This window comes from Scyliorhinus torazame, chromosome 4 (genome assembly GCF_047496885.1).
Source record: "Scyliorhinus torazame isolate Kashiwa2021f chromosome 4, sScyTor2.1, whole genome shotgun sequence".
Lineage (NCBI taxonomy): Eukaryota > Metazoa > Chordata > Chondrichthyes > Carcharhiniformes > Scyliorhinidae > Scyliorhinus > Scyliorhinus torazame.
In genome coordinates, this window is record NC_092710.1 from 166,749,478 (window position 1) to 167,902,910 (window position 1,153,433).

The 1,153,433-nt window shown below is 46.9% G+C and overlaps 1 protein-coding gene and 1 long non-coding RNA gene across 6 annotated transcripts; one reads left to right on the forward strand and one right to left on the reverse strand.

Annotated features, from left to right (window-relative positions):
• Positions 1-6,736: 6,736 nt before the first annotated feature.
• On the reverse strand, positions 6,737-605,650 carry LOC140410584 (kelch-like protein 29). 5 transcript variants are annotated; one of them, XM_072498864.1, is made up of 15 exons: positions 605,356-605,650; positions 461,273-461,397; positions 398,204-398,505; positions 262,623-262,770; positions 226,252-226,773; positions 216,566-216,643; positions 160,843-160,981; positions 146,119-146,315; positions 130,394-130,653; positions 119,229-119,427; positions 115,428-115,610; positions 96,391-96,571; positions 65,129-65,322; positions 61,838-61,982; positions 6,737-15,381 (listed from the first exon to the last, which is right to left on the reverse strand). In XM_072498864.1, the coding sequence occupies exons 3-15, from the start codon at positions 398,474-398,476 to the stop codon at positions 15,198-15,200; spliced, it is 2,703 nt and encodes a 900-aa protein (XP_072354965.1). In that variant the 5' UTR covers positions 398,477-398,505; positions 461,273-461,397; positions 605,356-605,650; the 3' UTR covers positions 6,737-15,197. The 5 variants fall into 5 exon arrangements, with proteins under 5 accessions (XP_072354965.1, XP_072354963.1, XP_072354966.1 ...); XM_072498862.1 differs by lacking the exon at positions 605,356-605,650 and adding an exon at positions 604,930-605,040; XM_072498865.1 differs by lacking the exon at positions 461,273-461,397.
• On the forward strand, positions 363,314-417,337 carry LOC140410586 (uncharacterized). Its single transcript, XR_011940693.1, has 3 exons — positions 363,314-363,392; positions 415,914-415,987; positions 417,051-417,337. It is a non-coding gene; the product is annotated as an uncharacterized lncRNA (long non-coding RNA).
• Positions 605,651-1,153,433: the final 547,783 nt, after the last annotated feature.

Genomic DNA, 1,153,433 nt, shown 5'->3' on the forward strand with positions numbered 1-1,153,433 from the left:
GAATTGAATCTGCACTGCTGGCCTGCCATGGTCTGCTTTTAAAAGCCGGCTATTTAGCCCTGTGCTAAACCAGCTCCATTAAAATTGCCCCTTAATTGGAAAAAAACGAATTGGGTACTCCAAATATTTTTTTAAAAAAGCTCGTAAAATTTACCTTCCGAAGTTGCGCCCAATCTCTTGCCACATGTACCCCTAATTACCTGAAATATGAGTCTGTCAGCCCTGAATGGCAAAGCTCCAAGTTCCCCTCCCCGCGGGTGACCGGAATACAATCACTTTTGCCCCAATTCAGTTTATACCCGGAAAAAGTTCCGAACTGCTTCAGTATCCCCATTCTGTTCCCCATCGTTGGGACTGGATCTGTGACGTACAGCAACACGTCATTGACATACAGAGACACCCAATGCTCCTCTTCCATCCCCCCCCCCTCATAATCCCCCTCCACTTATCCGAGCTCCTCAAGGCGATGGCACCGCAAACAGATATCTCCGCTCCACCCGATCAAAAGACTTCTTTGCGTCAAATGCCACAACCACTTCCTGCTCATCCCTCTCTTCCTGAGACAATACCACATTCACAGGCGCCGCACATTGGAAGACAATTGCCTATCCTTCACAAATCCCGTCTGATCTTCCCCAATAATCTGCGGGAGACACCCCTCCAATCTGACACCAACACAGCGAGATTGGTTGATATGACCCACATTCCACTGGCTCCCTGTACTTCTTCCGAAGGTGTGAAATGGAGGCCTGACTCATCGTTTCTGGGAGCACTCCCGGCCACCGCCTCCTGACCACGTACCCTTCATTGTCCTCGAACCTTCTGGCAGACTGGCACTCAAATCATAGAATTTACAGTGCAGAAGGAGGCCATTCGGCCCATCGAGTCTGCACCGGCTCTTGGAAAGAGCACCCTACCCAAGGTCAACACCTCCACCCTATCCCCATAACCCAGTAACCCCACCCAACACTAAGGGCAATTTTGGACACTAAGGGCAATTTATCATGGCCAATCCACCTAACCTGCACATCTTTGGACTGTGGGAGGAAACCGGAGCACCCGGAGGAAACCCACGCAGACACGGGGAGGATGTGCAGACTCCGCACAGTCAGTGACCCAAGCCGGAATCGAACCTGGGACCCTGGAGCTGTGAAGCAATTGTGCTACCCACAATGCTACCGTGCTGCCCGAAATCCTTCCTCTCCTGATTTTTCCACAGGTTCTTGGCCATCCTCCACCAACCACTCTCAATGGGGACAACCTTTCATGCAATCTTCCCCACAAAAAGTGGGTGAAAAGGGACTAAAACTCAGGACTCCGCGGGAGCAGCCAACGTGTGCGCCTTCCTCGTATAAGCCACCACCGGACGTCTTCCACATGCCATTTATGAATGAAAACGTGACAAATAGAATTTAAATGAATAACCAGGTATTTGCTAGGTAGATTTGGTTGGCAAAGAGAGGATTATCTTATGTAAATGATTCAATTCTTACTGACAGCAAGCTCACAAGGGAGTCAGAATAACACCATGAAACCAAATATACTTCTTTAAAAGGTAATCACGTCATACATAGGGCAGCACGGTAGCATTGTGGATAGCACAATTGCTTCACAGCTCCAGGGTCCCAGGTTCCATTCCGGCTTGGGTCACTGTCTGTGCAGAGTCTGCACATCCTCCCCGTGTGTGCGTGGGTTTCCTCCGGGTGCTCCGGTTTCCTCCCACAGTCCAAAGATGTGCAGGTTAGGTGCACTGGCCATGATAAATTGCCCTTCGTGTCCAAAATTGCCCTTAGTGTTGGGTGGGGTTACTGGGTTATGGGGATAGGGTGGCGGTGTTGACCTTGGGTAGGGTGCTCTTTCCAAGAGCCGGTGCAGACTCGATGGGCCGATTGGCCTCCTTCTGCACTGTAAATTCTATGATAAATTCTATGATACTGATTCAGCTAACCTTTTTGAAGTTTAGATGGCATTTACCACATTCCTCGTCTTACAAAATTCCTTCAAACTGTTAGTATATTAATTGCTTAGCCTGAACATACTGTATTCTTGTGTAATCTCCATTTATTCAAAAGAATGTAGTTCAGCACAAGAATGAATTTAATCCAGTAAACAGATTACTGAAAGTATGGTAGTCATCAATGCTTGGGATCATAATATTCTGCAAAAATTATTTTAAGGATAGCTTGCAGCAGTTTCCTAACCAGATGTTGTACAGACACATGTGACACACTGGCAGAGGTGTCCAATAGCCTTCAGGCTCTTCACTGCATACGTTTCAGTCATGTAAATGTTTTTTATGGCATCCTGATCAGAATTAAAGAACACATTGCGAAGAATATCTAATGCATAACCTGGATATGATATTCTACTATGATGGGCACATTTCTCAGTATATTGTTTGTTGTCGAGATATTGAAAATAATGAGCCAGCCATCCCAGGTCTATGTCAATGAAATACTGAGTCATGCAGGATTTTGATATATTGAAGACTAAGAATTGGGTTGCTTTGATCCCACAGTGTGGTGCCAAAATTGGTCATGTGGCGTTGAAATCAACGTGTTGATGTCAATCATGGCTCAGTTGTAGCACTTTCTGCTGAGTCAAAAAGTCATGGGTTCAAACCACTTTCCAAAAACCTGACAATGTAATCCAGGCTGACAGTGCAGTGTAATACTGAGGTGTTGCAAGGTGTGACGTCTACTTTCCCAAGTTTGAAATTAAAAGGTCCCGTAACAATATTTAAAGAACAGTAGTCTGGTTGTGTGCGTTATTCTGGCCAATATTTATCCATAGAGCAACACCATTGTAGCAGATTTGCTGGACATTCAAGACTTGTATAAATGCAAATCCTTTATTTCCTTTAGTATGAGAGATAGTTTCAGACAAGGAAACTGATCAAATACACTGTTTCGAGACATCTATGAATAAGTATTATGGGAATAAAAACTTGAACTCTATTGGGGACAGACTAGTGATACTCTGAGCACCTAAACCTCTGCTTGTGAGTGTGTAAAAGTATTGCTCGTATGCCCTCTGATACAATCTGTTTTGACGATCTGATTCTCAAGGCGCTTTATTCATGAAGTGTGGATCACAACAGCAGCTACACATAGGGAACCAAGCAGCTGGCAAGAGTCCAGTACTAAATACAAGTGCTTTTAGGGTTGTTCTATCGATAAGGGAATAGTGTAGGTGGGCTTTAGAGTGGTTTCACAGGTCGGCGCAACATCGAGGGCCGAAGGGCCTGTGCTGTGCTGTAATGTTCTATGTTCTATGTTCATTAGCACAGTATTCATGACTAACTGAGGTTCTATTCCACATGTCTGCAACCCTGTGGAATTGAAGGGGAGGAGAGAAGAGTCTCCAAATTTTGACTCTTGTTGGAAGCATGTACACTTGTTGAGAGTGTGATTCAATGGACATTTAGCAGTGTTTGCACTATCCACGACTGAGCCTGGATTGTCAGAAAACCATTTAACTATGGAAGGCATATACACTTTACAGCAAAGACATTGTACAGGAAATAGGAACTGGAATCCAACCAAACTCCAGGAAAGTTGAGTCTAACTGCTTCTACAGGTGATGTTCATAGAATTTACAATGCAGAAGGAGGCCATTCAGTCCATCGAGACCGCACCGGCCCTTGGAAAGAGCACCCTACGGAAGCCCATGCCTCCACCCTATCCACCCTATCCCCGTTACCCAGTAATCCCAGCTAACATGGGGAGAACATGCAGACTCTGCACAGACAGTGACCCAAGCCGGGCATCAAACCTGGGACCCTTGAGCTGTGAAGCAACAGTGCTAACCACTGTGCTACCATGCTGCCTGTTCCAATTAAAGACATTAGGAGTAACCAAACACTTATTCAAAGAGTTGAGTTTTGAGGAAGATCTTAACTGAGTTGAGGGAGGTGGAGGCAGAAGGGTGTAGGGAAGAAATTCCAATGTGTTGGCTCTGATCAGCTACTGGCAGAGCAGGCCTGTTCGGGTACACTGCGGGAGAATTCAGAATGTCCAATTCACCTCACAAGCATTCCAGATGAAAGTGGGAAAATTGGAGGGGCGTTGCAAGTCTGTCCACAGAAGCACCTGGGAGATGACGGAGGTGGTCTACTTCATCCTCTTCTGGAAGGCCAGCATGAGAGCACATGTGATTTCACAGGACAGCAGGATTCCTGATGTTGCAGGGCTCCACTGATTGCATGCAAATTGCTCTGAGAGATCCTCATGTCACCAGGGAGCTGCAATTGTAAGAACTCAATGTGCGACATCATCCAGAAATTCATCTTCCCACTATCCTGTCAGCACCCTAGAAGCTTTTATCCTGTAACAATCTACAATATTCACCACAGACACCATTGAGCAGATCTAGGCCCAGCTTCAGACTGCACAATATCAGCATGAGGTGTACCAGTCTGGTGCTGTTGGCTGAGCGGTAACAGCAAGGGCATTGGTGGAGTGGCAGCATGGGAGAACAATGCTTTCATCCTCGGAGAGGACAGTAGGTTCAGGCACCACAAAGTCACTGCCACTCCTGCTGGGTAGCATCAGAGCAATATTAGTAATCTGCTGGAGGACAGTTTGCTGGACTACTGTGAAAACATATGTGCGCCCTGTCGAGCACTGATATCCATGAGCACGATGACACAAATTGCGAAAAGAGCATCTACGAATTTAGTGGCAACAGGCAAGGTGCTTCATCACTGACTGATTTTAAAAATTTACCATCCAACGTATACCATTTCTGGATACCAAACACAGTGTTATGACTTATCATTGGTTTGCTTATTCCATGAACAAAGCTCAACTTCAAATAGGAACGGGCAGCATGGTGGCACAGTGGGTTAGTCCTGCTGCCTCATGGCACCGAGGTCCCAGGTTCGATCCCAGCTCTGGGTCACTGTCTGTGTGGAATTTGCACATTCACCCCGTGTTTGCGTGGGTTTCGCCCCCACAACCCAAAGATGTGCAGGCTAGGTGGATTGGCCCTTAATTGGAAAAAAAATGAATTGGGTACTCTAAATTTATATATAAAAACAAAATTCAAATCGGAATATAAGAAGTAGGAGTAGACCACAAGGCCCCTTGAGTCTGCTCTGCCATTCATTACAACCACGGCTGATCTTCAGCTATAATTCCAATTTCCCACCCATTCCCCATATTCCTCAAGACTGAGACACTAAAAACTTCAGCATTAAATATATTCAATGATCACAATGACTCTGTGTCTCTTTGTAAGTCATTAATATAGATTGTAAATACCTGACGCTCCAGCACTGATCCTTGCGACACTCAACTAGTCAGAGCTTGCCAATCTGAAAATGCTTGATTTATCCTACCTCTGTGCTTCATGCGGATGCTAATATATTACCCACATTTTCATGAACCCTTATCTTGCATATTAACCTTTCATGTAGCACCTTATCGAATGCTATTTGGAAATCCAAATATACCACATCTGCTGATCCCACTTCTTCTACCCTACATTTTCAATACATTTGTCAAATTGCGATTTTCCATCTGTAAAAAACTATGTTGAATCTGGCTAATCATACTACAATTTTCAAGTGCTCTGTTAAGACTTCCTTAATAAATTCCAGTATATTCCTGGTGACTGATGTCAGACTGACATTCCCCTTTATCTCTCTCTTTTCATGTTTAGTAATTTCCAATCCATTGGGACTGTTCTAGAACCAAAATAATTTTGGAAAATCATATCCAGCTACCTCTTCTGGAACCCTAGGATATAGGCCATCAGGTCCTAGGATTTGTCTATTTTAGCACCTTTAGTTTTGTAAATGCTTTTTTCCTGTTGATAGTAATTACCTTAGGCTCCTCACTCTTATTATCCCCTTTGACCCACTATTTCTGGTCTGAAATTTATGTCTTCCCCTGTGATGACAGGCACAAAATAATTGCTCAATATCGCTCCCTTTTCTTCATTCCCCATGAATTGCCACCATTCTAGAGTTGGTACCCAGAGAGTCCCATCAATCACAGAGGGAGACTGCCCAACTATATATATATATATATCTATATACTATACTATATATATGCATATATACATATAGGAGCTGGTTTAGCACAGTGGGCTAAACAGCTAGCTTGTAATGCAGAACAATGCCAGCAGCGCGGGTTCAATTCCCGTACTGGCCTCCCCGAACAGGCGCCGGAATGTGGCACTAGGGTCTTTTCACAGTAACTTCATTGAAGCCTACTTGTGACAATAAGCTATTATTATTATTATATAGACTATGCTATACTACTGCCATATATCTGCAATTAGCACTGCTGCCTCACAGCTCCAGAAACCCAGGTTCAATTCCAGCCTCGGGTGATTGTGTGGAGTTTACACTTCATCCTCGTGTCTGCGTGGGTTTTCTCCGGGCTCTCCAGTTTCCTCCCGCAGTCCAAAGATGTGCAGGTTAGGTGAATTGGTCATGCTAAATTGTCCTTGGTGTCCAAAAAGGTTAGGTGGGGTTACAGGGATAGGGTGGAGGTGAGGGCTTAAGTAGGGTGCTTTTTCCAAGGGCCGGTGCAGACCCAATAGGCCGAATGGCCTCCTTTTGCACTGCAAATTCTATGATCTATGACCATCTATTTTTGTCTGATTAGATATGTGATGCATCTTGAGATATTATTCTATCTTAATGGTGTTATTTAAATACACATTGTGTTTTAAATGGTACAACTGTACCAAGTGCTCTGAAATGTTATAGAAAACTCAAACACAATTTCTAAATGAATATTTCACTTTATTGCATACAAAAATGATGTATCGTATGATATAATTTAATAGTCATCTCTACTTAAATGCAAAGAAATTGTATTCTACAGACATTATTTTCTAAAACATTCTTCTATTTATGTTAATACTGCAATCAAAGAAAAAAACATTTCAGATATACTTCTGTCACTGCCCCAAGTTAATTTTGCATCATTTTTGTGCTTTTTCTCAGCAAATGGTAGCATTACATATTTTAGGTCAAAGGAGGAACAATTCTTAATAGCACACACATTTTCCCATATCTAGTTGATTCTCTCACTGTGGGGAACATAGTGGATTGTTTCTAATGAAACCATTAAAATGATTGTGACGCTGATCATATTGAAATTCTTGGGGCAATGGGGTTTTGGAGAATACCTGGACTTCAAATTTACCCTGTTTAGTAGAGTTACTTAGATGGTATAAAGAGCATTGGTTTTAAGTCTTTACAGGTGTAGGTAACCCTTGTACCAAAATTCAACTTGACACTTTATATATAAAACAGGGGAATACAAAGACTGGGCATTTCAAGGTTGTCTAGCCCCAATGAAAATATAGTAAATTTATTTGTCAAATCTGCATCGTTTGTATGCATTACTCCAAAAGAAACCCTTCCTGAAATGCAGCTTGGTACTTGAAATATCTCCTTAACCATAGGTGTGTCCTGAGAGATAAATGAAATGTTAGCTTTGAAAGATATTTTTTAATATGTTTTTTTCCAGCATTGTCCGAGCAAAAAATACTTTTAAAGGATTTACTTGAATACATTCCAATATTGTGCGATTTCCGACATGTAGCTCAGCACCATTTCTGCACAAATGTCAAATGGGCAAGAAGGAAGCAAGGCATTTTCTGTTTTGAAAACAAACTATTAAAATTGATATTGAATAATATGAAAATTGCTTATTGTCACAAGTAGGCTTCAAATGAAGTTACTGTGAAAAGCTCCTAGTCAAAGTAGTTGGTTTCTCATGGCATTTTCTGTTTGATCTTTGAGTTTCTTTCAAATGAAAGTGAGAGACAGTATTCCGAGGGGAATGAAAACCTTATAATTTTTGGCTTACAGTATCAACAAGCAAGCAATCTCAAGTCAGATATGGAATCTGCAGATGGAGATTAAAGCTCTCTTTATATTGCCTGGTTAAGTGTACCAATTCCAGAAGAGGTTCTGCCGCACAAGGTAGAATTGGTTTCCAATTCCATAACTGTCTTCGTGTGGTGTCTCTGCATGAGAATGCCAGTTTAGTGCCAAATGAGATTTCTTAGGAATCCATTTTATTTTCTACCCCAGGACTAGTATTCTTTCTGAACCAGGAACAGTTTTTATGTAAAAATGAATCAGCAAGTAGTACGATCTTAATTCTTTTGAATAACAATTTTCTTCAAGCACCGAGGTATTCTAGCCCAGATTCCTTAAATTGCATGGAAACTACACAATTGAAAATGCTGTGACTTTGCAAATGGCCAATGCTGCACACAATCTATTCTTTTGTGTAAATCTTGGACCAACTCATTTCCATCTGAAACTAAATTGAATCTAATCACTCCAGACAACACCCCCCATCCACACACATAACTGTGCTTGTGGCTAGCCTGGTGGAATGAATGTTTGTGTGAGAGATGGGGTGCATATAATTTGAAGGATAAAGTGACTTATTTATCTTTCATGTTCTGCAAACTATGGGAGCATTCCCAAATATCAAAAAGAGTTTTTCCAAGCAAGATGATGCAAAGGTGCACATGATCGTTTGCCTTTGACTTTTGTGCCAAGGAAATTAATATCTTTCTACATGATATGATGACCCAGAATGTCCAGGGGTGTTAACTAGAAGGTGTCAGTGTTGCCGTATTTTTTGTGTAAATGCGACATAAATTTCTGGCATCTGAACATGTCCAATTTAAAGTTAAATCTGTTAGTTGCCGTCAGCACTACCCTGATCCTCCACAGGGTATGCTGTTGCAGTCTTGCAGATGGAATCATTTAGAAATTACAGATTTGTTGTGAACATCAACTATTTACATATTTTCACTTTAAGGAGCATCAATAAAGTTAAGTCTTGTTCAATGAGGAATAGTTGAGTTTTTAATGATGTACTAAGTCATTTTACTGCTGATTACCCACTCGTACAAATCCTACTCCTTCAGAAACACATCTAAAGATTGCAGATTTTTGTATTCATGTTTTTATTCTTACATTTAATGCTGTATATGTTTGAATCTTTATTTAGTTTATTCGACAATAAATTGTGATTTTTATTTCCTGCTTTACGGTCTGTGAGAATTATTCAATCTTATTGACTGATCAGTCTGTCTGCTTCTTCCCATGTTGTTGGACAGGCAGATATCATATGTAGAAGGCAAAACATTCAAAACATCAGAAAAGTAGAATTCTGAACCCTAGAGACTGCTAAATTTTAGTAGGCAGCTTTTATTGAAGTCAGTAGTGATCAGTACTGTTCCTTTGCCACAGATGGAAAAATCCAGGCCAATAACATTTTACATTTTGTCCATGAATAGAAACAGGGCTATTATGAATAACCATTTAAAGGTATTTTGTTTAAGGGACCTGCTTCGTCGTCTCAGAGGAATGAGATCTAGATGAATGAGGACAATATATTATTTTCTTTTTGCTATACTTGAGGACTTGGTTTGGAGAATCGGTTACCAACTGACACTGACATTCATTAAGTAATATTGCCTTGAATAATGCTAGGATCTGAATCAAGAAATTCCTACATGAGGAGAAATGTGCTACCGCAGGCATCAGCTGTAATCTGACACTGATTTTCATAGAGCTTGCTACTGGGGTTGATGTCAACAATATTTTGATACTAGTCATTTCACGGTATAAAAGGATCTTTGTAGCCAACTTAGCATTTTCTGCTGATGGTGAGTTCTCAATGGTATTTGAAGTCATGGAGTCCTCAACCATGAGTTTGCCATTGGCGCACAAAGGTAGCCATCCATTATAGATCTGTTTGTGAACCGGAGGTAAAGTTGGCAAGTTGAGAGGAGAACTATTTTTTTATTATTGCGAGCATCACGGAATGTAAATGGACCACTGCATTTTGTACATTATTTGTGTTGGTGCTATTTGGGTAACCCAATTATGGAAGCAAATCTTTGCCAACTGTTTGTATTTTGTACGAGCAGCCAACTTTTCTATGGTCTCTCTGTTGCACAAACCTTGCACGTGGCATCATTGTGCATGTGCAGAAGAAACCTTTTAAGCATCTCTCTTGTGGGCCAGTTCTCCCAAATGTTACTATTGGTAGTTAGAAAGATAACTTCAATTCAATTGATTTCAGATTATGAATTCAGTTTATTGGTTGTGTGCCACATTTCCAAATGAAGTTTAAAACTTATAAAACATTGAATTCCAACCCCCTGCACCAAATGCAATATTGTCTTGAATTTTGAGTTCAATTGTGAAGGAATGGTGCTTGTCTCTGACCTCATATAAAGCTGCCCACAGAGGTTTGTTGGGCTCTGGAATGGCCACCCTCCTCTTTTCTGACATAATTTTGAATGTTGTGCTTTTTACCTGGAATCTGTGCTACTCAGCAAGAGAGCAAATAGCGGGCGGACTAATCAGTCAATCAGACTGAACAATTCTCACAGGCAGTAACTATATCCATGCAATGATCCACCCAGGTCTCGTGCATGTATATGAATGAAAATTTTAAATAAGGCAGCTACATAATTGATTACATAAACTTCCACTAGCCGTATAACCCTGGAGTTTAAATGAACACTAATGCAATTGTTTTATAGGACCGTGAGCATGGAACTTCAAGTCCTGTCCTAGCATTGTCCCGGAAATTCTCATCAATGACATGATCTTAGTGCCACTTTACTACTGTAGGACATGAGGGTAATGATGGCAGCTAGAACTGCTGTACCTGACCACTGTGCTGCTTTGACTGCCCTTGGCTAAAATAGTTTGGCTCAAGAATAAAACTGAAGAGTGGCAGCTGCACACAAGTATCACTCTATGGTGCGTGAAACTCCCTGACAATGGTGAGAGTATCGATTTATTCAGTATTTAAATAAAAGCTGCCTGCTTTACTGCACCAGTTACAGAGGGGCCCATATAGGCTCTTTGCGGGGAAAACCAGAAAATGCTGGTAACACACAGCAGGTTCAGTCAGCATCTATGGAGTAAAACAGAAAAATTGCAGATTGGGTTTGGATCCTTCCATCTTGAAAAAGGATCTACACTCAAAATATAAATTTGTCTGTACTCTCCTTAGACTGACCTGCACATTTTCAACATTTAATTTTTTTTAGACTTCCAGCATCTGCAGCGTTTTGCATTTTACTTATGACTATATTGGCTTCCAGCCTTCACTTAAAAAAAAAAGCCCCTCAAAAATCTTGACATCCAATGTAATAATAAGGAATTTCACTTATTCAGATGCTGAAGTAGTGACTCTGGGCTGGACATAGGCTCATTTTTTCAGTTGGCCACTTTTTTAAAAGCTGTTTAACAGCATTTCTGTTTTTGGCAAGTTTGAATATATGGAGGCACTGAATTTGTTCTAAGTCTGTATTGAAAGGCATAAATATAGCCCAGCTGACAATGTGAAATTACAGTTTGTCTCTTCACCTTTTGTATGCTTATGCTATGTTTCTGCCTGCGTCATTTACTCTTCCATAGTTAACCAGAGAGTATAAGGCTGGGTTTCAGCCCTTGTCATAAATTTTTAAAAAAACCTATGCTTGTTTTTGCATGATAACAATACTCTTGGCCTAAGCACAATATTTTCTGGTAATTTGGTGCTTGGTGCTGGTTAATGTCAATGCCATAGGTACCGATGGAAACTGACACCGAAAACAAAAGTTCAAAGTCACTAGTTTAAATCTAATCAAACCTACTTCTATTGAGAGTTTTAAGCACCTGACCAGAGGAAACCACCCATTAAACCCCTGCAGTGCAGGAGGCCATTCAGCCCATCGAGTCTGCACTAACCCTCCGAAAGAGCACTCTGCCTAGGCAATTGGAAATTGATCATGGCCAATCCACCCAATCTGCATATCTTTGGACTGTGGGGGGAAAAAAACATAGACAAGGGGATGGTCTGCAAACTCCACACAGTCAGTCATCCAAGGCCGGAATCAAACCAGGGTCCCTGGAACTGTGAGGCAGCAGTGCTAACCACTGTGGCGCCCAATGTTTAGTTGGTGGGAAAATGTCCTGCCTCAATAAAGCTCACCGCAAATAGCTTGGCTTTTCAAATGGCTGACCAAACTTCAGAAACCAACAGTAAAACTATTTTAGCTAATCTGCACTGGTCTGTGAAGGATGAAGGCACAGACCTGAGGTGGTATGCACTGAGCCTGGAACACACACATGTCAGAAAGCTATTCAGATTCATGTGGAAAAGTAATGAACATTTTGGAGAAGTTAAGGATGATACATCAAAGAAAACTCATTTGTACTTGACTGCCTCTTGAAACAAAACTTTGTCTCTCGCAAAGCATGAGAGTTGGAGACTGGTGAAGATTCAACAGTGATGTGACCACAGATAGTTATTCGAGCAGCATAGCAGCAGCATGGTAGATGTATCCTCATGTCCCAAACAGTTATTGTGCATGTTTTGCTTTGTTTACTTGATTGTATGGAACTACTTTTCCCAGTAAATGGAGATATGGTTCAAGAATTATTTTGTGTGACTGATTGTTAAAGTGATGGACCCCAGTAAGGAAAAGCGGGACAAAAAGGGAAATAAAATAGTTAATAATAGAACAGGAGTTAAACTGGGAGTAAAAGAGAAAACACAAAGACTGAGGAAAGAAGAAAATAAATTAAGCACCATGGCTGAATTTGGAAGTGTTTATTCAAACAATGCTTTATGGATTATTTTCAAGTCAAATTTTAAAAGATGTAAGCAACACGCTGAATAAATGTCATAACGTTGCAATCTTAAATGTCTATTAGCCTTCTGTCATTTCATATTGTTCTTGTGAATGGCAGTGTCAACTGAATTTGGTTTCAGCATCTATGGTAGCAGAGAGAGAGAGAGAGAGAGAGAGGGGTGCATTGAGGCAAGAAAAACCAGCATTGACTTCCATCTTGGCTAGTTTGGTGAAGGAGGTACGTGGACTTTGTCCGAATGTAACTGGAGATTTGCGATGTATGATACCAGCTATTTGTAGCTTCATGCCAACATGCTGACCCTAGGGTTTACTCAAATATTAATGAAGCCCTGGAATATACTCTTGCAGTGTGTGGCAGATATACAAGGAAAAAAACTTGTAATGCAGTGATGAGAAAATCTGTCAGAAGACGTTAGTTAAGTCCAAGTAAGATTAGCTGCTCCATTTTAGTTTTTTGCCTTTATCTGATCCATCTGCTAAATTGATTTAAATTTCAGTTTGAGTATGTGCTTTACTTGCAATCAAGTGGGAAAGCTTATTTAGACATGGGGCCCATTGCAACCTACGGTTGAAAATGCCCGAATAATTTATTAAATAAGATTACACCTTTATCAGAAAATACTGTACAGAAGTATTTTGGTCCATAAACTGCTGTAGTTCTACCTTACATATATATATATATATTATATATATTTCAATATTAGAAGTTTACAAAAAAAGACTCATTGCTAATGAAAAATTGTGCCTATATATTGAACTATTGTACATGGTATATTGAATACATATTCAGAGGGTTGAAACTCAGGATACTACCTAATATGTGAATATATAAATCATATTCATACAGTACATACTTAGAGCTGATATTGGTACGAGCAACACACTAGATTTGTACAGGAAATCTAAACTATCGGTACAGGAGATGTACACACTGATGTATTTATCCACGATCATAGTATTGTATCTATCCACTACTCTGCCATAGATGTAGAGCCAATATAGATTATCTGTTACTGCTATGAGTTGCTGTTAAACCATGAATACCAGAAGTAAACATTCAACAGCTTCTTTCCTTCCCTCCCACATTGCTGTAGGTCTGGTTTCAAATGTAGGCCAGACTAGCAAGGCCGGCAAATTTCCTTCCCTAAACTACATTAGTGAATCAGTTGGGGGTTTACAATGATCTGACAGTCGCCCTTACTGATACTAGCATTTATTTTAATATTCCAAATTTATTCAATTAACTGAATTTGAACACCCTTGCTGTCATAATAAGATTTTAATTCTTATCTCCAGATCATTAATCCAGTCCTCGGGATTACAATTCGAGTAACATAACCCATTATGCTACTGTTCCCGGTATACTACATATAAGAAGCAACTTCGTCACATAGTGACACTTCAGTGTAAAATAGTATGGAGAGTTATTTCACCAGGATAACATTTTACTACTTTTATAAAAAAAGCCTTGAGATAAGAAGATTTTACCTTGTTTATATTTAGCATTTTAAAATAATATGGGTATAGAATGACCAGGTGCTTTATGCAATAATCGAAAATGAAATATGCCAGATGGATAAAAGTATCCTTTGGCTAAATAGCGCTTTTACATAGGCTGCTGTAAAAGGGATTAGAGAAACAAATACTAGATCTATGTATGTTTATTATTAGTGCAGCAAGTTTGATCTATATAATCTATGATATAAACATGGAAAGAATCAATCCAGATTGCAACGCAAGACATTACAGCTACAGCCTCTGAAAACTCATGGCATTAATCTCACTGCTTCTCAAAAACAATTCAGAAAACAGCATTGTGCATCTGTAGGTGTTTTTCAAATTCACCACTGATAATAAAACAAAGGGAATCTAAAAATTCTTCTTTCAAATAGTTTCCTCTTAAAATCATTTGCATTTTCAATTTTTTTGACTAGCCTTGCAGTTGATACTTCAGATAATCAGAGAATACAGTCTTCGCACATGATTTGCTTTTTAAAAAAAAGTATTCTGATAGCATAACTTTCAGTGCAGTTTTCCACTGATGCACATTTTAGACATGCACAACCTATGGACTATCCAAGCTTCCTGTTGGTGTTGTCCCAGTGTAAAATTGAATTGCTTGAGATTTTCCACCACATTGTTTAGGATGTCTTGTGCTCTGCGGGACTAAATCTTGCTTTTACTGAATAGTGTACATGCTGTTACACTCTGATACTGTAGACTTTACACTCTACAAACCGATTTTCTTCTAAATGGCCTTTAATAATATAAAGGTAACTGTTTGAAAGCAAAACTGATGATTGTTATAAAGCAGGCATTCATACCCGGATTGCCCAATATCTAAAACAAGTATCGGGTCTTGTGCACTACAAGAAGTACCATAAGTTATACTATAATACATCCATAGGGATTTTTTGCCCTATTTCACCTAATGGTGAGTATGGAATCTACATTCAATGTAGACAGTAAAGAGCAACATGTTCATTGTTTTAAAGCACTGCAACAGCAGAATAAAACAATTCGGGAACTGCTATCCGCATGTCACAGTGTCAACCACTTTGAATGTACTTTTTGATGACTACACACCCATGCCTGAACATTGGGCAAGGCATGTTTTGCAGAAGTGTCCAATTGTTTGTGTGGGGATCATATGTTTCCATGTTTCCCAGCGCAGGTCCTTCACTACTGACGATTCCTCCTGTAGCATAGATTTTCCCATCCAGTACCACCGCACTGTAACACACAATCCATATGAGTGAACTATTCATGTAATCATCATCATGTCATTCACAAAGCACAAGAATACATTTTCAATCATCACGCATATAGTAACTCCCGTGCAGCATTAATATATAATTTTATCCTGTGGCATTGTTATTGCTCATATAGAACCCACACTATTTGCACAACTATGTGAGCAGATGCATCACTTTTAGTTGGGAGGAACAGGTTAGAAAATGATGCTGGTTTGAATACAGATCATGAATAATTTAAAAAAAAAAAATTGTCACAATACAACATGACTTATTCTATAATATTGTAGATGCATAATTATAAGAATGGGATATCTTTTCACTGGAAAACATTTTTTTTTTTTTTGGACTTATCATTATATTGAAATCCAAAGCACAAAAATGTCACTAAATTGAGAGTGAGAAGCACCAGACAGTTTGATGAAATGAAAAGACAAGTTCCAAAAAAACTCAGTTGGAATTTGTAGCATTGATGATGCTGATTCAACAGGTCTCTGATTCACAGAAGGGAAGGTGACATTTTCTGGTTGTGAACCAGATTAGAAACTGACTTCAGTATTCAAATGTCAAGACTGCTTCCTTCTGAAGCAGAGTTCTTTTTAAAATGCGTCGCTAATGCTGTCGTCACATACGATATTTGGTGCTAGTATTTGCCAAATGTTCTGTTGTGTCATGAATGAAAATTTAATAAAGCACCTCAATTCCTCTGTGTGGCATATAAGTGGCTTTGACTTTCAGTTGGGTTGTTGCATAACTGAAGCTGATATGAAGCTGTTTTTTCTTTTATCTGTATTTAAACGAGCATTATTAGCATCATTTTCTAACCTGTTCCTCCCAACTAAAAGTGATGCATCTGCTCACACAGATGTGCTCAAATAGTGTGGGTTCTACATGAGCAATAACAATGCCACAGGATAAAATTATCTATTAATACATATATTTTGTGACTACAATCCTTATTTTATATTTATCTCGAGGCACTTCCACTACTATTAAAAAATTTAAATAATAGATGGCTTTCATTGTAACAGGAAAATTCTAATCAGCTATATGATGAAGTAAAGTACATGGTAAAAATATTCTCTTTGAAGTGGTGCTTTAATATATTTAGGACCACTATAGACAATTAATACCAATTTAGATGCTTGCATTGCAATTTAAAGAGTTTTATTTTGTAAATATGCCTAACATGAACAGGATGGCACATTTACATGTCAACAATAACTTGTGTTCTGTAGGGAAACGTCCCAAGGTGCTTCACAGACGTATGATGAGACAAAAATTGACACAAGTCGAGGAGGAGATATTTGGATGGGTGATCACATACTTACTTAAAGAGCTAGATATTGAGGTAGTATTATAGGATGAGAGTGAAGTAGAGGTTTAAAGAGGGAATTCCAGAGCTTCATCTTTACTGCTGGGGGTTGTGTGCGCCAATGTTATTTCAAAGGGATTAAGTTTCACAAAAAGCCAGCATTGGAGGAACTCAGAGTTGTAGGGCTGGAGGATGTTACAGAGATAGGGTGAAGGTCATGGAGGGATTTGAACACGTGCATGAACATTTTAAAATCAAGGTGTTAGTCAGCCAGAAGACAATGTAGATCAGTGAGCATGAGGCAATGCTTGGAAGAGAGCATGTGTTCAAGTTTACAGAAGATGAAAGATGGAAGGTGAATGATGCACAGGAGAACATTAGAATAGTGGAATCTGTAACTGAAATATGGATGAAGGTTTCAACAACAGATGCATTGTGAAAAGTTGGAACCAGCAATTGGAAGTAGGCAGTGAGGAAATTAGTTTGAAATTCAGCTTGGATTACTAGGATGTTGAAATTGTGAACTGTTTGTTTCAGCCTGGGACATTACGAGCAAAATTGGAGGGAATTTCTCAAATATTGACTACAGGTTTATAAAGTCAGCTCAAACTGCTGCTCAAAAATTTAACTGAATTGTGATTCACTTGATGATATTACATGTGCAATTCTAACAATTTTTATTAATTTTGGAGCTCCTAAAATATGAACATTATCCCAAGAGTGACAATGAAATGAAAGATAGCTTTAGATACAATTACAGTTTTTCATGTGTAGTCCTGCTCATCTTAGCAACCTAAACCACAGAAAACAAATTTGTGCAGGTCTGAAACCGTCAGGCTGGGGTTCCAGAGAGAGTTGGTTTACAAATAGATCAATCTGACACCCATCCTGCTTATTTGTACCATATTCAGCATTATATTGAAGTGGTTCCTGCTTTTGCAATTTAATCTGTGTCAAAGTATAATATGCAATATAATAAGCAACGTGAATACACTTGTGTGCGTGCCATTTTTATATTGCTTTTAATATTAGGAGGATATATGCTTGCATGATGAATCAAAGCAAAGCCTACATATGTGGATAATTTATGGTATTGCTTGACATTCTGTCAAAGTATCATAAGTAATTTTGTTCCATGCCTTTATTTCTTCCTGACAAACTGTTGCCTTTGACTGCTCCTCAGCCCACTCTTTTCACTCAGCTGCTCAAAATATACAGAACTTTGTATCAATTGTAAACCATTATGGCAAACATTCCTCCACTTTACAATTAAATACACTTGACTCACCAGTAGCCTTCGAGTCACAAGGTTTTGCGTTCAAGCCCACTCTAGAGATTTGAGGACATCTACTCATGCTAATACTGTAGTTCAGTAGTGAGGAAGTGCTCCACTGCTAGGGGGTGTTGTCACCTTTCAGAGGAATGTGTCTGCTCAAACAGGTAGATGCAAAATACCCTATGGCACTATTCAGAAAAGAGTGTTCTCTTGTGTTGCAGACAACATTTATCTCTTACCTAACATTGAATTTTATTTCATTGCTGTTGGTGGGACGTTGCTATGCATAAATTGGCTGCTATTTTACTCACATTGCAGTGGTAACTATAGGCGCGATTCTCCAGCCTTGTTGCACACTTGCTCAAGCGTAACGAGGCCGGTGAATAGCGGGATAGGTCAAAAACAAGATCCACGATGTGGATCCCATAGGCAAAATCGGGATCTCGCCGTAGCGTGGCGAGAAACCAATTATCACCACTTAAGCCCCATTTCCATACAATTAATGAGAGCGACCTCATATACAACGGCCTCCCGTCATTCATCAGCCTCCTCAGCAAGTGCTCACGCTGGCACGATTAGTACTCCTTTTGAAAAACATGTACCTGGTGGAAGGGGTTCTGTGTGGAGCGGAGGAGGTGAGTAGTCACCTTTGCTCACAGGCAAAGAGCCCGGAGACACTGGGATTGCCACTCCAGTGCTCGATGGGGGGTGGGGGTGGGGACCTCCACAGGGGTGGGCCGGCGTGGGGGGGTGCGCTGGGGAGATGGGCAAAGGGTCAAGAGGCATCATGATTGTTTTATGAAAAGGTGTTTAATGTTTTGTACACAAACCCCACTCCCGATGATGCCCCTATCCCCCACCAACCCCCCCCCCCCCCCCCCCCCCTTCCCAAAACATACCCTGTTGCCCTCAGTGATCCTTGACGTGCCTGGCCCTCCTAGCTTTACCATTACGTCTTGGTGTTTCCCCAGGATGCACATCAGCTGCTTACCTTGACCTGTGGCCTTTGATGCCCATGGCGGGCGTCCTCTGGCAGCCCTGGGGACTGAAGGCCCCGGCTCACTTGTTGGCGCCACATGCACAGCCGTGCCGCCCTGTCCCGTGTGCTGACTGTGAGACGCTGCCTCATCAGAGGGGTGGAACTCGAGCGAGCTGGTGGCCACCGTCGCCACTCCATGGGATGAGTCCGGCTTGGCACCTGGCACCCCCCTCCTCCCTACTGGATCCCTTAGCGCCCTGGAGTTCACCTTGGACAGAGGGGCAACTGGTTCTAGCCCTAGCTGCCCCTGCATCATCTGGCTCTGCCAGCCCTGGTGGTTCCCCATGGTCTGCACCACGGTGTCAATGCTCAGAGCGATGCTCTGAGACTCGGTGACTGAGACATGTTCTACAGTGCCTCAGCCATGCCCTCCTGCGATTGGGACAAGCTCCACAGCGCCTCGGCCGTGCCTATCTGAGAGCGTGTTATGTCCCGGAGAACCTCATCAAGGTCGGCCTGGTACTGGGACACATCCCCCAGCGAGTCGGGCATTCTACCGAGACCCTCGGCCACGGCCGTCACCAACAGCGCGATGCCTTGGACATCTTCACCCATGGTGTCGACGTCATGCACCAGGCCTTCCACTGTGGTCACCACCCTAGCATTGCCAACGACGTCTCCTGTGCCCCTAGTCTCTGGGCCTCCTCCAAGCGGCTATAGATCTGCTGGAGTGACACTGACATCTCCTTCTGAATGCCCAGGTTGGTCCCCATCATCTCCATCAGATCCGGGTACCTCTGTACCACAGGCTCAGCTTGAGACTGGGACCCAGCTGCGTGTTGGGATCCAGCCGACCTCCGACTGCTGTCTTGCCTGGGGATTCGTGCATCAGCAGCAATGTGGTGTTCACCAGATTGTGCTCCCGAAGCCTGTCCACTAGTATGTCCCACTGAGGTATGTGTATCTGCACTGGTGGGGGGCGGGGACAACAGACATGGGGATGAGATTCTTATGTTTGGCACCCCTCTGCCAGTCTGGGCCCTCTCCCAGCGATTGTGGCAGAGCTTTTCCTGAGGAGACACAGAGAGGTCATCGTTAGCCACAAGTGTGGTTCACATTGGTTGGAAAGGGGATGTGAAGGTGGCGTTGGTGGGGATTGAGGAGGGAGGGGGAGGAAGGGCTGGGGGTTACATGGGGAGTTGGGGATGGATGATCCCTTTGGGGGGGGGGAACGGAGCGGGGGACGGTGAGGAGCATTGGTGTCCACTCACTTGTGCTGCCTGGTGTACTGAAGGCCTGACCTCCTGGTCAAACTCCTCAAGCTGACGGTTGCTACCACCTCATCCCAAGCAGCTCTGGCTGCCTTGTAGCTCACCCTCTGGGATCCTCGTGGGAACAGGACATCCCTCCTGGTATGTTTAATGGATGCAAAACATTTAGGATGTTCTGAGGTTAAGATCTTTCTTTATCCTCTAATTTCTTAGTCATGAAATGACTTGCATTATTTTCAATGGATTCAAGTACAGTGAGAAATTTGCTTAGTGAAGCATCTCTCAAATGGAGGTTCCTTTGCTCCGAATATCTCTGTAATAAACTGTATATATTATTCATGAACATAAGTACAATTTCCCATTAGTAGGGAACAAAATCCGATAATTTGTTTTCAAGGTCACTTTAGTTTCTTGGTTTTTATTGACTTGTAACTATTTGTATTCAATTGAACATGATTAATTTAAGGCAAACAAAATTTATATTACTGTTCAATTAAAGTGTTTTGCATAGGACAGGAAGGTAATTTGCTGAGTTTTCTTTCCTAACTGTAATTAACTGTGTGCAAAAAGCTTTGAGATGTTTATTTTAAAAAAAATTTAGAGTACCCAATTCATTTTTTCCAATTAAGGGGCAATTAGCGTGGCCAATCCACCTACCCTGCACATCTTTTGGGTTGTGGGGGCGAAACCCACGCAAACACGGGGAGAATGTGCAAACTCCATACAGACAGTGACCAGAGCCGGGATCGAACCTGAGACCTTGGCGATGTGAGACAGCAGAGCTAACCCACTGCGCTTTGAGCTCTTTATGATAAATATGAAAAGATGTTAAATTCATCCAAATTTCTTTCCTCAAGTTACCCTATTTCAGTGCAGTAACCATGCATTCAGCCTGAGTAAGGAAGATTAAAAAAATGAGAGTTCCTGTTCTTCATAGCTATCAGTGTTGAGCGAGGTCATGGTCTGTCATTGTTGTGGTGGTTTAATAGTTTGGCCACTTACTTTTTGGTCTCAAACATGGGAAAAAAAGTTTCTTTGGTTAGGTATTCCAGAGCCTCGACTGACCTCTCAGCCATATCCTCACGTAATTCACTGCTTTTTAAAGAGAAGCAGAGAAGGTATTTTTTGAAATTGTGCAAATCTATATCCATAAAATCATAACATATTGATGTGAATGGCATAATTTTGCAATTGACGTGAAAAGATTGCTCAGTTCTTCTCCCTCCTTAAATGGAAGTGCATTGCTGAAAACTCTTGGCAATGGTCCATTAACGCAGGGCTCATTTGCGACTTGTTTACATGCCCCACAGCTAGATGTCACTGCTGCATTTCATACACACTGTTCAGTAGGACAATGAAAATGCTTCACCAATGCATCACATTCGTGTAAAATGGTATGTTACAAGAATTATGTCATGGTCACTTCGCCTTTCTATCACCATATGCATCAGCATATATGATGAAAATGTAGAATACTTTCCAAGATGCTGGCACATAAAGGCAAAGAAAATACATTTGTGCAGGTTGTCGATTAGTCCCGAACAGCCCTTTATATCATATGTCTGTTTTAGGTATATACTATTGACATCAAAGCTGTGTATAAATACAAATGGCTAAAATCAGACAGCTTTATACATCTCATTGCAATGCTTGTGTTTCATAGATTAATATGTAAAAGAATTTATCGAAATAATATTAAATGTGTAAAACCTTAATCCCAAAGCACGGGTTTTGAAATTTGGAAATTGCAGAATCTAACTATGAGGAATTTATATTTTCAAATTAGACTCTAATCCGTTTCTTTCATTTATACACCAGCACCTTGAGAGATTTGGGGCGTGATTTAACGGGACCAGTTCCAAGTGCCGTAGCAAGCGAGGTTTCCTAGGAATATCTTGAAGGCCGTGTTGGTGAGCTCCTGACCGCTATCTAACGACACTTAGTCTTTTTTTGGGGGGTCCTTGAGAGTTCCTTTCCTGGTGAGCCAACACAGTTGAGCCAACACAAATTATTTTCATCATGGGTAAGCTGAGCTCACTGGCCAGATCGACTCCTCCGAGATCGAGCCGCCATGTTGGAAGGGTGCCTCGATCTCTCAGTGAGCTTGGGGGTCCCCCACCCATAGGCAATGTCACTGCCCACACGCATGGGCAGTACCCCACACTCTTTCCCCACCCCTCCTCCCCCAAGTGAGGACATTCTGCTATGGGGTAGCTGAGGCTCTCCCCTTTTCATGCCGTCCCACACCCCCTTTCAGGCCCCCCCCCCCCCCCCCCCCCCCAGGACCCCGACCCTTCATCCCTTCAATCTTCCGGAGGCCCCTTCATACTAACCGACCCTCCTTATCCGCCTCATCCCTCCTCTCATGGTCCTGACCCATGGCAGTGCCACCCTGGCACCTATGCACTACCACCCTGTCAGTGTTCCTACAAGCCTGGGGCAGTGCCAAAGTGCCAGCCGGGAGGTGCCATGGTACCCGGCTGTAATGGGGAGAGCAGGGATGTCACCCTGCCCTGTCCCTGACCACCCTGGGGCCTCCAATGGTCTGGGAGACTCCCCCAGGCTGTTCTGCCTGGTCCACATTTGTGTGGACCAGTACTAATCATCGCTCACGGGACCACTCGCTGTAGGGCTAGTAAGATCCCAGGGGGCAATCTAAGAGGAGGGCTGGTAGGATTGGGCGGCAATCTAATTAATGAATGGAGATTGGCTTAATTGGTGATTATCGGTTTCTTGCTGGTCCTAGGCGGGTTCCTGAATACGCCAACGGGAGCGAGCTGGTTAGATTGCAAACCGCTTGCCGCCAGGTAAGGCTCCCAATTTAGGCTGCTCCCACGGTCTAACCGGTTCGCACAGATTCCCGCCAGGTGCGACAAGGCTGTTAAATTGCTCCCTTTTTTTTCTTTATTCATTTAGCAAATGCAAATTCCTGAAGCCAAGTGATAACCTCCTCATTTTCTGGGTGGAATTTTACAGCCCCTTCCTTCGTCAGTCAGCATTTGTGCGGAGGAATGATGTTTGCGAGGTCAGGTAGCCAGAAGAGGGTTGCTGAGCATAGTTCCAGTTATGATGAACATTGCTAGATTCGATTAACATCAATAAGATATGTGTGTGGTGATCTTTGCCAAAGAGGTGCACAGTACTCTGCATGATAAGTCAAGTGCTGAGGTCCAGCGCATTATGGTCGCAGCACGCCATGTAGATCCAGCAAATTTGGCTGTAGATTGTTTCTGGTTTTGACATTTGCTGCTGCTTTCTCCAAATGTTCTGAGAAGGACAGAGTCCTATCTGGAAGAATGTTGTGTTCGGATCATGCCATCCATGTAGCTATGCAATTCCTTTTTGACACTGGTGTTTTGGAAGTGGAATATACTGGATATGGTTTTAGAGGGATTCAACATGAGGCACCAGCAGATGCAATAGCCCATCAACTTTGTAACCTCTTTGTTAAGGATCTGGTCCAGAGTGCAGCAGAACAGAGCTTGAGTGGCACAACAGATGACATCGGAAGAGATGAACTTGTGGGGCATGGGTTGTTGGCAGGTCATTTATATATATGTTGAACAGGATTGGATCTAGTCCTTTGGCCAGTATTCTCGATGCACCTCTTCCTTACCCAATGTGGATTCTGAATCATCTGTTGAGAGGGAATGTTTCAACAGCAGCCCCCACCCAGGTTGGAGCATTCTGGACAGCTTTGGAAAGCAGGCCAGTGTGCCACACTGTGTCATATGCAGCTCTTGGTCCAGCAGTACTTTTAGGAGCCATTTGCGATGTGTGCCAGATCTTGATCACATTCGGAGGTGTTTCTGATTCCAGATAACAGTGTAAGTTTCACTGTAGTAAAATATGAGCTATCAGGAAATATAATTAGTGCATAATATTGAATTCCAATTAGTAAACAAAACGTTACCAGTGATGCTGGCAGTTTAAAGAAAATTTATTTTTGAAAAGATCGTTCAGCAAATCTTTCTTTTCTCTTTGAGACAGAGAAAGATTGTCTTCATGTTAATATTTGTAGGTGCCCTTATATTGCATTTCAATGCAATTCATCTGGTTATTCCTTAGGAATAGAGGAAAAGATGCAGGCCATTCAGCCCATCTATAACTCCTTACCCACCTTTCATCTGTATCTCTGGAAGCAGTTAACAAATAAAAATCTGTTAATCTCAGCCTTGAAAGTTTAATTTGACCCAGGAGCCTTTTGTGGGAGTGTGTTTCAGATTTACTACCCTGTGCATGCTTCCTGATGCTACCTCTAATACTGGGCGCGATTCTCCGCTCCCGCGAATAAGTGCCCACGCCGTCGTGGTTCACGACGGTGCGAAACAGCCCCGGTCTCGACCGATTCAGGGCCCGAAAATGGGCTAGGATCGGGGCCGCGAGAAACTCGGAGGGGCGTGTCGCTAAAGCAGCGTCGTCAGTGCACGCCGGGCATTGGCGCCGCATCATCCGCCGCCTAACTGGTGTCACCTGCGCATGCGTGGTTGCCGTCCTCCCCGAGGCCGCCCCGCAAGAAGACGTCGGATGTATCTTGCGGGGCGCGGAGGAACTCCTTCAGAGATGCCGGCCCGCCGATCAGTGGGCACCAATCGCGGGCCAGACCCCTTTTGAGTGCAACGCCAGTGAAAGAACCCCCCTCGCCCCCCCCACACCCACAGGCCGCCCCCCCCCCCCCCAGCGTTCCAGTGCTGTTCCCGCCGGCAGCGACCAGGTGTGGATGGCGCCGGCGGGAATCCGTAGTTTTGGGCAGGCCGCTCGGCCCATCCGGGCCGGAGATATGCGGGTGTAGTGGAGAATCGCCATTTTGGGTGTCCCGAGCGATTCTCCGGTCTGCGCCGCGCAGAACTCGATGGGGCCGTTCTCGCCACTTGGGTGCATCACGGGAGGGCGTCGGACCGGCGTCGTAGGGGAAAATAGCGCACCAGGCGATTCTCCAAACCGGCGCGGGAGCGGAGAATCACGCCCACTATCTCTAAATTTAAGTTAATACCTCTTGTTTTGAACTCTACACCAGAGGAAATAGATTTTCTGTACTTACGGTTCCAAATCCCTTTATCACTTTAATACTTCAAACTTTCTGAACACAAGGAACTACAAGCCACAGTTATGCAACTTGCCTCCTAATACAATCCTTTAACCCCTTGTGACATTTGGTCAGTAGTCATTGTATCCCTTCCCAAGGCCTGAAGTGTGGTACTCAAAACTAAATGCAATATTCCAAATGAGGTCCGACCAGTGCACTGCAAAGTTGAAGCATAACAGGCTCATTTTTGTATTACTACCCCTTGAGAGTTCAACCCTCTATTTACCTTTATGATTGCATTTTGAAAGTGTTAATTTGCTTTAAGTGATTCCAGTTCTGGACCAGCATTCTATTGTTCCTCTGGCTATTCCTACTTTTTCAGCATTAAGAAAATCTTCCAATTTGTCTTTCTTGGATTCAAAGTGGATGACCTCACACCTGCATCATAGAATCTCTAAGGTGCAGAAATATCCCATTCGACCCATCAAGTCTGCACTAACCCTCTGAAAGAGAACCCTATCTGCCATTGATTTTCCCATTCATTTAATTTGTCTATGTCCGTTTGTAATCCTCCTGCTCACGTCTACGTAATTTACTGTACCCTAGCTTGGAGACAATTGCAAACCTGGATAAACAGCATTCCATTGCTTCATCCACGTCATTGAAGTAGATGGTGAAAAGCTGAAGTTCCAGGACATATCCTAGGCAAATATCATTTGCCACATGCTGTCAATGATTGTACATTCCTTCCTATTCTGTCTTCTACCTCCAACTGAGCCAATATGTTTGATGGAGCTGGAGTCTCGTTAAGCAGTTGCAAAATCGAAATAATTCCAATGCACAATGAACACAAATATTGGGCGGGATTATCCGTCCCACCAGCCCTGTGTTCCGGCACGGCGTGATCCTGCTGGCAGCGGGATTCTCCTTTCTCGCAACCGGCTAGTGAGGTTTCCCATTGTGGGCTACCCAAAGCAGGCATGGGTGCGCTGCAGCCAGGGTGGAGGACCCCACCAAAGGAGAATCCCGCAGATCATGTTTGGTAAAACCAATACTCTGGATGAATATCACAATATTTACAAGAGCCTAGAATATCCGGAGTAAACACAACACATTAACTTAAATGTTTGAGTCTGAATCCACAATCTTTCCAACCTTCCTCTGACAGCTGCGAGACCATGCTGACAGTGTTAAGGAATTGAACGAGTTTTTCACACAGAAAATGGATGAATAATAAGACAATGACATACTACGTATAAGGAACTTGGCAGGGCAAGACTAATTATAAGATGTAGAAGGTTGATGGTGCAAGATTTCATGCCACAAAATATGGCCTTTCAATCTGTTCCACATGTCTTGCTCATGCCAAGACCTCCTACAGCTCTTTCACTGCATCTCACAGCTACTTTATATCAATAACAGCTGCCACAGTCAAGCTGTAATGGAATGCTTTTCTACATCCACCTCCTCACGTACAGAGATCCAGGTTCAGAATGTCTTGCTTTAGCCGATAGTGTTCAGAGTTGGGGGAGCCCATGTAAGATGGAGAACATGGGTTTGCAGAAGTTGATCCTATTCAATATGTACAATGTACTTGCTATCCACAAGGGTGAGGCTAAAGGCTGTTGGAAGCACAGCCAGAATGTGGACCATGGAATTCTGGACCATAAAATTGTCCAAAGGGGGAAGCAGGAGGAGTGGGGGGGTGGGGGTGGGAGGGAGGGGGCGGATGTGTGAACCCACAATGTTCTGACTGAAAAGTGACAGTCCTATCAATTGAGTCACGGCTTACATATTTTTACTTTTACATAGATCTGGATAAACAGACGAGCACAAGAAAGTTCTAGAAAGGTAGTGAATTTTTTGAATATACCTGTGATAGTTTTCTGCAGAAAAAGCTAACAAGGGGGTGTGTCATATTAGTTTCAGCAATCAGAGTCAGATTTAGCTAACAGCCTAATAGTGCGCAAACATTTATTTAATAGCAACCATAATATGATTGAGTTCAATGGAGTGTTTGAAAGAGAGAGAGATGCAAAACAGTTACTAAGATTCTAGATTTATTTAAGGCTGACTTCAGTGCAATGAGACAGACTGTCCACAGTAAACTGCACAAATCTGTTAACGGTTAAGACAACAGATGATCACAGCGAAGTGTTTAACAAATAATGGAGTGTGAGACTGAACTAGTCTATGCACCAAAAAAGCTCATACTCTGCTTGCTAAAAAACAGCCATGGACAACTACATAAGAAAAAGACAACATGAATAAATGCATACAAATAGCAAAGATCAACCCAAAGGTATTTTCAGTTGTATTTGGAAAACGAGCATAGTTATTTGTGGGGTTGCTTGAAAACTAATAACGGTGATATTGCCAATGAAAGTGAGGAGGTAGTGGACATGTTGAATAATTACTATGCATCAATATTTTCTGTAGAGGAAGAAGTCAGTTTGTCAGAAATCCCAAAGGAGCAAATAACGAAACTCACCAAAATTAGCACAAGCAAAGTAACAGACACGAAGGAAATAATGGCAGTCTGAAGGATCAGATAGTTTCCATCCCAGGGTTTCAAAGCAAGTGAGTAAGAACATTACAGATACCCTAACTATAATCTTCACAATTCTCTCAGTTCAGGAACATTTATCTTAGATCAGAAAATTGCATCTGTAATTTTGCTATTTAAGGAAAGTGTCAGCGGGAAACCTGGGAATTATAGGTAAGTTATATGTCACAAAATTACTAGAGTCTACAATTTAAGATAGGATGACTGATAATTGTGAAAATTTTCAGATGATCAGAGAAAGCCAGAATGCCTGACAAATCTGGTTTAACGTTTTGAAAAGGCAACTAAGTAGTGGATAGGGAAATGTCTGCAGCTGTTATTCATATGGACTTCCAAAAGGCATTTGATAAAGATCCTCAAAATATAATGTTAGATAAAGTTGAAGTCCATGGATTTGAAGACAGATCGTTGGCTTAGTTAGGCAATTGGTTGAGTGGAAGGTGATGGAGAGTAAAGATAATGGCAAGTACTGATTGGAAGGATGTGACTAGTGGTGCTGTTCACTATCTGCTTCGATGTCTCAACTATTCCCTATATTTATTAATGGCGACATGAGTGGACAGAAAACAGCATATCTAAATTTGCCAATGACAAAAAGATGGGTGGCATTGTAAGCAGTAGAAATGAAAGCATTAAATTATGACAAAATATTGAAATGAAAGCATTAAATTATGACAAAATATTGATCGAGTGAGTGAATCATCAAATTAGTAGCAAACAGGTTTTAATTGCATGCATATGTAAGGCCATCCACTTTGGACCCAATAGGACAGGAGGAGTTTATAGAATGTATCCGCGATAGTTTCCTAGAACAGTATGTAATGGAACCTACGAGGGAACCAGCGGTCCTAGATCTGTTCCTGTGTAATGAGACAGGATTGATTCAGGATCTCATAGTTAGGGATCCTCTCGGAAGGAACGATCACAATATGGTGGACTTTAAAATACAGATGGAGGGTGAGAAGGTAAAATCAAGCACTAGTGTTTTGTGCTTAAACAAAGGAGATTACAATGGGATGAGAGAAGAACTAGCTAAGGTAGACTGGGAGCAAAGACTTTATGGTGAAACAGTTGAGGAACAGTGGAGAACCTTCCAAGTGATTTTTCAATGCTCAGCAAAGGTTTATGCCAACAAAAAGGAAGGACTGTAAAAAGAGGGCAAATCGACCGTGGATATCTAAGGAAACAAGGGAGAGTATCAAATTGAAGGAAAAACAAACAAAGTAGCAAAGATCAGTGGGAGACTAGAGGACTGGGAAATCTTTAGGGGGCAACAGAAAGCTACTAAAAAAGCTATAAAGAAGAGTAAGAGAGATTATGAGAGTAAACTTGCTCAGAATATAAAAAGATAGTAAAAGTTTCTACAAATATATAAAACAAAAAAGAGTGGCTAAGGTAAATATTGGTCCTTTAGAGGATGAGAAGGGAGATTTAATAATGGGAGATGAGGAAATGGCTGAGGAACTGAACAGGTTTTTTGGGTTGGTCTTCACAGTGGAAGACACAAATAACATGCCAGTGACTGATGGAAATGAGGCTATGACAGGTGAGGACCTTGAGAGGATTGTTATCACCAAGGAGGTAGTGATGGGCAAGCTAATGGGGCTAAAGGTAGACAAGTCTCCTGGACCTGATGGAATGCATCCCAGAGTGCTAAAAGAGATGGCTAGGGAAATTGCAAATGCACTAGTGATAATTTACCAAAATTCACTAGACTCTGGGGTGGTCCCGGCGGATTGGAAATGAGCAAACGTGCCACCACTGTTTAAAAAAGGAGGTAGGCAGAAAGCGGGTAATTATAGGCCAGTGAGCTTAACTTCGGTAGTAGGGAAGATGCTGGAATCTATCATCAAGGAAGAAATAGCGAGGCATCTGGATGGAAATTGTCCCATTGGGCAGACACAGCATGGGTTCATAAAGGGTAGGTTGTGCCTAACTAATTTAGTGGAATTTTTTGAGGACATTAACAGCGCGGTAGATAACGGGGAGCCAATGGATGTGGTATATCTGGATTTCCAGAAAGCCTTTGACAAGGTGCCACACAAAAGGTTGTTGCATAAGATAAAGATGCATGGCATTAAGGGGAAAGTAGTAGCATGGATAGAGGATTGGTTAATTAATAGAAAGCAAAGAGTGGGGATTAATGGGTGTTTCTCTGGTTGGCAATCAGTAGCTAGTGGTGTTCCTCAGGGATCAGTGTTGGGCCCACAACTGTTCACAATTTACATAGATGATTTGGAGTTGGGGACCAAGGGCAATGTGTCCAAGTTTGCAGACGACACTAAGATAAGTGGTAAAGCAAAAGGTGCAGAGGATACTGGAAGTCTGCAGAGGGATTTGGATAGGCTAAGTGAATGGGCTAGGGTCTGGCAGATGGAATGCAATGTTGACAAATGTGAGGTTATCCATTTTCGTAGGAATAACAGCAAAAGGGATTATTATTTAAATGATAAAATATTAAAACATGCTGCTATGCAGAGAGACCTGGGTTTGCTAGTGCATGAGTCGCAAAAAGTTGGTTTACAGATGCAACAGGTGATTAAGAAGGCAAATGGAATTTTGTCCTTCATTGCTAGAGGGATGGAGTTTAAGACTAGGGAGGTTATGCTGCAATTGTATAATGTGTTAGTGAGGCCACACCTGGAGTATTGTGTTCAGTTTTGGTCTCCTTACTTGAGAAAGGACGTACTGGCACTGGAGGGTGTGCAGAGGAGATTCACTAGGTTAATCCCAGAGTTGAAGGGGTTGGATTACGAGGAGAGGTTGAGTAGACTGGGACTGTACTCCTTGGAATTTAGAAGGATGAGGGGGGATCTTATAGAAACATATAAGATTATGAAGGGAATAGATAGGATAGATGCGGGCAGGTTGTTTCCACTGGCGGGTGAAAGCAGAACTAGGGCACATAGCCTCAAAATAAGGGGAAGTAGATTTAGGACTGAGTTTAGGAGGAACTTCTTCACCCAAAGGGTTGTGAATCTATGGAATTCCTTGCCCAGTGAAGCAGTAGAGGCTCCTTCATTAAATGTTTTTAAGATAAAGATAGATAGTTTTTTGAAGAATAAAGGGATTAAGGGTTATGGTGTTCAGGCCGGAAAGTGGAGCTGAGTCCACAAAAGATCAGCCATGATCTCATTGAATGGTGGAGCAGGCCCGAGGGGCCAGATGGCCTACTCCTGATCCTAGTTTTTATTAGTGTACTTTCTAATAAGCTGGAAACATTGCTGATTCAAAGAAGCTTGGGGGTCCAGGTACATAGATAATTAAAATGTCATGTACAGTACAGAAAATAATCCCCCCAAAAAGCTAATGGCCTTATCTAGAAAACTGAACACAGTATTATAGAAATATGCTTTAATTACACAATGCCCTGATTAGGCTCTCTTGGTGTACTCAATGTGTTTTTGGGCACCACATCTTGGGAAGGATATACTGGCCATGAAAAGAAGGCAGCTTAAGGTGACCAAAATGATATCTGGAAATCCAGAAGCATGAGGAGAGATCACTTGCTGGTTTAAACTGGAGCTGCAGATTTGCTGGCACCAGTGAGGTAGATGAGCTGGGACTCTGTTTGATTGGCTGTGAGCCAATGAATTGGCCTAAAAGGCTGCACTTTGCCTGGTAATGGGTGGTGATTGGATCTTATCCCTGTGGGATGGTTCAGAGACCTAAGGAGGTTTCAGTTTTGATTCTGGCAGCACGATGAACAGACCCAGCTAATTCACTCCAGAGAGCTTCAGCTAACTCTCTCCAGAAAGCCTGCTGCCAGGGTGTATCTCTCTCCAGTAGCCTGTGGGTGTTGGATTCCTGAAGCTACAAAGGCCTGAAGACAAACCATGAACTGAAAGCTAAGATTGACGAAACAAGGACTCTGCCTCTCCTGGAAGTTGTGAGTACTGTATGTCTAAACCACAGGAAAGACCATAACAGGCTGCAAACCAAAGACTTTTATCTGCAAGCTTACTGTGAAGAAAGTATGCTAAGAAGCATCATCTGAAACGAAGACTCTTTCTTCCTTTCACCTACAATCTTGATCTCTTTCTACCCCTCTGTGTTTGTCTGTTTTATGTGTATGTGCAGAGGGTGGGGAGGCAAATTAAAGTGGGAGTTAGGTATTAGTTAATATTACCAAAATGTATCTGCTGTGTATTCCATTATAGTTCCTGTTATAAATAAAGTCATTTTGTTTACATTTACAAACCTGGTGACTGTGATTATTGGGTGGCCAAAGACTTTGGGTATTTTTAATCAGAATTATTGGTTAATTCACTTGTGTTGTGACTCCGGGATGAGTGGGTCTGGAATTGACCGCGCATTTGCCCAGGGTGTCGTAACAAGAGAGAAAACCTATTTCAGTTGGTTGAGGTGTAGTCCTGGGGGTGTGAGTCTAAATATTTGTGCCAGGTTTCTCAGGAGTGAAATTAACAAACACCTCTGCACACAGAGAGTGGCAGAAGTTTGGAACTCCTGCGAAAGACCATTGGTGTCGGACCAATTTGTAATTTTCAGTCTGAAGTTAAGAGTTTTGTCAACCAAAGTTATTGAGGGATATGAGGCAAAAAGCGGCTATGTGAAATTCAGTCGCAGATTACCTATGATTCTATTGAATGGTGGAACAAGCTAGATGGGATAAATGTCCTAGTTTTCTTCGCCTACTTGTGACAGTAAGTAAGACAGATTATTATTATTACTGACATCTAGAATGGGCTTTGGGTCAGGCGTGTGGCTGCCATCACTGATCTACTTTGGAAAATAATAACAATGAAGTGACACTGCACAGCTGAGTGAAGGGGAAACTAGGGCCTTCCACGTTGGGCTGAATCGCCTGTTTCCAAACTCTAACTTCTATTACAGAAATATTATTGACACAGCCGTGAAAGTATTAAATCAAGGGTCAGTCATTGGTCTCAGTATAAGAGAAACAAGGAGAACCTACGACAGGAAAGGTTTGTATGATTTAAGGAAGGGGAGTCTTTGAAGGTCAAAATAGATAAAATTTGCAGAACTAATTACCCTGAAAAGATAATTAGTTCCAGGCCCTACTTATTCAAACTGAGAGAAAATGATTCAATACAGTTGTAGGATGATGAACTTAATTTTATACACAAGAAAGCTAGATCAGACTATCGAGAAATGACAGACAAATCAAAAAAGCAATCTATTATCGGTTAGTCAGGAAGGCCTGGAAATTATAGGAGCTCAACAGTGGCTCTGTTGAGGTTAGAAAATGAATTCATGGACAGGATATGAAGTATGTGTTTGAAGTATAAAGATAGTCACCAATGCTGAGAGAACCCTGATAAAAGGTCATCGACTTGTAATGTTAACTCTTTTTTTTCAGTTCACAGGTGCTGCCTGACTTGCTCGGCATTTCCAGCATATTTTGTTTTATTTTACAGAATTCCAGCATTGGCACCATTTTGATTTTGATACAACTAACATGCCGTGATGAGGGCAGCAATAAAATTAGGGTTGAAACTGAAGGCAGATGGAGCTACTTTGCCTCTGAATATTATATTCAAGGCTTCACAGCTGATTGTGCAGTGATGAATTTGCAAAGCTGATGCCAGGCTTTATTATTTTTCCGTTACGTGTCGCTTTCTCAGCACAAGCAAAACTGACAAAACAAGGCTAAAATGTTGATCTTTGTGTAAGGAGGTTATGTTACGGAGGCTGATCCTATTCAGCCATTTAAAGGACAGCAGAAGGGATTATATGATAGGGATTAAATGATGAGGGTGGGGCAGATGGCCCACAAAGGTCTTAGAATTCAGGAGGGAATGTTTTTATTACCCATTCCTGGTTGCCTCGAAGGGTATTAAGAATCAACCATTCTTTTCCTATTCATTCATGTGAATAGTAGCCTGATGACTAACAACCCAGAGATATTGGTTATGATATTAACACCCCCACTATGGATTGGAGGTCAGGTGGCAGTGGTGGCCCAGGGAAGGGGGGTGGGTGGAGGTGTATGTTAAAACACTTAAAAGAAAGGACACTGTCTCTAACATTCTGCCGAAGAGATCCGAGGAGATAGGAGAGGTGCTAAATGAATATTTTTCCTCAGTATTCACACAGGAAAAAGACAATGTTGTCGAGGAGAATACTGAGATTCAGACTACTAGACTAGAAGGGCTTGAGGTTCATAAGGAGGAGGTGATAGCAATTCTGGAAAGGGTGAAAATAGATAAGTCCCCTGGGCCGGATGGGATTTATCCTAGGATTCTCTGGGAAGCTAGGGAGGAGATTGCTGAGCCTTTGGCTTTGATCTTTAAGTCATCTTTGTCTACAGGAATAGTGCCAGAAGACTGGAGGATAGCAAATGTTGTCCCCTTGTTCAAGAAGGGGAGTAGAGACAACCCCGGTAACTATAGACCAGTGAGCCTTACTTCTGTTGTGGGCAAAATCTTGGAAAGGTTTATAAGAGATAGGATGTATAATCATCTGGAAAGGAATAATTTGATTAGAGATAGTCAACACGGTTTTGTGAAGGGTAGGTCATGCCTCACAAAACCTTATTGAGTTCTTTGAGAAGGTGACCAAACAGGTGGATGAGGGTAAAGCAGTTGATGTGGTGTATATGGATTTCAGTAAAGCGTTTGATAAGGTTCCCCACGGTAGGCTACTGCAGAAAATACGGAGGCATGGGATTCAGGGTGATTTAGCAGTTTGGATCAGAAATTGGCTAGCTGGAAGAAGACAAAGGGTGGTGGTTGATGGGAAATGTTCAGACTGGAGTCCAGTTACTAGTGGTGTACCACAAGGATCTATTTTGGGGCCACTGCTGTTTGTCATTTTTATAAATGACCTGGAGGAGGGCGTAGAAGGATGTATGAGTAAATTTGCAGATGACACTAAAGTCGGTGGAGTTGTGGACAGTGAGGAAGGATGTTACAAGTTACAGAGAGACATAGATAAGCTGCAGCGTTGGGCTGAGAGGTGGCAAATGGAGTTTAATGCAGAAAAGTGTGAGGTGATTCATTTTGGAAGGAATAACAGGAAGACAGAGTACTGGGCTAATGGTAAGATTCTTGGCAGTGTGGATGAGCAGAGAGATCTCGGTGTCCATGTACATAGATCCCTGAAAGTTGTCACCCAGGTTGAGAGGGTTGTTAAGAAGGCGTACGGTGTGTTAGCTTTTATTGGTAGAGGGATTGAGTTTCGGAGCCATGAGGTCATGTTGCAGCTGTACAAAACTCTGGTGCGGCCGCATTTGGAGTATTGCGTGCAATTATGGTCGCTGCATTATAGGAAGGATGTGGAAGCATTGGAAAGGGTGCAGAGGAGATTTACCAGAATGTTGCCTGGTATGGAGGGAAGATCTTATGAGGAAAGGCTGAGGGACTTGAGGCTGTTTTCATTCGAGAGAAGGTTAAGAGGTGACTTAATTGAGGCATACAAGATGCTCAGAGGATTGGATAGGGTGGCCAGTGAGAGCCTTTTTCCTTGGATGGTGATGTCTAGCACGAGGGACATAGCTTTAAATTGAGGGGAGATAGATATAGGACAGATGTCAGAGGTCGGTTCTTTACTCAGAGAGTAGTAAGGGCGTGGAATGCCCTGACTGCAACAGTAGTGGACACGCCAACACCAAGGGCATTCAAATGGTCATTGGATAGACATATGGATGATAAGGGAATAGTGTCGATGGGCTGTGGAGTGGTTTCACAGGTCAGCGCAACATCGAGGGCCGAAGGGCCTGTAATGCGCTGTAATGTTCTATGTTCTATTGTTACAGCACTGGGGTGCATAATATGTGTGTGGTATATACCCCATTTGGAGAGGCAGGACACTTCATTATGATGGGTCTGAACTTCCATGAAGTGGCACTCAGAGTCTGATTGCTACTTCACACCTGGATATCCATTTGCTTCTTTCTTGCCCGACCTTCCAACTCAGGCCAGGTAAGAACATGCAGCTTAACAGGTTCCTGAGGCCTTGTGACAAGCGCTATAGAGTCTAAGGAAGCCATGCTTTTTTTTAATGGCACTAGATTTTGTAAAGCAGGTTAAGTTTAAAGGTCTATCCATTTTCAGAAGCCAAGGAGGTGGATTTGTAAGGTAAGTGGGGAGGTCAGTTATTCTTGTGGGGGGGGGGGGGGGGGGGGGGGGGGGGGGGGGCACATCAGTTGATTACTGGAGGTGTGTGGGAGATGCTGTGCAGTGGTTTCAGTACTTTTCCCAGGTAACCGTTCTGGTAAGACTGTTGGGACCATCCAGAGTTTGCGATTTATATCGAACTTTCGATGATTCCTATTGCAGAGCAAGCAATGGAAATTTGAACTTCCCAGGCAATTGCCATGCCATCCTTACCTGCAAATTTTCGAGGGGAGGGGAGGAAAGGGGCTCTCTCTTCCCCCCCCCCCCCCCCCCCCGCCCCCCCCCCCCCCCCCCCCCCCCCCACCCCTCACCCCTCTCACTTACAATGCGCCAGAGCACAGAAGTTATTGGCAATATTTAAATCAGACTCCCACAATGAGGTCAGGAGCCCAATTTAAATTTAACAGCTGCCTGTCAGCTTTTCCACCATTAAAATGAAGATGAGAGTGACCGGCCACAGCAGGGTGATGCTTTCAAAGCACAGTATATGGATTGGATTGGATTGGTTTATTGTCATGTGTACAGAGGTACAGTGAAAAGTATTTTTCTGCGAGCAGTTCAACAGATCATTAAATACATGAAAAGAAAAGAAATAAAAGAAAATACATAATAAGGCAACACAAGGTACACAATGGAACTACATAACACCGGCATCAGGTGAAGCATACAGTGTAGTGTTAATGAGGTCAGTCCACAAGAGGGTCGTTTAGGAGTCTGGTAACAGCGGGGAAGAAGCTGTTTTTGAGTCTGTTTGTGTGTGTTCTCAGACTTTTGTATCTCCTGCCCGATGGAAGAAGTTGGAAGAGTAAGTCGGGTGGGAGGGGTCTTTGATTATGCTGCCCGCTTCCCCCAGGCAGCGGGAGGTATAAATGGAGTCAATGGATGGGAGGCAGGGTCGTGTGATGGACTGGGCTGTGTTCATGACTCTCTGGGCCAGGAGAAGCTTCAATGCTCCCCCATTCCTTTCCCAGTCTCTCAGCAAAACTTTGGCCTGACAACTCCCAATTTGGCCTCTCCAAGTTGCCTTCATTGGTGACCTCCTGCACACTCTACCTGCCCCCACCACAACCCCACTAAAATCCTACCTGCCATATGAAAAGCCAACAACTCCCACCCCCATCAAGCCTTGTTCTCTATCCTCCTGTGATCAACCAGACCCCGATCTTTCCTTCCCTCTCTTTGTTTCTGGGTTCCAACCGCCCATCCTCCTGACTGAGATTTTTCTCTTCCTCGCTCCCATTTCCAAAACTTTAACCACCACCACCACCCCAGCCCATCCTCCAATAAACACTAACCACTCGCACTAAATTGACACTGTGACTCCCCTGACCTCTATGAAACACTGAAATTTCCCATTTGCCCAAGCTGAAAAGCTGTGTTCCATTTACTGATATTTTCACCTACTCAGCCTGTCATTCTGGAATGGAAGAGTAAAATTATAATGAGGTCCTGAAATTAAATTAAGCAGGTCTTTCATGTAGTCAGGATTTCTAGGTTTTTGCCTTTGCCCACTCCGACCCAACCCCGTCAGGAATGAAGTGTTCCTCCGCTCCTTCCCCAGCACCCAGGAAATATTCCAGCCCTATGTTCAGATGACACTAAATTGCCAAACTGAAAGGACCGGGAGAAAAATGACCACGAAAGCTGCTGAATTGTCATCAACACCCAAATAGATCATCAATGTCCTTCCAAGGAAAGGAACTTACCATCCGTGCTCAGTGAATTAACGCACACGTCACCATTAGTGGAGGCTGGGCTAACTGCTTTCCGAAACTCACAGGGGTTGTGACGTGTTGGGTGTTCTGGATCACATACAGGTCACCAACACTTGAAGTAGTGCAACACTATTTTATTGAAAGGTTAACTATTTAAATGTACTTGAACTGTGGGTAAATACCAGTTGATGCACTCAGCACATGGTGAATGCCTGTGTTGCAGGCTGTGAGCTCTGTGCTCCTAGCTAGCTGCTACTCGAATGAGCGGGAACTCTGATGCCCCCTGTCTTTATAGTGCGTGTGCTCTCACTGGTGATTGGCTGCGGTGTTGTGTATGTTGATTGGTCCCACTGTGTGTCCATCAGTGTGTGTCTGCACCATGATATACTGGTATATATTATGACAGGTTGTACTTGTTCCCACTATCTTTATAGCCTCTCCAGTATACGTGGCTAATTTTGTAAAGTTCAGCAAATTTAGGGGTTAAACCCCTTCTTTCAGATACAGTTAGGTACATTTGTTTATAGCAGGCCAGGGACCGAGCTTGATGGGACGTGATTGGGTCCAAGAGATAAAATTAAATTAGCTGGAGATCTTTAAAATTACGGGAGGAGGCCTGAATGGGGTCTCAAAGTAGTATTCCAAGAAGAACATGGAAGGATTAAAGGATTACAAGCTAGAATCCATGCTGATCCGGAAGCTACATCAAGGTTTATAGTAATAGCTGATGCCGTGTCCACCTCCATTTTTAGTGGCCGACCGTTTACTATCAACACGACTGTGATGGGGGGATAACCTGCCCTCTTCCACATTGTTTAAGGACATGACATTATGTTCTCCCACTAGACAGTCCCCCGTGTTATTTACTGATATTTGGTTACCTGCTCTGTCTGTACTGGCCGGGCATGCTTTCTTCTGCATTTGTGCCTTAGATGACTTCTTTTCCCACACCCATAGCACTTAGCTCCTTTGATTTACACACTTTTGGAGAGTGTTTTCCCCCACATCGAAAACACTCTATGTTACTCCTAGGCTGCTTAAACCTTCAGTATTTAGTGACTCTTCCCGCTTCTGTACTCAATTCATTGCCTGAGCTTGATCCCTCACCTCTGGCGCCATTATTATTCACGGTTTCCTATCCTAATTCATTGGCTTCAAAGCATTATTCGCCTTGTAACTCTTGTGCGCCCTTTTCGGCACTCTCGATTGTTGTTGCCATTTCGAACACCTTCTTGAAGGTCAACTCGGACTCAGCCAACAGTTTCTTTTGTATAGGTACACTGGGCGGGATTCTCCCAGCCCTGGGCTAGGCCGGAGAATCCCCGCGACTGGGCCACTCCGCCCCGACGCCGACACATGATTCTCTGCAGAGTGGAGAATCGCCGCCATTGGCGCCTGGCGCGGGCCACTATAGGCGGCCGGTCCGCCGTTTCTTGGCCCGGGATGGGCTGAGCGGCCGCATATAAAACGCTGAGTCCGGCTGGCGCCGTCCACACCTGCGCGCAGCCGGCAGGAACTCTGCGTGCAAGGGTCGGGTGGCAGCCTGTGGGGAGGGGGCTCCGACCCGGGTTACCTCCGATGCGGCCTGGCCCGATCGGCGGGCCAGCCTCTCTGTCCCCCGGCCTCTTTTCCTACGCGCCGACCACTGTAGCCCTGCGCCATGTTGCGTCGGGGCTGGCGCGGTGAAGGAGGCCACCGCGCATGCGGTGTAGGGGCCAGAATTACTCCTAGCAGCGGACCGTTCACGCCTTCGTAAAACGCAACGGCGTTTACGACGGCATGGACACTCTGCCGTGGGATGGGAGAATCCCGTCCACTATTTACACTGCATAGTAGCCAATCTCTTAGTGCATCACAAGTTGATCCAAAGTCGCAGTATCTGCGGTCTGCTTTAATCTGGCTACGAATGCAGTGATGGTCTCCTCTGGGTCCCTTCCCATTGAGCTAAACTTATATCTTTGCAGTGTCACCGATGCTTTAGGGTAATAGTGCCCCTTCACTAGTTCCACTCGCTCTGCAAGCGACTTAGTGCAACATCTTTGGAAGCTCCCGGTATTATGAATTAGATTGTAAGTTTGGGTCCCGCACGTGGTAAATAAAATGACTTTCTTTCTCTTCTCCCCCTCCCTTCCATTAACCCTGAAGTAATATTCCCATTCAATATAGAACATAGAACAATACAGCGCAGTACAGGCCCTTCGGCCCACGATGTTGCACCGAAACAAAAGCCATCTAACCTACACTATGCCATTATCATCCATATGCTTATCCAATAAACTTTTAAATGCCCTCAATGTTGGCGAGTTCACTACTGTTGCAGGTAGGGCATTCCACGGCCTCACCACTCTTTGCGTAAAGAACCTACCTCTGACCTCTGTCCTATATCTATTACCCCTCAGTTTAAAGCTATGTCCCCTCGTGCCAGCCATTTCCATCCGTGGGAGAAGGCTCTCACTGTCCACCCTATCTAACCCCCTGATCATTTTGTATGCCTCTATTAAGTCTCCTCTTAACCTTCTTCTCTCCAACGAAAACAACCTCAAGTCCATCAGCCTTTCCTCATAAGATTTTCCCTCCATACCAGGCAACATCCTGGTAAATCTCCTCTGCACCCGCTCCAAAGCCTCCACGTCCTTCCTATAATGCGGTGACCAGAACTGTACGCAATACTCCAAATGCGGCCGTACCAGAGTTTTGTACAGCTGCAACATGACCTCCTGACTCCGGAACTCAATCCCTCTACCAATAAAGGCCAACACTCCATAGGCCTTCTTCACAACCCTATCAACCTGGGTGGCAACTTTCAGGGATCTATGTACATGGACACCTAGATCCCTCTGCTCATCCACACTTCCAAGAACTTTACCATTAGCCAAATATTCTGCATTCCTGTTATTCCTTCCAAAGTGAATCACCTCACACTTCTCTACATTAAACTCCATTTGCCACCTCTCGGCCCAGCTCTGCAGCTTATCTATGTCCCTCTGTAACCTGCTGCATCCTTCCACACTGTCGACAACACCACCGACTTTAGTGTCGTCTGCAAATTTACTCACCCACCCTTCTGCGCCTTCCTCAAGGTCATTGATAAAAATGACAAACAGCAACGGCCCCAGAACAGATCCTTGTGGTACGCCACTTGTAACTGAACTCCATTCTGAACATTTCCCATCAACCACCACCCTCTGTCTTCTTTCAGCTAGCCAATTTCTGATCCACATCTCTAAATCACCCTCAATCCCCAGCCTCCGTATTTTCTGCAATAGCCTACCGTGGGGAACCTTATCAAACGCTTTACTGAAATCCATATACACCACATCAACTGCTCTACCCTCGTCTACCTGTTCAGTCACCTTCTCAAAGAACTCGATAAGGTTTGTGAGGCATGACCTACCCTTCACAAAGCCATGCTGACTATCCCTGATCATATTATTCCTATCTAGATGATTACAAATCTTGTCTCTTATATAGTGCACCCTATTCTCAGTAGTCGGGTCGAAGGCTTTCAGCTTCTTGAAGACTGGCAGTTTCTTTTCGCTTCCTCAAGCCTCTAACAATCTGATTAATTTTGCAGCTTTTCAACAACACCCTCGTTGAATTTGTTGCTGCTAACAAAATCACCTGAATTTAGGTTGTCACCAATGTAACAAAGCAGGACTTTTCAAAGTGCGGGTCGCGACTTGTGGGTGGGTGGAGGGGTGGTCGCAGTGTGATCAGTTGCATCGTCCCCGTGGTGGCCAAATCGCGGGAGAAGTATCCAATGCCTGCTACCAGCATTTAAATTGAGAATGGCAGCCACTACCTGCTTTTAAATGAGAATAAAAATGAGGCTATGTGCAGTCTTCTGACCATAAGCAGCAGTAGTGAGCAGGTCAAGTGCCTTCTATGTACCTGCTTTTGGTGCAAACCACAGAGAAGAATTTCTTCCATTTTCTAGCTACTAGCAAGCAAGGCAACAGGACTGTGAAAATGGATCATTTTGTTTCAAGGAAGTGACAGCCGAAGACACAAATTGGCAGTGTACCTATTGGTCAGAATCTCACATCTGAATCTGCTGGAGTGAGCTGCTCAAGAGAATCCATGGCAGGGCAAAGCAGTGTAAGTGTTAGCTCTGGACAAAGCTCCAGGGTCTTGGCCTACAAAGAAGAAACTTAACTCAGAAACAAAGCAGCATAAAGATGATTTCTTGAGGTATGGTTTTGTCAATTGTGCCAATGGAAATAAGGATGCAAAGCCCATTTGTGTTATATGCAGGGAAGTACTGGCAAATGAGTGGAGAAGTTTCAGATTTTGAAAGAACGTTGCTTGGTAAAAAATTAATTTTGAGGTTGAGACCCAAGAGTCAGTTATTAACTTCAGAGCTGACTGCAAATTAAAAGATGATGCTGCTCTACCTGATGGCACATTAAAAACACAGCAAAAGCTCATGAGGCTGTCAGCGTTCTGGAGAAGCATTTCCCAGGAGTATCCTGTGTTGATCAAAACAAGCATTTTGTTGCTATTGCCCTTCACGACGACCTACATGTGCGAGGTTGGGTTTTCCGTTCTCACAAAGGTGAAGAGTCACAAAGGAACTGGCTGAAGTCTGCACCTGATGTGCATATTGCTCTCTCCTCCTGTGAACCTGATTTGAGTGAGATTGTGAAATATACAAAAATTTAAAAATATACATATTATATGCATCAGATAACTCTGTACAATCTTTCAGATTCAACTCTCCTATTTCTTAATTTTATCATTTTAATCAGGTTGGCCAACATACATTCTGACAGCATGAACTTTAGCCAATTCTTCGTACAATTTCCCCTTTTTAATTTTTTTCAGTAACCATTTTTATATTGCGTAACCTCATTTTGAAAAATGTTGCACTATTATTCAGTAAGAATGTTGTTAAATGCAAGTGACACATTCGCACTAAACAATCTCAGCTCAAAACACTTGAGCCTCCCTATCTTTGACAACCAGCTGGTTTGCAGGAAGGCTGCCATGTAACCAAATTTTTTTGTGATGTCTTTTCATAGCATCCATAATTATTGACTTTGGGATTGATGAATGCGTGATACATAATTTACCGTGCTAAAAATGTTACTTCCTTTTTACATTCAGGAATGTGTGTTTTCAGAGGAATAATTATCGCAGCATTCATCCTTCAGAAATGCAGCAACCCCTGACAACAACACTATCAAAATGTGCCAGCCCTCCAGAATAACATGTAATGTTGAATGGCTCTTTGAATAATTATACAAAACACCCTCTCTCTATGCCATTTACCTTTTCCATCTTAGCAGAATCAAATGTGCTATTCAGCTGAGTAGCTCCAAAGTGAAACTTCGTATCAATAACTGTGTGAACTATTTTCTTTGCGCAAATAATTTCTAACAGATGCATTTACTATTTCTAGGGTTTAGTATATTGCTATTGGCTGAAATGTGGTTTGAGGCCATTATTTGCATCAGTTAACCTAAAATTGTGATTATATTGCCTGGTGGTTATTAATATTCTCTACCTTTACATAAATATCACTCCTCATTGAATATCGCAAGACAACAAACCACATTAGCAAGAATGCTTTTCAAGCAATCGGAGAACAAACACGAAATATTACAATCCAGAAAGACTTGCATCACATCACAATGGATGGGGTTTTGATGCAGAGATAATGGTATGATAACATTCGACAGGAATTGCAATATTTGGATTGGGTGCGGCAGTTGAACATCGGGCATGTGGGAGTCTTTCAAGCGAGTTGATTAGGATTCAGGAAAGTCAATTTCCTGAGAGAGAGCGAAGGATATGTCTGGGAAGTTTAAGGAGACTTGGCTAACGAGGGATATTGTGAACCTCGATAAAAAGAAAAAGGAGACTTTCGTATGGTCTAGAAGGGTGGGGACAGTTAAAACCCTTGAGGAGGGTAAAGAAAGTAGGAAGGTACTGATGCGGGAAATTAGGAGGGCTAGGAGGGGGTCATGAAAAGTCCTTGGCAAGTAGGATTAAGGCGAATCCCAAAGCTTTTTATTCATATGTAAAAAGCAAGAGGGTGGCCAGGGAAAGGATTGGACCACTTAAGGACAGTGGGAGGCACCTATGTGTTGAGCCAGAGGAAATGGGTGAGGTACTAAATGCGTACTTTGCATCAGTGTTCACCAAAGAAAGGGACTTTGTGGAAGATGATTCTTGGGTAGGGTGTGTGGACAGTCTGGATCATGTTAACATCAAAAAGGAGGAGGTATTGGGTCTTTTAAAAGATATTAAGGTAAATAAGTCTCCTGGGCCGGATGGGATTTACCCCAGAATATTGAGGGAAGCAAGGGAGGAAATTGCTGGGGCCTTGACTGACATCTTTGTATCCTCATTGGCGACAGATGAGATCCCAGAGGACTGGAGAATAGCTAATGTGGTACCGCTGTTTAAGGTAGCAGGGATAATCCAGGAAACTATAGGTTGATCAGCCTCACATTGGTAGTAGGTCAATTATTGGAGAGAATTCTCAGGTACAGGATTTATACCCATTTGGAAACAAATGGACTCATAAGCGATGGACAGTATGTTTTTGTGCTTGGAGGTTGTGCCTCACTAACTTGATCGAGATTTTTGAGGAGGTGATAAAGATGATTGATGAGAGGAGGGCAGTGCATATTGTTTACATGGACTTGAGTAAAGCCTTTGACAAGGTGCCTCATGGCAGACTGGTACAAAATGTGAAGTCATACAGGATCAGAGGTGAGATGGTAAGATGGATACAGAACTGGCTCGGTCACAGAAGGCAAAGGGTAGCAGTAGAAAGGTGTTTTTCTGAATGGAAGGTTGTGACTAGTGGGGTTCCACAGGGATCTGTGTTGGGGCCTCTGTTGTTTGCAGTGTACATAAACAATTTGGAGTGGCAGATAGTGTTAAGGATTGTCAGAAGATACAGCAGGACATAAATAGGTTGGAGACTTGGAAAAAGAAATGGCAAATGGAGTTTAATCCGGACAAATATGAGCTAATGCATTTTGTAGGTCTAACATAGAGGGGAAATATACCGTAAATGGCAAAACTCTTAGGAATATAGAACGTCAGAGAGATCTGGGCATACAGGTCCACAGATCTTTGAAGGTGGCAACACAAGTGGACAAAGTAGTCAAGAAAGCATACGGAATGCTTGCCTTCATTGGACGGGGCATTGAGTATAAAAACTGTCAAGTCATGCTCCAGTTGAGTAGAACCTTGGTCAGGCCGCACTTGGAATATTGCTCACAATTCTGGTCGCCACACTACCAGAAGGATGTGGAGGGTTTGGGGAGGGTGCAGGGGAGGTTTAGCAGGATGTTGCCTGGTCTGGAGGGTGTTAGCAATGTGGAGAGACTGAATAGACTGACTATTATCATTAGAAAGACTGAGGTTGAGGGGTGACCTGGTAGAGGTCTACAAGATTATGAGATGCATGGATAGAAAGGATGGGCAGGCACTTTTTCCCAGGGTGGCGGGGTCAGTCACCAGGGGCAAGTGGGGCAAAATGTAGAGGAAATGTGCGAGGCAGGTATTTTACGAAGAGCATGGTGAGTGCCTGGAACGTGCTGCCAGGGGAGGTTGTTGAATCAGATACATTAACGGCATTCAAAAGGCATCTTGACAAACACACAGATAGGATGGGTATATAGGGGTACAGCACAAGGAAGTGCTGAGGGTTTTGGCAAAGGTTGGTATCATGACTGGTACAGGCTTGGAGGGCCGAAGGGTCTGTTTCTGTGCTGTATTGTTCTTTGTTCAAGTTTCTCGCTTCTTTCTTCCTCTCTATTTTGCTTTCTGCACCTGATTTAACATTGAACATAATATTCTCTTGGTTCAGATCCCATTAATGATTCTTCAATCTCGTTGTTTCCAGAGGTACTCTGTTGTTTGCCCGTTTCATGTCGTGTAATGGTCATGGTGTCAAAGTGGATGTCTAATCATTGCAAGTTTCATGAAAAAGCACTAGTGGCTAAGATTAATTAAAACCTCAAGATATTCTGTAATTATATTAAGGGAAGTAGATAAGCAGGGAGAGAGTAGGGCCCATTAGGGATCAACAGGGGAATCTGCAAGGAACTGGAGGGCATCAGTAGTGTGTTAAATGAGTACCTCACATCTGTCTTCGCTCAGGATAAGGAGGATATAGGTACAGAATTCGGGGCGAGGGACTGAGGTTCTTGAACTTCGTGAATGAGGAGGTATCAGAGGTTTTGGTGGGCTTGAATGTGGTCAAATCCCCAGATCTGGAATGGTTGTACCCCAAGCTGTTGTGGGAGGCAAGGGAGGAAATTACAGGGGCTCTGACCCAAATTTTTAATTCCTCTCTGGCCACAGGGGAGGTCCATGAAGATTGGCGAACAGCTAATGTGGTTCCACTTTTCAAGAAATGTGCTAGAGATAAAGCAGGGAATTACAGACCAGTCAGTCTCACATCAGTGGTAGGGAAACTTGGAGAAAATTCTGAAAGAGAGAATCTATTTCCATTTGGAGAGGCAAAGTTTAATCAGGGATAGTCAGCATGGCTAACACATTTGATTGAATTTGTTGAGGAGCTGATCAGGTATGCACATGAGGGTGGTGCCGTTTATATAGATTTCAGCAGAGCCTTTGACACGGTCCCACATGGGAGACTGATAAAGAAGGTAAAAGCAAATGATTACAGGGTAACTTGGCAAATTGGAACCAAAACTGGCTTAGTGGTAGGAGAAAGAGGGTGGTGCGAAGGCTGTTTGTGTAACTGGAGGCTGGTATCCAGTGGCATACCACAGTGATCAGTGTTAGATCCCTAGTGTTCATGATAAATATCAACGATATAGATGAGAATGTGGGAGATGATAAGTAAGTTTGCAGATGATACAAAAATTGGCAGGGTGGTTAATAGTGAGAAAGAAGGTCTGAGCTTGGACAGATTGGTCAGAAGGGCACATCAGTAGCAGATGGAATTTAACACTGATAAGTGCGAGGTGACCCACTTTCGAAGGAGTAACAAGGCAAGGAGAGAGCACTCAATGAATGGCAGGATTGTTGAAGCTCAAGAGGAACAGAGAGACCTTGGGGTGCATGTCCACAGATCTCTGCAGGTGGCAGGACATGTTTATCGGGTAGTTAAGAAGGCATACAGGAAACTTGCCTTTATCGGTTGTGTCTTAGATGCTAAGAGGTTATTTTGGAGCCGTACTAAACTTTGGTTAGGCCTCAGCTGAAGTAGTGTGTGCAGTTTTGGTCACTTCACTACAGGAAGGATGTGATTGCACTGGAGATGGTGCAGAGGAGGTTCACCAGGACATTGCCTGGGAGGGAGCATTTGAGCTATGATGAGACTGGATAGACTTGAGTTGTTTTCTTTATCATAGAATTTACAGTGCAGAGGGAGGCCATTTGGCCCATCGAGTCTGCACCGGCTCTTGGAAAGAGCACCCTACCTAAGGTCAACACCTCCACTCTATCCCCATAACCCAGTAACCCCACCCAACACTAAGGGCAATTTTGGACACTAAGGGCAATTTATCATGGTCAATCCACCTAACCTGCACATCTTTGGAATGTGTGAGGAAACTGAAGCACCCGGAGGAAACCCACGCACACACGGGGAGGATGTGCAGACTCCGCACAGACAGTGACCCAAGCCGGAATCGAACCTAGGACCCTGGAGCTATGAAGCAATTGTGCTATCCACAATGCTACCGTGCTGAGAAGGCTGAGGGGAGACCAAATTGATGTGTATAAAGGGTATGGACAATGTGGATAGTAAGTAGCTGTTCCTCTTCGTGGTAGAAGTCTTGAATGTATTGCCTGTGAGGGTAATCATAGAATTTACAGTGCAGAAGGAGGCCAATCGGCCCATCGAGTCTGCAGCGGCCCTTACAAAGAGCACCCTACTCAAGCTCACGCCTCTGCCCTATCCCCGTAACCCCCATTTAATCTTTTTTAGACACGAAGGGCAATTTGTGCATGGCCAATCCACCTAACCGGCACATCTTTGGACACAGTAATAAAAGCAGGAAACCTCAAAACCTTTTAAAGATACCTGGATGAGCAGTTAAAATGTCATAACATTCAAGGCTATGGGCCAAGTGCTGGAAAGTGAGATTATTGTAGATTTAATGTTGTTATGCTGGTGTTCACTCGATGGGCTGAAGAGCCTCTTCTGGAATATCGAAGAATATTCCTTAGAAAGTCTGTGGGTAAGTGCAAGAGTAATGAATGACTGGTGGTATCTGTTTGCCTCTGAAAACAAACTTCAACCCATTATGATAAGGAAGGGTAAATACTCATAATCCACATGGAACCATCAACATCTCTCTCTGTTGGAAAAAGTAGTTATATAGCCTTAGGGATAGTAAGCACATCAAGCAAGGGGAAAGGCAAGGCAAGAAGGCCTCCATGAACTACCACAGCCAGTACAGGGATTGAGCTCACACCATTCTGCCCCACACTCTAGCCATCTAGCCAACTGAGTTAACCGACGTCCACTAGCCCATTATATTTGGTATCTTTTTAATATAGAACAAAACACCCATAATTAGGATTTTTTCTATAATTGCTTTTGAGGTATAATTCATTCTTTTGGCATATGTAGCTAGTATATGTTTATATATTTTTCCTTTTTTGTGTCAAACAAGTTTTTTTTCCTTCATTCAGAACTGTTAACATGATTAAACATCAAGAACACTGAATACATTAATTGTTCATTTAAAAAAGTTTTATAATGAATGTAATTAATTTATACCCTTCTGTTCCCTCTTCACTATTGCGGGTTTTTATGCAAAGATTTTTAATTCAGCATTTTATTTAATAAGGTAATAAATTCTACTCAATAAACTGAGCAAGAAAATTTTGGATAAGGTAATTTGGATATTGTTCTTTCGTAGATGTGGTTTGCTCCATTATGAAATGAATTGTTGATATATTTATTGAGAGGCATTTGGATTTGGCACCTATTGAAACAAATATTGTTGCTTGTATTGCCATGAATTCTTTTTTTTTCCCAAAGGGCTATTTAGCGTGGCCAATCCACCTATCCTGCACATCCTTTTGGGTTGTGGGGGTGAGACCCACTCCCACAGGGGGAGAATACGCAAACTTCACTCAGACAGTGAATCGAGTCCTCGGCACTGTGAGGCAGCGGTGCTAACCACTGTGCCATCATGCTGCCTGCTGTTACATTCTTATTGGCATTTTACTCTCTTACTCTGTCATGGATTTGCTATCCTGGTCTTTATTTTCCAGGCAGGTTTTTAGGGTGGTGTATGCAGCAGACACAACACTCTTTCGCCTATCACTGTAACTGCATTAGCACATGTACAAAAAGTGCTCCTCATTGTGTCACAAATAAACATAACTTTTAATTTCATCATGGTTACAGTGCATCTTCACTTACTTAACAAAAAAATTGTTGCTTTGTCTGCAAATCTCGAGACCCTTCACTCCCTCCAGCTTACTATTTTCCTTGCTCACCCTACTGCCAAGCTGTAGAGTTGGGAGAGGGAAGTGGCAAGCGCGAGAGGGAAGTGGCAAGCTGGAGAGATGAGAAGGGGGAGTGCTGAGCGTGAGATTTGGGAGAGGGAAGTGGCAAACGCAAGAGCCGGGAGAGGAAGTGGCAAATGGGTAAGTTGGGCAAGGGGAGTGATAAGCGGTGTAGTGGTACAGTGGTACAACACTGCTGCCTCACAGCACCAGGGACACATTTCAATTCCGGCCTTGGTTGACTGTGAGGAGTTTGTACATTCTCAGTGTTTGCGTGGGTTTCCTCCCACAGTCCAAAGATGTGCATCTATCTTTGATCTCCACTTATTTTTCATCTATATACTGTCCCTCAGTGATATCCAAAAACATATTGTCAGGTTCCAAATGTACACTGATGATTTCCAGGTCAACCTCACTGGTAGTTAAGTCATTACAGCACAGGAGGCCATTCAATTCATGCTGGTTCTCAATACAGCAATCCAGTCAGTCTCATTCTTCCACTCTACCCCAACAGCCCTGCAAGTGTATTTCTTTCAAGTGCCCATCCATATTCCATTTGAAATCATTGATCATCTCAAATTCCCACCAACGTTGTTGGTAGCAAGTTCCAAGTCATTACTCAGCCATTTGCTGTATGAAAAAGTTATTTCTCACACCAACTGCAACTCCAGGTCAAAACTTAAATCTGTACCCCATGTTCATTGTATGATCAGCTAATGGGAACAGCTTTTCTTTGTCCATCTTGTCTAAATCTGTTGTAATCTTGTACATCACAATCCTCTTTGCTCCAAGGAGATTAGCTCCAGTTTCTCCAACATAAACTTGTATCTAAATTCCTTTATCCCTTGAACCAATATGGTAAATTTCTTCTGCTCCCTTTTAAATCTGCTCTGCCCCACTTCCAGGTCCTTCTTAAAGTACAGTGACCAGACTGGATATAATTCTGGTCTAACCTGAGCTTTATAAAGGATCAGTGTAGCTTTTCTGCTTTTGTACTCAATACCTCTATTTATGAAGGCCAAGATCCTATATGCTTTGCCAACAACTCTCTCAAAATGCCTTGCCACCTTTAAAGATCTATGCATATGAACCTCTAGGTCCATCTGTCCTGGTAAACATTTTTTAACTGTACAATTAAATCCATATTGTGCCTTTCCTATGCCTCTTTTTAAAAAACATTCTTATTGAAGGCATTTTGCATATATATATATATATATATATAGAAATATCGAAAAGCCAGAGAACCACAGATACCAAAACACAGGCCAAACGCAACCCCTGATAACAAGCCCAAAAGCTCTTGCCATCCCCTTAGTTTCCTCCCCTTATCTCTCTCCCCCCCCCCCCCCCCGCAAGACAAAGGAAGATCAGGAAAAACCTCTAATCACCTCCCTACCCACCGCTGACGCCTTAATTCACTTCAAAGAAGTCAATAAACGGCTTTCACCTCCAGGTGAACCCCTCCTCCGCTCCCCAAAAGACAAACGTAATCTTTTCCAAGTGCAGGAATTCTGCCAGGCCGCTCATCCACGCCCTCACCATTGGAGGCTCCGAGTCCCACCAGCTCAACAAAATACAATTTCGGGCTATCAGGGAGGCAAAGGCCAAGACATCGGCCACTCTCCCCACCTGAACTCATTGATCCTCCGACACTCCAAACATCGCTACCTCTGGACTCCCCTACACCCAGAATTTTGGAAATAACATCTGAAAACCTCTGCCAGAACCCCCTCAGCTTTGGACACACCCAGAACATGTGGATGTGATTCTCCTCCTCAGACCGCCCAAATCTAACCTCCACCCCCTCCACTCCTGCAAAGAACCAGCTCATCCTCTCAGCCATTATGTAGGCCCTATGCACTACCTTAAATAGGATGAGGCTTAACCTTGCAGACGACGAGGAAGCGTTGACCCTCCGTAGGGCCTCCTTCCACAGCCCGGCCCTCACTTTCCCATCCAACTCCTCCTCCCATTTACGCCTAATCTCCTAAACCGGCACGCCCTCCCTCTCCATCAGCTCTCCATAGATGTCGGACACTCTCCCCTCCCCAATGTCTTCTTCAGACAGCAAGCTATCCTGTGGCACCGGAGGTGGCAGCCCCGGGAAGGACGGCCCCTTTCCCCTCACAAAGCACGTCACCTCACTCTTCTCTATTAAATTCAGTCTTCCACATGTCAAATCTATGTCCTGTTGTAGTCAATTGATATCATCATCACTGTTTGCCACACCTCCAAATTTGGTATAACAGTCAAATAAATATCCTAATAATTTATAAACACCAAAAAAAAATGCATTAGGCCTAGCTTTGGGGAACGCCACCTTTTGTGTACTCTCCATTGAGTCGGACTTGTCATGCTGTTTGCCTGACGTCCAAAACCTGATGAGCAGAAATATCCTCCATTTTTAACATTGGGATGAGTGATGCCATTATCTTCCTTCCCTGCTATAAACTTGTTCCCTAGCCACCAATTCTATCCCTCTTCCTGGTCACTGTCTGAGGTTGAAGCAGACAATTCACAATGCTGGTGAGCTATCTGACCCCGATCTGAGCTTCTGACCCCATATCTTCACCATCACACGATCACCTACTTACACCTCCATGGCATTGCATATTTTCACCTATGCTTCAGCTCACCTGGCTGTTGAAATCCTCATCCATGCTTTTATTATCTCCGTACTTGGCTAGAGTAGAATCTAGATTCCCACCTTGCATCCTTATAACCTTAAGCTCATCCAAAACTCTCCTGTTGGTACCCTAACGTAGTGTTTTTTCAAACTTTATTACCAGGGGACCCATTTTTACCAACTTCGCAACCCGCGTCGCCCGAACTTTGCAACCCACCATTTTCGCTTACCTTTAATTGCACAGGTGAGCCTGCTTGGTCCTCATGATCTCACTTGCTTTGTCATTCAATGTAACATTTCTGTATGGGTTGTGTCATGGTATTCAGATAAACATCATGGTGCAAACACACATACACACTGATGGACAGATCAACAGACCAATCAATACACACGCAGCATCACAGCCAATCACAAGCAAGAGCAGACACACTATAAAACGGAGAACACGACACTTCCGATTCATTCCAGCAGGAGACAGCTCAGGGCAGAGATCACAGCAAGTCACTCAGACATTCACCATGTGCTGAGTGCCTCTCCAAGATAGTGTTAGGGCTGGGTCCACAGGTTAGAGGGTAATGAACGAACCACAGCAACCAGTTTACAAATGTTAATATTGTTAGTAATAAAACTGAGTTGTACCTTCCGCAACCGTGTTGGTTTGTCTGTGTAGCAGAGCACCCAACACGACATAGTACCAGGATTGGAACCCAATACCTGTGAGACCTACCTACGCATCCTCAGGAATCCGCCATCCTGCGCCATGGACACCATCAGCCCGCCGCAGCCGCTCCAAATCGCTGGAAACCTCGGCGTTAACTGGAAGTTGTTCAAACAGCGCTTCCAGTTCTTCCTAGAAGCCACAGAAAGGGAGAATGCTTCAGACACCAGGAAAATCGCCCTCCTCCTTTCCACGCAGGGCAACACGCCATCCACATCTACAACTCCCTGGTGTTCGCGGAAGGTGAGGACAAGACGAAGTACAAGACGGTCCTTCTCAAACTCGAGCAACACTTCAGCGTCGAGGTAAATGAGAGTTTCGAGAGGTACCTCTTCCAGCAGCGCCTGCAGGGTAAGGATGAGCCTTTTCAATCTTTCCTTACACACCTCCGTATCCTCGCGCAGTCCTGAGGTTACGAGGCCACCTCCGATTCCATGATTCGGGACCAGATAGTTTTTGGGGTCACCTCGGGCGCCCTACGCCAGCAGCTCCTCAAGATAAAAAGTCTCACCCTAGCCACCGCCATCGAAGCCTGCGTCCTCCATGAAAACGCGACCAGCCGCTACTACCAATTCCAAGCGGCCGAATCGGCATGGCAGGGGTCCTACGTGGCTGAATCGGCAGGCCAGGGGACGTACAAGGCCGAGCGGGTCTAGTCCTTCGAGTTCCTCCCGGCCCGGACGAGGGCGGCCATTTTGTGCGCTTTTCACGGCCTACCGTGCTTGTACGCGCCAAAAGAGACGTTGACGCAGAGGGACATGACGCCCAGGCGCGCTCTACGCAGGACCGAACTGCGCATGCGCGATAGCGCAACGAACGCCATGACGTCACGACGTGCGGCAACTGTGGATCCGCACATTTAAAGCGGCAATGTCAGGCAAAGAACCGACAATGCCTCCGCTGTGGCAAGATGGGCCACTACGCTGCCTGCTGCCGAGCAGCTCAACCTGCCAACGCTCCCCAATTCCGACAGCCTCGCAGGGACGTGCGGACCATTCAGCCTTCATACTCCGAATCATACCCGGACGATATACAGACCGAAGATACAGACGACCGGGAAGCCTTGTTTTGTTGATGGTACAACCTCGTTGCTATGTTGCACCTGACACCTTCCTATGTATATAGTTTAGCCTCATGTACATGTTGTAGATATTGCACACACATACATTCAGCTGCACTCAGTACACATCTATATTGATTACCACATAGGCACATATTCTTGTAAAAAAGGGGGGATGTCATGATATTCAGATAAACATTATGGTGCAAACACACATACACACTGATCGACAGATCAACGGACCAATCAATACATACGCAACATCACAGCCAATCACAAGCAAGAGCAGACACACTATAAAACGGGGAACACAACACTTCCGATTCATTCCAGCAGGAGACAGCTCAGGGCACAGAGCTCACAGCAAGCCACTCAGACATACACCATGTGCTGAGTGCCTCTCCAAGATAGTGTTAGGGCTGGGTCCACAGGTTAGAGGGTAATGAACGAATCACAGTAACCAGTTTACAAATGTTAATATTGTTAGTAATAAAACTGAGTTGTACCTTCCGCAACCGTGTTGGTTTGTCTGTGTAGCAGAGCACCCAACACGACAAGTTGTTCATCAGAGGTCCTGGAGCTCACACCAGTACTGCTTTGGCCTGCTGTGGACTATCCTGCAAAGCTCTCCCCGCAGATTCAGTTGAAATCCTGGCCTGTTTGTGTCTCTGGCCCTCTCCTTCTTAATCCAAAAAGATCCATCTTCAGTTCTTCAACTGGTCCTGTTGCTTGCTTGCTGGCAGCTACAAAGCGGAGGAAGCTGTCCTCAGTAATTTTGCACCTAGAGTACACGACGTCAGTGTACCGGGTGCGCGACCTGCTCTTGGCTGCCTCTTCTGGCGGGAAGACAAATCGATTTTAAAAATACATAAATCTGCTCCTGGAACAGAGCACTGACATACTGAGGAGGTGGTCTGCCTAGCTGGGCTCCGGGCCTGCGCACTGCTACATCCGGCTGAGGGAGCACGCATGCGTGGGATAGCCGACATTCTCGAAAGTTGGTCGCGGCCGGCACTTTTAAAAGCCGGTCGCATCCTTTGGGCACTGCTTCGGGAACGCCGCGACAGATAGCTCCGCAACCCTCCCAACGCCCGCCCGCGACCCTGAGTTTGAAAATAACTGCCCTAACACACATCAAGTGCTCTTTTCTCTTTCATGGCGTTTGTTAAAACTTGAAAAATGCACTTGATCTTCTATTGAAAGGGGTTCATGTTGTATTATCTTTCACAAGGCCATCTGCTCACCAATCATTGGCTGAAAATGAATTGTACAAAAAAACTGCCGAAAAGTTAAAATTGTAGTTCTTGTTGGAGAAGTTTAAATAATACCCTATTATAAAGCAATCTCTTGAGATGTCAGAATGATTTATTTGAGCCGCATAAAATGCTTTATACATTCAAGACTATTTTGAATAATTGGGGGAAAGTCAGAGGTGATTAACGCACTATGTTTGTATTAAAGTCACTGTTGCCAAGGAGTACGAAACAACTAGTAGTAATGGAATCACTGTGCTGATCATTGTTTAAAATAATAATGTTTCTTTCAGAAATACATAGAAATGTGATTGCGATGGTTTCTGTGCAAAGTGTCATATTTCTTTTGATTATTACAAAATAGGTAATTAGATTTACAACATTATTGATTGCTCAGATCTTAGATTTTATTTTCAATACTAACTAGGTCATTTGAAAAATAATCGACTATTAAGTGATCACTTGAACAGAATTTTGATATCCTGTGCTTACATGCATTGTAACATCCACTGCATGGTTTTCCTCAAATCATTTTCCAACTTCACTCACAGAACACAGTATTTTTAAATGGTACAATGCTGAGTAAAGGCTCACAAAAATATTTAACTTCAGTGCTTTTTTTGTATATGTAACTGAACTTTTAAAAAATATATACTGAATCTCAGAGGAACGGCTAGCTGGCAAGAATAATTGGAGGCTTCAAGTCGCAAGGTTAATATTTACAATTGAAAACATTTTAATCAGAAGGTTGCACCACAAGCAAGATAAGGTTGAGCTACGTAGGAAAATAGATTGAATCAAAGTTTGTGCCTTGGAATCATGTTGAGTAAAATATGAAATGTTGTATTTGTTAAGACTGTTGTTTTTTTACATACGTAGTTTAAAACTATATTAGTGCATTTGATTCAATGCTGCAGAGTACAATTGCAATCCCTTTGCTTTCGTGTTGACTATTGACCAGAGGACTGAGTTTGGACCTCCAATGCATGACGGTGTCCGATTCGCCAGGGCCAGAATTGGCACTTGAGAACCTGACAAGCTGCAGCCACACAGAGCCACTCCACTCCCCAAACACACTCATTCCAGCCAAGAAGATGGCACCCCGAAGAGTGGCACACCGTTTCATCGATGTGGAGCTCGAGACCCTGCTGGATATCGTGGAGAAGAGGCACGACACTCTGTTCCCTGGGATGGGCAGGAGGCTGCCATCCGCCGCTGTACTCCGGGCCTGGGCTCAGGTGGAGAGGCCGTGAGTGCCATGGACCCCCACCACCAAGACCAGCCAGCAGTGCCATAAAAAGCTGCATGATCTCCTCAGGGCAGCCAGGGTGAGTAACCAGTACCATGCCCCTGGCACCAACCCCAGCCCCACACACCTGTACCCCCCCACCCAGAGGGTGACAGAACCCCACCCGCCGGCAGTCTGCTCACACCCCACACTGCACCACATTCCAACACCCATACCGTCCGCGTCCGACTGCCTCACACTGCGCATTTACAGTCTCTCCCTGCCCCATCCCTCTCCCTGCTAGGAGAAGATGGCCCACAGCTGCAGAGTGAGGGAGAGACCAGAATGGAGGGGGGCCGCTGGAGCTGCGGCCCCTCACCACTGCGGAGCGGCAGGCGTTGGACCTGGTCAGTGGGTCCAGAGTGCGAGCAGTCGCTGAGGCGGAGGTTGGCATTGGGGAACCAAATGAACCCCACTGAGTTGGGTGTCTCTATGGTATGCGTCGCACTACCCCCCCACCCACCGCCCTCACCCCAGCACCCCCCCCCCCCCCAAAGGACCCCACCCCCTCCTCCCCCGCGGCGATCCAATCATGTGCCATGTCTTGTGTCTTTCGATGAGGCAGGCCCTTCTGCTGGCCCCGTCCCCGGCCACAACCCCAGGACACATCGAGCGACGAGGCGGGACCGGACAGTGACGAGAGTCCCCAAATGCCAGCCCGCGACATCCAGCACCAATTCAGGGACGACACCAACTTTCCATCACAGCTGTCTCCAAGACCCTCAATCGGTTGGGCAGTACAGTGAAGAGGCTCCTGTAGCATTATCAGATGCGTACCACACGTGCAGCAGCACATTAGGTGGAGGTAGGAGCACCTGAGGGGGTGGACGGTCAGAGGGCAGCCCGACCCCAGGGACCAGCTGCCATCCAGACGTGTCTTGGGCATCTGGAAAGGGTGGTCCCATCGATGCTGGAGATGCAGACACAGAGCCAGGGACTACATGAGGGGGTGTCAACAACCATCCAGTACCTGCAGGTGCCGACCATGCGTACCACCCAGCCAACACTGAACAGGTGGCGCCGGCAGTAGAAGCCTTCGGTGCCATGGGTCAAGATGTCCAAGGCCTAAGACATTCTGTGTGGTTGGTGGCCAAGGTACATGACACAGGCAACTATGTACCAGAGCCACCTGCATATTGCAGCACTCCAGAGCTTGGCTGATTCACAAAGGGTCATGGCTACAGGCGTCAATGGCATTGTCTGTGTGCTGGGTGACCTGAGCCAGCCCCAGAGAGAAGTGGCATAGTCCCAGAGAGAGAGGTGACCCAGTCCCTGTGCTCGAGGCACAAGCACTGAGACCCTGGTTGAGTCAAGAATGGGCCTCCAGGGCTGACAGCTCCAGGTGATGGGGGAGCCCCCTGAGCTCACTGACTGCATCCCTTTCCCAAGGGCACCCCGAGAAGAGGAGGTGGTGATGGATTCTATGCCAGTGACCCCCCCACAGGGGAGGTGCCGAAACACAAGAATGCCTCAGACCCCTCTCTCCCCCATCCCTGGTTCATCCAATAGGCAACGGGCAGAGCAGGGTGACACCACGCAACCTGGGACACCCAAAGACTGCCGGGCCTGTCCAGGCCCAGTTGCTCCAGAGGTTGGCCGCCAAAGGGGACCCAGGACACAGGGTGGGATCAGCAGCAGGCTGCCTCCACCCCAGAGGTACCACCTAGACTTAGCTTTAAAGCCCATAAGGCCAGAAAATTAGACTTCAGTTATGTTGGCACGGGTGCAGCACATACGATAGCGATAGGGGCAAGGGCACAAACCTGTAGAAACATGTTTGCAATAAGCAGCTGTTCATAAACGTTCCAAACTACCTCGCTCTGTCAGAAGGGTGTGCAGGATAGGTTGGGCTGGGCTGGCTGCAGAGAGACGGGAGCTGGGGGGCCGCCGGAGGTGGTCACAGGCCCGGGTCCCAGGTCAGCCACTGCACATCGCCCCGAATCTGGCCCCAGGCCCCATCCCTACCTCCACTGCCCCAAGGCATCGGTGGAATTGTGTGATGGAATGGCCAGCTCGCATGCAGGGATCACCCGGGCGGACGGTGGAAAGTGCTACCATGGGTCGGAGTCAGAAGTTGCCGGACGATGCGGAGTACTAGAGCTCATTGCAGAGCGGGTCATCATCACCTTTCATTGCATGGACCAGACCCGCTGATGCTACTAACCCAGGGCTCAGAGGGTGGACATGGGAGGGGGTGATTGCCGAGAGTGGGGGGTTGGGACAAAATGTCCGTGCTGCCGTCGGCCAGGCCCCATAGTCGGTGAACCTGGTGATGATTGGAGTGTCCAATGCATGGTGGCCCTGGTGCACACGTTGTGCGACTTCCGGTGTCTGCCCAGATACACCATGATGCAGCGGATATGCCGTATGGTCTTCCTGCTCAGCTGGAGTCTTCGGCAACACGCCTGGTCTGCAGGTCCTCGAATGACAGGCGCTGCCAGTCCACACAAGACCTGATTTGGCACCTCCTTCCAACCTCCTCCTCGGCCTGTTGGGCAGCCGGTTCTCCATCCTCACTAGCTGGCTCCTGATCCTCTGGGGCATGTTCCACTGCTGCAGGTGAAGCCTCAGTGTATCCGCCAGAGTTGTGGTAACAAGGCAGATGCCAACCATTCCTGGTTGGATACCGAAATCCATTGTCTGCAGGGGATTAGCATGCTAGCATGGGGCGTAAACCCGTGCCCAACCAGGTCCACCGGGCTACATGGTGATCCCAGCCTGCACTGCATGTCCCCCTCCACCCCTTCCTCCTCTCCTATCCCCAGACCCAACTCTGGTCCTTCCCCCGGCACTCTGCCATCTGCACCGCACCACTGGCCCCATCGGTGCCTGGCACCGCAGGGGCCTCTGGTCCCGGCACTTGTCTATGCTGGCAGGGGTACCAGTGGCTGGCGCTACCCATGCCAGTGGTATGCAAGAGAAAAATGTGGCATGAAAAAGTGTAACCGGTTAATGGCGAGAGTGACAATCTGAGCACGGTAGCATTGTGGATAGCACAATTGCTTCACAGCTCCAGGGTCCCAGGTTCAATTCCGGCTTGGGTCACTGCCTGTGCGGAGTCTGCACATCTCCTCATGTGTGCGTGGGTTTCCTCCGGGTGCTCCGGTTTCCTCCCACAGTCCAAAGATGTGCAGGTTAGGTGGATTGGCCATGATAAATTGCCCTTAAGTGTTCAAAATTGCCCTTGGTGTTGGGTGGGGTTACTGGGTTATGGGGATAGGGTGGAGGTGTTGATCTTAGTGGGGTGCTCTTTCCAAGAGCCGATGCAGACTCGATGGGCTGAATGGCCTCCTTCTACACTGTAAATTCTATGAAAAAGGTACAGTGTAAGAGAGCCTCGGAAAAAGGCATCGTAGATCGTCGTTAAATCACTCGACTCACTGTAGAAACCAGGCATCTCCAAGAAGGCTACTTGAGTTACAGTGGTGTAGAAATCCTCCAAGACTCTCAAATGCTGTGCATTAGTTAGGCTCAATTGCTAGCACTCACACTCCGAACAGAAGACTTTGGTTGTGGGTTCATATTTTGGGGCAGTGCTGAGGAAGTATCAAAATGCTGTGAACTTGCGCAGGCACTAAAAACTTTAATGGGAAAACAGTAGGGTCTATATTGTGGAAGGGTATGAACAAATTGTCTGAAGGGTCTTTTCACTGTAACTTAGTTTAAGACCGTGCTTAAAATGTATTTGACCCCAGCTTCATAGATGTAAAATTCCCAAATGCTACCTGTTCCCATAGTCAACCTAATTAATAAACAAAGTGCTGAAGAAATGATAATAAAGCCTTAATGAGAAAAGCAGCTGCAACATCAGATCCGATAGAAGTAAATGTAAACACCATACTCCAAATTACTTAGGAACACTGCCTCAAGGATCAATTAATTCCCAACATATGAAGTTCCCGAGGGATAGCTTAGTCGAACCTCCCAGTCTCCTGTTAATGTCAGCTCACTTACAAGTATGATTGCATGTGAATGGATTGCAAAACGTGGATCAGAGAGATTTAGCATCCTGAAGAATCAATGTTGGAGCTCAAACACTTTTCTATTATCAGGAAAAAGAAATATGTGTACAGACAGGTTTGAGGTTCAGAGGAAAGTGAGGTTTGATTTGGATGATTCTTCTTATGGGATGTGAGATGGAGCAATTGTAATGAAAGGTGGAATGAGGAGTTCTGTCCTTTGCTGGTGATGCATGTGAGAGCAGAAGACGGTCAGATGGAATATCTTCAGCAAATGACAAGGTGGCTTATGCTTGTTGCTTAAGCCACCTTGCAACGAGGAGGGGAAACCACTACACCAAATATGGGGATATGTTCCCTCTGACTCCATCAAGCCTGGGACCATTTTATGCTCCATCAAGCGTTGATTGGCAGCAGGTGGGATTTCCATCGTCATCTGGAGGAAGTCTCGCTTTAGAGATGGCTGCAATGGCCGAAAGAGGCACTGAGTGTCGGGCCATGGAGGCCAGTTAAATGGTAGGAGGTCATGGTGAAGAGAAGGCCCGGGTGAGGGAAGTCAGGAGGTCTCTGGGCCTTCACAGGAGGATGCTCACCATCAGCAGTGGCTTCTAATGGAGACACCCCTCGACGTTCAAGCCAGAGATGTAGGTTTCTACATTCTTTCATTCCCCCTAATCTGCTATTTGCCTGCTAGCCTAAAAATCGAGGCTGGGTGGGAAGTGGTCACTTAATGGCCTTAATTGGGTCATGGGTCAAGGGTGAGTGCCCCCCCCCCCACACCCCCCACCTCTCCTCAAGCACCTGCCTGCCCCACTTTAAAGTTTCTTAAAATTGCTTCCAGGTTGGTTGCTGGTGGAACCTTGTCCATGCAATTTTACACCCCCCCCCACCCCTGTCCATGCAATTTTACACCCCCCCCACACCCCTGTCCATGCAATTTTACACACCCCTCGCTCCTTGGGGAAGTGTAAAATTCAGGCCATGGTGTTTATTAGGGAGTGAGATATTAGTTACAGCTTTATACAATTTCTGAAGTTGTAAAGCTATTTTTGGCTCTCTTGTCAAATACAGTCTATCTCTTTAAGACAAAAACTCCTTAAATGGCAACTCTGGAAGCTATGGTCCCAGGTTATTTTGGGGAGCAATTGTCTCTGAACTGCACCCAATATTAGAGATAGAAATCTGAATTATACATGTCCTGATATTTATTTGCATGCAACTTACTTTGATGCGTCACCTTCAAGTGGAATTGCTTGAAACGTCCTGCAGAAAATTCAGGTTCTAACTATAGACAACATATAAGCACCCAATTTCCCTGTGCAGATGGTACTTGGGTATTAAATCCTGGGGAATTGGGGTTATGAAATCCACATGGCTACTGTCAGTCAGCCTCTATTAATGTGACAGGAGATTGATGTTTGATGGTTGCAACTGGACATATTGGCCTTTTATTTTGCGCGATTTATTAAGCCTTGCTAAGGATCAGTGAAAATCCAATTTTTGAAGGCAGATAGTGTTCAATGAGAGTTGAGACTGGGTGTTGGAAGTTTTCTGAATCAGGTCAAGATCCTTACTCAGGTACTCAGAGCAATTCAGGTACCAAGCATTGTACTTTGACCTGAACTGAAAGTAAATGTTTAATGGTGGTACAGAATTTCAATAATACAAAGCTAAACTTATACTCTGACTGACAACAATTACTTATACTAAATTGTTGAGGAAAATAAAAGATGCTGACGGCAACGGAACTAAATTTTAAATTTTTCAGTTGAATAGCTTTGCTTATGCGAGGAAGTATTAAGAGGCTGTGGTGTCTGATTATTCATACCTGCAGAATTGTCTTGAGTGATTCATGTTGGGCCCTGCTTTGATATTGCCCTTATCAGGATCATAGATAGTAGTAGCTCTGGCATAGGCACCTCCAAGAATAAAGACAAAACCATTGACAGTAACTGCAGGAGCGTACTTGTTATCTGTGAATAGAACAAAATAAATCACTTTAAATAAATTTATTACATGTGGAATTTTCCTTAATCATTCCAAAAAAATTTAGACCCATGTTATTTTGAAATGAGCCAAGAATTAGGAATATAGTATCTTATAACACAATGTGTTTTGCTTTCTAGTGCATTTGATGCATGTTTCTGTTGAAATCCCTACGGTACTAAAAACTCTTTCCAACAAAAATAATGGATGAAACCCATGAATTTATTGAAATAAATCAGTGATAGCAAAATTTCTGATATGAAACTGGTAATAAATAGTGAGTTAGCAAATATTAAAATTACAATGGGGTGAATTTAGTCCTTAGTGGACTCAACAGATTGACAGTGGCATCATTTTATACCCCTGCACAATTTGCTTCTTTAGAGAAAAGAACATTTTGGTTGGGGGTGGTTGGGAGGGATGCGGTGGGCGGGTGGGTTAAACCAAGACATTGATTTGCTCCTGTCCAAAATGCACAGTTGGGTTCTGTGCAGGTCTCAAGATGCCAATTTGCATATTAAAAGGTACCAACTGCCTGAAGCAAATGTTTTCCTGCTTAGTGATCGGCCCCTTTGAAGAATTATGGAACAGAGGCACAAAACAGAGCAGTAAAATAAACTCATTTTCTTTTGCATTATTGCCTCATTTACATCAGTCATTTGAAGGTAAACTTGGCCCTTCAGAGCATGACAAGCCTCACGGAATTTGATCCATGTAGAGGAAAGCGGAAAAAGGTCAATAAGATTCTAAAGAGGTTTTGATGCATCTATGAGAACTTAAATTTTCAAGCCAGCTTGGAACACAGCACATCAAATTGGTAATTATCCTCAGACAGGCATTCGAATCACTGTTGTTTCCTTATTACAAATATATACAAGAGGATACAGAAATATGGGAACCTCCCCTCCAAGAAAATCAATTGCCCTGCCCCTGAAATTTGGAGTAGAATTCAGAAAGCCTCTTTCGGTGATTTCACAATATGCACAGCTGGTGAGTGAGACTCATCATTAGCTCCTTATCATTAAATTGGTCCTCTGGTATTTTCCATATGCATATTCTTGCCTGATGATTCATCTTAATGCACGGTAATAATTTTGATAGAATATGTGCGGTTTAATGGTAGCTAATGTCATGTGAGAGTACCTTTCAGAAATGGGTGTTTAAGAAAGGTACCTTTAAGAAATGTTTGGCTGCTCATATTACTGCAATGATGTCAGAGTGAGTGGAGCTGAGCTCTGGTTCTGCTTTTTAGTTTCACTTTGAGAAAAGCTTGGGTGTGTCTCTGTCTTTTTGGGTCAGGTGGGTCAGGTGAACTGCATGATACACTTTGGGATTCTCTAAACCCTGACCCATAACACTAACCATATATTATAAGAAATAATACACAGAACTAAAAAGTCTATTATTTTTGAACATTTTCAAATAATCAGCACCTCACTATTAGGCATTTAAATGAGATATTGAGGAACAATATCAGTGCAGTCACTCATCTTACCTTGTCAATAACAAAACAAAAATCATTATATCCTGAGACTTATAGGTGAGTTGTGGCTTGGAGGGTGGGTGGGTTCAGGAGTCACTCCGGAGCCGACAGACCAGGATACCATTAAAAAATGGCCTTCCTCGCTGAGGCCCCCAATCTACCCGAATGGTCGTTTCATAGCGTGGTGTTTCTCGGGACTCCGAGTGCCTGGAAACACCTGACTAATTGCGCCACGGGACTGTTACCATTTGGGTAAATCACGCCCGTCAATTTCTAGTAGCTCCAAAACCGCATTCCGATCAGTATAGTTTCAGGAGACTGCACTTGGAGGTTTATTTAGTGGAGCAAGTAATAGACAATTGTATTCTTATTATTTTTCATGATTAGGTGAAACTGTGGAATCACGAGTACTGGCTTGCGCCTATAATCTTCCAGATACCACACTGCTATGTGGACAGGTGCTGAGTGGAGATCAGCCACTTGGAGATGAACATGGGTGTGATCTGAATAATTCATCCTTCAAATTCTGCTCTGCCCTGTTGGAAAAGTGCCTTTCTCCTGCTCAGTACTTCCCCTTTGTTGCAGCGCAGTCAAGACTAGGACCTGATTAGAGGGGGAATCGGGCAACTTTACAGGCCGCTTTCTGATTTACACTATCAATAAATTAACACAAACCTTGATTAACATTCAGAGAAAGGAAATAACTCATTTCCATAATGCATTAATTATAATCACGGACTATTTAAATAATAATGAAGTTCTTTTGTATAATTCTACCCCGTATTCTGCTGATACAGCGGATAATCAACATCCATTTGGCTGAAATGCTGCTTATGATTGAACAGGATGATAAAGGATAGTAATTAGCCAGCTAAATCTCATTGGTGTTCATGTGAAACATTGATAAAAGACTATGGCTTTCTTTCTTTTCATTTCTTCTAAAGCTAGTGGCTGCCCTAATCCAGCTCAGTACTTTCTGACTTGTAAAAATATGTTCCATTCTCCCCTTTCATTGATTCATGATAATGCTGCTCTTGGTATAATATGTAAATGTTTTACACAATGGAATAAGGCAAGGTTTCTGATCAAGGAATACCAGCTGCCCAAAACCTCCCTCTGATGCATAATGTAAAGATTTTGCATTCTTAGCACATTTATTCTCTCCTGTTTACTTTTTGCTACATATGTTATATTCTATTAAGTTATAGAAAATGGCTGAAGATGAAGGACCTGCAGATAATGAGCCAATGAACTGCCTTGGGCTGGGAAGGACTAATGAATGAATAATTTCTGATGAAACTGGTAGCATAATGATAAAACATCTCCTCACCTGTTTCCCCAACAGATTGAATGGAAAGATAGGATAACTGACCCTGTGGGGGATTTACTGTCACAATGCCATCAAAAATACAGTGCACTGAAGCTCAGAAACATCGAGCACCACAACATTGTAATATGAACTTTTTAAAATGGTAACGAGCATCCACACAGTATTTCAGGGCCATTCTCTTTGTTATACATTCAAGTGAAGAAATTGCTAGCATCCTGCAGATCTAGTAAAGATTTAACACATTTTCTACAAACACCTCTTATGTCAAACAGCTTTTGGGAACCTGTGCAATGGTCCTTTAGCAGGGATTTCAACTTTACCTATCATAGGTGATTCAATGAAAGTCCATGTGTTTGTTTGAAGGACATATGACTGTAAAACTCCAGCTGCCCGTCCTGCCTCATTCACGCCACCAAACACGTAGATTTTGCCACCGCAGACAGTTGCAGCTGCAGAGTGCACAGCTTTGGGAAGAGGAGCTACTGTTTCCCACTGATTGGTAATTGTGTCATACCTGGAAGAATAGAATTTTCAAGCATCATTAACCACTACCCGCAGTGATTTGACAGCTACCTTTCTCTAAATGCCGAATGTATTCTGCTATTACACAATAAGTAACATCAATTTTGGTACGCAAAGAGAAGCAATTCAACTGAATAACTGTGCTTGTAACAACCAATTACAAACTAAAGGTCTGAATGATGTTAAAATGCAGTACTTATTAACACATTCCACAGCAGGAGTTTACAGTTGTTTTGTGTTGCTTTATCTCACTTTTTGTCTGGGCTGGATATTTGCCACCATGTATTCATTTTAGCCATTGTGAAAGTTTAGGACCTGGGATACTTTCTAGTCCTATCTGTCCTGCTCTGCAGGGGAACTAATAGAAACGCACCAACAGCTAAGATGGACATCAAACACATCACCGTATTATTCAGCATGATTTTGACAGTAGGTTTCAGTAATTGAAGGTCTATGGGACTGGCACAAGTTGATTTATCTTCAATTTCTTTCTCACCACTGCACCCTGCCCCTCCACACCCACCTCACATCTAGAAATGCACCGCACTTGTGCGTCACTCTATTATCATTGGCTACAGCCAAGAGGACAGCTTGGTGAATCATTAAGCTGAATCTGCATATTGTCATTATGCACTAATGAATTATCTCAGGAATGTCATTACTTAACAAAATTAATATTACAGTGGAACCTCAATGCATTGTATTTCCAAGAATGTTATCAATTTTGCACATTTGGGGTGAAATTTATTGGGGCCATCAGAATTGGGCTGTGAGGTGGTGGGGAAGGTGGTGGAGTGCCCGCAGAATTGGGAGTGCAGGTGGTTGGGTGGACTGCTTGCTGCCTTCTCAATGTTATGAAATTCGCTCAGTGGGAGAGTAGGTGGCATTCCCTCTCAGAGACCACTGAAGCCATTAAGTGGGTAATTGAGGGCCCTTCCCGCAAATCTCGACATTCGACCTACAAGCCCAGGAGACTCTCCTGATTGGGTACCCTGTGGCCCACGAAGGAAGCCCCCTATTGTCCACAGCAAACATTCCCTTTGCTGGGGCTTGCGTGTTTGGCTCTCAATCCTGGTGGCACTGCTGAGCTTGAAATTCTATCAGCCCCATTATTGGAGGGCAGCTCTTGGAGGCAGGATATCATCTGTTAAAAGGACAAGAGCCTGACAGCAGGCAGTTAAAAGCCTGATTGACACAGAATTGGGTCAGGATTCCTGGAAATGCATGAGACGAGTTTGCCCCTGGCTTTCCCAGCCACCATTGAGGCCACCGTCATGAATTCCTACTTATAACCATGTAATATGGAGAGGGGGAGTCAGCGGAGTGGGGAGGCAGCGGAGAGCGGGAGGCAGCAGAGAGAGGGAGTCAGCGGAGAGGGGGAGTTAGCGGAGAGGGGGAGTTAGCGGAGAGGGGGAGTCAGCGGAGAGGGGGTGTCAACGGAGAGGGGAAGTCAGCGGAGAGGGGAAGTCAGCGGAGAGGGAGAGTAAGTGGAGAGGGAGAGTAAGTGGAGAGGGAGAGTCAGCGGAGTGGGAGAGTCAGCAAAGAGGGGGAGACAGCGGAGTGGGGGGAGTCAGCAGAGAGGGAAGGCAATGGAGAGGGAGAGACAGCGGAGAGGGAGAGGCAGCGGACAGTGGAAGGCAGCAGACAGGGGAGGCAGCGGAGGGGGGTGGCAGCGGAGAGGGGGTGGCAGCGGAGAGGGGGAGACAGCGGAGAGGGGGAGGCTGCGGAGAGGGGGAGGCTGCGGAGAGGGGGAGGCTGCGGAGAGGGGGAGGCTGCGGAGAGGGGGAGGCTGCGGAGAGGGGGAGGCTGCGGAGAGGGGGAGGCTGCGGAGAGGGGGAGGCTGCGGAGAGGGGGAGGCTGCGGAGAGGGGGAGGCTGCGGAGAGGGGGAGGCTGCGGAGAGGGGGAGGCTGCGGAGAGGGGGAGGCTGCGGAGAGGGGGAGGCTGCGGAGAGGGGGAGACAGCGGAGAGGGGGAGACAGCGGAGAGGGGGAGACAGCGGAGAGGGGGAGACAGCGGAGAGGGGGAGACAGCGGAGAGGGGAGGCAGTGGAGAGGGAAGGCAATGAAAAGGGAAAATGCTTTCCCATAAGGAATGAAGATAAATGAGAATCTAAATCGTTTGAAGCCACTCTCTTAGCTGCCAGTTGATGAACAGCATTGGCTGAAGTTGAGAACACATTGGGGGAGGAGTCCATTTGGGCAACACCATTTTCTGCAGAGGTAATGGCCCAAATGGCATTCTTCATGGATATCATTGCAGAAAACTGCATAGGAAAGAAAACACCTGGAAAAATGAAGGTCAACAAGATAGATGTGAGGTATTAAATTTTGGTAGGATGAACAGGAAGGTCACTTATCATTTGTGTAAAGAAGTGGAGTAAATGAAGATTTAAAAAGATTAAAAAAGGGACGTAATTCAAAGCAAACGCCTGGACAAATGATGAGATGCAAATTTACCTATCAGCAGAAAATAAGTATTTTATATATTTGACCAGAAAAAACAATGGGGCTACAGAGGTGGTAAATTCCAAGACAGGTAAGGAAATTGCATGTACCTACCATACGCTGACTCCACAGGGTAAATAACATCAAAGGGAAAGAAATAGTATAACTGTGGGAAAGAGTGAGAGACAGCTAAGATCAGAACTGCAGCAGTTGCAGATTTAGTCTCCCAAAAGAAGCAGACTATTTCCCAAATATGGCCATCATAATTTGTGTGTGGTAAACATTTGCTGGATTTAGCTCATAAAGTTACATAGTGTTGGATGTTATTTGGGAAAAGGAGTGTCTCAGAGCTTCAGATAACGTAGGTAGTTGGAGACCAAGGGATATTTCCTATAAAATTGTGTGCACAGTCGACAGTATGCTTAAGTGTCATAGTGTATTATAGTCCTTTTTGACGTGTGTTTTGTCTTTCTTTCAAGTTAATGAACGTTATTTATTAATGGTTCACACAACGACTCACATTATACAAAAAAACCCACATACACCACCACAAACGGTTGTTCCAAATTACCCTTCTGGGTTTGGGGATTATTTTTTTTAAGAAGTTTATTTACGGGATGTGGGCATCACTAGTTAGGCCAGCATTTATTGCCCATCCCTAGTTACCCTTCAGAAGGTTGTGGTGAGTTGCCTTTCTGAACTGCTGCAGTCCTTGAAATGTAGGTACAAACACTGTGCTGTTAGGTAGGGAGTTCCAGGATTTTGCCCCAGCGACAGTGAAGGAACGTCAATATATTTCTAAGTCAGGGTTGTGAGTGACCTCCAGGTGTTGGGGTTCATAAGAACATAAGAACTAGGAACAGGAGTAGGCCATCTGGCCCCTTGAGCCTGCTCCTCCATTTAATGAGATCATGGCTGATCTCTGTGGACTCACCTCCACTCTCCGGCCCGTACACCATATCCCCGAATCCCTTTATTCTTTATCTATCTTTTTCTTCAAAACGTTTAAAGAAGGAGCCTCAACTGCTTCACTGGGCAAGGAATTCCAGAGATTCACAACCCTTTGGGTGAAGACGTTCCTCCTACACTCCGTCCTAAATCTACTTCCCCTTATTTTGAGGCTATGCCCCCTAGTTCTGCTTGCCTCGACTAGTGGAAACAACCTGCCCGCATCTATCCTATCTATTCCCTTCATAATTTTATATGTTTCAATAAGATCCCCCCGCATCCTTCTAAACTCCAATGAGTACAGTCTCAGTCTACTCAACCTCTCTTCATAATCTAATCCCTTCAACTCTGGAATCAACCTAGTAAATCTCCTCTGCACTCCCTCCAGTGCCAATATGTCCTTTCTCAGGTAAGGAGACCAAAACTGAACACAATACTCCAGATGCGGCCTCACCAACACCCTATACAATTGCAGCATAACCTCCCTAGTCTTGAACTCCATCCCTCTAGCAATGAAAGACAAAACTCGGTTAGCCTTCTTAATCACCTGTTGCACCTGCACACTAACTTTTTGCGACTCGTGCACCAGTACACCCAGGTCCCTCTGCACAGCAGCATGTTTTAACATCTTACCGTTTAAATAATAATCCATTCTGCTGTTATTCCTCCCAAAATGGATAGCCTCACACTTGGCAACATTGAATTCCATCTGCCAGACCCTAGCCCATTCACTTAACCTAGCCAAATCCTTCTGCAGACTTCCGGTATCCTCTGCACTTTTTGCTTTACCTCTCATCTTTGTGTCGTCTGCAAACTTTGACACATTGCACTTGGTCCCCAACTCCAAATAGTCTCTGTAAATTGTGAACAACTGCGGGCCCAACACTGATCCTTGAGGGACCCCACTAGTTACAGGTTGCCAACCAGAGAAACACCCATTTATCCCCACTCTCTGCTTTCTGCTAGTTCCCAGGTATCTGCTCTTGTACTTCTAGATTGTAGTGGTCATGGGTTTGGAAAGCGCTGCAGTGCACCTTGTAAATGATACAACGGCTGCCACTGTTTGTCGGTGGTGGAGGGTGTGAATGTTTGTGGAAGGAGGAGCTTTGTCCTGGATGGTGTTGAGCTTCTTGAGTGTTGTTAGAGCTGCACTCATCCAGGCAAGTGGAGAGTATTCCATTACACTCCTCACTAGTGCCTTGTATTTGGTGGACAGGCTTTCAGAGGTCAGGAGGTAAATTACTCATCATAGGAATCCTAGCCTTTGACCTGCCCTGGTAGCCACAGTATTAATATGGCTAGTCCAGTTCAGTTTCTGATCAATGGTAACCCTCAGGATGTTGATTGTGGGTGTGTTAATGGAAGACATTGCTATATGTGCGTCAGAATGGATATAAGTAATAATAATGTCTCAAGTATTATAACAGCACAGGTCAAGGGAAAAACCAGCAGGCAAGGGGTTAAAATGTTGTACCTTAAAGAAAAGTAATCTGCACTGGAGATAATTTAATCATCTCACAGGGCATTAGTATAAGACAGGGGACCCATGTCACAGAAATCATAGCTCCAGCCTGTCTGTAGGAGATTCATTGTCCAGCCCAGTGCAGGGGATAAAAACACATTAACACCCCATCCAGATGTTCAGGGTAAATGAAATCCAGGAGATTGTCAAGAAGCATTGTATTAGCTTATAATTTTCCATTAAATGGACCAGAAAATATGCATACTGATCACCTTGTATTGTTCCGACTGAATTGATGATGTCAATGCCTACTTGTAAATCTGAAAGAACCTTAAATATATATGCGTGTAATTCTGACTATGATCAGAGCTGACGTTTGCGAGCTAAGGCTAGCAGCAGAAGTTGGCTTTCCTGCATGCACACAGCAATTCCGAATAAACTCAACTTTTACAACTCCACACGGTCGAGAACAGACTCTGAGTTTTACTTCCCTCCAACAAGTGCAAGAGAGGTAAGTGCAGTGAAATCACACGCTTGAATGATATAAATGCACTTACATCTCTTTGCTGTGGTCAATGTTTACAAACAGTAGGACTTCACCACTTAGGCCACTGAACCATGAAGGGATATGAATGGGTCAATGTTGCAGATGGTTTTTACAAATTGTCAATCACAGACCACTACTCAGAAAGCTATGAATGGCTTGCAACTAATGGATATGTGGGAACCAGGCTTAGGCACAGCTGCTGTTCCTCGAGGAATGGACACTTGGAGCTGCAAGGTAAATATTACAGCTATAATACACCCCACTGCCACTGCCGTGACTGCTCTCCCCGATGATCTGGGGAGCAGGGTTCAAATCCCACCACAGCAGATGTTGAAATTTGAATTGAATAAAAATCTGGAATTAAAAGTCTAATGCAGATCATGAAACAATTGTGGATTGTCATAAAAAACCCAGCTGGTTCACTAATGTCGTTTAGGGAAGGAAATCTGCTATCCTTACCTAGCCTGGCCTACATGCAACTCCAGATCCACAGCAATGTGGTTGATTCTTAATTGCCCTCTGAAATGTCATAACCAGATATTCCTTTCAAGGGCAATTAGGGATGGGCAACAAATACTGACCCAACCAGCGACGCTCATATCCCATCAACAAATTTGAAAAAAATTATATCCCTAATGAAATTTTATGACCCTCTTTTCCAGAATTGCTCGCTTTTAGCCTCTTTTATGGCAATAGCGATAGCCACCCTTGCTTGACCAAGTGGCCCAGAAATTAGTCACCTATTGTTTAAGGTTTTTTTCCACCATCAACTCTGACCTTGCAAGATAAACACTGGTTAATTAAACCTAGGCTTGTTTGATTTGCCTTTACATTCAAACTATACATCAGATTCCTACTGGGCTTTTCTCCATTTATCTAACATTTAACACTTTAATAATCACCAACATAAAAGTTACATTCCTAAAACTAAATGTGATATTCTAAAACATATTAATTATAAATTAGACCTTTGCAATAACATGACTGGCTTTTTGTGGTTTGGGATTGGTTGTATATATCTACTGATATATAGACACTCTTTTAAAAACTAATAACACAAGAAATATATTAGATTGCCAGGTAGAATTGATGAGAAAGTGACACACCATTAGTAGACTGGTAATGCCATGTATAGTGTACTTCAATATCAAAAAAAAAGAAACATGCCATCTTGTCAATTTTGAAAGAAAATTGATGGATATAGCCTGCATTTGTTCTTTTGCTAATATTGGAAACATTACTTGCACACTATTAGTTCAGCAGTGTGCTGAGCGAAGTGATTTGGAAAGTTGCTAAATTTATTCCGATATGTGAATTGCTGAATTTGCAACATAAAGTAAAATATAATTTCATCAGTGATCTATTCACCACACACCCCTGTGGTCAATGCCTTAATTAAATCTCACAATGATGACCTTAAACTAATTTAGTTACTCTAATGCATGTTTTAAGTCGGCTAATATGTTATATGGAGGACACAATGGAAAAATAATATGGTTAGCTGTAACTGTCATTCTGTACCATGACCACTTCTTTATATAGAGTACATCACAGAGCTGTTCCGCAGTTCATTGCACATATGTAATTGGATTCCTGACACATTTGTATGCTAACAATCACTGACGCAACAAAAGAATCCACATGGAATTGCCATCTTCAATAAACAGTTCATTCTGACAATGATACAATTCACAACCTATTAATATGAAAGCAACAGCAAAATACTGCAGATCCTAGAAATCTGAAAGAAAAAGCTCCAAAAGACTGCACTGTTCACAGTTTGTTAAACAATTTAAAATGTCATCCATGCCATCTATCAGTGCAAACTGTTTTGATCCTTGATAAACAAATCTTTAGATGCTGTAATTCAGTGCTTATCACATTTTTTTTCCCGGGACCCATTTTTACCAACCAACCGTCCTTCGGGACCCATGCTGGCCAACCTTCACGACCAAACCTTTGCGACCCACGCTGGCTGACCTTCGCGACCCACGACAGTTGACCTCTGTGATCCACACCGCCCAAACTTCATAACCCACCATTTTGTTTACCTAATGAGACAGGTGAACCTGCTTCCTCCCTATGATCTCAATTGCTTTATCGAACCATAGAATTTACAGTGCAGAAGGAGGCCATTCAGCCCATCGGTTTGCATCTGCCCTTAGAAAGAGCACCCTACTTAAGCCCACACCTCCACCCTGCCCCCGTAACCCAGTAACTCCACCTAATGTTTTTGGACACTAAGGAAAATTTAGCATTGCCAATCCGCGTAACCCGCACATCTTTGGTCTGTGGGAGGAAACCGGAGCACCCGGAGGAAACCCACGAAGACATGGGGAGGACATGCAGACTCCACTCAGACAGTCACCCAAGTCAGGAATCGAACCTGGGACCCTGGAGCTGTGAAGCAACTGTGCTAACCACTGTGCTACCGTGCTGCCCATTGTCATTCAGTGTTACATTTCTGCTAAGGACTTCAGCTGATGATTTACATTCTCACTGCATCCTATGAAAAAAATCACGAGGTTTGTCCTTGAACTCACCATATGTAGTCTTCAAATGCCTTTGAAGGTTTGTGGGTTTTAATCTTTCATTTGTCAGCACTTCCCTGCATATAACACACATGGGGTTTACATCCTGATTTGCATTGGCACATTTAATAAAGCCGTTCCTCAAGAAATCATCTCTATACTGCTTTGTTCCCAATTTCAGCTTCTTTTTAATGGGTTGTTCATCGAAGGCCCTGGAGCTCACACCAGCACTGCTTTGTCCTGCCATGGACTCTCCTGAAAAGCTCTCTCTGGCAGATTCAGTTGTGAGATCCTGGTCTGTTCGTGTCTCTTGCCCTCTCTTCCTTACTGCAAAATGATCCATCTTCAGTTCTTCACACAGTCCTGTTGCCTTGCTTGCTGGCAGCTACAAAATGGAGGAATATCTCCTCCATGATTTTGTGCTTCGAGCACGTGACGTCAACGTGGCCTGCTCTCTGCTACCACTTCTGGCTAGGAAAACTCAATCTATTTTTAAAAAGATCTCGTCTTGGGACAACACCCTGGCATCAGGAGGAGGAGGAGGTCTGCCATGTTGGGCTCCGGGCTACGCACCGTTAGATCTGGCTAAGGGGGCACGCATGCAATTGACAGCTGGCATTCGGGAAAGCCAATTGCAACCGGCAAATTGAAAAGCAGGTCGTGGCCATTGGGCACTTCGCCCCGTGACCGGGAACGGCGAGACCGATCGCACCGTGACTTTCCTGAGACACGCCCTTGACCCACCCGCGGTCAAGACCCTGAGTTTGAAAATTCCTGCTGTAATGTACTTGAAATATAGGACAGACACCACATAGCATAAGTAACTCTCACTGGCTGCTCGGTAGTAATGTGTGGACATAGGTTTTAGTGTGCAACCTAGAGGCAGAGCACAGAGACTTATTATTACAGTGTTGATAAGATGCTTCTATACCTAGGCACTGAGCTCATCCATTTTCCAATTAAAGTTAGTAGTAATGTTATTTCAAGGTAAGAATCTAATGGGGCATGAAAGCTGAATTTGCTTTTGCAATATTAGGTTAACAACCTGGACAATGAGTTCAATAATGGTTAGATTTTCGAATTGTTGCAACTTTGAGGTTAAAAAACCCCCACAAATGTGCATTTACAGAATGCTATTCATAACTTCAGAGTACCCCAAAGTATTTTGCAGTTTGGCGTGTACTCACTGTTGTAATGTGTGATGTGTGTAATGTGTAATGTCCAAGATCGCAAGAAATTGCAAAGTATGGTGAACTCAGCCCAGCGCATCACACAAGCTTGCCACCCCTACATTGATTCTGTATATACCTCCCGCTGCCTCAGGAAGGCAGACAGCATTATCAGAGACCTCTCCCACCCAGGCATTGCCTTCCATCAGGCAGAAGGTACAGAAGTCTGAAGACTCGCACATCCAGACATAGGGACAGTTTCTTCCCCACAGCTACAAGACTCCTCAACGACTCCCCCTCAGACTGATCTGTTCCCTGTAAGAAAGCTATTCACGACGCCCTATGCTGCTCTTGCTCATGTATTTGCTTTGTTTGCCTTGTCCGCACTGTAACCAATCACTGTTTGTCGATGTACCATTTGTCAATGTTCTCTGTTGATTATTCTCTTTGTCTACTAGGTATGTACTGTGTATGTTCCCTTGCCCGCAGAAAAATACTTTTCACTGTACTTCGGTACATGTGACAATAAATCAAATCAAACAATCAATCAATTAACATGGCAGCCAATTGGCAGACAAAAAGGGCCCACAAACAGCAATGGGATGATGGTCAAATAATTTTCTTATTTTGTAAAAAGTGATATTAGTTGAGGGGTATTGGCCAGAGCCAACTCTTTTGACCTTCTTCAAAATAGTAATCACCGTCTAATCTAAGGGCTAATGTACTTCTTGTCTCAGGAAAATTGTCCATCATGTATTTTTTAAAATCATCCTCCTGTTCGACGTGGGCATTGCTAGTAAGGCCAGCATTTGTTGCCCATCCCGATTGTCCTTGAACTGAGTGGCTTGCTAGGCCATTTCAGCAGGCAGTTAAAAGGCAACCACATCGCTGTGAGTCTGAAGTCACAGGTAAGCCAGACCAGGTAAGGACGGCAGATTTCCTTCCACATAGGGCACTAGTGAACCTGAAGGGTTTTTATAACGAGTAATGCTTTCATGGCTTCGATGACTGAGTCTAGCTTTTATGCCAGTTTTGCCGTTTAATTTAATCGAATAACTAATGGAATGCAATTTTTGAATTCTTCCAAGATCATGGTGAACAATGGTACAATCAGTGAGATTGAAGGATTGAGACATGAACGGAGGAAAGACTGACATGCAAGGCAAATGAAAGAGGATGAATTCGATTTCAAACCAGTACAGAAACAGAAAGGAGGAAAAATTGGATTAGGAGAGAAAAAAGACAGAAAAGTAAAAAATCTCAAAAACAAATCACAATCTGAAGAAATAAGACTCCATACTTATAATTGTTTATTTTCGGAGTAAAGATGGTGACTGTCAGTCAATAATAAAAAGGGATAGGAGGAGAAGCAGACCTTAAAAATCCTCAAGCCTGCTTCATCATTCAATATGATCATGGCTGATTACCTGCCCAATCCTTTTGATTCCCCAAGAGACCAAAGGTTTTACCATTTCAGCATTATGTCATTGTTATATTCAATGATGGAAGATCCACAGTCCTCTGGGGTAAGGAATTCCAAAAATGTACAACCCTTTGACTGAAGAAATTACCCCCCATCTCAGACCTAAATAATCTGCCCCATATCCTAAAACTATGTCCCGTGTTCTTTGTTCTCCAACCTGGGGAAACAATCTTTCAATGTCTACCCTGTCAAGCCCCTTCAGAAACTCGTCTGTTCAATGAGTTCACTTCGCTTTCTTCAAAACCCAAAGAGCATACATCCAATTTACTCGGTTTCTAATCACAGAACAACCCTTCCATCCCAGAAAGCAATCAACCAGAATGAACATTTGCTGCACTGCCTCCAATGCAAGTATATCTTTCCTTCAATACAAAGAACAAAATTGCACATAGTATTCTAGGGATGGTCTCACCAAAGCACTGCATGATTGTAGCAAGAGTTTCTTATTGTTTATTCCCATTCCTTTGCACTAAAGGCCAACATACCATTTGCCTTCCTAATTGCAGGCTGTAGCTGAATTCTAACTCTGTGTTCTTTAGACAAGTATACCCAAGTCCCTCTCAACATCAATATTTGCAAGTTTCAACTCTTTCAAGAAAAATTCTGGTTTTCTATTCTCACTACCAAAGTGAATAACCTTATACTTCTCCGCATTCTGGGTGGGATTTACCGACCACCCTGCCGCATGTTTTTCAGTGGTGGAGGCGACTCGCCAGCGGGATCTACCCGTCCCACTGTTGTCAACAGGATTTCCTGTTGACAGCATCCCTTGTCACCGGGAAACCCATGCGCTGGCGTGGGACTGGAACTTCCCTCCAGCGTGAATATACGGTAAATCCCACCCAACATATCATCTGCCACCCTGTTATTCACTCACTTAACCTGTTTATTTCACTTTTCAGCTTCATTGTTCCTCCTCACAGCTATTATTTTCACCTCGCTTTTTATTTATCCAAGTCATCAATATAGATTGTAATTAGCCGACAACCTATCACTGATCATTGTGGCACTCCACTAGTCACAGTCTGCCAACTTGACAATGCCCCATTTATCCCGATTCTGTGTTTCCTTTCAGTTAACCAATCCTTTATCAAAACCCTGTGAGCCCTTATCTAGCAGTGTGCTACTGATTTAGACTTTAACCTCCAACAGATTGCCTTCATATGTCCAATTTTATAACAGTGAGGACAGGTTGGTCTTTTTGACTCGCCCTTTTTTCTACACAATCTTCTTGACCAGCTTGGAGAGAATCTGCTCTTTCCTTCTTGCTAGCCCTTCTCAACTATTTGAAGTCTGTTTATTTGCATTCGATTTACCTTTCCTACTCGTGTGGGTTTACGAATAGAGAAATGGAGATCTGCCACCGTCTGGCTGTCTTATTATGTCCATCGGCTAAATTTGCAGCTTCTTTTATTTTAGGCACTTTCTGATTTTCAAGGCATGCTTGAATAACCCAATGGAAGTCTATTTTTAAATTCTTTCAAGAACACGACTCTCTCTCGTTCCCAATATTCAAATCTCATTATTGAAACCACCAGTCCTACAACATGTGTATCTCCCTGGCAAATTCAATAAATACTTTTTTTTAAAAATCCAAGATTTTAATTGATATGCTTCAAAGACAAGTTCACATGATTATATATTATAGTTTTATACTGTCTCATACTTTTTAAATTGCTCTGCTGAAGGACTTGAATACACATCTGTTGTCTTGCCAATTAATTTACTTTGCAGATTAAGAGTCCATGGGCTGGATTCTCTGCCGCCCGACGGCGAAATTGCATTCGGCGACAGGGCGGAGAATGCGTTTTGGCACACGAAATTGGGAGCGCCGCCAGTTTGTCAATTCTCCACCCCTGAAAATCGGTGTACTCCGCGCCGAGTATCCGCCGCCTCAGGCCATTGCCTGAGGCCCACCCAGTGATGCTCCGTCCCCGACCGGCTGAATTCCCGTCGTCATGGGACTCGCGTGGTCCCACCGTCCGTGATCCTCGCGTGGTGGCTGCAGACTCAGTCCGGGGCCGCTACAGTCGGGGGAGGGCCGATCGCCAGGCACGGGGGGGGGGGGGGCTTAATTCGGGGCTGGGGGTAATGTGTGCGGGCGTAAACTGGGGGCAATGTGGGCGGGCATAAAAGACTACAGTTTTCCCGATGGCGTGGGGACTTAGTCCCCAAAACGGAGAATCCAGCCCCATGTGTCTTTAGGCCAACCTAGTTTGTAACAGCTTTATCAAATGAGACATTGGGCGGGATTTCCTGTGCCACCTTGGGGGATCTTCTGATCCCACCGCTGTCAACCAGGAGCATGATCAAGGAGGGGAGGGGGAGGGTGGGCAGGACATGGGGCCATGGGCTTCAACGGGCCTCTGCATTGATCTGTGACGCACAGTGGGGTCACCCATATGGCCTGTGTCACTCTGCAGAACCAGAGGCTAAGATGGGTGGTCAGTGGATGCGCAGCAAAATGGCCGCTGTAATGGCAGTCCGGGACTGGACACCGCCCCAGTCCCATGGGGTGTCACCCTTGTCATGATATTCATATAAACATATCATGGTGCAAATACACACACACACTGATGGACAGATCAACGGACCAATTAACGCACACGCATCACAGCGAATCACCAGTGAGAGCACACGCACTATAAAACAGGGAACACCACAGTTCCCGCTCATTCCAGCAGGAGATAGCTCAGAGCACAGAGCTCACAGCGTGCCACTCAGACATACACCATGTGCTGAGTGCCTCTCTAAGATAGTGCAAGGGCTGGGTCCACAGGTTAACTGGTAAAGTACGAACCACAGCCAGAAGTATACAGTAGATGTTATCAAGAACAATAAAACAGAGTTGTACCATCTACAACCGTGTTGGTTCGTTTGTATAGCGGAACACCCAACACGACAACCCTGGCCACTCGGCACGTTCCTCCCACCCGCTCTCCCCTGGCAGGGCCCACCCCCCATCCCAGCCAGCCAGGCCAGTGTCTGGCCCGGTAGCCCACCGTCGCTCCTCTCTGTTTCCTGCCCTCAGCAGCCACCATGCCGGTTTCATGATTTTTGAAAGCACAAGTGAACTGCGCCACCGGGAACTCGGCCCATCGGAGGAGAATCGTGAGGCCCCAGAGAATACCGGCTCGGGCCCGTGAATGACATGCAAACGGTGTTTACTGTACGTGGGTTCCGGAACGCATTGACGGCGCTATTGAGGTGACGGAGAATCACGATTTGGTGTAAAACCTATTCTCCGCCCAATTGCATTTCACGATTTCGGCATCGGCAAATGGGGAATCCCGCCCCATCTCTGTTCTTCAAGGAATATGAGTGGTGATGAGCAGCATTTATGCGAATATATATATTGCAAAGCAGGTTTGACAAGAGTACTTTTAACACCAGTTTGTCAATTATATGAGAGTAGATCCAATTTCTCTACTCAGGCACTTCTATTTCCAAAATATCATGTAGCGTGGTCATCTGAAATTATTAAACCATACTCAGAGCAGGCCTCAACCATTACTGCTTACGCAAAGAACCCTATCAAATATTGAAAACTTGGCATTTTTGATGATCAGAACATTTGTCACATTAGGTTTCTACTGGGGATATCTGTCAGGAAAGCAAGCATACTTGCTCTAACAAAACCCTGCATAATTTTGAATACCTTCATTAGTCTCTCTTTTAACCTTTGTTGCTCCAAGGAGAATAATCCCAGTTTCTTCAATCTTGAAGTCCCTCATACCCGACATGATTGCAGTAAAATTCCTCTGTAATGTTTTCACCTGGTGCACAAATGCATATACAATACGCCAGCTGAGCTCAAACCAGTGATGTGTAAAGGTTTAGCAAGGCACCTTGCTTTTATTTAATGCATCTATTTAAAAAGCAAAGTATCCCCTAGGCTTTCTTAACTGCATGATCAACTTGGCCTGCAGCCTAACATTTATGATTATGAACTCCTTCCCCCCAGGCCCGGTCCTCTGTTCTTGCACCACCTGCACCCCCATCAAAATTAGTACAATGTAGATCATACTGCCTCTCCATGTTGATCCTTCAAATCGGCATCACTTCACTCTTACCCACGTTAAATTGCTTCTGCCAGGTGATTGCCTATTTCAGTCTAGACCTTCTGAAGTCTGCTCTATCCTTCTCACTATATATCATATTGCATCACCCGAAAACTTCAAAATTGTATCCTATATAACCAAATTCATGTAAAAAGGACAAGCAGTTTGCCGATCCCACTTCAACATTGGTGAGGCCCACAACATCACAAATGACTGTGACCATGATATACTGTTTGTGGTAGCACAGCTCCTTTAAGGGTTGGGCATTGCGATCCACGTGACTGACTTGGGGCCACTCGTGCGGGAGTGTGTGAGCCCCGACCAATAGAGAGAAAGCGCTTGGCCTTGGAAGCAGGGGCCTAGGTAGTGTTGACCCCGGAGCTGGAGCGTCAAGACCTATTCAGCATTGTTGTGTGTTTGGATATAGTTGCCTTTGACTACTGTTAATAAACTCCTTTTAGTTGTTTCTGGAAGTCTCTGGTGTATAGTCTCGAGCCACGACATGAGGTAAACAGTTTGATCGTTAATCTTCAGCAGTTCGGTATTTGAAGGGGGAAGGGAGATGCCTCTAAAGGTAGACCAGGATCAGAAGCCTTAGACAGTAGCACCAAGAAAGTGAGTAAAATGCCAAAGATTGGAAAGTCAGAACCTTTGAGCCAGGGAGCCACAGACTAGAGCCAGTACATCGAATGGCTCCGCTATTTCTTCCCAGCGAATGAGAAAGCAGGAGAAGACAAGCTGAAGGTGATACATTTGATGGTTTGTTGACCTCAAACCTACAACCTGATAAGGGTAACTATAAAAACATGAAGGAGGAGCTGGCCAGAGTTGATTGGAAAAGGAGACTAGCAGGGAAGACAGTGGAACAGCAATGGCAGGAGTTTTTGGAGGTTATTCGGGAGGCACAGCAGAGATTCATCCCACGGTGGAGGAAACATGTTAAGGGCAAGACAAGGAAGTAAAGAACAGCATAAAAGCAAAAGGAAAAGCATACAAAGTGGCAAGGATTAGTGAGAAGCCAGAAGATTGGGAATCCTTTAAAAGCGAGCAGAGGACAACTAAAAAAACAATAAGGGGAGAGGAGATGAAATATGAGTGCAAGCTAGCTAGTAATATAAAAGATAGGAAGAGTTTCTTTCAATATATAAAAGGTAAGAGAGAGGCAAAAATAGACATTGGACTGGAAAAAGTAGCTGGAGAAGTAATAATAGGTAACAAAGAAATGGCAGAGGAACTGAATAGTTACTTTACATCAGTCTTCACGGTGGAAGACGATGCTCCAGGAGCATCAGGGGGCAGAGGTGAATGCAGAGGCCATCACTAACGATAAGGTTCTGGGGAAACTGTTTAGGGGCTGTTTAGCACAGGGCTAAATCACTGGCTTTGAAAGCAGACCAAGGCAGGCCAGCAGCACGGTTCAATTCCCGTAACAGCCTCCCCGAACAGGCGCCGGAATGTGGCGACTAGGGGCTTTTCACAGTAACTTAATTTGAAGCCTACTTGTGACAATAAGCGATTTTCATTTTTCATTTTCAAACTGAAAGGTCTGAAGGTGGATAAGTCACCTGGACCGGATGGACTACAGGGTCCTAAAAGAGATAGCGGAGGAGATTGTGGAGGCATTGGTGGTGATCTTTCAGGAATCACTGGAGGCAGGAAGAGTCCCAGAGGACTGGAAAGTGGCTAATGTAACACCATTGTTTAAGAAGGAGGGGAGGGAGAAGATGGGAAATTATAGGCCGGTTCATCTGACTTCGGTCATTGGTAAGATTTTAGAGTCCATTATTAAAGATGAGATCGCGGAGTACTTGGAAGTGCATGATAAAATAGGACTGAGTCAGCACGGCTTCGTCAAGGGGAGGTCATGCCTGACAAATCTGTTAGAATTATTTGAGAAAGTAACAGGGACGTTAGACAAAGGAGAACTAGTGGATATGATTTATTTAGATTTCCAGAAGCCCTTTGACAAGGTACTGCATAGTAGACTGTTAAATAAGTTAAGAGCTCATGGTGTTCAGGTAAGATCCTGGCATGGATAGAGGATTGGCTGACTGGCAGAAGGCAGAGAATGGGGATAAAGGGGTCTTTTTCAGGATGGCAGCCGGTGACTGGTGGAGTGCCTCAGGGTTCTGTGCTGGGACCACAACTTTTCACAATATACATTAATGATCTGGAAGAAGGAACTGAAGGCACTGTTGCCAAGTTTGCAGATGATACAAAGATCTGTAGAGGGACAGGTAGTATTAAGGAAGCAATGGGGCTGTAGAAGGACTTGGACAAGCTAGGAGAGTGGGTAATGAAGTGGCAAATGAAATACAATGTGGAAAAGTGTGAGGTTATGTACTTTGGAAGGAGGAATTTAGGCATAGACTATTTTCTAAATGGGGAAATGCTTAGGAAATCAGAAGCACAAAGGGACTTAGGAGTCCTTGTTCACAATTCTCTTAAGGTTAACATGCAGGTTCAGTTGGCAGTTAAGAAGGCAAATGCAATGTTAGCATTCATGTCGAGAAGGCTAGAATACAAGACCAGGAATGTACTTCTGAGGCTGTTTAAGGCACTGGTCAGACCCCATTTTGAGTATTGTGAGCAGTTTTGGGCCCCGTATCTAAGGAAGGATGTGCTGGTCTTGGAGAGGGTCCAGAGGAGGTTCACAAGAATGATCCCTGAAATGAAGAGCTTGTCCTATGAGGAACAGTTGAGGACTCTTGGTCTGTACTCGTTCATGTTTAGAAGGATGAGGGGGGGGGGGGGATCTTATTGAAACTTGTAGGATACTGCGAGGCCTGGATAGAGTGGACATGGAGAGGATGTTTCCACTTGTCGGAAAAACTAGAACCAGAGGACACCATCTCAGACTAAAGGGACGATCCTTTAAAACAGAGATGAAGAGGAATTTCTTCAGCCAGAGTGTGGTGAATCTGTGGAACTCTTTGCCGCAGAAGTCTGTGGATGCCAAATCACTGAGTGTCTTTAAGTCAAAGATAGATAGGTTCTTGATTAATAAGGGGATCAGGGGTTATGGGGAGAAGGCAGGAGAATGGGGATGAGAAAAATATCAGCCATGATTGAATGGCGGAGCAGACATGATGGTTCGAGTGGCCTAATTCTGCTCCTATATCTTATCATTTTATGGTCTATGTGGTTGTTGGTCCAGGCATGCCACAGGAGGGTCAGCGTTCCAGGCGCCTCGGTCAAGATAGGCATCAGCCCCGGGACTGGACCTTGATTCTGAATGACCCAGAAGAGGCAGAAGATGAGGCTGAGATGCAGCTCAACTGTTTGGCAGTGCCCCGTGTGGCCCCTGTTTGTGCTCCGATACAGGCAAATGGTCATATGATTTAAATGGAGCTGGATATGGAAGCGGTGGTGGCGCAATAGGGGTTGGTTTAGCACACTGGGCTAAACAGCTGGCTTTTAAAGCAGACCCAGGCAGGCCAGCAGCGCGGGTTCAATTCCCGTACCAGCCTCCCCGAACAGGCGCCAGAATGTGGCGACTAGGGGCTTTTCACAGTAACTTCATTTGAAGCCCACTTGTGACAATAAGCGATTTTCATTTCATTTCAGAGCACTTTTGGCCTTACCAACAAGGAGTGCATACTTTTAGTCGATGGCTGACACGATAGCTCGTTTGGCCACTTATACAGGGGAACGACTAAATACTGTGGGCGTCAAACAGTGTGCCTGCTCCTCATTGTTGTGCAAGGTAACGACCCTAGCCTGTTGGGCCGCGATTGGCTACACCAGCTGCAGTTGGATTGGCAGCATGTCCTCCAAGTGGGGTCTGGCGGTCTGTGTACGGTACTGAACAAATTCCCAGAGGTTTTCCAGCCTGGTTTGGGCACCATTATAGGGGCCGTGGCCAAACTCCAGGTAGACCTGGTCATCCAGCCCCGATACGTTCGTGCCCACCTGGTTCTCCATGCTATATTTGAGATGGTTGACACCGAATATCAATGTTTAGAATGCACTTTTGCAGATGCACCATAGAAAGCATCCTATCTGGCTGCATCACAGCCTGGTATGGCAACTGCTCGGTCCAAGGCCGCAGGAAACTTCAGAGAGTCATGAACACAGCCCAGTCCATCACACGAACCTGTCTCCCATCCATTGACTCCATCTGCACCTCCTGCTGCCTGGGGAAAGCGGGCAGCATAATCAAAGATCCCTCCCACACGGCTTACTCACTCTTCCAACTTCTTCCATCGGGCAGGAGATACAGAAGTCTGAGAACACACACAAACAGACTCAAAAACAGCTTCTTCCCCACTGTCACCAGACTCCTAATCGACCCTCTTATGGACTGACCTCATTAACACTATACCCCTGGATGCTTCACCCGATGTCGGTATTATGTAGTTACATTGTATATGTCGTGTTGCCCTATTATGTATTTTCTTTTATTTCCTTTTCATGTACTTAATGATCTGTTCAGCTGCTCGCAGAAAAATACTTTTCACTGTACCTCGGTAAACGTGACAATAAATAAATCCAAATTCAAAATGCAACACTTATCGACAACTGGAGCTCGATAAATCCTCATGGAAGTAAGTCACAATTAATACGCACAAGGGACTATTATGAGTACACTGGCTCCAGTTTGGAGTATACTCGGCGTCCACAGTCTTCCAGCGCATCATGGAGAACATCCTGCGTGTCTTGTAATGCGTTGCCGCTTAATTAAATGACATGTTAGTCATGGGGCCACAGACCAAGAACGTTTGCAGAACCTCGAATCAGTGTTCAAGTGGTTTTCCGAATATGGGGTCCTCTTGCACCGTGCGATGTGCGTATTTCATGCAAAGGAAGTGGTATATTTGGGGTACCCGATGGACTGTGACAGCCTACACCCGATCAAAGAGAAGGTAGGGGCAATGAAAACGGCCCCTGCGTCGTGAGACGCTAGGGAACTTTGTTCTTTTCTTGGACTAGTTAATTACTGCAGGGGATTTATTCAAAATTTGGCTATCATCCTCGCCCACCCCTCCACTTGCCCTTGAAGAAGCGCAGCCTTTGGCTTGGGGCCAGGCCCATGATGCGGCATTTGAAGGTGAAGCAGCGGCCATCCTCTTCGGGGATGTTGGTGCATTTTGACTCTTCCAAGTTACTGTATATGACGTGCACTGCTTCACCATATGGCATTGGGGCACTTCTGTTCCATCGGATGAGCGACGGCTGTGACTGTGTGATTGCTTTTCCCTCCCAGACAAATGCTGCAGCCAAGAGAAAATCTGCCCAGGTAGAAAAGAAGGCCTGGCGGTCATATTAGCTGTAATGCAGATTCCTCAATACGTCCATTTGTTTTTTGTCACTAATCAAAAGCTATTACTTCCGTGAAGACAAGGTGATTCCGCTATCAACGTCAGTGAGGATCCAGCGCTGGGCTTTGTTATTGGCTGCATACGAATACTCTTTCGAGCACCACCCAGGGACCCAGATTGCGCATGCTGATGTGTTGAGTCATCTGCCACTGCAGATCGAATCCACAAACCCATCCTACAGCAGACAAAGTGATTGCTGTCCTGAATTTCATGGATTCCATCCCCGTCATAGCTTGTGTGTTCGTGATTGGAAGCAAACGGACCCTGTACTTGCCAAGGTGTGGCATCTGGCGTTATACGGTGGGCAGCAGCAAAAACTACCAGGGGAGTTGAAGGATTTCTCCTCCAAACCGTCAGAGCTGCCCATGGGAAACTGTATCCTCCTGTGGGGCACGAGGGTTGTTGTCCCGGCGAAAGGACAGGCAATCGTGTTAAAGGGTCTTCACAACAAACATCCTGGAGTGTCCAAAATGAAGATGCTGCCGAGAAGCTACATCTGGTGGCTGGGGTTGGACACAGATATCGAGACATTGGCCCAGCAATGCTCCATCTGTCAAGAGCACCAGACGCTCCCTGCAGTAGTACCCCTATGCCCTTGGGAGTGGCTGCGGCGCCCTTGCCTTGCGTACACGCTGGTTTTGCCGGTCCCTTCTTGAATTCGAAATTTCTCATTCTGGTGGACGCCTATTCAAAGTGGCTGGAGGTGCACAATGGCTTTGATCAATTTCCTGGCGGCCACTGAGTTATTGCGCATTTTGTTTTCCACCCACGGAATCCCCGAGGTGCTCATGACTGATAATGGTGCCTCTTTTACGAGTGGAGAGGTTGCCGCTTTTGCGAGAAGCAACAGGATTTGCCATGTCTGCACTGCCCCATACTATCTGCCATTTAATGGTTTGGCAGAGAGGGCCGTCCAGAGGGTTAAATGGGAGCTCAAGAAACAGACATCTGGTTCGATGGACACAAGACTTGCAAGATTTTTATTTTCGTACAGGACTCAAGCTGCACACAGTAACAGGGGTAGCTCCTGCTGCGATGTTAATGGGTCGTGGGCTTCGTACATGACTGAGTCTGACTATACCGGACATGGGCGCAAAGATGCGCTGTTACCAAGATTTGCAATGGCGTTGCCCTGTTCGAAATCGACCTCTTTGACGCTTCGCACCTGACAATGTGGTGTTCGTTTGTAACTTCAACGATGCTCGCTGTTTTCTGGGATTGTCGTCTGTCAAACGGGACTCGTCGCTTACCAAGTTCGGGTCCAGGGGCAATTAAAGAGACGACACGTGGATCACATTCGCTCACGGAGGTTGCTCCCTTGTGAAGTGCCTCAGAAGAAACCGGTCCTGGATCGTCCGGCTCTATTGCCGAACCAGCTTGCTGTGACGCCTCCAGTCTCTCTCGATGCAGACATGCCCCAAGTTGTCTCTTCTGTCTCCGAAATGGAGATGAAGGCCTCTGAGGTCTCGGACGCCGACTCCATAGTTCAGCCACCTCCTAACAATCGTCCGCCTGATCCGACGCATTAGCTCCATGATGACTTGCCAGAGCAGAAGAGGTTCCAACTTCCTCTGCCTGCTCCTCTTCTCCGCCTCATCGCTCGTCGAGGGGGTCTTCGGACTTGGGGGGGGGGGGAGAAGGGGAGGAATGTAATAGCCTGCACTGATCCTACGAGGTGGGAATGCTGGCCTTTCTATGCTCCTTGCTGAGTATGAGATCCCTTCCTGGGGTGCGGGTTATCTCAGTTAGCCTATGTATAAAAGGTCGGCCAGTAAGGCACCAACCAGAGGGAGGAACCGGGTCAGGATCTACCGGGTAATGTACATATTGTTTGTATAAATAAAACTTTGTTTCTTATTTTACTCAGTGTGGACTGCCAGTGTCCTTATTAAACAGTGCTCAGCGATATGCTGCGCACCCACATTGTATGTGGGATCAGCATTTCGAAAAACTTCTGTCCAAAACTAAAATCACATTAGACAAAGCGATCAAGGTAGCTCAGGTGACAGTGTACATCGAAAAAGGCTCCAAAGTGTGCCAGAAGGGGAAGTGAATCAGTTGTGGGGCAGAAAGGCCCGGTAACCGATACGCGCTGAGATCAACAGGCACAGCAGTGAACCAGACACGGCCTTCGGGATAGGATCAAAGTCAGAGAACCAGGAAAGAATGGGTCATCAGTCCAAAACAGTTTTCAGTTTTCACTGTTTTCAGTGTGGGGGAGATCAACCCCAGGAAGCTTGCCATTGTCGTGGGTTGCTGTGTTTCCATTGTAACTGAAAAAGTCATATCCTCGCTTTTTGCCGCGCGAGGCAAAATGCACCAATGCATCAGCAGCAATCCATGAAAACACTGAACCAGAGCTCTGAGGAGAAATACAAAATGTACCGTCTGAATGTCAAGGTAAATATGACTGCTCCAATTGAAATAATTCTACAAGTGAATGGAAGACTATTGAAAATGGAGATCGATACCGGAGCATCAGCTACGGTTGTGGGGGAGCAGATATTTGATTATATTCGTGAAGGGGCTCAGACTCTAAATTTGGATAGCACGACCACCAAACTGTCAACATATACAGGGGAAACCCTAAAAATTCTTGGGACCACCAGTAGCTTACCAAGAACAAGCCCAGCTGCTTTTGATTTTCGTAGAGGGCACAGACCAAGCCTGATGAGGACGGATGGTCACAGCAAATTAAACTAAACTGGCTGGACATCTTGCAAACAGCAGTTTTCAAGACGTCCTGTGAAGATACGAGGTTGTGCGAGGGCCAAAATCTTTGACCCAGACTCGACCCCTAGGTTTTTTAGGGTCAGACCGGTCCTTTATGCCCTGCATAGATGCGGACACCCACTTTTGGGGCACCGCGCTCTCCCTCTTTGTCACACACTGCCCCCAATGACGTTGAACCCCATCCCAAATAATGTTGAGCCCCGCCCCAAATGACATCAATGCTGTCCTGACCCTGTCCACATTCAGCTCACGCAATGCAAGGCACAGAAACCCAAAATCTCACCCTCGCTGCCCACTCCGGTTCCTGCGCAGCCCTCTCACTCTCAGCCCTGCTTGGCTGGCCTCTGGTTCTGGGCGAGTTGTCCCACTCCCACTGCTCCCCAATACCCTGAGACACAATGCCGGTGGATGCCTCACCTCTTGGCTCTCACCCGGGTGGCCGGACCTCGATTCTCAATGACTGAGTGCGCTCCTGGCTTTCTGCCTGGTGGTTGCTGCTGCTGGCTGTCTGGCCGAGCGGCCTCTGTTCGTTTTGGTTGATTGACTGCCCGCCATCCTCAGTCCTGGCTTGGTGGTTGGGGGTCATCCCGCTGCTCCCCTCGACGGCCATTGGTCAGCGACTCCTCCTTGCCTTGCTGAAGGCTTCACAGCAGAGGTATACACAGACACCTCCAAGTATACCCCCCCCTCCCCTCATTGGCTGGGGCCCACGATGCAATGCTGTGTGTTTCATTGTAAGTCCGTCTCTGGCCATGCATCAAAAGGTCGAAGCTGTGCTAAAGTCATTAGAGGAACTGGGAATCATTAAATCAATGCAATTTTCACAGTGGGCAGCCCCCATAGTCCCTGTGTTGATGCCAGACCAATCAATAGGATACGTGGAGACTATAAACTCACCATCAACCAGGCTGACCAGGTGGATAAGTACCCGGTTGCCCTGAATCGAGGACCTCTATGGCAAGCAGGCAGGAAGTCTCACATACTCCAAGCTGCCTCAGCCATGCGTACCTTTGTTGGAACTAGTCAATGAGTCCCAACACTTCGCCACGATCAATACACACAAAGGTCTAATTCAGTACACAAGGCTACCTTTCGGCATTTCCTCAGACTGCGCAGTTTTCCAGCCACAGAAGACTACTTTCTGGGTATCCCAAAAAGTATGGTCTATCTAGACGATGTTTTAAATACTAGAGTCAGACCCAGAGATCACGTGTTAAGTTTGGAGGAAGTATTAAAGAGGTTCAGAGATGCGGGAGTCTGCCTTAAACATGAGAAATGCACCTTCCAGGCCACAAGGTAATATATGTGGAGTTTCGAGTGGATGACAGATGTTTGCACTCACTAGAAGAAAACGTCAAAACCATATGAGGAGGCCCAGCACCCGGGAATGCTGAACTGAAATTTTACATGTGAATGGTTAACTATTATGACACGTTTATTCCAAACCTGACCACGAGATTGGCACCATGACACTCTGTCAGAGTGCAGCGTTGGGTCTTGCTGTTTACGGTCTACACAGGCCTAGCACCCAAATCTCCAACGCAGCCACATTGAGTTGAGTCCCCTTGCCAAAACAGATGGCACCACCACCAGTACCCCAAGAAATCATTTGGCACTGAACCTTCTGGACACATTACGTTTATCGCCAAGACATGCAGACATAAAGAACATACAGTACAGAAGGAGGCCATTCGGCCCATCGAGTCTGCACCGACCCACTTAAGCCCTTACTTCCACCCTATTCCCATAACCCAATAACCCCTCCACTCGAAACTCCATATTACTTCTGTGGCCTGGAAGGTACATTTCTCATGTTTAAGGCAGACTCCCACATCTCTGAACCTCTTTAATACATCCTCCAACCTTTTTGGTCACCAAGGGCAATTTTTTATAATGGCCAATCTACCTAATCTGCACGTCTTTGGACTGTGGGAGGAAACCGGAGCACCCGGAGGAAACCCACGCAGTCACGAGGAGAACGTGCAGACTCCGCACAGACAGTGAGCCAGCGGGGAATCCAACCTGGGACTCTGGCGCTGTGAAGCCAGGGCAGCACGGTAGCACAAGTGAATAGCACTGAACAGTCAAGACCCTATTTAACCCACAGGGATGAACTAATGTGCAAAGATGGAGTAATACTTCGGGCCTCTTCCGTCATCGTTCCACCCCCAGCGAGGGGAACGGCGAGCGGAGCTGCTCAGTGCAGGAAGAGATCGGGATGCCATTTTTAAATGGTGCCCCGGTCTCTCGGCCGCCCCAATGTGACCCCGGACCTGCTCCAAACAACCTATAAAGGGGATTATTAGGCTCCCCACATCCTACTTCACACGGGCAGGCACGCCGGGCCCGATCCCCAGTGCGGGCTAAATACCAGCTTGGTACTGCCAGCCTGGTAGTGCTCCTGCCAGCCTGGTAATGCCACCCAGGTACCCTGGCAAGGTACCCTGCTGGTCCCAGCAGTGCCCCAGAGGCGGACTACCTGAGGGCCTCCGATCGCCTGGGAGACCCCACCCCCAAGTGCCGTTCCCCCGGTCCCTGTTTGTGGGGACCTGCGTTAGAACTGCACATTGTTCAGCTTTGTATAGCTGAAACATCACTTCTAAACTCTTGTAATCTAGTCCTCTAAAGTCCAACAGTCAATTCGTCTTTTGATTATTTTCTGTACCTGCCCATGACATTATAATAATCTATGTACCTGGATCCCCAAGTGTTTTTTGGAGCTCCACTGCTTCTATCTAATTTTATGCTTGCATCTACATTCCTTTGTGTCGTTGGTGAACATGAATATGTGATTCTTCATCTCATCATCCAAGTCTTTAATTAATACAATGGCTATACAGATCCCTATACAGATCCCTGTGGGACACCACTTGCTGCATCCTGCCAATTAGAGCACCTGTCCTGCTCAGCCAATTTCCTGAACAAATCAATAATTTATCCTCAGTTCTCCGACTTTCAACTTGAGCGAACAGTCTCTTGGAACATTACTGAATGCCTTCTGGAAATCCATATAAATAACATCTATAGACAGTCAACTGTACGCTACTTTAGAAATGTTCCTGTGCAAACTCAAGATTTACAAATTCTGCCCATTAATTTCCTTCCACGCCATGAGCCAGGGTCAGATGCATTACTCCCGGGTTGAGACACCAATATCTATGTACATCCTCCAACCAGCATTTTGTATTTGCTGCTCAGCACAAGGTTTCTTTTACACTGGGGTGATCAAATACTTTTCTGATCATCTCTATTCTGTTGTCAAGTCAGACCATAGGGTGCCTGTTACTCGCCAACTTAATTAACTGAGTCAGTCCCACTGTGCCCTCTGTGTTTTACCTTCTCTGCTGTTCTGCTTAAGGTCAATACATGATCAAGAAATAACACATTTTTTTCTGAAGGCTAGAAGACTGAAAAGTGCTGAATATTGACTTTAATTACTTCAAACCTGAACAACAGCTTCAAATTTCTCTTGATCAGGGAGCGGGTGCCCCAGTATTTCTGGGGGTGGTCAGTGTGCAGAATGCATTGATGCTTGGGTCAGACTGCTTTTTATCCCCCCTCAAGGTTTTTGGACCAGCTGAAATCTGCTTTCTTTAGTTCAGTTTGTCATGTTTCCATTTCTACCTGCCCCTCTCTCACTAGGTAAGATACTCTTACATCCTTTCTGCCTGATAACTGCCTTCAATGTCTTCGATGTCACTCAACTGTCTCTAATACGGTGTAAGCTTGGGGTATTTGTGACCCACAGCAAATATTCTGGTCTGATGAAAGGTCATTGCCCTGGAACATTAACTCCCTCTCTCCACAGATCCAGCTTGACCTGCTAAGTATTTCCATCATTTTGTTTGCCTTTATTTCAGATATTCACTTCTTTCACTTCAGCACTTCGGTACATAGGAATTAGGAGCAGAAGTCGGCAATTCAGTCCTTCGAGCCTGCTCCGCCATTCAATCAGATCAAGGCTGATCTTCTCCTGGTCTCAAACCCACCTCCCTGCCTGTTCCCCATATCCCTTTAACCCATTTTACTTCTTCAATCTCTTTGAAGGCAGACTAAGCAAACACTTGGTGATGCAAATAGAAATTGTTAAACTGCTTTATTCCACAGAGATTGTACATACACAGCAATAGTTATGATCAGATTCACTTGGCTCATTCAGCATAACTTATCTTTGTGCAATAATAATGAGGTAGTTGTTTCTGCGACCAAGGTCCTGAACCTCAATAAAGGTTCAGAGTAGAAAGGGAACTGTGGTCAAACCATGGCTTACAAGGGAATTTAGAGATAGAATTAGATTCAACGAAGAAGCATACAAATTAACAAGGAAAAGCAATAGACCGGAGGATTGGGAACAGTTTGAAATTCAGCAAAGGCAGACCAAGGGATTGATTAAGAAGGGGAAAATACAATTTGACAGTAAACTAGCAGGGAACATAAAAACTGACTGTACAAGGGCAGCACAGTGGCCAGCACTGCTGCCTCACAGCTCCAGGGTCCCGGGTTCAATTCTGGCTTCGGATAACTGTCTGTGTGAAGTTTACACTTTCTCCCCGTATCTACGTGGGTTTCCTCCGCGTGCTGCGGTTTCCTCCCACAGTCCAAAGATGTGCAGATTAGGTGGATTGGCCATGCTAAATTGCCCCTTTGTGTCCACAAGTTTAGGTTGGATTACTGCGTTATGGGGATAGGGTGGAGTCGTGGGCTTAAGTAGGGTCCTCTTTCCAAGAGCCGGTGCAGACTCGATGGGCAGATGGCCTCCTTCTGCTGTTGCTCGTTTTAGCCTTAGTTTAATTGGTCTTGTTCTATCACCTTTGCTCTTGAGTCGCCAGGTATCTTTCTGATACCGCCACGTGGTTCAAGTCCGAGTATGATCAATAATCCAACACACCGCTTAGTAAGAGTTAACTCAACGCACATTTATTATATACAGTAATCAATACTTATACATTAATTCTACTTCTAAGCTACTTCCTACAACTAACAGGCCAATACTTAACTTTGGAAATGGCCCACCAGGTCAGGGAAACGAATGGCCTTTTGTATAGGTTCTGAACCTGCGGGATTCAAAGCTGGTACAAGTCGATAGCCAGGAGCGCCTATCTCGTAGCGAGCATTGAAGTAAGACTTACGGTTTTACCGGCTGTTGCAGAAGGTCAGCAGAATGGTCTCGAAGGGTGCGGAAGGATGGAGAGAGGACTAGGCTTGAAGTTGGACTCTATTCTTATAGTCCCCAGGGGCTTCCCGCCTTTCGGGGCGGACCCTGTACCTGGTTCCAAGTGATTGGACTTCGTCCCAAGCACTTGGTTCGATATTCTCCAATGCTGGAGCGATTCCTTGATCGATGGGTGGTTTTGGAGTGGTCGTTCACTTCTCTTTGTGTAGGCTCCTGCTGGCGCCGAAAAGTCTGGGTTGGCTTTGTGTGTCTAATTTGTTGCACATTGTTCCCGGGGATTGCTAATTAATATTCAGATGGCTGGTGTGTTGTTATGCTGATGGCTGCCGGTATCGATTCTGTCTGGCCTCCCCAGAGGCGAATACACAGTTTTACCTGCAGCTGATTGTTTTTAGTCCTGTTGGCTGATTTTCCCATCGGCCTTTTCCGTTCGCCATTTTAAATCGGGGTTGGCCATTCTAAATCGGGAGTTAGCCATTTTAACTGGCTACACTGCACTGTAAATTCTATGATTCTATGAAAAGTTTCTACAGATATGTAAAGATAAAAAGATTAATAAAAACTAATGTAGGCCCCTTACAGTCAGAAACTGGGGAATTCAAAACCGGGAACAAAGAAATGGCTTGGGAACTAAATTTGTACTTTGCTTCTTCTTCACAAAGGAAGACATGAATAATGTACCAGAAGTTCAGATAAGCACAAGTTTTAGTGAAGAGCTGAAGGAAATTAATATTAGTAAAGAAATGGTTTTGGGGAAATTAACGGGATTGAAGGCCTAATAATCTTCATCCCAGAGTACTTACAGAAGTGGCCCTAGAAATAGATCCATTGGTGGTCATTTTCCAAAATTCTTTCGAGTATGGAGTGGTTCCTGCAGATTGGAGGGTAGTGAATGTAACCCTGCTATTCAAAAAGGGAGGCAGAGAGAAAACAGGGAATTATAGACCAGTGAGCCTAACGTCGGTAGAAGGGAAGTTGCTGGAGTCCATTATCAAGGATTTCGTAGCACAGCATTTGGTAAACAGTGCTGTAATCAGACAAAGTCAACATGGATTTATGAAAGGAAAATCATGCTTCATAAAGCTACTAGAATTCTTTGAAGATGTAACTAGTAGAGTTGACCAGGGAGAACTGGTGGATGTGGTTAATTTAGAATTTCAGAACGCTTTTAGGGCGGCACAGTGGTGCAGTGATTAGCACTGCTGCTTCACAGCACCGAGGACCTAGGTTCGATCCCGGTCCCGGGTCACTGTCCATGTGGAGTTTGCACATTCACCCTATGCCTGCGTGGAGTTCACCCCCACAACCCAAAGATGTGCAGAGTAAGTGGGTCGGCCATGCTAAATTGCCCCTTAATTGGAAATAAAAGAATTGGGTATTCTAAATTTAAAAAAAGGCTTCAGACAAGGTCTCACAGAGCATATTAATATGTAAAGTTAAAGTGAATTGGATTATGAGTAGTGTCTTGAGATAGATAGAAAGCTAGTTAGCAGACAGAAACAAAAAGTTGAAATAAATGGGTCTTTTTCTGATAGGCAGGTAGAGACTAGTGGGATACCGGAGATCTGTGCTCGGACCCCAATTGTTCACATTATATATTAATGATTTGGATGAGGGAATTAAACGTATTATCTGCAAATTTGCAGATGATGCAAAGTTGGGTGGAAGGGTGAGCTATGAGGAGGATGCGGAGATGCTTCAGCGGGATTTGGACAGGCTGAGTGAGTGGGCACATGCATGGCAGATGCAGTATAATGTGGATAAATGTGCGGTTATCCGCTTCGGTAGCAAAAATAGGAAGGTAGATTATTATTTGAATGGGTGTAAATTGAGAGAGGTGGATACTCAGCGAGACCTTGATGTCCCTGTGCATCATTTGCTGAAAGTAAGCGCGCAGGTACAGCAGGCAATAAAGAAGGCCAAATGGTATGTTGGCTTTCATAGTGAGAGGATTGGAGTATAGGAATAGAGATATTTTACAGCAATTGTACAGGGCATTTGTGATGCCACACCTGGAGTATTGTGTGCAGTTTTGGTGTTCTTATCTGAGGAAGGATGTTCTTGCTGTGGAGGGAGTGCAGCAAAGGTTTACCAGGCTGATTCCTGGAATGGCAGGACTGTCATACGATAAGAGACTAAATTGGTTAGGATTATATTCATTGGAGTTTAGAAGAGTGAGAGGGGATCTCATAGAAACTTTAAAAATTTGAACAGGATTAGACCGGGTAGATTCAGAAAGAATGTTCCTGATGGTGGGGTATCCAGAACTAGGGATCATAGTTTTAGGACTGAGGTGAGGAGAAATTTCTTCACCCAGAGAGTGGTGAATCTGTGGAATTCACTACCACAGAAAGTAGTTGGGGCCAAAGGTTTGTGTAATTTCAAGAAGGAGTTAGATATAGTTCTTGGGGATCAGACGATATGGGGGGGAAGGCAGGATCAGGGTATTGATCTTGATCGTCACCCATTATCATAATGACCGGCCGAGAAGGCTTGAAGGGCCAAATGGCTTCCTCCTGCTTCTATTTTCCATGGTTCTATGTTTCTAATACAAAATAAAGAACTTGATTCAGTTTTCCACCTCATTGATTTACTCGAGTTGTACACTAATGCAAAGATATTAAGGAACACACAGCTTTCCCTTTTAGAAGTCTCACCTGCCATGGCAGTCTATTGCTATTAAGAACTTTATTCCAGTGGTCAGCTTTTAGTTAAACTGAGTAACCCCTACTCAACAGCAGCATCCAACCATGAAACTTTGCAATGACTCCCAATGAGAACGAGTACTGGGTATGAATGATCACTTCAATGTTAAATTATCTTTAAAGGTTTTCAGTACATAGTTTCAGATATGGCAGCAACAACCTAACTTACCAACCCTCTCTGAGAGATAGGTGTTGCCTAGACTGGGCACTTCTCACATATTTGCAATTCTTCCCATAGCAGCGTTGTTAGAAATGACAAAATGTCATTGTTCAGACATCAAAAGTGTTTTCAATTGGTTTCAGATTCATTTTGACTTTACATAGAAATAATAAATCAAGCAAGGTGCTCTAAAGTAGTTACACATTTGAAGAATACAATTCATTGAAAAAAATAAATTATTTCATCCATCATTACATTTTTTTTTCATTAAATTCCAATAAATTCCACCTATCAGTTACTTCAGGCCAGTTTTGATTTTTTACCTTTCAACATGATTAAGATTCCCAGAGACACCAATACCACCGAGAGTGTAAATTTTCCCATCGTATACCAGGCTGTTGTGTCGACACCTGGGGACAGTCATTCGTGAAACTAGGTTCCAATTATCCAGGAGGGACATATAACACCAGACATCAGCGAGTGTGACACCAGACTCCATGCCACCTGGGACAATGAGAGCAGATAGCCAGAATGAAACAATCCACACTACTTGATTGCTACGGAAACAAAACGCAAATTCTAACTAGAGATTTTATTACCATAATTTCTAGTTCTGGTGCATTAAAGGATATAAATTAGCTTACAGCTCTTTAAAAGGGATTATGCATCTTTTGAAAAAGGATCCTAGACTTCAGAAAGCTGCAATACCTTATTTATTTCATTGCAATTTATTTAACAAACTCAGGTTTTTAAAAATTCAGCACCTCGATGGACGTGGATGTGCTCCGAAGGGCAGGGCCCTGATAGTTAACTGATTTATTCAGCAAATTCTAATTTTGGCTAAATTGGCAAAGGAAAGTTTTAAGATGACAGCTACATCCTCAAAGGTCGGTAAGGACTCCCCTATGGCTTCTGTCATTGATCTCCACACTTGCATGCAAGTCTTTTACCAGAGGGCACATTTCAAGAACAATCTGCCTGTTGCGCAAATAAATGAACATCAGATTTAAACAAAATTAATTAATAATGATTTTTCCAAAAACAATTAAACTCTCAAATCCTCATAGGATGAAGTCATACACCCTCTACTTCAACTCAGAGAAACCTATTGATGCTTACTGTGCAATTATCCCAACACCACAAATTCAGAATCCTCAGATCCACACAGAGTTTCTTCCAAGATGACTGAAACCTATTTTGAGGTTGGATTACAATTGGATTAGTATTTACAGACCCCCTCCAAACAAATTATAACACTGCAAACTTCCGAATGTGAAGTTCACCGGTGTCCTGTGGGGCTGCATGCAATTTTGCCAGGGTTACTCAATATAGCCAAAAGTGATGTGACTGGTGATCTGAAATCTTTCATCTTCCATTTAGTTAAAAGATAACGAGAGTTCAGAAACATGTCTGTTGAATATTTCACTGCATGACACCTTCATGCTTCCCCTGGGGTGGGATTCGGCTTAGTGGCTCCTGTTGGGAACAATGGCACCATTTCAGGTGTAACTTTCCACCTTCTTCTTCTTCTTAGGTAGTCCTTTGAGATCGAGGATGACTTGCTTCCACTGCAGTTTGATGGAATCATCGAATTTACAGTGCAAAGGAGGACATTCGGCCCATCGAGTCTGCACTGGCTCTTGGAAAGAGCAACCTACATAACCCACGCCACCATCCTATCCTGCAACCCAGTAACCTTTTTGGACACTAAGGGCAATTTATCATGGCCAATCCACCTAACTTGCACATCTTTGGACTGTGGGATGAAACTGGAGCACCCGGAGGAAACCCATGCATAGACGTGGAGAACGCACAGAGAGTGATCCAAGCCGGAATCAAACCCTGGAGCTGCAAAGCAACAGTGTTAACCACTGTACCACCGTGCTGCCCCCAGCACAGTAGGTTCTGAAATGGCTGATAAATCTAGTCTGCAATCTGTAGACTCTGCCACGTGTGGGGCCGGTGGTGCTTAAAGGCTAGGGTAGATGATGGCTTGGAGGTTTGTGCGTTTCTTCTGATACCTTGACTTTGCTTCTGCACATTCATGACCAAGATGTTTGATGTACCCTGTACCTTCCTGGATCGGCTTTCTCCATTTTGGCTGATTACAAGCCAGGGACTCCCATGTGTCGGCAGGGATGTTTGACATCTCCAAAATGCTTTGCGGACATCCCTAAAGAATTTCCTCTGCCCTCCTGGGAGTCTCCTGCACTGACCGAGATCTGAGTAGAGCGATTATACTTGAATATCACTCGCATCCCACATCTCCTCTCTAAGTCAAGAGCTACCTTGACTACCCATTCTCTCGCGGTGATTGCTTATCAGTACCCCATTGTGCGAATACACCAGTCCCCTGGACCTGACGTAATACTCCACGTCGTGTGTGCTCGAGTGGAGCAGCTGGGAGCGGATTAAGGAAATCAAAATAATGCCCAATAATGCAGCATTGACCTGAGTCATCACAGTAACTGGTAGGAGCTTTACAACAACGTTTAGCTGCATACAGTCCTCTACTGGAGGCAAAACAGGGGGTGACCCTGCTTTAGTCAGTGCCGGAACACAAGGAGGCATATTCCAAGTGGTGCCCAATTAAGTAGGTGCTGCTGGGGCTACCACCCCAATTAGGGATAGCAGCCTGCCTCTATGTGGCTAGCAATGGGCTTCGCAACTGCAAGAAGAGGGCATCTCATTGAATGAGGCAGAGGAGTAAATGGGATTGGGGGGAGTACTGGGCCCTGGCAGGCATGCGCTAACAATTGTGGGGGGAATCCTGGCCCTGGGTCACTGTCCGTGTGGAGTTTGCACATTCTCCCCATGGCTGCGTGGGTTTCACCCCCACAACCCAAAGATGTGCAGGTTAGGTGGATTGGCCATGCTAAATTGCCCCTTAATTGGAGAAAAAAGAATTGGCTACTCTAAAGTTATTTTTAAAAAACAACAATTGTGGGGGGGGGATGGGGTAGGCTTGTGAAGTATAGATGCTGCATGACTGGCCATTGACATCTATTACAGGCGTGCTGTTGGGGGGGCAGGGGAGCTCTCTGAGCGCTTTGAGGTGCCCATAAAGAAGCCCCCCCCACAAGTCCCTGCTGAAAGGCCATCAGGTTTCCCTGGGTGGGCTGCCCATGCAGCAACGGGTCCCTGCAATGCAGGCAAAATGCCTGCAGAGGTGTGAAGTGGCTCTTAATTGGTCACTTAAGCATCTCCATTGGGCTTCCACCATATAGCCGATCTGTCACCTATTCAACCATTAGCAATGTGGCATATATCAAAGCAATAATATATCTCAGGGCAAACACACGCTCTACTAAGGCCTCTTTGGGATAATAAAACAGGAAATAATCTCCTGATTGGAATGCCCATTGTATAAAAAATATATTTGACGTAATAATAATAATCTTTATTGTCACAAGTCTTTCGGGACTTGTGGGAGGAAACCTGAGCACCCGGAGAAAACCCACGCAGACATGGGGAGAACATGCAGACTCCGCACAGACAGTGACCCAAACCGGAAATTAAACTTTTTTCTGAAAAATGTTTTAATTACAGGCTGCTATCAATTAAGAAAATTGCTTTTAACCTTTGTCATTGTTGAAAATTCCTTTTCAGATAAATAAGCATGGTTCATTATTGATGCCAGAGTTAATCTCTCAATCCACACATTTCTCAAGTTTTTGCAGTTCTATGTTGTTTGCTTTGACAGTTCCAGGAATTTCAGTGATTAACAGAATCAGGAAACAGAGCTGTTGCACATATCAATGGCTGAAATCAATGAAATCTGTATTGATGTCACCACTATACTGGCAACTAAATTCAACTAAACAAAACAACAAATGACCCTGCCCTGAAGTTATAAAGGCTGCATAAAGCATTCTGTGCATAAAAGTTAATTATTTGTATTGCACATATCTGATTTTTACATTATTACCACCTCTGTTTCATTATGGAATCTGCACCTTCTAGACAAAGGTAAAGTTTCCATAGTCCCAGATGACCGTAGTCTGCTTTCCCCTTTGAGGTGCAGAACTGATTGGTGGTAATTTATCCTGGGGATTATTACACCTCAGGCTGAGGGGCAAGGTTTGAGCGCTCTGAACTGCTTATTGTGGACCAACAAAAATATGAATTTTAATGCTGGCAAACTTTTAACATCATTAGCCCCAAAGATGCAGAATAGAAAATATTTCATTAACGAGCTGCCACATGCTTTTGTAATTACAATTTAACATTTTATTCATCAGCAGCGATCTCGAATGTACAAAATTAGGGATTACTGACTAATTAAATTCTGGAGCATGTACATTAAACATCTGTGTTAGCTTCAATATAAAATTCATTTAAATTTGATTTTCTACATTCTGAGAATGTTATACATGAAAAGAATTGGGTTTAGTTTTTGTAGTATACATGAGATGGTGTGCGTGCGCAGTATGTGAGAGAGAAACAGAAAATATTTGTTTTCATTTGTTCGATGTATGTGGGAAACCCTGGCAAAGCCATTTATATTGCAGACCCCTAGTTTCCCTCAGGACATTACAAGTCAACCATATGGTGAATCAAGTTTACATCAGACTAAGTAATGATTGCAGGTTTCCTTTTCTGAAGGAGATTAATAAATTAATTGGGATTTAATGGTAATGCAGCAGTAATTGCACTGTAAATATAAAGCTAAGGCTGGAGAAGGGCAAAGTCAGCTCCACCATGCCAGGATTTCAGATGTCTTTTGACTTCAGTTTGTAAATGGTATTTTTGTGTTAATTCAGCTGGGAAGACTGGGCTAGATTTTATTCTCCCCCACCTATTTGTCGAAGGTGGATGGTGCTCGTAAAATGCTGCGCCGAGGCTTTGGCCTTCCCAGCACTTTCCTTTCTGCCCCCAACCTATCTCCCATTTTACAGGGAATAATGGGAACATCCAGTGCCCTGCCAGTCCTTGGGCCTATTGAGGCCCTTAAGTGGCACCCTCTCTCCAAAGTCATACCCCTCTTTCAACCTCTTTCCAGGTCCTCTTTAACCTGGCTCTGCAATCCCTTCATCTCTTTCGGTGGGGCCTGCTGATAGCCAGGATTTACCTTCAGTCCGCCCTCCATACCCATCTCTTCTTCGGAGACTGGCTGTAGTCCCATTCGTGGCCACCACTCGACCCTGGTGTTATTGGGACTACAGATTAGTTCAATTAATTCCCCACTGAGTGGAAAATGTGGGCAGCAGACTCTTTCATGGGCATGCTCCTAACTGACTGTTAGTCAGGGGAGGGGGTAGGGAACATGTAAAAGTCAGCCCTCTATTTGGGAACTGTGAATAACTCAACTTGGAAATTGCATAATAGTTCCTCCAATATTCTATTTCCAGGTTGTAACATTAGTGTGAAAAAACAAATACATTTACATTTATTTAGCCCCTTTCATGACCACAGCATGACCAAAGGTACTTCACTAGTGATTCATTACTTTTTGAAGTGTACTTGCCAGATAGACAAATGCAACAGCTAATTTGTCGACACCAAGATCCATCAAATAGTAATATGCAGTTTTGAAAAGACCCTATTATTGCTGTCTTTGTATGCAACCTGGTACTGTTTTGTATGCACACTTCTTGTTTACTTTATCTCAATCAATTCAGTTGGGCAACTTGGAATCTGAGTCTCGTTTGAGTGTGGTGTATTCATACATCTTCCGAGCAGTTTGGACAGGAATAAAGTCAATTGGGTACTACTTAACTGGAGCCATGTGAGATTAGTCGACAAGTATAAAGAAGAGAGTCAGATTTTGATATTTAGAGACAAAAATTGTCTTATTCAGATCCGGCAGCCTGATCTGAAACATTTTAAGGACTGCTTTAAACTGGTTCAAAGTAGGATGTCCAATCCTTATAGTCAATCCTGCACAAAGAACACATTAAACTTTGAAGTAAACTAAAAGATCAAGTGGCGAATTGGAAAGGCAGTTTATAAATTGACTAATCACAGGAAATTGGCCAATTTTCATTTCCCAGGAACCAATGGACGTTTAACTGAATTTTTAAAACAAGCTCTGCACGGCAAGGAAATTATTCATATTGAATGTAGACATAATGGATTAACTACACGCATATGTTAACCAGGAAATAGTTGGAATAATCAGACACAGTGGCATATGTTTGATTAAATCTAACTGCCTGTCCAGTTCGTGAACCCCTGTGGTCAAGCTATTAATCGGACTTACAAATCAATATGACAAGTCATGACCATGATTCCACTGAGTCTAGACCAGTGCACTTGTCATTTGACAAAGTTAATATTGAATATTGTCACTGGAATGAAACTAATTCATTATCCTGATGATGTCAATAAGCCTAGAAATTCTCATAGAATCTCTACAGTACAGGAGGCCATTCGAAGCATCAAGTCTGCACCGACCCTCTGAAAAAGCTCGCCACCTAGGCCCAATTCCCCACTCTATCCTCGTAACACCACCCAGGGGCAATTTAGCATGACCAATCCACCTAACCTGAACATCTTTGGACTGTGGGAGGAGAGGCAGACCACCTTGTACTCCCGGGTGGGTAGAAGAAGTGAGACTAATCCAGCCTGGGGTGCATCGGTCAGTGCCCAGAGGACTGGCGACCAATCCCGTAAGGAAATTAATGACCTAATTTGAGTGACCACCAGTGTCCTCCTGGCATCAGGGACTTGCGTCACACCTGGAATGCCAACATGAATCCACTCCGACACCTTGCGGCCTTCCAGCACCCAACCCCTCAGCATCTTCCTCAAATCCTCCTGGTACTCATCATCACCACCCCTTCCTGTCTAGGTCCGGTGCCCACATATGCCAACTGTTGTACACACCTATACAACCCGCCAGCCATGAAAGAATATTACACCTCTAAGCTACAACATGTCTGGCCTGCAATTTCTTCTTTGTGCCCCCACAGAAGAAGATAGCCAACAATAAAAGGGAGAGGGAGAAGACGGGCAGGGGAATCCCAGAGTTGCGTCTCCTAACGCCCCATGAAGGGAGAGTGATGGAGATAGCAGCGGAGGCACAGGTTGACCTGTGCCATAGAGCTGAGGATCCACAGAACCTTCATCCATAAGGCCTGTTTCCAGTGAGCTCTAAGCTCCCCAGACCTTCGTTCCTCCCATTGGCTGAACCATGGCTCTCGTCTAAAAGCAAATCACTGCGGATGCTGGAATCTGAAACCAAAGAGAAAATGCTGGAAAATCTCAGCAGGTCTGGCAGCATCTGTAGGGAGAGACAAGAGCTAACGTTTCAAGACCGATGACTCTTTGTCAAAGCTAACAGACAGAGAAAGTGGAAAATATGTCATCAATGTATCGGTAAAGGAGTTGTGGGAGGGGGCCGAGATAGGCCTGGAACAAGGAATGTTCCACATACCCCATAAAAAGGCAAGCGTCGCTAGGACCCATGCGGGAACCCATTGCTACACCTCTGATTTGGAGAAAGTGAGATGAGTTAAAGGAGAAGTTGTTGAGAGATAGAATGAGTTCAGCCAGGCGGAGTCATCAATGTATCGGTAAAGGAGTTGTGGGAGGGGGCCTGAAGGTATATTTCCCATTTTCTCTGTCTGTTAGCTTTGACAAAGAGTCATCGGACTCGAAACGTTAGCTCTTTTCTGTCCCTACAGATGCTGCCAGACTTGCTTAGATTTTCCAGCATTTCCTCTTTCATGTCTCTTGTCTGCAAGATCGACACCTGATGAGGGCCATGTGGAGTCACCAACCCCCCCCCCCCCCAACATGACCCCCAGCAATACCTCGGTGGAAAGCTCTGAGGAAAGCACCAATCAGGCATCTCAGGCATCACCCGCAACATCCACCAGCATAGAGACACACTCCTCGGTGGGCAACATTAGCAGACAGGCTCCTGGGTCACTATCTGGTGAGCACCACACAACGTCTGATGCACATAGATGGAGGCAGGAACTTATAAGAGGGTGGGCAGTCAGAGGTCCGCTGGACCCCAGGATACAGCTGGACCCAGGCCAGATGTCGAGCCTCTGAAAAAGGTCCTCCCTGAGCTCTGGAGTTGCAAAGGCAGATCCGGGAAATCCAGGAGGGGTTGTCAGTGACATTTTAGCAATTGCAAGGCTGATTGGGGAAGTCTTAAAGCCTTCAGGCACATGAGACGTTGCCAGCATTGCGTGGCATCCAGGCCAATACTGCGACGGTGACACCCACACTGGAAAGCCTGGACAGGACAATTCCGAGCCATGAGTGGAAGAGTCCAAGGCAGGGCTCAATCTCGGAGGACCATGGCTGAGGGCTTTGAGAGCATGGCCCAGTCACAAAGGACCACGGCTGAGGGCTTTGAGAGCATGGTCCAGTCCCAGCGGACCATGGCTGAAGGGCTCCAGAGCTTGGTCCTGATGGAGAGGCCCTTGTCGAGGGCTCTCACACCATGATGCAGGCAATGGTAGGCCTCCAAGACTGGCAGCACCAGTGGTGCAGAGACTTCTGGAGCTCACTCGAGCTGCCCCAACATCCAGTGGAGTAGCCCAGGGTCCCATGAGCACTCAGAGGGAGGAAGCGCTTGAATCTATCCCAAGGCATTCCACCCAGGAGATTCTGGCACTCACCAACCCTTCTGATTCCCCTCTTCCTGACACCGGTGCATCTCAGGAGCAACAGACAGAATAGGATGGCACAGCAACCCCAGTGACACCTGATTGTCAGCCAGGTCCCCCCTTGTCCAGGTCCTCCAGACGACACCCACCAAGGGCATCTCGGGCTACAAGGTGTGGAAGGCAACAGGCCACCTCCATTTCTGTTATGCATCCTGTGGGGACACCTAGACATAGTGCCAGGCCATGTAAGATTAAGAAGTTTTAATCAGAGTAGGCATGGGTGAAGGCAGACACCAGAATTAGGCAGTCGATAGTTGCAACTGTAAATAATCATCATGAAAAATATTGCACCTCCATGCCGCAATGTCTCTGTTTTTGACCCCTTTCTCACAAGGCGTTCATCTCCCCATCTGTGCTCAGATCCTTTTACATGCCTTCCAAACAATCCCCAACAGTGAACGCCCTCGAGACCCACAGTGACGGACATTCTGGAATGACAGCTTCATTACTCATTGATATACCTTGCCCCTCCCTCCACCCCGGAGCATTGGGCCAAAGGAATGTGTCCCTGCCTCTCACTCAGACATGAGCCTGGGATCAGGGGATCAGTATGCAGTCAGAAGACAGACAGGAGTCAGACTTAAGCAGAACCAGAGGAACATCACAGTTTCCCTCACTGTGAGTCATCATTACCCTCCTGTCTTGACAAGTGACTTGCTGCAGCTAACCCAAGCCCATCACCCTAGTGTGATGTCAATGAGACCCTCGGGGTGGGGAGCACAAATTTTGAGAGTGGGGAAAAGGGCACTGGGATGGGGGAGGGGGGGTGAGGTGGATGTTTGGGGTTGTGTTGAGCTGTCGGACACCAAGCCTCCTAATTGGCGAATCTGGAGGCGATGAAGGTCTCCGTGGTCCTCCGTGCCTGTTGGACCCTTGCTGCTGCCTGTCCTCCATCTTCCGCATCCTCCTCAGGCTCGTCCGCCACACCCGCCTGGTACGCCTCCTCAGGTGAAGCTACACATTCCTCCTCCTCCAGAATGTCGCTCCATTACTGTGCCAAGTTGTGGAGGGCGCAGCAGACCACAATGATGTGGGAGACCCTTCTGGGGGCTGTACTGCAAAGCACTGCCAGAGTGGTCCAGGCAACGGATCCGCATCTCTAGGACCCCGATGCACTGCTCAATGACAGTCCGTGTGTCAATGATGACCTCATTATATTCGGCCTCCTCACTGGCATCATCAGCTATGACCTCAGCAGTATCTCTCGTCCTCCCACAAATGGGTGGTCCTCAAAGACACCGGGGATCTTCAAGTGCCCTGGGATGTAGCTGTCATACACGCTCCCTGGCTAATGGGCACAGATAATATAATAAAATAATCTTTATTGTTACAAGTAGGTTGACATTACCACTGCAATGAAGTTACTGTGAAAAGCCCCTAGTCGCCACATTCCACATCCTGTTCGGGTACACAGAGGGAGAATTCAGAATGTCCAATTCACGTAACAAGTACATCTTTCGGGACTTGTGGGAGGAAACCCACACAGACACAGGGAGAACGTGCAGACTCCGCACAGAGAGTGACCCAAGCCGGGAATTGAACCTGGGACCCTGCCGCTGTGAAGCATCAGTGCTAACCACAGTGCTACCATGCTGCCCATATGTTTGATGTGCATGATGCTGTGGCAGTGGTCGCACATAATTGGGACAATCAGGGAGTGGAACCCCTTCCGATTGATGAAAGGCACTCCCTGATGCCTGTGTGCTCTCAGGGCAACATGTGTGCTGTCGATGGCCTCTTGGATCAGAGGCATCCTGGCAATGGCGGCGAATCCTGCAGTTGGGCATCCTGGTGGGCCTGGTCCAGGTCAAAGTGAATGTAATGGGAAGCCCGAGCATACAGAGCATCTGTGACCTTCCAGATGCACTTGTGGGCTGTTGCCTGGGAAATACCACACAAGCCCACGCGAGCTCCGCAATGAGCCTCCTGGATTTCACGGCCACCGGGAGCAGGTGCCCTCCTCCTCCACATAGTGCCTGGTCTGCGAGGATGTGATAAAGTTGCTGCACTGTCACCTTGGTGAGGCGGAGCCTTCGGCAGCACATGGTGTCCGACAGCTTGTAGTAAGACATGCGTGTCCTGCACAGCCAAAGTCTCCTCCACCACCATCTCCCCCACTGTTGTTTTGGTGCAAGTTTCAGCCTGGGTTGGCCTTACCACAGTCACTAAGACTGTCCGCTGCCACTGCATTGAAGAGGATTATTGTCAGCTCGACTGGCTCTACTTCAAAGTTCATTATTACTCAGGAGTAATGAGTGAAGGCGATATATATATTTTATATATATAGAGAGAGAGAGAGAGAGAGGGAAAGATACATGGTCAGTAAGGTTATCCATCCGGGGCCCTCAATCCCTCCCAGCACCCTCAATCCCTCCCAACACCCTTTGTTCTCATGATCCCGAATCTGACAACCCTACTCCGACTCTGACAACCTGTGTCCTCTCAATTAGCTGCTGGCTATAACACATCATCTCATCGATGGCCATGGCCACTGCCGGTGCCACCTCACTGTCGCCAAGGCCTCCCATCCGGCTGTCTCCTTTCTTCACATCAGGTGCAATGGGTCCTTCTTGTGCTCTGGTTCATGGATGTCCAAGTGAGGCATAATGGTCCCTGGATCCACCAGTGCAATTGGTACGAGTTTGGACTCATAGGAATTGAGAGGGCACAAGTCCTTTCAGAGTCAGCCAAACCAACGTGCACAGTGGATATTCAGGTTTGCACTTCTCGCAATCTTATTGATGTCATGTCATAATACTCCATGCACCAGGGTATGACTTTAAGCCCAAATAGTACCCCCCTCCTCCCCACTTCTTTCCCTCTGAGTGACATGCAGCCAGCCCCTTGGTCTTGCAACTTTCAGTCTTCCCTCCCATCCAGATGTGGAGCCCTGATCGCCCAGGTAATTGGCAGCAACATGTGGGAAATTGTGCTCAGCTCTCTGGTGCTCACGTAGAGGATAATTGTGACTGTGAGGAGGTCCTCATACAAGAACCTTGCACATAATTTCTGAGTGAGTCCACCTGTTTTTATGGTGAAACTTATCTTCCAGGAAAGGCAGACAGTTCAGACAATATAGAAGAAATCCCCTCCTGAGCTTCAACAGAACAGGTGTGCATCCTTGGAAGCACTTTGGAGTTGATGGAACATGAAGTGCTGTGTTAACATCTGAAAAGCTCCTTTGATTGAGGCAACAGCTGTCAAACCTGGTGCTTGTAATACTTAATGGGGTGTAAAATGGAATGTCAACAAAAAAACCTTTAAAGCAAACAGAGAGCAGAGTGGTAATTGCAACTTGACTGGGCCTTGAAATTGACCTGAAATGTAATACTTCAAACGTTTTTTAGCAAGCAGAGAAAGACCACGCGACCCCTAACCTGGTGGAGACCCCCGACATGAAGGACTCCAGCCTAGCATGAACACCCCCCACCCCGCTCCAAAGCCCCAGTTCCTTTGTGCTGTGCACAATGCGGCCAGAAAATCACCCCCATTATTTCCACAACTAACTTTCAAAAGACATTTGTTATCCAAAAAAATTAATCCGCTCTGTTTCATTTCAGTGATGTGTGCCAGTGGCAAAACAATTGCTTTGACTGTGTTCTTTAATGCAGATTAAGATTAAGACAAGATTAAGATGTTATATTCAAGAAGGAGGGTTGTGCCAATCATCGTCATGGATATAGGACTGGATTCTCCGTTTTGGAGAGTAAGTCCCCACGCCGTCGTGAAAACTGTGGTCTTTTACGCCAGGAAAAATGGTGTCCAGAGGCCACAGATTCCCCGTTTTGCTGGGGGCTAGCACAGAGCAGTCGTAGAACTCGCAGCTCTAGCTGCCGATATGGCCCCCAGCACTTCCGGGTCAGAGGCCGCACATGCGCATGGTGGCGGCCTGCAGCGGCAGTGCCGTGCTCCATGGCGGGCTCAGCCCACAGGCCTGGACCAGCAAAGTAGTGCCCCACACCGACTGCTGGTGCCCCAGACTGCCCGCTCACATTGCCCCCAGTCCCGATTGAAGCCCCCCCCCCCCGCCCGGCCGGCCGATCAGTCCTCCCTCGACTGTGGCGGCCCCGGACTGAGTCCGCAGCCGCCTTGCGAGTTTCCCGAATGGCTGGGACCATGAGAGTCGCATGCCGTCGGGAATTCAGCAAGTCGGGGACGGAGCACCGGGGGTGGGCCTCAGGCAATGGCCTGAGGCGGTGGATACTCGGCGCGCCGCACTCCATGAGTATGCTGATTTTCCGGGGGGGGGGGGGGGGGGGAGAGAATTTAAAAACCGGCACCACTCCCAATTTTGGCCCAAATCCGATTCTCCGCCGTATCGCCGAACGCGATTTCGGCATCAGGGGCGGAGAATCTAGCCCATGATCTTTATAGGAAAAGAAGGATGCATTTAGGGACAGTCTTTGGCAACTTTCAGCGTATCTGCGGGCAAACTTATTCATTGTCACAGATGGGAACATATCCTCAAGAGTGATAATTGGGGTGATTACAGTTGTAATGAAGAGTTAAAGGGAACAGTGTATAATAATAATCACTTATTGTCGGAAGTAGGCTTCAATGAAGTTACTGTGAAAAGTCCCTAGTCGCCACATTCGGGCGCCTGTTCGTGGAGGCCGGTACGGGAATTGAACCCACGCTGCTGGCCTTGTTCTGCATTACAAGCCAGCGATTTAGCCCACTGTGCTAAACCAGCCCCTGTATGTGGGCGCTGGTTGAAATTGAAGGGAGTTGGAGAACAGTGCATGTAAATACTGTTTGAAATTAAAGGAACAGCGTGCTGACATTTGTGATCTGTGGTTCAATGAATAGGTAATATGAGGAGGAGATGGCATAGTGGTAAAGTCACCGGACTAGTGAACCAGAGTCCCTGAGTTATATTCTGGGAATCTGACTCTGAATCCTGGGAAGATGGTAGGATTTCAGTTCAATAAAAATTTGGAATAAAAAGTCTAATAATGATCATGAAGCCTTTGTTAATTGCCTAACAATCCATTTGATTCACTAAATCCTTTAGGTAAGGAAATCTTTCTGGTCGACATGTGACTCCAGATCCACAGCAACATAGTTGAGTCTTCATGTCCTCTCATATGGCCCAGCAAGCAACTCAGTTGTACCAAACAGTTAAAAAGTCAACAAGAATGAAACCGGACGGACTATCCGGCATTGAACCCGACAACAGAAATGACAACGGCAAACCTAGCCCTGTCGATCATGCAAGGTCCTCCTTACTATCATCTGGCGGTTTGTGCCAAAATTGGGAGAGCTGTCTCACAGACTAGTCAAGCTTGACAGTCATACTCACGAAATCATACTTTACAGCACACCATACACCGTTATCATCCATAGGTATGTCCTGTCCCACTAATCCAGTAGAGATAGCTGCACAATGATATGCAGTAAGGAGAGATTTGTCCTGGAAGTCCATAACACTGAGTCCAGATCACATGATGTTTCATGGAATCACGGAAAACATGGACAAAAATCTCCTGATTATCACATAGCGCCCTTGTTTAGTTCATGAATATATATTGTTCCATGTCAAACCACTTGGAAGAAGCACTGATGGTGGCAAGGATGCAGAAGGTACTTTGGGTGCGTGATTTCAATTTCTATGACCCGGTAGCACCATTGTCGACCCTGTTGGCCATGTCCTAAAGGACATAGCTGCTAGACTGGGTCGGTGGAGGGTGGTGAGGGAAGCAACAAGAGGAAAAACATACTTGACCTTGTTCTCACCAATCTGCCTGCTGCAGATGCATCTGTCCATGTCAGTATCGGTAAAAGTGACCACCACACAGACTTTGTGGAGACAAAGTCTCGTCTTCACATTGAGGATGACCTCCATCGCGTTGTGTTGCACTACACCGAACTAAATGGGATAGACTTCAAACTGAACTAGCCACTCGAATGGGCAACCATGAGGCACTGTGAGCCATCAGCAGCAACAGAATATATAACCTCATGGCCTGGCATATTCCCCACTCTACCATGACCACCAAGCCAGAGGAACAATCTTGGTTCAATGAAGAGTGCAGGAGGACATGCTAGGAACAGTAATAGGGATAACTAAAAATTAGGTGTTATCCTGGTGAAGCTACAACACAGTTCTACATGCATGCCAAGCAGCATAAGCAGCAAGTGACAGACCGAGGTAAGTGATTCCACAACCAATGGATTAGATCGAAGTTCTGCAGTCCTGCCACATCCAGTCATAAATGATGGTGAACAATTAAACAACTCACTGGAGGAGGAGGCTCTATCGCCATCCTCAATGATAGGGAACCATTTGCAACAATCTTCAGTCAAAAGTGGATGATCCATCTCAGCCTCTTCCAAAGATCACCAGCATCACAGATGTCAGTCTTCAACCAATTCGATTCACTACACCTGAGATCAAGAAATGGCTGAAGACACTGGGTACTGCAAAGGCTATGAGCCCTGACAATATTACAGCAATAGCACTGAAGATTTGTGCACCACAACTTGCCTGTCACTAGCCAAACTGTTCCAGTACAGCTATAAAACTGACATACACTGGCAATGTAGAAAATTGTCTAGGTGTATCCGGTACATAAAAACAGGACAAATCTAACCTGGCCAATTACTACCCTGTCAGTCTACTCTCATTCATCAATAAAGTGATGGAAGGAGTCACCAACAGCACTATCAATGTGCACGTACTCAGCAATAATCTGCTCACAGAAACTGAGTTTGGGTTCCGCCAGGGTCATTCAGCTCATGACTTCATTACAGCCTTGGTTCAAACATGGACAAAAGAGCTGAATGGCAGAGATGAGGTGAGAGTGACTGCCCTTTACATCAAGGCAAAATTTGATCAAGTATGGCATTAAGGAGTCATAGCAAAACTGGAGTCAATGGGAATCAGGGGGAAAATCCTCTGCTGGTTGGAGTCATATCTGGCACAAAGAGAGATTATTTGGTTGTTGGAGGTCAATAATCTCCGTCTAGGACATAATTTCAGGAGTTCCTCAGGGTAGTGTCCTCAGCCCAACCATCTTCAACATCCCCACTTCTGATCTTCCTTCCATCATGAGGTCAGAAGTGGGGATGTTAGCTGATGATTGCACAATGTACAGCACCATTCACGCCTCCTCAGGTACAAAAGCAGTCCATGCCCAAATGGAGCAAGAACTGGACAATATCAAAGCTTGGACTGACAAGTGGCAAGTAACTTTAATGTCAGACAAGTGCCAGGCAATGACCATCTCAAAGAGAAATCTAACCATCGTCCCTGGATATTCAATACCATTTTCATTGCAGAATTCCCCACTATAAACAGACCAGCAGAGATATGCACTATGTTGGGTGTTACAATTGACCAGAAACTGAACTGGACTAGCCATACAATCACTATGGCTACAAGGGCAGGTCAGAGGCCAGGAATTGTGTGGTGAATAACCTCCCCTTCTGACTCCCAAAAGCCTGCCCACCATCTACAATGGCCAAGTCATGGGGGTGATGGAATCACTTGCCTGGGTGAGTGCAGCTCCAACAACATTCAAGAATCTTATCCAAGACAAAGCAACCCACTTGATTAGCATCCCCTCCACACACATTCACTTCCTTCAACACCACTGCACAGTGGCAGCAGTGTATACTATATACAAGATGCACGGCAGGAACTCAACAAGTCTTCTTAGATATCATCTTCCAACCCCACGATCGCTACCATATCAAAAGACATGGGCAACGCATGGGAAAACCACCCCTGGAAATTCCCATCATGTCAGTCATTCACCATCCTGACATATCTCCAGACCTTCATTGTCACATGTTCAAAATGCTGGCACTCCCTCCATACCAGCACAGTGGCTGTATTTATACCGCATTTCTCACCACCACCTTTTAAAGGGCAATTAGAGATGGGCAATTAATGCTGACCTAGCCACTGGGAAGTCAAAGGTAGTTTTAAGGGATTTATTTTTGTATTAGCAAAAATTAGAAATAAGGTATAGTTTTAAATGTGTTAAATGTAACGTTTCTGTGCCTGGAAGTGTAAAACTTATAGTTAGATTCATGCTGGACAAAGATGGTTGGTTAAGAGGTTGACTAAGTTCCAATTGTGTTTCTATTGTGCTTAGAGAGGGCTACAGCATGAAGTAGCTAAACAGACCAGCAGAGATATGCAGGTAGCAACTCGAGCTTTAGGTTTCAGTTTTAGCTGAATTTATGGGCAGTTGGAGTCAGGATTTTGTGGAATGAACATCTCTCAACTCTGTCAGGAGAAAAACTGGATTTGGCAGAAGCTACAAAGAGGCCGGCTTCCTAAAGGGTACAAGTTACAGTCCAGATAATCAGAGAATTGTGACAGAAAGAGTATTTATGACACCTGAAGTTAACAGAACAGAGACCAAGGTATTGTTCAGAAGAATTCAAGAAAGAGTACGCAAAGTGTTCTGAGTTAAAGAAACAATCACAGTAACTCGATTTAAAATGGGACAACAGACTCCAGAGGTAGATGAAAAGATTTATGTCATTTTAGTACAGTCTGGGAATCGAGAGATAAAGCAATTGTGATAAGTTTCCACAGCAGTTACGATAAGAAAATCCTAAATAGGTTGGTGTAAAATCCTGGATTTGCTGTTAAAGGTGGAGTGGAAGCTTTTAACTAAAAGTGTAATTTGTAAAACCTGGACTTGATTTTGAAATACAACCTGCTAAAGGACAGGATTATTATGAATAAGACTTTAAAGTATGTTTTGGGAGTGGAGTTTGGAAACTCCCACCATGGGCGGGAGAGGGGGTATTCTGAGGAGAAATCCACAGATCCTAACTTTGGTTCAGAGCAAAGTGTGTATATTTGACCACAGTCAACTTGTGTGCTTAAACTGGACTTGGTGTTAATGAGACCATTGTAGTTTATGGTATACTTTGTAATCCATGTTAATCTCTAAATCAGTGTGTATCTGTTAAATTAAGGGGGTAGTAAAGGAGTATTGTGTAATAATTCAACTTTACACATTTAAAAAATGTTTTTTTTCATGTTGTTAAAACTAATCAACGGTCCTGTGACTGTTCCTCCACGTTTTATAAAAAAATTAAAGTTATGGTCTTGTGAACCAGGGTTCCATTCTGGAATCTTCCCATCCTGTTATAACATCAACTGGGATCGTAACACCACAAGACGCCCACATCACAGAAATTTAAAGAATACTCCACCCAAGGCCTCGCTTCAGAGTTTTGATGTCTTCTTCGAGTCCTGGGAGGGATTAGCCCAGGGTCACTGCACCTGACACAAGATAAACAACGGTGTGGCCTCTTTCAAAAGAGGTAGAGAGAGAGTGTAAGGAGAGGGAATCCTGAGCCAGAAACCTGTCTAAATCATCAGTCGTGTGCTATTTGGAGCAGCACGGTAGCACAGTGGTTAGCACTGTGGTTTCACAGCTCCAGGGTCCCAGGTTTGATTCCCGGCTGGGTCACTGTCTGTGCGGAGTCTGCACGTTCTCCCCATGTCTGCGTGGGTTTCCTCCGGGCGCTTCGGTTTCCTCCAACTAGTCCCGAAAGATGTGCTTGTTAGGTGAATTGGACATTCTGAATTCTCCCTCTGTGTACCTGAATAGGCGCCGGAGTGTGGTGACTAGGGGCTTTTTACAGTAACTCCATTGCAATGTAAGCCTACTTGTGACAATAAAGATTATTATTATTAACAGAAACCTCCATGTGCAAGTTGGCCTAAGCAATCGCCTATATGCCCACAGAAATTTATCCAGAAACACCTCAGACAATGAACATAGTCATCTTTACCTCAAAGAACAAACAAGAAGACTCTACCCAGATGGGTTTACATTAGATTTGGGAATTAGATATAAGAGGGAAGAATCATAGAATTTACAATGCAGAAGGAGGCCATTTGGCCCATCGAGTCCGTACCGGCCCTTGGAAACAGCACCCCACCCAAGCCCACACCTCCACCCTATCCCCATAACCCAATAACCCACCTAACCTTTTTGGACTCTATGGGAAATTTAGCATGGCCAATCCACCTAACCTGCACATCTATGGACATGGGAGGAAACCAGAGCACCCAGAGGAAACCCACGCAGACACAGGGCGAACGTGCAGACTCCGCACCGACAGTGACCCAAGCCGGGAATCGAAACTGGGACACTGGTGCTGTGAAGCAACAGTGCTAACCACTGTGCTATCGTGCTGCCCATTGTGGCGGTGGAAGGTGTGAGTTCATCTACCTACACCTGAAAGCTCTAGTGTGTTCTTTCCACTTCTTTCAGCATTGGGCATTTCTGCTGATAAGCTTTTCAGAGAATCTTACAGCACAGAAGGAGAGCATTTGGCCCATCATGCCTGTGTCAGTTCTTTTAAAGAGCTATCTAATTATTTCACTCCCCCCTTACACATAGTTTTTTAAATCAAGAAAATATTTAAATTGGCAATTTTCTCAGTCCCACTGTAGTCCATGCATTATTCTTAGTATTGCACTGACATTTTGTCATAGATTTGGTTTTCCAAGCAACATTAAAGTTATTTAACTATATAATGTTAAGATTTTCATGAACCCTCGTTATTAATAGTTCCAGAGGTTTAATTTTCTGTTTTTTCTTACTTAGAAGTTAAAGTTGAAGGCTTATGAACTGAATGGTCTTTTGTTCCATACCTATAATTTTATCTGCAAACTTGTGCGTTATTGATTCTATTTTGACAAGGATGCTCATACAAAAAGGTGAAATTTAAAAAAAATGACTGATAAAATTTACCTGATAAATAGATGTTGTCGCCTGCACTCACAACACTGAAAAACTCCCTGTCGTAGAATGGTAGACTGGCTAATGGGTACCATTTGTTGTTCTGAGGGTTAAAACAGCTGACAGCTGTGAGATCTCGTTGGCTCATTCCAATCATTTGACGACCACCAACCAGGACAATTACTTCAGCCACACCTTAAAAACAATTTTAATCACATAAAATAAGATGGATTCTAAATAAAGATTTAGAGAACCTTAAATTTACTGTCACATTGATAATCAATAACTTATTACTTTAGGTGGTTAAAAAAATTAGGGCACATCTTGTTACAAATATGACTTTAGTAAAATTGTTACCCATAGAATACCTACAGTACAGAAGGAGGCTGTTCAGCCTATTTGACCAACCCTCTAAAAGGGCACCCCCTCCTCCCCTTCTATCCCCATAACCCCACCTACTTTTAGCATTACCAATCTACCTATCATGTACATTTTTGGACACAAAGGGCAAATTTTAGCATAGCCAGTCCACCTAACCAGGACATCTTTGGACTGTGGGAGGAAACCGGAGCACACAGAGGAAACTCCTTGCAGACACGGAGAGAACATGCCAACTCCATACAGTTACCCACGGTGGAATTGAAAACGGGTCCCTGGCACTGTGTGGCAGCGATGCTAATCCTATTGTTGGGGAATCATGTGACATGCTCTGACTGCTGCCTGACAAGAAGCTCATGTAGCTTAGTGGCTAAGGGGATGAAGGAAGTCCAGGTCAGCTTACTGGAAAGAAGGTGCTGGATGTTCACACTGTAGATAATGACAAGAGCAGCTGTGGGTAGACTGTTAGTCTCCAAGTCTTACAGAAACATGTAAGAATGTCAGGCTTTATAAACACATACTTAAAACTCACTGTTTAATTCCAAGATAGACTGGGATTGGAGGTCTTGAACACTAATTGATATTCTATCTAGATACAAAGCCCATGTGATTCACACTGCCACTGCTTTGAGAAGGAAGGAACAGTTAATAGAATGCTACTGTGATATCAAATGGCAGTTTTCTAGTGTCACTGAAATTCACAGACAAGTACATCTGCAAGAATATGAGAGAGAGAGCAGAAACATAGAATCACCCAGTCCTGTACTAAAGCAGAAACAATTCTGACTCCGTTGGTCACCATGCAAAACGTGAGCAGGGGCCTGCATTAAGATTGAAGAGACTGAGTTTGTGAGAATTTAAAAGAAGCTGGAAGATTTGACTAGCTTTGGCAAGAGGGAAGAATCTCCAGTATAACCCTAACATTGAACGTCAGTCCTGATATTAGAAGTTATCCAGCTAGGAAAGGAAAAAGGCAGCAAGTAATTGGGAACTGAGAATAACTTTGGACTGAGAGATAGCATAAATATATCCGTAGCCTGAAATTTTTGTTTGTGTAAAAACTAAATAGGGAATTTCTTGCCTGTAGTTCAGAGTATAAGTTGCCTACTGAACAGTGTTTTGACAATGTCAGTTTTAGTTCATTTATTAAAGTAAAAGTCTAAAGATTTGAAATCTTGTGTGATCCTTTCAGTTAGTCACTGGAAATGTAAATATCTTTTTAAAACTTATTGGTTCTGACTGGGATCATAATAACTTTCTGATCAACAAAATTTGAGTATGAATGCTCAGTGTGCTCATGATATGCTCCTGCATGAACTATATTTATATGTGTTATGCCTATCAAATTAACCAGGTTAACACTTGCCTAAAGTAACGTAGAGAGGAATCCAGCACAAGCTCAGTATATATTTGTATCTGAATGTCACCCATTGAAAACAAATATAGTCCTCCACAGATTTAATTACATTGAAAATGTTTATGAAATTACATATTTATATTATTTAAAACGATTTTAGAAATGATAGACTTTGAATTGTTTTTGGTGACAAACTGTTAATGACAGCAATTTATATATAGGGACTAAGTGCTCTATGGTGAATTAACACCTTTCATTGTACGTCTTGTTTCTCTCTATATTTAATTACTGTTAATTTTCTCCATTATTTCTAATTTCTCTCATCACAGTGTCCTACTTTATACTTAATTTATTCAAGCCTTTGGTTTACTACTGTGATGTAGTCGCCACAGACTCTCATTCTACTCCCTACTCCTCCACAATCTGCTTAATTTCTCTTCCTCCTGCCCTTCTCCTCAGTCAAGTATTGATAGCAACTGGTTTAAGGAGACTCGAGTACTTTTTCTAAGTGGCCATGGTTAAATATAAGCTTTGACAATGAATCTTGGCAGACTATTAAACATGGCAGAGGGGCCATGAAGCTTAGTTCCAACTCAGCTTCACTCAATCTGAGACCTCTGCATAATTATTCTCCTTTACTCCAGGGATGCTGAGAACAATTGCAACAATCGTTGAGATCAGGTCAGAACAGATTAGGAATCAAACCTGTTCCGTTCCGCTAGTTGAACTAAAAATTTTGTTATCAACTGAGCTATCAGCGGAGTTTAAAAATATCCCATTCTTTTCTGCCATCTTGTTAGTATTTAAACAGTGAAACTGCAGTTTTGATAGACGACATAGAAGTCAGTTCACTTAACAATTTCTCTCTGCAGGAAAACAAACATCATGGTAACGGGTGGGATCGTTAAGAGAGCACAAATTATTTTATAAATAGAAAATGAGGAGCAGTTACATTAATGAACAAGTGTCAGAGTAGACAAAGAAACAATTGGATTACTCGATATTTTTAAAACTTAAATTGATAATGACAGTTTTATTTCAGCACTTCTGAAAAACATCAACATGATCAGAAAAAAAGGAACACATCAGGTCCTCTCAATAGCTCAGCAGGCATATCCAGCGGGTAGCTGAGACATTCACTTCATGAGCTCAGCTGATTGGTTTAAACTGGTTTGACAGCAGGGCACAATGATTAATTTGAACCCTGTGCTAAGGAGATGCGGGGGGGGGGGGGGGGGGGGGGGGGTGTCCACAGTTTCCAGTCCCGGTCACAATCTAAATGAATGCTATATGTGCATTTTTAGGAATATTGCTTGATGGAGCACTCAGCTTTGCTGTGACCTCCTCTCCTACACTGGTATATCCTGCAGACTCTAATTGTTGAAGTTCACATGTGTTAAATGACCACATGATTGAGGTACAAGGTGGAGACTAGAATCTGTGGAGTCCTACAGATGACAATGCTTTCAGGAGTGGAGAAAAAAATGAACTATTTCCCTTATCCAATCCTAGTCCTCCCACCCTCATCTACAAAGAAACACAGACACAGATGTCACAATTCCTAGCATTTTCGTGTTTTGTATCTGCAGGAGTGAAACTGGGGGCTGCTGCCTCCGAGTCACATGCCTGTAATTCAGTCCCTTTATTCTGCATCAGATATATCGGTAGTTGGAAACATCTTGCCATGCGTGTCAATCAGCAGTGATAACCTAAGTAAATACCAGTCAATATTACACTGAAAATTGGAAAAGACTGAAAACACAAACATATGTGTCCACAAATGAGTGAGGGAATTATTTTAATGTGCTTCAATTATCTGTTATATGAAGGCCTGCCTTCTCAACCTTGCCCCTCGCCCGAGGTGCAGTGATCCTCTGGTTAAACCACCGCCAGTCAACTCTCCCCCTCAAAGGGGAAAGCAGCCTATGGTCATCTGGGACTATGGCAACTTTACCTTAACCTTATTCCTAACGTTATTGCCTGAACTTGTATAATACTTGCTCCACATTAGAACACTTCTGAATGTCACATATAACACCGAAGAGTTAAGCAGAAATCCTTAGTGGATCAAGTCCTACCTGCAGATAGCCTTGGCCGTGTTCGAGGTGTCTGCATTTCCTGTCGAGCATGTGGCAACATGTGATAGCGTTTTGCTTCATTTACCAAGTCGCGGCAAGCCTCTGAGGACTTTATCAATTCCTCATTGTCAACGACATTTAACAGATAGCTTGGATGAATAAAGGGCAAGCGGACCACAGCCAACAGCTCGGACACATGCTGAAAAGGAAATGTTTCTTATCACCAAGTAGAAATCATTGAAGGAAATAACAACCAAAATATGCATGCAGCCTTAAGTCAGATATTATAGGGAAACTAAAGACATGGGAAGAGGATTAACAGTAAGGAAATGCTGATTCAAAATACCAGCCTACTTCAATTATATTATTTGTGTGGCAGCATTATGTTATACTCAACCTGATGTATTCAAACACAAGTGTGAAGTTCATGTTTAATGGATTTTTGCCCCTTACCATTAAATGACTGACTCATTATCGCAAGGACATTAAATTTGCACACTTAAAACATACATTTTCGAATGTAATCCCAGGCTTGGAAAATCACATTTATAGGGAGAGTGCTGAAGATCTTTGCACCCAGCCAAATCGAAATGCAACAATACTGCAAATGTTTGAAATCTAAAGTAAAAACACAAAACGCTAAAAATACTCAACAGGTTATGGCAGTATCTATGAAGAGAAACAGCGGGCTGGATTATCCGTTCCTGAGACTAAGTGTTGACGCCGGCGCAGGATTCGTGGAGTTTCACAACAGCAAAACTGCTGCCGCACCTGGACCGATTCACCGACTGTTGAGGTCCTAGCACCAGCGCACGTGGAACACAAACGATTCCAATAAGAAATGGTACTGGATTCGCGATTGACACTCAGGAGGCTGACAAGCTGTAGCCGCATATACACTTCGCTCTTCACACACACCATCCCAGCCAACAAGCGAGGAGAGCAGCACCATGATTTACGGACGACAAGCTGGTGACCCTCCTGACACGGCGGAGGAGAGGTAGGCCACCCTGTACCCCGACCCGGGAAGGGACTGCCACCTGCTGCCATTCGATGTGCCTGGGCGCAAATGGCAGAGGCGGTGAGCGCCACCAGCAACACCATCCGGATCGGCCAGCAGTGCGATAAAAACTGCATGACCTCCTCAGGGCGGTAGGGTGAGAAGGCAACACAGTTCCCCTGGCACTAACCCCCATCCCGCATAGCCGTAAACATTCACCCCCTCTCCCCAGCCAGAGGACTTCCGAATCCCAACCTGCACCCATACTGGCTGACATGGCCGGGTGCCCTGGCTACTGAGGCCACCAGCTACCCACCCTGTCGGCCCTGGCAGGGCCCCCGCCCATCCAGCCAGCTCGACCAGCGTCAGGCCCGGCAGCCCACAGTCGTGCCTCTCTGTGTCCTACCTCCTCTCTCTCCCTCATCCGCCACAATGCCGGTTTCATGATTTTTAAAGCACAAGTGAACTGTGCCACCGTGAGTTTGAGAATCACAGAGGCCCCGCAGAATACCGGGTCAGGCGCGCTAATGATATGCAAACGGTGTTTACTGTACGTGCATCCCGTAATGCAGTGGCGTTGCTGTCGAGGTGACGGAGAATTGCAATTTGGTGGCAAATCGGTGCCCGCCGTGAGTTAAATGATCAGCCATGATCGTGATAAATGGCGGGAGCAAACTCAAAGGGCCAAAACTCCTCCTCCTTCTCCTATCTTCTATGGATCTACGTACACAAAGGATAGTGAAAATCTGGAGTTCTCTTCCCCCAAAAAGCTAGTGAAGGTGGATCAATTGAAAATGTCAAAACTGAGGGTGTTAGATAGTTTGGTAAGAATGTTAAGGTTACAAAATCAAGGTAGGTAGTTGAAGTTAAGATACAGATACAGATCTGTCAGGTATCGCCTGATGGTTTGCTCTGTTCCTATGGGCCGACTGAAAGGTAAAAGTCGGGGATAAACCTGGCTGGGCTGGCTTGCCCCGCAACCATTTAAGAGCCATCAATCCATGGATTGGTTTGAGGTTAAACGTCAGTCATATCGGGAAGAACTTCCATCTCTGAGACCTGCCAGCCAATCAGGGAAGGGCCCATTCACCACCGTAACTCCACCCTCCACCCCTCCACCCCCCCCCCCCCCCGCTGATTTTGACTCATCCAACTTCACTGGACAAACGGGTGCCGGCCTTCCCCGCTGTGGGTAAAATCTGAGTAGTGGATGGAGGAGGCTCGTAAGGGAGGGGGGATGGGCAGGCACTGGGAACGGTGCCCCTGGCATGGAACCCAGTTTTATGGTGCCTCCTTACCTGCCATCTGCCCTTGGGGCCAGGAAAATCAGGTTTATGTCACTAACTCCTCACCTAACCTCATTGTAGGAGTACCATTACAAAGCCTGCAGCAGTTCAAGAAGTGGGTTCACCACCACCTTATCAAGGGCAACTAGGGATGTGCAACAAATTCTGGTTTTTCTGCGTCATCCACAAATCAAGATAAAAATTTTAAAAAGCGAGACTCGAGTTATCAATTTCCACTGCAACTGAAAAGGTTTAACAGATGTTTAGAAATGATGAAGGTTCTGTTGATCTGATAGGGAAAAACTATTTAACTTGGCTGGCGGGGCGGGGGGAGGGGGGGGTTGGTCACTGACAAGGAGTGGTCAGTTTAGTAGATAGGTTAGATACGCAGACGATTGTGGGAGTTTGGGGCACTTTGCGACAGGTGGAAGTTGAAACAAAGTACATGATAACCTTTACTGGAAAATTAGATAAATATTTAAAGCAGAAAAAGGTATAAGGATATGAAATGAAAGTTGGACAGTGGGAGTCGTACTGGATTCCTCGATCAAGGACCGATAATGGGCTGAATAGCCTCTCTCTATGCTGTAAGTCTCTATGGTTCTGTGACCCAATAAGTCGCTCTACCTCTAGGTTTATTACTGTTTGGAAAATAATGTATACTACAACACATCATTGTATTGTTATGTTTATTTATAAATTTTTCTGTGTTACCCACTAATGGTAGTCAGCTGTTGACTTGAATCTGGAATAGTTAGATTTTAAAGGTTCTGTAATAATCTTTATTATTGTCACAATTAGGCTTACATTGACACTGCAATGAAGTTACCGTGAAAATCCCCTAGTTATCACACTCCGGTGCCTTTTCGGGAACACAGGGAGAATTCAGAATGTTTAATTCACCTAACAAGCTCATCTTTCGGGACTTGTGGGAAGGAGGAAACCGGAGCATCTGAAGGAAACCCACGCAGACACAGGGAGAACGTGATGACTCCACACAGACAGTGACCCAAACTGGGAATCAAACCCGGGTCTCTGCTGCTGTGAAGCAACACTGCTAACAACTGTGCTACCGTGCCGCCCCATCATTTTAGCAATGTGTGAAAGAGCAGTAGTGACTGTACTTGAATATTAATTAGAAACAAAAATCGATTGGAGTTTAACACAAGATGAAAAGGGTAGAATTTCATTTATCGGTATTATTAAAGGACCTACCAAATGAATCACTGTAGTGAAGCTAAGCATTCCCTCCCACAACTACAGGCCAGAGCAGTTTATTTGACAAGAAAATTAAATGGGGCCATGATCGTCTGCTGAGTTACTTATTGCTGTTGGCTTGACAGCTTGATTCTCAGCCAAGTTTTATATGTGTACATATTTCATCACGCATGTTTGCACATGGATGACTAACCACATTTTGAAAAGCAGCATGAAACTGCAATTGCTCTGATTAACTGGCTGAATATTAAATTAGACACTTAACTTACAAAATCCCTTAAATCGTATTCTGTATACTCATGGAAGAACATGAAAGATAAACATTTGATAAATAAGTGGTAAGAAAATGTAAGTAATTATGTTAGTATAATTATATTCTGACTAGTCCAAATAGAGTGTTAAGGACTCCCCAGTTAAGAAATGGGCAGCTTTCAGGCAGAGATAATGGCCAAAAATGATCAGAGTAAAGTGCGGATGACGTAGTGTGCAGAACGAGAGGGGATGGAGGATGGAGGGAAAGTGGGGAGGAGCAAGGTAGGTGAGAAGAATAAAAGATTGAAAGGAAAGGCAAAGTTAGAATGGACAATGGGAATGGACAAGGAGTGCAAATGTATGTGGGCAGAGAAATGGGATGGAGGGAAGAAGAAGACGGTCCAAAGAAAGGGATAAAAGGAGGGGAGCAGAAGGAGAGGAGGAGGTCGGGGAGAAGGGGGATGAAACGAGAGACGGTGATGGCGGGGGAAGAAGAGCAAAGAAAGGAAGGTATGGAGTGGAGGGGAAGGAAGAGAGGAAAGAATGCAATGGAAGGCTGTGCACCCCATGATCTGGGTAAAAATTGCAGGCAAGAATTGGGGGAAGGAAACTACTTAGCAAACAGAATCCCTACTATCGGAGGAGATTACTTTTGGTGGGGAGAATATATATTGTTGGTAAATTAAATCACAGTAAAAATAGAATGACATTTTCAAATTGTCAATTTTGTGAAAAGGTTAAAATGTACCAGCTATTCACATTTGGTATTTGGAACAAGTTGATGCAAAATCACCCAGTTGTCAGTATATGGAAATTTATCCATGTGATTAATTGGCAAGTTACAGATTTCTGTGACTGAAAAATGTCACAAAGGGCTGGATGTGGAAACCCCTATTAGACCGTCTCCTCCTGGTATAATAAGCAGGTGCAAATGCAAAGTGGGGCGGATAAAATTAACAAAGTTTCATAGGCTGTTGACAGGTAAGAAGACTCGCATGTTTTAATAATACAATGCATACAAAGTTTGAAATGAGTAACTGCATGCAATAAATACTATCTTTAAATCAATTGTGAACTGCTTTTTATCCGATATGTAATTTAACCCCATGCAATGAGTTATTCATGAACACTTTCTAGCTCATTACTTGGATCAATAAATTGGTGGTAAATACTCAAACAGTAAAAAATCTGTAAAACAGTAAAAAAAAAAGGGGCTGGTTCAGCACAGGGCTAAATCGCTGGCTTTGAAAGCAGACCAAGGCAGGCCAGTAGCAAGGTTCAATTCCCGTACCAGCCTCCCCGAACAGGTGCAGGAATGTGGCGACTAGGGGCTTTTCACAGTAGCTTCATTTGAAGCCTACTTGTGACAATAAACGATTTTCATTTTCATTTCATTTCAATCTGCAACGTTTTCTTGAAATTAGTACTGTCCAAACTTAGTAGGCACGATCCAACTAAAAAAAAATAGAGTCTGTTCTGGGTGGGGTTGTCCCGGCGCCTGTAGAGCTGGAAACGATCACGCCAACTATCGGCACTGTTCCCCAGTGGGGGTCACCCCCCTGAAGCCCCACTCAGCGTCATTTCCTGTACTGAGGAACTCTGACGCTGTTTTTAAATGGCGTCCCAATCTCTCGACCCCCCCACCCCCGACACAACCCTCGGACCCCACCCAACACCCCAATTCACCTGTTGGGGTGCCTTCTGGGGCCCCCACACCCCACCTCACATGGCAGGACACTCACAGGACCGATCCCCGGTGCGGGCAAAATGCTAGGCTGGGACTCTGGCATTGCCTCTGGCAGCATGGCAAAGAAGCCAGGGTGGCACTAGCAGTGCCAGGGTTCCACCCTGCCCGGACGTCGACCACCCGGGGATTCCGATCGCCTGGGAGAACCACCCCCCCCCCACCCAAAGTACCGTTCTGCCTGATTTCCAATTTGTGGGGACCAGTACTGAACATCGCCCAGCTGGGGTCTCCTCATCAAGGCCAGGAGATACCGGGTGGCTATTAGATCTGGCGCGAGCCGAGCACAGTTAAGTGGTTTCTTCAACTCATTTAGCCATGTGATGTCTTGTGAGACTTGGGCAGATCTCGCGCGGCGTAGTGGCCACCAGGAATCCTGAGGGAGGGCTCTCCCAGTTCTGGGGGAAACAGCCGGTAGATCGCACGTCGTATCTTCAACATCTACCATATACATATACATCAGGGTACTCTCTGTGGGAGTCACCGGCACGGGCCCCAGCACCTCCTCCTCCCTCGAGTTGCGCGATTGCCCCTGGGCTACTCCTTGGGTCGGGATGCAGCTGGAGTCCAGGAGGCCCACGTCAGTCTTGACCAGGGTCTCCAGGCTTGCGGCCATGCAGCACATGGACTGTGCACGTCATTCTGGGACTATGCCACGTCACTCAGTGACCACACCATATTCCTCTGGGACTGGCTCAGCCAACGCCAGGTCAATGCTCTTGACGCCCGCAGCAATGACGGGTTGTGACTGAGCCATGCTCTGGAGCACCACTGCAATGTCCAGGAGGCTGCCTGTGACATAGCTGCCCTGTCCTGTGTGTCAGCCACCACCTGCACAGAGTGTCCCAGGCCTTGGCCCATGGCCAAACGTTTTGCAACCAAGGCCTCCACCGTCTGTGTGGTGTTGGCTTGGGTGTACGCATGGTCAGCACCGCCTCCTGCCCCTACAGGTGATTGGACCCCTCCAGCTGCACCTGCAGGTGCTGGATGGCTGCTGACACCCTCTCATGTGGTTCCTGGCTCTGCACCTGCATCTCCAACATTGATGGGACCACCCTTTCCAGAAGCGCAAGACATGTCTGGACAGCAGCTAGTCCCTGGGACAGGACCACACTACCTCCACCTGATGTACTGTTGCATGTGTGTGGTGACACCAGATAGAGCCCTAGGAGCTTCTTCAATATAATGCCCAACCAAGTTTAGTGCCCCTGGGATGGTGGAGGGTGCCAGTGCTGAAAGGTCGGTGTTGCCCCCGATATGTGTTCTGGGGTGTTGCGGAGGGGAGGGGGTGGGGTCGGGGGTCACCAGCAGATCCCGACTCGTCACCAGGTGAGCTGTGAGGTTGCGGCTGGGGACAGGGTACCCCAGATGGATTTGCCTTCTCCTCAGGTAATCCTGCAAGACAAAAGACAAGATGCAGGTAGGCCGTACGGACATCGTAATTTGTTGGGGGCTCACTGCATCTCTAACGCCGACCGCTGTCACTGCGAATGCCTGATCACCAAATGCACTCACCAGTCCACGCCCTCTGCTATGCGACAGTGAGCAGCTGCAGGTCTTGCGGGCTCTCTCCGGTCTTCTCTTTCTCCCTGCAATTGTGGGCTGCCTTTTCCTGGGGGTACGAATAATGCACCTGTGTGAGATGCTCGAGGGCGGGCAGCACAGGGGGTCTGCGGCCAGTGGCCTGTGTGTGTGGGACACCTGGCCATGGCGGGCGGTATGGGCGTTCGCATGTGGTGCAGGGTGGAGTGCGAGTAGACTGTCGGCGAGTGGGGGAGCTAGGAAGGGGGGGGGGGGGGAGCTACGTGCATGTGGGACAGGGGTTGGTGCAGGGGCACGGTGGTGGTGGTGATTCACCCTTTGTGGCCTGGAGGGTTGCCCATCCTCATCCACACTGCCAACCTTCAGATTGCGTTCGCTAATGATTGCACAATGCTCAGTACCATTTGGATCTTCTGAGGTTCTGAAGCTGTCTATTGTTATATGCAGAAAAACCTGTATAATATTCAAGCTTGGGCTAATAAGTGACAAGTAACATTCACGCCACACAAGTGCCAGGCAATGGCCGTATCCAACAAGGGCGAATCTAACATCTCTCCTTGACATGCAAGCATGCCATTGTCTCCCACCATCAATATAATGGGGTCATCATTAACCAGATTTCTAAGATTCAACAATCATATAAATCTATTCCTCATGTACATAAGCACAACACTGTATCTACTGAGCAGAAAACTGGAATTCTTGCTGACAGAAATCATAAAACACCAGGTTAAAGTCCAACAGGTTTGTTTCAAGCACTAGCTTTCGAAGCACTGCTCCTTCCTCAGGTGAATGAAGAGGTATGTTCCAGAAACGTATATGCAAAGTCAAAGACGCAAGACAATGGTTTGAATGCGAGAATTTGCAGGTAATTAAGTCTTTATAGATCCAGAGATGGGGTAACCCCAGGTTAAAGAGGTGTGAATTGTCTCAAGCCAGGATAGTTGGTAGGATTTCGCAAGCCCAGGCCAGATGGTGGGGGATGAATGTAATGCAACATGAATCCAAGGTCCCGGTCGAAGGTGTACTCATGTGCGGAACTTGGCTATAAATCTCTGCTCGCCGATTTTGCGTTCTCGAGCGTCCTGAAGGCCGCCTTGGAGAATGCTTACCTGGAGATCAGAGGCTGAATGCCCTTGACTGCTGATGTGTTCCCTGACTGGAAGGGAATATTCCTGCCTGGCGATTGTCGCGCGATGTCCGTTCATTCGTTGTCGCAGGGTATGCATGGTCTCGCCAATGTACCACGCTTCGGGACATCCTTTCCTGCAGCGTATGAGGTAGACAACGTTGGCCGAGTCACATGAGTATGTACCACGTACCTGGTGGGTGGTGTTCTCACGTGTAATGGTGGTAGCCATGTCGATGATCTGGCACGTCTTGCAGAGATTGCCATGGCAGAGTTGTGTGGTGTCGTGGTCGCTGTTCTGAAGGCTGGGTAGTTTGCTGCAAACAATGGTTTGTTTTAGGTTGAGCGGTTGTTTGAAGGCAAGGAATGGGGGTGTAGGGATGACCTTGGCAACTTGTTCATCTTCATCGATGACGTATTGAAGGCTGCGAAGAAGATGTCGTGGTTTTCCGCTCCAGGGAAGTACTGGACGAAGAAGGGTACTGTGTCGGTTGTGTCCCGTGTTTGTCTTCTGAGGAGGTCAGTGCGGTTTTTGGCTGTGGAGCGTTGGAACTGTCGATCGATGAGTCGAGCGCCATATCCCGTTCGTACAAGGGCATCTTTCAGCATCTGTAGATGTCCGTTACGCTCCTCCTTGTCTGAACGGATCCTGTGTATACGGAGGGCTTGTCCATAGGGGATGGCTTCTTTAATGTGTTTAGGGTGGAAGCTGGAGAAGTGGAGCATCGTGAGGTTACCGTGGGTTTACGGTTAAGCGAAGTGCTGAGGTTACCGTCCTTGATGGAGAGGAGCGTGTCCAAGAATGCAACCGATTTTGGAGAGTAGTCCTTGGTGAGTCCAATGGTGGGATGGAACTTATTGATATCATCGTGTGGTTGTTTCAGTGACTCTTTGCCGTGGGTCTAAAGGAAAAAAATCTCATCAATGTATCTGGTGTATAATGTCGGTTGAAGGTCCTATTCGGTGAGGAGGTCTTGTTCAAACTTGTGCATGAAGATGTTGTCTTATTGAGGTTAATTTTCTTGCATCTTTGACTTTGCCTATATGTATGTTTCTGGAACATACCTCTTCGTACACCTGAGGAAGGAGCAGTGCTCCGAAAGCTAGTGTTTGAAACAAACCTGTTGGACTTCAACCTGGTGTTGTAAGACTTCTTACTGTGTTCACCCCAGTCCAACGCCGGCATCTCCACATCATAGAAATTATAAAGACAGTGAAAATAAAACACACAAACAGAAATTAGGCAAATTATGCTCTGGTCAGACAAAACAAAAAAGGTAGCTTTCTCTGAAGCTGGCTCTGGTGTATCCAATCAGTTATACATCATTCTGATAGGCTCCAACTTCATCTACGCTCGAACTTCATCTACTCCAAATAAACAAAAATACTGAGAGTCTGATGAGTGCTTTGTCCAATAGTAAACTGGGTTTGAGGACAGTCTGATTAAAAAAAATAAAACATTTATAAATGTAGCTTATTGAAGCACAAATGCAAAACATCAAAGAATGGTGCAATGCACCTCAATCTACCACTCTTTGGAGTAGCCAATATAGGTACGGGCCTTTAGGAGGCACTTAGAATTTCTAGAAATGAGAAAGCCGGATGCAAAATCTCCACAAGGTCACTTTAACCGATCATTTAATGGCTGTCCAAAAGCATCTTTAACTATCTTTCCGTTTTCAGCATGGAAGGAGAATAGATTTAGTCATGCATAGCAAAAGGAAGTAGGCGGAAGAGAAAGAAACATACTCTAGAAAGTCAAATTGATTTTATTGAAGTTTTACCAAATTTGCACAGGAAAAATGGCTGCAATTCTAAACTATTTAATTACAGACCTTTATAACATTAATTATGGATCACTGTTATCTCAGGAATTCATCGGCTTGTAAATATTACGCAGTAAACTGACTTGTGCTAAATTAGTAGATTCGGCCAACATTTGGGATGCTGCACACAACACAAGTGCTGCAATTAGTTGCTAACCAGTTACTCTTACGTCAAACTGAATGGGCATGCGTGTTTGTGAGAAAAAAAGAGGGAATAAAGAAGGTTTTGAATAAATAACACCTTTCACGACAACAGGATATCACAACACACTTTACAGCTAATGAAGTATTTTGAAGTATAGTCACTGTTGTAATGTAGGAAACATGACTTCTAATGTGGGCATCGATGGCATGTTAATTCACGTGAATGATAGTCACTTGGGCAGGGCATTGCAGGACTCAAACAGATGGCAGGCAGCCCAATCAGAGAGCCAGCAGGTCGGGAGTCTCAACTGTGCTCAAGAAGGCAAAGCCTTCGCAGAGGTAAGTACAGATTAAAATTCAGGCTGGTGGAGGGAAGAAGGCACCACCAATCTCATGACAAAACATTTCAGGGGGATTGTTGGGACCACAGGGACTGTGTACCTTGCAAAGTGTTCTTCCATGGAGCCTCCAGCTAAAATGCTTCCCCTAAGGTGCCACCTCGAAGAAGCTGGTGGCCTCCCCGCACAGAATGGAGAGAGGCTGCTCCACTGCTGCGGAGCATATTGGGTAGCCAATCTGTCTAGCAGCCGCCACTCTGGGAACCTCCCTGGTGGAGGGACTGCGTGAAAGATGTCCCAATGGGGCTCCTTGTTTTTATAGCGTCCTCACTCCTGCACCCCAGGGTGGTGATGGTGGGCAGTGAGGGGTGTGGTAAACCCAACCCAATGCCTTTTGATTCACTGCTTTGTTCCGCTAGTAGGGAATACTCACCGAATAACTGATTATACCACACAGCAATATAACTTCAAAAGATCAAGTAAATATTAATTAATTTACTTACTGGACCAACATACTAAAGGGCGACACTGATGGGGGAAATCTTTAAAGCAGCATGTAGAAATCAATTTTACAGTGATTGCAAGCAAGGAGAAATATCCATTTCAGATGTTAAGGCTTTGTAAAAAATACATATATAATTGGTTAGAGAAAAGTTCACTGTTTTTCTAATTCAAGTGATATATACCTGTGTTCGGTTCGCTGGATCCTTCTTAATCCATTTAATTACAGCTTCATACACAAGTTCTTCAGCCTTCGTGTTCAAGTTATCATTGGAGAGGAAGGCAATAAGATCATCCTTTGAGACATTCAGAACCTCGTCTTGGGTTGTTACTTCTGGAAAGTTTTGCAGTGCATAGGCTTTTGCCATGTTGTGTAGTTCATTACACTGCATTGCCTCCGCCATAGCTAGTATCCCTAAGCAGTTGGTAGCTGTTAGTTGTTTCTCTGAAAGAAAAATAAAACATACATGAAAGGATGTGAGAACCAGCTGTCAACTTAAAAGGCTTTTCCCTAGCTGTGCAATTAACATTTGTTAGCATATTCCTCACATTATTTGTGATGTTTTTGTTTCAAAGCTTCTATCCCTTGATATAGGAGCTCTTCCAAGTCTATCTAATGCAACAATGAGGAATTTCCAATAATGCACAGACATACCTATATTCTTTTAGATTTGGCCCCGACTGATCATGTTATGATGGCATAGTACGCTACTTATTTTGATTCCCTGCTTTCTTTTGCTAATGGGTATACTTCCTGAAGACAGTAACACAATATTAATTTATTTAATCTTAATGGTAGCAATTATCTCCAAGAGAAAATATCGTTAATTTTAAACACACTCCAAAATCAGATCCTTGTGTCAATTTCCTCAACAATATCATTAAATAAAGGAACACAAGGGTGCTACCTGTGAAGATTAAACCTGTTATTTTGTGTGGATTACAGTGAAGAAATCTACTTTGGTGACATCAGCCATGGGGTCTTAAGGAGCAAAAGGTTAGGCTTCGTCACCCGTGTGTTCAGTACAGTTTTATGTAGCTGTTTCAACATTATTAGTAAATTGTTACTTAAACATTTTCATTCTTGAATTTTATTGTGATTTGTGATTATCAACAACTCCAGGTCAATAGATTTACCAATCCTGGCTCAAATAACTGAACCATGACACCACTCACAAAACTAAATGAATTATGGGTGCGATCCACCATCCGCGTTGTGCTCTCGCTCAAGTGCGGTCGGTGAATGCCAGGAGAGGCCTCACACTGGTTTCCTGACAGCCTTCATGCCTCCTAGGATCTATCCAAGTACCGCGAGGCGTCGGAGGTTTTAAACCGACATCGGCGAGCTAAACCGGGATCTACCAGCGTCCCGGGATTTACAGGCCTCCCCAGCGATGGCAGAGCCAAACGCCATTCACACGAATGTCAGTTCATTGAAAAGTTTGAGCTGAGCAGAAATCCGATGATGACAGCCGCTTGTCGGAAATATTTTTCAGATCTTTATTCAGAACTGTTTTAACATAAGGTCGTTGACCTGCAACATGAACTCTTTCTCTCTGTCCACAGATGCTGCCAGACCTGCGGAGTATTTCCAGCATCTTCTGTTTTATTTCAGATTTGCACCATCCACATGATTTTTGCTTTAATGTTATTAGGTAATTTGGCTATCTGAATGCAGATCAAGTGAAAGAACTGTAGTAAAACTAAGCAACCAGAAGCTTTCATTCTGCAGTGAGTTTGTTGTTTCTCTTCCTGTGGGAAAATCCAGGCTTTCACTCAGAAACCATCCAGCCTAGCATGCTTGAAATCAAAAGGCTATCTCATGGGTAACATAATTACTTCATTTGTGCAACATTTTGCAGTAGTCTCAAGAGTAGCCCTTGAACGACGTACTGTTTGGGATTATGGCCCTTTGTAAGAGTTTATTGCGAATCATCAGGATAACCTTAAATTCTTTGTATCCCACAGTGATGTTAGCAGACTGGGGTCCCGTGTGGAATTTTAATGTCACTATTTATATATTAATAGTAACAATTTCCATATTTTTAAACATTTACAGGTATTAATTGAGATTGTTTAAAGTAGAAACAAATTTCAATTACATAGCAGAAAACCAAAGTAACAACTCTATCAAGTTGTTAATAAGCATGAATCAATCATTAGACTGATGCCAAAGTGATCATAGAATTTACAGTGCAGAAGGCGGCCATTCGGCCCATTGAGTCTGCATCGGCTCTTGGAAAGAGCACCCCACTTAAGAACACACCTCTCTATCCCCGTAAACCAGTAACTGCACCTTAGCTAATGGCAATTGATCATGGCCAACCCACCTAACCTGTAAATCATTGGACTGCGGGAGGAAACCGGAGCACCCGGAGGAAACCCACGCAGACACGGGGAGAATGTGCAGACTCCACACAGACAGTGACCCAAGCCGGGAATGGAACCTGGCACCCTGGAGCTGTGAAGCAACTGTGCTAAGCACTATGCTACCGTGCTGCCCATTGCACTATGCTAACTGTTCTCAGTATTACTGAGTATACATTGGATAATAGTCAAGGACGAGGGGCGGGATTCTCTGACCCCCCCGCCGGGTCGGAGAATCGCCGGGGGGCAGCGTGAATCCCGCCCCGCTGCTCCAATGCCAGCTACCGAATTCTCCAGCGCCGGTTTTCAGACGGGGGTGGGGAACACAGTGCGCCGGTCGGGGGTCATTGGCAGTGGCCCCCCGGCAATTCTCCAGGCCCCAATGGGCCGAGCGGCTGTCCGTTTTCGGCCAGTCCCGCCAGCGTGAAATGAACATGACTGGTAGGCCATCTACTGGAGTCCTCGGGGGGGGGGGGGGGGGGGGAAGATCCGGCACCGGGGGCCACCAATCTACGGGTGGGCTGTGCCGTGGGGGCACTCCTTCCTTCCCAGCCGGCCTCTGTAGGGCTCTGCCACGGCCGGCGCGGAGAAGAAACCCCCTGCACATGCGCAAGAACACGCCGGCAGTTCTGCGCATGCGTGGGACCACAGCGGCCCTACGGTGCTGGTGGGCGCGGCGCCAACCCCTCCGGAGTCAGCCTAGCCCCCGGAAATGCGGAAGATTCCGCAACTTCCCGATGGCTTGACGCCGGAGTGGTTCGCGCCGCTCTTGGCATCGGGCCATCCCGCCGATTGCAGGAGAATCCTGCCAGAGGTGTTTTTCACTTGCAATATAATGGCAGTAATGCAGTTCACGATGCAGTAGAGCTACAGAAGGAAACATTATGGCACCATCCTCTGTAGCGTACAATACAGCTGCTTTGTAGAGAAAGTAACATTGTCAGCTGAAGTCAGGCTATTAGATTATGCCTGCAACTGAACATGCAGCTGATGTGGACAAGATTAGTGTCGACTTGACTGTTTCAGAAAGTCTGTTACATCAGCTATGCTCAGCAAACATGAACTGATGATGGCTGGAGTCTCCTAAGCGAGCCCAAGTCTTGTTCCTTGTTTTACATTAATAAGGTATTATCAATAAGGAATGGTTTACAAGGAACTAATAATTTAACAGTCATATTTAGATGGATTTGCTATACTGCTGGTTTTCTGAAAACTGAATTGCACTTTAGAATTATGATTAATTTTGATAAGTAGCTGGAATAAAGGTGATTATCAAGATAATCAGTACATAAACAGACAGCTAATAGCCCACAATCACAAAGACCTTGGGCTGGATTTTCCGATTTTGAGACTATGTCAGTAGGAAGTGTCTAGTTTTACGATGAAAAAGTCGGTGCCACCCCCACACCGATGCTCTGCCTGGTGGGGGGTTAGCAACTGCACCACGTAAAACCCCCGGCGTCCCCGACAGAAACGGCCGGAGAATTGCCGGTACCGTGACCGCGCATGCTCACGGTGACGACCTGCAGCGGTCGCGCCATATAACATGGCATCTGCCATGCGCGGACCCATCCTGCCAGACAGTGCCCCCATGGAACCACCCTCGCCACCCCCGGAACACCCCCCACCAGTCCCCACTGAAGCCCCCTGGCCAGCGGAACGCTCCCCTCCTCCAGACTGTGGTGCCGCTTGACACGTCCACAGCCACCATACGAGGTTGACGAAAACTCAGAGCACACCTGTCCCTCGCCATCAAGAAGTCGGCCCATCAGGGGCGGAGCATCGGGGGAGGGCCTTCAGGTGACATCTTTAGGCTGTCCCAACCACGTGCGGCGTAGTCACCGATGACGCCGTTTTGGAGGAGGTGGAGAGTGGAACATCCGAAAATAGACTCTGTCTCAGATTCCGGCGTCAAAAGGGATTCTCCGCCCAATCGCCGAATAAGGGGCGTCATTCTCCGACCCCCCGCCGGGTTGGAGAATTGCCGGGGGCTGCCGTGAATCCCGCCCCCACCGGTTGCCGAAGTCTCCGGTACCGGATATTCGGAGGGGGCGGGAATCGGGCCGCGCCGGTTGGCGGGCCCCCCTGCTCGATTCTCCGGCCTGGATGGGCCGAGATCCCGCCGATAAATTGCCAGTCCCGCCGGCGTGGATTAAACCACCTTTTGAACGGCGGGTCAAGCCGGCGTGGGCGGGCTCCGGGGTCCTGTGGGGGGCGCGGGGCGATCTGGCCCCGGGGGGTGCCCCCACGGTGGCCTGGCCCGCGATCGGGGCCCACCGATCCGCGGGCGGGCCTGTGCCGTGGGGGCACTCTTTCCCTTCCGCCTCCGCCATGGTGGAGGCGGAAGACTCCCTCCACTGCGCATGCGTGGGAAACTGTCAGCAGCCGCTGACGCTCCTGCGCATGCGCCGCCCGGGGATGTCATTTCCGCGCCAGCTGGTGGGGCAAAGGCCGTTTCCGCCAGCTGGCGGGGCGGAAATTCCTCCGGCGCCGGCCTAGCCCCTCAATGTTGGGGCTCAGCCCCCAAAGATGCATTCCGCACCTTTGGGGCGGCGCGATGCCCGTCTGATTGGCGCCGTTTTGGGCGCCAGTCGGCGGACATCGCGCCGTTTCGGGAGAATTTCGCCCAAGGTTCTGGTGACGGTAAGCGGAGAACCCACCCCCTCTTTAATGTCAGAACTGGCACCAGCATGCATGAAAATCAGGTGCAATCCTATAAAGCTACAACACAGGGCTACAGTCATGCATGAAGAGTAAATAAAAGTCATTGTTTAGAAACCGGGGACCCTTTTAAGGTAGAAAAGTTTTTTGAGATTAGATTTAGCTGAATTAAATGGCAGTTGGGTCTGTAGGCTAGAGAGGAAACATCTCTCTCAGCTTTGCTATAAGAAAAGCCATGCCATAGGGTAATGGTTAAGAAAACAAGTGCAGAGAGCTAAAGTCTAGATAGTTAAGGAAACTAAGGTAATGAAGAGAGGTTTCCAAGAAGCCTAAGGTTCTAAGTTCTAGAGCCGATAACTGTTAGTAAAGACAGGCAGTTTTGAGAAGAAGACTGATACACCAGAAAGATATCTGCAGTGATTTTCAGATTTATGTGATATTACTAGTTTGGAAGACATTATTTAATAATAATCTTTATTGTCACAAATAGGCTTATATTAACACTACAATGAATTTACTGTGAAAAGCCCCGAGTCGCCACATTCCGGTGCCTGTTTGGGTCCACAGAGGGAGAATTCAGGATGTCCAAATTACCTAATAGCACGTCTTTTGGGACTTGTGGGAGGAAACCAGAGCACCCGGAGGAAACCCACGCAGGCACAGGGAGAATGTGCAGACTCCACACAGACAGTGACCCAAGCCGCGAATCGAACCTGGGGCCCTGGCGCTGTGAATTTGTTGTGCTAACCACTAATCTGTTAAGTAATGGGTTAAGAGACATTGCAATTAGTTGTCTCATTTATGTTAAGTATCCATTAATTGACATTGATATGTAAAGGGGCTTCAGGGGGCCTCTGTCAGGTGATGTGTAGTTAGAGTTGTGTGCAAAGTCTGTTGGAATGAAATAAATGTGTGTTGGTGAAAAATGAACAGAACTTTAGACTTCATATCACATCAACTAAAACGTCTAACAATTGGTAGCAGAGGATGGCTGCTCTGTAAATGTGAAGGGTTGAAAGATACAACTTTTCCAGATCAAACCAAAGAGTGAGTGAGAACAGAAAAAAAGGGATATATGCTGAACCAAGGGTAAAGATGGCTGGGTATGACTATCCTCCCTTATTTTCTGAAAGGGAATCGCACGACCAATGGAGAAGTGCAGTAGTTATGTGGACTAAGGTAACTGCTTTGGGAAAGAGAAAACAAGGTATGGCATTGGCTCTTTCTCTACCATATGGCAGTAAAATCCGAAACAAAGTGCTTTCTGAGCTGGAATTGGAAGAGTTAGACTCAGAAGAAGGTCTGGAGACTTTATTACATTATATGGATAAGATTTATAAGAAAGATGACTTGTTAAGTGCATATGAAGCATGGTCGGATTTTGATAAGTTCCAGAAAATGGAGGATATCTCCATGGAGGACTATATAATGGAATTTGGCAGACTATATAAAAGGCTGCAGAAACACAACCTGGAATTTCCACAGTCTGTGTTGGCCTTTAAATTACTTGACTGTGCTAGAGTGAGCAACATGGATAGGCTCCTGGTTTTGCCAGGAGTTCAGTTTACTGCTAAGGATACCTTATTCGAACAGATGACAAAAGCTTTACAAAAGTTTCTGGGGAAACATTCAATTCCGATGGCTCTGATGACCCAAATAGATCAGCCTGCAATAAGGCAGAATATGGAAGATACACTACTAACAGGATGGCGAAATCGTATGGCTGCGAACAGGGCTCAAGGCTATAGAAGGAGACCGAGACAAGGAAATTATGAAGACAGACACCCAGTTAGAACCTACAATAGGAAGATGAACCCCAGAAATGCACGGGGCACGATAAATCGATGTTTTCGATGTGACTCTCATTACCATTATGCTTTCAACTGTCCAACTTGTTCTGATAGAGTATCTGAAGCGACACATGACACGGAAGAGTCAGAAGAGGAAAAAGATAGTGACCAGAAAGAAGGCATTGTCCTATTGACAAGCAGTTTTACACCGGTAATGAGGGTGTTGGTTGCAGAATCCTTCAACTGTGCTGTATTGGACAGTGGCTGCACATCTACTGTGTGTGGAATTGCCTGGTTAAAATGTTATCTGGATTCCTTGAATGCTGAAAATCGTAACAAGGTTAAGGAATTTGGAAGTTCCACAAGTTTCAGGTTTGGGGATGATAATGCTCTGAAGTCACTGAAAAGAGTGGTGATCCCTTGCAATATTGCCGGAGTGAATCATTTCATTAGCACGAATGTTGTATCAAGTGAGATACCTTTGCTTCTGAGCAGACCGTCAATGAAGAAAGCACACATGAAACTGGATATGGAACAGGATAAGGCAACAGTTTTTGGAAAGATGGTGGACTTACAATTTAAGTCGGGACACTATTGTCTTCCATTACTGACAAATAATATTTCAAATAGAGTGGTTAAGGATGTGTTAATGGCAGTTGAAAATGGGACTTTAGCTGACAAAAAGCTTGCGGTATTAAAACTGCATAGGCAATTTGCACATCCGTCTCCTCGGAGGCTGAAAAATTTATTAAAGGATGTAGGGGTAAGGGATGACGACTATACTAAACTGATAGAACAGGTTAGTGATCGCTGTGAAGTTTGTAGGAAGTACAGAAGGACACCAGCACGACCGATAGTAACCCCACCTTTGGCCAGGGATTTTAACGACATTGTGGCCATGGACCTTAAGATCTGGGATAAAGCAAATAATATATTTATTTTGCATTTTGTAGATTTAGCAACCAGATTTAGTCAATCAACAATTGTACTAAGTAAAGAAAAGAGAGTAATTCTGGATCAAATCGTGGAAAAATGGATAGGGACAGGAATGGGTCAACCGGCAAAATTCCTTACGGACAATGGGGGAGAATTTGCGAATGATGAGTTTAGGGATATCTGTGAAAACGTGAATATCAGAGTTGTGAATACGGCTGCAGAAAGCCCATTTAGTAATGGTGTCTGTGAAAGAAATCATGCTGTCATCGATGACATGCTTCGGAAAATTTTGGCAGATCGACCAAATTGTAGGCAAAATTCAGCTTTAGCATGGGCGGTGCATGCAAAGAATTCATTGCAGATGGTTGGGGGCTATAGTCCTTATCAATTAGTGTTTGGTAGAAATCCTAAAATTCCATCCATTTTGGATGACCAACCTCCAGCTTGGGAGGGGACTACAATCAGCTCTGGTTTTGCTGAACATTTAAATGCATTACATAGCAGTAGAAAAGCTTTTTTGGAAGCAGAAGTCACTGAAACAATTCGCAGAGCTTTAAGACATAACGTACGGTCATCAGATGCCGATTTTCAGCAAGGAGGCATGGTATACTATAAGAGAGACAATTCTAATGAATGGAAAGGCCCAGGGAAGATCATAGGCGTAGATGGCAAAAAAATTATTTTGCAACATGGTAATCAAACTGTTAGGGTACATTCATCAAGGACAATGGGTACAGATTACAAATTTTCAAATTTAGACAGAGCAGACAGACATGACGAGGAACCAGAGTCATCTGGTATGCATGTGTTACAGAACTACGAGGACCAGTTAACTGATATAGACAGGGTTTCTGTAGAGGAACACAACACTTCTGATGAATTAGAACAGGCCATTTTTCCGAAAGGGCAACTGCCAAAAGTTGGTACAAAAGTGACATACTTGCCTGAAGGGTCTAGTCAATGGAAGGATGCAACTGTTATTAGTAGAGCAGGGAAGGCCACTGGAAAGTATAAACATTGGTTGAATGTACAGCATTCAGGGGAAGGAGTCAAGACAATGGCTTGGGAAAATGAAGTTCAAAAATGGAGGGAACAGAAACGCAGTGCCAGTTCAGATAGTACATCGGATAGTGAACAGGTCTGCAGGAAAAGGTCGAGAACTATTGAAAGGACATCCCACAGCAGAAGGGAAAGATCAAGCAATAGCAGTACAGAACGAGACACCAGGCGGGAGAGGGGACATAGTTTATCAAGATCTCGGAACATGAGTAAGACTACGAATACTAATAGGAGTAGAAGCCCACATGCAAGTGAGATTTTGATGGCTTCAAATAAATTAGATGAAAAAGTTATCAAAGATGCTAAACTGCACGAATTGCATAGTTGGAGTGAATTTGGGGTATACACGGAAGTACCGTATGGGGGACAAAGCGCTCTATCCCACAGATGGATTTGCACGGAAAAGGTTCTTCCGGATGGAAATTATAAGGCAAAGGTCAGGCTTGTGGCAAGGGGATTTGAAGAAAACTTAGATCAAGATTTAAGGGTAGATTCACCTACAGCAGGAAAGATTATTTTAAAGATCTTCTTGGCTCTATTAGCCACAAAAGGCATGGGAATGCAAATCTATAGATATAAAAGCTGCCTTTTTGCAGGATCATCAGCTCCAGAGAGACATTTTTTTCCGTCCTCCTAAAGAAGCAGCTAACACAGAAGGGGTACTCTGGAAGTTGAACAAATGTGTATATGGATTAAATGATGCATCTAGAGTCTGGTATTTTTTGGTAAGGTCAGTTTTGTTAAAGTTAGGCTGTTGTCAGTTGAAAGCAGATCCTGCAATGTTTTACTGGCACAATAAAGGAAATCTTTCTGGCATCTTTATGATGCATGTTGATGATTTTCTGTGGGGTGGGACTCGTGATTTTGAAGCTATTGTAATCTCTGGTTTGAGGAAAGAATTCAGGGTTGGAACTCAGGCTTCCGGTGCATTTAAATATATTGGACTGGATATTGGACAGACTAAGTTAGGGGCAACTTTACGTCAGCAATCTTATTTGGAAAGCATCAGCCAAATAGCAATTAGTCGTGGCCGTGTTTCACAAAAAGACGGAATGGTTTCAAAGATAAAAAAAGAGCAACTGCGAAGTTTAATTGGGCAACTGAAATGGTTAGGTGACAGACTAGAGCGGATATGAGTTTTGATGTCTTAGAGTTGAGTACACAAATGAATGATCCCAATGTGGAAGACATAATAAGAGCAAATAAAGCGTTGGCCAAACTAAAAATGCAGGCGTGTGTTTTGAAGTTCCCGGTTTTAGGTCACCTTAGGCACTTGAAACTCAGTTTATAGTGATGCATCCTACGCAAATTTATGTGATGGGGTTTCAAGCGCAGGAGGTTTTATAATTTTCCTTTTGGGGAACAATGGTAAATGTTGCCCGCTTTTGTGGGAAACAAAGAAAATAAGGAGAGTGGTAAAAAGCACTTTGGCTGCTGAGACGTTAAGCCTTGTAGAGGTGGTGGATATGGCCTTTTATATAAGTCAGATATTGACAGAAATGTTGGGATTAGGGGATTTGGGTAATATACCTATTGACTGTCGCATTGACAATAAATCCCTATGGTAAAATGTGCACTCTACAAAAAGTGTCAATGAAAAGACGTTACGGATAGACATCGCAAGTTTGAAGCAGATGTTGGACAGAGGGGAAATAACAAAAATTAAATGGGTCGACAGTAGCTATCAACTGTCAGACTGTTTTACGAAAAGAGGGGGCAAGTTCACAGAAACCTTTGGATATTGTTAATGAAGGGCGCTTGTTTCTGTGACTGTTTTTTTTCTCGTCCAAGCAAAAATAAACTGAAAAAAAGGGGGGGGGGAAATCTTGTGTGTGTGTTCGAGTTTCTTGAAATTTTGTTCTCACCTAATTATTTTTTTTTCTACAAGGGGAGACTGTTAAGTAATGGGTTAAGAGACATTGCAATTAGTTGTCTCATTTATGTTAAGTATCCAGTAATTGACACTGATATGTAAAGGGGCTTCAGGTGGCCTCTGTCAGGTGATGTGTAGTTAGAGTTTTGCGTAAAGTCTGTTGGAATGAAATAAATGTGTGTTGGTGAAAAAGGAACAGAACTTTAGACTCTTCATATCACAGCAACTAAAATGTCTAACATATCCTACAGTGCTGCCCAAAATCACGATTATTTGAAATAATCATGAAAATTGGTGGCTGGATCTCTGAGTTGTGTAACAGGCTTTAAGACAAAAGTAAAGAGAAGTAAAAGAGTGTTTTGTCAGAGTCAAACTTTTCATGTTTAATATATGTTTTTATTTTGTTGTTAAAACTAATGAGTGGTCCTATGGCTCTGTTCTTTGACATTTTCTAAAAAGAGTGAGTTGTAGTCATTGAATTTGATTTTCAGGAGCAAGTGAGCTGAGGCAAGGACAACATTTGGCAATATTACTGAGGTGGGGGCAGATTGTCTTGCTGATCATGCGATTAGGTGACAAGAAGCTCATCTTGGGATCAAATATGACACTAAGGTTGCAAGGATTTTGATATTTTGTTGTCCACTGTTGTTACTTACGATGTGGCGATGCCGGCTTTGGACTGGGGTGAGCACAGTAAGAAGTCTTACAGCACCAGGTTAAAGTCCAACAGGTTTGTTTCAAATCACTAGTGTTCGGAGCACTGTCAATCTGGATAAGTGCAAGGTAATACATTTGGGGAAGACAAACAAAGCAAGAGAATGCAGAATCATAGAATTTACAGTACAGGAGGCCATTCGGCCCATCGAGTCTGCACCGGCTCTTGGAAAGTGCACCCTACCCAAGGTCAACACCTCCACCCTATCCCCATAACCCAGTAACCCCACCCAACACTAAGGGCAATTTTGGACACTAAGGGCAATTTATCATGGCCAATCCACCTAACCTGCACATCTTTGGACTGTGGGAGGAAACCGGAGCACCCGGAGGAACCCCACGCAGACACGGGGAGGATGTGCAGACTCCGCACAGACAGTGATCCAAACCGGAATCGAACCTGGGACCCTGGAGCTGTGAAGCAATTGTGCTATCCACAATGCTACCGTGCGGCCCCAAATTCTTGGATTCGAAGAAGTGTAAAAGAGCAAAGTGAGATTGGAGTGAAATTATTAGCCATTCACCTGAGGAAGGAGCAGTGCTCCGAAAGCTAGTGATTTGAAACAAATCTGTTGGACTTTAACCTGGTGTTGTAAGACTTCTTACTGTTGTTACTTACCACAGTGGTAGCTGACAGTCCAGAAATTTGATCCAACTCATTACAACTTTTCACTGTCGCTCTGTTAAATGGCTACCTTATCTTTGTTATTTTTTGCCAGTTTGCCCACCGCCCCACCCCTCTCTTGGGGGGAAAAAACACAGAAAGAGCAAGACCATTTAGTACATTATGCCACACTGGCTGAAAAAGAATTATTGAGCCTACTCCCACCTTCAGATCTTGGCTTGTAGCCTTAGTGGTTTTAGCACCTCAAATGCTCATTCAAATGCTTTTATATGCAGTGAGGTTTCTACTTTTACCATTCTTTTCCTGAAGTGAGTTCCAGACCCCAACCACCCTTTGAGTGAAAAGGATTGTGCCTCAACTTGGCCTTAACCTGTCTACTAATAATTTTAAATCTATGCCCCCGGTTATTAACCTGTCTGCTAACGGAAATAAGTTCTTAACTACACTATCTTGGCCCCTTATAATTTTATACATGTCAATAAATCTCCCCTCAGCTTCCCCTGCTCCAAAGAAAACCACTCCAGCCTATCCAATCTCTCCACAGGAAATATCCTGTCTGCCTTTTTTGACCACCTTATCTACCTGTACAGCCACCTTCAGAGATCTGTGGATATGCATTCCAATCTCACTTTGTTCTTTTACATTTCTTCGAATCAATGCAGTCTGCATTCTCTTGCTTTGTTTGTCTTCCCCAAATGTATTACCTTGCACTTCTCCAGATTGACAGTATTTCCGCCCACCTGACCAGTCCATTGATATCTTTCCGCAGTCTACAGCTTTCTTCTTCCCTATCAGCCTTATGGGTGATTTTTAGTTAATCTGCAAACTCCTTAGTCATGCTGTTTACATTTAAGTTTAAATTGTTGATAAACAAACAGCAGGAATTTGAATCCTGTGGAATCCTACTGGGAACAGCCTTCCAGTCACAAAATTCTTGTTGACTAAAAATCTTTGCTTCCTGCCATTGAGCCAATTTTAGATGCACTGTGCCACTTTCCCTTGGATGACTTTAATTTTCAAACCTGTTTTCTGTGCTGGACCATGGCAAAAGCAATGCTAAAATCCATGTTGATTACGTTAAACACGTTGCCCTCACCAGCCCGCCACGAATAATCCAATCAAACTAGTCAGATGGGAACATCCCGTGACAAATCCATGCCAACACTTAGTGATTAAGTGGTGTCCTTGTATTTGACAATTCATACTGGGTGGGATTCTGTGGTTCCCCTACCATTTGCTGGCGGCGATTATCAATGGGATTTCCCATTTAATCCACCCCATGCAGCCGGGAAAACCCGCGGGCGGGGGTACGCTGCCAGCGGGAAAGTGACTCGGAACAGCAGGAGAATTATGGCCACTATTTCTCAGAAATTGTTCCAGTAATTCGACCCCCACCAAGATTAGGCAGACTGAAATGTGCTCAGGCTATGCCTTCGTCCCTCGTTAAAGACAGGTAACATACAAACATAAATATCAGGAACAGCCTCTTGAGCCTGCTCCACAAAATCATGGCTGATTGTGGTCTCAACTCCATTTTCCTGCCTACCCACCATACCCTTTGACTCCCTTGTCAGTCAAGAATCTATCTACTTCAGTCTTAAAATTATCCGATGGCCCAACCGCACCACTCTCTGGGGAAGAGAGTTCCACAAACACTTGACCTGAGAGAAAAACATTTCTGAGACTAAAACATTTCTCCTCATCTCTAGCTTAAATGGGAGGCCCCACTTATTTTTATACTATTTTAAATGAATTATCTAAACTGGGTCCCCTAGCTCTAACCTCTCCCACAATCTTCTGCACCTGCAACAATATTAGCAGTTCCCCGGCACCATTCTTGTAGCCAAAAAGAATCAGAAATAATAATAATCACTTATTGTCACAAGTAGGCTTCAATTAAGTTACTGTGAAAAGCCTCTCGTTGCCACATTCCGGCGCCTGTTCAGGGAGGCCGATACGGGAATTGAACCCGCGCCGCTGGCCTTGTTCTGCATTACAAGCCAGCTGTTTAGCCCACTGTGCTAAACCAGCCCCTCCATCAGAAACCAATAGAAAATGATGGTCAGAACTTCTGCTAATTCTTTTCCAGCTGGATTACCATCCTGGGATACATTTCGTCCAGGCCTAATGATTTCAAATGATTTTAAAGGTGCCTAACACCCAAACAATTTGTCCCTCGCCATTTTCATACCATCCAATATTTCACACACCTCCTCTTGAGCTATAATATTCTCTTTGTCCCTCTCTTTTGTAAAAACAGGTGTAAAGTATTCATTAAGAACCTGGCCAAGGTCCTCACCTTGCACAAGTTGTCTTTCTTCTTTGATTGGTCCTACTCTTTCCATAGTTAGCCCCTTGCTTTTCAGGTATTTATAAAAAATCTTTGGGTTTTACTTGATTTTACTTGCCAATATTTTCTCATGCCTCTCTAATCTTCCCCAATTCGCCTTTTTAATTTCACCTCTACACATTCTATACTCATCTACCTTTTTATCAGTATTTAGTTTTTGGCATTCAACATAAAGTCCCTTTTCCAATTCTGTATGCTCTTTGACATCCAAGGGCAACTTTTTCTTTGTGGGAACATATTTGTTCTGAATGCTTATTAGCTCATCCTTGAATGCTACCCACTTTTCTGACATTGATTTAACTTCATGTAGCTGCTTCCAGTCCATTTTTCCTAAATCACTCCTCAGCTTAGTAAAATTGGTCTTTCCCCAGTTTAAAACATCCTTCTCGGTCTACCTTTATCCTAGTCTATAACTCCTCTTGAGGATTTTGCAGCCTTACTTTAGGGAAACTGCAGTACTTCCGTCCAACTGCACATGTGCGCACTTTGGTATCTTCAGCAGACTATAGTGCTTGTCGGAGATGATACGGAGAAGTGGGAGTTTCTACTTGCTCGATATACATACACTTCCAGCAGCTCTCACTGGTGAGATCTCTAAATCAGGAACTTGGGCCCAGATTCTTCTCTCTAAATCAAGCGTGCAGAGGCTAATTATAGTAATTGAAATCTAGAAATCTCTCGCCACCAACAAGAAATGGTTGCGACTAAGTTTCAAAACTACCATTACTAGATTAAGGGCATCAAGGGTTACGGAAAAATGGTGAGTAGATGGAATTCCGATACAGATCAGCCATGATCTAACTGAATGAATGGCAGGAATTGATAGCCTAATGCTTCATTATAGAAACATTGGAACACAGCAATTCGGAGCAGAAGTAGTGAATTCAGTCCTTCGAGCCTGCTTCGCCATTCAATAGATCATGGCTGACCTCTGCCTGGTCTCAAATCCACCTCCCTGCCTGTTCCCCATATCCCTTTAACTCATTTTTAAAATCAGAAATATTTCGATCTCCTTCTTGAAACTATTTAATGACTCAGATTCCACCGCACTATGGGGCAGCGAGTTCCACAAATTCACCACCCTCTGCGAGAAGTAGTTCCTCCTCATCTCAGTTTTAAATCTACCAGCTCTCAACTTATATCTGTGACCCCCTCGTTCTAGATGCCCCATGAGGGGAACATTTGGTCTACGTTTACTTTATCAATCCCTCTTAGTATTTTATACACCTTGATTAGATCCCCTCTCATTCTTCTAAACTCCAGTGAGTATAAGCCCAAACTGTTCAATCTCTCCTCATACGGCAACCCTTTCACCTCCAGAATCAATCTGGTGAACCAACGTAGTATCCCTATCAAAGGTGGGGGTAAACATTATTCAACTTGAACATCTGATGTGAACCTGCAAATGTCTTCATTAGTGTGGTTCAGTTATTGCTCAAACTTATTACAGCGATCACATTGAATTTTTGCATATTGCAGAAAAATAAATTATTGCCGCACACATTTATTGATATGTGTATGGTTCATTTACTTACCTAGAAATGAAACACAAACTTTGCAGAAAGTTCGGAACTGGAATTTACTGGCAGCTTCCAGTAGTGTTTTTGCATTTCCAGAATTGATGATGAGTGAACCAGTATAAACAAACTCCAGAAGCATTTCCAGTACATCTGCATTTATGTTTGAAATCGTCAGCTCCAGCTTCTCTCCATTCTTGTTGTCCTTTGAAGCCCTAACAACAGCAGGCAATAAATTAAAAGTTAGATCCAAATCTTATTATTTTCAAACTTCAACGACAAGGTGGATCCATTTATCACTCCACATACTTTGCACTAAAAATGTTCTACTATGAGCTGAAAGAGAAAGAGTAAGCAATGCCCAGTGCAAAAAAAAACATCGTGCAAAAGAGTTATTAAAAACAAAATGAGCCAACTTAAGGATGAAAGATGCAATAATTGCTCATAAACAAAAAGCACAGCCCTAATGACACAGACTTGTAAACTGGGGAATTTGAATAGACAAAATGGTTAAAGCAGAAAGGTGGGGAAAAGGTCTAATTCTGCCACAGGAAGCCAGCAGCCATCCTTTAGGAGTTCCATGACTGTGGCCTAGGCTGTCTGTTAAACAGGTGTTCCCCTGTATAAAGTAGAACACTTGAGGTTTCAAATAGTCCTGTATCTTAAATATATATCTTGTCATGTTAATTTAGGAAGACAAACTTTGACACCATACATAGTTCAAAAGGATCTGTAGATAAAATGATTAACCCTGTTAAAATAATGAAAAGTAGAATAGGTTTACTTGAAGAAAAATGTGGTGTTAAGTGTCAATGTGCAACACATGAACAGCTTTCAATAATCCATCATTATTTAATTTGAAAAACTATTTCTACATTTTCAAACTACAACTATTCAATAATGTTTTGTTTTCAATTCTAATGGAAATGGTCTCCCAACTTTCACTTCCTCAACAATATTTTTGTGTACACCGAACTACTGAAGAGTGTTAGCTGATTTTGGTATTATATTGAGGTATACGTAGCAATGCCTAGATGAAGCAGGCAATGGCTCCATGTATATGAATGACAAATATTTGGGACACCATCTCCAATATGCGTAATTACCATTTTCGTACTATATCTGTATTTTAATTATCATAGAATTTACAGTGCAGAAGGAGGCCATTTGGCCCATCGAGTCTGCACAAAATAAATGTGGAAATTACCCCAGCTTCTAATTTCTAAACATTTTAAAACATCTTGTAAATTTAAAACAGATTTGAGTGCAGATAGAATTTATTGGCTGTAAATTCCAAACATTTTTCTAATTGCAATTATGTGACCTAGAAGGTAACCTTGATTCTCCATTGTGAATCTACCCCGCTACCACTGCTAGTGGATATGGCGCTGAGCCAAATCTCTCATTCACTGCAGAGGGGCTAGAGAATCCCACTGCCGTGAATGGACAGACAATCCTGCTCATACGAGCTAAAACAATACCTTTGCAATACTCCATGCTGCCAATACGGGAGAATGGTGTTGTTTTCAATGAAAAATAAAAATTCTCTTCAACAAACCTCATCTTAGACACAATTAAGTGATATATTCGAGGATGGAATGGTTCAGAGAAATACCAGGGATTTTAGTGTGCTATTCCTGTCCTGCTGCTGGATCATCCAGACTTCCACCTCTGGGTCATTTAAGGGCAGCATGTTGGCATAGTGGTTAGCACAATTGCTTCACAGCTCCAGGGTCCCAGGTTCGATTCCCGGCCTGTGTCACTGTCTGTGCAAAGTCTGCACCTTCACCCAGTGTCTGCGTGAGTTTCCTCCGGGTGCTACGGTTTCCTCCCACAGTCCAAAGATGTGCAGGTTAGGTCAATTAGCCATGCTAATTTGGCCTTAGTGTTGGGTAGGGTTACTGGGTTATGGGGATAGGGTGGAGGTGTGGGCTTGGGTAGGGTGCTCTTTCCAAGAGCCGGTGCAGACTCGATGGGCCGAATGGCCTCCTTCTGCACTGTAAATTCTATTTTAAAAAAACGCTTTTGAAACTACCCAGGACCAGCACAATTCTGGCATAGCCATACACTTTGGTATGGCTACATTTTACAAGGGGTGGGCAGGGGGGGTTGGGGGGGGGGGGGGGTGGGGGGGGGGGGGGGGGGGAGGAGAACATTTTTTCAGTAGTGCAAATCTTAACTCTTCCACTTGCCCTCGGAGTCCCAGTGGATGTTCAGCAGGTCCTGGAAACAAGCTATAACATTTTGGGGGCCCCATGGAAAAGAGGAAGCAGGCTGGGAACAGCTCTTCCCAACTCTTCCCAACCTGTGAGAAATTGGTGGTGAGCTGCCTCTTGAATCACTGCAGTCCATGTGGTGTAGGTACACCCACAATGCTGTTAGCTTCTCAAGTATTGTTGGCCACTGGTGAGTATTTCATCACACTCCTGTTTTGTGCCTTGTAGAAGCAAATCAGTCTTAATTTTGGAAGGCATTTTTCTTTTATGAATCAAGTACATCGCTGTGGATCTGGATTCACCCGTACGCCAGACCAGGTAAGGATGGCAGATTCCCTCCCTAAAAGACATTCATGAGCACAATGGGTTTTTACGACAATGGTTTCATTGTCATCATCAGACTTCTATTTCCAGATATTTATTGAATTCAAATTTCACTATCTGCCATGGTGGAATTTGATCCCGTGTCCCCAGAGCATTGTCTTGGGTCTCTGGATTACTAGTCCAGTGACAATGCCACAATTCACCCACCTCCCTGTTTGCTGACCTACTTTTGCTTCCTATTAAGCTAAGTATTTATTTTAAGATTTTCATCCTCATTTTCAAACTCCTCCTTAACCTTCCTGCCCCCAGCTTTGCAATCCCTTCCAGCCCTTCAATCTGCCAAGTTACCTGCGTTCTTTTTATTCTAGCCTCACCATTGGGACTGTACCTTTAGCTTCCACAGCACTGTGCTCTGGTATTCCCTCCCTAAACCCCTCAGTTTCACTACATATCTTTCCACCTTTAAGACTTTTCCTTCAACCTGCTGCTTCAACTAAGCTTTTGGTCATTTACCCTATTACCTCCTTATGTGGTCTGGTGTCAAATTTTGTTTGATAATCCCCTGTAAAATATCTCGGAACATTTATTACGTTAAAGGTGCGATCTAACCACAAGTTGTTGTTGGGTAAGAAGACGACTGAATTTTCTCCTCTTAAATTCAATTCGCTCCTCTCAAGCAACATAGATTCCAACAGCATCATACTTACTGATGACGTGTTTAAGATTCACTAGCTGGATACAGCCAAGGGGCCAAACTGGGACTATGAATTTTGTCAAATGAAGTGATTTCCAAGAAATCCATACACCTAGACCAGGCACTGATACATAACCTTTAGAAATAAAAATCATGCAATACATAAGCAAATAGTCTTAGGAGCTACACAGAAACTGCACAATTCAAATCCCAAATTGTAGAAATGTTAAATAAAAAGCCCTTTGGAATTTAGGGCTTTGCATCTAAGCATCTCTGATAATGCAAAGATTAAGGCCAATATTTTAGATTTCTTAATCCAAACTAATTAGGAAGAAAGACTTACATTCATTTGTGTCTTTCTCAAACTCAGGATTCCCAAAGCGCTTTATAGTCAATGAAGTGCAAATTGATTATTCAATTAGAAACATTAAAGCCACAAATATCTTACTTACACAGTGACTTGATTAACAGGTAGAATGAAAATAAAGCATGTAACAACATGTTATTGATTATACATTAAAAATATGCCCAAATATTTATGATTGCCCAGCAATTGATAGAATATAATCCAGAAATTATCATGAACAGTATGAATGTTTGAATACAGGACATGTTTATATCAAGTTTCTCGCTCTGATATTTTAGTGGAATTTTTAACCTGTTCATTTTAAATGGATCGATAGCTGGGAAATTTGATAAAAAGCATATATCAACTATTTATATCTTGGCGGCAATATACTGGCCACGTTGTGCCTGAATGGGAGCACGATGCGGCCGGTGGATGCTGGGTGAGGTCTCCCGATAGACAGCACGCCTCGCGGAATCTAACCAGATACTGCTAGGTGTCGATCAGCCTCATCCGCCTAAATTGGTTTTAAACTAACTTCAGCATGATTACCCGGGACCTACCGGCCTCCCCAGGAAGATCCCAGTCAGTCGCCATTCAGTACTGGTCCACACAAACATGGTAAGAAGTCTTGCAACACCAGGTTAAAGGCCAACAGGTTTGCTTCGAATCACCAGCTTTCGGAGCACTGCTCCTTCCTCAGGTGGCATTGCCAAGATACCCAGATGGCATTACAAAGCTGGCAGAAGCACTGCCAGGGTACCCAGGTGCCAGGATGGCACTGCCAACGGTCAGGACCTGAGGGAGGGGGCCATGCCCATGAAAGAAGGACAGAGAGCAGCTACGAAGCGGTGGGGCGGGGGTCAGGGCAGGTATGAGAGGCCTCTGAAAGATTGGGGGGATGAAGGGTATTGGTATTGGAAAGGGTGGCCTGAAAGCAGTGTGGGAATGCCTGTAGAAGGGTGACATCAATTGGGGAGTTGTAGGATAATGCCCATGTGTTTGGGGTTGACATTGCCCATGGGTGGGCGGAGTGGGGAACCCACAAGGTCACTTAGAGATCAGGGCACCCTTTCAAAATGGCAGCCCAATCTCTGAGGAACCGATCTGGCTAGTGAATTCAGCTCCTCAGTGATGAAAATATTTCTAGGTGTGGGCTAGTGTGATGAGGAACTCCCACGGGCCCAAAAGGTGACTCTGGGTGAGATCGACTAGCTGCAATTCCCTTCTGGGATCCTGGGTCGCCATGCCTTGCGTGACATTGTGATATGAATCCCACCCATTGTGAGCGGGATCACTTTCTGTCAAATCTGCACCCGAGTGTGAGACAGCTATCTTCACTCTAATATGCATTCCCGAGATCTAACCAAGGTGTGGTATCTAACCCCTCGCCTTGGAGACCTCGGGCGAGTGTTGTTCAGTGCTGGTCTCCACAAATGGGAACCAGATGGGAAGACACTCATGGGGGTCTCCCAGGGGGTCGAAGGCCTACAGGTGCTTGCTTTCTGGGCAGCCTGAGCGCCAGCTTGGCAATGCCAAGGTGCCCACATGGCACTGTCAGCTGGCAGGAGCACTGCCAGGGTGCCAAGTTGACATTTTAAGAAGAATGGGGGCGGGCCCAAGAGCGTCCGGTGTGGAGGGGGGTATAGGAAGTAGCCAAGGACCTTTAGTCTCTAGCGTTGGGAAGTCGAGAGATCGGGACGGCATCAGAAAATGGGACTAAGTGTGGCTTTGGCCGCGCGTTCCCTGCTGAGGCCGCGCGTTCCCTGCTGAGGCCCCTGATCTACCCAAATGGACATATCATAGATTTTATCATAGACGTTACAGTGCAGAAGGAGGCCATTCGGCCCATCGAGTTTGCACCGGCTCTTGGAAAGAGCACCCTACCCAAGCCCACACCTCCACCCGATCCCCATAACCAAGTAACCCCACCCAACACGAAGAGCAAATTTGGACACTAAGGGCAGTTTAGCATGGCCCATCCACCTAACCTGCATATCTTTTGACTGTGGGAGGAAACCGTAGCACCCGGAGGAAACCCACACACACGGGGGAGAATGTGCAGACTCCGCATAGACAGTGACCCACGGCGGGAATCGAACCTGAGACCCTGGAGCTGTGAAGCAGTCGTGTTGACCACGATGCTACCGTGCTTCCCACGTTTGATAGCGTGGGGTTTCTCAGCACTTCGACCGTCGGGAAACACCCGGCTAATCGCACGTGCTATGGGACTCTGTTCCCGTTCGGGTAGATCGCGCCCTAAGTGTGGTTAGATAGCGGTGGGGAAATCGCTGACAGAGCCGGGGGAAGCTACCAGCAACCCCTGCTACAGATGACACTTAGAAACGTTTCCATTAGATCGCGCCCATTATATTATTTAGCATATAGTCAAATACTTGCTAGTTAATATTTTACACAGTAGTCACCTTATAATCAGGATATTTAACTGCATTGAAAGATTATAACAATACATCTTTAGTAACTGAGAAGCATCAGTAGTGATTAAATTATAATACTTTTCATTACTTAAAATCAGCCGAAATGTATTTCACTAAATGTGAAATATTTATATCTGTATTTAGGTGAGGACAATAGAATTAGGGCTGGTTTAGCTCAGTGGGATAGACAGCTAATTTGTGATGCAGAACAAGGCCAGCACCCGGGTTCAATTCCCTTACCTGCTTATGAACAGGCCCGAATGGGAAGACAAGAGGCTTTTCACAGTAGCTTCATACTTGTGATAATAAAAGGTTATTTAAAAAAATATATTTTATTATTATTATTATTGTTATTTTTCATGACTTGGACTGTAAAATTTTACAAAACTCTAATAAATAAAGATTGTAAATGCTCTTTTTTATACGAATGCACAACTATCTAGTATCAGAGTGAACACATTTATATTAATTTTGTGAAATTTTTTCCCACTCTCACCAACCCATCCATATTAACCTCTTGATCATAAGAACAGAGTATTCCAGCAGATAGATATCATTAATATCAATTGCAACAGATACTTATGCTAAATGTAAATAAATCTTTTCCTGCAAGTTTTTACCATTTTCCCAGACTCAGCTGAAACTGGTTAACTTGCAATCCTTTTTAAAAATAAATTTAGAGTACCCAATTCATTTTTCCAATTAAGGGGCAATTTAGCATGGCCTATCCACCTACCCTGCACATCTTTGGGTTGTGGGGGCGAAACCTACGCAAACACAGGGAGAATGTGCAAACCCCACACGGACAGTGACCCAGAACCGGGATCGAACCTGGGTCCTCGGCGCCGTGCATAACTTTCAATCCTTATAAAACTCGAGTATAACTACCAGTCAAGAATTTATTAATGAAATTTTACATGGATTTCAGGATTCCTGAACAGGGGGATCTTTGAGGGTGGGGTGGGTGTAAAGTTCCAACCTATATCTTGGAATAGAGACTGCAATAATTTTCTGTTATAGCCACTAGGAGTACTGTAGTTATATAGTTTTATTTTAAGATAGGAACAGGAGTAGGCCATTCATACCCCTGGAGACTCCTGCTATTCAATAAGATCATGGATTATCTGTGGCCTAGCTTCATGTACCTGTCTTTGGCCCATATATTTGCTGAACAAAAATCTATCTATCTCAGATTTAAAACCTGATAACATCATAATGGAGTAGATTACAACTAGTCTCCATTGAATTTCTAATACATCCTCAACTAATGGTAATTTTAACTCTTTGCGTACTGGCTATTCATTCATATATTCAGATACGACATTTATTAAAAACGGAATACGAAAATCTAATGCCAAGTATTATTGGAGTGCAGAAATATTCAGAATCACAGATTGCTTCGTAGTGAACACTTTCTGAATAAATATATATGAAAATTTGTTAATTATTAAAGATTTGTGGTTAAAGCAGATGGAAACAGAAATAGAATTAGTAATGAAGACACCAGGAAGGAAGGAAGGTGGGATCAGTTCAGTTGTGGGAACACTGTGCAATAGGCAAGACATTCATTTGGACATCTAATAGGTCAACCAAATGACTTGCAGACAAATACAACAATGACTAATCCACATGGAAGGCCATGTTAGAGGATTCCTAGATAGCATAAAAAAAGTAAACAATGGGAATAGATGAAAAGCAACAGCTGGAACGACAAACAACGTTGACAATAGTGGTCAATATTCCAATCCTGCAAATAAAGCCCTAGCCTGAATATTAGTCCTTCAACAGATAGGAAAGAAATTGATGGCTCTCTTGTGACACAAAAGTCTACTTCAGTCCTCAGTTACCTGCTGTGTGCAATATATGGCTTTTGCTGAATAGCTTTAATGTTTGATCTTACTAAATATTTGAGAATTAAAAAAAATAAATCACTGATTATCCTGCTTATCATTATTGAGTACTTAAAATGTTTACAAAAGCAGATAAATATGTTCAGCCTACATTCACAAATGTTAGTAATTAGAAAGCAGAAACAAATAATTATTCAATTGGATTACTAATATTTACATTTTCAGCCATAAAAGATATGTCATCTTTTGAAAGCACTCTATCCACAACCACTCATTTTCAAATATCAGCACCTACAAAATGAAATATTTGATGGTATTCAATATGAGCAATGCAGAATCCATTATAAATTTACATTCTGCATTCAGTTTATTTTCCATTAAACAAGGAGTGACATCCAAGAAGCTGTCCTTAAAATTTATTCTTTGTAGCTTTTGTATTTCAGCCAACAGGGGCTGGTTTAGCACAGGGCTAAAGAGCTGGCTTTTAAAGCAGACCAAGGCAGGTCAGCAGCACGGTTCAATTCCCGTACCAGCCTCCCTGAACAGGCGCCGGAATGTGGCAACCAGGGGGTTTTCACAGTAACTTCATTTGAAGCCTACTTGTGATAATAAGCGATTTTCGTTTCATATGTGACAAATATGTCATTCGTATACTTTTGAAATCGTCTGACTTGTTGGAATAGAATTCAGAGTATTAGCCTTTTCCTTCATGCAGTTTTTGAAATGCTGATGAGTTGATTTGCACTGCACAAATCTTACAAGTAGCCAAGTGCAATAGTACATATTATTTCACTCCCTTGAAGGACTTCTGTGTTAGAAACTTCAATAAAAGTCACCTTTGTGATAGCTAGCAAAAGCTACAAACCACATGACAAGTACAAACACTGAAAAGTAAAAACACATGCCTTAATATAACCTCTATTGTCACTCTGAGTTTATGAAAGGCAATATTAATTTGGAGGAATACCTGTTGTAACATTATTTTATCCTACCCAATTCAAAACTGATATCAGAGGAAATATTAGAGCAGTCAGTTTATTTCAACATTTCATGCATGATGAAGTTTGCCCTTCATATTTCATAACGGCACAAAGGCAGCTCAGTCCGTTGGACACTGTAATCATAAAAGGCTCTCTGAAACACATATTTATTTTCTTCAAATGGAATCCTAGAACTGCTTTTCACTCTTTCTTCTGATGATTATTTTTCTTGCAGTAATGTCTTAAACAGTATTACCCACTTGCTGTCATCCTCAGGTTAGCTGCACCACATCAAAGAAAGAAAATGGAATTGCACTGAAATAGCTTCAACATTGTGCTGTGAGAGGCAATATGAAGTTTTAAAGGTCTCTTTTTCCAAATTCACACAACATCCTGTGGACAAAGTATCCTTTGTTTACTATTAGTAAATCAATCTTAATGCATAATTGAAAGCAAGGCAAAGGATTTTGACGCTCCCATGAAAGGTTTGAATCTGCTCAGACTCATGACAGAAAACTGCTGCACGCAAAATCAGCTGGATGATTGACTAATAAAAAGGGACAGAAATAAACGAGAATGTATCTGCTTCTGCTATTCACTGTGCAAAAGAAAGGTGTTAAATACTGTACAACAAGAACATTAGTTTTCTAATAGGTTAAAAATTAAAAATTATATATAAATAAAACTAGTGAAAACTATTTTCTCATCAATCTTTCCAGGGCTACTTATTGTATAAACATATCAATCAGGCTATTTACAGGAGAACAGTATGGATAAATGTATTCAAAAACATGGCCTACTTTTGCTAAGTACTTTCTCACATTAATATTCATCATTATCCAGATGTAGGAGGCAGACAAAGGACAGCTTCCTTTTAAAAACTTTGCTTGATGTAATCTTACAAGAGCTAAGCAATCCACCCTGGATCCTGTGGTGTTGCACATAGAATTTACAGTGCAGAAGGAGGCCATTTGGCCCATCGAGTCTGCACCGGCTCTTGGAAAGAGCACCCTACCAAGGTCAACAGCTCCACCCTATCCCCATAACCCAGTAACCCCACCCAACACGAAGGGCAATTTTGGACACTAAGGGCAATTTATCATGGCCAATCCACCTAACCTGCACATCTTTGGACTGTGGGAGGAAACCGGAGCACCCGGAGGAGACCCACGCACACACGGGGAGGATGTGCAGACTCCGCACAGACAGTGACCTAAGTCGGAATTGAACCTGGGACCCTGGAGCTGTGAAGCAATTGTGCAATCCACAATGCTACCGTTTAGGTATTGTTGCATAGACAGGACCTTAGCTCCAATCGACAGAGCAGAGCAGACTACTGTTGCAAAGAAATAGGTTATTAAAAAGCATGTCTTACAATGAAAAACGAAAGAGGGCAATACAATGTATAAGGGGGATAAGTATTAAAAAGCGAGTAAGAGAAAGTCAGAAGTTCATTTTTTAAACATTATTGCTCATTCTTTTTTTCTCCATAAATAGTGAAAAAAATTAACTTGGGCTATTCATGATTTGATTCATGGTCAGCCATAAAAATCCATGCACTTGAGTGCATCTTCTCTGCAAGACGGATCCAAACAATCACTGTTTATTAATGGTGCGGGAGTTGTTTCACAAGACCGGGTTGCAGTAAATCTTTTGGTGGTGACCTATAGCTTTACTGAAATGGGTTTTTACTTCCCAAAGCAGTTTTCAGCCTTCCAATTCACTATAAAACTATGTAATCGCAAAAATGCTCTGGTAACATGTTGCTCAGTCATTGAATTATTGAAAATGTAATCTAATTTTAACAGTAATTGTAATTTACATTAATCTTTATCTGGCTGGAACAGGATTTAAGGGTTTGAGATGAGTGAAATATGATGTTCAGCCTCCAAATGATGTGGGTGTGTGTCACTATCATCTGTTTTGAAAGAGGCAACCCTGAAAGAATTTTAGTCAGGAAATCTTGCATTGGGCCTTAGAATAGTAAATCTGAGTGCAGAATAATATAGCAGTTTCACAAGCTCAGTGTACAGCCAGCAACGTTGTGACTGTTTTGATATTCTAGAAATCAACTATCTATTCACAGCAGGAAAGAAAATCCATATGCTCCTGGAGAATAATATGACCTCCATGGTGCTGTAATGGATTGAACAAAGAGTGTCATCTTCTGGACATCTCTAAAACATTGAAAACAGGGATATTTTTCCCAAGGGTTCATTGGGTGAACCAAAATAGATTATAGCTGAATAATGGAACCCGACACAAGCTTCTAATTGAGTAAAAAATGCAATTAAAGCTAAACTGTCAGGCTATCACAACTTCTGTCACAGGATTCATTATTTTGACACCACAAGTTAATTTTTGACTTGGTATTTTACACCTTTGGAGTGGATGATTTTCTAGGCACCATGGGATTACCATGGGAGAATAAGAAATAATTACTAAATAGCCTAAGGCACCAAGCTGTCAGCTGAAGAGTCGAGGAAAAAGTAAACCAGAGTCTTCGCACATAAGCTGTAATAAAGTAAAAGCAGTTTTACAGAGTTTAATAATAGCAGATGGACACAGGGAGTCTGGGGCCTGTAACTACATACTAATGATAATAATAAGAATCTTTATTGTCACAAGTAGGCTTACATTAACACTGCAATGAAGTTACTGAGAAAAGCCCCTAGTTGCCACACTCCGGTGCCTGCTCGAGTACACGGAGGGCGAATTCAGAATAACAATTCACCTAATAAAGGATTTATTTTGGGACTTGTGGGAAGAAACCGAAGCACCTCCTGGACAATATATATTCCCTAGTATTTTATGCTTCCTCCAGGGGGTATTCTGGGGGAATAACCTTGCTGTAGGTATCCAATGTTAGGAGGTCTTCTGGCACAGTGGGTAGTGCCATTGCATCAGAAGCAACAGGTTCACGTCCCATCCCAGGACTTGATGGCCAAGGAAGGTGGGTTGGGTTCATAATGCAGCCAAGCAGCTTGATTACCAACTTGCAAATCCTTCCAGCACATGCCAATGGCAGGTAGCAAGAGTGGAAGAGATTCCTGGTCATCCATGTGATGGATAGAATGCTGCAGCCTCTAGCATCACTATCCAAACATGCGTGTAAAGCTGCATGTTGCCACAGCAACAAGACTCCCTGAATGATCAGTGACACTACACATCTATATTTTTGATTGCTTTCCAGGGGAACAGAAGATTCTCTGTGAAAGATACAGAGATTACTTTGCGACACAACCACTGCTGTTTTTTCAAAAGAGGAAATTTAAATTAAGATATTTTCAGTGAAAACGTCATTGCAGTGTTAATGTATGCCTACTTATGACACTAATTATTATTATTAAAAAAACATTTACAATCAGGCTTTCCTAAATCAAGTTGAAAGTAGCCTGCACTAGAATGGACACTTGTTTGGAATCCTGGAAGTCCAAAAGATGTAAGTAATCCCAACTGAAACTGAGTCATGATGTATAGCATGCTTATCAACGTCAGTGCAAAAACTAAGTGCGATTTACACATTGAGCTCATCGAATGATATTCACAAAGGAGGTTAAGTGGAATGTATGTGAGAAGACAATTCTTCTTTCATTCTCATCTCTGATTTAGGGAAAGGAATTAGTGGGTATACAGGAGGGTCAACACGGAAATAAGGGACACCAAGTTATAATACCTGTTACAGTCTGTCCTGTGCTCCTTTCAGTTCTGGGATTTTAGCTCAAAACCTGGAGGAAAGAGGTTAGGTCCATAGAAGAGGTTAATATTCGGTTTATTCTGTTAGTCTGGTACTACTTTCAGAGTTGTCGCTTTAGAGATTAATCCCATAATTGGCTGTCATGCTCTGTGCTGGATGAGTATCTGGAATATTTTATTTTTCGTCTCTGACTTTGATTGCTTTGAGTGAGAAAGTGCCAACATCAACACCGTTTTTAAATGGACTCGAGTTGAAAATATATCACTAAAAGAAACAAGCTGTGACTCCTAAGGGAATATGAAACCAACCCACAGAGGAAAATATGAAAAAAAGTGTTCCCTATTGGAAGAGCAACTGTAACCAGTTTGTGATGACAAAAGAAGAAAAGAACTGTTTGGAATTGTGAATGGTTTATATGGGAAGAGTGACAAGCCATATAGCTCTCACAAAGCTACAGTGAGCAATATCACAAAGGAGTACAGTACTGCTGTATGATTTTCTTTCCTCTTCAGATGATACATCTATCCAGAGAAATGTGCAGGATAAATAAAGAAGTATGAATCTGAAGTTTTGCCATCATTCATCTCCAGCTTTGAACTGTCATTGCCAGACATTTGCAAATTCTGTGCAAATGTTCAAAAATCAATGCTTTGTAGAAGAAATTATAAAATATGTCAGTGAAAAAAATAGTTGTAGTCTAAAACCATTGAAACTTGCTTTAAAAATTCACTCCATATAGTGTAAAAAGCAAAACTTTGAAATATTTTAATGTAAATTAACAGTAAACCTTATACTGAACTACCTGTAGAATCAACACCAAAAAAAGGGTTTTAACTTTAACCAGTCTCAAACTAAATCAAACCAGTCCAAATCATTATACATCATTGCTTGTTCCATACAGCTTACCAATAGTCCTGCAGACAAATTATTCATGAATACTGAGTCATGTAAATAGCCTGTATGATAGTTAAGTTGAAAGAATATTCAAGTTATGTAGAAAACATATATATTTTTCATAAATTAAGTTTACTGCAAAATTACATAAACAATAGTAATTTGTTTTTACTAACAGCTAGTTAAAGGCAATTGATACAAATTCATATAATCCATGAACAATCTACTCTGAAATCCGACACTTTTAAGAGCATTACTTTAGTTGCTTTAGGCATTTTTCAGCAATTTAATCTCAATGATACTTGGCTGACTGAAAATTCAATTCATTACTTTGAGAATATAAACCAAAGAAAAATTAAATTTCATATCTTGAACTAACATTTTCACTAATTTTACTTTCATTTTATGTCATACAGTCTTCAAGGAGTTGTTTGCCCAACTTATGCATGGCACATCTAAGTATGTCCATGGGTTCAATGGAAATGAACTGAAAAATTAATTTACTCTTAAAAGTCTCTTAAAACCAAAAACTTTTTGAACCATAATTTCCACTTCTATTTTAGCAGCAGAGTTGAGAAAACCGTATAATCAGCATTATGCCCGTTATATTTCATTGTAATATATCAACCTGTGCCAATTAAGGAATAATTTCATAACTGACAGATTACATGAAATCCAAATTATAAATTGCTCAATCAAACGAGAGTGGAACATATAATGCAATTGTTTGCTTTGCACATATTTTATTTACTTGCTATGTATGTAATTTTGCAAAACTGGAATACTTAACGTGCCATAATCTTTTTGACATAATGCAAACTAAGGGTTTGTTAAATCTCGTTAGTTATGTGAAGAAGAGTATCATCATAATTCTGTCATCAGGGAGGTGCGAAAGTAATATATTCCTTGACAAATGGCTGGTGATAATTGAAAATGATCTTTCCCGAACAGCAGAATTTTAATATGAACTTAAGGCAGCAGTATAATACTTTTGTGGTTTAAAAAATAAAATAAACCAAAGACGTCTCCAAAAAGCAGGTCTTTGTCAAATAAATAGGGATCCTCAGTCATGGAACATCTCATTTCTTCACTCTAAATTGAAGCAGCTATTAATCAAAAATATAATAGGCAAATAAACCTGGGTTTAGTTTCAATTTAGGAATACATTCATCTGAAATGATGGAAAGAATGGCTACTGGCCCTGTGACAGGAGGTTCTATCTTCATAACCCTGCAAGAGAGGAAAACAACACGAATGAACCCTACAAAAGAACCGACCAGATCACAGCTTGAGGAAGGCAAACCTTTTGATCAGTTCCTTGAAATATAAGCTGCAGGAAGCTAGAACATTTTGATGGACTTCAAACTCTTTGCCTTCAACAGTTATTTTCAGGTCTGTAAACTCTTTCGCTCTGCGCTGCTGGTTCAACTCCTTCAACATTTCTGCAGAACAGAGAAGACAGACATTGCCAGGGTTCTGATGACGAAATTTGCGAATGAATTAAAGAGACAGATACCTGGTGAACTCTAGCCGAGTCGCGCATGTTGACATTTGAATATAACACTCATTTGGCAATAAAAAAAAAATCATTGATACAATATAAAAAAACAAAGCATGTACCATTTGGTTGAATAAATGAAAGAATAAAATGAAAGCCTCTTGAGTCTTTAATAGGTAAAATACACTTCTCCTCATCAACTTAATTAAAGACAACTTGTGTATCAACACAGAGAGACGAGAGAAGAAAATGAAATAATCAAAGCATTTCTAACACCTGCTAACTGATGTATCGCTTCCCACCCTCCAAAAAACCTCTCCCTTAATTTGGGAACTTACTGTATCATTGAAAACATGGTACAGTGTGCTGCAAATAAAAGACACTAAGAGCTCAACTGGTTAAACCAAATGTACCTGGAGTAACAAGATTCATTTATTAAAAATGACAAAATTCACTTTCTAATTTATAAAACTGTCAAGTAACATATGCTTTTCCCATTTTACTAACCATTTTTGTAATAATCAACCATTTTGAAAGACACTATCAAATTTAAAATCTAAATATGATGGTTTGTTTAACCACTTTGGAATGAACTTCAATCAAACAGGTTTGAATGTAAGCAAGTTACTTGTCAGATTTTTTTAACCATTCAAAGTTCAGCTTTTAACTTACTATAAAATCAATTTGGTCTGACACAGCCTTGTAGATAGAAGTTCAATAATAAAGAATATTTTACCAGACATCTCTATTCATTGATTTTCGTAAAAAGGTTGGAGGATGCTTAGAATTATTAAAATTTATTGTGTGCCAAAAAGTATTTTAAGCATCCAGATTGATTGACTGAATGTAGTCAAATTTTCAGTTGTAACAATGAAAGTGATGAGGAAAAAGTTGTTTTTGTTGCAAACACACAAGAGATTAATGAGATCCTGGCTGACCTGATCTTAGCCTTATCTCTAGAATGAAAAATTTATGTCAAACTTACCCAGTAAGGAACCTTTGGTTTTCGTTAATTTATTAGGGCTTAACAGCTTTGGGCTTACCAGCTTTTAGATTTTACATAGCGGGCATACCTATAGGGTTAGCATTTATACAAACTATTTTCAACATGGAGGTCCTGCTGTGCTCCTATTAATATTTTTAAAGCATTGTTAGTATGTGGGGAGGAGAAAAGAGGACAGAAAATACATTTCGTACTTTTGGAGGACCTTGGCACCATCAGAATATGAATGCTTGAGAAACAAAATAAATGATAAACATTTCCAAAGCAATTGATTTTTCTTTTTAAGGCCTCATCAGATGAAGCTGATTTCAAATAAAACTGCTCACAAAGACTAAGCAGTCTCTGTGCTGTGGATTTTTCCTTTCTCAATGTTAATTTGTCTCTGGCACCAAGTTAAAGTGTTCTTCAGGCACGCAGCAATAGTGATCAAGAAAATAAACCAAGCATATTGAAGCATTCTAACAGACAGCAAACCAGGAGGTAAAATGCCATGATGGTCCTTTCCCAATGACAGCGATGTTGGATTTGTGCTGGTTCTCCTGCCAGTGGGTGAGACCCCCATCCCCAATATTAAATTATGCCACATATGTCTGTGAAAATTGTTGCACATTTTTTACTAAATATCTGTGATGCTTGGCGTGTTGCAATGTAAGGAAATATCAAAGCAATACATTTCAAAACCCACAAGTAACAGTATTAATTTTTAACATGTCTCGTGACGTAATCTTTCATGGATAGGGATGAATGGTCTTGGCTTCAAGGTTCTCCAGAGTTTCAACTGTTGCTCCATGAATGATTCAATCAGCATTATACAATTTAGTTGGCCAGGAATTTATTTACAAATTTTGTATTCTTATATAACAAACAACTTCATTTCTTCACAGTGCTCTTTCAAGAACACAATGAGGGTCAGTTAAGAAGCAGCAGGATTTGGCTGTTGAAGAAATCTGTGTTCAAATGGCAGCTAAGGCTGAAATGTAATCTAATCCATGAGCTGTAAGAAGTTCAATATATCAATGGAGATATCAGGTATCAAAGTAAACATTTACAGGCCTATATTTCTGGTGGTCATGCCATTGCAGATCTCACAATGAATTAACTTTAGATCATTTGTGAAAATTTTAAGAATTGCAACACCATTTTTCATTAAGTTACATTTGAATAAGGGTGGCACAGTGGCCAGCACTGCTGCATTACAGTGCCGAGCACCAGGGTCACTGTCCATGTGGAGTTTGCACATTCTCCCCGTGTCTGCATGGGTGTCACCCACTCAACCCAAAGATGTGCAGGATAGATGAATTGGCCAAGCTAAAGTGTCCCTTCATTGGAAAAATAAAATAAAATTGGGTACTCTAAATTTATAAAAAAGAAACTTTGAATAGTTCATTGCAAATTGAGCCATGTTTATTTCTCTTTGATTCCGTTAATAATCTGACTTCTTCTGCTACCTACGTCTTTCGAAATATTGTACTTTGTCTTTGAATGCTTTTGACAAGAGCAACATTCCCTTCCCTATGTAGCAGGTACTTTTTTTAAGCAGACTTCCATCTTGTGAGACAATGGTTTGTGCCTTGGTGGTCAACACTGTGCTAAGCATTGCCTAGTGTGGCTTAGAAGCCCCACTCCAGCCTGGTAGTCTCTGCCACATTTACTATAATAGTTTATTCTCATGTTTACATGGCTTGTGAAGTTACTTCTTTTGTCATCTTAAGGCTGAAGTTTCTCGCAGCTCCCGACACAAGAGGTGCAGGACAGAGTGATCTCAAAGACATGGGTGGGGGATGGTAAGGTGTCAGATATATATAGGGAAATGAGGGACGAAGGGGAGACTATGGTAGATGAACTAAAAGGGAAATGGGAAGAAGAGCTGGGGGAGGAGATCGAGGAGGGGCTGTGGGCAGATGCCCTAAGCAGGGTAAACTCGTCGTCCTCGTATGCCAGGCTAAGCCTGATTCAGTTTAAGGTATTACACAGGGCGCATATGACTGGAGCACGGCTCAGTAAATTTTTTGGGGTGGAGGATAGGTGTGCGAGGTGCTCGAGAAGCCCAGCGAATCATACCCATATGTTTTGGTCATGCCCGGCACTACAGGGGTTTTGGATGGGGGTGACAAAGGTGCTTTCAAAAGTAGTGGGGGTCCGGGTTGAACCAAGCTGGGGGTTGGCTAGATTGGGGGTTGCACAAGAGCCGGGAGTGCAGGAGGCGAGAGAGGCCGATGTTTTGGCCTTTGCGTTCCTAGGAGCCCGGCGCAGGATATTGTTAATGTGGAAAGAAGCCAAGCCCCCGGGGGTGGAGACCTGGATAAATGACATGGCAGGGTTTATAAAGCTAGAGCGGATTAAGTTCGTTCTAAGGGGGTTGGCTGAAGGGTTCACCAGGCGGTGGCAACCGTTCGTCGAATACCTCGCAGAAAGATAGATGGAATGGAAAAAAGGCGGCAGCAGCAGCAGCCCAGGATCGGGGGGGGGGGAGGGGGGGGGGGGGGAGGGGGAGGGGGGGAGGAACCAGAAGGACTCTCAGGGTTGTTAATATATACTGTATAATATGTATAGGTCGTTGCGACAGATCATTATATATTGGACTGTTAAATTATATTTTTGGAGAGTGTTACTTGTGATAAGGCAGTTGCCAATTAGGGTTAGTTTTCATTTTTGTTATTTATTATTTATTCATTTTTTGTTTATAAAATAGGTCATTGTTATTTGTGTTGTTATAATATTGTGTAAAGGATGCACAATGTACTGTGTTGGTTGACCAAAAATTTTCAATAAAATATTTATATTAAAAAAAAGGCTGAAGTTTCTTTCATTTATAATAATGTCCCCTACCTGTTCGTAGAACAGCATAGAATTTAAAAGAGCCTGCCAGAGTGGAGATAATAGAGGTGGGGGAATGGGTGCAGGGAGAAACAGTGAGGGCATCCGCTTTGGATTCCCAGCGTCAGGGATATTGTCCCCGATTGGGGCAGGAAGAGTTTGGCATAGGGCCCTGTCAGCAGGATGTTAATCAGGTTCATTAATGAGCCACTTGACACTAATTCTGGAATTCAATGGTAGCTCAGGGATTTAACAGGAATCATCTCTCCCGTGTCAGCCAAAGGCTGCCCAGCAAATGCTGTTGTCTTGTAGTGGGTTGGTAGGTCCCTCAGGGATCAAGGGAACCAGCACCCAGCATCATGAAGTAGGGCGGAAAGGCTGCTGAAACCCACCCCCTGCCATTGACTCCAACCCTCTACCACCCCTCTCTGATGACATCCTCTTGTTGATCCCCATCCCATCGACCTGTGTCCTGAGGTCCAACAGCAACCGTTGGGCTGAACAATGGAAGTGGTGATGCTGGCAATGAGGATCTGGTGGCCTCTGATTGGCCAGCAGATTGAAGGTGGGATTTCTTTCCTACTGGAGGCTTGATTGTGTGGAAGGCCCAACGCTGACCAGTTATTGTTGGGCCTCCATCATGGTAGTGACCTGGGCTGCCATTGATTCTCCATCTGGTGGTGGTGGTGTGGGGGGGGGGGGGGGGGGGGGGGGGGGGGATAGAGGTGCGATTTAGTGGACATAAATCAAAGTCCGCTTTTGCGTGCATTTGGTGGGGTGTTTCTCAGCGGTTGAAGCACCGGGTGGCACTGATAGGGTGCTAGGGGCACTGCCAGGGTGCCACGCTGGCAGTGCCAAGGTGCCCAGATGACAGGGAGTGTGCCAGAGTACCAGCCTTCCCCCCCCCTCCCCCCAGAGGTGCCATCACACCTGGTCCATGTTTGTGGGAACTATTGTCGAACAGTGTCCGGTTGAAGTCTTGCAAGCGCGGCCGTTGATTCCCGGGCGCCAGACGACAGTGACGCCTGGGTATTTAAATGGGCCGAGTGACTCATTTTATTATGCTGAGGGGCGTGATCCAGATCGTCTCAGGCGGTGCGAGTCAGATGACTTCACTCAATGCGCTGGGTACAATGTGGTGACTGAATCGCGCCCTTAATTTTCCCCTCAGTCCTATTTCCAAGAACAATAAGAGCTTTTATACACAGTCAATGTCTAGGACTTCAAACAGTCCTAGTTCATCCTTGAAGTTGAATATATCTCTATATACTCATAATAAAAGTGTAAGTCTAAAATAAACACTATGTCAAGTATGGTCAATTTTTAAATCTTTTTTTTTTTTACAGATACCAAAAATATGAATCTACCACGATATCCTATAGCAACACCCTGTTAGTCTGGTGACATCACCACCATGCCTGCACCTCACCCCATTTTAAAATTAGTATGCACTATTTAACACTCCACAATATTAAAGTAATTTCTTTTTGGACTTTTCAAGACCTTATTGGTCTCAGTCGCTCTCGTGTAGATACTGAAATTCTTCTATGAAAGATATTTGAGTTTTGTTTTTTATTCTCAATTGTACTTTGTTCTCTGGTTCTTTAAGTTCAACACTTTTAGTCTTGTTTTCTGTTTGATTGTAGACTCTATTAAAAAATTCAAGAAAAAATAGACTGGTTGCTTGTGTATTTGCGTACTGATGTGTGGTTTGACAGAATGGTGCCATGCATCACACCACTGTACACCCACTCTTAGCTGTGACGATGCAGGAGAGTCACCTAGTTGAGACCATGTACTTTCTCACAGAGATGAAGAGTAAGATTTAAAATGTGAATGTAATCCTTGCATCTCCTTGAAGAGTGGCATAGATAGAGGCCTGGGAGCAGCTTGCTCATATATGTCCTTGACCACAGGAATGCCAAACAAGATCTGAAGAGGAAGAAAATAGTGGAGAGGAAAGCAAGTAGATGACAAAACATTTCCAGAGATCAAGAAAGCTAATCTTTTCGAATTATCGTATTTCCGATTTTTAAAAAGACATGTACATTGGAAAATATTATTTTTCCTTGTGGTTGTCTCCATCACATATTTGCCTGCTTGAATGTCACAAATTAATGGCTGTAAGGCTAATCGTACTCTTGTTAAAGTGGACCAATAGTCCCGGAGGGCTGAAATTTTTAAATAATCCACAGCCTCATTTCAATATCAAGAACAGGGAAAATTAGGTAACTTGTGTTTTTCAAGAATTCACTGTAACCTCCCAATCAGCTAAGGGCCAGTGTGAAAAGGCTTGGAAAGCTAAACCCAAAGTGCAGACAATAATCTTGCAGGAAAATGTTGGAGTAGCCCAGCAGCCTGCCTTTGGTTTACGAGTTACTAATGTGAGGGTGGTGTACAATGAGCTAGTGAAACTGGTCCTTTCTGTTTCTCGATTCCACCATTCTCAAGTGTTTCCCCACAGGGGTGAAAAGAAATTCAGCATTGTGGCATTAATTCCTAGATCACAAATCACACCGTTCATCATTGTCATGAATAAGCCAGCCATAGTTTGGATGATATCTGCAAGTTTCGTTCTAGCAAGTAGCACAGCTCTGCATCCGTCTCTCTGTTCACCCAGTCTATGAGGAGCTAATTCCCATAGACAATGCCGATGAGGTGCATCAGGGCTTGCAAAATTAGTTGGTAGCAATCATCGCAACTGCTATTAATGAGGCTACTGCATTCATTAATTATTTGATACGGCTTTGGATCAGCACAACTGAAAGCACATCATACTGCTGATTGTGATGTTTCTGAGGAGATACACATAACTAGTAGTACCAATAGGTGTGTTGTCCCTGGTCCCTTTGCAATATTGTCTCTACCTGTATTTTCTGCAAAAGCAAAATATGTCAATCCTGTCTACAGATGTGAGTGGGTGAATACACTAACAAAAGTTAATACTATATACCATAGAACAACTCTTGTGCAGCTGAGGGGCTGGTTTAGCACACTGGGCTAAATCGCTGGCTTTTAAAGCAGACCAAGGCAGGCCAGCAGCACGGTTCAATTCCCGTACCACCCTCCCCGAGCAGGCTCCGGAATGTGGCGACTAGGGGCTTTTGATAGTAACTTCATTTGAAGCCTACTTGCGACAATAAGCGATTTTCATTTCATTCATTTTTATTTCATTCATTTCATTTGCATCTTTAGGATTCTGTCTTCTTCAAATCAATCTGAGAAGGTGATTTCCATCATTAACAGCAATAAAAAAAGGTAAAATAATTGCCACAAAGGTCTGAGAACCTGAACACCAGGAGGAAAAAATACACTTCCCTCAATATGACTGTGTCCACCAGTGTAAGAATTACCAGTCAGGAACCGTAAACATTCAAATCATGTGATTAATGTCATGATATTCAAACACACACATCATGATGGACACACTAACAGGCAAATCAGAGTACACAACACCACAACCAATCACAGACAAGAACACCAATCACATAAAAAGCACGAGCACGACACCTGGAGGTCAGTAGGTCTGGGGAGAAGGAAACAAGAAAGAGCTGTTGAAACACCACAAGCAGGGAGCCCCCCATGTGCAGAGTGCAAAGACCAAGTTGTAAATAGTGAGTTTAAATAAAGAAGCGTTGTACCATATGCAACTGTGTTGGCTCATCTGTGTGTCAGAACACCCAACACCACATGGTACAGGAGTGGATCGATACCTGCCTACTAACCTGCCATTCTGGACATGGACCACACCGGCAAACCGCAGCCGATGCAAGTCACGGGGAACCTAGGCACCAACTGGAAGCTCTACAGGCAGCGATTTGACCTGTACATCCGTGCCACCGAAAAACAGAATGCCTCGGATGATTCGAAGATTGCAATGCTCCTCTTCTACGCAGGCCCCCACCCAAACGATGTCTTTAATTCACTGGTGTTCGAAGAAGGCGAAAACCAGGCCAAATATGACACGGTCATCCTCAAACTGGACCAGCACTTTCAAACTGAAGTAAACGAAACTTTTGAAAGATACATCTTTCAGCAACGCCTGCAAGGTAAGGAGGAGCTTTTTCAACCCTTTTTGACGCACCTCCGGATTCTAGCGCAGTCCTGCGGTTACGGCACCACTACAGAGTCCATGATCAGGGACCAGATTGTTTTTGGCGTTGCCTCTAGTGGCCTACGCCAGCAGCTTCTTAAAATAAAGAGCCTCACCTTAGCGTCTGCTGTGGAAGCCTGTGTCCTCCATGAAAATGCTACCTGCCGTTTTGCCCGATTTCAGGCGTCCGAGTTGGCACGGAGGGGGTCCCCAGCCGTCGAATCGGCAAGCCAGGCCGCCCACGACGTTGAACGCATCCAGGCCGTCGATTTCTTCCCGCCCCACGGCCCGGACGACAGCGGCCGCTTCCCGCGCTTTTCGCGGTCTCCCGCGCAGGTGCGCGCCAAAAATAACGGCCACAACGAGGGACGCACTGCGCAGGCGCGCCCACCGCAAGATCGCACTGCGCATGCGCAGTGGCGCAACGAACGCCGTGACGTCATGACGTGCAGAAATTGTGGAGGTCTACACTTAAAAGGGCAATGTCCTGCAAAATACCGACAGTGCAACAGATGTGCCATGATAGGCCACTACGCAGCCCGCTGTCGTGCGGCTCAACCTATGGATCCGGCGCATCCTCGACAACCTCGCACACGAGTCAGGACCGTCCAGCCCACGCATCAAGACTTCCAGTTAAGTGATGCAGATGACCAGGATGACTTCCGAGTTGCCGTCATTGATGTCAACAAGGTCAATGCCATCAATCCAGACGATGAGTGGTGTGCCACCCTGACGGTCAACCGATCGCGCGTCGCCTTCCGTCTGGACACCGGCGCATCCGCCAACCTGATTGCTTACTCTGCAGTCCAGGCCATGAAGGTCAAACCACCCATCACACCATCCCGGCTTAAGATGGTTGACTATAACGGGAACGTTATCCCGTCCGTAGGATCTTGCCAGCTACAGGTGACTCACAAGAGGTACACGGCCACACTCCCCTTCGAAGTTGTGGGCTCATCAAAGGACTCGTTACTGGGCGCACAAGCGTGTAAGGTCCTTCACCTGGTACAGCGCATCATGTCTCTCTCTCCAGATGAGATATCCGACTTCCCGGATGCTGAGTTCCACGCGAATCTCCATTCCCTCCTCGCTCACAACCAGGAGGTTTTTGAAGGCATGGGGACATTGCCACACACGTACAAGATTCGACTCAGACCGGACGCCATCCCTGTCGTTCACGCACCTCGCAGGGTTCCTGCGCCTCTCAAAGACCGCCTCAAGGCACAACTGCAGATTCTTCAGGACCAAGGGGTCCTATCCAAGGTCACGGAGCCCACGCCATGGGTCAGCTCCATGGTCTGTGTAAAGAAGCCCTCTGGCGAGCTCCGTATATGTATAGATCCAAAAGATCTGAACAACAACATCATGCGGGAACACTATCCCATCCCGAAACGAGAAGACCTCACCAGCGAGATGGCGCGAGCCAACATATTCACTAAATTGGATGCGTCCAAAGGATTCTGGCAGATCAAACTGGACCCGGCCAGCCGAAGACTATGCACATTCAACACCCCTTTTGGCAGATTCTGCTACAACCGGATGCCATTCGGCATCATTTCGGCATCTGAAGTATTCCACCGCATTATGGAGCAGATGATGGAAGGCATCGAAGGGGTACGTGTATATGTGGACGATATCATCATTTGGTCCACCACTCCGCAGGAACACATGCATCGTCTTCGACGTGTCTTCACCCGCATACGGCAAAATGGCCTGCGTCTCAACCGTGCGAAGTGTGCTTTCGGCCAGACGGAGCTGAAATTCCTCGGGGACCACATCTCAAGGTCCGGGGTCCGTCCCGATGCAGACAAGGTTAGCGCCATCACAGCCATGCCACGACCGGCTGACAAGAAGGCTGTCTTAAGATTCCTGGGCATGGTCAACTTCCTTGGGAAGTTCATTCCCAACCTGGCTTCTCATACAACAAACATGCGCCATCTCGTAAAAAAATCGACGGAATTCAACTGGCACCAGTCGCATCAGCGGGAATGGGAGGAGCTCAAGCACAAACTGGTCACGGCACCAGTGCTGGCCTTCTTTGACACGACTCGCCCTACAAAGATCTCAACAGACGCCAGCCAATCTGGTATTGGAGCGGTACTCCTGCAAAAAGACAGCACGTCATCATGGGCCCCGGTTGCGTATGCCTCACGAGCCATGACCCCTACCGAACAGCGCTACGCGCAAATCGAAAAAGAATGCCTGGGCTTGTTAACTGGACTGGACAAGTTCCACGACTATGTGTATGGCCTGCCACGATTCACGGTCGAAACTGACCACCGCCCCCTGGTCAACATCATTAACAAAGACCTGAACGACATGACTCCTCGCCTCCAGCGCATCTTACTTAAACTCAGGAGGTACGATTTTGAACTGATCTACACTCCGGGGAAGGAACTCATAGTGGCGGACACTCTTTCCCGAGCAGTGAGCACACCACCAGATGCGGAGGGGTTCGTGCGTCAAATTGAGGCACACGTGACTCTGACAGCAGCAAATATGCCAGCTGATGATCCTTGTCTGGCCCACATACGCGCAGAGACGGCGACTGACCCTCTGCTGCAGCGAGTGATGCGCCACATGACGGAAGGGTGGCTAAAAGGGCAGTGCCCCCAGTTTTATAATGTGCGAGATGATCTCACCAATATAGACGGGGTCCTTATGAAATCGCATAGGATCGTCATTCCACACAGTGTGCGCCAGATGATTCTTCGTCAACTACACGAAGGCCACTTGGGCGTCGAAAAATGCAGACGAAGGGCCCGGGAGGCGGTATATTGGCCGGGTATTAATGAAGACATAGCCAACATGGTGCTCAACTGCACAACCTGTCAGAGGTTTCAGCCAGCGCAACCTCCGGAAACACTTCTACCACACGAGATGGTGACGTCCCCCTGGGCGAAGGTGGGTGTTGACCTATTTCACGCGCTCGGCAGAGATTACATTGTTATTATAGACTACTTCTCAAACTACCCGGAAGTCATGCCTCTCCATGATCTGACGTCGTCCGCAGTCATTGGGGCCTGCAAGGAAACGTTTGCTCGCCATGGCATTCCAAGGACTGTCATGTCAGACAATGGACCTTGTTTTGCCAGCCGTGAATGGTCGTCCTTTGCCGCAGCATATGGTTTCACTCATGTGACATCCAGCCCTCTGCATCCACAATCGAACGGGAAGGCTGAAAAGGGTGTCCACATCGCAAAGCGGCTCCTGTGCAAGGCGGCTGATGCCGGATCGGACTTTAACCTTGCCTTGCTGGCCTATCGATCGGCCCCGTTATCCACGGGCCTCTCGCCAGCGCAGCTACTAATGGGTCGCTCCCTCAGGACGACGGTACCTTCCGTCCTGGCACCGATACCAGACCATGAGGCGGTTCTTCGGAACATGCAACTGCAGCGTGATCGCCAGAAAGGTCGGTACGACACACGAGCGACGGACCTGCCCCCCCTGTCCTCCGGAGACAAAGTACGCGTCCATCAACCGTATGGTGGCTGGTCAGCACCGGCCGAAGTCCTCCGACAAGTGGCTCCCCGCTCGTTCCTGGTTCGCATGCCGGATGGTTCCGTGCGTCGCCGCAATCGGCGCGCCCTTCGCCGACTTCCACGCTCACAGCCACACAACACGCCAGATCCTCAACAGGCTTCCGAGGATGACTTTGTGGAGCTGCCGCACATCACGCCCTTTCCATCGCCACCCATGGCCATGCCTGCACAGCAGCCGGTGGTTCTTGATCCACCCTTAAGGCGGTCAACCCGAATTTGTCGCAAACCCATTAGAATGGACTTATAATACAGTTCATATGTTTAATAAGTTGGACAATTTTACATGATAACCTGTTGTTGTTTATCGTTCCAGATGTCGTCTGACTGGACAACTGTTCAAATTTTTTTTCTTCTTCTCTCGTTCGCATTTCTGTTATGTTATGGTACAACTGGATTCATGTGACGCACTCGACATCGCCCCATGTACATAGTTCCGTCATAGACACATGCTGCACACGACACACACACTCTTAGATGCACTCACGTCACGATCATATTTATTACCACGTAGGCACATATCTTTGTAAAAAGGGGGGATGTCATGATATTCAAACACACACATCATGATGGACACACTAACAGGCAAATCAGAGTACACAACACCACAACCAATCACAGACAAGAACACCAACCACATAAAAAGCACGAGCACGACACCTGGAGGTCAGTAGGTCTGGGGAGAAGGAAACAAGAAAGAGCTGTTGAAACACCACAAGCAGGGAGCCCCCCATGTGCAGAGTGCAAAGACCAAGTTGTAAATAGTGAGTTTAAATAAAGAAGCGTTGTACCATATGCAACTGTGTTGGCTCATCTGTGTGTCAGAACACCCAACACCACAATTAATATACTAACATTCTGCACAGTAGAATGGCAGAAAACAACATGCAAGAGTAATACCCGCCAAATTAATGCCTAAATGAAACAATTGCCTGCTTGAGGTATCCTAACACCAACTAAGCTAGGTGTTCAGATGGGGGTTGCAAAGTTAATGGCAGAATAAGACTACCACCCATGATCTGCACCCAGTCAGCTGATTACCACCTGCATCAAACAACCTGCATCAGGAAATCTAGACAATTTTCTTCTTGTTTTATATTTCAAATGACCAAACATGCTCATATGGGGTTGAATTTTAACCAGGTGGATTTCAGTGCAGATGACAAATTAAAACAGCAGCAAACTGCTTGCACATCAGGGAACCACTTACTTCTAAATTTAACTCAGGCATTCATTAGCATGCAGAACAGGCAAACCTGACATTTAGAAATGTTAAAAGGCAATTAAGTGAAGATTTAACCTTGGATTATGCCTTTAAAACTGAGCACACATGTGTCCAGGGGTTTCTAGGACTCACCAGATCAAACGGCAAGAGGACAGCCATACAATGGGCACCAATGTTTGCCAGGACTGACACTTAGGTACGCGTTTCCACTGATGATGCCAGTCACATTGAGAGGGTCCTGATTTTCTGGCAGGATTATCATAGATAGAATTTACAGTGCAGAAGGAGGCCATTTGGCCGATCGAGTCTGCACCGGTCCTTGGAAAGAGCACCCCACCCAGGCCCACACCTCCACCCTGTCCCCATAAACCAGTAGTCCCACCCCATATTTTTGGACACGAAGGGCAATTGATCATGGCCAATCCACCTAACCTGCATATCTTTGGACTGTGGGAGGAAACCGGAGCACCCGGAGGAAACCCACAGACACAGGGAGATTGTGCAGACTTCGCACAGACAATGACCCAAGCCAGGAATCGAACCTGGGACCCTGGAGCTGTAAAGCAACTGCGCTAACCACTGTGCTACCATGCATCCTCATGCCATGGCAGTTAAGGGGCCCTCTGATCACCCAGTGATATTCATTCATCAAAATGGATTCCCACTCCACCAATTTTTGGCCAAAAGATCATACATATCGATACAAGATTAAAAAAGCTGCTCTTGTGACTTTAGTCAAGCTTCCCACAGTGTTTCGCATCTCCAAGCAGTCAGTGGATGGTTCATTGGAGACGAGGACTGCCCTCTAAATGAATGGGAGATGGCAGCTGGGAGTAACCCTGCCACTGGCACCCAGCAAAGGTACAATGGAAGCCACATGAGCACTGGTATTGTTACTGACCAAACCATCAGGATGCTGAAGACCTAACTTAACCTCGGGCACCCTTCACATGCATCAGCAAGAGTGTCCAGGATGTGAGTAGTCTGCTGCACCTTTCACAATATTGCACTGCAGAAAGAATTGAAGCTGCAGGAGAATAAACATTGAAACACAAAATATAGAAGCAGGAAGAGGCCATTTGGTCCTTCGATCCTGCTCCACCATACATTATGATCATGGCTAATTATCTAACTCAATAGCCTGATCCCACCTTCCATCCGCCCCCATATCGTTTGAGCCCCTCTGCCGCAAGAGCTATATCCAACTCCTTCCTGAAAACGTATGTTTTGGCCTCAACTGCTTTCTGTGGTAGCAAATTCCACGGGCTGACCACTCTCTGGGTGAAGTGCTCATCTTTTACTATTGGCCTGTGATTCTTCACAAGACAAAGGCTACTTAGAAGGAGGAGGCAAATATGGAGAATGTGGAACAATGGAGATTGGAAGTTTGTAATTTATAAACAAACATGACAATGTCACATATTAAAATCCATGTGAATACCTTTGTGCATCTACAAAGACATTCTCTTCCCTTCCTTTTCCTTTATTCCTACAGGAATGCTGGAGGCAGGCTGTTTGTTTCCCAGCTCTCACTGCTCAGATGCTCTTGGCTGAAGCTAAAGGTGTTGGTGCCCATGGGGCTCAGTGGAAGACTGCCCCACCTGCATCTGTGCAAGGGCAGGCTTGATCATTCAGACAGGTGGCTGCTTATGGGGCACTGTCTGAGGTGATGGGCAAAGCGGTGGTGTTTTAAGTAATGTCTCCTTTCTCCATCTCTCTCCCAGCTCACCCACACTTCCCTGTTAGTCAAGGGCTGAAGAACACTTCGCTGCTTTCTAGTGACGTGACGAACAACCAAGGCTAGACTTTCCTTCATCCTGTACTCAGTTGCCTGATGTGTGTGATCTCCATGGAGATGGCCATTGTTTACATGGGTGTAGGCATCAGCACAAATGCCTGAGACATCATGCACTCATGCCGAGATGGACTCCTTTAATCTCTCTCCAAGTGTATGCACTGTCTCTGGAAAGGCTGACTGAAACTCTCACATTTTCTCCAGAACAATTCACTTTGTTGATAGACCTCAAGGCTCAGCATCTACACCCTACCAAGCAGAGCTTGAAGGATCCTAAAAAGTATGAGAAGTGAAATGTTTGAACAGGATGGAAGGGCAGCATTTGTGGAGGGTCATTGTCATTGTGAGGGATGTTTGTGACAGTGTAATAAGAGGAGGGCGGGAGTCCGTGGTAACTGACCAGGTGGTGATCAGAGAAGATGCCTGGAGAGGGAGATGGGTGTGCCTGCTAGGTTTACTGGTATGAGGTGTGATATGCAGGAGGAGGCAGGGTAAGGCATAGTGTGTGGGAATTTGTACATAAATGTGCCATATCATTCACCTTTCATACTCTGATTAGGCCAATAGACTTCCTGTGGCAGGCATCCAGGAGTAATACTGCTGATCACCTCGGTGACCTTTAGTCAAAACTGCTCGTTCTCTACATGGGCTAATCTCCCTACAGGTCCTTATAGACAACAGCCTGATGTCCAGGAACACATCTGAAAAGTGATTTGCTGCCTTTGATACTCGGGTGTGATTCAACGGACAGTCATGGTCGGTGCAGGCTTGGAGGGCCGAAGGGCCTGTTCTTGTGCTGTACTTTTCTTTGTTCTTTGATGTTAAAGTCAGCTGAACAGCGCATTTAGCAGCGTGTCTCTCGGTGGCTGCAGGGCCAAGAAACACCCCACTATCCAAAAGCACTTCGCCGTTTTTTGGCCGGGGAAATCTCTCCGCCGAGGCTGCACTTAGAGGGGTTTCCTGCTGGTGAAGACAGCTTGCAGGCTCCTTGCTGATCGGGGTGCCATTTTTCCCGGCAACCCCAATCCTTCCCTTCTCCTTTCAGGCCCCCCCCCCACCCCACTTTTTTCACCACCTTCCTCACCCCCCAAACTTGGGGAGGCCCCTGGGAAAACCCACTCATCCCTTCCCACCCCCTCCATATGGAAAGGCCCCACCCTGGGTCCAACCCATGGCAGTGCCAATCTGGCACCTGGGCACCCTAGCACTGCCAGCCTGGCAGTGTCAGCCGGGCACACTGGCAGTGCCTTTTGGCTCATTTGAATACTAAGATCTGGATTTTACTCAGTAAAGAGGAGATCCAGATTGCACCCGGCAGAGCAAGTCGGGGACTTGCGATTGGCTCAGCACTCAGCACGGAGCCCAATTTGGGGCTTGCGCGTAGCCTGAATCCCGGCAGGATGCAACGGGGTCGCTGGATCAAGCCCTCTCATTTGCTATTCTGTTTTGACACTTTGAGAATGCTTCCATTCTGACCCACTGAGGACTCATTTAATTTTTAAAAATACATTTAGAGTACCCAATCAGTTTTTTTCCAATTAAGGGCCAATTTAGCATAGCCAATTCACCTGCCCTGCATATCTTTTTGGGTTGTGGGAGTGGGACCGACGCAGGCAAGGGGAGAATGTACAAACCCCACACGGACAGTGACCCGGGGCCAGGATTAAACCCGGGTCCTCAGCGCCGTGAGGCAGCAGTGCCTCATGGCGCCGCCCTGTGCCGCCCTTGAGGACTCATTTAAATAATGGAGTTGAAAAATACTGCTGAGGGTTATCATCATAGCTGCCTGCTTGAATAGGTCTGGAAACCAAAGTCAGAAACAATGAACACAGCGGAGCTAAAAAACCATTGATAAACACACTGCTGAAACCTTTGGGTTCTCAATATGCTGCTGCCTTATTTCATTGTAAGCGAGTTGCTATGTTAAAATTCAGTCTACAAATCACAAACTGTTTCTTTCCCAGTAACTAATCAGTGCACTTATTCTTTTGGAAATAATGGTCATTAGACATACTGCATACACAACAACATGCATTTATATAGCACCTTTAAACGATTCCCACTAAGTATTAAGAAAGATGAGAGGAAGTATTAGAGAATGGCCAATAAGTATAATTTGCAGATATATTAATGGTAAAAACATTTTCAAGGTTGGAGTAGTTATGTCGGTATGCGGAGGTCCTGTGGTGAAGTGGGTAGGTCTCTGCCTCTGAGCCAGAAGCTCTACATTTTCAGGACCTGATGGCTAGGCAAGCTCATTGATGAAGCAGCTGACCTAGGTTGCCACCCTAAGAAACTCCTGCAGAAATGTTCTGGGTCTGAGATGATTGACCTCCTGATTCCCATTGATTTCAGTTTTGCTAGGGTTCCTTGACGCCATACTCTGTCATATTCTGCCTTGAAGTCAAGAGCAGTCACTCTCACCTCATCTCTGGAGTTCGGCTCATTTGTTCATGTTTGGACCATGGTTGTAACGAGGTGAGGAGCTGACTGGCCCTGGCAGAACCCAAACTGAGCTTGAGTGAGCAGGTTATTGGTGAGCAAGTACTGTTTGATAGCATTGTTGATGACACCTTCCACCACTTTACTGATGATTGAGAGTAGACTGATAGGATGGTAATTGGCTAGGTTGTATTTGTCCTGCTTTTTGTGTACAGGGCATACCTGGGCAATTTTCCACATTGCTGGGCAGATGCCAGTGTTGTTTCTATATTGGAATAGCTTGGCTGGAGGCACAAGTCTTCAGTACTATTGTCAGAGCATGGTCAGGATCCATAGCCTTTGCTGAATCCAGTGCCGTTAGCTATTTCTTGATATTACATGAGTGAATTGAATTAGGGTGGCACAGTGGTGTCTCCCATTGGTGAGGATGGGAATGCTCACAGTTTCATGGTGAATGCAGAAAATATGGAGGATGGGATTATTAGTGGGGTCTCTTCCTCCTTGCCCATAATCATTCACAACTGATTGTGGCAGAGTTTAGATCGAACCCATTAGATATGGGATCGCTTAGCTCTATCTGTCACTTGCTGCTTAGGCTGTTTAGCACATAAGTCGTCCTGTGTTGTAGCTTCACTAGCCTGGCTCCTGCATTTTAGGTATGCCCAGTACTGCTCTTGGCATGCCCTCTTGTACTGTTCATTGCACCAGGACTGATCTGTGGCTTGAATGATACAGTGCAGGATATTCCAGGCCATATGGCTACAGATTGTGGTTGAGTACAATTCTGTTACTGCCGATGGCCCATAGTGTTTCATGGATGCCTAGTTTTGAGTTGATGGGATAATAATCTATTCCAACTAGCTCGGATAGAGAGTATCCTCAATACAAAAACAGAACCTCATTTCCACATGCTTCATCCAATGCCTGTGTCTATGTATTTACATTGTGTGTCTTATGTTTGCCCTGTTATGTATTTTCTTTCCATGTATGGAATGATCTGTTTGAGCTGCATGCAGAACAATACTTTACACCGTACCTCAGTACATGTGACAATAAAACAATCCAATCCACAAAGAGTATGTGGTGGTCACTCCTACCAATACTGTCTGTTATATTACCTTGGGTGGTAATATGTCATTGTTCTTTGCCTTTTGATCCAGAATGGTCCGAAGAGTTGTGAGGGCAAGTTTGAGTAGGGTTTTCCCTCTTGGTTCTCTCATCACCTGCTGCAGACCCAGTCTAGCAGTTATGACCTTTAGGGTTTGGCCAGCTCAGTCTGTAGTGATGCTACTTATCCATTCTTGATGATGAACATTGAAGCTCCCCACCCAGTGTGCTTCTTCCAATTGTGTTCAACATGGGGGAGTGGTGCTTCATCAACTGAGGGTGAACAGCAGGTGGTAGGTAATTAGCAGGAGGTTCCTTGCCCATATTTATTGTTTCGAGTCCATTTGACTCTTCATCAGGAGGTAGAAATGCATTGGATATTAAATTGTAGCTGGGAGAGATTGCAACAAGATGTAGCAACCTTATGTCAGGTTGATGTCTGAGTAGTCTGTGGGACGACTCTCCCAATTTTGGCACAATCCCCCTGAGTTTAGTAGGGCGGGCTTTGTAGGGCATGGGACTGAATGTGCCATATTTGTTCCACTGCCTCAGTCGATTCCAGGTGGTCAATTCTGTTCCCTGTTTTAGACTTCATAGCAGTTTGATACAATCAAATGGCTTGCGTGGTCATTTCAGAGGGCACTTAAGTGTCAACCACATTGCTGTGGATCTGGAGCCACTTGTAAGCCACACCAGATAACGATAACAAATTTCCTTCCCTAAAGACATTAGTGAACTAGAGGCATTTTTACAACAATTGACAATGATTTCTTGGTCACCATTGCTGAGACTAGCTTTTAATTCAAGATTGATCAATTGAATTTAAATTCCACGAGCTGCTGTGGTGGTATTTGAACCTATAGAACATGTCCCCTGAGGATTAGGTTAGGCCTCCGGATTGCTGGTCTCGTGAAATATAATAAATTAGTAGTACTTGCTTGGAGGAGGAACTATCTTCACACTGTATATTTTAAAATATTTTTAACACATATATATTTCTATCATGGCTATTTCTAAAATGGACAAACACTTATAAAAATCGCTAAACCTATGGGAGGTGGATTTTTGGGGGCATGATCAGCGGCCTGAGTGGGAGGTCCTATGGGAGTCCCGAAATGCGGTTTACACTGGCAAGATTTCCTGTTCCAATTGTTCCCACCCCACCCCACCCTCGCCAACATCGTAACAGGGAATCTCGATATCGACCACTGAGATCCTCATTTGAATGCATTTAAATATAATCAGGCCTTTACAGCTGATTATCCCCCCATTAAGTTGTCCATTTACTTTGGCATGTGGGCACACCAACGTGAATCATGACAGGTCCCCCATGATGTACATGTGGCGAGCAGAACCCGCCAAACAACTGTAAATCCCATCTCGGGGGGGGGGGGGGGGGGGAGAAGGGAGGGGGGGCGGTGAACACAATGGGAAGGGGGTCATTTCTGGGCAGTACCTTGGCACTACCGCATGGTACTGCCCATTGGCATTTTTCTTATCTTTTAAAAGCTAAGTTGCTGGTGGGATGGCTCATTCAGAGCTCGCCGCACCAGCGTGACATTGAGGGACCCACCAGTTTCCTTTTTTTAACCGAGTGCCGAAAAATACGGCAGATGATGTTGCCTTCAGGGCCAATGGGATCCACACTGTTTACCAAGCCAATCGATAAAAGAACAGAGAAAATTCTTCCCAATGTCTGTTGGTGACCCCTGAACCAAAGAAGCTACCAGGCAGTATCAGAGAAACCCGCACATCGTAATCTCTGGGGAATCACTAATGACTAATGATCGAGACATTTAACAATCTTGGAGACCCAGATGAGAGCATGGAGGTGGGTGTCATATGACATGGGCTTCTGGCTTGTGGAATCAGTAATATTGCTTTGCTGAACTGAAAAGCTCAGTTTGCTGTTTGCCATCTAACTGGCAGCTTCACAGAAAAGGTCTGGCCCAGGATGAACACCTGGCCCCATCTACACTGCTTCTGCTGGAAATTCTGTACCATCGTCTACAAGATAGACACAAAGAGATGAATCGATCTCATTGTGCGAAGTCAACGCCACTGGAAAAGTAAATTATCCAGCATTGGTTTGCAACCTGCTAATCTCTGTGAAGGAATACCTCATTTGATTTTGGACTCTGGAACCCATGTGAAACGATTTATTTTCTCTGTGGTCACTGCAATGTATAATCTTTAATCTCTTTCCCTCTCTTCAAAAGTGTGGAGGCAATGTTGCAAACCTCCTTTCATGTTTTGTGTGTGTGCAACTAAATTAACCAATTGAGTTAACCCTATCTTAAGTTTACAGTGAGGTTATTCACTGAAAATTGGATCACGCCAAAACTGAGAAGTTGGGAAATAAAGCACCGCTTTTCAAGAGGGAATAAAATCAAAACACCTTTCTGTTTACAGATGGATGGTGAGCGGAGAAATCAGTGCTGATTAAATTAATCTCCCATCTGTTGTAACAATTGTTTAACTTTTGTACATTAGAAGGTTTTTTTTGTTGAAAGCATGGAATCTTGTGGCATATTTCATAGAAGCATAGAATTTACAGTGCAGAAACTCAGAAACTGGGACATGATGTTGCGGCCTTCAGCTATGGTCTTCACAGACTGAGCCATGCCTTGGACACCACCATTCAAGAAACGGACGTCGTGCTCGAGGTATTCCACTGCGGCCGCCACTCTAGTGGTATTGGCCTCAATGCTACTCACTATTGGCACGATCTCCTGCAGCCTTTGGGATGCCTCCAATCGGCCTTGCTGTTGCTGACACCACCTCCTTAATCTCACGGCTGTGTCCTAGCATCTGCATCAGCTCTGAGAGAACCTTGTCCGGAGGCTCGGCACGTGACTGGGTCCTAAGATCCAGCGGATCTCCGACTCCCTTGAATGTTCCTACTCTGCCTGATGCGCATCAGCGTCTGTATGGTGCTAACCAGATTGTGCCCCAGAAGCCTGTCCATTTATGTCGCCCACCGAGATGTGCGTATCTGCATTGGTGGAAGGTGGCGGTGACAGCTGTGATGCCTCGATGGTGGTCTCCTCTGAGCTCTCTTCTGAGGAAGTCTTTTGGGTGGGGGGTGGGAGGAGGAGGCGGGACGGCCCCGAATGGTCCAACCTCACCAGATGGAGATCCTGCGAGAGAATGGACATGTGGTCAGTGAGAGGGAACGATAATTTTGTCTGACATGAACAACTGACCTGACGCAAGACAGGGTGAATGGAGAGTGGATCCTCACCCCTCTATTGCAGGCCAACCTCGCTATTGGTGACTGCTCTCTCCTCGGACAACCCCGTGATTTCCAGGGCCCGTTCCTCATTGGAGGTGAGGACTCAAATCTCTGAGATTCTGCCCTAGGTCTTTGCCCTTTCCAGTTTATTAAGGGCTATCTTCTCCTGTGGGGACAAAGAGAAGGTATTGTGAGCTGCACGTTTGATGAGTCGTGAGGTGTCTACAGCAGACTGCATGTTTGGGCACCGCACCTGAACATGAAGGGATAGTGCTGGTGGGTGCCAAGGGGTTCTGACGAACAAGCAGGAAGATCGGATGTGAGGAGGGTGCGAGGTGTCAGCCAGTGGGTTTGGTGGGGTGTTGAGAATTTGAGAGGTGGCAGGGGGAACTGGTGTGAGGAGAGAGTTGGTAACTTACCCTTGCAGCTTGTTGGAGGTAGTTTGCCTTCTTCCTCTATTGGATGGTGGTCCTCCTTGTCATGCTGCCCACACTGACAGCACGGCCCCCCAGACAGCATTGCTGACCCTGCTGCTGGTCGTCCGATTCCCTGGGGGGAACAGGTTGCCCCGCCTGTCACGCACAGCGCTAGAAGCCTTGTGAGGTCGCCATCCCCAAAGCAAGGAGCAGGTCTTCGCGCTGTGATGCTTATGTGTTGACTGGGAGTGAGTGGTGAGGGAGCGCTTAAAAGCAGCTCTCCCTTGTTAGCAGCGAGCTGTTAAGGCACAGGTCGGGCAAATTAGACAGCCGGGAAACCAATAATGTTGAGATGCACGTGGAGGCTCATTTTTGGCACTAAGTGGCATTGAATAAGGGCCACAATCTCACAAATGCGGCCGTCACGAAACATCCCAGCTAACACCAGACTTTAAAACGTTTCCGTTGAAACGCGCCAATGGTGTGTGCACAGTTTTGCACTCTTTTTTTATTGTTTGCAGTAATCCTTGGGATGGGAGTGCTTTTTGAACACCTCCCCTTTCGTCTCATTTATAATGAAGATGAACGGGGCCACGGCAGATGATGATTGACTGGTTGGGTGAATTTGTGTGGTAGGGTTCTCGTCACTGAGATTAGGGATCCTCCCCACCCCCCATCTCTCCTCAGTTACAGTTCATCGTATTGGTCATTATTTTGTTTTTTGTTATTTTGAATTTAAGAATCCGTTTTGGATGCTTTGATTGCCTGGGCCCATTATGTATCCTGGGGAGGACGCTGTGTTTTTCTTTTGGGTCTGTTTCCCTTCGTGCTATTAGAATAGGAGGAATTAAGTGCCGAGATGGGTTTGGTCAATCCTGGACTGATTTTTTAAAAAGAGAGACTGTTTGCCCTAGCTCTGCATTGTTGGAGCCCTTCCCTCGTGTGGGGGTAGGTTTGATGGGGGAGTTAGATGACCTCCTCCAAGAGGTCTCACTTGATGGTTTCCTGAATGTCCTCCTTGTTGTGATTGGATTTTCCATGTGGAAGCAGTGTTTGTGTCTCTCTGTTGAGGCAGTGCGTTCGTTTTCCCTTAATATCCTTCTTGTGATGGCATGCAGTGTGGACCGGTGGCTAATAATTCTGGGACACTCGGGCATTCTTCCCTTTTTCTTCTTCCCTTCATTTGGGTGAGCAGTGTGCTGTTATAAATCCTGGTCTGGTCCGGTGGTCTATGAGAAGTTCCCCTTATTGCACTTGAGGGGGGGGGGGGGGTCAAAGAGAGAGTAGAGATTCTCCCTCTCAGGGTATCCTGATCCTTTGTAATCCTGTGATCCACTCCTGGTAGTTTTCGTTCTCCTTCCTTCTTGTTTTTCTTGGAAGATGTTGACCATACTGATCATAATTCGTTCATGTTGCTGCTGGTCCTCTCCGTATAAATGTGTGGATGATGTTGTTTCTGTGTTGGGCCTGGGATTGGGATTTGTTGTGTTGTGTGATATTTATGTAACACCCTTTCAGACTGGAGTTCTCGTGCTTTTTCATTATACATTTCCTTTTTTAAGAGTGGGTATAAAGAATCCGTGATTGGTTCCAGCATGGGTGCAGATAGTTCTGGTGTCTGAGGAGAGGAGATTTTGTTGTGTCATTGGTGCCTCTGACACTGCTGGTGTTGACGGAGATGTATATTCGACTTCAACCTTGTTAATGAGATTAAAATGAATGAATGCGAATGAGGGTTCAGGATATTCTCGCCAATTTTGGGTGTGATCTGGAACTCATCTGGGGAGGGTCGGATGAATCGCAAAATGGTCCGCACCTGGCAGGAATCTCGATTTTGCCCTTTCCCGCTATTCATCCGGTGCGCTCCAATCCACAGTGGCTTTAACACCATCGCTGAATCGCACCCACATTTCACGTAATCAACTCACATGGTTTTTGCTAGAATAAGGTAAAAGGCGACTCTCGCCCTCATGATAACACCTGACCCGCCCTTGCAAGGAAAAAGGCAACCGCAAATAGTCAACAACATAATCACTTCTCAGGATCGCTCGAGAGTACCAATGAACAAAGCACCTTCATTTCCACCATCCCACCGGCCAAATGATCCAAAGCCTAGGCATTGGCTGAGGGGATGGCTCAACACGATCGACCACCTCCAACCCCTTATGACGAGCTTTGAGAACAAGAAAAACCAGGGCCAGAGGTCGGGGGGCCCAACCGGATACACTGTGCTCCATTGAATCTGCGACACCCAACCTCCAGATCAAGATTATTAATGCATGACAGCCAATTTCCAAACTCAATTGGGAATTTGCCTCCCACTTCTCACCAGGGACCCGTCTCACGCACACTCCTTGTCTGGCCCCTACCTCTCAAATCCGTCAGCATAGATGACGCACCTTGCAGCAGGATCTCAATGAATCGAAGGCGGGCCCTTAAGTAAAAGTGCTCAATCGAATATAATGATTCTCTTTTGCACTTCTATCATTCTCCAAGGATAACTCACATTTCCTCAAAGTGAGTTCCAAAGACCTTCACCACGGAGCCAAGATCATCATCTAGAACAACATTCTCAATAGCTGCCATCATCCCGATGCACTCAGCACCACCGAGGTGAGGGCCCACTCACCAGCAACAATGCCACTGCAAGCTGGGCCCCACCCCAGCCAGCTCCGACCGCCTCGGTCAAATGAGAATTCTCTATGATTCAACTCAGCTCCTCATCGCAATACTCCAATCAGAATCGTCCAGGGACATGGCACAAGATACTTATCCCCCCAAAAAGACATTTCTATAGTATGATAAAATAAAGTGTTAAAAGAGTAGAGCCAGAGCTCGTGTAAACGCAGCTGCTCCTGCGCTCACATCACTTGATGCCGCCCCCCCAACACACAATTATTTTAAATGGGTTTATGCATTTGGCAAAGTAGCTGACAGAGGAATTTCAAAGTATGAATGTCCATCGAGTCCCTCAAACCAAATATAGCTGAATACTTCCTGAACATTGTTCTAAACAGAGAGAAATATCATTGGCTATCATAAATAGAATGTTCTGAATCTGTCAAGGAAGCTCCCTTTTATTTAATGAAAAAATACAGGAACAAAACAATGCAGTTTAAAATTATTTCATTACCATACATTTAATATTAATGTTTTGAATTGTCAGTAAAATTTTAAAATATTTTCTTGTGATCTTCTTTTAATCAATAGCTTGTGCTTCCATCAACAATTACTTTTCAAATAACGTGACTGCATGAGAAAACCTAATTGCTTATCATGCAGTCATCAGTGTTATTTTACTGAACTTGGAACTTGTGATGGAACCGTACAACCTTCCTTCCTCCCTGACTTCAACATAGAAGCTCTCCTCCCTCTTCCATTTTAACATCGAGGAGACCGACTTAATTTCAGAGTTAGCACAGGAATTTGCAGGTAAATAAAATAACTTTATTTTCAAACTCCTTTGGCTCCAATTTCCTCCCCAACTCTCTTGAATCTGTTTTGTGTTACAAATTTATTTACACAGTCTGTAGAATGGGCCCATATTTCACTCAAGTGGGGGTTCTTAACGTGAGAGCGTAGGCAAGATGAAATGAAATGAAAATCGCTTATTGTCACAAGTAGGCTTCAAATGAAGTTACTGTGAAAAGCCCCTTGTCGCCACATTCCGGCGCCTGTTCGGGGAGGCTAGTACGGGAATTGAACTGTGCTGCTGGCCTGCCTTGGTCTGCTTTCAAAGCCAGCGATTTAGCCCCGTGATTAAGTACTCCATACTCTTCCAATGTCTCTCCTGTGCATTCATCTGTTGCTCTTCCATGATCATTCTTATCCTCGTTTGCAAATCTCCCTATGGTCTACTTCCAACCTATATTAGTGACCTAATCTTGCCTTACAGCCCTGAAATCATTCCTCATTTTCTAGCACTGGACTTCTCCTTGGATTGGATTCTCCGTTCGTGAAACTAAGTTCTCCCTCCGGAGTAGAATTGACCCTGGTCTGCACTGGCACCACGAGGGACACATAGGAGTGATTCCCTCTAATTTGCCATGCAAATTTATGCATGGTGGGGAGCTCATGGGATTCTGTTGGAATTCCAGCACTGACAAATAGGGCATTCCCCCCTCACAGCACGCACGCAACTTGACTCGACTCCCCCCCCCCCCCCCCCCCAATCAGATCCCTAACAGAGACCCCAATAGAGACACCCCAACAGAGACCCCCTATTCTTAATATGGGTCACTAGATAAAGTTCAGATGTGGGACCCCTAGTCCATATTATTGAATAATCTCATCCAGTGATATTGTGGCAAACTGTAGCACTATTATCACCATCCTGACGGGATCAACTAACTCAGAACAGACTTTTAGATTGACTGAATTTTTTCTTTGAGGCCAATCTAAAATAAATAAAATTTGCAAAGGTTCTGGCAAATTTTTGAATAATACCAGGAATGCAAATAGAATTAGAAAATTACTAAATTATAAATCCAACTGGTTAAAGCACTCAATGACAGATCATAATAAAACTAAAAGGCTTTAACTTCTCTTTAGGATATTGAGGAAAAAAAACGTAAAGTCAAAGTTTTATTGAATAACAGACCTAATCACATCTGTCCAGTTAACACAGCATCTGATTAGCTTTGTAAAATTTCCTCAGATGGAAAAGTTACAACCTTAAGTGATGATGGAACCATAAATGCAAATTAAGCAAGCCAATTCTATCTTCAGCTGCACTCTCGGCGCATATTGCAGATGCAAAAGTTCAGAGACAGAACATCTTGTCATCAGATTAAACCGTTGGTAGATATAACTTTAAAAATATGTTTCTATGTGGAATTAAATTACAAAAGGGCAAGCATAGAACTTCAGTTTTCCACTTGGTTTGTCCATCACCCATGTGGTAACAGTCCAATGAAATGAGATATTTCAACAATACTAGGCTAATGAGAAAACTAGCAACGGCCATTAAAACTGAACCAAATTTGTGCAATTTTTGGTTTTCCATTCATATCATAGAATCCCGACTGTACAGAAGGAGGCCTTTCAGCCCATTGAGTCTGCAGGGACCCTCCAAAGAGCCCCATAACTAGGCCCAATCCCCTGCCCTGTCCCCATAACCCCATTTAACCTTAGTTAGTTTGCATATGACAACTCCGGAGCATAGAAAATACTATGACCTTACTGTGTTAATTCTTTAATAGCAATGTGAACTACAAAATTATTAATTTATTAAGTTATAGTCTGGCACTATTTTGTGGTTGCAGAGGTCTTGAATTTTAGGCACAGTTGGAATACTGCACAGAGTTAGGAAGTTATTCTTTCAATATTAAATTAGGAACAGTGAAGCTATTATCTATGACCCCTGCCACAAACTTTGTACCTGTACCACTGGTTTCATCCTTCTTCCAAGCCATAGTTTCAGCATAAATAAGATTGATCACAGTCTCAGGTTTCTATCAAACTTGAAGCTGAGTTTCTAATGCGAAATTGTCCCCATCACAAAGATAACCTACATATAACTATAACAAATGCCACTAACTAACCACACCTTAGATGCTACTATAACCCTTACCCCTGCCTTGTCTTTTTGCACCTTGACTATTCAAATGCTTACCTGGTCAGCTTCCCAATCTCAACTTTCTATAAACTTTAGTCCATTCTAATCTCTAATGCCTTTATTCTATTCTGGAAATTGCCGTTGTCTCCTCATTGCTATCGTTCTCCAACACCTTAAATTAAAATCTCTTATCTTTAAATTCTTCGATGGTCTTGCCCCTCCCTACCCACTCACACTCTTTTCTTCCGAGTTTGGTCCATTATGCAACCCCACTCCCTTCACAACACCATTAGAAGTTGTATCCATTACCTGGAATTCCCTTCCTAAACCCTTTCAACTATCTCAATCCCTTTCTCCTCCTTCAGGACTCTCATTACAACCCATTTCTTTGAACAAGGTTATAGTCGTGCCTTTTAATATCTCCTTCTTTGACTCAGGTTCAAATGTTTCTTTATTGCCTCTTTGACGTGCCCGGGCTGTTTACGTTTGCTAATGTATAAAGTGGAGATTATTGCCGTTGAGACTTAATTTAACGCAGGCAGGTTAAATGAGAATCTCGCATGAAACTTTATTTAAATTCTAATTCAATTTTTAAATGTAAGAGACCCTGCAAATTGCGCACTAACACATAGCATTTTGATAAACAGTCTCATATTCTATCCACACACCAGCCACAGCCACTGTACTTTGGGTAAAAGTTTACTTCTCCAACTGAGGGACATGAATGCGGAGAAATAAGCAACTTTACACTTCTTGCACCTTGCATCAACATCAGGCTCTCACTGGTCAAAACTAAGCAAAAGAATGAAGGTGAACTTCTGTGTACACTGCCCATATTGCCTTCAAGCTAATCTGAAAAGAACATCCTCTATTGCACTGATGTTACTATTTCCAACCCAACTCTTTGTCAGGTGAAGAAGACTGCCAATACCGTGCCAAATTATGAGCTGTTTTATGTTAATTGGTAAAAGACAGCTATACATAATGGAGACATATATCTGTGATTTCTCTTCAGCTCCCTAAGTTTATTTGGACATTTATATTAGTTAAAGGTACAAATTGTTGTACCATTACCATAAACGGAGGGTGGTAGTAAATTTGAATGAACTATTTAAAGACATTTAAAGACTTAATAACATTTGCAAATAAGAAATATGGTAAATTAAATTCAATATTATTAAGCATTAAGCCACATTTATTCCCCACCTCTCAGAAGCTGGCAGTGGGCTTTTTTTGAGCATTTATTTTTACAACATAGCTACTTTTAGGCTACTTCGGAGGGTATCAAAAGTTAGTTAATGTGGGAGTAGTTTGAGATGATAAGAACACATTACATCCGAACGACTTAATATTGCCTATACCTTACAGAGGCATCAAATACATTGTTGATGGAAAAATTAAATAATGGGGTAACAATGGACAACCATTCCCCAGTAAATTTTTCATCTAATCTTGGCATAAATCTTAACACAGTTTCTGGTTTCTTCTTGAAGTGCGGGTCTGAAAGAATTTATAAAATAAATTAAATGTAAGTGTGATTTCCTTGAATCTCATAATACTCTTGCAAATTGCCACAATGCATTCCTCGTGAGCCAAATTGTAGCTGGACCTTTTGGTAATATTCCTCAGTAGTTTCTATGCATGATGGGGGCCATATACCACAGCTTTGGCTTCAAATGTCAAAAGTGAGTGTGCCTCCAATAAAATTCTATGCACCAGTTCCAAGGCAAGAAAAATACTCCACTCTCCTCACCGAGAGTAATTTCTGGAGATTTGGCCTGAATACTGTTGGCATCTGCTACCTGACTATTAGCTAAGCAATGCACTGCAGAGTGAACATCTTCCCATCCAACTAGTTTGTTTTTGCTGTGTATATCTGTGAGGCATTGTCCCCGAAACTTCCCACCTCCATATAGGTGGCTCCTTATTAGGTATGGCCTGTTAGGGGCTGCATGGTGGCACAGTGGTTACCAATGCTGCCTCACGGCGCCAAGGACCCGGGTTCGATTCCGCCCCAGGGTCATTGTTTGTGTGGCGTTTGCACATTCTCCCCGTGTCTGCGTGGGTTTCACCCCCACAACCCAAAGATGTGCAAGGTAAGTGGATTGGCCGTGCTAAATTGCCCCTTAATGGAAAAAAATAATTGGATATGCTAAATTTATTTTTAAAAAAGGTTTGGCCTGTTAAGTTAGACACCAACTAGGTTCAATGTTCTCTTCAGGCTTTAAGGGCATGATCAAATGGCCTTGTCATGCCCGAATCGGTGACTTGACGAAGCTGTTAAATCTCGTGAGAGACCTCTTGTGAAATTTGTAACTTTCGTAATGCCTCGCGAGATTGAACAAGTTTCTCGCGAGACGTCGTGATCTGGATCTCGCCCTCGCTGGGCAAAACCCAGGTTTACATATTTAAATGAGGCTCATTTAAATATGTTGGTGCCGATTCTCCCAAGGCCCATGAACCAACGCTCGGGCTTGGGAGACTTCGCTCTGGCACCGTTTAGCATTGGTCCACATCCACACTAATGTAGACCAGGTGTAACAGCATCTGAGGGGTCGACCAGGCCATCTGAGGCCCCCAGGTGGTCCGGCTCTGGGCAGGATGGTGCGATGGCTCTCCCGTTGGCACACAGACACCGTGGCACTGCCAGGGTGCCTGGGTGACACTGCCAGGATAGCAGAGGCACTGTCAGGATGCCAGGTTGGCTGCACCTAGGTGCCCTGGTGGCAGTTTGCCCGTTCTAGGGATCGGGCCCAGGGGTGCCCCTCCCTTAAGAGGTGGGGTGAGGGGTGTGGTTTAAAGATCCTCTTGAGGTAAGTTGGGAGGTCCAGAGGCCAAGGTTGGGGGGGGGGCCTGAGAGATGGGATGGCTTTTAAAAATGGCGCTACGATCTCTTGCTGCAATAATGAGCTGAGCTCATCAGTGCAGGAAATGAGGTAAGTGCAACCTCGACAGATGTTACAGAGTCCCGCTTCATAGCGGGTCGTTCTCGGCACGAAACGCACCCAAAACGGGACTCTGTTTTTTGGCCGTTAAATCATGCCCCAAGACTGATGAAATTAATTGTTTTTTTTGTAGTTGTGTGCTTATGAAGAGGACTGTAAACCATTAATCCCCTTCATCTCACTTGTGAACCTCTTGGTCTCACAATGCATTGTATAATAATCTATTTTTGCAGCTTTGCTTATTTGCTCCAAAGAGACATGAAGTATTCCTCACAAGAACATTTATTCCACCTCATAGTCTTTCTTTTTGCTTTAACAGGGTGCTGCTTAGAATATTCATGGCTACATCAGAGGCAACCAAATTATTTGCCACACCATCTTCTGTTCATAGGAAATGACAGACAGGCACCCCCCAAATTAATTTGTTGCAATAAACTTTAATAGGCTCACCAGAAAACATGGTGGGTTGCAAAGTGGGTGGAATCACAGCAGAAGAGGAATTGTGCCCATTTCCACTTTGAGCTGTTCACTTTATAGTGGGAAGCGAGGTGGAGAAAATCTAAGTCAGTGTCCTGCAGTTTTTGATATTCGCAATATGTACCTATCTCAGATCCAACAAATAATTGCCCATATTTTAAAACAGTTAGCACACACACCTTCAGTTACATTTCTTGATAGTCTAGTCTGTTCCCAGATTCACTAGTCTGTGGAAAATGCAATGCAGAAGAATGCTTTGCATTAAATGAAATATGTTGGACACACAATCGTCCTGCTGCAAATTTAATTTTTCCAGATTATCAGGACTTTGTTTACAGGATTTATGCTGCATCTATAAAAATAAAGAATACTGTTCTCTAAATAAACAAAAATACATTAAACAGGATATGCAATAAAATATTGCTGCAAATGGCTAAGAATGGTTTCCATAAACACCACAACCTGAGATCATGTCCCAGTAAAACAAACTGGGGCAGATAATCTTGTTCCTGCCTGGGGTGTACGGTGTCAGATTTCCTGGGCATGGAACATTAAGGAAATCAAATGGACAGGATGGCACTACTGCCCATCCAATTTATATGTATGTAAATTAAAAACATATAAAACTGCACTTACAGATTGTCTAGGGAGAAAACTTATGCATGTTGACCCATGAACTGGACAAGGAGCAGAAGCTCTAATTCCACTCTGCAAAACGCAACACTAATAAATTTTAAATTAAATAATTTTTATTGTCACAAGTAGGCTTACATTAACACTGTAATGAAGTTACTGTGAAAAGCTCCTAGTTGCCACACTCAGGCGCCTGTTCGGGTACACTGAGGGAGAATTCAGAATGTCCTAATTACCTAACAGTACGTCTTTCGGGACTTGTGGGAGGAAACCGGAGCACCCGGAGGAAACCCACTCAGACATCGAGAGAACATGCAGACTCTGCACAAACAGTGACCCAAGCCTGGAATCGAACCTGGGACCCTGGAGCTGCAAAGTTACAGTGCTAACCACTGTGCTACCATGCTGCCCACGGTCAGCAAAACGTCTTACTAAAAGAAAATGGGCAGTTCATGTTAGCCTACAGGCTTGCAATGACAGGAGGCAGATAAGATTATCACCACATAAATTCAGGTCATGTCTATTTCCAATAAGATACTGCTTAACCATCTTCCCTGAATTTTAGCCATTGTCGGGTCTCCCACCATCAACATCTTAGAGGTTGCCACTCACCAGAAACTTAAATGGACCCATGGGTTAGAGACTGGTTACTAGCCGACGAATAGCTTACCTATCAAAACATTTCTTCAAATCTGAAATCAAAAGTATAATGGAATATCACATTTGATTGGCATATCCTGCCACTGGTGTAAGGATCCTCCTATTTAACCACTGTTTGTCCTGCTATTACAATTTTTATCCGTGGATGATTATTGGGCCTGTGACATTAATGCAGACTTTACCTTTAATACAGGCAGGAGAGATCAGTGATGGCTCAGTTTAAGTGACTTGACTGGTGGCCAATGAATTGGCTAGAAATGCTGGACTTTGCCAGCGGCCGGTGGTGATTGGTTCTAATTTGTTTGGAATGTTTCGCTCTCCACAATAAATCTGGGTTGCTTTAGTTTTGCTTTCGGTTCAGAAGCTGGAAGAAGCATGTTTGATTTTCTCTCAGAGGTCTGATGAATTCTCTCTAAATATCCAGTGTAAGAACTCTTCTCTCTTCCCAGTAAGTCTGGATGTCATTTTATTGAAACTGCAAAGGGATTGAGATTAAAACTCAGGCTTGAAGCTGGGTTTGATGTGAGGAAAAGGGTCTTCAGAGAGAAGTAGACTCAAAGGTCGACCTTTGAGTTGAAGGCCAGTTTAATAAAGGCTAAAGAGTCCCTCCTGATGAAATCCTACTGCCTGTGAATACTGATTGCTTGTTTCTGCAAGAAGGCCATCACCAAATGTATACTGGTGGCTTTGATCAATCAGTTGGCTGGGAGGGCAGCCTGCTGCAAATACTTAAACATTGAAAGCAAGGACACATGTCTTTTTTTTAAACATTAATCCTTATTATTTTATCCCTTTCCACCCCTCTGTGTTTCTCGGTCTTGTGTGTGTGTGTGGATAGAGGGAGGGACAATTAAAGGAGGTAGTAGGTTAGCTTGCCATTATTCCGTTGTAATTACTGCATATTTCAACTTTATTTCTGTTATAAATGAACAGTAACTGTGTTTCAACTTACAAACCTGACTGTAAATTGTTGCGCAGCCAAGGGCCAAATATTTCAGGAATTTTTATATGAATTATCGATTAATTCACTCGTGTTGGGACTCCAGGGCCTGTGGTGTTGGAATTGACTGCGCACTAGCCCAGGGTGTTGTAACGTTGGCCTCAATAACTACTCCAACTGGCTACATTATGAACAATGCAAAGCATATACTATAGCAACTTATCAAGTCTGTTTCAATAGCAACTCACAGCCTTGTGACCATTGCCACCGATAAGGACAATTGGTGCAATGCATATGAGCACCATCATCTCCAAGATTCTAGGGGCTGGTTTAGCACAGTGGGCTAAACAGCTGGCTAGTAAAGCAGAACAAGGCCGACAGCGCGGGTTCAATTCCCATACTGGCCTCCCTGAACAGGCACCGGAATGTGCACCGGAATGTGGCGACTAGGGCTTTTCACAGTAACTTCATTGAAGCCTACTTGTGACAATAAGCGATTATTCCCTCCAAATCACATAGGATTCTGATCTGAATATATATTACATATATCAAAATGGATGTACAAATATGTTGTTATCTGGACGGTTCAAGACATACACTGGAGGCTTCCATTAGTAAACAACGGGGTTTATTGATGAAAGGCAAAGGCAGTTAGATAACAGGCACAGAACACTGCACAACAGGTTCTAACACTGCACAGGGCCTGGCTCCCAGGGCTCCGCGCAAACTCCCCATTGGCCAGGTTTCGCACACTCCTGTGCGATTGGCCTCAATCTCGTCATGTGGTGCATGGAGCCCACCCCTTAAAGGGCCCATGCTACCACATCCTTCCCCACTTAAGTCCCTCAACACACTATCCCAAAACTATGCACAAAGGTTACAGTGGTTAATAGAGACAACAGAGGAGAGAGTGTCCATTAAAAAGTCAATCGGTCCCGAGACCGCCGGGTCCTCCTGGACCTCCATAGACCGACTACAGGATCAGCACTCTTTTGGGTGATCAAGTAGTCCACAGGTGGCAACCTTAGGAGGGCCCACTTCGACGTTGGGGAACTAGCCTCACTGGCCTCGACAGACACAGCAGGTTGAACAGAAACGGATGTCCGTGGCTCCCCTTGGCTGGACCGAGTTACAGGTATATCCACGATGCTCACTGGACTTTCGACTCTACGGCGAAGGTGGTCGATGTGCTTTTTGATGGTCTTCCCATTATCAGTCACATAAGACACCGGCCTTGACTGGACCACAACCTGTCCTAACCAAGGTGAACTTGAAGCAAAAGTTTGGACCAAAATCGGGTCTCACACCCAGAACGACTTGTGCTCTCTGCTCTGACCGCTGATTATTCTGGGAGGCCTGATGTAACTCCACCCTCCCTGACAAATTTAGAAACACAAGATCCAATTAGGTTTTCAACCAACGGCCCATAAGCAGCTCAGCAGGTGTGGCCCCTGTGGTTGAATGAGGGGTTGAGTTGTACAACGAAAAATTAGCCAATCTCTGGGAAAGTGGTTTGTCGGATTTCTTTTTAATCCTTGAAAGTTTTAATGGCCCTCTCAGCCAGACCCTTCGACGCGATTGGTAATGGACTGACCTCGTGTCGTATGACATTTGCTCCCACAAAATGTTGGCAATCATCGCCGGTGAAGAGCATGCCATTGTCCAAATCAATTGACTCAGGAAGCCCATGAATGACAAACACTCGGCACAAGACGTCTACCATGGCTGCCGAGGTAGTGATCCCCATCTCTTGAACCAGTATTCACTTTGAGTGGGTGATGCATGATCAATAACTATTAAAACGAGGTTGCAGCACAACTGAAGGCTATAATAGACGAGAACTGTTCCCCAGCAGCTCAGGTACAGAATGAGGGCTGCTGGGAAGGCACCAATTCTTATACCCCGCCTATCAGGGCGGAGGTACATACTGTACAGCCAATGGTAAACCCCTAGGTTTAACCAATGGAACTTCAGCCTCTCGGGTACTGCAATACCTGATAATACCACATTCACCCCCTGTTAAAAAGGACCTCGGCGGGGGTGGTGTCCAGCGGCTACAACTGTATTCAACATGGTATGATCAGATATGGAGGTACCGTGATACCTCCTTACAGTGTTTAGAGGATATTTACAGTCATGGCAGAAACATGTCAGTGTTTCTTATTTACAGTTACAGATCGGTTAAACTGAAGCAATCAGTCGGTCGGGTGCCCTGGTCGTCTTCCTGGATCGTCTGAGCCTCGGTGGTGATTCTGGTGGGGGTCCGGGCGTCTGCGACTCCGGGAGCGTGGCTTCGGCCTCCATGGCAGCTTCGTCACCCCTAGAAGGCGCTGGTGGGGCAAACGGTTGACCTGTGAGGGGGGCGCCTGCAGGGGCGTCGGTGGGTGGGAGAGCCTAGGCAGGGGCGACGGTGAGGACTGACCCTCCTGTGAGGTGCTGTGGAGGGGTGGGGGATGGGGTGCGCGTGGGGTTCCGGCGGGCGCCAGGTCCCGTAGGGAGACCGTATCTTGTCAGCCGTCAGGGAACGCCACCTAGGCGTACTGGGGGTTAGCGTGCAGCAGATGGACTCTCTCGACCAACGGGTCCGACTTGTGCGCCCGCACGTGTTTTCAGAGCAGGATGGGTCCAGGTGTTGCCAGCCAAGTCGGGAGCGAGGTCCCGGAGGAGGACTCCCTGGGGAAAACAAGGAGACGTTCGTGAGAGGTCTGATTAGTCGTCGTACAGAGCAGTGACCGGATGGCGTGGAGAGCCTCCGGGAGGACTACTTGCCAGCGGGAGACTGGGAGGTTCCTGGACCGTAGGGCCAGTAGGACGGTCTTCCAGACCGTTCCGTTCTCCCTCTCTACCTGCCCATTTCCCCGGGGGTTGTAACTGGTCGTCCTGCTTGAGGCGATGCCCTTGCTGAGCAGGAATTGACACAGTTCGTCGCTCATAAAGGAGGACCCCCCTATCACTGTGTACGTAAGCGGGGAAACCGAACAGTGCAAAGATACCATGGAGGGCCTTGATGACGGTGGTTGCGGTCATGTCTGGGCAGGGAATGGCGAATGGGAACCGGGAGTACTCGTCAATTACGTTCAGGAAATACGTGTTGCGGTCGGTGGAGGGGAGGGGGCCTTTGAAGTCCATGCTGAGGCATTCAAAGGGACGGGAAGCCTTTATCAGGTGCACCCTCTTTGGCCGGTAGAAGTGCGGTTTGCACTCCGCGCAGATTTGGCAGTCCCTGGTGGCTGTTCTGACTTCCTCGATGGAGTATTGCAGGTTGCGGGTCTTAACAAAGTGGAAAAAGCGAGTGACCCCGGGGTGGCAGAGGTCCTCGTGGAAGGCTCGGAGGTGGTCCACTTGTGTGGTGGCACATGTGCCGCGGGACATGGCGTCAGGAGGCTCGTTTAGCTTCCCGGGACGATACAAGATCTCATAGTTGTAGGTGGAGAGTTCTATCCTCCACCGCAAGATCTTGTCGTTCTTTATCTTGCCCCGCTGTGCATTATCGAACATGAACGCCACCGACCGTTGGTCAGTGAGGAGAGTGAATCTCCTGCCGGCCAGGTAATGCCTCCAATGTCGCACAACTTCTACTATGGCTTGGGCCTCCTTTTCGACTGAGGAATGGCGGATTTCGGAAGCATGGAGAGTACGGGAGAAGAAGACCACAGGTCTGCCCGCTTAGTTGAGGGTGGCGGCCAGAGCTACGTCGGACTCATCGCTCTCGACCTGGAAGGGGAGGGACTCGTCGCTGGCGTGCATCGTGGCCTTTGCAATGTCTGCTTTGATGCAGCTGAAGGCCTGGCGGACCTCCATCGACAGGGGGAAGGTTGTGGACTGGATCAGGGGACGGGCTTTGTCTGCGTAGTTAGGGACCCACTGGGCGTAGCAACTAAAAAACCCGAGGCAGCGCTTCAGGGCCTTGGGGCAGTGAGGGAGGGGGAACTCCATGAGGGGCCGCATGCGTTCAGGGTCGGGGCCGATAACTCCATTTCGCACTACGTAGCCGAGAATGGCTAGATGGTCGGTACTAAATACGCATTTATCCTTATTGTACGTTAGGTTAAGGATTTTAGCGGTCTGGAGAAATTTTCGGAGGTTGGTGTCGTGGTCCTGCTGGTCATGGCCGCAGATGGTGACGTTATTGAGATACGGAAACGTTGCGCGCAAGCCGTACCGGTCAACCATTCGGTCCATCTCGCGTTGGAAGACCGAGACCCCGTTAGTGACACCGAAGGGAACCCTTAAAAAATGATAGAGCCGCCCATCTGCCTCGAAGGCAGTGCATTTGCGGTCACTAGTGCGGGAGGGTAGCTGGTGGTAGGACTTGAGATCCACCGTGGAGAAGACCTTATAATGCGCAATCCTGTTTACCAGGTTGGATAAACGGGGGAGAGGGTACGCTTCCAGCTGCGTAAACCTGTTGATGGTCTAACTGTAGTCAATGACCATCTTATGTTTCTACTTGGGCTCTCCAGGGACTGTTGCTTGCTCCAATGACCCCTTCCCTCAGAAGTATTTGGGCCTCCGACCTAATGATGGTCCGGTCCTGGGCACTGTACCGTCTGCTCCTGGTGGTGACGGGTTTGCAATCCGGGGTGAGATTCTCAAACAGGGAAGGTGGGTCGACCTTAAGGGTCGCGAGGCCGCAGACGCTAAGGGAGGGGGTGGGGTATAGGCAGCCGAATTGGAAGGTCAGACTTTGCAAGTTACATTGGAAGTCCAAACCCAGGAGTGTAGCCGCGCAGAGGTGCGGAAGATCATAAAGGCGGAAATTGTTGAATTTCCTTCCTTGGACTGTGAGGTTTGCTAGGCAGAACCCCTTTATCTCCACTGAGTGTGAACCGGAGGCCAGGGAGATGCTTTGATTTACAGGGTGGGTAAAAAGTGAACAGCGCCTTACCGTGTTGGCGTGTATAAAGCTCTCCGTGCTCCCAGAGTCGATCAGGCAGGATGTCTCGTGGCCGTTGATGAAGACCGCCGTCGATGCTGTTGAGAGTGTTCGTGGTCGATTTTGGTCCAGAGTCACCGAGGCCAGATGCAGGAGTTGTGAATTCTGATCGGGCAGTGTGTAGTCGGCCGGGCTGGGGTCCTGGGGCCCCATCCAAGATGGCGTCTCCCATGGGTCGCACATGGTGGTCGGAGATGAACAAAATGGCGGCGCCCATCCGTCCATCGTGGTGGCTGGGGAACAAGATGGCGGCGCCCGTGGGCCGCACGTGGCCCTAGGATACGGGGGTGGCGGTGACTGCTGGCCATCTGTGGCCCAATGAGAAGTTCACTGTGGCAGTCCGGAGTCGCCGCTGGAGACCGCGGCCGCCGCTCGTGCCTGGCAGACCCCCACAAAATGGCCCTTCTTGCCGCACCCTTTGCAGGTGGATGTGCGGGCCGGGCAGCGCTGGCGGGGGTGCTTTGCCTGCCCGCAGAAGAAACAGCGGGGCCCATCGGTGTTGGCGGGCTGCCTTACCGCGCAGGCCTGCGGGGACACTGGGAAAGTCTGTGGGGCTGCCGCTGCAGGATTCCACGCTGCCCAGAGGGCTGCCGCGGGTTCGGGCATGTAGGATTGTGCGTTCCTAGAGGCAACGTCCATGGACCCTGCCAGGGCCCGTGCCTCCCTAAGTCCTAGGGTGTCTTTCTCTAAAAGACGCTGGCGGATCTTTAAGGAGCTCATACCTGCTACGAAGGAATCCCGGACTAGGAGCTCCATGTGCTCGTTCCCCGAAACTTGAGGGCAGCCACAGCTTCTGCCCAGCACCAGTAGCGCACGGTAGAACTCCTCCAATGATTCCCTGGGGCTTTGTCGTCTCGTTGCAAGCAGGTGACGTGCGTAGACCTGATTTACTGGGCGGATATAACGTCCTTTTAAAAGTTCGATTGCTGCATCAAAGTCTTCCGCCTCCTCGATGAGGGTGTAGATCCCAGGGCTTACCCTTGAGTGCAGGAGATGCAGTTACTGTTCCACCGAGGGTGTGCCTCCGGCCGTCTCAAGGTAGCCTTTGAAACACGCCAGCGAGTGCTTGAAAATCGCCGCTGAGTTCTCCGCATGGGGACTGAGTTGCAGACACTCCGGCTTGATTCGGAGTTCCATCTTTTCAACTTAAGTTGTAATCTATTAAATTGATGCACGATCAATAACTATTAAAACGAGGTTGTAGCACAACTGAAGGCTTTAATAGACGAGAACTGTTCCCCAGCAGCTCAGGTACAGAATGAGGGCTGCTGGGACGGCACCGATTCTTATACCCCACCTATCAGGGCGGAGCTACATACTATATAGCCAATGGTAAACCCCTAGGTTTAACCAATGGAACTTCAGCCTCTCGGGAACTGCAATACCTGATAATACCACAGTGGGCATCTGCCAACACCAAAAACATCTTGCCCTGGAACAGGACCACATAATTAACGTGGACCGTGGGTGACCTGACCATCCCAAGTGCGGTGGAATGCGACAAAGATTGCTGCATTTGGGTGACCCTGTTGAACTGGGTCTTCAGTAGCTTTGTCTACGCCTGACCAGCAGACTCAACGGTGGGCACTGTAACTCTGGGGTCGGATCCCCTGCCTCCCCATCCAGGACGCACTCACCTTCCAGGTCCTGCCCTGTACGACCCGAGAAACGCATGCTGACGGGCCTTGGCCACACTCGTCGGCCACTCGGCCCAGAGAATCGCCGGGGGGGGGGGGGCACTGTCAACGGCCCCCGACTGGCGTGGCAGGAATCCTGTGGATGGTAGAGAATCGGCACCGAAGAATGGAGCAGCCAGCATCGGGGCAGCGGGGCGCGACGGTGCGGGGTTGGAGAATCCCGGCCACGCTGTCTTCACATGTCAACTCACCTTGATGAGTGAAGTAGGGCCTCAGCTGTTCAGACTTCTCGGATCGCCAGCCAAACGATCATTCATTTGAGCTTTGAAAGAATAATGGGTGGGATTCTCACCGCAGGGCCTGACCGGAGAATCGCCGGGACGGGTGCGAATCACGCAACGCCGCCCCGACGCCGGTCCGCCATATCTCCGGAGAGCCCCCCCTCCCCCCGACACCTTGGTCACCTCTGCTCTGTGCGTTCTTGTCTGCCCTCATCGGTTCCCCCTTCCCCCTTTCTTCCTAGTCACTATTTTTTAGTTTTTCTTTGAACACAGGCCAGGATTTTCTGGCCCCTCATGGCAGGATGGAAAGTTCAAAGAGGCAGCAGCCAACCTATTGTGGGAATTTCCAGTAGGGACAACAATATAATACTGTGCACTGCATAATAATTGTCATTTCATCATGAAATCATATAATTTCTGTGTAATATTATTGTTACGCCAAAAGCATCCTTTTGTCTGAAAACAGCTCCTGAAAATAATATCTCCTTTGCAGCAAACATAATGGGCCAAATGGTCTCTTGCATTTTATTTATGTTCTAAATCTTTTGGCACTGTTTTAGCACTGGTGCCCTTGAGAACAATGGTTATTTATTATATAAATGCATGAGGCCGACTATATATATATCTCGGGGGTGAGGGGCCACAGTTATATTGGGATCAGAAATGCTGTGTTCCTTGTGATGAGAAATGACGGATGAGAGAATTAACATACAGAATTTTGGAGCATATTCCAAACGCAATATTTCCAGGTCAGAAAGGGCAGAGTTAGATGAAGGGCAAATTTCTCTCAACACTGTCATCGACAATGTTCATACCTCAACTTCAGAAGAGTAATGTACAGCACATTACTGACAATTCTATTTCTCATTCTAGCCTTATGGCCTGTCAACCACATGTTAATTATAGTCATCACTCCCTTACTTTTCTGTACTTCACAAGAAGACATTTACATATTCAGTTTTTGGTAATTACTGACAAATATTTTAGTAAGATTCGTGCTGGGTCTAGTCAATTTATACTGCATTTCATACAGATACAAGTTAAGCCCCCCACATATAGAGAAAAACATACCTTGACACATGGTAGGGTAAATGTAAAGATACATCATGATTGTAAATGAGTTGCTGGCAAAACTGTCCAATTGAATTTATACAAATTAGAATGCAACATTACAATCTGCTTCACCATGTCACGATTCACACCAGAAAATACTGCGCAGTTTGCATGAAATGTAAAAAGTCATGTGGCACTTCTCGGTGTGTTTTCCTTGTTCCAAATTTTAAAAAAGCTTTTAGTGTCATTTTACAACCAGTGTCTAGATAATCATGTGGCATGATCCAAAACAGCTATAGCCCATACCACAAATATTCAAAATGAATTTACATAAGTAATACGATTGACCGATAAGTAATTTTCTCAAAGATTTCGGACATCATACCAATCCGTTGATGACCTCAAGAGTAGAAAGGGAAAGGTATTACCTAAAGTTGTGTTGCACAGACAATATGTAGAAAATGATAGATAATGGCGAGATCTTCCGGCTGTTCACACTGACAGTGCGCCCCTCTGTGGGTTTCCCGGTGGCCTGGATTTTTTAAAAAATAATTTGTTAATGGGAGGTGGGCGTCGCAGGCTGGGCCTGCATTTATTGGCCATCCCTAATTGCCCTTGAGGGGGTAGTTAAGAGTCAACCACATTGCTGTGGGTCAGGAGTCACATGTGGCCAGATCAGGGAAGGACGGCAGATTTCCTTCTGTAAAGGACGTTAGTGAACCAGATGGGTTTTTACGACAATCGACAATGTTTTCCTGGTCATCTTTAGACTTTTAATTCCAGATATTTTGTTGAGTTTAAATTCCATCACCTGCCGTGGTGGGATTTGAACCTGGGTCCCCAGATCATTAACCTGGGTTTCTGGATTACTAGTCCAGCGACAATACCACCATGCCACCACCTCCCCTTTTCAATGGGAAATCACATTGACATCGGTGGGACCAGAAGATCCTGTCGCCAGCCAAATGCGGGCCACTGGGAAATACGCCATGGGGTGGCCAGAAAATCTCACCATTATTTTTCAGAGTCAAAGGGTTGAATTTTACTGGGACTGCCTGGATTGAAAGCATGAGGTCACCATGCATTGGCCAGAGACCGTACTCAGGGAGGCATAATGCCACCGGCCAATTGAACACCTTCAACAGCACAGTGCCACTTAATTAAGAATTTTGCTCCCCCCGCTTCCGCAAATCCCTCTCATGATATGCCTGCTCAATCAGAGGACTGGCAGCTCTGCAGCTCCACCACAAGCGATTGCCAGTGTTGAGGATGCAGCTGCAAGTAGAGCTCCTTGAGATGGGGTAAATGTTGGGTTGGGGAAATGTCAGGGTTAGAAAGGCAGGGGATTTCCTTAAGTACTGGCAGCGCCTTTGCCTCAGGGATAGCCATTGCCGATGGGGCTCCCTCCATGGGCCATGGAGTGCACAAAAAGGAGGGCTGGGAGGCTGTCTTGTTTCATTGGATGGTCTCTTCACACAGGCAGAATGCTGATAGAGGAGGGAAGTTGCGCTCAGTTTGCCCCACTTCAGCGGGTCAAATGGGTTCCTGGTGGATGGCTGATCTGCCAACTTACCCCCCGCTGGAAAAATGACACAGTGGTGGGATTTTGTCGCTTCCCCCCCCCACCCCCCACCAGGTTTGTGGTTAAAGAGTCCCTTTGATGAAAGTCGTGCAAAGCAGCATTTAAAAGAAAAAACCTCCTATTCCATTTGACAAAAGTACTTTAATTTGCTATCATTTTCAGCACAAAAATAACACTTGTTCAGGATCAATGACAGACACTGTGATCCAATGGTTGTTGAACAGTGCTTCAACACTGCGTATCTTCTCCAAAAACTGTTAAAAAAAAAATTCATACAGAATATTTAGGTTATTTTCCAGCAGTGACCTGGACTGTCATTATCGTGTCATTGTCTCCACCAACAAGGTCACTGATATTATGGAATTTTCAATCCCAGAACTCAAATACACAGACTCCTAACTCCTCCGGAAATTGTTTACAAAACAGCATTCCTCGTTTTGGCAGCATGTGATTGTGAATTTAATTGCAGACTTACGTTATCAGTCAGGGGATCACATTGAGTGGACAAGAGTAGCAAGTACAGAATTTAAATGGAAAACCAATAAACGTATCTCAGCAAAGGCGGTTAATAAAAGAAGGTTGCTGAAATCATTAAAAAGCTGTCAGAAATGTCTTGGAATGAAAGCACAGCAATGCAGGCACTGTAAAAAATACAAGTATGGCAAGAATTTAAATCACATTTATTCTAAATGCTGAGGCCTTGAATTTCCTTGGGGAGTCCACCCGAGTCCCACTGTGACTCCAGTAGATCTCATTAGTTCCCTGACATTTCAGGACAACTTCTTAAGGGGTGGATCCTCTTGCCTCTCCTTAATGCAAATGACATCAATGGGCCTTCTTGGGTATAGAACTCTCTGAACTGGGAGCTCTTGCTTTTCTAGCACAATTGGGGCCTGGGCAGCTACAGTACTGAGATATATTAATGTAATGGGCAGGAGCATAATATAATGGGCAGTAGCAGGCCCACCAAGTAGTCCAGACCTCAAAAAGCTGGGACATTTTTCTTATGGGGATTGGTATTTGCATATAGGGGGTCCAGGACAGGTTTCATGGAGTCTATGGGGGTGGTGGCTGCACAATGTAACCCTGCCCTCCCAGAGGCGCTAGGCACTCTAACTCAAGCAGATACTGGAGATGTGCCCACAATGGTGCTCTCCTGCCAGCTCCATGCAAAGTAAATGGCCTCTTGCTGACAACACAAATCTCAGGTTTGTGGTCCACAAATTTACAACTTCTATACATTTATATTAGTACTGTTTTGATCGCTCCATATTTTCATCTTCCTCTTGCATTGGTGCTACGTGTCAAGGTATTTCATATAATTTCATAAAGTTAAATTGATAAACAGACATACCAGCTGGTATTTTAACTTCAAGTTAAAAAAGGTTGCACAAGTATATTGTTGAAAGCACTCTGACATAACTGTAGAAATACATCAACTGACCTGCTGCATTTACACATAATGGCATATTAGGGAACTTGAAGTTTCTAAGTTTATTTTGTGAAAATAGATGACATTTGAGTTATTCTTCCAGCAGGATATACTATGTGAGAAAGCTAATGTATAGACTGATTAAATTGAAGTTTGATTCTTCAGCCGTAAATGCAAGAAAACAAGACTCATCTTTACCGAATGCACACTTATACTGAAAACATAAACACATTCTTGTGAAAAGCTTGGTTAAACAATTTGCAATTCTCCGATGCAATATTTGAGAAGGTCATCCATTTATTCCAGCACTAGCTTCATCTGATGTTTGTTTCAGCAGCCATTCTTTCCATTTTACATGTTCCAAAGGATTTCATTGTAATAAAATAACATGCTGTGTGAGTTAAACTTATATTTCCATTTCAACTGAAGGCCACCAGGTGACTGTACAATAATATAATTTAATGAGTTGTAACTTTAAGATTGCTCATCTTTGACAAATTGCAATCTGTTCCAAGGGCTAAACAAGGCTTAATTTATTACTGAAGATATCTGGTTTGGCAGGCAACATGGAAATAATTAATGGGCACAATTTAACCAGATCTCACGAGGTGTAACGACTGCCAGGGATCCCGGAAGAGGCCTCTCCCTCGATATCCCGGCCATGTCCCATCCCGATTCCAGTGGGACATGGCTGGTAAATCGCGCCCTATGATTTCATCACTGTTACTCAGTTTAAAACTTTTGTATCACGCCAGTTGTTGTAGTACTGCTATTTTTATGCATGCAACAATGCAGAGGTGATGTAACTCAAGAATCAGGGGCGAAATTCTCCTACCCGCCCCGCCACATTTCTGCGCCGACCGGCCGGCGGGAGTCTCCGTAACACCGGCCGGTCAATGGGGTTTCCCATTGTGGGGCACCCCCACGCCGTCGGGAAACCCCCGAGTGCCGGCAGAACGGAGACTCCCGCCGGCGGAGAATGACGCCCCAGGTTCTCGTCTGAAGCAGGGTCTCAGGAGTGATATAGCTCTAAAATGGGGATTGAGTCACATGTTAGCAGTTCCACTGGAACACCTGGGAAGTTTTTTAAATTGACATTGTATGACTTTAAAGTTAGAAGGCACCTGTGTTGCCAAATGGTCTCTGTAAATTCTTATGCATTAGATCTGGTATAATATATATCAAGAATTCTAACTTCCTCATGTAAAATCCCTTGTAGAGTTGTGTTGAATAGTTAGTTAAATTCAGTAGCTTTGCAATGCAAATTTGTATAGGTTGACCTGTGTTAGATGATGGGTCATAGATCATTGTAAGGATTATAACAAAACTGACCCTGATAGCTTATTGGGAGCTCAATGATGGGATCCAAGTGGGCATGATAATAATATTAACATGTGCTCCAAAATCCTGTTTCATCTGATGGAAACCTACAAAAGAACTTCTAAACAAAACAAAAATACACAATTTTAAAGTGACGTCTATCTGGAGAACTCCACATGCAGAACAAACAACTTACCAACTCTACTCCAGTCAGCAGGATGAGATCTAATGCTCTCTAACCTCAGGATTTTAATCTCAAACCTGTATACTGTAAGCATTCCCAAATTTATCTTGCTGGAATATAACAAGAACCAAGAAAAAACATGCACAAATCCAACAACCAGTGCACCTATTACATTTGGTATCACTGAATGGACCCATCATTTTTTCTTTTTACCTGGACCTCAAATATACTCATTGCAATGCCCGACATTCCTTTCAATATCCCATGCGATCAAACTTAATTTTCCATTATCGTTTATCCGATCTGTTTCGCAACTACTTTTACTTTACTTTCATACTCATCTCAGTCCATTATCTGGTGATATCCTTTGGGGATAAAGGCAACATTAGCAATGGCGTTCATATTCTGAGAATAAAGAAATAAAATGCAGTCTCCCTATGCATCTGAGGAACACCATGTGAAAAATAATTTGAAGAACAGAGAGGAAGTGGTAAACTCGCTGGGACCCACAAATATTGGCTAAGATTTTATGGTCCCATTAGTGGGAATATTGAGAAGTTTGTTGCTATTGAGGGACACAGCGGCACCTCAATTTCCAGTAAACCCACTTACAGTGAAATCTAGAAGTTGCAGTTTACACAAATGGGCTCTTCTTACTTCTGCACAGTTACTTCTGGTGTCCCTGAAGGAACTGTTCCTGGCCCCCTCCTATTTCCTATCTACATGTTTCCCAATGCAATGTCATTAAAAGTACAGTGCTAATTTTCACGTGTATACTGACGGTACCCAACTCTACCTCACCACTTCCTCTCTCAATTCCTCCATTGTTGCTAAATTATCCGACTGCGTATCTGACATCTAATACTGGATGTGCAGAAATTCCCTCCTTTTAAATACGGAGAAAAATTAAGCCATTGTTTTCTGTCCTCGCTCCCAATTCCATTCCTTAGCTACTGAATCCATTCTTGCATTGTTAACTTTCTGGATGAAGCCAGCCTACTTGCAAACTTAGTGTGACATTTGATCCTGAAAGGAGCTTTCGACCACAAATTCCTGCATTCACTAAGACACCACCTCTATTCTCCATTACTTTGCCCAACATTGCTCCATCTTAGCTCTTTGGCTGCTGAAACCCTCATCCATGCCTTCATTATCTCTAGAAATGACTATTCCAAAGAACTCCTGGTTGGTCTCTCATATTCTATCCTGCATGATTGCACAGTGGGTAGCACTGTTGCTTCACAGCGCCAGGGTCCCAGGTTTGATTCCCGGCTTGGATCACTGTCTGTGTAGAGTCTGCACATTCTTCTCATGTCTGCATGGGTTTCCTCCGGGTGCTCCGGTTTCCTCCCACAAGTCCCGAAAGACATGCTGCTAGGTGAATTAGACATTCTGAATTCTCCCTCAGTGTACCCGAACAGACGCCGGAATGTGACGACGAGGGGCTTTTCATAGTAACTGCATTGTGACAATAAACATTATTATTATCTATAAACTCCGCTGCTCGTGTCTTAACCCACACCAAGACCCCATCACCCTTGTGCTCGCTGACCTCTGTGGGGTTCCGAATCAAGCAACATCTTGATTTAAAAGTTCTCATCCTTGTTTTCAAATCGCTCCAAGGCCTCATCTCTCTCTATCTGTGTAACCCCTTCCAGATCCACAACCCTTTGAGGTATCTGTGCTCCATTGACAAGGTGCTGCACAAAAGACTGATGGAGAAGGGGAGTTCGCAGGGGATTGGGGGTAAAGTACTAGATTGGATTGAGGATTGGCTGACTGACAGAAAGCAGAGGGTCGGGATAAATGGGTCCTTCTCTGGCTGGCAAACTGTAACCAAGGGGGTGCCGCAGGGGTCAGTCATCGGACCTCAACTGTCCATAGAAATTTTCTGCAAACAAGGACAGAGTGTAACAACTCAATTTGTGGATAATACTGAAATAGGTGGGAAAGCAGGCAGTGAAGAGGAGATAAAGATTTTACAGACGGATATAGATAGGCTCTGACCCCTGGAAAACCCAGCCGTGCAACGGAAAATCTGTAAAGCATGTTAAATTATAGGTTCAATCTCATTAAAATGTTTAAGTTGATAACCCACCTCCAGGAAGTGGATTGGCTGTCCATCCCTTGTCCCACCTTTGTTAAAACCTAGATGTTGGGTAGGTTGAAGGTGTGTTAGGGTTGGGTTTCAGATTTTCAACATTTTGACTTTGGTCCTGACCCCAGCTCATTCAGTTTTAGCTGTTAAAATTCAGCTCATCGTGCCTGTTCTGGCTCTAGGAAAGTAATCAAAAATAAGCCCCTCTACCACGCCTTCCTCTGCTTCAAATACTTATCCTACCCCCACTTTAAAAAATTGAATGTTCTCACTCTTACCCACAAAATTTGGCATGCACCAACATTCCTCATGTAAAAAAAATCTCTTTAATCTTCTTCACTCTTAGTGTTAATTTTAAATTGATGTTCCTTTGGCCCCGATATTTATGGGGAGATGGGAAATGTGCAGGAAGCCCAGAGATTGTTGGAAGATGTCAGTGAGGCTAGCAATGCTTAGGTCCTGTTGCAATTAGCAACAGAACCTCATTCTGTTTTTTTGGATGTGTTTCGGAGACCCAGCATGCGGCCAAGTTAACTGCTTGGCTGGGAGGGAGAATCAGGGGCAGGAGGCCAAAACTGTCCCTTTGGGACAGTCAGCGGCAACTGGGAAAGGTGGTCAGTGATTGCAAGGGGGCTTTGTCAGAAAGATGGTGGAGATCGGAGGTTTCTTTGAGATGCTGAGGGGAAGCACTCCTGCATTTCCTTCTCCTCAAGGTGCGCTGGAATAGGAACTAATTTTATGCAGCCAGCAACTTGCACCACAATTTCACTGTCAAGTTTCCCAACCCCAGGAGAAACTAGCTGTGCAGAAATAAATCTTAAATCGAGCTTCCAATTGCATTGTAGGAGTCTGGTTTAAAATGTCAGTGAAATATCCTGTGCAGGTTGGGGGTCACATTTCACTCATTGGCCAGTTTAACCCGTCCTATCTAGCCAGAAAAAATAGTATTCCCATACACATTTGGCTAAAATTTTTCATAATTGGGGATATGTATTGGTGGCGCAATGTGAGGGGAAGATGCGTATGAGGTGGCTCCCACTGGAAAGCTTATCTTTTTGGCCTTTTTCCTGGCGCCAAAGATCTTTTAATTTTCAGAGAATCTTGAAATTTAGCAGGGAAGAGTGTTCCCTTCTCTGAGATGCCCAAGGGAGGCAGAGCCAAGAGATATTTGAGCTGAAATCCGTCGACGGTTTCGGAAACCTCCCAGAGATCAGTTGGAAGTAAGTTGGCGGAGGTAGCTTCTTCCTCTCCGACCACGTCATTAATGACTGAGGCTCTTACCAGCATCTTGACGAACGAGCTTGAGAAACACTGACAAAACTGGTCGGTGGATCTTAAAAGAACAATTGAAGAGGCCTTGGCCCCCATTTGTTTGGCTCTTGATCCCACAAGTAAAAAGATCAAAGCACAGATAGGGTGGATCCCTGGTGCTTTTTGCATAAGGAATGATGGGGATTTTTCCTTGTTTCACATGTCCACCATGCATATTCCCACATAAATGTTTTTCATGATAGGGCTCTCCTCCCTTCGGTAGTGGTGGCCGAGTACTCAGCAACTTTTATATCTGACCATGTCACACATTTTGTTGATTTGTTGCTGGATTCTGGTCCCACCCAATGCCCACCCTGGAGATTATATACTACTTTGCTGGCAATAAAAATTTTGCAGTGGGCAGCACGGTGGTTCAGTGGGTTAGCCCTGCTGCCTCACGGCACCGAGGTCCCAGGTTCGATCCCGGCTCTGGGTCACTGTCCGTGTGGAGTTTGCACATTCTCCCAGTGTTTGCGTGGGTTTCGCACCCACAACCCAAAGATGTGCAGGGTAGGTGGATTGGCCACGCTAATTTGCCCCTTAATTGGAAAAAATGAATTGGGTACTCTAAATGTATTTAAAAAAAAATTTTGCAAGCGTTGGTCCACTTCCATAGAGGACCACATAAAATTAACCAATTTCAACTCAATCTTCCCCTCCACACTGTGGGAGGCTCTGAAGGTCATCATTAGGAAATTATTTCTTATAGATCATACATGCTGAGGATAACAAAGATTGAGCAGCAGAGGCTGGTGGATTCCATTCTAGAGTTGGATCACCAATATTCGCTCAATACTACTCCAGAGCTATTGGCGAGCAGGAAAAGATTACAGGTCCAGTTCGAACTATAGTCCACTAACAAGGCTGTACGTCAATTACAGCACTGCAGGGCTACTTTTCATGAATATAGGGAGAAGGCCAGTCATCTTCTGGCTCAACAACTCAAAACATCAAGCAGTCAAGATTCCTCAAATAGTTAATCAGGGCGGCAACCTCGTTTTCGCACCATGCAAAATCAATGCGGCTTTTAAATTTTATTTCTGTGTAAATCGGAGCCCTCTGTAGATAAATCAATCATGTATGACTTTCAGGGCAGTGCCCATCCCAACTGTTGACGTGGAGAAGAGCAGTGAGTTGGACTCCCCGTTATGCCCGGATGAGACTTTAAAATGTCTTGGGTTGATGCAGTCTGGCAAGGCCCCAGGCCCGGATGGCTTTCCGATCGAATTTTACAAGAGGTTCTCAGAACAGCTCATACCCTTGTTATTGAATATTTTTAATGGCTCCCTATCTCCAACTCTCACTCAAGCCTTAATTTCCCTGCTCCTTAAGAGGACGAAGATCCGACTGAATGCGGTTCACACCGACCCATCTCGCTGTTGAACGCAGACGTTAAGCTGCTTGCTAAGGTGTTTACGCTCCGGTTGGAGCCTTAATTCCCAGGTATAATTTCGGAGGATGAAACAGGCTTCAGGAAGTGCCGATAATTATCGGCCAATATACATTGCCTTTTAAATGTTATTCTTTCCCCCTTCCCTGCACTGGAACCCGAGGTGATAGTATCTTTTGACACTGAAAAAGCTTTTGATAGGGTGGAATGGGAATATTTATTTGAGATTCTAGGGATATTTGGAGTCGGCCATAAATTTGCCTCTTGGATTCGCTTGTTATATAATGCCCCAACGGCCAGCATTCACACAAACGTGCTATACTCAGGTTTAGCACAGGGCTAAATAGCTGGCTTTTAAAGCAGACCAAGGCAGGCCAGCAGCACGGTTCAATTCCCGTACCAGCCTCCCCGAACAAGCGCCGGAATGTGGGGACTAGGGGCTTTTCACAGTAACTTCATTTGAAGCCTACTTGCGACAATAAGCGATTTTCATTTCATTTCTTTACTTCCCCTTAAATAAGGGCACGAGATAGGGCTGCCCTTGATCTCCCATTTTGTTGCCTTGGCAGAATTGCCGTTCTCTATGACATTGAGTGCCTCTAGTCAATGGAAGGGTATTAGTCAGGATGGGGTAGAGCATTAAGTATCTCTTTATGCAGATGACCTACTTTTATATATTATAGACCCAACCCCTTCCATTAATGAAATAATGAAAACACTTAATACCTTTAGCTCCTTCTCTGGCTATAAATTAAATTTAGGCAGGAGTGAATGTTTTCCGGTTCTGCCCAAATACTTCTTTGTTAAGGTTAACAAATTGATATTTGCTTTTGTTTGGGTGGGTAGGAATCACAATATCGGCAGCGTTCTACTCTAAAGAGACAATAAGGGAATCAGGGTTATGGGGAGAATGTAGGAGAATGGGGATGAGCAACATATCAGCCATGATTGAATGGCAGAGCAGACTTGATGGGCCGAATGGCCGGATTCTACTCCTATGTCTTTTGGTCTGATGGACAGACAGATGGGGCTTTGGCCCTCCCAAATTTATTATTTTATTGCTGGGCTGTTGTGGATCAGTGACCACAATTCTATTTGGGGGACAAATGGAGGCTCACTCCTGCACTAATTCTCCTCTTCTTGCCACAGTTAATGCACCATTGCCCTTTTCTCCTGCTCGACCTTCCTCAAACCCAGTTGTGGTTTCCTCTCTTATTTCAGCTTCCTAATTCTAGCCTTTTTATATTTTCAAGTTCGTCAACTCTCTCATACAGATTTCCCTTCCTTTCCTTTGGCCCCACCTTCCTCCTTGCTGAAGAGGACTTTATTTTTGGATCAGCCTGGCAAGGGGTCTATATGACGATATTCTCTCGTCGGATCTCTCTCCACTAAACAGGGAGAGGATAGATGGGAAATGTAGCTGGGTCCTCTACTTACCAGTGTGGCTTGGAGGGAGGTTCTTTATAGAGTCAACCCTGTGTCCCCATGTGCCCGGTTGAGCCTAATTCAGTTCAAGGTGTTACACAGGGCGCAGTTGACTAAGGTGAGGATGAGTGGGTTTTTTCTAAACGTTGAGGACAGATGTGGTCGCTCTTTGCTTGCCCAAGCTAACCATACGCATTTGTTTTGGTCCTGCCCCAAACTCGCCAGCTTCTGGGTTTCCTTTATTAGCACATGTCGGAGATAATCTGGGTGGATTTAAACCCATGCCCACTGGTAGCCACATTTCAGGTTTCGGGCTCTCCGGCGTTTCACTCTGGGATATAGGCTGATGCTGTCGCCTTTGCCTCACTGATAGTCCAGAGGGTCTCCCATTCCACCCAGTGCCTTTGCCTGATTGGGTGACTTAATGCCATTCACACTTAGAGAAAATCAAATTCACCATTAGGGGGTAGAGGGAGAGGTTCTACCTGATATGGCTGCCATTTATTTCCTTTTTTAAGGATCTAGACACTGTCAGCTTTGAGAGGGTTTAGTTATGGTGTTGAGTTAATTATGTGTTTTTGTTTTACATTTGCTTGCAATTTTTTGCCCTCGTGTTCTCGTTGGTTGCTTGTTATTTTGTTATTATGTAAAACTTCAAAAACATCTTTTTAAAACTTGCCATCCACTCTGTGTGAGAGCTATGATTTAAACATCATTTCTACAAAGGAGGAGAGGAGGGTCGCGCTGGGGTGGGAATTTCCAATATGATACATAGGGCATGATCTAAGCCGAATGGGACAGAGTACCATAACGAGTGAGTTTAGCTGGGTATTCCCGGCGATCGGAGCGCTGGAACACCACACATTATCGAAGGGGACTCTGTTCCCATTCAGGTAGATTCAGAGCCTCAGTGCGAACCCCCCGACGAGGTCGTACTTAGTCCCATTTCCTGCACAGAGGAACTCCGCTCGCCGGAACGGGGAGTGGGGGGGTGATGGAGATTGGGTCGCCATTTTAAAATTATTAAATGGCATCACAATCTCCTGAACACCCCCCCCCCCCCCAATATGACCCGAACTCCCCCAAAGTTCCAACTCACCGATAAGGAGGTCCCTCACATGACCCCCCCCCCCCAACACCCCCCCACACCCTCCCCGGACAAGATACCCCAGGCCCGATTCCCATCGCGGGGGAAGAGCCAGCTTGGCACCTTGGGACTGAACAGCCCTCACCCGAGGTCTCCAAGGCGAAGGGGTTACTTGGGTAGATCTTGGGAGTGTAAATGGGACTAGCTGTCTCATTCCAATATGCAGATATGCAGATTTGCTTGGAGGTGATCCGCCAACAAATTAACATCGCAACATCTTGCGAGACATAGAACATACATTGCAGAAGGAGGCCATTCGGCCCATGGTGTCTGCACTGACCCACTTAAGCCCTCACTGCCACCCTGTCCCCATAACCCAATAACCCCTCCTAAACATTTTGGTCACTAAGGGCAATTTTATCATGGCCAACCCACCTAAACTGCACGTTTTTGAACTGTGGGACGAAACTGGAGCACCCGGAGGAAACCTACGCAGACACGGGGAGAACAGTGACCCAGCGGGGAATTGAACCTGGGATCCTGGTGCTGTGAAGCCACAGTGCTAGCCACTTGTGCTACCGTGCTGCCCCATGTTAGATCTCGCGAGGCATGGTGAGGCGGATAAACCCTGGAATAGGGATCTCCCGGCATCTGCAGGCTGCAGCGCGCTATCTTTTGGGTGTAACACAGCCGGTAGATCATGCCCATAGTGTTCTAACAATGATTTATCCAATATTTTTGTAACTTTAGCATTTTAGCCCTCAACTCTATGTTCCTATTTACAAACCCAAAACTCATCCTCTTTCTGGCTTTAACTACCTGCAGTTGAACTGTCCGTCAGGGAATTAAACTTGTCTACCTGGCAGAAACTGTGTGTGCACAGTTACGATTGGTTGGGATACTTTCTCCTTGACATCCTGCTTCTGTCCTGCAAGTCTTCAATTTTAACCTGCGTTTCTGAGAAGGTGGCAAGGACATGCAAAGAAGCCAGTGTGGTCACTCCTTAAATTTGCTAATCAGGCTCTGATTGGGCCTGACTGCTATTTTGCTATTTACGAACCAGTAGCTTAAGTGAGGATACTATTGTGGGGTTTCCACCATATGAGGCTGCTGGGAAGCAGATTCAGCACTAGAACAGGATCAAAAACATACGTTTTTATAAATTTGTTTGTTGGGAACGCAGTCATCGTCCCACGACAGCCCAATTAAGGGCGGAAAGACCGTTGGATGACCTTCCTGCACCACTGCCAATTGAGGCCCTTAAGCGAACAATTAATGTCCACTTAGGGGGCTCATTTCACTGCAGTTGACATATCTCTAATGATGATGCACATGGGACTCACCATTCAGGGTGCCCGGCTTAACCTGTTGGAGTTGCTTGTGGGCTCCAACGGGTGTGTGTTGGGGGCGGAGGATGCCCTCATTCAAAGGCAATGATTGAGAAATGCAGAAACAGGAAGGGGGTTGTTGGAGGGTACGGAGAGCCAGCCCGCTGCCCTTGTTGCCAACTCCCACTGCCTCCTCTCCCGCGACCACCCTCCCGCCTTGACTCACCTGTGCTTGGGTTCATCCATGATCCTAAGCCTCAGGGGGTATAGTACTAACAACCGCTACTGCAACCCCCGCTCCCTCCCACCTCAGTTGGCCTCCAATTGACTAGCAACTCTTGGTGGGTGAGACATCCACCTCCAAGGTCCATGATTCTGGAGAAGGCCCGCTGTTGCCTTGTTAATTGCCTAATTGGCACTTAATTCGGCAGGCCTTCCCCAAAGGAGGTGACACAGGAGTCTCACCAGCTCTCGTTAGTGGGCAAGATCCCATCGCCTCCATGAAATACTGCCCTATGTTGTAACTGTCTTTATCCTGCCAGGGCGTCTGCAGCATTTTGTTTTATTGTTAACCTCATATTCAGCTTGTTTGCGGCTTAGTTTCCAAATGACCCTCAAAATACAAGTGTTTTGCTTTTTTTTCAAACAACCTATATTCCTACACTTTTATACCATAATTGTTCCTGCTCTCGGTCTCTAACTCAAGCACATCTTACTCTGAATGCTCCTGGGCATGCTATTGTAGGCAATGACGAAATAGTCATTTAGAAGTTCAAAATCAAACAACAAAACTGAAGCGGTTTCTATTGCTTTTATATGGACTTTTTAATAGATTGTCACAACTGATACGGAGATTAGAAAACACGATCAGAAATGGAGTGAGGATCTTAGATTGTTGATCATAGAATCAGCAATGATTAAGTAAAGAAGCTACAATAAAGGACTTTGGAGTACTACATCACCTTCTTAACACATTTAAGAGCAACCTTTGTATAAAGGACTAGTGATACTTCGCAAAAAGGAAACCGGAATTCAGCCCAGTTCACGTATGTCAATACATTAGACATATTAATATTATGCTGTGAGGCTGTAGATCCGAACGATAGCCTGGAGCATAATTTCACTTTTGTGCCCTACTCGAGAAGGTTAATTTCATAGCAGGACAGCAGATTCTGCTCCATGTTTCCAAAAATATCTCAGAAAGCTTGAATTGCTCATTAACATAGTCACGGTTCATTTGGTGAGAAACTAAATTTTATTAACGCCAACTCATTATCACAGCAAAACTCTGAGCATGGACTTCTTAACTTCGTACCTGGAATAACCAGGATAGCGGTTGGGTGATGTAGGGAGGAATAATTCTTCAGCAGATTTTCAATTCCAGTCCTGCTGTTCTCGAGCCTGTATGGTCTAAAAGGTAGCTTGGAAACTAATGAGAATATATGTATGTAGGCCATTTATGGCCACTTTGCCATTCAGTTACCACTGCTGCACATGGCTGACAACCTGAACTACCCAAGGTAAACAATTTGCTGGAGGCTCAGGCCCCATTAGGGCCTGATCAACTAAAGACACCTCACCTGTTTGAAGTTCCTCCGTGGTGTCAAGTCTGGGCTGAGCTTGGTCCATGGTGCTGACAGGGGACTCGCGTCGATCACCTCCAGAGATTTTCCAGGGCAAAGTCAAAAGACACAAATTACTCAAGAGTTATTTTGTGATGAGGTCATCAAATTGCTGTCACATGTCTTAGCTAGAGATGAGCGACAAACTGCACAATATCAAAAGTGATCCATATTGAGCCATTTCTGGTTAATTCACAAATATTTAGATCAAATTAGGTTTGGATGATATTTGGATATTAAAAAATATATATGTGATGTTCAACTCCAAAGGGCAAAGCCTCACTATTATTTTTGCCCTGGGTATTAAATCCCTACTGTTATGACAAGTGGTTGAAAGTTAGCCAGCTAATACAACAAGAAAAAGTTAGCTTTTTATACAGTCAAATGTCATATCTGTTCTGGAAGAAATAGACTATGAATTTATTGGATCTTAACCAACAATCTCATGGTGAGTTGTAACCTCTATTTCATGTTGGAATGGGTGAAATGATAATTTAATTCCTGAACGTTCAGTGGAGGGACAAATAAAATCCTCTGATGGTATAGTGATAAGTTTACACTTAATTACTGGAATCTAGTAAATGGGGTGTACCTGGTAGCCTAGCTTCTACTTTCAACCTGTGCAAAGTACTCCAGATTGCTTCTTCTAACACCAACTTCAATTGGTGATGAAACTTGTACATTAGGCACTGTTAAGCAACATTAAATGCAAAGATGTGCAGGTTAGGTGCATTGGCCACGTGAAATTGCCCTCAGTGCCCAAAGGTTAGGTGGGGTTACAGGGGAGTGGGGTCTAGGTAGGGTGCTCTTTCAGAGGGTTGGTGCAGTCTAGATGGGCCATTTCATTTCCTGCACTGTAGGGATTCTAAATGCGGAATTTAAAAATGGGGATGTGTGAAGCTGAAGCCAGGTGAAGACATTATTATGGGACTGATTTCCTTCAACCACTTTCCTCCTGCCCCCAAACTGGAAAAAAGCAGTGTCCAGCCGAAGGAGTGCCACTGTTTCCCCTCTCAGATATTCATCCTGGTTTGCTGTACCTCATTATCAGGCCCACTCTCTGGCTGAATCTTGCCCCTCAAAAGGAGCAAGAACTTTAAGCCAAGCAATAGATTTCACAAAGCTATACCTGTGCATTGTTATTCTGAGATTCTGGCAGCCGATGGAGAATGTTAAGTTGGCAAACTCAACCTAGTTTTAAACTACAATGAAAATATGAACACTTGCACATGTCCCTGGTGCCATTACTGACCTTCCAGCCTGCGATGGCTCAAGAGAAGTCCAAAGTGTCAGGTTTCATTAAGCATTCCTGCATCGGAGAAACTTGTGTGTGGAATCTCAGGAAGGCAAGGTCTGTGACCAGCAATGTTTTATCCACCCTATTTACATCTCAGTGATTGGCCAGACCCTCCAATACATGCAGGACCTACCTCCATCCCCTCAGGAAGCCCTGCAACAAATCCTGACTGTATCGGGGGCAACAAACCCTGACCGTATCAGAGACAACAAACCCTGACTGTATCAGGGGCAACAAACCCTGACTGTAATCGGAGATAACAAACCCTGACTGTATCGGGGGAACACGCCCTGACCGTATTGGAGATATCAAACCCTGACCGTATCGGAGGCAACAAACCCTGACTGTATCGGGGGCAACAAACCCTGACTGTATCGGAGATAACAAACCCTGCCTGTATCAGAGACAACAAACCCTGACTGTATCGGGGGAACAAACCCTGACTGTATCGGAGATAACAAACCCTGCCTGTATCAGAGACAACAAACCCTGCCTGTATCAGAGACAACAAACCCTGACTGCATCAGAGACAACAAACCCTGACTGCATCAGAGACAACAAACCCTGACTGTATCAGAGACAACAAACCCTGACTGTATCAGAGGCAACAAACCCTGACTGTATCGGAGGCAACAAACCCTGACTGTATCAGATGCAACAAACCCTGACTGTATCGGGGGCAACAAACCCTGACTGTATCGGAGCAACAAACCCTGACTGTATCGGAGATAACAAACCCAGCCTGAATCAGAGACAACAAACCCTGACTGCATCAGAGACAACAAACCCTGACTGTATCGGGGGCAACAAACCCTGACTGTATCGGAGATAACAAACCCTGCCTGTATCAGAGACAACAAACCCAGCCTGTATCAGAGACAACAAACCCAGCCTGTATCAGAGACAACAAACCCTGACTGCATCAGAGACAACAAACCCTGACTGTATCAGAGACAACAAACCTTGACTGTATCAGAGACAACAAACCCTGACTGTATCGGGGGCAACAAACCCTGACTGTATCAGAGACAACAAACCCTGACTGTATCGGGGGCAACAAACCCTGACTGTATCAGAGACAACAAACCATGACTGTATCGGGGGAATAAACCCTGACTGTATCAGAGAAAACAAACCCTGACTGTATCAGAGACAACAAACCATGACTGTATCAGAGACAACAAACCCTGACTGTATCAGAGACAACAAACCCTGACTGTATCAGAGACAACAAACCCTGACTGTATCAGAGACAACAAACCCTGACTGTATCAGAGACAACAAACCCTGACCGTATCGGAGGCAGCACGGTAGCATTGTGGATAGCACAATTGCTTCACAGCTCCAGGGTCCCAGGTTCGATTCCGTCTTGGGTCACTGTCTGTGCGGAGTCTGCACATCCTCCCCGTGTCTGTGTGGGTTTCCTCCGGGTGCTCCGGTTTCCTCCCACAGTCCAAAGATGTGCAGGTTAGGTGGATTGGCCATGATAAATTGCGCTTAGTGTCCAAAATTGCCCTTAGTGTTGGGTGGGGTTACTGGGTTATGGGGATAGGGTAGAGGTGATGGGTAGGGTGCTCTTTCCAAGAGCCGGTACAGACTCGATGGGCCGAATGGCCTCCTTCTGCACTGTAAATTCTATGATAATCTATGAAACAAACCCTGACTGTATCAGAGACAACAAACCCTGACTGTATCAGAGACAACAAACCCTGACTGTATCAGAAACAACAAACCCTGACCGTATCGGAGGCAACAAACCCTGACTGTATCGGAGGCAACAAACCCTGACTGTATCAGAGACAACAAACCCTGACTGTATCAGAGACAACAAACCCTGACTGTATCGGAGATAACAAACCCTGACTGTATCGGGGGCAACAAACCCTGACTGTATCCGAGGCAACAAACCCTGCCTGTATCAGAGACAACAAATCCTGACTGTATCAGAGACAACAAACCCTGACCGTATCAAGAGACAACAAACCCTGACTGTATCAGAGACAACAAACCCTGCCTGTCTCAGAGACAACAAACCCTGACTGTATCAGAGACAACAAACCCTGACCGTATCAGAGGCAACAAACCCTGACTGTATCGGGGGCAACAAACCCTGACTGTACCAGAGATAACAAACCCTGCCTGTATGGGGGGGCAACAAACCCTGACTGTATCAGAGACAACAAACCCTGACTGTATCGGAGACAACAAACCCTGCCTGTATCAGAGACAACAAACCCTGACTGTATCAGAGACAACAAACCCTGACTGTATCGGGGGCAACAAACCCTGACTGTATCGGAGACAACAAACCCTGCCTGTATCAGAGACATCAAACCCTGACTGTATCAGAGACAACAAACCCTGACTGTATCAGAGTCAACAAACCCTGACTGTATCAGATCCAACAAACCCTGACTGTGTCAGAGACAACAAACCCTGACTGTGTCAGAGACAACAAACCCTGACTGTATCAGAGATAACAAACCCCGACTGTATCAGAGACAACAAACTCCAATTGTATCAGAGACAATAAACCTCGACTGTATCGGGAGCAACAAACCCTGACTGTATCAGAGACAACAAATCCTGACCGTATCAGAGAAACAAATCCTGTCTGTATAAGCGACAAGGGCCTAATCGAATGGGCTGCCATTTATTTATTCTGTCCTCTGTCCCTGAAGACATGTGAAAAAGTCATGGAAAATTGGTCACATCAACCTCTGTACTTCCTCATGAACATGTGGTAATTGTTGTCCTGGTTGGGAGGCCAATCATTTCATTGAGTGTGTCCAAAAGCTTACCTTATATTATCATTAATTTGCTTTAAATTATAGAACATAGAACCGTACAGCACAGAACAGACCCTTCGGCCCTCGATGTTGTGCCAAGCATTGTCCGAAACCAAGATCAAGCGATCCCACTCCCTGTCATTCTGGTGTGCTCCATGTGCCTATCCAATAACTGCTTGAAAGTTCCTAATGTGTCCGACTCCACTATTACAGCAGGCAGTCCATTCCACACTCTGAGTAAAGAACCTACCTCGGACATCCCTCCTATATCTCCCACCCTGAACCTTATAGTTATGCCCCCTTGTAACAGCTACATCCACTCGAGGAAATAGTCTCTGAACGTCCATTCTATCTATCCCCCTCATCATCTTATAAACCTCTATTAAGTCACCTCTCATCCTCCTCCGCTTCAAAGAGAAAAGCCCTAGCACCCTCAACCTTTCCTCAAAACCTATCCTGCAAACCAGGCAGCATCCTGGTAAATCTCCTTTGCACCCTTTCCAATGCTTCCACTTCCTTCCTATAGGGAGGTGACCAGAACTGCACACAATACTCCAAATGTGGTCTCACCAGGGTCATGTACAGTTGCAGCATAACCCTACGGCTCTTAAACTCAAGCCCCCATTAATAAATGCTAACGCACAATAGGCCTTCTTCACGGCTCTATCCACTTGAGTGGCAACCTTCAGAGATCTGTGGACATGAACCCCAAGATCTCGCTGTTCCTCCACATTCCTCAGAACCCTGCCGTTGACCCTGTAATCCCCATTCAAATTTTTTCTACCAAAATGAATCACCTCGCACTTATCAGGGTTAAACTCCATCTGTCATTTTTCAGCCCAGCTTTGCATCCTATCAATGTCTCTTTGCAGCCTACAACAGCCCTCTACCTCATCCACTACTCCACCAATCTTGGTGTCATCTGCAAATTTACTGACCCACCCTTCAGCCCCCTCCTCCAAGTCATTGATAAAAATCACAAACAGCAGAGGACCCAGAACTGATCCCTGTGGTACATCGCTGGTAAGTGGTCTCCAGTCTGAAAATTTTCCATCCACCACCACCCTCTGTCTTCAATGTGATAGCCAGTTACTTATCCAATTGGCCAAATTTCCCTCTATCCCACAACTCCTTACTTTCTTCATAAGCCGACCATGGAGAACCTTATCAAACGCCTTACAAAAATCCATGTATACGACATCAACTGCTCTATCTTCATCTACACACTTAGTTACTCCTAAAAGAATTCGATCAAATTTGTGAGGCAAGATTTACCCTTCACAAATCCGTGTTGACTATCCTGGATTAAGCTGCATCTTTCCAAATGGTCATAAATCCTATCCTTCAGGACCTTTTCCATTAACTTACCGACCACCGTAGTAAGACTAACCGGCCTATAATTACCAGGGTCATTCCTATTCCCTTTCTTGAACAGAGGAATAACATTCGCCACTCTCCAGTCCTCTGGCACTATTGCCGTGGACTGTGAGGACCCAAAGATCAAAGCCAAAGGCTCCGCAATCTCATCCCTTGCCTCCCAAAGAATCCTTGGATATATCCCATCTGGCCCAAGGGACTTGTCGACCCTAAGGTTTTTCAAAATTGCTAATACATTCTTCCTCAGACCATCTACCTCCTCCAGCCTACCTGCCTGTATCACACTCTCATCCTCAAAAATATGGCCCCTCTCCTTGGTGAACACTGAAGAAAAGTATTCATTCAACACCTCTCCTATTTCTTCTGACTCCATGCACAAGTTCCCACTACTGTCCTTGACCGGCCCTAACCTCACCCTGGTCATTCTTTTATTTCTCACATAAGAGTAAAAGCCTTGGGGTTTTCCTTGATCCGACCCGCCAAGGACTTCTCATGTCCCCTCCTAGCTCTCCTAAGCCCTTTTGTTTTAGCTCATTCCTTGCTACCTTGTAACCCTCAAGCGACCCAACTGAACCTTGTTTTCTCATCCTTACATACGCTTTCTTTTTCCTTTTGACAAAACATTCAACCTCTTTTGTGAACCATGGTTCCCTCACATGGCCATTTCCTCCCTGCCTGACAGGGACATACCTATCTACGACACGCAGTATTTGTTCCTTGAACAAGCTCCACTTTTCATTTGTGCCTTTCCCTGACAATTTCTGTTCCCATCTTATACTCCCTAATTCTTGTCTAATCGCATCAAAATTACCCCTCCCCCAATTGTAAACCTTGCCCTGGCGTGAGGCCCTATTCCTCTCCATTGCAATAGTGAAAGACATCGAATTGTGGTCACTATCTCCAAAGTGCTCTCCCAAAAACAAATCTAACACTTTGCCCGGTTCATTACCCAGTACCAAATCCAAGGTGGCCCCCCCCCTCGTCGGCCTATCCACATATTGTGTCAGGAAACCCTCCTGCACATACTGTACAAAAACTGCCCCATCCGAACTGTTCGACCTATAGTGGTTCCAATCAATATTTGGAAAGTTAAAGAAACCCATGCCAACTACCCTGAGACCTCCACACCTTATTTATTTTTGTGATATTCAGATAAATTCTTGAGGCACAGGCCAAACTATTTTACATTTATAATTTCTAAAATCAAACAAGATGCACGATAGTCAGCAGTGAGATCAGTCTCTATGAACAATGGTTTCCCCTTTGTGTCTCGCACTTCATTTCACTCAAATTCAATAGCTCTCACAAATCCTCACATGTGGTGACTTCAACAGACATGGCTTTTTTTTGACATTCCGTGTCCCACGTTATACAACTATCTACGATTGCTTACTTCACTAGAAATGAATATTTTAACTGTAAAAGTACCAAACCCTTTTTATACTATTGTGATACTTTTCTGCAAAGCTGCATAAATAAGACTTTTATTGGCATTGTCGTAGTTAAGATTGCACCAGTAAATGACATACAGGCTACAAATTACACTATGCACATAATGAACACTGAATGAGTTTCCTTATTTTTTTTTGAAAAATATTTTATTGAGGCATTTATATATTTACACATCAAACACAATCACAAAACTAGCCAACAGGGCTGCAAATAACCAACTCAATAAAATACCTAACACCCCACCATAATGCGCTTCCTTATAAAGTAAATTTACTTGATTTAAAACCAATAGGTTAATAACTTAGTAAATAATAGCAGAAGAATGTCACTCAAATGCATTGGACATCTATCGTATGTTAATATCAGAACAGTAACGATTAGATTTATGGCTTTGCTTCACCTAAGGAAAGAAAATGCTTTAAAAACATAAAACTGCTAAAAGTATAATGGTTTTCCTATTCTCTTTTTTTCCTCTCCACCTCTCCACACGCCGATGTATCAAGAAGGAGTTCTTGTTTATATTATCTAAGTATAAGTCCACAACTATTTGTGTGATAATCTAATCACTGCCTAACTGAACTGCAGCTATTACACAAACTTAGACAAATCGCCCATCAATCCTTCCATTGGCTCCCAGAACCCAAAAATTCGAATGTAATGTCTCATCAGGAGCTTAAAATCATTACCATTTCCTTCCATTGGCAGCATTCTCCCCTACCCGACGGGACGGGGGGTCCTGGCGGGATGGAGTGGCGCGAACCACTCCTGCGTCGGCCTGCCCCAAAGGTGCGGGGGCTAGGCTTGCCCCGGAGTGGTTTGTGCCCCGCCGGCCGACGGGAAAGGGGCTTGGCACTTGGCGGACTGGTACAGCCTCCGGTGCAGAATGATAGAGTGTCCCCACGGCACAGGCCCGCCCACGGATTGGTGGGCCCCGATCGCAGGCCAGGTCACCGTGGGGGCATCTCCCGGGGCGAGATCCCCCCACGCCCCCCCAAGAACCCCGGAGCCCGCCCGCGCCGCCAGGTCCTGCCGGTAAGGGACCTACTCCAATTTACGCTGGCGGGACTGGCAAAAGATGAGCAGGACTTCGGCCCATCGTGGGCCAGAGAGCTTGGGCAGCGCCGGCGCCCATTGAGTCGCGCCAGACTCCGCCATTCTCCGAGGCGGGCGGCGCGACTCACGCCGGGCTGATTTTTTTTGGGGGGCGGAGAATTAAGAGGACGGCGGGGGCGGGATTCACGCCGACCCCCGGCGATTCTCCGACCTGGCGGGGGGTCGGAGAATCCCACCCCATATCTCTGTAAACTCATCAAGGCCTACAACCACTCAAACCCCTTTCAAACACTTCATTTCTCTAAATCTAACCTTATGTGCATCCATTTCTCTCTTTACCCTACTGCTTGTGGTTATGTCTTCAGCTGCCAAGACGCCATGCACCAAACTTACCTGCCTAAAACCCTGCATCCTCCTTCCATCTCCCTTTATGCCCCGCAGTAAAGCTATAGCTAAGATTTGTTTGCCCAACATTTATTTCTGTAGTACAGTTGGACATTTTGTTTTATTAGCAGTGCTGTATATATGCAAATTAACTCTGATTTTTAATCCCATAAATGATTGAGAATGACAAAATAACAAATTTTCTATTGGACAGATGGAGGAAACGCTGCCAACCAATTCAGCTCAAAAGTATGATATATATATATATAACGATGGATTAACAGTTAGAAATGTGTAAATAGGTCCTTTCAGGCCACAATTACTTTAAATCAAGCTTTTGTCGCACTATGTATGAAACTCTTAGTACAAGTTGAATAAGAGCGTCCAGGAATATTTTAAACAGTTGCGGCAAAAGTCAAACATTTTTCAGCAGTAACTGGAGTTGCTGAAAACGCACAGTATTTTAAGAAACTTTAAGAGTAAGATAAGCTGATGTTTCACACTTGAAGAAAATCATCTTTCTGTTTGATTGACTGCCTGCAGACCCTCCACATTTTGTTTTTAATTCAGAATTCCACCATTCTTTCTATTTATGCATAGTGATTTTTTATTTCATTTTTTATTCAGCAGATACATTCCTTTCACCTTTGACTCCTTCTTTATGAATATACAAAGACTTACACTGAAGATTCATAATTTAGTGCAGGAGGATTTTTGCTCTATTGAAGGCTTGCTGCTTCAGATTCAATTCCTTGACGAACACTTGACCTTACTGCAAATTATAAAGTACTCAACAGCGTTCCATGCAGCCAATTAAGTTCTATTTTTAAATAAGCAGTGAATAGTGTAATAGATAAGCACTTGTAGGTCATTGATGCTATTCGGGAATTTCAGTTACACAACTTAGGATGATTAAGGATAATAAACTGTGCAGCCACAAAGGCAATTGATTAAAAATAGCAAAATATCACCATTGTCCTTCCTGGGTAATAAGACCTGGTATTTCACAATTATCTCACATACCTGCTGAATAATTTGATTAATATGGGAAGGAATGATTATATGTAGGAGACATTTATTAAGGCTGTTCTTGAAACATTGCTTTAAAAAAATAATAGAATCCCCTCAAAAATGGTTTAAGAATCACCTGTACAGAGAGTTGCGTAAAACCCAATGTCTCACTATCAACTTCTTCTACAAGTCTGTAGACCATGATGTACCAAGTCAAAAAAGACATTAACGAAGCATAGACAGATACTGAAATGGATAATAAAGTATCTAAATGGACCTACCTTTCGGATGCCAAGGATCCATAAACTCGTACTTTCCCATCCCAACAGTTCGTAACATCTGCAAACCATTCCTGTTGTCTTCAATTTGTGGTGGATTTAAAGGAAGGTGGGAAACAACCTGCTCATTGACTCCTTGAGCATTACTAGGAAGAGCAGCTGAGGGCACAGCAGATGGATGCAGAATGGGACAACTCATGTGACCATTCCCTACTGTGCTAGGGGCAGGCTGAGTCACCTGACCCACCCCAGTGAGAGGGGACATGGTAATTGGCTGACTAGTTGTGTACAAAGGTTGACTCTGCAGATTGACAACCATGTTGGTTATAGGCTGTGAAGGATGTTGTACTTGATAATGTGCTGTCATAAGTGGAAGTTGAGGGGGAACTGGAGGTGGCATTGTGGGTGTAACTCCGATCACTGGACCTTGAACATTAAATGCTGGTGGCTGAGCCATCCCATACGTGGAAGGTATTAGGGCAGGCTGGCCGACAGCTACAACTGAAGGGACCCATGATGGCGGACCTGAAATTTAAACAAAACAAGAATTAATAATTTCCCTCTCTACAAAGTTCACACAATTCTATGATCAAACCCGTTGACTGGAATATATATGCCTGCTCAACAATCTTCAAACACATTATCTGATGTTTTAAAAGCTCATGAAATTTTTTAATTTCATTTTTTTTCTGTTAAAAGCTTATCATTTATTGGACTCTTTCTCAGAACCTATAATAAGATGGAAAGAGTCAGACAGAGAGACTGTGTGAGTGTCTGCATGTGTATGTGTCTGTGTGTATATGTGTATGTGTGTGTGTTCATTTTTACGGGGGGACGGGGGGGGGGGGGGGGGACGGGGGGGGGGGGGGGGGGACAGGAATTGTTAGAGAGTACGGGATAAGGTGTAGATGACATGATGAGTGGGTGTGGCTATTAAATACCCTCATCCCATGACGGTCATAGTTTGATAGATCTGTACCTATAGATCTATGTTAAAAATATGAATGTTAAATAGAGAATGTTGTATACAGTCAATACTATGCCATTTTCCATAGAGCAACCAGTACATGGAGATCAAGTAGTCATGTGACAAAGTGATGACACGGCTACAAAAGAGGACACCTGTCGGGAGCACGGGAGTGATCCTCATGAGCGTGGGCAGAATACAAACACTTTGTTGTTCGTGTTATGGGAATTAGAGCCATATACAGCACTAGGCGGACCTTGCCGCTTACGGTGGACAAACCATCCGCACCGAAGATGTTGCCACTTTGCACTGCACTCAGGGCAATTTCAAGTTTCATATTGTTGACCAGAATGTAAAGCCACTATTAAGTCTTTGGGGCAGAATTACATTGGGGCTCATTCCACTTGGCCCAGAAGGAAGTGCTCTCTACCACCAGGCCCTAGACATACAAAACCTCTATAACTGTGACATCATTGGCAAGCTACAGTTATATATCAAATAAGACGATGGGCACGATTTAACGGAACGATTTCGAAGTATCGTTTTGGGCACGATTAGCGGGGTGTTTCTCGACGGCTGCATTGGCGAGATAACAGCCCGTAATTAACGGCACTTACTGTCAAAAAGGAGCCCCCATAAGCTTCTCGCCATTTACTGGCTGTCTCGCTGTCTAATTCGCCAGACTCAGCATCTGGCCGTGAAAAAGACAGAGCTGCTTATAAAACGCTTCCTCACCACTCACTCCCAGTCAACACACAAGCATGGAAGCGCACAGACCTGCGCCTCACTTTGGGATGCTAATCATGACAGGCTTCTCGATGCTGTGAATGAGAAACGGGGCATCCTGTTCTCCCGGGAGGATTGGAGGGCCAGCAGCAGGGTCACCAATGCCGCCTGAGAGGCAGTGGCAGTGGCTGTCAGTGCGGGCAACATCACCAGAAGAACCAGTGTCCAATGTCGGAAGAAGAGCAACGACCTCCACCGAGCTGCAAGGGTAAGTTACCACCTCTCTCCTGGCATCAGTTCCATCTGTCACCCCTCAAATCCCCAACCCCACAAATCACTGGCTGACACCTTGCATCCTCCCCACATCCAATCTTTGTGCTTGTTCCTCAGCACACGCTGGCACCCACCAGCACATCCTCTTCATGTTCAGTTGAGGTGTCCACATATGTCATCTGCTACGGACCCCTCCCGATCCATCAAACGTGCGGCCCACAAAGACCTCTCTTTGTCCCCGCAGGAAAAGAAAAGAGGGAAAGTGGGGGGGGGGGGGGGGGGGGGAATACCAGAGATCCCAGTCCTATGAGGAATGGACTCTGGAGATCACAGGATTTACTGAGGAGAGAGCGGACACTGACAGTGAGGTTGGCCTGTGCCGCAGAGGTGAGAATCCACTACCTCTTCACGAAGATAACCTGACTCAAGTAGTCGTTTATGTCAGACAAAACGATCCTTCGCTCTCGGTGACCACATGTCCATTGTCTCGCAAGGTCTCCACCTAATGGGGTTGAGCCATCCGGAGTCGTTTGCCCTGCCACACAAGAGACCACCTCAGAGGAGAGTTCCAAGAAGTCCACCATCAAGGTGTCACAACTATCACCCCAGCTCCACCAGTGCAGATAGACACACCTCGATGGGAGACATTAGTGGACAGGCTTCTGGGGTACAATCTGGTGAGCACTACATAGTTGCTGATGCACAACAGGTTGATGCAGGAACATCCAAGGGAGTCAGCAGTTGGAGGTCTGCTGGATCACAGGATTCTGCTGAGTCCCAGTCAAATTATGGTCACCTTAGAGCTGATGCAGACGCTGGGACACAGCCGTGAGATTCAGGAGGGAATGTCCTCGACATTCCAGCGAGTGCATAGCTGATTGGGGCAGCCCCAAAGGCTACGGGCATACGGATGGCATTGGCAACGTGTGGCACGAAGGCCAACACTGCTAGGCTGGTGACAGCAGTGGAAAGCCTGCAGCACAACGTCTGCATCTTGAGTAGTGGTGCCCAATGTGTGATTCAGTCTGTGACAACCATGGCTGAAGGCCTTGACATCATGCCCCAGTCACCGAGGGACAAGCCCCTTAGGCAGGTGGACAGTGCTGAGGCGCAGCAAAGCATGTTCCAGTCGCTGAGGGATGTGTCCCAGGCACAGGTGGACATTTCCGGGGCACTGCAGAGCATGGCCCAGTCATTGAGGAGCATTGCGGAGGGCATCAACACAAGACAACAGGGAGGCGTAGGAACTGGTAGAGCCAAATGACGCAGAGACCACCAGAGCTCACTGCATCTGCCACTCCATCCCATGTAGACCCCAAGGGCGCTACAGGCACCATTAGCGAGGTGGAAGTGCTGGATGGCCAACTCAAGGCCTGCCACCAAGGAGATGATGACGGTCTTGAGTTCTTCCAATTCCACCCACCCGACACCAGCGCAGCTCAAGGGCAGCGGGCAGAATAGCCTGGCACAGCGAAGCCACACGTGTAGGCCGGGACCCTCAGCTCCAGGCCCTTTAGAGGATGTCTGCTAAGGACATCAAAGGTCACAGAGCGTGGAATGCAACAGGCTGCCTCCACTTCTGATGTGCGTCCTGAGGACAGACCTAGACTTAGCACTGGACCATGTAAGATTCAGAAGATTGAGGAGAAGATTCAGAAGATTGAGGAGGACAGAGAGGGCACTGGGGGCGGGGTCACTATGTGTTGCGAGGGGAAATGGAAATGGCCAATGTTCACTATTAAAACATGTAAAATCTCATTTTTGTGAAGCCTCTGTCACGTTAATCTTCGCAGCAGGCCTGCCTGCACCCCCACCCCCTGTTTACCTCCCACTCCCCCTATCCCCTGCCCCCGGGAACAGATGTCCAAGGTCATTTGCCGCTGATGCAAACCCCGTTCAGAGGATGGGTGTGAGTGTGTTGTGAGCGGAAAGACAGGAGTCAGAATTTGGCATTAATTGTGGAGCACCAGAGCTTTTTTAAATGAAATTTTGAGTATCCAATTAATTTTTTCCAATTAAGGGGCAATTTAGCGCAACCAATCCACCTACCCTGCACATCTTTGGGTTGTGGGAGCGAAACCCATGCAGACACCGGGAGAATGCGCAAACGTATAGTGACCTAGGGCCGGAGTCGAACCTGTGACCTCGGCGTCTTGAGGCAGCAGTGCTAACCACTGTGCCACCGTGCTGCTCGTGGAGCACCAGTGCTAACCTCACAGCGCATGATCATCACTCTCCTGCCTTGTATAGTGACCTAATGATATTGCCGACACAGTCCCATCACCCTGTCGTGATGTTACACACAACCTGGGAGGGCAGCACGGTAGCCTTGTGGATCGCACAATTGCTTCACAGCTCCAGGGTCCCAGGTTCGATTCCAGCTTGGGTCACTGTCTGTGCGGAGTCTGCACATCCTCACCGTGTGTGCGTGAGTTTCCTCCGGGTGCTCCGGTTTCCTCCCACAGTCCAAAGATGTGCAGGTTAGGTGGATTGGCCATGATAAATTGCCCTTAGTGTCCAAAATTGCCCTTAGTGTTGGGTGGGGTTACTGGGTTATGGGGATAGGGTGGCGGTGTTGACCTTGGGTAGGGTGCTCTTTCCAAGAGCCGGTGCAGACTCGATGGGCCGAATGGCCTCCTTCTGCACTGTAAATTCTATGATTCTATGGAACAGGAGAGTCGGTGGAGGGGGAAGGAGGAGAATTTTGGGGGAAGGAGGGTGAGAGAGGGGGCGAACTGACGGACAAAGCCTTGTCTATGAGAATTGGGTGAGGATGAAGGCCTCCCTGGTCCTCCGGGCATGCGAGACACATGCCACTGCCTGTCCTCCATCCTCCAGCTCTGCCTGTGACTCCTCCCCAGGGTCGTCCACCATCTCCTCCTGGCCCACCTCCTCCTCCTCAGAAGAGGCCGCATGACCCTCATCCTCCAGCATGTCACCCCACTGCTGTGCCAGGTTGTGGATGGCGCAGAAGACCACCACAAAGCACGATATCCTTTGGGGATGTACTGCAGTGCACCACCAGAACGGTCCAGGCAGTCCGATGTATCACTCAATGACAGCACTGGTGGCAACATGGGTCTCTTTCTATAGGGTCGCCCCCTCGATCTCCGGCCTCTACACAGGCGTCATCAGCCAGGACCTCTGTGGCTAACTCTTATCTCCGAAAAGCCAACCCGTCATCCTGGGGTCGTCCTCGAAGACGCTTGGATCTCTGAGTGACCCAGGATGTAACTGTCATGCACGCTCCCTGGGACACGTGCACACACGAGCATCATCTGGAGGTGGTGGACACACATGAGTTGAATATTCAAGGAGTGGAACCCCTTCCTGTTAATGAAGGGCACTCCCTGATGTGCAGAAGGTGACATGAGTGACATCAATTACTTCCTGGACCAGAGCAGCGGCAAGGGAAATTCTGCAGGTGAGGGATAGGGCAGGGAAGTTGGTGGTGGCTCCGGATCTGATTAACAAGGTTTTTGAGGAATTATTTGAGAGGTTGTACAGGTCAGAGCCACCTGGGGGAGACCGTGAGAGGCAGGAATTTCTAGATGGGTTGGAGTAGCCGAGGCTAGGGGAGGGGGACAGGGCTACATTAGAAGGAGCGATAGTGGAGCAGGAGATAAAGGATGCGATTGGGAGGATGCAGTCGGGGAAGGTGGCAGGGCCGGATGGGTTTCTGGTGGAATATTATAAAAAATTCAAGGATAAGCTGGCGCCCCTGATAGTGGGGTTGTTTGAAGAGGCATTAGGGAAGGGGGTATTGCCACAAACTCAGAGAGATTGAGGGAAGGATTACGTCATTCATATGGGGAGGGAAGGTGGCCAGAGTTAGAAAGGTACTGCTACAGAGGGGAAGGCAGGCAGGGGGGGTTTGTGTCTTCCGAACCTGAAGTATTATTACTGGGCGGCGAATGTGGAGAAGATGCAGAACTGGGTCAGAGGGGTTGATCCCCAGTGGGTCAGAATGGAGGAGAGTTTGTGCAGTGGGTCGGGATTGAAAGCACTAGCAACAGCGCCACTCCAGATATCCCCGGCGAAATACTCAGGAAGTCCGGTAATAATAGCTTCATTGAGAATTTGGAGGCAGTTTCGCCAACACTTCGGTTTGGGGGCAGGGTCAAGGGAAATGCCAATTCGGGGGAACCACAGATTTGAGCCAGGGAGGTGGGATGGAAATTTTCGGAAATGGGAGGAGAAGGGGATTAAGACACTGAAAGATTTGTTTCTTAGGGGTCGGTTTGCAGGATTGAAAGCGCTGGAAGCAAAGTATGGGCTGGAGCAGGGGGAAATGTTCTGATACATGCAGGTTCGAGGTTTTGCCAGAAAGGAGATACAGAACTTCCCGGAGGAGCCGGCCTCCACATTGCTGGAGGAGGTACTGACGACAGGGGGACTGGAGAAGGGGATAGTGTCAGCGGTTTACGGAGCTATTTTGGAAGAGGAGAAGGCACCACTGGAAGGGATCAAAGCAAAGTGGGAGGGAGAGGACATGGAGGAGGGGTTCTGGTGTGAGGTACTCCAGAGAGTGAATGCCTCCACCTCGTGCGCGAGGTTGGGGCTGATACAGCTGAAGGTGGTATACAGAGCACCTCACGAGGGCGAGGATGAGCCGATTCTTTGAAGGAGTAGAAGATGTGTGTGAATGTTGCGGGGAGGGGGCCCCGCTAATCACGTTCATATGTTTTGGTCCTGTCCAAAGCTAGAGGATTACTGGAAGGAGGTTTTTAGGGTAATTTCTAAAGTGGTGCACGTGAAACTGGACCCGAGGCCCCGGGTGGCCATATTCGGGGTGTCGGACCAGCCAGGGTTGGAAATGGGTGCGGAGGCAGGTGTTGTAGCCTTCGCCTCGTTGATCGCCCGAAGGCGGAACCTGATGGGTTTGAGAGCAACTTCTCCACCCTGTGTCCTGGCGTGGCGGGGGATCTGTTGGAATGCTTGACTCTTGAGAAGGTTAGGTTTGAACTGAGGGGAATGACAGAGGGGTTCTACAATTCATGGGCATTATTCATCATGCACTTATAAGAACTGGATAACATTGCACATTAGTAGTGGGGGGGTGGGTGGGAGGCCTGGGGGGGGGGGGGGGGGGGGGTGCGGGGGAGAAGGTGTGTGTTGATGGTGACTATGGGTGATTCCTGATTCCTTTTTGTTATTTGTTTATGTGAACATGCATATGTTTGGGGTTTGGTGGGAGGATGGGATGGTTGTTATCGATATGGGGATTGACATATTTGTTCCTGATTATTGTTTATTGTTGGTGGGTGTAAATTTGGGAGAAAATGTGAAAAAGGAGAATAAAGAAATATTTTTAAAAAATTACTTCCTGGACCAGTGGCATCGTGGCGATGGTGGAGAACCCTGCAGTCTGGGTATTTTGGTCCAGCTCAAACTTGAAATAGTCTGATGCCTGGGCATCCGTCACCGCACTTGTGGGCTGTAGCTTGTGAAATGCCGCACAAGTCCCCACTTGAGCCCTGAAATGAACCTGTGGCATAAATTTGGCACGTCCACAATGACTCTTATCAAATTGTACATCCCATCTGGCTGCATCAGAGCCTGATACGGCAACAGCTCGGCCTAAGGTTGTAGGAAACGATAAAGTGTAGTGAACACAGCCTAGTCCAACACGTGAGCCTGCCTCCCACACATCAACTCCATCTACACCTCCCCTGCCTTGGGAAAGTGGGCAGCATAATCAAAGACCCCTCCCACCTGGACTATTCTCTCCTCCAACCTCTTCCATTGGGCAGAAGATGCAAAGGTTTGAGAACACACACAAACAGATACAAAAATAGCTTCCTCCCCGCTGTTGCCAGACTCCCGAATGGCCCTCTTAGGGTCTGAACTGACCTTACGGACTGAAATGATATTTCTATGCATCTTCTCTACAGTTGTAGCACTATATACCGTACACTTCACCCGCTGTCGATGTTTATGAATTTTCATTATGTATCCTCATGTAATTATCATATGTTCTATGTTTTTCTTGTATGGAGCGATCTGTCTGGACTGTCCGCAGAATAATATGTTTCACTGTACCTTGGTACACGTAAAAATAAATCTAATTCAAATCTAATCTAAAGTTCAGGGCTGCCGTGACCTGCACAGCTGCCGGGAGCTGGTGTCCTCCTCCTCAACAGGGTGCCGTGTTCGCAAGGACTTGACACAGGTGCCGCATTGTCTCTTTGTTTAGACGGAGTCTCCCGTGGCACTTACAGTCCATCACCTGTAGGGATTCTACCTCTTTGGAAGACCAACACCTTCTGTACACCTTGGGTGGCCACTGACATCCCCTTTGGGTGCCTCCTCAGCCAGATGGGTGGCCAGGTCACCGGTGTGCGGCGGTCTCCTGCACATGGGGTGCTGCCTCCAGCTTGCAATGACGCTGCTGCCTTCTCTGGCGTCTGGCTGCCTGGGCTTGCACCAGCACTATGAGGGCAGACGCTGCAGGACCGACATAATCAGCCATATTGTTATATCTGTATGGAACTGCAGAAGGTGGGAGACCGACAATCAGTTAGGGCTGCCACCCTGGGATCCTCAAATACCCCAAGCCTAACCCATGCATAATTGTCCCGCCTTTCTCAGAGTGATATCCTGCGAGCCAGTTGTGCTGCAGAACTTTGCTCTGCCTACCCACCCCCGGACACACCCCGGACCTTGACCCCTGATGTTCCCTTCCCTGATCCACAGACACCTTTTGGTAGCTAGTAGATCCCAGTGCTGACATCCAGCCTTTGTCGGTTTGATTGTTGGCTGCAGCCTCTATGGTGCTGATACTTCTAGAGTTCAGGCAAACTGTTCAGGCTTCAAGTTTTGATTGAAATGCGATGCAAAAATCATCATCTGAGACATGGCACACGAACCTCGAGAATCCACTTGAGAATATTTTGTTTATTAAATGGCCAGCAGTAACAAAGATTTGAAAATGAATTACGTAACATTCCACATATCAAACTATCCATTAAATAAGGAAATATCACTGTTCCATATTGGTATTAATACAAAGCTCCATCAACTCATTTTCACAAACACACGGTATCACCCCTCGCAGGTTCCTCAACAGAAACGGAGGATGTGGTAGTCACCACTGATGTATATATTGTATATATATATATATAGGATGTTGATATAGGTGCTTTACGGTAAGGCCCCTGTACTACAGGTACGGGGGTAGATCCCTGTCTGCTGGCTCCGCCCAGTAGGCGGAGTATAAATATGTGTGTTCCCAGTACAGCAGCCATTTCGTCAGCTGCTGTAGGAGGCCACACATCTCAGTGTAATAAAGCCTCGATTACATCCTACTCTCGTCTTTGTGTAATTGATCGTGCATCAATTTATTACACTGAGTTTTTCAGAAGATGGACCTCCGCATCATGCCTGATCGCCTGCAGCTGCATCCGCAAGCAGACAGCGCCAAAAAGGACTTTGAACATTGGCTAGCCTGTTTTGAAGCGTACATCGGGTCTGCGCCAGACGGAATTCCAGAAGCACAGAAGCTCCAGATCCTTAACACGCGACTGAGCTCCAACATCTTTGCACTTGTCCAGGACGCGCCGACCTACGCAGAGGCCATGGCGCTACTGAAGGAAAACTATGCTCAGCGGACAAACACACTCTACGCCAGGCACCTCCTCTCCACGCGGCGTCAAATTCCCGGTGAGTCGGTGGAAGATTTCTGGCGCGCCCTGCTCCCCCTAGTTAGAGACTGTGACTGTCAGGCCGTTTCGGTCATGGAACACTCGAATTTGCTAATGAGAGACTCATTTGTTACGGGCATAGGGTCTGACTACATCCGTCAGCGCCTCTTTGAGGGGGCCACGCTCGACCTCGCGGCGACCAAAAAACTAGCGCTTTCACTTACGGTCGCATCACGCAACATTCAGGCCATTGCCCCCGACCGCACGGCCTACCCCCCCTGTGCATCGTGGACTCCGCAGACGGCCGCCCCATCGTGGACCGCCCTCAGCCAATCCCACGCCTGTGCTGCGCGGCAGCCAACCAACCCGGGGGGGCCCAAATGCTACTTCTGTGGGTAGTCAAAACACCCCCAACAGAACTGCCCGGCGCGGAGCGCCCTCTGCAAGGCCTGCAGTGTGCCAGGCCCGCTCAATCGCCGCTATTGTCCCGGCACCCCCCACGTGCAGCCAGTGGGCGCAGCCATTTTCCCCTCCTAGGACCATGTGCGGCCTGTGGATGCCGCCATCTTGCCCGACTCGCAACATGTGCGGCCCGTGGGCGCCGCCATCTTGTTCCTCCCAGGACCAACGGGTGCCGCCATCTTTTACATAGATAGAATTTACAGTGCAGAAGGAGGCCATTCGGCCCATCGAGTCTGCACTGGCTCTTGGAAAGAGCACCCTACCCAAGTCCACACCTCCACCCCATCCCCATAACCCAGTAACCCCACCCAGCACTAAGGGCAATTTTGGACACTAAGGGCAATTTAGCATAGCCAATCCACCTAACCTGCACATCTTTGGACTGTGGGAGGAAACCGGAGCACCCGGAGGAAACCCACGCAGACACTGGGAGAACGTGCAAACTCCGCACAGACAGTGACCCAGCGGGGAATCGAACCTGGGACCCTGGAACTGTGAAGCAATTGTGCTAACCACCATGCTACCGTGCTGCCCATCTTGTTTCCCCCACAACACGCGCGGCCCGTGGGCGCCGCCATCTTACCCGACTCAGGACCCATGCCCGTCGGGCACCTCATCCGGCCGCTCATCACCTGCAACCGCCAACGACCAGCCGGCGTCTCGTCTTGGTCACGATTGACCAGTCTCGAGCACACAACCTCGCGACTGCTTCAACCAAAGTGAAGGTTAACGGGCACGAGATCTCCTGCCTGCTGGACTCAAGGAGCACTGAGAGCTTCATTCGCCCCGATACGGTAAGGCGCTGCTCCCTCGCGGTACACCCCGCTAACCAGAGAATCTCCCTGGCCTCCGGGTCCCACTGCATCGCCACTCTCACTGTCCAGGGCGTGGAGTTCAGCGGCTTCCGCCGCTACATCCTCCCCAACCTCTGCGCTGCTTTGCTACTTGGCCTGGACTTCCAGTGCAACCTCCAGAGCCTAACCCTGAAATTCGGCGGGCCCTTACCACCCCTTACTGTGTGCGGCCTCGCGACCCTTAAGGTCGACCCACCTTCCCTTTTTGCAAACCTAACACTGGATTGCAAACCCGTCGCCACCAGGAGCAGACGGTACAGCGCCCAGGACAGGACCTTCATCAGGTCTGAAGTCCAGCAGCTGCTTCGGGAAGGCATTATCGAGGCCAGCAACAGCCCCTGGAGAGCCCAAGTGGTAGTGGTCAAAACTGTGGAGAAAAACAGCATGGTCATTGACTACAGTCAGACCATCAATCGGTACACGCAGCTCGACGCGTACCCCCTCCCACGCATATCTGATATGGTCAATCAGATTGCACAGTACCAGGTCTTCTCGACAGTAGACCTGAAATCGGCCTACCACCAGCTCCCCATCCGCGAGGCGGACCGCCCATACACTGCGTTCGAGGCAGACGGCCGCCTTTACCACTTTCTTTGGGATCCCTTCAGCGTCACCAACGGGGTCTCGGTCTTCCAACGGAAGATGGGCCGAATGGTTGACCGGTACGGGCTGCGGGCCATTTTCCCGTACCTGGATAACATCACCATCTGCGGCCACGACCAGCAGGACCATGACACCAACCGTGCTAAATTTCTCCACACCGCCACTCTCCTCAACCTCACGTATAACAAGGAGACGTGAGTGTTCAGCACGAACAGCTTAGCCATCCTCGGCTACGTGGTCCAGAACGGAGTTCTGGGGCCCGACCCCGATCGCACGCGCCCCCTCATGGAACTCCTCCTCCCCCCACTGCCCCAAGGCCCTCAAACGTTGCCTGGGGTTCTTTTCGTATTACGCCCAGTGGGTCCCAAACTATGCGGACAAGGCCCGCCCACTCATCCACTCCACAGTTTTCCCCCTGACGGCCGAGGCTCACCAGGCCTTTAACCGTATCAAAGCCGACATCGCCAAGGCCGCGATTCACGCGGTCAACGAGACTCTCCCCTTCCAAGTCGAGAGCGATGCATCAGACGTCGCTCTGGCTGCCACCCTCAACCAGGCAGGCCCGTGGCATTCTTTTCCTGCACCCTCCATGCCTCCGAAATTCGGCACTCCTCCATCGAAAAAGAGGCCCAAGCCATCGTTGAAGCTGTGCGGCATTGGAGGCATTACCTGGCCGGCAGGAGATTCACCCTCCTCACTGACCAACGGTCGGTAGCCTTATGTTCAATAACACACAGCGGGACAAGATCAAAAGCGATAAAATCTTGACGTGGAGGATCGAGCTCTCCACCTACAATTACGAGATTTTGTATCGCCCCGGTAAGCTCAACGAGCCCCCCAATGCCCTATCCTGAGGTACATTTGCCAGCGCACAAGTGGACCGACTCCGGACCCTGCACGACAACCTCTGTCACCCAGGGGTCACACGTTTTTACCATTTCATCAAGGCCCGCAACCTGCCCTACTCCATCGAGGAAGTCAGGGCGATCACCAGAGACTGCCAGGTCTGCGCGGAGTGTAAACCGCACTTCTACCGGCCAGACCGTGCACGCCTGGTGAAGGCCTCCCGCCCCTTTGAATGCCTCAGCATGGACTTCAGAGGGCCTCTCCCCTCCACAGACTGCAACACATACATTCTCAGTGTGGTCGATGAATATTCCCGATTCCCCTTTGCCATCCCATGCCCCGACATGATGTCGGCCACCGTCATCAAAGCCCTCAACACCATCTTCACTCTGTTCAGCTTCCCCACCTACGTCCACAGCGACTGGGGATCCTCATTCATGAGCGATGAGCTGCGCCAGTAGCTGCTCAACAGGGGCACTGCCTCGCGCAGAACGACCAGCTACAACCCCAGGGGAAACAGGCAGGTGGAGATGGAGAATGGGACGGTCTGGAGGGCCGTCCAGCTGGCCTTACGGTCCAGAAATCTCCCGGCCTCCCGCTGGCAGGAGGTCCTCCCCAACGCACTTCACTCCATTCGGTCGCACCTGTGCCCCGCGACTAATGAAACCCCCCATGAACGTCTCTTTGCCTTCCCTAGGAAGTCCACCTCCGGCGTTTCGCTCCTGACATGGCTGGCAGCTCCAGGACCTGTTCTCCTCCGTAGACACGTTCAACTCCACAAGGCGGACCCGTTGGTTGAGAGGGTACAGCTACTTCACGCCAACCCGCAGTACGCGTACGTAATGTACCCCGACGGCCGCCAAGACACAGTCTCCCTCAGGGACCTGGCACCAGCTGGTTCAACCCCCCCCCCCCCCTCCCTGCCCCGGCGCCACCCTCCCCTCCCCCAGCGCACCCCACCGCAGCCCCCTCTCCGGGACAATCCGTCCTCCCCTTACTCACACCCAGGGATGAAGAGGATTTCGACACACTCCCCGAGTCACCGAAGACCAGGCCGCCGCAGGAGTCGCCACCAGTACTGCGGCGCTCTCAATGACAGATCAAGGCACCGGGCCGCCTGAATTTGTAATATTATCTGTACTTTTAAAACACAACTTTCTGTATATAGTTCTCCACCACCCCCGCCGGACTCATTTTTTTAACAGGGGGTGAATGTTGTAGTCACCACTGATGTATATATTGTATATATAGGATGTTGATATAGGTGCTTTACGGTAAGGCCCCTGTACCACAGGTACGGGGGTAGATCCCTGCCTCCTGGTTCCGCCCAGTAGGCGGAGTATAAATGTGTGCTCCCAGTACAGCAGCCATTTCGTCAGCTGCTGTAGGAGGCCACATATCTCAAGTGTAATAAAGCCTCGATTACATTCTACTTCGTCTTTGTGTAATTGATCGTGCATCAGAGGATAAACCTGAGAATGTGTTATCATGTTCAGAAGTTTGGCGTAGAGATGATCTGTCCATCAATGTGTTACTTGTTCCACGTATTGGTGCCATTCTCTGTCCAGGAGTCACAGCTCTTCAGGCCCTCCCACACAGCCAAATCTCACCAGAACCAAATCCTGGCATCCAGATATTCCAATCGCACTCAAGGTGCAGGTGAACATCCTTTACTTCCAGTGTGTTTAACCCACAGTGACGTGCCAGTTACATATAGCACTCACCATCCCAGCAACAAAGCATCAGCAATCTGCAAAAGCATTTTTTCAATGGTGTCATTAGGCGGCTCATTCAGATCCATGTCACGCATCAGGTCCTGCAGCGTCTTCTCGCTTCAAACCGGATTGTCTTCTGGACTCATACGACCCCTGAGCTTGGTGGTCCAGGCGACCAATGCATGTACGGAAAAGTGGTGTATGAACATCAGTGCGTGCATATCGGTGAGAGTGTGCATGCATAACGAGTATATGCAAGAATGACTGTGCGAGCATGCCTTTTGGAGTAGAAGTTTGTGAGAATAAGCAGCACGGGCCATCGGAAAAGGTCACACCAACAGGATGCACGGCGGAAGGAGAGGGAACACCCCACCAGCATTGGTGGCGTGTACCGAAGGATATGCATTGACCCAGTACATTTGAACAAAGCACTACGTCACCCTCTGAAGACAGTGGGTCAGGTGATAGCAGACATGCAAAATGCTATGGTTTTCAGCATTCTTTGTGCAAAATGCAGGTTCTGGCAGGTCGTGTTAGATGTTAAATAACCACTTTCATTTCTCCAGTGGGCAGATATTGTTTTCTTTGTATACCCTATAGGATTTCCACTGACAGCGTGGTCTTCCAGTGGTGCATAGAACAACTCTTTGCAGGCCACCCTTCAAAATTATCGATGACAATGACATCCTGGTTTGTGTTGTATTATGCAAAAACATGATGCACGTCTACGTCTCATCCTTGACAGAATCAGGAACGTACAGCTGAAGATTAATCCTATGAAATGCAGATTGAGGATGAACCAGGTTCCTCAGGTGAGCCATTTACTCAGATGATGGTTTAAAGCCCGTTCCAGACAAGACAATGGCTATATGACAGATGGTCATTCCCGTGGACAAGCACGCCCTACAGTGCTTTCTTGTATGACATATTAAATTTCTAAATTTATCCCATGTTAAATTGAGGTCACAGGACCTCTGCGTCAACTTCTGCACCAGGATGTCGAATGGTGCTGGCAAGAACATCACACAGCAGTCTTTAAAAGACTCAAAACAGGCACTTGCAGATCTACTGGTGAGACAATACTTTGACGTTCGAGTACCCGTATTCATATCAGCTGACACCTCCAGCACAGCCTTGGCACAGTCTGAATCCAGAAGGGCCGACCTTTGCTTCAAGGGCCACTGACACTGAGACACGTTATACACAGATCAAAACCTTGCTTTAGTCTTTACCTGTCAGACATTCCTTGACTTCATCTGTGGTTGTCCAGCAAATATTCAAAAATAACTATCTTAAAAAAGCTGCTCCACTCTGCATCTACACGGCTGCAACGAATGATGCTAAGGCTGCAGCATCGTCTACAAACGTGGTAAGGAGCTGTACTTGGCTGATGCCCTGTCCAGAGTCTTCTTACCCACTGCAGACCAAGCAGATCATGAGGAAAACAAAGACATAATGAAAACAGAGATGCTGTCCTCTTGGATGGCACGGTGGTAGCACTGTTGCTTCACAGCGCCAGTGACCTGGTTTGAATTCCAGCTTTGGGTGACTGTCTGTATGGAGTTTGCATGTTCTCCCAGTGTCTGCATGGGTTTCCTTCCGGTACTCCAGCTTTCTCCCAAAGTCCAAAGATATGTAGGTTAGGTGGATTGGGCATGACAAATGTGTGGGGTTATGGGAATAGGGCAGGGAGGGTGCTCTTTCGTAGGGTTGGTGCAGTCCCGATGGTCCAAATGGCCTCCTTCTATGCTGTAGGGATTCTATGGATTCCAGGAACTCAAAGATGCCTCACATGCATACAATTGCATTACTTCATCACGAGGAGTTGGCCACAGTCCTCAAGGAGCTTCCTCCCGACTCCGCTCATTCTTCGTCATCAGGGATGGACTGATACAGCGTAGCCAATGATTTATCATCCTTACTTCTCTTCAGAGGAACTACATTTACAGACCTCCAATGGTCATTTACAGCAACTGGCATCTTTGAAAGGAATGGTAAACAACCTTTAGTATTAGTCGATTCACATTCTATGTTGTTTGAGGTTGACCATCTGCCAAACATAATGAGTAACACAGTCCACATCAAGCTCAAGAGACACTTCACCACACTCGTTATCCCAGAGACTCATGATAGACATCGCTCACCAATTCGTAACTTTGGACACACATGAGACTTCAAGCATATCATGAGCAGCCCACAACCGAACAGTTACATACTAGCCTCACATAATACCCACTATGTATGCAGCCGCTGCCACATTCTACAGGTATCTGAACCAACACAAACAGGTAACACAGCACTCCAGTGGCTTACGAGACAGGTCCCCTACACCAGTGGACATGCAGACTCCTCCCGAGGCGAATGGATGAGTCCTGCACGCACAGGATATACTGACAGAATGCTACACTTTGTCCACACTGAGGACACCAGTCTGAGAAAGATGACACCAACCAGCTTAACCACATGCTCAGGGCACCTGAGAAAACCAAATCATAGAATTTACAGTACAGAAGGAGGCCATCCGGCCCATCGAGTCTGCACTGGCCCTTGGAAAGAGCACCCCAATTAAGCCCACATCTCCACCCTATCCCTGCAACCCAGTAACCCCACCTAACCTTTTTGGACACTAAGGGAAATTTATCATGGCCAATCCACCTAACCTGCACATCTTTGGACTGTGGGGGGAAACCGGAGCACCCGGAGGAAACCCATGCAGACACGGGGAGAACGTGTAGACTCCGCACAGACGTGACACAAGCCAGGAATCAAACCTGGGGCCCTGGAGATGTGAAGCAACTGTGCAAGCCACTGTGCTACTATGCTGCCCTCCAATATGATGCTCCAGTATTTTATTACCACCTAACCGATAACTGGATTTCTAATTTCATCTTTCTACAGCCAAAAAGGGGAGTGGAGGGGAGGGGTGGCGGTGGTTGTGGTAAGGAGATATGATGAGCCTGTACCAGCTTAATATGTGCCTTATTGTGTATGTGAATAGTTATGTATTGTTGCCTATTAAACCTGTATGTGTCAAAATGGTCCGGACATGGTTTCTTATTGCGCACGCTGTTACATCTCATACCACCGGGTGTTCCAACTATATGGGGAACAACTGGCCATGTGTCAGGAGCACAGGGTTTAGCCCGGGAGTGCAGGCAGAGTACAAGCATGAAGTAGTGAATAAACTACTTTTTGTGATAAGTCCTTGTTGTCTGTGTTCCGGGAACCCAACATATTCATAATGTAGAACCTAGAAAAGTACAACTCCATATACCCAAAGACTTGAGTGCCGTTTTAATGTCACATTAATGTGCAGTTTACAATGTGAACTTTTAAACTATTTATCCCTGGGTGCACAGGTCATAAGAAGGAAGGGGTAGACAGAGTACCATGATCTCATGCATCTCTTTTTGTAATTGTTTTGATAGGATTTCTCTTATTCTCTTATACAAATCACATTTCAAAGTACCATTTATTACAGAAGCTAAAATATTTTCAACAGCTTAGTCTAATCTGAGGCCAGGTATTTAAGAGCAATGACATCACACTTTCCAACACTTTCTCCATCTATTCATAAAACCTGGTTGCAAAAACTATCAAAATGTGGTGTAAGGTCTGCAAGTTCAAATTTAATCATGTCAGAGGCCATTACACCAGTTAAACTTCCCAATTCTCCTAAAATTAAATTTTCATGGCATTAGAAAGTTTACAATAAAGCAATACTTGGATGGGTAATTGCATCACACGGTGTGACACTGCAACATTGCAGATCCACAAGGGTCAAGGTCGAATTTGCGGTCTATAGTGAGTTATCGGATGTCAGCTGCCAGTCCTCAAGAAATTGCATTCTTAAATCAGCTTTCCCTTCAGGGTAAGGGAGATGAACGGGTGATGGATTTTGATGGGATGGCAATGCTCAACGAGGGAAAGAGAGCGACTCAGTTCATAAGAGAAGTGAATCAACACATTGTGAGATAATGTGACCAAACTATTGGTATTGTCAGGTATTGCAGTACCCGAGAGGCTGAAGGCCATTGGTTAAACCTAGGCGTTTACCATTGGCTGTTTGGTATGTAGCTCCGCCATGACAGGCAGGGTATAAGAACCGGTGCGGTCCCAGCAGCCCTCATTCTGTACCGAAGCTGCTGGGGAACAGTTCTAGTCTATTAAAGCCTTCAGTTATGTTACTACCTCACCTTTAATTGTAATTGATCGTGCATCAATTTAATAGAATACACTTAAGCTGAAAGGATGGATCTCCGAATCAAGTCGGAGTGTCTACAACTCAGCCCCCACACGGAGAACTCGGCGGCGATATTTAAGCACTGGCTGGCAGGCTTTAAAGGCTACCTCGAGACGGCCGGAGGCACACCCTCAGGAGAACAGAAACTGCATCTCCTGCACTCAAGGGTAAGCCCTGGGATCTACACCCTCATCGAGGAGGCGGAGGACTCTGATGCTGCGATCGAACTGTTAAAAGGACATTATATCCGCCCTGTAAATCAGGTCTACGCACGTCACCTGCTTAGACTAGACAACAAAGTCCCGGGGAATCATTGGAGGAGTTCTACCGTGCGCTACTGGTGCTGGGCGGAATCTGTGGCTGCCCGCAGGTTTCGGTGAGTGAGCACACGGAACTCCTAATCCGGGATGCCTTCATAGCAGGTATGAGCTCCTCAGAGATCCGCCAAAGACTCTTAGAAAAAGACACCCTGGGACTTAGAGAGGCACGGGCCCTGGCAGGGTCCATGGACGTTGCCTCCAGAACGGCGCAATCCTATGCGCCCGACCGCGCGGCGGCACCCTGGGCTGCGTGGCATCCTGCAGCGGCAGCCCCACAGACCTTCCCCGTGTCCCCGCAGGCCTGCGCTGTAAGACGGCCCGCTAACTCCGTCGGGCCCCGTTGTTTCTTCTGCGGGCAGGCAAAGCACCCCCGCCAGCGCTGCCCGGCCCGCACCTCCACCTGCAAAGGGCGCGGCAAGAAGGGCCATTTTGTGGGGATCTGCCAAGCACGAGCCATGGCCGCGGTCTCCAGCGACTACGGACCGCCGCGGCAACCTTCCCTTCAGGCCCCAGGCGGCCAGCACTCACCGCCACACCCCTATCCTAGGGCCATGTGCGACCCACGGGCGCGGCCAGCTTGCTCCTCGGACACCACGCTGGACGGATTGGTGCCGCCATTTTGTTCATCCCCGCCGCCATTTTGTCCATCCCCAACCACCATGTGCGACCCATGGGAGACGCCATCTTGGATGGGGCCTTAGGCCCCCAGCACAGCCGACTACATGCTGCCCGATCAAAACCCGCAACTACTTCATCTGGCCTTGATGACTCTGGACCAAAATCGACCTCGGACACTCGCAACAGCAATGACGACGGTCTTCATCAAAGGCCACGAGACGTCCTGCCTGATCGACTCTGGGAGCACGGAAAGCTTTATATACCCCGACACGGTAAGGCACTGTTCACTTGTTACCCACCCTGTGAACCAAATAATCTCCCTGGCCTCCGGGTCACACTCGGTGGAGATAAAGGGGTTCTGCCTAGCAGACCTCACTGTCCAAGGCAGGAAATTCAACAAGTTCCGCCTTCATGTCCTGCCGCACCTCTGCGCGGCTACACTCCTGGGGTTGGACTTCCAATGTAACTTGCAAAGCCTGACCTTCAAATTCGGCGGCCCTATACCACCCCTTACTGTCTGCGGCCTCGCGACCCTTAAGGTCAACCTGCCTTCCCTGTTTGCGAACCTCAACCCGGATTGCAAAGTCGTCGCCACCAGGAGCAGACAGTACAGTGCCCAGGACCAGACCTTCATCAGGTCAGAGGTCCAAAGGCTACTGAGGGAAGGGGTCATTGAAGCTAGCACCAGTCCCTGGAGAGCTCAAGTAGTGGTGGTAAAGACCGGGGAGAAACATAGGATGGTCATTGACTACAGTCATACCATCAACAGTTTTACGCAGCTGGATGCGTACACTCTCCCCTGCATATCCGACCTGGTAAACAGGATCACGCAATAGAAGGTCTTCTCCACGGTGTATCTGAAGTCCGCCTACCATCAGCTACCCCTCCATAATAGTGACCGCAAATACACTGCCTTCGAAGCAGATGGGCGGCTCTATCATTTTTTAAGGGTTCCCTTTGTTGTCACTAACGGGGTCTCGGTCTTCCAATGTGAGGTGGACCGGTACGGCTTACACGCAACGTTTCTGTATCTTGATAATGTCACCAACTGCAGCCATAACCAGCAGGACCACGACACCAACCTCTGAAAATTTCTCCAGACCGCGAAAATCCTTAACTTAACGTACAATAAGGATAAATGCGAATTTAGCACCGACCGTCTAGCCATTCTAGGCTATGTAGTGCGAAATGGAGTTATAGGCCCCGACCCTGAACGCATGCGCCTCCTTATGGAGTTCCCCCTCCCTCACTGCTCCAAGGCCCTGAAGCGCTGCCTCGGGTTTTTCAGTTAATACGCCCAGTGGGTCCCTAACTACGCAGACAAAGCCCGACCCCTAATCCGGTCCGCAACCTCCCCCCTGTTGAAGGAGGGCCGCCAGGCCTTCAGCCACATCAAAGCAGATATTGCAAAGGCCACGAAGCACACCATCGACGAGTCCTGCCCCTTCCAGGTTGAGAGCGATGCGTCCGACGTAGCTCTGGCCGCCACCCTCAACCAAGCGGGCAGATCCGTGGCCTTCTTCTCTCGTACCCTCCATGCTTCTGAAATTCACCATTCCTCGGTCGAAAAAGAGGCACAAGCCATAGTAGAAGCTGTGCGACATTGGAGGCATTACCTGGCCGGCAGGAGATTCACTCTCCTCACTGACCAACGGTCGGTGGGCGTTCATGTTCGATAATGCACAGCGGGGCAAGATAAAAAAACGACAAGATCTTTCGGTGGAGGATTGAACTCTCCACCTACAACTACGAGATCTTGTACCGTCCTGGGAAGCTAAACGAGCCTCCTGATGCCCTGACGCGGCACATGTGCCACCACACAAATGGACCGCCTCCGAGCCCTCCACAAGGACCTCTGCACCCGGGGGGTCACTCGTTTTTTCCACTTCATTAAGACCCGCAACTGCCCTACTCCATCGAGGAGGACAGGACAGCCACCAGGGACTGCCAAATCTGCGCGGAATGCAAACCGCACTTCTACCAGCCAGAGAGGGCGCACCTGATAAAGGCTTCCCGTCCCTTTGAACGCCTCAGCATGGACTTCAAAGGCCCCCTCCCCTCCACCGACCGCAACACATACTTCCTGAACGTGAGTGACGAGTACTCCCGGTTCCCATTCGCCATCCCCTGCCCAGACATGACCACAACCACCGTCATCAAGGCCCTCCAGGTATCTTTACACTGTTGGGTTTCCCCGCGTAGATACACAGTGATAGGGGGTCCTCCTTCATGAGCGACGAACTGCGTCAATTCCTGCTCAGCAAAGGCATCGCCTCCAGCAGGACGACCAGTTACAACCCCCGGGGAAACGGGCAGGTAGAGAGGGAGAACCGGAACGGTCTGGAAGACGTTCTACTGACCCTACGATCCAGGAATCTCCCAGTCTCCGCTGGCAAGAAGTCCTCCCGGAGGCCTCCACGCCATCCGGTCACTGCTCTGTACAACTGCCAACCAGACACCTCATGAACGTCTCCTCGTCTTCCCAGGAAATCCTCTTCCGGACCTCGCTCCCAACCTGGCTAGCAACACCCGGACCCATCCTGCTCTGGAGGCACGTGCGGGCGCACAAGTCGGACCCGTTGGTCGAGGAGGGTCCGCCTGCTGCACGCTAGCCCCCAGTAAGCCTATGTGGCATTCCCTGACGGCCGGCAAGATACAGTCTCCCTTCGGGACCTGGCGCCCGCCGGAACACCACGCGCACCTAAACCATTACCCCCCACCCTCCCCCCCTCCACAGCACCTCACAGGAGGTTCAGCTCCTCCAACTGCTCCTGCCATGGCCCTTCCACCCACCGATGCCCCCTACAGGCGCCCCCTCTCGTGTCGACCGTTTGCCCCACCAGCGCCGTCCAGGGGTGACAAAGCTGCCATGGAGGCCAAAGCCATGCTCCCGGGGTCGCAGACGCCGGACCCCCACCAGAATCACCACCGAAGCTCAGGCGGTCCAGGAGGATGACCAGGCCATCCGACCGACTGATTGCTTCAGTGTAACTGTAACTGTAAATGAACACTGAATGTATGTATCTTCCACGCTCGTAAATATTCTCGACAACCTGTAAGGAAGTATCATGGTACCTCCATATCTGATCATACCATGTTAGATGCAATTGTAACCACTGGCCACCCCCCCCCCCCCCCCCCCCCCCCCACCCCCGGACTCCTTTTAACAGGGGGTGAATGTGGTATTATCAGGTATTGCAGTACCCGAGAGGCTGACGACCATTGGTTAAACCTAGGAGTTTACCATTGGCTGTTTGGGATGTAGCTCCGCCCTGACAGGCGGGGTATAAGAACAGGTGCCATCCCAGCAGCTGGGGAACAGTTCTAGTCTATTAAAGCCTTCAGTTATGTTACTACCTCGTCTTTAATTGTAATCGATCGTGCATCAACTATTAATTTAAAAAACAGAAGTCATTTTAAAAAGATAATGGGGCCGAATTTGGTTAATGCCAGCAGCAGGAAGCAGACTCATAGTGAAATAAGGAAAGATATAGTTCGCTGGAAGCGATAGAGCAAAGGTTCACCAGATTGATTCATGTGATGACAGCTGGGACTTGTCCTTTGTTGCGTGGTTGGGCATATTGGCACAAGGGAATGGAATAACTTGCTCTTTATTTTTTCTAAATAAAAGTATTCACCAATAATATATCTGTAAGAATTAATTGGTTTCCAATTGTCAGGTGAGTTGTGATAGAATGTGTCAAATGTAGACTAACTCTTGATAAATGCGTGCAAAGAAAACAGAGCTGGATAACAGGTATTTCCTGGTATAAACCAGCGTGTATTAAATATCACGTGATGTGATAAGATTCCCTCAACATTTCTTCAATTGATGAATGAGATTTTCATAGATTAATTAAAAATAAATAGCTTTCATTAGCTGATGGTAAGTTATAAAGACATGAGGCGGGATTCTCAGTTTCTGAGACTAAGTGTTGACGCCAATGCAGAGGACTTTTACGACAGAAAAGCCGGAGCCGCACCTGCACCGATTCAGCTACCGTTAAGGGGGAAGCACGGGCGCCATGTGGAACACAATCGGTTCTAATGAGAAACGGTGCCGGATTTGCCAGTTTCGCGATTGACACCCAAAGGCTGACAAGCTGCAGCCACATATAAACAATTCTCCCCACACACACATCATCCCAGCCAACAAGATGGCAGCGAGGAGGGCAGCTTCAAGGTTCACAGAGGCCGAGCTGGAGACCCTTTGGACGCGGTGGAGGAGCGGCGGATGACCCTGTAACCCAGCCCAGGAAGAAGGCTGCCAGCCGCCGCCGTTCGCAGTGCCTGGGCGCAGATGGCAGAGGCCGTGACCGTCGTGGACAGCACCATCCGGACGGGCCAACAGTGGCAGAAAAAACTGCATGACCTCCTCAGGGCGGCCAGAGTGAGTAGGTAGCAGTGTGCCCCTGGCACTAACCCCACCCCACAGAGGTGTAACCCCACCGCCAGAGGATGGCTGAACCTCCAGCCTGCACCACATGCGGTTACCCATACTGGCCGCCATGGCCGGTTGCCCTGGCCACTGAGGCCTGTGGTGAATGTATAATTACTGATAATTCACCAGTACACTGTCTTATGTTATTAACCCTGTGGGCTCTACCTATGGGCCATTGTGTGGCTTCACCCACAGGGGATATGTTGGGGCATGTACGGGCTCCGCCCATGGCTCCACCCCCTTTACAGGAAGTAAAAGAGCTGCTGACCTGCGGGGCCGCCGTCAGTGTTGTACCGGTCACAGGCAGGCTCAGTTCTAAGCTGATTAAAACCACGGTTTACTTCTCCACGTGTCTTCGAGTGAATTGATGGTCGCATCAAGGCCATCAGCTACCTACCCCCTGGACTGCATATGTTGGACTGTCTAACACTGTCATTTTCGGTGTCCCGTCCCCCTCCCCTCCCCAGGAGAAGGCCGCGCACAGCCGCCAGGAGCGGGAGCAGACCGCCGGATTAGTGGCACCTCACCTTGGCAGAGCAGAGGGCCCTGGACGTGGTTGGTGGCCCGGAGGGAAGGGAGGTCAACGGGGTGGAGATCGGCCGTGGCTGAGGAAGTGAAATCCTGCGGAGTTGCGGTTCCCTGTGACACATGTATCGACCCCCCCCTCCAACACCACCCCCCAACGCTCTCACCCCACACCAGTCACCTGACACCACCCTCACCCCCACCCCCACCCCATCCTTACCCCCAACCACACCCTCACCCTATACCATCCCCACACCACCACCCCTACCACCTCCAGCCCACAGTCTAATCATGCGTCTTGTCTTGTGGACATGCTGGAGATGGGGCTGATCCATCTGGCGTCCCCCGCCCCCAGCCAGTGCCACAGCTGGAGCCCCCCCCCCATCCCGTGAGCCGAGCAGTGCTGGGTGCAGCTCAGCCTTCCACCCGATACTCAGGACATCCAGGAGCTCGGGTCGGTGGATGACAGTGATTTTCCATCAGTTTTGTCCAACGCCCACCACCATCCCAGAGACTCTCACCTCGGTTGGGCATGTTAGTGATGAGGCTCCTGGGACACTCTCTGGTGCATATCACACAGTTGACCCGGTACAGCAGGTGGAGGTAAGAACACCTGAGGGGCAGACGGTTGGAGGCAGGCCGACCCCAGGAACTAGCTGCCGTTCAGACGGGGTCTCGGGCTTCTGGAACAGACAGTCCCATGGATTGTGGAGATGCAGTCGCAGAGCCTGGGACTACATGAGGGGATGTCAGCGAGAATCCAGCACCTGCAGCCACAGTTGGAGGAGTCCAACCGTGTGTAGCAGCAGTAGGTGGTGCCAAACATGCGTGCCACCCAGGCAAACACCGCACGGGTGGCATTTGCAATGGAGGCATTGGGGGGGGCAACGGTTTGGGCTATGGATCGGCATGTCCAAGGTCTGGGACATTCTGTGCGGGCACTGGCCGAGGCCCAGGACAAGGTCACCGTCTCACAGGTGACAATGTCCCAGTACTTCCTGGAAATCGCTGCGGTGCTGCTGAGTGTGGCCCAGTCTCAGCAGGCCATGGCTGGGAATGTCGGCAGCATTGCCCAGGTGCTGGCTGACGTGGCGCAGACTCAGAGGGAGGTGATCCAGTCTCAGAGGGAGATGGCGCAGTCATAGCTGATGTGACACAGACCCAGAAGGTGGTGGCACAGTCGCAGTGTGATGTGGCGCAATCGAAGTCGGAGATGGTCCACTTCCTGTGCTCCATAGCAATGAGCATCCCAGACCTTGGTTGAGACCAGAGCAGGCCTCCAGGAGGTGTTGCGGGGGCCTCAGGGGATAGCTCCCCTCGCATCCCTGTCACATGGAGTAGCCTGGGGGCCATCGGGAGGAGGAGGTGATGGGGCCCATGCCAGTGACTCCCACAGGGGAGGTGCCGAAAACCGCAGCACCTCGGAGGTCACTGGGGTGGAGTTTGGCCATGGGCAAGGAAGTGAGACCCTGCTGAGATGCGGTTCCCCATGACACGTGTCAACCCCCCAACATCACCCTCACACCACCCTCATCCCCACACCACCCCGACCCGTCACCCCACCCTCACATCACTCCTACCCCTCCCATCACCCTCATCCCACCCCCATCACTCGCACTCCCCACCGGCCCGCAGTCTAATGATGCGCCTTGTCCTGTGTCTTGTAGGACCTGCCGGAGATGGGGTGGGTCCACCTGGCTTCCCCAGCCAGTGCCACACCTGGAGCTCCCCCATGAGCCGAGCAGCGAGGCTAAGAGAAGCTCAGACACCAGCCTTCCACCCAGATGCAGCACACCGCGGAGTTCGAGTCCGAGGATGACACTGACTTCCCGTCACAGCTGTCTCCAGAACCCTCCACCATCGCAAGAGACACTCACCTCGGTTGGACATTTTAGTGAACAGGCTCCTGGGGTACTACGTGGTGCGCAGCACACAGTTCACCCGGTATAGCAAGTGGACGTAGGAACACCCGAGGGGGCGGACAGCTGGAGGGCGGGCTGACCCCAGGGATACCTGCCATCAAGACGGACAGTCCCATCGATCTTGGAGATGCAGAGCCAGGGACTAAATGAGGGGTTGTTAGCGAGCATCCAGTACCTGCAGGTGCAGTTGAAGGACTCCAAACACGTTCAGGAGCATGAGATGGTGCCGACCATGAGTGCCACCCCAGCGAACACTTCACAGGTGGCGTCCATGGTGGAGCCATTTTGGGCGAAGGTTTTGACTATGGATCAGCATGTCCGAGGGCTGGGGCATTCTGTGCAGGCGCTGGTCGAGGCTCAGGACAGGGGTTGCCACCTCACAGGCAACCATGTGCCAGAGCCACTCGGATATCACAGCGGCGGTCTAGAGCGTGGCCCAGTCACAGAGAGCCAAAGCAGGGAACGTCAGCGACACTGCCCAGGCGCTGCCGACGTGGCCCAGTCACAAAGGAAGATGGCGCAGTCACTGACTCATGTGAATGATGGCACAGTCAATGGGTGATGGGGTGCAGTCCCAGACGGAGATGGCCCACTCCCTGTGCTCCCTGGTCGTGAGCATGCAGACCCTCATCGGAACCAGAGCGGGCCTCCATGTCTGGCAGCGCCAGGAGGCAGGGGAACCTCAGGGGTTAGCTCTGCTCACACCCCGTCCCATGGATTAGCCCGGGGGCCATCAGGCACCCCAAGGGAGGAAGAGGTGATGGCGTCCGTGCTGGTGGGTTCTGTAGGCGAGGTGCCAGAACACCGCAGCGCCTCACACTCCCACCGCCGCCCCACCCCTCCCTGTCCATGGTGCATCTGGTGGGCAACGGGCCGAACAGGGAGGCAGGACGCCACCTGGGGTGCCCAAGAGCTGCTGGTCGCCCCAGAAGATTGCCTCCAACGAGCACCCAGGTCGCAGGGCGGGAATCACAGCCAGCCACCTCCACTCTGTCCGTGCCATCTAGGAATCCACCACGACATAGCATTCGGGTCCACAAGGCCAGGAAGTTAGACACTAGTTAAGTTGGCACAGGTGCAGGGCACAGTTTAGTTATAGGGGCTAGGGCACAAATCTGTACATATATTGCCACATTAAACACCTGTTCACACTGTTACAATCTGTCTGTCTCAGTGCTCTATCCGATGGGTGTGAATGGTGGGCTGGTCAGAGAGGAGGGGGGAAAGATGGACGGATGTTATGGGTGGCCTGGGCTCCCCACCTGCGCCCCCCCCCCCCCCCCCCCCCCCAACCGCCCTCACCACCATCACCCTAGTGATTTGATGGGACCGTGTGATAGAATGGCCAGCTCGAATGGAAAGTGCTACATTGGGCAGGAGTCAGACATTCTCATACGTTGCGAAGCAACAGAGCTCATCGCAGAGCGGGTTGTCATCATCCTCCATCCCATGGACGAGACCCATGGTGTAACTGCCAACCCAGGACCCTCACCCCGTAGAGCAGTAGTTATGTATCACAGAGAGAGTTGCAGGCGAGGGGGTGGCCGGGGGGGGGGGGGGGGGGGGTTGGGGTTGTGATCAGTGTCCCTTGTGCATTGGCCCTGACGCACACGTCATGCAGCTTACCGTGCCTGCCTGGACCCCCATGTCCTGCCCATCCTCCCCCTCCCCCTGCATCCTCCTTGTCGGACGCCTGGCATTCCTCCTCCTATTCCAGTACATTGGCTCTCTGCTGCGCGATGTTGTGGAGGCAGCCACGATGCGGGCAACCCTCTCAGCATCATATTGAAGGGCCCCTCCAGAGCGGTCCAGGCACCTGAACCACATCTTCAGGAAGCTGAAGCACCGCTCGATCACAGGGGGGCGTCTCAACCATGTCAGGAATCGTGGAGCATGCCAGGATGAAGGCGCTGTGCACATTGCATGGGTATCGGGCGCAGACATGTATGATGAGCAGCTGATGGCCACATATCAGCTGCACGTTCATTGAGTGGAATCCCTTTCATTTGCTGTAGAGCGACAGGTTATCTGCAGGTGCTCGTAGGGGGACATGCATCCAAGCAATCACCCCCTGGTCCCGGGGCATCCCGGCCATGGCGGCGAACCCTGACACCCAGGAAGCCTGGTGGGCTCGGTCCACATTGAAGGGGATGCACCTGTGCATCGAGGTCTGTGAGATCCCGGTCAGGACCCCATCGGCCCCTTCAAGGACTCCATGGCGTAAATGTTCAAGGTGACTGATGCACAATCAATTACTCATGAGACAAGGAGGGTCATACTAATCGGTTTTAATCAGCTAGAACTGTACCCAGCAGCTTCGATACAGAAAGTGAAGGCTGCTGGAACGGCATGGGTTCTTATACCCCGCCTCTCAGGGCGGAACTATGTGCATTAGCCAATGGTAGACTCCTAGGTCTAGCCAAATGGCATCCACCTCTCAGGTACTGCAATACCTGGTATTACCACATTCACCCTCTGTTACAAAAAGGACCCAGCGGGGTGATGGCCAGTGTTACTGTCGCCTTTTGCATGGTAGGACCAGGTATTGCAGGTACCGTGATGTTGAGGGTAACAGAGAAAGTTTTTATTGTTTTATGGTGCAGCAATCAGGCGATCGGGTGGCCTGGTCGTCCTTCTGGAGCGTCTGGGCTTCGGCGATGATCCTGGTGTAGGGCCCGGCGGTTGTGGCTCCGGGAACGTGGTGTCTTCCTCCCTGGCAGCTTCGTCACCCCTAGGCGGCGCTGTTGGGGTGAAAAGTGGGCAGGGGGGAGGGGCGCCTGTAGGGGGCGTTGGTGCCTGTTCGGCGCTGAGTAGGGGCAGCAGCAGTACTGACCCTCCGGTCAGGTGCTGCGGGGAGGGTGGGGGCAATGGTGTGGGTGCGCGTGGGGCTCCGGCGGGCGCCAGGTCCCGAAGGGAGACCGTGTCTTGGCGGCCGTCAGGGAACGCTACGTAGGCGTACTAAGGGCTGGCATGCAGCAGGTGGACCCTCTCGACCAACGGGTCCGACTTGTGCGCTGCATCAGGACGGGTCCGGGTGTCGCTAGCCAGGTTGGGAGCGAGGTCCCGGAGGAGGACTTCCTGGGGAAGGCAGGGATACGTTCGTGAGTTGTCTGGTTTGTGGTAGTACAGAGCAGCGATCGAATGGAGTGAAGGGCCACTGGGAGGACTTCTTGCCAGCGGGAGACTGGGAGATTCCTGGACCGAAGGGCCAGCAGGACGGTCTTCCAGACCGTTCCGTTCTCCCTCTCTACCTGCCCGTTTCCCCGAGGGTTGTAACTGGTCGTCCTGCTGGAGGCGATGCCTTTGCTGAGCAGGAATTGACGCAGTTCGTCGCTCATGAAGGACAACCCCCTATCACTGTGTATGGACGCGGGGAAACCGAACAGTGTAAAGATACCCTGGAGGGCCTTGATGACACTGGTTGTGGTCATGTCTGGGCAGGGGATGGAGAATGGGAACCGGGAGTATTCGTCAATCACGTTAAGGAAGTACATGTTGCGGTCGGTGGAGGGGAGGGGGCCTTTGAATCCATGCTGAGGCGTTCAAAGGGATGGGAAGCCTTTATCAGGTGCGCCCTCTCTGGCCGGTAGAAGTGCGGTTTGCACTCCGCGCAGATTTGGCAGTCCCTGGTGACTGTCCTGACCACCTCGATGGAGTAGGGCAGGTTGCGGGTCTTGATAAAATGGAAAAAGCGAGTGACCCCCCGGGTGGCAGAGGTCCTTGTGGAGGGATCGGAGGTGGTCCACTTGTGCTGTGGCACAAGTGCCGCGGGACAGGGCATCAGGAGGCTCATTTAGCTTCCCCGGACGGTACAAGATCTCGTAATTGAAGGTGGGGAGTTCTATCCTCCACCGCAAGATCTTGTCGTTCTTAATCTTGCCCCGCTGTGCATTGTCGAACATGAACGCCACCGACCGTTGGTCTGTGAGGAGAGTGAATCTCCTGCCAGCCAGGTAATGCCTCCAGTGTCGCACAGCTTCTACTATGGCCTGGGCCTCCTTTTCGACCGAGGAGTGGCGAATTTCGGAAGCATGGAGAGTACGGGAGAAGAAAGCCACGGGCCTGCCCGCTTGGTTGAGGGTGGCCGCCAGAGCTATGTCGGACGCATCGCTCTCGACCTGGAAGGGGAGGGACTTGTCGATGGCGCGCATCGTGGCTTTTGCGATGTCCACTTTGATGTTGCAGAAGGCCTGGCGGGCCTCCGTCGACAGGGGGAAAGTTGTGGACTGGATCAGGGCTCGAGCCTCGTCTGCGTAATTAGGGACCCATTGTGCATAATAGCTAAAGAAGCCGAGGCAGAGCTTTAGGGCCTTGGGGCAGTGAGGGAGGGGGAACTCCATGAGGGGGCGCATGCGTTCAAGATCGGGGCCTATGACTCCATTTCGCACTACGTAGCCTAGGATGGCTAGGCGGTCGGTGCTAAACACGCATTTCTCCTTATTGTAGGTCAGATTAAGGAGGTTCGCGGTCTGGAGAAATTTTCGGAGGTTGGTGTCGTGGTCCTGCTGGTCTTGGCCGCAGATGGTGACGTTATCAAGATACGGGAACGTTGCGCGTAAGCCGTACCGGTCAACCATTCGGTCCTTCTCATGCTGGAAGACCGAGACCCCGTTCGTGACACCGAAGGGAACCCTTAAAAAGTGATAGAGCCGCCCATCTGCTTCGAAGGCAGTGTACTGGCGGTCCCCATGACGGAGGGACAGCTGGTGGTAGGCAGACTTGAGCTCCACCTTGGAGAAGATCTTGTATTGCGCAATCCTGTTTACCAGGTCGGCTATACGGGGGAGAGTGTACGCGTCCAGCTGCGTAAACCTGTTGATGGTCTGGCTATCGTCGATGACCATCCTATGTTTCTCCCCGGTCTTTACCACCACTACTTGAGCCCTCCAGGCAGACCCAGTGTGCTGGTTTAGCACACTGAGCTAAATTGCTGGCTTTTAAAGCAGACCAAGGCAGGCCAGCAGCACCGTTCAATTCCTGTAACAGCTTCCCCGAACAGGCGCCGGAATGTGGCGACTAGGGGCTTTTCACAGTAACTTCATTTGAAGCCTATTTGTGACAATAAGCGATTTTCATTTCATTTTTTCATTTCATTTCATTTCAGGGGATATTGCTTGCTTCGATGACCCCTTCCTTCAGCAGCCTTTGGACCTCTGACCCGATGAAGGTCCGGTCCTGGGCACTGTACCGTCTGCACTTGGTGGCGACGGGTTTGCAATCCGGGGTGCGGTTCGCAAACAGGGAAGGGGGGTCGACCTTAAGAGTCGCGAGGCCACAAACAGTAAGGGGGGGAATAGGGCCGCCGAGTTTAAAAGTCAGGCTTTTCAGATGGCACTGGAAATCCAGCCCAAGGAGGGTGGCTGCGCAGAGGTGCGGCAGAACGTACAGGCGGAAATTGCGGAATTCCCTGCCTTGGGCAGTGAGGTTCGCTAGGCAGAACCCCTTTATCTCCACTGCGTGTGATCTGGAGGCCAGGGAGATCCGTTGGTTTACGGGAAGGGTGACAAGGGAACAGCGCCTTACCGTGTCGGGATGGACAAAGCTTTCCGTTCTCCCGGAGTCGATCAGGCACGATGTCACGTGGCCGTTGATAGCGATCGTTGTGGTGGCTTTCGCTAGCGTCCGGGGCCGACTCTGATCCAGGGTCACGGAGGCCAGCTGCAGCAAGGAGGAGTTCTGGTCAGGCAGCGTGGAGTCGGCAGCGCTGGGGGCTTGAGGCCGATTCAGGGTAACGGATGCCAGCTGTACCAAGGGGGAGTTCCGGTCAGGCAGCGTGGAGTCGGCAGCGCTGGGGGCTTGAGGCCCCATCCAAGATGGCGTCAGCCACGGGTCGCACATGGAGTCCGGGGATACAGAAGATGGCGTCGGCGAGGGACAAAATGGCGTCGCCCATCCACCCAGCGTGGTGGCCGGGGGGCAAAATGGCCGTGCCGGTGGGTCGCACGTTGCCTGTGGGTAGGAGGGTGGCGATGGGCCTTGGACGGCCGGGACCTGGAACAAAGGCTGATGATAGTCGCTGGCGACCGCTGCCACGGCGCAGGCCTGGCAGACCGCGACATAGTGGCCTTTCTTGCCGCACCCTTTGCAGGTGACGGTGCGGGCCGGGCAGCGCACGCGCGGATGATTCTCTTGGCCACGGAAGAAGCAGTGTTGGCCGGCGGTGAAACCGGGCCGTCTAGCGGCGCAGGCCTGCGGGGTTAGCGGGAAAGTCTGGGGGGCTGCCGCGACGGGGTGCCACGCAGCCCAGGAGGGCGCCGTGCGCCCGGGAGAAAAAGCCAGTGCGTTTTTGTACGCAACGTCCATAGACCCTGCCAGGGCCCGTGCCTCAGTAAGTCCCAGCATGTCCATTTCAAGGAGCCTTCTGCGGATGTCGGGAGAAGACATACCTGCCATGAAAGCGTCCCGAATTAAAAGTTCCATGTGTTCATTCCCCGTGACTGGTGGGCAGCCGCAGTTCCGGCCCAGCACTAGTAGAGCCCGATAGAAGTCCTCCAGTGTTTCTTCAGGGCTCTGCTTTCTAGTTGCCAACAGGTGACGGGCGTAGACCTGGTTCAGAGGACCGATGTAAGGTCCTTCTAGCAGCTTGATAGCTGCAGCATAATTCTCCGCCTCCTCGATCAGAGGGTAGATTGCAGGGCTGACTCGGGAGCGTAGAAGGTGCATCTTCTGCCTTTCCGTGGGGGTGTCGGCGGCTGAGTCGATGAAGCTCTCAAAACACGCCAACCAGTGCTTAAAAATACCAGCGGAGTTGTCTGCGTGGGGACTGAGCTGAAGGCACTCCGGCTTGATGCGGAGGTCCATCCTTTCAGAAGTAATAGCTGATTAAATTGATGCACAATCAATTACTCGTGAGACAAGGAGAGTCATACTAATCGGCTTTAATCAGCTAGAACTGTACCCAGTAGCTTCGATACAGAAAGTGAAGGCTGCTGGGACGGCATTGGTTCTTATACCCCGCCTCTCAGGGCGGAGCTATGTGCGTTAGCCAATGGTAGACTCCTAGGTCTAGCCAATGGGCATCCACCTCTCAGGTACTGCAATACCTGGTATTACCACAGTGACTGTCACCTTGATGGCCCCCAGGAGCAGGTGTCCTCCCCATTACTCCCGCGGTGCCAGTTGTACCATGATCTGGCAGATATGTTGCACTGTGTGCCTGCTCAGCCGGAGTCTTTGACGGCATGCCCGGTCCGGCAGGTCCTCGGATGACAGGTGCTGCGGTACACACGAGGCCTCATGCTGCGCCTCCTTTGCACTTCCTCTCCTCAACCTGTTTGGCGGCTGGTCCTCCATCCTGGGAGGCTGCCTCCTGTCCCTCTGCTGCACACTCCGCTGCTGCAGTTTCCTCCTCCTTGAGTAGCTACAGCTCGTACAGTCACAGGGCAGCCCCCCGGGCTGTGGTGACCAGCAGAAAGACCACCATGCTGGTTGTATTCCAATATCCATTGTCAGCAATGGATACTGCAGGGGTGAAAGGCCGACATGTTAGTGTGGTGCATACCCCCATGCCAAACCAGGTCCAACAGCTGACACGGTGACCCTGGGTGGCACTGCAGGCTCTGCCCAGCATGTTCCCCTCTCCCCCCACTTCCACACCCGGGTTAGGGGTTACTGTGGCCGTCACCCTCGGTTGGTCGCTGGTGGGTTGCGGTCTGGTGGGGGGGGGGGTAGGGGAGCACCTATATGGCTGGTGTCACTCTGCTGAACCAGAGACCAAGGTGGGTGGTCACTGGGGTGCGCAGCAAGATGGCTGCCTTGCAGGCCGCTGCAATGGCGGTCCGTGACTTGACACTGCCCCAATCCCATGGGCCATTACCCCGGCCACTCAGCCTGTTCCCGTTACCCCTGCCCCCACTTGCCCCGGCTCTGGCAATGGCCCCCCCCCCCCCCCTCCGGCAGCTCACAGTCGCGTTTTTATGTGTCCTACCTCCTCTCTCTCCCTCATCCGCCACGATTTTTAAAAGCACAACTGAACCACGCCATTGGGAACTCAGCCCATCGGAAACAGAGAATCGCGGAGGACCCGGAGAATACCGGTCAAGCCCGCTAATAACATGCATGCGGTGGTTACGGTGTGCGTTTCGAACTGCATTGACGCCCCTTTCGGGGTAACAGAGAATTGCCATTTGGCGTCAAATCAGCGCCCGCCACACTTTTGGCCTGGGACACATTCTCTGCCAATCACGTTTTGCGATTTTGGCGTCAGCCAACGGAGAATCCCACCCCTTGTATCTGATTTTCCCTGCCCTTCGCTGGTAATGTAATGGACGGGAACATCATTTCAATACATTTTAATAAATGTACAATAAATTGAAATAAACTCAAAGGGCTTCACCACCATATGTTCTCCCCACATGTAGAATTCCCCCCTCGGTGACATGACGTGACACTAGCGAGGTTTACAACTGGTTGTTAAAAACATGAAGCAGGCGAGGGCAACCCGCTCGGAGCAACAACTCTAAGTATGGCCCCTGGAGGGAGAGGGACAAGCCTGACACTCTGGCACTGGCATGGGGGCAATTCCAGGGGTGGCCCCTCAAGGGGAACCCCATCCAATGGAGCTTCCTAATGTGTGTGTGGATGCCTCGGTGTTGCCTCGGTGCTTGTGAAGGAGGGGGACTATTCTTTCCAGTGCAGATTGGGTGCCAATTAGAAACGTTACCCCGATCTGAGCGGAGTCGGCATCGCCAGCTCCATCAGGCCCCACCACAGCAGTGTGGCGGTGAAGTCCAATCCTCCAGATTTTCTATTCATGGAGTGCCAGAAAATCTGGTGAGAAAATTTGGCTGTGGAACTGGAGAGCTGCATGCCGGTTTTCTCCCCTGAGCCAGCACTAGGTGCACAGAGTGTAAAGAATTCCACCCAGAGGGTGTTGAATCTTTGAATGCTCTACCCGAGAGTTGTGTGGAGGCTAAGTCATTGAATATATTCAAGACCGAGATCAATTTCAAGAAATATTAAAAATATCAAAAATACATCGGGTCATTGCAGGAAAATCACACTGATGTAGAAGATCAGCCATGATCTGGTGGAGCAGGTTTAAGAGGCTGAATGACCTACTCCAGCTATGATTTCCTATGTTTCGAAGTTTCAATAACTTGGACTGATATAATTTGTACTTCTAATTCCAATGGCCCATAACTTCCTGAGACTGGAAATATCTGGTGGATTGCCACTCTGGATGGACTTACCCTCGCTGTAATTCAGAAGCTCCTGTCTCGCCCAACCTTCCTCACTAGCCTTAGTGAAGACTGCCCCAGCTGCACCGGCGTGGAGTAACTGGGGTAGTGAAGAAAGAAATGCCCCCTTTTTACGGCATTAGGTTGGATGGGGTGCAGGGGGTGGGTGTTCGGGTCAGAGCAAGAGGGGAGGGTGGGCCGGAACTGGGGGATCTGCTGGGGGTTTGCGTGTGTTGGGGATGTCCCATGTGAGGCTTGGTCTGGAAGTTTAAATAGAGTTAGAAGTGATATTTTTCCTTTTTCCTTCTAACTATTGTAGAGCAACTATCGGGATAAAATTGGCATCCGAAGTTAGCAACTTAAATTGCTTCTGTCGGCTGGGTCTCAGCCCAGCGCAATTGTCCAGAGGAAGTTGGTGCTTCTGGACAATTTCCATGGAAACCCTTTCATGGGAATGTGCTGGAGGGATTCCCCAGCGCATCATTGGGGTACCCCCTAAATGTGACGGTGGGGAACCAGGAAGGTTTGAGCTGGTTTGGCTGATTTCCCATGAAGTACATTGAAAAACGATTGGGAACTCCTGCCCACATTGTGTGTTTACTGTCTAGCTGCCATAAATTGTGGCGATGAAGATTGCCAGTGTCTTGGAAAAAGATCCAATATAAAGGGGTGTAACTGCTAATCAGCACCCAAATAATTCATATTTAGGTTAATGGCAACTTTTCAGAAGATCCCTCCCATTGATGGTAATGTTTAATTCGGACTATTGCCTATTCACGGAATTAAAACCTCAAGCATTGATTATTTTATACAACTTTTGAGTGGAACATCCTCAGCGATTTTCTTGCTCAGAATGTTATGGCAATAAACAACACTGTGCTTTGATTAAAATGGTCTCAGCCTGCAGCTTTGCTATTTAATCAACGCAAGATCTGTTTATTGTTTCATACTCTTGAGAGATCCACTCATTTACTTCATTATTAAAAAGAGAGGAATTTGTGCTTTCTCCTGGGTTTTAGCAAAAAAAAAACACATACCAGCATTTTCTATTTCTCTCATTTGCTTGGATGGAGGTTCATCTGTGTCCCAGGGAGTTGATTGATTGATAGGAGTTTGTCCCCACCTCACACTTTTACTGAGCATTTGTCCTTGTGTTTGACTGTCAATCTTAGAAATGCTTGAAGGCTACATTTGGGAAGACAAAAATACATGCATTTAGACATTGTGTCTGATGATATTCGCCACACAAAACCATCCTTATGTCTTGATTCTCTTTGGAAATACTTGACAATATATTTCAAAACCTATTCTATACTCTGGTCTATTTAAATATTTTACTTCAGAATTAATACTTTTCTATTCCACGTCAATAAATGGAATGCCAAAATGAATTACATTTGTCTTTTGGCAAGGTTATCTTTTTAGAACAATTGAGTCCACTGTGTTCTTTGATTACCTCTTTACAGTCTCCGATTTTCTGAAGGCTGAGTTACACAACTTAAATCCAACATTTGATTTTGTTAAAACTCTTTTTTTTTGCCAACAAAAGCCTGAGTTACAAGCCAGTTCTTAAGCTTTTTATTCTGTAAAGAAAAAAATAAGATGACCTGGAAATTTCCAGAATACATTTTCTATGCTAACAACTACAGCGCAGTCTCAAGCGTGTAATAAACTCAGCAGATGGATTTTGAGGGAGTCAGCAAAGTAAAATAGGTTGAACTCAGCAGGGAATCGTAGGTGAAGACAAATATATTTACTATGCCATAAGTCCCCTTCATACCAAACAAAAATGTAGATGAGCAGTGGTAAACATTTTTGAATGCATTTTAACACTGTTGTGGTAAACATCCCATAATATATTTTATTTAAAAAAGCCAGAGGTTACTAAACAAAATACAGAAGTAATAACACTGCACTTCAGTTTTAAATGATCTTGTCTTCAATAATCTTTCTGGTATATATATTGTAGATACAGAAGACATACTAATAAATGGCAGCGCAATCTCGTCAGTGACAAAGAACATGCAGGAAGCATCGTGCATCAAAGTCATTTACAGAAAAATCACAAAATTTACTATAGGTACTGAACTAAAACACAGGTAAAATGCTGCTATGTGATTTTTATTCAGAGAATTTCTGGAACTACTTGTGTATAGATTGTAGCCAGAGAAATCATTTAATGCAGTTTTTTATTATTTGAGTCTCTACGGTATTATTTGAAAGAAAGTAAATCAGAATCAAGCTAAGTGTTGAGCGATGACAAAAGAGATAGGTGAAAAATGAACAAAACGAGAGTTTGGCAGGAGTTGGCAATGTGCCCAGAATCTTATCATATATTTATAAAGGGCAACCTCATTTGCCATTCAGAACACTGGATTGCTACACAATTGCTACAATGGATATCCATTTGTATTGTAAACCAGGAGAACCCGTCTGTCTGTGCGGAGTCTGCACATCCTCCCAGTGTGTGCGTGGGTTTCCTCCGGGTGCTCCGGTTTCCTCCCACAGTCCAAAGGTGTGCAGATTAGGTGGATTGGCCATGATAAATTGCCCATAGTGTCCAAAATTGCCCTTAGTGTTGGGTGGGGTTACTGGGTTATGGGGATAGGGTGGAGGTGTTGACCTTGGGTAGGGTGCTCTTTCCAAGAGCCGGTGCAGACTCGATGGGCCGAATGGCCTCCTTCTGCACTGTAAATTCTATCATCTACGATAAAACCTTAAATCTCCAAAATGGATCTAGAATCTACCTCAACTCAAAAGTCTGAGATGTGAACCAATTTGGAGCCATATGCAAATTTGATGACGGTGTTCCATGGAACTTAAAAATACAGAGCCTTGCTTCATGGTGATGCTTTTTATCCTACTTGTACGGAAATTTCATGAGAAAGACAAGAGGGGGAAGGTTTCAATTAACAGCCACCCATTTCTCGCCTGAAATGCAAACAATTGCCAATTTAAAAAATCACAGTGACACCATGGACACCTTCCATAGGATCCATACAGTGCAGAAGGTGGCCATTCGGCTCATCGAGTCTGCACCAACCCTCCGAAAGAGCCCACTCTCCCGCCCTAACCCTGTAACCCCACCTTTGGACAATAGGGACCAATTTAGCATGGTAAATCTACCTAACCTGCACATCTTGGGATTGTGGGAGGAAACCAGAGCACCCGTCTGTGGTGAATGTATTCACCTAATGCATGTATGATACTGTAACCTATGACCTGGAAGTGGTGATACGAGCTGCTCCCAGGTACTGTACTGTAATCCCAGTGGGCTCTGCCTCTGGCTCCGCCCTCACCGGGGCCATATATAGACCGGGCCGCCTGTGGGCGGCATTCATCTGTACAACCGACTCTGGCTAGACAAGTTCATGATTAATAAAGCCTAATGTTCACTCGCTCTCTCTGCCTCTCGGTGAATTGAAGGTATATCACCGGCGGAAACTCACTCAAACATGGGGAGAATGTGTAAAGTCCACACAGACACCCGAGGCTGGAATCGAACCGGAGTCTCTGGTGCTGTAAAGCAGCAGTGCTAATCATCATGCCACCCTTGTTGTTGACCAAGATCCACTGATGCAATTTCAAGATTGTAAATGGGCAAGCAGCACATCCTTTTGTTTAAGATGCAAGACCACTTAAATGTACAATTAAAGGTTGCACTGGCTTGCAATTTTCAGATAGATTTGGGCAGTGTATTGTGAGGCTCGATCAGCAGTTCTTAAAGGACTCACCAGAAGTTGTTCAAGTAAAGGCCCAAGAAATTTTGAGAAGAGTTTTTTTGGAGCCCAACAATTGATGTTGATGTTGCATTTCTTGAGGTAAGACTTCAGGGTGTGGTTGAAACGCTTCCTTTGTCCTCCTACTGTTCGGAAATCTTCCTTGAGCTGGGCAAAGAAGACTTGCTCTTGCAGTCGGGATTCTGACATCCTAAGCACATGGCCGGCCCGGTGAGTTGGTTTCGGATGATCACGGTCTCAATGCTGGTTCTCTTGGCTCCGTCAAAGATACTGACATTAGTACGCCTGTCCTCCCAACTGATGTGGAGAATCCGTCTCAGACAGCATTGAGGTGGTGTTGGTATGTAGTCCAAGTTTCTGAGCTGTATAGAAGAGTTGGGATGATGACAGCCTTCTACACAGGGATATTAGTATCAGGGCAGATGCCATGAGCATCGACGACCCTCATCCTTAGGTTTCCAAAGGAGGAGCTTGAAGATTGGATACAATGCTGGATCTCCGCATTGATGTCAGCCTTAGGAGAGAGGTGACTCCTCAGGTCTGGGAGAAGTTCCACATTTGGGAAGGTTTCGCCATTGATCTTGTTGGAGGAGAGACCGGATCTTACCTGTGGCTGGTTGGTAAAGGACTTGAGTCTTCTTGAGTTTGAGGCTGAGACCGATTCTTCAGTATGCGTCTGCTAAGGTGCCAAGCATAGCTTGGAGATTCTCTTCTGAGAGGGTGGAGATGGCAATGTCATCCGCATACGGATGCTCCACGAGCAATGTCAGCGTTGGTTTCTTCTTGGATTTCAACTGGTTGAGGTTGAAAAGTTGTGTGTAGATGATGTCCACTCCACTGAGAAGCTTGTTCTTGACAAGATGAAGAATGGTGGTGATGAGGATGGAGAAAAGGGTGGGGGCGATGATACATCCCTGCTTGATTGCAGTCTTGATCTTGAAGGTTTCGGTCTTATTTCTGTCAGTGAGGACTGTTGCCGACATCTTGACGAGGAGGAGTCGGAGGATGTTGGTGAATTCCTTTGGACAGTTGCCTTTGACAGGGTCTTCCATAGCACTTCCCGACTGTCTGATTCAAAAGCTTTGGTCAGATCAAGATTTTTACACTGAATATAGATTATTGCTGCATTAGCTTCAGTTGGCAAATACTTTTAAGAGGCAAAAATCTTAAAGTGTTCATTTCAGAGAGATGATCCAAAGAGATGGAGTCCATGCCATGCGGTAGTTTTAAATGGCAAGAAGAAATCATGTGAGGCTAAGAGACATATTTATTAAAAATAATACAAATCCCACCAGAAAATGCGTTGTGACCTCTGCACAACTCAAGAGGGCAAACAAAAACTCTTGATAACTATTTCCTTGTGAAACTTCAATGCCCCTGGGAAAAGTGCATTGCTTTTAAAAAAATTTAAGTGCCCAATTATTTTTTCCCCAATTAAGGGACAATTTAGCATAGCTAATGCACCTACCCTGCACATCTTTGGGTTGCAGACATGAGGAGAATGTGCAAACTCCACACGGAAGGTGTCCTGGGGCTGGGATCGAAACCAGATCCTCAGCGCTGTGAGGCAGCAGTCCTAACCATTGCACCATGAAGTGCATTGCTGACCTTAAGAGGCCTAAAATCCTTAAGGAAACTTACCTGCAAATTCATGGTGATTTGGCTTATGTAATGGTGTATAGAGGGCAGTAGCTTTGTTCAGTATACAGGTCCCTTCCCCAACGCCAAAGGTATCATTAAGACCGCAGAGCGTTATGTACGGTGCAATTAACTTTTTCCCTTTGTATTTTCACTGTTCAAGGCAGCCCACAGTGGTCCAGGTCACAGGTAAAACCTACATGCCTAACTCATTCATACATTTACGTTCACAGGGTAATTCCCTGTATCCCAGAAGAACAATTTATCCAGAAATATGGTACAGTACCAGGTCAGAAGGTGGATCTGCAGCATTATCTGCTTTTTAATGCTATAAATTCCAATGTTTCTGCTCTGCCACTGGAAGTTGGGCTTTGCTGTAGACACATACTCTGTATCAAATTATAGGTACAGGTTTCTTCACAAGTATTACCTCAAAAAGTAAATTATTTAGAGAATGTGCTGTAAGGAGTGCACATGCATCAAAAGTATGCCTCATCACCTAGCATTTCAATAATGAAAAGATAAACAAAATAATGTTAAGTACTCCATTTCATCTTATTCCAAATTGAGGAACGCTCGACAGTTATTGAAGTCTTGTTCAGAGGTGGAAAATCTTAGTATTGCATGCTAGCATTATGAATTACTTTCATAAAATATACAAGGCCAATTGCTGTTTGCTTGCTATTAAATGATTAAGTTGTTCCTAATTTAATGTTGGAGAAGGAGGACCACAATTGGAGCCTCCTATGCTTGAAATAGAAGGCAAACTTAAAGCATATGGTAACCATGCTTCATTTTATCCATGAAGAATAAAATGGTTTATGACATTTGAAGATGAACTGTTAACATGACTATTGCAAAAATGAAACACTCCCTGTACTTTGAAAGAAGTAGCATGCCACTCAATAAATTTGGACTGTATTTTCTCCTGTATGCTCTGTAAATATGGAAGCAGCACTTAGCATAGTTTATTTTAATTTTACTTGAAAAAAAAATGAGGTCTGACTATCAGCTGCAAATTCCTAGGACCAGGTGTTTACCCCAACCAATGCCCCAGCGAAATTCCTCTTTGCAGTAAGCAAGCTTGCTCTAAACCAACTCACACAGGGAAGCATGCAGAACTATATTAGCATGCAGCCAGGATTAGTGTTAAAAAATGTAAGTAAATAAACCAATGTCAAAATGTTCAAGTCATCCATATTTGTGGTGAGTATGAAAGCCAAGTGTGAACATATAGTCTGATTATAGGTCTTCCGAACTTAAATCATGTGGCTCGACCACAAGACCCACACATATTGCAAGTCTTCTGGGGATGAGAAGAGGATAGAAAACTCTTTTCTAGGTTTAGCATGTTGTTCAACGGTAGGCATGGAGCACCTCTGCCATTGATAGCACCCGATAGAATGAAGGAGATGAACTGTGGATTCCTGATGGTGCCTGTTGTAACGTGCTGGCTGTAGTTCAGTTGGTCTTATTAATGAATTTGTAGTCTGAGGTACAGGAGGGACTAAGACTTTGTGATATTTTAAAAATACAGTCTGTAAACCACAAAGGTATAAAACCAACAAGAGCTTTTATCAGGCTGCTAGATTAGACTAACTGTTCGCCCGCCCAGACTGCCAATGAAATCATCAGTATGTCACATGATTACAGTTTAAGAGATCCTGTTCCCACTAGGAACAACATGCATACACACTTTTCTCCCCCTTTATAAAGAGGTTCCCGCAATGAAACACAGTGCAACATAGAACATACAGTGCAGAAGGAGGCCATTCGGTCCATCGAGTCTGCACTGACCCACTTAAGCCCTTACTTCCACCCTATCCCCGTATCCCAATAACCCCTCCTAACCTTTTTTGGTCACTAAGGGCAATTTATCATGGCCAATCCACCTAACCTGCACGTCTTTGGACTGTGGGAGTAAACCGGAGCACTCGGAGGAAACCCACGCAGACACAGGGAGAAGGTGCAGACTCCGCACAGACAGACAGTGTCCCAGCAGGGAAACGAACCTGGGACCCTGGTACTGTGAAGCCACAGTGCTATCCACTTGTGTTACCGTGCTGACCAAACCTTATCAAAGTTTACAATTTGTACAATTAACAAACACAACAGTCTAGAAATTAGACGTTTCGGAGGACATCGATTCCTGTGTAGTTATCAAAATTCAGGGGTCTGCTTTTTCATGTTGACTGCAACCTCTGGTATTTTTGGTTGCGTTTGTACGTCGTCCATAGTTGTCTCAACCAGAGTTGAAATTGACTCGGTGTTGACATGTCCTCAATGGGGGTATTGTCTTCCACAGTTGTTTCTAGTAACGTTAGGTTCTCAGCAATGTCGAGGTCCTCAAGGGCACAGTTTGCTGCAGACTCTTGATTGACTCGGTCTCGTGCAACTTTAATCTAGCTGCTAAAAGTTGGTCAGCGTGTTTTCTCCACATGACATCGTGCCGGGTTTGAATGGTGTAGAAGATCGGTCCTGTCTGTGTTAGTACCATGGCAGGTAGCCACTTCTCACTAGTGGTATAGTCCCTCCCCAATACTTCTTGACCTTTCTGAAAGACATGGGGCGGGATTCTCCACTCCCACGCCGATGTGCCCACGCCGTCGAGGTTCACGACGGCGCGAAACGGCCCCGATCCCGACCGATTCAGGCCCTGACAATGGGCTAGGATCGGGGCCGCGTCAGGCCTTGTCGCCGCGTAAAGGCGGCGCCGCATAGATGACGCGGCCGGCGCCGCATAACTGCCGTAACCCGCGCATGCGTGGTTGCCGTCTTCTCTGAGTCCGCCCTGCAAGAAGATGGCGGACGGATCTTGCGGGGCCGCGGAAGGAAGGAGGTCCTCCTTCAGAGACGGCCCGACGATCGGTGGGCACCGATCGCGGGCCATGCCACATTTGAGGTACTCCCCGGTGCAGGATCCCCCCTCCCCCGCAGGCCGCCCCCCAGCGTTCCCGCGCTGTTCCCGAAGGCAGCGACCAGGTGTGGACGGAGCCGGGGGGAAACCCGCCGTTTTGGCCTGGCCGCTCGGCCCATCCGGGCCTGAGAATAGCGGGGGTGCCATTTTGGGTGTCTCCGGCGATTCTCCGGACTGTGGAACTCGACGGGGCCGTTCCCGCCGCTTGGGAGAATCGCGGGAGGGCGTCGGACCGGCGTCCCGGGAAATTTTGGCGGCCCAGGTGATTCTCCCAACCAGCGCGGGAGTGGAGAATCTCCCCCATGGTGTTTAGTCTTGTTCTCACTTCATAAAGCCTGATTCGGCTGCCTTTTCAAAACTTTCCCTTCAGAGGCTACAAACTTTCATTCGCACTGCTGAGCATGGTACACCCAGAATAGATCTTAGCTGGAGTAAGGTGGAGCTGACGTTCTGTGGTGAAGTTCTCCTACTTCGCTCAAGCTCCCTTTGCAGCCTCTTTAGTCCTTGCCCCAGGCAGTCAATCTGTTTTTTTGCTGCCAACCACTGCCTCTCCAGGTTGCATACCAGGGCCTCCTTTACCTGAATCTCGTGGCACATCCTCCACTGGTCTTTCTCCAGGTTGTGTGTATCTCCATCAGGCCCTGCATCTCTCGCATCCATGTTTCATTCTTACTGCATTCATCATCATGTTTCAGATCTTTTTTCTGGAAAGCAACTTCTAACCTCTCCAGTCGAATCTGTTGGTTCTGGGAATTTCCAAACGGGTTCTCGCCCTTTAAGAACATGTCAAATTTAATCTTTAGGGTTTGTTTGTTAAGCAAAGTCAGGTTACGGTAATTCTTCTTGCTATTGGTATGTTCATTGGACTTCAGAGGCTGCTGTACAGAGCGAAATAGGAAAGGAATATTGATCCAACAAGTGCGCAGCTCACAATGCCCGCTCTTTGCCCCTGCAGGGGAAGATAGCTCATAATAAGTGGGAATGGACCAAGACGGGAATGGCACAAAACAGTGGCCCCTAGTTCCAGGTTCTCAGTCAAATGGATCCTCCTCACATCCAACCTGTAAATACCCCTCAGGATCTAAAGATTTTGATCAAGTTGCCTCTTATGCTTCTAAACGCGAGTGGATGCAAACCCAATCTCTCCAACCTTTCCACACAAGACAAGCCACCCAATCCTGGTATTAGTCTACTAAACCTTCTCTGAACTTGTTCCAATGCATTTACAACTTTCTTTAAATAATGTGGCCAATAATTCTTTACGCAAAGAGTAGTGAGGCCGTGGAATGCCCTACCTGCTACAGTAGTGAACTCGTCAACATTGAGGGCATTTAAAAGTTTATTGGATAAACATATGGATGATAATGGCATAGTGTAGGTTAGATGGCTTTTGTTTCGGTGCAACATCGTGGGCCGAAGGGCCTGTACTGCGCTGTATTGTTCTATGTTCTATAATGTTCACACATCTCAAGCTGTGGTGTTACCAATGCCCTGAACAACTGAAGGACAACCTCCCTACTTTTGTAATTAATTATTCTGACAATAAACAATAACATTATTTTGCTTTCCTAATTACATGCTGTATCTGTATACTAACCTTTTGTGACTTATCCACCAGGACACCCAGATCCCTCTGCACCTCACAGCTCTGCAATCTCTCACCATTCAGAAATAAGCTTATTTTATGTTCTTCCGACCGTAATGGACAATTTCACATTTCTTCCCATTATCCTCCATTTGCCAGATTTTTGCCCACACACATAGCCTATGTCCCTTTGTAACCTCCTTACATCGTCTTCACAATTTACTTTCCCAACTTCCTTTGCATCATCAGCAAATTCAACAACTATACCTTCAGTGGTTTCATCCAGTCATTTATTGGAATTGTAAAAAGTTTAGGCCTCAGCAGTAATCCTTGTAGCACAGCACTCGTCGCATTTTGCCAACCAGAAAAAGACAAACTTATGCTAACGCTCTGTTTTGTGTTAGCTGGCCAATCTTCAATCCATGCTGTCAAGATAATAGGGTGATTGCGGTAGTGGAGTCCAGTATTAGATACAATATGGTATTCTCTGTACTTCATGAGGTCACCTAACCTGGTGATCAGCGGTCAGATAGCACAGTAAGAGAAGATTGGAGCAAGGCTTCAGGTGCCTTGCAGTTGTGTGCACATGTTTTGAATGTGTGTTAGTGATAAAGTTAGTTCACAGCAATGTGCCAGTCATCCTGCAAAGTAAAAACAAGACATGCTGTCCGAAGTAAACTTGACGCAACAATGGAGAGTTTGAAACCACCGATAGAGCTCAGTTTGGAGGGCAATGTTGTTGAAAACAGGAGGAGACTCCATGAGCATTTTGGCCTGCACCTCACAGCGACAGGCAGTAATAAGAAAGACCTCATAGGTACAGTCTTCCATCTTTCCTCACCCAACAGCGGAAGAATTCCCAGAAGTTTATAACACATTCACATTTGAAAGTGATGAGAAACAAAATGGCTTAAAAGAAATAATGGAAAAGTTTGAAGCTTACTGCAGCCCCAAGGAAAATGTCACGCGGGGACAACAAAATGCCAGATGAAACAGACAGCAAACGTTAATACACCACACATGCCCAAGCAGTTACATGCTGTTAAACAGAAACAGCAATTGGAAAAACAAATACACAGCCCGAAGGCAAGAAGAATATAAGTGTTATTAAAAGATTTAAATGCAGTTGATGCAGAACAGAGCACTTGCCAGCCAGCTGTCCTGCCTATGGAAAGCAGTACAAGAACTATGGTAAACTAAATTACTTTGCTAAGATGTGCAAATCAAAGAAAGTGCACACGATTGCAGATGATGATGCAGACACTGAATCTGAACTTTTCCTTAGCACAGTAACAAATTTGAAAGGAGACAAATGGAAGGTTGGTTTAAAAATTGCCAACATGGTGAATTTTAAGCAGGACACAAGTGCACATGCAAATATCATTCCTATTAGCCTGTACTGTAAGATAAGTAAAGGAAAACAGCTAACTAAAACAAAGATGAAGCTGTCTACTTACACAGGTAAAGAAAATGCTCCAGAAGGTGTATAGTGAACTATGAAAACAGTCTCAAGCACTTTGATTTATCGTGCTGAAAAATGATGCAAGGCACCCATTCTTGGAATCAAAGCTTGGTAAAGTCTGAAGTTAGTCAAGAGAGTAATGACTGTTACCTCTGATGACATCTTGAGTGAGCACAAAGATGTACTCAAGGAGACAGGTTGTCCAAAGGGAGAACACAGCATCAAGATTGACAAAAAATTGACACCCAAAATACACCCACCCAGGAAAGTACCAGTATTGCTGAGAGATGGACTGAAAGCAGTGTTGGGCAGAATGGAGAAACATATCATCAAAAAAAATTGAGAATGGCAAAATGGATTTGTTCCATTGTAATTGCAGAAAAATAAGGTGAGAATCTGAGAGTCCATCTGGACCCCAGAAATCTAAAGCAGGCAGTACGAAGAAAGAAATATTAGTTGCCCACAATAGAAGAGGTCACCTGTAAGCTAGCTGATGCGAAATATTATTCATTCCTTTGTGCGGGTTCAGGCATCTGCCAGGTCAAGCTGGATGAATACAGCTCCTATCACTGCACCTGCAACACATCCATTTGGGCGCTACAGGTTTTTCCCTTACCTTTTGGTATTAATTCAGCTCCTGAGGTGTTTCACAGGATAGTGAAACAGCTATTTGAAGGGTTAGAGGGCATGCGAACAGATATCGACCATGTGCTGCTCTGGGGTGCCACAGGGCAGCATGGTAGCATGGTGGTTAGCACAATTGCTTCACAGCTCCAGGGTCTCAGGTTCGATTCCGGCTTGGGTCACTGTCTGTGCGGAGTCTGCACATTCTCCCCGTGTGTGCGTGGGTTTCCTCCGGGTGGTCCGGTTTCCTCCCACAGTCCAAAGATGTGCAGGTTAGGTGGATTGGCCATGATAAATTGCCCTTATTGTCTAAAATTGTCCTTAGTGTTGGGTGGGGTTACTGGGTTATGGGGATAGGGTGGAGGTGTGGGCTTGGGTAGGGTGCTCTTTCAAACAGCCAGTGCAGACTCGATGGGCCGAATGGCCTCCTTCAGCACTGTAAATTCTATGATCTATGAAAAGTACACGATTACATACTGAGGCAGGTACTAGCACGACCTAGAGAAAGGAACTCCAAGTTGAAGCAGGAAAAGTGCAGGATAGGTTTTCATGAAATAAAGTACTTCGGACATGTGCTAACAAGTGAGAGACTGAAGCCGGACCAGAGTGAAATTGAAGCAGCCTTGAACATGCCACCCCAAGAATACAAGGAAGGCCAAGAGAGGTTTTTGGGCACAGTGCCCTATCATGGGAAATTCATTCTGCATATGCCAGACCTGACAGCATGTCTCAGAGAACTTCTACAAAATGATGTGGAATGGCACTGGGAAGCTTTGACCAGTCTAAAGAGAATATTGACCCAGACACCAGTGTTAAGTATTACGATGTTCATCAGACAGTCAAGATATCAGTGGATGCTTCAAAGCGGGCCTTGGAACTGTCATCTTGCAAAATGAAGTACCAGTGGTTTATGTTTCAAAGGCAATGACTGAAACACAACAATGTTATGTACAAATAGAGAATGGAATGCTCGCAATTGTGTTTGACAGAGAATGTTTCACCAGTTTGTCTCTAGCAATTTCTGGGCGGCACGATGGCAAATGGATAGCAATTCAACTCATAGCACCTAGGACCCACATTCGATTCTAGATTTGGGTGATGGTCTGATGGAGTTTGCACTTTCTCCCAGTGTCTGCGTGGGTTTCACACGGGTGCACCGGTTTTCTCCGACAGTCTAAAGATGAGCAGGTTAGGTTACGGGATAGGGCGGGGTGAACGGGGGAGTGGACCTGGAATGCTCTTTCGGAGGGTCGGTGCAGACCTAATGGGCAGGATGGCCGACTTCTGCACTGTAGGGAAATTTAGAAAATGAAGAACTAAGCTTCCAACTTCACCCCAACTGCTATTTCCAAGTCAGTGAGCTACAATTTGTACAATAGGACGGCATTGTGGCACAGTGATTAGCAATGCTGCCTCACAGCATGAGGGACCAGGGTCAATTCCGGTCTTGGGTTATTGTCTGTGTGGTGTATGCACATTCTCCCCGTGTCTGCGTGGGTTTCCTCCAGGTGTTCCGGTTTCCTCCCACAGTCCAAAGATGTGCAGGTTAGGTAGATTGGCCATGCAAAACTGCCCCTTAAGATGGGATTGCAGGACAGAGGATTGGGCATAGGTAGGGTAGTCTTTTGAAGGGTCAGTGCAGATATGATGGACCGAATGGCCTCTTTCTGCACAGTAGGAATTCTATGATTCTATGCATGTACGGGACCTGCTCAAACTGAGACAGAAGAAGCAGACACAGTACTTCGATTAAGGAGCCCAAGCTCTGTCTGATCTGAACATGGGAAAGACCGTGAACATTCAGCAAGAATGGATCTGGAATGCTGTTGTTACAGGAATCACAGGAGAACCAAGGTCTTACATAGTGCAGACTCCAAACAGATAACAGCTCGGGAGAAACCGGAAATTCCTACGGAGAATATTTGAAACACAACCTTGCTCTGAACCAGAAAGTGCAGCTGAAGATCAAAAAACAAAACCCCATCATTGAAGCAATGGATAAGTAACTCAAGTGTGGAGAAGGCCCCGTCTCCTCCATTCTGTCACCATTCAGACTATCCAGGGGAATAATTGTGAAAAAAATCCAGAGATACAGATGAGGAATAGACAAAGCAGACTGATTAAAACAGAATGTAAAATAATCGATAAGAGACTTTGTGTGAAGTAGTCTACCCTCACAACCTATTTTGTTCTAACAGAAATTAGTCTGATGTGTTTTGTTTTAAGACAAAGATAAATGTCATGATAATAGGGTGATTATGGTAGTGGACATTAGATACAATACGCTACACATGGCACTTCATGGGGTCACCTGACATGGGGTCAGTGGTCAGATAGCACATGTGAGAAAAGATTGTGGCAAGGCTGCAGATGCCTTGCAGTTGTGTGTTCATGCCTGAAAAGGTGTTAGTAATAATGTTAATTTACAGCAATGCTGTCAGCCATCCTGTATCATAAAAAGAAGGCACATGCCAACTGGAAAGGGCCCCTCAGCCGCTTATCAACATCCTTCGCTGCTCGCCCTATACCTGGATGAACAATCCTTGCCCTCATGATGGTAAAGTTGTGCAAGTTGCATCAGACCATGACAAACTGTAATGCTTACTCTGAAGAGTACTGCAGGGGTTCCCCAGTGGTCCAGGCAGCAAAATTAGTATTTAACCAACGTTGTTCTTTTAAAAAAAAAAAAAATTTCTTTATTCTCCTCCTTTTTCGCATTTTCTCCCAAATTTACACCCACCAACAATAACCAATAATCAGTAATAAACAATAATCAGTAACAAACATGTCAATCCCCATATCGATAACAACGATCCCATCCTCCCACTAAACCCAAAACATTCGCCCACATGTTCACATAAACAACTGACAAAAAGGAATCAGGAATCACCCATGGCCATCATTAACATTTCCTTGTGCTCTCCCAGGAAAATAAATTCCCATCAGTGGAATATTGGAAAATGTATGTTTAGGCTGTTCAACTTTCTTCAAGTGAAAATATATCGCAATAAACCATGAAAATGGAGTTTTCAGTACTGCATAAACTAAAGCTCAAAGATGTACTTTATATGCTAGTCAATGTTTTTACACCCCTGTTACACAGGCAACACAAATGTTTGTAAATTGAAGAATATGAAATACATTCCATATTCTTCAGAATAAAATGTGCATTACCATCATATTTTTTCCATGATTTGTAGAAATAATTTGACACCTTCCCTGAATTATCAGTTTTCCAATGTGAAATGCCCAAGGCTTTCCTTGGTACATCACTCATTTCATATTGGTTCATTCAATGACCATCCTGACAGATGGAAAATCAATAAAAGTAATGCAGCGGACTTAAATGTCATGCAGCAAGTTTAAAATAGGTTGTTACTCAGTTTTAGCTGCTTTATATCATCAAAAATAACATACAACCTCCAAAACAAAAAGGGCCACCATTTTGTGTAACAGAATGGTCACAACACTGATCAGCTATAATTCAGTTCTCTCCAGGAAAGGCACTACATCCTTCATTGTATTCCTACATCAATCCCGTGTTATTTAGTTTACCTAGAAATGTACTTTCTCCATATTCCTTGTTTCAGCAGGGAGCTTTGGCAAGTCAAAATCCTACTTAGTACCATGCTTGAAGTTCATGCAATACACACAAAGATATTTTTAAATGACTGAAAAATATGATAAAAATAATTCAGAAATTTTCTAATTTGTGTGCACTGCTTTAATTTAATAGCTTTCAAATATCTAACACAGCAGTACGATTTTACTAGGCTGTCCATTCATTGTGTCATCATTTGGGTTTTCTTCCATGACGTGTGTGGGCCATTTTTCATCTCTGTCCTACATAAGCCAGAATAGTCGGTATATGCCCAATCTGACTTAAACATTTGTCCATATCCTTCAACTGATTGAGCACTATTGTGGGAGGTTACATCTGCCAGACCAATGATAGTTATGAAATCAAGATAATCGGCTAAGATATCAAAACAGAGACTTGGATTATACACATCAAACCAAAATTGCAGGAGTTTCTTTTAAAACTAGGATTACACAAACACAATGACAGTTTTTTTGTATATGTGATAATTGGTTTGTATGATTTGTCACTGCAAACTATTAGAACAATACAAATCTGAATGGATCCATCATATATCAGAACCATATTACACAACAAACACAGAAGGCAGTATTGACAATTCCACACCAAAATCAGAAAATGAAGCCAAGATAAATTACTTGTTGCTAAATTGTAATAATTAATTTGGTAGCTAGGACTAGTTAGTCCAAACATTGCACTGATGTAAATTTGAATGGATTGTTGGGCATGAGTATGATTTTTGATCGCTTGGGACAAATATTGCAGCTGGGGATTTATCTAATCTCCAACTATAGACATGTGGATTGGGAAATGTGAAAGTTCAGGATTACTGTCAAGTAGCCCGGGGTGAGTGTGAAAAAGGTCAGGATCACTGTGAAGCAGGCCAGGAGGAATGCAAGCTGAAGCCAAGAATTAACAATGAAAGGAGCATGTGGCAAACTGGGCACCCTATCCATGCGCTCCTCCAACCACTGCCGCCCACCTGTGACAGAGACAGTAGGTCACAAGCTGGATCTGTGAACTCATTTTTAATGTGGAAACAAGTTACCCTTGACTCTGGTGGATTGCCTAAGAGAAGACAACATAGTTCTTTAAACTGTCCATTTAATTCCAAGGTGAAAGAGCATTGGGCAAGGATAGCCAAGTAGTATTTCTACCTAAATACAAGGCTCATGTGATTCACATTGTGATGGGGAATAATGCAGAGGAAGCCATTGAAAAGGCTTTGCTTCGGATACCATTAAATATCACAGACAGTGTTTTGAGTTTGTCTGGAACTGGGAGTGAGGTATCAGCTAGAGTACTAAGAAGGTCCCTATGGTTCAGCATGCAGGTGGAAGCCTGCATTCAGATCGAAAAGATAAAATTCCTGGAGAATTCAAATGAAACTCGAAGAGTTGCTTTGCTTGTACTTGAGGGAGAGTCACTGGGAATTTAAAAAAAAAATGTTTATTCAGAATTTTTCAACAAAACTTTTCAACCATTCAACCCCCCCCACCCCCGTAACAAAAAAGAAAAGAAAAGTAACAGAACAAGACATAAACATATCAATCCAACATAATACAGAACTTGTACAATGGGTTCCTCCCGCACATATTGGGCGCGATTCTCCACTCCCACGCCGGTTGGGAGAATCGCCTGGGACGCCAACATTTCCGGGGCCGTCGGTCCGACGCCCTCCCGCGATTCTCCCAAGCGGCGGGAACGGCCCGGTCGGGTTTCGCGGGCCGGAGAATCGCCGGAGACACCCAAAATGGCAATTCTCCGGCACCCCTGCTATTCTCAGGCCCGGATGGGCCGAGCGGCCAGGCCAAAACGGCGGGTTCCCCCCGGCGCCGTCCACACCTGGTCGCTGCAGTCGTGAGCGGTGCGTGAACGCTGGGGGGACAGCCTGTGGGAGGGATCCTGCACCGGGCTTTACCTGGAATGTGGGGTGGCCCGCGATCGGTGCCCACCGATTGTCGTGCCGTCCTCTCTGAAGGAGGACATCCTTCCTTCCGCGGCCCCACAAGATCCGTCCCCCATCTTCTTGCGCGGCGGACTTAGAGAGGACGGCAACCACGCATGCGCGGATGACGCCCGTTATGCGGCACCGGCCACGTCATCTATGCGGCGCCGCTTTTACGTGGGCGACAAGGCCTGGCGCGTGTAGATGACAAGGCCCCGATCCTGGCCCATTGTCAGGGCCTGAATCGGTCGGGACCAGGGCCGTTCCATGCCGTCCTGAACCTCGGCGGCGTTCACGACGGCGCGGCCACTTCGGCGTGGGAGTGGAGAACCCGCCCATTGACTTTCCCATATGTTTATGTTTTTCCTTTCTCAAGTGCCCCTAGGAAAAACCCCTTTCCACGCCCACCCTTATACCCCCCCCCCCCCCGAAAGAGACACCTCCCCCTCCCCTCCCTCTCTGGGTTGCTGCTGCTGACTGACCTCCATCTAACGCTCCGCGAGATAGTCTAGGAACGGTTGCCACCACCTGAAGAACTTCTGCGCAGACCCTCTCAAGGCAAACTTTATCCTCTCCAGCTTGATGAACCCTGCCATGTCATTTATCCAGGCTTCCACACTGGGGGGCTTCGCGTCTTTCCACAATAGCAAGATCCTCCGCCGGGCTACCAGGGACGCAAAGGCCAGGATACCGGCCTCTTTTGCCTCCTGCACTCCCGGCTCGTCCGTCACTCCAAATAGTGCTAGCCCCCAACTTGGCTTGACCTGGATTTTCACCACCTTGGACATAGTCCTCGCAACACCCCTCCAGAACCCATCCAGTGCCGGGCATGACCAGAACATATGGCCGTGATTCGCCGGGCTTCCCGAGCACCTCCCACATCTGTCCTCCTCCCCAAAGAACATACTCAGCCTCGCACCTGTCATATGCGCTCTGTGAATAACCTTAAACTGTATCAGGCTAAGCCTGGCACACGAGGAAGAGGAATTAACCCTACTTAGGGCATCAGCCCACAGACCCTCTTCAATCTCCTCCCCCATCTGCCCTTCAGCTCCTCTACCAAAGCCTCCTCCTCTTCTTTCTTCTCCTGATATATCGCCGACACCTTGCCCTCTCTGACCCATACACCCGAAATCACCCTGTCCTGAATCCCCCGTGCCGGGAGCAATGGGAATTCCCTCACCTGTCGCCTCACAAACGCCCTCACTTGCATGTACCTGAAAGCGTTTCCCGGGGATAGCCCAAACTTCTCCTCCAGCGCCCCTAAGCTCGCAAACGTCCCATCAATGAACAGCTCCCCCATTCTTCTAATCCCTGCCCAATGCCAGCTCTGAAACCCCCCGTCCATCCTTCTTGGGACAAACCGATGGTTATCTCTGATCGGGAACCACACCGAGGCTCCCATCGCACCCGTGTCGTCTCCACTGCCCCCAGATCTTTACCGTTGCCGCCACCACCGGACTCGTGGTGTACCTTGTCGGCAAGAGCGGCAGCGGTGCCGTCACCACGCCCCCAGGCTCGTTCCTTTGCAGGACGCCATCTCCAACCTCTTCCATGCCGCCCCCTCTCCCACCATCACCCACTTACGGATCATCGCCACGTTGGATGCCCAATAGTAGCCACCCAGATTCGGCAACGCCAGCCCTCCTCTGTCCCTACTACGCTCCAGAAACCCCCTCCTTACCCTCGGGGTCTTGTTTGCCCACACAAAACCCATGATGCTCCTGCCTACCCTCGTAAAAAAGGCCTTGGTGATCATAATAGGAAGACACTGGAACACAAAAAGCAACCTCGGGAGGACCATCATTTTAATCGACTGTACCCTGCCCGCTAGCGAGAGTGGCAACATATCCCATCGTTTGAAGTCCTCCTCCATCTGCTCCACCAGCCGCGTCAAATTAAGTTTATGCAGGGCCCCCCAACTCCTAGCTACTTGGGTCCCCAAGTACCGAAAGCTCCTTTCCGCCCTCCTCAACGGTAGGTCGTCTATCCCTCGACCCTGGTCCCCTGGATGCACCACGAAGAGCTCACTTTTCCCTACATTGAGCTTATAGCCCGAGAAGTCCCCAAACTCCCTTAGGATCTGCATGACCTCCACCATCCCCTCCACTGGATCCGCCATATACAGCAACAGGTCATCTGCATACAACGACACTCGATACTCCTCTCCCCCTCAGACCACCCCACTCCATTTCCTGGACTCCCTTAATGCCATGGCCAAAGGTTCAATTGCTAATGCAAACAACAGGGGGGACAGGGGGCACCCCTGGCTCGTCCCTCAATACAGCCGAAAATACTCCGACCTCCGCCGATTCGTAACCATACTCGCCACCGGGGCTCTATATAGGAGCTTAACCCAACTGATAAACCCCTTCCCAAACCCAAACCTCCGCAACACTTCCCAGAGATACTCCCACTCTACTCGGTCATAGGCCTTCTCCGCGTCCATAGCTGCCACTATCTCTGCCTCTCCCTCCACCGATGGCATCATAATCATGTTTAGGAGCCTCCGCACATTGGCGTTTAGCTGCCTGCCCTTTACAAATCCTGTCTGGTCCTCGTGAATCACCCCCGGGACACAGTCCTCAATCCTCGTAGCCAGCACTTTTGCCAGCAACTTAGCATCCACATTAAGAAGCGAAAGTGGCCTATACGACCCACATTGCAGTGGGTCCTTATCCCGCTTCAGGATCAAAGAGATCATCGCCCCGGACATTGTCGGGGGCAGGGTCCCCCCCTCTCTTGCCTCATTGAAAGTCCTCACCAGCAACGGGGCTAACATGTCCGTGTACTTCCTGTAAAACTCAACCGGGAACCCATCTGGTCCCGGGGCCTTCCCCGCCTGCATGCTCCCCAGTCCTTTAATCAGCTCCTCCAACCCAATTGGCACCCCCAAACCAGCCACCTCCTGCTCCTCCACCCTCTGGAACCTCAGTTGGTCCAGAAATCGTCGCATCCCCTCTTCCCCCGCTGGGAGCTGAGATCTGTACAGCTCCTCACAATTCCGTCTGGAGACTTTGCCTCTCCCTAAGTAGTCCCCCTTCAGTGGCCTCTGCATATCTCCTGTCCACCCTTAAAATCTCCCCCACTAACCTCTCCCTTTCCCTGCCCTCTCTCTTCTCCCTGTGAGCCCTGATGGAGATTAACTCTCCCCTGACCACCGCCTTCAGCGCCTCCCATACTACCCCCAAGTCACTGGGAAAATTAAACATCACTGTGAAAGATAGTTCTATGATTGCTAAATATAGGCTCAGAAAAGAAAAGAACAGGAATAAACACTCGGATACAAAGAGTCACTTTTAAATAATTTTAGGAAAATTGAATGGAAACAACTCCTCTGAAGTGTATTTTTCAGTTGGGATAAAAATAAGGTGTGGGAAGTATAAGTTGCTTACAAAGATAGTGTTTAGTCAATAGCTCTTTTCGTCTGTTTTACAGTAAATATTGTAAAACCTGAAATATGGATGTATTTCAGGTATTAACTGGAAGTTCACATTTCTTTTTAAAAGTTAACAGTCTCTGTGGGGATTGCAACAATATCTGCACAGTGCAGAATTGATTTTCCGACAGGCAGAGGAAATGATCACAATTTGCTCAAGGACCCAGCACCATAGTCATCTGTTCTGAGCGCTGTCCTGTGACAGAACTGTCATCTTCTATCTGATCTTTGATGCCTCAAATATATTCTAATTCTGAAAAGCAATGATCGCTGGAAGTGGTATTTTTACTATGCCCAGTGTACAGTACTTTGAAAGGTTTTATGACTTGGTGTATTCAATATTTAGATTAGATACACAGATAGATTGCTAGGTATCAAAAAGATATATGATAAAGAGAGACACAGGGATAAATGTTAAGAGAAAGCCAGAAGATAGATAGGTGATAGCTATAAGATAGGTATATAGATAGATTAAAAAATTTTTTTTAAAGAGTACCCAATTAATTTTTTCCAATTAAGGGGCAATTTAGAGTGGCCAATCCACCTCCCCTGCACATCTTTGGGTTGTGGGGGCGAAACCCACGTAAACACGGGGAGAAGGTATATAGATAGATGAGAGCTATTTCAAGTTCCCCCCAAAGTGTGGCTTGATAGCAAGAAGTGTGCCTTAGTGAGAAACTCTCTAATTTTGTAAATGCGTACATCGTCTTGTCAGCAACATCACACTGATTAAAGTGGCAGTAATACTTGCTCCAATGTTTTGTGAGAAATTACTAATATTATTGACTACTCATATTGTTATGGTAGCTGAAAAGGAGACTGAACATTGCATACGTATTTCAGCTGTCTTGCCAATTGTATCATGTCCACAAAGCAAGACTATTGAGTTGCCAATAACATGTACCCAATGAGTCCAAGTGATTTTCTGACAGAGAAGATAATGGCTTGGATTTTGTTGTGATAATAATGGCAAAACTGTCAGCATTTGCCATCATTACTCTAATAAACTGACAGCAACCTTTGGAGTCTGCACATGTGCAGAATAATGCAGAAATCCTGCAGTTGCTGCAGTAATTTTAAGCTTCTCCAGAGGGTGCACTGTAAGGCACCACCAGACTGCAGTCAACAGAATAATAAGCATGGATTTCAAAAGGAAAAATCTTGCTTGGCCAATTATAATTTTTTTTGAGGGAGCAACAAAAGAAGAGTATGTGAGATGGCTAGCATGTGATTCAGAATAATGCCAACAGTGCGGATTAGTTTCCTTTTCCAGCTGAAGCATCAGCAGACGATGAGCCAGAGAATGTAGCCAATGGTAACGTAGTCAATGCAATTTCACTGGATTTTCAAAAACTCTTTGATAAGGTATCCCACAATAAACTAATGAATAAGGTCAGGGAATGCAGAGTCATGGGAAAAGTGGCAAACTGGATTGTGTTATGATTAGTTAGGGACCAGTAACATTTATATTAAAAAAATCCAAATACCTTGTTTTAATAAAAATAACTATGCCACAAGATTTCGCTTGGTTAAAAAAAAATTATAGTCTATAAATGAATTGAATAAAACAAGCATTATTTCTGTCGAGACTGTCTATATGCCACAGTCCCCTGTAGAATTTTCCTCAATTCCAACTCTCAGAGGTAAAAATTACACTTAGGTCGCGATTCTCCAGCCGCGTTGCGCTCAAGCGAGAGCACAAACCGCCGGAGAATCTCGGGAGAGACCTGCAGCGAGCCTCCTGACAGCCTCCGGACCTCATGGGATTCACCAAAGTCCTGCGAAACGTCGGAGTCAGATCTCCGCCTCAAATGGGCTGACAAAACGCTGCTCCCGGAAGTAGGTCGTAAACCTACTTACAACCTACCTGCCCGGGATCAACCGGCTTCCCTCGATTCTTCAGCTTCCCCAGGGAGGCTGCAGCCGGGCGTCAATCAGTGCTGGTCCACACAAATGTGGATCAGGCAGAACGGCATCCAGGGGATCTCCCAGGAAACTGGAGACCGCTGGGTGGTCAGAGTAAGAGCAAGGTGGCTCCCTGGTCCTTCCCCTGGAATGCGGGCCTCTGGGAGGTTGGAAGGGTGATGGGTGGCAGTCCGAAGGAAGGGGTGCCGTGAGAGTACTTGGGAAGCCTGAAGAGGGGGGTCCCCCAGGGACCCCATAGTGGGGTGTCCTCACTTGGGGGATAGAGCCCATGTATGTGGGGGACCCACAAGCTCACTTAGAGATCGGGCACCCTTTTAAAATGGGGGCCTGATCTCGGAGTTCAGCTCCCCAGTGCTCAAATAAATTCTAAACCGGTGAGAAACTGCACAGGGCCCCAAAAAATGACTAAGTGTCATGGAATACCGGTGGGGAACTTGCTGGCAGAGCCGGAGGGAAACTCTCTGAAAAACACACCACAACAGTAATGTGGGCATTGTTTAAGAAGCACTTGCTGGGGTGCTGGATAGTTTTGTCCCACTGAGACAAGGAAGGAATGGTAAGGTGAAGGAGCCTTCGATGACAAGAGAAGAGGAGCTTCTAGTCAAGAGGAAGAAGGAAGCTTACATAAGGTTGAGGAAGCAAGGATCTGGCACGGCTCTAGAGGGTTACAAGGTAGCCAGGAAGGAACTCAAAAATGGACTTGGAAGAGCTAGAAGAGGGCATGAAAAAGCCCTGGAGGGAAGGATTAGCCCTGGCGGAACCCCAAGGCGTTCTACACTTGTGTAAGAAATAAGAGGATGACCAGAGTGAGAGTAGGGCCAATCAGGGATAGTGGAGGAAACTTGTGTCTCGAGTCTGAGGAAGTAGGGGAAGCCTAAATGAATATTTTGCTTCAGTATTCACTAGAGAGAGGGACCTTGTTGCTCGTGAGAACAGCGTGAACCAGGTTAATAGGTTTGAACAAGTTGATATTAAGGAGGAGGATGTGCTGGAAATTTTGAAAAGCATCAGGGTAGATAAGTCCCCTGGGCCAGACGGGATATACCCAAGGTTTCCACAGGAAGCAAGGGAGGAGATTGCTGTGCCATTGGCGATGATCTTTGCGTCCTCACTCTCCTCTGGAGTAGTACCGGATGATTGAAGGGAGGCAAATGTTGTTCCCTTGTTCAAGAAAGGAAATAGGGAAATCTTGGGAATTACAGACCAGGCAGTCTTACGTCTGTGGTGAGAAAAATACTGGAAAGGATTCTGAGATAGGATTTATGATTATTTAGAAAAACATAGTTTGATTAAAGATAGTCAGAATGGTTTTGTGAGGGGCATGTCTTGCCTCACAAACCTCATTGGATTCTTTGAGGATGTGACGAGACACATTGATGAAGGTCGGGCAGTGGATGTGGTGTATATGGATTTCAGTAAGGCATTTGATAAGGTTCCCCATGGTAGACTCATTCAGAAAGTCAGGGGGCATGGGCTAGAGGGAAATTTGGCTGTCTGGATACAGAATTGGCTGGCCGAAAGGAGACAGCGAGTGGTAGTGGATGGAAAGTATTCCGCCTAGAGGTTGGTGACCGTTGGTGTCCCGCTGGGATCTGTTCTGGGACCTCTGCTCTTTGTGGTTTTTATAAATGACTTGGATGAGAAAGTGGAAAGGTGGGTTAGTAAGTTTGTCGATCACACAAAGGTTGGTGGAGTTGTAGATAGTGTCGAGGGCTGTTGCAGGTTACAACAGGACATTGACAGGATGCAGAGCTAGGCTGAGAAGTGGCAGATGGAGTTCAACCTAGATAAATGTGAAGTGAGTAATTTTGGAAGGTCGAATTTGAATGCTGAATACAGAGAAAAAGGCAGGATTCTTGGAAGTGTGGAGGAACAGAGGGATCTTGGGGTCCACGTGTGGGCAGCATGGTAGCACAGGTGATTATCACGGTGGCTTCACAGCGCCAGGGTCCCAGGTTTGATTCCCCACTGGGTCACTGCCTGGCGGAGTCTGCACGTTCTCCCAGTGTCTGCGTGGGTTTCCTCCGGCTTCCTCCCACAGTCCAAAGACGTGCAGGTCAGGTGGATTGGCCACGGTAAATTGCCCTTAGTGACCAAAAAGGTTAGGAGGGGTTATTGGGTTACGGGGATAGGGTGGAAGTGAGGGCTTAAGTGGGTTGGTGCAGACTTGATGGGCCGAATGGCCTCCTTCTGCACTGCATGTTCTATGTAATTAGATCCTTCAAAGTTGCCACCCAGGTTGATAGGGTTATTAAGAAGGTGTATGGTATGTTGGCTTTCATTAACTGGGGGATTGAGTTTAAGAGCCGCAAGATTTTGCTGCAGACTTATAACATCCTGGTTAGACCACACTTGGAATAGTGTGTCCAGTTCTGGTCGCCTCATTATAGGAAGGATGTGGATACTTTGGAGAGGGTGCAGAGGAGCTTTACCAGGGTGCTGCCTGGACTGGAGGGCATGTCTTATGCTGAAAGGTTGAGAGAGCTAGGGCTTTTCTCACTGGAGTGAAGAAGGAAGAGAGGTGACTTGATAGAGGTGTACAAGGTGATGAGAGACATGGATAGAGTGGATAGCCAGAGACTTTTCCCCAGGGCGGAAATGGCTGTCACGAGGGGACATAATTTTAAGGTGATTGGAAGAAGGTATAGGGGAGATGTCAGAGGTTGGTTCTTATACAGAGTGGTGGGTGCGTGGAATGCACTGCCAGCGGAGGTGGTGGAGTCAGAGTCATTAGGGGCATTTTAGCAACTCTTGGACAGGCACATGGACAGCAGTAAATTGAAGGGGTGTCGGTTAGGTTGATCTTAGATTAGGATAAGTGTTCGGCTCAACTTCACGGGCCAAAGGGCCTGTACTGTGCTGTTCTATGTTCTAAATGAACCCGGAAATAATTTGGGAGAACGGTGCCCTTAGTCTCTGTGAAGGCCTCAGTCCTTTGCTCTTGCTACTTTTCCAAAACTGCTCAGCTAATCAGCTGGTTATTTTCTTTTGCAATAAGACACCATGAAGCCTACTATAGATTCACCCACTAGCTTCAAACTCATGTTCCTCACCGGATTCAAAATGAGATTAAGGATCACCCACCTTCCACGTGGTCAATGGTGAAGTTAGTGTTTTATTCCGCTTACAGTGCTGGTCTCTCTAACTGTCATTTATTTTGGCTAACTTCTGTCAGTGAGTTGCAAACCGCACACAAGGTCCAAACTGAAACTAACCTCTTGTGACAATTACTAGCTGCTTTCAAGGCAAAAAGCAGAACGTGGTGGTAAAGCGTAGTTATTCAGAGTGGCAGGAGGTGAGAAGTGGTGTTCCACAAGGATCAGTGTTGGGACCACTGCAGTTCACAATTTACCTCAATGATTAAGACTTTGTAATCAAAACACAACTTCAAAATTTGCAGGAAACACCAGAGGGAGGGGATTGTCATACTTTGAAGGGCTGTAACAAACTGCTGAAGGGCATTAATGAACTTGTTGGATGGGCAGATAATTAGCAAATGAAGTTTGGTAGGACTAATATGGAAGTCTCTTATTACTTAACGGATAGGGCTCTGTGTTGGGTAAAGCAACAAAGTGATATTATGAAGACAGATTTTTGTAGCAAACATCATTGAATAGCCCTGTTAGCCTGGGATATTTTGAAAATGAGGTCAAAAACATTAAAAGTAGAATCAACAAATATGTTGGTATCTTGGAGTGATCTGCAATTTTTTTTGTGGCGACGATCATCGTGGAGGCCATGCCCAGAATAATACAAGTTCAGATAATGCTTGACAAGATATCAGTCAATATTACTGAAGCTATAATTATCTACCTTGACTTTAATGGTCTCTCTCAAGGTGGAATCTGATGAATTACTGGTAATCAGCTGTGGTGAATTGAGAATTGGCACTGGGATGACATTAAGAAATTTTAAATTTAATAATGCCTAATGTGATCAGAAATTTACCCAGGTCTTAGGTGGTAACATTCCCCATGTTTATGAATAAGTTGAAATGGTAATTTCATGAGATATGTAAAATTGGATTAGTGGAAATGATTGAGGATACGAGATAGAACTTGAGAAATTACTTTATCAAATTTTTCTCTGAAGTGAATATTGGTGAATCTCAGGAACCCATACACGGTTTAGGAAATGAGTGACTCATTTCACCCGGACTTGACTCTTAAAAAGATTCCAATTTAATATCAACGTACTTTCTATTGAATGTCAGGGAAGTGTCGATGAGAACCATTGATTAGTAGGTTTCTTTTGGAGATGTTTGTACTTGCCTATTATTATGGGTTAGGGTTTACAGAACCCCAAAGTGTTTCATGGAGTTCAATCAACCCACAACTTGTAATAGATTGTGGTGTGGGAAGCACACGGCGTGCTCTCCAGGTGTGATACAGCAGAGATGGTCAAATGGTTTTTAAAACAAAACAATGTTTATTCTATGAACTCAAGTTAACCTTTTAAAAACAAACATTGAATATCTTAACACCCATTACTTCAAAGATAACCCCAAAAGACTACAACACTAAATAATCCTTCAAACTGTTCCTTTAAACATCCAAAAGTCTTCAAACCTTCAAAAGCCTTAAAAGCCCAAGAGTTGAGTATTGTATTTTGGGATACCAAACACAAGCAGGTAAGAAAATAAGAGCATGAACGTGCTCAATGCCAGTTGTTGCCCAGATTGTCCAGTTTTAAAGAATTACAAAATTATTTTTGACCAAGGGAATTTGAATTCAGTGCAATTGCGCAGATAATTTCAAATCTGGAAACCAAAAGGCAACAAAAACACAGCAGCAACTACACAAATGTAGGGAATAAGACATCTATTTTTACCTTATTTTTGTAAACCTCACTAAAGCAATCAACGCTATCAGCAAAGTAGGACTCTGCAAGATTTTGGAGAAAATTGGCCGTCCACAAAAGCTCCTCGGTTTCTTTCATGACAACATGCAATGAATTATATAGTTTGATGGCTCCACTTTAAATAGTTTCAGGGTGAAGAACGGAGTGAAACAGGGCTTTGTCCTGAACCCCGCTTCACTTATTATTTTCTTCTCCATGCTCCTGACCCCTGTATCTACTTGCACACAAGGTCAGATGACCAGACCTATAACTCATGCAGATCGAAACTGAAGACAAAAATACAGAATGCCTTGATCTGAGAAACCACAGCTGCTGAGGCTGTGCTAGCTGCCCACCTGGAAACTCAGCTACACAATCTCATGGGTTGTCTTGCCCATGCTTATAGCTTGTTCTCCTTTACTGTAAGGGTCAAGAAAACTGCAGTTATGGGACATGGTGTCACATCTTTGTCCTCAACCATACTAAACAACACTCTATTGGAATTGATGAGCAAATTATTCTGCTTTGGTTCCATGTGACAGACAATCTGACTCTTGATGCAGAACCCGATACAAGCACAAGGAAAGCACCTACAAACTTTGGCTGATTCATAAAAGGTGGATGGAAAAACAAGCTGACCCTTAGGACCGAGATGTTGTGCAGGAGGCCTGTGCTCTCAACACCTTTTATCATATAGCTGAGATACAGGGATGACTTACAGCTCATTAAGAAAGGAAGCTCAAGAACTTTTACCTTCAATGTCTGCGGTGCATTCTTGGCATCTCATGGAAAGCCAAAATCACGACTACTCTCAAAGCCAAATCTCCCAAATATGTTAGCACTTATTAAGCAGAGCCAACTTCGCTAGTTCAAGATATTTGCCGGATGGAAACAGACGCATTCTCAAGCTATTACCATAAGACATAGGAGCGGAAGTAAGGCCATTCGGCCCATCGAGTCCACTCCACCATTCAATCATGGCTGATTTCAACTCCATTTACCCGCTCTCTCTCCATAGCCCTTAATTCCTCGAGAAATCAAGAATTTATCAACTTCTGTCTTAAAGACACTCAACGTCCCGGCCTCCACCGCCCTCTGTGGCAATGAATTCCACAGACCCACCACTCTCTGGCTGAAGAAATTTCTCCTCATCTCTGTTCTAAAGTGACTCCCTTTTATTCTAAGGCTGTGCCCCCGGGTCCTAGTCTCCCCTGCTAATGGAAACAACTTCCCTACGTCCACCCTATCTAAGCCATTCATTATCTTGTAAGTTTCTATTAGATCTCCCCTCAACCTCCTAAACTCCAATGAATATAATCCCAGGATCCTCAGACGTTCATCGTATGTTAGGCCTACCATTCCTGGGATCATCCCATGCTATTATGTAAGCATGAGGTAATTTGATCCAAAAGACCAGTCGGATGCCCAAGCTCTGCTTTGAGGATGCTTGTTAAGTACGACATGAAGCCCCTAAACTTTGATTTTCACATGTGAGAGACACTAGCCAACAACAGAGGCAAATAGTGAAGTTGTCATAGTGCTGCACAGCATTCCAGACGTAATTAGTGGATACAGCAGCTTGATAGCATGGACCAACATGTAAAACAAAACCTTGCAACGACACCTGATAACATCTACATATGCAGAAGCTGTGGAACACATGACAAATTTTCCTCTCATTGATTGATCTTTTCAGCTATTAGCAAAAGTGCACCACATGAAACTATTCCATCGCCAATGGATTTGCTGCACTTCCATCTTCTCGTGCAGATTGAAAGGTAATGATGAGGAATTGTTCTATCATAGGTTCTATCTTCTTGAATATAACTGAGTGGCTTTCTTCATTTCAAAGGGCAGCTATCATTCAACTGCATTGTCTCAGATCCGGATTCACACATGGTGCAGGATAGGTGAGGATGAAGAGTTCCTTCCCAAAGTACATTATGTTGAACTCAATGGATTTTTAATGTCAATCCGGTAGTTTCATGGTCACTGTTAATAATGTAAGCTTTTTATTCTGGATCTAGCTAATTTCTTGAATTTAAATCCCTCAACTGCTGTGGTGGGATTTAAATTCTTGTCTTTAGATCATTAATCCAAGCCTCTGGATTACTAGCCCAGGAACATAGCCACTGTGCTACAATACCTCTAGTTCTGTTTCTAGCTTCTCACCATTTAGACAATTCTCTGATCAATTTTACAGAGGTCATGAACAGAGTGGAAATTGCTTGTGTTGGATTCACAGCTAGTATGGAGGAGGGGGGGGGGGGGGGTGTGGAGGTCATTGTCATTGTGAAGCCTATAGAAGTCTTTCTGGATTTTAAAGAATTCTTTGAAGAAGTAACAGTTTCCGTGGCCAAAGGGAAACAGGTGGATAAACTAGACTTGGATTTCCAAAAGACATTGAATAAAGTGCCTCATCAAAGATTATTGTCGAAAATAAAAGCTCATGGTGTAGAAGGTAACATACTGGCATGGATAGAAGATTGGCTAGCTGACAGGAAACAGAGCGGGCATGAATGGGTAATTTTCTGGTTGGCAGTATGCAACCAGTGGTATGTCACAGGGATCAATGCTGGAGCTTCAACTCTTTGCAATTTGTATAAATGATCTGAATTAAGGGACCAATGGTATGGTTACTAAATTTGCTGTGGGCACATAGACAGGTAGAAAAGTAAGTTGTGAAGAGGTCATTAGGAGTGTACAAAAGGAGATAGATAGATTAAAGGTGAGCAAGCCAAGATCTCGAAAAAGGAGCATAATGTGGGAATATGTGAGGTTGTCCATTTTGGCATGATGAATAAAAATGAGGCATGTAAATGGTGAGAAATTGCAGAGCTCCGAGATGTAGAGGGATCTGGGTGTCCCAGTGTATGAGTTTATAAACGGTTAGTATGCAGGTGCAGCAAGTAACTAGCTAAGCCAATAGAATGCTATTGCTTATTTCAAGAGGAATTGAACACAAGGTTATGCTTAATTTGTACATTAATTAGACCACAATTGGAGTACTGTGTACAGTATTGGTCTTCTTATTTAAGTAAGGATGCAAATACTTCGGAAGCAGTTCAGAGAACGTTTATTAGATTGATATCTGGGATTGGCAGTATGTCTTATGAGGAAAGGTTGGACAGGCTAGGCTTGTATCTGTTGGAGTTTAGAAGAGTAAGAGGTGACGTGATTGAAAGAGCCTGAGAGAATCCAGGATTTTAAAAGGGCCCGAGAGGATCCGGGAGGTTAAAAGGGCCCGAGAGGATCCGGGAGTTTAAAAGAGCACGGGAGGAGGCGGGAGGGTAAAAGGGCCCGAGAGGAGCCGGGAGCTAAAAGAGTGAGAGGAGCCGGGAGTTTAAAAGAGCGAGAGGAGCCGGGTGTTTAAAAGAGCGAGAGGAGCCGGGAATTTAAAAGGGCCCAAGAGGAGCCGGGAGTTTAAAAGAGCGAGAGGAGCCGGGAGTTTAAAAGAGCGAGAGGAGCCGGGAGTTTAAAAGAGCGAGAGGAGCCAAGAATTTAAAAGAGCGAGAGGAGCCGGGAGTTTAAAAGGGCCCAAGAGGAGCCGGGTGCTAAAAGAGCGAGAGGAGCAGGGAGTAACTCTTACCAACGTTTACCGATGCACCATAGAAAGCATCCTATCTGGCTGCATCACAGCCTGGTGTGGCAACTGCTCGGCCCAGGACCATAAGAAACTTCAGAGAGTCATGAACACAGCCCAGTCCATCACACAAACCTGTCTCCCATCCATTGACTCCATCTACACCGCCCACTGCCTGGGGAAAGTGGGCAGCATAATCAAAGATCCCTCCCACCCGGCTTACTCACTCTTCCAACTTCTTCCATCAGGCAGGCGATACAGAAGTCTAAGAACACGCACAAACAGACTCAAAAACAGCTTCTTCCCCTCTGTTACCAGACTCCTAAATGACCCTCTTATGGACTGACCTCATTAACACTACACCCTTGTGAAGTGATCTGCACATCTGTACATACACCAGGGACTACAGACAGACGTAACAGCCACAGCAGTACTAGAGGGCAGCATCAGAGACGGGTCCAGCCCAAGGGAGGATCCTCCTCTTTCAGAAGCACAGGGCTGGTGAGCAGCAGCAGACAGAGACAGCTCAGCATAGGCAGTTTACTTTAGCTTCACTGGTCATACCTTGTGACTGTATTATATCTAGTTAAGCTCTGGAAACAGAACAAACCCATTGAATAAAGTATTTGTGTTAACTGGAAGTCTACAATCTTTATTCAGACTTAGAGAATAACGTATGATACCAGGAGTGATTTCAGAAAGCTAGCTAGACACTAGCAAGAGAAGAAAAACTTAAACCGGATATTCGACTGTGGAAGACTTCACAGCAAATGGATCCTCGACGACTAACTGATTCGATGGAACTTGTTGGAACGCCATGGCAGCTGGAAACAACCGGTAATTTAAGCTATAACTGGAAAATGTTTGAACAGCTGTTCCAAATATTTATCACGGCTAACGATTTAAGCACTGCCTCTGATGCAATGAAAATAGGCCTACTACTAGGGCATGAAGCGAGAGAAATCTATAATTGCTTTAATTACTTAGAAGGTGAGGACAGCACATAAGTAGACGTTATACTCAAAAAATTTGCTGAACGCTGTAACAGTCAATCTGGTGAGATGCTGGAAAGATTTAACTCTTGTCAGAGAAACGGAGGGCCCATCTCTGATTTCATTACAAATCTCAAGTTAATACCACAAGGCTGTGATTATGCTGATTTCAGAGACACTGTGATAATGCATCAATTAATTTCTGGACTATCTGATAAAAATCTGAGGGAAGAACTTTCACAAAATAAGTATCTAACTCTAGACATCGCTATACAAAAATGCTTTGCTTATGAACAAAAACGAAATCAATACTTTGAGTCTCTAGAAACACAGAATCATCATTTAGAAAACAAAATCGGTAAAAAATGGTGCGAACACTCACCACGAGGCGGAGGCAGGGTTGAATCGGAGAAGGACGGAGGTTCAGGGCGGCAGCCATCTTGAGAAAGGAGCCGCACATGCTCAGTTGTGAAAAGAGGGCACAGTACAGGAAACTCGGTGTGCGCATGGGCAATCGAGTCCTACACATGACGTCATGACGTCAGAGGACCAGGACCATGCCCACTTAAAAGGGAAATGCACGAAAATGAACAAAAATAAATTTAAAGCTGCAAAACCCAATTTTCTTGCTTCAAAAGACAGAACAATGCCCGAACTTACACCAGCAGTTGAAAATAACTTTCACAACACCCTGGAACAAGCAGTTAGCACTGCCTTAGAAGATGATATGGTTCTTGTGGACTACGACTCAGACGAAGATTTCATCTTGGGAGATGGCTACCCCAGTACCAAATCCGAACCGCAACTAGAGGTGTTGTACCGTGAAGACCCCGACGATGAGTTCTTCGGAATGGGGAATCTTCAGCCAGCATATATGACATCTCGACTCGAGAGTACAGGATTATGCTACGGCCTGACGCCACGAAACAGAGAGTGGTCCACGCACCATGAAGGGTCCCAGCCTCCACACAAGAAGATGCTTTGTTCATTGAACATGAAGAGAACGATCACAACTCTGAAACAAAAAGCGTTGATTTGTCCAACAAACAATACACACAATACTTCTCAGACATGGCTGAGTTATTCGGAGATCCTGATCACAGCATCAGCAACACGGTTGAAAAGCTCAATATGACTCTTCTTATGGTAGATGAATCCAATACCATGGTGCCATGGCAGATCATCGGTACATTGGATGATAGCAATACCCAAGACGAAGACGACGCCACACAGAGCACAGAACGACTGTACAGCGAGAACACTGCACGACTCCACGAAGAGAGCGATGACAGACTCCAGAGAGAGAGCGATGAAGGACTCCACACAAAGAGCGATGACAAACTCCACAGAGAGAGCGATGAAGGACTCCACAGAGAGCGCGATGAAGGACTCCACAAAGAGAGCGGCGCAAGCCTCCACAAAGAGAGTGAAGCAAGCCTCCACAGACAGCTCGGTGACAGACTCAAAAATGGAAGCAAGCAAATACTCCATAGCGAACGCCATGCATGTACAAGACAATGAAGATCTATCAAGCTTATTTGAGCTACCAGAACAAGACACTGAATGTCTACCCACTGTATGTGAGACAAGTGACGAAGAAATCACAATTCCCAAACAGGATGTGCAGGATCACAGCGAGACTGACATATCTCAGCTCGTCTGCACAGAAGCACTCAATAATCAGAGGACGGCCACCCATGAGTCCAGAGAGACCATGTCAATTGAAATCTTGAAGATTTTGACTCCAGAAGAGGAGAACCAAGAGTCCACGTCAATAGACATCCTGAAGATTTTGACTCCAGAAGAGGAGCACCAAGAGTCCAGAGAGACCACATAAATAGAAAACTTGAAGATTTGGACTCCACAAAAGGAGCACTACAACCCACAACAAAATGAAATCGTGAAGATTTTGACTCCAGAAAAAGAGCACAAAGAGATCACAGATAATTCAAGTGAACCTGAAATGACTCCAAAAGAGGAGCACCTAGAAATCAATGATGATTCAAGTGAACCAGAAATGAGTCTGGAAGAGGAGTACCAAGTAAGAAAAGAAGAGGAATCAAATCCACCACAAATGACTGATGTCACCAACATCAATGCAACATCAGATCATTCTCACAATTCTCAAGAAGAAACGCTCAATGTAGCAGATACCACAAAGGACACTGACACCAATAACTGTGACAATGACTCAAATCATCCACATGGCACACTTATTGAGCGCAACAAGAACAAAAACCACAAGAAGCACAGCAGAAACACGAATAATAACAGCAACAAAAACAGCATGCAGCGCAACAAGAACGACAAAAGCAACAAGAAGCATTCCAGAAACAACAAGCACAACAAGAAAAAGAAGAATAAAAGCGAAAACAACTAAAACAGAATCAACTAGCGCGACAAAAAGAACAAGAACGACAACGACAAGAACGCCAACGAAAACAACAAAGTCAGAAACGGCAGAAACAACAACAATGAAACAACGACCTGTACAAAATGGTACAACTATGCACGTGAAGGACAATGCCACAGCACACTGCGAAACAATAACAAGATTACAAATATGCCATGGCATGATAAAGAATCTCACAAATTCACATCTGCTCCAGAACAAACAAGCAAAACAGCTTTCCCGAACGATGACATACAGAACACAGAAAAAAGTTGAGGTCAGACAATGGTGAACACAGAATCGCTACCCACAATCAAATGGAACAGGGGACAAATGTGTCCACGTCATTAAGCGACACATCAGCAAAGCAGCCGAGTCACGTTTCGACATCAACCTTGCTCTGTTCTCGTACCGAGCAACCCCATTGAGCTCAGGACTGCCGCCAGCGCAAATGCTCTTTGGCAGAGACATTCGGACAACCCTACCGGCAAAGCATTCCGAGACCCCGGCAACGCACTGGTTCTCGACGACATGCGGGCACTCCGCTCCAAACAAAAACTATACTACGATCAACATGCGATCCCACTCAAGCCACTGACAATAGGTGACACCATCAAAATCAGGGACCCAGAAGGCGGATGGTCTGAATCAACTACGGTGATCAGGCAGGAGGCACTACCGTCCTACATTGTCTGCGGGAGTACTTTTTCGCCGTAACCGCTGGGATCTATTAGAGATTCGACCTACAACGCCAGTATTTCCCACACTGGACTTGACCGACTCCATTTGTCCACAGGACATTCCTTGCCACACAACGCCAGACAGTACTCTTGATGACATCAAACCATCATCCCTACTACCACCGTTATGACTCTCCAGCAGAAGCCGTAAGGCACCCGACCGCTAGATTTGTAACAACATTTCAACACACGCACAAGACGAATATGGACATTTCTCACGATGGATTCACAACTCAGTTAATTGTTTCTGTATTACTTTTATCATTTTCACAGTGTGTAGATTTGCATATTCTCACCACTTGTTATGTACAGTTTTCTTGAGGCCAGTCTAAAAAACTTGTCCAATAAAAGGGGGGGGGGGAATGTAGTGATCTGTACATCTGTACATACATCTGCACATACACCAGGGACTACAGACAGACTTAACAGCCACAGCATCACTAGAGGGCAGCATCAGAGACGGGTCCAGCCCAAGGGAGGATCCGCCTCTTTCAGAAGCGCAGGACTGGTGAGCAGCAGCAGACAGAGACAGCTCAGCATAGGCAGTTTACTTTAGCTTCGCTGGTCATACCGCTTGACTGTATTATATCTAGTTAAGCTCTGGAAACAGAACAAACCCATTGAATAAAATATCTGTGTTAACTGGAAGTCTACAATCTTTATTCAGACTTAGAAAATAACATATCCTGTATGCTTCATCCGATGCCAGTGCTTATATAGTTACATTGTGTACCTTGTGATGCCCTATTATGTATTTTCTTTTCTTCCCTTTTCTTCCCATGTACTGAATGAACTGTTGAGCTGCTCGCAGAAAAATACTTTTCACTGTACCTCGGTACACGTGACAATAAACAAATCCAATCCAATCCAACTAAAGGATGAGGGCCTGCAAGCTGAGTACAGGAAGTTAGGAGGTGAACTAAAATGCAGGACATCAAATGTAGTAATCTCAGGATTACTCCGAGTTCCAAGAGGGAGAGCAGGAATAAGAGGATAGATCAGATGAATGTGTGACTGGAGAGATGGTGTAGGCGGGAGGGTTTCAGATTCTTGAGGCACTGGGACCAGTTCTGGGGAAGGCGGGACCTGTACAAACTGGACAGGTTGCACCTAGGCAGAGCTGGGACAAAGTCCTTGCGGGGGCTTTTGTAGTTAGTTCTGTTGGGGAGTATTTAAACTAGTGTGGCAGAGGGGATGGGATGCCAGGATGCTGGATCAGATAGGTCAAATTCAGATCAGGAAAATGGAGGTAGAACATTAGCTAGTGATGTAGTGATAGACTTGGAATTACAGGAGAAGCAAAGTTTAAAAAGTGTCCAGCAAGGGAAAATGGTGGGGCTAAACTGTTCATATTTCAATGCAAGGAGTATTACAGACAAGGTAGATGAGTTAAGGACACAGGTAGACACATGGCAGCAGGATGTCATTGCTGTAACAGAAACTTGGCTCAAGAAGGGGCAACATTGGCAGCTCAAATATCCCTGGTTATAGAGTCTTCAGGCAAGATAGAGCGGATCCTCCCTTGGGCTGGACCTCCGGTTGTCTCGAGGAATACAGGGGAAGATTAAACAGAAAAATAAAGAATAGGACAGGCACAAAGAACTAAGCACTGCAGAAAGTCGAGACAAGTATAGGACAAGCAGGGACCAAGTCAAAAAAGAAATACAGAAATCAAAGTGAGAGCACAAAAAAAGATTAGCAAGTAAATTAAATAAAACCCAAAGATGTTTTACCAATATATTAATGATAAAAGGTTAGTTTGGAAAATGTGGGTCCTATCAGAGATGAAGAGGGGAACTTGTGTGGAGATGCAAATGCTGTGGGAAGGATTTTAAATGAATATTTTGTCTCAGTGTTTACAAAGGAAATGGATGATGTAGATATAGTAGTCCAGGAGGAACATTGAGATATTGGATAAGATAAGCATAAAGACAGAGGGAGTACTCAAAGGGTTGGAATCCTTGAAAGTTCATAAGTCGTCAGGGCCAGATGGACTGTTTCTGAGGCTATTGAAGGAGGTCAGGAAGGAGATAGCAGATGCTCCTAGGATGATTTTCCAATCCTCACTAGATGCAGGGGAGGTACGGGAGGGCTGGAGAAATGCAAACGTGGTTCCATTGTTCAAAAAGGGATCGAAGCAGGCAGCACGATGGTGCAGTGGATAGCCCTGCTGCCTCACTGCGCCGAGGTCTCAGGTTCGATCCCGGTTCTGGGTCACTGTCCGTGTGGAGTTTGCACATTCTCCCCATGTTTACATGGGTTTCACCCCCACAACCCAAAGATGTGCAGGGTAGGTGGATTGGCCACGCTAAATTGCCCCTTAATTGGAAAAAATGAATTGAGTTTATTAAAAAAAAGGATCGAAGGAAATGTCAAACAATTATAGTCAAGTTAGTCTTATGTCGGTGGTGGGCAAATCGGTAGAATAAATCCTGAGAGATAGGATTAACAGAAACATTGAAAGCAATGGACTAGTCAAGGATAGCCAGGATTTGTTAAGGAAGATCTTTCCTCACAAATTTGATTGAATTCTTTGAGGAAGTGACAAGAAGGGTATAAAGGTCATGGATGTTGTGTACATGGATTTTAGCAAGGTGTTTGACGAAGTCCCAAATGGCAGATTGGTCAAGAAAGTGAAAACCCATGGGATACAGCAATATGGCAAACTGGATAGAAAGTTGGCTCAATAAAATAAAGTGTAATGGTTGATGGCTGCCCTTGCAAATGAAAAGTTGTTCCACAGGGCTCGGTGTTGGAATCCTTACTGTTTGTGTTATATATTAATGATTTGGTCGGGAACATGGGGAGCACGATTGAGAAATTTGCAGACGTCACAAAGATTGGCCGAGTGGTGGACAGTGTAGAGGATAGCTATAATCTCCAAAACGATATACATGGGTTGGTGGAGTGGGCGATAAAGTGGAATTTAACACAGAGAAGTGTGAGGTCATGCATTTAGGGAAGTCAAACAGTTGTAGGGAGTACACAATAAATGGGAATGTACTAAGAGGGATAGATGTAGCGAGAGAACTTGGCATACAAGTACACAGGTCCCTAAAGGCAGCATTCAAGTAGACAAGGTTGTAAAGAAAGCACATGGAATGGTATCCTTCATTGGCAGGTGTATGGAATATCATAGAACTATAGAATCCCTGCAGTGCAGAAGGAGGCCTTATAAAAGTAGGGATATAATATTGGAATTGTAAAAAACACTGGTGAGGCCACAACTGGAATATTATCTGCAATTCTGGTTGCTACATTATAGGAAGGAAGTAATTGCTCTGAAGAGAGTGCAGAAGAGGTTCACAAGAATGTTGCCAGCGCTAGAAAAGTGTAGCTAAGAGGAGAGATTGGATAGGTTGGGGTTATTTTCCTTGAAACAAAGAATTGAGGTGTACAAAATTATGAGGGAAAGAGATAATGGACAGGATAAAATTGTTTCCCTTGATGGGGAATTCTAGAACCAAGCGACATAGATTCAAGACAAGTGACAGAAGGTCACTTGACAGAAGGGGACACGAGGAAGAACTTTTTTCATGCAGAGCGGAGTGGGAGTCTGGAATTTGCTGCCCGAGTTGGTGGTGGAGGCAGAGACCCTACTCTATTAAAAAGTACCTGGATCTGCACCTTAAGTGCTGCAAGCTATGGGCCGGAAGGTGGGATTAGAAAGGGCACCTGGGTGTCAGGCTGGCATGGACAAGATGGGCCGAATGGCCTCATCTGTGCTGTAACTTTTCTATGATACGAGGTCTTGAGGGAACTTCACAGGCTGGATGTGGAAAGGATGTTTCCGCTTGCGCAAGAATCTGGAACTATGGGCCATTGTTTTTTAAAAATGGATCACCCATTTAAGACAGCGATGAGGAAAATCTTTTTCTCTTAAGAGGTTTGAGAGATTTTGGAATTCTCTTCTTAAAAAGGTGGTTGAGGAAGGAAGAGTCTTTGAATATCTTTAAGGCAGAAATGGATAGATTCTTGATAAGAAAGGGGATGAAAGGTTACCGGAGGTAGGCAGAAAAGTTGCGGTTTAAATTCGATCAATCATCTTATTGAATGGCGGAGCAGACTCGAAAAGCCGAGTGGACTGCTCTTGCTCCTAATTTGTATGTTCTACACAAGGTTCTGTGTTAGGTCCGAATATTACTACATAGCAGCAAATTATTAGTGCTGTTTCTTCAAACCTGTACATTTTTTCAACCGGTTTACAAAGGAGGACTTCTAATCTTTTGAGGAAACTTGAACAGCTTCTCCTGAACACCCACAGGAAGACTTGGGAAATGTTACTTCATGTATCCTTTGAACAAGATACCTTGTGCACTAGGACATGCCTCTACATCAAGGCCATTCAATAAGAATCATTAAACTATAGATTCACTGTAAAATATTATGCAACAGAAGAAAAATGTTATTGCTTACTAGGGTTTGGGTCTTCTTGGTAATCCATAATGGTATAGTCAATTGGATGAATGATTCAAGTTTGTTGGATTCCTCCTCAAGGCAGAGCAACCAACTTGGATCTTGTCAGCTTTCCAAGCACTGGCCCCTTCGAATTATTTCCAGAACCTCCTGGCACAAGTTGCATAATTCTAACTGGTATCCATTTACTTTCCTGCATTTACAGTAGATTATAATGCCTGGCATAAATCAACAATGTTTTGACAAAAGTTTGAATTGAAATTCTGAACCTGTTTTGCTGAAAATAATTGGAGCCACAGGTCAACAATTTAGAGAAAATATTTAACTCAGGCTTGGAGTAACAGAAACACAATTCACTGCAGCCATCAAAAGAAGATGAAGTAAACATAACTACATCATATTTTGTGAAGACCACTGAATGGGGAAAACCATCACCTAGTGTAGGATTTAATCTGTTGAAGAAAACATATGTCTCTCGTTCAGTTACAGCCGCTTGTCTATTTTGTGAAGAATAACAAGTGACAAAATAAATGCCTTCTCAATTATAGCAGTGAATTAGTTTTACAAATTACATAGATGAGCTCATGAAACTAATTGTTCGCAGAACACCAACAGGAATAACAATAAGGATAGTTGGTTCTGTTCTTGTGCTGCTAATTGTTTAATATTTTCAGTGTGGAAAATAATCATAAGTGGCTGTTGCAAGGTGACACGACAAGGGATTCTCCTAATTTTGAACAGTTGTTAAATAGGTTTGCAGAAAAGAAGTTATGAACTCCATTTTAATTACTACAGTGCATCTTTGTTAATTCAGAGATCACAAAATAAATGACATTCAATTAAGCCTTTGGGATAAGAAGGATGTATAAAATGTTGTAGGTGTACGATATTTTGCTTCACCTTGCAGCAATAATGCAAGAAATGCTCATTTTCATATATGGTCCATTTTTAAGTATGTTATATATGTCACAACAATGTGTCATGGGAGATGTGAAATATTAATCTTTAACTTCATCGGCTGGTGAGATCTATATTGAAGTTCTTTAAAAAGATTTTTAAGGAATCAAAGACACTGGCCTGGACTTCCGGTGGTGGCAATGAGTGAGTGAGCCGCACATTCGGCGGCTCTCACTCCGGCGGGATTTGAGGACCTGGTTCCCCGGTTTTGCGGGGAAAAGCGCTGGAAAGATGGCCACCGAAGGCAGAGCTGCATGGAACCGCGGGAGAGCAGAAAGCAGCGAAAACGGGAGAAGAAGGGACAAAGGCAAGGTGCAGGGGAAGCTGACTCGGGAGCAAAGATGGCGGACCTACGGACCCGGCGATCCAGCAGGCGCTGGAAAACATGCTGCATGTGATAAAAAGCAGTTTTGAATCGTTGAAGCGGGATAACTTGGACCCACTTCAGAAGGCAGTGGATCAATTGAACCAGAGATTGGATGCCCAGGACGGAAAAGTTAAGGAGCTGGGGGAGGCGGTGGAGGAGCAGGCGGACGCGCAGACGATGGCAGCGCTAGAAGTCGATGGGTTGAAGGAGAGACAGAGAAGACTGCTGGGCAGAGTGGAGGAGCTAGAAAATAGAGCCCGCAGACAAAATCTGAGGATCATCGGCCTCCCGGAGGGGGCTGAGGGAGCAGATGCCACAGCGCTTGTGGCTGGCCTGTTGATGCAGCTGATGCCTTTCCGCGACCGCCGGAGCTGGAGGGGACACATAGAGTACAGGTGTGGCAGATCCCCCCCCCCCAGCCGATGGTGATTAGGTTCCACAGGTTAGTGGAGAAGGAGCGGGTATTGCAGTGGGTAAAAAGCACCAAGAGCAGCACGTGGAATAACAGTGTTCTTCGCATTTATCAGGACCTAAGCCAGGAGGTGGCCAGGCATCGAGCAGCCTTTAAACAAGTTAAGGAGGTGTTATTTAAAAAGCACGTCAAGTTTGGTCTGCTCTTCCCGGCTTGCCTTTGAGTCATGCATCAGGGCCAACACCACTACTTCTCAGAGTCTGAAGAAGCGATGGACTTCGCGGGGGATCAGGGGCTGGTCCCGAAAAAAGGACCCACGGATGCAAGCTAGGGTCCGAAAGTTATCATTTGGCTGGATGCCTACTGTGCCTGGACCGATGGTCGACTGTTTACGGCTTTAAAGGTGCCATAGTGTTGTATTTTTGGCAGCTTTTGCCTACGGGGGGTGCGGGGGGAATCCCCCTCTCGTATGCTCTTTTTTTTCTCTTTTTTCTGCTGTTGTTGGTACCTTTCGTCGTGTTCTCTGGGTGTGCTGGAGCCTTCATTGTAACATAAAAGTGGCCGGTAAGCAATGGGTGTTAAAGATGTTGGTTGTTTTTTTTTTTAATGTCCATGGTTTGTTTCGGGTGGGGGATGTACGGGTACTGTGTTACTGTGTTGCTATTTTATTAATGCTCAGAAAGGGATGTGGGTTAACACTTATCTGTGTACACAGCTGGAACTGTATTGTACCTGGAGCAGCCTCACGGTGCTGTTTGATGTTTCCATCTTGTTTGATCGTTCCCATTTTAGTGAGGCTGCTCCAGTGGGTCGGAGTGGGGGATGGTGTGTTGATGAGTGGGGAGATGAGGTCGGGGAAGCAATGGGAGTGAGACAAGGGGGCGCCGGAGCGATGAGTCACCGGGCTAGCAGATTGGCTAGTCAAGGGAGTCAGGTGGGGTGTGTGAATACAGCCAGTAGATGGCAGGGGTGGGGCTTTCGGGAGATGTTGCTGGGGGGGGGAGGGAGTTATTCCGCTGACGTGCGGGGGCGGGGGATCTGAAATAGGTAATGGAGAGGAGGTCGGGGGTGGAGGCGGCCAAGAGCGAGCCAAAAGCGGCGCGGCGCATGGGCCGGGGGCAGGCCCAAGAAAGGTTATGGCTGATCGGCATGGGGGCGGTGTGCCCCCCAACAAGGCTGATCACCTGGAATGTCAGAGGACTAAATGGGCCAGTCAAAAGGGCACCTGTGTTCGCGCACTTGCAGACTCTAAAGGCAGACTAGGCTAAGGAAGGGCTGATCAGCCAGGTCTTCCACTCGGGCTTGGACTCTAAGTCCAGGAGGGTAGCAATTATGATAAATAAGCAGGTTCAATTTGAGGCGGAGGGCGTAATCGCAGACGGCGGGGCAGATTTCTTATGGTAAGGGGCAAGTTGGAAGGGAGGAGAGTGGTGCTGGTAAACATATGTGCTCCAAATTGGGACAACGCTGACTTTATTAAAAGAGTGCTGGGGAAGATCCCAGACCTAGACTCACGCAAGTTGATGATGGGGGGGGGGGGGGGGGGGGAACTTTAATACGGCCCTCGACCCGGGGCTAGGCCGGTCATGTCCCAGAACGGGTAGGCTCCCAGCAATGGCAAGGGAGCTGAAAGAGTTCATGGAGCAAATGGGTGCGGTGGACCCATGGAGAGCCAGACAGCCGACGGGAAGGGGTTACTCATATGCTCATAAAGTATATTCTCGGATTGATTTCTTTATCGTGAGCAGGGACTGTGTGGGGAGGTAAAGAATACGGAATACTCGGCAATCACTATTTCGGACCATGCCCCGCACTGGGTGGACCTGCAGGTCGGTGGGGCAAATTACCAACGCCCACAATGGAGGTTAGACGTAGGATTGTTGTCGGAGGAGGGGATATGAGAGACACTTCGGAAGTGTATACAAAATTACTTGCAGGTGAACGATACGGGGGAGGTTTCAGCAGCGACCCTGTGGGAGGCGCTGAAGGCAGTAGTGAGGGGGGAGCTGATCTCAATTCGGGCTCACAGGGATAGGGCGGACAGAGCAGAAATGGACAGATTGGTTAGGGAAATTCACCGGATGGACGAGGAGCATGCGGGGTCCCCGGGGTAGGACCTACTCAGGGTAAGATGGAGGCTGCAGGCGGAACTGGGGGTGCTATCCACGAGTAGGGCCGTGGAACAACTTAAGAAGGCAAGGGGAGTGGTGTATGAGCATGGGGAGAAGGCCAGCAGATTGCTAGCGCAGCAACTCAGGAAGAGGGAGGCGGCCAGGGAAATAAGTAGAGTGGTGGACGGGAAGGGGAGCAGAGTGGAGGACCCGTCAGGACTGAATAAGGTATTTCGTGACTTTTATAGTGAGCTTTACACTTCAGACCCCCCGGAGGTGCCGGAGGAGATGAAACGGTTCCTGGACGGACTAACCTTCCCAAAAGTAGGCGGGGGACTAGTGGACGGGCTGGGGGCCCCGATTAGAGTGGAGGAGGTACTGGGGGGCCTAAAGGCCATGCAGTCAGGGAAAGCCCCGGGACCGGATGGATACCCAGTAGAGTTTTACAAAAAGTTCTCGGAGATAGTGGGACCGGTCCTGACAAGGGTTTTTAATGAGGCGAGGGACAGAGGGACCCTGCCTCTGATGATGTCGCAAGCCACCATCTCGCTGGTATTAAAGCGGGACAAGGACCCGGAATCCTATGGGCCATACAGAGAAATTCAAGTTCAGTGCCTTCATTATTTTTTCATAGAGGTTACAGTGCAGACGGAGGCCATTCGGCCCATCGAGTCTGCACCGGCTCTTGGAGAGAGCACCCTATCCAAGCCCACACCTATCCCCATAACCCAGTAACCCCACCCAACACTCAGGGCAATTTTGGACGCTAAGGGCAATTTAGAATGGCCAATCCACCTAACCTGCCCATCTTTGGACTTGTGGGAGGAAACCGGAGCACCCGGAGGAAACCCACGCACACACGGGGAGAATGTGAAAACTCCGCACAGACAGTGATCCAAGCCGGGAATCGAAACTGGGACCCTGGAGCTGTGAAGCAATTGTGCTAACCACTATGCTACCGTGCTGCCCTGATCTCCCTGATCAATGTGGACGCCAATCTCCCTGATCAATGTGGACGCCAAGCTCCTGGCGATTAGAATTGACGATTGCGTACCGGAGGTGATTGGGGACGAACAAACAGGGTTTGTCAAAGGCAGGCAGCTGACAGCCAACTTGAGAAGATTGCTTAATGTGATTATGATGCCCCCGACGGGCAAGGAGGTGGAGGTAGTGGCGGCAATGGATGCTGAGAAGGCCTTCGACCGGGTGGAGTGGGACTATTTGTGGGAGGTACACAAACGGTTTGGGGAGGGACTGGTTAATTGGGTCAGACTATTGTCCCAGGCCCCAAAAGCTAGAGTAAGGGTGAACAGGATAATGTCAGATTACTTCAGACTGCATCGCAGGACCAGACAGGGGTGCCCACTCTACCCGTTGCTGTTCGCGCTGGCCATAGAACCGTTGGCGATTGCACTGAGAGCTGCAAAGGGGTGGAAGGGAATGACTGGGGGGGGGGGGGGGGGGGTTGGAGCACAGGGTCTCTCTCTATGCGGATGACCTGCTCCTGTACATGTCGGACCCACTGGCCGGGATGGAAAATATACTGGAAACATTGAGGAAGTTTGGCCGGTTCTCAGGGTACAAATTAAATATGGCCAAGAGTGAGATGTTTGTGGTGCAGGCAAGGGGCCAGGAGAATAGACTGAAGGAGCTGCCATTTAGGCTGGTGGAGGAAAGTGTCCGGTACTTGGGGATACAGGTGGCACTAGACTGGGGCAGGTTACAAAAGTTAAATTTGTCTACAGTGGTGGAACAAATGAAGAGGGAGTTTTGGAGATGGGATGCACTCCCGCTGTCACTTGCGGGGAGGGTGCAGACGGTAAAGATGACAATCCTCCCTAGATTCCTGTTAATCTTCCAGTGCCTCCTGATCGTTATCCCACGGTCCTTCTTCAAAAGGACCGGCAAAATCATCATGAGCTTTGTCTGGGCGGGAAAATCCGCGGGTGAGGAAGGCGATGCTTGAAAGGAACCTCAGCATTGCCGAATCTGATCAACTACAACTGGGCGGCTAACATAGCCATGATAAGGAAGTGGATGGTGGGTACGGGGTCTATCTGGAACCGGGTGGAGGCGGTTTCGTGCAGGGGCACCAATTTGGCAGACCTGATCATGGCTCCCCTACCGCTTGCGCCGGCCAGGTACTCCACCAGCCTGGTAGTGGGGGCGGCCCTGCGGATTTGGGGCCAGTGGAGAAAGGATGCAGGGGAGGTGAGTGCGTCGGTCAGGGCTCCAATTTTTTATAACCATCGATTCGCCCCCGGTAACATGGATGGAGGGTTTCGAACATGGCGGCAGGCGGGGGTGAGGAGGGTGGGCGATATGTTCCTGGAGGGGAACTTTGCGAGTTTGAGGGAGTTGGAGGAGAAAGTTCGGCTGGAAAGGGGAAATGACTTTAGGTACTTACAGGTGCGGGACTTTGTACGCAGACAGGTCCCATCCTTCCCACGCCTCCCGCCAATAGGGATCCAGGACAGAATAGTCTCTAGAGGAGAAGGAGGAGAAGGTAGAGTCTCGGATATTTACGAGGTGCTCAGGAAGGGAGAAGAGTCCCAGACGGAGGAACTGAAACTCAAATGGGAGGAGGAGCTCGGCGGGGAGATAGAGGACGGGGTATGGGCGGAAGCCCTGAGTAGGGTAAACTCAACCGCAACATGTGCCAGGCTCAGCCTGATTCAGTTTAAGGTCGTTCACCGGGCCCACATGACGGTGGCTCGGATGAGCAAATTCTTTGGGGTAGAGGACACGGGACACGCTAGATGCGCGGGAGGACCAGCGAACCACGTTCACATGTTTTGGGCATGTCCTAAGCTTAGGGGGTACTGGGAGGGATTTGCGGGGGTCATGTCCCGGGTGCTGAAAACAAGGGTGGTGGTGAGGCCAGGGGTGGCAATTTTCGGGGTTTCGGAAGACCCGGGAGTCCAGGGGAAGAAAGGGGCCGATGTTCTGGCCTTTGCTTCCCTGATAGCCCGGCGCCGAATACTGCTGGCATGGAGGGACTCAAAACCCCCGAAGACCGAACTATGGCTTTCGGACATGTCAAGTTTTCTGGGTATGGAGAAAATCAGGTTCGCCTTGAGGGGATCTGTTTTAGGGTTCGCCCGAAGGTGGCAAGCATTCATCGACTTCTTCGCGGGAGAGTGAATGTCAGCAGGGAAAGGGGGGTCGAGGGGGGGAGGGGGTAGATTAGAGTAGAGTAGGAGCGATAAATAGGCGGGTAGTGTCTATGGGAGAGGAACGGGTATGTGCTTTATAGTTTGGTTGAAGTGTTGGTTTTTCGTTGATGTTTGCATATTTCTGTAATCTATAACTATTTACAATGCCAAAAAATACCTCAATAAAATTGTTTGTTAAAAAAAAGACACTGGCCTGAATCTTCCAGTCTCACCCACAGCAGGAATTGTCATGGGGGTGTGGGGATTGAATTCAGCAGACAGACAATAGGTTTGTTGATTTTGGGCAGGAATTTCTGACCCGCAGAGGTTGGGGGGGGGCGGGGGGGCGGGGAGAAGAGACATAAAATCCCACCCACTGACTTTAAAATTGCTGCAAATTTGCATTTGTGAAAGTCACATTCCCTTCATGGGAAGTCATCAAGTCTGCAGAACCCTTAGACAGACAATGGTTTCCCTTGAAGATGCAAAACCCTCTTTCTACATTATCAAAGGGAAAATGGGCTATTCGATAAGTTAATAACTAAGACTTTACTAAGTAGCCAATTAATTTTTTTCCAATTAAGGGTCAATTTAGCGTGGCAAATCCACCTACCCTGCACATCTTTGCATTGTGGGGGTGAGACCAATGCAGACACAGGGAGAATGTGCAAGCTCCACACGGACAGTGACACAGGGCCAGAATCAAACCCGGATCGTGAGTGCTAACCACTGTGCCACCGAGACATTAATATTCAATCACTCTGACAGTCATAATGGTTAACATGATACAATGAATAAATTGTCTGTCCTTTTGGAGGCCACTATTGAGTGTCTAGCAACAGATGAGAAAGAATCCAACTGCCAGAGAGGACAATGATATGGACATGCCACGTTGGACTGGGATGGGCACAGTAAGAAGTCTTACAACACCAGGTTAAAGTCCAACAGGTTTGTTTTGAATCACTAGCTTTCGGAGCACAGTTCCTTCCTCAGGTCAATGGAGGGGGCAATGACAGTGCAGCTTGAAAGGCAGTCACATGACAACATCCATCTTTACTGTTTAGAGGAGGAAGAGTCTGCAGCAAGGACTAGTTACATCATTTATCTCTCTCGCTGCTATTCTCAAGGTTGATGCCCCACCACTGTTACATTTTGGAATACATCACAGAGGTAGAAAATTTAAATTGAAAAGAACTTCAAGTGCCATAACACCCACTTTGAAAAAAGATGGATTACAGTTTAAAACAGATCGTCTCCAGAAAAATAACCAACTTATTTCCGACGCAACACCTGCAAGACCAGCAGAGGAACATTGAAACGTATACAACGTTCTTACGGAAGATTCTCTTTTATCAATTCCACCTCTCCACCCGGCACTGGAGTGTGACCTTGAAAGTAGTGCTGGAGTTTGGCGACTTGAGGGAATCTTATATAGCTTTCTAAAATTCTAATATTTTTCCTATTTAAAATGTACCTGAAAGTACGATTTGAATTCTAAATCTCATCCAGGAACCCCAACGGGAAGGTAGAGGGCATGATTTAATGGAAAAGTTTCCAAGTGTCATTTTGGGCACATTTGGCAGGGTGCTTCTCGATGACTGGGTTGGTTAGATCGTGGCCTGTATTTAATGCACTTAGTACTGAAAATGTGCGCCCATGAGCTTCTCACGATTACTGGTTGTCTCGCCGTCTGATTTGCCAAGAGGCCTTTGCACCAGCTTCAGGTTTTAAAAAAGGAGTACCAAAGGACCCCCACATGATTTCTCGCTGAGGAGTCGGCTACTTCCCGAGTGGCTGCTGCGTTCAAATTCAATCTCATTAATGAGATTGCAATGACCCAAATGAGAGTTAATAATAGGCTCCCGATTTTTGGATGAGATCTGGAACTCGCCACCGGGAGCAGGCTGGGTAAATTGCAAACATGTTTGTGCCCGGTGCAAATCTAGATTTTGGCCTTTCACGCTATTTACCTGGCATCCCCAGATCCGCACCGGGCACAACACAGTGGTTAAATCGCACCCAGAAGATATCCATTGGGGAGCAGCTGTCGGTAATTAATTAAGAAAACTGGATTCTGCTAGTCCCTTTAGTTTAATAACATATAAATTCAGACATTTCTGAATTGCGACCTAGCACTCAAGTGCAACCTTGAACATAGTGGAGTTTGATGAGTTGAGGGAGCTGGGTAAGGAGGTGTTCCTTTGCTTTTTCTAAGTTTTTCATTCTGTAAGAAATGGTTCTTACTCTCTTCCAGGGAAGAAGCTAACTCTTTGGTGAGTATCTGCTGTGTGGCGAAGGTCTATTCTATTCTTAAGGTTTAAAACAGTACATGAATTTGTGGCAAGATTAATAGGATACATGAAATAAAACAATTAATAGAATTAAATAATTAAGCAGTTAAAGCACATAAGAATGGCAAGAGAGGTGATGTGCCATAGTTGTAGCATGTGGGAGCTCCTAGTGGCCAGTGATTCAAGGCAAACACATCTGCAGTAAGTGTGTGCGGCTTGAGGAGCTTGAACTCATTGAGCTGGTGGCCAAACTGTGGGCACTGCAACACATCAGGAGGAGTAGAGTTACTTGGACATTTTGTACCAGGAGGTGCTCACGCCTATTTGGATAGGGTCTTCTGATTTGTTTGGTAAGGTACAGGACAGTGTGAATGCAGCAGAGGCAGGTAAGGGGACCCAGAGCGCAGGAGTACAGTAGCGTGAGCCTCTGCAATTATCCAAATCCAAAGATGTGCGGGTTAGGTGGATTGGCCATAGTAAAATTGCCCCGAGGGTAGGTGGGGTTGCTGGGTTACGGGAATAGGGTGGAGGTGCGGGCGTAAGTAGGGTGCTCTTTCCAAGAGCTGGTGCAGACCCGATGGGCCAAATGGCCTCCTTCTGCACTGTAAATTCTATGATTCTATAAGGGGTTTGAGGTTCTTTCATCTTCTTTTGATGAAAGTGGGGGCTGCAGGGTGAATGAGCTGACTGGCCATGGCACTGTGATACAGGAAACCAATCAAGTGGGGGGAGAAAAAGGAATGTAGTGGTAATAGGGGACATTATAGTGAGGGGGATTGGAACTGTTCTCTGCAGCAAAGAGCAAGAGTCCAGATTACTGTGTTGCTTGCCTGGTGTGCATCTGTGCACGTGTGTTCTCCTGTCTATGTGCGTGTGTGTGCACGCATGTGGGTGGTGAGATTCAGATGTGTTTTTATCTTTTTAATATGTTTTATATTTTACCAGATTGAGTTTTTAAACAATAAACCAAACTCTTTACTTATTAACTCAAGAGAGCTATCTGGTTTATTTCTTCATATAGTTTTACATGTAGTCAAGTATATATTGAATTGTAAAATCATAATATCTATATCATATAAATTCTGATTTAGCCAGCCTCAGGGGTGGAAAAGAGGGGAGTTAATTCTCTCCTTTTGACCTTTTTGTACCACATTTTAAAAATTGTGCCTTTTGCAATAATTTGGATATTTATATCTGGGGGGCGATTCTCCAAAATGAAGCCCAAGTGTTCGTGCCGTCGTGAAAGCCGTCGCGTTTCACAATGGCGCGAAACGGGCACGGAGACGACCGATTCTGTCCTACAGGGGGCCAGAATGGCGCTGGAGCGGTTCACGCCGCTCCAGCCTCCCTTCCCGGCGCCAAATGGCCAGCCTGCGCATGTGCGGGGGGGCTTCATCAGCGCGCCGGCCCCCACTCAACATGGCGTCGGTGTTCAGGGGCCGGCCGCGCAGGAAAGTAAGCCCAGGCCGGAGGGGGTTGGGGGGGGGGGGGGGGAGAAAGAGGCCGGCCCGCCGATTGGTGGGCCCCGATCGCGGGCCAAACTCCATCGAAGGCCCCCCCCCCCGGTGAAGCATCGCTTTTCCCCACCCCACCAGCCGCCCCCGACCCTTCGCGCAGAGTTCCCGTCGGTAACGACCAGGGGTAAACGGCGCCGGTGGGACTCTGTCGTATCCGCACGGCCGCTCGGCCCATCCGGGCCAGAGAATCGGCGGCCCCGCCAATTCCAGTGGCCCGCAGCTGGCGCCGCATCAAACGCGCCGGCGCAAATGGCGCTGATTCTCTGCACCTCGGAGAATCGCGCGCCGGCGTCGTGGCGCGGTTGTGGCGATTCTCCGGCCTGGCACGGGGCTCGGAGAATCGTCCCCCTGGTTTTTTTGTAAAGCGCAATGAACAGTTGCTGGATCAACTTTCACTTCAAGTACTTCTGAAATAATTTTCTAGTCTTTGTCATGTCAGAAAAATAATTTAGCAAGATGATCATGTGTGTAATATGAACTGGCCACCACTTTGTGTTGTTGACAATCATTGTGCAGTTATAAAGTACAGAACATCTGCAATAATTCCTCCTTCTAAAAGGTAATTAATTTATTTCACCAATCAAGTAGCACACTAGGGAAGGGCTTTAATACACCGTCAAACTTTAGTGTCTTACAAACAGCTGCAAAGTAGTTCTATTCAATGATGACAACACAGGCAGAAAAAAATTCCCCTCAATTTAGCTTGATCTCTGCAGTTATTCCCTCGTGCATTGTCTGGATGCAAGTTATGTCATTATGTCATAACTTGTGACAATAAGCGATTTTCATTTCATTTCATTTTCATGTTTTTACCAAAATCAAATTTGCAAGTATGTAGCATTTTTCATGACCTCAATACTTCTCAAAGCACTTTCCACCCAACTTTTGTAGTTAATGTTGTAATGCAGGAAATGCAGCAGCCAATTTACACACAGCGTGCTCCCACAAACAGCAGAATAATAATGAGCAGATAATCTGTTTGTGGAGCATTGATCAAAGGATAAATATTGGCCAGGACACTGGAAATAACTCTCCGATCTTCATCTACATAATTGTCATGATATCAAACTCTAAACTGTTGAATTTTTCTAAAGAGACCACGGTTGAAAATGAAATTGTAAATCAACTTTTGGCAAAACTGATGAGATTCCAATTTGGCTCAATTGTAGAAGGAGTACTTAGACATATGTAGGCTTAGTTATAATGTAATTTAGAAAACAACTATTAGTAGAACTTGACATTGAAGGCACCTGACGGTGACTTGAGAATTGTGGTTAGATAAGCATTTCTAGATGAGAGGAGAAATTTGCAAAGAATGGTTTTGGTGTAGGAAAACAAATTCCAGTGCAAACCACTTACTACTAGCTGAAATACAAAATATCATGTTGGAGGCGGGAATCAGGATGCAGGACGAATCCTCCCGTCATGATCATGCCTTTGTGCTGAGACTGCCAGCAGGCAAGATCTTCTGGAAGTTGAGGTTCTAAGTAGCCTGGAAGTGGGCCTGTCGGAAGTGGGAATGGAGGCAGCTGAATCCAGAGTGGGCAGGTTAAAAGGCCTGCCTCCGTTCCAAGAAAACCTAGGTTTAGTGCTTCTGAAGTCATCCGAAGCTCAGCCATACAAAGTTGAACATTTTGCCACTTTAAACCCCCACTCTTACTCATTGTGTAGCCATCTGGGATGGCCACTTCCCGATTACAAAATGGACACTTTGCAAACATGGCAGGGAAAATGGACAATACTGAGAAAACAAGCAGGTTCAGGGTTTGTCTGCATATTGGAGCCACAGCACCCAGACAAGACCAAAACTGTAGGCCTATTAGCATACTAATGGCCCATCTCCGGGAACAAAAGAGTAAAATTTGAGTAACCGATGCTGAGGCAGACACCCCGGCGCAGAGGAGACTAGAACAAAGCAGGCCAATGGCCACCTAGGACACGCCCAGCCAGCAGGGCACCCACCCCTTTAGTGGATGAAATCGATCGGAATGATCGCGAAACGGCCCAATTGATTGGGGCCAAGTTCACGGCCCGCTCAAAAGGGCACGAAGCCCCTTTAGGTATAAGAAGGAGCCCCCAAGAGAGAATCGTTCTCTTGGACCCGGCTCTCACCGAGGAGAGACCCGTCCACCAGCTGCACTAGAAGCAAGTAAGTCCAAGGTCAACGCACGCTACCAGACAGACGACCTTAGCTGTTATCCCGTACCAGTTCCACCCCAGCAGCCTCAGAACCGAACAACGGCCATTGTTCCTCTGACTGAGTGGGCGCCCGAAGCTAAGTATAGGCTTTAGCAGTAGTGATGGTTTAGTCTGTAGAGTTCCGTGAATGAGTATATTTAACTGTGTGTGTAAATAAATAAGCATTTGACTTTGAACTAACTAACTGGTGTATCGAGTCTTTGATCAGTATTCGGTTTGAATCTTGTGGCAGTATCGAAAGATACTTGGCGACTCTAGAGCAAACGTAATTAGAATTAAGGAAGGCGACCATATTGACCGCCATATTCAGAGCCGATGAAAGAGAGCAACATTTAGCAATAATTGCCCACATTGTGAACAGAACTCTCAAGCTCTATTATAATTGTCATGAGCCATTGAATAGTCCATAAAACCCACTGAGTAAACACACAGACTCTTCAAAGCAGCTGTATAAATGCCAAGCACTTGTAATCTAATTAGCCAACTGGATTGTAGCAAGAACCAATAAATAGACTTCAGTACTGCTTTCTCAAAATAATAAAAACGGGAAAAGATCGAAAAATGCAGAAATATCAAGAAAACAGAAGGAAAAATGTACAACTAAATTTGGCTTTAGTGAAATCGCTGCTACGGCAGCACAGGTGGCTAGCACTGTGGCTTCACAGCGCCAGGGTCCCAGGTTCCATTCCCCGCTGGGTCACTGTCTGTGAGGAGTCTGCACGTTCTTCCCATGTCTGTGTGGGTTTCTTCCGGGTGGTGAACACGATCGTGGTGGTCAAGCTGCCAAGACCCTCGGGCACGGAGTTGCCGGTCGGTGCTGCGATAGGTGGATTGGCCATGCTAAATTGCCTTTAGTGTCCAAAAAATGGTTAAGATGGGTTATTGGTTTACGGGCATAGGGTGGAAGTGAGGGCTTAAGTGGGTTGGTGCAGACTCAATGGGCCAAATGGCCTCCATCTGCACTGTATGTTCCATGTTCTATGTACCTCAGTGTGGAGGAAAGGACAGACCACAGTATGGAAGGTTTATCTATCTAGAGCACTGTACAGTCTGCCCATAACTTCCCCTGACTTTTATTCTGGTATTTTTGGCTGTGTAGTTTGATATCATTTTGACTTTCTTGATTGCTGTTCTGTTCTGCATTGATTGGTTCTGTTGAATATTCAGTCTATAAAGACGCTCAGGTCTTTTTCCATTCATTCTCATTATATCAACCATTTCCTGCCTAAGGAACTCACCAAGGTTACTTGGGCAGAAGTTTCCAAACCCACGAGCAGTACCATCTATAAGCACAAGAGCAGCAGATATCTGGGAACCCCACTACCTGGAGGTTCCCCTCCAAGCCACTCACCACTTGACTTGGAAATATATCACCGTTGCTTCACTGTGGCTGGGGCAAAATCCTGGAACTCCCTTCCTCACCTACACCTCAAGGACTGCAGCGGTTCAAGAAGGCAACTCACCACCACTACCTTATGAAGGGCAACGAGGGATGGGCAATAAATGCTGACCTAACCAGTGACGCCCAAATCCCATAAATGAATAAAAATATATAACTAATTCCTGAATTCCATTTGTCATCCATTTTTCCTTTCTAAATACAGTGTGTGTGGAATTCTCCAGCCTTTCTCCCCGGTGGGAACCTCTGGTCCTGCCCATAGGTTTCCCAGCGACGTCACGGACGAGGAATGTAAATTGTCACCGACTTCAGCGGGACCGGAGTATCCTGCCAGCGGCCAATGACGAGCTACATTTGCTGTGGGAAACCTGTCGCAGAGGAGTGGAGAATTCTTCCCAGTAGTTTCTTATCTCATTTTTGAACAACTCAAAAGTACTTTTGCAAACATTCACTCCCATTTAGTCTCAGCAATTTAAATTTCTAAATGGCTGAGGAAGAAACAGGAGGCTGGAATAGAGGCCGTCCCATTTGGCAGCCATTTCTTTCCAGTTCCACCTCCATTTGGCCCCCATCCAATCCATGAAAATCCAACTTTAAGTTTTATAATATCACCAATGATTGGATGTAAAAATGGAAAATGTACCAATTTTACTGAAAAAGACAGAAATATTGGGAAAACTGAAGGAAAAATGTAAAATCAAATTTGGCTTCAGTGAAATTACTGCTACCTCAGTTTGTGAATCAGAATGTACAGTGCAGATGGAGGCTACTTGTCCCACCTAGTCCACACCGGCCTTGGAAAGAGCACCCTACCCAAGCCCACACCTCCACCCTATCCCCATAACCCAACCCCATCTTTTTGGTCACTGAGGGCAATTTATCATGGCCAATCCACCTAACCTGCACATCTTTGGACTGTGGGAGGAAACTGGAGTACCCGGAGGAAACCCACGCAGACACGGGGAGGACATGCAGACTCCACACAGACAGTGACCCAAGCCGGGAATCGAACCTGGGACCCAGGAGCTGTGAAGCAACTGTGCTAACCACTGTGCCGCGGTGCTACCCCATCCAGGACAATAGGCCCAAGTCCAAATAAATTGCCATCTGAACTGTGAATCAGAAAAATAACAAGGACCCAAAAATAAGAAGCTGGCTGGATCAGCACAAGGCAAACACTGGAATATTAATAGCTGTAACGTGATGACTGGCTTATCAAGCAATACATACAAATTAGGAGCAGGAGTAGGCCACTCGGTCCCTTGAAACTACTTCACAATTCAATAAGACCATGGCTGATCTGATTGTAACTTCAACCCCTCATTCCTGATTCCCCCGATAAACTGGAATGTTTTACTACATTAAAGGTATTACACAAAGGTATTTCGTTGATTATTTAAAAGTAACAAAATTAGTTGCCTATGAATGGCAATATGAAACATTTTGAACTTATCATTACTCTTCAATGGCATTTGTGTTATTATTCTTGAATCCAATTTAAATGGATGGAAAATTAAGACGCGTGTAGCTCCCTGCCTGATGTTGCTCTATGTTTTGTGCCTTGGTGAACAAATTCACAAGAAAATATGTCCTAACATGTGCTAACAGTTTAAACGTTCTAAAAACATAACTAAAATGTTATGTTGTCATTTGCCCCCAAAAATACCTTGATTGAGAATTGATGTAAACTCACCCCTCCAATTTAATCTTTGTACATTAATTTGGAAGATAAAGTTGTTGAAGGACCCTGAAAATGCCAAAATAAAGGCCATGCATAAAATTACCTTCTGTGGCAGCAGTTGCAAATTATGAATATGAGAGAGTGAGGCACACACATTTGCGTTAATCAACTGGTGTTATTGCACCAATCTTAAAGTAACAGCAACAAAAACTGCGGATGCACATCAATCTTCGTAGAATCATAGAATCCCTACAGTGCAGAAGGAGGCAATTTGTCCCATCAAGTCTGCACCAATCCTCTGAAAGAGCACCCAATCTCGGCACTCGCCCCCACCCTATCCCGTAACCGGGTAACCCCAACTAATCTATGGGCGACAATTTAGCATGGTCAATCCACCTAACCTGTATATTTTTGGACTGTGGGAGGAAACCCAAGCAGACATGGGGAGAACATCTAAATTCCACACAGACAGACACCCCAGGCTGGAATGGAACCCGGGTCCCTGCCGCTAATGTGCAAACTCCACACAGACACCCCAGCCTGGAATTGAACACGTGTCCCTGCCGCTGAGGCAGCAGTGCTAACCACTGTGTCACCCCTAAGTTAGAATTAATATTCTGGGTTGGTTCTTCAAACTCCACACAAGTCGAATATTAAGGTAAGAGAATAGAAAGCTGCGAAAACTTGATGAGGATGCAACAGTACAAACAAATCGAAATTGTGTAATCCTATTGTGTACTGTGTCTCCCCACTTCATTGCACTATTTGACTATTCTACTTCAGTTGACATGCACCAAATGAAAATCAGCATGTGTTCTAAAAGTATCAATGATGTTAGGGAAGAATCCACAATAAATCTTTCCTTTTTATATTAAGTAAAGGTAAAAGAATGTATAACTGATCACAAGGTGCTTTCCATTATTTTGTCTCTCATGTGCCGTATTGTGCGACATAATGGTACAGGTGATAGTTATACTACATTGCCTACACTAATCAGATTAGTAAGAAGTCTTGAATGCCCTTGACTGCTGAAGTGTTCCCTGACTGGAAGAGAACATTCCTGCCTGATGACAGTCGCACGATGTCCGTTCATTCGTTGTCGCAGCTTCTGCATGGTCTCGCCAATGTATCACGCATCGGGACATCCATTCCTGCAGCATATGAGATAGACAACATTGGCCGAGTCGCGTGAGTATGTACCGCGTACCTGGTGGGTGGTGTTCTCACGTGTAATGGTGGTACCCATGTCGATGATCTGGCACGTCTTGCAGAGGTTGCCATGGCAGGGTTGTGTGGTGTTGTGATCGCTGTTCTCCTGAAGGCTGGGTAGTTTGCTGCAAACAATGGTCTGTTTGACGTTGTGCGGTTGTTTGAAGGCAAGTAGTGGGGGTGTGGGGATGGCCTTGGCAAGATGTTCATCTTTATCGATGACGTGTTGAAGGTTGCGAAGATGTTGTAGTTTCTCTGGTCCAGGGAAGTACTGGACGACGAAGGATACTCTGTCGGTTGTGTCTCGTTTTTGTCTTCTGCAGAGGTCGGTGCGGGTTTTTGCTGTGGCGCGTTGGAACAATCGATCGATGAGTCGAACGCCATGTCCCATTCGTACGGGGGCATCGCGAGACAACGTGACGCCAGGCAGGAATGTTCCTTTCGAGTCGGAGAACACTTCAGCAGTTAACGGCATTCAGCCTCTGATCTTCGAGTAAGCGTTTTCTAAGGCAGCCTTCAGGATGCACGACAACGCAGAATCGCCAAGCAGAAACTGATAGCCAAGTTTCGCACACATGAGTACGGCCTCAACCGGGACCTTAGATTCATGTCGTATTACATTCACCCCCCACCAACTGGCCTAGGCTTGCGAAATCCTACCAACTGTCCTGGCTTGAGACAATTCACACCTCTTTAACCTGTGGTTATCCCTCTCTCCAGTTGCTCGCCTGGACCTGTAAAGAGTTAATTACCTGCAAAGACTCGCATTCAAAGTATTGTCTTGCATCATTGACTTTGTCTATATATATATATATATGTTTCTGGAACCCACCTCTTCACTCACCTGAGGAAGGAGCAGTTCTCCGAAAGCTAGTGATTCGAAACAAACCTGTTGGACTTTAACCTGGTGTTAAGACTTCTTACTGTGCTCACCCCAGTCCAACGCCGGCATCTCCACATCATAATCAGATTAGCACTCACTGTCTGTTGTTATTACATTTGATTTCAAGTAACTTAAAAAATATATTCGAATCTTCGATACTGTCATCACTCATGACAACTCATTTAAAGCAACAAATCCTGCTAGGTTACTTACGATATTATGTATGCTTCACAGCTAATTCATTTGTAAATTTATTTACAGTAAGTATCTCTTTGGATCACCTGAGGCCACAGCATTATTTGTCAGATTAGAACTTTGAATGAAGTTTCAATATTTAAAAAAAGCAAAACTAACCAAGTGATGATGCTGTGTAGAACTTTAAAGTATAACAGTGTGATTGAACATTTTATCTTATAACTAACCCCAGTAGAAATTATGGAGAGGCTGAGAGCAATGAAGAGCTGATCATTTAACCACAAATGTTTACAACATTATTATTTTTATAAATCAGAGCCCTCAAATGAATTATAACTACTCATCTCCAACCTGGCAGTGTTTTATACTCAAGGTATTACCTTGCGTGGACCTAATTACGGTGGCCCAGGAATTTCTGGACTGCTTGCGGTGAATGTGTATTTTTTTCCTCAGTCTTAGAATTTTAGTGCTATAAACAAATGGAAATGTGAGTGAATAATAGAGCGATGATGTCAACGTGGCATCTGGAACCTCGTGGATGTCGGGTCCAATGACATTCCCTGTAAACAATTAAATTCAAGAACCATAAATCAGGTCATTATCTTGGCCCAGATGACGTGAAATACCTTCTCTAAATGTTCGTGGGAAGATTAATTTACCTTTGTGGCACAAGTCCTGCAATTTCTTGACTCTAACGAGGCGATTAATGGCAAGCTCTCGTTTGCTGGTGGAGTGATATTGCCAACTCGCAGCAAATCTCTTCCTCACCACAAAATGCTGGGGGGTGGAGCAGGGTTTACCTCACTCATAATGGCAGCTATCACAAAACATGCAAGATTCTGAAGGAATTTGATATGCTAGGCAATGAGAAATTGTTTCTTCTGATCGGGGAATTTAGAACATAGGGAGTGGTCTTTGGATAAAGGGCTGATCCTTTAGGGTCGAGAACAGGAGAAATTTCTTCACTCCAAGGTTTATGCATCTATGGAATTCCCTACCTCAGGAGGTACTTGGACGATACTTTGTTGAAAATATTTGTGTCGGTGAGGGAGAGATTTTTGGGCCAAACTAGTAAATTTTTTCATGGCACTGTTTTTTTCCTGACTAATTCTTTCACCTTCCCTGCTTTGATTCCTTGATTTTTCCTGATTCCTTGGTCGCTGACTAATCCCCAGTACCTCAAATATCATTCATTATTGATGAGTTCTCCAACATTGGAGGATTGGACAGTGTCCCTCATTATGCATCCCTCTCTAATTTCCCATCCTTAATCAAGTGTGATGTTACAGTCTTGGTAGAGACCAATATCTTTTTCTTGAACAAAATAAATTAAATCTGAAATCCCAATTATGTGCTAAAAGAATAACCCTATTAGATTCCATGGTTTATAGCAGATATTTTATTTTATTTTAACAGAGCCAACAAAGCAAACACGAAATATTATCTATCCTCTGCTCAAACATTCAGAATTAATACTAGTTAAACATGAATTAACAGGCAAAATGTGATTAAATATAAACTATAAAATACACGTTAATAACAAAGACATATTATGAATTGGATCAGCAGTCCACTCAGATTTTCGTGATCAGAATGAGCCACAAAGTCCTTCAAATTCTGTCTTCCTCATAATTTTAGCTCATCTATTTCAAGGAGCTAGATGATCCATAGCTGACTGCAGCACACAAAACAACAGATGGGCAGCACAAGTGGCTAGCACTGTGGCTTCACAGCGCCAGGATTCCAGGTTCTATTCCCCACTGGGACACTGTCTGTGCAGAGTCTGCTCGTCCTCCTCGTGTCTGCGTGGGTTTCCTCCGGGAGCTCCGGATTCCTCCCACAGTCCAAAGACATGCAGGTTAGGTGGATTAGCCATGCTCAATTGCCTTTCGTGTCCAAAAAGGTTAGGAGGGGTTATTGGGTTACGGGGAGGGAGGAAGCGAGGGCTTAAGTGGGTCGGTGCAGACTCGATGGGCCGAATGGCCTCCTTCTGCACTGTACGTTCTATGTTCCATGTGACTAACCAGAGTTCCACAGACATGGTCTTCACCATAATTGGCACAAATATACAGAACCTTATCTACCAGTAGCAGAGGCAACTGCAGCAACTTACTCTGAGCTTTTGGATCTGGATTATCAGGCTTGCTTGTACTGCTTCAGTGGAGTCCACAACTATTACTGCTGGTTGGACTGATCTGTGTCCTTTTATATCTTTCAAAAAAGTTTTAGGTTGTTAGTTTATGGTTTCCATAGAAACCATGTGCGCGATCTAACCAAAATAAATCAAAGCGACGTTCTGGGCAAGATTAGCAGTGTTCCACTATTTCTCGGCACTCTCTCTCGTTTTCGTGCCCTGACCTCATGACCCCCTAGACCTCTCCAATGCCCCAAATCACCTGTCGAGGGGTTCTCAGGCCCTCCGAACCCGACCACATACAGGCAGGCAATGCCAGGCTGGCACCCAGGTGGCACTGCAGGGTGTTGGGCTGGCAGTGCCAGGATTCCACCCTGGCCGGAGGCTGATCACCGGGGATATTTGATCGCCTGGGAGACACCTCCAGGCGCTGTTCCGCCTGGTCCCAGTTTGTGGGGCCCAGTACTGAACAGTGCCCAGCTGGGGTCTCCTCGAAGCGGTCGGTTAGATGACGGGTGGACGTTCGATCCCGCGAAGGCAGAAGTAAGTCAGCTTTCTAAGCCGACTGAACTCTGCAAGACTGGATTCCACTCCTTGTGGCGTAATGGCTGTCGGGAAACCCTGGGGAGGCCTCACCCGGCCGTGTCCTGACCCGTGAAACGCGGCCATTAGATTGTGCCCTGTGAAGTTTTAGTTTAATTTGTTGGTTTACCTTTTCTTCTTCCCTTTCAGTTTAATTTCTCATTTCAGTTTCTGTTTTGAGGTAGGGTTTTCGTCAAAATCTTATAAATTAAATTTAAAAATATAGATTCTCTCACAGTGCCAAGAACAACTGCACCATCATTGCCTTTTCCTGAACTGGAACAAGATACCATCGCAGAAGCCAGCAATGACATTGGGACCTCTGTGGTTCAGAGATAGAAATTACTTCTGAGCTATTGAAATGGCTTTTATGACATTTATAATTGGAAAGCTTGGTGTAGCAATTCTCAAGAGAAAAGGAAACATTGGGACATGGGGAATACGAGCTCCCCCGTTAGTGGGCGGAGGCCCATCAGCTGGGACTTATAGAAATCGCCTGATAAAAAGCGGGCCCAACTGGAACTGACTAGAACGGAAGTCTCATTTGGAACTGACTAGAACGGAAGTCTCATTTGGAACTGGAGCTGTAAGCCGTGTTACGACCATTACTTTAATTGTCAAATTAAACATCTTTTGGATTGATCTACTTGGACCTCATGAGCTTTTATATTTTGTAAATTTTCTTTGCAAGTCTGAAGTTAAAAGTAGTATTAAGTCCTGTAGCTGAGTTTTGGAGTTACTTGGGCTAACAATAAAATGATTATGCCCTGGGCCCTGGAAGTTTTCAGTAAGCTGTGCTCACTTTGTCAATGCTGTAATCACAGAATCTGTGATTTTTAATAATAGAATCCCTACCGTGCAGAAGAAGGCCATTCGGCCCATCGAGTCTGCATTGAACCTCTGTAGGAGCACCCTACCCAGGTCCACTCTCCCAAACCCCTTAAACCGACCTAACCCGCACACCCCTGGATACTATGGAACAATTTAGCATGGCCATTCCTCCTAACCTACACATCTTTCAACTGTGGGAGGAAACTGGAGCACTCAGAGGAAAGCACACAGACACAGGAGAAAGTGCAAACTTCATACTCGCAGTCACCCAAGGCCCGAATTGAACCTGGGTCCCTAGCGTGGCCATCTAAAATAGCCTCCCGTAAAGAATGCTGGGAAAAATGGTCAAAGTCAGGGACAGACAGGCTGCAGCTTGCAGAAACACAAAAGTTGCAGCTCAGACGTTTTTAACAGCCCAGGAAAAAGACAATCTCCGGGCAGCCCAGGAACAATGGAACTACCTGTCAATCGCACTGTTTACCAGTCACAGCGGCACGCAAGCCCCTGCCCCCAACACTTCCAGGCATGGCCACCAAGTGCGACCCCAAGGTCGATGTGGCAGCCCCAGATTGGACTTGATCGATCAGGGTGATGGAGCCCTGATCAATTGATTGACAATGACTCAGAGACCGCCTACAAAAGGGCATAAAAATCCAAGCAGGATAAAAGGTAGCCCACCACTCGCTCTCTCGACTGCAGCCTTCCAGACTACAGCATGGGCAGCCAACAACAATGGTGAACCCATCACCAGACAAGAAGAGGACCATCCATGCCATCCAGAGAGGGACTAGAAGAGAGAACACAGACGACCAGCAGGAACTCCAGCACTGCCAGACTACCAGATCACAGATAAGGCAATACAGCTCCGTACTTGCCAGTCACCTGGAAGTTAAGTTAAGGTTGTTTTAAGTATATTAGTTTCTTGTCCAATATGCATGAATGTGCGATTGATTAAGTATTTAACTTTGTGTGTATTAATTAACAATTATTGTACTGAACAACTTGTATGATCATTTGGCCACTGAAAACGGGTTAAACACACACTGGTTTATAAAGGCACAATACTGGTGCTGTGAGGCAACAGTGCTAAACAGTCTGCCACCATGTCGCCCATGCTCAAGTATCTGTCTAATCTTATTAGAATATGCCAGAGCTCAACATGGATGTAAATTAGCATCAACCAGCTGTGTATTTGCTTCTTTTGAGTTTTAACCTTCAAAATTTCAATTTATTTAACAATCATTTATGCACACCGGACATATTTCCAAGCATCTAACACCAGGTATCATTTTACTGTTAATATGACCTACATATTTTAATAAAACTGCACTAACTGAAGCATAAGAGAGGTGTCGATAAGGACACATTAAAAAAATGCTCAAAAATTGTGAACAGGAAACAAGAAAAATGACCGTTTCCTGCAGTGCCTGATTATCTGCACGTAATATTGAAATTGAAAAAGAATGCCCTTGTCAATTTTGTGGGCAGTGATTCATTTGGATGGAAGACTTGATGACTGGAAATAATAGTTCGAGGAGACTGGGGTAGGTTGTAGTAATGCACACAACTCACATGTGCCCAAAGTTCTATGATCTGTTAACCATGTAATTGGATTACACCCACATTGTCCATATACCTGGACATTAATGTGGGAAAAATACCAAGTCCATAAGATTGCGTGCTTTTGTAGCTTTTCGGTCTGCACAGCAACACATGTTAATTTGGTGATAATGTTGCCTGCACTTTTTTAATTCAATAATTGCCAAAGTAGAAATATTTTAAAAGGTGGAAGCTATTTAGCAGCATCATGGATAATCAAAATTTACAAATCAGGGGCGGGATTCTCCGACCCCCCGCTGAGTCGGAGAATCGCTGGGAGCTGGCGTGAATCCCGCCCCCACCGGTTGCCGACTTCTCCGGGCCGAAGTCCCGCTGCTGTCTTGCCTGTCCCGCCGGCTAGAATCAAACCACCTCTCTTACCAGCGGGACTAGGCGGCGCGGGCGGGCTCCGGGGTCCTGGAGGGGGGCGTGGGGTAATCTGGCCCTGGGGGGTGCTGCCACGGTGGCCTGGTCCGAAATCGGGGCCCAACGATCCGCGGGCGGGCCTGTGCCGTGGGGGCACACTTTTCCCTCCGCCTCGGCCACAGCCTCCGCGATGGCCGAAGTGCAAGAGGCAGCCCCCTCTGTGCATGCGCGGGGATGATGTCAGCGGCTGCTGACGCTCCCGCGCATGCGCGGACATCCGCCGCCCGGCAAAGTCCTTTCGGCGCCGGCTGGCGTGGCCCAAAAGGCCTTCCATGCCAGCCGGTGGAAAGGAAACCACTCTGGCGCGGGCCTAGTCCCTCACGGTGAGTGCTTGGCCCCTGAAGGTACGGAGAAATCCGCACCTTTGGGGCGGTCAGACGCCGGAGTGGTTCACGCCACTCCATCTCGCCGGGACATCCCGCCCCGCCAGGAAGGGTAGAATCCCGGCCCAGGTGCCTGACTGGGGTATTAAAATCATCTGCCATATTTATTTTCACCAAAAGAACACTGTTATTGCATTTTGATTAAGAATTTATATTTTCCTACATAAAGCCAGCTGTTTGTGGAAAAGCACTTGACCTTGCAAATTACTATAAAGCATTGCTTAAGTAAATACAACTCTATGGAACACAGGCAACGGAAATTAATTTCAACCCAATTCATAAAGTTACAAACAATGGACTGAATTTTTCACTCCCACCAGCAGCCGTTGGGAATCGTGGCAGGCAGGTCACAAAAATCTTTGGGCTGGATTCTCCATCCCGCTGCGGCAGATTTCTGGTTCAGCACGCCGAAGGGATGCCCCATTTCGCCGGCTGGTCAATGGGGTTTCCCATTGTGGCTCATCCCCCTCCCCCCACCCCGGAGGAGAGCACCAGACGGCCTACCAGCCAGGTCCCGCCATGTGAGACCACGTCCAATCCACGCCGGTGGGACTGGCCAGAAAGCGACGGCCACTCGGCCCATCGGGGCCCGGAGAATTGCTAGGGGGGCCGCTGCCAACAGCTCCCGACCGGCGTGGCGTGTCCCCGCCCCCGCCCGAAAACCGGAGAATACGGCAGCCGGTGTCAGAGCGGCGGGCGGGATTCGCGCCCCCCCCCCCGGGGATTCTCCGCTCCGGCAGGGGGTCGGAGAATCCCGCGGCTTGCCTTGAATAAAGACAGATGGATTGACTGTGTGCACTATGGATAGGTAAAGCATTTCAGAAACATGCCTGACTGTTGAGCCCTCTCCAGTAAGGGATTGAGACACCATTTGTGTGGGATATGAGATGAGATGGCAAGCTTAAAATGGCTGGCAGACTTGCACTGCTGATGTCTCATTTGCTGGTAGCCTGAGACATTTCTGTGAATTCTAACCCTTAGACTGACTGATGCCCTTACGAGAGTGAGAGTTTAGAGTGAGTAGAAGTTTCACTTACCTTGGTAGAGCACATCAGATCATTCATTTCTTTCCTGCACTGCAGGGTGGTCGTTTTCTGTAGGCCATGGGCATCAAATGAATGATTGTGCAGGTGCCATTCAAATATGGTGCCAGGTCCTTCAACCCAATGAGGTAACAGTGGAGTAGACAGATCCCTGCCCACCCTGCCACAACATTCGATCAGCTCCTCATTTATGCATAATTAATGAGCTGAAAACCAGAAAATTGGGTGGATAATGATGGGAATTACGTCGACTTTCCTGCCCAGCACTGCGCTATGTCTCTAGAGTGGAAAACTCTGCCCAATGTCTTTTCTATCTGACACTAGAAAGACTAAATATTATGGAAAAAAAATGGATGAGTGTTTGAAGACTCTGGCATTGCTATCATAATGATGTTATTCAACTATAGTCTGCAACCAATAAAGTAGTCAAATGAAAAGAGTTAACATAGTGGACAGAAGCAATAATTTGTTTTATTTTAAAATATCTGGTTCTACATTATTCATTTATTTTTAAATGAATTAAATACATTGTTGACATCAGTGAGACACGTACTAGACTTAAAAGCAATAGGGTGTAATTCCAGTTCTAATAAAAAATTGTAAGTATGCTCATTTATTCTCTATATGCACTGAGCAACCTATTAATTAAATTGCAGCAGCATGCAGCTTTTGAAACCTGTGACTTCTTAAAATGTAACTTTGTTGACTGGTTGTTAATTACACAGAAAAATCTTCCTTCACCTGAAGAGAAATTTCACTCCCCTAGAATTTAAATGCATGAGCGGTCCTGAACTTCCATGAGATTCTCCCAATTATTTGCTGCAAATTCAGCAGAAATCCTTCTGAAATTATTTATATGACCACTTTTAGGCATTTTTACACTGTTTCTCCAGGGGGTAGGCTGACCTGACAACCCTGTGGATGTTCCAGGTGAATAGAATTTTCATATTTCAAGAATCGGCATTATGATGAGTCAATTTTCACCAAAGCAATTTTGCCAACTGCAATAAAAATGTCAAACCTGTTAAGTAAAAGAGATTTAAAGGGTTTGTAAACAGGCAACGGCCACTACATTGAAATTCAAAAACACAAGAGTCATCAGCAGGAGTAGGCCATATGTCCTGTCACGCCTGCTCTGCCATTCAATACGATCATGACTGTTCTCGGGCTTCAACTCTACTTTCCTGCCCACTTCCGTGGATTCCCTGAGAAACCAAAAATCTGTCTATCCTGGCCTTAAATATATTCAATGTTGGAGCATCCACAACCCTCTGGGGTGTGCACAGTGTATACCACGGTAGCACAGTGGTTAGCACTGTTGCTTCACAGCACCAGGTTCGATTCCCAGCTTGGGTCACTGTCTGTGTGAAGTCCGCACGTTCTCTCTGTGTCTGTGTGAGTTTCCTCCGGGTGCTCCGGCTTCCTCCCACAAGTCCCGAAATATGTGCTGTTGGGTAATTTGAACATTCTGAATTCTCCCGGTGTACCCAAACAGGCGCCGGAATGTGGCGACTAGGGGCTTTTCACTATCACTTCATTGCAGTGTTAAAGTAAGCTTACTTGTGCCAATAAAGATTATTATTATTATGGGCGTTCCAAAGATACACAATGCCATGATTAAAGTAACTTTCTCCTCATCTCAGTCTGAAATGATTGGCCCCCTTATCGTGAGACTGTGTCCCCGTGGAAGCAATCTCTCAGGGTCCTGATGTTTGCAGCTTCAGGTCAGATTCTTAGCTATTTGAATTATTTGCATTCAGGCAATGAAAAAGAGTCAACGTATTTTATCAAAACATTATGCGCATTAAGGGAGAGAGAAGAAAAATAACTTACATTTATATAGCACCTCATTACAACTATTATTTCCCTAAAGTAATGTAAAATCTCTGAATATTTATCCACCCTCACGTCCCGTTTCAGCCTGACCTCCACACCCAACAATCCTACACTACAAGTTATGTCTGTTATTACAAATCTTACTTTACTATTATCTAATCGACACCTGTGCTTGGTACTCACAAACCAGTGTTAGTGTGATATGTTTATGAATGTGCCTCCACTGCCCAATATCAGCCTATACAATAGAAAAATCCAAGAATATAACAATAATTAAGGCCCTCTTGTAATCAGAACAAAATAGTGATCTCTTTCAGACATACCCCCTATATACCTTTACAATCTTTTCAAATGCAAATAGCAAAAACATGTGGAACAATCATGCCAGAAACAAATGATTAAACTACTTTATTTCACAGCCGGTGAACACACAGAGCAATATTTCTAACTGGACTCATTTAATTCAATCTTTTTTTTTTATTACACGCGCACGATTCTAAATAAAACTTTATAGCAGTGCAATAAATAAATCTAATAATTAATTCAGGAAAAACAACTATACCCAGTGAGTGGAATCATAGAATCCCCACAATGCAGAAGGAGGCCATTCAGCCCATCAAATCTGCACCGACCCTCTGAAAGAGTACTTCACCCAAATTCACTTCCCCGCCCTATCCCATTAACCCTTTAATGTAACCGACACATATTTTTGGACACCAAGGGGCAATTTAGCATGGCCAATCCCCCTAACCTGCACATTTTTGGACTGTGGGATGAATCCGAAACACCCGTAGGAAACATGGGGAGAAAGTGCAAACTCCACACAGTCACCCAAGGCCGAATTGAACCCGGGTCCTTGGCGCTGTGAGGCAGCAGTGCTAATAACTGTGCCACAAACTTGCAAGCATATGGGCTAGTTGAGGTGAATAACAAAGAAGCCATTAAGAATAAGCTGGATAACTATGTAAAGGGTAAAGAGATAGAAGGATATGCTGGTAGCATAGGGTGAAATAGAGTGGGAGGCGGTTCTTGCGAAGCATAAACATCAGCAACGACAAGCTGGGTCTTTTGTTGGGTGTATATTCAATGTTTATATTTATCACCTCCCGTTTTTCTCCTACACAAGTGAAAACACATGCCTAGCACCTACCTATTAAAAATGTCCACAGATTTAAAGACTGCTATCAGATCACCCCTATCCTTCACTTTTCAAACAAACCATGGCCCCCCCCCCACCCCCCCCGCCAGTTCTGGTTCATGGTTGCAATCTTTTTTTCACCCACTCCAGTTCCAATACATATTTTTTTATGATGAGAACCAGAACTTCTTACAGAATGTGGTCCAACAGTGGTTTGATAACGAGTTTAGCAATAGCTTCTTTGTTTCTCAATTCTATCCCTCAGCAAATAAACCTGAATGCCTGGTTTACTTTTTTTTTTAAATGGCCTTATTAACCTGCACCACTACCTTTAGTGACTTGTATTTCCAGATCGATGTAATTCTGGCAGCTATTCTTTATGGAAATAGGAACAGCAAGAGTGTGCTACAGCAATACGATATGTCATCGTTTGTAGTCAAATAAACAACTGCTGATTGCAGCCATCTATTATGTACTGGCTTATACTATTACTCAGTTTAACATCAATTAGATTTTAAAAAATATATAAATATTTTTATTCTCCTCCTTTTTCACATTTTCTCCCGCATTTACACCCACCAACAATAAACAATATTCAGCAACAGATATGTCAATCCCCATAACAGTAACAACGCTCTCATCCTCCCACCAACCCCCAAATATCAGCCCGCATGTTTACATAAACAAATGACAAAAAGGAATCCGGGATTACCCATAGTCACCCTTAATCTACACAGCCGCCCACCCCCTCCCAAACCTCCCCCCCTCCCAATCCTCCCCCCCCCCCCCAAACTAATGTTCGATGTTATCCAGTTCTTGAAAGTGCATAATAAATAGTGCCCATGACTTGTAGAACCCCTCCGAGCTTCCCCTCAGTTCGAACTTAACCTTCCCAAGGGTCAAGTATTCCAACAGGTCCCCCCACCACGCCAGGGCACTAGGTGGAGAGGCTGCTCTCCATCCCAGCAAGATCCACCTTCGGGCGATCAATGAGGTGAAGGCTATATCTGCCTCTGCACCCGTTTCCAACCCTGGCTGGTCCGACACCCCGAATATGGCCTCCCGGAGACCCGGGTCCAGTTTCACACGCACCACCTTGGAAATTACCCTAAACACCTCCTTCCAGTACTCCCCTAGCTTTGGACAGTACCAAAACATGATTGTGATTAGCGGGTCCCCCCCCGCAAAGCTCACACACATCCTCTACTCCTTCAAAAAAATCGGCTCATCCTCGCTCTCGTGAGGTGCACTCTATATAACACCTTCAGCTGTATCAGCCCCAACCTCGCACATGAGGTGGAGGCATTCACTCTCTGGAGCACCTCACACCAGACCCCCTCCACTATAACCTCTCCCAGCTCTTCCTCCCACTTTGCTTTGATCCCTTCCAGTGGTGCCTTATCCTCTTCCAAAATAGCTCTGTACACTGCTGACACTGCCCCCTTCTCCAGTCCCCTTGTCGTCAGCACCTCCTCCAGCAATGTGGAGGCCGGTTCCTCTGGGAAGCTCTGTATCTCCTTCCTGGCAAAATCCCGAACCTGCATGTACCTAAACACTTCTCCCTGCTCCAGCCCATACTTCGCTTCCAGCTCCCTCAATCCTGCAAACCGACCCCGAAGAAACAAATCTTTTAGCGTCTTAATCGCCCTCTCTTCCCATTTCCGAAAACTTCCATCCCACCTCCCTGGCTCAAATCTGTGGTTCCCCCAAATTGGCATTTCCCTTGACCCTGCCCCCAACCCGAAGTGTTGGCGAAACTGCCTCCAGATTTTCAATGAAGCTATTATTACTGGACTCCGTGAGTACTTCCCCGGGGCTATCGGGAGCTGCGCTGTTGCTAGTGCCTTCAGCCCCGACCCCCTGGACAAACTCTCCCCCATTCTGACCCACTGGGAATCAACCCCTCTGACCCAGCTCCGCACCTTCTCCACATTCACCGCCCAGTAGTAGTGCAACAGGTTCGGGAGACCCAAACCTCCTGCCTGCCTTCCCCTCTGTAGCAGCACGTTTCTAACTCTGGCCACCTTCCCTCCCCATATGAACGAGGTAATCCTTCCCTCAATCTCCCTGAAAAAAGACTTTGGCAGGAAAATCAGTAGGCATTGAAAAATAAACAGAAATCGCGGCAACACATTAATTTTAACCACCCGTACCCGATCCGCCAGTGACAGAGGAAGGCCATCCCACCTTGCCAGATCGGCTTTCACTCTCCCCACCAAACTAGTGATGTTGTACCTGCGAAGCCTCCCCCACTCCCGGGTAAACTGCACCCCCAGACACCTAAAGTGAGTCCCTGTCCTACGGAATGGCAGCCCCCCCAGCCCTGCCCCCACCTCCGGCCGAGACACAACAAAATACTCACTCTTGTCCAGGTTCAGCTTGTACCCAGAGAAAGACCCAAATACCCGCAGTAGCTCCAATATTCCTCCTATCGATGCACTCAGTTCCGACACTTATGCAAGTCATCGGCATAAAAGGACACTCAATGCTCTATCCCCCCGCCCCCCCCCCCCGCACTATTCCTTTCCATGCTCCCGAACTTCTCAATGCGATGGCCAACGGCTCAGTCGCAAGTGTAAACAGCGGGGGGGGGGGGGGGGGGGGGACATAGGACATCCCTGCCTCGTCCCATGGTGGAGAGAAAAGTATCTCAAACTGATATTTTTTGTGCGGACACTCGCCTTCGGCTCCTTATATAATAGCTTTACCCAGTTCACAAACCTTGGTCCAATCCCAAACCGCTCCAGCACTGCCATCAGGTACCCCCATTCTACCTGATCAAACGCCTTCTCGGCGTCCAATGCCACAACCACCTCTGTTTCCTTTCCTTCCGCCGGTGCCATAACGATGTCCAAACCCTCCTAATATTCGAAAACAGTCGCCTCCCTTTCACGAACCTCGTCTGATCCTCCCCCATCACCTTCGGGAAGCACTCCTCCAGCCTACCCGCCAGTACCTTCGCCAATACTTTTGCGTCCACATTCAGAAGTGATATGGGCCGATACGACCCGCACTCCGTCGGATCCTTATCTTTATTTCGCAACAGGGAAATCGATGCCTGCCCCAAGGTTTGCGGCAACACCCTCTTCCCTATCGCCTCTTCAAACATCCCCACCATCAGGGGTGCCAGCCTATCCTTGAATTTTTCATAATATTCCACCGGAAACCCATCCGGCCCTGCCACCTTCCCTGACTGCATCCTCCCAATCGCATCCTTTATCTCCTGCTCCACTATTGCTCCTTCTAATGTAGCCCCGTCCCCCTCCCCTAGCCTCGGGTACTCCAACCCATCTAGAAATTCCTGCATCTCATGGTCTCCCCGGGTGGCTCTGGCTTGTACAACCTCTCATAAAACTCCTCAAAAACCTTGTTAATCAGCACTGGAGCCACCACCAACTTACCTGCCCTATCCCTCAACTGAAGAATTTGCCTTGCCGCTGCCTCCCTCCGGAGCGGATCTGCTATCTCCATGTTCAAAAACTGCACCCCTTGCTCATCTCAGTTGGCGCACCGCCTTCCTGGTGGACAGTCGGTCGAAGCTCATCTGTAGTTCCTTCCTCTTTTCCAGCTTCACTGGGTCCCCATCTTCTGCATACCTCCTATCTACCTCCAACATCTCATCTATTACCCTCTGCCGCTCCAACCTCTCCTCTTTGACATCAATTAGATTTTGGTTAATATGCTGTACTCTGAATTTCTGAGGCGCTTTTTCAATTCCTGCTAATATGATCCCAATATTTCAAGCACGGATTTCCTCAGAGCTTCCACCACTTTACCTACACAACTTTGGTGGAAACCTCATTTACATGTGTAAATGGAGTTTCTGACCGTTACTAGAGTGGAAGAAGCCCTGGGCAAATTCGACCACTTTAAAGTTTGAGTGAAAATCTAGGAATATTAGGGTATGGATCACAAGTTAGTAGAATATGGTGCTTGTGGCAAATTGCATTAAAAGGATTGTATATAATAATTCAGGAAATATTTAAATTCCAGCCACCAGGTTTGGGTGAGGCAGAATGTTACCCGTTACAGCCTCCCCGAACAGGCGCCGGAATGTGGTGACTAGGGGCTTTTCACAGTAACTTCATGAAGCCTACTTGTGACAATAAGCGATTTTCATTTCATTTTATTTCATGTTGACATTTTTCTGCATATTCAATATAAACAGATTAATTAAAATAGGAATTGAATGCAAATGTGTTAATCAGTATGCAAAATATGGCTCAGCGTCACTACAATAAATTAAGATAAGTTAAGATAAACAGTTTATTGAGGTTGCCTTTGCACATGAGAGACAGACATGAAGAGAGAAATGTTAGGTTGGGAGGACATATAATTGATACTGTTATGATCTCGAGGGAGATAATTAAGTTTTAAATAAAATCTAAAATTCCCAGTTATTAACCAAAAGAATTATGCCATAAGATTCCACTTTTAAACAAAAATAACTTTTACTATACAAGCGTTAAACAATGTAAGTACTACTAAATTAACACCATAATTGGTGTTAGTCTTATTTTTTTTTTAAAGTCTGAACATCTCCACAGGACACTCCTCATTCTTTTTTTATTTCCACCCAAGCATTCCTTTATACGCTACTTGATGGTTCTTTCACTTTTACTGGGACCAAACCAAGGAGAGCCTCAGCTTTCAAGAATTCATTGTGATTCTCCTCAATGTTCCCGCTGTTCTCTGAGCCATGAAATTTCTTGGGACCTTCCATTAGCATCCAGCTAAACGATTTCCAACTCTCCTTAAGCACCTTAAGATTGTGAACACGTCAGCTTAAACTTGGGCTTCACTGCAACCTTGCTTAGTGACTCTAATGAAGAAATACACCTGATGCCAGATTGCCCTTTACTTCTGGTCTACAGCTTGTAGCAGGTTTCTCTCTCTACTTGACTCAAAGATGCTTTAAAAAGAAAACACCTAGGGATAGGCCAAAAACAAAAGGGTACCTCCCTGTGTAACTTATAGCCATAGTAATGTGGTGCATTTCATAGAATTTACAGTTCAGGAGGCCAATCGGCCCATCGAGTTTTCACCTGCCCTTGCAAAAAGCACCCTACCTAAGCCCGTAACTCTACCCCATCCCCGTAACCCCACCTACCATTTTTGGACACTAGGGCCAATTTTAGCTTAGTCAATCCACCTAACCTGCACATCTTTGGACTGTGGGAGGAAACCGGAGCACCCGGAGGGAACCCACACAGTCATGGGGAGAACATGCAGACTCCGCACAGACAGTGGCCCATGCCGGGAATCGAACCTGGGACCCTGGAGCTGTGAACCAACTGTGCTACTGTGCTGCCCAACAACTGGGATGTTCCAGACAGAAATTTAAACCTGCCCATTGATCTGAAAATTATATCGATACTCTAAGATCTTCCCTTGTTTCTCTGTTGCTTTCGAACCTTTTTTTGATCTGGGACCCACATGAATAATTTAAACCCCTTATGAAGGCAACTATAAACATCTTGACTCGACCAAGAAACTCAAAAAACCTCCGTTTTCCCACTTCCAACCCGGACCTTGTTAAATAAACACAATTTGACCTGCCATTACTTCAGGTTTTGTTTATCAGCTTTTCACCAATGGTTTTCATTTATCTTACATATGGAAATCTCAATCCCAAAACTTAAAGTTATACTTTTTGAGGGGTGCCACTTGATGCACGTGCAGGAATAGCAGCTTTTCCATGGGCTCCGGTGCCACTCATTTTATAATTCATCTTTTATCCTTATTTCCCAGCACATACTCACCTAATCCGAGATTTAACACTTGGTAGTATGTCCCTGCAAGACTTTTGGATAAATATTGGAGAGAAAATGCTGAAGAACGTAAAGAAATATGGCGATAAAAGGCACAGTTGGATTCGACGGGGGTGGTGCCGCCTTTTTAATATGCCGACTTGATCCTCGAGTGGTCTCTCAACCTGGCACTTCTGAGGTGCTGCAAACATTATCTGAATAATAGATAAGAGACTCGGCTTGCTGATTCAAAATTTAAGCACTCACGAGGACGTACTATTAGAGGCTCGATGAAGAGGAGGAAAGAATCCTGAGCATCGTAAATGTTGCTTCCTCAGCTAAAGCTCATATTCAATTCTTGGAAAACCAACTTTGTGGCATATCAGAAATGCTGGAAGATTTGGAGAACCGAGGCTGGAGAAAGAATGTCCAGGTCGTCAGTCTGCCAAAAGGAGTGGAGGGTAAGTCCACTGTTAAGTTCTTTGAAAACTGGTTGCTAGGCTTTCTTGGACATAGTCCTGTCACATGAGACTCACTTGGATGACAAGAAGCACTTAAATTAAAGCGAGAATGGATGGGGCAGATCTTTATTGCTTCTTTCTCAATGAGCAGCAGGGGTGTGGCAATTGAGGTCAACAAAAATGTCCCTTTCAAGGTGGAGAAGTGTTTAAGGATCAGGGAGGCAGGTATGGGATTGTTATGGGGTTAGTACACAGAGAAATCGCTCAATAATGAATGTTTATGGCCCACCAAATTACTCACTGGGGTTTATCACTAGGCTTTTCTGGACTTTGCAGAGTTGACCTCGGCTAATTCTTTTGTGGTTGGAGACTTTAATTGCCATCTGAAACTCTTTTTATAAATTTAGACTACCCAACTCATTTTTTCCAATTAAGGGGCAATTTAGCGTGGCCAATCCACTTAGCCTGCACAATGTTGGGTTGTGGGGGCGAAACCCACGCAAACACGGGGAGAATGTGCAAATTCCACACGGACAGTGACCCAGAACCGGGATCGAACCTGGGACCACGGTGCCGTGAGCCATCTGAAACTCTTTATGGACAAGCTCACAGTTATTGGAAATTCCCCCACCCTGCAGGCTAGAACGCTCACCTCGCGACATGTGAGGAAGTGGGATAGCTGGAAGTGTGGAGGACTTTGCATCTTGGCGATAAAGGCTTTACTTTTTTCTCAGCCCCTCATCAGTGCCACACTAGAATTGGCTACTTTTTTTATGATGTGGAGATGCTGGAGTTGGACTGGGGTGAGCACAGTAAGAAGTCTTACAACACCAGGTTAAAGTCCAACAGGTTTGTTTCGAATCACCAGCTTTCAAAGCACTGCTCCTTCTTCAGGTGAATGAAGAGGTGGGTTCCAGAAACATATATACAGACAAAGTCAAAAATGCACGACGATACTTTGAATGCGAGTCTTTGCAGGTAATTAAGTCTTTACAGGTCCAGATGGAGCAGGTTAAAGAGGTGTGAATTGTCTCAAGCCAGGACAGTTGGTAGGATTTTGCAAGCCTAGGCCAGATGGTGAGGGTTGAATGTAATGCGACATGAATCCAAGGTCCCGGTTGAGGCCGTACTCATGTGTGCGGAACTTGGCTATAAGTTTCTACTCGGCGATTCTGCGTTGTCGTGTGTCCTGAAGGCAGCCTTGGAGAACGCTTACCTGAAGAACAGAGGGTGAATTCCTTTGACTGCTGAAGTGTTCCCTGACTGGAAGGGAACATTCCTGCCTGGCAATTGTTGTGCGATGTCCGTTCATCCGTTGTTGCAGCGTCTGCATGGTCTCGCCAATGCACCACGCTTCGGGACATCCTTTCCTGCAGCGTATGAGGAAGACAATGTTGGCTGTGTCGCACGAGTATGTACCACGTACCTGGTGGATGATGTTCCCACGTGTAATGGCGGTGCCCATGTCGGTGATCTGGCACGTCTTGCAGAGATTGCCATGGCAGGGTGAGCTTCCATAAAGTGTTGGACCCGTATTTCAAATTCATAGGCTCTACCTTGTCTGATCTACTCCTGTTAGGTTTCTCTTGAGCCACATTGATCTCGCAATACATAAAGGTATGTGGCCTGAGATGTTATCCTATCTTATTTATATGGTTTTATTCTCTTTCTCCCCAATTGTTTTTTTGATTGACCCACTGTTAAAACCGGAGTCACTAGTTCACAAAGTCTGTTATTTTAAAGTCACCCTGTCCGGTTTATTCTTATATTTACAATAATCCTTCTTATGTTTACAATAATCCTTGTCCTGTGCTCTACCTGTTTTCCATTGAAAATTAATTGTAAAAATAAAAAAATCTAATAAATATTAAAAAGTTATACTTTCAAAATATATGTAGCATAAAAGTAGACACTTCCACATCAATATAATTCAGGAATAGTTTGCAGAAGTAAATATATAGGGGATTAAATGGATAACCTCCAAAATGAGCATAGAAATCACGATGCACAATTAATCCGTGCCTGTTCAATGTCACACAGGCAACATGCCAACTTCATGCTACCTGCCCACCCCAATGATTTCAGAATGCAGCCAGTGCTAACTGCGTTGTTCATTGGTTGCACACATCAGCAGGGGACCCAAAATCAATACTTATTAGGAGCAGCTATAGTTAAACAATTGAAGCTAGTCTGCATCTTTTAATAGGCAAGTGCGCTATGATTACAGTAGATGCTGGCAGTCATGCAGGGAGTGAATCTTACCTTGGAAATGGTGAAGAATAACACATTACAGATGAGGGTGGGTTGTATGGTTTTCATTGGAGACCTTGGTGGAGAAGGTGGAGGGGAGGACAGAGGTCCTGTATCTGCAGGAGGCCAGAAAGACTCTAGACATACATTCAAAAAGCAATGGGACCAGATAACCATGGAGCTCACCGCTAGGAGTCTTTCCCTGAGGAGCTTGATGCATTGCCATTAAAAGGTCAATGAGCTCAGACAAGTGGTCAGTGTATGCCTCTTCAAATGCCATTATTTACCAATTGAATTCCTAGCCTTATTATTAGTGCCGGTGCAGACTCGATAGGCCGAATGGACTCGTTCTGCACTGTAGGGATTCAATGATTCTATTTACTGCTCAAATCACTACATTCCCATCAATCATCCACCAACAATCCATATCAATCAGGCTACATGCTTCACCTCACCTTCACATGCCCTGCACTGCTGCACACCTCATAGCCATATCTCACAGCTTACACATTCTACCAGCTATTCAATTATAACAATCGCATGAGCCAAACAGATTGCACCACACACTCACTAACACACTTCTCCCTCTCTTGCAGGTTCAGGTGGTGAACAACCAGGGAACGTATAAGCTAACTGGAATGGGATGACCATGTCCAATTGCTCTAACCTTCACAAAGTAGATGGTGCTGTTCATTATTGTGTTGCCAATTTCTGAGGCTGTGGTCAGCAGCATGGTTGAAATCATAGAAGATGATGGTCTTCTCATACATAATCCTCTTTCTCGCATCCTACAAGCTGCAGATGTTATAAGCAAGTAGCTCTTATTTTCCCCAACCAGCACGACTCCCGCAACATTCTGCTCTCTGTACCACAACCTTACACTTGTGTCTTTTTTCTTTCAAGTATCTAATTTGCATAACCTGGCAGTGGAGGAACAGCAAGAACAGAGTGATTGTGAAACCATTGAACTGGCACTTGATTTAACATTTGCTCCCATAAAGCAGCAGGGGTTTGTAGAAAGAGGACCCAAAGAGCAGAGAGAGAGGCGGGTGTTTACAGATAAAATCTAAAGTGACTTCACAAGAATTCCATAATTTGACAGATTGGTAAGTATAGACTTTTCCTGACTCAGCGCAGAGGAGAGAGGCGATTGATAAGTGACAGGAGGATTATTACATTATGTTATACATTGTTGTAAAAAACACTTTATATAAAGTTTAAGGTATGTCATTGCAGTTTGGCCATGTGGAATGTACACCCTGTGGGATGTGGGAAGTCATTCAGGCAAAAAAGTGCCCTCAATGACGAGATTTGCAGGAGGTGTCACCATAAGACCATAAGACATAGGAGCAGAATTAGGCCACTTGGCCCATTGCTCCACCATTCAATCCTGGCTGATATTTTTCTCATCCCCATTCTCCTGCTTTCTCCGCATAACCCCTGGTCCCCTTATTGATAAAAAACCTATCTATCTCTGTTTTAAAGACACTCAGTGATTTGGCCTCCACAGCCTTCTGCGGCAAAGAGTTCCACAGATTCAACACCCTCTGGCTGACAAAATTCCTCCTCATCTCTATTTTAAAGGATCGTCTCTTTAGCCTGAATAACCATTCCTCATACGACAAGCTCTTCATTCCAGGGATCATTCTTATGTACCTCCTCTGGACCCTTTCCAAGGCCAGCACATCCTTCCTTAGATACGGGGCCCAAAACTGCTCACAATACTCCAAATGGGGTCTGACCAGAGCCTTAAATAGCCTCAGAAGAACATCCCTGGTCTTGTAATCTAGCCCTCTCGACATGAATGCTAACATTGCATTTGCCTTCTTAACTGCCAACTGAACCTGCATGTTAACTTGAGAATCGTGAACAAGGACTCCCAAGTCCCTTTGTGCTTTTGATTTCCTAAGCATCTTCCCATTTAGAAAATAGTCTATACCTCCATTTCTCCTTCCAAAGTGCATAACCCCACACTTTTCCACATTGTATTCCATGTGCCACTTCTTTGCCCACTCTCCTAGCCTGGCCAAGTCCTTCTGCAGCCCGCCTGCTTCCTCAATACTACCTGCCCCTCTACAGATCTTTGTATCATCTGCAAACTTAGCAACTGTGCCTTCAGTTCCTTCCTCCAGATCATTAATGTATATTGTGAAATGTTATTGTGGTCCCAGCAGCGACCCGAGGTACACCACTAGTCACCGGCTGCCATCCTGAGAAAGACCCCTTTATCCCCATTCTCTGCCTTCTGCCAGTCAGCCAATCCTCTATCCATGCCAGGATGTTACCCTTAACACCATGAGCTCTTAACTTATTTAACAGTCTCCTATGCGGCACCTTGTCAAAGGCCTTCTGGAAATCTAAATAAATCACGTCCACTGGTTCTCCTTTGTCTAACTTCCTTGTTCCCCCTCAAAGAAGTCTAACAGATTTGTCAGACATGTCCTCCCCTTGACGAAGTCGTGCTGACTCAGTCCTATTTTATCATGCACTTCCAAGTACTCCGCGATCTCATTATTAATAATGGACTCTAAAATCTTACCAATGACCGAAGTCAGGCTAACCAGCAGATAATTTCCTGTCTTCTGCCTCCCTCCCTTCTTAAACAGTGGTGTTACATTAGACACTTTCCAGTCCTCTGGGACTCTTTCTGCCTCCAGTGATTCCCGAAAGATCATCACCAATGCCTCCACAATCTCCTCAGCTATCTCTTTTAGGACCCTGGGGTGTAGTCCATCCGGTCCAGGTGGTTTATCCACCTTCAGACTATTCAGTTTCCCCAGAACCTTCTCCTTAGTAATGGTCACTGCACTCACCTCTGCCCCCTGGAGCTCTGGCATCCCACTGGTGTCTTGCACAGTGAAGACTGATGCAAAGTAACTATTTAGTTTGTCTACCATTTCTTTGTTTCCTATTATTACTTCTCCAGCCACATTTTCCAGTGGTCCAATGTCACCAGCTGCAGAAACGAGCTTCAGGTTTCAGAACTCAAGCTGGAATCACTGTGGTAGACCCGCAAGGCCGAGCGTTATGTGGATAGCACATTTAGAGAAAAGTGGCCAAGACGTACACAGACAGAGAGGGAAAGTGTGACCACGAGAGTATTGAAGAGAAACAAGCAGGTAGTGCAGCAATCCTGAGGCTATGTAGCTCTCCAGCTTTTACATTTTGAATACTGGTGAGCGAAATGGTTCCTCAGAGGCCTGGAGCAAGAGTCATGCTTGACGCACCTGGGGTGGCTCAGCTAGACAAGAGAACGAATGGACGTGTTATAATGCTAGGGATTCCATAGTTAGGGGAGCAGACAGGCGTTTATGCAGCTATAGACGTGACTCAAGGATGGTATGTGGCTCCCCTTGTGCCAGGGTCAAGGATGTCAGAGAGCGGCTGCAGGATTTGTTTTTTGTGGGAGGGTGAACGGCTAGAGGTCATTGCCCATTATGGGACGGATGCCATAGGTAGAAAAAGGGATGGGGACCTGAAAGCAGATTTTAGGGAGTTAGAAAGATAATTAAAAAGCAGGACCTCAAGAGCAGTAATGAGGGTTATCCCAGTGCTAAATGCTAGTGAGCACAAGAATAGGCAGATGGAGCAGCTCAACACATGGCTGGAGAAATGGGGTACGAGCGAGTCCTTTAGATTTCTGAGACTTCAGGGCTAGTTCTGGGGCAGATAGGACCAGTACAAGAAGTAAAGGTAACACATCTGAACAGATCTGGGACTAATATCCGCGCAGTTAGGTTTGCTAGTGCTGATGGGAATGGTTTTAACTAGATTGGTTGGTGGATGGCAACCCAAGGGGCAATTTAGAGTGGAGAGGAAGAAAACTGGCAGTGAGAAGTATTAACTGATAAGGAGAATATATGCTTTGTATCCTTCGGAGGTAGTATCAAGGTAAATAGAATAGATGTCAGAGGTAGACTCTTTACACAGAGAGTGGTGGGTGTGTGGAATGCACTGCCAGCGGAGGTGGTGGAGTCAGAGTCATTAGGGACATTTAAGCGATTCTTAGACAGGCACATGGACAGCAGTAAATTGAAGGGGTGTAGGTTAGGTTGATCTTAGATTAGGATAAATGGTCGGCACAACATCATGGGCCAAAGGGCCTGTACTGTGCTGTACTGTTCGATGTTCTATGTCCTAATATTTGGAGAGTTCGATAGAATTAGAGTAGGCAATAGTTTTTAAAAATAAATTTAGAGCACCCAATTAATTTTTTTCCAATTAAGGGGCAATTTAGCGTGACCAATTTAGCTGGAAGGAGCTCAGCGGCTGGGGCATGATGTCGAGGCCCTCAGCCATGGTCGTCACAGACTGAGCCATGCCTTGGACACCACCACTCAAGACGTTGACCTCGTGCTGTAGGCTTTCCACTGCAGTCGACATCTTAGCAGTCTTGACCTCATCTCCTTCGCCGGTAGCCTTTGGGCCTCCTCCATTCGGCCTAGCACTCACTGGAAATTCCCTCCTGAATCTCACAGCCGTGTCTTAGCATCTACATCAGCTCTGGGAAAACCTTGTCCAGAGGTTCGGCATTTGACTTGGACTGAGCAGAGTCCTGGGATCTAGCAGTCCTCCAACTGCTGACTCCTTTGGACGCTCCTGCCTCTACCTCATGTGCATCAGCAACTGTGGTGCTCACAGAAGCCTGTCCATTAATGTTGCCCATCAACGTGTGTGTTTCTGCACTGGTGGAAGGTGAGGGTAATCCGTCACACTTCGATGGTGGTCTCCACGGAGATTTCCTCCGACATGTCTTTTGGGTGGCGGGGGTACGACTCCGGATGGCCCGGCCCCATCTGATGGAGATCCTGCGAGAGAATGGACATGTGATCAGTGAGAGGAAAGGATCATTCTGTCTGACATGAACTCACTTCAGACAGGCCATCTGGGTGAAGGAGCAGTGGATCCTCACCTCTGCGGCGGTGACCCTCATAGGGGGTGAGGACTCAGATATTTGATACTCTGCCCCCACGTCTTGACACTTTCCCGCTTATTATGGGCTATCTTGTCCTGCAGGGACAAAGTGGGCTAGTGATCCGCGCACTTGATGGATTAGGGGGTTCTATAGTAGGCGGCATGTGTGGACCCCACAACTGGACTTGAAGGGGTTGTGCTGGCGGGTGCCAGGGGTGCTGAGGAACAGGCACGAAGATTGGATATGGGGAGGTTGTGAGGTGTCAGTCAGTGATTTGTGAAGGAAGGGGTTTGGGAATTTGAGGGGTGGGAGGCAGAACTGATGCCAGGATTGAGGTGGTACCTTACCCTGGCAACTCTGTGGAGGCCGTTTGTCTTCTTCAGCCATTGGACGCTGGTCCTCCTACCTGCACTGACAGCCGTTGCCACTACCTCCCAGGTGCTATTGGTGAACCTCCTGCTGGTCCTCTGACGCAATTGGGGGAAAAGGATTTCCCATCTCGCATCAACAGCATTTAGAATCCTGTCCAGGTCGGCATCCCCAAAGCGAGGAACAGGTCTGCGTGCTGCCATTGTTATATGTTCACTGGGATTGAGTGGTGAGGGAGCATTTAAAAACAGCTCCCCCCCTTTTTCTTTCTCTAAATTTTTTTGTTCTCCCCCTTTTTCACATTTTCTCCCACATTTACATCCATCAACAATAAGCAATGATCAGCAAGATATGTCAGTCCCCATAATAACAATGATCCCATCTACCATAAGACCATAAGACATAGGAGTGGAAGTAAGGCCATTCGGCCCATCGAGTCCACTCCACCATTCAACCATGGCTGATTTCAACTCCATTTACCCGCTCTCCCTCCATAGCCCTTAATTCCTCGAGAAATCAAGAATTTATCAACTTCTGTCTTAAAGACACTCAACGTCCTGGCCTCCACCACCCTCTGTGGCAATGAATTCCACAGACCCACCACTCTCTGGCTGAAGAAATTTCTCCTCATCTCTGTTCTAAAGTGACTCCCTTTTATTCTAAGGCTGTGCCCCCGGGTCCTAGTCTCCCCTGCTAATGGAACCAACTTCCCTACATCCACCCTATCTAAGCCATTCATTATCTTGTAAGTTTCTATTAGATCTCCCCTCAACCTCCTAAACTCCAATGAATATAATCCCAGGATCCTCAGACGTTCATCGTATGTTAGGCCTACCATTCCTGGGATCATCAGTGTGAATCCCCACTGGACCCGCTCCAGTGCCAGTATGTCCTTCCTGAGGTGTGGGGCCCAAAATTGCTCACAGTATTCTAAATGGGGCCTAACTTATGCTTTATAAAGCTTCAGAAGTACATCCCTGCTTTTATATTCCAAGATGTGGAGATGCCGGCGTTGGACTGGGGTGAGCACAGTACGAAGTCTTACAACACCAGGTTAAAGTCCAACAGGTTTGTTTCGATGTCACTAGCTTTCGGAGCGCTGCTCCTTCCTCAGGTGAATATTTGTATTCCAAGCCTCTTGAGATGAATGACAACATTGCATTTGCTTTCTTAATTACGGACTCAACCTGCAAGTTTACCTTTAGAGAATCCTGGACTAGGACTCCCAAGTCCCTTTGCGCTTCAGCATTATGAATTTTGTCACCGTTTAGAAAATAGTCCATGCCTCTATTCTTTTTTCCAAAGTGCAAGACCTCGCACTTGCCCACGTTGAATTTCATCAGCCATTTCTTGGACGACTCTCCTAAACTGTCTAAATCTTTCTGCAGCCTCCCCACCTCCTCCATACTACCTGCCCCTCCACCTATCTTTGTATCATCGGCAAACTTAGCCAGAATGCCCCCAGTCCCGTCATCTAGATCGTTAATATATAAAGAGAACAGCTGTGGCACCAACACTGAACCCTGCGGGACACCACTCGTCACCGGTTGCCATTCCGAAAAAGAACCTTTTATCCCAACTCTCTGCCTTACAGCCAATCGTCAATCCATGTTAGTACCTTGCCTCGAATACCATGGGCCCTTATTTTACTCAGCAGTCTCCTGTGGGGCACCTTATCAAAGGCCTTTTGGAAGTCAAGATAGATAACATCCATTGGCTCTCCTTGGTCTAACCTATTTGTTATCTCTTCAAAAAATTCAAACAGGTTTGTCAGGCACGACCTCCCCTTACTAAATCCATGCTGACTTGTCCTAATCTGACCCTGCACTTCCAAGAATTTAGAAATCTCATCCTTAACAATGGATTCTAGAATCTTGCCAACAACCGAGGTTAGGCTAATTGGCCTATCATTTTCCATCTTTTTCCTTGTTCCCTTCTTGAACAGGGGGGCTACAACTGCGATTTTCCAATCCTCTGGGACTTTCCCTGACTCCAGTGACTTTTGAAAGATCATAACTAACGCCTCCACTATTTCTTCAGCTATCTCCTTTAGAACTCTAGGATGTAGTCCATCTGGGCTCGGAGATTTATCAATTTTTAGACCTCTTAGTTTCTCTAGCACTTTCTCCTTTGTGATGGCTACCATATTCAACTCTGCCCCCTGACTCTCCCGGAATTGTTGGGATATTACTCATGTCTTCTACTGTGAAGACTGACGCAAAGTACTTATTTAGTTCCTCAGCTATTTCCTTGTCTCCCATCACAAAATTACCAGCGTCATTTTGGAGCGGCCCAATGTCAACTTTTGCCTCCTGTTTGTTTTTAATGTATTTAAAGAAACTTTTACTATCATTTCTAATGTTACTGGCTAGCCTACCTTCATATTTGATCCTCTCTTTCCTTATTTCTCTCTTTGTTATCCTCTGTTTGTTTTTGTAGCCTTCCCAATCTTCTGACTTCCCACTACTCTTTGTCACATTGTAGGCTTTCTCTTTTGCTTTGATGCATTCCCTAACTTCCTTTGTCAGCCATGGCTGCCTAATCCCCCCTCTGATAACCTTTCTTTTCTTTGGGATGAACCTCTGTACTGTGTCCTCAATTACTCCCAGAAACTCCTGCCATTGCTGTTCTACTGTCTTTCCCACTAGGTTCTGCTCCCAGTCGATTTTCGTCAGTTCCTCCCTCATGCCCCTGTAGTTACCTTTATTTAACTGGAACACCTTTACATCTGATTCTACCTTCTTTCTTTCAAATTGGAGATTGAATTCTACCATATTATGATCACTGCCTCCTAAGTGCTCCCTTACTTTAAGATCCTTAATCAAGTCTGGCTCATTACATAACACTAAGTCCAGAATGGCCTGTTCCCTCGTGGGCTCTATCACAAGCTGTTCCAAAAAGCCCTCCTGTAAACATTCAATGAATTCCCTTTCCTTGGGTCCACTGGCGGCATTATTTACCCAGTCCACCTGCATATTGAAGTCCCCCATGATCACTGTGACCTTGTCTTTCTGACATGCCCTTTCTATTTCGTGGTGCATTTTGTGCCCCCGGTCCTGACCACTGTTAGGAGGCCTGTACATAACTCCCATTATGGCTTTTTTGCCTTTGTGGTTCCTCATCTCTACCCACACAGACTACACATCATCTGACCCTATGTCGTTTAGTGCTAATTAACAAGGCAACCCCGCCCCCTCTGCCCACCTCTCTGTCTTTTCGATAGGTTGTGAATCCCTGGATGTTTAAACGCCAGTCCTGAACCCCCTGCAACCACGTCTCTGTGATGCCTACCACATCATACCTGCCAGTCACAATCTGGGCCACAAGCTCATCTACCTTGTTCCGTACACTGCGCACATTTAAATATAGCACCTTTAATTCTCTATTGACCGTCCCTTTTTGTTTTCTTAGTGTGGTGGACCTTGGTTTACTGAGCCTTTCCATACACTGTCATATTTTGTGGGATGGGGACTATCGTAACCTCTCCTGAGTTTTGTCTATCGTGCTTTTTTGTATTCCTAAGCAGCTACGCTTCCCACTGATTACTTCACCTCTTGGTTCCCTGACTTTCCCTTCCCCCCCAATCTTTAGTTTAAAGTCCTATTGACCACCCTATTTATTCTTTTCGCCAGAACACTGGTCCCAGCTCGGTTCAGGTGGAGACCATCCCAATGGTCTAGGCCCCCCTGTCCCAAAACTGATGCCAGTGTCTCATGAAAACGAACCCCTCTTTCCCACACCACTCTTTCAGCCACATGTTAACTTCCCTTATTCTTGCCTCCCTATGCCAATTTGCACGTGGCTCGGGCAGTAATCCGGAGATTATGACCCTTGAGGACCTGTTTTTTAATTTGAATCCTAGCTCTTTATAATCTCTAAACGGGTCCTCTTTCCTAGACTTGCCTATGTTGTTGGTACTGACATGGACCACAACAACTGGATCCTCCCCCTCCCTCTCCAGTATCCTTTCATGCCGGTCAGAGATGTCCCGCACCCTAGCACCGGGCAGGCAACATACCACGCGGGACTCTTTATCCTGCTCACAAAGGATACTATCTATCCCCCTGATAATAGAATCCCCTACAACTACAACTTGCCTATTTATTCCCTCCCCTTGAATGGCCTGCTGAACCATGGTGCCTTGGTCAGCTGACTCGTCCTTCCTGCAGCCCTGTTCGCCATCCACACAGGGAGCAAGTGCCTCATACCTGTTGGACAGAGTCAAGGGCTGAGGCTCCTGAGTTCCTGACTGCTGGTTCCCTTTACCTGCCTGACTTGCAGTCACACCCTGCTGTCTCTGGCCACTGGCAGGATTTAAACTACTTACTCTGACAGGTGTGACTGCCTCCTGAAACAGTGTCCAGGTAAGTCTCCCCCTCCCGGATGTGCCTCAGTGTTTGAAGCTCTGACTCCAGCTCATCAACTCTGAGTCGGAGCTCTTCGAGCAGCCAACACTTACTGCAGATGTGGTCGCTGCAGCTCGCAATGGGATCTGCCAGCTCCCACATCAAGCAGCTCAAGCACATCACCTGACCAGCCATCACTAATTAATTAGTTTAATTTAAGTTTCTGAGTTTAGCTGTGTTTTTTAAAAAAATTGGGGCAGATCAACCACTCAGATCACAGCTTCCCTCTGATGTCACTTTTGAAAAAAAAAACCTGGAAAACAGGAAGTTACCGTTAGGTTTTTATACTCACAGAGACTGCTCCTCCTCTTCCGAACGGCTCTCGAAATTAGGCCCGAAGAAAGAGAGAGAACAAACCCACCAACCCCCAAACCTCAACCCGCATGTTTACATAAACAAATGACAAAAAGGAATCAGGGATTACCCGTAGTCACCCTTAATCTTACACAGCTCTCCCCCCCCCCCAGGTCTCCAGCTCCTCCCGTCCACTGCCTCTTGTAAAACTCCTCCTCCCAACCTCGGTTCCTTCCCCCCAACTTTCCATCCCGGCTAGACCACTCGGACCCTGTTCTACCAGGCTCCGATGGCCGCAGCCCCTCCCCCCACCTCACTCCCGTTCACTGGCCGGCTTAAACCGGCCAGCGTGGAGGCCCCCGCCCAGGTCCCTTTCCCACCGGCCCGGCCCTAGGAAAGCCCAAAGATCCCCTTTTAGCACACAAACCCCGCATATCCACCTACACCCCAAAAAACCCTCATTTCGAGTGAAAGTCCTGTCCCTTCCCTTGTCCAAATATATACCACATTGGTTCCTTTAGTCTCTACACCCGCGTGCAGTGATACAAAAAAGAAGAAAATACAGTCATGAGGTTACATCGGCACATGGCCATTCCTCAATTTGTCAGTTCTGCCACAGTCCTTCTGCTTTCGCAAACTCCGCCGCTGCTTCCGCCGTTCCAAAATAAAACTCCCTGAGCGTGTAAGTCACCCTCAGCTTCGCTGGATATACAATGCCGCACTGCACCTTGCTAATGTACAGTGCCCTCTTCACCCGGTTGAAGGCAGCCGGCCTCTCTGCCAGCTCCACCGTAAAGTCCTGGTATACACGTATACCAGCTCCAGCCCACTGCACCACCCGCTTCTGCTTGGCCCAGCTCAGGACCTTCTCCTTCACACTGTACCTACGGAAGCACAGAGTCACTGCCCTTGGCGGCTCACTCGCCTTTGGTACAGGCCTCCACGACCAATGAGCCTGATCCAGTTCATATCGGGAGGGATCCTCCCCCTCCCCCAATAGTTTTGCCAGCATCGCGGCAAAATACTCAGTCGGCTTCGGTCCTTCAGGCAGCCGCGCAATCCTCAAATTCTGTCGCCTGGATCTGTTTTCCAGGTCTTCCATTTTTCCTCGCAGATCCTTGTTATCAATATTTTGGAGATTGTATTCAAGGTTTTCAATTTTTCCATGAAAATTGTGAAGCAATATTTCGATTTTTAGTAATGGAGTAAAAATTTAATTTCCTTCAGATTTTCCCTTCGTTGAGGAGAACATTGAACTTGAATTACCATCAACAAACTCTGCATAATGATGACTCATCAACATTGAAGTTAATGAAAATATTAGTTACTTGATAGATCCAGTGAAAAGTTAAAAGCTAAACGAGCCCCCATAATGTAATGTAGGAAGTAACTCTAGACAAGAGATTGTTGGCCTAGAATCTCCTGCATCATTCCAATGGCACATTTACATCAAAAGCTCCATCTGAAAGGGCAAAAAGAAGAATGTGGCACGAGTGACATGTACCACTATGAATGCCGCCTCATAATTTCCTATGACCTCTTGTGCTGCTGCACCAATAATGAGAGGTGTGTATATCATAACTCCTCCCCATTAAAATCAATGGCAATCACAAATTTCCTGAAATAGCTCTACTTTTTCGCCACATTCATCTAGACTGTAAAATATCGGCACTGCTGAGCCCTTGGGAACTTGGAAAACATTGCGATTCTGGGCTTCAAGGATCCATCAACAGTTCAACTCCCTTTTTCCTGGCTGCCCTCTCCCCAACCCCCATGTGAAACTGTAGGAAATTATCTAGACTGCTTGTTGGGATACCCGACAAGGATATCAGTTTGTAAAATCACAAAATTGTTCACCATATTTAAAATTTCAAAGTTATATTAGAAAAACAAATTTAAACTATTGCTTTATGATTTCTGCTCAATGTGTATGAACCATGTTGCGAAATGAAACCAAAAAAACATGTTAAAATATTCTTGCACATGCCACTTTTCTGTATATCAGCTGTGTGCAACTTTTCCTTTTAGAACACCGATTTCCGGTTAGTTCTCGTAGCTTCAGATTCTTGTATTTCCCCAAATTTTCCTGGACTGTTAATTCAACAGTTGCGTATTTTTCCAAGCAATCTAAACAGAAGCTTGATAATGGGCTCTTTACCATAATATAAACAGGAAACATATTTGTTTGCCTATTGCTCTATAGGAGGTAATGTGTTCAGTTTTGGAAAACACTCCAGCATGTTTTATATTCATGGCTTCAAACCACTTCTTCACTTACTGCACAGGAAAAAGCATCAGTTGTATGATAGTGCAGATTTTCTTTTTGTGGACTAAGAATTCGATAGCCAGATTTCTGGACTTAGGAGTTGTTATTCACGACCTGCCAAACAAGTAAAACGCTGTAGAATCTGCACCCACCTGACTTTCAGGATTGGAGCATGACCTCAAGTGGCTACCCTGCTGCATTATTCTTTGTCACACTGCTCGAGGTCTCTGACTCACATTCTGAGCTCGAGAACTCACATTCTGAGCTAACAACATGCTCCAGGCAGCCTTCCCTTCTCAAAAGCAGAGTCCCTTAGAACAGGAAAGGTGCAGTAATGTACTGCAGGCTGCTGGACACTCGCTTTGAAACACTCACTCACCATACCATGTAAAGGGCTCCCTGCATCAGTGATGCTACCTCTGAGGAATAATCAAATAGATGGAGGCCAAGCAAGAAACCACATTTCTGCTTGGACCAAGAGGCCCTCTAGAGACAGCTTTAAAAAGGAACAGGAGAACGTGTCAAGGGAAGTTAATGTACTGAGTCCGGCACCCAGGAGATGGCAAATGTGACGGATGCACATCACATCTCAGACTTACCCCACAAGTACCTGGATCGTAGTGAACTGTTGCCTTCTGCACCTTCTTCACCCCTGTTTTCCTCTTGCCCCCTTTACCCCGTCCCTACCTTTCCCTTATATTTTATGTGTTTTCAGGTAGTTATGAGCTGCTGCCTTGTTAGCCATTGCAACCTCAAAGAAAGGATGAGAGCAACATCAGACCTCTGAGGAAGAATCACCATCACTTGAGCTTACGTGCACAGCCACTAGTTCAGCTACTGACAGAGCGTACCTTAGAGGTATGGAGTCACAATCTGCACACGGTGAGTCACTGGACATGAGGGAGTTGCTGCCAGGCTGTGGGATAGTCAGCTTGTGTATGAACTCTCTGGAGGGCGAGGTTTCACACACTAGTTCTTCTGCAGGAGGATCCGATAAAGATCTCGTTGGTTTGCATACAGGAGAACGCTATGCACACTGAAATGCTCATTGACAGGTGTGTCAGTCTCCAGTTCCTGGCTCGGAACATTGTCGTAATCTCTCCTCCGGATAAGAGGTCAAAGCCCCTTCTTCAGTACACTGCCTGTGTAAGGCAGTTATGCATGGAAAACTACAATGTGTTGCTGATGTTGTCCATTCCACTGGAAAGATCTAAATAGAAGCCCAGCGTGACCTTTTTGGCCATCCTCATCCCGTTTGGTGTGAAGGAGGTAAAGCAATTTGTGACAACCTTCTTTGTGAAGCCTAGCATCCTAAGGCATTTCTTCTGGTTCATTTTGCTGGCTGGTTTAGCACAATTGGCTAAACAGCTGGCTTGTAATGCAGAACAATGCCATCAGCGCGGGTTCAATTCCCGTACCAGCCTCCCGAGCAGGCGCCAGAATGTGGCGTCTGGGGGCTTTTCACAGTAACTTCACTGAAGCCTACTTATGACAATAAGTGATTATTATTATTATTGTTATTGCCATGTAGGAGTGTTGCTCCCAGAAGACCTTGGGCTGGATTCTCTGCAGCCCCGCGCCAAAATCGCGTTTGGCGCGGGGGCGGAGAATCCACTTTTATGCCCGAAACAGGCCCCGCGGCTGGAGGGCCATTGCCAGAGGCCCTCCCAGCGATGCTCCGGTCCCGAACGGCCGAGTTCCGACCACGTCTGGCCGGTCGAGACTCAGTCCGCGGCCGCCCTGGTGGGAGCGGGGGGATCAAGAACCGGGGGTTGCCTTATAGGCAGCCGGGCGGCAATTGGGCGGGTTACATGGAGCGGCGCGGGGCAGATCGTTGATTTTTGATTTGATTTGATTTATTATTGTCACGTATTAGTATACAGTGAAAAGTATTGTTTCTTGCATGCTGTACAAACAATGTATACCGTAGATAGGGAAGGAGAGACTGCAGAATATAATGTTAAAGTAAGGTGTAGAGAAAAGATCAACTTAACATTGTTAGAGAGTTTAAAAGAGTTAGAATGAAGTTTTAGAAGCATAGAACAAGAGTAAAAGATAGAATTGGAGGCACAGCTTGTAAGAAGTCGCCTCCCTCCGTTGCCATCTTGGCAAAAAGAGTGTCTTTTTGGGACCTTCCTTGTTGGTCCAGGTCCGCCGGCCGAGTCCGCCATCGGGTTTGGCTCGGCCATTGGAGGCCGCCGTCCTACGCATGCGCGGACTAGGCACCGGCACCAGCCAAAGCTGCGAGAAGCACTCCGGGGCCCTGCCAGCCCCCTGAAGTTGGTGAATAGGTCTTAATTTTTTAAAAAGAAAAGCCTGGCGTGAAACGCCAGCGGTTTCACGCCGGCATGGGGACATAGCCCCATTTTTGGAGTCTCCAGCCCCCTAGGCCTGCAAGAGACACTGCTGCTACTGTCCCCTTATCTATGTATCCATCCCTTTCTGTGGTCAGCAAAAAAACTCTAATGTGCTCCTGCAACTCAGCAGTCATCGACAAACATTTCCTCAGCAGAAGTAAGTCAAAAGCACCTCAGCTGCAACTTGTTGAGTGGCTCTTTAACTAGTCCGAGAATAAGGCCCATTAGGATAAGACAATGAAGATAAGGTCCAAACATTAAAATGCTAGCTGTTTCAGGAGTGGCTAACAACAGTGCCTGCACAAACCTACTGGTGGGCAATGGGGGGGGGTAGTTCCACACTGGGCGGGGTCGAGGGATTGGCGGGAGTGGCCGGGGTCAGCAGGAGTCGGCTGACTTATGGGAGTGCAATGGGGGGGAGCAATGCAGCTAGGGCGGGACCTAGCTTGGGGGAGGGGGACCGGGTTGCTGCTGGAATGGCCAAGGGGGAGCTGGAGTTGGCGGAGGAGGTCGGGGCGGGGGTCTGCCGCTTTGGGGAATGGGCCGTGCGGGGTGCACGGGCACGTGGCTGGCCGAGGAGAGGAAATGGCTAGTCGGAGGGCGAGTGGGGGGGGGGGTAGCCCCCTAATTTGGCTGATAACCTGGAACGTAAGGGGACTGAACGGGCCTGTCAAACGGGCCCGGGTGTTCACGCACCTGAAGGGGCTGAAGGCAGATATGGCCATGCTTCAGGAGACGGACCTGAGGGTGGCGGATCAGGTAAGGTTGAGAAAGGGGTGGGGAGGCCATGTGTTTCATTCGGGGTTGGATGCAAAAAATCGGGGGGGTGGCGATCTTGGTGGGGAAGAGAGTGTCGTTCGAGGTGTTGAGCATCGTGGCAGACAATATTGGCAGGTATGTGATGGTCAGTGGCAAGCTGCAGGGGGAGCGGGTGGTGTTGGTCAATGTATACGCCCCGAATTGGGACGATGCGGGCTTCATGCGGCGTATGTTGGGCCGGATTCCGGACCTGGAGACAGGGGCCTGATAATGGGGGTGGGATTTCAATATGGTGCTGGACCCGACACTAAATCGCTCGAGGTCTAGAACGGGTAGGAGGCCGGTGGCGGCCAAGGTGCTGAGGGGGTTCATAGAGGTTTGCGAGGCCAGGGGTCAGGGAATTCTCATTCTTCTCCCATGTCCACAAGGCCTATTCCCGGATTGACTTCTTTGTTATGAGTAGGGAGAGTGGAAGATACTGAGTACTCGGCGATAGCCATTTCGGATCACGCTCCGCATTGGGTAGACCTCGAGCTGGGGGAGGAGAGGGACCAGTACCCGCTGTGGCGCTTAGTGGTGGGGTTGCTGGCAGACAAGGAGGTGAGCGGGCGGGTTCGAGGGTGCATAGAGAGGTACCTGGAGGCTAATAACAATGGGGAGGTCCAAGTGGGGGCGGTCTGGGAGGTGCTGAAGGCGGTGGTCAGGGGAGAGCTGATCTCCATGAGGGCCCATAAGGAGAGGAGGGAGAAGAGAGAGAGGGAGAGGCTGGTGGGGGAGATGGTGAGGGTAGACAGGAGGTACGCTGAAGTCTCGGAGGATGGATTGCTTAGGGAGCCGAATTTGATCTGTTGACCACCAGGAAGGCGGCGACGCAGTGGAGGAAAGCGCAGGGGGCGGTATATGAATATGGAGAAAAGGCGAGCCGGATGCTGGCACACCAGCTTCGGAAGCGAGAGGCAGCTAGGGAGATCGGGGAGTTAAGGATGGGGGAGGGAGCTGTGGTGAATGGAACTACTGTTAATTCACCAGTGCACTGTGATATCATGTTACTGCTGTATCGTGTTACGTTGTGTGTTTAACCCTGTGGGCTCCACCTATGGGCCATTGTACGCCTTCACCCACAGGGGGATATGTCGGGGCATGTACGAGCTCGCCCCTGGCTCCACCCCTTACTGGAAGTAAAAGGCAGCTGACCTGCGGGGCCGCATTCATTTGTTGTACCGGTCACAGGCAGGCTCAGTTGTAAGCTGATTAAAACCACGGTTTACTTCTCAACGTGTCTCTCAGTGAATTGATGGTTGCATCAGGAGCATGGTGCGAAGTGGGGTGGGTATCAATGGGGTCTTCAGGGACTCCTACGATGAACTGTATCAGTCCGAGCCCCCACTGGAGGAGGGAGGGATGGGTCACTTTCTGGGCCGGTTGAGATTCCCGAGGGTGGAGGAGGGGTGGGTGACGGGGCTGGAAGCGTTGGTTGGGTTGGAGGAGTTGGTCAAAGAGATAGAAAGCATGCAGGCAGGCAAGGCACCGGGGCCAGATGGGTTCCCGGTCGAAATTTATAAGAGGTATGCGGACCTGCTGGGCCCTCTGTTGGTAAGGACCTTTAACGAGGCAAGGGAAGAAGGGGCTTTGCCCCCGACGATGTCTCGGGCGCTGATCTCCTTGATCCTGAAGTGGGACAAGGATCCCCTACAATGTGGGTCATACAGGCCGATCTCACTCCTAAATGTAGATGCAAAGTTGTTGGCAAAGATTTTAGCCACGAGGATAGAGGACTGTGTGCCGCAGGTCAGTCACGAGGATCAGACGGGGTTAGTGAAAGGGAGACAGCTGAATACGAATGTACGGAGGTTCCTGAATGTTGTAATGATGCCGGCGGTGGAAGGGGAGGCGGAGATAGTGGCGGCAATGGATGCGGAGAAGGCCTTTGATAGGGTAGAGTGGGGGTACCTGTGGGAGGTGCTGAAAAGGTTCGGGTTTGGGGAAGGGTTTGTCAAGTGGGTTAAGTTGCTGTATGAGACCCCAGTGGCGAGTGTGGCCACGAACAGAAGGAGGTCAGAGTATTTTTGGTTACACCGGGGGACGGGGCAGGGGTGTCCCCTGTCCCCCCTGCTCTTTGCGCTGGCGATTGAGCCCCTGGCCATGGCATTGAGGAAGTCGAGGAATTGGAGGGGTTGGTGCGGGGTGGGAGGAACATCGGATGTCGCTCTATGCGGACGATTTGCTGTTATATGTGGTGGACCCCCGGTAGGGGGAATGCCAGAGGTGATGAGGGTTCTCAGGGAGTTTGGGGATTTCTCTGGCTTTAAGCTCAATATGGGGAAGAGCGAGTTGTTCGTTGTTCACCCAGGGGACCAGGAGAGGGGGATTGGTGAGCTCCCACTAAAAAGGGCAGAGAGGAGTTTCAGGCATCTGGGGTCCAGGTGGTTAGGGGTTGGGGGGCCCTACATAAGTTTAACTTCCCGAGACTGGTGGAGCAAATGGAGGAGGAGTTTAAGAGGTGGGACATGCTGTCACTCTTCCTGGCGGGTAGGGTGCAGTCAGTTAAAATGACGGTGCTCCCGAGATTTTTGTTCCTGTTCCAGTGCCTCCCCATCCTGATCCCTAGGGCCTTCTTCAGACGGGTTAATAGGAGCATTATGGGGTTTGTGTGGGCGCAGAAGACCCCGAGGGTGAGCAGGGTGTTCCTGGATCGGTGCAGGGATAGGGGGGGCTGGCGCTGCCTAACCTCTGGGGGTATTATTGGGCGATGGTGCGTAAGTGGGTGATGGAGGGGAATGGGGCGGCATGGAAGAGGCTGGAGATGGCGATCTGTGTGGGCACGAGCCTGAAGGCACTGGTGACGGCGCCGCTGCCGCTTCCTCCAACGAGGTATACCACAAGCCCAATGGTGGCGGCTACCCTCAAAATTTGGGGGCAATGGAGACGTCACAGGGGGAAGGTGGGGGGCCTCTGTGCGGTCCCCGATTCGGGGGAACCACCGGTTTGTCCCGGGGAGGATGGACGGAGGGTTCCTGAGCTGGCACAGGGCAGGTATTAGAAGGATGGGGGATCTGTTTGTGGACGGGAAGTTCGCGAGCCTGGATGAGCTGGAGGAGAAGTTAGGGGTCCCCCTGGGGAACACCTTCAGATATATGCAGGTAAGGGTGTTTGTTCGCCGGCAGGTGGTAGAATTCCCACTGATGCCACCACGCAGGGTCCAGGACAGGGCGCTGTCGGGGGTGTGAGTTTAGAGGGGAGGATCTTGGCAACGTATCAGGTGATGCAGGAGGAGGCCTCAGTGGAGGAGCTAAAGGGTAAGTGGGAGGAGGAGTTGGGTGAGGAGATTAACGAGGGGACGTGCGAGGAGAGAGAACTCTTCTTCCTCTTGCGCGAGGCTCATACAATTTAAGGTGCTGCATAGGGCTCACATGACCGGGGCAAGGATAAGTCGGCTCTTTGGGTGAGAGGACAGGTGAGTTAGGTGCTCAGGGAGCCCAGCGAACCACATCCACATGTTCTGGGCGTGCCCAGCGCTGGAGGACTTTTGGAAGGGTGTAGCGAGGACTGTGTCGAGGGTGGTAGGTTCCAGGGTCAAGCCGGGCTGAGGGCTCACAATATTTGGGGTTGCAGAGGAGCCGGGAGTGCAGGAGGCGAAAGAGGCCAGTATTCTGGCCTTTGCGTCCCTGGTAGCCCGGCAAAGGAATCTTCTTCAGTGGAAGGATGCAAGGCCCCCAAGCGTGGAATCCTGGATCAACGATATGGCGGGGTTCATTAAATTGGAGAGGGTGAAATTTGCCTTAAGGGGATCGGTGCAAGGGTTCTTTAGGTGGTGGCAACAGTTCCTAGACTTCCTGGCAGGACGTTAGAATATGGTCAGCAGTAGCAGCAAGGTCAAAGAGACACAGCCTGAGTGAGTGAGACACATCCAGAGTGGGGAATTTGAAACTTGGTAATTTGGTGCAGTGAGGTAACCAGGAAAGTTTCGGGAGCTGTTCGGAGGAGGAGGAGGAGTCTCTGTGCGAGTATAAAATCCTAACGGTAACTTCCTGTTTTCCACTTTTTTTTTCCAAAAGTGATGTCAGAGGGAAGCTGTGATCTGATTGGTTGATAGCAAATCTGCCCCAAATTTAAAGAAACACACAGCTAAACTCGTAAACTTAAATTAAACTAATTAATTAATTAGAGATGGCTGGTCAGGTGATGTGCTTGAGCTGCTTGATGTGGGAGCTGGCAGATCCCATTGTGAGCTGCAGCGACCACATCTGCAGTAAGTGTTGGCTGCTCGAAGAGCTCCGGCTCAGAGTTGATGAGCTGGAGTCAGAGCTTCAAACACTGAGGCACATCCGGGAGGGGGAGACTTACCTGGACACTGTTTCAGGAGGCAGTCACACCTGTCAGAGTAAGTAGTTTAAATCCTGCCAATGGCCAGGGACAGCAGGGTGTGACTGCAAGTCAGGCAGGTAAAGGGAACCAGCAGTCAGGAACTCAGGAGCCTCAGCCCTTGACCCTGTCCAACAGGTACGAGGCACTTGCTCCCTGTGTGGATGGCGAACAGGGCTGCAGGAAGGATGAATCAGCTGACCAAGGCACCATGGTTCAGCAGGCCATTCAAGGGGAGGGAGTAAATAGGCAAGTTGTAGTTGTAGGGGATTCTATTATCAGGGGGATAGATAGTATCCTTTGTGAGCAGGATAAAGAGTCCCGCATGGTATGTTGCCTGCCCGGTGCTGGGGTGCGGGACATCTCTGACCGGCTTGAAAGGATACTGGAGAGGGAGGGGGAGGATCCAGTTGTTGTGGTCCATGTCAGTACCAACAACATAGGCAAGTCTAGGAAAGAGGACCCGTTTAGAGATTATAAAGAGCTAGGATTCAAATTAAAAAACAGGTCCTCAAGGGTCATAATCTCTGGATTACTGCCCGAGCCACGTGCAAATTGGCATAGGGAGGCAAGAATAAGGGAAGTTAACACGTGGCTGAAAGAGTGGTGTGGGAAAGAGGGGTTCCTTTTCATGGGACACTGGCATCAGTTTTGGGACAGGGGGGCCTAGACCATTGGGATGGTCTCCACCTGAACCGAGCTGGGACCAGAGTTCTGGCGAAAAGAGTAAATAGGGTGGTCAATAGGACTTTAAACTAGAGATTGGGGGGGAAGGGAAAGTCAGGGAATCAAGAGGTGAAGTAATCAGTGGGAAGCGTAGTTGCTTAGGAATACAAAAAAGCACGAAAAGACAGAACTCAGAGGAGAGGTTACGATAGTCCCCATCCCACAAAATATGACACAGTATGGAAAGGCTCAGTAAACCAAGGTCCAGCACACTAAGAAAACAAAAAGGGATGGTCAATAGAGAATTAATGGTGCTATATTTAAATGCGCGCAGTGTATGGAACAAGATAGATGAGCTTGTGGCCCAGATTGTGGCTGGCAGGTATGATGTGGTAGGCATCACAGAGACGTGGTTGCAGGGGGTTCAGGACTGGCGTTTAAACATCCAGGGATTCACAACCTATCGAAAAGACAGAGAGGTGGGCAGAGGGGGCGGGGTTGCCTTGTTAATTAGCACTAAACGACATAGGGTCAGATGATGTGTAGTCTGTGTGGGTAGAGTTGAGGAATCACAAAGGCAAAAAAACCATAATGGGAGTTATGTACAGGATCAGGGGCACAAAATGCACCACGAAATAGAAAGGGCATGTCAGAAAGGCAAGGTCACAGTGATCATCGGGGACTTCAATATGCAGGTGGACTGGGTAAATAATGTTGCCAGTGGACCCAAAGAAAGGGAATTCATTGAATGTTTACAGGAGGGCTTTTTGGAACAGCTTGTGATGGAGCCCACGAGGGGACAGGCCATTCTGGACTTAGTGTTATGTAATGAGCCAGACTTGATTAAGGATCTTAAAGTAAGGGAACACTTAGGAGGCAGTGATCATAATATGGTAGAATTCAGTCTGCAATTTGAAAGAAAGAAGGGAGAATCAGATGTAAAGGTGTTACAGTTAAATAAAGGTAACTACAGGGGCATGAGGGAGGAACTGACGAAAATCGACTGGGAGCAGAGCCTAGTGGGAAAGACAGTAGAACAGCAATGGCAGGAGTTTCTGGGAGTAATTGAGGACACAGTACAGAGGTTCATCCCAAAGAAAAGAAAGGTTATCAGAGGGGGGATTAGGCAGCAATGGCTGACAAAGGAAGTCAGGGAATGCATCAAAGCAAAAGAGAAAGCCTATAATGTGACAAAGAGTAGTGGGAAGTCAGAAGATTGGGAAGGCTACAAAAACAAACAGAGGATAACAAAGAGAGAAATAAGGAAAGAGAGGATCAAATATGAAGGTAGGCTAGCCAGTAACATTAGGAATGATAGTAAAAGTTTCTTTAAATACATTAAAAACATACAGGAGGCAAAAGTAGACATTGGGCCGCTCCAAAATGACGCTGGTAATCTAGTGATGGGAGACAAGGAAATAGATGAGGAACTAAATAAGTACTTTGCGTCAGTCTTCACAGTAGAAGACATGAGTGGTATCCCAACAATTCAGGAGAGTCAGGGGGCAGAATTGAATATGGTAGCCATCACAAAGGAGAAAGTGCTAGAGAAACTAAGAGGTCTAAAAATTGATAAATCTCCAGGCCCAGATGGGCTACATCCTCGAGTTCTAAAGGAGATAGCTGAAGAAATAGTGGAGGCGTTAGTTATGATCTTTCAAAAGTCACTGGAGTCAGGGAAAGTCCCAGAGGATTGGAAAATCGCAGTTGTAACCCCCCTGTTCAAGAAGGGAACAAGAAAAAAAGATGGAATATTATAGGCCAATTAGCCTAACCTCGGTTGTTGACAAGATTCTAGAATCCATCGTTAAGGATGAGATTTCTAAATTCTTGGAAGTGCAGGGTCGGATTAGGACAAGTCAGCATGGATTTAGTAAGAGGAGGTCGTGCCTGACAAACCTGTTTGAGTTTTTTGAAGAGATAACAAATAGGTTAGACCAAGGAGAGCCAATGGATGTTATCTATCTTGACTTCTAAAAGGCCTTTGATAAGGTGCCTCACGGGAGACTGTGGAGTAAAATAAGGGCCCATGGTATTCGAGGCAAGGTACTAACATGGATTGACGATTGGCTGTCAGGCAGAAGGCAGAGAGTTGGGATAAAAGGATCTTTTTTGGAATGGCAACCGGTGACGAGTGGTGTCCCGCAGGGTTCAGTGTTGGGGCCACAGCTGATCTCTTTATATATTAACTATCTAGGTGACGGGACTGGGGGCATTCTGGCTAAGTTTGCCGATGATACAAAGATAGGTGGAGGGGCAGGTAGTATTGAGGAGGTGGGGAGGCTGCAGAAAGATTTAGACAGTTTAGGAGAGTGGTCCAAGAAATGGCTGATGAAATTCAACGTGGGCAAGTGCGAGGTCTTGCACTTTGGAAAAAAGAATAGAGGCATGGACTATTTTCTAAACGGTGACAAAATTCATAATGCTGAAGTGCAAAGGGACTTGGGAGTCCTAGTCCAGGATTCTCTAAAGGTAAACTTGCAGGTTGAGTCCGTAATTAATAAAGCAAATGCAATGTTGTCATTTATCTCAAGAGGCTGGGAATATAAAAGCAGGGATGTACTTCTGAAGCTTTATAAAGCACTAGTTAGGCCCCATTTAGAATACTGTGAGCAATTTTGGGCCCCACACCTCAGGAAGGGCATACTGGCACTGGAGCGGGTCCAACGGAGATTCACACGGATGATCCCAGGAATGGTAGGCCTAACATACGATGAACGTCTGAGGATCCTGGGATTATATTCATTGGAGTTTAGGAGGTTGAGGGGAGATCTAATAGAAACTTACAAGATAATGAATGGCTTAGATAGGGTGGATGTAGGGAAGTTGTTTCCATTAGCAGGGAAGACTAGGACCCGGGGGCACAGCCTTAGAATAAAAGGGAGTCACTTTAGAACCGAGATGAGGAGAAATTTCTTCAGCCAGAGAGTGGTGGGTCTGTGGAATTCATTGCCACAGAGGGCGGTGGGGGCCGGGATGTTGAGTGTCTTTAAGACAGAAGTTGATAAATTCTTGATTTCTCGAGGAATTAAGGGCTATGGAGAGAGAGAGCGGGTAAATGGAGTTGAAATCAGCCATGGTTGAATGGTGGAGTGGACTCGATGGGCCGAATGGCCTTACTTCCGCTCTTATGTTCTTGTGGTCCAACCCGGTGGGGGGGGGGGGGGGGTTTGGTTCATATTTCTTGAGTGGGCGTGTATATTTGCTTTTGTGTTGATGAAGGCTGTTAATTTATTATTTATGTATAGGAGGGGAGGGGGGGGGGGGTCTTTTCGTTCTGTATTTTGTTGTTGATATTTTGTGAAAATTTGAATAATTTAATGTTGACGAAATTTAGAATTCTCATATTACAAGCCCCAGTCAGGCAATTGACATCATGGGCTGGATTCTCCAAAAATGGGGCTATGTTATGCTGGCGTTTCACAGCAGACTTTCCTTAAAAACATTTGTAGCTCAGGCAGCATGGTGGCGCAGTGGGTTAGCCCTGTTGCCTCACGGCGTCGAGGTCCCAGGTTCGATCCCGGCTCTGGGTGCACATTCTCCCAGTGTTTGTGTGGGTTTCGCCCCACAACCCAAAGATGTGCAAGATAGGTAGATTGAACACGCTAAAATTGCTCCTTAATTGGAAAAAAAAGAATTGGTTACACTAAATTTATTTTTTAAAAATAAAAAATTTGTAGCTATACACCTACCTTGAAAGGGCTGGCAGGGCCCTGGAGTGTTTCTCGCAGCTTCAGCTGTGGATACAGGCCCCCGCACGTCCGGTTGCGAGTCCACGCATGCGCACGGCGACCTGCAGTGGCCGCGCCAAATGTGATAGCAGACTCAGCCGGCGGACCTGGACCAACAAAGACGATCTCTATCAACCCCCCCCCCCCAGGTACTTGATCTCCCTCCCGCCCTCCCACCAGGGCGGCCGCGGACTCGCAAGTCCCGACCGACCAGACGTGGTTAGAACCACGCTGTCGGGAATTCGGCTGGTCGGGACCGGAGCATCGCTGGGAGGGCCTCTGGCAATGGCCCCCCAGCCGCGCCACGTAATTTGGGAGCGGCGCCGGGTCCGATCCTGTCGTAAACGTGGATTCTCCGCCCCCCCGCACCAAACGCATTTCTGAGCGGGGCTGTGGAGAATCCAGCCTGATATCTTTGGGTCCACGCAAGGAATGCACCTCAATGCATCACTCCAATTCATTCACACAACACTGGAAGTGGCTAGCAGCACACCTCGTACATGGAAACAAGCAGTAGGTCTCCATAGTGCCACTAGAAGCAACTGAATTTTGAGTCCATGGATTTTTACAAAAAAATCTAATAACTTATTTGGCCTATCAAAAATTGATATTCAAGAATGTGGCTGGTGCAAATAGACACACTTGTTTTCAGATTTATGTCACCTTATTGGCCGATGTGAAGACCAGTGCTATTAGGAGTGCACTGTATTGCTTTGTTTTACCATCTAAACACATTTTCTAAAGGATTTATTTTTTTGCAATTCAATTTTGATTCTGGATCTTGCATATGGAAGACTGTGCAAGCTGATTCCATGAAAGACCAAGTGACATGCATGGGCACAAAAAATAGTAACCAAGGCTTCTGTTATGTGTGTCACTGCAGGAGACAGAACTGTTTGACAAATAGACAGAATTAACTCTCAGTGTATTGAAATCTGTCTTTGGTTTCGCAGCCAAATCCAAGGGGAAATGAGCTGCTGCTTTGGACTACCTTGTAGATGGATAATCATACAAGTAAAGAGGAATTGCAGGTAAAACCATGACGAAGACAAATCGAGATGCTTCCAAATTTAGATTTGTTACCAAATAACAATGATTATTTTCTCTGAACTAACACAAAGCATGTTTTTGGCACTGGCCTCTGCATTCACTTTCATGACCACCTCTCATTATTGTCGGTATAAAACGTTTCTTAGAAGCTTGGCATTGGCTGGTCTGCTTCTGTATCACCACCATGACTACTGTGGCACAGTCACATTGCGTTTGTAAGAACTACTGGAGGAAATGCACAACAGTGAGATTGGCACACAAAATGGTGAAATTCACAATATAATTGGCCAATTGTGTCAATTCCACTATGTTTACATCAAATATTTTCCATGTCGATTTAATTTTACAGAAATTTATGAACAGAAAATGGGCAGGTTAAATTCACATGGAAACACTTTTAACAATTGGTTTGAAAAATATGAGCAGAAGAGTCCCAATTCCTTTCTCATAAATGCCACCACGTGGAAAAAAACAATTCTGAAGCCCAACATAAAATTAATTCCTATAAATGTCCCCATTTGGAAAGAATGTCAACTCACCATTACTGGCATTTCCTGCCAACATTCTTTCTCTATAATGGGTGACATGGGTGCCAGTACAATACAACAGTGTTCCTTAAAACAGATGGATTCCAACAACTCCGCTCCCCCACAAACTCCTCTCCCACTGCTGTCACGCACCACTTGCTGCTTCTTGACAGACAAATGATGGAGCTTACTTATATTTATTAAGTGCAGATTTCTACATGCCGTAACAGATGAATGGAGAATTCGAGCCACTTTGTTTAAAAAAAATGTTCTAAAGGAAAATTGTTTATGGAGCTTTGTTAGAAGTTGATAAATGGGAATCAGGGGCGGGATTCTCCGACCCCCCCGCAGGGTCAGAGAATCGCGGGGGAGTGGCGTGAATCCCGCCCCCGCCGGCGGCCGAATTCTCCGGCACCAGAGATTCGGTGGGGGCGGGAATCGCATCGAGCCGGTCGGCGGCCCCACCCCGGCGATGGGCCGAAGTCCCGCTGCTGGAATGCCTGTCCCGCCGGCGTGAATCAAACCACCTCCCTTACCGGCGGGACCAGGCGGCACATGCAGGCTCCGGGGGGATGGGGATGCTGGGAGATCTGGCCCCAGGGGGGGTGCCCCCACGGTGGCCTGGCCCGCGATCGGGGCCCACCGATCCGCGGGCGAGCCTGTGCCGTGGGGGCATTCTTTTCCCTCCACGTCGGCCGTAGCCTCCGCGATGGCCGACGCGGAGGTGACCCCACCCCTAGCATTCGCGGGGACGACGTCAGCAGCCACTGATGTTCCCACGCATGCGCAGACTTCGTGGCACCAAAGGCCTTCCACACCAGCCGGCGGGATGGCAACCACTCCGGTGCGGGCCCAGCCCCTAAAAGGTGAGGGCCTGGCCCCTAAAGGTGCGGAGAAATCCCACCTTTGGGGTGGCCCGACGCAGGACTGGTTCACGCCACTCCATCCCGCCGGAACCCCCCGCCCCGCCAGATAGGGGAGAATCCCACCCCAGGTCACTGAAGGTGGCAGGACGGGCGAAGTGAGCAGTTAATGAAGCATATAGTATTCTGGGCTTAATTAATAGTGGCCTGGTACAAGAGCAGGGAGGTTACACTGAACTTACAAAAGACACTAGTTAAGACCTCAGCTGGAATATTGTGGACAGTTCTGGACACCACACTATAGGAAGGATATGAATGCATTGGAGAGAGTGCAGAAGAGGTTCGCAAGAATGGTTTCAGTGATGAGAAACTTCAGTTCTGAGGACAAATTGGAGATGTTGTGGGCTATTCTTCTTGGAGTGAAGAAGGCGAAGAGGAGATTTGAAAGAGATGTTGTTCCCACTTGTAAAAGGATGGAGATCGAGAGGGCACATATTTAAAGCGATTTGCCAAAAAAGCAAACGTGATATGCGAAAAGCTATTTCACACAGCGAGTGGTTCGGGTATGGAATGCACTGCCTGGAAGTGTGGTGGAGGCAGGTTCAATTGAGGCATTTAAGAAGGCAGTAGATGATTACTTGAATAGAAATAATGTGCAGGGGTACGGGGAAAAGGCAGGGTAATAGTACTAAGCCATAATGCTCATTTGGAGAGCCAATGCAAACGCAATGGGCCAAATGGCCTCCTTCTGTGCCATAATATCTTTCAACAATGTTGATGAGTGGCTGCTGTTCTTAACAAGTTAGTAAAAACCATGACTCTCAAAAACACTTGAGGTCAAGTAATTTCACTGACGAAGCATCAAATTCACAAGCCACTTTCTATACAAGTGGAGTAAGCTATATATTTAACAACGCATTGTGCAGCATTTAGTTACACTCATCTAGAAATTACTGTCAGTGACAAGTGTTTGTACAACATTCTTTTGTCCATCATATAACCAAGTTAAACCAGTTAAGAAACAAATTAATAGTTGTACTAAAATGGTAAATACAAGAACGTAGTATGAATGTGTCAAGTAGTGACAGTCTATTATTGTCAACAGTAATCTTTGGATTCCATGGCTATATTAGAGTTACATCAGAACTAAAGAAAGGTTTCCAATCCGAAACATTAACTGATTCTCTCTACACAGATGCTACCAGCCCTACTGAGTATTTTCAGCCGTTTCGGTTTTTATTCACATTATTTATTCACAACAAACTAACCCACAGTGCCAATCTGCTTATTTACAAGGCCTGTATCCTCACCACTGTTGTATGGCAGTGAAACCTGGACAATTTAAATCTGCCAGGGGCCAAAACTCAGGGCAGGATTCTCCGGCCTCACCGGATATTCCCGCAAGAGGTCAACGGGCCTTTACATGATCTGCGTCCCACTCGTGGCGGTCTTGCGAATGGCGGGGTGGAAGAATCCAGCCCTCAGTAACTTGCATTGCCAATGTCTACGCGCATCCTCAGCATCACATGGAAAGACATAGAAATGTTTTCATTGAATTCATTTGTGGCGATGTTCCCCCGTCGGCTCTGCTGGCATGTTTCCCACCGCCAGTCTCGGTTTAGCACATACTGAGAATATTTTCCAGCACTGGGGAGCTTAACTCAGAATTCGGGCCGCCATTTTGAAAGGATGCCACGATCTCTAAGTGAGCTTGTTACCCCCATCCATGTGAAATGTCACCCCCAACACATAAGTACACCATGCTATGGAGTCACTTAGGGCCACCCCCGTTTCTTCAGGCCCTCTTCCAGGACCGGCACAAGTCAAACCCCCACCCCCCATCCTCCCACCGGCCTCGTTATGCTTTTGCTCGAGCGCAATGCAGCCGCTGGATCTCGCCAAAAGTCATCAATTAATCTGTTCTTTTTGGGTCAAACTTGGAAAGCGTGCTAGTGCCAATCAAGCAGAGATGATTTTATCTATCTTGGGGTTGTGCACAGGATGGAGGATGAGAAAAGGCGACCTAAGCCCCAATTCAAGAATGCTGTCAAAAGAGATAATGAAAACCGTCAACATCATTCATGGCAAGTGGGAAATCCGAGCTGATGACCAGTGCAAGTGGCGACGGTACCACATGTGTGCAGGAGTTTGCCACCACAACGACAGTTTCAGAAATTCTGAAGCAGATGCGAGTTTTGCATAAAAGAGGCATGATGCTGTCAAAAGGGAGTCCCCTAGTGAGCACATTTAGCCGCGTGTTGCACAGTGTTTGCAGTGCCGAGAAGCGCATGGCTATTCAATGCGACTCACGTTCTATAAGGGGCTTGAACGGAAAGCATGTTGCCGCACATAGCCCCGTTTTGTACAGTGTAGCGAGAGATCGGGAGGCCGATCTCTTCCCCCCCCCCCCCCACCAGCCTGAACACACTAGGGGAGGGCCCTGGTGCCCTGTCACACATGCCGGGCATCCTGGCCCGATCGTACGCTCAAATGCCAGCTTGGCACCATGACAGTTCCCATTCCAGCTGGCAGTTCCACCTGGGCACCTCAACAGTGCCAGGCTGGTATCCAGGTGGCATTGCAGAGGTACCAGGCTGATAGTGCCATGGTGCCCAAGTGGCACCAGTGCCAGACCACCACCCTGCCCAAAAGGCATGCAGCTGGGGGCCTCTGATCCCATGGGAGACCCCTACAAGTGCCGTCTGGTCCCCGTTTGTGTGGACCAATGCTGAACACCGCTCGCCGAAGGTCTCCAAGGCGAAGAGGATGAATCCCAAAGCCTCAGGTACCTCGGAAATCTGCACATTAGAGTGAGGCTAGCTGTTTCACTTTAATATACAGATTTGCCAAAAAGTGATCCCACCCACAATGTGCAGGATTAATATCACAATGTCTTGCGAGATTGTGTTGGATTTCATAAGGCGTAGCGAGCAGGGTAGGTCCCAGGAGCGAGGCCTCCCAGCTTTCACTGAATCTGCTTTCGACATCCTTTCAGGCACTATATTCCAGAGCACAATAATTTGTTTCATATTATTATTTCCCTCAGATCATCGGTGTTTCTTTTGTCAAATTTGTATCTTAGGGTTACTGACACTTTTGTCACTGTTTCTAATTACTTACTCTTTTGAAACATTTCATGATTTTGAAAACTGCTATCAACGATCCTCTTGACCTTTTCCACTCTTTAAAGAGGAAAAACTGCAGCTTCTCCACATAACTAATTCATCTAATGTCATAGGAAACTCAGCAAAAAGCAGAATTATATTTTTCCAGCTGCCAGTGGATGCCGGGAAAATAGTTCTGGTCAGGTTGTTACCTCACACACATGCATGTAATTCCATGTTCCAGATAGGAGATGGCAATAATTTATAATATGGGTGCCATACATAACTTGTTTATTGAAGATACAGGACATTTCTTCAGCAACAGATGGGAGCTATTAAATTATTCACAATGTGTATTTTTGGTGCTGCATTGAAAAAAAGCAGTTCATTAGGCAGTGAAATTATTGTTTCTGATCACAAAATAAACATTAAGGTATTGATATAGCAAATTTCTAGGATAAACTGTTTACAGGGACACAGTTGGATTCAGTAATGATTCTCATGCCCATTTTCATAAGAAATCCAGAAGCAAAAGAATTGCAAATTTCCTGAAAAGTCACAAAAGTTTTTCTTCAAGTAATTGAGATGACAATTCAGTGTAAATGGAATCCAGGCAGAGGCCGATATACAATGAAACACACCGTGCCTATCACAACACCCTAACCAATGGGGAGGCCTTGTGCCGGGCCGGTGGACTAGGCATCCAATCAGATGCTGATTACTCTGGTTTTGCTCATAGGCTCAAGCAGCAAATGCCGGGCGAATTCAGACTCCAAAAAGGTGAGGCTGAAAGGGTGGGAAAACTGGTAACGAATGGTTAATTGAAGCCTGCGTGAAAGGCTCCAAAGGTCTGCAAATCAAGTCACGTGGAGCTGGCGAGCAGAGGAGAGGATCTAGGCTAGTAACAAGTGCGCAACATAGCCCTGAGTGATGGAGAGGTGCAGGCTGCGACCTCAGACAAGCGAGTTGAGTGAGATTGTGAGAATTGGAGAGTGTGAAGGGGGAGGGGAGGGAAAGAGTGTGAGGGTGCGGCAAGATGAGTGTGTGGGAGGGGGTTGGGTTGCAGGCTTTCAGGGAGGGAATATGTGCGAGGGTTGGGTTCCATTATGGAAGAAGGGAGAGTTTGTAATGGGGTTGGGGGTCCATGGGAAGGGAGAGTTTGTAATGGGATTGGGGATCCATGGGAAGGGAGAGTTTGTGAAGGGAATAGGCAAGAGGAGAGAATTGTGAGCGTTGTTTGAAATTCATGATCAGAATCCAGACTTCATAGTTTAAAGATGAATCCAATTTGCGCAGAGCTGACCAGATAAAAATGTGGGATTGACTGTGCAAATACCTACAGTTTCAGACATTTTATTAGATGCCTAAAATGTTTCTTTCGCAATAAGAAGCAACATTATCAATCTGGCAGAGAAAAGTGCAAAATATTGAAGGTGAGTCAAGGGGACGAAGCTAGGCAAAAAGACAGTTTGTCATTTCACTTTAAAAAGTTAGACGTATGGGGGCACGGTGGCGCAGTGATTAGCACTGCTGCCTCACGGCACAGGGGACCTTTGTTGGATCCCGGCCCCGGCTCACTATCCGTGTGGAGTTTACACAGTCTCCCATGTCTGCATGGGTCTCACCCCCTCAACCCAAAGATTTGCAGGCTAGGTGGACTGGCCATGTTAAATTGCCCATTAGTTGGGAAAATTAAAAATAAGTTAGTCATATTAAACAGTGCACATTCATTCTGATCCAAATGAATGGGTGAATTATCGGACTTAAACTTGACAATTTCCGTAGATACTACATCGCCCGAAAAAGTGAACAAGTAGCGGACTCTGAAATGACAATAGGAATACAAGATACTGCTGATTCTTTTGTTGAAGTGAGGGAAGAAAGACATTTTTCTTATGGCCAAATCTATTCCATTGGATATGGTAGAATGTTTTGTACTAAATAAACCAGAAAACATAGGTAATATGGAAAACTTGAGAAAAGGGTTTGAGGTTGGAAGCTGAAAGCAGGTTAGAAGTCTTCATAAATCCCATTTCCTGAGGGTGAAGAGAAACAGGATGAGGGAAATTGTTTGATTGTATCAGAAACCTCTCAGGCAGTCCACTGTTATGTTTGCAAATTATTTCCTGACCCTAGTGAAGGGAAACAAGCATTTGTTTGGAAGGAATGTTGGAAGAGATAGTGCTGATCATGAAACTTCCAAAGCTCATGTTAAAGCTACGTGTACATTCATTCAAAGATGTGAATTATTTAGAAGAATTGATAGTGTTGTCAGCTCAGTTTGAAAAGGAGTCTTGAATGCTGAGACGTGTTGTTGCCACAGTCAAACAGTCTTTGTTACAATGTTGTTGTAAAACCGTTTGTCTGTGCCATGGCCCCCTTTTTATCCCTGTCCTGCTGCCTGCCTTGATCTACAGTCTTCTGGTTAGTTGCTACAATCTTACTGCGCCATTTGGGATTTCTGTTAAGCTACAGATGTTAGGGAGAGTTGGAACACCCCTGTCCTGTTGGGCCAGGTCACGACGAACCTCACAGTTCTATGGCTGAACCTGTAATGTCGTTTGATAGACTTGACATGTAGCCAATCAGTGTATGTGGGATTCTCATCCAGCTCCTATCGTTCCCTGTGGTTGGTGAGGCCAGGCAGAAAATTTCAGAAAGAAGGTGGATCTTCTGGAGAGTTCCATCTATTGTTCAGTTCGATGAAGAAACCCAGCTAGTAGGGATCTTTAGGAATCACTCTCTCCTTCTTTCTCTCTGCCAGACGATTTTAAGAGAATTCTAGCCAAATCTGTGAAGACAGCCATCAAAACTGGGAAAGAGATCTTGAATGTGAAAGTGCAAGGTGTTTTCCCATAGGTCAGTAACCTTTGAAATGTCCAGGGGCTGGGACGAACTCAAAATTGAAGCTTAAACAGAGAATATTCCTCAAAGTGCGGCTAGAGTTCCAGTGTAGAGTTCAGGCGAAGGAGAAGAAAAGCCTATGTACCCAATAAGGGAGCGGTAGTAATCCCACAGAGAGGTAAATGCTCCACCTGGTGGTAGAAGAGCAGAGTACACTGATCTGAACATCCTGTGTACAGCACCATCTGGTGGCCAGTGGCAAGAATTGCACCGAGCTGAACACCCTGTACCTAGCTCCATCTGGTGGTAGAAGGGTGGAATTGCACCAATCTGGAACTCTTGGGCAAATCACCCAAGATTTGCGTGGTCGAAGGACAGAATTGCGCCAAGCTGAACCACAACCACAGCAGACGTATCTCAAATCCTGGGCAGGGTTCGCCCATCCCGCGGCAAAGGGTCCACACCGTCGTAAACGCCGTGAACGGGCCACTGCCAGGTGTAATTCTGGCCCCCACAGGGGGCCGCTGGAGCAGTTTGCGCCACTCCAGCTGCCAATCCCGGTGCGAACTGGGATCCGCGCATGCGCAGTGGCACTAGCACCAATGCGCGCATGTGCAGTGGTGCCAATGCGCGCATGCGCGGTGGCCTCCTTCAACACACCGGCCCCGACGCAACATGGTGCAGGGGCCGGCGCGTAGGAAAAGAGGCCGGGCGATAGAGAGTCCGGTCCGCTGATCGGTGGGCCCCGATCGTGAGTCAGGCCGCATCGGAAGCCCCCCCGCCCCCGGGATCGGAGCCCCCTCCCTCCCCCACAGGCCGCCACCTGACTCTTGCACGCAGAGTTCCCGCTGGCTGAGAGCAGTTGTGGATGGCGCCGGCGGGACTATTTTTTTTGTTTTTCATGGCCTCTCGGCCCATTCGGGCTGGAGAATCAGCGGGCCGGGCGCGTAGAGCGGATACGACCGGCCCGCGCTAACCACGTTCTGCAGAGATTCGCGTGCCAGCATGGCCCGGTCGCGGAGATTCTCCGGCCCAGCACAGGGCTGGGCGAATCCCACCCCCTACCTCTGATCCCCATTTTCTATCCCCACAACCCTTACCTTGTGACTGTCTTGTATGTGTCTGGATAGAGGGTGGGATGGGATTTTGGAATTAGGTAGACTGATAGACCATTGTTCTGTTATTTCTTTATATATATTCATCTTTTTCTTTTTATTAATAACAGTTTGTTAATGTTTTACATACAAGTCTGTATCCTTGTCAACTGAAGCAGACAAGAATTAAAGATCGTCGTAAAATACAAATTATTGGTTAATTCACTTCTGTTGGGACTCTGGGGTCTGTGGGGCTGGACTGGACCACACACTCGCCCAGGGTGTCATAATATTGATTAAGTCGATTTCGGCGTGAGAACAGCTGGTGAGTCAGTTTCAGCGGGAGCATTGCGGAAGTGGCTGCTGGGAGGTAAGTCAACCTTTAAAAGCACTTGTCTTTGCAGGGGCAGGCCAGTCGATTTCGGCGGGAGAATCAGCTGGTGAGTCAGTTTCAGCGGGAGCATTGCAGAAGTGGTTGCTGGGAGGTAGGTCTGTCCTTTAAAAGCACTTGTCTTTGCAGGGGCAGGCCAGTCGAGTTCGGTGTGAGAACAGCTGGTGAGTCAGTTTCAGCGGGAGCATTGCGGAAGTGGCTGCTGGGAGGTAAGTCAACCTTTAAAAGCACTTGTCTTTGCAGGGGCAGGCCAGTCGATTTCGGCGGGAGAATCAGCTGGTGAGTCAGTTTCAGCGGGAGCATTGCGGAAGTGGTTGCTGGGAGGTAAGTCAACTTTAAAAGCACTTGTCTTTGCAGGGGCAGGCCAGTCGATTTCGGCGTGAGAACAGCTGGTGAGTCAGTTTCAGCGGGAGCATTGCGGAAGTGGTTGCTGGGAGGTAAGTCTGTCCTTTAAAAGCACTTGTCTTTGCAGGGGCAGGCCAGTCGATTTCGGCGGGAGTGGAGCTGGCTGGTTAGTCAATTTCAGCAGGAGCTGAGAATTTTTCTTTTTTTTTTTTTTAAATTAGTTTTTTAGGCGGGAACAGGAAGTCGACCCGCGGACGTCTGGGAAGACCCTCACCAATAAATTCTGGTGGAGAGGAAACCCGAGACACTACACGTGTAGTGTCTCCCACCCGCCCTCCTCCTCTAACCTAATAATAAAACCCATTGGTCTGAGGTAAGTACCATATTTTATTATATTATTATTATTTTTTATAAAAATTTAATTTAGTTGTTATCTCTGGGTTGTTGCCCGTGCCACGTGATAGTGAGATGAGGAATAGGGAGAGAGAGCATTTAAACACGTGGCTACAGGGATGGTGCAGGCGGGAGGGATTCAGATTTCTGGATAACTGGGGCTCTTTCTGGGAAAGGTGGGACCTCTACAGACAGGATGGTCTACATCTGAACCTGAGGGGCACAAATATCCTGGGGGGGAGATTTGTTAGTGCTCTTTGGGGGGGTTTAAACTAATGCAGCAGGGGCATGGGAACCTGGGTTGTAGTTTTAGGGTAAGGGAGAATGAGAGTATAGAGGTCAGGAGCACAGATTTGACGTCGCAGGAGGGGGCCAGTGTTCAGGTAGGTGGTTTGAAGTGTGTCTACTTCAATGCCAGGAGTATACGAAACAAGGTAGGGGAACTGGCAGCATGGGTTGGTACCTGGGACTTTGATGTTGTGGCCATTTCGGAGACATGGATAGAGCAGGGACAGGAATGGATTTTGAAGGTTCCGGGGTTTAGGTGTTTTAGTAAGCTCAGAGAAGGAGGCAAAAGAGGGGGAGGTGTGGCGCTGCTAGTCAAGAGCAGTATTACGGTGGCGGAGAGGATGCTAGATGGGGACTCTTCTTCCGAGGTAGTATGGGCTGAAGTTAGAAACAGGAAAGGAGAGGTCACCCTGTTGGGAGTTTTTTTATAGGCCTCCTAATAGTTCTAGGGATGTAGAGGACAGGATGGCGAAGATGATTCTGGATATGAGCGAAAGTAACAGGGTAGTTATTATGGGAGACTTTAACTTTCCAAATATTGACTGGAAAAGATATAGTTTGAGTACAATATATGGGTCGTTTTTTGTACAGTGTGTGCAGGAGGGTTTCCTGAAACAATATGTTGACAGGCCAACAAGAGGCGAGGCCACGTTGGATTTGGTTTTGGGTAATGAACCAGGCCAGGTGTTGGATTTGGAGGTAGGAGAGCACTTTGGGGACAGTGACCATAATTCGGTGACGTTTACGTTAATGATGGAAAGGGATAAGTATACACCGCAGGGCAAGAGTTATAGCTGGGGGAAGGGCAATTATGATGCCATTAGACGTGACTTGGGGGGGATAAGGTGGAGAAGTAGGCTGCAAGTGTTGGGCACACTGGATAAGTGGGGCTTGTTCAAGGATCAGCTACTGCGTGTTCTTGATAAGTATGTACCGGTCAGACAGGGAGGAAGGCGTCGAGCGAGGGAACCGTGGTTTACCAAGGAAGTGGAATCTCTTGTTAAGAGGAAGAAGGAGGCCTATGTGAAGATGAAGTGTGAAGTTTCGGTTGGGGCGATGGATAGTTACAAGGTAGCAAGGAAGGATCTAAAGAGAGAGCTAAGACGAGCAAGGAGGGGACATGAGAAGTATTTGGCAGGAAGGATCAAGGAAAACCCAAAAGCTTTCTATAGGTATGTCAGGAATAAGCGAATGACTAGGGAAAGAGTAGGACCAGTCAAGGACAGGGATGGGAAATTGTGTGTGGAGTCTGAAGAGATAGGCGAGATACTAAATGAATATTTTTCGTCAGTATTCACTCAGGAAAAAGATAATGTTGTGGAGGAGAATGCTGAGCCCCAGGCTAATAGAATAAATGGCATTGAGGTACGTAGGGAAGAGGTGTTGGCAAGTCTGGACAGGCTGAAAATAGATTCGTCCCCGGGACCTGATGGGATTTATCCTAGGATTCTCTGGGAGGCCAGGGAAGAGATTGCTGGACCTTTGGCTTTGATTTTTATGTCATCATTGGCTACAGGAATAGTGCCAGAGGACTGGAGGACAGCAAATGTGGTCCCTTTGTTCAAAAAGGGGAGCAGAGACAACCCCGGCAACTATAGACCGGTGAGCCTCACGTCTGTAGTGGGTAAAGTCTTGGAGGGGATTATAAAAGACAAGATTTATAATCATCTAGATAGGAATAATATGATCAGGGATAGTCAGCATGGCTTTGTGAAGGGTAGGTCATGCCTCACAAACCTTATTGAGTTCTTTGAGAAGGTGACTGAACAGGTAGATGAGGGTAGAGCAGTTGATGTGGTGTATATGGATTTCAGCAAAGCGTTTGATAAGGTTCCCCACGGTAGGCTATTGCAGAAAATACGGAGGCTGGGGATTGAGGGTGATTTAGAGATGTGGATCAGAAATTGGCTAGCTGAAAGAAGACAGAGGGTAGTGGTTGATGGGAAATGTTCAGAATGGAATACAGTCACAAGTGGAGTACCACAAGGATCTGTTCTGGGGCCGTTGCTGTTTGTCATTTTTATCAATGACCTAGAGGAAGGCGCAGAAGGGTGGGTGAGTAAATTTGCAGACGATACTAAAGTCGGTGGTGTTGTCGATAGTGTGGAAGGATGTAGCAGGTTCCAGAGGGATATAGATAAGCTGCAGAGCTGGGCTGAGAGGTGGCAAATGGAGTTTAATGTAGAGAAGTGTGAGGTGATTCACTTTGGAAGGAATAACAGGAATGCGGAATATTTGGCTAATGGTAAAGTTCTTGAAAGTGTGGATGAGCAGAGGGATCTAGGTGTCCATGTACATAGATCCCTGAAAGTTGCCACCCAGGTTGATAGGGTTGTGAAGAAGGCCTATGGAGTGTTGGCCTTTATTGGTAGAGGGATTGAGTTCCGGAGTCGGGAGGTCATGTTGCAGCTGTACAGAACTCTGGTACGGCCGCATTTGGAGTATTGCGTACAGTTCTGGTCACCGCATTATAGGAAGGACGTGGAGGCTTTGGAGCGGGTGCAGAGGAGATTTACCAGGATGTTGCCTGGTATGGAGGGAAAATCTTATGAGGAAAGGCTGATGGACTTGAGGTTGTTTTCGTTGGAGAGAAGAAGGTTAAGAGGAGACTTAATAGAGGCATACAAAATGATCAGGGGGTTGGATAGGGTGGACAGTGAGAGCCTTCTCCCGCGGATGGAAATGGCTGGCACGAGGGGACATAGCTTTAAACTGAGGGGTAATAGATATAGGACAGAGGTCAGAGGTAGGTTCTTTACGCAAAGAGTAGTGAGGCCGTGGAATGCCCTACCTGCTACAGTAGTGAACTCGCCAACATTGATAGCATTTAAAAGTTTATTGGATAAACATATGGATGATAATGGCATAGTGTAGGTTAGATGGCTTTTGTTTCGGTGCAACATCGTGGGCCGAAGGGCCTGTACTGCGCTGTATTGTTCTATGTTCTATATCTTCCTTGGGACTACTTCTAAGAGGACACGATGAGTCATCCTTTATAAATCGAAGAAGTAATTTTTTAGCCTGCCTTGAAAACCTCAGTGAATTTGATGAGCTTCTCAACGAGCATTTGTAAAGTAATCAATATTGTGGCTCAGGGAAGACCAACTTTTTAAATGCACAGAACCTACGACGACGTCATCTTATAATTGCAGAGCGGCTCAGAAACCAATTCACTAGCAAAAGTTGGCAAATGCTATTCTATAGTAGTTGATTCAACACCAGATGTAAGGCATGTGGATCAATTAACATTAATTATAAGATCCGTGACCAGTGATGATGAAATTGCAAATTGTAAATTCTTTGTTTTGTCCAATACATTCCAATTGTCTGGACAATCAGACAACGGTTTTGAATATCATTGCAAATTTAGGTTTGGACATCAAAAGTTATCGTGGGCAGAGCTCTGATAATGCTGCAAATATGGCAGGAAAATATTCAGGTCTACAAGCAAGACTGAACAATGCAAGCCCCTATGCATTATTCATCCCATGTTGCAGTCACTCCTTGAATTTAATCTGCAATGCTGCAGCTAAATCCAGCGAGGGAGCTGCATGATTTTTTGACCGTGCTCAAAACATGTATGTCTTTTTTTTCAGCTTCTACGCATTGGTGGAATATGTTGTAGTTATGCTTGGAGCTTTAACAGTCAAAAGAATTTGTGACACCACATGGTCCGCAGATACTATTTTGGCTTTGAAAATGAACTTTGCGAATATAAAGGAAATATTAGACATAGCTGCATTAAATTCAGAAAAACCACGTGTGAAAGCGGAAGCAAAATCCTTAGCAGAATGCAATATTGCTGTTTTTACTCTTCTGTGGAACCGTTCATTTCAAAGAATTAATGCCATCAACTTTGTTGAATGCTGCACAATTGTTAGCCTGGGTGAAAAGCTTTGTCATGGAAGTTCAAGATGGAAGCAAAGGCACTAATATTAACAAAAAATATAGGTTGAGCTGATATGAAAAGCAGACAAGATGTTGGAAGTTATATTTTGATGAAACTAAAGACAATGAAATGATGTTAAAAGGAAAAAGAGATGGGTAGCACAGTGGCGCAGTGGTTAACACTGCTGCCTCATGACGCAGAGGACACGGGTTCGATTCATGTGGAGTTTGCACATTCTTCAACAAACCAAAGATGTGCACAGTAGGTGGATTGGCCACGATAAATTGCCCCTTAATTGGAAAAAAAAATTAAAAATTAAATTAAAAAAGGAAAAGAGATCATCGTTAAGACTGGCAATGTTACTTGTGACACAATAATGGTGCAAAGAAGAAGTGAATCTCTGGAAAAAACTGTTGATTTATTTTGTGTGCTTTTTAATAGAAGTTTGGAAGAAAATGTTAAAAAACACCGCAGTATGAAATTAAGTAAAACCGACTGGAAGGACAATCTTTTTGAAGGGGAAGCGAAACAATTCACTCATTTAATCAATAATGATGAGCTCTGTGCTTTGGGATCACCAGCTGATTTGTACAGACTTGTAAGTGATGGTTTACAGACAACCTTTTTCAATGGTGGAAACCATTATGAAAATATCTTTAACAATACTTGTCACAAATGTTGGAGTTTCAAAAATTTGGAGAAGTTCGATGAGTCAGTAATATTTGACAAGTTCAGCAACATTGACAGTTGAAAGTGGGTCTTTACAAGATTTTACCTATGATGATCTAATTGATGATTTTGTAAAGAAAAATATTTATAAAACAGCTTCACCCCTTGTTGGCATGGTAATGACATCTTAAACATCTGTCCCCCCTCAGATTCTCTTGTTTAACTTATGTTTTTCAAGATTGCATTCGTTTCGAGCAGGAAACCAACAAACCTCGTCAACTGTCCCAAAGTGCCACGGACGCACCTATACCTACAGTCACAGCCTCCGAAGTCAGAACGGCCATCTTGAAAGTGAACGCTTAGAAAGCAAAAAGGTTCCATGACAAAATGGAGTCCCTGGTCCTGCACTAAGATCTTGTGCAAACCAACTGACGGATGTGTTCACAGACATCTTCAACCTCTCCCTACTCGGTTTCGAGGTTCTCACCTGTTTCAAGGTGACCACCATCATACTGCTGCTAAAAAAGCACCCTACATTCCTCAACAATTACTGTCTGGTGGCCTTGATATCTATCATTATGAAGTGCTTCGAGGGGTTGGTCATGAGACACATCAACTCCATACTCCCAGAATGCCTTGATCCACTGCAATTCGCATACTGCCACAACTGGTCCACAGCAGATGCCATCTTCCAGGCCCTACATTCATCCCTGGAGCATCTCGACAACAAGGACTCCTTTGTCAGACTCCTATTCATTGATCACAGCTCCGCCTTCAACAATACAATCCCAGCCAAGCCCATATCAAATCTCCAAAAATACCAAGACCTAGGACTTGGCTCTTCCCTCTGCAACTGGAACCTCAACTTCCTGATCCTCAGACCACCATCAGTAAGGTTAAACAATGACACCTCCTCCACGATAGTCCTCAATACTAGGGCCCCGCAAGGCTGCATACTTAGCCCCCTACTATACTCCCTATACACACACACATGACTGTGTGGCAAAATCTGGCTCCAATTCCATTTACAATTTTGCTGATGACACGACCGTAGTGGGTCGGAGCTCAAACAACGATGAGTCAGATTACAGGAGGGAGATAGAGAACCTAGTGGCGTGGTGTAACAACAACAATCTCTCCCTCAACCTCAGCAAAATTAAGTCAATCATTGACTTCAGGAAGCAAAGTATTGTACCCACTCCTGTCCCCGTCGAAGGTGCCAAGGTGGAGATGGTTGACAGCTTTAAATTCCTAGGTGTGCACATCACCAACGACCAAGAAAGCACAACAGTGCCTATACTTTCTCAGGACATTTGGCATGTCCACATGTCCAATTCTTACAGATGAACCATGGAAAGCATCCTGTCTGGCTGCATCACAGCTTGGTATGTAACTGCTCGGTCCAAGACTGGAATAAACTACAGAGTCGTGAACACAGCCCAGCCCATCATCCGAAACCGACTCCCATCCATTGACTCTGTCTACACCTCCCGCTGCCTTGGGAAAGCGGGCAGCATAATCAAAGATCCTCCCATCCAAGTTATTCTCTCTTCCAATCTCCTCCATCGGGCAGGAGATACAAAAGTCGAACACGCACTAACAGATTCAAAAATGGCTTCTTGCTCCAGTTACCAGACTCCTGAATGACCATGCATCTTCTCTACTGAGTAGCACTACACTCCGTATGCTTCATCCAATGTCTATGTCTATGTATTTACATTGTATATTTATCGTATGTCCTATATTTTTTCATGTATAGAATGATCTGCCTGGACTGTACACAGAACAATACTTTTCACTGTACCTTGGTATACATGACAATAAATCCAAATCCATTGCTTGTCTGATATAATGGCAACAGCTGGTCACATGCTGTAGTTCTAACAATCAGCGCTCTCACGACTGGTCTTTCGAAAGTCTCTGAAACAAAAAAATGGAACCCAGCTGGACAAAGCCACTATTATTGGACTTGGACTCACTGAACACTCCACTGATGTGAATTTATGGCAGTAATTTATTTGATTTTAAGTGAGGAAGTAAGAAAGCTAACTTTTATTTTTGAAACTGAATGAAATATACAGAATGGTATCATAGGCATCTTGTTAATTGGAGTGTTTGCTCCTGCTCTGGACTGGCTCATTCTGTCCTGCACTGCAGTGATGTCATCGGCTGATTTTTGTCATCATGATGCTCATTAGCAAGTTCCATGTTTGCTCACCTCAAGACACTCAAATCGCAATATTGACCAGCTTTACCGTTATTCTGACAAGAAGGCAGTTTGGATTTCAATTCAGCAATTATTTATACATGTCTGTCTTTACAAGTTAAAGAGCAGTGATCAATGTATGTATTTTTATGGCTTCCGTCTTTCTGCTCTGTGGGGTCAGGAGTGACAGGAGGTAAGGGGGGGGGGTGGGGGGGAAAGAGAGAAGAAATGAGCGCGGAGCCCTACTAACTGTAAATCCACTTCTTGAGTCTAGGGACATGTCCTAGAAGAATTTCACAGAATCACAGAAAACAGTGCCTTTGGCCTATCGAGTCTGCATCGGCACATGAAAGACATGACCTACCTACCTAATCGCACTTGGCCTTGAATTTTATGACGTGTCTTCTCTGCTCCAGCAAAAACAACCCAAGCCTATCCAAGCTCTCTTCATAACTTAAATGTTCCATCCCAGGCAACATCCTCTTGAATCTCCTCTGCACCCCCTCCAGTGCATTCACACCCTTCCTATAATGTGGCAGCCAGAATTGCACACAGTACTCCAGCTGTGGCTTCATTAAAGTTCTATACAACTCCAACATTAGCTCCCTGCTTTTGCAATATGCCTTTTTTAACCACCCTATTAATCTGTTCTTCTGCCTTCAGAAATCTATGGACAAACACGCCAAGGTCCCTTTGTTCCTCAGAACTTTTCAGTGTCCATCGAATTCCTACAGTGGCCATTTGGCCCATTGAGTCTGCACAAACCCTCTGAAAGAACACCCTACCTAGGCTCACTTCCCGCCTTCTCCCCGAAACCCCATCTATCTTGCACATCTTCGGACTCTAAGGGGCAATTTAACATGTTCAATTCACCTAACCTGCACTTCTTTGGAGCACCTGGAGGAACCCACGTAGAGACGAGGAGAGTGTGCAAACGCCACATTGGCAGTCACCCAAGGTCGGAATTGAAACCAAGTCCCACCGTTCATTGAATACTTCCTTGTCAAATTTCTCTTTCCATAGTGCATCAACTCATATTTTTCTGGGTTAAATTCTATCTGCCCTTTGACCATCCCGTCTGTCTCTTCCTATAAACCAGGACACACAACCTCACTTTTAACCACCTTGCCAATCTTACTGATCCTACGCCCCACATAGTCATCTATGTTGTTTATATAAATGAGGAATAATAGGGGCCCAGCACAGATCCCTTTGGTACGCCACTGGCTTCCAGTCACTAAAGCAGCCGTCTGTCACCACCTTCTACAACTAAGCCAATTTTGAATTCACCTTATCAAATTACCCTGCATTCCATGTGCATTTGCCTTCTTTACATGTCTCCCATGCAAGACCTTGTCAAAGGCTTTGCTTAAATCCATCTAAACTACATCAACTGCACTATCCTCATCAACACACCTGGTCACCTGCTCAAAAAAAATAAATCAAATTTGTTAGGCATGACCTTCCTCTGACAAAATGAACAAGTGCCTTTTAAATTAGAGCAGACAGCATGATGCAGCATCAAATTAGATCAAACATAGTTATGTTTTTTTTGTTTTTCTGAAGAAAGTTGTTCCCCCATATATTTTGTTCCTGTCTCTGAAGAATCAGTTTTGGAGGGCCATAACAGCGGAAGAGGATATGGAAATGGAGAGGGGTGTATGATGGAATTTAAATGCGAGAACTAGAATTAAAAAAATTGAGGCACTAGAGGGTGTAGACCAAGGTCAACAAGGACAGGGATGATGGACAAGTGGATGTGACAAGTAGACTATGAATAGCAGAGTTCTGGATGAACATAAGTTTACAGAAGTGGAGTTTTTAAGGCTGATCAGTAGGGAAAATAATCAAATCTAAAGGTGAAAAAAAGGGATGTCAATAATAATCTTTATTATTGTCACAAGTAGGCTTACATTAACACTGCAATGATGTTACTGTGTAAATCCCCTAGTCGCCACACTCTGGGGCACGTTCAGGTACAATGAGGGAGAATTCATAATGTCCAATTCACCTAACAAGCACGTCTTTCGGGATTTGTGGGAGGAAACCGGAACACCCTATGCAGACATGGGGAAAACGTGCAGACTCTGCACAGTGGCCCATTTTGGGAATTGAACCTGGATCCCTGGCACTGTGAAGTAACTGTCACATCATGGGCCGCCAAGAGTCTAAAACCTCATTCATCATCAACTTCTAAGCATTGAGAAATAACATATTTCCCTTCACCTAATTTCAACGATTTGCATACAGCAATGTAGATTGAGAAAAAATTGAACATTTAATCATTGTTACAAAAGAAAATTTTATCTTCTGTTTTAAATAACTCTGCTCTGCTACGCTCATTATAAAGAATTTAAGGATGCAATGATATTTATTAAGGCTTTTACTTCCTAACTGAAGTTCAGCTGACATTAACAATATCTGGAATAATATATTACAAGTGAAACATTTCATAACAAAGCTACTTGTTCAGCAGTGTTGTATTTTTGTTTAGTTGCCATGAAATACACTGATCCTACAGCTAATTTGCTTTATTGATGCATATTCATCATCTTTATTCTTATCTCAAAATCAAGTCTGAGGCTGGATGTATTGTTGCGTTTGGACAGTTAACCCCTTTCCTCCCTGAGCCCAATGAGAAGTGACAGTGTCACATTACCAGTTAACAAGATCAGAGTAGCAAATATCATCAGAACATCAATCATTGTATAACAGGGATAATCTAGTTTTAGACTATAGCCTGCTGAAAGTTAGTTTTCTATTGATTTCATTCTCAGAATTTTCATGAATATATCATCCAACAATAAAGTGGCTATTTATATAATAATTTAAATGCTTCCAAATAACAACAGACTATTTACATAATTATTTAGATGGCTCAAAATGACAAAAATGCTGAATATATATTCATTATAATTGTTATTTGGAACCATTTAAATGATTACGTAAATAGCCACGTTATCAGTGGGTGCTAAGTTGCAAAGAAAGTGTGCAAAGTCTAAGCTTGTATTTACTGGTGGAGGGGGAAGATGCTTGTTTAAAGGGCTGGGTGGAGTTTGGGGTTGAAATTTACTTCATGACATACTGAATTTCATAAGATAAAAGTTACAATTATTAAGTATGGAAACAAATCTGGACTATACAATGTTAACCATCGACAAAGCTGTATTTCAAACATTTTCCTTTGTCTTTCGACAATATACTTTGGATTTAGTATTGGAAAATGTTTTGCAAATTATCCAATCCAAAATAGGATTTTGGTTTTGTGGTTAAGTACCTGAACAACAAATATACCTATAAGCATAAACGTTTAGAAAACATTGTACAAATGTGTTTACGCTCATTGGTGGAGTGGAGATAATTCTGTTCACTGATCACTTATTTTAATTTTCTCAGCTGATGAATAAGTGAAAAGCCTAGGCCCATGCTACAGAATACCACCAAAGCTCAGAAACAGTGAGCAAAGATAGCAAAATAGTGAGAAAAGATGGCAAAATGGTGATTAAATAAGAACTATGGGCTTTAAAAGTCTGTGATGGTAGATATGAGGGAAGGATTGTGGGAGTATAGTGTTCTACAGCTCTGAGTCACTCAAACAATAAGTCAGGTTGGAAGATGATTGTGCTGCAATTCCTGTGAAGTTGCAACTGAGATTCACTACACATGCAGGAAGATGGAGAAAAATAAGGATGGATGAATTTAGAGAAACAGAAAGGCAATTTTCATAGAGGCAATAGACTGAAGAGTGTTGATATAGTAGAGCTCCAATGTAGAAAGCAAGAGATTGCAAGAGAAAAAGGGAAGAAGAAAAGTAAAGGAAGATAAGAAAAAGAGGAGTTAAGGGGGAAAGGTTACCTGCCAACTTATCTAGAGGTTTCTTGCAATTAAGTTTTAGCCAAGTTATAATTCACATATAAAGGAAAAATATTTAGAATAGTTTCAGTAGCAAATTATTGTTCGAGCATAAGCAAGACATCCCAAAGTTGCAAGACTACAAATAAATGCTTAGGAAGTAATCTACCCTCAACATTTTCTGCTGGTGAAAAGTACTCCGTTCTTTTTAATGCTGGAGAATGGCATTTTTGTCAAAGGAGCTTTATCTCTTCCTCAAGGATTGGTGAAAAACTCTACAGTTAGAACCCAATCACTTCCCTAGGAGGGTCTTTTCAGTTCAGTGTCACTGTGTGTACTTAATGCATAGTTTCTTCTTCGGTATTTGAGAGTAAACCGATAGAATTCCTTCTTTACAATGTTGGGTCCTTGATCTTGTGTGTTTTACCCTGGGGAGAGAATCTTTACAAGCAGATATGCTGCTAAAAGAAATACTGCAATATCTTATCAGCAAATACCGAAATTACACAATAATACCTTAGATACATAAACTGGTTCTGAATGTGCAAATTGTATAAATGTAACATAATGCCAGACTGTGGAAATATGCAATAACTTGCCGAAACAAGGATGACTTATGATCATTTCCATGCATGCCCTTGTTCTGAGACTGTCCTTATCCTACTTGGCTTTTTTAATCTTTTGTAAATAAGATAGTTAAATTTTGCTTAAAAAGACCCATTTAATACTGTATCAATGATAACAAAATGTTTTGCTTTAACTCACCATATATTTTCATATTTCCAATTTTCTTTGCATAAAGCTTTGCAGCACATCATATTTACATTTTAGCTAATGCCAATGTCAGGACACCCTGGGCTAGTGCGCGGTCACTTCCCGCCCCACAGACCCCGGAGTCCCAACAGTGAATTAACCAATAATTTGTATGTAGTTTCTGAGATCTTTGGCCCTTGATTGTTCCAATGATTTCCAGGCACCAGATTTGTAAGTGAAACACGACTGTTTATTTGTAACAAAAATAGAGATAAGATACAAAATTCTTATAATAGAATAACGGCCAGCTCATCTACTAATACCCCGTTTTTACTGTCCCACTCTGTACCCAAACACACCCAAGACAGACACACACAGAAGAAGGGAAATGAGCAAAACGATATGGATTAAAATGGAAAAAAGAGAGCTGAGTGTCATTGTTTCCAATATTGAAGTTGTTGTAGCGAGGTACCCTCTTCAGATGCGGAGTATTTCATTGGATTGCTAATGTGGATCCTCTAGCAGATGCATTCAAGTCAGAACGTTTAGGTTGTAGGATTTCCTTTGGGGAGTCATTTCACTTTTATTAACCTGGGCCTTCACTCAAAGATCTTTAGTTTGATTATTTAGACAGAGACCATCAGGTAAGAGAGCGAAAGATCTGGGCTTTGACCCTCTAGCTTCTAATCAAAATAGTACAAAGCCAAATGAAGCCTTTCTGCCTTGGCAGAACATTCCAGAATGGTCTGCACCAATCAGCATAGATCAGTGAAAAGCCTGACAATGTAAACAGCTCATTGGCCACCAGATAAGTCTAGCAAGATGCATCATTACTGGTGTCAGACCTAACAGCGCATCCTGCTGGAGGTTTTTTAAAAAAAATTAAAGATTTAAGTCCATCTTAACTGTCCAGGTACAAAAATTGAAATAAGAGAACAGAAATTAAAAGGAAAGAAGAGATAGGAGCTGGAGTCACATGTAGGCCAGACCAGGGAAGGGCGACAGATTTCCTTCCCTAAAAGGACATTAGTGAACCAGATGAGGTTTTATGACCATCGACAACCAGATGCGTTTTTATGACCATCAACAATGGCTTCATGGTCACCTTCAGACTTTTAATTCCAGATTTTTTAAATTGAATTCAAATTTCACTATTTGTCATGGTGGGATTTGAACCCAGGGCCCCAGAACATGATTCTGAATCTCTAGATTAGTAGCCCAGCAACAATACCACTACATTACTGCCTCAGTACATTATCAGGTCAGACAAGGTAGATCAAGTCTCACCCTTGAAGAATGAACTTATAACTGGTACAGGTTTCAAGAGGAGTAAAAAATCTTTAGCTAAGTGACAGCATTAATACCATTAAGTCAAAAGGTGTAGTGTTCACTGTGTTAAAATATTTCAAGGTGTACGAACATGTAGTATGTGGTGCTCTCTCATCCTTTACATGCATGCACCCAATTAAAAGGGAACAACACGTGTTATGCAACTGTTTGGTTGCTATGTCATTAACCCCCACTAAGGTCGGTTGCAGACTCCTAAGTTTGCTGCATGTCATGGGAACTGAAACACACGTTCAGTCTTTTTCAGCTCAAAATGAAAGATTGCTTGCACATGGCAAGCCACACCAACCTCCACACTCTCATTGTATACAGTATACAAAAGCAAATTTTGAGCTTCAATGGAGTAAACTCTGGTTGCATTCTACAAAAGGCAGGATATAAAGTCTGTCAAATAATAACCCAGGCAGCAAAGACAAAAGTGTACCTTTCTCTCTTTCCAAGAGTTTCCCAAAGGAGCTGCACAAACTAACATTGGACCATTAAATGGTTAGCACAATTGTATAAAGTATAAAACACTAATTGTGCTTTATTTTACCTCACATATGGCATAACCTGTATGAAACATTTTATTTGCAGGAAATCTGGAAAGTAGTTTAACATCTATAAAACAATGTAGCATAATGGATATCTTGTTTGCTCAATGGATTGAATGGCAATCTATGCATTACACAATAAACAATTTACTATGATTGTGGCTAATTGTTAGACCTGGGTTCTACGAAGTCAGCGCAGCACACAGTAAACAATATTGAGTGTATGTCAACCTCAGAGAATGGAGAATGTCAATGGAGAATTAGGCAGAGTATTATTAGGCAGAAAATACACAGTCAACCAATCTGATTCTGTTAGTTGCTTGTCAGGCAAGTGGGTTACACTGACCTCCTTGGCTTATCACTAGGTCTGCAATCAAACCATTTTCATAGAAAAAGGTGTTGTCAAATTGAGTTACAGTATTCCATTAAGTCTAGCCCACTGGAACATCCAAAGATGTGCTGATTAGGTAGATTGGCGATGACAGATTTCCCCTTGGTGTCCAGGTAAGGTTATGGGGGAGGGGAGAGGGACACAGAGGTTAGCACTGCTGCCTCACAGTGCTGAGGACCCAGTTTCAATCGTGGCCCCAGGTCACTGTACGTGTGGATTTTGCACATTCTCCTAGTGTCTGTGTGGGTCTCACCCCCACAACCCAAAGATGTGCAGGATAGGTAGATTGGCCACGCTAAATTGCCCCTTAATTGGTGAAGAAAGAGTTGGGCTGACTGAATTTAAAAAAAGAATTTGGTTATGGGGTTAAGGGGAGGGCAAGGTGGATGGGGAGTGGATGTGGCTGGAGTGCTGTTTCGAAGGGTCAGTGCAGACTGTATGGGCCAAATGGCCTCCTTCTGCATATAGGGATTCTATGAACGCTTCCGGTCATATAGAACTTACACTTCCCCATTACATCTGTCATGATATTCAAACACACACATCATGATGGACACACTAACAGGCAAATCAGAGTACACAACACCACAACCAATCACAGACAAGAACACCAACCACATAAAAAGCACGAGCACGACACCTGGAGGTCAGTAGGTCTGGGGAGAAGGAAGCATGAAAGAGCTGTTGAAACACCACAAGCAGGGAGCCCCCCACGTGCAGAGTGCAAAGACCAAGTTGTAAATAGTGAGTTTAAATAAACAAGTGTTGTACCATATGCAACTGTGTTGGCTCTTCTGTGTGTTAGAACACCCAACACCACATGGTACAGGAGTGGATCGATACCTGCCTACCAACCTGCCATTCTGGACATGGACCACACCGGCAAACCGCAGCCGATGCAAGTCACGGGGAACCTAGGCACCAACTGGAAGCTCTACAGGCAGCGATTTGACCTGTACATCCGTGCCACCGAAAAACAGAATGTCTCGGATGATTCGAAGATTGCAATGCTCCTCTTCTACGCAGGCCCCCACCCAAATGATGTCTTTAATTCACTGGTGTTCGAGGAAGGCGAAAACCAGGCCAAATATGACACGGTCATCCTCAAAATGGACCAGCACTTTCAAACTGAAGTAAACGAAACTTTCGAAAGATACATCTTTCAGCAACGCCTGCAAGGTAAGGAGGAGCTTTTTCAACCCTTTTTGACGCACCTCCGGATTCTAGCGCAGTCCTGCGGTTACGGCACCACCACAGAGTCCATGATCAGGGACCAGATTGTTTTTGGCGTTGCCTCCAGTGGCCTACGCCAGCAGCTTCTTAAAATAAAGAGCCTCACCTTAGCGTCTGCTGTGGAAGCCTGTGTCCTCCATGAAAATGCGACCTGCCGTTTTGCCCGATTTCAGGCGTCCGAGTTGGCACGGAGGGGGTCCCCAGCCGTCGAATCGGCAAGCCAGGCCGCCCACGACGTTGAACGCATCCAGGCCGTCGATTTCTTCCCGCCCCACGGCCCGGACGACAGCGGCCGCTTCCCGCGCTTTTCGCGGTCTCCCGCGCAGGTGCGCGCCAAGAATAACGGCCACAACGAGGGACGCACTGCGCAGGCGCGCCCACCGCAAGATCGCACTGCGCATGCGCAGTGGCGCAACGAACGCCGTGACGTCATGACGTGCAGCAAGTGTGGAGGTCTACACTTAAAAGGGCAATGTCCTGCAAAATACCAACAGTGCAACAGATGTGCCATGATAGGCCACTACGCAGCCCGCTGTCGTGCGGCTCAACCCATGGATCCGGCGCATCCTCGACAACCTCGCACACGAGTCAGGACCGTCCAGCCCACGCATCAAGACTTCCAGTTAAGTGATGCAGATGACCAGGATGACTTCAGAGTTGCCGTCATTGATGTCAACAAGGTCAATGCCATCAATCCAGACGATGAGTGGTGTGCCACCCTGACGGTCAACCGATCGCGCGTCGCCTTCCGTCTGGACACCGGCGCATCCGCCAACCTGATTGCTTACTCTGCAGTCCAGGCCATGAAGGTCAAACCACTCATCACACCATCCCGGCTTAAGATGGTTGACTATAACGGGAACGTTATCCCGTCCGTAGGATCTTGCCAGCTACAGGTGACTCACAAGAGGTACACGGCCACACTCCCCTTCGAAGTTGTGGGCTCATCAAAGGACTCGTTACTGGGCGCACAAGCGTGTAAGGTCCTTCACCTGGTACAGCGCATCATGTCTCTCTCTCCAGATGAGATATCCGACTTCCCGGATGCTGAGTTCCACGCGAATCTCCATTCCCTCCTCGCTCACAACCAGGAGGTTTTTGAAGGCATGGGGACATTGCCACACACGTACAAGATTCGACTCAGACCGGACGCCATCCCTGTCGTTCACGCACCTCGCAGGGTTCCTGCGCCTCTCAAAGACCGCCTCAAGGCACAACTGCAGATTCTTCAGGACCAAGGGGTCCTATCCAAGGTCACGGAGCCCACGCCATGGGTCAGCTCCATGGTCTGTGTAAAGAAGCCCTCTGGCGAGCTCCGTATATGTATAGATCCAAAAGATCTGAACAACAACATCATGCGGGAACACTATCCCATCCCAAAACGAGAAGACCTCACCAGCGAGATGGCGCGAGCCAACATATTCACTAAATTGGATGCGTCCAAAGGATTCTGGCAGATCCAACTGGACCCGGCCAGCCGAAGACTATGCACATTCAACACCCCTTTTGGCAGATTCTGCTACAACCGGATGCCATTCGGCATCATTTCGGCATCTGAAGTATTCCACCGCATTATGGAGCAGATGATGGAAGGCATCGAAGGGGTACGTGTATATGTGGACGATATCATCATTTGGTCCACCACTCCGCAGGAACACATGCATCGTCTTCGACGTGTCTTCACCCGCATACGGCAAAATGGCCTGCGTCTCAACCGTGCGAAGTGTGCTTTCGGCCAGACGGAGCTGAAATTCCTCGGGGACCACATCTCAAGGTCCGGGGTCCGTCCCGATGCAGACAAGGTTAGCGCCATCACAGCCATGCCACGACCGGCTGACAAGAAGGCTGTCTTAAGATTCCTGGGCATGGTCAACTTCCTTGGGAAGTTCATTCCCAACCTGGCTTCTCATACAACAAACATGCGCCATCTCGTAAAAAAATCGACGGAATTCAACTGGCACCAGTCGCATCAGCAGGAATGGGAGGAGCTCAAGCACAAACTGGTCACGGCACCAGTGCTGGCCTTCTTTGACGCGACTCGCCCTACAAAGATCTCAACAGACGCCAGCCAATCTGGTATTGGAGCGGTACTCCTGCAAAAAGACAGCACGTCATCATGGGCCCCGGTTGCGTATGCCTCACGAGCCATGACCCCTACCGAACAGCGCTACGCGCAAATCGAAAAAGAATGCCTGGGCTTGTTAACTGGACTGGACAAGTTCCACGACTATGTGTATGGCCTGCCACGATTCACGGTCGAAACTGACCACCGCCCCCTGGTCAACATCATTAACAAAGACCTGAACGACATGACTCCTCGCCTCCAGCGCATCTTACTCAAACTCAGGAGGTACGATTTTGAACTGATCTACACTCCGGGGAAGGAACTCATAGTGGCGGACACTCTTTCCCGAGCAGTGAGCACACCACCAGATGCGGAGGGGTTCGTGCGTCAAATTGAGGCACACGTGACTCTGACAGCAGCAAATATGCCAGCTGATGATCCTTGTCTGGCCCACATACGCGCAGAGACGGCGACTGACCCTCTGCTGCAGCGAGTGATGCGCCACATGACGGAAGGGTGGCTAAAAGGGCAGTGCCCCCAGTTTTACAATGTGCGAGATGATCTCACCAATATAGACGGGGTCCTTATGAAATCGCATAGGATCGTCATTCCACACAGTGTGCGCCAGATGATTCTTCGTCAACTACACGAAGGCCACTTGGGTGTCGAAAAATGCAGACGAAGGGCCCGGGCGGCGGTATATTGGCCGGGTATTAATGAAGACATAGCCAACATGGTGCTCAACTGCACAACCTGTCAGAGGTTTCAGCCGGCGCAACCTCCGGAAACACTTCTACCACACGAGATGGTGACGTCCCCCTGGGCGAAGGTGGGTGTTGACCTATTTCACGCGCTCGGCAGAGATTACATTGTTATTATAGACTACTTCTCAAACTACCCGGAAGTCATGCCTCTCCATGATCTGACGTCGTCCGCAGTCATTGGGGCCTGCAAGGAAACGTTTGCTCGCCATGGCATTCCAAGGACTGTCATGTCAGACAATGGACCTTGTTTTGCCAGCCGTGAATGGTCGTCCTTTGCCGCAGCATATGGTTTCACTCATGTGACATCCAGCCCTCTGCATCCACAATCGAACGGGAAGGCTGAAAAGGGTGTCCACATCGCAAAGCGGCTCCTGTGCAAGGCGGCTGATGCCGGATCGGACTTTAACCTTGCCTTGCTGGCCTATCGATCGGCCCCGTTATCCACGGGCCTCTCGCCAGCGCAGCTACTAATGGGTCGCTCCCTCAGGACGACGGTACCTTCCGTCCTGGCACCGACAACAGACCATGAGGCGGTTCTTCGGGACATGCAACTGCAGCGTGATCGCCAGAAAGGTCGGTACGACACACGAGCGACGGACCTGCCCCCCCTGTCCTCCGGAGACAAAGTACGCGTCCATCAACCGTATGGTGGCTGGTCAGCACCGGCCGAAGTCCTCCGACAAGTGGCTCCCCGCTCGTTCCTGGTTCGCATGCCGGATGGTTCCGTGCGTCGCCGCAATCGGCGCGCCCTTCGCCGACTTCCACGTTCACAGCCACACAACACGCCAGATCCTCAACAGGCTTCCGAGGATGACTTTGTGGAGCTGCCGCACATCACGCCCTTTCCATCGCCACCCATGGCCATGCCTGCACAGCAGCCGGTGGTTCTTGATCCACCCTTAAGGCGGTCAACCCGAATTCGTCGCAAACCCATTAGAATGGACTTATAATACAGTTCATATGTTTAATAAGTTGGACAATTTTACATGATAACCTGTTGTTGTTTATCGTTCCAGATGTCGTCTGACTGGACAACTGTTCAAAATTTTTTTTTCTTCTTCTCTCGTTCGCATTTCTGTTATGTTATGGTACAACTGGATTCATGTGACGCACTCGACATCGCCCCATGTACATAGTTCCGTCATAGACACATGCTGCACACGACACACACACACTCTTAGATGCACTCACGTCACGATCATATTTATTACCACGTAGGCACATATCTTTGTAAAAAGGGGGGATGTCATGATATTCAAACACACACATCATGATGGACACACTAACAGGCAAATCAGAGTACACAACACCACAACCAATCACAGACAAGAACACCAACCACATAAAAAGCACGAGCACGACACCTGGAGGTCAGTAGGTCTGGGGAGAAGGAAGCATGAAAGAGCTGTTGAAACACCACAAGCAGGGAGCCCCCCACGTGCAGAGTGCAAAGACCAAGTTGTAAATAGTGAGTTTAAATAAACAAGTGTTGTACCATATGCAACTGTGTTGGCTCTTCTGTGTGTTAGAACACCCAACACCACAACATCATCTAGCTCTTCCTTAAATAGATCTCTGGTTTTTCATTCTTATTTGGAAGCCCTTCCTGCATATTGGCCACTCTGCATGATATTGGGGTGGTGAAGGGAAATATTGACAATCATTAGAATTTAACTGAATTCAGGATTGTAAGGATATTTGACTCATCAGCTAATAGAATTATTTTTTATTGAAGTCTCAATTGTTATAGTTCGCCGGCTAGGTTTCTATTCCAATCCTTAGCAATAAACTATACTTCACAATACTAGCTTAGAAACAGCAAAATGATGTTCAATCTTATACAATTATTTTACTATGAATAACAACTAAACGGGAACTAATTTTAAAACTCAGTGAACTAAATTATTATCGTGCTTCAAGTAAATTGCAATTTTTCAATTTCTTTTATGGCACATTTGATTTCTCTCTTCTGTTGACTTTAATCCAGCTGACTTGGATTAAAATCCCTCCCTGTATCTTTCAGTGCAAAATTTGCTGAGTTAGCTTAGCCTAAGTCCCTGTTAGCAACACAAAGAAAGACTGCCAATCATAATGTTAGGTTAAGATCAGTTTAGATTTGGAAGAGGAGGAACAGTCTGACACTTGAAGAGAATTAAAAATCAACCTACAGCTATTAAAAAGCTTAGTTTCTTTCAGTGGGTATCAAAATTAAATTACATTGATTACATCCACCCAAGAGGGTAGACTGTGTCTCTGTTTAATTTCTTATTAGGCCAGAACTTCAGAGCTCCCCAGCCTCGTATTGGAGGGTGGTACCCCAAAGATTCACTGGGGAATCTTCTTCAGATGTTCCCAGGTAAGGTTTGCATGGCAATTGCCCAGAAGTGGAAACTTCCCCTGGCCAACTACGGTGCTCTGGAAACCATTCCAAACTGCAACTTAAATCACAAACATCAGAATTACACCAATAGTCACCCAGAAAATGTTAGAAGGGTTAAAACCTCTTCTAACTTCTGGACAACTATTGTACAGATTCAGACGGATGCCCTACAGGACTCCTCCCACATTCACAACCCCCAGTGGACTACCCCCATGCCCCGACTACCCCACCCACAGGACTCTCCCCAAACCGCCAATTCCCCCCACAGGACTCCCAGCCCTGACTACCACTCTTTTAGACTCCACCCCCACCACCCCAACAGGCCCAACTCTCACCCACAAGCTTGACCCCCCTCCCACCCCCCGCAGACCCACCCTAATCCGACGTTGGTTGCTACTCCGAGTAAGTTCAAGTCCATTATAGTATGCAATTCAAAAGACAATGTCTCCAACGGTGCAGCACTCTTTCAGCATGCACTGGAATCTCTGCCTGGATGACGTGTTCAGGTTCCTGGAGTAAGATTGAAATTCTGACTCTTCAACCAACTGAAACTCACTGTCAAATGTGAGGAGAAGGCCTGAAAGCCCAGAGAAATTAGGAATTGGTAATAAATATGTCCTTGCCAGAGTTGTCCATGTTCAGGGATCAGATGAAAACATTCCATCAGTATATTCGGCTGGCAAAACTATTGTAAATAAGTGGAGTCAAATGCACATGCTTGTTTCAACTATCAAGCTGAAATTCAAACTACGTTAACTGACATTGTTTACCTTTGAAACCATTCAGAAGTACATTTCATTCTTGGTGCCACAATTGCCGAAAACGAAAATAACTGACCAGTAAAATGAATCATTTCTTCAATATAGTAAATTTATATAGAAATCTCAAATCCATTTAATATTTCTGCAGGAGTCATAACATATGGAGAAATAATTTTTAGTCCAAAGTGCCAAATGCTGAAATGGACTTTCATTTGAAAGAATAACCAAGCATTCCAGTTCTCATTTTCACCTTCACTCTTCGGAATTTTATACTCTGTGACCCCAACATTTAGAGTCATTTAGAGTCTCCACATTGTGTGTGCTGAAGTTCCACTTGAGAGGTGGAAAAGTAGAAATAGACAACAAGAGATCTGAAAATAAAGCAATCAAGGCAACATGAAAGAAAGTGACATCTAGATAATGACTGGCAACTCATACCTACCTCCTCCAAGGCTATCAGAGTGCCGAATAAGCTTTAGTGCCTCAACATGACCAACAACATTCAAGTCCATATTTCCATTTGTAATTCATGCATAATTTGTACTTTTCAGACAGCAGACTGATATTTGCCCTACAGATGCATTCAGAAATCTTTGCATTACATGATCTGCAGTGACACTACACATGGTCAACTTCAATTCTTTTTCAGCAATCACTCTCTAATGTGCACCTCAAAAATCTGTCACTGGTCATGGGTTCTGTGGATCCTTGCCTGATGAGCCCGACTTTAGAGCTACATCTCTGACCGCACACTTGGCAGGTGTTTCCGTAATGTGGGATTGGTCCTTGGGCTCGAATCCATTGGTATTCTTCCCTAAGGCTCCTTTCCCAGACCTCTTCTTGCCTTTGGGTGTTCTGGAAGAATTATGTGCCTTCAATCAGGAGGTTCCTCCAAATAGGTCTCTTTTGATCAAGGGCCGCCCAGGCACTGATGTCTATGTTGCATTTCTTGAGGTAAGCCTTCAGGGTGTCTTGAAGTGCTCCCTTTGTCCTCCTCTTGTTCTGGAGCAATCCTCGAGATAGACAGATTTGCTTTGGCAGTCAGGACTCCGGTATTCTAAGCACGTGGCTGGACCAGCAGAGCTGGTTTCGGAAAATCAAGGCCTCCTTCAAGGACACTCAAAGTTAGTAATCCTGTCCTCAGCTGGTGTGGAGAATCCATTTCACATAGCATTGATGTTTCCTCTCCAGGGCCTCGAGGTGGCATCCGAATGCAATCCAGGTTTTTGAGCCACATAGAAGTGGGAGGGCAATTGCCTTGTACGCAAGGATCATAGTATCAACACTGATGTCACCATAATCCAAGACTCGTCCTTGGGGGTCTGAGGTGGTGCTTGCGGATTGAATACAATGTTAGACTTGGAGGAGAGGTAGCTCTTGAAGTAGGGGAAATGGTCCATGTTTAGAAGGATTTCGCCATTGATCTTAATGGAGGAATCTTGCCCCGAGGCGGAATGTTAAAGGACTTGAATCGTACGGAGGTCGAGGCCAATTCTTCTGAATGCCCATGTAATGGTGTCATTAAAAAAAAAAATGTTTGTGTACCCCATTCATTTTTTCCAATTAAGGGGCAATTTAGCGTGGCCAATCCACCTAGCCTGCACATCTTTGGGGGCGAAACCCACGCAAACACCGGGGGGGGGGGGGGGGGGGATGTGCAAACTCCACACGGACAGTGACCCAGAGTCGGGATTGAACCTGGGACCTCGGTGCCATGAGGCTGCAGGACTAACCCACTGCGCCACCATGCTGCCCTTGTAATGGTGTCATGCATGGCTTGGAGATTCTCTTCTGAGAGAGTGGAGATGGCGGTGTTATTCACACACTGAAGTTCCAGGAATGATATCAGTGCCGTTTTCTTCATGCATTTCAACCGGTTGAGGTTGAAAAGTTTTCCGTCTATCCTGTAGACAATGTCCACTCCACTGGGAAGCTTGTTCTTGACAAGGTGAAGGATGCTGGCGATGAAAATGGAGGAAAGGGTGGGGGCGATGACACATCCCTACTTGACCCCAAAGTTTTCTGCTTTATTCCGGTCTGTAAGGACTGACGCTGCCATCTTATCATGGAGTCGGAGGATGTTGATAAACTTCTATGGATAACCGGCCTTTGACAGGGTCATCCACAGAACTGACTGAGTCAAAAGCCTTGGTCCGATCGATGAAGATATGTAGAGCAATTGATGTTGTTTCTGGCATTTCTCTTGAAGTTATCGAGAAGTGAAAATCATATCCATTGTTCCATGGTTTGGTTGGAAGGTACACTGGCGTTCCAGAAGGATTTCTTCAGAGACTGGGAGAAGGTGGATTGCAAGGATTCAGGCGATGATCTTCCCGATAATGGAGAGTAGGGAGATTCCTTACTGGTTCCCACACTCCGCTTTGTCTCCTTTCTTGAAGGTGGTGGTGATGACTGCATTATGGAGGTTGGCAGGAATTTCTTCTCTGTCCCAGATTTTCAGTAACAGCTGATGGAGATGAAAGGTACTCTCTTCTCTTCCAAGTTTGAAAATCTTCGCTGGAATACCATCACTCCTACGGCTTTTCCATTCTCATGTGTTTAATGGCGGGTTCGACCTTCATCTATGTTTGGTGGGAGACCAAGATCATCTTTGAAGGAGAGTTGGGGGATTTCCTCAAACACGTTCTCATCTATGATCAGGTTACATCATGGTTTATAAGTTCTTTGGCATGTTCTCTTCATCAAATGCTGATGATTTCTGTGTCTTAGAAGGGTTCCTTCCTTACTCTGCACTAGTTTGGGGCCTAAGGTGTTGGGTCCATGTATTGCCTTAGTGGCACTGAAGAAGAACGGGTGTTGTGCGCGTCAGCGAGGACTGAAGCTCCTTAGCTTTCTTTGTCCACCATTGCTTCTCAATTTTCCCTAGTTCTTCTTTGTACCTACGCCGTTGCTCTTTGAGTTCTCCTCTCTGCCTTACTGGTGATGTCATTTTACCAGGTGCGGAGAGCTTTACTTTTCTCATCGATGAGGTCTTGGATGGTGTGGCCGTTTTTGTCAAACCAGTCTTGGTGTTTCCTCGTCTTGTAGCCGATGGTTTCCTCACAGCTTGGGATGATGGCTGTCTTCAGAACTTAGTTTGGAACAAATGGGTGTAAAATTTGTATATTCGTCTCAAATTGAGAATGCCTCGTCCCTGCTCTGGGGATAAACTTGTGTCACATCATATTATTGGAATTTAGGGACCATTGAATTTTAACTTTTAAGTGGCATTGTCATCAAAATCTAATTCAAAATAAAATGTTTTTCAGTTCCTGATTTTAACACAAAGACCATTAAGAAACCAACGTTAGCTATTTAGACCAAAGAGAAAATGCTGGAAAATCTCAGCAGGTCTGGCAGCATCTGCAGGGAGAGAAAAGAGCTAATGTTTCAAGTCCAGATGACCCCTTGTCAAAGCTCTTTGGACTCGAAACGTTAGCTCTTTTCTCTCCCTACAGATGCTGCCAGACCTGTTGAGATATTCCAGCATTTTCTCTTAGGTTTCAGATTCCAGCATTCACAGTAATTTGCTTTTATTTAGTTATTTAGATGTAAACAGTGAAATTACTCTGCATACAAATATTTAATGCATCCCTAATGGGCATTCCTTTTGAATTGAGGCCTTTGCTAACAGAAGCGTCAACACGTTTACAATAAATAAATAGGTTAATTCCTCCATTTAAAATGGTAAATAAAAGAAATGATACAAAGTAGAATTTATACAGGGATAAAAGAAAATTACTGCAGATGCTGGAATCTGAAACTAAAACAGAAAATACTGAACAATCGCAGCAGGTCTGACAGCATCTGTGGAGAGAGAGAAGAGAGCTAACGCTTAGAGTTTGGATGACTCTTGGGATTGTCCAGTATTTTCAGAATTTGTACAGGTGTGGCTTGCAATTTTCTGAAATAGCATACGGCGAAGTTAAATAAAAAAGTAAATTGATCTTCCAGTCAAGTAGTGCAGAAAATTCCTTAATCAAATTCTCCCGTGTCAAAATGTAACAGCCAACTTAATGCAAGAAGGAATCAGTATAAATTGTATTATGAAAATATGAACCAGTGTATAATACAGGAAAATATCTCATAACATAGCCCACCTTAGAAGCTGTTGTTGTGGAAGGAACAGAGCTGCCCATTAAATTGGTCATCATCTCATTGCTTGCTGTGGTGCAGACAGGTGTGACTGGAGTTAAAAGACGAGAGGGAACAATTGGCAGTGGCAGAAGACCAGGTCTGTTAGTGATGTTGTTACTGTTGGCAATGCCACTGCTGCAGTTGGTATTATTTACATTGCTACAGTTGGTGCCTCGTTCCCGCCAGTCCCACCCGATGCGATAATCTCTCTCATACCGGCTGTGATGCCGTGACATCTCTTCTTTTCAGAGGAAGTTAACAGGATCTGTAATTTAAATATTTTAATATTAATAGGCGGTAACATTGAAATTCTTTTGTTTGCAAATTAGTTTGTAGCTTCTATAGCTTGCCAATGTACAAATGATAAAGCCAGAACAATTGAGTTATATTACATTTGCTGCTAACACATCATGCAGTGAAAACCGTCATAATTCTACGACTGCTCATTTCAATGATATGCCATTTCAAATTTACAGGGTAGTTTTAATGTGACATTAGTGTAAATTATACAAATGAGCAGATTTCCACCTGGCTGAGTAAATGAGAGGCAGAACACGTTTATAGGAGTAGCTTTTTTGAATTCTGCTAAAGTTGCATATTATGAACAATATATTCAGCAAAAGAAAATTCACTTCTGCAGCAAAAACCACTACCTTTGAGCAACACTAAATGCACAAGTTAAATGTATCTGAATTCATAATCTTAACAGTATATTGTGATATGCGTTGCATATAATTTCTCAAATATGCTCAGGCAATTATTTACATATCTTTCATCAAGAGCATCACCCCAGATTAAAAATAACTGTTATAAGCCACCAATAAAACAGATTACAACAAAATAACAGCCTAAGGTTTGGCTAATGAATTGTTTGGGGAAATAGAAAAGTTTAAGTAACACAGAAAATGTATTTTTCGGATACAAAATCACTTCAATTCTTTTTCTCTTGGAACACATAACCATTTGCAGCTGACAGATCTCAGGCTTTAACCAAAATCACCGCTGCATAACAGCTAAAGGCTAATACAGAACAGCATGAGCAGACTTGGCTAGTAATTTGCTGCTTTGCTACGATTAACTTATTTTCTTTCACACTACCACATCCAGCACTGCATATAAACATAAATAAATGTGTAAAAGGCTTGCAAAGATGGAATTCAGTGCACCACAACACCTTTTAACTTGAACTGTTTAAGTCAATGGGAGGAATTATCCTAAAGAAACATAGAAAATAGGAGCCGGAGAAGGCCCTTCGAGCCTGCTCCACCATTCATTAAGTTCATGGCTGATCATTCAACTCTATAGTCTAATCTGGCTTTCCCTCCCATTTCCATTGATCCCTTTGACCTCAGAGGCTGCAGAAAGATTTAGACAGTTTAGGAGAGTGGTCCAAGAAATGGCTGATGAAATTCAACGTGGGCAAGTGCGAGGTCTTGCACTTTGGAAAAAAGAATAGAGGCATGGACTATTTTCTAAACGGTGACAAAATTCATAATGCTGAAGTGCAAAGGGACTTGGGAGTCCTAGTCCAGGATTCTCTAAAGGTAAACTTGCAGGTTGAGTCTGTAATTAAGAAAGCAAATGCAATGTTGTCATTCATCTCAAGAGGCTTGGAATATAAAAGCAGGGATGTACTTCTGAAGCTTTATAAAGCATTAGTTAGGCCCCATTTAGAATACTGTGAGCAATTTTGGGCCCCACACCTCAGGAAGGACATACTGGCACTGGAGTGGGTCCAGCGGAGATTCACACGGATGATCCCAGGAATGGTAGGCCTAACATACGATGAACATCTGAGGATCCTGGGATTATATTCATTGGAGTTTAGGAGGTTGAGGGGAGATCTAATAGAAACTTACAAGATAATGAATGGCTCAGATAGGGTGGATGTAGGGAAGTTGTTTCCATTAGCAGGGGAGACTAGGACCCGGGGCACATCCTTAGAATAAAAGGGAGTCACTTTAGAACAGAGATGAGGAGAAATTTCTTCAGCCAGAGAGTGGTGGGTCTGTGGAATTCATTGCCACAGAGGGCGGTGGAGGCCGGGACGTTGAGTGTCTTTAAGACAGAAGTTGATAAATTCTTGATTTCTCGAGGAATTAAGGGCTATGGAGAGAGAGCAGGTAAATGGAGTTGAAATCAGCCATGATTGAATGGCGGAGTGGACTCGATGGGCCGAATGGCCTTACTTCCGCTCCGATGTCTTATGGTCTTATGGTATATCTAACTGCTTCTTAAAAACTACTCAACTACTTCCTGTAGTAATGAATTCCACAGGCTGACCACTCTCTGGGTGAAGAAATTTCCCCCCATCTCTGTCCTAAATGGTGTACCCCAGACTGTGACCCCTGGCTCTGGACACATCCACCATCAGGAACATCCTTCCTGCATTTACCCTGTCCAGACCTTCCTCTGAGCTCCAGTGAATACAATCCAAGCTGATTCAATCTCTTTTCATATGTTAGTCCTGCTATCCCAGGAATCAGCCTGGTAAACCTTCACTGCACTCCCTCTAAAGCAGTAATATCCTTCCTCAGATAAGGAGACCAAAACTGCACAAAATCTGACACTAAGTCATGTGGTGGGGGTAGAATCAGAAATTGGTTTGCGCTGCAAGAGAGCAGTCAACCTTTCCTAACTCCGGAGGAAGCATCAGGTTGGATATTGAAAACGGGTTTGGGAATCTGAACCGGAATGAATTGCATGTCCCAACACTATATGTAAGCTGCGTCGTTCCTATGGCATGATCCTCAAATGAGCTTGGTGCCCAATTAGAGTTGCTGAGCACCTTGTGGAGGCAGGATCGGCTGACCTGTTTTCAGCAGTAAAGGCAGATATCAGTCATACTGGGAGCTTCCCGCGCCTTTCTGATTTGGGCAGGTAGCTCCTCAGAGGTCCATGAGGTCAAACAAGGTGGACAGCAGCCTTGCACAAGGCTAGGGCCAGTGCATTTGTCACTATTAGTTTGATTTTTGACAAACATGACATTGTGAAACACGCAAAAGACTTTTCAGTGTTGCCGGGACAAATTTTGAAAATTTAATTCAGTTCTGGACAGGCACTTCAACAAGCTCCTTAAGAAACTTAAAAGGACTGCTAATTGAATGCCTTCCTCATTCGCTCATCACCAACTGCCCATTGAAGCGGTCAATGTCCAAATGAAACAAGACCTGGACAATATCCAGGCTGAGAAATAGCAAGTAAGCTTTGCGCCAGAGAAGTATCAGGCAATGACCATCTCTAACAAAAGAGAATCTAACCAATCGCCCCCTTTACATTCAATGGTATTGCCATCGCTGATTCCCCGACTATCAACATTTTGGGGTTTCCATTGACCAGAAGCTGAACTGGACCAGTCAGATACTGTGGCGACAATAGCAGGTCAAAGGTTAGGAATCCTGCGACAAGGAACTCAACTGCTGACTTTCCAAAGCCTGTTCACAGGTCATGAGTGTAATGGAATACTCTCCCCTTACCTAGATGTGTGCCGCACCAACAACTCTCAAAGAGCTTGACAACAGTCAGGACAATTGCCTACTTGATTGGCACCACTTCCAAACATTCATTCTCTCCACCCCCAACACACAGCAGCAGCGCTGTGTACCATCTACAAGATGAATGACAGGAAGTCACCAAGGCTCCTTAGGCAGCATGTTCTAAACATACAACTGCTACCATCTGTTATATTACTAAATTGTAATGTAAATATTACTCATTTTGTCTTGCCAAGTTGTATTGAATTCTGATTAGAAATAATCAAAGTCAGGGCAGCACGGTGGCGCAGTGGCAGCACTGCAGTCTCACGGCGCCGAGGTCCCAGGTTCGATCCCGGCTCTGGGTCACTGTCCGTGTGGAGTTTGCACATTCTCCCCGTGTTTGCGTGGGTTTTGCCCCCACAAATGAAAGATGTGCAAGGTAGGTGGATTGAACATGCTAAATTGCCCCTTGATTGGGAAAAAATTAATTGGGTACTCTAATTTAAAAAAAAAAATAATCAAAGTCTTCCAGATGATGACAAAATATTTATCGAGTAATATATAATAAACCAGTGAGTTCTTTCACTTCAATACTAAACTAGTAAAACAAGTAAGTTGAGATTAAACTAACAATTATAATAATACACTACACTCTGATCTTATCACATCTTCACTCTAGAGTTTTCACACACTAATGAAAGAAAGAGCAGGAAACTACTTTTATAGCTCCTGTTAGTGTTGCCATCTAGTGATCATCCATCTGTACTTATTTTACATGAACTGAACATGTATCAACACATACAGAGATCACTACATCTCCCTTTTTTTGTGTTACATTTTCTATTTACAAATAAAAAAAGAAAATTGTACAGGAGAAATGCAGCATTCTGGAATGCATAGTACAGCAAATTAATAATCACTTAAAAGTTCATAAATTCATACGAATTGGTTTTCTTCTATGTCGTGTAGATCTTCTCAGTTTGATCGGAGAGGTAGAAACTTTACTGTTCTGTTGCTCTGGTTGAACAGATTGTTGTTTTTGAACATGTCTCTTGACAGATTGATTTAAGTTCAGATCTGGAAAAATTGGTTTGTGAACTTGAACTTTTAAATGATCACATTCATTTCTTCCAATCAGTCCTTGTTCAGAAATTTTGATCAGATAGGATCTATTTGAGATTTGACATAGCAGTGTCAGACCAACCTCCATCAGGAAGTCGGATTCTTATAACATCATCTGCTACAAGAGGTTTTAGCATTTTTGCATGTTGGTCGTAGTAATTTCTTTGTTTCTCATGTTTGTGATCTGATGCAGGAAATGTCTCTCTGAATAGTTGTAAATGAGCTTCTATATTATTTATTGATTCCATCAGTCCAAAATCTGTGTTGATAGATCTCAAATTGTGTCTGCAATAAGTAAATTTTTACCAGGAGTATAGATTAGAGTGAAATCGTATCTCCTTAATTTCATCATCATCCTTTGTAGTCTGGGGGTCATATCATTGAGATTTTTATCAATGATACTTACGAGAGGTTGATGGTCAGTTTCAACTGTAAATTTAGGCAGATCATAAACATAACCATGAAATTTAGAAATACCAGTTACGAGTCCTAAGCATTCTTTTTCGATTTGCGTATATCTGCACTCTGTTGTTGTCATGGCTCTTGATGCATACGCAATGGGTATCCAGTTATTGTGGCCGTCTTGCTAGAGTAGAACTGCACTTCTGCCTTCTTGACTAGCATCAAGTTCAAACTTGGAGCTTGTATGAGTTGTTGTTTGAGGTCCAGCCATTCTGCATTGTGACGTGGGGTCCACTCAAAGTCAATGTTTTTCTTTATTAATTGACGTAGCGCAATAGTTCTGGAAGATAGATTGGATATGAACTTCCCTTGGAAATTGTCAAAACCAAGAAACCTTCGTACAGCTTTCTTGTCTTTCGGTTGCTGCATTTTCTTCATGGCTGCAATCTTCTCTTCATTTGCTTTGATACCATTGGCTGTGATGTTATCACCAAGAAATTTTAATGATGTAGTTGCAAATGTGTACTTTGACTGGTTTAACTTTAAACCATACTGATGTATGCGTTTAAATACTTTCCTGAGCCTTGCAATGTGCTCTACTTCAGTGGTATACCAGATAATGATGTCGTCTACATTGACTCGAAAACCACCTATGTTCTCGGTCATCTGCTCCATAATTCAATGAAAAGTCTCTGAGGCAGAGATGATCCCGAAGGGCATTCATATGTTGACTTTATGAGGAACCTTCTTTGTTGCATGGAGATCGGTCTTTGTTGCATGGAGATCTGTCTTTGTTGCTGGGTCAAAATCTAGGAACTCCCTCCCTAACAGCACTCTGGGTGTACCTACACCACAGGGACTACATGAAGGCAGCTCACTGCCACTTTCTCAAGGGCAATTAGGGACGGGCAATAAATGCTGTTGTAGTCAGCAAAGGCCTCGTCCCATGAATGAATGAATAAAATTCAGAATTCTCCCAGAAGCATCAGGATGCCAATAAGACTTTCAGGACTGTAACTTTCAAATCCCTCCTTCCCTGGGTCCGGATCACTCCGCTCTTTGAAAATCCCATCCCTGGGGCATGGTTTAATCATCGAGTTGCGCCCGGCGCGGATCTGGGCACACCGGTTAAATAGCGGAAAAGGTCCACTCCTGATGGCGAATTCCGGTTCACACCCAAAATATGGCGTGCATATCAATCTGCACTAATTTCCATACCATTAGCGAGATTGAAGTCAAAAGTAACTACTTCCCAGGAATGAATCGGCTCCCCAGCGAGAAATCACGTGGGCATAGTTTAGTACTCCTTTTTAAAAACGTGAAGTTGGCACAATGGCTGCTGAGGGGAATGGAGGAGGTGAGTAGCTATTTCCATTTTCTGGCATTCAGCTCAAGGGGACTGGAGTTGCTGCTCCAGTGCGCGGTCAGGGGGCTGAAGTGTACCAGGTCGCGAGTCTCCCCTGGGCCAGGGAAGGGATGTTTCTGAGGGGCTTTTAGTCTTTAAAGCCACCAGGTCATCTTTAAATATTGTGGATACCCATTACAGAGGCAACTACAGCTGCTGCCTGTTTGGCCTGCCAAACACTTCCAGGACAGAGCCCTGTTCTTGGTTATATGCTGAAGGTCACTTTAACTCCCTTTGACTGCGAGCAAACTGTAGCTTCACAGCTGAAGTCTGTTGCTAATAAGGAATTGACCTTGTTGGTTGTGAGAGCACTTCACAGCTGCAGGTTGTGTTTGCTGCTTTCTCCTGCTGGTGGCTGCAGATGCCTGGAGGCTGCGGCTACTGTTTCCTTCCTTTTCTGTAGCCGGAAAGAAGGACAATTTTTTCTAAGATACCTGGGTGCTGGAACACTACGTTCAGGGGGGGGCATACAAATCCATAAGGCAATCCGATTTGAAGCAAGACGTGGAGGGTGGAGGGACCTTGTGCACGACATTGATCCAAATGGGCCAACTGATGACGTCAATGAAGAAATGCTTTCGCAGATTGCTGATGCTTTTGTTGCTGGTGAGGGGAGTGCTGCACGTAACTGGCATATCACTGTGGGTTAAACATGCTGGAAGTCAAGTATGTTCAACTGCACCTTGACCGCCAGTGCAATCGGTGAATGCCAGGATTTGGTTCAGATGAGATTGGGCCGTGTGGGAGAGCCTGCACAACTGCAGCTCCTGGATGGGGAATGGCACTGATACGTGGAACAAATCACACATTGATGGACAGATCATTTCTGATAACAAATTCTCAGGTTTGTTCTCTATTTCTGTTGAGGAAACTGAGGGGTGGTACAAGGGTGGGATTCTGTCGGCCGACACCGGAATTGGGAAACGCGATTAGGCGGAGAATCGGGTGCCGATTTCACACCAAATTGCAATTCCCCATCACCTTGACAGCAGTGCCAATGCATTCCAGAATGCATGTACAGTAAACGCCATAGGCATATCATTAGCGGGGCTTCTCCAGAGCCTCCAGGATTCTCCGCCACCAATGGGCCAAAGTCCTTCTGAGGAAGGATGTTCTTGCTAATGGAGGGAGTGCAGCAAAGTTTAGAAGGCTGATTCATGGAATGACGGGACTGTCCTATGAGGAGAGATTACGTCAGTTAGGATTATATTCATTGGAGTTAAGAAGAGTGAGAGGAGATCTCATAGAAATCTACAAAATTCTAACAGGATTAGACAGGGTAGATTCAGAAAGAATGTTCCCGATGGTGGGGAGTCCAGAACTAGAGGTAACAGTTTGAGGATATGGGGTAAACCTTTTAAGACTAAGGCGAGGAGAAATTTCTTCACCCAGAGAGTGGTGAATCTGTGGAATTCAATGCACAGAAAGTAGCTGTGGCCACGTTGTGTACTTTCAATAAGGAATTAGATATAGCTCTTGGGGCTAAAGTGATCAACGAACATGGGGAGGAAATCGGGATCAGAGTATTGAACTTGACGATTAGCCATGATCGTAATGAATGGCGGAGCAGGTTCGAAGGGCCGAATGGCCTCCTCCTGCTTCTATCATTGTACAGTGATCCTTCTGTTCATGCTGCCTGCACTGACAGCCGCTGCCACTGCCTCCCAGGCTGTAATGGTGGCCTTACTGCTGGTTCTCCAGGCCCCGCGGGGGAACAGGATGTCCGATCTCGTCTCCACAGCATCCAGAAGACTGGCAAAGTCGGCATAGCCAAAGTGAGGAGCAGGTCTGCGTGGTGTCATGCTTGTGTGTTGACTGGGAGTGAATGGTGAGGGAGCGTTTAAAAGCAGCTGCCCCTTTTTATGGCAAGACACCAAGGTGCGAGTCTGGCGAATCGGACGGCAAGACCGGTAATGGCGAGAAGATCGTGGGGGCTCATTTCTGGCACTAAGTGCCGTGATCTTGTCAACGCAGCCATCGAGAAACACCCCGCCAATGCCCAAAATGGCACTGTTTCTGTTAAATCCTGCCCTTGGTCTCTACTGTGACTTTTCCACAATGACCCCAACTTTGATTAGTAATTCAATATATAGAAAGTGAGACAAATCTTTTATCCAATTGCATCAAGTAAGAAGCTTCAACACAGTTTACATTAAGGTCCTTCATGAGGATTCAAGAGCAATTTTTATCCAAGGCAAGCTTAAATTTTCACCTTTAGCGACTTCCAAATGATGTTTCTTATTGATTAACAAAGCTCAAAGGCATGCTGGGCGGGATTCTCCCGAATCCCCCGATGCTGGCGTAAAAAAATAGCATGAACCACTTCGGCCTCGGGCCAACCAGAAGTTGCGGAATCCTCCAAACTTCCGGGGGCTGGGCCGGCGGCGGAGGGGTTGGCGCCACGCCAACAGGCGCCCAAGAGCCGGCGCGAGTTAGCGCATGCGCAGAACCGCCAGCGTGGTTCCGCCCATGCGCAAACCGGCATCTTCTCCGCCGCGGCATGGCGGAGCCCTACAGAGGCTAGCGCGGAAGGAAGGAGTGCCCCCACGGCTCAGGCCCGCCCGCAGATTGGTGGGCCCCGATCACGGGCCAGACCAGCGTGGGACCCCCCCCCCCCCCAGGGGCCGGATCCTGCCGCGTGCCCCCCCCCCCCCCCAGGACCGCACCAGCGGCCTACCAGCCAGGTCCCGCTGTGTGGGACCATGTCCATTTCATGCCGGCGAGACTGGCCAAAAACCGGCTTGGCCCATTGGGGCCCGGAGAATTGCCGGGGGAGCCGCTGTCAACGGCCCCCTACCGGCGCTGCGTGGTCCCCGCCCCCGCCTGAAAACCGGTGGTGGAGAATACGGCAGCTGGCGTCGGAGCGGGATTCACGCCGCTCCCGGGGATTCTCCGACCCAGCCGGGGGGGGGGGGGGGGGGGGGTCCGGAGAATATCGCCCGCTGTGTTTAGAATTACAGTTGATGCAAGTACAGATCTGTGCAGATATCATACTCAATTACTGGCATTTTGGTGCACAATATAACATAAGATTTCTGTACCACGCGCACCTCCATTTTGCATACAAATTAATCCTGGCATTACACCCTCAATACCAGCAGCAATATTGTGATACCTTTGGAGCCACCAGCATATAGCAGAACAAAAATTAAGGATCCCTTACCCGAAGGTGAGAACTGGACACTATGAGACATCTTTTCTTGTTCAAGCTCTACAACATCCCTTCCCTCTGTTTATTCTGGGTACTCTATTAGAGGCCTTCTTTCAGAGTTTTAGCAGACAAGTTATTTATTGGGCAACTAATCACATTTTATACTTAATTTTTCAATGCCACTGGGAGCTGTCACAGCTGCAGTGCTATGATTTGTAGCTTCACAAAATACATTTTGTAGACATCACTGTCAAATTTAGTATTAATGAAACAGTTGGATCCTGCCTCCACAATGGATAGCATTGTCAGCAACAGAAAGCGATTAGGCTCTGCTAAAATATGCTCTTCACCATAATTAATTACCTTTCTACTCTCTCCAAAAGGATAACAATTCTCAGTGTTGTTATTCCTTGGCATCTGGTAGCAGCAAATTAAGTTAGTATCAGGTATAGGCATATTGGGCCACATACCGCAGCAGGGCCACATTTGCAAATTGTAACCCGCCTGTCATACAGTTGATGACTGGTGGCAGTTTCTTCATCTACTGCTGAGAGTGCCACTGAAGATAAATAGAATTTTAAGAGCCTTGTAAAATTTGGTTCTCTACCATTTGACCATTGGAAAGCCTTCATTTACTGCAAAGCCTTCATTTATACCAATAATAAAGAAACATCTCAGGAGAAAAAGAAAGTCCATTTGGAGCCATTAGCCAGACCCATTCAATAAGATGGAACAGAAACTAAGATTTAAACGTTTAAAAATAAAGAGGGGAAATGTTGGGTAAAGCTGGAAAACGAGCACTGGCATTTATGATGTACAACCTTTGCCCCTTCATAGTGATGTGGGCAGCATGTAATGCAGCCTGCAAATTTGGCGGCACTGAGTGTGCGGCTGAGTGGCTGCACGTCTCAGAATGGGGCCTAATGGGGCAAAGCTTGCACACTTCAACGCAAACCTGTATTACCTAGAGTAGATGACACCATACAGCATGGGGAAATTCAAATGAGACAACGTAGAAGTTCCATCTGGTTCAGAAAGAACAGAATAAGCTCTACTCCCCCAAGCATAGAGTACCGTCACGTCTCTGATAGTGAACGGGGAGCTAATACGGATGTCATCTGTTCCAGCTGGAATCATCCCGGCACAAAGAAATTCAGGGTCATAGACACCGTTTGCCTCTGGCAGCACCACTGTTGCCCTCATCTGAGTTTGCAGGTCTGGTTGTAAGATGAGCAGCTCCTTTGTAACGTGCAGAATTCATACATTCCTACCTTGGTTGAGGGCAAGGGAAATAATGTTCACAGAAGATCTGGGGTATATTAGGCCTGCTTCTGAAAGCCTCTCTTCCCCTTCCTTCTCCTCTTTCTGCAAACAACTTGCTCTCCTCTTTGATGCCTTTGCTCCATGACCCCTCATGTTGCTGATGAAGAGAAATGGTAACTCCAGAACCAATACTAGGAGTAAGTGGCTTGACTACAAATCTTTAAGAACCCATGTTCTTCACATGCATCACCATCCCTGCTAACTTCGCGAACTTTAACCAATTCTACAAATTACCCAGGATTTCTACAAACTCAAGCAAGACAATAGAAAGTAACTTGAAAATTGTTGATGATCCCTTTAAATAGCATTGGTTGGTCTTTCTTGTTCCTGAACGCATGTTCATTTGTGCATGTTTCAGGCGGGGCAATAGTTGGAAGCAGCAAGGTCAAAAATGGCAGATCTGCAGTACGCACTGACTGACACTGCGATCAACCAACTCTGCACACCTAAAACACATGCACCTAACACCCATCCAATGCCCTCACTAACATGGTGTCAGATGTGCATTATAGACAGCATTTTGGTAGTACAATGATACCAATGGCACTGAAGCTGTAGTACCACAGAGCTCAAAATTTCAGCCACATAGTCATAAAAAGAACAAAATATTTGGGAAAGCTTCTGTGATTATGTTAACTGTAAAATGTCAATTTTAGATGTAGATTTTCACCTGATCTGGTACATACATGGTAGCTAACCATCTGGCTGTTATGTCAGTGACATCCAAATTACTCTAAAATATTTGAAGGTACGTGCAATACATTAATGTTGGACTCACACCAAACCTACCAAAAGTATGACACTGCACTATTCCTCCAAAATCGTGTAAGGGGCCTAGGGGTGGATATTCATTGATACTCTAATTTTAGCAGAAACATGGATTTGATTATAAAACAGGCAGAGTTGTCCACCTCATTCAATCAGTTAATTTTGCTGTCTAAAAAGAAAGGGACAGAGGAAATTATGCCCGAGTGACAGATGGTCAAGTATACGAATTTACACCTAGATCATACAATCATTTCTGTCAATCATTCTATCTGCACTCTGGGATGAGATTTTTTTCTTTTTAATAACTCTCTGCACCATCAAGAAAAGAACAGAAAATTAGATTGCCCGTGTTGTTTAATGACTGCAGGCAATTATTGCACACTGAAAAAGCAATGAAAAACCTGTCACTCAGACACTTCAGCTTACTATTTCAGGTCAAGATGGCAGTCATAGGACTTTCTGCATTTCTGGTCTATTTGGAGGCTGTTACCTGTACAATATTTATGACCAATATATCAGAGATAGAAACATCAGTGCAAGACATAAATAGAATGGTTGGTAGGAATGAATCATTCGCCTTTAATCTTGCTCGATATTTTATTGAGTACAGCTCAGAATGATACCAAGCTTTCAAAAATGAATCGTAATTACTTTACAATCAAGATGACATTGGATGCTAGAGTTGAAAAAAAATGGTTGTTCCTCACAAGCATTTCAAAATCTGTACCAATTCTGAATTCCAAGGGAGATTTCAATTACCATCACACAACTGCATTATGACAATCGTGATTAAGTAATCTCTGAAAAGGTTGTCGTACCATCTATTATTGGCAAAGTTTGGATGATTCAACTGATATTTTACATTCTACTACCACACAATGTTCCATTTCCTGTAGCTACTCTGGTAGAAATGCCGAATAACTACATGATATGCTGCAATAGTCCATCAAACAAAAGTTCCACATCCGTTCAAGAGGACGGATTCCACTTGTTCCAGTCTTCCCTCAACCTCATCACTAATCTCGTTCCACCATACACCATGGTGCAGATTTTGCACTGGGAACGATAAGGTTACCAGCATTATGTCGGAAATCAGACAGCAACATCCAGAGTTTGCACATTTGCTGTTAAACATGATAATCCTTAAGATGCTGTCCTGGTTACCTGGCAATTCTCAAGCTGTGCTGTGAAAGTACCTCATAAAAAAAAAAATCTAATTGAGGGGCAATTTAGCGGGCCAATCCACCTACCCTATACATCTTTGGTTTGTGAGGGTGAGATCCACACAGACACAGGGAGAATGTGCAAACTCCACACGGACAGTGACCCGAGGCCAGGATCGAACCCGGATCCTCGACGCTGTGAAAGAGTACCCCAGGCATTGAAACAAATGTAAAAGGTCTGAAGTTTTGATCTTTACTCATATGTTAAGCACGAAACATGACAGGAAAAGTTAAAGCTGCTGCCTTTTTAACAGCAGAAATCATAATGACTGCCAAACTATCTTTCAGGCCCTGAAAATTTAATTTAACAAACATCTTCAGAATTTTAGTAGCATTGGAGATATAAAGAACATTTTTTATTAAGCTTTACCTGTTTGCCCCTTTTGTCCAGTATTTCATTCCCAATCTTTATTTTGTACGTGATTTAAATGATTTATATTTTGTGGTTTAGACTCGCATATCTCAGTGAGAATTCTTCAATATGACTGATTGAAGAGCTACATCATTACTTATTCTGTTCACAGATGCTACAGATCCTCCATTCTGAATAAGACACTCGATGACAGCAAGTCTTTTCTCAAAAGCCAGTGAAAACTCTGTAGTCGGTTGTCAGTGAAGTGACTAACAACCACTGTACCTTCCTCACCGGCTGTAAAATCCGGGCCTGTGTCATGTTCACGATTTTCATATTTTGTGGAAATGACAAAATTATAATCTATTCACAAACTCTGTCAGCTGAAAGTTCTTTTGCACAGAATGTTAAAAATATACCTTCCTCTGCTATCACAAGGTAGTAACCCAATTAGTAATTGCATTGCCAATAGTTGACAATAGCTAAATTTAAACTTTTTCATGCACACAGATGGCTGCTTTCTTAATTATATCACACGAGTGGTGCCATGTCATTGCCCAGTAAAACAAAATTAAATTAGCAAAAGTTCAAAAGGAAAACACACCAAAAATTAGCATGGAGGAATGATTCAAAATGGACTCGGTTAGATTTCAGCAATTTATTGGTTTTAAAAATAATTTAAAATGTACCTAAACACCTAAATTTAAAGATCGACAGCCTCTTCTATTTCAGGAAACTCTCAGTAGCTTTGGTCAGCTGATCCAGACAGCTGCTAAGCCTCACTGAAGTGTGTCTAATTTATGTTGAGTGCAGCGGTGGTTCAACTCCAGAAAAGTCAGCCACACTCAAACATTGGTTCTCACTTTGACGTTGAAACCTAGAAGTCACTGGTGTTTTGGCATATGGATTGCGGGAGACATGCAGAAGAACTACAAAACTTGGCGAAAGGCAATTACATGTGTTAAAACTGCCTGCACCTAGATTTCCATGCAAAAGAAAAGTTGTCACCATTATTCTAGCTTGATATGCATTCTGGAGATTGTTGTGTTGTGTTATGCTTCTTCATGTAGCACATGTTGCTTCCTTATATTCTGACAAAGGAAGGTTCAGACTTGGAGATAGGTTTAACACATTTATTGAACAGTTAACAATTCTCCTACTGGAGTTCGACTCTCCTGCTGATCTTGCTATAGTAACTCAGTCTAACTAACCAGTCTGCTCTAATCCATGCGGTGGGTATGATGCTTCCGATCTGCACCTGTGTCTCACTAAGTGTCACCTGTGGAAAAGAGAGAGCATGTGTGCCCTGTCCTTTTATATGGGTTGCCCCCCTGTGGTAGTGTCACCTCTGGGTGTCTTGACTGCCCATTGGTCGTGTCCTATTCTATGTGTTCATTAGCTGTATGTCTGCATGTCATGATGTCTCTGGTGCTCCCTCTAGTGTTTACTCAGTCCTAGTGTATTTACATTAACCCCTTGTGTATTTACAGTGATGCATATCACCACAGAGATGATACAGAAGTTCACCCCACACCAGCTTTACTTTTCTGAATTTCAAAACACCTATGTTCTGTACCTGCGTACATGAAAAGGCCGCAAATAAATGGTTAGGAAGAAATACAGATCACAGAGAAGGACCTCCAAATTGGGGCTATAGGCCACCGGGTGAGTGGGAAAGGTGAAATTGAAGCTAAGGGGTGCGTCTTAACTAAATGCGAACAAAGTTCCATAGCGAGCGCATTTAGCCGCTTGTTTCCAGGCGCTTGCAGCACTGAGAAAAAAAGGCTATAAAACGCGACTCGCATTTGATAAGGGGCCTCAATGGAGAACAGGCGACTGCGTCACTCAGTCCCATTTTATACACTGAGGTGTCCCAATCTCCAAGGTCCCTGAAGCGACCCCCGACAAAGCATCAACGCATGATGGGAAGGTCGCCAGCACCCCAACACCTGCGCAGGGCACCCCCTGGCCCGATCGCACCTACGCAAAAAAATGCCAGCTTGGCACCATGGCAATGCCAACCCAGCAGTGCCGCTGTGCACCTGGACAGTTCCAGGATAGCACCCAGGTGGCACTGCCAGGGTGCCCGGGTGGCATCAGCATTGCCAGTGTACCACCCTGACCAAAGGACATGCACCTGGGGGCCACTGATCCCTTGGGGGACCCCGAGTGCCGTTCCGTCTGGTCCCCATTTGTGGAGAGCAGTACTGAACGGCGCTCGCCCGAGTCTCAGGGGCAAAGGGGATAGATCCTACGCCTTCGGTAACTCCAGATCGATCTGCACATTAAAGTGAGATTAGCTGTCTTGCTCTAATGTGCAGATTTGCGAAAAGGTGAACCTGCCCACAACGTGTGGGATTCACAACGCAACGTCTCGCAAGATGGTATTAGAACTCGCAAGGCTTTGCGAGCCAGGTAGATTTCTTGAGCAGGGTCTCCCAGCTTTTAATCGGCCATGCTGCGCTGCAGCGAGCTGCTTTTCAGGTGCAGCATGGCCATTAAGCCACGCCCAAAATTGGGGTTAGGATCATCCTTTTCTTATTTCCCTCCCTCTATTTCATAGAATCATAGAATTTATAGTACAGGAGGCCATTCGGCCCATCGAGTCTGCACCGGCCCTTGTAAAGAACACCACACCCAAGCCCACAACCCCACCCTATCCCGTTAACCCAGTAACCCCACCCCACCTTTTTGGACACTAAAGGCAATTTAACATCCAATCCATCTAACATGCGCACCTTTGGACTGTGGGCTGAAATCAGAGCACCCAGAGGAAACCCACGCAGACACGGGGAGAATGTGCGGACTCCGCACAGATAGTGACCCAAGCTGGGAATCAAACCTGGGACCCTGGAGCTGTGAAGCAACTGTGCTAACCACTGTGCAACCGTGCTGCCCTATTTCTTCACTCACTGACCTACAAGTGCACACTGCAGTCTATAGATGATTCTCTGGAGAAGAACTGATCAGTACTCTGTCCCCAGAAGCTCATAATAATATGCATCCACACATCAGGTTGCACAGACATATCCTATCTGGGGGTTGTGTTTGTGAGTAGCAGGACGAAGTACTAGATAAATCGTTGAACTGAGCGAAGAGAAACAGGTTAACAAGTAGAGTTGGCATGGAAGCAGAAAGTAGTTGGCTGGATGACCTGCTCCAGTCCCTGAGCTGCGAAGCCCAAGGATTCTGACTTCTTCTTGATGGTCACCAAGGTTCAGAAAGTTAGGGTGCGATTCTCCCCAAAATTTCTAAGTTCATTTGTGGGGAGATTCCAGCATGTTCCCCATCATTATTCAATGACGCTTAATGATTTGTTTGGTCCCTGGGGAGTTTGTCACCCGTTTAGCCCACACTTAGAATTTTGTTTAGCACAGAGGAGCTGAACATCGGGCCACCATTTTGAAAGGGTACCCCAATCTCTTAGTGAGCTTGTGGATCCCCCACACCTCTCACCCATGGGCAATACCCCACCCACCCTCCCCCCACCACGCAAGTAAGGACACCCCTCTATGGGGTCCCTGGGGGTCCTCTCCCTTCAGACCCCCCACGCCTACTTATAGGTGCCTCCCCTTCCAGGACCCCCACCTGTTGCCCCCCTCCAACCTCCCAGAGGCACCTACTTTCCTGCCTTGCGAACCCCCCCCCTTCCACCCTCCTTTCATGGGCATGCCCCCCCCCCCCTCGGGCCTGGACCCTCAGCAATGCCACCCCGGCACCAGGGCATCCGTGCACTGCTACTCTGACACCCGGGCACTGCTCCTGCTAACTTGGCAGGACCAGGGTTGCAGTACCAACGTGCCAGCTGGGCAGTGCCAAGGTGTCCATGTTCCAGGGGGAGGGCCAGGGAGCCACCCTGCACTATCGCTGACCATCTTTTTGTCTCTGATAGCCCGGGAGACACCCTGGGTGCCATTCCACCTGGTCCACGTGCCCGGCTGCTGCCTCGCTGGGGAGGCCGGTTGATCCCGCGAGGTTGATGGATTCCAGGCAAGTTCGCTGAAGTCAATTTAAAACCGATACTATTTTCTTCTGACTGTTTTGCGGCTGGTGAATGACCAGTGTGTAACATGCACGCCCTTCCCCACTGAGGTCTGGCTCCCCATTATAAATGGGGGATGAAAATCAGATTTTATCCCAGTTGCCATTTTTGTCTGAGAGTGTGATGTTTTAGAAGCCCAGGTTGGTATGTTTTGTGACCTTGCCGTTGTAATGATGCACACAGAACATCTGGTGACTTAACCAGAACAATGATTTATTGATCAACACATGGAAAGATAACAAACATAATACTATACAGAGTAGTATTTGAGCTGGAACTACTCTATGTGCGACTGTCCTGTTGTATGCCTTACTACCAACTGACGAGTGCCTCACATCACATAACCGATGTCTGATGCCACCAGCTGGTTGGAGGTCGCATTGTTAACTATATACAATACTATTCACAGGCATATCACCATACAGGTTAGACAGTTTATGAAGAAATGAAAAGCCCACTGAGAAAGCTGGAACAGCCTGAAAGGTAAGTGTAAAACGTTTTTAGCCTTCATGTAACTGTGTTTTTAATGCAGTATTCATCATCATGATCTGTCTTTAAAAGCTAAGTCGTTCCTTATGTTGGCTAACCTTGTGTATTTGTTCACATGCATTAGTGCTTTTCCAATTTAAAAAAAGCATCAAAATGCCATGAAAAATGTATGAAAATGTCCTGTCAGCTTTTGCTATCACCTTTTCTGCTATGATTTAAATGGCTCTGGCTGAAAAAAGGCTTAGTTTTAACACTTGACAAAAGTCTAACCATCTGCTTCCTTACACTGGTTGACAGGTATTCTGCTTTGAGATTAAAATTAGAACCTTCTGTTCTTTTCTTCCAGAGAGCAGTGGCTGTGGCTTTTATCAATGCTTCTACAATGCACAAAATATTGAAGAGATAGAGCTGGGTCATGAGGGAGCATATTATGCCAACAGTTCATTTGCTCCTGCAATAACTAGGGGTCCCCTCATCCTCAGCTGAAACAATGGGGAGAGCCCCTCAATATCAAGAGCTAAGGATTGAGAAATAGTCAGCCAAGCTCCAGAAATGTACTTTCACAGAGCCGGTAGTATGTTCCACAATTCTCTAAAACATGACCAGAGGAAATAGTTGAGCAACAATCTTAATGAGTAATCACAGGTTAAACATCACTCCATCCGCCCAACTAACTATTAGCACCTTGCTGCAGTCTATGTTTGAATATTACTAGAGATCATATCTGTAATAAAGAGGAGGGAATACAATGGGGGCGGGGGGGGGGGGGGGGGGGGAGAAGAAGTAGTGAAATTTAAATTTCACTTATGACAGTCGTCGTAACTCTCGGGTTTGTTGCATGAGTATTTTCAAGGAACCTTGGAAATGTAAGTCTTATCCCTCAAATCCTCAACATGAAACCTTTACATCTACTGCAGCAGTCCAGCTGAAACTCTGCAGATGAGATCATTTTGAATTGCTGTTGAGTTGGTGTATGAACTTTCAAAACTTTCAGTTTGAATCAAAAACATGTTTACAGCACTGAATTACCTCATGCTGCATTTTAATTATTCTACAGGGTTGCGATGTACGGGGTACAGACTGGACTACCATCACTTTCAGATTATCCTGCATCCAGAAACTTTGAATTAGGATTTATATTATCAAGGGTGCCAGCAAGCGGCTATTAGCAACCAGCTAATAAAATACCATACTGTTGACAAAAACAAGGCACAATTTTCCTCATCATGAAGAAACCTACATCATTTCTTTAAAGAAAACGGCATGGCTATTCATCAGAGCTTTCATGTTGACTTTTTTCAATAATTCATAACAGCTGCTTCATCGACTGACAAAACTTATTCCTTGAACAATTTTGAATATATTTGTATTAAAATAAACTTGTCATTTTCCATTACAATATAAATGAAACTTTGGATTTTTGGTAGACTCAAAGCGCCTAATGGTTATTTTCAATATTCCTTCTTCTTTTAAAAAAAAATCCTGGTGGGCAAATAGGCTCAGAAATTTGGGCATGCTCATTTTCAGGCAAATTACAGTACTTGGGGCTGGGGGGAGCTGAGGAGTAACCACTGCCTGAGAATGGGGAGGGCCAAGGCATCTCTGATAGTGGGTCGTGCATCTTATTTCCATCAAGGGGGCAGCATGCAGGTGAAGTGAAATCGGAAATCAGCTAATGTTACCATTGCTGATGTGCTCAGGGAAGTGATAAATGGATCACCAGGGCTAAAGGGTATTGGTGATAATTCAGAGCACGGGGTTGGTGAGGGGAGTCATAGCACCAACTGCCAGTGGTCCACACTTCATTTGATTACTGAGTCAGGAGGAGCACTGACCTCTGCAAAAGTGAAGGATTTGCTGTAGAACAAGCAAAAGTACCATTTTGAGATTAAGGAATCAGTGCTGTACAATGTAGGTGTTTAGTCCTAAATCTAGCATCAGCAATATGCGGTTGCCTCACCATGAGCAATGTGACCTGCTTCACATAGATCATGAGGTTCCAGATGACCCTCCAGTGAGAGGCGGCTCATCAACATTATGGGCACATAAAAGGCCTGAGACATCCAGTCTAAGCTACCTGATAGCAAAGTGATTGAGCCAAATATTTTTCCATTAGTTACCTACTGATTCCTCAAACTGTTGTTGCAATTTTCGGCTTCAAGTGTTCATTCTTTTTAAAAGCTGTACTCAAATTTCCATGCACAGCAACACATTGCTCTCATTTTAGAATGGTTTTAAACCATTTGATACTTCAATGGAAATGCAAATCAGCTGAACCTTAAAATTATTGAGTAAACACTGCACCTTTCTCAACAGCTGCCTTAGAATAAATTCTGTAAGCCCGGTGGCGCTCAGCTAATATCTCCCGCTTTGTCCCTTATTGGACCTTTTGCTATCCACTTACAACGTAACTCCCACAAGAATTTTGCATTCCCATTGCTGTTAGCTGCCATTCTATTTTCATACACTCTCTTCACTTCACTTTCCCACTCAACTTACTGTATTTGATCTGGTTCTTGTTTGACGAATTCATCTGGCATGCTTCATACACTCTGGGCACGATTTAACGCAAATGTTTCCAAGTGTCATTTTGGGCGGGTTTGGCTGGGTATTTCCCGCTGGATTTGTGGGTGAGATCCACATCGCTATTTAACCACACATAGCCATTAGTCATTTTTTTGGGCCCCATTTTTTTGCCCCCCTCCCCCTCCTCACCCACCTGCACCCGCCCCCCCCTTCCTGGTCTAGCTAACAGAAATGTTTCAACAATGGGGAGCTGAAATCACTGACTAGACGGTCTTCTCAGAGATCAGGCCGCCATTTTGCAAGGGTACCCTGAACTCCAAGTGAACTCGAGGGTCCCCCACACAGCCCCTGGCATTAACCCCCACACACCCACATCACCCTCCCCCCGCACACATGCTCATTATCCCACACCTCCCTCCATCCCCCCCAGGTGAGGACACCTCCCTCCCTTTACCACCCCCTCCAAGTGAGGACACCATGCTATAGGATCACTGTGGGCCCCTTTTTCAGGCCCCACTTTCAGAATGCCCACTCTTCAACAGTCCCACTCCCAACGTTTTGGAAGACCCTTCATACCTCCCTCACCCCCCTTTCATGGGCATGGCCCCCCTCAGGCCATGGCCACGGTCAGAGCCATCCTAGTACCTGGGCAGTGCCAACCAGGAAGTGCCCCTGTCAGCCTGGCTGTACCAAGGGAGCCAGGGTGCCATCCTGTCCTGTCCCTGACCACCCAGGGGTCTCCAATGGCCTGGGAAACCACCCAGGTGCCTTTGCGCCTGGTCCACATGTGTGGACCAGTACTAAACAGTGTCCACCTGGGTCTCCTCCGTGATGCCGGTAGATCCTGGGAGCTGGTTAGATCCGGCCTGGGCATAGTTAAGTGAGCTGTTAAGTGAGTTGTTAAGCTCACTTAACAATGCGAACAGGGTCAGAATCCTGCCCATTGTGGGCGGGACCCAGGTCACAACGTCTCATGAGATCTCGTGGGATGTCACGCCCATTGGGAATCCCGGAAGAGGCTTCTCACAGCATTTATCAGCCATGTCCCGTCCCGATTCTGGTGGGATGCAGCCGGTAAATCGTGACATCTCTTTTTTTTAAAATCATATTCTCTATCTCCCTCATGATCCAAGGAGGCTTTGTTTTGGTTCACCAACCTTTCCGTCTTGTGAGTGTCTACTTAGTCTGCACCTAAAAAAAAAATCTGGTGCTGTTTTTCCTGTTAGCCTAGCCTTTGGTTCTATTTTACCATCGCAGGCTAGATTCTCTCTCATCTCATGTAGTTAGCTCTCTTCCAATTTAGAAATTCTACTCTCCAAAACCTTACGATATAATGATTACTCTTAGCAAAATGTTCCCTCACAGACACCTCTGCTAGGTGCACCTCATTCCCCAGCATCAGCCCCAGCAATGCCTGCTCAGTTGGACCAAGAACATATTCGTCAAGGAAGCTCTCCTGAACACATTTCAGAAATTCCTCCGCATCCTTGCCCTTTACTCTAACTCTATCCCAATCAACATTTGAACAAAACCCTCCAATATCGCCCCCCTACATTTGTTACCTTTCTGATTTCCCTGTCGATTTGGTCCTCTATTGCTGTCACTATTTAAAGGCCTATTGACGAATACCTCAATAGTATGTCCGTTCAGTATTTTCTTCTCAATTGTAACTGAATGGATTCTCTCCTTGCACTCTCAGAGACAAACACTGTTTCCAATCCAGTAATGTCTTCTCTAATTAGTATTGCTACAACACCATCTTTATTCCTTTCTTCATCTTTTCTGAACACTTTGTATCCTTAAAATATTGAGCACCCGGTCCTCATCATTTTTAAGCCACATATCTATTATTGTGGCAACATCAGATTCTCACACAGCTATTTAGTAGCATGCTGAAAAATAAAACAACAGCATGGCAGAAAGAGACATGGCATATACCATAAGTTTGTGAATAGTGGTTTCATTGTCTGATTTGTCGGCTTTGAAAAACATCAGTACAATAAATAAAGACAATTTAATGTATAGCATAAGATAAATAGAACAAAGAGAAACAATATGAGATCTCAATTGTGATCATCTTGACATACAGTCTCTATGTGAATAGGGATTACTAGAGACTTTCAAGAAGCTTCTCTTGAACAACAGATGAGAAAACACACCAGGGAAAGGAAATACTGATTTTCTCCTAAATGAAAAGGATGAAATAAGTTAAATCGCGATACAGTAGCATTTGGAGTTTCAAAATGCTAGTGCTTTTAAGGTTGAAACCAGAACAGAGGAGATAACAAACATACAAAGTAGCAAAGATCAGTGGGAGACTAGAGGACTGGGAAATCTTTAGTGGGCACCAGAAAGCTACTAAAAAAGCTATAAAGAAGAGTAAGATAGATTATGAGAGTAAACTTGCTCAGAATATAAAAACATATGGTAAAAGTTTCTACTAATACATAAAACAAAAAAGAGTGGCTAAGGTAAATATTGGTCCTTTAGAGGATGAGAAGGGAGATTTAATAATGGGAGATGAGGAAATGTCTGAGGAACTGAACAGGTTTTTTGGGTCGGTCTTCACAGCGGAAGACACAAATAACATGCCAGTGACTGATGGAAATGAGGCTATGACAGGTGAGGACCTTGAGAGGATTGTTATCACCAAGGAGGTAGTGATGGGTAAGCTAATGGGGCTAAAGGTAGACAAGTCTCCTGGGCCTGATGGAATGCATCCCAGAGTGCTAAAAGAGATGGCGAGGGGAATTGCAAATGCACTAGTGATAATTTACCAAAGTTCACTAGACTCTGGGGTGGTCCCGGCGGATTGGAAATTAGCAAACGTGACACCACTGTTTAAAAAAGGAGGTAGGCAGAAAGCGGGTAATTATAGGCCAGTGAGCTTAACTTCGGTAGTAGGGAAGATGCTGGAATCTATCATCAAGGAAGAAATAGCAAGGCATCTGGATGGAAATTGTCCCATTGGGTAGACGCAGCATGGGTTCATAAAAGGGCAGGTCGTGCCTAACTAATTTAGTGGAATTTTGAGAGGACATTAACAGTGCGGTAGATAACGGGGAGCCAATGGATGTGGTATATCTGGATTTCCAGAAAACCTTTGACAAGGTGCCACACAAAAGGTTGTTGCATAAGATAAAGATGCATGGCATTAAGGGGAAAGTAGTATCATGGATAGAGGATTGGTTAATTAATAGAAAGCAAAGAGTGGGGATTAATGGGTGTTTCTCTGGTTGGCAATCAGTAGCTAGTGGTGTCCCTCAGGACAGCTTACAACACAGATCTCCACCATGTGCTGAGTGCATAGACTGGTTAGGACAGGCATAGGTCTTGAGTTTAATCTAACATCGTGTTAACCCACAGTGAAAGTATGTTCAACAGTTTCTAGCTTAATAAAATAGTGTTGTACTATAACAAGTGTTGGTAGCCTGTCTATGTTACTGCTAAGGTAAACAGTCAGAGTACCCAACACATCACCTCCCAACCCAAAGATGTGCAGGTTAAGTGGAATGGACATGCTAAATTGCCCAGTAGTGAGTCAGTTTCAGCAGGAGCAGTGCGGAAGTGGCTGCTGGGAGGTAAGTCTGTCCTTTAAAAGCACTTGTCTTTGCAGGGGCAGGCCAGTCGATTTCGGCGGGAGAACAGCTGGTGAGTCAGTTTCAGCGGGAGCAGTGCGGAAGTGGCTGCTGGGAGGGAAGTCTGTCCTTTAAAAGCACTTGTCTTTGCAGGGGCAGGCCAGTCAATTTCGGCGGGAGTGGAGCTGGCTGGTTAGTCAATTTCAGCAGGAGCTGAGAATTTTTTTTTAAAATTAGTGTTTTAGGCGGGAACAGGAAGTCGACCCGCGGACGTCTGGGAAGACCCTCACCAATAAATTCTGGTGGAGAGGAAACCCGAGACACTACACGTGTAGTGTCTCCCACCCGCCCTCCTCCTCTAACCTAATAATCAAACCCATTGGTCTGAGGTAAGTACCATATTTTATTATATTATTATTATTTTTTATAAAAAATGTAATTTAGTTGTTAGCCAGATCTTGGTAGAAAGTTAGAGGAATGGCAGGGAAGGGAGTGCAATGTTCCTCCTGCAGGATGTTTGAGGTGAGGGATGCAGTTAGTGTCCCTGCTGATTTTACCTGCAGGAAGTGCTGCCATCTCCAGCTCCTCCAAGACCGAGTTAGGGAACTGGAGCTGGAGTTGGAAGGACTTCGGATCATTCGGGAGGCAGAAGGGGTCATAGATAGCAGCTTCAGGGAATTAGTTACACCAAAGATTGGAGATAGGTGGGTAACTGTAAGAGGGACTGGGAAAAAGCAGTCAGTGCAGGGATCCCCTGCGGTCGTTCCCCTGAGAACCAAGTATACCGCTTTGGATACTTGTGGGGGGGACGACTTACCAGGGGTAAGCCATGGGGTACGGGCCTCTGGCACGGAGTCTGTCCCTGTTGCTCAGAAGGGAAGGGGGGAGAAGAGCAGAGCATTAGTAATTGGGGACTCTATAGTCAGGGGCACAGATAGGAGATTTTGTGGGAGCGTGAAAGACTCACGTTTGGTATGTTGCCTCCCAGGTGCAAGGGTACGTGATGTCTCGGATCGTGTTTTCCGGGTCCTTAGGGGAGAGGGGGAGCAGCCCCAAGTCGTGGTCCACATTGGCACTAACGACATAGGTAGGAAAGGGGACAAGGATGTCAGGCAGGCTTTCAGGGAGCTAGGATGGAAGCTCAGAACTAGAACAGAGTTGTTATCTCTGGGTTGTTGCCCGTGCCACGTGATAGTGAGATGAGGAATAGGGAGAGAGAGCATTTAAACACGTGGCTACAGGGATGGTGCAGGCGGGAGGGATTCAGATTTCTGGATAACTGGGGCTCTTTCTGGGGAAGGTGGGACCTCTACAGACAGGATGGTCTACATCTGAACCTGAGGGGCACAAATATCCTGGGGGGGAGATTTGTTAGTGCTCTTTGGGGGGGTTTAAACTAATGCAGCAGGGGCATGGGAACCTGGATTGTAGTTTTAGGGTAAGGGAGAATGAGAGTATAGAGGTCAGGAGCACAGATTTGACATCGCAGGAGGGGGCCAGTGTTCAGGTAGGTGGTTTGAAGTGTGTCTACTTCAATGCCAGGAGTATACGAAACAAGGTAGGGGAACTGGCTGCATGGGTTGGTACCTGGGACTTCGATGTTGTGGCCATTTCGGAGACATGGATAGAGCAGGGACAGGAATGGATGTTGCAGGTTCCGGGGTTTAGGTGTTTTAGTAAGCTCAGAGAAGGAGGCAAAAGAGGGGGAGGTGTGGCGCTGCTTGTCAAGAGCAGTATTACGGTGGCGGAGAGGATGCTAGATGGGGACTCTTCTTCCGAGGTAGTATGGGCTGAAGTTAGAAACAGGAAAGGAGAGGTCACCCTGTTGGGAGTTTTTTTTATAGGCCTCCTAATAGTTCTAGGGATGTAGAGGAAAGGATGGCGAAGATGATTCTGGATAAGAGCGAAAGTAACAGGGTAGTTATTATGGGAGACTTTAACTTTCCAAATATTGACTGGAAAAGATATAGTTCGAGTACAATAGATGGGTCGTTTTTTGTACAGTGTGTGCAGGAGGGTTTCGTGAAACAATATGTTGACAGGCCAACAAGAGGCGAGGCCACGTTGGATTTGGTTTTGGGTAATGAACCAGGCCAGGTGTTGGATTTGGAGGTAGGAGAGCACTTTGGGGACAGTGACCACAATTCGGTGACGTTTACGTTAATGATGGAAATGGATAAGTATACACCGCAGGGCAAGAGTTATAGCTGGGGGAAGGGCAATTATGATGCCATGAGACGTGACTTGGGGGGGATAAGGTGGAGAAGTGGGCTGCAAGTGTTGGGCACACTGGATGAGTGGGGCTTGTTCAAGGATCAGCTACTGCGTGTTCTTGATAAGTATGTACCGGTCAGGCAGGGAGGAAGGCGTCGAGCGCGGGAACCGTGGTTTACCAAGGAAGTGGAATCTCTTGTTAAGAGGAAGAAGGAGGCCTATGTGAAGATGAGGTGTGAAGTTTCAGTTGGGGAGATGGATAGTTACAAGGTAGCGAGGAAGGATCTAAAGAGAGAGCTAAGACGAGCAAGGAGGGGACATGAGAAGTATTTGGCAGGAAGGATCAAGGAAAACCCAAAAGCTTTCTATAGGTATGTCAGGAATAAGCGAATGACTAGGGAAAGAGTAGGACCAGTCAAGGACAGGGATGGGAAATTGTGTGTGGAGTCTGAAGAGATAGGAGAGATACTAAATGAATATTTTTCATCAGTATTCACTCAGGAAAAAGATAATGTTGTGGAGGAGAATGCTGAGCCCCAGGCGAATAGAATAGATGGCATTGAGGTACGTAGGGAAGAGGTGTTGGCAATTCTGGACAGGCTGAAAATAGATAAGTCCCCGGGACCTGATGGGATTTATCCTAGGATTCTCTGGGAGGCCAGGGAAGAGATTGCTGGACCTTTGGCTTTGATTTTTATGTCATCATTGGCTACAGGAATAGTGCCTGAGGACTGGAGGACAGCAAATGTGGTCCCTTTGTTCAAAAAGGGGAGCAGAGACAACCCCGGCAACTATAGACCGGTGAGCCTCACGTCTGTAGTGGATAAAGTCTTGGAGGGGATTATAAGAGACAAGATTTATAATCATCTAGATAGGAATAATATGATCAGGGATAGTCAGCATGGCTTTGTGAAGGGTAGGTCATGCCTCACAAACCTTATTGAGTTCTTTGAGAAGGTGACTGAACAGGTAGATGAGGGTAGAGCAGTTGATGTGGTGTATATGGATTTCAGCAAAGCGTTTGATAAGGTTCCCCACGGTAGGCTATTGCAGAAAATACGGAGGCTGGGGATTGAGGGTGATTTAGAGATGTGGATCAGAAATTGGCTAGCTGAAAGAAGACAGAGGGTGGTGGTTGATGGGAAATGTTCAGAATGGAGTACAGTCACAAGTGGAGTACCACAAGGATCTGTTCTGGGGCCGTTGCGGTTTGTCATTTTTATCAATGACCTAGAGGAAGGCGCAGAAGGGTGGGTGAGTAAATTTGCAGACGATACTAAAGTCGGTGGTGTTGTCGATAGTGTGGAAGGATGTAGCAGGTTACAGAGGGATATAGATAAGCTGCAGAGCTGGGCTGAGAGGTGGCAAATGGAGTTTAATGTAGAGAAGTGTGAGGTGATTCACTTTGGAAGGAATAACAGGAATGCGGAATATTTGGCTAATGGTAAAGTTCTTGAAAGTGTGGATGAGCAGAGGGATCTAGGTGTCCATGTACATAGATCCCTGAAAGTTGCCACCCAGGTTGATAGGGTTGTGAAGAAGGCCTATGGAGTGTTGGCCTTTATTGGTAGAGGGATTGAGTTCCGGAGTCGGGAGGTCATGTTGCAGCTGTACAGAACTCTGGTACGGCCGCATTTGGAGTATTGCGTACAGTTCTGGTCACCGCATTATAGGAAGGACGTGGAGGCTTTGGAGCGGGTGCAGAGGAGATTTACCAGGATGTTGCCTGGTATGGAGGGAAAATCTTATGAGGAAAGGCTGATGGACTTGAGGTTGTTTTCGTTGGAGAGAAGAAGGTTAAGAGGAGACTTAATAGAGGCATACAAAATGATCAGGGGGTTGGATAGGGTGGACAGTGAGAGCCTTCTCCCGCGGATGGAAATGGCTGGCACGAGGGGACATAGCTTTAAACTGAGGGGTAATAGATATAGGACAGAGGTCAGAGGTAGGTTCTTTACGCAAAGAGTAGTGAGGCCGTGGAATGCCCTACCTGCTACAGTAGTGAACTCGCCAACATTGAGGGCATTTAAAAGTTTATTGGATAAACATATGGATGATAATGGCATAGTGTAGGTTAGATGGCTTTTGTTTCGGTGCAACATCGTGGGCCGAAGGGCCTGTACTGCGCTGTATTGTTCTATGTTCTATGTTCTAACTGGAAAAAAAAAGTGTGATAACACTGACCAGTTGGCAGCTTTTAGATGAAATCAAACTTGAATGAGCACAGAATTGAGTACATGAACCAAACAATTTACAGGTCCAAAATCTTAACTTGCTTCCTGAAACCTCCCTCTACATTCCAAATAAGCAACCCAGATATTTTAAACACCACTGATGTATAAAATTGACAACCAGGTTTTCGTTGCTTATCTTGATGCAGTGTTCTTGAAGAGAGAAACCTATTTTTAGGACCAAGCTGAAAACCTTTGGCTCAGTCTGGAGCCCTGGAAGCAAATATCTTGTCTAGACATACCTGATCCCTCCCATTAGCTATAGCAGCTGCACTCAAAGCACACAGCATTCTTTTGTCTCTTGACGCAAGATGTGCCTGGATTTGTTTAGCCCGGCTCAAACGGTTACAACATTATGTTAGATCTCTTTCTGCAAACAGGTAAAATAGCTTTTAATGTCTATTAGCAAAATACATCCCCGCAAAAATCAGATTACTTCACTTTTAAATCACAACTGTAGCAGACATAGGGTACAATTTTGGGTACAATTCACCCAAAAAATGACTAAAGTGTCATTTTGGCCGAGTTTGGCGGGGTGTTTCCTGCCAGATTTCTGGACGAGATCCAGACCTGGATTCACCCACTTTCTCATTTTTTGGGGGGCTTGGGGTGTCTCTCACTGGTCTAGTCCACACTTGGAAATGTTTTCAGCACTGGAACGATGAACTTACTGGTGAGACCTGCTCCTCAGAGATCGAGGCGCCATTTTGAAAGGGTGCCCCCCATCTCCAAGAGAGCATGAGGGTCCCCCACACCCCTACCCACGAACAGTGCCACCCCTTGTAGACATGAGCATTACACTCCCCTCCCACGTGATATGAGGCTGCTGAAGGCCCTCTTTCAGGACCCCCGGCTTCACCATCCAACCTTATGATGCCTCTTAATACACCCCCTTTATGTCCCCTTTCGTGTGCATGGTCCCCTCAGGCCCTGACACGGCCAGGGTGTCAGGGGGAGTGCCAGGATACTGCCCTGCCCCTGACCACTTGGGGGGCAATAATGGCTTCCGAGACTCCTGAAGTGACCATCGCGTCAGGTTTCTGCTTGCGGAGACCAGTATTAATCAGCGGCCGGTTGAGGTCTTGCTGGTGCAGCCGGTGACTCCCAGGCGCTGAGAGAATGCAGCCACAAATAGGCCATGCATATTTAAATAAGCCTAATGGAACATTAAAATATGCTCACCCAGAGAGAACACGATCCATCTGGATCACGCCAACTGGGCAGCAATCTGTAAGCATTTTTACCTAGGTTTTAATAATATTACTGCAAATATACAAGTATGACAATTTATTATATCCATCTGTAGCCATTTAAAATGGCCACCTGCAAAGGACTATGGGAATTATGGTCAATTTGGGACACAGTCCAGTACACAGCCTCTGTGTATTGTGCAAAGAAACCAGACCTGGTAAGAAACCCCCAGTTCATTAAAGATCGATCACCATTTTCCCCAAGACAATAGCATTTGCATTAAGGACCATCAACGATAGCAGACTAACCGGCACCGCCCCCCCCCTCCCTTATTTGGAAAGGCCTACGTGCCTGGGACAATGATAGTTAGGACCCGCCCAGCGATCGAGGCATCCGCCACCTAATTGGGTAAGATCGATGAAGGTGATCGAAACCCTATCGATCCATTGGACCTGGAGTAAGGACTGCCCAAAAGGGCGCGAAAGAGACGAAGGATAAAAAGCCCTGAGCACCAGGGATCGGCCTGTTTTGGGACTGGCCTGTGCGCGACCAACTGTAGCAGAACCACCAAGTTCAAGGACCCGCGACCATTCCTGAAGGACGAGCCCAGCTGAGACGAACCAACAACCTCCAACCGACCACATGGACCCGGATAAAGGCCTTATCTCGCACAGTGCCGGTCACTCGAAATTAAGTGAAGATCATCTTAGTTGTTAGGTGTAGTTTAGTACGGAGCCACATATATTATTGCATAGCAAAACAAGTCCTTTGTTATTAATAAACTGTGTTTTTGAGCTAACATACTGCTTGTGTGGTCATTTGGTCAATATAAGAAACAGCTTGTGGTTCACCTAAAGGGCAAAGGCAACACATCGCAGGAGGCAGGTTCACTCAAAAGAGGGGGGGGGGGGGAAGGCGATTGCACAACAGGAGAATAACATTGGCATGGATTATTTTAAAATAATTAAAATTATGGGGGAATGAGGGGAAAAAAAGAAAGGTTGTGTAAAGCTGTAAAACCTACAGCAAAAGGAGAGATTTATGGTAAATTAACAGAATTAAGCAGAGGAGCATCAAAAAACTGATAACAGGCTCAAAGGGGGACCAGAACTGTATAATGACAGAAGGTATAAAAGGACACTGACAAAATGTTCTTTGAGCAAGAAAAGGTTGCAGAGAGGCATTGGGCAGGGACCAGGGGCAACTGGTAACTTGGGATAAAGACATAACAGAATTGTTAAATCATAGTAGAATTGCTAAAGGGTGACTGAGGAAGTTGCAAATCCACTGCAATCCTTTGTAATATGTTGAAATGGATAAACATCCCAATGGGATTGGAAAGCAGCTAATTTGACATTCATCACAATCCTGATTGTAAGACACATCTTTAGGACTTTAATTTGTGGATGGCATATTGGGCCAATGGAAGAATTTGTGGCTGAATCGAGAAATCTATCATGGTGTCATGTTGGATCAATTTACCAGATTTATTTTGGAATAGATAAGGTGGATAAAGGTGAGTCAGTGAAAGTTAGCAATATGAATTTTAAGATGGCATTTGATATGTTCCACACAAAGAACTGATACACAGAAGGCAGGTCAGGCTGAATTGGTGCATGTTTGGATGATAGACAGGAAAGTAATGCAATACACAGCTGCACAAGCGGAAATTCAGTCGTCGGTTTTGGAGGCAATGGTTTTCCTAATTTTTTAAATTAATGGCTTGGGGGTGTCCAATTTGTAAGTATCATTAAATTACATTTCATGATAAAGTATGCTAATAAATATGCAATAATCTAAAGAGATCAGAACAGACCTGGTCAATGATCATAGAAATGGAGGTCGACATAGATAAACATAAAACCATAAGATTAGGTGAATTATATGATAAACACAACATGTTAACGATATGTACCTGAGAAAAAAATAGATCAGGGCATGGAGTTAGGTAACGTTGATGAATAGGTAATTAAAAGTAGTATTCTGTGCTCACAGGCAGTCAGAAAGGCAAAGAGGGGGTACAGAGTTTCTCTGTCCAGCCATGCCAGATTTCTGGTTCAGCACGACGTCAGGAGTCTCCATTTCGCCAGCTGGTCAATGGGGTTTCCCATTGTGGGGCAACCCCATGCCGTCGGGAAACCTCGGGCTGCCGGCAAAATGGAGCAGCCTGATGGCAGAGAATCCAGCCCAAGATATATTAATTCATAGCAATAAGCACGATTTACAGTCCAGGGTGAAGTAAAAGGATGTGTTTGGTCTTAGACTAGATCTGAAGATTTGGAACTCTTACAGCATTTTCCAATAGAGGTAGTTATTAGGGGGGATACCCCCAAAAGTGCAATAGGGTTCATTCCTGAATTTATTGGGGCTGAGTTAGGAGGAAAGGTTGTGTATCCTGGGTCTTTTTCTCCAGAACATTTGGTTCAGACTAGCTTAGGAATCAAAGTACAAATCACGATTTATTCAGAGTGTTGATTTCGTGGTTGACAGGCCAATATCCTTGTAAAAATTATACTTCAGGGTAATTCGTAATAAGCAGCCAAAAAGTGATAACCGAACAGATCTACTTGGATAATAGGAGTAGATGTTAAAATGAGGAGGGCATTTTCAGTTTTACAGAACTCCCATTGTGCACCTCTTATGTTATTTATTCACTGCCCATGGTATGCAATCTACAGAATGTTGGTGTTCTGAACATTTGGAGGGAGAATCAAATTCAAACATGAATTGCCCTGTCAATGTTGATTCTGAATGGCAGTAATTTTCCAAATTTGGAACTAGGGCTAGGAAAAGGGTTGCAATGAAAGCAACATTTGCATTGTTTAACTGTGAGCATTTTAAGATTTGATTTAGCTGGATTGAAAGGTTTGGTGGTGAAATGAACAATATGGTTTCTTTAACATTTAGCACGTGTTCTCTTTACTGAACAGGGAGTTTAGAAACTGTGCAGTATAAATAGCTTCCTAAATAACTACCTTTCACTGCAAATGCTGAAAATTAACTGCCAGACAGTATACAATAAGAGGCTGTAACTGCAGAAACTGCTAATGTGGTCAGTTAGTCTCTGCCAATTTAGCCCATTAGATATAAAAGCAGAAATTCAACAAAGATTGCATACCATGGGCAGTGAATAAATAACACAAGAGATGTACAATGGGATTTCTAAGAATTTAGACAAAACAGAAAACAATGGCATATTTGTTCATCTTCAAAATACTTGAAAATTTGAAGAAATAATTTATATAAAAGTATAGTTCTTATGCAATCATCATTAACCAAGTCAAAATCAAGCAATTGGGAGGTTAAGCGGGTTAACATGATGGCCCTTTGTACCTGTGATTCCATATAGTGACTTTCCAGTCTCCACTGTGCAGTGCTGAACCTACAATGGAGTAAAACGGTCTCAAGGCACTTCAGAGGAATGTTATCAGGCCTAATTTGATACTGAGCCACCTAAAGTGACATTAGGACAGCTTGGTCAAAGAGATATATTTTGAGGGGGAGTGTGAGGTAAAGAGGTTCAAGGGAGGAAATTTCAGGGCCTCGAGCCTAGGAAGCTGAAAGCATGCCCTTGCATGATTGATGCAAATCATGGATGTTGAGAGGCCAAAATAGGAGGACATTGCCGTGTTATTCACCCTGAGGTAACACGGACTGCAACTGGATGCAGTTGTACTTGAAAGTAGACTCCACACTGTGATGTTGGTTCAATACGCTTTATTGAACTTGTTAAGCAGTGCACACAGTTCGCTGTGGGTTTGACACTCTACTAATCTAAGCGTGTTTGTTATAACTAGCTAGACCAGACTAGCTCTGAGCCACGTGTAGAAGGTGCTAACTGATATATACATCCTGACTTTCACTACAGTTGTCACCAGTGGAAAGAGGCAGAGTGTTGATGCCTCGTGTGTTTTATAGTGGGGGACCACCCTCTAGTGTTCTGCCTGGTGATTGGTTATGTTCTGTCCTGTGTGTTGATTGGCTGTACTGGGTGTCTGTCACTGCCTGTCTATATGTCATTATGTACATGAGTGCATATCATGACAGACATGACAGGTGGGTGGCACTGTAATATAGTGGTTAGCACTGTTGCTTCACAGCGCCAAGGTCCTAGGTTCGATTCCCGGCTTGGGTCACGGTCTGTGCGGAGTCTGCACGTTCTCCCAGTGTCTGCGTGGGCTTGCGCCGGGTGCTCTGATTTCCTCCCACAAGTACCGAAAGGCGCGCTTGTTAGGTGAATTGGACATTCTGAATTCTCCCTCAGTGTACCCGAACAGGTGCCGGAATGTGGCAAAGAGGGGATTTTCACAGTAACTTCATTGCAGTGTTAATGTAAGTTTACTTGTGACACCAATATAGGTTATTATAGAAATCAGAGGGTTGGAGGAAAGAACAGAGGGAGAAGTGGATGGCACCATGGAGAGATTTTGAACACAATGGTGAGAACCTTAAAATTACGGTGCTGCAAAATAGAGACTCAATAGGTCAGCAAACACGAGGGTGATGAATGAATGAGACTTAGCGCAAGTTAGGATATGGGCAGCAGAGTTTTGAATGAACGAAAGTTTACAGAGCATACAAGATGGGATGGCAGCAAGAAGAACATTGAAATGATCGAATATCAGTGGTTAGCACTGCTGCCTCACAGCTCCGAGAACCCGGGTCAGATCCCGACCCCAGATCACTGTCCGTGTGGAGTTTGCGCATTCTCCCAGTGTCTGTATGGGTCTCACCCCCCACAAACCAAAGATGGACAGGGTAGGTAGATTGGCCATACTAAATTGCCTTTTAATTGGAAAAATTTAAATAAAAAGAAATGGTTGAATATGGAATTAACAAAGGCATGGATAAGGGCTTTATTAGCAGATGAGTAGATGCAGACTTATTAGTGGTATTTATGGGGAGTCAGTTAGCCTCATGAATCTTCTTGCAGTCAGTAACAGAATATTGTTTGAGGATAAAATATTGCTTCCAGAGAAAATATATATCCCATTCTAAAATAAAATGCCCTTTATAAGCTCAAACTATTGCTTCTACATTCACATTTTGGGCATAATTGTTATCTTTAAAACTCTTGTAATCAGAAACATTTAACCAGCATTTATCCTCTTCATTCTAAGATTAAGTATTTCCAGTCAAAATTAAATTATTGTTATTTTTTGCTTTATGAAATAAATCTATACGTGTGTGCTATTTATACCAGCAAGTCAACCTGAAGCACACACTCTTCCTTCACTCCATGGTTGTAGCCATGTTTACATTCAATTTCACCACATGGTTCCAATTAAGTTTGAAAGAAGAATACTTCATTTGCACCAAGGCTGAAAATACAAATCTGCTCGAGCAACTTCAGGCTTCCCTACCCTTTCCCTTTCACAAACTAAAGGTGATGTCAAACTTGGGCTTGAAAGGTCAGCAAAATACAAAAGCAAGGTAGACTAAGGAGTAATACATTTAATGGTTCCATAAATTCTCATCTCAAACCTCTTTAGCTCACTCTCCTTTAATTCTTGCTCTTTAGCCAAGCTATTAGTTATTTGTCCTAATATTTCTTTAGGTGCCTTGGTGTTGTGGAAGAAAATGAGTAACATCATAAGTCAGAATGACTGTCCTAAATTTGAAAAACAATTTTTTAAACCTACCACCCTCCTGAAACCGGTATAAAATGCATCCATTAGGTAGTGATGAACCAATAAATATTCAAGGGGCCTTCACTAATGGGGAGGAAAAAAAAGTGATAAATGTAGGTGAGTGTGGTGGCCTTGCAGTAACAAGGCAGAGGATCTTCATGTAACTAAACTGAGTTTATTGATAACAAGGGAAAATAGTAACGTCCTGGAGCAGCAGCTCTGGGCTGTTCCAGTCCTTGCATGTTTCCTAGAAGGTTTCCAGATTATATACTGCTGGGAAGGAGACTCTACCCTCTGGGGTAATCACCCGCTCTCTGTCCCGCATTGGTCTCCGGAGCCAGCCACCTCTGCTGTGCTGTCTTCAAGAGACAGAATCTACAATCCAGTACAAGGTGGAAAACCATTCACTGCTATTTGACATAGCTCCTCACAGATAAAAACAACAAATGAATAAACATCAGAACAGATAGAAATGACTTGCATACCCTGTGCAAACAGAATAAGCAACACAAAGTTGTAATGGGTTTTGTGAGCATTAGGACAAAGCTTTAAACATCTGGGGCGGGATTGTCCCCTACCCGGCGGGGCGGGGGGGACCGGCGGGATGGAGTGGCGGGAATCACTCCGGCATCGGGCCGCCCCAAAGATGCGGATTTCTCCGCACCTTTACGGACCAAGCCCTCACCTTGAGGGGCTAGGCCCGCGCCGGAGTGGTTGGCGCGCCGCCGGCAAAGGCCTTTGGCGCCACGCCAGCCGGGGCCGAAAGGTCTTCGGCAGCCGGCGGAAGTCCACGCATGCGCAGGGGGGGGTCCCTTCCACATCGGCCATGGTGAAAACCTGTGGCTGAGGCGGAGGGAAAAGAGTGCCCCCATGGCACAGGCCCGCTGGCCGATCGGTGGGCCCCAATCGTGAGCCAAGCCACCGTGGGGGCACCCCCCCAGGGCCAGATCGCCCCGCGCCCCCCCCCCCCCCCCCCCCCCCAGGACCCCGGAGCCCGCTGCTGTTGGTAAGAAAAGGTGGCTTAATTCACGCCGGCGGGACAGGCATTCCAGTAGCGGGACTTCGGCCCATCGCGGACCGGAGAATTGCTGGGGGAGGGCCCGGCCGACCGGCACGGCGCGATTCCCGCCCCCGGCGAATATCCGATGCCGGAGAATTTGGCAACCGGCGGGGGCGGTATTCACGCCAGCCCCTGGCGATTCTCCGACCCGGCGGGTGGGGGGTCGGGGAATCCTGCCCCTGAAATTTCTAATGAACATTTGCGAGAAAAAAAACCTAATATTTATTTGTTAAGGCCATTCTGAAGCTGAACAGTCAAATTACAAAACAATCATTTATTCCAGGTCAGGCTTAGAATTAAAAAATTTTTTTTTAGAATATCCAATTATTTTTTTCCCAATCAGGGGCAATTTAGCGTGGCCAATCCACCTAACCTTCACATCTTTGGGTTGTGGGGTGAGACCCACACAGACACGGGGAGAATGTGCAAATTCCACACAGACTGTGACCTGGGGCCAGGATCGAACCCAGGTCCTCAGCGCCATATGCAGCAGTGCTAACCACTGTGCCACACCGCCTACTGGTCAGGCATAGAATGAAAAAACAGAAAATGTTGGCAATATTCAGCAGGTCAGCCAGCATTTGTGGAGAGAGGAGCATAATATTGGACTTGGAGATGGTAATGTTCTTAAATATCAAAGGAAAGTTGTTAGCTTTCGCTTGATGGGGTTAGACATTGCTTTGAGCTGGTGTGGCACGAATGTTACTTGCTACTTTGCCAGCTCAAGCCTAGGAATTGTGCAGAAGATGCTTTGAGGAGTAATGAATTGCGTCATTTTCTGCGAATGGAGCTAACATATGTGCACAGTCCAACTTCTGATCATATGTTGGGCGATGATGATAGGTAAAGATATTGGACTAGAGGACCATTTCCAGAGGAACCCTTCTTCTGATGTTTTGGGGCCGAGATAATAAACACAACAATCTTCCTTCATGCCAGGCATGACTTAAGCAAATGAAGAGTTACTCTCCTCCCCACCCTGATCCCCATTGACTTCAGTTTGACTATTGCTCTTTGGTTCAATAATCAGTCAAATGCTACCTTGATGCCAAGAGCAGCCACTCTTACGTGATCCCTGGAATTCTCCCCACGGTTGGGCCAGGACCATTAAAAAAAAAATGTATGGAGCCGAATGGTCCCGGTGGAACCCAAATTGAAGAGGTGAGCCTGTTATTGGTGAATAAGTGCCACTATCGATAGTTCCTTCCACCACTTTGTTGACAATTGGGAGGAGGAAGTGGTGTTTGAACTGCTTGCATTGATCTTGTTTTTTCTGGACAGGGCTTACCTGGATAATTTTCCACATGTCAGGTAGACACACTATTGCAACTAAACTGGAACAGCTTGCTTATATGCATGACTAGTTCTGGAAATCAGTCTTCAGTGTTGTGGGAGCCTATAGCCCTTGCTGTGCCCACTGCACTCAGCCTGTTCTTGAAATAACAAATCAGCTGAATATTGTCAGTTGTGATAGAGGAAATCTCTGGGTGAAGCAGAGAAGGATCATTCATTATGCAGTTTTAACTGAAGATGGTGATAAGTGTTTCAACACTGTTTTTTTGAACTCATGCTGGCTACCACAGCAATGACTGAAATGGGTAGTTTTTTTAACCTATTATAAACCTGGATTAGTGGCATTGGATTCTTATTAGGAATTCTCTCAGAAAATGAATGCAAGGCAACAGAATCAGCCACCTGTGCTGGAAAAATAAGTGCTCGAGGAGCCTCACGCTCACGTGGGAGATTGTGACTCAACTGTACAATCTGGCTGCAAGGCCAGTTCATCCTCAACTTTAGTATTAGGAGGCTCTCCAAAGCACTCACCTTGCACAGGTTCGATTTGGGCTACTTTCTTTGTTAATCAGATGCTTTCCTTTTCCCCACAATAAAAGAACCACCAACAGCAGGATATATTAAAAGCAAATTAAACCTGTTTAGTATTCCAATGCTCTGAGGAGCTGTGGTTACTTGAGAACGTTATTCTTGGGTTGATGAAATTCTCTCAAATCTTTTCGGTTTTAAAATAGGTGAGGAGCCGTCCTTTCTATGGGCTGCATTACATGCGTACATATGCAGTAGTCACTTGAAGCAAGAGTTCGACCGAATTGACCTGAACGCTCCTGATACGTTTAACTGGCATTCTTAATATCCAAGTGCAAGCTGTGCAGTTCCTGCAGTCATTATTGTTCAAATTACCTAGAATTGTAGTGAGCCATTAGATACATTTTCAATATATATTGCTCATAAAATTGCAGGCACAAGAACCAATAGCTTTCCGTACATCTGTTATGCAGGGTTGCTAGCAATTTCATGCCATGCATCACTCCATAAGAGACAGTTAAAAAGAAAAACGAGGGATCTATCAAAAGGTCAATCTGTATTGTCTCTTACAGAAAACTAAATTACTGTTTGCAATATGTTATACATTCTATTACCATTTCACTGGAACCTTATTTCATGAGTATATCAATAAAGGAGAACAGTATAATGGATTCTGGAGGTTACATCTTAGTTTATTATACCAGAGCAAATTTGGACAATAGCAACTCTTGGGTCATAGAGCTGTTGTATTTTAATTTGCAGCAGGTACGTCAGACAATAAATCAAATCTGGTTTATTTTTCCAGTATGCTTCCAGCAAGAATGTTTCCGTCCAAAGAGGTTTCTTACAAGATACAAGGCAGAACAATTACAAACTATTTGAAAAGCTTTGCAGAACAAAAAGATGAATTCGACATGCGTCAGAAATATGGGGCGGGATTCTCTCAGCCCGGGGCCGGGCTGGAGAACCCGGCGACCGGGCCATGCCGCCCTGACACATGATTCTCCGCTCTGCGGAGAATCAGCACCATAGGCGCCGGCGTGTTTGCCGCTGGTAGCAGGCCGCTCTATGCGGCCGGCCCGCCAATTCTCGGCCCGGGATGGGCCAAGCGGCCGCAGTTCAGACGCTGAATCCTGCTGGCTGCGAGCACGAACTCTGCATGCAAGGGTCGGGTGGCGGCCTGTGAGGTGGGGGGGGGGGGGGGGGGGGGGAGGGTGCTGTTGGGGGGGGGGGGGGGCTCCGATGCGGCCTGGCCTACGATCGGGGCCCACCGATCGGCGGGCCGGCCTCGCTGTCCCCCGGCTTCTTTTCCTACACGCCGGCCCCTGGAGTCCTGCACCATGTTGCGCGGGGCCGGCGCGTTGAAAGAGGCCATCGCGTATGCGCAGATCCCGCGGTGTCCAGTTCACGCTGGGATCGGCAGCTGGAGCGGCGTGATCCGCCCCAGCGCCGTGCTGGCCCCCTGTAGGGGCCAGAATTACTCCTGGCAGCGGCCCTCACGCCATCGTAAAACGCGACGGCGTTTACGACGGCGTGGACACTCTGCCGCGGGATGGGAGAATCCTGCCCATGATAATAAAAAGCACAGAAAACATGCAGGAACCGGAATACTTTCCTCCAGTAACAGCAGTACGGACAGATCTGCAAATTTACATATGATCCTTCTTCAATCAGCCCTGTATGCAACTTTTGATCTTAGTCATTGGTTGACAACGGGAAAATAAAAGCAGCAGAAGGCATGGTTGTTGGAGACTACCTGTTAGAGACATGACATTTCAGAGAAGGGACGGATAATATAATAAAACAAAATTTATAATTGTATGATTTCAAGCTATGTCTATATATAAAGTAAATTATATAGCAAGCTATAATACACAACTTTCCTCATCAATTTAATATAGTGATATATCCTTGCCACTAAAATGCACGCCCAAATTCTTTGCTTTTAGAATTCCCTTACTTCCATCTGCACACCCTTTCAAACAAACAATGACTTGTGATTTCTTAACTATTTTTGGATTACAAAACAACATGGCCGGGATTCTCCGACCCAATCACCGGCTCACCCCGCGCCACGCCGGCTCACCTATTCTCCGGCGCCGATTCTCGGGTGCCCACGGGATCGCCGCAGCGGCGGTCGGGGGCCATTGAAAGCGGCCCGCCCGCCGATTCTCCGGGGCCCAACAGGCCGCCGAGTTGGGCCGAGTCCCGCCGGCGTGGTTAATCAGGTCCCACACGGCGGGACCTGGAAGGTGTATCTGCGGGGGCCTGGAGATCCGACACCATGGCGGGCCTCCACGGTGGCCTGGCCCGCGATCGTGGCCTACCAATTGGCGGGCGGTCTGGTTCTGAGAGAGCCTATGTTCTTCTGCGTTGGGCCCCTGTAGGGCTCCGCCATATTGCCCGGGGGCCGGCGCAGAGACGGGAACCCACGCGCATGTGCGGAATCAATCCGGCTGTGCTGCGCCGGCTGGCGCTGCGGGGACCACTCCGGCACCAACCTAGCCCCCTAAGAAAGGGAGCATCCTGATTATCGAGGACCGTTAACGACGGAGTGGTTAGCGCCACTTTCACGCCGGCATCAGAACCTGGCCGCGGGATTGGAGAATCCTGGCCCATAGATTGCTTGCCAATCCTCTATGGTGTTGCACACAGGACGTGAACACCAGTACAGTATTTCGGAAGTGTTACCCGGCATAATTGGATATGAAAACAATGTGGTGGCGCAGTGTTTAGCACTGCTGCCTCACGGAGCCAAGGTCCCAGGTTCGATCCAGGCCTTGGGTCACTGTCCGTGTGGAGTTTGTACATTCTCCCCGAGTTTGCATGGCTTTTGCCCCCACAACCCAAAGATGTGCAGGCTAGGTGGATTGCCCACTCTAAAAGTGTCCCTCAATTGGAAAAAATTAATTGGGCCCACTAAAAATTTTTTAAAAATAAAATAAAATAATTGGATATGAGCGGGGCTGGAGGATAAGTGAGGTGAGGAGTTAGCAAATGTTGAGGGAAAGGATGTTAAAAGACAGAGAACGAGGGGTGATGATGGGGGGGGGGGGGAAAGAGTAGATGCATGGGGATAGAGAGAAGGAAATACAAGGCAATCAGAAGTCATCAGAAAAGTGAAGGGCAAGAGAAGATAGGGAGGAATATTACATCAGTGGGTGGACAGATTGCTTACCTCCACAATGGAAGTCATTTCCTTTCAGCAAAGTGGGGTAGTAATTTTGTTAACTTGTCTTTCTCCCTTATTTCCCTTTGTGCCCTCTCTGAACTCCTGGTATCATGTTCATCTTGCCAAGGTCGTCCCCACGCCCCCACTACTTGCCTTCAAACAATCGCGCAACCTCAAACAAACCATTGTTTGCAGCAAACTACCCAGCCTTCAGAACAGTGACCATGACACCACACAACCCTGCCATGGCAATCTCTGCAAGACGTGCCAGATCATCGACATTGATACCACCATTACACGTGAGAACACCACCCACCAAGTATGCGGCACATACTCGTGCGACTCGGCCAATGTTGTCTACCTCATACGCTGCAGGAAAGGATGTCCCGAAGCGTGGTACATTGGCGAGACCATGCAGATGCTGCGATAACGAATGAACGGACATCGTGCGACAATCACCAGGCAGGAATGTTCCCTTCCAGTCAGGGAACACTTCAGCAGTCAAGGGCATTCAGCCTCTGATCTCCGGGTAAACGTTCTTCAAGGCGGCCTTCAGGACGTGCGACAGAGCAGAATCGCCGAGCGGAAACTTATAGCCAAGTTCCGCACACGAGTGCAGCCTCAACCAGGACCTGGGATTCATGTCGCATTACATTCATCCCCCACCATCTGGCCTATGCTTGCAAATTCCTACCCAACTGTCCTGGCTTGAGACAATTCACACCTCTTTAACCTGGGGTTACCCCTATCTCTGGATCTGTAAACACTTAACTAACTCAAATGCTCACATTCAAAGCATTGTCTTGCATCTTTGAATTTGTCTATATATATGTTTCTGGAACATACCTCTTCATTCACCTGAGGAAGGAGCAGTACTCTGAAAGCTAGTGTTTGAAACAAACCTGTTGGGCTTCAACCTGGTGTTGTAAGACTTCTTACGGTGTATATTATGACATCCACCCTTTTATAAAAGAATGTATGTGTGTGGCAATAAATAATGTATGGTGAGAATGTTCCTAACTACGTGTGGGGTGCGAAGACATATTTACAGGACTACGTACACGAGAACTAAGCTATTTACATGGGAAGGTGCCTGGTACAGAGAAGCAGTATGCAACAAGAATAACGAGATCAACACTATATACAAACCATGGAAACGATCAAACAAAGCAACGAAACAATTCAGAGAGTCTCTAAGTCTGCAAAGTTCATAAATCAAGTCTCTGAGGTGGGCGATGAATTCTGGTTGACCGCCTCAAGGGTGAGTCGAGAGCCGCCAGTTCAGGAGCGGGCTGGACTGTGTCAGAGTCAGGGGGATGCAGAGTGACAGGGAGCTCTGCATAGTCCGTGGCAGGGTTAGCAGGAGGTTGAGGCGACAGTGGGGGATCACGTGGTGAGCGTGGAACGAGACGAAGGGCACGTCGATTGCGGCGCAGAATAGAGCCATCCGGTAGATGAACCAGGAACGAGCGGGGGGCCACCTGCTGAAGAACAACAGCGGTTGCAGACCAGCCCCCATCCGGAAGATGAACGCGGACGTTGTCATCTGGAGCCAGAGCAGGGAGATCAGCTGCACAGGAGTCATGAGCCGCATTGTGCCATGCACGAGACATCTGCATCCGGCGAAGGACCGGAACATGGTCGAGGTCTGGGACATGGATGGGCGGCACCGTCGTCCTCAGGGTACGGCCCATGAGCAACTGGGCTGGCGACAGGCCAGTGGACAGCGGGGCAGAGCAATAGGCCAGCAAGGCAAGGTAGAAATCGGATCCAGCATAGGCAGCCTCGCATAGGAGCTGTTTGACTATATGTACTCCCTTCTCCGCTCTGCCATTGGATTGGGGGTACGGGGACTGGATGTCACATGGGCAAAATTGTACTGCCTGGCAAAGTTGGACCATTCCTGGCTGGCGAAGCAGGGGCCATTGTCCTACATAACCGTGAGCGGGATGCTATGTCGAGCAAAGGTTTCTTTACATGCACGAATGACTGCAGACGAGGTGATGTCGTGCAACCGTATCACCTCCGGGTAATTCGAAAAGTAGTCCACGATCAGGACATAGTCTCTACCCAGCGCGTGGAACAGGTCGATGCCCACCTTGGTCCATGGTGACATGACCAACTCATGGGGCTGCAGGGTCTCATGTGGTTGGGCCGTCTGGAAGCGCTGACAAGTGGGGCAGTTGAGCACTGTGTTGGCTATGTCCTCATTAATGCCGGCCCAGTACACTGCCTCTCGGGCCCGTCGGCGGCACTTTTCCACGCCAAGGTGGCCCTCGTGTAGTTGTTCCAGGACAAGCTGGCGCATGCTATGCGGGATGACAATGCGGTCCAGTTTTAGAAGAACCCCGTCTACTACTGCCAGATCATCTCTGACATTATAGAATTGAGGGCATTGGCCCTTGACCCACCCGTCAGTTAGGTGGCGCATGGCACGCTGTAGCAAGGGGTCAGCTGCTGTCTCGCGGCGAATTTGGACGAGTGTTCATCCGTGGCAGGTAGATTGGAGGCCGCGAATGCCACATGGGCGTCAACCTGGCAGACAAATCCTGCTGGGTCATATGGAGTGTTGACTGCCCTGGAGAGAGCGTCCGCAATGATGAGGTCTTTGCCTGGGGTGTATACCAGCTGGAAGTCACATCGGCGGAGCTTGAGAAGAATACGCTGGAGGCGAGGCGTCATATTGTTCAAGTCTTTCTGTATCATATTGACCAGCGGGCGATGGTCGGTCTCGACGGTGAATTGAGGAAGTAAGTAGGCATAATCATGAAACTTAACCACACCGGTCAGAAGGCCCAGGCACTCCTTTTCTATCTGCGCGTAGCGCTGCTCCGTGGGGGTCATCGCACGTGACGCATATGCAACGGGGGCCCATGATGATGCCTCATCACGTTGAAGGTGCACTGCCCCAATGCCGGATTGTCTGGCATTGGTCGAAATTTTGGTCTCCTTTGCTGGATCAAAGAAAGCTAAGACCGGTGCCGTGGTTAGTTTTGTTTTGAGTTCTCTCCATTCGCGCTCATGGGCAGGGAGCCATTGGAAATCTGTCGTCTTCCTGACCAGGTTCCTGAGAGCCGTGGTATGAGAGGCGAGGTTAGGGATAAACTTCCCTAAAAAACTGACCATGCCCAGAAATCGGAGGTCCGCCTTCTTGTCCTCTGGTGTTTTCATAGCTATGATGGCAGCTACCTTGTCTGCATCCGGCTGCAAACCCAACTGGGAGATGTGGTCCCCGAGGAACTTGCGTTTCTTCTGACCAAAAGAGCATTTGGCCCTGTTGAGGCGGAGGCCATGCTCATGTATACGTCTGAATACGCACTGGAGGCGACTGACATGCTCCTGCGGGGTGTTGGACCAAATGATTATGTCATCGACATAGACGCGAACACCTTCAATGCCTTCCATCATTTGTTCCATAATCCTATGGAACGCTTCTGATGCAGATATGATCCCGAACGGCATCCTGTTGTAACAATATCTGCCAAAGGGGTTATTAAACGTGCACAGTTTCCTGCTAGATTTATCGAGCTGGCTTTGCCAGAATTCTTTTGAGGCGTCGCGTTTGGTGAAGTGCTTGGTGCAGGCCATCTCACATGTGAGCTCTTCGCGCTTGGGAATTGGACAATGTTCCCTCATGATATTGCGATTTAGATCTTTGGGATCAATGCAAATTCTCAATTCGCCGGAAGGCTTTTTTTACACATCCCATGGAACTGACCCAGTCGGTCGGTTCCGTGACTTTGGAAATCACTCCTTGGTTCTGGGGGTCCTGCAGCTGCTGCTTGAGGCGGTCCTTAAGGGGTGTTGGGACCCTGCGAGGTGCATGAACCACAGGCGTAGCATTCAGTTTTAATAAAATCTTGTAGGTGTACGGGAGCGTGCCCATGCCCGCGAAGATATCGTGGTACTGGTTGATAATGGTGTCTTGCTGCGCCCTGAAGTCGGAGTCCTGAAAGGCAGACGCGTCAGCAGAAGAGAGAGAGTGAACTCTCTGAACTAGGTTCAACGGCTTGCATGCGCGCCAAGCAGGGAGGCTTTCGAGGAGCCCACGATTTCAAAGGGAAGGATGGCTTTGCGTGACCTGTGCGTCACTTCAAGTTGTCACAAGCCGCTGGCAGCAATGGCATTGCCATTATAGTCTAATAGCTGGCAGGCTGATGGGAGGATGGCTGGTTTGACATGAAGGCTTTGGAAGTCAGACCGCTCAATGAGATTGGCGGAGGCACCAGTGTCCAGGCAGAATCGTATTTGGGGCCGGTTGACCGTAAGGGTGGCACAAGACTCATCGTCTGGATCGATGCAGTAAACGGACAGAGGCTGGATTCTTTGCTTTGGGGACACCCTGTTTTTTGTAACGATACCGCCTCGAAAAGGTGCCTTCGGGTCCTCTGTGTCAATATCGGGTAGTAGGTCCGCATCAGACTCGGTGACCGTGGGTTGAATGGCCCGGCCATTCCTGCGAGGCTGGCTGGATCGATACGAATTGGCAGGCTGAGCTGATCTGCATAAAGCAGCATAGTGGCCAAGTTTGCCACATCTCAGGCATTGTCGGGATTTGGCAGGGCATTGCCGCATTAAGTGGGCGGAGCCACAGTTGCATGTAGCGTCAGTACGTTCGCTGTGCACCGCGCATGCGCGGCTGTACGTGGTGTGCGCCTGCGCAGTACGTTCGTCGATGTCGCCGTCCCATCGTTCAGTGCGCACAAGCACGGGGGTCCCCGAAAAGCATGCGAAATGGCCGCCCTCATCCAGTCTGAGGCCCTGGAGTTGCTCGATTGCTTGGACCCGTTCTGCCTTGTGGGGACCTTGCTGCGCTGTTTCAGCCGCTTGGATGTGGGAATACCGGCTAGTGGTGTGTTCGTGTAGCACGCAGGTCTCGATGGCGGTCGCTAGTGTGAGCTGGTTTACCTTGAGGAGCTGTTGGCGTAGGGGGTCCGACTGAACACCGAAAACGATCTGGTCGCGTATCATGGAGTCGGAGGTGGGCCCGTAGCTACAGGACTGCGCAAGGATGTGGAGGTGAGTGAGAAAGGACTGGCAACGTTCATCCTTACACTGCAAACGCTGTTGGAATACATAGTGCTCAAAACTTTCATTCACCTCTATGTTGCAATGAGTATCAAACTTGAGGAGGACCGTCTTGAATTTTGATTGCTCTTCATCATCAGCAAAGGTGAGAGAATTGAAAACGTGGATGGCATGGTCCCCGGCCGTGGATAGGAAGAGAGCGATCTTCCTGGTGTCCGAGGCATCTTGCCGGTCTGTGGCTTCAAGGTAGAGCTGGAAGTGTTGTTTGAATATCTTCCAGTTGGCCCCTAGGTTACCGGTGATGCGGAGCGGCGGCGGCGGGCGGACGCTGTCCACTTTGCAGGATGACTGTCTGCTGATGGAAGGCAGATCACTTGCAGGGAGGTCTAAAAAGTTCTACCATCTCTCAACTCCTGGTATCATGATGTGTTGGGTGCTCTGGATCCGTGGAACACATACAGGCCACCAACACTTAAAATAGTGCAGCACTGTTTTATTGAGTTATTAACTGTTGAACATACTTTCACTGTGGGTTAACACGGTTAGATTAAACTAAAGACCTATGCCTGTCAGAACCAGTCTCTGCACTCAGCACATAGTGAGGATCTGTGCTGTAAGCTCTGTCCTTGTAGGAGGCTGTATCCCGAATGAGCGGGAACTCTGAGGCCCTCGGTCTATATAGTGAGTGTGCTCTAACTGGTGATTGGCTGCGGTGTTGTGTTTGTTGATTGGTCTTGCTGTGTGTCCATCAGTGTGTGTGTATCTGCACCATGATATACTGGTGTATATTATGACAAGACATACCACCTAATTCCTTGACTCCTTTCAGACCAAGCGGCCAACCAACAAACCTCCCTTCTTGATCCTCATGCTTGATGACATTTTGCATAATGCCTTCTCTCAGGTACAGCCTCCTCTCTTACAAAATGCTGGCATTAGGTGCATTTTCTGTTTGATTCCAGCTTTTTACTATTTGCATTATTTTCATTAAATTTACAAGCCAGCTGCTTATAGAACCCGGACTCTTTGAAGAGAAAGCGTAGCCATATCAGCAAACAGAACAGAAATTAACTGTCTCTCATTTTCTGTTTTTAGAAAAGCACAACTTTTTAAAAAAATAAATGTTTTATTAAAGTTTTTCCAATGAGCGTTTTTACATGACAAAAATAGAGATACAAATAGTAATAAAAAATAACAATAAACATAACCCAAAGCTTACAATGAAACTACTTACCCAACAGAACTTAATTTTTTTTTTTTTTAAAAACAGAACATGGTGGGTTTTGTCTCTATGTCCAACTCACATTATATCAACAGTAACCCCCCCCCCTCCCCCCTCCCCCAGTGTCAGTTGCTGTTGCTGACACTTACTGCTCCCCTAGAAAGTCAAGGAAAAGGTTGCCACCGCCGGGAGAACCCCATCAAGGACCCTCTCAAGGCAAACTTTATTCGCTCCAGGCTGAGGAACCCCGCCATGTCGCTAACCCAGGTCTCCACACTTGGGGGTTTCGAGTCCCTCCACATTAACAGAATCCGTCTCCGGGCTACCAGGGAGGCAAAGGCTAATACCTCAGCTCTTTCGCTTCCTGCACTCTCAGATCCTCCGCCACCCCAAATATCGCTACCGCTGGGCTCGCCTTCACCAGAGCGTCCAAAACTCTAGACATCTCCCTTGCAAACCTGCCAGAATCCTTTTAGAGCCAGGGATGCCCAAAACATATGGGCATGATTCGCCGGATTCCCCGCACACCTGGCCTCCACCTCAAAAAACCTACTCATTCTTGCCTCCGTTATATGCGCCCGATGCACCACCTTAAACTAGATTAATCCGAGCCTGGCACATGATGAGGAGGAGTTCACCCTGCCCAGGGCATCCGCCCACAGGCCCTCAACCAGCTCCTCGCCCAACTCCTCCTCCCACTTATCCTTCAATTCCCCCACTGAGGCTTTCTCTACCTCCTGCAGCTCCTGATATATGTCCGACACCTTCCCCTCCCCTACCAGACGCCAGACACCACCCCATCCTGGATCCTACATGGGGGCAGCCGCGGGAATGTCCCCATCTGTTTTCTAAGGAAGTCCCGAACCTGAAGGTACCTGAACGCATTCCCCGGGGGCAGGCCGTACCTCTCCTCCAGTGCCTGCATGCTGGGGAAAACCCCGTCTATAAACAGGTCCCCCATCCTCCTAATACCTGCCCTATACCAGTCTTGGTAACCCCCATCCAACCTACCCGGAGCAAATCTGTGGTTATTCCGTATCGGGGTCCACACCAAGGCCCCTCCTCTCCCCTGTGTCTCCTCCACTGCCCCCAGATCCTCAGTGCCGCCATCACCACCAGACTAGTGGTGTATCGCGCCGGCAAGAACGGCAGCAGAGCCGTAACAAGTGCCCCTAGACTGGTGCCTCTACACGCCGCCGCCTCCAACCGCCCTCACGCCGCCCCCTCCTCCATCATCCATTTCCTCATCATGGCCACGTTGGCCGCCCACTCCAAGAATACCCTTTTGACTCGCGGGGTTTTATTCACCCACACAAATCCTGTAACAATCCTATACACCCGATTAAAGAAGGACTTGGGGATGAAAATGGGGGGGCACTGAAATACGAAGAGGAACCTGGGGAGACCCGTCATCTTCACAGTCTGCACCCGTCCCGCCAAGGAAAGCGGGAGCATATCCCACCTTTTAAACTCTCCCTCCATCTGCTCCACTAGCCGGGTTAAGTTGAGCCTGTGCAGGGCATCCCAGTTCCTGGCCACTTGTATCCCCAAGTACCGAAAGCACCTCTCCACTATCCTGAGCGGGAGCTCCCACAGTCTCTCCTCCTGGCCCCTACCGTGGCACAACTTTTTAAAATACGGTTCTTGTTCAATGGCAAGTTTTAGATCTGTTCAGTTATGATTTGCCCGTTTCTTAACCATTTCAGACTTCGGAGAAGCCATTTGATTTCTTGTCAGGCTCATATTGCTCAGCATCCACCCTGAATCGCACATCGGGTTGACTAAACCAATCTTATTTGTTTTGCCTCACAAGTAGAAGGCTGTTTGGCATTTTTCCAGATAAATCAACCCAAGACCACACAGGAAATTGCAGCAGTGAACTCATATCTTGCTACTTTCGCATAGAGCAACATTAATAAATCAACATGCACAATCACATAGAAGTAATATTTATAATAATGGTACATAGTTTGAAACCTGACAAATTCCAGAATTCGGCATGTGTAAGAAAGCCAGGAAGTAATGCTAAACCTAGATTTAAGAAAAACACTAGCGTGGCCAGAGGTGGGATATACCATCCAATTATGGGCACCACACTTTCGAAAGGAAGTGAAAGTTTTGGAGAGTGTACAGCGTACCAAAGAGATTTACTAGTATGGTTTCAAAGGTGAGGAATTGCAGTTACGTGGATAGACTGGGGAAGCTGGGGTTGTTTTCCTTCGCGAATTGAAAGATAACAGAGGATTTGATGGTGTAAAATAATCAAGCATTTGGATAGCGTAAGTAAACATTTTTATTTGCGTAAGTAAACAAACTATTTCTAACGAGTTAAGGGTCAATAAAAAGAAAGCACAGATGCAAGGTGATTGGCAAAAGAATGAAAGGTAACAGAAGATTAAAAAATGTTTACACGACAAGTGCTTAAGATTTGGCATGCACTGCCTGATAGAGTGATGGATGAAAATTCAGTAGTATCCTTCCAGAGGGAAGTCAATAAATACGAAGGAAAAAGGAATTGCAGGGATATGGGAAAGAGCCCAGGTGTGAGATGAACTAGAATACTCTTCAAAAGACTTGATGGACTAAATGGTTTCCTTCTGTGATGTACGATGATTCATTAATTTCTACAAATTCTAAGTTGCTTTTTATGAACCTCCATTACGGCCAATAAGAACAAATTTAAATATATTGTCTTCTATTTGGGTATGTTTCTTAAATAGAAATTTTAAGAAACCTTTTTCTCTTAGTGATGTGTTATTTGGTGTCAAGAATTTTTATTAAGATATGCAAAGTAATGAATTCCCAAATGAGAATTATAGGATATTTTTCAAAATTAATGTAAGAGTAAATGGGGGTGCAGTTTACCCATCTCGGAGACATAGAATCATAGAATATACAGTGCAGAAGGGGGCCATTCGGCCCATCGCGTCTGCACCGGCCCTTGGAAAGAGCACCCCACCTAAGCCCACACCTCTACCCTATCCCCATAACTCCACTCAATCATTTTGGACACTAAGGGCAATTTAGCATGGCCAATCCACCTAACCTGCGCATCTTTGGACTGTGGGAGGAAACCAGAGCTCCCGGAGGAAATCCACGCAGACAGGGGGAGAACATGCAGACTCCGCACAGACAGTGACCCAAGCTGGTATTCAAACCTGGGACCCCGGAGCTGTGAAGCAACTCTGCTAACCACTGAGCTACCATGCTGCCCTTTTAGCATGTAATTCAGAATAACACCAACAGAGCATGGCACAATTCCCTTGCAGGCTGAAGTAGGCTTGGGGCCTGCCTCCTTGCCCTGTCCCATAGTAAATCATGGCATAAGGTGTGATTCGGCAATCCTCGAATAATCAAGAATGCTACTCCGAAAAGAGAAGGGGAGGTAGAGATAAACTATTTACTCTGGTAGAACAATCTAGAACTAGTGGGCATAACCTTAAAATAATAATTAGGTAATTTAAGAGTACAATAGTGAAAATGTGGGACTCACTTCTTCAAATGGCTGAAAGTACGAGACAAATTGAAATTTTCAGGGCTGCAATGAATAGAGTTTTGTTAAGTATCAACGGTAGTGAAGGAAAAGTGAGTAGATGGAGTTCAGGTTTAAATTGTCAATGATCTGATTCAATGGCGAAACAGACAAGAAGCTGATCAGCTTATCCCTGGTGTTATAAAATTATGCAATGGCCGATCGGCCTTGTCGCGCCTGACTCAGTGATGCAACTAGGCCTTAAATCTCGCGAGAGTCCTCCTGCGAGATTTGTGACGCCCAGAACGCCCCACGGTATCTCGCGAGACATTACAATCTGTATCTCGCCCTCGCTGGGCCAGATCCAGACATACATCTGTCGGTTTGAGGTCCAAGAACAAGCGTCTTCAGCTGGGAGATCGTACCATGGTACCGTTCACCGTTTAACACTGATCCACACAAACATGGACCAGGCGTAATGGCACCTGGGGTGGGGGGGGGGGGGGGGGGGGTCTGCAGGACATTGGAGATTCCTGCATGGTCAAGAACAAGGCAGGGTGGCATCCTGGCTCTCCCCCTCACAACCAGGCACCTTGCACTGCCAGGGTGCCACTGCCAAGGGCCGGGACCTGAGGGGGGGCATGCCCATGAAAGTGGGGGAATGAAGGGTGGCGGGGTGAAGGGCAGACATGAAGGGGCCTTCGAAAGGTTGGTGGGGAGTGAAGGGTGGGGCTCCTGAAAAGGGGCACCCCTCAGCGATCCCATAACTGGGTGTCCTCACTTAGAGGGATGTGGGTGTGCCCATGTGTGCAGGAGGTGACATTGCTCATTGATAGCGGGGAAGGGGGGGGGGGGGGGGTGGAAGTCCTCAAGATCACTTAGGGAACAGGGCACCCTTTCAAAATCACACCCCATTCTCGGAGGAGCTGGTCTCACTGGCAAATTCGCACTGAGAAACTCCCCCCAAAATTATTAAGTGTGGTAAATAATGGACAGCATGGTGGTGCAGTGGTTAGCACTGCAGTCTTACGGCGCTAAGGTCCCAGGTTCGATCCCGGCTCTGGGTCACTGTGTGGAGTTTGCACATTCTCCCTGTGTTTGTGTGGCTTTCGTTCCCACAACCCAAAGATGTGCAGGGTACGTGGATTTCCCATGGTATAATTTGCCCCTTAATTGGAAAAAATGAATTGGGTACTCAAAATTAAAAACATTTTTTTTTTTTTTTTAAGTGTGGGTAAATAATGGTGTGGATCTCATCAAAAAAGCCGCCAGGAAACATGCCGTAAAACTCACCCAAAATGACACTTAAATTGTTTCTGTTAAATAGCGGCCACAATCTCAAGATTTAGAATTTTTGCTTCTGAAATTGACAGCACTGTGCACCCTTGAGGCCGGAGGTTCATCTGTAACTTGAATTTAGACCTTATTTTAATAATTGCTGTGAGCTGCCTTTGTTTGGTGTGCCTCCAGGCTGAGTTCATTGTTGCTGGGAGGTGGGAGGGAATCCCTGTTAGAACCTGACAGTTATTGGTCTTCAGGTAAATTCAGGGGCAGCGGTGAGGGATGGTGTGGGAGAGAATGAGAGGGGGTGAGCATGGTCCAATGGTAATCTTCAGGAGTGTGGTGGGACTATAGTAGGAATAGAGCAATGCTCACTCTCTTCCTGATTTCTGTAGGTAAAATACTTAAAGAACTTGCCCAGTTTTACCCATTGCTTGACTGCTGGTAAGCCATAGCAAATTCTGGAAACTCTAATTGAAGACGATTCATAGTTGCAGAGTCAATACGGTTCAGTTTCTGCAAAGCCCTTTGTTAACACACAAAAGTGGCCCAGCACCTGTTTTAGGCAATCCAAATATTGTTTGGGACCAAGATGTTGGACGCATTTGAGAAATCCTTGGGGCATGGGAGACATAATTCAGCTCTGTGAAATGGATCAGTTGGTTATTCAGACTTACATCTACCTCTTGCCTCTCGTTTCCCCACCAACCTTTATGGGTAGGGCAGCATGATAGCACAATGGTTAGCACTGTTGCTTCACAGCTCCAGGGTCTCACGTTCGATTACCGGCTTGGGTCACTGTCTGCGTGGCGTCTGGACATTCTCCCAGTGTCTGTGTGGGTTTCCTCCGGGTGCTCCGATTTCCTCCCACATGTCCCGAAAGACGAGCTGTTAGGTAATTTGGACATTCTGAATTCTCCCCGTGTAGCTGAACAGGCGCCGCCGGAATGATTCTTAAATGTTGGATCCATGTACATGTCCAGCTTATTCCACAATCTGTTCCCACTGCACTTTGTGTGGCTACTTCTCATCATTGCAAGGTATTCTTGTAAGATTATATTTAAGCTTTTTGTTTCAGTTGTCAGTGTATTATTGAGATACAGCAGATTTTTGTTTAAAGCTTTTGACCAGTTTGTTTTTGATGTTGCCATTTATGGTTTGAATTTACTTCAGTTTTTTTAAAACTGGATGTCTTAAGATGTTAAGGGTTCAATTCCAACCTTGGCTGACTGACTGTGTGGAATTTGCACTTTCTTCCCGTGTCTGCATAGGTTTCCTCCGGGTGCTCTGGTTTCCTCCCACAGTGCAAAGATGTGCAAGTTAGGTGGATTGGCCATTCTAAATTGTCCCTTAGTGTCTGAAGGTTAGGTGGGTTTATGGGTTACAGAGATAGGCGGGGGGGGGAAGTGGGCCTAGGTAGGGTACTCTTTCAGAGAGTTGGTGTAGACCCGATGGGCTGAATGGCCTCCTTCTACATGATACACATAGCTCAAACCTAAAGTTGCTATAGTATTGACTAGAAACAAAAAGTAAATTAATACATTGCTTATTGACTGCAGTTGAGGGATTTAGTAGAAAATGGTTCATCTGGAATCAGGCAACTTTTGTAACTCAGGTGAACAAACAGAAAATGCTTGAAAAACCCAGCAGGTCTGGCAGCAACTGTGGAGAAAGAAAGAGTGTTAAAGTTTTGAGTCCATATGACTTTTCTTCAGTGCTAAAGAGAGAGAGAGAAATGTGATGAATTATATACTGTCAGAGAGGGGTATAGCCACTGGAACAAAATAGGTCAGTGATAGGTGGGAGCTTGGAGAGAGTGCAACAAAGATGTATAAGACACAAGAGCAAGGAAGCGTTAATGGCAGTTAAAATGTCAAGATGGATAAAGGTCAATCTCATCTTCCAATCAGGCACATTACAGCCCTCAGAACTCAACTCAACGCAGACGTCACCAACTTCTCCCAGTATCACACTCTGCTATCTGGTCTTTAATCCACTATTAGCGTCTTCGATAGTCCTTCATGCCTTTTTTCAATCTTCACATCTTTGTTTCAATCTCTCCTAGCTCCACCTATCACTGACCTTCTACTCTGTTCCACACCCTCCTTACACAGAACATAATCAATCACATTTTACCCTCTCTTCAGCTCTAAAGATTCATTGGAACTCAAAACGTTAACTGTTCTCTCTCCACAGATGCTGCCAGACCTGCTGTTTTTTTCTGGCATTTTCTGCTTTTATTTCAGATTTCCAGCATCCGCAGTATTTTATTTAACCTTCGTGATAATTTATGTTATTATACTGAGCATCACACTACGAGAAAGTCTCTACTCCAGATTTGTATCCTGTCGTATATCAAGTATCAACCTTTTTTTTCTTAAAATGCTTATTATTCAAACTAGATTGCAATTGCCAATTTGAACAGAAATCAGCTAAGTACTATATTTAGAATGTTTAGCAGCCATTTGTTTGCAGGTCATAATTCTTGGGAACTCCTGCTCAAGACATTTGTTTAATCATTTACAGCGTTAGCTCAAGTTAAACACGATGGATTGCCAAGTGGAAAATCCTCTATGAGGATCATTGAGACAAACGTACATTTTTCTTTTCATTAGTTCAAATATTTTCCACTTCCTTTATTTTCACAAGGCATAAGACAGGAATGTGAGATTCTTTGAGTAGCTAAGACAGACTTGGCCTTTGTGCTACCTATTTACAGTGCACTCATTCAATTTGGCCACAAATCTTTGGGCTGATCTAATCCATGTATAAATATATTGGGTGGGATTCTTCGAGCCACCGCGCCAAAATCGCGCTCAACGCTGGGGCAGAGAATAGGGTGCCAGACTCGCGATCGGGTCCGATGCCTTCCATTGATTCTCCGCGGACCGTAGAATCGCCGCCAGTCGCGCGCGCGGTCGATGCGGCGCTGGTTGGGGGCCATTGAAAGAGGCCCCTGCGGCGATTCTTCGCCAACAACTGGCCGAGTTCCCGCCAACAACGTTCCCTCATGGTTCCACTTGGCGGGCACTCGGAGTGCTGGCCTCCCTGGTGGGGGGAGCGGGGGTTCAGTCACCAGGGAGGGGGGGCCTCCAGGATGGCCAGGGTTCCTGCGGAACAGGACGGCACCGAGCAGCGGGCGTGCGCAGTCTGGAGGGGGGCCCTATATTGTTGGGGCCGGCCCGGTCCACCCTGTTGCGCAGGACCACCGTGCGCATGCACGGACCCGCGGCCGGAAGTGCAGGGCCCCGTATTGGCAGCCGGAGCTGTGTGGGGTGCTGCGGGGCCCTACAAGACCCCTTCAAAATGGAGAATCACTCTGGACTTTCTCAAGGATAGTCCAGAGTGATTTGATCCCGTTTTCCCGCGGGCGTGGGGACATAGCCCCATTATCAGAGAATTCCAGCCACTGTTCTTGGAATAATCAAACTAACTTGGACAACTACTGATATAGAATTGTTGGAACACATTTGATGCAATATAATAAGAAAACGTGTATGCTACCTACCTTGGGCCACAATGTCATTTTATTATTGCCTATTTCAGTGACAGATAATATGTCAGTCAGTAGTGATCATATTTCAATCTGTCATCATGATCATTCTGGCCAAATGTTGCATTATACATCAATATTGTACTCTTCCCTTAATCAGCTTTTGCAGCTAGGTGCCAAGCAACACTCTTCAGTTTTTTTTCTGTACTCAGCTGGACCCATTTCATCACCTTGTTAGAATACTATGAATATTTTTCAGCCATACAAGATAAGCCTCGCCAAATATTAGCCCTGGGCATGCAACCAATTGTTACAGTACATTTAAAATATAAAATCATATACCGTGCTTCACCGAGAATAAACAGATGTGGAGCATCAGTAGAAAGATTAGAAGCAATTGAAGATAGGATATGACCAAGCAGATGCATTGAAAGGCAGGGAGACGAAGAAGGTGTAGGGGTCTTTCTGAAAGGGTGAATCAAAGTACAGGGCCAAACTATCTGAACACCAATGGTGAAGCAAAAGCAAAGAGGCTGTGAAGAGCTTTCAACTGAAGAACCAAGAAGCCCAGGCTTGAGTGAGGTGGAGTAAAAGACAATGAGGCTGGAAGGAGATGGCTCTAGATGATGCAGAGATTTATATATAAAGACAAGTATGAAAACACTTGTAGGTGGCAGGCAAAGATAATGGCTGAATAGGACGTAGTAAAGGATGTAGGAAAGGACAGCATATGGGCAGTGGAGTACTGCACAAGTTGGGGTTCACACACAATGACGTTCAGGCGATCATAAGAGGATGGTATTGAGAAGTAGAGCAAAGAAGTAAACAAAAGCAGATAAGGGCTTCAGCTGCAACAGATAAGTTAAATAAGAGGAGGATTAACCTTATTAATTGGCGGAGAGGAGAGCAAGAAGGAATAGATATCAATATTGCAATTGCAAAAGGATGTTATTTTTTTAAAATTTAGAGTACCCAATTCATTTCTTTTTCCAATTAAGTGGCAACTCAGCATGGCCAATCCACCTACTCTGCACATCTTTTGGGCTGTGGAGGCGAAACCCACGCAAACATGGTACAAACTCCACACGGACAGTGACCCAGAGCCGGGATCGAACCTGGGACCTCGGCGCCATGAGGCACCAGTGCTAACCACTGCACCGTGCTGCCCGCAAAAGGATGTTATTGATGGTGATTACAATCAGCATAAAATAGCTCCTCTATTTTCCCATTCCTCATTTGACCACAACAGGCTTATTAAAAAAAAAAAAAGAATGTCGATTCAGTATGTGAACTGTTTATTGTACAGTTCTGTGACTGTAATAGATGTGCACAGATGGGTTTTCTGCATCTTTTAATAAAGAGAATAGTATTTATTATTCGTAAACCAGTTTAAGAAAAAACCCACTCCCTCTCCTCTCTCACCCCCGCTCCCTCTACTCTCTCACCCCTGCTCCCTCTACTCTCTCACCCCCGCTCCCTCTACTCTCACATCCCCGCTCCCTCTTCTCTCTTCACCGCCTGCTCCCTCCCTCATGAGGTGCTGGTCGTGAACAGTTCCTCGAAGAGGCTGGTGAATTGCATCCATATATTGTGGAAGCCTTCTTCCAATCCTTGAATGGCAAATTTTACTTTCCCCAATTTGAGGAATTCTGCCAAGTCAGAGTGCCAGGGTGGGATTCTGCAAACCTGCGGCAGAGTGTCCACGCGATTGTAACTGTCATCGCGTTTTACGACGGCGTGAACGGGCAGCTACCATGTCTAATTCTGGCTCCTAGAGGGGGCCAGCATGGCGCTGGAACAGTTCGCATCGCTCCAGCTGCAGATCCAGGCGCGAACTGTGCACCGCGGGATCCGCGCATGCGCAGTTGCGCCGGCGCCAACGAGGACATGCGCAGTGGCGCCGGCGGCAACACGCGCATGCGCAGTGGCCTCCTTCAACGTGCCGGCCCCGACGCAACACGGCACAGGGCTACAGGGGCCTGCGCGTAGGAAAGGCGGCCGCCAGCCACAGAGGCCGGCCCACCAATCGGTGGTCCCGATTGCAGGCCAGGCCACACTGGAGGTTAGCCCCGGGGTCGGGGACGGGGTAGGAGCCCCCCCCCACCCCAACAGGCCGCCACCCGACCCTTACACGCGGTGGTCCCGCCGGCCCACAGCAGGTTAGAACGGCAGCGGCGGGACTCGGCTCTTATCCTCCAGCTGCTCGGCCCATTCGGGCTGGAGAATCAGCGAGCCGGCCGCGTAGAGCGGCCCGCAACCAGCGCCACGCCAACCACCCCAGCGCCAATAGCACCGATTCTCTGCACTGTGGAGAATCGCGTGCCGGGGTTGGGGCAGCCTGGCCCGTTCGCGGGGATTTGCCGGCCCGGCGCAGGGCTGGGAGAATCCCGCCCCCAGTCTGCGGCCTTAGGTGGCACTGATCTCCAGCCAAGCAGGAGTGTCCAGTGGGCAATATGGGAGGCAAAGACTAGAAAGTCTGCCCCTCTCCCCGTAAAGAGCTCTGGTTATTCTGACACCTGCTGGCGGAACATTGCGGTTTCCTTGCGGAGGAAGTTCCTCAGTTGCAGGTACCGGAACTCTTTCCCTTTCGGGAGCTGGAGCTTTTCTGCTAGTTCCCCAGGGTCACCACTCTGTTGTCTACGTACCCCTTCGTCCTGTCTCCACGTTTTAATGGAGGTATCTATTGTCACCAGGATAAATTTATGGTTGTTGCAGATGGTGCAATGTCCACTAACCCCCAAGACTAAAGTGGTGCTTGAGCCGATTCCAGGTCTTTAGTGCAGCCAGGTTTCTCCACTACTTGGCTGGGGGAAATGGGAGTGGGGCCATGGCCAGTGCTCGGAGGGTGTCCCCATACACGTCTCCTCCATTCGCACCCATTAGGCACCCGGCTCGTTTACCCATCTTCGCACTCTTTCGGTATTCGCCGCCTTGAGGTACAATAGGAGGTTCAGTAGCTCCAGGCCCCCCCATACTCCTTCTTTACAAGATGCTTTTATTGATCCTGGTTTTTTTTCCTGCCCATACAAACACCACGGTTAGTTTATCTACCTTAGTGAAGGTAGCCTTGGGGATGAAGATCGGGAGGGATCCGTAAGAGAAGAGGAATCTTGGCAGCATGTTCATTTTTATTGTCTGCACTCTTCTCGCCAGGGAGAATAGGAGCAAGTCCTACCTACATAGGTCTCGCTTTACCTCTTCCCCGCAGCTTGACAGGTTGCACTTATGGATCCGTGTCCAGTCATGTGTTATCTGGATTCCCAGGTATCAAAATTTGGTTTGGGCCAGCTTGAATGACTGCTTCGCCAGTTCTGATCCCCCCTCCTGGATGCTCACGGGGAAGATTTTGCTCTTGCTCAGGTTAGGTTTGTAACTTGAGAAGACTGAGAACTCCCTTAGGAGTCCATTATTCTTTCTATACTGGCTAAGGGGTTTGAGACATGGAGGAGTAGGTCATCTGCATAGAGTGAGAGTCTGTGCTCACTGTTTCCCTTTTGTATGCCCTTCCACCCCTTTGCGGACCTGAGGGGGACTGCCAGTGGCTCAACTGCCTGAACAAATAGCAGCAGGGACAATGCCTCTGTGCAGTTGGAAGTATTCAGAACTGGTTGGATTTGTCCGTACGCTCGCCATGGGAGTGCTGTAGTTTCACCCACGAGGTGAACTCTGGCCCAAACCCAAACTGCTCCAGTACTTCATAGAATCATAGAATTTATGGTGCAGAAGGAGGACATTCGGCCCATCCCATGGAAAGAACACCCCACTTAAGCCCACACCTCCAACCTACCCCTGTAACCCAGTCACTCCACCCAATCTTTTTTTTTTGGACACGAAGGGCAATTTAGCATTCTTTGGAACCCACACAGACACAGGAAGAACGTGCAGACTCCGCACAGACAGTGACTCAAGTTGGAATCGAACCCTGGCACCCTGGAGCTGTGAAGCAACTGTGCTAACCACTGTGCTACCATGCTGCCCCACTTCATGGAGGTAGCCACATTTGAGTCTGTCGAAGGCCTTCTCGGTGTCCATTGATCATTTCTGGTGTCTCCTCACTGGACAGGGTCATAATCACATTCAGCAGGCGCTGATGTTTACCATTGACAAACACAGCCTGGTCTTCCGCGGCTACCTCGGGCTCAAGACCCTCCAGTTGCTTCACCAGGACTTTGGCGTCAGTGTTCAGGAGTGAGATGGATCTGTATGACCTGCATTCCTTTGGGTTTCTGTCTTTTCTCAGGATCAGCGATATCGAGGCCTGGGCCAGCGTGAGCAGCAGGGCGCCTCTCTACAGCAAATCATTGACTATCTCCACAGGTGTAGGGCCACCTTTTATAGAAGTCCACCGGGAATCTGTCTGGTCCCGGTGTCGTCCCTGACTGCATGGATTCGATGCTTTCCATGATCTCCTCCAGTCCTAGCAGTGCTTCCAGTCCCTGTTTCTTTTCCTCCCCCACCACTGGTATGTCCAGCTCGTCGATAAACCGGTTCGTCGGCAAGCCCCCTTCTGGGGGCTTGGAGGTCAACAGTCCCCATTAAAAGGTCACAAAGGCCTCGCTGATATTATTTGTCGCTGTGACTAACCTGACATTACCGTACCTCACCTGCGCTATCTCCATTATGGCTGCCTGCTTTCTCAGCTGGTGATGGCCCCGGCCGGTCTCCAATTTCACGGTGGCATGTGGTCAGAAATTACTATTGCGGAGTATTCTGCCCCTGGACGCACTGATTTATCAACTACAAAGAACTCAATGCAGGAGTAGACTTTGTGAACGTGGGAGAAGGAGAACTCCTTCTCCTTCGGATGGTTGAACCTCCATGGGTCCAACCTCCCATCTGCTCCATAAATGTGTTCAATTCCTTGGTCATCCCGGACTTTTTCCCTGATCTGTGGCTGAATTTGTCAGCCGTTGGGTCCTGTACACAGTTGAAGTCTCCCCCCATGATGAGCTGGTAGGAGTCGAGGTCGGTGATCTCCGCCATGGTTTTCTTTTTATGAAGTCGAAGTTAGGGGCGTATATATTTACTAGCAGCACCAGTGTCCCCACCAGGACACGGCTAACCATCACCGCCCCCTTGGATCTGTTCACCGTGTTTGTCGCTGTAAAGGCTGTCCTATGGCCATTCCTCTCATCCTTGTGCCGAAGCGTGCCTGATAAGTCTGTCCTATCAAGCTTTTTTCTTACCGTAGTCAATCATTTTCCCTCAGGTGTGTGTATTGGAGGAAGACTATATCAGTCCTCAGGCTTTTTAGCTGGGTGGAGTCAGGGTGTAGATTTAAGGGAATAAAAAGAGTTTCAAGGTTAAAAGTTAAAAGTTCCTGATTGTCCCTTATCATTGCTTTCAGAGTCCATTCTTTCGGATGAACACGTTTATTCCTCCAGCGTGTTGAAGTACTGTTTTTACTGTTGAACGTGATCTATAGTCTCGCTAGGTACAACATTCCAAACCGTACCTTACTGTTAAACCCTGCTTGACACTTGGCCAAGCTGCTCTAATGTCCTGGTAGATGCAGAATGCTTACCCTTCCTACCTACACGACCAAGTGCTTCTCGCTCAGTTAAGCACCCACTCATTATCTTGAAACTTGTGCAGTTTCGTGATTATTGCCCGTGGTGGATCTCCTGGTTTGGGCTTTTGCCGGAGCCCAGTCCAACTCTGGGGGACTGGTGAAGCCTTCCTCTCCTCTTGTGCATCTTAGCAACGTATTCTGTCGGTTTTCTGCCCTCTGGTAGCATGGTAATTGTCAGGTTCTGCCGGCAGGACCTATTCTCCTGATTGTCGACTTTCCCCTTGAGCGCTTTCTGGGCTGTTACCAAGCTTGATATCTCAGCCTCGAGCGAGGCGATCCACTCGTCCTGGTCAGTGGCCACCTTCTGCTGGGCGGCACCGTTGCTTTCTGGGTCTCCAGTCTCTGCTCCGGGGTATGTAGATGCTGGAGAAGGTATTTGAAGGGATAATTTAGCCAGTCCACCTAACCCGCGCATCTTTGGACTGTGGGAGGAAACCAGAGCTCCCGGAGGAAACCCACGCAGACACAGGGAGAACGTACAAACTCCACGCAGACAGTAACCCTTGCCAGAATTGAACCTGGGTCTTGGCATTGTGGGGCAGCAGTGCTAATATCTGTGCCACTATGCCACCCAAAATATTATTAAAAAACCTAGCTAAAGGTATCCAGTCTGTGTGACAGCAAAGGCTGCAAAATAAGATGTCGTAGAAGTGAGATAATTATTAACTTCAACCATGCACTTGTTTGCGTATATGGGTTAATGGAATGTTGTGCAGTTTAGATCGTTCCGGGGGGGGGGGGGCATGTAGTGTTGTTTCCTGCACTGAGGAGCTTCAGTGCAGCATGAGATAGGGACGTCATTTACAAATGAAGTCCTGATCTCTTGACCCTCCCCGATGCAACCCCCAGAACCCCCATGCCCATACCACCTTACACGGGCAGACACCCCCGGGCCCGATCCCCAGAATTCCAGCCTGGCACCTTGGCACTACCAACCTGGAACCCTGGCTGTTTGCCCGACAGCACCAGTTGGCACTTGAGTGGAATTGCCAGGGTGTCTGGCTGGCAGAGTCACAGTGCCAGCTGGCAGCAGCATTGCTAGGGTGCCACCCTGTCTAGAGGCCGACCACCTGGGGAAGGCCGACCACCTGGGGAAGACCCACCCCCCACCACCACCCAGGAATCACTCTGCCTGGTCCCAATTTTGGGGGAAGAGTACTGAACGACACCTGGCTGCGGTCTCTTCTGTGAGGCAGATAGATGTCGGGTGGCCATTAGATCCGGCTAAGTGGATTCTTAAAATCACTTAGCCGTGCGAGATTGATCACGACCCCTCTCGAGATCTGGTTAGATCTCACGTGGCGGTAACGGTCATCAGGAATCCCAGGGAAGGCCTCTCCTGGGATCTACCAGCCAAGTCCCACTCCAGTTCTGGTGGGATGGGGCCAGTAGATTGTGCCCATAGTAATTAATGGGAGGGGTCCTGTCTGTGGAAAGCAGTTTTGTCTGTTGGAACGTTTTGTCTGATGAAGACAGAAGGATTTGCAGACTGTTCCTGAAAGGATCGCTCTCCAAGCAGCCCTTCCAGATATCTCTACTCAACAGTACAGCAAGTAACCCTGTGTTGTTAAGTGGCTTTTGATATGTAATGAGTTTTGCTCAATTGGAAATTGAGAAGATGTAAGTTAGTAGTTAAAATGTTTCCATATTTTTGTTTAACTGTTAATTGTAGGTCTATTTTTATGTGATGTTAATGTGGTTAATACTGTGCAAATAATGTTTGTTTTATTACAAAAGATCCCTATTTGTCAATCGAATCATTCTAGGGCCGAAGTATAATTTACTCACGGTTTTAGAAATTGAAAAACTGTTGGGGTCTCGTCCAGTTTCTAAGATAAATTGGGGTCTGGTCCGGTACCGTAACAGGTAACACACACAGGATCTTGGACTGGGAGTCTTGGATCGGCCTCCACCTGGAATTCAGTATGAAACACTGCTCAGCATAATTTAAGGATATTAAGACACTAGAGAGGATACAGCAAAGGGAAACTAAGTTCACAGCTTGAATTATTCACATAGATAGAATACAGGAGCTGAAACTGTTTACACTGGAGAAACAAATGTTTGGGTTGGTGCTTTCCATGTGTTCAACATCCTACGAGATGTAAACAAGACAACCATTAGTCAGTTTAACATAACTACAGATTTTTTAACAAAGGGCATAGCCTCAAAAACTGTAAAACTATGGGACATGGAAGGCGATGAATGTGTAGAATGGACTTTCAAGGGGGCAGTGATTGTATCGGTTTGAGAGATTATGGGGCAAGTACCTGGAGAAATAAATACTGAAAGGGTACGAGAGATCGTGAGGGAGATTAAATTTTCAATGTACAGGGAACAATTAGATTGAGTAGAATAGCAATTCCTGTCATTCTGATTTCCCTGTCAAAGGAGACTCCTACTTGCAAAATTATTTCCTTCAACAATAAATGGAATTGCATAGTTTTTGACAGTGGCTTTTTAGAAAATCTTTTTAGTTAAATCAAGCTGTGTAAGATTACTTCACAATAAAACTTAAGTGGGAAAAATACTCAATTTGGGAGTTTATTGGCGGAATTCCCCCCCCCCCCCCCCGACTCCGGGTGGGAGAATCACAGGGGCGCCGCGCGAGTCACAGGGGTGTCACGCGGCCCCGGCACCCGCACGCGATTCTCCCAACCCCCCCACCCCCAAACCGGCGCGGCGAGAATCACGGCTGGACGCTGGGAGAATCGGCGCTTGCCGTTTGTAACGGGTGAGCGGCGATTCTCTGGCCCGGGTGGGCCCAGCGGCCTGCCCAACACGACAGGTTCCCGCCGGCACCACCTGGTCGCTGCCGGCGGGAACAGCGCAGGAACGCTGGGGGGGGGGGGCAGGGGGTTCCTGCACCGGGGGAGGCCTCAAAAGGGGTCTGGCTCTCGATTGGTGCCCACCGATCAGCGGGCCGGACTCTATGGAGGAGGACCTCCTTTACTCCGCCGCCCCACACGATCCATCCGCCATCTTCTTGCGGGATGGCAACCGCGCATGTGCGGGTTGGCGTCGGTCAACACGCGCATGCGCGGGTGATGTCATTTACGCAGCGCCGGCCGCGTCATTTACACGGCGCCGCTTTTACGTGGCGCCGAGGCCCGGCGCGTGTAAATGACGCGGCGCTGCTCCTAGCCCCCCGGGGGTGGGGGAATATGGGGCTGGGGGCGGGAGAATAGGGGGCTGGGAGCGGGAGAATAGGGGGCTGGGAGCGGCCTCCGACGCCGGAGTGCAACACTCCGGTTTTCACTCCGTCGTTCACTCCGGCTTCTGGACTTCCCGATGGGAGAATTGCGCCCTATATTTTGAAACCTGAAGACAATGGGCTGGATTCTCTGCCTTACTGGGCCGCATTTCAGCCCCGACCCGCCAACGGGAGTCTCCGTTACGCCGGCCGGTCAATGGGGTTTCCCATTGTGGGGCAGCCCCACGCCGTCGGGAAACCACCGGGTGCCGACAAAACAGAGAATCCCGCCGGCGGAGAATCCCGCCCAATATTTTTTGTCAGTTTTAGATTAGTTTGATCAGCCTATTCAACAGGCAGAAAAAGCAGACTGAAAAAGTGAAGTGTATTTTCCCCAAGATTTCTAACATACACTACTTGCACACATGGGTATTGCACTAGATTTAATTCCTTATTTTCTCTTTCCATATGCAATTCCAGGAAATAGGCTTAAGTAAAAGCATCAGGTTGATATATGAATAAAAAAAAAAAAACGAGGCTTCGAGTTATTTACTGGATTTCATTATGTAGCTTGGAAATTGCAGTGTCCTGGAGCGTATATTTGTGAAATATTTGGCCAGTAATGTTTTGCAGTTCAGTTTCAATTTTTCTTCTCTCTTAAACTTCATGCTTTACAATCAACGTCTTTTTCATAGCGTAGGATGAAAAAAAAGTAGAAAAATTTAGAAATAGCAGCATTTCTTTCTGATATTCATGTTAATGAAGAAAATTCAATCTCAAGCATTCCAGACTGCTGTTTAAAATTTCAGTTTTCTTGAAGGAAGGGCAAAATTGTGAGGGGAGGGGAAGAGTGGGGAGGAAGAGAAGACTTTTAAAGCCGGCTACACTGGTGCAAACTATTGATGATAATTGGCTGCAGATTGAAGCACTGACTGACTGTTCAAGGGCTTTAACTGTTTTTCTTACGGGTGAACTGAGCATAACCACACCAAATCAATTAATGCTTTAAACTTTTGTTTTCCATTGCAGATTACCAACATTGGAGAAAAAGGAATTTAGTCAACATAACACCATGTTTACCTGCAGGAATTGTTTATGCATCGCAGTTACAGCCAAAGTGCTTCCATTCCTAGCCCATGTGGATTTAATAGAAAGTGCTGTTAAACCAGCCTTAAAACTATTTTTTTTGTGGTCATTAAGTACAGTAATTATTTAGCCTCTTATTTGATCATAAATAAATATGTTTAGCCAGTAAAATAGAAAACATCTTATGTAGTCACAAAATTGAGCCTATATGGGTTACAACCCATCGCTACATTTAAAAAGTCATTATGTTATAATTGGTATCGATATTGAAGTATTGAACAAAGAGAAAATTTGATGAAGAGCTTGAAAAATTATTTCCACTTTCCTCCTGGGAGTTGACATTATTAGCCAAATTAAAAGAACATGCTGCAAGATCAGCTTTATATTTAGTAGTACTTTTGTGTTCTTATTTCCTGGTTCCACTTAAAATGAAAAAGCTGACTGGATTATTGAATTTAATACTAATGTTTCACAGATCATAGAATTTACACTGCAAAAGGAGGCCCTTCAGCCCATCGAGTCTGCACCAGCCCCTGGAAAGAGCCCGCTACCCAAGCCCACACCTCCATCCTATTCCCGTAACTCAGTAACCCCACCCCACATTTTGGGCACTAAGAGCAATTTAGCATGGCCAACCCACCTAACCTGCACATCTTTGGACTGTGGGAGGAAACCGGAGCACCCGGAGGAAACCTACGCAGACACGGGGAGAACGTGCAGGCTCCGCACAGACAGTGACCCAAGCCGGGAATCGGACCTGGAAACCTGGAGCTGTAAAGCAACTGTGCTAACCACTGTGCTACCGTGCTGCCTACGGTTTTTTTTACTGGTTGATCATAAGCATGGAAATTCAGTTTGAAGTTAGTTGCTTAATTAGCAATTGCATTTTTTTTTACAACTCCCTTTTCAACTTACACCCAATCATCCTCGGGTTCTACGCCATATACCATTCACTCATCTTCGCAGTTGTAGCAACTGCAATGGCATCACCTATGTACCATCTATAATACAGCTAATAGCAATAATATGACATGTAAGCTAGCAGAATGGGCAAACAAATCGCAGGTGGAATTTAATAGAGAGAAGTGCAAAATGATGCATTCTGGCAGAAGAGTTAGGGAGAGGCAACATAAACTTAATGACACAGTTCTGAAGTGTGTGCAGGAACAGAGGGACATGGGGCTGCATTGGCCTTTAAAGGTGGCATGACATATTGATAGAGTGGTTAGTGTTAAATGGTGTTGAATACCATTCTGTCGGACTTCATGAAAACTTTGACATCTTAAGTAGGCTAATTGCATGTATCAACTACAAAGTAGTATGTATATATTGAATAAAGAGTTCAAACGAGGACTGTCTCCATTCTTGCTTGCACACATAACTCTGTCCAATACCAGGCTGACCCCTATATGTGGGTCATGTGTTCTCTTACATCATTGTGGGAGTGATACTGTATTAACCCCCATGTTAACCCTATTAATGCCAATGCGTATGGGAAGGCAATGCATGTGGGATCTTGGGCTTCATAAATAGAGGCATCGAGTACAAAAGCAGGGAAGTTATGTTTATTCAGCTCTGGTTAGGTCCCAAGTAGGGAGAGTATTGCATTCAGTTCTGGTCACCAAACTTTAGAAAGGGTGTGAGGGCCTTGAGCGAGTGGGTAGAGGCACTTTGCAAGAATGACACCAGAGCAGTGGTAAATTTCGTTACAAGGTTAGGTTGGAATAGCTATGTTTCTTCTCCTTGGAGCAAATGAGATTAACAGAAGATTGGTCGAAATGCACAAGATTATGTCAAGTTTGTGTTATGTTCCTTGATCCTGTCCAGCAATGATTCTATAGAACTGCTGGTGACTGAGCCAGGACGATGATTTAGTGGCTTTTCACAGTAACTTCATTGTAACAATAAGCTATTTTTATTATTATTAATGTACACGTGGTTAGGTAACAATACAAATCTTATACAGACCAAGTTATTATAGAGTTATTTTAGACTCTCATGGAACTACCCTTATGTGCGACTGTTCCCGTGTACGCCCCCTTATGTGCGACTGCCCCCTTGGAACCTTCTGTTGGTAGCTGGATGTCACCTGACTGATGTCTTATGCCACCTGCTGGTGGGAGATCACACTGCTGAGTACATGTAATATTATCTACACGCATGTCACCACAGTTTGGATAACGTAGACAAGGAAAAACTGTTCCTTAACTATTCATACAAAGACATGGGCACAGAGATTTAACATTGTGGGCAAGAGGCACAACGGGACTGTGAGGAGGAACTACTTTACGGCGCAAGTGGTAGTGATCTGGGACTCACTGTCCACAAGGGTGGTGGAGGTGGAAACACACAATGATTTCAAAACAAAATTAGATGGGCACATGAAGGAAACACCTAAAGGGTTACAGGCATTGAGCTGGAGATTGGTCTGACTGGATTACTCCACAGAAAGTCAGGATGGACTTGATGTGCCGAGTGCCATAAGTGACTCAGAAACACTTTGGATACTACTCTCTAATGCACTCATTATTCAAACATTTAGCTAACTTCGTTCCACCTCATTTATCTATTAGATCTATTCCAACATGAGAAATGAAAAGTTAGGGCACTTGGGACAGTGTTGCAAGAACCAGGGACTGATTCAGGAGCATTTGTTTGCCTGGGGACATATTACCTCATCTGGGTACTGTGCATGAAGAATAGAGTTGGCCCTGACAAGTACAAACATTAAAGTGGAAATTTGCAAAGCACAATATCCAGCTACAAAAATAAGGCAAAAACAAATATAGAAAAGACAACCTACCTCTAAAACTGCCAGTGGTCTGCAAGCTACCCATAAATGCATGTCAAATAACAAACTATTCCATATATATGTATCTCAACAACGTAACATACATATTAAATGCAATTTATCCAGAAATGTTACAAGTGTAAAATAATTATAAGATTTAAAAGCTTTACGATGCAAATACTAAATTACCATTGGACTACTGAATCAAAATATATTTGCCACTTCAATAATTCTGTGAAGCATTTTCTCTACTCGAGATTTTCAACATCTTAGAATAGTAATATGAAAAAATCTAGAGAGAAAGGGCGAGAGAGAGGGACAGGGGACGAGGGAACAAAAGAATCACACAACATAGAAAAAAGCCATTCAGTATAACCTGCTAGTGTAGATTCTTTGGCAGAGCTCTCTAATAAATCATACTCTTCTGCGCTCTATTGTCCTGTAATTTTCCAAGTATTTATCCAATTTATTTTATTAATGAATCTGCTTCCACACTCTCTCAGACAACATATCCCAGATCAAATGACAGACTGTGTAAAGAAATGTTTTCTCCTCTCGCATTTGGTTCTTTTGCCAAATAATTTAAAATTGTGCCCATTTTTTATTGACCCTTCTGTTACTGAACACAATTTTGCCTTACCTACTCTATCAAAAAAAACCCTTTAGGATTTCAAATATCTCAATTAAAATTTCCTCTATTCGAAGGAGGACAAATCCATCTTCCCTACACTGACGCATGCATCCTTTTTAGCACTTTATTATACCTCTTCTGTACTCTATCTAAGACTTTGACATCAAGTGGGACACCCAGAAGTGAAGTGTTTACTCCACTTGGCACCTAACCAATGTTTTATGAAAGGTTTAATATAACTTCTTTGCTTTTTCTTATGTCGGTGTTAACAACTGCTCTCTTCTTTCAGTCTCTGAGCCAATTTGGTCCATGCTGTCACTCTCCCTTCAATCCCATGGGCTTTAATTTTGCTAATACGTCTGCTGTGCTGCAATTTGTAAAATGACTGTTGAAAGGTTGCATTCATAACAACATTAACCCCGACCTTTGTGAACTCAATCAAATAAATTAACTACAACATGCCTTTGACAAATTCATGCTGATTTCCTATTTACAGAGGATAACACAGGAAAAATGGTACAGAAACAAGCTATTTGGCTCAAATAGTTAATGCCAGTATTTATGCTCCACTTGTACCTACTCACATCTTTCCTCATCTAAATCTATCATCATAATGCCCCGACCCTTCTCCTTCATAATGCTCGTTCAGCTTCTCCTTAAAAGCATCTATACTATTTGCATCAGCTACTGCTTGTGGTTGCACATTCTATTAGCCTACATTTGTTTCCAGGTGGCAATTAATTTAGACCAGGATTATAATAATAATCTTTTATTGTCACAAGTAGGCTTACATGAACACTGCAATGAAGTTACTGTGAAAATCCCCTAGTCGCCACACTCCGGCCGCCTGTTCGGGTCACAGAGGGAGAATTCAGAATTTCCAATTCACCTAACAGCACGTCTTTTGGGTCTTGTGGGAGAAAACTCGGAGCACCTGGAAGAAACCCACACAGACACGCTAAGAACATGCAGACTGGGGACATGCAGACCAAAGCCGGGAATCAAGTTCCAGGATGTCATAGTGGGTGGTATCCCAATGACATGCAGGAGAATCCCCTTCCAAGGGGCACAGCAATTCCTGGAAGTGAAAATCTGCCTGCACGAGGAATAATCCAAAACATGCAATTTAAATCGCAAGGTTCGGATGGTACAGATTGTGTTACACTAATTGTTAGCAAGAAAACTTTTCAAGAATTAAAACTATTTCTAACTTTTAGGTAACTACTACACAGATTCACAATGACCACCCCCCCCCCCCCCCGCCCCCCCCTACCCGCTCCCCGCTCCCCCCCCTGCCCGCTCCCCCCTCCCCCCACTACCCAGCAGGAAAGCCCAACCCCCAGGTTTCATCCACCCAACCAGCACGGTAGCATTGTGGATAGCACAACTGCTTCACAGCTCCAGGGCCCCAGGTTCGATTCCGGCTTGGGTCACTGTCTGTGCGGAGTCTGCACATCCTCCCAGTGTGTGCGTGGGTTTCCTCCGGGTGCTCCGGTTTCCTCCCACAGTCCAAAGATGTGCAGGTTAGGTGGATTGGCCATGATAAATTGCCCTTAGTGTCCAAAATTTCCCTTAGTGTTGGGTGGGGTTACCGGGTTGTGGGGATGGGGTGGAGGTGTTGACCTTGGGTGGGGTGGTCTTTCCAAGAGCCGGTGCAGACTCGATGGGCTGAATGGCCTCCTTCTGCACTGTAAATTCTATGAAATAACCACATGGGCCTCTCACCTAACACCATTCCTGCCCCGAGCCAGACTCTCCATTTATGGGAATTGCTAGGGGTTGAATGATGTACATGGTAGAGAGGCAGGAATGATTATGAAAATGAGCAGAGACTTGGTGGGTCTTGAGGACCTTTACTACTCCACCAAATTCTGAAACTGCTAGGGTTCTCTAGGTTTAAAGAGACCAAAATACCTGATAAACGTATACTCACTTTGGAAAACATGGGTTAATTAAGAACAGCCAGCAAGTATTTGTAAAAGACAAATTATATTGTAACAAAGATTATTTTGGATAAATATGCAGATAAATAAAATGCAAAAGGATGTTGTGTACGTGGATTTCCAGAAAGCATTAGCTGAGATAATGTAATACTGATAAATATACAAACGTTAGAAGGAATATAACAACATGGATAGGTAGTTAATTATAGAGCAGAAGAGAGTGGAGAGTGATGTCCTTCAGGCTGATCATATCCCAAGGACTCAGTTCTGGTACCTTTTTGCAATAACATTACATGAGTATGCAAAATTATCAAAGAGAACATTAAAAATCTGGCTAACTGTGAAGAGGACAGTAGGGACATCAGGAGGTAAAATGGCTGGCAGACTTTGGCTGGAAAAAAATTAATACACCAGAGGATCGGAGGAAGGTTCCGCTCCTGGTGGGAGCAGTTCATCGCCGTCTTTAAGGACCTGTTTGTAGTCAGCAGCTAGCGGAGGGAGAGACATGGACTTGGTTTTTTTTCTCTTTTTTCTTCTCTCCTTCGCTTTCGGGGGTGTTACTGTTATTTTTGTTAAAACAGAAAATGACAAACTGTTTGCACTACATTTGATTGTTCGGATGGTTTATACGCGTTGTACTGGTTCTGTTTTGCTACATTTGGAAAAAATATATTTATACAAAAAAAACATATACATACTAGACAAGAGTCCAAAAAAATTCCATGCCAAGAAATGAGAGTCCATACATTCAGTTTGGAAGTAAATTGACGAGAGGAATATACACAATATCCTGGAGTTTCCAGTAATCAGGAAAAACTACCAGAATGTGCTGCATACTACACCACTTTCGTGCAGGTGAAGTTACATTGAAGCTTCATTTACATAAACGCTGAATATGAAGTCCCTTTAAATTAGCACAATCTATTTGTGATCAGGGACAATAGAGCCTCAAGTTGCTGGGTGGACTTGCATGAAAAAGGCAAGAAAAAGAAAATCCCCTTAAGAGTAAGGCTGAAGTTCACAAGATCTGTCCTGTGCTGACAGCTGGTCCATATCTTTTTATTAAAACAGTAAAAAATACATACAAGGCCAAACGGTACAAACATTAATTTTGTGTTGGAGAAACAGGGTACCCTCCCTCAGTACCAACGTACAGGGAAGGAGGGTCAGGATACTCTGATTATTAAAACAGTTCACAACACAGTTGTACAAAAGAAACAAATGGTACAAGTACTAAACTTTGCGCTGGAGAGACCAGATACCCTCACCTCTGCACCAACAGAAGGGAAAGGTAGGGGGGTGGTTGGGGGAGAGGGGAAAGGAGGGTAGTGGGGAGGGACAGAGTCAGGATGTTGGCGGAGGGATTGGGGGGGGGGGGGCAATAGTACACTGCTTGAACCATCTGCAGAGGCAGAAAAATAAAAGAACCTTCAATTATAATGTGCCAGATTCCAGTCCATGCTCCTTTCAATTAACTAGCTATTGCAGTGCAGGACACATTCTGTATGGCTTCAATGAACAACTGGTCAAATGCTTTATGCACTAATTAAGGACATGTCAATTGGCTGAATTTTAACTGATTCTTTGGTATGAGAAACAACCCTGGGAATTATAGAAGAGCAGGGAAATTTAACATTAAAACAAATTTTAAAGCTTTGTATCTAAATGCAAGAAGCATTTGTAACAAACTTAATAAGCTAACAGCACAAATAGAAACAAACGGTTATGATTTGGTGGGGATTACTGAAACATGGTTACAGGGAGACGAGGTCTGGGAATTGAATATCCAAGGGTACAAAGTATTTTGGAAAGCTAGATGAAAGGAAAAGGAATTGGCGTAGCTTTGCTGGTGAGGAAAGGGATCAGTGCCGTACTGAGAAATGACATAAGCACTGGAGATCAAGATGTGAAATCAGTCTGGGTAGAAAGAAGAAATAACAAAGGGAAAGAGTCCTTGGTAGGAGTGTTCGATAGGTCCCCAAACAGTTACAGCGGGGCGCAGTATAAACCAGGAAATACTGGGGGCTTGCAAGAAAGGCATGGCAATAATAATGGGTGATTTTAATATGTACATAGACTGGAGGAATTGGCAAGGGAAGTCTGGAGGCAGAGTTCATTGAATAGATTAGAGATTGTTTCCTGAAATAGTAGGTTGGGGAACCAACCAGGGAGCAGGCCACTCTGGATGTGGTATTCTGAAATGAGCAGGGTTTAATGAATGACTTCATAGTTAAGGATCCAATAGGGAGCAGTAGCCATAATGTGATAGAATTCAAGATTCAGTTTGGAAGCGAGAAATTGGAGTCATACACCAGTGCTCTGGAACTAAACAAAGGAAATTACATAGGCATGAGGACAGATTTGGCCCGGGTAGACTGGGCATGAAGGCTAAAAGGTAGGATAGATGATGAGCAGTGGTAGTTGTTCAAGGAGATACTCGGGGCGGGATTTACCCAACGGGAGTCTAAGTACCGATGCCAGAGTAAAAACCGGAGTGTTTTACTCTGGCGTCGGCGCCCGTTCCCAGACCCCTATTCTCCCCCCTCCATGGGGCTAGCAGGGGCGTTGCGCGATTTACGGGGGCACGGCGTCAGAGACCCGGCGGCGCGTAAAAGACACGGCACCTTGGGTCCCGCGCATGCGCAGTTGGACCGACAGAGGCAGATGGATCCAGGCACGTTGGCGGAAGAAAGGAGGCCCACCGACAGAGAGGCCGGCCCGTTGATCGGTTGGTCCCGATCGCTTACCAGGCCACTCTGGAGGTCCCCCCCGGGAATGGAGCCCCCCTCCCCACCCCCCACAGGCCACCCCCCCAAGCCTTCACGACGAGTACCCGCCGACAGCAACCAGGTGTGGACTGCGCCGATGGGATCAGGCCGTTTACACGCGGCCGCTCGGTCCATTCGGGCCGAAGAATCAGCGCTTGACGTTTGCGGCGATTCTCCGAGCGGCCCGGCGCAATTCGCACGGCGCTGGTTCCGGGGGGGGGGGGGGGGGAGAAGAGGGGGAGAATTGCATGTGGGGGTCGGGCGGCGTGGCGCGATTCGCGCGGTGCCCTGGCGTTTCTCCCACCCAGCAAGGGGGGGGGGGAGAAGAATACCGCCCCAAATTCTTCACAACTAAAATATATCTCAGTGAGGAAGAAAGATGGTAAGAGAGGTTAAAAAACATCCATGTCCAAACAAGGAGGTCAAGGACATTATAAAGACAAAAACTAAGGTCTACCATATTGCCAAGGCCAGTGGCAAGCTAGAAGATTGAGAAACTTCAAACATAAACAAAGGGATATTAAAAAAGTAAGAAGAAGTTAAAAAAAACAAGCGCAGAATATCTAAAGGATAGCAAAAGCTTCTACAGGTACATAAAAGGGAAGAGAGTCGCTGAGGTGAATGTTGGTCCCTTAGAAGATGGAACCGGAAAAATCTATACAGACTGTATAGTTGATTGTTGGGAAATATGTTTCCCGGGGTGTTTATTTGTTGTAACCTGTTTTGATGCATGTTTGTAATAATATACAGTTTAAAAAAAAAGAAAAAAAAAGATGGAACTGGTGAGGGAACACAGAAATGGCAAAGATGCTAAATCAATACTTTGCCTCAGTTTTCACGGTGGAAGTCACTAGTACCATTCCTAGAGGAACAGGCAATTTAGAGGCATTAGAAAGGGTGGAACTTGGAACAAGCAGCATCAGTAGGGAAACTGTACTTAACAAACTCTTGTGATTAAGGGCAGACAAGTCCCCCAGGCCTGATAGTCTACATCCTAGAGTGTTAAAGGAAGTGGCAGCAGAGATAGTGGATCCATTGGTTATAATACTCCAAAATTCTGGACACGGGAAAGATTCCAATGGATTAGAAAAATGCTAACGTAATGCCCTCATTCAAAAAGGGAGGGAGGCAGAATGTGGGAAATTATGATCAGTTAGTTTAATATCTGTTGATGGAAAATTGTTAGAATCAATTATCAAGGATGTAATATCAGGACATTTCGAAAGCCAAAGCACTATCCATCAGAGGCAGCACGGTTCCATGAAGGGCAACTCATGTTTGACTAATTTGCTAGAGTTCTTTGAAGATGTAACAAGCATAAGTGGATAATGGGGATCCTGTAGATGTAGCACATCTGGACTTCTGAAGGCATTTGACAAGGAGCCGCACAGAAGGTTAATTCACATCGTAAGATCACATGGGATTAGGGGTAATTTATTAGGTTAGATAGAAGATCGGCTGACGGACAGAAGAGAGTCGGGATAAATGGGTCTTTCTCTGGAAGGCAAGATGTAACTAGTGGGGTGCCACAGGGTTTGGTCCTTAGGCCCCAGCTATTTACAATCAATATTAATGACTTGGATACAGGATAGAAGGTTCTATAGCCAAATTCGCAGATGACACAAAACTAGGTGGAACAGTAAGTTGCAATGAGGAAATAAGAACCTTGCTAATGGATATAGTTAGTTTAGGAAAGTGGGCCAAATGTGGCAGATGGAGTTTAACGTGGATAAGTGTGAGGTCATGCATTTTTGTCAAAAAAATGGACAGGGCAACGTATTATCTATATGGGGAGAGAGTTTGGGGTGCTGCGATCCAGCAGGATCTGGGTGTCCTTGTGCATAAGTCACAGAAAACTAGCAAGCAGATGCAGCAGGGAACAAGGAAAGCAAATGGAATTTTGGCATTTATAGCAAAGGGAATTGAATATAGGAGGTAAGGAGTATTGTTTCAACTATGCAAGGCATTGGTGAGACTGCACCTGGAATATTGTGCACAGTTTTGGTCCCGTTATTTGAGGAAAGATGTGGTGGCATTGGAGGTATCTCAGAGGAGGTTCGTTAGATTGATTCCAGGGTTGAGGAGTTTGTCATATGAGGAGAAATTGAACAGTTTTGGCTTATAGGGCTGGATTCTTCCACACTGCCCGCCGCAAGAACGCCACGGGCGAATGTAGCCAATGGAGAATTCCATTGACCTCAGGAGGGATTCTCCAGTTCAGGCGGACGGAGAATCCCACCCATTCTCTCTGGAACTTAGAAGACTGAGGGGAGATCAAATTGAGATAGACAAGATGCTAAAAGGTATGGATGAAGTAGACATGGAGCAGATGCTTCCTCTTGTGGGGCATTCTAAAACAAGAGGGCATAACCTTAGAATAAGAGGTAGGAAATTTAAAACAGATTTGAGAAAACTATTTCTCCCAAAGGGTTGTGAATCTGTGGTGGATGCAGGGACAGTGAGTCAATTTAAGGAGGAAGAGTTAGATTTTTAATTGGCAATGGGTTGAAGGGTTATGGAGAACGGTCAGGGTGGTGGAGATGAAGCCATGGTGGGATCAACCATGATCACATTGAAGGTGTTTAGGCTTGATAGGCTAAATTGCCTACTCCTGCTCAGAGGATAGCTGAGTGGGACAAGCAGCGGTGCTCGTGCAGAGAGTGGATCTGGACAATGGTTGAATTGCCTCCTTCTATGCTGTAACCATTTAATGGTTCTACCTATGCAAATCACATAGTTAGTTCAGGAGTAAAACCAGGGGCGAAATTCTCCCCCAACGGCGCGATGTCCGCCGACTGGCACCAAAAACGGCGCCAATCAGATGGGCATCTTTGGGGGCCGAGCCCCAACATTGAGGGGCTAGGCCGACGCCGGAGGGATTTCCGCCCCGCCAGCTGGCGGAAGTGGCGTTTGTTGCCCCGCCAGCTGGCGGAAATGGCGTTTGGTGCCCCGCCAGCTGGCGCGGAAATGCGGCGCATGCGCGGGAGCGTCAGCGGCCGCCGACAGTTTCCCGCGCATGCGCAGTGGGGAGAGTCTCTTCCGCCTCCTCCATGGTGGAGGCCGTGGCGGAGGCGGAAGGGAAAGAGTGGCCCCACGGCACAGGCCCGCCCGCGGATCAGTGGGCCCTAATCGCGGGCCAGGCCACCGTGGGGGCACCCCCCGGGGTCAGATCGCCCCGCACCCCCCCCCCAGGACCCTGGAGCATGCCCACGCCGTCTGGTCCCGCCGGTAAATACCAGCTTTGATTTACGCCGGCGGGACAGGCAATTTCTGGGCGGGACTTCGGCCCATCCGGGCCGGAGAATTGAGCGGGGGGTCCCGCCAACCGGCGCGGCCTGATTCCCGCCCCCGTCCAATCTCCGGTACCGGAGACTTCGGCGGGGGGCGGGGGCGGGATTCACGGCGGCCAACGGCCATTCTTCGACCCGGCGGGGGTCGGAGAATGACGCGCCTGATGTCTGGTTTTGGACACCTTGGGCGAAATTCTCCCCCAACGGCGGGATGTCCGCCGACTGGCGCCAAAGACGGCGCCAATCAGACGGGCATCGGCCGGCCCAAAGGTGCGGAATGCTCTGCATCTTTGGCGGCCTAGCCCCAACATTGAGGGGCCAGGCCGACGCCGGAGGGATTTCCGCCCCGCCAGCTGGCGGAAATGGCGTTTGTTGCCCCGCCAGCTGGCGCGGAAATGCGGCGCATGCGCGGGAGCGTCAGCGGCCGCTGTCAGTTTCCCGGCGCATGCGCGGGAGCATCAGCGGCCGCTGTCAGTTTCCCGCGCATGCGCAGTGGGGAGAGTCTCTTCCGCCTCCGCCATGGGGGAGGCCGTAGCGGAGGCGGAAGGGAAAGAGTGCCCCCACAGCACAGGCCCGCCTGCGGATCGGTGGGCCCCGATCGCGGGCCAGGCCACCGTGGGGGCACCCCCCGGGGTCAGATCGCCCCGCGCCCCCCCCCCCCCCAGGACCCCGGAGCCCTCCCACGCCACCTGGTCCCGCCAGTAAATACCAGGTTTGATTTACGTCGGCAGGACAGGCAATTCCTGGGCGGGACTTCGGCCCATCCGGGCCGGAGAATCCAGCGGGGGGTCCCGCCAACCGGCGCGGCCCGATTCCCGCCCCATCTCCGGTACCGGAGACTTCGGCGGGGGCGGGATTCACGGCGGCCAACGGCCATTCTCCGACCTGGCGGGGGGGTCGGAGAATGACGCCGCTTATTTTAGGAAGGGCATTAAATCCATGTTCAGGAGACACAAGAGATTTACTGAAATGATGCCAAGATTCATAGGCAGATTGATTATAGAAGATAAAAGCAAATTATTGTGGATGCTGGAATCAGAGACAAAAATATAACATGGTGGACAGTCTCAGCAGGTCTGACAGCATCTGTGGAGAGAGAATGGAGCTAATGTTTTGAATCTGGATGACTTTGCCAAAGTTTTGATTAGAGAATTATGTGTTATTTTCATTCAAACAGAAGACACTAGGAAAACTGATCTATTCACAATTATGAAGGATTTTGCCAAGATAATTGGAGCAAGACTATTTTCACTCATCACCAGTTCTTAAGTTGCAGGCCGTCATTGAAAGAGCAAAGTGAGAGGTTCATGGTGAAGCTGGAATACATAACGCGACAATAGGAATAATAATAGAAATAAATCCATAATGACTTTCCAGTAAAGGACCAAGTGTGGGGAAAAAATATAAAAGGGTCAAGGAGTGGGCTAATTGGATATTTCTGTCAATAAAACCACTGCAGATAAAATGGAATTGGATTCGATGTTGTAACATTCTAAGATTCTACTCCGTAAAGAGTACTAGTGAATTGTGTTTATCATACTCATGAAAAAGGAACCTCATAACTCATCCATGGCTTCAACATTCGAACTGTCAGGCTTTTCTCACTCAGGAAATAAATTAATGTCCTGCACTTCCCCATATGTGCATATGTGCATATTGCTTACAGAGCTTTCTCTAATGCAATATTGATCATATTTTGTTTCAATTTAGTTAATTCTTGTGGAGGGAATTATTTAAGACAAGTTATACATTTTTTCATGATAGCTAACGGCCATCTGATACTGGAAGTCAGAAACAGAAAATGCTGGAAATACTCAGCAGGTCAAGCACCGTCTGCAGCGAGAGAAACAGAATTAACATCTCAGTTCTGATTAAACATGACCTCTATTCCTCTCTCTATAGGTATTCTAAGCCTTCTTATAATCTAATACATACATATATATGGGTGTATGTTTATATACAAGGTAAAAATGTTAATTTCAATATTTCCATACAGCACAGCATTCATATTTGGTCATACAACATAATGCATTTCAACATAAGGGGCGAGATTCTCTGACCCCCCGCCGGGTCGGAGAATCGCCGGGGGCTGGCGTGAATCCCGCCGCCGCCAGTTGCCGAATTCTCCGGCACCGGAGATTCGGCGGGGGCGGGAATCGCGCCGCGCGGGTTGGCGGACCCCCCCCCCCGGCGATTCTCCGGCCCGGATGGGCCGAAGTCCCACTGCTAGAATGCCTACCCTGCTGCCGTGGATTAAACCACCTCTCTTACCAGCGGGACACGGCGGCGCGGGCGGGCTCCGGGGTCCTGGGGGGGGCGTGGGGCGATCTGGCCCCGGGGGCGGTGCCCCCACGGTGGCCTGGCCCGCGATCGGGGCCCACCGATCCGCGGGCAGGCCCGTGCCGTGGGGGCACTCTTTTCCTTCCGCCTTCGCCATGGTCTCCACCATGGCGCAGGCGGAAGAGACCCCCTCCACTGCGCATGCGCGGGGATGCCGTGAGCGGCCGCTGACGCTCCCGCGCATGTGCCGCCCGGCAATGTCATTTCTGCGCCAGCTGGCGGGGCACCAAAGGCCTTTCCCGCCAGCTAGCGGGGTGGAAATCAGTCCGGCGCGGGCCTAGCCCCTCAAGGTGAGGGCTCGGCCGCTCAAGATGCGGAGGATTCTGCACCTTTGGGGCGGCGCGATGCCGGACTGATTTGCGCCGTTTTGGGCGCCAGTCGGCGGACATCACGCCGATTACGGAGAATTTCGGCCCTGACTAGTGACAAAATTTCAAAAGTACTTTAATGGAGTGCCTTGTGGTTGTGAAAGGTGCTGTACTAATTCAATTTTTTCTTTTGAATCAGCAACCATTAAGGCACACAGAGCTGTTTAAAGACATTGGGCGGGATTTACCACCTGTTCATGTCGACGGGAAAACGTGGTCCCCAGCCGGCGCACGGGTTTCCAAGTAACAGCGGGACCAGTGGATCCTACCTCGCCGTCAAAAAGCATGCAGCGGGGTGGTCGGTGAATCCCGCCCAATAGAATATGACCATGTTTCTATCATCCAGGTCATATAATTTTGTTAAAGATGTTCAAAATATTCCCATTCATGTTTACCTGAGGCATACTTGTTAGAGACTAAACAAGTAGCATCAATCAATGACAAAACCAAAAGGTTGCTACAAAGGTGCATCACTGTTCAAAAATGAAGAGCAGTTAAATTGAAAACTGGAACAACCAGAGTAAATAAGATGGATCATCATATTAAGACAACAAAAATATTAAAAAATGGCAGTTTAACAGATACAATAATGAACGAGCATAGGCTTTATCTTGATAAACTTAATAATTCCATTTAATTAGCTCAACAAGGTGAAGCAAACCGAATTACTGTCGCTCATAACACTGCAAGTCGAAAGTAGTTAGTATTTATTTGAGACCACCCAAAAATTTTGGGAGTGCATCTCACTGAATTTGATCAGAAGACCGAACCAACTGACTCATGAGGTGCGTGTTTAGCAGTAGAAACCTTTTGGTACTTCTCGCAAAATTTGCCAACAGCTTAATACATGGGACATAGTTACTAACATACTTACAGCACAGAAACAGGCAGTTCTGCTCAATATATCCATGCCAGTGTAGATGCTCTACAAGTCTCCGCCTTCACTTAAACCCATTCCTTTCTCACTCATGTGTTTACCTAGCTTCCCCTTAAAAAACGAGCTTAAACGTTGTTCTGCTAGTCGCCACGAGTACTCCTAATGGTAGCAAGCTTTAAACCTTAACTACTCTCTTAAAGACATTTCATCTGAATTTCTTATTTGATATATATTCAATGGATGAAGGCAGGGTCAGGAATTTATTAATTTCATAATTTAATCAAATCTCATGAAATTTGTCTAACAGTAGTTACCATTCTACCACAACGATTATATGTTCACTCAATTAGGGCTCTGCTACATGAAATTTCCCACTGCATGCCTTTTGGGTAGGGTGGTGCCCAGGCATGAGTACTACCATGGTGCTAGATTGGCAGTTCCAAGGTGCAAAGCTGGCATTTTTTTGCAGGGATCATTTCCAGGGCCTCGGAGATTGGGACGTCATTTAAAAATGGGATCCTGATATCTCTCTACACTGGGGAGTTCTGACGAGTGGAGCTCCCCACGGTACAAAACGAAGCTATGTGCGACCTCACCCGTGCATTCCCCATTCAGTCTCTTAGACAATGTGAGTCGCGTTGAACGGCCATGTGTTTCTCGGCACTGCGAGCGCCAGGAAACACGCAGCTAAACGCACTTGCGAGGAGACTTTGGTCACTTTGGGAGTATCGCGCCCAATGCATTTTACCAATAGGATAATGCTCCATATTGTTAACATGCAGCTGGCGGCATACCCTGGGAACTATTATGGGCCAGGGTTTAGAAAACTCCAAAGTATATCACAGAGTTCACCTGACCCACAACTGTTTATAGATTTATGAGGAGCACAAGGGCCTACCTTTCAGGTGTTCTTCAACAGAGGCCTTAAGCACTTTTAATCAAAAGCAAAGTTTATTCTACGAATTCAGTTAACATTTTTATAAACACACACAGCAAGCATTTTTATCAACTACAAACATAAATACAGCTACAATACTCTCTATATAAGCCTTAATAAATTTCCCTACTGTTTCAATTTGATAACAACATCCCATAAACCAGAAAGCCCTTTTAGCAAAACAGTAGGTTTGAATTCCTTCCAGAAAACAGTTATCATTTTGCAGTCATCAAGGAATCTGGGGACAGCTTTTAAAATCTCTGTCGGAATCCAGCATCCAAATGTGAAAACAAAAGCAAAAAAACACAGAGCCACAAAACAACCCAAACCAAAATGAAAGTAAATCTCAGAGCCACAGCACAGCTCAACCCACACAATGACATCACTGAAGCCATGTGATAAGACAAAACATTTCTTAAAGGGACAGACCTATGACAAACAACACAAATTTTGTGGCAGTCCAGCACATTTATCAGTTTCATTCATCCTCAAGATGTGGCTTTGCTCTCAAGGACAGCACTTATTGCCCACCATGTCTTGTCGCCCTAGAGTAGGTGGTTCCAGTTCTTCTTCTTGAACTATTTCAGGCTCATGTGAAAGTGCTCCCAGTCAGGATTTCTATGATTTGTTCTGTAATGGTGAAGGAACAGCAATATATGTCCAAGCCAGGATGGTGTGCGAATTGGAGGGGATAGTGGGCAGGATTCTCCCATTCGGCGGCAGAGTGTCCACGCCGTCGAAAAAGCCATCGCGTTTCACGACAGCATGAACGGGCCGCAGGGAGTACGGATTCTGGCCCCTACAGGGGACCAGCACGGCGCTGGAGCGGTTCACGCCGCTCCAGCCTCCCATTCCGGCACGAACCGTGCGCCGTGCTAACCTGCGCATGCGCAGTGGCCTCCCTCAATGTGCTGGCTCCGACACAACATGGCGCAGGAGTTCAGGGGCTGGCGCGCAAGGAAATTGGCCCAGGGAGAGAGAGGCTGGCCCACTGATCGGTGGACCCCGATCACGGGTCAGGCCCCATTGGAGGCACCCCCCGGGGTCGATGCCCCCCTTCCCCCACCTCACAGGCCGCCCCAGGACCTTGCGTGCAGAGTTCCCTTCGGCTGCGAACAGTGTGGACGGCGCCAGCGGGACTCTGACTTTTAAGAGCGGCCGCTTGGCCCATCCGGGCTGGAGAATCGGCAGCCCAGCCGCGTAGAGCGGGCCCGCGACCGGCGCAGTGCCAAACGCGCCAGCGGCAATGGCACCGATTCTCCGCTCGGAGGAGAATCGCGTGCCAGCGTCGGGGCAGCGTGGCGCGGTTGCGGGGATGATCCAGCCCAGCGCGGGGCTGGGAGAATCCCACCCAGTGTTCCAACGCATCTGCTGTCCCCGTCCTGCTGAGTGGTGAAAGTCATAGTTTTGAGGTGTTTTTACAATTTGCTTCAATGCATCCTGTAGATAATACAGCTATGGCTCACTGATAGTGGAGGGAGTAGGTATTTGGTAGTGGGAGGGCAAACAATTAAAGAGACTCTTTGTCCAGGATGGTGTTGAGTTACTGGGGCATTTTTGCAGCTGTGCTCATTCAGGCAAGTAGAAATTATTCCATTATTCCATCTGAATGAAAGAGTGAACGGGTAGCTGTTGGTGAACCACATATGCTCACTGACAAATAACTGAAAAATCCATGTAGATGAGGAACGCAAATACAATGAAGCCTATGTGTCCACCTGAACGTTTATTAAACATTCCATTGCTATGCTGGAGAGAGGTTCCATTGTTTAGACAGATAAAAGGTGTCCAAGCTTTGCCCCTGAGATTGATCACAAAACCTCTAATCAGTGTGCTCCTCTTCACCATTTGCTTGATTCAAATTTTAAACAGAAAAAGATTAATGTTTCATCCCAATTAATTCGAAGTAATAAGAATAATCTTTATTATCACAAGTAGGCTTACATTAACACTGCAATGATGTTACTGTCAAAAGCCCCTAGTCGCCATATTCCAGCACCTGTTCGGGCACATAGAGGGAGAATTCAGAATGTACAAATTACCTCACAGCACGTCTTTCGGGACTTGTGGGTGGAAACCGGAGCACCCGGAGGAAACCCATGCAGACACGGGGAGAACGTGCAGGCTCAACACAGACAGTGATCCAAGCCGGGAATCGAACTGGGACCCTGGAGCTGTGAAGTAACAGTGCTACCCACTGTGCTACCTGTACAACAATGTCCCAGATGCAGTATATCTGAATAGTGTCATGATTTGTAAATTCATAGAATCATAGTTACTGAACAGGAGGCGGCCCATCTTGTCTGTGCTGCCTCTCTGAAGGATTCATCTTTGTCTTTTCCCCACAGCCTCAAACTTTCCCTTTTCAAATGATTCAATTTCCTTTTGAAAGCTTCAATTGATAATGCTTCCATCACATTGTCAGGCAGTGCATTCCAGATCTGAACCACTCAGTTGTACAGAAAAGGTTTTCCTTATGTTGCCATTGCTCTTTTGCTCATTACCAATAAATCTGTGCCCCACTGGAAACAATTTCCCCCTTCCTACTCAGTCCAGATCCCTCATGATTATTTCCATAAAATCTCCTTTCCACCATCTCCTCTCAAAGGTGAGCAGTGCTAATTTCTGCAAAGTAGCTGCAGGACTAAAATTCCTCAATCATAGAAACCACGTTTGTGAATTTTTTGTACATTCTCTGAAGTGCCTTCACATCCTTCTTAAAGTGTTGGGCCCAGGCCTTCACACAACACTCCAGTTGAGGATGAATAAACGTTTTGTACAGATTCAACATAACATCCTTGCTTTTGCAATCTACGTCTCTATTGATATCAGGACGCCACAAATTTTATTAACTGCTCTCCCAACATGCACATATATCCCCAGGTCCCGCTGCTCCAGCACCAAATTTAAAATAGTATCCTTATTTTATATTGTTTGTCCATGTTCTTCCTGTCAAAATGAATTACCTCACACCTCTTCGCATTAAATTTTATTTACTATATGTCCCATCATTCCACTGACTTATGCATGTCTTTTCTGAGGTTCTACACTATCCTCCTCATGGTTCACAATACTTCCAAGTTTCATATCATCCCAAAATTTAGAAATTTTGCCCTGTACACCAAGATCTAAATCATAGAAATATAGAAAATAGGAGCAGGAGTAGGCCTTTGGCCCTTCGAGACTGCTCCGTCATTCAATATGATCATGGTTGATTATCCAACTCTGTAACCTCTTCCTACTTTCCCCCATATCCTTTAGTCCCAAGAGCTATATCTAACTCCTTTCTTGAAAACATACAATATATTGGCCTCAACTGCTTCCTGTGATAGCAAATTCCACAGGCTCACCACTCCGAGAAGAAATTTCTCTTCATCCCGATCTTAAAAGGTTTACCATGTATCATTAGACGATGAACCCAGAGTCTGGACACCATCACCATCGGGTACATATTCTGCATCTTACCCTGTCTAGTCCTGTTGAGATTTATAGGTTCATACAAGATGCCCACCACATTCTTCTGAACTCCAGCGAATATAATCCTAACCAACTCAATCTCTCCTCGTACGTCAGTCCTGCCAACCCAGGAATCAGTCTGGTAAACCTTCTCTGCACTCAGTCTATAGCAAGAACATCCTTCCTCAGAGTAGGAGAGAAAAACTGCACACAATATTCCAGATACAAGAAAGCCAGATATGATCTAAGGCGATCCATCAAAGATGACAACAGGCAGTACCGGACCAAGTTCGAGTCCCAAGCTAACCACACGGACCCTCGGCAACTATGGCAAGGTCTGCAAGACATAACGGGCTACAAGACGAAGGCATGTAAAATCGCCGTTCCAACGCACCCCTCCCTGATGATCTCAACGCATTTGCATGCTTTAAACAAAAGGTCAAAAAGAGCACGTCCTCCACCCCAGAAGCCTCAGATGAACTTGTATCTGAGGTCACCATTGCAGACGTTATAGCAGCCTTCTCGAAGGTCAACCCACAGAAAGCAACTGGCCCAGATGGGGTTCCCGGACGAGCACTTGGGTCTTGTGCGGATCAGCTGGCGGGGGTATTCGCAGACATCTTCAACCTCTCTTTACAACAATCTGAGGTCCCTATCTGCTTCAAGAGGACGACCATCATCCCTGTACCAAAGAAAAGCCAAGCAGCATGCCTTAATGACTATCATCCAGTGTGTTATAACCTGCCTACTTACGATTGGCTGGGGACTAATGACTATCCCACAATCCTATGGGAGTATGAACTTCCCAATGAGGGGGGCGGAGAAACTCCTAGTATAAATAAGCTGGCAAGTTCAGGAACCAGGAGGAAGAAGGTAGCAAGGGAAGTTACTGCTACTGTTATATATATATTGTTATAGTAAATAAACGTTATTATTTTGTATCCTTAAAACTCGTGCTGGATTCTTCGTGGCCCTTACAAAACAGTGGCTCTGACATCTATCATTATGAAGTGCTTTGAAAGGTTAGTCATGGCACAAATCTAATCCAGCCTCCCAGATTGCCTTGATCCACTACAGTTTGCCTACTACTGCAACAGGTCCACAGCAGATGCCATCTCCGTGGCCCTGCATTCAACCCTGGAACATCTAGATAACAAAGACACCCATGTCAGACTCTTATTTATTGATTACAGCTCAGCCTTCAACACCATTATTCCTACGAAACTCATCTCCAAACTCTGTGGCCGGGGCCTCGGCTCCTCCCTCTGCGACTGGATCCTGAACTTTCTAACCCACAGGCCACAATCAGTAAGGAGAGGCAACAACATCTCCTCCACGATCATCCTCAATATTGGTGCCCCACAAGGCTGTGTCCTCAGCCCCCTACTATATTCCTTATACACCTATGACTGCGTGGCCAAATTCCCCTCCAACTCGATTTTCAAATTTGCTGATGACACCACCGTAGTGGCAATTTCAAACAATGCCAAGAAAGAGTACAGAAATGAGATAGAGAATCTGGTGAACTGGTGTGATGACAATAATCTCTCCCTCAATGTCAACAAAAGAAAGAGATTGTTATCGACTTCAGGAATTGTAGTGGAGAACATGCCCCTGTCTACATCAATGGGAATGAAGTAGAAAGGATTGAGAGCTTCAAGTTTTTATGCGTCCAGATCACCAACATCCTGTCCTGGTCCACCCATGCTGACACCATAGTTAAGAAAGCCCCACAACGACTCTACTTTCTCAGAAGACTAAGGAAATTTGGCATGTCAGCTACGACTCTCACCAACTGTTACAGATGCACCATAGAAAGCATTCTTTCTGGTTGTATCACAGCTTGGTATGGATCCTGCTCTGCCCAAGACCGCAGGAAACTACAAAAGGTCGTGAATGTAGCCCAATCCATCACGCAAACCAGCCTCCCATCCATTGACTTTATCTGCAATTCCCGCTGCCTCGGAAAGGCAGCCAGCATAATAAAGGACCCCACGCACCCCGGACATACTCTCTTCCACCTTCTTCCATCAGGAAAAAGATACAAAAGTTTGATGTCACGCACCAGCCGACTCAAAAACAACTTCTTCCCTACTGCCATCAGACTTTTGAATGGACCTACCTCATATTAACTTGATCTTTTCTCTACACCCTAGCTATGACTGTAACATTACATTGTAATCTTTCCTTTCCCTTTGTACGGTATGCAGTCTGAATAGCATGCAAGAAACAATACTTTTCACTGTATATTAATATGTGACAATAACAAATCAAATCAGATATAGCATCACCCAAGGTCCTGTAAAATTGCAGAAAGACACCCCAGCTCCTGTACTCTGAATCTTTCACAATGAAGGCTAACATCCCATTTGCCTTCTTTACCACCTGCTGCGCCTACATGCTTGCCTTCAGGTAACTGATATAAGAGGACACCCAAGTCTCATCAGAGAAATCAAAAACACCTTAGTTTATACGGATGGGTAGTGAGCGGAGAAATCAAGGCTGTTTAAATTAATCCCCCTCCTGTAAATAGTTGCCCATCAATACCTTCTCCTCAATTTTAAACCTTTCAAGTGTCTGAACTACCTCTTCTTTCACCATGAACTGGGCAGCATCTTCTTCCTTGGCATAGATGCAAAGTATTCATTTCCCATTTCAGCCACTAACTCGGTCTCCATGCATAAACCCCATTTTGCTTCCTAATTGGCACCAAACCTCTTTTTACACTCCTAAACTATTTATGTGCCTGTAGAATACATTTGGATTCATTTTGAAGCCCGTTGCCAGTCTCTTCTCATCTCTCGCTTTGCTTTTTCAATTCTCTTCAGATCCTTCTATATTCAGCCTGGTTCTTAATTCTATTACCTACCTGACACCTGTCATAATAAGCGTACTCTTTTATGCTTCATCTTAACCTCCATCCATTTTGTCATCTAAAGAGCTCAGATTTATTTTGCCCTACCTTTCCCCTTTATGGCAATATACTTCGACTGCACTTGAACTATTTTTACTTTAAAAGCAGCCCATTGTTCAGTTACAGTTTTGCCTGCCAACATTAAATTTATCTGGGCCAGATCCATTCTTACCCTACTGAAGTTGGCTTCCCCCAGTTAACTAATCTTATTCCGAAAACAGCTAACTTAAACCTTATCATACAATGATCATTGTCCCCCAAATGTTCCCTACTGACACACAATCCACTCAGCCCACCTAATTCCCAAACACCAAGTCTAGCAATTCCTCCTTACTAATTGGACTGGAAACATACTGCTGTCGAGAATTCTGCTGAAAAGACTCTAGGAACTCTTACCCCTCTGTACCCTTTAATTATCTGAATATAGACTGGGACAGTGGTAGTATAAAGTTCCCCATTATAACTATAGTTCTTGCACTTCTCTGTAAGTTCCTTGCAACTCTGTTCCTCTACATCTTTCCCACAACTTTGCAGAAATATTGAACCAACTGTTGTTCGAGAACAATACAGATAAGTTCAGAAAGAACACAAACTCAGTAATTATTACTGACTACTTCATACAGACCTTTAGAAAGCCGTTTAATTGCTTTATATGTAATGCCTAAATAACAATTGTCATTATAGTTCTAAAATAATTAATTAACTGTGAAATGTTTTTGGATAAACTTTCCCCAGTCATGATTTGCAAGATGTCAGACAATTTGTTGCACAAGCACATCACAATATCATTAGTTGCACTCATCATGGACTGATTTCTTTTGTTATTTTTCTCAAACTGGGGCAGCTCTATACCAAAGGGCTTTCATTGCCTCCAAATGATCACTGAGATTTTACTGGCTGCTTGTTCCAATAACTAATCTAGTGCCCCCCTCCCCACTGCTGTCACTGATGATTATGTCCTTTCAAAAGAAGAGGTACCCATGAAAGGTATCCAGCTGTTCACTACAGTGTTCTTTGTTCTTTACCAAGAATAAAAATGACTTGCAACAATGCTATCCTTGTGGCTACATTATAGTTTGTAACAATTTCCAATCATTTGCACATTGTGATTTGAGAATTACTGTGCACACTACTCCAAAATGTTGTCAATTTTAGCAGGTTCTGCAATTATTAACATAGTTGAAATGAGAAATAAATGAGAAGCAAACTTTACACCGAAAGCAACTACAGCTGTTTGTGACTGTGGTATTTCAACTCATGTCAGCCTCAGGTCAATCATAGAATTTACAGTGCAGAAGGAGGCCAGTTGGCCCACCAAGACTGCACCGGCTCTTGGAACGAGCACCCTACTTAAGCCCACATCTCCACCCTATCTCCATAACCCAGTAACCTATTTGGACGCCAAGGGCAATTTAGCATGGCCAATCCACCTAACCTGCACATCTTAGGACTGTGGGAGGAAACCAGAGCATCCGTAGGAAACACATGCAGACTCGGGGAGAACGTGCAAACTCCACACAATCGGTCACCCAAGGCTGGAATTGAACCCGGCTCCTATTGCCAAACTGATTAGTTCGTGATGAACTTTTTTTTTTTTTTTTTTAAATCGTTTTTTTAAATAACCTTTTCTTGCTTTTAAATTGGTATATGGTCAGAAAGATAATGAAAAAAATAATGCTTTAAAATTTGAAATATACTTGATACGGATTAAGAGGCAAGTCCATCTGGTCCACTGCCACAACATGTGTCTTATGTAGGTCAAATTCAAGAGATTATTCCCACAGGTGGTACATTTTCCCAACCCATTATACGACAATGAAATAAAATTATCTTTTCAAAAGTAATTAGGTAGACTGGCAAAAAAGTGAGAGACTCTATAAGCAAACATAATATCACACAATTGTGGAAAATAAATGCAAGAGTAAAGGATTAACCTCAGGAGCACCTGATGTAACTACGATGTAGTCACACGATTAAATAACAGAACTGGTGGGAAGCAGAACTACAACCTCATGTAGAATTATTGAGATATGTATGTTTCTGTAAATAAACAAGTGTGTTTTTTTTTACAAATTTCTGACTAAAGTAGCTTTCTGAGAGAAACAGGAAAACCCCAAATAAATCCCATCTAGACCCCAAACTGCAATTCTCAAAACGTTTTCGCTTATTCCCGTGAACAATTTGAATTTTAAAAAGGTTTATTGATCCTCACGTTTCTAGGTTTAATCACATATACCAATAAAATTTGCAACAATTACCAACAGGTGTAACAGAGATCGTAACAAGGTTTATTGTGTTTGAGATCACAGGGTTCAAAATATTTGACTAGATATAATGCTCTTGCATCTACTCGATGAGGAAGGTCCAGGTTTATTTTCTCATCAGCTCCATGAGCAGTGGGGTACGACAACTGACTTGAATATCCCCAGGCTAGGTTTGGGAGGGGGGGGGGGGGGAGGAGGAGGAAGAGAGGAGAAACAAAGACAGAGGGTGGGACTCTCCGTTCCTGAGACTAAGTGTTGATGTCAATGCAGCATCCGTGGACTTTTACGACAGAAAAACTAACGCCGCACCTGGATCGATCCGCTGCCATTGAGAGGCTTGCACCGGTGCCACGTGTAACACAATCGATTCCAATGAAAAATGGTGCGGATTCGTCGGGTCCGTGATTAACGCTCTGGGGGCTGACAAGCTTCAGCCGCACATTACACACCCCACACACACATTTACACACTCCACACGCTCATGCCAGGCAACAAGATGGCATTGATGATGGAGCGTGCCCATACAGCTGATGGGTCGGCTGGGGACAGACAGCACCCAGGGAGGTGCACTGGGGGGAACCTATACGACCGATGGCACCAGGTTCAAAGTGGGCTGTTAGCGGGGTACGCAGCTGCATGGCTGCCTTGCCGGCTGCGGCAATGGGGTTCCGTGCCCGTCCACCCAGACTCCACAGCTCCTCCTGGCCACCCCCCGTCCCCGTCCCCAACCCGGGCAGAAGCCCCTCGGCCAGCAGCATAACTGTCAGCAACCTATGGCAATATTGGACACCTTCCGTATCCCCTCTCTCTCCCTCAGCAGACCACGCCGGGTTCACCATTTTTAAAAGCACAAGTGAACCACACCATCAGGAACCTGGCCCATCGGAGGATCGCGGAGGTCCCGGAGAATACCGGTTGGGCCCACTACAGATATGCAAACTGTGTTGACTGTACGTGCATTCTGGAATGCATTGTTGGTGTCAAGGTGCTGGAGCATTGCGATTTGGCGTCAAATCATAGCTTGCTGCCATTTCGGCGTCGGAACGGATTCTCCGCCCAATCGCCTTTCCCATTTTCGGCATTGGCTAACTCCTACCCAGAGTTCTTAACCTTGATTTACATGTATTAAATCCTGAAAAGCAGCGAGTTTGTGCGGATGTTGGATGATGTCAGTTTACCTGGAATGTATCCCCACATTTCAAGATCTCTTGAATATCTTTCACAGAAAAGGTTGGCTGTTGAGTGGTTGGGAAATTATCCTTTATACTTTGTGCTTTGAATCATAGTGTACTTATTCATAACAGCTATAAAGCACAGGGATGACAGGTATTTAGGATGTTAATGATCCAGCTTTGATATTTCTCCCCTAACTGTAAAATACGTAATTTGTTATCTTGTCGCAACAATCCCACCCATTGTGTTGGAAAGATTTTTTTTGATTCCTTTCTAGCAGTGACCAGCAGGATACAAAATAGAGAGAAGGAAGCTCAGGCAGAAGTCGGGTCTTAAACCGAGAAAGCTACAGGGGATTTTTTCAAAAATAAGGAATACCAGAGAAAAATGAAATTCTTTTTTTTTTTAAATATTAAGCAATGTAGAAACGTTCATTTTTTAAATTAAGGAAAAATCATTTGTACTGATTGAAATAAGAGGGTTCAAACATTAACAGTGAAATGAAGCAGCTTAATCAATTGTATATTTCCTCCTATCACTAAGAGACTGTTTGGTCCACCTTCCAAGAAATTGAAGCAAACGTGACAAAACACAAGATAGCCAGTGAGAAAATACGATTGTTACATCGCTGAATTATGCTAATGTGACTGTTAGATATTTGATAGTATGAGCACAAACGCAAAACTAAGATGCTCCAACCACTTAAACAAGTGAGATAAAAAACTAACATTGAGGACCTAAACCTGTAACAACCTGTCATAGGAAACAGCCACTCTGCAGGATGTGGTGATATGCATCACTGTAAAGACACAAGGGGTTAATGTAAATACATGTAGACTAGCTAGACACTAGAGGGAGCACCAGAGACATGACACACAGACACTCAATCAATAGAACAGTTAGATAGGACACGACCAATGGGCATTCACGATACACACAGACGTGACACGACCACAGGAGGGCATTACACCAACCCATACATAAAGGACACAACACACATGATCTTCCTCTTTCCAGTGGAGACAGTCAGTCAGTGAGTAGAGACACACGGTTGATTCAATATTACTCCCACCACGTGGATTGTAGCAGACTGGTTAGTCAGTCTGAGTAGCTATAGAAGGATTAACAGTAGTGGTGAACCCGAGTAATAGAAGTGTAAATAGCTTAATAAACGTGTTGAACTTATCTCCACGTCTGAACCTTCCTTTGTCGAGTGCACCACAAGGAAGCCGCTTATGCTACGCCTAGAGCATAACAAAACACAGGACAAATGACATTCTTTTCTTATTCGTTTAAGGGATTTGGGAATTGTTGATTCGGCCAGCATTTATTGTCGATCCCTAGGTGCCCTTCAGAAGGTGGTGGTGAGTTGCCTTCTTGAAACACTGCAGTCCTGGAGGTGTAGGTACACCCACTGTGCTGTTAGGAAGGTGATTTCTCAAAAGGTGGACCAAACAGTCTCTTAGTGATAGGAGGAAATATACAATTAATTAAGCTGCTTTATTTCACTGTTAAGGTTTGAACCCTCTTATTTCGATCAGTACAAATGATTTTTCCTTAAATTTAAAAAATGAAGAACGTTTCTGTATTGTTCAATTTTAAAAAAAAAAGATGAATTTCATTTTTCTCTGGTATTCCTTATTTTTGCAAAAATCCCTTATAGCTTTCTCGTTTTAAGACCCGACTTCTGCCTGAGCTTCCATCTCTCTGTTTTGTATCCTGCTGGTCACTGCCAGAAAGGAGTCTGCACGTTCTCCCCGATTCCTCAGAGTGCTCCGGTTTCTTCCCACGGTCCAAAGATGTGCAGGTTAGGTGGATTGGCCTTGCTAAATTGCCCTTAGTGTCCAAAATTGCCCTTAGTGTTGTGTGGGGTTACTGGGTTATGGGGTTAGGGTGGAGGTGTGGGCTTGGGTAGGGTGCTCTTTCCAAGAGCCGGTGCAGACTCGATGGGTCGAATGGCCTCCTTCTGCACTGTAAATTCTATGAATCAAAAAAAATCTTTCCAACACAATGGGTGGGATTGTTGCGACAAGATAACAAATTGCGTATTTTACAGCAGTGAAGGAACGCTGATATCTTTCCAAGTCAGGGTGGTGAGTGACTCGGAGGGGAACCTCCACGTGGTGGGGTTCCCAGGAATCTGCTGCTCTTGTCCTTCTAGAGGGTAGTGTGTTTGGAAGGTGCTGTCTAAGGAACCGTGGTGAGTTATTGCAGTGCATCTTGTAGATGGTACACACGGCTGCCACTGTTCGTCGATGGTGGAGGGTTTGAATGCTCATGGAAGTGGGAGCAATCATAGATGTGCCGAGCTTCTCGAGTGTTGTTAGAGCTGCACTCATCCAGGCCATTGGAGAGTATTCCATTACACTCCTTGCTTGTTCCTTGTAGATGGTGGACAGACTTTGGGGTCAGAGGGGTGGCGGGGGGGGGGGGGGGGGGGGGGGGGAGTGGGGGGTCAGGAGGAGGAGAGTTACTCGCCATAGGATTCGTAGTCTTTGACCTGCCCTGGTAGCCTATGTATTAATAAGGCTAGTCCAGTTCAATGGTAACCCCCAGCATGTTGATTGTGGGGGATTCAGCGATGGTAATGCCATTGAATGTCAAGGGACGGTGGTGTAAAAATCGCTATTATAGGAGATGTTCATTGCCTGGCACTTGACACATGAATGTAACTTGCCACTTGTCAGCCCAAACCTGGATATCGTCCAGGTTGTGCTGTATTTGGACATGGACTGCTTTGTTATCTGAGGATTTGCGAATGGTTCTGAACATTGTGCAGTCATCCACAAACATCCAGGCTTCTGACTTTATCATGGAAGGGATGTCATTGATGAAGCAGCTGAAGATGGTTCAGCCCAGGACTCTACCCTGAGAAACCCCTGCAGTGATGTCCTGGAGCAGAGATGATTGACCTCCAACCATCACAATCATCTTCCTTTGTGCCAGGTATGACTCCAACCAGCAAAGATTTTACCACGGATTCCCATTGACTCCAGTTCAGCTAAGGCTCCTTGATGTCATACTCGGTCAAATGCTGCCTTGATGTCAAGACAGTCACTCTCACCTCACCTCTGGCATTCAGCTCTTTTCTCCATATTTGAACCAAGGCTGTAATGAGGTCAGGAGGTGAGTGACCCAGGCGGAACCTAAACTGAACGTCCGTGAGCCGGTTATTGCTGAGTAAGTGCCGCTTGACAGCACTGTTGATGATTCCTTCCATCACTTTGCTGATGATGAATGTAGACTGATAGGGCGGTAATTGGCTGGGTTGGATTTGTCCTGTGTCTTGTGTACAGGTCTTACCTGGGCAATTTTCCACATTGCTGCGTAGATGCCAGTGTTCTAGCTGTACTGGAACAGCTTGGCTAGGGATATGGCAAGTTCTGGAGCACATGGCTTCAGTACTATTGCCGGGATAGTGTTAGGAAAACATCTCAGCATCCAGTGCCTTCAGTCGTTTCTTGATATCAGGTGGAGTGAATTGTATTGGTTGAATACTGACATCAGTGATGCTGGGGAGTTCTGCAGGAGACCGAGATGGATCATCCACTCGGCACTTCTGACTGAAGATTGTTGCGAATGCCTGAGCCTCGTATTTTGCACACATGTGCTGGGCTCCTCCATCATTGAGGATGGGGAGATTTGTGGAGCCTCCTCCTCCTCCAGTGACTTGTTTAATTGTCCACCACCATTCATGGCTGGACATTGCAGGACTACAGATCTTAGATCCGATGCGTTCGCTGTGAAATCGCTTCTGTCAATTACTTGCTGCTTTTGAGGTTTGGCACACAAGTAGTCCTGTGTTGTAGCTTTTCAGTATGCCTGATGTTGCTCCCGACATGCTCTCCTGAACCAGGGTTGATCCCTGGCTTGGTGCTAATGGTAGAGTGGGGTTACGATAGGTCATGAATTTGCGGATTGTGTTTGAATACAATTCTGCTGCTGCTGATAGCTCAGTGACTCATGGGATACGCAGTCTTGAGTTGCTAAATTTTTTTGAAGTCTATCCCATTTAGGGCAGTGGTAGTGCCACACAACACGATGGAGGGTATCCTCACTGTGAAGACACGACTTTGTCTCCACAGACTGTGCGGTGGTCACTTGAGCATATTCTGTGCCCTTGCCACCCTCAGTGCTTCCTCCAAGAGGTGTTCAACATAGTTGATGGTGGCCAGTACACTGTCTCCTTGCCCATGTTTAACCTGAAGCCAGGTCCAGATCGATGTTGAGGACTCCTAGGGCAACCTTCTCCCGACTGTATACCACTGTACCTCTGCTGGGTCTGTTCTGCCGGTGAGACAGGACATACCCAGGAATGGTGTTAGTGGTGTCTGGGATATTGTCTGTAAGGTATGATTCTGTGAGTATGACTATGTCAGGTTGTTGCTTAACTAGTCTGTGAGACAGCTCTCCCAACTTTGGCACAAGCCCCCAAATGTTAATGAGGAGGACTTTGCAAGGTCAGCAGGGCTGGGTTTGCCGTCGTCATTTCCGGTGCCTGGTTCGATGCCGGGTGGTCCGTCCGGTTTAATTTCTTTTTTGTGTTTTCGTAGCGGCTGAATACAACGGAGTGGTTTGCTCGGCCATTTCAAAGGATAGTTAAGAGTCAACTACATTGCTGTGGGTTGTGATGGATATCACGTTCACCGCAGGATTCGGATTAAAATAAGGCATTAATACAAACAATATTCTAATTCAAGATGGAATAAAAACCACTCCAGCTAAAGGTCAGGTAGAGGTTATCACCTGATGGGAGAGACTCCAAGCTGGTTTCAAGGACTCATTAATAATAAACAATTAAAGGCTCTTCTTTGACAGACCAATAAATTCTTTGAAACAAACTCCCTATACCTAGAAGTATTCAAAATATGAGAACAGATAAACAGATACACAAATCCTTCTCAAACTATACCTTTGGACACTTACGATAACACCTTCACAAAAGGTTCTGTTCTGATATCTGGAGAAAGTGACAACACTGAAATAGACAGGCACCAAACGGCGCCCCCTTGCCAATATATTTTAGGGCACCTGACAATTACACAGACCCTACAACTATTAACAGATCTGTCAGTGATAGTACATCCAATTAGCCATTTGGCTATCGGTAATTAACCAACAATAAATGCCATGGTAACGAATGCCTTCCTGAACTGATAAGCAACTTTTATGTATTTAAGGAGAAGGCATTTTAGCGGAAGCACTCTCTTATTCTGACCCCCATAAAGGGTGTGAGTCAGTTCTGTTCTTAGAAGCTTGTCTTGTCGAACAAAACCTCAGGTTGTAAGTATGATTTTGTATAACTTCTTAGAAATGTATTGGGAAACTGATAGAGATACTTTAGGATTTTTCCATGTTTTAGATATCTCATTCTATTGAGAGAAGTAGATAACAAAGGACTGTTAACGATGTTGTTGTATTAATAACAGATAACTAGAAAGACTGTTCACTTATATTCTAACTCTGCAATTCAGTATGTATCTATTGGGAGTATTTTCACAATAAAGATACTTTTATTAAAAATACACTGTGAAAAGTAATCTCGAGGTTGAAAGTCCTAGACACTCATTTAGGAAGCCCTGAATAGGCTAGGACCCATGGCATTAGAGGTATCAATTTAGTTACGAGTGGCGAATCTGAACTCTCCCCATAAAAAGTAACTGAGACCTTGTTTAACTGCTTGAGACCTGGAAAAGTATTCTCCCTTCGTGAGATCTATTCTGAGTCTTGGCAGGAAAACAGGTTTCCCTCTTTTGATAGGTTGGCCTAGAGCACAGGTTAGTAATAGAGTAATATCAGGTCCAGAATAACCTAAAGTTTAGAGTCACATGTAAGCCAGACCGGGTATGGATGGCAGATTTCCTTCCCTAAAGGACATTGGGTGACTTGACAATAATTAGCTTTTATGGTGCTGTCCTCACTTCTGATGACAGCTTGTGGCTTTCTAGTCAGATTCCTGACGGGAACAGGATTAGATGCCTGTTCACATAAGTGGCATGACACAGGAACAGGATGTCTATGCAATGCAGACAGTGAACCATCGGAAAGTCCTCTTGAAACTCAGAAGCCCTGGTGCAAAGGCCATCTTAGTCAAGAGATGATACCGAGGCATAACCAAGCATCTTTAAAATACCTGTCAGTTGAACCAAATGTAGTACCAAGGACAGGATTAAGAACTGCATAGAACTGCAAAGGAAATCACAATTGAAAAGTAATTTTAAAAATTGTATATATTAATAAAGGCTGTGAACAATTAAAATAATAATTTGTTTTAAAGATATATCTGCTCATTTGAATGCTGTTAAATGCCAAGGTGTGTCCTCGTTCTTTAGATGTTGTATTTGAGAGAATGTCTAGTTGCATTTACAGAGCTCAAGTAATGCCCTTCTACTGAACTCTTAAGTTGATATTTTCTGATATATTCTTTGAAGTCTGATGCTAGTTTGTCTTTGTTTTCTGCATGCATGTCATATTGCTCTTCATCTTGCTGCTCTTCTTTCTCCATTAGAAGGACACAGGATAGTAATGTCGACAGGAACCGCATTGTAATAAGGGCTGAATACATCTCCCTACTCAAAGCTGCTGAAAATAAGCTGATAAAAGTCATTTTAGTAACAAAACTACTCCATTCAAAGTGATAAACATGATGAACAGTCAAACCCTTTGAAATTTACTATTTCCAGATTGGCAAATTACGAAATTAACTTCTCTTTAACACAGGCTTGAGTTAAGTACAATTCTGGTTAAATCATGTAATTTCTGACTGATCAGGTTATGCCCTTGTTATCCTATCACTTGTATACTTTCCCCACTTCAGTACTACTTCCATCCATGTTCGATTCCATTGAAATCACAGAATCACAAGAGTTGTCGTGGTGCATTTGGCCGATCATGTCTTCAGTGGACTCCATTGGAGAAATATTTGAAATGGAAGTCTGGCAGATGTAATGAAATGAAATGAAAATCGCTTATTGTTACAAGTAGGCTTCAAATGAAGTTACTGTGAAAAGCCCCGAGTCGCCACATTTCGGCGCCTGGTACGGGAATTGAACCGTGCTGCTGGCCTGCTTTAAAAGCCAGCTCTTTAGCCCGGTGCTAAACCCGCCCCTTAATAGGTCTTGTCACAAATCCTGGTCACCATCTGAACATCTGCTATTATTCTCCTAAAACAATTACAAAATAATAACTTTAAAGAAAACATCATTGTGAATAATCTCTACTGGAAACCACTTTTGTTCTCTTGTATGAACAGAATTTATGATTTTAAAAATCGCATAATCTCCCTTTTGAGGAGTTTCTGGACAAGCCAGTTCCCCAGCCACATGTTTCTCCTCGGCACACCATTCGTGGCGGTGGGATTCCCTCTTTCCGCCTCTTATCAATGGGATTTCCCATCGAACCCATCGCCCGCCAGTGGGAAACTCACGGGCGGAGGTACGTTGCCAGCAGGAAAAGAAAATCCCAACCGCCGGAGAATTCCAGCCAAGCTTTTACCAGTTAGTTTACACAGTATCATGCTATTGAGAAACTGAATGCCCAAGGCTGCAAGGTCATCAATTATTGTGCTTTAATTTTCATGGGGCAGTTTTAAAAGGGTCAAATGCCAACTAATAATACATACTGAGCCCTCGAAAACCACAGATAATTGATATTTTGAGCATTTAGTTCATTGCCAAACAAAGGAACTAGAACATCTGCACTATAGCAGCAATATTGCTAAAAACACAAGTGCACAAAAATTATATATTTGAAGAAACAGTTTAGTATTGTTACTGCAAGCTAAAAATCAAACTAATTTATTTTGGAACCTTCACACGGTGGTAAATCTTTCATAATGCCAGTGTAATGGAAAAAACTGATCTTGTCATGAAGTAACACAGAATATATATTTATGCAATGAAATGAATGGTCACTTGTACTGTGTCATTCTATGGTTCTATGATATATTCACAGCATGCAGAAAAATATTACATAAAGCACTCTTGTACCTGCGCTAGAGAAATCCATGTGGTTGGAAAAATCAGGAGCCCAGTCCATGAATCAAAAGTATGAATTCAGCTCCTCCACTAACCTAACGTATCTTGGTGTTGTGTGATTTAATAATCTAGTAATGGTACTGATCAATAAATACTAAAAACATCCCATTAGTTTTGCGTAAGTGACGAAAGCGGAGTGCTGATGCTTTAGCAACCCTTCTTAAATAATTGTTGGTCTAAGGGCAATTGCCACAAAGGATTAACAGCCAAATCATCTTGAGGCAGACTGTGCAACAGCCTGTCAATGACAGATGGAAAGTTCAACTGAGCAGCATAATACTAATTTGCACTGGTCCTAAATGTGCTGCAAATTCAAATTAAAACACACAATTCAAACAGTAAGGCAGAGTATGATAACAAAGGCAATGTCCCAAACTTAAGTTGGCCCAATCAGGTTGGGTGCAACTAAGATTAAACTGCCTACTTATCGACAACTAGAAAAAAGACATTTCCGCACTCCGAGAAACCTGAAGCCACACAATAAAAAATTGGGATTAAGCCAGAATTTCAAGCTGCCTTATTAACTTGGGGTCAGTGGTTGCAATGATTCTAATCTTTCTTGGAACTCAGTAAGCTTGATATTGAATTTAGGGGAAACTAAAAAAATTCAAATTCACTCAAACCTAGTAAACAGCACTGGGTTAATTAGACTTCGTATTCAAGGAAATAAATGTCATCTTCTTTTGTTCAAAGCAAATTATTGCAAATGCCAGAAATGAGAAACCAAAACAGAGGGCATGACGGCGTAAAACGGGCACGGGGACAACCGATTCTGGCCCCCACAGAGGGCCAGCAGGGCGCTGGAGCGGTTCATGCCGCTCCAGCGCGCCGCGCCAATCCGCGAATGCGCAGTTGGGCCGCGCCAACCCGTGTATGTGCGGGGGACTTCTTCAGCGCACCGGCCCCAACGCAACATGGCGTGGGGGTTCAGGGGCCGGCCGCGCAACAAAGTAGGCCCGGGGCTGGGGGTGGGGGGCGAGAAGAGAGGCCAGCCCATCGGAGGCCCCCCTTCAGGGATGGAGCCCCCCCCCCCCCCCCCCACACACACACAGGCCACCCCCCGACCTTTCTCGCAGAGTTGCCGCCGGCAGTGACCAGGGGTGAATTGTGCCGGCGGCACTCTGCCATTTCCACGCGGCCGCTCGGCCAATCCTATAATTACCCGCTTTCTGCCTACCTCCTTTTTTAAACAGTGGTGTCACGTTTGCTAATTTCCAATCCGCCGGGACCACCCCAGAGTCTAGTGCATTTTGGTAAATTATCACTAGTGCATTTGCAATTTCCCTAGCCATCTCTTTTAGCACTCTGGGATGCATTCCATCAGGGCCAGGAGACTTGTCTACCTTTAGCCCCATTAGCTTGCCCATCACTACCACCATAGTGATAACAATCATCTCAAGGTCCTCACCTGTCATAACCTAGAGTTAAGGGCCTTGATTCTTCCTTCTGGGGACTAAGTCCCCACACTGGCGGGAGAACCGCCGCCAACCACTCCGGCATCGAAAGTACGGAATTCTCTGCATTTCCGTCGCTCCAGCTGGCGCCAAAGGGACAGCGCAAGTTCGCGCATGCGCAGAACCGCCGGTGTGGTTCCCCACGTGTGCAGACTGGACGGCGTATTTTGGCACATGCGTGCAGGGTTCTCTTCTCCGCACCAGCCATGGCGAAGCCCTACAGGGAAGAAAGGAGTGCCCTCACGGAACAAGCCTGCCCGCAGGTTGGTGGGCCCCGATCGTGGGCCATGCCACCGTACCCCCCCCCCCCAAAGGACCGCCCCCGCCGACTTACCTGCCAGGTACCGCCGGTACGCGAGTTGAGTGATTCACGCCGGCGGGACTGGCCAAAAATGGAGGGTCACTCGGCCCATCAGGGCCCGGAGAATTGCAGGTGGGGCCGCTGCCAACGGCCCCCAACCGCGTGCCGTGAATCCTGTCCCCACCTGAAATACGGTGCTGGAGAATACGGCAGCCGGTGTCGGGGCGGCAGGGTGGGATTCGCGCCGCCCCCTGGGGATTCTCCTACCCGGCGGGGGGGCCGCCCCTTCCAAGATCTCTCCCATTCTGGAAACCTTGAAGGAGTAATACTTATTGTTTTATTTTTCTTAAAAACATCCCAGAAGTTGATTTACCCTCGAAGTCATGAACAGGAAGGGAATTTCCAAGTAGAAGAGCATCAGTTTTTAATTATGACACGAAACAAGACGAGGAGCTCGGAGTAGATTAGATTCTCCATTTGCCAGCACTTGCAATTGATTAACGTTACTGTACTGAAGTGCTCATGAATAAATATAGTGCAAACCAAAGCACTTAATTAGCCAGGTGCATTCTAAAATAGCTGAACAAAAATTGATGTGTTGCACAAGTATTTTCTGTGAATGGATGGCTTTCTACTTCACCATTCATCTGATGCAATGGCAATTTGCGGTGTAGCTGAATGGTGGAAATTCCAGAAGACCTTGAAAACCTTGGAAGTTAATTTAAAATATCTATTCAGCAGACATCCTTTGGATCTCAGAGCACTTGGGAGATAATGTAAACCATCTGCTGAAATGTTGCATTAAAGACTCTGAACCAGAGAAGGTGGTATGATCTGTCAAAAGAACAGCAGCTGCAGGAACAGTGCACTCTTGATATTTAAAAATAATTCTTTCATGGGATGACGGAAAGTGAGCACTGCTCAGCGTTTGTTGAACATCCCCAAAAGCTTTCGAGAAGGTGGTGGTGAGCTGCTGCCTTGAACTGTTGTCGTCCACGTGGTAAAAATCCTGGAACATTCTACAAGTGGAAACATCCTCTCCAGATCCACTTTATCCAGGCTTCGCAGTATCCGGCATGTTTCAATAAGATCCCCCCTCATCCTTCTAAACTCCAACGAATGCAGATCCAGTGTCCTCAACCGTTCCTCATACGACAAGCCCTTCATTCCTGGGATCATTATTGTGAACCTCCTCTGGAACTCTCTAAGGTCAGCACATCCTTTCTTAGATCCAGGCCCCAAACTGCTCATAATACTCCAAATGGGGTCTGACCAGAGCCTTATACAGCCTCAGCAGTACATCCCTGCTCTTGTATTCTAGCCCTCTCAAAATGAATGCTAACATTGCATTTGCCTTCCTAACTGCCAATTAAACCTGCATGTTAACCTTATGAGAATCCTGAACTAGGACTGTCAAGTCCCTTTGTACTTCTGATTTCCAAAGCCTTATTCCCATTTAGAAAATAGTCTATGCCTCTATTATTCCTACCAAAGTGCATAAACAAAATAAATAAATAAATAAAGATCCTTTATTGTCACAAGTAGGCGTACATTGACACTGTAATGAAGTTACTGTGAAAAGCCGCTAGTCGCCATATTCTGGCACCTGTTCGGGTACACAGAGGGAGAATTCAGAATTCTCATAACCTCACATTTTTCCACATTATATTCCATCTACCATTTATTTTCCCACTCTCCTAACCTGTATAAGTCCTTCTGCAGCCTTTTCGCTTCCTCAACACCACCTGTCCCTTTACATATCTTTGTATCATCTGCAAACTGATGTGTTAGGCAGGTAGGTTCTCATTATATACATGAGAGGATATTATGACACAAACTTGTCGTGTTGGGTGTTCTGATTTACAAACAAGCCAACAATGCTGGAAGTGGTGTAACGCTATTTTATTAACTGTTCAACTATGCGAACATACTGTAAATGCGGGGATAAGCAATACCAGCTTAACTGTGGACCCTTTCCTATCACTAGCTATGGTGAGGCACTCAGCACATGGTGAATGTCTGTGATGCAGGCAGTGAGCTCTGTGCTCTGAGCTGGCTGCTGCTAGAATGAGCGGGAACTCTCATGTCCCCGGTCTTTATAGTGCTTGTGCTCTCACTGGTGATTGGCTGCAGTGTTATGTATGCTGGTTGGTCCGACTGCATGTCCATCAGTGTGTGTATGTGATTGCACCATAATGTACTGATGTATATTATGACAAAACCTAGCAACAATGCCCTCAGTTCGTTCTTCCAGATGAGTGTATATCGTGAATAGCTGTGGTCCCCACACTGACTCCTCTGGAAGACTAGTCACCGGCTGCCATCCTGAAAAAGACTGCTTTATCCCCACTCTCTGCCTTCTGCCAGTCAGCCAATCCTCTATCCATGCCAGTAGCTTGCCCCCAACACCATGGGCTCTCATCTTTTTGATCAGCCTCCTGTACGGCACCTTGTCAAAGCCTTCTGGAAATCCAAATAATCACATCCACTGGTTCTCCTTTGTCTAAATTCCTCCTTACCTCCTCAAAGAATTCTAACAGATTTGTCAGACATGATCTCTCTTTGGCGAAGCTGTGCTGACACAGTCCTACTTTATCATGCACTTCTAAGTGCTCCACAACCTCATATTTAATAATGGACTTTAATTTCTTACCAACGACCGAAGTCAGGATAACCGGTTTAAAATTTCCCATCTTCTGCATCCCTCTCTTCTTAAACAGGGGCGTAAACATTAACCATTCTCCAATCCTCTGAGACCCTTGCTGACCCCAGTGATTATTGAAAGATTACCATCAATGCCTCCACAATCTCCTCCGCAAACTCCTTCAGAACCCTGGGGTGTAGTCCATCTGGTCTGGATGATTTACTCACCTTCAAACCTTTCAATTTCTCCAGCACTTTCTCCTTAGTGATTGCCACTACACCCACCTCTGCCTCCTGACCACAAGACAAAGAACCAATTCAGTTCCTCTGCAATTTCTTTGTTCCCCATTACCACTTCTCCAGCCTAATTTCCCAGTGGTCCAATGTCCATTCTGGTCTCTCTTACCTTTTATACAAATAAACCTCTTGCAATCTTCTTTTAAATTACCAGCTAGCTTACACTCATATTTAATCTTCACCCAGTTATTGCTTTTTTAGTTGTCCTCTGCTTGCTTCTAAAGTCTTTCCAATCCTCGCCACATTAAATGCTTTTATGCTGTCTCTGACTTCCATGGTCAGCCATGGTTGCCTCATCCTCCCCATAGCATGCTTCCTTCTCCATGGGATGAATTTCTGTTGTGCCTCCAGAATAACCCCCCAAAACTCCTGCCATTGTTATTCCATTGTCTTCCCTGCTAGGCTCCCTTTCCAATCAACTCTGACCAGCTCCTCCCGCATGTGTTTATAGTCACCTTTACTCCATAGTCACCTTTACTCCAATGTATTACTGTTGCATCCGATTCCAGCTCCTTCCTCTCAAACTGCAAGGCAAATTCTATCGTATTGTGGTCACTGACCACTAAGGGTTCCTTCACTAAGTTCCTCAATCAAATCTGCCTCAGAATTGCCTGTTTCGGAGTGCGTTCTACTATAAGCTGCTCCAAAAAACGATCTCGTGGACATTCCACAAATTCCTTTTCTTGGTACCCCATCACCAAACTGATTTTCCCAGTCCATTGCATATTAAAGTCCCCCATGATTATTGTAACATTGCCTTCCTTATACACCTTTTCTCTCTCCCGATTTATTTTCTGTCCACATCCTGACTATTGCGAGGGTTCTGTACAGAACTCCCATCAGGGACTTTTTTCCTCTGCAATTCCTCAACTATACTCACACAGATTCTACACCTTCCGACCCTATAATCGCTTCATGCTATTGATTTAATTTGCAGGACTTCCTCCACACCGCCCACACCTGTCCTCTACCTCCTCGAAAAACCTACTCATCGGGGCCACAGTCATATGAGCACTGTGGACCACCTTGAATTGGATCAGGCCAAGCCTGGCACACGACAAGGATGCATTGACTCTCCTCAGGACCTTCTCCCATAACCCGACTTCCAACTCCCCTCCCAGTTCTTCCTCCCACTTCCTCTTCACCTCCCCAATTGGAACCCCCTTCCCACTCCATCAGTTCCTTGTACATTTCCGAGACCCTTCCATCCCTACCCCCTGTATTGACATCACCTTATCCTGCAGTCCCCGTCGTGGGAGGCAAGGGAAACCCGGGACCTGCTTCCGAAAAAAATGCCGGACATGCGGGTACCGGAACCCGTTCCCACCCGGCAACTCAAACTCCTCCAGCTCCTCCAGGCTCGGGAAACCCTCCTCAACGAAGAGATCCCCAAATGTCTCAATCTCTGACTGCTGAAGCACCTGTCCAGCCCCTCCCTGGAGCGAACCAGTGATTATCACAGATCGGTGACCACACCGACGTCCTCTCCAGTCTCATCTGCTGCTTCCATTGCCCCACACACTCAGGGCTGCCACTACCACTAGGCTTGTGAAGTACCGAGCCGGTGAGAACAGCAGAGGTGCCGTTAACAAAGCCTTCAGACTCGTGCCCTTACAAGATGGCTCCTCCACTCGCTCCCACACCAACACCTCCTCCATTACCCATTTCCTAACCATCAAAACATTGGCCGGCCAGTAGTAATTAACAAAGTTCGGAAGGGCCAAGCCCCCCTCCCCGCACCCCCGCTCAAGAAGGACCTTCTTCACCCTCGGGTTACCCAGCCCATATAAAATCCGAGATCGCTGCATTCATCTTCCTAAAAAATGCCTTGGGGATGAAGATTGGAAGACACTGAAACACGAACAGCCATCTCTGGAGGACTGCCATTTTCACAATCTGTACCCTCCCCGCCAATGACAGCGGGAGCATGTCCCACCTACGGAAGTCGCCTTTCATTTGCTCAATCAACCTGCCCAAATTTAGTTTATGGAGGTGGCCCCAGTCCCTTGCCAGTTGAATACCCAGGTACCTAAAACAGCCTCCCACCACTTTGAATGGCATCTCCCTCAGTTTCCTCTCCTGCCCCCTTGCCTGGATCGCAAAAACCTCACTTTTACCCATATTCAGTTTGTAACCGGAGAACCGACCAAATTCCTCCAGTATCCCCATAATTCCTGCAATTCCCCCCAACGGGTCTGTTATATAAAGTACCAAATTGTCCGCATAGAGCGAGACCCTATATTCCACCCCCCAATATCCCCCGCCAAATGTTCGATGCTCTCAGCACCATTGCCAAAGGCTCTATGACCAGGGCAAACAGTAGTGGGGAGAGTGGACACCGACACAGACTAAAATATTCTGATTGAACTCAGTTTGTCCTTACATCGGCACCGGTGCCTGATATAGCAACTGGGCCCAATTCACAAATCCCTGCCCAAACCCAAACCTTCCCAGGATATCCCACAAATACTTCCACTCCGCCCGATCAAAGGCCTTTTCTGCATCCATGGCCACCACCACCTCGACCTCGCGCCCCTCCGCAGACATCATTATTACATTTAGGAGCCGCCTAATGTAGAACGTCAGGTGTCATTCCTTAACAAATCCCTGCTGGTCCTCCCCTATTACTCCCGGAACACAATCCTCTATGCGCATGGCCAAGATATTTGCCACCAATTTTGCATCCACGTTTAGCAGAGAGATTGGCCTATACGAACCACAGCTCTCCGGATATCTGGGAAATCGATACCTGCGATAATGTTGGGGGGAGCAGTCCCAGCTCCTTTGACGCATTTAAAGCCTTTACCAGGAGCGGCCCCCAAGAGCCCGGAAAACTTTTTATAAAACTCAATCAGTAATCAGTCTGGTCCCGGAGCTTTACCCGATTGAATGGCCCCCAACCCGTCTTTATCCCCACCAAGCCCAATTGGGGCTCCCAACTTCTCCACCAATGCCTCATCTATTCTCGGGAACTCCAGCCCCTCCCCACCCCCCCCTCCCACCCCCCAGAAATCACTTCATACCCTCTTCCTCAGCTGGGGGTTCCGATTTATACAATTTACTATAAAACTTCCAAAACACATCATTCACCCCTGCCGGATCCAGAATTACCTTCCCCCCTGGAACTCTCACTTTCCCAATACTCTTGCCGCCTCTCGTTTCCTCAGCTGGTGCGCCAGCATCCTGCTGGCTTTTTCCCCCATATTCATACACCGCCCCCTTTACCCTCCTCAGCTGCCCCTCGGCCTTGCCTGTGGACAGGAGCCCAAATTCCAGCTGCAGTCTCTGACACTCCTTCAGAAGCCCATCATCCGGAGACTCCGCGTACCTCCTGTCCACCTGTAAAATTTTGCCTACCATCTGTCCAACTCCACCTGCTCAGCCTTGTCCTTATGGGCCCGAATTGAGATGAATTCCCCCCCCTAATAACCGCCTCCCAAACCACTCCCGCCGAAACCTCACCCGTGTCATTGATCCTTCTATATCCCCGAATGGTCTCATTCACCCGCTCACACACCTCCTCCTCTGCTAACAGCCCCACATCCAACCTCCATTGTGGGCACTGGGCCTTTTCCTTTGCTAACTGGGTGAACATGTTCACCCAGTGCGGCGGATGGTCTGACACCACTATTGCTGAATATTCAGCATCTACTATCTCGGCCAGCAGCGTTTTGTCCATAACAAAAAAGTCTATCCGGGAATATATCTTATGCATATGGGAGGAGAACAAAACCTCCTTGCTCTTCGGTCTCCCAAATCTCCACGGATCAACCCCCCCCCCCCCCCATGAGCGCCATGAGCCCCCGGAGCTCCTTTGCCATAGCCGATACCTTCCCAACACCTAGAGCTCGACCGATCCAGCCTTCGATCCAGGACCGTTTTGAAATCTCCCCCCATAATCATTCGATGTGAATCTAGGTCTGGGATCTTCCTCAGTACCCGTCTAATAAACTAATCATCCCAGTTTGGGGCAGATATATTTACCAATACCACGGCCATTCCCTCCACCATCCCAGCTCCCCAGGTCCACTTCTATATTCCCCACCTCGAATGCCACCCGTTTATTAACCAAAATCGCCACCCCTCTCGTTTTAAAGTACAACCCCGAATGGAACACTTGTCCAACCCATCCCTTCCTTAACCTAATCTGATCCCCCACCTTCAGATGTGTCTCCTGCAACATGGCCAGGTCTGCCTTCAGTATCTCAAGTGCGCGAACACACAGGCCCTTTTGACTGGCCCATTCAGTCCCCAAACGTTCCACATGACCAGCCTGGCCGGGGGGGGGGGGGGGGGGGGGGGGGGAAATCAACCATAACCTCTCCTAGGCCAGTCTGCAGCCCATGTCCCGCACCTCCCCTGGTCCGCCCTCAGGCAACTACAGTCATTAACACTCCTCCACTTTGAAAGTCTCCTCCCCATCAGCAGTATAATTTCCCCCCACCGCCCAACCCCCCACTCTCACTCCAATCCTCCCCCACATTGATCTTCAGCTCACCCCCCACTTTGCTTCCATAAACTAGCCCATCCAGCTAACCTGTCGGCCTCCGCACATGGTGCCTAGCATCCTACCCCCGACTGATTCCCCTCCCCCCGCGCTTAGTGCAAACAGTCAAAACAAAGACAAGAAGTGAAAACAAACAAACAATCCCTCCCAAGGACCGAACACAGAGACCAACCCCATATCCCTTGACAAAAGCACTGTCAACCGACCTAACCCCAAACAGAACCAAAAAACGGAAAAAACTAAAGAAACCCAAACAACTAAAATCCAAAGTTTTCAACAGCATAGTTTGGTTCTCCTCAATCAAAGTTCAACGCTCTCCTTCCCCTGCCGGTCCATTCTCGTTTATGAAGTCCGCTGTCTCCTCCGCCGAGCCAAAGTACAGCTCCCGACCCCCATAGGTCACCCATAAGCGAGCAGGATTCAGTAAACCAAACTTAACACCCTTGTACATGTGCATCGCCTCGTCTGCCTGGCCCACCTCATGATGCGTTCCTTGTCCAGAAACCGATGCGATCCTACCACCATCACCCTTGACGGCTCACCCCCCTGGGGTTCACACATCAGTGCCCTGTGGGCTTGATCCACCTCCAACGGCCGGTCAAACGCACTTTCCCCAAGCAGCTTCACCAGCATTTTCCCCAACATATGCACCCGCATCTGAACTTTCGATTCACTCCGGCAGATCCATGATCCAGATGTTCTGCCTCAGAGAACAGTTCTCCAGGTCCTCCACTTTCTCCAGCAGCCTCTTCTGCTGGTCACGCATCACCTCAATCTCAGCTGCCATTGAGGTGGACTGGTCCTTATGCTCCCCCACCAGCCCCCCCAACCTCTGGATCGCCTGTCCCTGGGCCGCCAGTTTCGTCTCCACGTGGTCAACCACCACAATGATAGAGTCCACCGCCCGGGCCAGGCCTTCCGAACTTTCCTTCCGCAGTTGGGTGAACTTCTCATTCAGGAAGCTCACTAACTGGTCCATCGACCACTGAGCCGACAGGGCCAGACCCTGTCCATTCACCATCTCCACAGAGTTGTCCGCTCCTCACTCGCCTCAAACAACTGGTTCGCTTTTTTTCCCCGGGCACTTCTGGACCGCAGCTCCATGAACTAGGGGTCACTCTCTTCTGCTCTCACTTATGCACATTTTCCCTACAATATTCCTGCAATAAACTGGCGATAGACAGGCGTAAAGGCCCCAAAAAGACCACCATGAGTGGGAGCTGCCAAATATGTGACCACTCACTCCATGGCCGCCACCGGAAGTCCATCATGCATGCATGATGGTGACCTGAACCCCCCTATGACCCCCGAGCGCCCCCCCCCCCCCCCAATCAGAGAATCCTATCAGTCATCCATGCCTGAACATTTATGGTACTCAATTCCCCCTTCCCCCAATTAAGGGGCAATTTAGCGTGCCCAACCCACCTACCCTGCACATCTTTGGGCTCTGGGGGTAAAACCCATGCAGACACAAGGAATGTGCGAACTCCACACAGATTGTGACCCGGGGCCAGGATTGAACCCGGGTCCTCAGCGTCGTGAGGCAGCAGTGCTACCCACTCCACCCCTCCCATGTCTGAAAATTGAAGAGTAATCTATACATGCGCTCCAGTGAACCGGAGACAAAATGGCAATGGAGCGGCGTCCCAATTTAACACCAATTTTCTGGAGGGGTGAAGAGCACCCAACAAGACGAATATAATGACTGCTTTACATCGTTAAAGGTTTCTCTCGGAGGCGTCCTCCAAAACCAGTGCTGGTAGCTTGTTAGTAACACATGTATGGGGGTCAACAATGTCGGCGAATTCGGCAGAAAACACCAATAATAATTCACCATTCCTCTTAAGGACAAGCTCAGTCGTGTTTCCTGGGGCCTGTGTCTCCTTTATCGTTCTAATCTCATGTTCCATAGAGTGCATTTACCCTGTAACCCAAGTCAGCCACTCTATTGGCTTGAAAAGTACATTTCTCTTTCTTGGGGTGAACTCTGGTCTCTGGAAATCTTTTTAGCACCTCTTCCAAGTTAGCTAGGTGCTTGGCTTCCGGCAACCCCGTTATCAATACATGATCGTTCTCTAAAATATGACACAAGTTGACGACACGCTGAAAGGTATACTGAAACAAACCCTTTGTGTGTTAATTGTAACATAATTTTGTGAAGCATCTTTAAACTCAAGCTACTGATAGGCATGGCTGATGTCTAACTTAGTATTAGATTGGCCTCTGGCCAGCTAAACCTTCTATCTTTTGGAATGGGGTACTAGTCCAGCTTGGCAGCCTGATTCACTTGTCACTTGTTGTCCCCACAGATGTGGATGGTGTTATCACAAGGACTACGGGGGCTGCCTATACTGCAAACCAGACTGGATGATGATTCCCAGTTCTTCAAACCTTTTCTACCAAGTTATACGTTCATGAAAAACTACAGGGCTGCCTCTGGGTCTACATGGATCTCCACCTGCAGCCCCTAAATTTTCCTTAGCTCATCGTGAAATGCATCTTTGTACTTCTTTACTAACTCGAGCAGGCCTCCTTTTATTTGAAAAATTCTGTCCAATTTAATTTAATTTCTTTGAGCTAATCACAGCCCAATAGACATGACCCTTGACACTACACAACTGCATTTGTTGACCATAATGGCATCCACCAAATGTAACAAAACAATGTGCAATGGATTGAATTCACAGGGCAGATAGAAGGGTCTAAAAAGCATGCACAACAATTCACTGTTAGCAAAGCAACTGCTTTTCTGAACCTGAAAATGTTGGCACCAACTTTTATTGGTAGATATACACAAATGACCTCCCCTTGGGATTTATTTGCAGCATAGCAAATCTATCGTGGTGGAGGTCAAATCCATCAATATCAATTGCATTGTCTGGAATGCCCAATTAACCAGGTTTTGGTGAAAGAAAGCACACTCCATTCCCTGGATTGTTGTACAGGTCTGAATCTCAACCACGTTATTTCTCATCGACCATACATTACTCAGGGTGATGACTAGAAGTGGTGGATGCTGTAATCTCCTTTTCACGGTCTCACACCTACTCCTTTCCCCTCATCTTGAATTGAGACTATCTCAATCTCAAATATGAGGCGTCTCTTGTTGGTGCCCACAAGGGGAGGGACAGGATTATGGTTGTAACTTACAATGTTGCAGATCCTGAGTGCTCAAGCAGAGCCCTGTGGGAGGGTGGGGGGCGGGGGGGGGGGGGAAGAGGGAGGGTCATACATGATTCAACGGTAGGCAGCTCCACTCATTCCCACCCTTGGCAGCCTTACTTCCCTATGGTCCTGCATGTTCTCGGCAGCTGTGCTTTCTCACCGGCCCTGCCTGACCCAGTAGCCTAATTTCCGCCTGCCACAGATAAGCCCAGTTCCCCCAAATTTAGTAATGACTCAATGGCATGCCCAAGCGCCAATTAAGCCCTGCATTCCCACAGTGGGAAGGCCAAGGCAGGTGGTTGTTTTTGACTGGCGCAGACGCGATGGGCCAAAGGGCCTTTTCTGTGCAGTGGACCTCTGTGACTAATAAGGATGATGAGGAACTGTATCAAATATTAAAGTTTGTAATTGTGGTGAGAGGTTGGGATGTAGATTGTAAATGAACATATTTCAAATATCTAAGCCCAGACATTACTGTATTAATGATTGATGAAATAGGCTGATTAATGACTATTAAAATAGCAAAAAGATACAATGTTGTTCATTAATATTAACCACAATTTTTAGCCTTTAAAATAGAAATATAATGAGTTTAAAATAAAATTGGTAAACAGTAATAGTTCTTATGAATTAGATACCAAAAAGCAATTCCTGCATTCTGCACAATCGATCAAACTCCGTATTTAAAAAAAGGTTAAACTACTGTTTCATATTTCCAATTTAAAGACTGCAGCAAATGAAAACTTAATAGTGCATGAGAGAGAGATGAGGCATCAAAAGTAATATTGAGAAACTATATTTCTCAGAAAATTGAAGTGTGACAAGCTCTATTTGTAGTACCAATTTGGGAACCAGTGTATATCAGAGAAACTATGTGTCAATAGTAAGGATATAATAAACAATGTGCAATAGCCTCCAATATATAAACTAAGAGATTCTCATCAAATCTATTGCAATTACAAAAACTACAGCATTAAAATTCTGCTCAATATCAGCACCACTCTATTTTCACATTCTTTTTGTGGTTACTTCACAGGATGTAGGCACCTCTGGCTCATCCAGCATGTGTTGCCCATCCCTAACTTCCCTTGAGAAGGTGGTGGTGAGCTGCCTTCTTGAATGACTGCAGTCCATGTGGTGTGTGCCCACAATGCCATTAGGATGGGAGTTCCTCACTGAAGTTGAAATAAAGTGCATCAGATTTTGCTGTAGAAGAACATCTAACAACTTCTAGTGTTACTGAGCTTTGCCCCTGCACCCTTCAGCTCAAAATGAGGTATCTAGAACCTCAAAGCAACCAAAAGTGTACAGCGCTTTAACCAATCAGATAAAAAACGATTGAGAAATAAACAGTGAATGGACTGAAAAGGAGCTGTAAATTAGAGGGCCAAATCAGGAAAGAGAGACATTTGTTGACCATAATGGCATCCGCCGAATGTAACAAAACAATGTGCAATGATTGAATTCACAGGGCAGAAAGAAGGGTCAAAACAGAAGGGTCAAACCAAAACAGAAAGGGCATATAGAGGGAAATAATGAATGGAGCAGAAGAGGGTTTGAGAAAGAGATAGAAAACGTAAAACAATAAAATGATATTTTAAGAATCTCCAACAATTATGGAGTGGTAAGATTCCATAAATCTAACAGCTAACTTTTACAACCAGAGGGGTTGACTGGCAGTGATTTATAATTACCACATCGCCACATCGGTTAAACGTTATTTAGTAATCATAGTAATAGTAATCCCTACAGTGCAGAAGGAGGCTATGCAGCCTGTACCGGCCCTTGGGAAAGAACACCCTAGTCCTCACCCATCCCCGTAACCCAGTAACTCCACTAATCTTTTGGATACTAAGGACAATTTAGCATGGCCAATCCACCTAACCTGCACATCTTTGGACTGTGGGAGTAAACCGGAGCACCCGGAGAAAGCCCACGCAGACACAGGGAGAACGTGCAGACTCCACACAGATAGTGACCCAAGCCGGGAATCGAACCTGGGACCCGAGACCCGTGTGTGAAGCAACCGTGCTAATCACTGTGCCACCGTGCAACCCATTTACAATTGAAATTCATAGTTAATTCATATCTGCCACACAAATGCTGCAACTTCTCACCACTCAATGCATTATAACAGTGAAGTAGACAGCAAGATAACATGAAGTGGTGAAATAACAAGATGCCAATGACAGAGCACTGGAAGTTACACAGCAACTTTTGGATTGCTGCATTTAAGTACATATTACATTCGTCACCAAAGGTTGCTGTCCCTTTTATGCTGTAAATAACAGGAAGCCATTAGCTTCATTGTTACTTAGCTAGACAGATTTTTGGTTCAGGTTTTGCATTCAAAGTTGGCAATTCAACATTACAATGTTTCCTGCATGACACTAATGTTCCCAGGTGAGGTTTAAAAGCATCAGTACGAGTAACATTCTTCCAGTGACTTAACTCAGAAGATGTCATGCCAATATTGGTTTGAGGCAATGGATTGTAACTTGGGAGGAGAAACATTTAATTTTTGTCATGTCACTAAGATATTGGGGGCGATTCTCCAATATGGAGCCCAAGTGTTCGCGCCGCCGTGTTTCACGACGGCGGGAACCTGGCCCAGCTACAACCGATTGGGGCCAGCACATTGCAGGAGTCGTTCACGCTGCTCCAGCCTCCTTTCGCGGTGCCAAATGGGCACCACGCCAACCCGCGCATGCGCAGATGGGCTGCGCCAACCTGCGCATGCGCGGGGACTTCTTTAGCACGCCGGCCCTGACTCAACATGGCGTCGGTGTTCAGGGGCCGGCCTCGCCAAAATGTGGGCCCCGGGGGTGGGGTAAAAGAGTCTGGCCCGCTGATCAGTGGGCCCCGATAGCGGGCCAGACCCCATCGGTGGCCCCCCCCGGTGATGGAGCCCCCCTCCCTCCCCCATAGGCCGCCCCCCCGACCCTTCGCGCAGAGTTCCCGCCGGCAGTGACCATGGGTGAACAGCGCCAGCGGGACTCTCATATCGGCGTGGCCGCTCAGCCCATCCGGGCCGGAGAATCGACGGCCGCGCCGTGCCGTGCCAAACGCGCCGGAGCAAATGGCGCCGATTCTCCGCACCTCAGAGAATCGCGCGCCGGCGTCGGGGCGTGGTTGCGGCGATTCTCCGGTCTGGCACGGGGCTCGGAGAATCACCCCCATTGTAACACTGACAAAAAAATGTTTCAAACATACAGACATTTAACTGCTTTTTCTGCAATGAGGAACAAAATTGTTATTCAAAGATCGAGGTAACTTATTTGACTGAAAAGATTGTTAATTATCAGATATCTGCTCTGCAGGAAGGCCACATCAGGCACAAAAAAACCCATAATATATTAGTCATCGCATTGGTCTATGACCTCACAACCATTTCAACCAATTTAGGCCGAGAACAAAACATTTTAAATTTCTGCATCTTCAGCTCTGTAACACCAATATGAATAATATACCAACATAGTTTGGTTAGCCATTGTCAAGGTTAACTTCCAGAGTTTACAGGCAAGTTGATGGAATAGGCTCGACACATGTGCATACTGGTAATCCTGTCATTCATACTATATCAGGATGGTCAATATGTAGTGCCTGGCTCATGTATTTAACCAGATCTTTTTCAAATGCGTTCTTAAAAAATCTGTCACACACATTCACGATAGTATTGGGCAATATATTTTTTAAAATATTGCAGCTCATTTGAAGCTTGCTAACGTGCGCTAATGCTGTCGAGTTTTAAACTGGAGAAAAATAAGGTTCCAACACCTGTGCTATCACTGACTCCTGGAACATGACCTTATGCCCCTTTTCATCTTTTCTCAAGCAAAATCAAGTTAAATCACGAGAACAATTGTTCATAATGTGGAGTCCCAGGTCCTGAAATCACACTCTGAATCTCCTCTATGTGTTGCTGATATGTTTGAGAAACATCAGGAAGGAGTGAACCCAGTATCGAAATAGACTTGTAGCGAAATCGGCACAGAAGAGAAAAATCAGCGAAAGCATCTATCAGGGAAACCAGGTAAAGGGCTAATGATTCACTAAGAGCCCATATAGCCAAATTGCTGTAAACCAACGTCACTTCCAGCATAACAAGCTTCGTCTTTCACACCACTGGAGAAGAGTGTGAACAGCAAGTTTTCCAGATCACATATGGTTACATTTCTAATAGTTTATCTTCTTTATTGGTCAGTACTTTGATATCAGTGGTGAAGGAATGGTACTCGCCAGTCATCTCATGAATACCTGCTTCTGCAGAGCTTTGCAGTTTAAGATTTCCTCTCATCCAATATTTTGACCCTCTGCAGTCCTCTTCAGAAGATCTGTGGTGACTGTGAGCAGGACAAGAATGAGCTATTATGCAAAGTCTAAACCAGGAATTATAAAGCTGGAAATATAAAGTTTATATTATGTACAGAACGCAAAACAAAAATTTGGAAATGCATTTGGAATTCAAGGAGCAAACAGGACTCCACACACGTATAGAAGTTGTTCAGCAGTTATTAGCACTTATCACAACAGCAAAATCTCATATGCTCCTAAACGTACCAGCTCATACTTCATAGTATAAACCTAAGGCACACACCATTGCAGGAATTTCAATGCTGAGTATTTCAGTGAGGACCATAACACTACATCCTGTGAAGGAGTGGGATATCACTGGTAACAGCTTCCAGATTTCCATGTTGAACTACACATGGTTGAAACTGAACTCAGAATTGTGGCTGGATGTGATACTCTATACTCTTAAGGTTGAATAGCCTGGTGATCAAAGAACAAGGAACAATACAGCACAGGAACAGGCCCTTTAGCCCTCCAAGCCTGTACCGGTCACGATGCCAACCTTTGCCAAAACCCTCAGCACTTCCTTGTGCTGTACCCCTATATACCCATCCTATCTATGTTTGTCAAGATGCCTTTTGAACGTTGCTAATGTATCTGCTTCCACAACCTCCCCTGGCAACGTATTCCAGGCACTCCCCACTCTCTGCATAAAAAAACCTACCTCTCACATCCCCTCTAAACTTTGTGTCATGGACCTTAAAGATATGCCCCCTAGTGACTGACCGCTCCACCATGGGAAAGAGTGCTTGCCCATCCACTCTATCCATGCCCTTCATAATCTTCTAGTTCTCCATTAGGTCACTCCTCAACCTTTGTCTTTCTAATGAAAACAGTCAGGATCTATTCAGCCTCTCCACATAGCTAACACCCTCCAGACCAGGCAATATCCTGGTAAACCTCCTCTGTTCCCTCTCCAAAGCCTCCACACTCTTCGGATAGTGTGGTGACCAGAATTGTGTGCAATATTCCAAGTGCGGCCTTACCAAGGTTCTATTCAACTGTAGCAAGACTTGCCAGTTTTTATACTCGATGCCCTGTCCAATGAAGGCAAGCATTCTGTATGCTTTCTTGACTACCTTGTTCACTTGTGTTGCCACCTTCAAAGATCTGTGGACCTGCACGCCCAGATCACTCAGACTTTCTAATTAAGAATTGGAAGGTGGCAGGTAAGATATGTTTCTAGTTTTTTTTGCATTATTTCTAACAAGAGGCAAATGTGTTCACATGAAAAATTTAACTGGAGAGGTTTCAGGGGGAAAATGTGGGAAATAGTGATGTCCAACATAAGGGTGCACACATAACTAATTACCACTGGCCCATGGAACCAGAGACCTTTACCAATATGAGTAACCTCAGAAAACACAAGTCAATAGTTTTAGCTGTAGACACCACTTCCTGTGGTAGCTGGGGAGTGCAAAATAAATGTTTATAATACAATACCCATTATACCTTTTCCTGACTGGTGTCGTTTCAAAAATATGGCGATAGCTTTTGGACAAAATTATCGTTGTTGCCAGTCATCAGCTTCCAGAAATATATTTTAGGATTGTAACATAAATACTTACAAATTACTTCCCCTTTTAAAAAAATAAATTTGAGGGACCACGTGATAAGAGCACAGGAGTAGCATTTTTCTGCTGGCTCTTGTGGTGATAGGCCTGTGAATAATATTGTGCATGGTATATATGCGACCTCCAACAAGCTGGTGGGGTCAGATATTGGTCATGTAATGTCTGGCTCTTGGCAGTTGGTAGTAAGGCATACAAGAAGAGAGTCATACATAGGGTAGTTCCAGGAGAGTTCACAAAACTAAAATAGTAACTTAATCTGTATAGTATTCTGTTTGTTACCTTTCCACGTGTTAATCAATAAATCATCATTCTAGGTAAATCACCAGCAGTTCTGTATGAATCATTGCAAGGACAAGGGGTGGGATTCTCCGATATCGGCGCAATGTCCGCCAACCGGCGCCACAAATGGCGTGAACCAGTCTGGCATCGCGCCGCCCCGAAGGTGCAGAAGTCTCCGCATCTTGAGCAGCCAAGCCCTCACCTTGAGGGGCTAGGCCCGAGCCGGACTGATTTCCGCCCCGCCAGCTGGCGGGAAAGGCCTTTGGTGCCCCGCCAGCTAGCGCGAAACTGACTTTGCCGGGCGGCACATGCACGGGAGCGTCAGCGGCCGCTCACGGCATCCCCGCGCATGCGCAGTGGAGGGGGCCTCTTCCGCCTCCGCCATGGTGGAGACCATGGCGAAAGCGGAAGGAAAAGAGTGCCCCCACGGCACAGGCCCGCCCGCGGATTGGTGGGCCCCAATCGTGGGCCAGGCCACCGTGGGGGCACCCCCCGGGCCAGATCGCCCTGCGCCCCCCCCCCCCCCCAGGACCCCAGAGCCCGCCCGCGCCACCGTGTCCCGCCGTCCCAAATGTGGTTCAATCCATGCCGGCTGGCTTGGGTTGACGGCGGCGGGACTTCAGCCCATTGCGGGCCGGAGAATCGCCGGGGGTGGCCCGGCAACCGGCGCGATTCCCGCCCCCGCCGAATATCCGGTGCCGGAGAATTCGGCAACCGGCGGGGGCGGGATTCACGCCAGCCCCCGGCGATTCTCCGACCCGGCGGGGGGTCGGTGAATCCCGCCCAAGGTCACAAAACACAACAGCTATGGCGCTACTCGCTTATAATCCATGATTGCCTGACATTTATTCACCTCATCCTTGAATTAATATTTGCTGTTAAGTCCTTGAAAGACTTTGGGATTAGTATCGGCAAGAACATACTGATATACATCAAAAAATCTGTCAGATTCAGAAGGGCTAGAGCTGCCCTTTCAATATGACGGCCTGATCCTTGGGAGTTCTCTCCACTCGGTGCTCTCTGGGGTTCTCCTGGAAGTGGTGAAAATGATGGCTGCCAATATCATCAGAGTGATTGACCAGAATCTGGGTGTATTGACCCCAAATCTGCGAGCTCATGAGGCCAAATTGAAAAGCATCATTAAAAAGCTTGATGATAGGGAGGAGAGAATTGGTTATAAGCACTCAGATTTGGACTGCTTAGCTTTGATGTGACATCAATTATTCTCATTCAATCTCTCAAATATAAAAGAGCAATGTAACATAGAATATATTGTGTTCAGTAGTGTTTAGCATGTATGTAGGAAACCTCTGGAAATGTGCTGTATTATGTAGAAACTTCTAATAAAGGAAAGAAACAGAACTGTCAGTAATAGATTAAGAATTGGAAGCTGGCAGGGAAGATATGTTTCTACCTTTTTTACATTTTTTCTAACAAGAGGCAAATGCATTCACATGAAAAATTTAACTGAAGAGGTTTCAGGAAAAAAATGTGGGAATAATATGTTCTTGTTTGCATTAGCACTAATAAAGGGGGAAAAGAGTACCATAGTGATTTTGGTTTCAGATCAACAATCCGGCAGTTGTGATCTAAAATTCCATTATAGCAAACCAAGAAACTGTATTTCAATAAATCTGATCACGTGAACTGCCACTGGAAAACAACTCATCCAATTCACCAATGTTTCTTCTGGGAATCATGCATCCCTACACAGTAAAACTGCATGGTAATATCTTACAGTTCTCTGAAATAGCCTGGCAAGCCGTCTTCTTATGGCAAGTAGAAATGGGCAATACATGCGGCATACACATACCCAGAGCAAATTGAAAATAAAAATCCCTCTTTACAAGATAGGGCAAAAATACAATAAACCAGTGTATAGCCAAATGAACCCCGAGAATGTTTGCATTGAATTAAAACTCAGCTGTGAAATATTGAAAGGCATCAACACATTCACTAGCATCCTTCTGTCCACTCCCCTGCATTTCTACTACCAGACTAACCCAACCTGTGACTTAACCTGGAATACCAAGGCACCTGCCCCTACTTGGATGCTGCGGAGGCTGCACTCCTGGCCACCGTCAGAAACCAGTTTCCACATTTTAAAACAATGGTTTTAAAATTACTCAAAATGGTTTAGCACTTGGAAGCTTGTGAACATTCAAAAAATTCACTGAAGTAGAAACAAAAAATGTGGTATATAAACAGCATTAATTTGCAATATTTCCGCAAAGTTCTTTTGAAATTATCAGCTCAGTTCTGCAGCACCCTGTGCAATATGTTACTGCAAATCCATTCACTTAGACCTAACAGTAGCTGTAATTTAACAAACTGGTTGCAAACAAAGATAATTACAATGGCAGAACAACAAAGCAGGTTTTTAGCAAACAATTAATCATCCTCAACACAAGACAGCTGCTTTGAAATTCTTGCATGCCATCATCGTTCAATGAAGTTGAGCTTTATTTGATTTTACCACAACATTAAATGTAGAAGTTAATTAAATCTGGATTTGCTACTTTAATATTTCAGAGGAGCTCTACCTTTCACTGTAATTAATCTTGCATTGTTCCACCTCGTGAAATCATCTGAACGTCATTACAGTATATCAAAGTAGGTGTTACAGCAGCATCTGCCCCTACTAAACAAAATTAAAAACGCTTGATATCTTACATTAGCAAAATATAATTTCTCTGGGAGGGAGGGTGGAGGTAAAAAGAAAGGTTGTCCTTACAATGGTTATTTTAAACTAAAAGCAAATAACTGTGGATGCTGGAACCCTAAATAAAAACAGAAAACGCTGGACAGCATCGGTGGAGAGAGAACAGAGCTAATGTTTCAATTCTGGGTGATTCTTTGGCAAAGCTAAGAGAACTGGAAAAAGGATGAGATTTCTACTGTTGTGGAGGAGGGGTGGGAGGGTGGATGCATGGAGCATTGGGACTGGATAGAGGGTCAGCGATATGTGCAGATTAACAAAAATGTCATCAAAAAAGGTTAAAGGGAATGTAAATGGCTAAGAAGGAAGAGTGCTGTCATAACCTGGGATTAAGCAGGTCACAGGACAGATATGAAACCTTAAGCAGATCATGGGACACATGAGACTGGGGGGGGGGATTGATATTCCCAAATTACACTCCCCTTCTGAGGGGGCTTGGCACCCCCTTCCACATCCTGCTCTGTACTCTTGTTCTATTGCATTCAACCTTTTTCCTTTGACTGAACCTGTTTGGCTTGGTGTGGACTCCTTTCCGGACCTTATAATAGGTACTGATGGTGACACTTTAACAGATCAGAATATGTTCATGAAAGAACAGGGATAAGCAGTGTGTGAAAGAATAATAATAATAATCGCATATTGTCACAAGTAGGCTTCAATGAAGTTACTGTGAAAAGCCCATAGTCACCACATTCCGGCACCTGTTCGGGGAGACTGGTACGAGAAATTGAACCCGCGCTGCTGGCATTGTTCTGCATTGCAAGCCAGCTATTTAGCCCACTGTGCTAAACCAGCCTCCAAACCAGAACAACTTGGAACAGGGAATAGGTGGCCCTCGTGAGGAGAGGGGAGACAAAGGCGAGCAAAAACGGATCGATGGAAGAAGTGAAAATAAATAGATGGAATAGCAAAATGGGATAACAAAATGGACTGAAGGTGGAGAAGTGAGTTCACACTCTGAAGTTGTCGACCTCAATGTTTAAGTTCAGAAGGCTGTAACATTCCTAATCAGGAGATGAGGTGCTGTTCCTCCAGTTTGTGTTGGGCTTCACTGGAACACTGCAGCAGGCCAAGGATGGACATGTGGACATGAGAACAGGATGGTGAAATGAAGTGGAAAGTAACAGGAAGATCTGGGTCCAGCTTGCAGATGGACCGAAGGTGTTCCATTCATACACCAGCCCCATCCTACAAGTCTTTTATCTGGACCTTTTATCTGTTATCAATTTTGCTTCCAGTTTCCACCCCTCTATCACCTTCACATGGTCCATCTCCAACATTTCCTTGCCTCGACACAAAGCAGTCACCCACTCTGCGTTTTGTAGAGTAGACCACACTGGGAGCAGTGAAAGCAGAATGCAATAGACCACAATGAAGGAGGTGTACATGAAGTGCTGCCTCACCTGAAAAGTGAGTTTAGGCTCTTGGATGGTGAGCAGGGAGGATGTATGGGGCGGGTGTTGCACCTTTTGCGATTGCATGGGAAGGTGCCGTGGGAAGTGAGTGAGGTGTTGGTGGTGATGGAGGAGTGGACCAGGGTATCCCACAGAGAACAGTCCCTGTGGGAATGCTGACAGGGAGAGTGAGGAGAAGATGTGTTTGGTGGTTGCATTATGCTGGAGTTGGCAGAACTGGCGGAGGATGTTTCTTTGAATGCGAAGGCTGGTAGGGGGAAAAGTGAGGACATGGGGGCGACCCTATCCTGGTTCTGGGAGGGCGGGGAAGAGGTGAGAGCAGAGGTATGGGAGATGGGTCGGACATGGTTGAGAATCCTATCAACCACAGTGGGTGGGAAACCACGATTAAGAAAGAAATGTCAGCAGCGTTTGGAAAGTGTCCTCATCGGAACAGAGGCGACAGAGGTGAAGGAACTGGGAGAATGGGATGGAGTCCTTACAGATGTGGGGTGTGAAGAGCTGTAGCCGAGGTAGCTCTGGGTGTCAGTGGGCTTGTAATGGATATTAGAGGACAGTCTATCCCTAGAAATGGAGATAGTGAGGTCGAGGAAGGGAAGGGAAGTGTCTGAGATGGATCAAGTGAAGGTGATAGAGGGGCGGAAATTGGAAGCGAATTGATAAATGATAAAAGGTCCCGATAAAAGGGTTGTGGGTTGGGGCCGGAGTAGGAATGGTACAGGGAATGTTCCACATACCCCATAAAGAGACAGGTAAAGCTGGGAGCTATCCGGGTACCCAGTTATTTTAAGCGGTTTCTTTTCCACAAAACTGGTTAGAGCATGCCAACATAGAAATTTACAACTTTGAGGTGGGAGAGAGGGGAAACAGAAAGCAGGAAACATAGTTAAAGTAATTTGAAGCCAACAAGTCTTCTTCATACGTAAACATGTGAGTTCATGATTATAAATCTATATTCTGTACATGGGAAGAACTTGGCCCTTTGAGCTGAATTTTAATTAACTTGAATTTATAAACTATGAAACAGCAGCAGCGTAAGGTTCAGAAACTTTATTCCAGTTACTAGTTTCCTGTTCTGTTCTTTTGGTTTCGATTCCATGCTGGGCTGCAGTTCCACGGGTACTGCCCACTTTTCCAGAATCTCAGACAAATGGTCATTATTTTGACAGCAAGCATCGACAAAAGGTCTTTGGCAGGCTATTTCATTGTGGGCATGCACAACCAAATCTAATCCCAACTTCATTTGACATCCACCATTACAAACATACACTTGCAGCAACAACTGATCGTTAGCCATCAGCTGCAAGAATCCTGGCTCATTTTCTTTCTTCCGCATCAGGGATGCCAAGGCCAACTGGAGCACCCACAGCACCAGTATCTGAGATCAGCTCACTGAGCATAGAGTGTGGTTTGAACTTGGCAGCTTTCTGGTCTGTTTAGTTGTACTTCAACAGACATACTAATGCAGACATGTAACCTGCACAATGCTTCTCTAGTTTACAGGGTGTAGAACATAATCTTGTATTCCGCATTCATGGTTCTGATTTGAATTAAATCATTTATTTTGCCATTCAACATGGTTTTGTGGGGCGTTTCACCACTTGTCCAAGAAGATTTGTTTCAACCTTGATCATGACTGAATTAGTAGAAGTTTAGTGCCATTTCAATTAAATAGGGCTGAGAGTAATCGAGCAGATAAATCAGTGATTCATACAAAGCTGCAGGTTTAATTATTTTATGATTTTGGGTATACATCTGAAAATATAAGCGTCTTTAAATTATGCACAGTATTTTCATACTGGTAGTGTTTTCAGAACCCCAAGCAGGCAGAGACAGATTCCATTCTCTGAATCTAGAGGGCTACGTGTGTCCAATGGGAGGATGTGGTCTTCACCCCAAATTGATTCGACTGCCCCCTCCACTGTGCTGCTCGGCAAGAAAAATATGTAAATGTGTTCTTAGAGATTGGTCTGCATGGAAAGCCCAGAGTTACAAGTAGTTTTATGGCATGCTGCTGTCGACAGAGAGCCTTGCCTTTTCTGACTTCTACATTTAATTCGTCAGAAAAATGTATTAGGATTTTCCAATGTGTAACTGGTGAGCAAGGGTCACATCAGCACTGCAAAATCAGAGCATCACGCCACAAGATGTTATTTTGCTGGTCTAATCAGAGAGACCAGAGTTCATTGCAGGTATATAGTTAAATATATAATAATCTTTATTGTCACAAGTAGGCTTACATTTACACTGCAATGAAGTTACTGTGAAAAGTCACTAGTCGTCACATCGGTGCCTGTTCGGGTATACAGAGGCAGAATTCAGAACATCCAATTCGCTTAATAGCACGTCTTTTGGGATGTGTGGGAGGAAACCGGTGCACCCGGAGGAAACCCACACAGACACAGGGAAAACGTGCAGACTCCACACAGACAGTGACCCAAGCCGGGATACGAACCTGGGACCCTGGAGCTGTGAAGCAACACTGTGCTACCATGCCACCCATATACATGTGCAGAGCTCTGCATAGTGAGCAAATTATACCAGAGCAGCTTAACAGAAGTAAAACCTAATGGTGTTCAGAGAATTTCCTGTAAACTTTCAAAATTAAGCTCTTTCAACTGGTCCAATATAGGCACAGTAATGTTGCACAATTTCCAGTTTATTACTGGGAGTCTTCAATTACACTGTACTTAAGTACTGCTGGAAAAAAAAGAGTAGTCTTGTCAAAGCTTCCTGCTTCGTACTATCACAACACCAATTGAATGAGAAAAGGATGCTGATTGGCCAGGATTCTGGCTCTACCAGAGTCCAACACATCAGTAACCATTTTCTTATGTAGCATAAATTGTTGTTGCCTTTGAGATTTGGTATTCTGGCAGTTCTGTCCCAGTGCAGAATGAAAAGCTTCAATAGCATAATCGCTTTTTCAGCAATAAAATTCTGCACTACCAAGAAACGATTTATACTGTCCCCATTATATCGCAGCAAAATGTAGATCACAGGAAGCGTCCCTTCTCCTCCTGTCTTTAATGCTTGTGTGTGAATATTTTTTAAAATCTTTAAGCTTACATCAGGAGTTGTAGCAAAACTAGGTTAACATGTTAAGTTACATCATTATACCTCATTGTGAACAAGACACAGATTGGACACAAATGTAATTAGCGCGTTAAACATTGATGGTTATCACCAAATTGAAGAAAAGCTCAATATCCTGAACCCAAATTAGATTGCCGGATAGTTTTGCTGAACTGATCAGAAAAATACCAATATATGATTACTTTATCAGTAAACTGTTGCCAGCCTCACTCAAATAATTTTTTAAGTCATACGTTTATTTGGCACAATAATATTGTTTCCGTTTGTGAATAATCATGCTACTCCTTGGCATAGACATAAACTTTCTTGATTGTACTCACCCCTGTACTTTGAACAACTCGATTTACTATTTTAACAGTTTCCATTTCAAACAGATGTTGGGTGGGCAGGAGGAAATTTGGAGACTATTAAATAATTGAGAGCTTCGAGTGTGCTCTTGGCTTACAGCATTGCAATTGATTCACCCGTACATTCACAATCTTAAAATTTTACAGTTTCAATTTCAAACAATATTTAGTGGGTGATATGGGGGTAGATGTAGAAGTTATAATAAAATTAAGAGTTTCAGTTGTGCATGCAATTTGCAATGTTGCCGCTGACTATACAACCTTTTAATTCCCACATTATCCAGCATTTCAAATTTCATTTGTAAACAATAGCAATCAAATGTTAATAACTGTCAATGATTAATTTAATTGTGGGCATTGGAACTGGGATTTAGTACAACTGCTAGTTGTCGGCTGTAATTAACATTCAGCACTGGCCAAAACTTTTCATTTGGAATTTATTTTCTCTTTTCTAGTTCCATCTAGTCATCAGGCACCAACTGCTCCCAGAAAGTCACTGGAGAGGATGCAACCTTGAGCATCTGCCTATGCAATTCCAAAACCAGACACAACAGTAGTTCTTCAAACCATATAACAAGGCTAACTGAACTGTGTAAATGATTGTGATATCTGTCATAATATACACCAGTATATCATGGTGCAGACACACACTGATGGACACACAGTGGGACCAATCAACATACACAACACCGCAGCCAATCACCAGTTAGAGCGCACGCACTATAAAGACAGGGGGCATCAGAGTTCCTGCTCATTTGAGTTGCAGCTAGCTAGGGGGACAGAGCTCACAGCCTGTAACACAGACATTCATCATGTGCTGAGTGCATTGACTGGTTAGGACAAGGCAAAGGTCTTTAGTTAAAGCTAGTATCGTGTTAACCCACAGTCTGAGTATGTTAAACAGTTAATAATTCAATAAAATGGTGTTGCACTATTTCAAGTGTTGGTGATCTGTCTGTGTTCCACAGATCCAGAACACCCAACACATCAATATCTATGCATACTACTTGATGCTGCAATATGTGACTGAAGGAGAGCACCAAAATAAACTTGGGTAAAAGAGAGAGAGAGAGAGAGAGAAAAAAAAATGTGATTTTACTTTGTGGAGGGGAATGCCAGTGCATCTTTACTGCACTATATCCCCAGCTCAGGCAATTATTCCTTGCAGGTTGGCTGGAGTAGTATAAACTTTTTTTTCTGGCATTACTATAGGGACAAGAGCAATTTTTTTTTTTAAAACTGCACACAACTCAATGTGTAATAAATGCCCTTGTATTTAAAAAATAATCACCAAGAAAGACTGATTATTTCCTATTAACAATTTTTAAATAAATTCCAGGAGATCAAGTGTTTTTAAAATAGGTGTAGCATAGAGTGGTCCATGATATTAATGGTCAAGAGTGTTGTTTAGACACCAAATAATTTTTGTATGCAAACTTAAGAATCATCCAAATATAGAGCAGGAGATACAAATGTCTGTTTATTTCTAATACCGACTATAATTAAAGTTAAATTGAAGAACTGTACAGAAACAAAATATTCTTTCAATGAATTGAAAAAAGTTTGCATACTTTAAACCCAATTAGCAGTGACAGGCTATTCCTGTTACAATGCTGCATTATACTCGACAAGCCTCCCTGAACAGGCGCCGGAAATGTGGCGACTAGGGGCTTTTCACAGTAACTTCGTTTGAAGCCTACTTGTGACAATAAGCGATTTTCATTTTCATTTCAAGAGGACACCCTGAAAGACACATTGCTTATATGATAACAAAGTTAAAGGCTACAATTTGCTGAAGATGTATATGCCATTTTCATAAGTTTGCATCCTCCTTTGTCAAAAGGCTATCTTACCTACCCAGCTGAGGACGTAGTATCCTTCGCAGCACCATTCCATAGTCCTGGAGGTGAGAGGCGGCAGCAATCAGATCCAGGTGCAGCTCCCATCAAGTAGTACCTCCCAAATGTGTGTTCTTCCTGCCTAAAATGCCTTCAAATAGATCTTGAGATATCTGTTCGAATGTTGTTGTATTGCATACTCTATCTCTGGCTTGCTGCCATGCTGTGGCGTCTTCGGAATTGCAGCTCACGTGTTGGTAATTATGTGCAAGCATAATAAATAATATTTTTGCCGATACATGCAGTGAAGTTATTTCCAGAGTGAAATGAGAAATTCGAACATCGTTTATTCCCCAGTCTGCTACTGAGAGTGCTGGCTGAATTGTCTTTTCTAAGAGTGCACAGTAGTTTCCAAGCTTCCACTGCAATTTAGTTTAATACTAATGACTGCACCACTGGGAATGCAATGAACAGAATCAGGAAACCTGCACGCAACTTCCTCTGCATAGGTCCATGCATGCAAGGGAGAACAGCATTATGACTCATTTTAACAAAATCCCAGGCCATTTCTTAAAAATGCAAGATAAATAGCAAATAGAGTTATGTAATAATTTATAATGTCTAACTTAAGCATGTAAAGGTAAAAATAAATTTGCACAGAATGGGTTCTACTTATTTTAATTTTAGCCTAGTCTTCTCAGCAGCTGTTAAAACTAACTGGCAATAGCTCCTCAACTGAAAGATTCAACATTATCATGATGGTCAAAGCGGGAGTTATAACTGGTTAGGTCTACTGTTTCAAAACAGACCTTATTACAGTTTCTAAAGGACCCATATCAAAAATAGTGCTCATTTCAAAAACACCTTAGAAATACTGCAGTACAGATTAAAGTTCAATTCTGGTGTTGCAGTACAGTTCTGAATACAAAAATATCAGGTTTTGTTGGGTAATATTACATGATGAATTTCTGAATTATGAATAAGCAGACATTTGAATGTGTGTGCAAGAGTCAGTGAAGGAAGTCATGAGATAAGAGATGGCAGGGTGTAGATATCAGACAAATTTACAGTATGATGTGGAGATGCCGGCGTTGGACTGGGGTGAGCACAGTAAGAAGTCTTACAACACCAGGTTAAAGTTCAACAGGTTTGTTTCAAACACTAACTTTCAGAGCACTGCTCCTTCCTCAAGTGAAATTTACAGTAGAGCAGAAATGGGTCAGTTATCTTGCAGCATTGTGTTTTGGAACAGGGTTTTTATGTTGCACAGATAAAAGGAAAAAATCCATAGTACAACCACGGAGGGAAGTCCCTGAACGGATGACTCATCAAATTAAAAAGTAGTGCAAGCCCAGATCAAAGTCACAGGGCTCAATTCACCCATTTTGATACGAAGTACAGTGGCGAGCGGCTTGCGGCTCCAGCAGAGCCTTTTCCGCTAGCCAGGATGGTGGAATCCTGTGCCAGCTTCTGCATTTGGAACCTTACTTACATGAACAGCCTTCATCCATCCTCTTACAGTAAATTATGTGGATTTCTTTTGACTTCCTTGTTGGAGGGCTTTCAATGCAGCCTTGTTGGGGTACAGGTACCCTCCCCTTGGTCTTCTCGCTGCCTACCATTGTATATCTCTTTAATCCGCCTCCTTGCCCCACATGAATCACGGCCCTTTCCCCACCTGTTCTCCTTACACAGCTCCTTCCACATTGCTTGCCTCCAGTGTCTTTGGCAGCCTTCCCCCCCCCCACAGACCTTTGTTGCCGTGGCTACGTGAGTCCACAGCTTAGTGCTGACCAGATAGACACTGGTGTATGGCATGAGTGGTGATAGGGGCAGGCTGGTGAAGGAGACCCCTGCATTCCCCCATCCCAGGCACTGTACTGATACAACTCAGTGACACAGGATAGACCAAGCAACCAGCAGCACTGTCCATGAAGACCAGTTTGACATGGAAATGGAGAAAGGAGCCAGTCTTCCTGGCAGAGTGGTATACAGCGCATCAGGAGCAGCGCAGAACTATGGCAGAAAGCTTTGTTGCATCATGCCAAAGTCTCTTGCCAACTGAGGGGCCATCTTGTGTATGCCACTCTTTTGACACTGACATGATTTCCCGCTGGTGAAATGCAAAATCGAAAGGCCTGAAGGTACACTGGCAAATGGTTGTAATGAGCATTCATGAAACGCAAATGAATGCAAATAGCATTCATACCACCTGCCAGTCAAATGAATGACCCGCCGCCATAGGGAGATTTGCAATGGGATTTTACGACGGCCTGTTTAATCTAGCTTCCGCTAGATTCACCGCTCACGCCTGCCACCAATGACATGGGACAATTCCACCCATAATCCCATGTCACAACTGAAAATTTATAAAAATCAAGGGAAAAGCTAACTCTTTCCATACAACCCGAATGCGAGTGAGAAAGCACACAAAACATAGTTTGAACTACAGGGACATTATTGCGTTAAAACTAGATCAAACTGATAACTGTAATAAATTTTCACCTGGTGTGGACAATTTCTGGTCACGAGTCATTCAATAAATCTAGTATGTCTAACCTGTCTGGAATTAGTGATGTTCGAGATAAATGTGAACATTGCTCCTTGAAGCACTGGCGAGCTTGCAAACTCTGAACTTCATTAGTGTCCATAACTGTTGTTTTTGACCCAAAGTGAGATAAAAGCATCGTGATTCAAAAAAGAGCTACTGGAGCTGTAACAAAGCTTGCTATATTGCTTTATTCTGAATGCGAGAAATGTGATTTTGTCAGCGATAATTAATAGGCAGCATTTGCCTTTTAGTTCCTAACTCCATTGATCAACATTACCTTCGACAAAATTAAGAATCGCGTTTTGTTTGTGTAACTATGGATGTGAATGTTTGGTCAGCTGTAACAAAGCCCTTTTCACAAATCCAAATCTGGAGGTGCTAGGTATTATAGACAATTGCAAATGCATTTTTGGTGGGTGGTACCATCCCCAAGCACATAGGTGCCAAATGCAATAAAATAACATGAAAAAAGTGTTGGTTGCCTATATTACAAGAGTGATTTCACTTCAAAATACTTCATCGGCTTGTAAAGTACCTTGTGATTTTCGAAGTCTATTAAAGCACTACAAATGCAATATTTCCTTTCTGTAGGATTTTAGCAAAAAGGCATTACTGAACAAAATGAAATGAATGAAATGAAAATCGCTTATTGTCACAAGTAGGCTTCAAATGAAGTTACTGTCAAAAGCCCCTAGTCGTCACATTCCGGAGCTTGTTCGCAGTACGGAATGCACAAGGGAGAATTGTATTTACAACAGATATGCATAAATTACTGTACTGAGACATTTAAATGTTACCTAGTAATATAAATGAAATGAGCAAAGTTATGCACAATAAACTACAGATGTACCTTAAGTCCATTACTTTAGTAGTCTTCATATCCATTACAATGACAGTGGTTTTATGGAGCCTACAGGCACAATTCTAAATTCAGATTGCTATGATGCTGGTGAAACAGGATCTTTCACATGTTCATGCATTTAGTGATAAATTGCTGATGCTGGGAATACATAAAGTTAGTTGGAAAATGTGGTGAGAAACAGGAGGGCTGTTTGCTTGTAATGAAAGAAAGTTCAGCAGAATTAATCAGATCTATCCTTCACTGCTATAAAGTAAGCTGCAGTTGAAGGATGCCGAGTCATGTGCAGCCTTCAAGTTCCAAGCTCACAGCAACATATTCTCTGATATACCAACAATAAAAACACATTAAAAATAGATCCTTCAAAAAAAGACAGCGAGTTCATTGAAATTTGGCACTAACTTTCAGGTCTCCATCAACATAGGTAGATTAGGAAAAAGCATTACAAATACTTTTATTAAATAAGAGCCTTGCATATTGAAAGTTGTGCTTTCTGTGAACATGGACATACAGGCAGCATTTTGGAATTGATGTACTGAACCTAAAACCCAGAAATTGATTTCAAAGATGTGGATGCTAAACATCTTAAGTAAGTCCTTAAATCTGTTGACAGTGTAGGAACATGAATATATATTTAAATGTGTAGCAAATGTCATGTATTTTCACTTTTTGACAGATCAAAGAGCCTTGAGGCATCGGGATTCTCCCAAACCTTTGACAATGTACTTTGCTGGTTGGCTGCGAGCGTTTCCACTTGATTCCCCCTCTTTCCTTCATAGTGATCGCTGGAATTTTGTTTGGAAAAGGTATCAAGTGATATGGAGCAACGGTGGATAAATGGAACTGATGCACAAATAGACTAAGATCTAACTGAATCAAACTGGTGGAACAGGTTTGAGGAATTCCTTTTCCTATGTTTCCCTTGCCTAACCTTGCCTGGTTTGGATGCGTAGAGGATCAGATTGGAATCTTTTTGCAGTACTGATTGTTAGAGCATGCTCTATTGAACTGACTGCTCCATTGATAGCTTCATTTTAATGTGCCTACCAGAAAATATGGTGTTTGGGAATGGATTATCCAAAGCTATGGTTTAGACAAACTTGACAATTTAAGAAGTATAATAAAATTCAGTTGCTGGGAGGGAAATGTACAAGGAGCCAAAATTTTAGGGGAGGGAAAATGAGGAAATCTTAAAGTTTGTAAATGTTATACTTAATGTACACGCCAGTGAGATTATCAGGACTAACGTTTGTTTGGGTTTATTTTCAGCAACCCCAAAATTGGTAACATTAAAGTCAAATAAATAGAACCCATTTTACAGTATAAATATCCTCTTTATTACAAGGACCAAATAGTGCACTTACATCTCAAATTATTCCAGATTTACAGCATCCACAGGTATTTTGCTTTTGTATCTCAAATCTTTAATCACAGTACCCAAAAAGTTGAAATTTCCCTTTTCATACAAAATTAGGAGATTACCCATGTTTCTTTATAATTACTGTAGGAATAATTGGCTTTGAAACATGCAATCTCTGTGAATGTAATTTCATTAGAGGGTGGTTAATTATATCAAAATGAGGCCTTCTCTTACATTTGGCAAAAATGCATCTTTTCATAAATGGTCGATTATCATCATTCACCAAAATAGAACTAAACGTAATACTTAATCGCAAAACTGGTTTAAAATTTTAGCTCAGTGGCTTTTTGAATTCTGTAATATTATGGTTAAGACTATTACTTGTGCAGTGTTTTAGCTTGAATAATAATTACCAAGAACAAATGCAATCCCTACTTCAATCGCTTCACAAGTTGTATGCTAATTATATATTTACAATGGCAATAGGCAGCAACCTTGATTCTATGGTAGCACTCTCACCTGAATCAGAATTTCATGGGTTCAAGTGCTGGTCCAGAGGCTTGAGCACCTAATATAGCTGACACTATCTGATGAGGCATTAAACTGAAGCCATGTAGCGTCTTTATCTTTATCAGTAACAACGTCCTGCCCAACATTCATCCCTCAACCAACTTGCAACTGAGTGCTGAATTTTTGGATGCATGGCTCCTCAAAGGAACTCTTGCTGGCCCACAGATGCAACTGCAGAAGCATCACAGCCGTGCTGAGGTTTGGGGCGGCACGGTGGCACATTGGTTAGCACTGGCTGACTGTGTGTGGAGTTAGCATGTCCTCCCAGTGTCTGTGTGAGTTTACTCCAGGTGCTCGGGTTTCCTCCCGCAGTCCACAGATGTGCAGGTTATGGGGTTACGGGGAGTTTCAGTAGGTTGGTACAGACTCAATGGGCTAAATGGCCTCCTTCTGCACTGTAGGAATTCTATATTAGGGCAGCACGGTAGCACTGTGGATAGCACAATTGCTTCACAGCTCCAGGGTCCCAGGTTCGATTCCCAGCTTGGGTCACTGTCTGTGCTGAGTCTGCACATCCTCCCAGTGTGTGCGTGGGTTTCCTCCAGGTGCTCCGGTTTCCTCCCACAGTCCAAAGATGTGCAGGTTAGGTGGATTGGCCATGCTAAATTTTCCTTAGTGTCCAAAATTGACCTTAGTGTTGGGTGGGGTTACTGGGTTATGGGGATAGGGTGGAGGTGTGGACTTGGGTCGGGGTGCTCTTTCCAAGAACCGGTGCAGACTCAATGGACCGAATGGCCTCCTTCTGCACTGTAATTCTCTGATAAATTCTATGATAATCTATTTCATGAGTTCAAATTTTCTGAAAGAGACCTGCCTCTTTCATTACTTTACAAACTCTGATCATGCTCGAGAGCACCCATTGGACTGGTGGAGGTGATGGAGGGTATGGGGGTGACTCAGGCAGGGAAGGCCAAGGCCTAGATGGCTTTGAAGTAACATTTTATTCAAGTTTTTTGGGTGAGCTGGGGCCCTTGCTGGTAAAGACATTCAATGAGGTCAGGGAGAAGGGGGAGCTCCTCCCCACGTTATCGTAGGCCTCAATACCTTTAATTGTGAAGGACAAGGACCTGGAGCAGTAAGAGTCCTACCGCCCGATATCACTGCTGAATGTGAACACCAAGTTGTTGGCAAAGACCTTGGCCTCACGGATTGAGGACCTGTGCCGGGGAAAGACCAAACAGCGTTTGTAAAGGGCAGGCTAACGTTAGGCATTTGTTGGAACATTATAATGATGCCCTCGGAGGGACAGAATGTGGAGGTGGCAGTCGCTATGGACACAGAAAAGGCCTTTGATTGGGTTGAATGTGAATATTTGAGAGAGGTACTTAGGCGGTTTGGGTTCGGACAGGGGTTTGTGAATTGTGTCCGGTTGTATCAGGCACTGGCAGCGAGTGTAAGGAAGAACTGGGTGGGTTTGGGGTATTTTAGGTTGCATTGTGGGATTAGGCAGGGATGCCCACTGCCCATTGCTCTTTGCCTTGGCGATAGAGCCACTGGCAATGGTGCTTAGAGCGTAAAGGGGTTGGCAGGGGATAGTGCGGGCGGAGGGGGGTAGACCATAAGGTCTCGCTATAAGTGACAATCCTTTCTCTACGTATCGGACCCATTGGAAGGTATTGGGAGGGATCATGGAATTCGGCCAGCTCTCTGGGTATAAGTTAAACATGGGGAAGTGTGAAGTCTTTCGGATCCAGGTGAGGGGGCAGGAGAAGAGGTTGGGCAAGCTGCCGTTTAAGGTAATGGAGGAGAGTTTCAGGTATCTGGGCATCCAGGTGGCGCAGGGATGGGAGAAAACACACAAACTGAATTTGGCCCAGTTGATGGAACAAATGAAGGGGGATTTTAAGAGGTGGGACGTGCTCCCGTTGTTGTTGCCGGGGCAGGTGCAATCCGTGAAGACAATGGTACTCCCGAGGTTTCTATTCATGTTCCAGAAAATTCCGATTTTTATTTCAAAGGCCTTCTTTAGGAAGATCAATACATTGATCTCAGGGTTTGTTTGGGCAGGGAAAGCACCTCGGGTGAAGGTGGTGCAATTGGAGCGGGGAAGTGTGGCGGCTGGCCTAGCTAAATTTAATGAACTATTACTGGGGAGCAAATATAGCCATGGTAAGGAAGAGGGTAGTGGGGAAGGGGTCGGTATGGGATTGGATGGAGGCAGCCTCGTGCAAGGGCACTATATTAGGGGCACCGTTGACGGCGCCTCTGTCGTTCTCATCGGCTAGGTACTCCACAAGTCCGGGAGTGGTGATAACCCCAAGGGTGTGGGGTCAGGTGGCGGCAGCAACTGAGGCTGGAGGGGGCCTTGGTTAGGGCTCAGATTTGTAGGGATTACAGGTTTGTTCCAGGGGGTGGGGGTGGTTGGACGCAGGGTTCTGGGGATGGCAGCAGGTGGGGTCTGAGTGGTTTGGAGACCTGTTTGTGGTGGACAGCTTTTTGAGGTTAGAGGGATTGGCAGAAGAGTATGAGCTGCCCAGTGGGATTGGGTTCCGGTACTTACAGGTTCAGGGTTATGTGCTGTCCTTTCCTGACCTGCCGCCCCCATGGTTGCAGGAAACAGGGGTTGGTGAGGGCAGGGTGTCGGAGATCTATAAGGAATTAATGGACTGTGAGGGCACCACGACAGGAGAAGTTAAGCAGAAGTGGGAGGAAGAGATGGGGAGGATGTTGGAGGCTCTGGGAGAAGGGTGAATGCATCCTCTTTGTGCGCTAGGCTTAGCCTCATTCAATTTAAAGTAGTCCACAGGGTGCATAGGATGGTGGTCTGAATGAGCAGGTTTTTTGAAGGGGTGGAGGATCGGTGTGGGCGGTGCGAACCATGTCCACATATTTTGGGCCTGTTCGTAGCTGGAGGGATTTTGGTGGGAGTTCGCTGGTGTGATGCTAAGTTGGGAACATAGGCTGGCAGGGAAGGACAGAAGTGAAATGTGGAACTTGTTCAAGGAACAGGTGCTACGTGTCCTTGATATGTATATCCCTGTCAGGCAGGGAAGAGATGGTCGAGTGAGGGAACCATGGTTGACAAGAGAGGTTGGATGTCTTGTTAAGAGGAAAAAGGTGACTTATGTAAGGCTGAGGAAACAAGGTTCAGACAGGACATTGGAGGGATACAAGATAGCCAGGAGGGAACTGAAGAAAGGGATTAGGAGAGCTAAGAGAGGGCATGAACAATCTTTGGCGGGTAGGATCAAAGAAAATCCCAAGGCCTTTTACACATATGTGAGAAATATGAGAATGATTAGAGCGAGGGTAGGTCCGATCAAGGACAGTAGCGGGAGATTGTGTATTGAGTCTGAAGAGATAGGAGAGGTCTTGAATGAGTATTTTTCTTCTGTATTTACAAATGAGAGGGGCGATATTGTTGGAGAGGACAGTGCGAAACAGATTGGTAAGCTCGAGGAAATACTTGTCAGGAAGGAAGATGTGTTGGGCATTTTGAAAAACTTGAGGATAGACAAGTCCCCCGGGCCTGACGGGATATATCCAAGGATTCTATGGGAAGCAAGAGATGAAATTGCAGAGCCGTTGGCAATGATCTTTTCGTCCTCACTGTCAACAGGGGTGGTACCAGGGGATTGGAGAGTGGCGAATGTCGTGCCCCTGTTCAAAAAAGGAACTAGGGATAACCCTGGGAATTACAGGCCAGTTAGTCTTACTTCGGTGGTAGGCAAAGTAATGGAAAGGGTACTGAAGGATAGGATTTCTGAGCATCTGGAAAGACACTGCTTGATTAGGGATAGTCAGCACGGATTTGTGAGGGGTAGGTCTTGCCTTACAAATCTTATTGAATTCTTTGAGGAGGTGACCAAGCATGTGGATGAAGGTAAAGCAGTGGATGTAGTGTACATGGATTTTAGTAAGGCATTTGATAAAGTTCCCCATGGTAGGCTTATGCAGAAAGTAAGGAGGCATGGGATAGTGGGAAATTTGGCCAGGTGGATAACGAACTGGCTAACCGATAGAAGTCAGAGAGTGGTGGTGGATGGCAAATATTCAGCCTGGATCCCAGTTACCAGTGGCGTACCGCAGGGATCAGTTCTGGGTCCTCTGCTGTTTGTGATTTTCATTAATGACTTGGATGAGGGAGTTGAAGGGTGGGTCAGTAAATTTGCAGACGATACGAAGATTGGTGGAGTTGTGGATAGTAAGGAGGGCTGTTGTCGGCTGCAAAGAGACATAGATAGGATGCAGAGCTGGGCTGAGAAGTGGCAGATGGAGTTTAACCCTGAAAAGTGTGAGGTTGTCCATTTTGGAAGGACAAATATGAATGCGGAATATAGGGTTAACGGTAGAGTTCTTGGCAATGTGGAGGAACAGAGAGATCTTGGGGTCTATGTTCATACATCTTTGAAAGTTGCCACTCAAGTGGATAGAGCTGTGAAGAAGGCCTATGGTGTGCTCGCGTTCATTAACAGAGGGATTGAATTTAAGAGCCGTGAGGTGATGATGCAGCTGTACAAAACTTTGGTAAGGCCACATTTGGAGTACTGTGTACAGTTCTGGTCACCTCATTTTAGGAAGGATGTGGAAGCTCTGGAAAAGGTGCAAAGAAGATTTACCAGGATGTTGCCTGGAATGGAGAGTAGGTCTTACGAGGAAAGGTTGAGGGTGCTAGGCCTTTTCTCATTAGAGCGGAGAAGGATGAGGGGCGACTTGATAGAGGTTTATAAGATGATCAGGGGAATAGATAGAGTAGACAGTCAGAGACTTTTTCCCCGGGTGGAACACACCATTACAAGGGGACATAAATTTAAGGTGAAAGGTGGAAGATATGAGGGATATCAGAGGTAAGTTCTTTACCCAGAGAGTAGTGGGGGCATGGAATGCACTGCCTGTGGAAGTAGTTGAGTCGGAAACATTAGGGACCTTCAAGCAGCTATTGGATAGGTACATGGATGACGGTAAAATGATATAGTGTAGATTTATTTGTTCTTAAGGGCAGCACGGTAGCATTGTGGTTGGCGCAATTGCTTCACAGCTCCATGGTCCCAGGTTCGATTCCGGCTTGGGTCATTGTCTGTGCGGAGTCTGCACGTCCTCCCAGTGTCTGCGTGGGTTTCCTCCGGGTGCTCCGGTTTCATCCCACAGTCCAAAGATGTGCGGGTTAGGTGAATTGGCCAATGATAAATTGCCCTTAATGTCCAAATTGCCCTTGGTGTTGGGTGGAGGTGTTGAGTTTGGGTATGGTGCTCTTTCCAAGAGCCGGTGCAGACTCAAAGGGCCGAATGGCCTCCTTCTGCACTGTAAATTCAATGATAATCGATGATTAATCTAGGACAAAGGTTCGGCACAACATCGTGGGCCGAAGGGCCTGTTCTGTGCTGTATTTTCTATGTTCTATGTTCTATGCCTGAAGTGCTGAGGGTGAAGGTGGTCCCAGTGGCAATTTTTGGAGTGTCGGAAGACCCGGGAGTCCAGGGGGTGAGAAAGGCTGACGTTTTGGCCTTTGCCTCTCTGGTAACCTAGAGACAGATCCTGTTGGCCTGGAGGGACTTGGGGCTGCCAAAACCAGGAAGTGTGGGTGAGCAACCTCGCGGAATTCCTTAGGCTGGTAAAAATCAAGTTTGCCTTGAGAGGGTCTGTGGAGTGGTTTGCCCGGAGATGGAAACGGTTTATTGATTTCTTCCAGAATAGTTAAGTCAGCAGGGGGAAGAGACTTTGGGGTTAAAAAAGGAGGCAGAGTGGGTGGAGGGTAACAGCACGGAGAGTGGGTGGGCGCGGTGTGTTTGACATTGTTCACTGGAATATCTCCAGAGTTGATGCTACACCAAATGCAAGGTTGTAATAATTGCTTATTGTTAAGGCAGAATCGCCTGAACGGCGTTATAAGTGTTGGTCCCAGCTTGGATACCAGGTTGAGGGGCATCTGCCACAACCCACTATTAGCATCACATTCAGTGAAGAGCAGTGTTGGCATCTTTTGTACATCTTTCCCTCCTGATCACACTTCAGTTATCATTACCTGTATCACTGCTCTGCACTATGACTTTATCCTTTCTTTTTAACTTTCCAAATCTCCCTTCCCGCCAACCCTGCCTCCCACTATTTAGTTTAAAGCCTAGTTATGCGATACGCCAGGACGCTGGTCCTAGTGTGGTTCAAGTGAAAACCGTCCCAGTGGTGCAGCTCCCTTTTCCCCTCAGTATTTGTGCTGGATCCCCAGGAATCGAAACCCATTTCTCCAACATCAATCTTTGAGTCATGCATTCAAGGTCTCTGATCTTATTTACCTTTCACTAATTTGCTTGCGGCTCAGGTAGCAATTCAGAGAGATGATTATCTTTGTGGTTCTGTTTTTTCTAAATTTAGCCCTTAGCTGCTCACACGTTTTCAGCAAAACCTCTTTCATAGTCCCACCCATGTTCACAATTTATATTAACAAATTGGACTAGGAATCAGAATGATAACATTTACTTATGACCAGTAATTGGAGGTTAGTTAATATAGAGAGGAAGACATTAATAAACATGCAGAACGAACATGGGTGAATTAATTTCACTATTGGTGAGTGCAAGGTGGTGCATTTTGGTAGAAAGAATAAGTAGGTCATGTACTGCATGGGTAATAACAGCCAAATGAGTCAGAGGCAGAGGAATAAAGGGATCTAAGGTATAGATATACAAATGACCAGAAGTAGCACCACAGGTCAACAAGGCCATTATAAAAGAAAACCATGCAATCACTGGGATTCATTTCTAGAGGGACAGAATTGGAAAGCACCGAAATTACATTAAGCTGGTATCAAACATTGCTTAGTCCATATGGTGTTTGTACACCACTCTGGCCTCCATATTATAAAGAGCATGTAGAGACTTGGAAGAAGTTACCAAAAAATGATTCACAATGATTCCAGAACTGAGAGGGTTATCCTCGCAGCAAAGATTGAACACGTGGAGGTTCTTTCCTCTGGAAAAGAGAAGCCCATAGTTGACCTTGTGAAGATGTTTAAGATTACAAAAGGGCTTGATTGGGTTATTGTAGAGACTTTTCCAATTTGGGGACTCCAAAACAAGAGGTCATAAATATATGTTAGTCATCAATAAATAAAATTGAGACTTTGGGAGGCACCTCTTTACTCAACAGTGGATTACGGTACCACAGGAGCAGGTGCGGCAAATAACAGAAATGCACTTAATGGGAGAAGCGATAGGCAGATGAAGAAGAAAATTATTTGCGCCATTGGGGTTAAATGAAGAGGAATGGGAGGAGACTCATGCAGAACATAATGGCAGCATTGACAATCTGTGCTGAATGGCTTGTTTCTGTGCTGTATGTAACTCAACATAATATAATTCATCTCCATCCCAAACTCACCATTGAAATCTTTCATTCCACCATTGTCCAAAAGTTCTCATTGACTCTTCATTACCTTGTTACATGATTTTTTCAACAGCCCCCGATCAGTATTCTGTGCTCCACCCTACATGAACTCTTAATTATACAAAGTTACATCACGCTTCCAATGTATCAGCGTCAAACTTCTCCTTTTCATCTGTAATTCACTGAATAGATCTATTCATTCCAACTCTGCAAACCCCTTCAGCTTTATTCTTCAACATATGCCCTTTCACTCTTCCGAATCTGATCTATCGTGTTCTCCTCCTCCGTTTCCTCTCCCACAAGTGGCTGAGCATTCATTCATCTTCATCCCAGAGCTTAGTTCCCTGCGCTTTGCAACATTTCTCATCTTTATTTTTTATGCCCTTGATCACCTCCCCTGCCTTAAATAGTGCTGGCGCTAGGACCAATAATTTTAATAATGGCTTAGACTTGGATGTACAAGGCACAATTTCAAAATTTGTGGATGGCATAAAACTTGGAATGATATTGGACTATGACGAGGATATTGAGAGACATCAAGAGCAGAGACAGGTTGGTGGAATGAACAGACACTCGCAGAAGGGTGTGAAGTGATACATTTTACAATTTAAAGGGTACAATTCCAAAGAGAGTTCAGAAATACAGGCCTGTGAATACATGTTCATGAATCACTGTAGGGAATGCAAGGCATATGGGATTCTGAGCTTTACAAATAAAGCCTTTGACTACAAAAACAAAGTTATGGTGCACCTTTCCAAACCACTGGTTCGATCACAACTGGAGCATTGTGTCCAATACGGAGTACTGCAATTTCAGAAGGATGTGATGTGAATGCTTTAGAGAGGGTAGGGAAAGGTTTAGGAAAATGAACCCTTGGATGAGAGATTTCAGCCAAACGAACGGGAGAAGCAGAGACTTCTCCTCAGAGAAGGTTGACAAAGATTTGACAGCGTATGCAGGATCACGTGTTGTCTAGACAGAGCAGATGGAGACAAACTGTTCCCATTGGCAGAAGGATCAAGAACCCAAGGACATAGAATTTAAAGGAATTGACAGAAGAACCAAAGATGATAGGAATAATTTTTTATTTTTATTTTTTAAAGACAGGGGTTGGTTAGGATCTGGAATGCATTTCCCGAAAGAGTGGTTGAGGCAGATTTTGGGTTTACAAAAGGGAATTGGATAAGCACTTGAAGGGGAGAAAAGGGGAGAAAATGCAGAGGTGTGGGGAAAAGGGCACGAAATGGAACCAGCTAAATTACATTTGCAGAGAACAGGCACAGGCTTGATGGGCAAAATGGCCTTCTCCCTCTTTTCTATAAGTCCTACGTGGTCTGACTACCAATTTTAAACCACCTCGGGATAATTTTTGGTGTTAAAGAATTATATTGATGCTAGTTTTGTTGACAATCTAGGGAGCTGAATAATAGGTCTTCCAGGACACAGCTGTTAAACAAATTTTAAATGGAACTGTGGATAATTTAGTGGAAAAGAACTTCACATTGCATTATCACGGACTGAAGAGCATAGCCACATGACAGCACAATGAACCATTAAGTAACAGAGACAGCCCTTATAAATCTTTAAGCTAGATCATCTGAAATGAATAAGGTTTATCAGCTCAGGAAATTACTAATAACGTGTACATTTAAAAAAACCTTAAAAACAAGGCTTCTTTGAAGTTATTGTCCAACGAAAATACTTAAAACATAGAAACTAGGAGAACGAGTGGGCCATTCAGCCCATCAAGCCTGTTCCATTATTGCAATATAATCATGGCTGATCCTCCATCTCAATGCCATATTTCCGCTTTCTCCTCATACCCCCATGTCAATGTTAAAATCTATCTCTTTCTTAAATACATTCAGTGACTTGGCCTCCACAGGCTTGTTGTAGAGAATTCCATTGATTCACTCATGTGAAGATAACTTTGAGCGAAGAAATCTTTCCTCCTCTCAGTCCTAAATAGCCTACCTCGTATCCTGAGACAGTGTTCCCTGGTTCTAGACTCCCCAACCAGGGAAAACAACCACCACGCATTTACTCTGTCCATTCCCGTTAGAATTTTATACATTTCAATCAGATCTCCTTGCATCCTTCGAAACTCTAGTGAATACAGGATCAGTCGAACAAATCAATCCTCAGAGGACTGTTTCGCCAACCCCAGTATCAGCCTAGTGAACCTCTGCTGCACTCCCTCTATAGCAAGTATACCCTTTCTTAGCTAGGTAATCTAAAACTGCATGAAATACTTCAGGGGTGGTCTCACTAAGGCTCTGTATAACTGCAGTAAGGCATCCCAATGTCTGAACTCAAATCTTCTTGCAATGAAGGCCAACATGGCATTTTTCTTTCTAATTATTTGCTGCACCTACCTCCCCATTTTCAGTCACTGCTGTACAAGGACACCCAGATTCCTTTGTAACTCCACACATTCCAATATATCACCAGTTAAATAACACACTTATTTTCTGTTTTTCACACCCGAGGTGTGTAGCTTCACATTTAGCTGCGTTGTACTGCATCTGTCATGAGTTTGCCCACTCACTTTGCCTAAATCACCTTGAAGCCTCCTTACATCCTCCTCAACTCACAATTCTGCCAAGTTTTGAATCATCTGCAAACTTGGAAATGTTACGTTTGGTTCCCTCATCCAAGTTATTTCTATATATTGTGAACAGTTAGAGCCGAAGCACTGATCCCTGCGGTACCCCACAAGCCACTGCCTGCCTCGCAGAACAAGATCGATTGATTCTCTGTTTCCTGTCTATCAACCAACTCTTGATCCATGCCAGTACATTACCCCTATCCCATATTTTTCCCACTAACCGAGTCATCTGATCAAAATCCTTCTAAAAGTCCCAAAACATCCACTGGTTCTCCTTCATCCATTCTACCAGTTACACACTCAGAAAATTCCAGTAGTTTTGTTACGTTAAATTAGCAACATTTTAATAAATATTACAAGGACTCATGACACAAATAGTTTTCCAATGGGGTAAATACTTTCCAGTGTTGGAACTATGAGAAATGAATGCAACAAAAATACCACCCATCAGAATCTGCAATACTGAAATCAGACAGTTTCCATGACGTGCCTATTTTTCCTATTTAGGCAAAGCTACAGAAGTGACATCCCGCCAATGGTTTGAAGCTTGCGGATTAGGATGCTGCCTCAGGTCTTAAGATACTTTCAGTAGTTCATTTTGGGGCAATATTTTTGTCAGCAGGCGAAATCAAAGTTTATCGTGACACTGTAAATTTATCTAGAAGCAATCTTAGATTGGAAAAGATGGCTCAATTTTTCAAAAGTGTGGACTTTTTAGTATGACTTATAATAATAATAATAATAATCTTTATTGTCACCAGTAGGCAATGAAGTTACCGGGAAAATTCCTCAGTTGTCACACTCTGGCGCCTGTTGGGGTACATGGAGGGAGAATTCAGAATGTCCAAATTACCTAACAGCAAGTCTTTCGGTACTTATGGGAGGAAACCGGAGCACCTGGAGGAAACCCATGCAGACACAAAGAGAACGTGCAGACGACGCAGAGACAGTGACCCAAGCCGGGAATCAAAACTGCCGCTGTGAAGCAACAGTGCTAATCACTGTGCAGCGGTGCCCAAAAGTGGTTTTGATCTCTTCCTATAAATGGTTGCCATATGTCAGATGTCTCTGATAGAGGATGAAAATCAGTTCAATGGTGATAGCTCTGTTTGAAGGAACTTGCTTCAGTACATGAAAAAGTTCAATGATCTTATCACGTGTATCAAGGTCAGAAACACTGCTCAAATCCCCTAATATAATTTTCAACTGTAATAACCTACATGTACCTTTGTGTCTATATAATCTTGAAAACTTCCCATATTTATATATCATAGACCAGTGCACTTCTTACTGCATCTCCAGTTTACACTAACAGATCCTTTCTCAACATGCAGAAAGAAAGTGCTGTCTTCCCTGACAACTGTTTCTGTCCACAGAACAAATGATGCTTCCCCTCATCTCCCATCAACATCTCCGTGACACCCTACCCACTCGACATCACCCCCAACAGCTCGCCACCTTCCCACAAATTTTCCCATGCAATCTCAGGAGGTATAATATCTGCCCTTTTACTTCCCCTGCTCCTCACTGTCCAAAGCCCAAAACACTCCTTTCAGGTGAAGCAATGATTCACTTACACTTCTTTCAATTTGGTCTATTGTATTCACTGCTCACAATATGGTCTCAGCGATATTGGGAGAGTAAATGCAGACTGGGTGACCATTTGCAGAACACCTTTGCTTAGTCCAGGAGTGTGACCCTGAGTTTTCTGTTGCTTGCCATTTCAATTCACCATCTTGCACTCGTGGACATCGCCCAGCTGCAATGGTCCAATGCAAACTGGAAAAATAGCTCCTCATCTTCCGGTTAGACACTGTACCGCCTTATGAGTTCAATGATTTCTGCACTAAATTCTATGATTCTATGAACTTCAGATAATGAACTCTGTCCTCCATTTTGATCATTAAAAGAACAATCCTACTCCAACTCCTGCAGCAGGCCACTCTGTGACTTGTTCCTTTGTTTTGCTTTCACAGGGTGTTGACCCTTGTTTTGCTGTTAACAGATTCTGCCATCTAACCTTTATGCCACGATCAATAACTTCCTTAACACTCTTTGTCTTGTGCCCATGACATATTTGTCAAATCACTCCCAAACTCCCAGGGACCTTCTATTTTGCTCAGCCTGCTCTCTTCAACAGTACAAAATCCATCACATTTCAATCTCTCCTCAGTTCTGAAGAGGAGTCATATGGGCTCAAAAAATAAACTCTGGCACGATTCTCCCCAAAATGTTTTAAGTTGTGATGGGTTTTTCAGGGGGTTCCCCACCGCTATTGAATGACACAGCCTCCACCCATGGGCAATGTAACTCCCCACACATATGGGCACTACTCCACTCCCTCCAAGCAAGGACACCCCGCTACGGAGTCCCTGGGTGTCCCCCCTCTTCAGGCCCCCTTACAGAACTCCCTCCCTTCTAGGGCCCTCATCCATCACCCCGTCAACATCCCGGAGACCCCTACTTACCTGCTCTGTACTCCCCCACCCTTCAAACCCTCGTTTCATGGACATGTGCTCTCGCTTGAGCGCAATGCAGCCAGAGAATCATGCCCTCGGTTTTTTTTCTCTGCACAAATGCTGCCAGACCTGCTGAGTTTTTCCAGCATTTTCTGTTTTTATTACAGAACCTGCACTGTTTGGTTTTTATTACAGAATTATTTTCGGTCTTGTAATCCTATTCATGAAGGGAACAGGCTGGTTCATGGACATGCCTGAAAGAGCACTTCTTGCAGAAGACTGCTCATAACAGAAGGGAGAGGAACTACAGAGAAGGAGGAGACCCGAGTGCCCACTCCCCTTTCTATTGACTGGAAATAAATCAGAAAGGTGAAGATGAATCCTTTATTAGTCACAATTCAAAGAACAAATTGTGAACATGATCCTATTACGCTAACTTTTGATCCTCCTCTATTTCTCTAAATAAGTCACTTGAATCATTGTTGGATCTAGTTCTGGGGAATGACCTGGAAAGTGGATCAAGTATCAGTTGGGGAACATTTGACAAACAGCAATCATGTTATCACAAGGTTTAGGTTAGCTATGGTAAAAGGACAGATTAATATGGAGCGAAACATATGTAATTGGAGGAGGGCCAATTTCAATGGGTGTTTTGGAATCATAAATTAGTAGACTTCCTTTAAAGGGAAGGTGCTCACTTCAAATCAGTTTGGGTTCCACCAGGGCCATTCAGCTCCTGATCCCATTACAGCCTTGTTTGAAACATCGACGAAGAGCTGAGGTGAGGGAGATTGACCTTGACATCGTGGCAGTATTTGACCGAGTATGGCATTAAGGAGCCCTGGCAAACTTTTAGTCAATGGGAATCAGGGAAGGCTTGGGTTGACAAGTGGCAAGTAACATTTGCACCACACAAGTGCCAGACATTGACCATCTCCAAATGAGAGAATCGAACCATGGTGCAACACCCTGGAAATTACCATTAACCAGAAACTGAACAGGCCAAGCCACATAAATACTGTGGCTACAAGTGGAGGTCAGAGGCTAGGAATTCTGCAGGGAGTAACTTACCTTCTGACTCCCCAAAGCCTGTCCACCATCTAAAAAGCTCAAGTCAGGAGTGTGATGGAATGCTCTCTACTTGCCTGAAAAATTGCAGCACCAACAACACTCAAGCAGCTCACTTGATTGGCACAGCACATCCAACACCGTAAACATTCCCTTCCTCCACTACTGAGGCATAGTGGCAGCAGTGTGTACCATCTACAAGGTGCACTGCAGTAATTCACCAAAGCTCCTTGAACAGAACCTTTCAAACCCTGACCTCCAAGATCTAAAAGGACAAAGGCAGCAAATGCATGGGAACACTATCACCTTCAAGTTCCCCTCCAAGTCATAAACCACCATCCTGACTTGGAACTATATCACCATTACTTTACTGTCTTTGGATCAAAATCCTGGAACTCCATATGTAACAGTACCTACACCATATGAATTGCAGTGGTTCAAGAACACAGTTCGTCACCACCTTCTCAAGGACAATTAAGCATGGGCAATAAATGCTGGCCTTGCCAGCGACGTTAACATCCTGTGAAAGGATAAAAATATGTGCAAGGTTCTGGTGCAATATTATTTAATTCAAACTTATGCTTAAATTAATTGAACTCTAACTTGGAAAGAGTCCTTGGGCGGGATTCTCTGATCCTGAGGCTAAGTGTTGACGCCGTCGTAAACGGCGTTGCATTTCACGACGGCGTCAACGTGCCCTCAGGAGCAGCGATTCTGACCCCTACAGGGGGCCAGCACGGCACTGGAGCAACCCACGCCACTCCAGCTGCCAATGACGGTGTCAAATGGGCGCCGCGTGTCTGCGCATACGCACTGCAACCGCCGCCAATGCGCAGTGGCTCCCTTCTCCGCGCCGACCCCGACGCAGCATGCCATAGGGCTAAAGGGGCCGGCGCGGAGCAAAAGAGTCCCCAAGTCCGAGAGGCCGGCCCGCTGATCGGTAGGCCCCGATCGCGGGACGGACCACAGCGGAGGCCAACCCCTGGGGTCGGACCCCCCTCACCCCCCACCAGGTCGCCCCCGGATGCATGCATGCCACGGTTCCGCCGAGGAAGACCACACGTGGACAGCGGCGGGGCTCGGGTTTTTTGTGCGGCCGCACAGCCCATCCCGGGCGGAGAATCGCTGGGGAGGTGGGGGGGGGGGGGGGGGGGGGGGGGGGGGGGGGGGGGGGGGGGGGGGGCTGGCGCTCCGAACGCGCCAATTCTCCGCTCTCAGGAGAATCGGCGGACCGCCGTTGGGGCGGCGTCATGCGATTCGCGCCTGGCCCGGCGATTCTCCAGCCGGTATGGGCCGAGAGAATCCCGCCCCCAATCTCAGGAAAGGGGCTTGATGTATGGGGATAGTAGGGAGGCGTGCTGTGGCTATCATCAGAGTCACAGTCGCTGTCTCTGCTGCTGCAGTCTGTGGGCGTTCCGGGGCGGAGTGTAGATTTTGGGGGTGGAGTCGGGTGCGAGTCTGTGTCTGGGCTGGACGTGGCGGGGGTTGATGCGGTTACGTTGGCTGTGGGCGGGGTGTGGTCTGCTGCGTCAAGCATGACGTGGTTTGACTGGGCTCCATAAGCCTTTAACTGGTTTATGTGAAACCACGCAGTCTTACCATTTGGGTATTTGATTTTATATACCGATGGGCTTACTTTATCCGTAATGGAGTACGGACCTGGTATTTTGGAGACAGAAATGTGCTGGGGTTATACACAGACAACATCACTTGTTGTCCTATATCATACTCCGTTGCATGTACTGCCTTATCAAAACAGGCCTTGCTCAGTTTTCTTTTGGTGCTCAGTTTAACAGCGGCTGCTAAGTGAGCTGTTTTTACATTCGCAACTAATTGCTCAACGGCTTTCTCGTGGGTGAGGGCCGTAACTTCAGGGCTGGTCAGGTCTAAACCTAACAAGTACCCTGTCCCTTTCATAGGGCGTCCGGTCATTAGGGTGTGTGGGGTGTAACCTGTGGAGGGGGAAAACAGTGTTACGCAAAAACATCAGCGCAAAGGGGAGGACAGAATCCCAAGTGGTGTTGTTTTGCTGGACTATTTTTCGGACGGTGGTTTTTAGGGTCCGATTCATGCGCTCCACTATACTACTCGACTGTGGGTGGTACGCAATGTGAAAGTTTTGGGTTATGCCAAATATTGTGAGGACGTTCTGCATGACCCGTCCCGTAAAGTGAGAACCTTGGTCCGATTCAATACTGCGGGGGAGTCCCCATCTTGTAAAGATGTGGTGTGTTAGGATCTTGGCTGTGGTTTTTGCTGTGTTGGTGCGGGCTGGAAATGCTTCCACCCACTTTGTAAATGTGTCTATGACTACCAGAACATATTCATAGCCATTCCTGCAAGGAGGCAATGGACCTATAAAATCGATCTGGAGGTTAGTCCAGGGGCCGTTAACGGGTCGGGTGTGGCTGAGTTGTGCCTTTTTGGCATATCTATCTGGGTTGTTCTGTGCGCAGATGAGGCAATTCTCAATGTAATGGGATACATCTTCCTTGAGACTTGGCCACCAACAAAGCTGTTTGAGGTGGGATCGATTCCCTGGTGTCCATGACCATCATGGAATAAACAGATTAATTGGTTCCTATCCTGGTCAGGAACTATATAAAGGGTGTCCTTTAACACCACACCGTCATGTGTGGTTATCGTATTTCTGTACCTCTCGTGTGAGGCTGGAAACTTCCCTTGCACGATCTCAGTGTGAGCGCTATCCTGCTTCTGGGCCTCTACCAAATCTTCGATCCTAGTCTGCGTGACCTGAACTGCACTCACTGGTGCACTCACTGGGGCGCTTTCGGGGGGCTTCCAACCAAAAGTACCCATGTCTGGATCCTGCCTTAGCCAGTGCGTCGGCTTTTACATTTCCTGGGGGGGGGAGGAACGATGGTGGCTGTGGACTTTTAGAATGCCAAAAGTCCTGTCCTTCGCTTTTTGCGAAATATGGCGGAGTAATGGGGCTGATGGGAGGGGTTTTCCATCCACGGAAACAAATCCTCTTGTTTCCCAGAGGGGCAGAAATTCGGTGAGGCTGTTGCAGACGTATAGGCTGTCTGAATATATGTCTGCTGGGCTGGGGAAGGAATCGGAGTGCTCTACAATGTAGGCGATGGCCGCAAGCTCTGCTGCCTGCGCGCCTAAGTGTCCGGGTAATTTTAATGTGATTTCCTCGAGGGCGCGTCACTGCGTGTCCTCCACATAAATCCCGCAACCTGTTATGCGTTGCCCATCCAGGACTTTGGAAGATCCATCCACATAGATCCTAATGAGATCACATGTGTCCGGGTGAGGGGGGCTTTGAGATGGAGTGGCTAGTTTTCTGGGGGGGGGGGGGGGGGGGGGGGTGTTTTAGCTATAAAGGGGCCTGTATTATGGTGGGGCGAGATGATTTCACACTCATGGGGTGTTCCGGGGTACTGTAGATTGTCCGCCAAGTGTGTGTGTGTGTGTGTTTTGGTCCGTTTGACTGTGATGTCCCGTCCTTGTAAGAGAAGGGTCCACCTAGCAGCACGGATTTGGCTAACGGTACCGTCTTTAAGTCGTCCGTCTAGTAAAAGTTGGGTGGGGGTGTGCTTGGTCAAAATGGTGATGGGGTTCAGTCCAGTAATGTATGAAAAGTACTGGACTGCCCAGAAAACTGCGAGCAAGTGCCTCTCACAGGCTGAAAATCCTTGCTCCACAGCATCTAAAATTCGGGAGGCATAAGCCACGGGTCTGAGCTGGTCGTGCCGTCCCTGAAGGAGCACGGCTGAAAGGGTGCGGTCTGTGGTCGCTACCTCTATGGCGTAAGGGTGACGAATGTGATATAAAATAGTTACTTTAGAGATATTAGTTAATGTAATGTAGAGGTCGGCCAGTCTAATTCTGGTGAGTTCACAGACAAAGGATTTCAGACCGCATGGAAAAGCAGGAAGAGGTGTGTCCACCAAAGCAGGAGAAAAGGATGCTGGGTAATAGGGGCCAGAGGAAGGGATTGGAAGTGAGCCAATCAGAATAGATCAACAGGTCAGGAGGGATATAGGATGACCTATGGGCATCGTGTATGTGAAACTTGATGCCATTTGAATGTATCAGTACAGATTCCTTTGTTCCATATCCTCACTTGATTCCAGAAGTCCATGGAGCAGAATGTGCTTCGTACTCCTGAGAATTGAGGAACATTTGCAAGCTAAATAAGATAACTAATGCTGTACCTGCAAATCCATCTAGACTTTTATTGAGGCCAGACTGACGGGTAAAGAAACTTGGGATTCAACAAGGGGAAAGCGGGTCTGGAACGCTCCTTTCTTTAGGAGGTCTGAGAGGGGCGCTGCCTTGCTGGCAAAACCGTCGATGAGGTTTCGGCAGTAGCCAACCAGTCCTAAAAACAACCGGAGGGCTGAAACGTTCTGGGGAAGGGGCAATTTAGCGATCGAGTCAATTCATTTGTGCTCGATCTCGATTTTGCCGTGTGAGATAATAGTACCCAAATATACCACTTTTTCTTCCAATATCTGGGCCTTTTTGGGGTTGACTTTACATCCAATGGAATGTAATAATTCCAGGAGTTCGGACAGAAGCTCAATGTGCTCTTCCTTTGTGTCTGTCTGCAGTAGTAGATCATCTACATACTGTACCAGATATTCGGGGCGAGAAAATTTCGCTAGTCCATTTGCCAGCTGTCGGTGGAGAATGGAGGGGGAGTTGTGGAAGCCTTGTGGCAGGCATGTCCACGTGTATTGCTGCGCTCGGAAAGTGAAGGCAAATTTATACTGGCACGCCTTTGCCAATGGAATGGACTAGAATCCATTACTGACGTCCAAAACCGTGAAATATCGGGCATGGAGTCCCTGTTTGAGCATGGTCTCGGGACTTGTTGCAACGGTGGGGCCTGCTGCGGGGGTGACTTTATTGAGTTCCCGATAATCAATGGTCAAGCGCCATGATCCGTCGGGCTTCCTTACTGGCCAAATCGGGGCATTATTAGTTGAGGCTACCGATCTTAGGACGCCCTGCTCTAATAAGCTTTCTATAACCTTTAGGATTTCTCCCTCTGCTTCTAGGGGGAATCCGTACTGTTTTTGGGGTCTAGGGTCCGGTCCTGTACTTGTACGGAGCCAGTCATCCATCCACAGTCGTGCTTGTGGGTCGCGAATGCTGCCCTGTTCTTTTGCAGGACTGCCCTAATCTGTCGGACCATGCTGAGTGTGGTGGGGTTGAACCAAAACTCGCCTACTGCTCTAATTTTGTTCATATAGTCCCCAATGTTGAGCGTTGCGGGGGCTCTAGCGGATTTCGCCATCTTCCAGACGCACTGGTTGACTGGATCGAAAGAGAGGTGGTGGGAATTCATGAAGTCGATTCCCAAAATGTGTTCTGCTGTTTGGGGCAGGTCGACTAAGACTACAGGGTGTTTTGTGTTAATGGTTCCGATTTGGATGGGTACAGTGGCTGTGATGTGTCCCTGCTGTGAGTGGCATTTGAAGCCGCTGAGGGTGATAGTGGCTGTAGTGGGCCACGTGTCCTTACCAAGGGTGGAGGAATTTAAGGTGGTGCGGGACCCTCCTGTGTCCCAAAGAAACTCGATCGGCTGTCCCCGAATTTTCGCTGCGACTACGGGTCGTCCTGACCTATCCCAAAGGGTATCGCAGACCCAACTGGGGGAGTCTGTACACCATCAGTCCGTTCCGGTCAAGTCCGTCTGATCCGAACGGGCGCTAACGCTATGTATGGGCTCTGCCTTTTTCTTAGTGAGAGTGCCTGTCTGTTGGGCTCTGTGGCTTTTTAGGGGCATTGCATTCTTTGGCAAAATGTCCCAACTGTCCGCAGTTGTAGCATTCTTGCGGTTTTGCTGGGGGGCTGCTCTTTCCCTCGTTTACCCAGGCGGGGTTGTGGAGAGTGGTTCTTACTGCCTGCACGTCTGCGGCGGCTTGCTTTTCCTCGGGGGTTTTAGCGGCGGGTTTATTGTGAGCAGACTGTTCCCAAACGCGGGACAATCTTTTTACCACCCACTTCTCATTATGAGCCTCCTCCGAGGGGTCATAATTACTACAGGCATTCTGTCCTGCTTCTGTGGCATGGGAGATAAGGGTGCGGGTCCATTTGGCCATATTGTCTGCGAAAACGGCTTCAAAGTGAGTCCACAAGCGTCCTGCAAACGCTGTGGGGTGTTCAGACTTCTTCTGTCTGCACTTATTTAGGCCATCCACGGGGTCACCCCGGTTATTCCCGATCGCATCCAGGATCGCGGTATGCATTTCTGAAAGGGTGCCTCCTCCTGCATTCTGTGGGTCGGGAAGGGCTGCTGCTAGCGATGGGTCTAAGCTTAGGACCATGAGCTTTACCTGCTCTTTCTCATCCAGGCCGTACAAGGTCGCCTGGTGTTTGACGGTGGCAAAGAAATGGTGTGGGTCTGAAGCGGGGAGGAACAGTGTGATTTTCGCACACGCGTCCGTAATTGGGTCACTGTGAGGGGGGTGGAATATAGGAATTCCGCCTCGTCTGCTGTGGCGGTGCGGTGGGTTGTTACAGGGTTCATGGGCGCCTGAACTACCTGCTGTGTGGGGGGTGGGGGTGCTTTCCTCCTTTGGGGCTTTCCCTGCGCACATGTTCCCTGAACATATCTCTGCGCTGTCTCCTGCAATTTCTCCCAATCAGGGCCGTCTTCCTGTTCTAAACTTTCCCCAAAGGTGTCTTGGAATCCTTTTTGGACAGAAAGCAGTGATTGCAGGTCTGCAATTTGCTTTTGGCACTTCGCATGGTCTAATGTACTCTGCCTTTGTTCCGTGGTTGCAGCGTGGAGCGCTCTCAAGGCTGCCTTGAGATCACTACATTGTTTCTGTAGCGTCTCCACCTGCTTCTCTGTCTCTTTCTTTACCAGGACTGCACGCTGTGTGTCCTGATAAGCCTTCTCATACTGGGATTGAAAACTGCTTAAATGCGCCAGTCAAGACTGGTGAACCCTTTTGGCGTCAGCCAGCTCTTCGTCATTTTGCCGCTAACTGCCTTTTCAATTCCAGGTTCTCTTTCTCTATCTCGCATACATCGATTTTACTCATACGATGTATGCCTTCTATTTCTTTCTGGAGCGTCCTGACGACCTCCTCTGTGCCTCGCAATTGTGCCATGCAGGACACGATTGCCATCAGCTTGCGCGCTTTTGCTAAGCTCTTCTTATGGATTTCACTCATGTTCTCCGACCAAGTATGCCCTATACTTCCGGGACCAGAGTCATCATTATTGCAGAAATCATTCCACACGGGCCATCCTTTGCCCTGTAGAAATTTCCGAATTTCCACTTCCCAAATGGGACACTGTCCCACTTTAATGCTGCTGATCGCTGCAACCGCAAATTCTTCGGGATTCATGAGGCGTTGCATTGCCTGCATGGCCACCTCTCCTATCTGCTTGCTTTGTTCGAATTTGGAACAGGGGGCTAAGGTGGTGTCGTAGATGCGGGTACGGCTTGCGCTAATTTCCGAAAATACCGACTTCCGACAGTTTTGACGCAACAAAAATCTATCAGTTTTACCTTATAGCCCTGTTAGTTTCGCATGCATACACACACTTCTGAATTATGAATTATTAATCAGAACCGCTTGAACACGTGGTTTTTGTTTCCAATTGGATTCTAATTCAAAATTTCTTCGGTTCTCCCGGAGTGGTTTTCCACTTCTAGATCGGGTCCCGTCAGGATGTCGCCAATTATGTTGCTCTTATTAGCCTTAGTTTTATTAGCTCTAATTATGTCACCTTTAATCACGAGTCGCCAGGTATCTTTCTGATACCGCCACGTGGTTCAAGCTCTAGTTATGATTAATACGACAGCACACCGCTTAGTAAGATTGAAATCAACGGTCATTTATTATGTACGGCAATAAATACTTACACAATAATCCTACTTTCTATATCACTACCTACCACTACTGGCCAATACTTAACTTTTGGGAATGGCCCACCAGGTCAGGGAAACGAATGGCTTATCGAATTGGGTCTGCGGGATTCAAAAGGCTGATACGGGTCGATGGCTAGGAGTCTCAATCGGGTAGCGATCGCTGGAGTCAAACTTACGGTTTCTGGTCGAATGTTCTTGCGAAGGTTGCGAGCAGGAGAAGAAGGGAGAGAGAGAGAGAGAGAGAGAGAGAGAGAGAGAGAGATCTGAACTTGGCCCCTCAATTTATAGTTCCCAGGGGCTTCCCGCCTCTCGGGGCGGACCTTGACCCCGAGTCCCAAGTGATTGGACTTGTTCCCAATCACTGGGTTCGATATGCTCCAATAATGGGGCGATTCCATGATCGGGGGGGTGGTTGTTCACCTGTCTTTGTCCCGGCCACTGCTGGCGCCGAGAGGTCTGGCCCGGCATTCAATTGCTAATATGTTGCAATTGTTCCCGGGGATAGTCGATTAAACTGCAGATGTCAGTGTTGATGTGCTGCTAATGGTCGCAGGTATCGATCTGGGCCGACTTCCCCAGAGCCGAATACGCTATTCTGGCTGCTTTTCCCATCAGCCTTTTAGGTTAGGCATTTTATATCGGGTTTTGGCCAAATTAATCGGGAATCAGCCATTTTAGGTGGCTACACCCCCCAGTGAAGGGTCCCCCCGCCCCCACCAGGGCGGCTGCAGACTGACTCCGCAGCCGCCACTGGCCGTTCCCGACAGACAAAACATGGTTAGAACCACGGCGTCGGGAACTCGGCCAGTGTTTGTCAGAGAATCGCCCCGGGGGCCTCTGTCAATGCGATTTGCGATATGCGATTCGCCGGGGACCGGGGAAGCGTGCGAGTGGTGTCACGTCGGATTTCGGTGTCAACGCCTATTCTCCGCCCCCGTGTCGATCGCAATTTTGGCGCGGTGGCTCGGAGAATCCAGCCCTAATTTTTATGCTGGAGAGATGGTTAGCCATGAGTTGGATTTCTCTCTCTTACCCTTTACAGCTACATTGATGCAAGGCAAATTTGGTGGCCTCAGATTCTGCAACATTAAAATTTGGTAACTATTTGGATGACTTTTGCCTTTAATGCTGAGATATCAGATTTTTCTCAAGACATGGCCATGTTTCATAGAATTCCTACGGGCAGAAGGAGGCCATTCGGCTCATCGAGTCTGCACCAACCCTCCGAAAGGGCACCCCACCCAGACCAACTTCCCCCAACCTATCTCCATAACCCCACCTAACCTGCACATCTTTGGATTATGGGAGGAAACTGGAGCACCCAGAGGAAACCCAAGAAGACATGGGGAGAACATGCAAACTCCACATAGTCACCCAAGGGCGAATTGAACCCGGGTCTCTGGCGTTGAGGCAGGAAACAGTGCTAACCAGTACACAAGAATAGTTACTGTATAGGATGCTCATTTCAGAAAGAAGCTATTCATGGGGGGCCGGGGTGGTAGGTGTTGCTGTGCTGGTGGACTTTCCAAACAAAATAAAAAAAGACAAGTTTACAATGTAAAGCTGCAGAATTTTTATAGAATTACACTCGTTATAGGGGCTGGTTTAGCACCGTGGGCTAAACAGCTGGCTTGTAATGCAGAACAAGGCAGCAGCGCGGGTGCAATTCCTGTACCGGCCTCCCCAAACAGGTGCCGGAATGTGGTGACTAGGGGCGTTTCACAGTAACTTCACTGAAGCCGACTTGTGACAATAAGCGATTATTATTAGTTGCAGGGAGATGCTGGCCTCAGAGAGAGTTCAGCATAGATTTACCATAATTATACCTGGAATCCAAGGGTTAAACTATGAAGAGGGATTCAACAAACTAGGGTTGTATTTCCTGTGATTTTAATCAAAGCTAAGATATTGGGGGACAGAATGATGAGAGAGAGAAATATTTCCACTAATTGGCAAGTTTAAGACGAGGGGCATAGCCAAAAAATTGAAAACCTGACCTTTCAGGAATGAAATTGGAAAACACTTCTCGGAGAGTGTCAAATTCTCTTCAGCAAATGGCAATTGGTCCTCGAATAACTGTTCATTTTAAAGCTGCGATTGATCGATTTATATTAACCAAAAAGGTACAAAATATACAGGACATGGGCAGCTATCTGGAGCTAGATCAGAGATCTGCCATGATCTCACTGAATGGTGGAACAGACTAGCAGGGCGAAATGGCCAAAGCGTGGTCTGATGGCGACTTTGAGGTAGAGTGAAATGGGTAATAACAAATTAGCATCCTGTTTTACATCCCTCTCAGAGTCAGTTTTTATTTCCACTGAAGTCAATGTTTTGTGATTCAAATTTCCAAGCATTACGAGTGAATAAAATCATGGTATCAAAACTATCAATGTCACAATATATAAATTAATAAAAACAATAGCTAAATTGAAGTTAACCAATTATTTTTTGAATTTATGAGTACAACATTTTTCATTTCAAAAACATTTAAAAGTGCATATGTTAAACTACAGTCTGTTCCCACCTTCCACTTCTTCTCGTTCAGCAGCAAACTCTGTGCAAACTCTGTGCAAACTCTAAAAATCATAAGCCGAGACTTTACAAAGCACTACTTTCTTACCCATCTATGACAGTTAATTGAAAGCTTATAATTGACTTGGTAAAACCTGTGGGCTAATCTTATAGGTTGCAGAAAACAAAGCAATTAAAACAAGTAGTTGATTATATCCTCCAACATATTGCAAATTGGAACATAATTTCAAACCATCAGCTAGAAATTGTTAGTAATATTTTAGCAGGCAAATGCTTAACAAGCCTATGTTAAAGAATTGGTCAGGAATTCCATTAAAACAGTAGATGGACTTTAAGGGGGCGATTACCTAGTCCCGGGCCGGGCCGGAGAATTGGTGCAACCACGCCACGACGCACCGACGCGCAATTCTCCGAGGTGCTGAGATTCAGCGCCATTTGCGTCAGCACGTTTGGCGCGGCGCCGGCTGAGGGCTGCAGGAATCGGCGGGGCCGCCGATTCTCCGGCCCGTCTGGGCCGAGCTGCCGCGCCGATACGACAGAGTCCGGCTGGCGCCGTTCACCCCTGGTCACTGCCGGCGGGAACGGTCGGGGGGGGGCGGCCTGTGGGGGGGGGGGGCCTCCGACGGGGTCTGGCCCGCGATGGGGGCCCAAGGTACTAAATGAATACTTTGCATCAGTATTCACCAAAGAGAAGAAATTGGTAGATGTTGAGTCTGGAGAAGGGTGTAGATAGCCTGGGTCACATTGTGATCCAAAAAGACGAGGTGTTGGGTGTCTTAAAAAATATTAATGTAGATAAGTCCCCAGGGCCTGATGGGATCTACCCCAGAATACTGAAGGAGGCTGGAGAGGAAATTGCTGAGGCCTTGACAGAAATCTTTGGATCCTCGCTGTCTTCAGGGGATGTCCCGGAGGACTGGAGAATAGCCAATGTGGTTCCTCTGTTTAAGAAGGGTAGCAAGGATAATCCAGGGAACTACAGGCCGGTGAGCCTTACTTCAGTGGTAGGGAAATTACTGGAGAGAATTCTTCGAGACAGGATCTACTCCCATTTGGAAGCAAATGGATATTAGTGAGAGGCAGCATGGTTTTGTGAAGGGGAGGTCGTGTCTCACTAACTTGATAGAGTTTTTCGAGGAGGTCACTAAGATGATTGATGCAGGTAGGGCAGTGGATGTTGTCTATATGGACTTCAGTAAGGCCTTTGACAAGGTCCCTCATGGTAGACTAGTATAAAAGGTGAAGTCACACGGGATCAGGGGTGAGCTGGCAAGGTGGATACAGTACTGGCTAGGTCATAGAAGGCAGAGAGTAGCAATGGGAGGATGCTTTTCTAATTGGAGGGCTGTGACCAGTGGTGTTCCACAGGGATCAGTGCTGGGACCTTTGCTCTTTGTAGTGTATATAAATGATTGAGGAAAATGTAACTGGTCTGATTAGTACGTTTGCAGACGACACAAAGGTTGGTGGAATTGCGGATAGCGATGAGGACTGTCAGAGGATACAGCAGGATTTAGATTGTTTGGAGACTTGGGCGGAGAGATGGCAGATGGAGTTTAATCCGGACAAATGTGAGGTAATGCATTTTGGAAGGTCTAATGTAGGTAGGGAATTTACAGTGAATGGTAGAACCCTCAAGAGTATTGAAAGTCAAAGAGATCTAAGAGTACAGGTCCACAGGTCACTGAAAGGGGCAACACAGGTGGAGAAGGTAGTCAAGAAGGCATACGGCATGCTTGCCTTCATTGGCCGGGGCATTGAGTATAAGAATTGGCAAGTCATGTTGCAGCTGTATAGAACCTTAGTTAGGCCACACTTGGAGTATAGTGTTCAATTCTGGTCGCCACACTACCAGAAGGATGTGGAGGCTTTAGAGAGGGTGCAGAAGAGATTTACCAGAATGTTGCCTGGTATGGAGGGCATTAGCTATGAGGAGCGCTTGAATAAACTCGGTTTGTTCTCACTGGAACGAAGGAGGTTGAGGGACGACCTAATAGAGGTCTACAAAATTATGAGGGGCATAGACAGAGTGGATAGTCAGAGGCTTTTCCCCGGGGTAGAGGGGTCAATTACTAGGGGGCATAGGTTTAAGGTGAGAGGGGCAAGGTTTAGAGTAGATGTACGAGGCAAGGTTTTTACGCAGAGGGTAGTGGGTGCCTGGAACTCGCTACTGGAGGAGGTGGTGGAAGCAGGGACGATAGTGACATTTAAGGGGCATCTTGACAAATACATGAATAGGATGGAAATAGAGGGATACGGACCCAGGAAGTGTAGAAGATTGTAGTTTAGTCGGGCAGCATGGTCGGCACGGGCTTGGAGGGCCGAAGGGCCTGTTCCTGTGCTGTACATTTCTTTGTTCTTTGTAATCATTGCCACTTTGTATACATTTCCCTTCAATTTGATACTCTCCCTTATTTCCTTAGATATCCACTGTCGATTTTCCCTCTTTCTACCGTCTTTCCTTTTTGTTGGCATAAACCTTTGCTGAGCACTGTGAAAAATCGCTTGGAAGGTTCTTCACTGTTCCTCAACTGTTTCACCATGAAGTCTTTGCTCCCAGTCTACCTTAGTTAGTTCTTCTCTCATCCCATTGTAATCTCCTTTGTTTAAGCACAAAACACTAGTGTTTGATTTTACCTTCTCACCCTCCATCTGTATTTTAAATTCCACCATATTGTGATTGCTCCTTCCGAGAGGATCCCTAACTATCAATCCTGTCTCATTACACAGGACCAGATCTAGGACTGCTTGTTCCCTCATACGTTCCATTACCTACTGTTCCAGGAAACTATCGCGGATACATTCTATAAACTCCACCTCAAGGCTGCCTTGACCGACCTGGTTAAACTAATCGACATGTAGATTAAAATCCCCCATGATAACTGCTGTACCATTTCTACATGCATCTGTTATTTCTTTGTTTATTGCCTGCCCCACCATAATGTTACTATTTGGTGGCCTATAGACTACTCCTATCAGTGACTTTTTCGCCTTACTCCTCCTGATTTCCACCCAAATGGATTCAACCTTATCCTCCATAGCACAGATGTTATCCCTTACTATTGCCCGGATGTCATCCTTAAATAACAGAGCTACACCACCTCCCTTACCATCCACTCTGTCCTTCCGAATAATTGGATACCCTTGGATATTTAACTCCCAGTCGTGACCATCCTTTAACCATATTTCAGTAATGGCTACTAAATCAGTCATTCACATAAGCTTCATGAACTCCACATACACCAAATATTCATACTTTGGGTGAGCTTTATGTTGCAAATAACTCAGAGCAAGTAGATGTGTTTATCCAGTTTCTGAGCTGCACCTATTCAATTCCTTCCTATAACTACCCTTGATATCCACAGTTTATATTTCCATTTCTGGTGCTTATAATGCTTTCAGATCAAAATGTTGTACAATCAATTTTGTTACTGTATGGATGGCTGTGACCTTTAAGATGAGTGCCAAAACAATGATCATAGTTGGTAATAGATCATTTTCTGCAAATCAGTACTTGTATGCATTACAAAACCAGTTCAATGAATTCTTGTATCCCAACTCATAACTTGACGTGGTTTGCTTCAGAGCATCCCACAAGCAACTGGGTAAACAGCAATACATCATTGACGTTGCATTACACATCGTAGACATTGCTTTCCTATCAGGAGACACAAAATGCTTCAGCTTGATAGCCAAAAAATGGGCAGAAATTTGGATAAAACCAATTCAATTTATTCATCTTTTGCACTCATCCTTAAATAAGCATTTAGGAAAATTGGCTTTTAATTCCATTCAACCAGATTATTTTCCAAATGTAGCTATTGCTTGCCTGTTTCTCAGCCATCTATAAGTATTTGAAATCTGAGCATCATACGGTTTCTGTAAAGCTATTTTCACTGCATTTGGCACCTCGGAGTAATTAATAAATAATTTACTTTGCATGAGCTTTACTCAAATTTCACACTTCATATAGTCATTTTAATTTTATTCCTTTCGTCTTTTTTGGATCAAAATTACTTTTAAACTAAATCAAACAACAGTACTTTTTGTAACAAATGCTCAACCAGTATGAAGAACCGCCTTGTAGGTGACAAGACAACCAAACAGTTTCTAGTGCTATATAAAAATCAAATGGCAGTAAATTTATGAGCACCAAAGACACGCACTACCACAGATAGCATGAAATCAGAGTAAAACTCCTTTGGACTTACATTTCAGATCCCACTTTTGAGTCTAAGTGCAGTAGCAAGTGGCTCCAGTGGCATGGTCTCACCGACGAGAATAGTGGTCGGAACCTCATTAACTATGCACAGGTGAGTTCTGCTCCGACTCACCCGAAGGGCTGGCAGCAGTCATCTGCCCTCCTGCCCTTAGCTGACCAGTTTGAAGCTCCTGGTGTCATAGTTTAATAACAGTCCAGCATACTCATATCACTCTCTCCATCCCACCTGTCTTTACCAGGCCATGCATGATGTCAGCAACCCAGAGGGAAAAGGCGAACAGTCTAAATAAGAAAGAAGTCTGTTCCTCGATTCAACCACCCTGCACCACCCCCCAAAACCATCACCTGAGAGATGCCCACTATTTTTTTTTAAAATTCATTTTACAGGATGTGGGTATCGCTGGCTAAGCTAGCATTTGTTGCCCATCCCTAATTGCCCTTCTGAAGGTGGTGGTGAGCAGTCTTCTTGAACCACTGCAGTCAATGTGGTGCAGGTAAACCCACTGTGCTATTAGGGTGTGAGTTCCAGGATTTTGACCTAACAACAAATTTCCAAGTCAGGATGGTGAGTGACTCGGGCGGGGAAGTTCCAGGTTGTGTTCCCATGTATCTGCTGCCCTGATCCTTCTAGATGGTAGTCATTATGAGTTTGGAAGGTGCTGCCTTAACAGCCTTCGTGAGATCCTGCAGTGCATCTTATAGATTGTACACACTGCTACTACGGTGCATTGCTGGTGGAAGGAGTGACTGTTTGTGGAAAAGGTACCAATCAAGCAGGCTGCTTTGTTCGATGGTGTAGACCTTCGAGTGTTGTTGGAGCTGCACTCATCCAGACAAGTGGGGAGTATTTCATCACACTCCTGGCTAGTGTCTTGTAGGTGGTGAAAAGGCTTTGGGGAGTAAGGAGGTGAGTCACTCACCGATTCCTAACCTCTGACTTGCTTTTGTAGCCACAGTATTTATTTGGCCAGCCCAGTTCTGTTTCTGGTCAATGGATATTGATGGTGGGGGATTCAGGGGAATGCCATTGGAATGTCAAGGGGTGATGGTTTGATTATCTCTTATTGGAGATGGGCATTGCCTATTACTTGTATGGTGTGAATGTTACTTGCCGTTCATCAGTCCAAGCCTGCATATTTTCCAAGTCTTGCTACATTGGGACATGGACTACTTCAGTGTCTGAGGAGTCGTGAATGATGCTGAAAATTTTGGAATCAATAAGTGAATATCCTCACATCTGACCTTATGCCCGTTGTTTACGAGCTTTACATGCATTCATGTAGGTTGGCAGGGTCCAGCTTCCTTCCCTTCGGTCTCCCTCCTGCCTCCCGTTGTTTGTCTTCTTCATCCGCTTCCTTGCCCCTCTGTCTGCCATCATGAACCTTCGCCCTACTCCCCTTCCTAGCACAGCTCTCCTTCCACATTACCTCCCTTGTCTTATTCAGGTCATCACCCCTTCCTCATCTCAAGCTCCAACCCCAGTTGAACTTCAAACCTGGCTGCGTGAGTCCTGTGGCACAGACCTGTCCAGATAGACATTGCTGTATGGCACCAAGGGGAAAGAAAACTCCTGTACTGCCAACCCCAGGTGTAGTACTGAACTGAAATCATGATGCAAGATGGTCTATGGGTCCAGCAGCACAGTGCTGTCCATGAAGACCAGCACATCTTGGAGTTGGAGAGCAGGAACAGGTCTGCCCCTGCAAAGTGGCGAGCAGCACATCAGTGCAGAACTATGGCAGAAATTCTTTGTTGCCCTGACCTCAAAGTCTCTGGCAAAATGAGGACCATCTTGTGCACGCCATTTAGCAATAGGGTTTGTCACAATAGTGATTTCCCGTTGGCATGAAGCAAGATTGGAAAGCCCGTCAAGACACTGACAGGCAAGTGTTCTAATGGGCATTCATGAGATGCAAATGGTGTTTGTGCCACCTGCCAACAGGAAGGCTGACCCACCATTAAGAAAATTGCTATGTAACTTTTTGGCTCTTTTCCTCCCCACCCACCCGCCACAGATAGGTTGAGAATATTCCGCCCTTAAGAGTTGGCAGCATTATCTAAAAAAAAAAAACATGCAAAGAAGTAAACAAGCAAAAAAGGTGATAGGCATAGACCATCTTATTGCTTTTCGATATTACTTCAAAATCTGCACAGAATTTGTGGCAATAATAACAATGAGACTATCAGCATTTCTGTGATGACTGGTTAAAACTGACAGCACATTCAGAGTTAAGGAATTTCAGAAGCTGATGGTAGTGTTACAACACACTGGGCTAGTGTGTAGTCAATTCCCGCCCCACATGACCTGGAGTCGCAACACAAATGAATTAACCAATAATTCGTAGAAAAAATAACCCAAAGTCTTTAGCCCTTGGCTGCCTGATGTTTACAAACACAATTACGGTTTCTTTTATCACAAAAAATATAATGAAATCTGCAGTTCATACAACTGTTTAACTATTATTTAATTCCTATTCCCCAGCTATACATGCATGCACACACATGGATGGGAATAAAGGAGTAAAAAAAACATAAGTAAAAGGAAAGTCTCATTTTCAGATGGGATTTATTTTAGCACCTTACTCCTCTTGACTTTGCTTTTAATTCGAGGCTTTTACTGTAGGTTCATTCAGACCTCAGTAGTTTCAGAAATGCAGCACTCACAGCCTTTCTCAGAGAGTGAGAGAGAGAGAGAGAAATGAGAAAGAGAGACAGACAAGAGAAAAGGACAGAGAAAACCACAGAGGAAAGAGAGAGAGAGAGAAAAGAGAGACAGAGACACATACCTTCGGGATTCTCCATCAGCAGGATCCTCCGTTTCACCGGCATCACACTTACATCAGTGGATTTCCCGAGGGCGTGGGGTGCCCACAATGGAGAAGCCCCATTGGCTGGCTGCCGGGAGGGAAAACCCTGCTGCCAATGGGACAGAAATTCCCACCTCTTGTTCCTGCGCTTTCAGGAGTCAAACTGAAACTCCTTGAGAGTCTGATCATTATTCCAGTGGGACAGGATCCAATCACCACCTGCTACCGGGCAGAGTGCGGCCTTTTGGTCAATTCATTGGCCACCAGCCAATCAATCAAACAGAGTCCCATCCCATCTCTCTCTCTCTGGCGCCAAAAAGTCTGAAGCTCCTGTTCAAACTAGCAGTGTTCTCTCCTGTAACTTCTGATTTCCTCATTCTCCCTGCTTGACTTACAGATACATAACCATTAATCACCCATGGATCAAAAATGAGAACGGCTCACTAAAAGGAAGGGGAAATAAAGGAATAAACAGGAAGGACTAAAAAGGAAGGACCCATTAGGGATAGCCTGTTTCTCTACAGTGTATGCTAATGCAGTCTTTGAAGATGGAATCAACAGAAAAATTATTGACTTGTTATGAACTTAAACTAAATACCCACTATTCTCACTGTGAAGATGATCTTCAGTCAGGGGTAACTGCGATTTTACTGGAGTACGAAGTAATAATTACTGTTGAGCAACCTTTCTGGTCCTGAAATTTTAATTTTACAAATGTGGAATCTCATTCTTCAAAAAAACAAAATGAATGTTGCTGATATTTAAGTTTCCCTCCCAATCCCATATTTTTATTGCACTGTTTAATGAAAGAACCATGATTGAAGAATAAATCTGATCAGTTGAACAGTTTCTCTGCTACCTGTCTTGTTCTTGGATGCCAAGTAGGGCAGTAAATTAAACTGACATTTATGCAAAGATTTTCCCATAGCTCAGTAAAATGTGATGGGAGCCGTTTGTGGTCATGCTTAAGTATAGAGTGATAGTAGCAGGCTATGTTTAGTTCAGAAGAAGGTAGATCTGTGGCAGGGGTGTTTGTTCTTTTATGGATTCATGCTGCTCATGGTCCCACAAAAGTAAATTGAAACTGACTTCCCCTTTGGACGAACAACTCATACTCTGGGGAATGTGAACTGCGCATGCTCTCCCCAGGTAGGCATTTAAAATGCCGTAAATTGCTTGTACTGGAGTTGCCAAGATGCCACCATCCGTGATTGTCACCTTGGTGTGACGGTTGGAAAGAGAAATTGCACAAAGCCAACATGGTCTTCTTTACACATGTGTGTAGGCCCCCATAATGGTATCAAGACCCAAGTGCAATTCTCATTCAGCCTGAGCAGGGAAGCCATTGAAGAACAGCATCAGCCCAAAAAAAGACTAAAATAGGCAAGTATTTTTTCTTTATTTTGTTGGTTCACGAGGAATATTGCTTCTTTGATTTGCACAATGAAGGTTCAGGCCTTCACTGCCTTGGCCTTCATTGCCGTACCACTTCGCAAATCTGAGATCCCAATAAGACACTCCAAATTCCTGGCCAGATGACAAAAACCCACCCCAGAATGCCCGGATGAAAATACAATAATTCGGTGAGTCAAAGGCTATTTCCAATTTGTGAGACTTAGCAGAATTATTGCACCCACCTTTTGAATTGTCTGAACTAATTACAGGGATTTGGACATCATAACTTCTGATACATCAATTTGTGCATAATTGGTGCCAAAAATCCATTAAAATGCCAAATAATTTCTTTCCTCTCCATTTCACACTGCATATTGATGTAGCATGTGTCTAAATTAGTTCCAAATATTTTTCTGATGTCTTAATTTAAGTAGAAGGAAAGGTTTTTGGAATTATTTTCTGCACAAAGTACTATTTTTATCTCGATTTACCCATTTTCTTAGAACCTTCTAGAAAACATATTACCCAGGTTCTTTAATGGCTCACTATGAATAACCATTTGATCTTTCCTTGTTTCCTGAGCAGCTGTACTGAGCTGATCGTATTTAGGTCATGAACTATCTACTGGAAAGTGGGTATTTGCTAAACCTCATAAAATACAATCTTTCGCAAATATTTTAACAGCATCAGTGATGCACACTAGTATCAGGTGAGTCTTTTCCTTCCTTTTCTTTTAAAAAAAAAAATAATTTTTATTAAAGGTTTTCATAAAATATCAATAACAAAATGAGAAAGAAAAAAGAACCCAACAGGGTTAAGTACAAAACACAATCTAAAAAAGCAACCCCCCAAACCCCTCCCCCCCGTACATAAATAATAAATTAACATTAACACCCTGACTTAACACAACAGGTGTATACACCCACTCAAACCCTCCAGTGTAAATAACATAAACAAAAATAAAGTAAACCACCCCCCCCCCCAGCTGCTGCTGCCATTGACCAATGTCTATCGTTCTGCCAGAAAGTCTAAGAACGGTTGCCACCGCCTAAAGAACCCTTGTACCGACCCTTTCAAGGCAAATTTCACCCTCTCCAATTGAATGAACCCTGCCTTTTCGTTGATCCAGGATTCCACGCTTGGGGGCCTCGCATCTTTCCACTGAAGGAGAATCCTTCGCCGGGCTACCAGGGACGCAAAGGCCAGAATTCCGGCCTCTTTCGCCTCCTGCACTCCCGGCTCCTCTGCTACCCCAAATATTGCGAGCCCCCAGCCCGGTCTGACCCTGGATCCTACCACCCTCGACACCATCCTCGCTACGCCCTTCCAAAATTCTTCCAGCGCTGGGCATGCCCAGAACACATGGGTGTGATTTGCTGGGCTCCCTGAGCACCTAACACACCTGTCCTCACCCCCAAAGTACCAGCACATCCTTGTCACGGTCATGTGTGCCCTGTGCAGCACCTTAAACTGTATGAGACTGAGCCTCGCGCACGAAGAGGAAGAATTCACCCTCCCTAGGGCATCTGCCCACGTCCCTTCTTCGATCTCCTCTCCCAACTCCTACTCTCACTTACCTTTCAACTCCACCACCGAGGCCTCCTCCTCCTCCTGCATCACCTGGTAAGTTTCCGAGATCCACCCCCCCCCCCCCCCCCCCCCCCCCCGAGCTCCCTGTCCTGTACTGTGTGTGGCAGTAGCCACGGGAATTCCACCACCTGCCATCTGGCAAACGCCCTTACCTGCAAGTACCTGAAGGTGTTCCCCGGGGGGGGGGGGGGGGGGATCCCGTACTTCTCCTCCAGCTCACGAACTTCCCGTCCACAAACAGGTCCCCCAACTTTCGTATCCCTGCCCTGTGCCACACCGAAAACCCTCCACCTGTTCTTCCTGGGGCGAACCGGTGGTTCCCCCGTAATGGGGTCCACGTCGAGGCCCCAACTTCCCCCCTATGCCGCCTCCACTGCCCTCATATTTTGAGGGCCGCCAACACCACCGGGCTCGTGGTATACCTCCTTGGAGGGAGTGGCAGCGGCGCCGTTGCCAGCGCCCCCAGATTCGTACCCACACAGGACGCCGTCTCCAGCCTCTTCCATGCAGCCCCCTCCATCACCCACTTGCGCACCATCGTCACATTGGCAGCCCAGTAGTACCCACAGAGGTTGGGCAGCGCCAGCCGCCCCCCTATCTCTACTCCGCTCCAGGAACACCCTCCTCACCCTCGGAGTCCCTCGCGCCCACACAAACCCCATTATACTCCTGTTAACCCGCCTGAAAAAAGCCTTCGGGATAAACACGGGGAGGCACTGGAACAGGAACAAAAACCTTGGGAGCACCGTCATTTTGATTGACTGCACCCTACCCGCCAAGGACAGCGGTAACGCGTCCCACCTCGAACTCCTCCTCCATTTGCTCCACCTGCCTTGTAAAGTTAAGCCTATGCAGGGCCCCCCAGCGCCTGGCCACCTGGTCCCCCAAATATCTGAAGCTCCTCTCCGCCCTTTTTAGTGGGAGCTCGCCAATCCCCCTCTCCTGGTCTGCTAGCTGAACTACGAACAGCTCGCTCTTCCCCATATTGAGCTTGTACCCCGAAAAGTCCCCGAATTCCCCAAGCATCCTCATTACCTCTGGCATTCCTCCCATCGGGTCCGCCACATACAGCAGCAGGTCGTCCGCATAAAGCAACACTCTATGCTCCTCCCCACCCCGCACCAACCCACTCCAGTTCCTCGACTCTCTCAGGAAATCATCCGGCCACGGTGCCTTCCCCGTCTGCATGCTTCCTATCCCTTTGATCAGCTCCTCCATAGCCAGGGGTTCAATCGCCAGTGCGAAGAGCCGGGACACCACTGTCTCGTCCCTAGGTGCAACCGAAAGTACTCGGACCTCCTCCTATTTGTGGCCACACTAGCCATCGGGACCTCATACAACAGCCTAACCCACCTGACAAACCCCTCCACAAACCCGAACTTCTTCAGCACCTCCCACAGGTAGCCCCACTCTACCCTATCGAAGGCTTTCTCAGCGTCCATCGCCACCACTATCTCCGCCTCCCCCTCCCTCGCCGGCATCATGATAACGTTCAAACGCCTCCGCACATCCGCGTTCAACTGTCACCCCTTCACAAACCCCGTCTGGTCTTCATGGATGATCTGCGGCACACAATCTCCATTTGGGCAGCACGGTAGCATTGTGGATAGCACAATTGCTTCACAGCTCCAGGGTCCCAGGTTCGATTCCGGCTTGGGTCACTGTCTGTGCGGAGTCTGCACATCCTCCCAGTGTGTGCGTGGGTTTCCTCCGGGTGCTCCGGTTTCCTCCCACAGTCCAAAGATGTGCAGGTTAGGTGGATTGGCCATGATAAATTGCCCTTAGTGTCCAAAATTGCCCTTAGTGTTGGGTGGGGTTACTGGGTTATGGGGATAGGGTGGAGGTGTTGACCTTGGGTAGGGTGCTCTTTCCAAGAGCCGGTGCAGACTCGATGGGCCGAATGGCCTCCTTCTTCACTGTAAATTCTATGACAATCCTCAATCCTCGTGGCTAAGACCTTCGCCAGCACCTTGGCATCTACAATTAGCAAGCAAATGGGTCTGTAAGACCCACATTGCAGGGGATCCTTGTCCCGCGTCAGGATCAAGGAGATCAGTGCCCAGGACATAGTCGGGGGTAAAGCCCCCCCCCCCCCTTGCCTCATTAAAGGTCCTAACTAACAGCGGGCCCAACAGGTCCATATATTTTTTATAGAACTCGACCGGGAAACCGTCCGGCCACGGTGCCTTCCCCGTCTGCATGCTTCCTATCCCTTTGATCAGCTCCTCCAGCCCAACCGGTGCCCCCAGTCCCGCCACCAGTCCCTCTTCCACCTTTGGAAACCTCAATTGGTCCAGGAAACGGCCTATCCCTCCCTCCTCCCGTGGGGGCTTAGATCGGTACAATTCCTCGTAGAAGTCCCTGAAGACCCCATTGATGCCAACCCCACTCCGCACCACGCTCCCTCCCCTGTCCTTAACTCCCCCGATCGCCCAAGCTGCGTCCTGCTTCCGAAGCTGATGCGCCAGCATCCGGCTTGCCTTTTCCCCATACTCATAGACCGCCCCCTGGGCCTTCCTCCACTGCACCTCCGCCTTCCTGGTAGTCACCAGGTCGAATTCGGCCTGGAGGCTGCACCTCTTCCTCAACAATCCTTCCTCAGGCTCTTCTGCATACCTCCTGTCTACCCTCACCATCTCCCCCACCAGCCTATCCCTCTCCCCCCACTCCTTGTGGGCCCTAATGGAGATCAGCTCTCCCCTCACCACCGCTTTCAGTGCCTCCTATACAATCCCCACTCGGACCTCCCCGTTGTCGTTGGTCCCCAAGTACCTCTATATCCATCCTCGGACCCGCTCACTCACCTCCTCGTCCGCCAACAGCCCCACCTCCAAGCGCCACAGCGGGCGCTGGTCCCTCTCCTCCCCCATCTCCAAGTCCACCCAATGCGGGGCATGGTCCTAAATGGCTATTGCCGAATACTCGGTATCCTCTACTCTCGCTATCAGCGCCCTACTCAAAATGAAAAAGTCGATTCGAGAATAAGCCTTATGGACATGCGAGAAGAATGAAAATTCCCTAGCCCCCGGCCTTGCAAATCTCCAAGGGTCCACCCCTCCCATTTGGTCCATAAATCCCATCAACACTCTAGCCGCCGCCGGCTTCCTAGCCGTCCTAGGCCTGGAGTGATCCAGTGCCGGATCCAACACCGTGTTAAAGTCTCCCCCCATTATCAGGCCCCCCACTTCCAAGTCTGGGATCCGACCCAACATACGCCGCATAAAACCCGCATCATCCCAATTCGGAGCATATACATTGACCTATACCACCCTCTCTCCCTGCAACTTACCACTTACCATTATGTACCCACCGCCATTATCTGCCACAATGCTCGACGCCTCGAATGACACCTACTTTCCCACCAAGATTGCCACCCCTCAATTTTTGGCATCTAGCCCCGAGTGAAACACCTGACCTACCCACCCTTTCCTCGGTCTTACCTGGTCTGCCACCTTCAGGTGTGTCTCCTGGAGCATAACCACATCAACCTTGAGCCCCTTCAGGTGCGCGAACACGCGGGCCCGCTTAACCGGCCCATTTAGTCCCCTTACATTCCAGGTTATCAGCCGGATTAGGGAGCTACCTGCCCCCCTCCCCCACCGACTAGCCATGACCCCTCCTCTGCCAGCCATGCACCCGCACCCCACACCCAGCCCTTTCCCCACCCCCGTCTCGAACCCCCCCCCCCTCGCTCCAGCTCCTCCTTGACCTTAGCAGCAGCAACTCGATTTCCCCCCCCCGGGCTAGGACCCATCCTAGTTGGTTTACTCCCCCCACTGCGCTTCCGCAAGTCAGCTGACTCCTGCTGACCCCGGCCACTCCTGCCTCCCCTTCAATTCCTCCCATTGTGTGCACACCCTCCTCTCCCAATCCCCATCCACAGGCTCTCCCCCTCCCCTCTCCGTTCTAAGCGCGGGAAACAATCCGCTCCCCCCCCCCCCCGGCCCCGCCCCCCCCCCAGTCTTCGGCACGGGAAAAAAGCCCGCGCTCTCCACCTACCAGGCCCCGCCACCAACCAAAACAGTGCCCAACCCGCCCCATCCACCCTCCCCTACCCGAAAGAGAAAAACACAGAGAAAAGGAAACCCAAAACATATGCAAAGGCCCCCCCCCCCACCCCCCCGCCAAACCAAAAATAGGCATAACATATCCACCGCAGTCCCCAATCGCCCATCCCGACCCTCAGTCTGTGTCCAGCTTCTCGGCCTGAACAAAGGCCCACGCCTCCTCTGGAGACTCAAAATAATGGTTCTGGTCCTTGTAGGTAACCCACAGTCGCGCCGGCTGCAACATGCCAAACTTCACCCCCTTCCTGTGCAGCACTGCCTTCGCTGGATTGTACCCGGCCCTCCTCTTCGCCACCTCCGCACTCCAATCCTGATATATCCGAACCTCCGCGTTCTCCCACCTGCTGCTCCTCTCCTTCTTGGCCCACCTGAGCACACACTCCCGTCGACGAACCGATGGAACCGTACCAGCACCGCCCGCAGAGGCTCGTTAGCCTTGGTCCTCCTCGCCAACACTCTATGGGCCCCTTCCAGCTCCAGGGGCCCCTGGAAGGACCCCGCTCCCATCGGCGAGTTCAACATGGTGACCACATAGGTCCCCACGTCCAGCCCCTCCAGCAGGACCAGAATCTGCAGATTCTTCCACCTCGACCGATTCTCCATCTCCTTGAACCGCTCCTGCCATTCCTTGTGGACCGCCTCGTGCGCCTCCACCTTTACCGCCAGGCCTAATATCTCGTCCTCATTGTCAGAGATCTTTTGTCGAGCCTCTCGGATCGCCACCCCCTGGGCCGTTTGTGTCTCCAGCAGCTTATCAATAGAAGCCTTCATCAGCTCTAGCAGGTCCGTTTTAATCTCTCTGAGGCGGCGCTGGATACCCTCCTGTTGCTCCTCCGCCCACTGCCTCCACGCTGCCTGGTCTCCACCCGCCGCCATTTTGTCCTTCTTCCCTCCCTTCTTCTGGTCCACCACCACCTTTTTTGTCGCCCCGCTCCTAGTTAAAGCCATATACTGACGGGGAGCTATTATTAACTCCTTCCCACACCGGGAAACGTTGCAAAAGTGCCCTTGGGTCCCTGAAAAGAGACCAAAAGTCAGTTTTTGCGGGAGCCGCCGAATGTGCGACTTAGCTCCGCATAGCCGCTACCGGAAGTCTCGAGAGGGAATCCTTTTGGCAGTGTTCGCTTCACCAATCTGCCCCAAAAGGTCTGTGAAAACTCCTGAAAAAGGTCTCAGAGTAAATTCCAGACAGGAGCTGCCGAATGCGCGACCTACTCCTCCATGGCCGCCACCGGAAGCCTCGTCCCCGCTTCTTCAATGGCCTTGGTAGATGTTTTCACAGTTGTTCGCTCTGCTGCTAGAATTCACCTTTAATAAATACCCTCAAGTCAGCTTGCAGCTTTAAGCTTGCCCTTCCCCCGCTTGCATGCTGGAAGAGGTCCCTCTCTCCCCTGCAGTTACAGCCAAATCTTTTACTGTTTCTAACGGGTCTTTTAACCAAGAGACATACCATTCCTGGGGGACACAGTCAGGGTAATGTTGCAGTCTTCTTCCCACACTGGGAAACGTCAAACAAATGCCGTGGGGGCCCTGTAAAGAGCCCAAATGTCCGTTCCAAGCGGGAGATACCGAATATGTGACCTAGCTCTGCATAGCCGCACCCGGAGGTCTTCCTTCCTTTTCTAATCTGTACATACAAGATCATTGGATTGATAACTAACACATGTACATAGCTTTATATAAAAATAAAGTCACCATAGTCCCATATGACCACAGGCTGCTTTCCCCTTTGAGGGGGAGAGCTGACGAGTGGTGATTTAACCCGAGGATCACAATGCCTCCAGCGAGGGGCAAGGTTTAGAAGGTGGGGCCTTCATGAATAACTTCAGCTGGAACGGGAATTGAACCTGTGGTTTTTGACCTTACTCTGCATCTAAACCGGCCCCAATGAGCTTTATATAAGAAGCTGGTATTAGCTTGTCTTGGGGTAATCCTGCATAACCGGTGCCAAATTATGTAAATCCTTTATGCAGGCCTACTGTATCACAAGTGGAATGCAATCTAAAGTTGAATAGAGAATTATTAATTTGTACTTGATAAAACTATTAGGAGCGACAAGGCAGCACAGTGGTTGGCACTGTTGCTTCGCAGCACCAGGGACCTGGGTTTTATTCCCGGTTTGGGTCACTCTCTGTGCGGAGTCTGCATGTTATCCCAGTGTCTGCGTGGGTTTCCTCTGGGTGCTCCGATTTCCTCCCACAGTCCAAAGATGTGCAGGCTAGGTGGATTGGCCTTGCTAAATTGCCCTTAGTGTCCAAAAAAGATTAGGTGGGGTTACCGGGTTATGGGGATGGGGTTAAGCCATGGGCTTAAGTAGGATGCTCTTTCCAAGGGCCGGTGCAGACTCGATGGGCCGAATGGCCTCCTTCTGCACTGTAAATTCTATGATTCCATTAATTCAGAAACAGAAGATACATTTAACAACATCTACAATAAACCAATAACCACAACTAATGCTATCGCAAGGTTAAACATTGAAGGCTACAGTCAGTACTTGGTGTTAAATTATTAATCATTGAGCCTAAATAGTCATCAGTATAATAATTTAGCTGTGTCACAATTCCTTCAGCCTGCTCAGGTTGCATTACAAGCAATATTAAATGTTACAATACAGTCGTTTCATAGGTTCACAGTTCGTACTGAATGCATCACTCTAGTTTTCACAGTTTTTCTATTCATATGTAACTTAAATTAAAACCTCTTTCTTTTAGTAAGTTAGATGCTGTCGTGTTGTTGCGTTCATCTTCTGGGAACATTGACTTCCCTGGGAGTCCCTGTAGCAAGTTGGCTTTCATGGCCATTTTCTTGTCCTAACTTAACCAATCTTGCATATACATTGCCATTCATTCTACATTATATTTTGAGCTATCAACTGTATAAGCTTTATGTTAGTTTCATTAAGCTTTAGATTTTAACTTTTATTGCTATGCATCGCAAAAGATTGGCTGCCTGTTATACACTCTGCCTGATTTCTCTTGGATCATGAGAAATATTAAAGAGCTTGAAATCCGATGAGTTTACTCAGGGGCGATGAACATAATGGTCTATAGTTAATGGAATAAAAATGGTAGATGTACCACTAAACATAGTAAAGTGATGTTCAAATCAGTTAGTGGGGTTGATTTAGTTATAAATAATTAAACCAGTTGCATTCATTCAAATAGAATTAAGCCCAATTAAACTTGATTTATCCTTCCTCTGTGAAACAAAGTAGGGGTAGGTTGGGGCGGGGGGGGGGGGACTCCTGCCTTCCAGTTGGTACAATGCACTGAATTTGTATTAATACAACCATTTCCAATTCATGCTGCGGTGACATAGCTAAAGTCTTCACAGGTACTAGACTTTTTGTGTCAATTCCCTTCAAATCTACATCTCACCAGCCAATATTATAACACATTTTAGATTTGGATAGCATTAAGAAATAAATATCTTAAAATGGAAAAAAGATCCTATGAATTTTGGAACTCTATAGTTAACAGACATTTTGGTCTTTTGAATATTTCAATTCACCTCTCTCACATTGCCTAGGGACTCCACATCTGTACAATATATAGTTTTACGTTTTCTCAATCCAAGTTGTGCATTTTAATATTGCTGTTTTCATCTTCTACTATTGTTTGCTGCTGCCTGCATGATACTGTCAATAAAACTCCATGTCAATGAAATGAGAAAAGAAATTGAATTTGTTTCAGAGGATGTGCTGACTGGCTATTAAGTGTAAACTCTGGTTTCCTGCTTTTCAAACAACTGAAATACCAAAGCAAAGATAGAATAAATCGCATACATGAATTTTTGTTTTCTGCAATGAAATTTTCAGGTACGCAGATGCAGTAGAAAGCATTTCCAGACTATATAGAATGAGCAAAATCAGCAGCATGGTTGTATTAATACAAATTCAGTGCATTGTGCCAACTGGAAGGCTGGAGTCCCCCCGCCCCAACCTAGCCTTACCAATACTTTGTTTCACAGAGGAAGGATAAATCAAGTTGCTACTGGGCTTACTTCTATTTGAATACAAGTGGTTTAATTGTTCGGAACTAAATCAACCCCACTAACTGATTCGAACCCCACTTTACTATGTTTAGTGGTACATCTACCATTTTTCTTCCATTAACTATGGACCATTATGTTCATAATCCCTGAGTAAACTCAACGGATTTCCAGCTCTTTAATATTTCTCATGGTCCAAGAGAAATCAGGCAGAGTGTATAACAGGCAGACAATCTGCAATGCCTTGCAATAAAAGATAAAATCTAAAGCCTAATGAAACTAACATAAAGCTTATACAGTTGATACCTCAAAATATAATGTAAAATGAATGGCAATGTATATGCAAGATTGGTTAAGTTAGGACAAGAAAATGGCCATGAAAGCCAACTTGCTATAGGGATTCCCAGGGAAGTCAAGATTCCCAGAAGAAGAACTCAACAACACGACAGCATTTAACTTACTAAAAGAAAGCGGTTTTAATGTAAGTTACATATGAATAGAAAAACTTTGAAAACTAGAGTGATGCATTCAATACGAACTGTGAACCGACTAAACGACTGTATTGTAACATTTAATATTGCTTGTAATGCAACCGGAGTAGGCTGAAGGAATTGTGACACAGCTAAATTATTATACTTATGACGATCTAGGCTCAATGATTAATAATTTAACACCAAGTACTTACTGTAGTCTTCAATGTTTAACCTTGCGATAGCTTTAGTTGTGGTTATTGGTTTATTGTAGATGTTGTTAAAGAGTGCTAGTTTAAATGCATCTCTGTTTCTGAATTAATGGAATCATAGAATTTACAGTGCAGAAGGAGGCCATTCGGCCCATCGAGTCTACACCGGCCCTTGGAAAGAGCATCCTACTTAAGCCATAGCTCAACCCTATCCGCATAACCTGGTAACTCCACCTAATCTTTTATGGACACTAAGGGCAATTTAGCAAGGCCAATCCATCTAACCTGTGCATCTTTGGACTGTGGGAGGAAACCGGAGCACCCAGAGGAAATCACGCAGACACTGGGAGAACATGCAGACTCCGCACAGAGAGTGACCCAAGCCGGGAATCAAATCCAGGGCCCTGGTGCTGCGAAGCAACAGTGCCAACCACTGTGCTACCTTGTCGCCCCTAATGATAGTTTTGTCAAGTACAAATTAATAATTTTCTATTCAACTTTAGATTGCATTCCACTTGTGATACAGAAGTCCTGCATGATGGATTTACATAATTTGGCACAGGTTATGCAGGATAGCCCCAAGACAAGCTAATGTCAGCTTCTTGTATAAAACTTAGTGGGGCCGGTTTAGATGCAGAGTAAGGTCAAAAGCCACAGCTTCAATTCCCGTACCAGATGAAGTTATTCATGAAGGCCCCACCTTCTAAACCTTGCCCCTCGCTGGAGGTATGGTGAGCCTCAGGTAAAATCACCACCAGTCAGCTCTCCTCTTCAAAGGGGAAAGCAGCCTGTGGTCATCTGGGACTATTGTGACTTTACCTTAATATAAAGCTATCAATCCAATGATCTTATACTTGCAGATTAGAAAAGAAAGGAAAAGACTCACCTGATACTAGTGTTCATCACGGATGCTGTTAAAATACAATCTTTCGCAAATATTTGATGAGGTTAAGCATTTACCCACTTTCCAGTAGACAGTTCATGAGCCATTAAAGAACCTGGGTAATATGTTTTCTAGAAGGTTCTAAGAAAATGGGTAAATCGAGATAAAAATAGTACTTTGTGCAAAAAATAATTCCCAAAACCTTTCCTTCTACTTAAATTAAGATATCAGAAATATATTTGGAACTAATTTAGACACATGCTACATCAATATGCAGTGTGAAATGGAGAGGAAAGAAATTATTTGGCATTTTAATGGATTTTTGGCACCAATTATGCACAAATTGATGTATCAGAAGTTATGATGTCCAAATCCCTGTAATTAGTTCAGACAATTCAAAAGGTGGGTGCAATAATTCTGCTAAGTCTCACAAATTGGAAATAGCCTTTGACTCACCGAATTATTGTATTTTCATCCGGGCATTCTGGGGTGGGTTTTTGTCATCTGGCCAGGAATTTGGAGTGTCTTATTGGGATCTCAGATTTGCGAAGTGGTACGGCAATGAAGGCCAAGGCAGTGAAGGCCTGAACCTTCATTGTGCAAATCAAAGAAGCAATATTCCTCGTGAACCAACAAAATAAAGAAAAAATACTTGCCTATTTTAGTCTTTTTTTGGGCTGATGCTGTTCTTCAATGGCTTCCCTGCTCAGGCTGAATGAGAATTGCACTTGGGTCTTGATACCATTATGGGGGCCTACACACATGTGTAAAGAAGACCATGTTGGCTTTGTGCAATTTCTCTTTCCAACCATCACACACAAAGGTGACAATCACGGATGGTGGCATCTTGACAACTGCAGTACAAGCCATTTACGGCACTTTAAATGCCTACCTGGGGAGAGTATGTGCAGTTCACATTCCCCAGAGTATGAGTTGTTCGCCCAAAGGGGAAGTCAGTTTCAATTTATTTTTGTGGGACCATGAGCAGCATGAATCCACAAAAGAATTGACACCCCTGCCCCATATCTACCTTCTTCTGAAATAAACATAGCCTGGCCACTGTCACTCTACACTTAAGCATGGAGACAATAATTGGAGAAGTCATGGCCTTCTTGTGAGGGAGTTGCAGGGCTGAAAATCATATAGGCCTGCACTATTGTGGTAGTACCAGGTATTGCGGTACCCAAGAGGCTGATGACCATTGGTTAAACCCAGGAGTTTACCATTGGCTGTTGTTACGTAGCTCCGCCCTGACAGGTGGAGTAAAAGAAACGGTGCCGTCCCAGCAGCCTTCACTTTATGTGCCGAAGCTGCTGGGGAACAAGTTCTAGTAGATTAAAGCCTTCAGTTATGAAATCACATTAAGACCCGCAACCTGCCCTACTCCATCGAGGAGGTCAGGACAGTCACCAGGGACTGCCAAATCTGTGCGGAGTGCAAATCGCTCTTCTACCGGCCAGAGAGGCGCACCTGATAAAGGCTTCCCGTCCCTTTGAACGCCTCAGCATGGATTTCAAAGGCCCCGTTCCCTCCACCGACCGCAACACGTATTTCCTGAACGTGATTGACGAGTAATCCCGGTTCCCATTCGCCCTCCCCTGCCCAAACATGACCACAACCACCGTCATCAAGGCCCTCCAGGGTATCTTTACACTGTTTGGTTTCCCCGCGTACATACACAGTGATAGGGGGTCCTCCTTTATGAGCACCAAACTGCGTCAATTCCAGCTCAGCAAGGGCATCGCCTCGAGCAGGACGACCAGTTACAACCCCTGGGGAAACGGACAGGTGGAGGGAGAATGGAACGGTCTGGAAGACTGTTCTACTGGCCCTACGGTCCAGGAATCTCCCAATCTCCCGCTGGCAAGAAGTCCTCCTGATGGCCCTCCACGCCATCCGGTCGCTGCTCTGTACAACCACGAATCAGACACCTCATGTAAGTCTCCTTGCTTTCCCCAGGAAGTCCTCCTCCGTGACCTCGCTCCCAACTTGGCTAGCGACACCCGGACCCATCCTGCTTCGGAAGCACGTTCGGGCGCACAAGTCGGACCCGTTGGTCGAGAGGGTCCACCTGCTGCACGCTAACCCCCAGTACGCCTACGTGGCGTTCCCTGACGGCCGGCAAGATACAGTCTCCCTTCGGGACCTGGTGCCCGCCGGAACCCCACGTGCTCCCGAACCATTACCCCCACCCCCACCCCCCCCACAGCAGCTCACTGGAGGTCAGTACTCCCACCGCTCCTGCCTAGGCCCGCCCACCCACTGACGCCCCCTACTGCCCCCCCAACCACTGACGCCTCCTACCGCCCCCCCCACCCACTGACGCCCCCTACCGCCCCCCCACCCACTGACGCCCCCTACCGCCCCCCCCACCCACTGACGCCCCCTACCGCCCCCCCCACCCACTGACGCCCCTACCGCCCCCCTACCGCCCCCCCCACCCACTGACGCCCCTACCGCCCCCCCCACCCACTGACGCCCCCTACCGCCCCCCCACCCACTGACGCCCCCTACCGCCCCCCCACCCACTGACGCCCCCTACCGCCCCTCCACCCACTGACGCCCCCCCCCCCCCCCCCGTGTCAACCGTTTGCCCCAACAGCGCCGCCTCGGGGTGACGAAGCTGCCAGGGAGGCCGAAACCACTGCTCCCGGAGTCGCAACCACTGGGACCCCCACCAGAATCACCACCAAAGCCCAGACACTCCAGAAGGACGACCAGGCCACCCGATCGACTGATTGCTTCGCTGTGACTTTAACTGTGAACGAACACTTTGTTAATATCCTCGACAGCACGGTTCCTCCGTACCTGATCATACCATGTTAAAGGCAACTGTTACCACTGGCCACCACCCCCGCCGGACTCTTTTTTAACAGGGGGTAAATGTGGTAGTACCAGGTATTGCGGTACCCAAGAGGCTGATGACCATTGGTTAAACCCAGGAGTTTACCATTGGCTGTTGTTACGTAGCTCCGCTCTGACAGGTGGAATATAAGAAACGGTGCCATCCCAACAGCCTTCACTTTCTGTACCGTAGCTGCTGGGGAACAAGTTCTAGTAGATTAAAGCCTTCAGTTATGAAATCACTTCGTCTTGAGTGTAATTGATCGCGCATCAACTATTTAGCATCAGTGTCAACTCATGCCATAAATCAACCAATTTTCTTAGACATTCTGGGATGTGGGTGTCACTGGCTAGGTCAGCATTTATTACCCATCACTCGCTGCCCTAGAGAAGGGAGATGTGGGTCACCTTCTTAAATTGTTGCAGTCCATGTGTTGCAGATATACCACAATCTAAGATTTTGACCCAGTGACAGTGAAGTAACAGCAATATATTTCCAAGTCAGGATGGTAGGTGGTTTGGAGGGGAACTTGCAGACGGTGGTGTTTCATGAATCTGCTGCTCTTACTTCTGGGTGGTAGAGGCTGGAAGATGCTGTTGAAGGAACCTTGGTAAGTTTCTGCAATGCACTTTGCAGATGGTACACACTGCTGCCAAGTTAGTGGTGGAGGGAGTGAAATGTTTAAGGTGGTAAAATAGAGTGCCAATCAGGCAGGCTACTTTGTCCTGTATTGTTGGAGCTGCACTCATCCAGTAAGTGGAGAGTATTCCATCACACCGCTAACTTATGCATTGTGGACAAGCAGACCTGCTGTTGTAGCCACAGTATTTATCTGGCTTGTCCAGTTCATTTTCTGGTCAAGGGTACCCCAAGCTGTTGATAGTAGAGGATTCAGCTATGGTAATGCCATTCAATGTCAAGAGCTGATAGTTAGATTCTTTCTTTGGAGGTTGTCACTGCCTAGCACTTGTCTGGTATGAATGTTACTCGCCACTAATGAGCCCAAGTGCAGTGGTTAGCATCGCTGCCTCTGAGCCAGGAGCTTCGGGATTGAGTCCCACCCCAGGACTTGATGGCCAAGGAAGGTGCAGCCTAACAGGTTGAGTGTCAACCTGCAAATCCTTCCAATACTGCAATGGCTGGTGCTGAGAGCGGGGGACACTCCTTGTCAGCCATGCTTGATGTGGAGTGGTGCCCCTCAAGCTATAAGCCTCAGGTGACAGACTAGCGACCTGTTCCAGGAATAACTACTTATGGAAACAGACGAAAGTCTGTCTTAGTGCACCACTAGTTGAAGCAAGAGAATTGGAAAGATTCTCTTTGCTGCATTTGGTCATGGAAGTGTAACACTATTATACTTGTCCACACATTTAATAACATGTATTAGAAAAGAAAATGTAACATCTGGAGAAACTTAGCAATCAAAGAAATAATGTAGAAACAGAGCACTGGTTAATGATGTGACAGAAGCTTTTGCTGAGAGAAAACCTCTGCATTTCCTGCTGCTTGCCAAGGGTCCAGCAGTCAATTCTGGCCTGCAGATAATCTATAGGATTTCCTCTCCCACCACATTTATGATGCAGGGTGAATATGTTACTCAAACGTTGCAGCTCAATGCACAAATATGAACAGAGGATTAAGCATCGGGCTTAAATAAGTGATATTAAAATCCTCTCTCAAAAATGATTAAATACAACAAATGGATTCAGGAGGAATTTTAATGGGTGATTTTAATTAGATTCACTTCCTTAAAATTGCCTTAATTGATGTCTTAGTCATATGCAGCATTCCGAAACCAGAGAGCAATCCAAGCAGTGGTGTTTAATTAGATAGCTGGCTTTCAGGGCTCTTGTAAATGGCTTTGAACATTAGCATGCTAAAATTTTCACCCAATGCCTGACCCCATTCAGTGCACCATGGCCAATACTGCTTAGTTCTAAGCCATGACAACTGAGTAAATGCCAAGTGAAGTTTGCAGATTTTCCCTTCCATGGGAAGGAGAATATTCAACGGGTAGAATCATGTTGTCACTGCCCAAGACACCTCTAAGCATTACAGCAAAATACATCATTGCCAATGCACTGCAAACACCTTCTCAGCTGCAGAAGTCCAGTTACAAAAAAAGAAAATAAAACTTACAAAGAAAAAGGCATCCAAAAATATGACTAATAATATTGTGCAATTGGAATTTTCAAGCAAACGTTAATTGTTGCTGCCCCCTTCAAACTAGTAAAAAATGTATGGGAAGGAACATCAGGCCGAAGAATGGAAGGTTTTTTTCCCCTTTGGCCCTAATGTCAGCATCCAAAACTCTGGTCGGGTATTATACACAGTTAACAGGGTAAATCTCCATCTATCCAACCAATGTTTCTCAAACTAAGGAGTATTTCTTGCTGCATCAGTGTAAATCTTTCACATTTATACAAAACAACCTTGCCAGAGAAGCAGTAAGGCAAATTAGGTACCTAAATGGAGAACTACTGGTGGAGGCAGAAGACATGGCTGAGGTAATAAATGAGTACTTTTCATTAATGTTTACAAAGAGGACTTGCCAAAGCTATGGTACACGAGAAGGCTGTCAGGATGCTGATTGTGACAAAAATAGTTAAAGCAGGTACTAGAAAAACGGTCTGTACTTAAAGCAGCTAAGTCTCCTGATTCAGATTGGATGTATCCTAGATTGCTAAGGCAAGGGTAGAAATTGTGGAGGTGCTGGTCACAATCTTCAAGCTCTCCTTAGAAATAAGGTGGTGCCAAGGGACTGGAGGATTTCTACACTTATACTCAAAAGGAGAGGATAAAACTGGCATTTTTACAGGCCAGTCAGTTAATCGTCATTGGAAGGGAGGTTTTAGAATCAATAATCATGGATCAAATTAACAGCCAATTGGGCAAGCATGGACTTATAAGGACAGCCAGCAGAAATTGGCGAAAGGTAAATAGTCTTTGACCAGCTGGATTTATCTGACGAGGTGACAGAGGGTGGAGACGTGCAGTGAAGTAGACAGTCTTTCATAAGGATTTTGATAAAGTAACATTTAATAGGCTTGTTTGAAAAATTGGTGATGGGATAAAATGCAGAGTGACAGCATGAATACAAAATTGACAAAGAGAGAGAACCAGAGAATGTTGCGGTGCATGGCTGTTTTCCAGACTAAAAGGAGATATACAGTGCAGTTCCCCAAGAAGCTGAAGGAGAAAACTTTGCAGGAAGAGTGGAGGAGTGGGACTAACTGGATTGCAGTTTGAAGGAACTGGTGCAACCCTGATGAGCCAATGGTCTCCTTTTGAGTTATATTATTCTATGATCCATAAGAAATTTCAACTGAAGCAAATTTTGGTCCAATTATGTGCCATTGTGCACTATTGATCTGCACTTAACTAGAATCCTGGTGGAAAACACATTTACTCCTAAATTCCTAGAGTCAGCAACAATCTAGTTTTATAATCAACGAGACCCAGGCTAGCCTGATGGTTGAAAAAAGGAAACTAGAGCCAAGAAACAATGATTAGCTGGCACTGTTTCAGATGTGTAAGGATGGTAGCTGGATCGTAAGGCTGGAGGAAGCAAGGCGTTCAGTAGTTGAGAAGAATGGATGACTAAAAGGCTACGGTGTAGGTTTTAACTATCGGTCAGTTTTAAGGACTGAACCTTATTGAACTGCATGGCAAGAACAATCATCCCAAGACAGCTCTTTGGGGCTTGAGTCCTGTGCAATAACAGGAGGCCCAGAGGCCAATCTAGCAGGACAAAATGTAGGTAATTCTAGCACTTGCCTTGATAGCACTTTTTTGCTGCACTGCCAGTAGTGTATCTATGGCAGACACTCCACCAATGAGCAGTCAAAATTATATTGAGTCCTTTAACGCAGGATTCTGAATTACATACATTAATGAGCTTTCCATCTGATTCAAGAAGGCACCTAGACTGCTAACAGAATTAGGTGCCATACAAATTTCAATATAAGTCCATTGCCACCCAATGTCTGCCAGTTGAGAGGATTTCAGCAGAGTGAGAAAGCATAGATGATAAAAACCAACATAGAATAACATGTCGGCAGTGACAGGCCAGGAAAGCTCAGCACTGACCATAATATTAACAAACAATGATAAAGGTCAGAACATAGAACATACAGTGCAGAAGGAGGCTATTCGGCCCATCGAATCTGCACCGACCCACTTAAACCCTCACTTCCACCCTATCCCCATAACCCAATCTAACCTTTTTGGACACTAAAGGCAATTGATCATGGCCAATCCACCTAACCTGCACGTCTTGGGACCGTGGGAGGAAACCGGAGCACCCGGAGGGAACCCACGCAGACACGGGGAGAAAGTACAGACTCCGCACAGACAGGGAATCAAACCTGGGACCATGGCGCTGTGAAGCCACAGTGCTATCCACTTGTGCTACCATGCTGCCCTATCAGGAGAAAGAGCACAGAGAGAGAGGTGGAGACAAGGTGAGAAAGAAAGATTGAAGACAGATTATTTATCAAACATCAAGTTTTCATGCTGGGAGAATAACGATCATTTGTCAAGCAAGAAGAAAAAAAGTTTTCTTGCTATGGAAGATATGCAAGGGTCCCAAGTGAGGATTGAGGGAGACAAGAATGTTAATGATAAAAATGTATTGAGCTAAAGAAAGGTTAGCTGATGGGTAAAATTGGAATAAATACAACACTGTCCAAAGAATTGAAATAAACAATTTGTTGGCAGTCTTAAAAAGGTAGTCACAAGGAGGTCAAATATAATGATTCAACCACTGCAGTAGAGAGAAATGCATGATGTGAGCCGGAGGGCATATGATTTAAAATTGATAGATATGGAATGGAATCAACAACTGCCAGTGGTTAGCTACAAATAAAGATGGTCATTGTTATGAAGCATTAACATTGGAGAGATTATTCAGCTATGAAGACTCCTGGGAATATAAAGAGGAGTGAACAAGCAAATTACTGAAGGACACAGAATGGATTAATAGGGAACCACAATGGTAACAGGTTTAAAGATTCATGGCATCAGGAACATTTTAACAAGTTAAGCTACAGTATACAAACATATTCCACTAGTAAATTGATATGTCACAAGATTGTTTAATATATGAAAAGTACGGGTCCCCCCTTCAAGTGAAAATAAAAATGCAGAAAAAGGAGTACTTACAAAGTAAACCTTTAAGAACATTGTGCAGAGTGAGCACCGATAGCGAGAAAGTTACACAAACTTACCAATCTCTTCTGGTGGATGAGACAAAGTTTACTTATCTCATGTATCGGCTGAAATACTGCAGACCTCTCTCATACAAATGGAAGATGGTTAGAATATTCCTTTCCCCATTTGTTTACTAAAACACATATTTGAACATGTACATATTTTAACGGAGTTTAAATGCTAATAATTAGTCTCATGCAAACAAAAACAAAGCTTAAAATAACATTTACTGTTATGCTCAGAGTTTAACAGTTCATGGCATCAGGAACATTTAACAGTTGTATATTATGGTCTGGAATTAGGTCTATTCCCTTTACATATCATATTATGTAAATAAAAAACAGACAACAGAAAACTGATATAAGGATGGGAAGATCTATGAATATTTCTGACGGTTTCAGTTGTCTTATGACCAAAAGCTGCACACTCAGAACTGAGGCCTTGCACTATTTTAGACTTTTTCCCAGATTTTGGACATGGGACTGATTATCAAATCGGACATCATGCCGCTAAACTGCAAATGCCAGCTGTGTATCCCCAGATAGCTCAATAAAGACTTATTTCAGGCCACTGTAGCTATTGGGTAGGTGTTGGAAGACAGCGTGTTCCGGAAATGAGGGTCAGTGACCAGGAAAGAGAAAGTAACGGTCAGAAATGGGGTCCAACAGCAGACCACATTTTTAATGGATTTATATATATATATATATATATATATATATATATATATATATATATATATAGTGCAGAAGGAGGCCATTCAGCCCATCGAGTCTGTACCGGCTCTTGGAAAGAGCACCCTACCCAAGCCCACACCACCCTGTCCCCATAACCCAGTAACCCCATTCAACCTACACCAAGGGCAATTTTTGGACACTAAGGGCAATTTAGAATGGCCAATCCACCTAACCTGCACAGCTTTGGACTGTGGGAGGAAACTGGAGCACCCGGAGGAAACCCACGCACACACGGGGAGAACGTGCAGACTCCGCACAGAGTGCGGATATTTCATCTCCTGATCATGTGTTCAGGCAAGTCGTTCTACCTTTGTTGGTACAGGCTTGCAGTGATCCCATCAAAGACTGTTGCTCAAGCTGTGCATCGACCTTTGCGGCTGCATTCAGAGCAAAGCAGTTGTGTAAAGGGAGCATAAAATAGGCATTCGGCCTCTTATTGGTAGATGTGAAGGCACAAATGTTTGATGCACAGGCCTTGGATGTGTCTTTTGATGCCTCACAGCTGTATTTTATTAGATTCCTCACTTACACCTTGGATTATGAACTCCACATGTAATTACAGGGTTGAGCTTCCTCCCAATTGGAGGATCGCCCACAAGATATAAACTCCGACCTGGGAGCAGATCGGGGAAGAAGACCCTGAGGAGGAGTGGAGAGTAAGAGTGTATTATCTTGTGGAGTAGAATAAATATTATATCGTGCGTGACTGGCTACACGTGAAGACCTTACCTTCAGTTACAACAATGCCTTTACCAATATTGCATGTGGACATCAACCTCAATGTGTGTGCACTGCATGCAATACAATGGGTGGCACGGTGGCACAGTAGTTGGCACTGATGCCACGCAGATCCAGGGACCCAGGTTCAATTCCGGCCTCGGGTGGCTGTCTGTGTGGAGCTTGTACTTTCTCCCTGTGTCTACGTGGGTTTGCTCCCACAGTCCAAAGATGTGCAGGTTAGGTGGATTGACAATGCTAAATTGCCCCTAGTGTTCAAAACGTTTGGGTGAAGTTGCTGGGATGTGTTGGAGGTGTGGGCTTGAATGGGGGTGCGCTTTCCCTGGCCGGCACAGACTCGATGGGCCTGGTGGCCTTCTTCCACACTGTAAATTCTCTGAAAACAGGTCAAGTCTCTGGGGGAGAAGATAGTGGCATAGTGGTAATGTAACTGAACTAGTAATCCAGAGGCCCAGGCTAATTTTCTGGTGATTTGGGCTTAAATCGCACCATTGCAGCTGGTGGAATTTAAATTCAATGAATAAGTCTGGAATTGAAAGCTAGTCTCTGTAATAACAACCATGAAACCATCATCAATTGTCTTAAAGCCCTTTAGGGAAGGAAATCTGCCATTCTTACCTAACCCTAGTTGTAACTCTTGACCCACAGCAAAGCGGTTGACTCTTAACTGTCCTCTGAAATGACCTAGGAAGCCATTCAGTTCAAGGGAAATTAGGGATGGGCAACAAATGCCACCGTGTCAGTGATGCCCACATCCCATGAAAGAATAAATCATAATTGATTTAATTAAATATCAAAAAAATCACCGGTTTGATAGCCGGATTTTGCATAATGTACGTTAGAAAAGAAAAAAAACAGCAGATCTGGAAATAAAAACAGAAAGTTCTGAAAATACTCAGCATATCTGGTAGAATCTCTGGGGCGAGAAAGAAAGTTAACAAATTGGAAGAGTCTTATTTGACTTGAAACCTACACATCTAGAGTTATTTTTGCGAGGTGAAGTTTTAAAACATTTTTCATGGGGTGTGGGTATTAGGACAGTATTGATTGGCAATCCCCAATTGTCCTTGAAAAGGTGATGTGCGCCTCCTTCTTGAACCGCTGCGGTCCATCTGGTATAGGTGCACCCACAGTGTTGTTAGGAACGGAGTTCCAGGATTTTGACCCAGCGACAGTGAAAGAACGGCACGATATTTCCAAGTCAAGATGGAGTGTGGCTTGGAGGGGAACTTACAGGTGATAGTGTTCCCATGCACCTGCTTCCCTTCTCCTTCTAGGTGGTAGAGGTTGCAGGTTTGGAAGGTGTTGCCAAAGTTGGCGAGTTGTAGAACTGCATAGTGTAGATGGTATTGTCACTGTGTATGGGTTAGTGGAGGGAATACACATTCATCTTCTTATTGTATTTGCTTATATTTATGGAAATAAGAATAATGTAGATATTTTACCAATTTTTCAACAAGTGATGAGCAGAGAGTGATTCTTGCTCATAGAGTGTGAATTACATGTGAAGAACAGCTACTTGTACTACATGATTGTGCCTGTTGTGTGCTGTACTGTTCTATGTTCTATGAAACCCTCACAACCAGCACAAGTATATCTGTGACACCCAGGAGGGTTGGGGTGAGAGGGGTGTGTGTGGGTACTGGAAATGTGTAAGAATTGAGAGCAAAATGTAGACACAATCTTACCATTGTAATCAGTTACTTCAATTTGATATAAAGAATTTCATTTACTGTAGAAAGTTTTAATGCAAATAGAATTCAAAAATAGCTAACAATAGACAGACAAGGATATATCAATAAAAACGTGGCTGCTGTAAACATGTTTAACATCGACCACTAGAAGTCAGTATTGGAACTATGAACAATGAGACCTTTCCAAGAATGCTCGTTTTAACAGGGAAGTACTTTTCACACATTCATCTATTTTTCATAATTGGTTTTCTACATAACTAGAAGCATAAGTTTACTTTTATTCATAGTGGATAAAATATACAATGTTCTTGTTGCTGTAATGAGTAAATAATACATAAACATGCATCCTCACACACTGCTAGATGCTGCTATACAGAAGCTAATCTCATTGACAACCGAGTGATAAAATAGTTTGCAAAGAATAGTTTATACATAGATTTTTTTTTTAAAAGAATACTGCCATCAATCATAAACAGTGTCACTCTTCATTTTTGGGCAATTTTATTTCAGGTAATTTTAAAATACTTCTAAATCTTTAATATGAAATTTAGGTCTATCTGATTGAATGGTTGCACAAGTGGGCGGGATTCTCCGGCCGCGTCCGCCCGGCGACTCCCACCCGAGGTCAATGGACCACTCCGTTGTCCGCATCTCGCCTGTGGTGTTCTTGCAGTGGGCGAGGTGGAAGAATCCAGCCCGTTATTTCAATAAATTCACTTCAAATAATTTATTGCAAATGTTAAAATTCACTACAGCTAGATTTTAGGAAGTCCACTAAGTCGGATGTAGGGAAAGGAATGCTGTGATATTAATCACTGTAATCGGTCATTGCTACAGTCATGATACGAAGGATTGGAATTATAAACAAAGAACAATGCAAACAAGTTAGATTATTATGGATATTCTGTATATATTCAGCTACCGCAGTCACCAATATAATTGTTAAATTTATTATACATTTTAGGTGCAGCACGGTGCGCAGTGGATTAGCCCTGCTACCTCACGGCGCCGAGATCCCAGGTTCGATCCCGGCTCTGGGTCACTGTCCGTGTGGAGTTTGCACATTCTCCCCGTGTTTGCGTGGGTCTCGCCCTCACAACCCAAAGATGTGCAGGCTAGGTGGATTGGCCACACTAAATTGCCCCTTATTTGGAAAAAATGAATTGGGTACTTTAAATTTTTTAAAAAAAATTATTCTACATTTTGATTCATTGATGAAATATTACCAAATTGCAAGAGTCACAAGTTCCCTGGAGGATTCATTTACATTGTTTTAGTGGATGAATTGAAAACATAAATCAAGTATTTCATTAGTTTTGGATACATTTCACTTTTCTCTGAAAACCATATGCTTACAGACATTACTTTTTTTTTTAAAAATCACAAATGATGAATATATTCATAAATGTTACATCTCACTTCAACATTTATTACATGGGACATAATTCACCCATTCTGCTTTTCAATATTACAACTCCCCATGAGCCAATTCTCCTACATTTAACAGTAACCATTTCACACAAATGGCAAACCCCGAAACAGTGAAGTGTGGAGTAAAAATGTTATCTGTCTGTTACTGTGCATATTACATGTGTAGGATGTACTTAGGTAGTTGGTTTGTTTGAGATTAGCATGTACACAAATGATACCTACTAGTCTTAAGCCAGCACCAGGATACAAGAACATCTATACCTGAACACCTGTAGCAGGCTTTTCCCATAAATTCCCATCAGCAGAAACAAGTATCTTAGGTTGGGGAGAAAAGAAGAAAGCCTTCCAGGTATGTTGGGCTGGTGGGCAACAAGTTGAAAAGGAAATAAATGAATTTGGGAAGCATTCTGGGAAAAAGAAAACTAAACAAAAATCATTTTGTCTTTTGAAATCAGGTGATTTTCTTCCAGGAGCAAAAGAGGCATATCCCATAGTCAAATAGACAAAGGAATACAGTGACTTGCTAAGACTTGGCATGTCCAAATCTACAAAGGTCACCACATAAAACTTTACAGTCAGCAACCCTTCTGCACAGCAGATGGGTAAAATAGGAGTTGTACGGTCTCTTGCTGTCAATACTGCACACAGCAAGGCAAGATTGATTGGCAAGAGTTCAGATACGAACACTTGGGAAGGGACCAGAGGCAAGATTGATGAGGAGGCAGCTCAGACATGCATTAGGCTGAAGGACATCTGGTTAAGGTTAACTTATTTTTCAAGTGGTTTTCAGCGAGGAAGTCTATAGGGTTGTTTGTTTTATATCATTAAATATAATAGTTGGATAACCATTGATTTGCTTGTGCAGTGTGGTGCAAGTGTCCCAACTATATGAAAATGTTCTGTGGATGAATTAATTAACTATTTATAAATAAACTGAAAGGGCTTCTTGCATAGAGTGCCACTGCCAAGAAGTCTATAATTCATGGGCTGGATTCTCTGTTTCAGGGACTATGCCCCACGCCATCGTGAAAACTGTGGCCTTTTACACCAGAAATATTGGCGTCAGAAGGCCACAGATTCACAGCCCTGCAGGGGGCTAGCAGGGACCCGTCGTGAAACTCGCAGCTCCAGCTGCAGATATGGGCCCCTTTCCGGGTTAGAGGCCGCGCATGCGTATGGCGGTAGCCTTCAGCGGCCGCGCGTGTTCCATGATGGACTCAGACCGCGTTGCTGGACCATGTAAATAGTACCCCCGATCGGCCGCGCACCCGGACCGCCCGCCCCAAAATAGCCTTGTGCCGTATGTGGCCCCCCCTGCCCTCCAATCGGCCATCCCACGACCATGTCGGCCGCGGACTGAGTCCGCAGCCGCCACGCGAGTATCCCAAACGTCTGGGACCATGTTAGATCCACGTTGCCGGAACGTCGGCCAGTCAGGGGCGGGGAATAGCGGGGAGGGCCTATGGCAATGGCCGCAGGTAGGGGATACGCGGTGTACTCTCCGACTGCGCCGCCTTTCGGGGGCCAGAGAAAAACCGGCGGCGGTCCCGATTCCATGCGCAGAAATGGATTCTCCACCCTGGCTCCGGACGCGATTTTGGCTTTGGGGTGCGGAGAACCAGCCCCATGTCTCCATCTAACTTGGTCCAGCTTTGTAAACTATGATATTTTAAAGAAAATTGCACAAAAATCAATTAACTTACACGCGACATGCACATGTGATTACTTTTGATCTTGTTTATTTCAATTTTTATTTTGGGTAATTTAGTGGTAGATTTTTTAAAGATGTCAAAATTCAAATTCATAGTTACAGTTTTAAAGTAAATGTTACTGTGAGGTAACCAAGCGTACAAAGCAGAATTGCACTATAATCAAATAACCAATTTGAGTACGTGAAGGACAAACTGTACTTGAAGGAAGGTTATTCCCAAAACTATTTAACACAATTGAATAAAATAAAAATACATCAGTTTAAGTTTTTCCCAAGCATATATCATTGTGCAAAGATACATTGGGGAATTAGAGAACTGCCTGTTGATTTCATCATCCACTTTACGGTTACCCGAAACGATATATACTTCCACAGATTTTTTTTTTTTTTTTTTTTAAATATAAATTTAGAGTGCCCAATTCATTTTTTATCAATTAAGAGGCAATTTAGCCATGGCCACCTACTCTGTACATCTTTGGGTTGTGGGGGCGAAACCCACGCAAACACGGGGAGAATTTGCAAACTCCACACGGACAGTGACCAGAGCGGGATCGAACCTGGGACCTCAGAGCCGTGAGGCAGCAATGCTAACCATTGCACCACTGTGCTGCCCCTACTGCCACAGATTTTAAGAGAAACTTGAAAGAACAAAAAATTATTAATAACCACTTCCGGTCATCAGCAGCACTTCGATGACACTTGGTCTAACTAATGAAACGTACTTAGAGACTGTATGATGGTGTGTAACAGGTCACTCAGGGAGTCTGAATTACTGTGGCTAACATGCATGTAAAAGTGCATGTTTAGTCTTTTTTTGAATTTACTTGCTCACGCGATGTAGCCATCAGTAGCTAAGCCAGCATTTATTGTTCATCTGTTTGCCCTTAAGGTGGCGATGAGCTGCCTTTTTGAGCCATTGAAGTCTATGTGAAGTAGGTACACCCACAGTGCTTTTAGGAAGAGAGTTCCAAGGTTTTGACCCAACGACAATAAGGAACAGCAATATAGTTCCGGGTCAGGATGGTGTGGGGCTTGGAAGGCAATTTACAGCTGGTGATATTCTCATACATCTGCTGACCTGGTCCTTCTAGGTCATACAGGTTGCGGGTTTATAAGGTGCTCTCTAAGGAGCCTGAGATTTGCACCAGTGCATCTTGTAGATAGTATGCCACGGTGGAGAGAGAGAGAATGATTAAGGTAATGGAAGGGAGTGCCAATCCAGTGAGCTGCTTTGTGGTGGGTCATGTAAAGCTTCCCTAGTGTTCTTGGAGCTGTACTAATCCAAGCAAGTGGAGATTTCATCACATTTCTGTCCTGTGCCTTCAGGACTTGGGAGGAGTGTTACTCACTGCAGAATACCCAGCCTCTGACCTACGTTTGCTACCAGAGGACTTATATGGCTGGTCCAGTTTAGTTTCTGGTCAATGGTAACCTCTAGAATGTTTAAAGTGAGGGATTCAACCATGGTAATGCCGTTAAATGCTGAGGAGAGATGCTCAGATTCACTGTCGTTGAAAATGATACCTGCCTGACACAAATGTTACTTGCCATCTAGCCCAAGACTGAATATTGTCCACGCCTTGCTTCAGATGGGCACACACGCCTTCAGGATCTGATGAATCGTGAATGATGCTGAACAATATGCAATCAGCGAACATCCCAATCAGCGAACATCCCCCACTTCTGAATTTACGATGGAGGGGTGTCATTGATGAAACAGCTGAAGATAGATGGTCCTAGGTCACTACCCGGAGGAACTCCTGCAGCGATATTCTGGAGCTGAGATGACTGATCTCCAAAACCACAACCATCTTCCTTTGTGTTAGCTATGACTCCAACCAATAGAGAGTTTTCCCTATTGATTTTAGTTTTGCGAAGACTGCTTAATGCCATATTCAGTCAAAGACTGCCTTAATGTCAAAGGCAGTCACTCTCACCTCACCAGAGTTCAACTCTTTCGCCTATTTTTTGATTCCAGACTGTAAAGAGGAGGTCAAAAGCTGGATTGGCTCTGGCAGAATCCAAACTGAGCATCAGTGAGGTTATTGCGGAGTAACTGTAGCTTGATAGCACTGATGACCCCCTCTATCATTTGCTAATGATAGAGAGTAGACTGATGGCAATAGTGGTATTTGCTGGATTGGATTGGTCCTACCTTGTGTGAACAGGACAATTTTCCACATTGCTAGGCAGATACCGGTGTTGCAGCTGTACTGGAACAGCTTGGCTAGTGAACAATTAGTTCTGAAACCCAAGTCTTCAGCACTACTGCCTTTGCATTATTCAGTGCCGTCAGCAGTTTCTTGATATCATGTTGGGTGAGCCGAATTGGCTAACGACTGGCCTCTGTATTATTGGAGTCTTCAGGAGGCGGCCGTGATAGGCTATCTACTTGGTATTTCTAGCTGAAGATGGTTGCAAATGTTTCACCCATGTTTGTGCTGATGTTTGGGGCTCCCTATGATTGAGGATGAGGATATTTATAGATCTCCTCCTCATCCAGTGAGTTGTTTACTTGTCCACGACCATTCACAGCTGCATGCAGCAGGATTGCAGAGCTTAGATGCGACCCATTTGGTTTGGAATCGCCTAATATTGCATGCTGCTTCTTTTTCTGTTTAGTCCTGTGTTGCACCTTTACCAGGTTGAGACTTCATTTTTTTCAGGTATGACTGGAACTGCTCCTGAAAGATCCTCCTGCCATCTTCATTGAACCTGGAGCTATGAATAGTGATTGTGGAGGCTCCAACTTTCTTTCAATCACATGGCTGACCAGGAAATTCTCCCATTCTTATTGTCTGCCATTGCCGTGTGTTTGAAGCATTCTCAGCTAGATACTTACCTTTTTGGTTTGTCCAGAGTGAGAGTTCATAGCAGAATAACAAACAGCTATCTCAACTATACTTCCTCACACACTGGGCATGATCTTTTGGGCCCATTCGTTGTACATGCAAATTCCATTATGGATGCTGACTCTCACGAGGGCTAAAATGGGATTTGCTCTGGCGAGATCTCAGAATGAGATGTTCCCTGCACCCCCACCGGTGGTGTAATCAGGTTCACGCCCAGAAAGGAGTTGAACCTGCGTGAACCTGACTTCCATTCATTTAATGATCATTAAAAGGCTTGTGCCATACCTTCCAACCCATGTGACATGGTATGGTCAGCTCTATGAGGCCCCAGCCCACCAGAGTGACGGTGCAAAGCACACCCAATGCACCATTTTTGTTTCCTGACAAAAAGTGTCAGAAGATCTGGACAAAAAACCTGGCTATATACCTGGGGAGTACCTGACACTTTGCCGTTTCTTTGCTGCCCCCTGCCTCCTTTAAGAACTCCATTTCAGTCTTCCCATTTCTCCATCTCATCTGTTCTGATGAGTAACCTTCCACACCAGAGCTTCTAATAGTCTTCTTTCTTTCTCAACTGAGGATTTCCACACACCCTCCTCCCCCCACACCATGCCTGACAATGTCTGCATATTAACTATGTCAAATCCATTTCCTCTCAATCTTTCCCCTCCCTTCTCATGATCAAGTTCCCCCTACCTTACTTTCCACCCCACCAGCCTCCATATTCAAAGTATCATACTCATCATTTCAGCATTCTCCAGCAAGACGCAACTACCAAAGATATCTTCCCTGCCTTCCCCTTTCAGCCATCCAAAGGGACCTTTCTCTCCATTCCTTAACCACACACCTTATCTCCTTCCCATGGTGCTTTTCCATGCAAGCGCAGGAGGTGGAACAACTGCCTTTTACCTCGTCTCTTCACCATTCAAGACCCTAAACACTCCTTCTAGGTGAAGCAGCAATTTAGTTGCACTTCTTTCAACTCGCTGCTCACAATTTGGTTTCCTCTTCACTGAGGAGACTAAGTGCAGATTGGGTGACTGTTTCATGAAAAACCTCTGCTCGGGACTGCGCGGTGGTACAGTGGTTAGCACGGCTGCCTCACAGCGCCAGGTTCTCGGGTTAGTTTCCAACCTCAGGTGACTGTCTTGTGTGGAGTTTGCTCATTCTCCCCATGTGTGTGTTTCCTCTGGGTGCTCCGGTTTCTTCCCACAATCCAAAGATGTGCAGGGTTGGTGGATTGGCCGTGCTAAATTACCCCATAGTGCCCAGGAATGTGCAGGTTAGGTTACGGAGATAGGGCAGCGAGGACATGGATAGGGTGCTCTTTCGGAGAGCTAGTGCAGAACCAATGGGCCGAATGGTCTCCTTCTGCACTAGAGGGATTCTATGACTCTGAGCTTCCATTTGCTTGCCATTGTAATTGATCACCTTGCTCTCACGTTCACATGTATCCTCAGGATGCTGAACCTCAGGAACAGCATCTCAGCTTCTAGCTAGGCCTTTACAGCCTTCTGGACTATGACCCCCATTTTGATTCAGTTTTCTTGTCATGTGCCAGTCTGAATCTGCTTTTTCATGTTTTTGCTTTCAGACAGTCTTTCACTATTCTGCCATTCACACTCACTTTAGAAAAATGCTTAGTTTCTTTACAACAACCATTACCACCCCCTTTGCCTCGTGTTCCATGACAACTTTGTCAACTATTCCTTCCCGCCCTCTATCCCATCATATTTGACTTGAAAAGGTTAACTCTCTCTCTCTACTGATGCTGCGAGGCCTGCTGAGAGTTGCCAACACTTTTTCGTAGATATCTTTAGTGCTCAAACATAGAATGCTGCTACTTCCCTCCACACAGCTCCTTTCTCCATGCAAATCACTCTTCCCACCTTCCTTCTTGCAAATCGCTCTTCCCATTCATAGCCATAGATTCTTACAACACCGAGAAAATTCCTTCGGCCCATTGTTTCTGTTCCAGCCATTAAGCATCTATCCTAATCCCATTTTCCAACACTTGTCCCATAGCCTTGTATGCTTTGATGTTTCAAGAACTCACCTAAACACTTCTTAAATGTTGTCTCTACCACCCTTTCAGATAGTGAGTTCCAGATTCCCACCAACCTGTAGGTGACATGTTTTTCTTCAAATCCCCTCCAAATTCCTACCCATTGTCTTAAATCTACACCCCTAGTTATTGACTCCTCAACTAAAGCGGTTTCTTCCTATCTCTGCCCTTCATAATTTTGTATACCTCAGATCAGCTCCCCTCTCAGTCTTCTCTGCTCTAAGGAGAACAACCCCAGTCTAACCAGCCTCGCTTCATAGCTGAAATGCTCCTGCCCAGTCAACATCCTTTCTACTGCAATCATATCCTTGCTATAGTGTGATGACCAGAACTATACAGTGCTCTAGCTGTAGCCTATTGAACATTTTACACAACTGCATCATAACCTCCCTGCTCTTATATTCTGTGCCTTGGCTAATAAAAAGTATCCCATATGCTTCTTAACAACCCTGTCTACCTGCCTGCTGCCTTCAGGGACCTATGAACATGCACCACAAAATCCCTCTGGTCCACTGTACTTCCTAGCACCCTACCGTTCATTGTGAATTCCCTTGCCAGTCCTCAAAATACATCACAAAGAACAAAGAAATGTACAGCACAGGAACAGGCCCTTCGGCCCTCCAAGCCCGTGCCGACCATGCTGCCCGACTAAACTAAAATCTTCTACACTTCCTGGGACCGTATCCCTCTATTCCCATCCTATTCATGTATTTCTCAAGATGCCCCTTAAATGTCACTATTGTCCCTGCTTCCACCACCTCCTCCGGTAGCGAGTTCCAGGCACCCACTACCCTCTGCGTAAAATACTTGCCTCGTACATCTACTCTAAACCCTGCCTCTCTCACCTTAAACCTATGCCCCCTAGTAATTGACCCCTCTACCCTGGGGAAAAGCCTCTGACTATCCACTCTGTCTATGCCCCTCATAATTTTGTATACCTCTATCAGGTCTCCCCTCAACCTCCTTCGTTCCAGTGAGAACAAACCGAGTTTATTCAACCGCTCCTCATAGCTAATGCCCTCCATACCAGGCAACATTCTGGTAAATCTCTTCTGCACCCTCTCTAAAGCCTCCACATCCTCCTAGTAGTGTGGCGACCAGAATTGAACACTATACTCCAAGTGTGGCCTAACTAAGGTTCTATACAGCTACAACATGACTTGTCAATTCTTATACTCAATGCCACGGCCAATGAAGGCAAGCATGCCGTATGCCTTCTTGACTACCTTCTCCACCTGTGTTGCCCCTTTCAATGACCTGTGGACCTGTACTCTTAGATCTCTTTGACTTTCAATACTCTTGAGGGTTCTACCATTCACTGTATATTCCCTACCTGCATTAGACCTTCCAAAATGCATTACCTCACATTTGTCCGGATTAAACTCCATCTGCCATCTCTCCGCCCAAGTCTCCAAACAATCTAAATTCTGCTGTATCCTCCGACAGTCCTCATCGCTATCCGCAATTCCACCAACCTTTGTGTCGTCTGCAAACTTACTAATCAGACCAGTTACATTTTCCTCCAAATCATTTATATATACTACAAAGAGCAAAGGTCCCAGCACTGATCCCTGTGGAACACCACTGGTCACAGCCCTCCAATTAGAAAAGCATCCTTCCATTGCTAATCTCTGCCTTCTATGGCCTAGACAGTTCTGTATCCACCTTGCCAGCTCACCCCTGATCCAGTGTGACTTCACCTTTTGTACTAGTCTACCATGAGGGACCTTGTCAAAGGTCTGACTGAAGTCCATATAGACAACATCCACTGCCCTACCTGCATCAATCATCTTAGTGACCTCCTCGAAAAACTCTATCAAGTCAGTGAGACACGACCTTCCCTTCACAAAACCATGCTGCCTCTCACTAATACGTCCATTTGCTTCCAAATGGGAGTAGATCCTGTCTCGAAGAATTCTCTCCAGTAATTTCCCTACCACTGAAGTAAGGCTCACCGGCCTGTAGTTCCCGGGATTATCCTTGCTACCCTTCTTAAACAGAGGAACAACATTGGCTATTCTCCAGTCCTCCGGGACATCCTCTGAAGACAGCGAGGATCCAAAGATTTCTGTCAAGGCCTCAGCAATTTCCTCTCCAGCCTCCTTCAGTATTCTAGGGTAGATCCCATCAGGCCCTGGGGACTTATCTACCTTAATATTTTTTAAGACACCCAACACCTCGTCTTTTTGGATCTCAATGTGACCCAGGCTATCTACACACCCTTCTCCAGACTCAACATGTACCAATTTCTTCTCTTTGGTGAATACTGATGCAAAGTATTCATTTAGTACCTCGCCCATTTCCTCTGGCTCCACACATAGATTCCCTTGCCTATCCTTCAGTGGGCCAACCCTTTCCCTGGCTACCCTCTTGCTTTTTATGTACGTGTAAAAAGCCTTGGGATTTTCCTTAACCCTATTTGCCAATGACTTTTCGTGACCCCTTCTAGCCCTCCTGACTCCTTGCTTAAGTTCCTTCCTACTTTCCTTATATTCCACGCAGGCTTCGTCTGTTCCCAGCCTTTTAGCCCTGACAAATGCCTCCTTTTTCTTTTTGACGAGGCCTACAATATCTCTCGTCATCCAAGGTTCCCGAAAATTGCCGTATTTATCCTTCTTCCTCACAGGAACATGCCGGTCCTGAATTCCTTTCAACTGCCACTTGAAAGCCTCCCACATGTCAGATGTCGATTTGCCCTCAAACATCCGCCCCCAATCTATGTTCTTCAGTTCCCACCTAATATTGTTATAATTAGCCTTCCCCCAATTTAGCACATTCATCCTAGGACCACTCTTATCCTTGTCCACCAGTACTTTAAAACTTACTGAATTGTGGTCACTGTTACCAAAATGCTCCCCTACTGAAACATCTACCACCTGGCCGGGCTCATTCCCAAATACCAGGTCCAGTACCGCCCCTTCCCTAGTTGGACTGTCTACATATTGTTTTAAGAAGCCCTCCTGGATGCTCCTTACAAACTCCGCCCCGTCTAAGCCCCTGGCACTAAGTGAGTCCCAGTCAATATTGGGAAAGTTGAAGTCTCCCATCACCACAACCCTGTTGTTTTTACTCTTTTCCAAAATCTGTCTACCTATCTGCTCCTCTATCTCCCGCTGGCTGTTGGGAGGCCTGTAGTAAACCCCCAACATTGTGACTGCACCCTTCTTATTCCTGAACTCTACCCATGTAGCCTCACTGCCCTCAGAGGTGTCCTCCCGCAGTACAGCTGTGATATTCTCCCGAACCAGTAGCGCAACTCCGCCTCCCCTTTTACATCCCCCTCTATCCCGCCTGAAACATCTAAATCCTGGAATGTTTAGCTGCCAATCCTGCCCTTCCCTCAACCAGGTCTCTGTAATGGCAACAACATCATAGTTCCAAGTACTAATCCAAGCTCGAAGTTCATCTGCCTTACCCGTAATACCTCTTGCATTAAAACATATGCACTTCAGGCCACCAGACCCGCTGTGTTCAGCAACTTCTCCCTGTCTGCTCTGCCTCAGAGCCACACTGTCCCTATTCCCTAGTTCTCCCTCAATGCTCTCACCTTCTGACCTATTGCTCCCGTGCCCACCCCCCTGCCATACTAGTTTAAACCCTCCCGTGTGACACTAGCAAACCTCGCGGCCAGGATATTTATGCCTCTCCGGTTTAGATGCAACCCGTCCTTCTTATACAGGTCACACCTGCCCCGGAAGAGCTCCCAGTGGTCCAGATAATGGAAACCCTCCCTCCTACACCAGCTGTTTAGCCACGTGTTTAACTGCTCTATCTTCCTATTTCTAGCCTCACTGGCATGTGGCACAGGGAGTAATCCCGAGATTACAACCCTCGAGGTCCTGTCTTTTAACTTTCTGCCTAGCTCCCTGAACTCCTGCTGCAGGACCTCATGCCCCTTCTTGCCTATGTCGTTAGTACCAATATGTACAACGACCTCTGCCTGTTTGCCCTCCCCCTTCAGGATGCCCTCTACCCGTTCGGAGACATCCTGGACCCTGGCACCAGGGAGGCAACATACCATCCTGGAGTCTCTTTCACGTCCACAGAAGCGCCTATCTGTGCCCCTGACTATAGAGTCCCCTATTACTATTACTCTTCTGCGCTTTGACCCTCCCTTCTGAACATCAGAGCCAGCCGTGGTGCCACTGCTCTGGCTGCTGCTGTTTTCCCCTGATTGGATACTGTCGGGGGGGATAGCCTAAGGGGTATACCTGTTCGAGAGGGGGACAACCACAGGGGATTCCTGCACTGACTGCCTGCCCTTTCTGGTGGTCACCCTTTTTTCTGCCTGCACCTTGGGTGTGACCACATTTACATAACTGCGATCTATGACGCTTTCCGCCACCTGCATGCTCCTAAGTGCATCCAATTGCTGCTCCAACCGAACCATGCGGTCTGTGAGGAGCTCCAGTTGGGTGCACTTCCTGCAGATGAAGCCATCCGGGACGCTGGAAGCCTCACGGACCTGCCACATCTCACAGTCAGAGCACTGCACCCCTCTAACTGACATTGCGTCAATTAATTAAAATTTAAATTAAAAAAAATATATATATTTTTTTAAATTTCAAAGTTACTGTTAACTATCTGACTATCACGTTTTTGCTATAATATCATATCAGTCCCGCGCTTAATTTCATTATAATTGTATTTCATTCCTCGGTCCCAAAAGTGCCCATTTTTCCTCAGAAGTCAACAGCCTCCCGGTACCTCGCCTTCATATATTTATATACTATTTCACCATGGATATCCAAAAGGCCTTTCCACCACAGACCCATTTTCCAGTATGGGGTTCAAGACAACAATCTGGAAGAGGAGCCCCAGAACGCTGAGTACTACCATTGACCTGGTTGATATTAGCTAAATTAGCACAGCTCAAGTGATGAAGAACAGTGTGCCTTTACTGACATCAGGCAATATCTTCTTTTAAGTACTCATTTTATTTTGCGTTCTTTCTATGACTATTTGACTGGAAAGTAATATATACATAAAATTCTCTTATCAAAACATTTTATAATAAAATGGATGTTTTAGTCCTTCATTTTTATTTTTGTAAAATTCAGAAAACTGAATGCTCAGCTCTACTCACTAATTAGTATATAGATGCTGTTGCTCATGATAATCAGCACTCAAAAAGTGCATTAATATTTATTTTGGTCCAATCAAAATGCCTATTAAAGCAATCCAGTCATGTACTGATCCATTATTTCACATTAGTAGATTAAACAGTAACTAATGAGCTGATTGGCAGGCACAGGGGGCATTGGTAAACAAGTACATATTTTTTAAGTGGCATCTACTAATAGTAATCATATATGCTACAGTACATTTTATGCTGGAACCATCGACATCCCATGCCACCGCCAAATATGCCAAACATCATTATAACTGGACTGGTATTTACTGAAGGATTTCAGCCTTTCACAATATTTGTTCTCCTTTCCTCTGGTTCACCAGGCCACAGATTCTCACAGCTCACATGCTCTAGTAAAGTGTTTGAAATCCAAGCTTCTCGACATAAGGAAGGAATGTGTGATGCATGTACATGCATTGCCGTGTAATATGTCGCGGCAGCCAATCAGTGGAAATTCACTTTCTAGTGGCTATTTTAAGCAGTGAAATGGTGCAAACAGCAAAGGTAAGAAACAGGGATGAAAAGATAAATATCCTAGGGTTACTATTAACCAGAAACTGAACTGGAACAACCATATAAATACTATGGCACAAGAGCAGTTCAGAGGTTGGGAATCATGTGGCGAGTAACTCACCCGACTCCCCAAAGACTGACTATCTACAACGCACAAGTCAGGTGTATTATGGAATATGCTCCACCGGCCTGGATGAATAGCTCCAAGAAGCTCGATGACATCCAGAACAAAGCAACCTGCCTGATTGCCACCCATCCATCAACTTCACCATTCATTCCCTCCACCACCAATACACAGTGGCAGTGGTGTGTACCATCTACAGGATGCACTGCATTAATCACCAAGGCTCTTTGACAGCACCCTCCAAACCGGCAACCTCGACGACTCAAATGAACAACGCAATACATGCATGGGAACACCATCACCTGCAAGTGCCCCCCCCCGACCAAACCCCCACTCGTCCAAAATCCTGGAACACCCTTCCTAACAGCACTATGAGTGCACCTACACCACACAGACTGCATCGGTTAAAGGGCAATTAGAGATGGGCAATGAAAGCTAGCCAACCCAGCGACACCCACATCTAATGTAAGTTCGTAGATAGTATTTGGATAATTGTAATTATAAACTCCATATTTTGAAAGATAATATGGTTGATTATTTAGCATGTTAACTCTTTGCAGAAATGAGTATGGCCTACTGACAGAATAGAATACATAATTCTTACTGTACTCTTGTTGATGAATATTTCTGGAAAGGATTATGGTGAAACTGACTGGTTGTGAATCTTGGAAGGTGGTTTAATTATGGTTTGCAAACAAAAATAATTAAGCAGCTAACATCCTTCAAGTACTGCTCCCTCAGCTTACTATTTACGGATTTATTTTTAGGAACAGGATTTTCACCGAACAAATAGTAAATTGTGTCAAGCACACTGGTTAGCACTGTTGCTTCACAGTGCCAGGGACCCAGCTTGAATCACCGTCTGTGCGGAGTCTGCACGTACTTCCCGTGTCTGTGTGGGTTCCCTCCGGGTGCTCCAGCTTCCTCCCACAAGTCCCGAAACACTTGTTTATTAGGTGAATTGGACATTCTGAATTCTCACTCTGTATACCCAAAAAGGCGCCGGAGTGTGGCGACTAGGGGCTTTTCACAGTAACTCCATTGCAGTGTTAATGTAAGCCTACTTGTGACAATAATAAAGATTATTAAATGTTTGTAACAGTTGTACAATGGAGTACTTCTCAGATTTAAAAAAGTCTTTTTTCTCAAGACATTTGCAGATCCATTCACATTTATAGATTTTAAACTTATATTCAGTGTCAGACATCCCAGGAGACCTATTCAAAAATTAATCTTTCCCAACTGTTCTCACTTCTGTATTGACTGTGCAAGTTAGTTAACAAAAGGTATCAATCTTTAAATGTTTTACTTCAGCTATTAGAATCACTTTAAGAGCAAGTTAAATACTGCTTTGTTGATTATGAAAAAAAATATAAATGTTATTTTCAACATCTAAAAAATATTATGCAGACAAATCTGGTCATAAGATGGCGATATTACTGTAGATATGATGTAATATGTTGTGGTGTAACTCCAGAAAAGCAGTGTATTTTAACAATGCTTCTGGATACCTGAAGTGAGGGAATAGGAGAGAAAAAGATTTGAAAGATTGTCTTCCAAATTTATTTTCTTTTTCGCTCATAGCATAGGAAGTAAAGACTAAATGAATTATTTGACGCAGGCAGCAAACTAAAGCAAATGGAACAATATGCATATTTATACATGCAAGTTGTTGATCTCTTGTCCCGCTCAATTGCTGGCTGAAGAACTGAAACAGAGAAAGTAGTGTGTTTACTGATGTTTGAATACTTGCAGCAGAAGTCATAGAGTTTTACAGCACAAGAGAGGCCCTTCAGTCCATCGTGTCTGCGCCGGGCACCAAGCAACTATCTATTCTGTTTCCATTTTTCAGCACCTGGTCCGTAGCCTTTTATGCAATGGCATTTCAAGTGCTCATCTAAATGCTTCTTAATTGTAGTGAGGAGAGAATATAAAACTAGTCAGTGCACAGCTAAAATATATAATGACTTCCACGGTTCACCACTACCTGATTCTAGGACAGGCAACCGTCACGTGACAGTCAAGCATGTAGATCATGAGCTTGCCACTAATACATCTCTGCTGCAGAAGTTGAAACCTCAAAAAGCCTTACTGCTTAGAACAAATCTTTTTCACCTGCCTATATCTCCTTCAATGCTGTCTATTTAGGAATTGATTATAGTTTGTCTCAGTCATAAGAAGTTTTGATGTGGAGATGCCAGCGTTGGACTGGGGTGAGCACAGTAAAAGTCTTACAACACCAGGTTAAAGTCCAACACTTCACCTGAGGAAGGAGCATTGCTCCGAAAGCTAGTGTTTGAAACAAACCTGTTGGACTTTAACCTGGTGTTGTAAGACTTCTTACTATAATAAGTTTTGTTCATTAAAAGATTTTAGTGAATTATTTGACTACAAAGAAATTTGGCTCAGTGGCAGTATCAAATTGTCAAGTGTCCAAGCCCTACTTTAGGGAGCCCTGGTGACCAGAGGCTAGAATATGGTCTTAAGATAGTGGCTCAGTGGAAAGTATTCCCACCTTTTAGAAACTTACAAGATAATGAATGGCTTAGATAGGGAAGTTCTTTCCATTAGCAGGGGAGACTAGGACCCGGGGGCACAGCCTTAGAATAAAAGGGAGTCACTTTAGAACAGAGATGAGGAGAAATTTCTTCAGCCAGAGAGTGGTGGGTCTGTGGAATTCATTGCCACAGAGGGCGGTGGAGGCCAGGACGTTGAGTGGCTTTAAGACAGAAGTTGATAAATTCTTGATTTCTCGAGGAATTAAGGGCTATGGAGAGAGAGCGGGTAAATGGAGTTGAAATCAACCATGATTGAATGGTGGAGTGGACTCGATGGGCCGAATGGCCTTACTTCCGCTCCTATGTCTTATGGTCTTTTGAGTTGGAGCTTTGGATTTTGGACCAATTCCATTTGTGACTGGAAATCTGAGCAGCAAACACCAAATATTGGTTGAACATCCTGCAGGTGTACTTGCATCCACCTGGGAGAAGGTAGTCCGAGGACAAAACAGTGATGAAAGCATCGCAGTTGCTCTTTCCCAGTCAGTAGTTCAGGAATCTCATGTGCAAGATTTGAGTTAGGATCTGTCCATAGTGCAAAAATTGGTTTTCTGGACTTAGCAACAAAGCAATTCTATTGAAATACAAATGTTAAAATCGGTAAGAACTGTTGTTTATTTCATTAAAATGTCTCATGTTTTGTACAGTGAATTGCTTTTTGAGGTGCATGAACCATAGTCTCTTCCTACAAACAGCAATGAAAAGAATATGTTTGTAAGACATGCGTATGATAACATTCAATGTGTTCATAATACCCATAGTGATCAGCTCAGTGACAACTCAACTGTATCTTTATTGGTGACTTGATATTTAGCAAATTATAGAAAATCTATGCTCAATTTGGTAAAACAAAGCACCATCTTTAGCAGGCAGTTTAGTGTATTGGCACACAACCAACATGACAACAATCGGAAGTTTATTTCAGATAGATTACTATCCATGCTTCCTAAAACTGGCAAATAAGCTAAAATACTTGCACAACTCTCTCATTTGGGACATTGCTGGTATTGGACCACCAATCTGAATAAGCCAGATTAAATATTTCTCAGATCTTGAAAATGCCATTTGGAGTTTTTGCCACCATCCACCAATCTGGAAATGACAATTTAAAAACACTGAAATATGAAATAAATACTGAAAAGAAAACACATTATTTTATGGATCCGCTATCGATTAGTGCTACACAATCTCTCTCTCTCTTTCCTTCAATGACTCACTGTAAACTTCTTTATGATTCTGTTCGTCAGTGCAATGCTGGAGGACTACTTGAACAAAACATCACTTGAAATGAAGAGGTATGCTGGAGGTCAGAACGTTTAAAGCAGTGAAACACAGTCTTTACTGTGACAAATTTGACCAGAAATAAAACAAAAAAAAGCATTGTGTTCACAGAGCATCATTCAGAGATTCGAACCATCCCTAAGCCCCGTGTAGTCCCTGCCCGAACGTAGAAAACACAGCAAGCTTCCATAATCATCAAGGTGACAGTGGCCATCAGTTGATCTGCTGCCTAGTTTAGGTGTTCAGGGATAAGTGTCGGACACTACACAAGGGAGTACTTGGTTCGTGTGCCATTAGATCTTTTACATCTATCGGAAATGGTAGCCGTGGGCTCGGATTACAGTCTCCTCTGCACCGCTGGCTAGGCAGCTCTCCTCTCCAATCAAACAGAACACAAGTCATGAAAACTGCTAAAGTTTTGACGTCGAGTACTCCCAGACCAGGGTCTAAATGTGTACAATAACAGTCCATAGTGTAGTTACACCTATGCGTTCTGAAATCCTGCGTTTCTCGTCTTAAATTACATTCTACCAGAACCTTAAAACCAATCTTAGGTGTATCTTATTTTAATCGGAATGCTATTTGGTAAAAATGAATTAAGTTGTCAGCCCTGCTTATTGAAGAGCCCGAGGCGCTATCCATGCTTTTGAAATCGATTTGTTGTTTTTTTCCCCCTCATGCGATTGAAGCATTTCTAGTCGGTTTTCGAACTGATGCCCAAGTCTGGGATTTCAAGCCCTTCATCGCGCCATTGCAGAGGAGCGAAGATGTGCGCCTAAAACAGAGGGGGCTGTTCCAAACACGAAATCTGGGCTCATGTAGCCGAAAGCCGTGCAGTGAACTCCGCGAGGAATGCAGGGCGCCCAGCGCTGCTACACACGTTAGGGCGGTGAGCGGGCTTGCTCTGCTCTCTGACAGAATGAGAATCTCACCTTGGAGCCCGAGGACGGGAATGGGAGAACATGCACGGCGGCGAAAGCTGAAGCTGCACGGTTCCCCAGACCCCCGGGGAGAGGGCACATCCCCGAAAACTACACCGGCTACTGAGAGAGCTTTAAACTAGTCCATCTGTACCAAACCGACCGCAGCATACAAATCCGGTTTGAAATCTGCATTCTCCTTGTGAACTGTGCAAGGAATGATATAAAAAGACCATTGTTCGGATAGATTATGGGAGATTAATAGCCGGGCAAAACAACCTTAGACTAGCCTGGCACCAGGGGAAAAAAATCTCATCATTTTGCAAAAACAAGACTGCTCAGACCACACCATCAGCACAACTGGTTCAAACTCTTCTGCTCTGCCGCTGTTACACCGCGTCCTTCCCCTGTACAGTAATATATACAATAATCCAATCCACGGAAAACATACATACAAGTATCAATCAACTTTCGAAAGTCTGACAAAAAGTTATGAAAACAAATGGGAATTCCTGCACTGTTTCACGATCGCCTCACAACACAGCCCCAATCATAGCTCTATTATTTCTTTGGAGAAACAAAATCGACAAATCCGGGCATGTAGTATTTCAGCTGAAATAAAGCTGCCCCCGGTCCATCAGCAACACAGCGTGCCTGACTGATCCCGGCAAATTCAGGAGGGTGAAGAGAAACGAAAAATGGATAGGGGCAAAACGCAGGCGAAGAGAAAGGCGCGCAGATAAACTTACTCGAGACGGTTGTGGGCCAGCTTTGAAGCGAGGTACGCTTTCAGTAAGTTGTGCTGTCTGTGCCGGGGGATGCGGTACAACGGCCGCTATAAATCCAAGTGTTTAATGTGTCACTTTGGCTGGCGAGCGGCAAGTTTTATAAAGGGGCGGGCGGGCGCGCAGGCGCAGGCAGCTGCTTGCAGACAGCGATGCTGGTGGCAGAGAGAGGCTCCTCCAGGCAGCCGCTACAAGCCTCTCACAGCGGTTCCTCCAGCCCCACTGACCACACACACAACTTCACAATAAACCATCTCGCCGTCCAACCTGACCCTTTTCAACAACAAAACGTTGAGACCGCTTTTGCCCATCACCGCCACCAGTATGAAAAGCACGGCCCAAAAGACACTTATTCTTAAACGACGATTCAATGCACAGCACAGCTCTTACCTCCACTGTCCAGAGTTGGAGGTTGCGTCCTTGCAAAATTCTCGGGAAAGGAAATGAGGCTTTCTTTCTTGTTTGTTTGTTTGGTTAAACAGGCAGCAGCCAATCGCGGAAGGATGTCCCGTTTAATTCAGATTCCAGATATTTGAGGATAAGCCATTTGAGCGGATCAGCTGCTTGATTGCTTTTTTGTGTGTGTGTCTCCCTCTCACTCTCCGGGTTTTTTTTCCACGCAGTAAAAGGGAACAGGATGGTAATTTTATTATTTCTAAACTGTTTTATTTAATTATCTCCCCCGCCCCTCCCTCCATCCCCTCCTCTCTAAAGAGGACAGTTGATTGACTGCCTTCCACTCGCCCTCCTGCTGCTGTGTTGAGCTCGCTTTGCTGACAGGCGAGCGCCAGCAGTAGCGCGCGCTGTCAGAGCCCGGAGCGCGCACGGGGCGGGGCTGATTCGGCGCGCCCCCGACACCCGGGACTCACACGCACGCGCGGGCTGGGGGCGTCCACCCAGACCCAGGTGTAACCAGGCTCTGGTTGGGTTGAGAGTTTCCTTGGGACTCTCGGGTTTGCTTTTATCCTGAACCATTATTGAAAGCGTCCGATATTTCGCAGTAAGTTTTAAAAAATGTAACTGGGATTTATTAAAACCTGTTAAACAGCCGAAATAGGCAATATCATTGTGGGTGCATTAAAGCTTCACCCGATGCCGGTGTTTATGTAGTTACATTGTGTACCCTATTATGTATTCATGTACTTAATGATTTGTTGAGCTGCTGGCATAAAAATACTTTTCACTGTACCTCGGTACACGTAACAACAAACAAATTCAATCCAATTAATTCATCGCCATTTCAATTTTCGAGGCAATGCGTGATAACTGATATCTTAAACTTTATTTGTAATCGAAGTATAAATGCAGGCAAGTTTAAAAAAAAACGAAATAGTGAGAGGCAAAGAAGAGGAGAATGTTTCTGCCTATACATACCCAGCCCTCCACGGGTCCCCATTCCCCACGTTTCTCCATATGCAGCGGACAAGATCTCGTCAAGCATTTCAATTTTTCCAAAGTTTAAACTGTTAACCTACAGTTAAGGATGTGCATGACCCAATTGCCTCTATAGTACTGAAAGCTGCCGTGGTGTCTTTCTCCTGTACCCCATTAATACGCGTATTCCTTATTTGCAATCTCATGTGAAAAATAAAAGGGGGTGGGGCTGGAATTTGTTAAGAAATGTTTACCCAAGACATTGTTGTATGACGTAGCTCTGTTCCTAATGATGCGATTGATATCATAAAAAGCTCATGCAGATTGCATCGGTCATTGCCTTGATCACATTTGTTAATCATGACGCTATTGTGTGGCAGCTTCAATTCACACTATATTATTCCTGTCAGATTGCTTAATGCACCCATAATGATATTCCCTATTTCGGCTGTTTTAACAGGTCTTAACCCATTCATTTGACAGGTTAACGCATCAATTAAGATAGTGGATCAATGAATTCCCTACAAAAACATTAATGGGCTTGTACACTATAATTACGTAGTGCAATTTCAAGACCTCTGTGATTAATATAAGAGAAGAGCTAAAAGGCAGAGGTCTGTGCTCTGAGAACATAAATCATTTAATCCGAAAGTTCACCAAGACTATAAAAATATCGGAATAGTTTCCTAATGGATGACAAAAGGAAGCAAATTCTTTAGTTCCTGCTTAAAGATCAGAAAATAAATGTGATGGCTTGGAATTCTACTGCTTAATACATGGGAATAAACTGTTAATTAAGAGCAATAATAGAGCAATACTAAGCACTCTACCAATAGATAACTAAGTAGACAATGGATTAGTTTTGCAATTTTCAGAAATTATTTACAGGAACTCACGTCATGAATTAATAGTGAAAATATATTAAGGGCATTAAGGTTTCATTAATTCAGAACTTGGATTAGGGATTACTATTTTACAAACTTCTATCATCTAATATATACAGTTATTCATGAAGACCCACTTTCTCAACCTTGCCCCTCGCCTGAGGTGTGGCGATCCTCATGTTAAATCGCCACCAGTCAGCTTTCCCCCTCAAAGGGAAAAGGCAGCCTATGGTCATCTGGGACTATAGCGACTTTACCTTACCTTGCCTTTATACAGTATCTTCCCACTGTTCACACTGCCTCCTGAGTTGTTGTTGCCATGTAGAGATTCCTGGTTGAATTGCAAGTCATTTTCACCCAGGAAATTGTAGTTTCAGCTGTTATTTTCCAATACTAACCATGTCAATTACAGGCCTAAATTCAAATTTTCACATGACACAGTACTTCAATAGGACAGATTTGTTGTGCAGCTCTATATCTATACTTGCATTTTATTTATTTTCGTATTATTGACTATTAACTATCATTATTTTTTAAATTTGCCATTTTTTCTTGATGTTTTGCAAATTTGCTAATGAATACACATACAGTATGATTTATTAAAAATTCATTTGAACAGGGAAGAAAAATAGAATGCATGCATCAGCTTCTGCTCGAATCTAACTGAACATAATGCAGAACATTAGACACACTGTTTCATGAGTCACTTCAGATTCAGGCAGCTGACTCCATAAAGATGTGAATCTCCACAACTCCCTCAGTCTGTGTAATTTTGAAGTTTGAGATATCCATGCAATACTTTAAGACTTCTTATTGACTTCCAGGTACTCACTCTGAGGTCAACAGTCACCTAAGACTCAATTACTTTTTCGCTAACTTATGACAGCTATTGATTTATCAGTAATGATAATGCCGTTGAATATCAACAGCTGATTAGACATTCCCTCACTGGAGGGGGTCATTACCTGGTACTCGATTTGCATGAATGTTAATTGTCATTTATCAGCTGTGCTTATTGTCCAAGTATGGCTCCAGATCTCAGGAATGGAACTAAATTCTGCAATCATCAGAAAACAGCCCCACTTCTGATGTATGGTCCAGGGAAGTTCATTGATGAAGTAGCTGAAGATCATTGGGCCCATGATACACCCCTGAGGATAGCTATAAACAGTTGGCTACACAGTCAGAGACACTGTATCATAGTGGCTCAAATCCTGACTCCCCAAAGCCTCTCCACCACCTACATGGCATATGTCAGGAGTATGATGGAATACCCTCCATATGCCTCGAACAATGGAGTGAACTTTAGCAGTACTGTCATTTATAGTGACACATACAAAGTGCAGTCATTTTCTCCTTTCACCCCCAATTTTTCACCATGGCTATTAATAGTTTTCAGTTTGAAATTCTGAACACATTTCTTTCTGATAGTCTTCATGAATAAGGATTCACATTCCTTCGTAAAAGGAGTATCTTGCTGCAGACTTAATCAAAGAGAGAATAAGAAGTGCTACCACAGCCTTCCTTTTCATCGGCTATAGTATCATACAACTGATATGCAACATTTAGCCAGCGCATAGGTGTGATAAAGACTAATAATTCTTCAGGTCCAATTGCAAACTAAAATTTCCAACCATACCCCGAGTGGCTCAAAACATTATACACCATGGAATTCAGAAAATACCTGAACTAAAATTCTATTTACCCATAAAGACTTCTTGGCCACACAACATTATAAAGTTCTTGACTTAGAATATTGTCTCTTGCAGCTTTCTAAAATATTCAAAATTTAAATGCATTTGCATACACATTTACTGCCTAACAGAACTTCTAGTGTCAGTTAACTCTAACATCTTGTTCACTTAATACAATGATGACTCTCAAAGCCTAGGTCGACACAAGGTACTTTAATTTGTTTAATGAGTGTATCTAACTTCCTCTAACTTTTTTTGTAACATATATTGTACATGTTGCACTTGTGAATGTTTAGAAAACATCAAATGAAGTGCTTCACGAGATTTGTAAAGCAAAAGGTTTTAGAACTATTGTCTTAATTATATTGAAAAAGGTTAGCAATCAATTGTAGCAGGTCCAATTGTACAGTTGTGATTGAATTTATTGCTATATGTAATGCTTATGAACAATTTTATTTAAAGTAGATTTCAACAATTAAAAGCAAACTAAGTATACACACTGTCAATTTATTGGAAAGCATAACATTTACAGTGCAGAAGGAGGCCATTCGGCCTATCTTGGTGAGAGCACCCTTCCCAAGGTCAACACCTCCACCCTATCCCCATAACCCAGTAACCCCACCCAACACTAAGGGCAATTTTGGACACTAAGGGCAATTTATCATGGCCAATCCACCTAACCTGCACATCTTTGGACTGTGGGAGGAAACCGGAGCACCCGGAGGAAACCCACGCACACACGGGGAGGATGTGCAGACTCCGCACAGACAGTGACCCAAGCCGGAATCGAACCTGGGACCTTGTAGCTGTGAAGCAATTGTGCTATCCACAATGCTACCGTGCTGCCCCAGGAGTGAGTGAGTTACTGAGTGCGTGAGTGAGTGAGCAGGAGTGAGTTACTAGGTATCACAAGTAGAATTTGATAATTAAAACTTTAAGACAATATATACATTAGAAAAGGGGCGGCATGATGGTGCAGTGGTTAGCACTGCTGCCTCACGGCACTGAGATCCCAGGTTCAATCCCAGCTCTGGGTCACGTCCGTGTGTAATTTGCACATTATCCCCGTGTTAGTGTGGGTTTCGCCTCCACAACCCAAATTAGAATGAAAAATAGAAAATATTATTGGAAAATGAAAGGTAAAGCAATTAATAAGTTGGATTTATAGTTGAGAACATTTTAACTGTGGTCAATATTGGTTCAGCAGTTCCAATAAATATTGTGTATAAGTACATTCGTAGAAGGCAGGTTTTACTAACACTGAATAATGTAATAGTGATAACACACAAGGAATACCTGTCTGTGCACTTTAGCTATAGTGGTGTGTCCCAGATGTAGTAAAGGAAAGTGTGGGAGGGGGGGTGTCACATCTGGTTGGTCTTTGCTGTTTCCTAGCATCAAGGTATAGGCCATGTTGAGAGGCTTCTGGAAACCGGTCATTCAGCTTCCACTTTTGTGCCTTGCAATTATTAACAGATAAATAAAGGGGGAAAAAATCAAATGAAAATGTCTTATTCCACTGCACTTCCATTTCTTAAGAGGATCCAATGAACTTCAGGTCCCTATATCTAGAAGCACTAGAAAGAACTCAGTAAATAGTAACAGGGGCTCCAGACTTTAAGGGTGAGATTCTCTGGCCTCCCTACAGCGTATTTCTAGGCCGTGGCAAGTGTCCTGCCATTGGCTGGAAGTGGGTGGTTCCTGGTCCCACTGCTGGCAATGGGATTTCCCATTAAATCCACCCCATGCTGCTGGGAAACCTGCGACGGGGGAAGATCCGGCCGGCCTAAACAGCCAGAAGATCTCAACCTAAGTTATTCAGATGTGAAGAAATGCTTGGGAACCCAGTCTCTAACGAATAAGAAACAAACAAAGCAAAGGATCAGCTAACTCAAAATTTTAAGCGGTGAATTTGACAACCAGGTGTAGTGAGAACTTGTGCAAAACCAGGATGCAAATCTTAAAGGGAGTAGCTATACCTGATGTAGAGGATTCAATGTCCTCATGAATGGAGTGCTGGATGGCACCATAGAAGATAGCTCATTGGGGTTGTCATTTGGATGGTACTTGGTTAGAGCAGGTCACCTGTCCTTTCTTGAGTCCAGTGGACTTTTGTTCCACTGAAATGACTGGAAATGGAATGATTATCTGGTCCATTCTGTCAGGTTACATCCCAGCTGGGAATGTTGAAAATTTCTTCCAGAAGGTCTGCTTTAGTCACTGCTAAAGGAATTGTAGCACTCCTTTATGCAGTTGGCAGTTGATGCCGATGTATTGTTGGTTAACTCATCTCGGAATTGTGTCTGCTTTTCTAACACTAGCTTGAACATTTACCCCCACACTCGGCTAAGTAGCTCATAGTGTGACTTTGTGACTTGGTACAGGCCAAAATTAATGATTGCAGATGCAAGGGATGTTTGTCCATTGTTGATTCATATCAGTACCTGCGTTAAATGGACCTTTGCATCAGGAAAACAAACTGTAGTTTTATGGACTTTTCAATGGCTTGGTTTAGATTTGTTTGGCACCTGGCTATCCTGTAAAATCATGAATAACTGTAATACACAATGCTGAATGACCTAACTGCTACTTTTCAAGATTGTGACTATGCTCTCAAAAGATCATGCTGGCATAACTGTATTTGTTAAAAACACTACCATTTAGGTAAATGTAGGGTTAGAGTTTCTTTATTTAGGGATAGGAGATTTGAATTATGATTCAGATGGATTGCTTGAACTAATATTTCAAAGGCAATGAAGGATAGTTACACATTCTAGTCATTATTAATACTTATTGCTGCTGCAGCAACTCTGTACATTTGAATTTAATAGTGATTATACCCAAATAATACAGGCATATTCTAGTCAACAAGTGTGCACACAGTCCATCTGTAGAGAGATTGAAGAAACATATGTGTTTAATACATAAATGTCTAGTTCAGGTCATAAGAGACTATGATTGTTCGATCCTTAGGGTAAACTATTGTGCAGGTAGATATAGGGCAGTATGAGTCATCTCCCATAAGATTAAGTTGCTCAAACCATTAATGAGATGATCTGAGCTAATTAACGCAACAAATATCTATGGTAGATTGAATTGATGACACTAATATTTCATTAATAGATCAGAAACAAATTGTACAATGCCCTCTGACACCAATGTGGCCAAATAGTTTGTACTTGGCTCCATTAAACTATTTATACTCTGTACTTAATGATGATCGTTCTTTAACGGTAGCAAGAAATCAGGAATATTAACATCCTGTTAAGTTACAAGGAATTTAGAAATTGAACAGGATCAGAGCAATGTTTTTCTATGAAAAATGAACAGAAAATGCTGAAAGAGTTCAAATTCAACGACACTAATTTTGGATTAAATAAACCAGGTAAGTAACTGTAGATATTCTAACATGTGTTCCTGAGGAGAAGAAAACAAACACTAGATGGAGACATCAAAAGCATTTGGACTGGTTTGGCATGTTTTCCAACATAATGCTACAAATTATTAAAATATATCTGAGACTGTTTTTGTATGCCATCCATAGTTATAGTATCAAATTTTTTCTGAATTTCAAATATTTGTGCTGTAAGTAATAACAAGGACATACTCAGAGCCACAAAAGAGGCTTCATGCCAACTTATTTACTTAAAAATTGACATCAAGTAGTGTATGAAAATGGAAATAGCAGCAGTAAATATTCATTGCCAAGCATTTTATTGTTTAATGTGATCCTTTAAATGTAAACAAAAAAGCAAATACACTGCTCACAAAATGAATCATCCTGATCATATTGTTTGTACTCATGCTCAGAATTACTATTATGCACTTTAGCGGCTACAGTCAAAATGTTTTATAAATAATAAACTTTATTATTGCTAGTATGTCTGAAACCAATACATTGGTTCAATTAAAAAGGAATTGTTTGGATCGTTATGTGTTCATGAACTTAATTGTGTTATACATTGATTTTGTGTACACAAAAACTCAGTTGGAGATCTTGTGACACAGTAGGTAGTATCCCTGCCTCTGAGCCAGTAGTTTCTGGTTTGAGTCCCAATCCAGAACTTGAGGTCAACCTCCAAACCTTTCCAATATGCCTTTGGCAGGATATAAGAGTGGGAGAGATATCTGGTCAGCCATGCTTGGTGCAGAGTTGTGCTCCTCAAACTATAACTTCTGGCTTTAGGCTGGCAACCTGTTCTGGGGAACACAGCCTTAAGCATGTGCCTTGTCTGTCTCCTGCCTCTATAGACATGGAAGTCCAGGAAATCTCAGGGTTGGGTTTGAGGACTGAACCGAGGTATTCTGCAAAATGGTTACGCAATCTGATCTTCCCAATGGAGCAGAGACCCATTGTGGCCAGTGAATATAATATATTAAATTGAAAGAAGTCCAAATAAATCTTTGTTTCAACTGGAAAGGAGGAGGTCAATTCATTCAATTTCATTCTCCTAGATTCTCAGTTTCCATGACTACAATTCTACACCTTTCAGAAATTTGGTCCCAGTATGTCCTTTTTCCCTACCTGAAGATTCCCCTCCACCATGGTCACATCCCTTCTTTCCCTTCCAAAATCATGATGGGGTTCCCCTTGTCCTCACATCGCTATTAACAGTCATCTGTCATTTCAGCCTAAAATGGGTCACCTCCCCCTGACCCATCTTTTATTTATTTTCCTGTCTCATTTGTTTACTTATTCTGAGAAGGGAGGTGGTCAATGCAGGACGGAGGGTGTTGCACCTAAATGCATGCAGTATATGGAACAAGGTAAATTAGATTGGTGCACACATCAAAATTGGCTGGTATGGTGATGTGGGCATCACAGAAACATGGCTGCAAGGGAACCAGGGCTGGAATCTAAATATCCAAAGATATGTGTCCTATTGAAAGGACTGGCTGATGGGCAAAGGGATTGGAGTTTCATTGTTAGTAAGGAACAAAGTTAAATCGATAGCAAGATTATCATAGAATTTACAGTGCAGAAGGAGGCCATTCGGCCCATCGAGCCTGCACCGGCTCTTGGAAAGTGCACCCAACTGGAGCTCCTCACAGACCGCATGGTTCGATTGCAGCAGCAATTGGATGCACTTAGGAGCATGCAGGTGGCGGAAAGCGTCATAGATCGCAGTTATATAAATGTGGTCACACCCAAGGTGCAGGCAGAGAAATGGGTGACCACCAGAAAGGGCAGGCAGTCAGTGCAGGAATCCCCTGTGGTTGTCCCCCTCTCGAACAGGTATACCCCTTTGGATACTGTCGGGGGGGGGGGGGGGGAATAGCCTATCAGGAGAAAACAGCAGCAGCTAGAGCAGTGGCACCACGCTGGCTCTGATGTTCAGAAGGGAGGGTCAAAGCGCAGAAGAGCAATAGTGATAGGGGACTCTATAGTCAGGGGCACAGATAGGCGCTTCTGTGAACGTGAAAGAGACTCCAGGATGATATGTTGCCTCCCTGGTGCCAGGGTCCAGGATGTCCCGAACGGGTAGAGGGCATCCTGAAGGGGGAGGGCAAACAGGCAGAGGTCGTTGTACATATTGGTACTAACGACATAGGCAGGAAATGCCATGAGGTCCTGCAGCAGGAGTTCAGGGAGCTAGGCAGAAAGTTAAAAGACAGGACCTCTCGGGTTGTAATCTCGGGATTACTCCCTGTGCCACGTGCCAGTGAGGCTAGAAATAGGAAGATAGAGCAGCTAAACACGTGGCTAAACAGCTGTTGTAGGAGGGAGGGTTTCCGTTATCTGGACCACTGGGAGCTCTTCCGGGGGAGGTGTGACCTATATAAGAAGGACGGGTTGCATCTAAACTGGAGAGGCATAAATATCCTGGCCGCGAGGTTTGCTAGTGTCACACGGGAGGGTTTAAACTAGTATGGCAGGGGGGTGGGCACGGGAGCAATAGGTCAGAAGGTGAGAGCATTGAGGGAGAACTAGGGAATAGGGACAGTGGGGCTCTGAGGCAATGCAGACGGGGAGAAGTTGCTGAACACAGCCGGTCTGGTGGCCTGAAGTGCATATGTTTTAATGCAAGAAGTATTACGGGTAGGGCAGATGAACTTCGAGCTTGGATTAGTACTTGGAACTATGATGTTGTTGCCATTACAGAGACCTGGTTGAGGGGAGGGCAGGATTGGCAGCTAAACGTTCCAGTATCTAGATGTTTCAGGTGGGATAGAGGGGGATGTAAAATGGGTGGCAGAGTTGCGCTACTGGTTAGGGAGAATATCACAGCTCTACTGCGGGAGGACACCTCAGAGGGCAGTGAGGCTATGTGGGTAGAGATCAGGAATAAGAAGGGTGCAGTCACAATGTTGGGGGTTTACTACAGGCCTCCCAACAGCCAGTGGGAGATAGAGGAGCAGATAGGTAGACAGATTTTGGAAAAGAGTAAAAACAACGGGGTTGTGGTGATGGGAGACTTCAACTTCCCCAATATTGACTGGGACTCAGTGCCAGGGGCTTAGACAGGGCGGAGTTTGTAAGGAGCATCCAGGAGGGCTTCTTAAAACAATATGTGGACAGTCCATCTAGGGAAGGGCGGTACTGGACCTGGTATTGGGGAATGAGCCCGGCCAGGTGGTAGATGTTTTAGTAGGGGAGCATTCCGGGAACAGTGACCACAATTCAGTAAGTTTTAAAGTGCTGGTGGACAAGGATAAGAGTGGTCCAAGGATGAATGTGCTAAATTGGGGGAAGGCTAATTATAACAATATTAGGCAGGAACTGAAGAACATAGATTGGGGGCGGATGTTTGAGGGCAAATCAACATCTGACATGTGGGAGGCTTTCAAGTGGCAGTTGAAAGGAATTCAGGACCGGCATGTTACTGTCAGGAAGAAAGAGAAATACGGCAATTTTCGGGAACCTTGGATAACGAGAGATATTGTAGGCCTCGTCAAAAAGAAAAAGGAGGCATTTGTCAGGGCTGAAAGGCTGGGAACAGACAAAGCCTGTGTGGAATATAAGGAAAGTAGGAAGGAACTTGAGCAAGGAGTCAGGAGGGCTAGAAGGGGTCACAAAAAGTCATTGGCAAATAGGGTTAAGGAAAATCCCAAGGCTTTTTACACGTACATAAAAAGCCAGAGGGTAGCCAGGGAAAGGGTTGGCCCACTGAAGGATAGGCAAGGGAATCTATGTATGGAGCCAGAGGAAATGGGCGAGGTACTAAATGAATACTTTGCATCAGTATTCACCAAAGAGAAGAAGTTGGTAGATGATGAGTCTGGAGAAGGGTGTGTAGATAGCCTGGGTCACATTGAGATCCAAAAAGACGAGGTGTTGGGTGTCTTAAAAAATATTAAGGTAGATAAGTCCCCAGGGCCTGATGGGATCTACCCCAGAATACTGAAGGAGGCTGGAGAGGAAATTGCTGAGGCCTTGACAGATATCTTTGGATCCTCACTGTCTTCAGGTGATGTCCCTGAGGACTGGAGAATAGCCAATGTTGTTTCTCTGTTTAAGAAGGGTAGCAAGGATGATCCAGGGAACTACAGGCCGGTGAGCCTTACTTCAGTGGTAGGGAAATTACTGGAGAGAATTCTTCGAGACAGGATCTACTCCCATTTGGAAGCAAATGGACGTATTAGTGAGAGGCAGCATGGTTTTGTGAAGGGGAGGTCATGTCTCACTAACTTGATAGAGTTTTTCGAGGAGGTCACTAAGATGACTGATGCAGGTGGGGCAGTGGATGTTGTCTATATGGACTTCAGTAAGGCCTTTGACAAGGTCCCTCATGGTAGACTAGTACAAAAGGTGAAGTCACACGGGATCAGGGGTGAGCTGGCAAGGTGGATACAGAACTGGCTAGGCCATAGAAGGCAGAGAGTAGCAATGGAAGGATGCTTTTCTAATTGGAGGGCTGTGATCAGCGGTGTTCCACAGGGATCAGTGCTGGGACCTTTGCTGTTTGTAGTATATATAAATGATTTGGAGGAAAATGTATCTGGTCTGATTAGTAAGTTTGCAGACGACACAAAGGTTGATGGAATTGCGGATAGCGATGAGGACTGTCAGAGGATACAGCAGGATTTAGATTGTTTGGAGACTTGGGCGGAGAGATGGCAGATGGAGTTTAATCCGGACAAATGTGAGGTAATGCATTTTGGAAGGTCTAATGCAGGTTGGGCATATACAGTGAATGGTAGAACCCTCAAGAGTATTGAAAGTCAAAGAGATCTAGGAGTACAGGTCACTCAAAGGGGCAACACAGGTGGAGAAGGTAGTCAAGAAGGCATACGGCATGCTTGCCTTCATTGGGCGGGGCATTGAGTATAAGAATTGGCAAGTGTAGGTTAGATGGCTTTTGTTTCGGTGCAACATCGTGGGCCGAAGGGCCTGTACTGCGCTGTATCGTTCTATGTTCTATGTTGCAGCTGTATAGAACCTTAGTTAGGCCACACTTGGAGTATAGTGTTCAATTCTTGTCGCCACACTACCAGAAGGATGTGGAGGCTTTAGAGAGGGTGCAGAAGAGATTTACCAGAATGTTGCCTGGTATGGAGGGCATTAAATATGGGGAGCGGTTGAATAAACTCGGTTTGTTCTCACTGGAACGAAGGAGGTTGAGGGGCGACCTGATAGAGATCTACAAAATTATGAGGGGCATAGACAGAGTGGATAGTCAGAGGCTTTTCCCCGGGGTAGAGGGGTCAATTACTAGGGGGCATAGGTTTAAGGTGAGAGGGGCAAGGTTTAGAGTAGATGTACGAGGCAAGTTTTTTACGCAGAGGGTAGTGGGTGCCTGGAACTCGCTACCGGAGGAGGTGGTGGAAGCAGGGACGATAGTGACATTTAAGGGGCATCTTGACAAATACATGAATAGGATGGGAATAGAGGGATATGGACCCAGGAAGTGGAGAAGATTGTAGTTTAGTCGGGCAGCATGGTCGGCACGGGCTTGGAGGGCCGAAGGGCCTGTTCGTGTGCTGTACATTTGTTCTTTGTTCTTTGTTCAAGTCAACACCTCCACCCAATCCCCATAACCCAGTAACCCCACCCAACACTCAGGGCAATTTTGGACACTAAGGGCAATTTATCATGGCCAAACCACCTAACCTGCACATCTTTGGACTGTGGGAGGAAACCGGAGAACCCAGAGGAAACCCACGCACACACGGGGAGGATGACCCAGACAGTGGCCCAAGCCGGAATCGAACCTGGGACCCTGGATGGAGCTGTGAAGCAATTGTGCTATCCATAATGCTACCGTGCTGATATAGGATCAGAGGGCATAGAATCTGTGTGGGTAGAGTTGAGGAATCACAAAAGTAAAAAGATCCTGACGGGAGTTATGTACAGGCCCCCTAGCAATAGTCAGGATGTGGGGCAGAAAACAAATCAGGAGATAGAAAAGGCATGTAAAAAAGGCAATATTACAATAATTCTGAGGGACTTCATTATGCAGGTGGACAGAAAAAATCAAGTTGGTAGTGGATCCCAAGAAAAATAATTTGTGGAATGTCTGAGAGATTTTTTTTGGCGCAGCTTGTGACAGAGCCCACTAGGGAACAGGCAATTCTGGATTTGATGATGTGTGATGAGGCAGACTTCATTAGGGAACTTAAGGTGAAGGAACCCTTAGGGAGCAGTGACCACAATATGATAGAATTTATCCTGCAGTTTTAGAGGAAGAAGCAGGAATGAGATGTAACGTATTACAATTAAATAAAGGTAACACAAAGACATGAGGGTGGAGCTGGCCAGAGTTGATTGGAAGGGGAGCCTAGCAGCGATGGCAGGAGTTTTGACTGGTTATTCAAGAGGCACAACAGTAATTCATCCCGAGGAGGAGGAAACATGCTAAGGGGACGACGAGGCATCCATGGCTGATGAGGGAAATCAAGGACAGCATAAAAGAAAAAGAAAAAGCATACAAAGTGGTGGGAATTAGTGGGAAGCCAGAGGATTGGGAAGCCTTTTAAGGCAAGCAGAGGACAACTAAAAATACAATAATGGGGGGGAGAAGATGAAATATGAGTGTAAACTAGCTCGTAATATAAAAGAAGATGGGAAGAGTTTTTTCCAATATATAAGGGGTAAGAGAGAGGCAGGAATAGACATTGGACCACTGGAAAATGAGGCTGGAGAATTAGTAATAGGAAATAAAGAAATGGCAGAGGAACTAAATAATTACTTTGCATCAGTCTTCACGGTGGAAGTCACCAGTAGGATTCCAGAACTCCAGGAGAATCAGGGCACAGGGGTGAGTGTAGTGGCCATCACTAAGGAGAAGATTCTGGGGAAACTGAAAGTTCTGAAGGTGGATAAATCACCTGGTCGGGATGGACTACACCTCAGGCTTCTAAAGGAGATAGTTGAGGAGGTTGTGGAGGCATTGGTGGTGATCGTTCAGGAATCACTGGAGAAAGGGAGAGTCCCAGAGGACTGGAAAATGGGAAATGTAACACCCTGTTTAAGAAGGGAGAGAGGCAGAAGATGGGAAATTATAGGCCGGTTAGCCTGATTTCGGTCATTGGTAAAATTTCAGAGTTTATTATTAGAGATGAGTACTTGGAAGTGCATGGTAAAATAGGACTGAGTCAGTACGGCTTTGTCAAGCGGAGGTCATGTCTGACATACTGCAGTCTCATGGCGCCGAGGTCCCAGGTTCGATCCGGCTCTGGGTCACTCTCCGTGTGGAGTTTGCACATTCTCCCCGTGTTTGCGTGGGTTTCGCCCCCACAACCCAAAGATGTGCAGGGTAGATGGATTGGCCACGCTAAATTGCCCCTTAATTGGAAAAAATGAATTGGGTACACTAAATTAAAAAAAAAAAATGTCTGACAAATCTGTTAGAATTCCTTTGAGGAGGTGACAAGGAAGTTAGACAAAGGAAAAGCTGTGGACGTGATCTATTTAGATTTCCAGAAGGCCTTTGACGAAGTGCCGTTTGGGAGGCTGTTAAATAAGTTAAGAGCCCATGGTGTTAATGGTAAAATACTGGCATGGAAGAGGATCCGCTGACTGGCAGAAGGCACTGAGTGGGGATAAAGGGGTCAGGATGGCAGCCGGTGACTAGTGGTGTGCCTCAGGAGTCGGTGTTGACCCCTCAACTTTTTGCAATATACATTCATGACCTGGAAGAAGGAACTGAGGGCACTGTTGCTAAGTTTGCAGATGATACAAAGATATGCAAAGAGACAGAGGTAGTATTGAGGAATCAGGGGAACTGCAGAAGGATTTGGACAGGCTAGGAGTGGAGGTAAAGAAGTGGCAGATGGAAAAATGCGAGGTTATGCACTTTGGAAAGAAGAATGGAGGTATGGACTATTTTCTAAATGGGGAACCGCTTAGGAAATCAGAAGCACAATGGGATTTAGGAGTTCCTGGTCAAGATTCTTTTAAGATTAATGTGCAGGTTCAGTCTGCAGTTAGGAAGGCAAATGAAATGTTAGCATTCATGTCGAGAGGGATAGAATATAAGAGCATGGATGTACTGTTGAGGCTGTATAAGGCTCTGGTCAGTTACATTTGGAGTATTGTGAGCAGTGGAGTATTGTGAGTAGTTTTGGGCCCCATATCGAAGGAAGGATATGCTGGCTTTGGAGAGGGTCCAGAGAGGTTCACATGAATGATCCCTGGAATGAAGAGCTTGTCATATGAGGAGCGGTTGAGGACTCTGGGTCTGTACTTGTTGGAGTTTATTAATAATAATAATCGCTTATTGTCACAAGTAGGCTTCAATGAAGTTACTGTGAAAAGCCCCTAGTCGCCACATTCCGGCGCCTGTTCGTGGAGGCTAGTACGGGAATTTGAACCCGTGCTGCTGGCCTTGTTCTGCATTGCAAGCCAGCTGTTTAGCCCACTGTGCTAGAAGGATGAGGAAGGATCTTATTGAAACTTACAGGATACTGCGAGGCCTGGATAGAGTGGACGTGAAGAAGATGTTTCCACTAATAGACAAAACTAGAGCCAGAGGGAACAGCCTCAGGCTGAAGCGATGATCCTTTAAAACAGACGAGGAGAAATTTCTTCAGCCAGAGAGTGGCAAATCTGTGGAACTCTTTGCCGCAGAAGACTAGGTGGAGGCCAAATCATTGAGTGTCTTTAAGACAGAGGTAGATAGGTTCTTGATTAATAAGGAGATCAGGAGTTATGGGGAGAAGGCAGGAGAATGGGGATGAGAAACATATCAGCCATGATTGAATAGTGGAGCAGACTCAATGGGCCTAGTGACCAAATTCTGTTCCTATGTTCTCATGGTCTCCTCCCATTACCATCCCTTTTGACATTGGATCATCATTCCTTTTGCTATTTAATCTCTCCTGTCTTCCACCCTTTCTCAGACTTTCCTTTTGTGGCTTGCCCCTACCTCTTTTCCCTGCCTGCATGCTGGATTAACACCTGTAACATCTCCAACTTTTTTCTATTAGATATTTACCTGGCAGGTGATAAGCGCTCCCCTGGATTCAGGCACCCTGTGACTGCTAGTCAATCGTAAACCAGCAGCTCTTCATTGCACATCAGCAGTGACAGCTGTCACCCGCGAGAGGCCTCGGATAAGTCAGGGTGGGATGGGGTTTGTAAGATGGGTATCGCTGAGGGTGGGGAAGTGGCGGGGTGAAGGGGTCGGAGGAAAAGACGGGGGTAGCTCTGAGCAGCTTTGCTCACACCCTGCTTACCAATGTCTTGACCCTCTATCAGGTATTGAGTGCCTTTGTATGAGGTCACCACAGGAGACTGCAGTCTTGCCATTAGGGCTTCCTTTATGGTGTCCCTCTGGCCTGCTGCTGGTTAAGTACCTGCAGAAGAGATCATTAATTGTCCACTCAAGGGCCTCAGTTAGCACCCAGGTAGAAATGCTGCCAAAATCCTTCCTGCCCCAGAATTAATTTGTTGCAGTTGGAGGGGTGGCAGGGTCCCCACCTCGCAGTCTCCCAATCAAACTAAATGTCTACTACCTCTGAAGCCCCACCAAGGAGGCGAGTGAGACTCCCGGAAGGTATGTTGCCTCCCGGGTGCCAGGGTCAGGGATGTCTCGGATCGTGTCTTCAGGATCCTTAAGGGGGAGGGCGAGCAGCCAGAAGTCATGGTGCACATTGATACCAACAACATAGGTAGGAAAAGGGGTGTGGAGGTAATAAACAAGTTTTGGGAGTTAGGCTGGAAGTTAAAAGCCAGGACAGACAGAGTTGTCATCTCTGGTTTGTTGCCGGTGCCACGTGATAGCGAGGCTAGGAATAGGGAGAGAGTGCAGCTGAACACGTGGCTGCAGGAATGGTGTAGGAGGGAGGGCTTCAGGTATTTGGATAATTGGAGCGCATTCTGGGGAAGGTGGGACCTGTACAAGCAGGACGGGTTGCATCTGAACCAGAGGGGCACCAATATCCTGGGAGGGAGGTTTTCTAGTACTCTTCGGGAGGGTTTAAACTAATTTGGCAGGGGAATGGGAACCGGATTTGTAGTCCAGCAACTAAGGTAGCCGATATTCAGGACGCCAAAGCGTGTAGTGAGGCAGTGGGGAAGGGAACACTGACAAAGGAGAGTACTTGCAGGCAGGGAGATGGGTTGAAGTGTGTATACTTCAACGCAAGAAGCATCAGGAATAAGGTGGGTGAACTTAAGGCATGGATCGGTACTTGGGACTACGATGTGGTGGCCATCACGGAAACTTGGATAGAAGAGGGGCAGAAATGGTTGTTGGAGGTCCCTGGTTATAGATGTTTCAATAAGATTAGGGAGGGGGGTAAAAGAGGTGGGGGGGGGGGTGGCATTGTTAATTAGAGATAGTATAACAGCTGCAGAAAGGCAGTTCGAGGAGTATCAGCCTACTGAGGCAGTATGGGTTGAAGTCAGAAATAGGAAAGGAGCAGTCACCTTGTTAGGAGTTTTCTATAGGCCCCCCAATAGTAGCAGAGATGTGGAGGAACAGATTAGGAAACAGGTTTTGGAAAGGTGCAGAAGTCACAGGGTAGTAGTCATGGGTGACTTTAACTTCCCAAATATTGAGTGGAAACTCTTTAGATCAAATAGTTTGGATGGGGTGGTGTTTGTGCAGTGTGTCCAGGAAGCTTTTCTAACACAGTATGTAGATTGTCCGACCAGAGGAGGGGCAATATTGGATTTAGTACTTGGTAATGAACCAGGGCAAGTGATAGATTTGTTAGTGGGGGAGCATTTTGGAGATAGTGACCACAATTCTGTGACTTTCACTTTAGTAATGGAGAGGGATAGGTGCATGCAACAGGGCAAGGTTTACAATTGGGGGAAGGGGAAATACGATGTTGTCAGACAAGAATTGAAGTGCATAAGTTGGGAACATAGGCTGTCAGGGAAGGACACAAGTGAAATGTGGAACTTGTTCAAGGAACAGATACTACGTGTCCTTGATATGTATATCCCTGTCAGGCAGGGAAGAGATGGTCGAGTGAGGGAACCATGGTTGACAAGAGAGGTTGAATGTCTTGTTAAGAGGAAAAAGGAGACTTATGTAAGGCTGAGGAAACAAGGTTCAGACAGGGCATTGGAGGGATACAAGATAGCCAGGAGGGAACTGAAGAAAGGGATTAGGAGAGCTAAGAGAGGGCATGAACAATCTTTGGTGGGTAGGATCATGGAAAACCCCAAGGCCTTTTACACATATGTGAGAAATATGAGAATGACTAGAGCGAGGGTAGGTCCGATCAAGGACAGTAGTGGGAGATTGTGTATTGAGTCTGAAGAGATAGGAGAGGTCTTGAACGAGTACTTTTCTTCTGCATTTACAAATGAGAGGGGCCATATTGTTGGAGAGGACAGTGTGAAGCAGACTGGTAAGCTCGAGGAAATACTTGTTAGGAAGGAAGATGTGTTGGGCATTTTGAAAAACTTGAGGATAGACAAGTCCCCCGGGCCTGACGGGATATATCCAAGGATTCTATGGGAAGCAAGAGATGAAATTGCAGAGCCGTTGGCAATGATCTTTTCGTCCTCACTGTCAACAGGGGTGGTACCAGGGGATTGGAGAGTGGCGAATGTCGTGCCCCTGTTCAAAAACGGGACTAGGGATAACCCTGGGAATTACAGGCCAGTTAGTCTTAATTCGGTGGTAGGCAAAGTAATGGAAAGGGTACTGAAGGATAGGATTTCTGAGCATCTGGAAAGACACTGCTTGATTAGGGATAGTCAGCACGGATTTGTGAGGGGTAGGTCTTGCCTTACAAATCTTATTGAATTCTTTGAGGAGGTGACCAAGCATGTGGATGAAGGTAAAGCAGTGGATGTAGTGTACATGGATTTTAGTAAGGCATTTGATAAGGTTCCCCATGGTAGGCTTCTGCAGAAAGTAAGGAGGCATGGGATAGTGGGAAATTTGGCCAGTTGGATAACGAACTGGCTAACCGATAGAAGTCAGAGAGTGGTGGTGGATGGCAAATATTCAGCCTGGATCCCAGTTACCAGTGGCGTACCGCAGGGATCAGTTCTAGGTCCTCTGCTGTTTGTGATTTTCATTAATGACTTGGATGAGGGAGTTGAAGGGTGGGTCAGTAAATTTGCAGACGATACGAAGATTGGTGGAGTTGTGGATAGTAAGGAGGGCTGTTGTCGGCTGCAAAGAGACATGGATAGGATGCAGAGCTGGGCTGAGAAGTGGCAGATGGAGTTTAACCCTGAAAAGTGTGAGGTTGTCCATTTTGGAAGGACAAATATGAATGCGGAATACAGGGTTAACGGTAGAGTTCTTGGCAATGTGGAGGAGCAGAGAGATCTTGGGGTCTACGTTCATACATCTTTGAAAGTTGCCACTCAAGTGGATAGAGCTGTGAAGAAGGCCTATGGTGTGCTCGCGTTCATTAACAGAGGGATTGAATTTAAGAGCCGTGAGGTGATGGTGCAGCTGTACAAAACTTTGGTAAGGCCACATTTGGAGTACGGTGTACAGTTCTGGTCACCTCATTTTAGGAAGGATGTGGGAGCTTTGGAAAAGGTGCAAAGAAGATTTACCAGGATGTTACCTGGAATGGAGAGTAGGTCTTACGAGGAAAGGTTGAGGGTGCTAGGCCTTTTCTCATTAGAACGGAGAAGGATGAGGGGTGACTTGATAGAGGTTTATAAGATGATCAGGGGAATAGATAGAGTAGACAGTCAGAGAATTTCTCCCCGGGTGGAACAAACCATTACAAGGGGACATAAATTTAAGGTGAAAGGTGGAAGATATAGGAGGGATATCAGAGGTAGGTTCTTTACCCAGAGAGTAGTGGGGGCATGGAATGCACTGCCTGTGGATGTAGTTGAGTCGGAAACATTAGGGACCTTCAAGCAGCTATTGGATAGGTACATGGATTACGGTAAAATGATATAGTGTAGATTTATTTGTTCTTAAGGGCAGCATGGTAGCACTGTGGATAGCACAATTGCTTCACAGCTCCAGGGTCCCAGGTTCGATTCCGGCTTGGGTCACTGTCTGTGCGGAGTCTGCACGTCCTCCCCGTGTCTGCGTGGGTTTCCTCCGGGTGCTCCGGTTTCCTCCCACAGTCCAAAGATGTGCAGGGTAGGTGGATTGGCCATGATAAATTGCCCTTAGTGTCCAAAATTGCCCTTGGTGTTGGGTGGAGGTGTTGAGTTTGGGTGGGGTGCTCTTTCCAAGAGCCGGTGCAGACTCAGGGGGCCGAATGGCCTTCTGCACTGTAAATTCAATGATAAGCTATGATTAATCTAAGACAAAGGTTCGGCACAACATCGTGGGCCGAAGGGCCTGTTCTGTGCTGTATTTTCTATATTCTATGTAAGGAGGCATTAAATACTGCCCTACAGATGCTGCAACATCTGTTGGGCACTTCAAGCAATTTCTCAGCTTTTTTGCAACATCGGGGAAAATTGAATGCCAAAACAGAGGAGATATTACAATGAGTGATGAAATGCTGGGTCAATGAGCCAGATTTTAAAGAGGGTTAGAACATTATCCCCCTCCCAACTCCCAACAGCACAACATTCAACAGCACATCTTTCAACATACAATGACAAGGATATAATGCAACATTTTTTTCTTATTCCAAACACAATCACCTATCTTTTCCTCTCTTAACACCACAGAATCCCAACGTTCTCTTCTCATCCACTGCACCTGCACAGCCCCCGATCCCTCCAGTCACTTCTTGCTCACTTCACACTCCACAAACGTGATTTTACATTCATTGCCTTCCCACCAGTAGTTCATTGTTTCTTCTACACTTCGCAACAGCTGCACAATATGGACAAGCCCCGGATATCTCCACTCACCCTTTCCACAGTTACCAACTTTTGCCCTTGCTTTTCTGCAGGATACGACTGAGCATATTTTTTAAAGAGAGGAAGAAATTTGATTCCCTGGGCTGCAGCTAAGAGTGCCTTTTTATAGCTTCTCAGGTCTCACAAGGGTTTTACAGGTGGCAAAGGACTGGACACAAATTGCACAATTTAAAAAAATATTTAGAATACCCAATTATTATTTTTTTTCCAATTAAGGGGCAATTTAGCGTGGCCAATCCACCTAACCTGCACATCTTTGGGTTGTGGGAGTGAAACCCACGCAGAGACGGGGAGAATGTGCAAACTCCACACGGACAGTGACCCAGGGCCGGGATTCGAACCCGGGTCCTCAGCGCAGCAGTCCCAATGCTAACCACTGCACCACGTACCGCCCCAACTTCCACCATTTTGAGTTACAATCAGGCCACAGTCTGGGTGAATGGAGCGTGATTTCTTTTTCATATTAATACCTACCAGTGCTGAATTTTTTAAAAAATCAGTTAAAATAATGGCAGTGAGGACACTGTGATAAATACCCACGCACACTATTTCAGCCAGTGGGCAGATTTAAAGTTAAGTGTGATGTGTAGGGATTGCCCTACAAACAGTGCATATTCATAATGATTCGCTGTCGAAACTTTCAAGTGACTATTCACTGTCATAATATACACCAGTATATCATGGTGCAGATACACACACACTGATGGACACACAGCAAGACCAATCAACACACACAACACCGCAGCCAATCACCAGTTAGAGCACACTTACTATAAAGACAGGGGGCATCACAGTTCCCGCTCATTCCAGCTGCAGCCTCCTAGTAGGACAGAGCTTACAGCTTACAGCACAGATCTTCACCATGTGCTGAGTGCATAGACTGATTAGGACAAGGCATAGGTCTTTAGTTCAATCTAATATCGTGTTAACCCACAGTGAAAGTATGTTCCACAGTTTCTAACTTAATAAAATAGTGTTGCACTATTTTAAGTGTTGGTGGCCTGTAGGTTTCCATGGATCCAGAGCACCCAACACATCATGATACCAGGAGTTGAGCGATATTAGAACTTCGTAGACCTACCTGCAAGTGATCTGCCTTCCACCAGCATACAGCCATCCTGCAAAATGGACAGCGTCCGCTCGCCGCCGCCGCTCCGCATCATCGGTAACCTGGGGGCCAACTGGAAGATATTCAAATAACACTTCCAGCTCTACCTTGAAGCCACAGACAGGGAGGATGCCTCGGACACTCGGAAGGTCGCTCTCTTCCAGTCCACGGCCGGGGACCATGCCATCCACATTTTCAATTCTCTCACCTTTGCAGATGATGAAGATAAAACAAAGTTCAAGATGGTCCTCCTCAAGTTTGACACTCACTGCAGCATAGAGGTGAATGAAAGTTTCGAGCGCTATGTATTCCAACAGTGTTTGCAGGGTAAGGATGAACCTTTCCAGTCCTTTCTCACCGACCTCCGCATCCTTGCGCAGTCCTGTAATTACGGGACCACCTCCGACTCCATGATACGCGACCAGATCGTTTTCGGTGTTCAGTCGGACCACCTACGCCAGCAGCTCCTCAAGGTAAACCAGCTCACACTAGCGACCGCCATCGAGACCTCCGTGCTACACGAAAACGCCACTAGTCGGTATTCCCACATTCAAGCGGCTGAAACAGCGCGGCAAGGTCCCCACGAGGCGGAACAGGTCCAAGCAATCGAGCAACTCCAGGGCCTCAGCCTGGATGATGGGGGCCATTTCACGCGCTTTTCACAGACTCCCGCGCTTGTGCGCACCAAACGAGGGGACGGCGACGTCGATGAATGTAATGCACAGGCGCGCACCACGTACGACCGCACCACGCATGCGCGGTGGCGCAGCGAACGTACTGACGCTACGACATGTGGCAACTGTGGCTCCGCCCATTTAAAACGGCAATGCCCTGCCAAATCCCGACAATGCATGAGATGTGGCAAACTTAGCCACTATGCTGCTTTATGCAGAGCAGCTCAGCCTGCCAACTCGTATCGCTTCAGCCAGCCTCGCAGGAATATCTGGACCATTCAACCCACGGTCACCGAGTCCGATGCAGACCTACTACCCAACATTGACACCGTGGACCCGACGGCGCCTTTTCGAGTCGGTATCCTTACAAAAAACAGGGTGTTCCCGAAGCAAAGAATCCAGCCTCTATCGGTATACAGCATCGATCCAGACGATGAGTGGTGTGCCACCCTTACGGTCAACCGGTCCCAAATACGATTCCGCCTGGACACCGATGCCTCCGCCAATCTCAGATCTCCAAAGCCTTTGTGTCAAACCAGCCATCCTTCCATAAGCCTGCCAGCTATTAGATTACAATGGCAATGCCATTGTTGCCAGCGGCGCCTGCCAAATTGAAGTGACGCACAGGTCACGCAAAGCCATCCTTCCCTTTGAAATCGTGGGCGCCTCGAAAGCCTCCCTGCATGGTGCGCAGGCATGCAAGCTGTTGAACCTAGTTCAGAGAGTTCACTCTCTCTCTCCAGCTGACACGTCTGCCTTCCAGGGCACCGACTCCAGGGCGCAACTCGACGCCATTATCAACCAGCACTACGACGTCTTCGAGGGCATGGGCACGCTCCCATACACCGACATGATCTTATTAAAACAGAATGCTACGCCTGTGGTGCACGCACCTCGCAGGGTCCCAGCACCCCTTAAGGGCCCCCTCAAGCAGCAGCTGCAGGACCTCCAGAACCAAGGAGTGATTTCCAAAGTCACGAAATCAACCGACTGGGTCAGTTCCATGGTATGTGTAAGAAAGACTTCCGGCAAATTGAAAATTTGCATTGATCCCAAGGATCTAAATCGCAATATCATGAGGGAGCACTTTTCCAATTCCCAAGCGCGAAGAGCTCACATGTGAGATAGCTCGCGCCAAACTCGAGACTTCAAAAGGATTCTGGCAAATCCAGCTCGACAAATCCAGCAGGAAACTTTGCACATTTAATACCCCCTTTGGCAGACATTGTTACAACAGGATGCCATTTAGGATCATATCTGCTTCAGAAGTGTTCCATAGGATTATGGAACAAATGATGGAAGGCATTGAAAGTGTTCGCGTCTATGTCGGCGACATAATCATTTGGTCCACCACCCCACAGGAGCCATGTAAGTCGCCTCCAGCGCGTATTCAAACATATACATGAGCATGACCTCCGCCTCAACAGGGCCAAATGCTCTTTTGGTTAGACGGAACTCAAGTTCCTCGGGACCACATCTCCCAAATTGGTGTGCAGCCGGATGCGGACAAGGTAGCTGCTATCACAGCTATGAAAACACCAGAGGACAAGAAGGCGGCCCTCCGATTTCTGGGCAAGGTCAACTTTTTAGGGAAATTTATCCCTAACCTCGCCTCTCATACCACGGCTCTCAGGAACCTGGTCAGGAAGATGACAGACTTCCAATGGCTCCCTGCCAACGAGCGCGAATGGAGAGAACTCAAAACAAAACTGACCAGCCCCAGTCTTAGCTTTCTTTGATCCAGCAAAGGAGACCAAAATTTCGACCGATGCCAGCCAATCCGGCATTGGGGCAGTGCTCCTTCAACGCGATGAGGCCTCATCATGGGCCCCCGTTGCATATGCGTCACATGCCATGACCCCCACGTAGCAGTGCTACACGCAGATAGAAAAGGAGTGCCTGGGCCTTCTCACCGGTGTGGTTACTTTTCACGATTATGTCGACGGACGTCCTCAAATTCACCGTCGAGACAGACCATCGCCTGCTGGTCAATATAATACAGAAAGACTTGAACGATATGATGCCTCGCCTCCAGCGCATTCTGCTCAAACTCCGGCGATATGACTTCCAGTTGGTATACACCCCAGGCAAAGACCTCATCATTACTGACGCTCTCTCCAGGGCAGTCGACACTCCATGTGACCCAGCGGGATTTGTCTGCCAGGTTGACGCCCATGTGACATTCGCTGCCTCCAATCTACCTGCCAAGGATGAACGCCTCGTCCAAATTCGCCGCGAGACAGTGGCTGACCCTTTTGCTACAGCGTGTCACGCGCCACCTAACAGACGGGTGGCTCAAGGGCCAATGCCCTCAGTTCTATAATGTCAGAGATGATCTGACGGTAGTAGACGGGGTTCTTTTAAAACTGGACCGCATTGTCATCCCGCATAGCATGCGCCAGCTTGTCCTGGAACAACTACACGAGGGCCACCTTGGCGTGGAAAAGTGCCGCCGATGGGCCCGAGAGGCAGTGTACTGGGCCGGCATTAATGAGGACATCGCCAACACAGTGCTCAACTGCCCCACTTGTCAGCGCTTCCAGCCGGCCCAACCATGTGAGACCCTGCAGCTCCATGAGTTGGTCTTTTCCCAATGGACCAAGGTGGGCATCGACTTGTTCCACGCGCTGGGTAGAGACTATGTCCTGATCGTGGACTACTTTTTGAAATACAAAAGAACAAAGAAATGTATAGCACAGGAACAGGCACTTCGGCCCTCCAAGCACGTGCCGACTATGCTGCCCGACTAAACTACAATCTTCTACACTTCCTGGGTCCGTATCCCTCTATTCCCATCCTATTCATGTATTTGTCAAGATGCCCCTTAAATGTCACTGTCGTCCCTGCTTCCACCACCTCCTCCGGTAACGGGTTCCAGGCACCCACTACCCTCTGTGTAAAAAACTTGCCTCGTACATCTTCTCTAAACCTTGCCCCTCTCACCTTAAACCTATGCCCCCTAGTAATTGACCCCTGTACCCCGGGGAAAAGCCTCTGACTATCCACTCTGTCTATGCCCCTCATAATTTTGTAGACCTCTATCAGGTCGCCCCTCAACCTCCGTCGTTTCGTTCCAGTGAGAACAAACCGAGTTTATTCAACCGCTCCTCATAGCTAATGCCCTCCATACCAGGCAACATTCTGGTAAATCTATTCTACACCCTCTCTAAAGCCTCCATATCCTTCTGGTAGTGCGGCGACCAGAATTGAACACTATACTCCAAGTGTGGCCTAACTAAGGTTCTATACAGCTGCAACATGACTTGCCAATTCTTATACTCAATGCCCCAGCCAATGAAGGCAAGCATGCTGTATGCCTTCTTGACTACCTTCTCCACCTGTGTTGCCCCTTTTCAGTGACCTGTGGACCTGTACTCCTAGATCTCTCTGACTTACAATACTCTTGAGGGTTCTAACATTCACTGTATATTCCCGACCTGCATTAGACCTTCCAAAATGCATTACCTCAAATTTGTCCGGATTAAACTCCATCTGCCATCTCTCCGCCCAAGTCTCCAAACAATCTAAATCCTGCTGTATCCTCTGACCGTCCTCATCGCTATCCGCAATTCCATCAACCTTTGTGTCGTCTGCAAACTTACTAATCAGCCCAGTTACATTTTCCTCCAAATCATTTATATACACTACAAACAGCAAAGGTCCCAGCACTGATCCCTGTGGAACACCACTGGTCACAGCCCTCCAATTAGAAAAGCATCCTTCCATTGCTACTCTCTGCCTTCTATGACCTAGCCAGTTCTGTATCCACCTTGCCAGCTCACCCCTGATCCCGTGTGACTTCACCTTTTGTACTAGTCTACCATGAGGGTCCTTGTCAAAGGCTTTACTGAAGTCCATATAGACAACATCCACTGCCCTACGTGCATCAATCATCTTTGTGACCTCCTCGAAAAACTCTATCAAGTTAGTGAGACACGACCTCCCCTTCACAAAACCATGCTGCCTCTCACTAATACGTCCATTTGCTTCCAAATGGGAGTAGACCCTGTCTCGAAGAATTCTCTCCAGTAATTTCCCTACCACTGAAGTAAGGCTCACCGGCCTATAGTTCCCTGGATTATCCTTGCTACCCTTCTTAAACAGAGGAACAACATTGGCTATTCTCCAGTCCTCCGGGACATCACCTGAAGACAGTGAGGATCCAAAGATTTCTGTCAAGGCCTCAGCAATTTCCTCTCCAGCCTCCTTCAGTATTCTGGGGTAGATCCCATCCGGCCCTGGGGACTTATCGACCTTAATATTTTTTAAGACGCCCAACACCTCGTCTTTTTGGATCTCAGTGTGACCCAGGCTATCTACACACCCTTCTCCAGACTCAACATCTACCAATTCCTTCTCTTTGGTGAATACTGATGCAAAGTATTCATTTAGTACCTCGCCCATTTCCTCTGCCTCCACACGTAGATTCCCTTGCCTATCCTTCAGTGGGCCAACCCTTTCCCTGGCTACCCTCTTGCTTTTTATGTACATGTAAAAAGCCTTGGGATTTTCCTTAACCCTATTTGCCAATGACTTTTCGTGACCCCTTCTAGCCCTCCTGACTCCTTGCTTAAGTTCCTTCCTACTTTCCTTATATTCCACACAGGCTTCGTCTGTTCCCAGCCTTTTAGCCCTAACAAATGCCTCCTTTTTCTTTTTGACGAGGCCTACAATATCTCTCGTTATCCAAGGTTCCCGAAAATTGCCGTATTTATCCTTCTTCCTCACAGGAACATGCCAGTCTTGAATTCCTTTCAATTGACACTTGAAAGCCTCCCACATGTCAGATGTTGATTTGCCCTCAAACATCCGCCCCCAATCTAGGTTCTTCAGCTCCCGCCTAATATTGTTATAATTAGCCTTCCCCCAATTTAGCACATTCATCCTTGGACCACTCTTATCCTTGTCCACCAGCACTTTAAAACTTACTGAATTGTGGTCACTGTTCCCGAAATGCTCCCCTACTGAAACTTCTACCACCTGGCCGGGCTCATTCCCCAATACCAGGTCCAGTACCACCCCTTCCCTAGTTGGACTGTCTACATATTGTTTTAAGAAGCCCTCCTGGATGCTCCTTACAAACTCTGCCCCGTCTAAGCCTCTGGCACTAAGTGAGTCCCAGTCAATATTGGGGAAGTTGAAGTCTCCCATCACCACAACCCTGTTGTTTTTACTCTTTTCCAAAATCTGTCAACCTATCTGCTCCTCTATCTCCCGCTGGCTGTTGGGAGGCCTGTAGTGAAGCCCCCAACATTGTGACTGCACCCTTCTTATTCCTGATCTCTACCCATATAGCCTCACTGCCCTTGGAGGTGTCCTCCCGTAGTACAGCTGTGATATTAGGGGGTTGGATAGGGTGGACAGTGAGAGCCTTCTCCCGCGGATGGAAATGTCTGGCACGAGGGGACATAACTTTAAACTGAGGGGTAATAGATATAGGACAGAGGTCAGAGGTAGGTTCTTTACGCAAAGAGTAGTGAGGCCGTGGAATGCCCTACCTGCTACAGTAGTGAACTCGCCAACATTGAGGGCATTTAAAAGTTTATTGGATAAGCATATGGATGATAATGGTATAGTGTAGGTTAGATGGCTTTTGTTTCGGTGCAACATCGTGGGCCGAAGGGCCTGTACTGCGCTGTATTGTTCTATGTTCTATATTCTCCCTAACCAGTAGCGCAACTCCGCCACCCCTTTTACATCCCCCTCTATCTTGCCTGAAACATCGAAATCCTTGAACGTTTAGCTGCCAAACCTGCCCTTCCCTCAACCAGGTCTCTGTAATGGCAACAACATCATAGTTCCAAGTACTAATCCAAGCTCTAAGTTCATCTGCCTTACCCGTAATACTTCTTGCATTAAAACATATGCACTTCAGGCCACCAGATCCGCTGTGTTCAGCAACTTCTCCCTGTCTGCTTTGCCTCAGAGCCACACTGTCCCTATTCCCTAGTTCTCCCTCAATGCTCTCACCTTCTGACCGATTGCTCCCGTGCCCACCCCCCTGCCATACTAGTTTAAACTAGTGACACTAGCAAACCTCGCGGCCAGGATATTTATGCCTCTCCAGTTTAGAGGTGATACGGTTGCACGACATCACCTCGTCTGCAGTCATTCGTGCCCGTAAAGAAACCTTTGCTCGACACGGCATCCCGCTCACGGTTATGTCGGATAATGGCCCCTACTTCGCCAGCCAGGAATGGTCCAACTTTGCCAGGCAGTACAATTTTGCCCATGTGACATCCAGTCCCCTGTACCCCCAATCAAACGGCAAAGCGGAGAAGGGAGTACATATAGTCAAATGGCTCCTACTCAAGGCTGCCGATGCTGGGTCCAATTTCTACCTCGCCTTGCTGGGCTATCGCTCTGCCCCACTGTCCACTGGCCTGTCACCAGCCCAGTTGCTCATGGGTCGGACCCTGAGGACTACTGTGCCGTCCATTCATGTCCCAGACCTCGACCACGTTCCGGTTCTTTGCCGGATGCAGCTGTCTCGTGCACAGCACAAGGCGGCTCATGACTTCCGTGCAGCTGATCTCCCTGCTCTGGCTCCAGATGACAACGTACGCATCCGTCTTCCGGATGGTGGCTGGTCTGCAACCGCTGTGTATCCTTCGGCTGGTGGCCCCCCGCTCAAACCTGGTTTGTCTACCGGATGGCTCCATTCTGCGCCGCAATCAACGCGCCCTTCGTCTCGTTCCAAGCTCGCTACGTGATACTCCACTATCGCCTCGCCTTCCTGCTGACCCCGCCAAGGACTATGCAGAAATCCCTGTCACTCTGCATCTCCCTGACTCTGACGCAGTCCAGCCCGCACCTGAATCAGCGGCTCTCGACCCACCCTTGAGGCGGTCAACCAGAATTCGTCGCCCACCTCAGAGACTTAATTTATGAACTTTGCAGATTTATAGACTTTCTGAATTGTTTTGTTGCTTTGTTTGATCGTTTCCCTGGTTTGTATATAGTGTTCATCTCGTTATTCTTGTTCCATACTGCTTCTCTGCACCAGGCACCTTACCATGTAAATAGCTTAGTTCTCATGTATGTAGTCCTGTAAATATGTCTTCGAACCCCACACATAGTCAGGAACATTCTCACCATACATTATTTATTGCCACACATATACATTCTTTTATAAAAGGGGGGATGTCATAATATATATATATCACCAGTATATCATGGTGCAGATACACACACACTGATGGACACACAGCAAGACCAATCAACACACACAACACCGCAGCCAATCACCAGTTAGAGCACACTCACTATAAAGACAGGGGGCATCAGCGTTCCCGCTCATTCCAGCTGCAGCCTCCTAGTGGGACAGAGCTTACAGCTTGCAGCACAGATCTTCACCATGTGCTGAGTGCATAGACTGGTTAGGACAAGGCATAGGTCTTTAGTTCAATCTAATATCGTGTTAACCCACGGTGAAAGTATGTTCAACAGTTTCTGACTTAATAAAATAGTGTTGCACTATTTTAAGTGTTGGTGGCCTGTGTGTGTTCCACGGATCCAGAGTACCCAACACAACATTAACTACCTCAAGGAAAACAATGCTTTCATTGCAAAAAGTTCATAATTAATTATGATACAACAACATGTTAATGACTAATGAATACAGAGACAATATTTTTTTTAAAACCCTCTCCAGACAGCATGCTTTCTGTATGTCTAACCACAGATAGTCAGACATTACTGATCTCATAGAATACCCTGAAACTTTTAGTGGACATTGAAGTATAAAGGTCTTGTACACAAAAGAGATAAGTGAGACTGAATAAAATACTGGTTGTTTTAGTTAGTTTGGGAAGTATATGTTAACTACTAGAAACTAGATGCATTGGTACAATAAAGATCCAAGCTAGGAGTTGTCTCCATGCTTGCTTTTACACATGGCTCTGTTCAACACTACACTGATCCCTGGGTGCTGGCTATGTCATGGGATTTTTGGAAATCTTTTAAAGTTGAATGTTTAATTTCAAAGTTTTAACCATGAATCAGAAATGCATTCTTCCAGATCAGTTTGGATGATCCAAGACTCAGATCGATCACAAAATTTAGTATTTCTGAGAAAGAGATTCCTTAGATACAGGGGGCAGGATCAGTAATTCTGGCCCCTACAGGGGACCAGCACGGCACCGGGGTGAACTGAGCGCCGCGGGGTCCGTATATGCGCAGAGGCACCGGCGCTTACACGCACAATGGCATCGGCGCCAACTCAAGCATGCGCAGTGGCTCCCTTCAAGGTGCCAGCCCTGACACAACATGGCGCAGGTCTACAGGGGCTGGCACGAAAGAAAGGAGGCCCCCAGCCAGAGAGGCCGGCCCACCGATTGGTGGGCCCCGATCGCGGGCCAGATCACATCGGAGGCCCCCCCCGGGGTCGGTCGTCCCCCCCCCCCCCCGCCCACAGGCCGCCCCTGGACACTTCAACGCCGAGGTCCCGCCAGCTGAGAGCAGGTGTGAACGGCACCGGCGGGACTCGGGTTTTTTATTGTCTCATCCTGGGCCGAGAATCGGCGGGCGGGGGGCGGGGGGGGGGGGGGCCCGTAGAGCGGCCGGCGCCGCGCCCATCACACCGGCGCCAATGGTGCCAATTCTCCACTCTGCAGAGAATCCCCTCCCAGCGCGGGGCATCATGGCGCGATTCGCGCCGGTCACGGGGATTCTCCGGCCCGGCCCCAGGCTGAGAGAATCCCGACCTGGATTTCCTCAATTCTGGATAACAAGGCAGAAGCTGGACAAGTTTAAAAAGCTACTGCTTTATTTGGTTGGTCTGATAGCCAACAATATAATACTTAAACAAAGAATCAACACATCAGCTGCAAAATTTGAAATTTTAAAATCTTTCAATGCTTATTTTGACCTCAGAAGTAACAAGGTAAGCTGTGAGGAGGATGCAGAGATGCTTCAATTCCCGTACCAGCCTCCCCGAACAGGCGCCGGAATGTGGTGACTAGGGGCTTTTCACAGTAACTTCATTGAAGCCTACTTGTGACAATAAGCAATTATTATATTATTATTATTATTCAGTGGGGTTTGGACAGGCTGAGTGAGTGGGCACATGCATGGCAGACGCAGTATAATGTGGATAAATGTAAGGTTATCCACTTTGGTAGCAAAAATAGGAAGGCAGATTATTATTTTAATGGGTGTAAATTGAGAGAGGTGGATACTCAGCGAGATCTTGGTGTCCTCGTGCATTAGTCGCTGAAAGTAAGTAAGGTACAGCAGGCAGTAAAGAAGGCAAATGGTGAGTCGACCTCCAGTGGCAGCTATGAAGGAGTAAGTCGTACATTTGGTGGCTCCCGCTCTGGTCGGACTTTTGGACCTTTCCCCCGTTTTTCTACCGGACTTGAATTGTAAAACGGATGTTAGTGGCAATTGTTTACTGAATTCCCACTTCGGTGCATGGAGAGAAGGACTAGAAGTGTCCGTAAGGGCAGAAACAATAAGATAGAGAAAGCTTGGGCTGTAGCTACAACAGAAGATAGCATGGCGTAGGTTCGGACCTCTGGCTTGTCGACCCAGCAGCCTATGGAGCAGCTGATGCAAGTCATTCAGGAAGGCTTTGCTACGCAGAAACAGGACTGCTTGGACCCGATAAAAGAGTCGATTGAGCGATTGGAGCATTGATTGGACGCCCAGGATCGGGCGATCCAGAAGTTGGAGAAAGCGCTAGCTGAGCAGGAGGAACATCAGACTGCGGTGGAGCTGGAGGTGGAGATGCTGAGGGACCAGCAGAAGAAGCTCCTGGAGCAGTTGGATGACTTAGAAAATAGGTCCCGCCGGCAGAACCTAAGAATCGTCGGGCTCCCAGGGGGGTCCGAAGGAACGGACGCTGGGGCATACATCGCAGACATGTTTGTGAAGCTGCTGGGGGATGGGGCATTCTCCCGGCCCTTGGAGGTGGATAGAGCTCACAGAGCACTTGCGAGGAAGCCGCGAGTGGGAGACCCCCCGAGGGCAATGGTAGTGAGATTCCACAGGTTCTCGGATAAGGAGCATATTTTGCAGTGGGCCAAGCAGACACGGAGCTGTAAATGGGACAATAGCATCCTGCGGGTTTACCAGGACCTAAGTGTAGAGGTGACCAGGAGGACAGCAGGCTTCAACCAGATCAGGTCGATGCTTTTTAAGAAAAAGATGAAGTATGGACTGTTATACCCAGCCCGCCTCTGGGTCACGCATGAGGATTAGCACTTCTACTTCGAGTCGCCTGAGGACGCGTTGGACTTTGCGAAAAATAAAGGGCTGGTGATGGATTGAGAACTTTTGAACCTGGCAGCAACGTTCACGTTTTTGTTTTTTCTTTTTGTTTCTCTGTTTTTGTAAAAGTTTCTCATTTTGCGTTTCATGGAAGATGTTTGTGATGACGTTTGAATTGATTTGGAACCAGCGGTACAGCTGAGTGAGTTAAGGTTTTCATTTGCACTGTTGGGGGATGGAGGTGTGCTTGCTTTGATCTTGGTGTTTTTCTGTTGGGCAATTGTGTGGGGATTGTTTGATGTTGGAGTTTGTTTGTATGGGGGGGGTGGGGGGGTGGGGAGGGAATAATAGGTGGGAGACTATCTGGCGCCGGGGATGGGGGCCACCAAGCTAGCTGGGCGAGCTAGCACTCGGAAGTGCAGTGGGGGGTATGCATATGTTTGGTTCAATAAAGGGGTTGGGTTACACGGTGTTGTTACTAGGGGGAAGGGGGGTGAATGTTCTGCTGACGAGGGAGGGACTTGGGCTGAGGGACAGAGAGGAGGTTGGGGGTGGGGGCTGCCTAGGGATGGACCGGTGGAGGCGCGGAACATGGGCTGGAGTCGGGCTTAAAAAAGGGGATGGCTGATCGGGGGGGGGGGGCAATAAGCCCCCCAACTAGGCTGATCACCTGGAATGTCCGAGGGGTAAATAGGCCGGTCAAAAGGGCATGTGTGTTCGCGCATCTCAGGATTGAAAGCGGATGTGGTAATGTTGCAGGAGACGCACCTTAGAGTTACGGACCAGGTTAGACTGAGGAAAGGCTGGGTCAATCAGGTCTTTCACTCGGGACTAGATTCAAAGACTAGAGGGGTCGCGATCCTGATCAATAAGCAGGTGGTGTTTGAGGCGTGTAGAATAGTCTCGGACATGGGAGGTCGGTACATTATGGTCAGTGGGAAGCTAGAGGGGGCGCAGGTGGTATTAGCCAAATTGGGATGATGTGGAGTTTATAAAGAGGATGCTGGGGAAGAGACCGGACCTGGACTCGCACAGGTTGGTCATGGGAGGGGACTGCAACACAGTTATGGACCCTGGCTTGGACCGGTCAAGCTCAAAAATGGGCAGGGTGCCAGCAACGGCAAAGGAATTAAGAGGGTTCATGGAGCTGATGGGGGGGGGGGGGGGTGGGGTGGGGGGGTGGAATCCATGGAGTGGAGATTTGGGCAGCCAAGGGTGAAGGAGTTCTCCTACTCACACGTGCATAAAGTGTATTCCCGGATTTATTTCTTTATTTTGAGCAGGGCTGGGGTGGTGGACATGGGGTACTCGGCAATTAAAATCTCAGACCATGCTCCGCACTGGGTTGACCTGCAGGTTAGTAAAGACAGTAACCAGCGCCCGCATTGGAGGTTGGATGTGGGACTTTTGGCGGATGAAAAGGTGTGTGAACGGCTGAGGAAATTCAGAGCTACCTGCAGGTCAATGACACGGGGGAAATTTCAGCAGCGGTGGTGTGGGAAGCACTGAAGGCAGTGGTCAGGGGGGAGCTGATCTCGATCCGGGCCCATAGGGAAAACGTGGACAGGGCAGAGACGGACCGACTCGTAAAGGAGTTACTACAGATTGATAGGAGGTATGCGGAGACCAAGGCAGGGCTTTTAAGGGAACGGCGTAGGTTACAGGCGGAGTTCAGTTCACTGACCACGGGGAGAGCGGTGGAGCAGCTGAGAAAGGTGAGGGTGGTGATCTATGAACATGGAGAGAAGGCCAGCGGAATGCTTGCACAGCAGCTTAGGAAGAGGGAGGCAGCTAGGCAGCTAGGGAGATAGGGAAAGTAAAGGACGGAGATGGGAACCTGGTTGGTGATTCAGTAGGGGTGAATATGGCGTTTAGGGATTTCTACAGTAGGCTGTACAGGTCGGAACCCCCTATGGGGCTGGAGGAGATGAGGCATTTCTTGGAGGGGCTGAATTTCCCAAAGGTGGACGGGGAGCAGGTAGAAGAGCTGGGGCTCCAATTGGGCTGGAGGAGATAGTGGAGGGTTTGAAGGCCATGCAGGCGGGTAAGGCGCCGGGTCCGGACGGCTACCCAGTAGAGTTTTATAAAACGTTCTCGGGGATATTGGGGCCGGTGTTGTTGAGGATGTTCAATGAGGCAAGGGAAAGAGGGGTGATGCCCCCGACGATGTCACAGGCAACGATTTCGCTGATTCTTAAACGGGACAAGAACCCGGAGCTGTGTGGGCCCTACAGGCCCATCTGCCTGTTGAATGTAGATGCCAAGTTCCTGGCCAAAATCTTGTCCTCCGGGATCGACAATTGTGTTCCGGACATTATTGGGGAGGACCAGACGGGGTTTGTTAAGGGCAGGCAGTTGGTGGCCAATGTAAGAAGATCCCGCGAGTAAAGCAGGTTAAATGTGATCATGATGCCCCGGAAAGTAGGGAGGTGGAGGTAGTGATCGCAATGGATGCAGAAAAGGCTTTTGATCGGTTAGAATGGGACTATCTGTGGGAGATACTGGGACGGTTCGAATTTGGGCGGGGCTTTATTGACTGGGTCAGGTTACTGTATCATGCTCCTGTGGCAAGTGTACGGACGAATAGGACAACATCGGACTATTTTAGACTGCACAGGGGGATGAGACAGGGATGCCCCCTCTCCCCACTGTTGTTTGCGCTGGCTATAGAGCCGTTGGCAATTGCTCTGAGAGCCGCGAGGGGCTGGAGTGGACTGGTCCGGGGAGGGGAGGGGGGGGCGATGGAGCACAGGGTTTCGCTCAATGTGGCTGAACTGCTTCGGTACGTTTCGGACCCAATAGAGGGGATGGAAGAAATCATGAGGACTCCAGGAGAATTTGGCCGGTTTTCGGGACTTAAGCTTAATATGGGAAAGAGTGAGATGTTTGTGGTCCAGGCGAGGGGGCAGGAGAGGCGACTGGGAGAGCTGCCATTTAGGTTAGTAAAGGGAAGCTGCAGGTACCTAGGCATCCACGTGGCGCGGGAATGGGACCGGCTGCATAAATTGAATCTGGCCCGGCTGGTGGACCAAATGAAGGACGATTTTTGGAGATGGGACGTGCTTCCATTGTCTCTGGCTGGGAGGGTGCAAACGGTGAAGATGACGGTCCTCTTGAGATTCCTGTTTGTATTTCAGTATCTCCCCATCTTTATTCCGCGGTCCTTTTTTAAGCGGGTCAACAGAGTGATCACGGGCTTCGTCTGGGTGGGCAAGATCCCGTGAGTAAAGAAGGTAATTACTCCACCAGCCGAGTGGTGCTGGCGGCCCTGAGAGTTTGGGGCCAGTAGAGGTGGCATGTGGGAGCAGTGGGAGCATCGGTCTGGGCCCCAATCTGTGATAATCACTGGTTTGCCTTGGGGGAGTATGGACGGGGGGGGTTCCGGTTATGGTGGAGGGCGGGGATTGAGAGGATGGGGGATATGTTCATAAAGGGGAGCTTTCCGAGTATGAGGGCGTTGGAGGAAACGTTTGGGTTGGCGAGGGGAAATTAATTCAGGTATCTGCAGATGCGGGACTTCCTTCATAAACAGGTGTCAACCTTCCCGCTCCTACCGCTAAGGGGGATTCAGGACAGGGTATTTTCCAGAGGGTGGGTAGGAGAAGGGAGCGTCTCGGACATTTATAAGGTGCTTATGGGGTTGAAGGAGACGCAGACCGAGGAGCTGAAGCGCAAATGGGAGGAGGAGCTGGGAGGTGAGATAGAGGATGGTCTATAGGCATATGCGTTGAGTAAAGCCAACACGTCTGCAACATGTGCCAGGCTCAGCCTGATACAATTTAAGGTTGTTCACCGAGCTCACATGACAGTGGCCCGGATGACATGGCTAGCTTTCTCTGTTTTGAGAAAGTCAAGTTCGCCTTGAGAGGGTCACTATTAGGGTTCACCCGGAGGTGGCAACCGTTCATCGACTTCTTTGTGGGAAATTAATCATCAGCAGATGATGGGGGGGTGGGGGGGGGGGGGGAGTAGTTTAGATTAGAGTAGGGGGTCATTAAGGGTGGGACCTGTACGAGAGGTAAATGGATTTTGCACTATGTTTATGGTTTCATGTATATTGTTTATTTTGTTGCTGTTGCTATACCAAAAATACCTAAAGAAGGCAAATGGTATGTTGACCTTCAAAGAGGAGTTGAGTATAGGAATAGAGATGTTTTACAGCAATTGTATAGGGCATTGGTGAGGCCACACCTGGAGTATTGTGTGCAGTTTTGGTGTCCTTATCTTGCTATGGAGGGAGTGCAGCACTGGTTTACCAGGCTGATTCCTGGGATGGCGGGACTGTCATATGAGGAGAGACTAAATGGGTTAGGATTATATTCATTGGAGTTTAGATGAGTGAGAGGGAATCTCATAGAAACCTACAAAATTCTAACAGGATTAGACGGGGTACATTCAGAAAGAATGTTCCCGATGGTGGGGGAATCCGGATCTAGAGTCATAATTTAAGGATAAGGGAAAAACCTTTTAGGACTGAGTTGAGGAGAAATTTCTTCACCCAGAGAGTGGTGAATCTCTGGAATTCACTACCACAGAAGGTATTTGAGGCCAAAACGTGCAATTTCAAAAAGGAATTAGATATAGCTCTTGGGCTAAACGGATATGGAGGGGGGGGGGGGAGAAAGGGGGGGAGGGGGAGGATGGGAACAGGATATTGAACTTGATGATGAGCCATGAATGGCGGAACAGGCTTGAAGGGCCAAATGGCCGCCTCCTGCTTCTATTTTCTATGTTTCTAAATCCCTGAAAGGACTCAATTTAATATGTGTCCAGCAGGCAGGCGAACCTGTCAAGCCTCTTTCGACTATTTGTATACTTTAATGAGATCACTTCTCCTTCTTCTGAACTCCAGAGAATTTAGGTTCAATTTACTTAGATCTCATCATAAGACAATGTCTCACTGCAGGGATCAACCTTGTGAAATTCACTGCACCGGCTCTAAAGCAAATATACCCTTCCTTAGATATGGAGACAAAAGGCGGAATTTTCCACACAATCCGCATTATATTTCACAGACGTGGCCCACCATTGGCTGGGGGCGGGATCTTCTGGTCCCACTGCTGTCAATAGGGATTTCTGTTGAATATACTGCTTGCCATCAGGAATCCCCCGTGGGAAAGCGCCATTGGCGGGACCTGAAGATCCCGCCGGTGTGAATAGTCAGAATGTTCCGGCACTAATGTGTGACTGTAGTCCAGGTATGGTCTCACCAAAGTTCTATATATCTGAAGCAAGAATTCTTTGTTTTTGTATTCCAGCTTCCTTGCAATAAAGACCAACATGGCATTTGCCTTTCTCATTGCTTACTGAAATTAAGCTGACTTTCTGTATGCCTTGTGCCAATTCTCTCTGAATCACATTTTAAAATTTCACACCTTTTAAAAAATATTCTGCTTTTCCATTCTCATTGCCAAAGTGAATAACCTCATACTTGCCCACATCACACTAGATTTTGGCTACTCACATAATCTGTTTCAAGCTCTTTGTAACTTTGTGTTCTCACAGCTTTATATCATCATCAAATGTGGATATTCATACATTAAGACTGCCTAAATTACATAAGATTGTAAATTTCTCAAATGTGCTTATTTCTGTTATATAAACGTTTGAAAGACTAGGACTTGACATTTTGCCTTGGGCAGCTTGTGTGTCAGCTTTCCTTAGTTGACCATGCTCTTGCCTTTGCGTTTGTCAGTTTGGAATCCATATGACCCTAATTTGAGGAAAGGTAGGAGTGCAGTAGTGAGGGGAAAACTCAGCAAAACTGGTGGTTTGGAGGCCCTGCTTATCTATTGACAGGCACTAATTTAAATAGTTTGCAGGCTCTATGCTGCCATCAGGAAATGAGGAGGAGAGGAGAGTGTATCGGACATGCTCAAAGCAATTGGGTTGGGGCTACAAAAGCATTGGTGTGATCATGACCATCATGAGAATCATGACCATCGCTTTACCGCAAACCCACGGATAACCTCACGATGCTCCACTTCTCCAGCTTCCACCCTAAACACATTAAAGAAGCCATCCCCTATGGACAAGCTCTCCGTATACACAGGATCTGCTCAGACGAGGAGGAGTGTAACAGACATCTACAGACGTTGAAAGATGCCCTCATACGAACGGGATATGGCGCTCGACTCATCGATCGACAGTTCCAACGCGCCACAGCAAAAAACCGCATCGACCTCCTCAGAAGACAAACATGGGACACAACCGACAGAATACCCTTCATCGTCCAGTACTTTCCCGGAGCGGAGAATCTACAACATCTTCTTCACAGCCTTTAACACGTCATCGATGAAGATGAACATCTTGCCAAGGTCATCCCCACACCCCCACTACTTGCCTTCAAACAACCGTGCAACCTCAAACAAACCATTGTTTGCAGCAAACTACCCAGCCTTCAGAACAGTGACCACACCACACAACCCTGCCATGGCAATCTCTGCAAGACGTGCCAGATCATCGACATGGATACCACCATTACACGTGAGAACACCATCCACCAGGTACGCGGTACATACTCGTGCGACTCGGCCAACATTGTCTACCTCATACGCTGCAGGAAAGGATGTCCCGAAGCGTGGTACATTGGCGAGACCATGCAGACAACGAATGAACGGACATCGCGCGACAATCACCAGGCAGGAATGTTCCCTTCCAGTCGGTGAACACTTCAGCAGTCAAGGGCATTCAGCCTCTGATCTCTGGGTAAGCGTTCTCCAAGGCGGCCTTCAGGACGCGCGAAAACGCAGAATCGCCGAGCAGAAACTTATAGCCAAGTTCCGCACACATGAGTGCGGCCTCAACTGGGACCTGGGATTCATGTCGCATTATATTCATCCCCCACCATCTGGCCTGTGAAATCCTACCAACTGCCCTGGCTTGACACAATTCACACCTCTTTAACCTGGGGTTACCCCATCTCTGGAACTGTAAAGATTTAATCACCTGCTAATGGTCATATTCCAAGCATTGTCTGGCATCTTTGAATCTGTCTATATATATGTATCTGGAACATACCTCTTCATTCACCTGAGGAAGGAGCAGCGCTCCGAAAGCTAGTGACATCGAAACAAACCTGTTGGACTTTAACCTGGTGTTGTAAGACTTCTTACTGATCATGAGATGTGAAAGAGAATATTGGAAAAAGGGGAAGAGAACAACAGGGCACAATCAAGGCCAACAGGAGGGGAGAAAGAGAACATTAGGGTGTGATCAGAACAATTGGAAGGGTCATAAAAGAGCATTTTGGTGCACTTGTGACTAATTGTGAGGAAAGGAAGGGAACATTGAGGTGCACCCCGCACCGTCAGGGGAAGGAGAGAACATGGAACAATTGAGGAGGGAGGAAGAGAAGATTAGGACTATCAGGAGGGTTAGGAGAGAACATCAGAGCCACGATCTTGGCCTTTGAGAGGTTGCTGAATTTTATCATCAATTATTAATTCTAGTTAATGTCATTTTATTTCATATTGATGTGTTGCTCGTTTCAGCAGTTTTGCTGTTTATGCCAGATTCTGACAATGCACACTTCACCAAGTAGCCATGATGTGGAGATGCCGTCATTGGACTGGGATGGGCACTGTAAGAAGTCTTACAACACCAGGTTAAAGTCCAACCTCAGGTGAGTGATGAAGGAGCTGCGCTCCGAAAGCTAGTGATTCCAAACAAACCTATTGGACTTAACCTGGTGTTGTAAGACTTATTAATGTTCACAAATTAGAGCAAGTGCTGCTTATCCTATCTGTGGCAATAAAGCTAGAGTTGGATAGATTTCATTTTTGGCTACATTAGTTCCAAAGACATCAAATTAGCCATTCATGTTGGTGGCAATATTACTACTCAACCTCTCACGAACTTGACTGAACAATGCAAAATTTGAAAAGACAAAAACCATACACCTCAAACCTCCATTTTTATTACTGTTCTTTCATTTTACTGGATTGCATTTTTTATTACATTTGAAAGATCATTTCACATCTTGGAAGTACAACAACTTCAACGTTTGCGCACTTCAAAATAATTCTTTAATTTTGATATGTACATATTTCATATGTCACAAAGTTAAAGATAATATGAATAAATTTAAAATATTGTTTCATTTTTTTCAGACATACTGTTTAATCTCAAAATACAAAGACGACACATAACTGAACCAAACAAAATAGGTCCGAGCCCATTCCCATTGCATAGAAGTTGTGCTCATGAAATGTGGTATAATTTGTTTTCTTTCCCTCAGGGGTTTCATTTTAATCCAACACAGACTGAAATAATAATGAAAGCCTTTTGAGTGTAAGGCATTAAAGTGGAATCACTTTAGCCAGGTTCAACCCAATTTGTAGTGGATACAACCTCGCAGCAAAAATCAAAACGGTCCTTGACTTGTTTCTACACAGCATGAACTGAGTTGTCTCAGTCAGAGACTGTGAGGATGGCTGGAGTAAGAGCTGGTACTCTATCTTTTGGTATTTTGTGTGATGGAGGATGCTACTCGCCTTAAATGTAAGTGAATGGGATGCAGATCCAAAATTAGCTTTGAAAATGCAGAATATAATAACACCAACTAAATGCTGCTTATTAGTTATGAAATTCAGATATGTGCATTTCATTGAAAACTATTACAAAGACCTGCATTATCTGTTTCTCCTCTAAGTGGCACTATAATAGCTTTTTTTAATCAATGTTAAAGGTGTCGCACTCCCTAGTCACAACCTGTGGCCAACAAACATAATACCTGCTATTTAAACTGACAGCAATTATCCTGTGATTGTAATCTGACCATTGCGTTCCCACAAATTGCTCAGGATACTTTTTTAAAATGTTTCACGGATTTGTATGAAATGCCAAAGAAAGAGACAATAATGAGTAAAAACAAGTAGAAGGGATAGAGAGATGTCGGCAGAATAGGAGAGATAGAAAAAATTGCAACACAAAGAACATATGAAATGGCAGCAGGAGTTGACAATTTGGCCCCTGAGCTGGCTCCACCATTCAATAAGATCAAGGTAAGAAATTATTATATTCTTTGACTTGTGCAATGGACAGGAGGTTAACTTGTATTACATAGAGATACAGAGGTATTTAATGTAGGAGAAAGAGGTTTCGCTCCCCGGCTGAGAAGCTCGCCTCCCTTGAGAAAGACCCACCTATATTGTGTCTCTCGGTTCTCTGAAGGACTCCAGGGGTGGACCTCCCCCACACCCTCCCACCACCACCAGCAGCTCCTGGGAACTGACAGCTAGTCATGAAGTTCTGTGACATCCTGAAGGCTACTTTGAGCGTTATTATCTGCAGTTACAATGGCATCAGCCTGAGTTTACATTGTGACAAGCTGAGCTTGCATAATTCAGTCTAAGCTTCCACCGAAGCACTCTGAGATTGGGCGGCTTTTACTTGTGTTCAAGCAGGAGCTATAAAATCATCAAATTCTGCATCCTGGCTTGGTCTGCAAATGTTCTCAAAGAGTTGGCACCATAACTCAACCAGAGTGGATAATCACCAAGATCTGTGCAAAGCCTCATGACAAGTTAGAGCCGGACTCCTCCATGCTCTTTGTCTGTGGCATTTGGCATTCTGGCAGGCCAGCCAATGTGGCACATAACCCTGTGCGCATACACATCAGCCTTCATCTATTGGCCACCTAATCTGAGTCTTCTGCAACAGAACCCATATGTGACCTTCCGCTATGGTGAGCTGCCACATGTGCCACCCTTGTCCATACCCTCACTAAAGGCTGCACGTTCCTGGTCTCTCGCCACATGCAGATATTGCACCAAGCTCCCTGCTAAAATATGCACAGGGCAAGTATATGAGCTGGTTGCTGCAAGTGTTAGATCAAATGACAGTGTTTCATCTTCACCACTTCCTTTCTGATATTCCATCTCTCACTCTACCACCACTAGCTGGCCATGTGGTAGTTTTTAGGTATCTGGAAGAAGAGAGGCACAAGGGTAGTTTTGTAAGGACCACGAAGAATCCAGCACGAGTTTTAAGGATACAAAGTAATAACGTTTATTTACTATAACAATATATACATAACAGTAGCAGTAACTTCCCTTGCTACCTTCTCCTTCCTCCTGGTTCCTGAACTGGCCAGCTTATTTATCCTAGGAGTTTCTCCGCCCCCCTCATTGGGGAAGTTCATACTCCCATAGGATTGTGGGATAGTCATTAGTCCCCAGCCAATCGTAAGTAGGCAGGTTATAACAGGTAGGATTCTGGCAAGTACAGAGTGGAGGGGTTTATGATCTTCCTTCTGACTTTTCCGAATGCTCCCACCAATCCTCCCTAATGCCCTCAATGCCCATCCAACTCCTCCGATCTCCCCAACCCGAGAAACCACCCAAATGTTATGATCTCCCCTCTGACCTCTCCTCTCCAGATCCCAATCTTCTCCTGACCCAGGCCTCTGAGCTTGCCTTCAAACTCCACCTCCTGTCCAAGCCCCATTGTCCCTTGACCTTTCCCTCCTTTCTCTGAACTCCCTGGCTGAGGCTTGATACCTGGGCGTCACAGTAGCACAGTGGGTAGCACTGTTTCTTCACAGCTCCAGAGTCCCAGATTCGATTCCTGCTTGGTCATTGTCTGTGCGGGGTCTGCACGTTCTCACCGTGTTTGCGTGGGTTTCCTCCGGGTGCTCTGGTTTCCTCCCGCAAATCCCGAAAGACGTGCTGTTAGGTAATTTGGACATTCTGAATTCTCCCTCTGTGTATACGAACAGGCACTGGAATGTGGCGAGTAGGGACTTTTCAAAGTAACCTCATTGCAATGTTAATGTAAGCCTACTGGTGACACTAAAGATTATTATTATTTATACCTAATCCTTACTTACCTACCAGCCATCCAGTCTGGCTAGCCGGGACAAGCAAATGGAATCAGAAAATGTTAGTCAGGTGCTCCGATTAAGCACTGTGGAACCCGTATGAAACTCATACTCCTGTGTTTCCCGACTGCATAAACCCCCAGCCCTCTCCCTCGCTCCGCGATAAGACCCAAGCCAATGTTGTGGGGCCCAGAGGAAGACAAAAATGCAGGTTGCTGGGCCTCTACTGATCCACAATGAATCCCGGCTGGGTTGTCCAGCTGGTGGAACTCCCATTCTCGTGTTCAAGTCTCAGATTAAAATGTTGAAGTGCGCTTCGCACCTAGATTTTAAAATAGAACTGGATCAGGGTGAGTTTTTGAGCATTTGCAATTTCAAATTGTAATGAAATGAAAATGAAAATCGCTTTTTGTCACAAGTAGGCTTCAAATGAAGTTACTGTGAAAAGCCCCTAGTCGCCACATTCCGGCGCCTGTTCGGGGAGGCTGGTACGGGAATTGAACCTTGCTGCTGGCTTGCCTTGGTCTGCTTTAAAAGCCAGCTATTTAGCCCAGTGTGCTAAACCAGTCAGATAAGGGTAGGGAAGGAGTGGTTCTTGCTGCAATTTAACTGCTCCCCCTTAAAACTGAGACCTTTGTCTGGGGTTTCACAAAGCCTCAAGAGAACATGCAGGGAGGCTGAGGGTTGCAAAACTTTGGGTGGGAGGTTACATGTCCATTATCTTTCTTTTACCTCTGGCACGTTACCAGCAGCAGGAAGGTCGTGGACAGCCCTCCTGCCCAGAGGTCAATTGAGGCTTTTAAGTGGCTAATTGAGCACTAATTGATGACCTCTTCCCAGATGAGCAATTTGCCATGTGCGGAGATCACCTGCACCAGAAAAACTCAGCCATTGCCTCTGCAACATTTCAGTCCCTTTCTGTCATTGTGTTTTGATTTTCTTTCATTAAGTTTAGTGAGGCATTCACATCTTATTATGAATTTATCAGACTGGTTTTTCTCGAGAAGAAACAATCCCTGCTGATCAGCACCAGCCTGCTTTCTTGGTAGGTGGAGGACACCAGCTGTCAATCTCTGCAGCTGTCAATTTAATTTCTATTCAAAAATGTCAAAAAGATTGCAAATTTTCTATCCACCACGACAGAATTTTAATTCGTTAGTATTTAGAAGTTCACTTTTAAAGCTTTTCTGCAGCAGTATAGAGGGGAATACTATGGCTACAAGAGCAGGTTAGCGGTTAGGAATTCTGCAGTGAGTAACTTACCTCCTGACTCCCCAAACACTATTCACCATTTACAATGCACCGATCAGGAGTGTGATTGAATATTCTCCACTTCCCTGCACGCATCCAAAAACACTCAAGAAGCTTGTTACCATCAAGGACTGAGCAGTCCATTTGATTGGCACCCTACCCATCGGCTTAAGCATTAACCACTTCTGCCCTGCACACAGTGTCAATAGTTTGTGCCATCTACAAGATACACTGCAAAAACCTGTCATGCCGCCTTTAACACTACCTTCTAAATCTGTGACCTCTACCACCTCAAAGGACAACGGCAGCAGGCGTGTAAGAACACTGCCACCTGCAAGTTCTCCTCCAAGCCACACATTACCTGACTTAGAATTACATAGTCATTCGTTCACTGTGACTGAGGTATAATTCTGAAACTCCTTTCCTAACAGCAGTGATGGGCTGCTGTAGCTCAAGAAGGTGGCTCACCACCACCTTCTCAAGGCCCATTAAGGATGGGCTATAACTCCTAGCCTTGCCGGTAAAGCTCACATCCCATGAAAGAATAGAAAAGATATGATAAATAAATCCCAGAATAAGCAGCTAAAATTCACCTAAATTAGTATGTTGCTGAGATTTGAAAGATAAACATGAATGTTGACTGTGTCCTCTTAAATGCTTATTGGAAGATGTTCAGGAAACATTGACAGATTTTGTATCAAAACATGCAAATACATCTTTTTTGCATGTTATTGTGATAAAATGCTCTGCTGTTGTGCTGTTCCTCCCCCATCTTCTGCAGTGAGAAAAGTAAGCCTCTTTAAAGTGGCTGACTTCTATTTATGGAGCTTTACAGCTAAGCCCACTCCCTGGAATCAAGCCTAGCTTTATTTCTTTTGTGACCGGATTAAATGTACATTTTTAAAATCATATGCAGAGTCTGTATCCTTTGAAATAATCAAAATTAAGATCCCTATATTGTTTTGGAACTTGAAGCAGATGTCTACCACAAGCCTTCTCCTAAAGTTAGACTTTTCTTGATGCCAAAGCAGCCCGCCTTTCAAAATCTGCAAATAGTTGACAGGTTTCTTACTCACGAGTAACTCAACCATTTAAAAAAAATTTGCAGGGTTCTGAAAATAGATGAGGCATCGTATTGAACCAAGAGGAAGCAATTTTAACTTTGTCTGAGCAACGAAAATGTTCCTGCCAGTCTAAAGTTGCCCTGCAAACAGAAGAGGCCACCCAATGTAAATGTGAAAGTTTTGTTTGTGGAACAAGGTGGAGTACTCCATCTACTTTTGACCTTATGAGAAAAGTTGTGGCCTCCCATGCTCTGCATTCTACTTTATTCCCTCCCGTAATCCTCTCCTGAAAGCCCCTTGCTGTGTTTTACCAGCTTGTCAGTGAGTTGGATGGCAACATTTGTCTCTCTGTACTCCCCAGTGGCCAGCTGCCACTTTCCACCTGACTGGCAGTGTGTAGAGTTTAAAAAAACTCAAATATAGGTCAAGTACAGTCGAACAGCACGATCCCCAAAGCCAGCTAGGAGTTAAAATCGACATTATATCAGATTGTTCTTTTGCATGGTATAAGTCAATTAAAATCTGGAAAAGAAATCACCTTGCCTCCATGCAATGAATTTTAGTCAGTAATCACCTTTAAGTACTTCTGTGGTAGGGAAGATTCCAGAAATAATAAATCGGGATAAAATTAATAATTATTTTGGCAAATCTGGGTTAATTAAAAGCCAGCATGGCTTTGTTGAGGGTAAATCCTGTTGAAAATAATGTGCTGGAGTTTTTGACGAGGTGGCAGAGAGGGTTGATGAGGATAATATTGATATGATGCACACAGACTTCCAGAAGGCATTTGATAAAGTATTGCACAACAGACTTTTGGGCAAAGTTATAGCTCATGGAATAAAAGGGACAGTAGCAACATAGGTACAAAATTGTCTGAGTGACAGGAACCAGAGAGTAGTGATTAATGGATTGTTTTGGAAGAAGGTGGAGTTCTCTAGGGATCAGTGTTGGAATTCTTGCTTTTCGTCATATGTAATCGATGACGAGGTATTGCTGGCACGGAATAATTTCAAAATTTGCAAACAATATGAAACTTGAAAGCATTGTAAACTATGAGGAGGATGATGTAGAAATTCAAAAAGGACACAGACAAGTTTGTGGACAGGGTGGACAAGTAGCAGATGAAATTTAATGCCGTGATGGTGAGGTGATTCATTTTGGTAGGAAGAGCGCGACGAGACAATCTAAAATGAAGGAGGTTCAGGAGCAGAGGGGTTGGGTGTATATCTACATAATTCACTGAAGGTTGCAGGACAAGTTGACAAAGTGATCAATAACTTGATTAGTGGTACATTGATTGTAAAAGCAAGGAAGTTATGTAAAACTTTGTAGAGCGCTTGTTCATTCTGAACTGGAGTTTGCATCCAATTCTGTGTGCCATACTTTAGGAACGATGTGAGACTTCAGTGGCAGCCATGAGCTAAGGTAACACAAAAGGTGGCTCCCGCCTGAAAACCTGTTTTTGGACCTTTTTTAAACCGATGAATAGAAAAAATCAGTCAAACCTGATCCTCATCAATAGCTCTACCGGTTGGGAATCTCGGTGGGCTACCAAACGATAACCAAAGGGAATGCTTTTAAAATATATATATATATTTATTCAAATTTTTCAACAAATTTTCAACAAACCCCCCCAACAATCAGAAATTATACATTGGATTTCCCCCATATACAATAACACCCCATAAAACATTTTAAAACACAAATAGGGAAACCCCCCCACCTTCACGCAAACACCACCCCAAAAGAACCCCCCCCTCCCTCTTCTCTTCCCCCCCCCCGCCCTCCTCCTAACGCTCCGCGAGATAGTCTAGGAACGGTTGCCACCACCTGAGGAATCCCTGTGTCATGATATTCAAACACACACATCATGATAGACAGACCAAACAGACCAATTAGCACACATAACACGACAGCCAATCACAGTCAAGGACAGAGACAGTATAAGACAAGAAACACGACACCTGGTGATCAGTCCATCTGGAGACCAGGACAAGGACAGGACCTGATTAACAACACACTCAGAGAGTCACCACGTGCGGAGTATCAAGACAGATCTGTAAATAACAAGTTGGAATAAAACAGCGTTGTACCAATTGCAACCGTGTTGGTTCATCTGTACCTCAGAGCACCCAACACCACACCCTGCGCAGACCCTCGCAAGGCAAACTTTATCCTCTCCAGTTTGATGAACCCTGCCATGTCATTGATCCAAGCTTCCACACTCGGGGGCTTCGCATCTTTCCATAGTAGCAAAATCCTCTGCCGGGCTACCAGGGACGCAAAGGCCGGCATACCGGCCTCTTTCGCCTCCTGCACTTCCGGCTCGTCCGATACCCTAAACCCAAAGGGAATGCTGAGAAAACCACAGCATTAGAGACAATGGACCCGCGTGGCAGTACGTAATCGAACATGGCGGATTCTGCAGAGTCGTCGACGTCATCCCAGTTTTCAAAGGAGAGGCTGATGGAGTTCATCATAGTAAAACTCCCAAAACACAGAAAAGTAGTGAAGGAGGACCTGTTATCGGCAATGGAAATGACCACTGAAGTGGTGGTGCCCCCCCTCCCCCCTGCCCCGGAGGTTGATGGACAGGGTGGAGTGACAGCTGGAGTCACGGAGCAGCGATCCTGGAAATGGAGAGATGATCACTGAGCAGGACGGACAAATTGTCTTGTTAAGGGCCGTAATAACAATGTTGGCGGTGACGCAAAAAGTCCTGAAGCCCAGAGTTGATGACCAGGAGAACCGATCTTGGCGCCAGAAGCCTTTGGAATAGCAGGCTACCAGAGGGCACAGAAGACGAGAGCCCAACAGAGTAGATCTTAAAGATGCTCGGGAAGCTGGTCAGGGAGGGGATCTTCACTAAGCCCCCGGAGGTACATCAGGCCCACAGGTTGCTTTGCCAGAAGCCATAACCTGAGGAATCACCGCGAGCTGTAAGTGTCAGACTCTACAAGTTCCAGGGTAAGATGGGCGAAGACCATGCATACCGGCGACTGAGAAGGACACACCATTTGTATATACCAGAACATTGGGGCTGACCTGGCTAAAGGCCCAGTGGAATTTAATAAGGTGAAAGTGGCATTATTCAAATGTAATGTCCGATTTGGCATGTTGTACCCTGCAAATCTTTGGGTCACTTTCAAGGACATGGACCGTTTCTTTAACACACCGGAGGAGGCAAACAACTTTGTACACAAGAATGAACTGGGAAAGTACTGAAGTGTCTTGAATGTTTGGTGTTCGGGAATTTAAACATGTGCTTGTTTCATTATTTCTCATATGGGTTTTGGTGGTTAATGTTGTTTGGGGTTACAGGGCTGGACCATACAGGTGTCGGGCTTAAAGTCCATCAGGATGGTCACCTCGAACGTGAGGGGACTTTATGCTTCTGCCAATAGATCCCGAATCTTCTCCCACTTGAACGCCTGAGGGCCGATGTAATCTTTATACAAGAGCCACATCAGAGCACCAAGGACCAGATGAGTGTAAGGAAGAGCTAGGCAGACAAGCGTATCAATCAAATTTTGATGTGAGGGTGAGAGGCGTGGCAATCCTGTTTAATAAGTGGGTAACTTTTACGGCGATCAACACAGTAATGGACCCGGAGGGGGACGTATGCAATGGTGAGTGGAGCTTTGAAGATTTCTCCGGTGGTACTGGTGAACGTGTACGCCCCAGACTGAGATGATGCAGAATTTGTCCTGAAAACATTGGCGGTGATCCTCAACCTCAAATCCCTCCAACTGATCATGAGGGATTACTTCAACTGTGTCCTGAGGCTGGACAGGTCTTGTCCCAGGTCATGTGCAAGATTGGAAATGGCGAAAGAACTGACGGTTTTCATGGAACAGATTGGGTGCGGGGGGGGGGGGGGCATATTTGGGGGGGGGGGGGAGACACTTGGAGGTTTAGCCACCCAAGGGAGAGGGAGTTCTCCTTCTCCTCACAAGTTCACAGGGTATACTCCCATATAGATTTCTTTGTAGCGGGGAAATCGGTGCTTCTAGGAGCAGTGAAGGCTGAATTCAGCAGTGGTTATCTCAGACCATGCACCACATTATACTGATGTGAGGTTTAAGGCAGGTTGGGCCCAGCGTGTGTGTGTGTGTCCCCCCGTGGAGGTTTGAAACTGCCCTCCTTGCCAACGAGTAATTTTTTTGAAAAGGTGCCACCGGCCATCGGTAACTATGTGAGCGGCAACCACAATGGGGAAGTCACCCTCCACATTCTGGTGGGTACTGAAGTTGGTGATCAGGAGGGAGATAATATCATACAGGGATAGGGGGGAAAGGGCAGTTAAGACAGCGATTGATGGACTACATATTGGAGGTGGATCGGCAATACTCCGCAGCTCCGCCGTTGAACCTAGCAGAGATGAAAAGACTGCAGATGAACTTTGAGTTGATCTCCACCAGGAAGGCAGTGAGCCAGCTCTGCTAGTAACGTAGGACCTTCTATGAGAATGGTGACAAGGCAAATTGCTTGTTGGCCCACTAGTTGAGGAAAAAGGCGGCTGCACGGGAGATAGCACAGATCAGGGACGAGGGGAGTCAGTATGGTCACGGCTCTAGCAAAGATCAATGGTGTCTTTGGAGCCTTCTACCGGGGGTGTAAACATCAGAACCCCGAGGGGGACTCGGGGATTAAACAATTTCTGGATGGAATAGACTTCCCAGTGGTGGAGGAAAGAAGGGGGCAGGGACTGGAAGCCCCATTGAATCTGGAGGAGGTCATGGAGTGCATCAACTCCATGCAATCCAAAAGGTTCTGGCACCGGAAGGTTCCCGGCGGACTTCTACAAAATGCGCTACACGGGTACTGGCTCCACACTTGCTGGGGATGTTTCAACTCTCGAGAAGGAGCGAGTTTAGGTACCTCCAGATATTGTACTTACTCCGCAAAGAGGCCCCCTTGTTCCCTCAGTTGCCAAAGCACACCTTGCTGGACAAAAGTTATCGTGGGCGGAGGAGGGGAAGATCTCAGACATAACGAGCAGTTGCTGGAGGAAGTAAAGGCCTCAATGGATGAGACAAGAGAGAGGTGGGAGGAGGAATTGGGCCTTAATCTAGAAGGAGGACTTTGGAGTGAGATCCTATGCAGAGTTGATTCCACCTCCTCTTGTGCTCGACTGGGTCTGATACAACTGAAGGTCGTGCATCGGGCACACCTAACCAAATCGCTCATGAATCGATGAATTCTTCCCTGGAGTTGAGGATAAATGCAAGCGATGCCAGAGGGGTCCAGCGAACTACTCCCCCATGTTCTGGTCCTGTCCAAAACTGGTCGAGTTCTGGGCTGCAATCTTTGGGACCATGGCAGGAATCGTGGGTGTCCGGATGGAGTTCTGTCCACTGGTGGCAATCTTGCCAGATCTACTTGAGTGGAAGAGGGCTGATGGTTTGGGCTTCGCCTCTCTGATAGCTCGGCGATGGGTCCTGCTTGAGTGGAGATTGGTGGCATTACCTAAGGCCTCGGACTGACTGGCAGACCGGGCAGAATTCCTGAGATTGGAGAAAATCAAGTTATCTAACAGTGGATTGGAGGATGGGTTCCGCTCCAGGTGGAAGCAGTTCATTGCTGTCTTTCAGAATCTGTTCATGACCAGCACCCAGGGAGGATGGCGGTGGGGGCTACAGAGGGGGGAGGTAGGGGGCACATTGTTTACTCTGTAAAAACAAAAAAACACATTCTTTTCACTACATATACCCATTCTATTGTTGTGCATGAGTTTCAATGTCTTTGTTTTGATTTTGCTTGTTTTGATTTTGCTACATTTGGAAAAGAATTACATTTTTTTAATAAAGGAAAAGTGTGAAGGCATTAGAGAAACTGCAGAAAAGATTCACAGGTTCGCGTGATGAGGAACTTCAATTACGTAGAGACATTGGAGAAATTTGGATTGCTTTCATTGGAAAAGGGACGTTTGAGAAGGGATTTGATAGGCATATTCAAAATCATGAGGAGTCTGGACAGAGTAGATGGGGAAAAATATTCCCATTGATGGGAAGGATTGGGAGCAGGAGGACACAGATTTTATGTAATTGGAAAAAACAGCAACATCAGGAAAAACCTTTTCATGCAGCGAGTGGTTAGGATTGGGAATGCATTACCTGAGTGTGGTGGAGGCAAGTTCAATCAAAACATTCAAGGAGGAATTAATTGTTGTCTACAAAGAAAGAATGCAAGGCTCTGGGGAGAAGGCAGATAAGTGGCACTCTGTAAATTGCTCGTATGGTGAGCTAGCACAGACACAGGCCAAATGGCCCCCTTCTGTAACAATTCTTTGATTCTGTGCCTTAATTCAAAGTTATTGAATTACCCACAGTTTGGGATTAATGTTGAGGGACTGACACCATAACATTGTCATACCCATTCAGCAGGATTCTCCATTGTACCGGCAGCGTACTCATGCCTGCGGGTTTCCCGGGGGCGTGGGGTGGCCACAATGGGAAATCCCATGGGGAGGTGGTGGGAATGGAGAATCCCGCAGTCAGCGAGGGCACGCCACCCAGGAAAACTTAGCTGGTGGACCAGGGAATCTCGTCCATTAAGTCAGTGATGGTACCTACCAATGGAATCTACTGTCCGCATTAGGTAAGCTTATTTTGACCAGAAATTTTGTTTATTTAGGTGTTCAGCACAATGTTGCTAATATTCCTTTACTTAACATTTAAGAGATTTACATTATTCCAAGAGATGTAACTTAACAAATAAGATTTTTTTAAACATTTGAAATGAAATGAAAGAAATTAAAGTCGCTTATTGTCAAAAGTAGGCTTCAAATGAAGTTACTGTGAAAAGCCCCTAGTCGCCACATTCCGGCGCCTGTTCGGGGAGGCTGGTACTTGACATTTGTCAAGTACTTCCTTTATAAATATTTTTTCCAAGGTAATATGTTATGCGTTTCAATGAAACATCTGCTGTTCCATAATATTGCTGAGGCTGCCAATAAAGTGGTGAAGCTGTCTGCTTCAGGGATTGACTGTGTACTTTAAACTCCACCAGACCTAGGGAAATTAACAAGATTAGATCAGCTGCGCATCTTTCACCCCACTTGATTTTACTCAACGTTGACCTACTTATCTCTTGAATCACCAGGAAAAGTTCCGAACAATGTGATGATGCACTCTTTGATAACTGATATGAACCTGCCATTTTAATTTTGCAGGATAGTCAAATTGGGGTGAATTTTTGGGGTTTGGCTCATGCCTTTCTAAACATGATTGTGAACATTTGCTCCTCTGCATCCTTCAACTTTGAAACTGTTTCTAGTCATATAGAGGGGTACTGGGAATCCAAATATCCAAGCAGTGAGAAAGACAACATTGCACAACCATCACTTTTCTCAAGTACTGAGCAAGATTACATAGGGTTATATAAGTTATGGAGACAGGTCATTTAGCTCAACCAATCCATGCTGGGTTTTGTGCTCCACTTGAACCTCCCATCTTTTCTCATTTAAATGAGTCATTGGAATCATTTATTCCCTGCTCCCTCAAATGATTGCCTAGCTTTCCCTTAAAGGTACCTGTACTATTTTCTTCAACTGCTCCCTATAGTAGCAAGTTGTATATTCACATAAATTTTTTGGGTAAATAAGTATCTTCTCAATTTCCTATTGAATTTCCTGGTGACTATCTTCATTCTCCCTCTGCTCTGTCCATAGTTCAATACAGTATTCATGTACGGTGAATGCATTATTTAGCTCAGTACCATAAGTTGGGGAAGAAAGCATTTTTCTCCTGTGTGAAATAACTAATTTTTCACTGTTAACTCTGCTACTCTTGATCAGGTGAAAAACTCCCTGAGCTACACTGAGCTTACGCAAGTTGAAACACAGGTAGATAACACAGAAGTAACCACAGATGAAATATTAGTGAAATAAGGGAAATGTACATTATGAATCTGAGAAATCCAAGGTTAAAGCCAATTATATTAGATAACAGAATATTTTGAATGGGATGAACATTTGTCAACTGAAACCATGGCATTGCCATATGCATTGAGTCAATGACAGTGCCTACTAACGGAATCCGTTACCCACATTAGGTTGGCTTGTTTTTTTACCTAACGTTAAAGAGATTTTAATTAATGAAAGAGATAAAACTTTAAAAATAGAATATTTTTACATCCATGAAATACTTCTTTCAAAATTTGTTTTCAGCATAACATGTATTTGGGACTGGATTAGATAACATTCACATTTACTCTAGGCATATAAAATGATTCCTGAAGATTTTGTACATTCTTTATTTTGGCAGTTTCCACTTGAGACTTGCTTCAGAATATTAGAACTGCAAGAGGTCACATGCAGTAGTCTGGCAGCATGGCATTTCAGATACTTGCTTAGTGTCAGGTTCAGTACAAGTTCAATTTTGGGAAGTAATTAAACAAAAATTAGAAAACTGCATGACACATTCACTGGAGACAAGTAAATCCAATACATTAGAATACTTCATCCACATCTTATTATAGATCTACTGCAGCATTTCTCACAGAGAGGTTTAGTGAGGTGGGCTGAGGGAAGTGTAGGGGCAGTGGAAGAGAGAAGATGGAGAATGAGAGGCAGGATAGGTGGACAGGAGCATAGTAGAAAGTGTTGGGCAATCCAACCGCATCCCAGCTACAGAAATACCCTTGGTATGAGGAATAGAGTGGAAATAAAACAGGGTAGGGATACTGCTGAAAAGAAACGGAGGCTGTCAGGGAGCAGGAAATGTGACAGTAAGTAGCTTAGAATGATAAATGTAGCCATGTAAAGCAGGTTGAGTTGGCTGAGGAGGTATAGCCAGTGCAGTGGTGAATGAATGGTCATTTGAGCCAATAAAAGGCAGAGTTCAATCCATGACTTACTGCTCATTGGAGGGAGGTCTATGATTTGTACTCATTGTGAAGCGTTTCATGGATTTTGCTCAGTTGGGCAGAAGTCCGAGGGAGACTGGTGAGCATCAGTAAAATGGTTTTCTTCTGTTTTTTACAACATGCCAGACAATCCTTAGCTGTTCACTTGAACTCAGTGCCTTTCCATTATCAACTAGCAGTAACAGCCCTTGCTTTGCCAAGGCCAGAGAAAGGAAGGTCAAACTTTTAATTGTTAAGAATTTATCCTACATCCTTTATTCGTGTTCTAGATACCGAGTTTTGTTTGCAGTTTAAAGATTTAGTTCTAAATAGTCTAAGGAGAACTGAGATAAATGATTGTTTATAATAGGAAGGAACTTGGGAACCGAAGTGTGCCATTCAGCTCCTCAAGCTTGATCCATCATTTAGTCAGATCATGATTGACCTGCACCTCAACCCATTTATCTGCCTTCATTTCACATCCCTTGATATATTTTCCGAACAAAAAACTATCTATCTCAGACATGAAAGTTTCAATTGTCCAGCCATCCAGGTCCTTTTAGGGGTTAGAGTTCCAGATTTCTATTACCCTTCATGTGAAAATTGCTTCCTGATTTCACTCTCATATGGCCCTGTTTCTATTTTAATAGATTATGTCTTCTTGTACTTGATTCCAACACCAGAGATAATAGTTGCTCTGTATTCCTCATATCAAATCCTTATTTAAACACCTAAATGGGATCACCTTCCACACTTTCTTTAAGAAATATCAGCTAAATGTATGCAACTTGTTCTCATAATGCAACCCTCTAAACCCTAATATCCTTCTGGTGAATCGGCACTGAATACTATGTTCAAAGCCAATTTATCCTTCCTGAGATGCGATTCTCAAACCTTGTGGTAGTATGTATTGGGGGTCATGTGGGACTGGAAGCCCTAATGTCATTGGCTGACAGATCCCGGGTCCTGGTTGGCCGTTGACCTCTAGCTCCGCCCTGAAGGCGGAGTATAAGAAGCCGGAGTCCTCCCCCGCAGGCCAGTCTACTATTGAGCTGCGGGGGAACAGACACGCTTAATAAAGCCTCATCGACTTCACTCTATTCGTCTCACGGAGTCTTTGTGCGCTACAATTTATTAAGCGTGCCTAAAAAGGACTCTGGAGCTCAGGATCATTCCGGAATGCCTGAGGATCAGCCCCCATGCAGTGAACGCAGCAGCAGCCTTCAAGCACTGGCAGACTTGTTTCGAGGCCTACCTCAGAACGACCACCGGCCGAGTCTCAGAAGACCAAAAACTGCAGGTCCTGCACTCGAGGGTGAGCACGGAGATCTTCTCCCTCACCGAAGACTCGGAGGATTTCCAGACGGCGTTCGCAGCACTGAAAAGTCTCTATGTCCGCCCAGTTAACCAAATCTACGCTCGCTACCAGCTCGCGACGAGACGGCAAGGTCCCGGAGAATCGATGGACGAATTCTACGCCGCGCTGCTGATTTTGGGACGAGCCTGCAGCTGCCCTTCGGTGAACGCAAATGAACACACGGACATGTTAATGCGCGGTGCTTTTGTGGCAGGTATGAATTCCTCCCAAATCCGCCAAAGACTTCTAGAAAGAGAGTCGCTAGGACTCTCAGAGGCCCGGGCCCTAGCAGCCTCCCTAGGCATGGCCGCGCGTAATACCCGCGCCTACGGCCCCGACCGCGCGGCAGCCCATTGGGCTCCGTACGTGCCCGTCACGACAAACCCACACCCCCCCCCCGGACACCCCACAGGCTTGCGCGGTCCAAACGCCGAGTCGCACCGGGGGCGCCCGCTGTTATTTCTGCGGCCAGGCGAAACACCCCGGCAGCGCTGCCCGGCCTGCGCAGCTATCTGCAAGAGCTGCGGAAAAAAGGGCCATTACGCGGTTGTGTGCCGGTCCCGCGAGGTCGCCGCTGTCCCGGAAGAACAGGGAGCTCTGCAAGCCGTTTACGCGCCCCAAACCCCTCAGCACGCCATGTATGACCCGCAGGCGCAGCCGCTCTGGGTCCCGACCACCGCGGTCCCGGGAGAACAGGGAGCCCTGCACGCCGCTTACGCTCCCCAACCCCCCCTCCCCGTACCCCATGTATGACCCGCCGGCGCTACCGCTTTGGGTTCCGGCCACCACTCTCCACGGAGAAGAGGGAGTTTTGCGCGTCCCTAACCCCCCCCTAACCCCCACCCCGCGTCCCACGTCTGACCCGCCGGCGCCACCAACTTGGGTCCCGACCACCGCTGTCCCCGGTGGGTCCGCGCGGTCCAAGCGCTCCCCAGTCCCCTCAGCGCCCCATGTGCGACCCGCGGACGCCGCCATTTTGGGTCCCGGCCACCACGAGGAGAGGAAGGGCGCCGCCATCTTGGACCGCCCCAGACCTGTACGACGCGTGGGGGCGGCCATTTTGTCCACCCCCGTCGCCATCTTGTGACCCACCAGCCACGTGCGATGTATGGGGCGGCCATTTTGTCCATCCCCGACGCCATCTTGGACGGCAACAACGGACCCCACTCCACTACTACAACCACGTCTCGCTTCAATTACGCTCGATCAAGCTCGGCCCCGGACACTCCAGACGACGACGACAACGGTGCTAATAAACGGCCACGAGACGCCATGCCTAGTCGACTCCGGGAGCACGGAGAGCTTTATCCACCCCGACACGGTAAGACGCTGTTCCTTGACCACCTATCCCAGCGCACAAAAGATTTCCCTAGCTCCAGGATCCCACTCCGTACAGATCCAAGGATTCTGCATAGTTACCCTAACGGTGCAGGGGAGGGAGTTCAAAAACTACAAACTAAACGTTCTTCCCCAACTCTGTGCCCCCACCCTGCTGGGATTAGATTTTCAATGCAATCTACAGAGCCTTACGTTCAAATTCGGCGGCCCAATACCCCCACTCACTATCTGCGGCCTCGCAACCCTCAAGGTGCAACCCCCGTCCTTGTTTGCGAACCTCACCCCGGATTGCAAACCCGTCGCCACTAGGAGCAGACGGTACAGCGCCCAGGACCGGACCTTCATTCGGTCCGAAGTCCAGCGGCTACTAAAGGAGGGCATAATCCAGGCCAGCAATAGTCCCTGGAGAGCGCAGGTGGTAGTAGTGAAGACAGGGGAGAAACAAAGGATGGTCATAGACTATAGCCAGACCATCAACAGGTACACACAACTAGACGCGTACCCTCTCCCCCGCATATCCGGCATGGTCAATCGGATTGCCCAATATAAAGTCTTCTCCACCGTGGACCTCAAGTCCGCCTACCATCAGCTCCCCATCCGCCCAAGTGACCGCAAGTACACAGCCTTCGAGGCAGACGGGCGATTATACCATTTCCTAAGGGCCCCATTTGGTGTCACAAACGGGGTCTCGGTCTTCCAACGAGAGATGGACCGAATGGTTCACCAACATGGGTTGCGGGCCACGTTCCCGTATCTCGACAATGTAACCATCTGCGGCCACGACCAGCAGGACCATGACGCCAACCTCCAAAAATTCCTCCAGACCGCAAAAGCCTTGAACCTCACGTACAACGAGGACAAGTGCGTTTTTAGCACCAATCGGCTAGCCATTCTGGGCTACGTGGTGCGCAATGGGATAATAGGCCCCGACCCCGAACGTATGCGCGCCCTCATGGAATTTCCCCTCCCGCACTGCCCAAAAACCCTGAAACGCTGCCTGGGGTTCTTTTCATACTACGCCCAGTGGGTCCCCCAGTACGCAGACAAGGCCCGCCCCCTAATACAGACCACGACCTTCCCTCTGTCGACAGAGGCTTGCCAGGCCTTCAGCCGCATCAAAGCGGATATCGCAAAGGCCACGATGCGCGCCATCGACGAGTCCCTCCCCTTCCAGGTCGAGAGCGACGCCTCCGACGTAGCTCTAGCGGCCACCCTTAACCAAGCGGGCAGACCCGTGGCCTTTTTCTCCCGGACCCTCCACGCTTCAGAAATCCGCCACTCCTCAGTGGAAAAGGAAGACCAAGCCATAGTGGAAGCGGTGCAACATTGGAGGCATTACCTGGCCGGCAGGAGATTCACTCTCCTCACGGACCAACGGTCGGTAGCCTTCATGTTCGATAATGCACAGCGGGGCAAAATCAAAAACGACAAGATCTTAAGGTGGAGGATCGAGCTCTCCACCTTCAACTACGAGATTTTGTATAATCCCGGAAAGCTGAACGAGCCGTCCGATGCCCTATCCCGCGGCACATGTGCCAACGCACAAATTAACCGCCTCCAAACCCTCCACGAGGACCTCTGCCACCCGGGGGTCACTCGGTTTTTCCATTTCATCAAGTCCCGCAATCTCCCATACTCTTTAGAGGAGGTCCGTACAGTCACAAGGGACTGCCACATCTGCGCGGAATGCAAACCGCATTTTTTCAGGCCGGATGGAGCGCACCTGATTAAGGCTTCCCGCCCCTTTGAACGCCTCAGTCTCAATTTCAAAGGGCCCCTCCCCTCCACCGACCGCAACGCATATTTTCTTAATGTGGTGGACGAATACTCCCGCTTCCCTTTTGCCATTCCTTGCTCTGACATGACCGCAGCCACAGTCATTAAAGCCCTGAACAGCATCTTCACACTGTTCGGTTACCCCACATACGTCCACAGCGTCAGGGGGTCCTCTTTCATGAGTGACGAGCTGCGCCAGTTCCTGCTCAGCAAGGGCATAGCCTCAAGCAGGACGACCAGCTACAACCCCCGGGGTAACGGGCAAGTAGAGAGGGAGAACGGCACGGTCTGGAAGGCCGTCCTACTGGCCCTACGGTCCAGGGACCTCCCAGTTTCACGGTGGCAGGAGGTCCTCCCGGACGCTCTCCACTCCATCCGGTCGTTATTACGTACGAGCACTAATCAAACGCCTCATGAGCGTCTCCTTGTCTTCCCTAGGAGGTCCTCCTCTGGAACGTCGCTGCCGACCTGGCTGGCGGCCCCAGGACCCATCTTGCTCCGAAAGCATGTGCGGGCACATAAGGCGGACCCGTTGGTCGAAAGGGTTCACCTCCTCCACGCGAACCCGCTGTATGCTTACGTGGAGTACCCCGACGGCCGACAGGACACGGTCTCCCTGCGGGATCTGGCGCCCGCCGGCAACACACACACACCCCCGACACCATTCACCCCCCCCTTCCTGCCACCGCCGCACCCCGCGACCACCCCCTTCCCAGGAGGATCGGTTCCCCTCCCCTCAGGCCCGACCAAGAATAAAGCCCAAGCTGAAACCGTAAGGCTCCCGGAGACGACAACACCGATACAAGCACCACCACCACCACCGGGACCGAGGCGATCGACACGGACGACCAGACCGCCCGACCGACTCGTGGCGTCGATCTAAATCAAAATATGGACTTTTCACAAGAACATTTTGCTTTTCTCTCTATACCCTCTGTAAATAGTTGAAACTTTTCACAAGAACATTTTGCTTTTCTCTCTATACCCTCTGTAAATAGTTGAAACAGGACAAAATTGTACAATACTGTATTGCCATGTGAATGTTTTTTTTCCTCCCAGGACCAGCCCTGTAAACCCTTACCACCATACGAAGCATCACCCCGCCGGGTTCATTTTTGACAAGGGGTGAATGTGGTAGAATGTATTGGGGGTCATGTGGGACTGGAAGCCCTAATGTCATTGGCTGACAGATCCCGGGTCCTGGTTGGCCGTTGACCTCTAGCTCCGCCCTGAAGGCAGAGTATAAGAAGCCGGAGTCCTCCCCCGCAGGCCAGTCTACTATTGAGCTACGGGAGAACAGACACGCTTAATAAAGCCTCATCGACTTCACTCTATTCGTCTCACAGAGTCTTTGTGCGCTACAAACCTAATGTAATATTCCTGATGGGGTCTGACCAAGGCTCTGTACAGCTGAAGCTTAACTTCCTACCCTTTGTATTAAAGCCCCTTGAAGATAAAGGGCTGCATTCCATAAGCCTTTTTGATTGTCTTTTGTATTTGTTCACCAGCTTTTAATGATTTGTGTACTTGGACTGTCAAATCTCTTTTCCCCTCCACAGCTTTGAGTCTCCTGTCATTAAGAAAACACTGATTATCTTTCTCAGGTTCAATCTGGATGACCTCACAATTGCCCACTAATCAACGATAATTTTGCTGTCTTATTTTGCAAGACATTATGGTTTGCAAAACTAAATTGTAGAACAATGCTGCAACATATAAGAGTAAGCTTGGATCATTTTTCAAATCTAAACTTATTAAGCTTCATCGCCTGACTTATAATTTCTAAATCTCATCTAGCTAGGCAAGAAAAGTAATCAACTGTTTTCCGGGTTCAGCTTGAAGAGGGCAATTTGGGCATCCTTAGATAATTACACTGCAACCAGTTTTAAAACTCTAGTTCCATTATTTACTGGATGAAAAGGTTAAAATCATATAGGTTTAAATAAAACCTAACAGCCTCACACAGGCTGCTGCTTGCTCGCTGGTGAATTCCCACAGACAAAAACAGGTGATGAGAAACTGGTTCTGCTCAGAGTCTACAGATACAAATCCAAGGACCCTTGATATGTTCATTATAGCAAGGCTGTAGCCACACAGCTTGCACACAAAAATTCAATTGATCTTTATGTAGCTGTTGCCCATGTGCGCCTTACAAAACACTGGACAATGGGTTGGGAGTACTGGCCACCACAGTTCAGTCATATCTTTATCTTTCTCATGTCTAGCAGCCAGTAGATAAGTAAAGACAAATATATACTTGCCGATATTACAATAGCAAATGTGCCTTTGTAGAAATTGGATAGTATGTGGACAAATAATGTGATTGGTTAGTTATTCTCATACTATGCATGATGTAACCTTAATCAATAGTCATGATTGGGCATAGATAACTGGTAGAAAATTATTGGTTTATGATATTTCGTGTTTCTACTGTTCTTGAATCTGTGCTCTTTGGCTTCCCAATTTAGAATGTCAAAAGTCCCTGCCATAGCTTTAATAAAGCACTAGTGGTTTCTAGTGAGTGGAAGAATGAAGTGTGTGTTCCTATATTAAGGGTTGTACGGTAGAACCTGCACTACAGGTTCACCTGGGCCCCTGCATGCTAGCTCCGCCCAGGAGCCGGGTTATAAATATGTGCGGCCTTCAGCTCGCAGCCATTTCGTCAGCTGCTTGTAGCGCGCAAAGACTCCATGAGACGAATAGAGTGAAGTCGATGAGGCTTTATTAAGCGTGTCTGTTCCCCCGCAGCTCGATAGTAAACTGGCCTGCAGGGGAAGACTCCGGCTTCTTATACTTCGCCTTCAGGGCGGAGCTTGAGGTCAACGGCCAACCAGGACCCGGGATCTGTCAGCCAATGACATTAGGGCTTCCAGTCCCACATGACCCCCAATACATACTACCAGACTGCTATAGGAGGCCACACTTCAGATACTAATAAAGCCTCAGTTTGAATTCAACTTCGTCTCCAGCCAAATTGATCGTGCCTCAATTTAATAGTATCTGATTCAGAAGATGGACCTCCGGATTAAACCAGATCGACTGCAGCTGGATCCACACGCAAGCGACGCCAGAAAGGACTTTCAGCACTGGCTAGCTTGTTTTGAAGCGTATATCAACGCGGCGCCGACCCCTGTTCCAGAGGCTCAGAAGATTCAAATCTTGTACTCCAGACTCAGCTCTAAAATCTTCCCCCTGATCCAGGATGCGCCCAATTACGCTGAGGCTATGACTCGACTCAAAGAGAATTACGAGCCGAAGACGAACACGCTCTTCGCTAGACACGCGCTCGCAACGCGTACTCAACTACCTGGTGAGTCAATCGAGGACTTCTGGAGAGCCCTGATCCCACTAGCTCGGGACTGTGACTGCCAGGACGTTACAGCTAAGGAGCACTCAGATCTCCTTATGAGGGACGCTTTTGTAACTGGGATTGGGTCCGATGTTATCAGGTAGCGGCTCCTAGAAGGGGTCACGCGCGACCTCGCAGAGACTAAAACACTAGCGCTTTCCATGACGGTCGCCCTGCGCAATGTGCAGTCCTACGCCCCGAACCACGCAGCCCACTCCTCCGCTTCATGGGCCCCACAGGCAGCCGTCCCAGCGGGGTCGCTACCCACCCAATACGCCTGCGCTACGCGCCAGCCAGTGATCTCCGGGGGGCCCCGATGCTATTTTTGCGGCCAGCAAAGACACCCCCGCCGACGCTGCCCAGCTCGCGCTGCCCTTTGTAAGGCCTGCGGGAAGAAGGGCCATTACACAGCGGTGTGCCAGGCCGCTCAGCAGCAGCGGTCCCCCCCCACCCACCCCCGGTCACGGACAATGGGCGCCGCTATCCTCCCCAGGCCATGTGCGAGCAATGGGCGCCGCAATCTTCTCCCCACACAACACGTGCGTTTCATGGGCGCCGTCATCTTGATCCACCCCCGCAACGTGCGTTCCATGGGCGCCCCAGGACCTCTGCGCGCCGCCATCTTGTCCACCCCGCAGCGCATGGAGACCAACGGTGTTTCAGGACCCCGACGCAGCGGCCGCCTCTCTACCCGACGACCAACCACAACTCGCATCCATGGTAATCGACCAGTCCAGACCACACACTCTGACCAACGCATCCACCAGCGCGAAAGTCAACGGCCACGTGACCTCCTGCCTACTGGACTCCAGGAGCACCGAGAGCTTTGTACATCCAAATACGGTAAGGCGCCGCTCCCTTAAGGTACACCCTACCAATCAAAGCATCTCCCTGGCCTCCGGATCCCATCGCGTAGCGATCCGGGGGTACTGCATGGTCACGCTCACAGTCCAAGGTGTAGAGTTCCACGGTTTTCGCCTCTACGTCCTCCCTAAACTCTGTGCTGCACTTATCCTTGGCCTGGATTTTCAGTGCAACCTCCAGAGCCTGACCCTTAAATTCGGCGGACCCTTACCACCCCTCACTGTGTGCGGCCTCGCGACCCTAAAGGTCGATCCTCCTTCCCTATTTGCCAATCTAACTCCAGATTGCAAACCCGTCGCCACCAGGAGCAGACGGTACAGCACCCAGGATAAGGCCTTCATCAGGTCCGAGGTCCAGCGGCTGCTTCAGGAGGGAGTCATCGAGGCCAGCAACAGCCCCTGGAGAGCTCAAGTGGTAGTGGTTAAGCCTGGGGAGAAAAATCGAATGGTCGTGGACTGCAACCAGACCATCAATAGGTACACGCAGCTTGACGCGTACCCCCTCCCATGCATATCTGACATGTTAACCAGATTGCACAGTACCGGATCTTCTCAACGGTGGACCTGAAATCCGCTTACCACCAGCTCCCCATCCGTAAATTGGACCGGCCATACACAGCCTTCGAGGCAGACGGCCGGCTATATCACTTCCTTAGGGTCCCCTTCGGCGTCACCAATGGGGTTTTGGTCTTCCAAAGGGAGATGGACCAGTACGGCTTGCGGGCCACGTTTCCTTATCTAGACAATGTGACCATCTGCGGCCATGATCAGCAGGACCACGACGCCGACCTCGCTAAATTTCTCCGCACCGCCACTCTCCTCAACCTCACGTATAACAAGGAGAAGTGTGTGTTCCGTACAAACCGCCTAGCGGAATTCTGAGGCCCATTCCGACAGCATGCGCCCCCTTATGGAGCTTCCCCTCCCCCACTGCCCCAAGGCCCTCAAACGCTGCCTGGGGTTCTTCTCGTATTACGCTCAGTGGGTCCCAAACTATGCGGACAAGGCCCGCCCACTCATACAATCCACTCATTTCCCCCTGACGGCAGAGGCCCAACAGGCCTTCGTCCGGATCAGAGCTGATATTGCCAAAGCGGGAATGCACGCTGTAGACGAAACACTTTCTTTCCAAGTAGAAAGCGACGCATCAGACGTTGCCCTTGCCGCCACCCTCAACCAGGCAGCAGGCCCGTGGCATTCTTTTCCCGCACCCTCCATGCCTCCGAAATTCGGCACTCATCCGTCGAAAAGGAGGCCCAGGCTATCGTTGAGGCTGTGCGACATTGGAGGCATTACCTGGCCGGCAGGAGATGCACTCTCCTCACTGACCAACGGTCGGTAGCCTTCATGTTCAACAACACACAGCGGGGCAAGATCAAAATGACAAAATCTTGCGGTGGAGAATCGAGCTCTCCACCTATAACTACAAGATTAAGTATCGCCCTGGCAAACTCAACGAGCCCTCAGACGCCCTATCCCGAGGTACATGTGCCAGCGCACAGGTAGACCGACTCCGGACCCTGCACGACAGCTTTTGTCACCCAGGGGTCACTCGGTTGTACCACTTCATTAAGGCACAAAATTTGCCCTACTCCGTCGAGTAAGTAAGGACGATCACCAAGGACTGCCAGGTCTGTGCGGAGTGCAAACCGCACTTCTACCGGCCGGGCCACGCGCACCTGGTGAAGGCCTCCCGCCCCTTTGAACGCCTCAGCGTGGATTTCAAATGCCCCCTCCCCTCCTCCGACCGACACACACATTTCCTCAGTGTGATCGATGAATACTCCCGTTTTCCCTTCGCCATCCCATGCCCCGACATGATGTCTGCCACCTTCATTAAAGCCCTAATTCTATCTTCACTCTGTTCGGCTTCCCCGCCTACATCCACAGTGACAGGGGATCCTCATTCATGAGTGATGAGCTACGCCAGTTCCTGCTCAGCAGGGGTATCGCCTCCAGCAGAACGACGAGCTACAACCCCCGGGGAAACGGACAGGTAGATGGGAGAATGAGACGGTATGGAGGGCCGTCCAGCTGGCCCTACGATCCAGAAATCTCTCAGTCTCCCGCTGGCAAGAGGTCCTCCCTGATGCATTCCATTCCATTCGCTCATTGCTTTGCACGGCTACTAACAGTACACCGCATGAACGTCTTTTTGCCTTCCACAGAAAGTCCACATCTGGGGTATCGTTCCCAACTTGGCTCACAGCTCCGGGAACCGTGCTTCTCCGTAAACATGTGCGGCTCCACAAGGCAGATCCGTTGGTGGAAAGGTTGCACCTGCTCCACGCAAACCCACAGTACGCCTACGTGGAGTTCCCCGACAGCCGCCAGGATACCGTCTCCCTCAGGGACCTGGCACCAGCAGGTGTTGTAAGACTTTGTATTGGCATTTATTGTAAGGGTTTTACAAGTTGATATTCAACCTGTTTAGAGGTGCCATCGACTCCTGCGGTGGACTTGAACCTGGAGCTTCTGGCTCAGAGGCAGGGATGCTACCCATTCCACCAGAAGACCTCCAGCTGATAACTGCTCAGCGTTTTGCATAATCGTACTGCATCAATCCACCAACATAGGATTTGAACTAAAATAAATTTGGGTGGCACGGTGACACAGTGGTTAGCACTCCTGCCTCACAGTACCAGGGACCTGGGTTCAATTCCGGCCTTTGGTGGCTGTCTGTGTGGAGTTTGCATGTTCTCCCCATGTCTGCGTAGGTTATCTCCAGGTGCTCCGGTTTCCTCCCACAGTGCAAAGATGTGCAGTTTAGGTGGATTAGTCATGCTAAATTGCCCCTCGTGTCCAAAGATGTGCAGGTTAGGTGTGGTTACGGGGATAGGGCGGGGGAATGGGCTAGCTAGGGTGCTCTTGGCAGGGATGTACAGACCCGATGGGCTGAATGGCCTCCTGCACTGTAGTGATTCTACGGAAGTTACTTGAAAAGAATCTTGTTAAAAATTTGGCCTACTAAACTTTTAAGAGTTTTTTCGTACTGTGAATTTATTGCCACAACTTCCTACTTGGGCCGAGAAGCCATGGGCCACTGATTTTGAAATAGAAATGTGCGCACATACCTGTGCTCCAATATTATGAGGAACCTTCCTTTCCCTTCGGCAGCCTGGGGCCTCTAGCACCCCAGTCTGTGCAGGCTCCAGCGTGGAGCAGAATGAGTGCAGCACCGTCTCCCTTATGACGCGGACAGCTTGGGGATGGCCATTAGGGGCAGACATTTAAACATTAGATTTAGGTAGAAAACAACAGGCAACTATTTTAACAAGTGTTCTGAAGGTGTGTAGGCATTTTTAAATTCTTTATTTTAAACAGGCATTACTGTTTAATCCAGACTCAGAATATTAGCGCTCTTTTCTCTCCACAGATGCTGTCAGACCTGCTGAGATTGCCCAGTATTTTCTGTTTTTGTTTCAGATTCCAGCATCCGCAGTAATTTGCTTTATTACTTTTGTTGATTCTTTGAAAGAAATTTTTTAAAAATTTTATGATTAAAGGTGATTGTTTATAAGTGAACATCGGTTTTACTATTTGTTTTACATTTGTGAAACTATTTAAATGTGCACCATATTAGGGGCATAGCCTCAAAATAAGGGGAAGTAGATTTAGGACTGAGTTTAGGAGGAACTTCTTCACCCAAAGGGTTGTGAATCTATGGAATTCCTTGCCCAGTGAAGCAGTAGAGGCTCCTTCATTAAATGTTTTTAAGACAAAGATAGATAGTTTTTTGAAGAATAAAGGGATTAAGGGTTATGGTGTTTGGGCCGGAAAGTGGAGCTGAGTCCACAAAAGATCAGCCATGATCTCATTGAATGGCAGAGCAGGCTCGAGGGGCCAGATGGCCTACTCCTGCTCCTAGTTCTTATGTTTTTATGTCCTTATATTATTATGTAATGTTATAATCTGCACTATATTATTATATAAATTTACGTGTGGCATACTTAAAAATGTTTGTATGTTTTTTTTGATAAACAATTTTATTAAGACATTTTGGCACAATAAACAACAACAATATAAAACAGTGTGCAAAAAACAATCATTATAGTGCAAGACAACCATGCCCAAAACATGTGGACATGTTTCGCCGGCCTTCCCGAACATCTGGCGCACCTGTCCTCCACTCCGAAAAATTTGCTCATCCGGGCCACATAATGTGGGCCTGGTGGACGACCTTTAATTGAATCAGGCTGAGCCTGGCGCATGTTGCAGTCGCATTTACCCTACTCAACGCCTCCGCCCATAAGCCCTGTTCCATCTCACCCCCGAGCTCCTCTTCCCACTTAAGCTTCAGCTCCTCGGTCTGTGTCTCCTCTGCTCCCATAAGTTCCTTATATATATCCGAGACCCTCCACTCCCCCACCCATCCACTGGACACTACCCTGTCCTGGATCCCCCTAAGTGGCAGGCGTGGGAAGGATGGAATCTGTCTGCGTAGAAAGTCCCGCACCTGCAAGTACCTGAAATCATTCCCTCTCGCCAGCCCAAATTTCTCCTCTAGCGCCCTCATGCTCGGGAAGCTCCCTTCCAAGAACAAATCCCCCATCCTCTCAATCCCAGCCCTCCGCCATGCTCGGTACCCATCGTCCATATTCCCCGGGGCAAACCGGTGATTGTCGCAAATTGGGGACCAAACCGATGCTCCTACTCCCCCCATGTGCCTTCTCCATTGGCCCCAGATCCGCAAAGTCCCCACCACTATAGGGCTGGTGGAGTTCCGTGCCGGCGGGAACGGCAGGGGTGCCGTAACCAGGGCTGCCAAACTGGTGCCCCTGCACGAAGCGGCTTCCATTTGCCCCAAAGCCGACCCCGCACCCATCATCCACTTCCTTATCATAGCTATGTTGGCCACCCAGTAGTAGTTACTAAAGTTTGGCAACGCCAGCCCCCCTTCCCCTCGGTTCCTCTCAAGCATCAATCGCCGCATCCGCGGGGACTTCCCAGCCCACACAAATCCCATAATCATTTTATTGATCTTCTTGAAAAAAGACCGCGGAATGAAAATGGGGAGACACTGGAAGACGAACAGGAATCTCGGAAGGATTGTCATTTTAACCGTCTGCACTCTCCCCGCTAATGTCAGTGAAAGCACATCCCACCTCCGGAACTCAGCCCTCAATTGCTCCACCAACCGGGATAAGCTCAACTTGTGCAACCGGCCCCAGTCCTGCGCCACCTGTATCCCTAAGTATCTAAAGCTGTGCCCTACTAACCAAAACGGCAGCCCCCTCAACCTACCCTCCTGGCCCCTCGCCTGGACTACAAACAACTCACTTTTTGCCATGTTCAGTTTATACCCCAAGAACCGGCCGAATTCCTTCAGGATCCCCATGTTTTCATCCAACCCAGCCACTGGATCCGTGATGTATAAGTGCAGGTCGTCGGCGTACAATGAAACTCTGTGTTCCACCCCTCCCCGTACCAGTCCCTTCCAACCCCTAGAAGCTCTCAGGGCAATTGCCAGTGGCTCTATTGCTAACACAAACAGCAGTGGGGAGAGGGGGCACCCCTGCCGTGTCCCACGGTACAGTCTGAAATAGTCAGATGTCGTCCTATTCATCCTCACACTCTCCTCCGGAGCCTGGTACAACATTTTGACCCAGCCGATAAAGCCCTCCCCGAACCCAAATCGTCCCAGCACCTCCCATAGATAGCCCCATAGATAGTCCCACTCGACCCTGTCGAAAGCCTTCTCGGCATCCATTGCCACAACTACCTCTGCCTCCCTACTCTCCGGGGGGCATCATGATCATATTGAGCATAGGTTGGCCACCAGCTGCCTGCCCTTGACGAACCCAGTTTGATCTTCCATAATGACGTCTGGCACACTGTCCTCAATCTTAGCCGCCAAGAGCTTGGCCAGTATTTTAGCATCTACGTTGAGCAGAGAAATCGGCCTATAGGACCCACATGCCTCCGGGTCTTTGTCCCGTTTCAATATCAGGGAGTTGGTGGCCTGTGCCATCGTCGGGGGTAAAACCCCTCTGTCTCTTACCTCATTAAAAACCCTAACCAGCACCGGCCCCACTATCTCAGAGAACTTTTTGTAAAACTCCACCGGATACTCATCCGGACCCGGGGCTTTACAAGATTGCATGGCCCTCAAGCCCCTCCATATTTCTTCGGTCCTGATCGGGGCCCCCAGCCCATGGTCAATCCTCTGCCCACTTTTGGGAAGGTCAGTCCATCCAGAAAGCACCCCATCCTCTCCGGCCCCGCAGGGGGTTCCGAGGTGTAGAGCTTACTATAGAAGTCCCTGAACACCTTGCTCAGCCCTGCCGGACCTCCTACCAAGTCCCCCCCCACCGCCCCCCCCCCCCCCCCTCCCCCCCTCCCCCCACCCCCGTCGACTACCTTCCCTATTTCCCTGGCCGCCTCCCTCTTCCTCAGTTGCTGTGCCAGCATTCTACTGGCTTTCTCCCCGTGCTCATAGTTCGCACCCCTCGCCTTCCTAAGCTGCTCCACAGCCTTACCTGTGGACAACACCCCAAACTCAGTCTGTAGCCTTCGTCGTTCCCTTAATAGCTCTGCCCTCGGGGTCTCCGCGTATCTCCTGTCTGTCTGTAAGATCTCCCTTACCAGTCGGTCCATTTCTGCCCTGTCCGTCCTGTCCCTATGTGCTTTAACCGAAAGCAGCTCCCCTCTCACCGTGCCTCCCAGAGCACTGCAGCTGAGACGTCCCCTGTGTCATTGGCCTGCATGTAGTTTTGCATACATTCCCTCACCCTCTCACACACCTCCTCGTTCACCAGCAAACCGACCTCCAGCCTCCATTGAGGGCGCTGAAAACTTTCCTTGCAGACCTGCAGATTAATCCAATGTGGAGCATGGTCTGAAATAGCGATCGCCGAATATTCTATGTCTGTCACCCCCGCGAGCAAATCCCTGCTCATGATGAAAAAATCAATTCGGGAATACACCTTATGGACATGTGAATAGAACAAAAACACCCTCCCCATCGGCCGACTAGCCCTCCATGGATCAGCCCCCCCCCCCCCATTTGCTCCATGAACCCCCTCAGTTCTTTTGCCATTACCTGCATCTTACCCGTTCTTGAACACGACCGGTCTAGGCCGTTGTCAAGGACTGTGTTAAAATCACCTCACATAATCAGCCTGTGCGAGTCCAGGTCCGGTATCTTCCCCAGCAGGTCTCTTGATAAACTCCACATCATCCCAATTTGGGGCATATACATTGACCAAGACTACCCTCATCCCCTCAAGCTTGCCACTCACCATGACAAATCTGCCTCCCCCATCCGAGATTGTGCTGCCCGCCTCAAATTGCACCCGTTTGTTGACCAAAATCGCAACCCCCCTGGTTTTAGCATCCAGCCCCGCGTGGAAGACCTGGCTAATCCAGCCCTTCCTTAATCTGACCTGGTCCGCCACTTTCAGGTGGGTCTCCTGAAGCATTATTACGTCCGCCTTCATCGCCCTCAGATGCGTGAACACACGTGCCCTCTTTACCGGCCCGTTTATCCCTCTGACATTCCAGGTGATCAGCCTGGTTGAGGGGCACCGTGCCCCCCCCGCCCCACTTCCGATCAGCCATTTACTTTCTTGGGGCCGCCCCCAGCCCCTGTGTCGCGCTTTCCCTGGCCCGCCTTCTGGCAGCCCCCACCTCCAACCTCCTCCATAATCCCGCACCTAAATCCCTCCCTCGTCGGCAGAAGAACAACCCCCCCCCCCCCCCCCCGACCAGCAATAACACCCTGTAGCCTAACCCCTGCCATAAACTAACTAAATATACACCCCCCACCTGGCTTCCGTAGACCAGCTCACCCAGCTAGCCTGGTGACTCTCGACTCCGGCGCCAACAAGTCTCCCACCTATTGTTCCCTTTGACCCATCCCCCCCGCTCATCAACACCACTTCCTCAAACCAGCCATCCTCGAGCAATTGCTCTGAAAAGAAAGAAACAAAACAAGAAACAAAGAAAACCCCGACGCTAGTGCAAATCGAATAAAACAGAATAAGTAATAGGCACTTCCAACCACCCCGATCCAAACACAAAAAGCACCCAGCACCATATACCTTAACTACCCTCTTTGTCCAACAAAAACTCAAATACAGGAGAGAAAAAGAAAAACCAGGAAAAAAAAAATAACATAGCACCAGAAAAATGTGTAAACATCGCTCAGTCTTTTTAACACAAGTCCAGAAAGTCCTCAGTTCAGCACCAGCCCCTCTCTCTTGCGAGGTCCGTCACATCCTCGGGCTCCTCAAAGTAATGGTGCCGTCCCTCGTGTGTGACCCACAGGCGCGCTGGGTACAGCAGCCCAAACTTCACCTGCTTCTTAAACAGAATCTCTTTGACTTGCCTGTAGCCTGCCCTTCTTCTGGCCACCTCCACGCTCAGGTCCTGGTAGATGCGCAAGACACTGTTATTCCAATGGCAGCTCCGCGTGCGTTTGGCCCACTGTAGCACCCGCTCCTTGTTCAGGAACCTGACCACCATCGCTCAGTGGGCCCCCCCGCTTGTGGCTGCCTCCATGTGTGCCCTGTCCACCTCCACAGGATGAGGGAAGGCATCATCTCCCAACAGCTTCTGGAACATGCCTACCACATACCTCTCCCTCAGCCCCTCCGGGAAACCAACGATTCTCAAATTCTGCCGACTATACCTATTTTCCAGGTCCTCCACCTTTTCCAAGTGCCTTTTTTGTTGATCCTTCAGCCTCTCCATCTCCGTCTCCACCACCGTTTGGTGATCGTCCTGCTCCTCGAGCGCCTTTTCCAGCTTCTGGATCGTCCGATCCTGGGCATCCAGCCTATGCTCCAGGTGCTCGATAGATTTCTGAATTGGGTCTAAACTGTCCCGCTTCAACGCGGTAAAGCCCTCTTTAAAAAAAATAAAAAAAAATTTTTATTAAAGGTTTTCATGAAATATCAATAACAAAATGAGAAAGAAAAAAGAACCCAACAGGGTTAAGTGCAAAACACAATCTAAAAAAGCAACCCCCCAAACCCCTCCCCCCCCTGTACATAAATAATAAATTAACATTAACACCCCGACTTAACACAACAGGTGTATACACCCCCTCAGACCCTCCAGTGCAAATAACATAAACAAAAATAAAGTAACCCCGCACCCCCCCCCCCCCCCCCCCCCCCCCCAGGCGAGCTGCTGCTGCCATTGACCAATGTCTATCGTTCTGCCAGAAAGTCTAAGAACGGTTGCCACCGCCTAAAGAACCCTTGTACCGACCCTCTCAAGGTGAATTTCACCCTCTCCAATTTAGTGAACCCTGCCATATCGTTGATCCAGGATTCCACGCTTGGGGGCCTCGCATCTTTCCACTGAAGGAGAATCCTTCGCCGGGCTACCAGGGACGCAAAGGCCAGAATTCCGGCCTCTTTCGCCTCCTGCACTCCCGGCTCCTCTGCTACCCCAAACATTGCGAGCCCCCAGCCCGGTCTGACCCTGGATCCTACCACCCTCGACACCGTCCTCGCTACACCCTTCCAAAATTCCTCCAGCGCTGGGCATGCCCAGAACATATGGGTGTGATTTGCTGGGCTCCCTGAGCACCTAACACACCTGTCCTCACCCCCAAAGAACCTGCTCATCCATGTCCCGGTCATGTGTGCCCTGTCCAGCACCTTAAACTGTATGAGGCTGAGCCTCGCGCACGAAGAGGAAGAGTTCACCCTCCCTAGGGCATCTGCCCACGTCCCTTCCTCAATCTCCTCTCCCAACTCCTCCTCCTACTTACCTCTCAACTCCACCACCGAAGCCTCCTCATCCTCCTGCATCATCTGGTAAGTTTCCGAGATCTTCCCCACTCCCACCCATCCCCCCCCCGAGAGCACCCAGTCCTGTACTGTGTGTGGCAGTAGCCTTGGGAATTCCACCACCTGCCGTCTGGCAAACGCCCTTACCTGTAAGTACCTGAAGGTGTTCCCCGGGGGGAGCCCGTACTTCTCCTCCAGCTTACCCAAGCTCGCAAACTTCCCGTCCACAAACAGATCCCCCAACTTTCGTATCCCTGTCCTGTGCCACCCTGAAAACCCTCCACCTGGTCTTCCTGGGGCGAACCGGTGGTTCCCCCGTAATGGGGTCCACGCCGAGACCCAACTTCCTCCCGATGCCACCTCCACTGCCCCAAAATTTTGACGGCTGCCACCACCACCGGGCTCGTGGTATACCTCCTTGGAGGGAGTGGCAGCAGCGCCGTTGCCAGCGCCCCCAGACTCGTACCCACACAGGACGCCGTCTCCAGCCTCTTCCATGCAGCCCCCTCCCCCTCCATCACCCACTTGCGCACCGCTCCAGGAACACCCTTCTCACCCTCGGAGTCCCTCGCGCCCACACAAACCCCATTATACTCCTGTTAACCCGCCTGAAAAAAGCCTTCGGGATAAACACTGGGAGGCACTGGAACAGGAACAAAAACCTTGGGAGCACCGTCATTTTGATTGACTGCACCCTACCCGCCAAGGACAGCGGCAACGCGTCCCACCTCTTGAACTCCTCCTCCATTTGCTCCACCAGCCTTGTAAAGTTAAGCCTATGCAGGGCCCCCCAGCTCCTGGCCACCTGGACCCCCAAATATCTGAAGCTCCTCTCCGCCCTTTTTAGTGGGAGCTCGCCAATCCCCCTCTCCTGGTCCACTAGCTGAACTACGAACAGCTCGCTCTTCCCCATATTGAACTTGTACCCCGACAAGTCCCCGAATTCCCTAATGATCCTCATTACCTCTGGCATTCCACCCACCGGGTCCGCCACATACAGCAGCAGGTCGTCCGCATAAAGCAACACCCTATGCTCCTCCCCACCCAGCACCAACCCCCCTCCAGTTCCTCGACTCTCTCAGTGCCATAGCCAGGGGTTCAATCGCCAGTGCGAAGAGCAGGGGGGACAGGGGACACCCCTGTCTCGTCCCTCGGTGCAACCGAAAGTACTCGGACCTCCTCCTATTTGTGGCCACACTCGCCATCGGGACCTCATACAACAGCCTAACCCACCTGACAAACCCCTCCCGAAACCCAAACCTCTTCAGCACCTCCCACAGGTACCCCCACTCTACCCTATCGAAGGCTTTCTCAGCGTCCATCACCACCACTATCTCCACCTCCCCCTCCCTCGCCGGCATCATGATAACGTTCAAAAGCCTCCGCACATACGCGTTCAACTGTCTCCCCTTCACAAACCCCGTCTGGTCTTCATGGATGATCTGCGGCACACAATCCTGAATCCACGTGGCTAAGACCTTCGCCAGCACCTTGGCATCCACATTTAGCAAGGAAATCGGTCTGTAAGACCCACATTGCAGGGGATCCTTGTCCCGCTTCAGGATCAAGGAGATCAGTGCCTGGGACATCGTCAGGGGTAAAGCCCCCTCGTCCCCCCCCCCCTCCCTTGCCTCATTAAAGGATCTAACTAACAGCGGGCCCAACAGGTCTATATATTTTTTATAGAATTCGACCGGGAAACCGTCCGGCCCCGGTACCTTCCCCGCCTGCATGCTTCCTATCCCTTTGATCAGCTCCTCCAGCCCAATCGGGGCCCCCAGTCCCGCCACCAGTCCCTCTTCCACCTTTGGAAACCTCAATTGGTCCGGGAAATGGCACATCCCTCCCTCCTCCCGTGGGGGCTCGGATCGGTACAATTCCTCGTAGAAGTCCCTGAAGACCCCATTGATGCCAACCCCACTCTGCACCATGCTCCCTACCCTGTCCTTAATTCCCCCAATCTCCCTAGCTGTGTCCGCTTCCGAAGCTGATGCGCCAGCATCCGGCTTGCCTTTTCCCCATACTCGTAGACCGCCCCCTGGGCCTTCCTCCACTGCACCTCCGCCTTCCTGGTGGTCACCAGGTCGAATTCGGCCTGGAAGCTGCGCCTCTTCCTCAACAACCCTTCCTCAGACTCTTCTGCATACCTCCTGTCTACCCTCACCATCTCCCCCACCAGCCTCTCCCTCCCCCCCCGCTCCCTCCGCTCCTTGTGGGCCCTAATGGAGATCAGCTCTCCCCTCACCACCGCCTTCAGTGCCTCCCATACCATCCCCACTCGGACCTCCCCATTGTCGTTGGTCTCCAAGTACCTCTCTATACTTCCTCGGACCCGCTCGCTCACCTCCTCGTCCGCCAACAGCCCCACCTCCAAGCGCCACAGCGGGCGCTGGTCCCTCTCCTCCCCCATCTCCAAGTCCACTCAATGCGGGGCGTGGTCCGAAATGGCTATTGCCGAATACTCGGTATCCTCTACTCTCGCTATCAGCGCCCGACTCAAAATGAAAAAGTCGATTCGAGAATAAGCCTTATGGACATGTGAGAAGAATGAAAATTTGCTAGCCCCCGGCCTTGCAAATCTCCAAGGGTCCACCCCTCCCATTTGGTCCATAAATCCCCTCAACACTCTAGCCGCCGCCGGCTTCCTAGCCGTCCTAGACCTGGAGCGATCCAGTGCTGGATCCAACACCGTGTTAAAGTCTCCCCCCATTATCAGGCCCCCCACTTCCAAGTCTGGGATCCGACCCAACATACGCCGCATAAAACCCGCATCGTCCCAGTTCGGAGCATATACATTGACCAGTACCACCCTCTCTCCCTGCAACTTACCACTTACCATTATGTACCTACCGCCATGATCTGCCACAACGCTCGACGACTCGAATGACACCTTCTTTCCCACCAAGATCGCCACCCCTCGATTTTTGGCATCTAACCCCGAGTGAAACACCTGACCTACCCATCCTTTCCTCAGTCTTACCTGGTCTGCCACCTTCAGGTGTGTCTCCTGGAGCATAACCACATCCGCCTTAAGCCTCTTCAGGTGCGCGAACACGCGGGCCCGCTTAACCGGCCCATTCAGTCCCCTTACATTCCAGGTTATCAGCCGAATCAGGGGGCTACCCGCCGCCCTCTCCCACTGACCACTGACTAGCCATGACCCCTCCTCGGCCAGCCACGCGCCCGCACCCCACACCTGGCCCATTCCCCACAGCGGCATACCCCCGTCTCGACACCCCCACACTCGCTCCAGCTCCTCCTTGACCTTAGCAGCAGCAACTCGATCCCCCCCCCCCCCCGCCGGCTAGGACCCATCCTGGCTGGTTTACTCCCCCCATTGCACTTCCGCAAGTCAGCTGACTCCTTCTGACCCCGGCCACTCCCGCCTCCCCTTCGACTCCTCCCTTTGTGTGGCGCACCCTCATCTCCCGCTCCCCATCGACAGGCTCTCCCCCTCCCCCCTCCGTTCTAAGTGCGGGAAACAATCCTTGCTTCCCGGCCCCACCCCCCCAGTCTTCGGCGCGGGAAAAAAGCCCACGCTCTCCACCTACCAGGCCCCGCCACCAACCAAAACAGTGCCCAACCCGCCCCATCCACCCTCACCAACCCGAAAGAGAAAAACACAGAGAAAAAGAAACCCAAAACAATACAAAGGCCCCCCCCCGCGAACCAAAAATAGGCATAGCATATCCACTGCAGTCCCCAATCGCCCATCCCGACCCTCAGTCTGTGTCCAGCTTCTCGGCCTGAACAAAGGTCCACGCCTCCTCCGGAGACTCAAAATAATGGTGCCGGTCCTTGTAGGTGACCCACAATCGCGCCGGCTGCAACATGCCAAACTTCACCCCCTTCCTGTGCAGCACCGCCTTCGCTCGATTGTACCCGGCCCTCCTCTTCGCCACCTCCGCACTCCAGTCCTGATATATCCGAACCTCCGCGTTCTCCCACCTGCTGCTCCTCTCCTTGGCCCACTTGAGCACACACTCCCGATCGACGAACCGATGGAACTGCACCAGCACCGCCCGCGGAGGCTCGTTAGCCTTGGGCCTCCTCGCCAACACTCTATGGGCCCCTTCCAGCTCCAAAGGCCCCCTGAAAGGACCCCGCTCCCATCAGCGAGTTCAACATGGTGACCACATAGGCCCCCATGTCCTGCCCCTCCAGCCCCTCCAGGAGGCCCAGAATCCGCAGATTCTTCCGCCTCGACCGATTCTCCAACTCCTCGAACCGCTCCTGCCATTTCTTGTGGAGCGCCTCATGCGCCTCCACCTTTACCGCCAGGCCTAAGATCTCGTCCTCATTGTCAGAGATCTTTTGTTGAGCCTCTCGGATCGCCACCCCCTGGGCCGTCTTTTCTCCAGCAGCTTATCAATAGAAGCCTTCATCGGCTCTAGCAGGTCCGTTTTAATCTCTCTGAGGCAGCGCTGGATACCCTCCTGTTGCTCCTCCGCCCACTGCCTCCACGCTGCCTGGTCTCCTCCCACTGCCATTTTGTCCTTCTTCCCTCCCTTCTTCTGTTCCACTCCCTCCCTTCTCCTGTTCCACCACCACCTTTTTTGTCACCCCGCTCCTAGTTAAAGCCATATACTGACAGGGAGCTTTTATTAACTCCTTCCCACACCGGGAAATGTTGAAAAAGTGCACTTGGGGGCCCTGAAAAGAGCCCAAAAGTCCATTTCTGTGGGAGCTGCCGAATGTGCGACTTAGCTCCGCATAGCCGCTACCGGAAGTCTCGAGAGGGAATCCTTTTGGCAGTGTTCGCTTCACCAATCTGCCCCAAAAAGTCTGTGAAAACTCCTGAAAAAGGTCTCAGAGTAAATTCCAGACGGGAGCTGCCGAATGCGTGACCTACTCCTCCATGGCCGCCACCGGAAGCCTCGTCCCCGCTTCTTCAATGGCCTTTGTAGATCTCTTCACAGTTGTTCCCTCTGCTGCTAGAATTCACCTTTATTAGAGGCCCTCAAGTCAGGTTGCAGCTTTAAGCTTGCCCTTCCCCCACCTGCATGCTGGAAGAGGCTCCTCTCTCCCCTGCAGGTACAGACAAATGTTTTACTGTTTCTGCCGGGTCTGGTAACCAAAAGACATAACATTCCTGGGGGACACTGTCAGGGGAATGTTACAGTGTCCGACAAATGCCGTGTGGGCCCTGTAAAAGAGCCCAAAAGTCCATTCCAAGCGGGACCTACCGAATATGCGACCTAGCTCTGCATAGCCGCACCCGGTGATAAAGCCCTCTTGTATGACCTTCAACAGATGCTCCGTTGTTGGCTGGGCTGTCTGCACCGGGGTCCAGACATCGGCCATATTGTCCTCAGCAGCAGCTTCTACACTGCCCTTGTTTGCCCACTTCAACTGTTTGCGATTCTTTCTGCTCCTTAATTCCATACACGTATGTCTGGACTCAGTGCCTGAGTGCCTATGCCTTCCGATCCAGCACTCAAAAGTACAAAAAAGTCGGGGGGAAAGGTCCAAAAGTCCAACCGGATCGAGAACCACCAAACGTGCGACTTACTCCTCCATAGCCACCACCGGAAGTCCAAAATGTTTGTATGTTTTAAGTTAGATTATGGTCATAAGATTTTAAAAGCTCCCCAGGGCTTTTTGCTGTCACTGTCCTTGAAACATCTAATTTTTTTTTTGATCAGTGTTTATAGAATCACTGCGATGCAGTGGAAAGCTATTCGGCCAATAAAGTCTGCATTGACACTCCGAAAAAGTACCCTACCCAGGCCCATGGCCCCGCCCATAATCCTATCCCCATAATCCTATCTAACTGGTGGACACTAAGGGGCAATTTAGCAAGGCTAATCCACCTAAACTGCACCGCGGGAGGAAATTGAAGCACCCGGAGGAAACGGTGGTGGCACGATGGTACAGTGGTTAGCACTGCTGCCTCACAGCGCCAGAGACCTTGGTTCAATTCTGGCCTTGGGTGACTGGATGTGTGGACATTGTATGTTCTCCCCATGTCTGCATGGGTTTCCTCCAGATGCTCTGGTTTCCTCCCACAGTGCAAAGGTTTGCAGGTTAGGTGGATTAGCCTTGCTAAATTGCTCCTTGGTATCTAGGGATGTACAGGTTAAGTTTTGGGATAGGATAGGGGAGTGGGCTGAGGTGGGTACAGATTGATGGGCTGAATGGCCTCCTTCTGCACTGTAGGAATTCTATGGTTTTATTCCATGGTTCCAGGAATCCCATACAGACATGGGGAGAATGTATAAACACCACATAGCTACCCAAGATCTGAATTGCACACGGGCCCCTGTTGTGAGACCGCGGTGCTAACTCATGTGTTCCCGTATTAAATATGTTTATGCCTCCGTGTTCCCGGCCAGGTCACTGTCCATGTGGGGTTTGCACATTCTCCCCGTGTTTCACCCCCACAACCAAAAGATGTGCAGGGTCGGTGAAATGACCCAGAATACTGAAGGAGGCTGGAGAGGAAATTGCTGAGGCCTTGACAGAAATATTTGGATCCTCACTGTCTTCAGGGGATGTCCCGGAGGACTGGAGAATAGCCAATGTTGTTCCTCTGTTTAAGAAGGGTAGCAAGGATAATCCCGGGAACTACAGGCCGGTGAGCCTTACTTCAGTGGTAGGGAAATTACTGGAGAGAATTCTTCGAGACAGGATCTACTCCCATTTGGAAGCAAATGGACGTATTAGTGAGAGGCAGCACAGTTTTGTGAAGGGGAGGTCGTGTCTCACTAACTTGATAGAGTTTTTCGAGGAAGTCACTAAGATGATTGATGCAGGTAGGGCAGTGGATGTTGTCTATATGGACTTCAGTAAGGCCTTTGACAAGGTCCCTCATGGTAGACTAGTACAAAAGGTGAAGTCACATGGGATCAGGGGTGAACTGGCAAGGTGGATACAGAACTGGCTAGGCCATAGAAGGCAGAGAGTAGCAATGGAAGGATGCTTTTCTCATTGGAGGGCTGTGACCAGTGGTGTTCCACAGGGATCAGTGCTGGGACCTTTGCTCTTTGTAGTATATATAAATGATTTGGAGGAAAATATAACTGGTCTGATTAGTAAGTTTGCAGACGACACAAAGGTTGGTGGAATTGCGGATAGTGATGAGGACTGTCGGAGGATACAGCAGGATTTAGATTGTTTGGAGACTTGGGCAGAGAGATGGCAGATGGAGTTTAATCCGGACAAATGTGAGGTAATGCATTTTGGAAGGTCTAATGCAGGCAGGGAATATACAGTGAATGGTAGAACCCTCAAGAGTATTGAAAGTCAAAGAGATCTAGGAGTACAGGTACACAGGTCATTGAAAGGGGCAACACAGGTGGAGAAGGTAGTCAAGAAGGCATACGGCATGCTTGCCTTCATTGGCCGGGGCATTAAGTATAAGAATTGGCAAGTCATGTTGCAGCTGTATAGAACCTTAGTTAGGCCACACTTGGAGTATAGTGTTCAATTCTGGTCGCCACACTACCAGAAGGATGTGGAGGCTTTAGAGAGGGTGCAGAAGAGATTTACCAGAATGTTGCCTGGTATGGAGGGCATTAGCTATGAGGAGCGGTTGAATAAACTCGGTTTGTTCTCACTGGAACGAAGGAGGTTGAGGGGAGACCTGATAGAGGTATAAAAAATTATGAGGGGCATAGACAGAATGGATAGTCAGAGGCTTTTCCCCAGGGTAGAGGGGTTAATTACTAGGGGGCATAGGTTTAAGGTGAGAGGGGCAAGTTTTAGAGTAGATGTACGAGGCAAGTTTTTTACGCAGAGGGTAGTGGGTGCCTGGAACTCGCTACCGGAGGAGGTGGTGGAAGCAGGGACGATAGTGACATTTAAGGGGCATCTTGACAAATACATGAATAGGATGGGAATAGAGGAATACGGACCCAGGAAGTGTAGAAGATTGTAGTTTAGTCGGGCAGCATGGTCGGGATGGGCTTGGAGGGCCGAAGGGCCTGTTCCCGTGCTGTACATTTCTTTGTTCTTTGTTCTTTGTTAAATTGGAAAGAAAAGAATTAGGTACTCTAATAAATATGTTTATGCATTGTTTTACTTCAATTATCTTATTAATTTATAATTATCTCAATTAAATTTTGTGTTTTGGTATTTCAGTAAGATATTTGTAGAAGTTTGTAAAGTTTAATGTAAAACTTTTATCAACGAAAATTATTTTATAAATGCAAAACTTTGAAACCAGTTAACATTTAAATTAATGTTTAACTTTATCAGCTGAACAATGACATAAAGCCGCCTCAACTTTTGCAAATTTCTTGCAATAAAATATATTTTCTCACTTAAACACGATGGTCCCATTTATTTATACAGGGGTGGGGAGGGAGGGAGGGAGGGAAGAGGAGAGTTTTGACAATTGTTGATTGATAAGCTGAATATCCAAAAGCAGCAATTGCTGAAGCACAGTGTGCTGGCACACATCGCCTCTGACATCATTTTGGGATCTCCTTTGGCAGTACATTCTTAGGGGTGCGTGATTGGTTCGCTGCAATACCTGTCAGACAGATAGTTTACATTAACTTACAGGAGGCTTGCATATATTAACTAAGACATTACACTTTGTTAAACCATTTGAAATGATCACTGAGGCTTCTAAAGATGAACATTACATTAGCACAGTGGGCTAAACAGCTGGCTTGTAATGCGGAATAATGCCAGCAGCACAGGTTCAATTTCCATACCGGTCTCCCCGAACAGGCGCCGAAACAATAAGGATGACAGTGCTGGAGAAAGGATTCCAATTTGTTCATATCCATTGATGCTCCTCCTGACTTTACTTTTGCATTTTATTTAATATGAATTAGCGGTAATGCTACATCCTTAGTTTTGCGTGAATCAGCAGTAAAGCTGGGTTCTAGTACAATCTTAGTTTGGACTGATTCCATTTAAAGTTGGGCTCTAGAACATTCTTGGTTTAATGCGAATCAGCTGTAAGTAGGCTGTAGTACATTATGATGATCATTTGTCTCAGACCTCTGAACTAGGGAAGCATCTTTTTCCCAATTCCAGTGTTCCTGCTGGTTTAACAGCTGTGACAACATTTTATGAAGTACTTAGAATACTTGGTCTTGTAAACTCTTGCCCACTGGGGATAGATTGACACTACAGCAATTCAATTTGAATGCAATCAGTGACCAGTCAGAAGGTTCGGTCTGCTAGCAGTGGCTCCCTACCTCCACCACCCAATGCTGAGCATGGACTGACTGTCATTAGTGTCTTCTGTCCTATGTCCAATTTCACAACTAGTTTCCTCAATAATGAAAAAGTTTGATTTGAAACAAATAGTTCTTACACATAGTGGGTTCTCTCTGTGCTCCCGGCAGCGAGTTTCTCTTTTTTAAAATGTGCTTTATTCCAAACATATTGAAAAGTACAAAAACATAAATAAATCCGAAGGCATTCTCCACACCTCACATGTTTCCCCCCCTTTTCACCCCCCCCCCCCCCACACCCACCGGCCACGACGAACAATTCCTCAAACATGGTCATGAACATTTCCCACCGTATCTCAAATCCTTCCGCTGATCCCCTCAATTTAAACGTAATCTTTTCCAGCCCAGCCAGGCCGCCAGACCGAGTAACATTGTCGACTGCCATTGCAATACATTCCTTCACCAGGCAACAAGAGGTGTGAAGGCCACAACGTCGGCCTTCCTCCCCTCCATCAGCTCCGCCATTTCCGACACCCCAAAAATCTCCACCATAGGGTCCGGCCTTCCCTCTACCCCCACAATCTTTGATCACGTACCAAACACCCCCTCCCAGTATCTCTCCAACTTCCCACAGCCCCAGAACATATGGAAGTGATTTGCTGGTCCTCGCCCACACTTCTCGCACTCATCTGCCACCCTCTGGAAGAACCCACTCATCCTCACCTGAGTCATTTGCAGTCTATTCACCACCTTAAATTGAATCAAACACCTTTGATGAGGAGGTTGAATTCACCCTGAACAATGCCTCACTCCCCATCCTATATCCACCCCGAGCTCCTCCTCCCATTTCTCCTTAATTCTCATCACTTGTGTTCCCTCCTGCTCCTCCAGCCACTCGTACACATCCCCAATCCTTCCCTCTCCTTCCACATCTGGGAGCAGCAACCGCTCCAATAGGGTATTCCGTCAGCTTGTGAAATCCTCTCCATTCCTTCTGCGCAAATTCCCTCACTTGCATATGCCTGAATTCACTTCCTATCAGCAGCTCCACCCTCTCCCGCAGCTCTTCGTGACTTGCAAACCTCTCCTCCAGATATATATCCCTCACTAGCCCCACCTCTCTCCACCTATATATGCCATCCATTTCCCCTGGCTTAAACCCATGGTTCCCACAAAGCTATGTTCGCACCAACATCCCCTTCATCATAAAGTGCGTCCTCAACTGGTTCCACAACATAATCATGGACTTTACCACCGGGCTCACTGTGTACCTCCTCGGTGCCAGCGGAAGCGCCGCTTTCCCCATAGACCTCAGACTGGACCCCCTACAGGACTCCTCCTCCACTCCTACCCTCCATCATGTTGTGTGGCACTACCACCGTTATAAATGGGATAGAATTGGACAGATGTCGAACTAGATTTGGACAGATCTAGAAACTAGACACTGGGTATCCATCTAGAAACTAGACACAGGCAGCACGGTAGCATTGTGGATAGCACAATTGTTTCACAGCTCCAGGGTTCCAGGTTCGATTCCGGCTTGATCACTGTCTGTGCGGAGTCTGCACATCCTCCCCGTGTGTGCGTGGGTTTTCTCCGGGTGCTCCGGTTTCCTCCCACAGTCCAAAGATGTGCAGGTTATAGGTGGATTGGCCATGATAAATTGCCCTTAGTGTCCAAAATTGCCCTTAGTGTTGGGTGGGGTTACTGGGTTATGGGGATAGGGTGGAGAAATGGACCTTGGGTAGGGTGCTCTTTCCAAGAGCCGGTGCAGACTCGATGGGCCGAATGGCCTCCTTCTGCACTGTAAATTCTATGAAATCTATGAGGCGCTGTCAGCCATCAACATCAGTAGAATTGTACTCAACCACAATCTGTAACATCATGGCCCGGTATACCCCTAACTCCACCTTTACCACTAAGCCAGGGGATCAATCCTGGTTCAATGAAGAGTGCAGATGAGCATGCCAGGAGCAGCACCAGGTGTGCCTAAAAACCATATGTCAACCTGGTAAAGCTACAACACAGGACTACTTGCATGCCAAACAGCATAAATCACAAGCAATAGGAAGCGCCAAGCAATTCCACAACCAATAGATATTTTATTATTGTTATTAATAATATATATATATTTTTTTATATATAAAAAAAATTGAATTTAGTTGTTAGCCAGATCTTGGTAGAAAGTTAGAGGAATGGCAGGGAAGGGAGTGCAATGTTCCTCCTGCAGGATGTTTGAGGTGAGGGATGCCGTTAGTGTCCCTGCTGATTTTACCTGCAGGAAGTGCTGCCATCTCCAGCTCCTCCAAAACCGAGTTAGGGAACTGGAGCTGGAGTTGGAAGAACTTCGGATCATTCGGGAGGCAGAAGGGGTCATAGATAGCAGCTTCAGGGAATTAGTTACACCAAAGATTGGAGATAGATGGGTAACTGTAAGAGGGACGGGGAAAAAACAGTCAGTGCAGGGATCCCCTGCGGTCGTTCCCCTGTGAAACAAGTATACCGCTTTGGATACTTGTGGGGGGGGGGACTTACCAGGGGTAAGCCATGGGGTACGGACCTCTGGCACAGAGTCTGTCCCTGTTGCTCAGAAGGGAAGGGGGGAGAGGAGCAGAGCATTAGTAATTGGGGACTCTATAGTCAGGGGCACAGATAGGAGATTTTGTGGGAGCGTGAGAGACTCACGTTTGGTATGTTGCCTCCCAGGTGCAAGGGTACGTGATGTCTCGGATCGTGTTTTCCGGGTCCTTAAGGGGGAGGGGGAGCAGCCCCAAGTCGTGGTCCACATTGGCACTAACGACATAGGTAGGAAAGGGGATAAAGATGTCAGGCAGGCTTTCAGGGAGCTAGGATGGAAGCTCAGAACTAGAACAAACAGAGTTGTTATCTCTGGGTTGTTGCCCGTGCCACGTGATAGTGAGATGAGGAATAGGGAGAGAGAGCAATTAAACACGTGGCTACAGGGATGGTGCAGGCGGGAGGGATTCAGATTTCTGGATAACTGGGGCTCTTTCTGGGGAAGGTGGGACCTCTACAGACAGGATGGTCTACATCTGAACCTGCGGGGCACAAATATCCTGGGGGGGAGATTTGTTAGTGCTCTTTGGGGGGGTTTAAACTAATGCAGCAGGGGCATGGGAACCTGGATTGTAATTTTAGGGTAAGGGAGAATGAGAGTATAGAGGTCAGGAGCTCAGATTTGACGTCGCAGGAGGGGGCCAGTGTTCAGGTAGGTGGTTTGAAGTGTGTCTACTTCAATGCCAGGAGTATACGAAATAAGGTAGGGGAACTGGCAGCATGGGTTGGTACCTGGGACTTCGATGTTGTGGCCATTTCGGAGACATGGATAGAGCAGGGACAGGAATGGATGTTGCAGGTTCCGGGGTTTAGGTGTTTTAGTAAGCTCCGAGAAGGAGGCAAAAGAGGGGGAGGTGTGGCGCTGCTAGTCAAGAGCAGTATTACGGTGGCGGAGAGGATGCTAGATGGGGACTCATCTTCCGAGGTAGTATGGGCTGAGGTTAGAAACAGGAAAGGAGAGGTCACCCTGTTGGGAGTTTTCTATAGGCCTCCAAATAGTTCTAGGGATGTAGAGGAAAGGATGGCGAGGATGATCCTGGATAAGAGCGAAAGTAACAGGGTAGTTATTATGGGAGACTTTAACTTTCCAAATATTGACTGGAAAAGATATAGTTCGAGTACATTAGATGGGTCGTTTTTTGTACAGTGTGTGCAGGAGGGTTTCCTGACACAGTTTGTAGACAGGCCAACAAGAGGCGAGGCCACATTGGATTTGGTTTTGGGTAATGAACCAGGCCAGGTGTTGGATTTGGAGGTAGGTGAGCACTTTGGGGACAGTGACCACAATTCGGTGACGTTTACGTTAAGGATGGAAAGGGATAAGTATACACCGCAGGGCAAGAGTTATAGCTGGGGGAAGGGAAATTATGATGCCATTAGACGTGACTTGGGGGGGATAAGGTGGAGAAGTAGGCTGCAAGTTTTGGACACACTTGATAAGTGGAGCTTGTTCAAGGATCAGCTACTGCGTGTTCTTGATAAGTATGTACCGGTCAGGCAGGGAGGAAGGTGCCGAGCGAGGGAACCGTGGTTTAACAAAGAAATGGAATCTCTTGTTAAGAGGAAGAAGGAGGCCTATGTGAAGATGAGGTGTGAAGTTTCAGTTGGGGCGATGGATAGTTACAAGGTAGCGAGGAAGGATCTAAAGAGAGAGCTAAGACGAGCAAGGAGGGGACATGAGAAGTATTTGGCAGGAAGGATCAAGGAAAACCCAAAAGCTTTCTATAGGTATGTCAGGAATAAGCGAATGACTAGGGACAGAGTAGGAACAGTCAAGGACAGGGATGGGAAGTTGTGTGTGGAGTCTGAAGAGATAGGCGAGATACTAAATGAATATTTTTCGTCAGTATTCACTCAGGAAAAAGATAATGTTGTGGAGGAGAATGCTGAGCTCCAGGTAAATAGATTAGATGGCATTGAGGTACGTAGGGAAGAGGTGTTGGCAATTCTGGACAGGCTGAAAATAGATAAGTCCCCGGGACCTGATGGGATTTATCCTAGGATTCTCTGGGAGGCCAGGGAAGAGATTGCTGGACCATTGGCTTTGATTTTTATGTCATCATTGGATACAGGAATAGTGCCAGAGGACTGGAGGATAGCAAATGTGGTCCCTTTGTTCAAAAAGGGGAGCAGAGACAACCCCGGCAACTATAGACCGGTGAGCCTCACGTCTGTAGTGGGTAAAGTCTTGGAGGGGATTATAAGAGACAAGATTTATAATCATCTAGATAGGAATAATATGATCAGGGATAGTCAGCATGGCTTTGTGAAGGGTAGGTCATGTCTCACAAACCTTATCGAGTTCTTTGAGAAGGTGACTGAACAGGTAGACGAGGGTAGAGCAGTTGATGTGGTGTATATGGATTTCAGCAAAGCGTTTGATAAGGTTCCCCACGGTAGGCTATTGCAGAAAATACGGAGGCTGGGGATTGAGGGTGATTTAGAGATGTGGATCAGAAATTGGCTAGCTGAAAGAAGACAGAGGGTGGTGGTTGATGGGAAATGTTCAGAATGGAGTTCTGTCACAAGTGGAGTACCACAAGGATCTGTTCTGGGGCCGTTGCTGTTTGTCATTTTTATCAATGACCTAGAGGAAGGCGCAGAAGGGTGGGTGAGTAAATTTGCAGACGATACTAAAGTCGGTGGTGTTGTCGATAGTGTGGAAGGAAGTAGCAGGTTACAGAGGGATATAGATAAGCTGCAGTGCTGGGCTGCGAGGTGGCAAATGGAGTTTAATGTAGAGAAGTGTGAGGTGATTCACTTTAGAAGGAAAAACAGGAATGTGGAATATTTGGCTAATGGAAAAGTTCTTGAAAGTGTGGATGAGCAGAGGGATCTAGGTGTCCATGTACATAGATCCCTGAAAGTTGCCACCCAGGTTGATAGGGTGGTGAAGAAGGCCTATGGAGTGTTGGCCTTTATTGGTAGAGGGATTGAGTTCTGGAGTCAGGAGGTCATGTTGCAGCTGTACAGAACTCTGGTACGGCCGCATTTGGAGTATTGCGTACAGTTCTGGTCACCGCATTATAGGAAGGACGTGGAGGCTTTGGAACGGGTGCAGAGGAGATTTACCAGGATGTTGCCTGGTATGGAGGGAAATTCTTATGAGGAAAGGCTGATGGACTTGAGGTTGTTTTCGTTAGTGAGAAGAAGGTTAAGAGGAGACTTAATAGAGGCATACAAAATGATCAGAGGGATAGATAGGGTGGACAGTGAGAGCCTTCTCCCGCGGATGGAAATGGCTAGCACGAGGGGACATAGCCTTAAACTGAGGGGTAATAGATATAGGACAGAGCTCAGGGGTAAGTTGTTTACGCAAAGAGTAGTGAGGCCGTGGAATGCCCTACCTGCTACAGTAGTGAACTCGCCAACATTGAGGGCATTTAAAAGTTTATTGGATAAACATATGGATGATAATGGTATAGTGTAGGTTAGATGGCTTTTGTTTCGGTGCAACATCGTGGGCCGAAGGGCCTGAACTGCGCTGTATTGTTCTATGTTCTATGTTCTATCAGACCTAAGCTCTGCGGTGCTGACACATCCAGCCATGAATGGTGGTTGACAATTCGATAACTCACATGAGGAGGATTCTCCACAAATATTCCCATCCTCAATGATGGAGGTGCCCAGCACATAAGTGCAAAAGATAAGGCTGATACATTTGCAAAAGTCTTCAGTCAGAAGCGCCAAGTGGATGATCTATTTTGATGCTGGAGGTCCCCAGCATCAATCTTCAGCCAATTCGATTGACTCCACATGATATCGGCGGAGGCACTGGTGTAGTGGTATTGTCACTGGACGAGCAATCCAGAGACCCAGAGTAATGCTCTGGGGACCCAGGTCCAAATGCCGCCACTGCAGGTGGTGAAATCTGAATCCAATAAAAATCTTAAATTAAAAATGTCTAATGATGACCATGAAAGCATTGTTAGTTGTCCTAAAACCCCAACTGGTTCACAAATGCCCTTTAGGGAAGGAAATCTGTCCTTCTGGCCTGGTCTGGCCTACATGTGACTCCAGACCTACAGAAAAGTGGTTCACTCTTAACTCCCCCCCCCCCCCCCACCCCAGGGCAATTAGACATAGGCAATAAATGCTGGCACAGCCTGCGACACCCACGTCCCATGAACGAGATTTTAAAAAAAGAAAGCACTGGATACTGCAAAGCCTAAATGTCCTGACAATATTCCTGCAATAGTACTGAAGACTTGTGCTCCAGAACTTGCTGCACAGCTACCAAGCTGTTCCAGTACACCTACAACTCTGGCATCTACCCGACAATGTGTAAAATTGCCCAGGTATGTTGTGCACACAAGAAACACAACAAATCCAAATAGCCAATTACCACCCCAGCAGTTTTCTCTTGATCATCAATAAAGTGATATAAGGGATTCTCAACAGCGCTACTCAGCAAAGGCCTGCTCACAGACGCTCAATTTTGGTTCCGCTAAGGTCACTCAGCTCCTGACCTCATTATGGCCTTGGTTCAAACATGGACAAAAGAGCTGAATGCCAGAGGTGAAGTGAGAGTGACTGCCCTTGACATCAAGGCAGCATTTGACCGAGTATGGCATCAAGGAGCCCTAGCTAAACTGGAGTCAATGGGAATTGTGGGGAAACCCTCCACTGGTTGGACAATCCCTGGCACAAAGAAAGTTGATTGTGGTGGTTGGAGATCAATCATCACTGAAGGAGTTCCTCAGGGGAGTGTCCGAGGCCCAACCACCTTCAGCTGCTTCATCAATGACCTTCCTTCCATCATAAGGTCAGAAGTAGGGATTTTTGCAGATGACTGCACAATGTTCAGCACCATCCTTGACTCCTCAGATACTGAAATAGTCCACAACCAAATACAGCAAGATCCGGACAATGCCCAGGTTTGGGCTGATAAGTAACATTCACTCCACACAAGTACCAGGCAATGGCCATCTCCTACAAGAGAGGATCTAACCATCGCCCCATGACATTCAATGGCATTACCATCACTGAATTCCCCCATCATCAACATCCTGGTGGTTACCATTGATCAAAAACTGAACTGGATTAGCCATATAAATACTGTGGCTACCAGAGCAGGTTATAGGCTAGGAATCCTTTGGCTAGTATCTCACCTCCTGACTCCCCAATGCCTGTCCATCAACTATAAGGCACAAGTCAGGAGTGTAATGTAATACTCTCCACTTGCCTGAATGAGTGAAGCTGCAACACTCGGAGCCCAGCATCATCCAAGACAAAGCAGCTCGCTTGATTGATTTCACAAACATTCAATCCCTCCCCACTGATACATAGTGGCAGCCTTGTGTACCATCTACAAGATGCTCTACAGGAACTCACCAAGTTGCTTAGGCAGCAACTTTCAAACCAACTACCATCTAGAAGGACAAGGGTGGAGGTACCTGGGAACCCTACCACCTGGAGATGTCCCTCCAAGTCACTTCCCACCCTGAATTGGAAATATATTGCCATTCCTTCACTATCGCTAGGTCAAATCCTGGAATTCCCTCCCTAACAGTACTTTGTGTGTACCAATACCTTAAGGACTGCAGCACTTCAAGAAAACAGCTGACCATCACCTTCTCAAGTGTAACTAGGGATGGGCAATAAATGCTGGCCTAACTAATGATGCCCACATCCTGTAAAATGAATTAAAAAAGAATATGTATATAATATTTAGCACAGTGTTTCCATTTACAATAATTCTTTCATCACCATCTACATCTTTAAATTAACAGATTTAAAAAATATATATTTTGCTTCATTTTAAGTGGCTGAATAAAATATTTTTGTTACATTCTACTGAATGATATTGCCAAGTGAAGAATTTATATTTCATTCAAAATCTACCAAAAATCTATTCCCTTAAAATAGATTTTATTTTTACTATGTTTAATTGCATAAATAAATCTTTAATTGGGCATTATATTTGCATAATTATTTTTAGGTATTTTTGCAGCAGGATAGAATTTTGGGCATACTAATGTTTGGAATGGAATTTATACTTTGCTGAGAAGGCTTGATATATTAATTGTCTCTGCACTTTTTTTTGGTACATTGGATCAAGTATTTACGCTACTTTCGTTAATTCATTGACATTTTTATCTCCCTCAGTGCGAGATTTGCTGATATTTATATATAATATTTATGCAATCTAAAAATTGTATCAGTTTACTTACGTTTTGAGAAATGATTGCTTTGCATATTTTTCCATGGAGCTGACTGAAAATATGCTGAAGCCAACATAAATTGGGTGAACTTAAGAATTGAGGTTAATCAAAATTATGCAATCTTTTTGCAATAGTATATGGGGTGCATTTTCCTAGCCTTTGAGCACCCTCCCCATCACATATATATCCCTTGGTACGAAGATGGAATTACCAGGTTTTAACCAATTTACATTGGCCACAGATTCTTGGGGCGGCACAGTAGCACAGTGGTTAGAATAGTTGCTTCACAGCTCCAGGGTCCCAGGTTCGATTCCCGGCTTGGGTCACTGTCTGTGTGGAGTCTGCATGTTCTCCCCGTGTCTGCGTGGGTTCCTCTGGGTGCTCCGGTTTCCATCCACAGTCCAAAGATGTGCAGGTTAGGTGGATTGGCCACGCTAAATTGCCCTTAGTGTCCAATAAGGTTAGGTGAGGTTGCTGGGTCACGGGGATAGGGTGGAGGTGTGGGCTTGGGTAGGGTGCTCTTTCAAGGTGCGGACTCGATGGACCAAATGGCCTCCTTCTACACTGTAAATTCTATGTCTATGTACAGAGATTGACCTGCACCTGTGAGTATCAAAAACCAAATGGATATGAGTTAACCTTGGGTTCCTGCCAATCAGAGAATCTACAAAACTTCCATTGGAAGGCAAAATAATGTATGATTATTTTTAAAATCATTTCTTTCCCTCTCTTTACCCTTCCCCACCTGGATGTCCATTTGCAGCCAACATGTTGGATATCTGTGGTAGTATCTCATTTTCTTGTCCTTTTCAGCAATGCAAGGCTCTGCCAGACATCGGCTTGTGCGGGTGGTGCTCCATGCAAATGGCCTGCTGCAACAAATTAGGATAATTCTCTGGTTAGCATGGAGGCAGGACAAGTATTGCCAGACCTTGGCTGAACATATCCAGGAGGATTTGTCATGTGACATTGCCAAGCTCTCATGAAGTCATCTGCTACAACCATTTTTGCCATGTTAATTAGAAAACAAACCACTCGATTTTACCTGTTTGGATGATTGATGAAACAACCTTTCTCTGAATTCAAATATTTTTATAATAAACAACATTCAAAGAAAGTTAAAGCAAGCTCATTTTTAATGGCACTGTGATTTCTCCCTCAAGTGGATCACAGACTTTTCTGAGAAATTATTCTTTGATTCCTCGAGATTCCAAGCTTAATGAACCTAGCTGAATTCTCAGTTCTAACATAAATTTACACACATATTGTGTAGAGACAAGTAACATAATGACATCAATGATTGTGCGGAGCGAGCAGAAGAACATGTTTGGAGAGAGAATCCTGCAGCTCCAGGGATCACAGAGCTTCTGCTGAACTAAACAGCAGGACCATGATTTTGTTTTCCTTTTCCTGCCTGGGAACAACAAGATTCATCAATTGGCTGGCTGTCAGGCTGGAAAGTCTTCAGTAGAAGGTCCCAGCATTGAACCACTGGGGATGGTCCAATCATCAAAGACAGAGGAGTATAAAGGTAAGTCAGTAACGATTGCAGGGCTTTAGGGGAGGTCAACAAAGACTGTGGGATGTAAAGAGAAGGATCAACAAAGATAACCGGCATAAAGGCTAGTCAGCAAAAGATCACTGAACATAAAGGGGAGGCTGACACTTGTCACAGGACATGAAGAGGGACTGTCAGCAAAGATCGCACAAAATAAAGGGATGTCGGTAAAGATTGCAGGGCATAAAGAAAGGTCCAGGGAAGATTGTGGTCAGCAAAGAATGGGAGACCTAGGGGTGTTGGCAAAGATTATGAGGCCAAGGGATGTTGGCAAAGATTGTGAGGCCTAGGGGTGTTGACAAAGATTGTGAGGCCTAGGGGTGTTGGCAAAGATTGTGAGGCCTAGGGATGTTGGCAAAGATTGTGAGGCCTAGGGATGTTGGCAAAGATTGTGAGGCCTAGGGGTGTTGACAAAGATTGTGAGGCCTAGGGGTGTTGGCAAAGATTGTGAGGCCTAGGGATGTTGGCAAAGATTGTGAGGCCGAGGGATGTTGGCAAAGATTGTGAGGCCTAGGGGTGTTGACAAAGATTGTGAGGCCTAGGGATGTTGGCAAAGATTGTGAGGCCTAGGGGTGTTGGCAAAGATTGTGAGGCCTAGGGATGTTGGCAAAGATTGTGAGGCCGAGGGGTGTTGGCAAAGATTGTGAGGCCGAGGGGTGTTGGCAAAGATTGTGAGGCCTAGGGGTGTTGCCAAAGATTGTGAGGCTGAGGGATGTTGGCAAAGATTGTGAGGCCGAGGGATGTTGGCAAAGATTGTGAGGCCTAGAGGTGTTGACAAAGATTGTGAGGCCTAGGGGTTTTGGCAAAGATTATGAGGCCTAGGGGTGTTGACAAAGATTGTGAGGCCTAGGGGTTTTGGCAAAGATTATGAGGCCTAGGGGTGTTGGCAAAGATTGCAGAGCACAAGGCTTGGGATTGTGAGTTTCTTGAAATGTCATGGATGATTTGCTTGAGTCTCCCATCTCCCGGGAAGTACCGCTGCTCATCTCGGCTCACAAGCTATGCTGCAAGAAGTACTAACATGCTTCTCCCAGCAGCTTCTGGCTCAATAATGCTGCCGCCCTTTTCTGACTCTTCTGAAACCTGACTAACCAGTGTAAAATTTGTATCAGCCTCCCAAATGAATGGCGGAGCCAGATATAAGTATTGTGATGTACAGCACTAATACCAGCCCAATTAAACAACAAAGATCTCCGCCAAGGTATGAGCTTGCAAAACTGGACAGAAGAGCAATTGCTTTCAGTGTTCCAGTCATTATTTGTGCTATCGATGTCAATTCTATTATGCTTTCTTCACAAATATGTTTGTTAAATCATCTTTTATTGCACTTTGCTTTTTTCTATTTCTTTGATGTGAGGGTTATTTCTTCATTTTATTGAATTAACGAGTGCAATAATTATTTCAATTTTTTGTGCAAGCTTTGTAAATTCAATTTCCTCAAAAATTTCATTATTCCAGAAGAAAGAATTGATGCAAATAACATTGCGTTGCAGATTAGCATTTTTCATTTCACAGTTACTGGCGTACGTCTAGAAGTGATGATTTTTCTCCTGCAGTGTGGTCTTTTGCTGAATGCTTGATCAGCCTTTTAACCACTCCGGCCTTTCAAAAGACTAAGTCACAATGACGTATGAAAATGGACTTGTGGAGGGTGGTTCAAGCTCCTGGGGCTGGACTTTCTGCCTCATCGCGCCACATTTCTGCCCCGACCCGCTGGTGGGATTCTCCATTACGCCAGCGCGTCAATGGGGTTTCTCATTGTGGGGCAGCCCCATTCCATCGGGAACCCCCCCGGGCGTCGGCAAAACGGAGAATCCCGCCGGAGGAGAATCCAGCCCGTAATGTTTCCATTTTGTAAGAAGGAATATATTCAGCAGCTTATTACAAGACGTAAGAATCACTTGTATTTATAGCAAGATATCAACTAAACTTGCTTGTGTGTGTTAATGCTGATATTGGAGGCTGTACATAATCACTGGAAGCAACAACAGAGAGCTGCTGCATTGAAATGAATGCTGTGCTTGGCTTTCATTCTCCCACACAACCATCTGTGTTAATGATTTCAATTTCCAATGTCATCACAACAGCAAATGCAGCTGAAAAAAGGTTTGAAAATGCTGAACTGTTAAATTCAGAGGCAACAGTTAACAATGGCAGATTGAAAGCAAATAAATGTCCACTAATAGAAATAGCTTACAATACCATCGAGTTTTCCAATAGAGATCACCGCAGACACACACCTGGTTATGGCAGCATCATTTTAGCCACTTGCACTAATATTGGAAAACACCTGACACACAATACAAGTAATGTACTCCCTGTGTATTTTTGCTGATTACAAACAGCAGTCTTCCCCTTTCATTAAATTTTAAGTTTTGGTCTGAATTTATCAGGCAGAGTGCACCTTAGTACAACTTCTAGGTTTTGCCCAGGTGTTGTGGATGGTATTATGACTACAGCAGGGTGATTTCTAAGGGTGTTTACTTGCACAACAAGTCACAACAGCTCCACCCTTGCTCTCTGTCCAAATACTGGCTGAATGCTGCTTGTCCTTTTGCTCTTGATGTGGCAGGTTGGAGATCTTTGGACATGTTTCCTTCTGCTTTCCAGGCACAGTTATTCTGATTGGTCAAGCTGATCACAATGACTTCACCTTTCTCTATAGAAAGGCAGGAATTTTGTCATAAAAAATGAGTGGGTTTGAGAGTGGCAAGTTGTTAAAAGGACCGATTTGATTGTGCACTGGACAGCCAGCTGCAACACACCAACCATACCTTTAGGGTGGAATTCTCCCACCTCACCTGCCGGACTGTACATAAGAACATAAGAACATAAGAACTAGGAGCAGGAGTAGGCCATCTGGCCCCTCGAGCCTGCTCCGCCATTCAATGAGATCATGGCTGATCTTTTGTGGACTCAGCTCCACTTTCCGGCCCGAACACCATAACCCTTAATCCCTTTATTCTTCAAAAAACTATCTATCTTTATCTTAAAAACATTTAATGAAGGAGCCTCTACTGCTTCACTGGGCAAGGAATTCCATAGATTCACAACCCTTTGGGTGAAGAAGTTCCTCCTAAACTCAGTCCTAAATCTACTTCCCCTTATTTTGAGGCTATGACCCCTAGTTCTGCTTTCACCCGCCAGTGGAAACAACCTGCCCGCATCTATCCTATCTATTCCTTTCACAATCTTATATGTTTCTATAAGATCCCCCCCTCATCCTTCTAAATTCCAACGAGTACAGTCCCAGTCTACTCAATCTCTCCTCGTAATCCAACCCCTTCAGCTCTGGGATTAACCTAGTGAATCTCCTCTGCACACCCTCCAGTGCCAGTACGTCCTTTCTCAAGTAAGGAGACCAACACTGAACACAATACTCCAGGTGTGGCCTCACTAACACCTTATACAATTGCAGCATAACCTCCCTAGTCTTAAACTCCATCCCTCTAGCAATGAAGGACAAAATTCCATTTGCCTTCTTAATCACCTGTTGCACCTGAAAACCAACTTTCTGCGACTCATGCACTAGCACACCCAGATCTCTCTGCACAGCAGCATGTTTTAATTTTTTATCATTTAAATAATAATCCCTTTTGCCGTTATTCTTACCAAAATGGATAACCTCACATTTGTCAACATTGTATTCCATCTGCCAGACCCTAGCCCATTTACTTAGCCTGTCCAAATCCCTCTGCAGACTTCCAGTATCCTCTGCACTTTTTGCTTTACCACTTATCTTAGTGTCGTCTGCAAACTTGGACACATTGCCCTTGGTCCCCCAACTCCAAATCATCTATGTAAATTGTGAACAGTTGTGGGCCCAACACTGATCCCTGAGGGACACCACTAGCTACAGATTGCCAACCAGAGAAACACCCATTAATCCCCACTCTTTGCTTTCTATTAATTAACCAATCCTCTAGCCATGCTCCTACTTTCCCCTTAATGCCATGCATCTTTATCTTATGCAACAACCTTTTGTGTGGCACCTTGTCAAAGGCTTTCTGGAAATCCAGATATACTACATCCATTGGCTCCCCGTTATCTACCGATCTGTTAATGTCCTCAAAAAATTCCACTAAATTAGTTAGGCACGACCTGCCCTTTATGAACCCATGCTGCGTCTGTCCAATGGGACAATTTCCATCCAGATGCCTCGCTATTTCTTCCTTGATGATAGATTCCAGCATCTTCCCTACTACCGAAGTTAAGCTCACTGGCCTATAATTACCCACTTTCTGCCTACCTCCTTTTTTAAACAGTGGTGTCACGTTTGCTAATTTCCAATCCACCGGGACCACCCCAGAGTCTAGTGAATTTTGGTAAATTATCACTAGTGCATTTGCAATTTCCCTAGCCATCTCTTTTAGCACTCTGGGATGCATTCCATCAGGGCCAGGAGACCTGTCTACCTTTAGCCCCATTAGCTTGCCCATCACTACCTCCTTGGTGATATCAATCCTCTCAAGGTCCTCACCTGTCATAGCCTCATTTTCATCAGTCACTGGCATATTATTTGTGTCTTCCACTGTGAAGACCGACCCAAAAAACCTGTTCAGTTCCTCAGCCATTTCCTCATCTCCCATTATTAAATCTCCCTTCTCATCCTCTAAAGGACCAATATTTACCTTAGCCACTCTTTTTTGTTTTATGTATTTGTAGAAACTTTTACTATCTGTTTTTATATTCTGAGCAAGTTTACTCTCATAATCTATCTTACTCTTTATAGCTTTTTTAGTAGCTTTCTGTTGCCCCCTAAAGATTTCCCAGTCCTCTAGTCTCCCACTGATCTTTGCTACTTTGTATGTTTTTTCCTTCAATTTGATACTCTCCCTTATTTCCTTAGATATCCACGGTCGATTTTCCCTCTTTTTACCGTCCTTCCTTTTTGTTGGTATAAACCTTTGCTGGGCACTGTGAAAAATCACTTGGAAGGTTCTCCACTGTTCCTCAACTGTTTCACCATAAAGTCTTTGCTCCCAGTCTACCTTAGCTAGTTCTTCTCTCATCCCATTGTAATCTCCTTTGTTTAAGCACAAAACACTAGTGCTTGATTTTACCTTCTCACCCTCCATCTGTATTTTAAATTCCACCATATTGTGATTGCTCCTTCCGAGAGGATCACTAACTATGAGATCCTGAATCACTCCTGTCTCATTACACAGGACCAGATCTAGGACCGCTTGTTCCCTCGTAGGTTCCATTACATACTGTTCGAGGAAACTATTGCGGATACATTCTATAAACTCCTCCTCAAGGCTGCTTTGACCGACCTGGTTAGACCAATCGACATGTAGATTAAAATCCCCCATGATAACTGCTGTACCATTTCTACATGCATCTGTTATTTCTTTGTTTATTGCCTGCCCCACCATAATGTTACTATTTGGTGGCCTATAGATTACTCCTATCAGTGACTTTTTTGCCTTACTATTCCTGATTTCCACCCAAATGGATTCAACCTTATCCTCCATAGCACCGATGTCATCCCTTACTGTTGCCCGGATGTCATCCTTAAATAACAGAGCTACACCACCTCCCTTACCATCCACTCTGTCCTTCCGAAAAGTTTGATACCCTCGGATATTTAACTCCCAGTCGTGACCATCCTTTAACCATGTTTCAGTAATGGCCACTAAATCATAGTCATTCACGATGATTTGCGCCATCAACTCATTTACCTTATTCCGAATACTACGAGCATTCAGGTAAAGCACACTTATGTTGGCTTTTTTACCTCTGTTCTGAATATTAACACCTCGATCAGTAACCTCTCCTAAGTTATATTTCCTCTTAACCTTTCTCCTAATTTTCCTTGTCGTCGAACCCACATCTTCCTGGAACAACCTGCCGCATTGCTTACCATTAATGTTTTCACTTCCCGTTTTATTTCTTTTAGTATTCCTGGTCCTATTCACTGAGCTCCCCTCAGTCACTGTACCTTGTACTGTCGCCCTTTTTGATTTTTGACTATGGCTTCTCTGTCTTACACTTTCCCCCTTACTGCCTTTTATTTCTGTCCCTGTTTTACTACCTTCCAACTTCCTGCATCGGTTCCCATCCCCCTGCCACATTAGTTTAAACTCTCCCCAACAGCTCTAGCAAACACCCCCCCTAGGACATCGGTTCTAGTCCTGCCCAGGTGCAAACCATCCGGTTTGTACTGGTCCCACCTCCCCCAGAATCGGTTCCAATGTCCCAGGAATTTGAATCCCTCACTCTTGCACCATCTCTCGAGCCACGTATTCATCCTCTCTATCCTGACTTTCCTACTCTGACTAGCTCGTGGCACTGGTAGCAATCCTGAGATTACTACCTTTGAGGTCCTACTTTTTAGTTTAACTCCTAGCTCCCTAAATTCAGCTTGTAGGACCTCGTCCCGTTTTTTACCTATATCGTTGGTGCCTATGTGCACCACGACAGCTGGCTGTTCACCCTCCCCCCCCAGAATGTCCTGCAGCCGCTCCGAGACATCCTTGACCCTTGCACCAGGGAGGCAACATACCATCCTGGAGTCTCGATTTCGTCCGCAGAACCGCCTGTCTATTCCCCTTACAATTGAGTCCCCTATCACTATAGCCCTGCCATTCTTCTTCCTGCCCAGCTGCGCAGCAGAGCCAGCCACGGTGCCATGAACCTGGCTGCTGCCGCCTTCCCCTGGTGAGCCATCTCCCTCAACAGTATCCAAAGCGGTATATCTGTTTTGCAGGGAGATGACCGCAGAGGACACCTGCACTGCCTTACTGATTCAATTTAATTCAATTCAATTCCCACCTCGATTCAAATTCCCAAACTCACTCTTTGCTGTGTCTCACTCCTGGCTCTGTCTTCTCTCTGGCTCACTGGGAGAACTGTAATGGCGGGTGGGAGGGGAGAATCTAGTAGAAGTTAGAAAAAGTTAGAAACCTCACGACGCAAAATCACCTTGCAATTCACCCAATGGTGGGTTAATTGGTCTTCCCACTGGCAGGTGGCATGAACATCATTTGTGTTTCATCTGAATGCTCAATTAAACACCAGTTTGCCGGCATCCTGTCAGGCCATTCAATCTTATGTCACACCGCTGGGGAATTATGATGGTTTAAAACCTGATTGCTAAAGAGTGTCATGCACAAGTTTGTAAGAGACTCCAAACGTGAATGCAATAAAGCCTTTCTGCCATAGTGTTGCGCTGCTCCTGACGTGCTGTTCCTGGCAGACTGGTTCCTGCCCTCCATCTCAGGATTAGTCAGACAGAGTAGACTCAGAAAGAATGTTGCCGATGGTGAGGGAGTCCAGAACTAGGGGGGTCATAGTTTGAGGAAATGAGGTAAATCTTTTAGAAATGAGGTGAGAAGAAATTTCTTCACACAGGGAGTGATGAATCTGTGAAATTCACTACAACAAAAAGTAGTTGATGTGAAAACATTGTGCATTTTCAAAAAGGAATTAGATGTAGCTCTTGGGGCTAAAGGGATCAAGGGATATGGGAGGAAGGTGGAATCAGGGTCTTGAACTCGATGATCAGCTATGATCATAATGAATGGTGGAGCAGGTTCGAAGGGACGAACGGTCTCCTCCTGCTCCTAGCATCTTTGTATGGTTCTATGTAAGACCTGCGTGGCATGGAGATGGAGGGTGGACAGTGAGAGCCTTTTTCCTCGGATGGTGATGTCTAGCACGAGGGGACATAGCTTTAAATTGAGGGGAGATAGATATAAGACAGATGTCAGAGGTAGGGTCTTTACTCAGAGAGTAGTAAGGGCGTGGAATGCCCTGCCTGCAACAGTAGTGGACCCGGCAACACTAAGGGCATGCATTCAAATGGTCATTGGATAGACATATGGACGATAAGGGAATAGTGTAGATGGGCTTTAGTGTGGTTTCACAGGTCGGCGCAACATCGAGGGCCGAAGGGCCTGTATTGCGCTGTAATGTTCTATGTTCAACCAGAAACTGAACAATCTAACATTGTGCATATGTTTGTGCAACTACTTTTCCTTTTCTTACTCTTCCTTTATAGTTCCAACCCTGTGGATTGAACAGAGTTTGAGACAGGTTGCTGAGATGCTCCTGTTTGTTGCTGTCTGGATTCAGGAGTCCATGAGGACCTATGTATGTCTATCTGCACATGTATAAAAAGAACAATTTGTATTTATATAACACCTTTAACATAATAAAATGCCCCAAGGCAATTTACAGGGTGAAAACAATGTGGAAACTGAGTCACATAAGGAGAGATTAGGGCGGACAAATTCTTGGCCAATTAAGTACATTTCAAGGACCGCCTTAAAGGAGGAAAATGAAGTAGAAAAATGGAGAGGTGTAGGGAGGGAATTCCATAGTTTGGGGCCAAGGCTGTGGAAAGCATTAACACAAATGGTGGAATGATTAAAATCAGGAATACTCAAGAGGCCAGAATTGGAAGAGCTACAGATATCTTGCAGAGCTGTGGGGCTGGAGATTACAGTGATGGGGAGAGGTGAGGCCATGGAGGATTTGAAAATAAAGACATGCATTTTAAAATTAAGGCTTTGCTTAACTGAGAACCAGTATAGAAATAAGCCGAAAGGTGATAGGTGAACAGGACTTAGTGTGAATGAGGACAGGGGCACCAAAGATAACATCAAGTTTATGGAGGCCAGCAAATGGTTAGAATGTACAACTCTGGAGGTAACAAAGACATGGGTGTGGGTCTCAGCAGAAGATGAGCTGAGGCAGGGCAGAGTTCAACAATGTTATAGAGGAGGAATTAGGTGGCCTTAGTGATTCGTGGATAAGCGTTTGGGAGCTCATTTACAGTGTCAAATTTGTAGGGGCAGACTTGACCATCAGGAATGTGGCAGCTTATGGACTAACTGTGCTGTGGCATGTGGTGAGGGAATCAACTAGAGGGAAAAATCAACTTTTAAAAAATAAATTTAGAGTACCCAACTCATTTTTTCCAATTAAGGGGCAATTTAGCGTGGCCAATCCACCTACCCTGCACATCTTTTGGGTTGTGGGGGGCGAAACCTACGCAAACATGGGGAGAATGTGGAAATTCCACACGGACAGTGACCCAGAGCCGGGATCGAACCTGGGACCTCGGCGCCACAGTGCTGCCCTGGAAAAATCAACTTGACCTCATCCTCACCAACCTACCTGTTGCAGATGCATCTGTCCATGACAATATTGGTAGGAGTGACCACCGCACAGTCCTTGTGGAGATTAAGTCCTATCTTCACTTTCAGGATACTCTCCATTGTGTTGTATGACACTGCCACCATGCTCAATGTTTTTTGAACAGATCTGGCAATTCAAAATGGGGTATCCATGGGGCTCTATGGACCATCAGCAGTAGCAAAATTGTATTCAACCAAAATCTGTAGTCTCATGGCCTGGCGATCCCCCTCTCTACCATTACCATCAACCCAGAGCCACCTGGACATTGCAGCGGCGCTCCAGAGCTCGGCCCTGCAGAAGAGGCTGAGGTTGTTGATGGAATTGCCCAGGCGCTGGCTGACCTGAGCCAGTCCCAGAGGGAGCTGGCTGTCATAATATACACTCATGTATATAATGAGATGCAGAGAGGCAGTGATTGACACACTGGATAACCAATGAACACACACGACACATAACAACCAATCACCAGACAGGACATCACCACTATAAAGCACACAGGGCATTAAGACTCTCTCTCTCTCTCTACAGGACACAACTACTGAGATAGTAAGAGTGCACAAGCCAGTCAGCACTATCACCATGAGGTAGAGAGTTAGTCTGGTCAAGCCAGAAGCAGGTTATCAGTTAGATTGATAGAGTGTCAACTCACAGCAGACTATGTATAGCAATCAGGAAGTTCAATAAAACAGTGTTGGACCATCTCCTGTGTCAGAAGCCTGTTTCTAGTCTCACAGCATCTAGTTGCAGTCAACGTTGAACCAACTTACTTAACACATCATGGTACCAGAGTGCTATTAATCGTAATGAACCTACCTCGAGTGCATCTGCAACGACCAGCAAGCAGCCATCCAGCAGCATGGAAAGGATCCAGCCTCCTTCGCAACTCCGGATCTCCGGCAACCTCGGCACCAACTGGAAAGTCTTCAAGCAAAAGTTCCTCCTGTACATCGAGGCCTTCGAACCCGAGGCAGCATCGGATGCTAGAAAGATCGTGCTGTTCCTGTCAACTGCGAGGGATCACGCCATCCACATCTATAACTCGTTTACGTTTGCCGATGGCGAAGACAAGACAAAGTTCAAGACAGTTCTGCTGAAATTCGGCAGCCACTGCGACATTGAGGTGAATGAGAGCTTTGAACAGTACACCCTCCAACAGAGGCTTCAGGGTAAGGATGAGCCTTTTCAGTCCTCCTTGACCCATCTCTGCATCCTAGCGCAGTCATATAATTATGACTCGACGACTGATTCCATGATCTGGGATCTGATCGTTTTCGGGGTCCAGTCCGACTCCCTGCGGGAGCAGCTCCTCAAAATCAAACAGTTGACCCTCTCTGTCGCCATCGAAACGTGCGTTGTCCATGAGCATGCCAGAAATCGCTACTCCCGCATCAGGGCGGCAGAAACTGCAAAACTGGCCTCCCACGAGGTAGAAAGGGTGCAGGCCATAGCGAAAATGCAAGGCCTGAGCATTGAGGAGAGTGGCCGCTTCGCGCGCTTTTCTCGGGTCCCCACGCATGTGCGCCATGACCGGGTGGATGATGAGGCCGAAGACCCTAAGGCGCATGCGCGAACGTCGGACGACCGCACTGCGCATGCGCGATGGCGCACAGAACGTGCTGACATCAGCATCATGACGTGTCCGAATTGTGGCTCCGCCAATTTAAAGCGGCAATATCCAGCCAAAGGCAGACGATGTCTACAGTGTAGAAAGCCTGGCCACTACGCGGCCTTCTGCAGGTCTGCTCCACGAAACAACATCCAGCGATCCCAGCTGCAGTGCAGACGTGTCCGCTGCATACAACAAGGCATGCAGGATTCTGATCCAGACAGCCCAACGGAACCCGATGCTGACTGCCTCAAGTCTCCATATCGGGTGGGCCTCATCACCACACGCGGGTGGGTCTCTACCGTGCCTGCAAACCGCCTTTCGATCCTCAGTGTGGATCCTGACAACGAGTGGTGTGCTGTCATCACGGTCAACCAGTCTCGCATCCGATTTAAATTGGACACTGGCGTGTCTGCGAATCTCATATCACAGTCGGACATCGACGGTATCCGACACCAACCTAGAATTCTTCCACCAGCCTGCCAGCTCCTTGACTACAATGGTAATGCCATAGCTGCCAATGGGTCATGTCAGCTAGGTGTCTCTCACAAGGAAGTCAAGGCGACGTTGAGATTCGAGATCGTCCGGCCTGACAAGGCACCCCTGCTCGGTGCTCGCGCATGCAAACCCCTAAATCTGGTACAACGAGTTCATGCCATGTCCTTGACACCGGCAACGGCCTCGCCCAATGCAAATCTCCAGACTGAGATAGACGGCATTCTCACACAATACCACAGTGTGTTTGATGGGATGGGCACGCTCCCAGATCGCTACAAGGTATTGCTCAAGCCGAATGCCACCCCAGTCATCCGTGCACCACGCCGGGTGCCGGCTCCTCTCAAGGATCGTCTGAAAACGCAGCTACGAGAGCTCCAAGACCAGGGCATCATCTCAAAGGTCACGGAACCCAGAGACTGGGTCAGCTCCATGGTCTGCGTCAAGAAACCCTCTGGCGAACTCCGCATTTGCATTGATCCCAAAGACCTGAATCGCAACATCATGCAAGAGCATTACCCGATCCCGAAGCGTGAAGAATTGACCTGTGAGATGGCTCACGTCAAATTCTTTACCAAGCTGGATGCCTCCCGTGGCTTCTGGCAAATTCAGCTGGACGAGTCCAGTCGGAAGCTGTGCACTTTTAACACTCTGTACGGCAGGTACAGCTACAACCGCATGCCTTTTGGTATCATATCAGCTTCCGAAGTATTTCATCGCATAATGGAGCAAATGATGGAGGGCATCAAAGAACAAACAAAGAACAAAGAAATGTACAGCACAGGAACAGGCCCTTCGGCCCTCCAAGCCCGTGCCGACCATACTGCCCGACTAAACTACAATCTTCTACACTTCCTGGGTCCGTATCCTTCTATTCCCATCCTATTCATATATTTGTCAAGATGCCCCTTAAATGTCCCTATCGTCCCTGCCTCCACTACCTCCTCCGGTAGTGAGTTCCAGGCACCCACTACCCTCTGCGTAAAAAACTTGCCTCGTACATCTACTCTAAACTTTGCCCCTCTCACCTTAAACCTATGCCCCCTAGTAATTGACCCCTCTACCCTGGGGAAAAGCCTCTGACTATCCACTCTGTCTATGCCCCTCATAATTTTGTATACCTCTATCAGGTCGCCCCTCAACCTCCTTCGTTCCAGTGAGAACAAACCGAGTTTATTCAATCGCTCCTCATAGCTTATGCCCTCCATACCAGGCAACATTCTGGTAAATCTCTTCTGCACCCTCTCTAAAGCCTCCACATCCTTCTGGTAGTGTGGCGACCAGAATTGAACACTATACTCCAAGTGTGGCCTAACTAAGGTTCTATACAGCTGCAACATGACTTGCCAATTCTTATACTCAATGCCCCGGCCAATGAAGGCAAGCATGCCGTATGCCTTCTTGACTACCTTCTCCACCTGTGTAGCCCCTTTCAGTGATCTGTGGACCTGTACTCCTAGATCTCTTTGACTTTCAATACTCTTGAGGGTTCTACCATTCACTGTATATTCCCTACCTGCATTAGCCCTTCCAAAATGCATTACCTCACATTTGTCCAGGTTAAACTCCATCTGCCATCTCTCCGCCCAAGTCTCCAGACAATCTAAATCCTGCTGTATCCTCAGACAGTCCTCATCGCTATCCGCAATTCCACCAACCTTTGTGTCGTCTGCAAACTTACTAATCAGACCAGTTACATTTTCCTCCAAATCATTTATATATACTACAAAGAGCAAAGGTCCCAGCACTGATCCCTGTGGAACACCACTGGTCACAGCCCTCCAATTAGAAAAGCATCCCTCCATTGCTACCCTCTGCCTTCTATGGCCTAGCCAGTTCTGTATCCACCTTGCCAGTTCACCCCTGATCCCGTGTGACTTCACCTTTTGTACTAGTCTACCATGAGGGACCTTGTCAAAGGCCTTACTGAAGTCCATATAGACAACATCTACTGCCCTACCTGCATCAATCATCTTAGTGACCTCCTCGAAAAACTCTATCAAGTTAGTGAGACACGACCTCCCCTTCACAAAACCGTGCTGCCTCTCACTAATACGTCCATTTGCTTCCAAATGGGAGTAGATCCTGTCTCGAAGAATTCTCTCCAGTAATTTCCCTACCACTGAAGTAAGGCTCACCGGCCTGTAGTTCCCGGGATTATCCCTGCCACCCTTCTTAAACAGAGGAACAACATTGGCTATTCTCCAGTCCTCCGGGACATCCCCTGAAGACAGCGAGGATCCAAAGATTTCTGTCAAGGCCTCAGCAATTTCCTCTCCAGCCTCCTTCAGTATTCTGGGGTAGATCCCATCCGGCCCTGGGGACTTATCTACCTTAATATTTTTTAAGACACCCAACACCTCGTCTTTTTGGATCACAATGTGACCCAGGCTATCTACACCCCCTTCTCCAGACTCAACATCTACCAATTCCTTCTCTTTGGTGAATACTGATGCAAAGTATTCATTTAGTACCTCGCCCATTTCCTCTGGCTCCACACATAGATTCCCTTGCCTATCCTTCAGTGGGCCAACCCTTTCCCTGGCTACCCTCTTACTTTTTATGTAAGTGTAAAAAGCCTTGGGATTTTCCTTAACCCTATTTGCCAATGCCTTTTCATGACCCCTTCTAGCCCTCCTGACTCCTTGCTTAAGTTCCTTCCTACTTTCCTTATATGCCACACAGGCTTCGTCTGTTCCCAGCCTTTTAGCCCTGACAAATGCCTCCTTTTTCTTTTTGACGAGGCCTACAATATCACTCGTCATCCAAGGTTCCCGAAAATTGCCGTATTTATCTTTCTTCCTCACAGGAACATGCCTGTCCTGTATTCCTTTCAACTGACACTTGAAAGCCTCCCACATGTCAGATGTTGATTTGCCCTCAAACATCCGCCCCCAATCTATGTTCTTCAGTTCCCGCCTAATATTGTTATAATTAGCCTTCCCCCAATTTAGCACATTCATCCTCGGACCACTCTTATCCTTGTCCACCAGTACTTTAAAACTTACTGAATTGTGGTCACTGTTACCGAAATGCTCCCCTACTGAAACATCTACCACCTGGCCGGGCTCATTCCCCAATACCAGGTCCAGTACCGCCCCTTCCCTAGTTGGACTGTTTACATATTGTTTTAAGAAGCCCTCCTGGATGCTCCTTACAAACTCTGCCCCGTCTAAGCCCCTGGCACTAAGTGAGTCCCAGTCAATATTGGGGAAGTTGAAGTCTCCCATCACCACAACCCTGTTGTTTTTACTCTTTTCCAAAATCTGTCTACCTATCTGCTCCTCTATCTCCCGCTGGCTGTTGGGAGGCCTGTAGTATACCCCCAACATTGTGACTGCACCCTTCTTATTCCTGATCTCTACCCATATAGCCTCACTGCCCTCTGAGGTGTCCTCTCGCTGTATAGCTGTGATACTCTCCTGAACAAGTAGCGCAACTCCGCCTCCCCTTTTACATCCCCCTCTATCCCGCCTGAAACATCTAAATCCTGGAACGTTTAGCTGCCAATCCTGCCCTTCCCTCAACCAGGTCTCTGTAATGGCAACAACATCATAGTTCCAAGTAGTAATCCAAGCTCTAAGTTCATCTGCCTTACCCGTAATGCTCCTTGCATTAAAACATATGCACTTCAGGCCACCAGACCCGCTGTGTTCAGCAACTTCTCCCCGTCTGCGCTGCCTCAGAGCCACACTGTCCCTATTCCCTAGTTCTCCCTCAATGCTCTCACCTTCTGACCTATTGCTCCCGTGCCCCCATCGAGGGGGTGGGAGTCTATGTGGACGACGTGATCATCTTGTCCACGATACCTGAGGACCACATTGCTCGCCTCAAACAGGTTTTCCAGAGGATTCATGAAAATGGCCTCCAGCTCAACAGGACCAAATGCCCGTTTGGGCGGTCCGCTATCAAGTTTTTAGGTGACCACATTTCACAGCAAGGTGTGCAACCTGACACTGACAAGGTGCTGGCAATCAATGCCATGAAGACACCAGAGGACAAAAAGGCGGTCTTCCGCTTCCTCGGGATGGTAAATTTTCTCGGAAAATTCATTCCCAACATGGCGTCCTACACCACGGCCCTCCGGCATCTCGTTAAAAAGTCGACAGTGTTCCAATGGCTTCCCGCACATCAAGCGGAGTGGCTTGAGCTGAAGGTGAAGTTCACCACAGCCCCAGTACTGGCGTTCTTTGACCCAACCAAGGATACCAAGATATCCACAGACGCAAGCCAGGACGGCATTGGGGCGGTGCTCCTCCAGCGAGACGATTCCTCGTCCTGGGCTCCAGTGTCATATACCTCCAGGGCCATGACTCCGACCGAACAACAGTATGCCCAGATCGAAAAGGAGTGTCTGGGTCTCCTGACAGGAATAGTCAAGTTTCATGACTACATATAAAGTCTGCCGAAGTTCACGGTGGAAACACACCACAGGCCTTTAGTTTACATAATCCAGAAGGATTTAAATGACATGACACCTCGGCTGCAGCAAATTCTTCTTCGTCTCCGCCGATATGACTTTGAACTCGTCTCTACACCGGGCAAGGAGCTGATCGTCGCGGATGCCCTATCCCGATCCATCACCATGCCGTGTGAACCGGGCGACTTCATTCGCCACATCGAGGCACAGGTGTAGTTGTGTGCCAGCAACCTCCCAGCCACTGATGGACGAGTTGTCCAGATACTCGAAGAAACTGCCAAAGATCCTCTACTGCAGTGCGTGATGCAACACCTTGCCCATGGCTGGCAAAAGGGGGCAGTGCCCCCAGTTTTTCAACGTTAAGGACGAGTTAACGGTTGTCGAGGGGATCCTTCTTAAACTAGATAGAATCGTCATTCCCCAAAGCATGCAAGCCATGGTGCTCGGACAGATCCATGAGAGTCACCTCGGGATCGAAAAATGTCGACGCAGAGCTCGGCAGGCAGTCTACTGGCCTGGCATCAGCCAGGACATTGCCAACGTGGTCCTCAACTGCACAACATGCCAGAAGTTTCAACCAGCTCAGCCCAAGGAAACACTGCAACAGCACAAGATCATGACTTCTCCGTGGTCCAAGGTGGGGATAGACCTCTTTCACGCAAATGGGCATGATTACGTGCTCTTGGTCGACTACTTCTCCAGCTACTCGGAAGTGGTGAAACTGTCGGACCTCACGTCCAAGTCAGTGAATAAAGCCTGCAAAGAGACGTTTGCAGGCACGGCATACCACTCACAGAAATGAGTGAAATGTTTCTCCAGCCAAGGGCAGCACCGTAGCATTGTAGATAGCACAATTGCTTCACAGCTCCAGGGTCAGAGGTTGGATTCCGGCTTGGGTCATTGCCTGTGCGGAGTCTGCACATCCTACCTGTGTGTGCGTGGGATTCCTCCGGGTGCTCCGGTTTCCTCCCACAGTCCAAAGATGTGCAGGTTAGATGGATTGGCCATGATAAATTGCCCTTAGTGTCCAAAATTGCCCTTAGTGTTGGGTGGGGTTACTGGGTTATGGGGATAGGGTGGAGGTGTTGACCTTGGGGAGGGTGCTCTTTCCAAGAGCCTGTGCAGACTCGATAGGCAGAATGGCATCCTTCTGCACTGTAAATTTTATGATAATCTATGAAGAGTGGTTCGACTTTGCACGATCCTACCACTTCAGTCACATCACATCCAGTCCCCATTACCCGCAATCAAATGGGAAGGCCGAAAATGGGGTCCATATTGTCAAGCGGTTGCTGTGCAAGGTTGCAGACTCAGCCTCGGACTTGAACCTGGCGCTGTTGGCATACAGGGTAACCCCTCTGTCAACTGGTTTGTCTCCGGCGCAGCTACTCATGAACCGCAACCTGAGGACGACTGTTCCAGCCATCCATGTTCCAGACCTTGACCGCCTCACAGTGCTGCAGAAAGTGCAGCGATCCAGGGACCAGCAGAAGATCACGTATGATGCTCATGCCCAAGATCTACCTGCGCTGGCTCCAGACGATGTTGTTCATGTCCAGTTGTCTGAGGGAGGTTGGTCAGCCCCAACTATTGTCGTCAGGCAGGCTGCCCCCAGGTCCTTCGTTGTCCAAATGGCTGATGGCTCCATTCTACTGCGCAACAGGAGGGCGCTACGAAAAATTCCCTGCCCACCGCCTGGCCGCACTTCTCCGCATGTCATCATGCCACCTCCGGACATCTCGCAACTCGAGGCCACCGATCTGGCAGCGATCCCCCCTCTCCATGAGGCCACCGACATGGCAGCAATCCCGCCTGCCCAAGTGCCGGCGCCACCCCCCCCTCCACCTCTGAGGCGATCGACAAGAATTTGTTGCCCACCACAAAGACTGAATCTATAGACTTAAATCTTGTAAATGTTGTTCAGTTTGCTCTGTATCTGCATGATAGACACCTTCCCATGTACATATGTTCATTCACTCACCACTTGTACATAGTCATGCATGTATATCTATCGCCACGTTCCAAAATTTACTTCAAAAAGGGGAGATGTCATAATATCCACTCATGTATATAATGAGATGCAGACAGGCAGTGATTGACACATAGGATAACCAATGAACACACACGACACATAACAACCAATCACCAGGCAGGACACCACCACTATAAAGCCCACAGGGCATTCAGATTCTTTCTCTCTCTACAGGACACAGCTACTGAGATAGTAAGAGTGCACAAGCCAGTCAGCACTATCACCATGAGGTAGAGAGTTAGTCTGGTCAAGCCAGTAGGAGGTTATCAGTTAGATTGATAGAGTGTCAACTCACAGCAGACTATGTACAGCAATCAGGAAGTTCAGTAAAACAGCGTTGGACCATCTCCTGTGTCGGAAGCCTGTTTCTAGTTTCACTGCATCCAGTTGCAGTCAACGTTGAACCAACTTACTTAATACATCAGTGGCAAAGTCCCTTTGCTCTATTTGCTCTTTGCTCTATATGCACCCTCTTTTTTTTTTAAATTAGTGTTTTAGGCGGGAACAGGAAGTCGACCCGCGGACGTCTGGGAAGACCCTCACCAATAAATTCTGGTGGAGAGGAAACCCGAGACACTACACGTGTAGTGTCTCCCACCCGCCCTCCTCCTCTAACCTAATAATAAAATCCATTGGTCTGAGGTAAGTACCATATTTTATTATATTATTATTATTTTTTATAAAAAATTTAATTTAGTTGTTCGCCAGATCTTGGTAGAAAGTTAGAGGAATGGCAGGGAAGGGAGTGCAATGTTCCTCCTGCAGGATTTTGAGGTGAGGGATGCAGCTAGTGTACCTGCTGATTTTACCTGCAGGAAGTGCTGCCATCTCCAGCTCCTCCAAGACCGAGTTAGGGAACTGGAGCTGGAGTTGGAAGAACTTCGGATCATTCGGGAGGCAGAAGGGGTCATAGATAGCAGCTTCAGGGAATTAGTTACACCAAAGATTGGAGATAGGTGGGTAACTGTAAGAGGGACTGGGAAAGAGCAGTCAGTGCAGGGATCCCCTGCGGTCGTTCCCCTGAGAAACAAGTATACCGCTTTGGATACTTGTGGGGGGGGGGGACTTACCAGGGGTAAGCCATGGGGTACGGGCCTCTGGCACGGAGTCTGTCCCTGTTGCTCAGAAGGGAAGGGGGGAGAGGAGCAGAGCATTAGTAATTGGGGACTCTATAGTCAGGGGCACAGATAGGAGATTTTGTGGGAGCGTGAGAGACTCACGTTTGGTATGTTGCCTCCCAGGTGCAAGGGTACGTGATGTCTCGGATCGTGTTTTCCGGGTCCTTTGGGGGGAGGGGGAGCAGCCCCAAGTCGTGGTCCACATTGGCACTAACGACATAGGTAGGAAAGGGGATAAGGATGTCAGGCAGGCTTTCAGGGAGCTAGGATGGAAGCTCAGAACTAGAACAAACAGAGTTGTTATCTCTGGGTTGTTGCCCGTGCCACGTGATAGTGAGATGAGGAATAGGGAGAGAGAGCATTTAAACACGTGGCTACAGGGATGGTGCAGGCGGGAGGGATTCAGATTTCTGGATAACTGGGGCTCTTTCTGGGGAAGGTGGGACCTCTACAGACAGGATGGTCTACATCTGAACCTGCGGGGCACAAATATCCTGGGGGGGGAGATTTGTTAGTGCTCTTTGGGGGGGTTTAAACTAATGCAGCAGGGGCATGTGAACCTGGATTGTAGTTTTAGGGTAAGGGAGAATGAGAGTAAAGAGGTCAGGAGCTCAGATTTGACGTCGCAGGAGGGGGCCAGTGTTCAGGTAGGTGGTTTGAAGTGTGTCTGCTTCAATGCCAGGAGTATACGAAATACGGTAGGGGAACTGGCAGCATGGGTTGGTACCTGGGACTTCGATGTTGTGGCCATTTCGGAGACATGGATAGAGCAGGGACAGGAATGGATGTTGCAGGTTCCGGGGTTTAGGTGTTTTAGTAAGCTCAGAGAAGGAGGCAAAAGAGGGGGAGGTGTGGCGCTGCTAGTCAAGAGCAGTATTACGGTGGCGGATAGGATGCTAGATGGGGACTCTTCTTCCGAGGTAGTATGGGCTGAAGTTAGAAACAGGAAAGGAGAGGTCACCCTGTTGGGAGTTTTTTATAGGCCTCCTAATAGTTCTAGGGATGTAGAGGAAAGGATGGCGAAGATGATTCTGGATAAGAGCGAAAGTAACAGGGTAGTTATTATGGGAGACTTTAACTTTCCAAATATTGACTGGAAAAGATATAGTTTGAGTACAATAGATGGGTCGTTTTTTGTACAGTGTGTGTCCTGAAACAATATGTTGACAGGCCAACAAGAGGCGAGGCCACGTTGGATTTGGTTTTGGGTAATGAACCAGGCCAGGTGTTGGATTTGGAGGTAGGAGAGCACTTTGGGGACAGTGACCACAATTCGGTGACGTTTACGTTAATGATGGAAAGGGATAAGTATACACTGCAGGGCAAGAGTTATAGCTGGGGGAAGGGCAATTATGATGCCATTAGACGTGACTTGGGGGGGTAAGGTGGAGAAGTAGGCTGCAAGTGTTGGGCACACTGGATAAGTGGGGCTTGTTCAAGGATCAGCTACTGCGTGTTCTTGATAAGTATGTACCGGTCAGGCAGGGAGGAAGGCGTCGAGCGAGGGGACCATGGTTTACCAAGGAAGTGGAATCTCTTGTTAAGAGGAAGAAGGAGGCCTATGTGAAGATGAGGTGTGAAGCTTCAGTTGGGGCGATGGATAGTTACAAGGTAGCGAGGAAGGATGTAAAGAGAGAGCTAAGACGAGCAAGGAGGGGACATGAGAAGTATTTGGCAGGAAGGATCAAGGAAAACCCAAAAGCTTTCTATAGGTATGTCAGGAATAAGCGAATGACTAGGGAAAAAGTAGGACCAGTCAAGGACAGGGATGGGAAATTGTGTGTGGAGTCTGAAGAGATAGGCAAGATACTAAATGAATATTTTTCGTCAGTATTCACTCAGGAAAAAGATAATGTTGTGGAGGAGAATGCTGAGCCCCAGGCTAATAGAATAGATGGCATTGAGGTACGTAGGGAAGAGGTGTTGGCAATTCTGGACAGGATTAAAATAGATAAGTCCCCGGGACCTGATGGGATTTATCCTAGGATTCTCTGGGAGGCCAGGGAAGAGATTGCTGGACCTTTGGCTTTGATTTTTATGTCATCATTGGCTACAGGAATAGTGCCAGAGGACTGGAGGACAGCAAATGTGGTCCCTTTGTTCAAAAAGGGGAGCAGAGACAACCCCGGCAACTATAGACCGGTGAGCCTCACGTCTGTAGTGGGTAAAGTCTTGGAGGGGATTATAAGAGACAAGATTTATAATCATCTAGATAGGAATAATATGATCAGGGATAGTCAGCATGGCTTTGTGAAGGGTAGGTCATGCCTCACAAACCTTATTGAGTTCTTTGAGAAGGTGACTGAACAGGTAGACGAGGGTAGAGCAGTTGATGTGGTGTATATGGATTTCAGCAAAGCGTTTGATAAGGTTCCCCACGGTAGGCTATTGCAGAAAATACGGAGGCTGGGGATTGAGGGTGATTTAGAGATGTGGATCAGAAATTGGCTAGCTGAAAGAAGACAGAGGGTGGTGGTTGATGGGAAATGTTCAGAATGGAGTACAGTCACAAGTGGAGTACCACAAGGATCTGTTCTGGGGCCGTTGCTGTTTGTCATTTTTATCAATGACCTAGAGGAAGGCGCAGAAGGATGGGTGAGTAAATTTGCAGACGATACTAAAGTCGGTGGTGTTGTCGACAGTGTGGAAGGATGTAGCAGGTTACAGAGGGATATAGATAAGCTGCAGAGCTGGGCTGAGAGGTGGCAAATGGAGTTTAATGTAGAGAAGTGTGAGGTGATTCACTTTGGAAGGAATAACAGGAATGCGGAATATTTGGCTAATGGTAAAGTTCTTGAAAGTGTGGATGAGCAGAGGGATCTAGCAGTAGGTGTCCATGTACATAGATCCCTGAAAGTTGCCACCCAGGTTGATAGGGTTGTGAAGAAGGCCTATGGAGTGTTGGCCTTTATTGGTAGAGGGATTGAGTTCCGGAGTCGGGAGGTCATGTTGCAGCTGTACAGAACTCTGGTACGGCCGCATTTGGAGTATTGCGTACAGTTCTGGTCACCGCATTATAGGAAGGACGTGGAGGCTTTGGAGCGGGTGCAGAGGAGATTTACCAGGATGTTGCCTGGTATGGAGGGAAAATCTTATGAGGAAAGGCTGATGGACTTGAGGTTGTTTTCGTTGGAGAGAAGAAGGTTAAGAGGAGACTTAATGGAGGCATACAAAATGATCAGGGGATTGGATAGGGTGGACAGTGAGAGCCTTCTCCCGCGGATGGAAATGGCTGGCACGAGGGGACATAGCTTTAAACTGAGGGGTAATAGATATAGGACAGAGGTCAGAGGTAGGTTCTTTACGCAAAGAGTAGTGAGGCCGTGGAATGCCCTACCTGCTACAGTAGTGAACTCGCCAACATTGAGGGCATTTAAAAGTTTATTGGATAAACATATGGATGATAATGGCATAGTGTAGGTTAGATGGCTTTTGTTTTGGTGCAACATCGTGGGCCGAAGGGCCTGTACTGCGCTGTATTGTTCTATGTTCTATGTTCTATGCTGTGAATATTGAGATCCTGGTCAAAACAGGGGCATGCCTCCAGGACTGGCAGCGGTAGGAGGTGAGGGAGCCCCAGGTGTTCGCTCCAGTTACACACACATCCCAAAGAGTAGCCCGGGGGCCATTGGGCACCCCAAAGGAGGAGGAGGTGATGGGACCCCTGCCAGTGACTCCCGCAGGATAGGTGCTAGGAAACGACAATGCCTTGAACTCCCTCCCCCACCCCACCCGTACCTGCCGCGTCCGATGGGCAGTGAGCAGAACTGGGTGGCACCATACCACCTAGGACCCCCGAGCAGCAGTCGGGCCTATCCAGGCCTGGTCGCTCCAGAGGATGGCAGCCTAAGGGGCTCCATGTCAAAAGGGGGGGGAATGGCAGCAAGCCGCCTCCACCCCTGATGGACCACCTAGGGATCCACCTAGTCGTAGCGTTAGGGCCATATGACCAGAAAGGTAGACGCCAGTGAAGTTGACATGGGTGCAGGACACAGTATAGCATTAGGGGCTAATGTACAAACCATTATTGAGATGATCGCCTGTTATGTTCAAAATAAACACCTGGGCACAAAAGTTCCAACCAGCCTCGGTGCTCTTTCAGAAGGGTGTGACGGAAGGGCTGGGCTGGGCGCAGAGAGGGTGGTAATTCCTCCTAGCAGAGGTGCAGCATTGTGGAAGCTCCAGGAAATACTGAGTAGGGCCTGTTAATGATATTCCAACAGCATTTACTGTTGTGCTGAGTAAAATGCATTGATTTTTTTCTGTTTTTTTTAAATTTAGAGTACCCAATTCTTTTTTCTTTCCAATTAAGGGGCAATTTAGCGTGGCCACCCACCCTGCACCTCTTTCTGGTTTGTGGGGGTGAGACCCAAGCAGATACGGGGAGAATGTGCAAACTCCTCACTCACTGTGACCCGGGGCCGGGATTGAACCCGGGTCCTCGGTGCTGTGAGGCAGCAGTGCTAACCACTGTGCTGCAGTGCCGCCCCATGAAATGCATTGATACCGCTATTAGGGCACCTGAGCATCGCATTCCATTGGGCGCCCGGATCCGGCCATAATTTTCGGCTCACATGCGATTCTCCACCCGATCGCATTTCGCAATTTCCGCGTCGCTGGACGGAGAATCCCATCCATCTTTTATTTCTTTATACATATCAAACTTTTACTTGTTTGGAAGCTATCTATTCGACTCCCATCATCAAGTATGTTCACCGTTCGAGAATGTGCTTTTTGAGCGGTTTTCCCTGAACGTAACCCGAAAATGGCAGGACTTTACTGTGCTTTTCCTGCTTGCCATTTCTGATGCTTAGAAAAATGAGTGTGGTGCCACAAAATTTGGAGGCCCGTGCGTCTTGTTTATCTTCCGCTGGTTCTCACTATTTCTTTGATCCAGAGGAGATAGCAGCATGCCACTGCTCGAATCTAATGATAGACGAAAATCTAAGGCAGAAACAACTATTGGCTATAGTTATCGGAATGTTTTAGTTAGTCAATAATGTAAATTGTGGCAATAGTAATGCTGAGTCTGAACAGCATCAATAATCTAGTGTGGAGGATTGTGCACACTTTGAGATACGATTGGAGTATGAATGAACACAAATCATGACAGTTCTTAATACTGCTTCAGTGAGCAAAGAAGGGTCTGAGCAAAATATCTCATGGTGTATTCCAATACTGCCAACAGCCTTTTGATCCAACTTCAGAACCTGAATCATAAGGCTTTGTTGAGCTGAATTCTTTTGGAAACACTGAGAAGATGCCATGAGTCCAGTACGCCAACCAATGCGGTATCGGTGACCCATTCAAAATTATGTTCACAAAGACATTGTTAAAAGGTAAAAATATTTGTCATGGCCACTGAACCTTTTTAATTTTGTTGCACACCATTTTTTTTCTGAAAGCACTTTATTTTTCCATTTTTTGATGAAATTTCACCTGTTATATTTTAGTGGAAAATTAAATGGTGTTGCTGCAATAACTTTGTCTGAGTTGGTTCAATTACTGTTGCACGCATGTGGAATAGTTACAAATGCAGCCAATAACTTAGCATGTGAAATAAATGTGTGCATATGGGGAATAGGATCAAAGTATGTCAATGATTTCATATATGGAAGAATAGCTTTCAGCACATGGCAATTCACCAGCAATACAGAAATGCATTTCTGAACCTGTTATGGGCCAGGGTTTAGAGAACCCTAAAGTGTATCATGGAGTACACCTGACCCACAACTTTTAATAGATTGTGGTTATGGAGAGCACACCTTACAGGTGTGATGCACCAGAGATTCACAGTACTTTAAAATTAAAACAATGTTTATTTATGAAACCAGTTAACACTTTATAAACCCACGGTAAACATCTTAACAACTATCAACACCAATAAATCCCCCAAAGAATACAGTACTCTATAAGTAACTCTTAATCTTTCCTTGCACCATTCATAAGACAAAAAGAACCCTTTGTGCAGAAAGACAACAGGTTTAACTTCACGACTGAGAACAATTACCACGTTGAAATCACCATATGGACATGCATAAGCTTGCAGAGATTCATACACATCTTGCTGCGACTACAGCATCTCCAAAACGAAAACAAAACTAAACACACCCTGTAGCAGACAGCCCAATGCGAAAGTAAAAGCTGACAGACAGGCCAGCTCCACCCACACTCTGACATCACTGATGAACACCCATTTCTTAAAGGTACATCCATTACAGATATTCTGTAAAAAAAACACCCATTTCTTAAAGGTACTCTCACATGACAAACCACTATTATTATTTCCTTTTTTGTGCTTTCTTGAAAATGTTGCATTTGTTGTCCATCCCCAAAGACCCTTGAACTGAATGACTTGCTAGGCCATTTCAGAGGGCAGTTAAAAATAAGCCACATTGTTGTGGGTTTGGAGTCACACTTGGACCAGACCAGGTCAGACTGGCAGATTTCCTGCCCTAAAGGACATTAGTGATCGAGATGGATTTTTAGAACAATTGATGCTGGTTTCATGATCACCATTACTAAGACTAGCTTTAGAATACCTGCAGTGTAGAATTCAGCCCACCAAGTCTGCATTGACCCTCTGAAAGAGCACTCTACCTTGGCCCCACTCCCCCCGCCATGTCCCCGTAACCCCGTGCATTGATCATAGCCAATCCACCTAACCTGCACATCTTTGGACAGTGGGAGGAAAACGGAGCAACCGGAGGAAACCCACAAAGAGTTCCAGACAGGCGGTGGTATGGTGGTATTGTCAATGATCTTTTATCCAGAAAATGGTCTAGCTACCAGGATTTAAATCTCACCATGGCGGAATTTGAAATTTGAATTGAATTGTAAAAAATCTGGAATTAAAAGTCTAATGACAACCATGAACCCATTGTTGCCTGTTGTGAAAACCCATATGGTTCAGTAATGCCCTTTTGTGGAAGGAAATTGCATTTCTGAATGGAAGGTTGTGACTGGTGGTGTTCCACAGGGATCGGTGCTGGGGCCTCTGTTGTTTGTAGTGTACATAAACGATTTGGAGGAAAATGTAGCTGGTCTGATCAGTATGTTTGCGAATGACACCAAGGTTGGTGGAATGGCCGATAGTGTTGAGGATTGTCAGAGATACAGCAGGACATAGATTGGTCAGAGACTTGGTCAGAGAAATGGCAAATGGAGTTTTATCCGGACAAATGTGAGGAAATGCATTTTGGTAGGTCTAACATAGAGGGGAAATATACATAAAATAGCAAAACTCTTAAGAATATAGAAAGTCAGAGAGATATGGATGTACAGGTCCACAGATCTTTGAAAGTGGCAATACAAGTGGACAATGTAGTCAAGAAAGCATATGGAATGCTTGCCTTCATTGGACGGGGCATTGAGTATAAAAACTGGCAAGTCATGCTGCAGTTGTATAGAACCTTGGTAAAGCCACATTACCAGAAGGATGTGGAGGCTTTGGAGTGGGTGCAGAGGAGGTTTACCAGGATGTTGCCTAGTGTGGATGGTGTAACTGTGCGCAGAGGCTGAATAGACTCAGACTGCTTTCATTAGAATGATAGAGGTTGAGGAGTGATCTGATAGAGGTCTACAAGGTTATGAGAGGCATGGATAGAGTGGATGGGTAGGCGCTCTTTCCTAGATGGCAGAGGGAAAAGGTCCATGGGGCAAAGTTTAGGGGCGATGTGTGAGGCAGGCTTTTTACACAGAGGGTGGTGATTGCCTGGAACCCGCTGGGAGGTTGTAGATGCAGATACATTAATGGCGATCAAAAGGCATCTCGACAAATACATGGATAGGATGGGTATAGAGGGAAACGGCACTAGGAAGTGCTGAGGATTTTGGCCAAGGGTGGCACCATGACCGGTACAGGCTTGGAGGGCCGAATGGCCTGTTCCTGTCCTGTATTGTTTTTTGTTCTTTGTTGTTCTTTGAAATATGCCAACTTTACCTGGTTTCAATTGATTTTTTAAAATTTCCATTGCTGCCATGGTGGGACGTGAAACCATGTCCACGGAACATTAGTCTGGGCTTTTGGATTACTGATTCAGCGACCACCACCTTCCTTACATAAGGAGACCAAAACTGTACACAATACTCCAGGTGCGATCTCACCAAGGCTTTATACAGTTGCAGCAAGACATCTTTACCCCTGAATTCAAATTCTATGCCATCATCTCCTAAATCTAAGTGAGATGTACAGATATTTACCAGCCTGTGCATATTCACGAATAACGTTTTCACTGATAGATGCAAGGCATTATGCACAATACAATTCAATGAAGTGAAATGGAAAGTAAATTCTTTGCCTCCATTCAACAATAAATAGCCATATTTTTCTTGTCTTTCCTCAATATGCAGCTTCTAATTAGAGACCAGCCACGTGTCTCATTTCTGAACCATCACCAGGAATAAATATCTCCCTTCTGCTTTCTGAACCAGGGCTGGACACCGCATTCAAGGTGTAATCTAGGCAAGTGGTGCAATGCATAATAAATGTGGCATGAGATAGTTTGGCAAGTTAGGAAGGGGAATATCTTTTCTGCACTTTAGTGCTATAGATTTCTGCTAAGTAATAGTTAGTTGATGTTTATTTTGCCTTGTGGGTGACAGTAAAAGTCTTATAATGTGCAATCATGTTGTGTGATCATTGGATTGAGTCATGGGAGTTTAAATCTCTTTCTAAAATCGGTCTCTAAAGATTGTAACAATAGAACTAGGGAGCACAGTTTCAAAATAACAGGACTCCAATTTAAGACATTAGAGGAGGAATTTCTTCTCTCAGAGCGTTCATCTTTGGAATTCATCACTCCAGAGAGCAGTGCAAGCTAGGTCATTGAATAAATTCAAGGCTGAGCTGGAGAGATATTTGATTGAAAAGGGAGTCAAGGGTTATGGGAGGTAGGCAGCAAAGTGGAGCTAAGGCCACATTCACATCAACCATGATCTTATTGATTGGCAGAGCAGATAAGAGGCGTTAAATGACCTACTCCTCTTCCTATTTCTTATGTTCATATGACATAATGCTGAAACTATACATTTTGTCTCGCGGTCAGTGGGGATGCGCAGCAAGATGCACCACTCTCTCTCCAGAATTGTAATCTTTGGAACATATAAAATAGAGCAGGAGTAGGCCAGTTGGCCCTTTGAGCGTGTCTGTCATTCAACTAGATCAAGGCTGATCTTCTACCTCAGTGTCCTATTCCCACACTATCTCCATACCCCTTGGTATCTTTATCATTTGGAAATCTATTGATTACTGTCTTGAATATGTTTAAGTGACTGACCGTCCACAGCCCTCTGGAGTAGAGAATTCCAAAGATTCACCACCCTCTGAGTGAAGAGATACTCCTTATCTCAGGCCTAAATGGTCTGCCCCTTACTCTGAGACTGTCTCTTCTGGTTTTAGAACCTCCCCAACCAAGGGAAAAATCCTTCCTGCATTTACCCTGTTGAGCCCTGTAAGAATTTTGTCTGTTTCAATGAGATCACCTCTCCTTCTTTTAAACTCCAGAGAATATAGACCATTTCTTCCTCAGTCTGTCCTCAAATGACAATTTCATCATCTCAAGAATCAATCTGGTGAACCTTTCTTTCGCTCCCTCAAAGACAAGTAAATCCTTCCTTCGATAAGGAGTTTGCACGTTCTCCCCGTGTCTGTGTGGGTTTTCTCTGGGTGCTCTGGTTTGCTCCCACAGTCCAAACACATGCAGGTTAGGTGGATTGGCCTTGCTAAATTACCACTTGGTTTTCAAAGATATGCAGGTTAGGTGGATTGGCCATGCTAAATTGTCCCTTAGTTTTCAAAGATGTGCAGGTTAGGTGGGGCTATGGTGCTACTGGGATAGGGTGGTTGAGTGGGCCTAGGTAGGGTGCTTTTTCAGAGTGTTGATGCAGACTCGATGGGCCGAATGGTCACCTTCTACACTGTAGGGAATCTATGGACAATACTCTAGGTGTCGGCTCACTGAGGATCTGCACAATTGCAGTAAGGCATCCTTGCTCCTGTCCTCAAATCTTTGTAAATAATCTTCACAGGAACTAGACCAAAGTTAATCCCATTTTTCCAACTCAATCCCAGCTTCTCTCAATCAGAACACCCAGTGTGTGTTGACAGTCAGTTCCATTGGTATTCTAAGAATCATGGAACTGACCTGCAACAAGGGCCACTCCGGTGACTCCTTCCTCTGTTGGCCACGCCAGGACGAATGTTCCAATCTTCCTAAATCTCCACAGGTCCCGTCTCTTAAACCATAGGACAAGCCCCTACCAGCATCCAGCCTGATCGCAAACAAAAAGCAGCCTTTTCTTCTACTGTGCTTAAGCTATCACATCTTTCATTTTCAATTTTGGCCATCCGTTATGGTTTTTCCTTCTTCTCCAAACTTTACTTGTAATAGTTCAGTACTGAAATAATATTTACTGTTCTGCTTAGTATCTTTAGTTGTCCTCATTTCCAGAGTTCTTTTTGCTGCTTAACGCGTTTTGGAATATTCTTCTGAATACAAATCTGGCAGAGACCTTTAAGTTATTTCCAGGGGAGTTTTCAGGAATGTGAACAAAAAGTTATCAATACTTTGTTACAGTTAATGCCCAAAATCGATATACATTGACCCATGACTAATGCATTAATTATAGCCAACAAATGGAGGAATTTTATCATGAGGTGAGTTATAGCTTTGTTGTTGAAAATTTGAAGAAGCTAAAGCACATTTTGGAAATAGCAGGAGCAAGCAGGCACAGATTGGTTCTCCTGAATGCCACCACTGTTGGGCAACATGGGACAGAGCTGACATATTCACATTTCATCTTAGTGGATGAACAAAGTTTGGAGATGTGTGATAAAAGTGGAATAACGGAAAAAAACAAACATTCTAGATAGAAGAGCATCCAAAATCATAGTCTATTATATTAACTTTTTAGGTGCTGCTGGGTATTTCCAACAGTTACTTGTCTAAATATTTTGTCACTATTTGAAACATCTTCTTGAATGTTGATATTGTTTTGAAATGTTACTATGCTTACAGTTCTTAAAAAATTTTTTTTAGAGTACCCAATTAATTTTTTCCAATTAAGGGGCAATTTAGCCTAGCCTGCACATTTTTAGGTTGTGGGGGCGAAACCCACGCAGACACGGGGAGAATGTGCAAACTCCACACGGACAGTGACTCAGAGCTAGGATCGAACCTAAACCTCGGCGCCATGAGGCTGCAGGCTAACCCATTGCGCCACCGTGCTGCCCATGCTTACAATTCTGAAGTATTAGCATTGATAAGATCTTGAACGCAAAGGTAAACATACAGGGTCATTGATTAACTTTTTATTCCACCCGGAGATTTACTAATTAAATATTTAACTACCTGATGCACGTCCCATCTCCCCACCCACCACCAGCCCATACACACATACATATGTGCACTGACATTAAAATAGAGCCGCAGCAAAATATAGTGTTCTAAAATAAACAATTCATCGGAATGTCTGAAACGAATGCCTTTAAACCTAGAAAAATCTAAGGAATGTTGTGGTCTACAGCTATTGAGATTTTTTTCAGTTACAAAGAAAAAACAAATCCCTAACTTCTTAAATTTTCTGACCCAGGAAGATTATACTCTCTCTCTCCCAATATATCCTAATATTTATCAGCTGTTGCAATGAATTGCAACCTGATCATGCAAGTTGTAATTTAAGTTTATTTTTTTCTGCTTTATATAACAGGAAGCCTGAATTATAACCAGGAAATTCCTACGTTGCATGTTTATTAAAAAGAAAAGACTTGTTTCTGTAGCTTCTGTTTATTTTTGTTTCCAGGTAAGTTCATAACTAGAAAAACAGGTGTGGTAGTGTTACTGTTTGAAAAAATATGTGCAAAAACTCCACTCCTTGAAAGGTACGTTCTTCGAATAAAATTAACAGTCTGTTAATCAGCCTCCGGGGCAAGTCATTCAAGTAGATAATATGTTATGGCATTTTCTTTTCATAATCTGACACGTCACTCCTTTGAAGATGAGGTGATAAGCTATGTTGAATCAATTGCATGCTTTTAAAAATTGAAGTATCATAAGAGAACCATCCCAGTTTTATTATTAATACACAGAATTCAAGGCTCAATCAATTGACTCGTGGCTGACTTGAGTGTGCTGATGATGATTTATAAATATTGAAGAACCAGACATGAAGATTGGAAGGCAGTGATCATCAGAATTTTTACATTCCGGAAAGTCTATTTCCAGTCATTGTTGCAAAGCTAGTTTGTTTTGTGCAGAAGCATATCCTATTTTCCAAACATTTTTGAGGTCTTCAAAGGAGTGACTTGTCAGTTTATGAAAAAAAAAATGCTACAATGTATTACTTACTTGAAAGACTTGTAAATCTGCAGGAGCATTCGATAGGAAATAGTATATTTAAAAAGTCCCTACTGAGTCGAAATTTTAAAAGGATCGACTAGGAATAACATACTGTACTTTTCTGATGGAGAGTGAAAGCAAGCAGCTGTTTGCAGAATTCCTGGAATTTTTGTTTGGCTGAAGAGGCGGGCTTCCACCGGGGTGGCACTGTGGCACAGTGGTTAGCACTGCTGCCTCCCAGCGCAAGAGACACGGGTTGGATTCCGACCTTGGGTGACTGTGTGGAGTCTGCATGTTCTCCTCGTGTCTGTGTGGGTTTCCTCCGGGTGCTCTGGTTTCCCCCACAGTCCAAAGGTGTGCAGGATGGGTGGATTGGCCATGCTAACATTGCCACTTAGTGTCAAAAGAAGATTAGGTGAGTTTAGGAGGATAGGGTGGGGACAGTGGGCCTAGGTAGGGTGTTCTTTCGGAGGGTTGGTGCATACTTGATGGGCTGAATGGCTTCCTTCTGCACTGTAGGAATCCTATGATTTCGTTGGACTCTTCCTTGAATTTTAACTTTCTAGGAATAGTTTCCTGGGAGCCAGAGGACCCCGTTTCCAATGTTGCGGGCATAGACTGTGTCCGCCAATTGTAACTGCCGCACTGGCAACCTACGGTCATGGTGCCAATTCTGTGCTTCCTGCTGCACCTCCACTTTCCCGCCTAGGTTTGGTAAAGTCAGGCTCAACTGGTTGCGAAGCATGCGGCCCTTCAGCCGTTCTGCTGGTGCTACCCCTGTCATCACTTCGGTGTTGTTCGGTAGTTAAAAAGGAACTGTGCCAGTTGTGTATTTATGTAGCCTGTGGTCTGCTTCTTTATGCCTATTATGAGCGTCCGGATTACCCTCTCTGCCAGACCATTAGATGAGGGATGGTACGGGGCGGTTCTGATGTGCCGAATGCCGTTCCATTTTGCAAATGTGGCAAACCTCTCACCTGCGAAAGGCATCCTGTTGTCTGTCACCAAGCCTTCTGGGATTCCATGGGTACTGAACGAGCACCTCAGCTTTTTGACAGGGGCGAAACCCACGCAAACACGTGGAGAATGTTCAAACTCCACACGGACAGTGACCCAGAGCCGGGATCGAACCTGGGATCTCGGCACCGTGAGGCAACATGGCTAACCCACTACGCCACCGTGCTGCCCCTTTTGGTCCTTCTTTAGCAGTATGTAGAGGGATGACAATAGCGTAGCCAAGTTGGAGATGAATTTTCCATAATAATTCACAAGGCTTAAAAATGACTGGAGCTCAGTGGCGTTCCTTGGAGTTGGGGTCCCTTTTATAGCCCAAACCTTTTTCTCCACAGGGTGTAGGCCATCACTGTCCACCCTGTGCCCCAAGTAAGTCACCACTTTCACTCTGAAACGCACTTGCTTCTCGTAAGTTGGATGCCCACTTGGGAGAACTGCCTGAGCACATCCTCCAGGTTGTCCATGTGCTCCTTTTTTGTGGCACCTGTGATGAGCACATCATCTAAGTAAACGGCTACCTTTGGCAGATCCTGAAGAATTCTCTCCATCACTTGCTGGAAAATTGCCAGGGCAGATGAGAATGGGAGAAGGGTGCATTCAAATAACCCTCTGTGGATGTTTATATTCCTCTTCGTCCTCAGGGCAGGTCTGCAGTGGCTCCCGGGCACTGGGTCCAGCTGCCAAATTGCACCTTGATTTCCCTCTTGGGAGATGATATTGTGAGTCTGGCATTGCCCCACAATGCCACGGGTGTCCGAAAGGAGAACAGGCCAAACTGTGGACATCATAGTCCATGGACCCCTGAGGTTCCTGCACCCTTTCTCTGCATTCTCACAGGATAGCGACTCACTTAAATGTATTAATCTGGATCTCGCCTTCCAATATTCAACGGCCTTGTCGTGTCGCCAAGTTGGTCGCGGCGAGGCCATTAAACTGTGCCCTATATCTTCATGTTCCTGTATGGTAATTGTCTGGGGGACACGGAGTTTCCACAAGCAAGTCCAGTGTCTCCTTTCCCCTCGACGTCAGCTTAATGACCAAGGAAGCCAGCGGGAGGAAGCAAAGATTTATTTTAACTGTTTACAATAATCTGCCCAAGGCACTATCCACAATCACAGTCCCCTTTGGGACAAGCAACTGCCTGGGCCCTGCTTGGGCCAACTTTTATATTCAATTCTAACAAACCACAGCTGGGTGGCATCCGTCCCCTATCTGGGAAGCTCGTATTCCAGGAACCCCATGGAGAGATCGATGATGGTTTCCCCGTGGGCCACGTGGGGGTTATGACAATATCAAAAATAGTTAATTCAGTGACAAAATCTACAATTTGTTTTTGGAAAATGGCTATAAAGCAAATGAGAAAAATCCAAGGCCTTGAAACTGAAACTTAATTATGTAACAGAAGAATCAAGTTTTTGGGTGGAAGAACACAGCTCCAAAAATATGCAGAAAAGGTGCCAGGCATGGACAAAGCGAACATTGACTAAAAACCTGGAGGGCTTGGCTAGAAACCTGGAAGGAGTAGTACAACTTAAAATAAAATATTGAAGCATGAATGTTACTGTGCAGTGGTAGCACAAGGCTAGATCTGACAGAAGTTAGTGCAGTAGTTATTAAGCACAACTACAAAAGCAGCTCTATTGACACAGAAACAGTCCTCAAAACTTTGAGCAAGGGCATTGGTGTTGTATGCCTGCCATATGAAGTAGTTGATAAAATCCCAGTTGCTTTAAAGGGAACTTTTACTCTGCAGGCTGATCAACAGTCTCAAATGTAAGTTACCCATGTCAATTGCACCTTCGTGATTTGTGAGAGGCTGATTGAACAGCTGTTGAAAAACCAAAATTTGCCTGAAAGAAGCAGAGCTGTTAAATCAGTAAATGCAGGGGATTAAGTAATTAAAGTAATCACACATAACGAGCTGCAATGAACTTGACTTTGTCCAAAATAGCCTGAGCTTTTAGATGGTATAAATGGTGCCTCTGTAATTGAGATCTACAGGAATAGCATATGGTTAGATTAACTAGATGAATAATTGCTCACAGTAATCATGGCTCATAGAAATGATGAGGACTAACTATGAGCAAAGATGTAGCAAGTATGGCATCAGAAATGCAAATTTCATTATATATGTCCTGATGGAGAATATGCTGCTGGAAGAAATTTCCATGGGCTGAATCCCCGTGTTTTAGCTCCGAAAGTTCTGAGTTTGAAAACTGATAAAACTGACACATAAAACAAGGCCACAAAATACAAAGGAGGTCTTGAGGCTCAGTGGGTAGTGTCCCTGCTGAGCTTTAAGCTCTGGGTTTGAGTCCAACCTGGGGCTTGATGGTCAAGGGAGGTGTGTTCATAATGCTGTCAAACAGATTGAGTATGCCAATCCTTCCAAACCTGCCAACAGCTGGGGTTAAGAGTGAGAGAAACTACTGGTCAGCCACACTTGATATGGAGCGGCGTCCCTCAAGCTATAAGTCCTTGGTGACAGACTAGCGACCTGTTCTGGGAATTATTACCTATAGATACTGCCATGGGAATCTCCCTTTCAGAAAGGTCTTATCACATGGCTTCAGTGATGTCATTTTGTGGGTGGAGCTGAGCTGTGTCTGTGAGCTGTTTTACTTTCACTTTTGTTTTTTGACTGCTGTGGTCTACAGACAGAGAAAACAAGTGTTTTGGCCTGTCTCTCTCTATTTTCATTTCAAATATCTGTTCCAGTAAAAATAAACATTGATTATAGCTACGTGCTTTGGTAACTTAAAATATATAGTTTGCTTTCCTGAAGAAACCCTGCTGGTGAGATGGGGTCAGAATCTCAGTGAAAATCAGTCTTATTCAAGTGAGAAAACAGAGTGCTGGGCTATGCCCTTGAAAAGGGGTTTTTGGTTTATGGGACTTTGTTTTTGAATTGGAAGTTAATGGGGAATTCATTAAGTGTTATACATAGATTACTGTAACTGTGTGGGTTCTTTATGTTTGTAATAGATAAAAATTCTTGCTGCTTGTTTAAAAATATATATGTTAACTAAGTCCTTAGAATAAAGTTTGTTTTGGTTAAAGTGTCTGGGAAGATTGTTGAATCACACCTGAAGGGCTCATCCTAGCCAAATTCAACATAAAGGTTGGAGGTCAGGTGGACTTCATAATATACTTTGGACTTTCTAAACCCTGGCTCATAACAATACAGACAAAAGTCTGCCTTTGTGCTTCATTGGTGTGGGAAGAGAATTGGAATGGACAGGTGTAGCCATCTAAATGGCCGCCTGCAAAGGACCATGGGAATTGTGGTCAACTTGGACACAGACAAGTACACAGCCTCTGTGTATTGTGCAAAGAAGCCAGACCTGACAGAAACTTACACCCATTAAAGGTCGATCACCATTTCCCCCAGGACAATAGAACTTGAATCAAGGAACGGCAACAGTAGCAGACTAACCGGCGCCACTTCCCCTTACTTGGAAAGGCCTACGTGCCTGGGACAATCATAGCGAGGACCCGCCCAGCCACCGAGGTATCTGCTCCCGAATTGGCCAGGATCAACAAGGGTGATCGATCCATTGGATCTGGAGCTAGGACCGCCCAAAAGGGCGCGAAAGAGAAGAAGGATAAGAAACTTGCGCACTAGAGATCGGCCTCTTTTGGACTGGCCTGTGTGTGACCAATCGCAGCATATCAACCAACCAAGTTCAAGGACCCACAATCGCTACCTGAAGGACGAGACCAGCCGAGAGAAACCTGACGACTTCCAATGAACCCATGTGGACACAGATAAAGAACTTGGGCGGGATTCACCGCAATCGGTGAATTGTGCCGACGCCGGCGCCAAGAACGGCGTGAACCACTCTGGCATCGGGCCAACTGGAAGTTGCGGAATTCTGTGCAATTCCGAGGGCTAGGGCGGTGGCAAAGGGGTTGGCGCCGCACCCACTAGCGCCGAGGGAATGCGCGAGTTAGTGCATGCTCAGAACCGCCGGTGTGGTTTAGTGCACACGCAGACCGGCTGGCGTATTCTGGCGCATGCGCATGGGGGTGTCTTCTCCGCGCTGGCCATGGCGGAGCCCTACAAGGCCGGTGTGGAAGGAAGGAGTGCCCCCACCGCACAGGTCCGCCCGCAGATCGGTGGGCCCTGATCGCGGGCCAGGCCACCGTGGGGGCGCCCCCCCCGAGGTCTGCACCAACCAGCCTACCAGCCAGGTCCCGCCGTGTGGGACCATGTCCAATCCACGCCAGTGGGACTGGCCAGAAACCGATGGCCGCTCGACCCATCGGGGCCCAGAGAATTGCCGGGGGGGCCACTGCCAACGGCCCCTCACCGACATGGCATAATCCCTGCCCCTGCCCGAGAATACAGCAGCCGGCGTCGGAGTGGCGGGGCGGGATCCGCGCCGCACCCTGGGGATTCTCCGACCTGGCTGTATCCCGCCGCTTATCTCCCGCACAGAGCCGGTCACCCCGAAGTTAAGTAAAGGCCATCTTATTTTTTAGGTCTAGTTTAGTGTGTAGCCGCATGAATCATTACAGAAAGAAATAAGTCTTGTGTTTGTTAATAAACTGTATTTTGAACTAATATACTGGGTTGTGTGGTCATTCGGTCAATGTAAGAAACAGCTTGTGGTTCACATAGAAATAAATAAGTCAACACAGGATACAACATGAAAAATCCTGATATTATGTAGCCCGCAATTAACGTAAGAACTCTATACCCCGCTATAATCCAATCCAAATAATACTCAGATAGTGTGTTACTGTTGGTCAAAGCATTGGCGGGAAACAATTAACTTTTTAGTTCACCAGAGATCATAAATGAATAGCAACACAAACTTGTACATCTAACATTACCATGGTATGAGTCAGATGTGATAAAATTCTTGTTTTTGGAAGTACCATTGCTTTAAAATTCATTCCTCCTTTGTACATATTGTTTTGTCTCTCCTGTGATGTAAATGGCATCTAGATTATGCCTTTAAAAATGTTTTGCTATTATCTCCCTGAAGGTTCAGGCAGCTTCTATTTTTTCTACTCCATGCATTGATTCATAACCCTGCCCTAATAAGTTTGACAACCCACAGCTGTAACTGTGCTTGCAAACTGGAAAGCATTGTACACACAGCATGGATGCTGCTAACCTTCTGTTTGTAGTACCAAAGAATTGTGCACCAACGCCAATTGAGCCCATGGCCAAATTAACCCAGGGCAGCACTGGGTATCTACCTAAAAATATCAAACAATGCCCAGCTCTCTCCGATTCACAAAATGGACCAATCGAACAAGCAACAACAAAACTTGCATTTGTATAGCATATTTAACATAGTAAGACACCACACTGTGCTTAATAGGAGCATTATTAATCTAAATTTGATGCCAAACCTTATGATAAGATTTCAGGACAGATGATCAATGTTATAATCCGCACTAGACTTACGGGGTTGGAGCAATCAGTCTTGGCAAATACGAGCTCCCCCGCTAAGGGGGCGGGAGTCCTAGATCATTCATGGTTAAGATCTGTGTAATACGACCAGGTTTGGAACCGGCAGAGCAGATCCGGCTGGGATCTGATGTATATTGTAAATATAATTTCTGTGCAATAACCCAGGTTTTCATTTTACTGACTTGGTTCAGATAAAAACCAACAACTTGGACAAAGATATAGGGCTGAATTTTCCATTCTGGAGACTAAGTATTGACGCCGTCATGAAAAAGGTGGAGTTTCACGATGGCGTGATCGGGTCCACAATTGCAGTGATTCAACTGCTCTCAAGGGGCTAGCACGGGCGTATCGGGAACCACAACATGCTGTTAACGGACCGGCAGTCGATTCGCCGGTTCCGTGATTGATGCAACGCCATTCTCCCCCTCCCACACACAAGCGTCGCAGCCAACATGGCCGCAAGGAGGGCAGGGCCTCGCTTCCGGGACACCGAACTGGAGATCCTCCATGGAGAAGAGGCTGATACTATACCCCGGGCCGTGATGGAGGTCAGCAGGCGCCATTGTTCGCCTGTCTCCTACACCCTCCACCACCTCAGAGACTATCACCTCGGTTGGGAAAATTAGTGAAGAGGCTACTGGGACACTCACTGGTGCACACCAGACAGTCTTTCTGGTATAGCAGGTAGAGGTAGGAGCAGCCGAGGAGCCGGATGGTCGGACGGCAGCCCGGCCCCAGGAGCCAGCTGCCACCCAGATCGGTCCCGGGCTCCTGGAACATCCAGTTGCACCCACAGTGCAAGCACAGGCAAAGACCCAATGACAAGAGAAGGGGATGACGGCCGGCTTCCAGCACCTGCAGACGCAGGTGGAGGAGTCCATCCGTGTGCAGGAGCAGGGGGTGGTGCCGGTTATGTGTGCCACCCAGGCCGAAACCGCACGGGTGGCATCCGCCGTGGAAGCAATGGGGGGGGGGGTGACGGTGTCGGACATGGATCAGCGTGTGCAAGGCCTGGGGCATTCTGTGCAGGCAAGGGCCATGGCCCAGGACAGGGCTGTCCACTCACAGGCAACCATGTGCCAGAGCCACCTGGAGATTGCAGCGGCACCCCTCAGCATGGCCCAAACGCAGCAGGACATTGCTGAGAATATCGGTGGCATTGCCCAGGTGATGGCAGGGCACAGTTTAGTTATAGGGGCTAGGGCACAGAATGTATATACCTCTTCACATTAAACACCTGTTAAAACCATTGAAACCTGCCTCTGTGCTCTGTCTGATGGGTGTGGGGGTGGAGTGATCAGTGATGGCCACTGGGAGTGAGGGATGGTGGATGAGTGAGGAGTGAGGCCCAGTGGATGGACTGTGCAGCCCCCCCTCCCCTAACTCTCCCCATCACTCCATCCCCAGCGATTCGATGGGACCGTGTGATGGAGTGTCCAGCTCGCATGCAGCGATCACCCAGGTGGAAGGTGCAAATGTGGGCATAAGTCAGACAATGTCTAATGATGTGGAGCACGGAGCTCATCGCAGAGCGGGCTGTCATCATCCTCCATCCCGTGGACCAGACCCACTGTCACTGCCAACCCAACGCCCCCAGCTTGTAGTGCCACAGGTATATATAACGGAAGGGGGTGTGCAAGCGGGTGGTTTGGTGGTATGGGGGATGTGGGTGGTCGGTGGTGGGAGGTGAGGGTGTTCGGTGGTGAGGGGGTGTGGTACTATGGTGTCCGTGCCCCTGCACAGCAACCCCCCTCCCCTCTAGTTGGCGAAACGTGTCTCGATTAATGGGTCCCATGCACGCTGGCCCTGGTGATGGCGTTGTGCGGTCTCCCGTACCTGGCCTCCCCCATGTCCCGCTCATTGTCCTGCTGATACCAATCAATCCAGTCAAAACGGTGGTTAACAAGGACTGTGGTTTTAATTAGTTAGAATGTGTCCACCAGTAGCTTCTCCCGCACTGAGAGGCTGTCCCGGATCGATGGGTTATATACCTTCTCAAATGGGCGGAGCCACAAGCGGAGCCAACAACAACATCAACACAACAACAGTAACAGTGAGTAAATACAATAATATATACAACAGCCATACGTGGCTCACCACATTCACCCCCTGCTAAAAAAAAGTCCGGCGGGGGTGAAATGGACTCACAGGTTCAGTCTCACAGGAGGGTGTATTGTCCGCTGTGAACGTCGCAGTGTAGGCGCTGGCGTCGAGACCTACGACTCCGGGAGCACGTCGTCCTCACAACAGGGTCCCGGACAGGGTGACGGCGCAGGGGCGGTGCTAATGGACCCTGGATGAGTTGATGGGGTAGATGGGAGGTAGAAGGAAGCGATGAGGTGATGGTGGGCACAGGGGTACCAGCGGGGGCCAGGTCCCTGAGGGAGACTGTGCCCTGCCGCCCGTTGCGGTGTGTCACGTATGCGTACTGAGGGTTCGCATGGAGGAGGTGAACCCTCTCGACCAAGGGGTCGGCCTTGTGGCTCCTCACGTGCTTCCGGAGCAGTACCGGCCCAGGAGTCATGAGCCAGGTAGGAAGCGAGATCCCGGAGATCGACGTCCTAGGAAAGACAAATAGACGGTCGTGAGGGGTCTCGTTAGTGGCAATACACAACAGTGACCGGATGGAGTGGAGCGTGTCTTCTGGAGCTTCATTCCTGTGGGTTGGTGAAGGGGGAATGGAGGGCGGGAGGGGGTGCGGGTACCATGTAGGGGCGGGGGCGCTGGTCAGCGTAGGTCGGGCGGGGTAAGTTGGGATGGAGGTGGGAGTGGAACCCGCGGGCCGTTGGGGTGTTCGATGTATGCGTACTGGGGGTTGGTGTGTAGGAGCTGGACCCTCTCGACCAGGGGGTCGGACCTATGGCTCCTGACGTGTTTGCAGAGCAGGACGGGCCCCAGTGTCTTCAGCCAGGACGGAAGCGAGGCCCCGGAGGTGGATTTCCTGGGGAAAACAAATAGGTGGTCATGGGGGGTCTCGTTTGTGGCCGTGCAAAGGAGGGACCTAATAGTGCGTCGGTGAGGACCTCCTGCCAGTGGGGGACTGGGAGGTTCCTAGACCGTAGGGCCAGGAGGACGGTCTTCCAGACCATTCCGTTCTCCCTCTCCACCTGCCCGTTTCCCCTGGGGTTATAACTGGGAGTCCTGCTCGAGGTGATGCCCTTGCTGAGCAGGTGCTGACGCAGTTCGTCACTCATCAACGACGAGCCCCAGTCACTGTGAACGTACGTGGGGAAACCAAACAGAGTGAGGACACTATGTAGGGCTTTAATGACGGTGGCGGTCATGTCGAGGCAAGGGATTGCAAAGGGGAAGCGGGAGAACTTGTCGATGATGTTGAGGAAATATGTGTTGCGGTTGGTGGAGGGGAGGGGCCCTTTGAAATCGATACTGAGGCGCTCAAAGGGCCGGGATGCCTTTACCAGGTGGGCCTTATCCGGTCGATAGAAGTGGGACTTACACTCCGCACAGATTTGGCAGTCCCTGGTCATGGCTCTGACCTCCTCAGTGGAGTAGGGCAGGTTGCGGGCCTTGATGTAGTGGAGAAGCCGGGTGACCTCCGGGTGGCAGAGGTCATCGTGGATAGCTCGTAGTCGGTCATCTTGCGCGCTGGCGCATGTGCCGCGGGACAGGGCATCTGAAGGCTCGTTGAGCTTCCCAGGACGATATACTAGATCGTAGTTATAGGTGGAGAGTTCGATCCTCCGCCTCAAGATCTTATCATTCTTGATCTTGCCCCGCAGCATATTGTCGAACATGAAGTCTACCGATCGTTGGTTGGTGACGAGGGTAAACCTCCTACCAGCGAGGTAGTGCCTCCAGTGCCGCACGGCTTCATGATGGCTTGGGCTTCCTTTTCGACTGAGGAGTGTCGAATTTCGGAGGTGGTGAGGGTTCGTGAAAAAAATGCTACTGGCCTGCCTGCCTGATTGAGGGTAGTGGCGAGGGCATCTCTGATGTGTCGTTCTCCACCTGGAAGGAGACGGACTCGTCCACCGTGCGCATTGTGGCTTTGGCGATATCCGCCTTGATGCAGCTGAAGGCCTGGCGGGCCTCAGCCACCAGTGGGAAGATGGTGGCCTTGATTAGTGGGCGGGCTATGTCCGCAAAGTTGGGGACCCACTGGGCGTAATAAGAAAAGAACCCGAGGCACATTTTCAGGGCCTTGGGGCAGTGGGGGAGTTGCAGAAGGGGGCGCATACGGTCAGGGTCGGGCCCTAGAACCCCGTTTTCCACGACGTAGCCGAGGATGGCTAGTCTGGTTGTGCGGAAAACGCATTTCTCCTTGTTGTAAGTGAGGGTAAGGGTTCGGGTGGTTTGGAGAAATCTCTGGAGGTTGGCATCGTGGTCCTGCTGATCATGGCCGCAGATGGTGACGTTGTCCAAGTACGGAAATGTGGCCCGCAGCCTGTACTGGTCCACCATTCGGTCCATCGTTCTTTAGAAGACCGAGACCCCGTTCGTGACGCCAAAGGGGACCCGGAGGAAGTGGAAGAGGCGGCCGTCTGCCTCAAACGCTGTGTAGTGGCCGTCCCCCGGGCGGATTGGGAGCTGGTGGTATGCAGACTTCAGATCCACCGTGGAGAACATCCGGTAGTGCGCAACCTGATTAACCATGTTTGCGATCCGGGGAAGGGGGTACGCATTGAGGTGCGTGTACCGGTTTATGGTTTGGCTCTAATCTACAACCATCGGGTTCTTTTCCCCAGTCCCGACGACCACCACCTGGGCTCTCCAGGGGCTATTGCTGGCCTCGATGATTCCATCCAGCAAGAGTTGCTGGACCGCGGACCTGATAAAAGTCCTATCCTGGATGCTGTACCGCCTGCTTCTGGTTTGCAGTCGGCGGTGAAATTGGCGAAGAGCGGGGGAGGGTCGAAGTTTCGGGTTGCGAGGCTACATATGGTGAGTGAGGGTAGGGGCCCGCCGAACTTCAGGGTTAGGCTCCTGAGGTTACATTGGAAATCAAGTCCCAACAAGAGAGGAGTGCAGAGGTCGGGGAGTACATTTAACTTAAAATTGGCTTACTCGCCGCCCTGTATTGCGAGGGTTGCGGCAGTGCAGCCCCGGACCTGCACCGAGTGCAACCCAGAGGCGAGGGAGATGGTTTGATGTGCCGGGAAGATTGGGAGCGAGCAGCGCCTTACCATGTCTGGATGAATGAAGCTCTCCATGCTCCCGGAGTCGAACAGGCAGGGTGTTTCGTGTCCATTTACCCGGATGGTCATCATAGAGCTCCGGAGGTGTTTGGGTCGCGACTAGTCAAGGGTGACCACGCTGAGTTGCGGGTAGCTGGTGTGGTCGGAGGTGCTGGGGCGGTTCCAAGATGGCTTCCCCCATCGGTCGCACATGTCGAGTGCCGTTGCAGATGTCAGCCAAGATGGCGGCCCCCGTCGGTCGCACGTGTCGGGCGGTGGGGAAGATGGCATCCCCCATGAATCGTACATGGCGGACCGCATGGACGAGGATGGCCAAGATGGCGACGTCCGTGGGTCGCCCACGTTGGGTGGGGTGGAAGATGGCTGCCCCCACGGACCACATGAGGCCGATGACGTGTCCGGAGGGGACGGAGCCGGCAGACACGCTGCCACACTGCGGGATCTGGGGGCCTGTGAGTCTGAGGGTCGGGCAGCGATTTAGAGTTTTTGGAACTGGCAGGCAAACTTTAGCAAAATGTCCTTTTCTTCCGCAGTTGCTGCAGTTCGCGTTCCGGGCCGGGCAGCGCTGCCTGGGATGTTGAGGCTGGCCGCAGAAATAATAGGGTAGGCCCCCATGGTGGGCGGGCAGCCGCACGGCACAGGCTTGGGGTACTCTTTGGATGGGGGTCCACGTGGGGGTCGCGTGACCGGACGGGCTCGCGTTAAGGCTTTGGAACATTACTTCTAGAGAGGAGGCTAATTTTACCGCCTCTTCCAGGTCTAGGGCACCCTTTTTGAGTAGGCGCTGTCTCACGTAGTTGGACCTGACTCCAGCCACATAGGTGTCCCGGACGGCGAGGTCCATATGTTGAGTGGCCATAACGGCCTGGTAATTGCAACTTCGTGCAAGGACTTTGACGTCGCCTAGGTACTCTTCCAGCGATTCCCCGCGGCGCTGGCGGCGAGTGGTGAGGAGATGCCCCGCGTATACCTCGTTCACTGGCCTTACGTAGAGGCGCTGTAGAATCGCGAGGGCGTCTGAGTAAATGGAGGCTTCCTCGAGTTGAACAGAGATTTGATGGCTCACCCGGGCGTGGAGGAGACTCAGCTTCTGTTCGTCGGTGACGGAAGGCGAGGAGGAGGCGGCGAGGTAGGCCTTGAAACAGCGGAGCCATTGCGAAAAAATCCCTTTCACATCTGCGGCCTGCGGATCGAGTTCCAGTCGGTCAGGTTTGAGGGCTGATTCCATTGTGGCGTTGTAGTTGATTAAATTGATGCGACCACCAATTTACACGATCCCAGGAGTAGAGGTAAACTGTGGCTTTAATCAACTAGAACAGTGCCCGCCTGCGACTGGTCTGCAAGTGAGGGCCGCCTACAGGGCTACTGCTCTTTATACCTCCCCTCAAGGGGTGGAGCCAGGGTCGGAGCCCACAAGGCACCAACATGATACACTACAGGTAATACCTTACAATGGTCCATAGGTGGAGCCCACATGGGCAACAGCATGATACAGATATATACATGGTGAATGGTTACTGCAAAACGTTCACCACACAGGCTTTTGGTTTTTGATTTTGATTTTTAGGCTTAGCTAGGCATACTTTAGCGTAGTGCCCCTTCTTGCCACACTTGTTACATATGGTGTTGTGAGCCGGGCAACGCTGCCTGGGGTGCTGGCCCTGACTACAGAAGTAACAGCATGGTCCTCCGGAGCTGGACGGCTGCCACGCGGCGCAGGAATGAGGCACGCCTGGGTCGGGTGATGGTTGCGCCTCCGACGTCCCCGAGGATGCCGCGTGGTCGGATGGGAAGGCATCCAGGCTCTGGAAGGCCTACCTCAGCTCCTTCGCCGCCGAGGTCTCCCCGGAAATTAAACAGCGTCTCCTCAACGCCCGGGTGAGCCACAGGATTGCCTAGCTAAGCCTAAAAATCAAATTCAAAAACCAAAAGCCTGTCAAGCCCAGTCTGAGACTCACAGACCCCGCAGCGTGGCATCGTGCCTGCCCAGAGCGCCCTCTGCTGACACGTCACTCGCCGTGTGCATTCCATGGGGGCAGCTCCCTACCCCTCATCCTCTGTGTCTGATGAGGCCTGCCCTTCCTCCTTATCCTCCTCCAGCACATCGCCCCTCTGCTGGGCTATATTGTGGAGGACGCAGCAGACCACAATGATGCGGGCGACCCTCCATGACTCGAACTGGAGGGCACCACCAGAGGGGTCCAGGCACCTGAAATGCATCTTCAAGACCCCAAAGCACCTCTCGACTGCACCCCTGGTCACACAATGGGCCTCATTGTATCGGGTGTCTGCCGCGGTCTGTGGCCTCTGTACAGGCGTAACCAGCCATGACTGCAACAGGTAACCCCTATCACCCTACAGCCGGGAGGGTGTGGGGGGGTGGAGCGTTCCCTCGAACATGGGGGAAGGTCCCTCGAACTTGTCAGGGATCACAGATTGTGCCAGTATGAAGGATGAAGGAGTCATGTACACTGACCGTGAATCGGGCGCAGATTTGCAGAATCCTCACCTGGTGGTCACAGACCACCTGAACGTTCATGGAGTGGTACCCCTTGCAGTTGGTGAACAGTGGCCTGTTATCCGCCAGTGGCCGTAGAGCGATGCGTACCCCATCGATTACCCCCTGGACATCCCGGCGATGGCGGCGAAGCCCGCTGCCCGGGCATCCCAGTGGGTGCGGTCCATAGGGTACTGTATGCGCTGGTCTGCAAGGGCATACAGGGCGCCTGTAATGGCGCGGATGCACCTGTGCGTCAATGCCTAGGAGATGCCGGACAGGTCCCCAATTGGCGACTGGAAAGATTCCGTCACCTAGAAGTTGAGGGCCAACGTCACCTTGACGGCCCTGGGGACCAGGTGCCCTCCCCCATACCCACGTGGTGCCAGGTGTGCCATCATGTGGCAGATGTGTCTGACAGTCTCCCTGCTCATCCGCAGTATCCTCCTCCAGGCCAGTCTGGGAGTTCCTCAAAGGACATACGGTCGCGGTATATGCATGGCCTCATCCGCCGCCTCCTTGGCAGCACCTTCTCCAGCCTGAGTGGCTGCCACCTGCCCCTCTGTAGCCCATACCTCTGCTGCAGCCTCCGCCACCTCTCTGAGCCGCCCCCGCTCACACTGCCATAGGACTGCGTGCAGGGCAGCGACCGCCGCCACGGCGGCCAACATCGCTGGTTGATGACCAAACATGATTATATACAGGGGATGAGGGGAAAACATGTTACCATTGCGCATACACCTGTGCACAACCAGGTACCATAGGCTACATGGTGGCCCCGTTGTCACCACATGCCCCAACCACGCATGTCCCCTACCCCTGCTCCTGGCACCCGTCTCTGCTGCCAGGGCCACTGTTTGATGGCACTGCCCTCACTGAGGGCTGCCGTCAGTGTGGCCCTGGGTTGTCCCCCAGTGGGTGTCACCGGTTGAGTGGGGTGGCTGGGGAGCAGGTGTGGACGGGGAAGGGGGGTGACCGGGGAGTGGTGGGTGCCGCTACAAAAATAAGACAACAGAAAGAACCATTGCATTAAAGTAAAAACATATATTTTATTGACCATTGTGTTACTGTGAAAAAATACATTTTATTGCAAGAAATTAAGGAAAGTTGAGGTAGTTATTAATCAAAATGTCATACTGTTGCTACTAAAGTTAAATGTCAGGTTAATTGTTAAAATGGTATCAAAATTTTGTATTTGTAGCATTATTTTTGTTAATGAACAAAACAAATGTATTGTTGCAACATCAAAACAAAACATTTAAGTATAAGTTAATTATAACTGAATAACATAATTGGAGTAAACAAGGCATAAATATACTAATGATAAACAAAAATTTAAAAAACAACAAATGTTCCAAAACACATCTTACACCAAGTCAATGGCCAGTTGCACAGAACAATTAAAAAAGCCGTGTCCATAAGAGAGGGAGGGGGTGGTTGATGTAGAGTTAGCAGTGTTAGAGGGAGAGGGACCCTAATTCCTTCAGCGACGTTCTCAGGCTCTTCCCCGTCCACATGACATAACCTCCTGCACCCCTGATGGCGCCTCAACTTGCCCAGCCGCAACTGACTCTGAACTGGGCGACTCCTGGCCAGGGGGTGCAGCAGCAGCTGTCACTATTTTGTTAAGAATCTCGCAAAGGTCCTCGGTTTTGCTGAGAGAATGGCCGATACTTGCTTCCAAGTCATTGATTGAAATTTCCTTGGTGGCTTAAATTTTTAACGGCACTCTCCTATGTTCGACCTCGTGCATTGAGGTATCCAAATCACCAGCCGAGAATTTCTGACTTCTCTTATATGAATTATTGAATATTTTTAAGCATGTAGTTGTATAATAATACAGTACAGATTTGTATAGTAGTTTCACAAATTAAAACAAATAACAAAACCAATGTTCGCTTATAAATATTAAATAATCATCTTCAATCTTAATAATTAAAATTAAAAATTACACTTTAAATTAATCAATAGCAATAGCATTAATTGTTTAAAATAAATAACAAAAAAAGATACAAAAAGCTTCAACATACCTTTATAACAGCAGGGAATCATTTTCCTCTCTCTTGCTTCAATACAGTGTGGCACTGATTAGCACTGCTGCCTCCCAGTGACAGGAACTTCGGTTCAATTCCGACCTTGGGTGACTTGGAATTTGCACGTTCTCCCTGTGTCTGCGTGGGTTTCCTCTGGATCTTACGGTTTCCTCCTAAACTCCAAAGATGTGCAGGTTAGGTGGATTGACCATGTTAAATTGCCCCTTACTGCCCAAACATGTGTGGGTTAGGTGGGGTTACGAAGTTACAAGGATAGGTGCCCTTTCAAAGGGTCGGTACAGATTCGATAGGTTGGCTGGCTTCCTTCTGCACTGTATGGATTCTATGAATACAAAACTCATGTTTAAAGCACTTCTTGTTCATTATTTTTTTCCAATTAAGGGGCAATTTAACGTGGCCAATCCAGCAATCCTGCACATCTTTGGATTGTGGGGGTCAGACCCATGCAGACACGGGGAGAATGTGAAAACTCCTCACGGACAGCGACTCGGGAGGGAACGGACCCAGGTCCTCGGTGCCATGAGGCAGCAGTGCTAACCATTGTGCCGCCCGATGTTTAAAGCACTGACCTTAATGGACGTTCTGATACTGGTCCCGTCATCAGGGAACGTGGATAGACTCATCCTGCACCACATTAGGGCCTGCGCAGACTGTCCCGACGCAGGCCGAAGGTTGCTGCTCCAATTGGAAGTTACACCATGTTTTTTTGAACGGAGGTAAGTAGGTAATTCTTTCTCTTAGTTTCAGTGGCCCATGGTTTTCTGCCGGCACATGGAAGTTATGGACCAAGGATTAAAATTTTGGAATCAAGTTATTGCTTAACCAGGAGCCAGTGTAGATGAATGAGCAGGGGATTGATGGGTTACCCAGGACATGGGTAGCAGAGATTTGGATGCGTCAAGTTTAAGGAGGGTAGAATGTCATAGGCTGACTGGATTGCATTGCAATAATCAATTCTAGACATGAAAATGACATGAATGTGAGTTTCAGCAGCACAAGAGCTGTCAGGAGATGTTGCAGAGGTATAAATAGGCAGTCTGAGTGATGCCACGGATATGTGATTGGAAGTTAATCTTGAGATTAAGTATGACACCAAAGGTATGAACAATCTGGTTCAGATATTTGCCAAGGAGAGGGATGGAGTCAATACTCAGGGAACAAAATATGTGTTGACACAAAATGACAATGGCTTCAGTACTCCCAGTAGTTAATTGGAGGAAATTTTTACTCATGCAGTGCTGGTTATCGGACAAGCAATCTGACAATTTAGAGACAGTGGAGAGGAATTGAAGAGGTAGAACTGGGTATCACCAGCATACATGTGTACCCTGACGTTATGTTTTTGGATGATGTTGCCTGAGCAGCATGTGGATGAGAAATAGGAGAAGGCTGAGGATAAATCCTTGGGGGCACCAGAGATAACTCTATGGCAGTGAGAAGGGAGAAGAGAAGCCGCTCTGGCTACAAATGGATAAATGAGAATGGAGCTAGGACAGTGCAGTCCCAGATGGACTATGGAGGACAGTGTGATGAATCATGTCAAAGACTACAGAAAGGATGAGGAGCAATAATTTACCTTTGTTATAGTAATATAAAAGATGTTGGGCGGGATTCTCCAATAATGGGGCTATGTCCCCATGCCGGCGTGAAAAGCGGCGCCAACCACTCGGGCATCAACGGTCCCCGATAATGGGGGATGCTCCCTTTCTTATGGGGCTAGGTCGATGCCGGAGCGGTCCCCGCAGCTCCAGCCGGCATGCTATGGCTGGTGTGATTCCGTGCATGCGCGGAAGTTCCCTTCTCCTATATGGCGGAGTCCTACAGGGGCCTGGTGCGGAGGAACATAGGCCCCCACAGAACCAGACCGCCCACAGATCGGTAGGCCCCGATCGTGGGCCAGGCCACCGTGGGGCCCAACCCCCCACGGGGTCAGATCCACCCGCCCCCCCCCTCCAGGACGGCCGCCGCAGACACACCTTCCAGGTCCCCCCGTGTGGGACCTGCGTAACCCACTCCGGCGGGACTCGGCTGAACTTGGCGGCCACTCGGCCTGTCGGGGCCCGGAGAATCGGTGGGGTGGCGGGGCGCGATTCCCGCGTCCCCTCGGGGATTCTCCGACCCGGCGCCGGGTCGGAGAATCCCGGCCGTTATCTATGACTATGGTAAGAGCTGTTTTGGGACATCTTGTTGTGCAGTGGGTAGAATCCCCGCCTCTGATGTAGAATATTCGGGTTTGAGTCCTACCCCAGGAATTAATGGTGATTCGCGCCGGCCACGGCGATTCTCCAGGGTAAAACCTTAGAGGAAGTTTTGCCCATTGCATTAGGGGAATTGGGGGAACAGCAGAGTGAGCGTCTTAGATGGTCTCAATCTTAGTGACAAAGAAGTCCATAAACTCGTTGACTTTGTTGAAAGATTCTTGGACCAACCAAAACATGCCCCCAGAATAACAAGAGGAGTTGGAAAAGATTTTGAATGCTCCTTCTGAAAAAGACACGTTGGAGCTTTCAGCAGTGACAAAGCTTTACATTGATAAACAGAGCAGGAAGAGCTGAACAAGGAAATAAACATTGAAAGAGCAGTTAATTGTCTTCAGAATCAGATTAAAAGTAGTCCATTATGGGCAGCACGGTGGTGCAGTGGCTAGCATTGCTGCCTCACGGCGCTGCGGTCCCAGGTTCGATCATGGCTCTGGGTCACTGTCCTTGTGGAGTTTCCATATTCTCCCCGTGTAGGCATGGGTTTCGCCCCCACAACCCAAAGATGTACAGGCTAGGTGGATTGGCCACGCTAAATTGCCCCTTAATTGGCAAAAAAATGAATTGGGTACTCGCAATTTATTTTTAAAAATATTTTAAAAAGTAGTCCATTACCCTTTGGCAACATGACGGAATAAAGAACACCTTGAGAAACAGAATGACAAAACAGCAAAGCAAAGTCAATGTGACTCTGGCAAATTATAAGAAAACTCAGGACAAGGTTTTTGAGTTTGGCTAAAAAAAGGAAAAGCTGTTGAAGAATTTTCACATGCTACAAGAATCCCTCAGGTCCAGGTTCTTCTGTCGGGAACATTGCTAAGCAAAACAAAATAAATTTAATACCACTCTGAAAGTGCTATGGACCCAGTTTTTAGAGAAGATTCAGGAATGTTCACTATTCCCAGATGAAGCCACGAGGTGCCAGAAAAAGTCTGCAGCACTGAAAGAAACATTTGGAAGGAACCTTGGAAAAACATTACATTCTCAATGAGGCATATGGAGAGATGAAAATCAAGAACATGGAATGGGAAACTAAGGTTGAGGTTCTCACTGAAGACTGTGAGGTCCTTCAAAACAATTGAAAGAAGCACAATTAAAGAATGAGAGTTTAGACATAGAATTTACAGTGCAGAAAGAGGCCATGTGGCCCATCGAGTCCGCACCGGAAAGAGAAACCCGCAGAAGCCCACACCTCCACCTGATCCCCACAACCCAAACCCCACCTACCCTTATTGAACACTATGGGCAATTTAGTATGGCCAATCCACCTAACCTGCACATCTTTGGACTGTGGGAGGAAACCGGAGCACCCGGAGGAAACCCATGCAGACACAGGGAGAACGTGCAGACTCCACACAGACAGTGACCCAAGCCGGAATCGAACCTGGGACCCTGGAGTTGTGAAGCAACTGTGCTAACCACTGTGGCTACCGTGCTGCTCATACGTTGCCCATAAACTGAGTTTTAAGTGTAACACAGAGGAATTATACTGTCAAGGAAAAAGCAATAGTGGGGAGAATACAACATGGAGCACCAAACAAAGCTTTGAACTGATGAACATCATCCATAACCAGCCTTTCTCTGTCCTGTGCAAGAACAAAGAAAAGTACAGCACAGGAACAGGCCCATCGGCCCTCCAAGCCCGTGCCGACCATGCTGCCCGACTAAATTACAATCTTCTACACTTCCTGGGTCCGTATCCCTCTATTCCCATCCTATTCATGTATTTGTCAAGATGCCCCTTAAATGTCACTATCGTCCCTGCTTCCACCACCTCCTCCGGTTGCGAGTTCCAGGCACCCACTACCCTCTGTGTAAAAAAACGTGCCTCGTACATCTACTCTAAACCTTGCCCCTCGTACCTTAAAACTATGCCCCCTAGTAATTGACCCCTCTACCCTGGGGAAAAACCTCTGACTATCCACTCTGTCTGTGCCCCTCATAATTTTGTAGACCTCTAACAGATCGCCCCTCAACCTCCATCGTTCCAGTGAGAACAAACCGAGTTTACTCAACCACTCCTCATAGCTAATGCCCTCCACACCAGGCAACATTCTGGTAAATCTCTTCTGCACCCTCTCTAAAGCCTCCACATCCTTCTGGTAGTGTGGCAACCAGAATTGAACACTATACTCCAAGTGTGGCCTAACTAAGGTTCTATACAGCTGCAACATGACTTGCCAATTCTTATACTCAATGCCCCGGCCAATGAAAGCAAGCATGCCGTATGCCTTCTTGACTACATTCTCTACCTGTGTTGACCCTTTCAGTGACCTGTGGACCTGTACACCTTGATCTCTCTGACTTTCAATACTCTTGAGGGTTCTACCATTCACTGTATATTCCCTACCTGCAATAGACCTTCAAAAATGCATTACCTCACATTTGTCTGGATTAAACTCCATCTGCCATCTCTCCGCCCAAGTCTCCAAACGATTTAAATCCTGCTGTATCCTCTGACAGTCCTCATCGCTATCTGCAATTCCACAACCTTTGTGTCGTCTGCAAACTTACTAATCAGACCAGTTACATTTTCCTCCAAGTCATTTATATGTACTACAAACAGCAAAGGTCCCAGCACTGATCCCTGTGGAACACCACTGGTCACAGCCCTCCAATTAGAAAAGCATCCTTCCATTGCTTCTCTCTGCCTTCTATGACCTAGCCAGTTCTGTATCCACATTGCCAGCTCACCCCTGATCCCGTGTGACTTCACCTTTTGTACTAGTCTACTATGAGGGACATTGTCAAAGGCCTTACTGAAGTCCATATAGACAACATCCACTGCCCTACCTGCATCAATCATCTTGGTGACCTCCTCGAAAAACTCTATCAAGTTAGTGAGACACGACCTCCCCTTTACAAAACCATGCTGCCTCTCACTAATACGTCCATTTGCTTCCAAATGGGAGTATATCCTGCCTCGAAGAATTCTCTCCAGTAATTTCCCTACCACTGATGTAAGGCTCACCGGCCTGTAATTCCCTGGATTATCCTTGCTACCCTTCTTAAACAGAGGAACAACATTGGCTATTCGCCAGTCCTCCGGGACATCACCTGAAGACAGTGAGGATCCAAAGATTTCTGTCAAGGCCTCAGCAATTTCCTCTCCAGCCTCCTTCAGTATTCTGGGGTAGATCCCATCAGGCCCTGGGGACTTATCTACCTTAATATTTTTTAAGACGCCCAACACCTCATCTTTTTGGATCTCAATGTGACCCAGGCTATCTACACACCCTTCTCTAGACTCAACATCTACCAATTCCTTCTCTTTGGTGAATACTGATGTAAAGTATTCATTTAGTACCTCGCCCATTTCCTCTGGCTCCACACATAGATTCCCTTGCCTATCCTTCAGTGGGCCAACCCTTTCCCTGGCTACCCTCTTGCATTTTATGTACGTGTAAAAAGCTTTGGGATTTTCCTTAACCCTATTTGCCAATGACTTTTTGTGACCCCTTCTAGCCCTCCTGACTCCTTGCTTAAGTTCCTTCCTACTTTCCTTACATTCCACACAGGCTTCGTCTGTTCCCAGCCTTTTAGCCCTGACAAATGCCTCCTTTTTCTTTTTGACGAGGCCTACAATATCTCTCATTATCCAAGGTTCCCAAAAATTGCCGTATTTATCCTTCTTCCTCACAGGAACATGCCGGTTCTGAATTCCTTTCAACTGACACTTGAAAGCCTCCCACATGTCAGATGTTGATTTGCCCTCAAACATCCGCCCCCAATCTAGGTTCTTCAGTTCCCGCCTAATATTGTTATAATTAGCCTTCCCCCAATTTAGCACATTCACCCTAGGACCACTCTTATCCTTGTCCCCCAGCACTTTAAAACTTACTGAATTGTGGTCACTGTTCCCGAAATGCTCCCCTACTGAAACTTCTACCACCTGGCCAAGCTCATTCCCCAATACCAGGTCCAGTACCGCCCCTTCCCTAGTTGGACTGTCTACATATTGTTTTAAGAAGCCCTCCTGGATGCTCCTTACAAACTCTGCCCCGTCTAAGCCTCTGGCACTAAGTGAGTCCCAGTCAATATTGGGGAAGTTGAAGTCTCCCATCACCACAACCTGTTGTTTTTACTCTTTTCCCAAATCTGTCTACCTATCTGCTTCTCTATCTCCCGCTGGCTGTTGGGAGGCCTGTAGTAAACCCCCAACATTGTGACTGCACCCTTCATATTCCTGATCTCTACCCATACAGCCTCACTGCCCTCTGAGGTGTCCTCCCGTAGTACAGCTGTGATATCCTCCCTAACCAGTAGCGCAACTCCGCCACCCCTTTTACATCCCCCTCTATCCCGCCTGAAACATCTAAATCCTGGAACGTTTAGCTGCCAATCCTGCCCTTCCCTCAACCAGGTCTCTGAAATGGCAACAACATCATAGTTCCAAGTACTAATCTAAGCTCTAAGTTCATCTGCCTTACCCGTAATACTTCTTGCATTAAAACATATGCACATCAGGCCACCAGACCTGGTGTGTTCAGCAACTTCACCCTGTCTGCTCTGCCTCAGAGCCATACTGTCCCTATTCCCTAGTTCTCCCTCAATGCTCTCACCTTCTGACCTATTTCTCCCGTGCCCACCCCCTGCCATACTAGTTTAAACCCTCCCATGTGACACTAGCAAACCTCGCGGCCAGGATATCTATGCCTCTCCAGTTTAGATGCAACCCGTCCTTCTTATATAGGTCACACCTGCCCCGGAAGAGCTCCCAGTGGTCCAGATAACGGAAACCCTCCCTCCTACACCAGCTGTTTAGCCACGTGTTTAGCTGCTATATCTTCCTATTTCTAGCCTCACTGGCACGTGGCACAGGGAGTAATCCCGAGATTACAACCCTAGAGGTCCTGTCTTTTAACTTCTGCCTAGCTCCCTGAACTCCTGCTGCAGGACCTCATGCCCTTTCCTGCCTGTTTGCCCTCCCCCTTCAGGATGCCCTCTACCCGTTCGGCGACATCCTGGACCCTGGCACCAGGGATGCAACATACCATCCACGAGTCTCTTTCACATCCACAGAAGCGCCTATCTGTGCCCCTGACTATAGAGTCCCCTATCACTATTGCTCTTCTGCGCTTTGACCCTCCCTTCTGAACATCAGAGCCAGCCATGGTGCCACTGCTCTGGCTGCTGCTGTTTTCCCCTGATAGGCTATCCCTCCCGATAGTATCCAAAGGGGTATACCTGTTTGAGAGGGGGACAACCACAGGGGATTCCTGCACTGACTGCCTGCCCTTTCTGGTGGTCACCCATTTCTCTGCCTGCACCTTGGGTGTGACCACATTTATATAACTGCTATCTATGACACTTTCCGCCACCTGCATGCTCCTAAATGTATCCAACTGCCGCTCCAACCGAACCTGTGAGGAGCTCCAGTTGGGTGCACTTTCTGCAGATGAAGCCATGTCTTGGTGGCCGTGGATCTCCTCCAAATTGCAGCAGATGTAAGGACTACTCCTATTGTTACATTACAAACAGTAAATAATTGCCCTTCAACATCATTCAACATATTTTCCAAGTAATTTTTCCAGGGGCATATAATGATTCATTAAAGAGTTTCAGGGCCAGAACAGCACAATTCTGAGTACTCCAACACTAAAGAGTATTCAGACTCAGGGAGTGGCATGGTGGTGCAGTGGTTAGCACTGCTGCTTCACGACACCTAGGACCTAGGTTCGATCCAGCTGCTGGTCACTGCCTTCTGGACTTTGCACATTCTCCCCATGTCTGCGTGAGTCATGCCTCCACAAACCAAAGATGTGCAGATTAGGTGGATTGGCCACGCTACATTGTCCCTTAATAAAACATTTTTAAAAAAGAGTATTCTGACTCAGATTTCACCTTCGACCTCTCTTTGCAGAGAAGGTTTGTCCACTATCATTCCAGGATCTGGAAAGTCCCCAGTAGTCGGAGAAACTTTCTGGCTATGAGATTATCATCGCATCTCCAGTTGAATGGGGATGGGAAGAAAATGATTAATGCCCTGAGAATCCTCTACCTCCAACTATGATGGTGGTGGCCACCATGCCACAACCACAAGTGATACTACAACGGGGTAGCAGACCATAGGCAACAGAAATCAGAGGTGAGTGTGCCACTGAACACAGCAGGAATGCTCTTACCCTCAATGGGTTTTGAGACATCCCACACAGAAAAAAGAAAATCAGCTTTGCTGATTTCAAAATGACATTGGGATAAAATAAAAAAGGGAGTTGATAAGGGTAGCGAATTAGTATATCAGCGAGAAAAGCAAGTGGTTTTCTTTGTGACGAGGGGAAAACAATGGGGTACAGAAGATGTAACTTGAAAGTGGAGAGATAAGGAAATTGACATGTATATGCTAAAAACTGCATCCACAGGGTGGGTAACATCAAAGGGAAAGAATAATATATGTGCAAAGTGCAATAACTGGAGAAGGGATACGGTAGCAGCTACTATTACAGCAACACCCAGCTGCAGAAACAGTTTCCCGAAAGCAGGTTTTAGCTAAATGAGCAGTCGTAAAGATCTCAAACTCGAGTTGAGAAGTTTTTGCCTGTGCTGAAACTGAAGACAGTTTTCCAAAATGTGACCAACTAACCTGTTTCTGATAATTATCTGCTGAAATTAGCTCATATAGTTATATAATATTGGATATTGTTTGGGAACAAAGTGGTGTCTCAGACTTCAGGAAATGAAGGGAGTTGGTAACCAAGAGGTAACTTCATGTAATACTATACGTGCATAGCCATCATTGTAATTAAGTGTTGTAGTGCATTACAGTCCTTCTTATCATGTGTCTTTCTTTTATGTTAATAAATATTCTTTATTAATTGTTAACAACTGGACTATTCCTCCCTGGTTCGCATATCTTTTCTCACAGTATACCAAATTTAAAATATACACCACTGAGAACTGGTATTCCAAGTTCCCTTTTGGGGTTTTGGGATTAAACATCAGTGGAGTTCTTAACAGCACCAAGGAGACAAATATCATCTCCAGCCACCCTTCAAGAAGTGATCAAGGGTAACAGCAATCTTGCACCAACGTAACAACCAGACCAACCAGGCATGGTCAGTATAAAGCAATGGAAGAGAAGAATGAAAGCATACTCAAATGCCAGTCCAATTTCCAAGCCAACAAGAACCAGAACCAACCTATCACTCTCCCGACAGAACAGTGAAGGAGATGTTGAAGTGCTATAAGACCTCAAAAACACGTGAAACTCTAGCTTCAAGGGCTTGAAGAGTTGAGATGGGATGGAGAGAATTTTGTTAATGCTAATACTATAATAGCAATCATTTTGGAATATCATTAATGTTGCAACAGAAATGTGAATGCATAAGACTCATAACAATGTAAGACTTGAAGTAAACCATCGTAACTTTATGTTCATGCAAAAGACTTGGGGGGGACGTGTGATAGAAGGGTCTGGTACATAATTTTAATGTGGGACTGAGTATAGTATTGCTGTTATGGGCCAAGGTTTAGAGAACCCCAAAGTGTATCATGGAGTACACCTGACCCACAACTTTTAATGGATTATGGTATGGGGAGTACATGGCCCACTTTTCATGTGTGGTACAGCAGAAATGGAAAAGTATTTTTTTAAAGCAAAACAATGTTTATTCTATGAACTCAAGTTAACCTTTTTAAAACATACAGTGAACATCTTAGCAACCATTAATTCAAATACAACCCCCAAAGAATACAACACTAAGTAATTCTTACTTTCCTTTTAACATCCAGAAGACTTAAAAAGACCTTTTAACAGAAAGATATCAGGCTTAACTTCACTACTGAGAACAGTTACCACGTTGAAATCAGCAAATGGACATTCATAAGCTTGCAGAGATTCATACACATCCTGCTGTGATTGCAGCTTCTCCAAAACTAAAATGAAATCAAACCCACCCTGCAGCAAAAAGCTGACAGACAGCCCAGCTCTACCCACTCTCTGACATCACTGCAGTAATAAACACCCATTTCTTAAAGGTACCCCCACTACAGTTATTCTATAAAAACATCCATTTCTGAAAGGTACTCTCACATGACTCCTTCCCCCAAGAAAAAAAAAATAAACCATCAACTTCAAGATGGTTTCATTTTTCACCTTTTCACTATCCTTTAAGAAATGCACACAGTGACTATACTTTTTCGTTTCAAAAAACAACACACGCAAACAGGTGTAATAATATAGTCCATTTTTGTTCTTATTCCTCCAACTGGAATCCTTCTCGATTGACAGTCTCTTTGAACAAGAAGGTCTCGGCACAATTCATCCATTTCTCTACGCCTCGGCATTTCTCTTTAAACTTTATCACAGAGTCCCTTGTAATTCTCCAACACAAGAGCATTTGTTATCACAGCTTTCAGGCAGTCAAATACCTGTTGAAAGTCCGCTGTCCACTGAAATTTTTGATGTTTCTTTAGCAAGTCCATCAGTGGAGCAACCATGCTACAAAACCTTGGCACAAATTTTCGATCAAATCCACTCATGCCTCCCCGTGTCTGCGTGGGTTTCGCCCCCACAAACCCAAAGATGTGCAGGGTTGGTGGATTGGACACACTAAATTGCCCCTTAATTGGAAAAAACAATTGGGTACTCTAAATTTAAAAAATTGTTTAAAATCCACTCATGCCAAGAAACTCCTCAATGACTGTTGGTTTCACATCCCGTGTGACCATTCAAACCTGTCCAATTATATGGCCAAGGAAAGTGACTTGGTCTTTTCCAAATTCACTTTTGGCTAGGTTTATCACCAAACCCACCTCCTGAAGTCAATCGAATAACTCCATCAGAAGTTTTAAATGTTCTTTCCATGTCTGGCTGAAAATTACCAGATCGTCGATGTATACCACACAATTGGGTAATCCTGAAACAACATTGTTAGTTAACCGTTTAAATGTGGCTGGGCGTTTTTCATGCCAAATGGCATAACTTTGAATTGGTATATACCATCTGGAGTCACAAAAGCTGAAATTTCCTTCACCCTTTCGGATACAGGTACCTGCCAGTAACGTTTAAGTAAATCCAGTTTGGAAATAAAAGCTGATTGTCCCACTTTCTCAATGCAATCCTCCAAACGTGGGATAGGATAAGAGTCCGTTCTTGTAACTGCATTAACCTTTCTATAGTCCACACACAACTGTTGGGTACTGTCTGGTTTTGGTACCATCACTATAGGTGAGCTCCATTGACTGCAACCCACTTCAATGATGCCATTTTTAAGCATACTCTCAATCTCTTTGTTAACCTGTGCCAATTTTAAAGGGTTAAGTCTATTGGAGAACATCACTGCAGTAATAAACACCCATTTCTTAAAGGTACTCTATAAAAACATCAGTTTCTTAAAGGTACTCTCACATAACACCGCTCACACGATGATGTAAGAGGGTGCAAACCAACAGATGGTGCAAAGCACGGTGATGTAGACCAGGGCGAGTGAAACAGTTTGTAGTGTGATGGCTCTGCTGCCCCAAGTGTTCCCAACCAGATTCCAGATAAAAGTCACTCTCATCTTGACTTTGGCCCCAGTGTTTGGACAGTGTTGCTGGTTGGTCAACCTGCCGTCAAGACTGATGCCAGGGTATTTTGTTATTGGATTGTAGTTGAATGATCAGCCACATAACTGAGCATGAAGTTATTCTTTGACCTTTGAGTTGTTCAGGTGGAAGGCTGAAAGAACTGCCTTGGCAGCATTTGGTTGAAATCTCTATTTTCTTAAGTATAAAATTCCAAAGACCATAGGTCCTTAGTGAGTTTTTTCTCAACGTCAATGGATCATTAATCTGATGTTGAATTATAACTGCTTCCGCAGCCATATGAATCTATCCTCCTAACCTGCTGACTGTCAAACTGTCCCCTTTTAATTTCATAGCCTTGCATCTGTTGAATCCATTGAGGACAAATGCAACTGGAGAAGATTGAAATATTGTGGGAAAACCACCTAAATAAGGCAAACACTCTGTTCCAGTATGTTCCTTAAAAATGCAGTCGGGGCTGGTTTAGCACAGGGCTGAATCGCTGGCTTTGGAAGCAGACCAAGGCAGGCTAGCAGCACGGTTCAATTCCCGTTACAGCCTCCCCGAACAACTGCCGGAATGTGGCGACTAGGGGCTTTTCACAGTAACTTCATTTGAAGCCTACTTGTGACAATAAGTGATTTTCATTTCATTTCATTTTTTTCAAATGCAGAATACCAAAGTGTATGCTGTTATACCAAAGAGAACATTCTCCTCTCTGGTGTGTCATAGAAACCAGTAGCCTGTATACTAAGTAAGTGTACACCAGTTAGTTTGGGATTACTCTGTTTTGTAAGGGCCATGAAGAATCCAGCACGAGTTTTAAGGATACAAAGTAATAACATTTATTTACTATAACATATATACATAACAGTAGCAGTAACTTCCCTTGCTACATACTCCTTCCTGCTGGTTCCTGAACTGGCCAGCTTTATTTATACTAGGAGTTTACTAGTGATTTCTCTGCCCCCCTCATTGGGGAAGCTCATACTCCCACAGGATTGTGGGATTGTCATTAGTCCCCAGCCAATGGTAAGTAGGCAGGTTATAACATCCCTCCCCCCCCAAAGTCCAAGGAATCCCATCCTCGTCACCAGTTTTGTAAGGGCCACAAAGAATCCAGCACCAGTTTTAAGGATACAAAGTAATAACATTTATTTACTATAACATATATACATAACAGTAGCAGTAACTTCCCTTGCTACATACTCCTTCCTGTTGGTTCCTGAACTGGCCAGCTTTGTTTATACTAGGAGTTTACTAGTGGTTTCTCTGCCCCCCTCATTGGGGAAGCTCATACTCCCACAGGATTGTGGGATTGTCATTAGTCCCCAGCCAATGGTAAGTAGGCAGGTTATAACACTCTGCTATTCTATAAGTTATTTAAAGGAAAGGCAGTTAATATTTTTCTATAAACAACATATACACAGACTCACATTTAGAAAAAACACTGATCTTCGAAAATATACATGGCATGCTAATTGCATGTTTCACATCATATTCACAACTTTGCTTTTACTTCCTGGTGCAGATGTAAATATTTAGCTACTTGATTTGTTATTTTCACATGTCTGTACCAAATCTCTGCTGCTTTCTGGTCATAACCATTGGTCACCTGTGAGCCTTGTGGCAGGAGGCAGGTGGAACCCCAGAAATGTCCGGGGCTGTCTGTGTGCTTATTGATCTGTTTGTTTGTATTTTGTTGTTTGTGTTTCCTTCTTTTCTGTCTTTCTATGATAAACTAGTAGGATGAAAGTGACAATTTCATTACTTTACGATGAAATAAAAGCAGATCAAGCAAAAAAAAACGCTTTGCGCAATGAAAATGTTGAGTAAGCCATTCATTATGAAGGACTGGATAAGCTGGTTGTCTGGTATATGTTTTATAAGTCAATCTGTACATTTTGTTGGAAAATCAATGTATATTTGATCAGAACTAAAACCATGGAAGGCATATATCACTGGAGTAAAAGAGTTCTCATCAAAGTCAATAAATATCTCATTTTACTTGATGAAAACAAATATCGAATATGCCTTTCTTTCTTTTAAGTTATTTTGTTATTTGCTTCCTAAGCATACGTTTTACAATTTTAAAATTGTATTTGAAGAAATAATGATCAGTTTTCCTCAAGTAACTTTAGTTGTCTGTTAAAAATAAACAATTTCAGTGACTAACGCAAGTTGATTTTATACTGACAAGTGACCAGCAAACTGAAAGTTAATAGTTTAATTCCGGCCTTGTATGACTGCCTGTGTGAGGTTTGCATATTCTCCCTGGGCCTACGTGGATTTCCTCCGGGTGCTCCAGTTTCCCCCCACCATCCAAAGATGTGCAGGTTAGGTGGGGTTACAGGTGGGGGAGGGTTGGTGCGCACCCGATGGGCCAAAATACCTCCTTTTGCATTATAGGGACTCTGTGGACTAATTGGTTAATTTGATTTTTGCCACACTAATGATTACTTCCTGCTACAGCAGGTAAGCTCAGGTGGCCAGAATGTGGAGCTTAATTTTGCCGACAGCGTGGATTCATCTTAGGTGCTTCTTGGGGTCTGCTTCTTTACCCCACTGTAATATCATGCATCATAAAAAGATGGAGGGCCATGATTAGCAGCCCCTGAACAATTGAGAATGTTATATATAGAGTCACTGCCAGACAAAGATGGTACTCACTGCAGCTTTTAAATTCTCATACTGAAATACCTGCAAATTATAGTTTAAAATATATACATAAAATGCTAAACGGCTTGCATCTGTTCACGCTTCCTCTTGTGTAATAATTGCTTCTTATAATATATTTTAACTGCAATGCTTCTGAGTCAAACTTTATTGGTCAGTTCATGATCTGTGGAGAGAAAATGGAACTAACGTTTCGTCCATCGGATAACGTTTTGTCATCCAGACTCGAAACGTTAGCTCCTTTTTCTCTCCACAGATCATGAACTGACCAATAAAGTTTGACTCAAAATGGAACTAACGTTTCGTCCATCGGATAACGTTTTGTCATCCAGACTCGAAACGTTAGCTCCTTTTTCTCTCCACAGATGCTGTCTGACCAGCTGAGGTTGTCCAGTATTTCCTGTTTTTGTTTCAGATTCCAGCATCCGCAGTAATTTGCTTTATTGGTTAGTTCATTGCAAAACAGCAGGAAAATGGAACTCAGGAAGTGTGCAATGTGAGTCAAAAGTGAAGGAAGTGATTGACAATTACCATCAAGGAACTACTAATAACTGAAGAGAACCATCAACCAATAGTAATGATGTGGAGATGCCGGCTTTGGACTCACTTGAGGAAGGAGCTGTGCTCCAAAAGCTAGTGATTCCAAACAAAGCTGGTGGACTTTAACCTGGTAAGACTTCTAACTGGAACCAATAATAAAAGAAAGGGGAATTAGGAGAACCTGAATAAATATTATTTTTCTCTAACAGACTTTTCTGATGTTCAACATTACGGTTTAAACAAAATAAAAGCAAATAGAATTCATGATAAACAAATTTAATTTGAATTATCTTTTCTTCCTCTTGATCTGTTAATTAATGCTTTTAGTTCAAAGCCTCAGCTTTTCTCAGAAACCCGTTCTTCTATTGAATATTTTCCCACGTGAACAATTGAATGGAGTTAAGCAAACATATAGGGGAGAAGGATGAACCTGGCACTTATAGGCCAGTTTAACAGTGGCAAAGCTTTTAGAAACAATAATCCAGGAGAAACTGACCAGTCACTTGGACAAGCATTGATTCATAAAAGCAAGTCAGCAAGGATATGGTGAGACAAACATGACTTGAAGGAGTTTTTTGATGAGGTTTTGAAAGGATGTTGAGGGCAGTGCAGTTGATTGTTGTGCAGATGCATTTTCCAAAGGCATTTGATAAAATGCCGCATATTAGGCTTGTTTGGAAAAAATGAAACTCATGAGATTAAAAGAAGCAATAGCAAATGCTTGCAGAACTGGAAAAGGAAAACAGTACAGAGATTTGTGTTGAATTGTTACTTTTCAGACGAGAGGACTTCCCTGGGGTTCAGTACAAGGATCACAGCTGCACAATTTTGACATTTTCAGATAACATCAAACTTGGAAGGTTAGTAAACTGTGAGGAAGATAGTTATAGACTTCGAGAGGACATAGACAGACTGGTAGAATGGATGGACATGAATCCAACACAGAAAAATGGAAAGAACATTGGGAAGAAAAATGAGGAGAGACAAGACATGTTATACAGTACGATTTTAAAAGAGTGAGATCCAGGGGTGTTTATGCACAGATATTTGAAAATGGTAATGACTTTGATTAACAAAGTAGTTAATACAGAATATGGGATTCTGGGCTGCATAAATGGAGACAGAAGATAAAGTAAAAGCAAAATACTGCAGATGCTGGAAATCTGAACTAAAATCAGTAAATGTTGGGAAAGCTTAGCAGGTCTGGCAGCATCTGTAGAGAGAGAAACAGGGGGTGGGATTCTCCGAGTCTCCACAATGAAATCGCGATTGGAACGGGGGTGGAGAATGGGCGTTGACGTCAAAATCCGGCATGACGCCGCTTCCCCCAATTTGCGCGTGCGCGGTCTACATGGCGCAGGTAGGGGACCATTGACAGAGGCCCCACGGCGATTCTGCGAGGACAGCTGGCCGAGTTCCCAATGCCGTGGTTCTAACCACGTTTTGCCTGTCGGGAACGGCCGTCGCCGGCTGCGGACTCAGGCCGCTACTGCCCTGGTTGGGGGCGGGGGGATCCTTCACCGGGAGGGGGCCTCACAGATAGCCAGGCAAGCGATTGGGTGTCACTGATCCGCGGACGAGCGCAATCTCAGGTGGGAACCTATATTCCTGGTGCCGCTCTGCGGGCTGAGTCCGCTATTTCCTGACGGAAGTGAAGGGCCCCGTATCCGCAGCCAGAGCTGCGATAAGCACTCCAGGGCCCTGCCAGCCCCCTGCAAATTGGAGAATCACTCTGGACTTTCTTAAAGTACGTTTTTCCCTCTTGTTGGTTTCGTCAACATCTGCCACAGACCCATTCCACCAGCCATCACCTTTAGATACATAGATACATAGAAGATAGGAGCAGGAGGAGGCTTTTTGGCCCTTCGAGCCTGTTCGCCATGCATCAGAAAATGGACTTTCTTAAGGAAAGTCCAGAGTGAAACGCCCGCGTTTTGGCGCTGGCGTGGGGACATAGTCCTATTATTGGAGAATCCCGCCCATGATGTCAAACCCACTTCAGAAAACTGGATAAGAAGTGAAACCGGATGGATACCCAACATCGACCCAGGCACTGGAAATGACAATGGCAAACTCAGCCCAGCCAACCCTGAAAAGTCCTCCTTACTAACATTTGGAGGCTTGTTCCAAAATTGGGAGACCTTTCTCACAGAGTAGTTAAGCAGCAGCCTGACATAGTCAACTCACGGAATCATATCTTACAATGTCCAATATACCGACATCACTATTCCTGAACAGGACAGAGCCAGCAGAGGTGTCAAAAAAGTGGTATAAAGTCAAGAAGGAGATTTCCTGGGAGTCCTCAACATTAACCTCAGGTGCTATGAAGCCTCATAGCACCAATTCAAACATGGACAAGGAAGCCTCCTGCTGATTACCATAATGAATCAGTACTCCCCCATGTTGAACAACACTTGGTGAAAGCACGGAGGGTGGCAAAGGTACAGAATGTACTTTGGGTGGGGAAATTAAATGGCTCGGTAGCACCACTACAGACACAGCTGGCTGAGTCCTAATAGGCCGAAAGCAGGATTAGGCTATTGAGTTGGATGATCAACGATAATCCTGATGAATGGCGAGCAGGCTCGAAGGGCCAAAAAGCCTCCTCCTGCTCCTATCTTCTATGTATCTATGTATCTAAAGGCGATGGCTGCTGGAATGGGTCTGTGGCAGATGTTGACGAAACCAACAAGAGGGAAAAACGTACTTAACCTCAACAACTGCACCAATCTGCCTGCCACAAGTGCATCTATCCATGACAGTGTTGGGAGGAGTAACCTTCTGGTCACAGTCCTTTTGGATCCAAGGTCCCATCTTCACATTAAAGATACCCTCCTTCATATTATGTGGCACTGTTACTGTGCTAAATGGTATACTATTCGAACCAATCTTGCAACTCAAGACTAGGCAACCATAAGGTGATCTGTGTCATCAGTAGCAATAAAATTTTAATCTGTAACCTGATGGCCTGGCACATCTCCCACTCTACCACTTTCACCAAGCCAGGAGGTCAACCCTGTTCAATGGAAAGTGCAGAAGGGCATGCTAGGAGCAGCATCAGGCATGCCTAAAATGGGATGTTAAACCAGTGAAGCTACAAATCAGGACTTCCTGCATGGCAGACAGCATAAGGAGGAAGTGATAAACAGAGCAAAGCAATTTCACAATCAATGGATTGTACCGAAGCTCTGCAGTTATGCCCTTGCAGCCGTGGATGGTGGTGGACAATTAAATAACTCACTGGAGGAGGAGGCTCCACAAATATCCCCTCTTCAGCGATGGAGGAGCCCAGCACATCAACGCTAAAGATAAGACTGAAGCATTTGCAACATTCTTTAATTAGCAGTGCTGAGTGGATCATCCATCTCGGCATCATTTGGAGGTCCCCAGCATCACAGATGTCAGTCTTCAGTCAATTTGATTCACTCCACATGATATCAAGAAATGGCTGAAGGCACTGGATACTGAAAAGGCTATGGGCCCTGACAATATTCCAATAATAGTACTGAAGGCCTGTGCTCCAAAACCTGCTGTGACGCTAGCCAAGCTGTTCCAGTACAGCTACAACACTGAAATCTACCCAGCAATGTGGAAAATTGCTCATATATATCCTGTACACAAAAAGGAGAACAACTCCTACCCAACAAATTACCATCCCATCAATCTACTCCCAATAATCAGTGAAGTGATGGAAGGTGCCGTCTATGGTGATACCATAAGGCACTTACCCACCAATAACCTGCTGGCTGGCACTCAGATTACATTGCTTCAGGGCCACTCAGCTCCTTGGTTCAAGATGTACAAAAGATCTGAACACCAGAGTTGAGGTAGGAGTGACTGCCCTTGACATCAAGGCAACATTTGATTGAGTATGGCGTCAAGGAGCCCAAGCAAAACTGGAGTCAATGGGAACCAGTGAGAAAACTCTCCGCTGGTTGGAGTCATACCTGTCACAAAGGAAGATGGGTGTGGTAGTTAGAGGTCAATCATCTAAGTTCCAGGACATCACTGCAGGAGTTCCTCAGGGTAGTGTCACAGGCCCAACCCTCTTGATCAATTAGCTTTCTTCCATCATAAGGTCAGATGGGTGTGTTCACTGCATCAGCAAAATGTTCAGCATCATTTACGATACCTCAGATGCTGAAACAATGTGCGTCCAAATGCAGCAAGACTTGGACGATATCCAGGCTTGGTCTGACAAGTGGCAAGTGACATTTGTGCCACACAAATGCCAGGGAATGACCATCTCTTAAAAGAGAGAATCTAACCATCGCTCCTTGACATTCAATGGCATTACTAATGCTGATCCCACACTATCAACATTCTGGGGATTAATATTGACCAGAAACTGAACTGAACTAGCCATGTAAATAATATGGCCACAAGAGCAAGTCAGAACCTAGGACTCCTGTGGCAATTAACTCACCTCCTCCCTCCCCAAAGCCTGTCCACCAAATACCAGGACAAATCAGGAGCGTAATGGAATACTCTCCACTTGCTTGCATGAGTGCAGCTCCAGCAACACTGAAGCAGCTCAACACCATCCAGGACAAAGCAGCCCATTTGATTGGCACCCCTTCCACAAACATTCACTCCCTCCACCACCGAGGCACAGTGGCAGCCATGTGTACCGTCTGCAAGATGCACTGCAGGATCTCACCAATGCTGTTAAGGCAGCACCTTCCTAACCTAAGACTGCTACCACCTTGAGGGGAAAGGGCAGCTAACACATGGGAACTCCACTACCTGGAAATTTCCCTCCAAGACACACACCATCCTAACTTTGACCTAACAGCACTGTGGGAGCATCAACGATTCAAGAAGGCAGCTCCCTACTATTTACATATGGGCAATTAAGGATGGACAAGTAATACTGGTCTAGCCAGCGATGCCCATATCCCATGAATGAATAAAACAAAACTTGTAGGTGTAAAATAATCGCCAGGATATTGGGAAAGAAAAGTGAAGTGTACCCAACTGGATCGCTGTTTGAAAGAACTAGGGCAGGTGGGATGGGCCGAACGATGCCCTTCATTCCATTACGATTATATGATTCAATATCTATGTATTCTGAATATGTTAAGTTTCCTTAGTTACCATGAATGCTTGAATATATTTCTGTGGAGTTGAACTAGAAAGCTGTTTCCATATGTACAGTGAGATTATGAGAGTCTTTGCTTTTTGAAAAAGGCTTCAAAATTTACTTGACATTGAATCTCAAAGGTTTATTTGAAAGCAGTTACATATCTAAGTTATTAACAATTGCTTTTTCACTAAAATGAACCACTCAATTGTACTTCACGGGGGAATTTGATAACATCTGTTATTAAAAGCACCTGAGTGTTAATTTGTTCGCATTTAGAACATAAATCAACAATTGCTTATGGAGAATGCATATCTTTTGCGAAACTGAATAGTATTTCTAAGTGATTTGAATTAATCCTTCCTCCTAAATTGTTGCTGTTAGGCACCAGGTACAGTTCAATTCTTATTATTTTGACAAAGACAGCACAGGAATGAAGGCTTAAAAATACATTGCATGTATAAATAATTGGAAGTTGCACCACAAACCTTTGAATGTCTTGAAATAATATTTCTTTGTTTATCAAAATATTACTTTTGTAGACAAGATAGGGCTAATTCACCTCATTTGACATGATAGATGGTCTTGTCCTGGGTCAGTAACATGGAAGGCCCATCCTCCTATCAGGGCCCAATACCAGCCTAAAGGACAGAAAAAAATAAGAACGACTACAGGCCCCTCACACCAGCACGTTCGTGAGCCTCAGCATTTTTGGCTGCCAATAGAGAGGATCCTGATTATCTGCATGTGTGTTTCAAGGACAGCAGTGCTTCATCAGTGTCTTCTCAGTGAAGTATTGAACTGCCTTAAGATGTCTGCCTCCAGAGGAACAGACACATGGCATAGCCACATGACTATGAAAACCTGGGGCGAAATTCTCCCCCAACGGCGGGATGCCCGCCGACTGGCGCCAAAGCCGGCGCCAATCAGACGGGCATCGCGCCGGCAAAAAGGTGCGGAAGTCTCCGCATCTTTGGCGGCCTAGCCCCAACATTGAGGGGCTAGGCCGACGCCGGAGGGATTTCCGCCCCGCCAGCTGGCGGAAATGGCATTTGTTGCCCCGCCAGCTGGCGCGGAAATGCGGCGCATGCGCGGGAGCGTCAGCGGCCGCTGTCAGTTTCCCAGCGCATGCGCGGGAGCGTCAGCGGCCGCTGTCAGTTTCCCGCGCATGCGCAGTGGGGAGAGTCTCTTCCGCCTCCGCCATGGTGGAGGCCGTAGCGGAGGCGGAAGGGAAAGAGTGCCCCCACGGCACAGGCCCGCCCGCGGATCGGTGGGCCCCGATCGCGGGCCAGGCCACCGTGGGGGCACCCCCCGGGGTCAGATCACCCCGCGCCCCCCCCAGGACCCCGGAGCCCGCCCACGCCGCCTGGTCCCGCCGGTAAATACCAGGTTTGATTTACGTCGGCGGGACAGGCAATTCCTGGGCGGGACTTCGGCCCATCCGGGCCGGAGAATCCAGCGGGGGGTCCCGCCAACCGGCGCGGCCGGATTCCCGCCCCCGCCCAATCTCCGGGAGCGGAGACTTCGGCGGGGGCGGGATTCACGGCGGCCAACGGCCATTCTCCGACCCGGCGGGGGGTCGGAGAATGACGCCCCTGATGTGACAATCGGCTGACTATATTTCAAAACCTAAACATGTCGGGTTGGGTGGGAAAATGTAGTATTAAAGAAAAAAATTGACTTCTTGTCTGTTCTTTGCATCCAGAAACCCGGCTAGCTTTCTGGTCAATGTAGCTTGGGAGTATGCGGGAGTACAATATTTTAATGCGTATTCATAGACAGTTAATAAATAGTGAAGTTGCAAAATGACATTGGAAGTCAGGAATGATCTCTCCCATCTAATTGAATCCCAGTGATTAGCCATCACTTACTGCGGATACATGCTCATATCAGAATCTCCGACTGTAGCTTCAGAAATGTCACAATTCTAGTAAAGGAATGGCAGCATGAGAAAATGGATCTCCACCTCCTTTTTCCTCATCTTTATACCTTGGGAAATTAACTTTCCCTGGATGCAAGAGCAATATAATTTTGTGAAAGCACCATATTGTCATTCGATGAATAATGGGTGGTACGTAAAAGCAAAGACTGGCTGACAATGAGGAAAGTGACCTTGTTGGAGGTAGGGTAAACAATAGACCCTCTTGGGGGGTATACATGGGTCAGGGGGGAGAGAAAGCTCACTAGGGTCACAGTTGAGGCAGTGGCTGATTGTTTGAAAAGAGCCATGGGCAATGCAAACCCTCGTCTTCTGGAACACCTAACCACTGAATCACTTGCTCCCTCTCTCTCTTGCTCCTTCTGGGTCCCTCTCTCTCTAGATCAGAATACCCAAGGCTTCCAGATGCTTCTCCAAGTCCTCTAGAACATTAGGTAGTCCCTCAACTTTCCTTCTCTCTCAGATCCTGTGCACACTCAGGAGCTTTCCATTGTGCAGCCCCCTCTCCCAGTCATCTCAAATGATAGGGCCTACCCAATGCTCTCAGAAATCCTTGTATTTTATTCAAATGTTCCAGACATCAAGATTGCATCCATGGAACCCCTTTCCGGTGCTCCCAGGAACCAGGGCCACCGCCAATACTGACATATCAATATTTTAATTGCAATTATTTGAAAGAACGTCCTGCTCTGAAGAAATGTTTGTTTCATTGTGAACATCCTACATATATTTAAGTGTGATCTACTGGCCGTGTTGTGCCCGAAAGGCAGGGCGGCCAGTAGATGCTGGGAGATCCCTCTTCCGGGACCTACCATTCTCGTCATCCTCGTCAGAGCGACCATGATCTCGTGAGACATCGCGACCTGAATCAAGACCATTATGGGTGGGGTCACTATTTTGTAAATCTGCTGGTGTCACCTGGGCACTTTGGCATTGCCAACCTGGTAGTGTCACTGGGTGCCAGCCTGGCATTGCCAAGGTGCACAGATGGCATTGCCAACTGGCAGAGGCATTGCCAAGCTAGCATTTTTCCTGTGACGGGACTCAGGCCCAGGGGTTTCCTGCCAATGTGAGGTGGGGTGTAGAGGGGCCGAAGGACCCCCTGATAGGTGAGCTGGGGATTTGGGGGTCGTGTCAATGAGTTGAGAGAGTGGGACGCTCTTTTTTAATGGCATCCCGATCTCCTCCTGCACTGAGGAGTTCCGGGGAGTGGAGCTCCTTAGTGCCGGAAATGGGACTTAGTGCGGGCTTGGCGGGGCGTTCACTGCTTTGGCCCAGGATAGAACCAGAGTCCCAGTAGATAGTGATGTGTTTCTTGGCGTTGCGAGCACCAGGAAACACCCGGCTAAACGCACTCGTTATGGTCCGCTGTTCCCAATCGGATAGGTCGTGCCTCTCATACCATGCTCACACTTATTTGCATTTCTTCTAACTATTTACTTTGCAAATACACTTTGTTTTTTACCTGATATAAAAAGTACTCTGCACCAGAATCAATCAGTATTGACACTGCTGTATTGGCAAATAGATAAATGAAGTTTAACTTGGAGAAATTGACAGAACCAACCTTCAGGCGACTGAGCATAATAGACACCTTTGGATTAATGAGTTTCCAAATCAATGCACAAGCTCAATATCCTTGTTTTTACTTATTTAGGCAAAAGACATTGGCAATTGACTTAAAACAGGAGCTAACATCTACACATTGAATCTACCGAGGGTACCAAGGTAATTATAACCCCTGAGGGGAGAGGGACATGCCCGGGCAGTGCCCTGATACTATCACCAGGCACCCTGGCACTGCCCCCTGGTATTGCCAAACTGGTAGCGCCAATACTTGTTGGGTGGGGTTTGTGCGATGCTTGTGGTGGGTGGGGGCGGCTACCTCCAAAATGCACACCCATCGTACCTGTAACTTCCCATCCAACCCCTTCTACTCAGGGTTTCCATTTTGTCTGCAGAACCAAATCGCCATTCATCAAAGTCATAAATAAAATCCTCTGCACCTATGATATATCATCATTTATTTTCATCCTCAACCTCTTTGCAGACTTTGGCATGGTTGACCTTACCACCCTCCTCCGACATGCCTCCTCCTTTTTCAAACTGGGTGGCCCTTATTTGGTTACTCTCTTACCCATCTGAACATTCCCACAGCACCTCTACCAATGTTTTATCACACCAGTCCTATGATGGGCGCTTAGAGGGAAAGCTGCAATGAACTTTTCAACAGAAGTCCTCCCCTAATTTGATTTGGCCAAAGGAACATGAAAACTTGTCCAAAAAATTGGTCAACTCAGGAGTGTGAAATCTGTTGGAGCAGCACTCTTAAAGACCCAATAAAGGGAAAGTTCTGAGGTGGAGATTGCTAATAATACTGTAGCAAGGACAAACATAATCTCCTTTAATATTTTAAGGTTTAATGTCATTCTGGAAGAAGTGCACTAAAGTGAAATGGTCTTATTTGATACTGAAGGTCACCCTTCTATAAAAACACAAATGCAATAAATATATTTCAAATGAAAGTAAAAATGTAATAACAGAGCAAACAATATTATAAGAATCCTGCTCGTACAGGTTTGGTACAAGACATTCCCGTTCACTAATCAATTATGAGGAAGCAGTGTCCCCTGGATGGAGCTCAACCAAAGGGGTTAAATTTGTAATTGATATAAATATTTAATGTATGGGTACCCATCACATGTATGGGGATAATGCAGACTCATCCAGCCCTATATAATTAGATGACAAATAATGACAAAACAGGGATATGACGTTTTGTGACCACAGATGAGTCCTAGGCGAGTTGATAAGAGAAATTAGTAATAGTATGCATAATGCTCTTCAGATCCCAGCCAGGCCTGAGATGTTGGTTCCAAACCTTGCCGACCTCTGTATTAGAGGTTGTTAGAGTCCAATGGGCTCGCCGCCCCCCAGCAGGCAGCAGGCGGGGGGGGGGGGCTGCTCGTACAGAACGAGGCTCATGGGGAAGCTAATTCCTTCCACCCGTAGGGTCGAAAGAAAACCCACTAATATTGGTGGATGAAGAAGGGCCTGTAGCTGTTGGTGGACCGTGTGAGAGAAATGCAGAAAGCTGTTGCTGAAAATTTGACAGGAATGTTCCTTGTTCCATCGTAGAGCATTGGGGGGAAATTAAGATAGCTTGATTCAGCTGTGGAATTCTGGGACTCAGTCCCGTGGCCAGGGTGGGAACATGGAGTGCTTCTTGCTGCGGAGGCCAACAGGAAAAAACACTATGGATGGGATTCTCCGTTGGTTGATGCCGAAATTGCGAAACGTGATTGAGCGGAGAATAGGCTCCAATGCCAAAAGCATGGCGGGTGCCGATTTGATGCCAAATTGCAATTCTCCTCTGGCCCCAGCTAACCCATCAGCTGTATGGTCATGCTCCAGCACAACCAGTGCCATCTTGTTGGCTGGGATGAGTGCGTGTGGGGAGTGAAGTGTGTATAGGCGGCTGCAGTTTGTCAGCCTCCTGAGTGTCAACCATGGACCCGGTGAATCCCGCACCGTTTTTCATTGGAATCAACTGTGTTCTACATGGCGCCCTGCTAGCCTCTCCACAGTTGCTGAATTGATCCAGGTTCAGCACCAGTTTTTCTGTTGTGAAATTCCATGAATCCTGCATCAGTGTCAACACTTAGTCTTAGAAACGGAGAATCCTTGCCCCAGATCTTCCAGCCACGACCTCATTAGTTATGCAATTGGGTGTTTTGCATCATATTCTGCGGTGGAGGAAGCCTGATGAAAGCAAAAAGTAGTCTGCTTTCACATCCAGGTGCCATATTGAAAAGGCGCCTAACATCACTAACCGACTACTGAAGGAAGAAAATGAACCTTCTGAGAAAGAAGTTGGATTTCCAGGAACATTCTGAGGCTGGAAGGTGGACCTCCTAGATGACACTGAATCTGGAAAGTACATTTGTCAGTGCTCCGTTCACCTGCTGCTGTGGTGTTCCAGGATCGAGAATTGCTGGCGGCCTTGAACTCCGGATGCAGCCCCATGCATCGTTCACGTGAGTCCCAACATCTGCATGTCATGTTGTTCCAGACATGTTTTGCACCTGCATGTTTTTCAGCTGGTGTTGCAGAGAATCGGGGATGGGTGGAAGATTCTGGTTTGCCATTTATCTGCATCGCAGTAGTGGGGTGGAAATCAGCTTCACCCCCATCTCCAGCAGGTTTCCCGATCCACCATGGATTTAGATTTATTGTCACGTATACTGAGGTTTAGTTAAAAATTATTGTTCTGTGTACAGTTCAGGCAGATCGTTCCACACTTGAAAAAAACATACGATAGAGAGACAATGAAAATATATAGACATAGAAATCAGGTGAGGTATATGGAGCGTGGTGCTACTCGGTAGAGAAGATGCGTAGAGAGATTAGTTCAGTCCATAAGAGGGTCATTCAGGAGTCTGGTAACAGTGGGGAAAAAGCTGTTTTTGAATCTGTTAGTGCGTGACCTCAGACCTTTGTATCCCTTGCCCGATGGAAGATGTTGGAAGAGAGAAAAACCTGGGTTGGAGGGGTCTTTGAATATGCTGCCCGCTTTCCAAAGGCAGCGGGAGGTATAGACAGAGTCAGTGGATGGGAGGCGGGTTCGTGAGATGGACTGGGCTGTGTTCAGACTCTCTGTATTTTTTTACGGTCTTGGACCGAGCAGTTGCCATACAAAGCTGTGATGTAGTCAGATAGGATGCTTTCTATGGTGCATCTGTAAAATTGGTAAGAGTCAATGTGGACATGCCGAATTTCCTTAGCCTCCTGAGGAAGTAATAGCGTTGCTGTGCTTTCTTGGTTGCAGCTTCGACACGGGTTGACCAGAACAGATTGTTGGTGATGTGTACGCCTAGGAATTTTAAGCTGTCAACCATCTCCATCTCAGCACCATTGATGCAGACCGGGGTGTGTTCGACACTTCGCTTCCTAAAGTAAATGACCAGCTCCTTAGTTTTGCTGACATTGAGGGAGAGATCGTTATCATTGTACCATGCCATTACATTCTCTATCTCCCTGCTGTACTCTGACTCATCGTTGTTTGAGATCCAACCCACTATGGTGGAGTCATCAGCAAACGTGTAGATGGAGTTGGAGCCGGATTTTGCCACACAGTCGTGTGTGTACAGGGAGAATAGTAGGGGGTTAAGTACGCAACCTTGTGGGACCCCAGTATTGAGAACTATCGTGGAGGAAGTGTTTTTGTTTATTCTTACTGATTGTGGTTTATGGGTCAGGAAGTCAAGGATCCAGTTGCTGAGAGAGGAGCCAAGTCCTAGGTTTGAGTTTTGATAAGAGCTTGGCTGGGATTATGTTGTTGAAGGCAGGAGTCTGACTTAGGAGTCCTTGTTGTTGAGATGCTACAGGGATGAGTGTAGGTCCATGGAGATAGCGTCTGTTGTGGACTGGATGTGGTGGTATGCGAATTGCAGTGGATCAAGTCACTCTGGGAGTATGGAGTTGATGTGTCTTATGACCAACCGCTCAAAGCACTTCATAATGAAAGATGTCAAGGCCACCGGGTGGTAATCATTGAGGCACGTTGCCCGGTTCTTCTTTGGCACCGATATGATGGTGGTCTTTTTGAAGCAGGTGGGAAACTCGAAACAGAGTAGGGACAGGTTGAAAATGTCTGCAAATACACCTGCCAGTTTGTCTGTGCAGGATCTAAGTGTATGACCAGGCACTCTGTCAGGACTTGTTGCTTTCCAAGGGTTCACGTTCAAGAAGGCCAATCTGACTTCGGAGGCTGTGATGGTAGGTATGAATGTGCCTGGGGCAGTTGACAACAGTTTGTTGGTTTTCTGTTCGAAACGAGCATAGAATGCAATGAGTTCATTGGGGAGGGGTGCGCTGTTGCCAGAGATTACACTTGGCTTTGCTTTGTAGCCTGTTACATTGTTTGGCTTTGCCACAACCGATGAGAGTCTGTGTCGTTAGTCTGTGACCCTAGCTTAGTCTGGTATTGTCTCTTGGCGTCCTTGATGGTTTTGCGGAGGTCGTACCTAGATTTCTTGTATAGGTTAGGGTTCCACGTCTTGAATGCCTCAGACCTGGCCTTCAGTAGAGTGTGAATCTCCCAGTTAAACCCTGGTTTTGGGTTGGGGCATGCACATACTACCTTCTTTGGCACGCAGTCTTTTACACATTTACTGATGAAATCTGCGACGGTTGTGGCATGCTCATTTAGTTTGGCAGCTAAGATCTTGAATATGGACCAGTCCACTGACTACAAGCAATTGTGTAGGAGGTCTTCCATTGTCTTGGACCAGCACTGCACGACCTTCTTAGCCAGATTCTGCCACTTAAGCTTCTGCTTAGATGGTGGGAGAAGGAGCACCATCTTGCGGTCTGATTTTCCGAAGTACAGTCGGTGGATGGATGGGTAGGATGTTTGATATTTGTGTAGCAGTGGCCAAGGATGTTGGGGCCCCTGGTGGGGCAGGAGATGTGTTGGTAGAATTTTGGCATTACCCTCTTGACGTTGACCTCGTTGAAGTCCCCGCGGATACCAGCGGAAGATATCACAGGAAATGTACACTGGTATGAAACTGATTTTTGCCCTCCAATTTTATGCCTCAACCCTGAGCCCTTCTTTGTCCACCAATATTAATGGCTTTGTATTTCGACCCTATTGCTCAAGCTGAGTCCAGGAAACCTGACTTTCCCTTTTATGCCAAATCTTTATTTCCTAAAAATTCTTTCCTCCTGCCTGCATTCAACAAACTGGCACAGTCATGGGAGAATTCCACCCAGTGTGTGTGATCTGAAGAAACTTGACGACTATTGAATGTAACCATCAGGCAAAAGAATTAATAGGATTAGATAATAAGAGGGTGCCATTGATTTTAAGAAGAAACAGAGTGGGACGAAGGATAATAGTTTAAGCCCTTGAGTGGAAAAAACAGAAGATTAATAACCAAACCAGAGGGATAATGGGACAGAAATCAGAATAGTCATAAGTACAACTTTGAGGATCTTTGGCAATAAAAATAAACAGCCTAATGAAGCTTCGTATGTGGGGAAATAGGAATGAAAAATAATGGGCTGTCAGTGTATAATTTGTTGACATATAATCAGATAATGATTTCAATATTCATAGTTGTAGAGTAAATTTAAATTTGCACCTTTTTAAATCCAAGCCATATTAAAACGAAAAACGTTACGGTCAATTCCAACACAGGCTTTCCTGTAGAAAAGAAGAGTTTCTCATGTTGTCTTTGTAGCAAGAAAGAAGACAACAAAGTAAATAACAAAGTTGCTTGTTAGTATAGAACTTGAATATTGCTGAAAAAAAGAGAAATGCTGTTGAAGCATTTTGTTTTGCACTCAGGACAGACAAAAGAATACCAAATTTTAAAGGGAACAACAATTTCCACTTTGGCTGATTAGTCGGAACTGATTGTTCATGATGGCAACATCCCAACCAATAAGAGCTGACTTGGCAACCAATCAGCACCCCTTTTTTCGTGCAGTATAAATTGTTGTTCCCTTTGAAATTTGGTATTATTGCGTTATTATTGAGGAGTCCAAGATGTAAAGCTCTAACACCATGTCTCTTTTTTTGCGCATTTTCTTTTGCTGTTAGAATAGTGTTTGACATGTATTGTACTTGAATATTGTTAACTGAACAGTCGATGGCTACTTGATGGGAGTAAGTATATGGTAGCAATGAGACTCTAAGATCTATCTTGGATTGTTTTTACTTCTGGAATATGATACACAGTCAGAAATAAAAATTGCCAGTTATAACCCCACTCATTTGAGTATTTATTTGAACATAACAATCAACAAAGATAAAGAATGTCATGTGAGCGTGTCTTTAAGAAATGGATGTTTAAGCAATGTACCTTTAAGAAATGCAGTGATGTCAGAGTGTGGGTGGAGCTGGGTTTCAGCTCAGCCATTTTGCAGTTTTTAGTTTCAGTTTTGAGGAAAAGAGCTTGGGTGTGTCTGTGTCTGCAGTGAGCTGGATCTGCTGTGATCTCTGCCATGAAAGACTATCTCTGGATCATTTGGGTGATTTAAACTCATAATAGTAATGCCTTTAACCTGATGTGTTTCTGTTTAAAGGAATCAAGTCTCTTGGATGTTGAAAGGAAGAACTGAAGGAGTATTTAGTGTTGTATTATTTTTGGGGTTATCTTTGAAGTAAGGGGTGTTAAGTGATCCAATGTTTGTTTAAAAGGTTAAGTTGAGTTCATGGAATAAACATTGTTTTGTGTTTAAAAACCCATGTGTCCATAATTGTAATACCACACCTGGAGAACAAGCTGTGTGCTTCAAAAGCAACAATACATTAAAGGGGGAGGTTGGTTGAATGATACATTTTGGGGTTCTGAAAACGCCTCTCCCATAACAATTATCCTCCAGGATCAAAGTCTATCTATTGGATTGGCTTTTGAGAACTTAAAGTCAGTGAAGGATTGTTTCTTTTCCAGTGTGGTATTTTAGTTTAAGTGTGTTGTGAACAATGGCTCTTTCAGAGGCTCAAAAGTTTTTTTGGGGGGAGGCTGTCACACGCAGTACCTTACAGACAGAGACTAAAAGCAGACTGTTGGGTCTGGCAAAAACATTGCAGTTAACATTACCTGACAAAATGCAAAAAGGTGAGGTAATTATGGCAGTGGTTAAGCATTTAAAGCTGCCTGGGATAGAGTTTGACTCATTGGAAATGGCAAAAATTCAGTTGCAAATTAAACAAATGGAACATGAGAAAGAATTAAAGTGGCTTGAATACGAGAGAGAGAGAGAGAGAGGAAAAAGAGAGAGAAATGGAGAGAGAGGAAAAAGAAAGAGAGAGAGAGGAAAAAGAAAAGGAGAGAGAAGAAAGGAGAAAAGAAAGAATAGCCCCAGCAGAACAAAAAGAAAAAGAAAGGGAGATACAGATCAGGGAAAAAGATAAAGAGAGGGAGATTGAAATTCAGAAAATGGCCATGAAACATGACAGTCAATTAAAATTGGCAGACGTAAAGGGAAACGTACAGTTGGATGATAGTGATGAGGATAGTGAGAAAGAGCGTCATAGTCGAAGGCTTGGTGGGAATCTATTTAAATATGTCCAAGCATTGCCAAAGTTTGACGAGAAGGAAGTGGAAGCCTTTTTCATTTCATTTGAGAAGGTAGCTAAACAAATGAAATGGCCACAGGACATGTGGGTATTACTGATTCAAACAAAGCTGGTAGATAGAGCTAGTGAAGTGTTTGCATCACTACCAGAGGAGGTATCTGGAACGTATGAGGAGGTGAAGAAATCCATCTTAAGTGTATATGAACTAGTGCCTGAAGCTTACAGAAAAAGGTTTAGAAATTTAAGGAAAGGATTTGATCAAACATACATGGAGTTTGAAAGGCTCAAACAGAGTAATTTTGATAGGTGGATAAGGGTTTGAAAATAGACCAAAGGTATGAAGCTCTCAGAGAAATTATACTTTTGGAGGAGATTAAAAATTAAATTCCTGATGTAGTGAGAACTCATGTGGAAGAACAGGGGGTTAAAACTTTGAGATTAGCAGCAGAAATGGCAGATGATTATGAATTAGTTCATAAATCAAAGATTGGTTTCCGACATCAGTTTCAGCCGGTGAGGGATAGAAACTGGGGACATGAGAAATACTCAAGTGGTAAAGGTAAAGGTGATCTGATGGGAGACAATAAAGAGAGTGTACCTCAGATTAGAAAAGAAATCCAGGAGGGTGGAAAAGAGATGAAAAGTTTCAGATGTTTTCACTGTAATAAACGAGGCCATGTAAAGTCACAGTGTTGGTGGTTGAAGAAAAGCACTGGGAAGGCTGATGTGGTAAAACAGGATAAGACAGTGGGATGTGTTAGAGTGGTAACAGAAAGCCCAAGGGAAGCGAAGGAGGTGCAAACGATTGTGCAGCCTGTTCAAGAAGTAATTGTGAAGAAGGTGCCAGATGTCTTCAAAGAATTTACTTGTGTGGGTAAAGTTTACTCAGGAGGAGCATGTAAAGAAGTCACAATTTTAAGAGATACAGAGGCTAGTCAATCTTTAATGGTAAGGGATGAGGAATTATGTAGTTTGGGAAGAATGTTGCCAGAAAAGGTGGTGATATGTGGAATTCAGGGTGAGAGGAGTAGCGTTCCATTATATAAGGTAAGGTTGGAAAGTCCAGTGAAGAGTGATGAAGTGGTAGTAGGAGTACTAGAGAAACTATCTTGTCCAGGAATACAGTATATCTTGGGTAATGATATAGCTGGATCGCAGGTGGGAGTGATGCCTACTGTAGTTGATAAGCCAGTGGAAAATCATACAACTGAAGGGTTGAAGGACGAATATCCTGAGATTATTCCGGATTGTGTAGTAACCCGGTCGCAAAGTCACAGGTTAAGACAAGAGGAGAAATCAAAGGGTGAAGATGAAGTTGAAGTGCAATTATCAGAAACCATTTTTGATCAGGTGGTTGAAAAAAAACAAGAACAGGTGGAGGAAGAGGCGGATTCTTTTAGTTCAGGAAAATTGGCGGAGTTACAACAGAAAGATGTGGAAATAAAACAGATATATCAGAAAGCATTTACGGAAGAGGAATCTGAGAGTATACCAGAGTGTTATTACCGTAAAATGTCTTGATGAGAAAATGGAGACCTGTACATATGCAGGCAGATGAAAAGTGGGCAGAAGTTCATCAAGTAGTATTGCCGGTAGTTTATAGAAAGGAGGTGTTGCGAGTTGCACATGAGGTACCAGTGGAGGTCATTTGGGAATAAGGAAAACTCAAGCTAAAATCCAGAAACATTTTTATTAGCCTGGACTACATAAAGATGTAGTTAAATTTTATCAATCATGTCACACATGCCAAGTGATAGGGAAACCTCAAGCAATGATAAAACCAGCACCCTTAATACCCATTCCAGCATTTGAGGAACCTTTCACAAGGGTCCTAATTGATTGTGTAGGACCGCTTCCTAAAACAAAAAGTGGGAATCTATATCTTTTGACTATAATGGATGTGTCTACTAGGTTTCCAGAGGCCATTCCAGTACGTAAAATTACAGCTAAAAGGATTGTGGAGGAGTTACTTAAATACTTTACTAGATATGGACTACCCACAGAAATTCAATCGGATCAAGGATCGAATTTTACTTCAAAGTTATGCAAAGAAGTTATGTATAGCTTAGGAATAAAACAATTTAAATCAACTGCTTATCATCCAGAATCGCAGGGAGCATTATAAAGGTGGCATCAGACATTAAAGATAATGTTGAGGGCGTATTGTCAAGATTATCCAGAGGATCGGGCTAAAGGCATTCCATTCGTCCTGTTTGCAATTAGGGATGCTCCTAATGAGTCAACCAAATTTAGTCCTTTTGAACTAATTTTTGGTCATGAGGTAAGAAGACCACTTAAATTGATTAAGGAAAAATTGGTGGGTGAGAAATTGGAAATTACACTATTGGATTACCTGTCAAATTTTAGGGAATGATTAACTAGAGCAGGTGAATTGGCGAGACAACATTTGAAAGTTGCACAAAATGTGATGAAACGGGTAGCGGACAAGAAATCCAGTGTTCGTAGTTTAGTCAGTGGGGATAAAGTTTTAGTGTTGCTACCAGTGGTCGGTGAGCCTTTAAAAGCTAGGTTTTGTGGACCGTATCAGATTAAAAGGAAATTAAGTGAGGTGAATTATGTGGTAAAAACACCAGATAGAAGGAAGACTCACCGAGTGTGTCATGTGAATATGCTTAAAAGGTACTTTGAAAGGAAAGGAGAGAAAAAGGAGGTTTTAATGATTCTAACTCAAAGTGACGAATCAAATCCAGATGGCTGTGAATTTGACATACCTCAAATTAAATTGGAAAATGAGGATGTTCTTAAAAATTGGGATGAATTGTTAAGTTACCTTCAAGAGGAAAAACAAACTGACTTGAAAGAGTTATTGATATCACATGGGCAAGTTTGTACAGATAAATTGGGAAGTACTAAAATGGCTATACATGATGTAGATGTGGGAAATGCTGTTCCTATCAAACAACATCCATATAGACTTAATCCTTTAAAATTGGCACAGGTTAACAGAGAGATTGAGAGTATGCTGAAGAATGGCATAATTGAAGTGGGTTGCAGCCAATGGATCTCACCCACAGTGATGGTACCTAAACCAGACGGTACCTAATGGTTGTGTGTGGACTATCGAAAGGTGAATGCAGTTATAAGAATGGACTCTTATCCTATCCCACGTTTGGAGGATTGCATTGAGAAAGTGGGACAATCAGCTTTTATTTCCAAATTGGATTTACTGAAAGGTTACTGGCAAGTACCTTTATCTGAAAGGGCGAAGGAGATTTCACCTTTTGTGACCCCAGATGGCATATACCAGTTCAAAGTTATGCCATTTGACATGAAAACCGCCCCAGCAACATTTCAATGGTTAACTAATACAGTTGTTTCAGGATTACCCAATTGTGCGGTATACACTGATGATCTGGTAGTGTTCAGCCAGACATGGAAAGAACATTTAAAAAATCTGAGGGAGTTTATTGTTACAGCCATTTCATTTAAAAATAGTACATGTGGCAGGACGGGAAAATATGATAGCCGATACTTTGTCACGAATGTGATGAATGGAAGGATTTCGGTTGGAGGAAGAAGAATGGTAAAAATGGACTATATTATTATGCCTGTCTGCGTGTTTTTTTTGGTGAAACGAAAAAGTATTTTTACTGTGTGCATTGCTTAGTGGATTGTGCAAAAGTGAAAAATGAAACCATCTTGAAGTTGATGGTTTATTTATTTTTTCTTGGGGGGGGAGGTGTCATGTGAGAGTGCCTTTAAGCAATGGATGTTTAAGCAATGTACCTTTAAGAAATGCAGTGATGTCAAAGTGTGGGTGGCGCTGGGTTTTAGCTCAGCCATTTTGCAGTTTTTAGTTTCAGTTTTGAGGAAAAGAGCTTGGGTGTGTCTGTGTTTGCAGTGAGCTGGATCTGCTGTGATCTCTGCCATGAAAGACTATCTCTGGATCATTTGGGTGATATAAACTCACAATAGTAATGCCTTTAACCTGATGTGTTTCTGTTTAAAGGTGTTAAGTCTCTTGGTTGTTGAAAGGAAATTTTGGGGTTATCTTTGAAGTAAGGGGTGTTAAGTGATCCAATGTTTATTTAAAAGGTTAAGTTGAGTTCATGGCATAAACATTGTTTTGTGTTTAAAAACCCGCGTGTCCATAATTGTAATACCACACCTGGAGAACAAGCCGTGTGCTTCAAAAGCAACAATACATTAAAGGGGAAGGTTGGTTGAACACCATGATACATTTTGGGGTTCTGAAAACGCCTCTCCCATAATAAGAAAACTACTACTACTACTGAGAGTGGATTCTGAAAAATAAAACAATGAATTAGAAGTACTTGAAAATGTAATCTGATAAAACTTGATTTGTTTTAACATCCTACTTCCACCATATGATGCAGCACCCTTTTCAACAACTCACTGCATATGTGTAGTCAGTCATAAAGTGAAACCATTTTAAATCTGGCTGGTTGGCAGAATGTCTTTGAATGCAGTCATAGTCTCTTCACTAATGGAAACTGAGTTCAATTTCAATCACAACAAGCAGAATGAAAATCTTTCTTTTGATTGGATACATGCTGCTTCAGAGAACTGGTGTATCAAAGCACTTTGTCAAAGAATGATAGGATGTAGCTTTGTAACCACAAATCCCCACACGCTAAATTTCCAGTTGCAGGCAGAGCATCAATGATAGCTGTTGAGTGGAGAAGATGCAGCTCCACACTGGGGAGGAAAGAAAATCAGGCCATTTGCGCACTTCCTAATTGCCAGTTGCAGAGCAGCATTTGCAGAACTTTGGCAACAGTTTCTTTTCTCTGATCCCTCGTCTAGATTAAGTTACTGTCAATTAACTAACTGGTTGGGAAATGGTAGTTGACGTTACGAGAGAAAAAAAAATCAGTGGAGCAAAAATTAATTTACGTTTAAAAATTTAAAATGTTCTCCCTTTGATGGTGTGCTGCTGTATAAAATTAGATTGGTAAAACTCCAAATATATGAGGGAATTCAATCCTTAGAAGAATAGGTATTAAATTATTGCTGAGGAGGATGAGAGTGAAGAGAATTTCTAAGAACCTTTGAGGGCCAACTTTCCTGAGTACCCTCAGTCTAGATGCTACATAAGAGTAACCCCTCAGGCCAGTTCAATGACCTTAAGTTGCCTTTCTGGCTGAGGTGATAACGATTTCCTAGTTGCCGATGGAGAAACTCCAATTGAAATGCAAGTTTCTGGAAGGAAGATAGATATAAACATTGTAGCTTACCTGAAATTCTTCTGCCTGTTGGCAGAAAGAATATAACGCCAGATATTCCTGGGCCCATCACAGCTGCTACCATGGGGTGGGAAGTAGCTTCCTTGGCCTCTCACCTCATATTCCTGGGTAAGCATTGATCTTATGTTAATAGCCCCGGATATGAAAGACGCTGCTCCTATCCGATGCCATAGCAATGAAGACGCTAGATAATCCACTCTTTTGTTTGACTATCCACAAGCAATATCAAAGGAGATTTCCTTTAAATTGTTCATTCACAAGATGTGGGCATTGCTGATATTTACTGCCATCTCTAGTTGAATTGAAAAGGTGGATGACGCGGTGACTTCAGAGAGCAGTTAAAAGTCAAAATGTTGGTGTGGAACTGGAGCCATATATATGGTCCAGGCTGGGTGAAGATAGCAAGTTTGCTTCCCTAAGCAGATTAATGAACGGCATGTATTTTTAAATCATGCTCACTTTTTCTGGTGACAGCTTTTCATTTACAAACTTCAAAAAATGGAATTCAAATTCTTAAACTGCTATGGTGGCCCATGCACTTGCCTTCTCTGGATTAGGAGTTCAAACCTTTAGGGTACTTGTCCAGTAACATAACCCTATGCTACTATACTCCACTAGTGCTATACTGAAAACATGAGTAATTTGTTAATCATGTTTTTGTTCAGGTGAGCTTATATAACCTTTGACCAAATAGGATTAACCTGGATAAATATCAGAAAACACCAAGAGAATTGGATGAATCACTTCAGGCTAGATTTACAGAATTTACAGTGCAGAAGGAGGCCATTCGGCCCATCGAGTCTGCACCGGGTCTTGGAAAGAGCACACTGCCCAAGGTCAACACCTCCACCTTATCCCCATAACCAGCAACCCCACCCAACACTAAGGGCAATTTTGGACACTAAGGGCAATCCATCATGGCCAATCCACCTAACCTGCACATCTTTGGACTGTGGGAGGAAACCGGAGCACCAGGAGGAAACCCACGCACACACGGGGAGAACGTGCAGACTCCGCACAGACAGGGACCCAAGCTGGAATCGAACCTGGGACCCTGGAGCTGTGAAGCAATTGTGCTAACCACTATGCGACCGTGCTGCCCCTAACATGCACAAACTTTAATCTGTAACACCATGGCCGGAATTGTCCCAGGAGGTAAGTACCTCCACCACCAGAAAGGAAAGTAGAACTAAACCTCGCCGCTTCAGTCAGTGGGTAGCAGGACCTTGGATGGCGGAACCTTGGGTGGAATTGTAACGGCAGCCAATGAAGAGGTCCAGCTGGTGCTGCCATCCAATAGAGCAGAGTGGCTGCCTGTTATTTTAAAAAAATATATATTTATTGACATTTTATGTACAAACACTAACCATGGCCGGGATTCTCCCCTACCCGGCGGGGCGGGGGTTCCCGGCGGGATGGAGTGGCAGGAACCACTCCGGCGTTGGGCCGCCCCAAAGGTGCGGATTTCTCCGCACCTTGAGGGGCCAAGCCCTCACCTTGAGGGGCTAGCCCCGCACCGGAGTGGTTGGCGCGCCGCCAGCCGGCGGGAAAGGCCTTTGGCGCCACGCCAGCCGGGGCCGAAAGGACTTCGCCGGCCGGGGGGGGGAGGGGGGGCGACTCTTATGCGTCGGCCATGGTGAAGGTTGTGGCCGAGCTGGAGGGAAAAGAGTGCCCCCCACAGCACAGGCCCGCCCGCGGATCGGTGGGCCCCGATCGCGGGCCAGGGCACCGTGGGGGCACCCCCCGGGGCCAGATCGCCCCGCGCCCAACCCCAGGACCCCTGAGCCCGCCCGCCGGTAAGAGAGGTGGTTTGATTCTCGCCGGTGGGACAGGCATTCCAGCAGCGGGACTTCGGCCATCGTGGGCCGGAGAATCGCCGGATGGCACCCGCCGACCGGCGCGGTGCGACTCCCGCCCCCACCGAATATCCGGTGCCGGAGAATTCGGCAGCCGGCGGGGGCGGGTTTCATGCCACGAGGTACGTCTCGAAGATGCTGGAGGGGCTGGTGGCAGAAGGGGTGCTAGATAAGGCCCCTGATGTGGACTGAGTGAATAGGTCTCTGAGGCAAAAGCCTAGAGCTGGGGAGCCGCCGCGGGCGGTGATCGCGAGACTCCATAAATTTGGGGAGAAAGAGAAAATGCTACGATGGGCCAGGGAGAAGCGTAGCTGCGACTAGGAGGGAAAGAACGTCCGGATTTATCAGGACATCGGAGCCGAGTTGGCAAAACGGCGGGCAGGTTTCAACAAGGCCAAGGCGGTGCTGTACCGGCGGCAGATCAGGTTTGGGGTGCTCTACGCAGCGAAATTATGAGTGACGTTTGGATGCCGGGAGTATTATTTTGTGACCCCAGAAGCGGCCAAAGACTTCATTAAGGAGCATAAACTGGGGGAGAACTGAGTGGACAATGCTTGGGAACCGGGGTCCTGGCACTATGTAATGGTCGGGAGCATGTTTGAAGTGGGTGTAGGGATTGGAAGATTTTCACCTTTTTTGTGGGGGGTGGGGTGTTTCTGTTCAATGCTGAGATTATAAGGAGTTGTAGGGGTGAAAACGTTCTGTGTGGATGGGTGTTCCCATCCCCCTCCTGTTTTATGGGACTGTTTGTGTTTAACATCTGTTTGTTTGCTTTTGGAGAAGGCTACCTGGAGTTCAGGAGAAGTCCTTGTTTGGGTGGGGAAGGGTAAGGCCAGCAGGAGGCCTTCTCCTTTGAGCTGAGGAGTGGGGGGAGAGGGAGGGGGGGGGGGGTCATTAGGATGTGCCTTTGGGCAGGGGCAGCCATGCTAGCAGGTTATGCTGGTGAACGGACGTGAGGTGGTGGGGGAGAAGACCAAGAGGGGTGGCCGGGGGAAGGCGAGAAAGGGGAAGTGGTGGAGGGGGGGGGGGGGGAGGAGTGGAAGGGCAAAAGCGGGGGAGGGGGGGGTTTCTACGACATGGCAGGGGGTGGGAGATGACAAGGTCAAGGGCGAAGAAAGGGGTAATCTGGGATGGGCTAGGTACAGAGTGGAATTAAAGGGACAGGAGTTAAGTGGGGAAGATGATGGACGGTAGAGGGGATTGGAGGCGTAAACCTCCGGTAAGGTTGGTAATGTGGAATGTCCGGGGACTGAATGGGCCAGTTAAAAGGTTCACGCACCTCAGGAGCTTGAAAGCAGGGGTTGTCTTTTTGCAGGAGACACACCTCCGTGTGAAGGACTAGGTTAGGTTAAGGAAGGGATGGGTCGGGCAGGTTTTTCACTCGGGGTTTGATTTGAAATCGAGAGGTGTGGTGATTTTAATGAGCAATAAAATGGGATTCGTGAGTGTGTAGGAGATGAGGGATCCAGGTGGGAGATATGTGATTGTGAGTAGGGCATTGGAAGGGGCACTGGTAGTGTTGGTAAATGTGTATGCCCCAAATTGGAATGATGTGGGTTTTATGAGGGGTTTGCTGGCAGCCATCCCGGATTTGGCCACGTACCAGTTGATCATGGGACGAGATTTTAACTGTGTCCTGGAGCCGAGGGAGCTGGGGGGGGGGTTTTTGGAGAGGATGGGTATGGTGGATCCATGGCGCTTCCAGAACCCAGGGGAAGGGAGTATTCCTTCTTTTCACATGTCAATAAGGTGTATTCGAGGATTGATTACTTTGTAGTGAGTCGGGAGATTTTGGGTGGGGTGGAGGGGGCAGAGTATGCGGGGATAGTTATCTCGGACCATGCACCCCACTGGCTGGATATTTGGTTCAGTACGGGACGAGAGCAGAGGCCGGGGTGGAGGTTTGACTTGAGGTTGTTGGCGGATGGAGGTTTTTGTGTTGGCGATTAGGGATTATGTGGAGTTCGATCAGAATGGGGAGGTGTCGGTGGGCATTTTTTGGGAAGCACTGAAGGCAGTGGTCGGGGGTGAAATTATCTCATTCATGGTTTGTGCGAATAAGGAAAGGAGATCGGAGCATGACCGTCTAGTGAGCGAGATAGTGGAGGTCGACAAGCAATATTCGAGGGTGCCCACTGTGGAGGGATTGGCGAGGAGGAAAATGTTGCAGGGGCAATTTGACAGGCTGACAATGGGGAGGGCGGTAGGGCAACTGGGTAGGGCAAGAGGGGTACAATACGAGTATGGGGAGAAGGCGAGCCGCATGCTGGTGCACCAGCTGCGGAGGCAGTCTGCGTCCAGGGAAATATTGAAGATCCGGACTGGGGCTGGGGATGGGGATGTGGTGTCATAGGAGGAGAGGAGGGGGACATGGTGTGGGTTTTGGATGAACTGGAATTTCCCCAGGTGTAGGAACCAAAGAGGCAGGCGTTGGAGGAGCCCCTGAAGCTGAGGGAGGTTCTGGATAGTATCAGGTGTATGGACTCGGGGAAGGCCCCTGGGCCGGATGGGCACCCGGCAGAATTTTATAAGGAATTTGCGGAGGACCTGGCACCACATCTGTTGGGGGCTTTTAATGAACCACTGGAGAAGGGGGAGTTGCCGGAGATGATGAAGCAGGCAATAATCACACTAATCCCCCAAAAAGGGAAGGATCCAGTGGAATGTGGGTCGTGGAGACCCATATCACTATTGAACATGGATGTGAAAGTATTGGCTAAGTTGTTGGTGGGGAGGATGGAGGATTGTGTCCCGGGGGTGGTTGCAGAAGATTAAACAGGCTTCGTGAAGGGCAGGCAGCTCGTGAGTAATATAAGACAGCTGTTGAATGTGGTGATGAATCCGTCGAGAGCTCTGGTACCGGAGGTAGTGGTGTCCATGGACGCGGAGAAAGCATTTGATCGGGTGGAGTGGCTGTACTTGTTCGAAGTTTTGGGAAGGTTTGTGTTTGGGCCGAGATTTGTGGCATGGGTGTGGTTGCTGTATGTGGTGCCAAGAGCGAGGGTGAGGACGAATGATATGAGCTCACAAAGCTTTGACTTACACAGGGGTACGAGGCAGGGGTGCCCGCTGTCGCCACTGCTGTTTGCGCTGGCCATAGAGCCATTGGTGATGGCTCTCAGGGGGTCGGCAGAGTGGCAGGGGATAATGAGGGGACAGAGGGAGCATCGGATGTCGCTCTAGGCCGATGACCTCTTGCTGTATGTTTCGGATCCGTTGGCGAGTATGGGAAGGATTATGGGCCTGTTGGAGAGGTTTGGAAGGTTCTCGGGATACAAGCTGAATTTCGGGAAAAGCGAGGTATTCCTGGTGAATGAGCTGGCAGAGCGGGCTAATTTACGGTAGTGAGGGATAGGTTTAGGTACTTGGGGATTCAGGTAGCGAGGGAATGGACGGGGCTCCATAAGTGGAACTTAACGAAGCTGGTGGAGGGACGATGTTAAGAGGTGGGATACACTGCACTTAACATTGACGGGGAGGGTCCAAGTGGTGAAAATGAATATTCTGCCGAGGTTCTTGTTTATCTTTCAGGCTCTCCCGATCTTTATACCAAAGGCCTTTTTTTGGAAAATGGACCCAATCAACTATGACTTTGGATAGGCGGGGAAGGTGCCAAGGGTGCGGAGGACCCTGCTACAGTTTTGCGCATGCGCTAACTCGCGCAGTCCCTTCGGCGCCGGCTGGTGCGGCGCCAACCCCGCCGTGCCAGCCTAGCCCCCGGAAGTGTGGAGAATTCCGCTACTTCCGGTCCGCCCGACGCCGGAGTGGTTTGCGCCGTTTTTTACGCCAGCGTCGGGCCATCGCGCCAATTCGGGAGGATCCCGCCTATATTGTCAAAAGCTGATACACAAATCTTCCATTAAGCTCACAAATTAGATCTCAAACCCTATAACTAAACCCCCTAACAACTCACAGTGTCTAGACCCTTAAAAAAGGAGATGTGCAGAAATTCCATCAATTCGCCCAACCAGACAGATGCACTGGGTGGAATTGGAGACCTCCAGCCAAGATAGTTGGCAGTTGGGCACCCTGAGCACCACCACTAACAGAGGTGTCCATTGTTGAGGCTGCGTCCATGGTGAAAAATCCCATATAAATAATAGACCACTTAATTGGCTCAATTTGTTATCCAGGGGAGGTCATGCTGCTGAGGTTCTCGTTACTGGTAATGTGCCAAGAAAGTGGGACGACATCAGGTTCCTCTTTTGATGCTTTGCACTGCCATTTTACCAGCCCTCCAGCTTCCTAGCAAGCTCCAGCTGGCTGCAGGCCTATGTTTTCTCCATCAAAATAGTGGTCCTATTTGAAGACAGTGACCATTCATTGAATCCATTGCAAACACTGAAGATTCTCTTGAGTTTAAAGATTGTGTAGGAGGTTTGGATAGTTACAATTCTACAGTAAGCATCTGTTGGTCTCTTCAGAGAGTACTTGTTGATGCCTTTAGTGAGTAGCTATCACATCCTTCAGGTAAGAGTCCATCTGTTCTTCCTTTGAGTAGCTGTCAATGCCTGGAACGAACTGGTGGTCGATGACAACACGGGACATGCTACAGATGCAGACACGATATGTGAGACACTGGGTTCCTTGTAGGAGGTTACTTTTGGAGCATGAGTGAAGATTAAATGCCATACATGTTAATGAATAAGAAGCAGCTGTAGAGATAGAAACAATGAAGTCATTTCATTTCCATTGTTGTGTGGCTCAGTCTTTGGTTATTTTGAATTAATCAATGGATAACTGCAGTATTTGAGGGCAATTTAACGTTCAAAGAAACTATAATGGTAAGCCGCCCTTCGGTTTTCTTCTGCTTTACTTCATTTTTGAAAATCTGGTCAGTAGAACTTATTAATCTCCCTTTTTTTGTAGCTTTCCTATTCTGTTTATATTTTGTCTGACTCTCTTCATCTCCTGACTCCTTAATGCTCTCTATTATCTACAAGGTTCACATCAGGAATTCTCTGACATAGCCATCAACCGTATTGAACTTCTGGAATGTTAACACAACTGTACCCTTCAAAGCGAGCTGTGAGTATTTCTTTACACATAGGGCTTGAGCCTTGTAGATCATGGAGAGTCATTGAGGGGGGAGGAGGTGAGACACAGGTTACCCAGCCAATACCCTTCTCTTGTAGTTCTGGTGTTGATATGATTACTGTAAGACTGGATGGTCGTGTGGATGTTGGGCTGATGTGGGTGTAAAAGGGGTCATGAGTCAGGAGCACGGGAGTTCTCCCAGAACGTGGGCAGAGACACCGCATGTAAGAGCTGTCCAGTTACTGTTAATAATCATCGACTGTAATTATTACCTGGTCACCAGTTATTGGAACCCAATATTTCTCCAATGACTTTTAGGATATAATGGTTGCGGGATAAGTGAAATCTGAAAAACAAGCAGTTGGATTTAATTTTGTTGGAGATGGTCAATGCCACTTGTCAGCCAAGGCCTGCTGGTGTGGGCTATCATTAACTGTTTTACTGCTTTAATTTTATCCACAACCAATAAATGTAAGGAATCAAACTGTTTCATGAGCTTTCAACTTTGTACCTCAATTGATCTACTGTTTCTGACAGGCTCCAGTTGTGTATTCCAATTTATCAGGTTTTCCTATTCATGCCAACCTCCAAACTCAGTGAAAATAATTGTTTCTTCAAAACACTGATAAGCTGACACATTGGTAAAAACAGGTTGAATATCAGATTGAAATTTTGATGGTTAGCATGTATGTGAATAGCATCAAAAAGGAAATGGCCTTGATTTTGCAGTCAGTGGTGAACAAACACTGCTTGCCCTTCAGTATGTTGCAAAGTGCTCACACGTTTTCATGGGATTTTCAGAGCTAAGCTATGGCCATCGGGCATCTGATTCAGCTCAGGGCCCCTGCAGGGGAACTGAACCTGTGTGAATAGGGCATGCAATTGTTTGGATCCTCGACCAATCAGATTAAAGAATCCTCATTGAGAAATGGAGTACCGAATATTCATTTTGGGTTTGGGACCCACATCTTTGTTGTTTGAAACAAAAAGTATATTTACTGTGTGCATTTCTTAAAGGATGGTGAAAAGGTGAAAAATGAAACCATCTTGAAGTTGATGGTTTTTTTTTTTTCTTGGGGGGGGGAGGGGGAGGTGTCATGTGAGAGTACCCTTTAAAAAATGGGTGTTTAAGAAATGTACTTTAAGAAATGGAGCTGCTCGTGTTACTGGAGTGATGTCAGAGTGTGGGTGGAGCTGAGCTCCACTTCTGCTTTTTTAGTTTCAGTTTGAGAAAAGCTTGGGTGTGTCTGTGAGCTGCACTGCTGTTGATCTCTGCCATCCAAAAACTATCTATGGATCATTTGATGAATTCAGAAGAAGTATAAATGTTTTCAGTCTTGAATGTAAACCCTGATGTGCTCCTGTTTGGAGGTTTGTTAAGTCTTTTGGATGGTAAAAGAACAGCATACAGATTACTTCGTGCTGTATTCTTTGGGGGGTGTATTTGATTTACTGGTTGCTAAGATATTTACTGTTTGTTTTAAAAAGGTTAACTTGAGTTCATAGAATAAACATTGTTTTGTTTTAAAAACCACTGGTCCATTTTCTGCTATACCATACCTGTAGAGTCAGCCGTGTGCTCCTCATACCACAATCTATTAAAAGTTGTGGGTCAGGTGAACTCCATGATACACTTTGGGATTCTCTAAACCCCGACCCATAACACTGTTGTTGTTCTAATTTCTGTTGTGCTTCTTGTGGTTTTTGTTGTTCTTGTCGCGCTTAATGACTGTTCCGTGTGGATAATTTGCGTCATTCTCAAAGTTATTGGTGTCAGTGTCCTTTGTGGTGTCTGATGTTTCATTGAGCGTTTCATCTTGAGGATTGTGAGAATGATCTGACGTTGCATTGATCTTGCTGACATCAATCATTTGTGGTGGATTTGATTCCATTTCTCTGCTTCCTTGGTGCTCCTCTTCTAGAGTCATTTCTGGTTCATTTGAATCATCTTTGGTTTCTTGGTGCTCCCCTTCTGGAGTCAAAATCTTCAAGATTTAATTTTCTTGTGGGTAGTTTAGAGTAGATGAGGTTTCAATTGATGCGGTCTCACAAGACTCATGAGTGGTTGTCCTTTGATTGTCAAGTTCTTTTGTACAGACGAGGTGAGATCTGTCAGTCTCGCTGTGATCTTGCACATCTTGTATGGGAATTGTGATTTCTTTGTGACTTGTCTCACATACAGTGGGTAGACTTATATTGTCTTCTTGTTGATTGTGTGAGCTGGGTAGACTTTCATAGTTTGCTTCTGGTTGTTCAGATAAGGTTGATAGACTTTCATGGTCTTGTTCATGCATGGATTTCACTCTGCAGTTTTTAGTTGATTGCATTTTGGAGTCTGTCAACGAGCTCTCTGTGGATGCTTGCATCGCTCTCTGTGTGGAGTCTTTCATCGCTCTCTGTGTGGAGTCGTGCAATGTTCTCTCTGTGGAGTCGATCTGTGCTCTCTCAACGGAGTCGGTCAGTACTCTCTGTGTGGCGTCGTTTTCTTCTTGAGTATTTGACAGGTTGCTGACATCCAATGTATCGACGATCTGCCATTGCATCATGATGTTGGATTCATCTACCATGAGTAGAGTCGTGTTGAGCTTTTCAACCTTGTCGCTGATGCTATGATTAGCATATCCGAATACTCAGCCATGGCTGAGTAGTATTTTTCGATAAACAAATCATTTTTTTTGTTTTGGATTTGTTATTGTCCTCTTCATGTTCAATGAACAAATCATTTTCTTTGGTTTCGGATTTGTCATTGTGCTCTTGGGTGGTGCAAACTGCTTGTTCCAGGGTGCTGCGAAGGTTATGTTCAACTGCTGGTAGAAGTTCAGGCATTGTTGTGCCTTTTGAGGTTATATTTGTTGGTTTTGTGCCTTTAAGAGTCTTATTTGTGATTTTTGGGCATTTCCACTTTAAATGGGCATGGTCTGAGTCTTCTGACATCATGACGCTTGTGATGTAAAGCGTAGGAATCGATTGCACATGCGCAAATCGATTTTCCTTTACTGTGCGCTTTTTTGATAACTGCGCGTGCACGGCTTGCGCATGTGCAGATCCATTTTCGAACTGTGTGCTCTTTTTGCCCAACTGCGCATGAGCGCCTTGCGCATGCGCAGATCCGTTGGCGAACGGTGTTCGATCTCCTTTTGGCTGCGCATGCGCAGAACGATCTGGGCCCAAAACTTCTTTTTTCAACTGCGCATGCGCGGCTGCATTTTCCTGCACATGCGCCGACCCTGATTTGCGTCTTTTGTTCCCCGGGCAGTTTAAAATTTGCTCAGATGCTATTTTAACTTCTTCAGACCCATGGAAAAGAACTTTATCGTTTTTTTTTCTTGTTAAAATCTTAAAGTTATTTTCTTCTTGTGATCTGCACTTGTCAATCGCGATTTCCAGCATTAAACCTTTCTGTCCTGGTAATGATTGTTTGAGTTTTGCATCACTCATTCCCTGTGCAATTTGGTCTCCAAGCATTGAATGCCTTAAAGCAGCATTGTTGCTGGTGTTACAACGATCTTCAATTTTTTAAAGTATTACTTCTAATTTGGTGTTGTCTTCACCTTTCAAGTAATTAAAGCAGTTATAGATTTCTCTGGCTTCATGTCCTGCTATTAGAAGTGCTATTTTATTTCTTCTGAGGCCGTGCCCAACTCATTAGCTATGATATATAGTTCGAACGTTTGTTTAAAAATTTTCCATCTATGACTTAAATTACCGGTTGTTTTCAGCTGCGGTGGAGTTCCAACAAGTTTCATCGACTCAGCGAAGTCTCCCCACGTACGAGTTTTCTTCTGTTTTCGATCTTGCTTAGTCTGCATCTTGTGTAACCTTTCTAGTAAACGTTCCGAAGTCACCTGGTATCATGTATTATTTCTTGTGTCTGAATAAAGCTCGTAGTCTTACATTTGAAGTAGATACTTTATTTGTATGAGTTTGTTCTCTCTCCAGTGCTTATACTATGTTACATCTGAGCTGCCTGTCTGTGTCCTGCTCACCAGCTGCCGTTCCTGTGAAGAGTGTCCTGACTTCCTGTTCATCTATTTATATACATCTCTGGTGCTTCCTCTAGTGGTTACTTAGTTGTAGTGTATTTACATTAACCCCTTGTGTATATACAGTGATGCATATCACTACAGGTGGGAGCAGCTGTGTGAGAACTGTCAGCAGTACCCGCTACATTGCACCATTTCTGACCAAACAGCACCCCAACAGTTATTTCTATCCTTATGTAACAACCCGCATCATAGTATATGATTATCATTCTGCTTTCAGTGTTGCACGTGTTCTGAAATGGTCACATGGACAGCAAATAATGCAAGTCTGGAGAGAAAATTATTCTGAGTAATCTACTGGTGGGCATTGAAAGGACAAATCACAACAGTTCTCCAGCAGCATTTTTGAGATAATTAACTTTGAAACAGACATTTTGTTTATTCGTAACATGACATAATTCCACTACTTTTATTAGAGATTTGACAACTCTTCCTAATTTGACAGAAGTGAAGGAGTATTATCATTGCAAAGCGAGATTAAAAGCTCACATATACCAACCCATTCATTTTCAATTTTGGAAGGAACAAAATTACTGTTAATAAATAATAATCATGACAGCTCTGCCAGGTATCCTTCTTCAAAATGGATAAGGAAAGAATGACTTACATTTATGCAACACCTTTCACAACGTCAGGGTGTCCCCCCGGGTACCGGGTGCCAATGTCATGGGGTTAGGTCTGGGGTGCTTGCCCATGAAAAGTCGGTTAATGAGGGACTGGAGGACCCCAAAAGTGATACGTTGGGTGCAGTGGGAGGCAGGAGGCTGCGATGGGGTCGCTGAGGGGGTTGAAAGATGTGAGCTGTCTTTAAAAATGGCATCTAATCTGCGAGTCATCTTCCTGACCGTCATTCCTTACCAAGGTCAAAAACAAAGCAAAGCGCCATTGAACAGTGGGGTCTTTCTCGGCACTGCAGGCGCCAAAAAACACCCCGCTAAACGCGCCTCAAACAGGACTCTGTATTTGTCCTTTTGAAACATGCCCAATGAAGTGAAATAGGAGTAAACTTAATGAAACCAATGACTTTACACAGTATCACAATTTTAGAGTTCCAAACTGTGGTATTTTTAAGGATCGGCTTGCCGGCCATGAAGGAACAAACAAACAAGAGCTTTATTGGAGAGGTGTTTACTCTACAGGCTGTTGAAGTATTTGGTGTTGAAGTATGCTCAACTGGGGTACTGTCTTCCACCGTTCTTCCTGGTATTGTCAGGTTCTCAGGAATGTCTAGGTCTTCACTTGGCACAGTTTGTTGCAAACTCTCAGTTGACTTTGTCTCTGGCAAATTATTTCTAGTTGATAAAAGTTGGTCAGAATCTCTTCTCCACACTATATTGTCCCAGGTTTGAACGATGTGGCAGACTGGTCCTGTCTGTGCTAAAATGATGGCAGGTATCCACTTCTCACTGGCGGTATAGTTCCTTGCCAATGCATCCTAACCTATATAAAAAACACGGCATTCAGCAAAAACCTGACTTTGGGCGCGATTCTCCGGCCTTGTTGCACTCTTGCTCAAGCGTAACGAGGTGGTGAACAGCGGTAGAGGCCAAAAGCGAAACAGTTTGCGATGCAACCAGCCCACTCCCATAGGCAAAATTGGGATCTCACCGTAGCGTGGCGGGAAACCAATTGTCACCACTTAAGTCCCATTTCCATACACTCAACGAGAACCACCTCATATCCAGCGCCCTCCCGTTGAGGCGGTATCCACCCTTATTATATATTATATCATATATTCACTCTGTATTAAAAGCTGATCAGAACTATTTTAACCTATATTAAAAACTGATGACTGATGAAGTCATATATCTCTTGTAAACCATTACTTATCGCAATAATGTTTTTCAACAAGTATTACAGACATTATCTTTGTAAGAGTCCAGGTGCAGTGAGCTCATTAAGTCTAGTGGCCTTGTCTGGAAATATGCTTTGCCAACTAAGGGAGGTTATTGCTTGTCTAGTGGCCTTGCCACTATGGGAGGCTACTGCTTGGCAAGAGGCCTTGCCAAGAAGGGAGGCTGGTGTTTTTCTGGAGATAGCTACTGGAGGGATCAACCTAGTATCTTTAGGAACAGGTGCCCTGCTAGACCTCCCTAGAAACCAAGGCCTTGCCAACCAAAAGAGAGACCGTTCTTTGTCTTGAAATAACTGGGGAGTCAATCTATTTTTCAGAAGCAGGTGCTCTGCAAATGACTCCCGAGAACTCCCTGAGTAAGAAAACCCAATATAAATGTTTAAGCACAGGCTGCAAAAGTCAGAGTTTCACTTGGAGAGCTGTTTAAGAGATTGCTGGGTGTTTATTTGACCAAACTGCTATCGCGATTCGTAGAGTTCTGCTCATTGATTGAGTATCGAATTCCGAGGCTACTAGTTGATGTAAGTATGAGATGTTTAAGCTTAACCAAATATGTAGTGAAGAAGCTCACAGGCTAACTCATCATATATCCTGTATTTGTCAAACTGTATCATTTACCAAAAATACTTGTATTACCCTTTTTCTTTAAATAAATTGGGTATGTATTTTACGATACAGATCCGTGTCTATTTTAATAAATAAGAGTGACATTTAACTAAGGCTCATCATATTCTCACCCTTTGAGGCTATCGGAAGGGTCACTTACCCATGCCCAGTTCTCAAGAATTAGAAATATTTAGTTGAAGTTAAGGATAAGATAGCCATCTAAGTCATAGTCTATCCTGTACACTGAAGGTAGTGAATGCAAGGCACATTGTGAATACTATAATTAGAACTCCCAAATAGCGAGCCTTACTTTAGATATTCACAAGTCCTTGTCTGGTAGCTTACAACCTCGACTAATCAGGAAGATCTTCGATAGAATACTCCTCGACTGTCACACCGTCATTCAATGGCTTCCCTAGCAAGTGCTCACGCTAGCGCTGATTAGTACTCCTTTTGAAAAATTTGAACCTGGCAGAAGGGCTTCTGTGGGAAGCCAAGGAGGTGAGTAGCCATCTTTGTTCACAGGCAAAGAGTATGGGGGTGCTGGGATTTCCACCCTTGTGCTCAGTGGGGGGGTGGGGGACCCTTCACAGAGGTGGGTCGCCATGAAGGGGTGAGTGGGAGGCGCTGGGGGTGCAACCAGGAGGCAATTGCTCGCCAACCCCTAGTTCGTGTGTACCCATTCTCGGGGCAATCCTTGTCTCTGACCATCTGCCCAACCAATCACTCATAACCCCCACCGACCGCTGAGGCCTCTGACCGTGCGTCTGAAGGATATCGCTAATAGGGAATAGACAATCGTGGTTAAGTGAGCACTTCACAGATGCCAAGTGGATTCCTGTGGGTGGGAGGGCCATATAGCATGTGGGAGTAATTTCCAATCACACCTTGATGCCTGTACACTGTGCTTAAACACTGCGGGAGGCAAGATCACACATGCAACATCCGAACACCCAGGGATTGGACACAGCTTCGGGGACATGTCCACGGCCGGAGGGTGGGTGAACGCTACAGGGAGGGGGGGCATGCCTGGAGAGACAGACAAAGGGTACAGAGGTCAGCCTTCATTGTGGTAGAAAGTGACAGAGGCATCATAATGGTAGTGCAAAAAGTTGTTTAATGTGCTGTACAATACCCCACTCCTTGATTCCCAAGAAGAGACAACCAGCCTGTATGGATAGAAGCTTCAGGTAACATATGGGTTGGGATCCTCTTTTCCCATTGGCAGTGCCCCTCCTGCCCACAGATTTCCTAGTGGCGTAGTGTGGCTTCAATGGGAAATCATATTGAAAAGCGGCAGGAAGAGAGAATCCCGCCGCCAGGGAACAGCGCACTTCCGAAAAACATGAAGCGGAGAATCCCGCCCATGGCTTCAACACTGGGATTGCTCCCTCGGTCTTGATACAAAATACCCTGTCCATATCTTCTGACAGTAGTGCATTGTTTCTGATATACTTCTTAACTTGTCTTGCAGTTACAAGAGTGTTATCGACTTCTTATCAATGGAAAATATTACCACTCAAACTATTAATTCATGACTCTTTCGGTAAAAGTAATCTAGAGTGCCCCATAGCATTCCCACAGCAATTTGATTGATGATATTTTAGTGTGTATGAATGTGCTGACAATAGCAATTCCCATTTCTGCATCTGGCACAATCTAGGGAATTCCAGTGTGCAGTCCAAGTATTGTTGTCAGTGGTCAATGATCTGTTAGTAAAATAAATTTCCTTCCATCTATGTATTGGTAAAAATGTTTGATTCTGAAAATAATCCGAGAACTTTCTTCTCTCCTGTGCATAGTTCATTTCTGCTTTGTTGAAGGATCTTGATGGAAAACTCTCTTCACTATTGCGAATTATGTGAGAAACCACTAACCTGATGCGTCACAAGCCTTTGCAAGGGTAACGCCGGACCAAAGTGTGTCAGGACTCCTGACTTAGTCGTGCTGCTTTAGTTTGTACAAAGGCCTTCTCGTACTGATCCATTCATTCGCATTTCCTGTTTTGACACAGTGGGCGGGATTCTCTCAGCGGCGACGCCCCAATGTCAGTCCACCGATTCTCCAGTGAGCGGAGAATCGGCGCCATTGGCGTTGACGCGGTCAGGGGGCGCTCTACGTGGCACCCCCGGCGATTCTCCACCCGGGATGAGCCGAGTGGCCGCAAAAAAAATCTGAATCCCGCCGGCGCCGTCCACATGTGGTCTTACACAGCGGGACCTCAGCATGCATCCTTTCGGGGGCAGCCTGGTGGGGGGGAGGGAGGGTCTGACCCCGGAGGGGCCTCCGCTGTGGCTTGGCCCGCGATCGGGGCCTACCGATCGGTGTGCCGGCCTCTCGGGTTGGGGGCCTCTTTTGCTCCGCGCCGGACCCTGTAGCCCTACGCCATGTTGCGTCAGGGCCGGCGCGGACAAGGAAGCCACTGCGCATGCGCGCAACCGTGCCGGTCGCGGTGCGCATGCTAGCATTCGCGGCGGTCGGAGTGCGCATGCGCAGACCCGCGCCGCCCATTTGATGCCGGTATCTGCAGCTGGAGCGGCGTGTGTCGCTCCAGTGCCATGCTGGCCTCCTGTAGGGCTCGGAATAGCTGCTCCTGGGGGCCTGTTGACGTTGTCGTAAAACGCGACGGCGTTTATGACGGCGTCAACACTTAGCCTCAGGATCAGAGAATCCCGCCCAGTAAGTTGTTCAAAGTTTTGAGAATAGTTACCAAGTTAAGGACAAACCTTCTATAATAGTGTAAAAAGTCCAAAACTATCAAAGTTGATTTACATTTTGAGTTGCAGATGCCTAAGGTATGGCTTTTGCATTTGAAGGCAACCCCTGTGCAATCCTTTTGCATCTATGACTTGACTCAGATATTCAACAGAAGAATTCACATTTATCCTTCCATCCATGTAATCTGTAATCCTCTAACCTTTGGAGTATAGCATCTAAATTTTGAAGATGTTCTTTTTCATTCTTTTAAGTAGCTAAGATATTGTCTAAGTAGCACTGGACCCCTGCTCGTCCACTCAGAATTTGATCCATGGCACCTTGAAACAATGGAAGTCTGGAAGTGATACCAAATGGATGTCTTTCATATCTGAATCTCCCTTTGTGTATCACGATTGTCAAATATTGTTGTGAATTTGTATCCACATTTATCTGGCGATAAGCTTGGTTCAGGTCAACTTGACTGAAATGTTGCCTCCAGCCAACCCAGCAAATAAATCATCAGGTTCTTGTTTGAATTGTAACGGCAATCTTGATAAAGCATCAGTGTTTGCATGAAAATGAGTGAACTGAAAATCGCTTATTGTCACAAGTAGGTTTCAAATGAAGTTATTGTGAAAAGCCCCTAGTCGCCACATTCCGGTGCCTGTTCAGGGAGGCTGGTACGGGAATTGAGCCGTGCTGCTGGCCTGCTCTCAAAGCCAGCGATTTAGCCCAGTGTGCTAAACAGCCCTAGCTGTTACTCTGACTTACGATGTTGGATGTTGTATGAGTATAAATGAATGTAGTTTGTAACCTACTCACTGCTAAAGAAGGAATACCTTTATGAGGCCGAAAGATTTTCATCGAGGGTCGATGATCTGTCAAAAGAGTAAAATTACACCCATAAAGGTGGTGGTGGAACATTCTTATCCCGAAAATGATACTCAAAGTCTCTTTTCCTAGCTGTTTGTTTCAGTGCTGGTGGGAGCTCATGAAGCAAATGATACCGGTCATTCCTCACCTGAAGGCATTATGTGCGAGACAACTGCACCAACCCCAGAGGGTGACTTATCACAAGCAAGTTGTAACTTCAGTTTGGGATTGTAGTGAACCAACAGATCTGACTTCTATAGCGCATCGTTACCTCATTGTATGCATTTGTTTGCATCTTCTGAACAGTGCTGTTTGGCACATAATTAAGTGTGTAAAGGCTTCAATCATGTTGCTAAATTCCATTTTACCATGATAATTGATCAGTCCTAAAAATGTTCTTAATTATGTCACATATTTAGGCCATGGTGCTTCTAAGATTGCTGTCATCTTCTTCGGCTCCTTGGGTATGCCATCTGTATCGACTGATGTGGCGCAGAATGTTTTGAAAAAGTCACACTTTTTCCATTTAACTCGGAGATTATGGTTTTGTCGACATTTCAGAGTAGCTTTGAAGTTCTTCAAGTGTTCCTATTTATTCGAACCGGTGATGAGAATGTCACCTAAATAACATTGCACTCCATTCAGCCCACACAGAATGTGATTTATGGACCTCTGAAAAAGACCAAGAGCAGATGTTATTCCAAAAGGAAGTTTTCTGTAACGAAATGCATTCATTTGTAAATATACCTGTGCTTCACTTAATTTCTGGCCTCCAGACAGTTCAGCAAACAAGTCTTCAATCAATGACAGTGGATAATGATCAGTGCACAATACCGGGTTAATAGTTGTTTTAAAATCTCCACATATTCTCACTGAACCATCGCGTTTCAGTACAGGAACTATATGTGTTGTCCAGTCACTCGTATCAACTGGTTCAATGACTCCTGTTTGGCCTTTCTAGTTTTTCTTTGATTTTTGGCCTGATGGCATATGATATGGTTCTAGTTTTAAGACATTTTGGTGTACTGTTTGACTTGATCGTTAATTGTACTTCCACTTCAGTCATGGAGCCTAATGAATTTTCAAACACCATCTCATACTTCTCTAGGAGTTGTTGTAGGTTGTTCTTCAACTACACTAGGTGATTTACTGTTCCCCAGCTGAGTTTAAGCGTTGTCAGCCATGCTCTACCAAATAAAGCAGGAGAGTTTCCACGGATAACTCGGCCGTCAAAGGATAGTACAGGACACGAGTAGGCCCTTCAGCCCTCCAAGCATGCACCGATCATGATGCCTGACTGAACTAAAAGATCTGTACTTCCAGGGTCCGTATCCCTCTATTTCCATCCTATTCATGTATTCGTCAAGATCCCTCTTAAATGTCACTATTGCATTTGCTTCCACCACATCCCCGGGCAACGCTTTCCAGGCAATCACCACCCTCCATATAAAAAAAACTGCATCGCACATCTTCTCTAAACTTCTCCCTCGTACCTTAAACCTATGTCTCCAGGTAATTGACTTTTCCACCCTGGGAAAAAATATCTGACAATCCACTCTGTCCATGCCACTCATAACCTCTATCAGGTCGCCCCGCAACCTCCGTCATTCCAATGAAAACAATCTGGGTCTATCCAACTTCTCAACATAGCTAATACCCTCCAGACCAGACAACATCCTGGTAAACCTCTTCTGTACCCTCTTAAAATCATCCACATCCTTCTGGTAGTGTGGCAACCAGAATTGTACACAGAATTGTATGTCTGTCCATTTACTTCTACTTTCACCAGAATGCATCCTTTTAATGGTACAACCTTTTCTGTGCACATCCTTAGGATCACATTTGCTGGTGTTAAAGGCAAATGCTTCAACTTTTGATTGTAAGTTATTTCAGATATAAAAGATACAGCTGTGCCCATATCCACTTAATTTGATGCCCATCAAGTTTTGGAATGCCCAGAAACATTGTTGATCTCCCAGCACTGACAAGATGTCTAGTTTCAGCTCCTGCTTTGGAACCTCATTTTCTGAGTGGTCTTGTACTCTGTCTACTAATTTATAGACATGACTAGTATGTTTAGATGTGTTTTTTTTCTTGCACATCCTTGGTGTAGATGATGATTTCTGCACCCAACATGCCTTGGCAAAATGGCCCTTTTTACCACAGTTCTTGCACTTATTCCTCGCTGAGTGTCCAACGTGTGTATATCGGTGACATGGTTGTCTCCTTGCAACCTTGCTTCTTGTGGTATCCATTTTGTTGATCTTCACTCCAGCCTTTATTTGTGACACTTCTTTTGTTGCTAACTCTATAGATGTCGCAAAATCCACAACAGCTTTAAGAGTTACATCGCTACAGCAAGCAGCCTTTGACTAGTTTCACAGTGGAGTCCACAAACAAGCCTATCACGTAGAATGTCATCACGTATTGCACCAAATTTGCAGAATTTTGCTAATTTCCTTAAAGTTGCTATGAATTGCAAAATGGGGTTATCTTCTTTCTGAGTACGGTGGTGCAACTGCCCTTCTAAAATCTTTTTTAGTTCAATATAGGGCTTTTCTCCTGGTTTAGTTGGGTGAATATAGTTTTGTAGCAGCATGACACCAACCAGTGGCAAAGTTATAAAAGGATCAGTTGTCTTTGGTGTGGTTAATGAAAGAGATGGTTGTTTTTTGTTAATAACAGATTGACCACTTAAGGAGATTTAATTTTTTGGGAATGAGATTTTTTGAAGCAAAGTTTTTTTTCAATATGGAGACCACGAGTCCAAGTCTCATAGTCTTCATGAAATGCACCCATGGCGACTGTTTTTCCCACCATTCCAGATCCCGGTTGCTATGGTCTATACTTCAACTACCTTCCTCCGCTCCAATTCTTTTGGATGTATGGTAAAAGCAATCCCCTTATCCCCAATGGAGCTGAGAATTTTTTTCCTTCTGCCTGACTGTGGTTTGACATTTTCCTGAGTGGTTGCCTGTACAGAGTAGGAAGACATCTAAATCCTGTTTCCCGCAGCCCATTTAGCTTTGCCTCATGCTTGGTCCCTGCATCCCAGACTCTACCCCTTCAACAGCAAGCAAGTTTTTGAACTGTTGTCTTCCTTTACTCATGGTTGTAGTCAATTTTGTTTTGTAAAAACCTTCACCATTCGCGGCTTGCTTTGCCCAACATATGTGCATAAGTCTGGTCCAGTGAATCTTCTTTGTTCTTGACGCTGATGTTGTTGATGATCTTTTTTTTTTCAGCAATTCCGTTTTCTTGCCTCAATCCTCATCGAGGGTTTTCTCTTTTGTTATATCTTTGATTTTGCCATAAAGAGAAAAGGTGTGGAGGTGCCCACACTATGGATTCTTGCAAGCACGATGAGCTGATTCGATGAGATGATTTATTATGGATGTTGCTCATACAATCTAAGAGGGAGAACTGAAGCCCACGGAAACACTTTATGGCTGACGTCACTACAAGTCCCGTGATGCTTCACCAGCAGGGATGCATTCTCTGATACATAACAATAGTGGACAGGCTTTGGATAGTCAGGAGGTGAGTTACTCTCTGAAGGCCTCCCAACCTTTCACCTGCTCTTATAGCCACAGTATTTATCTGACTGGACTAGTTCAGTTTCTGTTCAGTAGTAACTCCCAGGGTATTGATAGTGGGAGATTCAGAGATCTTAATACTATTGAAAGTTGTGGGGAGATGGTTACATTCTCTCCTTTTGGCAATGGTCATTGCCGGGTATATGTGTGGCATAAATGTTACTTGTCACTTATCAACCCAAACCTGCATGTGGTTCAGGTCTTGTTGCAAATGAACATGGACTGCTTCAGTATCTGAGGTGTCACAGATGATGCTGAACATTGTGAATATCTCCACTTCTGTTCTTACACTGGAGGGAAAGTCATTGATGAAGCATTTGAAGTTATGTGCACTAAGGACAAGGCCCTGAGGAGCTTCTGCAGTGATGTTCTGCAAATGCAAAGATTGACCGCCAACAACCACAACCATCTTCATTTATGCCAAGCATGACACCAACCAATGGCAAAGTTATAAAAGGATTAGTTGTCTTTGGTGTGGTTAATGAAAGAGATGGTTGTTTTTTGTTAATAACAGATTGACCACTTAAAGGGATTTACATTTTTTGGAATGAAATTTTTTGAAGCAAAGTTTTTTTTCCAATATGGAGACCACTATTTATCAGCTCCGTTAGCCGTGGGACCAAACCCTGTAATGGCCGCTAAATCTTGCAAGCGGCCATAAATGGGTATTTCCCCCAGAAAGGAGCTGAACCTGATTTCAAGACATTATCATATTTTACCATATTATTAAAATGCTTGATGTCATAGAGTCTGGTAGTTGGGTGATGCCTTGCCGGCGTGAATCATTACTTGTTTTCAAAAATGAAAACCTGTCGCGATGAGGTATCTTTAGGTCCTGGGGGTTGAGATACAAGGCTGGGCTTTGCAAAGGGGGTACATGAAGGGGGCAGATGCAGAAGGCTCTGGCAGGGGCTCTGGGAGAGTGTGTTACCCTCCTCCATTGGGAAGAGCTTCCCCTTCTGCATGTGGGGGTTGGGGAATTTTCACCTTATCCACTGAGGGTCCTGATCTCTGTGGAACGGATCCTATTCACTGTTGGGGAGGGGGGCTCCTGATCTCCATGGGGGGTGCTTCCTCATCTCTGTGGGGGGGGGGGGTGATGAATGTAGGAATTTCAGACATATTGTATTATATGTATTTGGTGCAGTAACGGTTAAACGCCTCAGTTAGTGTGTGTATGACTGACAGTCATTTTCTTTTAATTCTTGGTTTGAAAGGCTGGAGACAGAGGTGCAATTAAAGCATTGTAAAAGTTTGGGCTAATGGATTTTTGTTTATATTAAGAGGGTTCCCTGGGAAGTAGATAATTAGAGACAAATGTGTTCAGCTTTGTAAGATGATGTAGTGACTGGGAAGAGCCAAGGGCTGATGCAGTTTCTGCAGTTGAAAATGTTTCATTTTAGACTGGGATGGGTGCAGACTAGCAGCTGCTCTCTATACAGTGAGGTTAGATCTGTCTGTGAACAGACTAGCAGTTTATTTCAAAACTGTTCAGTTAAAGGTTTGACTGGGGACAGAGCAGAAGCATTTGATCTCAAGGCAGTGAGTTCAAGATTTTCCTGTGAACAGCACCAGAGAAATTTCAAAGGCTGGCGGTTAAAACAGTAAGTTGAGGCAGTTGGTTCCTGAAGGATATTGCTTTTTCAAAGTGGTTTGTCCAAGACATCCCAGCAAGTATTCCTGAGGCTGCTAACTGTATTTAAAAGTGGAATTTCTCCTTTGATGGGTGTTGTTTGAGCGGAGATAAAAATAGCGGTTAGGATTGCATCATTGTACTGTTAAGCATTGTTTGACTGGTAATTGAAAGTTATTTGTATTTTTGTTGTTAAAGTTATTAATGTTGCATTGGTAATAAAGTTTATTTTAATATACCATGTCCTATTTGTGTGTGGAGTCACTCGTGGAGCAAAGTGTCCTTTCCTCACAGTCTTACAAATAAAATAAAATATTGAGGTTTCTGTCCAGTATCCGAACAACTGTTGTGGTCTGGTCTGGGATCGTAATAGAGGCCCCAACCTCTGTTTTGCTCTATGGGGAGGTGGGGATTGGCCTGCAGTCCTGATATTGCTGACCTGGTTAGGCCCTGCCCCTCCAGCTGCCCGTGTGATCTTAGCTAGCACTTTGAAATTGCACAAATCAGGTGCGAAACAGCGTCTGTGAAGCCAATGGGTTTCACACAACTTTTCTCGCCTGATCCCACACTTTTTGAAAAATTGCACCTGGTGTGTTTGAATGAGATTTGATTGTTGGAAGTTAAATTGTTTTTACGGTCCAATTAAAAACACCCTTAGGTTTGCCCATAAACCCATATTGGACACTGGGTTAGTGCCAATGCGAGATGCATGGAGGGGGAATGAGGTTGTGAGGTGGCATGGGGGGGGGGGGCTACATGATGGGGTGGTTGAGTAATGAGGGGCTGAAGGTCCAACATACATCATTAAAACTGGGACTGAATCCCAGTTAGTGGAGGCAGGCCTCTGTTCCAGCTTGCCGACCAGGCCATCTGTCCACCTCTCTTGCCACCTCAGGCCTACGTCCTATCTCACCCTGCCTCCCTGGAACGTAAGAAAGCAAGTGAGGGCCCTTTGTTACAAATATGGGGCTTGTTTTAACTAATTGGGAACAGAATCCCATAGCGAGCATGTATAGCCGAGTATTTCCCCATTTTAAAATGGCTTCCCGATCACTAAGGCCCCCAAAGCAACCCCAGGCAGCCCCCCTCCCCACCCCACCCATCACACCTCCCAACACTGGGGTCTCATGGCCTTTATCGGATAAGCTTTGCCACAGCGAGCTGCTTTTCAGACGCAGAGTGGCCATTGGATCGCGCCCGTGACGGTTAATGTCTTTAATAAAGGGCAAAATAAAAGGGGCCCTGTAACCTGTTCAGAATTCTGTTGACAGTAAATCTGAGTGGTTCGATTGTTCAAAATTAACGAGGTGCTCAGATTGTTTCACTGGGAAGAAGGTATAAGTTGTTCACGCGTGGCAGTAGCATCCATGCTAATAGTGAATAGACTGTTAGACCCCAAGTCCCAGGGAGGTGTTGAGGTGTTTTACCCCTCTCCTCCCCCTCCTTCCTTCACCTCTCTTTCCTCTCCCACTCTCCTCCCCACTCCTCTCCCCATCCTCCATTTTATCTCTCTTTCTTCTGCCCACCAACCAGAGAAATCTCAGGTTGTGGGGCTGGCCAGAACCAGAAGTGACAACGAGGTTGGCTCTACTGCAGTTTTCCAGCCAGCATTGGAACGGTGATGGGAGCAGGAGCTAGGTAAATATTGGATTGCGGAAGTCAGGTTTGTAGGTGGGGGATGGGCAGAGGGGGGCGGGGGGGATGGAGCTTTTCATCGGAGGGTGTCTAGACGCCATACTGGGAGGGCTTTAGTCGTGGTGTAGGCCCCAAGACTGGGGATGGAGAGGAGTCATTGGGGGGTTGGGGGTGCTGGGCTACTGGGAAGAGATTGGGGTGGTTGGGGAGGCGAAAGTACCATCAGAGAATGCTGTGGGATTTGGGGGAGACTTTCGGGGCAATGAGACTTGGGTTGATGATCCCACAGCCTGCATACTTTGTTTCCAGGATGCGATTAATGAATAAATAAAATAAATTAAGAACTGGTCGGGACCTGATGGTGCTCTCAAGTTTCTGCAGGGGAATGATTTTTTGCGATTAAATGAAAAACTGAATAATTTCAGACACTATTTAAGTAATGAATTTCCTTGTGTTTTTTTAATGCAGACTGCTGAGGGCATCTGCTGCATTTGAACGTATTTGATAGTGTTGAACGTACTTGATAGATTCGAGCATGGGTGATGCCTTTGAGCAGCTTTGGCCTTTGTAGCATTTAATGTCAAAGATGGATTTTCACAGTAACTTCATTGCAGTGTTAATGTGAGCCTAATTGTGACACTAATAATAATAAAGAAGAGATGCCTGCTGTGTGAAAAATGTATTCCACATTTAAATATAAATTTCAGAATAATGTCTGAATATTCAGATATGTCAAGAAGTTGAGGGAGCTTGAAGAAGATGTAGTTAATACAAATATAGGACTAACACTAGTAAGAGTGCAGGCTGCATCATTTTGAATGGAGCATGTGGGAGTTGGTGAGAAAAATGTTTGGAACGGAGCCCTGGTTGGTGAAAATTTACTTATGGTTTTGAAGGCACTTAAGGGAAGTATGGGCAGACGCAGCAACAGTGTGGAGGTTGAAAAAAAAGGGAGTTTGGTGAAGAGGAAGTTGAACCTGGGGGCCATAGAAGTCAAGACCTGCACCTTGTGATATGGCCTCAGCTCGTTGCCAGAGTGATTAGTGGAGTTAATGTAATTGCTAGCCAGGAGCCAAAGCGGGTAGCTTTGACATTGTCAACATTCATCCGGAAAGAGTTTTACTTATTGAGGTCCTGTTGTTGGAAAGGCAGTTAGAGGGCTTAGCAATACACTTTAGCTTTACAAAGGAGATGAGGAGATGGGCCTCAAATAGTACAAGAGCTTATGTTCCACAGTTCAGAAATATGGGGCGGACTTCTCCAACCCCCTCGCCTGGTCGGAGAATCGCCGGGGGGCGGTGTGAATCCCGCCCTGCCGCTCCAATGCTGGCTGCTGAATTCTCCTTGCACCCCTCCCCACATCCAAACTTCATGCTTGTTCCTCAGAAGCCCCTGGCACCCACCAGCACAGCCCCTTCATGTCCAGGTGCAGTGCCCACATTTGCCTTCTGCTATGGACCCGTCTGACCCATCAAGCGTGTGACTCACGATGCCCTCCCTTTGTCCCCACAGGAAAGGATACTCCATAATAAGCAGGAAAGGGCCATGGCGTGCGGGGGGGGGGGGGGGGGGGGGGGGGGGGTGGGGAGTGAAAAGGGGGGGGGGGGGCGGGATGGGAGAGATCTGAGTCCTCACCCCTTACAAGAAATGGGCCCTGGAAATCACAGGGTTGTCCGTGGAGAGAGCATCACCAATAGCGAGGTTGGCTGCACCAGACGGGTGAGGATCCACTGCCCCTTCACCCAGATGACCTGGCTCAAGTGAGTTTGTTCATGTCAGACAAAATGATCCTTCTCTGTCATTGACCACAGGTCCATTGTCTCGCAGGATCTCCATCTGATGAGGCTGGGTCGTTCCTCCCCTGCCACCGAAGAGACCACCTCAGAGGAGAGATACGAGGAGACCGTCATTGAGGTGTCACAGCTATTACACATACCCTCAACTTCCACCAGCGCAGAGACATACACCTTGGTGGGTGACGTAGAGGCCAGTGCCATGGGCTTTCATGCCTCCATTGGTCACTGTTACAGTCACTGCCACAGACCGCAAACTCCACCAAAGACTCAAGTTTCTGCTGCAGCTGATCGGCTAGGTTAGTCAGCACCTGCAACTAAACTGAAGAGTTTAAAAGAAAAATCAATTTTCTTTAAATTTATTTCCTGCAGACTCCTGCACAGAGTTAGTTTCCATTCGTGCTTCACGCTATTTTTTGCCAGGCCTGCATCTCCCATCCAAAACCAAATAACTGCTTATTGGAATATGTTTCCACAAGTACTCCAGTCCAATATGGGAGAACTCCCATATATAAGATTTAGCAGATAATTCCTGTGTATTCTGAGGGGATCTCCCCGCCTTTCACCTGGTCCATTGTTATTATGCTATACATGTTTGTCTTATTCTGAACTCGGTTCTCGGGGGGGGGGGGTTGGGAATTTCACCCATCCCAGTCAGGGGAAAATGCATCTGTTGAGATATTTTTATCATAGGTTCTTTAGATCTCCAACTAACAATTTTATTTACAATTTTTACATTTAATAATACAGAAATGCCAACAACGAATATGATCTTTCAAAAAGTATCTATGGAGAATGTGTTGTGAATGTGGTGTGAGTCGCAAGAGTCTGCTATTTTGTAAAAGTGAGTCGCCAGAAAACATGTTTGAAAAATACTGAGCTGGAGTCTGCTCCAGTCAAAGGCAGTTAAAGTGACCTTCAGCAAAGAACCTAGAGCAGGGCACTGGTCCTGGAAAGTGTTTGATAGGACAGACAGGCTGCAGCTGTAGTTGTCCCTGTAATGAGTCTCCATAATATTTAAAGATGGCTTGAAGGCCTCACAGATGCAAAGCCCCTCACCCACCCCCCCCCCCCCCCCCCCCCCCCAGCCCAGGTGACGCCAGACCTGGAACACTTTAGCCCCCAGACAAAGCCCAAACCCCTGAGGAGGTCCCCTACCCACCCGAGAACTGGGGCAGCAGCTCTGGTGCCTTTGAGCTGCATGCCTGAAAATGGAAATGCTACTTACCCTCCTCAGTTTGCCTCGGCTGCCATTGCGCCAACTTCATGTTTTTACAAGGAGTACGAAACGACTCCTGCGTGATTTCGCTGGGGAGCTGGGTAATTCCCGGGAGGCCGCTGCATTCGACTTCAATCTCACTGATGAGATTGAAATGAATGCAAATGAGGGTTAATCATATTTTCGCCATCTTTGGGCGAGATCTCGCCATGGGGAGTAGGCTGGGTGAATTGCAAACTGATTTGTGCCTGCTGCAAATCTCGATTTTGGCCTTTCCCGCTATTTACCCGGAGCCCCCAGATTCACGCTGGGCGCAATGCGGTGGTTAAATCGCGGCTATGGATAATGAATCCATATAAAGACGGCCCTTGGTATCAAGAGTTAAAATTTTGAGGAAAGGGTTCCGGGAGTTCAGCTCTTTTTCTTTGCCAGTTGAGAATTTTAGGTGACCAAATAGAAACATTTAAAGGTTATGAAGGGGAAACAACTTTACTGAGTTTGGCAACTTATTCTTGTGATGCAGGAATCAAATGTAAGGGGACATATATTAAACTTGGGAGCATGTAAATGAAAAGAAAGTTTAAGTAATGTTTTTCACATAAATTATAATGGTGTGAAATAAATTACCAAAAAAAACATTGACATTAACACATTATCGGCTTCACAGAAAGATATAGGTGAATTTCTGGACAGCAGAGGGGCTTAAAGTGACGAGAAAGTAATTGGTCAAAAAAATAAGATTGGTTTATTCAGTTATATGTCACAGGCATTTCCAAATCAAAATGTCTTTTGTGTACGAAAGAGCAAACTTGTGTTACAGCTGATTAGAACCACGTACCTTTTATGAGTCATACTTACCAAGCACTGGAAAAAAATGTTTTGCAGTTCCATTTGGTAAAGGTCACATATTGTTTACTGTCTGCAAAGTGGATTGTTGTCCAGATTTGTCATGCAGGCTTGTCCAAACCATGGGCTATATGTGCAGTGCCTGAGGGCTCTTACTATCTCATGTTATTGTCTAAGTCTAACAGGTTTGTTAACTTATAAAGGTCAAGATATATTTTTTCACTGTCTCAGTGCCCTTATTGTCAGTTTAATTCATAGAGTAGTCCATCCTTTGTATTCCTAAAAGTGTGCAATCCATAATGACACAAGGGAGAAGAAAACACTTGCCAGCACTTAACATGATAGGAAGAGTAGACCATTCAGCCCATTGATCTCAACCAAGGAGCTGTGCTGCCTTGCGTCATCAGAATGACTAGGGATGTGATTTAACTGCGATGTGGGCTCCGGGTAATTAGCGGGAAAGACCAAAATCAAGATTTGCGCCGGACGCAAACCACCTTGCAATTTACCCGGCTAGCCCCAGATACCGAGTTCTAAGTCTCTCCTAAAAATAGCAAGCATATCAGTGACCCTCATTTGCATTCATTTCAATCTTATTAATGAGTTAGAAGTGCAATGTAGTAGACTCCCAGGAATTACACGACTCCCTCTCGTAACCAAAGGATAAGTGTTTGGATCGGGGAGGGCAGCTGAGCACAGCCTCCCTAATGTTCCCAGCAGAGGCCTGGAGTCTAGGGGCTCCACAGGTGGCCAGGGATGAGTGTGCAGAGCAAGGTTTGCCAGCACAACTGGCTCGCTAGATGGCACTCTGAGAGAAGGTGGGGCACGTAAGGGTGGGGGAGGCTTAGGGTGGATGCCCTAACTGATTGTCGGTCTATCTCCTCCAATTTCTTACGGATAGTAAAACGGTTGGTGGTATCCGTCCTGCAGAGGCTGCAATCATGTTGTCGGCCAAAGGCCAGGCAGCCAGACGCCAAAGAAGACAACAGCGAGAACGCAGGCTACAGGCAGCACTTCATGTGCAGGGGATCAGCCCAAGCTATACAGCCGTCGTTGGTGAGATGACAAACAGCATGTGCTGCGGGAAACTGTGTCTCAACAAAGAGACAGTGTAGCACCTGTGCCACGTCCTCACAGGCTTGGCGCTCCATGGAGGAGGACACCTGCTCCTGGTGGCCATGGTAGTCACCACAGCCCTGAACCTTTATTCAACCGGCTCAATCAAGGGTTCGGGCGGGGACTTGTGTGGCATTTCACAAGCTACAGCTCACGGTTGAATCCGGGAGGTCACGGATATTTTGTATGCTCGGCATCCAAGTTCACCACCTTTGAGCTGGAGCAGGCCCACAAAGATACCTGGACTGCAGAATACTCCACCATTGCTGGGATGCCCCAGGTCCAGGGGACAAGAGACTCATGTCGCCTTGCGCACACCAGGGCATCATGGAGTGCATTTTATGAACAGGAAGGGGTTCCACTCCATGAATGTTCAGAATGTGTGCAACCACCACCTCCGGATCATGCACGTGTGTACCTGCTACCCGGGGGCAAACATGACAGCTACATCCTGGGCCACTCTGAGATCCTAGGCATCTTCGAGGACTACTTCAGGATGACGGGTTTGCTCTTGGGGGACATGGAGTACCCCTAAGGTCCTGGCTGATGATGCCAGCATGGAGACCTGAGACCGAAGCGGAGAGCGATATAATGAGGCCGATGCTGCTATCCGTGCTGTCATTGAGCGGTGCATCAGACTGCTCAAAATGCTCCTCTGATGCCTGGACCGCTCTGGTGATGCTCTGCGCTACTTCCCCAGCAGGTCTCCTGCTTTGTGGCGGTCTGCTGTGTTCTCCACAACCTGACAGAGCAGTGGTGTGACATGCAGTGGGGTGAAGAGCAGGAAGAGGAACATGTGGCCTCGTCTGAGGGGGAAGAGGAAAGCGGACCAAGAGGGGCTGGAGGATGAGCTTGGGGAGGAACTACAGAAGGACTGGAGGGTGGAGGACAGCTGGCGGGAAGAGTCTGAAACGCCTGGAGGACCAGGGAGGCCGTTGTCCTCACCAGATTTTCATAGGATGAGGATGTGTCCATCAGCTCAACCTGTCCCCTGCAATTTCCCCCCTTCCTCTCCTTTCTCCTCCCCTCGCCTCCCCCATTCCCCACTCCCTACTCCCACCCCATTTCTCTTATCCACTCTCACTCCACACCCTCTCCCATTCCCTCTTCCTCCCAATTTCCCTCACTCCACCCCCCCCAACCTACCCCCCTGACAACATACCCACAGCACCTCCTCCCTGACCACCCTGTTACACCCTCCAAATGTCAGTGTAACATCACTCCAGGGTGATGGGCCTGTGCTGCCGCTGTCAGTGGGCCACTATATAAGGCAGGTGAGTGATGATAACCCGCTGTGAGAAAAGCTCTAGTGCTCCTCAGTTTATGCAAAAGTCTGAGTCCTTCTTTCTGCTGACAGAGTGCTCACACCCAACCTCTGGACAGGGTCTGCATCGGGGTCGTTTGATCTTGGACCACTTTGCGTTGGGGTGGGGGGGGAGAGGCGGGAAACAGAGGGTGGGGGTGCAGAATAAGTGAAGAATAAGCTGACAGTGGCTGCACATGTATCATGTGTAAAATGATTTAAGAGTGAACATTTGACCTTTCCATTCCCCCTAGCTACAGATAGTGATCCACCACCACACACTCCCCCTCCACCCAATGCCCACTCACTGCTCCTCAATCTTCCTGATCTTTCCTGTTTTATTGCTACGTCTAGGTGTATTCCCAGGATGCACATCAGAGGTGGAAGCAACCTGCTGTTTTTCACACCCTGTGGCCTTTAATGCTCTTGCTGGACATCCATTGGAGAGCCTGCAGCCATCACCCTGCCACCCTGTTCTGCCCCAGATGCACTGGTGTCAGAAGGGGGGCATTCGGAAGAACTAGAGATTGCCATCATCTCCTTCGTGGCAGGCCTCCAACACTTCCTCCTGCCAGACGGTGCCTGTAGGACACTTAGGTTCCCCATGGGATGGAGGGACAGCTGGAATGAGCTCCAGAAGCCTCTGTATCATCTGGTGCTGACAGTTCTGGCAGCTCCCCATTGTCTGCGTCATGGTGTTGATGTCCTCAGCTATGGTCCCCAGTGACTGGACCATGCTATGGAGTGCCTTAGCAATATCCACATTCGTCTGGGACATGTGCCTCAGCTACTGAGACATGATGCCAAGGCCACCAGCCATGCTTGTCAAAGACTGAGTCATACATTGGGCACCACCACTCAATGCACGGACATCGTGCTCCAGGCACCATGGCAGTGTTGGCCTTTGTGCCACGCATTGTCAGCATCATCTCCTGCATCCGCAGCCTTTGGGACTCCTCCAATAGGCTATGCACTTGCTGGAATGTAGCTGACATCCCCTCCAGCAGTCACTGCTGTGTACTATCATCTGCATCAGCTCTGGAAGGGCTTTGCCCAGAAGCAAGGCATCTGACAGGGACCGAATTGAGTCCTGGGATCCAGCAGACCTCCGGCTGCTGTCACCCCTGGATGTTTCTGCCTCCATGTGATGTGCGTCAGCAACTGTGTGGTGCTCACCAGATTGTGCCCCTGAAGCATGTCCACTAAGATTGGCCACCAAGGTGTGTGTATCTCAGCGGGACAGTACAGGGGATAGCTGTGGCACCAACATGATGTTCTCCTCAGAGCTCTCTTCCAAGATGGTCTCTTGTGTATCAGGCGGGACCACTCCGGATGGCCATACCTCATCACAAGGATGAGTGGCAGGTGGTACTGACACCAGGAGAGAGATGGAAACTTACCCTTCCAGCTAGGTGGAGATCGTTGGTCTTCTTGTGACATTGGACGATGATTCTCCATGTCATGTTGCCTGAACTGACAGCTGATTTGTTATGTTGTAGGAGTAACATAAGCGGCTTCCTTGTGGTGCACTTGACAAAGGAGGGTTCAGTCGTGGAGATAACTCCAACACGTTTATTAAACTATTTACACTTCTATTACTCGGGTTCGACACTACTGCTAATCCTACTATAGCTACCCAGACTGACTAACCAGTTGCTGCAATCCATGTGGTGGGTGTAATATTGAATCAACCCTGTGTCTGTTCTCACTGACTGTCTCCACTGGAAAGAGGCAGATCATGTGTGCAGTGTCCTTTATATATCGGTTGGTGTAATGCCCCCCTGTGGTCGTGTCACCTCCTTGTGTATCATGAATGTCTATTGGTCGTGTCCTATCTACTTGATCTATTGGTTGAGTGTGTGTGTGTGTGATGTTTCTGGTGCTCACTCTAGTGTCTAGCTAGCCTACATGTATTTACATTGAAGCACATTACCACATCCCCCCCTTTTTTATATGTTCATATTTTCTGAACACTTTAAGAAAATTGAACAAAGAACAGGTAGATACATTAGGGTGTATACAAGTCATGGGAACAGTGATTAAACAATAAGTCCAAATCAATTGTGTGAGTCCAAAAAAACATCAATCATCATGGTCAAATGTCTCTCTTGGTTATGAACGCCATCAACGTCCCTGTGCCACAGGAACCAAGAAGTGGTCAAATCACTTCGCTGTCTGATTTGGAGTCCCTTTCTTTTTTCAATGTTTATGATGATGCTGTCGGATGACATCTTGTAGCTTATAAGGTGTTGACGTTGAAGAGGTACCATCAACAGTATCATTCGAGGTCATGGATGTGCCATGTGTTGAGGTTGGCTAAGACTGTACATACTGGTTCTGGCCACATGCTGTGCTGGAAGGGTGATCCTGCTGAGAACCGTTGAAGCTTGTCGAATTGGAAACAGAATTGCTGCTCGCATAAATACCTGGTGATGGTGTGAAACTAGAACCTTGCATCTGATAGGAATCTGCCGTCTGGCCAGGCTGGGGTGCAGCAAATCCTGGGCTGTAACTAAGGCATCCAGACTGTAGTGCAGATTGCGCTTGCGGTAATCCTCCTTCGGTCTTGATTCCATTAGTTGGCAATCCGTAGTGCTGGCCTGTTTGAGAATATGCTGCATAGACTGCTGGCTGCTGCGTGCCTGAATACTGGGTTTGTCCAGCATGAGCTGTCATTGGCTGCACTGCTGGTGTGGAAGAAATGTGTGGATATAGCTGTGGTGAATATTGGTGTATTTCTCTTGGACTGTAGCCGCTGCTTGTTATTACTGACCCAGTGCAATTGTTAAGTGATCCATCTCCTGTCGTTGTGGCATCTGCTGTCACCCTGAGCGTGCCATCACTGAGGTTGCGGCACTCCCTGTCTGGAGTAAAGTCCAGCTTACATGAATCAGAGTCGGCGTTTGGTGGCTCCCCATCTGGGGTCTGGTCTGTTTTAACTGAGTCAGTGTTGGTTTGTTGATGCTCCCCGTCCGGCGTCTTAGCAGGTTCACTGGAGTCAGCTGAGATTTCTTGAAGCTGCACGTCTGGAGTCGGAACATGCAGGAATGCATTGACTTATGGAGAGGTTCGAGCGAATGAGGGTGGAAGTATCGTGGTGTCACCGGAGTCACCAGTGGTCTCACAGTGATCGTTGAGTGCCTCTGTACACACTAGCTGAGGTCTGTCACTTTGCACATCTTGCATGGGAAGTGGGATGCTGTCGTCACTCGTCTCACATACCGTGGGTAAATCCTCAGTAGCTGCTTGTTGGTCATTTGGGTTGGGTAAATTGTCACCTTCATCTGGTGGCGCAAACAAATTGGTTGGACTGTCATTGTCTTGCTGTTGTCCTTCATTTGGGCTTGGACTGTCATCGTCACTTTGTTCTTCACTGTAGCATGATAGACCGTCATGGTCGACCTGCTATGCACTGGAGCGTGGTACACTGTCATAGTCTTCTTGCTGTTTACTTGAGCATGGCAGAATCGCATCGTCTGCCGCTAGTTGGTCAGAGGAGGTTGCTAGACCCTCATGGTCTTGTTCCTGCAAGGACTGAGCGTCGGAGTCTTGCGTTGCTTCTATCATGGAGTCTGTCCATGAGCTCGCTGTGGAGGCTTGTGACACTGGAGTCACTTCTTGTTCGTGCAAGGACTGCGGTGTGGAGTCTTGCGTGTCTTTTTTCTCAGAGTCGGGAACCCTGAGCGGTGCGTGGACCACGCTCTGTGTGGCAGCAGGCTGCTCTCTGTGGGCTTGTACCACTCTCTGTCTCTTGGTTTCAGGCTGCAGCATCATCCTGCACTCACGAGTTGGGATGTCATATCTGTTGGGCTGAAGATCCTCAAATCCGAAGAACGAATCTGCGTCTGCGTCGGATTCAATACGGGGGTCACCAATGTGCAACACGTCTAGTTGCGGTTCGGATTTGGTACTGGGGTAGCCTCCCAAGGTGAAAGGTTCGTCCGAGTCATAGTCTTCTAGGACCATTTCATCACTGTTTGCGTCGGAGCTGGCATTGGGCTCGCGAGGTCCAGAGAAAATGTAAAGGTCGGTATCAAAGTATTCAAGGTTGGAATCATCGGTTTGGGCGTAGGTAACTGCTTGTTGCAGGGTTCTTCGGAGGTTGATTTCATTTCCTGGTTCAATTTGAGGCATTGTGCTGTCATTCCAGGTGAAGGAAGGTTGTTTTACGGCTTTAAAAGAATTTTTTCTCTGATTTGAGACGTTTCCCCTTTAAATGGGCATGGTCATGACGCATGTGACGTAGAGGGTAGGAAGCGATTGTGCATGCGCAGATCGCTGTTCCTTTACCGATGGCCGTTTTCGTGATTGCGCATGTGCGGCGTCTCGCGCATGCGCAAACGGGCCTTCCCATTCTGTGCGCTTCTCGCGCAACTGTGCAAGTGCAGACCCTTTAGAAAGATGGCTGCTGATCAAAACTGTTCTTTGCTCCGGGATCTCAGCACGTGGTGAGAACTGGCGCTTCTCTTACCTTTTCTTGCTGATTGGAGTGTGTTTTCCTCACAGTATTTGCCGAATTTGGCCAGGACTGCCTGGAAGTCGCTCCTGTTTTGCCCCTTGGAGAACTTGAATTTTTAAAAGATTTCTTCTGCTCTGGCACCGGCGATGGTGAGTAGAAGCTCTGTCTTTTCAGCATCGGCCAGGTCTTCTACTTCGGCTGCCACCAGGAAGATTTCAAACCTTTGCTGGAATGCCTGCCAGTTTTCGCGGAGATCGCCGTGGCACTGGAGCCGCTGTGGAACCCGGATCTCGAACATCTTGCCTGGGTATCATTGCTGGTTGTCACTGTATGCTGAGGTATGGCTATATGGATTGAAACAGTTCAGTCCTGGTACCATGATTTTTTATGTTGTAGGTGTAACATAAGCGGCTTCCTTGTGGTGCACTTGACAAAGAAAGGTTCAGACGTGGAGATAACTTCAACACGTTTATTAAACTATTTACACTTCTATTACTCAGGTTAGACACTACTGCTAATCCTACTATAGCTACCCAGACTGACTAACCAGTTGCTGCAATCCACGTGGTGGGTGTAATATTGAATCAACCCTGTGTCTGTTCTCACTGACTGTCTCCACTGGAAAGAGGCAGATCATGTGTGCGGTGTCCTTTATATATCGGTTGGTGCAATGCCCCCCTATGGTCGTGTCACCTCCTTGTGTATCATGAATGTCTATTGGTCGTGTCCTATCTACGTGATCTATTGGTTGAGTGTGTGTGTGTGTGTGATGTTTCTGGTGCTCACTCTAGTGTCTAGCTAGCCTACATGTATTTACATTGAAGCACATTACCACATACCCCCTTTTTTATATGTTCATATTTTCTGAACACTTGAAGAAAATTGAACAAAGAACAGGTAGATACATAAGGTGTATACAAGTCATGGGAACAGTGATTAAACAATAAGTCCAAATCATTTGTGTGAGTCCAAAAAACCATCAATCATCATGGTCAAATGTCTCTCTTGGTTATGAACGCCATCAACGTCCCTGTGCCACAGGAACCAAGAAGTGGTCAAATCACTTCGCTGTCTGATTTGGAGTCCCTTTCTTTTTTCAATGTTTATGATGATGCTGTCGGATGACATCTTGTAGCTTATAAGGTGTTGACGTTGAAGAGGTACCATCAACAGTATCATTCGAGGTCATGGATGCGCCATATGTTGAGGTTGGCTAAGACTGTACATACTGGTTCTGGCCACGTGCTGTGCAGGAAGGGTGATCCTGCTGAGAACCGTTGAAGCTTGTCGAATTGGAAACAGAATTGCTGCTCGCATAAATACCTGGTGATGGTGTGAAACTAGAACCTTGCATCTGATAGGAATCTGCCGTCTGGCCAGGCTGGGGTGCAGCAAATCCTGGGCTGTAACTAAGGCATCCAGACTGTAGTGCAGATTGCGCTTGCGGTAATCCTCCTTCGGTCTTGATTCCATTAGTTGGCAATCCGTAGTGCTGGCCTGTTTGAGAATATGCTGCATAGACTGCTGGCTGCTGCGTGCCTGAATACTGGGTTTGTCCAGCATGAGCTGTCATTGGCTGCACTGCTGGTGTGGAAGAAATGTGTGGATATAGCTGTGGTGAATATTGGTGTATTTCTCTTGGACTGTAGCCGCTGCTTGTTATTACTGACCCAGTGCAATTGTTAAGTGATCCATCTCCTGTCGTTGTGGCATCTGCTGTCACCCTGAGCGTGCCATCACTGAGGTTGCGGCACTCCCTGTCTGGAGTAAAGTCCAGCTTACATGAATCAGAGTCGGCGTTTGGTGGCTCCCCATCTGGGGTCTGGTCTGTTTTAACTGAGTCAGTGTTGGTTTGTTGATGCTCCCCGTCCGGCGTCTTAGCAGGTTCACTGGAGTCAGCTGAGATTTCTTGAAGCTGCACGTCTGGAGTCGGAACATGCAGGAATGCATTGACTTATGGAGAGGTTCGAGCGAATGAGGGTGGAAGTATCGTGGTGTCACCGGAGTCACCAGTGGTCTCACAGTGATCGTTGAGTGCCTCTGTACACACTAGCTGAGGTCTGTCACTTTGCACATCTTGCATGGGAAGTGGGATGCTGTCGTCACTCGTCTCACATACCGTGGGTAAATCCTCAGTAGCTGCTTGTTGGTCACTTGGGTTGGGTAAATTGTCACCTTCATCTGGTGGCGCAAACAAATTGGTTGGACTGTCATTGTCTTGCTGTTGTCCTTCATTTGGGCTTGGACTGTCATCGTCACTTTGTTCTTCACTGTAGCATGATAGACCGTCATGGTCGACCTGCTATGCACTGGAGCGTGGTACACTGTCATAGTCTTCTTGCTGTTTACTTGAGCATGGCAGAATCGCATCGTCTGCCGCTAGTTGGTCAGAGGAGGTTGCTCGACCCTCATGGTCTTGTTCCTGCAAGGACTGAGCGTCGGAGTCTTGCGTTGCTTCTATCATGGAGTCTGTTCATGAGCTCGCTGTGGAGGCTTGTGACACTGGAGTCACTTCTTGTTCGTGCAAGGACTGCGGTGTGGAGTCTTGCGTGTCTTTTTTCTCAGAGTCGGGAACCCTGAGCGGTGCGTGGACCACGCTCTGTGTGGCAGCAGGCTGCTCTCTGTGGGCTTGTACCACTCTCTGTCTCTTGGTTTCAGGCTGCAGCATCATCCTGCACTCACGAGTTGGGATGTCATATCTGTTGGGCTGAAGATCCTCAAATCCGAAGAACGAATCTGCGCCTGCGTCGGATTCAATACGGGGGTCACCAATGTGCAACACGTCTAGTTGCGGTTCGGATTTGGTACTGGGGTAGCCTCCCAAGGTGAAAGGTTCATCCGAGTCGTAGTCTTCTAGGACCATTTCATCACTGTTTGCGTCGGAGCTGGCATTGGGCTCGCGAGGTCCAGAGAAAATGTAAAGGTCGGTATCAAAGTATTCAAGGTTGGAATCATCGGTTTGGGCATAGGTAACTGCTTGTTGCAGGGTTCTTCGGAGGTTGATTTCATTTCCTGGTTCAATTTGAGGCATTGTGCTGTCATTCCAGGTGAAGGAAGGTTGTTTTACGTCTTTAAAATAATTTTTTCTCTGATTTGAGACGTTTCCCCTTTAAATGGGCATGGTCATGACGCATGTGACGTAGAGGGTAGGAAGCGATTGCGCATGCGGAGATCGCTGTTCCTTTACCGATGGCCGTTTTCGTGATTGCGCATGTGCGGCGTCTCGCGCATGCGCAAACGGGCCTTCCCATTCTGTGCGCTTCTCGCGCAACTGTGCAAGTGCAGACCCTTTAGAAAGATGGCTGCTGATCAAAACTGTTCTTTGCTCCGGGATCTCAGCACGTGGTGAGTACTGGCGCTTCTCTTACCTTTTCTTGCTGATTGGAGTGTGTTTTCCTCACAGTATTTGCCGAATTTGGCCAGGACTGCCTGGAAGTCGCTCCTGTTTTGCCCCTTGGAGAACTTGAATTTTTAAAAGATTTCTTCTGCTCTGGCACCGGCGATGGTGAGTAGAAGCTCTGTCTTTTCAGCATCGGCCAGGTCTTCTACTTCGGCTGCCACCAGGAAGATTTCAAACCTTTGCTGGAATGCCTGCCAGTTTTCGCGGAGATCGCCGTGGCACTGGAGCCGCTGTGGAACCCGGATCTCAAACATCTTGCCTGGGTATCATTGCTGGTTGTCACTGTACGCTGAGGTATGGCTATATGGATTGAAACAGTTCAGTCCTGGTACCATGATTTTTTATGTTGTAGGTGTAACATAAGCGGCTTCCTTGTGGTGCACTTGACAAAGAAAGGTTCAGACGTGGAGATAACTTCAACATGTTTATTAAACTATTTATACTTCTATTACTCGGGTTCGACACTACTGCTAATCCTACTATAGCTACCCAGACTGACTAACCAGTTGCTGCAATCCACGTGGTGGGTGTAATATTGATTCAACCCTGTGTCTGTTCTCACTGACTGTCTCCACTGGAAAGATGCAGATCATGTGTGTGGTGTCCTTTATATATGGGTTGGTGTAATGCCCCCCTGTAGTTGTGTCACCTCCTTGTGTATCGTGAATGTCTATTGGTCATGTCCTATCTACTTGATCTATTGGTTGAGTGTGTGTGTGTGTATGTGTGTGTGTGATGTTTCTGGTGCTCCTTCTAGTGTCTAGCTAGCCTACATGTATTTACATTGATGCACATCACCACAACAGCGGCTGCCACTGCCTCACAGGCGTCATTGTTAACCCTGCTGTTGGTACTCTGGCCCCTCAGGGGAACACCCTGTCCTGCATCAGCACCACTGAGAAGCCTGGCCAGGTCAGCATCCCCAAAGCGAGGAGCAGGTCTGCGCGCTGCCATGATTGTGTGTTGACTGGGAGTGAAAGGTGAGGGTACGCTTAAAAGCAGCTCCCTTTGTGAGAGGCTAGACGCTGAGGCGCGAGTCAGGCGAATCAGACAACGAGACAGCCAGTAATGGCGAGAAGCTCGTGGCGGCTCATTTTCGACATTAAGTTCCGTTTAATGCGGGCCATGGTCTCGCCAACGCTGCCGGTGGGGAATACCTCGCCAATCCCACCCAAAATGACTCTTGGAAATGTTTCCATTAAATCGTGCCCTAGAGTTATGGCAACTGGTGCAATGCCAGCTCTCAACACAGTTACGTACATCAGTAACTTCAATAGAAAATAAAACCAATTGGAGTGTACAATGGGTAAATAACCAGTGTTTCTGTTTGCACTCCCACCAAAATTGGATTTGTGTTTTTAAAATAGAGAAAATTAATTTGGTGCCAGAATAAAATGTGTGTAGAACACATGTCATTTAAATAATAAAATAGATTCCTCGCAGATTGTAACAAATACTTACATGCTTTAAAAGTTGCTCATTTTTATGACCAATTAACATTTTTATCTTGCAGATTTTCTCCCCTCCTCTCTTGAAGCATTGATTTCTTATTAGGGTCCAATAGCAGGGTGCCCATCACTTTTGATAAATCACTGAAGGCAGCATTATTCCTGTATTATCCTCGGCAGTGAAAGCTTTTAGGTTATTTGACTGCTGGTATTACAAACTGATACTGTCCTCACTGCCCACAAGTGCACTTCCAGGAATCAGCAGCACCAGAAACGGAATTGATTTTTTTCCTTCCTAACCCAGGAGCTCCGAGCTCTTTGGATCATTTTTACCATTCCATCAGCTGAGATCAGACGACATAACATAGTTAAGGATCAATCTTGCTGCTCTGCATGGCTTAACTGCTCAGTGGCTAATATTGTTGAGCTAACAGGAGGCCATTTAGTTTTTTCCACATTTCTATAGCCTTTCTTTTTTCATTTTTCTTTGTTTGTTTTCTCTCCATCCTTATTTTCTGTTTCATTTTTTTAATGCTTCCTTATTCTTTGACTCACTTTCTTCCTCTCCGTCATTACTGGAGTAACGGCCATGTCATCAGACTTAATGATTGCTACAACAAAACAAGCTATGAAAATCTTTGCGAGAATAAGAAACCTTGGATGAAGGAATAGTGGGGTGACTAGTCGATTTGCTGACAACAGTAAACTGGATGTGGGCAGCATGGTGGCACAGTGGGTGGCATTGCTGCCACAGCGCTCAGGATCCAGGTTCGATCCCGGGCCTGGGTCACTGTCTGTGTGGAGTTTGCACATTTTCCCCGTGTCTGCATGGGTCTCACCTCCACAACCCAAAGATGTGCAGGTTAGGTAGATTGGCCACGCTAAATTGCCCCTTAATTGGAAAAAAGTAATTGGGTACACTAAATTAAAAATAACACTAAACTGGGTGGCACTGCAAGTGGTGTAGATCATAGAATCCCTACAGTGCAGAAGGAGGCCATTCCTATCGCATCTGCACCGACCCTCTGAAAGAGCACCCTATGTGGGACAAACAAATAACAAAAACAAAGAAAGGTACAGCACAGGGACAGGCCCTTCGACTCTCCAAGCCTGTGCCGACCATGCTGCCCATCTAAACTAAAATCTTCTACATTCCCTGGGTCCGTATCCCTCTATTCCCATCCTATTCATGTATTTGTCAAGATGCCCCTTAAATGTCACTATTGTCCCTGCTTCCACCACCTTCTCCGGCAGCGAGTTCCAGGCACCCACTACCCTCTGTGTAAAAAACTTGCCTCATACATCTCCTCTAAACTTTGTCCCTTGCACCTTAAACCTATGCCCCCTAGTAATTGCCCCTCCACCCTGGGGAAAAGTCTCTGACCGTCCACTCTGTCTATGCCCCTCATAATTTTGTAGACTTCTATCAGGTCGCCCCTCAACCTCCTTCGTTCCAGTGAGAACAAACCAAGTTTATTCAACTCTCCTCATAGCTAAATCCCTCCATACCAGGCAACATCCTGGTAAATCTCTTCTGCACCCTCTCCAAAGCCTCCACATACTTCTGGTGGTGTGGGAACCAGAATTGAACACTGTACTCCAAGTGTGACCTAACTAAGGTTATATACACCTGCAACATGACTTGCCAATTTTTATACTCAATGCCCCAGCAATTGAAGGCAAGCATGCCGTATGCCTTCTTAACTACCTTCTCCACCTGTGCTGCCCCTTTCAGTGACCTGTGGACCTGCACACCTAGATCTCTCTGACTGTCAATACACTTGAGGCTTCTACCATTCACTGTCTATTCCCTACCTGTATTAGACCTTCCAAAATGCATTACCTCACATTTGTCCGGATTAAACTCCATTTGCCATCTCTCCGCCCAAGTCGCCAAACAATATAAATCCTGCTGTATCCTCTGACAGTCCTCATCGCTATCCGCAATTGCACCAACCTTTGTGTTGCCCTCAAACTTACTAATCAGACCAGTTACATTTTCCTCCAAATCATTTTCATATACCCCGAACAGCAAAGGTCCCAGCACTGAACCCTGCGGAACACCACGAGTCACAGCAGTCCAATCAGAAAAGCACCCTTCCATTGCTACTCTCTGCCTTCTATGACCTAGACAGTTCTGTATCCATCTTCAGCTCACCACAGATCCCGTGTGACTTCACCTTTTGTACCAGTCTGCCATGAGGGACCTTGTCAAAGGCCTTACTAAAGTCCATATAGATAACATCCACTGTCCTACCTGCATCAATCATTTTTGTGACCTCCTTGAAAAACTCTATCAAGTTAGTGAGACACAAACTCCCCGTGCTGCCTCTCGCTAATACGTCCACTTGCTTCAAAATGGGAGTCGATCCTGTCTCGAAGAATTCTCTCCAGTAATTTCCCTACCACTGAAGCAAGGCTCACCGGCCTGTAGTTCCCTGGATTATCCTTGTTACCCTTCTTAAACAAAGGAACAACATTGGCTATTCTCCAGTCATCCGGGACATCACCTGAAGACAGTGAGGATCCAAAGATTTTTGTCAAGGCCTCAGCAATTTCCTCTCTTGCCTCCTTCAGTATTTTGTATTCTGGGGTAGATCCCATCAGGCCCTGGGACGTTATCCACCTTAATATTTTTCAATGCCCAACACCTCGTCTTTTTGGATCTCAATGTGACCCAGGTCATCTACACACCCTTCACCAGACTCAACATCTACCAATTCCTTCTCTTTGGTGAATACTGATGCAAAGTATTCATTTAGTACCTCGCCCATTTCCTCTGGCTCCACACATAGATTCCCTTGCCTATCCTTCAGTGGGCCAACCCTTTCCCTGGCTACCCTCTTGCTTTTTATGTACGTGTAAAAAGCCTTGGGATTTTCCTGAACCCTATTTGCCAATGACTTTTCGTGACCCCTTTTAGCCCTCCTGACTCCTTGCTTAAGTTCCTTCCTACTTTCCTTATATTCCACACAGGCTTTGTCTGTTCCCAGCCTTCTAGCCCTGACAAATGCCGTGTTTTTCTTTTTGACGAGGCCTACAATACCTCTCGTTATCCACGTTTATAAAGAATAATATGTAACAACTTGCCTGAAGCTTTGAATTGAGGATAGTAGGCACGACCTTGATCCCGCACTCGCTACCTGCGGAACTGATGGCACGGGTGGAAAATCTCGCGAGAATCAGGAAATGTGCTTCTCTCCTGAGAGATCCTGGGGCAGGATTCTCCGTCCTGGCAGCCGGCCAGTGGGATTTCCTATTTGCCTAAAGTTGTATAAAGTTAGCTTGCATCCCGGCGAATGCATTCAGGCCCAGACACCGTACTTAAGGCAGGACATGTTGGTGACAGGATGCAGCACAGATTCACCAGATTGATACTGAAGCTAAAATATTTATATTAAGTAAGTCCTTGATTGTAGGACTAAGTGCTCAACTGTAGAAAATTGAATAGTGATCTCATTGAAGTGTTTAAGGACAAAGGATTTGATAGAATCATAGAATTTACAATGCAGAAGGAGGCCATTCAGCCCATCGAGTCTGCACCGGCTCTTGGAAAGAGCACCCTACCCAAGCCCATACCTCCACTCTATCCCCATAACTCAGTAATCCTACCCAACACTAAGGGAAATTTTGGACACTAAGGGCAATTTATCATGGCCAATCCACCTAACCTGCACATCTTTGGACTGTGGGAGAAAACCGGAGCACCCGGAGGAAACTCACGCACACACGGGGAGAATGTGCAGACTCCGCACAGACAGTGACCCAAGCCGGGAATCGAACCTGGGACCCTGGAGCTGTGAAGCAATTGTGCGAACCACTATGCTAATGATAGGTTAGGTAGAAAGAAACTATTTTTGCTGATGGGGTATGCCCAGAACAAAAGGACAAAATTAAAATTGCCCAAGCAGAACTGATGGATGCAATTCAACGGCCTCGTCGCTCCCGAGTTGGTGACACGCCGGGAGATTCGCAATGTCTCGTGTGACTCATTTGAACCTCGCGAGACGTCACAATCTGGATTTCCCCCATGCTGACTGAGATCCAGATATACATATTTATAAATGGAGTTTATAGCGCAGTTATGGTCTAGTTGAAAGGCATTCCAGAGGCTGAATGGCCTACTCCCGTTCCTACATTTTGATGTGTTTTTGAGAATTTCTCAGCATGTTAGCAACATTTCTGCAGTTCCCCACTGTGCTGGAAATGATGTGGAAATTGATGTACATTAGGAAATCCACAAATATCCATTTCAAATTCTGGGTTTCTGTAGAATATGAGAATCACAGTCATGACAAAAGTAATTGCTCCATCTGCAATGCTTGGATTGGAGGTACTACCAGTTCCTGGTTTCATTGTGGACTCCAGCTGTAATTTCTTTTCCTCCATTGAATACGAGCAGTACTGGATTTGCCACAGTAAACTGTGATTTATGTTGCATCACACTGTGCTAATTAACTTCTCACCTTACACTCTTTTACAGGCAATTGGTTCTGCTTTCTCCAATTAAATAATTTGTCAGTTAAAAAACCTGAGCTCTTCTATCCCAATCAGATTCCATAATCTCTGTCAGTATCAGATTGGCTCCAGGAATTGGAAATGCAATAACTGACAGGGAAATGAGCACATTTTCATACATGGAGCAGTTCTGTACTGCATCTTCCTGTGACTCTTGGTTTAGACTGGTCAGGTCCATTTTGGACCTGATATTTTACAAGTATCGGAATGTCTGTTGCTCTTCTAAGGGTTCCAATTTATAAAATAAATTGTAATTCCTTTTCCTTTTAATAGCCTGTATATTGTTTTTACATGCAACAGCAATTTCTTAGCTTGGCATCTAGCTTCTAAACCCAATGGAATAAATCTCATACACAAATCGTTTAAAAAGAATAATATGTAACAACTTGCCTGAAGCTTTGAATTGAAGATAGTGGGCACAATCTTGATCCTGCACTCGCTATCCGCGGGATCGATGGCACGGGTGGAAAATCTCGCGAGAATCAGGAAACGCGATTCTCTCATGAGTGATCGGGTTTCCTGGGGCGGGATTCTCCGTCCTGGCAGCCGGCCAGTGGGGTTTCCTATTGTGGGCACCCACACCCCTTCGGGAAATCCGCGGGAGTGAGTACGCTGCCAGCGAAACGGAGGATCCAGCCAACGGAGAATCCAGCCCCTTCCTTTCCTCACGGGATTTATGCTCAATTTAAACAATTTGAATATATTTCAATGCTATCAGCTGCCCGCCCCCCTCCAAATGATTCCCCCTTACAAAATATTCACCCAATCGATGTGAGGTTTACAACATGTTTGGCCAGGCGTGAGGTGGTCGAGGAGATCTCTCTGGGGGTGCAGCGGTGAGTATAGCTCCCGGGGGAGAGGGTCATGCCTGAGCAGTGCCCTGGCACTGCGACCTGACACAGGTTGGCATTGTCACGTTGGCAATGGCAAGTTGGCACAGTGCCAATCTGGCAGTGCCAACCTGGCAGTGCTGGAGCAGACCCTAGTGGGAGTCCCATAGAGGGAGTGGGTTGCGTTGATGTGTGGTGGGCGGGGGGAAGAGCGGGCACAGAGAAGGCTGAGGGGGGAGTGGCAGCTATAGATCTGATTTGCTAGTGGGGGATTACAATGCTGTAAGGATTTCGGGTTGGGGGGGTGGTGGGATGCCGCCGATAAATGTTATTAAAAATTAATTTCCGGAATGTGAGCAAGACTGGTTAGGCCAGTATTTCCCATCCCAAGGTGCCTTTCAGAAGGTAGTGCTGATTTGCCTTATCGAACTGCTGCAGTCCTTGAGTTGTAGGAACACACACTGTGCTGTTAAGGAGTGTGGTAGTAAACCCCTACCACCATGCGAAGCACCACCCCGCCGGGTTCATTTTTAACAAGGGGTGAATGTGGTAGTATGCATTAGGGGTCATGTGGGACTGTGAAGCCGTGATGTCATTGGCTGACAGATCCCGGGTCCTGGTTGGCTGTTGACCTCTAGCTCCGCCCTGATGGCGGAGTATAAGAACCAGGAGTTCTCCCCCGCAGGCCAGTCTGTTACTGAACTGCGGGGAACAAGTCACGCTTAATAAAGCCTCATCAACTTCATCTCTATTCGTCTCTCGTGAGTCTTTGTGCGCTACAATTTATTAAGCGTGCTTAAAGGACTATGGAGCTCAGGATCATCCCGGAATGCCTGAGGATTAGCCCCCACGCAGTGAACTCAGCAGCAGTTTTCAAACACTGGCAGACTTGTTTCGAGGCCTACCTCAGAACGGCCCCCGGCCGGGTCACAGAAGACCAGAAACTACATGTCCTGCACTCGAGGGTAAGCCTGGAAATTTTCCCTCTCATCGAAGACGCAGAGGATTTCCAGACGGCGTTCGCAGCACTAAAGAGCATCTATGTTCGCCCAGTGAACCAGATCTACGCACGCCAACAACTCGCAACGAGACGGCAAAGTCCCGGAGAATCGATAGATGAATTCTACGCCACGCTGCTAATTTTGGGACGGGCCTGCAGCTGCCCGCCGGTAAACGCGATTGAACACACGGACATGTTAATGCGTGATGCTTTTGTGGCTGGTATGAACTCTTCCCAAATCCGCCAAAGCTTTTTAGAAAAAGAGTCACTAGGACTCTCAGAGGCACGGGCCCTTGCAGCCTCCCTGGATGTGGCTGCGCGAAACGCCCGCGCCTAAGGCCCCGACCGCGCGGCAGCCCCTTGGGCTCCGTGGGCCCCCGTTGCGACAAACCCCCCCCCCCACCCCACAGGTTTGCGCGGTTCAGACGCCAAGTCGTCCCGGGGGAGCCCGCTGCTATTTCTGCGGCCAGGCGAAACACCCCCGGCAGCGCTGCCCGGCCCGCGCAGCGATTTGTAAGAGCTGCGGGAAAAAGGGCCATTTCGCGGCTGTGTGCCGGTCTCGGGAGGTCGCCGCTGTCCCCGGAGAACAAGGAGTCCTGCACGTTTCTAACGCTCCCCAACCCCCCCAGCGCCCCATGTACGACCCGCAGGCGCAACCATTTTGGGTCCCGGCCACCGCTGTGTGCCGGTCCCGGGAGGTCGCCATCTGTCCCCAGAGAACAAGGTGTCCTGCGTGTTTCTAACGCTCCCCAACCCCCCCCCAGCGCCCCATGTGCGACCCGCAGGCGCCGCCATTTTGGGTCCCGGCCACCACGAGGGGAGGAGGGGCGCCGCCATCTTGGGTCCCAGCCACCACGAGGGGAGGAGGGGCGCCGCCATCTTGGGACCCCCCAGACCTGTGCGACGCATGGGGGCGGCCATTTGTCCACCCCCGCTGCCATCTTGTGACCCCCCAGCCATGTGCGATGCATGGGGGCGGCCATTTTGTTCACCCCCGCCGCCATCTTGGACGGCAACAACGGACCCCAGTGTCAACGGCTCCACGGGGTTCAAGGAAGACGCTCAAGCACTACGATCACGTCTGGCCTCAATGACGCTGGACCAAGCACGGCCCCGGACGCTCCAGACGACGACAACAACGGTGATGATAAACGGGCACGAGACACCATGCCTGGTCGACTCCGGGAGCACAGAAAGCTTCATCCACCCCGACACGGTAAGACGCTGCTTTTTGACCATCCGTCCCAGTGCGCAAAAGATTTCCCTAGCTGCAGGATCCCACTCCGTACAGATTAAAGGTTTCTGCATAGTGACCCTAACGGTGCAAGGGAGGGAGTTTAAAAACTACAGGCTCTACGTCCTTCCACAACTCTGCGCGCCCACATTACTGGGATTAGACTTCCAGTGCAATCTGCAGAGCCTAACCTTCCAATTCGGCGGCCCAATACCCCCACTCACTATCTGCGGCCTCGCAACCCTCAAGGTTGAGCCCCCATTCTTGTTTGCAAACCTCACCCCGGATTGCAAACCCGTCGCCACTAGGAGCAGACGGTACAGCGCCCAGGACCGGACATTCATTCGGTCCGAAGTCCAGCGGCTACTGAAGGAAGGCATAATCCAGGCCAGCAATAGTCCCTGGAGAGCACAGGTGGTAGTAGTAAAGACAGGGGAGAAGCAAAGGATGGTCATAGACTATAGCCAGACCATCAACAGGTACACACAACTAGATGCGTATCCTCTCCCCCGCATATCCGACATGGTCAATCGGATTGCCCAATATAAGGTCTTCTCCACCGTGGACTTCAAGTCCGCCTATCATCAGCTCCCCATCCGCCCAAGTGACCGCAAGTACACAGCCTTCGAGGCAGACGGGCGATTATACCACTTCCTAAGGGTCCCATTTGGCGTCACAAAGGGGTCTCGGTCTTCCAACGAGAGATGGACCGAGTGGTTGATCAACACGGGTTGCAGGCCACGTTCCCGTATCTCGACAACGTAACCATCTGCGGCCACGATCAGCAGGACCATGACGCCAACCTCCAAAAATTCCTCCAGACCGCTAAAGCCTTGAACCTCACATACAACGAGGACAAGTGTGTTTTTAGCACAAACCGGCTAGCCATCTTGGGATATGTAGTGCGCAATGGGATAATAGGCCCCGACCCCGAACACATGCGCCCCCTCATGGAATTTCCCCTCCCTCACTGCTCAAAAGCCCTAAAACACTGCCTGGGGTTCTTTTCATATTACGCCCAGTGGGTCCCCCAGTACGCAGACAAGGCCCGCCCCCTAATACAGACCACGACCTTCCCTCTGTCGACAGAGGCTTGCCAGGCCTTCAGCCGCATCAAAGCGGATATCGCAAAGGCCACGATGCGCGCCATCGACGAGTCCCTCCCCTTCCAGGTCGAGAGCGACGCCTCCGATGTAGCTCTAGCGGCCACCCTTAACCAAGCTGGCAGACCCGTGGCCTTTTTCTCCCGAACCCTCCACGCTTCAGAAATCCGCCACTCCTCAGTGGAAAAGGAAGCCCAAGCCATAGTGGAAGCTGTGCAACATTGGAGGCATTACCTGGCCGGCAGGAGATTCACTCTCCTCACAGACCAACAGTCGGTAGCCTTCATGTTCGATAATGCACAGTGGGGCAAAATTAAAAACGACAAGATCTTAAGGTGGAGAATCGAGCTCTCCACCTTCAACTATGAGATCCTGTACCGTCCCGGAAAGCTGACAAGCCGTCCGATGCCCTATCCCGCGGCACATGTGCCAACGCACAAATTAACCGCCTCCAAACCCTCCACGAGGACCTCTGCCACCCGGGGGTCACTCGGTTCTACCACTTTATAAAGTCCCGCAATCTCCCCTACTCTGTGGAGGAGGTCCGTACAGTCACAAGGAACTGCCACATCTGCGCAGAGTGCAAACCGCACTTTTTCAGGCCGGATGGTGCGCACCTGATTAAGGCTTCCCGTCCCTTTGAACGCCTTAGTCTGGATTTCAAAGGGCCCCTCCCCTCCACCGACCACAACACATACTTCCTGAATGTGGTGGACGAGCACTCCCGTTTCCCCTTCGCCATTCCCTGCCCTGACATGACAGCGGCCACTGTCATTAAAGCCCTTAACACCATATTCACACTGTTCGGTTGCCCCGGCTACGTCCACAGCGACAGGGGGTCCTCCTTCATGAGTGACGAGCTGCGCCAGTTCCTGCTCAGCAACGGTATAGCCTCGAGCAGGACGACCAGCTACAACCCCTGGGGGAACGGGCAAGTAGAGAGGGAGAACGGCACGGTCTGGAAGACCGTCCTACTGGCCCTACGGTCCAGGGACCTCCCAGTTTCACGGTGGCAGGAGGTCCTCCCGGACGCTCTCCACTCCATCCGGACGCTACTGTGTACTAGCACTAACCAAACGCCTCATGAGCGCCTCCTTGTCTTCCCCAGGAAGTCCTCCTCTGGAACGTCGCTGCCGACCTGGCTGGCGGTCCCAGGACCCATCTTGCTCCGAAAACATGTGCGGGCGCACAAGTCGAACCCGTTGGTCGAGAGGGTTCACCTCCTCCACGCGAACCCGCAGTACGCTTACGTGGAGTACCCCGACGGCCGACAGGACACGGTCTCCCTGCGAGATCTGGCGCCCGCCGGCAACACGCACACCCCCCCGACACCAATCACCCCCTCCCTGCCACCGGCGCACCCCGCGACCACCCCCTTCCTGGGAGGATCGGTCCTCCTCCCACGTCCGACCAGAAGTGAAGCTGAAGCAGAAACCGTAAGGCTCCCGGAGACGACAACACTGGAACAAGCACCACCACCGGGGCCGAGGCGATCGACAAGGACGACCAGACCGCCCGACCGACTCGTGGCGTCGATGTAACACTACAATGTTGTGGACTTTAACGAGAACTTTTTTTCTTTTTCCCCCTTACGACTACTGTAAATAGTGCAAAACAAAAAAAAAAACCCTGTACATACTGTGATGACATGCAAAAGTTTTCCTCCCAGGACCAGCCTTGTAAACCCCTACCACCATGCGAAGCACCACCCCGCCGGGTTCATTTTTAACAAGGGGTGAATGTGGTAGTATGCATTAGGGGTCATGTGGGACTGTGAAGCCGTGATGTCATTGGCTGACAGATCCCGGGTCCCGGTTGGCTGTTGACCTCTAGCTCCGCCCTGAAGGCGGAGTATAAGAACCAGGAGTTCTCCCCCGCAGGCCAGTCTGTTACTGAACTGCGGGGAACAAGTCACGCTTAATAAAGCCTCATCGACTTCCTCTCTATTCGTCTCTCGTGAGTCTTTGTGCGCTACAAGGAGCAAATTCTAGGATTTTGCCCCAGCGACAGTGAAGGAACAGCGATATATTTTCAAGTCAGGATGGTGAGTGATTTGGAGGGGAACCTCCAGGTGGTGGGTTTCCCAGGTGTCTTCTGCTCATGTCCTTCTAGATGGTAGTTGTTGTGGGTTTGGAAGGTGCTGCCAAAGGAACCTTGATGGTTCCTGCTGTGCATCTTGTAGATGGTACACACGGCTGCCTTCTTTCATCGGTGGTGGAGGGATTGAATGTTTGTGGAAGGGGGAGCAATCAAGCTGGCTGCTTTGTCCTGGGTGATGTTGAGCCTCTTCAGTGTTGTTGGAGCTGCACTCATCCAGTGAAGAGTATTCCATTACACGCCTGACTTGTGCCTTGCAGATGGTGGACAGGGTTTGGGGGTTCAAGAGCTGAGTTGCTCACCATTGGATTTCTAGCCTTTGACCTGCTCTGGTAGCGATGGCAATGCCATTGAATGCCAAGGGGCAGTGGTTAGATCCTCTCTTGTAATTGCCTGGAAGTTTAAACTTCTGAAGGGCAACTGTTTTGCACTGTGACCTTCTGAAAATGTGATTTAAATAGCAAATTTAAATCAGGTTTGCAATTTAACTTAAAGGAATAATTACCCAGAAAAAGATGAGAAGAATTAAACCATTTCCACACTCTGGGTGACTATTGTACATCCCCTGACCCCCTACCGGACCCTCAACTACCACCCACATCCACTACACCTCCAATCTCCTAAGAATCGTTATCTCCCATGGAACCCACTCCATCAGGACCTCCGGCTAACCCCCCCCCCCCCCCCCCCCCACTGCACACTCTCAGCCCCATGACAATCCCATCCACCCCCCTCTCAACAGGACCCTCCAGACATTTGACTTCCCCCAGGCCTCTCCATCTACCTCCCAGCCCACATCCCTACACCCTCCCAATTGGGCCCCCCATGAGTCCACTCCTGGTGAATGCACAACACCTCCGACTGCAACCCCCGACCATACCACTCTCCTGACCACCCAACACCCCCATCAACCACTTGACAATCCCACATCTTGCTGACCACCCACCACCTGGACCACCAGACACCCTCTGATCACTCTAACACTTCCCAGACACCCTTATCAGACCCCTAGATACAATCCCCCCAAGACCACCCAACCCACCGACCATCTGACCTCTCCCAAATCCTACCCTTGTACCTTACAAACCTACTTTCTCCCTGGGTTTGAAAGTGACTGGACCTTTGAATTTATCAGATTTACGACAACTGGTGCAGTAAAAAAGGGGATGTGACCTCCTTGATTCCGAAACTGCAGCCTTTGACAGAAGATCTCAGGAGTGGGCTGCATTATATAGTTCTTGAATGGCTTCAGTTGGTAAGTCGGGCAAGAAAGGATAAAGGTAAGGAATGAGGAGCAGAGTGGCAATCTGACTCTAATTGCCACTCTTTAGAAATTCAGATCCATATGTCTTTAGCTGTTTGCATCGCTCCTTCCAACTACAGACTCAACTCCAACTCCTAATCTTCCCCTCCCCAGTCACAGTTCTGGAGGATTCAATGTCCCTTAAGGTTCACAGCTCTTGGAGAAGACAGCTTGGAGACATGAAGGTTTTTGTCAACACCTGAAGTAGGACAGTACGTCAGCATCATTGCTTGTTTTGTTATGCTCTTGTCGTGGCATAAGCTGCTTCCTTGATGTGCACTCTGACAAAGGAAGGTTCAGACTTGGAGATAGCTTCAACACATTTATTGAACTATTAACAATTCTCCTACTTGGATTCGACGCTACTGTTAATCCTTCCATAGCTACTCAGACTGACTAACCAGTCTGCTACAATCCACGTGGTGGGAGTGATGTTCAATCAACCCTGTGTCTGTGCTCACTGAGAGTCTCCACTGGAAAGAGACTGAGCATGTGTGATGTGTCCTTTTATATGGGTTGGTGTAATGCCCTCCTGTGGTAGTGTCACTTCTGTGTGTATCGTGACTTCCCATTGGTCGTGTCCTATCTTACTGACCTATTGGTTGACTGTCTGTGTGTCATGTCTCTGGTGTTCCCTCTCGTGTCTAGCTGGGTGTAGTGTATGTACATTAACCCTTTGTGTACTTACAGTGATGTATATCACCACAGCCAGCACTGTGGGAAAGCAGAGTGTAGGTTGCAGGATGACTTAAATGCAAGGACAACAAATCCTTTGTGAGGGAAGACTGATCAGAAAGAGAAGGCTGAAGAAAATAGACCCTCGGACCCTCTTGGATGAGTGAACTCCGGTCACTCTGAGGAACTTGTTCCTCTTTTGAAGGACTCAGGGAAGCAGCTTCAGAAGAGGCACAATGAGGCATGATTCCAACCTCTCTTACTCTCGAAAGGGTGACTAACACATGACTGGTGCATTATCATCATCTATATCATATTTTAAGTATACTGCACCTGTTCACCCTTTATACTACAATCCCCAGCATAAATCATGAGTAAAGGTAGACCAATAAATCCTCTTTGAATACTAACTTATGAGCAGTTTTTAAAAAAATATATATATTTTATTCAAGTTTTTTGGCCAAACATAACAATACGTAGTGTTTCTTTTACACAACAATAAAGCAATATAAATAACTGTGGCCAGTTTTAAACAAATAAATAAGTAATATATAAACAAAAACAAAAAAACAAAACTAAATGGCAACTGCCTTGTCCATAATAAATACTCTCCAAAAATACAATCCAACAATCCAATATACAATTACATATACCAAATACCTATACATATACAATAACATCCCTGAGAGTCTGTCCGATTCCTCCCCCCCAGCCCTTCCCCCCCCCCCTCCCCCCTGGGTTGCTGCTGTTGTCTACTTCTTTTCCAGTCCCTCTACCTTTCTGTGAGGTAGTCGACGAACGGTTGCCACCGCCTGGTGAACCCCTGAGCCGAACCCCTTAACACGATCTTAATCCGTTCTAACTTTATAAACCCTGCCATATCGTTTATCCAGGTCTCCACACCCGGGGGTTTGGCTTCCTTCCACATTAACAATATCCTGTGCCGGGCTACAAGGGACGCAAAGGCCAACACGTCAGCCTCTCTCGCCTCCTGCACTCCCGGCTCTTCTGCAACCCCAAATATAGCCAACCCCCAGCTTGGTTCGACCCGGACCCCCACCACCTTCGAAAGCACCTTTGCCACCCGCACCCAGAACCCCTGTAGTGCCGGGCATGACCAAAACATGTGGGTGTGATTCGCTGGGCCTCTCGAGCATCTCGCACACCTATCCTCTACCCCAAAAAAGTTACTAAGCCGTGCTCCAGTCATATGCGCCCTGTGTAGCACCTTAAATTGTATCAGGCTTAGCCTGGCACACGAGGACGATGAGTTTACCCTACGTAGGGCATCAGCCCACAGCCCCTCCTCAATCTCCTCCCCCAGTTCTTCTTCCCATTTCCCTTTCAGCTCATCTACCATGATCTCCCCCTCGTCCCTCATCTCCCTGTATATGTCCGCCACTTTACCGTCCCCCACCCATGTCTCTGAGATCACTCTATCCTGCACTTCCTGTGTCGGGAGCTGCGGGAATTCCCTCACCTGTTGCCTCGCAAAAGCCCTCAGTTGCATATACCGAAATGCATTCCCTTGGGGCAACCCATATTTCTCGGTCAGCGCTCCCAGACTCGCAAACGTCCCATCTACAAATAGATCTCTTAGTTGTACTACCCCAGCTCTTTGCCATGCTCCAAATCCCCCATCCATTCTCCCCGGAACGAACCTATGATTGTTTCTTATCGGGGACCGCACCGAAGCTCCCGTCCCTCCCCTATGCCGTCTCCACTGCCCCCAAATTTTCAATGTAGCCACCACCACCGGGCTTGTGGTGTATTTCTTTGGTGAGAACGGCAACGCGCCGTCACCATTGCTTGCAGGCTAGTCCCCCTGCAGGACGCCCTCTCCAATCTCTTCCACGCCGCTCCCTCCCCTTCTCCCATCCACTTACACACCATTGAAACATTGGCGGCCCAGTAGTACTCACTTAGGCTTGGTAGTGCCAGCTCCCCCCCTGTCCGTACTACGCTGCAAGAATCCCCGCCTCACTCTCGGTGTCTTCCCAGCCCACACAAAACTCATAATGCACTTCTCAATTCTTTTGAAAAAAGCCTTCGTGATCACCACCGGGAGGCACTGGAGCACAAAAAGGAATCTCAGGAGGACCACCATTTTAACCGCCTGCACTCTACCTGCCAATGACAGGGACACCATGTCCCATCTCTTGAAATCCTCGTCCATCTGTTCCACCAACCGTGTTAAATTGAGCCTATGTAATGTACCCCAATTCTTGGCTATCTGGATCCCCAGGTACCGGAAGTCCCTTGTTACCTTCCTCAACGGTAAATCCTCTATCTCTCTGCTCTGCTCCCCCGGATGCACCACAAATAACTCACTTTTCCCCATGTTCAGTTTATACCCTGAAAAATCCCCAAACTCCCCAAGTATTCGCATTATCTCTGGCATCCCCTCCGCCGGGTCCGCCACATATAGCAACAAATCATCCGCATACAGAGATACCCGGTGTTCTTCTCCCCCCCTAAGTACTCCCCTCCACTTCCTGGAACCCCTCAGTGCTATGGCCAGGGGTTCAATCGCCAATGCAAACAATAACGGGGACAGAGGACATCCCTGCCTCGTCCCTCTATGGAGCCGAAAATAGTCAGACCCCCGTCCATTCGTGACCACGCTCGCCATCGGGGCCCTATACAGCAACTGTACCCACCTGATATACCCGTCCCCAAAGCCAAATCTCCTCAACACCTCCCACAAATAATCCCACTCCACTCTATTAAATGCTTTCTCGGCATCCATCGCCACCACTATCTCCGCTTCCCCCTCTGGTGGGGGCATCATCATTACCCCTAGCAGCCTCCGTATATTTGTATTTAGCTGTCTCCCCTTCACAAACCCAATTTGGTCCTCATGGACCACTCCCGGGACACAATCCTCTATCCTCATTGCCATTACCTCGGCCAGAATCTTAGCATCCACATTCAGGAGGGAAATGGGCCTGTATGACCCGCAGTGCAGCGGGTTTTTTCCTTCTTTAGGAGGAGCGATATCGTTGCCTCTGACATAGTCAGGGGCAGCTGCCCCCTTTCCCTCGCCTCATTAAAGGTTCTCATCAGTAGCGGGGCCAGCAAGTCCAAATATTTCTTATAGAATTCAACTGGGAATCCGTCTGGTCCAGGGGCCTTCCCCGCCTGCATGCTCCCAATCCCTTTCACTACTTCCTCCATCTCAATCTGTGCTCCCATCCCCACTCTCTCCTGCTCCTCCACCTTAGGAAATTCCAGCTGATCCAGAAAGCACATCATTCTCTCCTTCCCGTCTGGGGGCTGCGCTTCATATAATCTTTCATAAAATGCCTTGAACACTCCATTCACTCTCTCCGCTCCCCGCTCCATCTCTCCCTCCTCATCTCTCACCCCCCTATCTCCCTCGCTGCTCCCCTTTTCCTCAGTTGGTGGGCCAACAACCTACTCGCCTTCTCCCCATATTTGTACTGTACACCCTGTGCCTTCCTCCATTGTGCCTCTGCATTACCTGTAGTCAACAAGTCAAATTCTACATGTAGCCTTTGCCTTTCCCTGTACAGTCCCTCCTCCGGTGCCTCCACGTATTGTCTGTCCACCCTCAGAGGTTCTTTCAACAACCGCTCCCTTTCCCTACCCTCCTGCTTTCCTTTATGTGCCCTAATAGATATCAGCTCCCCTCTAACCACTGCCTTCAGTGCCTCCCAGACCACTCCCACCTGTATCTCCCCATTATCATTAAGTTCCAAGTACCTTTCAATACACCCCCTCACCCTTAAACACACCCCCTCATCTGCCAATAATCCCATGTCCATTCTCCAGGGTGGAAGCTGTTGTTTTTCTTCCCCTATCTCCAGGTCCACCCAGTGTGGAGCATGAGCCGAGATGATTATAGCCGTGTACTCCGTCCCCGTCACCTTTGGGATCAGTGCCCTTCCCAAAACAAAAAAATCTATTCGTGAAAATACTTTGTGTACATAGGAGAAAAACGAAAACTCCTTACTCCTAGGTCTACTAAATCTCCAGGGATCTACTCCTCCCATCTGCTCCATAAAATCCTTAAGCACCCTAGCTGCAGCCGGCCTCCTTCCGGTCCTGGACCTCGATCTGTCCAGCCCTGGGTCCAGCACCGTATTAAAGTCTCCACCCATTACCAACTTCCCCACTTCTAGGTCCGGGATTCGTCCTAACATACGCCTCATAAAATTGGCATCATCCCAGTTCGGGGCATACAGATTCACTAATACCACCGCCTCCCCTTGCAGTTTGCCACTCACCATCACGTATCTGCCCCCACTATCCGCCACTATAGTCTTTGCCTCAAACATTACCCGCTTCCCCACTAGTATGGCCACCCCCCTGTTTTTTGCATCTAGCCCCGAATGAAACACCTGCCCCACCCATCCTTTGCGAAGTCTAACCTGGTCTATCAGCTTCAGATGCGTCTCCTGAAGCATAACCACATCTGCCTTAAGTTTCTTGAGGTGTGCGAGTACCCGTGCCCTCTTAATCGGCCCGTTCAGCCCTCTCACATTCCACGTGATCAACCGGGTTGGGGGGGGGCTCTTTATCCCCCCCCCCCCTTGACGACTAGCCATTTCCTTTCTCAATCCAGCTCCTCACCCGGTTCCCACGTAGCTGTACCCCCCCAGGCGGCGCCCCCGTGCCCCGACCCCCCCCTTCCATACCAGCTCCCCCTTCTCCCCAGCAGCAGCAACCCAGTTAACCCCCCCCCCCCCCCCGTCCCGCTAGATCCCAAGCTAGCGTAATTGCACCCCCCATGTTGCTCCCAGAAGTCAGCAAACTCTGGCCGACCTCGGCTTCCCCCCATGTCCTCGGCTCACACTGTGCGAGGCCCCCTCCTTCCTGCTTCCCTGTTCCCGCCATGATTACCATAGCGCGGGAACAAAGCCCACGCTTCCCTTTTGGCCCCGCCCCCAATGGCCGGCACCCTCAGCTCCTCATCCTCCCTCACCCCCTCCCCCACGACATGGGGAAGAGAGAGAAGTTACAGGGTCGCAGGTTTAACAACTTGGGAAGTCCTCTCTTCCCCCTTTTCCCCCCTTCATCCCACAAATTCACCCCCCCACTTTTGTCCCAAACGTTCTTTTTCTGGCCCGCTCACTCCAGCTTCTCCTCGACAATAAATGTCCACGCCTCATCTGCCGTTTCGAAGTAGTGGTGTTTCCCTAGATGTGTGACCCACAGTCTTGCCGGTTGCAGCATTCCGAATTTGACCTTCCTTTTATGCAACACCGCCTTGGCCCGATTAAAGCTTGCCCTCCTTCTCGCCACCTCCGCACTCCAATCTTGATATACGCGGATCACCGCATTCTCCTACCTACTGCTCCGAGTTTTCTTTGCCCATCTGAGGACCATCTCTCTGTCCTTATATCAGAGAAATCTCACCACTATTGCTCGAGGAATTTCTCCAGCCCTCGGTCTTCGCGCCATAACCCGATAGGCTCCCTCCACCTCCAGCGGACCCGTCGGGGCCTCCGATCCCATTAACGAGTGCAGCATCGTGCTCACATATGCCCCGACATCCGCCCCTTCTGCACCTTCGGGAAGACCAAGAATCCTTAGGTTCTTCCTCCTCGCATTATTCTCCAGCACCTCCAGCCTTTCCACACATCTTTTGTGTTGTGCCTCGTGGATCTCCGTTTTCACCACCAGGCCCTGTATGTCGTCCTCATTCTCAGCAGCCTTTGCCTTCACGACCCGAAGCTCCTGTTCCTGGGTCTTTTGCTCCTCCTTTAGCCCCTCAATCGCTTGTAATATCGGGGCCAACAGCTCCTTCTTCATCTCCTTTTTGAGTTCATCTACGCAACGCCGCAGGAACTCTTGTTGGTCAGGGCCCCATATTAAACTGCCTCCTTCCGACGCCATCTTGCTTTGTGCCTGCCTTCCTGGCCGCTGCTCTAGAGGATCCACCGCAATCCGGCTACTTTCCTCTCTTTTTTCCATCCGTGTCCAGGGGGGATTCCCTTCTGGATTACCGCACAGTGTTATTTGCCGTTAAAATTGCCGATGGGGCTCCTATTAAGAGCCCAAAAGTCCGTTCCACCGGGAGCTGCCGAAACGTGCGACTCAGCTGGTCATCGCCGCACCCGGAAGTGACTTATGAGCAGTTTATTCAACATTCAAGAATTTAGAAGAGTTGTACCAAGTGGGGTCAAACTTTCATATTGGTTCTCCTGCTTGTCTGTTGTAACTTTGGTGGAGGGTACGCGGATACCCTCAAAAACTGAGACAGATTCAGGAATAGGGCCAGTACTTTTAGAGCTATGGTCATCAAACAAAACTTTGCACTTCTAGGATCTAAAACAAATTTCTAGCATTTTCTGTCGAGTAACATTTGAAAACAAGAAGAGAAATTTCAAAAGCTTGACTGAAGTAATCGTAATATTGAATGTTTCCTTCATTAAAAAATGCTATGCACATGTGGATATATGTCTGTGCGTGAGAGTTCCATTGTTCTGGTTACATACCTGTGGCAACTTTTATTAAGTGTTATATAAATCCTACCAAGTTATTAAGCTGAGGAAGAGAGAGAGGAATGTAGCAGAGACAGAGTATCGGGCTAGAAAAAGTGAAAGTGATTGAAGAGTGAAAGATGGAAAGTGACAACAACAGCAATTGAGTTTGAAGTTTACTAGTTAAACAGGCATTTTTAAAGTTTATTTCAAATTGATTTTTTAAAGAGAGAAAAAAATGACAGGAAGGTAAAAGTGTAAGTCAAAGATGCAAACTGGATTAATGTGAGAGGTCTCTGGTCTCTTAACACCCATCATTCAGGTGCAAATGGAAAGGGTCACCATGAACTGAATAATAATGGAGCAAAAGAAAGGAGAGAATATTAGGGACTATTCGATCATTCAGAAGAGAAAGAGTTGTGATACACGTAGTGACACAGGTGAGGGGATAGTATGAAGGTGAATAGTGATAAAATGGGGATGTAATGAACATTAAAGGAATGAAGAAATAACAGAAGAGCAAGAGAGATTGCAGACAGAATGGGAAGGGAAATTAAGGAATGGCAATCCTCACCAAAATTCAATTTTCAACCATTTGTAGCTCCTCACCCTGCAGCGCCATGTTAGGGGCTGGTTTAGCACAGTGAGCTAAACAGCTGGCTTGTGATGCAGAACAAGGCCAACAGCGCGGGTTCAATTCCCGTACCGGCCTCCCCGAACAGGCGGCGGAATATGGCGACTAGGGGCTTTTCAAAGTAACTTCATTAAACCCTACTTGTGACAATAAGCGATTATTATTATTCTATCATCCATCCAAAATGAAGGAAAGGGGCAAAGAAAGAACACAGTGTGAAACAGCGAGAGTTTGGCAGAGAGAAACAACAAACAGAGAGAGGAAGAGGATCATCAATGATAATGCCAATTTGCATTCATATACCAATTTTACCATCCCATGGTGCTTCACAGGAGTATCATCAAACAAAATTTCACACTGAGCCACATGAGCAGATGACCAAAACCCTGGTCCACGATGTAAGTTTAAAAAAAAAGATTTTTTCCAATTAAGGGACAATTTAGTATGACCAATCTACCTACCCATCTTTGGGTTGTGGAGGTTGTTACGTTCTGGTGCTTGGCTGAACGGAATTAGTGCACTAGAGAATGTCTAGTTCGTGACTAGTTGAAGTTTATTGTGAAACAATAACATGGGTCAGATAACAATAAGAAAACTATCAAAATCTACTAAGTCCTTTATTACTATCACTAAATTATCTAAGAGTTAGTACCAATGCAACTATCCACTACGACGACTATCTTGGGGTAAACTAATCAGCGGTAGGCCGCCAAGAACCCGGCGTGATTCATGTGAAGAACAAAACTTATGCTTGAGAGGATCAAGATTCTGTGAGATTGTCGATGGGATTCACACTGCTTTTCTCACCAGAACTGACACTTTTGCCATATTTGGGTAAGGTTCAGCCCGTGGCTTCTGAGTTCAACAAAGAAAAAGAAAATAAATTAATAATTAACCCTGTCTCTCTCCGCTACCTCACGCCTGTCCAAATTCTTAAACATCAAGCCTGCAGTTCCTTTTTACATGTCCCGACTCACAGCACTATACCACTGATTAAATCAAGTCAGCAGCTGGCTGATCCTCACAGCCATTGTGGACTCTTATTTTTCTGGCAGAATTGCACCAGCACAATTTTGGAAAGCCTGCCAAAAACCACCAAGCACAGGCAGGCCCATTGTTGGGCAGCGAATGGCGGTGCCATATTGGAAGCCTGTAATTATTAAAACTCTATCCATACTTCTAAAAATCTTCAAAGTGGATCATAATTCCACACTTGCAGTTCCATTAGAATTCACCCAATGCTCAAACCAGTCAGAGAATTGGAATCCCTGCAGGGAAATATTTTCAAGGGAGAGTGTTGATCCAAACTTCAGTAGAGATTCTGCAGACCTGCAAGTTAGAGGTTATCTTATTCTTGACAAGGCAATCCAGTTATTTAGGTTGCCTGAGCTAGGTGAACAATGCAGGACCATCCTTAGGGGAGATAACACTACTTGGGTCAGAAACCAACCCGCAATCCACCATATCAGGTCACAGAAATGCAGGGATCATCCAAATCAAGGAAAACAATTCCAGAATTGCCCAGTGGAGTGACCTTGTCAGCAATGCAATGTAAGGTTACCCTCACATGAAATATCAGTGTCATGTGAGCACTGCCCATTTCTTCCACTGCAATCAACAGAGAAACTTTGGTAAACTGTGCGAGCCAAGACCCAAACACCATACAGATATCAAAAAGGAAATTCACAAGGTCAAGACTGAAAACCAAGAAGAGACACAGTCATGACGCAGGAGTGAGATCAACAAATGCGGTTCTTCGTTTTGGAATGCTGACATCCTGGTAATTGGTCATCGAACAAATTTTAAGTTAGATTCTGTTAGAACCCGTACGAGATCTATGGGGTTGGAGCAATCAGTCTTGCCGAATAAGAGCACTTCCCCGGGATCTGGTGGATATTGTAAATGCTAGTGTGTGTTAATAAACCAGGTTTTTAAAAATCTACTCAGTCTGGACTCGTTTGTGGTCTACAAAACTGGATTAGTGTTATGCTGTTGGGTGAACTATCTCCCTTACTCTGCTACATCAAGATTGGACTTTTAAAAAAATATGCCTCTGTTTGGAAGATCAGGCATATTCGACGCAAGCTTAGAGGATTGGACACAGTACGCAGAACTCATGCATTATTTTTTCCATGTGAACAATATCACAGAGAATGAGCGACAGACAGTAATTTTGCTAATTGCTTGTGCCGCACATACCTACAGTGTGATACGAAGCCTCTCATATCCTGGAGTTCCAGATATTAACATATTTGAACAGTTGGTGTCACTGGTGGGACAACGCATTAACCCTACACCATCTGTAACTGTGTCGGGATACCATTTTAATATGGCAGAAAGGACCCCCCGGACAGTCTGCAACCGAGTTTCTGTCCAGAATGCGCAAGATACAGTGCCTGTACCTCCGCAGGAAACCAAGGAAATTTGGCATATCCACACTGACTCTTACCGACTTTTACAGATGCACCATAGAAAGAATCCTATCTGGCTGTATCACAGCCTGGTATGGCAACTGCTCAGCCCAAGACCGCAAGAAATTTCCGAGATTCGTGAACACGGCCCGGTCCATCACACGAACCTGCCTCCCAATCATTGACTCTATCTACACCTCCTGCTGCTTTGGGAAAGCGAGCAGCATAATCAAAGACCTCTCCCTCCCGGCTTACCCACTCTTCCAACTTCTTCCATCGGGCAAGAGATACAAACGTCTGAGAACACGTATGAACAGATTCAAAAACATGCTTCTTCCCTGCTGTTACCAGACTCCTAAATGACCCGCTTATGGCTGACCTGATTAATATTACACTCCTGCATACTTCACCAGTTGCCGGTGCCTATGTATTTACATTGTCTACCTTGTATTGCACTATTATGCTTTTTTCTTTTTCTTTTCTTTTCTTTTCATCTACTAAATGATCTGTTGAGCAGCTCGCAGAAAAGTACTTTTCACTGTACCTCAGTACATGTGACAATAAACAAATTGTCAAATCCAAAGATAGCCGAATTTTGTGAAAACAGCATTTCACTTTCAGAGATGCGGCGTGAGCGTTTGGTCTTCGGTGTGAATAATGTGGCAACTTAAAACAAATTGCTAGCCAAAACATCTTTAAATTTGAAACAGGCAGTGTAGATTTTACTTTCCTAAGTAAGCGCTGTGCAAGGGATACAGGAGATCCAGAGTATGGAAGTAAATGCCCTGGGAAGTGCCCCTTCTGGGCGAGCAGCCCCCTCTAGACCAATAGCCCACCCTGGACTGAACGCCATAGAGGCACGGCCCGTTGTTCAAAGACTAAGTTGTCTGATGGGATACCTCCCCATAGAAGGAGACCCAGGACGTTGTGGGACATGTGGTCATAGGGCCCAGAGGGAACGCAAACCGCAGGTCAGCCAGAGATCCCAGTGCCCTGGTCATGGCAGACTCCAAGGAAGAGAAGTGCATGTAACTTAATTGTGTGACGGCACCCTGAATAGCCTCCATTAAGATAATAGTGCAGATTAATGGGCATTTGTTAGATATGGAGCTAGACAGGGGAGCTGCAGTTTTTCGGCAGGAAAGCAGGCTTTCGATTGGATAAAGTCATGGGTGCAGCAGTTGGATTTGAGGGACACTGATGCTAAATTAGCGACTTATACCGGCGAACCGTTTCGAGAACCACCGTGACCCCAGTGGTTTATGGGCACCAGTAGGTGCATCTACCACTCATTATTGTCAAGGGACATGGCCCCAGATTGTTAGGCCATGATTGGTTGAGCTGCTTACATCTAGACTGACAGCAGATTTTCCAGCTGGGCTCCGGGAATCTGTACTGAGTACTGGGAAAATACCCTGAGGTTTTTCAGCCTGGACTGGGGAAAATAAAAGGGGCCATGGCACAGATTCAGGTCGAGTCAGGAGCACAGGCGAGGTATTTCAGGGCTTGCCCGATCCCTTACGCTTTGTTGGCGAAAATTGACACCGATCTTAGCAGACTCGAAGAACTTAGAATCATCAAACACGTACATTTACCGATTGTGCGGCGCCAGTAGTCTCAGTACTCAAGCCTAATAAGACGGTCCGATTGTATGGGGCCAAAAGTTAACGGTTAACATGCCTTCCCAGTTGGATCATTACCCCATGTCCCACATTGAGGATCAATATTCTAAATTGGCCGGTGGATGCTTGTTCATCAAGCTCGACATAAGCCACGTGTATTTGCAGTTGGAATTGGATCCTGCCTCCCGCAAATATGTCACTATCACATTCATTGAGGCCTGTATGAATACCCTTTGGATTGTCATCGGCCTGTGCCATATTCCAAAGGGTCATGGAAAACAATCTGCGGGGTTTGTACGTAGCTGTGTATCTGGATAAAGCGTTGTTCATGGGGGCGACCGAGCAGGAGCATCTAGATAATTTGGATAAAGTTCTCCATCGGTCCTCGGAGATGGGCGTTCATCTGTGGAGAGCGAAGTGTGTTTTTCACACCAGAGTTGTGTATCTGGGCTATTGAGTGTACCAGGAGGATTTACACCGGGGTAAGTGCCATTCAGCAGGTTCCTACAGTGCTGCGGAACTTTGGTATTTTCTGGGTTTCGGAAACTTTCATGGCAACTCCATCCCCAGCCTTGCAACTATATTGCCCCCTCCACTGCTTCTCCTTTTGAAAAAAAAACAGGAATGGGTGTGGAAACAGCAGCAGGTCTCGTGCAAGTAAAGAAGCAGCTGAGATCTTCCGGCTTATTAGTGTTGCTCTCTTTGGTGTTGTCTCTTAATTTGGCTCTGTTTAATTACGTTTGCTCAAGAGTCGCCAGGTATCTTTCGACACCGCCACAAGGTTCAGAACCGAATGCTGATCACAGACTCGATACACCAGTTAGTAAGTTCAAAAGCAATGCTCATTTATTTACACACAGCCAAATCTACTCATGCATTAAACTCTACAAACTAAACTATCACTATTACTAAAGCCTATACTTAGCTTCGGGTGCCCACTCAGTCAGAGGAACAATGGCCGTTGTTCGGTTCTGAGGCTGCTGGGTTGAGCTGTTTACAGGATAGCAACTAAGAGCGTCTATCTCGTAGTGTGCATTGACTTGGAACTTACTTGGTCTGGCGTAGCTGCTAGGCTGGTCTCTCTTCGCTGAGAGCCAAGGCCAAAGAAGAAAGATTCTCTCTTGGGGAATACTTTTTATACCTGTAAGAACTTTGCACGCTTTTGGGCGGGCCTTGAACTTGGCCCTTTCCCAATAATTCTTATCGATCTTCCTCCAATAGAGGGGTGGGTTCCCTGGTTGCTGGGCATGTCCTAGGTGGCCGTTGGTTTGCTTTGTTTGAGTCTCCTCTGGCACCGGGGTGTCTGCCTTAATATTGTTTATCTAAATGTTTCCCATTTGTCCCCGGAGATGGCTCATTAATATGTAGATGGCTTAGCAGTTTCTGTCCTGTCTGAGAGCCAAGGCTCTAATCAACAGACAGACCTTGCACCTGCTTGTTTCTCAGTATTGTCCAATTTTCCCTGCATTCTTTGCAAGTGTACATTTTGTAATCGGGACGTGGCCATCCCAGATGGCTACATACCCTCCTTGTGATCCTCAATGCGAAGCGTGAAGGATCACACATCTGTGTCGTCTTCATCCTCTGACCAAACGGGGCACCCATACTTAGGCTCTACACTGTCCTATCCTATGCAACATCATTTTACCTAAATCATTTCAAATACATTCATTATCATAAAACTTGACAGGGCGCTATGACATTAATACATGCATTACAGAAAAGTTAAAAAAACTGGAACCTCTAACCATTCTCAATAAACTATCCTCATTCAAACAATCCAAAAATCTACAACGTCTTGAACTGTACAAAATAGCAGCACACAAATTTCTCTGGCCTGGCAGTCAGACACAGAGGTTTACATCTCTTTATTCCACAGAACACATAAAGAAAAATGGATGCACTTTAATCCGTCCCAATGGGTTGGGGGGTCTGGTGAAATCTGAAAATGGGGGACCTAAATCTGTATACCGGGGTGCGAGATCGATATGCTCTGTTTCGCCATTTCCTAACTCTAAATGTTTGTACGACACTGCAAAGTATCGCCAGCACTAAGAGTGCTTCGACTACATGTGAGAGTGAGTACCAGGCGATGAACTTATCACACCAGGTCAGGGAATTGCTAGCTGTCACGGGGTTATCTCGGGGTTCCGTGTATTGCAGGGGTGAGAATCATTTACGGTTTGTATGGTTGGGGTCAGGGGGTAGCGCCGTGCGCAACTGAAGGGATCCCGCTAAGATCCATGTGAATACGAAGGCTGTCTTCATCTTTGTCGGTCTATTTTTTTATCTTCCTCTGGGGTTCCTGAGGTTCCGGAGTTCCGTGAACACAAGCATAATTTCTGTTATTATCTTGCTTAAAATCTCGTATGTCTGTCTGTCTGTCCTTTACTGCCAATTTCCCTTTATAATTCGTCACCATCTGTGACTCCCTCATTTAAACATTTTTTTTTAACCAACTGTTGGGATAAGACAACTAAGAAAAATACTGCCGTACTGCGAGCCGTCTCGCAGCCTGTGTGATTTACCATCCCAGTGTTTGAGGATGTAAATAGCATACGGAAGCAACCTAAGGGTTGCCAAACCCAAACAAAAGAATTTTGAACGTAATGAGCCAAAATGGGGTGCATATGGGCCACGGCGGGTAAGAAATGGGTGGAATCCCCGGGTTGGTGGTGATCAATGCTGTATATGCTCTACCCGAGCCTAGTTGACCAGAGGGGGGTCCTCAGGCAGGGTGGGGACCAATGCCATTTCTCCACTGCCTGAGCAACCGGCAAAAATGAGTAAGATGTGGTCGTCGTGGGGGCTTCCTCTCGAATCAGGAGAGTAGCTATGAGTCATGTTCTGTCGACAAACTAGTTCCTCTGAACGGTTGTCTGGCGACAAACTTGTTCCATTAACAGGCATTGGGCGTCAAAGGAGTGGTGACGTGGGACCGTGAAACTTTCGAGTTTACGAACAACACTTAACGTTAACACTAACGAACAAACATTCAACAAACATGGTGCAGGTTCCATCAGAAAGGACACCGTATCTCTCCATCGGTTTCCTTTTTCTGCATCATCTGGACACCTCACTGCTCAATAGCGAACAGGGTCGCAAAGGGATTTGTTTGGTGGGAGTCAGACTCTAAGTCATCATGTTCTCCCGGCTGCCAAACTCTTGACTGTAGTAACCGTGCTAAAGCTGCTTGGGGCGAATTGGGGTCCATCTCATCATTCCGGATGAGCCTGAACGAATTGTCTCGGTGCCAGAATCGTGTGTCGAGGTTGGAGCTACTATGCTTCAATCCGTAATCGTCAGGCGGTGGGTCTGGGTCAGGGGCTTTGATATATGTAATCTCGAAGGGGTCAGTGGAATCATGTTCGGATTCGCTGGGAGTGGGGCCTGGTGCAGGGGTATAGTCGTAACGTGGCGTGCTGTGGCTATCGTCATCGTGATCGCTATCACTGTCGCTGCTGGTTGAGGGAAGGGAGAGGCGGAGTCGTGACTCTGGGGGTGGAGTTGAAGTCGTGTCTGAGGGCGGGCTGGACTGGGTGGGGGAGGGTAGGAAAACATCATCTGTGGGCGGGGTGTGCTCGTCTGCTGCTGCGAGCAGGATGTGGTGTGTGTGGTTATTCTGCGAGCCATAAGCCTTGAGCTGGTTTATATGAAACCATGCAGACTTACCATTGGGATATGTAATTTTGTGTACTGAGGGGCTGACTTTGTCCGAAATGGAGTACGGTCCGGAAAATTTTGGGGAAAGGAATGAACTGGCATTGTAAAGGGAAAGCATAACTTGTTGCCCTACTGTAAACTCAGTGGTGTGTACTGTTTTGTCGAAACAAGCCTTGCTCTGTTTCTTCCTGGTCCCAAGTCTCACAGCTGCTGCGAGTTGGGCTGCCTTTATGTTCTCCAACAATTGTTGAACCGCATTTTCATGCATGAGGGCTGTGACTGCGGGGCTGGCTAAATCCAGTCCTAATAAATACTCAGTGCCTTTCATGGGGCGTCCGGTCATGAGGGTGTGGGGGGGGTGTATCCTGTGGACGTGGATACCGTGTTTCTTAAAAACATTAAAGCAAATGGGAGAACTGAATCCCAGGTGCTGTTATTCTGCTGAACCATTTTCCTTAGGGTGGCTTTTAATGTCCTGTTCATCCTCTCTACAATACCACTTGACTGGGACCGGTATGCAATGTGAAACTTTTGTCGAATGCCGAAAACCGTGAGGACGTTTTTCATTACACGTCCTGTGAAATGGGAGCCTTGATCGGACTCTATACTGCGGGGGAGTCCCCATCTTGTAAAGATGTGGTGTGTTAATATATTAGCCGTTGTCTTGGCCATATTAGTTCGCGATGGAAAAGGTTCCACCCATTTTGTGAAGGTGTCTATGACCACCAACACATACCATTTCTGCAAGGCGGTAGGGGGCCTATATAATCTATCTGGAGATTTGTCCAGGGTCCATTAACGGGGCGGGTATGGCTAAGTTGAGCCTTTCCGCATGTCTGTCCGGATTGTTCTGGGCACAGATTAAGCAATTCTCTATGTAGTGTGTTACACGGTTTTTAAATCAGGCCACCAGCAGAGCGGTCTGAGGTGGGCAAGAGTGGGTTCAATTCCTTGGTGTCCATGATTGTCATGGAACTGACAAATGATCTGGTTCCTGTCCTGGCTGGGAACTATATAAATGCCATCATTTAAAATCACACTGTCATGTGTGGTTATTGCATTCTTATATTTATCATACGGGGCTGGGAAGGTACCCTTTAAAACTTCCCTGAGTTACTCGTCCTCTTTCTGTGCCTTCGCTAAGTCCTGAATATTGGTCTGTGAGACCTGAACTGCGTGTACTGGGGTGCTTTCGGGGGGGGTTCCAAAAATAACCATGCCTGGAGCCTGTCTTCACTAGGGCGTCTGCTTTAACATTACCGGGGGGGGAGGGGGAAGGACGGTGATGATTGCGAACCTTAATTATTCCGAATTTTCTATCCTTTGCTGTCTCTAAGATATGGCGGAGTAATGGGGCTGAGGGTAGGGGTTTACCGTCTGCAGAAACAAATCCTCTAGTTTCCCACAGGGTTAGGAACTCTGTCATATTATTACAGACATACAAGCTGTCCGAATAGATGTTTGCTGGGGTCGGGAACAAGTCGGGGTGGTCTACAACATAAGCGATTGCTGCCAGTTCTGCTTCCTGCAAACCTAAGTGTCCTCGCAACTTTAATGAAATTTCATCTAGGGCGCGTCCCTGCGCGTCCTCTACATATATACTGCAACCGGTAATTCTCTTTCCATTTAACACCGTGGAGGAGCCATCCACATAAATCTTCAGGGGTGCGCACGTGTCTGTGGGCTGGGGTCTCTGGGGTCTACTACCTGTTTTCCTGGGAGGTGTTTTAGGAATAAATGGGCCTGTGTTCTGCTTTGTGGTAATGATGTCACATTCATGAGGGGTGCCTGTATACTGAAATTATCGGCAAGGAAGGTGTGGGTCTTGGTTCTTTTTACGGTGATGTCCCGTCCCTGTAGAAGAAGGATCCAACGGGCTGCGTGGATTTGGCTGACTGTGCCATCCTTAAGTTAGCCATCTAACAATAGCTGTGTCGGGGTGTGTTCTGTGAGGATGGTGATGGGGTTGAGTCCTGTAATGTATGCGAAGTATTGTACTGCCCAAAAAACTGCGAGCAGGTGCCTTTCACAGGCAGAAAATCCTTGCTCTATGGGGTCTAACACGCGTGAGGCGTATGTTATGGGGCGTAATTGGTCGTGGCGTTCCTGGAGGAGTACAGCCGAAAGGGTTCGGTCGGTGCTTGCAACTTCGATAGCATACGGGGAAAGTGGATCTGGGACCTGTAGTGCTGAGTGCTCTTTTTAAAGCATCCACGGCATCTGTATGCTGTGGAAGCCATTCCCAAGGTGTCTGCTTCTTGAGAAGTTCGGAAATGGGCGCTGCTTTAGTGGCGAAACCGTCAATATGGTTTCAGCAGTAGCCAACCAGTCCTAAAAATGACCGGAGGGCTGAGACATTGTGGGGAAGGGGCAGTTTGAGGATCGAGTCAATTCTCTTTTGCTTGATCTCGCGTTTACCATGAGTGATCACTGTTACCAAGTAAATCACTTTCTCTTGCAAAATTTGGGCCTTCTTGGAGTTGACTTTACAACCAATTTCTTTTAGGAGTCCTAGGAGTTTGGCGAGAAGCGAAATGTGCTCTCCCTTTGTGCCTGTCTGTAGTAACAAGTCGTCTACGTACTGGGCCAGACAATCAGGGCGGGAAAATTTTGCTAATCCATTTGCCAACTGTCGGTGGAAAATGGAGGGGGAGTTGTGGAAGCCTTGTGGAAGGCACGTCCAGGTGCACTGTTGCACTTGGAATGTAAAGGCGAATTTGTACTGGCACGCTTTAGCCAATGGAATGGACCAAAAGCCGTTACTAATGTCCAAAACCAAAATTTGTTTGACTGTAGTCCCTGTTTGAGCATGGTCTCGGGACTCGTGGCTACAGTGGGGGCTGCTGCTGGGGTTACTTTGTTCAGTTCCCGGTAATCAATGGTCAGTTGCCATGATCCATCCGGTTTCCTGACGGGCCAAATTGGTGCGTTGTTTGTGAAGGCTACTGATCTGACTATGCCTTGATCCAACAAACTGTCTATTACTTTGGCGATTTCTCTCTCTGCTTCCTGGGGAAATCCGTACTGCTTCTAGGGTTTAGGGTCGGGACCTGTAATGTTCACAAAGCCAGCCAATTTGCCACAGTCGTGCTTGTGCTGTGAAAATGCTGCTTTATGCTCCTGCGGGACTGCCCCAACCTGTTTGTCTTCACTAATGGTTTGAGGGTCGAACCAGAAGTCTCCTACTGAACTAATCCTGTTTACGTACTCTCCTACTGTGAGCGTGGCGGGGGCTCGTGCTGCCTTTGCCATTTTCCATACACACTTGTTAACTGGATCAAAATAAAGGTTATGGGAGCTCATGAAATCAATCCCAAGGATATGTTCTGCTGTCTGGGGCAGATCAACCAAAACTACAGGGTGCTTAGTTGTGATGTTCCCTATTTGCATCGCTACAGAGGCTGTGATGTGTCCCTGTTGTAAATAACCTGTAAAACCGCTGAGTGTGATGGTGTCTGTTGTGGGCCACGTGTCTCATTGAAACATCGTGGAGGAATTGAGTGTGGTGCGGGACCCTCCTGTGTCCCAAATAAATTCTACGGGGTGTCCCCGGACTTTGCCTGCTACTACCGGTCTAGCGGACTCGTCCCAAAGGGTGTCGCAGACCCAAGTTGGGGAGCCCGAACACCATCAGTCGGTGCCGTTCATGTCTGTACTCTCTGAACGGGCACTAATGCTATGGATCGGCTTTGCCCTATTCCTGTTTAGGGTGCCTATCTGTTGGTTTCTCTGCTGCTTTTGGGGCGCGTTGCACTCTCGTGCAAAGTGTCCTAGCTGTCCACAGTTGTAACATTCCTGAGCTTTGGGCTGGGGTGGTCTGTTCCTGCCCTCATTTACCCATGCGGGGTTCTGGTGTGCTTTAACTTGGTTCATCTCTGCCTGCTCTTCATCGGGTGTGATAAATACGGTTTTGCCTGCAATTGATTGCTCCCAAGCGCGTGACAATCTCTTCAAAACCCATTTTTCATTGTGGGCCTCATCTGAGGGGTCATAATTTGCACAATCTTTTCATTCTGCTTCTGTGGCGTGGGAGACTAGAATTCGGGTCCATTTGGCCCTATTACCTGGGGACAAATTGGCGCAGGCTATCTCTACGAAAACTGCTGTGAAGTGTATCCACAAGCGTCCAGCAAACACTGTGGGGTGCTCTGTCTTCTTTTGCCTACACTTGTTTAGGCCTCCTACGGTCTCCTCTGTTGCAGCCGATCACATCTAGGATCTCTGTGTGCATCTCTTGGAGTGTGCCTCCTCCTACATTCTGTGGGTCGGGAAGGGCTGCCACGACTGAAGGGTTGAGGCTTAAAACTGTGAGCTTCACTTGCTCCTTTTCGTCCAGGCCGTACATGGTAGCCTGCTGATTGACTTTCACGAAAAATTGGTGGGGGTCTGACGTGGGAAAGAACGGTGTAATTTTTCCACACGTGCCTCGTAATTGGGTCACGGTTAAGGGGGTTGTGTAAAGGAAATCTGCTTCTCCTTCTGCTGCGGCACTGCAGTGTGTGGTTACAGGGTTCATGGGGGTGTGTTCTGCCTGTTCGGTTGGGGGTTGGGGCGCTTTCCTTTTCTGGGGTTTTTCCTGCGTACATGTCCCATGTACGTATCTATGGGCAGTCTTGTTCAATTCCTGCCAATCAGGGCCATTTTCCTGATCTAACTGGGGTCCGAATGTGCTTTCAAACCCATTTTGAACGGAAAGCAGCGATTGCAATTCTGCAATTTGCTTCCGGCACTTTGCGTGGTCTACGGAGCTCTGCCTTTGTTCCGTCGTGGAAGTATGGAGTGCTCATAGGGCTGCTTTTAAATCATTGCACTGTTTCTGCAATTTCTCGACTTGCTGTTCTGCCTCTTGTCTTACCAAGACCGCACGTTGCGTGCCCTGGTTGGCCTTATCATATTGCGTCTGAAAACTGTTCAAATGCGCGAGACAAGATTGATGTGCCCCCTTGGCATCATCCACCTCTCTGTCCCTTGCTGCTAACTGCTCTTTTAAATCTCGATTTTCCTTCTCTACCTCGCTCACGTCTACCTCACTACTTCTGTCTCTCTCCTCTATCTCACTACGGAGCATCCTAATGACCTCCTCTGTGCCTCGCAATTGTGCCAAGCAGGACACGATTGCCATCGGCTTGCGAGCTTTCTCTAAGCTCTTCTTGTGTACCTCTGACAGCTTCTCCCACCAAGTATGTCCTATACTCCCGGGACCTGTTTCCTCATTAGTGCAGAATTCACTCCAAAGGGGCCATCCTTTCCCTTTGAGATATTTCCTGATCTCATCTTCCCAAACGGGACACTATCCTACTCTACTGGTCGCTGCGACCTCAAATTCCTGGGGGTTCATAAGGCGTTCCATTGCCTTCATTGCCATTTTCTCTATCTAGGTTCTCCTCTGAATTTGGAACAGGGGATGATAAAGTGGCGATGTAAACATGGGTAAGGCTTACGCTAATTTCCGGCCTACAAAACCCTCAAAAGTTTTACGCAACAAAATCTCTCAGGTTTACCTTATATCCCTGTTAGTACGCATGCATTAACACACTTCCGAATCTCAGAGGCTTGATCAGTACTGTTCTTATGCTTGTAGTTTTTCTGTTTCCAATTGGATTCTCAATTCAAATTTTGGGTTTAGTCGGAGTGGTTAGGCCATTTCTAAGTCGAGTCCCAACAGAGTCGCCAGTAAATGTTGCTCTCTTTGGTGTTGTCTCTTAATTTGGCTCTGTTTAATTACGTTTGCTCAAGTGTCGTCAGGTATCTTTTGACACCGCCACAAGGTTCAGAACCGAATACTGATCACAGACTCGATACACCAGTTAGTAAGTTAAAAAGCAATGCTCATTTATTTACACACAGTCAAATCTACTCATGCATAATACTCTACAAACTAAACTATCACTATTACTAAAAGCCTATACTTAGCTTTGGGTGCCCACTCAGTCAGAGGAACAATGGCCGTTGCTCGGTTCTGAGGCTGCTGGGTTGAGCTGTTTACAGGATAGCAACTAGGAGCATCTATCTTGTAGCGTGCGTTGACTTGGGACTTATTTGGTCTGGAGTAGCTGCTAGGCTGGTCTCTCTTCGCTGAGAGCCAAGGCCAAAGAAGAAAGATTCTCTCTTGGGGAATACTTTTTATACCTAAAAGGGCTTCGCGCACTTTTGGGCGGGCCTTGAACTTAGCCTCAATTGATTGGGCCTTTCCCAATAATTCTTATCGATCTTCCTCCAATAGAGGGGTGGGTTCCCTGGTTGCTGGGCATGTCCTAGGTGGCTGTTGGTTTGCTTTGTTTGAGTCTCCTCTGGCGCCGGGGTGTCTGCCTTAACATTGTTTATCTAAATGTTTCCCTTTTCTCCCCGGAGATGGCTCATTAGTATGTAGATTGTTTGGTGGTTTCTGTCCTGTCTGAGAGCCAAGGCTCTAATCAACAGACAGACCTTGCACCTGCTTGTTTCTCAGTATTGTCCAATTTTCCCTGCATTCTTTGCAAGTGTCCATTTTGTAATCGGTACGTGGTCATCCCAGATGGCTACATTAGTACATTATGATCCCGCCAAACCCCTCATTGCCACTTGTGATGCATCACCGTATGGCATTGGCGTGGTTTTATCACACCGGACGGAAGTTGGCAGCTAGAGGCCCATCACTTGTGCTTCCGGACACTGGCTGTGGCCAAGCATATTTATGCGCACATTGAGAATGAAGGTCCGGCAGTTGTCTTCGCCATGAAGAAATTCCATCAATATGTGTAGGCCGCATTTCATGATCATCACGGATTTTTTAAAGTACACAAGGCGATTCCGTCCAACGCCTCCGCCAGGATGCAACTTTGGGCCCTTCTGCTGGCAGCCTACGAGTACTCATTTGAGCATCGTCCTGGCAAACGCGAATGCATTCAGCCAAATGCCCTTGCCGACAAGCTCTCCTTCTCCTATCAGGACAGACGAGGTAGTGGCCATGCTCAGCTTTATGGATTTGTTGCCTGTAACTGCATCCTGGATCTGTGAGTGGACTCAGATAGATCCAGTCCTTTTGAAGGTTAGGCATATATTCCTATATGGGGGTCAGCATAAGCAGATTCCAGGTGAGTTGTGGGCATTCTTGGTGAAGTTTAGCGTGGAGGACAGCATCCTGCAGTGGAGTATATACATCATTCCGGCAAAGTGCCAAGATCTGATTTTGAGGGACTTGCATAACGGACACCCTGGGGTGTCCAAAATGAAAATGTTTGCACCTATTTATGTTTAGGGGCTGGACCTGGACATTGACATTGAGAGAGTAGCCCAGGAGAAGGAGAGTAGCCCAGAAGTGCGGTGTACGCCAGAAGTACCAAAAGCTTCCACAGACCACGCCCCTTCAGTCCCAGGAATTGCCGGGGTGACCGTGAGCTGCCCACAACCATAAACAATGCTTTGTCCACAGGTTTTGGGGCAGCTCTCTTTCGGGGCAATTGGATGGCAATTGCCGACCTGTCTGCTACACTTCTACAGGACTATCAGACACTGAACCAGCTGTGTCATCATTGAGAAGGAAGCTGCAGCGGTCACAAGGTTCTGTGAGAATTTCTCTGACTACATTGTCTGCCTCAGAATTACAATCAAGGCAGATCATTAACGATTGGTCTCCTTGTTAAATGAAAAGAAGCTCACAAAGATGCTGCCTTGTTTCATCTGCACCCCATGAAATTAACCTACAAGACCATGTGTGTCCAGGGACAGAATCAGATGATGGCAAATGTATTTCCAAGGGTCACTGTGGGACTTCTGACCATACACAGCATAGCCCTTGTCATTGGGCCAGAGGCCTACTCACAGACCAAAATCAGACACTTGCCAGCCAGCACAATCAGGCTCCAACAGATCCACCAAGAGCAGCTCTGTAATGAAGAATGTGCCCACATCTGCACCTACTGTGACCTTGTCACAAACTAAGCGACAGGTCAGCCATGATCTTATTGAACGGTGGAGCAGGCTCGAGGCACTGAATGGCCTACACCTGCTCCTATTTTGTATATTTGTATACATACAGTCCCGTCCACACAATGCCATAAGAAGGCAGTACCTGGGTCAATGAAGGGATGGCCAGAGATGTGTAAAGACCTAGGACAGGGTCAGCTCCATACCTGTACCTCTGCTGTGTATATGTATGTAGTTCTGAGTTGTCAATAAAGACTTGCTCTCAATATACTCAAGACCATGAAGCCTCCTTCATGGTGTCTGAAGCAGGATTCTTCACCAGAGATGCGCACGCCTGATGAACAAATACAAAAATGTTGATATGGGCTAGAAATACCATTAATTTTAGATGAAAATAGTAAGTATTTATATATTAAATTCTCCTCCTGCCTAACTGAAGGGTGATTTTTCAATCTGTCAAGATTACTCAATTTTAGTGGTACCTTTCCCATTGATAATGTCTATTCATATAATTGCCTTCTGAATTACTTATATTCAATTTATTTTCATTTTCCAAATTCCTTTGTTGCATTGTAACCTGGCAAGAGTAAAGAGTTGATCTGACGTCCTCTGTAACTGAATTCTCATCCCTAGTTATTAAGTCAGAATATTTTTTTCAATGTCTACGGAAATGCTCATAGACTTTGACTAATTACATTTACAGCTAACTGAACAGCATAACTCTGTGACTTCTGATGTGAAGAATTGGTTTGTTACTCCAAAGCAGAATTTTCGAATTAAAACTGTGTTAGATATGCTCATCGACAATGACTGTGATTGATATCAATGAAACAGACCTGATCTCCTGCAAGGATGGTTTCCTGGTCAGCTAGGCAGTAAGATTATTTTTCACAAGTAAATGTCTTTTGGACATAGTAATCCATCATTTTCATAAGTGCAGGGAACATTTGAGCTATATCAATTTTATGGTTATCACATTTTCAACGTACATTTTGGCCGGGAGTCTAAGTCCTCCTACCAATGGAGAATCGGGACTGGTTTCCATTGGGCGTTAGGAGCGCAGCCCAGATGCGAGTCACAGTCCTTGGCCATGCAAACTTATGACAGGTGGAGGGAGACCTCCCCAGATTCCCTCCAAATCCCAGTATGGGGCCACCATATTGAACAGCGGCTAATCCCAAGGTTCGGCTGCAGGCCTCCCCATTTCCCCCACAGTGAAAATCATGACTCCCCCTATGGACAGGAGAGCACCCTCAAACACTCATTAAGGCTAGGAATCCTTCCCCCACCAAGGGAATAATGAGTCATGCCCCACACCACGCATTCGTGAGAGTGACATGAGCCCCCCTCTCCACCTGACCTCCTAGCCCCTCCCCCCCATCGTCCTCTCGTCAGCCACCCTCATCAGTCACCCTTTCAGCCACCTCTTCAGCCAACAATCTTCAGTTCTTGCCCCCTGGCATTGCCAAAGTTGCACTTTCCGCTGGCACCATGGCACATGTACCCTGCCAGTGACACTCACTGACTGGCACAGTGGACCCCAAGGGGTCAAGGGGGTCAGGGCACTGATAACTTGCCCCTCTGCCACTGCTGGGCTGCAAATGGGGGTTCCCCCAAGGGTCCTGGGGGGTGGTGGGCTTGGATTGTTGGTGAGGGTTTGACCCTGGGACCATCCCCAACCCAGGATGGTCATCCCATGACTGGTCTGCCCATTCTAGCCCTGGGAAACCTAGTGATCACCTTTGGCATGGTGAGCTCAGGCAGCGCTCTGCTCAACAGCATCCTGCTCACAGAAAAATACTTATTACTGTACCCCAGCACACGTGACAATAAACAAATCCAATCCAAGCCCATCAGACCCCCATCAGCTAAGTGCTTTCTGTTGTTGATAAGAGGAAGTTAAAGTACTGAGCTGCTTCTGATGTGGTGAGGATCTGTCAATCATAGCAATAATGCTTCTAAACCATTCTGGTTGGCATCAAATCAGGATATATGAGATACATTCAAGTGTGAAGGGAAAGCTAGATCAACAATCCACCAAGCAGCTCTCTTTGGAGTAATGAACTGTCAATCACTTTCTAATAATTGGACGGCACAGTAGAACAGTGGTTAGCACTGCTGCTTCACAGCGCCAGGGTCCCAGATTCGATTCCCGGCTTGGGTCACTGTCTGCGGAGTCTGCACATTCTCCCCGTGTCTGCATGGGTTTCGTCCGGGTGCTCCGGTTTCCTCCCACAAGTCCTGAAAGATGTGCTGTTAGGTAATTTGGATATTCTGAATTCTCCCTCCGTGTACCTAAACAGGCGCTGGAATGTGGCAACTAGGGGCTTTTCACAGGAACTTCATTGCAGTGCTGATGTAAGCCTACTTGTGACAATAATGATTATTATTACATTACAATGTATTACTGTGTGAAATTGAATAGAAGATGTACATTTCAAAGTCCTTCAAGGGATTTGAAGCCCTTTGAAGTGTACTTACCTTTTGCGGAAGCCTCTGACACTTGTAAATGCTACTGCTTTAAGAGCTTTGCCTGAGGCAGCAGATGTTAGGGAAGGGTAAGTGAAAATGCAGTGATTTGTCACTCTACTGCCTGGATTACTCTTCAGGTTTCAGATAGGTTGTCTGTTGGGGGTCTCTGTTGGGTCATCTGATGGGGTCTCAGATGGTTGTCTCTGATAGGGTCTCTGATGGGGGTCTCTGCTTGGGGGTCTGATTAGGAGTCTGATGGGGGATCTGATGAGGAATATGATGGGGGGGTTGATGGGGAGGTTGGGTTGGAGGGTAGTATTTACATTGGCTTCATGGCCTTCCCATGGACTTTGTGGGGGGCACTAGAGTTGTGCACTGACCCCCTTGACCCACCACGGGGTCCAACGACCCAGGTCCACATTTGAGAAGATTCCCCGCTGTGGGAGGGGGCGCATTGCGGGAAGGTGGAGACTTAGATTTACAGCCCGTTATTCAGATGCACATGGGTTAAAATCACCAATTTGCATCTTCCCACTGACGCAGGGGTTTTGCTCTCTGCTGCCAGCGGTGGGAGACCGGAGCATCAGAATGGGTGTTGGTCCCGGTTTTTGACCGACATTACCCTCCACCAGATCAGGAAACCCGCTACCCGGCAATGGGTTGAATTCTCCCCAAAACGGAATAAGTGGCATTTCGCGTGGGAAAACCTGTGCAGTGCGATTTCCATCGCAAATCTCCCACACTTAGTCATTTCTTTGGAGATGGAGTGAAACCGCTGAAAAAGTGGAATGTGGGATCCAAAGGAGCTGGCAAACCTGGCCTCACAGAGATTGGGTTGTCAATTTTTAAGGGGGCCCCCTTCATGACCACCCTCAGTCCCCCCTTCATGGCTATGCCCCCTTTCATGCCTCACCTCTTGGCAGTTTGGCACTACCAGGATCCCAGGGTGCCATGTTCCTGGCCACCTGCGGTGTCTCTCAGCACCTCCTGGTGTGGTCAGGTCTCCAGTGTTGGAGACAAGTAGTGATTCCTGCCGACCACGCCCTGCACTGGCGGGGGGAGTGGGGAGAATCCTGGGAACCAACAGAATCGGCTTCAAACTCACTAAGCATATTTAAATGCTTATTCAGTATTGTGATGGAATCATTTGGAAATGTTTGGTTTATCCCACTTGTACTGTGGTGGCTTTTTCACTTTTTCTGATCCTTGAATCAACCTTTAAATGCTTGTTTAAATAGGTTAATCTGGTTCTCACCCAGCGAGGGCGTAAACCAGATTGCGTCAGGTGCTGCGGGCCAGGACAATCACGTTCCGTTAGGTGCCTGGTACGAAGCCCATTTGGGGACTCTCCCATTATTCTCCTGGAATAGCAATGGACGCAACATGACCAGAGAATCACCCTCTTCAATATTCTGTGTTTTAATATAATTGTAAAGTACCCAATTCATTTTTTTTTTCCAAATAAGGGGCAATTTTAGCATGGCCAATCAACCTACCCTGCACATCTTTTGGGTTATGGGGGTGAGACCCACGCAGACAGGGGGAGAACGTGCAAACTCCACATGGACAGTGACCCGGGGCTGGGATCGAGCCTGGTTCCTCAGTGCCGTGAGGCAACAGTGCTAAATACTGCACCATCGTGCCACCTGCCCCTTCACTATTCCAACAAAGAGGATAGATGCTCCTTAAATTGAAGAATACGTAAGGGTGTATTGTCAAGTACACTTTTCATCAACCAGGTTGCTGATTTAGTTCCTCAAATGTAGTCAACTACTTAAGATTTGCTTCCTTCAAATCATTCTAATCTAATTATTCTCAAAGACTATACAAGGAGAATTTCAAATGTTATCATTTCCCTAACAATTCCTCATACAATCATAAGAGAATAGGAGTTGATCATTCGGCCCATAAAGCTTGCTCTGCTAATCAATGTGATCTTGATTGGTCTGATTGTGTCCTTAACTCCACTTTCCTGCCTGCCCCATGACCCTTTGTCAATCACAAGTCAGTTTAACTAAGCCTTGAATGTATTCAATGACCCCCTCCTCAACTGCCCTCTGTGGAAGAGAATTCAAAAGATTAACAACCCTCTGAGAGAGGAAATTCTCAGTTTGGGAAATGATGGGCGGGATTCTCCGATTGTCGACCCCGAAATTCCATTCGGCGATTGGCCGGAGAATCCTTTCCAAGTCGCGTGCGGCTCCTATTTTTGGATGCTCCGCACCCTCCAAAACGGCATCATCGGTGAGTACACCACACGCCATTGGGACGGCCTCAGGAAGTCACCTGAAGGCCCTCCCCCAATGCTCCGCCCCAGATGGGCCGACTTCCCAACGGTGTGGCTCACCTGTGGTTTGAGGGTTCATCAACCTCATATAGTGGCTGCAGACTGCATCCAGCGTGACTACAGTCGGGGGGTGGGAGCCGCTCCGCTGGCCAGGGGGGTTTTTGGCGGGGGCTGAGGGGACTGGTGAGGGGTGGCTAGGGGTGGTGAAAGGGGTTACAGGGGGGCACTATGTGGCAGGCTGGGTCCGTGTGCGGCCGGTGTCACCTTGTATAGCGCAACCGTGCGCATGTGCGGCCACGGAACCGGCAATTCTCTGTCTGTATCTGCAGGGAAAGCCGGGGTTTTACGTGGTGCGGCTGCTTGCCCTCCACCAGGCGGAGCATCGGTGCGGCGCAACTTTTTTGTCGTAACATTAGACACATGCTCCGGTCATAGCCTCAAAATCGGAGAATCAAGCCCGGTGTTCTCCTGCCAGAGATGAATTGCACCTGATTTGCGCTCCTGCTGGGTGAGCAAATGAGGAAGACATTCCCAATCCTTAGCCATGGTAAGGATTGCAAGGGATTCCCAAGAGAACACTACTATTGGCCTTTCATTTTGAGTGGGCAGCCCGATAGCGAGGTCCTGTGGCTGGCCATCACCCCCCGCATCGCAATTCAGCCTCCTCTGCCCCTTGCAGCGCTGTTTGGCCCCCGCTCCTGGATTTTCTGTGTCCCCCTCCTCCACCCCCCAGTAGAGGAGTGATCTGACACACCACCTCCCTCCCCACAGAGAACTAAATAAAGAGATCCCCCACAGAGACCCCTAAATAAGGAGACCTCCCTCTCGGACCCCCCAGAAGAGTGACCCCTGTCTGGAATCTAGAGAGCAGTCCAGACAGAGGCAGCTTTAACACTCATCTGGACCTGTGAAATATACCTGCTGGCTCAGATGCAGGTAGCACCACCTGTCAATTCCTGGAATGAGAAAAGCAGTCAGCTGTGTTCAAAACCCCTCAGATCATCTGCAAGTCAAACATTAATTTATTTTTGATATTGATTGACAGCGTCCACACAGCCCAGCTGTCAGCATTGTTCCATTCATCTTCCTTCACGGTTGAGTAACTCTGACGTGCTCTTATCGCAATGTTTATAAACATCAGGCTTTGATTGGCAGCTCCTGGACCACTTCAAACAGAATTAAGTGCTTTTCAATCACTTCCCTTCTCCTGACAAGGGTCTTTCTTCTGGGGGACTTCCTGACAGGGGTCACTTTTCTGGCGGATCAGTGTGGGGGTCCTTATTTTGGGGGTATCTTTGGGGGGCTGCTTTATTTAGGGGATATCTGTGGGAGTCATCTTATTTAGAGGTCTCTGTGGGGGTCTCTTCATTTAGGGGTCTCTGTGGTGGTCTCTTTATTGAGGGGGCCTCTGGGGGTTGCTTATTTTGGAGGTTGCTAGTGGAGGAATGGTGGGGGGATCTGGTCAGGGTGGGCTGGGCAGGTCTTGCATTGTGGGGGGAGAGGGTGGCCCTCAGGTGAACTTTGGGGGCAACTCGCTTCAAGAGCAGCACAGTAGCATGGTGGTTATCACAATTGCTTCACAGCTCCAGGGTCCCATGTTCGATTCCCGGCTTGGGTCACTGTCTGTGTGGAGTCTGCACGTTCTCCCTGTGTGTGCGTGGGTTTCCTTTGGGTGGTCCAGTTTCCTCCCACAGTCCAAAGATGTGCAGGTTAGGTGGATTGGCCATGCTAAATTGCCCTTATTGTCTAAAATTGCCCTTAGTGTTGGGTGGGGTTACTGGGTTATGGGGATAGGGTGGAGGTGTGGGCTTGGGTAGGCTGCTCTTTCAAAGAGCCGGTGCAGACCCGATGGGTCGAATGGCCTCCTTCTTCACTGTAAATTCTATGATTTAGCCCACCACGAGGTCCAACACATCAGGGCCATGCTTGCCAGGGCCAGTAGTGATTCTCGCCCAGAAGACCGGAGAATCACGCAGGCCCGGAGAATATGGTGCCCGCCCTGTTAAGTGGATGCAAATGGATTTCAATGATTCATTTGCAGCCTCCCGCTGCGAACCTTGATCCCGACGCCAACAGGGGACCGGAGCATCGGAAATGGATCGGCGCTCGCCATTGATCCCACTTTCTTCACAAATGCCGGATTCTCTGTCTCATCAGGAGCTCCGCTACCAGCGATGTGAGGCGAAAAACATCATCCTCCATCTTATATGCAAAACCCATTATTTTCACACAGTGCCTACTTGTCGTAAATTCTCCTATAGGATACAGCATCTTCTCAGCATCTACCTGGTCAAGCCCCCTCAGAATCTTATATCACCTCTCATCTTTCTAAACTCCAGTGTAGGTCCAACCTGCTCAACCCTAAAATCTCAGGAATCAGCATGGTAAACATTTTCGGAACTGCTTTCAATGCAAATATATCCTCCCTTAAATACGGAAACTAAAACTGTAATAACCTGCACGGGACACACAGGGCAGAATAGGAACCGGCTGACACAGAGAAAGAATCTGGTGTGATATAACCGGGCACCATGTAAATAGTTGTTCTTATAAATAAACATCTTCTTTTGTTTACTTGTCTGACCCCCCTCGCCTTAATTAAAAAAACTATAAATTGTACTCCAGGTGAAATTTCACAATTCCACATACAGTTGCAGCAAAATGTTCCTACTTTTATACTCCAACCCCTTGCAATAAATGTTTGCAATGTCATAATTTCCCTTGATTTTGACAAGCATTCAACTTGCATTAATTTTTCTTTGGAGATATATATCCAGTAAGACATATGCAACTATTATCATACTGTTAGAACTGTGCTTTCAGGATTTCAGAGTGAATTGGCTGCTCGTGTGGATTCTACTCAATGCGAGGAACTGGATCAGGGCAGAGCTCCCAGTTGCTGTTATGACCTTTCCATGACCTTATCTCATTTTATTTGGATGTAGGTCAATTAATAATTGACGGGGTGCTCCCATCACTAATAGCGCTCATTGTGTGACCTCCTCTTGGGGAAAGGGAATGTATTGCTTCTGCAATGATGCACTTGTGACAGATTCTCGAAAGCACTACGATTTAATGTTGGAGGAAAATAAATGTGAAGGGTCCTGCAGAAAATGTCTGCCCTGGGAAAGGGTGGGAAGCTGAAATGCGGGAATCGGCAAAGCACATTAAGGAAAGAAACTGACGGCTAGTCTCAACAGCCTTGTTTCCAATGTGGCAGCAAACCTTTCTCCCCGTCTACGCAGGAATTGCTCAACAGGGATAGAACAATGGTGCGCCGGGAGGGAGCTGAGATGGAGCACTCAGTCTCACCCACTCACTATCATTTACATGCAGCAGGGTACGATAGGCAACAGGTAATTAAATCCTCCTGAAAGGCTTGGTGATGTGCGTAATTTGTCTATGACTAGTTCAAGATAATTCAGTGCATATGAATTGTTTGGGGACATCCTGTCACCCTGAAATATGTCACAAGTCCCTTCTTTTGTTTTCCGTGATTTTTTAAAATGTTTGAATGAGATTATTTTTCCTTGAATGTCTTATGCACTCAGGTTTCTCATTTTATTCCTCCCAGTGCCTTGGGCTGCTGGCTATTTGGTAACAGAGGCAGATAAATCTCAAGGCAGCTCAAGAGGTGGTTGTGTCTTTCTTTGTAGCTTGGCAGCAGATCTCACATGGTAACATCATTCAGAACTTCATAAGTTTCTCAGACCGAAGGCAGGTCCGATCCACAATGCTGCGATCTCCACCATGGGCAGGCAAGGAGGCAGATCCCAAACACACTTTGGCCAGAACAGGGATCGAACCCTGTGCTCTTGGCACTTAGTTGACAGGACAGTCAATATTGATCAGGTGAGTAAACTGGCCCTCCCCAAGGAATCCAAGTTGCTATGTCAACATACACTTCTACATGAATGAGGTAATCTGGAGTGGATCCTTTGGATAGTGATAGTAGTGGCTCCAATTTCTTACCATCACATGGATGACCAGGAATCTCTCCTGCTCTGATCATCTGACATTGGCATATGTTGGAAGGATTTACAAGTTGATACTCAACCAGATTGGCCAGGTTTTGAACTCACCGGTCGTATTCTCCCTAAGTCCTCATGTCGGCGGGGAAACCGGCGCCAACGACTCGGGCGTCAACAGCCCCACAAGGTGAGGAATTCTCTTCTTTCTAGGGGGCTAGGGACGGCGTAATTCCACGCATGTGCAGACCGGCCGCCGTATTTTCATGCATGCGCGGGGGGTTTTCTTCTCCGTGCCGGCCCCTGGACAATATGGCGGAGCCCTACAGAGGCCTGGCGCAGAAGGAAGAAGTGCCTCACGGAACAAGTACCCCCTGCAAATCGGTGGGCCCCGATCGCGGGCCAGGCCACTGTGAGGGCCCCCCCCCAGGGTCGGATCCCCCCCCCCGAGGACTGCCCACGCATTCTCACCAGCCAGGTCCCGCCGTGTGGCATTTAAGTAACCCACGCTCGTGGGACTGACCAAAAATGGACGGCTGCTCGGCCAATTGGGGCCTGGAGAATCGCCGGGGGGCCGTTGCCAACGGCCCCCGACCAGCGTGGCGGGAATCCCGCCCCTGTCTGGAAAATGGCACCGGAGAATACGGCAGGTGGCGTCGGGGCGGGATTCGCGCCTCCCCCCGGGGATTCTCTGACCCGGTGGGGGGTCGGAGAATCCAGCCCACCGTCTTTGGTCCTCAAGTCCTGGGGTGGGACTTTAGCCTGAATCTTCTGGCTCAGAAGCATTGCGCCACACGACCTCCTCTATTGTAATATTCTCCATTGCCTGACATGGATATCAGGTTTCCTGATTGGGCGCAGAATGGAGCATCGGGCGGCATGGTTGCAGAGTGGTTAGCACTGTTGCTTCACAGCGCCAGGATTCCAGGTTCGATTCCCGGCTTGGGTCACTGTCTGTGTGGAGTCTGCACCTTCTCCCCGTGTCTGTGTGGGTTTCCTCCGGGTGCTCCGGTTTCCTCCCACCATTCCCGAAAGACGTGCTGTTAGGTGAATTGGACAGTCTGAATTCTCCCTCTGTGTATCCAAACAGGCGGCAGAGTGTGGCGACGAGGGGATTTTCACAGTAACTTCATTGCGGTGTTAATGTAAGCCTACTTGTGAGAATAATAAAGATTATTATTATTAAAAAGGTATTGCCGACAGGCACAAAACATATTGCGATGCTCTGAACCCCCACCGACGGTGGCAGCGAGCTACACGCCCCGTGTGGCCGGTACCAGACAGAACCATGATTTGCCTGCGTTTTAATCTGAATAACGGGCTGGAAACCCAATTCTCCATCCTCTGTGATGCTCCATCCCTCACAGTCGGGAGTCACACTGGTTTGGTGCAAGTATTTACAAGCGGGGCTCAGGCGCCATGGCAGTTGAGGGGAACAAGGAGGAAAGCAAACATTGAAACCTCTCGGGCTTGCTGAGAGGTGCACGCCCGGACCTCAGGGAATCGTGTGAAATGACTTGGTGGCAAGTGCATGGACTCGGGTGCCCTCTCGTGGTCAGGGTGCTCTTGCGAAGACTCCCATTGCTGCAACAACTTAGCAATTGCTGCAATAACTCATAGCAATTTACAGGCTCCTGGCTGTTGAGACTACTGACTGCTGACAGAACCCTGAAAATGCTCTAAGAGCTACTGGTCATGTGAATCCCCACCCAGCCCAACTTTCTGGACACCTTCATATCCCAGCAGTATCATCAATGGGATGGGCTCAATTGCTCAATTGCTGGCCCACCAGATGTTGGCACTCCTTAGTGAATTCCTGTGAAGCGCAGCCCCACAGTAGAGAAAGCAGGGGATTAGCAGAGCTCACCCCAAACAAAGGTCACATGCACTGTTGCCGCTGGAACATTCCGTGGCACAACAGCCCCGACCCGTGACACTATCAGCCAGCCCAGTGTTTTTCAAACATATCTTCCCTGATCCCACCTTTGCCAACTGGCCGTCCTTCTGGTCCCACGACATGTTCACTTACCAAGTCTATTCTGAGTCAAGGCAGTGTTTGGGACACTGAAATTTTCTTGCCCAGGCAAAGGAGGGAAAGAAAATCATTTGGTTTACCTGTGCTGGCCGGCATCACCCGCCCTGATACTTCCAAAAGATCCACATGTGATTCTAAAGAAAAAATTTAAAATAAGTAACTACTCTGTTACTCCACCAACAAAGAAACTTCAGCCCATATCTCAGGCTGGCTTGGTTATTTTACTTCCCAAGTATGCTGGTCTAATGACCATTTCTCAGCCTCAGCTAAAGAGCAACATTCTTGGTGACGCTGGTGCGATAGTATTCCATTAAATTGGCAACAGTGGACACATCCTTGCAGAAGTTGAAATCCTTGCTTTAAAATTCCCAGAGGTGAACACTGACTGTATTAACTCAAATTTTGCCAGTTGATGTTTTCTCAGGTTAACAGGATTTCCAAGAAAGATACGGATACAACTCCCTTCCCACCTAGTCTCTTATTTCAAACCAAACGCTGAGAAATAACTTCCCATTCTTTGTTACAACCTTTTTTGGGGAAAAAAAGCCCATTGCAAAAAACAAAACGCGAATCTAAAATGCAAACAGAAGATGTTGACTTGCATGGGGCAGGTTAACCTGAAACTTGAGGAGGAACGTCTGGGTTCAAACAGGAGTCCTGCTGCATATTCACCATTTCCCCCATCCTAAAGCAGCACAAGGCACTGAGAGCTTCACATTTGAGTTAATACAGTCAGTGTTCACCTCTGGGAATTTTAAAGCAAGAATTTCAACTTCTGCAAGGATGTGTCCACTGTTGCCAATTTAATGGAATACTATCGCACCAGCGTCACCAATAATGTTGCCCTTTAGAGTCGCCAATATGATACTGAGTCTCTTTTTATCATATGATGTTATGTCCCAACAGCGTCGCCAATACTGTGGTTGTTTCTGTTTCTCTTACTGAACCACAAGGCTTTCCGTATATCGGTCAAATGACCACACAACCAGTTAGTCAGTTCAAGTTCAAAGATGTTTTATTTACACACAAGGGTTACTTCGACATGCAAAGGAGGCTGGCACAGGCCGGGTCCAAAAGAGGCAGAACACATGGCTGTGTTATACCGTCAATTCTCTGTGAGACCGTGAGAACGAGTGAACATTAGGCTTTAATATCCATCAACTCGCCTGCCAGAGTCGGCTGAACAAATGAGTGCCACCCACAGGTGGCCGGACTATATATGGCCCCGGCGAGGGTCGGGTCAGAGGCGGTGCCCACCGGGATTCCAGTACAGTACCTGGAATTAGTCCATATCATCACTTCCAGGTCATGGGTCACATCATTATACAGACAGTACAGACAGCTCATGCGTTAGGTGACATACATTCACCACAGGCTGTGCCCCCTTTTATCCCTCTGGGATTTCGCGCTCTTTGGGGCGGTCCTTCATCTTGGATCCAATAATTCAACAGACTTTGATCACTGCCTTTGATTTTGGCGATAAAGGGGCGGGTGTCTTAGTGGCTGGGTGGGTCCTTAGCGGTCATTGACCTTGGCGGTTGGGCAATACATAGATACATAGAACATACAGTGCAGAAGGAGGCCATTCAGCCCATCGAGTCTACACCGACCCACTTAAGCCCTCACTTCCACCCTATCCCCCTAACCCAATAACCCCTCCTAGCCTTTTTGGACATTAAGGGCAATTTAGCATGACCAATCCACCTAACCTGCACGTCTTTGGACTGTGGGAGGAAACCGGTGCACCCAGAGGAAACCTACGCAGACACGGGGAGAACGTGCAGACTCCGCACAGACAGTGACCCAGTGGGGAATCGAACCCGGGACCCTGGTACTGTGAAGCCACAGTGTTATCCACTTGTGCTACCGTGCTGCCCTCTCTGAGCTAAGGGAGTGGCGCCGATCAGTATGTGGCTGTATCGGTTTCTTGAGTGCAGTCCTATTGTTCTGGGGAAATGGGCCATTAGAATGCAAACGAGCGGGGGTTTCGATCAGGTCCAGCTACCTATGTTTCAAATACACAGAAGCTCTGTATCTGTCTGAATCCTGGGTTGGCCATAATTCCCATGGTCCTTTGCAGGTGGCCATCTCCGATGGCTACACCACAATCAGAGAAAGCAAATTGTTTTAATGAAACACACACGGACAGCAGGAGGTGAAGGTGCCTCTCACGTTTACACCCCTCGAGGCGTCAGAAAGAACAAGGTGCAGAACTTTTATCTGTGTCTAGGAAGCTATTGGTCCCGCTTAGCCAACTGAACTTCTATGACACAAGCAGATTGTCTCGCGTCTGTGGAGGCAAACTTCTAAAATTAGGTCAATCACCCAGGTTCTGGAGATGTGTTTTCTGCATTGGTTTACCCCCACGCCCGCCGAGTTGGGCTTGATGTTTCTTCAGTATCATCATTAACATTACAGTTTCAGTGATGTTAGCAAGGTGAGAGTAAATCCCTGAAATATACAATTAAAGTATGAGTTCCAGGCGGCTGCTCTCCTTCCAGTCCCCTCTTGCCCACTGACAGTCCTACACTCACCGAAACATTCTGGTAGGAGGCTGAATGCATTCAAGCTTCCCCGGGTTTGAAACCATAGCAAGGGGAGTTAATTGACATTTATGGCAGGTTTTTCCCTGCAGGCTAATGAATGCTGCCGTTGGAAAACTCTGCGTTAGAGGCTGATGTGTGCAAACACGTGACCCTTCTGACACCACCCCGACCCACACTTTGCAAAAACTAGCTCATACCTGAGGATCTCAAGCTGCCTCCATGCCCTGCCAGTCCAACGCACCCCTGATCCCATCCATTTCATCCCCGGCCAGGAAATGTGACTAGCTCCCTGTGTGTAAAATCCAGACTCCACACAACACTGTAGCTAAAGTCCGAACAAACGCATACATCTCTCGCTCACCCCCATCTGTAGGACTTGTCAATTCACCAGTCTCTTCGCTTACAGCTGCATATCTGCACAGTATGAATCAGTTGCCACCCTTCTGGCGGGAGAGCCCAAGGCTTACCCAATGAGTACACCCACAGTAGACCCCACTGGAAGAAACAGATCAGGCGCCACAGGGTTGTGGCAGCCACTGGTACTCTCATTGGCAGGAAGGGGTGGTGAAGGTAGAGACTCTCCACATCACAGGCTGGGTGCCAGTCATTGATGGCGAGAGGGATGCAATACGGACTACATCATCTTGAAGGGGCCGGGGAGGCGGAGGTTTGTGGGAGAGGGTGAATGATTAGACTCACTCAATGAATCATTAGGGCTCACTCAATAGGATTATTGTCATGTAAGATGGGCTCACATTGCTGCTCCCATGCCCTGCTACTTCTCGGTGAGGATGTAGGCTTGTGGGACGTTCATATGTTATGGGTGCCCTTACCAACCCCCTTCCCCCCCAGCCCTCTAGACCACCTGGCCACCGCACAACATCCAGCCGCAGGTGTTACACCTGATAAATTGACCATGGGAAGACAAGTAGGATCTGTTATTCCTGAATTTGATGGGGAGAGTGGAGGCTAAACAAAACACACAAGAAACATCATGATCCAGACAAAACTGAGAGAATATTTGAGGTGGACAACTTGATATATGTAAAGAATTTTGGTGCTGGTCCAAATTGGACCCCTGGAACGGTCATGGCCAGTGTTGTATGAGATAGATGTCCAAGGAAAACAGGTGAAGAAACACCTATATCATTTGCGAAGAAGAGAACTGCACACAGAACCAGTGAGACATTTCTCCCCTTGTACATCTGTCAATGATATTACGATTGATGAAAGTAATGCTGCAGCAAGCTACCCTAAGGAAGAGCCAAGTAATGTCCTGAGGGGACTGGGGAAATTAACTGGACGCACCTTCATAAGTCAAGGGTCAGCAAATTAAGGTTCAAACTAAGGTTACCACGATTGCTGGAGCACTCACAAGTGAATTATGCCACTCCCAATGAATCAGGAAGTCCCCGGTTCAACTTACCTTATAAGGGGGACTGTGTTGAGATCCATTTGTTGTATAATATTGTAAATAGTTCCATTGTTATTGAAATGTGTTAATCAGGAATTTAAAGGGGGAAGGGTGTGGAAGGGGCATGTTCTCAGAGGGTCATGTGACCCATAGGGCCAATTGGACCAGAGCATGCAAATCCCTGCACTGAGCGTGGGTTTTCCCAGACAGTTTCGGGTCTGAGGCTCTGGAGTATGGTCTTTATCTTACTGTCTGTAAATAGTTACTTACCTTCATAAACTGTTTATTCGTTAATCTACTTGGTGATCACCAGTCTTTCAAGATACTCCACTGGGAGCATTTTCTGAATTTCCACATTCAATTGCACATATGCAAATACTGCTGTCAGTTTTACAGTTGTAATGACAGAGAGAGAGCTATACAAAATAAATGTTTCAGGACATTTTCAGTTTAGACTCTTGCCTAAATTTTATTTGGGTTTCCATTAAATAACTCGCAGGTGTCATGATATGCAGACACACACATAATGATATACAGACAAGCAGCTAATGGACACAGAGAACAGGACATGACCAATCAGCAGGCAGGACTCAGGGGTGGGATCTAACTATAAAAGACACTCACACTCCACCTCTTTCCACTGATGAACATCTAGAGAGTCAGTCAAGGGTGTTGTTACAATCTCACACCTCCACCATGTGGCTAAGAGCTAGTCTGGTTCAGTCAGACAGAATAACCACACTTAAGTTAGCAGAGAGTTGGACTCACAGAGAACTGTGCTATTAGTTCAATAAGCCTGATTGAACTAACTTCAAGGTCTGGAGTATCTTTCTGATCTAAACTGCATCCAGTTGCAGCCAGTGTTAGACCAGTGTACCTATCACGACATGATACCAGGCGACTACTAATTTAAGGTGGCTTACCTCAGTCCGTTCCGTGACGACCAGCAAATATATTCCGGCACCATGGAGAAGATTCAGGCTCTTCACCAGCTCAGGACCTCCGGCAATCTCAGTGCCAACTGACGGACATTCAAGAAAATGTTTCTGCTGTACATCGCAGCCTCAGACCTCGAGGGTGTGTCTGATGCAAGAAAGGTCGTGCTTCTCCTCTGAACAGCGGGTGATCAAGCCATCCAACTCTTCAACTCATTTAACTTCACCGAAGGCCAGGACAAGACAAAGTTTCAGACCATCCTGGACAAGTTCGATAGTCACTGTGAAGTGGACACCAATGAAATCTTTGAGCGCTACATATTCAAACAACGTCTTCAAGGTAAAGATGAATCTTTCAATGCCTTCTTAACTAGCCTCCGCCTGCTAGCGCTGTCCTGCAACTTTGGTGATATTGCTGACTCCATGATCAGAGACCAAATCGTGTTTGGAGTTCACTCTGATCCTCTGAGAGAGCAGCTCTTAAAAATCAAGCATATGACCCTGCCAGTCACGAGTGAAACATGTACAGTGCATGAGCATGCAAAAAATTGGTATTCCCAATACAAATCGGCTGAAAATGAGAAACTTGCTTCACACGAGGCAGTGAGTGTGCAGGCCATCTCCCGGATGCAGCACCTCAGCATTGAAGACAGCGGCCATCTTGCGCGCTTTTCCCAGAGCCCCACGCATGCGCGATGCGAACGGGATAACGAAGCGGCCGACAGCCACACTGCGCAGGTGCAGACGTCTGCCGACCGCACTGCGCGTGTGCGACGACGTACACAGCGTTACGACGCCGCGTCATGACGTGCCCGAACTGTGGAAACGCCCACTTAAAGGGACACTGCCCTGCAAGAGGCAGGCGATGTTTAAACTGCGGGAAGCCTGGACACTAAGCAGCCTTGGGCAGGTCTGCACCACCAGTCAGAGGCCAGTGCTCCCAATTCTGACGACGGCGCGTCCAGAATGTGCAAAGGCGATTATAGGATTCTGATCCTGGCAGTATAACGGATCCAGAGGACAAGTGCCTGGAGTCTGCCTACTGAGTGGGCATCATTACCACACGTGAACATGCCACACCTAACTCATCTCACATTCAGTCCATCCTCGCTGTGAATTTGGAGGATGAATGACGTGCGGTGATGCAGGTCAACCGCTGCTCCATCCAGTTCAAGCTGGACACAGGTGCTTCTGCCAACCTCCTCTCACAGGCAGACTTCAAATGCACCAAGAAGTTCTCCAAGGTCCTTCCAGCAGCCTCCCACCTCCTGGACTATAACAGTAATGCCATCACGGCACTGGGGTCCTGCCATCTACTCCTCTCCAACCGGAGTACCCATGCACAGCTAAGGTTTGAAATTGTCAAGCCGGACAGGGCATCCCTACTCGGCGCGCATGCCTGCAAAAAGCTAAACCTGGTGCAGCGGGTTTATTCAACGACATCCTCCAGCGTGGATCTTCAAGCTGGCATTGACGACATCCTCGCTCAGTATCCAGATGTGTTTGACGGGATGGGCACTTTGCCATATCGGAACCAGATCCTACTGCGACCTGATGCCAAGCCAGTGGTCTATGCACCATGCCGGCTCCCGGCTCCGCTGAAGGAGCGCCTGAAGGAACAGCTCAAGGACCTGCAGCAGCAGGGGATTATTTCCAGGGTAACCGAACCGACTGACTGGGTCAGCTCGATGGTAGTGGTTAAAAAACCCTCTGGAGACCTGTGCATCTGCATTGATCCCAAGGATCTCAACCAGAATATAATGCGGGAACACTACCCCATCCCCAAGCGGGAGGAACTCACCAGTGAGATGGCACATGCACGGTTTTTCACAAAGTTAGATGCGTCACATGGATTCTGGCAAATCCAGCTGGATGAGTCCAGCAGAATGCTCTGCACCTTCAACACACCGTTTGGCAGATACTGCTATAACCGTATGCCGTTCGGCATCGTCTCGGCATCGGAGATATTTCATCGCATCATGGAGCAGATGATGGAGGGCATCGAAGGGGTTCGTGCGTACGTGGACGACGTCATTATATGGTCCACCACCCCTGAGGAGCATGTTTCCTGTCTCCAGCAGGTATTTTGCCGTGTCCACGCCAATGGCCTGAAGCTGAACAGGGCCAAATGTTGCTTTGGCATGTCGACACTCAAGTTCCTAGGAGACCAGATCTCTCAGCAGAGCGTGTGCCCCAACATAGGCCATCGCAGCCAGGAAGGTCCCGGAAGACAAAAAGGCGGTATTGCGCTTTCTGAGAATGGTCAATTTTCTGGGCAAGTTCATCCCAAACATGGCCTCACACACGCGGCCATACGAAACCTAGTGAAGAAGTCCACTGCCTTCGAGTGGAAGGCGGCCCATCAGGCAGAGTGGTTGGAGCTGAAAGCCAAGCTCACCACTGCACCCGTATTGGCATTTTTCGACTCAAGACAGGGAAACGAAAATCTCGACAGATGCGAGCCAGGATGGCATCGGTGCGGTCCTGCTGCAACGCGATGACATTTCATCCTGGGCACCGGTTGCCTACGCGTCAAGGGCAATGACGCCCACTGAACAAAGGTATGCACAAATCGAGAAGGAATGCCTGGGCCTTCTCACTGGCATTCTCAAGTTTCACGACTATGTCTACGGACTGTCGACATTCACAGTCGAGACGGATCACAGGCCCCTGGTCCACATTATCCACAAGGACCTTAATGACATGACGCCTCGGTTGCAGCACATCCTCCTCAAACTCAGAAGGTACGACTTTGACCTGGTCTACACGCCTGGCAAGGAGCTCATCATTGCCGATACACTGTCCCACTCCATCACCGTGCCTAGTGAACCACTGAACGTCATCCGGAAAATTGAGTCACAGATTGAGTCACAGGTGCAGCTATGTGCTAGCACACTCCCGGGGCATCTGATGAGAAGGTGATTCGTATCCGTGAGGCGACAGCCAAGGACCCCTTCTTGCAGCGTGTTATGCACCACCTCGTCAATGGCTGGCAAAAAGGGCAGTGCCCTCAATTTTTCAATGTAAAGGACGACCTGACGGTGGTTGATGGTATCCTCCTTAAACTGGACCGGCTTATAATTCCACACAGTCTCCAGAGCTTGGTGCTCCGTCAAATCCATGAGGGCCACCTGGGTGTGGAAAAGTGCAGACGTAGAGCCAGACAGGCTGTCTACTGGCCTGGGATCAGCCAGGACATCGCGAACATGGTCCTTAACTGTGCGACCTGTCAACGCTTCCAGCCAGCGCAGAGTAAGGAGCATGAAATCGAAACCTCTCCGTGTTCCAAGGTTGTCATCGACGTCTTTCATGCAAATGGTCGTGATTACGTGTTAATCCTTGATTACTTTTCCAATTACCCTGAAGTCGTGAAGCTCGCAGACCTCACATCTCGGACCGTCATCAAGGCCTCTAAGGAGACGTTCTCCAGGCATGGTATCCCACTCACTGTCATGAGTGACAATGGCCCGTGTTTCAGCAGCCATGAATGGTCTCTGTTTGCCCAGTCGTATCAGTTCAAACACGTCACTTCCAGCTCACACTATCCACAGTCAAACGGAAAAGTTGAGAAAGGGGTGCACATAGTGGAGCAGCTCATCTGCAAGGCCGCGGATTCTGTGTCTGACATTCATCTTGCGCTGCTTACGTACAGGGCGACCCCACTGTCCACTGGCATGTCGCTAGCTCAACACCTGATGAACAGGGACCTGCGAACGACACTTCCAGCCATACACGTGCCCAACCTGGATCACCTCCCGGTGCTGCAGAAGGTGCAGCAACTCTGAGACCGGCAGAAACAGGGCTATGATGCTCATGCCACCGATTTGCCCGTGTTATCCCCGTCAGGCACTGTTTGGGTCAAGATCCCTGATGGAGGCTGGTCAGTTCCAGCTGTCGTTGTTTGACAGGCTGACCCCCCGCGCGTATGTTGTGCATCTGGCTGATGGTTCTGTTGTGTGATGAAACAGACGGGCACTGCGCAAAGTTGCCTGCCCGCAACCACATTCTTCTCCATTTCCTTCTGTTGTTTTGCCACCTCCTGATACCTCGACTCACGAGGCCACCAGTCAGGCTTCAATCCTGCCAGTCAAGGCGCTTTCGACTCCACCACCACCTCTCTGACGGTCGACCAGGATCAGACGCAAGCCACAGAGACTGGACTTATGAACATTTGTTCTGTTTGCTATGTTCTGTGTTCTCGCATTAGACAGCTGTTTTCACATGTACATATGTTCACATCCACTGCATGTATATATGTTAATATTGGCCTATTCTTGTAAATACGTTCACATATGTCATCCAAGCATTAAAAAAAGGGAGATGTCATGATATGCAGACGCACACATAATGATATACAGACAAGCAGCTAATGGACACAGAGAACAGGACATGACCAATGGGCAGGCAGGACTCAGGGGTGGGATCTGACTATAAAAGACACGAGGCACTCACACTCCGCCTCTTTCCACTGATGAACATCTAGAGAGTCAGTCAAGGGTGTTGTTACAATCTCACACCTCCACCACGTGGCTAAGAGCTAGTCTGGTTCAGTCAGACAGAGTAACCACACTTAAGTTAGCAGAGAGTCGAACTCACAGAGAACTGTGTTAACTGTGCTATTAGTTCAATAAACCTGATTGAACGAACGTCAAGGTCTGGAGTATCTTTCTGATCTAAGCTGCATCCAGTTGCAGCCAGTGTTAGACCAGTGTACCTAACACAACAGCAGGTTATATTCTTTTCACTAAGAGTTACTCATATTTTTTAATGCGGCTTTATAGTTTGTTTTATCTTGTGCAGCCTACACTTCTTGCGTTTCCTTCTTTCATGTTGGAGCAGGTGCTGCCGAAGCAGAAGGTTCCTAACTCTAACCTTTTTATGCCAGGTGCTATTCGACTTCTGCACCCATCATTCAAACTCTTTAGTGGTCTGTTAAAGAGTTGGGCTGGATGAATTGAAATGCTTTTTTCACATTCCATGCTTCCCTAATCATTTCTGTCTGTATTCATTTAGAGTCTGCACACAATTTAAAAGACAACAGTCTACCCAGGCTCCCAGTGATAATAGTGACGGGTGAAGAACCAAGCCTTCTTGGCCATGATTGACTTAAAGAAATCAAGTTGAATTGGGCCAAGATTTTTCAAGTGCGGGATGGGGGACTGTCTGAACTGAGAAGAAAATACAGGAGTATCTTCTGTGATGAAGTAGACAAAATCAAAGGCTACAAGGTAAGATTTATGTGGATCAAGAGGCGACTCCCCAATTCTTTAGAGCAAGACCGACGCCCTCTGCCTTTTGAGAGAAAGTGGACACTGCGTTAAGGAGGTTGGAAGAACGAGGCAGTATGCAGCCAGTTCAGTTCTCAGCATGGGAAGAGCTATAATCACCGTATTGAAACCAGACAAGACCATCTGCCTTTGCAGCGATTATAAGCTGACAGTTAATCAGGCCGCCAAGCTGGATAAATATCCAATCCCGCGAATTGAAGACATATATGCAAAGCTGGCAGGAGGTCAATCTTACTCAAAGCTGGATATGAGACACACATACCAGCAACTTGAATACCGGGGATATGTCATAATAACCACACACAAAGGCCTATTCCAGTACAGGCACCTGCCTTTTAGTATGTCTTCGGCATGTGCAATATTCCAAAGCACAATAGAGAATGGAGTAGCTGGCCCCTTTAAAGGGTAATCTTCTGAAGGGTCATGTGACCTGTTTGTCCAATCAGTAGCTGGAGCCTGGGAGTCACCGAGCAGAGCGTGGATGTTTACTCAGTCCGATCCAGGAGGCACATTGGCAGCATCATGGCTGCACTACTCTGGACATAGCATGTTGTGTAAATAATAGTTTGGTGTTTGCGTATAACTGGTGGAGACAAGTTACTACATTTGGTGACGAGGTGAAAGAAAGCAACAAGTATGCTTTCAAGATCATCAGCCCAGAACCTGGTCCAGTGGAAGTCAAGCTTGTGAAGTCGAATATAGCTGCAGACATGCCTGTCTTCGGCAGAGTGGGTCCCTTTGACGCCTCGGCTGAAGATTGGGTGTGGTATGGTGAGCGACTAGAGGTTTCCTTCAGAGCAAATGGAGTTGAGGAGGAGGGGAAGAGGACGGCAATATTGTTAAGCATTGCGGGACCCAAACTTAGAATTTGATTCCAGGCTTTACACCCCCAAACATGCCCAATGCAAGTTCGTTCATAGAGATCATGAATTTAGAAAAAAAGCCAAAGCCACCCGTGATTTTGCAATAATTCAAATTCAGTTCCACGGGGAGAGCCCCAGGGAGACTGTTGCAACCTACATAGCAAGGCTTAGGAAAATTTTGGACCCTCTGACTTTGGGACAATACTAAATGATATGCTGAGAGATCGATTGGTTTATGGAATTAATGATAAGGCGATGCAGTGGAAATTGCTCGAAAGAACTGATATTAATTTTTTTTAAACTTGAAAATATGTTAGCAATGGAGAGCGCTATGAAGGCACCTAGGAACGTCAGAGTGCATAGAAATGCATGGTCCACCAGTTAGGGCAGAAGCTTCAGAAGGCAGTGGTGCCAAAAGCAAAGAGACCAGTTTAAACAGGGAGGCAAGTACAGAAGCTGATAGAGTTAGAAGATTCAAGAGAATGAATCAGCACCCTTGGATCAGTACAGAGTGTGACAGGTATGGGGATATCATTCCCCAGAGATTTGCAGATTCAAAGAAGCGGAATACTTCACATGCCACCTGAAGGGCCATTTGGGGCACAGGTGCAAGAGTAAGCAGAACCTGCCTAGTAACAATAAAGTGAACAGTTCAGCAGCAGTACATAATGCTGAAGATCTTTCTGCGAGTGATCGGAATGTTCTTCAGATGAATAATGTGAAGACGGGCAAGGTTGCCCCTATTACAATGATTTAATTGGTCAATGGCAGACCATGAAGAATGGAAGTAGACACGGGGGGTGGCTGCTACTGTAGTAGGGGAGACCTACCGATATCTTCAAGAAGGGTTCAGCCTCTGAGGCTGCAGAACACAGCGGCTAGATTGGCTATGTACATGGGAGGCCATTAAGATAGTAGGGACTACGTAAACACCTGTGAACCATGGGCAGCAATCTACCCAACTTCTATTAATCAAGGCGCCTGGCCAAGAACCAAGTCTAATTGGCCATGACTGGCTCCAAGCAATTAAACTCAGCTGGTTGAAAATTTTCAGAATTAAGGAAGGGGTCTGCTTTAAGCAATCCAGAAGTGTCAGAATGTTTTTCAAGATGAACTGGGAAAAATCAAATGTTTAAAGACAATAATTCATGTAGACCCAGAAGCTCCCCAAAATATCTCAGGGCTAAACTTGTGCCCTATACATTGTTGGAGAAAATTGAGTCCGAGCTAGGAAAGCTTGGACAACTAGATATCATCCAACCAGTGCAGCTTCCATAGTACCTGTTATTAAACCGCATCTGCTGGGACTATAAATTAACAGTAAACCAAGCAGAAAAGCTGACAGGTATCCTATCCTGAGGATTTGTGTGCAAGGCGGCTGGAGGACATTTATATATCAAATAGGATACGTCATGCATATCAAAAGTTGAAGTTGGATGAAGCTTCCATAAACGATTCTAGCAGTATATACACTTGCCTTTTAGTGTTTTATCAGCTTGTGCCATATTTCAAAGAACCACAAAAAGTTTATACAGGGCTTGCCGCATGTCATTGTTCATTTGGATGATGTGTTGTTTACTGGTGCAATGAAAGAGGACATTTGGATAACCTGGAAGAAGTACTGAGAAGATTTCAGGAGGTGGGAATTTGCCAAAAAAGGGAAAAATGCACTTTCCAGGCCAGCACAATAGCTTACCTCGGTTACCATGTAGATGCCCAGGGACTGCATCCTGTGGAGGACAAAGTAAGGGCAATAAAAGAGACACCAGCCCGTAGCAACACCTCGGAGCTCATATTATTTCTGGGGATGGTTGATTGTTATGGGCCAAATCTGTCAACACGATTTACATGGGTTACTGAAGAAACACCAGGGATGGTTCTGGGAATTATCACAGTGAGAAGCATTTAACAAGGCCAAGCAACTATTGCATTAATCTTGTCAACTGGTAAATCTTGACCTGTCCAAGAAGTTAGTGTTAACCTGTGATGGAGTTGGACCAGTTTTATCTCACAGAATGGATAATGGATCAAGAACCCTTTCAGAGGTTGAGAAAGATTATTCACAGATAGAAAAAGAGGGGCTATCTATTGTGTACAGAGTGAGGAAATTCTACCAGTATGCCTATGGAATACATCTTATTGTTGCAACGGACCACAAGCCACTGCTGGGTGTTTTCAAGGAAGATAAGGCAATTCTGCAATTCTGCCAATTGCATTGGCCAGGATTCAGCACTGGGCATTGATGTTATCAGCTTATAAATATACATTTGAACACTGACCAGAAACACAGATACCCAACATTAGTTGCCTCCTACTGCCAGAGAGTATGTTACACCTGCCTCTCCCCACACCAGTGCTGCAAGAAATCATGATGGTAATGAATTTTCTACACACTTTGCCAGTATCAGTACAGAAAATAAAATTATGGAGCAGCTGAGACTCACTGTTACTAAAGATAAGACACCATTTATTGGTGGGTTGGCAGAATGAGAGGATTACAGAAGACCTGAAGTGATATCGTAAAAGGAAAAATGAGCTAAGCTGTGAGGAAAGCATCATCCTGTGGGGAGTAGAAGTAATTGTCCCAGTGCAGGGGTGAGAATTGCTCCTTTAAGAGTTGCATAGTGTCCATCCGGGCATGTCAACAATGAAGATGCTTGCCAGAAACTATTTGGTGACCAGGCATCAATGCCGATATCGAGAGATTAGTGAAGCACCACAATCAGTTCTAGTTACAGCAGAAGTTACCGACTGCAGCCCCTTGGCACCCTTGGGAAGGGCCAGATGTCCAGGCCTCAGTTTGATTGAGATGCTAGGCAATAACACTAGTCTGAGACATGGCAGGTGCACCCACAGGATTCCACTCGAGAGCTTCAAAGTGCTCATTTAAGTAACATTGCCAATTCCCCATTAGCAATAGCCTTCAGCTGTGCAGCCAGAGGCTTCTCACGATCAGAGGGAGTTAAAGTGACCGTCACCATATTCCATGGACAGGGCTCTAGCATGGGCGTGTTCAGTGGGACAGATGGGCTGAATTTGCCCGTTATGGGTATACAGTAACCTGGAGGGGTTGCCTTCGGGACCTGCGGGCTCCTGAGCCCTTCAGCCTCCCAACCCGGAGGCAACTCCCTACAATCCCCTCAGCAGCCATTTTGCCAGTTTCCCATTTTTAAATAGGTGTGCTAAAGGACGCTCGTGTGACCTCTCACTGGGGAGCCGATTAGATCTCAGAAGGCCTTTAGATAGGGGCCGGGATTCTCCGAAATCCCGGCCAAATGTTGACGCTGATGTCAAAACCGGCACGAGCGACGCCGGCGTCAACTGGCCTCCAGACCCAGTCATTCTCCCCATCCTCGGGGGCTAGAATGGCGGCGGAGTGCTGTGCGCTGCGCCGAAAGCTGGCCTGCCACGGCTGGTGCGGGTCCGCGCATGTGCGCCACGGCCATCTCCGCGCCGGCCCGCAGGCAACATGGCAGAGCCCTACAGGGGTCCGGTGCAGAGTAACATAGGCTCCATCCTGGAATTAGCGCGCCCGCCGATCGGTTGCCCCCGATCGTGGGCCTGGCCATCGTTGAGACCCCCTCCGGAATCGGCTCCCCCCCCCACCACCAGGACAGCCCCCGCAGCCAGAACGCGAGGTCCCGCCGGGTAGGACCGTATGCAAACGACGGCGGCGGGCACTCGGCCCGTTGAGCATGCAGAATTGCCGTGGGGGCCGCTTTCAATGGCCCTCGATTGGCGCCGTGGCGACCATGCCAGCGCGATTGGCACCGATTCTCCGGTTGCTGGAGAATCGGCAGCCTGGCATCGGAGCGGTATGGCGGAATTCGCACGCCCCCCCCCCCCCTGCCGATTCTCCGACACGGCGCGGACTCATAGAATTCCGGTCTGGATGTCTGCACCGTTAATTGTATGGAGATTACCCTCAATTGCTTTGAATTGGAACCTTGCCACATCTAGGCAGGATTTGGAACCCGCCAACGTGAGCGGGCCGGCTGGATCGTAAACAGATCGGCGCCCGGTACGGATTCCAGTTTCGATCTATCCCGCTGTCTAACCGGCTTGCACGAATCCGCAACACAGCCGTTAGCTCACGCCCATAATAGTACTTTGGTTTGCATTCTGAAATCCAGTTCAGGTTTTACAAATGACACTTTCAAATCAAGTTTCTGCTCTACTTTTAATAGCAAATTCAGTCCAGGATTCAGTCCCATCACCTTTCGGATTTCTTTGTCTTAATGATGTGCAAACAGCTCACTATTGCTTTCACTTCCGATTCCTAGATGGTATTGGATTTGACGGGGGCGGGAATCGCGCCATGCTGGTTGGCGGCCGTTGGCAGCGGTTCCCCCCGGCGATTCTCCGGCCCGTGATGGGCCGAGTGACCGCCTGTTTATTGCCGGTCCCACCGGCGTAAATTAGAGTAGGTCCTTACCGGCGGGACATGGCGGCGCAGGCGGCCTCTGGGGTCCTCGGGGGTGGGGGGGCATGGGGGGATCTGGCTCCGGGAGTTGCCCCCACGGTGGCCTGGCCCTTGATTGGGGCCCACCGATCCGCGGGCGGGCCTGTGCCGTGGGGGGCACTCTATTCCTCCGTGTCGGCTGGTGTGGTCCTCAGCCATGGCCGATGGGGAGATGATTCCCCCTGCGCATGTGCTGGGATGAGGCCAGCACACGCTGGCGCTCCCGCTGTCTCCAATTCCTTGGCTTCCAATTAAAACTAAAAATACAAGGAGGTGGCCTCCTGTTGCTAATCAAATCCCTTGCTGCTACCATTTATTCTTCATGCCACAACCCTCTCTAAGCACAGTAGAAACACAGTTGGAACTTAAGTATCTCCCACAAATATAAGCACCTTTGTTCAGCATGAATCTAACTACAAGTTAGGGTGGCACAGTGGTTAGCACTGCTGCCTCACAGCTCAGAGACGGGATTCCCCTGGGCCGGGCCGGAGAATCTCCACGAACATGCCACGTCGCCCCGACGCAGAGGGGAGAATCGGCGCCATCGGCGCTGGCATGGTTGCGGCACCCCCGATCGCGGGCGGCCCGTCGATTCTCCGGCTGTAAGACAAGAGCTGAGTCCCCCGCCGCCCTTCTAACCTGCTCTGGGCTGGCGGGACCTCGGCATGTAAGGGTCGGGTGGTGGCCTTTGGAGTGGGAGGGGGGGCCGACCCCAGGGGGGCCTCCGATGTGGCCAGGCCCGCGATCGGGGCCCATCGATCGGCGGGCCAGCCTCCGTGGCTGGGGGCCTCCTTTCCTATGCGGCGGCCCTTGTAGTCCTGCGCCATGTTGCGTCAGGGCCGGCGCGTTGAAGGAGGCCACTGCGCATGTGCACGTTGGCGCTGGTGCAATTGCGCCTGCGCGGATCCCGCGGTGCAGCGATCTGCAGTTGGAGCAGTGCGGACCTTGTCCCCTGTAGGGGCCAGAATTAGTCGTGGGAGCGGCCCGTTCACTCTGTCGTAAAACGCGACAGCGTTTACGATAGCGTGGACATCTGCCGCGTGATTGGAGAATCCCGCCCCCTGGTTCTATTCTGACCTCAGGTGACTGTGTGGAGTTTCAACATTCTCCTCGTGTCTGCTTGGGTTTCCTCCGGGTGCCCCAGTTTCCTCCCACAGTCCAATGATGTGCATGTTAGGTGAATTGGCCATCCTAAATTATCCCTTAGTGTCCAAAGGTTGGGTGTGGTTTCAGGGAATGGGCGGGAGAGTGGGCCTCGGTAGAGTGTTCTTTCGGAGCAGGGGTAGGTGCAGCCTCAATGAGATTCCCTTCCCTGGACCGTGAGGTTTGCTATGCAGAACCCTTTGATCTCTACAGTGTGAGACCCGGAGGCCAGGGACATTCTTTGGTTAACTGGGTGTATGGGAAGAGAACAGCGCCTTACCGTGTTGGGGTGTATGAAGCTCTCTGTGCTCCCGGAGTCGATCAGGCAGGATGTTTTGCACGCGTTGATGAGCACGGTCGTCGTCACGGTCGAGAGCGTTCGGGGCCGAGACTGGTCCAGGGTCACCGAGGCGAGTCGTGGTAAAAGTTGAAGGTCCTGAGACTCCAGCCAAGATGGCGGCGCCCACGGGTGACACATGGCTGGGGGTGGGCAAGATGGCGGTGCCCACGCATCGCATGTGGTCCCTGGGGAACAAGATGGCGGCACCCGGCGCCCGCACTTGGCTCAGGAAAATCAAGATGGCAGCACCCGCGGCCCACACGTGGCCCGTTGAGAGAGTTGTGGTGACGGCCCCGGTTCGCCCCCGGAGACAGCGGCGACCGCCCGGGCCTGGCATACTGCCACGAAATGGCCCTTTTTGCCACAACCTTTGCAGGTGGAGGAGCGGGCTGGGCAGCACTGCCAGGGGTGCTTGGCTTGCCCGCAAAAATAACAGCGGGGCCCCCCGGGGTTGCCTGGTAGCCGTGCGGCACAAGCTTGTGGGGGGATGGGGGATGCATCGGGGTCGGCTGCGGGTGGGTTCCACACTGCCCAAGGGGCTGCCGCGATGTCGGGGACGTCCGTGCAGGAGTTTCGGGAGGCCACATCCAGGGAGCTAGCAAGGGCCCGTGCCTCCTTGAGGTCTAGTGTCTCTTTCTCCAGCAGGCGCTGATGGATTTGGGAGGACAGCATACCTGCAACAAATGCGTCCCAGATTAAAAGTTCTGTGTGGTCGCTGGCTGAAACGTGCGGGCAATCACAGTTCCTACTTAATACCAGGAGCGCTCGGTAGAATTCATCCAGCGATTCCCCTTGGATTTGTCGCCTTGTCGCTAGCAGGTGTCAGGCATAAACCTGGTTTACTGGACAAATGTAGTGTCCTTTCAACAGGGCCATCGCGGCCTCGAAATTGTCTGCATCCTCGATGAGGGTGTAGATCTCTGGGCTCACCTTCGAGTGGAGAACTTGCATCTTCTGGTCCTCCATGGGTTCAATCGTGGCCGTCCTGAGGTACCCTTTGAAGCACGCCAGCCAGTGTTTGAAGGTTGCCGCTGAGTTTGCCGCGTGGGGGCTGAGTTGCAGACACTCCGGCTTGATTCGGAGCTCCATTCTTTAAAATCTAGTCCAATAAATTGATGCTCGATCAATGACTCCAGAAGCGTGATTGGATGACAATTGAAGGCTTTATTGGACTAGATGTTTCCCCAGCAGCGCAGGTACAGAATGCAGCTGCTAGGGAGACACAGACTCTTACACCCAGCCTTACTGGGCGGAACCAGCAGGCAGGCTTCACCAATGATCTTCCTGTCCCAGGTACCTCCCACACCAATGATCTTACAGCCTCAACCTAGGTACCGTAATACCCCTAATACCGACTACCACACCCTCACCCCACCAACCCCACTCCGCCCCGCGGTCTAACCATGCATCTTGTCTTGTGTGCTGCAGGACCTACTGGTGACGGGGTGGGTCTATTCCCCCGCCCTCAGCCAGTGCCACAGCCTGAGCTTGACCCCCCCACTGTGTGTGGACCAGCGGCGAGGCCAACAGCACGGACAGGAGCCCTCGACCTGAGACCGAGGACACCCCGGAGCTCGATTCCGGAAATGACACATATTTTCAGTCACAGCTATCTCCAACAGCCTCCAACTTCCCAGAGACGCTCACCTCGGTTGGGAACTTTAGTGAAGCGGCTCCTGGGACACCCTCTGGTGCACATCACACAGATGCTCCGGTTTATTAGGTGTAGGTAGGAACTTCCGAGGGGGCGCATGGGCCGAGCCTGGGACTAGCTGCCATCCAGATGGGTTTTGAGCTTCTGGAATGGACAGTCCCATTGATTGTGGAGATGCAGACATAGGACCAGGGACTACATGAGGAGTTGTCGGCGAGCATCCAGCATCTGCAGGTGTAACTGGAGGAGTCCAACCGCTTCAGGAGCAGGCAGTGCCGACCATGCGTGCCACCCACGCCAACATTGCATGGGTGGCTTCCGCAATGGAGTCATTGTGGACGAGGGTTTTGGCTATGGATCAGCATGTCCAAGGCCTGGGGCATTCTTTGCAGTTGCTGGGTGAGGCCCAGGACAGGGTTGTCCGCTCACAGGCAGCCATGTGCAATAGCCACCTGGACATTGCAGCGGTGCTCCTGAGTGTGACCCAGTCACGGCAGGCGATGGCTGGGAACATCGGTGGCATTGCCCAGGCACTGGCCAACGTGGAGCAGACACAGAGGAAGGTGGCCCAGTCCCAGAGGGAGATGGCGCAGTCACTGGCTGATGTGTCACAGAGCAAGAAGGTGGTGGCATAGTCGCAGCGTGATGTGGGGCAGTCCCAGACGGAGATAGTCCACTCCCTGTGCTCCATGGCTGCGAGCATGCAGACTCTGGTTGAGACCAGAGTGGGCCTCCAGGACTGGCAGCACCAGGGAAAGCCTCAGGGGATGGCTACGCTTGCACTCCATCCCATGGAGTAGCCCGGGGGCCATTGAGCACCCAGAGGGAGGAGAAAGTGATGGGGCCTGTGCCGGTGATTCCCGCAGGGGAGGTGCCGGAACACCGCAGCACCTCAGATCCCCCCCCCCCCCGCCCCGCCCTGGCTCATCAGGTGGCAGCAGGGAGAACAGTGGCGGGGCTCATCCAGACCCAGCAGCCTCAGAAGACGGCCCATGGACGGCCCAGGGACCTAGGTACAAGGGCGAGAATCATAGCCTCCAACCCTGATATACCATCTGGGGATCCGCCTGTCTTCTGCAGGGGCTCATAGGGGGACATGCATCCCGTCGATCACTCCCTGGACCTGGGGCATGTCGGCGATGGCGGTGATCCCCTTGCCTGGGCATCCTGGTGGGCTCGGTCTACATTGAAATGGATGTATTGTGCCAACTGGGTATCTCGGACAGGTCCCCACTCAGCGCCTGGGAGGACCCTGTGGCTTAAAAGTTCAGGGCGACGGCCACCTTGACGGCCACTGGGAGTGCATGTCCTTCCGCATTCCTCCGCGGTGCCAGGTGCACCATGGTCTGGCAGATATGTTGCACTGTCTCCCTGATCAGCCAATATCCATTGCCTGCTGGGGGTGAAAGGTCGACATGTAAGCCTGGTATGTATCACCATGCCCAATCAGGTCCAAACGGGCTACATGCCCCCGCATATCTCCTCCCCATCCCCGCACCTCAGACCCAATTGGTGTCCAGTACCGTGGGGGCCTCTGGCACTGGCGCCTGTTCCTGTTGCCTTCTTGACCACCTTATCCACATGCGTTGCCACTTTCAGTGATCGGTGGACCTGCACGCAAAGATCTCTCTACCTGTCAGTACTCACAAGAGTTCTACCATTTATTGTGTAATTCCTACATGCATTAGACCTTCCAAAGTGCATTACCTCACACATGTCCGGATTAAACTCCATCTGCCATTTCTCCGCCCAAGACTCCAACAAGTTTATATCCGGCTGTATCCTCTGACAATCCTCTTCACTATCCGCAACTCCGCCAATTTTTGTGTCGTCTGCGAACTTACTAATCAGACCAGCTACATTTTCTTCCAAATCATTTCTGTACACCACGAACAACAAAGGCCCCAGAACTGATCCCTGTGGAACGCCGCTAGTCACAGCATTCCATTCAGAAAAGCAATTCTACCAGAAAAATCACACACACCACTACGAAGTGGCGTTCCAAGGTACCCTTCTACGTTTTAATAAAAACGTGGTTTATAACAAAAATTGGGAGCGCTTGGCCAGGATTTTTAAAACCATGATTCCTTGGGTGTCGGGAATTTGTGACTTTTAAATGAATGTTATGAGAGTGAGGAAAGAGTGGAACCAAATGAGAAGGTGTGTGATATAAAATCAGGTGACTGAAAAATCGCTCTTTCACTGGCTAAGAATTGTTTGGGAGTTGACACCTTGGAAAGTTTGGAAAGTGTACCTTGAAATAAATTGATGGAATTGGCGAATACGTTACAATTAGGATTACCTACAGGGATTAACAAAACTGAGGTAATTGAAGAAATTGCAACACATTTCAATGTACAAGAGTTGTCAGGCAGATCAAGTATTTAGAAAAGTGAGGAAATTAAATGAGAAACAATTCAGTTACAGCTAGAAATGAAGAAGTGAGAAATGAAGGGAAAAGAAAAAGAAAAAGAGCAAGAAATAGAAATGAAAAAGTTTGAATTGAAATGCAGGAGAAGCAAAACAAAAGATAAGAAAGAGAAAAAGATAACTTTTCAAAAGGAATTGGAATTAGTAAGCAATGGCAGAGATGGAAAAGTAAAGAGAAAGATTTCAACTTGGATTTTACCTGCAGGAAGTGCTGCCATCTCCAGCTCCTACAAGACCGAGTTAGGGAACTGGAGCTGGAGTTGGAAGAACTTCGGATCATTCGGGAGGCAGAAGGGGTCATAGATAGCAGCTTCAGGGAATTAGTTACACCAAAGATTGGAGATAGGTGGGTAACTGCAAGAGGGACTGGGAAAAAGCAATCAGTGCAGGGATCCCCTGCGGTCGTTCCTCTGAGAAACAAGTATACCGCTTTGGATACTTGTGGGGGGGACGACTTACCAGGGGTAAGCCATGGGGTACGGGCCTCTGGCACGGAGTCTGTCCCTGTTGCTCAGAAGGGAAGGGGGGAGAAGAGCAGAGCATTAGTAATTGGGGACTCTATAGTCAGGGGCACAGATAGGAGATTTTGTGGGAGCGTGAGAGACTCACGTTTGGTATGTTGCCTCCCAGGTGCAAGGGTACGTGATGTCTCGGATCGTGTTTTCCGGGTCCTTAGGGGGGAGGGGGAGCAGCCCCAAGTCGTGGTCCACATTGGCACTAACGACATAGGTAGGAAAGGGGACAAGGATGTCAGGCAGGCTTTCAGGGAGCTAGGATGGAAGCTCAGAACTAGAAAAAACAGAGTTGTTATCTCTGGGTTGTTGCCCGTGCCACGTGATAGTGAGATGAGGAATAGGGAGAGAGAGCATTTAAACACGTGGCTACAGGGATGGTGCAGGCGGGAGGGATTCAGATTTCTGGATAACTGGGGCTCTTTCTGGGGAAGGTGGGACCTCTACAGACAGGATGGTCTACATCTGAACCTGAGGGGCACAAATATCCTGGGGGTGAGATTTGTTAGTGCTCTTTGGGGGGGTTTAAACTAATGCAGCAGGGGCATGGGAACCTGGATTGTAGTTTTAGGGTACGGGAGAATGAGAGCATAGAGGTCAGGAGCACAGATTTGACGTCGCAGGAGGGGGCCAGTGTTCAGGTAGGTGGTTTGAAGTGTGTCTACTTTAATGCCAGGAGTATACGAAACAAGGTAGGGGAACTGGCAGCATGGGTTGGTACCTGGGACTTCGATGTTGTGGCCATTTCGGAGACATGGATAGAGCAGGGACAGGAATGGATGTTGCAGGTTCCGGGGTTTAGGTGTTTTAGTAAGCTCAGAGAAGGAGGCAAAAGAGGGGGAGGTGTGGCGCTGCTAGTCAAGAGCAGTATTACGGTGGCGGAGAGGATGCTAGATGGGGACTCTTCTTCCGAGGTAGTATGGGCTGAAGTTAGAAACAGGAAAGGAGAGGTCACCCTGTTGGGAGTTTTTTATAGGCCTCCTAATAGTTCTAAGGATGTAGAGGAAAGGATGGCGAAGATGATTCTGGATAAGAGCGAAAGTAACAGGGTAGTTATTATGGGAGACTTTAACTTTCCAAATATTGACTGGAAAAGATATAGTTCGAGTACAATAGATGGGTCGTTTTTTGTACAGTGTGTGCAGGAGGGTTTCCTGAAACAATATGTTGACAGGCCAACAAGAGGCGAGGCCACGTTGGATTTGGTTTTGGGTAATGAACTCGGCCAGGTGTTGGATTTGGAGGTAGGAGAGCACTTTGGGGACAGTGACCACAATTCGGTGACGTTTACGTTAATGATGGAAATGGATAAGTATACACCGCAGGGCAAGAGTTATAGCTGGGGGAAGGGCAATTATGATGCCATTAGACGTGACTTGGGGGGGATAAGGTGGACAAGTAGGCTGCAAGTGTTGGGCACACTGGATAAGTGGGGCTTGTTCAAGGATCAGCTACTGCGTGTTCTTGATAAGTATGTACCGGTCAGGCAGGGAGGAAGGCGTCGAGCGAGGGAACCGTGGTTTACCAAGGAAGTGGAATCGCTTGTTAAGAGGAAGAAGGAGGCCTATGTGAAGATGAGGTGTGAAGTTTCAGTTGGGGCGATGGATAGTTACAAGGTAGCGAGGAAGGATCTAAAGAGAGAGCTAAGACGAGCAAGGAGGGGACATGAGAAGTATTTGGCCGGAAGGATCAAGGAAAACCCAAAAGCTTTCTATAGGTATGTCAGGAATAAGCAAATGACTAGGCAAAGAGTAGGACCAGTCACGGACCGGGATGGGAAGTTGTGTGTGGAGTCTGAAGAGATAGGCGAGATACTAAATGAATATTTTTCGTCAGTATTCACTCAGGAAAAAGATAATGTTGAGGAGGAGAATGCTGAGCCCCAGGCTAATAGAATAGATGGCATTGAGGTACGTAGGGAAGAGGTGTTGGCAATTCTGGACAGGCTGAAAATAGATAAGTCCCCGGGACCTGATGGGATTTATCCTAGGATTCTCTGGGAGGCCAGGGAAGACATTGCTGGACCTTTGGCTTTGATTTTTATGTCATCATTGGCTACAGGAATAGTGCCAGAGGACTGGAGGATAGCAAATGTGGTCCCTTTGTTCAAAAAGGGGAGCAGAGACAACCCCGGCAACTATAGACCGGTGAGCCTCACGTCTGTAGTGGGTAAAGTCTTGGAGGGGATTATAAGAGACAAGATTTATAATCATCTAGATAGGAATAATATGATCAGGGATAGTCAGCATGGCTTTGTGAAGGGTAGGTCATGCCTCACAAACCTTATTGAGTTCTTTGAGAAGGTGAATGAACAGGTAGATGAGGGTAGAGCAGTTGATGTGGTGTATATGGATTTCAGCAAAGCGTTTGATAAGGTTCCCCACGGTAGGCTATTGCAGAAAATACAGAGGCTGGGGATTGAGGGTGATTTAGAGATGTGGATCAGAAATTGGCTAGCTGAAAGAAGACAGAGGGTGGTGGTTGATGGGAAATGTTCAGAATGGAGTACAGTCACAAGTGGAGTACCACAAGGATCTCTTCTGGGGCCGTTGCTGTTTGTCATTTTTATCAATGACCTAGAGGAAGGCGCAGAAGGGTGGGTGAGTAAATTTGCAGACGATACTAAAGTCGGTGGTGTTGTCGATAGTGTGGAAGGATGTAGCAGGTTACAGAGGGATACAGATAAGCTGCAGAGCTGGGCTGAGAGGTGGCAAATGGAGTTTAATGTAGAGAAGTGTGAGGTGATTCACTTTGGAAGGAATAACAGGAATGCGGAATATTTGGCTAATGGTAAAGTTCTTGAAAGTGTGGATGAGCAGAGGGATCTAGGTGTCCATGTACATAGATCCCTGAAAGTTGCCACCCAGGTTGATAGGGTTGTGAAGAAGGCCTATGGAGTGTTGGCCTTTATTGGTAGAGGGATTGAGTTCCGGAGACGGGAGGTCATGTTGCAGCTGTACAGAATTCTGGTACGGCCGCATTTGGAGTATTGCGTACAGTTCTGGTCACCGCATTATAGGAAGGACGTGGAGACTTTGGAGCGGGTGCAGAGGAGATTTACCAGGATGTTGCCTGGTATGGAGGGAAAATCTTATGAGGAAAGGCTGATGGACTTGAGGTTGTTTTCGTTGGAGAGAAGAAGGTTAAGAGGAGACTTAATAGAGGCATACAAAATGATCAGGGGGTTGGATAGGGTGGACAGTGAGAGCCTTCTCCCGCGGATGGAAATGGCTGGCACGAGGGGACATAACTTTAAACTGAGGGGTAATAGATATAGGACAGAGGTCAGAGGTAGGTTCTTTACGCAAAGAGTAGTGAGGCCGTGGAATGCCCTACCTGCTACAGTAGTGAACTCGCCAACATTGAGGGCATTTAAAAGTTTATTGGATAAACATATGGATGATAATGGCATAGTGTAGGTTAGATGGCTTTTGTTTCTGTGCAACATCGTGGGCCGAAGGGCCTGTACTGCGCTGTATTGTTCTATGTTCTATGTTCTAACTCCAAATGTGGCCTGTGCTGAAAGAGAGACCAGAGCAGGGGGAGGAAGGAGGTAATTCTAGACATGAACCTGGTGGAGAGATGCTTAGATTTGTGCAGGCACTTCCAAACTGTGATGAAAAGCACTTTGAGACATTTTAAAATACTTCTGAGAAAGTAGCCAGATAAATGAAATGGTTGCAAGATATTTGGACATTGCTCTCACAGAGTATATTTGCAGGGAGGGTGTGTGAAGTCTATGTATCTTTGTCAAAGGAAAGGTCCGGGGTATAATACAGTGAAGAAAGCTATATTGAGTGCTTATGAGTTAATACCAGAGGCTTACAGACAAAAGTTTTAAAATGTAAGAAAACAGTTTGGACAGACTTTTATTGGATTTGAAGTGTTGAACAAAATAATTTTGATATGTGGATGAGAGAACTAAAAATAGAAGAAATACATGAGGTCCTTAGAGAAATAGTTCTGAAGAATTTAAAGGTTCATTACCTTCAGTGATAATTCATGTGGAGGAACAAAGAGTTAAAACTGCAAGACAAGTCACAGAGCTTGTTGATGACTATGACTTGGTTCACAGGTTCAAGTCTCTTTTTGACACGCTTTTAAATCTGAGATAGAAAATGGGAAGGTGTGAGAAAAGACAGTCAAGCAAGAGGAGTGGTTGAAAATTCCAAGGCGACTTCACCTCAAATTAAAAAAGATGATGATGAAGGAATGAGAGATATGAGGAAAGTTACATGTTTTCATTATAATAAATTAGGCCACATCAAATCATTATGCTTGGGCTTAAACGGAAAGCTGGTTGGAGTTATAAATCTTAAGACAGGAACTATTAAATGAGGGTTGAGAAGACGAGAAACCAATAGGGTTTATACACAGAGAAGACCAACAAATGGGGTGAAAACAAATTTTACAGGCACAGAGCGACCAGCGCTGTGTTTAGGAATTTTGTATATGAAGATGAAGTTTTTCCATGTGTACAAAATGGGATGGAGAAAGATATTAAAAATTTATGAGATACAGGAGCGAGTTAATCTCTAATGCTGTTGGATAAGGATATTTGTTGTCCAGAAGGAATATTGAAGGGAAAGGTTCTGGCCAGCAGTATTCATGTAGAAACAAGAAACATTCCTCTGCTAAAAATGAAACTTGTAGACGAGAGAAATGGTTGTAGCAATAGGAGAAACTTTGCCTCTGGCAGGGATTCAATACATTTGAGTGAATGATATAGTTGGATGATAGAGAGTATTGATGCCTCCTATGGTTAAACAGCCAGTGGAAAATCCAGCTTTAAAAAATTTGCAAACAGACCATCATGGAGTGTTTCCTGATTGTGTAGTAATGAGGTCATAGGCATACAAGACACAACAAAAGGTGGAGGAGTTATGAACACAGAATGAGAAAAGTGAGAAGGGGGGTATCTGACATGATCTGAATGAAGATGGAACAGGTGAAGTGAAAGAAACTGATGTGTTTATTTTAAAGAGATTTATTAAATTACAGCAGAATGATTCCAAATTAAAACAAATCTATCAAACAACTTACTCAGAATTGGAAGGTCAGTGTATTCCTGAATGTCATTATGTAAAGGATCAAACATGAATGAGAAAATTACATCCCGCACATGTTAGTGCAAATGACAAATGTGGAGAAATACATCAAATTTTATTGCCTCCTCAGTATAGGAAAGAGTTTCTGAGGATAGTTCATGAAATTCCATTAGGGGGACATCTGCGAATAAAGAAACCACCAATGAAGATACAGAAACAGTTTTACTGGCCAGGGCTACATAAAGATGTCGTTAAAATTTGTCAAACATGTCACAGGAATGTTGTCGAAAATGCAAAATGGAAATCAATACTTGGGGCGAAATTCCCCGGAAACGGCGCGATGTCCGCCGACTGGCGCCCAAAACGGCGCAAATCAGTTGGGCATCGCGCCGACCCAAAGGTGAGGAATGCTCCGCATCTTTGGGGGCCGAGCCCAAACCTTAAGGGGCTAGGCACTTGCCAGACGAATTTCAGCCCCGCCAGCTGGCGGAAAAAGCCTTTGGTGCCCCGCCAGCTGGCGCGGAAATGACATCTCCGGGCGGCACATGCGCGGGAGCGTTAGCGGCCGCTGACGGCATTCCCGTGCATGCACAATGGAGGGAGTCTCTTCCGCCTCTGCCATGGTGGATATCGTGGTGAAGGCGGAAGGGAAAGAGTGCCCCCACGGCACAGGCCCGCCCGCGGATTGGTGGGCCCCGATCGCGGGCCAGGCCACCGTGGGGGCACCCCCCGGGGCCAGATCGCCCCGCGCCCCCCCCAGGACCCCGGAGCCCGCCCACGCCGCCTTGTTCCGCCGGTAAGGTAGGTGGTTTAATCTACGCCGGCGGGACAGGCATATTAGCGGCGGGACTTCGGCTCATCCGGGCCGGAGAATCGTGGGCGGGGGGGCCTGCCGACCGGCACGGCGCGATTCCCGCTCCCGCCGAATATCCAGTGGTGGAGAATTCGGTAACCGGCGGGGGCGGGATTCACGGCAGCCCCCGGCGATTCTCCGACACGGCGGAGGGGTCGGAGAATCTCGCCCTTGGTAACTATTCTGGAAAAATCCACTAGATTTCCTGAAGTCTTACCATTAACAATCATTACAGCCAAGAAAGTAGTAGTACATAGATAGAGTTTACATAGAACGAAACAGCGCAGTACAGGCCCTTCGGCCCACGATGCTGCACCGAAACAAAAGCCATCTAACCTACACTATGCCATTATCATCCATATGCTTATCCAATAAACTTTTAAATGCCCTCAATGTTGGCGAGTTCACTACTGTTGCAGGTAGGGCATTCCACGACCTCACCACTCTTTGCGTAAAGAACCTACCTCTGACCTCTGTCCTATATCTATTACCCCTCAGTTTAAAGCTATGTCCCCTCGTGCCAGCCATTTCCATCCGCGGGAGAAGGCTCTCACTGTCCACCCTATCCAACCCCCTGATCATTTTGTATGCCTCTATTAAGTCTCCTCTTAACCTTCTTCTCTCCAACGAAAACAACCTCAAGTCCATCAGCCTTTCCTCATAAGATTTTCCCTCCATACCAGGCAACATCCTGGTAAATCTCCTCTGCACCCGCTCCAAAGCCTCCACGTCCTTCCTATAATGCGGTGACCAGAATTGTACGCAATACTCCAAATGCGGCCGTACCAGAGTTTTGTACAGCTGCAACATGACCTCCTGACTCCGGAACTCAATCCCTCTACCAATAAAGGCCAACACTCCATAGGCCTTCTTCACAACCCTATCAATCTGGGTGGCAACTTTCAGGGATCTATGTACATGGACACCTAGATCCCTCTGCTCATCCACACTTCCAAGAACTTTACCATTAGCCAAATATTCCGCATTCCTGTTATTCCTTCCAAAGTGAATCACCTCACACTTCTCTACATTAAACTCCATTTGCCACCTCTCAGCCCAGCTCTGCAGCTTATCTATGTCCCTCTGCAACCTGCTACATCCTTCCACACTGTCGACAACACCACCGACTTTAGTGTCGTCTGCAAATTTACTCACCCACCCTTCTGCGCCTTCCTCAAGGTCATTGATAAAAATGACAAACAGCAACGGCCCCAGAACAGATCCTTGTGGTACGCCACTTGTAACTGAACTCCATTCTGAACATTTCCCATCAACCACCACCCTCTGTCTTCTTTCAGCTAGCCAATTTCTGATCCACATCTCTAAATCACCCTCCGTATTTTCTGCAATAGCCTACCGTGGGGAACCTTATCAAACGCTTTACTGAAATCCATATACACCACATCAACTGCTCTACCCTCGTCTACCTGTTCAGTCACCTTCTCAAAGAACTCGATAAGGTTTGTGAGGCATGACCTACCCTTCACAAAGCCATGCTGACTATCCCTGATCATATTATTCCTATCTAGATGATTATAAATCTTGTCTCTTATAATCCCCTCCAAGACTTTACCCACTACAGACGTGAGGCTCACCGGTCTATAGTTGCCGGGGTTGTCTCTGCTCCCCTTTTTGAACAAAGGGACCACATTTGCTATCCTCCAGTCCTCTGGCACTATTCCTGTCGCCAATGATGACATAAAAATCAAAGCCAATGGTCCAGCAATCTCTTCCCTGGCCTCCCAGAGAATCCTAGGATAAATCCCATCAGGCCCCGGGGACTTATCTATTTTCAGCCTGTCCAGAATTGCCAACACCTCTTCCCTACGTACCTCAATGCCATCTATTCTAATAGCCTGGGTCTCAGCATTCTCCTCCACAACATTATCTTTTTCCTGAGTGAATACTGACGAAAAATATTCTTTAGTATCTCACCTATCTCTTCAGACTCCACACACAACTTCCCATCCCTGTCCTTGACTGGTCCTACTCTTACCCTAGTCATTCGCTTATTCCTGACATACCTATAGAAAGCTTTTGGGTTTTCCTTGATCTTACCTGCCAAATACTTCTCATGTCCCCTCCTTGCTCGTCTTAGCTCTCTCTTTAGATCCTTCCTCGCTACCTTGTAACTATCCATCGCCCCAACTGAAACTTCGCACCTCATCTTCACATAGGCCTCCTTCTTCCTCTTAACAAGAGATTCCACTTCTTTGGTAAACCACGGTTCCCTCACTCTACGCCTTCCTCCCTGCCTGACCGGTACGTACTTATCAAGAACACGCAGTAGCTGATCCTTGAACAAGCTCCACTTATCCAGTGTGCCCAACACTTGCAGCCTACTTCTCCAACCTATCCCCCCCAAGTCACGTCTAATGGCATCATAATTGCCCTTCCCCCAGCTATAACTCTTGCCCTGCGGTGTATACTTATCCCTTTCCATCACTAATGTAAACGTCACTGAATTGTGGTCACTGTCCCCAAAGTGCTCTCCTACCTCCAAATCCAACACCTGGCCAGGTTCATTACCCAAAACCAAATCCAACGTGGCCTCGCCTCTTGTTGGCCTGTCAACATATTGTGTCAGGAAACCCTCCTGCACACACTGTACAAAAAACGACTTGAACTATATCTTTTCCAGTCAATATTTGGGAAGTTAAAGTCTCCCATAATAACTACCCTGTTACTTTCGCTCTTATCCAGGATCATCCTCACCATCCTTTCCTCTACATCCCTAGAACTATTTGGAGGCCTATAGAAAACTCCGAACAGGGTGACCTCTCCTTACCTGTTTCTAACCTCAGCCCATACTACCTCGGAAGATGAGTCCCCATCTAGCATCCTCTCCGCCACCGTAATACTGCTCTTGACTAGCAGCGCCACACCTCCCCTCTTTTGCCTCCTTCTCTGAGCTTACTAAAACACCTAAACCCCGGAACCTGCAACATCCATTCCTGTCCCTGCTCTATCCATGTCTCCGAAATGGCCACAACATCGAAGTCCCAGGTACCAACCCATCCTGCCAGTTCCCCTACCTTATTTCGTATACTCCTGGCATTGAAGTAGACACACTTCAAACCACCTACCTGAACACTGGCCCCCTCCTGCGATGTTAAATCTGTGCTCCTGACCTCTATACTCTCATTCTCCCGTACCCTAAAACTACAATCCAGGTTCCCATGCCCCTGCTGCATTAGTTTAAACCCCCCCAAAGAGCACTAACAAATCTCCCCCCCAGGATATGTGTGCCCCTCAGGTTTCAGATGTAGACCATCCTGTCTGTAGAGGTCCCACCTTCCCCAGAAAGAGCCCCAGTTATCCAGAAATCTGAATCCCTCCCGCCTGCACCATCCCTGTAGCCACGTGTTTAATTGCTCTCTCTCCCTATACCTCATCTCATTATCACGTGGCACGGGCAACAACCAGAGATAACAACTCCGTTTGTTCTAGTTCTGAGCTTCCATCCTAGCTCCTTGAAAGCCTGCCTGACATCCTTGTCCCCTTTCCTACCTATGTCGTTAGTGCCAATGTGGACCACAACTTGGGGCTGCTCCCCCTCCCCCTTAAGGACCCGGAAAACACGATCCGAGACATCACGTACCCTTGCCCCTGGGAGGCAACATACCAAACGTGAGTCTCTCACGCTCCCACAAAATCTCCTATCTGTGCCCCTGACTATCGAGTCCCCAATTACTAATGCTCTGCTCCTCTCCCCCTTCCCTTCTGAGCAACAGGGACAGACTCCGTGCCAGAGGCCCGTACCCCATGGCTTACCCCTGGTAAGTCCCCCCCCCCCCACAAGTATCCAAAGCGGTATACTTGTTTCTCAGGGGAACGACCGCAGGGGATCCCTGCACTGACTGCTTCTTCCTAGTCCCTCTTACAGTTACCCATCTATCTCCAATCGTTGGTGTAACTAATTCCCTAAAGCTGCTATCTATGACCCCCTCTGCCTCCCGAATGATCCGAAGTTCTTCCAACTCCAGCTCCAGTTCCCTAACTCGGTCTTGGAGGAGCTGGAGATGGCAGCACTTCCTGCAGGTAAAATCAGCAGGGATACTAACGGCATCCCTCACCTCAAACATCCTGCAGGAGGAACATTGCACTCCCTTCCCTGCCATCCCTCTAACTTTCAACCAAGATCTGGTTAACAACTAAATTAAAAAAAAAAAATAATAATAATACAATATGGTACTTACCTCACACCAATGGGTTTTATTATTAGGTTATAGGAGGAGGGCGGTTGTGGGGGACACTACACGTGTAGTGTCTCGGGTTTCCTCTCCACCAGAATTTATTGGTGAGGGACTTCCCAGAAGTCCGCGGGTCGAACTTCCTGTTCCCGCCTTAAAAAATTTTTTTTTTAAAAAATACAACAGCAGCAAAGAGGAACAGAAACGGGACCAGGTAAGTGTTTACTTAAATACTCACCCAGCAGCAGCCCCCGCACTCCGCTCCCGCTGAAACTCCAAGAGATGCTCCTGCAAGGTAAGTTATTTTAAACTTCAATACTCACCCACCAGCAGCCCCCGCACTCCGCTCCCGCTGAAACTCCAAGAGATGCTCCTGCAAGGTAAGTTATTTAAAACTTCAATATTCACCCACCAGCAGCCCCCGCACTCCGCTCCCGCTGAAACTCCAAGTAGTAGTAGAGGAATTAACCAAGTTCTTTACTAGATATGGCTTATCAAAAGAGATACAATCAGATTAAGGGTCAAATTTCATGGCAAGGTTATTTCAAGTGGTCATGAATAGCCTGGAAATAAAACAGTACAAAATATTGGTGTATAATCCAGCATCACAGGGAGCATTAGAGAGGTGGCATCAAACATTGAAAACTATGATGAAAGCTTACAGTCGGGATTACCCTCATGACTGGGACAAAGGGAGTCCATTTTTGTTATTTGCCATTAGGGATGCACCAAATGATTCTACCAGATGTAATCCTTTTGAATTGGTCTATGGAGGTGAAGTCAGAGAACCACTGCAATTAATCGAAGAAAAGTTATTAAATAAGAAATCAGAGACAACCCTTTTGCACTACATATTGAATTTTTGAGAAAGATCGAATGGGACTTGTGAGGTGCCAAAAAAGCATTTAAAGACAGCACAACAAGCAGTGAAGGCAATGGCTGATAGGAAAGCACAGACTCACAGTTTTCGAGCAGGGGAGAAAGTGCTACTGCTATTACCTGTGTCCTGCGAACCACTAAAAGCTAGATTTAGTGGACCTTGAAAGAAAACTGAGCAAAATAAATTATCTGGTACACAGAACAGATAGACGAAAATCTCACAGAATGTGTCATATTAACATGCTTAAGAGATAATGGGATGGAGTAGATGAGGACAAGCATGAGTTCCTGATAGTAATGAAACAGGGAGAAGAAAGTCTGACAGTGACTTCCCTTTAATTTGTTTGGTAATGAAGAAGTACTGAAAATTTTACACAAAGAATGTGCTGCCACTGGAGGGTGTGCAGAGGAGATTCACTAGGTTGATTCCGGAGTTGAGAGTATTCGCTTAAGAGGAGAGACTGAGTAGACTAGGCGTATACTCATTGGAATTTAGAAGAATGAGGGGGGATCTTATAGCAACATATAAAATTATGAAGGGAATAGATAAGATAGAAGAAGGGAGGTTGTTTCCACGGGCGGGTGAAAGTAAAACTAGGGGGCATAGCCTCAAAATAAGGGGGAGCAGATTCAGCACCGAGTTGAGGTGGAACCTTTTCATCCATAGGGTTGTGAATCTGGAATTCCCTGCCCAGTGAAGCAGTTGAGACTACCTCGTTTAATGTTTTTAAGGCAAAGATAGATAGATTTTTGAACAGTAAAGAAATAAAAGATTACGGTGAGCAGGCGGGTAAGTGGATCAACCATGATCTCATTGAATGGCGGAGCAGGCTTGACGGGCCAGATAGCCTACTCCTGCTCCTAGTTCTTATGTTCTTATGTTAAGTTATCTTCCAGGTAACAGCCAAAGCAGATTAGAAGAGTTACTGCAGTCTTATTGATGTATTTCTGGGAATAAATTAGGTAGGACAGAGATCGCGATGCATAATGTAGATTGGGGGAAACAGTTCCAATGAAGCAACATCTATATAGGTTAGATCCAGAAAATGTATCGCAAGTACATAAGAAACTTGAACATATGCTCCAAAATTACATCACTGAATTGAGTTCTAGTGATCGGAGCACCCCTATCATAATGGTGCCAAAGCCGAATGGAACACAAAAGGTTTGTGTGAACGACAAGAAAGTGAATGGCTTCATCGGGAGGAATTTGTTTCCTATACCACGGTTGGAGGACTGCATTGAAAGAGTTGGACAGCCTACATTCATCACAAAAATAGACTTGTTAAAGGGCTATTGGCAAGTACCTTTATCTGAAAGGGCAAAGGAAATTTCAGCATTCGTGGTGCCAAGTGGTCTTTATCAATTTTAAGTTATGCCTATCAATATTATTTGTAACAATTTCCAACCATTCGATTGTCTAGCAGCTCTCTGGGATGGACAAAGCCCTGAAGCCAGGCAGTTAACTGCCTAATTGGCGTGCACTTGCACCACTCTTTTAGAAATGGCCATGGCGGGGTTAATTGTCACTGCCTCTCTGACTGGTGAGTGGGTCACTACTGTGGCCCACTAAATTCAGCCCTCTAAGTGAGAATTATTACTCAAGTGTGCTAGAAGGACCATAAGCTATATTGAGACCTGGATTTGCCAGATCCTAGTCTACGCAGGTATTCCTCCTTGGTCTGTGGAATCTCAGCTTGGTTCCAGCAACAATGTTGTAGGAGCGGGAATGGCTGATGACATAAACTCCCAGCACTGGAGTTTCCATGTCCCAGTTTGATATGAGAACTGGATGATCACTGACTATGGGAATACCAGGACACTGATTGGCAAATGTGGAGCCCATATGGTGATCTGGGCTGTGATGGTGGCCAAAAGATTGTGTACAATTTACTTTTACACTTCTGGTCCCTTCAAACCTCTTTCTTACAGGGAACTGACAGCATCATGTACTCCATGCGTTTGGATTTATTTAGGTATATGTCTCCCATAGATTTTCTGCCCCACAGACTATTATTTTTTTCATGTCTAGGAGCCAGCAGCAGTTTTCTGGTTCACAGGACAGGGTGTGACAGCTGTATCCATGGGTACTCACACAAACTAATTGTGTTACTTTGAGGAGAAATCTGCCAAAGTAAATTGCTCAAAAAGCCCATCATTAAAAAAAATGGTTATTTGGAACTTTTAACAAAACAGTATGAAATCATAACGCATACCTGCCATAAATAGAGCTCTACACTATTGGCTATTGAATATTGTGAGGGTTATTGTGGTCACTGGCTGAAAACAAGAGATAAACGGATGCTGTGTTAATAAGCCAGATCAATTTGAAAGGTTTGTTTTAGTGTACGTATTTGTTCCGAATTGCTGACTATTATAATTTGGACTTGCTTGAAGGTGCTAAAATAGACAGTTACCTGGGAGTACGCCGCACCGCTCGGGGGCCATTGCCAGATGCCCGCTCCGACATTCTCTGCCCCCGACCAGCCGAATTCCCGATGGCGTGGAACTAACCTGCTTTTGCCGGTCGGGATGCGCGCGTGGTGGCTGCGGACTCAGTCCGCGGCTGCCCTGGTCGGGGGTGGGTCGCCTTATAGGCGGCTGGGGAATTAATGTGTGGGGTTTGAGAGTCATTGTGGGTCTACCTCCGCAGCCTGAGTCCGCCATGGAGCACGGCGTGGCCGCTGGAGTCCGCCGCTGTGCGCATGCGCGGCCTCTGACCTGGAAGTGCATGGGCCCGTATCTGCAGCAAAAGATGCGAGTTTACTCCGGGTCCCTGCTAGCTCCCTGCAGGGCTATGAATTTGTTTCACGTTTATACAGGATATTCAGGAGTAATACTCCACTGTTTTGATGCCGGCGTAGGGACATAGTCCGAATAATGGAGAATCCAGCCCCATGTATTTGATGCTCTTAGAATTCTGGTAAATCTACCATTTAAACAACGTTAAATCATCTCTAATGTACTTAAGACTTTTGTCCATAACATAACTTAAAAAAAAGAATGGACGCGATTCACCTGAAAAATGACAAAGGGCGCAATCCAATGTCCATGCTGTGCCTGAAAAGCAGCTCGCCGTGGCACAGCGTGGCTGATAAAAGCCAGGTGACATCGCTCCCTCAGGAACTTCCTCAGAAAACTAAGGGACGCACTTCCTCAGGAAACTAAGGAAATTCGGCATGTCCACATTGACTCTTACCAACTTTTACAGATGAACCATAGAAAGCATCCTATCAGGCTGCATCACAGCCTGGTATGGCAACTGCTCGGCCCAGGACCACAAGAAACTTCAGAGAGTCGTGAACACCGCCCAGTCCATCACACGAACCTGCCTCCCATCCATTGACTCCATCTACCCCTCCCGCTGCCTGGGGAAAGAGGGCAGTATAATCAAAGATCCCTCCCACCCGGCTTACTCACTCTTCCAACTTCTTCCATTGGGCAGGAGATACAGAAGTCTGAGAACACGCACGAACAGACTCAAAAACAGCTTCTTCCCCACTGCCACCAGACTCCTAAATGACCCTCTTATGGACTGATTTCATTAACACTACACCCTGTATGCTTCACCCGATGCCAGTGCTTTTGTAGTTACATTGTATATGTTGTGTTGCCCTATTATGTATTTTCTTTTATTCCCTTTTCTTCTCATGTACTTAATGATCTGTTGAGCTGCTCGCAGAAAAATACTTTTCACTGTACCTTGGTACACGTGACAATAAACAAATCCTATCCAATCCAATCCAATCCCGGGATCTACCCGGCTCGCAATGTCTCGCGACATCCAACGCAATCTCACGAGACGTTGCGATGTAAATCCCACCCATTGTGGGTAGGTTCACTTTCTGGTAAATCTTCATATTAAAGTGAGACAGTTACTCTCACTTTAATGTGCAGATTGCTGAGGTGCCTGAGGCTTTGGGATTCATCCCCTTCACCTTGGAGAGCTTGGGCTCTCTGTTATGTACTGGTCACCACAAATGGGGATCAATTGGAACAGCACTCGTGGGGGTCTCCCAGAAGATTAGATGCCCCCAGCTGAATGTCCTTAGACAGGGCGGTGCATTGGCACTGCTGGTGCCATTTGGGCTCTGCCAACCAAGCTGTCATTTCTTGTGCGTGCACATCAAACCGGGGTGCTCTCCGTGGGTGTTGGGGGGCTGGGGACCCACCCATAGTGTGTTCGGGCTGTGGGGTGGGTCTCTGAGATCGGAACGGCATTTAAAAATGGCATCCCGATCTCTCGCTATACTGCAGAGTTCCAGCGAGTGGGGGTCCTCAGTGCAGAAAACAGGGCTGTGTGTGGCCTCGGCCGTGCGTTCTCCGCTGAGGCCCCTTATACAATGCGAGTCATGATGTATAGCCATGTGTTTCCCGGCACTGCGAGCGCTGGGAAACACGCGGCTAAACGCGCTCACTATGGGACCTTGTTCCCAATTAGTTGAATCGTGCCCTAAGTGTCATTTTAGGTGTGTTTGGCAGGGTGTTTCACGCCGGCTGTAATGGCGAGATCACCCGCACCTAGTCCCCACTTGAATCTCGCTATTCCTGGCTCCCTCACAATCTGATTTGCCCGACTCGTACTTCAGCTGCTCAACACAAACAATGGGGGGAGAGGTTGCTTTTAAATGCTCCCTTACCACTCACTCCAGTCAACACTCGAGGATGGAAGCGCTGAGACCTGCTCCTCGCTTTGGGAATGCCAGCCTGCCCAGGCTTCTCGACATCATGGATCAAATGCAGGGAGCCTTGTTCCCCTGAGGGGGTCAGAGAACCAGCAGCAGGGTCAGCAATGGTACCTGGGAGGCAGTGGCAGCTGCAGTGAGTGTAGGCAACATGACCAAGAGGGCCACCGTCCAATGTAGAAAGAAGATGAATGACCTCCTATGAGCTGCAAGGGTAAGTTACCACCTCTCTCCTGGCATCAGTTCCGCCTGCCCACCCTTCAATTTCCCAGGTCTCAGCTTGGTCCCAGACAGATGTCGAGCCTCTTGACAACGTTCTCCAAGAGCTGATGCAGATGATAGACCACAGCTTTGACATTCAGGACGGGATGTCAGTGACAGTCCAGCAACTGCAAGGCTGATTGGGGGAGTCCCAAAGGCTGCAGATGCAGCAGAGCATTCGGCAATGCGTGGCAGCCAGGCCAACACTGGTGACCGCAGTGGGAAACCTGGAGCACGACGTCCGCTCCTTGAGTGGTGGCGTTCAAGGCTTTGCTCAGCCTGTGACGATCTTCGTTGAGGGCCCTGGCATCATGTCCCAGTCACTGAAGGATATGTACCAGGACACAGCTGCGACACTCCAGAGCATAGCCCAGTCACTGAGGACTATCGCTGAGGGCGTCAACATCATGGTGCAGACAATGGACAGCCTCCAGGACTGGAAGAACCAGATGACTCAGAGGCCTCTGGAGCTCACTCCAGCTGATCCTCCATCCCATGCAGTTACCCAAGGCCCTTACAGGCAACCTCTGGGAGGAAGAAGCACTGGGATATGCAACAGCCCTTGTACCAAGTAGACTAGGGCAGTCTTCAGCTCTTCTGAATTCCCCCCCACTTCTGACACCTGCGCATCAGGTAGAACAAGCTTGCATATCATTGCCTGTGACCCCAGTAAGTCAGCTGGAGCACTACGGCTCCAGGGCCTCCTGAGGACAACCGCCAAGGACATCAAAGGTCACAGAGCGCAGAAAGGAGCAGGCTGCCTCCATCTCTGATGTGCAACCTAGGGTCACGGCTTGATGTAGTAATAGACCTCGGAGGATCAGGAAGAGTGGCATAATCATAGAATCATTACAGTGTAGAAGGAGAACATTCGGCCCATTCAAGTCTGCGTCAATACTTCGAAAGAGCACTTTCCCCATGTCCTCTCCGCCCTATCCCCATAATCCCATAAACTAACCTGCACATCCATGGACACTAAGGGGCAATTTAACTTGGTCAATCCACCAAACCTGCATATCTTTAGATTATGGGAGGAAACCGGAGCACCCGGAAGAAACCCCACACACAGACACGGGAGAATGTACAGATTCCACACAGACAGTGACCCAAGGCCGGAATTGAACTCAGGTTTCTTTCGTGTTGGGTGGTCCGCTATACAAACGAACCAACACGTTGTTGATGGTACAACTCTGTTTTATTATTCTTGATAACATCTACTGTATACTTCTGGCTGTGGTTCGTACTTTACCCATTAACCTGTGGACCCAGCCCTTGCACTATCTCAGTGAGGCACTCCGCACATGGTGTATGTCTGAGTGGCACGCTGTGAGCTCTGTGCTCTGAGCTGTCTCCTGATAGAATGAGCGAGAACTGTGGTGTTCCCTGTTTTATAGTGCGTGTGCTCTCACTGGTGATTGGCTGTGATGTTGTTTGTGTGTTGATTGGTCCGTTGATCTGTCCATCAGTGTGTGTGTGATTGCACCATGATATGTTTATATGAATATCATGACATCCCCGCTTTTCACAAAAATATGTGCCTATATGGTAATAAATATTGGTGTGTACTGAGTGCAGGTGAATATGTGTGTGCAATATCTACAACATGTACATGAGGCTAAACTATATACATAGGAAGGTGTCAGGTGCAACATACCATAAACAAAACAAGTGCAATCATCAAACATCGAAAGAGAACTCCTGAAATGACAAAAAGAGAAACACATTAACATTGTTGCATAACAATTCAGTGAGTCCAATGTGCAAATAGCCTAGTAGGTGGGCGATGAATTCGGGTTGACCGCCTCAGGGGTGGGTCAGGATCCACCGGCTGAGGAATGGGCCTGGCCACGGGCGACAGAGGAATAGGCATAGTGGCAGGAAACTCCACGAAGTCGACATCAGGGACAACAGGAGGGCGTGGCACCGGTGCATGATCACGTAGCGAGCACGGAAGCAACCGAAGGGCCCGCCGATTACGGTGGCGAATGGAGCCATCAGGCATGCGAACCAGGAACGAGCGGGGAGCCATGCGGCGGAGAACCTCGGCAGTTGCCGACCAGCCACCCTCTGGTAAGTGTATGCGGACGTTGTCTCCAGGCACCAGGGCAGGAAGATCAGTTGCCCGAGCGTCATGTGCCACCTTCTGCTGAGCACGCTGCTGTCGCATCCTTTGCAGTACTGGAGCATGGTCGGGTTTAGGAACACGAATGGACGGTACAGTGGTCCTGAGGGCGTGACCCATCAACAGCTGGGCTCGTGAGAGGCCTGTGGACAGTGGGGCTGAGCGATAGGCCAGCAGGGCTAAACAGAAGTCAGATCCGGCATTAGCAGCCTTGCAGAGGAGCCGCTTCACGATATGGACGTCCTTTTCCGCCTTGCCATTTGACTGGGGATGCAGAGGGCTGGACGTCACGTGTGTGAAGCCATACGAAGCGGCAAAAGAAGACCATTCTTGGCTCGCAAAACAGGGCCCATTGTCCGACATGACGGTAAGCGGAATGCCATGGCGAACAAAGGTTTCCTTGGATGCTCTGATTCCAGCTGATGATGTCAAATCGTGCAGGCGTATGAACTCCGGATAATTTGAAAAATAATCAATTATGATGACGTAGTCCCTGCCGAGTGCATGAAAAAGGTCCACACTCACCTTCGCCCAGGGGGACGTTACCAACTCATGGGGCTGAAGCGTCTCAGGGGGTTGCGCCGGCTGAAACGTTTGGCAGGTGGGGCAGTTGAGCACCATGTTGGCGATGTCGTCGCTGATGCCCGGCCAGTACACAGCTTCTCGGGCCCTCCGCCTGCACTTCTCAACCCCGAGATAGCCTTCGTGCAATTGTTCGAGGACCAGCCTGTGCATGCTGTGTGGAATCACAGTCCAGTCCAACTTTAGGAGGACACCGTCAATGATGGCCAAGTCGTCCCGGACATTGTAGAATTGTGGGCACTGTCCTTTGAGCCACCCTTCCGTCATGTGGTGCATCACACGTTGCAGAAGGGGGTCAGCCGCAGTCTCCCAGCGAATACGGACCAGACTTGAATCGTCAGCTGGCAGATTGGCCGATGTGAAGGCCACATGCGCTTCGACCTGACAGACGAACCCCCCCCGATTCGGGCGGTGTGCCCACTGCTCTGGACAGGGCATCCGCGATGATGAGGTCCTTTCCCGGGGTGTAGACCAGTTGGAAGTCGTACCTCCGGAGCTTGAGCAGAATGCGCTTGAGGCGAGAGGTCATCTCATTAAGGTCCTTTTGTATGATGCCGACCAGGGGGTGATGGTCGGTTTCCACGGTGAACTGAGGGACACCATGCACGTTGTTGTGGAATTTATCAGTGCCGGTTAACAAACCCAGGCACTCCTTCTCAATCTGGGCATTGCGCTGTTCTGTGAGGGTCATGGTCCACGAGGCGACCGGGGCCCATGCAGTGTCGTCCCGTTGCAGGAGTACCGCCCCAATGCCGGACTGGCTGGCATCAGTCAAGATCTTTGTATCTCGAGTAGTGTCGAAGAACGCCAATACCGGGGCTGTGATGAGCTTGATCTTGAACTCCTCCCATTCCTTCTGGTGTGCGGGCAGCCACTGGAACTCCGTAGTTTTCTTCACTAGGTGGCGAAAAGCCGTTGTGTGGGAGGCAAGGTTGGGAATGAACTTCGCCAGGAAGTTGACCATCCCGAGAAAGCGTAGTACTGCCTTCTTGTCTGCCGGCTGCGGCATGGCTGTAATAGCTGTCACTTTGTCTGCATCCGGATGCACCCCTGATCGGGATATGTGGTCCCCCAGAAATTTTAGCTCAATTTGGCCAAAAGAACATTTGGCTCGGTTGAGGCGCAGGCCGTGTTCTCGTATCTGAGCAAAGACGCGCTGGAGACGACTGATGTGCTTCTGTGGTGTGGTGGACCAGATGATGACGTCGTCAACATAGATGCACACGCCTTCGATGCCCTCCATCATCTGTTCCATGATTCGATGAAACACCTCGGATGCCGAGATGATGCCAAACGGCATCCTATTGTAGCAGTACCTGCCAAAGGGAGTGTTGAAGGTGCACAGCTTCCTGCTGGATTGATCCAGCTGAATCTGCCAAAAACCCTTTGAGGCATCAAGCTTTGTAAAAGTTCTAGCCCGGGCCATTTCGCTCGTGATCTCTTCCCGTTTGGGTATGGGGTAGTGTTCCCTCATGATGTTATTGTTCAGCTCTTTCGTGTCGATGCAGATCCGGAGCTCGCCAGAGAGCTTTTTTGCGCACACCATGGAGCTGACCAATGGTGTGGGCTCCGTGACCTGGGAAGCACTCCTTGGTCCTGCAGGTCCTGCAGCTGCTGCTTGAGGCGGTCCTTGAGTGGTGCTGGGACTCTACGAGGTGCGTGAATGACCGGGGTGGCGTCCGGTTTGAGCCGTATTCTGTAAGTGTAGGGCAGTGTGCCCATGCCCTCGAAAGCCTCCTGGTTGTGGGCGAGGAGCGAGTGGAGCTGTGCCCTAAAGTCTGCATCCGGGAAATCGGACGTGCCTTCTGGAGACAGAGTCTGTACCCGCTGAACGAGGTGGAGAACCTTGCACACCTGTGCGCCTAGCAGAGAGTCCTTTGAGGATCCAACTATCTCAAAAGACAGTGTGGCTGCGTGTGAATTGTGTGTAACCTCGAGCTGGCAGGATCCCATGGCCGGGATAACATTACCGTTGTCATCGACCAACTGACAGCTGGATGGCCGAATCGGTGGTTTGACCTTCAAGGCGTAGATGGCTGACCATGCAATGAGATTGGCGGAGGCACCAGTGTCTAAACGGAATGTGATTGGTGATCGGTTGACCGTTAGGGTGGCACACCATTCATCACCCGGATTGATGCTGTGCGCTGGCATTGGCTGGTGCATCCTACTTGGGGACATCCGATTTCTGTCAATCACCGGAACGCGGAAGGCTTCCTGGTTGTCTGTATCACCGGTCTGTACATCTTCAGGGTATGACTCGGTGTATGGAGGCTGAATGGCCCGCACGTCCCTGCGAGGCTGGCGGAATTGGGGAGCGTTGGCAGGTTGAGTTGCTCAACAGCAGGCAGCGTAGTGGCCCATCTTGCCACAGCGGAGGCATTGTCGATTTTTAGCTGGACAGTGCCGCTTTAAATGTACGGATCCACAGTTGCCGCACGTCGTGACGTCATGGCGTTTGTTGCGCCACCGCGCATGCGCAGTTCGGTCCTGCCTAGAGCCTGCCTGCGCGTCACGTCCCTCTGCGTCGACGTCTCTTTTAGCGCGTACAAGCACAGGAGGCCACGGAAAGTGAGCGAAATGGCCGCCCTCGTCCGGGCCGGGGGCTGGGAGGAACTCGATGGAGTGGACCCGCCCGGCCTCGTGGGATCCGTGCCATGCCGATTCGGCCGCCTGGAATTGGGAGTACCGGCTGGTCGCGTTTTCGTGGAGGACGCAGATCTCGATGGCAGTCGCTAGGGTGAGGCGCTTTATTTTGAGGAGCTGCTGGCTTAGGGGGCCCGAGGTAACCCCAAAATCTATCTGGTCCCGAATCATGGAATCGGAGGTGGCCTCATATCCGCAGGACTGTGCGAGGATATGGAGGTGTGTCAACAAGGTTTGAAAAGGCTCATCCTTACTCTGCAGGCGCTGCTGGAAGAGGTACCCCTCGAAGCTCTCATTCACTTCGACGTTGAAGTGTTGCTCAAGTTTGAGAAGGACTGTCTTGTATTTTGTCTTGTCCTCGCCGCCCGCGAATGCCAAGGAGTTGTAGATGTAAGTTGTAGATCTCCCTGCCGTGGAGAGGAGGAGGGCGATCTTCCTGGTGTCCGATGCATTCTCCCTGTCTGTGGCTTCTAGGAAGAGCTGGAAGCGCTGTTTAAACAGCTTCCCGTTGACGCCGAGGTTTCCAGCGATTTGGAGTGGCTGCGGCGGGCTGATGGTGTCCATGGCGCAGGCTGGCGGATCGCTGAAGATGTGCAGGTAGGTCTCACAGTTGTTGGGTTCCAATCCTGGTACTATGCTGTGTTGGGTGTACCGCTATACCAACGAACCAACACGGTTGTAGATGGTACAACTCTGTTTTATTATTCTTGATAACATCTACTGTATACTTCTGGCTGTGGTTCGTACTTTACCAGTTAACCTGTGGACCCAGCCCTTGCACTATCTTAGTGAGGCACTCAGCACATGATGTATGTCTGAGTGGCACGCTGTGAGCTCTGTGCTCTGAGCTATCTCCTGCTGGAATGAGCGGGAACTGTGGTGTTCCCCGTTTTATAGTGCGTGTGCTCTCACTGGTGATTGGCTGTGATGTTGCGTGTGTGTTGATTGGTCCATCTACCTGTCCAGCAGTGTGTGTGTGTGTTTGCACCATGATATCTTTATATGAATATCATGACAGTTTCTGGCTCTGTGAGGAAGGTCGAATGCAGGTAGGGAATATACAGTGAACGGTAGAACCCTCAATAGTATTGACAGTCAGAGAGATCTAGGTGTACAGGTCCACAGGTCACTGAAAGAGGCAACACAGGTGGAGAAGGTAGTCAAGAAGGCATACGGCATGCTTGCCTTCAGTGGCTGGGGCATTGAGTATAAAAATTGGCAAATCATGTTGCAGCTATAAAGAACCTTAATTAGGCCACACTTGGAGTATAGTGTTCAATTCTGGTCGCCACATTACCAGAAGGATGTGGAGGCTTTAGAGAGGGTGCAGAAGAGATTTACCAGAATGTTGCCTGGTATGGAGGGCATTAGCTATGAGGAGAGATTGAATAAACTCGGTTTGTTCTCACTGGAATGACGGAAGTTGAGGGGCGACCTGATAGAGGCCTACAAAATTATGAGGGGCATAGACAGGGTGGATAGTCAGAGACTTTTTCCCAGGGTAGAGGGGTGAATTACTAGGGGGCATAGGTTTAAGGTGCTAGGGGCAAGGTTTAGAGGATATGTACGAGGCAAGTTTTTTACACAGAGGGTAGTGGGTGCCTGGAACTCGCTGCCGGAGGAGGTGGTGAAAGCAGGGACGATAGTGGCGTTTAAGGGCCTCTTGATAAATACATGAATAGGATGGGAAGAGAGGGATACGGACCCCAGAAGTGTAGAATATTTTAGTTTTGACGGGCAGCATGGTCGGCGCAGGCTTGGAGGGCCGAAGGGCCTGTTCCTGTGCTGTACTTTCCTTGGTTCTTTGTTCAGTGCCCCTGTGCCATCATGCCGCCTTGCTGGAGGAGTACTGAGTGGGCACTGGTGAGGTCCCTATCCATAAAATGGTCGCCATAAAAAATCTCACAGCTGAAATATGTGAAGCGTCTTTCACTTTAATCTTCACAATGTGGCTACCCGGAACCCCCACACCCGTGCTCTCGGCACAACGGTTCAAGATCGGAAGCCCCTGATGCAGACTCTGTCATGAGGATAGGTGTTAGTGCACTGTCAGCAGAAAGACAGGAGTCAGACTTAATCAGATCCTGAGGAGCGCCAGAGCTTTCCTCACAGCGAGTGGTCATCAGTCTCCTACCTTGTACGTTGACCTGCTGTCAGTACCAACACAGGCCCAGCACACTGGAGTGATGTTACACAGGCTCGAGTAGGGAACAGAGTGGTTGTATAGGGGATGGTGTGATGTGGGGGCGAAGGGAGGTGTTGAGCTGATGGACACAGCCTCGCCTCATGAAAATCTCGAGGCCTCCTTGGTCCTACTTGCATGTCGGACCATTGCCTTGTCCTCCATTCTCCATCCCTCCTGGTCCTCCTCAGATAAGGCCGCATTTTCATCTTCCTCCTGCTTCTTGTCCAACATGTTGTCCCACAGCTTGCCAGATTGTGGAGGGCACAGCAGACCACCACAATGCGGGAGACACACTGGGGGTTTACTTTAGAGCCGTGCCAGAGCTGTCCAGGCAGTGGAACTGCATTGTGAGCAGCCCGATGCACCGCTCAATGACAGCACAGGCGCCAGTGCGGGGTTCATTGTATCGGGGCTCCACCTTGGTCTCAGGCCTCCGCACTGGCATCATCAGCCAAGACCTCAATGGGTATCCCTTGTCCCCCACAAGCCAAACTGTCATCCTAGGGTGGTCCTCGAAGACAACGGGAATCTCTGAGTGCCTCAGGGTGTAGCTGCCATGCATGCTCACGGGTAGAGGGCATGTATCTGAGGCGGTGGTCGTACAGTATCTGAACATTCAGGGAGTTGAACCCTCCCTGATGCCCCAGTGCTCACATGGCTACAGCGCATCAAGGATCGCCCTGGGACCTGGGGCATTCTGCTGATAGCAGTGAATCCTGCAGCCTGGGCATCTTGGTGGGTCTGTCTAGGTCGAAGATGATATAGTCGGATGCCCGGTCATACAAAGCATCCGTCACCTCCTGGTTGCATCAGTGGGCTGATGACTGTGAAATGCCACGCAGATGTTCGCTCGTGCCCTGGAATAACCTGGTGGCATAGAAACTTAGGGCTGCAATGACCTTCATGGCCACCAGATGCGAGTATCCTCCTCCTCCTCCACAGGGTGTCCACGAGGACAGGGCACAGGTGCCACACTTCCTCTCTGTTGATGGATCTTCTGTGGCATTGGCTGTCTATCAGCTCATGGAAGGACCAACAACTCCTGTACACCCTGACACATCACTGGATTCCCCTTCTGGACACCACCTCAACCTGACGGGTGGCCATGTCTTGAGGGTGTGCAGCAGCCTCCCTGAACATGCGGCTCTGTCTCTAGTCTGTGTTGGTCTTTCTGCTGTCTTTGGTGCCTGCCAAACTAGGCTGCAACAAGGGCAGCCTCCGTGGGATCGACACCAGCAATCATTATTGTTTCTGGAAGGAATTGGAGAAGGAGAGAGATCAGCAATCTGTTGGAGCTTCCATCCTGGGACCCTCAAATCCCCCATCCCTTCCCCACCCTTACCCTGATTGTCCCTCCTTCGCTCAGAGTGCCATTCAGAGAGCCAGTTGTGCTCTGCGCTCTCACCCCCGGCCAGATCAGAAACCCCCTAGATGCAAGATCTCTGCCAGCAACGTTGGGGAGGCAGTGCTCAGCTGTCCTCTGCTTATCCAGACACTTATTCTTTAGCCACGAGAGACTCCCCAGATGTGAAGCCCTGCTCTTTAGTGTTTGCTTGTTGATAGTTGCTTCTATTGTGCTGACGCTTCTCGAGTTCAGGTGCATTATTCAGGCTTCAAAGTTTGCTGGACATCCAGCCCACCAATCATCCTCTCAGACATGGCACCTGTTACTTTGAGGAGGCACTTGAGAATTCAGGAGAGTTAAGTGCTCTCATAACTAACAAGGCTAATTCCTTATTTGAAATAGCCTTCAGCTGTGAAGCTGGAGGCCGGGCACAGTCAAAGGGAGCAGAGAAGCTACAGGGCTCTGTCCTGGAAGTGTTTGGAAGGACAGACAGGCTACAGTTGTGGTTTCCCCTGTTATGGGTCTCCACGATATTTAAAGACAGCTTGAAGGCCACACAGGTCCCTCTGGCCTATGGACAACACCTGACCTGGAATGCTCCAGCCCCCGAACAACCCAACCTCCCTGAAGCACCCTACACTCCAACTGCGGTACCCTTGAGCTGCAGGCCAGTAAATGGAAAGGGCTAATCACCTCCTCACTTTCCCTTGGTAGCCATTGCGTCAGGTCTTCGTTTTTAGAACATAGAACATACAATGCAGAAGGAGGCCATTCAGCCCATCGAGTCTGCACCGACCCACTTCAGCCCTCACTTCCACCCTATCCCCGTAACCCAATAACTCCTCCTAACCTTTTTGGTCACTAAGAGCAATTATCATGGCCAATCCACCTAACCTACACGCCTTTGGACGTGGGAGGAAACCGGAGCACCCGGAGGAAACCCATGCAGACATGGGGAGAATGTGCAGACTCCACACAGACAGTGAACCAGCAGGAGGTGTACAAAACAACACCCATATGACTTTTCGCTGGGAAGCCAGCTGACTCCAGGGGCGAAATTCTCCCGAAACGGCACGATGTCCGCCGACTGGCGCCCAAAACGGTGCCAATCAGATGGGCATCGCGCTGCCCTAAAGGTGCGGAATGCTCCGCATCTTTGGGGGCCGAGCCCCAACATTGAGGGGCTAGGCCGACGCCGGATGAATTTCCGCCCCGCCAGCTGGCGGAAACGGCCTTTGTTGCCCCGCCAGCTGGCGCGGAAATGACATCTCGGGGCGGCGCATGCGCGGGAGCGTCAGCGGCCGCTGACAATTTCCCGCGCATGCGCAGTGGAGGGAGTCTCTTCCGCCTCCGCCATGGTGGAGACCGTGGCGGAGGCGGAAGGGAAAGAGTGCCCCCACGGCACAGGCCCGCCCGCGGATCGGTGGGCCCCGATCACGGGCCAGGCCACCGTGGGGGCACCCCCCGGGGCCAGATCGCTCCGCGCCCCCCCCCAGGACCCCGGAGCCCGCCCACGCCACCTTGTCCCGCCGTTCAAAGGATGGTTTAATCCACGCCGGAGGGACAGTCAATTTATCGGCGGGACTTCGGCCCGTCCGGGCCGGAGAATCGAGCGGGGGGGCCATTCAACTGGCGCGGCCCGATTCCCGCCCCCGCTGAATATCCGGTGCCGGAAACTTCGGCAACCGGCGGGGGCGGGATTCACGGCGGCCAACGGCCATTCTCCGACCCGCTGGGGTGTCGGAGAATGACGCCCCAGGAGGCCACTATATTCGACTTCAATCTCGCAAATGAGATTGAAATGAATGCAAATTAGGCTCAATGAGTTTCTTGCCATTTTTGAGCGGGATCCAAGTGGGCCAGGTGAATTGTAAAATGGTTTGCGCCCGGTACAAATCTCGATGTTGGCCTCTCCCGCTATTCCCCTGTCATAATGGGATCAGGGCTGGGAGCATCAGGGTTGGAAAATCGTGCCCAAGTGGTGATGAGCTGTATTTAGAATGGAAAGAGAGGGCAGAGAATCAAACCAGAGGAAATCACTAGATATCACTTAAAAAAACTTCAGGGCGGCACGGTTGCACAGTGGTTAGCACTGTTGCTTCACAGCACCAGGGTCACAAGCTCGATTCCCAGCTTGGGTCACTGTCTGTGCGGAGTCTGCACGTTCTCCTTGTGTCTGCGTGGGTTTCCTCCGGGCGCTCCAGTTTCCTGCCACAAGTCCCGAAAGACGTGCTGTTCGGTGAATTGGACATTCTGAATTCTCCCTCCGTGTACCCGAACAGGTGACGGAATGTGGCGACTAGGGGCTTTTCACAGTAACTTCATTGCAGTGTTAATGTAAGCCTACTTGTGACAATAAAGATTATTAAATTAAATGAAATTAAATTAAAATCAAAATACTGTAGATCTTAGATAACAGGTCTGGCAGCACCATTAATGTCCACTTTGTCTTATGTCCATGACATATTTGTCAATCTCTCCTTCGCTCTGACTATCCCTGACCTTCTATTTTGCCCCAGCCTCTCCACCACCTTCTGCGACTATGGACCATCCTTTCAGGAAATGCTGTGGACTGCCTAGTGTGTGGCATAAACAAACTGGCGACCAAACGTAAGTTGCTGGCAGAACCTTCTTTGGATTTGACAAAAGCCATAGAGTTAGCCCCCCTCGCGTGGAAACATGGCAAAGTGAGTCCTGGGACTCCAGGACACGCGGGGCAAGGGACATTTTGGAACAACGATGGCTCCAGTTGCCTATGGGCGGCAATCCGTTTATTTGCCACTGAGAGTGGTACATGGGCCTGGACCCAACCTGTTGGGCTATGACTGGTTGCAGAGGCTCTATCTGTATTGGCAGCAGATTTTCAAAACAGGCACAAGCAGGTTGTATGAGGTTCTGGGAAAATACCGGGAGGTTTTCCGACATAGATTCGGGAAAATAAAGGGAGTCATGGCTAAAATCTATGTGGACCCAGAAGTCCAATCAAAGTATTTCAGGGCCAGCCTAGTAACCTATGCCCTATTGTTGAAAGTTGACAACGCGCTCAGCCGACTGGAAAGTCTGGTGAATATTTGTCCAGTGCAGTTCGCGGAGTGGGCAGCACCTGCAGTCTCGGTGCTGAAGCCTGATAAGACCTTCCACACGTGTGGTGTGATTCTAAATTAATGGTGAACAAGGCCTCTCGGTTGGATGGTTACCAAATGCCACGCATGGAGGAACTTCATGCAAAGTTGGCTGGGGGTCATTCTTGGGCGACACGGTAGCACAGTGGTTAGTACTTCACAGTGCCAGGGACCCAATTTGATTCCCGGTTTGAGTCATTGTATGTGCGGTGTCTGCACCTTCTCCCTGTGTCTGCGTGGGTTTCTTGCGGGTGCTCCAGTTTCCTCCCACAAGCCCCGAAAGACGTGCTTGTTAGATGAATTGGACATACTGAATTCTCCTTCAGTGTACCCGAACCGGCGCCGGAATGTGGCGACTAGGAATTTTCACAGTAACTTCATTACAGTTTTAACGTAAGCCTACTTGACATTAATAAAGATTATTATTATTTCTCCAAATTAAGCACGAGTCACGCAAACTTCCAGTTGGAGTTGGATGCAGTGCCCAGGAGATATGTGTCCATCAATACCCACAGTGGTCTGTGTGGATACACCAGACTTCCATTCAGAGTATCATTCGCCTGTGCGATCTTCCAGCGGCAGCGGCCTTCAAGGGCTCCCAAGGGTGGAAGTTTACTTAGATGTTGTCTTGATTATCGGAGCCACTGCTGTTTCTCCGAGGCAGGCTCCCCCCATACCTGAGAATACAACAGAGCTATGGTCATTCCTCGGATTCGTAAACTATTACGGTAAATTCATTCCAAATTTGGCAAACAAATGGCACTCCTAAGAAACATCAGGCAGGAATGGGCATGGAGGGTGCCGCAAGAACAGGCGTTTGCCAAAGTAAAGCGGCTACTGTCGACCTCCAGGCTGCTAACACATTACTATCCTTCCAGACCACTCCTGATCACGTGTAATGCTTCCCTACATGGCACCGGGACAGTGTTGTCCCACTGGATGGATCAAGGGATAGAGAGGCCAATAGTCTATTCATCAAGAACTTTGGCCAATGTAGAGCGTATGTATGCTCAGATCAAAAAGGAAGGACTGGCCATAATCTTCACGGTCAAAAAGTTCCACTTGTATGTTTTGCAGCATTTTGCAATCAGAACAGACCACAAGCTGTTGCACAGACTGTTCAAGAAAGACAAAGCAATGCCACCGATAGCATCAGCCAGGATCCAGCAATGGGCACTATTGTTGGTGGCATACACATATGCTATTGAATATTGCCCGGGTGCGCAAATCATGCACACGGATGCCCTGAGCCGACACCCATTGCTGACACACCCTCTGTCCCCATCAGTAGCAGACAAAGTCGTGTTGCCGCTAAATTCTATGGATACCTTGCTGGTCACAGCCTCACAAATTTGTGAGTGGACACAAAGGTACCTGGCCTTGGTGAAGTTGCGCCACATTGTCCTGCATGGGGGACTTCAAGGAAAACTGCCGGAGGATTTGCAGGTTTTCAGGAATAAGGAACAGGAATTCAGCGTGGAGAACGGCATTCTCCTGTGGGAAGTCTGCGTTCTGGTCCCAAGCCAAGGCAGGAAAGCCTTATTGCAGGACGTGCACAGTTGACACCCGGGAGTCCCAAAATGAGGATGCTCGGTAGGATTTACATGTGGTGGCTGGGGCTTGATAGTGACATTGAAAAGTTGGTGATGTAATGTACAGTATGTCAGGAGCATCAAAAGCTCCCAACCTCGGCTTATCTTCACCCCTGCGAGTGGCTAGTATGGCCCTGGGTACAGTTACGCGCAGACTTCGCTGGATCTTTTTTTGGGTCAATGTTTTTGCTCCTCGTCGATGCCCATTCAAAATGATTGGGCATTTACCAGATACCTTCCTCCACTACGTGACCACCATCAAAAAGCTACAACAGTTAATTTGTATCCATGGTATCCAGGAGGTGATTGTTAATGAAAACGCACCCCTTTTACAAACAAAGAATTCTTGTAATTCATGCAGGCGAATGGAGTAAAACACATTTGGACTGCCCCGTGCCATAATTCTTCAAATTGCCTAGCTGAGCATGTGGTACATACCTTTAAGAGGTGCATAAAGAAAGAAGCCATACAGTCCATGGAGACAAAATTGGCATAGTTCCTGTTTAGCGATCGGACCACATTGCATATGACAACTGTGGTAGCACCGGCAGAATTACTGATGGGCCGAAGACTGCATACCTGTCTTAGCCTGACATCTCCTAATATTGGCGGGAAATTGGAGAGAAAACAAGATCTCCAAAAAAGTACTATAACCATCGGAAGCTGGACAGAGGCCTAAGGCCAAGGGACACTGTATGCATCCGGAATTTTGGAGATGGTTCCCGGTGGGTACTGGGGGCCGTCATGGAGAAGACAGACCAGTTTCTTATATGGTTAAAACCAAGGAGCGGATGGTGCGCAAACATGTGGACCATCTTAAAGGCAGGGAACCTGCACCCAGACAGGCTCTGCCAGGTGAGTCAGTCTTTCATCCCCTTTGCCCATTATCCAGAAATCAAGGAGCAACACTCCCCAAGAGCCTGGGTGCAGATATGCATGAGATGGAAGATGGAGACTGCCGCAGCACTCCCCAGACGATCAGCGTGGAAGCAATGCTTCCCGACGCGTTACACATGCCCCGAGCTAGCCCCACAACTGCTGGACACAATTGCGGGCGAAGTGACAAAAGCGACCTCCTTCACTTCCAACAAACATGGGGGAGGGGGGATGTAATAACCCTTGCGAGACCCAGCGGGATGACCCAATTGATCGCCCTGTGGGGCTTGTGGAATACTAGCTCCCCCATTGAGGAGTGGAGGCCTAGACGCTGCGACGCAGGATTGGGACCGGTGGACTGATAGTCCCTGCTGAGACTGCAGTACATCAGTCCCAGCAGGGAGTATCAATCCACCGGTCCCAATCCTGCGTCGCAGCGGCTAGGCCTCCTCTCCTTAATTATTGACTGTTACCTTCATCCAAGAGAAATAAGCCTTTATCTATTTTATACTGAGCTTCATATGCATAAAACAAGGTGACTTCAATATTCTGTTGAAAATCACCAAACACAAATACACAAAATATTAACCCTGTACATTTTCAAAAAGAGTCTTCGATAATACTGCCCTTCCTGCTCCTCATATCTTGTCTACAACTACAGTAATGACAAGAGGAAGATTACATATATTTAGGTGTCCTCTACTGGGGAGTCTGAAGGCTATAAGGTCAATCGTAGAAAAAGGGAAGGTATCAAATGTCTAAGGGATACAAATACAGAAAGAAGACGACAAACACAAGCAAGAAATTGAAGATCAGCTGCACTGCGAAGACACCATTCAACCTGAGGAGTGCCTTTTAACTTTACAGCATGATATGAAAGAACTAACATTTTGTGTGAGTTTGAATGTGACTGCTTAGTCTTAGTAAGAAATAGCAGCTTACATTTATGTATCGTTATTAACATGGAAATGTTGCCTTGACATGGGTTCTTCAGTGCAATTAATTCTTTTGTATCTATCAGAACAGGCAAGCAGCACCTCAGTTTAATGGCTCATCTGAAACACGGACTCTCCACCAATGGAACTTGTGAGTACTAGTCGAGATTATATACATACTGTAGCCATCTGGGATGGCCACTTACAACTAGGTACAGAGAAACTCGCAAAGCCTGGCGGGTAAAATGGACAAGGCAAGACTCAGGCAGGCTCAGAGCCTGAAATGTATATTTGCAAGCAAGAAGTTCAGACAGTATCGAAACTCCGACCAATTAGCATTTTGATGGGCTGATTAGCATTTGATGGCCCATCTTCACCAGAACAAAGGACTGGTACTCGAGCGACCGGTACAGTCCCAGACATTTCGGCGCCACTCCCTGTTCAAGGGAAACGCAAACAACAGGGTCAGTGACCGCTTGGGACACGCCCAGCCATCCAGATCCCCGCCCACTTATTGGCTAAGGAATCGAATGGAGTGATCAAGGACAACCCAATTAGTAAGGCCCAAATCGATGGACCGCCCAAAAGAGCGCGAAAACCCCCAAGTATAAAAAGAAGGGTTTGCCATATGTTCGCTCTCTTTTGGTCCTGGTACCCCGGTCACGGCCATCTCCAATTGCAGCAACACCAGAAGCAAGTCCAAGTTCAACGCTCGCTATCAGACGGATGAGCCCAGCTGAGCAACAGTTACTCCTTCGAACCCAATAGATCCAGAATCGAACAGCGGTCACTGTTTTCTGACCTAAGCCGGGTGCCCGAAGTTAAATACAGGTTGTCTTAGTCAATAGATGTAGTTAACTAGTAGTGTTTATGTTGCATGACTAATTGTGTGTAAATAAAGTACCCTTGACCTTGAACTAACTAACTGGTGTTTGGCTCTTTGATCGATAGCCGGTTGAAACTTGTGGTGGTATCATTCGATACCTGGCAACTCTGAGTATGAGAACATAGATATCAAAAGAAAGGAGGGCAAACTCACCGATTGCCATAATTGGAACAGAGCCATAGGAAAAGACAGAGAAAAAAACCTCACAACAGTTATTGCCGACATCTGGCGGGACTCGACCCAGAAGTGCTGTGTCACTCCGAGAGAACCCACAAAAGTGTTTGAATTAGAATCCAAACTTGGCAAAGTAAAAGAAACCAGTATCGATCAAATCTCCAGAATTCGGAAGTGTGTAATTTGCATGTGTACTAACAAAGGGACATAAGGTAACCTCGATAGATTTTGTCGCGTGAAACTTTCGGGAGTTGCGTGAACCGGAAAATAGCTTGAGTCGTACACGTATTTGCACCACCGCTTTATTCCCCCTTGTTCCAAATTTCCGGGAGTCAGAAGTATTTGTAGGGATGGCCATGAAGGCAATGGAACGCCTTATGCATCCACAAGAGCCCGAGGTCGCAGCGACCAATAGATCAGAACAGTCCAATTTGGGAAGAAAAGCTTAGGAGATACCTAAAGGGGAAAGGATGGCCGCTATGGTCGGAATCTTGCGCAAATGAAGAAACAGGTCCTGGCAGCATAGGACAGACTTGGTGGGACAGCCTGACCGAGATTCACAAGAAAAGTTTAAGTAAGGTTTGTAAGCCGATGGCAATCGTGTCCTGTCTGGCACAATTGCGAGACACAGAGGAGGTCGTGAGGATGCTCCGTAAGCAACTTGAGGAGAAGGAGAGAAGTAGAGAGGGAGATTTAAGTGAAAGCGAGAGGTTAATTGTACAGCTCCGGGAGCAGTGAGCGGCGAAGGACAAGGAAATGGATGATGTCACGAGGGCACATCAATCTTGTCTCGCTCACCTTAGCAGCTTCCAGATTCAGTATGATAAGGCCTACCAGGACACACAACGTGCTGTAATAGTAAGAGAAGAAACAGAACCAGCTGGAACAGTTGAGGAAACAGTGCGATGATTTGAAGGCAGCCCTCCTAGCACTCCACAGTTCCACCACGGAACAGAGGCAGAGTTCGGTGGATCATGCCAAATGCAGGCAGCAATCCCTGCTATCAGTTCAAAATGGGTTCAGAGACACCTTTGGGCCACAGCTAGACCAGGAAGACGGCCCCGATTGGCAAGAACTCAGTGAAACAGCCCAATGGTACGTGAGTGAGACGGAATATCAAAATAGAGCCCCCAGGCCCAGAAAAGAAAAGCAGCCGCACCACCAACTGCACAGGCAGCACCCAACCCAAAAAAAACCATCACCACGCAGCGCAGGGTCACCACGGAAGACCAACCCGATTTTGTTTATACAACCCCATTAATTATCGCCCAGTTAAGAGATGCCCGCGATAAGATAGAGACTTTCCACCGCACATCAGACCCTCACCACTTTTTTGAGCTAGTGAAGCAACAGACCCTCATGTACAGTTTAGACAAAAAGGAAGAGGTAAAGCTCATAGTTGTGTGCCTTGACCCGTCAGTTAGTTCAGCCCTTCCTGACCCACAAAATGTAGGAGGACGTAGCCTCCAAGAAATGAAAACGGCCATTTTAGAGGCCATTGGCTATAATAGAGGAGATCCGGTAGACGGACTCAACTGGTGCCGAAAGAAAAAGGGAGAGCATCCAACAGCGTTTGCTGGACGCCTTTGGATCCATTTTACTGCGGTATTCGGTGAGTTAGCCCACACCTAGTTATCAGCAGACAATACGGCCAAATGGACCCGTACGCTAGTATCCCACGCCACAGAGGCAGGACAGAAGGCATGTGCCAGGTACGACCCCTCAGACCCGGCACACAATGAAGTTTGGGTTCTGAAATGCTTGTTGAGAACTTGGGAACAGTCCATACACAGAAAGACAGAGCAGGAGAGAGTAGACGCCATAATGAATCCAGCAAGGGCACACCAAGACCCCACATGGGTAAATGAAGGCAGAGGTACAGCGCAGCACCCAAGACACAGGAAGGTTATAATTGCGGACACGAAGGACATTATGCCCGAGAATGTAATGCCCCCCAAAGCAGCAAAGGAATCAGCACACAAACCACCGCCCCCCCCAGAAACAATGCCAGACCCATCCACAGTGTTAGCGCCTGACCAGGTAATTCGGCCATGAACGGCACCGATTGACGGTGTTCGGACTCCCCAACTTGGGTCTGCGATACTCTTTGGGAAAAGTCCGGAAGACCGGTAGATGCAAGCACAGTCCGGGGACACCCCGTTGAGTTCCTTTGGGACACAGGAGGGTCCCGAACCACGTTAAACCCCTCCACCACGTACCAGAGAGAGATATGGCACACTACGGACACCATTACCCTTACTGGCTTTACAGGTCATCTCCAGCAGGGACACATCACAGCCCCTGTGGACGTACAGCTTGGCAATATCAAACCAAAACATTTGGTTGCTTTAGTAGACTTGCCCCAGGCAGCAGAACACATCCAAGGCATCGATTTCATGAGAGCACACAACCTTTCATTCACCGCAGTTAACAGATGTATATGGAAAATGGCTAGAGCAGTGCGAGCCCCCGCCACGCTCACAGTAGGAGATTATGCCCATAGAATCAGCTCAGTAGGAGAGTACTGGTTTGATCCACAAACCATTACCACAGACAAAGCGGTAAGAGGAGTCTTGAAAAGACATAAAGCATCGTTTGCCCAGCACAAGCATGACTGCGGCAAAATCCCAGGAGTGGTTAACATTTCCGGTCCCGGTCCTGAGCCCCAGAAACAGTACGGCTTTCCCCAGCAAGCTGAGAGAGAGATAGCCAAGGTAATCCAAAGTTTATTAAATCAAGGTGTGATTCGGCCCGTAGCATCAACGAATAATGCCCTGATTTGGCCAGTAAGGAAACCAGATGGTTCATGGCGACTGACAATCGACGACAGGGAATTGAACAAGGTGACTCCCCTAGCAGCCCCCACCATTCCCATGAGTCCCGAGACCATGTTAAAACAGGGACTCCAGTCAAAACTTTTCACAGTATTGGGTATCAGCAATGGTGTTTGCTCCATACCACTGGACAAAGCATGCCAGTATAAATTTGCGTTCACTTTCCAGGGACAGCAGTATACGTGGACGTGCCTTCCACAAGGCTTACACAACTCCCCATCCATCTTCCACAGACAATTGGCAAACGGCTTATCTAAATTCTCCCGCCCTGAATGCCTTGTTCAGTATAGAACATAGAACATAGAGCATTACAGCGCAGTAGAGGCCCTTCGGCCCTCGATGTTGCGCCGACCTGTGAAACCACTCTAAAGCACATCTACACTATCCCCTTATCGTCCATATGTCTATCCAATGACCATTTGAATGCCCTTAGTGTTGGTGAGTCCATTACTGTTGCAGGCAGGGCATTCTACGCCCTTACTACTCTCTGAGTAAAGAACCTACCTCTGACATCTGTCTTATATCTATCTCCCCTCAATTTAAAGCTATGTCCCCTCGTGCTAGACATCACATTCCGAGGAAAAAGGCTCTCACTGTCCACCCTATCCAATCCTTTGATCATCTTGTATGCCTCAATTAAGTCACCTCTTAACCTTCTTCACTCTAATGAAAACAGCCTCAAGTCCCTCAGCATTTCCTCATAAGATCTTCCCTCCATACCAGGCAACATTCTGGTAAATCTCCTCTGCACCCTTATAAACTTTTAAATGCCCTCAATGTTGGCGAGTTCACTACTGTAGCAGGTAGGGCATTCCACGGTCTCACTACTCTTTGCGTAAAGAACCTACCTCTGACCTCTGTCCTATATCTATTACCCCTCAGTTTAAAGTTATGTCCCCTCGTGCCAGCCATTTCCATCCGCGGGAGAAGGCTCTCACTGTCCACCCTATCCAACCCCCTGATCATTTTGTATGCCACTATTAAGTCTCCTCTTAACCTTCTTCTCTCCAGCGAAAACAGCCTCAAGTCCCTCAGCATTTCCTCATAAGATCTTCCCTCCATACCAGGCAACATTCTGGTAAATCTCCTCTGCACCCTATCCAATGCTTCCACATCCTTCCTATAATGCGGCGACCAGAATTGCACGCAATACTCCAAATGCGGCCGCACCAGAGTTTTGTACAGCTGTAACATGACCTCATGGCTCCGAAATTCAATCCTTCTACCAATAAAAGCACACCGTACGCCTTCTTAACAACCCTCTCAACCTGGGTGGCAACATTCAGGGATCTATGTACATGGACACCGAGATCTCTCTGCTCATCCACACTGCCAAGAATCTTACCATTAGCTCAGTCCTCTGTCTTCCTGTTATTCCTTCCAAAATGAATCACCTCACACTTTTCTGCATTAAACTCCATTTGCCACCTCTCAGCCCAGCACTGCAGCTTATCGATGTCCCTCTGTAACTTGTAACATCCTTCCGCACTGTCCATAACTCCACCGACTTTAGTGTCATCTGCAAATTTACTCACCCATCCTTCTACGCCCTCCTCCAGGTCATTTATAAAAATGATAAACAGCAGTGGCGCCAAAACAGATCCTTGTGGTACACCACTAGTAACTGGACTCCAGTCTGAACATTTCCCATCAACCACCACCCTTTGTCTTCTTCCAGCTAGCCAATTTCTGATCCAAACTGCTAAATCATCCTGAATCCCATGCCTCCATATTTTCTGCAGTAGTCTACCATGGGGAACCTTATCAAACGCTTTACTGAAATCCATATACACCACATCAACTGCTTTACCCTCATCCACCTGTTTGTTCAACTTCTCAAAGAACTCAATAAGGTTTGTGAGGCACGATCTACCCGTCACAAAACCGTGTTGACTACCTCTAATCAAATTATTCCTTTCCAGATGATAAAACATCCTATCTCTTATAAACCTTTCCAAGATTTTACCCACAACAGAAGTAAGGCTCACTGGTCTATAGTTACTGGGGTTGTCTCTACTCCCCTTCTTGAACAAGGGGACAACATTTGCTATCCTCCAGTCTTCTGGCACTATTCCTGTTGACAAAGATGACTTAAAGATCAAAGCCAAAGGCTCAGCAATCTCCTCCTTTGCTTCCCAAAGAATCCTAGGATAAATCCCATCCGGCCCAGGGGACTTATCTATTTTCACCCTTTCCAGAATTGTTAACAGCTCCTCCTTATGAACCTCAAGCCCTTCTAGTCTAGTAGCCTGAATCTCAGTATTCTCCTCGACAACATTGTCTTTTTCCTGTGTGAATACTGACGAAAAATATTCATTTAGCACCTCTCCTATCTCCTCGGACTCCAAGCACAACTTCCCACTACTGTCCTTGACTGGCGCTACTCTTATCCTAGTCATTCGTATATTCCTGACATATCTATAGAAAGCTTTAGGGTTATCCTTGATCCTACCTGCCAAAGACTTCTCATGACCCCTCCTGGCTCTTCTTAGCTCTCTCTTTAGGTCCATCCTAGCGAACTTGTAACTCTCGAGCGCCCTTATTGAACCTTCACGTCTCATCTTTACATAAACCTCCTTCTTCATCTTGACAAGTGTTTCAACTGCCTTAGTAAACCACGGTTCCCTTGCTCGACCACGTCCTCCCTGCCTGACAGGCACATACTTATCAAGGACACGCAGTAGCTGTTCCTTGAACAAGCTCCACATTTCCATTGTGCCCATCCCTGCAGATTTCCTCTCCATCCGATGCATCCTAAGTCTTGCCTTATCGCATCATAATTGCCTTTCTCCCAGTATATACCTATCCCTTTCCATCACTAAAGTAAACGTAATCGAATTGTGGTCACTATCACCAAAGTGCTCACCTACCTCCAAATCTAACACCTGTCCTGATTAATTACCCAGTACCAAATCCAATATGGCCTCGCCTCTCATTGGCCTATCTACATACTGTGTCAGGAAACCCTCCTGCAAACATTGGTCAAAAACGAACCCATCTAAAGTACTCAAACTATCGCGTTTCCAGTCAATATTTGGAAAGTTAAAGTCCCCCATAACAACTACCCTGTTGCTTTCGCTCCTATCCAGAATCATCTTTGCAATCCTTTCCTCTACACCTGTGGAACTTTTCGGAGGTCTATAGAAAACCCCTAACAGAGTGACCTCTCCTTTCCTGTTTCTAACCTCAGCCCATACTACCTCAATCGACGAGTCCTCATCAAACATCCTTTCTGCCACCGTAATACTGTCCTTGACTAACAATGCCACCCCTCCCCCTCTTTTACCACCTTCCCTGAGCTGACTGAAATATATAAACCCCGGCACCTGCAAAACCATTCCTGTCCCTGCTCTATCCATGTCTCTGAAATGGCCACAACATCGAAGTCCCAGGTACCAACCCATGCTGCAAGTTCACCCACCTTATTCCGAATGCTCCTGGCATTGAACTAGACACACTTTAAACTACCTTCCTGCCTGCCGGTACACTCCTGCAACTTGAAAACCTTACTCATGACCTCACTACTCTCAATCTCCTGTATACTGGAGCTACAATTCAGGTTCCCAAGCCCCTGCTGAACTAGTTTAAACCCTCCCGAAGAGCATTAGCAAATTTCCCTCCCAGGATATTGGTACCCCTCTGGTCCAGGTGTAGACCATCCTGTTTGTAGAGGTCCCACCGACCCCAGAATGAGCCCCAGTTATCCAGAAATCTGAAACCCTCCCTCCTGCACCATCCCTGTAGCCACGCGTTCAACTCCTCTCTTTCCCTATTCCTCATCTCGCTATCACGTGGCACAGGTAACAACCCAGAGATAATAACTTTGTTTGTCCTAGATCTAAGTTTCCACCCTAGCTCCCTGAATTCCTGCCTTACATCCCTATCCCTTTCCCTACCTATGTCGTTGGTACCTATGTGGACCACGTCTTGGGGCTGCTCCCCCTCCCCCTTAAGGATCCCGAAAACACGATCCGCGACATCACGCACCCTGGCACCTGGGAGGCAACACACCAACCGCGAATCTCTCTCGTTCCCACAGAATCTCCTATTTATCCCCCTAACTATGGAGTCTCCAATGACTAATACTCTACTCCTCTCCCCCCTTCCCTTCTGAGCAACAGGGACAGACTCTGTGCCAGAGACCTGCACCCCATGGCTTACCCCTGGTAAGTTGTCCCCCCCAACAGTATCCAAAGCGGTATACTTGTTACTAAGGGGAATGACCATAGGGATTCCCTGTACTGACTGCTTCCTCCCAGCCCCTCTCACCATCACCCATCTATCTTTATTCTTCGGAGTAACTACATCCCTGAAGCTTCTATCTATGACCACCTCTGCCTCCCGAATGATCCGAAGTTCATCCAGCTCCAGTTCCCTAACGCGGTTTCTGAGGAGCTGGAGATGGGTGCACTTCCCACAGATGAAATCAGCAGGGACACTGTCGGCATCCCTCACCTCAAACATTCTGCAGGAGGATCATTGCACTACCTTCCCTGCCACCCCCCTAGATAAAAAAAGAAAAAGAAAGAAAGAGCTTACCTGTTATTCACTTCCCTTCTCAGCAAGCACTCACTCAGCAACCTCTGCGCCCTGCACGATAACACCTGAGGGAAAATAAAAGAAAAACTACTTACCAGTCACCAGCCAATCCCTTATCTGCAGGCTATGGCATCACGGTTTAACTTCTTTCTACTTCTACCTGACCTCGAGCCTTCCTGTTGATCCTCTTGATCTTTACAGCAGTTGTTTTTTTTGGTTAGAGGAGGGGGTAGGGAGGGAAACACTGAAGACGTGTTTCGGGTTTAAGTGTCACTTGACAACAGCTCCTCCACAAACTACCTTCAAATTAGGGTGACCACGACGGAGGTATGCAAAATTCCCTTGCAACACCAATCAGCAACTCTGCTCTACTGCCCTCTGCTGGATGCTTGTCTTCACTCGAATAGCTAGGGTCTCTAACTCAGGTACATCTTCAAGTTAGGGTGACCACGACGGAGGTATGCAAAATTCCCTTGCAACACCAATCATCAGCTCTGCTCTACTGCCCTCTGCTGGATGCTTGTCTTCACTCGAACTGCTAGGGTCTTTAGCTCAGGTACACCTTCAAGTTAGGGTGACCACGACGGAGGTATGCAAATTTCCCTTGCAACACCACTCAGCAGCTCCACTCTACTACCCTCTGCTTGGTGAATCAAAATAGAGCCCCCAGGCCCCGAAAAGAAAAGCACCCGCACCACCGACTGCACAGGCAGCACCCAACCCAATGAACCCCATTACCACGCAGCGCAGGGTCACCACGGAAGACCAACCCGATTTCATGTACACCACGCCATTAACCATCACCCAGTTACGAGATGCCCGCGAGAAGCTAGATACTTTCCACCCCACATCGGACCCACATCACCTTTTCGAGTTAGTGAAACAACAAACCCTCATGTATGGTTTAGACGAGCCGGAGCATAGTTATGTGCTTAGACCCCTCAGTTAGTTCAGCCCTTCCCGACCCACAAAATGTAGGAGGGGGTAGCATCCTAGAAATGAAAACGGCCATTTTAGACGCCACAGGATATAACAGAGGAGATCCGGTAAACGGGCTCAACCGGTGCAGGCAGAAAAAGGGAGAGCATCCAACAGCGTTTGCTGGATGCCTTTTGATCCATTTTACTGCTGTATTTGGTGAGTTAGCCCGCGCCCATTTATCAGCAGACAATAGGGCCAAATTGACCCGTACGTTGGTATCCCATGCCACAGAGGCAGGACAGAAGGCATGCGCCAGTTACGACCCCTCAGACCCAGCACACAATGAATTGTGGGTTCTGAAACAATTGTCCAGAGCTTGAGAACAGTCTGTACAGAAAAAAAAAGAGCATGAGAGATTAGACGCCACAATGAATCCAGTAAGGGCACACCAAGACCCCGCATGGATAAATGAAGGCAGAGGTACAGCGCAGCACCCCAAGACACAGGAATGCCAGAATTGTGGACAGAAAGGACATTATGCCCGAGAATGTCAAGCCCCCCCCCCCCCCCCCCCGAAGCAGCAAAGGAATCAGCACCCAAACAACCCCCCCAGAACCAATACCCAACCCATTCACAGCGTTAGCGCCCGACCAGATAATTCGGCCATGATTGGCACCGATTGACGGTGTTCAGGCTTCCCAACTTGAGTCTGCGATACCCTTTGGGAGAAGTCCGGAAGATCGGTCATTGCAAGCACAGCACGGGGACACCCCGTAGAGTTTCTTTGGGACACAGGAGGGTCCCGAACCACATTAAACCACATGTACCAGAAGGAGATATGGCCCACTATGGATACCTTTAGTGGTTTTACAGGTCACCTCCAGCAGGGACACATCACAGCCTCTGTGGATGTACAGCTCGGTAATATTAGGACAAAACATTCGGTTGTTTTAGTAGACTTGCCCCAGTCAGCAGAACACATCCAAGGCATCGATTTCATGAGTGCACACAACCTTTCATTCGACCCAATCAACCGATGCATATGGAAAATGGCTAGAGCAGCGCAAGCCCCTGCCACGCTCACAGTAGGAGATTATGCCCATAGAATCAGCTCAGTAGGAGAATACTGGTTTGATCCACAAACCATTACCACAGACAAAGCGGTTAGAGAAGTCTTGAAAAGCCATAAAACAGCATTTGCCCAGCACAAGCACGACTGCGGCAAAATCCCAGGAGTAGTAAACATTACAGGTCCTGATCCCAAGCCCCAGAAACAGTACGGATTCCCCCAGCAAGCCGAGGGAGATATAGCCAAGGTAATTCAAAGTTTATTGAATCAAGGTGTGATTCGACCCGTTGCATCGACAAATAATGCCCCGATTTGGCCAGTAAGAAAACCCGATGGATCATGGTGACTGACCATCGACTACAGAGAATTGAACAAAGTGACTGCCCCAGCAGCCCCCACCGTTGCCACAAGTCCCAAGACCATGTTGAGACAGGGACTCCAGTCGAAAATGTTTTCGGTATTAGATAGCAGTAATGGCCTTTGGTCCATGCCACTGGACAAATCATGTTAGTATAAATTTGCGTTTACCTTCCAGGGACAGCAGTACACGTGGACATGCCTTCCACAAGGCTTCCACAATTCTCCTTCCATTTTTCACAGGCAATTGGCAAACGGATTATCTAAATTTTCCAGCCCTGTTCCTTATGTGGGCGACTTGCTCCTACAGACGGACACCAAGGAAGAGCACATCTCGCTTCTTTCTGAATTACTAGAACTCCTTACAACGATTCGATGCAAAAGTAACCCCAAGAAAGCCCAAATCCTTCAGGAAAAAGTCACATATTTAGGTACGGTCATCACACATGGGAAGCGTGAAATAGAACTCAAACGCATTGATTCCATTGTAAATTTGCCCTTGCCCCAAAACGTTACAGCACTCCGGTCATTTTCAGGACTGGTTGGATATTGTCGGAACCATATAGACGGATTCACCACAAAAGCAGCCCCACTTTCCGAGCTACTAAAGAAACAGGCCCCATGGAAATGGCTTCCACAGCACACGGATGCCATGGATGCATTGAAACGCACCCTGAGCACAGCCCTCCTTTGCAAGCTCCAGATCCCCACTCCCCATACACGATAGAGGTAGCGACCACAGACCGAACCCTTTCGGCCGTATTCCTGCAGGAAAGGCACGATTGTCTAGGACCCGTAGCCTATGCCTCACGAGTCTTAGATCTGGTGGAACAAGGATTTTCAGCCTGCGAAAGGCACCTGTTAGCAATTTTCTGGGCGGTACAGTACTTCACGTTCATAACCGGACAACCCAGTAACCATTTTGACCGAGCACACCCCGACACAACCTTTATTGGACGGCAGACTAAAGGACGGCACAGGAAGCCAAATTCGAGCAGCGCGATGGACCCTACTCCTACAGGGAGGCGCCATTACTGTAAAACTGACAAAAACTCACACGTTTCTGGCCGATAATTTGCATTATGCAGGGAACCCCACATGAGTGCGAGATCATAGCCTCAACACACAGAACTGCCCCCTTTGTTCCCCAGTCGGTACCAAGAAAGACAGGTATCGGACCCCAGCCCACAGACAAAGCACTGAGAATTTACAGAGATGGCTCCTCCACAGTCCTTGAGGGAAAAAGGATAACAGGATGTGGGATTTATGTAGAGGACGTGCAAGGACGCGCTTTAGAAGAGATAGCTTTAAAGTTACCTAGACACTTAGGTTCGCAGGCAGCCGAGTTAGCAGCCATTGCTTACATTGTCCAGCACCCCGATTCGTTCCCGACCTCTGCAGACATATATTCAGACAGTTTGTACGTCTGCAACAGCCCAACAGAATTCCTCCCCCTGTGGGAATCGAGAGGATTTATTTCCGCCGACGGAAAACCTCTCCCCTCAGCCCCACTGCTCAAACACATCCTCCAGACAGCTAAAGGCGGGAAATATGGCATTGTTAAAGTAAGAAGTCACCATCGTTCCTCCCCACCCGGTAACATGAAAGCTGACGCCCTAGCGAAGGCAGGCTCACGACATGGCCACTTTTGGCAACCCCCCGAGAGTGCCCCAGTACACGCAGTTCAGGTCTCACAGACCAAGATCTCGCCCAGGCACAAAAGGAAGATGAGGCATTAAAAGACATTTCAAAAGGGAACTTCCCAGCTCCCTATGAAAAGTTTAGGAATTCTTTGACGGTCCATGAGGGAATCGTTTTAAAAGATGGAATTTATGTAGTCCCCACCCAGGACAGGAATGAGATAATTTGTAAGTTCCATGACGGACATGGACACCAAGGGATTGAATCCACCCTTGTCCACCTCAGACCCCTCTGCTGGTGGCTCGATTTGAAAACCGGCGTATACCATTACGTCGAAAACTGTTTAATTTGTGCTCAAAACAACCCCGATAGGTATGCAAAATAAGCCCAGCTACGCCACACCCGCTCTGTAAATGGCCCGTGGACAAACCTTCAATTGGATTATATTGGTCCCCTCCCCCCCCCCTGCAGAAATGGATACAAGTGTGTGTTAGTGAAAGACACATTTAAAAAATGGGCCGAAGCATTCCCCTCGAGAACAAACACAGTCAAGTCCACGGCGAAGATCTTAACAGGGCAAATCTTTACGAGATGGGGACTCCCCCGTAATATTGAGTCAGACCAAGATTCCAACTTTACAGGAAAGGTCATGAAAAATGTGATGACGATATTTGGTGTTTGGCATAAGTTCCACATTGCCTATCACCCGCAGTCCAGCGGCATTGTGGAGCGCATGAATCGGACACTAAAGGCCACACTTAGAAAAATGGTGCAGCAGCACAACACAACATGGGACACAGTACTCCCATTCGCATTGATGTTTATCAGGAACACAGTATATACCCCCCATACCCTCATGACCAGATGATCCATGAAGGATACCGAATACTTATTCGGACTTGATTTGGCCAGCCCCTCAGTCACTGCCCTGACCCATGAGAAAGCAGTCCAGCACATGGTAGAGAATATTAAAGCAGCACAGCTCGCTGCAGCTGTTCGACTAGGCGCTAAACGAAAGCAGAGTAAGGCCTGCTTTGATAAAACAGTACACCCGAAAGAGTATACAGTTGGTCAGCAAGTAATGTTCACCTTATACAACCCTAGCTCATTCCTCTCCCCTAAATTTGCAGGACCCTATTCAATCTCGGACAGTTTATCAAATCACGTATCCAAACGGAAATTCAGGATGGTTCCATGTAAATCAGCCTAAGGTTTATGGAACGCAGTGCAGCCACTCGCACCACCTCTCATTGGCGATGGCAGACAATAAGGACCCGCCACCGACAACCCAATTCCCCCCTCCCCCAGCAGCAGCAGCACGTCCACAGACACAACCTTGACCACGCCCCCAGAATCAAATTTCACCCTGACGCTTGATTTGGCTGCTAGCGACAGCGACAGCACAACTGAAGCCCCTGAGAGACCTGAATGAAGATCCCACGAACCAGGCCCTAGGCGCCACAGGCTCAGGGACCCCGACGATGATACGCTCAGCCTCTTTGAAACGATTCATTTGCCCACACCGGAACCTGATCCGCCACCCGATGATAGCGACGGCCCCCTTGCAATCTCCCTATAGAACATGAACTTAGAACATAAAACATTACAGCGCAGTACAGGCCCTTCGGCCCTCGATGTTGCCCCGACCTGTGAAACCACTCTAAAGCCCATCTACGCTATTCCCTTATCGTCCATATGTCTATCCAATGACCATTTGAATGCCCTTAGTGTTGGCGAGTCCACTACAGTTGCAGGCAGGGCATTCCACGCCCTTACTACTCTCTGAGTAAAGAACCTACCTCTGACATCTGTCTTATATCTATCTCCCCTCAATTTAAAGCTATGTCCCCTCGTGCTAGACATCACCATCCGAGGAAGAAGGCTCTCACTGTCCACCCTATCCAATCCTCTGATCATCTTGTATGCCTCAATTAAGTCGCCTCTTAACCTTCTTCTCTCTAACGAAAACAGCCTCAAGTCCCTCAGCCTTTCCTCATAAGATCTTCCCTCCATACCAGGCAACATTCTGGTAAATCTCCTCTGCACCCTTTCCAATGCTTCCACATCCTTCCTATAATGCAGCGACCAGAATTGCACACAATACTCCAAATGCGGCCGCACCAGAGTTTTGTACAGCTGCAACATGACTTCATGGCTCCGAAACTCAATCCCTCTGCCAATAAAAGCTAACACACCGTACGCCTTCTTAACAACCCTCTCAACCTGGTGGCAACTTTCAGGGATCTATGTACATGGACACCGAGGTCTCTCTGCTCATCCACACTGCCAATAATTTTACCATTAGCCCAGTACTCTGTCTTCCTGTTATTCCTTCCAAAATGAATCACCTCACACTTTTCTGCATTAAACTCCATTTGCCACCTCTCAGCCCAGCGCTGCAGCTTATCTATGTCCCTCTGTAACTTGTAACATCCTTCCTCACTGTCCACAACTCCACCGACTTTAGTGTCATCTGCAAATTTACTCACCCATCCTTCTACGCCCTCCTCCAGGTCATTTATAAAAATGACAAACAGCAGTGGCGCCAAAACAGATCCTTGTGGTACACCACTAGTAACTGGACTCCTGTCTGAACATTTCCCATCAACCACCACCCTTTGTCTTCTTCCAGCTAGCCAATTTCTGATCCAAACTGCTAAATCACCCTGAATCCCATGCCTCCGTATTTTCTGCAGTAGCCTACCGTGGGGAACCTTATCAAACGCTTTACTGAAAGCCATATACACCACATCAACAGCTTTACCCTCATCCACCTGTTTGGGCACCTTCTCAAAGAACTCAATAAGGTTTGTGAGGCACGACCTACCCTTCACAACACTGTGTTGACTATGTGTAATCAAATTATTCCTTTTCAGATGATTATACATCTTATCTCTTATTAACCTTTCCAAGATTTTGCCCATAACAGAAGTAAGACTCACTAGTCTATAGTTACCGGGGTTGTCTCTACTCCCCTACTTGAACAACGGGACAACATTTGCTATCCTCCAGTCTTCTGGCACTATTCCTGTAGACAAAGATGACTTAAAAATCAAAGCCAAAGGCTCTGCAATGTCCTCCCTATCTTCCCAGAGAATCCTAGGATAAATCCGATCCGGCCCAGGGGACCTATCTATTTTCACAGTTTCCAGAATTGCTAGCACCTCCTCCTGATGAACCTCAAGCCCTTCTAGTCTAGTAGCCTGAATCTCAGTATTCTCCTCAACAACATTGTCTTTTTCTTGTGTGAATACTGACAAAGAAAATGCTTTTAGCACCTCTCCTATCTCCGCGGACTCCAAGCACAACTTCCCACTACTGTCCTTGACTGGCCCTACTCTTACCCTAGTCATTCGTCTATTCCTGCCATATCTATAGAAAGCTTTAGGGTTATCCTTGATCCTACCTGCCAAAGACTTCTCATGTCCCCTCCTGGCTCTTCTTAGCTCTCTCTTTGGGTCCTTCCTAGCTAACTTGTAACTCTTGAGCACCCTAACTGAACCTTCATGTCTCATCTTTACATAAGCCTCCTTCTTCCTCTTGACAAGTTTTTCGACTGCTTTAGTAAACCACGGTTCCGTTGCTCGACCACTTCCTCCCTGCCTGACAGGTACATACTTATCAAGGAAACGCAGTAGCTGTTCCTTGAACAAGCTCCACATTTCCATTGTGCCCATCCCCTGCAATTTTCCTCTCCATCCAATGCATCCTAAGTCTTGCCTCATCGCATCATAATTGCCTTTCCCCCAGATATACCACTTGCCCTGCAGTATATACCTATCCCTTTCCATCACTAAAGTAAACGTAATCGAATTGTGGTCACTATCACCAAAGTGCGCACCTACCTCCAAATCTAACATCTGTCCTGCTTCATTACCCAGTACCAAATCTAATATGGCCTTGCCTCTCGTTGGCCTATCTACAGACTGTGTCAGGAAACCCTCCTGCACACATTGGACAAAAACAGACACATCTAAAGTACTCGAACTATAGAGTTTCCAGTCAATATTTGGAAAGTTAAAGTCCCCCATAACAACTACCCTGTTGCTTTCGCTCCTATCCAGAATCATCTTTGCAATCCTTTCCTCTACATCTCTGGAACTTTTCGGAGGCCTATAGAAAACCCCTAACAGGGTGACCTCTACTTTCCTGTTTCTATCCTCAGCCCATACTACCTCAGTAGACGAGTCTTCATCAAACGTCCTTTCTGCCACCGTAATACTGTTCTTGACTAACAATGCCACCCCTCCCCTCTTTTACCACATTCCCTGGGCTTACTGAAATATCTAAAACCCGGCACTTGCAACAACCATTCCTGTCCCTGCTCTATCCATGAAACACTGGCACCGTGACAATTCCTGTCACCTGACGAGGAATGATGAAATGGACCCCACATCGGCACACGCTGGGTTAGCACGCAAACTCCATGAACGAGTTTGGCACCCGGGAGATGGTGACAACTCCGAGTCTGACTCCCACCATGGTAACCCCGTTGCAAATCTTTTTGAAATGGAATCTTGAGGTGTCCAGATGGTGAGAGTCAGGAACCGATTGAGATTTACCGTGTCCTGTACTCTGATAGAACCTACCCACTTTTATGTTTAGATTGTTTTAAATGTTGTACGTTCTCTCTTGTATGGTTTTGTGTGTCAGCCTCATGGACTCTTTCTTGATACAGTTTATTCTTTCGGTCTCACATCAAATTTCTTGATGCAGTCATAATTACTCTTCCGATGCCATGTGAAACAAAATTGTCTGGAGCCCATATAGTTACAAATTCTTACCGCTCTAGGAAGGTCACTCAGGCAGTGGAGTAACGGCACTTATCCCCGCCCTGCCTGGGGACCCCCTATACATTTGGTCAGCCAAGCTCGGGTAGTGGAGCAATGGCACTGATCACTGCCCTACCCGGGGATCCCACCCATTCTTGCCCTGCCGTGGATCATACGCACCACCCCATTCGGATACTTGTTTTTGAAACTTTTTTGCTGTTCTTTTCTAGTCCTATGGTTTAAAGAATGCATTTTGCCACAACTTTTGCCCTTCGGTTGCTATCCCCCACATGCTATTTACATGTCAGAAACACTTGGTTGGAAAAACAAGTTTGCAGAGGATGGAGAAATTATCCGCCCACTCAGCCCATCGACCACAGGCTGCGAGAATGCTTGCACTGTGACTCAGAATTTTTTTTCCGGATGACTTGTCTCCGCAAATGGTTATGAAAAAAAAAAAATGAGGGAGTCACATGTGGTGACGATTATAATGGAAATTGACGTTAAGGAGAAACAGACAGACATATGAGATGTTCAACAACACGATTATAACAGATACTATGCTTGCTCCCCTCGGAAGATACGAAGATACTTGACGGCGAAGGAAAGCCCGAATAAGATGAAGACGACCCTGATGATCGGCACCATGATCGTCGCTGGAACAGTCCAGTTGCGCACATTACCCACCTCTACCCCCCTCACCACACAGGCCCTGAACACGACTACCCAACACAAGACCCTCAGCCCGGACACTACCCATGCACACACCCAGCCTCCGATATCCCCACATGGTGTGGGAACCTCGTCAAGTAGTATTCACTGTCTGACACAAGAGGACAGAGTGTAGCCATCTGGGATGGCCACTTCCAACTCGGTATAGAGAAACTCGCAAAGCCTGGTGGGTAAAATGGACAAGCCAAGACTCAGGCAGGCTCAGAGCCTGAAATGCATATGTGTAAGCAAGAAATGCATATTCGTAAGGAAGAAATCCAGACGGTATCGAAACTCCGTCCAATTAGCATTTTAATGGGGCCGATTAGCATTTGATGGCCCATCTTCCCCAAAACAAAGGTCTGGTACTCAAGCAACCGGGACAGTCGCAGACATTTCGGCGCCACTCCCTGTTCAAGGGAAACGCAAACAACGGGGTCAGTGACCGCTTGGGACACGCCCAGCCATCCAGATCCCCACCCACTTATTGGCTAAGGAATCGAACGGCGTGATCAGGGATCACCCAATTAGTAAGGCCCAAATCGAAGGACTGCCCAAAAGATCGTGAAAACCTCCCGAGTAAAAGAAGAGTTCACCATATGTTCGCGCTCTCTTGGCCTTGGTACCCCGGTCACGGCCATCGCCAATTGCAGCAACACCAGAAGCGCGTCCAAGTTCACTGCCCGCTACCAGACGGATGAGCCCAGCTGAGCAGCAGTTACTCCTTCGAACCCGAGAGATCCAGAATTGAACAGCGGCCACTGTTTTCTGACCTAAGCCGGGTGCCCGAAGTTAAGTACAGGTTGTCTTAGTCGATAGGTGTAGTTAACTAGTAGTGTTTATGTTGCCTGACTAATTGTGTGTAAATAAAGTACCCTTGACCTTGAACTAACTAACTGGTGTTTGGCTCTTTGATCGATAGCCGGTTGAAACTTGTGGTGGTATCATTTGATACCTGGCAACTCTGAGCATTAAGACATAGATAACACAGACAGAAGGGCAAACTCACTGATTGCCATAATTGGAACAGAGGCACAGAAAAGGCAGAGTATAAGAAAAGGCAACAGTGGGAATTGGCAGAAGTTGGTTGTAGGCTTGGCCCAGGGACCGTGGTTTAGCCAGCGCTCACCGCTCTGGTGTCCAAACCCCACTCTCCCCACTGTCCCCACCTCCGCTACCCCAGGGAATCGATGGGACCATGTGATGGAATGGCCAGCTGATGTGCAGGGATCACCAAGGTGGATGGTGGGAAGTGCTATCCTGGGCAGGAGTCAGATGTTGTCAAATGATACAGAGCATCAGATCTCATCCCGGAGTGGGTTGTCATCAGCCTCCATCCTATGGGCCATACCTGCTGGACTGAGAATCCTGGGCTCGCACCCCATAATGCTGCAGGTATGTATCATGGGGGGGGGGGTTGCAGGTGGGGGTGAGGGGTTGGGGGGTGGCTCAGTGGCCCGGGTGAGGTGTGTGGATGTGTGGGGTGGTTCCATGCCCAATGTCGGCTCTCCCTCCCCACCAGTCGTTGAACCTGGAGGTGATCAGAGTGTCCCGTGCTCGTAGGCCCTGGCGCACATGTTGTGTGGCCTCCCGCGCCTGCCCGGGTCCCATATCCTGCCTATCCTCCCCCTCCCCCGCATCCTCCTCATCGGACGATGGCTGATATTCATCCTCCTCCTCCAGCACATCGCCCTTCTGCGGCATGACGTTGTGGTGGATGCAGCAGGCCACCACGATGCGGGCGACACTCCCTGTGCCATACTCGAGGGCCCTTCCAGAGTGGCCCAGACACCTGAACCGCATCTTCAAGAGGCTAAAGCACCGCTCGATCACACCTTGGTTGCTGCATGGGCGTCGCTGCAGCGGGTCTCCGCATCGGTCTGTGGCCTCCGGACAGGCATCATAAGCCACCACCGCAGTGGATGACCCATGTTGCTCGGGAGCTAACCCCACTGCCGTGTGCCAGGATGAAGGCGCCATGCACACTGCCTGGGTATCAGGCTCAGATGTGCATCTCATGGTTACACACCAGCTGCACGTTCATCAAGTGGAACACCTTTCGGTTTGTGCAGAGCGGCCTGCCGTCTGCAGGTGCTCGTGGGGCAACATGCATCCCGTCGGTTACCCCCTCCACCATACCACACTCCCAATTGACTGCTACCCAATGGCTGGGCATCAGGCTGTCCACCCAAGGGAAACATCCTCAGGGCATCTCGGCGGTGGCAGCGAACCCCGCTGCCCTGGCATCCTGGTGGGCTCGGTCCACATTGAAATGGATGCATTGTGCCGACTGGGCATATATGTCCTCTGTAACGGCTCAGGTACCCTTTGAAATCCTAGACAGAACCCCACTCATCGCCTGGAAGGACCCCCTGGCATAAAGGTGCAGGGCAACCGTCACCTTGACGGCCACCGGGAGCGGGTGTCCTCCCCCATTCTCTCATGGTGCCAGGTGCGCCATGATCCGGCAGATATGTCGCACTGTCCCCTGCTCAGCCAGAGTCTTCGATGGCATGCCCGGTCAGGCAGGTCCCTGAATGACAGGCGCTGCCGGTACACACGAGGCCTCATGTGGTGCTCCCTTTACACCTCCTCCTCCTCTGCCTGTTGGGTGACCAGTTCTCCATCCTCAGCGGCTGCCTCCTGTTCCTCTGGGGCAGGTTCTGCTGCTGCAGCTTCCTCCTCTCGAGCAGCTCCAGCTCGTACAGCCGCAGTGTATCCCTCAGGGCTGTGGTGACTCGGAGTAAAGCCTCAATTGCTGGTTGAACTCCAATATCCATTGTCTGCAGGGGGTGAAGGGCAGACATGTCAGCTTGGTGTGTACCTCCATGCCCAATCAGTTCCAACAGGCTACACGGTGGCCTCGGTTGGCGCTCCAGACCCTGCCCCTACATATGCCCCCTCATACTTCACCGGCAGCTTGGGGCCTCTGGCCCTAGCACCCATCCCTGCTGCCAAGATAACCATCGGAATGCGAGGTCCTTGTCCGCGGTATGCTCCACGGATCCCGTCTGTCACCCCCTGTAGGTGCTACTGTGGATGTTTCCCTTGGGTGGACAGCCTGATGCCCAGCCATTGGGTAGCAGTCAATTGGGAGTGTGGTATGGTGGAGGGTGGGGTGGCGGGGGTGGAGGCTGTGGTGCAGGTGTGGTGGGGTGGAGGGTGGGGGCTGGGGTGCAGGTGTGGTGGGGTTCTTAGCACCCATACGACCGGTGGCACTCTGCAGAACCAGGGGCCAAGGTGGGTCAATGGGGTGCGCAACAAGATGGCTGCCTTGTGGGCCGCAGCAATGGCGGTCCGTGCCTGGACATCAGTCCGTGGTGGGAGGGTCACATCGGCTCCGTGGTCCATCCCCCCATCACCCCCACCCCCCGGCCCTGGAATGGAGCCCCCCCACCATCCCAGAAAGCCCGGCCAGTGTCAGGACCGGCAGCCCATGGTCACGCCTCTCTGTGTCCTACCTCCTCTCTCTAACTCATCAGCCACAGCATCTGTTTCCCGGTGTTTAAAAGCACAAATGAACCTCGCCAGCGGGAATTCCCACCAGTGGAAGCGGAGAATCATGGAGGCCCCTGAGAATACCGGGTCAAGCCCACTAATGATATGCAATTGGCGTTACTGTACATGTGGAGTAGAATGCATTGACACCGCTGTCAAGGTACCGGAGAATTGTGATTTGGCATGAACCTGGTGCCCACCATGACTCCTGCGTCAAAACCCATTTTTGCCCAATCGTCTTTCCATATTTCGACGTCAGCCAATGGAGAATCCCGCCCATAGTCTGCCAATTGGAGAATCCCTGTTTCTGCGTGGGTTTCCTCCGGGTGCTCCGGTTTCCTCCCACAGTCCAAAGACGTGCAGGTTAGGTGGATTGGCCATGATAATTTGCACTTAGTGACCAAAAAGGCTAGGAGGGGTTATTGGGTTACGGTGATAGGGTGGAAGTGAAGGCTTAAGTGGGTCGTGCAGACTCGATGGGCCGAATGGCCACTTTCTGCACTGTATGTTCTATGTTCCACGAACCATCTGCCTCTAAAATCTACCACAATAGCATCTGATTTATAGGCAAATGATAATTTGGGGGGTCGGGGGGGGGGGTGGGAGTGATTCATATTTTATTTTACAAAACTGTGTCCTAATAAACGTTCCTTCTCAAAATTATTTATTTCTGATTGTAACTATTAGCTTTATTTATGAATATATTCTGAAGACAGATGTTATATTAGCGATGCTTATCTCATTAGGCATCGGAAGTGCTGCAATAGGAACACTTGCCCTGCAAAAAATATCCCTTACCACAGACTAGTTTGGTCATGCAAGCATAATTGGCTCTAGGGGCTGCCAAAGACTACTCATCCATCAGCATGTCTTCCTGGTTTGACATTCAAACTGTTAATTTTGTTTCCAAAGTCCCAAATCCAACAGTGTTGCATTGTAAGTCACCTTAAAAGCAGTAATTCTGATAACATTTGCAAGGAGGGATTTAGAATTTTTCTTGTCTGATGAAGCGATACATTAACAGCATAAAATACGTGACCTCAAAATTCAATGGTGTTGTTCCCACCTGAGCCTCAATATGAGGTCCAAGGCCCAATATTAGTTAAGTCTCAGGAGTAGCTGTTAAGTGCAGTGATTGTTCTCTGTGCTGTTTCTGCCAGCTTGCTATTTCTAGACCACTGTGTCTTCCTTTACGAAAAAAATTGTTTTTGTGTTAGAAAACAGCTTTGAAGTACAATCAGGCAATGGGTATATACTTAATTTTAGCATTGATGCTTCGTTGCAATATTATTTTTGTTTGTTGGATTTTAAGCTGATTATGGCGCATGAAAGGATGATATTCATTAGTTACTCACAAAGACCATTGAATCCTGAATAGAAAATCAAAAGTATTTGAAATTTATTTTCATTGCAAAAATCACAATTTTCTTTTGCCTTTCATTTTCAATTTAACTTTTTTCATTCTTGCCGTTGTCAGGCTTCTTGTATTCTGTTACTTGAAAGACAAAATGGATGATTGTTGATAACTCCATCTGAAGATAGCCAGGGGATGTATGACAGCGACCTGCTGAGAATTCTCCTTGCTGATTTTCACTTCCTCTCTCTCGGGGTATGATTTAGAAAGCAATGTGCTTGTGATCAACGACTGAGCACAGTGGGAGCATTGAACCAGGTACCTCTCTGAAATGATAATCAAAAACTGAAAAACAGTGTTAATCAGACTTCATTTTTTTTTTTAAGTGTGACTGTTAGAAAATGTCTGCAATTTAATTACGATGAAATCAATTTTTCCATAATGACTTGGTCTTGAATACAGGAGAAACATAGAAATATAGAAAATAGGTGCAGGAGTAGGCCATTCGGCCCTTCATGCCAGCACCACCATTCAATATGATCATGGCTGATCATGCAAATTCAGTGTCCCACTCCCGCTTTCTCTCCAGACACCTTGATCCCTTTAGCCACAGGGCCACGTCCAGCTCCCTCTTGAATATATCCAATGAACTGGCCCCAACAGCTTTCTGTGGTAGAGAATTCCACAAGGTCACAACTCTCTGAGAGAAGAGGTTTTCCTCATCTCAGTCCTGAATGACTTACCCCTTATTCTTAAGCTGTGACACCTAGTTCTGGACGTCCCCAACATTGGGAACATTCTTCCCGCATCTAGCCTGTCCAAACCCATCAGGATTTTATATGTTTCTATGAGATCCCCTCTCATTCTTCTAAACTCCAGTGAGTACAAGCCCAGTCAATGCAGTCTTTCTTCAGATGTCAGTCGTGCTATCCCAGGAATTAGTCTGGTGAACCTTCGCTGGACACCCTCAATAGCAAGAATGTCCTTCCTCCAACTAGGAGACCAAAACTGCATGCAATACTTAAGGTGTGGCCTCACCAAGGTTCTGTATAACTGCAGCAAAACTCCTATACTCAAATCCTCTCACTCTGAGGGCCAGCATGCCATTAGCGTGCCTCACTGCCTGCTGTACCTGCATTGCCAACCTTCAGCGACTGTTCCACCATGACACCCAGGTCTCATTACACTTCCCAGTTTCCTAAACTGCCACCATTCAGATAATAATCTGTCTTCCTGTTTTTGCTACCAAAGTGGATAATCTCACATATACCCACATTATATTACATTTGCCAAATATTTGCCCACTCAGTCAGCCTAAGTCACCCTGCAGCCTCTTTGCAACTTCCTCTCAGCACACACTGCTTAGTGCTGTTTGCAAATTTGGAGATATTGCATGCAATTCCTTCGTCCAAATCATCAATGCATATTGTGAGCAGCTGGGGTCCCAGCACTGAACCTGCGGTACCCCACTAGTCACTGCCTGCCACTCTGAAAAGGACCCGTTTATTCCCACTTTCTGCTTCCTGTCTGCCAACCAGTCCTCTATCCATGTCAGTACATTACCCCCAATATCATGAGCTTTAATGTTACTCACTAATCTCTTGTGTGGAACCTTGTCAAAAGCATTTTGAAAGTCCAGATTTACAACATCCACTGGTTCACCGTTATCCACTCTACTGGTCACATCCTCAAAAAATCCAGAAAATTTGTCAAGCATGATTTCCCTTTAGTGAATCCATGCTGACTTGGACCGATCCTGTCCCCACTTTCCAAATGCTTAGTTATTTCATCCTTAATAATTGACTCCAGCATTTTCCCCACCACCAATGCAAGGCTAACCGGTCTATAATTCCCCATTTTCTCTCTCCCTCCTTTTTTAAAAAGTGGGGTTACATTAGCTACCCTCATCCAGAGTCTATAGAATGCTGATCACCAATGCATCCACTATTTCTAGGGTCACTTCCTTAAGTACTTTGGATGCAGACCATGAGGCCCTGAGGACTTGTCGGGTTTTAATCCATACTGCACTAGGATGTCCTTCATGCAATTGGTCAAGGATTTTACTATGCATGCGTGAAGGAATAAACACTCAGATTACCCATAATAAAACTCTATTCTGCACTGTCAACTCAAATCTTCATGTGATGTAGGGCTTCAGATCTGGAATTTTACAACGAACATCTGACATTGTTCCGCTTTGGACCAAGTCCATCACCTTTCCCATCACTGGATAGGTTCTTGGATACCTCTGTGCTTGAGATGAAGTCACAGGTATATTATCCATGGGTGAGAAATACAGGATGTTGACAAAATGGTCTTCAGGTTTTTTTTTGACTTGTAACTGCAATCTTGAAAAATCATCAGAGTTTACATGTTGCTCTGACTTGCGGTCTTGGATATCGACTTGTGTGCCAACAATATCAAAGTCCATCTCTGTAACCTACTAGCTGCTAAAGAAAGAATACGTTCATACGGCCCAAAGATTGTCGTCAAGGGTCAAAAGTGCAAATTGATAGCACGGCGGCACACTTAAAGAACTTGGAAGCTACTCTGAAATGTAGCTTCATGTAGCACTGTTGCCTCACAGCACCAGGGACCCGGGTTCAATGCTATCCTTGGGTGACTCTATGTGTGGAGTTTTCACTTTCTCCCCGTGTCTGCGTGGATTCCCTCCGGCTGCTGCGTTTTCCTTCCACAGTCCAAAGATGTGCAGGTTAGGTGGATTGGTCAGGCTAAATTGCCCCTTCGAGTCCAAAAGGTTAGGTGGGGTTACTGGGCTACGGGGATAGGGTGGAGACGTTGGCTTAAGTAGGGTGCTCTTTCAGAGGGTCAGTGCAGACTCGAATGGCCTCCATCTGCACTGTAGAGATTCTATGATTCAATAAAGGTAGTGGTGGAACCATCTTACTCTGAAAATGATGCTCAAAGCCTCTTTTTCCAACTGAGCATAATTCATTTTGAAGTGATCTGTACATCTGCACATACACTAGGGACTACAGCACAGATATAACAGCCACAGCATCACTAGAGGGCAACATCAGAGACGGGTATAAAGGGTCAGATCCAAGGGAGGATCCGCCTCTTTTAGAAGCACAGGGCTAGTGAGCAGCAGCACACAGAGACAGCTCAGCATAGGGAGTTTATCTTAGTTTCACTGGTGATACCTCTTGACTGTATTACATCTAGCTGAGCTCTGGAAACAGAACGAACCCTCTGAATAAAGTATTTGTGTTAACTGGAAGTCTACAATCTTTATTCAGACTTAGAGAATAACATATGGTACCAAGATCGATTTCAGCAAGCTAGCTAGACACCAGCACGAGAACAGAACTTAAACCAGACATTCGACCAAGGAAGGCCTCGCAGCATTCAGACCCTTCGTATACCAATCGGCATGATGGACCCAATCCAAGCTCCATGCCTGCTCAAGACTACTGGGAATATGCATTCCAATTGGAAACTTTTTATACAACAGTTCAATCTATATCTAGAAGCTAAGGCTCTGACCACAGAGTCTGATGCCAGGAAGATAGCCTTGCTCTTATCCCTGGCAGGGCCGCAGGCATTAGAAATATATAATTCCTTTACCTACCTGGAAGGGGAGGACAAGGGCAAGCTGGAAATAATCATCAAAAAATTTGAAACCCACTGTCAATCTGAAGATTCAAATTCACCAGGCGTTTGCAAACACCGGGAGAATCTTTCAGCAGTTTTGTGACTGATTTAAAATTACTAGCTCAATGCTGCAACTTTGAAAACCTCTGTGACTCCCTCATCAGAGACCAGATAGTCAATGGCATATCTGATGAGGGACTCAGAAAATCTTTATTAAAACGAAAAGACCTAACCCTAGAAATGGCTATGCAAAGATGCCCTACGCATGAAAAAAGTAAAGAAGAGCATGAGGAATTTACTTACCGGGACCAAGGCCTGCACCACGGGGTCGAGCCTGTCAAAATGGTGGCCCAGACTTCCAGAAGGGTCTCCTCTAGTGGCAATCCCGCGCGCGAACCTGGATGCAGGCCACATGCATGTGCAGTTCTCCCGAAGTTTCGACACAGAAGAAAGGCTTACAGCGCATGCGCGAGCGTGGAGGGACAGTGGCATGACGTGTCCCCCCCGCTGCGGACACGCCCACTTAAAAAGGCAATGTCCAGCTTCTGGCAAACAATGTTTAAAGTGTGGCAAATACAACCACTTTGCCTCACAGTGCAGAGCTGCTCTGCAAATGAAGACCACAAGACAGAAACACATGAACTTCAATGTAAAAAGCATCGATTCAACGGAGCACAAAAAAACCCAATAGTGAGCATTCCTCAACGAGGACAACCTCGCTTGCGACAACTTGCTTGTCGTGGACACGATCAAGACAATTGAGGAACCTGCCGCAACAATCGCCACGCCTCACCCGGTCAACAGCATTGATTCCAGCAGTGAATGGACTGCGACTGTGCAAGTCAACGACTTTCCATTAGTCTTCAAGCTTGACACTGGGGCCTCAGCTAATCTCCTCACTAGCAAGGATCTCCATTCAATTCCAGGAGACAATGAAATAATACCCGCTGCATGTCGGCTGAAGGACTACAACGGCAATCAGATCACCTCAAAAGGATCGTGCCATCTCCGGGTGGACAACAAGACGATACGCAAGCAGCTACGATTCGAGATTGTAGACAACAATAAATCATCACTGTTAGGCGCTCAGTCCTGCAAAGACTTGCGGCTGGTACAACGCATCTACATGCACACCCAGGATCCATCAAGCCTGGAAGCTAAAATCCACAGCATGCTACAAGAATACCCCGACGTATTTAAAGGCATGGGCACCCTACCCTGCCAATACAAAATCATGCTGAAGACAGACGCCAAACCCGTCATTCAGCCGCCCAGGAGGGTTCCAATACCACTGCAGGAGAAGTTGAAAGCGGAACTCGACAGACTGCAGTCACAAGGCGTAATATCGCAAGTCACGCAGCCGACTGACTGGGTTAGCTCTATTGTCTGTGTTAAGAAACCTTCTGGAGATCTTCGCATATGTATGGACTCGAAGGACTTGAACCAGAACATTCACCGGGAACACTACCCCATCCCCAAGTGTGAAGAGATCACATCTGAGATGGCGAATGCTCGTATCTTCACTAAACGCGACGCCTCGCAGGGGTTTTGGCAGATACAGCTCGATGACTCAAGCAGATTATTGTGTACGTTCAACACGCCATTTGGATGTTTCTGCTTCAATCGCATGCCCTTTGGCATTATCTCTGCGTCAGAGATCTTCCACAGGACAATGGAGCAAATGACCGAGGGCATCGAGGGTGTCAGAGTCCATGTGGATGACATCATCATGTGGTCCACCACTGAAGAAGGACACCTCTGTCATCTGAAGAAGGTGTTTCAGAGGATTCATAAATATGGTTTGAAACTGAACCAGGCAAAATGCACATTTGCGCAGGAGTCTGTCACCTTTTTGGGTGATACCACATCATCTCAGGTTGAGGCAAAAATCGCTGCGATATGGACCATGAAGACGCCACACGACAAGAAGGCGGTGCTACGATTTCTGGGCTTCGTCAATTTCCTCGGCAGGTTCATCCCAAACCTGTCCGCACGCACAGCAGCTTTATGCAATCTCCTACGAAAGACCACTGAGTTTCAGTGGACACAACCTCACCAGAATGAATGGGTGGGTCTCAAACAGCAACTGACGAGGACACCGACCTTTGCTTTTTTTGATGCAACCAGGACCCAACAAGATCTCCACTGACGCCAGCCAGGACGGGATTGGCGCCATTCTCCTCCAACAGGCCGACCAGTCTGACTGGGTCCCGGTGGCACATGCACCCAGGGCCATGACCCCAACTGAGTGCAGATAGGCACAAATCGAGAAAGAATGTCTCGGACTCCTCACTGGGATTCTGAAGTTCCATGACTATGTGTATGGCCTGTCCACGTTCATAGTGGAAACAGACCACAGACCGTTGGTCCATATCACAGACAAGGATCTGAATGACATGACACCTCATCTGCAGCGCATCATGCGCTGCGAGGGCAGCACGGTAGCATTGTGGATAGCACAATTGCTTCACAGCTCCAGGGTCCCAGGTTTGATTCCGGCTTGTGTCACTGTCTGTGCGGAGTCTGCACATCCTCCCCGTGTGTGCGTGGGTTTCCTCCGGGTGCTCCGGTTTCCTCCCACAGTCCAAAGATGTGCAGGTTAAGTGGATTGGCCATGATAAATTGCCCTTAGTGTCCAAAATTGCCCTTAGTGTTTGGTGGGGTTACTGGGTTATGGGGATAGGGTGGAGGTGTTGACCTTGGGTAGGGTGCTCTTTCCAAGAGCCGGTGCAGACTCGATGGGCCGAATGGCCTCCTTCTGCACTGTAAATTCTATGATTCTATGATGAAGCTGCAAAGGTATGATTTCACCCTAGTATACACCCCGGGCAGAAACCTTGCTATTGCCGACGCACTGTCCCGATCAATTGGCACTGAGAGTGCACCACCAGCCCCCATCAGAGAAATCGAGGCCCAAACACAGTTATGCATGGAGAATTTGCCTGCTTCGGATGAGAAGCTTCGCCTAATCCGACAGGAGAAGCAGAAAGACGCAACCTTACGGAGAGTGCTGCACCTACTCCAGCACAGTTGGACGAGGGGACAATGTCCACAATTTCAGAATGTCAAGTCAAAATTGATTGAAGCTGCTGGCCTCCTGCTACGCAATGCGCAGTTTGTGATTCCGGCCACTCTCCGCGCCGAGATGCTATGTAGGATTCATGAAGGTCAGCTAGGAATTGAGAAATGCAAAAGGCGAGCACGACAGGCTGTGTACTGGTCCAGCATGAATCAAGACATAACGGACATGGTCATGACATGTGACACCTGTCAAAGACATCAACCCGCACAGTGCAAAGAACCACTGCAGCAACACGAACTCACAATGGGGCCGTGGACAAAAGTGGGCATTGACCTATTTCATGCCACAGGGCGTGATTACATCCTGATCATGGACTATGCTCAAACTATCCGGAGGTACTGAAACTCCCTGATCTCACATCTTCATCTGTCATCAAGGCATGCCAGGAGACATTCTCGCGACATGGAATCCCGCGCATGGTGATGTTGGATAATGGTCCCTGCTTCGCGAGCTGGGAATGGAAAGAGTTCTCAGACAGCTCCAGCTTCCAGCATGTAACATCCAGTCCGCGCTACCCACAGTCAAATGGGAAAGTGGAAAAAGGTGTCCACATCGTTAAACGACTCATTAGCAAGGCAACAGATTCACGCTCGCACATCAGCCTAGCGCTGTTATCCTACCGAGCAACCCCATTGAGCTCAGGACTGTCGCCAGCGCAGATGCTCTTCGGCAGAGACTTCCGGACAACCCTACTGGCGATACAATTCCGAGACCCCGACAACGCTCTGGTCCTCGACAAAATGCGGGTACTACGGTCCAAACAAAAACAATACTACGATCAACACGTGGTTCCACTCAAGTCACTGACAATAGGCGACATCGTCAGAAGTAGAGACCCAGAAGGCGGATGGTCTGCGTCAGCCACGGTGATCAGGCAGGAGGCACCGCGGTCCTACATTGTCAAATCGTCAGCGGGAGTACTTTTTGCCGTAACCACCGGGATCTGTTAGTGATTCGACCTACAATGCCGGTGTTTCCCACACTGGACTTGACCGAGTCCATTAGCCCACAGGACGTTCCTCGCCACACAACTCCAGACAGTACTTTTGATGACATCAAACCATCACCCCTACCACCATCGTTAAGACGCTCCAGCAGAAGCCATAAGGCACCCGACCGGCTAGATTTGTAACGACACTTCAACACATGCACAAGGCGAATATGGACGTTTCTCATGATGGACTCACAACACAGTTAATTGTTTCTGTATTACTTTTATCATTTTCACAGTGTGCAGATTTGCATATTCTCACCATTTGTTATGTACAGTTTTCTTGAGGCCAGACTAGAAAACATGTCAAATAAAAGGGGGGGGGATGTAGTGATCTGCACATCTGCACATGCACCAGGGATTACAGCACAGATGTAACAGCCACAGCATCACTAGAGGGCAGCATCAGAGACGGGTATAAAGGGTCGAGCCCAAGGCAGGATCCGCCTCTTTTAGAAGCACAGGGCTAGTGAGCAGCAGCACACAGAGACAGCTCAGCATAGGCAGTTTACCTTAGTTTCGTTGGTAATACCTCTTGACTGTATTACATCTAGTTGAGCTCTGGAAACAGAACAAACCCGCTGAATAAAGTATTTGTGTTAACTGGAAGTCTACAATCTTTATTCGGACTTCAAGAGTAACATACATTTCAGCTCTCATAAGAGTTTGTGAAGAAAATGCCATTGGTCATTCCTCTCCTGAAAGCATTATGTGCATGACATCTGCATAGGGTGATGCATTGCAAGCAAGTTATAACTTCAGCTTGGGATTATAGTGAATCAACAACTGTGACTTCTGTAAGGCATCGTTTACCTCATTGTATGCATTTTCACATTCTTCTGATCATTGCCATACTTGTTTGGCGCATAATAAAGTGTGTAAAGACTTTAAACATGTTGGTACAGAAATGTTGGTACATGACTTTACTATAATAATTGATCAATCCTAAAAACTTTCTTAGTTGTGTCACTTCTTTAGGCCGTGGTGCTTCTAGGGTTGCTGTCTTCTTCTTCGACTCCTTGTGTAAGCCATCTGTAACGTTGGTGTGGCCCGGATAATTTATGGCTGTTTTGGTAAAGTTGCATTTTTCCTTTTTTAATTCGGAGATTATGGTTTTGTCGACATTTCAGAGCAGCTTCCAAGTTCTTTAAGTGTTCCTATTCACTCGAACCTGTGATGAGAATGTCATCTAAATAACATTCAGCCCACTCAAAATTTGATCCATATACCTCTGAGAAAGCGCAGATGCAGATGTTATTCCAAAAGGAAGTCATCTGTAATGAAACAGACCTTTGTGTGTCATGATAGTGAGTAGCGGCTGTGACTTGTAGTCACATTCATTTGTAAATATGCTGTGATAAATCAATTTCTCTGAATTTCTGTCCTCCAGACAGTTCAGCATACAAGTCTTCAATCAATGGCAGTGGATAGTGATCTGTGCACAATACCGGGTTAATAGTTGTTTTGAAATCTCCGCATATTCTCACTGAGCCATCGCGTTTCAGTACAGGAACTATAGGTGTTGTCCAGTTACTCGTATCTACTGGTTCAATGACTCCTGTTTGGTCGAGCCTTCATAGATTCTGTTTGACTTTTGGCCTGATCGCGTATTGTACAGTTTTAACTTTGAGACATTTTGGTGAACTGTTTGGCTTGATCTTTAATTGTACTTTAACTCCGGTCATGGAGCCTAGTGAATCTTCAAACGCCTTCTCATACTTCTCTAGGAGTTGTTGTAGGTTATTCTTGGACTCTACCAGGTGATTTATTGTTCCCCAGTTGAGTTTAACCATTGTCAGCCATGCTCTACCAAATAAAGCAGGAAAATCTCCACGGACAACTCCGCCATCTGTCCATTTATTCTTACTTTCACCATATTGCATCCTGTTAATTGTATGAACTCCTATGTGTATGTTCTTAGGATTACATTTGATGGTTTTAAAAGCAAATGCTTCAACTTTTTATTATAAATTGCCTCAGGTATTAATGATACAGCTGTGCCTGTATCCGCTTCCATCTTAATTTGATGCCCGTCAAATTTTGGAAATGCCCAGAAACATTGTTGATCAGCCTTCACTGATAAGACGCCTCGTTTCAGCTCCTGAATTTGTTTGGGTACCTCGACTTGAACTCCGTCTCCTAATTTATAGGCACGACTAGTAGGTTTAGATGTGTTTTCTTTCTTGCACATCCTTGGTGTAGGTGACGTTTTCTGTGCCCAACATGCCTTGGCAATATGACCCTTTTTGCCACAATTCTTGCAATTATTTTCTCTACTCCAGCATTCCCCCGGTGAGTGTCCATTGTGTGTACACCGGTGACATTGTTGTCCCCTCCTTGTTTCTTGAAATATCCATTTTGTGGATTTTCACTCCAGCCTTCATCTGTGAAGCTTCTTTTGTTGCTCGCGCCATAGATGTAACAATGTTCACATAAGCTCTGAGAGTTAGATCACTTATCGTAAGCAGCTTCCTTTGAATATAGAAACATAGAAAAGTAAGAAAATAGAAGCATGAGGAGGCCCTTCGAGCCTGCTCCATCATGTGATCCTGGCTGATCATCAAGTTCCCTGATCCCACCTTCCCCCCGTATCCCTTGATCCCTTTAGTCCCAAGAGCTATATTTAATTCCTTCTTGAAATTACACAACGTTTTGGCCTCAACTACTTTCTGTGGTAGCGAATTCCACAGATTCACCACTCTCTGGCTGAAGAGATTTCTCCTCACCTCAGTCCTAAAAGGTCTTATCCTCAAACTTATCCTCAAACTATGACCCCTAGTTCTGGACAGCCCCAACATTCTTTCTGAATCTACCCTGTCTAATCGGGTTAGAATTTTGTAGGTTTCGATGAGATCCCCTCTCACTCTTCTAAACTCCAATGAATATAATCCTAACTGATTTAATCTCTCCTCATATGACAGTTCTGCCATCGCAGGATTCAGCCTCGTAAACCTTTGCTGTATTCCCTACATAGCAAGAACATCCTTCGTCAGATAAGGACACCAAAACTGCATACAACACTCCAGGTGTGGCCTCACCAATTTCACTGTGGAGTCCAAAAACCAGCTTGTCACGGAGAGTGTCATCAAATGTTGTACCAAACTCGTAGTATTTTGCTAACCTTCTGAAAATCGCTACGAATTGTATAATGCTTTCACCTTCTTACTGACTATAACGGTGGAAACAAAACCTTTCTGCAATTAACAATGGTCTAGGTGAGGAGTGCCCTTCAAAAATCTTCATTAGTTCGATATAGAAGCGATATACAGAGACAGTCACCTAAGCGGTATTGTGTGGTAACTATTAATTGGACCTATAGAGTCACTAAAATATGACGTTGCTTGAGAAAAGGGGTGTTTCAGTGAGTTCTGGGAATGTGGGCATATTTTGGGAACAAGAGGTAACTTCAGATAAAACAGTTTATTGATTCATATACTTCAGTGCCATAGTATAAGTTAGTCTTTTGTCGTGTGTTTTTTCTTTTCTTTTACTCTAATAAATATTCTGTATTCATTGTTTACACAACGACTGCACTGATTCCTCACTGGGTTGTACATGGTCCCTCACATTAATCCAAACAAATATACACCACTAAAAACCAATGTTTCAAGTTATCCTTCAGGGTTTTGAGACACTCTCACAGGTAACGTCAGCAGTAATTCCACAGGTCAAATCCAGTTAATAGTTACCACACAATACCGCTTAGGTGACCAAGTCTTGGAAAATGTCTTCCTGGTTCAGCGAAGGCACGAAACTGCGCTTATTAGAGGAGAATATCTACAATCTGCTGTAGCTCTAAATGTTAGATGGAGCTCGCCTCCATGGCACGGATCACAGATGGAACTAGCCTGTCTGACTGTTGAATAGAGAACTAGCCGTTTCCCAAAGAGTGTGGTGGGAGTTACACTGCTTAATCTTTTTGCTATTTCCCTCTGTGGATTCTGCTATCTACCTCACTCAAATTCCGTGCTATCATTTGTATAGTCCCACTAATCTCTCGTAAACGTTTTTTGATATGGCTATTCTCACCTCAATGTCTATAGACTCCTACTAACCTTGTTATTGGGCAAATCGCATCTCATTATCTCTCCAGATGCCTGCTCACGTTATTACTTTCCTGTTATTTTATTTTCATCTCAAATTAATTGTTAATCTCATTAACTTTCCACATACCTGACAGAACACTGTTGCTTTAAGCCAGATATTAGGACCATGTATCTTCAACTGAGGGGCTACCGTAGTGTAAGGAACAGTGTGTAAATAATTATTGGTTTCAGCCATCTGCAAGAATTCTTCTGAATTCATGGCATAATCCGTGGATAATTGATCTCCTTCTTTGTTTGCAATTCTTAATGCAAATGAAAACTAACAAGTTAATAACTGACCTAAGAAACCACTGTCTTATGAACCTATTGCTCTGAATGGCCAACTCATTAATGAGTGAATCCATGGGATAGTGTATTTCTGAAAATTAACGAAACCCTTGAGACAGATTAGACTACTTGTCTTGAGCAACCAGCAGCATTTCCTTCTCTTCTTTAGAAGGTAGAATTCTTTAGAGGAGATAACACTAATGAATCTGGCTTTATTTATTCACAAGAGGCATATTTAAAGAAGTAATCTTCCCAGTGAAGTGGTCTGTAGACTGAGAGTGCAAATTCATCTTGCCTTCATCAGGATGCTCGCAAGAATGTAATGTAAGGGAAATCAGCAAATTTGTACTTTGTAAGAAGAACGTGCTGATTGGTTGGCAAGTGGTCTCTAACTGGTGGAGGCATTGCCATGGAGATGCACCAGTTAATGGTGACTGACAGTTAACTATCAAGCATTGTTTGCACATTTAAACCAGGCAGCTTAACTCTGATTGGTCAAGGCAGTGCCATTAGGAATGAACCAGTGAATGGCTGTCACACACTTTGTTTAGCTGAAAGACACATATGTGTTCATGTGCTTCCTGTCTGCAAACAACAGGGCCCTGTGTATTCATATATGTAACTTTCAGTACATATAAATGTACCACACTCTGATCCCAACTGACAATCTTAAATTTGTTGTCAGCAGAATTCTCAGCACACTGATGATTATTTAGAAAACCTTGACCAATCGCAGAATCTATCTAATGGTGGTGATTACATTTTCAAGCATGGGCTGGTGGGTACAGTTTGCACCTTGCCCATTGTGAACACGGGAGGAATATGCTGTTAGATATGATCTGCCAATTTTTGGGATGTATGCCCTAAATACCGAGCATCTCACTGGCATTGAAATTCATATATCGCATTACTTATTTCAATGACAGGCCAAAGCTCTGTTTTGTGCTGTTTCACATTATTTCACTTGTTTTCTCCACTGACAGAATGATGCCGTTAAACCAGAAAGGTATTTCTGCATGTATGGTATATATGGTATGTAGGCCTTGCATTTCTAAACACAGAAGGATCGTAACAAACAGCATGTCCCTCCGCTGTTGTTCTCAATGGGCAAGGTACAGACCATAGCCAGCCCCTGTGCTTGCAAAACTTAAAACACAGTATCCAACATTAAATCTGGGGTGCGATTCAGTGACAATGTTGGATCTGGCATGGTACCGGGCGCAAGGGCTGAATCAAGGAGGCCCTGCACCATATGTGCAGACTGTCAGGTAAACATTGCAACCTCCCAGCAGTGTCCAGGTTGGAGGCCTTTTTTTTGGCATTATGGCCCACAGATGTGTCCCTTGGCAGCGTTGGCTTCACCCAGGGTAACAGTGCTGCCTGTACTCATGACCAGTCCCATCTCCTCATCCAGGTTTGTCTGTCTTATTATTATCATTACTGACCCCCGGCACCCTCAGGCCTAACTTTGAGGCTGCCCTCATCCTGCCGATTCAGTCCCAGCAGTAGCCACTGCAAATGGTAGTGCTTCTGAGCTACTAGTCCTTTGACTGGGCTAGCAGATCCTGGGGCCAGACCGCCACCCTTAATGTGACCTGCTAAATCTGGCTCCCAACCTGCTTTTGAACCCAATGGTGGGACCCTTGTTGCCTATATAAAATTTCAGCCGTATGAATGTGAATTTAAAGCATAGGTACAACAAGAATTGTCAAGCGCAATCTCCTGAATTTCAATTCAACCAATCGCGAGGATATATCTGCGATTTTGCTAATTTTCTTCAAATTATTTTTGAGCAGAAAATGAAAACAAATTACACACTTTCAGATCGATGCGCATTCCACATGCAATAGAATTACATTTAACTTCTCTTGTTTAGATTTCATTATGCTTATAATAAATCTTGTGCTGACCTCTCTCCTCCTTCCCTCCCATGGAGACAGGCATGTAGGTTTGTTAACTAGGGTTCATTTCCTTCTCTAATCACTTGATTTCCATTTGTTTTCATGATTGAAAACTCTCCCTGAGACAAACCTTTCTCAACATGAGCTGACTATGCTATTTCTCCAGGTTTCCTTCAACCATACCAATAATTTATTTGCCTCATGTGCTATCTGTGTTACCCAATCATAAAGCAATTATGTTAATATCTTTTCAAGAGCTGAGACTGTACTGGCAGGCTGCTGAGAAGCTTTAACAGTAGCAGAATTGTTTTGTTATTTGGTCTGTCATAATCATTGATTCAGAGAACCACACAGCCCAGAATGAGACCATTCGGTCCATTCTACTTATACTGTACTCTTCGAAAGAGCTATTCAATCGTTCCCACTCCCCTGGCCTTTCCTGACATTTTCTTTCTTGTTCGAGTAAATATCCAATTCCATTTTGATAGTTATCATTGAATCTGCTTGCTCCACATTTTCAGGCCATGCACTTTAGGACAGAACAACAAATTGCGTAAAAGGTATTGTCCCGAGCTTGCCTTTTTGTTTTGCCAATCACCTTACATATGTTTTTTTTTTGATTGCCAACTCATCATTGGAAACAGTTTCTCTTTTTGTACTTGATCAAACTCTTCATGATCTTGAACATAATACGAGAGTTCCTAACATTCCAGCCGCATGATAGTACAATTCATAATGTTTTATTTCGGCACCGATGTCGGCCATTCAGCCCCTTGAGTTTGATCTGCCATTCAGTTAGATCATGGTTAATATGTATCTTAACTCCATACATGATAATCACATGAAAGGGGAAAATATATTGCAGGGCCACTGGGAAAGGGAGGCGAGGAACAAATTGGATTGCTCTTGCACAGAACTGACACAGGACCAGTGAGCCAAAATGTCTCCTTCTATGTTGTAACCATTCTATGATTATATGTTTTTATCTACCCATCTTGGTTCTGTAACACTTAAAATCCTTGCCTAACAAAAATCTAACAATCTCAGCGTTGACATTTTCAATTGATCTCACTTCAACAGCATTTTGGGGGAAAGAGTCGCAGATTCCCACTTCCCTCTGTGTGAAGAATTGCACTCTGACTCACCCAGGAATGGCTTAACTCTAATTTGAAGATTTTCAATTGAGGAAGTGTGGCGCACAACGACTCCGTGAGACGAATAGAGTGAAGTCGATGAGGCTTTATTAAGCGTGTCTGTTCCCCCGCAGCTCGATAGTAGACTGGCATGCGGGGGAAGGCACCGGCTTCTTATACTTCGCCTTCAGGGCGGAGTATGAGGTCAACGGCCAACCAGGACCCGGGATCTGTCAGCCAATGACATTAGGGCTTCCAGTCCCACATGACCCCCAATACATACTACCACATTCACCCCTTGTCAAAAATGAACCCGGCGGGGTGATGCTTCGTATGGTGGTAAGGGTTTACAGTACTGGTCCTGGGAGGAGAGAACAGTTACATGGTAGTACCGTATTGGACAGTATCGTCCTGTTACAACTATTTACAGAGGATATAGGAAAACAAAATGTTCATTGGACAGTCCATCTTTGTTTTACATCGACGCCACGAGTCGGTCGGGCGGTCTGGTCGTCCGTGTCGATCGCCTCGGCCCCGGCGGTGGTGGTAGTGCTTGTACCAGCGTTGTCGCCTCCGGGAACCGCACGGTTTTAGCTGTTGGTGCAAAGGGGAGGGGGACTGATCCTCCTGGGAAGGGGGCGGTCGCGGGGTGCGGCGGTGGCAGGAAGGGGGGCGGTTGGGTTGATGGTGCCGGGGGGGTGTGCGTGGTGCCGGCGGGCGCCAGATCCCGCAGGGAGACCGTGTCCTGTCGGCCGTCGGGGTACTCCACGTAGGCGTACTGGGGGTTTGCGTGGAGGAGGTGAACCCTTTCGACCAACGGGTCCGCCTTATGTGCCCGCACGTGCTTTCGGAGCAGGATGGGTCCTGGGGCCGCCAGCCAGGTCGGCAGCGACGTTCCAGAGGAGGACCTCCTAGGGAAGACAAGGAGACGCTCGTGAGGCGTTTGATTAGTGCTCGTACATAATAGCGACCGGATGGAATGGAGAGCGTCCGGGAGGACCTCCTGCCACCGTGAAACTGGGAGATCCCTGGACCGTAGGGCCAGTAGGACGGCCTTCCAGACCGTGCCATTCTCCCTTTCTACTTGCCCATTCCCCCGGGGGTTGTAGCTGGTCGTCCTGCTTGAAGCTATACCCTTGCTGAGCAGGAACTGGCGCAGCTCGTCACTCATGAAAGAGGACCCCCTGTCGCTGTGGACGTATGCGGGGTAACCGAACAGTGTGAATATGCTGTTCAGGGCTTTAATGACTGTGGCCGCGGTCATGTCGGAGCAGGGAATGGCAAAAGGGAAGCGGGAGTATTCGTCCACTACATTAAGGAAATACGCGTTGCGGTCGGTGGAGGGGAGGGGCCCTTTGAAATCGAGACTGAGGCGTTCAAAGGGACGGGAAGCCTTAATCAGGTGCGCTCCATCTGGCCTGAAAAAATGCGGTTTGCATTCTGCGCAGATGTGGCAGTCTCTTGTGACTGTACGGACCTCCTCTAAGGAGTATGGGAGATTGCGGGACTTGATGAAGTGGTAAAACCGAGTGACCCCCGGGTGGCAGAGGTCCTCGTGGAGGGCTTGGAGGCGGTCAATTTGTGCGTTGGCACATGTCCCGCGGGATAGGGCATCAGACGGCTCGTTCAGCTTTCCGGGCCGGTACAAGATCTCATAGTTGAAGGTGGAGAGTTCGATCCTCCACCGCAAGATCTTGTCGTTCTTGATCTTGCCCCGCTGTGCATTATCGAACATGAAGGCTACCGACCGTTGGTCAGTGAGGAGAGTGAATCTCCTGCCGGCCAGGTAATGCCTCCAATGTCGCACAGCCTCCACTATGGCTTGGGCTTCCTTTTCCACTGAGGAGTGGCGGATTTCTGAGGCGTGGAGGGTTCGGGAGAAAAAGGCCACGGGTCTGCCCGCTTGGTTAAGGGTAGCCGCGAGAGCTACGTCAGAGGCGTCGCTCTCGACCTGGAAGGGGAGGGACTCGTCGATGGCGCGCATCGTGGCCTTTGCGATGTCCGCTTTGATGCGGCTGAAAGCCTGGCAAGCCTCTGTCGACAGCGGGAAAGTCGTGGTCTGTATTAGGGGGCGGGCCTTGTCTGCGTACTGGGGGACCCACTGGGCGTAGTATGAAAAGAACCCCAGGCAGCGTTTCAGGGCTTTTGGGCAGTGCGGGAGGGGAAATTCCATGAGTGCGCGCATACGTTCGGGGTCGGGGCCTATTATCCCATTGCGCACTATGTAGCCCAGAATGGCTAGCCGATCGGTGCTAAAAACGCACTTGTCCTCGTTGTACGTGAGGTTCAAGGCTTTGGTAGTCTGGAGGAATTTTTGGAGGTTGGCGTCGTTGTCCTGCTGATCGTGGCCGCAGATGGTTACATTGTCGAGGTACGGGAACGTGGCCCGTAACCCATGTTGATCAACCATTCGGTCCAATTCCCGTTGGAAGACCGAGACGCCGTTTGTGACGCCAAAAGGGACCCTTAGGAAGTGGTATAATCGCCCGTCTGCCTCGAAGGCTGTGTACTTGCGGTCACTTGGGCGGATGGGGAGCTGATGTTAGGCGGACTTGAGGTCCACGGTGGAGAAGACTTTATACTGGGCAATCCGATTGACCATGTCGGATATGCGGGGGAGAGGGTACGCGTCTAGTTGTGTGTACCTGTTGATGGTCTGGCTAGAGTCAATGACCATCCTTTGTTTCTCCCCTGTCTTCACTACTACCACCTGCGCTCTCCAGGGACTATTGCTGGCCTGGATTATGCCCTCCTTTAGTAGCCGCTGGACTTCGGAGCGAATGAAGGTCCGGTCCTGGGCGCTGTACCATCTGCTCCTAGTGGCGACGGGTTTGCAATCCGGGGTGAGGTTCGCAAACAAGGACGGGGGTTGCACCTTGAGGGTGGCGAGGCCGCAGATAGTGAGTGGGGGTATGGGGCCGCCGAATTTAAACGTAAGGCTCTGTAGGTTACATTGAAAATCTAATCCCAGCAAGGTGGGGGCACAGAGTTGGGGAAGGACGTTAAGTTTGTAGTTTTTGAATTCCCTCCCCTGTACCGTTAGGGTAACTATGCAGAATCCCTGGATCTGTACGGAGTGGGATCCTGCAGCTAGGCAAATCTTTTGTGCGCTGGGGTAGGTAGTTAAGGAACAGCGTCTTACCGTGTCGGGATGTATAAAACTTTCCGTGCTCCCGGAGTCGACTAGGCATGGCGTCTCGTGGCCGTTAATTAGGACCGTTGTCGTCGTCGTCTGGAGAGTCCGGGGCCGAGCCTGATCGAGTGTAACCGAAGCGAGCCGTGGTTGTAGTAGTGGGGTGGGGTCCGTTGTTGCCGTCCAAGATGGCGTCGGGGATGGATAAAATGGCCACCCCCATACCTCGCCCGTAGATGAGGGGTCACAAGATGGCGTCGGGGGTGGACAAAATGGCCGCCCCCATGCGTCGTACAGGTCGGGGGCGGTCCAAGATGGCGGGGCCCCTCCTCCCCTCGTGGTGGTCGGGACCCAAAATGGCGGCGTCTGCGGGTCGCACATTGAGTGCTGGGGGGTCTGGGGGGCGCTAGGACCGCGCGGAGTTCCGGGGCCGCGGGCGCTAGGACCGCGCGGAGTTCCTTGGCTGCGAGCGCCAGGGCCGCGGGCGCTAGGACCGCGCGGAGCTCCCTCGCTGGGGACCGCGGTGTTCGGGGCCAAGGCCGGCAGGTCAGTACTGCGAGCGCTGGGACCGTGAGGAGGTCCCTCGCCGGGGACGGAGATCGGGGTCCAGGTAAGTTGTATTGCCGGCGGGTCAGGCGTGGGGCGCGGGACGGGGGCGAGGGCCCAGGTCGGCGGGTCAGGCGTGGGGCGCGGGACGGGGGCGAGGGCCCAGGTCGGCGGCGCTGGCGGGTCAGGCGTGGGGCGCGGGACGGGGGTGAGGGTGGCGTTCGGGATACGAAAAACCCCTTCCTCTCCGTGGAGAGTGTTGGCCGGCACCCAAATCGGGAGCGCCGGCGGCGGGTCGTACATGGGCTGCGGGGAGGGGGGTTGGGGGGCGTAGGCGGCGTGCAGGGCTCCCAGTTCTCCCGGGGCCGCGGTGGTCGGGACCCAAAATGGCGGCGCCTGGGGGTCGCACATGGCGTGCTGGGGGGGTTGGGAGGCATAGACTGCCTGTAGGGCTCCCTGTTCTCCCGTGACGGCGGCGACCACGCGGGACCGGCACACCACCGCATAGTGGCCCTTTTTCCCGTAGCTTTTGCAGATGGCTGCGCGGGCCGGACAGCGTTGTCGGGGGTCCTTCGCCTGGCCGCAGAAATAACAGCGGGCGCCCCCGGTGCGACTCGGCGTTTGGACTGCGCAAGGCTGTGGGGTGTCCGGGGGGGGTTAGGGGGTTTGCCGCGGCGGGTACGTACGGGGCCCAATGGCCTGCCGCGCGGTCGGGGCCGTAGGCGCGGGTATTACGCGCGGCTACGTCCAGCGAGGCTGCCAGGGCCCGTGCCTCTGAGAGTCCTAGTGACTCTTTTTCTAGAAGTCTTTGGCGGATTTGGGAGGATTGTATACCTGCAACAAAAGCATCGCGCATTAACATGTCCGTGTGTTCGTTTGCGTTCACCGACGGGCAGCTGCAGGCTCGTCCCAAAATCAGCAGCGCGGCGTAGAACTCGTCCATCGATTCTCCGGGAGCTTGCCGTCTTGTCGCGAGCTGGTAGCGAGCGTAGATTTGGTTAACTGGGCGAACGTAGAGACTTCTCTGCTGTGAAGGCCGTCTGGAAATCGCGGGTGTCTTCAATGAGGGTGAAAATCTCCGTGCTCACCCTCGAGTGCAGGACCTGCAGTTTTTGTTCGTCTGAGACTCGGCCTGTGGTCGATGTGATGTAGGCCTCGAAGCAAGTCTGCCAGTGTTTGAAGGCTGCTGCCGCATTCACTGCGTGGGGGCTGATCCTCAGGCATTCTGGAATGATCCTGAGCTCCATAGTCCTTTTTAGGCACGCTTAATAAATTGTGGCGCACAAAGACTCCGTGAGACAAATAGAGTGAAGTCGATGAGGCTTTATTAAGCGTGTCTGTTCCCCAGCAGCCCGATAGTAAACTGGCCTGCGGGGGAAGGCACCGGCTTCTTATACTTCGCCTTCAGGGCGGAGTATGAGGTCAACGGCCAACCAGGACCCGGGATCTGTCAGCCAATGACATTAGGGCTTCCAGTCCCACATGACCCCCAATACATACTACCACAGGAAGGAAAGCTCCGAAAGCTAGTGATTCGAAACAAACCTGTTGGACTTTAACCTGGTGTTGTAAGACTTCTTACTGTGCTCACCCCAGTCCAACGCCGGCATTTCCATATCACAATTTAAAGATGATGGCTCCTTGTTCTGGAGCCCCCACCAGAGGAAATAGTTGTTTACATTTTTAAAAATTAATTTAGAGTACCTAATTCATTTATTTTCCAATTAAGGGGCAATCTCGCGTGGCCAATCCACTTACCTTGCATATCTTTGGGTTGTGGAGGTGAGACCAAAGCAGACACGGGGAGAATGGGCAAACTCCACACAGACAGTGACCCGGGGCCGTGATTGAACCCGGATCATCGGCGCAGTGAGGCAGCAGTGCTAACCACGGCACTACTGTGCTGCCCCAGAGGGAATAATTTATTTCCATCTACCTTATTAACTCCTTTGATCATATTAGCACCTCAAATTGAAGACCCATTCATCTTCTAAACCCAAGGGTAACACAAGCCTAGACTTTGCAACCTGTCTCCTTCTACAAAAAATTTATCTCCAGCATCATTCTGATGAATCTGTTCTGCACCCCCTCCAAGGCCAAAGTAACCTTCCAGAGGTGTGATCTCCAGAATTGAATGCAGTCCTCGGGATGGAGTCTATCAAGAACTCTGTACATTTGTAAGATAACTGTCATTCCTTTGTATGCCAGCCCCAATGAGATAAAGTGCAACATTCCGTTATACTTCGTAATCATTTATTATTCCTGTTGACTAGCCTTTAGTGATTTCTGTACTTGCTTTCCTAAAGAATGCTACTTATCCACAGTTCCATGCTTCTTTTAAAAAACAATTTAAAAATGCTCTGAGCTATCTTAATTAGATCCAAAGTGGACTCCAAAGTTGAACTCCATCTGCCCCAGTTTGGCACATTCATTTAATCTGTCAATGTCTTTCAGCAACTTCTGTTCATATTTTAACTCTGTCAGCTAACAAATTGTCATCAAGAAATTTAAATGTATAGCTCGTTATTCTTTTTCAAGTCATTTATAAATATAGTGAAAAATTGAATCCCCATGGATCACTGGAGGACACCACTAGTCACATTTTGCCTGGCTGAGTACATTTGCTTTATCCCTAATCTCTGTCTTCTATCTCCTAACCAATTTGTTATGCAAGTTAATAGATTGCCTCCAAGTCAACACATTCACATTTTGTTAACAGACTGTTATACGGAACTTTGTCAAATGCCTTCTGGATGTTCACATAAATAAAAGTCATAGTTACTCCCTTTCTCTACCATGGTCGTTACCTCCTCAAAAAATCAACTAGTTTCATTGGATATGACATTGCCTTTACAAATCTATGCTGGATCTCCCTGATCAGCTCACATTTGTTGAAATGCTCTGTCATTTGTTCCATCAAGAGCACCTTCCAAAACCGCAACCTAGAACAGCATGGGCAGCAGATGTGCGGAAACTCCACCACCTGCAAGTTCCCTCCAAGCCTTGACTTGGAACTATATTGCTGTTCCTTCATTGTCACTGGGTCAGAACCTTGGAACTCCCTAACAGCACTGTGGGTATATCTATACTAATGGACTACAGCAGTTCGAGAGGCAGCTCTCCACCATCTTCTCAAGGCAATTAAGGAAGGACACAGGGCAGCAATGTGGCACAGTGGTTGGCACTGCATGCCTCATGGCGCTGAGGTCCCAGGTTTGATCCCGGCTCTGGGTCACTGTCCGTGTGGAGTTTGCACATTCTCCCCATGTTTGCGTAGGTAGGTTTTGCCCCCACAACACAAAAATGTGCAGGGTAGGTGGATTGGCCACGCAAAAATTGCCCCTTAATTGGAAAAGATGAATTGGGTATTCTAAATTTATTTTTAAAAAATGAAGGTAGGACAGAATTAATCTGAATTTGGAGAAGCAGGGATTAATCAAGAATAGTGGGCGCGATTCTCCACTCCCACGCCGAAGTGGCCGCGCCGTCGTGAACGCCGTCGAGGTTCACGACGGCGCGGAGCGGCCCCGAGCCCGACCGATTCAGGGCCCGAAAAAGGGCTAGCATCGGGGCCGCGAGAACCTCGGGGGGGGCGTTCCGCGAAGGCCGCGTCGTCACCGTGCGACGCCTGAATGACGCACCGCTGCGTCATAAATTGCGCAAACCGCGCACAGAGGACCCGGAGGAGAACTGAGGAGATGGCTGAACCCCGAAGAGCCGCACCGAGGTTCCGGGACACGGACCTGGGCACCCTGGTGGATGAGGTGGAGCGGAGAAGGGACACCCTCTGCCCAAGACGTGGGCATCGCCAGCCATCCAGCGTGGTGAGGCGCGGCTAGCGGGAGGTGGGCATCGCAGTCAGTGCTGTGGGGCAGACCCCCCGGACGGGGGATCAGTGCCGCAAGAAGCTGCATGACCTTACCCGGGCTGCCAGGGTAAGTGCCATGAGGGTGCCCCCAGGCTTCCCCCCCCCGGCATGGGGGGGGAAGTGGGGTTGGGGAGGGGGGCGTTGGGAGTGTTGGGGGGGACTGGGGTATCAGGGACGATGTTGGGGAGGTCAGGGGGTTTGGGGGGGGTCACGGTGCCCAACTATCTACTCGACCCACATGAGCCCCGGGACCTCCCTGGAGTGAACCCATGGCGTGCTGTCTCCTGAACCAGCAACAATGTTGTCAATTTCTGCATGCCCTGATGATACCCGCCTGATGGTGATGCTTTATCCAACCCCCCCCCCCAGGACAAGACAGCGCATAACCAACGCAGAATCACCATTTTGGGTGTCTCGGGCGATTCTCCGGCCTGTGGCCCGCGAAACTCGACCGTGCCGTTCCCGCCGCTTAGGAGAATCGCGGGAGGGCATCGGACCGGCGTCGTGGGAAATTTTGGCGGCCCAGGCGATTTTCCCAACCGGCGTGGAAGTGGAGAATCGCACCCAGTCAGTCTGGTTTTGTTAAGGGGACGTCATGTCTGACCAACTTGATTGAATTTTTCAAAGAGGTGACCAGGTGTATCGATGAGTGAAATGTATTTGACATAGTCTACTTCAACTTCAGCAAGGCTTTTGATAAGGTTCCACGTGGGCTGATAGCAAAGATAAGCACCCATAGGATCCAAGGAAATTTGGCAAATTGGATCCAAAATTGGCTGAGTGTCAGGAAGCGGAGGGGAGAGAGTGATGGTTAGGGGTGTTTTTCTGAATGGAAACCTATGTCCAGTAGAGTCCCGCACGGGTCAGTTTTGGGGCCCTTGTTGTTTGTGGTTTATATAAATGATTTAGTTATGAATGTAGGAAGGTTGATCAGTGAGTTTGCAGATGATATGAAAATTGGTGGTTTACTCAATAGTGAAGAGGATAACCTCCGATTACAGAAGGACATAGGCAGGCTGGTCAGGTGGGCTGATGGAATTCAATCCGGATAAATGTACGGTGATGCATTTGGGAAGGACAAATAAGGCAAGGGAATACATGATAAACGGCAGGACCCTGGGAAGCACCGGGGATCAGAGGGATCTTGATGTGCATGTGCACCGGTCCCTTAAGTTAGCAGAGAAGGTGGATACAGTGGTTAAGAAGGCATATGGTATATTTGCCTTTATTAGCCAAGGCATAGGGTTTAAGAGCAGGGAGGTTATGCTGGAACTGTACAAAACGCTGGTTAAGCCACAACTAGAGCATTGTGTGCAGTTCTGGAATCCACATTATAGGAAGGATGTGATAGCGCTGGACAGGGTGCAGAGGAGATTTACCAGGATATTGCCTGGGCTGGAGAGTTTTAGTTATGAAGAGAGATTGGGTAGATTTGGATTGTTTTCCTTGGAGCAGAGGAGACTGAGTGGGGACACGGATAAAATATGTAAAATTATGAGAGGCATAGATAGATAAACAAGAAGAAACTTTTCCCCTTGGTCGAGGGATCAATGACCAGGGGCATAGATTTAAGGTAAGGGGCAGGAGGTTTAGAGGGGATGTGAGGAAAAGCTTTTTCACCCAGATGATGCTGTGAGTTTGGAACTCACTGCCTGAAAGGGTGGTGGAGGTAGTGACCCTCATAACATTTAAGAAGTATTTAGATGTGCACTTGCTATCCCAAGGCATACTAGGTCAAGTGATGGAAAATGGGATTGGAATAGTTAGGTGAGAATTCCAGTGGTGACATGTAGGTGAAGTTTGCACGTTGGGTGGCTCCTGCTAGAGCTTTTGGTTTTTGGCCCTTCTCACCCAGTTTTTGGGGAGAGTTTTGCATGATTATTTGTTGGAAGGTCTAAGGCAACCACAGGATGTGAAAAATCCAGAAAACAAATCGGAAAAAAAGGGCGAGCGAAAGTCCGCTGGCGAGTTCACTGCGGAGTCCAGCGGGAGGAAAGATGGTTGCAAGCTTGTCAAGTGGGGCAGCACCCATTATGGTGGATACACCAGCTGAAGTGATGGCGGGGGAGTTTGAGTGGCTGTTTTCTGAGCACTTTGACAAGCATCACAAGGAGATGATGACCTTGCTCAAGGGGAGGTTGGATGAAACTCTTGTCCCAATGAAGGAAGCTTTGGCAAAGACACCGGAGGTGTGGGAGCAAGGAGAGGCATTGTCTGAGCTCAGAGAACGGTTTACCTCCTTGGAAGATGAGCTGCAGAAGGTGCAGGAGAGTAACAAAGGTCTGAGAGCTGAAGTTGAGGACCTGGAGAACAGGTCTCAAAGGTGAATGAGCCACCAAGAGATGCGTTAGTATACTTCCACAGCTATCAGGTGAAGGACACGGTGCTGAGATGGGCAAAGCTAAATTGAGAGGCGAGGTGGGAAAGCGTTGGTATTTGGATATACCAGGATCTCAGGGCAGAACTGGTAAGAAAGCCTTTGGTCTGGAGAAGGTGGCGTTGTATAAAAGCAATGTGAGATTTGGGGTGGTTTACCCGGCAAAGCACAACTCCAAGGACTTCTTCTTTGAGACGGTGGATGAGGCAGAGGCATTCGTGAAAGCTGAAGGACTGGGACTGAAATGAGTTTGGAATTTGGTGGTGTTAATCTTTTTTCTTTTGCTTTTTTCTCTTCTCTTTTTTTTTTGGTTTTGGGAGGGGTGAGAGACCTCCTGTCCGGGTGGTGACATGGAATGTGTGAGGGTTGAGGGGTCCGGTGAAATGAGCAAGAGTTTTCTAGAATTTGAAGAGCTTGAGAGCCGACGTGGTGCTGCTGCAAGAGGGTGAAGGACCAGGCGAGGCTTCGAAAGGGCTGGGTGAGTCAGTTGTTCATTTGCGGTTTGATAGTCGGGCCCGGGGGGGTAGAAATTCCATTAAGTAAGAGGGTGAGTTTCCAGATTGAGAAGGTGGTGGCTATCGGGGGGGTAGGTACGGAATAGTAATGGGTGCTTTGGTGGAGAGGGTGGTGGTGTACACCCTGAATTGAAACGACATAGGATTTATGAAGAAGACGTTGGCTGCCATACCGAATTTGGATACGCACCAGTTAATACTAGTGGCGGATTTGAATACAGTGCTGGATCTGAAGGTGAATTGGTCTAAGTCACGTTCAATTACCCCCTTGGCGGGGGTGGTGGAGTGGTGGGAAGGTGCTGGCTGCGTTTATGAGGGAGATGGGCTTTTCACAGTAACTTCATTGAAGCCTGCTCATGACAACAAGCGATTATTATCATTATTATTATTAGATGGGAGGGGCGGACCCATGGAGGTTTTCATACCCACGGGTTAGGGAGTACTCGTTCTTTTCGGCAGTACACAATGTGTATTTAATGATTTTTTTTTTTATTATGGGAAAGGCGCTGTTTGCCGGGATGAGGAAGGCAGAAAATTTTGCGATTTTTGTTTCGGACCATGCTCAACATTGGGTGGCTGTGGTCCTGGAGAAGTGGCTAGCTCAAAGCCCTGTGTAGAGGTTGGGTACGGGGTTGTTGGCAGACACAAACTTCTGCTCCAAAATGGGAAGCGCTAAGTTGCTCGGATAAACGGAGGAGGATAATGAGGTGGAGCATAGGGTGTCCCTGTATGCTGATGATTTGTTGCTGTTGTTGCCGCTTTATTATCAAACCACAAGCTGTGAGTATGTTTCTTGTATTGCCCAAATGACCACACAACCAGTATGTTAGTTCAAAAGACTGTTCATTATAAAACACAAGACTTATTTCTCTGTGCAATGATAGGTATTGCTATACGTAGGACTCAATAGCAATGGGGAGGTTTCGCCGTCAGTGGTATGGGAAGCGCTGAAAGCGGTAGTGAGGGGCGAGTCCATCTCATTTAAGGCTCAGGTGGACAGAGAGTCAAGAGAGGAACGGCAGCGGTTGGTAGAGGAGAATTTGAATGTGGACGGAAGGTATGCGGAGGATCAGATTCCGGAACTTCTGATGAGGAAGGAGCCACATGTATGATTTGAAACTCTGCCTCTGGGAAAGGCAGTTCCATAGTAGAGGAGGGCGAATCGGCCATGTATGAGTATGGGGAGAAGGCAGCCACTTGTTGGTGGGCCAGCTCCCCCGGTAGGCGGTGAGAGAAAGATTGTTCGGGTCTGGGATGGGACAAGGGAGCTGGTGGTGGCACTGCAGCAGATGAGTAAGACATTTGAGGAGTTATATAAGTAGCATGACATGAACATGAGGGCGTTTTGAGGCGATTGGAGTGTCCTGAAGTAGGAGAGGAGGAGAGGGCAGGGTTGGAGGAGCCAGTAAGGGTGGAAGAAGTGTGATAGTGATAGGGAAAATGTAGACAGGTAAGGCGTTGGGGCCGGATGATTTCCCGGTAGAGTTTTGTAAATAATTTTCGGATAAGTTGGCACCACTGTTGGTGGAGATGTTTGAGATCGCGGTGGCTAAGGGGGCACTGTCGGAAACAATTTCATTGCTGCTTAAAAAGGAGATGGACCGGGTGGAGTGTGGGTCATATAGGCCCATATCTTTGTTGAATGTGGATGCCATGATATTGGTGAAGGTGCTGATGCTCAGGTTGGAGGTGTGCCTTCTGAAGGTGATTAGGGAGGATCAGACGGGGTTCATAAAGGGCAGACAGTTGTCATCAAATTTGCGGCATTGATTGAATGTGGTGCTTTTCCAGCAGAAGGGAGGGAGTTGGAGGTGGTGCTGGTGTTGGATGCAGACAAGGCGTTTGATGGTGTGGGGTGGACCTATTTGTTTACAGTGTTGGAGAGGTCTGGGATTGGGCCTAAGTTTGTGGCATGGGTGAAATTGTTGTATAAGGATCTGATGGCATTTATGCGCATAAATTAGATGAATTCAGGTATTTTTGGTTGCATCGGGGGACAAGGCAGGAATGCCCCATGTCCTCCCTTCTGTTTGCGCTGGCTCTAGCCATAGCGCTAAGTTGCTCGGATAAACGGAGGAGGATAATGAGGTGGAGCATAGGGTGTCCCTGTATGCTGATGATTTGTTGCTGTTGTTGCCGCTTTACTATCAAACCACAAGCTGCGAGTAAGTTTCTTGTATTGACCAAATGACCACACAACCAGTATGTTAGTTCAAAAGACAGTTTATTATAAAACACAAGACTTATCTCGATGTGCAATGATACACGCGGCTACGTATTAAACTACACCTATCAATTAAGATGACCTTTACTTAACTTCTGGATGACCGGCTCTGTGCGGGTAGATAAGGCCTTTATCTGAGTCCCCACGTGTGTCGACTAGAAATCGTCAGGTTCGTCTCGGCTGCGGCTCGTCTCTCTCTCTCTCAGGTAGGGATCGCGGGTCTTGAACTTGGCTGGTCGTTATGCTGCAGTTGGTGAGGGCACAGGCTGATCCCAAAAGAGACCGATCCCTAATTTGCAGGGCTTCTTATACTTATTCCCTCTCGCGCCCTTTTGGACGGGGTTAACTCAGGGTCCAATGGATCGATAGAGTCTCAATCACTCTGATCGATAAAAGCCAATTAGGGGCGGGTACCTTGATGGCTGGGGGGGGTCGTAGTCGTTATTGTTCCAAGTGTGTATGCCTTTCCAAATAAGGGGGAGTGGCGCCGGGGAGTCTGCTACTGTTGCTATTCCTTATTTGAGTCTATCGTCCTGGGATATCGGTGATTGACCTTTAACAGGTGCAGGTTTCAGTTCAGTCTGTTCTTTTCTTTGCACAATACACAGGGGCTGTGCACTGTCTGTGTCCTGGTTTGACCACAATTCCCATTACCCTTTGCAGGTGGCCATTTTAGATGGCCACACTGTATATCTCTAACCTGGGCTCTTTAGAGGGGGATATAATGGCACTGCTTAGGAGATTTGGGGCTTTTTCAGGCTATTAATTAAATTTGGGAAAAAGTGAATACTTTGTGGTGTCTTCTCCAGAGGTGGGAGTCGGGGTGGGGAGTTGCCTTTTCGAGTGACTACAACCCACTTTAGATATTTAGGGAGTGCAGCTGGTTCGGGATTGGGCCCAGCTCTGCAAGGTGAACTTTACGAGTCTGGTGGTCAGGCTCACCTCTAGTGAAGTGGGACAATCTTCCCCTATCATTGGCAGGTCAGGTGCAGGCAGTTAAGATGAGCATTTTGCAGTTTTTATTTTTATACCAGTGCTTACTGTATTTTTTTGCCAAAATCGTTTTTGATGGGGGTGGATAGGTTGGTTTTGTTGTTTGTGTGGGCAGGCAGGGATCAGGAGAATGGTACTTCAAAGAGATTGAAAGTCGGGGGGTTTGGCCCTTCTGAACTTGTTATACTATTATTGGGCGGCAAACACGGAGAAGGTGAGGGGTTGGAGTAGAGAGAAGGAGGTTTTGTGGGTGAGGATGGAGGGGCCGGGGTTGTTGGCACTGGCAACTGTGCCGCTCCTGTTTGCCCCAGGGAAGTACTCGGCTAGGCCTGTGGTGGTGGTCATGCTGAAAGTATGGAGGCAATATCGGCAGCATTTTAGAATGGGGGCGGGGTTAAAGTTGATGCCGATCCGAGGGACCCATGGGTTTGAGCCAGGGAGAATGGTTGTGAGGCTTTGGGGATGGGAGGAGTGAAGGGTGATAGAATGGAGGACTTATTTTTTAGAAGGGGGGTTTGTGAGTTTGGAAGAGCTGGGGAAGGAGTTTGGGATTCCGTGAAGAGAGATTTTCAGGTACATGCCGATGCGGGATTTCACGAAAAAGGTTTCCCCGACCTTTCTGGTGGCACAGCCCTCCTCGTTGCTGGAGGGGGTGTTGTCGGTGATGGGGTTAGAGGGGGCGATCATCTTGCTGATCTATGAGAGGATTTTGGAGGAGGATAAGACATCTCTGGAGGGGTTAAGGCCAAGTGGGAGGAGGAGCTGGGGATGGTGCTGGAGGAGGGGTTGTGGTGTGAGGTGTGCCGGAGGGTGAATGCCTCAACCTTGTGTGTGAGGCTGGGGTTAATACAGCTAAAGGTGGTGCATAGGGCGCACCTGACAAAGTCGAGGATGAACCGACTGTTTGAGGATGTGGAGGATATTTGTGAGTGGTGTGGGAGGTGCCCAGCCAATCAAGTACACATGTTCTGGTCCTGCCCGAAGTTAGAGACATTTTGGAGGTTGTTCTTCAGCACCATGTCAGTGATCTTGCACGTGGATTTAGAGCCCAATCTCCTGGAGGCCATATTCGGGCTGTCAGGCTTGCCAGAGTTGCAGACAGGAGCGGGAGCAGATATTTTAGCCTTCGCCTCGTTGCGGGTTCTGTTGGGGATGGAGGTCAGCTTCTCCACCCTGTGCTTCGGTGTGGCTGGCAGATTTAATGGAGTTCTTGCACTAAGAAAATGTGAAATCCATCAAAGAGGGGTAAGTTTTGTTTTTACAACATTTCGGGGAGGTGGTTGCCATCAACTTCTAGGGGAGAGGGGACAGGCCGAGGTGGGGAGTTTGGTTGGGGTGTTGGGGGTGGGTACAGGTTTTGGATTTGGTGTTGCATTCATTTTGTTTTGTAATGTTATGTGTTTTAAATGTACAAATGTTAAAATTTGACTGAAAATACTTTAAAAAATGGAATAATTAGGTGGCTGTTTTTGACCGGCGCAGATGTGATAGGCCAATAGGTCTGTGCTGCATGACTCTCTCACTGGCCTAGCCAGTGATGTCCGCATCCTGTGAAAGAATTTAAAAAATACAAATTCTGGCCATTTCAATCTGTGGGAACCATCGGTGACCCCTACTACAGATATATTGTGGTTAGTATTTAGGTAAGCACTACACACAGGAAGTGTCTGTGAAGAGTAATTTGTAATGGTTTGGAAGACAGGACCTCCGTGTGAGCAAATAAATCTTCCTGTTTTCAGGTCAGAATGGTGATTGTCGCCGTTTGAAGAAATAATTGAAACATTTGTCCGTATTTACCCTATTGGAATGTTAACAAATGCAATGATGGAAAATTAGCAATATAAATCAGAAAAATAATGCAAACGTATGGAAGCCTGAAATAAACGCTGATTTCTAAACTCCTGCAGTTGGTTACTCAGCATTTGTACAGAGAAAAGACAAGTTAATGTCCCAGTGTACAGGTTTTTTGCACTGAGTGCTGAATTTGGTGCATTTGAGCGCTATAGTGAGAGTTTGGTGACTGAGGGAGTGCTGAATTTGGTGCATTTGAGCGCTATAGTGAGAGTTTGGTGACTGAGGGAGTTAGGTGAGGAGGGAGTAAGGTGCTCCTTTCATTTCGTTTCCTACATTTCCACAAAGAGCGAGAAGGGAGCCAGGAGTTTACAGAGAGTGCAGCTGACTGGGAGCAAAGTCGGAGAGTGGAGGTTTAGTTGGTCCACAGGGCAGCTATATTCTGTAAGGTAAGAGGGGATGGAGGCTAGGCCAGTTGCATGCTCCTCCTGTAGGATGTGGGTGGTGAGGGATACCACCAGTGTCCCCGCTGACTATACCTGCGGGAAGTGCATCCAACTCCAGCTCCTCAAAGACCGTGTTAGGGAACTGGAGCTGGAGCTGGATGAACTTCGGATCATCCGGGAGGCAGAGGGGGTGATAGAGAAGAGTTACAGGGAGGTAACTACACCCAAGGTACAGGACAAGAATAGCTGGGTTACAGTCAGGGGAAAGAAAACAAACAGGCAGACAGTGCAGGGATCCCTCGTGGCCGTTCCCCTTCAAAACAAGTATACCGTTTTGGATGAGGGAGTTGAAGGGTGGGTCAGTAAATTTGCAGACAATACGGAGATTGGTGGAGTTGTGGATAGTGAGGAGGGCTGTTGTCGGCTGCAAAGAGACATAGATAGGACGCAGAGCTGGGCTGAGAAGTGGCAGATGGAGTTTAACCCTGAAAAGTGTGAGGTTGTCCATTTTGGAAGGACAAATATGAATGCGGAATACAGGGTTAACGGTAGAGTTCTTGGCAATGTGGAGGAGCAGAGAGATCTTGGGGTCTATGTTCATACATCTTTGAAAGTTGCCACTCAAGTGGATAGAGCTGTGAAGAAGGCCTATGGTGTGCTCGCGTTCATTAACAGAGGGATTGAATTTAAGAGCCGAGAGGTGATGATGCAGCTGTACAAAACTTTGGTAAGGCCACATTTGGAGTACTGTGTACAGTTCTGGTCGCCTCATTTTAGGAAGGATGTGGAAGCTTTGGAAAAGGTGCAAAGGAGATTTACCAGGATGTTGCCTGGAATGGAGAGTAGGTCTTACGAGTTAAGGTTGAGGGTGCTAGGCCTTTTCTCATTAGAATGGAGAAGGATGAGGGGCGACTTGATAGAGGTTTATAAGATGATCAGGGGAATAGATAGAGTAGATAGTCAGAGACTTTTTCCCCGGGTGGAACAAACCATTACAAGGGGACATAAATTTAAGGTGAATGGTGGAAGATATAGGGGGGATGTCAGAGGTAGGTTCTTTACCTAGAGAGTAGTGGGTGCATGGAATGCACTGCCTGTGGAAGTAGTTGGGTCGGAAACATTAGGGACCTTCAAGCAGCTATTGGATAGGTACATGGATTACGGTAGAATGCTATCGTGTAGATTAATTTGTTCTTAAGGGCAGCACGGTAGCATTGTGGATAGCACAATTGCTTCACAGCTTCAGGGTCCCAGGTTCGATTCCGGCTTGGGTCATTGTCTGTGCGGAGTCTGCACATCCTCCCCTTGTGTGCGTGGGTTTCCTCCAGGTGCTCTGGTTCCCTCCCACAGTCCAAAGATGTGACGGTTAGGTGGATTGGCCATGATAAATTGCCCTTCGTGTCCAAAATTGCCCTTAGCGTAGGGTGGGGTTACTGGGATAGGTTGGAGGTGTTGACCTTAGGTAGGGTGCTCTTTCCAAGAGCCGGTGCAGACTCGATGGGTCGAATGGCCTCCTTCTGCACTGTAAATTCTATGATAATCTATGATTAATCTAGGACAAAGGTTCGGCACAACATCGTGGGCCGAAGGGCCTGTTCTGTGCTGTATTTTCTATGTTCTATGTTCTATGTTCTATGTACGACCATTATACCCAAAATGTTACCTTGACTTTTTTTCACGTACACTGAGTATTTTCGATTTTTAGGAAAAAACAGGCAGGATTTCCACTCATTGACTTAATCCAAACTGGAATCTACTCCTATATTGATGTTGGGTAAGGGAGGGATAGGTCTAAACATGACACATCCCAACATTCAACAACCTGCTTGTGACATTATAGAAATGTACAGCATGTGAAGAATTAATGTTATGTTACAATTAGCCACGAGATGGAGCTAGGGACAGTACTATAAAAGGCACTGACTCTTAGGGAGAGAGTGGAGTAGAAGAGAGGAGACTGGAGTGAAGTGCATTGTAGAGCTAGAGAGGCTAGAATATCGTTACAGTTAGAGTACAGAGATAGTGTTAGTGAGTGTAGTTTCATATAAGACCATAAGACCATAAGACATAGGAGCAGAGGTAAGGGCATTCGGCCCATCGAGTCCACTCCACCATTCAATCATGGCTGATTTCAACTCCATTTACCCGCTCTCTCTCCATAGCCCTTAATTCCTCGAGAAATCAAGAATTTATCAACTTCTGTCTTAAAGACACTCAACGTCCCGGCCTCCACCGCCCTCTGTGGCAATGAATTCCACAGACCCACTACTCTCTGGCTGAAGAAATTTCTCCTCATCTCTGTTCGAAAGTGACTCCCTTTTATTCTAAGGCTGTGCCCCTGGGTCCTAGTCGCCCCTGCTAATGGAAACAACTTCCCTACATCCACCCTATCTAAGCCATTCATTATCTTGTAAGTTTCTATTAGATCTCCCCTCAACCTCCTAAACTCCAATGAATATAATCCCAGGATCCTCAGACGTTCATCGTATGTTAGGCCTACCATTCCTGGGATCATCCGTGTGAATCTCCGCTGGACCCGCTCCAGTGCCAGTATGTCCTTCCTGAGGTGCGGGGCCCAAAATTGCTCATAGTATTCTAAATGGGGCCTAACTAATGCTTTATAAAGCTTCAGAAGTATATCCCTGCTTTTATATTCCAAGCCTCTTGAGATAAATGACAACATTGCATTTGCTTTCTTAATTACGGACTCAACCTGCAAGTTTACCTTTAGAGAATCCTGGACTAGGACTCCCAAGTCCCTTTGCACTTCAGCATTATGAATTTTGTCACCGTTTAGAAAATAGTCCATGCCTCTATTCTTTTTTCCAAAGTGCAAGACCTCGCACTTGCCCACGTTGAATTTCATCAGCCATTTCCTGGACCACTCTCCTAAACTGTCAAAATCTTTCTGCAGCCACCCCAACACTTCCATACTACCTGCCCCTCCACCTATCTTTGTAACATCGGCAAACTTAGCCAGAATGCCCCCAGTCCCGTCATCTATATCGTTAATATATAAGGAGAACAGCTGTGGCCCCAACACTGAACCCTGCGGGACACCACTCGTCACCGGTTGCCATTCCGAAAAAGAACCTTTTAGCCCAACTCTCTGCCTTCTGCCTGACAGCCAATCGTCAATCCATGTTAGTACTTTGCCTCGAATACCATGGGCCCTTATTTTACTCAGCAGTCTCCCGTGAGGCAACTTATCAATGGCCTTTTGGAAGTCAAAATAGATAACATCCATTGGCTCTCCTTGGTCTAACCTATTTGTTATCTCTTCAAAGAACTCTAACAGGTTTGTCAGGCACGACCTCCCCTTACTAAATCCATGCTGACTTGTCCTAATCCGACCCTGCACTTCCAAGAATTTAGAAATCTCATCCTTAACAATGGATTCTAGAATCTTGCCAACAACCGAGGTTAGGCTAATTGGCCTATAATTTTCCATCTTTTTCCTTGTTCCCTTCTTGAACAGGGGGGTTACAACAGCGATTTTCCAATCCTCTGGGACTTTCCCTGACTCCAGTGACTTTTGAAAGATCATAACTAACGCCTCCACTATTTCTTCAGCTATCTCCTTTAGAACTCTAGGATGTAGCCCATCTGGGCCCGGAGATTTATCAATTTTTAGACCTTTTAGTTTCTCTAGCACTTTCTCCTTTGTGATGGCTACCATATTCAACTCTGCCCCCTGACTCTCCGGAATTGTTGGGATACTACTCATGTCTTCTACTGTGAAGACTGATGCAAACTACTTATTTAGTTCCTCAGCTATTTCCTTGTCTCCCATCACAAAATTACCAGCGTCGTTTTGGAGCGGCCCAATGTCAACTTTTGCCTCCCGTTTGTTTTTAATGTATTTAAAGAAACTTTTACTATCATTCCTAATGTTACTGGCTAGCCTACCTTCATATTTGATCCTCTCTTTCCTTATTTCTCTCTTTGTTATCCTCTGTTTGTTTTTGTAGCCTTCCCAATCTTCTGACTTCCCACTACTCTTTGCCACATTATAGGCTTTCTCTTTTGCTTTGATGCATTCCCTAACTTCCTTTGTCAGCCATGGCTGCCTAATTCCCCCTCTGATAACCTTTCTTTTCTTTGGGATGAACCTCTGTACTGTGTCCTCAATTACTCCCAGAAACTCCTGCCATTGCTGTTCTACTGTCTTTCCCACTAGGCTCTGCTCCCAATCGATTTTCGTCAGTTCCTCCCTCATGCCCCTGTTTAACTGTAACACCTTTACATCTGATTCTACCTTCTTTCTTTCAAATTGGAGATTGAATTCGACCATATTATGATCACTGCCTCCTAGGTGCTCCCTGACTTTAAGATCTTTAATCAAGTCTGGCTCATTACATAACACTAAGTCCAGAATGGCCTGTTCCCTCGTGGGCTCCATCACAAGCTGTTCCAAAAAGCCCTCCTGTAAACATTCAATGAATTCCCTTTCCTTGGGTCCACTGGCAGCATTATTTACCCAGTCCACCTGCATATTGAAGTCCCCCATGATCACTGTGACCTTGCCTTTCTGACATGCACTTTCTATTTCGTGGTGCATTTTATGCCCCCGGTCCTGACCACTGTTAGGAGGCTTGTACATAACTCCCATTATGTTTTTTTTGCCTTTGTGGTTCCTCAACTCTACCCACACAGACTCCACATCATCTGACCCTATGTCGTTTAGTGCTATTGATTTAATTTCATTCCTAATTAACAAGGCAACCCCGCCCCCTCTGCCCACCTCTCTGTCTTTTCGATAGGTTGTGAATCCCTGAATGTTTAAGTGCCAGTCCTGAACCCCCTGCAACCATGTCTCTGTGATGCCTACCACATCATACCTGCCAGTCACAATCTGGGCCACAAGCTCATCTACCTTGTTCCGTACACTGCGCGCATTTAAATATAGCACCTTTAATTCTCTATTGACTGTCCCTTTTTGTTTTCTTAGTGTGGTGGACCTTCGTTTACTGAGCCTTTCCATACACTGTGTCATATTTTGTGGGATGGGGACAATCGTAACCACTCTTGAGTTTTGTCTGCTCGTGTTTTTTTGTATTCCTAAGCAGCTACGCTCCCCACTGATTACTTCACCTCTTGGTTCCCTGACTTTCCCTTCCCCCCCAATCTTTAGTTTAAAGTCCTATTGACCACCCTATTTACTCTTGTCGCCAGAACACTGGTCCCAGCTCGGTTCAGGTGGAGACCATCCCAACGGTATAGGTACCCCCTGTCCCAAAACTGATGCCAGTGTCCCATGAAAAGGAACCCCTCATGGGGTGCCTGCATGGTGGCGCAGAGGGTTAGCCCTGCAGCCTCACGGCGCCGAGGTCCCAGGTTCGATCCCGGCTCTGGGTCACTGTCCGTGTGGAGTTTGCACATTCTCCCCATGTTTGCGTGTGTTTCTTCCCCACTACCCAAAGATGTGCAGGCTAGGTGGATTGGCCATTCTAAATTGCCCCTTAATTGGAAAAAATGAATTGGGTTCTCTAAATTTATTGGGGCAGCACGGTAGCCTTGTGGATAGCACAATTGCTTCACAGCTCCAGGGTCCCAGGTTCGATTCCAGCTTGGGTCACTGTCTGTGCGGAGTCTGCACATCCTCCCCGTGTGTGCGTGGGTTTCCTCCGGGTGCTCCGGTTTCCTCCCACAGTCCAAAGATGTGCAGGTTAGGTGGAGTGGCCATGATAAATTGCCCTTAGTGTCCAAAATTGCCCTTAGTGTTGGGTGGGGTTACTGCATTATGGGGATAGGGTGGCGGTGTTGACCTTGGGTAGGGTGCTCTTTCCAAGAGCTGGTGCAGACTCGATGGGCCGAATGGCCTCCTTCTGCACTGTAAATTCTATGATAATCTATGATTCCCACACCACTCTTTCAGCCACGTGTTAACTTCCCTTATTCTTGCCTCCCTATGCCAATTTGCACGTGGCTCGGGCAGTAATCCGGAGATTATGACCCTTGAGGACCTGTTTTTTAATCTATTTAATCTATGTTTACTATAGGAATAAGTGTTGAACTTTAATTTACGTAGTGTAAATAAATTTAGCTTTGTTGATGAACTTAGCTTTAAGTGTCTTTGTGAACACTACGCTTTCCATCTTGAAGACAACCTCACAAAGATCACCACATAGTACCAGGAAGTGTACTCCTAGACAGTAAGCAGTAAGAATAGAAAGAAAATTCAAGACAAGAAGAAAAAAATCATTGCACCGCTACATGAATCTCAGAATCAGTAACAAAATATCGAAAGCAACATGGAAGGTCTGAAGAAACCAAATCAGTTCAAAATGTCCAGTAAACGTAGCTTGAACTGTAAAAATGTTGAGCAACAATCTGAAGTTTTTCTATCAGCCCCTGCACTGGAATCAGCTCCTGATCACAGAAAAATTGCCCTCCTCCTTAATCTGGCAGATCTACAGGCATTTGAACTGTTGAATTCTTTAGAATTCACGGACAGTGAAGATAAAAAGAAATATGAACTAGTTTTGGAAAAATTTGATACTCATTGTAAAAGACAGGCCAATGAGACATATGAGATATATATGTTTAAAAAAAGGCTGCAGCTCAAAGGAGAATCATTTGACTCATTTGTCACTGATTTAAGGCTCTGAGCGCAATCCTGCAATTTTTCCTCTGCTACAGATTCAGTGCTGCGAGACCAGATTGTGTTTGACATTTTTGATGAGCAAATGCGAGTACGATTATTAAGACGACCAAATTTGACATTAGAGGAAGCCATAAACCTGTGTAAAGCCAATGAGCAAGCCACTAACGAGTATGCTGAGTTCAGAGCCAGAGAAAAAGGCACAAACTCGGGCATCATGGTTGACGCCATTGAGCTAGAAAAATAGTGCGCTGCAGAAGTGGCTGTTTTGCGCAGGCACATTTGAGAATTCAATGCGATCCGGACATTGAACGTTCTGTGCATGTGCAGGACCAGTTTGCACATGTGCACTTGGAAAAACGGCATGAGCTGGAAGCCGACCGTTCTGCGCATGCGCATGAGAGGTTTGCACATGACGTCACGAGCGTGATGACGTGTGTCGCGCTGTGGCCACGCCCATTTAAAGAAACAATGCCCAGCATTTGGAAAAAGATGGTTAAGATGTATCAAACTTAATCATTTTGCTGCACAATGCCGATTTAATACAGCGGTACAGCAAAGCAACTTTAAAAAGTCATTTCAAACAAATAGCAAGGTTCACAGCATCCAAAGTAATGAGGGTGAAGAAAAATTGATTCCTCTCAGCTTCCTTCACAGGATACCTTTATAATTGAAGCGACAGTGAAAGTCAATGAAATGGACACTGCTGATAAACAAATTATGGAACTCTCCAATGTGAATGAGGATTGGGCTGAAACATTAACTGTAAATGGATCAGATGCGCAGTTCAAATTGTACGCAGGCGCACATGCTAATCTGATAACGGAATCAGACTTGAAAAAAGTAGACAGCCTTCCAAAACTTAAAAACACGAATTGTAGATTAACTGACTACAATGGCAACAAAATAGCGACAAAGGTTCCTGTTGCCTGATGGTGCAGAATGGTGACATTAGGATTCCACTTGACTTTGAGATTGTGATGCCACAAAACCATCACTCATTGGGACAGAGGCATGCCTTAAATTAAATCTGGTGAAAATAAATAAACATGTCAAAGCATCACAGCATGGAGGTGCAAAGAGTTAGTCCTCGCTGATGCACTACCCAGAGCCACGGTGTACAGTGACGAAAAAGCAGTTGAGGTTGTGCTCAATGTTGAAGCGCAAGCAAACTTTATTGCTGACATGCTACCTGCAACAGACGCCAAGTTAAAGTTGATCAAAGATGAAACTGACAAAGATGTTACACTTCAGAAAGTGATTCAAAACCTACGTGACGGATGGTCTAAAGGCAGGTGTAACAACTATCTCAATATAATGGACGACCTGACAGTCATCAACGGATCTCTGGACCGAATCGTAATTCCTTCCTGCCTGAGACCAAGCATTTTAGTACAAATACATGAAGGACAACAGGGAATCGAGAAGTGTACATAGAACATAGAACATAGAAAATACAGCACAGAACAGGCCCTTCGGCCCACGATGTTGTGCCGAACATTTGTCCTAGGTTAATCATAGATTATCATTGAATTTACAGTGCAGAAGGAGGCCATTCGGCTCCCTGAGTCTGCACCGGCTCTTGGAAAGAGCACCCCACCCAAACTCAACACCTCCACCCAACACCAAGGGCAATTTTGGACACTAAGGGCAATTTATCATGGCCAATCCACCTACTCTGCACATCTTTGGACTGTGAGAGGAAACCAGACCACCCGGAGGAAACCCACGCAGACACGGGGAGGACGTGCAGACTCCGCACAGACAGTGACCCAAGCCGGAATCGAACCTGGGACCCTGGAGCTGTGAAGCAATTGTGCTATCCACAATGCTACCGTGCTGCCCTTAAAAACAAATAAATCTACACTACATCATTTTACCGTAATCCATGTACCTATCCAATAGCTGCTTGAAGGTCCCTAATGTTTCCGACTCAACTACTTCCACAGGCAGTGCATTCCATGCCCACACTACTCTCTGGGTAAAGAACCTACCTCTGATATCCCTCCTATATCTTCCACCTTTCACCTTAAATTTATGTCCCCTTGTAATGGTTTGTTCCACCCGGGGAAAAAGTCTCTGACTGTCTACTCTATCTATTCCCCTGATCATCTTATAAACCTCTATCAAGTCGCCCCTCGTCCTTCTCCGTTCTAATGAGAAAAGGCCTAGCACCCTCAACCTTTCCTCGTAAGACCTACTCTCCATTCCAGGTAACATCCTGGTAAATCTTCTTTGCACCTTTTCCAAAGCTTCCACATCCTTTCGAAAATGAGGTGACCAGAACTGTACACAGTACTCCAAATGTGGCCTTACCAAAGTTTTGTACAGCTGCATCATCACCTCTCGGCTCTTAAATTCAATCCCTCTGTTAATGAACGCGAGCACACCATAGGCCTTCTTAGGTCTATCCACTTGAGTGGCAACTTTCAAAGATGTATGAACATAGACCCCAAGATCTCTCTGCTCCTCCACATTGCCAAGAACCCTACCGTTAACCCTGTATTCCGCATTCATATTTGTCCTTCCAAAATGGACAACCTCACACTTTTCAGGGTTAAACTCCATCTGCCACTTCTCAGCCCAGCTCTGCATCCTATCTATGTCTCTTTGCAGCCGACAACAGCCCTCCTTACTATCCACAACTCCACCAGTCTTCGTATCGTCTGCAAATTTACTGACCCACCCTTCAACTCCCTCATCCAAGTCATTAATGAAAATCACAAACAGCAGAGGACCCAGAACTGATCCCTGCGGTACGCCACTGGTAACTGGGATCCAGGCTGAATATTTGCCATCCACCACCACTCTCTGACTTCTATCGGTTAGCCAGTTCGTTATCCAACTGGCCAAATTTCCCACTATCCCATGCCTCCTTACTTTCTGCAGAAGCCTACCATGGGGAACCTTATCAAATGCCTTACTAAAATCCATGTACACTACATCCACTGCTTTACCTTCATCCACATGCTTGGTCACCTCCTCAAAGAATTCAATAAGATTTGTAAGGCAAGACCTACCCCTGCTAAAGGGAAGAAAACTACATACAACATTACCAGCATTAATAGTTCGGAACATGGATGACCACAGGGTGCACACAAGAATGCAACAATTAAAATACAAACAACAAAGTTATTACAACAAATAAGCAAAGCAGATTACCAACACTAATTAAAGGTGATTACATCAGAATTCGCAATCATGATGATGGATGGTGTTATGGGCCAGGGTTTAGAGAACCCAAAAGTGTATCATGGAGTTCACCTGACCCACAACTTTTAATAGATTGTGGTATGGGGAGCACATGGCCCACTCTACAGGTGTGGTACAGCAGTAATGGAAAAGTATTTTTTAAAGCAAAACAATGTGTATTCTATGAACTCAAGTTGACCTTTTTAAAACATACAGTGAACATCTTAGCAACCATCAATTCAAATGCAACCCCCAAAGAATACAACACTAAGTAATCCTTAATAACTTCCCAAACAACATCCAGAAGACAAAAGAAACACCTTTTAACAGAAGCACATTAGGTTTACATTCACAACTGAGAACATTTATAATTTTGAATTCACCAAATGATCACGAGATAGTCCTTTCATGACAGAGAGATCAATAGTACACCTGCTCTGTCTGGCTTCAGCTCCAACACTGAAAACAAAACTAAAACACACCCTGCAGCAAACAGCCTAAAACAAAAGTAAAAAGCTGACAGACAGCCCAGCTCCACCCACACTCTGACATCACTGATAAACACCCCTTTCTTAAAGGTACAGTTCTTAAACACCCATTTCTTAAAGGTATATTTCTTAAACACCCATTTCTTAAAGGTACTCTCACATGACAATGGACAGAGCTAAGGCACTGAATGAAGTAGCACCTAGATCATTTGCGGTAAGGACTACATCTGGAAAGAATTTTTGCAGGAACAGAAGAGCATTATTAAACGTGAAACAACCAGTGCAATTTCCAGAACTAACCACAACAAGTCAAGAACAAATATTTCCTCCCATTGACTTTCCTATAGCTTTGTTGTCAAACGTAAAAGACAATTCCAATGACAATACCATGCCATTGGGAAGGTCCAGAAGGCATAGAAAACCGGCTTATCATTTAAATTTGTAAATATTTCACAAATATACCTCTGTAATTGTAAATATGATGTGTGATAACTTTAAATAGGAAATGTATAGACATTCAACACCTTGTATGTAAAAAAATGTCAGAAAAGAGTGAAAAAATGTTTTCAAAGAAAGGGGATGTGGTTTTATAGGAACGTTAGCATGTGAAGGGTTAATGTCATGTTACAATTAGCCACTAGATGGAGCTAGGGACAGTACTATAAAAGTCACTGACTCTTACAGGAGAGAATGGAGTGGAGGAGAGGAGACTGAAGTGAAGTATATAGTAGAGCTAGAGAGGCTAGAATATAGTTACAGTTACAGAGTATAGAGATAGTGCTAGTGAGTGTAGTTTAATATAATCTATTTGTTTACTATAGGAATAAGTGTAATTTAACTTTAATTTAAGTAGTGTAAATAAATTTAGCTTTGTTGATGAACCTAGCTTCAAGTGTCTTTGTGAACACTACGCTTTCAATCCTGAAGACAACCTCACAAAGATCACCACACTGCTGAGGTTCAGTAGGTGATTTTAAACTTGGCGTCCCAGCAGAGACCAGGCAGGCATGCAGTTAAATCTGCCAGGTCGCTGACTGCCAGAATCCTGCTTAGATTTCACAGTGTTCAATTTTAACCTGCTCTCCTAAAACATAGTGAAAATTGCCTACCTGGGGTGTGGGGGGGGGGGGGGGCAACACTGGCACAGTGGTTAGCACTGCTGCCTCATGGTGCCGAGGACCCGGGTTCGATCCCGGCCCCGGATCACTGCCCATGTGGAGCTTGCACATTCTCCCTGTGTCTGCATGGGTCTCGCCCCCACAACCCACAGATATGTAGGGCAGGTGGATTAGCCACGCTAAAATTGCCGCTTAATTGGAAAATTCAAACAATTTAATTATAATTGCCTGCCTGAAACCGGTGGGAGCTTTTTTTTAAGTATCCAGATTAGCATCTGATGATATCAACTGCCCTGACTACAGTTTTAATCATAGACTGTGTATGGGGGCTGTTACAAACACCAAGGCCTCATGCTGTTGGGGTTGGGGAGGGTTGGAAGTACATCTCACCGGCCTCCGATTTCATTCCTCCTCCCAGTTAAAATCAGGGCTTCACTCTCTTGTTCCATAAATGAAGAATAAATAGGAAATTATTAATATAAATAGGGAACTGAAAGGTGGCTTGGGTCCATGATATTGTACAGTTAAGTCACCACCTCCAAGACAACTGGTAAGGAAACTGAGAAGATGGAAATGGCAAGAGAAATCACATTATTCTCTTTGAGCGATTCCTAATGAATCAAATGGAACCATCTACTGGTGAATAAGATGAATATTAACATCATTAACTTTTCCAGTAAATCTGAAACAACCTCAAGTACAGATATTTACTAATGAACATGGTGGTCTTGGCTGAAAATAAGTAAATTGAGATTGTGGTAATCTTATGACAGTTTTATTATATTTTCTGCCAGTTTTTTCAAGTGTTAAGTGTAATATCTGGTAACACTCATAAATAAAGTGCCTTATTATTCACTGTAATATAACTGTGTGTGTGGGCATGCCATCTATTTAGAGGGTAGATTTAACAGCGGCAGGGGAGATTTTATTTAATAAGCGTGTGGGTGAAACAGAAAATATTTAACAGGTAGAAATAAGATAGCACCATTAGCAGCGTGCTGAGGTCACTATGTCACAAATTAATTCATCAAAACAAAAAGTTGGTACCAAGGGTCAGTGCATTAATCTCTTCACCAGAATGCACATCTCGCCTGGACTGATAATATAAGGTTTATTTGATGGTGCTGCAGTCTATGTCCACTTGCACAGCACGAATCTACCCAGAATTTGCCACATATTGAAGTTCTTCCTCAGAAGAGCAACAAGGAAGGCTGCTGTGGAAAATGGAACTGTGAGGCTTGCCATACATTGCACTGACTGGTGTTGGAGTTCAAAAGGTACATAATTTATTTGGTGAAGTAAACTTAGACAGAGATAAAGGTACTGGAACAAACAAAGACTGAGGTTCAGCAGTGCAGCAAAATCTCTGACAAAAGTTAGCTACTTTGGGTTATGCAATGACTTTAGTCTCCAGAACAATATTCTATGCTGTTTGACGTGCAATTTTAACCTAATCATCCCATCGGAAAACTGGTAGGATGGCGTACGATGTTATTTTTACACCCAGTCCAATGTTACTCCTCATTGAAACCAATAAAGAGCTTTATTGAGTAGGGTGTAAAATTGCACATTGTGCAATTCCCATTTGATGAGTTGCGTTAAAATGACCTCCACTTTCTGAATTCAGTTGCTGAGCAAAAATGATGAAAATGTTAAGCTGCATCTTCCCATTCAACACTATTTAACAGTCTGATGCTGGACACAAGTTCTTCTGCATTTTCCCAAAACTGACATACCTCATCTTGGTGAGCTCAAATATTTACCAAAAATATTCTTAACATTTATCACAAAGGTTTGTGATCAATATTGCATGCCATAACTTAAAGATACAAATATTGACTAAACATTGAATAGAGGGTAATCAATAAATCGTACTGATAAATCAGACCAACTGGCGGGTGTGTTAGTAGACATCTTTAACCGTTCCCTACTCCGATCCGAGGTTCCCACCTGCTTCAAGAAGACCACCATCATACCCGGCCCAAAGAAGAACCAGGCAACATGCTTCAATGACTACCATCAAGTTGCCTTGACATTGATCGCAATGAAGTGCTTCGAGAGGTTGGTCATGAAGCGCATCACCTCCATACTCCCAGAATGCCTTGATCCACTGCAATTCACATACCACCATAACTGGTCCACAGCAGACGCTATCTCCCTGGCCCTACACTCATCCCTTATAGCATCTTGACAACAGGGACTCCTACGCCAGACTCCTCCTATTCATTGACTACAGCTTTCCCTTCAACAACATAATCCCAGCTAAGCTCATATCTAAACTCCAAAATCTAGGACATGGCTCCTCCCTCTGCAACTCGATTCTCGACTTCCTGACCCACAGACCACAATCAGAAAGACTAACATCAACATCTCCTCCATGCTAGTCCTCAATGCTGGGGCCACGCAAGACTGCGTATGACTGGGTGGCAAAATCCATCTCCAACTCCATCTACAAGTTTGCTGATGATGCAACCATAGTGGGTCGGATCTCAAATAACAATGAGTCAGAATTAGGGAGGGAGATAGAGAACCTAGAGGCGTGGTGCAATGACAACAATCTCTCCCTCAATGCCAGCAAAACTAAGAAGCTGGTCATCGACTTCAAGGAGCGAGTTGTCGTACACACCCCTGTCTACATCAATGGTGCCTAGGTGGAGATGGTTGACAGCTTCAAATTCCGAGGCGTGCACATCACCAACAATCTGTCCTGGTCCACCCACGTCAACGCTGTGACCAAGAAAGCATAACAGTGCCTATACTTTCTCAGGAAACTAAGAAAATTCAGCATGTCCACATTGACTCTTACCAACCTTTACAGATGCACCATAGAAAGCATCCTATCTGGCTGCATCACAGCCTGGTATGGCAACTGCTTAGCCCAAGACCGTAAGGAACTACAGAGAGTCGTGAGCACAGCCCAGTCCATCATGTAAACATACCTTCCACCCATCGACTCTGTCCCCACCTCCCGCTGTCTTGGGAAAGTGAGCAGCATAATCAAAGACCCCTCCCACCCGGCTTATTCTTTCTTCCAACCTCTTCTTTCGGGCAGAAGATACAGAAGTCTGAGAACAGGTACTAACAGATTCAAAAACAACTTCTTCCCTGCTGTTACCAGACTCCTGAATGACCCTTGTATGATCTGAATTGATCTCTCTACGCATCTTCTATACTCCATATGCTTCACCTGATGTCTGTGTCCATGTCTATGTATTTACATGTGTATTTAACGCATGTCCTGACTGGCAATATGTTGCATTTGTTGTCTTTTCCTCCAGAGTAGCCCGATGTAGTGTTGACAAAGTATATACCAATCAAAAGATTGAATCAAACTAATTTATTATTACAATACTAATTAAATGAAGTTCGCACTCCCTACTGAGTTATAGATGATAAATAAATGATATTGAATCTTTACTACAGTATTCAATATTTTATCTAACTACTAAACTACACTAGGACTTGACCTCGTGCTATCTATCTCTATTCAACTTTCACTCTGCTCTCCATGTTTCTCTCAGCTCTCCTAGCTTCTCCCAGAATTCCTAGAGGCTGTCTTATATACTGTGAATTAGTAATGCCCTCTATTGTTTGATTTACACATAGATGTAATTATTAACCCTTCACTATACTGACAATATGCATATCATTACACTATGTTTTTCATGTGTGGAACAATCTGACTGGACTGTACTCAGAACAATACTTTTCACTCTAGCTTGGTTCAGGTGAGAATAAATCTAAATCTAAAATCTAAATAAAATAGAAAACATTGATGGGGCTTATTAGTCTCACTTTTCCTTTGAATCAAGATATTTTACCAGTATAGATACAGTAATTAATTATGCATAAGTGTTCAGTGAATAAATGATCGACAAAAGCCAGAACAATGCACAACAGTCAAGAATAAGATGGAAGCTGCTTAATTCACCAAAACAGTGTCCTCCTTTATATTAAAACAAAAAAATGGGCAGTTCTGTCAATCTATCTCCGAACACATCTGGCTTCCTAACCCTTTTCTCCACATCAAGTGCACAATGAGCATTTAGCTCGCAGTTTGTTGTTAGCAACGAATAGTATCACCTTGCCATCTCATGAGAGAGATGTCTAGACAACAAGTCTATTATATAAAAGAGCTGATCCTCCAGAGTCTGATGATGTTTCCTTCACGCACAGGTCTCTGGGCACTTGAACACCACATGGACCTGCTATGCTGCATTGAAGGACATGCGATTAGCCCCATAAACCATTCTTTCAATAATCTTCGTATTATGGCAGAATTATGGTACTTGCAATTTTTATTTTTTATTTAGGCCTTGAAGCATTAGTCATTGAAAAAAGAGACATATTTACATCCAAAGATACATTTCCTTGGAAAGGTTCAAAGAGTTTATGGGCTGGATTCTTCGTTCTGGAGATTATGAACATAAGAATTAGGAGCAGGAGTAGGCAATTGAGCTCCTCTAGCCTGCTCTGCCATTCATTACAATCATAGTTAATATCCTCTTGGCCTTATCTCCACTTTCCTGCCTGTTCTCCATCACCCTTCAACCCATTGAAACTTAAAAATCTGTCTATCTTGTTATGGGCCAGGGTTTAGAGAACCCCAAAGTGTATCATGGAGTTCACCTGACCCACAACTTTTAATAAATTGTGGCATGGGGAGCACACGGGCAACTCTACAGGTGTGGTACAGCAGAAATGCAAAAGTATTTTTTAAAGCAAAATAATGTATATTCTATGAACTCAAGTTAACCTTTTTAAAACATACAGTGAACATCTTAGCAACCATTAATTCAAATACAACCCCAAAGAATACAACACTAAGTAATCCTTAATAACTTCCCAAACAACATCCAGAAGACAAAAGAAACACCTTTTAACAGAAGCACATTACGTTTACATTCACGACTGAGAACATTTATAATTCTGAATTCACCAAATGATCAAGAGATAGTCTTTTGATGGCACAGAGAACAGAAGTACACCTGCTTGGTCTGGCTTCAGCTCCGACACTGAAAACGAAACTAAAACACACCCTGCCGCAAACAACCTAAAACAGAAGTAAAAAGCTGACAGGCAGCCCAGCTCCACCAAAATCTGACATCACTGATAAACACCCATTTCTTAAAGGTACATTTTTTAAACACCCATTTCTTAAAGGTACATTTCTTAAACACCCATTTCTTAAAGGTACTCTCACATGGCACCTCACCCCAAGGAAAAAAAAAACCATCAACTTCAAGATGGTTTCATTTTTCACCTTTCCACCATCCTTTAAGAAATGCACACAGTAAATATACTTTATCGTTTCAAACGAACAACGCACACAAACAGGTATAATAATATAGTCCATTTTTTTGTTTTTCCTCCAAATGGAATCCTTCGCGATTGACAGTCTCTTTGAACAAGAAGGTCTCTGCACGATACGTCCATTTCTCTGTGCCTCGGCATTTCTCTTTAAAGTCAGTACTTTAGTTCAATCTGATCACAGAATCCCTTGCAATTCTCAAACACATGAGCGTTGGTTATCACAGCTTTCAGGCCATCAAATGCCTGTTGAAAGTCCGCTGTCCACTGAAATTTTGCTTTTTCTTCAGCAAGTCCATCAGTGGAGCAAACACGCGACAAACCTTTTGCACAAATGTTTGATCAAATCCACTCATGCCAAGAAATTGCATTATTTCCCTTTGTCTTGAGGGTATCGGAAACTCCTCAAGGAAAGTGACTTGGGCCTTTCCAAATTCACTCTTGGCTAGGTTTATCACCAAACCCGCCTCCTGGAGTCGATCGAATAACTCCATCAGATGTGTCAAATGTTCTGTCCATGTCTGGCTGAAAATTACCAGATCGTCGATGTATATCTCACAATTGGGTAATCCTGAAACAACTTTGTTAGTTAACCGTTGAAATGTGATTGGTGCGTTTTTCATGCCAAATGGCATAACTTTGAATTGGTGTATACCATCTGGAGTCACAAAAGCTGAAATTTCCTTTGCCCTTTCAGATAAAGGTACCTGCCAGTAACCTTGAAGTAAATCCAATTTGGAAATAAAAGCTGATTGTCCCACTTTCTCAATACAATCCTCCAAACGTGGGATAGGATAAGAGTCCATTCTTGCAACTGCATTAACCTTTCTATAGTCCACACACAACATTTGGGTACTGTCTGGTTTAGGCACCATCGCTATGGGTGAGCTCCATTGGCTGCAACCCACTTCAATTATGCCATTTTTAAGAATACTCTCAATCTCTTTGTTAACCTGTGCCAATTTTAAAGGGTGAAGTCTATATGGATGTTGTTAGATTGGAACAGCATTTCCCACATCTACATCATGTATAGCCATTTTAGTACTTCCCAATTTATCTCCACTAACTTGCCCATGTGATATCAATAACTCTTTCAGGTCAGTTCATTTTTCCTCTGGAAGGTAACTCAACAGTTTATCCCAATTTTTAAGAACATCCTCGTTTTCCAATGTAATTTGAGGTATGTCAAATTCCAAGTCAACTGGATTTGGTCCGTCACTTTGCGTTAGAATCATTAAAACATCCTCCTTTTCCTCTCCTTCCCTTTCAAAGTTGCTTTTAAGCATATTCACATGACACACTCGGTGAGTCTTTCTTCTATCTGGTGTTTTTACCACATAATTCACCTCACTTAATTTCCATTCAATCTGATAAGGTCCACAAAACCTTGCTTTTAAAGGCTCACCTACCACTGGAACAATACTAAAACTTTATCCCCACTGGCAAAACTACGAACTTTGGATTTCTTGTCCGCTACCCGTATCATCACATGTTGTGCACCTTTTAAATGCTGTCTAGCCAATTCACCTGCTCTAATTAATCATTTCCTAAAATTTGACATGTAATCCAATAATGTAAGTTCTGATTTCTCACTCACCAATTTTTCCTTAATCAATTTAAGTGGTCCTCTTACCGCATGACCAAAATTAGTTCAAAAGGACTAAATTTGGTTGATTCATTAGGTGCATCCCTAATTGCAAACAGTACTAATGGAATTCCTTTATCTCAATTCTCTGGATAATCTTGGGAATGAGCCCTCAACATTGTCTTTAATGTCTGATGCCACCTTTCTAACGCTCCCTGTGATTCTGGATGGTACACAGTTGAATTTAAATTGTTTCATTGGAGACTTCCGGGTGCGGCGATGACCAGCTGAGTCGCACGTTTCGGCAGCTCCCGGTGGAACGGACTTTTGGGCTCTTAATAAGAGCCCCAACGGCAATTTTAACGGCTAAAAGTACTGTGCGGTGAACCAGAAGGGAATTCCCCCTGGATACGGATGAAAAAAGGAGAGGAAGGTGGCCGGATTGCGGTGGATCCTTTAGAGCAGCGGCAAGGAAGGCAAGCAAAAACCTAGATGGCGTCGGAAGGTGGCAGTTTAATATGGGGCCCTGAACAACACGAGTTTTTGAAACGCTGCGTGGAAGAACTCAAAAAGGAAATGAAGAAGGAGCTGTTGGCCCCGATATTACAGGCGATCGAAGGGCTAAAGGAGGAGCAAAAGACCCAGGAGCGGGAGCTTCGGGTCGTGAAGGCAAAGGCTGCCAAGAATGAGGACGACATACAGGGCCTGGTGGTGAAGACGGAGATGCACGAGGCACACCATAAATGATGTGTGGAAAGGCTGGAGGCGCTGGAGAACAACGCGAGGAGGAACAACCTAAGGATACTTGGTCTTCCTGAAGGTGCGGAGGGAGTGGACGTCGGGACATATGTGAGCACGATGCTGCACTCGTTAATGGGAGCGGAGGCCCCGGCGGGTCCGCTGGAGGTGGAGGGAGCATACCGAGTGATGGCGCGAGGACCGAGAGCAGGAGAAATTCCTAGAGCCATAGTGGTGAGATTCCTCCGTTTTAAGGACAGAGAGATGGTCCTTAGATGGGCAAAGAAAACTCGGAGCAGTAAGTGGGAGAACGCGGTGATCCGCGTATACCAAGACTGGAGTGCGGAGGTGGCGAGAAGGAGGGCGAGCTTTAATCGGGCCAAGGCGGTGCTTCACAAAAAGAAGATAAAATTCGGAATGCTGCAACCGGCAAGACTGTGGGTCACATATCAAGGGAGGCACCACTACTTTGAGACGGCGGATGAGGCGTGGACTTTTATCGTGGAAGAAAAATTGGAATGAGCGGGTTATTTAAAAAAAGAACGTTTGAAACAAAGTGGTGGGGCGAGTATGGGGGGCGAAGAGGGGGGTAAAAAAGGGGGGAAAGAGGAGTTTTATGTTATTAATCCTGCGATGTGGTAACTTTTCTCTCTTCCACAGGAGGTGGTGGGGGGAGGAAAGGAGGTGGAAGAGATGGGGCGTTGGCCATTGGGGGCGGGGCCAAGGGGGAAGCGCGGGCTCGGTTCCCGCGCTATGATAATCATGGCGGGAATAGGGAAGCAGGAAGGAGGGGGCGTCGCACGGTGCGAGCCGAGGTCACGGGGGGAAGCCGAGGTCGGCCAGAGTTTGCTGACTTCTGGGAGCAACATGGGGGTGTAACTACGCTAGTGGGGGATCTAGCGGGGGGGGGGGTGGTGGGAGGGGGGAATTATTGGGCTGCTGCTGCTGGGGAGAGGGGGGGAGCTGGTATGGGGTGGGATGGGCGGGGGGGCACCGCCTGGGGGGGACACAGCTGCGTGGGAACCGCGTGAGGAGCTGGAAAAAGGGGATGGCTAATCGACAAGGGGGGGGAGGGTAAAAAGCCCCCCAACCCGGCTGATCACGTGGAACGTGAGAGGGCTGAACGGGCCGATAAAGAGGGCACGGGTACTCGCACACCTTAAGAAACTTAAGGCAGACGTGGTTATGTTACAGGAAACGCACTTGAAACTGATAGACCAGGTGAGACTACGCAAAGGTTGGGTGGGGCAGGTGTTCCATTCGGGGCTAGATGCGAAAAACAGGGGGGTGGCTATATTAGTGGGGAAGCGGGTAATGTTTGAGGCAAAGACTATAGTGGCGGATAGCGGGGGCAGATACGTGATGGTGAGTGGCAAACCACAGGGGGAGACGGTGGTTTTGGTAAACGTATATGCCCCGAACTGGGATGATGCCAATTTTATGAGGCGTATGCTAGGACGCATCCCGGACCTAGAGGTGGGAAAGTTGGTAATGGGGGGAGATTTCAATACGGTGTTGGAACCAGGGCTGGACAGGTCGAGGTCCAGGACTTGAAGGAGGCCGGCAGCAGCCAAGGTGCTTAAAGATTTTATGGAGCAGATGGGAGGAGTAGACCAGTGGAGATTCCGCAGACCTAGGAGTAAGGAGTTTTCGTTTTTCTCCTATGTCCACAAAGTCTATTCGCGAATAGACTTTTTTGTTTTGGGAAGGGCGTTGATCCCGAAGGTGAGGGGAACGGAGTATACGGCTATAGCCATTTCGGATCACGCTTCACATTGGGTGGACTTGGAGATAGGGGAGGAAACAGAAGGGCGCCCACCCTGGAGAATGGACGTGGGACTAATGGCAGATGAGGGGGTGTGTCTAAGGGTGAGGGGGTGCATTGAAAAGTACTTGGAACTCAATGATAATGGGGATGTCCAGGTGGGAGTGGTCTGGGAGGCGCTGAAGGCAGTGGTTAGAGGGGAGCTGATATCAATAAGGGCACATAAAGGAAAGCAGGAGAGTAGGGAACGGGAGCGGTTGCTGCAAGAACTTCTGAGGGTGGACAGGCAATATGCGGAGGCACCGGAGGAGGGACTGTACAGGGAAAGGCAAAGGCTACACGTAGAATTTGACTTGCTGACAACGGGTACTGCAGAGGCACAGTGGAGGAAGGCACAGGGTGTACAGTACGAATATGGGGAGAAGGCGAGCAGGTTGCTGGCCCACCAATTGAGGAAAAGGGGAGCAGCGAGGGAAATAGGGGGAGTTAGGGATGAGGAAGGAGAGATGGAGCGTGGAGCGGAGAGAGTGAATGGAGTGTTCAAGGCATTTTATAAAAAATTATACGAAGCTCAACCCCCGGATGGGAGGGAGAGAATGATGGGCTTTATGGACCGGTTGGAATTTCCCAAGGTGGAGGAGCAGGAAAGGGTGGGACTGGGAGCACAGATTGAAATAGAGGAAGTAATGAAAGGAATTAGGAGCATGCAGGCGGGGAAGGCTCCGGGACCGGATGGATTCCCAGTTGAATTTTACAGGAAATATGTGGACTTGCTCGCCCCACTACTGATGAGGACCTTTAATGAGGCAAAGGAAAGGGGACAGCTGCCCCTGACTATGTCTGAGGCAACGATATCGCTTCTCCTAAAGAAGGAAAAGGACCCGCATTGCATAGACGTATTTCCCTCCTAAATGTAGACGCTAAGATTCTGGCCAAGGTAATGGCAATGAGGATAGAGGATTGTGTCCCGAGGGTGGTCCATGAGGACCAAACTGGGTTTGTGAAGGGGAGACAGCTGAATACGAATATACGGAGGCTGCTAGGGGTAATGATGATGCCCCCACCAGAGGGGGAAGCGGAGATAGTGGTGGCGATGGATGCCGAGAAAGCATTTGATAGAGTGGAGTGGGATTATTTGTGGGAGGTGCTGAGGAGATTTGGTTTTGGAGATGAGTATGTTGGATGGGTGCAGCTGTTGTATAGGGCCCCAGTGGCGAGTGTGGTCACGAATGGACGGGGATCTGCATACTTTCGGCTCCATAGAGGGACAAGGCAGGGATGCCCTCTGTCCCCGTTACTGTTTGCACTGGCGATTGAGCCCCTGGCAATAGCATTGAGGGGTTCCAAGAAGTGGAGGGGAGTACTTAGAGGAGGAGAAGAATACCGGGTATCTCTGTATGCGGATGATTTGTTGTTATATGTAGCGGACCCGGCGGAGGGGATGCCAGAGATAATGCGGACACTTCGGGAGTTTGTAGAATTCTCAGGATATAAACTGAACATGGGGAAAAGTGAGTTGTTTGTGGTGCATCCAGGGGAGCAGAGCAGAGAAATAGAGGACTTTCCGCTGAGGAAGGTAACAAGGGACTTTCGTTACTTGGGGATCCAGATAGCCAAGAATTGGGGTACATTGCATAGGTTAAATTTAACGCGATTGGTGGAACAAATGGAGGAGGACTTCAAGAGATGGGACATGGTATCCCTGCAACTGGCAGGGAGGGTGCAGGTGGTTAAAATGGTAGTCCTCCCGAGATTCCTCTTTGTGCTTCAGTGCCTCCCGGTGGTGATCACGAAGGCTTTTTTCAAAAGGATCGAAAAGAGTATCATGAGTTTTGTGTGGGTCGGGAAGACCCCGAGAGTGAGGAAGGGATTCTTACAGCGTAGTAGGGATAGGGGGGGCTGGCACTACCGAGCCTAAGTGAGTACTACTGGGCCGCCAATATCTCAATGGTGAGTAAGTGGATGGGAGAAGAGGAGGGAGCGGCGTGGAAGAGATTGGAGAGGGCGTCCTGTAGGGGGACTAGCCTACAAGCTATGGTGACGGCCCCATTGCCGTTCTCACCGAAGAGATACACCACAAGCCCGGTGGTGGTGGCGACTTTGAAAATTTGGGGACAGTGGAGACGGCATAGGGGAAAGACGGGAGCCTTGGTGGGGTCCCCGATAAGAAATAACCATAGGTTTGCCCCGGGGAGAATGGATGGGGGATTTGGAATATGGCAAAGAGCAGGAGTAACGCAACTGAAAGATCTGTTTGTGGATGGGAAGTTCACGAGTCTGGGAGCGCTGACCGAGAAATATGGGCTGCCCCAAGGGAATGCATTCCGGTATATGCAACTGAGGGCTTTGGCGAGGCAGCAGGTGAGGGAATTCCCGCAGCTCCTGACGCATGAGGTGCAGGACAGAGTAATCTCAAAGACATGGGTGGGGGACGGTAAGGTGTCAGATATATATAGGGAAATGAGGGACGAGGGGGAGATTATGGTAGATGAGCTGAAAGGGAAATGGGAAGAAGAGCTGGGGGAGGAGATTGAGGAGGGGCTGTTGGCGGATGCCCTAAGTAGGGTAAACTCATCATCCTCGTGTGCCAGGCTAAGCCTGATTCAATTTAAGGTGTTACACAGGGCGCATATGACTGGAGCATGGCTCAGTAAATTTTTTGGGGTAGAGGATAGGTGTGCAAGATGCTCGAGAAGCCCAGCGAATCACACCCACATGTTCTGGTCATGTCCGGCACTACAGGGGTTCTGGGTGGGGGTGACAAAGGTGCTTTCGAAAGTAGTGGGGGTCCAGGTCGAACCAAGCTGGGGGTTGGCTATATTTGGGGTTGCACAAGAGCTGGGAGTGCAGGAGGCGAGAGAGGCCGATGTTTTGGCCTTTGCGTCCCTAGTAGCCCGGCGCAGGATACTGTTGATGTGGAAGGAAGCCAAGCCCCCGGGGGTGGAGACCTGGATAAATAACATGGCAGGGTTTATAAAGCTGGAACGGATTAAGTTCGTCCTAAGGGGATCGGCTCAAGGGTTCACCAGGCGGTGGCAACCGTTCGTCGAATACCTCACAGAAAGATAGAGGGAATGGAAAAGAAGAAGGCAGCAGCAGCAGCCCGGGGGGAGGCGGGGGGGGGGGGGTGGGGAGGAACCAGAAGGAGTCTCAGGGTTATTAATATATATGTATAATATGTATAGGTCGTTGCTATAAATAATTGTATATTGGACTGTTAAATCATATTTTTGGAGAGTGTTTATCTGAGACAAGGCAGTTGCCATTTAGTTTTAGTTTTAGTTTTTGTTATATATTATTTATTCTTTGTTTATAAAACAGGTCATTGTTATTTATACTGTTATATTATTGTGTAAAGGATACACAATGTACTGCGATGGTTGACCAAAAATTTTCAATAAAATATTTTATTAAAAAAAATTAATAAATTGTTTCATTCCGAAGCTATCCATAACGTCTTTGAATAACCTTGAGGTAAAATTTGATCCTTGATCCGATTGTATTTCTGTGGGTAGTCCATATCTAATAAAGAATTTAAGTAACTGCTCCACAATCTTTTTAGCTGTAATATTACGTACTGGAATGGCCTCTGGAAACCTAGTAGACACATCCATTATAGTCAAAAGATATTGATTCTCATTTTTCGTTTTCGGAAACGGTCCTACACAATCAATTAGGACCCTTGTAAAAGGTTCCTCAAATGCTGGAATGGGTATTAAGGGTGCTGGTTTTATCACTGCTTGAGGTTTCCCTATCGCTTGACATGTGTGATATGATTGACAAAATTTAACTACATCTTTATGTAGTCCTGGCCAATAAAAATGTTTTTGTATTTTAGCTTGAGTTTTTCTTATTCCTAAATGACCTCCCACTGGTACCTCATGTGCAACTCGCAACACCTCCTTTCCATACCCTACTGGCAATACTACTTGATGAACTTCTGCCCACTTTTCATCCGCCTGCATATGTAAAGGTCTCCATTTTCTCATCAAGACATTACTTTTACAGTAATAACACTCTGGTACACACTCAGATTCCTCTGCTGTGTATGCTTTCTGATCCATCCATTTTATTTCTGTATCTTTCTGTTGTAACTCTGCCAATTTTCCTGAACTAAAAATGTCCAGCTCATCCTCCACCTGTTCTTCTTTTTCAACCATCTGATCAAAAATCGTTTCTGATGATTGCACTTCAACTTCATCCTCTCTCTTTGATTTATCCTCTTGTCTTAACCTATGACTTTGCGACCTTGTTACTACACAATCCGGAAAAATCCCAGGATATTTGTCCTTCAGCACTTCAGTTGTCTCATTTTCCACTGGCTTATCAACCACAGTAAGCATCACTCCCACCTGCGATCCAGCTATATCATTACCCAAGATAAACTGTATTCCTGGACAAGATAGTTTCTCTATTACTCCTACTACCACTTCACCACTCTTCACTGGACTTTCCAACCTTACCTTATATAATGGAACACTACTCCTCTCACCCTGAATTCCACATATTACCACCTTTTCTGGCAACATTCTTCCCAAACTACATAACTCCTCATTTCTTACTATTAACGATTGACTAGCTCCTGTATCTCTTACAATTGTGACTTCTTTACCTGCTCGTCCTGATACACATGAGTAAACTTTACCCACACAAGTAAATTCTTTAAAGAGATCTGGCACCTTCTTATTAATCACCTCTTGATCAGGCTGTACAATGTTTTGCACCTCCTTCGCTTCACTTGGGCTTTCCTTTACCACTTTCACAAACCCCACTATCTTATCCTAATTTACCACATCAGCCTTCCCAGTGCTTTTCTTCAATCACCAACACTGTGACTTTACATGGCCTAGTTTATTACAGTGAAAACATTTGAAACTTTCATGTCTCTTCCACCCTCCTGGATTTCTTTTTTAATCTGAGGTACACTCTCCTTATTATCTCCCATCAGATCACCTTTACCTTTACCACTTGAGTATTTCTCATGTACCCAGTTTCTATCCCTCACAGGCTGAAACTGATGTTGGAAACCAAGCTTTGATTCATGAACTAATTCATAATCATCTGCCATTTCTGCTGCTAATCTCGCAGTTTTAACCCTTTGTTCTTCCACATGAGTTCTCACTACATCAGGAATTGAATTTTTAAACTCCTCCAAAAGCATAATTTCTCTGAGAGCTTCATGCATTTGGTCTATTTTCAAAGCCCTTATCCACCTATCAAAATTACTCTGCTTGAGCCTTTCAAACTCCATGTATGTTTGACCAAATTCTTTCCTTAAATTTCTAAACCTTTGTCTGTAGGCTTCAGGCACTAGTTCATATGCACCTAAGATGGATTTTTTCACCTCCTCATACGTCCCAGATACCTTCTCCGGTAGTGATGCTAAAACCTCACTAGCCCTACCTATCAGCTTTGTTTGAATCAGTAATACCCACATGTCCTGTGGCCATTTCATTTGTTTAGCTACCTTCTCAAATGAAATGAAAAAGGTTTCCACCTCCTTCTCATCAAACCTTGGCAATGCTTGGGCATATTTAAATAGATCCCCACCAAGCCTTCGACTTTGACGCTCTTTCTCACTATCCTCATCAGTATAATCCAACTGTACATTTCCCTTTACGTCTGCCAATTTTAACTGACTGTTATGTTTCATGGCCATTTTCTGAAGTTCAAACTCTCTCTCGTTATCTTTTTCCCTGATCTGTATCTCCCTTTCTCTTTCTTTTTGTTCTGCTAGAGCTATTCTTTCTTTTCTCCTTTCTTCTCTCTCCTTTTCTTTTTCTTCTCTCTCTTTCGTTTTCCTCTCTTTCATATTCAAGCTGCTTTAATTCTTTCTCATGTCCCATTTGTTTAATTTGTAACTGAATTTTTGCCATTTCCAGTGAGTCAAACTGTATCTCAGGCAACTTTAAATGCTTAGCCGCCACCATAATTACCTCATCTTTTCGCATTTTGTCAGGTAATCTGAACTGCAATGTTTTTGCCAAATCTAATAGTCTGCTTTTAGTCTCTGCGTGTGACCGTCTCCACCCCCAAAAACATCAGAGCCTCTGAAAGAGCCATTGTCCACAACACACTCCCTGTTTAAACTAGAATACCACACCTGATAAGCAACCACAATATGCTCACCCCTCACTGTCTTTAAGTTCACTCAGCCAATCCAATAGATAGACTTTTATCCCAGACGAGCCCCCAAATTGTTATGGGCCAGTGTTTAGTGTATCATGGCGTTCACCTGACCCGCAACTTTTAATAGATTGTGGTATGGGGAGCACACGGCCCACTCCACAGGTGTGGTACAGCAGAAATGGAAAAGTATTTTTTAAAGCAAAACAATGTTTATTCTATGAACTCAAGTTAACCTTTTTAAAACATACAGTGAACATCTTAGCAACCATTAATTCAAATAGAACCGCCAACGAATACAACACTAAGAAATGCTTAATAACGTCCCATACAACATCCAGAAGACAAAAGAAACACCTTTTAACAGAAGCACATTAGGTTTACATTCACTACTGAGATCATTTATAATTCTGAATTCACCAAATGATCAAAAGATAGTCTTTTGATGGCAGAAAGAACAGCAGTAAACCTGCTTGAGCTGGCTTCAGCTCCAACACTGAAAACAAAACTAAAACACACCCTGCAGCAAACAGCCTAAAAGGAAAGTAAAAAGCTAACAGACAGCCCAGCTCCACCCACACTCTGACATCACTGATAAACACCTATTTCTTGACGGTGCATTTCTTAAAGGTACATTTCTTAAACACCCATTTCTTAAAGGTACTCTCACATGACAATCTCCTCCTTAAAATTATTCAAAGTCCTGACATCCACTGCACTCTGGGGTAGTGAGTTCCACATATTCACAACCCTTTGAAAGAAGTAATTACTCTTCATCACTGTTTTAAATCTGCAACCCCTTAACCTAAAGCTATGGGGCAAAATTCTTCTATTATGAGGCTAACTGCAGAGGATATGTGCCTTGTTACGTGGAAAAAATCGGCGCCCCCTCTCCATGCTGTGACCAGTGAGGGGCTAGCAGCTGCACCACGTAAAACTCCCGGCCTCCATGAAATAATTGGTTGGAGAATTGCCGGGTCCCTAGCCGCGCATACGCTCGCCGACGACCTACAGTGGTCGCACCATAAAACATGGCGCCGGCCGTGCGCAGACCCGACCTGCCAGATAGTGCCCCCCCTGGCCACCACTTGCGAAGGGGTGGATGGACAGAGGGAGAGGGAAGGGGTGGATGGACTGGGGGAGAGGGAAGGGGTGGATGGACAGGGGAAGCGGGAAGGGGTGGATGGACTGAGGGAGAGGGAAGGGATGGATGGGCTGAGGGAGAGGGAAGGGATGGATGGACTGAGGGAGAGGAAAGGGGTGGATGGACTGGGGGAGAGGGAAGGGGTGGATGGACTGAGGGAGAGGGAAGGGGTGGATGGACTGAGGGAGAGGGAAGGGGTGGATGGACAGAGGGAGAGGGAAGGGGTGCATAGACTCGCAGAGAGGGAAGCGGTGGATAGACTGAGGGAGAGGGAAGGGATGGATGGACTGAGGGAGAGGGAAGGGATGGATGGATTGAGGGAGAGAGAAGGGATGGATGGACGGAGGGAGAGGGAACGGGGTGGATGGACTGAGGGAGAGGGAAGGGGTGGATGGACTGAGGGAGATGGAAGGGGTGGATGGACTGAGGAAGATGGAAGGGATGGATGGACTGAGGGAGAGGGAAGGGATGGATGGACTGAGGGAGACGGAAGGGATGGATAGACTGAGGGAGAGGGAAGGAATGGATGGACTGAGGGAGAGGGAAGGGATGGATGGATTGAGGGAGAGAGAAGGGATGGATGGACGGAGGGAGAGGGAATGGGGTGAATGGACTGAGGGAGAGGGAAGGGGTGGATGGACTGAGGGAGAGGGAAGGGGTGGATGGACTGAGGGAGAGGGAAGGGGTGGATGGACTGAGGAAGATGGAAGGGGTGGATGGACTGAGGAAGATGGAAGGGATGGATGGACTGAGGGAGAGGGAAGGGATGGATGGACTGAGGGAGAGGGAAGGGATGGATAGACTGAGGGAGAGGGAAGGAATGGATGGACTGAGGGAGAGGGAAGGGATGGATGGATTGAGGGAGAGAGAAGGGATGGATGGACGGAGGGAGAGGGAATGGGGTGAATGGACTGAGGGAGAGGGAAGGGGTGGATGGACTGAGGGAGAGGGAAGGGGTGGATGGACTGAGGGAGAGGGAAGGGATGGATGGACGGAGGGAGAGGGAATGGGGTGAATGGACTGAGGGAGAGGGAAGGGGTGGATGGACTGAGGGAGAGGGAAGGGGTGGATGGACTGAGGGAGAGGGAAGGGATGGATGGACTGAGGGAGAGGGAAGGGATGGATGGATTGAGGGAGAGAGAAGGGATGGATGGACGGAGGGAGAGGGAATGGGGTGGATGGATTGAGGGAGAGAGAAGGGATGGATGGACGGAGGGAGAGGGAACGGGGTGGATGGACTGAGGAAGAGGGAAGGGGTGGATGGACTGAGAGAGAGGGAAGGGGTGAATGGACTGAGGGAGAGGGAAGGGTGGTTGGACCCCTTCAAGATAATGTAGCCCACACTGCAGCCCTGTCCCCATCAACGACTGGCACATGCCCTGTGATGTGGGAGCCTCTATCCTCACCCTCCATCCCTGCCAATAAAGGTATTGGTGGCTTCCGCATCCGTAATAAACAATGGGCTCCGTGACCCCTGTCCTGTTTCTCTCAGTGCCATCTACTGTGGGTCTCCTCACAGGATGGGCCTCGCTCTATCCCGCCAGCAGGGTGACAACTTTTTATTTAGTGGCGACGCTCATACTGTGCGGCCATTCGTCTTTATGCTAAGAGCCTGGTATGCGGACAGGTCCTACAGATGGTGGTGTGTGAGGGATTGTACATTTTCTGGGACCTCAGTTGCAGTATGATGTGAAACGTGTGTGACACACAGGTTGTGACAGGGAGCTGGTCATGTTTACTGGTCAGGGGCAGGGTGGATGGGACCGGGGATGCCGTGGACAGGTAGGGCTTGGAGACATCTCGTGATCCTCAGGGATGGGCTGGTTGATAGTGTCATTGCTAAGGCTTTAACTCCGAGAGGGATTGATGTGCCAGGGAAGGTTCCAATGTCCACGGTGCATGTGTCCTTTGTTTGGGTGAGCCCTGCTAATCCCCTGCTTCCTCTGCTGTGGGCCTGCACTTCTGAGACGTGCACTGGGGAGTGCAAACACCTGGTGGGCGGCGATTGAGCTTGGCCACGCCCATCCCCTGAATGGTACTGTTGGGATCTAAAGCTTTCCAGATGGGCAGTCTTGGTGGCTTTCTACATGACCAGAAGTCCTCAGAGCATTTACAAGATACTGTCAGCAGTCAGCAGTCTCAACAGCCAGGAGCCGGCAAGTTGCAACTAGGGTGAATTCATGCAGCAATGGTGGTCTCAGCCAGGGCATCCTGATCCCGAGGGGGACACCCCGAATACACGCACTTGCCACCAAGTCATTACTCGCTACTCCATGAGGTCCAGGGATACATTCCCCAGCAAGCCTGAGAGGTTTGAAAGTTTGCTTATTCTCTCACACCCCCTAAATGGCCACGACGTCTGGGTCATGCTTGTAAATGCTTGCAGCAATTCATGCTTGCGTGACTCCCAGTTGAGGGGGCTGGATCACCATGGTGGGGTGGTGAGTCGGGTTTCCAGCTTGTTAATCAGGTGAAAATCACTGATTTGTATGGTGTGGCTGGAGCAGGGTGTGTAACCCACTGCCGGCGGCGGGGGTCCAGAGCATCAGACGGGATGGGTGTCTGGCGCAGATCCGCTGGCTAGATACTCCATTATTGGGACTATGTCCCCACGCCGGCATCAAATGCTAGAGTTTTACGCCACAAGAACTTGGATCAAAGGGACACAAATTCCCAGCGCTGCAAGGGGCTAGCAGGGACCCGGAGTAGATCTTGCAGCTTTTGCTGCAGGTACGGGTCCCCGCACTTGTCAGAGGCCATTCCATCACATCAAATCCCTAGGGTGGCAGTGGTGGAGACGGTTGGCGGCGGGGGGGGGGGTGTAGATCCCAGGCCACCCATAGGGTTCACCCATTCCACCCCCCCCCCACCAACATCTGCCCCCCCCCACCTCCCCCACCGCCACGGCCAGCCCAGACAAGCCCACCCATCACACCCATCTGACAGAGCACCGAGGCAGGTTGTAAGGTGGTATCAGGTGTTTAATGTTAACAAATAATTACAGATTGTGTCTTAGCCTCTAAAACGAAACTGCGCCCTGAATCTGTGCCGGCTTAACTTGTGTCTAACCTTTTGGCCTTATGGGCCCTAATGCTTTGTTTTGGTGGATCTCCAGTTGATACAGTAGGAGTGGAGACGGCGAGCTGTGATTACTACCCTGCAACCTTCATCCCCGTTGGCGGACATGTTCTGGGGCGACCGGGCCTGGATCGGCAGGCTGCTGCTCGGGTGTCCCGGATGTTGTGGTGCACAGAATGCCGCAGACCTTGGACTTTTAGACCCTTGGCCGATACCTTTGCCCCAATGCCTCCACCGCAAATTCCACCCACGCTTTGATGGCTTGGGTGGCACATATTGTCGGTATCACCTCCTGCTGCACACGGTTGGACTCGGTGTGGAGGTCTTCTGGTGGCGAGTGTGATATAGGGTGGGGAGGTGGGGTGGTGTGGGTGAGGTCTGATATGGGGGCGGTGTGGGTGGGGCTGGCACACGTGTCATGGGGAGCAACAACTAAGCTGTGTCTCACATCCTCGCCCGCGGCCAAGCTCCACCTTGGCGATGTCCCTTTCATCCAGGCCACTGAACTTGTCCAGGGCCCCTGCTCGGCCACAGTGAGGGGCCGCAGGTGTGGCAGTTCTTCTCCTGTCTTCTCCCACTTCCGGTAATTGTGCACGGCCACCACCTGCGGGGAGGGGGAGGGGAGTGGGGGGGGGGGGACGACAGAAAGCGACAGTGTTAGACAGTCCACACGCAGACCAGGGGTGGGTAGCTGAAGGTCTCAGGCCACGGTGGCCTGAATGGGTGCCGGCGGCAATCGGGGTAGGGTGAGGGTTCGGCCTCCATCCGGGTTGCGGGGTGGGGGTAGGGTTAGGGATGTGTGGACGCGGGTTAATGCCTGGTCACCCTGAGGAGGTCGTGCAGTTTCTTCCGGCATTGCTGTCCGGTCTGGACGGTGTTGCTGGTGGTGCTGAATGCTTCTGCCACCTGCACCCATGCACGACGAACGACAGCAGCTGGCAGCCTCCTTCCTGGGACCATTGGCAGGGTCATCCTCCTCTCCTCCATGGTGTCCAGGAGGGTATCTAGCTCGGCTTCGGTTAAACGGGGAGCCTCTCTCCTTGCTGCCATCATGTTCGCTGGGATGGTGTGTGTGGGGAGTGCAGTGTGTATATGCGGCTGCAGCTTGTCAGCCTCCTGAGTGTCAATCGCGAAACCGGTGAATCTGGCACCGTTTCTCATTGGAATCGATTGTGTTCCACATGGTGCCGGTGCTAGCCCCTTAACAGTAGCAGAATCGGTCCAGGTGCGGCGCCTGTTTTTCCGTCATGAAAGTCCAGGAATTCTGCGTTGCTGTCAACATTTAATCTCAGAAGTAGAGAATCCTGTTCAAGGACTCTGCCCCCACAGCTCCAACGATTGGCAAAACGATTCACAGCTCTCTGAGAGAAGAAATTCCTCCTCATCTCAGTTGTAAATGGGCACGCCTTTATTCTGAGACCATCTCCTCTGGTCCTGGACATTCCCATGAGGGAGTGGAAATACAAATAAAAAATAACAATAAAAATTTTTTTTAAAGCACTTTCAGCATTTACCCTGTCAATACCCTCAATTGTTTCAATGAGATCTAAATTCCAATGAGTAGAGTCCCAACCCTGTTTAAACTGTGCTCCTGAAACAATTCCTCCATATCAGAGATCACCCGAGTGAACCTTTTCTGAACCGTCTGCAATGAAATCATGGGCGGGATTCTCCGACCCCCCCACCGGGTCAGAGAATCGCCGGGGGGCGGCGTGAATCCCACCCCCGCTGGCCGCCGAATTCTCCGGCACCGAAAATCCAGCAGGGATGGGAATCGCGCCAGTCGGCGGGCCCCCCACGGCGATTCTCCGGCCCGCGATGGGCCGAAGTCCCGCTGCTGTCACGCCAGTACCGCCAGCGTGAATCAAAGCACCTACCTTACTGGTGGGACGGCAGCGCGCCAACCACTTTGGTGCGGGCCTAGCCCCTCAAGGTGAGGGCTTGGCCCCTAAAGGTGCGGAGAAATCTGTAAAAGGGAAAAAGTTCACAAGGGGCCTTCTGGATATCACAGTGCAGGCACCTGGTTAGTGGCTGGCTGGACATAGGTTTTTGACTGAACTTCTGCTGCAGCTACAGTCACAGAGGGAGAGGAGGCCCGAGGCAATCCACCTTGCTGACATTAATTTTGCGTCAGCTTCTGAATCACCGTCCCTTTCTCCCACAGGTACAAATTGTGGTGCTGTGAGTTTTCAGAATTTTCTTCTGTTATTTTTGGCACTATTTGCCTCATGAGGGATCCTTCATGCAGAGCCTTGACTTTATTTTCATCTGGAAGCAGCATGTGTTTCAGATTGCACCATTTAACAAACGCATATTCATTTTTGTCAATGTCATAAATTTTCACAAACACTTTATGCATAAAAAGGCTTCTTCGATTTATAACAGTGCTAAGATTGTATTGAGAAGATTTATACGCTGTAAAATGTTAGGACTCGGCAGGAATGACTGATTTAGCAAGAATGACTAAAATGAATTACTGTAAGTGCAGCGGGGGTGGTGAGGGGGGTGCCAAAACAAAGCAACTGCATAATACAGCATTATAAATTTATTATAATTTGGACTGTTCTGTCTGAGAGAAAATGAGGTTTTGAAACTACAATCTGGTTAGATCCAAAATACTAAAATTGATTTCTTTCTTTCTAAAATTTGCTCAATCACGCCTAAAGTACACCTCTTTTTTAATTGAACCTGCTTCCTAACAATTTGTTAATTGGTAAATTTCAAAATGGAATGGGTCCTTTATTCCCCCCCAAGAAACTGAGCCGCATGTTTGAATTTCCAGGACGTTAATTCAGGTGGAGATTTCTGCACAACATCTGCATTGTTTGCTTTCTAGAAACTGTGGGCAAATTTTTGCTGAAACATAGAAATGTCCTAATTATCCCTACAAGCATCAAACTGTTTTGTCATTTTGTGCCCAGCTAGCATGATCTTTGGACCAGGTTTTATCACTCAGTACATTGTGCAGGTACAACAACAGCATAAAGACAATACTTCCTAATAAAATTAATCCCTCCCCACATCAACATTTACAAGTTTCCTATATTAAATTCAAGCTTAATTCTAGCCTTTTTGGAATTTTTTTCCACAAGATTATACTAGTAAATAACAATTGTGCTAAAATTATCTTGACTGTGGTAGAGAGGGTGAACTGGCTGGCTGGGTGTTAAAGGTGGCAGAGCTTTCACCCTGTCTGCTATTGTACCAATAGCATTGTTTTCATGGTGGCTCAGTTCCTTCTCTCCTGTTGTGGTCAGCAGCGCGTGATGCCAATAATGGTGATACCAGTACGGATGTGCTAATTCAAGAGGTACATGATGATGCAGCACTGAGGGGAGCTGTGCCTTTCCTATAACCCACTTTTTTTAAACCCACTAATATAAAAAAGCTAAAAATTCAGCCGATTAGAAGAAATCACAAAATATCTCTGAGAGATTATAATGGTTCAAGCATTAAATGTTATGGTTCTTGTGACCTGAGTGTGGTGGTGAAGAACACAGTTTATTCCGTCCCATTCTGGATTGTATCTGAGGGCTTGGATTCATTATTAGGTGATCCGTCCTGTGAAGAATTAGGTCTAGTGAAGTTGGTATATGGCATCCACAAAGGATTGGATCAACACTCCAACGATTCTGAGAATATTATCAGCAAATTCAGTGATGTGTTCACTGATTTTAGTACACAACCATTTGCCAACAAGATACAATTTAGAGAAGATGCATTGTCGAGAGCACCGATACAAACTATTAGTAGTGAAATTGCTGAATATGTAGATCTGCATGTTATCTCATTTCTACCCTACCACCTGTATCAGTTACGAAACCAGACGTTGTCAATAAAATAGAAGAACCTACCAATGGGGTAAATTCTATGGTTTTTTGTGAAACAGAAAAATGCTGATGCTCGTATAGACATGGATCCAAAGATCTTAATGAAAAAGTGTACATATTGTAAAACAATCAATACAGAAAGCAACGGATAACCAATCTGATCCATATCTCATGAAAGCACATTACACAGCACATACACAATACACACTCACATGGTAGATCGCCAGCAGAGTTACTCATGAATAGAAGGTTGCGTACCACACTTCCATACTTGGAAAAGAAGGAGGAGGATGCAGTGGTACTGCAGGAAATGCAAAACATTAAAGCAAAACAGAAACAATTCTATGATAGAGGGCAAAATTCTCCAGTATCGGCGCGATGTCCGCCGACTGGCGCAAATCAGTCAGGCATCGCGCGGAATGCTCCGCATCTTTGGGGGCCGAGCCCCGACCTTAAGGGGCTAGGCCCGCACTGGACAAATTTCCGCTCCGCCAGCTGGCGGGAAAGGTCTTTGGTGCCCCGCCAGCTGGCGCGGAAATTACATTCCGGGCGGCGCATGCGCGGGAGCATTAGCAGCCACTCATGGCATTCCCGCGCATGAGCTGTGTAGGGAGTCTCTGCCGCCTCCGCCATGGTGGAGACCGTGGCGAAGGTGGAAGGAAAAGAGTGCCCCCACGGCACAGGCCCGCCAGCGGATCGGTGGGCCCCGATCGCGGGCCAGGCCACTGTGGGGGCACCCCCCATGGCCAGATCACCCCGCCCCCCCCCCAGGACCCCGGAGCCCCCCCGCGCCACCTTGTCCCGCCGGTAAGGTAGATGGTTTAATCTATGCCGGCGGGACAGGCATTTTAGCAGCGGAACTTCGGCCCATCCAGGCCGGAAAATCGCGGGGGGGGGGCCCACCAACCGGCGCGGCGCGATTCCCGCCCCCGCCGAATCTCCGGTGCCGGAGAAATCGGCAACCGGCGGGTGCGGGATTCACGCCAGCCCCCGGTGATTCTCCGACCCGGCGGGGGATCGGAGAATCTCGCCCAGAGTGTCTAGACTTTACCACCTCTGAGTAGTGATGACATTGTGAGAATAGAAGATTCAGACAAGTGGTTGAGAAAAGCCATTGTACTTGAAGAAGTAGCACCTCGTTCCTACAATGTACAGACAGAGGAAGGGTTGGTTTTTAGAATAAATCATCGTGCATGGGTTAGTTTTAAGAAGAAATTGTCGCGCACTCTTAAAAACCAGAAAAGACTTTCACAACGATGTAATGGATGAAGAATCTACATCAGAATCAACACAACCTCAGTGTCAGATAGTTCAACAGTTCCTGAACATGAGAATGTCATGGAGACCATTGAATCTAAAAGTTCTGAGCAGCAAAGTCAAACTTTGAGAAGATCAACCAGAGTCAGAAGAAAACCTGATCAACTCAATTTGTAGATTTGGACTTTTTGTGCATACTATCTTGCTGTTCTTGTATATATACATATATATATATGTTACACCAGTTTAAACAATTAATACTGTTGGACTCAGGCTAATGATATCATATGTAAATATACTGATGGTAATGTATTAATTTATTCCTTCAAAGGAAAGGGGATGTAGTGATATCATGGTCATATTGTAATTCACCGACTAGCCACCAGGAGTCTCATTAGTATTTAAGTGAATGTCAGAGTCAGGTGACCTCAGACTGACAAGGGAGCTGGGAGAGAGGTTGCTTGTGCATGTTCATATTGTTATTCATCTGTTATTTTGTATATATTTGACCCACAGTTAATGTTAATAAATTGTTTATAGCTTTAGCTACAAGGGTTGCTGTAATATAAATCAGGCCATCCAACAAGAACATTAAAAATGGTTCCACAACACTCAAAGGGCAGGATCTTCCATCCCTCCCTTTCGGTGCCTCGCCATTGGTCGTGAGGCCTACAGCATTTTGTGTGGCTTCCTGTCCCGTTATCGCTGAATCCAGGTGGGCTCACCTTCTGAGGGAACGGAAATTCCAATCGGTGGGAAGTGTAGGAATTCTGCCTCCAAGGGTGGTCTGAATACAGCCACAATGATTATCTTATCTGCAAATATTCTGAGCAACGAATGACCACCTAGTTTACAATCATCACTTAGTCAGTTCATGCCACGTGCAACAAGATATTCTTCACCGCCTCCAGGGAGGTCACCTACGCATTGTGAAAGGTGGAGTATGAGCCCTGCAGTCAGTGTGGTGGTTGGGCATCACACAAACGGTCCAGAATTTAGTCCTATCCTGTCATGCGTGCTGCATTCACATTCCAACAACAAAAGAACCCCTGGTACCATGTCTTTCCTGACTGCCAGTAACAGATGTTAGAGCTCAACTCTTTCACTGCCACAGCAAGACATAACTCATGGTTATTTATCATTATTTTTGATGGTAAGAGATAATCAGGCTTCATACAACCACATCAGAGTCCATCATCAGGGTGCTACAGACCATCTTTCACAATTAAGGGATCCAGACAAAATTGTTTCAGATAATGTGCCCCAATTTGAAACAAAATATTCTCAACAGTTCACTCTTAATAATGTGATCTCTCATATTGCCCTCTTTCTCTCCAATCCTTAAGCGGAGGCTGAGTGAGCAGTAAGAATTTGATGCCGAAGAATTCAGATGGGCTTCCAGCTTTCATGCATTATCGAGCCACACCCATGGCCAATGGATTCTCTCCAGCTGAACTCCTCATGGGTCACCATTTAAAAATGCAGGTTCCACTATTGTCTGTGAACCTTCAGCCTTGGCATCACGCCCTGCTGACCACAACAGGAGTGATGGAGTTGAGCCACCGTGAAAACAATGCTAGTGGTACAATAGCAGACAGAGTGAAAGCTCTGCCACCTTTAACACCCGACCAGCCACTGAGAAGCCGGACGCCTCATTCTCAACAGGACAGGGTATGTGGATTTGCATTTGGCCCTTTGCTGTCTGGCACTATCCAAAGAAACACATAACCCCTCATCACCAGACTGCAGGTTGTTGACTACCACGACTTGTGAACTGAGGACCCTCAAAATACTTAAAATTCTTCAAGAGTTGCTGATCCACTCCAGCACCCACTCCCATTCCCAGTGGGGCAGTCACTTGGAAATACTCAGGAAGAGTGGTGAAACTCCCCAGGAAATCAATCTATAGCTGAGGGACTCTTGGGGATGGAAAGGGGTGGGGGTGATGGAGGCACTGATGTAAATGGATAAAACGCAAACATCATGTAAATAGTTAAAGATTTTTTACTATTGCTGTTAGCAAAAAGACAATGGAATTGGGGGGAGGTATAATACAAAACGTTCACAGATGTGCTAACCTATAAGGTACATGATGATGTAGCACTAACATCAGGCAGTCACGTGCTAGGTACTCTAGGTAGCAGACAAGTAGCCCTGAGGGGAGTTGTGCCTTTCCTGTAACCCACTATGTATATATTGTAATTTGTGTAAATAAGCTTGTTTTTTATTAAATACCCAGATAACGCCACTGCAACAATATGTTAGAGGTAGGGGTGGAGGAGGGTTCTGAGGGCACTAGCTGCAACATTTGAAGCTGGACTGCTCTTAAATTGAACTAGCATGCCGGAAGCTGACAGCATGATTGCAATAGTAAACAAGCAGGAGATTTTGCAGAGAATGAGAAAAATACTCTTTCTGAAAGAAAGCAGACAGGCAAATGAAATAATGGGAGTAGATAGCAAGAGGTCTACCAACTCAGCAGCAATAACCATGTGAAAGGGGTAAAGATAGTGAGTGGCAACTCGCATAACTCCCAGGGCTCCCTCCGATGAAGGCTGAAGTTTAATGGTTCCCATAAGGTCAGCAGATGTGGACGTGACAGATGTAAGTTGCCATGAATGTATATGCTGTACTTTGAGACAGTAGACCTTTATTTACCTTGAAAATGCATTCACAAATGCAAGGACATCAATCTGTGCATTAAACAAACAGTACTGATCACTGCACATTGAAAACTTCAATTAAATGGGTGTAGCATCCTGCAGTGCATGGATGTCTGTTGAAGCCTCACCATCTCTGTGGGAGTTCTGCAAGAGAAGTCATGAGAATTTTCAAATAGTTCTAAAATTAAACAGCCTATGACTGACAATAATAAGTATTCTTTTGTCAGGCAGGGAAAGGATGTCCACAAGTTCTGACAAGGACAGAAAAACATAGCAAACCTTTGCGATTCACCCAAGTAATGGATAGAGGCTTGGATCTGTGGATGGTTTGTAATGGGCTCAAACCAAAGGTCAAAGATCAGACATATTTTTTGAGAAGACATATTTTTTGAGAAGACATACTCTGAAGAAATCATTGCATGAACAGAACTAGGAGAAAAAAAGACAGCAGGAAACTCATTATATTTCTGATTCTTCTTGACACCATAGAAGCCAAAATTTGATTGACGAGATTGACAGGGGGAGAGAAAGAAATATCCAATATGGCCTGCCACAAACCCTGGGTGGGGTTTGATGTGTTAGGCAGGTAGGTTCGATGTGGACTACACTCGATGCAGGGAAACTAGAAACAGACGTCTAACACTGGCGAGGATCCAACACTGTTTTATTCAACGATAGAACTGCTGTACATATTCAGCTGTGGGTCAACACTACTGAACTGACTGGAGACCTTGTAGTAGCCTGACCAGACTTACTAGCTACCGCATGGTGTTTGCACTTGCTAGCTCATGGACTCTGACTGTCTCAGTGGCTGGGTCCCAAGAGAGCGGGAAACCTAGTGCCCTCTGGCTTTGTAGCGGCAGTGTCCTGTCTGGTGATTGGCTGCACTGTGTTGTGTGCTTACTGGTCATCCTGTGTGTTAATCACTGCCTGTCTGCATCTCATTATATACATGAGTGGATATTATGACAGGGTTCTCTGTCGGTGGGGGCAGAGTCCGCAGTGAAAGCCTGGGCCACCATGTAGCCTGTTGGAACTAGTTGGGCACTGGGTAATGCACCATGCTAACATGGGTGGCATGGTAACACAGTAGTTAGCACTGTTGCTTCACAGCGCCAGGGACCCGGGTTCGATTCCTGGCGTGGGTCACTTTCTGTGCGGAGTCTGCATGTTCTCCCCGTATCTGCATGGGTTTCCTCTGACAAGTCCCGAAAGACATGCTGTTATGTGAATTGGACATTCTGAATTCTCCCTGTGTGTACCCGAACAGGTGCCGGAATGTGGCGACTAGGGGCTTTTCACAGTAACTTCATAGTAAGCCTACTTGTGCCAATAAAGATTGTTAAAAAGAAATATTTTTTAAATGTTGGCCTTTCAGCCCCTGCAGTCAATGGATATTGGGATACAACCAACAATGGTGGCCTTCCTTCTAGTCGCCAGAGCCCTGGGGGATGTACTGAAGCTGTGCGAGCTGGAGCTGCTCAAGGAGGAGGAAGCTGCAGCAGCGGAACTTGCCCCAGAGGAACAAGAGGCAGCTGGTGAGGAGCGACAGCCGGCTGCCCAACAGACCAAGGAGAATATGCGAAGGAGGTGCCGCATAAGGCATCACCCATCATTCGAAGACCTGCTGTACTGAGCATGCTGTCTGGCTGAGCAGGGGGCTGTGCGACATATCTGCTGGGTCATGGCGCACATTGCACCGCGTGGGAATGGGGGATGGCACCTGCTCCGGATGGCCGTCAAGGTGACAGTCACACTGAACTTCTACGCTATGGGGTCCTTCGAGGCGCCTGTCCAGGATCTCAGAGCTTGGTACACAGGTGCATCTATGTCGTCACGGAGGCCCAATACATGCATTTCAATGTGGGCCAAGCCCACCAGGATGCCCGCGCAGCGGGGCTCACCACCATCGTTGAGATGCCCAGGTCGAGGGGGTGATCGACGGGATGCATCTAATAGCACCTGACAGGTCACTCTACGCAAACGGAAAGGGGTTCCACTCGATAAACGTGCACTGCTGTGTGACCATGAGATGTACATCATGCATTTCTGCACCTGATACCCGAGCAGTGTGCACAAATCCTTCATCCTGGCACACTCGACAATTCCTGAAATGTTCGAGATGCCCCTGCCCCTGGCTGTGGGCTTGGCTCCTGGGTGACAGGGGTTATCCACTGCTGTTGTGGCTGATGATGCCTACCCGGAGGCCACAGGTCAACGCATACACCCATTATAACGACACCCATGCAGTGACCATGGTCATTCAGTTTTTTCCGGCACTGCTGGCTGGTGCGACGGTGTTGCTCGTGGCGCTGACCACCTGCGCCCAAGCCCGGCCAACGGAGGCGGCTGGCAGCTTTTTTCCCACCCAGGGGTACAGTGTCTCCCGACTCTCCTCCACGGGGTCCAGCAGGATCTCCAGTTCCACATCGGTAAGTATCGCGGCTGTGCGGCTTGCTGCCACCATGTTCGCTGGGATGATGTGTGTGGGGAGTGCAGTGTGTAAATGTGGCTGTAGCTTGTCAGCCTCCTGAGTGCCAATCCCAAACACGGCTAATCCAACAATGTTGCCCATTGGAATCGATGGTGTTCCAAGTGGTGCTGGTGCTAGCCCTTTAACGGTTGTTGAATTGGTCCAGGTGCAGCACCAGTTTTGCTGTTGTAGAACACCACTAATCCTGCCCCGGCGTGAACATTTAGGGTGCGATTCTCCCAAAAGGGAACCAAGTCCCCCAGTTTAGCCGCGTGTTTCCCAGCGCTCACAGTGCCGAGAAACACAGGCTATTCAACGCCACTCCCTTTGTATAGGGGTCCTGAATGGGGAACGTGTGGCCGAGGCCGCACATTGCCCCGTTTTGTTACAGTGGGGAGCTCTGCTCGGCAGAACTCTCCAGTGTAGCGTCCCTATCTCCGAGGCACCCGGAATGATCCCTGACCTCTCCCTAGCCCGAATGTATTATGGGAGGGTCTCTAGTCCCCTCTCGCACCCCCCAACACCCACGCACCTCTGACCCGATCACACCCGTGCAAAAAATGACATCTTTTCACCCTGGCAGTGCCCATTCCAGTGCCACCTGGGCACCTTGGCAGCGGCAGGCTGGCACCAAGATGGTACTGCCAAGGTGCCAGGCTGACAGTGCCACAGTGTGCAGGCAGTATCAGCAGTTCCAGGGCACCACCCTGCCTAAAGGCCGAGCAGCTGGGGTCCTCCAATCCCTTGGGAGATCCACATGAGTGCCGTTCCGTTCAGTTCTGTTTGTGGGAATCAGTATTCACCCGAGGTCTTCAAGGCAAAAGGGATGAATTCCAAAGCCTCAAGTACCTCAGGAATCTGCACAATAGCGTGAGGCCTCGCTCTAATACGCAGATTTGCCAAAGGTGATCCCTTCTACCGTGGGCGGGATTTACATTTCAATGTCTCGTGAGATTACGTTGGATCTCACGCGACGTGGCAAGCCGGATGTGGCCGATACACCGCATCTTTAGTCTCAGGAATGGAGAGTCCGGCTGCCTATTATTTGTGCTCACCAAGACAGGGAGGTTAACATGAGGAATTCCTAGGGTTAGTTACAGCTCAGAAGGAAGCCAGAGGATGAATTATTGAAAGTTGATTATGGTGTAGCTGTGCGGTGACCACAAACTCTCTTTGCAGCATTTAGAAGGTGATCTAAAGGTTTCTGCCTTGAAAAGACAAAATCTGGTAGAGCATGAAGATACTGCAAAAACTCTAGGAAGGTAGTGGCAGATGGTGATGTGTTCGGCAGGTTGCAGAGGAGGCTGGATGTTTTCCATTTCGCTGGATGGCTGCTTGCTGGTCGATGCTGATTCACTCGAGGTAGGTCCGTCAAGATCAATATCACTCTGGTACCATGATGTGTTAGGCAGGTAGGTTCGATGTGGACTGCACTCGATGCAGGGAAGTTAGAAACAGACATCTAACACAGGAGAAGATCCAACACTGTTTTATTCAACTAGATTAACTGCTGTACATATTCAGCTGTGGGTCGACACTATACTGATCTGACTAGTGACCTTGTAGTAGCCTGACCAGACTTACTAGCTACCGCATGGTGTTTGTGCTTGCTAGCTCGTGGACTCTGACTGTCTCAGTAGGTGGGTCCCAAGAGAGCGGGAAACCTAGTGCCCTCTGGCTTTATAGTGGTAGTGTCCTGTCTGGTGTTGGCTGTGCTGTGTTGTATGCTTACAGGTCATCCCATGTGTCAATCACTGCCTGTCTGCATCTCATTATATACATGAGTGGATATTATGGCAGATGGGAGGGATGACCCACATCCAATGTAATCATTTATGATCTTGCAGAGGCATTTTATACAATGCAGAATATCCTGGAGTGAATGACAGCTCCAGGAATGTGGGCAATGGGTCCATCATACACTGAAGCCTTGTGTAACTCCATGACTATATTGAGCGTTTGTGTTTTGCAGCCTAATTGGGTATCTGTTGCATGTCTAGCTGTCCAGCCATCTTATCAGTCTGACTTCCTGGTTTGCCTGCTTTGTCTGCCCCACTTTCTCATAAATAAATCATAAATAGGGGAATGTGCACAGGGAGAAACATTTTGCAGCCTTTCACTTCATTTGAAGGAAATTCCCCACATAAGGAACAGTCTTGATGCAAACTCCTAAATGGAGTTAAGAGCCTCAGAGATAAAGAGCAAAAATGAATTTTGATCAAAGACTGATCCATAATAAAGATAAGAACCTCTATCTAACAGCAAAATGAAGCACAATTCAGAAGAACATAAGCACTAGGAACAGGAGTAGGCAATTCAGCCCCTTGAGCCTGCTCTGCCATTCAAAGAGATCATGGCTGATCTCTTCTCAGCCTCAACTCAGCTTTCCTGCCCATTCTTCATAACCGTTCAATCCATTACTAATTAAACATCTGTCTATCTCCTTAAATTTACTCAATGGCCCAGCATCCAGCACACTCTGGGGTTGTGAATGCCACAGATTCACGACCCTTTGAGAGAAGTAATTTCTTTTCATCTCGGTTTTAATTCACCTTTAAGGTCAAGGGATCAGTTTTCTCCTGTTGCTTTCCTAAATTTAGGATTGATGAGGCCTAAACCTTTCATTAGCATGGCTCTGGCTCAGCAAATGTGGCAGGTCTTATAACTTTCCACACTTACAATTTAATTTAAATTGGAACTAATTGGATGTAAAATAATTAGATCTTCTCTTCCCAAATTCTGACCTTTCGTCGATAGGTCCACTGGGTTTACCTACTTTCAAACTAGAGGAAATTTGGGGCCTCAATGTGAGTAGATCTTTAACCCTTGTAGGGATTAAAGTGATTAAAACCAGAATAATGTAGTTTAAGTTTCAGCAAACTTGGTAAGAATTGAGTACGGAAGATTGAAATCTTGTAAGAGGAATGTCTCAAAGTTGTTGACTCTGGCTTGCAAAAGCTTTAAATATACTTGGCCTACACTTGGCTCCCGTTGCAGAAGTACTGCAGGCCTTTATATTCTTTGAACTCCAAAGGTTAAAAGCAGCTTGAGACCTCAAAAATTGCAAGGGATTGTTTCAAATATATCATACTGCATTTCGAATTCCAGATTTGCTCTACTTTTTCACTGGACATTGCTCATGTAATACTCCAAGTCAAATACATGATGGCCTGAAGTTGATTTCATCATCTTACAGAACTTCAACAATTAACCTTGTGCTCTTTTATATTGTCAAACTCCTGACCTTTTTTTATGATCAGGACATATCTCCATTAACTCTGAAACGACCATGTGAGTCAAGTTCCTCTGCGCCCAATCGTTAGTGAATTTTAACTACTGCATGGACCGGCCATTACTTCTATGTCCCTTTTCCTTTATCACATCCCTAATTTTCCTTGTATAGATGGTGAGAAGGTGAATTGCTGTAGTCCATCTGTGCAGGTACTAACAGTACTGTCAGGAAGGGAGTTCCAGAATGTTAATCCAGCGACAGTGAAGGAATTGCAATATAGTTCCAAACCAGGATGGTATGTGTCTTGGAAGATTTTGCAGGTACCCATATGTCTGCTATTCTTGTCCTTCTAGATAGTAGAGGTAGTGGGTTTGGTAGATGCTGTTGAAGGAGCTTGGAGAGTTCTACAGTGCATCCTTTCTATGCTGCACACTACTGCCACTATGCATCAGTGGTGAAGTCAATGATTAATGTGGATGAGTGCCGATCAAGTTGGCTGCTTTGTCCTGGATGATGTCAAGCTTCTTAAGTTTTGTTGGAGCACACTCATTTAGACAAATGGAGAATGTTCTATCAATCTCCTGACTTGTGCTTTGTATGGGCGGCACGGTAGCACAGTGGTTAGCATTGTTGGTTCACAGCACCAGGGATCCAGGTTCGATTCCTGGCTTGGATCACTGTCTGTGCGGAGTCTGCACGTTCTCCCTGTGTCTGCATGAATTTCCTCCGGGTGCTCCGGTTTCCTCACACAAGTCCCAAAAGACATGCTTGTTAGGTGAATTGGACATTCTGAATTCTCCCTCTGTGTACACAAACAGGCACCGGTGTGTGGCGGCTAGGGGATTTTCACAGTAATTTCATTGCAATGTTAATGTAAGCCTACTTGTGACACTTGAGATGGTTAGATTCTCTCGTGTTGGAGATGGTGTTGTGAATACCTGATGCACATGTTTTAGGGTACTTGTAGTTTTAGGAATATAATTTTTAGGTTAAAGATAAAGGAATGAATTTTCTCATTGTTTGGCAGAGTGGCACTGCGAATGGGAAAAACAGCACGACAACCATAGCACCCCACACACTCCTCAAACCAGCATCTGGCCTACCTGTGACAAAGACTGTGAGTCATGCACTGGACTTTTCAGTCACCTTGAATCTCATTTTTACTATGGAAGCAAGCCACACTCGACTCCAAGGGACTGCCTAAGAAGAAAACTCAAAGTCAACATTAGTGAAACATGAATTAACAGGCAGGTTATGAGCTATAAATGAAACATTAAAATGGCAGATACAACTAAGACATCTTACAAATTAGCTCAGCAGTCTACTCAGTATATAGGTCATCAAGCTCAGTCACAACTTCATTCAAACTCTTGTCTTCCTTGAAAATAATTTTTGCTCCTCTTCTTTAAAATGTAGCCTGATCCCCTGTCATCCTCAGTGCACAACCAAACCAAGTCTACATCAAAAGTGGAACGTGTCTGCAAAACCTCCAACTCGGTCTGGATGGCATGGATCCATCAAGGTTATCTTCAGGTGTGAGAACCAGGTGAGAAGGGGTGAAATGGCTCCTCTTTATTCAACCTCCTCAGATGGTAACAACAATAGTTTAAGTTTCTTTTTCATTGGTATGTGTATTTTCAAAGTCAGAATGTTTTTAAATATTTAAGCTCTGAGCAATACAGAGCTAATCAAACAAGCTTTTCTTCAGGGAAACAAAGAACACATTTATTAACCACTACCTGAGAGAATAATAAAAACATCATCCCAAGCCTTCGGCCCTCATGCATGGTTAAATGTCCTTTGATTGTCTTTGAAGGGTAGAATTTTTAAAATGTTGTGGCTGATTTTGGTTAGCTGGTTTCTTAAATATGGTCTAATCTAGACGATGTTGCAATTATTATGAGATCTCGATTTGCTGGTACAGTTGGCTTAGAGAGTGGGAGAGAGAGCAGCCTTCAGTCTGTGTGCTCCACTGAAAATGTTTTTGGCACTGCCTGTGTCACTTGTAATCTCTCTCTAGTGGCTGGGCAACCTGGCTTTGAAATACTTCACCCATTATGTATTCCCAAGCGGTTTTTTTTGTGAATCTGTCTGTGTCTGTAGTAGCCATTGTTTCAATATCTAGTACATTGCATTTTTAATGTCTGTTCCTTAGTATGTGTTTTGATGTGTGTCTCTCTCTTCACACTCCCATTAGGGCAATTTTTTTTTCTAACCTTCACCTTGGATGTGACCTGGCATTTTATGCAGTTTGCTTTGTTTCAGTTCAAATTGAAAAAATCCAGTGGGTTGAAAGTTGGAAAATCATATTTTCAAAAAGATAAGGGGCCATAGCCTTGTGATACATCTGACAGAAACAACTGCAGTAACCTATTCTCAGCTTCTGGATATAGCCTGTGTATTTTTCAACTTGCTTCTACTGCATCACTGGACTCATCATGCAGTGCTTCCAGGCTCTGATGGTTCTGTCTCCTTTTATATGGTTTCAACCACAGGCTTTGTTTTCCAATGTCAGTGTCATTTTCTGCTTCCTTAGCAAATGGGAGTGCCGGTCTCTTTTTCAGTTTCCTTTTTCACTTAGGCTCTGGCTCAAAGGAATAAGCATTGCCCACAGATTCTATCACAAGAGTAAGCAAGCTGAGTTGTTACAATGCATCCTGTAGATAGTACAGATTGCAGCCACAATGCCTTGATGTTACTGTAATAGATATCAACGGGATTCAACCAGATTGGGTATAAGGTTTGTGTAGGTACATGACCTGATTTCATTTCACTGTAGGTTAATGGGTTTTAAATTAAAATTGGGTATTAAAAGTAAAAGGGTAGTGATTCTAAGTTTCATCTTCCACTACTCTATCATTGATCTAATATGATGGATGTCCATAATTAATTTCAAAGAGGAAATAATGAACTGTTATTTCTGAATCTTCCTTTAATTTGGAACTTTGCACTGGAATTGTTTTGCAGGTGGACATATTTTGAGATGCTGTAAATCGAAGGAGCAAATGTGCTTAAAAAGATTTTTTAAGCCAACTCTAAGCTGAAATATCTAGCCAAAGAATCGGTGAAAAGTATTCAAGAAAAACAAAATGCAATCGCTCTTCCCGAAATTACAACATCATCTTCAAATCAAAATCGGAACTACAAATCCTTAAAAAATCAAATTACTAAAGGAAAACAAATGGATTTATATTTATAGTGGGAAACATTAGAAATAAGATGTAGATTTAAGTGGGTTTAATTTAATGCTCTGTGGCTGGAAGGGTAAAACCTATAAGTATTTGTATGTGGGTGGTTGGTTAAGTTCCAACTGTGCTTTTACTGTGCTTCGAGAGGGCTCTGTCATGAAGACTAAATAGGCCAACAGAGGTATACAGGTGTTTAGCACAGGAGCCTTGTAAGATAGAAAAGCTTTTAAGTTTTCGTTTCGCTATTTTGAGTGGCAGTTGGAGACAGGTACTGAGAGAGAAGTCAGCTCTCGCAGTTCCATGAGAAACCGAGTTTGGAAGGCTAGAGGCTGGATTCTCCATTTCAGGGTCTATTTCCCCCCGCCATCAGAAAAACTGGCATGAAAAGGCCACAGATTCACGGCCCTGCAGGGAGCCGTTGTGAAGCACACAGCTCCAGCTGCAGATACGGCCCCCCGGACATCCGGGTCAAAGGTTGTGCATGTGCACGGCGGCGGCCTCCAGTGCCCCCGATCGGCCGGGCGACCGAGCCAGAGTGTCTGTTCAAAAATACCCAGGTCCCGTATGAGGCCCCCCCTGCTCTCTGATCGGCCTGCCCCCACCATGGCAGCCGCGGACTGAGTCCGCAGCCGCCACGCGAGTATCCCGATGGCAGGACCATGAGTGGTCCACGCCGTCGGGACTTCGGCCGGTCGGGGACGGAGTATAGCGGGATGGGCCTCTGGCAATGACCGCAGGTGGAGGATATGCGGTGTGGCGTACTCGGGGAGTACGCTGCTTTTCGTGGGATGGAGAATTGAGGAACAGGCGCCGGTCCCAATTCCATGCGTGGAACTGGATTCTCCGCCCAGCGCTGGACACGATTTTGGTGTCGAGGTGCGGAGAATCCAGCCCAGGATATTTTTCTCAACTTTTCTGGAAGAAAATTTACACCATGGAGTAATGGTTAAGAAAACAAGATGCAGTGATCTAAAGAGCAACTAGTTAAGGAAACTAGAGAAATGAGATGTTTCCAAGAAGTCTGATCTTAAAGGAACTGGAACAGAGAACTGTTCAGTAAAGTCACAGAGAGTTGAAAAGGCATTGGAGCGTGAGAGGCCAGAGAAATATCTGAAGTGATTTTTAGATTTGTGAGAATTTACTACATACAGCCTGTGGCACGTAAGTTGAAATAATTATGGAAATCGATGGCTTGGCTGCAATTCAGGGAAATAATTTGAAGTCCGCTTTTAAGCGCATTTGGTGGGATGTTTCTCAGAGGCTGCAGCGCCGAGATTCACCCGACTCTTCATTGGCACTTTACTGGTTATTGGGCCTTCGGGAGTTTTTATCCGCTGAGGCCACACTTTAGTTGACTTCCTGCTAGCAAGCTGTGCAGGAATGGCTTCTCGCAGATTGGGTCATCATTTTGATGGGCAGCCACGATCTCTACAGACCTTCCCTTTCAGGCCCCTCCACCCCCCCTGCTTTCTGGGTCACCCCCCCCCCCCATTCACCCCCCCCCCCTCCCCATATTCACCCCCCCAACCTTCTCAAGGCCCCTAGAACCGCCCTCAGCCCCCCTCCACTGGGCAAGGTCACTCGGGCTTGACCCCTAGCAGTGTCAACCGGACACCCGGTACACTGGCAGTGACACAGGCACCCTGATAGTGCCACCCAGACACCCTAGCAGTGCCTGAGTGGCGCTGCCAAGCTGCTCAGGTGGCACTGACAGGGTGACAGGGTGCCAGGCTACCAGTGCCAAGGTGCCCAGTTTCCAGGGGAGTGCCATTGTACCACCCTGCCCTGTGCCCGATCACTCAGGGGTCTGTAATGGCCTGCAAGAGCCTATCGCCCCCCTCCCTCCCCCAAAAGGTGCTGTCACACATGGTCCCCGTTTGTGGAAACTAGTACCAAATGGTGCCCTGTTGAGGTCTTGCAGTCACGGCTGATGACTCCTGGGAGTTAGGTTCATACGGTGACCGGGTATTTAAGTTAATCTAATGTGATGACAACTGTATTGCAACAGGCAGTTGATCATGGTGATCGGAACAAACTTTTGGAAACTATTGTGGAGGAAAAATGAGACACTTATTGCAAATAACAAACAAGGTGCAGTAATATGTATTTCTATATAGAGACATATAAAGGGTTAAAGACTACATCATAGTGTAATACAACAACTAGATGACAACACTAGATTCCTGTATAAATATGAGAACTCAAAGGATCTTGGGTCTCTTCGAACCAGGAATGACTAGAGTGTTAGAGAGATAGATAATAGCATAGTTAGCACGTGTAGTTAAAAATAGTTAATACTTTATTCTGAATTACTTGATCACTAATTAGAGTTCTGTAAGAGTGTGAAAACTCAATATTAATCAATTTGTTATTCATTAAATCTATTTTGCTTTGTGTTAAAGATTGATGGTTTCTTGAGAATCACCCCATCAGACCATTCTGGAAATCTAAAGCAAAGAGTAACGATATATTACCAAAGAGTAATACGACATGGTACCAGGGTTTTGGCTTCAGCAAACTAGCTGGGGTAATATAGTAAGCTCAGAAAAAGAAAAAAACCTTAGCAGCTGTTCGACTCTAGAAGCATCATCAGCAAACAAGACCTTCAAAGACAAATACTCGATGGACAAAGCTCAAGCTCCTGGTCACCCAAGGATAACCGGTAATTTGAGTGCAAACTGCTGTCTGTTTATATAGCAATTTCAAATTTATCTGGAAGCATCGGATGTAACTAATGCAACTGATGCTCGCAAAATTGCACTGCTATTAACTATGGCTAGTCGGGCAGCATGGTGGCTCAGTGGATAGCACTGCTGCCTCACGGCACCGAGGTCCCAGGTTCGATCCCGGCTCTCGGTCACTGTCCGTATGGAGTTTGCACATTCTCTCCGTGTTTGCGCGAGTTTCGCCCCCACAACCCAAAGATATGCAGGGTAGGTGGATTGGCCACACTAAATTGCCCCTTAATTGGAAAACAATGAATTGGGTACTCTAAATTTTTTTTTTTTTTAAACTATGGCTGGTCAACATGCAACAGAAATCTACAACTCTTTTGAATACACTGCGGTTCAGGATAAAACAAAGTTTAAAAAATATATATTTTTATTCTCCTTTTTCACATTTTCTCCCACATTTACACCCAACAATAAACAATGATCAGTAACGAATGCAATGTCAATCCCCATATCAATAAAAACAATCCCATCTTCCCACCAAACCCACAAACATTAGCCCGCGTTTTCCGGTCACCGGACAATCGGCGCCATTGCCGCCAGCACAGTCGGCACGGCAGCAGTCGCTCAACGGGGTCACTCCAGCGATGCTCCCCGCGTGATGGGCTGAATGCCCGCCGAGTTAGGCCGAGTCCCCATGGCGCCTATGGTCCTACCCGGCAGGTCATCGGCATTCATGTTGTGGGAGGGCAGCCTGGTGGGGGGGATCCAACCCTGAGGGGGGCCTCCATGGTGGCCTGGCCCGCAATCAGGGCTAACAGGCGGGCGCGCTTATTCCGATGGGGGCCTACGTTCCTCCACACCGGGCCCCTGTAGCTCTCCGCCATGTTGCGTCGGGGCCAGCGAAGGCAACCCCCACGCATGTGTGAACTTGCGCCGGCTGTAGTTTGCATGCGCAGACCCGCGGCGCCCGTTCTGATGCCCGTATCGGCAGCTGGAGCAGTGTGAACGGTGCAGGATCGGTGATCCTAGGGGCCAGATGATGCTGCCATAAAACGCTCCAGTGTTTACGACGGCATCAACACTTAGCCCCAGGATCAGAGTATCCCGCCCATTATCTCCGTGAAAAGGGCGCGTAAATGCAGCATGAGGTTGTGTGTAAAACCGGTGATGCAATTGAAGAAGATGTACGTTTCGGACGGCAGCCATCTTGCGCGCACGCACTCAAACCCTGCACATGTGCTCTTCATGAAAAAATGTGAGACGGATGAGAGCCAATCTGCGCATGCACAAAGAAGTGTTGTGCATAATGATGTCAACATCATGATATGTTGAAGGTGTGGAACCTCCCACTCGCTAGGAAATGCCCTGCCAGAGGAAAACAATGCTCACAATGTGGCAAATTAAACCATTTTCCTGCACAGTGCGGATCCTCACTCGCAGTTAAATCTGCAAAACAGGCTTCAAGACAAATTAATGTACATTGTGTTGAATCCAAAGAAGAATTAGAAGAGAATTTTTCAACTGACATAGATAGCTACTCACTGGAAAACACCTTCTTTGTTGGGATAATAGAAAATGTGAAGAATCCATTGAAGTAACAAAACATCCTCAACTCATAAATTCAATAAATTCGGACACTGAATGGAACACAGTTGTAAAAGTTAATAACTGTCCCAATTCAACTTAAATTGGATACTGATGCTTCAGTTAAATTGCTCTCAAAACAGGAATCTCAACAAGCTTAAACACGAACCTGAGATCCTTCCAGCAACCTGTGGACTGAAGGACTACAATGGGAATTCAATTTCATCAATTGGTTCATGCTATTTAAAGATTTCCAACAAGAATATTGTGACCTGACTAAGATTTGAGATTGTCAAGTCAGATAAATCATTACTCTTAGGCGCACAAGCCTGCAAGGAGTTACACCTGTCATGTGAGAGTACCTTTAAGAAATGGGTGTTTATAAAATAGCTGTAGTTGATGCACCTATAAGAAATGGGTGTTTATCAGTGATGTCAGTGAGTGGGTGGAGCTGGACTGTCTGTTTGCTTTTAGTTTCACTTTGGGCTGTCTGCTACAGGGTGTGTTTTAGTTTCATTTTGAGAGCTGGATAACTGCAGTCACAGCAAGAGGGTGTATTAGTCTCTCTCTCTGCAACCTAAAGACTGTCTCCAGATTCTTTGGTGATTTAAAAATAATACTTGTTTCTGTAGAGAAGTTAAACCTGATGTCTTTCTGTAAAAAGTGTTTTTTTTTGTCTTATGGATGTTGCAAGGAAAGATTAAGAGTTACTTATAGAGTACTGTATTCTTTGGGGGATTTATTGGTGTTGATAGTTGTTAAGATGTTTACTGTGGGCTTATAAAGTGTTAACTGGTTTCATAAATAAAGATTGTTTTAATTTAAAAGTACTTTAACGCTCTGTTGCACCACACCTGTAAAGTATGCCCGTGTGCTCCCTCTAACCACAATCTATTAAAAGTTGTGGGTCAGGTGAATTCCGTGATACACTTTGGGGTTCTCTAAACCCTGGCCCATAACACACCTTCATACAGCAATTTTATACAGCAACTTTGTCTCAACCCATACTCAATGAGCAAATCCAAGGCATTTTAAATCAATATCCAGATGTAAAGGCATTTAGAGGCATGGGTACACTTCCATTCAAGTATAAGATCGTGTTAAGGATGGATGCCAAACCTGTGGTACATCCTCCTCGGAGAATTCCTGCTTCAAGAAGAGAAAGATTGAAGCTAGAATTAGAACAACTTCAGAACCAAGGGATTATTTCAAGAGTCACTAAACCGACTGACTGGGTCAGTTCGATGATCTGCGTGAAGAAAACGTCAGGTGATCTACGCATATGTATTGATCCCAAGGATCTCAACAAAAACAGGTCAGCACGGTAGCATTGTGGATAGTACAATTGCTGCACAGCTCCAGGGTCCCAGGTTCGATTCCGGCTTGGGTCACTGTCTGTGCGGTGTCTGCACATCCTCCCCGTGTGTGCGTGGGTTTCCTCCGGGTGCTCCGGTTTCCTCCCACAGTCCAAAGATGTGCAGATTAGGTGGATTGGCCATGATAAATTGCCCTTAGTATCCAAAATTGCCCTTAGTGTTGGGTGGGGTTACTGGGTTATGGGGATAGGGTGGAGGCGTTGACCTTGGGTAGGGTGCTCTTTCCAAGAGCTGGTGCAGACTCGATGGGCCGAATGGCCTCCTTCTGCACTGTAAATTCTATGATAATCTAGGTGTGAGGGGGTCTTTGATTATGCTGCCCACTTTCCCAAGGCAGCGAGAGGTGTAGACAGAATCAGTGGATGGGAGGTGGGTTTGCCTGATGAACTGGGCTGTGTTCACAACTCTCTGTAGTTTCTTATGATCTTGGGGCGAGTAGTTGCCATACCAGGCTATGATGCAGCCAGATAGGATGGTTTCTTTGGTGCATCTGTAAAAATTGGTAAGAGTCAATGTAGACAGCCAAATTTCCTTAGTTTCCTGAGGAAGTATAGGCACTGTTGTGCTTTCTTGGTCGTAGTGTCAACGTGGGTAGACCAGGACAGGTTGTTGGTGATGTGCATGCCTAGGAATTTGAAGCTCCACCTCAGCACCATTGATGCAGACAGGGGTGTGTATGATACTTCGCTTCCTGAAGTTAATGACCAGCTCTTTAGTTTTGCTGATGTTGAGGGAGAGATTTATGTCATCACGCCACTCCACTAGGTCTCCCTCCTGACGCATACTTATTTGAGATCTGACCCACTACGGTCGTGTCATCAGCAAACTTGTAGATGGAGTTGGAGCCACATTTTTCCACACAGTCGTGTGTGTATAGGGAGTATAGCAGGGGGCTAAGTAAGCAGCCTGGCGGGGCCCCTGTATTGAGGGCTATTGGGGAGGAAGTGCCATTGTTTAACCTCACTAATTGTGGTCTATGGGTCAGGAAATCAAGGGTCCAGTTGCAGAGGGAGGAGCCAAGTCCTAGATTTTTGAGTTTTGATATGAGCTTGGCTGGGATTATGGTGTTGTAGGCAGAGCTGTAGTCAATAAATAGGAGTCTGACGCAGGAGTCCTTGTTTTTTTTAGAGATGCCCCAAGGATGAGTGTAGGGCCAGGGAGATGGCGTCTGCTGTGGATCGGTTGTGGCAGTATGTGAATTGCAGTGGATCGAAGCATTCTTGGAGGATGGAGCTAAAGTGTCTCATGACAAACCTCTCAAAGCACTTCATAATGATAGATATCAAAGCCACTGGATGGTCGCTGTTGAGGCACATTTCCTGGATCTTTGTTGGCACCAGTATGATGGTGGTCTTCTTGAAGCAGGTGGGAACCTCGGAACGGAGAGGTGAAGATGCCCACAAGCACACCCACCAGTTGTCTGCACAGGATCTGAGTACATGACCAGGGACTCCTTCAGGACCGTTGGTTTCCGAGAGTTCACTTTCAAGAAGGCCAATCTGACTTCGGTAGCTGTGACAGTAGGTATGGGTGTGTCATTCCAGGAAGACTGTCAAAGTGGCTCTCATTGGGTGTCATTGCTGGAATTGCTTGGAGGGCCTGCAGGGGGAGTTGAGTTTAGATGGGGATATGACATTTCTTTTGGGGGAGGGGTCAAAACAGAAGTGTTAAGGCTTTGAAGAGCAACATAGTTAAATTTGGTGAGTAGTGACAGTGATACTTCAATTATGCCCTAACTACTGGTTCCTACTGTGCCCACTCTGTGCACTTTTAGCTCCTTCATCTTATGAGGCCTACTGCTACATCTAGGTGGGTCCCCAGAATGCACATCAGAGGTGGAGGCGGCCTTTTGTCTTCCACGCCTTGAAGCCGGAGATGTCCTTGGCAGGCATCCTCTGGAGGGCCGGGACTTGAGGGAGACAGCTGATTTTCGGGTGTCATTGGTTTATCCACATTACCGTGTTCTGCCTCCTGCCCCTGAGATGTGCCGATGTTAGGAAGGGGAGGGGGATTCAAAAGGGATGGGGACTGCCCTTGGCTCCTTGGTGGAAGGGGAGGGGGATTCAAAAGGGATGGGGACTGCCCTTGGCTCCTTGGTGGAAGGCTCGGGATGAGCTCCAGTGCTTTATCCTCCCTCGGGGTGGACATAGGCCCCTGGGTTGCACCATGGGATGGAGGAGCAGCTGGAGTGAGCTTCAGAAGCCTCTGCATCACTTGGCACTGCCAGTCCTGGAGGCCTCCAGTGTCTGCACCATGGTGTCAAAGCCCTCAGCAATGGTAGCCTGTATTTGGGCCAAGCTCTGGAGCCTCTCAGCAATGGACTTCTGTGTCTGGGTCATGCTCTCGAGGTCCTCAGAGACTGAACCATATCTGGGAATCCACCACCCATGGCTCGGACATCCTGCTTCAAGATTTCCACTGCAGACACCACCCTTGCAGGGTGGGCCTGGGTTCCATTCTACACTGCCAACATCTCCTGCACTTGAAGGCTTTGGGACTCCTCCAATCAACTTGCCGTTGCTGACTATCCCTCCTGATGGTCCCGACTTTGCCTTTGCATCTCTAACAGCTACGAGAGGAACTCAGACAGAGGCAGGGCACCTACCATGAGCACAGCTGAATCATGGGATCCTCTGACTGCCTGATCCCTGGTACGTTCCTGTCTCCACCTGATGTGCATCAGAAGCTTTGTGGTGCTCACCAGATAGTGGCCCAGATGCTTGTCTGCTAAGATTGCCCACTGAGATGCATGTCTCTGCGATGGTGGATGGTGCAGGTTACAGATATGACACATCTTTGGTGTCCTCCTCGGAGATCTGTCGAGGGTTAAATGGGGGGCCCTATCTCATGGAAGGCCCGGGCTTGTCAGTTGATGTTCCTGCAGGGCAAGGTACATGGTTTCAGTCAATGGCAGGGTCAAGGGTTTGGGCATTAACAACTTACTTGAGACTTCACCTGGGTGAAGATGCATTGGTTCCTCACTTCTCTGCTGCGGGCCAACCTCACTGTGAGTGCAGACCCACTCCTGGCCCTCTCCTGTGAGCTCCATTGCCCTCTCCTCATAGGGAGTGAAAATGTGCAGCTTGGGCATGCCCGCACCCGTTTTCTCCCTTTCACGTCTGTTGTGGGCTCTCTTCTCCCACTGGAAACCAAAGGGGACATTGTGAGCTGGATGCCTGGTGGCTAACAGGTCAAGGACAACTGGTATTCGTGGACAACACGCTTATACAGAAAGGGTTTTTGATGACGTGTGCCTGGGGATTTGAGGATGACGCTAGGAAGTTGGGTGTTGGGAGGCAGCGAGTGGCTACACGTGGGTTAACGATGGTATACCGGGGCTGACGGAAGGGACATGTGCCAAGGAGAGACAGGGGACACTCACCCTTGCAGTTCGCAAGAGGTAATTCATTTTTTTGCGACATTGAACCCGCCCCTCTTCTTGGTCATACTGCTGGCACCAACTACTGCTGCCATCGTCTCCCAGGCAGCATTGGTCATATTGCTCGGGGGCCTGCTGCCAGCATGCAGGTAAATGGTTTCCAGCCTTTCCTTCATCTCATCCAGATGTCTTGTCAGAGCCCCCTCCAAGAATCTTGGCATAGGCCCGCAAGTGGCCATCCCCTGGCTTGATTGAGAGTGAGTGCTGAGGATCCATTTAAATGCAGCGCCCCTTTGATAGCAGTGCTCAGCTGATCTGCAGGGTGGGTGAATCAGATGCTGGTGACTGAGGCACGGTATGTTTCACATGGGGATTTTTTTTTTTAACCTGTTCTATACTTCTAGCATTTTCAGTTTCTAAATTTGCAGTTGTTTCTTAGCTGCTTGCATAGTGCGACTTCCAGGAGTCTTTCCAGTCACCTGCATTTCCTTGTTGCATCATGAATTGTCACAAATAATTTTGGTATTGTGAGATATTGCACATTGACTTGATTCCATATTAAGACTAGAAGTTTAGCTAAAATGACCTGATTCCCACGTTACTTGTGGTTCCCTTGATGGGGACAATTATTGCCAAAGCCATTTGTTTAATAATGTTGTCCTGGTCTACAATTTTGAAGCATTAATAACCTGTAGCGCACAAAGACTCCGTGAGACGAATAGAGTGAAGTCGATGATGCTTTATTAAGCGTGTCTGTTCCCCCGCAGCTCGATAGTAGAATGGCCTGCGGGGGAGGACTCCGGCTTCTTATACTCCGCCTTCAGGGCGGAGCTAGAGGTCAACGGCCAACCAGGACCCGGGATCTGTCAGCCAATGACATTAGGGCTTCCAGTCCCACATGACCCCTAATACATACTACCACATTCACCCCTTGTCAAAAATGAACCCGGCGGGGTGATGCTTCGCATGGTGGTAAGGGTTTACAGGGCTGGTCCTGGGTGGAAAACATTCATATGGCAATACAGTATGTACAATTTTGTCCTGTTTCAACTATTTACAGAAGGTATCGGGAGAAAAGCAAAATGTTCTTGTGAAAAGTCCATATATTGATTTAGATCGACGCCACGAGTCGGTCGGGCGGTCTGGTCGTCCATGTCGATCGCCTCGGCCCCGGTGGTGGTGGTGGTGCTTGTACCGGTGTTGTCTTGGCCTGCGGGGGAGCCAATGACATTAGGGCTTCCAGTCCCACATGACCCCTAATACATACTACCACATAACCTTTTCTTGACTGTCAGAAAATGAGGTTTATTATTGCCATGAATAAGATATGTACTTAAAAATAAATCCTTGCAAGTAAACAGGTCAATCTCTTCTGCAAACTGCTATTGTTGCTTGCATATTAAATTATTTAACAGCCTTTTGAAGTCACCTTAATTAAGACCCTTTTGCCATTGGTTCATTGGGTAATGTGGCAAAAATAATTGTTGAATGAATCCAAACTGTTCGCTTGCAAAAGACCACATTTTTACCTGGAGTAGTTAAAGTGAATAGCATTGGTATATATAAGAGCTATTTCAATAAGTGTGGGAGAAAGGGTTTGAAGAAATAGGGTAAAAGAAAACTGTATGGAGTATAAACACTTATATATGCATATTTAAATTCTAAGCCTGTTTTTACTTTTAAATATGAACAAAAAACTTCAATTTATATAGCACCAACCTGGACCACTCAAAGCATATTTAAATTGCAGTCACTGTTGTATTGCAAGTTCCGTGACAGTCAATTTGAACACAGCAAATTCTCACAAACAGCATTTTAATAATGATGAGATTGTGTTTTTGAAATGTTCTTGAGGGCTGATTATTGGCCAAGATATTGTGGATAACTCTGCTGCTGTTCTACAAAATAGTACCATGGGGATAATTTACATCTAGGTGTGAAATGAAGCATCAATTTGAGGCATCACTATCTCAAAGACGGCACCTCCAATAGTGCAGCACATCTTCAGTACTACAATAGTGTTCGCCATGATTGAATGGTCAGACTCGATGGGCTGAATGGCCTACTTCTGCTCCTATTGTGAAAAGTTGTGGTCCCAGCACCGACCCCTGAGGCACACCACTAGTCACTGGCTGCCATCCTCAAAAAGACCCCTTTATCCCCACTCTCTGCCTTCATCCAGTCACTCAATCCTCTATCTATGCCAGGATCTTACCCTTAACACCAAGGGCTCTTAACTTATTTAACAGTCTCCTATGCGGCACCCTGTCAAAGTCCTTCTGGAAATCTAAATAAATCCCATCCACTGGTTCTCCTTTGTCTAACGTCCTTGTTACTTCCTCAAAGAACTCTACAGATTTGTCAGACATGATCTCCCCTTGACGAAGCTGTGCTGACTCAGTCCTATTTTATCATGCATGTAATAATCCACAGGAGACAGGGGTTCCGCAACCACAACAGTATTTATTTGCAATAACTTATATACAAGGGCAGCTCCAAACAATGCTTCTAGCATTCCAGTCAACTTAAGACTGCCTCACAAAGCCTACACAGGTGCTTATATGGGCCCCCTCAATGAGCTATCATTGAGGGGGCTCATACACCAATTGACCAACCAATAATGCCAATTGGAGGTCATTACAATGCACTTCCAAGTACTCGGCGATCTCATTTTTAATAATGGACTCTAAAATCGTACCAATGACCAAAGTCAGGCTAACCGGCCTATAATTTCCACATGACCACTTGAAAACACACCCCTTAAAAGGGCACACTACCACATCCCTTCCTGTTTAAGTCCCTGATTAACACATTACAACAACAGTGGAACTATTTACAATTCTTTGCAACAATTAAATCATAGCACAGCCCCTTATAAGGTAAGCCGGTCCAGGGACTGCCTGATCCTTTGGGAGCATCGTAATTCACTAGCAGCTGCTCTGGCAGTAGAGGTAACTTCAGTTTGAACCTCATTGGGTTGACTCTTGACTTGCGAAGGTGCTTTGGTGCAAATTATTTCCCCAGTTCCCCCAGAACATTGCTGGGTTCTTCCTCAGGTAGCTTGCTGCAGAATAATTTTCATCCATAGCAATATCATAGAAGCATAGAATCCCTACAGTGTAGAAGGAGGCCATTCGTCCCATTGAGCCTGCACCAACCCTCCGAAAGAGCACCCTACTCACCACCCTGCCCTATCCCCATAACCCCACCTAACTTTTAGACACTAAGGGCCAATTTATCATGGCCAATTCATCTAAGATGCACATTTTTGCACTGTGGAAGGAAACCGGAGCACCCGGAGGAAATCCACACTGACACAGACAGTCACCCGAGGTTTGAATTGAACTCGGGTCCCTGGCGCTGTGAGGCAGCAGTGCTAACCACTGTGCCACTGTGCCTCCCACTGGCAGGCAGACTAGGGCTGGGCTGCCTCAGTGGTTTGGTATGAGATTCTCCACTTCTCAAGTGATCAGAATGTTTCTTTACCCTTTCTCCTTTGGACATTTATCTCATACGACCCTGGATCTGTTCTGGCCATGACCGTTCCAGGATCCAATTTGGACAGCACCAAAATTCTTTACATATACTAAGTCATCCACCTCAACTGTTCTCTCAGGTCTTCATGAGTCGTGATTTTTCATCTGTGCATTCTATTTTACCTCTACTCCCCCATGGTCCAATGTGTCTGCCCATTAACAACTTGGCAGGTATAACACCTGTGGTGACATGAGGTGTTGCTCTATAGGTGATCAGGAACCAGGCCAGTCTGGTTTGTAGAGAAGTTGATGACTTTTTCTTCATGGCTGATTTGAATGTTTGGACAGCTCTCTAAGCCAGTTCATTTGAAGCAGGGTGGTAGGAAGCTGTCCGGATATGTCGAATGCCGTTGGTCCACATGAAATGTTGGAATTCATCCCTCGTAAAAGCAGTCCCATTATGTGAGAACAGCACCTCAGGCGACCTGTGGCTAGTGAATGTCTACCGCATTTTATCTGTACTTGCTGACGAGGTTGTGGACTTCATTTTGTGTCGGTCCAACCAATTGTCCAACATCCATGATGAGCAAGAACATGGAGGCCATGAATGAGCCTCTCAAGAGTTTCATATATTAAGGCCTCAGACAGTAGTCTTTGATGCATTCGACACTGGTCACGTTGTTTGACCAGATTCTCTATGTTAACTCCATCCTGAGACATCATACATAACTTTGTGCGAGTATTTTCATCTTTGTCATCCCAGGATGGACACAGGATAATTCTTGCAATAATAGCTTTCTAGCAGGAATGGGAACGACCACCTTCGTTCCCTGTAATAATACGCCATCTTCACAACTTAACTCGTCTTTTCCTATCTGAAAGGGTCGTAACTGCTCAGACCTGTTACCATGATGCCAGCTGTGGTGGACCATGCTTTTGATTTGAGATAAGATGGGGTCTTTTGGGGTCCAAAACTTGACGTGTCGCACCTATACTGGCAATTTATCTAGAACATGTAAATCAAGAACCGTTCCCTGTGGTACTGGCGGTGGTTTTATGCTTTCAGGTAGGGGAAGGCAACTTAAAACATCAGTGTTCAAAATGTGTGTGTCCGGCCTATGTTGAAACGTACAATTGCAGGCTACCAACAATAGAGCCAAGTGTTAGGCCCTCGGTGAAGAAACACGGGAATGGCCTTGTCCTCCATAAATAAGTCCAACAGGGGTTTGGTGATCAGTAACTACTATGAAATGTCATCCATAGACATATTGATGGAAATGTTTAACTCCAGAGATTATGACTAATTCCTCTTTTTCCATTTGCAAGTAAGCTTGTTCAGCACCAGTCAGAGTCCTCAAGGCATAGGTGATGAGCCTTTCTGTACCGTAAGACCATAAGACGACAAGACATAGGAACAGAATTAGGCCATTCAGCCCATCGTCTCCGCTCTGCCATTCAATCATGGCTGATATGTTTCTCATCCCCATTCCACACAGTGGCACAGTGGCTAGCACTGCTGTCTCACAGCTCCAGGGACCATGGGTTTAAATCCAGTCTCGGGTGACTGTCTGTGTGGAGTTTGCAATTTCTTCCCGTGTCTGCATGGGTTTCTTCCAGGTGCTCCGGTTTCCTACCACAGTCCAAAGATGTGCAGTTCAGGTGGATTGGCCACGCTAAATTGCCCCTTAGTGTCCAAAAGGTCAAGGGGATAGGGTGGAGGTGTGCGCACCAGTAGGGTGCTCTTTCCAAGGCCAGTGTAGACTCGATGGGCCAAATGGCCTCCTTCAGTACTGTACATTCTATGATTCTATGATTCACCTGCTTTCTCCCCATAACCTCTGATCCCCTTATTAATCAAGAACGTATCTATCTCTGTCTTAAAGACACTCAGTGATTTGGCCTCCACAGCCTTTTGTGGCAAATAGTTCCACAGATTCACCACCCTCTGGGTGAAGAAATTCCTCCTCATCTCAGTTTTAAAGGATCGTCCCTTTAGTCTGAGGCTGTGCCCTCAGGTTCTAGTTTTTCCTACTACTGGAAGCATCCTCTCCACGTCCACTCTATCCAGGCCTCTCAGTATCTTGTAAGTTTCAATAAGTTCCCCTGTCATCCTTCTAAACTCCAACGAGTACAGACCCAGAGTCCTCAAATGCTCTTCAACCATCTTCCACCTTTTGCGTTAAAAATGCTCCGTTTCCGCAAGGAGACATGTCGGAGGTTAGAATTATCTACTCTGAGGTGTCAAGCTGAACCAAAAGATTGGATGGCATCAAAGATAGTTTGACCTGTTCAAAAGCGTCTTCTGATGCACTCTCTAATAACTCCCCTGGTGCTTCTTGAGCAGTGTGCATAAGGGTGCCAACATTGCAGAAAGATTAGAAATAAATCTGCCGTAATAATTCACCATTCCGATAAAGGATTTCAATTCTAATGTATTTTTGGGGAGTGAAGCTGCCTTAATTTCTTTTATCTTCTCCTCCATCAGATGCAGCCCTTTGGCGTCTACCCTAAATCCCAAATACGTCACTTCCTGAGGTTGGACCGTACATTTTTTTATTTTCAGTCTTACTCCAGCCTTCTTAAATCTTTTTCAAACTTCTTCGATATTTGCTAAGTATTCCTCTTCAGATGCTCCTATTATCAGTACATTGTCCAGATGGACAACCACTTTGAGCAGACCCTGTAGTAAGTCTTCCATCGTATGTTGGGAAATTGCATACTTCGATAAAACCCCAAAAGGTAACCAGATATAAGTCTTTACTAACTCTCTAGAAGCTTTGTCTAATTCTAATTGCTGGTACGTATGGCTTATACCAAGTCTAGTGTAAGTTAAACCTCCTGCAAATTTATTGTATGAATCTTTAATTCTTGGTATTGGGTATGTTGTTTACTGTATTTGCAGGATAAACTAATGGAAATGCTGAAGCATGTGGGTTGAACATAATAATGAGTGACCCCTTGTGCATTCTTTAAGGTAATTTCTGCCTCTGCTAACAAACTCTTTTGCATGGCTGTGTTGTTAACACCACAGACTAACATGTCTTTCAACATGTCTCTGAGTGCCGTCCCGAACACGCAATGTTCAGCCATTTCTTTAGGTACTGTTGCTAATTTTTGCCTTAGTTTAATTGCTCTGTTTTATCACCTTTGCTCTTGAGTCGCCAAGTATCTTTATGATACCGCCACGTGGTTCAAGTCCGAGTACTGACCAATAATCCAATACGCCGCTTAGTAAGATTTAAATCAAAGCACATTTATTATACACAGTAATAATGGGGTGTAACCTGTGGAAGTAGAAATTGTGTTACGCAAAAACATCAGCGCAAAAGGGAGGACTGAGTCCCAAGTGGTGTTGTTCTGCTAGACCATTTTTCTGAGGGTGGATTTTAGGGTCCGATTCATGCGCTCCACAATACCACTCGACTGTGGGTGGTATGCTATGTGGAATTTTTGGTGATGCCAAATATTGTGAGGACGTTCTGCATAACACGTCCCGTAAAATGGGAACCTTGGTCGGATTCAATGCTGCGGGGGAGTCCCCATCTTGTAAAGATGTGGTGGGTCAAAATCTTGGCTGTGGTTTTTGCAGTGTTTGTGCGGGCTGGGAATGCTTCCACCCATTTTGTAAATGTGTCAATTACTACAAGTACATATTTATAGCCATTCCTGCAAGTGGGCAATGGTCCTATAAAATCGATCTGGAGGTTAGTCCAGGGGCCATTAACGGGTCGGGTGTGGCTGAGTTGAGCCTTTTTGGCATATCTGTCTGGATTATTCTGGGCACAGATACGACAATTCTCGATGTAATGGTTTACATCTTCCTTTAAATTCGGCCACCAACAAAGCTGCTTGAGATGGGCTGCAGTAGGATCGATTCCCTAATGTCTATCACCGTCATGGAACAAACAAATCAGTTGATTCCTGTCCTGTTCAGGAACCACATAAAGGGTGTCTTTTAACACCACACCGTCATGTGTGGCCAGTGCATTTTTGAACCTCTCATAGGGAGCTGGATATTTTCCCTTTACAATCTCCTTGAGATTGGTGTCCTGCTTCTGGGCCTCTACTAGATCCTCGATCTTTGTCTGTGAGACCTGAACTGCACTCACTGGTGCGCTTTTGAGGGGTGTCCAAAGGTATCCATGCCTGGAACCTGCTTTAGCCAGTGCGTCGGCTTTTACATTTCCGGGGGGGGAGGAACGATGGTGGCTGCAAACTTTGATGATCCCAAAAGTCCTGTTCTGGGCTCTCTCTAAAATATGATGGAGTAATGGGGCTGAGGGGAGGGGTTTTCCGTCTGCGGAAACAAATCCTCTTGCTTTCCACAGGGGCAGAAATTCTGTGAGGCTGTTGCAGACATAGAGGCTGTCCGAGTATATGTCGGCTGGGCTGGGGAAGGAATCTGGGTGTTCCACTATATACGTGATGGCCGCAAGCTCTGCTGCCTGCGCGCCTTAGTGGCCTGGAAGTTTTAACGATATTTCCTCAAGGGCGCTTCCCTGCGCATCCTCGACATAGATACCGCAACCTGTTATGCGCTTCCCATCCAAGACTGTGGAAGATCCATCCACATAGATCTTTATGGGCTCACACGTGTCTGTGTGCTGGGGGCTCTGGGTGGAACTACCTATCTTTCTGGCGGGTGTTTTTGCAATAAAGGGGCCGGTGTTGTGGTGTGGAGAGATAATTTCACATTCATGGGGGGGTTCCGGGGTACTGTAAGTTGTCGGCTAAAAAGGTGTGCGTCTCTGTCCGTTTAACAGTGATGTCCCGTCCCTGCCCTGTATGCCCTGCTCTAATAAGCTTTCTATTACCTTGGAGATTTCTCCCTCTGCCTCTTGGGGAAATCCCTGAAGGGTCCATCTAGCGGCTCTAATCTGGCTTACTGTACCATCCTTGAGTCATCCGTCCAGTAAAGGTTGGGAGGGGGTGTGTTCGGTGAGAATTGTGATGGGGTTCAGTCCGGTAATATATGAAAAATACTGCACTGCCCAAAATACTGCAAGCAGGTGCCTCTCACAGGCTGAAAATCCCTGCTCCACAGCATCTAAAATTCTGGAGGCGTAGGCTACGGGCCTTAACTGGTCGTGTCGTTCCTGGAGGAGCACGGCTGAAAGGGTGCGGTCTGTGGTCGCTACCTCTATGGCATAAGGGGAAAGCGGGTCTGGAACTTGTAGTGCAGGGGCTGTTATGAGTGCCTGTTTTAAAGAGTCCACAGCATCTTTATGCTGCGGAAGCCATTCCCAGGGGCTCCTTTCTTTAGGAGGTCTGAGAGGGGTGCTGCCTTGCTGGCGAAACCGTCAATGTGGTTTTGACAGTAGCCAACCAGTCCTAAAAACGACCGGAGGGCTGAAACGTTCTGGGGAAGGGGCAATTTAGCAATCAAGTCAATCCTTTCATGCTCGATCTTGCGTTTACCAAGTGTGATAATTGTTCCCAAATATATCACCTTTTCTTCCCAAATCTGGGCCTTTTTGGGGTTGACTTTACAACCAATTGAGTGTAAGAGTTCCAGGAGTTCGGACAGAAGCTCAATGTGCTCTTCCTTAGTGTCTGTCTGCAGTAGTAGGTCGTCTACATACTGTACCAGACATTCGGGGCGAGGGAATTTGGCTGAACCATTTGCCAGCTGTCGTTGGAAAATGGAGGGGGAGTCGTGGAAGCCTTGTGGCAGGCATGTCCACGTGTACTGCTGTGCTTTAAAGGTGAAGGCAAATTTGTACTGGCACGCCTTTGCCAATGGAATGGACCAGAATCCATTACTGACGTCCAAAACCGTAAAGAATCGGGAATTGAGACCCTGCTTGAGCATGGTCTCGGGACTTGTTGCTACTGTGGGGACTGCTGCGGGGGTGATTTTGTTGAGTTCCCGGTAATCGATGGTCAGTCGCCATGATCCATCGGGCTTTCTCACTGGCCAAATCGAGGCATTATTAGTGGAGGCTACTGATCTAAGTATGCCCTTCTCTAATAAGCTTTCTATTACCTTGGAGATTTCTCCCTCTGCCTCTTGGGGAAATCCATACCGTTTTGGGGGTCTAGGGTCAGGTCCTGTTATTTGTACGGAGCCAGTCACCCGTCCACAGTCGTTTTTGTGGGTCGCGAATGCTGCCCTGTTCTTTTGCAGAACTTGCCTGACCTGCTTGTCCGTACTAATCATGGTTGGGTTGAACCAAAATTTGCCTCCGGCGCTAATTTTGTTCATGTACTCTCCTATGTTGAGCGTTGCGGGGGCTCTTGCGGATTTTGCCATCTTCCAGACACACTGGTTGACTGGATGAAATGAAAGATTATGGGAATTCATGAAATCGATTCTCAGAATGTGTTCTGCTGTGTGGGGCAGGTCAACTAAAACCAGGGGGTGCTTGGTGGTGATGTTACCGATTTGAATGGGTACAGGGGCTATGATGTGTCCCTGCTGTGTGTGGCCTGTAAAGCCGCTGAGGGTGATAGTGGCTGTAGTGGGCCACGTGTCATTTTGAAACAGGGTGGAGGAATTTATTGTGGTGCGGGACCCTCCTGTGTCCCAGAGAAATTCGATGGGCTGTCCCCGAATTTTCGCTGCAACTGCCAGTCGTCCGGACCTATCCCAAAGGGTGTCGCAGACCCAACTGGGGGAGCCCGTACACCGTCAGTCCATTCCGGTCAGGTCCGTCTGATCTGAACGGGCACTAACGCTATGAATGGGCACTGTCTTTTTCTTACTCAGTGTGTCCGTCTTCTGGGCTCTCTGTGGCTTTTTGGGGGCATTGCACTCTCTTGCGAAGTGTCCCAACTGTCCGCAGTTGTAACACTCCTGTGATTTGGGTGGGGGCTGTTCTTTCCCTCATTCACCCATGCGGGGTTTTGGTGTGTTATTTTAGCTGCCTGCATATCTGCGCCGGCCTGATTTTCCTCAGTATTCTTAACAGCGGATTTGCTCTGTATAGATTGCTCCCAAGCACGGGACAATCTTTTCACTACCCACTTCTCGTTGTGGGCCTCCTCTGGGGGATCATAACTCCTGCAAGCTTTCTGTCCTGTTTCTGTGGCGTGGGAGATAAGGGTGCGGGTCCATTTGGCCATATGTTGTCTGGGGACAAATGGGCACGGTCTCAGTCTCCAAAGACTGCTGCAAAGTGGATCCACAGGCGTCCAGCAAACGCTGTGGGGTGCTCGGATTTCTTTTGCCTACATTTGTTGAGGCCATCTACAGGGTCAACCCGGTTATACCCGTTTTCATCCAGAATCGCGATATGCATTTCTGCAAGGGTGCCTCTTCCTACATTCTGTGGGTTGGGAAGGGCTGCTGCTACTGACGGATCTAAACTTAAAACGGTGAGCTTTACATGCTCTCGCTCATCTAGGCCGTACATGGTCGCCTGATGTTTAACTGTGGCAAAGAAATGGTGAGTGTCTGAGGTGGGGAGGAACGGTGTGACCTTATCGCACGCGTCCCGTAATTGGGTCACTGTTAAGGGGGTGGAATATAGAAATTCTGCATCGTCCGATGTGGCTGTGCGGTGGGTGGTTACAGGGTTCATTGGAGCTTGAACTATCTGCTGTGTGGGGGGTTGGGGCGCTTTTCTCTTTTTTGGCTTTCCCTGCACACATGTTCCCTGAACATATCTCTGCGCTGTTTCATTCAATTCTTCCCAATCAGGGCCGTCTTCCTGATCTAATCTTTCTCCAAAGGTTTCCTGAAAACCTTTTTGAACAGAAAGCAGCGATTGCAGCTCTGCAATCTGCTTCCGGCACTTTGCGTGATCTAGCGTGCTTTGTCTTTGTTCTGTGGTGGCAGCATGGAGTGCTCTTAATGCTACCTTGAGGTCACTACACTGTTTCTGTAATGCCTCTACCTGTTTTTCCATTTCTTCTCGTACCAGGACTGCATGTTGCGTGTCCTGATAGGCCTTTTCGTATTGAGACTGGAAGCTGCTTACGTGCGCCAGACAAGACTGGTGAGCCCTTTTGGCGTCATCCACCTCTCCATCTTTTGCTGCCAACTTCCTTCTCAATTCTAAATTCTCCTTTTCTACCTCGCTTACATCGACCTTACTCGTTCGATGTATGCCCTCAACTTCTTTCTGGAGTGTCCTGACGACCTCCTCTGTGCCTCGCAATTGTGCCAAGCAGGACACGATTGCCATCGGCTTGCGAGCTTTCCCTAAGCTCTTTTTGTGGATCTCCCACCAAGTATGTCCTGTACTCCCGGGACCTGATTCCTCATTATCATAGAATTAATTCCAAAGGGGCCATCCTTTCCCTTTGAGATATTTCCTGATCTCTTCCTCCCAAATGGGACATTGTCCCACTCTACTGCTGCTGGTCGCTGCGACCGCAAATTCCTCGGGGTTCATTAGGCGCTGCATTGCCTGCATTGCCATCTTTCCTATCCTAATGCTTCTTTTAAATTTGGAACAGGGGAGCTAAGGCGGTGCTGTAAATACGGGTACGGCTTTCGCTACTTTCCAATATACAAACTTCCGACAGTTTTGACGCAACAAAAAAATCTATCAGTTTTACCTTATCGCCCTGTTAGTTACGCATGCATACACACACTTCCGAATTATGAGTATTGATCAGAACTGCTTGAACAATTGTGGTTTTCTGTTTCCAATTGGATCTCTAATTCAAATTCTGGGTTCTCCCGGAGTGGTTTTCCACTTCTAGATCGGGTCCCGTCAGGATGTCGCCAAATAATGTTGCTAACTTTTGCCTTAGTTTAATTGCTCTGTTTTATCACCTTTGCTCTTGAGTCGCCAGGTATCTTTATGATACCGCCACGTGGTTCAAGTTCGAGTACTGATCAATAATCCAACACACCGCTTAGTAAGATTTAAATCAAAACACATTTATTATACACAGTAATCACTACTCATGTACAAATTCTATGTCTAAGCTACTTTTACAGCAAACAGGCCAATACTTAACTTGGAACTGGCCCACCAGGTCAGGGAAACGAATGGCCTTTCGTTCGGGTTCTGAGCCTGCGGGATTCGAAGTTGGTACAGATTGGTAGCTAGGAGCGCCTATCTTGTAGCGAGCATTGAAGTAAGACTTACTGGATGTCGTCGTCGGCTGAACCGGTCACTATCAAGGGTTGGTTCGCGTTGCTGAGTGACCCGGTCAAGAAGAACGATTTGAACTTGGGCTTAATTCTTATAGTCCCCAGGGGCTTCCTGCCTTTCGGGGCGGACCCTGTACCTGGTTCCAAGTGATTGGACTTTGTCCCAATCACTTGGTTCGATTTTCTCCAAATGCTGGAGCGGTTCCCTGATTGATGGGCGGTCCTGAGGTGGTCGTTCATCTCCTTTTGTGTAGGCTTCTGCTGGCGCCAAAGAGTCTGGTTTTGCTTTATGTGTCTAAATGTTGCTCATTGTTCCCAGGGATTGCTCATTAGTATGCAGATGGCTGGTGTTTTGTTATGCTGATGGTTGCTGGTATCGATCTTGTCTGGCCTTTCCAGAGGTGAATACACAGTCAACCTGCAGCTGCTCGTTTGTGTCCTGTTGGCTGACTTCCTCATCAGCCTTTGCCATTCGCTATTTTAAATCGGGAGTTAGCCATTTTAACTGGCTACAGTACCCTACGAATGCAGCTATCAACTCCCCTGAGGCTCTTGTCATCAAACAAAATTTGTATTACTACATTATCATCATGTCTCTTGACTAATTGTACAAGCTCCTAGAATGTTTTGGAATCGGGGGCATCTGGAGAAGTCTGACTCCTAATCAGGTTATAGGTCAGGCCTCTGCAGGCTGTCAATAGGATTACCCGCTGTTCTCTTTCCCCCTGGTTTCATTGGCCTTAAACACATAATGCAGGCGTTCGGCATATAGCTCCCTCTGTTCTACGTTAGGGTCAAACGGCTCAAGTTTTCCCAAAAAAATACAGGTTGACACTCAGAGACTGCTGAATGAGTTGTTTGCAAAGGAAATACTTCCACACACAGTCTGCTCTCTCGATTCCTGTAGTAGTAGGAAGGCACACCGATTAATCCTCATTGCCAAATTTAGTATGTTGAAAACCTGGCGACCACCAAGTTGATTAATGAATAACCGGTTTATTAAGGCAAATAACTACATACAGAGAGTGAGATAAAGGCGACCATATTTCATGAATACAAACTCCAGGATTCATGCAGTCCAACCTGATTAGCCCTATGGGCCACATGACCCTCCACAAACACGCTACCATAGTTCTGATTTGTAATGTCTGCACTGTCTGTGGAACCTCACTAAAGACAAATGCAGGTTGTAAAATAGGACTACCTAACAAACTTATCAGCACACCATGTTTTGTAAGAAAGGAAATTGGCAATGAGAGGCTTGAGTTGGCTGTTCAGTAACACAATCATGTTCTTGATTAAGTCCCATTTCCACATGTCTTTCTTGAATGAATTCTTCCTCTGGCACTCACATCATCCACAAAAAATGAGTGCATGATTAATCCACTTCCTTTGTCTGCTGAAGCTGAGTTGTCAAAGCAACGTTCCTGCAGGAAAAGTTCATAATAAAGTTGCAATTTTTCAACAAACTCTTTATTTATAGTCTGTTCTCTTTAAAGAGTTTCTGTTGCTGTGAAAACTGCCATTTTTGCATAAAACTATTTTGATGCAACCGTTTGTTGGTAGAGTTATACCAAATCATTCTGATGGGAATACATTTTAGAATTCTTTACATTTAGATGAGGATTTGCATCTTATTGTCCAAAAACATTTAGATGAGGATTCGCATCTTATTGTCCAACAGCATATATAACTATGTTAACATCTGAGGCATCATGCACAGACCTATCAATGCTCTAAAATCAATGTTTCTAGACCCCTTCCAGGGCATGTCAGAAGAAATTTATCATCACTAGTTACCAGAGAAGCTGTCATCATCACTAGTTACCAGAGAAGCTGTCATCTGCTCTCGATGGACCTGTACATTGCTTTGACATTGGGATTCCTACAACTCCCAGTGTCTCTGAGACTCACCAACTCATGATGTCCTCAAATAAGATAAGGATGATGTGGCAGATCTAAAGATATTCATCCCACTTCATTCACAGACCCTTTGAATGTTTTTACACATGCCAGGAGTAAGCAACATTTCCAGAGAGAATCGATAGAGGGGTACAGTGCAAAAGCAGTCATAAACTGCTGGCATTTGGTAACAGAGATTACCTCATGGTTACCATTCCACTCTCTCCTGATGACCGGATAAGGTATGCTTTTTCTACTACCTAACCGAGCAGAATGTCAGAGTACTATCTGAGTGGGAGGAGCATGTGCGGTAGCAGGATGCTGATGTTCAATACAAACCTCATGGGCTGAAGTGCTGGTTCATGAGAGTGCTCTAATGCAGATGGAGCCAAATCCAAGAAGTTGGTGGGTACCAGTGCCAGCCTATTAATTTGCTTATCTCTTTTGATGAGTGAGGTGGGTTAGATAGCTGTTATCTTAAGATGAAGCTGCCTTAACCGTTCTTTTTTTTCCATATCGCAATGTTGGTTATCCCTCCAGGATGGCCTATGATCTGCGTGAAAGCACACAGGCCTACCAAATCATAAGCAATAGCGTTCTGTATGTCACAACTCAGCGCTTGCAATGCTTGTGACAGGAATTGAGTTGCCTGGAATCTTAAAAACCATCTCTCTTGACCCATGGAAATCTAAAGCATTTGTCACCAATCTATTCTTTTTCAGACAAACGTCTGCTCAAAGCACAATTAACTTGCAAATCATTATTGTGGGAAAAAAGTGTGACAAAATTCCCATCCTTGACAGGAACATTAAAATGTGCCCATTTTGTATTGTTCCCTTGTAAACTATGAGCTTGAATTTCTCTATCCTTCCCTCTATACCTCAATCCCAATCAACCTCATCCATTCTTCCTCTCAGTGGGGCCACTGCTGACAAAAAAGGCAACCAATATTGGTGGGTGTTTTAAAAAAAAAAAAAATTTAGAGTACTAATTCATTTTCTTCAATTAAGGGCAATTAAGTGTGGCCTACCAGTGCCAGCCTATTAATTTGCTTATCTCCTTTGACGAGTGATGTGGGTTATATAGCTGTTATCTATCGCAATGTTGGTTATCCCTCCAGGATGGCCTATGATCTGTGTAAAATCACATCTCATTATGCCTTTTGAATGATGGCTACTGATGGTCTCACATACTGTTAGATGTAAACTGCCTCTCTGTTTCTGAGTGAGTTGGCAACTATATGTCTTTTGTTTAGACACTTGCATCTTGTTACCTGTAAAATCACATCTCATTATGCCTTTTGAATGATGGCTACTGATGTCGCTAGGCAGATTTCTGCCTGTTGGTGGGCAGACCCATGACACCTGCTGCTGGGAAGGTCGAATCCCATCATGCCTTGTTACATTCATTTTACTGCTGTTACTGAGCAGATGTCTACTGGTTGCTGGACAGACCTGTTGCGTGGCAGATCCATATCATCTTATAATATTTTCTTATAATCTTTTTATTATTGTCACAAGTAGGCTTACATTAACACTGCAATGAAGTTACTGTGAAAATCCCCTAGTTGCCACACTCCGGCACCAGTCTGAGAAGTCACAATGTCCAATTCACCTACCAAGCACATCTTTCGGAACTTGTGGGAGGAAACCAGAGCAGCCGGAGAAACCCACACAGACACGGGGGAAATGTGCAGACTCTGCACAAACAGTGACCCAAGCCGGGAATCAACCTGGACCCTGTCACTGTGAACCAACAGTGCTAACCACTGTTCTAACGTACCGCCCAGAGATTAGGAGACAGAATTGTGCTCAGTCTCAGCCCACAAGAAAAGTAAAATAATTTGAAACTAGGCAATAGTGATTATAACAATAGAATGTAACATTCCGTTCGAGGGTAAGAAACATGGTAGTGAAACTAGTGTCTGAAACTTAAATAATGCAATTAGAAACTAGCGTGCACTGTAAAGCGAGGTTAAAAAATAAGGCAGTAAAAAAAAAGGAAGACATATCATGAGATATTTCACAACTCTCAACAAACAAACATGCGAGTGAGAAAGAAATGTTTAACATAAAGGATGAACTATCTGTGGGTAACTAAGGACATTAAAGATGGGATCAAACTAAAAGAAAAGGTTCAAAATGCTTCGAAGATCAGTGGTAGGCCAGATAATTGGGAATATTTTAGTAACCAGCAAAAGATGATTAAGAAAAAAGAGGGAGAAAATAGTTATCATAGTAAACTGGCAACAAATGTAAAAAACAGACTGCGGGAGTGTCTACTGGTTTAGAAGAAGGAAGAGAGTAACTAAAGTAAACACTGACCCACTAGAGACTGGGGAATTAACGGGAATAAAGGAACTGGCTGAGACATTCAACAAGTATTTTGTATCCACATTTATAGTAAAAGATGAAAAAAAGTATCCCATTTGTGTTAGAAAATCAACGATCAAAAGGGAGAAAGGAACCTAAAACAATCACTATTACCAGAAAAGTAAAAAAACACAAATGTAATGCCTAATTTCAGGGAAGGACTGAGACAGAAAGCAGGAAACTATAAGCCAGTTAGCCTAACATTGCCATTGTGAAAATGCTCGAAATCAAGTTTTAAGAAAGTGATAACAGGACAATTTAGCGTGGCCAATCGACCTACCCTACCCTGCACATCCTTGGGTTGTGGGGGTGAGGCCCATGCAGGCACAGGGAGAATGTGCAAACTTCACACGGACAGTGACCCGGGGCCAGTGCTAACCACTGCGCCACCATGCCGCCCCTATTTCACAAATTTATCAGAGTTTGTTGAGCAGGTAACAAAGAAGTTGGATAAAGGGGTATTAGTATTTAGATTTCCAAAATGCATTTGATAAGGTGCCATGTAAAAGGTTGTCACACGAGATAAGAGCACATGGTATGGGGGTATTCACATGGATAGAAGATTGGATAAGCAACAGGAAGAGAGTTGGGATAATTGGGTCATTTTCAGGTTGCAGACTGTAACTAGTGAAGTGCCACAGGGATCAGTGCTGGGGCTTCAACTATTTATGATCTATATTAATGACTTGGATAAAGGGACAGAATGTGCTGATGATACAAAGATAGTTGGGGAAGCAAGTTGTGATAACATAAAGAGTCAGTAAAGTGATAGTGAGTGGGCAGAAAATTTGGCAGCTGCAGTACAATGTGGGAAAATGTGATGTTATACATTTCAGTTGGAAAAATAGAAAAGCAAATCACAAGGAGTTAGCAGGTACAGCAAATAATTTGTGTTATAGTCTGCGAAGAGACTCGTAACATTTAGAAAGAAACTGGAACTTCTAATTTGCCAGAGGCACGATAGCACAGTGGTTAGCACTGTTGCTTCACAGCTCCAGGGTCCCAGGTACGATTCCCGCCTTGGATCACTGACTATGCGGAATCTGCATGTTCTCCCCATGTCTGCGTGGATTTCCTCCGTGTGCTCCGGTTTCCTTCCACAATCCAAAGATGTGCAGGTTAGGTGGATTGGCCATGCTAAATTGCCCTTAGTGTCCAAAATGTTTAGGTGGGATTACTGGATTACGGGGATAGGGTGGGCTTAAGTAGGGTGCTCTTTCCAAGGGCCGGTGCAGACGCGTCGGGCCGAATGGCCTCCTTCTGCACCGTAAATTCTTTGATTCTTTGATAATAGCTGAAAGAATGGTGACTCAAGATTTCACGTACTATAAAAATGATGCAAAATCACTATTGACTAAATGCTAAAATTTCTTTCAGAGCCAATTTACACTTTAAGCTACAGAAAATAGACTCTTAATTTCTCTTCTAGCATGACCGAAATCTCCTGCTGTGGTTATATGTTACATTTCGCTTATGTGGACACTACATCCCTCGTTGAACCAGTCAGAAATTATTCTCGGTTCCCGATGGCTTCTTTTTTTACTTTCCCAGCTGTAAATCTTCTCATCCCAAAAACCGCCTTTCTCTGTGAACATTATGCTTTATATTACTTCCTCTAATGCCAAGCTAGGCGAATCTCCCAGCTTTCTTTAAATCCTCACCAACCCAGTCTCCAATCTGAGTGCGAGCTGCCACCCATGTATTGCCAGGTGAACAATGGAATCAGAATTTGCTCTGCCTAAGTGTAGGCTTAGCTGCTTCTATCTTTTGCTCTCTACCTCTCATATGGCTGAAACCACACAAGACACAACTACTGTCTGTCTGTGATCTTCATGGATTTATAAAAAGCCTGTTACCTGATCTCAAAATGGTTTCCTCCACCCTCTTGCTCATTGCAACAGTAAACACATTGGGGACGATTCTGCCCCTGCATTAGCGCTGAGTGTAAATGTCCACATGGGTGCAAAACCTTGCGAGAACTTGGAAAATGAGAACCGCACCGGCAAGATCTCACTTTCCGATTTTTCCTGTTCCTGGCCGGTGCCGTAATGAGGTTCCCACCTGGAAAGGTTGGGAACCTTATTTCCATAAATTATAATATAATTAAAGGTCTTCCCCCCGCAATAGAAATTCCTCCCTCACTGGACTGACATCACGTCAACAATGTTTACAACTGCTTTTGAAAAACTTGAACCAGGCGAAGGGAACCCGCCAGGGTAAGTATAGCCCCTTGGGGAGAGGGACATGCCTGGGCAGTACCCTGACACTGCTCTAGGCACTGCGACAGCAATGCCTCTTGGCACTGCACCCTGGCACTGCTCTATGCACTGTAGTACCAGCAGGCAGTGCCAAGGAGCAGTGCCGGGAACGTGACAGGGGGCCGGGGCAGTGTTAGGGTGCTAGGGGCTAGTTTCAGGGGGAAGGCACTTCCCCCGCTCCCCCTGGGGCTATACCTGCCTGTATGTTATGACGGGTTCCTTCACCTGCTTCATGTTTTTCCAGTTATAATCTTTGCCTACCTGACATCATGCCGGCGAGGGGCTTCTCTATTTTGGGATAACACATAGTGGGGAAGCCCTTCAATTGTATAATCATTTATTTAATTTAGGTTCCTGACCTTTCGGGATGCAAACCTCATTACACTGGCGAGGGGCGAGGAAAAGCGTAAAATGAGATCTCACTGGTGAGATTATCGTTTTTCAACTCTGCGAGATTTTGGGCGGGCATCGCGATTTGTGCTCACAGTGAACATTGGCGCAAATTCACGGCGATGGAGTCCACGTCTGGTATGCTCAGGGACGGTGGCCATTGACTCCAAGCATAAATATCTTGCACCTTCCTCTCAGTAAAGTAATTTGAGTCCTCCTTGAATCTCGAACTGTCCAGGCTTACTGTCAGGCAGACACCAGAAGAGGTCACATGACCCCTTCATTGACTCTAAAGCTACAGCCCCAAAATATAACAATCTTATGAACCAAGTAATTTGAACATCAGAACTGTAAATGGAATGTTGCAATAAAATCAGAAAATGCTCTAAATGTTCAGCAGACCTGGCAGCATTTGTGGAAACATAAACAGAGTTAATTTCAGGCTGTGACTTTTCATAGAATGTGAAATGAAATGAAATGAAAATGAAATGAAAATCGCTTATTGTCACAAGTAGGCTTCAAATGAAGTTACTGTGAAAAGCCCCTAGTCACCACATTCCGGCGCCTGTTCGGGGAGGCTGGTACGGGAATCGAACCGTGCTGCTGGCCTGCCTTGGTCTGCTTTCAAAGCCAGCGATTTAGCCCTGTGCAAGGGGGATGGAGTATAAAAGTAGTGAGGTTATGCTACATCTGTGCAGCACATTGATTGGTGCCCACAGGTTGTGATCTCCATAGTTAGAGAGAGATATTCATGCATTGGAGGCAGTTAAGGGAGGGTTCACAAGGTTGATTTCTGGGATGAAGCGGTGTTCCTTTGAGACCTGTTCTCATTGAAGTTTAGAACAATGAGAGGTGATCTTATTGAAACATAGAATAATCTGAACAGGCTTGATGCGGTGGATGCTGAGAGGATGTTTCCAGTCTTGGGGAATCTGGAAACCTGGGGCACAATTTCTGAATAAAGGACGTCCCATTTAAAATGGAGGTGAGGAAGGATTTCCTGTCTCAGGGGGTTGTTAACCCATGGAATTCTGTACTCCAGAGAGCAGTTGAAGCTAAGTCATTGAATATATTTAAGTGTCAGACAGACTTGTGGACAACAAGGGTGTCAACTGTCATGGCGGACAGACAGACAATGGATTTAAGGCCACAACCAGATCAGCCTTGGGGCGAAAGTCTCCGCTTGCGCCGCCGGTAGCGGAGTTCCTGGTAAGGTGGAGAATCCAGCGGTTGTGAAGAAAGCGGGGAGCAGATCCATTTCCAATTCTCCGGCGCCCCACTGGTGGCGGGATTGAGATTTGCGCCTCGCGCCAGCGGGAGATGCAAATGGATCGTTAAGACCCAGTTACATCCACTTAGCACCTGGGCACCATGTTCTCCAGGCCCGCGTGATTCTCTGGTCCTCTGGGCTGGGAATCATGTGGACGAGAATCATTACTGGTCTTGACAAGTATGGCCCTGATGCGTTGGTGGGCCAAGGGGGTAAACCTTTAAAGGAGTTGTCCCCAAAGTCCATCTGAGGCCTACCTGCCCCCCCTCACCATGCAAGTCCTGTCCGCCCACCCACCGGAACCCCCCCCACTACCCTCCGCCCAGAGACCCCTTAAATAAGGAGACCCCTCAAAGAGACCCACATATAAAGAGACCCCCGCAGAGACCCCTAAATAAGCAGATCCCTTCAGAGACCCCTTATCTGAAGAGACCCTCACAGAGACCGCTAAACAAAGAGATCCCTCACAGAGACCCCCGAAATAAAGAGACACTCCCACAGAAACCCTTAAATAAGGAGACCTCACAAAGACACCTAAATAATGAGACTACTTAAGTGAAGAGGCCCCCCAAAGAGACCCAATAAATGAAGAGACCCCCCAGAGACCCCTTAAATAAACGTCTCCCCCATTGAGACCTCCTAAACAAAGAGAACCCACCACAGACCCCTCAGAAGAGAGACCCCTGTCAGGAAGCCGCCCAGAATAGAGACCCCTGTCTGAAAGCTAGAGAGCAAATCAGACTGAGGCAATTAAAAATATTACTGCTTTAACACTCACCTGGGTGATACATCTGCTGGTTCAGACACAGGAGGCACCTGGAAAGAGAAAAATAGTCAGTTGTGTTTAAACCCCCTCAGATCTTTGACCTGCAAGCCATTCATTCATTTCTCTTTGATATTGATTTTTACTCGGCTGTGATTGACAGCTTCCACCACACAGCTGTCAGCATTGCACCATTCATCTCCCTTCACAATTGAATAACACTGAATGAGTAACCACAATGTTTATAAACATCAAGCTTTGATTGACAGCTCCTGGACCACATCAAACAGAGGTAAGTGCTGTCAATTTCCAGCTGACCACTTCAAAATCAAAGGGAGGTGATTGGAAAGTACTTGAAGTATATTGCCCAGGTGAGTGTCAAAGCAGTATTATTCTTGGGGGTCGATAGGGGTCTCCTTAATTAGGGGATCTCTGGGGGCCTCTTATTTACAGGTTCTGTGGGAGATCTACTTATTTAAGGTGTCTCTGTAGGGGGGTCTCTGGGGTGGTCTCTTTATTTTGGAGATCTCTGCGGGGTCCCTTTATTTAGGGGGTCTCTGGGAAGGTCTCTCTGGGGGGCATGGATCAGGTCATCCCTGTACTTGTAGGGATCACAGAAAATCTAAATGTGCCGGGTGAATTGCGATGTGATGGGGGTTGGGGGATTCCGATGTGGGGGGGATAGCTCAAAAAGAGGACCCAATAGCAGGATTCTTTCACAACCCTCACCATGCATAAATTTGCATGGCTAAGGATTGGGAATCGCCTTCTCATCAATCAGGTGCAATTCAGCTCCAAGGGGAGAACAGTCTCCCAAACGGAGAATCTCGCCTGTGATCTTAATGGATGGTGGAGCAGGCTCAGACCGTATGGCCTATTCCTGCTCCTATTTATTATGTTCTTACCTCATTGTTTTTTTTTTCTGGCCTTGTTTCCTCCTCCTGACAGACTGGCCTGTTGGGGAAAATAGCATTTTTAGGCCTCTGGTTAAAATATCAATTGCTGTTGATGACATCACCAGTGGCCAATTTGCTTACGTAAAGAAGATCCTTGCTGATATCTGGCAGATCTTCCTCTCGCCTGCCTTAAAGGACAGTTTCATATCTTTGGTATGGGTTATTCCAGCGAACAACCTTAAATGTGTGTTTTTATAAATTTATTATTAAAATAAATGTGGGTTGTTATTATGTTTGTATGTTTTATACGTTTTCACTGAATAAGCAGGGTTAAATCAATCCTATGGCCTTGGCTCCCCTACCCTTAGAATCTGCAGGATTTTACCCTAGTTTCCTGCCACCCTTTGGGTGGGAGACTGGTGGGACCACTTGAGTTAAGACAGGATTCTGGGAAAGCACTACCACAGTCCTGCATCATATTCCATGGGACATTCATCAATTTATATTAAAATTGTACTATAACACTCCTGGGGATTGAGCAAGTTAAAGCTTGTCCAGTTGTGAGCCTGAAAGACTCAAAGATGATTTGATGCAGGTATAGTCTCGTGAAATATAAAGCCGGTGCTCTGCATGAAGCAATAAATCCCCACTCAGATGTCAATCACCATGTATAGCCAAGCTACCAACAATGTCTGTCTCCCTTTGCCTCATGCTGCGAATCCAATCAACACAGCTGCTGACTGCATCCTTCTGTGAGAAATTAAAAGCACTCCATGTTTAAAATTTTACCTGGAGGGTACATTTCTTGCCGAGCTGTGCACCTTTTGAGTCTCAAGCTGTCAAGTTTGTGAAGTCGCACTTCAAATTTATAAGTCCTCATTATTCTTGCATTTTGTTAACTTTAACCTGTTCCATTATCTCCAGCATGCCTGGAAGGAATGATAAAAATGCTAAGGAATTCTGTCACTTTCTCTATTTGATGAGTGACTGTGTGCAGTATTTAATTTATTGGAGAATATACTGGAGAATATGTCCCCATCTGAAGAACCAGTTTTCCTCACATTCCTGTGAAAGTCTTTCTTGTTGCCACTCATATGAATCGAGCACATCATATATCACCTATATTATTTTTTATTTATTTCCGTTCCATTGCTGCTTCGTGACATATTTGATCTATTAGGTGATTTGTTTTTCATCCTTGACTAACATTCTAAAAGAGACATTTTATAAGTATGAAATAATCTTGGAAAGAGGGTAGTTTTCATCTCCGATGCTCCATGCTCAATGAGAATCGGCCAATAATAAAATGGCTATGAGAAAAGGCGACTCAGCTCCACCTAATGTTCACACTGTACGAAAACACTTGTATGAAAACACGTTTACATAGGTGGATAACATTAAAGCAAGTAAGATTTTTTAGATTGGAAATGTGTGCAGGTATAAAAATATCGATACTCCTTTACGTATGCATGTCAATTTTATTCCATATGCAGCACAAGTGCATAAGATGCATTAGTTGGAATGAAGTTATCTTGGGGGAAATTCCAGTAGAATCCGATAAGCACTCCCATTTGCCCTTTTAATCCATTTTGTCTTTATCCCAAATTCCAGGGACTCAAGTCAGATGCATGGGCCGGGATTCTCCGAGTCCACGCCGGGTCAGAGAATCGCTGGGTTGGGAGCGAGAATCCCGCCAAACCGCTCCGACGCCGGGCCACCGATTCTGCTTTCACTGGAGAATCGCCGCCAATCGCACCGGCATGGTCGCCGCGGCGCCAGTCATGGGCCTCTGCAAGCGGACCCCGCGGCGATTCTCTGCGCTCGACGGGCCGAGTGCCCGCCGAGTTCCGCTGGCGTGGTTCACATGTGGTCCTACCCGGCGGGACCTCGCCATTCTGGCTGCGGGGGCCGTCCTAGTGGGAGGGCGGTGGGATTCGGCTCCGGGGGGGGGGCGCCAGGCCCACGATCGGGGGCAACTGATCGGCGAGCACGTTCATTCTGGGGGGGGGGGCTATGTTCCTCTACGCTGGGCCCCTGTAGGGCTCCACTATGTTGCCTGGGGGCCGGCGCGGAGACGGCTGTGGCGAGCATGCGCGGACCCACGCCAGCCGGGGCGTGCATGTGCAGAGCCGCGCCGGCCATGGCGCGCATGCGCGCACCCGCGCTGGCCATGTAGGGCTGGCTGTTGGCACCGGAGCAGCGCACAGCACTCCGGCGCAGTGCTAGCCCCCAAGGAAGAGGTGAATGTCTGGGCCTGAAGGCCCATTGACGCCGGCGTCGCTTGCGCCGGTTTTGACGCCGGCATCAACACTTGGCCGGGATTTCGGAGGGCACTTTACATTGGTGTAGAGTGCCCTGATGTAAGTATGTGCAAATGTTAGCTTTGAACACTGTTGCTGTGAAAAGTGGAGCTTAAGGCCTGGTTCAGGCTGAATATAGGAGGTTCATAAGTGTTCAATGAGCCCAGTACTTGCAATGGCTTGTGAGCCACCTGGGATTGATCATCATTTGTCTTTACAGTTTAAGGGCATGGTGCACCCACAGTGAGACCAGTGCAAGCTCTCAACAGGCAGCCCCATTGAGTCATGAGGAACACCTTAGGCATAATTTCTGGGGATGTTCAAGAAAGCCACTGACATGTTTCAAAACTATCAGTAGGTAAAGGGATTGACTGGCTCGGTTCCTGCTTCCTCAAAGCACTATTTATTTTCCTTGATGAGGCAATAATAATGGTGATAGTACAAATTAGAGCTGCCCCACTGGAGTTACTCATAAATTGTGCTCCTTCCCCTTATTTAATTCAGTCTACATATTCCTCCTAATTTTTCCAACATTAAATTTAACCTGCCATTTCTTCCCACCCCTCCCATTTCACCAATCTTTTCATGAGCTCCTGAGGAGTTTCTAACTCCCCTCATTGTTTACGACACATGATGTAGCTTCATAGTTTGCTGCAGAACAGAGTGAGTACTGCACTGTGGAGTTGCTGTCTTGCAGATGAGATGTTAATCTGAACCCAGTCTGTCTTCTCAGGTGGACATAAAGGATTCAGGGCACCATCTGATGAAGAGCAGGGGCACACTCCTGTTGTCTCAGCCAAATGTATTCCTCAACCAACAGATGATCAGATTATTATCTCATTGCTCTTTGTGGCACTTTGCTGCACACAAATTAGCTGCCTTGTTTGCGTACTGTAGACTGGGTAGTCATATGGACGCTGGGCTGATGCGGGTACAAAATTGTTGGGAACACGAGAGTTCTATACTGCGCATGGGCAAAAACACAGCATGTAAGAGCTAATAATAATAATCTTTATTGTCACAAGTAGGCTTACATTAACATGGCAACAAAGTTACTGTGAAAAGCCCCGAGTCACCACATTCTGACACCTATTCAGGTACACAGAGGGAGAATTCAGATTACTTCAATTACTTAATAGAACATCTTTCGTGACTTGTGGGAGGAAACCGGAGCACCTGGAGGAACCCCACGCAGACACAGGGAGAATGTGCAGGCTCCGCACAGGTAGTGACCCAAACCAGGAATTGAACCTGGGACCCTGGTGCTGGGAAACCATAGTACTAACCACTATGCTATCGTGCTGCTCAGTATTATCAAGAAACATCTATTGTTGTTAGTCCCTGATCACCAGTTATTGCAACCCGTACTTCTACACTTAGATTGGGCACTTATATTGAAAATATCTAACATTGATACTGTTTATATCTTGTAAGCACTTCATTGGTGTAAAGTGCTTTGAGGCATCTTGAAGATTTGAAACGTGCTATATAAAGTTACATTCTTTCTTTCTTTGTACCATTCCGATTTTAACCCGTAATCTACTGCAGGGAAATGAAGCACACACCTAAAATAGGTGGGCCGACATTAAATTATAATGTCAATGGCACTCTGCATTTTACCTAAGCTGAGTGGGCCAGGTACCGTAGCTTTCCCACTGGACTGAACCACATCTTCAGCTGATCAGCTGACTGAAGGTGCCATTCAAGATAAATGTAAAACTTGCCTTTTTAGGAGCTGGAGAAATGGGGACCCCCAAGCTCCAGAAGGGAAGTCATAGTTTTGCCCAGCCTTGGATTCTACTTCCCCATCTCCCAAAACCCTCTCCCTCCCGCTTACCAACAAGTAGGAGGATAAACAAGTGTTGCTCGATTTTTCCCCATTAGTCCCTGCTTCATAACTTTACACAGTTGTTTTGGGCGGGAAGTTGAATGGCGGTATTTTAGTAAGGTCTAGAAGTTGAAATATCCTGGACCATAAACTTAAGGCAATCCATGTATCACTCACTTGCTCTGCTCCCCTCCTACCTGAAATTTGTTCAAAGCTAAATTCCATCATGTCTTTATTTGGACATTAACATTTCAGTCACTGAGCCAAAACTTTGATTAAATCAATTGCTTCATAAACTGTGATGCTAAAATGTTTAAAGATGATTTTCCAATTACAGGAGATTTACATACCGACTCCCATTACAGATGTTCACTTTAGAATTTTTAATTATAGATGTTGGTTTGGAAAATGTTACAAGAAACAAGTTTTGTGGACAGGAAATGTGCACTAATTGCATTCTTTTTGATGAAATGCAGATTTTTAAGGTGGTAATTTTGTTCATCTTTTTGTATGATATGATCATCGAATTCCTACTGTGCAGAAGGAGGCCATTTGGCCCATCGAGTCTGCACCAACCCTTTGAAAGAGTATTCCACCCAGGCTCACATCCCCACCCTAACCCAATAACCCCTTAATCTAGGCTACACGTCTTTTTTGAACACAAAGGGGCAATGTAGCATAGCTAATCCACCCAATCTGCACCCCTTTGCACTGTGGGTGGAAACCAGAACACCCGGAGGTAACCCGGGCTGGTACGGGATAAAGTCCAAACTCCACACAGACAGTGGCCCAAGGCTGGAATTGAACCTGGGTCCTTGGCGCTGTGAGGCAGCAGTGCTAATCACTATGCCACCATGCTGCCCAAGATATATTGGAATTGAGAGAATATATCCTTTCCTCTTTCAGGGATGCATTTTTACCTTCTGGTGCTCCCAGGCTTTGAAATTGGATGTGCAGCTTTGTGGAATTATTAATGTAAGAGAGAAATTAAAATGATATTAACAGGATGGAAAAATAATCTCGCAAAACTGAAATTCAGATTCCAACTGCAGGTTATTTGATGGATTGTAAGCTTATTTCATTTGACATCAACCAAGGTTTAAACAGGTTGTTTTTTAACATTGTGAATGTTATTGAATAGAAGCCGAAGCAACAGACTCATCAAAATATAAAATTAAAATTGATTTACAGCACAACAGGCCAAGGCATAACAAGTAATAAAGGCAAAATAACGTTCTGGGCTCGGAAACATTTTATATAGTGCATCACACTTAATGGTTATATTTCTTCAGTAAGTAATTGCAAGTGAATCATTTTGCAAATAGTTGCATGATGACAGGAGCTTGAATGTTGAAGCAAGGCCCACCTTGCAGTGCTGACATGTTGAGAATGATTCTTATCCTGAAGCCAGACGAAGAAATTAAACTGAGACTTGCACCAGGAATGTCCTAGGGAGTCATCAGAACGGCCAGTGTAAACAGGGTTTTCACTGACCCTCAACTGCAATTACAGAAGCCAATTGGGAGAATTCGTAAGGAAATTTCAGGTAAGGTTTTATGAAAAATTACAAAAAGAGTTAGCTTTAAATACGTAAGTTCGAAGACAAACATTGCTAATGGTTGATACAAGATCGATGTTAACTGAACAATATTTTTTTCGCCAGTGTTGACTGAATGGAAAAATAAATACTAAAGATAATTTTCACCTTCACCTTATGAACGGTAAAATTTGCGATCATCATAGAAAAAAAAACCTTTATTGTCACAAGTAGGCTTAGATTAACACTGCAATGAAGTTACTGTGAAAAGCCCCTAGAGAACCCTACTGATTTTAATTTTAATTTGTAATTGACTGGTGATCTGTTCCAGATGTTTACTGTCCATGTGGTAAAGGTGACAATTCCGCATGCAAATTTATGCTTCTTTCATGCGTCAAACAAGTTTATTATAAAATTAATGTTCCATGTAAATATTGAATATGAATTGTAGTGGCATCTAGTTTCACTGTGGATGTTTTATTTGTGAAGGATCCACAGCTTAAACACCTGCACATTGGAAATGTACTGTTTAACAAGCAAGGGCTTGGATAAGTCATGCTTATTACTTCAGAAATGTGAGGGGGGAAGCAATTTGTATGATCTTTTATTCCATCCTTGCAAGGCACAAATACTGTGTCAATATCTTCCCCCAAGCTGTTCAACTGTTCAAAGTACAAAACTGCCAAGGTATGCCCTGTCTACACAAAGGGCAACTTAAAAGTGTCCATCGTGTTGTGTAGCAAGACTACCATAACAAAATGGATAGATTTAGAATAAATCTAGTAGCTCAGAGCAGGGCACCTATGAGACACTGTGGGCCATCAATAGCATCTGAATTGGATTCGACCACTGTTTCCTCACTGATGGGGAGTCCATCAGTGGAAGAGGCAAGAAGTGGCAAGTGGATAATTTACCTTAAGTCTCCATATGTCCTTTCAACAAAAAGTAGGTGAATAAAATGTGAACAATTTACATCCCATCATCTACTCTCAAGCATCAGTAAAGTCATGGAAGGTGTAATTGACAGTGCTATTAAGTAACACTTGCTCAGCAACAACCTGCTTACTGATGCTCAGATTTGGTTCCACCAGTCCAGAAGAAAAAAATGGAAAAAACAAGAAAATAAGAATACTGGTCCAAACTGGTCCTGTATACATTAAGATGGAACACCGAGAAAAACTAGGAAATAAGAATACTGCTTGGAACTGTTTTTTCCTACCGGGAGGTTCCACACGGCTCCAGACCTCATTATAACCTTGGTCCAAATAGGGAAATATTGTTGAATTCCAGAGGTGACGTTAGACTGCCTGCTCTGAGCATCAAGCAGCATTCGAGCAAATGTGATATTAAGGAACTCTGGTTAAATTGATGTCAATGTGAATGGGTGGGAATGGAGGTGAGTGTTGGTGGTGGGGGCGGAATCACTGGCTAGAATCTTATCTTGTATAAATAAGAAAAATGGCTGAAGTTGTTGGAAGATAACTATCTTAGCCTCAGGCCAAAGGTGTTGGGAGTTCCTCAGGGCAGAATGCTAGCCCCAAACATTTCAGCTCTTGCATTCAACATAAGGTCAGAGTGAGGATAGTTGCGTAGCGTTCAGTTTGGTTCATAGTTCCTTAGATAATGAAGGAACCTATGCTCAGAAGCAGCAAGATGTGGTCAACATTCAAGCCTGGGCTGATAAATGGCAAGCAACATTAGCGCCATGTAAGTGTTAGACAATGACCACCTCCAATAAAAGAGATCCTATGGGCGCAATGCAACGACCGGGTTGCGCCCGTCATGGATCTGGATGAATAGCGGGAGAGCACAAAATCAAGATTCGAGCTGGCCACGAACCACTTTGCAATTCATCTGGCCCGCTTCCAATGGCGAGTTTCGGATCTCGCCCCAAAATGGTAAGAATATCATTAATTTTCATTTGCATTCATTTCAATTTTATTCTTTAGATTGAAGTTGAATGCAGCGGAATTCCATGACTCCCAAGCAGGAAGTGATGCGTGCCTCGTTTAGTACACTTTTTCAAAAACATGAAGCTGGCACAATGGCTACTGAGGGGAAGTGAGGAGGTGAAAAGCTTTTTCCATTTACTGGCATGCAGCTCAAGAGCACCGTTGCTGATTCCCAGTACTCGGGGGATGGCGTGGGGGAGGAGGGACCCTTCAGGGGTGTTGGAATATTCCAGGTTGGCGGTTGCGCTTTGGCCGGGGGCGGAGGCAAGGGTGAGGCATTGCACCTGTGAGACTCAATACCATTTAGGACAACTTGACCAACACCCCAATCATTATCCTGAACATTCCCTCTACTGACATTGGTGGAAAGGCCTAAAATCAGGCCTAAAAAGTGAGCTTTATTTTGCATGCTGATGTGAAACCAGTTAGCAATTGTCCACTCCACCCTTCAATAATAGGCTACAGGTGAGATTTTCCGAGCCCGCGCTGGGGCCAAGAAATGGTGAAGGGGCGCGCGAATCCCGCCACGCCGGGCCACCGATTCTCTGTGTTCTGGAAAATCAGTGCCAATTGCGCCGGCGTGGTCACCGCGCCGCCTGTCGGGGGCCGTTGAAAGCGGCGCCCGCGGCGATTCTCCACGCTTGACGGGCCGAGTTCCGGCGAGTCCTGCCGGCGTTGTTCGAGTATGGTCCTACCCGGCAGGACCTCGGCGTTCTGGCTGCGGGGGCCGTCCTGGTGGGGGGAGCCGACTCTGGTGGGGGGCCTCCACGGTGGCTAGGCCCGTGATCGGGGGCAACCGATCGGCGGGCCGCTCATTCCGGCCTATGTTCCTCCACGCCGGGCACCTGTAGGGCTCCGTCATGATGCCCAGGGGCCAGGAGCGCATGCGCGGACCCGCGCTGGCTGTGTAGGGCCGCCTTTCAGCACTGGAGCAACGCACAGCACTCCGGCGCCGTGCTAGCCCCCGAGGCAGGAGAGAGTGACTGGGCCTGGAGGCCCATTGATGCCGGTGCCGCTCACGCTGGTTTTGACGCCGGCATCAATACATGGCCGGGATTTTGGGGAATCCCGGCCCACGTTTCCCGCCATCCAACATTGGGAACGTAATCTTAATGCATTTACATCTCATCAGCATGTCTGCCCATTGGAATCATCCCCACCATGTCGAATTTACCTTCCATGTTGGTATGACTTCAGGCTAACGTGATTCACAACAGTATTTATGAGGCGTTCACCTGGCCAGCTGAGCTTTGAGGGGAATTCGGAGGTGAGCAGCACTTCTGATGTTCGCTTTTTCAACTTCAAGGAAGAGGCACTGTGCATTCAGGCAGGGGCACAGGAAAGCCACCTTTTCCTGGCTAGCTGAAAGAGCAGTGTCAGGGCAAAGGCTGCATTGCAGATGGAGTGAGAAGATGGTGAGTGGAGACAGCCCAGTTTGATAGCAGTACACAAGAACATGCATTGGGGTGGGGAGGCACGCAGCCATGCATTCGGGAAAGTTTTATAAAGTGAGCCTTATTCAGCAGCTGAGACAGTCCATCACTCGGGATGAAGGTGGATGGACTTTTCCATCCTGCCTTGCAATCTGAGGAGTGCAGCTGTTATCCCTTCCTGATGAAAAAATGAAAAATGAAATGAAAATGTTCCTGTCATTATCACTGCAGTTCCAACAACAACCTATTGAGGACAGATTCAAGAGGCTCATCATCTGACTCAGCAGCTTACTTGCCTCCGACTGTCCTCCAAATGCCAGAGACCTCGGCTGTCCCTGCCTCTTCCTGCTTTGGAACAGTTTATGTGCTGTTCTTACCAGATGGTGATCCCGCGCCTGTTCTATATTGAGGGCCCACCAAGGTGTCCGTCGCTGTGCTGGTGGAGGGGGTGGGTGAGTACTCTGGTGAGACTTTGAACATGCTGTCCTCAGTGTCATCATCTGAGGTGGTGTTGGTGCTGGATTTGGGACCAAGGTTGCCTGAGGGCAACGTGATAAATTTGCCTGGGAGAGAACGTGTAGATTATCAGTACATGGCTGTGGTGGCACACTGGACTCAGTTGAGTTGCCAGAGGGAAGATCTGGTGCAGGATTCTCACTTGTTGGATGCTTGGTGCTGACCTTGCCATCACAGTCAGTATGCTCTCCAAACAGCTGCAATGCGTGCTCTTCAAAGGGAGTGAGGACGTTGATGTCCTGCACACCCGGCCACCCCCCCTCCACCCGCCTTCCTGTGGAGTATCTCTCTTTTTTATTGCCCTGCATGAGGATGGTTGGAGAGAGTGAGCAAGGCACATTCTAGGCTAAATGAGAAGAATACCAGGTGTGCTTGTGAGTGGGTGCTGAGTTTAGCCATGGACGGAATGAGGAGGCGATCTCCAGAGGAGATGAGGCCAGGTGGAGGTGTGTGAGGTGGTGAGTGGTGATATCTTTGAGTGGCAGCGAGTGAGATGCCGGTGAATGTGTGATGGGCTTGTGAGTGTCTGAGTTTAGAATGATGGAGTAGTTGCCATACCCAGGCAGCAAGGATGAGATCATTTATCCTCTTCCTGCACTGGATGGCTGACCTGTTGCATGCAGCACTGACCACCGTTGCCACTGCTTCCCAAGCTGGAGTGGGAATGTTGCTGCCCTACCTGCGGCCAGTTCACGAGGCGATGACATCACAACGGGGCCTCCATGGCATCAAATGGCCATTCCAGGGATGTGTCATCGATGGGGGGGCTGAAACCTTCTTGCCTTTCTGAACCATGTCTTCAGTGGAGCAGTCTTGGGGTGGAAGCACTGAGAGGTGTGCATATGGCTGCAGTTTAAGTATGGCACCCGACATGAGGAAGAGACAAAGCAAAGGTGTGGTGGGCGAATCAGAGGCCGCCAGCCAGCAAAATAGCTTGCTCCCCATGAGTGAATAATTAACAAGGTGGTAGGGGATAATATAGTGTGAAAACTCACCATTGCAGTTGTTGGGAAAATTGACTTTTTTTGCACAATTACTCCAATTAGTGCAAATTTGGGATGATTCTGCCCACAGTGGTGCCAGTGTGTACTATCTATCTTAATGATGTAACTCACCAAGACTCCTTCAACAGCACCTTCCAAACAATGGGGCTGGATTCTCCACTCCCCGACACCGGAATCGCGTTTGGTGACGGGGTGGAGAATCCATTTTGACGCCGAAATCGGGAGCGGCACCGATTTTCGCATTCTCCCTCCCCTGAAAAGCGGCGAACCCCTCGCCATGTGTCCACGGCCTGAGGCCATTGCCTGAGGCCTGCCCCAGGATGCTCCATCCCCGACCGGCCGAGTTCCCGACGGCGTGAGTTACGTGTGGTCTCACCGTTCGGGAACATCGCATGGCGGCTGCGGACTCAGTCTGGGAGGGCCGATCGGCGGGCAGGGAGGGGCTTCATTCGGGGCTGGGGGCAATGTGGGTGGACGGTCCGGGGCGCACGAGTGGCCGAAGTGGGGTACTATTTTTGTGGTATGGGTCCACGGCCTGAGTCTGCCACGACTCACGGCGCGGCCGCACAGGCCGCCACTGTGCGCATGCGTGGCCACGGACCCGGCAATGCTCCGGGGTGTATTGTCAGCTAGAGCTGGGAGCTCTACACTGCCTCCTTGCTAGCCCCCAGAAAAACGGGGAATCGGTGGCCATTTTGCGCCAGTTTTCCTGGTGTAAAACACCGCCATTTTCACGCCGGCGTGAAGACTTAGTCTCCCAAACAGAGAATACAGCCCAGGATCTTTGCCATGTAGTAGAACAGGGACAGCAGATGCATATGAACACCACCACCTGCGGCATCCCCCCATGTCACGCACCATTCATATTTGGAACTAGTCAGAGTCACGGGTGGCAGGGCAGCACAGTGGTTCGCACTGCTGCCTCACAGTGCAGGGGACCCGGGTTCAGTTCCGGGCTTGGGTGATACATTTTGTGGAGTTTGCCCGTTCTCCCGTGTCTGCATGCATTTCCTCGGGGTGCTCTGGTTTCCTCCCACAGTCCAAAGATGTGCAGGTTAGGTAGATTAGCCATGCTAAATTGCGCCTTAGTGTCCAGTGATGTGCAGGTTAGGTGGGGTTACGAGGTTAGGGCAGGGAGTGGGCCTAAGTAGGATGCTTTTTCAAACTCGATGGGCCGAATGGCCTCCTTCTGCACTGTAAGCATTCCATTCTATGATTCTGAAGCACTTGCTGGAATTTTCCAGTCCCCCCCATGGCGGGTTTGCCCGCAGCACAAGTGGCTCGACATTGGCTGCCAGTGGGATCTTCCAGTCTCGCTGAGGTCAATGGCAATTTTCATGGCTCGCCCATGGCACTGCCAGGGAAACTGTGGTGGGATCAACTTTGGCAGGAACAGGGGGCGCAATTCTCCCAGCCCTGCGCCGGGCCGGCGAATCGCCGCAACCGCACCACGCCAACCCGACGCCGGGGTGCGATTCTCCGAGTTGCCATTTGCGCCGGTGTGTTAGGCGCATCGGTGGTCGCGGGTCGCTGTACGAGGCCGGGCCGCCGATTCTCCGGCCCGGATGGGCCGCGCGGCCACGCGGAAAAAGCCGTCCACACCTGGTCGCTGCTGGCGGGAACTCTGCGCGAAGGGCCTGTGCGTGGGCCTGTGCGGGGGGGGGGGAGGGTAGGGGGGCTCCGTCCCCATGGGGGGCCTCCAATGGGGTCTGCCCGCAATCTGGGCTCAACGATTGGTGGGCCGGCCTATCCCCCCCCCCGGGCCTACTTTGTTGCGCGTCCGGACCCAGAACCCTCGCGCCATGTTGCGTCGGGGCCGGCGCGTTCCGTAAAGCCACCGCGCATGCGCGTGTTGGCGCCACCCCCAGTGCACACCAGGAAGTGAGGCTGGAGCGGCGTGAATCGTTCCAGCGCTGTGCTGGCCCCCTGAGGGGGCTAGAATCGCTAGTGCCCACGCCCGTTTCGCGCCGTCATGAAATGCGACGGCGTTCACAATGGCGCGGACACTCTGTCCCACGATCGGAGATTCACGCCCAGGATATCCCGTCTGTGGTGAAGGGCAGGAAAATCCTGCCCACTGTTCAATCACTGGGTCAAAATCCGGGAACACCTGATGATAATAACAATGATGATAGATGTTCCTACACTACATGAGACTGCAGCATTTCAAGAAGGTTATTCATTACCACCTTCTCAAGCGCAATTAGTAATGAGCAATAAATGCTGGCCTAGCCAGCAGCATTCACATCCCAAGAACAAGTATGTTTAAAAAATCATTGGAGATTCTTCTAATAAGCAAGTGCACAGAAGAAATCCGGCGACATAGAAACTTTTCATCTTCGAGTCTTTCCCCATTCAACCCGATTGGGTTTGTTGAACAATGTATCTAACAAACAGTTTGGCCTGATTTCCAGTCTCTAATATTTATTAATGTTATGTACAAGCCAAACGGCTTCCCAAGATGACTCAATAACAAAGCAAGCGTTAGTTGTTTCACGGACAGTGTGAAGGAGAGATGATTGATGGACATATTGCTGCTTCTCTGAGAGACTGAGGTGAACCAAAGCTGCAGAGGGTTTAAATAAACATGTGCCAGAACAGGAAATTCGCAATTTTGATGAGGTAGGTTGTGGCATCCATTTGTGTGGACTCAGTGATTCAAGGACTGATTGGTGAACTTAATGAACTGAAAATAAAAGCAGAGAGGTCGGTGACTTGATCTCCACCTAAAAAAAACACGCATAATGCTTTGCAACATAAAAATAAACTTATACGATGTCAGAATTTGTCTCTATCCTTTACAATGGTGTGCATTATTCACATTATTTTTTATGTTGCAAGCCATTGTTAAAAATAATTGGCAAATAAAGGATGTTATGCACCAGGCCTGCCTTCATTTTTGTTGCTCCCCTTTTCAGAGATATTTGCATTTTATCACAGCCTATGATGTGGTTCATTGTGGTTGCAATTCCGTGGGTTCATCTCCATCAGTAACAGATGAGGTGCACAAACTAATCTTCGTTCATTGCCCAGTTAGTTTTATTTATTTATTTATGTTTTCTGATAAATTTCGAGTACCCAATTCATTGTTTCCAATTAAGGGGCAATTTAGTGTGGCCATTCCACCTACCCTGCACATCTTTGGGTTGTGGGGACGAAACCCACGCAAACACGGGGAGAATGTCCAAACTCCACACGGACAGTGACCCAGAGTTGGGATCGAACCTGGGACCTCGGTGCCGTGAGGCAGCAATGCTAACCACTGCGTCACCGTGCTGCCCTTTATTGTCCAGTTAGTAACAACGTAGCATGCAATGCCCATTTTCAGCACAGGTGAACTTCCAGATCAATCTATCAATACTGTGGCTATGTCACAGTTCTTGAGAAATCCATATGTTCCTTAAATCCCACCAGAAAAAGCAACTTCCTTCCAAAAGAACTGGATGAATACCTGGTTATGGCTGAATTTGAATGTTCTTAGTACTCGATAAGCTACAATGGGTTCCTGGGCTGTTGCAGCCAGGGAATCTATGGGAGAGTAATGAGACAGGGCTGTGTATCTAGGTTTGAAATAAGGCAGATATTCTGGAGCTTCATTTGAGAATCTTGTAATCTCACTCTCTGATGGTTAAATCAACACAGAAATATTTATACAGAGCCTTTAACATTTGAGCGGCACAGTGGTGTCGTGTTGGGTGTTCCGATACACAACCGAACCAACACGGTTGTAGATGGTACAACTCTGTTTTATTATTCTGTACAATAATAACTATTAACTTCTGGCTGTGGTTTGTACTTCACCAGCTAGCCTGTGGACCCAGCCCTAGCACTATCTTAGAGAGGCACTCAGCACATGGTGTATGTCTGAGTGGCACGCTGTGAGCTCTGTGCCCTGAGCTATCTCCTGGTGGAATGAGCGGGAACTGTGGTGTTCCCCGTTTTATAGTGCATGTGCTCTCACTGGTGATTGGCTGTGATGTTGTGTGTGTGTTGGTTGGTCCATCTACCTGTCCAGCAGTGTGTGTGTGTGATTGCACCATGATATGTTAATGTGGATATCATGACATCCCCCCTTTTTACAAGGAAATGTGCCTACATGGTAATAAATATTAGTGTGTACTGAGTGCGTCTGAGTATGTGTGTGCAATATTTACAACATGTACATGAGGCTAAACTATATACATAGGAAGGTGTCAGGTGCAACAGAGCAACGAGGTTGTACCATGAACAATACAAGTGCAATCATCAAATATCGAAGGAGAACTCCTGGAACGACAAGAAAGAAACACGTTAACAGTATTGCACAACAATTCAGTGAGTCCAATGTGCAAACAGGCTCATAAGTCCAGTCTATTAGGTGGGTGACGAATTTGGGTTGACCGCCTCAAGGGTGGGTCAGGATCCACCGGCTGAGGAATGGGCCTGGCCACGGGCGAGAGAGGAATAGGCAGAGTGGCAGGAAGCTCCACGAAGTCGACATCAGGGACAACAGGAGGGCGTGGCACCTGTGCATGATCACGTAGCGAGTGCGGAAGCAGCCGAAGGGCCTGCCGATTACGCCGGCGAATGGAGCCATCAGGCATGCGAACCAGGAACGAGTGGGGAGCCACGCAGCGGAGAACCTCGGCAGTTGCCGACCAGCCACCCTCCGGTAGGTGTATGCGGCCGTTGTCTCAAGGCGCCAGGGCAGGAAGATCAGTTGCCCGAGCGTCATGTGCCACCTTCTGCTGAGCACGCTGCTGTCGCATCCTTTGTAGTACTGGAGCATGGTCGGATTTAGGAAGATGAATGGACAGCACAGTGGTCCTGAGGGTGCGACCCATCAACAGCTGGGCTGGAGAGAGGCCTGTGGACAGTGGGGCCGGGCGATAGGCCAGCAGGGCTAAACAGAAGTCAGATCCGGCATCAGCAGCCTTGCAGAGGAGCCGCTTCACGATATGGACACCCTTTTCCGCCTTGCCATTTGACTGGGGATGCAAAGGGCTGGACGTCATGTGTGTGAAGCCGTATGTAGTGGCAAGAGAAGACCATTCTTGGCTCGCAAAAGAGGGCCCGTTGTCAGACATGACGGTGAGCGGGATTCCATGGCGAGCGAAGGTTTCTTTACATGCTCTGATTACAGCTGATGATTTCAAGTCGTGCAGGCGTATGACCTCCGGATAATTGGAAAAATAGTCAATTATAATGACGTAGTCCCTCCCGAGCGCTGAAAGAGGTCCACACCCACCTTTGCCCAGGGGGACGTTACCAACTCATGGGGCTGAAGTGTCTCAGGGGGTTGCGCCGGCTGAAACCTTTGGCAGGTGGGGTAGTTGAGCACCATGTTGGCGATGTCGTCGCTGATGCCTGGCCAGTACACAGCTTCTCGGGCCCTCCGTCTGCACTTTTCAACCCCGAGATGACCTTTGTGCAATTGTTCGAGGACAAGCCGGTGCATGCTGTGTGGGATCACAATCCGGTCCAACTTTAGGAGGACACCATCAATGACGGCCAAGTCGTCCCGGACATTGTAGAATTGTGGGCACTGCCCCTTGAGCCACCCTTCCGTCATGTGGCGCATCACACATTGTAGAAGGGGGTCAGCCAGTCTCACGGCGAATGTGGGCCAGACATGCATCAGTAGCCGGCAGATTGGCCGATGTGAAGGCTACTTGTGCGTCGACCTGACAAACGAACCCCTCCGAGTCGGGCGGTGTGCTCACTGCTCTGGACAGGGCATCCGCAATGATGAGGTCCTTTCCCGGGGTGTAGACAAGTTGGAGGTCGTACCTCCGGAGCTTGAGCAGAATGCGCTGGAGGCGATGGGTCATCTTGTTGAGGTCCTTCTGAATGATGCCGACCAGGGGGTGATGGTCGGTCTCCACAGTGAACTGTGGAAGACCATACACATAGTCGTGGAATTTGTCGATGCCGGTCAACAAACCCAGGCACTCCTTTTCAATCTGCGCATAGCGCTGTTCTGTGGGGGTCATGGCCCGCGAGGCATAGGCGACCGGGGCCCATGATGCAGTGTCGTCCCGTTGCAGGAGTACCGCCCCAATACCGGACTGGCTGGCATCAGTCGAGATCTTTGTGTCCCGAGTAGTGTCGAAGAACACCAATACCGGGGCTGTGGTGAGCTTGATCTTGAGCTCCTCCCATTCCTTCTGGTGTGCGGGCAGCCACCGGAATTCCGTTGTCTTCTTGACCAGGTGGCGAAGAGCCGTTGTGTGCGAGGCAAGGTTGGGAATAAACTTCCCCAGGAAGTTGACCATCCCGAGAAAGCGTAGTACTGCCTTCTTGTCTGCCGGTTGCGGCATGGCTGCGATAGCTGCCACTTTGTCGGCATCCGGGCGCACCCCTGACCGGGATATGTGGTCCCCCAGAAACTTTAGCTCAGTTTGGCCAAAAAAGCACTTGGCTCGGTTGAGGCGCAGGCCGTGTTTCCGTATCCACGCAAAGACACGCTGGAGACGACTGATGTGCCCCTGTGGTGTGGAGGACCAGATGATGACGTCATCAACATATACTCGTACACCTTCAATGCCCTCCATCATCTGTTCCATGATGCGATGAAACAACTCGGATGCCAAGATGATGCCAAACGACATCCTATTGTAGCAGTGTCTGCCAAAGGGAGTGTTGAAAGTGCACAGCTTCCTGCTGGACTGATCCAGTTGAATCTGCCAAAAAACCTTTGAGGCATCAAGCTTGGTGAAAATTTTAGCCCGGGCCATTTCGCTCGTGATTTCTTCCCGTTTGGGTATGGGATAGTGTTCCCTCATGATATTATTGTTCAGGTCTTTCGGGTCGATGCAGATCCGGAGCTCGCCGGAGGGCTTTTTCACGCACACCATGGAGCTGACCAATGGCGTGAGCTCCGTGACCCGGGAAAGCACTCCTTGTTCCTGGAGAACATGCAGCTGCTGCTTGAGGCGGTCCTTGAGTGGTGCTGGGACTCTACGAGGTGCATGAATGACCGGGGTGGCATCCGGTTTGAGCTGTATCCTGTAAGCGTAGGGCAGTGTGCCCATGCCCTCGAAAACCTCCTGGTTGTGGGCGAGGAGCGAGTGGAGCTGCGCCCTAAAGTCTGCATCCAGGAAATCGGATGTGCCTTCTGGAGACAGAGTGTGTACCCGCTGAACGAGGTGGAGGATCTTACACGCCTGTGCGCCTAACAGAGAGTCCTGCGAGGATCCAACTATCTCAAAAGACAGTGTGGCTGTGTATGAATTGTGTGCAACCTCGAGCTGGCAGGACCCCATGGCCGGGATAACGTTCCCGTTGTAATCAACCAGCTGACAGTGGGATGGCCGAATCGGTGGTCTGACCTTCAAGGCGTAGAAGGCTGACCATGCAATGAGATTGGCGGAGACACCAGTGTCTAAGCGGAATGTGAGTGGTGATCGGTTGACCGTTAGGGTGGCACACCATTCATTGCCCGGATTAATGCTGTGCACTGGCATCGGCTGGTGGGTCCTACTTGGGGACATCCGGTTCCTGTCTATTACCGCAACGCGGAAGGGTTCCCGGTCGTCGGTATAACCGGTCTGCACGTCGTCAGTGTATGAATCGGTGTATGGGGGCTGAATGGCCCGCAAGTCCCTGCGAGGCTGTCGGAATTGCGGAGAGTTGGCAGGTTGAGCTGCTCGACAGCAGGCAGCGTAGTGGCCCATCCTGCCACAGCGGAGGCATTGTCGCGTTTTGGCTGGACATTGCCGCTTTAAATGTGCGGATCCACAGTTGCCGTACGTCGTGACATCATGGCATTCGTTGCACCACCGCGCATGCGTGGCAGGGTCCTGCATAGAGCGCGCCTGCGCATCACGTCCCTCTGCGTCGGCGTCCCCTCTTTTGGCGCGTGCAAGCGCGGGAGGCCTCGGAAAGCGCGCAAAATGGCCGCCCTCGTCCGGGCCGCGGGCCGGGAGGAATTCGATCGACTGGACCCGCTCGTAGGACCCCTGCCGTGCCGATTCGGCCGCCTGGAATTGGGAGTACCGGCTGGTCGCGTTTTCGTGGCGGACGCAGATCTCGATGGCAGTCGCTAGGGTGAGGCGCTTTATTTTGAGGAGCTGCTGGCGTAGGGTGTCCAAGGTGACCCCAAAAACTATCTGATCCTGAATCATGGAGTCGGAGGTGGCCTCATAGCCACAGGACTGCGCGAGGATACGGAGGTGTGTCAAATAAGATTGAAAAGGCTCATCCTTACCCTGCAGGCGCTGCTGGAGGAGGTACCTCTCGAAGCTCTCATTAACTTCCACACTGAAGTGTTCCTCAAATTTTAGAAGCACCGTCTTGTATTTTGTCTTGTCCTCGCCTTCCGCGAATGCCAGGGAGTTGTAGATGTGGATGGCATGTTGCCCCGCCGTGGAGGGGAGGAGGGCGATCTTCCTGGTGTCCGATGCATTCTCCCTGTCTGTGGCTTCTAGGAAGAATTGGAAGCGCTGTTTAAACAGCTTCCTGTTGACGGCGAGATTTCCAGCGATTTGGAGCGGCTGCGGCGGGCTGATGGTGTCCAATGCACAGGATGGCGGATCTCTGACGAGGTGCAGGTAGGTCTCACAGTCGCTGGTCAGTTTCCAGACCTGGTATCATGTCGTGTTGGGTGTTCCGATATACAAACGAACCAACACGGTTGTAAATGGTACAACTCTGTTTTATTATTCTGTATAATAACAACTAATAACTTCTGGCTGAGGTTCGTGCTTCACCAGCTAACCTGTGGACCCAGCCCTAGCATTATCTTAGAGAGGCACTCAGCACATGGTGTATGCCTGAGTGGCACGCTGTGAGCTCTGTGCTCTGAGCTATCTCCTGCTGGAATCAGCGGGAACTGTAGTGGTCCCTGTTTTATAGTGCGTGTGCTCTCACTGGTGATTGGCTGTGATGTTGTGTGTGTGTTGGTTGGTCCATCTACCTGTCCATCAGTGTGTGTGTGTGATTGCACCATGATATGTTAATGTGGATATCATGACAAGTGGCACAATGGTTAGCACTACTGCCTCATAGCGCCAGGGACCCGGGTTCAATTGGGTGACTGTGTAGAGTTTGCACTTTCTCCCTGTGTCTGCATGGGTTTCCTCCAGGGACTCCAGTTTCCTCCTCCAGTCCAAAGATGTGTGGGTTAAGTGGATTGGCCATGATAAAAATGTTCCTCCGTGTCCAGGGATGTTCAGGTTAGGTTAGGTGGGGTTAGGTGGGATTACGGAGATTGAGTGTGGATAGCCTCTACTATTCTAAAACGGTGGTTTGAAAGTGATGAGAATGTATTGGTTGTGACCTTTCAAAATGTGTGAGATTCCGGAATGGATTGCCGCAAGGTAACAAAAGTAACTTTGCTGTTCAAGAAATGAGGGAGCAGGAAAACAGAATCATGGAGAGTTAGACCAACATCTGTTGTCAGAAAAATAATGGAATTCATTATTAAGGAGCTGTTAATAAAGCACTTAGATTATCATAATATGATCAGGCAGATTCAACATAGTTTTATGAAAGGGAAATCCCGCTTCATGGGCGGGATTCTCCGACCCCCCACCGGGTCGGAGAATCGCCGGAGGCTGGCGTGAATCCCGCCCCCGCCGGTTGCCGAATTCTCCGGCACCGGAGATTCGGCGGGGGCGGAAATCGCGCCGCGCCGGTTGGCGGCCCCCCCCCCCCCCCCGGCGATTCTCCGGCCCGGATGGTCTGAAGTCCCGTTGCTGGAATGCCTGTCCCGCCGGCGTGGATTAAACCACCTCTCTTACCAGCGGGACAAGGCGGCGTGGGCAGGCTCCGGGGTCCTGGGGGGGGGGGGCGTGGGGCCATCTGGCCCCGGGGGGTGCCCCCACGTGGCCTGGCCCGCGAACGGGGCCCACCGATCCGTGGGCGGGCCTGTGCCGTGGGGGCACTCTTTTCCTTCCGCCTTCGCCATGGTCTCCACCATGGCGGAGGCGGAAGAGACCCCCTCCACTGCGCATGCGCGGGGATGCCATGAGCGGCCGCTGACGCTCCCGCGCATGCGCCGCCCGGCAATGTCATTTCCGCGCCAGCTGGCGGGGCACCAAAGGCCTTTCCTGCCATCTGGCGGGACGGAAATCAGTCCGGCGCGGTCCTAGCCCCTCAAGGTTAGGGCTCGGCCGCTCAAGATGCGGAGGATTCTGCACCTTTGGGACGGCGCGATGCCGGACTGATTTGCGCCGATTTTGGCGCCGGTCGGCAGACGTCGTGCCGATCACGGAAAATTTCGCCCCAGAAATTTATTGGAGCATTTTGAGAATGTAATCAGCACGGCAGATAAAGGTAATCCAATGGATGTGCTATATTTGGATTTCCAAAATACATTCATTTAAGTTTGCTGATTGTGAAGAAATGCTGTTGAAATTCCAGAGTTATAAGTTTAAAAAGAGAGATTAAAAAGAAAGCAGAGTTTATCTGCTGGACATATCCATGGGGTCTTGGGAGGCCTCCTATCCGGGGTTCCACGATGGTCCCCCTATCAGGGGGTCTTTGGAAAATACCGGTAGTGATCCGTGCCCACGTGATTTCTGGCCCGGAGAACCGGAGAATGGGGAACGGTCTATTTGGCGCCTTGATTTCGGCTGGACATCCGATTCTCTACCCAATCGCGATCCGCGTTGCCGGTGTTGCAGGGTGGAAAATCCAGTCCAAGGTAAAGGTTTTGCTGCATTGGCACGGTGATAATAGTTATACCCTTGATTTGGGTAGAAATATCTTGCTGGACTCGACAGCAATCTACTCAGGGATTGAAGGAAAAATACCACTTTAAATATTGATATAAAACTTAATTATCACTCTGAAATGTAGGGCGCAATTCTCCGGAAAAAATACTCAGTGTGGTAGCGAGTGGGAGTTGCCGTGAGCTTCCTGGCACTCGGCCCAGAGAGGCCAGCAATACAATTCAACATTAATTGGTCCACTTAACGAAGCCTCATCAGCCGCTAACAAGGTCAAGCAGCACTAAAGCTGCACTTGCTCAGCTAACACCAGCCAGCTCGCAACAATGGTACCTTAGAGACCAGCCTCAAGATTCAGGGATGCCAACCTGGGGAGGCTCCTGGACACGGTTGAGGTCAGGAAGGATGCCCTGTTCCCCCGCGGGTCCCAGAGGGTGAGCCACATGGCAGCCAGTACTGCCTGCGATGAGGTGACGACAGCCGTTTGTTCCAACAGTATGACCAGGAGGACTAGCCAGCAGTGCAGAAAGAAGGTCAACGACCTGCACCAGGCAGCACGAGTGAGTAGACACCAACGCCCGTCCCCCCCCTTCCCCTTCCAAGGGAGCATCCACCCCAACTCCCCATGAGATCACCAGCCCTCCCTTCCCCTCCCCCCAACCCCACCTTAACACCTCCTCTCCCACTACTGTGAACCACGCATGTGGCTAACGATGCTCCCTCTCTGTCTCCTCAGGAAAAGTTCTCCCATAATCGCCAGGATAAGCCTGTGGCCTAAAGTTCAGTCTGACCACGCAGCCGACGCCACATCCACCTTCGAGCACTGGTTAGCCTGCTTTGAAGGATATCTCAGAGCATCCACAGAAGCCCTCTCAGACCCTCAGAAGCTCCAGATCCTCTACTCACGGGTGAGCCCACAAGTTTTCTCCCTCATTCGGGACGTGCCCACCTACATGGAAGTGATGGCATCACTAAAAGGACAGTACATCAAGACTATGAATCAGGTGATTGCCAGGCACCTCCTGGCCATGAGACGGCAACTCCTGGGGGAGTCTCAGGACGATTTCTTGCGTGCTCTGCGAATACTTGGTAGGAACTGTAATTGCCAGGCAGTGTCGGCAGTCCAACACACAGAAATGCTGATCAGAGACGCCTATGTCACGGGCATTAAGTCCAATTACGTTCGCCAGCGATTATTGGAAGGGGGTACGCTTGAACTTACAGAGACTGTACAGCTTGCTAACTCTCTATAAGTGGCCTCCCGCAATCTAGAGTCCTAAACCTCGGACCGCACGGCACCCTCGTGGGCGTCATGGGCACCACCGTCTTCCGACCCGGAAACGCCGCAGGCCTGTGCCACGCGGCAGCCAGCGAACTCAGGGGACCCCAAATGCTATTTTTGTGGCCAGTCCAAGCACCCCCGACAACTCTGCCCAGCGCGGATCGCGACCTGCAACGGATGGGGCAAGAAGGGCCACTTTGTCTCTGTTTGCCAGGCCCGTTCTGTTGCTGCCATTTCCAGGCCCAACATCGCTGCAACCCCCACGTGCGATCTACGGGCGCCGCCATCTTCACCGCTGCCCGCCACGTGCGGCCTGTGGGTGCTGCCATCTTCGATGTCGTCCGCCATGTGCGCCGCGCCGCCATCTTTGGTGTCATCTTGGACCGCGCCTCAGGGCCCCTGCTCGCCTGGCCGTTCGTGGCCTGCCGATACCTCCATCACTGCCGACCAGCCCAACAACTCCCAGCATCGTCTGCAGCTCGCCTACATCACCCTCGATCAGTCTCGACCCCGCAACCTCGCGACCGCTACAACGACTGTACGGATCAACGGGCACGAGATGACCTGCCTCTTCGACTCCGGGAGCACAGAGTGTTTCATCACCCTGCTACAGTAAGGTGCTACTCCCTCCCGGTCCTCCCCGTCACCCAAAAAATCTCCCTGGCCTCCGGATCCCAATCCGTACAGATCCGGGGGTACTGCATCGCGACCCTCTCCATACAGGGCATAGTACAGTAACTTCAGACTCTACGTCCTCCCCCACCTCTGCGCTGCCCTGTTACTAGGTCTCGATTTTCAGTGCCACCTCCAGAGCCTTACTCTGAAGTTCGGCGGACCCCTGCCCCCTCTCACCGTCTGTGACCTCGCGACTCTTAAGGTCGATCCGCCCTCACTTTTCGCAAACCTCACCCCGGACTGTAAGCCCGTCGTTACGACGAGCAGACGGTACAGTGCACAGGACAGGACCTTTATCAGGTCGGAAGTCCAACGGCTTCTGCGGGAGGGGGTCATTGAGGCCAGTAACAACCCCTGGAGAGCTTAAGTGATGGTAGTTAAGACTGGGGAGAAACATCGGATGGTCATCGACTACAGTCAGACCATCAACCGGTACACGCAGCTCGATGCGTGCCCCCTCCCACGCATATCTGACATGGTCAATCAGATTGCGCAGTATCGAGTCTTCTCCACAGTTGACTTGAAGTCCGCCTATCACCAGCTCCCCATCCGCCCGGAGGATCTGCATTCGAAGCAGATGGCCGCCTCTATCACTTCCTTATAGTTCCCTTCGGCGTCACCAATGGGGTCTCGGTCTTCCAGTGAGAGATGGACCGAATGGTTGACCAGTACGGGCTTCGGGCCATGTTCCCGTACCTAGATAATGTCACCATCTGTGGCCACGACCAGCAGGACCACGACGCGAATCTCCAGAAATTCCTCCATTCCGCCAAACTCTTTAACCTCACCTGCAATAAGGAGAAATGCGTTTTCCACACCACCCGCTTAGCCGTTCTTGGCTACGTTGTGGAAAATGGAGTCCTAAGGTCCGACCCCGACCGCATGCGCCCCCTCATGGAACTCCCCCTCCCCCACTGCCCCAAGGCCCTGAAACGATGCCTGGGGTTCTTCTCATATTACGCCCAGTGGGTCCCTAATTATGCGGACAAGGTCCGCCCACTCATCAAGTCCACAGTTTTTCCCCTGAGGCTGAGGCCTGCCGGGCCTTCAACCACATCAAGGCAGACATCGCCAAAGCCACGATGCATGCGGTTGACGAGACCCTCCCCTTTCAGGTGGAGAGCGATGCATTGGAATTGGCTCTGGCTGCCACCCTCTTCTCCCGCACCCTCCATGCCTCTGAAATTCGGCACTCCTCTGTCGAAAAGGAGGCCCAAGACATTGTGGAAGCTGTGCGACATTGGCGGCATTACCTGGCCAGCAGGAGATTCACTCTCCTCACTGACCAATGGTCGGTTGCCTTCATGGTTAGCAATACAAAGCGGGGCAAGATCAAGAACGACAAGATTTTGAGGTGGAGGATCGAGCTCTCCACCTATAACTACGAGATCTTGTATTGCCTGGGGAAGCTCAATGAGCCCCCACATACTCTATCCCGCGGTACATGTGCCAGCGCACAAGTGGACCAGCTCCGGGCCCTCCACAATGACCTCTGCCACCCGGGGGTCACCCGGTTCTCTAATTTTATCAAGGCCCGCAACCTGCCCTACTCCATCGAGGAGGTCAGGACCATGACCAGGGACTGCCAAGTCTCCGTGGAGTGCAAGCCGCACTTCTACTGGCCAGACAGAGCGCATCTGGTGAAGGCCTCCTGCCCCTTTGAGCGCCTCAGCATGGACTTCAAAGGGCCCCTCCCCTCCACTGACCGCAACGTGTACTTTTTCAATATCATTTATGAGTACTCCCGCTTCCCTTTCGCTATCCCATGACCCGACATGACGTCTGCCATGGTCATCGAGGCCCTACACAGCGTCATCACTGTTATGATATTCAAACACACACATCATGATAGACACACCAACAGACAAATCAGAACACACAACACCACAACCAATCACAGCAAGGACAGGGACAGTATAAAAGGACAAACACGACACCTGGTGGCCAGTATTAGCTGGAGACCAGGACAAGGACAGACCTGTTACACTACACACTCAGGGAGACACAACGTGCAGAGTATCCAGACCGAATTGTATATAGAAGTTAAAATAAAATAGAGTTGTACCAAATACAACTGTGTTGGTTCATCTGTGCATCAGAGCACCCAACACCACATGGTACAGGAGTGGATCGATACCTGCCGGCATACCTCAGTGTACACAGACAACCAGCAGTACCCAGGCAAGATGTATTGGCTCCCGGTTCCGCAGCCGTTCCAGTGCCACGGCGATCTCCGCGAAAACTGGCGGCAATTCCGGCAAGCGTTTGAATTGTTCCTGGTGGCAGCTGAACTCAAAGACCTGGATAATAATGAAAAAATTGAATTTCTCCTCACCATCGCCGGTGCAAGAGCAAAAGAAATATTCACAAGGTTCAGGTTCTTCAGGAGGCAGCAAAGGTACGATTACCAGGCAGTCCTGGACAAATTCGCCAAGTACTGTGAGGAAAACGCACTCCAATCGGCAAGTAAAGGTAAGAAAAGCGGCAGTACTCACCTCGTGGCCGGGATCCCGGAGGCCGAATTCCCAGAGGCCGAAATCCCGGGCCTGAGAGAGAGTTGGGTCGAGGTCGGCGGCCATCTTGCTAAAGGTATCACGCTAGCACAGTTGCGCGAGCAGTGCGCTGAACCGGAAGTTTCGTTTGCGCATGCGCGAGACGCTGCGCATGCGCAGTCAAGAAAACGGCCATCGGTAAAGGAACAGCGATCTGCGTATGCGCAGTCGCTTCCTACGTGCTACATACCGAGCGTCAGGGTGTCAGAGGCCCCAGACCGCACCAATTTAAAGGGGAATCATCCCAAATCCAATTTAAAAGGGAAACGTCCCAAATCAAAAAAACAAAAATCTGTTAAAGCTGTAAAACAACCTTCCCTCACCTGGAATGACAGCACATTGCCGCAAATTGACCCAGGAGATGAATTTGACCTCCGAAGAACCCTGCAACAAGCAGTTACCTACGCACAAGCCGATGATTCCGACCTCGAATACTTCGATACCGATCTTTACATTTTTTCTGGACCTCGCGAGCCCAATGACAGCTCCATGGTCCTAGACAACTACGACTCGGACGAACCTTTCGTGTTGCACATTGGCGACCCTCACATTGAATCCGACGCAGATGCGGATTCATTTTTCTGATTTGAAGATCTTCAACCCAGCAGATATGACGTCCCAACTCATCAGTGCAGGATGATGCTGTAGCCTGACATTAACAGACAGGGAGCAGTGCAAGCCCACAGAGAGTGGCCTGCTGCCACACAGAGCATGGTCCACGTCCCGCTCAGCGTTCCCGGCTCTATGAAAGAAGACATGCAAGACTCCAGAGCGCAGTCCTTGCATGAACAAGAAGTGACTCCAGAGTCACAAGCCTCCACAGCGAGCTCGTGGACAGACTCCACGATAGAAGAAACGCTTGACTCCGATGCGCAGTCCTTGCAGGAACAAGGCTATGAGGGTCTAGCAACCTCTCCTGACCAACCAGCGGCAGACGATGCAAGTCTGCCATGCTCACGTGAACAGCAAGAAGGCTATAACAGCCTACCATGCTCCACTGCACAGCAGCATGACCATGACGGTCTCTCATGCTACAATGAAGGGCACAGCGCTGGTGACTGTTCAAGCCCAACTGAAGACAAGTCAAAGGAATCGCCTCCTCCAAGCCCGAAGGAAAAAGGTTTATGCGCTGACCTTCAGGATCATTATAGCCGAACAGAGATTAATAATGCTGCACGGTCACAGAAGGATGCTGAGGATGTGCTAAAGAAATTACTTGTATGTTTAACTTGCAAGGAGCAGACTGAGAATTGCCAGTGTTTTAGTACGAAAAAAAAAAATGGACAAGACATTGATCCTCAGTTAATGGAAATAACACAACCTGAATCATACCTACAGCAGGGACAAATGTCTCCCTTCAACACAACTCCGCAAAGTCCCAACTTCGGAGACCAGCAGTTAGTCAGTAATGACTCTTCAAACCTTGAGGGGAACATTAACTGCATTGAATCTATACACACTCCACTGATAAATGAGCAGAACATTGGAGCAAGAATCCTGAGGACACAGACATCGAGTAGCCAGATAAAGAACTTAAAACCCGCAGCAGTTTCAAGTGAACCAAGTGTGCTTTCCACTAATGGTGAAGATGCAGATAAGGTCGACCCGATTATCCATTGTACCACACTAACCCCAGAGATTAAGCAGTTATGTCTGGGGAGTATAATGTGGGCAATTGAGAACAGTAAAAGAGAGACTGTGACTATGCCAGTCCCAGCAAAATCAGACCCAGAGACTATGAAGGCATGTACATTAGACAAAGATACATATGAGGTAACTGAGAAGAAAATGGAAACGGAATATTCTTTGGAAAATAGTACAATGTCGAAAGAAACATTGGATCCTACATTCGAGGCCATACATATGGGAGAATTTGAGGGTAATAAACAAGGTTCTGCAATGTCTGGTGGAAGATTTAAAATTCCAAAGAAGAAAAGCCCAAATGAAGGACAACGGCAAGACAATGACAGTCCACCGACATGGTTTGCACCACCAGATGAAAACTCTGACAATTTACCCAACCCTAGTGAACAGCAAGCTGCTAATGAGGATCTATCCACGGGATGTGAGACGAGTGACGACAGCATCCCACTTCCCATGCAAAAGGTGCAAGGTGACAGACCTCGCCTAGTGCGTACAGAGGCACTCGACGATCACGGTGGGACCACTGACGACTGCGGTGGCGCCGCACCGCTTCCACCCTCGATGGCTCGACCCTCTCCACTGGTTGGTGCATTCCTGCATGTTCCGACTCCAGAAGTGCAGCTTCAGGGAATCTCGGCTGCCTCCAGTGAACCTGTTGGGACTCCAGATGGGGAGCAGCCAAGCGCTGACTCTGATTCACGTACGGCAGACCTTGCTCCGGACAGGCAGTGTCGCGGCCTCGGTGATGGCACGCTCAGGGTGATGGCGGATGCCACGGCGACAGGGAATGGATCGCGTGGCAGTCACATTGGGTCGGCAGTGGCGACCAGCACCGGCGGTCCAAGACGGATACATCAATTCGCGCCATCGCCAGACGTTGATGCGAGCAGCAATTCTCTCTCCAAGGCGACATGCTTCGACGTTTCTCTGCGGAGTCGCCCTTCCAGCACAGCATGTGGCCGGAACCAGCGTGCACGGTCTCGGCCGACTTCAACATCTGGCACATTCATCGCCTTGCATGATATTAGTGATGGTGCCTCTTCAATGGCAACGACCCATCGGCTACAAGATGCCGTCCAGCGGCACAACCACAAACATAAAAAGAAAAAAGACTCCACCTCGTTCCTGGTATGCATGGCGGATGGATTGGTGCGTAGGCGCAATCAGCGAGCCTTGCGCCGCCTTCCACGCTCGCAACTGAACCGTGCACACACGCCGGATCCTCCACTGGTTCCCAAGGGTGACTTCGTGGAGCTGCCACGGATCATGCCCCTTCCATCGCCACCCGTGTCCAGGCTTGCACATCAGCCGGTGGTTCTTGACCCACCCTTGAGACGGTCAACCCGAAGTCGTCGCACACCTATTAGACTGGACTTATAACACTGTTCATACGTTTAAACGTTAAATACTGCTGTATTATAGCCTGTTGTTGTTTCATCGTTCCAGATATCGTTTGACCGGACCACTAGTCAAAGTTTTTTTTGCATTCATGTTTTGTTACGGTACAACCTCATTAGCATGACGCACCCGACATCGCCCCATGTATATAGTTACGTTGTATGCACATGCTGTAAATAACACACACACACACTCTTAGATGCACACACGACACGATTATATTTATAACCAAGTAGGCACATATATTTGTAAAAAGGGGGGATGTCATGATATTCAAACACACACATCATGATAGACACACCAACAGACAAATCAGAACACAAAACACCACAACCAATCACAGACAAGGACAGGGACAGTATAAAAGGACAAACACGACACCTGGTGGCCAGTATTAGCCGGAGACCAGGACAAGGACAGACCTGTTACACTACACACTCAGGGAGACACAACGTGCAGAGTATCCAGACCTAACTGTATATAGAAGTTAAAATAAAATAGAGTGGTACCAAATACAACTGTGTTGGTTCATCTGTGCATCAGAGCACCCAACACCACAATCACATTGTTCGGTTTCCCCACCTACATCCACAGCGACCGGGGATCCTCCTTTATGAGTGATGAGCTGCATCAATTCCTGCTCAGCAAGGCCATCGCCTCGAGCAGGACGACCAGCTACAACCCCTGGGGAAACGGGCAGGTGGAGAGGGAGAACGCGACGGTCTGGAAAGCCGTCCTGCTGGCACTTCGGTCTAGGAATCTCTTGGTCTCTCGCTGGCAGGAGGTCCTCACCGATGCTCTCCACTCTACCCGGTCGCTCCTGTGCACTCCTACTAATGAGACCCCTCACGAATGTGTGTTTGCCTTCCCTTGGAAGTCCACCTCCGGGGTCTCGCTCCCAACCTGGCTGACAGTTCCTGGGCACGTCCTCCTCCGGAAGCATGCGAGGAGTCACAAATCGGATCCCCTTGTCGAAAAAGTACTCCTCCATGCGAACCCACAATGCGCCTACGTGGCACACCATGACGAGCGACAGGACACAGTCTCCCTCCGGGACTTGGCACCCGCTGGTTCCCCATCCACAACCACCACCACCCCCGACCTGGTACCGTCCCCTCCCCCTCCGGTTGCCTCCCCTGCCCCTGCGCCGTTCACCCTCCCATCAACGACTATCACTGCAGCCCCTACCCCAGCAGCATCCGTCCCCTCACCGGATCCACTACTGGGTGAAGAAGGAGAGGACAACACGCTCCCGGAGTCGCAGGTACGCACATCGGCGTCCACACCACAACCTGGACTGAGGCGATCGCGGCGGACAGTCAAAGCCCCCGACAGATGCAACCTGTAACATTGTTTTCACCCCCGCTGGACTTTAAAAAAAACTGGGTGTGAATGTGATAAACACCACTGGTAACACAATACGTGTATTACGGTGCTGCCACTGTACTACAGTGAATACAGTACATCCCAGTGTGCTGGCTCCTCCCAGCAGGCGCAGTATAAAAGTGTATGCTCTCCTGCACTGCTTCCATTCAGGTTCCAGCTGCAGGAAGCTTAACATCTAGTGTAATAAAGCCTCTATAGTTTTAAAATTTCGTCTCGTGCTCATTGATGGTACATCGCCAGCACAGACCCCTGAGGCACACCACTCATCACCGGCTGCCATCCTGAAAATCACCTGCCATGTCTTTAACCTTAGGTTAACTTATACAACTACAATTCCAAAAAACGAAAGAAAAATAAATAAATATACAAATGAAAAGAAAAACTACTTACCAGTCACTTACCAGGGATAAAAAGCACCTCCTCCCCACCCAGCTTCAAATTCCCAAACTCACTCTTCACTGTGTCTCACTCTGGCTTTGTCTTCTCTTGCTCACTGTGAGAACTCACTGGGAGTGAGTTCAAGTTGCTCTTTTTAAACTGGCCTGAGTGACTCCCTCCCACCTGCTTTTAGATCAAAGTAGCTTAAGATGACTGACACTTAACTGCCAACCAGTTATGTGAGTGGGTAGGGCAGCCCCTTGTTAACCTTCACTGCACAATTCTAGATTGATTTAAATTCCTGAAATTTAAAAAGGAACAATCTTACCGATTCAATTCCCACCGAGCTTCAAATTCCCAAACTCACTCTTTGCTGTGCCTCACTCTGGCTGTGTCTTTTCTGGCTCACTGGGAGATCCCTGCATGTGTGCTGGCCATTCCATCTCGTGGACCCATATATTATTTGGGGTGTTTGGTGGTGGGGGGCGGGGGGGAGGGGGGGTGGGGGGCTGCGGGTGGTGGGTGCAGTTATGAGGATGATGAGCGGCGATGTGATACTCTCTGGGTGGGTTGTCCTACAAGGGGGCCTCACAATACCTGCACCCTGCCCTGCCGCCTCTGAGAGTGACCCCAGGTGGAACATTCAGTTCCCCTGGGGGACTTATCCTGTGCCATCCTCCAACACTCCCATCCCACACCACCAACCTCCCACACACCCTCACTTGGCACACCCTCAACACCCAGCCCAGCCCATCCATCACACCCTTCAGAGGATTGAGGCAGGTCGAAATGTTGATGAAAACATATTTAATAATGACTTTGTACATTGTTGTGCCCTTACCTCTACCTCAAACCTATGTGCTGTATCCGTGCCAAATTAACTGATGTCTAACTTCTTTTTTTTTGTGGCTTACCGCTCCTTCTAGGTGTGACCCCAGATATGGAGGCAGTCTGCTGCATATCCCGCCCTCTGACCTGAAATGCCTTTGGTGGCCATCCTATGGAGGGCCTGCACCTATTACTTCCTCCTCCCTTGGGGTATTCAATGGCCCCAGAGGCTACACCATGGGATGGAATTGAGGCCGGAGTGAGCTCCGGAGGCTCCAGCGTCACCCAGCCCGAAGAGTCCTGAAGGCCCACTCTCATCTCAATCAGGGTCTTGATGCCTCAACCATGGAGCGCAAAGACAGGATAACATCCCTCAGCGAGTGAGTCATGTCCCTCAGTTAGTGAATGACATCCCTCAGCGAGTGAGTCATGTCCCTCTGCGCCTCAGTCAGATCGCCTGAGACTGGCCCAGGTCGGTCAGTGCCCGATCAATGCTCTCAACGCCCTCAGCCATTACCCTTTGTGACTGGGCCAAGCTCTGCAGCGCCACAACTATGGCCATTCGGAGCTGGTACTTGGCTGCCTGGGACTGGGCCTCCCTGGCCTGAGCTTTAGGAATCTACCGCATAATGTGCCCTAAGTCTGGGATGTTTTGACCCATGGCTGTGACTTTTTGACCCAAGGCTTCCACCATGGATGCTACCCGTGCTGTGTTGGCCTGGATACCATGCATTCTTTGTCTATTTGTGATCTGTTTTATATGTTAAAACTGCTGGAATGTAAATTATTGTTATACTTATTATACATTCTAATTGTTCCAGACAAGAGTGATCGATTAAAAAGTTGAAATTATTTAATACTGAAACACTAAATTCTGAATATTTTGGAAATAAAATTCCAAAAGCTAAGCAATAAACTGACTGATGCAACACACTGTAAATTAATCAAGAAAACAACAGAAAAACACAATTCCTTTAATATTTCCCATTTCAATGAAATAAGGCAAAACTAATCTTTTACACTGTAAGGGATGGGACTGCTAATGGATTAGCCTGTGGTTAGTCTTTCTGGAAAAAAAAACGTTTTGGTACAAATTTCCGACTACTCTTGAAATATCAGAGGTGGGATTCTCTGTCCCGCCAGCCCCGTTTTCCAGCGTGGCGCATCCCTGCTGGCAGCGGGATTCTCTGTTCCCGCAGCCGGCCAAAGATGTTCCCCATTGTGCCCACCCCCATGCTGTCGGGAAACCCGCACATTTGGGTGCACTGCCGGTGAAGCGGAGGATTCCGTCAATGGAGAATCCTGCTGCACAAATTTCATCAGTGTAATTGGCCTTCAGAACTCAGATAAGATCCACTGTTCCACTTTATCATGCTAAACCTTTTGGCCTAAAAAGTGCTCATACAATATTTATTGAGTGATTAATTTTAAATGCGTTTCAGTACATAGTCTGCTTTCACCTCTGGAGAAATGGGATTATTTCTTGGTCATCTGTAGCACAGAGACAACTAATCTATGCTGACTGGAGATGGAATCAGTTGAGCGTATTCTCAATCTGAAGAGAAGAGACAGAATACCCTCTTGCAGAAAAGGGTCAATTAGACAGTTCAAATCTGATAGTTCTTGAATTAGTCACTTGTCTTGCCAAGATGAAACATTGGGCTAAATATTTCTGGCCTCGTTGAAATTAGGTGGGCGGGGGTTGGGTGAGTGGTAAGGGGTGACAGGAAAATAGTGGGGAGCTGTGTCAGGATGGCTCCCTGATGCATTCCCGCCTCTGGAGTATTTCCCTGAGAGTGACTGGGAACTGAGCCATTGTTCAGTCCATGGAAGGGACAAAGAAGGGCCCACACTTGGGTCATTTGGTACAGCATTGATATTTCACTGCCTTCAGGGGTGGCCCTGCCATGTACTGTGGGAACAAGCTGATTCAAGGCCAATGGGCCATTAGAGCCAGAGAATCCATGCCCATGATGGGGGAAAGGATGAAAGGCTGCATCACTTTCCAAACGACCAGTTTCGAGTTTCATTGGGATTACTTCCATGCAGGCAGCTGAGTGTCCATCCTTGTTGAGACACCCCGCTTTCCTGCCTGCCTTGGCAATGACCTTCTCTCCCAATGGGGCTACCTCCTTGACATCGATGGAGGCCCGTTAATTGGGCATGCGGTCTAGGGAGCTTGTCCACCACCCTTGACAGGAGGCTACTCCCTGGGATGTTGTAACAGTGGACTGCATACTGCAGACCTCGGGCACGATTTTTCTGCCCCCGTTAGCGGCAGGCATCGTTGCGGATGGGACATGAAAATTTGGAGATTGGCTAAAAGCCTTTCGGTCTAGAAAATCCCAGCCAGAGGCAAATTCAGCACCCCCATGTGAATTCTGACACAAAATTCCATTGTCTGCTGGAAAATTCAAGCCCTTGACTCTTGGTGGGATTCTCTGGCCTTCGAGCCGTGTGTTTCTTGGCGGTGCGCCGTCTACTGGCGACGAGATTCTCTGCTCCCACCATTGTCAATGGTAATTCCCTTTGAAGCCACTCCATGCTGCCAGGACACGTGCAGAACGGGATGTGCCACCAGTGGGACCAGAGACTACCTCCGTGAATGGCTAGAGAATTCTGACCCATGATTCTCTCTCTTCACAGATGCTGTCAGATCTGCTGAGTATATCCATGATTTTCTGATTCCTGAGCCTTGAGTGTTTTGCATGAGTGTGAGAAAATGAAAGGAACTAGTCAAAGAAAATGGCAATATAGAAGACTAATACAAGAACTATAAGATCTAGATTGACCCAATTTTGCAATAAGGTCCCTTTGTCCCTTTTCTTCCGACTGAGAATATGCCCAACCAATTCCATCTTCAGTCAGTTTAGATGAGCTTTCTCCAGTGAAAGACTAATCCGACAACAAAATGAAGAGGTATTCACCTTTTGGGTCCCTTTTGGCTGGGCTGCTCTGACAGATCCAGACACAGGCCCTTCTCACCACCCCAATGCTCTATGGCAAAAGATCAACAGTGTCCTTGACATCCAGTGTTGTCAATGGCTTAACAATGGAACATATTTTGGTTGTTATATTCCCATAATTAGCATTACATTTTAATCTACCAACCAAACCCCAAAATTTGTCAGGTATATTTCAACCTTCACAAATCTGGAGAAAGATCTCTGAATTGGTGACAGATACTTGAGAAACTGCTCCCTGTCTCATTTTTTGTTTCACCTTACCCAGAAACTACAGAAACCACATGGTAAACCTATAAACAAAAGGTCTTAAAACCCATTCTTATGATCAGTTCTTATAATCATTAATTTGCACTTTCTTCACCAAGTGCACTCAGATATTATTAAGGTTTTCCTAATATCTTTGCATGTTTACCGGCTTAAGTGCTGAGTTTTAATTTAAACTTGGCTGCGTCTATTTTATTAACAAATAGCTACTTGCCTGTAATACCCCCAACTTGATCTGCATTACAAAGCTGGAGCAGAATGATGGAGTCTGTTAGGGCCCTGAGGTGAAACTGCCAGTCCACACAGTAATATTTGATGCAATAAACTGACACTAACCTCTGGCAAGACCGCCAAATTTTCTTCCATGACTATAGAGCTACAATTATACATATGTTTCTGTACTTATAAACATTGCGAGACTTCCTGTCTCCATTTGTTATATGTTCTATCATTAGCATATTTTATCATTGGACTTATCACCACACCTGTTATTGTGTAAGAATTCACAAGAGAAATCGGTGCATATCAGAAGAGAAAGTAAGAATAAAGCATCTTTTATCCCTTTTAGATTTTTGCCTCAGCCTTTGCGATGGTGGCGACGATGGGGGTGGAGAATGAAGTCCCAATGCTGGCGACGGTGGGGGTGGGGGATGAAGCCCCGATGCCGGCGATGATGGGGGTCGAGGATGGAGCTCCGATGCCGGTGATGATGGGGGTGGGGATGGAGCCCCGATGCCGGCGATGATGGGGGTCGAGGATGGAGCTCCGATGCCGGCGATGATGGGGGTGGGGATGGAGCCCCGATGCCAGTGATGATGGGGGTGGGGGTGGAGCCCCGATGCCGGCGATGATGGGGGTGGGGATGGAGCCCCGATGCCGGCCATGATGGAGGTGGGGATGAAGCCCCGATGCCGGCGATGATGGGGGTCGAGGATGGAGCTCCGATGCCGGCGATGATGGGGGTGGGGATGGAGCCCCGATGCCGGCGATGATGGGGGTCGAGGATGGAGCCCCGATGCCAGTGATGATGGGGGTGGGGGTGGAGCCCCGATGCCGGCGATGATGGGGGTGGGGATGGAGCCCCGATGCCGGCGATGATGGGGGTCGAGGATGGAGCTCCGATGCCGGTGATGATGGGGGTGGGGATGGTGCCCCGATGCCGGTGATGATGGGGGTGGGGATGGAGCCCTGATGCCGGTGATGATGGGGAGAGGGATGGAGCCCCGATGCCGGTGATGATGGGGGTGGGGATGGAGCCCCGATGCCGGTGATGATGGGGGTGGGGATGCAGCCCCGATGCCAGTGATAATGGGGGTGGGGATGGAGCCCCGATGCCGGTGATGATGGGGGTGGGGATGGAGCCCCGATGCCGGTGATGATGGTGGTGGGGATGGAGCCCTGATGCCGGTGATGATGGGGATAGGGATGGAGCCCCGATGCCGGTGATGATGGGGGTGGGGATGGAGCCCCGATGCCGGCGATGATGGGGGTGGGGATGGAGCCCCGATGCCGGCGATGATGGGGGTCGAGGATGGAGCTCCGATGCCGGTGATGATGGGGGTGGGGATGGAGCCCCGATGCCAGTAATGGTGGGGGTGGGGGTGGAGCCCCGATGCCGGAGATAATGGGGGTGAGGATGGAGCCCCGATGCCGGAGATGATGGGGGTGGGGATGGAGCCCCGATGCCGGTGATGATGGAGGTGAGGATGGAGCCCCGATGTCGGTGATGATGGAGGTGGGGATGGAGCCCCGATGCCGGAGATGATGGGGGTGGGGATGGAGCCCCGATGTCGGTGATGATGGAGGTGGGGATGGAGCCCCGATGCCGGAGATGATGGGGGTGGGGATGGAGCCCCGATGCCGGTGATGATGGGGGTGGGGATGGAGCCCCGATGTCGGTGATGATGGAGGTGGGGATGGAGCCCCGATGCCGGAGATGATGGGGGTGGGGATGGAGCCCTGATGTCGTTGATGATGGAGGTGGGGATGGAGCCCCGATGTCGTTGTTGATGGAGGTGGGGATGGAGCCCCGATGTCGTTGATGATGGGGGTGGGGATGGAGCCCCGATGCCGGTGATGATGGAGGTGGGGATGGAGCCCTGATGTCGTTGATGATGGAGGTGGGGATGGAGCCCCGATGCCGGTGATGATGGGGGTGGGGATGGAGCCCCGATGCCGGCGATGATGGGGGTGGGAATGGAGCCCCGATGCCGGAGATGATGGGGGTGAGGATGGAGCCCCGATGCCGGCCATGATGGAGGTGGGGATGGAGCCCCGGTGACGGTGATGATGTGGGTGGGGATGGAGCCCCGATGCCGCTGATGATGGGGGTCGAGGATGGAGCTCCGATGCCGGTGATGATGGAGGTGGGGATGGAGCTCCGATGCCGGTGATGATGGGGTGGGGGATGAAGTCCTGATGCCGGCGATGATGGGGGTGGGGGTGGAGCTCCGATACCGGTGTTGATGGGGCTGAGGGATGAAGTCCTGATGCTGGTGATGAAGTGGGTGGGGGATGAAAACCCACACTCACTCCCATACTAATTTCCACATTCCCACACACCTACAGCTACACCCGCACTCGCACCCCCACACACTCATCCACATTCACTACCACACTCACTCCCACACATTCTACCCACAATTTGGAAGGGGGTGGGAATCAGAACAGTAAGTCCTGATTCCCACTTCCCACCCTTTTCTTTGACTTTGAGATCGGGGTCCCCTATTATCCCTGGAGCTGTGTTTTCTGGCTCTATCAGGCCCCACCCGGCCAGATTGATAGTGCAAAACATGCCCCTTGCTCTTTTTTTGACAAAGCGTCAGAAGATCTGGATCTAACTATGTTTCTGGGGAGAAACACGTCAGTTTCAGTCAGACCCTGACATTTTGCCATTTGTTTCGAAAATTCCATTCATTATTTTTACAAAGCCTGGCCCGCCACCTAACCAATTTTATCACATAGTCATGAGTAATGAAATCTGATCTCTTTGGCAGACAAGTAACTGCATAATCACCACTATGCCCAGTTACAAAATTAATTAGATGCCAGAGTACCAAATGCAAAATTGTAATGTTCAAGACCAGAATTGCATGTGTTGATTGAGGTCACATACGTGGATCGCTAAAGCTTTATTCTGATGACTCAGGTGTAATCTCAGATATTGACCAAATAATTTCTTTTGAACATACTCCTCAGTGACATTATTTTTTTCAATTATTAACAGATTTGCAGCATTTTATTTGAATTTTTAAGTTGTATGTTTTTTTATTCCCATCCACTGTTATTTTTAGCTTCTTGAGCAATGCATCTGAATTTTCAGCTCTGAAGGTGACATGTTCAAGGCCTCTACAAATCATTCCCATATATCTGTTATAATGTGTGAAATCTTGTACAAGTTGGATCACTTGCTTTTCACCCTTGACTAGCTCTTTTATTTCCTTTACATTTTGTGACCAGTGACCTGGGAAAAAGCTGATAAGATATCTATTTTGGAGCAAGACTAGAGGTGATGAGAAAAAGTCTCAATTCAGATAAGCAAATATGTCATACAACATAATGAACTGGATATTCCTCTCAAACACTGCTTGTTCAGAGATCGATTTGAGGTTGTAAATAGAGTCAAATGTGGTGCACATGCTTCAGGCCACAAAACCATCAGTTTAACATTGCACTGGAATTTGTTAATTGAATTATGGCTTACCGGTTATTCGCCACAATGGGGAGGCATTCCATCATGGTGAAAATAATGTGAATGCCTAAAAATGTTATGTCTCACACCCACACATGACACTTTACATTTTTGTGGGAGCAGGTTTAGGTAAGGGTGTGTTTACTGCATGTACAGTTTACAGAGGCAGCTAGCCGTGTAAATCATTGGTTGCCTTCCCTGATATAGGATTTTGGTGGGCCAAGAGTATAAAAGCTGAAGTGTGCAGGTTAGAGCAGGTAAGAGTAGGTCTGAACTTCCATAGAATCCCTACAATGCAGAAGGAGGCCATTCGGCGCATCGAATAGGCTGACCCTCTGGAAGAGCACCCTACCTCGACCCACTTCTCCGCCCTATCCCCGTATCCCCATAACCACAATTAACCTGCACATCGTTTGAATACTAAGGAACAATTTCATTTTAGCTTGGTCAATCCATCTAATCTGCACATCTTTGCACTGTGGGAGGAAACAAAGCACCCAGAGGAAACCCACACAGACACAGGGAGAATGTTCAATTGCCACATAGGCAGTAACTCAAGACTGGAATCGAACCTGGGTCTCTGGCGGTGTGAGGCGGCGGTGCTAACCACTGTGCCACTGTGGATTCATTTGACTAACCAGGGTAATCCCTTTGGGAAAGTAAGGTATCCCTTTGCATCTGGCCCCTGGACACCTTTGGGGTAGGTCAGGTCAACTTTGGGGCAGCACGGTAGCACAGTGGTTAGCACAGTTGCTTCACAGCTCCAGGATCCCAGGTTCGATTCTCGCCCTGGGTCACTGTCTGTGCGGAGTCTGCACATTCTTCCCGCGCCTGCATGGGTTTCCTCCGGGTGCTCCGGTTTCCTCCCACAGTCCAAAGATGTGCAGGTTAGGTGGATTGGCTATGTTAAAAATTCCGCCTGGTGTCCAAAAAAATGTAGGTGGGGTTACGGGGATAGGATGGAGGTGTGGGGATAGGGTGGAGGTGTGGACTTGGGTAAGGTACTATTTCCAAGGGCTGGTACAGCCCTGATGGGCTGAATGGCCTCCTTCTGCACTGCAAATTCTATGATTAAAAAAATTCCTAAGATGCCCTTTGGAATTGTTAAGAGTCAGCAGAAGCACCTGTCAAAAAGATCTGTCAAAACTGTCAGACAAACCTGTCAAAGGGAGCTGTCAAGATATGAAGGCACTTAAAATTCCTGCCCTTGAAATCTTTGTAAAAATATCTGCAGTGTAAAAACAGATTGCTTGTTATTTCATTCCGCCTGCTGGCATCAGCCCAGGTTTTTTATTACTGGATTAATGCTATGTGACTGATTTTACGCCCATATGTTAGTACAATAGGGTGCCTAACAGTTCACAGTTTGATTGACAACTACAAGTGGTTGTGGATTATTAATTCCAATGCTTGTTGTTATAAGCAACTGGGCACTTCAATTAAATGTTTGTTGTTATAAGGCTTTATTTAGTTGAAGGAACATAAATGTAATGATGAGTTATTATGTCTGAGAGTGTATATTCTCACTCATTGTCACTCATTGCAGAGTGAAATCTGCAATAGAACTTAGAACTTTATTCATACAACCTTATTTTATCTAAACTCTGCGTGGGTCCTGAGGTCTGCCCATGATGAATACTAGATGATGTAAGGCTAAAGGGTGGTGGGTGGGGAGGTCATGGTTTGGCACAATGATTGCACAGGCTGGGTCTGTAACTATTAGAGTTTGGAAGATTGAGAGATGATCTTATTGAAACATATAAGATCCTGAAGGACTTGGTAGGGTAGATGTTGGAAGGGTGTTTACCCTTGTGACAGACACTAGAACTAGAGGATCCAGTTGCAAAATAAAGGGTCTTTCATTTAAGATGATGAGGAGAACATGTTCCTCTCAGAAGGTTGTGAATCTTTGGATCTCTATTTCCCAGAGAGTGGTGGAGGCAGGGTCATTGAATAATTTTAGGGCAGAGGCAGATAGATTCTTGACTATTTGATTCATGGGAGTCAAAGGTCAAAAGTCAGGGATAGCTGAGATACAGAGTTAAGGCCACTAATAGATCAGCCAAGATCATATTTAATGGTCTACTTCTGCTCCTAATTCATATGTTTGTAAGTTGAGTTGGGTCTAAGCTGGCATAGGTGTTAAAATGGTCCTGGTTGTCGGTGAAGGGGCATATGTTGGCATGACGGTATGAGGGCATTGGGGTAGGTGGGGGCATAGGTTGGGATGGAGGCTATGTGGGGATATGGGGGATTGGTAGGGTGACATAGATCGGCGTGGAGGGTATGGAGGATCATGGGGTGGGTATGAGTAGAGAGTGGCACGTGTTGGCATGTGTGGGGAATGGAGAGTGTGTGGGAGGGGATGAGGAGTGAGGGCTGGAGGAATGATTCATGTTTTAATCTTTATTTTTAAACTTTGGATAAAATTCCTGACTCCTAAGGCAGGCCTTCCATCCAACCCGCGTCCACCTCTGGCATCCTCCTCAGTTCTTCCACCTGACCTGGAGCAAAAATCTGGACCTAAGAGTCTGCTTTCCAATATTTAAATAAGACCAAATGGGTGTGATCAATCCGACCAACAATTTTTTCCCCAACTTCTGTTCCGTACCAACTCCAGTATGAATTATTAATGTACTAGCAGTGGTAATGGCCTACTCCACAGCTCTTCAACACCAAGAACATTCTGTTTGGACTTGCCTACACATTGTTGGCTTAGAAGACTATGGGTCCCCTAAAGGATGTTTGCGAGATATTCCAGCTGCTGACTGAACACATGTAGCCCACTTCTAATGATAGAATAATATTGCTTGTATCAGTCAATGTCACTACGACCTTGGATTTCTTTGCTTCTGGGTTTTTCCATGCAACATCTACCCATCTTTGTCACATTAGTCAACCAGCAGCTTGATGACAGAGTTCACTTGCCCTTATTCTGCAGTCCTATATCCTGGCAGTGTTCCCAAGTGCACAAGGAACAACTGACAGACCAAATGTGGTGCTCAAAGGCCCCAATGACAGCTTCCTAATTTACAAGACCAGGAAAGACTTTTAGCCATTAATTTTCAGCTGGTATGTGATGCCAATGCATGTGAGTCCTTTCTACCCAGGATTCCGCTCTTCATGGGCTAATATATCAACAACCCTGGTCATTTTTAGCAGTTAACAAAGATGCAAGTTCAAAAAGACACTTATTGCTCAAAAAGGGTTAATCCATATCATTTCACTTCAATGTCATGTGCCAGAGACACCCAGATAACATGGAGTTATGTATCAGAATATTTTGATTCAAGAACATAGCCTTCATTGGCTTATGATATTGGTCAGGTTCCACAGAGGGTGTGAAAGAATTATAAGGAGGTCTATGTTATTACAAGGTGTAATAGAACACATTATCGCAATTATAAGTCCTTATTTCAGGACTCCGAATAAACCAATGCAGCAATAAAGAATCATGGGAAGCTTTAGAATCATTGAAATTTGCATGGATTGTGCCCATTTTCTGACCATGAAATGAGTTAAATACATGACAATTTAGCAGTGTACAAATTGATTGGTTCCACTGCTTAATTTGTGGAAGTTTCTTTGGTATCACTGGTAGATGTGTAAGGAGCATTAGGCCCCTCAAATGTATTAATGAGGGGCCCATTGCCTCGATAAAATTTGAGCAGGCATTGGGCACAATTGCTTCACAGTGCCAGGGTCCGAGGTTTGATTCCTGGCTTGGGTCACTGTCTGTGCGGAGTCTGCATGTTCTCCCTGTGTCTGCATGGGCTTCCTCAAGGTGCTCCGGCTTCCTCCCACAAGTCCTGAAAGACGCGCTTGTTAGGTGAATTAGACATTCTGAATTCTCCCTCTGTGTACCCGAACAGGTGCCGGAATGTGGCGACTAGGGGATTTTCACAGTAACTTCATAGTTAATGTAAGACTACTTGTGACACCAATAACGATTATTATTATTACTCATGAATTTTCAGTGACCCCTGCGGCTGTTCTCAGCACCTACAGTTCTGCTGATGAACCCACAAATTGGCTGATGCAACCACCCATGTGAAATATATCTGAGGTTTGATAAACTCCACCAGCTCGTCCTGAAGATTTGAGCCTCAAGACAAATTTTGAGACAACCCCTCTCTCTCGGCTCAGATTCAAACCTACTCCAATGTATCTTGCTGTGTATGAAACAATATTGATGAAGAAAAGTTTATAGTTCCTAAAAACTGCAGGTGATGATGATGAAGGTTGCCAGGAGTGGAGAATGGGGATGGAGAGATTGTGGAATTGAAGAGGCACAACTTGTAGCCCAGTGCTTTTAATAAATACAGTTTGAACTACAAATAATGTGACTTCATACCTGTCCAATTCTTCATCACATAAAATAATTGAATAAGCCTTTAACTTATTTCTTTCATGAACTGAAGCTTACCTTTTATCTGCCCTCAACCAGTTCCAAGGTCAGCAAGCATACACAGAGATTAAATTTTAACTTTCTATATTTAATAATTAAAATGTTAGTGTGGCCTCCATAGGGCAGGTATGAAACTGTTTGCTGGGGACAATTGGTTACCCCATGTTTCTTGGGGAATATGAGCTCCCTCAATGAGGGGGAAGGGGGGAGGAGGGCAATCATTAGCAGTGCAGCTGTATAAATAGAACTGGCCAGTGTAGCACTCGCTAGAGAGGAAATGAGTAGTGAACTACTGGCACTGTAAATACTGTTGCCAATAAAGTTACTTTCTGTTTGACTCTACGAACCGGTGCTGGATTCTTCATGGCCCTCACAAAAGGAACTCAGTTTGCAGTCTGCCCCTGGGGAAGTCTCTCCAGATGGAAATGACCCCCATTTGCCAAGAACTGGCCCCAAACCCCATCAGCATGGGTTGTGGCAAACCCAGCCCTCAGAATCTATGAAGCCCGAGGACACTCTCGATCAGTGAATGTGCTGCTCCAGAGATACCAGCTTCCTGAAGCCTTTATTTTAAGTGGAAGAGGATACTGAGCCCACGTCTAAAACTTCCTCTTGTGAATGTATTGGAAAGAGGTGTTAAGGAAGCAGGCTTATTGTCACTTTCAGATTTGGGCTTTGTTTCAGTGGAACTAAGTTTCAACTTCATACAAAATTGGCTCCGATTTTACATGAATGTAGAGATTTTGTGTTGGCCACAAATAAGGGCAGCACGGTAGCATTATGGTTAGCGCAATTACTTCACAGCTCCAGGGTCCCAGGTTTGATTCCCGGCTTGGGTCACTGTCTGTGCAGAGTCTGCACGTTCTCCCCGTGTGTGCGTGGGTTTCCTCCGGGTGCTCCGTTTTCCTCCCACAGTCCAAAGATGTGCGGGTAAGGTGGATTGGCCATGCTAAATTGTCCTTAGTGTTCAAAATTGCCCTTAGTGTTGGGTGGAGTTACTGGGTGGAGGTGTGGGCTTGGGTAGGGTGCTCTTTCCAAGAGCCGGTGCAGACTCGATGGGCTGAATGGCCTCCTTCCGCACTGTAAATTCTATGAAATAAAATTCACATAATGTGATCTTGAATTGTAATAATATTGCTCTTATCTATTAGACAAAATTATGCCCAGAAGTCTGAATCAGAAATTAAAATCAAATCTCTGTTCAGGCACTAGTTGTTTGTGAGTCTTATACTATAGGGGACAAGGCAGATGTCAACGTTTCGGCAAATGCTTTTATTACAGTAAACTATTTATTGATGACCTTACCAATATATTGATGACCTTACCAAGGGGCTTTTCACAGTACCTTCATTGCAGTGTTAATGTAAGCCTGCTTGTGACAATAAAGATTATAAAAATAAGAAATGTGTAACTCCATATACACAGGATGATTTTATGTTTTGATACTTTAAATGCATTTACTTAAGGTATACTGAAGGTTGTAGGTTTTATTTTTGGTTTATCGGTATTATTGAAGTAGTTCAACATTTTCCCAGGCTGTAAATGTGCTAATGCTGAGATTGGTATTAGGTAGCACATATTTTGCAAAGGCCATGTGAAAGAAAAATATGACATCCACTGAATATTATACTGTAGCATGAACTATTGATTATTTCAATCCAAAAATACCTGTCATAAGTGCTCTTGATTCACATAATGAGCATATTTACTATTATGTTTCTAATTCTAAATTACATCCTTAGAGAGAACTCAGGAATATGTTTAATTGCATCTTGTAATAAGTAGCAAATCATCTGAAGAGATGAGGACATCACTCATCACCAAAGCTAATGAGAATTGCTGCGAGAAAGACGTCTTAGGTTTGGCAGGTTTGTGCCTTTTTAAGTGGAAGGAGGAATAAGCTCTCGACAATAAGTCAAGTTATAGTCACAGTACTGGCCAAATTGCTCTATTGATTGTTATTTTTGTCCATATCCTCTTGAAGCATTAGATGAATTAAAAGTCAGAGCTCTTTGTACGTGATCAATAGTTCCAGGAATGTAACAGATACTATGTGAGTAATTTCATTGGCATATCCATTGATATGAAAGAGATTACGACTGGCATCTAAATGCCATGCAAAAAGTCTAGGTCGTAACGATGACCCACTTGCTTATTGTTGATCCTCATGTGCTGTTTTGCTAAACCATTCTTGGTGAAACCTTTACAACCTGATTGTATAAACAAAAATGAACAAGTGTTGCCATGGTTGCAGCTGTTACTTTTCCCACACTGGAGACAGCCATCATGGGGCCAACATGAATTTATAATTAGGATCTGTTGTAAATTGATAATTTCTGAGGTCAGAGACTCAAAAAAGAATTTTTTACATTTTAAAAAATATGCAGATTTTATTTGTTCACTGTGATGCAGTTTACTAAATGTGACACATATACATATACAAATATATTCCAACAAACAGATATCTAGATACTGAAAGGAGGTTTAAAAGAAATCAAGAATCGATATGAAACACGGTGAGATATGGATCTTTGAATTCTGAATCCCAAAAGATCGTTGGCGAAATTCTCTGTTAGCGAGACGAACGACTGGATTCTCCATTGGCGGAATCCTCCATTTCGCCGCCAGTGCACTCACACCCGCGGATTTCCCAATGCCGTGGGGGTGCCCACAGTGGGAAACCCCATTGGCCAGCTGCTGGGATGGAAAATCCTGCTGCTGCCAAGGCGGGGGGGGGGGGGGGGGGGGGGGGGGGGGGGCACACCAGAAAACAGGTGCGGCAGGATGGAGGATCCCACCCTGCGTGTTGATGTCAGGACTGAAGTCTCTGACCATCTAGGGGCCTCCAATGGCCTGGAAGATCTCCTGGATGCCGTTCAGCCTGGTCCACGTTTGTGTGAACCAGTACTGTAAGGTGCCTGATTGGCAGTAGATCTCAGGAGGCTGGTAGATCCTGGGTGAGCTCCTCTAAGTAGGTTCAAAACCTACTGAAGCGAGCGTGGCTTGGTCTGAGTAGATCTCATGAGGCATACTGGCTGCAGTGAAGCACGGGGGTGGCTTCTTCCTACATCTACCGGTGGAGACCCACTCCCGGTACAGCGCGACGGGGCCGACGTCTCACATCCTACATTACAGCACATTAAACTTAATTTCATGCTTAACAAAATGTTCCCGTTTAGAACATAGAACATAGAACTGCACAGCACAGTACACGCCCTTCGGCCCATGATGTTGTGCCGAACTAGTCTGAAACTAAGATCAAATCAACCTACTCAAACAATATTTTGTTTTTATAATATACTTGAATTACATCCAGCCCCACAAAGAAACCCATGGACACATATAGTTGCAGATAAGGCTAAAGGAGACAGTGAAGAGAGGTTTCAGAAGACAGTTCGCAGAAGGGAGAAGGAGACAAACGGCTGGATTCTCCATTCCTGAGACGAAATGTTGACGTCGGGGCAGGATTCGTGGAGTTCCACAACAGCAAAATTGGCGTCCCACCTGGACCGATTCAGTGAATTTTAAGGGCTGGCACCGTCACCACGTGGAACACAATGAGAAACGGTGCCCGATTCGCCCGATTCGCACCTGGAAGGATCCTGTGACGTACAACCTCAGGGCGACAGTCACCTTAACAGCCACCGGGTGTCCTCCCCATTCCCCTGCAGTTCCAGGTGTGCCATGACCTGGCAGCTATGCCGCACTGTCTCCCTGCTCAGCCGGAGTCTTCAACGGCATTCCCGCTCCGGCATGTCCTCGAAAGACAGGCGGTGTCGGTACACGCGAGGCCTCTTGTAGTGCTTCCTTTGCACCTCATCCTCCTCGGCCTGTTGGGTGTCTGGCTCTCCATCCTGAGTGGCTGCCTCCTGTTCCTCTGGGGCAGGCTCCGCTGCTGCAGCTTCCTTCTCCTCAGGCAGCTCCAGCTCGTACAGATGCAGAACATCCCAGGACTGTGGTGACTAGCAGGAAGGTCACCATTGCTGTTTGTAGTCCAAGGCGTCCTCCAAGGCGGCCGATAGGACATGCGACAACGCCGAATCGCCGAGCAGAAACTTATAGCCAAGTTCCGCAAACACGAGTATGGCCTCAACCGGGACCTTGGATTCATGTTGCATTACATTCACTCCCCACCCCCCACCCCCATGCCATCTGGCCTGGGCTTGCAAAATCCTACCAACTGTCATGGCTTGAGACAATTCACACCTCTTTAACCTGTGATTATCCCTCTCTCCAGTCGCACTGTCTGGACCTGTAAAGACTTAATTACCTGCAAATACTCGCATTCAAAGTATTGTCTTGCATCTTTGACTTTGTCTATATACATGTTTCTGGGACCCACCTCTTCACTCACCTGATGAAGGAGAAGTGCTCTGAAAGCTAGTGATTCGAAACAAACATGTTGGACTTTAACCTGGTGTTGTAAGACTTCTTCCAATATGCATTGACTGCAGGGGATGAAAAGCCGACATGTTAGTATGGTGCGAACCCCCATGCCAAACCAGGTCCAACAGGCTACATGGTGCCCCTGGTTGGCATTGCAGACCTTGCCCCGACAGGTCACAATTTAAAAAAATGTATTCATGGGATGCGGGTGTCGCTGGCTAGGCCAATATTTATTACCCATCACAAATTGCCTAGACAAGGTGGTGGTGAGCTGCTTCTACAAACCGTTGCAGTCCATGTAGTGCAGGTCCATCCACTGTACTGTTAGGGAGCGAGTTCCATGATTTTGATCCAGCAACAATGAAGTAAATGAAATGAAATGAAAATCGCTTATTGTCACAAGTAGGCTTCAAATGAAGTTACTGTGAAAAGACCCTAGTCGCCACATTCCGGTGCCTGTTTGGGGAGGCTGGTACGGGAATTGAACCATGCTGCTGGCCTGCCTTGGTCATCTTTCAAAGCCAGCGATTTAGCCCTGTGCTAAACCAGCCCCACAGTAACGGTGATATATTTCCAAGTCAGGATGGTGAGTGACTTTGGAGGGCATTTCCAGGTGGTGTTGTTGCCATGTGTCTGTTGCCCCATGTGTCTTGTCCTCGAAAGGATAATGGTTGTGGGTCTGGAGATGTTGTCTAAGGAGCCTTGGTGAGTTCTTGGAGTACATCTAGTACTGCTGTAACTGTGCATTGGTGGTGGAGGATGTGACTGTTTGTAGATGGTGTGCCAATCAAATGGGCTGCAGTAAGTTGGACTCTAGAGTTGAGGTAAGTGTGGGAGTAAGTGAATAAATCTTATTCTTTTACCTTCTTATAATCTAACAAAAATTGCTGCTAATTTGAGGTTGGACATCTTTTCAGGTCTAAAGAAAGTAAAAATAAGGGTTGGCATTCTCAGTTCTGGAGCCTAGGTGTTGCCGCCAGTGGAGAATCGCTACTGGTCTCCACTGGTGGTCGGAGCAGGCCCTGGTATTCAAGTCTTCCTCCTTCATCATGATAAATTGTGCATGGAGAAGAGGCCACCCGATTCAGTCAGAATCCCAGTATTGGGCTGCTCGCTCAAAAAATGCGAACCCCCATGCCAAACCAGATGCAACAGGCTATATGGTGCCCCTGGTTGGCATTGCAGACCTTGCCCCGACAGGTCACCCCACCATCTCTGCACCCTTGGCCCCGTCGATGCCCGGTACCATGGGGTCCGCTGGCCCTGGCGCCCATTTCTGCTGCCAGGGGTACTGTTGGCTGGCACTGCCCATGCAAGTGTATGCTTCGCAGGCCGCACCCAGCCCATCCATGGGGGCTCTTGTGGGCGTTGTCCTTGGGTGTGACGTCTGATGCCCTGCCGGCGGGTGGAGGCTGGGTGTGGGGAGTTGGTGTGGCAGAGGGTGAGGTGGAGGCTTGTGGCTGGAGTGCGGGGGTGGTGGGGTGGGGGCACCTATATGGCCAGTGGCACTCTGCAGAACCAAGGCCAAGGTGAGTGGTCAGTGGGGTGTGCAGTAAGTTGGCTGCCTTGCAGGCCGCGATAATGGCATCCTGTGTCTGGACACTGCCTCAGTCCCGTGGGGGGTCACCCAGGGCACACAGCCTGTTCCCTTATTACCCACTCCCCTGGCTCTGGCAGGCCCCCCCGCCCTCCCCCACCCAGCCAGCCCGGCCAGTGTCCGGCCCGGCAGCCCACAGTCGCGCCTCTCTGTGTCCTACCTCCTTTCTCTCCATCATCAGCCGCAACGCTGCTTTCATAATTTGTAAAAGCACAAGTGAACCTCGCCGTCGGGAATTTAGGCCATCGGAGGCGGAGAATCGCGGAGGCCCTGGAGAATACCGGGTCGGGCCCTCTAATGGTATGCCAATGGTGTTTACTGTACCTGCATTCTAGAACGCACTGACGCTGTTATTGAGGCGACAGAGAATTGCGATTTTGGTGTGAAATCGCCGCCCATGGCGATTTCGGTATCGTAACCGATTCTCCGCCCAATCAAGTTTCCCCCTTCTGGCATCAACCGACAAAGAATCCCGCCCAGAGTTTACCTTTGCACTCTGAGATGATTCTTGAATAGAGAGCAATTCTGGAACCAGTGCAGAAAGGGAGAGAACACTGGAATGTATTTAGGATAGCTGATTTCAATGGGAGAGCAAACAATGGCAGGATTCCAATGGGAGAGCAAACAATGGCAGGATTCCAATGGGAGAGCAAACAATGGCAGGATTCCAATGGGAGAGCAAACAATGGCAGGATTCCGATGGGTAAAATAACCAAAGACATTGAAGGTGGAGTTAGGCCTTGGGCAGGATTCTCCATCCTGCTGAACCCGTTTTCTGGGCCGGTACACATCCACCGGCAGCGGGATTCTCTGTCCCAGCAGCCAGACAATGGGGTTTCCCCTTGTGGGCACCCCCACACCGGCAGGAATTCCGTGGGCGTGAATGCGCCGCCAGTGAAACGGAGGATCCCACCGACGGAGAATCCAACCCATTACCTATGGTTTATTTCTTTCTCCCTGCACCTCGGATTTACCTTTTCAAAGCTTTACAAACAGGGTAATTTCACTGATAATTATTAATTCAAGCAATACTCAAAGTGGTGCTCATAATAAGAAAGATGCTCGCTCCTGCTTCCTACCAGCCTTGAATATTTTATTTGTGTACTTATTTATGAAAATCCCATGGGAAAATACAGCTCTGGATGATCTCAAATCTGCCTTATAAAAAAGCGTGCTTTCTAAAACTACCTGATCGCACCAATAATTTCACCATCCACAAAGCTGAATGCAGTAATGCTCTGGTCATATAAATGCTGACCAGTGGGAACTCTCACTGTTAGTTTAAGAGATTGACATCTATTTGGAATGGTGAGAAACTAAAACTGCACATTTTCTGCTTAGTTTTCAGCACCTTTTTGCAGACTCAATAAAATGGTCATACTTGTCATTTTGATGAACAGTGCACTAAAAGAAGTTAAACATAGCAAAAAAAAACCTCATTTGCTGAATGTTTGAGTCCCTTAGGATTTCAGAATTCTTAGTTTACTTTTTTGTTCATAACTGCATAAGGTTGCTGCTTCTTGTCAATCTCTAACCTGTTGCTTTTTCCTCACCTGCTTAATTATTTTTTATTCGTTCATGGGACGTGAGCATCGCAGGCTGGGCCAGCATTTATTGCCCATTCCTAATTGCCCTTCACAGGGCAGTTAAGAGTCAACCACATTGCTGTGGGTCTGCAGTCACTTGTAGATCCACAGTAATGTGGTCGACTCTTCACTGCCCTCTCACAAGAACGGCAGATTTTCTTCCGCAAAGGACATTAGTGAACCAGGTGGGTTTTTACAACAATTGACAATGGTTTCATGGTCATCATTAGACTTTTAACTCCAGACTTTTGTTAAGTTCAAATGATGTGGTGGGATTCGAACCCAGGTCCCCAGATCAGTATTGTGGGTCCCTGGATTACTACTCCAGCGACAATTTCACTATGCCACCATCTTCTTCACAAACTGAAAGGCACATCATACATGTCTGCGGCCAATACCCAGGCAGTGTGCAGGAGGCCTTCATCTTGGCACACTCAATGATTCCTGAAATGTTTGAGGTGCCGACCCCCCCAGCTGAGGGGGGGGGTTGGCTCCTGGGCGACAGGGGTAACCCACCATGGTCGTGTCTGATGATGCTTATCCACAGACCGACGTGGAGACCCGCTACAACCCATACAGCAACCAGGTCCACGATCGAGCATTGCATGAGCCTCCTGAAGATGCGGTTCAGCTGCCTGGACCACTCTGGAGTGGCCATCGACTATAATGCTGATAGGGTCGCCCGCATCGTAGTGGCCTGCTGCGTCCTCCACAACATCGCTCAGCAGAGGGGCGATGTGCTGGAGGAGGAAGTGGAACACCCCAGGCCTCCTCTGATGAGGAGGATGTAGGGGAGGGCGAGGGTGAGCGGAATGCGGAGCCCAGGCAGGCATGAGACACCGCACGACGTGTGCGCCAGGGCCAACATGCACAGGATGCTCTGATCGCCTCCAAGTTTACTGATTGGGGTGATGGTGGAGGGGGAGGGGTGGGGGGACTGGCTAGGGGCACGGACACCTCATCCCCCACCCCAATATCCGGCCATTCCCCCAACCCTCCACCCCAGTCCAGACCAGCCCATGCCTCACACCCATCAGACAAAGCACAGAGGCAGGTTGTAACGGTGGTAATGGTGGTTTAATGTGAACAAATATTTACAGATTTTTGCCCTAGCCCCTATAACTAAACTGTGCCCTGCAGCCATGCCAACTTAACTGGTGTCTAACTTTCTGGTCACAGGCCCTAAAGCTATGCCTAGATGGTTCCCCAGGTGGTACAGCAGGAGTGGAGGCGGCCTGCTGTGATTTCTGCCCTGCGACCTGTGTCCCGTTGGTGGGCGTCTTCTGGGGCGACCGGGCGTGGATGGGCCCGGCTGCTGCTCGAGTGTCCAGGGTGGCATAGTGCTGCCCTGTTCTGCCTGCTGCCCAGCAGATGAACCAGAGACAGGAGGGAGTAGCCCGAGGGGTAACGGTGTTCCTCCTCCCTCGAGGTGCCTGATGGCCCCAGGGCTACTCCATGGGACGGGGGTGCAAGGAGAGCTATCCTGTGAGGCTCTCCGCTCTCCTGGAGGCCTGCTCTGGTCTCAACTAGGGTCTGCATGCTCGCGGCCATGGAGCCATGAATGGACCATCTCAGTCTTGGACTTCGCCACATCACGCTGCGACTTCTGGGTTAGTGTCACATCAGCCAGTGACTGCGCCGTCTCCCTCTGGGACTGGGCCACCCTCTGTGTCTGCGCCACATCGGCCAGCGCTTGGGCAATGCCGCCGAAGTTCCCAGCCCTGGCCTGCTGTGTCTGGGCCACGCTGAGGAGTGCCGTTGCAATTTCCAGTAGCTTTGGGACATAGCTGCCTGTGAGGTGGCAACACTGCCCTGAGCTTCAGCCAGCGCCTGCACAGAATGTCGCAGACCTTGGACATGCCGATCCATAGCCAAAACCGTCTCTCCCACTGCCTCCACCCGTGCGGTGTTGGCCTCAGTGGCACACATTGTCGGCACCACCTCCTGCTGCTGCACAAGGTTGGACCACGTCTAGGGCTCTCCGCTCGTCCACTGCGAGGGGCTGCAGGTCCTGCGGTCCCCCTCCTGTCTTCTCCCACTCCCAGCAGTTCTACGTGGCCTTCTCCTTCAAGGAACAGAAAATGACAGTGTTAGACAGTCCGACTCAAGCAGCCCAGGGGGTGGGCAGCTGTTGGCCTCAGTGGCCAAGGTACCCAGCCATGGTGGCCGGTATGGGTGCCGGCATGTGGAACAGGGTGGGGGTTCGGCCACCCTCCTGGTTGGGGGGGGTAGGGTTACTCGTCTGTGGGAGGCGTGTTGGTGTCAGGGACACAGTGCTGCCTACTCACCCTGGCTGCCCTGAAGAGGTCATGCAGTTTTTTCCAGCTCTGCTGACTGCGCCTTGGCATGATGAACGGTGGCTGGCAGCCTCCTTAATGGGCCAGGGTACAGGATCATCCTCCTCTCCTCCACCACGGACAGGAGGGTCTTCAGCTTGGCATCGGTGAAACGGGCTGCCGCTCTCATTGCTGCCATATTGTTGGCTGGGATGGTGTGCGTGGGAAGTACAGTGTGTATGTGCGGCTGCAACTTGTCAGTCTCCTGAGTGTCAATCACGAAACTGGTGAATCCGGCCCTGTTTCTCATTGGAATAGATTGTGTTCCACATGGCCCAGGTGCTAGCCCCTTAACGATAGTGGAGGTGCAACGCCAGTTTATCTGTCATGCAAGTCCACAAATTCTCCCTTGGCGTCAACACTTAATCTCAAAAATGGAGAATCCCGCCCATTGTTCTTTCCCTAAGCATTCATTAAATGAGCACAATAATTAAATGTAGTTGGTTAGCTTTAGTAGACATTAAAAAGATCCAAGGAAACTTCAGTAAAACTTTCAAACTATTCAGTTTATTCAAATACAGAAACACAAATGATCATGAACCAATAATGATCCAAAAGCATGGGAAGCTTTCAAATCTAATTAGAACTGAATCATGGCACTTACACGGTGAAAGATTTCAAAGTTTGGAAAGTGGCAGATTGGCGATGCTGAGATCCATCTTATAATTACTGGCTTAATTAGGATTGCAACATTAGAATTAGTATCACTAACTGCTGTGTAAAAACCCTGAATGAAAAATGTAGAGTGGTTGCGATATTCCCAAAGTATTACTTCTTCCAAGCCAGTGTATTTTAATTCAGCGTTAAGTGGAAAGTAACATTACCCTATTTATAAACATCCTCACTTGTTTTTGAATTAGTACAAAAATGAAATGTTTTATCAGTCAATGAATCTACACTGCAGATTTAATGTTGAAATTGTTTTTTTCATCTCCCTTCAGTTTTAAAAGCTGCAATTTATTAAATGAATGAATGAAAACAGGGAAACACAATTTTAAAAAATTTATTCATGGGATGTGGGTGTCGCTGGCTAGGCCAATATTTATTACCCATCACGAATTGCCTAGACAAGGTGGTGGTGAGCTGCTTCTACAAACCGTTGCAGACAATGTAGTGCAGGTACATCCACTGTACTGTTAGGGAGCGAGTTCCATGATTTTGATCCAGCAACAATGAAGTAAATTAAATGAAATGAAAATCACTTATTGTCACAAGTAGGCTTCAAATGAAGTTACTGTGAAAAGCCCCTAGTCACCACATTCCAGTGCCTGTTCAGGGAGGCTGGTACGGGAATTGAACCGTGCTGCTGGCCTGCCTTGGTCTGCTTTCAAAGCCAGCGATTTAGCCCTGTGCTAAACCAGCCACACAGTAATGGTGATATATTTCCAAGTCAGGATGGTGAGTGACTTTGGAGGGCATTTGCAGGTGGTGTTGTTGCCATGTGTCTGTTGCCCCATGTGTCTTGTCCTCGAGAGGATAATGGTTGTGGGTCTGGAGATGCTGTCTAAGGAGCCTTGGTGAGTTCTTGGAGTACATCTAGTACTGCTGCAACTGTGCATTGGTGGTGGAGGATGTGAATGTTTGTAGTTGGTGTACCAATCAAATGGGCTGCAGTAAGGAGGACTCTAGAGTTGAGGTAAGTGTGGGAGTTTAAGTGAATAAATCTTATTCTTTTACCTTCTTATAATCAAACAAAAATTACTGCTAATTTGAGGTTGGACATCTTTTCAGGTCTAAAGAAAGTAAAAATAAGGGTTGGCATTCTCAGTTCTGGAGCCTAGGTGTTGCCGCCAGTGGAGAATCGCTACTGGTCTCCACTGGTGGTCGGAGCAGGGCCCGGTATTCAAGTCTTCCTCCTTCATCATGATAATTTGTGCATGGAGAAGAGGCCACCCGATTCAGTCAGAATCCCGGTATCGGGCTGCTCGCTCAAAATGGCGGCCCCATACCAAGGTCTGGCAGCAGACGCCCTCCCCTCCACAACGCAAATCCTGCCCCCCCCCCACTGATAAGTAGGGGTGTCACCCCCCCTTCGCCAATAGAATAACAGGTTACCACCCCACAGGACGTATAAATGACCCCCTCCCACCACCACCACCCCAGCCACTCCCCATCAGACCCCGTAAGAGATCCCCAACAGACACCTCTGTCAGAGACTCCACCAGAGACTCCGCCATCAGAACCTCCATCAGAAACCCCCATCAGACCCTTCAATAGAGACCTCCATCAGAGACCCCTATCAGCAACCCTCACCAGGGATCCCCCATCAGAATCTTCATCAGAGACCCCTATTATAGACCCCTAACACAAACCCCCAACAGATACCTCCACCACTCACCTCTGTCTGAAAGCTGAAAAGCAGTCCAGGTAGTAGTGAAAAATCATTGCATTTTCACTTACCCATCCCTAACATCTGCTGCCTCAGCAAAAGCAACAGCTGTTACAAGTGTTAGAGGCTTCCTCAAAAGCTAAATATGTTCCTGCATGGATCCAGGGCTGGGCTTTCTTGCTCGCTGCCGACGAGTATTCTCTGGAGCATAAAGCAGGAACCCAGATATCGAATGCCGACGCACTGAGCTGATTGCCTTTGTCGACTGGCCCCATGTCAAACACCACGACAGGTAAGGTGGTTGCAACCCTAAATTTTATGGACTCCTTGCCTGTCATGGCATCACAGATCCATGAGTGACCCAGACAGAGCCAGTCCTGTTAAAGGTTCAGCACATAGTCCTCTATGGTGGGCAACATAGACAGCTCCCAGGTGAGTTGCGGGCATTTTCCTCCAAGCTGTCTGAATTTAGCATGGAAGACGGTATCCTCTTGTGGGGGACTCGTGTGGTTGACCCGGAAAAAGGACGGGACCTGATACTACAGGACTTGCACAATGGGCATCCGAGTGTGACCAAAATGAAAATGTTGGCTCGGAGTTATATCTGGTGGCCAGGCCTCGACACCGACATTGAGAAGGTGGCCCAAAACTGCTCCATTTGCCAGGAGCATCAGAAGCTTCCGCCCTACATCACTGGGAATGGCCAGGGCGGCCTTAGACGCGCTTGCATGCGATTTCGCCAGCCCTTTTCAAAGATCCATGTTCCTTCTATTAATCGATGCCCAGTCTAAATGGCTAGAGGTGCATATGATGATAGGCACAACGTCTTGTGCAACGATCGAGAAATTGCGTTTGTCTTTCAGTACGTATGGGCTCCCCGAGGTGCTGGTCACGGACAACGCCACTCCTTTCACAAGTGAGGAGTTTGCGAGGTTCATGAAGATAAATGGCATACGCCAATCCGCACCGCTCCATATCACCTGGCTTCCAATGCGTTGGCGGAGCGCGCAGTACAGACATTCAAACGGGGCCTAAAGAAGCAGTCTTCCGGGTCTATGGACACAAGATTGGCTTGTTTTTATTTTCATATAGGACCACTCCACATGCGGTGACTGAAGTAGCTCCCGTGGAACTCCTAATGGGCTGGAGACTTCGCACCCGCCTTAACATGGTTTTCCCGGATATTGGCACAAAAGTACGCCGCCCTCAAGAACGGCAGGGACATGGCCTTTCTCGGCATCGGCCGATTCAGCAGTTTGTGCCTGGTGACCCGGTGTTCATTAGAAATTTTGTTGGTGGTGCCCAGTGGGTCCCTGGCATTATCTTTCAACGAACAGACCCGATCTCTTACCAGGTGCAAGCCGAGGGTCATCTCCAGCGCAAGCTTGTAGACGACGTTTGGTCCAGAAGGCCGCCTCTTCCAAAGATTCCCAGCCCCCTGAACTCACTTCTACAGCCGCAGAGACCAGACACAGTGGAGGGTGTTCCTCACGATCTTCCTCTGGCGCCGCAGTCAAAGCCTGCACAGGTTGTTGCATAACCATGTGGAGGTAGGGACGCCGAGATGACAGAGGCTTTGGGCTCCGACTCCGAGATGGAGACACAGGATGCCTCAGAAAGGAAGTTCTCGGTCCCAAGGGCCGTGGATGTACAGCCGTTACGCCGTTCATCACGGAAGCACCGTTCTCCGTCTCGTTACACGCAACCCGATCCAGCGCCTCGTGCAAATGGTGTCCGGCCTGCAGCAAAACGGGTCCGACGCCCTCCTTCGCCAGGGTCTTCGGTGGATTCTTTGGACTTTGCGAGGAGGGATGCTATAACCTGCCTGTTTACCATTGGCTGGGGACAAATGGCAATCCCACAATACTTAGGGAGTATAAGCTTCCCCAATGAGGGGGTGGAGAAATCATTAGCAGGTCTCTGCATAAATAAAGCTGGCGAGTATGGAACCAGCTAGAGAGGAGTGAGCAGCAAGGGAGTTACTGCTGCTGTTGTATATATATATGTTATTGTAAATAAAGTTTTCTTTCTGTTCTACAAACTCGTGCTGGATTCTTCGTGGCCCTCACAAAATAAGGGGATCAGGGGTTATAGGAAGAATGCAGGAGAATGGGGATGAGAAAAATTTCAGCCATGATTGAATGGCGGAGCAGACTCAATGGGCCGATGGCCGAACTTTGCTCCTATGTTTTATGGTCTTATGGTCATACTTGACAAATTTATTCAAATTCTTGGAGATAGTGTTGAATAGGGTAGATGAAGGGGAATCTGTTCATGTAATATATTTGGATTTCCAAAAAGCATTTGATAAGGTACCACACAAAAGTCTACTTAATAAGACTGGAGTCCGTGGTGTTGCGGGTGGTATATGAGCCGTGATGTTGCGGGTGGTATATAAGCATGAATAGAGGATTGACTAACTGATACAAAAGAGAGTTGGGGGAAGAGGAGGTTTTTCAGGATGGCAACCTGTAACTCGTGGAGTGCCACTGGGATCCGTGCTGGGACTACAATTATTCACAATATATATTAATGTCTTGAATGAGGGAAGTGAATGCACTATTGCTGATTTTGCAGATGACACAAGAATAGATGGGAAGGCATGTGGTGAGGATGACACAAAACTCTACAAAGCAATATCGATAGGTTAGGTGAGTGGGCAAAAACTTGGCAGGTGAATATAATGCAGAAAAATGTTAAGTTATACACTTTGGTAGGTAGAATAAAGGAGCTGAATATTATGTAACTAGAGAAAGACTGAAAAAAACTGCAGCACAGAGGGATTTTGGGGTTCTCGTGCATAAATCACAAAAAGCTTGCATGCAAGTTAAGCAGGTAATTGGGAAGGCAAATGGAATGTTGGCCTTTATTTCAAAGGAAATGGAGTATAAAAATAGGGAACTCTTGATAAAACTATACAAGGCACTAACTGGACCATACCTGGAATACTGTGAACAATTTTGGTCCCATTATTAAAGGAACAATATACTGGCATTGGAGGCAGTCCAGAGAAGGTTGACTAGGTTGATCCCGGTTAAAGAGATATTTTCTTATGAGGCGAGGGTAAGTAAGTTGGGCCTGCACTCATTGGAGTTTAGAAGAATGAGAGGTGACCATATTGAGACAAAAAGATTCTCGAGAGGCTTGACAGGGTAGAAGTGTTTTGTGAGGGCCACGAAGAATCCAGCACGAGTTTTAAGGATACAAAGTAATAACATTTATTTACAATAACATATATATATATAACAGCAGCAGCAACTTCCCTTGCTGCACACTCCTTCCTTCTGGTTCCAAACTGGCCAGCTTTATTTATACTTGGAGTTTACTAATGGTTTCTCCGCCCCCCTCATTGGGGAAGCTCATACTCCCACAGGATTGTGGGATTGTCATTAGTCCCCAGCCAATGGTGAGCAGGCAGGTTATAACATCCCTTCCCCCAAAGTCCAAGGAATCCACCGAAGACCCTGGCGAAGGAGGGCGTCGGACTCGTTTTGCCGCAGGCCGGACCCCATTTGCACGCGGCGCTGGATCAGGCGGCGTGTAACGAGACGGAGACCGGCGCTTCCGTGATGAATGGCGTAACGGTTGTACATCCACGGCCCGTGGACCCGAGGAATCCCCCTCTGATGCGTCCTGTGTCTCCATCTCGGAGTCAGAGTCTGCTGCCTCCGTCATGTCAGCGTCTCTATCTCCATTCGGTTCTGTAACGACCTGCGCAGGCTTCGAGTGAGGCACCAGTGGAAGATTGTGAGGACTACCTTCCCTTGTCTCTGGTCTCTGCGGCTGTAGAAATGAGCTCCGGGGGCGGGGAAACTTTGGAGGGGATAGTCTTCTGGACCGAACGTGGTCTCCATGTTTGCGCTGGAGAAGACCCTGGGCTTGCACCTGGTAAGATATAGGGCCCGTTTGGCGAAAGATTATGCCAGGAACCCACTGGGCACCACCAGCAAAATTCTGAACGAACACTGGGTCACCGGGCGCAAACTGTCGAATCGGCCGATGCCGAGAAAATTCCTGTCCCTGCCATTCTTGTGTGCGGCGCACTTTTGTGCCAATGTCCGGGAAAACCATACTTAGGCGGGTGTGAAGTCTCCGGCCCATTAGGAGCTCTGCGGGAGCTACCCCAGTCACCGCATGGGGGATAGTCCTATACGTAAACAAAAAGCGAGCCAGTCTCATGTCCATTGATCTGGAAGACTGCTTCTTTAGGCCTCTTTTGAATGTCTGCACTGCGCGCTCTGCCAACCCATTTGAAGCCGGGTGGTAAGGGGCAGTGCGGATATGGCATATGCCGTACATCTTCATGAACCTCGCAAACTCCTCACTCGTGAATGGAGTGCCGTTATCCGTGACCAGCACCTCGGGGAGGCCATGCGTACTAAAAGACAAACGCATCTTTCAATTGTTGCGCAGGACGTTGTCCCCTGCATCTTATGCACCTCTAGCCATTTAGACTGGGCGTCGATTAATAGAAGGAACATGGATCCTTGAAAAGGGCCTGCGAAATCTGCATGCAAGCGTGCCCAAGGCCGCCCTGGCCATTCCCAGTGATGTAGGGGCGCGGCCGGCGGAAGCTTCTGATGCTCCTGGCAAATGGAGCAGTTTTGGGCCACCTTCTCAATGTCGGTGTCGAGGCCTGGCCACCGGACATAACTCCGGGCCAACATTTTCATTTTGGTCACGCCTGGATGCCCATTGTGCAAGTCTCTTAGTATCAGCTCCTGTCCTTTTTCCGGGACAATCACACGCGTCCCCCACAAGAGGATGCCGTCTTCCACACTGAATTCTGACAGCTTGGAGGAAAATGCCCGCAACTCGCCTGGGAGCTGTCTATGCTGCCCACCATACAGGACTATGTGCCGAACCTTTGAAAGGACTGGCTCCGCCTGGCTCCACTCACGGATCTGTGATGCCGTGACAGGCAAGGTGTCCATAGAATTTAGGGTTGCAACCACCTCACCGGTCGTGGGGGTCGACATGGGGCCGGTCGATAAAGGCAATCAGCTCAGTCCGTCGGCATTTGCTATCTGCGTTCCTGGTTTGTGTTCCAGAGAATACTCGTATGCAGCAAGCAACAAAGCCCAGCGCTGGCTCCGTGCGGAAGCAATGGGAGGTATTGGCTTATCCTCTCTGAAAAGTCCCAGCAGAGGCTTATGATCAGTCACGATAGTGAAATGGCGGCCATACACGTACTGGTGGAAGCGTTTCACCGCAAAAAACACTGCCAGGCCCTCCTTCTCGATCTGCGTGTACTTTTTCTCCGCTGCAGTCAATGTGCGGGAGGCGAAAGCTATCGGTCGCTTGGCCCCGTTCTCCATCTTGTGGGACAGGACGGCCCCAATACCATACGGGGATGCATCACGTGTGACGAGCAAAGGCTTTCCAGGATCATAGTGGGTTAGTAACCCAGACAACGACAATTGTTGCTTTACCCGTCGGAAAGCGGTTTCTTGCGGCTGACCCCAAACCCAGGTGTGATTTTTCTTTAGCAGAAGGTGCAACGGGGCCAGCGTAGTTGCCAGATTGGGGAGGAACTTCCCGTAATAGTTTACGAGACAGAGAAAAGAACGAAGATGCGAAGTGTCAGTCGGGGCGGGGGCCTGTTGAATCGCACGCACCTTCTCTGCGACGGGGTGCAGACCTTCGCAGTCCACCCGATAACCCAGGTAGACTACTTCCTTTGCCTGAAATACGCACTTTGTGCGACGTAAACGGACTCCAGCCTCCGAAAGGCGTCTAAGGACAGCCTCCAGATTTTCCAAATGATCCTGCTCCGACGTCCCTGTAATCAAAACGTCATCTAGGTAGACAGCCACACGTGGTAAACCTCTCAAAATGCCCTCCATAACACATTGAAAAATAGCGCACGCAGAGGATACTCCAAAGTCACGGGCAACTGTGTATATTCATACAGGCCCCGGTGTGTATTAATTGTTACATATGGTCGGGAGGCAGGGTCCAGCTCCAACTGCAGGAAGGCGTGACTCATATCTAATTTTGTGAACGAGAGTCCACCTGCAAGCTTCGCGTAGAGATCCTCTATGCGAGGCATTGGATATCGGTCGAGTCGGGAAGCCGTATTCACTGTAAGTTTATAGTCGCCACGCAAGCACACTGTGGCATCTGGCTTCATTACAGGTACAATTGGTGCTGCCCAGTCTGAAAAACGGACGGGCCTGATAATGCCTAAACTCTCCAAACGAGTGAGCTCCCCTTCTACCTTCTCGAGCAAGGCGTAAGGCACCGGGCGCGCCCGGAAATAGCGCGGCGTGGCTCCTGGTTCGACTTGGATACGGGCTATGGCCCCTTTTATTTTCCCCAAACCAGGCTGGAATACATCTGGGTATTGTCCTAGCACCTCAGTCAACCCTTCAGAAACTGTTTGGAGGATGTGCTGCCATTGCAACCGCAAATAGCGCAACCAGTCCCAACCCAACAGGCTGGGCCCATGGCCGCGCACGACGATAAGTGGGAAACGCCCCTCCTGGCGTCCATAAACAACAGGGGTGATTGTAGTTCCTGCAATGTCCAGTGGTTCCCCCATGTAGGTGGCCAACCTGGCCTGTGAGTCGGTTAATGTAAGGGTCTGTATACCCTGCTTGATGCGGTCGAATGTCCTCTGGGCGATCCCGGAGACCGCTGCGCCAGTGTCCAACTCCATCTCAAGCGGGTGACCATTGACCCGTACTGTCACCTTAATGGGGGCCACACGGGGAGCTGCCACACAATGCAGCTGCAGGCAGTGTCCTCCGTCTCCACATCCTCAGGAGTAGTCGCCGCAGGTTTATTGACATGGAAGGTACGGCCCCTGGGCTGGTCCCAGTTTCGGTCGGAACGACGGCGCCTCTGGCGCACCCAGGACCGGCGTCCGCGACAGGGTCGGCGCCTACAAGTCTGACACGGACATGGCTCCTTATCCATTGGTTCTGGAGAAGGCTCCCTTCGGGGAGGAATGTCCGATGGTCACTGGCGTCGGTCCGGACGTTGCCTCGCCCAAGGTACCGCAGGAGTGCGGGGGGACGTTTTCGAACGGAAGGGGTTGCGCCCCAAGGCATGCACTTCCATTCCCTGTAGCTCCTGCACTCCTCGTTCTGCGCTCTCTCGGGACAATACTATTTGAATGGCCTGTTGAAAAGTCAATGTTGGCTCAGCTAACAACTTTCTCTGGGTGGCCACATTGTTAATACCGCAAACCAAACGGTCGCGTAACATTTCTGACACGGTTTCACCATAGTCACAGTACTCCGCAATCCTGCGTAGCCTGGATAGAAAATCGGCAAGGGATTCTCCAGAGGTCCTCTCAGCGGTATTAAACCGGTAACGCTGGACTATCGTGGACGGGGTTGGGTTAAAATGTTGCCCCACTATATTCACAAGGTCATCAAACATTTTGGTGTCCGGCGCAGCTGGGTACGTAAGGCTCCTAATCACCCCAAACGTATGCGGTCCGCAGGTGGTGAGCAATATGACCACCTAGCGCTCGTTTTCGGTGATATTGTTTGCCCGGAAATAGTAATGCACCCGTTGTGCACACTGGTTCCAGCTTTCCAGCGCAGCATCAAAAACATCCAAACGTCCGTACAGAGGCATGGTATAATAGAAAACAACTTCCAACCTGTATCCAACAAAAATCCAGGGAGGTGGCTTCAGCAGTGTAGACAGCTATTCACTTTAACCATCGTCGCCAGTTTTGTGAGGGCCACGAAGAATCCAGCATGAGTTTTAAGGATACAAAGTAATAACATTTATTTACAATAACATATCTATATATATAACAGCAGCAGCGACTTCCCTTGCTGCACACTCCTTCCTTCTGGTTCCAAACTGGCCAGCTTTATTTATACTTGGAGTTTACTAATGGTTTCTCCGCCCCCCTCATTGGGGAAGCTCATACTCCCACAGGATTGTGGGATTGTCATTAGTCCCCAGCCAATGGTAAGCAGGCAGGTTATAACAAAGTGATAGGATATTTCTTCTTGAGAGAGAATCTAGGACCAAAGGGCGTAATCTCAGAGTAAGGGGTCATCCATTTAGGACAGCGATGAGGAGGAATTTCTTCTCTAAAAGAATATTAAATCTGTGGAATTCTTTACCGCAGAGGGCTGTAGAGGATGTGTTGTTAAATATGTTCAAGGCTAAATAAACAGATTTCTAATCCGTAAAAGAATCAAGTGTTGGAGGGATAAAATGGGTAAGTGGAATTGGGGATTAAATCAGATCAGCCGTGATCTCATTCAATGGCGGAGCAGACTTGATGGGCTGGGGGGCCTAATTCTGTGCTTATGTATTATAGCCTTTGTCCTGGGTGATGTCAAGCTTCTTGAATGTTATTTGAACTGCACTCATCCAAGCAAGTGGAAAGTATTCCATCACACTCCTGACTTGTGCCTTGTAGATGGTGGATAGACCTTGAAGGGTCAGGAGGTGAGTTACTTGTGTTATGGGCGAGGCATTTTCAGAACCCCAAAATGTATCATGGAGTTCAACCAACCTCTCCCTTTAATGGATGTGTTGCTTTTCCTAGCACACGGCTTTTCCCTAGGTGTGGGATTACAATTATGGACACGTGGGTTTTTAAACACAAAACACTGTTCATTCCATGAACTCAACTTAACATCTTAAATAAACGTTGGATCTCTTAACACCCCTTACTTCAAAGATAACTCAGAAAATATTACAACAGTAAATAATTCCTTAAGATGTTCCTGAAAACTTCCAAGAGACTTAACACCTTTAAACAGTATCACATCAGGTTAAAGGATAATATATTTTCTGTAGAATGGCAGAGATATATTAGCTTGTTTGACTTCAGCTCCAGCACCTTGCTTTCTTTCTGCAGCTCTCTGGAAACACACAGACACACACAAACTGCTTTTTCCAACTGGCTTTCTCCCTTCAAGCAACTCACAGCAAACCAGAACTTCTCAAGCTGCTGTCTCAAACTGGCTTTCTCCTTTTAATCAGCTCACAGCAAAACAGCCAGACACTTTTAAACTGCTCTCAGCAAAACCAGCCAGGCACTTTTCAAACTGCAAAACCAAACTGCAAAATGGCTGAACTGAGCTGAGCTCCACCCACTCTATGACATCACTGTTTTCTTAAAGATACATTGCTTAAACATCCATGTCTTAAAGGTGCCCTCACATGACACTTGTCACAGGAATCCCAGCCACTGGCCTGCTCTTGTAGCCACAGCATTTATAGTCCAGTTCAGTTTCTGTTCAATGGTAACCCCAGGATGTTCATAGTTGGGGATTCAGCAATCATAATGCCATTGAATGTCAAGGGAAGATTGTTAGATTTCCTCATGTTTGGTGTAGTCATTTGCCTGGTACTTGTATGGTACAAATGGTGCTTGCCAGCACGAGACTGGATAGTGTCCAGATCTTTCTGCATTTGGAAATGGACTGCATTAATATACTGCAATGTACTGCAAACATCATTATATGTGATCACCCAATAATGAAATGTAGACAAACGACTTTGACTTACATGGAAATAAGCTTCTTCCAATATGTACTCAACAACATTACCCTTCCAATTCCCACTCGAGGGCTCAATTTCCACCTGTAGTGTATTGGATAACAAGCCTCTTTAAAATTTCAATAGACAGAATATTGGGCATATTTCCATTTAAACATGTGATCCATCCCACCTGATTTTATTCTCTATGTTATGCTCAGGTTTTCCAACATGCTCTGGTACAGGAGCAGAAAAAATCTTTCCTAAACCTCCGGTCAGTTCTCATTTGTGCTGTCCCAACAAAATATTCCACGGCGAGCTATTTTCCCAGAGCGGAATAAATCCACGTCTCCTTCACATATTATTCAATGGCTAATTATAGAATAGCAAATCACGTCTACCAACATTATTGGTTGAGGAATGGATAATTGTCTAGGAGACCTAAAAAGAAGAAAAACACATTGAACCAATAATTTGGTGGAACTTTTTTTTCTCTGAATCAGAAGCTATGGATTCAAGTTTTACTTCAGGATATTAAACTGTTTTCCTGTTCTATCTTGTTTTATTTCATTAAATGTAGACAGCAATTGTAACAACCATAGAATCAGACCTTTGGTTTTAACAAACTCCTGTTGTACAATCCGATTTGAGGACTGAGTTATATCATATTGTTTATGCTGATTTGCTTCTTTATTATGCAGTCTAGGGGGGCTGGTAAGCCCAGTTGGCTAGATAGCTGATGTGTGATTTAGAATAAGACCAATAGCGCAGGGTTCGATCCATGTTCCAGTTAAGGTTGACTTGCCCACCTCACTCTGCCTGGAATTATTTGGCAATTCTTAAATAATTGAGGGTGCAATCTGAAGAAGATTATTAAATTCATGATTCATAATAAAATCCCAGGACAATGCTGCAAAATTCCACCTTGAATACAGGATAAAGCAGTTTCCATTTCTTTGCCAAATTTGCCTCCGTGCTGTCAATATCCCTTTAATCCCATGGCCTTCAATTTTTCCAGCAAGTCCATTACATGTACTTCATCAAATGTTTTTTGAAAAGTCCATATACTCAACTTCATCATCTCCTTTATTTTATCAAAGGATTCAACCAAGTTAGACACAGCCAAGACACAAGTCAGGAACTCAAACTATTTATTCCAATTCTACCTTTCAAATTTTATATTCATTGCATATTAAAATGACAATACATTAAAAAACACAGAATTCAGACAACTTACACTGATGCCTATCTCTTCTTCAATGATTGTAACCATGGTTATATGGTTCACTTTAGCTTTTATATCATTTTATTACTGTAAATAATGATCAAACCAATATGCCCCAGTTCCTTAAGATATGGATGAATAACCTTCTCATTCTTTCAACTTTTCAATCTTGCCTTAGGCCTGCTTTAAAAATCATTCACATTAAACGGAAATAAAAACTAAAAATGCCGGAGAAACACAGCAGAGACAGCAGCACCTGTGGAGAGAAAGATAGAGTTAACATTTCAAGTCCGTATGACCCTTCTTCAAAGTTGCTTTTCTGTTTTTATTTCAGATTTCCAGCATCTGCCGTGTTTTTCTTTTAATCCTGTTAAAAATAATTGAAAGCTGGTTTAATGCATCGTGTGCCAATCCCATAAGCAAAGAGGTACATTGAGATATATGGGTTATAGGAACTCACATTCACATAAATGGTATAACTTATGTTGACGCTTCAATGTAGTGCTGAGGGCATGTTCTATTGCTGGAGATTTGCAAGAAATGTTAATCCTGTATTATAGTAGTGACATCAAAATGCTGGTTATGATTTTAAGTATTTGAGCCATCCTCAATCCTGAGTAAGATGTCATATCTTTCAAAAAGCATTATGATAACAGTCGTCCTGCTTGCATGACCAAAGTGCAGAACACTCTCCTGGAGTCCTGACCAACAGTCTTCCAGCAAAAATAGATTAAGCGGCCATTCATCTTTTCATGGAGCCTTGCTGAGCACAGAATAGCTGTTGCAGCTGCCTGAGAAGTAGTGAATTTAACTTCATTGTCTTGCAAGTGCTTTTGATGTCTTCTTTGAAATTGGAAATTTCCGGCTTAAACAATTTGTCTCCTTGGTTGATGGATTTTATCAACACTAGGTTGATTGTACAATACATTATTCCTCAATACAAAAATCTTGCTAGATGATATAAAGAGTTGCTTCTATTTACTTTTGCTCTAAGCTGACAGGTCTTCATGCCCCTTAAATACACAAAATCTGTTCCACTTAACTGGATCCATGCTTTAATGGGCTTAATTGGTATACTAAATGAGCTTCCGTAACCTATTTCTGAAACCGGTATCCTCTATGTTCAACAGATAATGTCAATATTATTTCCACACATCATTACACTATCACAATTTTTTTGACACCCCAGAATCCTTTTGCCTAGCGTCCATAATGATTTAGGAACAAAATGCAAATCCTGATTATGCTCAAAAAATATTCATGGAAGTTCAGCTACACAGCAATCTCTGAATCATAAGCGCTTTGCATCCTTATACGGCTAGTCTCAGGCGAAAGAAACGGTCGTACTTTATATTATCACTATTCCTCAGCATTAATATAAGACAATTTCCATTGTGCCAACTTTAACTTTATACCTTCTCTAAGTCACTAGTCAAGGACTAGTTGCTTCCATGTATGATGCATTTCCTAATATGGTGAAAGATTGTTGTGGCATTAAAACTGAGAATACATTCAGTGAACCATTTAGAAACAAAAATTGGAGGAAAAAATAGCTGTTCCTTGGAAATAATATGGGTTAATATCTGACAGCCAGCTTGTATTTGGCAACGGCAAATTGCACCTAATGTGGTTGAGTATTTTGATGAAGTAAATGACATGATGAATATAGTGCTGAAATTGAGTACTTTTGGACTTTCAAAAAGCATTTGATAAAGTACCATGTAATAGATTTGCGAGAAAAATCGAAGGCCATGGGATTAAAGGGATATTGACAGCATTGTCGCAAAATTTGCAAAGTGATGGAAAGCAGAGAGTGGCAGAGAATGGATGATTTCTACCTGAAGGGTTCAATAGAAAGTCTAACTAATGGCATGAGCTGGGAGATGTCCCACTTCCACAAGATGTGAGTGATTATATCATGCTTACAATGAAAAATGTGCATCAAGTATCAGCTATTAATTATTCCAATTGCTCTTGAAAGAAGAACTTGGGAAAAACCTAAAAGAAAAGCTATTTCTTTCATTATTCTATTTTATTTCACATCTTCCCATCAATGCTATGTCATCAATCATAACTGAACCCCATCTATATGGCTTGCCAGAGAATGTTGTTTTTCTGATGTTGTCAAGACATTTTGGGCAGTTATTGATGACGTTGATAAGCTAGCAATTGGAGCCTGACGTTTTTGCGAATTTATGTCATTAATCCACAGTTTCTAAAAATAAATTTCACCTGAGCTTGCTTCCTAAACATGGTGTTGCACCAACCTCTGTAGGCAGCTAGAAGTGAACCATGAAAATCTCAAGGAAATGGAGGAGAATTACTTTAAAATTCTTTTCTCCCTTTTAGCTGCTTGGTTGGTCTGGGCTGTGAACTCGTCTCCTGCTGTCTATGCAATTTCCTTTGATTTTCAGCCAAAAGGAATAGCTTTTATCCACAGGAACACTGGTTGAGCTTCTCTCCTCCCCTAACCCTTGCCCCAGCCTTTGGCCTCCCTGCATACAGGGATCACTTTACTGTGTAGCCCTGCTGAGAATTGGTGAACTTGTTTGAAAGTATCCCAACAAGAGTGAAAGATTAAACTTGAAAACTAACCCTCGGCATTGCAATGTAATTGTTTATTCATACCTTTGATGGGCTACGCTTGCTCTAATGTAAAGCATTTTAATAAAATATAAATGAAGGCTGCAAAATAGGAAATAAACACATTGTCAGATACTGACATTACTACTTATTTAAAACTGTGAAACCTTTCATTATTGATGGAGAACATTTTTAGCACCTATTGAAGTGAGATTAGTGGATGCCAGCGTACCACGACATTGACAGCTCACCCAATATTTGCCGGTGGGGTGGTAGGTGGGAGGGGGTCTGGATGGAGGAAGCGGTGAGAGGTGGGGTCAATTACTCACATTGCTGACAGCATTAAAAGGTTTCCTGCATCTTTTGAAGGGAAGGTGCCATGTGGCTGTGGGCAGCTATAACTGAAGATTGTGGCCTATAGTAAGCATAGTAGACGATGTACGTGTTCCCTTCACATGCAAATAGGCCCAACCCTACCTCACCGCACTTTTCTAAAACTATGTTGAAAGGTGGAGGATGTCACAAACAGGATAGACATTTACCACTCAGAAGGTGGCAGGGAGGTATTAAGGCAAGTTGGTCAACGCGAGTGGGCTGAATTAGCAGAACATGTCAGTGCCAAATATATCGCTCCATGAGATGGCTGCAATACAGGAAGAAGTAAAATGACCTCATGAATATATGGGCAGAATTTAACCTTGCCAACTTAGATCTTGCACCATGATTGGAGAGCTGGCAATCATGTTGTCTCTGTTTGGGAAGATACACTGCTTTCAATGCCAATCAGGCACTTAACTGGCCAAAGTGGGCTTTTACTGGACTCTGTGAAAGACCTGCCACTGTGAGCTGTGAGTCATTCAGAGGTTGGCAGCTCTTCTGTGCTTGGCAGAGTCACTGGGGAGTTGATGGCTTACAGGTAATGCATCCATCTGAGGCTCAGGACCCACCAAGGGCCTGAGGCACAGAAGAGGATCATACGGTGGGCAGGGGGTGGGGTCATGTGAGGAGTGGGGAAGGGGAGTCAGCAGCAAGGCCAGGGAGACAGCTCTCAGCAGGCCCCACTTCAGCAGTCAAGGACATTCAGCCTCTGATCTTCAGGTAAACATTCTCCAAGGCAGCTTTCAACACACACAACAATGCAGAATCACCGAGCAGAAGCCGGTAGCCAAGTTCTGCACGCATGAGGAGGGTCTGAAACGGGATCTCGGGAACATGCCACATTACATGAAACCCCACCATTCTGCCTGGGTTTGCAGAATCCTACTAACTGTCCAGGCTTGAAACAATCCACGCCGTGATTACCTGTGATTATCACTCACTCCACTCGCACTGTTTGCACTTGTAAAGAATTGTTTACCTTTAAAGACTCGCATTCCAACCATTCTTCTCATTCCAATCTGTAATTATCTTGCAGTTGTGTCTCTCCTATATATGCTGTGATTGTGTACCTGCCTCCACTTCACCTGATGAAGGAGCAATGCTCCGAAAGCTTGTGTTTAAAATAAACCTGTTGGACTTTAACCTGGTTAAAGACTTCTTACTGTGCCCACGTCAGTCCAACGCCGGCACCTCCGCAGTTTAGAAAGTTGGAACTGGACAGTTCACAGAAGGGCAGCCTCAGACCCCCCCCCCCCCCCCCCCCCTCAGCTAATATATTCCTAACTAAACATTTACTCTCATGTTTATTCCAAAGAGTATTAGAGTACAGGGAATGAGGATTCAAGCACATGGGTTGAAAGGAGCGCATCCATGCATCTGGCAAAAGCAATGTCACAGCAATCGGTCATGTTGGGGGAATGGACACATGGTACACACACCACACTAGCCATCATTTCAGGGGCAAGTACTTTCTGATATTGGAACAGCTCAGCTCATCAGTGCAGGAAGAGCTCGGAGCACCGATCCCTGAAACACCAACCACGGTCTCCGTGTCCCCACACAATGCCCCATCTTACCAATTAGAGGTCCTCGAATCCTCCGCACCTCACCACCTAGGGGTAGGGCACCCCTGCCCAATCTCTGGCATGGGAAAACTGCCACCTGGTCACCTTGGCACTGCCATCCCGACAATGCCCCTACCTGTTGGGCAGTGCCAACTGACATTGTCAGGGTGGCACCCAGGTGTCATTGCCAAGGTGCCAGGCTGGCAGTACCAGGTTCCTGGGAGGCATCAGGGTGCCAGGGTATCACCCTCCCCAGAGCTCGTCCACCAGGGCCTCCAATTGCCTGGTCCGTGGTTGTGGAAACCAGTGCTAAACGGCGTCCAGTCGGGGCCTCCATCGCGAGGCTGTTTGTTCCCCCGCTTTGGGTAACTCCAACACAGACAGATTTAAGTGAGCTTAACTACTCACTAAAATGTGCAAATTTGGATCCTGCCCTGAATGGGTGGGGTCCCGATTGCGACAGCTAGCTCGATCTCATTAGATATCACGAGGCCCAACAAGCGTCATCTATCATGAAGCCTCATGGAGTGAGGAGGCGGTGAGATGATGAAAGGCTGGACGAATCAGAGGCAGCCTGCCAGTGATCCAGTGTGTTTCCTGTACGTGTATGTTTATTGCGGCAGGAAGCAGCTGATGTGGTGCAAAAAACCCACCATTGCGGCCAATGGATAGGACGTTGTTTTTCATGCCCGCTCCGGCACTTTGTGCAATGAGGAAAAATCCCACCCCATGTGACTATTAGAACAGCTGAAAGAAAATGTACAAATTTTCTTTGGCTTGAAATTTTTACACCAACATGAACCTGATTAAAGTAAATATTAGTGCTTCTGTAAAATATTGGACAAAGGAATTTCCAATATTTTCAGCTTTTGTCTTCTAAGCTCTTAAAGTATAATTTCTGAGACCCAAGAGTAATATCTGTTCAAAGACTATTCTGCCTAAAGGCATTCAAAAAATACAGTGCAGCATTGAATGCAATCAAATCTAGAGAACTGAGGAAAACAATAAAATAAATTACTTGGCCATTTTGCTGGATGTCTTCTGTTTGAATGTTGTAGGAACACAGGAACAGGATTAGGCCATTCAGCCCATCAAGCCTGTTCTGCCATTCAAGTCATGGATGATCAGTATCTTAACTCAACCCCCCCCCCCCTCCCCAGCTCTCCCCCCCCCCCCCCCCCCCCCCCCCCCAAGGAATGTCCAGCCAACCCATCAATGGGATGTTCAAGTGCCAGGACAGCCAGTGGCCCACCAGGTGTTGGCACCTCTCAGTGCACCCACCTGAGGCGTTGCCCCACTGCAGGGGGAACGGGCAGGGGTGGAGAGTGCAGTCCCAACAGGTGACGCGTGCACCGTGGCATTTGCCACATCCCCAGGGCAGATGCCCCATCAGTGGTAAGGATCAGTGCAGGGTGGCTCCCTGGCCTTACCCCTTGAATGTGGGCACCTTGGCACTGCCCAGCTGGCACCTTGGCACTGCCACCCTGACACCACCAAGGTGCCCAGATGGCACTACCACACCAGAGGGAGCATTGCCTGGGTGCAGAGTGGCAGTGAAAGGGAGTCCATGTGCTAGGGTGGCACTGCCAAGGGTCAGTAGGTAAGTAGAGCCATGCCCATGAAACGAGGATGGGGGGCGGGGGGGGAGTTGAAGGGAGGGGAATGCAGGGCAGGTAAGGAGGGGCCTCCGGGAAATTGGGGGGATGATGAAAGGCTGGACGAATCAGAGGCAGCCTGCCAGTTATCCAGTGTGTTTCCATAGGCGGGGGTCCTATAAGGGAGGGGGTGCTGTATAGCAGCTTGGGGGCCTGAAGGGGGCTATCCCCTGGGCCCTCATAGTGGGGTGTCCTTACTTGGGGGGTGTTGGTAGTGTCCATGTGTGTGGGGGGGGGCGGTGGTGGTGGTAGTGATGGTCCCAGAAGCTCACTTAGAGATCGGGGCACCCTTTCAAAACGGCGGCCTGATCTTGGGTTCAGCTCCCAGTGTTAAAAACAATTCTAAGGGTCCGATTCTCCTGAGAAATCTTCAAGTGTGGTAACGAGTGGGAAGCAGCAAGCTACAAAACTGGCAGTGCGGTTCAACGTTAAATAGTTCACTTAATGAGGCCTCGTGGGCTTCTCTCCTCAAATGACACCTCGCCAGCTGATTCACCGGGACCACGCTCGTCACCCCCCTGTTAACAAGGTCGAGCAGCACTGAATTTGCTTAGCCAATCCCAGCCAGCTCACAATAATGACGTTCAGACCAGCCCCAACATTCGGGGCTCCACTTGCGAGGCTCCTAAGCAGGGTGGAGAACAGGAGGGATATCCTGTTTCCCCAGGGTCCCAGAGAATGAGCCCGAGTATCACCAAGAGGGCTGGCCGGCAGAGCAGAAAGAAGGTCAATGACTTACACAGAGCAGCTCGAGTGAGTCGCCCCCCCCCCCCCAACCCCCTCAAAAGGAGCATACACCTCCCATCTCTCCAATTGACCACCAGCCCCCCCTCCCCCTTCGCCCCCCAACTTCACACCCTCTCTCGCACCACTGTGAACCAAGCGTGTGGCTAACAATGCCTTCTCTGTCTCTCCTCAGGAAAAGCTCTCCCGCAATCGGTGGGAAACGGCCCAGACTGGTGGAGGAATGCCAGACATAAGAACCCTCACCTCATTCGAGGAGAGGCCCTCGAGGTGACCGGTGTGGCTGAGGACAGATCGGTCACCCACGCAGAGGCTGGCGGATGCTGCAGAGGTGAGGAACCATCGGGCTCCACACGGGGGATCTGTCATACGTGAGTTGTCATTGCCTTACTGACTGACCCATCCCTCCCACTGACCACATGTCCATTCTCCTGCAGGTCCTCCAGCCTAGGGCACCAGCCCATCCTTGGTGGCCCCCCTCTCCTGACTCCGAGGAAGTCACCTCCAAGGAGAGGTCCAAGGATGTCACCTTGGCCGCGGCACAGTTGTCATCCCCACCCTCCAGCGCAGATGCACACACCTCGGTGGGACATGTTAGTGGTCAGGCTTCTGGGGCACAATCTTGTGAGCACCACACTACTGATGATGCACATCAGGTGGAGGCAGGAACCCCCAGGATAGACAGCAGTCGGAGGGCTGCTGGATCCCAGGACCCAGCTGGATCCCAGCCTGATGCTGAGCCTCTGGAAATGGGTTACCCGGAGCTGACGGAGATGGTAGGGACAGGCTGGGATGTTCAGAGGGAGATGTCAGCGTCACTCCAGCAGATCCATAGCCAATTGAAGGAGTCCCAGAGACTACGGGCACAGTAGAGGGCGCTGGCAATGAGTGGCACCAAGGCCAACTCTGCTAGGATGGTGACCGCAGTGGAGAGCTTGGTGCACGACGTCGGCATCATGAGTGTCCAAGGTGTCCAAGGCGTCGCGCAGTCGGTCACGGCCATAGCTTAGGGTCTCGGGGGGATGTCATGCCCTGCTCTCAGATTGGTATGGCTGAGGCGCTGCCGATCTTCTCCCAGTCAGAGGTGGGCATGGCTGAGGCACTGCAGAACGTGGGCCTGTCACGGAGGAGTATCACTGAGGGCGTCGACACCATGGTGCAGAGCATGTGGTGTAGATGATGCAGGGGCAGCAGGTGCTCGAACCAGTTGCCCTCCATCCCAAGGTGAACCCCAGGGCTCTGAGGGCACTGAGCAGGAGGAGGGAAAGCTGGGTGCCAGGATAGACCAATCCCATGGAATGGCGATGCTGGCAACCAGATCCCCGATTTCTACTCCGGTGTGGAGGTTGGGTCTCACAGTCAGCACATGGAGCAGGGTGGCTTGGCTGTGTATGTGCCACAAACAAGTGGGCTGGTGCCCTCCAGCCCCGGAATGCACAGCGGACACCAGCCAGGGGCATCGAAGGCCATGGGATGAGGTAAGCAGCTGGCAGCCTCCAAATCAGAAGTACATCCTGGGGAGACACCTAGATGTAGTGGCAGAGCTAGGAGGGCCAAGCACGTTGAGGATCACTGTGGGCACTGGGGTAGGGAGTAGGTGGGTAGGTAGGCGGTGGGCGGAGATGGTTGTGGGCTGAGGGCTTGGGGGGGGCAGCACTATCAGGAGTGGGGCATTGTATAGTACATTGAACAATTTTTTGCACAACCATTATGATGCCTCTGTCACTTTCTTCCGCAAGGCGGGCTGACCTCCGGACCCTTTGCCCAACTCTCCAGGCATCAACCCCCCTCCTGGTGGCGCACACCTAGCATCCGGCTGTGGACATGTCGTTGGAACTGTGTCCAATCCCCTGGGTGTTCGGATGTTGGCTGCTGCGTGTGTGGTGTTGACTCCCGCAGTGTTCAAGCACAGTGTGTCCAGGCATCAAGATGTGAGTGGGATGCTTGGCAATGACTCCCATATGCTACATGGCCCGTCCACCCACAGGAATCCACTTGGCATGTGTGAAGTGCTCGCCTTACCCACGATTGCCAATTCCCTATTAACAATAGCCTTCAGCCGCACAGCCAGAGGCCTCAAGAGTCGGTGGGGGTTATAGATGGTCAGTGGGGCAGACGGGCAGGGACAAGGGTTGCCCCCGGAATGGGTTGGGATCCAGGGGTTGGCATGGTGGTGCAATGAGCAATTGCCCCAGGTTGCCCCCCCCCCCCCCCCCAGCGCCTATCCCCCATGGCGGCCCACACCTGCGGAGGGTCTCCCACCTCCTGTCGAACACAGGGGTGGCAATCTCAGCACCCCGAGGCTCATTGGCTCACCAGAGAAGCCCTTCCGCCAAGTTCACGTTCTTAGAAAGGAATTTGAATCGGCGGCCAGGGTGAGTAGGCAGCACTATGCCCCTGGCACTAACCCACGTCCCACACACCCGTACTCTACCCCCCACCCCCCCACCCACCCCAGCAGAAGTCTGCGCACAACCGCCGGGAGTGGAAGAAGACAGAAGGGGGACCGCCGGACATGCGGCCCCTCACCGTAGCCGAGCAGAGGGCCCTGGTCGTGGTCAGTGGCCCGGAGAAACGGGAGGCCGCAAAGGTGGATGTAGACACAGTAGGAGGAGTCCAGCCACATGTAGAAGCAGGACGTGGTGCGGACCATTCGTGCCACCCAGGCCAACACCGCAAGGTGGAGGCATTGGGGCGACGGTTTCAGCTACGGATCAGCATGTCCAAGGCCTGGGGCATTCTGTGCAAATGCTGGCCGATGTCCAGGACAGGGTTGTCGTCTTACAGGCGACCATGTCCCACAGCCACCTGGAAAATGCAGTGGTGCTCCTTCGCATGGCCCAGTCACAGAAGGCCATGGTTGGGAACATCGGTGGCATTGCCCAGGCGCTGGCGCAGACACAGAGGGAGGTGGCCCAGTCCCAGGTGCTCAGTCACTGGCTGATGTGACACAAACCAGAGCAGGCCTCCAGTACTGGCAGCGCCATATGGCAGGGGAATCGCAGGCGATAGCTCCGCTTGTACCCCCGTCCCTTGGGCACCCCGAGGGAGGAGGAGGTGATGGTGTCCATGCCAGTGACGCCCGCGGGGGGAGGTGCTGGAATACCGCAGCACGGACTCCCCCCCTCTTGTCCCCGATGCATCTGGTAGGCAGTGGGCAGAACGGGCAGCACCACGCCACCCGAGCAGCAGCCGGGCCCATCCAGGCCTGGTCGCCCCAGAAGACGCCTGCCGATAGGGACCCAGGTTGCAGGGCAGGAATCACAGCAGGCGGCCTTCACTCCTGATGTACCATCTGGGGAACCACCTAGACATAGAAATAGGGCCCGTAAGACCAGAAAATTAGACACGAGTTAAGTTGGCACAGGTGCAGGGCACAGTTTATTTATAGGGGCTAGGGCACAAATCTGTCGATATTCATTCACATTAAAACCTGTTGGCATTATTACAACCTACTTCGTTGCTCTGTCTGATGGATGGGAAGGGTGGGCTGGTCTGGGCTGGCCAGTGTGCGGGGGTGGGTGGGGGGATTGCGGACATTGGAGGGGTGTAAATGGGCAGACCATCCACCATTTGCCTCCCCATCGGCCGTCCCCATTACCACTACCCCTGGGATCTGATGCAGGGGTCACCCAGGTGGAAGGTGCTACAGGGGGCAGGAGTCAGATGCCAAACGATGCGGAGCACCAGAGCTTATTGCAAAGCGGCTTGTCATCATACTCCATTCCATGGACCAGACACACTGTAACTGGCAACCCACCAACCCAGGGCCCCCACCCTGTAGTGTGACAGGTATGTATCACAGAGGAGGTTGCAGGCGGTTGCTGGGAGTGTTCTATGGGCCCCCTAGCAGTCTGAGAGAAATAGAAGAGCAAATATGTAGGCAAATTTCAGAGAAGAAATAGAGTGACAGTGACAGTAGGGATTTCAAGTTCCCCAATAGTAATTGACAAAGCCAAATCGCTGGCTCTAAAAGCAGACCAAGGCAGGCCAGCAGCACGGTTCAATTCCTGTACCAGCCTCCCCGAACAGGCGCCAGAATGTGGTGACTAGGGGCTTTTCACAGTAACTTCATTTGAAGCCTACTTGTGACAATAAGCGATTTTCATTTCATTTCAAAGCGTGAAAGGCTTAGAAGGAGCAGAGTTCCTAAAATGCATCCAGAACCTTTTAAGCCAGTATGTACAAGGACCTACAAGAGAGGGGGCGGTCCGGGACTTAATTTTTGGCCACAAAGCTGGCTAAGTAGTTGAAGAGTCAGTGGGGGAACATTTTGCGGACAATGATCATAACTCCATTAGATTCAAAATTGTTATGGAAAAGGACAACAATGGGCCTGAGATCAAAGCGCTAAACTGGGGGAAGGCCGATTTTAATAAGATCGGATATGATTTGGCCAGAATGGGAGCAGAAACCTTTAGACAAATCTGTGGCAGAACAGTGAGATGCATTCAAGCAGGAAATAGGGAAAGTACAGGGCCAACATGTTCCAATCAAGAAAAAGAGTGGGACCAACAAATCCAGTAAACCCTGGAAATCAAAGAATATACAGCATTGGATGAGGAGAAAAAGAGAAACTTATGGCAGATATCGAGGGCTCAAAACAGCAGAAGCCCTAGAGGTGTATAGAATGTGCAAGAAAAAACTTAAAAATTAAATTAGGAGAACAAAAAGGGTCCATGAAAAGACACTGGCATGTAAAATAAAGGATATAAGAAAAAAATAAAAGTTGTTTTACAAGTACATTAAAGGGTAAAAGGATAACTAGGGAAAGAATAGGGCCTATTAAGGACGACAGAGGTAATTTGCGTGTGGAGTCAGAGGACGTAGGTAGGGTTCTAAATGAATACTTTGTGTCAGTGTTCCCTCATGAGAGGGACAGTGTGGGTATAGAAATCAGGGAGAAGGACTGCAATAAAAATAAAGAGATTAGCATCGACATTGAGGAGGTTCGGAGTGGACTGGCAGGCTTAAAGGTAGATAAATATCCAGGGCCAGATTATATGTATCCCAGGCTGCTGAGTGAGGCAAGGAAAGAAATGGCAGGGACGCTGGCAATCATTTTCAATTCCCCTCTGGCTGAAGGAGAGGTGTTGGAGGACTGGAGGATAGCCAATGTGGTACCATTATTCAAGAAGGGAGGGAGGAATAAACCAGGAAAGTACAGGCCAGTCAGTCTAACCTCAGTGGCAAATTCTGAGAGTCAGAATTAATCTGCATTTGGCGAGGCAGGGATTATTCAAGAACAGTCAGCATGGTTTTGTTCAGGGGAGGTCATGCATGACCAACTTGCTTGAGTTTTTCGAAGGGGTGACCATGTGTGTAGATGAGGGAAATACATTTGACATTGTCTACTTGGACTTCAGTAAGGCCTTTGATAAAGTCCCACATGGAAGACTGATTATGAAGGTAAGAGCCCATGGGATCCAAAGAAATTTGGCAAATTGGATCCAAAATTGGCTGAGTGACAGGAAGCAGAGGGTGATGGTCGAGGGGTGTTTTTCTGACTGGAAGCCTGTGTCTAGTGGGGTCCCGTAGGGATCAGTGTTGGGATCCTTGCTGTTTGTGGTTTACATCAATGATTTATTTATGAATGTGGGAGGGTTGATCAGTAAGTTTATGGATGATACAAATTCGGTGGGGTGTAAACAGTGAAAAGGATATCCTTCGATTACTGCAGGATATAGACGGGCTGGTCAGATGGGCTGATCAGTGACAAATGGAATTCAGTGCGGATATGTGTGAGGTGATGCACTACAGAGGGTCAAAGGCAAGGGACCCTGGGATGCACCGAGGATCAGAGGGATCTTGCTGTGCATGTACACCAGTCCCTTAAGGTAGCAGAGCAGGTGAATACAGTGGTTCAGAAGGCATATGGTATAATTGCCTTTATTATAGCCAAGGTATAGAGTTTAAGAGCAGGAAGGTTATGCTGGAACTGCATAAATAGTTGGTTAGCCCCAGTGAGAGTACTATGTGCAGTTCTGGAATCCACATTATAGGAGGGAGGTGATAACACTGGAAAGGGTGCAAGGAAAGGGATATTTACCAGGATGTTGTCTGGGCTGGAGAGTGTTAGTTATGAAGAGAGATTGGATAAACATGGATTGTTTTCCTTGGAGCAGAGGAGACTGAGTGGGGACATGATTGAGATGTATAAAATTATGAGGGGTACAGATAGCCAGGAGCAAACTTTTCCCCTTGATGGAGAGTTAAGGTAAGGGGCATAGATTTAAGGTAAGGGGCAGGAGGTTTGGAAGGGATGTGAGGAAAATCTTTTTTTACCCAGAGGGTGGTGGGAGTTTGGAATTCGCAGTCTGAAAGGGGTGGAAAGAGAGACCCTCACAACATTTAAGTAGTATTTAGATGTGCATTTCCAACCCAGGGCATAGAAGGCTATGGGCCAAGTGCTGGAATATGGGATTAGAATGGTTCGGTGGTTGTTTTTCACTGGCACAGACATGATGAGCCAAAGGGCCTTAACTGTGCTGTATGATTCTATGATTACAACAGACAGAATGAAATACCGAAGACTGATCTTTTTTAACTCTAGTTTTTTTAAAAGCCCAGTAGAGTTAAATTCAGTGACAGTTTTGATAGTTCTGATGAGTAATGACAGTTCTGAGTTTTGTCAGTTCCTTGACAGCTTTGACAGTTCTTTGACAGCTTTGACAATTCTAATAAGTTTATGCATTTTTTACTCACAATCATGTTTGCTTTTAACAATCCCAAAGGGTGCCGTACCTTTATGAATAGGCGCCACACCTCTCTCAACTGGTTCCTCACCTCTCCCAAAGTTATCGCAGCACCATATTCAAATGGGGACCTTATTTCTTGATTATCTAAATAAATTCACTATGTTTACACCAGCTCTTACTTGTTCTAATGTGGACATGCCATGTCGCACACTTCTGGGCTACCATAATCTCACTTTAGTAGAAGAAGTTGATGATTTAAATGGCCAGCGGCATTCGTAAAACATGTATGCTGCATGCATGTACCTTGGCCTGACTCCAGTCCCGCCTCCAAGTAAATAAGAGAGCCACTCCATCATGGCAAAAAATTGAGTCAGCTTCTACCATCTAGATTTTGGCATGACTGCCCTAACAGTGAAGCAATGTAGTCAAAAGATTTGAATTTTCATACAAGGCACATCTGTTTTCCCAACAGAATATTAAGTTAAAAATGGAAACTGAGTCATAGTGCTGTATAAATCACAACATAAAACTGAAAGCAATTCTTTTTAATAGTCTGAACTGTCAACATGTCAACAAATTAGGTTTCACAATTAAATCTGATTGCAATGTTCCAGATTAGTTATTTTTATTTCACAGACGACCATAGCCACGAAAATACCATGGAAAATAACATTGATTTCTAATTGATATTCAATGAATGCTTTCAGAATCAGAGTTCAATATTTTAAAATAGATGTTTGATCTTTTGCTTTTAAGGAAGAAACATTCAACAACAATGCTGACACATATTGTGCTACCATTTTATGTAAAACTATCTAATGGAACGTAAGGGGAAAAGATATCCATCCGGAACAGGACTGAATAATTTGTGTTTATAAGATTTGATCTATTTTATATTGTGAAACTCAGCATAATTTTTGATTTATAAAATCTCCAGCATACAATGAAATGACTTGATCATTGTAATCTTCAGGGAACACAGGATTATTTCCTTAGGGACTGAAAAGGGAAAGTTTGGGCAAATCAATCCAGGGCTCCCTGGATGAAAACTGAAATAGATCGGGAAAAGTGTGCGGATGATAGGTTGCAGATAGAATATACAGTTAAGAACAATGAGGAGTACAGAAGGTTCAAAGGGGAGGTGTAAAAGCACATTAGAGAAATGAAGAGGGAATATGAGAAAAGTTTGCTAGCCTACATAAAGGAGAATCCCAAAGTCTTCCATAGGCAGATGAATAGTAAAAAGCTGGTAAAAGGAGTAGGGCTGATTAGTGACCCAAAAGAGAATTTATACATAAAGGTGGGCATAGTTGAGGTATTAAATGAATACTTTGTATCCAGCTTTAGCAAGGAGATAAATGCTACCCAGGACATTGTTGTGCTTTCATGCTTGAACTTAGTTGGAACAAAGTCACTTTAAAAGTCCAATCATATGATGTATTGATGGTATCATCGGCTGTATGCATGGGCAAACAGGAAGTCTATCTTTCCAATAAAGACCTTTCCAACAAAGCTCTTGTTTGTTTGTACCATTGTAGCCTGCAAGCCTATCACTTTAAAAAGACCACAAAGAAAACTGGTGATGAGCAGGTCAGGACCGCGTTGGCAGACGCCAGGAGAAAAAAAGGTAGAAAAATTGTCAATGCTTGCACAGACATCTGAAAAGGATTAAAAAGCTAAATACTTTGCAACACAAATGTTGGCGATGGACAAATGCTAAATATTGGTAGCAATCATTAAAGGAACCAAAGTTTAAGCATAGATTTTGGAGGAAACAATATCAAAAAGAAGCTCACCATGTGCTCTGCCCGGAAAGATCTGGAACAGTACAGGGATTACTGTGAGTAACAAGTGCTCCACAACAATCATTTTGCACTGGGGGTGTTCCAAAACTCGGAAGGAAGCAGGCTAAACTCAGGGTTACATAGTTTGAAAAAAGAAGCAAGGTGTTGCCAAAAACATTTTGCGGCACATCATGCTTACGCAAGTTCTTTCAATAGTAAAAAGGGCAGGGATTTTTTGATGCCATGGGACTGTATGATGAGAACACCAAGTGGTGGAGCTCATATACTGAAAGATAAGATTATTTTGTCCAAGCGAATAAAGTTGTGGCAGATACTGTAGTCCCAACTTTCCTGTCTACAATGAGAGGACAATGAATCCTTCAACCTCTGAGAATTCTGGCGCAGCCACACTCGGAAATCTATGATGAGATTTTGGAGATATTGCAGGGCCACTTCTCATCCAAACATTTGATCATCACTGAGAGGTTCAAGTTCCATAAATGTAACCAGCAAGAAGGTGGATCATTTACACAGTTCATAGCTACTTTGAAGATATTAGCTGAATATTGTGAATTTGGAGATGTCTTGAACAACACCATTAGAGATAGACTCGTGTGAGGGTTAAGAAGTGAAGCTATCCAAAATAGGCTGTTAACAGAAAGTAACTTAAATCTAAATAAGAATTTAGAAGTTGCAATCTCTATGGAATTGGCAGCTAAAGGAGCCCAACAAATAGGTTGGAGCAGTAAAATCTATAAACTTCCACCTGAGACCCGAACACAGACACAGGATCTAAAATTGCAAACAATGTGCAAAAAACTGGACTTACAGCAGCAGACAGCTGATGCAAAGATTCAAAATGAAGGAAATGTGGTAACAAGGGGCACATTGAACGTGTGTGTTGGAGAAATAAACACAAAGTTTCAAACAAGAACTTTAAAAAGCAAGAACCAAGTGTATCAAATTGAAAACCGCTGGGCAGCACGGTGGCGCAATGGTTACCACTGCTGCCACACGGCGCCGAGGTCCCAGGTTTGATCCCGGCTCTGGGTCACTGTCCGTGAGGAGTTTTCATATTCTCCCCCGTGTTTGCGTGGGTTTCGCCTCCCCAACCCAAAGATGTGCAGGGTAGGTGGATTGGCCACACTAAATTGCCCCGTAATTGAAAAATAATGAATTGGGTACTCTCAATTTTTTTTTTAAAAATCAAATTGAAAACCGCATAGAGGGAAAAGGATCCATGTGATACAAAAAGGTGTGAAAAATACTTAAGTCACAGTCAGATGACAGACTGTTGTGAAACGTATTGGCCATTGCAGGCCCAAAGACAATTATTGGTCACTCTGTTACTGGTGAAAATGGAAGTGGACACTGGAGCAGCCGTTTCATTGGTACAGAAACTATTTACCAAGAGAAACTATGACATATCGCCTTAAAACCCTCAAAGACAGGGTGGCACGGTGGCGCAGTGGTTAGCACTGCTGTCTCGCGGCGTCGAGGACCTGGGTTCGATCCCCAAGTCACTGTCCATGTTGAATTTGCACATTCGCCCCATGTCTGCATGGGTTTTCACCCCCGCAACTCAAAAAAAGATGTGCAGGGTAGGGGGATTGGTCATGCTAAATTGCCCCTTAATTGGAAAAAAATAATTGGGTACTCTAAATTTAACAAAAAGGAAACAAAATCCCTCAAAGATAAAACTAAAAATCTGTACTGGGTAAGTGGTTCCGTTGAAGGGCCACATTGATGTACAGGCCGCAGACTTGTCCCTGAATGCTGTTAAAGGTAACTATCCAACCCTAATGTGGAAAACCTGACTGGAGAGAATCAAGCTTAACTAGACCAAGGTGAATCTCATGTTAGAGTCCAAATCAGACGTACTGAAGATATTTTAAAAAGTGGCATAGTCCTTAATTGAGAGTTGGTAAGCATGAAAGAGACCTCAGTCATGCTTAGGATTAAGGACAATAACCAAGCAAGATGCTTAAAGGTTATATCAGTGCTGTATGCCATCAGGCCTAAGGTCTGATTAATGTAAGTGACTGGGCCACACAGATTGTACCTGTGATGAACAAAAATGGTTTGGTACCACATATGTGGTGATTTTAAACTCACTATTAATCTGGTGCTTTCTGCAGAGCAGTACCCTCTGCCTAATCAATTATTTATTTGCTGGGTTGGCTGGAGGCCAGCATTTCAGCAATGTTTACCTTAGTCACGCTTACCTCAAGATAAATGTAGATCCAGATTCACAACAGCATTTGACAATTGTGACACACAAAGAGCTATTCAGATATAAAAGATTTATTTTTGGTATCACATCTACACTTGCTTTGTTCCAACATGCCATGGATCAAATTCTAAGTGGACTAGAAGGAGCCCAGTGCTACTTAGATGATACCTTAGTTACTGAAAAGAATGAAGACGAGCACCTTCGAAATGTAGATGATGCACTCCAAATACCAGAGGATTATCGACTATGAATACGGAAGAATAAATGTGAATTCTTTAAATCATCTCTTGAATACCTGGGACACATTATAGATGCAAAGGGACTGCAAAAATCACAAATCAAAAGTAAAAGCCATAACTGAGGCACCTGCACCTCAAAACATAAATTAACTTTGATCGGTTTTAGGTTTATTTAACTATTATGGAAGGTTTGTCCTTGTGATGAATGTAAGACATTGATATATGTTGTATTTTATACTTTGTTGCAGTAATGGTATTAAAAACCCTTCTTTAAAATAAATACAGGCAGTGTGTCTGCTAAAGCTGTAATTAAAGAGTTGTAAAAGGTGAAGTGATCATTCATTCCAACCACTTGGTTCCAGAGAAAGGGCTAATGGAACATTGTTTATATTTGAATGGCTTGCTAGAACAGTGTTTTTCAAACCTTTTTTCCCCAGGACCCACTTTTACCAACCAGCGGATCTTCAAGACCCATGCTGGCCATGTGCTTTCTTTACCACCATTTCCACATGTGCTGCCATTTTTAAGAATCTGTGGGCCTGCACACCCAGATCTCTCTGTGTCTATAACTATATGGAAGGAAATGTACTTTACTAATGGATCATTGACCACTGACAATGATGCTTTGGCCATACACCAGTATTCCATCTCTAGGAGCGAGCCAGATAGAGAAATGGGCATTGCTGCTGTCAGCATACACATATACAATAAAATATTGTTAATGTATGGGAACACTAATGGACTCTCTAGATTACCTTTACCTAACGAGTCATCAATGAATAGTTGAAGTAGTAATACTTTCTATTTCGAAGAAGGCGAGAACACTCCTAAGACCACAAGACAAGAAGTATACAAGAAGTAACCCATGACTGTTGGAAGTTATGGACATGTTACTTCGAGGCAGGACCGCGGGAGCAAACCCTGAGTTGAAGCCATATGTTACCCAAAGACTCAAACTATCCATTGAGGCTGGTTGACTCTTCTGGGGAATGAGGGTAGTAATTACGCCATTTTTAAGTGAACATATCCTAAACCAATCTCATGAAGGTTATTGTGAGAAAAGAAGAATGAAAGAGAGCCAGGAGCTATTTTTGCCAGGGCTCGATCGCAAAATTGAGGAGAAAGTGGCCATATGTTTGGCTTGTGCAAAGATTCAAACACTGCCACCATTGGCGCCATGACACACTTGGGAATGGCCAGAAGGGCAATGGAAAAGAAATCATCGAAGATTATGTCAGACCATTCTAAGAACAAATGTTTGTCACTGTGGTAGGCACGCGCTCAAAATGGCCTGAAGTTACCAGTATGAAGATTACATCCTCAAAGAGAACAATAGAAAGACTGGGCGAGATTTTTACAAGATTTGGTTACCCTGAACAACTTGCTAGTGACATTGGGCCACAGTTCATTTGCAAGTATTCACAAACTATCTAAAGGAGAACGGAATCCATCACATCTGATCCACTACTTATCATCTTGCCACAAATGGGCTTGTTGAAACATTTTTTTCAGACAATGAAGTGTTCATTGAAAGTAACTCGAGACACGCGGGGGCAGAGCCTCCACATAGCCCAGTGGACCTGGTCGTGCACAAGGGTATGCACCATGCTAACATGTCGGCCTTTCACCCACTGCACACAATGGATATTGGAATCCAACCAGCAATGGTGGCCTTCCTTCAGTCACTGCAGCCCTGGGGGATGCCCTGAGGTTGTGCGAGCTGGAGCTGCTCGAGGAGGAGGAACCTGCAGCAGTGGAGCGTGCCGCAGAGAGGCAGGTGGCAGTTGCCCAGGATGGAGACTGAGCCACCCAACAAGCCGAAGAGGAGGAGATGCCAAGGGGACGCCACATGAGGCCTCGCATGTACCGACAGCTCCTGTCATTTGAGGACCTACCGGACCAGGCATGCCATCGAAGAGTCCGGCTGAGCAGAGTGACAGTGTGACATATCTGCCAGATGATGGCACACCTGACATCGCGGGGGTATGGAGAAATAGGGGAGGACATCTGTTCCCAGTGTCCGGCAAGATGATGGTTGCCTTTTACGCAACGGGCTCCTTCCAGGCATCAAGTGGGGACCTCTCCGGGATCTCACAGACCTCGGAGTATTTGAACATTAACGGAGGCCCTATATGCCCAGGTGGATCAATACATCCATTTCAATGTGGACGAGCCCGGCTGCCCCGGGTCCAAGGGCTGATCGACGGGATGCATGTGCCCCTATGAGAACCTGCAGATAACAGGCCGCTCTGCACCAACCAAAAGGAGTTCCACTCGATGTATGTGCAGTCGATATGTGACCACCAGCTATGCATCATTCACTTCTGTGCCCAAAACCCAGGCAGTGTGCATGTGATCTTCATCCTGGCACACTCGATAATTCCTGACATGTTCGAGGCGCCCCCCCCCCCCCAGGAGGGGGTTAGTTCCTGGGTGACAGGGGTTATCCACTGTGGTTGTGGCTGGTGACACCTATCTGAAGGCTACAGACCAATACGGAGAGCCACTAAAACAAAGCTAAGAGAGTGACCTGGTCCGTGATCGAGCGGTGCTTTGACATCCTGAAGATGCTGTTCAGGTGCCTGGACCGCTCTGGAGGGACCCTCCAGTGTGACGCTGGGAGAGTCGCTTACATCGTGGTGGCCTGCTGTGCCCTCCACAACATCATGCAGCAGAGGGGTGGCGTGCTGGAGGAGGAGGATGAACACCAATCCTTGTCCGATGAGGAGGATGCAGGGAAGGGCAAGGATGGGCAGGCCATGGAGCCCAAGCAGGCATGGGAGGGTGCACGACGTGTGCACGAGGGCCAACGTGCATGGGAAGCTCTGGTCACCTCCAGGTTCACCGACTGCGGGGGTGGATGGTGGCGGGGTGGACTGGTCAGGGCCACGGGCACCACATCCCAACTCCACACACCCCTTCCTGGCCACCCACCGCTTGCAACCCCTCCGTGATAAATACCTGCCACACTATGGGGTAGGGGCCCTGGGGTGGCTGTAACAGTGGGTCTGGTCCATGGGATGGAGGATGATGACAACCCGTTCTGCGATGAGCTCTGCTGCTTGGCATAGTATGCCAATGTCTGACTCCTGTCCACGGTAGCACTTTGCACCGTCTTCTTGGGCGTCCCTACATGCGAGCTGGCCATTCCATCACACGGTCCCATCGGATCCCTGGAGTGGCGTTTGTGGGGACGGTTGGGGAGGGGTGGGGAAGGGAGTGGAGCCCAGCCCACCCACACTATCCGCCCATTCCCACTGCCCCTCACCGCACCCTCCCTCTGGCCAACAACCCAGACCAGCCCACTCCTCACATCCATCAGACAGAGCACCGAGGCAGTTTGTAACAGTGGTAGCAGGTATTTCATGTGAACAAATATTTACAGATTTTTGCCCTAGCCCCTATAACTAAACTGTGCCCTGCACACATACCAACTTAACTGGTGTCTAACTTTCTGGCCATAAGGGCCCTAACGCTACATTAGGCGGCTAGCTGTGATACCTGCCCTGCAACCTGGGTTCTGTTAGCAGGGTGGCAGGGCCTGGATGGGCCTGGCTGTTGTTCAGGTGTCCCAGATGGCATGATGCCGCCTTGTTCTGCCCGCTGCCAACCAGGCGCACCAGGGACAGGAGAGGGGGAGGCTGAGGTGCTACGGTGTTCTGGCACCTCACCTGCGGGAGTCACCGGCACGGGCCCCATCACCTCCTCCTACCTCGGGGTACCCGATAACCGCTGGGTACTCCATGGGGCGGGAACTGGATGCCCGCTCTGGTCTTGACCAAGGTCCGCACATTCGCGGCTATGGAACACAGGAAGTGGACCATCTCCATCTGGGACTGCACCACATCATATTGCGACTGTGCCACCAGCTACTTGGTTTGTTTCACATCAGCCAGTGACTGTGCCATCTCCCTCTGGGACTGAACCACCTACCTCTGTGGCTGCACCATGTCAGCCAGCGCCGGGGAATGCAGCCGACGTTCCCAGCCATGGCCTGCTGTGGCTGGGCCATGCAGAGGGGTGCCGCTGCAATGTCCAGATGGCTCTGGCACATGGTTGCCTGTGAGATGGCAACTCTGTTCTGGGCCTCGGCCAGTGCCTGCACAGAATGCCTCAGGCCTTGGACTCGCTGAACCAAGCCATGACCGTCATCTTCAATGCCTTTACCGCAGATGTTAACCGTGCGGTGTTGGCCTGGGCGGCATGCATTGTCGCACCACCTCCTGCTCCTGTACGTAGCTGAACTCCTCCAACTGCGCCTGCAGGTTTGGATATTCGCCGACAACCCCTCATGTAGTCCCTACCTCTGCAACTGCATCGCCACAATTGATGGGTCTGTCCATTCCAGAAGCCCGAAACATGTCTGTACAGCAGCTAGTCCCTGCCCTCCAACCGTCCACCCTTTCGAGTGTTCTTCCCTCTGCCTGCTGTACTGGAACATGTGTGTGGTGCATACCAGGGAAGTCTTTTCACCAAAGTGACCAGCCAAGGTGAGTGTCTCTGGGATGGTGGAAGGTGTTGGAGAGAGCTGTGACGCACTGTATCCACTGACCCAAACTCCGGGGTCTCCTGGGTCTCGGGCAGAGGGTGGTTGTCCGAGCTGCTCCCCTCGTCACTGCCGGTCTCACGGGGACGCTCTGGCCGTGGCATTGGCTGGGGGTGAGGGATGCCAGATGGACCCGCCCCATATCCAGCAGGTCCTGTAAGACAGAAGACAATTCGCATGATTAGACCACGGGCCGGGGGTTGGTGGGGGTAGGCGTATGGGTGGGGGTGGGTGGTGGTCAGGTGGGGGTGGTATGGGGGTGAGCATGGGGGTGATGGTGGTGTGGGGGTGAGCATGCGGTTGATGGTGGTGTGGGGGTGAGGGTGGTCTTGGGGTGTTGTTGGAGTGCGGGTGGTGTGGGGGTGGTGTTGTTGGGTGGGGGGTCATCACGTGTCATGGGGAATCGCACCTAAACGGGTTCTCACCTCCTCGCCCGCGGCCGTACTCCACCTCAGCAACTTTCCTTTCCTCCAGTCTGCCATCCATGTCCAGGGCTTGCTTCTCTGCCACAATGCGTGCCACAGGTCCGGCAGTCCCCTCCTGTCTTCTCCCGCTCCCGGAGGTTGCACGCGTTCTTCTCCTGGCGGTGGAGAGGGCTAACAGACAGTCTGACGCATGCAGCCCAGGGGGTGGGTAGCTGGTGGCCTCAGTGGCCAGGACACCTGGCCATGGTGGCTGGCATGGGTGCCAGCATGTGGTGCAGGATGGGGTTCGGCCACGTTCTGGGGGCTCGGGTTACCGGGCCAAGGGCTCACACTATCCGCCCTGAGGAGGGTGTGCCATGTTTTACTGGCCCGTTCGGAATACGTTGCCCACGGCGCTGACTGCCTCTGCCACCTGTGCCCAGGCATGGCGTGCGCCAGCGGCTCCGCTTTCCCGGGCTGGGGTACAGGGTCATCAGCCTCCCTCCACTGCATCCAAGAGGGTCTCCAGCTTGGCATCGGTGAACCTCGGGCTGGTCTCCTCACTGCCATCTTGCTTGCTGGGATGGTGTGTGTGGAGAGTGAAATGTGTATATGCGGCTGCACCTTGTCAGCCTCCTGAGTGTCAATCCGGTAGCCTTCCTCATTAGAATCGATTGTGTTCCATGTGGCATCGATGCTAGTTCCTTAATGGTCTCTGAATCGGTCCAGGTGCAGCACCAGTTTTGCTATCGTGAAAATCCACGAATTCTGCGTTGCCATCAACAATTAGATCTCAGAAAGGGAGAATCCCGGCCTGTGTTTTTCAGTCAGGAAGTATTGGCAAGGAACTATACTACCAGTGAGAAGTGGAATCCTGCCATTATCTCAGCACAGACAGACCGGTTTCCTGCACCATTCAAACTCAGGATGATGTTGTGTGGAGAAGACAAACTGATCAACTTTAACAGCTAGAACTAGTCTGCAACATACTCTGCCAAGTGAAGACCTAGACATTTCTGAGAACGTGACAATACCAGAAACAACAGTGGGAAAGAATACCCCAGTTGAGGACACTTCTACTCCGAGTCAACCTCCGAACACGATGTTGGCTCCAGTTTTGATAGCTATGGACGACACCTAAACTCCACCAAAAACACCAGAGGTTGCAGTCAACATGGAAAAGCAGATACCTGAGGTTCTCTGACAACCACACTGGAATCAATGTCCTCTGAAACCTCTAACTTATTGATTATTGTGTTTATTAATTGTTCGTATTGTAAATTTGGATTGTTAACATTATATTGTGTTTCATTGCATAACGTAAACATGGAGGAACATGTTGTGTATTCATATTTGTTTCTAGTTGGAGTTAGATCACATGATCTGTTGAGGATATCACCAGTCGTTTGTGCCAAATGGCCTCTCTCTGCACTGTAGGGATTCTATGATACTACAGGAGTTTTCAAATGTTCTGCAATGGACTGTGTTGTGTTATGTGCTCTGGGATAACACAGGCTGCAACTCGATGCAGCTTTGACCAAAAGATACTCCAGACTTTGAAGAAAGTTGAATGTGATTTATTGAACCATTAGCACAGTTCTCTATGAGTTCGACTCTCCTGCTAATCTTGCTATAGTAACTCAGTCTAGCTAACCAGTCTGCTCTAAGCCACGTGTTGGGTGTGATGCTTCTGATCTGCCCCTGTCCTACTCTCTAAGTATCGCCTGTGGAAAGAGTCAGAGCATGTGTGCCCTGTCCTTATATATGGATTGTGTAATGCCCCCTTGTGGTCGTGTCACCTCTGGGTGTCTTGACTGCCCATTGGTCGTGTCCTATTCTATGTGTTCATTAGCTGTATGTCTGCATGTCATGACGTCTCTGGTGCTCCCTCTAGTGTTTACTTAGTCATAGTATATTTACATTAACCTCTTGGATATTTATCGTGATGCATATCACCACAGACTGAAGGGCAGTCATGCATTCATCTCTTCCTGTCTCAGTGAGATGGTGGACTTCGCACCACTGCTAGCCACCTCTTGTGGTTTACTTAGCACAGTGTTTCCCAAACTGGGTTCTGTGGACCCTGTGGTTCCCTGGGACACATCCAGGTGTTCCACAGTAGGTCTGGCTGTTTGAAATTTGAAAAAATCTGTCCTTCATGATTTTCCAATCGACAGCGGTGCACACTGTGTTGGCTTTTGATAAGCGTACTAGCCAGCCGAGCAGAAGCCAACACACTGAGAAGCCGGCCTTTGATGAAATGAAATGAAAATCGCTTATTGTCACAAGTAGGCTTCAAATGAAGTTACTGCGAAAAGCCCCTAGTCGCCACATTCCGGCGCCTGTTCGGGGAGGCTGGTGCAGGAATTGAACTGTGCTGCTGGCCTGCCTTGGTCTGCTTTAAAAGCCAGCGATTTAGCCCTGTGCTAAACCAGACCCTGTTGAAACAGTTGGAAATAGAGGCAAAGTCAGAGTGAGAGTGAAGGTGATCAAATGGTGGAAAGGATTGCGGAGCGAGGTAAGCCGCGACCATGGGACAGAGGGGAGGCTAACTTGGAGCCCTGGACAAGGAGAGTGATGCGGAGGCTGAGGCCGGGAGAACGTGGAGTGGAGGCTGAGGCCGGGAGAACGCGGAGTGGAGGCTGAGGCCGGGGAAATGGGAGGATGGTAGAGAGGTTGGGATGAATGGGATGTCAAAAGGAGGCTGGGGAGTGGCGACCGAAAACCTGGACGTGGGGAGTGGATGTTGGGGTTTGGTGAGTGGAGCATGGGGAGCAGTAAGTAGGGGCCTGGGGAACGGTGAACGAGAGAGAAAGAGAAAGTGGTGAGAGAGAGGGGGGAGTTTGTGTGATAGGGAGATGGAAGTGTGGGGGTCAGAGAGGTGGGAGTTTGGATGGGAGAGAGATAGAGCTGGGAGTCTGGGTGAGAGGGTGAGATAGGTGGGAGTGTAGGTGCCTGAGTTGTCATGAAATGGTAGGATGCTATTAAAATGAATACATTTTAGGTGGGTGTGAGTGAAGGAGAGAGGGGAGTGGGTATGTGAGTGAGGGAGAAGGAGGGGTGGGCGTGTGATTGAGGGAGAAAGAGAGATCGGTGTGTGAGCGAGCGAGAAAGGGAGGTGGGCGTGTAAGTGAGGGAGAGGGAGTGGGTGTGAGTGAGGGAGAGGGGGTGGGTGTGAGTGAGGGAGAGAGGGTGGGTGTGAGTGAGGGAGAGAGGGGTGAGTGTGAGTGAGGGAGAGGGGGTGGGTGTGAGTGAGGGAGAGAGGGGTGGGTGTGAGTGAGGGAGAGGGGGGTGAGTGTGAGTGAGGGAGAAGGGGTGGGTGTGAGTGAGGGAGAGGGGGTGGGTGTGAATGAGGGAGAGAGGGTGGGTGTGAGTGAGGAAGAGAGAGGGGGTGAGTGTGAGTGAGGAAGAGGGGGTGGGTGTGAGTGAGGGGGAGAGGGTGGGTATGAGTGAGGAAGAGTGAGGGGTGAGTGTGAGTGAGGAAGAGGGGGTGGGTGTGAGTGAGGGAGAGAGAGGGGTGGGTGTGAGTGAGGGAGAGAGGGTGGGTGTGAGTGAGGGAGAGGGGGTGGGTGTGAGTGAGGGAGAGGGGGCGGGTGTGAATGAGGGAGAGAGGGTGGGTGTGAGTGAGGAAGAGAGAGGGGTGGGTGTGAGTGAGGGAGAGAGAGGGGGTGAGTGTGAGTGAGGAAGAGGGGGTGGGTGTGAGTGAATGGGGAGAGGGTGGGTGTGAGTGAGGAAGAGAGAGGGGGTGAGTGTGAGTGAGGAAGAGGGGGTGGGTGTGAGTGAGGAAGAGAGAGGGGTGGGTGTGAGTGAGGGAGAGAGAGGGGGTGAGTGTGAGTGAGGAAAGGGGGTGGGTGTGAGTGAGGGGGAGAGGGTGGGTGTGAGTGGGGAAGAGAGAGGGGGTAAGTGTGAGTGAGGAAGAGGGGGTGGGTGTGAGTGAGGGAGAGAGAGGGGTGGGTGTGAGTGAGGGAGAGAGGGTGGGTGTGAGTGAGGGAGAGGGTGTGGGTGTGAGTGAGGAAGAGGGGGTGGGTGTGAGTGAGGGAGAGAGAGGGGTGGGTGTGAGTGAGGGAGAGAGAGGGGTGGGTGTGAGTGAGGAAGAGGGGGTGGGTGTGAGTGAGGGAGAGGTGGTGGGTGTGAGTGAGGGAAAGGGGGTGGGTGTGAGGGAGAGGGGGTGGGTGTGAGTGAGGCAGAGAGAGGGGGTGAGTGTGAGTGAGGAAGAGGGGGTGGGTGTGAGTGAGGGAGAGAGAGGGGGTGAGTGTGAGTGAGGGAGAGAGGGTGGGTGTGAGTGAGGGAGAGAGAGTGGTGGGTGTGAGTGAGGAAGAGGGGGTGGGTGTGATTGAGGGAGAGAGAGGGGTGGGTGTGAGTGAGGAAGAGGGGGTGGGTGTGAGTGAGGGAGAGGAGGGGTGGGTGTGAGTGAGGAAGAGGCGGTGGGTGTGAGTGAGGGAGAGGTGGTGGGTGTGAGTGAGGGAAAGGGGGTGGGTGTGAGTGAGGGAGAGGGGGTGGGTGTGAGTGAGGCAGAGAGAGGGGTGGGTGTGAGTGAGGAAGAGGGGGTGGGTGTGAGTGAGGGAGAGGGGGGTGGGTGTGAGTTAGGGAGAGGGGGTGGGTACGAGTGAGGGAGAAAGAAGGGTGGGTGTGAGTGAGGGAGAGGGGGTGGGTATGAGTGAGGGAGAGAGAGGGGGTGAGTGTGAGTGAGGGAGAGAGGGTGGGTGTGAGTGAGGGAGAGAGAGGGGGTGAGTGTGAGTGAGGGAGAGAGGGTGGGTGTGAGTGAGGGAGAGAGAGTGGTGGGTGTGAGTGAGGGAGAGAGAGGGGGTGAGTGTGAGTGAGGGAGAGGGGGTGGGTATGAGTGAGGGAGAGAGAGGGGGTGGGTGTGAGTGAGGAAGAGGGGGTGGGTGGGTGTGAGTGTGGGAAAGGGGGTGGGTGTGAGTGAGGCAGGGAGAGGGGTGGGTGTGAGTGAGGAAGAGGGGGTGGGTGTGAGTGAGGGAGAGGGGGGGTGGGTGTGAGTGAGGGAGAGGGGGTGGGTACGAGTGAGGGAGAAAGAAGGGTGGGTGTGAGTGAGGGAGAGGGGGTGGGTATGAGTGAGGGAAAGAGGGTGGGTGTGAGTGAGGGAGAGGGGTGGGTGTGAGTGAGGGAGAGAGAGGGGTGGGTGTGAGTGAGGGAGAGAGAGGGGTGGGTGTGTGAGTGCGGGAGAGGGGGTGGGTGTGAGTGAGGGCGAGAGAGGGGTGGGTGTGAGTGAGGGAGAGAGAGGGGTGGGTGTGTGAGTGCGGGACAGGGAGTGGGTGTGTGAGTGCGGGAGAGAGGGTGGGTGTGAGTGAGGGAGAGAGACGGGTGGGTGTGAGTGAGGGAGAGAGAAGGGTGGGTGTGCGAGTGAGGGAGAGAGAGGGGTGGGTGTGCGAGTGAGGGAGAGAGAGAACGGTGGGTAAGTGATTAAGGGAGAGAGATGGAGAGAAAATAGTGGGTGTGTGAGTGAGGGAGAGAGAGGTGGATGTGTGTGGAAGAGAAAGGTTTGTGTGTGAGTGAGGGAGAGAGAGGGCTGGGCGTGTGAGTGAGGGAGAGAGAGGGCTGGGCGTGTGAGTGAGGGAGAGAGTGGGGTGGGTGTGTGAGTGAGGGAGTGTCCAGTGCATTAACTCTCTCATTATTGCTTCCACCATAAGGTTTCATGCAGAGCAAACTTGGAGGTAATAATGAGAGTTAATGCACTGGACACTCCCTCACACACACTTACACCTCTGTCTCCCTCACTCACCCACCCACCACCTTCTCCCTCACTCACACACCCACCCCTCTCTCTCCCTCACTCACACACCCACCCCTCTCTCTCCCTCACTCACACACCCACCCCTCTCTCTCACTCACTCACCCACACACCACCTTCTCCCTCACTCACACACCCACCCCTCTCTCTCCCTCACTCACACACCCACCCCTCTCTCTCCCTCACTCACACACCCACACCTCTCTCTCCATCACTCACACTCAAACCTCTCTCTTCCACACAAAGGAACTCATTAAGCAGTCACAGGGAATTTGTGCCATTAATGTTAGACCTGCAATGATTGCAGAGTGAATGGGAGAATAGGCATGGGTTCATATTGCAGGGTTTAGCGATAATGTGCTATTCCATGAATCATGTGGTCAAATCTATGGAACATGAAACATGGCAGTTGAGGCCATGCATGCCTTGACCATGACTGTGAAAATGGTAAATACGAAGAGGCCCTGCCACCTGACATGGGCACCTTAATCCGAACTGAGAGAGCTGCACTGATGTCCATTGCTGTGGTTGCAGTGAAGTGAGGCTGAGACATCAGGGGCGAGATTCTCCGACCCCCCGCCGGGTCGGAGAATCGCCGGGGGCTGGCGTGAATCCCGCCCCCGCCGGTTGCCGAAGTCTCCGGCACCGGAGATTCGGCGGGGACGGGAATCGCGCCGCGCCGGTTGGCGTGCCCCCCACCGCGATTCTCCGGCCCGGATGGGCTGAAGTCCCGCCGCTAAAATGCCTGTCCCGGCGGCGTAAATTAAACCACCTACCTTACCGGCGGGACAAGGCGGCACGGGCGAGCTCCTGGGTCCTGGGGGGCGCGCGGGGCGATCTGGCCCCGGGGGGGTGCCCCCACGGTGGCCTGGCCCGCGATCGGGGGCCACCGATCCGCGGGCGGGCCTGTGCCTTGGGGGCACACTTTCCCTTCCGCCATGGTCTCCACCATGGCGGAGGCAGAAGAGACACCCTCCACTGCTATTGAAAACTGTTTTCAATACTCACCATTTATCTCCCCCTCAGTCAGAACCCCACATTCTGCCTCGTCTTTGACATGGCTCCAAATCCTAGATATTGTTACAACACCAGGTTAAAATCCAACAGGTGTGGTGATGTGTATCAATGTAAATGCATGTAGGCCAGCTCGACACGAGAGGGAGCACTAGTGACATCACACACACACACCCAACCAATAGATCAGTTAGATAGGACATGACCAATGGACATTCACGATACACACAGACGTGACACCACCACAGGAGGGCATTACACCAACCCATATATAAAGGACACCACACACATGATCTGCCTCTTTCCAGTGGAGACAGTCAGTGAGTACAGACACGGGGTTGATTCAATATTACACCCACCACATGGATTGCAGCAACTGGTTAGTCAGTCTGGGTAGCTATAGTAGGATTAGCAGTAGTGTCGAACCCGAGTAATAGAAGTGTAAATAGTTTAATAAACGTGTTGAAGTTCTCTCCACGTCTGAACCTTCTTTTGTCAAGTGCACCACAAGGAAGCCACTTATGTTACACCTACAACACAACAAATCAACAGGTTTATTTGGAATCACAAGCTTTCGGAGCGTAGCTACTTCATCAGGTGATCACTCACCTAGTGAAGGAGCTACGCTCCGAAATCTCATGTTGTTAAGACTTCTTACCATGCCCCACCCCAGTCCAAAGCCGGCATCTCCATATTTTGGGTAAAGATGTTGATTTTCGACCTTATCTCTGCCCCTCATTATTTGATAGACCTCTATAAGTTCACCCTTAAGCTTTCTACGTCCGGACTTCCGGTGACGGCGGGCGGGAGGCGGCCGCACAAAGGAGGGCTCCCATTCGGCAACGGCATTTTCGGGGCTTTAAGCTCGGTCCCAGGGTCCACGGAGGCAGCAGAAGCACGGAGAAGGCACGGAGGAGGCACAGTGAAGACACAGGAGGAAAAAACGAACAAAGAAAAATGTCGAGGGTGAGCAAGAAAACGGCCGGAAAAAAACCAGCTGAAGGTCCGTCGGGGAGTGGAAAGGTCACCGCGGGGTCACCAAGGAAAATGGAGGCTGGAGCACCAGGGAAGGCCACACTGCTTACGGCTGAAGAAATAACTAAGGTGATGGCTGCGGAATTTGAAAAGCAGTTGGCGCAGATTGCGAAATGCATGGAGACGGTGAGGAAGGAGATGAGGGAGGTTTTGAGTGTGCTAGTGGAGGAGGCGGTTTCCCCGGTGAGGACGGAGGTGGCGAGCGCAGTGGCGGAGGTGCGAGAGCAAGGGGAGGCGCTGAAGGAAGTGGAGGAGACGTTATTGCAGCACGGTGATCAACTTGCCTCGATGGGGAAAGAGATGCGGAAGGTGATGGATACGAACAAGGATCTGCGAGGAAAAATGGAAGACCTGGAAAACAGATCCAGGCGACAGAATTTGAGGATTGTGGGGCTGCCCGAAGGAGTTGAAGGACCGAAGCCGACTGAGTATTTTGCCGCGATGTTGGCAAAACTATTGGGGGAGGGGGAGGATCCCTCCCGATATGAACTGGATCGGGCTCATCGGTCGTGGAGGCCTGTACCAAAGGCGAGTGAGCCGCCAAGGGCAGTGACTCTGTGCTTCCGTAGGTACAGTGTGAAGGAGAATGTCCTGAGCTGGGCCAAGCAGAAGCGGGTGGTGCAGTGGGCTGGAGCTGGTATACGTGTATACCAGGACTTTACGGTGGAGCTGGCAAGGAGGTGGGCTGCCTTAAACTGGGTGAAGAGGGCACTGTACATACGCAAGGTGCGGTGCGGCATTGTATATCCAGCGAAGCTGAGGGTGACTTACAAGCTCAGGGACGTTTATTTTGGAACGGCGGAAGCAGCGGAGGAGTTTGCGAAAGCAGAAGGACTGTGGCAGAACTGACAAATTGAGGAATGGCCATGTGCCGATGTAACAGTCAGGAGGGCTAGAAGGGGTCACGAAAAGTCATTGGCAAATAGGGTTAAGGAAAATCCCAAGGCTTTTTACACGTACATAAAAAGCAAGAGGGTAGCCAGGGAAAGGGTTGGCCCACTGAAGGATAGGCAAGGGAATCTATGTGTGGAGCCAGAGGAAATGGGCGAGGTACTAAATGAATACTTTGCATCAGTATTCACCAAAGAGAAGGAATTGGTAGATGTTGAGTCTGGAGAAGGGGGTGTAGATAGCCTGGGTCACATTGTGATCCAAAAAGACGAGGTGTTGGGTGTCTTAAAAAATATTAAGGTAGATAAGTCCCCAGGGCCTGATGGGATCTACCCCAGAATACTGAAGGAGGCTGGAGAGGAAATTGCTGAGGCCTTGACAGAAATCTTTGGATCCTCGCTGTCTTCAGGGGATGTCCCGGAGGACTGGAGAATAGCCAATGTTGTTCCTCTGTTTCAGAAGGGTAGCAAGGATAATCCCGGGAACTACAGGCCGGTGAGCCTTACTTCAGTGGTAGGGAAATTACTGGAGAGAATTCTTCGAGACAGGATCTACTCCCATTTGGAAGCAAATGGACGTATTAGTGAGAGGCAGCACGGTTTTGTGAAGGGGAGGTCGTGTCTCACTAACTTGATAGAGTTTTTCGAGGATGTCACTAAGATGATTGATGCAGGTAGGGCAGTAGATGTTGGCTATATGGACTTCAGTAAGGCCTTTGACAAGGTCCCTCATGGTAGACTAGTACAAAAGGTGAAGTCACACGGGATCAGGGGTGAGCTGGCAAGGTGGATACAGAACTGGCTAGGCCATAGAAGGCAGAGAGTAGCAATGGAGGGATGCTTTTCTAATTGGAGGGCTGTGACCAGTGGTGTTCCACAGGGATCAGTGCTGGGACCTTTGCTCTTTGTAGTATATATAAATGATTTGGAGGAAAATGTAACTGGTCTGATTAGTAAGTTTGCAGACGACACAAAGGTTGGTGGAATTACGGATAGCGATGAGGACTGTCGGAGGATACAGCAGGATTTAGATTGTCTGGAGACTTGGGCGGAGAGATGGCAGATGGAGTTTAATCCGGACAAATGTGAGGTAATGCATTTTGGAAGGTCTAATGCAGGTAGGGAATATACAGTGAATGGTAGAACCGTCAAGAGTATTGAAAGTCAAAGAGATCTAGGAGTACAGGTCCACAGGTCATTGAAAGGGGCAACACAGGTGGAGAAGGTAGTCAAGAAGGCATACGGCATGCTTGCCTTCATTGGCTGGGGTATTGAGTATAAGAATTGGCAAGTCATGTTGCAGCTGTATAGAACCTTAGTTAGGCCACACTTGGAGTATAGTGTTCAATTCTGGTCGCCACACTACCAGAAGGATGTGGAGGCTTTAGAGAGGGTGCAGAAGAGATTTACCAGAATGTTGCCTGGTATGGAGGGCATTAGCTATGAGGAGCGATTGAATAAACTCGGTTTGTTCTCACTGGAACGAAGGAGGTTGAGGGGAGACCTGATAGAGGTATACAAAATTATGAGGGGCATAGACAGAGTGGATAGTCAGAGGCTTTTCCCCAGGGTAGAGGGGTCAATTACTAGGGGGCATAGGTTTAAGGTGAGAGGGGCAAGGTTTAGAGTAGATGTACGAGGCAAGTTTTTTACGCAGAGGGTAGTGGGTGCCTGGAACTTGCTACCGGAGGAGGTAGTGGAAGCAGGGACGATAGGGACATTTAAGGGGCATCTTGACAAATATATGAATAGGATGGGGATAGAAGGATACGGACCCAGGAAGTGTAGAAGATTGTAGTTTAGTCGGGCAGCATGGTCGGCACGGGCTTGGAGGGCCGAAGGGCCTGTTCCTGTGCTGTACATTTCTTTGTTCTTTGTAACCTCATGACTGTATTTTCTTTTTTGTATCACTGCGCGCGGGTGTAGAGACTAAAGGAGCCAATGTGGTATATATTTGGACAAGGGAAGGGACGGGACTTTCACTCGAAATGAGGGTTTTTTGGGGTGTAGGTGGATATGCGGGGTTTGTGTGCTAAAAGGGGATCTTTGGGCTTTCCTAGGGCCGGGCAAGGGGGAAAGGGACCCGGGCGGGGGCCTCCACGCTGGCCGGTTTAAGCCGGCCAGTGAACGGGAGTGAGGTGGGGGAGGGGCTGCGGCCATCGGAGCCTGGCAGAACAGGGTCCGAGTGGTCTAGCCGGGGTGGAAAGTTGGGGGGAAGGAACCGAGGTTGGGAGGAGGAGTTTTACAAGAGGCAGTGGACGGGAGGAGCTGGAGACCGGGGGGGGGGGGGGGGGGGGCGGCGGGGGGGGTGGGGGGTGGGGGGAGAGCTGTGTAAGATTAAGGGTGGCTACGGGTAATCCCTGATTCCCTTTTGTCATTTGTTTATGTAAACATGCGGGTTGAGGTTTGGGGGTTGGTGGGTAGATGGGATCGTTGTTATTATGGGGACTGACATATCTTGCTGATTATTGTTTATTGTTGATGGATATAAATGTGGGAGAAAATGTGAAAAAGGAGAATTAAAAAAAAAAAAATTTTTAAGCTTTCTACGTCCAAGGGAAAAAGACCCAGGGTGTGTGAGTGAGGGAGAGACAGGTGTGAGTTGTGAGTGTGTGTGTAAAGGAGAGAGAGGCGTGAGTGTGTGTGTGAGGGAGAGGGGTGGGTATGTGTGTGAGAGAGAGATGGGTGCGTGAGTGAGGGAGAAGGTGGTGGGTGGGTGAGTGAGGGAGAGAGATAGAGGTGAGTGTGTGAGTGAGGGAGAGAGAGAGGTGTGTGAGTGGGAGAGAGAGGTGAATGTATGAGTGAGGAAGAGAGGGATGGGTGTGTGAGTGAGGGAGAAAGAGAGGCCATGTGTGAATGAGGGAGAAAGAGAGATGGGTATGCGAGTAAGTGAGAGGGAGGTGGGTGTGTGAGTGAGGGAGAGAGAGAGGTGTGTGTGTGATTGAGGGAGAGAGATAGAGGTGAGTGTGTGAGTGAGGGAGAGAAAGAGGTGTGTGAGTGGGAGAGAGAGGTGTGTGAGTGGGAGAGAGAGGTGAGTGTATGAGTGAGGAAGAGAGGGGTGGGTGTGTGAGTGAGGGAGAAAGAGAGGCCATGTGTGAATGAGGGAGAAAGAGAGATGGGTATGTGAGTAAGGGAGAGGGAGGTGGGTGTGTGAGTGAGGGAGAGAGAGAGTTGGATGTGTGATTGAGGGAGAGAGGGAGGTGGGTGTGTGAGTGAGGGAGAGTGAGAGATGGGTGTGTGTGTGAGAGAAAGAGAGAGAG

What these genes read in the sequence shown, in the direction of transcription:
- LOC140410584 (XM_072498865.1), bottom strand. Translation starts at nt 398,476, where the DNA reads ATGTCACGGCATCACAGCCGGTATGAGAGAGATTATCGCATCGGGTGG. An exon ending in CACGGAGGAACTTCAAACAG is followed by an intron (nt 160,982 to 216,565) that starts GTGAGGTGTCTT and finishes TCTGTTCTGCAG; the next exon opens with AAATGTTGAAGGAGTTGAAC. An exon ending in CGACAACATCTATTTATCAG is followed by an intron (nt 96,572 to 115,427) that starts GTAAATTTTATC and finishes TCATTGTCCCAG; the next exon opens with GTGGCATGGAGTCTGGTGTC.